The sequence below is a fragment of the Mauremys reevesii genome, linkage group 2 (assembly GCF_016161935.1).
Source record: "Mauremys reevesii isolate NIE-2019 linkage group 2, ASM1616193v1, whole genome shotgun sequence".
NCBI lineage: Eukaryota > Metazoa > Chordata > Testudines > Geoemydidae > Mauremys > Mauremys reevesii.
Window position 1 is genome coordinate 27,474,510 of NC_052624.1, and position 1,153,433 is coordinate 28,627,942.

Sequence of the window (1,153,433 nt, forward strand, 5' to 3'; positions counted from 1 at the left end):
TGTTGCCAAGGAGGAAGAAGGTCAGCGTCCTCTAATGTACCTTAGTCTTTTCTTGGCCTGGTATTCAGGATACTTGTGTTGGTCAGCTGGTGTCTGTGGCCTCAACTGGGCCTATGGGTGCTACAGCTTGTGGTACAGTGTTGGGATGCAAATCCCGGGGGATCGTAAAGTGACCTTTAAGTCTTCTAATGAATGCAGAGCGCTATCTACCTGCTCTCTAAAGAGCTCCATGCCCTCAAAAAGGACAGGTCCTCAGTTGTGGTCTGTACCTTCTGTGACACTGTGCCTGATACTCTTCATAGAGATATTATGATTATGACATAGTTATGATGTATTTTGTGCAAGATAAGGCATGTGAGACATCATTAGAAAGGTTATGATTTGCTGAATATGATTATCCTATTTGTATGCATGTATCATTTTTGTATCTGAAGTTACGAATATTGAGTATGTATCTATATTTCAAATGTGTTTACACCTGGAGAACACCCACTACGCAAAAGGCTCTCAGTCTAGATGGCTGGCTGGGAAGGTCCCATTCAAGTTAAAGGCCATTAGAGAAAACAACAGGACTTAGAAGAAGCTTATCTCTCATCTGGGAAGTCTTCCTGAGAATGCTACAAACAGCCTCCGAGGCTGCTGTGACACTATAGGGACATTTGACCAAGTCACCAAGTGCTGGACTCCATCTTTGGATGTCAGTATTTTTCCACTGACTGGCATGGGAACCAAGTTTTGAAACAAAGAGATCTCACCATATGCAAAAGCTATATAAGACAGGGGAATGACATCATATGGGTTCTTCACTGACTCCCCACCCAAGAAGGCTCCTGGAAACACCTGAGGAACACAGTCAGAACTGGGGGAAGTGCTGGACCCAGGCTAAAGGGATTTTCAGCCTGTGAACGAAACACCTGGGAATTCCAAGCTGTAAGTAAATTCAGCTTGCCCCTTAAGAATCTGCAGCCTCCTTTGTATCATCACTTAGAGTGAGAATTTGCTATTCATATCCGATCAATGTAGTATATTAAGCTGAGTTTGCAGTTTTTTATTTGCTCGGTAATCTGCTTTGATCTGTTTGCTATCCCTTATAATCACTTAAAATTTATCTTTTATAGTTAGTACATTTGTTTTTACTTTGTTTAAAACCAGTCTGTGGGAATCGTAACTCGGGTCAGAAAGTTGTCACATATTCCTCTCCACGTTGAGGGAGGAGGTGAATTTCATAAGCTTACACTGTACAGGGTGAGGATCTATATCGGGAGTGTGTCAGTCCAGGAAAGCCTGTATAGGGAGGTCTAACTGTTGGTACTCAGTCAAGATGGGTCAATATGATCACAGCTATCAAAGATGAAGGTAATCAAAGGTGTTTTCAAGAACTTCAGAAGTTCTGCGTAAGATTTAGTCAAAGCTAAGAACTAGCAGGTCTGAAGTTGTCCAGGTTCTGTCTTGCTGTTGAGGGAGGTGGGGCTAAGAGGGAACAGAGGGAGGGTCATGGTCGTTCCTCCCTTTATGCACTCACACAGGAGCACAGTGCACATGCATGGCCCACTAAAAAATTTCCAGACACATGCACACCTACAGTGGGATCCACATTGATACCTACTTGAAGACTTTTTTTTCATGTCACCAAAACAGGCTGCATGAAATTCCCAGAGAGTAATCTAAAATTATAGGGGCTGCAGTAATATAAAATGTATTAAGAAAAGAAAGAGAGTCAGATTAAAACAAAACAGTATTCATAACATGAATTAATAGTCTGACCCTCTGCAAAAACTATTCCAAATAGGTCCATTCCATGTCATTACTGAGAATAACAAATCTTTTCCTTTCCTCAGGAGTGTCCCTCTTGTCCCTTTCACTCTCTTTGGCCAGGAAGCATATTAGAGAATCTGCCTTTTATCTTAGGTGTCTCATATCATTCCTTCCTTCTTGCTTTGTCCTTGTGGGATGCCACAGTTGTACCTTGATCAGTCCCTCTGTAACCTCCTTCACAAATATATTTACATAAATGTAATCTTGGAGAATATATGGCAGTCTCTTATGAAATGTTCATTGTATGTGTCCTGAATCCATTCAGGACTGGATTTGCTGTTTTGAATCGTCAATTTGTGGTTCCTGTTTTTTTCTTTATCACCTTGACAACCCAGATGCCTTCTGTGGGAGCATATACGTATAGTTATCTCCAGTCCCATCCTTGCATCTTATTTCCAAATAAGCATTTCTTTTCTCCAACAGTCACAGGATCTTTGTTCTCTCTTAGTAACCATATATTTGCATGTTAATTGTCCCAGTAAGAGGTGTTAATCTGAAACTGGCTCATTCTGTCTTTAATAAATACAGGATTCATATTTTTGTAATTCTCTCCTAACATTAATTCTGTGTTATACTAATCCAAATTATTGAAAGTTTAACAACAATAGGTTACAGGAAGTTTCTCCATTTTTCTAATCTCTTTCAGTTAGAAGAATCAGTCTTTTTGCCAGGTGGATGTTTCTGAAGGTATAAAAATATGATACCTATCATTGCTGCAGATAAGTAAATAAATAATCTCTAAATGAGAGTTGTTCAGAAGGATAACCACCTATCAGAAAATCCTTTAGGTTTATCTTCCATTGTTTACAAAAAAAATTCCCTGTGGAAGAATGAATTTTTAATTACAGACATATAATAAATGTGTCTTCTAGAATCTTGAACAAAGGAGGGCCCATAGTACAAGCTGTACAGACTTGGAACAGACATGGAATCCATTTGTTCCAGTTTCCAACAGTAGCCAACACTAGATGCTTCAAAGACAGGCATAACCACACAATGCACTTAATTTTGCAATACTATACAGTGCAGGGAGGGAGCTCTTCCAGACCCAGCAGGTGATCACTTTATGCTTTGTGCACAACCTTTGTAATTTTATGGCAACTGTCTTAACTGTAGATGTTATGCAAGCATCATAAAATATATTGTCATAGAAAAGGAAAGTGAACTTAAAGTTATCCTTCAGGAATCCTACTACTTTAGTCATTCCCTACACAGTCTGTTACCAGGTCAAAGGCTTTCCCCAAGTCAGCAGGGAGGACTGAACAGATTAAGAGTGAAGCATGTTGCTGAGTATGGCTCTTCTGAGAGCCAGGTCCACTGGAAAGGACATATAATGTCAGTCCTCCTACTGAGAAGAAACTAGTTATTTGCATTTCAAGGACTTTGAAGTATCAGTTTTGCTGATCCCATTCATTATTTAGGTTTTCCATTATAGTAGTATGCACTGGGAAGATACAGTGGAATGGAAATTTCTTCTCCCAAAAACACAATCTTGTAGTTACTCAACACTGGCTTCTAAACCCAAAGAAATCCAGGCCCTGAGAATTAAAGCCTCTGCTGTATCTGCCTGGATACCCCATTCTCTGAAGTCTACCTGATCTGGTTACATAAATACTTAATCCAAGGTTTTGGAGCAGAGTGAAACTATCCCATAGTTGGGACCCTCCTTCCAGAGGATGTCGTGGTATCCTCTCATACTGAGGATACTTCTCCAGGGGAGGAAACTCCAGTTATTAGGAAGAGACAGATAATAGTTATGGGGGATTCGATCATTAGAAACATAGATAGCTGGGTTTGTGATGACCAGGAGAACTGCATGGTGACTTGGCTATCTGGTACGAAGGTTGTGGATCTCTCAAGACATCTAGATAGACTTATATGTAGTGCTGGGGAGGAGTCGGTGGTCATGTAGGTACCAATGACATAGGGAAGGATAGGAACTCTTTGCCAGAGGATGTTGTGAAGGCCAAGACTATAACAGGGTTCAAAAAAGAACTAGATAAATTCATGGAGGATAGATCCATCAATGGCTATTAGCCAGGATGGCCAGGGATCTTGTCCTTAGCCTCTGTTTGCCAGAAGCTGGGAATGGGCACCAGGGGATGGATCACTTGATGATTATCTGTTCTGTTCATTCCCTCTGGAGCATCTGGCATTGACTACTGTCAGAAGACAGGACACTGGGCTAGATGGACCTTTGGTCTGACCCAGTATGGCCATTCTTATGTTCTCCCTACTTTCAGTCCTTGGATGAAATCCTGAGCCCCCTGAAGTCAATGGGAGTTTTGTCATTTACTTGAATGAGGGAGGGGCAAGATTTCATCCTCTATTTTCAGTAAAACAAATTAAATAGGAATACAATTTTTCTTCCCTGACTTTTTATAAGTAAGGCAATGTGGGTGACCAGTTACAATGATACGTCCAAAGATTTTTACTCACAACTTGGACCTAACACTGAACAATTAGATCACTCCCACAGCATTATCTATTTTATAAAATAGTCATATAAACATGTAATAATTTAAGCATTATTTTCCACCAGGGCACAATGGAAAGTTGAGTTTACCAGAAATTTCAACCAATTTGGAATGGATTTATTTTTAAAAACATTCAGCACTTAAAGGCCATTGTGGAACACCATAAGTCGGCAGAGAGCTAGTGTTGGCTGGACAGCCTCCTTGACAAAAAAAACCCAAAAACTTCAGTCCCTTTTGCTATCTCATAGAAAAACCAAAAAGGATTCCACATCTCAGCCCCCATTATAATGAATAGTTTGGTCCTGTTCAGAACATTGATCAGTTAGCATTCAGGATGCAAAGTCAATTCTGATACATAATCCACTAATATATCAGATATTTTGTATAATGCTTGAAGCAGAAGTAACAAGGAGCCATCTAACAGATATTTGTAACTTCATTCAGGTGTTTAAAATATTTGTATTATAATATTGAGGAGCTTGCTTAAGTTGTATCAAGTTTATAGTAAAACCTTCTCCAAGGTATTTTTCATATTGCACCATCAGTTTAAAAACAATTTGAATGTGCCAGATGTTTAAATGAACAACAAATGCTACAAAGGGTAAACAACATGGTTCTATTAAAAACTGTCTTCAACCATGGCACTCAGTGACAGCAATACAATATTTTCTTGGCAAAGCAACTAAGAAAAATTGGCCATAAATTAATATATAGTCTATATTCTAATACATTTGTGTTATCATAACATACTTTATATAAACTCTTTCCTGAGATATTTTGGGCAGTTTAATTTTGCTGTATTACTGGATGCATTATCTTTGATAATTCACTTTAAAACACCTGTACAATATTTTTGTGTGTAGGACACTATCAATAACACATAAAAAGTAGTAAATGCAAATATATGGCAATGGAACAGCTCTTATAAATGTTGCACTTTTAACCATGTTATACACACTTTAACATTTGTCTCCTTTGGGGAAAAAAATGAAGTTACATCTAAGAAACTACAAAATGCAAAAAAGTATTTCAGGAATGTTAGGGGTTGCAGTATAAGAAAAATGACACAAAGAAAAAGTCGTAATTCTTATTGGCTAGGTATTGTCTTCAAAAGCAATTGGACATGTTGTAATCAGTTCATAGCATAATAAATATTTCTACTAATCTGTTTTGGAAGAACAAATGTCTTTTAGGGTTTCAAGCTCCTCTATAAGTTTCTTGTTCTGAACTTCTAGCACTGCAACACGACTCTCCAGACATTTTATGTATTCTTTCTTCCGACGTCGACATTCTTTAGCAGCTTCCCTGCAAAAAGCAGAAGTAAAGAGTGCAAACAAAAATGCCATTTGCAGCTATTAGAAAATGCAGATTGAAGAAAGCTCAGTATAGTATGGAGAGCATGACAGCATTCCAAATTTTAGAACAATTTCCCAAATCAGTCTGAAAACGCTAAGCAAAACTGGGTTCACAAGGGTCACAAGTGTCCCTTCCTCAAATTCACATGGCAATCTGTAGAATTGCTTCATCTCATGACTTGATTAAAGTTCATAGTAAACAAGGTCCAAGTCAAAGACAGTTATTCTGCTTTATGGCAATAAAGATCTTTGAGGGCCTTGAGTTCCTCAATCAGTGTCTTGTTTTGGTTTTCAAGCACAGCCACACGATTTTCAAGACATTTGACATACTCCTTCTTCTTTCTGCGACATTCTCGAGCAGCTTCCCTAGAACCAACACAAGGCAAATAACTACAGGAACAGCCACAACACGGCAAAGACTGGATAAGTGAAATTACCCGAAATCCCTACAATTCCACAATAAATCAATCATGCGTCAGACAAAAAGAAAGCTAAGCAATAATTGTAGACAACTGCACGATTAAACAGCAACTTAAGACAACAGGAACAGCTTGTTAATTAATATAGTTTGCTCAGCTTTTACAGTATGATGAATGAACTTTAACTCACATGAACCGAGACACACACAGTGGGGACAATAATGAGATGTTAATGAACTGCCTTCAACTGCACTGTTATGATTAAATTACTGCCTTCATTTCTGAAAATAGCATTTTTTTGTTCACAGCACATCCCATTTTGATGTGCTTATGAAGGCATTTAGGGCATCACATTCTGCAATCGAAAAGTTTAACTCCAAAAATGTTACAGAATTACCTTTCAGAACATTTAATGTAGCAGCACCAGATTAAACGCTAAGTATCAACTTAATGTAAACCTTGACCTTATTTTTTGCAAAACTATGGGTTAGGGTTAGTTATAGTTCAATATGGGTATAATTGTTTTCTTTAAAAAACATTCGCTTGTACTCATACAATCCTGATTCTTCTTTTTATGCAAAGACGACCACCCATTTCACAAATCTATTCAGAATTCTGTTACATAAAAGTTAAGCAGTTTGGGAAAGATTTTCAAAAGCACTTAAGTGAGTTAACACCCAACTTCATTAGGTATTTAAGCACTTCTGAGAATCCCACTCTTAATATTTACAGAGATGATGTTATAAATTGTCATCATATATTAAGAAAAATGCTTTCCTGTATGCTCTGAAGAAGGGAGTGTGAAACTAGTTCAGAAATTGAAGAGAAAAGAATTAAAAAGAAAAGGAAGCAGTATGAAAACACAACAATCCTTATGAGTGATTTAAAATGAACACAGGCAAGAGAGCAACACAATATCATGAATGGAATGAGAAAGGATGCAGCGATTCAGTAATTTAGAGATCTACATAGGAGTCTATTTCTTCCTGCTAAGTGCATGCAACTAAGTTCCACTGAGGTTAGCAGCAGGTATGCACATGCATAGATGAGAAAACAACACCATTATAAAAGTCAAAGTAATGCATGAAGAAAGCAAGGTAGTTTAGCTTATTCTGCACACCAAAGTACATCCCAAGAAATTAAAAAAACATATCCAAAAGTCACCCAGTGCACCAAACTGTCACACATAAAGCTACCGAAATCAAAGTTATCCTATGGCAATTTTATTTATTTTTCAAAAACATCTTCCTCCCAGCATATCATGTAACAGTCTGCAACAATCATTTCAGAGTACAATAAAAGTTTCTTTTACAGTACACACTGGATACATACTTCATTACACACCCACCAAATTTAAATGTAGCTCAGATTTAAAAAAATACAAACCACAAAAGAGATAATGTAATTTATATTACAGAGAAAATAACTGATTTTAATCACACAAATATTTTTCATCCTGCAGGATTTATATTTTTGATGTATATTTGGCATAAAGGTTTTGAAAATAATGCAGATATCTGAGTTTCAGACAGCAATAAGTTTATGCTTCCTTCCAAAGGAGCAAGCAGACAGCAACTGTAACCCACATGCTTTATACTTATGGTTGCCAACCCTCCAAGATTGTCCTGGAGCCTCTAGGAATTAAAGATTAATCTTTAACTAAAGATTATGTCATGTGAGGAAACCTCCAGGAATACATCCAATCTAAACTGGCAACCCTATTTTCACTGCATCATCTGACCTTGTTTGTCCCAAAGAAGGAGAGAGAAGCAGTGGAGGGGACACATGGATTTTAGTTAGAATACTGTCTCCCCATATATACAGAGTGCAGTGCAGGGCAACTTAGTTAGAAGGACCCAGAAATAAGGTGTGGCAGTTACTTAGACATGCTCACTAGCTTTTTCTGAAGTTGTATAGGAAGTTTTCATTGTGGGCAATCTGCGGGGCCTGACGGGTCACCACTCTCTGAGAGCTGAGCCAATGAAAGTGCACTGGGGAAGAACAGAACTGAGAGATGTATCTGCTAGAGGGCTGGGTCCCAATACCTGTACCACTCTGGATACAGGCTACAGATTTCTTTTTCACTAGCAACTTAGGAAATCTATTCCAAGGGCTGAATGCTTCTAGCTGTGGAGATTTCCAGACTGCCTGTCTGCTGACAGGATTCTGAAGTGTTTGAAAGGACTGAGATGCAGCCATTCTTCCCAGGCTCTGAAGAGTCCAGGTGATGCACATTACTTATTATGACTACACTATATAAAAAAAACAACAGTTACTCGCCTTCTTGTAACTGTTGTTCTTCTAGACGTGTTGTTCACGTCCATTCCAATCAGGTGCGCACGCGCCCCATGCACAGTTGCCAGAAATTTTTCCCCCAGCAGTTCCCGTTTGGTCAGCTATGGAGCCCCCTGGAGTGGGGCCTTCATAGCGCTCAATATATGACCCTGCTGACCCGGCCCCTCCTCAATTCCTTCTTGCCGGCTACTCTGACAGAGTAGCGGATATTGGAATGGACGTGAACAACACATTTCTAAGAACAACAGTTACAAGAAGGTGAGTAACCATTTTTTCTTCTTTGAGCGCTTGTTCACATCGATTCCAATCAGGTGACTCCCAAGCTCTACCCTGGAGGTGGGGTCAGAGTCAAGGAATCGCTAACTGGAGTGCGGCTCTGCCGAAAGCTGTATCATCTCTAGTGTGCTGTGTAATGGCATAGTAAGAGGTGAACGTATGCACTGAGGACCAAATAGCTGCCCTGCAGATTTCCTCTAACGAGACCTGGGCCAGAAACACAGCTGACGAGGCCTGTGCCCTTGAGGAATGAGCCTTAAGAGACGGGTCTGGAATCTTGGCCAGCTCATAACATGTGCGGATACAGGCTCTGATCCAGGAAGATAATCTTTGAGAGGAGACAGGAGTCCTTTCATGAGGTCTGCCACTGCCATGAACAACGGGTTCGACCTCCTGAGTGACTTTATGCACTCAATGTACAATGCTAATGCCTGCCAAACATCCAATGAGTGCAGCCTTTGTTCTTGGGTACTGTTGTGTGGTTTGGGACAGAAGACAGGTAGAAAAATGTCTTGGCTAGTATGGAATTGTGACACTACCTTAGGGAGAAAGGCCAGGTGAGGTCTGCGTTGTATCTTGTCCTTATGGAAGACCATGTAGGGTGAGTCGGAGGTAAGGGCCTTTAACGCCGACACCCTCCTGGCTGACTTGATAGAGACCAGGAAGGCTACCTTCCATGACAGGTAGAGAAGGAAGCAAGTCGCCAATGGTTCGAATGGGGGTTCCATTAATCTGGAGAGGACCAAGTTAAGGTCCCATGCTGGAAGAGGCTGTCTAACCCAAGGATACAGCCATTCCAGGCCCTTATCATAGCATTAGCGAATATGGAGCATCCAGACGTGCCCAGATGGAAGGCCGAAATAGCAGCAAGCTGTACCTTGATGGATGATGCTGCCAGGCCTTGTTGGTTGAGGTGCAGAAGGTAGTCCAGGATCAGTAGTATAGATGCCTGAAGTGTAGGAGTGTGATGTTGGGCACACCAGCAAGTGAACCTTTTCCACTTGGCTAGATAAGTGGCCCTGGTGGATGGTTTTCTGCTGCTGAGCAGGACCTTTCTTACTGGTTCTGAGCACAGGCGCTCCACTGGATTTAGGCATGAAGCTTCCAAGCAATGAGATGGAGGGACCGGAGGTCCAGGTGGTGAAGGTGACCATGGTCCTGCATGATCAGATCAGGGTAGAGTGGTAACACGATGGGAGTATCCACTGACAGCTCCAGAAGCGTGATGTACCAATGCTGGCAGGGCCACGCCAGGCCAGCAGAATTACTACAGCTCTGCCTGCGGATTTTCAGCAGTACTCTGTGCACGAGTGGGAATGGTGGAAAGGCATATATGAGACGATCTCCCCAGGGGAGCAGGAACGCATTTGAGATCAAACCCAGGCTGTGTTTCTGAAAGGAGAAGAACATTGGGCACCTCCTGTTGCTCCCGGTGGCAAACAGATCAACCTGGGGAAACTCCCACTTTTGGAAGATGGAATATATGACATCCGGATGGATGGCCCACTCATGATTGTGAAATGATCTGCTGAGGTGGTCCACTAGTTTGTTCTGTACATCTGGGATATAGAACACCTCCAGGTGAATGAAGTGGGCTATGCAGAACTCCCATAGTTGAAGGGCCTCCCAATGTGGGGGGGAAGAGCGGGCTCCACCTTGCTTGTTGATGTAAAATATGGCCGTGGTGTTGTCCGTCATTACCCGCACACACACTGGCCTTGAGCCAGGATAGGAAGGTTTGGCATGCTAGCCATACTGCTCTGAGCTCTCTGATATTGATATGCAGGGAGAGCTCGTCCTGCAGCCATAATCCTTGTGTCTGGAGCTCTCCCAGATGCACTCCCCAACCCAGAGCTGACGCATCTGTTACTAGGGCCAAGGAGGGCTGGGGGCTGTTGAAAGGGACTCCTTTGCAGACTGTGCGAGGGTCAAGCCAACATTGGAGGGACTCGAGTACCTGGTCTGGTACTGTGACCACAGATTCCAGGCTGTCGCGCCCCGGGCAGTATAGAGACATGAGCTATGCTTGAAGTGGTCTGAGCCTCAGTCTAGCATGCCAAACCACGTAAATGCAGGCTGCTATGTGGCTGAGGAGACTCAGGCATCCCCTCGCGGAAGTGGTTAGGTATCACCTGAGGCTTTGGATAATGTTTGTCATGGTCTGAAATCAGGTCTCTGGCAGGAGCGCCCTTGCCTGTACCGAGTCCAACACTGCACCAATGAATTCTAGTCTTTGAGTCAGTGACAAGGTTGATTTGTTCACGGTGAACAGGACACCCAGCCTCTCAAAAGTTGCTCTGACTAGTATGACTTGAGACTCCACCTGCTCCCTGAGTAGCCAGTCATCAAGGTAGGGATATATCTGCACCTGCCTCCTGCAGGGGAAGGCTGCTACAAATGACATACAGTTGGTGAACACTTGAGGGGCTGTCGACAGACCGAAGGGGAGGACCATGAACTGATAGTGTTTGTGGCTGGCTACAAACCGCAGAAATCGTCTGTGCGTGGGCCGAATAGCTATGTGAAAGTACGCGTCTTTCATGTTGAGGGCAGTGTACCAGTCTGAGACCCCCCTTTGCATTGGGGATTAGGAAATAGTGCAAGTAGAACCCCTTGCCCCTTAGCTCCCGAGGAACCTCCTCCACTGCTCCTATGGCAAGGAGCGAATGCACCTCCTGGATAAGGCACTGCTCGTGAGAAGGGTCCCTGAAGGACAGGGAAGTGGGGTGGGAGGGAGGGGAGGAGCAGAATTGGAGAGAATATCCCACTTCTACTGTGCGGAGAAAACAGTGGTCCAGTGTTATTTGGGACCATGCACGGTAGAAGTGGGTAGACGATTCCGAAAGCAGGGTTGAGGATCTGATATACGGTCTGACACGATGTCCCCAGGCACACTTTCAAAAGGCCTGCTTGGAGGCCGAGAAGGTGGATGCCTGTGATAATGAGGGCTGGGATGGCTTACGCCTGCCATTCCTACCTTGCCTTCTAGAAAAGTCTTGCCTAGGGCGAGGTTGGTAAGGACGTTGAGGGAGTTGAGGTTTAAAGTGTTTTCGCTGAGTAGCGGGGGTAAGCATCCCCAATGACTTCATCATTGCCCTCGAATCCTTTAGGTTGTGTAGATTGGTGTCTGTTTGCTTTGTGAATAATCCTGTCCCATCAAAGGGCAGGTCCTGCAGAGTCTGTTGGACCTAGTGGGGTAGGCCTGAAACTTGAAGCCATGAGGTCCTCCTCGTGTCTATGCCAGAGGACAAGGTACGCACTGCCAAGTCAGTAGCGTTCAGTGAGGCCAATAAAGAGGTCTGTGCCACTGTCTTGCCTTCCTCCACAATGGCCCCAAACTCATCTCTGGATTCCAATGGTATTAGCTCCTTAAATCTGAGCATGGAGTTCCATGAGTTAAAATTATATCTGCTCAGGACTGACAGCTGATTAACAATCCTGAGTAGGCCGCCCATGGAGTAGACCTTTCTACCAAAAAGGTCATTTTTTTTACAGTCCTTGGACTTAGGCGTGGGTCCCTGCTGCCCCTGCCTTTCATGTTCATTAACCACAAACATCATCAAGGAGCAGGGCTGCGGGTGGGTGTATAGATACTTGTAACCCTGGAAGGGAACGAAGAATTTGCATTCTACTCCCTTGGCCATTTGGGAGATGGAGGCTGGTGTCTGCCACACAGTTTTGGTGTTGTTTTGAATGGTCCTAATGAGTGGAAGCGCTACTCGGGATGGACCTTCTGGGGCCAAAATATCCACCATTGGGTCCTCCTGTTCCACCACCTCCTCAGCTTGCAAGCTCATGTTGCGCGCCACCCTGCGGAGTAGGTCCTGATGGGCGAGACTATCTATGGGTGGTGGTCCTGAGACCGAAGTTCCCGCTACCGTCTCATCCAGGGAAGAGGATGAGGATGCAGGTGGGGGAACCGGGTCATCCCAGGCCTGTTGGTCCATGGGGACCTGCTGCTCGACCTGCTGTTCTGGGTCAATGATCTCGTTCCACCATAGGAGCAGGGATCTGTGTCAGTGAAGGTGCTGTAACCAGAATCCCTTCAGCACCTCTGGGTGTGGGATGGCTGGACGAGGCCGTCAGCAGCCTGGGCTTGGTTGCCACCAACTGGGAGCCCTTGGACAAGGTACCCTGGGACTGGTGATATGCCCATGGATCCAAAAAGGCCATTGTGCCGGTCCTTGCAATTGGGGTGGCCATGGCATTATACCCACATCAGGCTGCCGATGTGTCAAGTGGTGCTGGCTCTGGTGTGAGTAGCTAGACTTCGTGTCAGATTGTGAGGATGGGGACTGGGATCTAGAGGGCCATGGTGATGCCAGTTGGAGCTGGCCAGGTGAATGGTGCCGAGACCTCAATCTGTATCGAGGGGACTGGTGGCACAATGATGATCTGCGCTGGGAGCGGGACCTCTGATGATCCAGGGACCAGCGCCGAGACTCTGAGTGGCGCCCCCTTTCCAGTGCTGGGGATTGTTGACCTGGCGATGCAGGTAGGCGCACCATTGTTGGCTTGCTGTGAGGTGGTGGCGCCCTCGGTGGTGCCGGGGACTTCTTGCGGACAGCCAGAAACCGCGGTGCTGTCATGGCAATGAAGTCCCGCACAGCCTCGAAGATGTCCGGAGTGGATGGCAGCCCCACCTCCTCCACCATGTGGATTGGGGAGTCCAATGGTTCCAGGCTCAACGGTACTCCTTGTGTGTCTGAAGTTCCCGGAGCCAACTCCAAGGATCTCGGAGAGGGGTGTTCCTTTCTGGGATGCGCTCCATTGGCTGAGACTACAGGGGAGGGTCTCACAGGAGATCCATCTCTACCCTGCTTCGTGTGCTTCTTCTGTGGTGCTGGAGTGCCAGGAGGTTCCCACAGTCTTAGGCGTGGGGGATCGGTGCAGTGCTGCAAGTCTCTGTGCTCGGAGATCTTCTGCGATGCCGATTCTGGTACTGATGCCGGCACACTCCGCACTGAGGAGCTTGGTGTTGGGTCCTGCCGTGCCGAGGCGGGCTGCGGTTTAAGAGCCACCTCCATGAGGAGCTGTTTCAACCCGAAATCCCACTCAAAAACCCTTGCAAATCCTGCACCTATCGGCTTGGTGAGCCTCCCCCAGACACTTTAAACAAGCATTGCGGAGGTCACCCGTTGGCATGGGCTTATTGCAGGACTTGCAGGGCTTGAACCCCAGGGATCAAGGCATGCCCCGAGGTCCCCAAGGGGAAAGGTTGAGGTGAAGGGGAAACTCCCCATTCCTAACAGAACTACTAGTAACTAATAAAACTAGAACAATTACAAACTATTAAGGTAAACTACACTATAAAGCTAGGGGAAGCGAGTAGAACTTGTAATCAAGCCACTCACAGCTCTGACAACCATCACAGGCGGTAAGAAGAAACTGAGGAGGGGCCGGGTCGGCAGGTTCATATATTGAGTGCCATGAAGGCACCAGGGGGCTCCACAGCTGACCCGACAGGAGCTGCTGGAGGAAAAATTTCTGGCAACTATGCACACCTGATTGGAATGGAGGTGAACAAGCACTCAAAGAAAAAAAGGCGAAATCATCTCTGAACGAAGATCAGAGGGAAATGTGTTTATACATGTATACTAAAGAATAGAACTGTAAATGTAATGTTTAAATATTATATTTAGATATATTTAACAGCAACAAAGGGGTGGACAATCGCTGGGGCTTTTTGGCTCCTGGAGAAGTGCAGGTAACATAACTATGTGATAGACCCAGGCCAGTTCGGTGCAGCAGAGTAGGGGAAGGCAGATATACTGGCCACTGGATAAGCAGTTTTCTGTTCCGTGACTGACCAGAGCTGGGGCTGCTCCAGGCTAGGGAGAACACATGACTCCAATTAGCCTGCAAAGAGTCAGGTGAGGCCGTTAAGCTAATGTGAACACCTGACTCTAATTAAGGCCCCTCTGATACTGTAAAAGAGCTCACTCCGATCAGGCAGGGGGAAGGAAAAGGGAGCCAGAGGAAAGGAAGTGTGGCTGAAGGGCTGGGTAATAAAGACACCCTCAAGCCACTGGAAGGGAGCCCTAAGGTGAAAGTGAAGAAGGTGTTAAGAGAGAGAAGCAGGAGAGCTGTGGGGAAGTGGCCCAGGGAAGTGTAGCAGCCCTGGCAGTGAAAGGTTGGTTGCCAACAGCTGCTGCCACTAGGGTCCCTGGGCCAGAACCCGGAGTACAGGGCGGGCCCAGGTTCCCCCCAAGCCGCCACTACAGAAACACCTCCTGGGAAGGGAAGACAGGTCCCTGTCAGGACAGGAGATTCAACTGTTCTTGAATAAGCCCGTAGGGACAACAGAGACTGTGGGAGTTCTCTCACCAACCTCCTTGCTGGCTTATGATAAAAAGGGCTCAATAGACTGTAACCCTGGCCCTAGAGAGAGAAGGGCTATGTGGAGGGTCGCAGTGAGCCTCTGAGGCGAGCATAAACCACCTGGAAGCGCGGGACCCATGGAGACAAGGTTGGAGCTCTGCCACAGTGATAAGTACACTAGCTGGATACCTCTACAAAATATGACTGGCAATAAAAAAGTTAATGTTGATATTTAAATTGTCATAATTATATTTCAGTATTAAAAGTCCATGGGGATGAGTCAGACAGCTCATGCCTTTGATTTGAGAATTCTTGTTTCAGGCTCTCTATAGACTCAGGAAGACAACACTGCATTGATTTCTGATCTGTTAACTTTGAAACTGATTTTCACAGTCATGAAGGCTACAAATATTTTTTTCAATGAAAGCTTAGATTTAGTAACACAGTTTTGCAGGAAAGGATGTTCCTCATGACTCAGTTAGGTGGCTCATTTTATCTTCACTATCATAGAATATCAGGGTTGGAAGGGACCTCAGGAGGTCATCTAGTCTAACACCCTGCTCAAAGCAGGACCAATCCCCAGACAGTTTTTTGCCCCAGATCCCTAAATGGCCCCCTCAAGGATTGAGCTCACAACCCTGGGTTTAGCAGGCCAATGCTCAAACCACAGTTGAAGAAAAGCTATTTATGATTTAGGCAATTATTGGCCATTATACATCAGTGCTGTGTAGGTACACACTTGCTGGTGACGTGGTTTAACAGCTAAGAATGTTCTGCTCTCCCTCCATCACATCAAGGGCCACATGACCTTAAGAGTAAGAATTTATTATAATACTTTCCTTTGAAGAAGATTAATCGTAGCTGACATTTGCCCTTTGCAGCAGTGACTACTATTATTGTTACACACTCTTACCTATTTTTCATAAGTCTCAGTTCCCTTTTGCGTGTTGCCTCTTCTGCTAGCTGCTGAGGGCTGTGCAAAGTTCCTGGTGAGGCTGCCATTACTACTCCTTGAGGCAAGGCTGTGGTGGGAGTTCGGATCTGGTAAGTTGGCATGTCTCCAGTGGCAGCTGTATTAAAGAAGAACATTTTTTACTTTATATAAACTTACCTGTCAAAATCTAACTGAAATAGCATATGTCTGTTGATATGTTAATCAGGATCTCTATTACATTAAACATTTCATAGGCTTGTGATGTGTCGACACAAAAGCTAACAAATACAACTAAGACTTCTTCTATCTACTTTGTAACACGTTAGTTATACAACACATTTTAAAAGTAGTTTTATGTTTTTAACTTGGAACCAATCCCTTTCTGATGCTCTCCCTTTGTTTTATTAGTTTCTCTAATTTTTCATTCATTTCTAAGATGTTCTCTTGCTACTTTTATGACAAAAGGCAACCTTTAAAATGTCATTAAAGCTGGGTAAGTCAATGTATGTGGCATGTCTGACATTTTAAATTAATATACATTTAAATGTTGAGTGTCTCATACTTAAAAATATGAGCAAGTTCTTGCTTGTAAATTTTGATATGTTTTCTATATCATTGCAGACCAAAGAGCATAACTTTCCCTCATCACAGCAGATGAATACAGAAGATCAAATTTCAGGTGCTATCACATCATCTCATTAAATTTTGTACTGCATTTCTTTAAAAAAAGTAATTCCAGTACACAAATAATGGAACAGTCAGTGAAATTCAGAAATGGGTTAAAAACAAAAGGTAAAACTCCCCCAACACTCCACTTTTTTGAGGGGGGGAGGGAGAGACACACGGGTTGGGAAGATAAGAGAAGTCAGTTATATGGTGGAAAATATAGAAAAAACTAAATGAATAAATAATTACCCTTCTTATAGCCTTCTTCCACATCTTTTCACACCAGTGGATCTTCTAAAGCAGTACTCAGAAATTGTGAAATAGGAGAAAAATAGATTTAAAATAATAGACTCCTAGGAAGACCACACCAAAAATTCACTGGACATAGGTCACATTCAAGCAAGAGAGGATGGCCTTGTAAGTAAGGCACTGGACAGATTGGCATTCAAGAGATCTGGGCTCGATATTGGTCTCCCTGTGTGACCAACGGCAAGTCACTTAGCTCCTGACTTGGTGAGGTACTTAAGCACATGGATTTTGTTTCAGTTCACCATTTCTAAAATGGAGTAATAATACTTCTGTGGTCCGACACTATATTTGTCATGTCTATTTAAGTCTTTAGGGCAGGGATTGACTTTCACTTGATGCATCTTCATTAGGAAAAAGGTGTCATCTTAGCTTGAGTTAACTAGCATGAATAAAAATCCTAGTGAAGACAAGAACATTTGTAATTTTTACTTGAATTTGCAGGTAACCCTAGACTTCCCCATAGTCTTTAAGATCACCTGTTAACACCTGTGTCAACTACAAACTGCCTTTTATTTCACCAGGATTTTAACTCATGTCAGCTAACGCAAGATAAAAACACCTTTTTTTCTCTAGTGAACACACTGCCCCATGTATATATATATATATAGGGCTCTAGCACAATTGAGCCCTTATCTCCGTTGGAGCCTCTAGAGGATGCTACTGTAATTCAAATAAAGCATGATGATAATGCCTCGACCAGGTCAGCATAATGTCTTTCCCTACCTAACAAATAGATGCCAGTGAGTTCTAAAAGCATGATGTTAGAGGAAAACAATTGTTTTGATCCAACAAAGCTAGCAATCGGATCATTACACCAAAACTCAGACAAAGCCTCAACATTTTTTAGTTCACGTCACAGTATATCAGAATAATGAGATTGTGCAGTACAGTAAATCTCTTCAAAGCACTTTACAACACACTGAATTAAATTACATTTGAGCTGTGATTATTTCTTTCTGCAAATCATTGTATATAATGTCTCAAAAAATTAGAATTGACCAGAAAGAAAATTGCCATTTTCCTTAAAGACAAACTGCAAAAAGTGACATAAAGAGTACATGTAAAGTATATCCAGCTATTTTTCTATTCTTTATTATTATTATTATTTCTTTAGCATCAAGAGCCTTTGGTGCTATACAATGCACAATAATAAATATAGTTCCTGTCCCCAAAGATATCACAGTCTAAAAGGCAGACCCAGAGGATGGGACACACTGGGAAATCCAGAGGAGGGGATGGTTTTATTTGGTTTGGGGGAGTGGTGGTGGTTGTATTTAATTATAAATGAAAAACATGCTTCTTGTGAAATTCACAAAAAAGTGGGTTTTTAAGAGGAACTTGAGTGAAGACAGGATTATACGTGGAAAGCTGGTATGAGCAGCATTACCTACTCCTCCTAAGGTGATATAGAAAAATGCACAGAGCCATGAAGGGAGAAAGGAAATTGTGTATTGAGACTGGAATCACTGTCAGAGTGAAATGGTTAAGAGGGGACACAAGGCAAGGTTTAAGATTTAGGTGGGGATAGAGTTATGAAAAGTTTTGATGGAAAGATTGAGATGTTTTAGAAATGCTGATGTTTGGTATGATTCTAACCTATGTGAAATGTGCCCAGATTCCATAGTGATGGATGCCTTACAGATACCTGCAATAACTAATAAAATAATAATGATCCATTAAACACTGGAAGAGTGGAAGTGGAAAGCCTCAAAATAAAGAAAGTAATTCAGTTTATTATTTACTTTAAACTAATCTGTTTTTGTCTTTCTGGTCCCCCTGAGGTAGAGATTCACCAGCTCCTGCTCTATATGATGCTCCACCAGATATTCTATTGGTGACTTCCATGGCAGGTATGATATCACCATCACAGAAAGTCAAAGCATCATATTGAATAGGAGTCAGTGAGACTAGTTCAACAACCTAAAAGACAAAAGAAATAATATAATCCTATCAATGCAGATGAAACCCTGCAAACATGTGAAACCCTATTGTCTTTAATGGTACTCTATGCAAGTGTAAGAGTTTAGTCTACCATACAAATCAGACTGCAGGATCTTATTAGAGAGGGAAGAATTACAGCCACAGTGATCTTTTTCTTCCTGAACAAAGTCCCAGAAAAATGTGATTTACAATAAAAGTATTTGCTCAATTCACTTATCTTAAGGAAATACAGTAATATTCATATGACTTTATAAAGAAACTTAATGTAGATTGTAAATTCTTTTCACAAGACAGACCAAACTCAAATCAAACACTAAGGTCAGTGGTACGTATTGGTAACAGCCAAAGACTGGGAACCAGGATAGTCCTAATGGCTGACCCATGCTCTCACTGCATTTCCCCAAGCAAGTCACTTTCTCCTTAAGATTAAGCAAAATTAGTTAAGCAAACTGGGTAAAAAGCATTCACTGAAAGCCTTGGGCTGTATCTGAGTTCCGGCACATAATTTACAAAATGACAAAATTACTAAAAAAAATCCCACCCAAGCAACATTTTAGCTTACCTTGTAAATCAACCTTATCTGGAGAATTTTAGTAAGACCAACATACTAATAAAATTCATTTAAAAACAGGCTGTTGAAAAAAGATTATCTTGATGAGCACTAGAGAGTAGGCAGAGTCAAGTTCTTATAAAGGCTACCCAGGAAAAAGAATGTGACAGGCTATATATCCCTCCCTCTTTGGGAAGCATACCAATAACTACCTTATTAGAAGTGTTTTTAACTTTCCCCCCATAAGCTTTCTAGCTTGCTCCTGAATAGCTGTTTGTGTGAACACAAGACCCTAAAGTGTGGACGTAGAGAAGATACTTACACTTCTGGAGTAATAAAACAAAGTATATGAAATAGCTTTACTCAGCTAAGAGCAGAACGTAGACACAAGCTGCAAACTAGTTAACATTACAACTCTGCAGCGTTTGATGAAGCAGAAAGGAACTGACTAAATCACAGCATGACTCGGAGCTGACGTCAATGTGTATCTTGTTTGGAGTTTAACTTTTCCAGTTCCCCACTGCAACACGATTCCAGGAAATCTAATGACGTCAGCCTTTTGAACTCAATTAGCTCAGGAACAGACCATTTTAAACAGAGGAGGAAAAAACAAGCAGGCATTACAACAGAGAACACTACAGCTCTTTCAGATGCATTTGTGCTCCCTATTTTCTTTAGCAATGAACAGTAAAGGCTTATTTATATAACTGGAACAGTGCACATCTTTCACTTACAGCTCCACTTTAGTTTTGACAGGCTAAAATAATCTGACGTGATAGTTTATTTATTACTAAACCAAAAAGCAACGGACCAGCTGCACATGTTATTGTAAAGAGACTACTGCAATGCAACAACAAAGATACACTAAAGAGTGCTATTAAAAATGGTAAATTTACACTAAAATGCTGTATTAGCTAATGGGGAATAAAAATAATTGGCACCAATTTGTGCAACTTTGCACTGTAAAATTAAAGAGGTACTTCAACAAGTTCTAAAAACAAGTTCCACATACTGCTAGCTATGAAATCTTTTCTGGATTTCCAAATAAAGTATAGAAACTGCTATTTTAAAGACCCTGACAAGAGATTCCTACCTGTTTCATCTCCTGTTACAGCCATGATCAGCTTTTGCATATGGGATTCTCTTGTTGCTCTATCACAGCCCAACATGAAATGTTCCAAACTAGCAAGCATGTGCAGGATTACAAGCAGGAACACTGACATCACAATGACCTCACTAGCCTACCTCTGTCATTAACGTGCTTTGTCCTGGAACAGCTCACTAAAACTGCAGCCCAAAAAAACTGTTTTTGATGATAAAGCATCCTGTCATATTTCTGTAGCCTAGCTTTGGTTTATTCTAATTTACATACGTTCCTAATTTACAGACCACACTCACAGATCTACTTGTAAATCAGACTCAAAGACACATTGACAGCAAAACCTGATGAAAATTATTTCATAATCTTAGTATTGCCAATTCCAAAAATCATGAGTCAGATCCCTAAAAATAGTTAAATTAGACAAAAAAAAATCAAGAGATTGTTTTAAAGAAGTATAAATCATAATTTTTGGTCTGCCTTCTAATTTTTCAACTCTTTCTGCACACCGCCAATGTGTGTGACAATTATAGAATTGCCAACTTCTACAAATTTATAGTGAGTAAGGAGATTTTGTTCCCCTGGCTGGAGCTTTTCCTAGAAGACCCAATTGAGACCAGGGCCCCATTGTGCCAGGCACTGTACAAAAACATGGTAAGGCACAGTCTCTGCCCCAAAGAGCCTACAGTGAAATACAAAACATAGTGATGAGTTTGTGACACGGGAACTCAAACTGGGACTCACCAATCTTATATCATATGGAACTACCAAACATCCATTAGATGGGAACAATCCTTGCTGAATGGGGAAGGACTCAAAATCATGACCTACAGGTGAAAGGCTCTGTAGCTCCTTAGCAATGCCCTGAGCCTCCAGTACTCCATAAGTACAAATGTTATACCTTTGAGAATGAGGCTTCTTTCTGGACCTTGTCCTTGTAGAACACAGTGTAGGGCGGCTCCAAGGTAAGTGCCCTAATCTCAGAGACCCTACAGGCAGATGTTATTGCTAAGACCTTCCACAAGAGGAAAAGGAGGGAACAGGATGCCAAAGGTTCGAAGGGGGAGCCAGTGAGCCTAGACAGCATGGGATTTAAGTCCCGTGGAGGGACTGGGTCCCAGACGTGATGGTAGAGTCGCTTCAGAACTTTTAGAAACTGGACTGTCATGTCATGAGTGAAGACTGACTTGACCTGGGACGGGAGATGGGAGGGGGAAATAATGGCCAACTAGACCTTGGCAGATGAAAGAGACAGACTTTGGAGCTTGAGATGCAGGAGGTAGTCCAGGATTGACTGCAGCGAGGCCTGTTAGGGCCGAATACCTTGGTCCAACACCCAGTACGTGAACCGCTTCTGTTTGGTCAGGTAGGTCACCCTGGTGGAGAGTTTTCTGCTGCCCAACAGGACTTGTTGGATATGGGCCGAGCATTCCTGCTCCTCCATATTTAACCATGCAGCAGCCAACCCATCAGGTGCAGCGCTGCCTGGTTGGGGTGCAGAAGACGGCTGTGGCTCTGTGACATCAAGTCCGGCTGAAGCAACAACTGTAGCAGGGCATCCACAAAGAGGTCCAGCAGTGGGCTGAACCAATGCTGGTGTGGCCAAGCCAGTACTCTGAGGATCACCTTTGCCCTGTCCTATTTGATTTTCATGAGAACTCTGTGGATTAATGGCACTGGAGGGAAGGCATACGATCACGGGAGCAGAAAGGCGCCTGACAGAGAGCCTCTGTCAATCCCCTGAATCAAACAGAAAACGTGGCACTTCCTGCTCTGCCTGGATGCAAACAAGTCCACCCAGGAAGTCCCCCGTGTTTGGAAGATGACTCTGACCATCTCCAGGTGGAGTACCCATTCATGGCAAGACAAGAAGGTCCTGCTGAGGGGAACTGCCAATGTGTTCCTGGCCTCAGGGAGGTGTATGGCTGCAAGATGAATGGCACGATGAAAACAGAAGTTCCACCGCGGAAGAGCTTCCTGGCAAAGGGCTGACAAGTGAGCTCTGCCTTGTTTGTTGATATAGAACATTGCAGCGGTGTTGTCTGTCAGAATCTAAACCACCCTGCCCCTCAGATGAGACAGGAAAGCTTGGCAGGCCAAGTGAACCACTCTGAGCTCTCTGATGTTAATGTGGAAGGGGTGATTGTGACTCAACCAACGTCCTTGTGTGCTGACATTGTCCAGGTGGGCTCCCCTCCCAGATCCAAGGCATCGGAGACCAGGGTTACTGACGAGGATCGGGCCGCAAAGGGGACTCCCTCCAGCACCGATACGGGATTTGACCACCATGCGAGTGACGACAGTATGTGGTCCGGTACCCTGACTACACAGGCTATGTTGTGTCTGTTGGGGAAGTAGACCAACACCAGCAACACCTGTAGGGCCCTGAGATGGAGCTGCGTGTGCCAGACCATGTAAGTACAGGCTGCCAGGTGGCCCAACAATCTCAGGCACATGTGAGTGGTGGTGAGAGGTTTGGCCCACACGTACAAGATCAGGTCTGTCATGGCTCAGAACCAGGTCTCAGGGAGAAAGGCTCTGGCCTGAGTGGAGTCGAGGACCACTCCAATGAACTCTATCCATTGCACTGGTATCAGAGTTTATTTTTCTGTATTTATCAAAACACCCAGATCCCGACAGGTGAAACATAACAGATCGAGGTTTCTCTGCACCTGACCCCAAGATCAACCCTTGATGGGTTGCAGGGTCTTTGGTACATCCAGCACCATGTGTGGTGTATTTGGTACCAGTAGGACCATCAGGTCTTTAGCCACCTGGGCAACCTCAGGTGTTGCAGGCCCCAGTAGGAGCTGGGGTCTCCTACCACTCCCAGGAGTCGAAGGAAGATCCCTGGTTGGGCTAGAGGGTCTGACCACAGCGGCATCCCGTTGCATCTCCGTGGTGGACATGTGGCCTGAACTGGGATCTATGCCCAGAGACCCCTTCCCCTCCTTGGATGGCGCTGGGGAGTTTCTTTTCTATTGACACTTTTTGGGCATTGGCGAGGGGGAATGGTGCGAGGAGGAACCTGGTGCCGGTGGAGTGCTCTGCACTGACGCTGAGGTGCTGGGCACAGAGTCCAATCAGGAAGGCTCCAACACCAGGCGAAGTCCAGCCTCCATGGGGAGGGCTTTCAGGCGGATGACCCACTCTTTCTGGATTCTGGGACAAAAGTTCTTACAAATCCTGCACTTCTCCTTTATATGGGACTCTCCCAAGTACTTCAAACAGCTGCTGTGGGGGTCACTAATAGGTATAGGCCTGTTGCATGATGAACACGTTTTGAAGCCCAGGGAATGGGGCATACCCTGCTCTGGGGCGAAGTTCTGCTGGGACTCTAACTACTAAACTAACACCTAAAACTTAACACTTAATAGCTAACTAACTATCTGAGAACTATATACAAAGAAGACTGTCAATGGGCTGTTAGAAAAACCACTAACACTCTTGCCAGGCAAGACAAGGCACTCTGACCAACCGTCATGGGCAGTAAGAAGGAACTGAGAGGGTGTAGGACTGGTGGTGCCTAATATACCGATGCATGAGCGCGGCACTCCAGAGGGCGCCACAGCCAGCCCTACGGATACTGCTAAGGCAAAAATCTCCAACAACTGTGCATGTGGGCACACACACACCTAGAATGAAATCAACATGAGCAAGCACGCAAAGAAGACTTCTTAATTTCATTTTATTTACTCCAATTACACAACAACTTCCAATCAAACTCAAACTGCAGCACTCCACTCTTGACCTACTATGAAACACTATCTCACAAGGCCTGGACAAAAGTGTACATATGAGACAGCAATGTCATCATGCTCTTCCCTCATTATTATATTTCCTCTAAAGTACATAAACATTTATTTTCAAATGAGAGTAGCTGCCCTTAGTGAGCAAACCAACCCACTCTTCTCCTAACACTAACTTTCTCAGTTCCTTTTATTAGTAATTCTTCCACTGATTTAACATCACCATAATGTGCACACCAACAAAACGCACTTTGTGAAAAAATAATTTGTATAAATCTAAAATGTAGTAGATCACAAAATATACCTTGGACAACAACTTGGCTTCCAGGTACAAAAAACTGCTGTGTGCCATCAGGTGTTTGTGCTGCATATTGCACAATGGTAGCACCTGGCTGAGGAGCTCCTGAATTTGTCATTGTTAATGTCTGCAGTCCCTGGACGCCATCAGATGCTGGATTAGAAATCTGGATTGCTCCACCTTGGGCTATGGCAACTGAACGCAAAAAGAAAAAAACAGATTACACAATAGAAACAAATATATACAACATATTATACTATATTTACCACTTTTGGAAGAAAGTTTTTTTTTTCATCAGATAGGGACTTCCAATCATCTCTGTGCTTAAAGAAATTTGCAGAACTAATAATATGGCATGGTGTGCTGAATTAATATATTTTTAAAAAACTGTACCAGCCTCTTATGTACCATACTCCTATTTTGTATTATTCACTTTTTGGGTCAATCACATGGATAATGCACTATTTTACCCATTTTTTTTCAGTTTATAATCCCAGCAACTCTAATGTTTCCATAATAATTTCCATATAAGCAGGGGCGGCTCTATGTATTTTGCCACCCCAAGCACAGCAGTCAGGCGGCTTTCGGCGGCATGCCTGCGGGACGTCCGCTGGTCCTGCGCCTTCGGCGTACCCGCCACACCAAATTGCCGCTGAAGCCACGGGACTGGCAGACCTCCCACAGGCATGCCACCAAATGCAGCCTCACTGCTGCCCTCACAGCGACCGGCAGGCTGACCCACACAGCTTGCCACCCCAGGCACGCGCTTGTGCGCTGGTGCCTGGAGCCGCCCCTGCATATAAGACTGATAAAGACAAAGCATCAAGCCCTTGGGGAAATGGAGTAGGAAGTTGAGGGTAATTATAACAGATGCAACAGGAAAAATAAAAAGACATTCAAATTTATCCTGACCCCTCCATAAGATGCAAAATACTGGGGATGAGGAGGAAGGGAAAAGGGTACCTTTCCCTGGAACTCAAAATCTTCCTCCTTTTCTCAAGTTAGGATGTCTAGGTTTAGGCCCATTGCACTTTAAGGTTCTCTATATGAGAAAAGACTGGGAAATTTTGTTCTGAGATACCAAATAAAATGTGAAAATAAGAATTTATTATCATGCAGTCAAAAATATGAAAGAAAATGTATGTATACATTTTGCCTATATCAACTTGATTAAACTCTTCCATGTGACCCACAGAATACTCAGCATAAGTGTTTTGTAAAAATCAAATTCACTGAAGGGGTACATGCTAATTTCAGCAGAAGTTCACAAATACTCATTTAAAAACAGGAACATATCCACTAATTTCTATAATATCCACTTAGAAGCACCATTTAAGGAGTACCCATTCCCCAGGAAGAAGTAAATGCTCTTTCTATGCAGATATTTAAACTGCACACATCACCAAAGTATTTAAATGTTGCTGTGTGATAGTACATAAAAATCTATTATAAGCATAGCGGTGTTGCCAACTCATGATTTTACTGTGAAGCTCATGTTACTTGCTGTGTTTCTTAAAGTCTCCGCTTCTGGAGTCATATGAGTTCAGGAGAATCTCAGCTTTCGTTATTTTTAAAAAGTAATTTTTTGCCCTTCATGGTTTGGAGAAAAGCTGTAAAATGTGAAACCTAAAGTTTCGAAAATTATAAGATAAATAAAAAGATATTTATTATTTTTAATCTTATGATTTTTAAACATATTAGATGATTTGGGGGGTCCTGACTTGTGATTTTTGAATGCCTGAGGTCAGCAATACAGGATGTTTTTCTTTAAAATGCAACACAGTGCATTAAGCCTAGCCCATATCAGAGGGCCTTCAATTACTGACAGTTGATCTAAACACAAGGTACACATAGTGGTACTGCTGAAAGGTAGGGGTGTTTGTGTTTCTGTTTGTTTGCACAAAGGGCCAGATATGACAGTGCAGGTGCCCTATAGCTAGCTTATAGAGTATTGGAAAATTTCCCCTGTATAGAAGGTTGGGTGAAGCAGCTGGCCTTGCATGAATCACTGAATCATAGACTATCAGGGTTGGAAGGGACCTCAGGAGTCATCTAGTCCAACCCCCAGCTCAAAACAGGACCAATCCCCAGACAGAGTTTTGCCGCAGATCCCTAAATGGCCCCCTCAAGCATTAAACTCACAACCCTAGGTTTAGCTGCCCAATGCGCAAACCACTGAGCTATCCCTCCTCCCACATGGTTCAATCCCACATCCAACCTGACTCTAGCACAGCAAGTCCCCACAGGATATTCTATATGTCACAAGCCAAGACAGACTCCAGAAAGCACCAGAAAAAAGGAAAGGAGGTGGAATAGCAGTCCTGCTCCCAGCCACAGTTGCCAACTTTCACATGGTAAATAAGTACCCCAACTTTCACAATAAGCCAACAATCAAGTCAATCCCTAAGAACTCCAACACTGTATGTGACTAGATCCCCCCGGCCTGCAGTCTGGGACCATGGTGGGCCCGCTGCGCATCCCTGACTCTCTCCCCGTCTTGCCCCTGCTTGCCAGGAACTGATCAAAAAAGAAGCAACAAGCTACAAGCCCAACAAGCTACAAGCCAAAAACTAGCCAACAAGCAACTCACAAGCCAATTAAGCCAAAAATAAGTCCAATTTCTGCGTTTTTTTCACAGATTTGGCATGTCTGCTCCACATAAGCCTGGGATGCACAAATTGTTCCATCCCAGAAACAAAACATTTGAGCGCATCCATATGACCAGTGAGATGAAGGACCAGAGGTACCTAGGACTCCTGGAGTTGTACAATCCCTCCAATGCAAACCCTGTCAACTTCCTGCAGGATCATACAGAGCTGCTGCCCAGCATGGTATTGGAATCGCCCAGATTTCTTGTCCTTCACAACCTCAACATTCACAGACAATCTCAATTATACATATTATGCTTTTATGGCTTACAGGGAAACCATGGGATTCTCCCAGGCAATCTCTGGACCTATGAATGCGACCAGAGATAAGTTGGATCCTATCTTCAGCCCTGGACTGGCCACTGGAAACTTCACCAGCATACCAATCTCCTGATTCAATCAATTATCGCCTCATCCAGGCAGAGATCAGACCCTTCTCTCCTTCCCATCAGGTGGTGATCAAACAAAGCTGGTCCTCCCCTGAAAACTCCAGAACACCATAGGTTTTCCATTCATCCCAGGAGAACAGGCCACCCAAACACAAGGCCAAGGTGCAAATGAGTTTGTACAACAGTACAGTACCATGTTATTCACTACTATCAACAGCTTGGCCCATGCCGTCCCTTTGCACAGACAACAATGATCACTATGGGTCACAGATGAGCTATGGCAGATAAAGAGCATATCTAGAAAGGTAGAAACATTTTGAATTCTCCACCATAGCACAAAATAACACTTACAAGACTATGCCACAGCAGTAAAGATGGCAAAATGAGCCTTCTACTCCTCCAGAATCAACGTGGCAGAATCAAGATCTACAGAGATATCTTGCACTGTGAACTGCCTAATCAACCCAGACTGTATAGCCTGAATATCCAAATACTAAAGCTGTGAAGAACTGTCAACACACTTTAATTATGAGATTAACTGAATACATAAATACGGCTAACTTGGAAAGAAAATTCTACCCCTAATTAGATTGCATTATCCTCCCCATCACCCATGACTGAATTTGGTCCCTGAAAAAACCCTGAAAAAATATTAGAATCACAATCAGTGAAGCAGATCTATTTCCCTCCTGACCCATAAAAGCCAGTGAAGAACTATTAAGCAAAGTACTAATGGAAATATTCAATGCCTCTTTCAGAGACGCACATCTACCAAACTCCTAGAAAAATACAATAGTTTGCTCAATTCTCAAGAAGCCAACACTCAACCCTGAAGATCTTTCCAACTACTGTCCCATCTCCAATCTCCTGTTTCTGGGCAAAATCATTTAGAAAATAGTAACCACTAAGCTCTAGCAACATGTGACAGCAGTCAATATCCTGGATACCTCACAATCAGGGCTCAGATCAGGACACACCACAGTGAGGGCTCTAGTGGCATTACAAGATTATCTCCTCTTGGCCATGGACACAGGTAAGATCAACATGCTTATACTGTGGACCTCTTCGCACACTTTGATACAATGGACCACAAAGTAGTACTAACACATCTACATGACATAGCAGAAGTAAATGGCCAGCAGTATAGACTCCTATTGTTCCTCTCCAACAGAACTCAGAGAGTGGAGATAAACAACTGCTCCTCCTCTCCAAAGGCCCTCACCTGTGAGGTCCAACAGGAATCCATACTATCCCCACTTCTCTTCAATACTGGGAGAGATAATGAGACATCACAGGCTCAGTTGCCAACATTATGTCAATGCCACTCAACTCTCTCTCTCATTCTCAGCTGATGTAACCACTGTCTCTACTAACATGTAACCACTGCCTCTACTAACAACGGGTAGTGATCAACGGCTCCATGTCTAGTTGGCAGCCGGTTTCAAGCGGAGTGCCCCAAGGGTCAGTCCTGGGGCCGGTTTTGTTCAATATCTTTATTAATGATCTGGAGGATATCGTGGACTGCACTCTCAGAAAGTTTGCAGATGACACTAAACTGGGAGGAGTGGTAGATACGCTGGAGGGTAGGGATAAGATACAGAGGGACCTAGACAAATTAGAGGACTGGGCCAAAAGAAGCTGATGAGGTTCAACAAGGACAAGTGCAGAGTCCTGCACTTAGGATGGAAGAATCCCATTCACTGTTACAGATTAGGGACCGAATGGCTAGGAAGCAGTTCTGCAGAAAAGGACCTAGGGGTTACAGTGGACGAGAAGCCGGATATGAGTCAACAGTGTGCCCTTGTTGCCAAGAAGGCTAATGGCATTTTGGGCTGTATAAGTAGGGGCATTGCCAGCAGATCGAGGGACGTGATCATTGCCCTCTGTTCAACATTGGTGAGGCCTCATCTGGAGTCCTGTGTCCAGTTTGGGGCCCACACTACAAGAAGGAAGTGGAAAAATTGGGAAGAGTCCAGCAGAGGGCAACAAAAATGATTAGGGGGCTGGAGCACATGACTTATGAGGAGAGGCTGAGGGAACTGGGATTGTTTAGTCTGCAGAAGAAAAGAATGAGGGGGGATTTGATAGCTGCTTTCAACTACCTGAAAGGGGGTTCCAAAGAGGATAGATCTAGACTGTTCTCAGTGGTACCAGATGACAGAACAAGGAGTAATGGTCTCAAGTTGCAGTGGGGGAGGTTTAGGTTGGCTATTAGGAAAAACTTTTTCACTAGGAGGGTGGTGAAGCACTGGAATGGGTTACCTAGGTAGGTGGTGGAATCTCCTTCCTTAGAGGTTTTTAAGGTCATGCTTGACAAAGCCCTGGCTGGGATGATTTAGTGGGGAATTGGTCCTGCTTTGAGCAGGGGGTTGGACTAGATGACCTCCTGAGGTCCCTTCCAACCCTGATATTCTATGATTCTATGATTCTATGTCAGAATGTATACAGGAAATTAGTTCTTGGATGAAGAGCAGCTGGACTGAACTGAACCCAGGCAAGACTGAAGTGATGCTGGACAGAGAGGGGAAATATTTCCAAGAGCTCATCAAGATGTTTCCACCTGCCATCGAAGACATATAGTCCTCATTCATCAAAGGGGTGCGAAGGCACACAGCCTCTCAGCATCCTGTTTGACTCTTTGCTAAGCTTGGTAGCATTAGTTGCCAAAAATGACTCTTTTTTTAACCTCCAGTTTGCTAGGAACCTTCATCCCTTCCTCCATCCTGCCCACCCTGAAAATGACAAAGGGGAAGTGGCCAGGGAATCTTTATGCTGTGTCAATTCTTGGCTGATATAACAGCTCCTTAGGATTGTAGGTGGCTGGAATGAAGTGATAAACTCACTATGACTGAGGATCTGTGCTTAAAAGCTCAAAACTCAAAAGGAAGTAGTTAGGCAATATGGTATCTTTTTATAAAACAACAGTAAATTCCAAATGGTCAAACCTAAAATTTCAACTGCCAGTATTCAGCAGTAACTGACCATCACTACTACAACTTGGATTAACTCTCAACTCTAACTTTTCTTTCACATGACAATTCTGACAAAAACGAGAAGCATGTCAAGAAACATTTTGCTATAACTCCCTTGAGCAAAGGTAGATCTAATATACTGGAGTTCACTGCAATAAAAGATGGATGGGATTTTGTTTTAAGGTTTTTGTCCTTTTCACATACAATGAAGAACTTTTTCAGATCTAGTTAATGAACTATTAAATTATGGAGTAAGAAAACTGCTTGCAAAAAGATACAGCTTTAAAAACAGAGATCCCAAATCAGACTCATCGTCGCATATGAAGGCTGATATCTGCATTCCTTGAATGGTGCCTAATATTGAAGCATACTGCTGCAAATGTATTTAACAAATACTGTACATGAAATCAGTCTAAAAATGCAGAACACGTTGTTCTAAGATATCAGCATGATTTCTTATTTGAGGGAAAAACAGCATGCATCAGGAGGCTTCTAGATCAGGCTCATGCCAAAACCTTTTAAAAATTAGATTAAATAAGATTTAGTTAAATTTCGTATGGACTCTGCTAACTCAAGCAGACAATATTGATACATTTATTTTGCTTATTGCAAAGTAGATATCTTACTGAACAAATATTCCAGTTAAAATAGAGAAAAACACAGGCACTACTAGTCAGTACAGTTTTAGCAAATTATAACAAAATTTACAATTACAATTTTAAAAATTCTTGTTACTAGTATTTGCACTTAATTTCATATTAAAACATTAAATTTCTTAAAGAAACTCACTAAACAGTCACAAAAATAATCAGAATAAAGTTTTAAATTGTTCTTTCAGATTAGACACAAGAGTGACCCCTGAGCCCAAAGAGGAAGGATGGCCACCTGGAGAGTATTTTCTCCAAAAAATCCCAAAATGAAAGTGAAAAAACATGGAGTAGACTGATGCTAGAATGCCCAGGAGTGCTGCTAACTTCCTGAAGCCCAGGAGGTCCTGATTAATGAAAGCATGGGAGTTCTTCAGGCTTTACTGAATGACACCTCAGACCTTAGTCACCAGGAAGAAGACAATGATGTGACTAGTGAAAACACAGATCCCCAGATTACCTGGCTGCTGAGCAGGGCCGGCTCCAGACCCCAGCGCGCCAAGCGCGTGCTTGGGGTGGCGTGCCGCGGGAGGGCGGCAGGCGGCTCCGGTGGACCTCCCGCAGGCGTGCCTGCAGAGGGTCCGCTGGTCCCGCGGCTTCGGTGGAGCATCTGCAGGTGTGCCTGCGGGAGGTCCACCGGAGCTGCGGGACCGGCGACCAGCACAGCGCCCCCCGCCGGCATGCCGCCCTGCTTGGGGCGGCGCAATTCCTAGAGCCACCCCTGCTGCTGAGTTAAGATGTTTTAACTCCCAGTTCATCACAAACCTGTAGGGATGAATATTCATTGTATGTCTGTAACAATACCCCTCCACAGACCCTACGGAGTTCCCCTTGTATGACAAAGTTGATAAATGTCTCATTGCAACTAGAACCAACCCAAAACTAATAGATCAGTGATATTTAAGAAGAAAAAATAATTTTGGCATTAATGGTGGCTACATGAATTCTGACATGGGAACATAGTTAAGAAAAGTAAAAGTTGGAAAACATGACTAAAGGAATTTTTACACAGAAAGAAGATTTATTCTTCGTAGCACTCAGTAATAGTATTTTATACTAATTCTTGAGGCTAATGGAAATATTTAACCCTTCACACATAAGGCCCAATTCTGTTTCCATTCAGATCAGCATCCAAATTCATACTGACTGCAACAAAGCAAAATTGAACTATGTAGAGCTTCTTTTATATGTACTGAAAGTTGCTGCGTAGCATAAGTAATAACTGAATTTGTGTTTAATTTCCAAATGCAGATAGTTTCTTCTGGCACTTATTTTCTTTTCAGTCTTGGACACATTCAACAACTCTATTGCTTTGTGTTTTGCTACTTCCATTCCTTCAAGCCTATCCAGGTTTTCCTGAAAAGGCTACATTTTAGAATGAATTCTTCACATTTTTTAATATAACTTCAAAGCTGAGTCTCTTGACAAAACTGTAGTTTGGTCATGACGACCTAAAATGAAAAGCTGAACACAACTAATAAATACACTCTCCAGTTGAGTGGTTCAAGTTGTGAGCAGCTCCCAAGAGGTCCTGAGCACTACTGTTGCAGTCACTGGGTATTAAAGACTCAGCATCTAACAGGAGTGAGTATCAATGCCTTTACTTTTTAGACCCAACGGATTTAAGGACTTTTATATTCTACAGCAGGGGTCCTCAACCTTATTCTTTCTGAGCCCTTCCCCTTGCCCATGCTATAAAAACTGGTTTTCTGCATATAAAAGCCGGGGGCAGCATTAGGGGATAGCAAGCGAGGCAATTGCCTGGGGCCCCCATGCCACGGAGGCCCCCACAAAGCTAAGTTGCTCAGGCTTCGGTTTCAGCCCCAGGTGGCAGGGCTCAGGGACCCAGGCTTTATACTCATGTGGGGGGCTTCAGCTTTCTGCCCTGACCCCCAGCAAGTCTAACACTGGCACTGTTTGGCGGACCACCGGAAACCTATTTGCAGCCCCCCACAGGGCCCGGACCCCTGGTTGAGAACCACTGTTCTACAGAACCTTAATTTGGTCATCACCATTAACATCTCTACAACCAGAGTAATAATGAATATAAAGAATAGTAATTAGTAGTTCAGTGTTAAATGTAAATTTTGTTTTCTCAGTGTTGATAAAATCATTTTACCTTTACAAATTATAAAGGACAGCTAGAGGAATTCTAAGAACAGTTAAAGAATTTATTTATTTGGAAAGAGCTATTCTATCTTTTTCTAAGTTCCATTGTTAACATTTTAATAGGAGTCCTCTGTTCTCATATACATACTTCAGAAGAACCAGACCGCCTTGCCATTTTCCTCCCATTGTGTAGGAGAAAATACACTGCTGCTTTTAATAAAAATCTTCATTATTTCTACACATGAGAAGACCTGAGACATAAATGACTCATTGTAACAGTAAATTCTTTGTTTTTAATGCTATAAAAATTCTACATAAAAAGGAAAAAGATTAATGGAAATTCAACCCACAAAAGAGAAATGACTGCAAAATCTAACATTCATAGTGAGGTGTGAAATGTTTAACATGCAAATAAAGCAAGAAAAAATCTTTGAGGAATACTGCTATGAAGTTATTTTTTCTACTACTGTTTAGAGAAAAAGGATGAGCAGTTGGAAATTGTAGCTTATGGTTAATTATTGTAGCTTATGGTTAATTATTATTACAGAAAATTATTGTTAATGCAACAGGAAGATTTGAAAATCAATCAATCAAAAGTCAGAAAACTGAGAGAGAAGATAGAAAGTTCCACTGTACCTTTCCTTCCTGTGCTTATCCCTAAATTATGGTCTCTATCTCATTACAAATTATATGTCAATTCATACCATAAACAAGGTTATGTTTATATCATGGAGGTCATGGTCATTCTCTGCTTCAGTCCCAGGGGCTGTGGGACTTTGGAGCTGGCAGCCAGCAGGGCCCTGGCAGGATTCCAGCGACAGGCGACAGGGGGGCCCCCTGCAAGGTTCCAGCGACAGGTGACAGACTCCTGAGGGGGCCCTTCTCAGGGTTCCGTCAATGGGCGACAGCCTCGTGCAGGGGCAGGGGGACGCCTCTAGTGTGTGACTGGGGGTGTCCCGTTTTCTCTTTGGGAAATACGGTCACCCTGCAGCTCCCAGCTGCCGCAGGCAGAGAGGAAACCCCACAGCTCCCAGCCATCATGGAGGCGGGGGAAACCATGGAGCCGCAGCAGCAAAAGTCACAGACAGGTCATGGCTTCTGTGAATTTTTATTTATTACCCATGACATGTCCATGGCTTTTACTAAAAATAACCATGACAAAATCTTAGCCTTAACCATAAATAATAGGATGAATGTGACATGTAATAAGTAACCATATAGTACACAGATTCTTCAGATGACTTGATTACTGACACAATTAGAGATTTAAATACAATGAATATTCTATTTCACACCACTTAATTTTATAGTACTGATATTTTGCATTAGATTAGCAAAATGGTATTAAATTTTTAAGATAAAAAAGTGAGCCATAGTCACATACAACTTTGTATTGCACTGTATTAATGTTTTAATCAACATTTTCCAATCAAGATGCGCCTTTACTACAACATTAAAACAATACAATAATGAAAAACAAAAAATTCTTATAATATACAAGTACAAATACCTGTGTCTGGAAAGGACAAGAGAGACACCTACATTTTGCCTCTTTCAGCCAATGCCTGGTTCTTCCATTCTTTAAAGCACAGTACAATGATGTACTTGATTTCAAAATCACCCCAAGTTTGGGAAATTAACAGAGGCTTTGAGGTGGGAGGAAAACAGACCAGAAAAAGGTTTATTTTTGCTAATGTGATGTGGCAGAAGATGCAATCTGCAATCCTCTTGGACGAATATGAAGATAAATATCATTCTCTTTTTCCTGGTTCAAATAGCTCTCTCAATTTTTCACTCTGCTATTTTTAAATTCAGCAAAAGATAGTAACAGGTTTTTTTAAAATTAAAATGCTATACTGTATCTTAGCATACATACTGTATTGCCCTGTGCTAGTCTGATATAGGCTGGTTGGTACTGCCATTGCAGGGATGCCAGAAGGTGTTCCTTCTTCCTCTGACTTTTCCTCTTCAATCTTAGGGACACCAGTAGCATCAGAAGATAGTTCATTCAGAATTTTTCTAAAACATAATTTAAACAATTTAATTTAAAGTACAGATTTAAAATCAATGCCCATAAAAGAAACATTTTGAGGACTGTCTTTTACTGATATTTATACTATGAGTAGCATATTGGTTCCAGGATATTAGCGAGACAAGGTGGGTGAGGTAATATCTTTTATTGGACCAACTTCTGATGGTAATAGAGACAAGCTTTCGAGTGTACACAGAGCTCTTCTTCAGGTAGTATTAGTAGTAATATAAGTAGTATGTGGCAGTTAAGCTAGTTTTAAAAAAGCATAAACTTACCGGTATGAAGGCCTTCTTGAAAGAATCTCTCTACGTTTTTGAGAATCAATTACACCCTCCGAGTCTGCAGAGTCCTCTGCATTTGCAACTGATGTAACCTATAATTCCAAAATTTCTGAAATTCATCATCTTGTATAATACAGATGCTGGTAACAGGGTTGTGACACTACACCCCATATTCTTCATAGAAATATTGTTATAATATGATTATAGCATATCTAAGACATATTTTATGCAAGATGGCTCTTGTGAGCTATCATTGGAAAGGTTATATTTACTGAATATAATTATCATATTTGTATGCATGTATCATTTTTGTATCTAAAGTTAGGAATATTGACTATACATCTGTACTACAAAAGTGTTTGCACCTGGGGAATGCCCACCAGACAAAATGCAATCAGTCTGGCTGGTTAGCTGGGCACAGTGATTTCCCTACACCCCCCTTGAATTTCCCCAACACCCCCCCGCAGTTTTGTGAACTAGTTACATGCCAAACCTGGTGTCTGAACTTTGCGACTTTGTCCTCACCCACAACTATTTCACATTTGGGGACAATATATACCTTCAAGTCAGCAGCACTGCTATGGGTACCCGCATGGCCCCATAGTATGCCAACATTTTTATGGCTGACTTAGAACAATGCTTCCTTAGCTCTCATTCCCCTAATGCCCCTACTCTACACTGATGACATCTTCATCATCTGGACCCATGGAAAAGAAGCCCTTGAGGAATTCCACCATGATTTCAACAATTTCCATCCCACCATCGATCTCAGCCTAGACCAATCCACACAAGTGGTCCATTTCCTTGACACTACTGTGCTAATAAGCAATGGTCACATAAACACCACCCTATACCGGAAACCTACTGACCACTATACTTACCTACATGCCTCCAGCTTCTATCCAGGACACACCACACGATCCACTGTCTTCAGCCAAGCTCTAAGGTACAACCGCATTTGCTCCAATCCCTCAGACAGAGACAAACACCTACAAGATCTCTATCAAGCATTCTTAAAACTATAATACCCACCTGCTGAAGTGAAAAAACAGATTGACAGAGCCAGAAGAGTACCCAGAAGTCACCTACTACAAGACAGGCCCAACAAAGAAAATAACAGAACGCCACTAGCCGTTACCTTCAGCCTCCAACTAAAACCTCTCCAGCGTATCATCAAAGATCTACAACCTATCCTGAAAGATGATCCCTCACTCTCCCAGATCTTGGGAGACAGACCTGTCCTCGCTTACAGACAGCACTCCCAACCTGAAGCAAATACTCACCAGCAACCATACACCACAGAACAAAAACACTAACACAGGAACCTATCCTTGCAAGAAGGCCCGATGCCAACTCTGTCCACATATCTATTCAAGTGACACCATACTAGGACCTAATCACATCAGCCACACCATCAGGGGCTCGTTCACCTGCACATCCACCAATGTGATATATGCCATCATGTGCCAGCAATGCCCCTCTGCCATGTACATTGGCCAAACTGGACAGTCTCTACACAAAAGAATAAATGGACACAAATCTGACATCAGGAATCATAACATTCAAAAACCAGAAGAAGAACACTTCAACCTCTCTGGCCATTCAGTAACAGATTTAAAGGTGGCAATTTTGCAACAGAAAAGCTTCAAAAACAGACTCCAACAAGAAACTGCTGAACTTGAATTAATATGCAAACTAGATACAATCAATTTAGGCTTAAATAGAGACTGGGAATGGCTGAGCCATTACACACATTGAATCTATTTCCCCATGTTAAGTATCCTCACACTTTCTTGTCAAATTGTCTTAAATGGGTCATCTTGATTATCACTAATCAAGATAATTTTTTTTCTCCTGCTGACAATAGCTCATCTTAATTAATTAGCTTCTTAGAGTTGATTGGGCAACTCCCACCTTTTCATGTTCTCTGTACGTATATATAATTCCTCACTATATGTTCCACTCTATGCATCTGATGAAGTGGGCTTTAGCCCACGAAAGCTTATGCTCAAATAAATTTGTTAGTCTCTAAGGTGTCACAAGTACTCCTGTTCTTTTTGCGGATACAGACTAACACAGCTGCTACTCCGAATCCTGCTAGTTCTTGTGTTATGTGAAGGATTCAATAACATTTCCTTATTCACTTTCTTCACACCAGTCAAGATTTTATAGACCTCTATCATATCCCCCCTTAGCCGTCTCTTTTCTAAGCTGAAAATTCCCAGTGATTTTAATTTCTCTTCCTGTTTCATACCTCTAATCATTTTAGTTGCCCAGCTCTGTACCTTTTCCATTTCCAATATCTCTCTTTTGGGATGGGGTGACCAGATCTGCACATAGTATTCAAGGTGTACACATACCATGGATTTATATAGAGGCAATATGATATTTTCTGTCTTATTATCTATCCCTTTCTTAATGATTCCCAACATTCTGTTTGCTTTTTTGACTGCTGCTGCACATTGAGCAGATGTTTTCAAAGAACTATCCACAATGATTCCAAGATCTCTCTCTTGAGTGTTAACAGCTAATTCAGACTCCTTCATTTTGTATGTATAATTGAGATTGTTTTCCAATGTGCATTACTTTGCATTTATCAACACAGAATTTCATCTGCCATTTTGTTTCCCAGTCACCCAGTTTTGTGAGATCCCTTTGTAACTCTTCACAGTCTGCCTGGGACTTAACTATCTTGAATAGTTTTGTGTCATCTGAAAATTTTGCCACCTCACTTTTTACCCATTTTTCCAGCTCATTTATGAGTATGTTGAATAGTAATGGTCCCAGTACCAGCCCCTCTGGGATACCACTATTTATCTCTCTACATTCTGAAAACTGATAATTTATTCCTACCCTTTGTTTCCCATATTTTAACCAGTTACTGATCCATGAGAGGACTTCCCTCTTATCCCATGATGGTTTACTTTTCAAAAGTCAATTTAAATTAAATACATTTTTTAAAATAATTATATTTTTTTAGAAATCTAGACCTGTTATGTGTTTTGGTGTAACTTGTATTATCCTTATGTTAAATTTGCATTATCCTAACAAAATATTTACTTTATTCATATCTCTTTTATATATCTCATTGGCCTTGACACGCACCCTGTAAATTCGAACACCCCCCCTAATTTCAATTCCTGGGGAAACTACTGGCTGGGCACAAGTCAATGAACCACTAGGGAGAACAACAGGTCTTTGAAGATGCTACTCTCCCACATTCCTGGGATGCTACAAACAAGGCCTTTGACTCATGGCTGCTTTGACACTGCAGGGTCATGTGATTATGTCATCTGGTACTGGACTCCATGATAGAATACCAGTATTTTTCCACTGGGGGGGAGGGAGGGAGGAACCACACTGGAAAACAAGGGATTCCCAGCATATGTAAAACCTATTGAAGTCAGGGAAGTGACATAATGAGCAGTTGTTTTTCACTGAATCCCTGCCCAGGATGACTGCTGGAAACATCTAAGAAACAAAGACAGAGAGGGGGAGAAGCACTGAGCTTCTACCTTCTGTAGTTAATAACCTTGTTTTGTTTTCTCTAAAACTAGTTTGTGCAATTCATAACTGGGGTGCAAAAAACTATGGATATCTTCCTCCACACTGAGGGAGGGAGCAAATTTCATGAGCTTACGCTGCCCAGTTCTCTGTGCAGTGCAAGACAATAAAATTTTGGGTTTACACTCCAGAGGAGGTGTGCACTTGAATGCGGGGCAATTCCTTAGCTGAAGCCTTCCCATGCAGTGATGATTTCAGTGTCTGTATCTTTCTGCAGCTGGGTGTGTCCCTACCTATGTGTGTGCTGGAAAAGGCTTGAGGGCCTGGTTCAGCAGGACAGTGTAAGGGAGCCCAGGCTGGTGGAACAGGCGAACTCAGTGGTACCCCAGTGAATCAGGTGGCACCCCGGGACCCCGGGCAGCCCATCACAAAGGTGACTGACTTATAGGCTACGTCTACACTATGAGCCAGGCTGTGATTCCCTGCTCATACACACATACTTGCACTAGCTCTGATTGAGCAAGTACAAGCATAAACAACAGCATAGCCACAGTAACACACGTAGTGGCAATGGAGGCACAGTTTAGCTGTGGATACATATTCGGCACATCTAGGCTGTGCCTCAGTTGCCACCACACATGCTACCACAGCCACACTGCCATTTATACTCGCTCTAGGTTGGTGAGAGCTAGCATGAGAGTGTGTAATGGAAAGAGGAATCACATTGCTAGCTTTTAGTGTAGATGTAGCCTTACTCTGCCCAGGGCTACCAGAGCAGGGGCTGCTCCAGCCGACCGGCTGGGAACCACTGCCAGGGGCCATTGGAGCAGTGGCTGCTGTGGCTGTCCCAGCAGCCAGCTGCTTGGGCGGCCTTGAGGTCAGCCACAATGGCCCCTGCAGAAGTCATGGAGGTCAGGGAAAATCACAGAATCTGTGACTTCCGCGACCTCCATGACAGACATGGAGCCCTACATGTAAATAATTTCCATGTTCAGTGTGGTGGAACCTTGAAATTTTGTACACCCATTCATTATAAACTATAAGACTATACCCAAATTTGAATTCTGACATTTCCATCATAGATCATCATGTGGAAACCAATTTGAAACCTACATTAATTTTTTTCTGTCCGGTGATCTCCAGTTTGGAGAAATAAAGGTAATCCAAATTTTATATTTCTAATTTTAGGCAAAAAAAAAACAAAAACTGTCAGAGGTGAATAAGTGTACTGTATACATCCATGTTGTTAATCACATCCATTCAAAAAAGTAGATTGTTATCAACTAGTAAAATATAACCATTTCTTAAATTGCAATTACACCATTAATCAATTTCAACTTAATACCAAAGTCAAACTAACTACTAAATCCAAAATGTTATACTAACACAACTTTAATTGTAACTTCTATGCTAATGCACAATATACATTAAATGTAAACGTTAAAGTTGCTGTGGTAACCTCATCACAGCCACAGAAAGTAAGTTAGCATCCAGAAATCAAGGAATACATTTAACAACATAAATGATCATCTAAAATACTGCATACCACATGTGCACGGGGGCTAGGTTAGTATTAATGTGCAAACTTTAACTTTAGAACTTTCTTGACTTTTGTGAGTTTACATTTTCACATTTTCTTAGAGTTGCATTAGCATCATTTTTTACATATTAACTTCAGGTTTGGCAATTTTAAAAGCAAAAAACTGCACAGCTAAACCACAGTCTATACTAGCAGATATTATTTTGTGCAAAACTGAAACTGCAATTAACCAAGTAAGGCAAAACACTATTTACATGATTCATTTAACTGCTCAGTCCACAGTTGTGTAGGATACGTGCAAAAGTGGAACTGTGCAGTTATATTAGTTATATGGAAAATAGCATATTCACATAGAGAAACCCCAAAACTACAGTTTTTTGTAGATTAGACTATTTTTAAACTACCTAAATATTAACTTGATTCAACGAAAGTGAGCTAGAAGTCTGACAGAGTCAGACTTGGACACAGTAAAGGTTCCTACATCTGGAGCTAACATCAGAAAAGATAGAACTCAGATGATTGCTGTACCTGTCTCACATAACCTAGAACCCTAAACATTTGGGGCACAAAGCAGAACTTGCGTGGATCTGAAAGGGCATGAATTCCTAGAAGATTCTGAAAACTTGTGGCATTAGGGCACCTCATCCCAAGAGTATAAACAGTAAGAGGCCATGACTTCAAAGATCTACAGGTTACTGTAAACAAAGAAACCTAACGTCTCTTTTCCTTTACTGATTTAACTGCAATTCCATTTCTGCTCAAAACCATTTTGCACAGTATGGCGCTTGCTAGGATAGTGTGGGACATACACAGTAAAATGAAGCATCCAAATATTTCAAAAACATAATGAGAGGTATTTCTGCAATTGTGAACAAACCTAATTTTAAACTAGACTGCAAAACCCAGCTGGGATGAGCAGAATCAATTTGTGGAGGTTCTGCTAATTTCTCTTACAGAAATCATGAAGGTTGACAAAGGAGACTTAGAGTTGCCTTAAGGATTCCCCTAGCCTAGGCACAGGGTCACTCCAAGGCAGGCTGGAGGCATGTCAGAGGTCCAAGGGGCAGGGCAGGAACATGATGTTATCCAGAAATAATGTCAGTAGAGTGACCAGATGTCCCGATTTTATAGGGACAGTCCCAATTTTTGGGTCTTTTTCTTATATAGCTCCTATTACCCCACATCCCATACCAATTTTTCACATTTGCTGTCTGGTCACCCTAAACGTCGGGCAGAGTGGTCTCCTTGAGGCCCCTTATCTGATGTGCACTGCTGAGATACATTAGGACAGTGGTTCTCAACCTGGGGTCCGGGGCTCCCCAGGGGGCCACAAGCAGGTTTCAGCTAGTCCACCAAGCAGGGCCAGAGTTAGACTCACTGGGGCTAAGGGCAGAAAACTGAAGCCCCACTGAATGGGGCTGAAGCCCAGGTCCCTGAGCCCTGCCCACCCGGGGCTGAAGCCAAAGCCTGAGCATCTTAGCTTCGCAGGGGCCTCTTTGGCATGGGCCCCAGGCAATTGCCCCGCTTGCTATCCCCTAATGCCGGCCCAGGCTTTATATGCAGAATATCAGTTGCTGTGGCACAGGTGTGCCTTGGAGTTTTATCGTGTGTGTGTGTGTGTGTGTGTGTGTGTGTGTGTGTGTGTGTGTGTGTGTGTGTGTGTGTGTGTGTGTGTGTGTGTGTGTGTGTGTGTGTGTGTGTGTGTGTGTGGCGGGGGGAATCAGAAAGAAAAAAGATTGAGAACCCCTGCACTAACAGATCTAGCCTTAAGCATGTAGCATATGTGGAGAACGTGGCCAAAATCAATACATGTCATTTCTTGGCTATCTGTACATATAATTGGGGGTTAAACCAATGAAAGGGATATACAATTTGTTTGCTGTAATGAGTTCTGTACCTATGGATTTTTTTTTAATGATATGATAAAAAATACTTAACACTTGCTGTTTGGTGAGGGATTACCAGAGAGAAAGACTTCATTAGAGAGCAGCCAGAGCTGCTGGTTCTACAAGCTTTCACCATCTCCATCCTTTCCCAGCTGTACTCCAGCTCACAGCTCTAGATTGGTGTTTAACTACAAGGCCAAGTTAAAGTTCAAGGGCAGGGTAGGTAAAGGCCCTTCATCCCTCTTTCTTCCTCCCTCCTATGAATCTGCTGTAGACTCCTGGCAAAATGCAGAGGGGACTGGGTGGGGGGAAAAAAGGAACTTCAAAGAATGAGCTGAAATGCAAAACATTCGCCACAATGCAGAGCAGTTACGATCCCTAATTTTGGGTAACAGCTTTTTCACTCAAAAGGCTGTGGTGTCCCAAAATACTCTGTCTTTGTCACCCTTCTTGTTCAAACTCTTGTGAAGCCACGAGGCAGAAGGGGGCAGGAGACTGTGTACAGGTACAGGCACCATATCATCAATATGCAGATGACATTAAGCTTCTTTTTGTGAAACCCAGATTCCTCAGTGTCCCAGTGTCTAGTAGAAATAGGGTCCTGGATGAAAGCCAGCTTAATAAGGAGGTGCTGCTGATTGGATGGGGAGAATACTTTAAGGATCTGATGAAATCTATAATTGTTCATGTAATGGGGTAAACCGGCCCTTTAGGGCTTTTGGAATCCTGTAAGGACAGAAACACCCTACCTCCCTTTAATAACCATATTCTCAAAGGTAAGGGAAAAAAGGAAGCAACCAGCCAGGGTTAACTGGGCACAAGTGCTTCCTTCCTTATGCCCTGATTGTGGGAGAAGACAGGGCAGCTGTAGTTGGCCCAATACCCACTACAGGAGAGCATTTGGTTCCTATTCCCCTAATAAAAGAGATGGTCAGTGAGAAACCCAGGGGAAATACTTCTCTTCCCGGCTGATTTCAAGCCATGGGGAAAATATTTTATTTTTGTATATTTGTTCCGAACTAAACTGAGTTGAAGAATGGTGATGATAGCAAGTGAGAAGTAGATTCCAGTTATCTAAGAGACCGCTTCTCTTTGGAAGGAACACTTCTGCTATCTGTGTCAAGAGTAAAATTTGAGGGAGCTGAGGATAAGATTAGGCAAGGCATTGCCACTCGCAGCAAATACTCCTAAACCTGGTTGCTTTCAGAGTAGTTGTAAGATATTTTTGTCCAGTCTTTTCACTTATGAGAAGCTCTGAAAACTCCTGGTGCTTAGTACACTGGTCCCCGTCCTCTAATTTAAGCAAGATCAGGTTTGTGAAGGTTTGCCAAATATATGCTACTTCTTTGGTAGCCATTTTTTATTTTTATCTTTATCGTGTAAAGCAAACCCAGATGCAATAATGGATGCTGCTAAGAATAAACAATAAGAAGAGAAGCCGTATTTATAATACTTGTATTTGTATTGCTCCCAGATACTCTCATCAGTATAGGGGACCCATTATTCTAGACTTTCTGCTAATACATTGAAGAGATAATCCATGCATTGAAGAGTTAATAATCCCATTTGAGACAAGATGTGGAAGGAGCAGAACAACCAAATGAGAAAACGAAGTAGAAGAGTCATTAAAATAGGGCCATGTGATTATACAAGTTTGCTATTGCACAAATTGAGGGTTCCAAGGCATCATTTCTTTAAAAGATAAACAAGAAATATTAATGAATCTCTCCACACCACCTGCCCAGCTATTATCAGTTGGCTGTTACCCATGATCATCACGGCAGAAGTGGGTCTTCTATCCACTGGTAAGAAAGAAGTTGGAAAGTTGAAGATCCAAGGTGGAGGTTTCAAAATGGGGGAGGGAGGAGAAACCACAAGCTTAAAATAATCAATAACTACAGCAAAAAATATAAAAGACAGCTAACCTGAACAGCCTGCATTGGTGGTGACTGAATCACTGATGGCTTTGTGGCTTGAATCACTCCCTGGACGTGTACAGTTTGACCAGAAGGCAACTGTACTAGAGTTACAACTGGAGATCCTCTTCCAGCACTTGATCCAGCTACAGAAACCTGCGAGAATTATGATAATCATGTTTAAATAAAGTGCTCTGTGGATTTCAACAGACACTTCAAAAAGCAATAACACAGATAAGTTAAATGATAAAATTTTGAGCCAAACTGCAAGAAGAAAATACACATCATGCTACTTATTACTTGGACAAAATTATTACTATTTGTGCTAATTATATACCTTTAAGCTGTCTCAAGTTGGTGACCAAAAAAGAACACTTGTCACTTTTTAAAATCTTGACCTTTTGTCTTAATTTTTCAAGGACCCTGTCTGTTTTTTATAAAAGATCTCCAAGCTTTCAAAGACTAAATCTTCTACCCCTGGCTTGTACTTTAGGACAGAGTCACAGAGATCTCAACTAGAAGAATCTTTATGGGTTGCACAAATCCAATCATGATAGGATACTCTCAATCAGTGGTATGAAATCCTTGGTCCTCTTTTATCCAATCTATGGCTTTCTACTTGTATTCTTCAGGAAGATGTTCTAATATAGAGGACAATTTTTTCCCATGATAAAACAGTTGTATCACTAAAGCAATACTTGGATTGTAAACTCTTCGAAGCAAGGACTGTATCTGTATTATCTAGCACAGTGGGCCAGTGCCTCTCAACACTACTGCAATATAAACAACAATACACCACAACTGATGATTTTCAATCCTCAAGGCTGACATGGTGGAGGAATATGGTTTCTTACCCAGATTAGCAATCATTCTCGCCTCTTTTTCTTACAGTATTCTACAACAACATCTTCCTCCCTCAGGCTTTACTACTGCACCAGAGACTATCAGAGATCCAGATATTGGTTGAGAGAAGAAATATTCTAATCCCTATAGTGGGACATGTTAAATTTTATCAGTTTGTTTGCCAACAGGTAGTCAAAACCCCTTTAAAAGGCTCCAGGAAACTTTAAATAATTGACAGTGAAATTTTCTCTCTTTTCTGGGTCTCTATAACCAAATTTTGTGAGATATCTTGTGGAATTATGATACCTCTAAATTTAGAGCATATGCCATTCTAGATTTAAAAAACTCTTAGAAATGCCTATAGCCATCCAGCTGCCAGAGATATTGAAGAGATGGAAATATTGTCTTATGGAGAGGTAAACAAGACTGGAAACTGTCATGAAGCAAAAGGAAGATTTTTAAGGTCACTGTAATAGATCTGAATCTGTCTCTGGCAAATCATGCCTAATCCTGGACACAAGAAGAATAGATGATATAGAAGAAAAGAACAAAGACAATTCCATAGGATTTGTAGAAGAAGAGAATAGACAGTCCATCTTTTTCAGCTCTTCAGTGTGAACTGGATAAAAACAATTTGCTTTTCAGGGTTACAATAATTCATCATTCTCCAAGATTGTTTTTTTCAGTCCTGCCTTGGTTAGCATCCCAAAGATATATCTGGTGGAGAGTGGTCACATCCCAAAGCTGGACTACTCTGAGACAATAGATCTATGAGCAGGAGAAGGTGGAGAGGACACACTGACAGGAACAGAATATTGAATACAAGATGTAAACAGGCCAAAATGGATCTAAAAGATCATGATAATTGCATTCTGTCTCATTTTCCAAAGTATCTGAGACATTCATAATAGAGAAGAAAAAAAATCCAACTGTAGAAAGGTCTTTGATTAATGATCCCTGAAGATTTTGATTAGTGATCCCTGAGCAATATTTCTGTGGGAAAACTCTGCCCGCAAAAGGTCATTTGTTAAGACAAAAGGTCTATCTGAGGAAAATGTTATCTTTTTGTTATTTATTTACTAGGAAGTGTAGAAACATGCAGTACCATCAAAAAGCCTGGATGCTGAATCAACCATACCTGAAGAAGGAAGTTTTACAAGTAAACTAGACAGGATCTGGTCGACTCCTTTTAATATATTTATTACATAACTGTTAAATTGTCAATAGGAATCTGAACAGACTCTCTTGGGAAAGCTAAAAGTAAAGGGCTTCTTACAACTCCCAAAAGGAAACCATCCTAGCCTGAAAAAGGCTTCTAAAAACAAGCATCAAAGACACCCAAAGCTTTTTCCACTCTATAAACACACACACTTGTATTGTCATTAAGATGCTGACATTTTGAGCCCAAGAGCCAGCCAGTCTAAAAGATGGAAACTCAATATGAACTCAGAATATGATCCAGATTTTAACTGGTGGTAATTGGCTTCACACAAGAGCCATTACAAGGAACGAACAAGGGTTGATTCTAAATATTTTCAAAGCATTCTAAATTGTCAATACATACTACAAAATTATTAAACAATAAATTTGTAAGCACCTAGAAGATAATAGGATCATAAGGAATACCAGCATGGATTTGTCAAGGACAAATCATGCCAAACCAACCTAATTTAATTTTTTGATACAGTCACTGCCTAGTGGATAGCGGAAAACAGTAGATATATGTCTCATAAGCGAACTAGGGAAATGAAGTCTAGATTAAATTACTAAAAGATGGGTGCACAACTGGTTGAAAGACCATATTCAAATAATGGTTATCAATGGTTTGCTGTCAAACTGGGAAGGCGTATCTAGTGGGGTCCCAAAGTGGTAGTCCTGGGTCCAGTACTATTCAATATTGTCATTAAATGTGTTTGATAATGGAGTGGAGAGTATGCTTATAAAATTTGCAAATGACATCAAGCTGGGAAGGGTTGCAAGCACTTTGGAGGACAGGCTCAGAATTCAAAATTACTGTGACAAATTGGAAAACTGGTTTGAATTCAACAAAATGAAATTCAATAAAGACAAGTGAAAAGTACTTCACTTAGGAAGGAAAAATCAAATGCACAACTACAAAATGGGGAATAACTGGTTAGGTGGTAGTGCTGCTGGAAAGGATCTTGGGGTTCTAGTGGATCACCAGGGCCGCCCACAGGATTCAAGGGGCCTGGGGCAAAGCAATTTCAGGGGCCCCTTCCATAAAAAAAAGTTGCAATATTATAAAGAATACTATATTCTCGTGGGGGGCCCTGCGGGGCCCGGGGCAAATTGCCCCACTTGCTCCCCCCTCTGGGCAGCCCTGTGGATCATAGATTGAATATGAGTCAAAATGAGGCAAAAAAGACGAATATCATTCTGGGGTGTATTAACAGGAATGTCATATGTAAGACACGGAGGTAACTGTCTTACTCTACAAGACATAGGAGAGGCCTCAGCTGAAGTACTATGTCCAATTCTGGGTGCCACAGATTAGGATAAAAGTGGACAAATTGGAGAAAGTCGAGAGGAGAGCAACAAAAATGATAAAAGATTTAGAAAACCTGGGGTATAAGGAAAGGTTCAAACACTAGCCATGTTTAGTTTTGAGAAAAGATAACTGAGGGGGACCTGACAATAGTCTTCAAATATATTAAGTGCTGTTATAAAGAGGACTGCATCAATTGTTCTCCATGTCCCCTGAAGACTGGATAAAAAGCCATTGGCTTAATCTGCAGCAAGGGAGATTTTAGGTTAGATATTAGGAAAATCCAACTATAAGGTTAATTAAGCTCTGGAATTGGCTTCCAATGGATGTTGTGGAATCATTGGAAGGTTGTAAAAACAGGTTGGACAAACACCTTTCAGGATGTTCTAGGTTTACTTGGTTTTACAGCAGTACAGAAGTCTGGACTTGACTTCTCAAGGTTCCCTCTAACCCTACATTTCTATTATTCTAAAAAGAGCCAGGCAAACATAATCACAACAAACCTTTCCATTTGTACCTAGAGCACAGACACCAGAAATACAAAACAATACTATAACTGACATGAACAAATTATACCACACAACTGATAGTTATTACAGCCTGTTTCCAGTGCATTGGTAGGATGCATGACATTTTCATAACAGGGGCTTGAATAATCAGGAGTAACCCAGCTCTGATTAACTGAAATATCTGGATAACCAAGGTAAGTTTGTTCCCTCAGGATGCATTAAATGAAGTTCTGCTCCTGTGGATCTCTTAAATTTTACTGAGCTACATTCTCCAGGAACAGAGAGCCAAAGGAGTTTCTGTAAGATCTCTTTGGAATTTAAGAAAGTCAATGCAACTTTGGGGAACATATATTATTTAACCAGTTACTTCAAGTTAACTGGAGTTGTCAATTGGGATTGCACTGTACTGACACAAAAAGGAGCCTTCTAACCTAGGACAAAGTTTTACCTAAGCCACTTGTCCTAACATAGACATAATGTCTGTTTATGCAAATTACTGGTGTTTCTTAGGTTAAATACACTTTGGACAGCCCTAAATCTTTACCTGCCCATGTAACACTTAATACATATTCTCATACTTTCCTAATGAATAAGCACTTAAAATTTAAATAAAAATTCAACATTTCTGGAAGCCAGTTTTTATTATAACAGTTTGATTTAAAATTTGGTTGAATTGCCTGCTCTCCTATAAGGCTGCACCTTAACTAGAATATTGAACTATAAAAGCTTCTAGAGCAGGCTTTCCTTCTAAATTTAAAGGCCAATTATATATAATAACAATTACAAGTATATTTAAGAGTCCATTTTATGCCATCTTAAAACCACACAAGAAAACGTGTCCAAAACTCTACCAGAGTAAAGCTTATTTAAAATTTCACAGGGAAAAATGATTTTACTCTAATGAGTTCATACATGATATTATGTTCTGGGTGAAAACAAGCACATTTAAAGCTGGATCAAACTAAAAGAAATCTGTTCTTGTTTACAGAAAGAACTACATAAATAGAAAAAACATAATTCACACATCAAGCTAGAATTACATGAAAATTATTACATTTGAGTGACTTTTTCTTTTAACATTTGCAGACCCTTAACAAAAAGTGATTTCAACACATCAGATTTACTTCTGTGATTTTTTTAATTGAGTTTTGTTTCTGTAAATTTGAGATTAACAATCATGTTTCCATTCTGATACTGTGCATCTCTTTAAAATAAAGTATAAATAATCCTGTAAAAGTAACATTGGGATTTATTTTCTTTCATTCTAAATTGTTGACTCTGTTCCAAAATTGCAGCCTTCTGCATTAACTAAAATATATTTTAACTTGCTTATTAGGTTACTTGTGTACTGATACTGATGGAAGTAGTCTTGACAAGCCATGCAATCCTTACGTCACTGACAAGTGATGCTGCCTACGACATCTGAATTTCAAGGCTTGCCTAGACTGCCAATTACTGAAGGCTGATGATCAGCAGTGGCAATTCAGCAACCTGAAAAACACGGTTTTAAAAACACTGAATAGTGCAATGTTACAATGCATTTCACACTGTCCCAGGCAAGCAGAGGAAAGGAAATGTTGCATCATGTAATATCATGAGAGCTGATCCACTGAGGTGCTCGGCACCCTCAAATGCCAGTGACCATTAACAGGCATCAATGGCACTCAACACCATGGGAAAATCAATTTTTTGTATATTTAGAGCCAGATTGTGTCCTACTTCTGGGTCGACATGAAAGAGAGGAAAAGGTGTAGTAAGGACTACACGGTCACTATTCTGATGCTTGGGCCTGCATCCATGCAAAAGGAATACTTCCCAAGGGTAGTAGCACTGCTGTAGGGAAAAGGACTTTTGGAGGTCTCCTGCTTCCTGTTTCTGTACTGATTATGAAAGGTGGAACTCCTCTTGAACAAGGATTAAAAAAAAAAGGCACAGAAATGCTCTCCTAAATCCCTCACCTATGACTCAAAGACTTTAGGTGTTGAAAGGACTTGGGCCTTCAACAGAGAGAAGATTTTTATGACTGTTTTCTTTTTTATATTGTACCCTACCAACTGATATCTGGAAATCTAATACAAAAATTAAAACCACCAACTGTCAACAACTGGCATAAATCAAACCCATTCCTACCTCTATCAGTTCCACCCTTCATGAGATAAATATCCTGGGTACAGGCCCAAATTTTTTTAATATATCTTACATAGTATCCGCCCTCCAACCAAACAACCCTCCCACCCCGCCAAAAAAAGAAAAAAAAAGGCTCTGACTAATGGAGTGAAATCAAGAACAAAGGGCCTTCCACCAAAACTGCTCTGTACCCATACTCAGGAATTAAACCACAGGGACAGAAACAAAGGTATTTTGATAAGACACAATTTCTGCAACAGTGCAAGGGGGAAGAGGCTCTCTCTGCAACAGTCAGCTCCCAAGCCACTCATGGCTTTATAGATGGTATCCCTTGCTTGAACTGCACTCCAGAAAGAATTCTGAATCACTGCTCATGATGACTTGCCCCAATTAGGCTGCATGCTGACTGACTTCCCTCAATTAAGTTGCACGCTGACTAGCTGAATGTTGTCTATATTCTTCAAGGTCAGTCTTAAGACTATATGCCGGTATAGTGACAAAAGAATAGATAACTGTGTTGAGATCTACATCCGAAGGAACAGGTTGGTCTAGTCTGGACTCAAGAAACAAATGATCAGTTTAATGAAATCCCAAGATCACAAACAACTGAGAAAAATTGTGACAGTACCTTTTCAATCAAGGGAGTAAGTACAGTTCCCTTTCTTTTCAAATGTATTTTTCTCTACCGAGCAACACCAGCTTCATTGTTTCTGTATTGAACGTAAACCAAGCACTGAGAAGGTAGAACAACCAAATATTCCAGATTTGATGTGGAGACACAGAGTTCATTTTCATCAACTTAATGATAATACTGCAGTTCAAAATGTCTTTCTTCAACAGCCTTACATACATGAGGGTGACAGGATGGAATACTGTGGGACCTTCACTAGGAAAGGACATGCAATTGCCACAATCCTCTGAGTCTTCCCTATATGAATAAACAGATCCTCTGTACAACATTCCCATTCACCTCTATCAGCTCCCACAGATAAGTTAACAGTAACTCAAGATAGCCTTATCAAAACATATACAATTTAATAAAATTGTAAGTACTATGACCTCTGATCACTGCCAGATGATCACCAAACAAAGCAATAAGTGTTGTTTCAATCTTTTCCCCAGGACTAAAGCCAGACAAATCCAGGAATCTAAAAGAATATAGGTGTCAATTAAGTCATCTTTAAAGTGGTAAGATTGTTCCTGTCAAACAGATAGTTTCTTGCATAAGAATCTAACTACTACCTGCTGTAGGTCACCAGCCATTTTTCTTTCACAAAAAATGACATAATCAATTCTGATCAATAATGGGTGTGATGCTTCACTTCATATTCTTTATTCAAATATGCTTATGATATGAATATGACATAACTGAGATACGCTTTATGCAAGATGGGTCTTGTACGGTATCTTTGGAAAGGTTATAATTTACTGAATGTGATTATCCAATTTATATGCCTGTATCATTTCTGTAACTGAAGTTAGGAATATTGACTGTATATCTGTATTTCAACTATGCTACTTTGGGTGACACCCACTGCTAACACTTCAGGTACAACAATGGAAAAGACAGACAGGGTGGATGGCCCATCAGTGAGGACAATGGACTGGGAAAAGGCTTGGCCTTCCTATGAACACTCCATACTGCCACTGACTCATGGATGGTGTGATACTACAGAGTCAGGTGATCTTGTCACCTGATACTAAACATTACATAGCACTTCTTGTAACTTTCCACTGGGAGGGAGGAGGATCAGGTTTGGGAAACAAAGGATTCCCACCTTATGTAAATCCTATTTAAGGGTGAGGAGGAATGCAAATGAGGCTCCTCCTCTCCATGGCCTGTCTGCCCAAGAAGGAAGACTGCTAAAGCCACCTGAAGGGAAGGCAGGGGGGAGTCCAGACTGAGACAGGGGTCCAGTCTGAAAAGAAATATAACTGGAAATCTGAACCACAGAAACTTTGCAACCTGCCTAAAGTAACATTTAGGGTAAGAAATTACATTTTGTAACCTGTTTCTTAAGTGTATTGAGCTTAGCTTGCAAACTTTGGTTTATTTGCTCAGTAATCTGCTTTGTTCTGTCTCTCTCTTATATTCACTTAAAATTCACCTTTTGCAGTTAATAAACTTATCGCTTATTTATAGTAACATAACCCAGTTTATGTAATTTCTAACTGGGGGGGCAAGAAGTGGTGCATATCTCCCTCCACATTGAGGGAGGGGGTGAATTTCATAAAACCTTTGGGTTTGTACCCCTTAAAGGGAGTGGGCACTAGAGTGTTGGGGACAGCCCCTAAGGCTGAATCTTTCCAGAGCGGATCTCTGTCTCTCTGTGCGCCTGGGTGTGGCCCTGCCTGTGTACATGGCTGGAAGAGGCTTGTGAGCCTAACCCAGCAAGATCAGGACAAGGCTGGTAGAACAGGCTGATTGAGCAGAGGAGGCTCAGTTAAACCCCAGCACATCAGGTGATACCCCAAAGAGCCCAAACCCGTCACAGTGGGCCTGTGCTCTCCCCACTTGTTACTAGCCATGACATGTGAAGGCCCATTTCACAAGTGGCTAAACTAAGCTTATTTAGAACATCTTGAAGTTCCATCAGCAGAGCTGGATGAAACATAGCCACTGCAGAAATCTCTTGTTTGACATTATCTCCGTGGTTTCAGACAGACTGCCAGAGATCCAATTGATTTTAACAGCAATTAGATAAACTCTTCAAAGACAGAAATGCTTGATTCTGTTTCTAAGTGGCATCAATATGGATCCAACAGGCTGCTTACTGTTCACTAGTCTAGACTTTGTATATCCTGTGGTTTAGGGAAAAAAACACTTTTTTACTTTCACAACAGAAATGGCATGAGATACATATAGCAAATCTATGTTACAATCGACTGGGAAAAAACCTGCTACTAGCTCATAAGCCTCCTTTCTTATTGATGTATTTGTTATAGGTCCTCTCTGTGAGGATGCAGAGGAAGGGGGATACCTAAATGGCAATGCTTCAATAGTCAAAGTAAAAAGAGTATAACAGTCCAGTCGGCTTTTAATACACTGGCCCAGTGGCTGGTCACCATTATTCCTTATATTCCTACAGACCAACAGGATTCATCAGTCTCCAAGGACAGACATTTGAGAAACACAATGATTAGAGAAAAGATAAGTAGTTATCTTTGTCACAGTTTCAGGGTAACTACACCTGTATTCCCTCCAAGTTCACTCCAAGAGTTCCCAGTCAGGTCTCCAGCCATCATCTGTCTTTGGGCAGGAATCCTTGTCCGACTTCCTTCTGATCAGGGGGTTGTAAGGCTAAACAACTCCCTGACTTACACTGTGACATCCCCAGCAAGCCAATTTGCCTAAAGGCCAGCAGCTTTGCTTTGTCTCCAAGGTCTGTGAACAGCATATTATCAACAGTTACAAGTTACCACACAGCTCTTTCTAAGCAAGCACATTTATTCTTAAGATAAAAGCACTAGAGAGAAAACATAATAAAAACAATAAACAGATTTAAATACATACTAAACATCCCAGGGGTCACCCATGCTACTAGGCCAAAGTCTTTCAAAACCTTCTGCAAGGGGTGGAGTTGCCCTTGGACAGAAGGCCCTGTCCATTTTCTGGATCAGAAAGAAGGCCTGAGTCAGGGTTAACCCAGACTTTTATCCAAAAGTCATTTCTTTGTCTCATGGCAGTGGTGGGCAGCCAGCAGCCGGTCAGAGTAATCCGCTGGCAGGCCGCGAGACAGTTTGTTTACATTGACCATCCGCAGGCACAGCCGCCCGCAGCTCCCAGTGGCTGCAGTTCGCTGTTTCTGGGCAATGGGAGCTGTGGGAAGCAGCGTGGTCCACAGGGACGTGCTGGCTGCCGCTTCCTGCAGCTCCCATTGGCTAGGAACAGCAAACTGTAGCCACTGGGAGCTGTGGGCGGCTGTGCCTGCAGACGGTCAATGTAAACAAACTGTCTCCTGGCCCACCAGCGGATTACTCTGATGGGCCGCAGGTTGCCCACCACTGTCTTATGGTCTCTGGACAATCCAGTTTAAACCAGTATATGGGAGCCTCCCCAGGTGTTGGTAACTCTCGGGAGGGGTTACAATCTGAGTGATTTGCCTTAATCACCTCCCACTGTTTTTGGTTCCTGGGGAATTTGTGTGAATCCTCCCCACTGGAGTTGCATACAATCCCTAGCCACAGTGATACACAAACTTAATACAATATGGTCCTTAAAGATACTGCATGGGATTGCAGTATCTATCACACTCTTAACACTGTTGCAAGCAGTGTTGTTGTAGCTGTGGTGGTCCCAGGATATTAGAGAGACAAGGTGGGTAAGGTAGTATCTTTTATTGGACCAAATTCTGCTGGTGAGAGAGACAAGCTTTCAAGTTTACACAAAGCTCTTCTTCAGGTCTTGAAGATGACCTGAAGAAGAACTCTGTGTAAGCTCGAAAGCTTCTCTCTCTCACCAGCAGAATTTCGTCCAATAAAAGATACTATCTCACCCATCTTGACACTCTTACCACCTTATTTAACATCTTGTCCCCCTTTATAAAGCAAAGCTGCATTTAGCTGTAAAGTCTGAATTCCAGCCAAAAGCCAGATGTTGCATCTCCTCACAGTAGTCAGACTATTTGACCATGTTGCTAGGCATACTCAGTCAACGAGATAGCACAGAGAAAGCTGCAAACTTTTTAATATTGCGTAACTCATTAAAAATCTCATGCTCCTCATTTAGTTAATCAGAAGCAAGGCCAATAAACATCTGGCTGGACAGAACAGAAAAGAAGGAATGGGTGAGTCGCAATCTTAAATGCCATTCAAGAAATGTCTCATGCCTTGAGAAGGGCTAAATCATAGACTCATAGACTTCAAGGCCAGAAGGGACATCTAATCTGGCCTCCTGCACATCACAAGCCACAGAACCTCACCCCCTCACTCCTGTAATATACCCATAACCTTTGGTTGAATTACTAAAGTCCTCAAATCATGATTTAAAGACTGCATGTTACAGAGAATCCGCCATTTATTCTAGTTTAAACCAGCAAGTGACATGTGCCCCATGATGCAGAGGAAGGTGAAAGCCTCCCAGTGATCCCTCTCTTGTTAGTAATATTGGTTAGCAGCCAGAGAGCTGGTGTAGAGAGATGATTTCAAAGTCAAGGAAAGCAATGTTCCATTCAGTTGCTTTTTCTTTATTTAATTCCTCCAGAGACAAAATACCTGAGAGAAGCAACCCTAGTGAGAGCCACAGATCCATCAGCATGTAAACATACTGAAATATTATGTCTTTGAATTCCTTATGGAATGAGAATGCCAACATTTTCCATTCAATATACCTACAAAAATATCCATTTGATACTCCAGCCTAGGGAGCTTACCTCCCAAGGAAGTGAGTGTACTAGCAACGTCTTTAAACTTTCAGTGTAAGACAGTGGCTCACCTTCAAACTCTGGAGCACGGAAGTCTCCCAGATAGGGAAATTTGTTAACCAAGTCCTCCTCATCTGAAGTCAGGAGACACATAAAAAGAGGACCACTGGAATGCTAATACAATGTGCTCCTTCCCAGAAGTAGGCTGTGCTACAGAACCAGGCTGTGGCTTTGCAGGAGGAAGAGCTGGAGAAGCTGATCTGAAAATGTAAAGCTGGATAGAAGCAGTTAGGGAAACCAGGTCCTGAAGATGGCAGCCAACTCTTGTTCTAGCTGGTTGCAGTGGAAAAGAGTCCAGACAAGAGACAAAGAGCAGGGTCTATTATAGTGCTTTGCTTCACGGGAACAACTCGCTTAGAACAACTTCACAGTCAAGAAAAAATGTCCGGCTGAGCAAAAACAGTATGCCGCTACAATAGTGTGCCCCTGGTGGCCAGACAGCTAAAATGCATGTTGATCTGCAAAGAGTTGCCAGGGCAGCACTCTGGCTGCTCACCGCTCTCAGTCTCCTCCTGCTGCAGATTATTTGATGCCCAAACAATTTTTTGCAGAATTAAAGCTTTTTTTTTCAATTGTAAGATGCGTATTTTTTTCAGAAGGGCTGAGCACCTACAGTTCTCACTGACTTCAGCTGGAGTTGTGAGTACTCAACACGTCTGAAGATCAGATATGTTTTAACCCTTATGGCTGAAAACTTTCCAAATGTGAATTGATTCTGTGCTCTCTTCCTGAGTCTGCAGAAAACAACAAGGTGTAAACTGCTTTAACTATAAATTTCCATGTCAAAGTATATACCAAAATTTCTCACTATTTCACAGTTGATCATTTTAATTGAAACATCTAACTAAGGTGTATCTCTAGTGTGGTTTTAATTATCTGGTGCTGATTGTGACAGATCTGACAATTTCCTGCAACATCCTTCAAAAACCTTAATGAATGAAGTTTAAGTATCTTTGCAGACTATTGTATCAAATGCAAAGGTTATGTATTATCGTGGGCCAGGATTGTAGGTAATCTCTCCAGCAGGGAGATGCAATGTGAACCCCGGAAGAGTTATGAACTTCAAAGAAGGCATTGAATAATGTGCCAGACAAGAATGGACTTTTGGGACAAACAGTAAAAAGTTTGCCTGGGGAACCTCTACAGTGAGGTGAATGCAAATTCCCCACCTCTGCTTATGCAAAAACCTAGCCTTTTGAAGATATGGCCTGGGGAGAGGACCATTATCTGCTGATTACCTGTTCCTGGAGTCTCAAGATCAAGGGCTCAAGCTATACAAAGGAAAAAGGTTTCAGAATAGCAGCCGTTAGTCTGTATCCGCAAAGAGAACAGGAGTACTACTGTACTAGTGGCACCTTAGAGACTAAGGGCTTGGCTACACTGGAGAGTTGCAGCACTGGTGGTGGCTTTACAGTGCTGCAACTCACTCACCGTCCACACTTGCAAGGCACATACAGCACTGTATCTCCCTGGCTATAGCGCTGGCTGTACTCCACCTCTGCCTGGGGAATAACGACTGCAGCGCTGGTGTGCCAGTGTAAACAGTGATTAATCTTACTACACTGTAACTGACCTCCGGAATTTTCCCATAATGCTTTTAACTAAAGAACTCTCTTTGTTTTGTTATGATGCCTCTCTTTGTTTTGTTGTGAACTCGGGGCTCCCGGAGCTGCTTATCTAAAAAACAAACACAGCTACTGTTTGCTGTGAATGAGGCAGGCAGGGGGATGAATGTCCACAGCTAGTGTTTGCTTGAGGAGAGAAACATCACGGCGGGGAGGGATGGGGGGGAAGGGAGTCCGTCGGAGCAGCTGCTTATCTGGTCTGAAGGCTATTTGCATTTAAGAGTGAATGAGGCGTCGGGGAAGTGGTTGGAATTTGCAAGGCAGGGAGCTGACAGTGTCGGCTCCAAAGATCCACTCTCTCTCTCCCCCACGCTCCCTGTCACACTCCACCCCACCCCCCTCTTTTGAAAAGCACGTTGCAGCCACTTGAACGCTGGGATAGCTGCCCATAATGCACCACTCCTAACACCGCTGCAAATGCTGCAAATGTGGCCACACTGCAGCGCTGGTAGCTGTCAGTGTGGCCACACTCCAGCGCTTTCCCTACACAGCTGTACGAAGACAGCTTTAACTCCCAGCGCTGCACAGCTGCAAGTGTAGCCAAGCCCTTAACACATTTATTTGAGCATAAAGGAAAAACTAATTTATAAAGGAAAAACTAATTTATCCATGGGTGTGCTAGTTCTAAGCTAAGGCTGTTATGAACTTGTGACCTTGGTTTAAAGGGCTGACTCCTACCAGATCCCTTAGTGAAGTAGGGGGATCATCTCTGGTAAGCTTATTAGCATGTTTGTAGGTACTTTTGTCATTTTTAATATGTTTTCTCTGTAATGTTTTCACTTAAGAATAAATGTGATTGCTTATTAAGAGCTGTGGGGTAACTTGTAATTGCTGGCAATTAGTTATTCATAGCCTTTGGAGAGAAAGCAAAGCACAGACATTGGTCTGCGTAGGCACTCTGGCTTGTTGGAAATATCACAGTGTGGGCAGGGAACTGTGCAGCCTCAAAATCAGGAGGGAGAGAAATGTGGGTCTCTGCCTAAGAGAGGTGACAGCTGAAGAGCCAGGAGCCTAAAGTGCATGCCCTTGGTGAACCATGGAGGATAAGTACAGGTGTAGTTGCCCTGAACCGTGACACCGATAATTACAAAAAAACCTTTACCAAGGGAAATTCCCCTGCAGAATTAGTCAGAGCTTTGTTTAGTTTATCTGTCAGAAGTCCCAAGTGATAGAATTGCCAGCATTTCTCTTGAGATACTATTCCACAGGCTAATAGTGCTCAATGCTAGGAAGTTTATCTTGATATTCATCCTAGATTTTATACTTCTTAATTTCTTGCCATTACTCCTAGTTAAAACATAGAACGTGAACTGAGACACCTGAGGGAGGAAAAGGAACTGGGAGAGGGGGCGGGAGGAGGCAAGTAAGTGCTGCTTATTTATTTTCCAGTTCAATCTTTGGAAGATTGAAATTACCACCTGAAGGAACACAGGAGTCTTAAAACCATCAGGAGCATCCCTACACTGAATACATGCACTTTCCTGAGAAGATTCTTTATCTACAGGGGATACAAAAGTACCAGAAGAGAGAAAGAATGGACAAAGCAAATGCTGTCCAGCAAAGGAGAAGCAGCAACACTTACCCCTGAAGAGACAACTGTAGTGATGACTAGCTGGCTGGGGTCTGAATATGTGGGGCTCAAAACAAGGGTATCAAAAAGTACAGACCACTTGTCTTCATTGGGCAGGAATCCTGTCTAGAAAAGTTTAAGTGGTAAAAAGTCCACCTTGCAGGATTTCTTCTTCAGTGGACTCTTTCTTCTGCGGAGGCCTCAAATGTAGCCCTAGTAAGTGGGGTCACATGCTATTAAGCCTAACATCTGCAGGAAGAACAGTACACTTCTCGGAGTCTGGGATCCGAGAGGATACTATCTCCCAAATGGTATGGAAAACTCAGGGCTCGGAATAATCCCATCTTTTACGCCAAGATAAAAACAGGTGCTTCATTGCTTAAGCAAAACCTCAAGGGTTGAAACTATCTGTATGCTTTCCATAGAAACAAGAACACGCCCTGAGCTCATGGTCAACAGTCTAAACAATTATACTTGTGTTGTCTGAGAGATGAAGACTCAGCAGTGAAAACATTCACCCAGTTATATGGCATGGTCCTTTAACGTTTTCAGAGGTTTTGGTGTATGCAAGGATCTAGGAAATAAGAGGTACTGCTGGAGAGGAAGAAGTCCTGGCAATAATCAGGACGTGGGAGAAAGTCAGTTACTGTTTCATTAAGGGTCCAAGACTCATGAACTTGTAGAGTGGGTGAGGCAACCTACTGGGGATGACCTGGGAGAAGGGGACTGGCATATATGCTACCTCCACCCGTTAGCAGGGTAGACACCAGCAGTAGAAGGCTGCCTACTGAGGCCTCCAAGTCCAAGGACTATTTGGGGGAAAGGGGCCAGCTGAAGGAGAAACTGGCTAAGGCTCTATAGCAGGCCTAAGTTACAACCCAGCTCCAGGGAAGAGAACTGGAGACTCCTGACGTAAGTTTCAATCCAACTTTGGGGAGGAGATATAGGGACTTCTGTCTTAAAAGAGGGTTATAGTTTAGGCTACGTCTACACTATGAGCTAGGGATGTGATTCCCCTGCTTGTGTACACCTACTTGTGCTAGCTCTCATCAAACTAGCATGAGTATACACAGCAGCATAGCCATGGTAACAGAGGCTTGGCTGAGCTTGCTGAGCAGAAACCCACCTTAAACTGGTGGGTACGTACTCTACTGCCGCTACCTGTGGTACCTCAGCTACGCTGATATTGATACTCATACTAGCTCAGTGAGTATGTACCCGAGCAGGGGGACCACACTCCTGGCTTGTACTGTAGACATAACCTTAAGCCCTGTCTACACGGGCAAGTTTCTGCGCAGTAAAGCAGCTTTCTGCACTGTAATTCCCACGGTGTACACACTGCCAAGCCACTTAGTGCGCAGCGCTTTAAAAAAACCTCCCCAGTGAGAGGCGTAGAGCTTTCTGCGCCGAAGCTACACCAGTGCAGTGCCAGTATAGACACCGTGGTTGATTACAGCACTGCGATTGGCCTCCAGGAGGTGTCCCACAGTGCCTGTTCTCGCCTCTCTGGTCGTCAGTTTGAACTCTACTGCCCTGTCTTCAGGAGATCAACCATCGTCCCCACCCCGTAAATTACTTTGGAATTTTGAAAGTCCCCTTCCTGTTTGCTCGGTGATGCGTGCAGTGGTCTCAGCACATCTTTCCAGGTGGCGACGCTTGCTCCACGCACTAGGCGATCCCCCACTTGGAGCAATGCCAAGCTGCTGGACCTCATCATTTGGGGAGATGAGGCTGTCCAGTCCCAGCTGTGCTCCAGCCATAGGAATTATGATACGTACTATAGCAGGGTGGTTACCCTGCTCCTGCCCTTTGGGGCTTAAAACAGCCCTGGGAGAGGGCTGTGGCAGGGGGATGGCTGACTGGGGAAGCAGCCACAGTTGGGCCACGCCCCAATCAGACCACAGCTGGCCTGTATAAAAAGGCTGTGAGCCAAAGACCCAAAAGAAGGCTCTCTCCAGGCTGGGAGAGAGCAGGGCCTGGCTGCTTGCAGAAAGGGTACTGGGAGTGAAGCAGGGCTGGGGAGAGTCAGAGGAGCAGAGGAGCTCCAGGCTGGCAACTCCCCCGGCTGCAGGGCCTGGTCCAAGGCCCACAGAGGTACTGGGAGGCAGAGGAAGGCAGCAGGTCCAAACAACCTTGCCTATGATGAGTGGCTTTTATACTGCAGTCTGCCCCAAGGAGCAGAGGCTTGGTGATGACTGGCAGTAACCCAGACTGAGGCGAGGTGGGGACAGAGGGTTGGGGGTTCCCCTGAGAGGGAGACCCATAGAGACTGGTGGGGTATTGCCAGGGGGCAGACCCAGGGTAAAGGGGCACCAGGGTTCAGGAGGGACACAGGGCCAGCTACAAGTGGGACACCGGCCTGCAGAGGGCGCTCCAGAGGCTGGAGAGCTAATTCCCTGGACGACCAGCAGGAGGTGCCGCGGGGTGAGTCCCACACCATTTACACCCACTGACATGAGAGAAAGGGGCCCTGACTAGGACACATTGCAGTGCAGGGTCAAAGTGAAGTAGCTGCAGAACGCCCACCACAAGGCACGTGAGACAAACTGCTGCTCTGGTGAATACTTTGGTGGCTCGCTTGCCAGTCGAGACTGGACCAAGCCAGGAAGAGGAAATCTTGGACGAAGATGTGGAGGGGGACCCAGAGGCAGAGGATGACTTGGAAGTCAGAGATGTATGCAGCCAGAAGAACTAAGAACGACTTTCTGCGTGATGTTATGATGCACTCAACCACTGAGAAACAGGTCTTGAAGGAGTGGTGGGACAGCAAGAAGAGGGACCAAAAGGAGAATGTGGCATGCCAGAATGGAGCCATGGAGTAGCTCTTAAAGGTTATGGAGTGCCAAGCAGACACGCTCCAGGCAATATTAGCTCTGCAAACCGAGCAGCTCTGAGCCCGGCCACCCTCCTCTGCAGCCGCTGTCACAAAACTCTTTCCCATGTTCCCCCCAGACACCGCGAACACACTCTTATCTACCTCCTGACTCCAGTCTCCAGTCTCTACCTGCAGCATCCCCTTCCTCCCTCCTCACAGTCCAGCACTGTGGTCTTCCACTACCCACTGCACTCAACACCCATCCCTCTTCAGTTTGACCCTGATGAAGTACAGTACCCGCTGCATTGTACTCCAAAGGAGAAGGTTGGATATGATCCCTGGACATACACAAATCTTTAGCCGTCCTGGGACCCCACCTCCTCCTGGGACCTTCCCTTCCCCCATCCCCCTCACTGCTGATTTTTTTTTGTTTGACTATCCCCTCCAATTGTTGTTTTTCAATAAAAACAATGGTGTTGGTTGAAAGCAATCTTTATTCTATTAACTGAAAGCAAAAAGAGCCCTGCAAAGCAACATACAATTATGTTAAACCCACATATTGCACTGTCTGCACCAATCATCTCCTAGCATTACAAGCACTGCACTCCCGAGGATAGCAACAAATATTAGTGGCTTTCAGCTTCAAATTGCTGCCTCAAGGCATCCCTGATCCTTATGGCCCCGTGCTGCACCCCTCTAATAGCCCTGGTCTCTGGCTGCTCCAACTCAGCCTCCAGGCACTGACCCTCTGCGGTCCAGCTCTGAGTGAAGCTTTCACCCTTCCCTTCACTATATTATGGAGCGTACAGCATGCAGCTATAAGCATAGGAATATTGTCATCGGCCAGGTCCAGCTTCCCATAGAGGCAGCGCCAGCGGGCCTTTAAACAGCCAAAAGCACACTCAACATTCATTCTGCACTTGCTCAGCCTGTTGTTGAACCGCTCCTTGCTGCTGCCAAGTTACCCCCTGTATGGCTTCATAAGCCACGGCATTAAGGGGTAGGCAGGGTCTCTGAGGATCACAATGGCAATGGCCAAAAGTAATTACAAATTGATGCCTATGAGGTGCCTGTCACAGGACTGATCCTTTAAGAGGGAATCAGGGACCCACCCACCTGAGACAAGCTCCTGTAACAGAAAATGAGCCAACTTATACTCACATGGATCCAGTTAAATCCTTAGGTGACTTATTGCCAGTTGTTTAGCTAATGTGCCTCATAAAGGGTTACTAGCACTACAGTTGGGCTCTAGAAAACAGGAAGTGCCTGAGAAGAGTAGAGAGAACACCAGAGCAAGGATGGTGTGTTCTCAGAGAGAGTAGCTCCTCAGCAGCAGGAGGAGGAGAAGGGATGATAACAATGAAAAGGGCAAGGGAATAATGCCAGAAGCCTGGGGGGCTGCAGCTGGCTGGACAAAAGTGGCTGCAGGTAAGTTCTGCAGCAGATTAAGGTAGAGACTGAACTGGACCCAGAGGAGCACAGGCCCCACAGAGGAGGGCTGTACAAACCCCAAACTCAATTGGCGAGACTTTCTATTTCAAATATATTTTGATTTAATAAAGTAGAACCATTCTTTTGGACTGTGTGGCATTCTTAGGGGAAATTGAGGTAGGAAGAACCTATAGTGCCACATTCACCCAGCAGGAGCCATTATGGGCACAGCCACCACCCCAATACAATGCCCTATATTTAGTGGGTAGTCTCACTTCAGTTTTTAATTCACAGGTGTACATGTCACAGAAACCACTACCACAAATAGGACCTTTATTAGTTAAAGTAGAGAAGGCCAAAAATTGGATGAGCTTTCAGAAAGAACTACCTTCTAACCTTTATACCTGACTTTCCAAGTCAAGGTTGAAGAGAACAGGAATGAATGGGTGTGTATGGTGTGTATGTAAACTGCATGGGCAATATGGAGAAGTTTGGAGTGCAGCTGATACACAAGTTCTATGGAGAAACAGACACATCACCCTTCTGGGTGCTGCCAATCTGAGTCCTTTCGCAATATCACAACCACTAACCTGATAAGCACAAAAAAAGGACAGGTCACTTGAGTAAGTACTACGGCAGAGCAGTTGGCACAGTCCACAGGGAGCCAGAGACTAAAACAGGAATGCATCCTGCTCACACTGGGGTTATGCCAATAAACTGTATTTGGATAAAATATGCATCTGAGAAGCATTGTCTGGATTAAAAATAAACCTGTGATGGAAAGCCATAGGAGTTGAATAGCACTGAAGTACTGTAGTATTCCAAAGGATCAGGATATAAATATTGACCAGCATACTGGAATATTAGTAGCAATTTCCTTTTAATACAGATCATGGATAAGTTTTAAAAAACTGAAGCCTTTATGGAGCTCACCTAATCTTATATCAAACTAAAGTTTGAATTTTTTAATTGTCACCTCCATTCTATTAACCAGCAAAATACTTTGCCAGAGAATATCTAAAAAAAAAATTTTTTAAATCCAGAAAGTGCCATCATGTGCATAGGGAAGAAACATAAGCAATGATTCTAAGAAGTTTTGCCTGAAGGATTGGACTCATTTTGAGTAAACATGAATTTGGTGGGGGGGGGGGAGGACGCAAAAATTAGCTTCACCCATTATCATAAATTGCTGCATCAAACATCTCCTCCCTCTAATCCTGTAGCTGCCTCAATTTAATGGGACACCATTATCAGATAACTACTGTATAGCAGTAGTACCAAGAACATGGAAAGAGTCTACTGGCTTCCATTACAGTGCCATCCTGAGAAACTCTTGAAGTGTTACTTCTGTGAATGACTTACAATAATGTGCTGTATTATCTGTGGCCCTTATTCTGCCATGTCCATAACATAGCAGTCATCATTTGGGACTATATCTTTATTGTTTTTAATATGAAATCACTACTCTAAGAACAAAAGATTGATACAGGACAGGGGGATTTAATGATGAACTTTAGAAAAGTATCATGTTCATCCAAATGCAAGTAACGATTCTAAATGATCATTTTTATTTGTTTTTCTTAGTTTCCTGTATGTCAAATTACCTGAGCTATGGGGGGAATTTGGCCTGGCTGATTTTGTATGCAAACAGCATCGCTCTCTGCCACAGAATCTGTTGCACTTCCATCCTGTTGCGATTCAACCATTTCCGTGGTCATTTGTCTAAAAATAAATAATATAGTGCAAGGAAATGAATTCAGACCTGAAGAAGGGATATTTATTTCAACTCTATTAAATTATTTTTCTCCTCAACTCCCAATTTCAGCTCTTTAAACTATCTGGCAAAACAGCAACCCAACAGTATCCTAGCATCACAGTGTGTTGCCATGCAGGACCTGTAAATTAGGGCTCAAGCTCACTCTCTTGGCTAGCAAGGACTAGATGCAGTGTGAAAGCAATACTTCCAGCACTGAGTAAGGAAATCAAAGCCTCATTCTCTAGCAACCTATTATGTCCAGATACTAGCTTGCACTGCTGATTCCATGAAGAGACCTATCTAGCCCTTCTATGTTGGGGTAGGGGAGTGGAAGGAACATTAAAACAAGGGGAAATTGAAGATGAGAAGAATTAACTGGGAATAACAAGAGGATCATTCTGAGGAACGCTGAGGGAGAAATATCTGGCAACTATTTATTCAGTCAGGTCTATAAAAGAAGCAGTAGTGCCTAGATTCAGTATAGTATAGGTGAAAGTGACAATTAGATGTCTAGGAAGAATTGGTTAGAAATTTTTATCTTTTCTTTATTCAGTTAGGTTAGATAGTCATAATATTGTGTATCCTGCAATGGACACAATCAGAGCCATAAGATTATACCTAACAAGTGAATATTTATTCTGGATTACCATGTCTGGATTGTTTTTTCTTTTGTTTTGTGATGAAAGCAAAACTTCCTTCAATTCTTATCTGTACAAATTAGCCACTGGAGAGATATACCAGAGTAGGAAATGATTAAACTATTGAGACATCTGAAAAGTTTTGACAGAAATATTGTATGTAAATCCTATTGTTTTGTCCCACTAAATAGAAATATCATCCTACTTTAGACAAAATATAATATTATATACTTTTGTCTCTTTTGCTAACAGTAATTCCAAACATGAAGATCTCATATTCAGGACAGTGAACTGATTTTATTTTGAACCAAATGACAGATGTTTAACACTTGATTTTTACATTGGTATCAGCAACTCTCTTGTGATTTTTTATCCTGTAAATCTTAAACCTAAGATTGGGTAAATTACATCCATCAATTGAAACTTATAAACTGAAAGACTCTGTTAGTGGAGAAAACTTTCAAATATATCGGCTACACAAAAACATAATTACCTTACAGTTGTTTTTCCATGATATTTCTTGACACACTTGCTCATAATGGATGGTGGGAGTGTTTAAAACAAGAGCTTGGTTTTCCTCAGCTCACTTTCTCTCCTACTGAACACTGCAGTGAAGTTATGATGTTGAAGTTGTGATGTCACAAACGTCACCATAGCAACAAACCAATGTCACAAACAGTATATAGCCTTCACTGCAGGCTCAAGGAGAAGTGTGACATTAAAAGAGAGATCTTGTTCAAACACATACCAAATATTATAGGAAATGCAGGAAAAGACCAGACAAGGAAGGGAAAATCACCTATTTGTTGTTTTATTTTTTCTGACGTTATATGACAGGGTTCCTATTCTTGGGTCTTCTGTTATCATGTGAGACAAGCAGGAACTCCCTGTTTCAATGGTTTTGAGGCCCCTGAAGTACCCATACATATTTTTAATGCAAAGGCCAACTCCTGGTATCTCAGTGCTCTCTGGAATGTTATTTCTTTGAGTGAGAAACAAATAGCTCCTTAAACACTACACATAACTTATGTCCAAAATAAGTCATCAAAATGTTTGTCTCCCACTATGGTTGAGAAGGAATCGAGTTAAATGATATCATCAGAGAAGCAGAATTACAGGTAATTTTCGTATCTCTAAGAATACAATCTTGACTAGATATTAGGGTGACCAAATAGCAAGTGTGAAAAATCGAGACAGAGGGTGGGGGGTAATAGGAGCCCATATTAAAAAAAGCCCTAAATATCGGGACTATCCCCATAAAATCGGGACATCTGATCACCCTTCTGGATACACAAAAATGCCCTGCCTCCTTCCATCTCAAGCCCCTGTACAGATCTCAGGTTGCAGTATGTCTCTTAGTAACTAGGTCCTGAGTGATTTATGGCTTTAATGGTTAAAATTGCCACCTTGAATTCTATCAGAAAATTCTCAGGAAGCTACTGCAGCTCACAGAGTGCTAGCATTCATACACTCTTAAAATAAAGTTCCTCTTAAACTAGCTTGTTTCCAAATGGTGTCAGTGTATACACCATGAGGAATGTATTAGAGTAGTCTATCTTTTGTGTAGTTTGTTAGAAAACATTTTAGTACATCAACAGCAGTTCTAATTCAATCCATAGTAATATAAAAAGAATAGTAATAATTGGAGATATACCAATCTCCTAGAACTGGAAGGGACCTTGAAAGGTCATTGAGTCCAGCCCCCTGCCTTCACTAGCAGGACCAAGTACTGATTTTTGCCCCTGATCCCTAGGTGGCCCCCTCAAGGATTGAACTCACAACCCTGGATTTAGCAGGCCAATGCTCAAATCACTGAGCTATCCCTCCCCCGTAATAATACAATATTTAATATATACACAGATGGTACCTCCTGCATTCCTGTTTCATCTCGTGAGTTCCTTTCCCCTGGATATAATGCTAAAATAATAGTGCAGTCAAAATCTCAGGCTGTTGAGAGCACTGGTGCTCAGTATGTACCTAGGACTTAATCAGAGGAGAATGTATAACTTTAAATGGGGCAATTCTGGATTGACTCATAGGCTACTCTGAAGATCTCCTACCGTATCCAGCCACTTCTTCCTACAGCACATGTAAGTGAGAAGAGAATCTTGCTGAATTACTGTACTTCTTATGCACATACTGAGTATAGTAATAGGCAACGATCTGGGAAGAAATAGTCTTTCCCCCAGAAATTTCACTATGACCCGAGACTCAGCCATGAGGACACTAGTTGTTTAATATGTACATCTAAAAGGATGTCCCCATAGATCAAAACAGCTTAAATACCAGGATCAATAATGTAATTAGTATGCATTACCAACATAGTCACTAAAACTTTCTTCTGGAATTAAGGGTAGGATCCTGATTATTCTACCCGATGCAGCTCCAAAATCTTATCTTCATATTTCATATCCAAGATTGTCTGTCACACAGAGATAAGGTTTAGTTCAAAATTACTAATTTTACCCCCGTCCCACGGAAAATGTTCCATTGGCTTCTCTTGGCCAGGATCATCTATCATACTGTAGAAACTGACATGTTTCCAATTTTACTACTTTATTGCTTTGGGCTTGATTTATATGAAGTCTGGACCCATACATCCATTAGTTAGAAATATAGCATTTTTCTCGCTTTGGTAAAAAGACAGTCTCAATTAGCTGTTGAATGTCATTGCCTGTTGCACTAAGTATCATTGAAACAAAAGCAATAAAGTGTTTGAGGAAAATGCCTATCTAGTTTTCCAATCTTGACAGTATCTTTTATTTCCCAGATAGGGGCTTAATCCCTTATGGATTGCTGAAGGCCCTCCTCCTACAGAAAAGTTGTATTATTCTATTTGTTTTTGACACCCCTATGATCCTTCCTGATCTTTCTATGGACAAGTCTTTCATGTAGTATAGACAGCTAAACACTTAACTAATTTCAGTTCACGTGTCTGTTATTAGATGTTTGCACAGTTAAACTGTACTGATGTAAATAGTGAAGACAACTAAAAAATTAATAAAGTATGTCTAGGATATCTGCAGCCTTACAAAATATGACAAGAAAGAGGACTGTATTTTTATTATGCTCTAGATTTTAGGTAAAACTCATGGGAAATTAGAATACAAATCTCAGATGCAGAACACAATTAAAATACACTTTAGCCACACCTAAGCATGGGAATCTATTCAAATATATTCTCCAAAGATACAGCTGAATATACTCCGGATTTTAGGTAGACAGACGATTTACTATTTTTAATCTTCAGCACAGCCAAATAGCACTAGAATTTTTTATATTGTCTTTTTTCAGGTATTCCTGAGATTTGTTAATACCACTGTTCTCCTAAAACATTACTTCTGGCCAAGCCATTATTGTTATTATTTTCAAGGGGAAATTAATTTAAATGTCAACAGCGTGTGAATGCATGCACTTGTTGAACAAAATGCTAAACTGAGCACAGAAATTGCCTTCTCCAAGTATGAAGGTCAAATGAAACCTAAAACTTTGGGCCTGTAAAAGACAACGCTTAAAAAAGGTAAGTAGCCATTTTAGGTGTGCTAGTCCCCTTGACATAAACTTGTATAAAATGCCTGACTAAAAACAAAGTTGCAGTATAACAGCTGCATAATATAAAGACATAGCTCAAGACAAAGGACCTATTTTGGTTGGCATATCTGAAAATAGCAAGGCAGGTGATATGTTTTTCCAAAAGACTATTAAAACTGTTCTCAATATGAAGCACCTATGAAACAGACAGTTATTTAGTCCAGAGACTACCAAAATAGAATACTTTTTCTTCCTATAATGTAAGCAGAGTTTTGACTAGAGGCAAACCACCAATGACAAAGGAAATGTATTGACAGATCCATTGCTCCTAAGTTTCAAAACAAGGCTCTGCATCAGGGGTGGGCAAACTATGGTCCACGGGATTGCCGCCCCCATGATGCTGTGGGCCCTGCACCACTCCCAAAAGCAGCTGGCATCACGTTCCTGCAGCTCCTGAGGGGGCAGAGGGCTCTACACGCTGCCCTCGCCTGCATGCACTGCCCCCCCCCGCAGCTCCCATTGGCCGGAAACAGGGACCCACAACCAATGGGAGCTTTGGGGGAGGTACCAGCAGGTGAGGGCAGCACAGAGCCCTCTGCCTCCCTTCCCCCAGGGGCCACTTCCAGAAGTGGCACGGCACAGGGCCAGGGCATGCAGGGAGCCTGTCTTAGCCTTGCTGCGTGCCACTGCCACCCCAGAGCCGCTCCAGGTAAATGGTGCCGGGCCAGAGCCCGCACCCCAAACCCCTCCTGCACCCCAACCCCCTGCCCTAAGCCTCCTGCCGCACCCTACACCCATCCTGCACCCCAACCCCCTGCCTGAGTCCCCAACCCCCTGCCATACCCACACCCTTCCTGCACTGCAACCCCCGCCCTGAGCCCCCTCATACACCCCACACCACTCCTCCACCCCAACCCCTTGCCTTGAGCCCCTTTCCTACACACCACACTCCCTTCCACACCCCGTACTGCCTCCTGCAACCCAACCCCCTACCCCAGCCCTACATTCATGGCCCTGCATGCAATTTCCCCACCCAGATGTGGCCCTTCGGCCAAAAAGTTTGCCCACCTCTGTTCTACATAGTTCTTTTGGGCAGGGACCATCTTCTTCTGTGTTTGTGCAGCACAAAGAACAGTGGGGTTCTAGTCCATGACTAGGGCTCCTAGGTACTGCAGTAATAAAAATAACATCCAGTTTATACCCCTTATTTCATGAAAAGTCCAAAGGTCATTGTAAAAGCATTATAGTATCCATGAGTAATGGAATTAAGTTTTAGCTTTATATATCCAGCAAGGATCTTAACACATTTTGATGACAGAGATCACATTGTCTGGAAAATCAGGAACAATAAACAGATTCTGTTTGGTTTTTTTTAAGGAAGACTGAGCTTTCAAAGCATTACAACTTTATAGGCCTTGTATATGGACTTAACCCTAAACTCAAAAATTGCTTTATTTTATATAAACAAGGTTTAATTACAAATCAGCTACATATCATGAGATTTATTTTGATATTAAATATTAATAGGATTGTTACATTTTTCCTCTGGGTACTACCTTTCAAAAGTTATTAGGCAATACATTGATATTAATTAGGCAGGATTTTTATCTTAATACACGGAAGTTACATGAGTGCACTTCCATGAATTATGGTTGAAAATATATTCTGTAATTTAATGTAAGGCAAATGTATGTGGTTTTTTTGCCTGGAGATGATGAGGAAAAATCACGGGGCTGGAAACATATATGCCTATTTTCTCGGTCTCACTAATGACATTGTAATAACTTATTGTGACATTGTTTATTGTGTATCCAGTATTGAGATTTTGCTGTTTGAGTAATAGGTACAATCTGCATTTGGAAATGTGTTTATCTGTGTCTTCACTGTTAAATTTGCAGTACTTAACTTTCTCAGACTGTCAGGAAATCTGAAATCCTCTAAGGAAATGATTTTACTGTTTGAAAATATATTAAATTATATTGCACTGTGATTTTTTAAAAATATATCAGTTTCTTTAATGTAGTGTTTTCAAAGTTTATTTTAGCCTGTGGAATGGATGTTTGGCACTGGCCTCATATCAGAACTATGTAAAGATGTCAGACATATATAAGAGAAAAAAGAGAGGCAGAGTAACCCTCTTCTACCCCTCCTCCCAAAATAAACTTCACAGCCATAAAATTCATTCCAGCAGAAACCATTTGCCTTACGAGTCACAGAAGCAGCAGTGACTGGATAAAAGCCAAGTAGAAGTAGCCATTACTAGAAGGGAAAACTGATCATGTGTAGAGCCCTGGAAATCTGCAGATATCCGCGGATATCCACATCCATGGATATGGACAACCGCAGACCATGTTTGCGGATAGATGCTGTCATAAATATAGGCGGAAGGGTAGCAACCTTTATGTATCCTTGGCAACTGTACTGGATTGCCTTCCCTGTACAGGGTTAAGCAGTTCAAATAACCTAGTTGGCACTTGGCCAGAAGGGCCAATGAGAAAAGAAAATACTTTCAAAATTGGCAGGGTGAAGGATTTGTTTGTTGTTCTCTTTTGTTGTTCCCTCTCCGGATAGAGGGAGAAGCTAAGCAGGTACAATATCTCCTGAAAATATACCTGGAATAATACATCTAAAACCACAGAAACTGTGAGTAGGGCAAGGAAATGCATTAGGTTATCTTTTGTTTTGGCTTGTGAATTTTCCTATGCTACAGGGGTAGTTTCATTCCTGTTTTTGTAACTGTGAAGCTGAGCCCAGAGGGGAATCCTCTGTGTTTTAAATCTTTTTAGTACCCTGTAAAGTTACCTTCCATCCTGATTTTGCAGGTGTGATTATTTTACTTTTTTCTTTATAAATAAAGTTCTTCTTTTAAGAACCTGATTGATTTCAGTGTCCTGAAGACAAAGGGTCTGGTCTGGGCTCACATTGCTAAGGCAACTGGTTGGTAGTTTATTCTCAAGCCTCTCCAGGAAAGGGGGTGAAGGTGCTTGGGGCGATATTTTAGGGGGGGATTTCAAGCGACCCTTCCCTGAATATTTTGTGTAAGTCACTTGTTGGTGGCAATAATCAATCTAAGGAATTAGTGCCTTAGAGAAGTTTTAACCTAAGCTGGTAAAATATAAGCTATGGGGATCTTTCATGTAGGTCCCCACATCCGTACCCCAGAGTTCGGGGTGGGGGGAGGGGACCCTGACAGATACAGATCCAAATTTTATATCTAGAGCCCTGCAAATCTGCACATATCCACTTTGTAGCCATAGACCATATTTGTGGATCGTGGATTGGATGCAGATACAAATTTTGTATCTGCGCAGTGCTCCAATCATGTGACCCAAGATAGGCAGATGCCACTCAAATTTGGAGACATGAACCTTTATTTTAAAACTTTTTCATTCCCACTAAAGGGAAACTGATTTTTAAAGAACAAAGTTTAGCCCTATAAAGATTAACAAAATACTTTTGAGGAAAATAATTGCATGCTGTTTTTAATTTTGAAATCCTTATAATAAAGAATTAATCTTTAATATTTGTTGATGAGATTTAGCTGCATAACTAGTAATCAAAGTGCTCCAGAATTCAGTATGACCTGAAGCATCAGATCCCTCTATTAAATACACAGAGCCATTGTAAAATAATTATTTTATTCCAATATACTTTTATGATATAAAATATCAGAATGCATAAATTCTCAACAAAGGTTGCTTAGTAGTAAAGAAACTGCTACTAAATAAAAGGCAGATAAGCTGTGTGATTCAGCACTTCCACTGAGGTCTCACTGGGTGCATCATTCTTCTGCCTCTGCAGATCTTTCAAATGTCAGATGGATGTTACACATTTTAAGGGTTTTCTTCTTCTTGGTTACCAACCCTGTTAACTTCATTCATAGAGCATAGGGCCTTGTGTTTGAGAGAAAGTTGTAGATAGGAAACTCAGAATCTACTTTTTTAAGGATTTCAAGGTCATCATTTTTTCTTCAGGCCAACAAGCAGGGACCAGGCAAGAATAGTGTTCAGGAACATGCATTTGGTATGCCAACTGAGCACCACCTGCAGCTCTCTCTACTTGATAGCACCATTCTATTGATTTAATATCAAGACGGTAGTTCTCAGATTAATTTCCATTATTAGCAGCACTCCCCACTTCTCATCTTCTCCCGTATTCCAAGATTTTTCCATTCTATTCCTTTTCTCTGAGGACTGTAACAGTCTTAGCAAAAAGAGAAAAAAAAAGTCACTGGTATTAGGGCAAAAAGAACAGGAGTACTTGTGGCACCTTAGAGACTAACAAATTTACTTGAGCATAAGCTTTCGTGGGCTACAGCCCACTTCATCAGATGTAGCTCACAAAAGCTTATGCTCAAATAAAATTGTTAGTCTCTAAGGTGCCACAAATACTCCTGTTCTTTTTACGGATACAGACTAACACGGCTGCTACTCTGAAACCTGGTAGTAGGGCAGGTAAGATGATACATGTCACTCAGGACACAGCTGCTCACCTAATACTACAGGTGAGAGAAATCCAATATTAGGCCTTCTGTGATTTTTAGACATGCAACAGACATGTCAAAGAACAAAGTGGAGCTCAATCTATAGTTACAGCGTAGATAAGATTACCATTTAATGTGAAAATCTGGTTGGAACAGCCGTTCAGCTGCATGAGATACAGCTGGACTTAGGCCTGGTAAAAGCTTGACAACAGCAGAGGTGGAGCCAAGACACTGACTCGAAGTTTCAGAAAGAGACCTGTTTCTTATCAATCCCACAGGGGCCCTCTTTGCCCTTGCCTGCAAGGCAATAATCTAGTTAAAAGGGATCAGGCCCATTCAGATCCCTTCCCAGAGAATTGCCAGGGAAGGCTACCAAGAAAAACAGTGATTCTCTGCCATTCACCCCAAATATTAAAACAGAAGCATCCCCAGTAATACACAGACACACATATTGCTTGAGATTCTGCAGTTTACCTTAGCCACTTGCACAAAGTGCTTCCCCCATAACCTGCCACACACAATACCATCCTTTGTGTTCCCCATCCCCTGTGGATGCATATATGCAGTGTTACTCCTACCCTAATCACAGAGGACCTTGCTAAGCCCCTCCCGCAGGCAGTGTGCCCTCACTCCCTCCATACCAGCAGTTCACAACCTTTCTAGACTACTGTATCCCTTTCAGGAGTCTGATTTGTCTTGCGTCCCCCCAAGTTTCACCTCACTTAAAAACTACTTGCTTACAAACTCAGACACAAAAATACAAAAAAGTGTCATGGCACACTAATACTGAAAAATTGCTTACTTTCTCATTTTACCATATAAATTAATTGGAATACTTTGTACTTACATTTCAGTGTACAGTACATAGATCAGTATAAACAAATCATTGTATGAAATTTTAGTTTGTACCGACTTTGTTAGTGTTTATGTAGCCTGTTGTAAAACTAGGCAAATATCTAAATAAATTGATGTATCCTTGGAAGACCTCATGTACCCCACGGACCTCTGTACCCCTGGTTGAGAACCACTGCTCTATACAAACACTGTGCTCCCTCCCACACATATCATACCAAGTACTGGCTGCCTGCTGCCAGTTGTACACATGTAGTGTGCCAGGGCATCCTAGGCTAACCCTTTACATCAGCATGGACCCTGTTATTGCTCCATGCTACAGAGTAGGAATAACTCTCTTCTCTCTCTCTCAATGACAGATCAAAGAGAGAATGAAGTGCCATTACAGCTCCCACCTGAGAGGGGGATATCTCAGCCCAGTACCCTGGCTCCACTCACTCTTAAATTATTTATCCATAGGGCAACAGCTTCAACAGGAGAGACCAAGGGAGTCCCACATCAGAAAATCCCATAGTTCAGTGGCTAGACCACTCTCCTGAGCAGTGGGAAATCACTTCTCCTCCTCTAGCAGAGAGAGCTGGTATCGAACCTCGATCTCCCACATCCAGGCAAGTGCTCTAACAACACTGGGATGAAAGTTGTAAAATGAGGGACAGCACCTCCTCTGGCTGTTTGCCTGAAGTGAAGCAAGCACCTAACTAATTTCCTCAAGCAACAGGTTAGGCAGTGAGCCCAGACACTAGGTTCTCCTTCATGGGCTGATAACAGAGATAGACTCCTCCCTGCAGATCAGACCTACGCCTGGTCTACACAATTGCTTAGGGCTGTGAAAAAGTTCATGCTGTGTCTGTGATGCAGTAAATTGACCTAACACCTCCCCTCCCCTACCGTATATGCTGCTAGGTCAGTGGAAAAATTCTTACATTGACATAACTACCACCTCTCGAAGGGGTGGATTTACTACAGTGACGGAAAAACCTCTTTCGTCACGGTAATAAGGGTCTCCGGTACTGTCCAGGGGAGCTGCAGCTGTGCCCCTGTAACACTTCTAGATACGCCCTTCGGTGCCCAGCTCTGCGAGCAGGGCTGGGCTTAGCACATGCCTAGCTTAGGGCTCCTGCTCTAGCCGGCTGGCGCTTGTGGGGCGCATTCTAAGGCGCCTCTCTCCCCTCCGTGCATGGTAGGGGGAGTCCAGGCGCGGGACTCTGCTCTGGGGCTGGCACTGCTGTGCCGGTGATTTTCTAGGTACCTAAATGTTAGGTGCTGTGATGCTCAGCAGTGTCCAAGTCCCTTGGGGGACCCCACCCCCAGTCTCTCCGTGCCGCAGCTCCGCAGGGGGGTAACGTGGGGAGAGCAGCACTTTCCCTGCCTCCCCGGGGGGTGTGAAGATGCTACCTCTCCCCCGCCCCGACTGAAGCGCCTAGTTCCTACCGTCGTGGAAGTGACCGAGTACCTACAACTGGGGAGAGGGGAGGGCGCGACGCCCGGGGATTCGGAGAAAGGCAGCCGAGCTACAGTGCCCGTGGGCCCGGGACTGCGGCGGTGGGAAGCCGAATGGCAGCCGCTAAGGAGGGGCAGGCGGCTGGGTAAACAAACCCCTCCGGACGGAGCCCCCCGGGGGGGCGATACTGACGGCGCCCCGAGGCGGCAGGCGCGTCTCTCCTCACACACAGCAAGGGCGGCCGCTCCCGCCTCTCCTCTCGGCACCCCCTGGCTTGTCTCCCCCCCATCCCGGCCGGCAGGGGGTCGGGCTGCGCGCACACACCCACACACACGTGTCCCCGCCCCCTCCCGCACTCACCCGCCGCCCTCTACGTGGTGCCCCCGTCACAGGGGGGTGGGGGGGATTGGGCCGGGCGGAGCCGCACGTCGCCTCCACGTCAGCGCTGATGCAGCCGCGCCGCCGCGGGGGCGCTGAGGAAATGGCGCCCGCGGCGGTTCCCCAATCCCGCGGTCACAGGAGGAGGAGCCCGGGCCTAGACAGCCGTAGCCGCCAGCGCCGATTGGTTACAAACGGGACTCAACGGCCGGCGCCGCACCAACCGCCGCCACGGGCTCACCAGACAGGCACCTGATTGGTTGCGGGAGGGAGGCGTCTGTTCTCTCAGGACTCCCCTCTCCCTGTTTGGGGGCTGTCTATGGGCATCGCGCCGCACTCTTCGAGGGGAGGTGCCGCCTGCTGGCTTGGGGCCTGACCCCGTACCCTCCTCAGGGGCACGGGTAACCGGGGGGGTGCGGGCGGCCCACGCAGTCTTCCTGGGCGTTGGGGTGGGGAGTGGGATCTCCCCTGCTAGCCAGGCCGGGGAGGGTGTAACTCACCCGACACACAGGCATTGGGGAGGGTGTAACTGTGCCCCAGCCCCACACTCACCCCAGGCCGTAGACCCCCGTGGGAAGGGCAGAGCGTTTAGAGTTGAGGCTGCTGGGTTTTATACCAAGCTCTACTGCTGGTTTAGGTAACTTTGGCTAATCGCTTCTCTGTCACCGTTTACCTTTCTGTAAAATGGGTGTAAACTCTTACCTAAAGTGCCTGAGCACGTTAAAATACTCGGGGGCGGGGCACCAGGAAGCCACTTCTTTTCTATAATATCACTGAACCTGCTTGTTGTATTAGGAAATAGAACTTCTCAGACAATTCCATTTCCTTTCATCTGAAGATATCAGAGTATTAAGAACAGTACCACAAGATGTTAAGTGACCTGCTCAAGGATACACTTGTGAAATATCTTTGTTTAACAAAAAAAAAATCCTTTAATTCAGGTTACGTTACTAAGAAATGATTTTGTTCAGGGGTCTAAATCACACATTGTATTTATTTTATATTTTTTTAAAATCCCAAAATTTTAGTATAGTATATCAGAAAGTTGCCAATAGATAAAACATAGCCACCAGTCTCTCTTTTATTTTCTCTCCCCCTAGAACCAAAGGGATACATTTAAAGACTATAAATAATGTTTGATATTTACTATGCATTTGACATATTTGCTGTATTCTGGAAGGTATAATATTGGTAGCCTTAATTTTGATTATGCTCAAATTCTATGTAAATATTTGGGTCATGGAGATTATTGCTACTGTTCTAATATGTCTTCTCTTACAAATGGTTAATGTTTCACAGTATACAAAAAGAGAAGAAGGATGATCCTGTGTTAGGGCACTCACTTGTGAGAGCTGGGGTTGATTTACCTGCTTCATCACAACATCTGTGTGACTTTGGACAAGTCACTTAAGCCCAGATCCTCAAAGGTATTTAGGCACATAACTCTTACTGAAATCAATGGGAGTTAGTCCCCCAAATACTTCTAAGGTTCTGTGCCTCTGTAAAATGGGGATAATACTTCCCTACTTCACAGTGGCATTGGGAGAATAAACACAATACAGATTTTGAAGCGCTCTGGTAGTACACTAATGGGGGCCAATAAGTACAAATATCCCTATGTACAAAATTTTAAGAGTATAAATGAAAGGAAGGAAGAAATTGTCAGTGTTTGCTGTATGAACTCTGCAAGTAGAATGCCAAGTGTTATATTTGAGACTCAAGTGTTTATACCATGTGTTTTACATAGCATATTTATACAGCACACAACTTTTATTCTGAAGTCACCTCTTAATGCACTGTCCCACCAATACTGTGTGTAATAATAATGCATTTCTTCTATGTGCTTGCTTAAGTATTTGAGAACTTATTCAGTAGTGGATTGTTTTTTTTAAAAAGCCAAGATCTGAATTAATTTTCAGATAAATTACTATGATTAATGAGTTGGAAAGTGTCAGGACTGGTTATGTTTTGTCCACTCCCATCCTCCCAAGTAAATAGGTCAGGTTTTCAATCTCATTCACTGAGCGAGGAAGACAAAATCTGGGCATCTGTCCTGTTTACAGATCATGATTGGCTGGCTCCACCTCTGGTCCTACTGTTGAGGCACAAACAAAGTGACGTTTATCAAACTTTCAGCTTTAGGTTTGTTAATTTTCCCTTGTTTAATCAGTTCCTAGTAGATGTTTCTCTATTAAAATGTTATTTAGCACAACTGGCAAAAATAAACATGATGCAAATAAAGTAATTGTAGTAACCTAAATATTATCACTTTTGAAATGTTTTTGTTCTCATCCTACATTTCCTTTGTTGAAATATTGAACAACATCCCCTTCCTGTTTTCAATTCTTTCCACCTTCTCTTATTCATTGTGACTTCCTGTGTGCTTCCCTTTTGAGGGTTTTGTGTTGGTGTTGCTCTTTCCTAGCTTTCTTACTCTAACCCTTTCCTGTTAGTATGGTAGTCAATTAACCCACTTGGCCAGGGGTGGGCAAACTCTTTGGCCCGAGAGCCACATCTGGGTTGGGAAATTGTATGCAGGGCCATGAATGTAAGGCTGGGGTTTGGGAGGGGTTGCAATGTCTTGGAATGGGTTCAGGGTAAGGCGTGCAGGAGGGGTGCGGGGTGCACAAGGGGGGTTGGGTGCAGGGTGCGGCAGGGGCTCAGGGCAGGGAGTTGGGGTGCAGGGGTGTGTGGCAGGGGGCTCAAGGAAGGAGGTTAGGGGGTTCAGGGCAGGGGGTTGGGGTGCAGGCTCTGTCCCGGCACCATTTACTTCGAGCGGCTCTGGGGTGGCAGCACCGCACAGTGGGGCTAAGGCAGGATTCCTGCTGCCCTGGCCCTGCGCCGCTCCTGGAAATGGCCAGCGTGTCCGGCAGTGGCTCCTGGGGATGGGGTGGGGCAGGTGGCTCCGCCATGCACTGCCTTCGCTTGCAGGTACCACCCCCGAAGCTCCCATTGGCCACTATTCCCTGTTCCCGGTCAGTGGGAACTGCGGGGAGCGGTGCCTGCAGGTGAGGGCAGCGCACAGAGCCCTCTGCCCCCCACCTTTCCCCAGCAGCTGCAGGGATGTGATGCCGGCCACTTCTGAGAGCTGTGCAGGGCTATGGCAGGCAGGGAGCCTGCCTTAGCCTCGCTGTGCCACAGGGCTGGCAATCCCACAGACCAGACTGAAAGCCCTGACAGGCCAGATCTGGCCTGCAGGCCATAGTTTGCCCTCCTCTGCACTAGGCCCTATGGCAACTAATTGAAAGCTTTTGATCAAATAATTTGACTTAAAATGTTATGTCAATTAGAAAATATTTAACTGAATATGCAGATAAGATTCTAAGGAACTAGCAAGCCTGAAAATTTTGAAGACAGCTATTTAAATGGCATCATTATAAATTATGTCTAAAGCTTAATGTTGTTTTAAAGCTCAGAATCTTTAATGCGATATTCAGCTTGACCTAAAACTTTACATGGGTGTGATTGAGATGTCATCAAAAGCTTTTTCTCAGAAATGTAGTTACAAATGGTGATGGTTAGGGATTTACGTGCCTATGTTAAATAAAAGAATTAGTTTGAGTGGGTTTCATGTTCATTTGAACCAGGCTTAGGTTTCCTGCCCTTCAGCATGAAGTTAAAAAAGAGAAAAACACCTATCTTCTGTATAATATGCTAGGTAAATGATGGATATAAATCATCTCTCATCTTTCCAATGACTTGCTAGCAACTTGCGACTTTCAAAACCAAGTTTTAAAGGTTAATTTATTACAGCTTTGTTTATACCACTTTGTTTGGCATTCCAATATGATCTTGCCTCAAATGTTTTTAATTGCATGTATATTTTGAATGGTAACCTGGAAACTGAGACCCCAGCCTCTCAAACTCAAATGAAAGCCAAGAGGCAGGAAACCAAAGAGATTGCATTTTAAAGCAGCAGAAAGGATGGACCAAATTCAGCTCTGGTATAAATGGGGATGGCTCCATTGAAGCCAGTGGAGCTGTGCCCATCAAAGCCAGAGCTAAGTTTAGCTCAGAGGACCAGTGCTATGAACAGGGAAAAGGTGGTGAGGAATAAAATTGTTGCATTCTTGCAGCAATAAGTTTGGGGCAGTATCTGTATTTACTTAGTTGAGACCCAGACCTTGCATGTACTAGAGCAGGGGTTCTCAACCTTTTTCTTTCTGAGGCCCCCCTCAACATGCTATAAAACGCCAGGGAACTCAGGGTTTCAGGCCAGGGATGGGCCCTTGGGCATAAGCATAGTTTGACTTCTATTTTGTGGGGAGCAGGGGCCAGTTGGGCTTGGGCCAGCTCCGCACAGCAGGGTCCAGAAAGGCAGCGCCACCTCCACCCCCGACTCACTTCAGCAAGCCACCCAGCTTGTCTCAATTGAGTGTGGTGACGGTTCAGCTCAAAAGGTTTGAAAACAGCTCAGCATACAGGGAGGGAGTAGCTAGGGACAGTGTGCGGGCAGCGGGGTAGCTAGGGTCTTTGTGCAGGCAGGGGAGTAGCTTGGTGCAGGGAAGGGGATAGCTAGGGGCTGTGTACTAGGAGGGTTCCCCTGTGGGCAATACTCCCCAAGGGCTCTGCCGGCCACAGAGTGGGGTCCCCCTGCCTGGGCAGCTCTTACTGGCTGTAGGAGCTGAGGAGCAGCTGCAACCCCTGGCACCAGCAGCAGATGACGGCGGAATGCCGTGGCTGCCTGCTCTATGACACCAGTCAGAACAGCAACTGCCTGCACTGCCTGACTCTGGCTTCCCACCTCTGACCTGGCCAGGGAGTGGGGCCTCAGGTGTGGGGAGAAGAGGAAGCGGGATGTGGAGCTGCCCCCGGAACTGCCCTGTTCTGGCACCGCAGTGTGGGGTGGAGTGCCAGGGCTCAGGGTTTCAGCCCCTTGGCAGGGGGTGCTGGGGCTCAGGCTCTGGGTTTCAGCTGCAGGGTCCTGCAGCTCCCCTGAAAGGGCTTGTGGCCCCCCAGGAGGCCACGGACCCCCAGTAGAGAACCGCTGTACTAGAGAAGTGTACCAGTTTAACTAAAATCGCTTTAAAAATTATTGTGATTACAAATTAGTGCAAATTCCTAATATAGCAGCACTCAAGCCAGTGTAACCATATGACCACGATTGAGGGAAACTCAGTGTCTTAGTACTACCACAACACAGAGCCCCCTATGGCTCTGTCCTCAGTCACACACCATGGGCCTGAACACAGCCTAGAGTAGCAAGGAACCCTCCTTCTCCACCCAGGAGTGTCAAAATGGGTCTGTTATTGTTCTCACAGAGAGACAAGGGGCTCTCAGTAATGAACAGGGTGTGTCTGTAGACTCCGGCAAGCACCAGTACTATGATAATACCCAGTCCATGTTGTCAAGCTTTTCTGAGCAATCATGAGGGCTAGAAACTTTTGTTTTTAAATAAAAGTTAAGCTTCCGATGAAATCCATAACTAGGTTGTATGGCCGTTAGCATGGCCTGTAGTGTCTGTGCCTTCATCTGGCTCTGTATTGCTTTAGTGTTAATTGGTATTTTACCAATGAAAGCTAAATCAGTGTAAGCAATGGGCTAAACTGGTTTAAGTGTTTCTACATTTTGGGTTTGTACCAGTATAACTATACATTTTACAATTATAGTTTAATAAAACCCATGTATATTTCAATTACACATAAGGGCCATATTGATTGTACTCTTGTGAAATGTACCTGTGGGTGCTGTAAAATATTCTAGAAAACTTGTAGTCTGTGGAGGGTTACATGAAGTTAGAAAAGGGGTTACATTGTATATAAAAAACATTGTTTGTAAACTTTCTTATTAGGATTTAGGGAGTCTGTTCTTCGCCATTTGGAGATTATGCATTATAATGCTTGACAAGAAAATAAAGATTTAGTGCTTATTGTTGCAACAGTACTGTGTTAAAGAATTTTGTTTTGTTATGCATTGTAGTAATTGCTTCCTGGCTGCTTGTTTCAATGACGCAATCCCTATTTAAGTATTTAAGTGTTATATACTTTTGTAAATTTATGCTAGTTACATGTGTAACAGAACTGCTGTTCCAACTAGTTTCAGGTGTTGTACACATTAAGACATTGTGAAATGTGCTTTTGCTAGGATAAAAAGACAGCTGTAATTCAGATGTTGAAGTCTGATATATCATTCATCCTGAGTATCTTGTAATGTTTCATTTTTCTGTACTTTCTTCTATGTTGTTTATTATGCCAGAAACCTCTGTTATATTTTTTAGGGTAAGTGCTAGCCAAAAAATGCCCAGTATATTATCTTCACTTAACTTTTTCTATGGAGCTCATTGTTTTGGATTTTTCTAGCAGGGCTTTTTATCCTGGTTTTGACATGATTTGTTGTTCAATTCCAACATTTTCTCCTTTGAAAGATTGCATACGTGTAAATATTTCAAAAGATTAATAAAAATAAATGGCAGGGGAGGGTGGGAGAGAGTGCTTTGAATTTTGTTATGTCATGCTCAACAGCTTATATGTAGATTGGTAGTGTTTACAGCAGACATACCATGCTTTTAAAGGAATCAGGATTTTGGGGGGAGTTTTCCAACGTCTAACGGGCTTCATGTAAATAAGTGTGAGAATTCTCAATGGGAACATGAAACTAGATTATATATGTAATCCTTCTGCCAGGTGGAGCTAGCAGAAACCAAGGCCGGGTTCAGTATCTAGGGGTTCCTTTCCCTTGATACAACACAGAATTGGCTCAAGCCCCCAACCTGTAACCTGGGAAATTTACACACCAACCCTGGGTGCTGCTGAGAGGCTATTTAAAATAAACGATACAAAGTGGTTGATGCGTCAGTTATTGTGTCATTGGGGGTTACATACAGATTGTGGGGGGATGTTAACGTTTTGGTGTTAGGCAGCACACACATATACATAGTCTGTCATGTCCCCAATGCGGGGTATACGGTGGGTCAGTTCAAGGTACAGCAAGTAAACGGTGAGGGTACATCACTCATATGAACAGGTTACAGATAGTCATAGCAAATGCTGTCACAGTATCAGTACAAGGTGGTACAGACAATCAAATGACTGCTGGAGAGCTTGGTAGAATGTAGATACTGTATTTTAGCTATAACACTTCTGCTGCTGACCCATACTTACAACACATGATCTGTTAATTGGGTTTAAATGGCCATAACAACCTCAGTTGAAATCAAGTGTGTGAAGCTTTGAAGTTCATTTTTTCTGCCTGCTGAGTAATAAAGTTTGTATTTGTTTCCATCTCCATTGCAACCTCAGCCTCTGGTAACTGCATGTTTTACATAACTGCTTCCTTCATTTAGAGAAAAATCCTGCCTGTGTATGCGTGCACTACTGTCCTTTCACTACCTCATAGCTGCAGGTGGACTAATCTACAGCAACCCTCCCCAATTTTATTTTTAAGATCCTCCCTTATTATCTGCATTACTTCTCCTGGCACTCCCAATTAGCAGTAGAATTAAACTGACTTGATTCTTGTTAGTGCTATTGTTGCTGCTCACAGGATTCTGAATATTAGGAGTGAAAACTCTGTGTTGTTGATTTCACTCATGCTGTGTGCAGAAAAACCAAAGTGCAGCAGTTCACAGTTTGAAGCTTATCTTTATAACTCTGTGAAATACCAACTTTACTTTTGAAAGCTTAAACTCTACAGAAACTGATGGCTTAGGGTCTCCTTCCAGCCTGTGAAAATTTCTTACTTGCCACTGATTTTTTTTAGTCCTTGATCAATTTACAAAGCTGTATGCAGAAATATGGTAACAAGTGCTCTGATCCTTCAGCCTACTGGACCTTAGTTTGGTGGCAAGAACATGACATCTGACTCTATTTCTTTAGTGCACTGATGTTTTAAACAAAATACACTGTTAAAGATTTTCTGTATTTATTTTGCAAGAGTATCCCCATTTGAGGAAAGCTTTGGCAACTGCAGATGGAGTAAGACAGAGAATATAGATTTTGTTTCTGTAGCAGAGTTTAGGTCATCTTGGCCATATGAGGAATCTCAGCAGATATGCTAGCAAAGAGAAAAGAAGCCAAAGCTATTGCTTTTTGGAGGGAAGAGAAATGAGCCTCTATTCCTACTAGTTAGATGTAGTATCTTTTTTTTATCTTCAATAAGTGTGGGTCCTTTACCTCCAATATAACAAAACCCCAAGAGCACGAATGTCCCCATGAGTCCAGGCATTCAACAAGGACAACAATTCACAAACTCTTGATCCCAAGAAACGGTTTTTCCATAGTACATCTTTCAAGATAGAGATTCCACAAACTTGTAAAATTGCTCTTGTCATTAACAAGTTCCTATACACAGACACTAAAGTCCCCACTCACCAACTTGAAAGCGTCTTCAAAGATTGAAAGATTTTTAAAACCTTGTTCACAAAGCTACCTTCTGGCCAGTTTTTACTTTTGTTGGGCCATGACCCCTGCTGCCAACCTCGTCCTACTATCCGTGAAAGGCTCAAAAGATTGTGATTGTAGGATTTGTGTCACAGGAAGAATCAAAAGAGGATTTGGGGAGTAGGGGAGGCTGGTGCTGAAGTATTTTGGAGAGATGTTTGATAAGGGGAATAGTGCTGCCTGGGAAAAGTTAGAAAGAGCTGACTGTGTGGGTGTGTTTTCTTTTCTCCTTCCCTGCCTGGTATACAGCTTGGAGACAGGATTGTTCCAAGAGGTTGTTAAACCAGCTCTAACGTTATACACCCGAGGCTGTGAAAAATGGCTTATATTATCAAATAGTGGTGTAACAAATGACTTAGATTTTTACATTTAGTGGCCACATTTCTTTGAATGCTACAAAAAAGCCCTACAAATATGAATGCAAAAGCCAGTCTAAATGGTTTATTGTTAAATGATATGCAATACATAGAATATCAGGGTTAGAAGGGATCTTAGGAGGTCATCTAGTCCACCCCCTGCTCAAAGCAGGACTAATCCCCAGATAGATTTTCACACTAAATCGCCTATTCAAGGATTGAACTCACAGCCCTGAGTTTAACAAGCCAATGCTTAAATCACTGAGCTATCCCATATTTAAACAGAGATTATAACTAAGATGAAAACATATTTTTGGGTCTTTTTAAATAGACTGTAAAAGTGAGAAATTTAACCCAATTTTTGTTTTCCATTTAATATCTACCCAAACCACACTATTGTTACTGCCACTTCCACCAGAGAGTTGCGGTGGACCATCCTGGACAGCAAGAGGCCAACTCTTATACTGCAAGAGAATAGAAAGGGCTAAACCAATCTCTCACAGAGAAGCATGAGAGTGGCTTAAAAAATGGAGAATTTAAAAAGATGCCGATTCTGTAAATTTACCTCTTTTCTTTGATCATAGAATCAGAAGGGACCTCAAGAGTCCAGTTCTCTCCACTCATGGAAGGACTGAGTATTACCTAGACCATCCCTGACAGCTGTTTGTCTAACCTGCTCTTAAAAATCTCCAATGATGGAGATTCCACAACCTCTGTAGGCAATTTATTCCAGTGCTTAACCACCCTGATAGAAAGTTTTTCCTAATGTCCAACCTAAACCTCCCTTGCTGCAATTTAAGCCCATTGCTTCTTGTCCTATCCTCAGCAGTTAAGAAAAAAAAATGTCTTCCTCCTCCTTGTAACAACCTTTTACATACTGGAAAACTGTTATAATGCCTCCTCTCAGTCTTCTCTTTTCCGGACTAAGCAAACCCAGTTTTTTCAATCTGCCCTCATAGGTCATGTTTTCTAGACCTTTCATCGTTTTTGTCGCTCTTCTATGGACTCTCTCCAATATGTCCACATCCCTCCTGAAATGTGGTGCCCAGAACTGGACACAACACTCCAGTCAAGGCCTAATCAGTGCAGAGTAGAAGAATTTCTTCTTGTGTCTGCTTACAACGCTCCTGTTAATACATCCCAGAATGATTTTCGCTTTTTTGGCAACAGCGTTACACCATTGATTCTATTTAGCTTGTGGTCCACTATGACCCCAGATCCCTTTCCACAGTGCTCCTTCCTAAGCAGTCATTTCCGATTTTGTATGTGTGCAACTGATTGTTCCTTCCAAAATGGAGTACTTTTCATTTGTCCTTGCTGAATTTCATCTTATTTACTTCAGACCATTTCTCCAGTTTGTTGAGATCATTTTGAATTATAATCCTATCCTCCAAAGCATTTGCAACCCCTCCCAGCTTGGCATCATCTGCAAACTTTATAAGTGTACTCTCATACCATTATCTAAATCATTCATGAAGATATTGAACAGAACTGGACCCAGAACTGATCCCTGTGGGACCCACCTTGTAATGCCCTTCCAGCATGATTGTGATCCACTGATAACTACTCTCTGGCACGGTTTTCCAACCAGTTTTGCACCCACCTTATAGTAACTCCATCTAGATTGCATTTCCCTAGTTTGTTTATGAGATGGTCATGCAAGAGAGTATCGAAAGCTTTATTAAAGTAATGTCTACAGCTTCCCCCCATCCACAAGGCTTGTAAACCTGTCAAAGTCAACCTGTCAGGTTGGTCTGACACAATTTGTTTTTGACAAATCCATGCTGACTGTTAGGGTACGTCTACACTACGGGATTATTCCGAATTTACATAAACCGGTTTAACAAAACAGATTGTATAAAATCGAGTGTGCGCGGCCACACTAAACACATTAAATCGGTGGTGTGCGTCCACGGTCCGAGGCTAGCGTCGATTTCTGGAGCATTGCACTGTGGGTAGCTATTCCGTAGCTATCCCATAGTTCCCGCAGCCTCCCCCCCCCCTTTGACTTTCCGGGTTGAGATCCCAGTGCCCGATGCGGCAAAAATCATTGTCGCGGGTGGTTCTGGGTAAATGTCGTCAGTCACTCCTTCCGCTGGGAAAGCAACGGCAGACAAGCATTTCATGCCTTTTTTTCCCTGGATTGCCCTGGAAGATGCCATAGCATGGCAATCATGGAGCCTGTTTCGCCTTTTGTGACTGTCACTGTGTGTGTACTAGATGCCGCTCACAGAGGCGATTCAGCAGTGGCACACAGCTGCATGCTTTTGCTTTTGCATGATAGCAGAGATGGTTATCAGCCATATTGTACCATCTACCATACCATAAATTGGTAATAAGATGGGCATGGCTACCAGTCCTTTTGCACCGTTCCATTTGCTGCTGTCATAAGTGCCCCTGGCTGCTCTTAGCCAGGGGCGCAAAAGCCAAAATTGGGAATGACTCCCTGAGTCAATCCCTCCTTTTTGGTATCTAAAAATAGAATCAGTCCTGCCTAGAATATGGGCAAGTGTACTAGAGAACCACTGTATCAGAGAACCAGAGAGCACAGCTGCTCTGTGTCAGATCCTGCATAGATTATGAGCTGTATGCTATTCACAGGGGGTGCTCCTGCAACAACCCCACCTGTTCATTCCATTCTTCCCCAGCCTTCCTGGGCTACCATAGCATTGTCCCCCCACTTGTGTGATGAAGTAATAAAGAATGCAGGAATACTTGTTAGTGAGAAATGAGTGGAAGGCAGCCTCCAGTTGCTATGATAGTCCACATAGGACATTAAGGAGTGTGGAGGAGAGGAGCCCAGCATCCTGCTGCTAGTTCAGGGGCAATTGAATCTTTTCTTTACACATGAAGGGTGGGGGCTGATGAAGCTCAGCCCCCTGTTGCTATGATGATGATGGTTATCAGCCATATTGTACCATCTACCAGGAAAAAGTACACATGGTTACCAGGCCTTTTGCACTGCCCCATGTGCCAATAGGCTGATGATGATAATGGGTATCAGTCTTATTGTACCATCAGCCACCCATGGCGGGGGGGGAGCAAGGATGTTGGTGTTGAGTGCTGCACCATCGCGTCTATCTGCAGCATTCAGTAAAGATAGGGTGACATGTAAAAGAGTCAAGACAGGATTGTTTTCTCTTTCACTTCTGGGGGTGGGTGGGGGGTGCGTAAATTGCCTAGCTATGCCCTGACCCACCGCGGACACTGTTTTTGACCCTAGAAGCATTTGGAGCTCAGCCAAGAATGCAAATGCTTTTCAGAGACTGCAGGAACTGTGGGATAGCTTGAGTCCTCCAGTCCATGAGCGTCCATTTGATTCTTTGGCTTTCCGCTTGCCACGCAGCAGTGCGCTGAGTCCCTGCTATGGCGTCTGTCTGGAGATATTTAAAAAATGATTTTGAATTTCGTCTTCTGTAACGGAGCGCTGATAGAACAGATTTGCCTGCCCTTACAGCGATCACGTCCGCATCGTCCATGCTGGAGCTCTTTTTTTATTTTGATTTCGGACTGCATCGCCACCCGTGCTGATCGGAGCTCCACGCTGGGCAAACAGGAAATATTCAAAAGTTCGCGGGGCTTTTCCTGTCTACCTGACCACTGCATCCGAGTTCAGATTGCGGTCCAGAGTGGTCACTGGTGCACTGTGGGATAGCTCCCGGAGGCCAATGCCGTCGATCAGCGTCCACACTAACCCTAATCCGATATGTTAATACCAATACTAGCGTTACTCCTCTCGTTAGGGAGGAGTACAGAAACCGGTTTAAAGAGCCATTAAAATCGATATAAGGTGCCTCCTAGTGTGGACGGTTGTGGCGTTAAATCGGTTTTACGCTCCTAAAACCGGTTTAAACGCCTAGTGTAGACCAGGCTTTACTTATCACCTCATTATCTTCTAGATGTTTTCAAACTGATTGCTTAATTATTTGCTCCATTATCTTTCAGGTACAGATGTTAAGCTGACTCATCTGTAATTTCTCAAGTAGTCCTTATTTCCCTTTTTATAGATTGGCACTATATTTGCCCTTTTCCAGTCATCCAAGAATGCACTGGATAATCTGTGCCCTGCTGTGTTATTTTCCCAAGAGATATCTGGGTAGTTGAAGTCCCCCATCACCACCAAGTCCTGTGCTTTGGATCTTTTTGTTAGCTGTTTAGAAAAAGTCACATCCACCTCTTCTTCCTGGTTAGGTGGTCTTAGTAGATCCCTACCATGACATCATATTTTAAAAATATTAAAAATTTATCACCCTTGTTTTTACCCCTTTTATCCTTACCAGATACTTACAACAAGTCTGTCTCCTATTTCCATATCAACCTCAGTCAAAGTGTATACATCAACAGGCAAGGGGGAGTGCGCTTCTCGGCTCTCTGTCAGGAGGTGCTCCATCTATGGGACTTCTGCATCAGCCACGAGATCCACCTAGACAGGGCCGGGTTTAGGAAGTGCGGGGCCCAATTCGAACAGTTTCAGCGGGGCCCCGGCAGGGATGACTTAAAATAAAAAATGTAAAAAACCATGTGGGGCTTGTACTCACTGGGTGGTGCTCCGAGTTTTCGGTGGCGGATCCTTCACTTGCTCCAGGTCTTCGGCAGCACTGAAGGACCCACCACCGAAGTGCTGCCGAAGACCCAGAGCAAGCAAAGGACCTGCCGCTGAAGACCTGGAGCAAGCGAAGAACCTGCCACCGAAGTGCCGCCGAAGACCCGTAGCACCGCCAGGTGAGTAAAAATTAAAAAGGCGCCTCTAACCAGGGAAGGGATTCTCACTGGGCGCAGGGCCCTCTTAGGCGTGGGGCCCAATTCAGGGGAATTGGTGGAATAGGCCTAAAGCCAGCCCTGCACCTAGAAGCTTGTCACCTTCCCAGTGTCAGGAATACATTGGCAGACCAGCTCAGCAGGGACTTCTCCTCTGACTATGAGTGGTCGCTCCATCCAGAGGTAGCCTGCATGATCTTCCAAAGGTGGGGAACTCCCCAAGTGGACCTGTTCGCCACCAGGCAGAACAGGAAATGCCACAGGTTTTGTTCTCAGAAAGGCCTGAACAAGGGCTCCCTCTCCAATGCCTTTCTCCTGTCAATGTCAGGGAGCCTGATGTATGCATTCCCTCCAATTCCACACGTCAGCAGGGCTCTGGCAAAGATCAAGAGAGACAGGGTACAGGTTATCATGATTGCCCCAATGTGGCCTCACCAGCATTGGTTCAGCACACTCAAGAGCCTGTCAGCGGCCTCTCCCTGGCCCCTGCCCAAGCGACCGGCCCTGCTGTCACAGGAGCATGGTCAGCTCTTACATCCCAACCTCAGGTCCCTCCACCTCTCAGCGTGGATGCTGTGTGGCTGAAACTGGAGGAACGGACTTGTTAGGAAGGAGTACAAGAGGTCCTCCTGGAAAGTAGAAAGCCCTCAACTAGACTGACTTACCTGGCCAAGTGGACAAGGTTTTCCCACTGGGTGTCGGAACAGGGCATTTCTCCCTCGCGTTGCTTCATACAGGCTATCTTGGACTACCTGGTCCATTTGAGGAGCTAGGGCCTGGCACACTCTTCCATTAGAGTTCATCTCACAGCCATCTCCGCTTTTCACCCACCAATCCAAGGACACACGGTGTTCTCCCATGACATGACGGTCAGATTCCTGAGAGGGCTGGAGAGACTCTTCCGGCAGGTACAGGCTCCTGTCCCGCAGTGGGATCTTAACTTGGTCCTCTCTAGGCTCACTGTCCCTCCCTTTGAGCCACTGGGTTCCTGCTTCTTTTCCCACTTGTCATGGAAGGTCGCATTCCTGGTGGCAGTGACATCAGCGAGACGGGTCTCTGAGATTAAAGCCTTGACCTCAGAACCTCTGTACACGGTCTTCTACAAAGATAAGGTTCAGTTGCGGCCCCACCCAGCCTTCCTGCTGAAGGTGGTCTCTACTTTCCATATGAACCAGGACATCTTCCTCCAGGTGTTCTGTCCCAAACTGCACAAGACCAGTGAAGAGAGGCGTCTTCACTCCCTGAATGTCCGGAGGGCCTTGGCTTTTTACTTAGAGCATATCAAACCTTTCTGTAAATCGATTAAACTCTTCATCGCTACAGCAGATAGGATGAAGGGTCACCTGGTGTCCTCGCAGAGGATTTCCAATTGGATTACCTCGTGCATAAGGACCCCATGCAACACATCTCAAAGAACACCGGTTATGGAAAAGGTAACTGTCTTTGTCTGGTTTGTGCATCTTCAGTAATAAAGATTCTGCAAGCCGTATTTTGCCCTCAAACACATGTATAGCTTCATTTTCAGTAAACAGACATATACAAGGAGCTAATCTGTCAGTAAACAGAGAGAAACAGATGGATTCCTCTCATAAAACTGGTAGAACAATCTTTTTTCACTGATGATTGTGTCCTAGTATAGCATGCCCTTGTCAGGATTATTTTGGGATGATTTATAATAAATCATGAATGGAAAGCATAATCCATATATTTAAATGAGACATGTGAAGTTATGCCCAGGAGATAGCATGAAATGTCACTTACAGTTAGAACCAGGTTGGTAATGATGAGAAGTTACATCCAATGGCTGTTGAGCAGTGTTTGTGAAATACATGGATTACCAGAGAGAATATGTCACCACAGAGAGCAAAAGGAAGCAGTATTGTTTGTAATGCTGTTTATCAGCTTCACTACTGCTACTGAAAAGAAATATAGCTTTTATTATATATGGATAGAGATTAAAATTTATAAAGTGTATACATTTTCAGCCCTTAAAGCCACAGGGTATGGTGCCCTCATGTGGCTGTTTCATTTTCCTAGCACTGCTGTACAGTTTGTAATGAATTTTTTAGCTGTTCTGTTTACTAAAGAGCTTAACTAAATTCTGTCATTCATGGGTTTTATAAAACATACACCATACATTGTGTGTGTGTGTAATATAAATATTTACATCAAAAAATCACAGCAACCGGCAGAAAACGATGCAACCCTCATTGTTCTTTTGAGAAACTTCACTTCGTGAACACACTTTGCTAACACATACCTATGGATATACCCCTTAAGCATTTCAAGGGTAGAATTATCCTTCAGCCTTGTATTTCATGAATCATGCCCAGTATGAGATCAAAGTGCAAAAGCAATTCTGGCATGTGTTAGCAAGATGTGTTCACTAAGTGAAGTTTCTCAGAAGAACAGTGAGGGTTGCATCGTTTTCTGCTGGTTCCTGTGATCTTTCGATGTAAACATTTATACCGTTCCGAGACTTATAGAGGCAATCCTTGTCCAGGAATTTGAATGAACTAGGCAAGCAACTAACTGTAATAAACCCAAATTAAAATGGCTTCAACAGAGCAGAATGTACCTTGTTCAGCAACTGAGCATTCATGCTGAGACAGTTGTGTACATATCTGATATATCAAGAGAGCAGCAAAGATCTAAATATTTGCAACAGGAAAATTGAAGATTCTAAAATCATTTACAGTTCTGATAAAACTTGGCACAAATAGCATTTTATGTATTCAATGTCCTCTAAAAACTGCTTTTTGCTAACTTAAATTCAATACTGCATTTCATTATAAAGTTTTATCATTTTAAAAGTACACAATTTAAATACACAATGGTACTAAAGGATTCTAATTTACTCATTAATAGAAAATATTCCAGATCTGTGTTCACTAGCAATATAAAAAATAAGGGGAAAGTACAAGGAGAGACTAGTTCAGGGGGTTGCTAAAGAGGTATGGAGCCTTTAGCTGACTACATGGCCCATGTAAAATAAGTTGTGGTCTTAGATTCAACAAGGAAAGATGTTTGTTTACATCATAAATTATATTTATTGGAACCCTAATTGCCAGTCTCAGCAGAGAGACCAAGGAAGCCATGGAAAGTGAACTAACACTCTCACCATTAAAGGTGATAGGAGTGACTAATTCACATCAGTTGAGAAACTTGGACTCTTGCTTTTCCTGTTTTGTGGCTAAATAGATTGAGATTTCAGTATTGTTAATCAGACCTCTTTCATGAACAGTAAATATCCTGTTTAATATCTATTTATTGAATTCCAAATAAACTACTTAGTATTGCCATCTAGTGGACATAACTGGATTGCTATTTACCATTTCTTGAAAAAGTAAAAAGAAACTTGCATGAAAAAGGCAGACTGAAATTATCATATTATTTAACTTCTTAATTGACTTCCCATGGCAGAAGCTACAAGAACAACACATTTCTTCCTAAGGATCTTGGATAGCCACAAAATTGATGCTATACTTATACTCTAATTCTATGAATGTTATCTTATAGACAAAAGAGGCTGACAAAAACAAGATTTTAAAAGGAACCCATGTTTTCTTTGTGATGCTTTGAAAGTTCTGTGCTGCTGATTTCATGTGTTTTCCACTGTCACTTATGGTAGCATCCCAGCATCTGAGGCACATCCTCCCAAAGGCCTAATGGGGGGCAGGTGACGGTGATCATGGTGGGTAAGAGGAACATACACAGACCTCTTGATTATTTTCCAGAGTCTCGGCTTCTTTTTTAAAATTAGTTTCTAACTGTTATGGTTATGAAGACAACTTTCAAAAGGTGTGACCCCAAGTGTAACCAAGGCAGCAGTGTCTGCCTGAGTTTGCAGAAAGCCTGAAGCAAGAGCTTCAAGGGGTGATCTGCCCCATTTAGTTATATAGGTGCTAATTCAAATGCCAACGATCACATTACATTACACCATGTTATGAAGTGCTACACAAGCATTTCTTGAAGTAAGGGGGAAGTAAGAGGCTTGAAGGATTAGCCTGGATGTGTGGAAGACATAAGTTAAAATGAGCAAGCCTTTACCCACACATGGTGGGTAGAAGGGAGGCTTGATTGGTTTCATTTTTCTGAAAGGATACTCATATCTGAAGTTTGGGAAAGTTTCAAAAGTTTGGAAAATACTGGCTTGAGGGATTGAGGCTTAGGTGAATAATTGTTCAAATGAATCTAAACTGTGTAAAAGTGAGGACAGAGTGGAAAAGTTAACAATCATTAGAGGACTAGCCTGTTCAGAAACTTGATTGGGCACATGTTGATTTCAGTATCACTTATTTGGACTGGCTGAAGTGTTTGCATTTTCTAATAACTTCAGAATCATAAGCCACAAAAGCATTACAAATCACTGAGGGGACTTGAAATTACAACCCAGGAAGAATTTTCTGAAATTATTCTCTTTGAACATATGGAGAAAAATCTTGGCTTATTATTATTGTCTTATGTTACATTGTGTCAGTATTCTCTAAAAAGTGCTCTATGGATAAGTGGGTACTGGATTGTAAAAACTTTATTCTTGATTCTTTTCTCAAACCTTGTCTCAACAGTTCCAAGAAATATCTACTAGACATGGATATTAAGTAAATATTGTACAGATCCTAGTAGGAAACAAATAGAAACTTGCTATGAGAAATGGACTGGCAACAGTCATAGGATATTTTACATTCTGAGTAACAAAGAATAGTAACTTAGCTAAAAAAACAATGTATCTAGTGAGTGATGTAAGTTACACAGTATTTTTTTCAGAAACCATGATCCATAAAATTCTTAAGAACCTGATTCATCCTCCTTCAGATATGATGTAAGCCTTTATACTCTGTAGCATGCTTTACTTGTGTTTTGTGGCAAGACCCATGATTTTTGGAGCTCATTTCTGCAGAAAATTGGAAATATTCTGGCACCATGAAATAGATAAATATTTAGAAAAATTAGGTTTCAACAGTATTGTTTATGTTGGTGATTTTAATATTTATTTTAATGAAAACTGAGTGTTTTTCACATATTTTGGGGTGCTACCTAATTTCCAATTTGTCACAGTATCTAATACTGATGTCATGCAAACTGGGGAAGGTAGTAGGAAAGGAAGAAGAGAAGAGCATAACATGCTGCAGAATCTAGTCAATATGTCATACTCCCTCCTTCAACCTGGAAGCAATATGCAAAGACAGAAACAAGTGGAGTGGGAGAGAAATAGCTCAGATAGGGAGGAGTAGGTTTACAATAACAATGGATGACACATAGACAGCTCTTTGCATATTCAATACTGACCTAGTCTATTTATTAACTATTATTTATTTAAAGTTAGTGAGATGCCTGCAGGTTCATGAGACACATATCTGACCTGTGGTACTCTGCTGTAATTATGAATGGTGTAACACAGTAATGCTGATAAGAAATTGATCTCTATTTCCTGGGCCAGCTCACAAGCCTTGGGTCAGGGTCCAAAACACTATACCCAGAGCACATGATAAGGATCAATATCCAATTACTCCATTAGCTACTGTTACCACTTACACAAGATATCATTGGGTATATCTACACTGCAAAAAAACCTCACAGAACCAAATCTCAGAGCCCAGGTCAATTGACATGGGTTTATGGGGCTTGGGCTGCTGGGCTAAAATTGCAGGGTAGATGTTTGGGTTTGGGCCGGAGTCTTGACTATGAGCCCCCCCACAGGGTTTAAGAGCCCAGCCCCAACCTGAATGTCTATACTGCACTTTTTAGCCCTATAGGTCCAAGCACCGTGGGCCCAAGTCAGCTGACCCAGGCCAGCTGCTACTGTGCGACAGGTCTTTTATTACAGTGTTGATGTACCCATTGAGTTCAGATGCTTAGTGGGATTCATAAAAGGACTGGATATTTATTATGGACAGTATGACCTACTATTATGGCCTTCTAACTGTTTTTAGTTGCTTATAGTTTTGTCAAATGATAACCAAAAAGATTAGTTTAGAAAGTTATGTCTTCACTGCAGAGTTAACTTGGATGAGTAGCACCTGGATTAAATTAGCCAGAGTGTGAGCAGCTACACTGCAAAGCCATACTCAAGTGTGTCCACTCAGCTGCATCCACTCTGGTGCTGTACTCACTTATGTGAGGCACTAGGACTTCTGTGGGGGGCATAACCCATGGTTCTTAGTGCTGCAGTAAGCTGAGGTGGTTTGAAGATAGGAATTTTGATGTCTTGGAGATTCCTGATATTGTATTAAGCGCCTAATTATCAACAGACCTCATAATAATCTAGAAAAATGTATATATGTTATCAAACAATTGCTCAATATTATTTTATAAGCTAACTCATAAACAGCACAGTCCAACAGAGTATGAAGTAAACCACTTTAAATGGGTGTAAAAGGATGTATCCAGTGATAAAGGATATCTTTGGGGGGTTCTCACATCTATACACACACTATTCATTTTTTATTCTCTTTATTTCCTTATTTTTATAATATTTTAAAGTATTTAGAAAAAATCATATTTAGAAAAATATTAAGAGAGAGTTAAGGTTGTATTAATTGCTTAGCAGAAAAACTTCAAGAATGTTAACATTAAAAAAAATATTGACAAGCCAATCCATTTTCCATTGAATTAAAAATGTAAAGAATAAAAACTAAAAAATTACAAAATTCAGAGGTAATTCAACTTTAATCTGCCCCTGTACCTGATACCCCTCATCCCCAAATGCATGAGACAATCTTATACCTGCATCCTATACATCTTCATCATTGACACTAAGAACCACTATGCTGTTCCACATTCTTACTATTTTGGGTACTCTAAAATATACAGTACTCTACTATATATGTGCCCCCTATACAATCACAAACTTTTGTCCAATTAGTCTTTCATTAACAAAGCAACACCAGTGTTCTCTTCCACATTTAATACTAGATGCAGACCAAAGACCTATTCAGCCCCCACATTCCCAATATAGTTTCCTTTTGTCAGCCATTAGAAATCTTGCCACCATTTTTAATCTTTATCTACACACAGTGGTTCTCAAATTTATTTGATTGCACCCCTCCTTCATTATGTCTGTAGATGCTTAAACCCTCCCCCGGACAGTCGGAGTTTGGTTTGTTTGTTTGTTTTTTTGAAGCATATAGCTTGTGCCTCCCTTGACATGTTGCCACACCTCCCTTAACTGCTGATCTACAGTGATCAGATTCCTGGGGGTGGAGGACTTCTTAAACCTTGCTTCACTTGCTATTTGGTTACACAAACCTTGTTATGGAAAATCTTGGGTGGACTTTATTGGGATGTCCCTATCTTCAGGCTGTATAAAGTCCATAGGCAAACAAGATGTCAACTAGTTGTGATACTTCTCATAGGCATGTATTTACCTTACATATGGTTACATAGAGTTAAAGTTTTTCAGGGAATCTTGTCTCTCCTTTTATCTACTGTCCAATGTTCATGCATTAATTTTTTAAAAATTTACCATAACTCTGTTTGTCATGATGTATATTTTCTGTGCAGAGTACATACACATTTAGGAGAGGTATCACATTTTTATTTATAGGACCTCAAAACTTCATCTCCACTTGCAATTATGACCTCTCCTGTCTCAAGGTATATTTCAGGTTACTTATCTTCTTCTGTAGTCCTGCAGAGTTTAGGAATTTAGGATTTGTTTGGCTTCTTGAATTAAATAATCATGAATGGGTATAAACTGTTCAGGAAGGACAGGCAGGGGAGGAAAGGTGGAGGAGTTGCACTGTATGTAAGAGAGCGGTATGATTGCTCAGAGTTCCAATATGAAACTGGAGAAAAGCCTGTTGGAAGTCTTTGGGTTAAGTTTAGAAGCTAGAGCAACAAGGGTTATGTAGTGGTGGGCATGTGCTATACACCACGGAATCAGGAGGATGAGGTGGACAAGGCTTTCTTCAGACAATTAACTGAAGTTTTCAGAACACAGGCCTTAGTTCTAATGGGGGACTTCAATCACCCTGACATCTGCTGGGAGAGCAATCCAGCAGTTCACAGACAATCTAGGAAGCAAGGGATGTGAAGGGTAACAAGAAGGGTTTCTACAAGTATGTTAGCAACAAGAAAAAGTCAGGGAAAGTGTGGGACCCTTAATGAATGCGGGAGGCAACGTAGTGACAGATAACGTGGAAAAAGGTGAAGTACTCAATGCTTTTTTTGCCTCGGTCTTCACAGACAAGATAAACTCCCACACTGCTGTCCTGGGCAACATGGTATGGAGAGGAGGTGAGCAGCCCTCAGTGGTGAAAGAACAGGTTAAGGACTATTTAGAAAAGCTGGACATGCACAAGTCAATGGGTCCAGATTTAATGCATCCGAGGCTGCTGAGGGTATTGGCTGATGTGATTGCAGAGCCATTGGCCATTATCTTTGAAAACTCGTGGTGATCAGGGGAGGTCCTGGACAGCTGAAAAAAGGCAAATATAGTGCCCATCTTTAAAAAAGGAAAGAAGGAGAACCCAGAAAACTACAGATTCACCTCAGTCCCTGGAAAAATCATGGAGTCCTCAAGGAAACTATTTTGAAGCACGTGGAGGAGAGAAAGGTGATCAGGAACAGTCAACATGGATTCACCAAGAGCAAGTCATGCCTGTCCAACCTGATTGCCTTCTATGATGAGATAACTGGCTCTGTGGATATGGGGAAATTGGTGGATGTGTTGTTCCTTGACTTTAGCAAAGCTTTTGATACAGTCTCCCACAGTATTCTTGCCAGCAAGTTAAAAAAGTATGCATTGAATGAATGGACTATAAGGTGGATAGAAAGCTGGCTAAATTGTTGGGCTCAATGTGTAGTGATCAATGGCTCGATGTCTAGTTGGCAGCCGGTATCAAGTGGAGTGCCCCAGGGGTCACTCCTGGGACTGGTTTTGTTCAACATCTTTATTAATGATCTGGACGATGGGATAGATTGCACCCTCAGCAAGTTCGCAGATGACACTAAGCTGGGGGGAGAGGTAGATATGCTGGAGGATAGGGATAGGGTCCAGAGTGACCTAGACAAATTGGAGGATTAGGCCAAAAGAAATCTGATGAGGTTCAACAAGGAAAAGTGCAGAGTTCTGCACTTAGGATGGAAGAATCCCATGCACCTCTACAGGCTGGGGACCGACTGGCTAAGCAGCAGTTCTGCAGAAAAAGACTTGTGGATTACAGTGGATGAAAAGCTGGCTATGAGTCAGCGGTGTACCCTTGTTGCCAAGGGGGCTAATGGCATATTAGGTGGCATTGGTAGGAGCATTGCCAGCAGATCAAGGGAAGTGATCATTCCCCTCTATTCGGCACTGGTGAGGCCACATCTGGAATATTGCATCCAGTTTTGGGCCCCCCACTACAGAAAGGATGTGGACAAATTGGTTTTGTTTAGTCTGCAGAAGAGAAAAGTGAGGGGGATTTGATAGAAGCCTTCAACTACCTGAAGTGGGGTTCCAAAGAGGTTGGAGCTCAGCTGTTCTCAGTGGTAGCAGATGACAGAATAAGGAGCAATGGTCTCAAGTTGCAGTGGGGGAGGTCTAGGTTGGGTATTAGGAAACACTATTTCACTAGGAGGATGGTGAAGCACTGGAATGGGTTACCTAGAGAGGTGGTGGAATCTCCGTCCTTTGAGGTTTTTAAGGCCCAGCTTAACAAAGGTCTGGCTGGGATGATTTAGTTGGTGTTGTCCTGTTTTGAGCAGGGGATTGGATTAGATGACCTCCTGAGGTCTTTTCCAACCCTAATCTTCTATGATTCTATCCATAAGTGAAGCTCTCCCTAAAGTAGGGGTTCTCAAACTGGGGGTTGGAACCCCTTAGCGGGTTGCGAGGTTATTACTTGGGGGATTGTGAGCTGTCAGCCTCCACCCCAAACCCTGCTTTGCCTCCAGAATTTATCGTGGTGTTAAATATATAAAAAGTGTTTTTTAATTTATGAGGGGGGTCACACTGAGAGGCTTGCTATGTGAAAGGGATCACCAGTACAAAAGTTTGAGAACCACTGCCTTCAAGTGTATCCAAAAAAAAATGATTTTTTTCTGAAGTGTGTGTGTAAAATTGTTGACTTCCAACATTTAGAACTGTAAAAATACAGAACTGACTTTCTTCAAATTTGACTTGATTTTTAAAGGACCACTATGGTCAGAAAAGTGACTGTAGAAATGGCACCGTATTACTAAATATATGTCCTATCAAGGGATTTCCCTACACCCTCCTGGAATTTCCCCAACATCCCAGCCAGTGGTCAACTAGATACATGCAGTGTTGCCAATTTAGTCATTGGTTGGAAAGTTGAATTGAAATTGAAACATTAATACACACTTTGAAAACATACACAGTGTATGATAAAATACTTGTACCTGAAAAAGCATAATAGGTTTGAAAAGTATGAACAAAGATTAGCTTCCTCACACAGCTGTTATTTTTTTCTGACAATGTCAGTGCATTCATTTCAGTGATGTTGGCCAACCTAATAATTTCAATTATTATTTGTAAGTGTTAAGCTATGAGATTCTTTTCCCCAAGAATCAGGCAGGCACAGACAATACTGAAGGAGGGTTTATTTACAGTACTGAAGAGACTGACAAGCAGTTTCAAAGGTGTGGGGTTACAATGACGGATTATATACCTTTGTTTTATAACTTCATTTGGATTTATCTTGTTCTTACAGAGACAAACATTGTTTCAGAGATAGAGAAGGCACTTAGCATGACAGTGACAGGAACAGAACATACACATTAAACTGTTTTGATTACATTAATTATTCATGACTACCTTAAGGTGAAAGGGTGGGGTGGGAGCTGTGCATAATGTGCATAAGCCCTGCCAAAGTAGTGTCAGGCTAAGTACTGTTAGGCCTCAAACTTCCGGAAGCTGTAAGAAGCGATTATAGTAGAATCCTGCAAGCATAAGCATAATCTATCTAGGAAGCTTTATAGATTAAGAAGGAAACTCTGTAAAGGTTGATACAGACTTGTGGTTACTATGCTCTGCAACCAGACACTTCTTTAAGCTGATTTAGGGTTTTTTAAGTCTAGCAAATTGACCACAACTAGCCGCAAAAAGGAAAGATGAGCTGGTCACAGGTGCACAGTTCATTAGTTCAAAACAACCGCAAATGCCACCCTGTAAAATTTGGCCACCTTGATTGGTTGACTTGTTCAAAAGCACGGCCAGCAAGTACTGTATAAATAAAATGGAGAAGCGCATATGTGTGTATGTGTTGTTGACCTAAAAGAGATCGCTCTTTGTCAGGCTCACATACATCCCCTGAACCAAAGGGACTTGCGCTTCACTGACTATCTATGCCTGGCCAGTGCAGGGAATGGTCAATTGAAAGGTAATGTATCTTTGGATAAAAACAGGGTGAGGTATTAGGTAAAATGGTCTGGTAATGCTCGAGCTGGTTAATCTTAAGTCTGTATTAATACTATAGGTTAAGTTTATCAATAAATTGTTTACGTTGTTTAAAAGTAGTAGTAAATAGTAAATCATTATATAGCAACAGTATATGTATTTGTGCCTTGCTGGAAACGGGTACGGTGTGGGCAAGGTCAACAGATTATAAATCATAGTAACTTTGCAAGTCACTGTGCCTGTCTTCAGTATAAGTTACCATAAAGTTAGCATAAAAGTTAGTAAAAGCGTATTGATTAGATAAAGAGAGATATATATGTTAAGATTGGTAAAATATAGTTAATCAATGTATTAGTATCACATATAAAATTATATGCTATTGGAGGTGGATATAACGCCTGTAAGGTTGTTAGCTAATCAAAAATAGCAGCATTGCATGTTCTTGTAACTGTTTCCAATATTAATTGTCTTATATATATGTACTTATAGGAATAAGTAGTTAATGCATAATATTACTTGTACTTGTGCCTGTCTCCAGTATAATTTGTCATTTATATTAATCCTCATTCAGTGTTGGTCTTTAATTCTGTTCTTCTTATTCTGTCTGTGTTGCCTTTATAGTCGTAAGTCATTAAAAGCCTTTCTTGAGGAATAATTAGTTGTTAGTTTCTCTTTTGCGGACACTACTCAACCTCATTACATCTGTGTTGGGTGGTGGGAAGTAGCGAACACCCAGAGCCCCACTAGGGCCCTAATAGGAGCCCCCCTAGGGCTCTGATGTGTGCCTCCTCCTTCCATTAATCTCCACAGGAGCGAGTGTTTACAGATATCGGGAGGGCTGTGAAGGGAGGGTTTGTTCTGTTCTAAGAGACAGGCTACTGAGCGGAGACTTGACTATATCAAGTGTTTACAGTTGTCACAGTATCCTTGGGCTTCCCGTGTTTTTGCTTGTTAGTTACATGGGTTTCTGTCTCACTGCTAACTGAATTTTTAACTCTTGCCTAACATAAGAAAGGTCTGAAAGAGCTCTCCCCTGACAACTAATGATGAACTTGAGGGTGGGGGGAAAGGCTTCAGACCAGACTGTATTTACATGAACACACCTACTCTACCGTATCCAGCAGACAGAGCTGTGTTACCCGAGTGATTAGTTTTGGCTGGTGTTGGGTTACAAATCACTATGACATAGCTGGCATCACAGACACTTGCTGGGATAAAACGCATGACTGGAATATTGGTATAGAAGGGTACAGCTTGCTCAAGAAGGACAGGTAGGGAAAAAATGGAAGAGGTGTTGCCTTATATATTAAAAATGTATACACTTGGACTGAGACAGACTTGTTGAAGGTCTTTGGGTAAGGATAAAAGGGGTAAAAAACAAGGGTGAGGTCATAGTAGGGGTCTACTACAGACCACCTAATTTTTTTTAAAACAGTTAACAAAATCATCCAAAGCACAGGACTCGGTGGTAATGGGGGACTTCAAATACTCAGTCATCTGTTGGGAAAATAACACAGCAGGGCACAGATTATCCAATAAGTACTTGGAATGTATTGGAGACCATTTTTTATTTCAGAAGGTGGAGACAGCTACTAGGGGAGAGCAGTTCTAGATTTGATTTTGACAAATAGGGAGGAACTGGTTGAGAATTTGAAAGTGGAAGGCAGCTTGGGTGAAAGTGATCAAGAAATGATAGAGTTCATGATTCTAAGGACGTCTTCACTAGCAATGTTGACATGGTTGTGTAGTCGCAGCACCAGCACTGGGAGAGAGCTCTCCCAGCACTATAAAAAACCCACCTCTACGAGGGGAGTGGCTCCCAGCACTGTAGCACTGTCTACACTGCCACATTACAGCGCTGAAACTTGCAGCACTTAGGGGGGTGTTTTTTCACACCCCTGAGTGAGAAAGTTGCAGCGCTGTAAAGTGGCAGTGTAGACAAGGCCTAAGGAATGGTAGAAGGGAGAACAGCAAAATAAAGACAATGGATTTCAACAAGGCAGACTCAGGGAGTTGGTAGGTAAGATCCCATGGGAAACAAGTCTAAGGGGAAAAACAATAGAAGACAGCTGGCAGTTTTTCAAAACAACATTATTAAGGGCACAAGAGCAGACTACCCCACTGTGTAGGAAAGATAGGAAGTGTGGCAAACCAACCTGATAGTTTTCGTTGACAGAGTAACATGCCTTGTGGATGGGGGGAAGCGGTAGATGTGGTATATCTTGACTTTTGCAAAGCTTTTGATAAAGTCTCACATGACCTTCTCATAAACAAACTAGGGAAATGCAACCTAGATGAAACTACTATGGTGGGTGGAAAACTGGTTGGAAAACCGTTCCCAGAGAGTAGTTATCAGTGGTTCACAGTCATGCTGGAAGGGCATAATGAGTGGGGTCCCTTGGCCCATGCCGCTTCCCACAGCCCCCATTGGCCTGGAACGGTGAACCACAGCCAGTGGGAGCTGCGATTGGCCGAACCTGCGGATGCTGCAAGTAAACAAACCATCCCTGCCAAACCACTGGATTTCCCTGATGGGCTGCGTGCCAAAATTGCATATCCCTAGTATAGAGAGTATACTTATAAAGTTTGCAGATGACACCAAGCTGGGAGGGGTTGCAAGTGCTTTGGAGGATAGAATTAAAATTCAAAATGATCTGGAAAAACTGGAGAAATGGTCTGAAGTAAATCAGATGAAATTTAACAAAGACAAATGCAAAATACTCCATTTTGGAAGGAACAATCAGTTGCACACATACAAAATGGGAAATGACTCCCTAGGAAGGGGTACTGCAGAAAGGGATCTGGGAGGCATAGTGGACCATAAGATAAATATGAGTCAACAGTGTAATGCTGTTGCAAAAAAAGCAAACATCATTCTGGGATGTATTAGCAGGAGTGTTGTAAGCAAGACACGAGAAGTAATTCTTCTGCTTTACCCCACGCTGATTAGGCCTCAACTGGAGTATTGTGTCCAGTTCTGGGCGCCACATTTCAGGAAGGATGTGGACAAATTGAAGAGAGTCCAGTGAAGAGCAACAAAAATGATTAAAGATCTAGAAAACATGACCTATGAAGGAAGACTGAAAAAAGTGGCTTTGCTTGATCTGGAAAGGAGAAGACTGAGAAGGGACATGATAACAGTTTTCAGTTACATAAAAGGTTGTTAAAAGGAGGAGAGAGAAATTGTTCTTAACCTCTGAGGATAGGACAAGAAGCAATTGTCTTAAATTGCAGCAAGGGAGGTTTAGGTTGGACATTAGGAAAAACTTCCTAACTGTCAGAGTGGTTAAGCACTGGAATAAATTGCGTAGGGAGGTTGTGGAATCCTCATCATTGGAGATTTTTAAGAGCAGGTTAGACAAACACCTGTCAGGAATGGTCTAGATCAGGGGTCGGCAACCTCTGGCACGCAGCTCGCCAGGGTAAGCACCCTGGCAGGCCGGGCCAGTTTGTTTACCCACCGCGTCCACAGATTTGGCTGATTACGGCTCCCGCTGGCTGCAGTTCACCACTCCAGGCCAATGGGGGCGGCGGGAAGCTACGGCCAGCACATCCCTTGGCCCGCGCTGCTTCCCGCAACCCCCATTGGCCTGGAGCGGCAAACTGCGGCCAGTGGGAGCTGTGATTGGCTGAACCTGCGGACGCAGCAGGTAAACAAACTGGTCTGGCCTGCCAGGGTGCTTACCCTGGCGAGCTGTGTGCCAGAGGTTGCTGACCCCTGGTCTAGATAATACTTAGTCCTGCTAAGTGCAGGGGAGTGGACAAGATGACCTCTCAAAGTCCCTTCTGGTCCTATGAGTCTACGGTTCAAGAAGTTCATTAACAGAATTGTGCAAAATTACAACAAGAAACCAAGAAGGATGTAGATGCAGTGCTTCATGGTAGGTTTGAATAGCCAACTTTAATTTGTGTGATGATTTTAAAACACGAGTTAAATGTAATAATATGGTCATGAAATATTTTTCAGTTTTTACTATCGTGCCGTACAGCCTGCCTTTGCCCTCATGGTCTCACCCCTCACCCCGTCTGTATATTTGAACAGCCCCCCTAATTTCAATTCCCAGAGAAAACACTGTTCCTGTCAGTGTTCCAAACAAATTTCAGCATACTTTAATGACAAAAATCAGGTTTACTCTTGTAAGTACTACAGAGATAATACAGCTAGGGGAGGGCAAGCTGAGTTCTAAGCTCACTCTTAAATCCTCATCAGAGTTAATAAAGAACCGAATTCTGCTCCCACTGGAGTCAGTGTGAAAATAAACTTCAGTGGGGAACAGGATCAGACTCTAAGTTCCATTTGCAGAACTGTTATTATTGGTGGTGATGTATAACAGCCAGAACAGATAGACTTTGATTCAAGGTTGAGCTTTAAGGGCTTGCAGTTTAAAAACAAAACAAAAAACAACAACCAAGCTGTACATGTGGACTGAACAAGTTTGATGCAGAGCAGAAGCTGTTGAGAGAATTATGAAGCCATTTGTAGTCGCTTTTCAGAATCTAACCACAACTGGATTATCAACTGAAAGTTTCTAGTTTCTCCATATTTTTTAGTTGAGCAAGTGAAAAAAATTATTAGAACACATGGGGAACGTGTGCATAGGGATGGGTGTATGGGGGTTGTCATGCTTATATAACACAAGACCAGCTAAACTGTTTTTGCTCAAACTTAAAAACCTAATTAGTAGGCTAAAACCAAACAGCATTCTTTCTGGGATTAAACTTTCCATATGCATCTGAAAGAGGAGTTAGAACTGAAACTGCATTTCTGAATAAGGTATCAATTGCACTAGCAAATGCTACAATGTATTTTGATTGTTTTTTCTCTGATCAGAAAGTCATTGTTTGGCAATCTTCTTTTTTCTTATCACTCTGAACTTCCAAACAGAAAAGAAACATAACAAATCTCCCAGCACAGGGAACAGATTTGTTAAGAAGGTGCAATTGTTAGTTACTTTTCTGACCATAACTACCTTCAAAAAGCAAGTTAAGTTTGAAGAAAATATTTTTTCAAAGTCATGAATGTTGAAGTCAACAATTTTACACATGCACTTTTAAAAAACAAACAAACATATTTTCTATTGATTTGTTGGGTTGCAAAACACTAGAACTAGTTACTACTTCTTACTATGTAACCCAATATCAATAATTTTTCTGTTTAGGGGCCTTCAAAGGCAGGTTCCATCCTCTCCCTTCCCCCTATCCCTGTTTCTATATAGAGAAGCCACTGGCCAACTGACATTCCCAACCGCCAAGAACTTTTTGACTTCAACATTCCATCCTCTCCACCTGTTAGAGGTCTCGCCTGGAATGGAATGCTAAACTGTATGATGCTGTTCAACCACTAGGTGGCGCTGTGTGAGACAAACCTTAATTAAGCTAACCGCAGCCACACCTGACAGAGCATTGAAGTATCTTGTTATAGGAACACATCTGGTGTGTATCTCTATGAAAAATCTGTAGTCAGTCCCTATCTGCTACAGAAACGTGACTGCTAGTAGCAGCCCTGCAACCTATTGTGTACAAGAAGTACATAACCGCTGAAACCCATTCTACTTACTGTTTGAATAGCAGTAGAGCTGAAGAGTCTATCATTCAATGTGCTCCTTATTTCACATGAATCTAATACAGCTGCAGATGTTTCACCATAGCACAACCTTCCTCTAACTGCAATCGATCCAAAAATATCAACAGCCTTAGGACTATCTGACCTTTACAAGGTGCTGCATTCTTACTCTAGGTGATTGCACAGACTTGCCCAATCTTTGTTTTTTCACTGAAGACTCTTGTTTTATAGCCTGCAATCTGGCTTTGCATCTTTTTCTTTCTGGATAACTGCCAGAAATTCCCCCCTTCTCCTAGTTGCTCAGGACTATATTCTTCTTATTTAGGAAAAGCAGGGCTTGTATTTAATAACTACATTATTTTTATTTAAACATTATATAACTCTAACACAAGAGCAGCCAGAGCCTGGTTTTGACTACAAGCTGCAGCTCTCTGCAATCCAGAACCCCACCTTCCAAAATAGAAAATCACTTTTTGATTTCTGTAGCCACCTTGAATCCTGAGGTAATAATTAGCTGCTCCACCCTGAGGATGCTTTATCAGTTGCTTTGGGTAAGGTAAAAGGGGCTTATTGTCTCCTATATGATTTGCATCTGTGGCCAGGGTTGCAAAGATACAGTCCCTCTTGTATGACCCAAACTCTCTTGGGTTTTGTTCTCCTCCCCGTCCTAAGCAGTGACCACAGAAGTCATCATCTTGCTCACTGACTAACAGTGTTCTGGGTGGGGAGAGATACAAATAGCCAGGTCCCTGTCAAGAGAAAACTGGCCTAGCCTGCTGGAGGAATGAGAGATGAGCACAATCTGGGAAGGAGATGCCTGAGACCTACTAATATTAGGAAGGAATTGATAGACTATGAAGGTAAAAGATTGATGGGTTGTTTGTTTGGGTGGGAGACTTGGAGAAAAGTAGAAAGTACTGTAGTGGGGTGTCTTGTTTCAGAAAGTCCATTCATAAATGACTACATCCTTGAAGGGAGGAGCTGGTTTACAGGTTTGATTCAGCATGATGAGAGAAGAGCAGAAGGGAAGTTTAAGAGGTAAGGGACAGGTGGGGGAAAGTCAACTGTGAGTATATATATAACCTATACAAATGTTAGTTTTACATAAGTTAGTTTACACCTTTTTGAGGGGCCAATGTAGGTAGGCCTGTGGTGGAACTTGGCAATACTGCCCAACTTAGACAAACCGCAAAAGGGATCATTAAGCAAAACAGCAGCCTGCTAAGTTAAGTTATGTCTTGGCTAAGAAAATGTTCACTCTTCCCAGTGATTGGCAACTGCTGATTCCCACAGCATATCCTCAATGAAAGCTGAAGAGGCAGCTATGCAGAATACCATGAGGAGTCATTGGGGGTGGGAGGTACGTAATGGGTCAGACCAAAGGTCCATCAAACCCAGTATCCTGTCTTTCAACAGTGGCCAATGCCAGGTGCTCCCGAGGGAATGAACAGAACAGGTAATCATCAAGTGATCCTTTCCCTGTTGTTCATTCCCAGCTTCTTTGGCAAACACCACATCTGCTCATCCTGGCTAATAGCCATTGATGGACCTATCCTCCATTAATGTATCTATTTCTTTTTTGAACCCTGTTATAGTCTTAGCATTCCACAACATCCTCTGGCAAGGAGTTCCACAGGTTGACTGTGTTGTGTGAAAAATACTTTTTGTTTTAAACCTGCTGCCTCTTAATTTAATTTGGGGACCCCCTAGTTGTTGTGTTATGAGAAGGAGTAAATAACACTTCCTTATTTACTTTCTCCACACCAGTCATGATTTTATACACCTCTAGCATATCCTCCCTTAGTTGTCTTTTTTTCCAAGCTGAAAAGTCCCAGTTTTATTAATTGCTCCTCATATAGAAGCTTTTCCATACCCCTAATAATTTTTGTTGCCCTTTTCTGAACCTTTTCCAGTTCCAATATTTCTTCTTTTGAGATGGGGTGACCACATCTGCATGCAATATTCAAAATGTGGGCATACCATGGATTTATATAGAGGCAATATGATATTTTCTGTCCTATTATCTATCCCTTTCTTAATTATTCCCAACATTTTGTTTGCTTTTTTGACAGCTGCTGCACATTGAATGGATGTTTTCAGAGAATTATCCATGACTCCAAGATCTCTTTCTTGAGTGATAACAGCTCATTTAGACCCCATCATTTTATATGTATAGTTGGGTTTATGTTTTCCAATGTGCATTACTTTGCATTTATCAACAGTGAATTTCATCCACTATTGTATTGCCCAGCCACCCAGTTTTGTGAGATCCTTTTGTAGCTCTTTGCAGTCTGCCTGGGACTTAACAATTTTGAATAATTTTGTATCATCTGCAAATTTTGCCACCTCACTGTTTACCCTTTTCCCAGATCATTTATGAATATGTTGAATGGGACTTGTCCCATTACAGACTCCTGGGGGACATCACTATTTACTGCTCTCCATTCTGAAAACTGACCATTTATTCCTACCTTTTGTTTCCTATCTTTTAGTCAGTTACCAATCCATGAGGACCTTCCCTCTTATCCCATCACAGATAGGAGCGTATCAAGCTGTGAGAATATCAGGGGTAGTGGGATATTTGTTATAAATTATGTGGAGAAGTGGGTGAGAGCTCTAAGTAATCACACGTGGACTGCCTTCACTAGGGGAAAAAGTGTTCTTAACTTGTGTGTAAACTACAAACTGGCTTGTCATCTTGTGTGGGTTAAATCGATTAAGAACACCTTCTTTGTTCTCACAGTGGGGCGAGGAAGGCCTTGGGGGAGTTGATAGTGGAGACAGCAGGGGAGTTAGCTGTGAATGTGTGTTTAGAGATGTAGGTATTTCGTTATAAATGCCTTTGACTAGCCTTGAAGTGTATGTCTTGTATTATAGGCGTCTTCTTTATTTACAGTAGTTATTTTCAGTTTAGTCTGACTCTGAATAAAATAGTAAATAACAAGATAATGCAGAGCGGGCTTTTTGGAAGGGGGAGGGAGGTGGGAGGGCTGTATGCCCCGCCTCCCACTCTTCCTCGCAAGAGGCACTCCCTCGCCTCTTAGGGAATTGGACTCTATTAGAGTATAGGATGAGACCTTCCTGGGCGGACAGATTATCCCACATCTCCCTGCTAAAGGGTTTCTTGTACTGTATCTATTCCTGTGTTTTTAATTCTAGGAAGGTTGGAGGCATGCGGAGTGGGGGATGTGTGTGCTGCAGTTGTATGGGAGGACGCAGCATTGGTGTGTGTGCAGGATGTGAGGCAAGTGCATAGGGAAGCCAAGTGGGTGCAGTAGCTGTGGTGCCGTGGCAGAGCTGGGACTGTGGTGCTGGAGACCGGTGTGACGGAATCCCATGTGCGTAACTTCGATTGCCCCTACGAGACTCCATTTCAAGCTGTGAGTGCAGCGCACCCCGGAGACTGATTTATTGCGATGTGCAGAAGACCGGGAGGCGGGAGCATGCGCAGAAGAGAGCATATTGAAGCTGGTGAGTAACGCATGCGCACTGTGGAGAAAGGCAATAAATCCGAACGAGCAGCGCGAAGCATGCGCATGCGGGCCCCGCGCTAAGGGGAATTCAATTAGTTATTTACGGTAACAGAAGTCGAAAGAATTTAGAACCTCTGCGCTTCCCGTAGTGCGGACTGTACCAAGCCGGCCGGGGGAGAGGTGCATCGCGGCCAGGCCCGGCCGTTCGCCCAGCGCCTTTGGGCAGACGCACGCAGTGGCCGGCTGTGTGAGTTGAGGCGCACGCAGGGAGGCGGGTGAGTATCAGGCAGGCCCGGAGTGCGATGGGGCCGGAGTGTAGGGAGGCTTCCCCTCCCACCCCGCGCTCTGCAGTGCAGTGGCGGCGCCGGCGGAGAGACGGGGCTGGGGGCCGCGGCTGGGTAATGGCAGCGCTGTGAGGAGGGGGAGCGGGGCAGGGACTGCAGCCGCAGGACACGGAGGAGGGAGGCCGGCCGGCCGGCTCCGCAGACTCAGGCCTCTGCTGCCAGGTAACCCCGCGCTGGAGGCGCCTCCGGCTTCCCAGCGAACGCCGGGGGGAAGCGGAGCGAGGGCTTCCCCCGGCTCCGAGGGGGCATGACCTCCTCGCGCACGGCCTGGATCCGCCGGGCCCGGCTCGGGGGGTATGTTACCGCCGAGCGCATTTGCTGGCCCTGCGCCTCACGAGAGGCTGACTCCTTCCTCCCCCCCCGGGATCTGTTGGCTGCTCCCCAAAACCTCTCGCCCTCGTGACGGGTTTTGTTCTCCTCCCCACGCTGAGCCCCGCCGGGTTGAGGTCCCGGCCATGTTTGGCTCTTTGCACCCGCTCTGAGTTGTTCCTAGCAGGCCCCGGCATCCGCCTCCGGGGAAATGTTACACCCCCGTCCCCACCAGTTTCACTTTTGGTTTGGGAGTGAATAATGTGGGTGTGGAGGGGCAGGGAGGTGAGGGGCCCACCGCCCGCTCCTGGGCGATTTCCAGGACCCTGGCTGCTGGACTTGGCCAAGTTAGATCTTTTCCGTGTCCTAACTTAAGTAGCCAATATCTCTTCCGCTGGCTGGCCCCCCCGCACTCCACCCTTGTGTCTCTTGGGGGACCTGCATGTGGGCACACAATCTGCATTTATCACATTTAATAGCCCCCCACTCATAAATAGAACATATGACGATGGGAACCAAAGGCTAAGAAAACCAAAGGCTGTCTGCTGCTTCTAATGTATAATGGGGTTAAAGTGTATCTACCTGGTTTTTCACTAGTGCAAACCCTTGGTGTAGAGAAGACCTGAACTGATGCATCTTGCTCTGAAGTAAGCTGCACTAGTTTGTTACTTCTTATATTCGTGCAGTGTGTCCACGTTGTAGCTACACTTAGACACAGGAGTGTTTGTGTAACACCCAGTTACAGACAAGCCATACTGAAATTTCCGAGGATTAATTAGTTCATCTAAAAATGTTTTGAAATTATAAAAAGAAATTATGTAAATATTTTATTGCAGTTTTAACTCCAGCAGTGTATCCATCTCCAATAAGCACTCTATCTCAAACCAGTTAATATTTGACATTTGTGGGTTTATTTTTTTGTCACAAAGGATCTGAAACTGCTATACAGATTACATATCTTCAGCACCACTGAAATACAGCTTCATTGGTCCTGTATAACTCATGGGGGAGATAGTTTCTCATGACAGGAAGAAAACTCTTCCTTGTGTAGAGATACTTAGAGAGAATTGGGGCAGCAACAAACTGGTGCACAGCCCTTTTATTGACATGTGAGGACATGGCTATTAATCTCTGCTCATACAAAAAGTGCCATGGGAGCCTTCGAACTCTTAAACAGCAGAGATGACTTCTGCTTAGGTCTCATCAAAAGTGTTCCCACTTATTTTAATATAATTGTGTGATTAATCCTTTTAGATAAAGACCAGTTACTAATTTTTGTTGGTTGCCAAAGACACGCTTTATTGGGGTTTGTTTCTTAGTTTTTTAGTGGAGTTCATCTTCCTTTTGGAAGACATACCCCTCAAATCTCTTCCTTTCCTGGGATTTATTATAACTTGTTGCCATTTTTGTCAATTCATGTTAATAGTAGCAATATTATTTCTGGATTCTGGACAATACCTTTTCTTTAAACCTAGTAGTGTCCATTTTATAAATGTTTTGAATGTTTATACTAAACTGAAAACACTAATACATCATTTGGTGTGTGTTAATAGTAGTAAGTTTGTTTTTTTAGCAGTAAAAAGGGTCCTGTTCTAGGACAGTATCTTGATAGTCTCATCTGTATAAATGTCCATCAAGCTACAATACTACTCAGAATCCTACTAAGCTCTCTGCCTTCATGTTATTCTAGTGATGAGTTCCACGGGCCAATTTTTTTATAAGTATTTCCTTTTATCAGTTCAAAACTGGCTGCTTTTTAAATTTTATTAAATTTCCATTTGTTATTGTGGGAGTAGGGAAATAGATGTGCCTGATCTACTGTCTCTTAAATCGTGCATTATTTTGTATGCTTTTCCCGTCTTCCCACTTTGTGTCCTCTCAAACTACACAGACCTAATCTTTGCAGTCTTTATATGTAAGTTTTTCCATGCATCCAGAAATCCCTGACAAAGGCAATCTGAACACCTTCTATTTCTACTATATCCGTTTTAGAGAAAGTGGCCAATATTAAATACAGTCTACTGACACTTTTTGTCTTTTTGGCTGCCATGGCATATTGAAAAGAGGTGTGTTTGTGTGGTGTGTTTTTTAAATGTATGCATTTGACAGCACTTGGTCAATTTCAACTATTTTGTTCATGGCCAGGTGCTCTTTTGTCTCATGCGCAAGCATGCACTTCTGTAGGGGGAATACATGTGTACAGTCTTTCCTGTGCCCTGCAAAGGAGTATACCAGTAGCATAAAAAGCTGCTCCTGTTCCCGAGTTTGGGACCCAGATTGAGTTGGCTTTTATCTAAAGATATCCGGATCTTTGCTTCCTTGTATAGGACAGGCTTTACCTTACCTACTTCTCAGAATTTTGACTCTTTGAAGCACTGATATTCTACCTTCATTCTGAGGCCAGCTGTAAATGGCCTTGTTTCTATTGCTTTCAAGCAATCCCTGCTGACCTCAGATTCTGTTTGGACATTGTATAGAGGCCGTACACAGCAACTATGTAATCCACTGGGCTAGGAACCATTCAGTAAGGAGGCAAGATTATTGCCAAAGTACAGAATGCCACTTAGGATAGTTTTCAGCCAGTAGTGAAGACTCCATCCAGTAGTTACTATGTAGTAGGTGAGTGTGCTGACACATGCAGTGAATTCAGTGCATGTTACTAGGCTAGTCCTCTTCAAGTTGATCAGCTTTGTCATAAATAGGGAGTCATTACTCCTTGAGAAAGGAGACTATTTTTCTCTCGGAACAAGACAGTTAAGGTCATTGAACAATAATCCTTTCAAGGCTTCAGTGTAAAACATGAATAATTTTCCAACAGATCAAGATACATAACAAAGGATGGGCTATCTGGATGATGATGAACTTTCAGTGTTGTTCAAGGTGGCTGAATTAAACCTGTAACTGAGTGCCTAAGGATTGTCACTTCAGTATTGTAGGAGATCACATTGTAATACTGCAGTGCACAACTCAAAATTTTACACTGCACTTCTGACTTTAAGGATGGGCTGCCTCCTTCTGTCCCTCCTTCTCATACAAAAGTTCATAAGTACTACAGAACCTTGTGTATTCAAGCAGTGCCAATATGAAGGATTGTGAGGAGGCATCTCTAATTAAGAATGTACAAATACAGATTTTTTTCTGCATCTCATGGACCAAGCACTGCGAGTAGTTGAGCTACAGAATGCTGTACTCTTCAGTGTCCATTGACTATTTGTCAGGTCCTTGCAGGTACTAAATCATGAAGATATGAAAGTGCAGGGATTCAATTAGAATAGTGTAAGTACCTGATACGTACATAGAGCTCACCATGATCATCTCAAAGTCTCAAGGGTAGAGTCTGTCCAATTCACCATCAAGTGTTAGGAACTATGTAACAGCATGTGAAGAGCATAAGCCTAACTCTTAACTGAAAGGGATAAGGAAGAAACTTTTATCTTATGGGAATAACCTTCCTTGCCCATAGACCCATTGTCTATGCAGGGTTTCTTAATTTTTGTTTCTTGCTGCTGCCAGACACAGCCTGCTGTGCTAGCTAGACCACTGGTCTGATCTAGTATGGTAATTACTGTGTTTTAAGTTGACTGTCATCCCTTAACCTATGGCTCACTAGTTTGATCACAACATGTGGCATCAACTTTACCTGGTTTTAGGATTACCAAGTATTCACATAACATTATTAAAACCATTTGGAAAGAATGTGTTGCCTAAGCTACTAACACTTGCTCATTCTGTTAACAGCATTTGGACGAATTCAAATACCATTTTTGAAATACATTTCTTCAGTGGGTTACAATGTTAACCCTTTGCTTATTTTGTGTGTGCATGTGAAAATATGTATAGTCAGTATAGCAAATTTATACTTGTGTTTTCCAGAGGAATACACAACTTTTTGACAAGCAAAAATACAGAACTACTTTTTCATAGTTAATCATCAGAGTAAGAGGTGGATGGCTAGAGTTTTGTGCATGATCTGACAAATGTTCATGACAGATATTGGTGGTCTGAGATGTGTAGGACACACAATACTAACTTGTTTATATCTTTAATGTATTCAGCATGCTTGTACGTCATTTGACTAAGTAAGCTCCTTAGGGCAGGGACAATATTATTTTGTTCGGAAGCAACCAAATCACAATTCATAAAGTTGTACACATTCAATGTTCCTGTTAAAAGTGCATTATAAAACACACTGTTCAGTGCAGTTTGACAGATGTTACTTTTTAGAGACCTTAACTTTAGTCTTCATAGACTTTGACTTTGTGTGACCTTAATATTAGAATAAGAGGTGCATATTTAATTTTTACATAGGGTCCTTGATGCACAATATTACACCAGTGTACATAGTTATAATATAAAGAGAAAGTTTAAAGGTGATGCTTTTAAAGAAATTACTATTTGCTTTAAAGGAAGAAGAGTTTCAGGGATCTACCAGTTACTTTCTAAAAACTCTTGAAACATGCTGTTTGACTGCTTCTTAATATTTAGGAGGTTGATATTTAACACTTTTTTTTTCTCCCCTACAGATTAACACTAAATCCCCACAATGTCCCTGAAACCACGAGTAGTTGATTTTGATGAAACATGGAACAAACTTCTAACAACAATTAAAGCTGTTGTAATGTTGGATTATGTTGAAAGAGCGACATGGAATGACCGCTTCTCGTATCCTTTAAACAAAATTTTGCCTTTATTTTTCTACATATGAATATACTTAGCACAGAGTGGCCCTCACACTTTGTAACACAGTAATGTGGGCTTGATCCAAAGCCCATTAAAACGAATGAGATTATTTCACTGACTTCAATGAGTTTTGGATGAGGCGTTGAGAGGAAGACCTGTGGTTTTATAGAAATGTAATTGTTTTCCACTGTTTTTGTATAGAAGTGGAAATAATCAAATCTGTTTTTCACATTGCTTTCAGCAGGATAAATCTTAATAGGTGTAACCAGAGCAGTTTTAACTGTTTTCTTTCCCTTCCAAAGAGGTGTGTTGTCTGTGTGTTTAAACTCATTTATATCAGTCTTCCACTATCCTGGAACTGTTCTTTGTTCAAAACCTTTATGGGTTGAGACTCCCCATCCTTATAAGCAAGCTATTTTAATTATACATGGAAGTAAAACCACTTATTGGTTCTAAGTATTCTTGATAGCATGTAAAGATGTAATTGTTATAACTTAAATCACATCCTTAATTAATAGTGGCCAGGGCAAAAACTTCTGCCACGTTATAAACTCACATCCTGCTTTAATGCCATTTACCATTTTATTCTTCTCCAACAGCCAAAGATAAATAATTTTTTCTTAAATGTAGTTTGTAGTGATACTCACCCTTCTCTCTTTTACGTATAGTCTTACGATGTGAAGGATCTTCTGTTTTGAGAGAGAAGCGTTGTTGCAACTAAAATAGGCTTGTAGAATAATTAAGAGGCATAACCTACTGACTTTTTTTTTTCCTTCCCCTTCAGGGGGAAAAGCTGCCGTGTAGTGGGGAATAATGGGTGAATTCTAAGTGACTTCTCGGAGACTCACCTGCAATCTGAATCCTTCTGACAAGCAGTAATTTTCAGATCTAAGAGTCCAGATACTATAGAGCAGATTTTGATACATAGATTTCTACCACATAAATTTACAAAAAGTGAAGAAGAGCCTTTTGAGTCTACGTCCTGTTTAACAAGCTGTGCTTGCATTACAGAGTAGATGGCTTTCTATTGTGTCCATGTTACTGTCCCTAAAGAACAACATAAAATTGAGTTGGTTGCAAGTCCACTTACACCTCGCTTTCAAGGACAATAAATTCTCTGATGGCTGTTGCATTGGAAACCCTTTTATAATTGCACTTCTGGAGTCACGACTTCTCAATCTGTCTTTAGGACAACCAGATTTTAAAAGCACTGTTACTTCTGTAGTTTAAAAAGTCACTACTGATTTGGTTTGAGAGGACTTGCCTTTTGTCAAATTGTTCTGTTACTCTTTAACCATAAGTGCAACTCATGAAAACCAAAAATAAGCTGTTTAAGAACAGCATGTTCCAATCTCAAAAGGCTGCATAAATCAAGGTTGTAGCTCTGAGCTGTAGAAGTTAGCCAGAATTTTGAAAAAATAATAATTCAAAATACTTACAAATTTACATGTACGTTTTACACTCTTCAAGAGCCTGCAAAGGAATAAGATAAGTGTTTCTGCCCTGATAATCACCCACCACAGCATTTTTTTCTTTTTAAATTGTATATGGGAGCCTTTGTTTTAAAAATCCAAGCTGGCAGCATTTCTCATATTTCAGAAACATTTGAAATTGTTATTCCATAAATCACTGGAGCTGAATTTTTTTAATCTGTTTCAAAATATTACCTTTTTCCTATATAAACCCAATTTGTAACTTTTGTGTGAGGAACATGGAGATTATTTTTGAACCATACATGACCAATTTTATACTGATCCCCCTTCAGAACTTATTCTGCAGCTCACTGAACATCAGTCAACTAGAGAACGCACACTAGCAGACTCCCAAATTTTGCTTAGTGGAGGCCGTTGGTGTAATTCCTAGGACCCCAGTGGTCATAAACTCTTAACTCCATGTCTAGGAAGGTGGCAGCATAGTGACTATTTTGGCATTTTGCAGCTATAGGAGAGGAGATCTTCTTGGAATACCCTCTGCACCTGTGTAGCATGATGAGCTTCTGTCAGCTTGTAGTTCCTAAGTAAAGATTGGCTCTTTTTGGAGCTGCTTCTAGCTTAAGTAAATTATATACTTCAACACAAGTCTCATTGGTGGGTATTCAAAACTTAATGACATTACCAATTTTTTTTTCTATACAGTTAGTGTTAGGGCTTGGCTACACTGCCGCTTTACAGCGCTGCAACTTTCTCGCTTGGGGGTGTGAAAAAACACCCGCCTGAGCACAGCAAGTTACAGCGCTGTAAAGCGCCAGTGTAAACAGTGCCCCAGCTCTGGGAGCGCGGCTCCCAGCGCTGTAAGCTTAATCCCCACAGGGAGGTGGAGTACCCGCAGCGCCGGGGGAGAGCGCTCCCGCAGCGCCGGGGGAGAGCGCTCCCGCAGCGCCGGGGGAGAGCGCTCCCGCAGCGCCGGGGGAGAGCGCTCCCGCAGCAGCGCTTTGGAGTTTCGAGTGTAGCCATGCCTTTAGTTTATTTCAGATTTGGAATGATCATTTAGTAATTCAGATGTTCTTGCAGTGACACTTAAAAAAAATAAAAAGCTAGTTTTAAAAAGCCAGCTTATGTGGTTGGTTTTTTTTTAAAGTGGATGTCTTGCTTAAATGAACATAAGTTGTTCCAATCTAAACTATCTCTTAAGATAGTAACGATTTTAGATACCTCTACCCTGATATAACACGCCCGGATATAACGCGGTAAAGCAGTGCTCGCGGGGGGGGCGGGGCGCAGATGTGCACTCGCAGATCAAAGCAAGTTCAATGTAACGCGGTTTCACCTATAACGCGATAAGATTTTTTTTGGCTCCCGAGAACAGCATTATATCAGGGTAGAGGTGTATTTGCAAGAGCTTTAACCTTGTACTAATTTTTCTTAAATGTGTATTAAGGAAATGTTACACCATTTGCCTTTATTTTTCTTGCTTTTTATTAGACTTGGTAACCTAGAGAAGTAATGTGGCTAAAGATTTTGAACTGTGTAGTATTAAAACTCTCTCACTATTTAGCATGCTTACTCATTATACCAACATTGATCAGTCTGATCTGTTTATACTATCAACTTTTTAAATAAACCGATGGTATAACCAGAAGATGGTATGAAGAATTGAGAGGAGGAAGTATTTAGTTTTTAAATGTGGTATGGTATTAAACTTCATATTTACAGTGAATAACTTAATATTGTTACAGAAAAAGGAATCCAGTTGATTCTAGACCACATTTTGTAGCAGTGTATTATCGTACTCTGCAAAAATGGAGACCTACTTGCAGTAGTTGAGATGGGCGTGGGTGGTCAAAGTGAGTCCTGGCATTTCAGTGAGGGATGGTCTTCTCAAAGGATAACCTCACTTCTGGAATTTGCTTCTCCTCTCTATTCCAACAGAGCCTGAGGTTTGTTCTTCTTTTTGTAGGGTTGTCTTTTTATTTAGAGCAATTCTCTTTAAAATGAGGAAAAAGGATAAATGAGTTTGGGATACCAACTGAATAGTGTTACTTGCTTCTGATAAGGAGCACCTCATAGACTCTCTATTTAAAGCATGACTCATTTTTCGTTACCTTTTGACCTTCAGATTTCCTCTGTCTGCACCTCTGCAGAAATAAAACCGGTCTGGCGTTATTTCACTATGCAGTGTTACCACAGTACAGATGCCAGTTTGGTTTTGTTTAAAACTTGTTACTGTAAGTATCTTAGCTATTGAGAGTAACTTTTTAATTTAGAAAGTTAATGTGTTAAACAAATTGGTGTGGCAAAGCTTCTAAGCAGTAACTTGCAGGACACCTGTACTTTTATCAGATTTTATTGGGCTAAGGTAGCTAACTGCTGCTTTTTTTTTTTATTTCAGACACTGTTTAACAGTAAAAGTAAATCTTTAGAAAGAGGATGTTCAACAGTGCAGAATAGTGTGGTGGTTTGTTTTTCCTTTTTTTCTGTTCCACAATATCAAGGTCCACATTTAATTGAGAATTCCAGGTGCCTTTGCTTTTAATGCCTGCATAGTCACTTTTTCAGCCAACCAAATCGACTGACGGACACCCGAAATAAAGGACCCTGTATATAGAATATTTCAATTGGGTATAAAATGCCAGCAGCATTTCCTGCTCTTTTCCCCCTAACATCTCACAAAGGATTCTGCCAGAGACTAGAAATCTGGGAGTCTGGATATACATTTTTGTATTATTTTTTTTTGGCACTCCCATCTTAATTACATTTTTAAATAGGATGCCAGCATAATTCTTTTCACATTGGAGTCTGTTGAATGGGCATGGCTGCCAGTCTTCAGCATGGGATGTGTCCTTCCCTTGTCAGCTGGTTCCAGAGATTTCTCGTACGGACAAGTCATCTGGAAGTTCTGCTTCTGTCTGATGCATATCAGTTCAGGGACTTCTGCTACTATATAATTCTAATCTGGATGGGTTTTTGAACCTTGGGATGTGAGTATTCAGGAGGATTTGGGGACTTCAGAGGTTATGTTGATAATATTTATTTATCCTCTCTAGATTCTCTCCTTAGCCTGAGGTGAGCCTAGTTTTGCATTGCTGGCTCAGGCACAGTGCAAGTGGCAGCTGCCATTGACAATGTCACACACATGCTCTTGCAACTTTTTCTCTCTACCTGAGGACATCTGCCAGTTGGGCCTCAACTTATTTGGCATTGGCCAGCTGTCAGGTTTAGGGGCTGAAATAAAAGGACAGCTGCCTTCCATTATTCAGGATAACTCCTTGCATAGTAGAAGCAGAATTTCATCCCATCTCCCAAAAGGACAGGAGAGACCTCAGAACAGAAATGGGTAGGCATGTCTTAAAGTTTGGAAATTTGTTTTTGGGACATATTAGCAGGGATTTTTAATCTCCCTTTTCTTTCTTAGAGGCACTTCTCTTGTGAGGGAAGAGGTATTTCTTTTAACAAACTGAGGACAAGTTTGGCTGAGGAATCACCTCCAGTATCACTAAGCTAGCTATGTATGTGAACTCTCACCTTTTTTTTGCCTCTGTTTCTAGAGCCAACAGTTTAGAAGAAAAATCTGTGAAGTACTCAAAATCTAAACATAATTCTATGTCTCACTGCTACTCATAAGGCTCTTCCACTTCAACCAAGAAAGAAAGTGAGCCCACTCTTGTGCCAGGGTGGGGAAGGAAGAACCCCAAAAACTTTTTCCCTCTTATTCCTGATACTGTGTTCAAGAGAGTCTGTCTGTCTGATTCAGTTACTATTTGACTCCAGTGGCCAGAAAAGGCCAGAGAAGCTGCAGATCCAACCTGATTAAATATTTTTCTGAAGGGTCAAACAGCAGTTTGTGATACTAGTGCACAAATGATAAAGAAAATTATTTGTTTAGAGTGGGAAGCCCCTGTGAAATCCAAACAGTATAGACAGTTGCTTATATTCAGTATGCTTACAGAAGCCAAGAAGTAATTATGCAGATTCCTCAAGTAACTGTGGCTTCAGCTGTAGTTTCTTAGTTGAGTATAAAGTTTTTTCCAGATAAGGGATACTGATCTATTTGGTTTTTTGGGAAGTATTCTGATCATAGAATATCAGGGTTGGAAGGGACCTCAGGAGGTTATCTAGTCCAACCCCCTGCTCAAAGCAGAACCAATCCCCAACTAAATCCCTAAATGGCCGCCTCAAGGATTGAACTCACAACCCTGGGTTTAGCAGGCCAATACTCAAACCACTGATCTGTCCCTCCCCATGCAGCGGCAGGTGTTTTGACAGAAGCCTGAATTTATTTTAATAGGCTAGCCTTGAATAATGAGTTAGGTCTGTCAGGGCAAGCAAATTTAAGTTTAGTACTGAGAGAGAATTCTGCCATCTGCATTTCTGGCAGATTGTCTCATTTGACACTATTAAATTCTCTACTTTTGCTATCACTTCTAACCTAGGCAGGTGAGCTTGCTTACCTGGAAGGCAGATGGATAGGTGAAATAGGTTCATCTGTGTTTTATTTAACAAAAGCTTGTGTTGAGTCATTTGGGCAACGCAGTTATGGCATCTAGTGAAAGGGACAATTCCTTTACTGTCTACAAGGATGGAAGATTTTCTGAACCTGGAGCTATAAGAAAAGAGAAAATTCTCCATACATTGGCAAGGCTTGGAATGAAGATGGGAAGGGGAACTAGAGTTAATTTCCAGAGCCTCTTTAGATCCAGCAAAAGCCAATTTGACGCTTCTTTATCGCACTAAAGTAAAGGCAAACTCTCTATATATTAAAGATAAACAAACTATCACATATACACAGGATATGCTCTGGAGCTACTTGAATCCTGCTCCTCACAACAAATTATCCCCAGCTTTCTCCAGTCTGGTAGTGACAGCCACCTCTAATTTTTGGAAACTGAGGCACTTAAGTTATCCCACTGAGAGAGCAGTATTTAGGGAAGTTGATTCTGTATTCTTTGTGGTCCCCAGGAAGAATGGCACAGTGAGCGCTTCTGGCACTTGAAGGCACATCTTGCTCATGAAAATCAGCAAGCTCAGCATGGAAACTCTGGTTTCTATCACTTTGTCTATCCAGAGTTATTGGTACCCTCATGAGGTTGCTGTGTACTGTGGTGTTGTGTATAAACATCTTGCCTTGGACCCATGAGGACTCTGCAAGTTTGATCCTCAGAAGCTGGCTACACAGCTCCCTGAAGGAGAAGCTAAAGATTCCACCAAGAGATATGGATATGAGTCTGCTCAGTTTGAGCATGAAGGGAACCATGAGTCAAAACTTGTCTTCTGTTACCACATGAGTTTGGAACTATCAGCCTATGAAAGACCTACAGTCTTGCCTGGACTAAGCACCTGTCTTTATCCATGTCAAAGTCTTGACTATAGAATAGTAAATAAGCAGCAGAATCCTGGAGTCTCTTTTCTCTAGAGATACCAAAGTCCTACTTCAGTGGATTCAGTTGCTTGCTTTTATTCAAGAAGGTTCACGCTTGACTCTGCAATAGAGTGGATAAGCAGGCTGCAGCTTCACCTGGGAGTAAGTGTATAAATGAGAGGGTTTTGTTAACTTTAGTATCCCAGTGGGGAGTTACCAAGTTTTGGACACATCTCAATGCAAAGGTGTACTTTTCAAGGACAAGAATGCCAGGGAGTTGGTGTCTTGGTAACCATGGCTAAGCCACTGCCTGTATGCTTTCTCTCCCCCGCCCCAGTCAGGATCTCCCCAAAATCAGAGTGCATAGAACTATTCACCGATCTCCGTCCAGGAGGATGTGGTGGCATTCTGTAATGGAGAATTTGAGACCACTCCTACCATCATTCTGCCGCACCTTCTGTGTTTGGGTTCCACCCCTGCAGCCAACCCCAGCCTGTCTGTTGACAAGGAAAAAAATGAGATTACTTAGTCTACACTATTTTGTTTGCTGTGCTACAGTATTGTGGAAAGTGGGCTACATTTGCATGTTGTTTCCCTGAAAAATCAGGCAGCCTGCTGAAAACTAAGATGTCATATACCCATAGAAATTCCTTCCTGAAGAAAATGGATGTGTTCCAACATGGCAACATAGTGAATGTCCTCAATTCCCCAGAGAAAACCTACTGTGTCCATTCATCCCATGTATCAAAATTTCTCAAACTGACTAATCCGCACTCTAAGTTATCAATCTGGAAATACAGCTAGGTCTTGCCTTTTCTAATGTGGCATCCCTATGAATAATTGGCATGGTGCCAACCACACTGTTAAATGATTGATAAATTTGTTTTACCAGGATTTCCACCCAATATTTCCTTCCCTCTTTGCACGCTGAGGAGAACCCTTCTTGTAATCTGACACTGCGTGGAGTATTATGTTAATATAAAACTTTACAGTTCTTGGCTTTTAAGATGCCAGCTGCCACATAAACCCCTTTCTGGCTTGTTTATTTTTGTACTTCAGTATTTTCATATTATCACTTGCATTTAAAATTAAGAATTAGTTTTGGAAATTTTCTTTGAAACCTCTGTGTATTTTTATTTTTGAATGAGCAAATGCCTGCCTGCTGTCCATTTCCTTTTAAACTTTTAGCAAGCATGCAAACATGCCATCCTAAAATAATGTAGTATATGATTAGAGGAAAATGGGTCACGTGCTATCTTGCAGTTCGGATAATCTTTTTTGTATGCAAAGGTTTATTTCTGATACTGTACTTTTAGCGTGGATGATTACATAAATTTGGATCAGCATGAATGGGTTTCATTTTTTCTTTTGCATTTCTACTTTTAAAAGGTTACTAAGCAATATTTACCTAAAAAAATGATCTAGTGTTTCTAATGCCATCTGTAAGGGAATCATCGTTATTCTAAAATGTATATTGTTTCCTTGACCAAGTGATAGTGTTGGAAAAAAAATTACCTTTTCTAGTAAACTTTCCAAACTACATTCTTTATGCTTGCTTTAGTCTCACTTACCTAAGCAAGTCTTAAGAGCAAAAGTGGATCCATTCTTCAGTGTCAGTTTCTCTCCATATTCCAAAAATAGCGAGCGTAAAAATTCTAATATTGTATTGTGTATATAGGGTGGGGATGATTTTTGGCAAATAAAAAGAATCTATTTTGGTCGAGAGTCAGAAGTAATTATTCAGGTTTTGAGATTACCTAATGTTCGTGTATGGTGGACTTTTTTTTTGTGGGGTTTGTTTGTTTTAGTGTCCTTGTCTAAAAAAGAACCTCCTAGAGATATCCTTTTTTTTGTTTTGTTTTGTTTTGTTAGGAGCTAGGTTAAAGTTAAAATACTGTAAATTCCTAGGAGGTTCTCCTTTAGACAGGCACACTAATAATTTTGTGTTTAAAAAAAAAAAAAAAAGTCACAGCTTCAGAAACCAGTGAAGTTATATTTCTTACAGAGCAAGATAAATACTTCTCAAAAATCCATCTACTTCATTGTTTAGTCTCCACTACAAAAGCCTTCTTTTACTAATACAGTTGTTAAATACACCTCTACCCTGATATAACGCGACCCTACATAATATAAGTTCGGATGTAACGCGGTAAAGTAGTGCTCTGGGAGGGCGGGGCTGTGCACTTCGGCAGATCAAGCAATTTTGATATAATGCGGTTTCACCTATAACATAAGATTTTTTTTTTTTGGTTCCCAAGGACAGCGTTATATCAGGGTAGAGGTGTACTAGGATTCCAGAACATATATAAATTTCTTTCTTAGTATGTGTGGCTGGTAATTCACGGTGTTCATACATCTCTAAAAATGCAATGACGTGGTAACTTAAGACCATTTCCTTTTAGTAAAGCTAATTATGCAAGACTTTAAAAAGTGTGCCTAAATGTAGACTTCTAAATTCATCTTTAACGATAAGGGACTGAATTTTCAACAGTGCTGAGCACTGAATTGTTGGACACCCAGCACTTTGAAAATCAGGCCATTTGTTTAGGTGTCTAAATGTGGACTTTGGCCAGTGTGTTTTAAAAATGTATGCCTAATGTCTTACTGTTCCAAGAAATGGTATCCAAAATATTGTGCATACATCTGTATGACACATTATAACTGTTTGTTTGTTCTGTCCAAAATGTGAAAAACATAAGTATAACCTTAAATTTACAGAGCCTGTTTAAAGAACCTTTTAAACCTTGACTTCAAACTCAGGGACATTTATGCTTTATGTGTGGCCTATCCAGAACCTCTTGGAGAGAGACTTTATACTGAGACTAAATTTTTTTTGGAAAATCATGTACGCCATTTGCACAAGGTAACTATTATATGACTAAAAATATGCATGTTTTGTCACTGTACATAAAGAAATTCTGCAAGTCCTGTGTGGATAGATGTAGCTGACAAGGTTCAGAGTACATATTCTTGCTGCTTTCACTATTCCTTAAAGAGCGTATAAAACATGGTCTCATAACCCAAAATATATCTTAATTTTGTTACATTTTGTTGGCTTGAGGGGGATTGTAAATGTATTTAGTGTGACTGGATAATTTCAACTAAAATTATTTGAATAATTTTCCAAAAGTGTCTTCTACTTCTTTATATTTTACTGGGGGGACAAGTTGAAAATAGGAGTAAGGGGAGAGATGGGGAAGCACAGACAAGTAGATTACAGAAGCATTGTCCAGTTGAGTATTTGCATTATAAACATGTACTCATGACGATATTTCAGCAATTCTATTTTTGTCATTCATATACTGATTGACTCAATCAAACTGTATTTCTCCAGCTTGCAGTATAAATTCAGTTTCCCTGAAATAGGGACTGTCTCAGTTTGTCCTTGTGGCTTGAAGTACACTATTGAAACTCATAGTAATCAATTGACTCTCTTATGCTGTCAAAAATACTGCACATGCATGTATATACAATATTTTGCCATTACATTTGGAAGTAAACTCTTATAAATATGGCTTGTTTTTTTTCCTTCATAGTGTGTTCTGGAATCTGAAGAACAAGTACTGGTTATGTATCATAGATACTGGGAAGAATACAGTAAAGGGGCAGACTACATGGACTGTTTATACAGGTAAATTTTGCCAACAAGTTTTTAAACTAAGTAACTGGAGATCACTGGAGTGAGAATGTTTGAGGAAAAATTTGTAGAGTTGACCAAAGGATGCTGTAGAAGATGATTGCTCACATAATATGCTTGCAGCTGTAGTATGGTTAGAATATGGCCCAGATTGTTAATGACTACAGTGTTATAATTTGATGATGATCTCTATATGAAATAGGTTTGTGGTCTCAATTAGTGTTTAGTGCAGTGGTTCCCAAGCTGTGGTCTAGTGATGATCTGTGGAACACATGCTAGTGGTCAACAGAAAGTTGGCTGGCCAAGTTGTGCCAACTCCCATCTCTGTTTCTACATGCTACACTGCATTAAAGATAGGAGGGAGCTCTGTGTAGCTCGAAAGCTTATCTCTGTTACCCACAGAAGTTGGTCCAAGAAAAGATATTGCCTCACACACCTTATCTCTCTGTAATTTATTAATGTCATTGTATGTAAGAATTGTTTGAGTAAATGTCCACGCAATTTCCATCATTGATGCAAATAGAATCTGATCTTGCATGCAAGGGCTTTTTTAAATAGCAGTGTCCTTCCTTTGGGGTGGCACCTGCACCCTGAATAGCCTCTTGTCCTGTATGCCTTTCGCTTCAGGAGTCCGTGAGGCCTCAACCATCACTCAGTTCCTTCTTACTGCCTGTGACTACAAGATGGAACACTGGCAGCATCTACATCCCTTGCTTCTAGGGATTAGGCTATTACTTTAGTACCTTTTAGGTAGGTTAGAGTAGTTAGAAGGTTAGATTTGTTAGGTTTCACTTTTGCCCACTGACATTTAAAATAAAACCCCTTTATGCATAGCTGTTTTCTTTCTATGCAAAGCAGCACAAGTGAATGAGACCTCCTAGGAGAAGTGGATGAAAAGGACAGGAAAAACCAAGATAATAAAACTATTGTTAACGCTGATGTTCTTAGTCTATATTATGTAAAACTTTAAATGTGACACTTAATTGATTTTTGAAGTGTTTAAGCCTCACAAGTTTGTTTAGGTGAGGACTATCATTGTGTCTCATTTATAATATCTCTTTAAAAATCCTGCTTTTCTCAGGGGGTTTTCTAAATTACTTGCATATTAAGAACTCTATATGAAAACACAAATTTTATTTTTGGTCTCTGGTATAAAGGTGGAAACCTGTATCGTTTCCTACCAACTTGTTGAATGAACATGCTAGGCTTGCGATACAGCGTTCAGTTTTCATATACGTAAAAGTTAGTTTCTAAAATTATTAAATTTACTTACTTTGCATTTTCCTGTTCTTCGAGTGATTGCTCATATGCACTCCACAAGAGGTATGCGTGCTCACTACGTGCACCAGTGCCGGAAGTTTTTCCCCTAGCAGTGCCGTAGGGGAGCACCCCTAGCCACTCCTGGAGTGGCACCTCTATGGCGTGGTATAAGGGGCATTGTGTGCCCCCCTCTCCCTCCAGTTCCTTCCTGCTGCCAGTAAAGGTGCATCGGAACTGCTCCGCTCCAACGTGGCTCCAGCTTTCTTCTTGAACTCTTGTTCGTTCATAGTTAGTAGTACCTGTAGTTAAAGTAGTTTAGATGAGTGTTAGTTTAGTTTGGTGCCCCTGGATTGGGGCATGCCCTGTGTTTTAAGTTGTGCGACACTTGCAGGCGGCCGATGCCAGTGAGTGATCCGTATGTGGACTGTTTACGCTGTCTGGGGGAAATCCATCTCAGCGATCGATGCAAGATTTGCAGATCCTTCAAGACTCAGACCAAGAAGGAAAGGGGCTCCAATTCTTTGCTGCTTCTGATGGAGTTGGCGTTGACCCCAAATCCAGTGCGCCGCTGTGAGTCGGCACTGAGTACTGTGGTGTTGGTGAGTGGCAACCCTTCGGTGCCTGGCACTGCTCTCAGTCTGTGGGGCGTGCCAAAAAGGCTAAGAGGAAGTCCTCTCCGCTGAGACACCAGAGCAAGACCAGGGAGAGACTAGACCCACGCTGGGCAGTTCTAGATCCCTGACCTTCAACTCACGTTGAGCGGAGCAGCCCAGCCCACTCAGCGCCGACCTCCCTGGATGTCTGGGTGCCCTCCACGCCGGAGGCCCTACAAGCGGCTTGGGACGTTATGTCTCTGCTGGTACCAGGGCACCATTGGCTCCCCAGTCCAGAGGCAAGCCACCACTTGGATCTCCGCAGTCACTGCCTGGTTGGTACCGTGCGTGGTCTAGGGAATGTTCCGGACACCATTCGCCATCGACCCCCATCAGGTTGTATGTCTGGGTCCCGATGGCAGGGGTTCCAGGCACCACTCTGCCTTGAGGGACAGTAGACCTCACGAGGGGAGTGGGCCCCATCGAGACTGGGACAGATGGCAGCAGAGGCCCTAGTCTCCGGGAGACTGTCGTAGCCTGTCATGATACAGGCATCAACGCTGTTCCCTTTCTTGGTCTTGCTCCAGGACCCAGCCGCGGCACTGCGCCCACAGTCCTAGGCATCGATAGCCGGCACCTTGCTGTCATGCATCCGCCTGTCAGAGCCAATTGTGGAGCAGCTGCTACCAGTGGTACTCCCACTCCTCCATGCTGGGTTCATGGTCTTGTGGTTGGCACTGTTCCCAATGCCAGTGCTCCTCCCAGTCGCGGGACGGTAGCAGGTCGTACACCAGCCCAGCCTCCCTTCGTAGTAGTCAGTCAATAGGACGGGCTAGTCAGGTTGAACAGCCTGCTCCACCGGTGCCACAACAGGTGCAGTGTCACTGGGCTCCTTGGCTGGCCCAGTGGCCCCCGACGCAGCCACTGGTGGTGGCTCACTTGGTGGCTGGAGCCTTGGAAAGACAGTCGGCCTCCCTATTTCAGCCTCCCAGACAGGAGTCAGTGGGGTGTTGATCTCCAGTTTCGCACCCGGAGAGCGACCAAGTGATGGGACCTCTGGCACCGGTGGGTATGCAGAGTACCGCACTCCCATCCTCATCCTCCCCTGATGAGGGGATTACGGCTCCTCCTCCATCTGTTCCACAGGAGGACTCTAAGGCCCACCAGGAACTGTTGAAAAGGGTGGCATAGAGCCTCAACCTTCAAGCTGAGGAGGTGGAGGAACCCTCAGACTCCCTCTTCAACGTCCTCTTGACCTCGCCACCGCACAGGGTGGCTCTGCCACTCCATGAAGGGTGTCAAAAATTTCAAACGCCTTGTGGCAATCTGCAGCTTCCTTGCCCCTCATCTCTAGGAGGGTGGAATGGAAGTACTTTGTGCCCACCAAGGGGCCTGAATACCTGTACACCCACCCTGTCCCCAACTCCCTGGTGGCTGCATCGGTCAACCATTGGGAGAGGCAGGGCCAACCAGCCCCTACTCCAAAAAAATAAAGACTCAAGGAGGCTGGACTTATTTGGGAGAAATGTTTATTCATCCTCAAGTTTCCAGTTAAGGGTGGCCATGAAGCCCTCCTGGGGCAGTATGAGTTCAGTTTGTGGGGCTCTCTGCCCAAATTTGAGAACTCTCTCCAGGAGCATGACAAGAGGGAGTTCAAGGCTCTGGTGGAGGAGGGTACAGCGGCTGCTAAGGTGATCCTGCAGGCAGCGTTGGATGCCGCGGGTAAGGCTGCAAGATCTATGGCAGGGTTTCTCAAACAGGGGTCACCGCTTGTGTAGGGAAAGCCCCTGGCGGGCCGGGCTGGTTTGTTTACCTGCCCCGTCCGCAGGTCCGGCCGATTGCGGCTCCCACGGGCTGCGGATCGCTGCTCCGGGCCAATGGGAGCCGCTGGAAGCGGCGGCCAGTAAATCCCTTGGTCCACGCCACTTCCAGCAGCTCCCCTTGGCCTGGAGCAGCGATCCGCGGCCATGGGAGCCGCGATCGGCCAGACCTGCGGACAGGGCAGGTAAACAAACCGGACCAGCCTGCCAGGGGCTTTCCCTACACAAGCGGCGACCCCTGTTTGAGGAAACCCTGGTCTATGGCCTCTGAGGTGTCCCATGAGGAGGGCGTCATGGCTCCCTTCTATCTGGGGATGTCCAGCGAGGCACAAAATTCCTTGCAGGACCTTCCATTTGATGGCAAGACTCCGTTTGTGAAACAGACGGACGTGAAATTGCATGGCCTGAAAGATTCCCACACAGTGCTTAAGACACTTGGCCTCTATGTCCCGGCTCTGGCCAGGACCAAGTTTAAGCCTCAGCAGGCTCCCACCCAGGCCACCCACTCTAAATATGAGCCCCATTATAAAAAGTTATGGGACTATAACAGAGGCCCAAAGAGGCAGTCGTGTTTTGCCCCCCAGCTTGGGCCTTCCAAGGGCAAACAGGTGGGAAAGCATCAGTTTTGACGGGATGACCGGGGGCGACTTCCTAGTTCATACCAACGATCCACCCACAAAAAAGCTTCCCTTCTCCAACCGGTTGTGTGCTTTTCTCCCAGAGTGGTCGCGGTTGACGTCGGGCTGTTAGGTCCTCAACACAGTCTTCTGGGGCTACACCCACCAGTTTACCTCTACCTCACCCAACCACCCTCCGTCCCTCCTGGGGGACCCCTCTCACGAGGCCCTGCTAGAGCTGGAGGTGGAGCAGCTACTTGGCCTAGTGGTGCCAGCAGAGTTCAGACGCAAGGGGTACTACTCCTGCTATTTCCTTATCCTGAAGGCCAAAGGGGGGCTCAGGCCCATCATGAACCTGCGAGGCCTGAACCAGCACATGGTAAAGCTCAAGTCTCGTTTGAGTCTCTCTGGCCTCCATCATCCCCCTCCCTGAATCCCGGGGACTGGTACACTGCCCTCGATCTGCAGGATACATACTTCCACATTATATATTCAAGGGGCAGAGGCGCTTCCTCTGTTTCACGGTTGGGCAGGAGCACGACCAATTTACAGTCCTCTCGTTTGGCCTGTCCGCTGCTCCCAGGGTATTCACAAAGTGTATGTCTGTGGTGGCAGCGTACCTCAGATGTTGTGGGGTCCAGCTCTTCCCCTATCTCGATGACTGGTTGGTTAAGGGCAGCTCCAGGTCACAGGTGTGGGATCACGTGATGCTCCTCCTGTCCACGTGCGCCACCCTGGACTTGTTGGTGAACCACACCATGTCCATGTTAAACTCTATGTGCTGCACTGGGACTATCGGGGCAGTCCTGGACACATCATCGGCAAGGGCTTCCTTCCCGCGGATGGATTTGAGACCCAAAAAGGACTCAACACAGTCACAGGGTTCCCTGTGCCCACAGCCAGAATGTGCCTCCAGCTCCTGGGTCACATGTCAGCATGCACATACATGGTTCACCATGCCAGACTCCGAGTGAGGCCCCTTCAGCTCTGGTTGGCCTTGGTGTTCTCTCAGTCCAAAGACAGGATGGACAAAGTCCTCATTGTGCCTGAACTGGTGATCTCCTCCCTACAGTGGTGGTCCTCTCCGGGGAACATGCTGCACAGGGTCCTGTTCAGGGGCAGGCCCCCATCGGTGGAGCTGGTGTCTGACATGTTGGACCTGGGGTGGGGAGCCAAGGTGCGGAATGTTCAAACCCAAGGTCTGTGGTCCGCGCAGGACCTTGCCCTGCATATAAACATCAAGGCACTCAGGGCAGTCTGGCTGGCATGCGTGGCCTTCCGCTTGCACCTGGAGGGCGGAGTGGGCAGGATTCTCACAGACATTCTCCTCGATGTTTTACATCAACAGGCAAGGCGGGGCCCACTCCTCTGCCAGGAAGCCCTCAGGCTGTGAGACTTCTGTATAGCCCACAACATTTGTCTACAAGCCCACCACTTACCAGGCACCTGGAACTCATGGGCAGATAGCCTGAGTCAAGACTTCTCTTCTCAGCACGAGTGGTCGCTACACCCAGAGGTGGTGCACAGGATTTTCCAAGAGTGGTGAACTCCCCAGGAGGACCTTTTCGCGAGTCGGCAGAACGGCCCGTTCCACCCGCCGGTGCAGGGACACTCCCATGTTGTGACTGGACGATTCTTTAAGGGATTGGATTGTATTTTCCCGTACATTAGGCTCCCAGTCTCGCAGTGGGACCTGAACTTGGTGCTGACCTGGTTGACGGGTCCCCCATTTGAGCAGCAAGTTACATACTCCTGGTCGCACTTACCATGAAAGGTAGCCTTCCTGATGGTGATCACGTCAGTTAGATGGGTCTTGGCGCTCAGCCCTGACCTCCGAACCCCCGTACACGGTGTTCCATAAGGATAAAGTCCTGCTCTGACCACATCCTTCATTCCTCCCCAAGGTGGTCGCCACCTACCCCATGGGTCAGGACATCATCCTGCCGGTGCTCTGTCCCAAGTCCCATGCGTCCAGTGAGGAGCGCCGCCGCCGCCACATTCTGGATGTGAGACTGACTCTGGCTTTTTACCTGGAGTGGACAAAGCCGGTCAGGAAGTCCTCGCAGCTGTTTATCGTCTTGGTTGAACGCATGAAAGGTCGGCTGATCTCCACTCAGTGGCTCTCCAACTGGATCACCTTGTGTTTTTGTACTTGTTACCTGGCAGGAATCCCCCCGCCGCCAATTGTGAGGGCCCACTCAACTGGGATGCAAGCCTCGTCAGCTGCCTTTTTAGCCCATGTCCCCATTAAGGACATTTGTAGGGCTGCCACATGGTCTTCCATTCGCCTCGCATTATGCGATTGTCTCCCACACTAGGGAGGATGCCAGGTTCGGCAGGGCTGTGCGCCGTCCCGAGTGTCTGAACTCCAACCCACCTCCAACAGATATAACTTGGAATCTCCTATTTTGGAATGCACATAAGCAATCACTTGAAAAAACAGTTACCTTTTCTATAACTGGTGTTCTTCGAGATGTGTTGCTCATGTCCATTCCATATCCCACCCTCCTTCCCCTCTGTTGGAGTTGTGTGGCAAGAAGGAACTGAAGGTGGGGGGGAAGCGTACAGCACCCCTTACGCTGCGCCATAGAGACGCACCCTAGTGACCCCTGGAGTGGCTCCCCTACAGCTACTGCTAGGGGAAAAACTTCCAGCACCAGTACACGTGGTGAGCACGCACATCTATTGTGGAATGGACATGAGCAACACTTTTTCCATAACTGGTATTCTTTGAGATGTAACTCTTCTTTCTACTCAAAGGGTTTATTTGAACTGATGGACTTGGTGCCAATTGGTTCAGCTAAGGGAGTGGCTCCTTTCCAAACACGCCTAGAAAGAAGTGTTAGTTTATGCAGTAAGAAGAAGAAAAGGATGCAGCATTCTATCCTTTGAACTTTACAGTCTTTGCTTTCTGTTTTTTTTTTTGTTTGTTTTTTTTATTTGCAGTAGTGCCTAGAGTCCCCAGTTGAGGATGAGACCCATTGTGGTACACACTATGCAAAATAGCAAAAAGATTTTCCAAGCCCCAGGACCTTGTAATTTAAATGTAAGACAAGACACCAGGTGGATATGACAAATAGTTGGCTTAAGCACATGATAACACACTGATCATAATCATCAACTAATAAGCAGAAGTTACATCACTCCAGCTGCTTAATTGTCAAATGTTTTATAGGCATCATGGCAGAAGTATAGTAAGGAGAAATTTGAAGGACAGTGCAGTGACTTTACAGGTAGCATGCATATGAGAGTGAAGAGCTGATTCAAAAGTTTGATAAAGGAAACAGAGTTGGGGAAGGAGTGAGCATGGGGGTGGAGCAGGGCTGGAAGTTTGGTGCTTGTTCCCTTTGTGGGCTGGCCGAGGTCCCACTGCGTGCCTCCCTGAGTCGTCCTTGGGGATGAGGGGGCTACAGTTTCAGGACCACTGTTCTACTCTTGTAGCCCAAGTATTTAAACTGTGACTCAGCATCTGTCTCATTCCCTAGACCTTATATTGCTTTCAAGCTACAGCTTTGCTAAAACTGGAATTCACCCCTATAATGATTAGAAGATGATATAGCTGCTAGCCACTGAAATTTTACGTTTGATAGATACTAGCAGTTTCAGAGGCCCTTAGTGGGCATGATCAATAGTGGATTAATATAGCATATGGGGGGCATTAGTCGCACTGCATTGTTAATGATGATGTATTCTTATGGAGGGCATTTTCAAAGCCACAGGTATTGTTATGCAATACATGTGCAGCAAGGGCCTGCGTCTGTAGAGAGTTAAGTGTGCATATAGTTACTCCTGTGTGAACTCTGTACAGGAGTATCTAGATGCATAGTCCTAATTATTAGCAGAATTATGATCTATGTACATTGTGTTGCGTGTTAATGTGTTGCTTGCCACTCAAATACCAATCCGTTACACATTACACTAATCATGATTGAAAAATTCATATGAATAAAAATCCACTTGTATTGTGTAATATATAAACTGGATTTCACTGACACGGTTTTGTGTAATTTTTTTGGGAGTGTTCCATTTTTGAGTAAGTGTGGTGTTAAACTAAGAAGACTACCCAAGTGGCTGGAATGTCTCTAATCTCAATAAAGTGTCTTTCTGGTATATGTGCGATTAATCACTTATGATGACTGTGTACACATGTTGGATCATGGCAGAGACATTTTATTGTATAATAGTGGTACATACTACTTATAGGGTTAAAAATGTACAGGCTTATTTGAATTAACAATATTTGAGTAGTTTTCAGAGTAGCAGCTGTGTTGGCACCTTAGAGACTAACAAATTTATTTCAGCATGAGCTTTCGTGAGCTACAGCTCACTTCTTCGGATGCATAGAATGGAACGTAGAATATTTGAGTAGTCCACCTGCCAACAGAGAGCATATTTTTTAATCAGGCAAAGCTATATTTTTATCCTTTAAAATTTAAAGCCAGCAATATTGGTCCTAATTTTTATTCCTGCTTTGCAGACAATATTGCAGGGCTGAAAAATCTTCCGCTAAGAAGGAATTTTTATATCCATATTCTGTGTGTTTAAGCATTTGAATAGAAAATGCTGCTGCAACTTCCACTGTAGTATTGGCGGTGCTACTGCTCTTAGAGTATGAGATATGTAAAAACAATTCAAAGAGCCAAAGGGCAGCTTATGATATACTTCACTGGATAATTGAAAAAAATTCATATCGGTTACAAGAAAACTAGCAGATCAGTAGACGTTATGGACATACATATTGGGTGAATATGGAAGCTGTGGGGCATGAATCACATTGCTTTTAGTACATTCTTGTCTTAAGCTTCCTGATAAAGGCACTTTGAAGGCCTGAATAATATAAAATAAATACTAAAGATAATTTTTGTTTTGTTATAGTGGTAAGAAAATTAATGTTATTTACATAATGCTTCGTGAAAGTAAACTTAGCTGAACACTATCATTTTTTTCTTTTAATCTTTGCATCAGATACAGTCTAGTAGTGACATGAGTGTCTTTAATCTAGGTTGTTTACCTTAAATTGTTTGGCTGTTAAAACTAAATAACTCAAAGATTTTAAGGACCTAGAAGTACCTGTGCTAAAATAATACTAAAGTAGTTTTTCATCTCCATTTGTTGGTCTCTTCAGATTAACACAGAACACTCTTTAAATGTCATTAAGATTTGATACATTAATGTATTGTACAAAGCACTTCTCCTAAATGTGTGTGTGGGGAAATTGATAACATAATTGTCACTGAGTAGATGAGTAAGGAGTTACTCATAATTTTTTATCTCAAGGTTGCTGAACACGTTTCGATTTCCCCATTAAAAACAAGTCTGAACTCCATTTCAAAATAGGATTCTATTATCATGATTAAATTTTATAATACAGAACCACCTTTATAGTTGTCAACTTTCCCATAGATCTTTCTTTGTTGTGGTATACCTAAGGAACAAGCCTGGCCCATTATGCTCTTCACTATACAAATATTATAAATGACACTCCCTTTCCCAGGCTATAGAATTACCATATTTTCCGGCGTATAAGGCGACTGGGCGTATAAGACGACCCCCTAATTTTACAGTTAAAACATAGGTTTTGGCCTATACTCGCCGTATAAGACTACCCCCCCTTCCGAGGGGGGGAGCCCAGAGCCTTTTAAATCCCAGCCCAGAGCCTTTTAAATCCCAGCCGCGGCCGGGAATCAGAGGGCTCTGGGCTGCCCGCTGTTTATACCCGGCGTATAAGACGACCCCCGATTTTTGGGGGTTGTTTTTTAGTATAAAAAGTCGTCTTATACGCCGAAAAATACGGTAATTTGCTAAAACTATTACAAAGGAATATTTGACTTTGAATTTTAAAACAGAAGTTTATTCTCATGTGCTAAAATCTCCTAGTTGAGGTCCATGATTACAATTCTGATAGTTCAGCTGACCAGCATAAAAGCTAACTGAGAAACAATGTTAAACAGTGTAGCTTATTTCTGTTGTGGTTCTCATACACGCTTTCCCCAGTGGCGTTAATGGTGTGAGTTTCTGCTATGTACTGTGCTTTTAGTTCCAAAACTGCCCAGTTTCCATCTGACAAAACATCGTCTTACCCTTGGAATTTCTTCGTTCGCTGTGTCTACAATGGTCTATGTGAATGCTTACTGTGTTAATACATAATCTTTTGATTTCTCTAGTCTTTATTGCTCTACTCTAATCTCTTTAGGGAATAACTTTGTATACATGAGGCATCTTGTCGCCACTTCAGAAGTTAATTCCTTGAATGTCTATATGTAACATGATTGAAATAATTCATGCATAAATCAAATTAATGCTGTCTGTGCTGCTATAGTTAGATTGGAAAACTTGGTTCTTTGACTTCTGAATCGCATCTACTTATCAGGAGTGAAAGGTGAACAAGTTGAATTGATATTTGTATCTACTGAATATGAGCAGAGTTTTGTTTTATTAAAAATGTCACTAGCATTAAAGACTTGACATTCATGATGCACTCTAGCTGTAAGCTCTTCAAGAGTCTACTTCTGTGTATGGCATGTAGTCTAGAGGGGTCTAGTATTCTTCCATTTTAAATGTATGCTGACTCTGGAGTCTCAAGGTCACTGGCTGTAATACTACTTAGCACTTAGCACTCTGATAATATTAATGAATATTCACAAAGCTCTGACAGGTAGTTTATCCCTATCTTACAGATCTGTAAACTTAAGCAGAAGTTGTGAATTGACCAAGGCTACAGAGTGAATTAGTGACAGAGATGTGATTAGAACATAGGACATTTTGTTTTCTACTGCTGCTCATACCAAGCGAGCATGCACCGTACCAGATAGTGTTGGACATTAGATTTCTCTCCCCCCCGCCCCCCAAAACACTACATCTGGTATGATTTATCCAGTTTGAAAATTTGGTATTAATGGATACTGTCAGATGAGTTAAGCTTGTGTGCTTCTGTTAACTGATCCTAGTTTGGAATTTCAGGGACTGGAGACACCATTCTCAGTGAAGAATCTTTGATTCTGGAATAATCTTCCCTTAAGCCATGTTTACAGTGGCACAGCTATACCGATACAGCCATGCCACTGTAAGATCGCTCATGTAGCCGCGTTATGCTGATGGGAGAGAGCATCTCCCACAACATAGTCCTATGAACGCGAGCCCTTATGCCAGCAAAACTTATGTCACTCAAGGGTGTTTTCTCACACCCTCGAGCGACATAAGTTTTGCTGACATAAGTGGAAGTGTAGACATAGCCTTTGACTTACTGGACCCAATTCAAGGTTGTTCCTGTATTTATAGGTAAACTGTATTTTATTACTTTCAGTGCTTAAATTATTTCCTTTAAATCTAAAATGTCTTGTGTGCTGTAGTCCAATAGGCTATTTCTCCATTATTTTTTTGAAATCTCAATTTTTAGGAAACTTGTACGTGTCCCCTGAAACTTTTTTTTTTAAATTGAGGTTTTCCTATATCAGGGTGACTGTTGGACTGATAGTGGGGAGAGATTTTTGGTTTAACTTCTAATTTGTGGTATTTTCACCCTGAGGCTTATATGGCTACATTTCCCTTTGTATTTTATTTTTTTTTTTTTAAAACACAGTGATTCTCAAACTTGGGTTCATGAACCCTCATGTTACAGGGGGCTATTGGGGGGCGGGGGGAATTCCCTAAGGGCAGACAGAGCTGTCCATAGGGACCCTGGGTAGCATCGGGCCAGCAGCCCGGAGCCTTGGGGACTTCCAAGAGCTAAGCAGCTCAAAGCAAGCGCATCTATCACACTGAGGAGATTTAAACTTCAAGACTCCTTTTTATGAAATGGAAGGGGGAGGTGGATATTTTTTGCTGTTTTTAAAATTAAATAGGCATCTAGTGTTTTTAAATTATTATGAAGAACAAGTTGAAGCTTTGTTGTAAGGTGCATTGTTTGCCTGGACTGCTCAAGACCTGAATGCTTGTGTAGGAGGAACTCGGAGTTGGCTTCTTAAATACCTTCAGGCTGTTTCACATCTGATACTCCCTTGACGAAAATAGGGAGCCAGAGCCAGTATGTGGGGGTGATGAGGGTCATGTGTCTCCCCTGTGTCAGCATGCCCCCCTTTTTTCCAGTGGCCCTGCAGGCCCCCTACTTTTCTGATGGTGTCCCCCTGGGTCCCCACTTCTTTTTCTACTGGCGCCCCTGATAGGAGCCTTGTCTTATAACAGGCTTAATCAAAAGTGACACAAGCTGCAAAAGTGAGATCTTAGAAGAGTGTTGCTGTTTTCATAAAGTAATAAAAATACTGTAATGATAAATAAGTGTGTAATAAGCATGTCATAAAAACAAATTTTATGTTTCCACAATCACTTTTTATATTCATGCTGAGGTAAGGGAGAACATTTTTAGGAGGGGGTTCACGAGACTAGACATTTTACTGAAAGGGGTTTGCAGGTTGTTAAAGTTTGGGAACTACTGAAATAGCATGAAATCCTTTTAACTTATGGTAATGCTGTTATCTGAAATAAGTGATTGTGCTTGGACTTTTGTATTTGAGGGTTCATGTTAGTGGTTCTCAAACTCTTTACCATCAAATTTATACCTCTATCAGAGCAGACAAGCTCAGGTCATGCATTTAGATGAGTTTAATGTAAACTACAATGAATAAAAATAAAAATAAAAAAAATCTGTGTTCTATAGAGTTACCTTCACCTTGACATGTTTCCTTGAGGTAAATGAGCTTGTTTTTGTGTGCACAATTTTTCTGGGGGTGAAAATGTTGTCCCAAATTGAAATGGAATAATGATCAAGCCAAAAACCTAAAAACAGTGTTTTTAGGGGTGCCCTTGTATATCTAGAACATAAGAAAATTGCCAGAGGATGTTGTGAAGGCCGAGACTATAACAGGGTTCCAAAAAGAACTAGATATATTCACGGAGAGTAGGTCCATCAATGGCCATTAGCCAATATTGGCAGGGATGGTGCCTCTAGCTCACCGGTTCTCAACCCACAGGCTGCATGCAACCCACTTAGCACACAATTGCGGCCCAGCTCAGCTGTGTGCAAAAGGCTGGCTCTCAGCGCGGCGTCCAGATTTCCAGCTGCGCAATGGGGTCTAGGCTGCCCAACACAGCAGGGTCTGGGGCGGGGGCTATCTGGCCCCTGCAGCCTGGGCAATGCACATGTGGCCCAGAGTGATAAATAAGTTGAGAACCACTGCTCTAGCTTCTGTTTGCCAGAATCTGGGAATGGGTGGGCAAGGGTTGGATCACTTGATGACTACCTGCTCGGTTCATTCCTTCTGGGGTTCCTGGCATTGACCACTGTTGGAAGATGGACAGTGGGCTGGGCTACATGGACTTCTGGTCTGACCTAGTATGCCCCATTCTTATGGTCAGTGGTTGAAAGTTGAAGCTAGACGATTTCAGACTGGAAATAAGGTGTACATTTTTACTAGTGAGAATAATTAACATTGGAACAGTTTACCAAGGGTTGTGATGGATTCTCTATTACTAGCCATTTTAAGTCAAGAGTATATGATTTTTCTACAAGGTGTGCCCTAGTAATTTCTTTGTGGAAGTTTTATGGCCTTGTAATATAAGAGGTCAAACTAGATGATCACTATGGTCTCGTCTGGCCTCGGACTCCATGAAAATGTTCCTGCCCAAAAGGGACCAGCATCGCTTTGCTGCCTGAGCACCTACCGTAGTGATTTTGAATGGAGGAGGATGAGGAAGAGAGTATCCCTGTTTATAGTGTTGAAGCTACAGTTGCCACCAGAAGCCTAGTGCATCACTGGGCAGGAAACCTTGCTCAGATCTTGTTGCCCTGTTTAGATGAATGAGACATGCCAGTTGGAGCTGGAACAGGCATACAGGAAATATAAAAGAAAATGTCATACAGCATTTTACCTTTTCTTAATTTCAAGACTGTAAATTAGAGGCAAGTTTCAAATCCTACACAACCAGTGTACCTATCTTGAACTACAGTTTCCCCTCTCATGGAGTGGCGGATTATTACTGAAGGCAACGTTTACCTGCTAAAGGACCTGTCCAATACATTACTTGCTCTTTTCCCCACTACAGCACTGTTAAGACCTTAACTGCACAATGGACACACTAAACCACTTTTTAACTTACCCTGCACTTTGAGGAGCACATGGTTCCTGTGTTGTCACTGATATTGCATTACTTTGAAGTGAAGAAAAATAGAAAATTTATTTTCATGAAATGAAAGTGTGGACAGGCTGTTTTGGTAGTGGTCTTCCTAATACCATGTACAATGGTAAATATTATGTATTTACTTTTGATATTCCCATTTATTCAACTAAGACATGTATTTTCCCTTTTAGCGTAGCGTTACACCTGCTAGCTTATATTCTGTTGGTTATCTATAATTCCTAAATCCTTTTCACTTGCTAGAGTACAATTTCTCTCTCTCTCCCTCACTTTTTCTATTAAATATGATTTCCCCCCACTTTAATTACAGATAGAAATATTGGCCAAGATTTTCGAGTGAGACTAGTAATTTTTGGGTGCCCAATTTCGATGTTTTAAAACAGCCTGCTTTTCAGAAAATGTTGTGTGTCTACCATCCAAAAAAAGACCCCATGAAGGTGCCTCAACCTGGACATCCCAAGTGACTATATATAGCAGAAAGTGTGTTTATACTCCTGTCAACTCCATCATTGAAGCAAGAGCATCACTAATGTTATAAGCACACATCTATCTCATTTGTGTTTATTTTAAGATGGCTCTACAGAAGAAGGGAAGGTATCTTATAAATCTAAAGTTTCTATTTAAAAATGAAATTGAAAAAATACATTTTTACTACATATTAAAAAATTCATATTTTTAAAAAATCTCACATAATAAACGTTCTGGCTACAGCACCGCCCTACCCCCTAATTCAGTTACAAGAAAACCGATTTAAAGTATTAAACAACTATATTGTAGAGCAGCACCATTTGTATAAAATAGTACACTAATGTGGCACACGTAAGATCAGGGCCAGAGCAGTATTATGTTATCCTGTTCCCCTTGATGTTTACTATTGACTTTAAGCCTAAGGATCCTTCAAAATGTGAAACACATTTTTGTTGATCACTGATCTCTTCACTTGGAATGGAGCTGTGTCTTTAAGAAATCTGAAGTGTGCTGTGTTTTGCCTTCCAATGAAGTGCTCGCTCATTTGAATCAGAATAAGTAATAAAAGTTGCACAGCAAGATTTGCATTTTAGTTTGTGGTGATGAAAACTGACTATTACCCCTGTCTGTAGGTACCAAATCATAGTAAATACCTTTTACAATTATAGTACTTGTGAATAATCACTCATGCAATTTGCACAGCAGAAAAGAAAACTGCCGGGCTGAATATTCATACATGAGCTGAATGGGTCATACATATTGTCTAAATATACATGTGTAAGTCCAAAGATCAGTACAGATCCCTTAAATTGTGAGCCTCCTTTAAAAACGATACCCTCTACTTTCTTTTTAATGAGCTTGCACTGCTTTTTATTCCTGTTAATACTGAAGAGCCAATACAGCTTACACTGAGTGATCTAGATTCTGTTCCTCCTGTCTGTCATCAGAATTGTTTGCTTGATTCCGGTTACTTGCATACTGAGAGTACAATTTCAATACAGTGCAATTAAACAGATATAACTTGGGTCATGGAGCTTGCAGAACTTTCATTGTGCGAGAACTAGATAACCTAATTTGACTCTCTAAGCCCAGGCTTAATTTACAAGGCTAGCAGTTGGGAGCTGTGAGGATTCCTTTTAACATGCAAACTGGAATACATGGGACTTAGACTCAAACAGATTACTGGTGTAAACTGCCTCTATTGCTCTATGTAAAGCATCCATCTCATCTAACACAAGAATAAAAATCCAATGGCATCCTTTCTCAATACAGGCAAATGTTAATGTAGGATTGCAATTTTACTAAATGTTCTACAGTCACTAACCTAGTGTAGGAAGAAAATTGTGTATCTTTATGTACTCCTATCAATCACTTTAACATCTGAAAGTTAGCAATTCTTGACTAGGCAGAGGGCTAGTCAGATCATGAAACAAAATTTATAATCCTATAATCCATTTTTTAGAGTTGCTGTTCAGAGTATAATTACAATTTAGGAGTATGCAACATTTTTCTAACCTTATGTGAAATACTTATTTACTATTTTCAAATGCACAAAAAGATACTAAGCATGTCAAAGAAACAAGTAAGGACTCATATCTGCCCTTTAGAATTTACACAACAGGTGATGTCATGTTGTGGCTCACTGATGGATGGATAGAAAGAGGGGAGGCAAGGGCTAGGGCAGGGATCAGCAACCTGTCAGAAGTGGTGTGCCGAATCTTCATTTATTCACTCTAATTTAAGGTTTCGCGTGCCGGTAATACATGTTAACATTTTTAGAAGGTCTCTTTCTATAAGTCTATAATATATAACTAAACTACTGTTTGTAAAGTAAACAAGGCTTTTAAAATGTTTAAGAAGCTTCATTTAAAATTAAATTAAAATGCAGAGCCCCCCCAGACCCGGGCAGTGTGAGTGCCACTGAAAATCAGCTCGTGTGCCGCAGGTTGCCTACCCCTGGGCTAGGGGGTTGAGACAGTCAAACATGTTCCTATCCTGGCAGTTCTGTTATGTCAAGCTTTTTTATTACCATTTTACTTCTCTCAGGCAATAAGGCAGGAATGAGCAGATAAAACAAAATCCAGATGATGAATTGGATAAATCAGCCCAGATAGCAATACTTACAAAGAATCTGTTAAAACACATTCATTAGCAATGGATACAACAGTTAGATATGTAGATTTCCAAATATGCTTGCAAAACAATCAAAGAACTTGAATATGTATAGTTCTTCATGATCCAATTGCATGTAATTACAAATTGGCAAGATTGTGTACTATTGTTAAATGATCATTAAGCATACAACAGTTAGCATCATAAAGCAAAATTATGAGTCTCAGGTGTTTAAAGTGATATCCACTTGGTAACATCTTCCCACTTCTCTCCATCTTCCCACATCTCTTTGTGATCCCCCTACTTCCTAAAAAGAATGGTGCTAATTCATGTCTGCACATATTTGAGCTAAATGTATATACAATTTTAGGTTGAAGAGTAATAAAGTTAAATTCTGACACCTTGGATCTACATTAATAATGAGCAAATCCCATAACAGTAAAGCACAATAAATCCCTCACGAGGTCTTGCTTCTGTTTAAAGGGATAGTATCAGGTCAACTTTGGCCTATAAATTTCACTAAACAGATTACATAACCTGAGGCTAACAGAAGTATTTATATATTTAAAAAAAAAAAAAAAGCAAGTTTTTTAACTAACCCTGCCACCCACCTACTAGTTCCGTGCTGTTTACACAACACAAACTTTGCAGCACTGAGAAGCTGTAAGTGAAATGACTCCATTTTAACTTTTTTTTTTTTTAAACTATGTATTTGTATGTGATGTAAGTGGTTGTCAAACTTGCCCCATGTCCTCTAAAGCATTGGTTTGAGCTGGGGTGTGTATGTGTGGGGGTTTTTTTTGTTTTTTTTGTTTTTTGGTCAGTGATTGTCTTAGAAGTGTGCAATTATTTTCCACTGGAACTACTTTTGTAGTCATGAGAAAGTGGTTGTGTTGGTATTTTTAAGGAATCATTTTCTGTGGTACCCTGAAACTCTACTTCCCCTTTTTATTTCTTATGTTGCAACTTATTGATCTCAGTATCAGTCCAACTTTGCAATTAATCCCTTTATCAACACAGATTCAAAGATGTTGGCTGCTTTATTTCTTCTCAATCTGGTTTGGATCCGAGGTAGTGGTATAATTGGAATAATTAATAGAAATCTGGTGTTTGAAGTTTTGTATTGTCTCAATTTCTCAAATGTCCAGTCTTTTTGTAAGAACTGATCTAAGTAAAATATTTAACTAGGAAAAACAAAAGTCTGTGAGACAAGGGGCAGTCACAGACTTTTTTAAGACAAGACTATCATCATCATTCCTTCTGGCTGACCTTTTGCACAACACAGGCCAGAGAATTTTCGTTCAATAATTTCTACATTAAGACCATAACTCCTGGTTGAGGTAAAGCATGTGTCTTAGATCTCTAATCTTCATTTAAAAGACTTCAAGTGATGGAGAATCCATCAGACCTTGAATCATCCTTGTAGCTCTTTTCAGAACTCTTTCCAGTTTAACGTCTTTTTTGAATTGTGAATTCCAGAACTGGGTGGTGTATTTCAGTAAGTCTTGCTAATGCTATACATAAGAGGTAATGCCAGCTCCCTATTCCTACTCTCTGTCCCCCATCTGCTACATTCAGTGACCATGTTAGAGCCCTTTCAGCCATTTCACTGCGTTATGAGCTCATGCTCTGTTGGTTATCTACCATGACGTAGGTTAAGATTTGGTCATGGTTATTTTTAGTAAAAGTCACGGACGGGTCATGGGCAATAAACAAAAATTCACAGAAGCTGTGTGTCCTGTCTGTGACTTTTGCTGCTGCGGCTCCATTGTCTCCCAACCACCACAGTGGCAGGGGATATGGGGGGTTCCCCCTCTGCCCATGGCAGCTGGAAGCTGCAGGGGGGCCCTCCCTCCACCCATGGTGGCTGGGAGCTGCAGAGTGACCATATTTCCCAAAGAGAAAACGGGACACCCCAGTCGTTCACCCGAGGCGTCCCTGAGGCTGTCTCCCATCTCTGGAACCCTGAGGAGGGCCCCCTCAGGAGTCTGTCACCTGTCGCTGGAATCTTGCAGGGGGTCCCCTGTCGCTTGTTGCTGCTGTCATCTGTCACTGGAATCCTGCCAGGGCCCCTCTGGCTACCAGCTGAAGATTCCTGCAGCCTGTGTGGTTGAAGCAGAGAATGTCATGGAGTGTCTGGCAGTCACGGATTCCATAACATAAACATAGCCTTAACCATGACCTCCAAATGCTTTTACAGTCACTACTTTCTAGGATACAGTCATCCATTGTGTTCATGTTACCTACGTTCAAGTTTGGGATATCCAGAATATGTCGTATATTAGTTGGGTCAGGAAGCCTTCAAGTACAGGTTTAAATGTTTCTAAATAGGAAGGGTATTTTTAGTTGAGGTGTTCTGAATGCAGTGTTTTCCTTTATAGAGTTTTTGATGAATGCTAATTTTCTGTGTAAATGTAGGACAAAAGATGACACTTACACACATCATCACACTTCACTACACCTGAGGAATCTAAAATCTAGCAAAGTAAACGTTACCAGGCAGAGATAAATAAGAAAAGAGCACAGGTAGTGAGAAGTAAACTTAGGGTACGTCTACACTACCCGCCGGATCGGCAGGCAGTGATCGATCGATCAGGGAATGATTTATCGCATCTAGTGTAGACATGATAAATCGATCCCTGATCGCTTGGCTGTCGACTCCTGTACTCCACTGTGGCAAGAGGCAGAAGTGGAGTCGACGGGGGAGTGGCGGCAGTCGACCCTGCGCCGTGAGGACTCTATTGTTTTAGCTGAAGTTGCGTATCTTAGGTTGATTCCCCACCCCGCCCACCACACACACACACACACACAGTGTAGACCAGGCCTTAGAATTTAAAAAAAAACAAAAACCAAGAAGCAGGTATAGGCTTTGGTTTACAACATGTAATTTTAAAGTTGATGCTCTAATATTTGTCCATCACTTAGAAGTTATAAAACTGTATACACTATGTGCTGAGAATTATAGTCATAAATGTCAAAACAGTGTCTTTTGGAACAGGTCAGATCCAATTAATAATAATATTTTGTAATTACTGACTAAAATAATAAATCAAGCAATTGTTTCATATGCTGTATAAAAGTCATTAATATCTAGTAGCTAACGGGATAAGATCGTGTGATATTAAAATAAATATTAAAAAGTTCATTCTCATTTGTGTTATCAGAATTCTTTATGGCATTCCAGTGTGATGCTGTGACCGAAAGGACTAATGCAAGCCTTACACGTGTTGAGAGTTGAATCTGGAATTAAGAGTAGGGAGGTTGTGTTATCTCTGTATTTGGCACTGGTCTGACTGCTACTGTGGAATACTATCTCCAGGTCTGGTGTTGTGAAATTAAGAAAGATGTTGATAAATTGAAGAGGGGTCAGAGAAGAGCCACAAGAATTATTAAAAGATAGGAAAAAAAGCCTTATAGCAGGGGTTCTCAAACTGGGGGTCAGGACCCCTCAGGGTGTTAAGAGATTATTACATGAGGGGTCACAAGCTGTCAGCCTCCACCCCAAACCCCACTTTGCCTCCCACATTTATAATGGTGTTAAATATATTAAAGTGTTTTTAATTTATATTTGGCGCGGGGGGGAGGGGGGGAGAATCGCACTCAGAGTCTTGCTATGTGAAAGGAGTCACCAGTATAAAAGTTTGAGAACCACTGCCTTTATAGTGAAAGAATACAGAAGCTCAGTTTGTTTGTTAACCAAGGTAAGTACCTAAATGGTGAACAAAACTTTGGTAATGAGCTCTTCAGTCTAGCAGACAAAAGTGTAACAAGCTCCAATGGCTTGGAAGTTGGACATTTGACAAATTCAGGCTAGAAATAAGGCATACATTTTTAACTGTGAGGGTTATTCACCATATGCACATGAGATTGCTAGTTAGTAGCAAAGATTTTTAATACAGCTATTCAGGAATAGTACTCTATGATAGGTCTGTGACCTATTCTCCAGTGTTTTAAGAAAGGGGGGAGTTATCTAAGCAATTACAGACCTATTAGTCTAACCTCAATAGTGTGGAAGACTGTGGAACACATGATGAAAGAAAAAGAAAAAACTAATGGAGGTAAACGGCAAAGGGAATGTAATGCACCATGGGAACATGGGTTTACCAAGGGTAGATTGTGCCAGACTAACCTGATTTCCTTCTTTGAGAAAATAATTAATTTTTTTTTAAGGAAAATGCAATAATATAGTTGGACTTTAATAAAGCATTTGACATGGTACCAAATAGCAAATTTTTAGTTAAATTAGAGAAGATGGGGACTAGCACAAGAACTGTAGGTACATATGGAACTGGATAATGGAGAGAAGGCATGGGGTGGTGCTGAAAAGTGGAGGGAGGTTAGTAGTGGAGGGTTTCAGATTGGAGGGAGGTTACTGGAGGAGTTACTCAAGATCTTTCTTGGGATTAGTCTAGCTCAATATTTTTATTATTGACCTTGGCACAAAAAGTAGGAGTGTGCCAGTGAAATTTGCTGATACAAAGTTGGGAGTTATCAATACAGAGGAGGATCAAAATATTATACAGAAATATCTGGCAGACCTTGAAGACAGGAATGATGGGATTAAAGTCAATGGTAAAAAGTGCAAGGTCATGCACTAGGGTCTAATAATAAGTTCTGCTACAAGCTGTGGTCTCCTCAGTAGGAAATGATAGAGGAAGAGAGAGACCAGGGTGTGTGGGTTGATCATAGGATGATGATGATGATGATGAGCTACCAATGTGATAGAGCTGTGAAAAAGGCAAATGCGATCCTAGTATGTATCAGGTGAGGAATTTCCAATAGCGATAAAGAAGTATTAATGCCATTGTATAGGGCACTGGTAAGATCTCATGTGGAATACTATGTACAATTCTGGTCACCCATCTTTAAGAAAGATGAATTCAAACTGGAACAGGTGCAGAGAATAGCTACAAGAATGATCAAGAGAATGTAGGTTCTGTTTTAGGAGAGGAGACTGGAAGAGGTTGGCTTGGTTAGCCCAGTGATTCTCAACCTTTCCAGACTACTGCACCCCTTTCAGGAGTCTGATTTGTATACCCCAAGTTTCACCTCATTTTAAAACTATTTTCTTACAAAATCAGACATAAAAACACAAAAATGTGGCAGCACACTATTACTGAAAAATTGCTTATTCTCATTTTTACCATATAATTATAAAATAAATTAACTGGAATATAAATATTGTACTTATTTTGTTGTATAGTGTGTATATAGAGCAGTATAAACAAGTAATTGTGTGTATGAATTTTAATTTTTACTGACTTTGCTAATACTTTTTATGTAGCCTGCTGTAAAACAAGGCAAATATCTAGATGAGTTGATGTATCCCCTCCAGTGTGTTCTGGGGTGTGGTTTTTGCTGGGGTGGACCAGTGCTCTGAGGGAGTATCGAGCATGCTTCGCTGGCTGGTTCTTGCTCACATGATCAGGGCCTAACTGATTACCATATGTGGGGTCAGGAAGGAATGCTTCCCCCCGATAAAATTGGCAGTGACCTTGGAGGTTTTTCACTTTCCTCTGCAGCATAGGGTGACCAGATAGCAACTGTAAAAAAATGGGACGGGGGTGGAGGGTAATAGGTGCCTATATAAGAAAGTCCCAAAAAATGAGACTGTCCCTTTAAAACGGGACCTCTGGTCCCTACTGCAGCATGAAGTGCAGGTCACTTGCCAGGATTATCTGGGTATCTCTCTCTTCATGAATTCCCTGATAACTGATGTTGGATATTGATGTATCTTGATCCCTCCTGTCCCTCTGCTTGTGACACATAATAGTTTAGTCTCCTATGGGCTATAATACTTTGGTCTAATTTTGGTTGTTGGGTTTAGTATATAGGTGCTGGGGGGTGATGGTGGCGTGTAATATGCAAAAGGTCAGATTAGATGGTCTGATGCAGGCCTGCACAACTCGTAAAGCGGCGAGGGCCATATTACTCCAAAGAAAACAGCTGAGGGCCGAACTTACCCCGGCCCCACCAAACCCTCCCCCCAGCGCTGCCCAGCCCCCCGAAACATAACCCCGCCCAGCGCTGCCCACCCTACGAAAACAACCCTTCTCTCCCCCCCCGCCCCGCCCCGTGGAAACAAACCCTCCTTCCCCAGGGCTGCCTCGTTGAAACAACGGTATTGAACCTCGCTAATATGTTATAGCGGGCCCCTAAGATAGTATAATTAAAGTAAAAGAAAATGTCTTTTGCTAGAAGTAGAATAAGATCCTCCCCGCACTTTGTAATCAATTGCCCTGTTGAATGAATGAGGTGTGGATGAGGAAGGCGTGGAAGGCAGCACTTCCAGACAGCTGCAACCTTGGGAGGGGAAGGGAGCCAGACCAGATCAGTAGAACAGGTCAGCTACTGACTCATGGCTCGCCTTCTCAGTCCCCACCCCCACCGGGCTCGCCACTCACCCCGCCACTGCCCACCCACTCGCCTCCTCAGCCCCAGCCAGTGATGAGCTGCCAAAATCTAAACAAGTGGTTCCCTCCTCACCCCACAAGGGGGTCGTGACCTCCCAGAACCCTGCCCCATCCACCTCCTTCCCTGTCCCCTGACTGCCCCCCGCTGCCCCATCCAACCCCTCCTCTCATTCCTGATGGCCCCCTGGAACCCCTGCCCCATTCAACCACTCCTTCTCCCTGTCCCCTGACTGCCCCTGGAACCCCTGCCCCCCATCCAACCTCTCCCTCGTTCCTGATGGCCCCCCCGGGACCCTTGCCCCTATTCAACCCCCCTGTTCCCCACTCTCTGACCACCCCTACCCCTATCAACTCCCCGACCACCCCCTGAACTCCCCTGCCCTCTATCCAACCCCGCCCCCTTACCGTGCTGCCTGGAGGTGGCTGGCGACGCTACTGATGCACTGTTTGGCTGGCGGCAGGCCCTGCCACTGCCATGTAGCGCCTGGAGCACCGGGTCAGGCCGAGCTCACAGCCCCCCTGCTTCCTGTGAATCAGCTGTTCGCGCGGGAAGCCTAGGAGCGCAGAGAAGCGGTGTGGCGGCTTCGCGCTCAGGCCCAGGGAGACGGAGATGGAAGTCAGCTGGGGTGGGGGTGGGGGGGCCACCCGCGCCGCGCCGCGCCGCAGCAGGTAACCCGGGGAGCGCACAGGGGAACTGCTCCCCGGCCCAGCTCACCTGCATTCCGTCTCCCTGGGCCTGAGCACAAAGCTGCCGCACTGCTTCTCAACCCTCCTAGGCTTCCCACGCAAACAGCTGATTCGTGGGAAGCAGGGGCGGGGAGACGCGGGGCGGAACGTTCAGGGGAGGAGGAGGCAGAGGCAGAGCGACAGTGAGCTGGGGCCAGCTGCCCGCCCACCTGCCCCCCCACCCGCCACTGCCCGCCTGCTCGCTCGCTCACCTCCTCAGCCCCCCTCCCTCCCTCACCTGCCGCCGCGGGCCGTATGCTGTGCAGGCCTGGTCTGATGGGTCCCTTCTGCCCTTAAACTTTCACTCTATGACATTGGAACAACTTGGCAAGGGTTATGGCAATTTTCCATCACTGGCAATTTTAAAAAAACATTTGCTTTTTTTTTTTTTTTTTTTTTCCCATGTTGTAGTTAAAATTAGTTCAGGGAGGTCCAGTGGTCTTTTTGGTTTTCTAGAAAAGGTCTTATCTATGTAATAGTCACTTTCAAAGTCACCTGCTTTCTCACCTTCCACTAAGCTAAAGACGTGTGGTTACAAAGGTTATTGAAGTATTTAGCATCTCACTCAGTTTTATGCTCTGGGGGTTGATTAGAATGCTTTTGTTTCCATAGGTACCTCAACACACAGTTTATTAAGAAAAACAAATTAACTGAAGCTGATCTTCAGTATGGCTATGGAGGTGTGGATATAAGTGAACCACTGATGGAAATAGGAGAGGTAAGTACCCATGAAAGTAGATGTAAGAGGTAACCATAAAGTGTACATATAATTCAGCTGTGTTCTTTTAAATGTTGATTTTTACAATTGAAAATGTATACAATCTAAAAATATATAGCTTGACTTTCAGTGGGAGTATTGAGCACCTTGGAAAATCAGGTTAAAAAGTTTTATAGAGGACTTATCGGTTCCTTATCTTAAATAAGGTACAACCTGGGGGTGGGAGAAACACATGTAGGTGTGGATCTGTGTAAATATTGTTGATAAAGCAGATCTGGGATTTGTCAAACAAAAGAATTGAAAATGGAAACGAACATTGGGAAGGATGTTAATTCCTGCCCAAATCTCTCTTCAGTTTGTGGATTTTTAAACTGCATTTACTATGGGATAAGTTTTCTGTGATGTGTGTATCTTTACAGCTAGCACTTGATATGTGGAGGAAATTAATGATTGAGCCACTGCAGGGTATCCTCATTCGAATGCTCCTCCGAGAAATTAAAAAGTGAGTGCTTGTTTGTTTTCTATTAGTTAACAGTGTTTCTAACCTAGTCTAAATTTTTTTGTAATTGTTTGCTTGGAGAGGCCTGTGAATTCATTGGACTTTAGCTAGGCTGCTTTCTTATTTTAGTATAAACCAACTCTGAATGTGCTGCTATTACCTCATTAATGTGCCAAAAGCTTTAGCTGTCAAAAATATAAACCCTTCTGTTGCGATTTACTTGTGCAGAAAGAGAACCTGAGTTGAAAATTTTAATTCTCTATAGTTAGGCCTGGAAGAATTCGATGATTATTATTTATTTGAAATTCAGTTAATATCAATTTTTATTTTTAAGCTTTTTTTATTTATTATTTTCTTTAAATACATTCCAGTTTCACACTGCAGTTACAGGGGGGCTACTTGTGGCTACAGGACTGATGACACTGGATCCCTGCAGCTATGAGGTGCTCAGAAAGCTGTCATCTTGGCAGTGCAGAGTAGAAGCTCCTGGGGGAGGCCACCCCCTTGCTGCATGGCCCCTGGCTGGGGATGGCTCCCACACTCCCAGCTAGTGTGTGAATGAATGGGACCACGACAGTGGGGCTGCAGAGAGTTACCTGCACCACTATGGGGCTGGATTCCTGTAGGCGCAAAGTAGGTGGGACATCGTGCTTGCCGACTGTTACCAATGGACATTTTTTTTTCATCTGTTCCAATGTGTCAGGTGAAATAGATGTTAGATGGAGGACTAACAGTTCAAATCAAATCCTGCCAAGCCTAACTATAATCCAGAGGGAATGTTCTTTAGTACCTAACACTTGAGACTAGAACTCTGGTTTCTTTTCCTACTTCTAATGCTGAGTTGAAGAGAAACCTTGAGCTAGACACAGTGTTTGTGCCTCCCTTTATATATCTGTGTAATGGAGATTTTTACCTGCTGCTCCTTTCAACTGGATTTTATGAAAATGTGTTAAGGACTAATATTACATCCTTCTGAAACATTACTTCTGAAGCCTGTAATATACCTAATGTTTAGAGCTGCCTACGACCACTTCTTCTGGAGCTAATGTGGACAGTGATTCAAGGATAAATTGGATGTTAAGTAACGATAATCATATCTTAACTCTTTTGAGTCTGGTGAACAAGGGTCATAAGCATATTCCACTTAGCAATGCAGAAGTTTCTGTTTAGTTATACTAAGAACAAGCGGCCTGGATTCTCATCTTGACTGTTTATTAGCTGACCTAAATGTGAATGATACAACTGAGACAGAGGGCCTGATCAATGAAAATTAGGTATTTCGTAGGAAAAGGATGCTGACGCTTATTAGAGAGGGCTATTTATTGTCAACCATGAAGCAACACTTTCAAGAAGTATGAAAATGATCACATTCCTTCACTGTGGAGAGTTAGCTGATTATGGGCCTGATCCAAAGACTGTTGCAGTCAATGGAATGACTCCAATTGATTTCAGTGGGCTTTTGATCAGGCCTATAAGAGAGTGGGGCTGGTTGATTTTTAAAGAAACTTTGAAAGTGGTAAAAACTGTGTGCCTGTAGGGCTCTAAGCAGCATTATCGTCTAATGGCTAGACCTGATTTCCCTTTTCTGCTTTGCCACAGGCACTGCTGTATGACTTGGAGCAAGTAATTTCACATCTGTTCCTTAGTTTCTCCATCTGTGAAATAATGCAATTGACTTTCCTTTCCAAAGCAATTTATAATCTCTGCATGATGAAATGCACTATACAAGCGAGAACTGATTATTATTGTTACAAAAAATTATTTCTTTCAAGTACTGGACAGTATAGTGCTTGCTGTCAAACCTTTACAATTTTGCCTTTGCTGAACTAATATTACAGTAGTATTTGTGCTGTCTTCCGTGATTAGTACAAGCAATATTGCCAGCAATTAGTATTATGGCAAAGAACAATTGTGAGGATTTTAGTGGCAACTGCAGTAGCTGTCTTAGAATCAAGTTTAGCAGTGCAGGGATTGCACCATATCTTTGTAGGAAGAAAAAGTATTAAATTGCATCTCATACGGAAATATCTGAAGTAACAAATATTACATGAAGTGAATAGAACATTGAACTACATAAACTAAATTATATGCACAATTTTCATATACAGTACTCAGTACTCATAGAAGTAAAATCTGCTTCATGCAATTATTTCTACGTGTTTTGTGGTATTTTTCAAAAACATATCAGTAAGTAGAATGGGAGTTATACCTTTTATAACTGGAACTTTTAATGCATAACACAGTATAAAATTAGTGCATAAATATAGCCCAGAATCATGAGTGATGTGGAGAAAGTGGATAAGGAAAAGTTATTTACTTATTCCCATAATACAAGAACTAGAGGCCACCAAATGAAATTAATGGGCAGCAGGTTTAAAGCAAATAAAAGGAAGTTCTTCTTCACACAGCGCACAGTCAATTTGTGGAACTCCTTACCTGAGGAGTTTGTGAAGGCTAGGATTATAACAGCGTTTAAAAGAGAACTGGATAAATTCATGGTGGTTAAGTCCATAAATGGCTATTAGCCAGGATGGGTAAGGAATGGTGTCCCTAGCCTCTGTCTGTCAGAGGATGGAGATGGATGGCAGGAGAGAGATCACTTGATCATTGCCTGTTAGGTTCACTCCCTCTGGGGCACCTGGTATTGGCCACTGTCGGTAGACAGGATACTGGGCTAGATGGACCTTTGGTCTGACCCGGTACGGCCATTCTTATGCTCTTATGGATGAGGACTGATAGATCATATAGAGAGAGATCGCTTCGTGAAAAGCGTTCAGCCGCAGGTGATATGATGTTTTTCTCTTTTATCATTTTCCTGTGTGAGTTCATTCGAGACTCTCCTGATTGCCTTTCTGGTTTTACCCACACAGTAGTTATTGGGCCATGTAGTGCACTGGATGAGATAAACCACACATTGTGTTCGGTATCTGTAGGAACCATAGGTCTTGAAAGGTGAGATATGTGGGGTGCTGATCATAGTAGCAGTGAAGATATGTCTTCAGGTTTTGCATCTGTTGTTTTGGCAGGGTGTTGTGACACTTTGAGTTAGTGTGTTCCTCAGAGTACCATCTTTGCTACCAGGGACATCATTTCCTTAGATACCAGAATCCCTAACAGTGACGGCATGGGTGCCTGTTTCAGATATTTACAAGACAATGGACAGTCCTCAGATACCTACCCAAAAAACACATGCCAAACTCATCCATTTTACATTCAACAACAAACACTGAGTCAAACTACTATAGGTACTAGGATGGCTCCTGAATATACCAACCTCTTCATGGGCCACCTTGAAGAATTACTGCACAAATGCACCACAAAACCTGAGATTCAATATTTTCATCCTCTGCACAGCCAGCCACTCAGATACCACAGAATATGCTCTGAGGAGGAAGTCTGGGATATATACCTTAACATACTCAAAATCGCCTTCACCCAACAAAGACACTCCACCAGAAAAGTAGATCACATCATGTAATGGGCCAAATACCCCAAGAGAACCTACTTCAATACAGAAATAAATCCCGCGCCTCCCTTCCCCCCCCCCCCCGCCCAAAACCACACACCCATAGTTGTCACCTACCATTCCACACTGGAACCCATGTGAGGTATTATTGAACAACTCCAGCCCATACTCAATGGGGACCCTGTCCTGAACAAAATCTTTCCTGAACCCCCTCTTCTGGGCTTCAAACAACCTGCCAACCTCTCCAAACTCATCAGAAGCAAGTTCCCCACAGACCAGGACACACCAACTTGAAGTGGCACCAGATCTTGCCAAAACAACAGATGCAAAACCTGAAAACATATCTCCACTGCTACAATGATCCACCTCCGCCACATCACACCTTTCAAGATCCATGGGTCCTACATATGCCTATCACAACACGTGGAGTACCTCATCCAGTGCACTAAATGCCCCAATAGCAACTATATGGATGAAACCAGACAATCACTGTGCTCGTGAATGAACTTACACAGGAAAATGATAAAAGAGGAAAACACTGCATCACCTGTGGCTGAACGCTTTTCACAAAGCAATCTCTATATCTGACCTATCAGTCCTCATCTGCAAAGGAAACCTGCACAACAACTTGAAAATATGAGCCTAAGAGCTTAAATTCATAACTTTGCTAGACACTAAAAATCATGGTCTTAATAAAGACACTGGATTTATGGTTTATAAAACAACAATCTGTAACCCATTAAATCCCCTCCCCTCTCCCATAAACACAGGGGTGTTAATGGACCACTTCAGCTTGAATTGTCCCTTAGAATATGGGTTATCTACTTAGGATAATCTATTTGTTTGACCTTGTATTTAGCTTTGACACTCTGAGTACCTTTCCTAGACCTGAGGAAGAGTTATTTGTAGCTTGAAAGCTGGTAATAAAGGAGACTATCTCACCCACCTTGTCTCTCCTATATTTCACTGAAACTGTTGATATGTTGGAAATGGTTTTTATTGCTAGATTGTCAAGTATGTTATGGAAAAATAACTACACCTTTACCCTGATATAACACAACCCGATATAAGGCAGGTTCGCATACAACATGGTAAAGCTCTGACACGCTGCTCTGAGCAGTGTGTTAAGTGTGCCGGGCTAGGCTGGGGCAGAGGGTCTCGGGGGTGATCAGGGGCTCCTCCCCCCCCAGGGTCTGAGGGGCAGGAGCTGTGGTAAGGCCCTTTTGGGGGCCCTACGGTCCCAGAGTGGCCCGGGTGATTAGTGGGGGGCTGGGAACAACCCGCTCTGCTTCCCTCACCCCAGCTCCAGCCCGTGTCGCTCGGGGGTGGGAGTTTGGGGAAGGGATCCCCTCCACACTCACCAGCAGCGGCGGAAGCGGAGCAGCCCAGCCCCAGCCTGCTCCACTCCGCCAGCTCCCAGCTGTGGTGCTCCACTTCTCGCCGCAGGTGAGTGCAGGACCTTTCCCCACCTGCCCCCCAGCAACACGGCTGTGGCCAGGGCAAGGAAAGCGGAGTGGGCTGGGGCCGCGTCGTTCCGCTTCCCGTCGCAGGTGAGTGTCGGGGGGGGGGGCGGGTGTGTGTGCATTCTTTCCCCAACCTCCCTGCACTCACCGACAGTGGGAAGCGGAGCGCTGCGGCTGGGAGCTGATGGGGTGGAGTGGACTGGGGCAAGGCTGCTCCGCTTCCCGCCACTGCCAGTGAGTGCCTGTCGGAGGGGAGGGAGGGGGTGGATAGGGGTCGGGTAGGGGGTGGGGTCCTGGGGGTGATTAGGGACGGAGGTCTCTGGAGGGAGCAGTCGGAACAAGGAATTGGGGGGGGGCAAAGCAAGTTTGATATAACACGGTCTCACCTATAACATGGTGAGATTTTTTTTGTCTCCCGAGGACCACGTTATATCGGGGTAGAGGTGTATAAGTGTTTTGAAAGGTTTTTGTTTGTTTGTTTTTTGTTTTTGTTTTTTTGTTTTTTAGTGCAATACAAACTGAACAATTGAATTGGAATATTTTTAATCAAGGCCTCTGACTAAAATCTTAAACACATTTATAGTTATGCCTTTAACTAAGTACAAATGACCGTTATACTCTGTTAAATATAAGCCTGTAAATGTGTATTAGTTTTAAAGCAAGAAGACCGCAAAATATAACTAGGAGACTTAAAAATAATCCTGAATATAACACACTTTGTTCCCCCCCTCTAGCCGAAGCTATACTTCTACAAGGCAAGCTGAATGTCAACTTTTGCATTTGTGTTTGAATACAGCAGGAAGCAGACAAGATCATGAATTGTGAGGAAAATTCAAGTATGAAATACCTAAACACAGAAATAATTTGAAAAGGATTGAAGTGCTAGTTCAAATGACAGTAATTAGTAGAAACTGTCTAAAACTAGGTTACAAATTTTTCTATTAAACACATATAGTGAACTGGTTTCTTTACTAGCTATGAAATTACTAATAGTTGTTGAGGTGTTCATCCAGTGTAAAAAGAAAATCTATTAAATTCAGTAGCACTCAAAAAAAAATGTAAAAATTACATTTTAGTCTTTCATATTCTCAATGACTTCCATATCAAATTGGACTAGTTAACAAGTCTTAAAGCTTTTCTTAAAGCACAGCTTGTTCAAAAATCAAACTGAGTTCTTCCTGATGGTATACTTTCATAATCATTACAAACCAGTAATGTATTTTGTTCACAAAATTTGCAACATAATTTGCTCTTCAGTAGTTGGTTTGTTTTGCAATGTTGAATATTGGCATTGGTGCACACACAGATTCCTAGTAAACAAGCAGATGTGAATTGGAATGCGTACTTAAGAATAAGATTCTGTGTGCAAAGTATCCTGGATCCATTTTTTTAAAACAGCTTTTTAACCACATTTATTAACAGAACTTTGGATCTGAAGTAGTAATTGGAAATTTATTCTTGCATTCTTTCTGGTTACTTAAAGAATTAACACTACAGTACATTTATTTTGAAGGCCATCTAATGTAAACATAGGCTTTCCTTGCAAAGACAGCCTGTGTTTTTACTGTTGTACCCTGAACCTTAAATGTGCGTATTGGTCACAGTTGTGCAGTGTGCACTATACTGCTGCCTTGTCATTCCACCACTATAATTTAGTTCTTAAAATGACATAACAGTGTGGTTGACATGAGTTTCATTGTGTTTTACTTTAAAAGTTGTGCAGTTTTTCTTATTTGATTTTAAAAAATTAAATCGTGGGGGTGTTGGCAGGTTCAAGTGTATCATAGTCTTGTGGTATCTATAGGCTGCTTATTTGACTGACAGGCCATCTGATGTATCAGATAAATGCATGGTGATGAAGTTTTCCACATAGTTCTATCAATAAATATATTAACAAAATAATCGATAGCAAGATTATACTGCTCAGAAATAAGTTTTATATGTGCTTATCTTAAAATGAGGAACTTATAAAGTGCCTGTTAGAAAATTACTGTTCTAAAGTACCATAGTGGGCATTGTCATTTTCTGAAGAATCGTTTTTTAATATCTATACAAAGATGTTTATTTTTAAACATAATCTTATTTAAAAAAAATAAAAATGTAAAAATCTGAAGTGGCTTGAAATATGAGGAGACCTCAATAGTGTTCATTTACCTATTAAAATATTTTCTCCTTTTTTTTTTTTTTTGGTGAGCCAAAACATATCTTTGCAACACAGTCCTTTGGTCATGTTTGAAATACTTACATAATAGCATACCTGTAGTGAAAGAGTGAGTACACCAGAAAATGTTTGGCAGTACAGCAATATCAGCAAACTCTCCTGCTGTAGACGAAGCTTCGATCAGCAAATATTGACTTTGGCTTTTATAGCTTATATCAGTTCCACAAATGAAGTAGACTATACTGACGACAGTTTTTTGCTGGTATATCTGTCTCTACACTAGGGCTTTTGCCCATATACAAATTTTATTAAAAAAATCCTACTGCAAACCCATGTTGTTACACTGACAAAAGTTTCTAGTGCATACCAGGCGTGGGCCAATTCTGTCGCTAATTTTAAGAACCCTCATCTTTTCTTTTACTTTATTTATAGTTCACTATTTTGTGTGATGGTTGGGTCTGGACTATTTTTGTTCTACGTGTCTGTTCTAGGTTTCTTGGTTTATGAGTTTCATTATTGTAGGTACATAGATTGCTTGATGGTACTGGCTGCTCCAGAACATTACTAACAAACAAGAAGATTGTAGATGTGCTGTGTCTGTAAAATGTCTATAACAAACACATTTGCTGCTTTTTTTGTCTTGGTGAAGGTCACTTTTTCCTTAATGTTGTTTCTATATGAGTTTCACACTTGAGGAGACAGTTTTGAATTATCCTCTTTGGACCCTCCAGAGGAACGCTTATCAAAGTGATAGAAAAATTGCCATGGATCTAAGGGCAAAACACTAGATATAGCTTGCTCTTTAGGTTCCAAGGGATCTCAGAAAACTTCAAATCTTGGAATTACTTAAATGGTGCTTAAAGAACCAGTTCCTGTGGATCCATTGAGTAGTGGATCCAGGAGGTATTCCAGAACAGATGTTGGTGCTAGAGATTCATTTGGTATGGTATAGTATTTGGTCCTTGACAGAGTAGTTTCTGGTCTGACAACATCTTTTCCTCCTCTGGCTAGGACCTAGGACCTGAGAGGTATCTGTGTCAGTCTCAGTTATAGCAGAAATAAGCCTCTTCCAGGTCATTCTGGCATCCAGCATCCTGTTGGCTTCACAGGGGACTATTTCTAATTTTAGATGGATTTAGAGGGGTGCTCAAAGTAAAAAACTGTGTTTGTGTGTGTCCTGGTCCCTATACATGCTAGCCTTTTGCTGCTCTGGACCATTTTTGCTTTTGAACCGTGTGATCTTTTTGATAGCAACCTCTTGCTTCTCACTAACATTCTTGCTCTAGAGGACCACAAGAAAACCCTGTGCCTGTTTGCTACCCTTCACATAAAAGGGACAGAAATACTTCATCAGTTCTATGTTGACCTCCTCTGGTTTGGAGAGCATTCGTCTATGATGACCTTTCAGGTACAGATGGTAGGCGATGAATACAATGTGCTGTCTGAGTCAGTGCTTGGCAAACATGAACATTGTTTGACTCAGAGAGAAGCTAATGATGGCTGTAAGTTATTAAAGATGAAAATATTTGTAAAATGGAACTCACCACAATTTTTGGTAGCAGTTTTGTTCTTTACTATTATGCTTGAAGCTGCTAAAACACACATTCTGAGAAATCAGCGTCAGACTGCATCATGGTTAATGGAGGAGGAGGAGGAGGAGGAGTTTGTGGTAAAAAAATGACACATCATGAGAGAAAGTGGCTTGGAGGCTGAAGAACGCAGTAGAGAATACAAGAAATTGAGCAGACGGATTCAAAGGAAGACTTGATGAGATAAGAACAAATACATCACAGCAAAATGAAAGGATCTTGAGCGTTATAAAGAGAGTAAGAATATAAAAGATATATTCACAGTGGTCAGACTTCCCACTGAAAGGTTTTCCCTGCAACAGAGTGTAATAGACGATCACGATGGCAGAATTCTTACTGAAGATGATGATATCAAACACAGGTGGATGGATTATTGCGCCAGTCTTATCAGAGCCACTTAAAATGCAGGACGACAGAAAAGAGACTATAGAGACGGAACTATCAGTCTTGTGGGAGGAAGGGGTGCGTGCTATTATGAAAATGAAGCCTATGATAGCACTCAAGTAGATAACGTAACTACAATTGCTAAAAGCGATTGGTGACAACTATATTGATCTTGTGGAAAATTTGCAACAATGCATGAATGACTAGAAATTGGCCAGACAACTGAATGAAGGGAATTTTTCTGCCCTCACCAAAGAAAGAGGATATTACAGAGGTCAGTAACTAGCATACTATCTCCCTGCTATGACGTGCAATTAAAGTGCTGATGAACATAATTCAGGAATGCATGAAGTGAATGATAGAAGCAGAGCTATCACCACAGCAAGCTGGTTTCAGAGAGGGACAAGCACATGTGAACAAATTTGTGAATATATGTCATGTCATATTCAAAAATGCAGACCGTATAATCACCCATAGATTGTGTTTCATTGACTTCTCCAAAGTGTTTGTCATCTGACATGACTGTCTCTGGAAGACACTGGCAAACATGGGGATTCCAAAGCATCTAACTGAACTCATTAGTATCAAATGTCAGTAACAGACCATGATGTGAACAGCACTGGGCGATAGTGAGTGGTTAAACTTTTTCATGGGGCAGCATGAGAGAGAATGAACATGTACAGAGAATTTATTATGTGAGAAGCCCTGGAAGTTTTTGATAAAGAGGAAGGAGCTGGGGTTTCTGTTGGTGGACACTTCTTAACTAACTTCAAGTATGATGCTCTTCGCTGCAACCATCGATGCAATGAATGTAGAAGTCTGTAAAAGTGTTAGTGAGGAATATGGATTATTTCTGAATGGTGAAAACTAAATGGACATATGTTGAAACAATAACAGGATGCAAGTGGACATGACAATTTAATGGTCAAGTGGTAGAGGCAGCAGATAGGTGATCCCAGATAATTAGATTTATCTAACGAAGGAGTCTACACCAAAAAAATTAGATCACCAGGGATGGCTTGCTCAGCCATGGTCTTCCTTATGAAAGTGTGGAAAGACCATGGCATCTTGGAATGTACAAAGGTTCAACGGGTGAAAAGCTTAAGATTTCTCCATCACTACTTATGAGTGGAATCCTGGGGAACAAATGCTGCTGACAAGAAGAAAACTGAAGCCTTTGCGATGTGATGCTGGTGAAGACTCTTGTATCTCCTGGATGGGAAAGACAAAAAACATGTTGGAAATATTATTGGAGAGAAATCAGCAAGAGCAAGCTTACATACTTGGATCACAGACCGTATATATAGAGAGAAGAACCTGGAGACATTTATCATGGAAGGAGTGGTGGTGGGCCATTTGTAGTAAGAATCGACCAGCATAGAGATGAATAAATTGTGTGTGGCCTATCATTGGGAGATCAGTTGCTTAGTGTGCAAGTGAGTGATGGATCAAAAAGGCTTCCAGAATTGCTAAGAAGTCACCAGTATTCAGACAGGAATAAATGGATTTTACTTACTTACCTACCTACTTCTTAAGCTGGAGTTCATTGACTTCTAGTATTCTTAATGTGCTCAGTACTTACTCAGTACTTGTTCTGTGGAGGCTGGCAAAGACTTATGCATCACCATTTCTGTAGTCTTCATGGAATGAGAAGGAGAGAAATTGAATCAGTGTTCACTGGTATATCATAAGATTAATCTTATAAATTTTTATCTTTGGTTAATTTAAACAAAAACAATAACTGGAAAATCTTCCATCCAATGTCAAGGGGTTCCATGTCTGATGTCTGTCTTAGTAGTCATACAGTTTCTTAGGAATGCATATTTGTTTTTGCCTATTTCAGTGATCGCTGTGGAGAAGACCCAAACCAGAAAGTAATCCATGGGGTTATTAACTCCTTTGTTCATGTTGAACAGTATAAGAAAAAATTCCCCCTAAAGGTAAAAATGCATGATTGCTTGGTGTATTTTTAATTGTGAATTTTAATACTTTAATACCTTGTATTATTTGTCCTTGATTAGACTTTCTTGATTTAGTTTTATCAGGAAATTTTTGAGTGTCCTTTTCTGAATGAAACAGGGGAGTATTATAAACAAGAAGCTTCAAACTTATTGCAAGAGTCAAACTGCTCACAGTATATGGAAAAGGTAAGAAGCCCCACTTTGACTTTCATCTATTGTGTGTATGTAAAAAATATGTAAAGGCAGACTACAGAACAAGTTAATTACTTTTTATACAATAGAATATGTTAAAATGTTAATTATTTTAGAAGGGAAAGATTTTTGTACTAATTTTCGTCCTGATGGTACAACTACATGCACTCAAAATGAAAAATAGGTGGTTTTTATTTTGAAGACATACCGTATTTGTTTCTACAATTCTGTCTCATTGCCTTGGCCAATGAGAACACACATATGGTGTACTTTTACAGAGTGAACATAGATATCATAAGGCTGGGAGATAGGCTTTCCAGAAACCTTGTTAAACAGCTTATGAAATTAATTATATTTAAAAACAAATTGGCTGGCAAGATCAAAAATTAGGAATTTACTAGCTGTCTGAACTGCAGAAAGTTGTTCCATAATTATTTCCCCTTTTTAAATTGTCTTCTACCTCTGTCATGTTTATTTTATTACCTGTTTTGCTGTATACGTTTTTGTGCTTTCTTCTTGCTCTGGGGTGGTTATGAATTTTTTTTGTTATGATTAATCTAAGTAAATATTACTACCCAAACCCTTTATATTGCTTTTTGGTTTCAAACTTTACAGACATTATACTCTGATTAACTGATAAATGTGGATAATGTGTAATCCTAGATTTTAAAAATAACTTCAATTCAGCGAATCACAATCCTAGTGTAGTAATTTTCGAGTGTGTAATAATGCCCAGGTTATGGGCCTGAGTTACAGGCAGGAAGTTAGTGTTGCTCAAAGATAATCAGGAAGGAGGTGACTGTGAGGGAGGAGAGGAGCAGATTAATAGCTCAATTTTAGGCATGTAAACCTTCAGCTGATGGCTAGACATCCACGAGGAGATGTCAGAGAGATTCTGAGATGGTAGTTGAATGTATTTTGTATATGAAATTACCCAGATATGAGAGAGAGAGAGGGAGAAGAGAAGGGGACGAAGGGCAGAGCTCTGTGGAACTCCTGCAGAAACTTGGAAAGGGGATGAGGAGGATCCTCTGCAGAACATGCTGAAAGAGCAATAAGAGAGGTTGGATGAGAACCACGAGAGAACAGGGTCACAGAAGCCAAGACGGAATAAAATTGCAAAAGGAGGAGCATGGTCAGCAGCATTAGATCTCACAAACTATAATGAGATTTGGGCCTAGTCAATAGTTGAGTCACCAATGCAAACAGGAATTAATGCAAGAAATAAAGTTAATGATTCAGTAGGTAGCAGTCTTCTCTCTGAATTAGCATTGAACTCATGCCTCAGTGTCATGCACAAATTCAAGTTTGCCTTTCCTACTTAAATTCTCAAATCGTATGCAATTCTCCTTTCCTCTCGTAAACTGTTCTGTAGTATTTATCTGTTCTATAGCTTGAAACTTTGCCTATAGGTTTTAGGTAGATTAAAAGATGAAGAAATGCGATGTCGGAAGTACTTACACCCCAGCTCATATGGCAAAGTAATTCATGAATGCCAGCAGCGAATGGTAGCTGATCACTTGCAGTTTCTGCATGCAGAATGCCATAATATCATCAGACAAGAGAAAAGAAGTGGTAAGTCTCACAAAATATTAAATGTTCCGTAGGTGTTGTGTATGTTATATTTTGCAATTGATGATTTAAACAGATAGAACTCTTCCCTCTGCATTAGCATTGAACTAGTGCAGGAGTGGGCAAACTTTTTGGGCCGAGGGACACATTTGGGTGGGGAAATTGTATGCAGGGCCGGGGCAGGAGGTTGGGGTGCATGAGGGAGTGCGGGGTGTGGGAGGGAGCTCAGGGCAAGGCATTGGGGCAGAGGGGGCGTGCGGGATGCTTCAGGGGGCTTAGGGAAGGGGGGTTGGGTGCGGAGTGCAGGAGGGGGTTCAGGGCAGGGGTGTAGGAGGGGTGTGGACTGTGGGAGGGGGCTCAGGGCAGGGGGTTGTTGAGGTGCAGGAGGGGTTGCGGCTCTAGGGTGGTAGCAGGGCGCACCGGGGCTTGGGCAGGCTCCCTGCATGCCTGCCCTGACCCCGGCCTCACGCACTCCAGGAAGCGCTGCGGCCCCTGAAGGAGGGGAGGGTGGAGGGCTCTGCATGCGCTGCCCTTGCCGCGCCTCCAGGCACCTCCCCCAAAGCTCCCATTGGCCGCGGTTCCCTGTTCCCGGCCAGTGGGAGCTGCGGGGGGCAGTGCCTGGTGGCATGGGCAAAGCAAGAAGCCCTCTGTCCCCCCGCCCGGGGGCCATAGGGAAGTGGTGCCGGCTGCTTCTGCAGAGCAGCAAGAGGCCCGTGGCACCCCGGGGGCAATCCCCTGGGCGATATTCGGCCCACAGGCTGTAGTTTCCCCACCCCTGAACTAGTGCCTCAGTGTCCTGGACAAATTCCAATATTCTCCTTCCCTATCTACCTATCCAGTCTCTGCTTAAAATAGCATAACTTGTAAGATTTAGTTCTCATATTACTTATATTTACGCATTTCCAAACAGTACTAGTTTCTCATGATTCCAGCTTTCTTTGGAAGTGAGGAAGAACAAGTCTCAGATAACCCTACTGCTCCAAAGTGTTGGTACATCTGCCTTTTTACATATGGCCGAGGAAATTTCCCTGATCTCAAACTTTCCTAGACTGCAATCCACAGGTGCTTTCTAGCCTGACCTTGGTCTTCTTGCTAAGGGGATGGCTACTGAAAGGACCCAGTGTGTGTCAAAGTAATAAGCACCTTCTAAGGCATGGGAAAAATCCAAACTATTTTTTTTTCTTGTAGCAGCCTACTAATAAAGTTTATCCTGCCTCTTACTATATGTTCTTCAGATTATTTCTTCTTTGAGTGGCCTCTGCACATTTCCCACTATTGGGAGATGTACCTGTGTTACTAGAATCTTGTAGGAGCAGTGTTTACCGCTAGTCAGATTCTTGTTTATCCAATGAAATATCTATTTCCTTGACACCTGATGGTGGTGTTAATTTAGGCTTCTAATTCTGTAAAGATGGGCTGGGAACTTAAGATGGCCTCACTACATCCTGTGTGGATGCTGATGGATATTTATAAATAATTCTTCTGGAGATTTATTATATTCATTGCTTGTTTATGTAAAGTAGGAATTGCTGGACAGATTCATTCTACTATAAGTCTGTGTCTGGGATGCAGAAATATGAATTTCTATCTATTAATTTGTTTTGTGTTCCTTGACACTGGCTTGTAATAACTCACCAAGAGGAGAGAGGGATAAAGCAGCATTCCTATCACAAATATTCCTAGCTACGCATTTTCAGGATTAAAGTTTGGTATTTTATATCACGTTTTCTTTAATCAAGTTTTTCTATTGAATGGTAGACTCCTTTTGCTGTCTCCTAGGAAGCAATCACTTAAATATTTTAAAAGTTTTCTAAGCTGATGTGGAGCAAAGTGAGAAAAGTCTAGCAGAGGACACCAGAGCGCTCTCGTCGTTTGCCACCTGTTACCTGCTGACATGGAGCTCTAGGAAGATAGAAGATAGGAAATAAATTAGCCCAGTGGTGTTCTACCTTTTTCATACTGGGGCACTGCCCCTTGTCACTCCAACCCTATTTGGAACTCTTTCAATTTAGGAATATGTGAAGTGCAGATTGGTTGTAACTCCACCAGTTACCAGGTGAAAATTGATATATGTTTCAACCTTCATCCTTCCTTTTCCTGCTTTTCACTTTATCTTTAGTTCAATATTTAGATTATTTATTTCATAAGATTTTTCAAGGAAAAGGACAGTTTAATTTTAATTTTGGTAAAGATCCATGCAGATTTATGGTGCTATGTAAATGTTAGTTTAGAGTAGTGGATTTTTGAAATATACTGTGTAAAAAGTATGTCTTTATTGCAGACATGGCAAATATGTACACACTGCTTCGTGCTGTGTCAAGTGGTTTACCTCATATGATTCAAGAACTACAAAACCATATCCATGATGAGGGCCTTAGAGCAACCAGCAATCTTTCTCAGGAAAATGTAAGTTTCCTGTGGCAGCTGAGTTAACCTATCTTATTACATTCCTGATGAAATCTTTGTTTTCTTCCCTAGGCTGATTTAGTTTATTGCCTACAGACGAATGGTAGCATTGAACAGAAACACCGGTATCATGTTGTAACCGATACGATACAATGTTTTTTAAAACACCCTATTAACCATTGTTATTTTTTAAAACTTGTTTATGTTAAATAGATTTGGAACTTTGTGCACAAATTGCAGTTTTGATCAGCTCTCAGTTGTGTAATGCATTGATTCAGGTTTTTTAATTTCTTCTTGCTGGATCAACTTGATCAGTTTTTTTTAATAATTGTGTAAAGTCGTCATGGCAAATGGTCGTCTGCTGTTAAAAGGTGCTCTTGTTCTGCTAAATTTTGTTCCCAGACAGTTGCCAATGGGCTGTTTTGGTTCATTAGGAAACAAAAATATCACTTGGTTTGATTAAATGTTATTTATTTGTAAGTATGGGCATCCTGTGCTAGTACCAGGAAAGTCTTTTTCACTTAGTTGCTCTATAGTAGCAGCTGTACAGCTGCATAGCCCCACACTTGCATCAGAATTTCTGAAAGTACTTTGACTATTCAGTTGTTCTGCTAAAATGTTTTTGTTAAACCTGATTTTATTAGTTCATTTTTTTTAAGTACTCGCTTTTTATATCCACATGTGGAATGTGCTTGTGGCACTGCTGTTGTAGAAAAGCAGGGCTTCCACCTGCAGTTCTGTTCACACGTTTATACAGCACTAGTTTCAACTTGGCATCTAGATCTGATGTTCGCTTTAGGACGGAAGTTCCTGTCATCCTTTTTATTAATTAGAACTCTCAGCCCACTTTTTGAGAAGGTGGTACTGTTATTTAGACTCTCTCGAGTGTCAATATGCCCCCCCCCACAGTCCACACCCCTCCTGCACCCCTGCCCTTGAAGAAAAAAGTTGACTTATTTTAGTAACTGTGGTTTCTCAAACATTGCATTTGCATGTTCACATATACTCTTCGTCAGAGTACTGCCCAAAGATTTTAGGATTTAGAGCAGCTGCTCCTAAACTTTTTAGGGTCAAACATAAGTTTCTTAAAAAAATTGTTGTGAACGGATGGAACATCAAGCTCACATACCGGCATTGGTATGTGTACCACAGTTTGGGAACCCCTGGTTTAGAAGAGAGGCCTGGGGTTGACGTACACTTATAATCTTAATTCTGAAAGTTTGGTGCCGCATTTCATGCCATGTTTTGGTGCTTATGTCTCAAGGGCACATCTTCTCCAGGCAATTCCCAAAACTCCACAGTGCCGTGGCTGCATCCTACTAGTGTGAATATGCAGGAGAAACTGTCTTAGAGACTCAGTTACTTGTTAGTGACTGACTTTTGATGATAATTTTCCTCCAGAATAACCATGACAATCTATTTCTATTAATTTTTTACATTTTTGTATAGCTATTGAATTTTTCAATAAACCTGTTTTCTGTATTGTATATTTTTAGATGCCAACTCAGTTTGTGGAGTCTGTTTTGGAAGTACATAGTAAATTTGTTCAACTTATCAACACCGTTTTGAATGGTGACCAGCACTTTATGAGTGCCCTTGACAAGGTAATTTTTCACAATATAATAAACACTGCACTCCAGAATACGGAATCCTTTTTTTTCACTAGAGCGTAGTAGAGTTCGTTGTTCAGCAATAAAACAATACTCTGGAGGGAACTCTCATGGAGTTCTCTTGTTTTAAAGCAAAGGGAAAAAAAACTAAGTAATTTAGTACTCACAAAAATAGATCCTGTGTACAAAGGAAACAGTCACGTTTTTTCCAACCATTGGTATTCAAATTCAACCTAAAAGGATGGACATCTTTGTCATCAAAAGAGCTATTGAAGATCTTGAAATGAAAATGGATCTCTTATCTCCAACTAATATGAAAATAAAATATGTATATTTATAATATATTGTGTCTACTTATAAACAACATCAAAACTACCTTTTATTTTCTTGGCAACAATAAATTAGACTCTGATCACTGAAGTTGCCAGGTATGTTAAATAAACATTAATTTTTTATCTTATTGTTGGAAATTACTTGATCATACAGAGTTGTGTCGAAACTGTTTAATTGCTCAACATGGGTAATTGCCCTGCTCTGATTACTTACCATTTTGAGGACCGAACTCTATTTAGAATCAAGTAAATGTTTTGGGAGATGAGGTTTATATAACTGTTTTGTAAAATGTATAGCCAGTTAAGGCATTTGTTCCTAGGTACTACAATTGGCACCCTATAAATATAATACAAGTTAGATTATAATAGTAGTAGTAGTAGTTTATTTTCAAATAGCATGGCTAGGCTCTCTCAAGATCAGGTGTCTGGTTTCCTCAAGAAAAGATGAATGGTATCTAATGCCTTCAACCAGTTGTTAATTTGTTGGACCAGGATTATAATTTTCACATGTACAATATTTTAACTATTAAAATTTTCTTATCCCCTGTCACCAAACTCTGGACACCTTATGTCTTAGATTTTTTTTTTTAGGGATAAAGATATAGATTAGGATAAATATTGTATATTTGCAATATCACTTTTTCTATTTTGGGGGTGTATTTTGAGCTTCTAGGAGTTATGTCCATTTTTGTCACATCATATATTTTGTTAATACAGGGCTTTTCAGGAATTTGTAGCCATGTATCAGGATGTTGCTGAACCACATGCTGCACTGTACAGAGGAGTTCTAGGTTTGACCATATTCCTGTACAGATGAGTTTTGGCTTTAAGCTTCATAATGTAATATAGAAAGTTAATGGTTATCTGTGGTGATAAATATTGCCTATATCATATGTCAATTAAATGTTTGTTGAATTTTGAAGCTTAAAATCCCATATCTACATATACAGAGTGTAGACAAGGTTCCTTCCAGAGAAGGCCTCTGTAACCCCTTTCCTCCAAAGACGTCATGTGATTCAGCAATGTGGAGCCTATGGGGAAGGGGGCGACTTCAAACTCCTGGAAAACACTAAAAACACAGGAGTAGAGAGCTTCAGTGAAGCCCTTCTGCTTGATTTCTTTGGAAAATAACTTGTGACCCAAAAATCCTTGAATGTATATGTAGTTCACAGGAACTGGTGTATGGTATTTTTCGGTTTTGCATATACTCAGGTTGTGTTGCAATTATTTCAGTAAGACTTAAATATGAAACGCTGTTCAGAATACTAATGTTGACAACTCCGTTACTCTTCTCATCACTTATGCCCTGATTCTGAGTTATCATTAATTCCCTTTTCTTCTCCCTCACATTCAGACTCTCTCCAGATCTCATCTTTACCATAACGTTTCAAAGATCTGCCTCTCCCGCTTCTCCCCATAGTCCTTTAGATGCTGAGATACTTTTACAGTCTACGGTGTCTCCCTGAAGTTCAAATATACGCTCCTGACTTAAGGCTTTGCCGCTGCTTCTTGTATCTAATTTGCTCTCTCTTTTCACTCCCCACTGTGTACTCCCAGGCCAAATTATGCACTGTTCTGATTTCTCATCTTATTGCGCCCTTTGTGTTCTCCCACACTCATGTTTGTTCATCCTGCTCTCTACTTTTGGAACATCTTTCTTCCTCTTCACCTTGCATCCTTTCTCCTCCTTTGCATTCCTAATCAAAACAATTCTGTGACCTTGCTTTCCTATACCAGATCAGCCACACCATCACTAGTTCATTCACCTGCATGTCCACCAATGTAATATACGCCATCATATGCCAGCAATGCCCCTCTGCTATGTACATTGGCCAAACTGGACAGTCCCTACGGAAAAGGATAAATGGACACAAATCAGATATTAGAAATGGCCATATACAGAAACCTGTAGGAGAACACTTCAGTCTCCCTGGACACACAATAGCAGATTTAAAGGTAGCCATCCTGCAGCAAAAAAACTTCAGGACCAGACTTCAAAGAGAAACTGCTGAGCTTCAGTTCATCTGCAAATTTGACACCATCAGCTCAGGATTTAACAAAGACTGTGAATGGCTAGCCAACTACAAAAGCAGTTTCTCCTCCCTTGGTTTTCACATCTCAAGTGCTAGAAGAGGGCCTCATCCTCCTTGATTGAACTAACCTCATTATCTCTAGCCTGCTTCTTGCTTGCATATATATATACCTGCCCCTGGAAATTTCCACTACATGCATCCGACGAAGTGGGTATTCACCCACAAATGCTCATGCTCCAATACGTCTATTAGTCTATAAGGTGACACAGGAGTCTTTGCTGCTTTTGCTTTCCATAGCTGACTTGCTCACCTGTGCGATTTTCTCCTCCCCTTTGGTCCTTCCACAGTCTTGCTAATAAATATCACCGCTTACGATTTGCTCATCGGATACTCTTTCACATTATCACATAATGATTCACATAATGTGTCAATCATTATCTCCCTCTTCTTGTCCATTCTTCTGTTCTATGTTTGTCTTTTGTTAGGATAGTCTTTGCCCTGAAGAACTTGCAGTGTCTTCATGCCTCCCTGTAAATCACCAAAGCAAAAGTTAAAGTATTTCTTAAAATTTGTCTGTATTGTGTATTTCTACATAGGCTCTAACATCAGTAGTAAACTATAGGGAACCCAAGTCGATCTGCAAAGCGCCTGAGCTGGTAAGTAACAAATATTGTGCTGTAATATTCGTAATAGTTTAAAACAAAAACCCAAACCCTCAAACCGGTCATTATTAACACACGGTGGTCACCAAACTAAAATAATTCTTCTTCAAGTGATTGCTCCTATACATTCCAGTTAGGTGTGCGCGCTGCGCGTGCATGGCTCTTCGGAAGATTTTTACCCTAGCAACTCCGGCGGGCCGGCTGGGCACCCCCTGGAGTGGTGCCGCTATAGCGCTAGATATATACCCCAGCCGGCCCGTCCGCTCCTCAGTTCCTTCTTATCGCCCGTGACGGCCGTTGGAACAGTGGAGTGCTCCATTGACCTCCACAACCCTAGTGTATCTCCTTGTATAAGTGTATATAGTTAGTTAAGATAGTTAAATAATTTAGTTAGTTAGTGTATTAAGGGGAATATGGGGGGCTAGCCCCTCTTTTTCCACAACCGGTGCGGGCTCATGCCCAAGGCACCGGGCTTTAAGCCCTGTTCGGCTTGCCAGCGGCACATGCCGATTGGTGACCCTCACGACTCCTGCCTGCACTGCCTCGGAGAGTCCCATCGACCAGATAAGTGCCCAATTTGCACGGCATTCAAGCCGAGAACTAGGAAGGAGAGAGACTCGAGATTGAAGCAGCTCCTCATGGAGTTGGCACTTAGCCCTGCAGGGCCGACCCAAGCGGCTCCGAAGTCCTCCTCGGCACGCAGCGCACCAGCAGTCCCGAGCCGGTCCGGCACCGAGACTGTTAAAACTCTACAGCCGGCACCGGCGTCCCAGCACCGTTCCCTCTCTCCGACGAAGAAGCGGAAGACGGCGCAGACGGCCTCCAAGCCACCGGGACCGCTCGCCCAGCCGCCTCCGGCACCGACTGTGGGGGTGCACAGACCGGGCACGGTACCGTCGACTCCGGCGCCGCAAGAGCCGTTGAGTCCGGTTCCGCCCTGCTCCCCGGTGCGAACCGCGGTCGAGCTGCCTCTCCCGTCGACGCCCGAGACTTTCTCGACGGCGAGAGAGCTCATAGAGCTCACAGAGGCACCGAGCCTCTGGCCCCCGGCACCGCCGGTGCGGGCTGTACAGTGAGTGGGCAAGCCGGCTATGATGAGGCCACCTTCCCCTGACAGACGGGATAGAAGGCGTTCCAGGTCCCGATCCCGGAGACGGTCACCTTCGCGCCGATCCAGATCCCGGCACCGATCACCATCCCGGTACCGCTCCCCGTCTCGGCGCCGGTCGCAGTCCCGGTATCGCTCCGCATCGCAGTACTGGTCGCACTCCCGGAGACGATCCCGGTCCTGGTCACCCGACCGTCAGTACCAAAGGAGGTCTGGATCCCGGTACCGTTCCTGGCACCGCGACTCGCGAAGCCGCTCCCACCGACATCGGTCAAGGTCGCGGTCGACCTCCCGGCACCGGCACAGTCGATGGTCCCGCTCTCGCTCCCGGCACCGTCCAGGGACAGACTGGCGGCATCGATGGCGCAGTCCCTGAGCGCCTCTGCCCCCCCATGGCCTTCTCGCCAACCCTCGGTCGCCTCCCAGGCGGACAGCGGTGGAGATCTCCTGGCCGACCCCCAAGGGCAAGACCACGGACCGCAGCAGTGGGGCTTTTGGGCCCCCTGGGCCTACCACGAGGCTCAAGGGCTCCCCTTCCCTCAGCGACCCAGGGGCTCCGAATGCAGGGTGCCGGAAGCCTCGGTCAGCAAGCCTCCTCCATCACCACCGGTTGAGGCTCCACCGCCACCTGTAGCGGCAGAGCATCCCGTAGCCATGGCGGCTTCCCACCCCCTGGAGGAACCACCTCCAAAAGCCATGGTCCAGGGCCTGTCCTCGTCTTCGTCGCCGGATGAGGCGGTGGCGGGGGCATCTACATCGGACCCCCCACCGATTGACTTGCGGGCCCACCAGGACCTCCTTCGACGGGTGGCACAGGCTATTGACCTCCCCATTGAAGAGGTTGCTGAGGATGACGACCCAGTGACCAGGGTGCTTGGAGCTGAGGCCCCGCTGCGGGTGGCCCTACCCTTTATTCGGACCATCCAGAAAAATGCCACTACCATCTGGCAGTCGCCGGCGTCCGTCCCTCCCACCGCTCGAGGGGTGGAACGCAAGTACTCGGTCCCTCCCAGCGGGTACGAATACCTTTATACGCACCCAACTCCGGACTCCCTCGTAGTGCAGTCCGTAAATGACCGGGAGAGATATGGGCAACCCGCTCCAGCGCCAAAATCCAAGGACGCACGGAGAATGGATCTGTTGGGCCGGAAGGTCTATTCGGCCGGTGGTCTCCAGCTCTGGATTGCAAATCAGTTGGCTCTCCTTGGTTGTTACACCTATGACACTTTGGTGTCCCTTTCCAAATTTACGGAGCTGATCCCGACAGCCTCCCGACAGGAATTCTCAGCCCTCCTTGAGGAGGGCAAGAAAGCCTCCCGGTCCTCCCTCCAGGCCGCTCTGGACTCGGCAGACTCAGGAGCCAGAACTCTGGCCTCGGGAGTGACCATGGGACGAATCGCCTGGTTGCAGTCCTCCACCTTGCCGCCAGAGGTCCAGTACACCCTGCAAGACCTCCCTTTTGACACTAAGGGTCTCTTTTCCGAGAAAACGGACTCGAGGATTCAGACCCTCAAAGATGGTAGAATCGCCATCCGCACCCTGGGTATGCACACACCGGCTACCCAGCGGAGGTCGTTCTGGCAGCAGCCATACCGGCCATTTACTCAGGCCAGGGCACGGCCTGATAATGGGCGCAGAGGCCGCCTAAACTGCCGTAGACCATCGGGCAACCGGCGTAACCAGTCCCAGGCGCCCTCCAAAGCCCCTCAAGGGCCTAAGCAGGCATTTCGATGGGACGCCCGAGGACGGCCCATCAGGCTATTTACTGGATCCTTCCCCGTTATTTTGCAACCGGCTTTCCCACTTCCTCCCGGCGTGGTCCCAAATAACAACGGACAACTGGGTACTTTGTACGGTCGAGTTTGGTTACCGCCTTCAGTTTGTTTCACCCCCTCCCTCCCACTCACCCTCTCTGTCCCTCTTCAGGGACCCCTCTCACGAGCAATTCCTCTTACAAGAGGTCGAGTCTCTGTTGAGCTTGGGTGCTATAGAGGAGGTGCCGAACGACATGCGAGGCAGGGGTTTTTATTCCCGATATTTCCTAATCCCGAAGGCGAAGGGAAGTCTCCGACCTATACTAGACCTCCAAGAGCTCAACAGATACCTGCTCAAGCTCAAGTTTCGCATGGTAACCCTGGGGACCATCATTCCCTCCCTGGATCCGGGAGACTGGTTTGCTGCCCTCGATATGAAGGACGCGTACTTCCATATCGCGATTACCCTCCCCATCGACACTACCTGCGGTTCGTAGTCAACAACGCGCACTACCAGTTTGCGGTGCTACTCTTCGGCCTTTCCACCGCGCCGAGGGTCTTCACCAAGTGCATGGCAGTGGTTGCCGCAGCCCTCCGCCGTCGTCGCATGCACACGTACCCATATCTCGACGACTGGCTGGTTCGCGGGCCATCCCGACAGCTGGTAGCAAGTCAAATAGCCGAGATCCTAACCCTGTTTCAGTGCCTGGGCCTTCTGATAAACGCCGAGAAGTCCACTTTAGCTCCATCACAAAGGGTGGAGTTCATCGGAGCAGTCCTGGACTCCAATTTGGCCAGGGCCTGCCTCCCTCGACCCCGGCACCGGACGATGGTCTCCATCATCCGGGACCTACAATCCTTTCCCACAACAACGGTTCGGTCCTGCCTACGCCTCTTGGGCCACATGGCGTCCTGCACGTTCGTGACCACGTACGCGAGGCTGTGCCTTCGCCCGTTTCAAACTTGGCTTGCGTCAGTGTACCGTCCGCACCGCGACCCCCTGGACATGGTGGTCACGGTCACGAGACCGGTCCTCGCTTCGCTCAGCTGGTGGCTGGACCCAGAGGTCGTGTGTGCAGGAATCCCGTTCCGCCCTCCTCGCCCATCTGTCACCCTGACCACGGATGCCTCGGCGTTGGGATGGGGGGCACACCTTGGCAACCTACACACCCAGGGTCTCTGGTCGCCTCAAGAGCTCTCCCTACATATCAACGTCAGGGAGCTGCGAGCGATCCGCTTGGCGTGTCAGACCTTTCACGCCCATCTTCAGGGGCGCTGTGCGGCGGTATTCACGGACAACACGACGGCGATGTTTTATGTCAACAAGCAGGGCGGGGCTCGCTCCTCCCTGCTTTGCATGGAAGCGATGCTCCTGTGGGACTTCTGCGTAACCCACTCGATTCACCTGGCAGCGTCCTTTCTTCCAGGAGTGCAGAACACGCTGGCCGACCATCTCAGCAGGTCGTTCCTCTCCCACGAGTGGTCCCTTAGCCCAGATGTGGTGCACACAATTTTCCGAAGGTGGGGGTTTCCCCAGATAGACCTGTTTGCCTCCAAGGAGAACAGGAAGTGCCACCAGTTTTGTTCTTACCAGGGTCACTCCCGAGGCTCCCTGTCGGACGCATTCCTCTGCTCCTGGACGGATCACCTTCTCTATGCCTTCCCTCCGTTCCCACTCCCACAAGCTTCGGAGGGACAAGGCCCGCCTCATACTCGTCGCTCCGGCCTGGCCACGGCAGCACTGGTACACCCTGCTGCTCGAGCTCTCAGTTCGGGATCCCATTCCCCTTCGCTTATGGCTGGACCTCATAACGCAGGCCTTTGGCAGGCTCCGCCACCCGGACCTACAGTCCCTCCATCTTACAGCTTGGTACCTGCGTGGTTGACCCACGTGGAGCGTGACTGTTCGGCGGCGGTGCAGCAAGTCCTGATGGAAAGCAGAAAGCCTTCCACTCACTCAACCTACCTCGCAAAATGGAAGCGCTTCGCGCTCTGGTGCGATCAGACAGGCCTTAATCCTTTCCTGGTCCCTATTCCTACGATCCTGGAATACCTCTGGTCCCTTAAGGAACAAGGACTCGCGGTCTCCTCCTTGAAGGTACACCTGGCAGCCGTGTCCGCCTTTCGTCCATCCATAGGAGGACGGTCCATTTTTTCCAACCAGATGGTTTCCCGCTTCCTTAAGGGCCTAGACCGCTTGTACCCGCCGGTACGGCGTCCTGCCTCGTCCTGGGATTTGAACCTAGTTCTGGCCAAGCTGATGGGAGCCCCCTTCGAGCCCTTGGCCACGTGTTCCCTGCTCTATCTCTCATGGAAAACGGCCTTTCTCGTCGCTATAACTTCAGCGAGACGAGTTTCCAAGCTCCGTGCCTTAACGGTTGGTCCACCGTATACCGTCTTCCACGGCGACGAGGTGCAGCTTCGACCACACCCGGCCTTCCTCCCTAAGGTGGTGTCGGCCTTCCACCTAAACCAGGACATTTTCCTTCCGGTCTTTTTCCCGAAGCCGCACGCCTCAAGTCGTGAGCAACAGCTTCACACCCTGGACGTCCGCAGAGCCCTCGCTTTTTATATAGAGCGGACGAAGCCCTTCCGGCGTTCGCCCCAGCTGTTCGTAGCAGTTGCTGATCGCATGAAAGGCGAGCCGGTCTCCTCTCAGAGGATTTCCTCCTGGGTAACATCTTGTATCCGGACATGTTACGAGCTTGCTCGTGTGCCAGCTAGCCGCCTCACCGCTCACTCTACAAGAGCGCAAGCCTCGTCTGCTGCCTTTCTGGCCCATGTTCCCATCCAGGATATCTGTAGAGCGGCCACCTGGTCTTCTGTCCACACCTTCGCTACCCACTACGCGTTGGTGCAGCAATCCAGAGACAATGCAGCCTTCGGCTCAGCAGTCTTACACTCTGCCACGTCTCACTCCGACCCCACCGCCTAGGTAAGGCTTGGGAATCACCTAACTGGAATGCATAGGAGCAATCACTCGAAGAAGAAAAGACAGTTACTCACCGTTGTAACTGTTGTTCTTCGAGATGTGTTGCTCCTATCCATTCCAGACCCGCTCTCCTTCCCCACTGTCGGAGTAGCCGGCAAGAAGGAACTGAGGAGCGGACGGGGCCAGCTGGGGTATATATCTAGCGCTATAGCGGCACCACTCCAGGGGGCGCCCAGCCAGCCCGCCGGAGTTGCTAGGGTAAAAATGTTCCGAAGAGCCGTGCACGCGCGGCGCGCACACCTAACTGGAATAGATAGGAGCAACACATCTCGAAGAACAACAGTTACAACAGTGAGTAACTGTCTTTTTTCACTTACTGAATTGTCTTCAAAAATCTTTTTTAAAAATAGGCATTTAACCTATTTAACCCACACAAAATATGCATGTTCTGAGCACACAATTTTACATACCTTTGTTTCAAAATATGGCCCATTGTCTCTGGTTTGTGTCATTTGTAATCTGAGCTCTGTCAGTCACGTTTTAACCCATATTTAGTAGTTGCAAATGCTTTCAAACACTGTTGTTCTCTAGCTTGACAAGTAGATTTTGTTTTGCTTTTTGTTTTTTTTACTTGAGCTGGCCAAGTATTGTGACAACTTGCTGAAGAAATCAGCCAAAGGAATGACAGAGAATGAAGTAGAAGATAAACTTACAAGTTTCATTACTGTTTTCAAATACATTGATGACAAAGATGTTTTCCAGAAGGTAATCTCCAATTTTTAGTAAATGTTAAACCAGAAATGTAATTTATCTAAACAGCTTTACATTGGATGTTCGTGTTCACATTCTTTTTTAAAAAAATCCTCTCAGCTGAGAAAATATTTTGCTTACTTTGTTTTGTTTCATACAGTTCTATGCCAGAATGTTGGCAAAACGATTAATTCATGGTTTGTCTATGTCTATGGACTCTGAAGAAGCCATGATTAATAAACTAAAGGTAATATGAACTATTCTTTCAAAATAAAATAAATAGCAGTAATAACTGTTGAAGCGTGTTTCGTTTAAGAGGGGTCAGTAGAGGGTGCCAAAATTAATTTAGCAATTGGTATCTGCTGTTGCCAGTAGGTGATATGAAAAATTGCAACATCATCTGTTCTGAATTCATGGGTTTTTTGCGTATCAATACATTACCCGGAAAACCCCAAATATTATAAGTAGTTCCTTATTTTGGGTAGTTGTATAAAATGTGCCACTTGACCCATATTTCCATAATAGTAGTACCAGTCAGTGAGCAAAACTAAGGCAGTCCGTTCGAAATTTTCAGTTTTGTAAGTTAGCGTTGGGCATGGACAATTTTTAGAAATAAGTTGTGTAGAAAAGCAACCCTCTTAAGACAGGTTATATAATTTTACATATGAAGGCAATATTGACTATAGATGACAGGGCATTAGCAATATAGAAATCTGTAAATCAGTACTGTTTTGTGGATGTATTCATAATTTAATTTTTTAAAATAAATGTGTCTAATATATTAAGAATTACCTTACCTATGAAATGTATTTAAATGTTTCATTACAGCAAGCCTGTGGTTATGAGTTTACCAGCAAGCTCCATCGAATGTATACAGACATGAGTGTTAGCGCTGATCTCAACAATAAATTCAACAACTTTATCAAAAACCAGGATGCCATTATAGATTTGGGAATTAGTTTTCAGATATATGTTCTACAGGTACTAATGAATAAATTATTGCTATTCAGTTGTATTGCTATTCTTGTATTTCCATAACAAATAAACAATTTTCTAAAATCTAACTAATATGAATATTTCTCAGACTGAAATTGACAACTTATAAGTTTGATATCACTGTTTAACAATCCTGATGATATAAAACAGGCTATTATTCCTAGCTTTTTTGAAAGATAGTCTACCCTCTACACTGCATAACGGTAAGATGGAAACAAAGGCCTTAACCGTTTTCTTACCCTAGAGCAAAGGCCTCACAACAGTATGCATTTTAGTGAGTCATACAACTCCTTTTCTAACTCGTATGTCTTATAACTTGATTTGAACTATAGGACCAGTTCTTAAGAGGAAGATTTTGTTTAGTGTATATGCTCCTTGAAGCTCATTTTAACATGTTGGAATGCTAATTTTTTTTCTCTCCCTCTCCCTCCCCCCCCAGGCTGGTGCATGGCCTCTAACTCAGGCTCCTTCATCAACATTTGCAATTCCTCAGGAACTGGAAAAAAGTGTACAGATGGTAGGTTAGTAGTTCCTTGCAAATTTGTAGCAAAATTAATAATACTTCATTAGAATCTCAAACAAAAAGCTGATAATTGTTATTGTGAGGCCACTGTGTCTGTCAGGTGTATACGTAAACCACAGTTATCCAAGCTCCAGTTATCTGAAATGTGAATGGGTTCCCCAGATGGAATTCTGATCTTTTGAAATTCCGAGTTTTCAAATTTTAGCTGTGCCTCTCTAGCTCTTCAAATAATTGAAATTTATAGGTATATGCCTCTGAGCTCAAATGCTGATTTCTTATATTCAAGGGGAAAAGATGATCTTTTCTAATGTAAAATCTTAACAGCACACATAAGTATCTTGTCCTGTGATTCAGAGGAGCCCTTGAAAACCAAGATTCTGACTGTTCTGCATGAAAGCTCTTCTTTCACTTTTCAGAACAGTATGGGTTTGCCCTGTGCTCCGTGCCTTTGTCCAAAAATATCCATTCACCCCTATTGGCATTCAGAATGCTGTATGATTGCTTTTTGTCCTCCATCCTAGAAGTGGCACCATTTCAGAGGCCCTGTGTTTTTATTACATTCTTGTATTCTAAATTATAGTTACATGTACCCTGTATATATTTAAAATATACAAAATATCTATGTTGACCTCTGTCAACATGAATGTAGGTTGTGAAGCACATTAGAAAGAAAGCATATAGAAATGAAAAATATTTTGATGTTACCAGATGTACTGAATTCTATAGAAGTGTACACGTACACTTTCAGGATATAATCTTAAATTGATGTCTGATGGAAAACATCTATATTTGCTGTAAAGTGTCTTTTTGCTACTCAATAAAAGTGTTTAAAGTGTTTTAATGAAATATTCCAATTTCAACTTTAGTGTATAAGCAATATTAAATCTTGTAGTACATCAAACAAGAAAATATTCTCATATACTCATTCCACGAATCCTGGCACTGCTGGGAAGTCCCACCCCATGGCTGTTATCACTGATGCAGTCCTCTAGAAGATTCTTGGAGGTGAATATACAGCCTTTTATTAGAAGGTGGCTCCTCAACATGCTCCTAGTTACACGGCTTCTGCAGCAGCTTTCTCCCTCAGACCTATTAGGAGGCCCCCTTTACTACTGTTATTAAATGGGAACATTTTTATGCTCTTCCTTTGGTGTCTTTCTTTCCTCACTGGCCTTAAGATCCACCAACAGACATATCCACCCACAAAGGTCTCCACCATTAGCCAATGAAAGCAGCTTTGCCAGTCTACTCCTTCACCACTTGCACACACATTATGCTCCTTTTTCCTATGCTGTCAACAGCTATACCTCAGCTTGCTAAACTAGCAACGCCCCCACTCAGCAATGATTCCAAAGATGTCCAGTGAGGGCAAGACTAAGGAGGAATCAAGTAGTCCCTACTCCACTTCTGGAATTCCTTCCTTTTTGATTCTCTTTTAAAATAATCGACTGATCCCTTCTTCATTGCCTTGGGCTTCTGTCTACTCCCTTTTAGCATTGCCTTTCTTTTCCTCTTCCCAAGAATTTTTATTGTGCTCCAGGTTCTTGAGTCCCCATGTTCCTCAGATAGTGCACTGACAGGAATTGGATATATTAATAGCTACCTTAGTTATGTTTTGGGGCAAAGGCAATGTTTCTCTCTATTTTCCAGGACTCTCCAGTGTAAGGTCCTGCCAGAATTCTTTTTAATTTCTGGACACTGTTCCTCTGGGTTTTCAAGGGCCTTCTCCTTTAGTACGCACCACACTTCTCCAGAGATTCAAAGGCAAAAATGTCTGGGGGGAAAAGACTAAAACCTCAGAGGGTTGTAAGCTTGTGTGACTTAGATTCAGATAGGACAGTACGTTAGTCTGAACTGAGCACCTTACCTTAGTTGGTGGCTTGTCATTAAAGGCTTGAAAATAGAAGCTCTCCAGATTTTCTTTTTTCTCTGTTTCCCTGGGCCTCTGAAAATAAAGCCAATAGGGAAGCTACCTAAAGCATGTTGCCCACCCCTCGAGAACTTTGATATTGAAAGCTTGAATCCATTTTCAAGGAATTAGGATTCCTATTCTACAGCCCATATTGTGACTTTGATCTGTCTGGTTACTTCTAGAGCCTCGCTGTCTTACCTAAAAGCCTTCAGTAAAATGTAGAAACCATACTGGGAAGGTAAAATGGTTGTTAAAGGTCTCTGTGATTATATATGCTATTTGAGTTCTGTGCTGTGCTCCACATATAAACAATATTTCAACTGAACTTGATTCAGGCTCACTTCACAGGTGGTATGTTCTTTGGAGGAGATCCTAGACATCACCACTGAGGAATCCTCAGAGCTGAATGAGCTTGAGTTTCCTTGGGTGAACAAGGAAAAAATCCAAGAACCATATTTAGACAGTACGGATACTCTGCCTTTCACTCAAAGTATCTTTTCTCTCTTTTCAGAGCAGACCCAGAGGTTACTATTCTAGATGCTCTTTCCAGAAGTGCAGGCTTTCAAACCCCATGCTTCTGTCAAGCAACAATGAAGAGTGGTTGGCCCACACCCCACTTCTGTCCATCAAGGAGAGACTAAATCTATGTTCTTCGAGTGCTTGCACGTGTCCATTCCAATGTAGGGGTGTGTGTGCTCTGAGTACAGTTGCTGGAATATTTTTCTCTTAGTGGTATTCGTCAAGTTGGCTCTAGCACCCCCTGGTACTGTGCACTAATAGCACCAGGTATGAGGGGTCTTGCTGAGCTCACGCCCTTCAGTTCCTTCTTACCACCCTTAACGGTTGCTGGAACTTCCCTCGTTGCTTTGGCAATCTTTTCTAGTGGTTTCCTCTCATTTGTTGCATGTGTATATATATTAGCTAGTTAGTCTGAAAGTAATTTTAGTAATCTTTTGTAACCGAACACCTCTAGACTTATTTTAAGAGGCTTGTCCACTCCCCGGTGGCTAGGTATGCCTCCCTTGGTCACTAGGCTTTAAGCCCTGCTCTTCCTGTAGCAGGTTGATGCCATTGAACGACCTGCACTCAAGTTGCCTAAAGTAGTTAGGGGAAGCTCACAGGAAGGATTGCTGTCAGATCTGCAGGGAGTTCAAGCCCTGCTCCCAGAAAGACCAGGCAGTGAGACTGAAGGTCCTCCTGATGAAGGTAGCCCTGAGGCCAGCATCAGAGCCACAATCAGACTCTGCACCGAGTACCTCTGCGTTGGTGTGGAGCGCATCTCCTGCCAATATAGTGTCTCAGCACTGTTCCTCCTTGCCCAAGAAGAGGCACCACAAGCACTGAGACAAAAGTTGCTCCCTGATACCAAAAGGAAGCAGGCAAGGGGACAGGAATAGTGTGAGACTCATGTCATGCCGATCTCCCTCTCTGGCACTGCTGCAGCCCCCACCATCAGCACTGGCACCGACTCCGGCTCCACATACCCTGTCGAGGGATGCACCTCCAGCAGGCAGCGTACCAGACAGTTTGCTGTACTGTCCACTCTGGAGGCGTATGCGGCAGCAAGGGACTTACTCATGCTGCCGGTACCAGGATCCCCTGACATCCAAGACTCAGTGTTGTTGAGTGGCAAAGAGCCCTCCCCCAGCCTCCAAATGGCACTGAGACCACTCTCCAGGGGTAAACCCCCTCTAATTGCCTCACCCAAGGTGTCCCCACAGAACTGCTCACTGGCACCGGGAGGATCGGCACTTCCATGGTCCCCTCATCTTCTTCATCAGGGTCGGAGCTGAGGCCCTATTTTTCCCACTGCTGGGACCGCCCATGCTACTGGGACATCTAGTGCAGTGGTGTCACCGAACACGTGGATGATGGGGACAGGCACCGATGCAGTAGCCTTTTTGGAACCTATGGGGGTTTCCGCCAGGCCAGGGCACCATCTCAAGGCATTCTTATTCGGTACCTTAGAGGATAGGGTGCCTCTGATTCCGTGCTGCAAGACACCAGACCTGGACTCTGCTGTTGAGCCCAGTACTGAGCCCAGTACCAAGCTGCTGGAGCGTGTCCCTCAGGTCACTGCTGACACAGAGGAAAGAGCAGAGTCCTTACCCGCCTCCTCCTCTTCTTCCCCAGATGAGGCGCTGGTGGCTACCAAAGTATCCCCACCCCAGGATGACTGCAAGGCCCACCAGGACTTATTAAAGCAGGTGGCCTTGAATTTGAGCATCCAGGCGGAGGTGGTGGCAGAGACCGCACATGGCCTTCTGGACATTTTCGCAGTGGCAGGCCCCTCCGGAGTGCCTCTTCCCCTTAATGAGGCAATCATGGAACCCTTTAGGGCTCTCTGGCAGATCCCCACCTCTCTCCCGCCAACAGCTAAATGGGTGGAGCGAAAATATTTTGTGCCTGCTAAGGGCTGCAAATTTCTATTCTCTCCCCCTTCCCCTGGGTCCTTAGTGGTGGTAGCTGCTAATGATAGGGACCATCAAGGTCAAGCAGGGCACACACCTAAGGCAAAGGGTCCCAAAAAGCTAGACTTGTTTGGCAGGAAAGCCTGCTCCACAGGGGGAGTGTAGCTCTGCATAGCAAACCAGCAAGCCTTGCTAGGTCGCTGTGTTTAACATGTGGGAAGCAATGCAAAAGTTTAAGGACATGGGTTCCCCAGGGTGCCAGGCAAGAGTTCTCTTCCCTTGTAGAAGAAGAGAAGACAGTGGCCCAGGCCTCCCTGCAGGCAGCCTTGGACGCCGCCAGTTCTGCTGCCAGATCAATGGCCATGGCTGTCACCGTGCACAGGAGCTCATGGTTACAATCTTCTGGGTTTCCTCAGGAAGTGCAGCAGATGCTCCAGGACCTTCCATTTGAAGCAAACAGATGCTAATTTGCAGATTCTTTATAGCCCTTATGACTATAAGAAAACTTTGAAATCCCTGGGCCTGTATTCACCTGCAGCATCTAGAAGGCATTATAGGCCCCAGCGGTCTGGGCATTTCTTCTCTCAACTGTCCAGACACCTCCAGAGAAGGAGAAAGAACAAGGCATTCATGACATTGCAGTCTGTCCCTTTGAAGCACCCTTCACTTCAGGATCCAGTTACCTCTATTTTTCCCAACAGTCTGTCCCATTTCCTGAGCGCCTGGAACCACATTACCTCGGACCGCTGGGTCCTAAATATAGAAGAATTTGGATATACCTTCTGTTTTTTGTCAACCCCACCTTCCCTCCCACCCACCCTGCCCCTCTCCAGAGACTCTTCTCACGTACAACTATTGGATCAAGAAGTCCAATCCCTTCTTCGGATGGGGGCCGTGGAAGAGGTTCTGCATCAGCTAAGAGGAAAGGGGGTCTATTTCCGCTACTTCCTGATCCCAAAAGCCGGGGAGGGGCGGACTGGAGGCCTCTCAGACTGATTCTAACTCTGTGACAGCTCAACTACTATCTCAAGAAGTTGAAGTTCTGCATGGTCTCCTTGGCCTCCATCATCCCTTCACTGGATCCAGGGGACTGTTATACCACCCTCAATTTGAAAGACACATACGTTCACATATCAATTTTCCAAGGACACAGAAGCTTTCTAAGATTTGTTGTAAACCAGACCCATTACCAATTCATGATTCTGCCATTTGGCCTATCAGCTCCCCTGTGTGGGTCTTCACCAAGTGTATTGCAGTAGTAGTGGCTTTTTTCAGAAGAGAGTTTTGACACTTTCCCGTATCTTGACGATTGATCAAGAGTCGGGCCAGAACTCAGGGGGAGCCCGACATTGATCTTGTATAATCGACCTTCCCGGCTTTGGGGCTATTAATAAATGACCAGAAGTCTGTTTTTATCCCCATCGAAAGAATAGAGTTCATCAGGCAAAGGCACTGCTTCAGGAGAACCCCTTCTCAATTTTGATAAGCTGCCTTCAGGCTCATCCGATCATCTCACTACCAGGTGCACAGAACCAGCTCTCAGATCGCCTCAGCAGGTCCTTCTCCCGGATATTGCAATGGACATCTTCCAGAATTGGGGTAGTTCCCATATACACATGTTTGCACCCCATGACAACAGGAAATGCCAGCAGTTCTGCTCCCTGAGGGGACCCAGCCCTGGGTCTCTTACAGATGCCTTCCTGTTAGCATGGACAACTTACCTGTTTTATGCTTTCCCTCTCTCTCTCCCCCAGTGTTAATTCACAAGGTTCTTTCAAAGATCAAGCAAGACCAAACACGAATCATCTTTATGGCCCAGACAGCATGGAGGTTCACAACCCTCGTAAACCTTTCAGTGAAAGTCCCAATCCAGCTCCCACTTCACCCAGACTTAATCACACAGGACCATGGCCCGCTGCTCCACCTGAACCTCAGCTCTCTTCATTGACGGCCTGGAACCTTCATGGCTGAACCCTGAAGACCAGGCTTGGTCAGAGCAGGTTCGTAAAGTCCTACTGGGCAGCAGAAAATCTTCCACTAGGGCAACATACCTGGCGAAGTGGAAATGATTCTCCATCTGGTCTTCCAAGCCTGGTGTTCTACCTGTGCAGTCCTCATTGCAGCTTGTTCTGGAATATCTCCTACTTTTGAAGCAGCAAGCCCTAGCTTTTTCTTCAATCAAGATCCACATGGCAGCTAATTCAGCCTTTCATCTGAAGGTCAACAGTAGGTCAGTTGTCTTTCACAAGATGGTAATTCGTTTTCTCAAAAGGATGGAGAGAGTGTTCCCTCAGATAAAGGAGCTGATATTTCCCCCCCCCCCCCCCCCCGGGGGACCTAGACCTTGTCTTGTCAAAACCGACAAGCCCGCCCTTTGAGCCAGTAGCAACATGCTCACTGTTGCACTTCGCTTGGAAGGTGGCCTTTTTGGTGGCCATTACGTCAGCCAGGAGAGTTTCAGAGATCAGGGGTCCGAGGTGAGGGCTCGGCCCCTGTATACAGTTTTCTTCAAATATAAAGTGAAGCTATGCCTGCATCCAAAGTTCCTCCCGAAAGTGTGTTCTCAATTTCACTGCAACCAACCAATTTTCCTACCAGTATTCTATCTTTAGCTGCATGCAGATAGGGAGGAACATCTCCATTCCTTGGATGTCAGACAAGCTCTGGCATTTTATATTCAGAGGACCAAACTGTTCCGCAGATCACTGCAGTTCTTCGTAGCTGTAGCAGAGAGAATGAAAGGACTCCCCTCTCTGGTCAGAGGATTTTCTCTCGGATCACATCATGTATCCAGGCATGTTATGACCTCGTGGGGGCTCCCCTCTGCCAAACCCGACTGCTCATTCCACAAGGTCTTGGGCCTCTTCAGTTACTTTCCTGGATCAAGTTTCTATTCAGCATGTCTGCAGGACTGGGACCTGGTCCTCAGTGCACATGTTCTCAGCACACTATGCCATCACTCAAGAAGCCAGAGATGAGGCCTACTTTGGTGTCACAGTGTTGCAGTCTACTTGTCCTTAAGCTCCGAGCCCACCTCCAGTGCACCTGCCTGTGAGTCATCTACACTGGAATGGACATGTGCAAGCACTCAAAAACAGTAACTGACCTTTTGTAATTGTTGTTCTTCAAGATGTGTTGCACGTGTTCATTCCAAGGCCCACCCACCATCTCCTGTCTTGGAGTGGTTGGGGGGAAAAAGCAACTGAAGGGCACGGGCTCAGCAGGGCCCTTTGTACCAGTGCTATGAGCACACGGCTCCAGGGGGCGCTAGAGCTGACCTAACAGATGCCAGAATTTTTTTTCCTTGGTGGTAACTGTGTCAGGGTGTGCGCACACCTACATTGGAATGGACATGTGCAACACAACTTGAAGAACAACAGTTACAAAAGGTCAGTAACTGTTTTGTTTTTTACTGGCCTAGATGAAAATCAGGACCAATGCTTTGAGATTGTCAAAGGGCTACATCATTGAACTTGTCGTCTTCTGACTAGATTCATTTCAGCCTCTCACGGGATACGTTAAAGTTTACCTCCTTATTCCAGTCTATATGGCTCATTCCACATTCATTTGTTTTGTTACTGATAGACTTATATTATTAGTACATTGTTCTGTCCTTTGATCTTTTCTTAGCTCTAAAAATCTTCTAAAAAATCCTGTTGATAATGGTGCCAACTTCAGTGTGGGGGGGAAATTCTTGTTTTCCATAGCTTGAACAACCTGCTTATGAGATCTCCTTTCTTCCAGCATACTTATGAACAAGTATTCTTCTCTCTTCTTTCAGACCATGGGTTTATGGTGCACTATAAGAGCTCTCTTACTTTTATGAGACACGGTCCTCCTAGGCACTCAACCTCACATTCACATCAGCGTGGTGGTTCTCATAGATCACAGGTCCCACAAACTAAAGGGTTCAGTCCAACCTGGTCATAACCATTTGTTAGATTCTATATCTTCTATGCATTCTGGTATCCTATCAACCCATCCTTAATTCTCCCCCTCTCCAGGCTTTGTTTTGGTATGGGACTGCTAAGGAGAGACCATATACCTGCATACCACCATTCCAGCAGAAGTAATTCATTTCCTCAGATGGTGGACTCTTCTCCCAAGAGCTTGCACTAAGGGAAGCCTGTTTCTGACATAATCATGATCTTCATGAATGTAAGCTGAGAGGGGCTGGGTTAGTCACCTGGGCTTCCTCAAGTACCATGTGCAAGAAGGAAGTTCCATACAGTATCAGCTGCCTGGAATTCTGGGCCACTAGGTTTATCCTGAAGACATTCGTTTTTCACTGGGAATCAGAATGGTCCTTGTGAAGTGCTGTAACTAGACACCCATTACCTTCACTATCAGACAAAGGCATTCAGCTTCATTACCTTCACTATCAGACAAAGGTGCTTCATGAGGGTTCTGACATAGGCCTAAAGGAAGATGAACTATGTATGGGAGTGTCTCTGGACTAATTGATGAACAGACAGGCAGGTTTTCTTCAAGATCTTAGAGCTCTGGAACTTCCCAAAAATATACTTTATTTGCATCTTATAACAGCAGTTCTAATGTGTACTGCTTCAGGCACTGGGAGAAGGCAACATGGAAAATAGACATCTTCTCCTTAAAGTTGTCAAGCATGCTCTTCTATACGTTTCTCCTCTTGGCAACGATGTTTAATAATGACAGAGAAGTCAGATTGGGTCAAAATGACCCAAGGCAAAATTGTCTTTTGTTGGCCTGTCTCAAGGAGAAGTCCCTGGAACCTCCTTAAATTCTTCCCATAGCCAAAGAACATCCTGACCATGGAGTCCAACCAAACTCCCGAACCTGAGCTTCTTGTCCCTTTCAGCTGGGAAACGAGAGGCTGAGACTTCTGGACTTTTGCTGGGCAGTATCCTGAAAGTAGATAAAATATTAGAACTAAGACTTACCAATGTATCTGATCCATATTTGAAGCCTGGCGCCAGCTGTAACAAAGGCTCAGTCAAGGGACTGCCTGTATGTTTATCTGGTTTTGAGGAAAGGTTCCAGCAAAATTTCAGGTTTAGATGGTGGCACTAGGAGCTTGGAGGATCTCTAAGGGAAAATCTACTGAAGTCACCCCGGTATTTCTAGATTTCTTCATGCAGTCTAAAGGATCGGACTACCTTTGTGCTTTCCCATACACAGTTGGAAACTCAGTCTGGTTTTGCAAGCCTTGTTGCAACTTCTATTTGAACTTTTGGGGAACTGCTAACTTTATCCAGAGCATCAAACTAACTTTTCTTGTTAAAATTACCTTTAGCCCACGGGATAAATGAACTTGAAGATAAATCTGTTAAGGAACCTCTCCTGCCATCCATTCCTTACAAAGAGGTCCTGTGAACCACTCTGGAATGTGTACTCCCCGTGAATTTAGTTTTTCATATCAGTCAAGATATTTCATTTCCTTCCTAGATCCCTCCCTTTATTCTCTTCTTTACAATTTACTAATGCCCAGCAGTGCCAGGATTGGTGGATTGCATATGGTGTGAGAAATGGGACAATTTGTTCCTTGCCTGTAAATTGGTTTTCTCGTATATAACAATCCACCAATCCTTTATTCCCTTCTCGAAGTTACTGTTTGTTGTTGATAGGAAATTATTTTTAGATGTGGATGCTTAAGCTTTAGAAGAATCTACTGGTAATATGAAGTAACCACTGCCTATTTAGACTGGGAACTGGATTCCAAGAATCTTCTAGAGAGCCACCTCAGTTACAAGAGCCATGCTCAAGACTTCCCAGCAATGCCAGGATTGGCAAATTGTGTGTGTGTGTGTGTGTGTGTGTGTGTGTACATACACAAGTGAAGACCAATTTACAGGTGAGGAACAAAATTGTCCCATAATACTGGGAAGATACTATTAAGGACTTTTTTTAAAAGGAAAAGCGGAAACCTTCATTTTGTTCATTTCTAAATGAACATCTTTGTACCCTTGGGCCTCTTGTCTTATTGTGTATATTTTCTGTGTGTGACTTTGTAATATGAGCATGAGATGTCATATATTGAAATGTCTTAAAATAGTCAAAACAAAAATCAGTTTCCAGAGCTCTCCGTGTGACACCTTTCACAAGCACTAAAATGGATGTAAAAACATAAAGGAGGAAGAAATGAACAAGATTATTACTGTGTTGAAGAATATTCTTCAAAGATTTTTCAAGAGACCAATGATTTTAAGTGCTTCAGGTGTTGGGTGTCTAGTTTGATGTCCCTTAAAAAGGAGACTATTTTACAAGTGGTGAGTGTTCAGCACTTCATGAAAATCAGACACCTTCATAATTCAGTGAGGGCATCCAGAAATTGAAGCACCCGCAGTAACTACTCATTTTTAATAATCTTGGCAATTAGATCTTGATAACTCAGTTGTGGCAGGTCTGAGATCATATTACTCTCTATAAATATCAAAATAGTAGTGAAATTTGCTTGCACTTTAACCTTGCTTCCACAGGGACACCTCTGAAAACTGGGGTGGAGTGGGTGTGATTGTACTATCTGCAGTTGTTGATGGTTAGTCCTGCTCAATTTGTCAGCCTACTAGAAAGAAATGAGGCCCTTACTTTTGATAAGAGCTAATCTGCTTACATAATGCCTTTGTTGGCTCATCTACAGTAAGCACATGTCTAGTAAAACAGGATAGCAGCAAATGTAATGATATAAAATGTAAGTAGTGAAGGAGAGAGGAAACTGGATTGCCAAGTGGTTTTTTTTTGCTTTCCGGGGGGAGTAAGAAGTAACCTATTTAAAAAGAGTTAGAACCAATTCTTTTTTTATTACATGTTTAAAAACATTTGACAAGGTTCTCTAAATAACTTAAACATGTTAATCATATTTAGTCCAAATAACCTAATACAAATACTCTTAAAAGTGCCTACTTCAGGAGGACGTAGGCTTCAGTTATGTTACGGAATTATTCAGAAATTCAGACTGTGCTCATATCTTGCTCTTCCTTTTTAATGCCTCATATGGAAAATTGTAGCATTCCTGTGCTTTGAAAATTAATTTTGGGACTTAGTTTAACTCTCACTATGATGTTGAAATTTATTTTTTAACTGTTTGCAAAGTGAAACAATACTAAAATGATCCACACAGGCTGGCCAATGCAACAGTAAAGGGAAATTCAATCCACCTTTGATGCTTTTGAAGGACAGGGACTGGCATTCAAGAAAGCATCGCTCTTTATCTTGTTCTGTTATCCTCAGCAAAGTGATATCGTTCAGGATAACCTGGTTAAAAATCAGGAATTTAAGATGATCTTTTTTTTTTTCTGTTTCGGCGGCGCCCTAGAAGCCAAACAAGTGGTGGGGGGGGGGGGGGGGAAGGTGATTAGCAGGGAGCTAAGCGTGTATTAGCCCAGCGTGGGGGGGGGGGGTATCACTGAGAACAGTTGGCTACCATGGGGCCGCAGCTGCTGAATCTCTGATGCCTGGACCTGTGTCTGTGAGATCTGTAACCCAGAGATGCAAGCAGTCACTATTAAGATGAAAAATCAACAACACAGCAGTCACACTGTACCCTGGCCATTGATGAAGCTTCTTCCACACCATTCTGCACTTGCTCAGCCTGTAATTGAACAGATCCTGACCACTGTCCTCCAAATTGATTCCACTGTTTGCTTTTTAAGGGTCGTAGATCTCTGTGGCTTGTTGGACCCCTGTTGTGAATAATAATGAGGGGATTATCTGATGGCCATGTTGCTACTAGACTTCGTCCTCTGTTTTTTCTTGCAGATGTGCAGAATTAAATGTTAGCTACAGCTTTTACTTGTATTTCTGACTTTGTGGTGCCATTTAGAGTTGTGATGATCAAAATATGGTACATTTTTCTTTCGATTTTATTTAGTCAGTAGGATCTTACAACTAATTGTGCTTGCTTCAGGAAGATACAAAATCTCTTTAGATGTTGATCAAAACAGCTTCAAAGAAATCATTAAGAGAATATAATTGTTCTTCTGAGCTTTTATTCTTTTGTAATCTCTGGCTGTCAGTTGGCTATGCTCTGAGAAGTCATCACCCCTGATGTTGGGGAATTAAATAAAAGCTGCTTTTTGAGGTCTTTCTAACAATAACTCTCCTTTAAGCACCCACTTCCTTTAATTTATTAACATATGTATGGAGGAAATAGGTAACATAAAAATGGGTACATATTTGTCGTGTACAATAAATTTCTGAAATTAGAATACATTTAATGTAAAATAAATTAATTGTATGGAACGTTCTTGATTATCTGCATTTCCAGACCTTAATTAGTGTTGAAAATCCCTTGTTTATTCAAATTTTCATACCTAAGAAATTTAAATCATTAATGTAGTTTATTGAATCGTGTATTATGAGTAAGCAGTCAGGTTAGTACATGATGTTATAGTCCATTTCCTGAATTATCTTTTACATTTCTTTATTGATGCAAGTTATTCTGAGAGATGTTATGATTCGCTTTAATAGCAACATCCATCAAAACATCTAGATCTAGCTAAATTATATCAAAACACAAATGAAGTGGGTTTTCTAATTTGATTGAAACAGTGAATCAAAATTAGTGTATAAAGGATTATGATTGCGTTAAAGGAAAGGTTACAAATATAATTGTACTGTGCATATGATGATAGAAGTGACAATGTAACAACAGTAATAGTGGTAATGCAATTTTAATACCCTAATTAATACTATAATAATAGTAAATATTATAATTGTTATACAAATTTTATCAATTATTCTTTTGGGATCAATATTGACAGCACTTATATTTGAACAATACTGAGCTACAGCATTGATTGTTAATTCATATGTTGATTTCTTAGTGTCATCTCTGACACATTCAGTCTCTAAAGTCTTAGGTTTCAAAATATAATATGTAGATTTAAACATGTTTGGCTAAGACATCTTAGTCAAAACTAAAAGCTCAAATTTTTCAACTTACACCCTGTAAATATATGAAGAAATACTGTGTAGTATTTTTAAATGTGTAGGTACAAAATGCTGAATATTAAATTAGTATTTCTTTTCTACTAACTATAGTAGTAATGTGACAATGAATTAAGGCTATAAATAGTTAAGTGATTTAACTGAAGATGACTTTTGTTTTACAGTTTGAATTATTTTACAGTCAGCACTTCAGTGGGAGGAAGCTTACTTGGTTACATTATCTTTGTACAGGTAAAATAAATGCATATTTCTGGTGTATTGAAAACTTACAAAATAGCACATGCTTCACGTAACAGGCAATAAATAATTTTCTGTTCTACATTTACCTAAGCTCCTTTCTAATTTGGAACAAAGTTTTTTATAATTTGGCCATTTTTTACATTCATGGGTATATTAACATGGTTTTGCCCTTATCTCAAGCAGCATTTCTTAATTAATCTTTTATAATCTCCATTTTATGCATATAATTAATTACAGCCAATTATTGGTTTTAAAAAATGTGATGTACATTGTAGGCTTTAAAAGACCATGGGAGAACTTCTGGGTTATTAACCAATGAGCTAACCTTCAACCAGCTACGTGCTCTATACTACTTGGGTGGCCTTTTAGCTTAACATGAGTACACATGTTTTAAGTGAGACCAGTTTAAGTTAAATTGCCAACTACCATTTAAAAAAAATTGGTAATAAATTGGCTTCCTTTGCCTGTTGCATGAGGTTCAGCTCTGTGATTCACAAGTAGGAGGAAGCCGTTTAAAAAAAAAAAAAAATTCTTATTAGCAGTGTTCTCTCTAATTTTTTACGTCCATGTGTGGAATGAATTTTGTTATGTGCACCAATATGGAAGTGATGTGGGGCCGAGGGGTTCGGAGTGTGGGATGGGGCTCAGGGATGGGGCAGAGGGTTCAGGTGCGGGGGTGATGGCTCTGGGGTGGGGCGGGAGATGAGGGGGTTGCACTACAGGCTGCCCCGGGGTTGCAGTGGGGAGAGAGGACTCACTCCAGCCCTCTCTCACCGCAGCAGCTCGGGGCCGGCTGAGAGACGCCTCTCCCTGGCCGCTGCAGCTCCGGCTGGGCTGGGCCATGGAGGGGCACCTCTCCCTGTGTGTCCAGGACTGCACATACAGCTTTTAATAATCAAATCTTGTATGATTTTGCAACACAATTGTGAACTTATTATACCAGTTTATGAAACTTATTATTATTATTACTACTACTACAGGTGAAGTAAAAATGAACTATTTGTGTAAACCTTATGTAGCCATGGTCACAACATACCAAATGGCAGTACTGCTTGCCTTCAACAACAGTGAAACTGTCAGTTATAAAGAGCTTCAGGATAGCACACAGATGAATGAGAAGGAACTGACAAAAACCATCAAATCGTTACTTGATGTCAAAATGATCAACCATGACTTAGACAAGGTATGTTGTAATGTCACAAAGAGAATGTGTAACATTTCCAGTCATGGTTTGTTTCTGTCTTCTCATGATGTTTGTTTAAAAAAAAAAAAAAAAAAAAAAGTGCTTGCCCTTCACTGAGATCCATGTTATTGTCCCCTATGCCTGTTCTCAGATCCCTGTGGGGAAGGTATGAGCAGCCACCTCTGGATGGAATAACCAGTGGGGAAGATAGACCAACAGACATGCTATCCAAATTCCTCTCACTGGGCTGTATGCCAGCAGGGTCTGCTGAAAAGGTAATACAGCTGAGGCAGTATTATCTTTTCTGCTGAGCCCCTTTTGTATGCAAAACCTTCCCTTTATGGCTTTAGAGGCAATAACTATCAGTGAAAACTCAGTAAGCATAGCTCCACTAGAGCCAGGCTGATTTTGGAGTAAAGAAGCATTGTAGTGGCCTGGGATGGAGACAGTGCAAAGGCACTGACCAGATGCTGGGACCAAATTACTTGTTCAGTATGGTCTCTTAAAGTCTTAGCCCTGGTCTATATTACAAGTTTAGGTCGAATTTAGCAACGTTAGATTGATTTAACCCTGCACCCGTCCACACGACCAAGCCATTTTTGTCAACTTAAAGGGCTCTTAAAATCGATTTCTGTACTCCTCCCCGACGAGGGGATTAGCACTGAAATCAACATCGCCAGGTCTGATTTTGGGTAATGTGGATGCAATTTGACGGTATTGGCCTCCAAGAGCTATCCCAGAGTGCTCCATTTTGACCGCTCTCCACAGTATTTTGAACTCAGATGCACTAGCCAGGTACACAAGAAAAGCCCCGGGAACTTTTGAATTTAATTTCCTGTTTGGCCAGCGTGGCAAACTCAGCAGCACAGATGACCATGCGGTCCCCCCAGAATGTTTCTACACTCCCCCTTTCATCTCCGTCCCTGAGGTTATTGCAAATTAGAAGGTGAAAAAAACGCACTCGACAGGACATGTTTTCGGAGCTCATGCAGTCCTTCCGCACTGATAGGGCACAGCGTAATGCATGGAGGCATTCAGTGGCAGAGGCCAGGAAAGAATTGCTGCGTTTGCTTAACGGCAAAAGTATCATGCCTCACTAGTGATCCTGTCCGAGCCAGGTTGCTGTGTCACATGCACGATGTGCTGTGTCAGCCTTGGGCGGGGGCATGACTGCCTTGTGAGCAGGAAGGCCATAGATATAGACATTTTATTAGGTAGGTTCTGTAGCTAGAGAAAACATTCCTGTGTGTTTGGTAAAGTCTGTGGCAAAAAAAGAGAAGCCCCATAGTGTAGTGGTTATCACGTTCACCTAACACGTGAAACATCCCCGGTTTGAAACTGGGCAGAAACAGGTCACTGTTCCTTTTTCTGACTCCCCTCCTGCATTTTTAGCCTTAGAACAGACCGCACTGTGAAATTTTGCTTTGAATTCAATCAATTATGAGTTAAATAATATGGACGCTCTCTCTAAGTTATAGTCCTGGGTTCCTTACCCTATCAGCTGGTCTGATAAATTAACATTTTTGTTAGGGGCGAGGGGAAATTTTTATGAAGCCTTTTATAGGGACTAAATGCTATCTAGGACTCTGAAATAATCTTAACATGGCCCACAGAGTGCAGTCCTTCATTCTGGATTTGTCATTCCACAAGTTGAACTGCTCCTTACTACTGTCCAGGCTTCATGAGCCACGGGAGCAAGGGGCAGGCTGGGGTCGGTGCTGCCAGCTGGGAGAGCAGCCTGAGGCAGAAGCCTCCAGCTCGCATGATATTCCAGGCAGGACTGAATCTCCATGAGACGAAACTTAAAGAAGAAAATGACCTGGAGTCGCTCCTCTTAGAGCACCAAATGGAAGGATAGCCGTGTCTGTCCAGGCACCCCGATCGACCTCACCAAGGTCTGCTAGCTGAGCGAGGCTGAGCGGGACCCCGGCTGGTAGGAGCCGGCAGATGGAGCCCCAGACTGCCGGCAGCGCTCAGCCCACTGCCTGCCTGGGGTTCCGATTATCCAGGCAGGCAGCGGGTTGAGCGGGTCCGTCAGACAGGACCCCGGAAAAAAGGCGCAAAACGATTATCTGCCATTGCTTTCATGGAAGGGGGGCAGGCCTGATGACATGTACCCAAAACCAGCCGCGACAAAGTTTTTGCCCCCATCAGGCATTGGGAGCTTAACCTAGAATTCCAATGAGCAGTGGAGACTGCGGGAACTGTGGGAGAGATACCCACAGTGCACCGCTCTGTAAGTCAATCCTAGTGAGGACGCACTCCACCAGCTTAATACGCTTACTGTGGACGTACGCAATAGACTGTCTAAAATCGAATTCTAAAAAATCGAATTCTATAAAATTGACCTAATTTCATAGTGTAGACATACCCTTAGAATAAAGTAGTCCATGAAATAAAAAATGTTTTTTGTTGAAGGTACCAAAGGCTTGCAAAAAATAGGTAGCATATATGAGAGAAATGCTATATTTACTATCTGATACATCTTCTGTCAGGGGAGTGTTCTACCCTTATAGGTGCTGGACAAGATCATATAATGCAGCGGTTCTCAACCAGAGGTCTGGGGACCCCTGGGGGGAGCAGGTTTCAGAGGGTTCACCAAGCAGGGCCAGTGTTAGACTCGCTGGGCCCCAGGGCAGAAAGCTGAAGTCCTACTGCATGGGGCTGAAGCATGGGGGTCTGAGCCCTTTCTTTCACCTGGGACTGAAGCCAAAGCCTGAGCAACCTAGCTTCCTGCGTGCCCCAGGAAGTTGCACTGCTTGCTATCCCCTAATGCCAGTCCTGGCTTTTATATGCAGAAAATGAGTTGTTGTGGCACAGGTGGGCCGTGGAGTTTTTATAGCATGTTGGGGGAGCCTCAGAAAGAAAAAGGTTCAGAATCCCTGATCGAATCTGTCTTTTCTATCTCTAATTTTCATGTATAATACTTTTCATAATTTCCTGTTTCTGGAGCCTCAAATTGGTACTTTATGCCCACTAACTAAAAAGATATCTTTTTAACATCACTTCTGACTGGAAGGGGAATACAATAGCTTTGTAATTTTTCTTTCTGGTTATGTTTACTTTCATATGCATCTGTCCTTTAGCTAGAGGGTTCATGTACCAAAATACCTGTACTAATTATGTCTTCCTTTCACGCCACCAAACAAAGAGAAAGCTGAGCTGTGCACATTAAATCAGCTTACTTATTATTACATGTCGGTGAACTCCAGGGTGCTGAAACAGTGAAATGCACTTACTTACTTCTGTTTTGCAAGTAGTTTACCAATATCTGAACCACACAGCAGCTAGGAAAGAAAATGCAAAGCACAACGTATGTTACATACCATACTTCCTTTCTGTTGAAGTTCAAAAGCTGAAATTAACTCCCCCTTGGTGATAGAGTCACTGGTTCAGTCTAATTTTCTTCCTAGTGGCTGTTTGACCTAGATTGTATTTTTGTTCTGATTTATACTTAGCATTATTGTGCTTAAACTGTTTAGTTTTTGATATGCTATATTGCTTGTAACTGCTGCTCCTTAACCTTTAATATATTTCCAACACTGTGCCTAAGTGGCAAAAAATATTAATTTAATATGCTAGATTTCTTGTAGAATGTGAAATTAAAGTTGCTACCTAAGCATGTCATTCGATAAATATTAACTTCATGTGTTCTAAATACTGGCATGTGAGCCAGCCAGTGGCTAGGCAGTATTCCAGAGTACTCTATGAAGGAGCCCAGTAACTTGCCATTTTCCTGTGGTTGGAGAATTAGTAGTACTTGTACAGATTACTTGACTGGAAACTGGTAAAGAAGATAGGTGTTCGTGCTACATGTCATCCTGCTGTCTGGTTTAGAGAGACATCATCTTCAGAGCACAGTGAACAGCTAGCATGGCAATCCGGCCTGGAGGGGATAGAAACAGATACGTTTTTTGGAAAGAGCTAGGGTTAGAATGATGGGAGAACCCATAGTTGGATCACCCCCGAAACTCTTCTGTAGATAAATGGAAATCCTAGTCTCCTCTTTGGCTTAAATGCACTTTGTGTTCTCAAAAAAGGCTCTCCAAATTGTATTTTAGAAATACTAAAACAAGTAGCTTCAGTAATAGAAAAAAAATTACTTTCATTGTTTGAACTGATTAATACTGTTTTTATATATGGTAGTGTTCTTTCTGTTTATTTTGGTTCTAAAATAAGCTGACTTTCCAGCCCAAATAAGCTGTAGCATGAGAAAAGTTGAACTCCGTTCAAATGGATCTTTAGAATTCCAAAACTTTAATAAGGTGCTATAGACTTCTGACCGTGCATATGTGTGTGTTAATTTTCCCCATAAATTGTTAGCGGTCCTTAAAAAATGTGTATGCTGCTTATGCTTTTTGGCAACATTTATGAATGTTAAAATACACAAATGCTTTTTTATATTGCAGGAAGATATAGAAGCAGAGTCTACTTTTTCATTAAATCTGAACTTCAGCAGTAAACGAACAAAATTTAAAATTACCACATCAATGCAGAAAGACACACCACAGGCAAGTATTTTTCAATATCTATAAAAGTCAACAGTTTAATAAAAGTGTTATTTAAAACTGACTTCATCTAAATTAATGCAAGTCTGGTGTAAATAGATGCAAGTGTATTTACAAAGGGGTTTAAACAAAATCCATTAAAAATATATTAATTAAACCAGTGCAAGGTTTGTGTGGACATGAGGCTTTACAGAGGGAAAGAAGGATGACAGGGGCTGGCAGAAGAGCTTGGGGCAGAAAATGTGAAGGGAGGGGAAACTCTCCTCTTGTCCCCTGTGGAACTGACTGGCCTTTCATCAGCACTTTGTGGCCAGAGGACCACTTACTATTGGGGAAAAAAACTAATTTGGAATCCCAATTTACTATTTTCAGTACAAACTGAACGTCTAGCATGGTTATTGGAAAGGGCAGCTGGGTTCATGGACAATGGGAGAAGGGAGGTGAGGTTCTGAGTCCCAAGACCAAAGAAGGAAAGAGAATTTTTTTAAAAAATTCAAGTATCAATAAAACATTTTTAAGATAGTGTTTAAAAAAAAAAAGTCAGTATAAACTTTCCCCTGTTGTTGCTTTTTCTTTACCAGGGACTGTGTTTTCTGGTGGAAACAATTACCCCAGAAGTTGAATTTAGAATCATGAGCCATGTTCTGATAGGAATAAGTTCCCATAAGATGTGCATTAGTAAGCTATAAGTGCACTTCTTAGGTGGTTGGTTGAAAGTGTTCATGTCTCACAGTCCACCTAAAGCAAGCACCATTAGCCCATTAATACACTCCATGACGTGTTTTATTGCCTTAACAATGATCACAGGATCATAGTCTGGATCTGTAAAAGTGACAGAGTCCTGTGTCACCTTATAGACTAACAAATGTATTGGAGCATGAGCTTTCATATTCACCCACGAAAGCTCATGCTCCAATATGTTTGTTAGTCTATAAGGTGCCACAGGACTCTTTGCCGCGTTAGCTAATTCAGATACAGCTAATAAAAATATCCTAGCCTTATGCAAGAGCCATCTTATTCCCTAGATTCAGATATTGTATATACCCAGATAGTGTTGACAAACCGAAAAGGCTGCACCTCTTTGCTCCTTCTGAGAATACTTGCTAGTTAACATTTTCCAAAGTCCATCAGTTGCCACAATTATTGTCCCTATTTACGGGTGGAAAAGGGAGATCGTTTGTCTAGAATATATCAGTAGGTCTTTGTGATCTTCAGTCAATCCATAACTTGACTAGAGCTAAATTTTAATTTCACCAGTAATAGACAGACAAGAGGCACTTAATGAAACCTATCTTTATTATCTAGGCATAATTCAAGACACTTATTAATTGTGGAAGGTTTTTGTCTTTTGAAGAACTTGGAACTAAAGTATGAATTCTACGCTAATGTTTTTCCGTTTCTCAACTATTGAAGTGTATCTATATCTCTTATATTAATGAAAGAAATCTATAGTTATACAGACTAATACTGTAACATGTTTGTTGTTGTTTAATACCTTTAACTTGTTTGTCTTCATTAAAGGTAGCATCCACTACTTGGAATGCAGTATATTATAATAAATGGTAGGATATGTGGCTTTGTTAGAAAGAACAAACCCAAGAAATTGTGAAATCTTTGCTATTTTGAGTTCTGTATACACCTCTACCCCGATATAATGCTGTCCTTGGGAGCCAAAAAATCTTACTGCGTTATAGATGAAACCACGTTATATCAAACTTGCTTTGATCTGCCAGAGTGCAGCTTTTCTCTCTCTCTTCCCTCCGCCCCCACCCCGCCCCCCGGAGGACTGCTTTACCGCGTTATATCCGAATTTGTGTTATATCGTGTCGCATTATATCGGGGTAGAGGTGTATAATCAAATTTGAAGTTGTGAGCATGAGGATACACTTAGCTCTGATTTTAGCATTCCATGTCCACTAAGGCAGAGATTTTATGTTAGTGCTTTTTAAACAAAAATATCTTAGAACCTAATCACAGCCCTGAAAGGATTACTCAGTTTGGCCCTTTTTAAATCATCAGAACTCAGAAACCTGTATCAGAATGTCTTTCTTTACCTTTACTACTGCTAGAAAAAGGAGATAATATGGACTCACATTGAAGATTTCAAAAGTGTCTATTTTTATCAGACTGAATGTTTTATGTTTCAAAACCATTCTTGAAACTATCTAAACTACAGAACTGTGAAGAATGGGTTTCACTAACTTAAACTGAAGCACCAAGTATTCAGTGGGTCTGTGGATGCAGAATCTACTCCCCCTGCTCCTTGTCACAGAATTGTACTCCAGAATGTAAACTTTTTTTTTTTAAAATTGCTTTTGACCCTCATGGCTCTGAAGATTAAGCTTGAAATTGTGAGCTAGGTGTGAACTAGTATACTGTGTGATGTCTTGAGTGAACAGCGTGGAACAATAATTCTGAGAGGTGTGAACTATTCTATTCATTTCAATATGTTTCAACTCTCAAGATAAAAATGTTGGTGTTTTATAGTGTCTGCTACTTGTCTGCTGATCACTTTTGTAGAAATGTGCAGCTAATGTGTTTATCTCGCAATTTCAGTTTGATTTCCACACCTCCTAAAATGTCCAAAGATCTAACAGTTCGAGCATATCTTTTTCCCTTGCTAACTTCTGCAGTGTTATTGCATTGTTAATACAGAAGTCTAAGACACACTGGAAATAGATAATACAGAAACAATATGCAATTACTATATGTGCTCCGGTATTTATTTTTATATTCGTATTCTTATTTATTAAAATATATTTTTAAATTGAAATGAAACTGTTACAGAAATCCCAGTCTGCCAGTATAAGAGAATCCACTAACCTTGTTACAGACCCTGTTCAGTTGCCATTTGCTTCTGAGTATATGAAGCTTTGCATGTAGAGCCTTTAGAAAAGCCCATTCAAAATTCAAAATTTTTGCAATATTTTTGATAGGGGTGTGTGTGTGTGTCTATATGCTTGTTATCAAGGTGAATATAACATAAGAACATCCATACTGGGTCAGACCAATGGTTCGTGGTGGGGGAGGGATAGCTCAGTGGTTTGAGCATTGGCCTGCTAAACCCAGGGTTGTGAGTTCAATCCTTGAGGCAGCCATTTAAGGATTTGGGGATTTAGTTGGGGATTGGTCCTCCTTTGAGCAGGGGGTTGGTCTAGATGATCTCCTGAGGTCCCTTCTGATACTCTGATTCATCTAGCCCAGTATCTGTCTCCTGAAAGGTGGATGTTGAATTAGAAGAATCCCATCAAAGCCTGAATTGATTGTTTCCCTTTCTGTTTAAAGTATACTCGGCTAATGCAGTAGCAACTTCGTGTTTCCACTCAAGGCCTCTATGTGGTTCATATTTGGGCTTCACTTGCCAGCTTTCAGAGTTTCTATGAAAAATCTTTTATAGAACCATTCTTTAGTAAGACTGCTAGATTCTTCATTTTTTGTCATCTCAAGGTGGTTGTTGTTAAAACTTAGCCAGCTGCAGGCACATCTGTATAAAAATGGAAATAGGATTACATGTAATTTTGTTTCCTTTATTGAGCATAACATCTTGAAACCATAGTATATTCCTTTTCCCTCTACCAGGATCTTTACCTTTATTCATCTCTAGCTCTCTTGCCTTTTGCATGAAGTCCAGGCCCCATGGCCTCACTTTCAAGATCCATTTCAGCTGTCGTGCTCCTTTATATGTGCTCTTTTTCTCCTCCTTTATCCTTCCACTTTAAGCCTTTCTGAAGCTACCCTTGCACTCTTATCCCATTCTCAGATTTTCACCTTCTTCCATGGCACCTCTTGTGCTTTGAAATTCCCTCATCTCAGACACCAAGCAACTTTCCTTTCATCTTTCAAGAACATCTTCCTCCTGAAAACACACCTCTTTTATGGAGCCTTTTTGCACTGCTCTCTTCAGATATCTTCACCACTTCATGATAAACTGTCTTATCTGCCTGAACTAATTAAGGTCCTCCAGGCAGGAGCATCTGTCTTTGTTATATAAAACACTCATCACATGAATCATAATTTATAGATTCTAATCTGACTGAAACAGTATGCATTTCTGCCTGTGTGTGGGAGGGAATAATAAGCCGTTAGTATAGATTGGGACAGTTTTTTAAACAATTTCTCATTAGAGAATGCTAATTCAAGAGGATTTACATTTAAGACAGGGATTTGTAGAATTTTAGGAGAGCTTTATAGTTTTAAAAGTGAGCAAAACTGCAAATATGCAGAGCTATAATATGTGTTTATATCATGCTTTATGTAGATCAGGCTGCAGTACCTGTACAATCTGTTCCTGAAGCTAAAATACCTAGCTCCAGAGGGATCTGTTGGTGGCAGTTATGGGCTACAGAGACTCTAACACTGATCTCTTTCCCTGCTGTTCATGTATCAGGGAAAGGGGGTTTGGACAGAACACTCTGATACTGGTCCTTAGCTGTGGTTTTGGCTGCTTAGGGTTGTTAGCAGTGTGACAGGGTCCCCGAGGTGCAACCTGGACTGTGGGACTGCTGAGCCCTTTGTTCCAGCAACCTGGGCTCCCTCTCACTCCGTGATGCTGTCACGCCACAAACCTCTGGCAGGTACTGCATTTACACAGACATCCACAGGCAGGGACACACCCAGCTGAGTTACATGAATCTTTTCCCAGCCACTCATGAACCAACAATAGAGAGGCTCCAGCCAATTCCCCTCAGCTCCCTTGTCTTGCACCCCAGAACTGCACTGTCTTACAATGGTCAGGCTTCTGACCAGTGCAAGTTTATTATCCGGTTTGCCACTTCTGCAAGGGAAAATGGATGTGCACCCACCTTTGTAACCTCAGCAGATGTCCCACGCAGTTCAACCAAAACACACTGGTTTAGGTAAAATATAAAACAGGTTTATTAACTACAGAAAGAAAGATTTTAAGTGATTATAAGTAGCAGGCATATAGATCAGAGTGGGTTAAATTCGCAGTCTAAGTTCTACAAACTAAACAGGATTTGAATCAAGCAGTGTGTCATCCTGACAGATGGTACAAGCAGGTTATAGATCCTCAATACAAGGGCTGGGACCACCTCTCTGAGTTCAACGTCTTTGTTCTCCAGATGTGTTTCTAGGTGTTGAGTTGTGGAGGGAGTGAGGCCAAGTTATGATGTCACTTCCCCTCTTCTATAGTTTCTTCCAACTTGCTGGAAAGATCTTTTGCTATGACGTGTGGGTAACAGGCAATTCCCATTGGTCAAGCAGTCTCTGTTGTATACATGCTCCCTCTGAGATGTCTACATATGTGTATAGTTCCTGGGATTCTTTCCTTCATGGGTGTTGATGAGCCATTAATGGCTGTCCGGCTACTGCATTGTTTTACCTGAAAGGTTGGTTGTGGGTGTTCCACAACGTATTTCAGTAACACACACAGAGCAAACCTTCATAACTTCACATACAATGATAGCACATACAATCCAACAGGATATTAATGTTCAACAGATCAAGACTTTTAAAATGATACCTCACAAGGCATGCTTTTTACAAAACATATCATAATTCTATGACAGTGGTGAATATGGGGGTTCCAGGGTGTTGCTTTGAGGTACAGAGTGTCACAAGCAGTCATTGTAAATTACAGCAATCTTGAGGCAGCCCTAACTGCACAGAGAGACTGGTATTGCACATTAACTTCACTGGGATCAAGCCAATGCAAAAAGTTAGCTTTATGCTACTTTAGAACTCTCCTTTTCCTCCCCCATTCCCACCCCAACTTGCATTTTGTGTGCTGTAATCATAGACAAGAATCCTGCCCAGAAGCTCTAAAATTGAGATTTAACTAGCTTTCATTGTTAACATTTCACTTTTTTTTTCCTTTAGCAAAGTCAGAAGCGTTGTAGGTGTTTTCTGAATGTTTATTGATCCTAGTGTGTTTGCAGCATCACCATTTTTCCCATATTTCAGGAGATGGAGCAGACCAGAAGTGCTGTAGATGAAGACAGGAAAATGTACCTTCAAGCTGCTATAGTCCGTATCATGAAAGCACGTAAAGTGCTGCGACATAATGCTCTTATTCAGGAGGTAAGAGGAAATGCTGTCCATTATCATGATCTAAATGAAAAGCTATATGATGACTGAGTGCTGTGTTTAATCACAAAACTGAGGCAGTGTATATCTCAGAACTAATATTTTAATGACTGGCAAGAATTTTTCTAAATTGCTTTAGTTCAGAATGTAGGAGTTTTACTTAAGTGGGAATGTTTAGTTGTGGTTATCCTGTCACGGGCATTAATACATGTATAATTTTCACAGTGATACCCAACAAGCCCAGAACTCTTATGATGAGGCTGGATTTCATTTTGCTTTATAGCTCAGATTTTAAAAGTGTGTTGAAATTTTAGACTACATCTCAATTTTAAGGGGAGACAAAGTATCTAAATTCTCTAGACTGCATTGATACTGCCCCCTTTTTCTTCATCCCCACCCCCAAGGCCGCCCCAGAATGGGCATCTATCCAGAGCTGTACAGCTAGAATTTTCTACAGTCACTAGTGATCTGGTATATTCAGCTTGAGATCTGAACACCCACCTTCTGAAAATCAGCTCCTTAATGTATCTTAGTTTGAACTCTCCAAAATTGAGAAACCCTCAGTCTTAGCCACTCTTGAAAACCCTGGCCTAGGTGATCTTTCATCACTTAAAATCACATAATTATACTATATGATAAGCCACCTACATCCTATAACAAAATCCAATCATAACCAAGTAATATAGTAAGTAAATCAGTAACCCATTCCATCTCAGTATCTACCTTATTCCTTCTGCACTCCTATCTTGCCTAAAAGACAGGTGAGCCTTGCAGCATTCCTGGGTGGTAGTAGATTTAGGCTATTTTGCATCAAGAGAAGGAATGAATTACCAAGTCAAGGGGGTTTTACAGGAAAAAAAACTAGCTGGCAGCTCCTTCCCAGAAGAGCGCTCCTGCTCAGATGCCTCTGCAGATCTCCACTTTGGCAGTACAGAACAAGGAAGGACGCAGTCTATCAAGACCAGTCCTGGAACATTTAGAGCTTTATAGGCAAAATCAACACTTCAGTTTCCACCCAGAAATTGAATGGCAACCAGCGAAAATCACACAGCAGTGTTGTCACTTATCTTGTTGACACTCCACTCATCAAGTAGTCAGCCATAGCTTCCAAATAAACTTAGAGTAAACTTTTCAAAAATGCCTTACTGACTTAGGACCATAAGCCCCAATTTCTAAAGGCACTTAAGAGCTAAAGTCACTTTTGAAACTGGGCCTTAGGATCCGAAGTCACTTGAGTGCTTCTGAAACTTTTTTCCAAGATGCAGAGCAAATTATGCATAATGTTATAGAAGTCTAACAATTAACACTAAGTTGGTGCAGACTAATTTGTTTAGGCAAAGAATAAGTCACACCCATATGATACATGTTCTAAAACTTTAGCTTCTTAATTGTCCAAGTTGAAATGCTCCTTTCCCAGTTCTTGCAACGTTTTTATTTCATGTCAATGTCAGTGCATTCAGATTTCTTAATATTACCTTCAGTCCCATTACATTTTTCTAGTAAAAATTTTCGCTTCTTTGTCTGAGACACTTGTACCTCTTCCTGTATGTACTAATGGCAGTTCATATGTGGCCACACACCTTCCACCAGGCACCAGATTTTCTGGCTGGCAGCTCAAACAGAACAGTGGCTCAGTACTCCCACTTTAGCTATGCCAGTGCTTTTAAAGCTTTTTTCCAGTAGCAGCAAGCACAGACTTCCCCAACATTCCCACCCCCGATCAGGGAATCAAAATTTCTAGAGCTCTGAGCCCTGAATGTGATCACCCGTTAAGCTCCTTCCTGTTCCTCCCTACTTTCCCACCATTGTGCAGCAAGTTAAATAAAGCAAGTAAAAGGCCAAGAGAAGCTCCGTCTATGAGGAGACCCTCTTAGGACACACAGAAGGAAACGTTCTACCAGTTTTTCTCAGTATATACACCCTTGCTGTCCCACAGGAAGGGACTTATAGTCCAAACCTGTAGGGGACTCTGCATCCCACCCTACACCAGCCAAGACTCCTCCGGAGACATCTCAGCACAGGGTGGTCAGTCCTCTCTTTCACCTGAGACTCACCGTGCCAAAACATCCCCCCACCAGTTAAGGATTTTTCAGACCATCATGCTTCTCAAGAGGCTGTGAACAATCAGATCAGTGAACAAAGCAAAACTTAGCCTGGAGACGCTAGCTTCCACCATCACGGCAATCTTTCCAGTAGACTTTCTAATGATTATGGACCTGACAGATGCTACCTTTCATAGTCCAGTCTAGACCTGTTATCTGAAATTTCTTTTGCCTACAGAAATCATCGCTATCAATACAAAACCTTACCTTTTAATCTGTGTACCCCAAGGTGCTTATGAAGGTATTGTTAGTAGCCAGTTTGAGTAGTTCAGGGCTTCATTTTGTACTAGTGTTTTTAGAGCATAATCCCAGGCTACCTTGCAGAAAGATTAGGAGGACCCTCTCCATGCTTTTGGCATACAGATATGTGATGATTTAATACCTAGCGCTCTTCATCAGTAGATTTTGAAGTGCTTTGCAAAGGAGGTAACCATCGTTACCCTATTTTACTGATCAGAGGAATTTTTAATTCCCTTCTTAAAGGATTATTTGTGTGAGAGTTGAGATAGATACACAACATCAAATGACCCAGAGGTCCCTGAACCAAAAAGTACTCCACTATGATGTCCACAGAGACTTCTCAATACAGGGAGCATACAGTAAGATCCAGACACTGATCTCCACACAACTGTCATCCATCTGTCTTCATCTGCAATTCCTGCACCCCGACCTCCTCCTGTGCCCCAACCCCCTGTCGCAGGCCTGATCCCCCTCCCACCCTCCAAACCCCTCAGCCCCAGCCTGGAGCACCCTTCTGAACCCTAATCCTCGCACCCCTAGTCAGAGCCTTCACCCTCCTGAACCCCAACCCCCTTCCCTGCACCCTGAACCTGTCATTTCTGGCCCCAGCCTGGAATCCACAGCCCCAGCTCAGAGCCCATATCCCCTCCCACACCCTAACCCCTTTCCTCAGCCCAGAGCCCCCTCCTGCACCCCAAACTCCTCACCCCGGGCCCCACCCCAGAGACCACACCTCTAGCCGGAGCCCTCACCCCCTCCAGCCTCCCAGTCCCCAGGCTGGAGCCCCCTCATTCTTCTTCGAGTGATTGTTCATGTACATTCCAAGCAGGTGTGTGCACGCTGCATGCACGCCAGCCAGAAGATTTTCCCGTAGCAGCTTCCGTAGGGTCGGCCTTGGCGCCTCCATGGCGCGGCGCCTCCATGGCGCCCTATATAGGGGGCCGCCGACCCTCCACCCCCTCAGTTCTTTCTTACCGCCGGTGACGGCTAGCTGGAACTTTACTCGCTCTTGGAACAAACCTAGCAGTGTCTCGTCTAAGTGTATATAGTTGTTCCCTCTCATAGTTTAGAATTAGTGTTAGTTGTTGGGGGGCTTCCCACCCCCAAACGTACTCGTCACCCCGCTGGGGCATGCCTGGGTCCCCAGGGTTTAAACTCTGCACAGACTCCAGGAAGTTTATGCCAAAGAGTAACCCGCACTTGTCCTGCACCTCATCCTCGGTGCGCAGTGCTCTGGCACCGCTATCAAGACAGGAGGCCCAGTCTAAGACCTCTACTTCCCAGCACCAGAGAGAATCGGGACATAGAAAATCGTCCTCTGTGCAGCACCGATCACCATCTCCAGTGCCCGCAAAAAAAGAAGAGGCTGGTGAGGAACCGTTCACCTCACCAGGACCTTAAAAGGCTGGCAGCGTCCACGAGTGCGGTGGGACAAGCCGAGCCACAACCGCATCCTTCCAAGGTCCCACTGACTCTCGCCCCGCTGGCGGTGCAGTCAAGTCCAGACCGGTCTAGATCCCCGGACCTCAGCGAGAATGTGCGTCTTCCATCGACGCTGGAGGCGTTCAAGGCGGTCTCTGACTTATTACGCCTCCCAGTGCTGGCTTCCTCACGCTGGTGGAAAGAGCTGCCAGACACTGCCCGATCCAAACAAGGGGCAAGCCATCCATGATGTCACTCCAGTCCCTGCCTCGCGCCGCTGCAGTAGCACCAGCACAGAGAGTGCGCTCCCCAGCCTTGTGGCACCACTCCCTGGCAACAGTGGGTACTGCTCCCCCTCGGTCTTCCTATTCAGAGACCTCGGACTTGGAGGCTGAATCCTACCGCTCCAGTAGACTGAGAAGCAGGAGGTCGGCTTCTCAGGCAAGCCAATGACCTTACCCAGTGCAGTGGCAGCAACAGTGGTAAACGCCCTCCCAGTGGCCGTTCCAGACTCCCTGGGCCTACCGTCAGTCCTTGGGACAGGCGCACGGCCCGCGCTTCAGGTCTGTGTCGGTCTCCTCGACGTCAGTGGCTCCAGCGCAAATGTCTCCACCACCAGCACCACTGTTCAACAGGAGTGTGCCGCAACAGAACCCGGCACCGCCTAGTCAGACACTGGCACCGACAGGGACCATGTTTCCGACGCCGCAGGCACTGCCCAGCACACCTCGTCGTTAGACGTTGACCCCGGTACCAGCCACAGTGCCGCATCCTACATTTGCACCGGCCACGCAACCAGAGTACCGTGTGCCACAGAACCCTGCAGAGGCTCAGGGTACAGAGGAAAGTCCTTTGTAGGTGATCTCTTCTTCTTCGCTGGATGAGGCGGTTGCGGAAACTTCAGCGCCACCGGCCCTAGAGGACAACCGGGTGCTTCAGCAGCTACTTAAGCGTGCCGCTCAGAGCCTGGCGATCCAAGCGGAGGAGATCGAGGTGGATGTAGATCCAGTAGTGGACATCCTGGCCCCCTCGGGCCCGTCTATGGTTGCCCTACCGTTGATCAAAATGATAGCAGATACGTCCTGCATCTTGTGGCAGATGCCAGCTTCATTGTCCCTTACGGCCAAAAAGACAGAGAGGTGCTACTTTGTACCCTCCAAGGGCCATGAACACCTATATACCCACCCTCCCCTGGACTCTCTGCTTGTGGATGTGGCCAACCAAAGGGAGCGTCAGGGATTCCAAGGGTCTACACCGAAGAACAGAGAGGCCAAGAAGTTCTACCTCTTGGGTAGAAAGGTGTACTCAGCGGGGGGTCTGCAACTTACATATAGCCAACCAACAGGCTATAGTGAGCTGGTATGGCCATAATACGTGCTCGGCCTTGTCCAAATTCGCCTGACTCCTTCCCCAGGAATCGTGAACAGAATTTTCCACTGTGGTAGAGGAGGGGAAGCTGATTTCCCGGGCATCCCTCCAAGCGGCCCTGGATGCAGCGGATGCAGCCTCCCGCATGCTGGCAACCGGGCTGGTCATGCAGCAGGGAGCCTGGCTTCAGGTCTCAGACCTTCCACATGAGGTCCAACAGACCATCCAGGACCTCCCCTTCGAGGGGCCCATGCCCTTCTCCGAGAAGATGGACAAGGGGCTCCGTAGCTTAAAGGACTCAAGGGCTACCTTACGCTGGCTAGGCCTGCACACCCCAGCCACCCAACGCAGGCAATTCAGGTCACAGCCAACTCCACGGCCGTACCAGCCCCAGAAACACCTGGAGCCCTCGAGTAGGTGAAGCAGAAATGGCAGAAGGAGGCAACAACAGCCCGCTGGCCAGTCGTCTGGCCAGCTGCTGCCTCCCTCAGGGCCTAGACCATAAACTTGATGGTGCAGTCGAGGACGACCTACCAGTCAGGACTCTGGATCCTACCAACCCTACCTTTTCGTCACTTCTGTCCTCCTCCTATCGTGCCTGGTCCCGAATCACATAGGATAGTTGGGTGCTCCGCACGGTAGAGAGGGAATATTCTATCCAATTCTCCTCCCTCCCGCCCCACCAGCCCCCCTCCCTGTCCCTCTTCAGGGACCCCCCTCACGAGCAACTTCTAATTCAGGAAGTGCAGTCCCTCGTAGTAGGGGCAGTGGAGGAAGTCCTCAGGGGCAGGGGTTTTTACTCCCGCTATTTCTTAATACCAAAGGCAAAAGGGGGCCTCCGACCCATTCTGGACTTGCAGCGTCTGAACAAGTTTGTAAAGAAGCTCAAGTTCCGTATGGTCTCCCTGTCCTCCATCATCCCTTCCATGGATCCAGGAGACTGGTACGCCACCCTCAACTTGAAGGATGCGTATGTCCATATCGCAATAATCCCTCAGCACGGACATTATCTCAGGTTCATAGTGGGCAACACCCATCTCCAGTTTGCAGTCCTACCTTTTGGCTGGTCAGCCACCCCAAGGGTCTTCACAAAGTGCATGGCAGTTGTAGCAGCTTTCCTGCGCAAGCACGGGACTCAGGTGTTTCCCTTCCTGGACGATTGGCTCATCAAGGGCCACTCCAAGGCACAGGTGGAGGCTCAGGTGGTCTTTATCAGACAGACCTTCCTCGAGCTCGGTCTCCTGTTGAACGAGGCCAAGTCTACCCTGTCTTCTGTCCAACGGATAGAGTTCATAGGGGCAGTTCTGAACTTGACGCAGGCCAGAGCATACCTACTGGAGGCCAGGTTTTGGTCCATGTCCTCCGACATCCTCGGTTTCCGCCGTTTCCTGACCACAACAGCGAGAAACTGCCTCAAGTTGCTGGGACATATGGCTGCGTGCACCGACGTGGTGAGTCATGCCAGTCTCAGGCTGCGCCCTCTTCAGTCCTGCTTAGCGTCTGTGTACCGACCAACCAGAGATGCGCTGGACTCAGTGGTGACGCTTCTCTGAGTGGTGCTGGATTCCCTCCAGTGGTGACTTGACCCGCGGGTGGTCTATGCAGGAGTACCCTTCGCCAGCCCTTAGACAGCCCTTTTTTGGTGACAGATGTGTCGGATCTAGGGTGGTGGGCACATCTAGGGAATCTCAGGACCCAAGGCCTTTGGTCCCCAGAGGATCTTTCCCTACACATCAACATCAGGGAGCTATGGGCTGTTTGCCTTGCCTGCCTCACTTTCAAATCTCGCTTGGCGGGCAGGTGTGTTGCAGTCCTCATGGACAATACCTCAGCAATGTTCTATATCAACAAACAGGGGGGTGCAGGCTCCTCTCCCCTGTGCCAGGAAGCCCTCGCATTATGGGACTTTTGCGTACAGAACGCAATTCACCTAACGGCATCCTACCTCCTGGACGAGCAGAACAGCCTGGCAGACGCCCTCAGCCGCTCGTTCCATGGTCACAAGTGGTCCCTTCGCCGAGACGTGGCACGCTCAATCTTCCATCTCTAGGGTTATCCCCAGATAGACCTGTTTGCCTCAAGGGACAACAGGAAGTGTCGATAGTTCTGCTCCCTCATGGGGCGCAGTCCAGGGTCTCTAATGGATGCCTTCCTTCTCTCGTGGGAAGGCGGCCTGCTTTACACCTTCCCTCTGATCCCCATGGTCCCCAGGGTACTCCTCAAGATATGCAGGAATCATGCTCGTGTCATACTGATAGTGCCGGCGTGGCCGTGCCAGCATTGGTACACGTCGCTGCTGCGCATGTCCATACAGGCGCCCCTCACGTTGCCTCTGCTCCCGGACCTGATCACAGGATCGAGGCCGCCTCTGCCACCTGAACCTGGAGTCACTCCACCTCACAGCCTGGATGCTCCAGGGCTAAACCCGGTGGAAATGCAATGCTCACAGCAAGTCAGACAAGTCCTCCTCAGTAGCAGAAAACCCTCCACCAGGGCCACATACATGGCCAAGTTGAAACTTTTTTCCATCTGGGCTGAACAGCAGGGACAGGCTCCATTGCTCCCCCCAATCCCTCTCATCCTTGATTACCTACTCCAGTTGAGACAGCGAGGACTTTCCCTCTCTTCGGTTCGGGTCTACATGGCGGCTATCTCTGCATTCCACCCAGGAGCTGAAGGTGGTTCAGTCTTCACAAACCCATTGGTTTGTCGCTTCCTCAAGGGCCTGGATAGGCTGTTCCCGCGTACTCGACAACCAGTCCCGGCTTAGGACCTTAATTTGGTCCTCTCTGCCCTCACGGGGCCCCACTTCAAGCCACTGGCTACCTGCTGTTTGCTATATCTCTCCTATAAGGTCTCATTCCTCGTGGCTATCACCTCGGCCAGGAGGGTATCGGAGCTCAGAGTGCTGATGTCCAAGCCTCCATACACTGCCTTCCACAAAGACAAAGTCCAACTCAGGCCACACCCGACGTTCCTTCCTAAGATTGTCTCCCAATTCCACATGGGGCAGAACATTTTTCTCCCTGTGTTCTACCCTAAGCCACAATCCTCCAACGCAGAGCGTAGGCTGCATTCCCTGGACGTTTGGAGGGCCCTGGCACTCTATATTGAACGAACTAAACCGTTCAGGAAATCAACCCAACTCTTTGTAGCTGTGGCCAACAGGATGAAGGGGCTCCCCATCTCTTCACAGTGTATCTCCTCATGGATCACTGCTTGCATCCGCAAATGCTACAATCAGACCAAGGTGCCTGCCCTGCCAATCTCAGCCCACTCCACAAGGGCACAGGCCTCCTCCGCGGCATTCCTGGCTCAGGTCCCGACACAGGAGATATGCAGGGCTGCCACGTGGTCCTCAATCCACACATTCACGTCGCACTATGCCATCACGCACCAGGCCAGAAATGATGCAGTCTTCGGCAAGGTGGTGCTCCAGTCTGCAGTGAACTCCGACCCTGCCACCTAAACTCAGGCTTGTGAGTCACCTGCTTGGAATGCACATGAACAATCACTCTAAGAAAAAACGGTTACTCACCTTTTTGTAACTGTTGTTCTTCGAGATGTGTTGTTCATGTCCATTCCAATACCCACCCTCCTGCCCCTCTGTCGGAGTGCCGGCAAGAAGGAACTGAGGGGGTGGAGGGTCGGCGGGCCCCTATATAGGGTGCCATGGAGGTGCCACTCTAGGGGGCGCCAAGGCCAACCCTACGGACACTAAGGGAAAATCTTCGGGCTGGCATGCACGCAGCGCACACACACCTGCTTGGAATGGACATGAACAACACATCTCAAATTACAGCAGTTACAAAAAGGTGAGTAACCGTTTTTTTCTGGCCCCACCCCAGAACCTACATCCCCAGAGCATTCATGGCCTGCCATACAATTTCCATACCCAGATGTGGCCCTCAGGCCAGAAAGTTTGCCCACCCAAAGCTAGGATGTCCCCTGCTGTATCCAGTTGCAACGTGAAATTGTTTTCACAAGGGAAGCAAGTGAGAGATTGCTGGCAAAAGATACTGTTGCTCTCAGATAGCCAGGTCTTCTTGTATTTGCTTTTTTTCCCCTTCTTCCATTGCTAGGAAGATGGTTGCTTTCTCCCTTTTAATAATTTTCATTGTCTCAAATTACCTACTGGGGTAGATTTTCAAAAGCACCTAACTGACTTTGAAGTATATATCCCATTTTCAGAAGTGACATAAGCGCTGAGACTCTCACTGAACTTCAGTGGTAGTCATACAGCTTGATTACTGAGCAGCAAAAAAAACAGTATACTCCTCTGAAGTAATAGACTCATCTACCTTCTCTCAGACCTTCTGTTCTCTCGGACTGCTCAAGAGTATGGACAATACTCTTACAAGTGTTGAGAGAGACCCAGGATAATTTCTTCAGCTATGTCTATGAAGGTGTCTTCCACAATCATTGTGTATCTAGTTATCATGGGTGAATAGGTTTTTTTTTAATTTATCTACCAGCGTTTGAACACATCTGATGTATGAATAGAAAGGGCATGGCCAAGCCCCAGAATCTTATGAACCAGTCTGAACTGCCTTGAGTATTTATAAGAAGAGAGGCACAGCCCAAATGTCTCACTGTGGGGAAAATTAGTCCCAGAAAAAGATTGTTTCTGCAGGCCAAATTAGGCATTTCAATGCATCTGTCCAATTCCTTCAAAGTCTGGGGCTGAAGCAGCACAGGTATAATCGATTAGAACTTAGCAGACAGTTTTGGTTATGATGCATAAGGAAGTACAGAATCTAGCTTGTCCCCTCTTAGCTTTGCAAGAATGAAAGAAATGAAGTATAGGAGAAATGAAGTAAATGAAGTTATGGGAAATGTGTTATCTAATGATTACTGAGGATAATTAAGACTGTCAGGCCACGATGTCTATTACAGAAAGTGGCATTTAGTTTTTTTCATTCAAAGTACGGGCTCTATCAACCCCAGCCAAACTGCTACTGAAAGGCTCCATTTTTTCTAATTTGTCATTTTGTCCTGAATAGTGGAGAATGGGAGAGTGAGCTGAGGTTCTTTTTAATGGTTTTAAAACATGTAATTTATGAATGGATAACATGTTTTGTCCAAACAAACATGCTACCAAATGTTTCATAAAATGCTTATCATTTGGTGTATTTTTGTATTTTTCCGTCTTCATATATATATCTTTAAACTGTTAGTGATGGCTATTCAAAAGGAAAATGAACTTGTTTGCTATTATCTTTCCTTTTTAAAAAAAACTAAAATTACCTTTTTTTTGCCATGACAAACAACCAGCCTTAGTTATGAAGATTCATGAAGAGAAAATTGTGCTTAGCTCTGAGATCCCATGCTAGATTTAACCTCTTCTTCAGTAATCTCTTTACTTGTAATCTTGAGCACAATTCATTTGGCAATCAGACTATAAACCCACATTAAAGGAATATTATCTATCACTTCAAATTGCCTCAACAGTTTTTATAAAAACAGTTATAAAACCTACGACTAATAATTATTTTAATTTTAAATTCTAATTGAAACTATTCTTATACAAATAACAAACTATAATATTCACAAATGAAACACTGCAGTACTGGTAACTCGGAAGTGAAACTGACCTAACTGATTTCTGCTGTATTTGCCAAGCTGACAAATTCAAAAAGTAAACAACATAATTAGCGAAAAGCACATTGGATTTTTTAAATGATTTTCTTTTTTTTATCTAAGGCAGTGATTTTCAACCTTTTCATTTGTGGACCCCTAAAAAATTCAAATGGAGGTGCAGAATTCTTAGACATAGTCTGTGGACCCCCTAGGGTCCATGAACCACAGGTTGAAAACCACTGATATAAGAAGTTAATAATATAGGTAAAGAAATGTAGACTATATGAATGTTAAATTGAATGTTTCCCTTTATCTGTTCTGTGACAAGTTAACCAAGGGGTGCAACTGCAAGTTACAATTTTCCATTGATGGGAAAAGTAAACTTAACCAATAAAAGAAATAGATATAGTCAGGACAGAAAGTGTGTGTGTGTTTTGACCTTAGTACATGATGGAGGCTTTCTGTCTCTCAGAAATATAGTATGTAATAATCATTTTTGTGGTCTTTTTTTCTTTAGAGAATATTTATATTGCATTTGCATTGAAGCGATGTTAATGAATAAGTGATATATTAAATATTTTTCTTCCACAGGTAATTAGCCAGTCGAGAGCTAGGTTTAACCCAAGTATCAGCATGATTAAGAAATGTATTGAAGTTCTGATAGATAAACAATACATCGAGCGAAGCCAGGCCTCAGCAGATGAATACAGTTATGTAGCATGATGTTGCTCTCCAGCAAGTGTGGTTGTAAGAGAGCATTGCTGTCACTGTTTGGTGTGTTCCTGTGGGAAGAAGCAGGTCTGTGCCTCCATAACTGGTCACTTGGCAGCCCCTGTTTTTCTGCTGTTTACAACATCACCAGTGCCACGTCATGAGCGTCAATGAAAATGCCTATAGATATTTCAAGCTCATGTCATTATGACATTTCTTAAAACTTTACTAAAAGAATGAGTGAAGTATTGCTGAAATGTGGAAATTTGGTTGGGTACCATGCTTTTTTTTTTTTTTTTTTTTCCCCTCCTTCACGTTTGCAGTTGATGTTTTTTAATGTATCTTAAAATAAAAAGTTAAACTAAATATTGTAATATGACAAATATCCTAATAATTGTATCTACATTAAAGTGTAAAATAAAAAAGATGAACATGATACTGCTGCTTGTCAAATAAAAAAAATAAAGAAATGGAATGTGTCTCCAGGTTAATGATTATAAAAGTAGCTATGAAATCATGGCTGTTAATATTCTGTGGCCCTAGAAGTTCTGAAAACAGTGTCAGTTATGTTCATTTTTTTGAATTTCCTCCGATTTAGCTCTTTCATGGGACTTGTTTATAAGGAGCTGAATACTAAACACAGTAGGTAAAACAGCATTTTAAAAGAATATATTTGTTAAAGTACATGTTTTGATTATCTGGGATCAGGCTAATTTTGATATATTTTGTCAATGTCTAAAGGCCATATGTATGTGTTTATATGTGTCTGTCTGTCTGTCTCTCTCTCTCTCTCTCTCTCTCTCTCTCTCAGTATACAGCAGGAGAATAACCAGACAATTGAGAGAATAAAAGTCTCATAATTCATGAAGTTAGGGTGATTATCATAAATCTCCAGTCATCACATTCCTGAGAAGGAATATAATTGACCAGTAATTCAAAATTTGCTTATTTCACTTTATATACTATATATGTGGATCGAAGCCCTACATACAGAAGGCACCTGCTGCTGCTGCTACTCTCCAGTTCCTGAAGAGGATTTCTGTCCTTTCTCCCAAGCGCCTAAGGCACCTTTTATTCACTCCTTTCTCCCACTGCTTCCTCTCCTGTGCTAGCTCCCTACTGTAGGAGTGGCCTTCCTCTGTTCACTCAGGCTGTTGCTCAGTCTCTCATTTCCTAGACAATGACGATGTGAATTACCTAGTTAGGTACAGTAGATTGGCTTATGTGTTTTAATACCAGAATCCATTGACAATGTGCTAAAACATTTTGTTTACATGGGTCTTGCTGAGCAAGTAACAGTAATGGGCACTACATATTTCTGCATATATATGGTGCATGCTTTTAGTAGCATTGTTAGGTTAATCTAGATTCAGAACACCCGGCTCACTTCCCAGAATAATATCCAGTACTGAGCTGAGTGATAGAATACAGTAGGTCCCCATTATGTAGAGTGGGAGCTCAGTTACTGTACTTTCAAACACATGCATTCCAAAGATGGTACTAAAGCTTCTTAAGGCAAGTCTATACTTTATTTCCTCTTGTGACTTCTCTGTATACTAGACAGCTCCTTACTGTCCAATTTTCTAATCCCATGTCTATACTCTCACTAGAATTTTTAGTATAAACGTGTTTACACATGGGTCTTGCTAGTAGAATGCTAACATTTCATCTGGTCAGAGACAAACTTTTACAAACCATCTTTTACAGAACCACGCTATAGACTAAACAGAATTTTTGCTGAGTGCGCTCCAGAACAAACATCTGGGGCTTCAATGTTACCTTATCTCTGGAGTTTTTTTAGACAAGTGTACTTCTTAGTCAAGACATGTCTAGTCATTTTAAAAGATCCATATATTCCAATATAGTTGGCATCCCCATACAATATCTTTCATAATTATACACAAACTGAGTCAGTGCCCTTCTCTTAAAATGTAGCTGTAGCTATGCAATGCTTTGAATTTTACTTTAGAATTTATTCCTATCCACACCCTCCCCCCCAGGGGAAAAGATTCAGCCTTCTCAAGTTGGGTTAGTTCACTGAAGTCATTCTTGGCACAGGGTGATATTGCTTACAGCTTTGTGCTACAGCCCGGCAACTAAACAACCTGGCAAGTGTCATCTCAAAACACCAGCAAGCTACAAAAAGAGGAAGGAAAAGGCAGATTTTAAAAAATGCTACAGTCTGTGTGTTCCAGTATAGGACAAAATTAAATCTGAGGTTTTCATCTGCAACAAGCCTGTTAATATATGTGATTTGCTGGTATATTTGCAGCCATCCTGCTGGATCTGAAAACGTTGTTATTTTGTCCAGCATCTGAGAGCAAAACTTTTTTTCCTGATATTACTGTGACTCTTAATCAGCATTATTGATCATTCCTATGTTGAGAACATCAATTTAAATCTAAATTTATTTTTAAAAATTAAGGTGTGTCCTGTGTTTTCTTTTCCAGATCAAACTGCATTATTTGTAATGTTGAACTTTGTCTTGAAACTCTCAAAAGTGCTGTATCTATGCAATGCCATGCAATGTATAAGAGGAAACTTTCAAAATAGCTTGAGAGAGCGCATCTTTCTTAATCTGTTCATAGCTTCCCACTTTGATTATGTTTACATATTGACTATGTAATAGACTAAACTGTTTTAGAAGAAAATATTTTTTTATAAACTGGTATCTTCCAATTATATCTTTAGGACAATAACATATAGGCTGATGACTAGGGGTAAAGAAGGAATGTGGGGGAGTGGCCACACTAATTTTCACAAATGTGTTAAGTACCTTCCATTAACTGGTAATTAATTAATTTGAGGTACTCAAGTCTGGTGAAGACACCTTTCAGGAGTAATTGTTCCTGATCTGATTGGTATTTAGCTTCACTGTGATATATCTGAAGACATCCAGAGTGGCATGAGCTGAGACAAGTTTCGCACAACTCCAGGGAGCTGATGAGACAACATAGTTTTTTGGACAAGACACAGCATGAGCAGGAATCAATAAGAATTTCCAATCCGATCATGGTAATTTTGAAACTATGCAAGATTGACCTTTGCTTTCCTTGAGCAAGTTTGGACTCTGCAATAAGTACTAAAGACTGTGCTACATGGTGTCCAGAAGCTAGACAAGCATAAACTGTGGTATACAAGTGAGGAAAACAAGTGACATATAGGATTTATGTACCTTAATGGATGTGCATGTTGCTTTGTGAGGAAATAAAGACAAGCTCCCTGCCCTGTGAATCAAATAAAAAATAAAATAAAGTGACACCAGACCACAGGAGTTTGAAGAGGTAGGGAAGCAGGCTCTGGGAAAGGCGGTTGTTTTGGGGAAATCTAGTTTCCTCAAATATATGATGTGCATGTGCCCACGTGTTATCGACCAGGGATTTGAGTTAGTCCATGCCTGCTTATAGCATGACCTCACCTCAGAACAGAAGCTGGAAATGGGTGATGGGATGGATCACTTGGTGATTACCTGTTCTGTTCATTCTCTCTAAAGCACCTGGCGTTGGCCCCTATTGGAAGACAGGATACTGGGCTAGATGGACCTTTGATCTGACCCAGTATGGTCATTCTTACATTCTTAAGGGCATATAGGGAGGAGTGGATCGCTGCCCCTCCAGTTCCTTTTCAACAGCCTGTGGTTTGAGACGGAGCAATTCTGTGTTCACTGCTTCCTAGTGGCTATTAAGTTACTTTACCTTTCCATTATTGATATTTCTTTTTGCTTATTATTTCCTTATTGGCATAAATTGTTGCCTTTGGGGAGGTCCCCCCTCTTTTACTTCCCCCCAGTTTCCAGGACTGCATCCTTTGCTCACTTGGCTTCTTATCTGGGATACACCAAAGGATTTGGGATTCAAAGCTTGCCAGACCTGCAATAGGTTTTTCCCCTGGAGCAAAAGGCATTCTAGCAGTCTTGGCGTCTCTCATGTTCCATCCAAGTGCAAAGTGTTTATGGGGTGTAAAAACAAAGAGAAGGAAGTAGGATTGAAGCTCTTCGTGCAACAGTCCCTAAGGCCTGTGTGGGGTCTGACTCCCCCAGTACTTCAGTACCTATTGGAAGCTGAAACACTCCAAATAATAATAATAAAAAGAAAGTCTCAGTTTTCTGAGAGAAGAAGAGGAGGTAGGTCACTTAAGAGTTGTTACTGAGGAAACTTTGTGTCCTGAAATGGTACCTCCAAGGCTCCATTAGACATCAGCACGAGAACCTCGGTATTGTCTAAACACATCCTAAGATAAGCCTGCCAGCTAGAATTGCCAAGATCCATCTTCTCTGACATTCTTCAGGAATCAAGACTTATCAAAATGTAATGACGAGAAAGTCCAAGGCACCCGTACCATCTTCATCCCGGTCTCATACAGAGCCCTCTCTTACCTCTACTCCTTCTCTGACACCATCTTCCTCAGGCTGTATGCACCTAGAGAGTAGAGATCCCACCTCGACAGTTTCATGACTCTACATTAGCTCACTTCCCACCCCATGCTCCTGCTCTTTGGGTAGAGTGATGCAGCCTTCTGCAAATCAGCCAGCAACTGCCCAGTTTCCCCAAGGCAACCAAGATCATCACTTCCAGGCCTCACTGGTGCCAGCAAGAACCATAATGGTCATCTCATGCTTTATCTCCCTCAACAGTAGATAAACTGCCCTACATTGCCTTCAGACTGCATAGAAATGTCTTCTAGTATGCAAGGCAATAGTATAGGTGGCTAAATAAGCTTGAGGCAACAGTGTTTACTGTTATCAATGATTACTATTATGCAATGCAATAATTAGCTGAATACAACGTGAAAATACCAGACCCCTGCATGCTGTATGCAGTTTAAGTGAAATGTCTACACTAGTAAGGAAATATCCAAGAGCTGCCTTGGCCCTATTTACAACAAAAGGAACTCAAGAGTAGTGAAAGAACTCAGTAATACTGGCTCTGGGTGTTAATAGAAGCCATCTATAGTACATACATTGAGATTTTCCCATAAGTGTCATGTAAAATGTTGAGGCTTTAATATACCATCAGGGAAACCCGACAAGTGTTGCAAATTATATTTCAGTTGAGCTTGACTGCCTTTGTTAATATGCAAATAGCTGGAGAGAGTGCAACACCATTTTTACCTTGCATTGTACAACAAACTGGCACATGTAAAGAGGCTTGAGCATAAGCTGAGGCTTTAGAAGCTAGTCTATATGTGATCCTGCTCCTAAAGTTCATCCCAGATCATGGGAAAGATGTAGTTATAGTGTGGGGAATAGAATATTAATCTTCTACACCCTTCCCCTTTTCCCCTTGCCATTCCAATAAACAAAATGCATGTAAGACAGGAAAATCTGCAGAAGCATCAACCTTCAGCTAAATAAGCACCACCACAATCATGTAGCTTAACCAGGAGATCTTCAACCATCTAAAAATAAAAAAGAGCCCTACAAAAAGTGGAAAAATAGGTCAAATTACGAAGGATGAATATAAACAAATACTACAAGTATGTAGGGACAAAATTAGAAAGGCCAAGGCACAAAATGAGATCAAACTAGCTGGAGACATAAATGGTAAACAAGAAAACAGTCTACAAATACATTAGAAGCAAGAGGAAGACCAAGGACAGAAGGGGGAAATAATAACAGAAAAGGTGGAAATGACAGAGATGCTTAATGCCTTCTTTGTTTCGGTTTTCACCAAGAAGGTTGGTAGTGATTGGATGCCTAACATAGTGAATGGCAGTGAAAATGAGGTAGGACAAGAGGCTAAAATTGGGAAAGAACAAGTTAAAAATTACGTGGACAAATTAGATGTCTTCAAGTTACCAAGACCTGATGCATCCTAAAATATTCAAGGAGCTGACTGAGGAGATATCTGAGCCATTAGCGATTATCTTTGAGAAGTTATGGGAAACAGAGATTCCAGAAGACTGGAAAAGGGAAAATATAGTGTCCATCTATAAAAAGGGAAATAAGGACAACCTAGGGAATTACAGATCAGTCAGCTTAACTTCTGTACCCAGAAAGATAATGGAGAAAATAATTAAGCAATCAATTTGCAAACATAGAATCATAGAATCTCAGGGTTGGAAGGGACCTCAGGAGGTCATCTAGTCCAACCCCCTGCTCAAAGCAGGACCAAACCCAACTAAATCATCCCAGCCAGGGCTTTGTCAACCCTGACCTTAAAAACCTCTAAGGAAGGAGATTCCACCAACTCCCTAGGTAACCCAGTTCTTCACCACCCTACTAGTGAAAAAGTTTTTCCTAATGTCCAACCTAAACCTCCCCCTCTGCAGCTTGAGACCATTACTCCTTGTTCTGTCATCTTCTACCACTGAGAACAGTCTAGATCCATCCTCTTTGGAACCCCCTTTCAGGTAGTTGAAAGCAGCTATCAAATCCCCCCTCATTCTTCTCTTCTGCAGGCTAAACAATCTCAGTTCCCTCAGCCTCTCCTCATAAGTCATGTGCTCCAGCCCCCTAATCATTTTTGTTGCCCTCTGCTGGACTCTCTCCAATTTATCCACATCCTTCTTCTAGTGTGGGGCCCAAAACTGGACACACTACTCCAAATGAGGCCTCACCAGTGCTGAATAGAGAGGAATGATCACATCCCTCGATCTGCTGGAAATGCCCCTACTTATACAACCCACAATGCCATTAGCCTTCTTAGCAGCAAGGGCACACTGTTGACTCATATTCAGCTTTTCATCCACCGTAACCCCTAGGTCCTTTTCTGCAGAACTGCTGCCCAGCCATTCGGTCCCTAGTCTGTAGCAGTGCATGGGATTCTTCCATCCTAAGTGCAGGACTCTGCACTTGTCCTTGTTGAACCTCATCATATTTCTTTTGGCCCAATCCTCTAATTCGTCTAGGTCCCTCTGTATCCTATCCCTACCCTCCAGCGTATCAACCACTCCTCCCAGTTTAGTGTCATCTGCAAACTTGCTAAGGGTGCAGTCCACACCATCCTCCAGATAGTTAATGAAGATATTGAATAAAACCGGCCCCAGCACCGACCCTTGGGGCACTCCACTTGATACCGGCTGCCAACTAGACATGGAACCATTGATCGCTACGCGTTGAGCCCGACCATCTAGCCAGTTTTCTATCCACCTTACCGTCCATTCATCCAGCCCAGACTTCTTTAACTTGCTGGCAAGTATACTGTGGGAGACTGTATCAGAAGCTTTGCTAAAGTCCAGAAATAGCACATCCACTGCTTTCCCCTCATCCACAGAACCGGTTATCTCATCATAGAAGGCAATTAGGTTAGTCAGGCATGACTTGCCCTTGGTGCATCCATGCTGACTGTTCCTGATCACTTTCCCCTCCTTTAAGTGGTTCAGAATTGATTCCTTGAGGACCTGTTCCATGATTTTTCCAGGGACTGAGGTGAGACTGACTGGCCTGTAGTTCCCTGGATCTTCCTTCTTCCCTTTTTTAAAGATGGGCACTACATTAGCTTTTTTCCAGTCATCCGGGACCTCCCCCGATCGCCATGATTTTTCAAAGATAATGGCCAATGGCTCTGCAATCTCATCAGCCAACTCCTTTAGCACCCTCGGATGCAGCGCATCCGGCCCCATGGACTTGTGCTCGTCCAGCTTTTCTAAATAGTCCCAAACTACTTCTTTCTCCACAGAGAGCTGGTCACCTCCCCATACCGTGCTGCAGAGTGCAGCTGTCTGGGAGCTGACCTTGTCTGTGAAGACACAGGCAAAAAAAGCATTGAGTACACTAGCTTTCTCCACATCCTCTGTCACTAGGTTCCCTCCCTCATTCAGCAAGGGGCCCACACTTTGCTTGACTTTCTTCTTGTTGCTAACATACCTGAAGAAACCCTTCTTGTTACTCCTAACATCTCCGGCTAGCTGCAACTTCAAGCGTGATTTGGCCTTCCTAATTTCACTCCTGCATGCCTGAGCGATACTTTTATACTCCTCCCTGGTTATTTGTCCAATCTTCCACTTCTTGTAAGCTGTTTTTTTGTGTTTAAGACGAGCAAGGATTTCACTGTTATGCCAAGCTGGTCGCCTGCCATATTTACTTTTCTTCCTACACATCGGGATGGTTTGTTCCTGCAACCTCAATAAGGATTCTTTAAAATACCGCCAGCTTTCCTCGATTCCTTTCCCCGTCATGTTATTCTCCCAGGGGACCTTGCCCATCAGTTCCCTGAGGGAGTCGAAGTCTGCTTTTCTGAAGTCCAGGGTCTCTGTTCTACTGCTCTCCTTTCTTCCTTGTATCAGGATCCTGAACTCGACCATCTCATGGTCACTGCCTCCCACGTTCCCATCCACTATTGCTTCCTCTACTATTTCTTCCTTGTTTGTGAGCAGCAGGTCAAGAAGAGCTTTTCCCCTAGTTGGTTCCTCCAGCACTTGCACCAGGAAATTGTCCCCTATACTTTCCAGAAACTTCCTGGATTGTCTGTGCACCGCTGTATTGCTCTCCCAGCAGATATTGGGGTGATTAAAGTCACCCATGAGAACCAGGGCCTGTGATCTAGCAACTTCTGTTAGTTGCTGGAAGAAAGCCTCGTCCACCTCATCCCCCTGGTAGGTGGTCTGTAGCAGACTCCCACCATGACATCACCCTTGTTGTTCATACTTCTAAACTTAATCCAGAGACTCTCAGGTTTTTCTGCAGTTTCATACTGGAGCTCTGAGCAGTCATACTGCTCTCTTACATACAACGCAACACCCCCACCTTTTCTGCTCTGCCTATCCTTCCTGAACAGTTTATATCCATCCATGACAGTACTCCAATCATGTGAGTTATCCCACCAAGTCTCTGTTATTCCAATTCCATCATAATTCCTTGACTGTGCCAGGACTTCTAGTTCTCCCTGCTTGTTCCCCAGGCTTCTTGCATTTGTGTATAGGCATGTACGATAACTCACTGATCGTCCTGGTGTCCCAGTATGGGGCTGGAGCCCTCCCCTCTTGCACTCACCTACTTGTGCTTTCTCCCGATATCCCACTTCCCTACTTACCTCGGGGCTTTGGTTTCCTTCCCCCGGTGAACCTAGTTTAAAGCCCTCCTCACTAGGTTAGCCAGCCTGCAACATCTAGAAGATAATAAGGAGATAAGTAATAGTATAGATTTGTCAAAAACACATCGTGTCAAACAACCTGATAGCTTTCTTTGACTGGGTAACAAGCCTTGTGGCTGGGGGGGAGTGGTAGACATGGTATATCTTGATTTTAGTAAAGCTTTTGATACTGTCCCACATGACCTTTTCATAAATAAACTAGGGAAATGCAACCTCGATGGACTTACTATAAGGTGGGTGCAAAACTGGTTGGAAAACTGTTCCCAGAGAGTAGTTATCAATTGTTCACAGTCAGCCTGGAAGGGCATAACGAGTCGGGTCCCACAGGGATCAGTTCTGGGTCCGGTTCTGTTCAATATCTTCATCAATGATTTAGATAATGGCATAGAGAGTACACTTTTATAAAGTTTGCGGACGATACCAAGCTGGGCGGGGTTGCAAGTGCTTTGGAGGATAGGATTAAAATTCAAAATGATTTGGGCAAACTGGAGAAATGGTCTGAAGTAAATAGGATGAAATTCAAAAAGGACAAATGCAAAGTACTCCAGTTAGGAAGGAACAATCAGTTCCGCGCATGTAAAATGGGAAATGACTGCCTAGGAAAAAGTACTGCAGAAAGGGATTTGGGGATCGTAGTGGACCATAAGCTAAATATAAGTCAACAGTGTAACAATATTGCCATAAAAGCAAACATCCTTCTGGGATGTATTAGCAGGAGTATTGTAAGCAAGACATGAGAAGTAATTCTTCTGCTCTACTCCACTCTGATTAGGCCTCGACTGGTGCCTCTGGGTGCCACATTTCAGGAAGGATGTGGACAAATTGGAGAGAGTTCAGAGAAGAGTGACAAAAATGACTAAAGGTCTAGAAAACATGACGTATAACAGAAGATTGAAAAAATTGGGTTTGTTTAGTCTGGAAAAGAGAAGACTGAGAGGAGGCATTATAACAGTTTTCAAGTACATAAAAGGTTGTTAGGAGGAGGAGGAAGAAAAACTGTTAACTACTGAGGATAGGACAAGAAGCAATGGGCTTTAATTGCAGCAAGGGAGGTTTAAGTTGAACATTAGGAAAAACTTCCTGTCAGGGTGGTTAAGCACCGGAATAAATTACCTAGGGAGGTTGTGGAATCTGTATCATTGGAGATTTTTAAGAGCAGGTTGGACAAACACCTGTCAGGGATGGTCTAGATAATACTTAGAACTGCCATGAGTGCAGGGGACTGGACTAGATGACATCTTGAGGTCCCTTCCAGTTCTATGATTCTATGTACTATAAGTTGAGACAACAAAAAGCAGATCCTCCTAAAATGCCTCCTACTCTCAATATAGCCACAGTGTCTATTCTTTCACTCTTACTCTGTCCAGCCTCTTGATATATTATTGCTTACAGGGAGACTGGATGCATAAAAATAGGTTAGGAGGATTTCCAGCTGACAAGGTCCTGTTTTCAGCATATTCAGTGAATGGCAAATACTATGATTATCCCCCTCCTAATGGAAGCTAGTTACTCTAATATGCATAAAACCACTTTCCTCAGCAGCTGTGAACTAGGGCCCAAGCTTGCAGCAACTGGGCAGGGCTAGGGTGGGGGTTGGGTGTGTTTTTTAAGGCAGCTTTGAAAATGGCTGAGGGCCTCCTGTATATCTTTTGATTTTATTTCCATAATGGCCTGTAACTTAGTATCAGTGGGGTAGCCGTGTTAGTCTGGATCTGTAAAAGCAGCAAAGAGTCCTGTGGCACCTTATAGACTAACAGATGTATTGGAGCATGAGCTTTTGTGGGTGAATACCCACTTCGTTGGATGCATGTAACTTACTAGAAGCATATGGTAACAATGCATACACGTCATATATTATAGATTCATATTATTTCTCAGAGAAAATTGGTTGATATACCAGCACCTTGCTAATTTAATAACATTAATTTTCAACTCTATATCTACACTATTCCAAAAGACACACACCTCACTCTTCCTCCATAAACTCTGTACTCAAGTCCATCTCCCCTGCTTTTCTTCAGCCTGGTACTTTATCAGAACCTGCTAATAAAATCTGTGATCAGCACAGGGAAGGAAGAGGGAGGTTGGGGAAGAGACTCAAATGTGCCCAAGAAATTCACAGGGTGGTAAATTGTTGGGTTGCAGTATGTAAATTAGAAAACAGGCTCCTGAGGCAGCAGATCTGAAAATTACAGAGTCATGTACAGTATGTAGTCATCTGTACTCTAGAGTGATCTCAAAGATGCCAGGTAAAGGGATTAGTGTCCATTTTTGTCCAAAGGGAATCTTTCCCAACCTTTTAATATATTGGTGATATATGTCTAACCACTGCAGTAGCCACAAAATGAAAAGAATAGACACCATTCCATGTATGAAATTCAGTGCATGAATTCCACAAGTGCTGGAAGAAATCTGAGTCACCTCCTGTGAGTCACAGACATGCCCCTGGGAGCTGTTGAAAGATGCCTGAAAACATAACAGCCTGGAGAACAGAGATTGCCACTCCAGATTGGCTGAAGAAAACCTCCCACACAGCTAGAAACGTGTCATAGTCTTAAGAAATGTTCTGTTGACTGGGTGGACCTCACAAACTACTGCCCGCTGCCCATTCATGAGCAAGGTCATTGTGAAATTAGCTGAATCATTCCCAAATGCACCTATCCTCAGCTAATAGCCTGGATCCCTTGCACTTGGCTTCCAGACCAGGTTGTGGGTGCCCTCCACACACTTAGGGACAGGAGGAGGTCATCCAGCAGCACCACAAGGCTTGATGATGAGTCTTCCTCTGTTTGGGCATTTCAAATTTGAAGGGAGAAAAGCATGCACGTGATTTGACAGTGGGAGAAGGAATAGAGATAGGAGTCTGGGGACTGAAGAGGGAGGGGGATGTGGGTCTTGGTTCTGAATGGAGAAGCATTTGGCAAAAAGGGGAAGAGAGTTGCTGGCTTTTGTGGGCTCGCTGACAGGACGTCCCTATTCTTTCCCACACCCAGGCATGAGTTCTGGAGTTCAGGCTTGTCAGGGCTGGAAAATCTGCAACCTTTCCTGGTGCGGCACCTGTGAGTATGGGGCTACATGTCCTAACATGCCGTGCTTTGTCAACTACCTTGCAGAGAGAATCAATGTCTGTATCCTGCAAAGCAAGATGGTTTGGATTATGTAGTTCCACACTCAGGTGGGGTGCCAAAGGAAGCTGTGGGCTCCATGCACTGCACTTAATTCTAAAATAAACAGAGACACCAGTGATAAAATGTGTAGTCATGCTCCAATGAACATAGAAACTCTATGTGGCAGATATGACATCAGTGACATCTGAAAAGTCTCTCTACATAGCCTTGAGGTGCAGTTCTACTATACAAGTCTGAGCATATTGGACTTAGCTAGGACTTGTCCTAATGGTTCATTAAAAAGTTCAAAGTATAAAAAGAAAGTCCTTAACAGAGTTGATTATTTGGGGCAGCACCGTGAAGGTCTTTCTCTAGGCCATAAATATTACTTCAGTATGATCAGTACAATAGCTACCTGTTCACTTATTAATTTCTTTTTAGGGCTGGTGTCTTGCTACAGTAATATAAAATTCAGACACTTAAACAGTTTCAAAACTTGTTGTGGGTTTTAGTTACATGCATTCTGTTAAAATCAGTGGAAATAATGAGACTGAAATGTTACCAGCCCCTTCAAAATTTTCTTATTGTTTAAAATGGCTATTCTGTTATTCCACACCCATAATAATGTTTGCTTTGCTGAATTCTAAATATAGTAAAATGATGTTCCTTTCAGAAGTGACTTCTCTTGGCTCTCCCCTAGCCTTTATCTAGTTTGCTATCTCTTTACATAAGGAACAATTTGGGTCAGTAGTGAAATTTTCTAACTTTATAGAATATAATTTATTTATTATTTATTTCAATACCGTCCTCCGTGTCCTCTGGGAATAACTTAACTGGCCCTTCTCCCAAATCACTCTTTTGGCATCACTAACTTCTTTTAAGATGGTGTCTTAATATAAAACCATAAAAATCATATTAAAACCTGCCTGAGTTTTTATCCAGGCAGTGTGGGGCTGTGGTTTCACTCCTAAGGGATATTGCAGGCTCTCAATCAATGTTTCACATGTTAGAAAGTAAAATTTTCATAACATTTGGTAATGTTGGGATTTTTTCATTACACTCCAGTAATCCCATGGCTTGGCTAATGTGCGTCATTATTTTTATTAAGTGCATTTTAATACTTATGAAGTTCTCCATTTAGCTACAGAATTGGTACAATATGGACAACAGCATAATACCCTATCAATGTGCCTCAGCCTTACTTTGGAACATTATGCTGGAGAGGCCAGACGGAGGAGCGGCACAGCACGATGGGTTGTTTTGTCTTCATCTTAGTCCTGGATCTCTCTGCTGAGGCTGCCTCCAAAGAGAATTATAGATACATGTCCAATGGGAACTTAACTAAGATCACCAAACACAGGTGAAATTATAGTGTGGACTGGGTCATGCTCCCACTCCCAATTTTTCAGCTTCCAGGGCCCAGTTCTTTTCTTCTCTGCATTGTTGGCTGGCTGGGAAGGGTGGGGGAAGGTGGCTGACAACAGTCAGAATTGCTTTGATCAGCAAACCTAAGGCCCAGATCAACAAAGGTTTTTAGGTTGGAAGTTAGGAGCCTAAATATGTTTATGGATCTGGGCCCAAGTTTTTAGCTCTCATGGCTGCAGAGAGAAACTTGAAAGCATGTCCCCTTAAGGGTTCAAACACCAGAGGCAAATAAAAAGAAAGCAAAAATTACTACTTTCAAAAATCTCATGAATTTTAAAACAATCTCCTGCCATACGGGGGCCTGGCTCATGGTTTTTGAATGGTACAGGTGGGCAGAACTACAGCAGATGCCTCACTGCAGACTCCAGCCAGCAACAATTCCTGTGTTCTCCTAAGGGGCAGGTGGAAGGCTGTCCTGAGACTCTTCTGTACAGCTGGCTCAGCTCCATCCCAGTCCTGATTGGGTCCCTTTCCTCCATTCCTCCTCCCCTCCCACAGCTGTGTGCAGAGGGTGTCCAGAGGGGAGGGAGGAGTTCTGGATACTGGCCTTCCCACCACCACCAGCAGCAGCCACCTCTCCTCCTAGGTAAAAGGTACAAAGAGGGGAAAGACCTTTGGGGGTATCTTGGGGAGACAGATAGGGCTCAGCATAGTGAGTGGGGAAACGTGGGGAAAAGGGGAAGGTTTGAGAGCTGGAACAAAGGCAGGGTCTCTTGGGGAGTAGGCCCCTCTTAGCATTGCAACTGTCATGGTTTCTTTGGGAGCCTCATGATTTCGGCCCTGCTAGAGCTAGTCCCGTATTGACAAGAGAAGCTCCAGCCCTGCCTGGGGAAATACCCTCTCTGACTGCCTGTCTTCCCAGTGGGGGCTGCTGCAGGACACAGGAAGAACTCTCTCTTTCTCTCTCTCTGCCCACTCCCTGGGGAGCAGAGTTTTTAGGTGAGAAAGGGAGCAGCTGAGACCATTCTCATGGGTGGGGTAGGTGGGAGCAGAAGTTGCCCAGCAGCTCAGGATAGCTTCACTCCCTCCTCTCCAATGAAAAGTGAGTCACTCTGCCGTTCCTCCCAAAGTTCTCTCTATCTGTACAACAGGAGGACTGAGGAGGAAGTCAGAGCCTCTGAAGCTAACACTGCCACCCCCCTCCCCCAGGGGCATGCAGAGCATCTGAGGTGGGGCTGGGCACAGAATTAATTAATCATCAGGTGGGGGGGTCTGAGGAGAAGCTGGGAGCTCTGCACCATCAGGCAGCCCAAGAGCACCTGCAGCAGGGGCCAGAATCACCTTACTCAGGACATTTGGCAAAGCAGCAGCCCTGTAAGTATCCCATGCAATGGGGGTGGGGAGGGCAAAAATCAAAAGTGGACAAAACCCCCACAATAGAATCTTTAAAAAAAAAAAGCCAAGATGTTGGGCCGTTTTGTGATTTTGTGAGGCCCGACAGGGTATTGAACCTTGGGGGCTGGCAATATGGACTTTGTGTACAGATGTGGGTGGGGTAGGGCAAGAAAGCAACTTAAAGAGAGAGCGCTGGTGAGTGCTGGGTGCTGGTACGGCAGAACATGGGTCGGGAGAGCTGGCAGAGACAGTGGGGACTTGAGACAGGGAGAAGAGCAGGTGGAGCTGGAGACTCTGGGGTTTCGGGCAGGGAAACACAAGAGGTAGGGGCAGTGTTGCAGGGTTTTGAGGAAGGAGCTTGTGCTGGGAGGGATGGGAGATTTTGCAAAGGGAGGGGAGGATGAAGGGGGTGGCAGAAGGAGCAATGGGGGGGGAGCATGTGGGATTGGGGGGAAGAAGAAGAGAGAACGTGGTGTTTGTGAGGAGGTAGAAGGGAAAAGCTGGGGTTTGTGCAGATGGCGGGAACATTTATGAGGCTCCCTGTGGGGCCTTATGCTCTGGGGAGAGGGCATTTTTCCTTCCCAACTTCATCTGTTATATACTCCAGTGTCACCAACTCATTCATAGAGGCCGATAACCCTTACTTTGTTACTACCCTATCAACATGGCTAATTCAAGCCAAGTTCCCTAGCTCTGAAAGCCGCTGTGCTCTCATCAGTCCCTTGTGTCACCCAGTGCTAAGACTTCCGTGGCTTTCTAGATGATTATTTGATAGCAGGAGATCAGATTTTCTGGCGCTGCCATTATATCTAGTGTTGTCACCATCTCCTCCTCTTTGTCACCTGACTGCAACTTAGCCTTTCTTTGCCTCAGATTCATAGTTTGTCCATTCTGCTGAAATGAAGGCAGGGGCCGCATCAGGTATCCAACATTTGGGGCCCATGCAAGTTTGTTTGAGGCCTGTGCTGCTCGTTAATGGAAAAAGATTGATGGAGGTGTTATTGCCACTTGTGACTTCTCTCTCTGCTCTCCTAGCAGGCACCACTCTGTGAAGATCTTTTAGGCACAGATTTATAAACTTGGAATATCATACATTTTTTCTAATGTATCTTACTGCTAAATAGGGTTCTAATCAATATGATTCATACCCTCCATCAGAGGGTTAAATCATTTGGAAAGCCCTGGCTTGAAAGTTCAGATGTCCCAGAAGTTTGTCTCCTCCAACTCTTATTTCAGCAGTCGCTTGGCTTCTAATCCTGATAAACCTTTGAGGTCAGTGGAAGTTATGGGTTCTTTGCAGCACCCCACAGGACTGAGTCCATCTACTATAGATTTTTCATTTAAACAGTTTGTACATGGAGGGTAAATGGAGGAGATTTTGGTACACATTTAGCATAGTGGAAAGGGAAAGAAATTGCTTTCAGGCTCCACATTTCATATGTGAACCACCACATCTCATAAAGGCCAAGGCCTCGGGCAGTAGACTCTGAATTTTTGAAGAAATATCCATTCATCATAGCAAGCTGTGAGCCATGGCAGCTCCAGAGTAGTAATCAGTGTTACGTATGGACCCTGATATACCCATAATTAACTGACCACAAACATCCCAGAGACTTCGCAGCAATGTCTGAATTCCATGCCAATTGGACTGTGCTGTGGAATATTGACGAGAAACTCAGAAGAGGCTACAGTTTTTATTGAATCTGCAGAGTAAGCACCTTGGCTCACTTTTTTTTTCCCCAAGCGGTTTCATATTTAATTAATTCTGAAAGTCGTAACTCTTACATCCTTCTTCAGAGCTGAAGGATGAGCGTGCTGTGAATACAGGTATATCACAAAGTAATATTTTTCCCTTATCTAGGTGTTCTTCCCCCTAAATGCTGAATAAATTATTAGGCCTCAATTTCTCATAGAAACAGCCCACAATGCCACCAGGCAGGCACTTTGCCTAACCCCACTTAATTCTATCTGTACTGCACACAAATAGAAACCTTGCAGCTAGTTTGATCCACTGTAGATATTGTCAAGTAAACATGCTTCACTGAGCCAACTTTCAGAATACTGAAAACTATTTCAACTCCACCTCCTTTCCAGAAACATTGCTGTGGTTTATTAAATCTGGTTTTTAAAGTGTTGTGTACTGTAACAGGTTAAACTATATTTCTTCTGTAAACAATCTGTCCTGCCTCTTCCATTCGGCTGATGAAAACTATATTACTCCTTCCTGAAGACTCAGTTCTGCTGCAAAAACTACAAGAAACCAGCCAACCGACAACGGCTGTGAGGCAGCCAACGATAACTGAAAAACATTCAGACAATTTGAAACAGTCAGGAAACATTAGGGCTAACCTCTTTCACCACAGGATCTTATCTTTGTTACCCTCATCCTTCCTCTCCATTTTTATTGGTTACACTGACTTGTATCTTGTTTCAAATTAGCGATGGGATTTAGGTTCAGTTATTGGCTTTGCCACAGACATTCCTGTGTGATCTTGGGCAAGTTACTTGATCTCTCTTTGCTTGAGTTCTCCATATGCGACATTGGGATAATAACACCCCCTTTCTGTCAACCATTTGTCTATCTTGTCTATTTAGACTGTAGGTTGGTAAGGGCAGGGACTGTGTGACTAGCACAATGGGGCCGTGATCGCAGTTGGGGTCTTTAAGGGCTTCCATAATACAAGTTTCTTATTTAATAATAGCTCATAAGCTGTTCAGTGCAAGGACCATGCTATTGTGTGCTTTTTCAGCATGGGGCTGTGCTCCTGACTGGAGCTTTTGTGTACTGCTTCAGTACCTATAATGATGTTACGAACGTTAACTCTGCTAACAACGAGAGGGACGGCTGAAAAGCTGTCATCTCAGGATAGTGTTTCCCAGTGGGTTCTGCGAAGGTGGAAGATGGGTCATGGTCCTGGTGCAGGGAGAGGCACCAGGGGTGAGGGGTGGTAGGGTAGTGGTGCTGGAGAGCGAGCCTGCCCCTCACTTACCCTGCAGCGGCTCCTGTCCCATGGGGCTGGCCCAGCTTCCCAGTTTGGTCATTGCGACCTAGCACACAGGGTCGCAGCACCACTCAGGTTTGGACAGGCCGTCCTCATGATGGAGGGGAAGCTGGGCCATACCTAAGTGGCACTGTGACCCTGGTTGCAATGATGAAAGCGCGAAGCCATGCCCTGCCCCCCAGAGTGCGTGCTGGGCGGGCTGACAGTTGCTATCCAATTCCTCATCCCAAAGTCTCCTCTCTGTACCAGGCTAGGATTAGGGTTGTGGTACCAGGGCAGAAGGGGGCTGCTGCTGCGGGTGGTCAGCGCCCCATTGGTGAGTGAGGAGGTGACTGTGGCCACTGGCCTAAGATTTTAGAACACTGAATTTGGGCCCTGGGTGAGTCACAGAAAAGACAACCTGCAGTTGGTGGGTTGCCATCCTAAACAGTCTGACAAGACAAGAACTTGTCCCTCAATGTCCTCACCAGCATATGGACACTCAAAGTTAGTGTCTAACTCAACCCCTTTCTGGAGTTTGGATTATTGATGACATAACAACAATCCCCAGCTTAAGCTTTCTCCCCAAGCTAGGCTATTTCTAGAGTTTTCCTTTTCTCTTATAGTTCCTTCTCTGTTAAGAAGAGAGCCCTCCCTTTCCTCCTTTCTATCCTAGTTGGAGCAAATTGGACCCAACTCACAGCATGATTCAGCAGTAATGACCCTGAACCTTAATAAAGCAGGATTTCAGCACCTGAGCTCCGAGTGACTTGACAGAAGAGGTCCATGTTCCTAGACAGGTTTTTAGAATGTGCACACTATAGTCTATAAATATTCAGAGTGTAAACATCAAGGAGGAAGATAAATTATTTAGCGTACTACTAGGGGTATACTCAGGGTGAAAGAAAGAAAGAAAGAAAGAAAGAAAGAGAAAACTCAGGCTGAATAGCAGAAAAAGCTTATTTTCCATGAGGTCTGTACAATAGTCTCCCATGGGTAGTGATGAGACACCCCCCCCCCCGTATTTAAGCTAGAGTGGTAAAGCATTAGGCAATGCACCCCCAGGGAAGTATTTTGCATTGACAGGGAGCTGGAGTTAGCAACCTCTACTAGGTATTTTCTATTTCTGTTTTATTGTGATTGAGACTAGGGGTGGGCATCAGGGATTTCCAGCTGTGAGGAATATAAATTAGGATAAGAATCAACAAAGCTCTGAGGGATAAGAGCTTTGTCCTTTAGGAAAATTGAATACCCTAAGATTGCATTAAAAACAACCTAACAAGACTAGTATTTAAAATAAAAAGTTAAATCTCTCCAAATGGGCTGTATCAAGGGACAGAACTGAATTCTTTGCTTCATTGTCTTCAGTTTTTTATTATATGACTTTAATCCACAATAGAAGCAGGGGTCATCTAGTTTAGAGGGGTTATGTTTTGTTTTGTGAAGCTTCTGCTTTCCAGAATGAGCTCCACAAACAATTGTCTCCTTTTAAATTATTTAAAGTGACCTCATGACTTTCCTCTATATAATAATAATAATAATATAATTAATTAGGGCCCTGATCCTGGATGGGACTGAGGATGCTTAGCTCCACTGAAATCATGCCAGCATGACAGGATCAGGTCCTAGATTAACAAAGCAATGCTCATAAAGCACTCTAAGTACTAAGCAATTTTCATTATAGCGGCAGTTGTAAATGCTGATGGCACAGTTAATGAGATATTTGATTGAAGGAGCAACTACTATATGTTGTTTGAAAACAACGGAAAATAGATTGGATGGTGGGTCACACTGGGATTTGTTGAGGTTGCAGAACAGCTGTTCCATGGTGTGCAGGAGGCACTGGGAAGAAGGGGGAGGAGCAGGGATGGGGTACACTCTGGGGAGTGGGTGGGAAGAGGCTAGGCAAGGGTGGGGGCTTGGAGGAAGGGGTGGAGTGGGGAGGGCCTTGGGGCAGAGGGGAGGTCGAGCACCCTCCGGGTAGAGAGGAAGTCAGTGCCTATGTTTGTTGGAAAGTTTCAGCTACAATGGTTGAGTCATTTCCGAGAATGAGATGGGGGGGGGGGTTGTTGGTTTTCCCAGGTTAAACAATTCTTACAGCTGTTTCATTAAGAAGCTCTACTACTGCTAAGCTTGAAATTTGACCAGGAAGTTGCCCTAGAGGCAGAGGCATGTCTTTTGCCATATCTGTGAAAATCAGCCAAAATTGGCCAAGATATAAGCCTCTGGAAATTGCAGTCCGTACATGCTCAGTAGAGGTACATCAGAGTTTGGCAGCTAATTTTTCTGATTCAGTCTGTCCAGGGCATGCTATGTCCCAAGACTGCAGGTGTTGAGCAGGACTTTCCTGGCAATTGCTTCTCTTGGCTTCTGGGGGCCACTGCAGTGCCAAGGACAGGAAATGAGAATAGAGAGAAAATGTGTCCTTTGCTGACAGTGCTCCCCTGCCAGTGCCCAGGCGGTATGGAGGAGAAGAAGGAAACAGCCTGACTGGAATGCAGAGGATTCAGGAGCTGGTGATGAAGATAGATGGAGAGGGGAATGACCACATACTATTTTTTCTACAGGACCTTCCCTCACTCAGTGCACAGGATGCAGTGTTGTCAACTCTCATGTTTTTTTAGTGTATGACAGGATTTTGGCTGAGACGGAAACCAGTCTCACGATGACACAAGACATTCCAGCCCTCTAGCAAATATGAGCCCGCTGGCTGATTGCCATACTTTCCCACCTCCTCGGGCAGAATGCTGCAGGCAGTGCTCTCTTCCTCTCTCTTTTCCCTTCCCTTCCCTTCCACACAAGGATGGTCAAACAGGGTCAGACCAATGGTCCATCTAGCCCCATATCCTGTCTTCTGACAGTGGCCAATGCCAGATGCTTCAGAGGGAAGGAACAGAACAGGACAATTATCGAGTGATCCTTCCCCTGTCATCCAGTCTCAGCATCTGGCAGCCAGAGGTTTAGCAACACTCAGAGCATGGGGTTGCATCCCTGACCATCTTGGCTAATTGCCACTGATAGACCCATCCTCCAGGAATTTATCTAATTCTTTTTTTGAGCCCCATTATACTTTTGACCCTCACAACATCCCCTGGCAATAAGTTCCACAGGTTGACTTTGCGTTGTGTGAAGTACTTCCTTTTAAACCTGCTGCCTAGTAATTTCCTTGGGTAACCCCTGGTTCTTGTGTTATAAGGGGAGTGAAAAGCCCCTATACTTCCCACCCCACAGTCTGGAAAGAAAGAGTTGACCCTGCTGCAGAGCCCCCAGGCCTAGGAGTTGGAGGTGAAAAGTCCTAGGAGGAAGAGAGGTGAGGTGGGGGAATTGAACTGATGAGGACTGAACTCAGGCTGGGGAGTGAACTAAGAAGGGGTGAACTGATGGAGTCTGGGGGTTGGGAGGGAGCAGCAGGGGATGGGCAGATGGGGGAATGAAAACTCCTTCAGCAGGTGCCAAAATCATCTTTGCCAATAAAATTGGGAGAATGGACAACACATTCTCTCTCTCTCTCTCTCTCTCACACACACACGGATGGGAAGGGGTGTTCAAAATTAAAAAGACAGAACAAAAAACAAAATATGATTTTTTAAAAAAATCTTTATCTTTAAAAAAAATCTCATGATTTTGGGGGGTCTGACTTGTTTATCTCTTAAGGGGGGTTAAGTCAGGCTTTTTGATCTCTTGTGGTTGACAACACTGAGGATGACTCTGGGTTGTATAGTGAATGACCCGTGCCCTATTTGTTGCAGAAGTTGGAAGGTGTTTAGTGAATAAGGCAGAGGGTCTTCAGGAAGAAAAAAGATGGTCTCATGATGAAGGCAGATGAATGCTGCCCCGGAGAACTGGATTCTATCCCTGCCTTTGCAAACAGTTTCCATGTGATGCTAGTCAAGTCACTTAAATTAAACTTGTCACATGTGGTCACTAGCTGTGTTCATCATTTTTTGGGTGCCCAATATGAGACACAGAGAGCCAGATTTTCAGAAGTGCTGAATGCTCACAGCTGCAATTGAAGTCAAGGGGAGTTGTGCTTTTAACACAAAGTGCTATTAAAAATGCCAAGTATTCGGAAAAGGTAGACCTTAGGTTTCTCAAGTTGAGTACCCAAAATTAGTGAATGCCTGACAATTTTGGCTTGAATTTCCCTCTCCTTCAGGTAACCATCTGTAAAACAGGGACACTAATACCAACTAATCTCACGGCAGTGTTGTGAAGACAAATTAATAAATGTTATGGAGCACTCTAACATTTTGTATGTACCATAGAAATGTCCATAAGGAAATTAAAAAGTTTGGCTTCAATACATGGCTTGGGTGGTAAAAAAGGCTTGGGGAGCATGCATTGAAAGTGCAGGATAAATTAATGAATTGCACAGACAACGTTAATTCTGGCATTTCCTAGCTTTTGAGTGTGTGACTTTGCAACTGTAACATTCTTTTAATGTAACTTTTTGTATGTAATATTTAGAGAATGTCTGTAGCTCATATGAGTAGACAGTAAACTCTTTGGGACAGGAACTGTCGTGTGTGTGTGTGTGTGAGAGAGAGAGAGAGAGAGAGAGAGAGAGAGAGAGGCCTCACACAATGGAGCTCTGAGGACTTTAAACGTCATTATAACAGAAATATTAATAATACTTTTATAAACAGTAAGGACCTAATTATGTTACCACAGTATATGAGGAACTCTTGTTAGTGTCAGTGGAGTGGTACGTGTGCAGGAGTAGCATAATTGGGCTCCAAATTAAAAAAAAAACGAAAAACCCTCCACCGATTACGAGTTGAAGGCTATAATTGTAGGGCTAGCTTGTGTTAAAGTGCTGTAGGAAGATTGCTGGGCACTCATTCAGCAGTGAGATTATCCCTCAATGCTGAGAAGGCTAGGACTTTAGACTGTGCATCACTGACCATGCACAGCCACTGACAAAGCAAAAGCATGGCAGAACCACTCTACCACTTCCTAGTGCAATCAGCATGTGTGTCTTTTGATAAGTGATGGCTCTGGGAATTAACTACCATTTAAGGGATCAGCAGACTGTGCAAGCTAAAGCTCTATTATGTTATTAAGTGCCAGAATAATACCAAATTACAGGGGTTTTACTCCACCGCGTAATGTTGTATTTTTAAAACTCCTGGAAAGAAAAATTAAACTTGCTTGCAGAAACCATTATGCTGGAAAAATAAATATTTATCTCCTTTTTTCCCATCTGACAGCAATTTCTCTCTGGTCAGCCGTAGATACCAAAAATAGCAGTGAATGTACAGGGTTAGCTGTGTCAGAAAAGGAGATTAATCTTCAAAGCAAATGCCTTCTCTGTGATAGCAGAAAGCAGAGATGCAAATTCAGAATAGCCTTTGTGATGCTATGCTGGCATGTGTCACTGGAGTAGTAAATAGCATTGACAGGACCCTGTGGTCAGGAATGTACAACTGCTTCCCAGCACTGACTCTCCTGCAAGAGAGGTCTCCAGAGGCCAGGGTATAGAGGACACAGACCCTGTGAATGTGGAGCATGAGGTATTTGTACACTTTGTAGATTCAGTCCCGCAACACCTTCATGTGCATAGCTCCCATTGATGTCAATGGGCATTGCAGACATGCCCAGAGGGTTTCAAGTATTGGGCCCAGTGTGATATTTATTTTTTGAGGAAGTGGTCTAATGTGGTTTTTCTGGCACAAATAGACCGGTGATAACAAAGAGCTGCTGCTCTTAACTTTAATTAGTAATTTAACCAAGGTACTGATTCTGAAAGAGAAACGTAAAGAAAATTTGCTGCGTGTCCAGCAGGCGTGGATGAATCAGCTCAGACCCAACAAAAAATAACCCAAGCCTGCAGCTAAAACTCAATGTGACCCTTCTTCAAGCAGACTCCCAGCCACAGGAGTTTGAACCAAGATGATGGAAAATTTCCCTTCATCCCCATTATTTTGGGGATGATGATCCTCCCTGTTTAAAAGCCTGTTCCTGTGCCATTGAATGGGCCCTTGCTATTGACTTCAGGGTGACGAGCTCTGCTATTTGGGAGAGCCTCAGAGTAGAGCCACTACTCCTCCAGATCAAGAGGAGCCAGGTTTGGGCCCTTGATAAGGATGCGCCCTGGAGGTCTCCTTTGGATCTCTACTGGGCACGTCCCACTGGGAGGCAGCCCGGAGGCTGACCCAGGACATGCTAAAGGGATTATATCTCCCAGCTGGCCTGGGAATGCTGGGGAATCCCACAGGAGGAGCTGGAACCTGTTGCAGAGCAAAGGGAGGTCTGGTCCTCCCTACTCTCCAGGCTGCCATCATGACCCTCACCAGGGAAAGTGGCATAAAGGAAAAAGAAGCAGCAGCTATGGACTTCATTGGGTGCAGGATCAGACCCTAAATCCTCATCTGACTTGCACGTTATCAAGCCACACTTAATACATTATCCTCTGCTAGGAGGCACTGCTGGAGCAGCACATTCTGACTCTCACCTCAGAGACTGAGATGTGGACATCATCTCTTACCTGCCCCTCCTGAGAGACTTGCACCTGCCTTCATCCTGCATAGATGCTGCTGCCATCTCACTTTCTTGTGTTCATTTAATAACATCAGAAATGCTGACTCTCCTAACTGAGTTAATATCACAGTTATTTTAGCCAAATAAATAGGACTCCCCCATTGTTTTCAATACCAAGCACACTTGTTCTGTTCTCCTCCCCCAACTTTTGTGCCTTTATCCTTTCTTTTTACCTCAGTAGGCTGAGATTTGAGATGGGTCTGAACAAAAAATGGAGATCCAAAAAGCCCTGAAAGCTAGGGTCCCAAATTGAAAATTGTGCCTGAATTCGAGGCAGCAACCCAGCAAAGCATTTAAGCAGGTGCTTAATTTGAAGAACAGTATGTCAGTCAGAACTAATTAATCATGTAAAAATGATGGGGTAAGTTTCACAACGGCACAGTAGGTTGGGGTGAGTGGGAATGTGGGTGAGTATGGGAGTGTATGGAGGATCGAAAGGGTGGGGTTGTAGCCAGGGGCGGCTCTAGAAATTAGGCTGCCCCAGGCAGCGCGGAGCGCTGCGCCGCCCTTCCTCGGTCCCGCGGCGGGTCCCCTCTTCCCGCGGCTCCGGTTGAGCTCCCGCGGCAGGTCCACCGGAGCCCCGGGACGAGCGGACCTGCCGCAGGCATGACTGCGGGAGCTCCACCGGAGCCGCGGGAACAGCGAACCTCCCGCGGGCACGGCTGCGGACGGTTCGCGGGTCCGGCGGCTCCGCTTGAGCTCCCGCAGCCATGCCTGCGGGAGGTCCAGCCGAGCCGCGGGACGAGCCCCCCTCCGCAGTCATGCCTGCGGCAGGTCCGGTCGTCCCGGGCTCCGGTGGACCTCCCGCAGGCATGACTGCGGCAGGTCCACCGGCCCAGCCTGCCGCCCCCTAGATTTGGCCGCCCTAGGCAACAGCTTGGTTTGCTGGTGCCTAGAGCCGCCCCTGGTTGTAGCAGGAAGAGTGAGCAAGAGAGAATATAAGAGCATCAGGGCTGCCGTTATTTATCATGTAATTAATCATACTCTTAACACCACAGTGCCTTGTGGTGCTCTAATATTCTGAGTGGGGCAATGGATTCTTCCTAAAAGTGGGGGACTATGAGGCTCTAACCCCTCCGTGGCCCTGCCCGTCCCCCTGAGGTTCTGCCCCCCGGCCAAGCCAAACCTGGACCAGGGAGTCCAGGCCCCTCTACCTGCCCAGGGTGAGGAGGTCTGAGAGCAGCCCCTGCCCCATGTCCCTGTCCCCTGGGATCCCCCACCCAGGGCAATTGGAGGGTCTGCGGCTCCCCACAGCTGCCCAGGTGGCTCTTACCCAGGCCAGGCTCCAGCTTCTGGCCTGGCCAGAGGGTGGGGCCTGGGGGGGAAGAGGAGGGGCAGGGTGTCAGGCCTGTGGTGAAAAGTGGACAGGCCACGGCCCCTTGGCCCCCCTGTACCAGTGCCCCTGTTCTGATCCATATCTTCCATCTTGAGCACATCTCCATTTGAGATGTACTCTGTTCTCCAGCCTGTGAAACAGACGTCCCACCAGACAACATCCAGGGCCAGCCCTTGCAGACAGCTTTGATTAGACGTGCCTGACATTTGGTTCTGTGAGAAATTTGGAAAAGTGCTAAATGTTGTCTGACATCAAACTAGTGAAGATGTACGAGGGATGAAAGAGGAAAGAAAATCAAGCTTTTCTCTGTGTGAAATGATGAAAGGCTGTAGTAAACAAACTAGCAGAGCCTTCGGCAGATAAGAGTAACATTCTGATCTTCACCAAGGAACCAGGCCTCTGTCATTTGTTCCAATAAAAAGCTACAATTAAGGACTTAGTGGCTCTGTAATTAGTTACATGTAATCATTGTTTGAATTGTCCTAGCCAGGATCATGTAAAGCCATGCTGATTATAGCGCATTACAAAGCCTCAGAAGTCAGAACGTGATTCAATCCTAAACATACTGGCAAGGACCAGTGCTCTGAAGATCACTGTGTACCTGATTGACTCACTCACATATATTATACACAAGGTGCTGTGACAAGCTGCACCTAAATTCCACAGCAAAGTCCCGGCTGTTGTGCACACAACTTGTACAGCAGTCTGGAAGTTCTGCAGGAGGTTAATTTAAAGTTAATAAATTGAGGTTCATGATTAATTAAATGTGAAAAAATGTAACCACTGACTTATTTATGCTGATGAAATTTGTTTTGCAGTGTCCCCACGTTTTCAAGGTTGTGCTGCAGCTCTGTGGATTGACACCACGTAACTACAATGTAGAAGTTGTCAGGAGAAGCTGGAGGCATAGGCAACTAAGGCATTGTGGGAGGCAGTTTGGAATCCTGATAAGCACAGTAGTTGGACTTTTATCTTTAAATGACCAGCAGTGAAATTATTAACAATGTTGACATTAAAATGGTCATGGTTAGGTTTCAGAGTGAGCACCCTACTGAGATAATGGGTGCAAATCACATCTCCATTGTTGGCTGTCTGCAGACTCAGGAAGACGCTGCATTGATTTATACTGGGTTCATATTTTCAAGTTTATCTTCACAACCAGGAGGGCTAGAAACCTTTTTTTTTAAATTAAGTTTTGATTCTGGAACATTATTCTGCAGCCTAATGTAGAGATTCTGTGGTCACTTCTGTGGCTGTGGAACACACGGACCCTGGTTATACACCCAGAGGAAGATTCCACCAGCCATAGCCCAGAAGAATCAAATGTTCTCTTCTCACAAATAATATTGGAATCCTTATATTATGGGCTAACCTCAGAGATGGCAAAAACAGTGGTGTAAGTTTAACAGCTGTACAGTGGGGTGAGTGAGAACGTGGGTGAGTATGAATAGGGTGAGTGTGGGAGTATACTGAGGATCAAAAGGGTGGGGTTATAGCAGAAAGAGCGAGTGAGAGGAGCTCATAAGAGCATCAGGGCTGCTGTCATTTATCATATACTACCTTACATCCTTGTCTTGGTTACTTTGTCTGCTACAGCTCAGCTTTTTTGAAACTTACTCCTATGTATGATAGTATGAAACTTACTCCTGTGTATTCCTGCCTATCTCCATGATGCACACTGAATCCAGCCCAACATGTCAGTTCTTGTCCAGGTAGACCATTCCCTCAAATAATTATTCACTTCAAAGCTTTTTTAAAATATTAATTGCCCACAAAAGCCACTTGCCAGCTGGGATATTTCTCCTCCATGAACATTATCATTTAAATATTCTTCCCCACTTTACATTTGAGAAACAAATAAGATACAAAATCAAAAATATCAGAAAAGTCATTACTGCAGATTCCTGTAACATCATACATAGCCTCCCACCTATTGTTATCCAGGGCCTTGCTACCATTCTCAGTCCCATCTGCTAATTAGGGTGACCAGATAGCAAGGGTGAAGAATTGGGACGGGGGGGGGGAAGGGAACAGACACCTATATAAGAAACAGCAAAGAATCCTGTGGCACCTTATAGACTAACAGATGTTTTGCAGCATGAGCTTTCGTGGGTGAATACCCACTGCTTGCATCCGAAGAAGTGGGTATTCACCCACGAAAGCTCATGCTGCAAAACATCTGTTAGTCTATAAGGTGCCACAGGATTCTTTGCTGCTTCTACAGAACCAGACTAACACGGCTACCCCTCTGATACTATATAAGAAAAAGGCCCAAATATCAGGACTGTCCCTATAAAATCGGGACATCTGGTCACCCTATTGCTAATTCACTTATTAATTCCCTCCACTCCACTCTCTCCTCCCCTCTTGACTCCTTTGCTTCTCTTTTCCTCTGCAAAGTTCATCCCTTCAACTCCTACCTAGGTTCATTCATAACATTCTCTTTCTTGTCTCCTGCTCTTATATTGCTGACTGTCTCTCTGAAAAAGCCCTGCAGCCATGCAGGCTTCCTCTATCCCTTGGTTTCTGCTCCTTTAGTTTTTGGATCTCCTGCAGTCTGGCTCTTTCCACTTCAGAAAAAACTGCTCTCACCAAGATTTCTAAGTCTTATCTTGCTCAAATCCAAGGGCTATATTTTTTATTCTGTTGATCATGCACCCCTTGTTCAAATCTTGTCCTCTTTTGCTTTCATGACTCTGTCCTTTCCTGCTTTTTCTTACTTTCTGATTGTTCCTTCAGCATCTTGTTCAGTTGGTCCACTTCCTTCCTCTTGTTCTTCAGCAGGGATCCCAGAGGGCTCCTTCTTCTCTCTTTACACCTTCTGTGAGTGATCTCAGATGCCTACATGGCTATAACTATTTACACCAATGACTTTCAGATCTCCCTCAACATGGCTTCCTCCATCCGAACTTATCTTTCTGACATCTCTTCTTTAATGTCTCACCACAGCTTCAATAAAAATGGCCAAAACTGACCTGTCACTATTGACAGCACCACCATTCCTGTCTGTCACCTAAGTCCAGAAACTAGGAGTCTCTGACTTCTTCTCTCTTGCCTGCACATGCAGGTTTTCCACTTCACTCACCATAAAATTTCTTTGATCACCTTTCCTTTCTGCCTGGATAGACGAAAGTCTCATCCAGGCTCTCAGCATCCCCTGTCTGGAATAGTGTGACCTCCTCCTGTCTGGCCTTGGTAGCCCCAATGAAAGTCCCCTGCACAGCTGCTAAAATTGTCTTCCTAACCAGTCACTTGGACCACCTCACATTCCTTTCTGATGGCTCCTTCTTGTTTCCTCACATCAAGCATAAGCTTCTGATGGTCACTGTGAAGGATCTTCACAGCTCTGTGCCTCTCTACTTACCCACACTTCTGTCTTATTCCATCACTCCACCTCCTCTGCTTCTTCAGCAATTCCTCATTTGCTCATACACAACCTCTGAACCTTCTTCTCTTCTGGCCCTTATGCAAAACACCCTCCTCCAATTGATCGACAAGGCTAGTGTCCTCTCCTCCACACACGTCTTTCATGATGCCTGTAAAAAAACAGACAATGAGTAATGGTTTGAGAAGCAAATGAACATAGCTAATATTTATAGTTTTCAGGGGGAAAATAGCAAGGGCCCATATCTGATTGTAACCCTCCACTCCCTCTCTTCCTGTCTTTTATCTTATATTTGTACAGCACAAAGCACAATGGGACTCTGATCATGATTGGCATAACACAGTGTGATTATTTAATAATAAGTGCATGAAGGTAAGTAGAATGAGTTAGTGTGTGGGAATAGAAAACGGTTAAGAGAAGATTGCTTATGCTGCTGTACCTTTCTGCAGTTATTTTTCATTTTCCTAACTTCATGTCTGATCCATTCAACAATAGCATGTGTCAGCAGCAACAGAGGCTTTGCCATTGGATGCATTTTCAAAATAGAACTCTTACAAGAAGTCCAGCTGTCCTGCTTTTCATTGTTTAACCTTTGCTGACTGTGCCTCTTGAGGGTATCTTTGTTTCCATTTCCAAGAAGGTGGTGGTTGTCAAACAAAGAAACCTTAAACTAAAGATTCTATTATGTTACTTGTGGTATCATACGTATTTTCTCAATTTGTATAACAGGCACAAGCGCAGATAGTTGTCAGGAAGTATAAGATGGACGTACATATTCCGATATGTGGTTCCAGTGTTGTAATAGTTGTGTCAAGAAAGACTGGCAGTAGCAGTTTTTATTTAAAGCCAGATTCTGCCTGGCTCTTGTGCAGGAGCACAGGGATAGTGGTATCATGCAAGAACTCCATTCCCATGCTGTAAACTACTCAGGACAGGAACCATGTCTTCTTAATTACTTGGCTGCATTATGCACACCTGTCACTCCATTTAACTTATAAAAACACTGTTACCTCCTTTGACCTGAACAGTTAGCCAAACTTCAGGTCTTGTGGATTATTTCCTTTTGGAGTAGAAATTGATGTTGGGGGTCAGTTGTTTTGTTGATTCTCCCCCATTAGCCTCAGCATCGCATCCTGCCTCCACTCTTCATGCTCACTTAATTCTTTCCTGGCCTCTGCCACTGAATGCTTCCATGCATTAAGCTGTGTCCTATCAGTGTGGGAAAACATGTCATCGCAAGTGCGGTTTTTTTCGCCTTCTAATCTGTGATAACCTCAGGGACGGAGATGATAGGGTGAGTATAGAAACATTCTACCCTCTTTGATTCTGGGGAGACAGCATGGTCACCTGTGCTGCTGAGTTCGCCATGCTGACCAAATGGGAAATGAAATTTAAAAGTTTCTGGGGCTTTTCCTGTGTACCTGGCTAGTTCATCAGAGTTCAAAGTGCTGTCCAGAGCGGTCACATTGGAGCACTCTGGGATAGCTCCTGGAGGCCAATACCATTGATTTGCATCCGCACTACCCCAAATTCGACCCAGCAAGGTCCATTTTAGCGCTACTCCCCTCGCCGGGGAGGAGTACAGAAGTCGATTTTAAGAGCCCTTTAGGTCGACGGAACGGGGTTGGTTGTGAGGTCGATTTAAAAAAAGATTGTGTCCAAATGCGGCTAAATTCGACCTCACCCCGTAGTGTAGACCAGGCCTGTGATAGTGTATTTCCAGCATATAGGTGAAGATTGTCATAATGGTCTTTTAGAGCAGTGGTTCGCCACTTTTCAGGGAAAGCCCCTGGTGGCCAGAGCTGGTTTGTTTACCTGCTGCGTCTGCAGGTTCGACCGATCCCCCACTGGGGAGCCACGATCGGCCGAACCTGCGGACGTGGCAGGTAAACAAACCTGCCCGGCCTGCCTGAACAAGCAGCAGACTGGCTTTGAGAACCACTGTTTTAGAGAGACTGTATTGGAAATCTGTGTAACTTTGTCCTTCCCTCTTCATCCTCCCTGGTTGAGCTTCATATCATCCTTTGCCCCATCCACCAGCGTTTCCACCTTCATTCTTCCATTTGGGCTTCTTGCACAATTACCTCCATATCTTCTTCTCACCACCCCCTATGCATGATACAGCCACAAAGCTCCTTCCCTCTCCACATCTTACAGACCCAGTTTTGCCATGCCCCAGTTGACTTATATATAAAATTCCTATTACATTGTCTCTCTTTCTCTAACCACTAGGTACCTTTCTGTCTGGCCAAAGACTGAGCGCTCATCAAGGCTGGGACCATCCCTCCTTGGAATAGAAAGTACCTAGCACTAGCTACCAAACATAAACAAATACAAGTCATAATAGTAATTGGACTATGAATCATTGCATGTGGAAACCCATTTCAGTGTATACTTAGCACATACTTCCTTTCAGAGAAGATTTTTAGTGTTTATACTTATTAAGCATTATTTATTAATAGAGGAACATGTTGGCAGTAGAAGTTAAGTAGGTCTTGAGTTACAGAAGAAAGACTTTGCAGTGTAAAATGATTATAAAATAGCTACATGGTTTATCGTGAGCAAGTATATAAAGACAAACCAGTAAAATACACTCCCAATGCAGACATATCCTCAGGCCCTTGGGAATCAAATCTCCATGTAACAAGGGCAACAATGTCATAATATATATAGTCCTCAGTTTCCAGCTAATATGGGCATGCAAAAAACACTGAGAATTACATAAGGGGGAAAAATTAAAAGGAAAATAAACATATGGGAAGGAATGAGGAGGGTTGTTCCAAATTGCATTTTTAATTACAAAGGTCCTGATCACGGCTGACGTTGTGTGGTCATGCAGGGGCTTAAGCGGCAGTGGGTGTCTAAATCTTCCCCCGCCAACACACACACAAACCTTTGCGTCCTGCACAGCTTTACTGAGCCCTGAGTCCGGGCACATTGGGATGGGTGCTGCACTTTTGCCATTATCAGACACAATGCAGGTGGGTAGGGAGTAGTGGAGAATTGGCATTGGCTTTTTTCCCTCTGCCATGTTCCAGTCAGCACAGCTGAGCCAATATGTGGGGGAGTGGTGGGGTGTTAAGAAATCTGCAACTGCTAAGGGCCAGTAGCAGATTACTACCTGTAGTGAGGCATGAACATGAAAGGAATTGGGTTTGAGCCTTTCAGAGAAATGATTTCTCCCCGGTGCTGCTCCTGGGATGGTGCATGTACGTGCCACCCCTTATACACAGATGATTGTAAACCAGATTCTCCAGCCCAAATATTACACCTTAAAAAGGCCAAAATCACTAGGCATTTTAAAAAACTTTGTAATTATTTTTTGCCAGACAGTGTCTGTTTAAAATCAGTATTTTTAAATTATGCCATATTGCCAACATATTTTTTTCTTGTGTTGATTATTAAGGATTTGATTCTGCAATACTTACTCAGGCAAACCTCCCACTGCCTTCAAATGAAATTCCATTGGAGTCAGTGGGGTTTTTAGCCTGAGTTAACGGCTTGCATGTTGGGAACATTGATTTATTCCTCCCCTCCTTCCCCCACAGTGAACTGTTATGCTCCACTTCATCTGTATGTAGGTGACAGAAACTCATTGTAAAGTGATTACTGGAGCCAATGACCAGAAGAGCAGTGGTGGGTCAAAAGAATTAAGTGGCAGCTCCCATCTCCGAATGATTACACACATTTGACCATTCTTTGGTTAACCAAAGTCCTTTTGATATATTTCACAGGATCGTAGTCATAAGAGATAGGAAAGCCCTGCTGATGAAGTCTGCTAGTCTTTTCATTTTTAATCACACACCAGAAAAAAAGTATATCTAGCTATCAATGCATCATTACATCACAACAAACCAATCAGCTTTCTTCATTCACCTCCCTGCCTGTCCCAAATCCACATGATTCTTCAGGGCTCTTGTTTTGCTGCTTTCAGAACACAGAGGAGTCAAGCTTTCTGACTGGCTGGAGGAAAGGACCTGTAAGTGGTTTTCCTGCTGATGCAATGTTCATTAGCATCTTTCCAAAAGGATCTGTTTCTAGGCATTAGGAATGTGGAAAAAGAAGATGCTTATCCACAACTCAATAGTAAATTCTTAACACACCCCAAAGGAGCCAGTGTTTGTATAGTTCTTTGTTTAAGTCCTTGACAAGTTGGTGGTAATGAAAACTGAAGAAAATCCTCCTTACAAAGTATGTGGCAGGTCTGCTGAAGTTTTGTTTATAAAAAATGTTTAAATCCATTTAAGTTCATAAAAAGTTGTCTTGGTATCAAGTTGTTTAAAAAGTTTTCCACGTTTCTTTCAGCCAAGCTGTGTATTTAGCCTGCTGTACCTTCTTCAGGATAAAACAGAAAGGGCTGTATTTACACATACACAAACCACTACTGACTACCCTCACATTTAACAATAAAAAATGTAGGGCCTGATTTTCATAGGTGCTGAGCACTCACAGCTGTCTTTGGCTTCACTTAGGCAATGTCTTCATTGCAAGTGAGATGTGTTTTTACTCTGGGATTGCTAAAATGAGATATCTATCTTGATGTAAATCCTAGTGGAGACAAGGCTCAGATAGTTTTGGCCTCAATATAGCCTTTTGAGGTCAACCCTGCACCCCCCCCCCACCTGGGGTTCACCTCAACTAGCTGAACCAAGGTAAACCTATACTGCCTTAGCTCTCAATGTAAGATTATAGGGGAGATATCTCAGTGTAAAAATACACCTTATTTTTGCAGTGAAGACAAAGCCTTAGAGCTGTGGCTGCTCTGCACCTCTGAAAATCTGCCCTATAATGATTTGTTTTCAATGCGAGTCGGTGCCTAACTTGCTTTAGGCACCTTTGGAAATCTGACTTGGCACCTATATGCATCTTTACTTACTTACTTACTTACTCACTTACATACCTTTGAAAATCTGTCTCTTTTGTATCATTTAAGTAGGATCCAGCACTTACCTTTCAGAGCAACTGTTTCAAAGGGATTTTGGGTAACATATTAGTGAGCTATAAAACTGGGTGTAAGTGAAATTATGTGTCTGTGCCTGTGAGTTGTTTCTAATACACACTAATAATAGCCCTGTCAATACTAATAGCCTTATGGGTCCACACTGTGAAAGTCTTACTCATGTGAGTAATATTTACTCACCCCGTTAATGCCATTGACTTCAGACTGGGTCTGTAAGTGTTAATGAAGTAATTAGTATTTGCACAGTACTTAGAGAAAAAGCAATAAGCCCTATTATTATTAATATGTGTGCTAATGGCTTATGGGAATTTACAAGCTACACAAACTACTAAGAGAGGAAAAACACATTTCCTGGCTGCAAAATTATTGAACAGTTAGAGCCAAGCAACAGAAACCTCAGAGAAAGTTTCCCAGGCTTCTCCCTGCAAATAAATTGCTGTACAGTCAATTCAACTTTATTTAGTGTAGCATATTTCATACAGTGTGTCCCCAAACACTTCACTCAGCTACGTTGCTGAGTGACGCTGCAGAGTTAAGTAATAAACAAAAAGGAGGAAGTGAGAAATTAAAAAAAGCAAATGAGAAGAGGCCATTTTTCAGCTGAAAGTTGAAATGCAGTAGAGAATTCAGGGAAATAAAGGAATGCATAAATTACAAGAACCGTTGGTTAGAGACAAATTGAGCTTAGTGATATTAAGCAGACTCAGGTCTGGTCTACACTGGAGTGGGGGGGTGGGTGAGCTAAGTTGGCCTAAATTACGCAACTTCAGCTACGAAAATAGCATAGCTGAAGTCGACTTACTTAGAGTTACTTACCGCAGTGTCTTCACTGTGGCAGGTTGACAGCTGCCACTCCCCTGTCAACTCTGCCTACGCTTCTCGCTCCGGTGGAGTACGGAGTTGATGGGGAAGCACTCAGCGGTCGAATTATCGCATCTTCACTAGATGCGATAAATCAACCCCCACTGGATTGATTGCTCCGGTGGTATGTGTAGACATGCTGACCAGTTCTGATACAAATTAATTCTACTGACTTCAGTGGAGTTATCCAGATTCACACCAATGTAGCAGTGATCAGAATCTGGCCCTCTATCTATGAGAATTCATTCCCAGGTATCTGCCTGATGGGTTTTGCCCACTTGCTCAGGGCTAACTCATTGCCATATCTGGGGTCAGGAAGGAATTTTCCCCCGGGGTCAGATTGTTAGAGACCATAGGGGGTTTTCACCTTCCTCTGCAGCGTGGGGCATGGGTCACTTGCAAGTGTAAACTAGTGTAAATGGTGACTTCTCTGTAAAATTAAGTTTTTAAAGTTTAAACCATGATTTGAGGACTTCAGGAACTCAGACAGAGGTTAGGGGTCTATTACAGTAATGGCTGGGTGAGGTTCTGTGGCCTGCAATGCAGGAAGTCAGACTAGGTGATCACAATGGTCCCTTCTGACCTTAAAGTTTACGAGTCTGTAAACCTTTCTCAGATAATCTGCACTAAGTTTATTGACTATAGCTATTGATGACATTTATGTGTCTTCTTGTAATGCTGTCTATTCCCCAATCAGGAGTTTATTATTTTTTTATCCCTTTTTGATGCAAGCCATAAGCCAATATTTGGAACCTCATGTGTTTGCCTCCATAAGGAGAAGACATTGATAATAAAGTCAGATATTTCTTTGATGCAATCCTGTTTATTTACAAAGAACTTACAAAGCCCCGTTTCACTGAATACAGTAGACAGCAAACAGAAGGCAGTTTCCTTGGTCGCTGTTCGAAGCCTCCTTTCATCCAGCACTCTTACCCAAAATCTCTCTCTTCACTTTCTCTTAGGGCCATGTTACCACATTGCTTCTTTCTGGCTTTCCTGCTGCCGTCTGACACTGCTTGTGTATGTTCCCTCCACGCACATAGCTCATTTTCTGATCAGCTCGCATAGGACCTGTATGTTAGCTGAAATAATAGGAATCACCACCTCTCTTACTCCAAAAAGTCACTTACCTGCTTCTTACATTCATCCTGAATGAAAGGCCGCTCTCACACTCTGTATCTTCAACATGGTTTCAACCAAATTCCATCATAACATTCTTTTTAAAGATTGATTTCATGGACATGAATAGGTTTTGTTTAGGTACCAATGAGATGTTTCAGAGCAAGTTACATTTCCAAAATATATTGTCAGTGATTGTTGGTGATTACAGGTAGGAAGCAGAGAGGAGATGGCTCAAAATACACACTCCAAATTGAACAAAAACAAAACAGTAGGCCCCAAAAGAGCTGTGATAAGAAGCTAAAGTATTAGGTCACATCTTCAGCTTTCACCAAGTGTCCTTTGCTGATAACTGCGCAGGAGTCCCCCAACACAAAGGAATCCTTTGATAGCATGAGGTGTTTTTTACATAACACAATGGTGCATAACACTTTGGCTAAGTCCTTGACTGCTAGCTGACACAATTTACAGCAGGCCTTAAGCTGATGTAAGATACACTGGTGCAAATCATTTGGTGAAGCCCTTAAGCCAGTTTAAACCTTGCTTACATTGGCTTAGATTGCATTTGTAAGTCACCAATTAAGCTAACGTGATTTAAGTGAGGATTTAAACTACTTAAAGGATGTCTACATTAGGTTATCTACATGCATCCCATGAAGTGGGTATTCACCCATGAAAACTCATGCTCCAATACGTTTGTTAGTCTATAAGGTGCCACGGAACTCTTTGCCGCTTTTACAGATCCAGACTAACATGGCTACTCCTCTGATACACTATATTAGGTTGATGTAGATTGATTTAGAAGTGATTTAATTAAACAGAGCAAATTTCCTAATGTAGACCAGATCTTAGAGAGTAATTTTCCCAGTACAGGTCCAGAATCCATCACTTTGGAGGATGAACAGGCATTCCTGTATACTTCATGTGTTCTATCCTGCTACTCTCCTGTGGTGCTTTACAGGTAGCCTTTCATTTCCATACTGCAAGGAGAAATGTAGTGTCGCAAGATGTCTGCTATGCTTAGGATGGCAGTGTGGAAATGAAAGGCTCACCCTGGGTACTGCAACATCGTGATAGAACGGTATTTGTTAATGGTCTGTATTAGCTTTAGTGTGTCACTGCTGGACTAAATTCACTTTCCTTCTGCCCCATCCTGAGGTCCTTACGTGTAAAGAAAAGCCAAAGTGTGTTTGACAGAGTGAAATCTGAGGCTATTAGGAGGATTTCGCTCCTTGTGAGGAGGGATAAGTGAATCTTGTACATTTAGAAGGAGCAATTCAGATAAGCATTGCATGTTTGGATAGTTACACCCTGCTTATCCAAACTAGCCAGACCTGTTGAGCATGGGTTGTAAATTTCATGAGGGCAGATTCTCTCATTGCTGTATATATGCCAAATATTATAAATACTATGTGGTAAAGACAATCTCTCCATAAAAGTTTGCCCAGATGTTATGATGATGGACACTTCAGAAATACATACAAAATATATAATAATAATAACAGCAACAATAAGTAATAATTAATAAACCACCTATTCTGTAAAGAATTTCAGCAACAACCACCATGCTGTATGTTATAGTGTGTGGTTCTCTTTTATATTCACTCATTAAATTCAATTCTTAGTGCTACCTGCCAGGGTCCCATCCTTTGCTTGGAATAGCTCTCTTGTTGTATAGTGCTGTGTTCATTTGTGGTGCTAAGTGTCCACATAATAAGTATCTACACTCCAGCTTCCTAGTTCACAATAACCCTTGAATGCCTTTTTAGGCTCTTCTGGAGAATAATAGTCCTCAACCAGTAAAGTGGACCATTCTCTTAACTGAGTGTTGTGTGCACAGCCCCTTGCTGGATCAGGCCTAATATTTGTCTGTTATTCACACAATACAGCCAAATGCTGGGATTCCTGTTCCTATCCAGAATTCTGATACTCAAGGTGAATTACATATGATAATAAAATGACAGCACGGTGAGCTAGATGCTAGTTGCCATAGATCATGATTAGAAAGGAATGTTGTGACAACATAATCCTATTTAATTCAAAGCAATCTCCCAATGAAAAACAAACACATGAGGGTTGCCTCTCATTAAAACAAATGCTTTGCTATAACATTCTATCTTGTCACAGCAGAATCCAGTTGTTGTGTGACTGAAATCAATACAGAATCTCTTGATCCATTTCTTGAGCACACTGTTGGTTTCTCATGCTTGGCACTGGTGAGGCCTCAGCTAGAGTACTGTGTCCAGTTCTGGTGCAATATTTTAGGAAATGTAGATAAATTGGAGAGAGTCCAGAGGAGAGCAACAAAAATTATGAAAGGTTTAGAAAATCTGACCTGTGAGGAAAGGTTAAAAACCTGGACATTTAGTCTTGAGAAAAGAAGACTGATGGGGCATATGACAACAGTCTTCAAATATGTTAAGGGCTGCAGTAAAAAGAATTGTGATCAGTTGTTCTCCATGTCCACTGAAGGTAGGACAAGAAGTTATGGTCTTGATCTGCAGTATGGGAGATATGGGTTAGTGTGACACTCTGTACCTCAAAGTAGCACCCTGGAGCCCCATATTCACCACTGTGAAAGGATTATGATATGTCTGATTCAAATGCATGTCTTGTGAGGTATCATTGTAAAAGTCTTAATCTGTTGAGCATTAATATCCTGTTGGGTTGTACGTGCTGTCATTGTGTGTCAAGTTATGAAGTATTGCCATATGTGTGCTACTGAAATATGTTGTGAGGTTGGGCAATGCCCACCGCCAACCTTTCACTTACAACAAAGGAGTAGCCATCAAGAGCTAGATGGCATTAATGGCTCATCAGAAACAATCCACTATCCCAGAGGCTTCTTGGAAAAGGCATGTACGCCATGGGGGCAGACTAATCCACATCACAGCAAGGATCCTTCTAGAATCTCAAAGAAAGTATAAAAGAGGGAGAGTGACATCATCACTTGGCCTTCCCCACCCCCATCTTAACACCTGGGAAACTGTCTGGAAGAAAAAGACTTTGAACTGGGGAAGATTGGTCCCAGGCTGGAAGGGGATCCAGTCTGTATACTGAGGAACTGTAAGCTGACTGTACCATCTGGTAAGGCGAGACACTGCTTGATTCAAATCCTGCTTAGTGTGTTTAAGTTAGAATTTAGACTGTGAATTTATTTTTGTTTCTTAAGTAACCAACTCTGATCTCTGTGTCTGCTACTTATAATCACTTAAAATCTTTCTTTCTGTAGTTAATAAATCTGTTTTATATTTTACCTAAAACGGTGTGTCATTGGTTGAAGTGCTTGGGGAATCTCAGCTCAGATTTCAAAAGCTAGTGTATGTCCAGTCCACACTGAGGGAGGGGATAACTAAGTAATGAGCTTCAACTGGTCAGGCTTGTGACCAGTGCAAGTCAGTACAGTTCTGGGGAGCTGAGGGAATTGGCTGAAGCCTCTCAATTGATGGTTCATGAGTGGCTGGGAGATCATCGTGGGTGCTGTGTATCACAGGCCAGTGGTGGCTAAACCTCCCCAAACAGCCAGGTGTGACTCTGCCAGGAAGCCCCCTCCTGCCTCCTGCTCTTCCCACATGGCCCCTGCCCAGGCTCCTCTTCTTCCCCGAAGCGGGCGGGGGCTGGGGCTGAGGCTAGGGTGAGCCGACTGGCAGCCAGGGACTCAGGGCTGAGGGTACTTGGGCTGCCCAGCCAGGGCTAGGGCAGGCTGGCTGGGGCAGGGTGGCCTGGGATAGCTGGCAGGCCAGGACTTGGGGTGGCTGGGGAGGGGCTTCTCTAGCTGTGGGCAGGGGAGGGCTCGGGGCTCTGGTGGGGTAGGGAGACAAAAGGGATGAGGCCATGGGCTCATGGATGGCAAGTTTGTAAAAATTTTGGTGGTGCCCAGAACCCACCCCCCAACTCCGCCCCCCCAAACTCCACCCCCACTTGCCTAAGGCTCTGGGAGGGGGCTCGGCAGGGGAGGTCTGGGGTGCAGATCCTGGGCTGGGGATTAGGGTGCAGGAGAGGTGCAGGGTGCAGGCTTTGGGATGGAGTTTGGGTGCTGGGTGCAGGCTCTGGGGTGGGTGTGCAGGAAGGGGTGAAGGGTGCAGGCTTTGGGACGGAGTTTGGGGTTGGGAAGGGGTGTGTGGGAAGGGGGTGCACCTTCTGGGGAGGGAGTTTGGGGATAGGAGGGAGTGCAGGGTGAGGGCTGTGGGGCTGAGGATGAGGGGTTCATGATGCAGGAGGGGGCTCAGGGCTAGGGAAGAGGGTTGGGCTGTGGGGTGAGGGCTGTGGATGAGGGGTTCATGATGCAGGTGAGGGCTGTGGATGAGGGGTTCATGATGCAGGGGGCTCAGGGCTAGGGCAGAGGGTTGGGATGTGGGGTGAGGGCTGTGGGGCTGGGGATGAGGGGTTCATGCTGCGGGGGGGCTCAGGGCTGGGGCAGAGGATTAGGGTGTGGGGGGATGAGGGATCAGGCTGGGGATGAGGGGTTCATGATGCAGGAGGGGGCTCAGGGCTAGGGCAGAGGTTTGGGTTGTGGGGTGAGGGCTGTGGGGCTGAGGATGAGGGTTTCATGATGTGGGGGGAGGCTCAGGACTGGGGCAGAGGATTAGGGTGCAGAGGGATGAGGGTTGGGGCTGAGGATGAGGGGTTCATGCTGTGGGGGGCTCTGGCTGGGGCTGAGGATTAGGGTGCAGGGGGATGAGGGGTTCATGATGTGGGGGCGCTCAGGGCTGGGGCTGAGGATTAGGGTGCGAGGGGATTAGGGTTCTGGCTGGGGCTGGGGGATGAAGGGTTCATGATGCAGGGGGGGCTCAGGGCTGGTGCTGAGGATTAGGGTGCGGGGGGATGAGGGCTCTGGCTGGGGCAGAGGATTAGGGTGCGGGGGGGATGAGGGCTGTGGCTGGGAATGAGGGTTTGGGGCATTGGAGAGGCTCAGGGTAAGGGCAGCCTGCCTTGCCATTAGTGAATGGCAGGCACTAGACCCTGCGGCAGCAGACAGCAGTTCTGCTGGGAGCCCTGCCGCAGCACAGAGCAGGCAGGGGAGAGGCGCGCTGCTTTCTGTCAGGCAGGGACGCAACGTGGCGCGGCGGAGGGGGGGAACACACAGGGGGAGGGGTGGCAGGCGGGGGCTGAGACCTGCTCCAGGCAGGGTCGCGGCGGCGGGGGGAGACCTGCGGGGGCCGGGGCCCGATCCAGGTAGGGCCGGGGGAGAGACCCAGCTCCAACTATTGCTGGAGCAGGGTACCCGGCCCTGAATATTCCTGGAGCCCGGGCACCGCACACAGATATAACCTGCCGCCTATGGGCTAGCCTCCTCAAACGGGCAGTTCGTGCGCCACTCATGGAGATAATTTATGTAGCTGTTGGGTATGTCTCTGCCTGTGGATGGCTGTGTAAGTGCCAGGCACTGCACATATGCAGAGCTATAATTATGTGTTTATATCATGCTTTATGTAGATCAGGCTGCAATACTGTACAGTCTGTTCCTGAAGCTAAAATACCTAGCTCCAGAGGGATCTGTTGGTGGCAGTTATGGGCTACAGAGACTCTAACACTGATCTCTTTCCCTGCTGTTCATGTATCAGGGAAAGGGGGTTTGGACAGAACACTCTGATACTGGTCCTTAGCTGTGGTTTTGGCTGCTTAGGGTTGTTAGCAGTGTGACAGGGTCCCCGAGGTGCAGCCTGGACTGTGGGACTGCTGAGCCCTTTGTTCCAGCAACCTGGGCTCCCTCTCACTCCGTGATGCTGTCAAGCCACAAACCTCTGGCAGGTACTGCATTTACACAGACATCCACAGGCAGGGACACACCCAGCTGAGTTACATGAATGATCTCCATGACACTGTCAGAGGGTTGTAGCTTGACATCTGCATCATCACAGTGTGAGGCACTGCCCAGGCTGGTGAGTGTGGAGGGCTCAGTAGTCCCACAGACCTGGTTGCACCCTGGGGACCCTGTCACAGTTAGATATTGTAACTATAAGAAGAGTTAATTTCTGGAGTAGGCTTCCAAGGGAGGCTGTGGAACACCCATCACTGGAGGCTTTTACTAACAGGAGACTAAGGGCTTGGCTACACTTGCAAGTTAGAGTGCATTAAAGCAGCCCCAGGCGCCCTAACTCACAACCCGTCCACGCTGGCAAGACACTTAGAGTGCCTGGACCAGGGCTGTAACTAGATATTTTTGCGACCGAGGCAATAATATAAAATTGCGCCGCCCCCTCCCCCGGCTCCTCCAGCCGCGCCACCCCTCTCTTGGCTCCTCCTGCCGTGCCATGCCAACTCCTTGGCTCCTCCAGCCGTGCCGTGCCGCACCGCACTGCCCCCCTTGGCTCCTGCGGCTGTGCCATGTCATGCCCCCCCCCCTTGGCTCCTCTGGGTGCGCCGTGGCCATGCTGCGCCCCCCCCCGGCTCCTCTGGCTGCATTGTGCCTCCCCCCAGCTCCTCCGGCCACACTGTGCCCCCCTGGCTTCTCCGGCAGCACCATGCTCCCCCCCTCCTCCGGCCGCACTGCCCCCCCTCTCGCCTCACTCCTCCGGCCGTGGCAGCGCCGCCCCCCCCATTTTTTTTTTGCTTTGGGCTGCGGCAAAAAAGTTAGAGCCAGCCCTGCGCTCCCCGTCCCAGCTCACCTCTGCTCCGCCTCCGCCTCCCTGGGCCTGCGTGCACCGCTGCTTGCTTCTCTGCCCTCCCTCACTTCCTGCACAAACAGCTGATTCGCGGGAAACCAGGGGGGTGGAGAAGCAGAGCAGGGCGGAGCGTTCAGGAGGAGGCGGAGGGGACATGAGCCCTTGCACCCTTCAGTGTTGCATGCCCAAGGCAAGTGCCTCACTCGCCTCACCCTTGTTACGGCACTGGCCTGGACTCTGCAGCTGGAGTGCTCCTGGTAATCCACCTCCATGAGAAGCATAAAGCTTGCTGTGTCTTGGCTGAAATGCCCCAGCATCAGTGTGAATGAGGTGTTGCATTACTGCGCTTTAATCAGCCTCTAGAAATGTCCCATAATCCCTTTAAGTCAAATGGCCACTCTTGTCACTGTTTTGGACTTGGCTGTAGGAATGCGGATATGCCCTTTCAAAGCTCTGTTTCTGACATCCAGAATGCTTATCAGCTTTGGGACAAAGCAAGCCATTAGTGTGGAATGCTGCTGTTGTGAATGTGTGAGAGAGAGAGGTGGGGGGGGAGGGGTCTGCTGCTGTCTGAACTTGCAAGACAGCATGCTGACATGCTCTCAGCCCCCCAAAAACCCACTCTCTCTTCCCCCACATACACACAACACACTCCCTGTCACACTCCACCCCACCCCATTTGAAAAGCACGTTGCAGCCACTTGCATGCTGGGATAGCTACCACAATGCACTGCGCTCTGTGGCATTGCAAGAGCTGCTAATGTGGCCCCACCAGTGCACTTGAATCTGACAGTGTGAACACACTGCAGCGCTTTCCCTACTGCGCTCTCCGAGGGCTGGTTTAACTCACAGCACTCTACATCAGCAAGTGTAGCCATGCTCAAACACATCTCAGGGTGGGTTAGGTTTACTTGGTTCTGCCTCAGTGCAGGGGCGTGGCCTTGATGGCCTCTCCCTCCAAGAAGAGAAAACATTACAAAAAAATAGAAAGTGCTTGTAAACCACCAAAACTAGCACAGGGAGGAGGAGAAATGGGGAAGATGTAGTAGCTAAAACTACCTTTAATTCAAGTTTTGAAATTGACTAGATGAAGTTGACTGGGCCCCTTTAACTCCCACCATTTAAAAACCCTCACTACTGATTATGGGCCAAGGAAGACAAGGGGAGGCCAGATTCTGCTCTGAGTAAGACCCGTGTACATCACAACGAATTCGCTGGCTTTCAGTTGGGGTTACTCCAGAATCTGGCCATACATTTCTCAGCCAGCATAATGATGTAAAGGGACAAAAGAGCTCTCTTAAATTGGTGCTGAACAAATCAAATAAATGTAGCAATGGTTATGTAGGCCAATGGGCTTTTGTTAGGAAAACATCCAACAAAGAATGCCATTGTGTAAAGACAGAGCATGGAACAGTTGTAATGGAGCTACATAATTTGACACGATGTCTGAAGAAGAGCATGAGTAGCAATGATGGCAGCAGGAGCCAGGGTGGAGCAGGCCTGCAAATAAATAACCACCAACCTAGTGACCTGTCGGGGGAGGGGAGTACAAGCGGCTAGGTGGCAGCTGCAACTACAGAAGCAAATAAATCCTCCGGCAGTCATTTTTTCCCCCAGTGCTTTTCAAGTGCTGATGGTTGTACTGATTCAGCTGTTTTGGTAATTCTGAACATTTGGTGTCACTCCTGGTGTCAGTGGTTCTGTTACTGTTTTACATACTTGCACTGGTGTTATCTTATGCAGCTATTCCTTTGGAGAAGTCAGGGCATCCTGGAAAGCATGGAAAAAAGATCCCACTACAATAAGTGTTTAAGTTAGGATTGTCACCAGCAGGCTAATCTTACATTACTGCACTATTATGCACGGCACCAATTCTCTTAGTTTGTTTTTCTGAATGAATGTGTCACTTTCTCTTCTTGAATGAGAAGCACCCTAATGTCTACAGGCCAAACACTAGGGTTCTGACACAGGAGAAAACAATGGGGGCTTTTGCCAAGGACTGAGTAAAAACTAAGCAAGGATTTCAGCATTTGGCCACCATAGTAGCAGAAGTTAATCCTGTCAGTGGGATAGCTATGTCCAATGTTACCAATGATAGTTATACATGTGAATAATATAGTAACATTGCACATGCTTGTAACACCTTTCTTCTGCGGAACATTGGGTCAGATTCACACTCAGGTCTGCTCCTGTGGGCAAAAAAGAATGACTTTTGCTAAGCCAGGCATGACTGTGATTGGTGGTGGGCTAATTCAGAGTATCTAACAACCTTTCTCTCTAGGACTTCTTTTTTTGTTCTAGGAGTTGAGGATCAGAAACATATTGCAATAGCAAAGAGAGAAAATGTAATATATGTATGTAAGTTCATTATTGCTTGTACAGAATGATAGTAGTAAGTAAATCCTTTGGTATTGTATATTGGAAATATATAAATGTTGCCTGTGTTGGAGTATAAATAGCAGCAAAATGCATCCTGACTGTAAATAGCTTCAGAAACTGTACACCATGGCAATGGACAGTATTATACTGTTTCGATCCTTTGCATTGTTTTACTGTTAGTTGCACTTGACCCCCAGCTGCTATTTGTTTTATTAACCTGTTTTGCTCAAACTGGCTGTGCGCTTGAGAAATGTTGTGAAGAGATGCAAGGAAACAGTGACAGTAATAGCAAAGGTGTGAAGTGGTGTCAGATTGACTATCTCGTCCTGTATGTGGACTATACTGCTTGGGCCAACCTCTGTTCCCAGATGAATGTGGAATAAATCAATTGACTGCAATCCAAATATTTCAGATTTCCTGTAGTGTAACTGAAAGCAGGCTGTGGTTAGGGCTAGTGTCGCACACAATTTTTGATAAGGAGACCACACCAAATCAGAATGGTTCAAAGAGTCCGAAAGTTAATTCAAGCAGCTATTTCCTCTGGTGACAAGGTTTATATTATACAGTGAGATAGGAAGAACCATCAAAATTATACTACTTGTTTATAGTTCATATTGATAGTCTCATAAATATGCACAATGTTGCTTTACTTAAGTAAATAAGCAGATACAGTTAGCTATTGCCTGGTACACATGAATTCTGGTTATTCAAAAAGCTAACTTTGTACACTGTTTAGCATCACTTCAGAAATACAGGGTGTTGAAACTGTTCCACAATGAGGCCTCTCAGTACAGATATTGAGCCAGATCCTTCAGTGACGATGGTTGGTTTATTTGCCCTTAAACTGGCTTATCTGGCCCAGGGAGGATCGCTTCAGTGTAAGTATCAGAGGGGTAGCCGTGTTAGTCTGGATTTGTAAAAGCAGCAAAGAGTCCTGTGGCACCTTATAGACTAACAGACGTTTTGGAGCATGAGCTTTCGTGGGTGAATTCCTGTAGTAGTGCAGAGCTGATGTACCTACCAGCACATGCACCACAAACCCTCCCTGCTGCTTGCACCACCAGGCAAAGGGAGTGGGATTGTTGAAAAAAATGCATGGGCAGAGCACCCTTATGCAATGCTGATCCTGGGCTGTGTCTTTGGGCCCCTGTGGCCATTCAAGGCCTGCCTAAATCAGAGCAGCCCTTAGGCCACTCTAACCCAGCAATGGGGGAAATGGCCATGCAACAAGCAACACCTACTGAAGGTAATACAAAGGTGAGCCTTAAGCCACCTTTGCACTTCACCTTCTGACTTGCACTCCACATTTTGGCCTCACCTGAGGATCTGGCCCATTCTGTTGTTTCTGAAGAGCAAATTGTTACGGGTTGAGGCAGGTTAATTGAGGCAACACTAATTTCACAGACACTATTGCCATCAGCCTTCCCATGTACACACCTACTTCACTGTCATTGTATAATGAATGTTTTATACAGATCAAATGACTCTGGATCCTCTTAGACATGAGAGTTTGATTAATTTTTTTTTTAAAGGAGGGTTAGGACATGCGCACCTCAGTGCTATCTTGTCCTCCTCCCACGACTCTCATTTATCTCTTTCATCCACCTGTTGGGTCTTGTTGCAACCCTTCCTGGGGAAGGAGCTGTCTTCTTAGTATCTGTTTGTACAACTTCTCGCACACTGGGGCCCTTAATCTTGATCTGGTACTAATATAATACAAATAAATACTAATAAAGTGGCTGATTTTTCTGTGCATTGCAAATTACTGACACAACTATACTTTATTGGTTGGTATCACGTGTTTGCGAGAGGTTACACTGCCATTACCCAGACTGTTAGCAGAATATTCTCCACATCCTGTTTGATGATTCACACTGAGATGCAGGTATTTTCATATCCATTAATTGTATGCATGAGTATGGTTCTGGGAACCAGGAACTCCCCAGCTGTAATCCTGGCTCTGACTCAGCGTGACCTTGAGTAAATATCCACCTCTGTGTGTCTCAGTTTCTAAATCTGTCAGATGGGGACAATAATACTTACTTGTACCTATTGTACAGGAATGGTGCAAGAATTAATTAGTTAATGGTTGTGGTGTATTTGAAAATGTAAGAAAACTAAGTGGTGTTGTTTTGGAGAGAAAATGTCTTGTCATTTGCTCAATTTATGATTGAGGGCTCTTGTCTTCAGTAACAAACTGGGAACTTGGAAGTTCCTGGGTCTCCCCGGTTCATTTTGCAGTCAGGGCTGACCATAGGTGCAGAGTTGCAGTGAGGTCAAGTCCTTAGAAGGCTACATGGGTGGACAGAAACTCAGTAGTTTTAGAAGGGAGGTCCAGGTCTTGTCTCTTCCTGAGTGATCATGCTGGTTCCAGTTTTATTCTGGGGCCATTTTAGAGAAGGTTCTTTACATGGCTGTCTCCTTAGCCGCTCTACAGCTTTAGCCTCCTGGCTTCTGGGACATGACAACTCATTTGAGGAGCCTGTTAAGAAAATATAGCTCTTCGGGCAGATTTCAGAAGCCCTGTACCAGCAGGCAACTGTTTCAGATTTGTTACTTTTTATACAGTTTTAAAGGGGTGTGGCAACAGAAGAGTGGAAAATCCTCCACAACACAGGCCAGTATCTTCTTTGCAATATGAGTTTTTAAAAATATTATTGTTATACTAAGGCTGCTGAGCCAATATCTATGGCTCTGGCCATACCTGCTACTTCCGCCTTGGGCAGGAGTAACCCTTCCAAAGAGAAACAGGGTTGCCCAGTGGCACAGAGGAGAACTGGAATCTCCAGGCCTGAGGATTCAGCAGCGCATGGAAAAAAGAGCGCTCATTTGCATGAGCTCCCCCTCCCTCCAATCTGCAGTCCACTGTATCTCCAGGGCTATATGAAACCAGACACAGAACAAGGGCCGCAAGGCCTGCTTGTGTCTTGCTGAATCAGCAGGCCAGATGTAGAACTGCTTCTCTGTGGCCTTGCAGGAGCTGCTGCATGGAGGAAGCTAGAACCCTGTACTCTTGGATGCTGAACCTTGCATTGCTGAGGAAACATCTCTCCATTACCTAAGGGACTTTTAATTACTTTTTGTTAGCTTGTACTTTTACATGGCATTGTAAGAATTTCACGTGTATTCCATGTGGTGTGTGGATTGCCTACACCCGGGGTTCTCAAACTGGGGGTCGTGACCCCTCAAGGGGTCGCAAGGTTATTACATGGGGGTCGCAAGCTGTCAGCCTCCACCCCCAAACCCCGCTTTGCCTTTAGCATTTATAATAGTGTTAAATACAAAAAAAAGTGTTTTTAATTTATAAGGGGGGTCACACTCATGAATTTGCTGTAAGAAAGGGGTCACCAGTACAAAAGTTTGAGAAACACTGGCCTACACGGAGCCATACAGAACAGCAAACAGGTTGCCCTTTGGCATGTGAATGTTTCAACAAGTGCTGCATGCAGTCAATCTGTTACACTATCTATTTGTTTTCACTCTTTGCTACAAATGTTGTCTGCAAAATTAACACAGATTTTTTTTGCATAGAAATCTGAGCTTACTCTGCTATGCTGAGCCTAAATGAAATGCCTCTAATAGTGTTCATTGGAACAGTTATAAAGGTTATAGCTGGAGTCATTAATGGAACAGGTGAAATAGATTTCTGTAACCAGGGTAGTACCATTTATAAAACAGACCCCTGTGTAATTGCCGGTATCACACTATGAAACAAAGAGTCCATAAAGAGAAATTCCCCTGCAGCCACAGATGAAAAGGTTGTAGCCTAAAATTTATCTTCCTGTAATTCAATTCATGTAATTTTGTGGGTCATTGAATTATAGGATAGAAAGAAATGAAGAGAATGGCTTGGGATAAAGTACAGTTTTGCTGATAAGAGATTTAGGAGGAAACAAACAAACATTGCTGTATGGGTAAATATTGGTGGAGAAAATGTAATTGATTCCATATTACATTTTTTTGGTATAGTTAAAAATACATACACCTAATTAGCTGCTTTGGCAATTTTATTTAAGTGACAATAGCAAGATCTAGTGTTTGTGCTGCAAATATCAATATGTCTTTACTGCAAAAATATATCTGTTTAAAATTTAGTTCAATATTTCTGTCTATGAATGGCCAACTGTTTTACAGGTCTCGGCATGAATCCTGTTTGAATCTCTGCAAAACCTGAAAGATATCAGCTGGCCACACTTTTGTTGGTTATAGTCTGTTATTTTTTACTTTGGCACTAGCTTGTTATATGGCATAGAGTAATTCACTTAACCTCGCTTACTGATCTGTAAAATCATTACAGCAATCTTTACCCAACAGGAGTTCACATTCATTAGGGATTGTAAAATACTTGGAGAGATTCTCCAGTACCAGATGCCATACAAGTGTGAAGGAGCAGTAGTGTTCTCTTCCAGTCACTAGTGAGCGAATGGAACCTTTTCCTGCTAGAGAACAAATTCTCATTACACGATCATTGCTATATAGGGAGTGACATAATCCCCCATCCCATGCACACTACCATCTAGCTCCTAAAGTGCATTTATAAATTTACATTTCATAATTGCCACAGCCCTGCCTCTTGACTTCTGTTCATTCTCCACCCACTGTTGACCGGCTCCTTCTGAGATCACTAACATGCTGCAATTGTGGTGGGTTGCAGTGTTATTTCACCCTCCTCTAACTGCAGAGTCCTGCCAGAATGTACTGCTCTGCTCCCTTATTACTGTACTTAGAAGCAAGTTCAAACTTGCAGTTTACAAGGTGACTTTCATTTTGTTCCCTATGTTGCTTCCTTGCCCTTGGCTTCATGAGCTGTGCTTCCTCTCTTATGCCAGGTCTATGAGATCCAAAAATGCACTGAGAGTGAAGTAATTATTCTGTTCTTCTAAACAAATCTGAAAGCTGCCTGATTCTGTCTTTGTATTCTGGTTCCTGCCTGGGCTATTTATTTATTTACACAGCGCCGACATAGTCTCATGCTTTAATATTTTTTAAATAATATAAATTTATAGTCCTGAAACATTAACAGAAAATGAATTGTTTTTCTCTCAGTCCTTTCTTTTTAATACTCCCATCACTGCAGTTTGCCTGGGTACAGACAAAATTATGTAAAATCCTAACCAGTCATTCTCTAGGCCAACCACGTGTTGTTCCATGAATTGAAATGTGTATCGATCTTTTTAAATAATATTTTAGTGATGGCTAATTCTGTTACTTGTCATTAGCATTGATGCTGGGGGGGAATCTTTGCAAAGGCAGAGGCTTAACGTTTTGCTGAAGTTGCTGAGAGCCATGGTCATTCTGCATTTTGGTGAAAGGAACTTCCTTAGCCAAGGGCTAGCTGCCAGCAAGTGCTGTAGTAATAGCAGTTCTCTCAACTGGGGGCGGGGGGCGCGGAAACTGTCCTTGCCTAGCGGAGACTGCTGCTACATAGGTCCCACAGGGAGGAAGGGCCACAAGGATGGCCTAAAGTTGCACCCTGGGAGGTGGAGTTATCCTCAGAGAGGGTATTAAAAATTAATATGAGCTTGAGCCACACAGTTTGGATCTGGATGAGCAGCCAAACTTTTCCATAGTTTGAAGGTAGAGATGGCTTGGGTGTGGAGAATGTGGCCTAGTTACAAAGTTCAGGTCTGGATTCAAGCTTTCCTACATTTGATGTGTGTTAGGTCCAGTGTTTTTTGTTCTGGGCACACCTTTAATTAAAGTGATCAGCAATGTGACTTGCCAGGATTACATGAAGTTAAGGTTTCTGAAAATTCAAAGTGACTGGTTGTTGTGGCATAGATAGACAAACAGGGGGGGAAAGGCCAGTGTGTGTAGATATACTGCCTAGAAGCTACATCGTGACTGAAGAGTGCCTCTCCTTTCACTGCTAAATAAAATGTATAGATTTCCATGGAAATCGAATATATATTTGTGCTTTTATATATATAGCAATCACTCTCTCTCTGATTTAATTACAAGTGTTAAAATATTTAATTCAGCAAAAAGGGGGAAACAAAGAAGGTTTTATTTTATCAATTGTAAAGAAAATAGAAATATCCACAGTTTATCTGGTTAGTTAAGATAGCACAATGTTCATTGTTCTCCAGGATAGTTCTGATGTTCATAAATATTGAAAACCTATGTGTCTGTCTCTGATAAACTGTATCAACAGAACTGCGCATTGTAGAATGTGTTCAGTCAGTGCTTCCCAGTAACAGAATTAGTGGCTTGCCAGTTTTGGAGAATGGGTGTTTATTTTTATTCAGAAGTATGAAAGATCTATTGAACTACCTTGCCAAACAGGAGATGCCCCCCCCCCACAACACATCTCGGGTACACTAGCACCTGCTCTCTCTCAGGTGTGGTTCACTGTGTAATCAGGGTTGGCTAGTCCCAGCCCTTAAGAGATGAGCCACCCTGTTACAACCACCCAAGGCTGTCCAAGTATAGCAGCCTCCAGCCACGCACTGCAAACCTCTTTTGTCCTAGGTGGGAGCTTGTGATTAATTTACCCTTAATTATGTTAATTGAAGAGTGCGGTCACAGCCATCAATCTCAATGAGGTCTGTGGTTCATCTACTCATTAGTACCTCTCAGTTTAAGAGTACAAGGCCACAGCAGGAAACCACTGGCGTGCGCCTCAAGAACCCTTGGTCAAACAACATCAGATCTGGAGCACTTAACACTACTCTGTGCCCCCATCAGGCACACCAAATTTCAAAGCAATCCTGAGTAACCTTTTGGATCACTTACAATGGTTGAGTTTTAAAGCATACAAAATGCCAGGAATGGAAACGTGTCATTTTTCTGTATTGGTACATATGTGCTGTAAAAAAATGTACATTTTCTTAAATACTGTTTGCAGTTTGGCTTCCCCAAAAACTTACTGGGTGGCACCTGCAGACTGACACCATTTTAGCCCGCATCACATCAGTATTTTGATCTGATGCTCTGCACAAAAAATCCTACCTAGAAACTTTTTGCAAAGTGGCTATTTTCCAAGGCTTTTATCTCTGCAACCTGTAGCTCAAATGATGCCACATTTGGGTGTCTCACCCTACCCTGAACCCTCCTGAGGCACACCAAATTTCAAGGGAATTTTACTAAGCATGTCGATTTTAGAGGATTTAGAAATGTCTATCTTTAAACAGAAGTTGAAGGCAACCTTAATTATAGGGATCGGTGCTGCCATACCACTAATAATAGTAGGAGGTGTGGCAGGCAGGCTTCATAGTTAGTAGCTGAGAAACTTGAGTCAGCTCACAACTCTCTTCAAAAGTCTGAATTTTAAGAATTTGTTTCTGGATGACAGGAAAACAGCGCTTCACTCGCTCTCATTTCAAACATTGCTTTTTAATCTGGATCTGGAAATACCCATTTTTAGAAATGAAAACTTAAATTCTGCAACAGCTCATTGGTAAGTCCTGCACTTCCAGGGAAAATTCCACACTCACTATTGATGAATGAGCAACTGCATTTGTCAAATCCTGATAGTGTCAACCACATCTTTATCTATTATTTTATCAGCTATTTCTAATAACAGGTTGAAGAGATTCAATTTTTCTTTACAGAAAATGGGTTTGTTTGACTTTATCAGATTTTACTTATCCAAGTCTTGTACTAGTATATCTTCAATTAGTCTCCCAATCAGTTTCCCTGGAATTGAGGTGAGGTTTGCAGATCCGTAATTCCTGGGATGTCACTTGGCCCCTTTTCTGAAAATAGGCAGTAGCTTGGCAATTTTCCAGTTTTGGGGAACAGTTTACGGCTATATTGCACATGATGATCCGTATCACCACTATTTCACTCCTTATTTCTTTCACCTCTCTGTGATGAATAACATCCTGTCCCGGTGATTTACTGCTCTTGAATTCCTCAAGCTTATGCATAACTTATGTTTTGATGGTATTATTAGTAGCAAGGCTAAGTTTTTAAACAAGAAAAATGAGTTTCATAAAATATGATTTAAACCTTTACATTTCTATAAGTGAATAATCATCAGATAATGGGTCAGCTGAATACCCAGAACAGATGCCATTAGTATAATGACAGCTGGATTGGTATTGTACAGCCGTGAGAGTCTGTGGCAAATCAGAAAAAAAAAATGGGATTTTTGTTGGTAATGTATTCCCTACCAGTAGGACACTAGCCAGAAGATCAATAGAGCTAATCTTATTTGTCCAACCTATCTATTTTTTAGGTATGTGAGGGGATTGACCAGGCCTTCTCTGCCCCCTGCTGGAGGCATTGGTGCCCTGATACCCTCCACTCAGACCAGGTTTCTTGCAAGACAGTCCTCCAAAGGCCTAGAAGGCCAAGAGGAAATACTGACCAATCAAGAGCTAGCAGGCCAGTTCAAAATTTTTGCTTACTTCATCTCAGGGTAGTGCAGTGTGAGAGTGGGATAGACCATCTCCTCCTCCTTGATAGCACAGGGCCAGGCCCTGGCCCTCAAGCACTGCAGACAGGCATTTGACTTGGAGTGTGGTTTTGTTTGTGTATTTAAAGGTACGGAGTGCCAAAGTTTGTGTTTGTTATTGAGTTGGGTGTAGACTGATGCCAAGCTTACAGCTACAGCCAATGGATTGAGGCAGGGAGTGCCTGCAGTGCCACACTTGGCCCCGGAGGGATTACTCTGAAGCAGGCACACCTGCCTCAGAGTGTATTCCTAAATCTGGGCCAAATTCTGCTCTCAGATAGGCGTACAGAGTCCTGCTGAAGACAGTGGGAAGTGTGTGTATCTTAGGGAAGAATTTGTTCCTATACCATTTCAATAAATTCTTCTATTTTAAGATGATAGTAGTCACTACACAGCGGGATATCAACTATTTGATCTGTTCCCAGAATATTAACTCTGCCTGAAGTGCCTGGTGTATAGGACTCTTGTTTACTCAAAGTGAAACAAGATGAGACCTGAGTGAAGACTCTCCTTTTGGCACCGTGCACTAGCTCCATGTACTGCTCCCTTTCTACTCATGGAAACTTCTGGAGTTTACTGTATTCTATTCATTACAGAAGTCAGCAAATTAGAAAAACAAAGGGGGAAAAGATCTTACATGTTGATTGCATTCACATCACTTTTGCGTCTCTTGAAACATGCACCTTCATGAAACTGATATACATTACATGTATTGAGAGTATTGCACTTTAATTTCACCAGGTATAACCTGATTTTAAACCAATGCACGTTTTTTTTAAGATTTAGAGCAGATTAATATACACTAGTACCTCAGAGTTATGAACAACTTGGGAATGGAGAATGTTCGTAAGTCTGAACAAAGCCTTATGGTTGTTCTTTCAAAAGTTTTAAAACTGAATATTGACTTAATACAGCTTTGAAAAATGAAAAAAGATGAAAAAATGCTGCTTTTTCTTAATTTAAATGAAACAAGCCCAGAAATGGTTTCCTTACCTAGTCAAATCTTTTTTTAAACTTTCCCTTTGTTTAGTAGTTTACATTTAACACAGTACTGTACAGTATTTATTTGGTTTTTTGTCTCAGCTGCTGCCTGATTGTGTACTTCTGGTTCCAAATGAGGTGTGTGGTTGACTGGTCAGTTCGTAACTCTGGTGCTCATAACTCTGAGGTTCTACCGTACCATAAAACACTGCAATTGCATTTTGGTAACCGTAGCTTGTTCTGTTTATTGTCAGAGTCTTCGTGTTCTGCAAAATGAAGAAGTATTTACCATATATGACAAGCTGTCACAGAGTTTAGCTCAGCACAGGGAGTCTCTTATTTCATTTCATTCTTCTCTTTACTGCATTTTAGCAGCTGCAAATACAGCTAAGGAAGACAAGATGGAGGAGGGGGAAAAGGAGGTGGAAGATGGAAGGAGAAATGGGAAAAGGTGTGGTAAAGAGAATAAAAGAGTGGGAGGGGGAGGAGAAAAGAGAGGATGAGAGAAGAAAGGATATAAAGAAAAATAAGAAGAAGGAAAGAATGAAGTTTGGTGCGTGTCTCGTTTCCCTCGTTCATTTTTTCTTATTCCGTCTTTTCTTCTGATTTAGCCCAAGAACTATTTTGATGGCAGTGCCCTAATTTTCAAAGGGGCTGAGCACCCACTATTCCTCCTCAGTGGGAGCTGCAGGTGATCAGCAACTCTGAAATTGGGCCATGGTAGGGGTTTCTGGAGCTTTTCGGATTATATGGGAAGTCATTCAAGGGTTGTGCTGTGGCAGCATTCAAGATAACTATGTACATCCTGGTCACACTTCTGACAAGGAGTTCTAGTAAATGCATACTCTGATTATCCTTTCTGCTTGGCCACTTTGTTGTTTATACTGTAGAAAATTAATTTTGCAGGCATTTCAGAATCTTGCCTTGGAGCAAATATTTATGCAGCAGTGGTGGTGTAAATGGAGTGAAAGTGGCCAAGCTAATGCATCTAAATAAACTTGCAATAGGTATCTAGGTTTTCTGAGGGTATGTCTGTATATGTAATCCTTCATATTCCTGTGAAAACCCTGAAACCCTCTTTTTTCCAGTCTTTAAGTCCCCTGTGAGGCACCATGTTGCAGCCACCAAATTTCAACCACTGAAGACCTGATGGAATTCCCTTCACTCCTACCAGTGCTGTTCCTTAATGAGCCAGAGAGTTCATTGATGAATTCCACAATACATCCCTTCACCTTTTAGTCCAAGAAGGCAATGAATGGAACGAGAAATTAAACTGGGATCCCTAGCAGTTCAGAGTAGTGCCAGCAGAGAAATGATTTCTTAATATATGTATAAAACCTGTACATAATTTGTAAGGTGGAATTAGATAAAACTTGAGCACTGGCAAATGAACTGGCATAGCTTCTGTTCACTGACAATATTTGAATGAGGGTATGTCCACAGTACAGGCATTGCAGCTGAGCTGTTGTAGCACTGGAGTGCAGATGTTTCCTACATCGACGGAAGGGTTTCTCCATTGATGCAGTTAATTCACCTCTCTGAGAAGTGGTAGCAAGGTCGCCCAAAGAATCCTGTTGACCTAGCTGCATCTATACTCAGGAATACTTTGATCTAACTATGGTGCTCAGAAATATTTCAAAGCTCTGTGTGACAGCCAGGTCGAGCTAATTTTTAAGGGTAGACCAAGCCTGTTGACAAACAGCCCAGTATTGTAGTTGTTTCTTGCTATAATTTATTTGGGGATTTAGGGTCTGATCCAATGCTCACTGAAGTTAATGGGAAAACTCCCTAAGTCTTTGCAATTTCTAGGATCCTAGGGAAGGTTTCTGTGATTCACAGTTTTGAAGACTGACATTTAATCTGTTGACCCTTGCAGTCCCTTCTAACCATATGAGTCTATGATTCTGTGAATCTCAGCCAAGAATGACTGAGAATGTGGAAGAAGAACAAGGGTGGGAGGGGGACAACTTCTCAGCAGACTCAAAATGTCTTGAAGTAGCTTCTGTAGATTAAGATCCAGACTAGTGAAGTAATTTTTTGATAGTTTTATGATAGCAGAGAATTTCTAAGAATCTTGAAAATGAAATTAAAATGAACATCCTGAGTCTTAAAGATATTTAACCAACACAATAATTTTGCCTTTGATAATTTAACTGCATTATCTTGATGTGTTGTGCTGTTCAGATCATAATAAGAAGGAAAGCCCCTGAAACTGTTTAATACGTTGTTTAACAGGCTCTTAACAACCTGAACACTTGAAAGATGATTACTTAATTTTGCTACTTAAATGATTTTATATGTACACTCACATTAATATTATGGGGGAGCTGGCAGGTTTAAAATTATCTGTACAACTTTAGTTCTGCATCCTTATGCATATTCTTTATGAGACCACCCTTAATTACAGGATCACATACTGTTTTCCCCACAGGACACTTACCTCATCCAGAGCACAGAATGCACCCACAAGATAGCAGAATTAAGGTTGCACAGGTACCCTTAAATCTGACATTTCCTAACTTTCAAGTACTTGATTTTTGCAGTCTAAATTATGTTCTCTCAATGTAGTTTTTTGGTATATAGACGACTTGGCACAGAGACTTGATTCTTCTCCCAGGTGAGTGCCCTAACCACTGGGCTCCAGGGTACCTTGAGCTGGGTGTCTCTCAATCTCTCCAGTTGAAGCTGTTCTGCTTTGTATGAAATATTTAATATTCATTAGAGCAGGGACTGCAACCTTGTTCTCCCAGGTGAGTGCCCTAACCCATGGGGTATAAAATCGCTCTCTCTGTGGCCCAATGAGTATTTAAGTATTGCATACAAAGCAGAACAGCTTCAACAGGTTTTTCATGAAAAAGGGCTGACTAGCTTAGGCACTGACTTCCAGAGTGTTCATGGCTGTGAATCCCAACTAGAGGGAGGCACTTCCATCCAGCCCAGATCTAGGCATCGAACACCCTTTGGCCGGGGCCAGGGGGAAGGGCTTTCTCCTTTCCTCAGCATTTCCTGCTGGCTAACTTGGGTGTCTCTGTACTTATTCTCAGGTGCTTAATTCTTCCTATGCATTGTAGCATTGTATAGGGCACCTGGGTGCCTAACTCAGGGCCATGGATTCCACTGTTACTGCTGTGTATTACTATAGTGCTTAGTTGGAGCCCTAGTCTTGAACCAGAACCCTATTGTGGTAGGGGCTATACATACACAGAACAAAAAGGCAGTCCCTGCTCCAAAGGGCTTATAGTCTAGACGGCCTAAATGTTAGGTGTTACTATGTTAAGTCTAAGTCCCCATTCAGTGAGACTTAGGGTACGTCTATACTTACCGTCCGGGTCGGCGGCTAGCGGTCAACTTCTCGGAGTTCGATATATCGCGTCTAATCTAGACGCGATATATCGAACTCCGAACGCGCTCCCGTCGACTCCGGAACTCCACCACCGCGAACGGCGGTGGCGGAGTCGACGGGGGAGCCACGGACTTCGATCCCGCGGCGTCTGGACGGGTGAGTACTTCGAACTAAGTTAGTTCGACTTCAGCTACGCTATTCGCGTAGCTGAACTTGCGTACCTTAGTTCGACACCCCCCCTTAGTGTAGACCAGGCCTTAGGCTCTTGAGTCCCTAAGTTACTTTTGAAAATAGGACTTTGGTTTCTATGTCACTTAGGTGTTCTTGAAAATTGTACCCGAATTCTACAAAATTTATGACGATTTTTTTGTTTTGTCTGCATCATCTATGTAACAGATCTTCAGTATACAAGTCCTTTCTTCCTTTTTATTTCAATCCTTCCAGTAGCACCTGGTTTGTGCTGGTCTTTCCATACCATATTCTGATTGAGTTTTACATCTTTATAATTTAAAGCTGCATCACTTTGAAACAAGGTATAAACTGAAGTAGTGTGAAATATTATTACTGTTAGACCAATAGTCATTTGTAACCCATAAACTGGCTGCCAACTTTGAAATGCCCATCTCACAAACATAATAATAATAATAAGGTAATAATTGGAGATATACCAATCTCCTAGAACTGGAAGGGACCTTGAAAGGTCATTGAGTCCAGCCCCCTGCCTTCACTAGCAGGACCAATTTTTGCCCCAGATCCCTAAGCGGCCCCCTCAAGGATTGAACTCACAACCCTGGGTTTAGCAGACCAATCCCTCCCCCCTAGAACCAATAGTCGTTCTACTGCTCAAATATCTTTTGATGCTTAAATCAACCTCACATCAGATTAGCTGCATTGGGCTTGGACAGAATCTCTTTGGGGTTTGTAAACTGTAAATTTGTAAATGGGGCTCCAGCATGGTTGAGGTATTTAAGTGCTACTGTAATATAAATCATCATTAATAATAAATTCTGATTATTTCCATCTGCTGTTACATCACCTACTCCTTTCTGCCAGAGTGGTAATTGCCTTAGAATGGACATCTTCCAACAATGCACCAGTTAATAAATGGTTTGTCTAATCCTGGGGCATAATTAGCCACTGAAAAACTCAGCATCCAAAAAAGATATATATGTCGCCTGAACTGAAACATGGGATCTTTTCATTAAGTACATCCAAAGTACTTGTAATTTATATAAACCAGCAGAGTTGCCGATTTTTCTCCTAATTAGTATAATCCTTTTCTTATAATCTTTTATAATGTTTCATACTTAATTTATCTTGCATAATTAGCCCTTGGACACTTTCAGAAACTTTGTTGGTTTTGGGAGGCGGGGTTTGGCCGCATAGCCCTGTTTTATGATTGTATACTTATTCTTGCTTGAATAAAATAAGATTTGAAAAAACCCAAGCACACCCCAAATCCAACAATCTGGCACTAGAGCTTTTTGGAGATTTTTTTGGGGGGACTGGGAGGGTAGGAATTCCACACATAATGGGGGGCAATTTAACCCCTCTAATGGTATGATTCTGAAAAGCCTTATACACATTAGTACTGTGTCTATTCATGTGAGTGTGAATTTGTAAGATTTGGCCTTAAATCAGGTATCAAGATATACTTCCTTCTCTTACCTTACTGCTGTATTTTTCCATTTTAAAAACTGAATACTGAAAATGTTAAAATTTTATTTAACCTGCATTTAAGTTGTTTTCCAGGAGATTACTAGAGTGGCTGGGAAAACCACCAATAAGCTTGTTCCACATAGGAATGCCAGGAGCCATAGTTGTAGAAAAAACATGAAAAACCTCTAACCATGGCTGTGCATGATGTGACTAGTGTTGACCAGTGATCGAATCTATAGCTAATTAGTTTTGTAGCAGTGCAGAAATATTTTGATTAATCACAGTTAACTCACGCGATTAACTCAAAAAAAATTCATTGCATTTAATTGCAGTTTTAATTGCACTATTAAACAATAGAATACCAATTGAAATTTATGAAATATTTTGGATGTTTTACTACATTTTCAAATATATTGATTTCTATTACAACACAGAATACAGTGTACAGTGCTCACTGCATATTATTATTTTTGGTTACAAATATTTGAACTATAAAAATCATAAACAAAAGAAATAGTATTCACCCATGAAAGCTCATGCTCCCAAACGTCTGTTAGTCTATAAGGTGCCATAAGACTCTTTGCTGCTAGTATTTTTCAATTCACCTTATACAAGTACTGTAGTGCAATCTCTTTATTGTGAAAGTGTAACTTACAAAAGTAGATTTTTTTGGTACATAACTGCACTCAAAAACAAAACAATGTAAAACTTTAGAGCCTACAAGTCCACCCAGTCCTACTTCTTATTCAGCCAATCGCTAAGACAAGCAAGTTTGTTTACATTTACTGGAGATAATGTTGCCCACTTCTTATTTACAATGTCACCATAAAGTGAGAACAGGCATTCACATGAGACTTTTGTAGCCAGCATTGGAAGGTATTTATGTGCCAGATATGCTAAACATGCTTCCATGCTGATATCGCTCATTAAAAATATAATGTGTTGTTTAAATCTGTGACTGAACTCCTTGTGTGAGACTTGTATGTCTCCAGCTCTGTTTTACCCATATTCTGCCATATATTTCATGTTATAGTAATCTCGGATGATGACTCAGCACATGCTGTTCATTTTAAGAACACTTTTGCTGCAGATTTAACAAAACGCAAAGAAGGTACCAATGTGAGATTTCTAAAGATAGCTACAGCACTCAACCCAAGGTTTAAGAATCTGAAGTGCCTTCCAAAATCTGAGAGAGATGAGGTGTGGAGCATGTTTTCAGAAGTCTTAAAAGAGCAACACTCCAATGTGGAAACAACAGAACCCAAACCACCAAAAAAGAAAATCAACCTTCTACTGGTGGCCTCTGACTCAGATGATGAAAATGAACATGTGTCGGTCCACACTGCTTTGGACTGTTATTGAGCAGAGCCCATCATCAGCATGGACGCATGTCCTCTGGAATGGTGGTTGAAGCATGAAGAGACATATGAATCTTTAGAGCATTTGGCATGTAAATATCTTGATACCAGCTACAACAGTGCCATGCAAACATCTGGTCTCACTTTTAGGTGACATTATGAACAGGAAGTGGTCAGCATTATCTCCTGCAAATGTAAACAAACTTGTTGTCTGAGCAATTGGCTGAACAAGAAGTAGGCCTGAGTGGACTTGTAGGTTCTAAAATTTTATATTGTTTTATTTTGTAATGCAATTATTTTTGTACATAATTCTACATTTGTAAATTCAACCTCATGATAAACAGATTGAACTACAGTACATGTATTAGGTGAATTGAAAAATACTGTTTTTTACAGTGCAAATATTTGTAATAAAAATAAATATAAAGTGAGCAGTGTATAGTTTGTATTCTGTGTTATAATTTAAGTCAATATATTTGAAAATGTAGAAAACATCCAAAATATTTAAATAAATGGTATTCTATTATTGTTTAACAGTGCAATTAATTGCACAATTAATCACGATTATTTTTTTTAATCACACGATTAATTTTTTAAATCACTTGACAGCCCTATTTCAATAGATAATGGAAATGACTACTGATATATAACACTGCACATTTACAAAATTTACTGAACCACTACAAAACTATTAAGTATAGAGTCTCTGGGTAGCTCTACTGACTTCACTTCTTTGCAACTGCTTCTGCAAGTTTCTCTGATGTTGTCTATTAAACCAATGATTTATCACTCTTCCATCCTCTCTGCATGTTTCCCAGCAGCTCTGGCAATCACCTGGAAAGTACAACAGCAGCAGGTTAATGGAGAACTTCAAAAAATTTAAAGAATAAATCATGGCTATAAAAAATTGGAATGTATTTATAGCTCATGTCTGGGATAAGTTTACTTCAGGTTTATTTCCTAAATCTTACCTTTCTATTTCATAAAAGAGAAAAATGATACACAATAAGCATATGGTAAAATATTATAATATGGGAGTACACAGATCAGAGTAATGGGATATATAATATTTTGTATGTGTATGCATCTGAGAGAGAGAAACTTTTATTTAATGATCTGAATAACATTAATTAAGTAAGCCTCAAAATATTCCTATGAGAAATGTATTATTCATATTTTAATTATAGGAACACTGAAATACAGAGAGATTAAATGCACAGCACTCTTTGGTAGCAGTCCTTTAGGAGAGAGAACTTCCAGGTGCTTGTCTCTTACTGTAACTACTAGGCCAGGTCTGCACTGGGAAATTAAATCAGTATAACTACATCACTCAGGGGTGTGCAAAATCCACACCTGAGCGACACAGTTAAACTGACCAAACCCCCATGTAGACAGTGCTAAATCAATCGGATAATTCTCCTTTTGACATAGCTACTATCCCTTGGGGAGGTGAATTAACTATGCTGATGGGACAAGCCCTCCCATTGGCATTGGTAGCGTCTTAACTGAAGTGCTACAACAGCACTGCTGCAATGTTTTAAGTGTAAACCTGTCGCTAGACATATTGCCTCTTATACAGAGGGATATAGTTTCATTCACTACTACATCACTAGTTCAAATCCAATATAGGTCGGTAGCGGATGAAAGTTAGCATCTGATGATTGCCCAGTAGCCTGTGTGAAATGAGTTGGTTGTTTCAGCCCAGTTCTTAGGGCTTGTCCAAAGGGGGTTTGGCATAGGCTCTTGGGGGTGATGGGGAGGGGAAGGAATCAAACCTGGCATCCTCACTGGCTGTATCAGCAGGCAGGCCAGTAACTCACTGGGTGTGGAAAAGGACACTCACCTTCAAAAGGTGCTATCTCAATATCAAAGGTGGACACGTTGGCAGGGGGCTGTAGAAAAGATTACACTGCTATTGTCCAGGCTTTACCTGTTGGGTGGGTTGAAGGGTTCAATTTCCAGGATTGCCATCTGATGACTTTTCAAAAGCATTATACTCACTGAGAAAAGAAACATGTCAGGAACTTAGTGTAGTAAAATCTGCTAATACCAGGTACATATCATACTACTTAAAGGTTTAAGATATAATATTATGAGCATACAGTTCCTGCAGAAGTAGTGCCTATGCAGAGAATATTTAATTGTAAATAATTTATCCAAAAGCTATGAAGAGCTCTGACGTCATTATAGTCTATCACACAGCTAAAATTCTCATTCAAGGCCTCATCATCTGATGTCTTGATTACTGCAACATCCGTTTTCTTTGGCCTTGACAAATGCAATCTTGCCACACTCATCTCAATTCAGAATGCTGGTGGAAAGTCATTTCCCGGGCCCATTGCTTTGACCATATCACTTCTCTCTTTGCATCCCTCCACTGGCTCTCCCTTCTCTATTGCATCAAACATAAGGCACTTGTATTCACTTTCAAGGACCTTTATGGACAGTTGTCATCCTTATCTAGGCCATACTTACAGGATGGGGGACTCTATCCTGGGAAGCAGTGACTCCAAAAAGGTTTGGGGGTTGTGTTGGATAATCGGCTGAATGTGATCTCCTAGTGTGATATGGCAGACAGAAGAGCTAATGCAATCCTGGAATGCATAAACAGGGAAATGTTGAGAAGGAGTAGAGAGGTCATTTGCCTACCGTATTTGGCACTAGTCTGATTGCTGCTGGAATAGTGTGTCCAGTTCTGGTGCCCACAGTTTAAGTAGAATGTTGATAAATTGGAGTGGGTTCAGAGAAGAGCCAAGAGAAAGATTAAAGAATTAGAAAACATGCATTATAGTGGTAGACTCAAGGAGCTCTATCTATTTAGCTTAATGAGGAGAAGGAGTGACTTGATTACAGGCTATAAGTGCCTATAGAGGGAACAAATATTTAATAATGGGCTCTTCAGTCTAGTAGAGAAGGTATAACATGATCCAATAGCTGGAAGTTGAAGCTAGAAAAAATGATACTGGAAATAAGGGAATAATTTTAGTGATAAGAGTAATTAACCATTGGACCAATTTATCAAGGATTGTGGTAGATTCTCCATCATGGACAATTTTTAAATCAAAATTGGATGTTTTCCTAAAAGATCTGTTGTAGGAATTATTTTGGGAAGTTCTATGGCCTGTGTTAGATACGAGGTCAGACTAGATGATCACAAAGGTTCCTTCTGGCCTTGGAATCTATCATCTCATTGGCTATTGAGCAGTTAATGCTCAGCTGTGATCGGCCCATGGTGTCAGCTTCTCTGGCCCACTTGTTAACATTTCAGACAAGCACCTTTGTGCTTTCTCTCAATGCTTCCCCCTATCAAGCTGACAAATATAGTTTCATTCCTTGTACTCCCACATCTGTCTTGTTTGGTGACCTTGTGAAAACACCAGAAGGGATAATGGTTCATTTCCCCATGCACTGCTGTAAATGGCCTATGTCTCCTACTGACTAACCACGCTCCTTGGGGTTCAGGGTCCTCTACTTCCCAGTCATGACTGACAGCAGCCGTAGAGTGCTGGGAGACTGCTCTCAGTCAACAGATAGGTATAGCTGCTCCTCCTGCCTCTTGTTGATAAGCCACAAGGTGGGAAATTGTGGGGACCTAGGATCTGGTAAAGATCCTTGGGGCAGGAAACAGAGAATTTCTGTCTCTGGCTCATTCCATCCCCACCTCACTTGGATCCATGCAGGTGAACACCCATTAAAGTCAACAGGGATCTGCCCACACTGATTCACTTTGTGTGTGCGCACTCTTGTGCATTGTTCCAGTCCTCCCTGCTTTTTGTCCACCAGCAAAAATTGCCAAAATGGCAGCTGTGACTCTTTCACCTGACATGTCTGGAACATGCAAAATATTAGTCTAGAAACTGATTTCACAGAGGGTGGCTGGAGGAAGGCAACGTGAGGAAGTAGGCACACCATGACTCCACACCTACAGCCCACCTTTGTGTCATGGCCCTGCTCCCCACCTGGAATGACAGTGCCCCCCCACTCCTTTCCAAGAGGCAGGGTCACTCAGGAACAGCAGCATAGGCCCCTTCCCTCAGAAGGACCAGAGTCCATCTGCTTAGTGGCCTACTGCAGTTGTCTCCTCCTGCTATACCTGGAGTCCTCTGCTGGGAGTTGTTAGCCACACGGAACAGTTAACACCCATAGCGATGCATGGGCAAGTCGGTTACACTCATGTCCTGTGTTCCAAGCTTTACTTTGCAGGGACCAGGGCTGGGAGCTTGTTTAGAATGAAGGCTGGGATTCTGCTACTCTCCCTCTTTGTGCCTCTGCCCTCTTTGTGCCTCTGCCCAGGTGCCTCCAGGAGCCAGGGCCCTGGGCAGAGGCGAGTGTGGTGCAGCTTGCACCTACTTGGACAAAACAGGCCCTTGACATGTTGGGAAAAGCACCAATTTCAAGATGCTAAAAACAGCAAAAGTGAGGGTGTGAAGAGAGGCACCTGGAGGCAGTGGGGAGGTTTAAAACCTGCCCCCGCCAGGTGGAGTGGTGGGGGATGTCAAAGTGGGTCCCCTTGCAGCTCAGCTGGGCCCCCTCTAGGGTGACCAGATAGCAAGTGTGAAAAATCAGGACAGGGATGGGGGGTGGTGGTGATAGGCAACTATATAAGACAAAGCCTTGAATAGCAGGACTGTCCCTAAAAAATCGGGACATCTGGTCACCCTCTCTCTCTCTCCTCCTCTCCCCCATGGCTTGCACCTTGACTTGGCAGGGATGCAACACTCCCCTTCCCGCGGGAGGCAGGGAGGGCTGGGGCTGAAAAGCGCTGTAGGGCGGGCTAGGCACGAATCACCAGCGCTGGGGCTGAGCAGGGCTTCCCACTGCGGCAAGGACACGGCTATGGGGTCGCCTCCTTCCCTCAGAGCCCTTAAGCGAGCCCCGCGTAAACAGCGCCCCTTCCCCGGCTCTCCCCTCCCCCGGGCTCGCCCCCATGACCCTCCCCTTCCCCCGGGCATGTGTCAGGAGGCGCAGCCCCACACCCTGCCCCCCTTCTGCCGCCGGTGGGGGAGGGCCGGGCCCGGAGGCCGAGCGAGCGAGCGGCAATGCCCTGCGCGGCCATAGCGGGGAGACAGCGCGGCCCGTCCCCCGCCGCATGCCCGTGAGCCGCCGCCTCGCTGCGCGCAGGAGGAGGCGCGGAACAGGTGGCCAGAGGCAGCAGCGAGCGCTGGCACCGCCCCGGCGGCGGCCGAGCATGTGAGTGGGGCCTCCGCAGCGCCGGCCCGGGACTCGGCCGGTCCGCAGCAGCAGCAGCAGCTGTCGCCGCTGTCGCCCACCCTGGGGCCGGGCTCCTGCCCGGTGCTGGCGGCTGGCCGGGGGTGCAGAGCCAGGCGCGCCCGGAGCGGGGGCCGAGCGCGGGCGGGCGGGCGGCGTGTGCGGGGCCGCAGCCGGCCGGGGCAGGATGAAAGTCACGGTGTGCTTCGGGCGGACCCGGGTGGTCGTGCCCTGCGGGGACGGCAACATGAAAGTTTTCAGCCTCATCCAGCAAGCGGTGACCAGGTACAAGAAGGCGATCGCCAAGGTGAGGGTGCGCGCCCGGGGCAGCGAGCGGGGGAAGGAGCAGCCGGAGCAGGGAGAGGGCGCCTGGGATCAATATGGCGCTTCCTGGAAAGGGGGAGGGAGGGGATAAAGGGGGGAAAGTGCAGGCTGCTTGGCTCGGGAGAGACGTGGGCACGGGGCCGGAGGGGCCTGGCCTCCGCAGCCCCCCTACCCGGGGAGGGGAGGGCAGGGCAGGGCGTTCGTGCCTGTCCCACCTGGCTGAGAGCTCAAGGGACGGAAGAAGCGCGGGGAGTTTGGGCCAGAACTGCTCCTGCGTGCAGCGGTCTAGTTTTCCTGACAGTAAAGTTTAAAACGCTGCTGGGCTGCCCGGCCCGGCCCGGCCCGGCCCTGGGGGCAGGGAGCGTGTGTCTGTGTGAAAGGAGCTGCTAACTGAACATGGCTCCTTTGTACCCATCTGTGGGAGCTGAGATTTATCCGGTAGCGAGATACAGTCGCAAAGACTTGAGTGTTTTGGGGCCTGAACTCTTTGTTTGTTACTATTTTGTAACGAGCAAGTGAGTCTCTTGTAGGTGTATTTTTGAAAAGGGGGAGGGGGAGTCCCTTTCGCTCTGTCTTTTTCTTCTTGTTGGTTGCATACACCCTAAGTGCACCGGGTCCATACAAACTGGGGTATTGGCTGTCACTTCAAGGGTCACATCTTGTTAGTTTAATTGTCCTGGAGAAGGCTGTGTACCGCATGCTTTAGGTTTTGTTACATTTGTTCAAAGCCTGGTGTTTGAAACAGAACAAAATTAAAATCCCCAAAGCAAGTCTCCTTTAAAATGATTTCTCTTTCCTGAGCAGTAGTTACTGCAAAGAGTTCAAATCCAGCCCCAGGCTTCCCAGCTGCTCCAGGCCCAGGAGGGAAAGAGCAGTGAAATGTTCGGAGTTCACAAAACAACAGGCATCTAATGTTTATATCTGAAAAAGTAATATGTCCCTTGCGCTACCAGAGAATGGAAAGGTGCTGGAAAGAGGATCGGCTGCAGAATAAAAAAGTTAGGAATGGGTTAAAGAGTGTTTTGTTGGATTATTTGCTAGGATGATCGCTAATGTGAAGCAGCACATTCTTCGCGGCAAGTCGATGCCCTCTCGTCTGTGTCAGAAATGCTCGTGTCAACACAGAGAATCGTTTACTTTTCCAGTTATTGCGAAAAAAAGTTGACAGTGTAGGGAGCTTCTGTGCTGGAAATATATCCATTGCCTTTATGCTTGGAAATTTAATTGACTTCTTACTTTTTGGTGATGTTAATAATTACAACTTGTCTAGAACAGTTTCCATATGGAGTTGGGTATATCATTAAATGTACACTCATTTACAAACAATTGTATCTGCCCTTCTGTATACACTTGGAATATTTTACTTTTTTGTTGCAAAACAGTTTTCATTTCTGATCAACTTAATTCCCAGACCAATCTGATAAAGACCAGTTGTTTAATGACATTTTGGCTGGTGCTTCCCCTCCTCCCCCAACTTTGCTCAAGTAGTTGAATTATTTTTTGCTTTTCTGAATTATTTTTTTCTGTGCGGGAGTTGATTGCAGAGTTTCAGTTTAGAAATTTTTACTTCAAGATATTCTGAAATTGCACCAAGCTGTAGTTTAAAGTCTGTTGGCATTAGCATTGGTGGGCTTGAAATGATGTGCATGGATTTTTTTCCAAAGAGAACCCTGGGCTAGTATAGGGAAAGGGGCAACCAAAGTTTCCATTTTTTGTTTCCTTTTTCCTGAAGATTTTTGTTTTGGGACAATCACTATTGGTGAGTGTATGTTTAATATGCCTCTGAAGTGTAATGTCACAGAGCATCGACTAGTGAAATAGTAAAAAGTTTAACTGAAAGATGTCAAGATGCTAAATACCAACTGTAGTTCTTTATACAGCTTCATTAATGTGCGTGGTATTTCATATGCAAATAGAAGACAATGTCCCAAAGCACTCTTAAAGTTAAGACACAACCCTGTAAACCCTGACTCATGAGCATAATGCTACTTATTTAAATGGGACTATGGCAGTAAATATTAGCAGGATTGGTCCCTAATTTTTACAATATTAATGTTACATTAATACCGTTATAGTAAATTTATGGTTCCCAAACTGTGGTCTGTGAATGAATATCTGGCTAGTCATATTGTACTGGATCATGTTCTTGTTTCCAGCTGTTAAATTGCATTAAAGACAGCTACAAATACATTCCTAATATTATATTTCCGAGTGAGCAAATTGCAGTATGTAACACAGGGAAGTTATGTGAGGGTGTGAGTGGGAAGGATGGTTGCTTGTATGTTTGCAAATGGAGAGGAGGGGCCAATAACAAAAGCTCTGTGTTATGTGGCCACATTATGAAAAAAAAATAAGAATCTATGAAATGTGATATGTTGACAGATCAACTATTTAAAGATAATTTGCAAGGTTACAACTTTGCTCGCTCCTAGCCTTCATAGCTCTTGATCTTGGGTTTTAGAAAGGACTTGTTGGCTTTTTATTTTATTTTGTGTATTTTGCATGGGGTAAGCTTTGTTGCAGGTGTGTGGGGTTGGAATGGTGTTAATTACAAAGTGATGGCTTCTATTATGTGGAAATTCTGTTGTGAAAACACTCATCTACCCCAACTGAGACCACAGGCCTTTCTTTTAGGGGTTTCTACTGTTAGTTTGAAAGTGAGGTTTGATATTGTATGCATTGCACATTTTCCATTGAGACACTTGAATAATAGAGTGATGAGTCCATGAGTACCTCTGTAAATAAATATAGATAGATTTTACCAAATGTTTCCCAAGTAACAGTGCGGATGTTCATGAGAGAGTAATATGGAAATAGTTAGGGATGGTAATGTCAGATTTTTTTGGTCACTGCCACACCCTTCTACTGTAAATTAGATGGTCTTTTTGTACTGGAGTTCAACGTTGTACCGCTCTTCGCTTTTAAAAAAGAAAAGGAGGTAAGGAATATAATCAGTTATATATTTGAGGGAACAAGTGTGGATTTTATTTATTTATTTTTTGGTATCATGTTGACATCATCTGAAGTTTTTCTGACTTTTCCAAAACATACTACTCTAACATCAGTTATGGCCTCATGCAGGAAAGCAGAAATCTGATAGAAGTTTATGTAATGTTTTAACACTTACATGAAACTACAGGTCCCCATCCTGCAAAAATGTATGCACCTGCTTAATTTTACAAATTGTGCGTAGTCCCAGTGACTTCGGCAGAGCTTCTTGCAGGGTGTAAAGCACATGAGTAAGCCTTTGCAGGATCAAAACCACACTGAACTTAGCTCTCTCTTCCCACAGTTTTCAGTTTGTGACTAGCAGCTGAGGATCTAAACTAGGAGTGGTTTTGATATGCCTACACAACACTAGCCCTCTACATGCATACTGTACAAATCAGGAAATGCCAATGGAGTTATTCTGGCACTAAAGACCCTATTTGGAATTATGTGTGTAAATGTGTTAATAAAAGATTGTGTGTGTAACTTAATCTTTTACCTTTATTTTAATTTTATTTTTCTCACTTGGAATTATTTGAATTGAATTGAGGTGGTGGGAGTGGAAACAACACCTGTTTAAAAATAGGAAATAAATTAGGGTCAGAAAAGAAACTCTTACTATTTTAAAAGAAATTAAAAAGCATATGAATAACATATTTCAGTTTCTTTGGTTATTGCCTTTTATCATTCTGTAGTTGCATTTGATAATTAAGAATGAGTACATCAGTCCCTTTTATATTTTAATTGTGAATATTTCCCATTATAGATGTAAAATCTCTCTTTATTTAAATATGGGTTAACTTGTTAGTGTGATGGACTGCATCCCCATGCCAACGTGACAGAAAGTCTAAACATTTTCTTGAAAGCTTTATTACAAGTACTCTTTCTTTTTAAACATGCCAATAAAGGCTGTGTAGTTGAAATATGAATATTCTGCTTTTTCTCAACAACTTTAAAACAACCAAGCGGAACAAACAAAAACAACAAAACCCACTCAACAAACCCAGCTCTCAATATGATGCAATCTTGTATTGTAAGCAGGGCTTGCAATCCATTTGCCCAGGATAAGAAGAAATCTTTCTTTGGAGAATGCAATTAAGTTCTGCAGAATCTAAGGCCCGGTCTCCATTGGGATTTTAGTCACTCGTATTGCAACATCAGTGTAATTTGACTGGTGTAGATCCCTAATGAAGAAATACTCACTGGTATGAACCACTATGACTTGCACCAATGCATTTTACCTTGGCCAGTAGGCAATGGGTAAATTTTCCAAAACCTACTTAGGGGGAGAACTGAAATTTTTGTGCAGTTCTGCTCACAATATTATATGAATGACTTTGAGATTGAAAAGTTACAGAAGGTGGCAATCAGAATGTTGTAGGGGGACTTTGAGGGTATGAATTGTGAAAAAAAGAACAAGAAGACTTGGACTATATAACTGAATAATAAGGAGCTGAGAGGTAGAGTATATTGGGGGTGTATGTGTGGTTTTCAAAAGAAATGCATGGATTGAGGCCAATAAACTATTTGGCATAGCAACTAGATTAAAATATACATTATGGACTGCTACTGATAAGGGCACAAGCAACTGAACAATTCAAATTGAATAACTTCACCAAAAGATTGGCTTTAATACCCAAGATTTTGAAATTTGTCAGAGAGGTTAGTTATATGTTTGTAAGAAGCTGGGACATGTATTCTAAAAAGGAACAGATTATCTGTCTGATATCTTTAGTCTACAGTGGCTTTGGTATGAGGTCCCTTTTTGGTTCTCATTTTTAAATTTCTACCTTGATTTTTGTTGCTGTAAGTGTCTGGAAAATATAAAGAATGTAAAGTTTACAATAAAAAGGCGATAATGCCCAATTACTCTGGTGGTGAAAATGATGGAAGCAATTGTATGTGTTGATTATTTTCTTAACGTTTGATGTGTGTGTGACTGGACATGTAAATATGCAGAGTAAATGAGAAGTTGAATATATTTCATTGAGAGTCTTGATAGAGACAAAGCCACGTCAGAGGCCAGTAGACAACGAGTGGTTGGCACACTTCAAAGAGAGAGAGAATCAAATGGGTGAATTGTAGCCTCCAATGAAAGTACAATTATCCACCAAAAGTACAGAAAACTCCCAGGCAGGGAAAAGTGATTCATAGGTAGATTACATGCTCAAAATGGCTCCTTTGACCTTAATCTGAGCTCCTGCAGAACACAGGCCAAAGAATCTCACCTCGTAATCTTCTGCTTGAGATAGTAGCAAGAAGACCTCCAATCCCCCTATTGGTACCTTAAAGATTTTAAGAGTAACTTTCAGAGATTGTGGCTTGAGTCTGTGAGTGAAAATGAGGCAGCAGATGTGCTTCCAATGGTTCCTTAGATGTATTTCCCTCACTGTTCCCCCAGAAAATAAAATAAAATAAAAACTGCGGGGGGGGGGGAATTAGATGTCTGACAGTTAGTGATGTAATATAACAATATAACGTCTGGAACAAAGCTTAGTTATCAGTTTTAAATTCACACTAGGACAGTAGTGACAGAAAGTAGTTGCTGACAGTTATTTGATCACCTCTGTAGGGTGCATTGGTCGTCTTGCACCGTAAATGCTAATAGATATTGGAGTACACACTACAATTGGCATTGTTGTTGGTTGTCTAAGCAAAAAGGTCAAGCATCAAATGGGTATGGGGTCTCAGCTGCTTGCGAGCTGGGCCACCCAAAGTTGAAAGTTACAACTTTGTGCTTAGGACTAAAGTGCATTGGCAGGAAGTGTGGGAAAGTTTGTACTCCTAGTGAATGTGCTGCACTTTTTTCTGTCATGTGCTCATCAGTGCTAGCAATGTTGCACATGTAAAACAAAGTACCAGAAACCATGCATTCACTTCAAAATATGTATGTTTGTTTAAAAGCTGATCCCTCAAAGGTAGTCTGTTATGATACAGTGATACTGACTTTAAAAAAATACCTGATTTCCATCACTTTTTTGATACTTGGAACAAACAATTTCTCACCTGCCCACCTCTACCCCCAAAATAATTACTGAAAAACTCAGTCCTAGTGATATAAACCAGCCTGTGGTTTCTAGGGTCCTGCTGCTGCATTGTGTAGTGCGGCAGTGTGTACCTTTCAGAAGCGGTGTGCCGAGTTTTCATTTATTCACTGTAATTTAAGGTTTTGCATGCCAGTAATACATTTTAACATTTTTAGAAGGTCTTTTTCTATAAATCTATAATATATAACTAAACTATTGTTGTATATAAAGTAAATAAGGTTTTAAAAATGTTTAAGAAGCTTCATTTAAAATTAAATTAAAATGCAGAGCCCCCCAGAACGGTGGCCAGGACGCGGGCAGTGTGAGTGCCACTGAAAATCAGCTCACATGCTGCCTTTGGCACATGTGCCATAGGTTTGCTTACCCCTGGTGTAGTGAATGGATGGACTGCTGTGTCAGCATGGAACTCTATTGACTTGAGCGGGGCGCTGCTACACTTTGCATAATTGGGATTTAGGTTTATAAGGGCCAGATTAGCTGGGACACTACAGTCACTTCTTATCCTGTAGTGTTCTATGGTGTCTCGGTCAGAGCATGGAGGAGTAAAAGTGACATGACAGATGCTCAGTTGCATCAATGAAAAATCTGATTTTATTAGGCATCATTTAATTCAATGTTTGCACAAATCTTGAACCTCCTTTAAAGCTAAATAAATCTACCCTAAACTATCCTCAGAATAGGAAAAGAACTTGCTACTCATTTCAGTTGATAACCTGAGACTGAAATGTTTCTGTCCAGTATTTGACTTTTGATGTGCAGTGCTTGAAAAATTTGACTGGGTATCTCCATTGCTGCTCATGGTTGTCTAAGAATGATTCTTGACCACTTTACTGATGTTGGGTTCTGAATAGAAGCAATGAAACTGATCTGACTGTTAATTTTGCTCTATTGCTTGGCAAAAGCTGTGAACAGCAGCAATGGGGTTGGAGTTTTCTGCAGTCTCAGGAAGGAAACACTGTGTTGGTTCATATTAAGTTAATGTTTGGAAGTTCATCACCATAAAGGCTAGGAAAATAGTATTCTAAGTGTACAGTTTGCAGATATAGATGGACCCTTGACTGTCCTTTTCATAATTAATATAGATGACCGACTATTGTTAGTAAGAAAAATCCATGAAAATTAGGATGTTTCTCTCATGTATAGTACCTACCCATCTTTTTATCAATCTGCTACATTATACTGTCCATCTTAAGGAATATATTTATGTGGTATGTGTGGAGTTTTTATTTAACTTAATATTATGGAGCTTCTTAATATATAAGTATTCTTTTATATTGGAAATAATATATTGGAGTGTGTGGGGAAAATGCTTTGAGAGTTACATCGGTGTGTAATATGTAGATTCTGAGTAGAATTTATATAACAGTATTTCATAGCTTTTTAAACAGTGCTGGGGAGGTGGGGGCTGTGAAAGAGCTTGGCATGTTAAGGGGAACAGTCACTATATCTACTTTGGAGGATCAATTTAAAGATAGTACTTGGGGTGTAGGGAGTTGCCTGGCTTTCTTGTTCTAGGTTAGTGTTTCTCAACCTTTTTGTGCTGGTGACTCCCTTTGGACTTAAGAAACATTGTGATCCCTGGAAAAATTGCCCCCTCACCCTCCACAAGCTTGTGGCTTTGGTATGAAACATGTAAATTAGCTTGACAAGGGCCTCTGTGCTGTGGGGCCCCAGGCAATTGCCCTGCTTCCTACCTTCTAATGCTGGCCTTGTTTGTGACCCCCCCCCCCATCCAAGCCTGTCTCAGGGCCCCCAGATTGAGAAACACTGTTCTAGGTGATAGACTTCAACCAGTGGGAAACCATTTGAATCCCATAGTTCTCTACATTTTAACCTTTCTAATAATGGTTGCAGATGTTTATGCAGTTTTTTTAAAAAAAGCCATTGGAGGTAACATGTTCTTGTTTGTGCTATAGACTATGACATCTCTTTGCATGTTAGTACACTTAAACTGACTTTAAGCAAAACAAGCTGGATTAAGAGGGAAAAGAAAAGATGAAGATGATGTACACAATATGGTTCATGTTGCCTTAACATTTCTTTTTGTTTAGGCCAATGAGCAGCTGCTTCAAAAGAAAACATTCCCCCCCCCCCGAAAACAACTTTTTTCTTGTACATTTTATTCAATTAATATTTACAACAGTACTGACCTAATACACTGAAAATAAAATGGAATTTTCTTAATATAAACCTAGAGCATTGCATAGCTGTTCTTGCTCAGAAATATTTTGCAAGCAGTAACAAAAGCAAAAGGGGTGGGGAAAAGGTAGTATAAGGAAGTTCTGAAAGGTATTTTGGGGCATCTGCTCTTTTTTTTTTTTTATGACCTCTCCCAGTTGTAACAAAGAAAATGTTGGTTGAGTCACTGTAATGGCTGAGCAAGTCTGGTGCTGGAAGACAAATACAAAATTAAAGTGCCTCAGTGCTGAATTACATTATTCAGCAGATCTCTGAGAAGGGGCATTTAACTTAAAAGGGATGGGAAGCAGTGCTGTGCTTCAGCCTTGTAATGTTTGTCACTAACAAACTAGTAAAAGGGAAATGAGTCAAAGTCCAAAGCTATCTAGAAATGGACAAATTTCAAACTAACAGGGAACATCCAGTTTCTTCCACGGATCAAAATATTTTAGCAGTTGCAGATTTTTCTACTGTAGCCCTAGTTGTTTTCTAAAATTGTTTCCAGATGTTACTGCTAGATCAAAGAAGATTTGTATAATCATGTTGTGGCACTATATACTGTATGTTAACAGGCATTGGTTACATAAAAGGTTATTTTCCACTTCAGTTTCTTCTTTGTATTTTTTTTAACATTGGTAACATTGAGCACATAAAGAAAAGAGAAACCAACGCCTAGAAGCTGTTGACTTTTAAATACCTATGAGCTTTTCTCAGGTGAGTAGATCTGTTGAAAAAGTGAACAGTATTTGGTCCCTTCTCCACATATCTTGTAAAATGTAGACTGCTTGGCCTTTGAAGTTCATGTACTATAACTGCTAACAAGAGAGCGGTGTTCGAAGTTTTAGGTTAGGGAATGTCAGTACAGAAAATATAAATTGCATTCTGACGTTACTAACAGCATGACCTGTGTCCGTAGGGACTTTACTGGATCCTTCTATCAGCAATACAAAAACTCCTGATCCCTGATGCTAAGGGGTATTCATTCCCATTGATGGGAATAATGACCTGCAGCACCTTGCATGACTGGGCCCTAAAATGCAAGTGAAAGCAGTTACTGATAGCTCATTTCAGCTTGAGGGCAATACAGTTTTAGAACTGTAGTTCATTGATTGTGGGCCCAGTCCAGATGTTGCTGGGAGGTGAAGGTGCCCAGAACCTTGTAGGATTAGAGCCTGGGTAGTTGTTGCTTTATTATGGCCATCTTCTGAAAAGCCGTCCCCCCATGTGTGCTCTTTTGTGCTAGTGCAGTTTACTTGTCTAGCCTATCAATTCATTGTCTCTCTGGCTCTGCAGGACTTTCATGCTTGCTGGGGGAGGGAAGTACTGGAAGGAGAATGACTGTGGGAAGTAGGGAGAGGAAAACTGGGAGAAAGGGCTGCATTCAGGAAGAGATGCGGTTCTACAAGAGAGGAAGAAAACAAATGGGATATCCCTGGAGGCTGGCAAAAAGACAGGGACTGAGGTAATGAGAACATGAATAGGGTCCTCCCCCAATGAGTATTCCCTTTCAAAGAAGGCAGATGGAGGGAAGCAAAGAAGATGTTTATATGGAAGCAAGACAAGATAAAGGACTTAAATCAGTAAACAAACATACAAAGTGAAAGAACTAAAGTCCTAAGTCTTGAAGGAGGAAAGAACAAAACTGGTAAGGAGGGGAGAGTGTGTGAAATGCAATCTCCAGAATTCAATACTAAGAGACATGGGGAGTGGGAGGTATTTGTCATAGAACAGTGATGAGAAGATTGGAATTAATAACAGAAGAAACTTATTGCAAAACAATTTAAAAAAAAAGATAAAATATTATTGGGGCAAAGGGAGGTTTGGATAAAATGTTACTAAAGAAATGAGTCACTACATTACATGTGCACACACTTTCCACAGGCTTTCTCAAACAGCCTGTTGGTGATGCTCAGAGATTCAGGTTCCATTACATAGGGAGTTGGAGGCTAATGCTTCCCTCTTCATTTGTTTTTTTTGGGGGGGTGGGGGAAAATCTTTCTGGGTATAAATATCTTTAATTAGTTTCAATCTTTATAATTTTCTTCCTCACAGTAATTCAAAAATATTTTTGAACCACTTTCTGCTTTGATTAATCAGTAAGAAGATTCTCAGTCTCTAGCTATGGAAATATGTCCAGCATAGTTGTCAGGATTTCACATTTTTGAAGAAAATTAGTCAGAGTTGCTAAGCTAAAAAGTTGTTCCACTTTACTCCACTTTTTTGTATCTGCTACAAAGTTCCTTGATTACTACTTCATTTTCCCCCAAAACAGATACTGAGGAACTTATGTCTTCTCTGTTAAAGATCAGTGGCAATATCCTACTTAAGAGAAGTCTGCAATAAAAAAACAGTGTGTACATGTAACGGAGGTGAGATAGAGGAATAACTTATTTCGAGTCTTCAGAGTTTATTCTGAATGGAGAGGGGCAAGGATTTAATTAATTATGAAACAGTACTTTAAAAAATGAGCACTTTTCCTGAGTGATAAGAAGTTTAAAAGCAGCAAAGAGTCCTGTGGCACCTTATAGACTAACAGACGTATTGGCGCATGAGCTTTCATGGGTGAATACCCACTTCGTCAGATGCAAGTTTAAAAAAATCCATGTGACGGTTTGAACACTATGGATAGATTGCTATCAGTTTATTTCATCATAATTTGATGTACCAGCTGTTTTAGCTTCATCTATAAAATAGCTAACTGGAATAACAAGATCTGAACTCATTTGGATTCAAGAATCTGTTGCATAGAACAGTGTTGGCATTTTTTAAATCTACTTTTTTGTGTGTGCATGTGCTGTCAGTTTCTCCTCTGTTGCCTCCCTGTGAAGACTGCTTGCCTGCAGCTGAAAGCATTGGGAAAGCAGCCAGTTACCAAATACTGACAGAGGTGGAATTTCAACAGCGTAGTGGTGGTGGCCCAGCCTTTCCTAGTGAATGAGCATTTAACCTCTATAAAGCATGCAGTCTCTGCAGGCTAAAGGCATAAGAATTTTACCTTGCTCTTGAATTTGGATCTCCCTGTTGGTAGCAGAGAGGTGCTAGAAAACTACTGTTCAGCTCAAAGTATGAGGCTAATGTTGAAAGATGAAAATACTGTGCAGTTATGATCCATAATTGATCACAGAAAAGCCCATTGAAGTGTAAAGTGCAGTTAAGGTCAGCAAATTGGCATCTTGTTAGTTCTCTGTGCGAAAAACCCTACTTTCCATTAGGTTTTTAGAAGGCTCCAGGCATGGTGGAGCAGGTGTGATTCTTCTGGTTGGAGGCAGGATTTTAGGAGTCTGTGCAAAGAATCCTTCCCCTGCAAGCCAGAGAACTCAACTCTGTGGATACCTCAGCACAAAGATGCACAGGCAACTTTTGCTGGGGCTAGTGGATTCACTGTCCATGTCCCATCCCTGCTCCAGACTGCTTCTCTATGGCATTTGCAGGAAGGATCACTTGGATATACTGTCACTTAAGCTGTGTGAGGGTAAAAGATTTGGGCCTGTTTTTTCCCTGAATCACATTATTTACTTTTCTGATAAAGATGATGTTTTTGCTCATGTTGGCATTGGAGGGCCAATGCAGCGGAGGAGCAAAGAGCTCAAATGTCTTCTGCCTTGTGTATAATCACAAAATTGTTAGCTAAAATGAGCATCAGAATTTCTTCCACTAATGATAATATGAGAACAGAACACTTAAACTCATCCTTGGATTTCAAATTTCAGCACTAGAGGCTAGAAAAATTTCTTTGATTTTCAAGCTCAACAAATTTGAGAAGTTAGTTCAGCAAGAGAGGGGAAAATGTTGAACTACACTCAATGCCATTTTCAGAACCTCTCTTCAGATTGATAACCACACTTTAATTCACAGGAATAGTTTTTTCATGTTTAACTTTAAAACAAAACATATTCTATAGCACAAATTGATGGATATTGTCTATTATAATTTTGTAATAGTTGACCACTCAAGGGAATGTAGTTTGAATTCCGATTTTAAATTAAGAAACTGATGGAAAAATGTGTAAAATATCAAGTGAAAAACAAAGGGCTCAATCTTACTCTTAACTCTGCAGCTGTTTGTTGCTCTATCTAACCTAGGCTTCAGGTTACCATACAGCCAGCTAATGTGATTTTTAAAGGTGTTAAGCCATGTGTACACAGTTTGAAATACCCTTGAACATCCAATGTTAAGACACCGGGGGTGGGGTGGGAGGAGGAATCTTTTTCAACATCTAGATGAAAAAGGCCACAGATAGTGTAGTGAATTAGCTAATAGGATTGAAAAAAGGTACTTTTTTTTCATCTAGACAGCATCTGCATTGCAAAATTTCCTACCCTACATGCACAAACAAAATAGTGCATTTCGTTGAGTTACCCATGGCATGTTTCAGGTTTCTGGCATTGAAATAGTTTCTGTCCATTAAGAACATAATGGTTTGCTAAACCAAAGCCAGCTAGTAATATGTTTTTAAAATGGAATTTGTGCTCAGTGTTTTACAAAACATTTGCCTACTCCATTGCGATGTTTCTGTGAAGTAAATACTTAATGAACTTTTCATAGTTGAGCTTTATCACACAGCAGTCATGGCCAGCTGGAGCCCTACAAACTAAGCCCTTAGACCAGGGGTGGGCCCTGCAGATGTTTTAATCTGACCCTCAAGCTCGCTCCGGGGAACGGGGTCCGGGGCTTGCCCTGCTCTGGCCCTCCAGCCGGGGAGTGGGCTTGGAAGCTTGCTCTGCTCCACGCGGCTCCTGGAAGCAGCAGCATGTCCCTCCTCTGGCTCCTATGTGTAGGGGCAGCCAGGGGGCTCCGCTGCCCCTGCCCCAAAGACTGCCCCCACAGCTCCTATTGGCTGGAACCGCAGCCAATGGGAGCTGCAGGGGTGGCGCCTGTGGATGAGGCAGCACACAGAGATGCCTGGCCCCGCCTCCGCTTAGGAGCTGAATGGGGAACATGCTGCTGCTTCTGGGAGCTGCTTGAGGTAAGCATTGTCCAGAGCCTGCCCCCCTCCCGCGCCCCAACTCCTGCCCCAGCCCTGATATCCCTCCTGCCCTTGAACTCTTTGGTGCCAGCTCAGAGCACCCTCCTGCATCCCCAACCCCTTGTCCCCATCCCCATCCCACGGTCTCACCCTCTCCCGCACCCTAACCCCCAATTTTGTGAGCATTTATGGCCTGCCATACAATTTCCATACCCAGATGTGGCCTGAGGGCCAAAAAGTTTGACCACCCCTGCCTTAGACTGAGGCTAAAATAGGTAAACTTTGTATTGTATCATTCGTTAAGTACATAAACTGTCTTTACCAAATGAAGCTTTTGGATCTGATTCTGTCGTCTGAGGAAGTAAGAGTGGTTGAGGCAGTCCCCTTTGCCAGAATGGACCCCTATTTTGAGTGAAAGAGAAATAGTTGAAACATGGAAAGTAAGCGTACAAGCAAAATTAATCTGTGGTCAGTTTAATAGGATGTTAAATTGACCACAGATTAATTTTGCTTGTAAGCTTACTGTTGAAAATGAACTCATTAATTTGAATTTACTGATGTATTTATTTGAACTTTTGGAGAAGTCTAAACAAATAGAGGGAACTTACAAGTATTTTTCTGAACATGCTATATTTCAGCCTGATATAAAAAGTCAGTTATCTTAGTTATTATAGTGCACTTAGTTTGTGGTCCATGGTTGATTAAAATGAGAGTTATGTGCAATCAGGTTATTGATGGCCCCACAACCCAGATCATTTATTTTCTCCCCTAGGGCATCACTTACTGAGGATCATGCAGGGGTGAAGTAAAAGAACCCTGTGGAAACCCCCTCTATGAGAATGCCCTCAGGGTGGATGGGTAATTGGACATGCATGGACATTAGTCCTCTGTCTCAAGTATATTGTAAACATTTATTAAGCCAATTATTGTATTTGACTAAAATTTGCTGCAGAAAGTGCTCTTTCTGGTTGGTTGTTCTAAATCACTGCCCTTCAATAATTCGGTGCCTGCATGCCCTTGATAAAATGGGGCAAGATAAAATGGGAAGGACTATTCAGTTTGTAGTTTAATGAAAATTTATTAAAATAATGTATTTACTGAGGTTGCAAATAATTGGAGGCCATCTTGTAAAATGTACAACCTGTTTTCTAGGTGTTTTTAATTGAGTATAATATGTATTGTATAGCTGATAGACTAGATTGAAGTAGCATATGAAGAAGCTGTTACTATATAGAGAGGCATGGCCCAAAATTTTCAGAAGTGACTGCTGATTTTGTGTGCCCCAATTTTTGTCACCTTAAAGCAGATTGATTTTGTTTTTCTTTGGAGGAAGGCGGGTGCTTAGGATATTGTGAAAATATGCTCTTTATAGGTGCCGCAAGATGGGCTAACTTACTAGTCACTTTTGAAACTTTTAGGCTGTGGCACTTGCCATTGCAATTACAGAAGACATTAAAGGTATCACTCCAGTCTCTCCTACAATTGTATAGTGATGATAGTTGCTGCATTTTATTAAAAATAATAATAAAAAAACCCCTATGGAAATCTCGTCTGGAGAAAATAGCAGATATTGTGCATATTTTTCCACTAGTTGCTTTCTAAAAAGTTAATATCTTGGATTTTTTGTTACTTTATCAATCCAAGCCCCTAGTTTCATTTCAGTGAAAGCCACTTTTTAATTAATCTGTGTAATTAATACTGCAGTTAAGTTGGAGAATATAAATTGCAGCAGAGTTTTCAAATCACACGCCTTTCAGTAAGTGGCCTGTTTCAGCCCACCCATCACCTGAGTGATTGATCAGAAGGTTCTCTTTAACGTACTGTTTGAAAGGGCACACGTCACAATTGTAATGGTCTTGATGCAGTAAGTGAGAGACTCCATTCTTTGTAACCACAAATGATGCCTCTGGCCTCTCCAGCAAAGAGAAACAGCCCCTGCTTTGCAGCTTCTTGCTCTTAGGGCTGTGGGTGGTCCAATAAAGTCTGTATCAAAGTCACATTGACAAATAATGATTTCAGATTGACTCAGAAATTGGCTTCTGAGTTTTCTGATTGAAGTGAATGTTTCTTCCCTTAATGTTTGACTTTAAAATGTGACTATATTCTGAAACGACTGTCAACTGGGATTGTGGAGATCCATGTTTATTGTGTCAATTATTTCCATATTTAAACAATGTACAGGTTAAAAGATATGGGGAGGGTGAAATTCAGCCCCAGGGACTTTAAAAGACATCAGGAGTGTGTGTGTGTATTCATAGAATCATAGATTATTAGGGTTGGAAGGGACCTCAGGAGATCATCTAGTCCAACCCTCTGCTTAAAGCAGGATCAATCCCTAAATTGCCCCCTGAAGGATTGAACTAACAACCCTGGGTTTAGCAGGCCAATGCTCAAACCACTGAGCTATCCCTCCTAAGAGCCAGTACTACAAACACAACCTGGGATCTGAAAGGCAAGCTATGTTGTTTCTGTCTTTGCATCATCACAAATAATAAAGGTTCTGCAGAACAAATTATTCCCTCATTATATTTGCTGCCAGACTGTCTTCACTGGAATCGTGCAGAGCTATCAGAGGGCAGAATTTAGCCCTGTAATTAAGAGTTTAGTTAGCATCAACAGATGTTGAGCTAGCAACAGTAGAGGCTTTCCCCATAACTGTTGGCTTGGAAGTGCTAATAGAAGTAGAAAGTAGTAAGAAAAGTTGTTGTTTTAATAGCTTTTTTTTTTTAGTAGAACCTTTAACAGAATAAATAATTATGTTCAGTGTAGCAGTGTATATGAATGGGAAAAATGGCATTTCATTGCTCCTCAGGCCCATTCTGTGACAATTATGAGAATTTAGCTGATAAATTCACACTTCAAATCTTGAAGACTGGGAGCAGGTTGTAGTAAAATGCAAAATACAGGCTTTTCCCTCATGGGTTCTCCTAATGTGCCTCTCTCTGTAGGGCAGATGTTTATAGACTTTTGCAAGATGTTGTGTGTCCTTAGCCAGTTCCTTTAATAGTGGGTGTTTGAATAGTATGTGCTCCACAGTTGAAGGAAATATAAAAGCTGTATTGATCTTCAAGCATTGGATAATGTGATGTATAAAACTACCCTTTGTTACACAGGAAATATGTGATCTGTTTATGACATATCTACATTATAATAATTATTGTTATTCTGGAATAATTATTCTGGTTATAGTTATTTTAGAATAACCATCCCTGCCCAGTGGACAGTTATTCTGGAACAGCTATTTTAGTGAATGTCCAGATTTCCACAAGCTCTGAGTATTGGCATACAGCTCCTTACATGCTAATGAATGGGGAAATTACATGCTGCAATTAGCATTTAACAAAAAAGTTACAATGTCTTTCAGTTTTCTGAAGCATCAGATGAATCCCATGGTCAAAAGGTAGGAAATATTTAGTTAGCCCTCTTTCGCCAATCCTATGACTTGAAAGGGGGGAATGCCTTTCTCATTGTCCAATTTTGTTCAAAGGCATGTTCAAGTATAAAATGAATGAAATAGGATCTTCATACTCCCCACTCCTCCTCCTGACTGACCACAAACCAACTGAAAAATTAATTTAGCTCAGCCAAGTGATGCTTCCATATGTGCCTGACTGAGGGGCGGGGGGAAGCTTAACTGAAAATAACATCAGGCATTTCTGTAACGTTGTCCATGTGAGGACCTCCAGGTGTATGAATGCAAGGGCTGTTAAATTTAGTGAGTGAACACATGAGTCAAACGCATCTAAAGCCTGCCCTGTAGCTTTGTAGAATCCTAGGTGGGAGAAAATTACTCTGCACTGCTGGCTGCCTGTGGGTACATCTGCATTGCAACTGGTAGGTGTAACTCCCAGCTCAGGGGAGATTTACATGCGCTAGTTCTCATGAAGTTAGCATGCTAAAAAAGCAGTGTGGCCGTGGTGGCACTGGTAGTGGTTTGGGCTAGCTGATTGAGTACAACCCCCCCTAGATCCTAGGTACGTACTCGGGTGGTTAGTGGAAGCTGTCATCCAAGTCACTACAGTCATACCGGTATTTTTAGCATGCTAGCCTGAGTGTGTGTCTACCTGAGCTGGGACTCACACGTTGCATGTGTAGTGTAGCTGTACCATGAGTATTTATTGGGTGGGGCAGAGCTCAGTCTCCATTCAGTTATGTGGTACTTTGAGTGAGGGGCCTGAGATTCTGCCTTTTCCCTCTTTCAGCACAGCAGCTGCTCAGGAAGGTGTGGTGGTCCAGTGTGTTTCTTGGGGAGGTCTTTAGTAGGGGAAGACACTCGTAAAGTTCCTACGCCCTCTGGCCAGGGTTGGGGCTGATGGGCTGTAAGCTCTCTGCCTCCCTGCTAAAGTATTCCTGAACAGTTCTGTGGGAACAAGCAGCAATGCTAGAGGGAGCTGCTCTGGATGAAACCACAGTGAGGAGTCAGGCCTGGTCTACACTACGCGTTTATACCGAATTTAGCAGCGTTAAACCGATTTTACGCTGCACCCGTCCACACAACGAAGCCCTTTATATCGATATAAAGGGCTCTTAAAACCGATTTCTGTACTCCTCCCCGACGAGGGTAGTAGCGCTGAAATCAGTATTGCCATATCAGATTAGGGTTAGTGTGGCCGCAATTCGACAGTATTGGCCTCTGGGAGCTATCCCACAGTGCACCATTGTGACCGCTCTGGAAAGCCATCTGGACTCGGATGCACTGGCCAGGTAGACAGGAAAAGCCCCGCAAACTTTTGAATTTCATTTCCTGTTTGGCCAGCGTGGAGAGCTCACCAGCACAGGTAACAATGCAGTTTCCTGAGAATCGAAAAAGAGCTCCAGCATGGACCGCACGGGAGGTACTGGATCTGATCGCTGTATGGGGAGAGGATTCCGTGCTAAGAGAACTCCGTTCCAAAAGACTAAATGAAAAAACATTTGAAAAAATTTCCAAGGCCATGATGCAGAGAGGCCACACCAGGGATTCAGTACAGTGCCGTGTGAAATTTAAGGAGTTCAGACAAGCCTACCAGAAAACCAAAGAAGCAAACGGAAAGTCTGGGGCAGGGCCGAAAACATGCCGCTTCTATGCTGAGCTGCATGCAATTCTAGGGGGGTCTGCCACCACTACCCCACCCTTGTCCATGGATTCCAAGGTGGGGGTGGTAATCGCAGCCATGGCTGAGGATTCTGCGGAGGAGGAAGAGGAGGACGAGCTTGTAGAGAGCGCACACCACTCCGTTCTCCCCAATAGCCAGGAGCCTTTTCTGACCCTGATGGAATTACCCTTCTAGCCCTCCCAAGCAACTGTCCCAGACAATGAAGCCATGGAAGGGACCTCTGGTGAGTGTACCTTGTAAATATAAGACACGGTTTAAAAGCAAGCATTTTTTAATGATTAATTTGCCCAGAGGACTTGGGATGCATTTGCGGCCAGTACAGTTACTGGAAAAGTCTGTTAACCTGTCTGGGGATGGAGTGGAAATCCTTCAGGGACATCTCCATGAAGCTCTCCTGGAGGTACTCCAAAAGCCTTTGCAGAAGGTTTCTGGGCAGCGCTGCTTTATTCCGTCCTCCATGGTAGGACACTTGACCACGCCATGCATGTAGCAAGTAATCTGGTATCATTGCATGACAAAGCCTGGCAGCGTATGGTCCCAGTGTTTGCTGGAATTCAAGCAACATCCGTTCTTTATCTCGCTGTGTTATCCTCAGGAGAGTGATATTGTTCATGGTAACCTGGTTGAAATTCAGGAATTTAAGTAAGGGGACAGAGATAGCCATTCCTACTGGGCTGTTTGCCTGTGGCTTAAAAGAAATCCTTCCCTGCAGGTAGCCAAGCGGGGGGAAGGGAGGTGGCGATTGGCGCTGAGCTTTTCTGCGTTTGGCTAGCAGTGATCTTCCATGATACCAGCCACGGGGTGGTTTCTGCTACTGCACGTTAACAGGAAAGAAGCAGCACTCAACGGGCTTTGCTTGCTATTTGGGAAAGGAGGGCGCTGGATAGATGAAGGCTGCAGAAGACGAAAGACAATGGCTTACCATGGCCGTATGCAAGCCGAATTCTGCTGCCCGGACCTGCATCTGTGATCTGTAACACCAAAGCTGCAGGCACTCAATATTAAGATGCAAAATGCGACCTTGTAGTGAAAACACGTGCTATGTAAGGTGAATAGTGTTGTTCACCGTGAAAGAGTATGACCATTGTTCTCTAAAATATATCTTTTTAAATACTTCTCTACCGTTTTTCCCTCCCTCATGCAGCTGCAAATTTTTCAAGCCTTCCTACTCTGTCCAGAAGGCTATTTCAGATAAGGCGGTGGAAAAAAAAGATGCGAGAAGAAATGTTTTTGGAAATCATGGAAGTGACCCGCAGTGAAAGAGCTCACCTGAATGAGTGGAAGGATGTGGTAGCAAAATACAGGAAAGATGCCAGTGACTGTGAGGACAGGAGGGACTAACGTAAGGACAGGAGAGATGCTTGAGATGAGAGGTGGCGGCAGGAAGATCAGCGGTGGCGGGATGCAACTCTGGGGCTGCTGCGTGATCAAACTGACATGCTCTGGCGTATGGTGGAGCTTCAGGAATGGCAGCAGGATCACAGAGTGCCGCTGCAGCCCCTGTATAACCACCCTCCCCCCTCACCATGTTCCTTAGCCTCCTCACCTGCCAGACGAGTAAGAACTCGTGGGGGTAGGCTCTGTGCACCCGCCCACTCCACCCCAGTGGACAGCCCAACCAAAAGGCTCTCATTATTATGAAATTTTTTTTAGTGGCCTTTTCCTTCCCTACTATTCTCCTCCCAAACCCCACCTGGGCTACCTTGTCAGTTCTCTCCCTCTTTTTATAATTAAGTAATAAAGAATACATGATTTTTAAATGAGAGTGACTTTATTTCCTTAGAAAGCAAGCTGTGATCGAAGGGGGTGGGTGGGTGGCATACAGGGAATGAGTCAATCAAGGGGGCGGGTTTCATCAAGGAGAAACAAACACAACAGTCACACTGTACCCTGGCTAGTGATGAAACTGGTTTTCAAAGCTTCTCTAATGCTCACCGCTTCCTGGTGTGCTCTTCTAATTGCCCTGGTGTCTGGCAGTGCGTAATCAGTGGCCAGGTGATTTGCCTCAACCTCCCACCCCGCCATAAAGGTCTCCCCCTTACTCTCACAGAGACTGTGGAGCACACAGCAAGCAGCAATAACAATGGGGACATTGGTTTGGCTGAGGTCTGAGCGAGTCAGTAATGTGCGCCAGCGCGCCTTTAAACGGCCAAATGCACATTCTACCACCATTCTGCACTTGCTCAGCCTGTAGTTGAACAGCTCCTGACTACTGTCCAGGCTGCCTGTGTATGGTTTCATGAGCCATGGCATCAAGGGGTAGGCTGGGTCCCCCAGGATAACTACAGGCATTTCAACATCCCCAACTGTTATTTTCTGGTCAGGGAAGTAATTCCTTTGCTGCAGCCGTTTAAACAGAGTAGTGTTCCTGAAGACGCGAGTGTCATGAACCCTTCCCGGCCATCCCACGTGGATGTTGGTGAAACGTCCCTTGTGATCCACCAGTGCTTGCAGCACCATGGAAAAGTACCCCTTGCGGTTTATGTAGTGGGTGCCCTGGTGCTCCGGTGCCAAGATAGGGATATGGGTTCCATCCATCGCCCCACCACAGTTAGGGAATCCCATTGCAGCAAAGCCATCCACTGTGACCTGCACATTTCCCAGAGTCACAACCTTTCGTAGCAGCAGCTTAGTGATTGCTTTGGCTACTTGCATCACAGCAGCCCCCACAGTAGATTTGCCCACTCCAAATTGATTCCGACTGACCGGTAGCTGTCTGGCGTTGCAAGCTTCCAGAGGGCTATTGCCACTCGCTTCTGAACTGTGAGGGCTGCTCTCATCTTGGTATTCTGGCGCTTCAGGGCAGGGGAAAGCAAGTCACAAAGTTCCATGAAAGTGCCCTTACGCATGCGAAAGTTTCGCAGCCACTGGGAATCGTCCCACACCCGCAACACTATGCGGTCCCACCAGTCTGCTTGTTTCCTGGGCCCAAAATCGGCATTCAATGGCTAGAACCTGCCCCATTACCAGCAGGATCTCCAAAGCGCAGGGGCCCGCAGTTTGAGAGAATTCTGTGTCCATGTCCTCATCACTCTCGTCGCCGCGCTGCCGTAGCCGCCTCCTCCTCGCCTGGCTTTGCAGGTCCTGGTTCAGCATTGACTGCACAAGAGTGAGCGAGGTGTTTAAAACGTCCATGATTGCTGTCTTGAGCTCAGCAGGGTCCATGCTTGCCGTGGAATGACGTCTGCACAGTTCACCCAGGAAAAAAGGCACAAAATGGTTGGCTGCTGCTGCTTTCATGGAGGGAGGGGTGAGGCTGTACCCAGAAGCACCAGCGGCAATGTTTTTTGCCCCTTCAGGCACTGGGATCTCAACCCAGCATTCCAATGGGCGGGGGAGACTGCGGGAACTATGGGATAGCTACGGGATAGCTACCCACAGTGCAACGCTCAGGAAATCAACGCTAGCCTTGGTACATGGACGCACACTGCCGAATTAATGTGCTTAGTGTGGCCGTGTGCACTCAACTTTATACAATCTGTTTTAAAAAAACGGTTTCTGTAAAATCAGAATAATCCCGTAGTGTAGACATACCCTCAGAGTGTGTAAATGCCAGCAGCTATGCCTCCTAACTAGAGAGAGAATATAAGTGGGTAGGTGGAAGAGGACATGGATGAGAATGGAGGGTGGATGTCAGGGTTAAATCAAGGTTTCCTGCTTGCTGATTTCAATATATTTCAGTAATCTATTGTATATGCACTCTTTAGTTATTTTCCAAAAGAGAGTTTGACTCTCATTAGTTGACAACTATTAAAACATGTTGATTTGTAACTAAGGCCATGCCTACTCTACGGGCACTACAGCACCACAGCTGCAGGTCCGTAGTTATGCTGGCTTAACTCAGAGTATAGCAATGGAAGGGTTTTTTCTGTTGCTGTAGGAATACCACTTCCCAGAGTCATAGTAACTATTCTTCCATTGACCTACCTGCGTTTATACTGGGGGGTTAGGCTGGCATTGCTACAGAGCTCAGGGGTATGGATTTTCACACCCTTGAACATTATATCTCTGTATCTAAATTTTAAGCGTAGACCTGACCTAAATGTAGCCTTTACGCAAAATTTGATGCTTCTTTTTGCTGACTGGGAGGATATACTCATTCAGATTCTTAACTTATACTCTATCTATACACATTTATTTAAGTTACATAATGGCTTAATTTTTACATTTTTGTTATGTTAGAAAATGGTGAAAGATGCATTTATTTTTTAGTTGGGATTATTTTGTGTCAATCTCTATTGGGTAGAAATTCAAATTGAATTAAAAATGCCCCAAACCAGCATTTATTTTTTTTATTAAATGAAACTACCTTAAAAGTGCTGGATATGAAAGAAAAAGTTTTTATTAAAAAATGTTTTGCATTTAAAACTGACTGCTGTGCAGATGTTTGGGTTTGGGCTGCAGCCCAGGCTCTAGGACCCTGTAAGGTGAAAGGGTCCCAGACTTGGGCTGCAGCCTGAGCCCGAATGTCTCTACACCACATTTAAACCAACAGTCCCTTAGCCTGGGCTCCACCAGCCCGAGTGAGCTGTCATGGGTCAGCTACAGTGTCTAATTGCAGTGTATTGTGTAGGCATACCCTCAGAGGTAAGAGATTCGCTCGAGACTACATGAGAAGTTCATGGTCAAGTTGGAAATTAAAGGCAGACCTACTCACTCCCTATTCTATGACTGATTAGGTCACATGACTATCTTTCCCCTCTGGTAAAGATGTGGGAAAACTGCTGTATTTTCTGCTGATGCTCATAGGTGCTGGAACTAGGGATGCTGGGGTGCTACCCACCCTCTGGCTTGAAGTACTAATAAAAACCCAAATACATGGTTTCAGCAGACCCGCTATAAAAAATTGTTCCAGCGTCACCACTGATGCTGTTTTGCAGTCCATATGAAAAAACTCTTATGCCACATTCAGCCAGTCCATTAGAGGACAATGTCTTGCAGTAGCATCAGCAAATCAAAGATGAAATTAGTTTCCCTCTTGTAGAAATTTGGACTCTTGTTTGTGTTTTGTTAAATTTGTCTTAATACTCTCTACCTTTGTTATAATTCCTTTAACAGTTCTAAATTTACTAATATTACTGTAGAGATTTTATGTAGTGTGCAATAGCTGGCAAGAAGAATACTGAATCCAGAATTGTATACCTGCTTACATGTTTCTAAATCAGAATTAAGGCAAAACATTTCAGCTTGGTTTTAATGTGCTGTAGCTGTCTCATGCCAGATGTTAGTAAATAGTATGCAAATCACAAGCTGTCAGATTGCCTGGTTGTAACTATTCTGAAGCCAGTGGAGTTACACCCATGATAAATTTGGCCCAAAGTGTCAGATGTTGCCCTGACTTATTTCTAAATGTTTGTCTACTCAGTCACTTATAGAGGAATTAAAGGCTTGATTTTGGTGTGAAAGTGCTGGAATTTTGCTTTTAGTACAGATGGTGTTCCAATTATGGCAGCTTTCAGATGAAAACCAAAAGTGTTTATTAAAGGCCCTAACATTCAGTTGATATTAGTAAGATGGTGAGGTCAAGAGATGATACATAGTAGAGTAAAATACTTAGGTCTGTGTAAGTTTAAAATTATGGGGCTCATAGTTTGAGGTTTGTCTCTGCTTGAAGGTGACACTGCCAGTGGTGCTGCTATAACCAAGAATAATTCTCAACTGCCTCTACTTGTGGCATGGAAGAAAACTAGAAATTTTTGCATAAATACAAACTTGGATGACTAGAACTTCAAAGTGGCCTACCAGGACACCTCTCACAAGGAGAAGGGGGTGTGCTGAGGATTGTTATGGTGGCCGCAGGGAAAGAGGGAGTTGTGGCAATCTGTGGGGAGAGAGTGGTACCCAGGTGCGGCTCTAGGAATTTCGCCGCCCCAAGCACGGCGGCGCACCGCGGGGGGCGCGCTGGTGGTTGCTGGTCCCGCGGCTCCGGTGGACCTCCCGCAGACATGCCTGCAGAGGGTCCGCTGGTCCCGCGGCTCTGGTGGAGCATCCGTAGGCATGCCTGCGGGAGGTCCACCAGAGCCGCGGGACCAGCGGACCCTCCGCAGGCACGTCTGCGGGAGGTCCACTGGAGCCGCCTGCCACCCTCCTGGCGCGCTGGGGTCTGGAGCTGGCCCTGGTGGTACCCACTCCTCAGCCAAGCAATTCCCCTTCGTCTCCTTTCCATGCATGGAGCGGGGTGTGGAGGTGGGAGGGAAGGTGTAGGTTTGAGGGCTTACACAGGAGAAGGCCTCTCTGGGAGCTTGTGTGTGTGTGGGGAGAGAGAGTAATGTGTTAGCATGTGGCAGATTTAGTGGGGATTATCTAATCAAATATATCACTTTGGTCTCTGGTCCTTGAGCGGGGTGTGTGCATAATATATATAACACTCTGGATAAATATACACACACACACACACATATATTCTGGCAGCTGAGCCAGTTTAATTAAGAATATCATGCAGTATGTTCTTAATTACACTGGTTCAGCTGCTGCTGGCCTTCTGGGTGGCCAACATCTATTTGGGTTTCAACAATTTTGTGTTAATTAAAAAAACCCAAAACAACACCACCAGAACAAAACAAAAAGCCCCAAACACAAAACGCCACACTCAAAAACCCATGAAGGAAAAATGGGCAGTTCATAGGTTATAATTTCACTTTACAAAGGCTCCTTAAAACACAAACATTTGAGTCTGGAAGGTGGTACCTATCTGTAGAAAAAGAACAAATATGGTAATATTCAGAAAAACTGTAGCTCACTGTTATTGTTTCTCGCTGAAGACTTCATTAAGTGTCTGTTAACATGATGGATACATCACAGATGTTAACTTCCGTTTTTGGAAAGATTGAGCAGGTGGGCTACGCAAACAAAAGAATTTATTAAGTAATTTTAGATTACATTATAGTCATTGTTCATCTTCTCTCTTTTGGCTTGTCATTTGAAAAGGCTTTCTAAATACAGGCCATGTTCTACAGACTCTGTTCTATGCCTTTGACAGACACACTATTGTAATATAAGTGAGAATGTGTGATGGTAAGCATGGCTCATAAGACTTGATAGTCTGATTCATGACTCCAGTACATCTATTATAAAATATCGCTTTGATATCACAGAAGATCTTTGTCTCTCTCTTGTTGAAATACCACTATTGTTAAGGGTCTCTCACCTCAGTTATAACCCCCTGAAAAAGAACAAGCTGGTAGCACTCAAATTTCACCACATTGTAAGGCAATAAAGTACTCTACTCTTCCCATTCCCATTAATGTTCCTTTTATCTCCTCCCACATGACTCTATTAGTTTTTTCACATCGCTTCCTTCATGTGGAATAAGCTTTCTTCCTACATGTCATGTGACCTCCATCTCCACCAGTTTTATCATTCTGTTCAGTTTCCCACCTTTTTAATATCTGCTCTGGTGCTCTTTGCTCTAGCTCTTGCAATTTATCTTAAATATAACACCACCTTCCCTTCCCTACAAACTGTGTGTGTGTGTTTGTGTGTATGTATGTATGTATAACTATAGGTATAGTTATATTTTAATATAACTACGTGTTCTCTTGCGTTAGGTCTTTCACACTAGTTCCATCCCATTATGCTTTAATTTTATTTTTGTAACCTCAGTTGTTACCTCTGGTTCATGGGCAGTTTCCTATTGTAGGGCAATGACACAGGATGGTTGGGCCCCGTAGGGGGAAATGGGCTGATGTCCACCTGCAACAAGTTTAGTTCATCTCCCCAGGGGAGGAGGATGAGTAGTAATGACTGAGGTCAGGTGACTATCTTAGTCAAGGCCTAGGGGTATAAAGAAGAGTCCTGAGAGAGTGAGGAGCTAGTGACACTCTAGTTAGGTAACCTAAGAGGCCAATGCAAGATAGAAGCTTGGGAAGTAGCTGCAGCTACAGGTGCTGATCCTGCAGGGAGTAAAGGGTCTGTTTGGATTCCTTCCTAGAGCTGAGTTAGGGGGCTGGGGACTCCTGAGTCAAGGAGAGAGAACTAGGCTTTAAAATGACGGACTGGGTGGTGTTTTGGAAGAGCTCTGTGAGAAAGAGAAACTGAGGCAGTCGGAGTGGCTGCTCAGGAGGCGGTTGCCTGGCTACGGGGAAAGAAAGAGACTGTCTATTACTCCCCGAAGAAAGGTGTAAAATAACACACAACCTTCATTTCTTTTGTCTCTGTCACATCCTTGAAATAGCAATAATTAAACCAGTACAATAAAAAACTCAATCCTAAAATCATTGCTGTTGGATTTCTTGAAAAGTTGTCCACTGTACTGAGCCACTATAGAGTATTGTTGTATGGCAAAACACCTTTTAGTGCAATTTGAGTGCTCATTTTGTCTACATAACTGTCTTCAGCACATGCCTGTACATGATATGCAGTGCACATACGCTGCAGTGCACAGCTAACGGTTGTACTGTTGTCTTATGTATACCCTCATGCCTTCATTTAAGATATATTCATCACAGCAGCATTATATTGCTTGATGGTATTTGAATCTTATCCAAGGCCAGTACAATATGTTTTCAAAGTATGTGCAGACGGTTTGTTGAAATCAAAGTTCCTATAATTTTTAATTTGCAAATGTGACACAATATAAATAATTACATTTTTTGGCAAACAGTGACAGTATGCTTAAAGTAAATATTGAGTTTCCTGTATTCTGTAGTATATCCAGTTACATCAGCAGTAACTTGTGCCAAGTCAGAAGATGCTAAATTTGCTTTAGCTTTCTCTTGAATTCAACAGCTATGGAATGGATTCTTCTGTTTTAAACTTTGCATTGCCGCCAGCATACACGGTGTTACTGATGCTTTATTTTGAAACCCTGATTGACTTTTCTAGTCTCTCGAAGAGCCTGATCTTGTAAATGCTTACTAACAAGCCATAAGACTTACCGCAGTGTATAGTTCCATTGAAGACAATGGGACTACTCATGGTGGTAAGCGCTGCACACAGTGGTCGGTGCTTCCAGAATTGGACGATAGGAGTCACTTCTGTTTATCCCAGTTGTTTTTAAAAAGTCAGTTACATTTCCATATGGAGTCTATTTGAAGAATTGCTTAAAGGGACATGGCTAGGTCAGTTCTGCCTCAAAATATATGTTTGTTTTTTAAAAAAGTTTTACAATATCTGAATTCAACATAAATGCCCTTTTGAGTTTTTGTATACGGTGCTGTTGTAGCTGTGTAGGTTGCAGGGCATTAAAGAAGGAAGGTGGGTGAGGTAATAGCTTTTATTGGACCAACTGCTGTTGATGAGAGAGAGAGAGAGAGAAGCTTTTGAGCTTACACAATTTTAGATGCGTGAAAGCTTGCCTCTCACCAGCTGAAGTTGGTCCAATAAAAGCTATTACCTCACTCACCTTGCGTCTCGTGATTTTTTTTTTCCACAGCCAATAAAATGCTTGTTTGGGTTAGACACACGCCTGTAGTGTTCACAATCCAACCACTGCATCATAAAAGACAGAAAGTGAAACTGACCAGTCTGCTTTTATTATCCAAGCTGAGTTATATGTAAAGATCATAAACAGTATTACTAATGAAAAGTAAATTCTTTGATATGATATAGTGTTTCTAAAGGAGGGAAAAATTCATTTTAAAAACATGATAGCATCCCAGTAAAACATACAATTAGTTGAAACAGCATCCAAATGATGTTAATTTAAAAATTAAATAAAAACTTATAAATCTAAAGAAAAAACCAAACCCCACAATATAAGTTACACTTGTATTGATGCAGGGACTGCCCATACGTGATTGTAATCTGGCATCCAAATCTGTTGGATCTCTTTCTGATCCTCATGATACTGTTGTTCTGTCTCTTTTCCTCATGAAACTGTGATTGACACTCTTTTTCTGAAGCTTCTCTATCCAGCTGGAGCAGAAAATGTTCTTAGTTCCTTTTGTTTCTTACAACCAGCTTGAAGCTGTCAGTGGTTTTATCTGTAGCGGTAATATGAATGGGCTTTCTGCTTTTACAAACCAAGCACGCTTTCCCAGTGTTGCCATTCACTTTGTCCTTTATCAGCCAGGAAAAACTGTTCTGTTTATTCTTTCCTCCATCACCTCTCCTTTTTATTAGCATGACACAAAGGACAGATTTAATTGTTTGCGTTCTCCTGAGTTATGTACCAAAAGAGGAATCATCCTAACTATATCAGCCACTGAACTAGCTCAGCTGCTATTCTTCCTTTTAGACATGCCAGTTCACATTTTGCTATATACATCACCTAAAATTTCTAGCAGAAAGATGTTATAAACATCTATCATAGTCTTCATCCTGTTACTTATGAATGTAGACAATAGCCCGAGGTGAGTGTAGGAAGTATTTGCTATTGTCTGTATGGATTGCAGGTAGAGAGAATGTCTAAAAAAGAAAATGGGTCCTACTAGGTGCTGAGTACCTCCTGCAAAATTCTAAGCTCCCTCAAGTTGTACGATAAGGATATTACAAGATGAGCCCAATGTAGGAGGCGGTAAGTTACCCTGATGACAAGATATCTATCTATTAAGGTCCTGATCATGCCACAGGCTACATGTGGGTAGAACCCCACACCTGTGTGGAATCACATTGAAGGCAGTGGAGTTCTGTGCAGGCACAGGGATCTTGTCGATGTACAACTGCCTGCAGGATTCAGCATCTAAGACTGTAAAGTCTTTGGGATGAGGACTGTCTTTTACTATGTGTTTCTACAGCATATAGCATAATGAAAATCATTATTATTAAACTCACTAATATGCTCTCATCTGTTATTTTTAATGTCTTTTTTACAGTTCCAAACAAAAGCGCCATTCCTGCAAAGATCTGTGCACATGCTTAACTTTAAGCATTTATGTGTCATATTGATTTAATTTTTCTTAGGCACCAATCCTACAATTGGATGTGTGGAGGCAAGATCTCTGCATCCATGTGCAACTTCACTGAGGTGGATGCAGGAGCCTGTCTGCCCAGAGCCATTTGCATAATTGGGGCCTGCCTTTTAGATGTGACAAAATGACTGAGGGTTACAAAAATGACAGAGCATGTGGGGCTAGGAATGATGTGGGTTACTGCAATGTGATGATTGTTAGTATAGGAATGGTTCAATTAATGCTTTTAAGATATATATATAGGTTTCACTTGCATGAAAAACTATACAGTAATACTTGTGGGAGAAATTGATTAATGGGATACCAGAAGCTCAGATTATCTGACTTGAGATGATCATAAATCTGATTTCCTATCTATCTGCCTTCTTGTATAATGCACTCCGTAGATGATTTTTTTCACCCTGCATTTCCTCTGTACAGCCCATAAAATCTGGTTGAGCTAGAGCATATCTTCTAGAAAGACCTCTAACCTTGATGGGGAATCCACCAGATCCCCAGGCAAATTGTTCCAATGGCTAATTATTTTTACTTAAAAATTTGCACTTTAATTCCAGTAAGAATTTGTCTAACTTCAGTTTCCAGGCATTAGATTTTATGACTTTGCCCACTAGTAAAGAACCTTCTACGATCAGAAATCTTCACCTCTCATAGGTACTTAGAGGCACTGATCAAGTCACCTCTTAACCTTCTCTTGGATAAGCTAAATAGATGGAACTGAATGCAATCAGTGTGGGGAAGGAGGGGCAGTGCGTGCAATAAGAGACTAGGTCTGATCCTCTAATCAAGTCCATATGGATGAAGTCCCATCAACTTTATTTGGGTTCTAGATGGGCACAGGCTTCTTCCCAGCTGGGTTCAATTGCATGATCAGGATATGTAAATAAGAAAGTAAGTTGCCTTTGAACTATTAATGGGGGAGGGAAGAAGCCATGTTTGGGGCTTTCAAAGGGTTTTACTTATAATCACGCTCTATGATTTTAGACCAAGGCCTGGAATATTCATTTGCATGGACTGTTCTGGGGTTTTATTTATTTATTTATTTTTGGTATAATTGAATTTTTGTTTTATCTTCAAAACAAACAAAATGTGTAATAGGAAATGGATTTCTCTTATTTCTCATCATCCAAAACACGCCTCTTTCTGAAAATGCAAACCTTCTAGAAGAGAACCTGACATAAGACTGTACATTTTATTATTTATATAATAGCAGTGTTTAGGAGACTTCATCATGGACCATGACCTCATTGTGCTATGCAATGTTCAAAGATAGTCCCTGCTCCACAGAGCCCACAGTCTAAAGCAGAGGTTCCCAAACTGTGCGGTGCACCCACTTAAGAGGGACACGGAGGGTGAGGAGGGAGTGCCATCCAGCCCTGCTCCAGCCCCACCCCCAGATGTGGCCCTTATTCCCTGCCTCGTGCCTGGCCCCATCCCCAGTCTCAGTGCAGCTCCACACCCAGCTGTGGGCCTGGCTGCCAGCCCCACTATGACCCAGTTGTAGCTCTGCTCCTGCCCCCAGCCTCGACCCCATGCCAAGGCTCCATCCCTGCTCTCAGCTCCAGTCCCCTTACCCCTGTCCTGCATCCCCTCGAGCCATGTCCCACTCCCTGCCTCGGGGGGAGGGGGAGTGGACAGGGATAAGGGGGGGTGACCCTGAAAAGTTTGGGGACCAGTGATCTAAGGGTAAGCACTTGGAGCTAGGGGTGTGATTCCCAGTTCATGTAGACATACTTTTGCTAGCTTTCATCGAGCTAGTGCCCTAAAAATTGTTGTGTAGCTGGGGTAGCATGGGTAACGGCAAGTGGCAGGGTTCAGACAGATTTATACTCGGCACAGCTAGCCTGTAGCTTAATGTTACGTATATAAGTAATGTCATTGGCTTCAGTGGGGCTGCTCAAGTGCATAGCTTTGTGCATGCCAACGACTGGTGGTTTGGTTAGTACAGACCCTTTCAATGGTAACTTGGGGTCAGTAATCCAGACAGCTCTTTAACAAGAAGGAAGAATAAAAAGACAGCCAGAAAACCTCTGCATCACTATGAAGTTATACCTTCTAGTTGTGCATCATTTGTGTCTGAGCTATAGTGTCTGTGCATTAGACTGTGAGCAGCTTAAGGACAGGGACAGCATTTTCCTGTTTCTGCGTTGTTGGTAATTGACATTTAAATACATAGCACATTAGCAAAACATCAGTGGCAGTATTTTATCTTCAATTTTTGTACCGTGTGTGTGTGTGTGTGTGTGTGTGTGTACTGGAGTAAAAATGAAAACCGCTGCAATTTATGTGCTAATAGAAGCTGCGGGGTGGTGGTGGTGGGGGCAGTGGGTGAGGTGGTAGTCACAATTTGCTCACTGTTGGTATGTCTGCACTTGGAGATGGGGATGTAATTCCCAGGATGAGAAGACAAACTTGCACTAGTTCTGATCAAGCTGGTACACTTAAAAATAGTGTAGCTGTGGTGGTTGGAGGGGCTAGCTGCCCTGACGCTGTACCTGTCTAAGACACTGTGTATGCACGCAGATTGCTATCCCCTCCTACTGCTGGCACCACTGTGGTTACATGCTATTTTAGTGCACTAGCTCAAACAGAGCTTGAGCGGTGTGTTTCCTTGAGCTGGGAACCAGCTCAAAGTGTAGACATACCCTCTGGGGCCTCTCCATGACACTACTTGTAGCAAAACCCCTGCAGCAGTGTTTCCACTTCTCTGTGTTTCGAAATAGATCTCAATTTTAGCTCTATTTCAGTTACGCAAGTTTTTGCCAGTTTGACTGGCGTCTCTTTTATTCACTCATCTCAGTTGTCTTCAGGGCAAGCACTATAGTCACCTGTGTGTGGAAAGCACCTAGCATGTTATGGGTGCTACCAGTCCAAATTATAATAAAATGCTCTTAAAATTAGTGCCCGAGATAGGATCTTTGGGTCCATGGGTTTGCTTATCAGCCACTTATAGCCTGTGTGACTGTCTCATTTACATTCTAACACTACAGATCCTTTTAATGAATAGTGCTGAGTCATATCAGATGTTTAATTGATTTAAATTCATTGAGGCATGGTTCTAAACACAATATAAACACAAAGGTAAGGCTCACAGGATGTGGCCCTTAGTCTATGAACCTTTGAGGGCCTCTCTTTCTCTTCGTATTGCACAGCACAGTTCCAAGAGCATTTATTAATTTCTATTATTAAATGTTTAGTCTGTAACATCTTACTGTGTTCATGTTCTTGACTTTAAAATGATCTCTGGTTCTCTCATTAGCTTAATGATACCCTATAAAGAGCTCTGTGTAAGCTGCTCTGTCTCACGGACATAAGTTGGTCCAGTAAAAGATATTACCTCACCCACCTTGTTTATCTAATGATCCTGCCATTTTCTTCCAAATATGGACTTTGGGTATCAATTTTTGGTTTGGGAAGACGTCTTAAAAAGGGATCTTATTGGGAAACATGGGATTGGTGTTCTCCCAACTTAGTGCCTCTAGGTAGACCTGCCCACAGACGTTAGATGGATATCACTCCTATCTTCATTGCGACAACCATAGAGCTCGTTGTTCCAGCTGTATTCAGTCTGCTCTCGTTCAAAGCATTAAACTTTCTCGCTGTTTCAAAGCAATGATTTCTTTAGGCTCTTCCAGATTCTCAGCATTTGCTGTTGCCCTATTGGGTCTTGGTAGTAAGTGAGAAAGTGAAAATCTGGAACTGGTTAGACTTGAAATCTGAAATGGGAGCTCAGAGAAATCAAATTGATTTCAGTTTCTTGTGTCATGCACGAGACTCAATATAAGCAGCAATTCAAAGCATTTATCTAAGCTTTAAAGAGAAGCTTGTGCTCTGATATATGTGTGTTTTAGACCTGGTATGTTAAAGCAGGGGATCTTATTTTTCTGGTTTTGGACAGGCTTGCACGTTGACGGCTACTGGGCTTCAGTTTGGGGCTTTCTCAAACTCTAATGCACAATCTTATTCCTCTGCTATAAGGAGGTTGTGGCCCCTCCCCCCCGGGACCCCTGCCCCATCCACCTCCCTTCCCTGTCCCCTGACTGCCCCCTGCTGCCCCATCCAACCCCTCCTCTCATTCCTGGTGGCCCCCCAGGACCCTTGCCCCGTCCAACCACCCCTTCTGTCTGTCCCTTGAGTGCCTCTGGAACCCCTGAGTGCCCCCTGGGGACCCTTGCCCCCATTCAATCCCCCTGTTCCCTGCCCTCTGACAGCCCCGACCCTTATCCACCCCCCACACTCCCCTGTCCTCTTCCAACACCCCCTCCCTGCTCCCTTACCGTGCTGGAGGCCGGGCCGGGGCCACAGGGCCAGAGCTGGGGGGGGGGCTGGGCTGGGCCGGGCCAGGGCTGGGGGCTGGAGCTTTACCAGTTGTTTGGTTCTAAAAGGGCTTTTAAATTTGTTGTCCTGCGTGGGACAACCGGTTCTAAAAGGGCTTCTAAATTTAACAACCGGTTCCTGCGAACCAGTGCAAACTGGCTCCAGCTCACCACTGGTTGGCTCTCATTAAAGATGGTCTTGTTAGAGGAATTCATTTATAGCAATGAACTTCCTAGGTTAAAAACATTTTAGAGTTTAAAAAATTGTTTTAATTTTTAATACTCCCCCTTATTATTATTATATTTATTTGCACATCTCTTTGCTTGGATAGTGAGAATATTCCCTCTTGGTTTCACCTTCAGGTTCCTAGCACTAGTATGATGCAGTGGCAAATACTGCAGGAAAATATTTGTTGAAATAAACAAAACCAAAGTGTGTTCTATTGGAATATTTAAAAAAAAATTTTTAGTCTTAGATTTTGTAAATGCTTATTTTTACAAACTCTTACTTTTGGACCAATTTTGATCCAACAGTGTTGTTTCATTGTCTTTCTAGTTTCCATTCAGAACCCAGCTCTGATTACACTTTATTGATCGATTGAGCTACGACTTTGGACCTACTTTCTGCCCAAGAAAGAATCTCAAACTTTGCCGAGTCTAGCACCCTGATGTAAAGTATGTATCAGAGGGTTTAAATGACTGTTTCCTCATACAGCAACATTGAGACTTGATCATTTTGACTTTTGATACAGTGTTGCTGAGTAGCCTTGCCTGTCTGTAATCCCATATACATTTCTTTATGGAGTGTCAGTATTTCTTCTGAATTTTGGTGTGCAAATTTACCTCTTCCCCCTTTTCAGTACACATTACAGAAATAGGATTTTTGTTTTGATAAATTTTGAGGTTATATTTCAGTTTTCCCAGGCAGGTCTCCACTTCCAGGTTGGAAGTGGTCTGGGATCACTGTGATGGTATTTGTTGCAGAAGCGGATAATGGATTTAGAGATCAGTGTCCTACCTGCTAGGCTAGGATATTGATACAACTTAGTATTGTTTTTCAAAGCTGATGTTTCAAGCTTCTTTAAGATTTTGTCTTTATATGTTTTAAGTCAAATTAAAGAAGATACCCATTGTCTGCCCCATCTCACACGGTGAAATATAAGAACATAAGAAATGAGTTGTCATGAAATATAGCAAGCCAGGGATCACTGCTTACAATATACACTACTGTGTTTATGTAGTATCATTGCTATAGAAAGCCAGTAATAAATTCAAATAATAAATGGCTCAACACCAGTACCATATACATGAGTCAGACTGCACTCTTTGAGAAAATGAGTGCATTTTCTGACCCTGTCTCTGGAGCATGAGAGTTTTCTATGTAGGTAACAGCCATATATTGGCAGAGTATGTTGAACTAGAGAGAATGCTTCGAACATGGAATATTACCAAAGTTGGGGGACAGAGGGAGGGAAGCAGGTTTTAAGTGTGGGTTTGGGGAAGCAAGAGAGACCTGGTTGGATTGAGCAGGATGGACAGAAGGGAGACATAGAATCATAGAATATCAGTGTTGGAAGGGACCTCAGGAGGTCATCTAGTCCAACCCCCTGCTCAAAGCAGGACCAATCCCCAACTAAATCATCCCAGCCAGGGCTTTGTCAAGCCTGACCTTAAAAACTTCTAAGGAAGGAGATTCCACCACCTCCCTAGGTAACCCATCCCAGTGCTTCACCAGCCTTCTAGTGAAATAGTGTTTCCTAATATCCAACCTAAACCTCCCCCACTGCAACTTGAGACCATTACTCTTTGTTCTGTCATTTGGTACCACTGAGAACAGTCTAGATCCATCCTCTTTAGAACCTCCTTTCAGGTAGTTGAAAGCAGCTATCAAATCCCCCCATATTCTTCTCTTCTGCAGACTAAACAATCTGTTTCCTCAGTCTCTCCTCATAAGTCATGTGCTCCAGCCCCCTAGTCATTTTTGTTGCCCTCCGCTGGATTCTTTCCAATTTTTCCACATCTTTCTTGTAGTGTGGGGCCCAAAACCAGGCGCAGTACTCCAGATGAGGCCTCACCAGTGTCGAATAGAGGGAAATGATCACATCCCTCGATTTGCTGGCAATGCCCTGCTTATACAGCCCAAAATGCCGTTAGCCTTCTTGGCAACAAGGGCACACTGTCGACTCATATCCAGCTTTTCATCCACTGTAACCTCTAGGTCCTTTTTCGCAGAACTGCCTAGCCATTTGGTCCCTAGGCTGTAGCAGTGCATGGGATTTTTCCATCCTAAATGCAGGACTCTGCACTTGTTGAACCTCATCAGATTTCTTTTGGCCCAATCCTCTAATTTGTCTAGGTCCCTCTGTATCCTATCACTACCCTCCAGCATATCTACAACTCCTCTCAGTTTAGTGTCATCTGCAGACTTGCTGAAAGTGCAGTCCACGCCATCTTCCAAATCATTAATGAAGATATTGATACCGGCTGCCAACTACACAGGGAGCCATTGATCACTTCCCATTGAGCCTGACGATCTAGCCAGCTTTCTATCCACTTTATAGTCCATTCACCCAGCGCATACTACTTTAACTTGCTGGCAAAAATACTGTGGGAGACAGTATCAAAAGCTTTGCTAAAGTCAAGTCCTACCATTATCCCTAAGCTCCTCATTAGCCTCATTAAAGACTGAGACGAAGTATTTGTTTAGATATTGGGCCATGCCTAGATTATCCTTAACCTCCATGCCATCCTCAGTGTTTAGCGGTCCCACTTCTTTCTTTGTTTTCTTCTTATTTATATGGCTATAGAACCTTTTACTACTGGTTTTAATTCCCTTTGCAAGGTCCAATTCTGCGTGGCTTTTGGCCTTTCTCACTTTATCCCTACATGTTCTGACCTCAATAAGGTAGCTTTCCTTGCTGATCCCTCCCATCTTCCACTCCTTGTAGGCTTTCTGCTTTTTCTTAATCACCTCTCTGAGATGCTTGCTCATCCAGCTTGGTCTACAATTCCTGCCTATGAATTTTTTCCCCTTTCTTGGGATGCAGGCTTCTGATAGTTTCTGCAACTTTGACTTGAAGTAATTCCAGGCTTCCTCTGCCTTTAGATCCACAAGTTTTTCAGTCCAATCCACTTCCCTAATGAATTTCCTTAATTTTTTAAAGTTAGCCCTTTTCAAATAAAAAACCCTAGTCACAGATCTCTTTTTATTTATCCTTCCATTTAGTTTGAACTGAATTAGCTCATGATTGCTCGAACCAAGGTTGTCCCCTACAACCATTTCTTCTGAGGTCCTCACGACTCACCAAAACCAAATCTAAAATGGCATCCCCTCTTGTTAGTTCAGCAACTAATTGGTGAAGGAGTCCAGCAGCTATCGCATCCAGGAAAATCTGAGCCCTATTATTATTACTAGCACTTGTCCTCCAGTCTATATCTGGGAAGTTAGTCTCCCATAATCACACAATTCCCATTAGTATTTATTCTATTAAAAACATTAAAGAGGTCTCTATCCATATCCAAATCAGATCCCAGCGGTCTGTAGCACACCCCAAGCACTATCCCAGGGAAGGCTCTAGTAGTTTTCTTCCCCAATGTGATCTTTGCCCGGACAGACTCTATCTTATCCATTCCATCACTTCTTATTTCTTTACAGTCTATCTCATCTTTGATATACAATGCGACTCCACCACCGTTGCCTTTATTTCTGTCTTTCCTAAACAGCACATACCCTTCAATACCTGTACTCCAGTTATGACTACTATTTCACCATGTTTCTGTTATCCCTATAATACCTGGTTTCACTTCCTGCACCAGTAACTTTAGTTCCTTCATTTTGTTACGTAGGCTCCTCACATTGATGTACAAATGTCTTAATTTTTGCCGTTTGGCTTCTCTCACATTCTTTACCTGATTAGGCCCAGACACTCTACCGCCAGTGTCACCTATTAGAATTGTATCTACAGTACCCTTCCTCCGTATGTCCATTCTCCTGCCCACGGCTGTATCCTTTCTTTCTTAGTTTTCTTTCCTCTCAATGTTAAAATCTGGTGTGGAGATTACCTGGACCATCTCCCCCCAAATTCCTAGTTTAAAGCTCTTTTAATTAGTTGTGCAAACCTCCATCCTAGAAGTCTATTTCCCTCCCTACTCAAGTGAAGTCCATCCCGAGAGAACAGTCCTCTGTCCATGAATGCCTCCCAGTGGCCATACATCCCAAAGCCCTCCTTATAGCACCACTGCCTCAGCCATCTGTTGATCATCATAATCTTGTCACACCTTTGTTGCCCTTCTCTGGGAACAGGCAGAATCCCCCTGAAGATCACCTGAGCCTCGATTTCCTTAAGCAGTTTCCCCAGCCTGGCATAGTCTCCCTTATTTCATTCCTCTACCCCATTCTGTCTGTAAAATGGGAATAATACCTCACAGCATGTTGATTTAAATAAAGTCTATACTGACTTTGAACTTGTAAAGCATTAATTGCTTGACTGTGTCATTTAAGCAGGGTTTTGCTGTGGGAGCGGAGTGATGCTGCAGTGTTTCACAGGGAATATGAGGAGGCATGTTTCAGAGAGCTCCCCTATGTGCAGAAGGAGTATGCCCATTCCTTCACATTCTCATGGAGTGCAGCAAATTTTCTTTCCCTCTGTGCAGGTGGCCAACTGTGCTGGATGAGTAAGGCTACGATTTTGTCATGGAGGTCGTGGAAGTAATGAAATCCATGACTTCAGCCTGTGGCAGCCGGGAGTACCCACAGTGGAACTACCCCTGGAGCGCCGAACCACTGTGGGCAGTGTGGAGTACCCCACAACTCCAGCTGTTGCAGGCAGTGGAGGCCCTGGGAGCTCCCCATTTTGGCACAGATATTTTTACTAAAAGTCACAGACAGGACATGGGCTTCCATGAATTTTTCTTTCTTGCCTGTGGCCTGTGACTTTTACTAAAAATATCCATGACAAAATCTTAGCCTTAATGAGGAGGCATGGTGGGGAGAGGAGGACCAAGACTCCATCTAATCTTCACCCATTTGCTCCGTTCAGAGCACCATTCATCCTCAGAGGGGTAGTAAGGAAGTGAGCTGAGAAATGCCTATTTGCCTTCTATTTTTGTGGTGATGGGGAGGTAAGGGGAAGGTGAGGAAGTTGAGAAATTAGCTATATAATCAAATTATCAACCTGAGAACAAAACCCACTTGAAACTAGCTATTTATGAGCAACAAAGTAATACTCTTCCCAGAAATAGATTTGAAGATTTTGATACCTGCTGTCCCCAGGACTGAAAAGCCAGGAAGCTAAGGAGCGGTTGGATAGAGACAAATACATTTTACATATGCTTCACTGCTGCTTATGAAGTGTTGCATTTAATAAAATATTGAGATCCTTGAAAAACCCATGGGAAGATTGTGTGAGAGAGAAGCAGCAGTGTTTTGTAACCAGTTCCAAGCGGTATAGGGTGATCTCAATCTGAGAAGTGGACATGCTGGAGCAGAGCTATGAGCTCTTTGAAAAGAAATTGTAGCAATTGTTCCTTCTAATGTAAACATTTGTAATGCTAATTAAAAGGCGCATAGAAGAAAATTGCTGTTCTTACAAGTATGGAATGGTCTTAAATCGTTTTTTCCCCCCATTAGGAATAACAGTACTACTATTTTGCAATTTATGACTGTAATGTTAACAAATAAAGAGCCTTGTCTTGATGCTATTCTTTTAAATATTAATGTAGCTCCATAACAAATAACCTTTCTGGTTATCTCTATAGACAAATATTTTAGACATCTGCAGGCTATTGCTGACCTTGTTTTGAAGTAAATTTGATTATGATGATTTGATGGGACTGGTAAATGTGATAAAACTACTTACTGTTCTGTACAGAAGTGTAACAAAGTGCTCTCAAAGTTTTATCTGTAACTTTGCACAAATAATAACGAACAGTACTACAGTTGTCACCCATGTTAGATTCCGTATCTCTGAAAGTCAAACTATCCACTTGCCACCTGAAGTGTAATACCTTAGCTCAGGGTTGAGGCAGTGTGCTTCTAGAGATGATTACATATACATTCTGTAGTGTCTATTACTGTAGTTTTGATTGCCCAGACTTTACTCATTCATGGATGAATAGAGAACTTCAGGCTTCAAAGTTGTCAATTCAGCAGCATTCATGAACATGGTGAATTTAGAAATTTTATTAAAGCTAATGCAAAAAAAAATATAATATGTTGAGAAAAGAGTGTGTGTCTGTACATCCGGGTATAGTGCTTAAATTATCCACTATCAGTGTCAAGTCATGTCTCCATGCCCATGAGCAATATGGAATCATACTTAGAATTTGTGTTTAGTACTTTAGTTATAAAAGCTTTTCTTTTCTCCTTATAAACACTTTTATTAAAAACTCAAACTTTCCAAATCAGTGACAGAATATGTTGCAGATGGGGGCTGAAATATCTAATATGTCCAACTCTCTTTTTGAAGGTAAATGGGAAGTTGGGTGTCTAACTTCCTTGGACTCCTTTTGAGCTTGTGTATTGGTAAGTCCCGCTTTTAGCTCATGAGTAATGGATAAACAGCATTACAAGAACTTAGTGCAATACAGGGAATGCTTGAAAGTGTTGTGCTTTTGGTGTTGTGGGCAGAGAGCTCTGTTTCCCCCAGTAATTTTTCAGTATTGCTAGGGTCATTGAACTTTTATATCATCTTCTCTTTGGCTCCATAGTGTCTCTATTCCTCCATGAATAAACATGTATATAGGCAGCTTTTATCATGTGGCCACAAGGGCAAGTAACCAACCTGTTCAGAGGAGGCTGACAATATTGTTTGTTGAACTTGGTGCTGCTAATGTGCTTAGAAAAGATGTTTCACAGCTGTGAAATCTTGTTTAGTCTGATCCATGGAATGAAAGTGCTAAAGCAATTATGACAAATCTGAATCTACAGTATTTTTCTCTTGGGGTGTGTGTGTGTGTAATGGATGAATGTAACATGTTGTTTATGGTAAGTATTTTGTTATGGAAATTAGTATTTTAAACAGTGACTCTAGGAGTTGTGAGAGCTAGACTAACAATACAGTACACAACAGGAGAGGTTGGGTGGTGTAATCAGCTAATATATCTTTCTTTTAGATCTGTAAAACAGAGGCCTGGAGTGAAAAACATTGGGTGGAATAAATTCAAGGTATAAATGGAAACACCTCACTATGACTAACATTCATATGGTCAGGTTTTACTAACGCAAAAATTAAAATTAATTTTAAGCTTGTAATTTCAGATGCTTACAGAAAACAAATGTTAATTTCTGTCAGTTCACATCAGATGACTTATACGGGTTGGTATGTCACATATCAAGGATCTGAAATCCTATTAGAAAGGAGGTCAAAGGTCAGACAAATGTTTAACAAGGGATCTTGTAAGAGTACTGAATGGCTGCAAATGGGATTTAAAATCCAGACTCTTTTTTCCCTGAATGTAGAATCTGTAGATCACTAAGTTTGAATTTGAAAGCATTCTGTCTTCCAGTAACATTTCTGCACTCTACAGTCAAGACTGCAATTTGTGTGCAATATTACCAATGAGAATTAGTTACAAGAATTTTGCTGACAAGAAAATCTGTTAACCAAATAGTCTGCCTCAAGGAGAGGGAGAGAGCCAAACCAGTGCTCATTTCAGCCCTTGACAGGAGATCAAAGCAGGGACACATGGTCTGTTTGTGGAAGAATTGACTGATATGTCCACCAACTGGTGGATTCTGTCCATAGTTCTAGTGCTACAGAACAGATGTTGAACTTCTCCCACTCTTTCCAAGTTGTCTTCCCTCCTTGCTTCCCAGGAACTATGACTGAGAGCTGGCTCTCTAAGCGCATGTTGACACTGCAGAAAAAAGACCTGTAACAGCAACTTTCAGAGCCTGGGTCAGCTGACTTAGGCTCATGAGGCTTTTGCTAAGGGGTGCTAAAAATAGCAGTGTAGATGTTTGGGCTTGGTCGGGAGCCCGGGCTCTGAAATCCAGTGAGGGGGTGATCTCAGAGCCTGAGCTCCAGCTTGAGCCTGAAAGTTTACACTTCTATTTTTAGCCCATTAGTGCAGGCCCATGTCAGTTAACCCTGGCTCGGAGACTTGCTACCACAAGTCGTTCTTTGCAGTGTAGACGTACCCTAAGGGATCACGGTCCTCAATCCTGACCTGTGCCTGAATCAGATGACTGAGGGTCCTGGGGTGGCAGCCTGAAACTACGCCTGCTATAAGAGGGACTGGCTTTCTTGCAATTTAAGAAAGATCTGGTGTGAAGTTCTCCACAGCAGTGTGCAGGAGGCTAGCTGCCTGTGTATATAGTACAAGTGCTGCTGCTGCACTGTAGACACTTGCTACAGTGATGGAAGGTGTTTTTTCCATTGCTGTAGTTAATATACTCCCTTCAGAAGTGGTAGTTAGGGTGATGGAAGAATTCTTTTGTCAACTTACTAGTGTCTACTACATCTCTTGGGGTGTGACCATGCCGAGCAATGTAGCTAGGTCGACCTAGGTTTTAGGTGTAGCCCAGTCCTACTGTACACGTGGGACTAGCAGAGCTCCCTGAGCGGAGGGAGCTGGGCTACAGGAGCCTTGAAGGGGCTTACTGGAGTAAAACCAATGAAGGGACTTGGTTAGGAAGAGCTTGAGGAGAGCCAAGTGGTGGGGAAGAAACCTGGTAAACCAGGTAGAGTAACCACAGGATGGAGGAAGGAGAGGAATTTGAGGTGAGAATGGATGGGCACTTCTCTGTATTGGGTCTGGGGCTGTAACCAAGGGCGGAGGGAGGGTCTGTGTTCCCTTATATCTTATCAGCACCACATGTGGGTGGGGCAGAAGCCCCTACGATCCACGGGGGGAAAAGACATAAGCTTGGAGGTATAGAGGTGATGAACCCTGCTGCCCAGAGAAGGAACTACTTGTGCCTAGGAGGGTGAAGGAACTATTTATATCTTTTGTATTTTAATAAACAAGCTCCCCAGATAGTGAATGCTGCTTGAAATATGAGTGTGTGTATTCATTGGAGAATCAGGTGCAGGGATGCTGGAACAATTTGTATAATGGGGGTGCTGAGAGCCATTGAACCAAACTGTAAACCCCGTATATAATGGAAATCACTTCAAGTCAGGGGTTGCAGCAGCACCCCTTGTTCCAGCACCTATAGTCCAGGAGGAAATTGAGGCCTGGATGACTGAACACTAGGATGAGGTAGACTGACTCCCTTCCTCCTGCCCCCATGCACTCCCAGGGGTTTAACCTCCCAGTTCTCTCTCTAAGGGAGCCGCCACTCAGACACTGTCACCTCAGGTGGATAGCTCAGAGCACAAAAAGGGAAGTTCTACATTAGATTGTTTCTCGCAATTCATGTAAACCAGTCCAGATTGTTCTTCTTTATAGTTAGATTTTTTTTGCTTCACTCTGGTTGGGTTCCAACTGATAGGGAATAAAGAATAGCTAGTCCATGTACTGCTTTACATCTCCCACACGTTCTGTATCCTTAAAGATTCCTGCAAAGTAGGTAGATATTACAACCTCCATTTTACGGGTGGGAAAACTGAGAGAGAGAGAAGTTCAAGGCTTGATATTGTAAGGTACTGAGCAGCCTTAACTTTCATTGAAATCAGTGGGAAGGTGTGGAGGGCTTTCATTGCTTGTGGAGTTGGACCCTAAGTAATTTGCCCAAGGCCATACAGAATAGTGTTGAAATTAGAATTCAAGACATACTGGTTACTAAAACCATGCTATGCTCTATGAAGCATAGCTCTTAACAGGTTTTCTCCTTTGAACTTGTTTTTACTACTTATAAATTACTGGCATATTCTCTACTTAATCCTTTTAACAAGACATGTACATAACGAAAGAATGTGCATTTTCTGCCCTCTATGGAAAACAATACTTTCCCAAGGTAAGTCTTTCTTTCTTGTTGCTGCTTTTCTGTCTCTTACAACTGCTGTACTGTGCTTTTGCCATGATCTGTTGTTTTTGTGTTTTTTAAATCTAATATGGTCTATAATATCCACTGGGATAACAATATGTAGCTCTGATAAGAATGCACTTGAAATATTGTGTTCTTTTTTTGGGCACTATGTTAACTGAAAAGGACAGTTGAGAGAACAAAAAAATTGTGGGTTTGGAGGGATCAATTTATGACGAAAGAGTGGAATATATATAGTTTGAAAGGGCAGCTAATAGGGATGAACATAATCTACATTCTTCAAATACACTCTGTAGCGTTGGAGAGGAATTATTTAAGACATGTCTCCAAGGGTGTCTCTTCAGAATGTGGCAGCTAACATGTTGCATAATCCTAGTATCAGGACGCATTGTGGTTTTACCTCAGTTTAGCTGGTTGAAGTGAACCCTAGGGTTAGTTGTCATGTTGAAAAAAAACAACTTTTTCCTTGTGTAGGCCAGCTTTAATATGAAACATGAGCATGTAACTGAGGTGTGTGAAGAACTGGAAAACATAGGCTAGATACATCTGGTAACAATGAGCTATGTTACGATGTTAAGTGAGGAGGGAGAAGCCCTGTCCTACTGATTTTTGTTATAAACTTCAGAGAAAAGGCTAGAAATATGCACTGTAAGACCTTTGCTGCACTGCTTGGGAGCTGGGCTGGATTATATACAGTAGAACCTCAGAGTTAGGAATGGAGGTTGTTCGTAACTCATAACATTTTGTTCAGGTTCTTTCAAAAGTTTACTACTGAACATTGACTTAATACAGCTTTGAAACTTCACTGTGCAGAAGAAAAATGCTGCTTTCCCTATACTTTTTAGTTGTTTACATTTAACACAATACTGTATTGTATTTGCCTTTTTTTGGGGTGGGGGTCTTGTGCTGCTGCCTGATTGTGTACTTCCAGTTCCAAATGAGGTGTGTGGTTACTGGTCAGTTCATACTTCTGATATGCTTTTTTGAGTGCTTTGGAAATTTGATATGTGGAGAGTGACTTAGAAAGCTGGAGACACTTGACTTTAGCACCAAATCTCTTGCAGTCAGTTCTTGTTTGTGCTGCTGCCTGTCAAACTAAACAGCAGAAGTTACATCCAATCAGTGTAATTCATTTCTTTTTGGGCTGGAGGCCATTTCTATAGCCATTCTTGTTCCCTAGCAGTAGTGAGTACCTGAGTCACTTTCAAGGGTGACAAGCCAAGGAGTGGGGGAAATGGTGTGTGCCATTGTTTTCCTTCTTTATGGTGTGTGGTTTCCTCTTAAAATTCTGCTTCTTTTTTTCCTTAGAAATATCATTGTTAGGGTTTGTCTTTCATACTATTTGTGTGTGTTGGGCACTTTCCAGCCTGTAATTGAAGTGAAGATGTTGAACCTTTAAAATAAACCTGGAAAAGAAAAATAAATGTGCCTTTTTGGCACCTTTCTATAGGAGCTGTCAAATATTCTCCTTCTTCCAAAAGTAACTTTTTTTTACCTGTTTATTCCTCAGTGTCAACTTGAGTGTTTACTGGTAGTGCTGGATGACTGACTGTCCTGTGTGTTGAGCTTTCTCAGCTCAACTGAAGGGGTTGAGATGTTGAACCTCTGACAGAAAGCTTTCTTCTGAATTGTTTCTTCAGATATTTAGGTTAACACTCTTATTTAACCTGGGCATAACCCACCCCTGGTCAAGTTCCAAATAGTGTGAATAAAAATTATTTCCATAAATCAAGTTTCACTTGTATCATTTTTCTGAAGTCCTTTTACCACCTCTCTAGTTATCCAGAGAACCTTACAGGGTAGACAAGACCTGAATTTCTGATATAAAAAATAAGCCAAATAAATAACAGTCATAACCAATTTTATATATCATAAATGAGCAAAAAAGTAGGATTTTTTTTCAGATCAAATTGTGAATTACACATTTCTTGTGAGCAGAGGCCAACTGGGAAAATCCAAAAAGCTTCTAATCTATGGTTTTTCATAGAAATAACATTGAAGAAGTAAGTGATGGCCAGTGTAGGTATTTTGAAGTTTCCAAGTGAACTAAAAGAGGGCGAGGGAGAACACTATGAAAATCACTTGATCAGCATTAACTGGGAAATAGAAAACAATGAATGTCTTAACCCAAAACCTCACATCCTATTTGTGCACCAGGGACTTCTTTTTTTAGTGGAAGAATATAGTGCGTAACAGAGAGAAAATTATTTTTAAAAAGTCCATTTAAATTTTAAAGAGCCAGATGATAATAGCATTCAAACACCCCAGGGCATGTTCAATGTTTAATTAATATATACCTTGGATGGTTGAAAGCCCTTTGCCTGTGGCTATGTGCTTCCCAATACACCAGAGAGCTCTATTAATGGACCAGTAAAACAGGCTTTGACATGTCATACTATATTAGCTTATGGGAACGTGGTGATGACCAAGGGAGAGTGTTATTTCTGGCAAGTCTTTTAATGGTTCAAGTCGTCTTCTATGTGTGAAGTGAGGGCATTAATATTGAATGGATGATGGATTGTATACATTTTAGTAATTAATGTGACAGCTATGTTAGGGCTAAATCTTGACTCCTTCTCTCTCCAGATGCTAAAGGGAAAAGTAGGTGCAAAGAACTTGCAGAATCCGGCTGCTAACAATGGGGAGATAAGGTGGATGGCAGGCAGTTATCAATGCCAGATGCCCTACAAGGACATCTGTTTATATGGATGTCTGAGCTGATGAGGGGGAAGGGCTGTCTGTTTCTTTTGTACAGGAGTAGCATGCTCCCTTGTCTAGAACTTTATATCTTTTAAAGGCATATTGCTTCCCAGCTACTTTTGGTGGAGTGATACATGTTCCTCTCTTCAGCTCTGCCCCACAATAGGCATAAAATATGCCTGTAGTGTGTTATGAGATATATGTATATTTTACATTGAGACCTAATCTGTTTTAAATACTCAGATACTTATTAAAATTAACTTGGACAAATATTGTATTATATTGGCGGCTCTCATGTATTTGTGAAAAACATGATGTGATTATATAGAATACCATTTTTTAAATTATTTTGGTTAACATATAACAGAAAACTTTGTCCAAGTGAGGTTAGAGCAGTGAGAATATTCTTGCTCTTTCAACATCAAATGTTCTCTCCATTCCTTGAAAGAATAAAATGCATTGAAGCTTGTGCCCATTTTGCTGAGCAAAGCATTATGAACTTTTCATGGTGAGAGGCAATAGTTGTCACATACTCTATGGTGTGTTAAATACGCTTAATTAAAAACTGGTATTCCCAAGTGTATTGCTTCAGGTTTTTCTCTTGCTGAGAGAGATCATTTGTCTCCTATACCTGCCAGCATTTTAAATCTATAAATAGGGATATTTATGGAGTTAAATGGCATGTCCCCATTTTCTTCCAAGGAAATACATTTGACTGGGGGAACTTTGAAGGATATAATGGGGAAAATAGATGGGTTGCTTGCTCTAAAAGTGGAGGAGGGTTATTTTCCCTAAACGGGCCTTTGACATGTATGTCTCATCAGCACCTGATCTGGGACAGAGACACTTCATTGTAGCCTTCATTAATACTGAACATCTAACCATTAAAAACTTGCAATATTTTTTTTTAAAAAAGAGCTAACCATTTACTCCTTTTTTTAAAAAAGAAAAGTCTGGTTTGTGTTTTTTATGTAGAGAAAGGAACTTTAGAGAAGTAAATCTAAAAAGATAATGAGCAAATTGAAGGAGGCAAAAAAAGTAAACCGCTCACATACTCTGAGTCCCTTTGTAATTCATCCTGTAATTTCTTTGGCAGCAGTTCCAGAAATAGCCTTGCTGCATTTCAAAATCATCTCCCTTTCCTTGAGCACAAAGTAATAGCCTTTTTATTGGAGGAAATGCTGTACTGATGAGCATAAAATACCACAGAGAAATAGCAGAAGGGAAGGCACTAGTCCAGCTTAACAGAACACATATAATTGAGTCTCACAAACGGAATTGATTCATTGTAAGTACTTTTTAAGTGATTGCATCATCATCTAAATGTCACCTAGCAAAAACAAAACTGTGCCAGTGTGGAGGTCTAGTAAAAATAATAGTGTAACTGGATGGATCCCAAAGACATCTCATCAGTAAAGTAGTTTTGACCTAAATGGGGACAACTAAGAGCTGATTCTATGGAAGACTTCACTTTCCTTGTTCCCATTTTTTCACCTTCCCCCTCAAGGCTCCACAGCAACACCTCAAGCTTCATTTGTTTACCATGAACCATTTACACTTTTGTAGTCCAGTGACTGCATATGTGTGTGTTACATACTGTGATTTCTGTTTTTACACACACACACACACACACACACACACACACACACACACACACACACACACACACACACACACACACACGTGTGTAATGGTGGAAATGTCATGTTACTATCAGAATGAGACTTGGTATTGTTTCTGTTTCTAGAGTGTAGTCCCAGTGAAATTCATGTTACTAAATAAAGTCAGATTCCTTTTAAGTAACCATACCAACATATAAAACTGCTTAAGAATATTTAGGTTGCCAGGTCAAGCACTCAGAAGTTAGGTAATGCCAGAGTCTAGGTTGCCAGTGCAATTCTGCCTCCTTGTGCATAAACATTATGATGGGGAAGGTGGAATCGGGACTCCATTGAAATCAATGGCAAAACTCCTGTTGACTTCAGTGGAGTCAGGATTTCACCCGGAGTGGCAGAGGAAGGGATAGAATTCAGTTCTTAGTTTCCAGCCTTGAATACAAATGAACATCCTTGCTGCTTGTATAACTCTCTCCTGTGTTTATTATCTATCCTGTATATTGAATGAAGCAAGGATCCTGTAGAATAAATAATATGTGAACATATAATTGAAGACTGCAGCATCATGTATATATAGAAGGGAGCAGGATTGCATATACACAAAGAATAGAGGCGCTCTCTAATTGGAAAGCTTGTCTTTTCCACCAACAGAAGTTGGTCCACGTTGTCTCTGTACACACAGAGGCAGTCTTCTGCTTCACCCACAGCAATTTTATCCTTTCTTAGTCCTCAAGGTACGTGCTCCATTTTTGTCAGTGCCAGGTGGAAGAGCTCTTATGGCTGCTTGCAGGTGCTCCTTAGAGAGTGGAGCCATCCTGTCCTGCCAGTCCCCTAGGACAGGGGGAGGCAACCTATGGCATGGGTGCCGAAGGTGGCACGCAAGCCGATTTTCAGTGGCACTCACACTGCCTGGATCCTGGCTGCCAGTCTGGGGGTCTCTGCATTTTAATTTAATTTAAAATGAAGTTTCTTAAACATTTTCAAAACCTTATTTACTTTACATACAACAATAGTTTAGTTATATATTATAGACTTATAGAAAGAGACCTTCTAAAAATGTTAAAATGTATAACTGGGACACCAAACCTTAAATTAGAGTGAATAAATGAAGACTCGGCACACCGCTTCTGAAAGGTTGCTGACTCCTGCCCTAGGATCACTCAGATGTTGCTAGTGTGTCTCATATCCTACTCCCCTGCAGTGTCTATGGGGCTTTTCTTGTCACACTGTCTCTACTTGAGTGAACTGCCTTAGGGAGCACAATCAGAACTTCTCTGCCTTCTTCCCACACCGATGGGGGCATGGGAGGTGTTGAGCAGCTGCTAGGTTCGCTCTCCTCTCACACAGTCATAGTTTGAGGGAGAAGAATTCTCTGGTTTCGTCATCAGAACTCTGCCCACTCTTATCCCCTCCCATCCCTGGCATCTTTGTCCTGAATGGATCAGTGCTTGAGAGCCTGTGACCCATGTCTCCCTCTCCATCTCAACACTCTCTTTCCATGTTCCCTCTGTCTTCTTTTTCCCATTACCCAGGATCGTTGCCTGCACCTTCATTCCACCCGTCCTCCCCCTAGGGCATCTGCTACCTTTCCAATCTTGCCTTGCGTCCCCCACCAAAAAACAAAACCAAACCTCACATATATCCAGGATTTCTAGATCTGTGTCTTTCACCAGGGTCTCCGTCTGTCCTCTATCCCCAGTAAGGGCCTCTGTGTCTTCCCCTATATCTGTCCTCAGATCTGTTTGCTTGTAACCCCCTTCCCATAGGAAGAAGGTGGTCTAGAAATCAGCTAAGCAGAAGAGCTGTGTCCTGCTTAAGGTAACCCATGCAGGGGCTCTGCACGGTACCTCACTTCTCCATGCCCACTGAAGAGCTGAATCGACTGAGAGAAGCAGAAGGGTTGGGTATCCTGCTAGGAGAAAGCTCTAGGGGGAAGGCAGGTTAGAAGTTGGTGGATGCAGATCTCCATTTTCCCTTTTCTTATGCCAATGTCACCAATGGTCTTCAAATGCAGTCAGTCCAGCAGGCCCCAAAGCCTTATTGCATTTCCTGCTCACCAGCCTTTTCATTGGAATGTTAATGTTTTCAAAATAAGTGCACGTTTTTGTGCCTGTAACAAATAAGAGGAGTTATCACTTTAATTTGGGGATAGTACTTAAGGAGTTAAGTTTTATTTATATAATACAAAAGTGCGAAGTCCTAGAATTACAATAAGCTTGTTGACACATGCACAACATTTTAACAAGGAAGTCTTTGCTGGCAGAATGAAAGAAATGACTTTGGGGGTGGGTAAAATTGTTTGATTGAAGTATTTGAAATAGAAGCAAAACAACTACATAAAGAAATCAATTCAAATAAGACAAATGCTTTAGGAAGCTTGGGTTTGCTTTTGTTTTCCAGTTGGCTGAATTAGGAGAGTATGGAAGTAAGTGTCCAGCAATTTGTACAAAATTTTGTGAAATGAATCTGTACAAAATACAGGATCGTTTTTCTGTTTTAATGTAATGGACCCAACAACTTCCCATGAGCTGGCTGAAAGTTAACTTAAAAGTTACCAAGTGTGTGAATCATTAGTCACTAATCCTTTTTAATGTTGTTTTTTGCGTCAACGTTAACTTGGCCTGAATTTCTGTATTAAATGGTTTGACAACCCAATAGACTTTACATCATTCTTGGGTGTGGAACTATAAAGATCAGCTGCTTCTGTACTGTACTATATGTAGCTATAACTATATCTTTCATTTACAGTATCTCCATTTCTGCAGTTACTCTTAATTAAGTTAGATGATCATACACAATATATGAATTATATCCAATTTTAAAGTCTATTTTAGAGTAAGGGAAACATTAGCGAGAGCATAGGGTACGGATGAAAACAAACCAAAACATTTAAAATATTCTGGCTACAGATTCACTTCCTTTCACTGTAGAATATTTGTTTCTCTTGCTTTGAAGTAGTAACTGAAATCACTTTGAATGGATAAAAGATGGTCTATTTTCACTGGCACTTTTAAGAATGTCTGCTTTGCTGTTTTGTAAGGTCTTGTAGCCGTTTCCCTTCACTGATGTATAATAGAGACCCCACTTTCTACTGTAAGAACACAACAGGAAGGCTGTTGTTTTCCTTCAGCAATATAAGCATAATGATTTTAGAAAAGGTAGTGCTATTTCTGGGTTCTGTCCCCCACTCTGTTGTAGATAAAGGATATACTTAAAAAAGGAAGGGAAAGAGAGAAAGCAGTGGGCCACGTTTCCCTCTTGGCGAGTGTGTCTGAGGAACAGTCAGCTACTCTGTCTTTTGTCTGATTGAAGCACTGTTAATTTTTTGTTACATTTAAAAAAAAATTGAGACATGAGGAAGGTCTGGCCAGAACCAGTCAGAGCAGTCTGAGGAGCCTCATGTGAAATAAGGCATGTGAAGCCCCAAGCAAATTTCTGTAACTCCTATGTAGTATGTTTCTGGTGGGTGCTGAGAGGCTTCAGCACATGTGGCACAGCTCGGGTACTTGTGGTAGAGTTATGGGAATTTTGCTCACTGGAAGATCAAGATGAGGGTGCAAGGAAGATGCCAGTTTCAATAACTGGTGCAGGTGCTTGCTTGCTTGAAGCTGCCTTATCCATCAAGGCCGGTGCACCCTTTCTTCTCACCTGTCCTCATTTTGCGTTGGGCAGGTTTTGGACTTTTCTGTGACTTCTGACTCCTACCTTAAAAATTGGGCCTCCTTGTCTACTTCTATTTTGAGGCCCAGTTGCATACGCTGGCTGCCTACCGTTGCTGGAATTCTAGATTTGACACTGTCTGAAAGGCCATCTGTGGGTGGGGTGGGGAAGCTGGTGTGATGACTGACTTATCTGTTTTTGTCCAGATCATGTGATGATGGGTGTCATATACATTTCTTGTTAGATACATACAGTGTACACACATTGATCTTTAAACTGACAGTTGCACCCCTCCCCAAACAACAACAAAAACTCATACACACAACTTTTTTGTGGTGATGGCTATGGGGCTGCTAACCATGCATGTGCCTGTACCTGGAATAGGGTTTGAAAGGACTGCCCTTCAAAAAATCAGAACTATAGGACTTGGAAGGGACCTCGAGAGGTCATTTAGTCCAGTCTCCTGCACTCATGGCAGGACTAAATATTATTTAAACCATCCCTGAAAGGTGTTTGTCTGACCTGCTCTTAAAAATACCCAATGATGGAGATTCCACATCCTCCCTAGGCAATTTATTCCAGTGCTTAATTATCCTGACTAATGTCCAACATAAACCATGCTTGCTTCAGATTTTTAAGCCCATTGTGTCTTGTCCTGTCCTCAGAAGTTAACAGGAACATTTTACCTTCTTGTAACAACCTTTTTATGTATTTGAGAACTGTTATGCCCCACCTCAGTCTTCTCTTCTCCAGACTAAACACACCCAATTTTTTCCCCATCTTCCCTCAGAGGTCATGTTTTCTAGACCTTTAATCATTTTTTGTTGCTCTTTTCTGCTGGATTTTCTCTAATTTGCCCACCTCTTTCCTGAAATGTGGTGCCCAGAACTGGACACAATACTCCAGTTGAGATCTTATCAGAATGGAGTAGAGCAGAAGAATTACTTCTTGTCTTGCTTACAACACTCCTGCTAATACATCCCAGAATGATGTTTGCTTTTTTTGCAATAGTGTTACACTGTTGACTCAGATTTAACTTGTGATCCACTATGACCCCAAGATCCCTTTCTGCAGTACTCTTTCCTAGGGAGTCATTTCCCATTTTGTATGTGTTGCTCCTTCCTAAGTGGAGTACTTTGGATATGTCCTTATTGAATTTCATCCTATTTACTTCAGATCATTTCTCCAGTTTGTCCAGATCATTTTGAATTTTAATCCTATCTTCCAAAGCACTTGCAACCCCTCCCAGCTTAGTATTGTCTGCAGACTTTATAAGTGTACTCTCTATGCCGTTATCTGAATCATGGATGAAGATATTGAACAGAACCACACCCAAAACTGATCCCTTTGGGACCCCACTCGTCATGCCCTTCCAGTTTGACTGTGAATCATTGATAATTGCTCTCTGGAAATGGGTTTCCATATAGTTATGCACCCACCTTATGGTGGAAAATGTGGAGTATGTAATTCTCCAGGCCTTTTTATTGTGGGGGAAAATATGGAGAGGGACTCATTTGGTATTTGCCAACCTAAAACATGCTCTTACCTTTTGAACCCCTTATCCTATTTCACCTTCCTTTTCTGTGAGTCTCCCAGACTACATTTAATAACAGTTCTTATGTCTAGTTGGTATTCACCCACGAAAGCTCATGCTCCAATACGTCTGTTAGTCTATAAGGTGCCACAGGACTCTTTGCTGCTTTTACAGATCCAGACTAACACGGCTACCCCTCTGATACTTGACACCTAGCTGAGCGTATTGTCTGTCACATATAAGCAGACACTTACATTATTTACTCATGGTAGTCCCTGTTTATAGGGACAGAATCCCTGTTTTTCAGCAAAATGACCATTTTCCACTCTCCCTCCCATGAGTTCTACTAATCAGATCTTTGGTGGAGCTTTCATCCCCAAACTGTCCCTATATATAGCTTTAAAAACTTTCCATGTGTATTTTTACCAAGGAATCCATTTTAAAACCAAAGCATGCAAGCACTTAACTATGAGAAAACAGCATATTTAGTGCCAAATTAAAACATTTTATAAAAAAGATTAAGAAATAAAAGAAAGGTAAATAGGAAAAACAATACAGACATGACACTGTATGAGTGTATTTATAGAAACCAATGTTCCCCACTGCGGTACCAGTCCTTCAGTGCTTGAGCCTCCTGAAAGTGCTCTGACTCTTACAGGCATAACATTTACATGTAGCTTTTCAGGGAAATACCAAATATGATATGTAGCAGTAGATCCACAGTAGGTATTTATAGTCAGTAAGGCCCCGTCCAAGTCTAGTCTAGTCCCTGTCTAGTCCCTTACCAATGTCTCTGGCTGTTGCCATAATATAAATAATAAGCCGTCAACTGTGAGGCGAGAATAACATGTTGTGTGCGCCTCCTCCGATGTCTCTACATCTCTACAGGGCAGCAAGAACGAGTTGCAGTTTTCTGCATGGCTGGTGACTGTTAGTTCTACTGCCTGCATCAAGTGTTAAGCTGGTCCACAAAGGAGTGCCGTTGCAGTCTTCTGTGTTGTATGACCCTCACGCTGGCTCGGTACTTGTTTTTCCTTTTCGGTTGTCAGTGTGTACTAATGAGAGGTACTTTCTCATTCAGTCTTTTAATAGGCCTCTTCAGTGAATAACTACAATATATCCATATTGCACAAAATAGGCACACAACAACCCCTTGATATGGGCATAAAATAAAACTGTAGACCCAAATACCTCTAAGATTGGGAATTGGTATTTGAAATCCTAACCCAGATTTTTTTCAAACAGCCCTATCCCTCTAATGGGCTGAATCAAAATCTTCCTTCCATTCACCCCAAATGTTGATCCAGATTTCAGAGAGACCGATTACCTACAATGGGCTGGCGAGACTGGATGTAAACTACCTTGTATGTGTCACCCCAAGAACAAACACATTTCAGATACAAATACATAGCCAGTATTCATAACTTCAGCTACAATGATGATACATGTGTTTAATCAGGATAATCATACTTGAGAGATTGTAACTTTCCCATTGACACCTACATGATAGACTTTGTATCCAGTTTAATGCAATTGTATAACAGTGGTAGCAACAATGATACAAATGGTCCTCTTCAAAAATACAGCTAGAACCCTGTGCGGATACACAGATTTGGATCTGAGGTAATGAAATTTTATCCGACTCACGAGTCACACTCCACCTTTTATACGGATCTGCACCGGCACCCTCTAGAGTTGCAGTTGTCAACCAGGCATCCGTAACCCCCTGGGTGGGCTGCAAGCCAGTTTCAGGGAGTCCATGGCCCTGCAAGGTTGAAGCCCGGAGCCCCTGTTGGCGGTGGGGAAGTTCCGGGTCTTGGGGCTTTAGTTCCCCTTGAAGGTGCTGGGGCTCAGGGCTTCAGCCCCACAGTTAAAGCCCCTGTAACTATGGCCCCACATTGAGAACTGCTACTCTAGAGACCTGTGCAAATTAAAAAATAAAATAAAATTGGGATCTGTATCCGATCCAGGAAGATTGGAAACCAAGAACTACATCTGCGGTTGCAGCTATCTGTGGATATATAGTGCCTATCTGGATTTGCAGGACTCTACATATAACATTACAGTTGTAAAATTATGTTATGGGGATATCCAGTGTTAATTAGTGCTAGTTAATGGATGCTGTGGAGAAACCTCAGATAGTAAAATCTTTAATTCTGTATTTTACCTTATTCTCTGGTGTGGTGATACATTAGGAAGGTCCAGGATGACTAAAATGAGTAGGCTTACTGGATAGAGATTTGCATAGCTTCTTCCTGGAGCCCATTGAAAAGAAAATCACTAATGCCATAGCTTTTACCATATTCCATAGGCAGTGTTTGCGTTGAAGAATAGTGATCTAGTCAAAGGAAAACAAAGGGGTTTTGGATGATTTAATAAAAAAACAATTGATGCTTTTCTACAATTATAATGCTAAACAAGAGTTGTTTGTTTTTCAGATTGATTGTGAAACCTTTTAGGTTATTTTTTAACATCAGGTTTGTCTAAATAATTTTTTTCCCTGTGATCTAGGAAGACTTCTCACAGTTATCTTTTATAAACACCAGTTTGTGAACAGGCAGACAGTTAATCTAGCCCCCCTCCCCAAATATCCAAAGAGACTTAAGTTTAACCACGTAATGAACACTGTAATATATTTTTCTGGTGGGTGAAAAAAAGAGGACAGTTACTGTGTCTTTTACAAGCCTTAAAGGTATGCTTCTTGAGTGTAATACAGAATTATATTTCAATGCATTTTTAATGTGACCTTTTTGTGTGTGATTTCGGTCATTTCTTTATATCTTTTGCCAAGGTTGGTCTTTATTACAAAAATTGGAAATCCCTAGTTTAAACCACTTTCTAAGAAGTGGTTGAGCACACCAAAATGTCATGTTGCATATTATGCAAAAAATTAAAGCTACTCAGCATTGTTCCCTTCCACTGGAAAATGAATCTGCTTTTACAACTTTATATATGCTGTCTGCTCCATACAGAAGAGAAGGTTTCCCTCTCCTTCACAGTAAAATTCAACAATTTTTGGGTCCGCTGATCCTCCAGTCTGAACAGATATGTTTTCTATTTCTTTCTCTGTTGGACACGAAGTCTAGCTGCTTTGCTTCCCTCTTAATCTAGTCTCCTGCTTTAGTTATGACCAGTGCAGACATGCCACTAGAGCTTTAAGCAATCTTGCAAGATGTAATGAGCCGTTGGAGTTCAATGTACTATTGTTAGATGCCCCATACAACTATAGATGACAAGGAAGTGAAATAATGCTTCAAATGCTAACCCTGTCTCCAGCTTATCAGTAGTCGGCTCATATTATTAAGGACCTGATTCTGCAATCATAACTCATATTGAGTAGAGATGATAGGACTTATAAGGTGCAGGATGGAATTAGTGGGATGACAAAATAAAGGGAGAGGATGTTCTTGTATATTAGTTTGCAAATACTCAAAGCAATCATATCTTCCTGGAAGTTCTGTCTCTCAGTTGGTACTATAATCTTATGGTGGGTGGGTGGAGATGTGACAGTCAGGAGTACCTGAGCGTAGATGAGTGACAGAAATAAGTTCACTGGGGGAGGATAGTGAGATTCTCGACATGCAAAGGAAGGTAGGTTGTTTCAGGCATGGGGGAGGATCCTGAAAAGGTATGGAGTCATGCCTGGGAGAAGAGAACAAAAGGAGCTTGAAAATGGGTAGGGTAGGACATTACTGGGAAAATGAGGGCAGAGTTGATGATGAGTTAAGGACGTAGAGGAAGGAGAGGGGTTTAAATGTGCAGAGGAGGAAGATAGCTAATAGAGGATGGGAAATCTCTTGGGATGGGGCTGAATTACTATGATTGCTCACTCCTGACAGCATATGATGCTTTCAGTACTGTACAGGCAGGAAGCAGGGTTTTGGAGCTGTGCTCGGGCTTTGCTCCAGCTCCAGGAAAAAACTTGTAGCTCCACTGCTAGGTTGACAAGAGAATTTCCTGTTGACCTAGTGCTGTCTACACAGGCATTTGGTTGGTTGAACTGTATCGCTTGGGTGTGTGTATTTAACACCACTGGGCAACGTAGTTATACCAACTTAATTTCCTAGTGTACACCAACCCTCATTAAAATTTCTTGCCTGCCTGTGGCACTGCTTCCAGTTGTTAAATTATAAGGATGATGACACATATAGGGTCTGTTAAATAAGTTAAAAAAAATCTTAAATCTCTCAAATTTGGTAACAGAATATCTGTGTAGCTGTAAAACAAAATTTAAAATTAGTTCCTTTTTACTTGCTAAGAAGGGACTTGAAAGTTTTTTTGTGTGTGTTTTTTTTGTTTTGTTTTTGTTTTCCCCCCCTCCCTCCGCACTAAAACCTAGAGCAGTATATTGCAGCCCCTGCTCTTCTAGTTCTTGGTGATATTAGCATCCAGAACCTAACTCACATTTTGGCAGATACGTTTCAATTAACCTTTTAAGCAATCATACTGATACTCATTATTTATGTAGGTTTTTTGCCTTCCTCTGCAGCATGGGGCACGGGTCACTTGCTGGAGGATTCTCTGCAGCTTGGGGTCTTCAGACCACAATTTGAGGACTTCAGTAACTCAGACATAGGTTAGGGGTTTGTTACAGGAGTGGGTGGGTGAGATTCTGTGGCCTGTATTGTGCGGGAGGTCAGACTAGATGATCATAATGGTCCCTTCTGACCTTAAAGTCTGAATCTATGAGTCTATAGTGCTCTGTGTTTTCAAAGTGTTGGACAAATACTAAACATGAGTGGAAATGGATAAGTGAAACATGATTAGGTAAATATAGACTTGATTAAGAGTCATAGGAGTGTGTTTTACAGATGAAAATAAGTAGTGGCAGTTATTTGGAAAGAGCTGCAAAATATTTCTACTATAAATTTACATCTTTCAAAAAGATGCAAGTTCAAAAAACTTTTTTGTTTAAAATATCTTGAAAGGTCAAATTAATATAGTGTGTGTGCTCACAAATTCTTATGCAACTTGCTGACTAGCAGCACATTTTACTGAGAGCTTCAATCTCTCTAAATAATTTTTCACTTCATAATTGCATAGCTACTACATGTAGATGACATGACTGGCTTGGGGGAGTCTTTCATGTAAGAGTCATTGTTCCCAGTTCAGTCCAGTTAAGTAATGATGGAAAGTGGTTATCTGGTAGTTCTTTAGTCTGTATGAACATCATGTTGCACATCATAACTGGTAACTTTTTGGTTTGTCTTAGAAGTTAAAGAATGAAAGGGAATTAAACTTTCCCCTTATCTATAAAGGTGGTCACTCCAGTTCAGGATTGGGGTATTTCATTTTCCAAAATGAATGAAGCTGAATGCAAGTTAAGCTGAACAAGTGGAACTTTATTAAACCCTGTGCACTGCTCTGTCTGTGTGACTGAGTTGCTTGCAGCATAACTCCCTGTGTTCCCGGTTTTACCGATCTCCTCTCTATAACAGTCCCTACAAAGATTGTAATTTCACTGATTGTGGTACAGCAACCGGTTTGTGGGACAGTGCAGAGAAGACTGCACCTCTGCTGTCCCTGTTGTAATTGGTCCATGGTTATAAACAGAACAATTTCCTAGGTCTATGAAAGCTATTGCATTACTCCAGGCCTAAATTCAGTATGAAAAATGCATTATATTGTTGTATTGAGACAGCCCACTTTGTGGCATATTGCATCGTGCAAGGTTCTGGGAATTCTCACCCAGCTCCTGGCACAGGGTACACACAGTAGGTGGGTTCCAGACATACCCTTTTGTAAGTTTTCCTTATAATTAATGTAATGGTGAACTCGTATCTCTTGCCTAAGTTTGGTTTTAAGACGGGCTGTTTCTAGAGTTGCCTTTGCAAGGCCCTTCTGTCCCTGCCTTTGGTTACTTAGGTTACATCTACACTACAGCGGGTATCAATGCTCTGATATTGATCCACTGGTGGTCGATTTAGTGGGTCTAGTGAAGACCCACCAAATCAACCGCGGATTGTTCTCCAGTCAACCCCTGTACCCCCGATGAGAAGAGTAAGGTAAGTCAAAAGGAGAGTTTCTTCTGTTGACTCCCCGTGGTGTAGACTCCATCATAACTTGACCTCAGGTACGTTGACTATGCTATTCACATAGCTGGAGTTACGTAGCATAGGTCAATTTACCGCGGTAGTGTAGATATAGACTTAGAGTCACTTGAAACCTTGTACTGTATATCTGTGGCTGATTGGACAAGCTCTTTAATTCCAAACACTTAATTCACAGTAAACCAGGGTGTAAATCTGGTGTAGATCTAACCTGCCATGTACTAAGTATCCATATGGACCCTGTTAATCTGCACTAGAAATTGCGTAGTGTGCTTTGATCTACCCTGCTTTGTAATGAGGGAAGATTGAAGTGCACTAGGGAATTTATAGTGCATGGCTGCTGGGTCCACATGGACACTTATGCATGGCAGGTTAGCATGGGGTAGGTTCACACCTTGTCTTGTCTACACAGTAAGATAATACGCTCTATGGGATGTGATTTCTAAAGTGCACTAATGTGTTGCACATTAACTGGTTTGTGTAGACCATGCCGGTGTGCACAGAAGGTTTCCCAGTACGCTTTAATGTAGTACTGTTTCAAACAGCACTATGTTAAAATGCATAAGCAGGGTGTACATGGATTAAATAATGTGCAACGTGTTAGTGCACTTTGAAAATCACACCCCTGTAGAGTGCATTACCCCACCATGTAGACAAGCCCTAAGTATGTGTAATAAATCCTTATATGATTGACTTTGGTCTGCATGCCAGCATTAGTCAGCAAAAGTTAATTTGATATTTTCCTAATTTTGTCCCTTGTTAGCTATGTACAATTGTATTCCAATATTAATGCTTCCTTATTTGCTGGTGTTGACTATAAATGTGTGTGTCTTGATTCAGTTATATAATCTTAAATAAACAATGGTGTAGGAATATCTTATCAAAAGCATTTAAATACTTGTGCACTCTGTAGTGCTGCTGTCCACAGGAAATACTACTTGCTTGAGCAAGTAAGTAAACGCAATTTCCTGTCAGAAACTTAAACACAGTGTATAGATGAAACTTTATTCTCACTTGCTGTTATCACAGTCACCCTAAATAACATAATTTCTTGTTCAAGGATGGTCCGTATCTATGTTCTACATGTGTATGCACACCATCCACCTGAGTCTGGAATTTCTTGCAAGCAGTGTCTGTTGGCCAACACATGCGCCCTAGCTCTCCTTATGCTCCCAAATGAGGGCATAAAGGGCGATATGGGCTGATGCGTCTCTTGTTTCTTCTTACTGCTGCATGGTCTGAATCGGAATCTTCAGTGTCCTGAGCTCCCTTTTTATTACATCTTTTTAGTTTTTATAGTATAGGAGACCATAGATGGTTAGGATTTTTCCCCTGCTCAGTGATTTCCCCCCTGAGAAGTCTGGGATTATACCCAGGGTCTTGGGGTTCAGAAATTGTTTCCTGCCCTTGCTCCTTTTCTGTGAGCGACAAACATCATTGCTGCCTCTACTGTCTGGGTGAGGCTCACGTTTCTGCCAGATTGAGCATTTGCCACTCTTCCCCTCACCTCCACCCCCTGAACTCCTGAGGGTTGGAAACTCAGACTCAGAGAACACCTTATGGAAAAGGCAATAGAGCCTCAGTCAGATCCCATACATCAGCCTCAACAAGCGGCCAGTACCCCTCTGAGCAGAAGCTCGAGAATGGAGGCTGTCTGTTAAGCCTATGAAAGAGCTTCACAGGAGAGTAAGGGGCGCACTCATAGACATAAGAACATCTGTGTCTAAGACAGTCGCATAAAAGAAGGGATCCATCCTCGACCCTGTCAAAGTTGGGAGAGCCAGCCGGCACAGGTGCTAAGCGCTTAAGCCTGACTAAATCCTTTTAGGGGGCGTATGGATCCAACAGTTCTCACACCGGCTCCAGTGGTGAAGACATTGGGTAGACAGCTGCTGGTGCTTCCATCTGCTTTGGGAGCCGAGGTGGTACCGATAGCGACTTAGCCCAGAGGGAGCCGACAGCAACTGTCATCAGAGAGGCTCCGGCTCCACCAGTGGACTCTTCTCATTCTCCATGACAGTTGGAGACACACGTCTCCCCGTAAGACACTTTTGCTCTCTCCATCCGCATTCACTGCACCTCTTGGGTCTGTCTATATTCCAGGACATTGTCTCTCCGGAGAAGATGTCATCAGTCCCATCAATGATCAGGATCCAGCTTTCTCTGCTGATGAGTCTGTGGCTCCGCAGGAGTATCTCTGGCATCGAGGAGCCCCAAACAGAACCCTTAAAAGGTCAGAGTTCTGACCTCCAACCAGACACGACTGGCCAGGGGACGGGTGGTACCCTATGTCATGGGGTCCCTCTCTACTATTGGAACCATCTTATAGGCAATGTTGGACATTCTCAAAGCCCTACCCCAGACACCCAGGATCAGTACATAAGTCTTATATACACAACTGGCCCCGTCGGAGTATTCAGAGGAGGATGGTGAGCCGGATCTGACAGTTCCAGACCCATTTTTTCATCATGAGACTGGATGAGGCGGTTGCTCCCTCTCCACCGGATGACTTTAAACAATACTAAGAGTAATGCACAGGATAGTGGCAGAGCTACAAATCCAGCTGGAGGAAATTCAGGTACCTCAGCATGTCTTGTTTACTAGACATTCTGCAGACCTCCAGCCCCAGTAGAGTGCCCCTCCCAGTCAGCGAGGCTATCGTAGACCCCGGCTTCTTGTGCTCCCACCTCTAAGAGAGCCATGAAGTACTACTTTATGTCCAAGCAGGGAGTTGTTGTTCTCTCACCCTCTGCCAAACTCCATGGTGATGCAGGCAGCTAAGCAACAGCACCCAAAGACTATTTGCTCTGCTAAGGGACACATGACACTCGACCTTCTGGGAAGAAAGGTCTTCTCTTCCACCTTCCTCTAGTTCAGGATCTCTAATTATCAGGCCCTTTTGGTCAAATGTGATATTAGTTATGCTAGATTTCTAGAGTTTAAGGACAAGCTCCTAGAGAAGGATGGAGCCCACTTCCAGACCTTAGTGGATGATGGCAAATTGGTGGCCAAACTGCAGTACATGCAACTTGTGGTTGCAACCCTCAGGTTTCGCTAGAGAGGTGCAGAGTACCATCCAAGAGCTGCCCTGGGATACCATCAAGCTATTCCAGGAGAAAATGGACGATTCTCTCCAGTCCCTCAAAGACTCAAGAACAGTGCTTTGCTCGCTGGGCGTTTATACCTCTGCCCCCAAGAGGAAGTTTTATAGGGATATCAGGCAAGACCACCTCCTCAGTCCTTTTATCATCAGTGTCTTCAGGAGTACCACAAAAGATACAGAGGGTTTATATACACAGGAACCCAGCCTCTGCAGCATCCACTGCTACTTCTTTTGATGGGCATGTCAAGAGCTCTGTCCCTTTATTGATGCCTCTTCATTCCTCTGTTTAGATGTTTGAAGGCTGCCTTACTCAATTTGTCAAAAACTGGAGGGCCCTGATTACAGACAAATGGATGTTGGAGGTTATCCATGGTGCTTATTTAATTGAGTTTCTGAAAAATTCTTCCCATGGACCTACTTCCTCTTCGGGGATCACTCTCACAAGGAGATTTTATGACAGAAGGAGAACTCCTTGCTCTTCAGGGGAGCCATAGAAAATGTTTCACCTCAACACCACAGATGTTTATTCTGTTCTCCTTACTTCTTGATCACCAAGAAGAATGGAGGCCAATTCTTGATGTCAGTTAAACAAGTTAATCCAAAAACTAAAATTCTGCATGATATCCATGGCACCAATAATTCATTCATTAGAGGAGGACACATGGTTCACAGCTCTCCACGTGCAAGATGCATGTTTTCATACAGATATGCAGGCAGCCCACATAAGGTTCCTCAGATTCCTCTTCGATCAAGACCTTTACCAATTCAGAGTACTCCCCTTTGGTCTGATCATAGCACTCAGAATGTTGACAAAAGGCCGTCCAGTGGTGGCTGCTTGGATAAGAAGAGAAGGATTTATAGTCTTCTCATACCTTGATGACTGGCTTCTCACAAGCAACTCCTACAAGGAGGTCCACAGGGCAACCTGTGGTCTGTTCAGACTTTTACTTTCCTAGGTGTCTGTGTCACTCACGAAAAATCCACATTGACCCTCATGAGGTGCATAGACTTCATAGGGGCAATGTTAGACTCTGCTATTGCAAGAACATATCTGCCTCTCAGGAGTTTTCAGGCCATGAGAACTCTCATACACAAGGTCACTATCAGACACAGGACATCATCAGAACTTGCCTTTCCCTCCTTGGCCACATAGCCTCATGCACACATCATTCACCAGACTACATTATGATGCCTACTATCCCGGCTTGTCTTGGTGCACTCACCATAAATGACAAGGTGTCAGTTCCACCCAAGGTATTAGGCTCTTTTGTCAGGTGGACAAAACTAGAGAATGTTCAGGTAGGGATCCTTTTCCTCACATCCACACCCAAGGCAGCCATTATTACTGTTGCCTCCCTCTTGGGTTGGGGTGCGCACAAGGATGATCATATGGCACAGGGCATCTGGATGCCCGCTGGACTCCTGGGAGTCCAGTACACACATCAGCTTACTAGACCTCGGGGCAGTCTATCAAGCCTGCAATGCCTTTCTCCCACTCATCCAGTCCAAACCTGTTCAGATGATGCCGGATAATATGATGTGGAAGCAGTATTTTATATAAATAACAAGGGGGAATGAGATCTCCTCTCTCTCTCTCTCTCTCTCTCTCTCTCTCTCTCTCTCTCTCTCTCTCTCTCTGCATAGAGGCAGACACTCTGTGGAACTGGTGCATCAAACATCACGTAACCCTAACAGCAGCATTATTACCAGGATGCAAAATTCCCTAGTGGGCTACCTAAGCAGACACTTTTCTGTGAGACTCATGATTTGGTTCTCAACATCTTTGCTCAATGGGGAATGCTGGCATGGAACCTTTCACCTCAGGTAAGGCTGCAGGTTTGTCACAAAGTCATGGCATGACCTCTATGACTTCTGCAGTGGCTCGTGTGCTTGGCCCAGGGGCCGCCAGAGGAGCTCAGGCAGCCCCTGTGTCAGCTGCACCAGCTGCTACTGGGGCAGTCTCGGGCCACTGCCCCTCCCCTGCAGCAGCAGGAGTGTGTGGGAATCAGGACTAGGGGTTGGGATGCGGGAGGGGGTGAGGTCACTGTGTGGTGCTTACCTTGGGGGGGCTCCCTGGAAGCAGCGACATCCCTCTGGTCCTAGGTGGAAGCGCAGCACAGCCGGGGTCTCTAGATTCTTCCCTTGCCCACAGGCGCCACCCCCACAGCTCCCATTGATAGTGGTTCCCGGCCATTGGGAGCTGTGGAGCTGGCACTCAGGGCAGAGTTAGTGTGCAGAGCTGCCTGGCCATGGCTTCACCTAGGAACAGAGGGAGGGGGATGTTGCCACTTCTGGGGAGGCGCGGAGTCAGGTAGGAGCCTGGCAGCCTTGCCAACCCCCCACTGCCAAGCACCAGCAGGGGTCCAGGGCCATGTGCTGCCGCCTGCCCCTCCAGCACCCGTGCCCCCTGCTGCGCTGTCCTCCCCCAAAGCACTTGCAGTACCCCTGGGCTGCCCCCGCCCCTAAGATTTAGTCAGGGGTATATAATACAAGTCATGGACAGATCATGGGCTACCAATTTTTTTTACTGCCCGTGACCTGTCCATGACATTTACTAAAAATATCCGAGACCAAAACATAGCCTTACTCATAGGTGAACAGGAAAGTTCCTCGTTACCACTCCAGAGCAGCCTTAGGCAGAGACTCCTTGGGAGATGTCCTGCTGATGTTGTGGAAGGGTCACGTGGGGTATGTTTTTCTTCCAGTTCCTTTGATACCACAGGTTTTGTGGAAGATACGCTGGGACAAAGTTCTAGTCATCCTCATCCTGCCCAACTGGTCAAGACAGTTGTGGATCACAGATCTGTTGAAGCTCTTAATGAAACACCCATGAACATCCACAGGCTTTCTAATACAACACCAGGGCAAGATCACACATCACAGTCTGGGGTCTGCAACTCAGTCTGATATTTGGGTGGGCATTGGAGAAAGAATGCTCATGTTCCAAGAGTGTGCAATCCATCCTTAACCAAAGCGGAAAAGGTTCTACAAGAAGCTATTACGCGTCTAAATAGAGTGTTTCTCTGCTTGGGCTCATCAGTGCAAATTGTCTCTGGATTCCGCTGGAATCCCTGATATCTTAGAGAATCTCCTCATACTTAAAGTCTTTCAGGTCTTGCATTCAGTTCCCTGTAGGTGCATTTAGAAGCAATCAGCATTTTCCATCCTCCAGTTTCATGAGTCAGGTCATCTACTTACCTGTATTTCTCCTCTCCCCTCCCCTCCCCCCAAGTGACATGCATGAGAAGTGTGTGTGGTGGGTCAGGGGGTGGAGAGTTTTCTGTTTAGTTTTTTAAAGCAGAAATTACTGCACTCAATTTTTACTCAAGTGTTTGGAAAAAAGCTATTTTTCACTTTCAATAACAAAATATAACACAATCTTCCAAGATTTAAATTAAGATAATTTTAGTATTCATGGTAAGTACAATGTGTCAACCTTTTCCCCCAGCAAAGCTTCCTGCTTTACCCTTCGTTATTAATAGGGCCCTACCAAATTCATGGCCATGGAAAAACACGGCATGGACCATGAAATCTGATCTCTTTCCCCACCCCACCCATGAAATCTGGTCTTTTGTGTACTTTTATACTATACTATACAGATTTCATGGGGGGGAACAAGTGCACTGCCCTTGCCTGCAGGCACCGCCCCCTGCAGCTCCTATTGGCCGGGACCAGGGAACCGTGGCCAATGGGAGCTTCTGGGGAGTTACCTACAGGTGAGGGCAGTGCGTGGCGCCCTCTGCCCCCCCAGCCTCAGGGGCCACAGAGATGTCGTGCTGGCTGCTTCAATGAGCGGCGCGGGGCCAGGGCAGGCAGGGAGCCTGCCTTAGCCCCACTGCAGGCCACTGCCACTCCAGGTAAGTGGTGCTGTGCTGGAGCCCACACCCCAACCCCCTGCTGCACCCCGCACCTATCCTGTACCCCAACCCCCTGCCCTGAGCCCCCTGCTGCACCCCAACCCCCTGCCCTGAGTTACCTGCCGCACTCTGCACCCCTCCCTGCACCCCAGCCTCCTGCCTTGAGCCCCCTTGTACACCCCGCACCCCAACCCCCTGCCGCACCCCACACTTATCCTGCACTCCAACCCCTGCCCTGAGCCCCCTGCTGCACCTCAACTCCTTGCCCTGAGCCCATGCTGCACTCGGCACCCCTCTCTGCACTCCAACCTCCTGTCCTGAGCTGCCTGCTGCACCCCAACCCCCTACCCTGAGCCCATGCTGCACTCGGCACCCCTCCCTGCACCTCAACACCCTGCCTGAGCCCCCTGCCTCACGCCAACCCCCTGCCCTGAGCCACTTGCCCTGAGCCCATGCTGCACTCCACACCACTCCCTGCACCCCAACCTCCTGCTTTGAGCTCCCTTGTACTCCCTACACCCCTCCTGTGCCCCAACCCTTTGCCCTGAGCCCCTTCCTGCACACCCTCCTGCCCCAGCCCTACATTCATGGCCCTGCATGCAATTTCACTACCCAGATGTGGCCCTCGGGCCAAAAAGTTTGCCCACCCCTACCTTATCCACTTGACTGTATGCCCCATAAAGAAGGAGTGGATGAAAATCCAAAGCTCCAAGTCGGACTGAGATAACTTGATAAAATTTTGCCTGAGGGACAGTCCGTATTTTTAGTTAATGCTGTTGGGTGGGAAATAAGAATATATTTAGGTGTTGATCCCAAGTGAGCAAGAGAAGAAGTTTAAGAAATCATTAATTGTGTGGACTCTGTCTTCTACACAAGAGTGAGTAGGTTTATATATAGTTGATAATCTGTAAAAGTCAGACACCATGCCTGAATGCCCTTTACCAGCCAAAGTAAATTTAGCATTTTAAATTAAGACTTCTTGCTATTAAAATGAGATCCAAGGAATAGCCAGTTAATTGACCATGACTGCCAGTTCAATTCAGTGGATTGTGTTAGGTTTTTAGGCACAGATCTAGTTCTGAAATGGGCTAATGATCAATTTATGTTGTTTAACATGAGAAAATGAATAAGTACTAATTTTGTAATGAGCATTGAAACTTTTAATTTCTCACATTACATTGACAAGTAATTTATTGTTACTATTGAAAGTGGATATGGAGGGAAAAATTAGCATTACTTTCTGTTCCATAAATAATACCCTCTTTGCCTTCTGTGTTCGTTTTTAGAAATGTGACATAGCCCAGGTATCCAAATTTCAACTTTGATGGCCTTTCATTGTATGAAGTCACTATAGTGAAGTAGGAAAGGGGTAAGATTCTTTGTCTAGAAAGAAAATAAAATGTTCCACTGAGCAGAGCTTAGTATTAGATGTTGCTGCCATTCACAGGTAGTAGTGGGAAGTGTTATGCAGCCTGTGTGTGTGTGTGTGTGTGTGTGTGTGTGTGTTTAAAAAAAAAAGTACATGTGTAAAAAGAAAAATATGCTGATGTGGCAAGGTGCCTGAGTTTCTTTAGGAGTTTCTCCTAAAGCCATGGAACTTCAATTTTTTCATCCACAATGTACAGAAATGACCAGAAATTCATCCCACAGTCTACCATATCCCCAAATCCAAAGAACAATTTTTTGACCATTTTGTGGGTTGCAGATCGTAGTAGATAAAGGTGCGAGATTTGGCTGATGCCATGGAGTGAAAGGGTCTGTCCGTCCTCTTTGCTTTCCCCTGTGTTTGTGCAGTGCTCAGCTCTGAGGGTTGAGAAGATTTGCTCCATAGGTTCTTGAAGCTCCCCACTTCACTTGTTTTGGAGCCAAATGGTGCACGAGACAGAAGAGAGATGGCGTAAGGAGCAGCTCTAGGATTGGGAGGTGGGAGGGAGGGATAGAATCAGCAGTAGGAAAAGGGGAAGTCAGTGAGCTGGTCTTTCCTGCCCTTGAGCAGGACCCTCACAGGGTCCAGGGATTTTAGAGAGGTCACAGCCACCAGCTCACATATCAAGTCCCCCCTCACACCACCATTTGAGAATGGCTGTTCTATGATGTGTGTGAGCACCTCGAACTCCCATTAAAGTTCCCCATCTTGTAGAGTTAGGTCTTCAGAGAGCAGTTCAGTGTGCGTATGTTGAAATAACTATTGCTGAATGCAAAAAGAGTCCTTGTGGCACCTTAGAGACTAACACGTTTATTTGGGCATAAGCTTTCATGGGCTAGAACACACTTCATCAGATGTACGGAGTAAAAGATACAGGAGCAGGTATAAATACATGAAAGGATGGGGGTTGCTTTACCAAGTGTTAAGTCAGTCTAACGAGAGAAATCAATTAACAGCAGGATACCAAAGGAGGAGAAATAACTTTTGAAGTGGTAAGAAAGTGGCCCATTACAGACAGTTCACAGGAAGGTGTGAGTATCCGTAGGGAGAAATTAGTATTGGGGAAATTAAGTTTTGGTTTTGTAATGACCCAACCACTCCCAGTTTTTATTCAGGCCTAATCTGATGGTATCTAGTTTGCAAATTAATTCCAGTTCTGCAGCGTCACGTTGGAGTCTGTTTTTGTTTTTGAAGTTTTTTTTGTTGAAGAATCACCAATTTGAGGTCTGTTGTTGAGTGACCAGAGATTCAAGTGTTCTCCTATTGTTGAATGCTTACACATGCTTAAACTTTTTTTTCTTGCAGCTGACGTATTTGTTTCATGGTGGGTCTTATTTGGAATTCCATCAGAGAGATGAAATTAATGAGATGTAATTTGAACTATAATATTTGCTCTTGCTAGGTTGTTTGGCTGTGGAAAATAGTTAGAATCCATCTGATCTTAAAAGCTGTTTGCGGCTTTTCTTTGGCACCTGGAAGTTTGTTCTGAAAGTTCCCTCCCATAGAACAGAGGTAGACATGGAAATGAATAAACTTATTGGCAAATTTTCAGATGTATTACAGTTTTTAAATTAACCATTATTTTCATTTCAGCCTGTTACTGTTCTTCAATGTTTGTGGTTTGTTTTGTGCTATGTTCTTGAACAGATAGTTCTGGTACACACTCCAGGCTGATTATTTTGTCTTATTTTTAATGTATGTACGCTTTTGCCATAAAAGTGTTATCTGTTGTGAAAATATTCAGGAATAGTGCAGATAACAGCACAGTATGTATTCTTACATTCCAGACAATTTTAAACAGCTATTAGAAAAAAGTGCTTGCATTTACTATTTGAAGTATTGTAAAAGTAAAGCAATCATTAATAGAATTGGAAATTCGAAACCTCTAAAACATTCTAACTTTTTGAAGTTCTTGTGTATATAAGAAAACCCCCAATAATTTCAGACAAGAATTACTTGATGCAAGGAAATTTAATATTTAAAAAGTCACACTTTTATAAGGGTGATATTGACAATGCACACAAACTCTGATGGCTTTATTTGAATAAATGACATCTAATTTTGGGTACCTCCAATTTTCCTGTTGTCTGAAAGAAGTAATGTTGGAATTTCTCTTAGCAGTGAGTGAACAGTAATGCAAACGCTGCTCTCTGCTGGCCACCTCAAGACATTTTAACAACCAGGAATCATTTTGTTTTAGTTAAACAAATACAGAGGTATATTCCATAGTATATGTATTGGAAGGAACAGTATGCTGATGCTCATTGCTGTATTATCTGGTCATGACATCATATGAAAAAATAATAAGTATATTAATAAAGGGAAGACTGAGATTAGATTGTTTCTAAAACTTGTGCGTGTTGTGAATGTCACAATAAAAAGCTTTAAACTGGGAAGTCTTAGGAAACTTATTTCTGTTGTCCCAACACAGGTATCATTTTCTGAACTGAGAAGCTGTAATTGCCTTCCTCTTGAACAGGTTGAATTAAAATATTCCAGAAAACAAGCAGTTTTACAGTAACTTTCCTTCACGACTAGAAACTCCTTTGTACTCTTTTGGAAAGGATAGACTTTTATGAAAACAGAGTACATACAAATATTTAGAACTAAAGGAGTAGGAAATAATCTTCTATGCCATTAACAGACATCATTTCCATTGCTTTTTCCTATATATTCTATCCTCTGCATATGCTTCTTTTTTCCATTATCTGGGAGAGTATAATCATTTAGTCATAAAATAGTAAAAGGTTACTTACAGTGATGGCATTCTCAGTTTATCCTGAGTACGTCTTATTTTTCTATGTAATCAATGTGGAATAAACAAAATGTAAACCACTTACTAGCTTTGTTGGACTATCTGTTCTTGTGTTCACTTTCTAGGTGAATGTTCACTTAACAAAATATTTATCGTCTTTAATTATAGAAAAACTCTGAGGTGGAAAGTGAAGTGTTTACAAAGGTAAAATTTAAGTAATTTTCAGAGCACAGCTAGGTAGACTATATAACTGGGTGGGGTACACAGGAAAAAACTCCTTAGACTTGAGGAGTGTGATGCAATGATTACACGACTGTATTATTGCATTGAATTTCAAGTTTAGCATTACCAGTGCCCTTGAATTGAATGAACTGAACTGGCCAGATCTGCGCATTGTTTGAACTATGCTAAAAACATCCACATAGCTTTTACAAAATAATTGCGCCTTACTGATTTACCCTTCCCAAAAGAACTAAATTGTTCTAGAGCAGTGTAATTTAACCTGTTGCTGTAATAAAATGCAACTTGATACCTGTTGTGTTGAAAACTTAAAAAGTTCATTGAACTCTGAGGTTAGCATCAACTACCGAGTGAATATAATTGCCAGAGTTCTAAAAATCCTAGTTCTGAATAGCTAAGTATGAATTTAAAAAACCTAATTCTACTTCAAAGAGTTAAATTTAAACTTTCACCAAAATGTTATTGTGCTGAGTAGCCATATGTGTTAAATTGTTATTGACTCTAAGTAGATATTGCTATAAAAATATTTTCCTGAGAAAATTTCTTAAACAATTTTCTAAATATCATTTTAAAATATATTTAGTTCTTGGTATTGGTACATTTTAAAAAGTGGCATTTCCACTTAAGATTCCATGTATTTGCATCTTCACCGTTTTTCAGTTTTTTAAAAAAGGGCTTATTTGGTCTAGGTATTGCAGCAGGACAGCTTTAAATCATAATCTTTTATAGATGCATTTTTAATACACAGCAAATAACGTGACACACAGCCTGATAGACACACATCAGATGTCTGTATAGGTTCAGAATGGAGCACCTTGAGAATTTTTATTGCAGCATTGGTGTTAGCTGATTTGTAATAGAATTCCCGCTTATTTAATGGTGCTGGGTAAAAATCACTTTCCATGTGGGCTGAGCAGAGTACAGCTTCAAGAGTCACTACTGGAGGAATCTCTAATTGGAGAGATTTCATTTTAGGACACTATGCTGTAGTGCTTCTTGCTTCACTGTAACCCAGACATACAATGACACAGAATGCCTTTCAGAGTGTCCCAAAGCACTGATCAGAAGGGTTTGCCACTTGCTATGAAAACTCACTGAGTGCTGAAGGCCGGGTTATGGTCCAATAAGTCTTCCATCTAAGCTAAAATAATATTTTCAGTAATTCTTCCAATAATTTACTTTGGAGGTGTTTTATTAACATTAGATAAGAAATACTCAGTGTTGTTCCCTAGCTGTGAATGAAACCCATAGTTGGTCAAGATATGCAGTGCCACACTTGCAGTCATGCTGAAGAGAGTGGCATTGTATTTGAGTGCAACTGAAGGCCGAATTTAGTCTAGTGCAGGGTTTCTCAAACTTCATAGCACCGTGACCCGTTTCTGACAACCAAAATTATTACACGACCCTGGGAAGGGGGGACCGAAGCCCAAGCCCCACCATCTTGAGCAGGGGGGCAAAGCCCAAGCACCGCTGCCCTGGGGGGTGCCAAGCTTGAGGGCTTCAGCCCTGGAAAGTGGGTCTCAGACTTTGGTTTCAGCCCTGAGCCCCATCAACTATAACACCACCCCTGGTGACCCCATTAAAATGGGATCGCGACCCACAGTTTGAGAACCACTGGTCTAGTGTCTTTTGAAGGTAGTAAATACTATGGATGGGCTCAAACTACACAATTTATATCCTAGTTTTGAATATTTCCAAAGCTGAGGTTTTTGGACCAGTTGTTTGTTTATTCTGCTGTATAATATAGATAGAGACCATTGCCAAAGTTTGGACTCAGTTCTGGATTTCAGTTACTCACAAAGTTCAGTGGTGGTAGGATCTTGTGTTTTCATTTGGCCGTATCTATTTCTAGAAACTACAATCTTTTCCATTGCTCAAAAGGCATGTAGATAAACGTTGTAAAACGTAGAGTAATCACAGGGAGCAAAGGAGAATCGAGAAATGACTGTCTCCACATGGTATAGAGAAAACTTAAATGAAAAGATTTATTGTTGTTTCATATTTACTTAGCAGATCTTGTCTGTGTAAGCTCTTGCCAAACTTATTTTAGGTATTTCTTGTCTAGTCTTGCTGACCTATATTTTGTGTTAGTGGCTTGTCAAACAGGAAGAACCACAATAGACTCAACTCAGGTTTTGTGGAGTAAACTATAAAATATATGCGGTGCATGAAATTAAGTTTTTTTTTCCTTTGACATTTCTCACAGAAGAGAAAAGCACCTTTTAAAAACGAAATACTTGCTAATTGGTGGAAGAATGCAGCTTGTATCTTAGCTGCGTAGGTTGGGCATATGATGTAGCATAAGGGCAGCAATTGTGTTTTTGATGTTGTCATTCCATTATTGATCCTGTAATTTTGTGTGTTTGCTATGTTGCCCTTTTATTAACGTGCACACTGTTTGAGAACAGGATAAACCTCCAGAAATACCAGAGTTCAGTTTAATGCTGGCTGTTTTTGTGGATTTAGCCACTCTTGCATCTGTACCCTGTCTGTAATATCCCCATTTTACAGACAGGAAACAAAGGCTAGAGAGGTTAAGCGATTTTGCCAAGAACAGTTAGGGTTCAGATGATGGGGTTGAAAAAGCAGGTTGGTTCTTGTTCGCTGTAAAATAGTTTTCTCATTTCCAGATTGCAATAAAGTTTGGCTTATATCTCAAATCCCAGTTGAGTCTTTGAGCTGGGGTAATGAGTCACTGTAATAAGTGACTTGTTATGTTTTGAAGTGTAAACCTTATTGTAGCCTGTCAATTCTGTCAAGCCTTAAAAACCCAGCTGTTTGTATTCAATCCCGTGACAGTGTTTGTTCTGATACCAGAGGTAGAGATGCTTTACATAGTGGAGTGTGAGATGAGAAACTGTCTTCTCTACTGTTTACTAGTTTGAAAGTTGAGTTTACAATGGTATGTTTTCTTTGGACTTTGTTCTAGAGCTTGCCAGATGAGGAACATGAGGACAGTGTGTATAAGCTGATAGGTTTGCCTGATCTTTTTATAAACAGTGAAACATTACATGCTCAAATTAAACAAAAGCACACATGAATACTCTCTTTGGTATAATCACTTCCGGGTATATGTGCCCCAAAAGGTCCAATAGCAACGAGGAGTGTTTGTTTTCCATAAAGTAATTTCAGAGAAGAATTTAAAGCAAACTTGAGCTCTCCTGTTTACTATAGAATTTTCCATATATAGACAAATTACATAGGAATGAAGTGTTTTCATCCCCTTTCACAAACAAAAGGCAAAGTAGGTCACAATCTTAATGTAGAAACTCTCTGTAATCTTCATATACAATCTGGTCTAAAATCTACCCATTAAGTTTTATATGTGTACACAGTTTTAGCTAAATCTTGTTGCACTTGGCTGATATTAAAAGCTTTTCTGATTGGGTATTTCAGTTGGGTCAACTCAGTAGTTAAAATGTAGGTTGTATATGGAAATAGCTCTATAACTTGGTATTGCCTTGCCAAATGGGGAGTGGAGCTAGGGAGGAGGGAATGCTGCCTTGTTGTGTAATGTTTCTCTAAACAGAAAGTGTTACGTTCATTTTCGCAAGTGTAAAAATTGTGTTTCTGGTACATTTATGATGATATGAGAAAATGCTGATATTTGTTAATTAAACAGCTATAAAAATGATGGTACAGTGTTTGCCAGTATTGTCCAAAGCCCTGTACCTCACAGTAGTGATGTGGTATGTTGAGCTGGTACTTGTAGAAAACTTTATTTTGTATAAGTGATGATGTCACTAGGGCGGTTACAATAAGGGGGAAGCTGTGTATTAGGTAAATCGGGGCTTGTCTACAGTGGCAATTTACAGCGCTGGAACTTTCTTGCTCAGGTGTGTGAAAAAACACCCCCCTGCGTGCAGCAAGTTTCAGCGCTGTAAAGCACCAGTGTAGACAGTTTACCAGAGCTGGTAGCTATGCCCCTTGTGGAGGTGGTTTTTTAGAGCGCCGTGCTGCAACCTCACAAGCCACGTTAGACCGCTGCGGTGTCAGTGCTTTAGCATTGCCAGTGTAGACTAGCCCTTAGTCAAAACTGCAGGAACAGTGTATTCTGGCTTCAAGAATGTTTTTTGTGAAATGTTTTTGCATTTAATAGTTGTTAAATATTTTAAGATCACTAACTGGGATTACATTTCTGAGAAGAATAGCATTTAACAAAATACAATTCTAAAATCTGATCTTTAGGATAGGGCGGTGAGAAATAGGCGAAAGCCTAAAAATGAATGCACAGCATAAATGAGCTCAGTAAAAGTCTCTAGGCAATTTAATTCCTCCCAAATCATTAAAGCATGTAAACTCAAAACTGGTTTTCCATTGATTTCCGGTGATACTAAAGTCAATGTGTGTATGACCAGATCCCTGTGAAACTACCTTATTCATTTTAGGCATGTCATTTGACTAGACCAGTCACTTAAAATGAAAATCGAGAGGAATAAGAAATATTACTTTTCCCTCTGACTTTCATTACGTATGATTTCTCTGCTTTCCATGCAGTTTCTCCCAAGGTGTAACAATAGCAATGAATTTATGGGAATTGTAGGGCTATGACCTCCCTTGCATATCTCCCTTTTCATCCAAATGGGGGTCCTAAGATTCTTAGGCATTCACATGAGAGATGCTGCATGGAAGGCAGAGCAAACATAGTTAGAGAGCCAAGCATGTATAGATCTTTTAAATTTAGGTTATACCTGTTCAAAGTACCCCTTTCCCTGTGGCAGTGGCAGCAGAGGCATGAAACCAAGGCCTGTACATGTTGTGTTTGTGCTGCTGTAAACAGTGTTGCTTTGTGTAAAATGCGACTGTGCATGAGGGCAGGCTAGATTGTGTTACTAATAAAGTTCTTTGTAGCCTTTTGAGGCGGCAAAGGAAGGGAAAGTGGGGTACGGCAATGGAGACCTAGAGCAGTGCTTCTCAAGCTATCTGATGTGGGGGCCCGGCAATTTTTTTTTCCAATGTGCCAGGGACCGGTGCCATATTATTATCCTTTTCGACGCTCTTATGAGGAAACTCGCTGCGGATTGGCAGCCGATGGCTCGCGGACTGGCACTGGTCCGCGGACCACCACTTTGAGAAGCACTGACCTAGAGGACAAAGAAGGATGGGAATCAATACGTTACAGCAAAGGAAAAGAGAAGTGGAAGTGTAATGGAGGGAGTGGGGGCTGTTTTCCAGTAAAAGCGCTTGCTTACTAGCATTTCTTTCTACCTTGCAAGAAATCGCCTCTCAAATATTTTGGCCCCACGCCATGTTAAAACGGGATATGTGGGTGGGGATGATCTTCCTGCCTCCCCAACTCCAGTCCTTCACATATGAAAATGAGAAAAAAGCCCTTCTTCCAAGAGCTCTGCCTCCCACACATCAGTGATTTTTGCCTTGTACCTTTCTCCCTGTTGGTAGCAGTGTAGCTTTGAGTTTGAAAAACTGGTAATTTGAACTGCAGTAGTTTAACTTTTAATATTTTGTAGGCAACTTTGAAAGTTAATGGTAATTCATAATTTTAATTATTCAGCAATCCAAATGGGAAGTTGAGATAATGTCGCTGAGGATAAGTCCTTTTGAAACTTCATATGCTCCAGCAATTAACTTGAAAAACAGCCTCTGTTTAAAAAATTCCACAGTATCCCTGATCTCAGTCAGAGACTGTGTAATACATGCTCTTGATGTCAGATCCATGTGTAACAGATTTGTGACCCACTGCCTAGGAATGTTATCGTTGTTTGTTTGTTTGTTCGTTCGTTCAGCACCGACAGTGCCCTTGGCGTGGACAAGATACAACCTAGAGACAGCCCCAACCTCAAAGACCTTACAATCTGATTAAGCCAGATGCAGAACAGACATTATGACTGGGACACCCAGAGCTATTAAAACGTTTTGAGAGATTTTTGTGAAAACATATGCTTTGTTTCCTTCATTTAAGTGGTGGGTAATACCACAGGAATTTCAAGATGTGTTCATAAAATATTTAGTCCATTCCTACTATAAGACAAGCTTTTGGATGCCCTAGTTTTTGGGGGCCTGTCTTCAGACCCCTTTTAAGTATTTCATGTTTAAAAGATGGGTGGTCAGTACTTTCTGAAAATCAGGTCTCTTTAAGGTGTAATATATTGGGTCCCCCAAAATTGAGGCACCCAAACCCATTACTCAGTTTTGAAAACTGTCCACCAGATGAAATGTATTGAATTTGTCCTAATGTTAGACATTGAACAACAGCTCAGAGTGTTGTCATTGTTACGCAGGTGGGCTAGCTAAGATGCAAAAAAAAAGTTAGATATTATGTCATGTCCAGCCCTCTGTGGCCATAATAGAATTTTTCACTATAAAAATGATCTCTCTTAGAATAACAAATGTAGTAATCCAGGCTCAGTACAGTAGATTTCTGTGGGGAAATGGGCATGTACCTCTATTGATGCAGTACCATTCTTCTGATTCTGCTTGTGTGGTACAAGGGTGGGGGAAGTTGTGGAAGCCTATATCCCCATTTGTTGGTAAATTATGGTATCCTTCCTTCAAAATACAGAATGTATACACTATATGAGACATACATGTCTTATATAGCAATAATATGTGAAACAACATTGTTGGGGATTGACGTGATGTCTCTGAAAGGTTTTTTGATGAACCTTGTATTGGTGTATAGAGAGAGTTTCTCTTCATAGGGGCCTGTTGACCGAAGTGCTTGGACTACTTCAGTCTGAGGAGACATTTCTGAAATTTTTTTGTCACCTAAAAAAGCTGTTCTAAGACAGGGCAGAACTATTATGCCCCATCCCACAGTAGTGGTGTAAGGTGCTCAGATACTACAGTAATTGGGACCATAGAAGCACTGATGCTATCAGAAAGAAAAATCTTTTGCTTTACATGATTCACTTGTGTACGAGGGTCAAAAGTTTTATGTACACCTCTACCTCAATATAACGTGACCCAATACAGCGCATGTTTGCATATAGCGTGGTGACCCCGGGGCTCTGGCAGCAGAGCTTGGGTGGCACTTTAAAGGGCCCAGGGCGCTGGCTCCTGCGGGCAGCCCCGGGTCCTATAAATCACTGCTGGAGCCCTGCTGCTGCTACCCCGGAGCTGCAGCAGCGAGGCTCGGCCGGTGATTTAAAGGGCCCAGGCTCCCCGCAGCGGCTGGAGCCTGGAGCTCTTTAAATCACTGCTGGAGCCCTGCCGCTGCGACCCCGGAGCTGCAGCAGCAGGGCTCGGATGGTGATTTAAAGGGCCTGGGCTCCCCACAGCAGCTGGAGCCCAGGGCTCTTTAAATCACTGCTGGAGCCCTGCCGCTGCTACCCTGGGGCTCCAGCAGCGCTTTAAAGGACTCAGAGCTCTGGCCGCTGTGGGGAGTCCTGGGTCCTTTAAATCACTATCGGAGCCCTGCCACCGCTACCCCGGGGTTCCGGCAGTGGGGCTCGGGTGGCGATTTAAAGGGCAGTGGGGCTCCCCACGGCTGGAACCCCGGGCTCTTTAAATCACTGCTGGAGCCCTACTGCCACTACCCCGATATAACGGGGTTTCACCTATAACGCAGTAGGGATTTTTGGCTCCCGAGGTCCGCGTTATATTGGAGTAGAGGTGTACAAGAGTTGAATCTGAATGAAAACTTTACCATTAACTTCAGTAAGTATAGGACTGGGCATATTGACTGTTTGGGAAATATCTTCTTTTACTGATATGTACTTGAAATATCTGATGGATCCTTTTCCTTTGCATACAGGATCCAAACTACTGGATACAAGTACATCGCCTGGAGCATGGGGATGGAGGAATCCTAGACCTTGATGACACTCTTTGTGACGTAGCTGATGACAAAGACAGAGTGAGTACAGACTGTTCTTAAACAGGCTCAGGGTTCACTGCATGTGAATACACCATGTTTCATATTTCTAGCGTAAACACTGAAGATGAGGTAGGAGAAAGAAGAGGAGGGATGGAAGAAGGTGATAGTCAAACAACATGAAAGTAATTTTCCTGAATTTTCTAATATTGGCGCTTTCACAAAATGCTAAGTACATTAGTAAAATTGAGCTGGAAATGTAATATAAAATATTTGATTTAAATTAAGGTGCTTTCATTATGCAATATAAATAAAGTTGGAACATGAAAGTGAAGATGAGAAGAGAGAGGAAATCCCTAAAAAATATACACAAGATTTTCCAAAATATGTCTTAAATTTAGTACCCTAACTCCATGTTTAGGCACGTAAGTAAGTAGCCTAGTTTTGAGTGTTGAGCATCCCTGATTTCACTTTCAGAAGTCATTGATTTTTATTAGGAGCTGCTAGGTACCAGCACTTGTGAAAATATTAGGCTGCTTATGTAGGTTCAGACTTTTAGGACCTATTTTTGAGAATCTCAGACATGTAATGCATATTTGTTTTGTTTGCAATGAGCTAAGCTATGTTTTGCTTTAATACTGGATTTTTGTTTGAGACGATGGATGCATTTTTACTGTCTTAAGTAACAAAGTCAGATTGGATAAAATAGGAAACACTTACATTAGTAAGCCTGGGAAGTTTTATGTAACATGCTAAACATTGGCATTTCACTGCCAAGCTCTGCTCCTAGCAATTCTTACTGAAGATGCAACTCCACTGCATTGGAGTTACTGAGGACTGTGATTGAGCCTTCAATCTAGAGGTACGATTTTCAGGGCCCTGCTCTTTTCACCGCATGACACATACTTGCTTTTGAGAGCCGCAACAGGCAATCTGAAAACTTTCTTGAAAATTACTCAAATGTAGAAATAAATACTTGGTCCTTAATATTTTTCTTGGGACTGAGTCTAATTGGGGTTATTTTAACTGTTGTACTAAGAGTTTAAAAATCAGGGAATCATGGGGGTTGGAAGACTCCTCACTGTCTGAAATGGTAAGGTTACTCAAGCTGTATAAAGTAACAGCATACAGTGCCTAGTTTTTAGGAATGTCCTCCATAAAAATAGTGCCCAGCTAAGAAATGATGACAGTTGGAGACCATGTAACATTACCATTTCATTCTAAAGCACTTCCTACTACAGCTTTGCTTACAGGCCTCAGGTAGGACGAGTATTACCATCAACACTAGTTTTCTGTTAAACTTACGTGAGTCATGTACTCTTTACCCCTCTCCTTCCTAAGGAAGAAACCTAACATCTGGTTTCTTAAAGGTTTCATTCTTTGGCTCTAACCTTGGCTTGCAGGCTTCCAATGCAGGGCTCTTCATACTGAAACTATGTGTAGGTATTTTTATGTGCGTGAGTAATGGGGAAAAAACTCTCTCTGCCACTGAAATAAGCAGTGCCATTATTACAACAGTATTCTCTTTCTGCTTAAGTGGATAAGATCCCTTTTAGACAATTAACTTACGCCATTTCTGAAGGTTTGCCTCGCTTGTTTCCTGTCTGATTTTCTGAAACTGGCATTTCTATCCTCAGTTTCTACTCACTGCATATATCACTTACATTTTATTTTTTAAAGAGCCTTGAGATGTTGATGTGAAGGGTGAAATATAAATGTATGTTGTATGTAGGTTGTACCATACTAGTTTATCCTTGAATTAATCATTCCAGCTTGACCTTCCCTTTTGATTGTTTTCAAGAACTGCAGTCGTTAGTCACTGTGTTTTGATTACCTATCTTCTGATATTTTTACACTCACTTTGAATACCAATTACTTTTCTAATTCTGTTCCAGTTTTGGGTTGCTCGCTTCTTTCACATATAGTAAATGTTTTAATTGTTTTATGTTTGTTAAACCTGATACAGAGCTCAGTATTGCAAGGAGCTGAGCATCATTGGCCCTCTAGCCAGACAAGCATGTAAGTTTAACTTTAAACATGATGTGCTTAAGAATGTTTAAACATCTCATATTTAAAGTTAAGCATACACTTAAATTACCACTGAAGCCTGAAATTAATCATGTGCTTAAAGCTAAGCGCACGCTGAAATATTTTGTTGAACTGGGGCCAGAATACTGAGCACCTTGCAGAACTGAGCTCATAACATCTGTGTATTCATTTTCAAGGAAGAGATATTCAAACACACAAAGGACAGTGGAGTTGGTCAGTCATCCTCATTGGCGTTAATGCTATACATAGGAATCATCTTTAAAATGGCAGCATTGCATTTTTCTTAGTTTCCCCTGCTCCTGGAGTATCTAATTGTTACTCTAAAATTGCATATCTTCAGTTTATTAAGGGTCTAATTTTAACTAAGCAGCCATACATATAAAACATTATACAGGTTTTTGTAAAGTCTATTATCTTGCAAAACTCTGCTACAAAGTATGTAACAATTGTAGTATAGAATATAAAACAATTAAGGGCTGTACATTCTTTTGGAGCCTTAATTGTAAATACATTAAATGTTATGCAGGGGCAACTACTTTAGTGAAATAACGTAAACTCCAGGAGTAATGTGAAGAATGTTTGCTTCAGTTCCAGTGTCTCCATGGAAAAATTGTTATGCTTTAAATGCACATAAAGATCCTTATAGACAGCAGCTGCTACAAGTGGAATAAAAAAAGACATGTCCTTGTGATGGTCCCTTTCCAATTAAAATGCAGCTTGTTAGGACAGTCTTATTTTATCTTTTTCATCATCCCTCTTATCCTCTGGTTTATTTTGTACCTTAATAAAATGGACTAGATTGGTGGTAGTGGACTCTCTCTGGAGTGATTTGAAATGTTAAAAACAACCCTGAATATATATATATATATAGGGGCGGGGGGTGGGGGGAGGAGATATACTTTAGAATGTTAATTGTGTGCTTAGGTTATTTATTTCCTCTTTGAAACTACAACTTCAATGTTAGTGATTTTAACATAAAAATAGAAACTGCATGATTCAGTCTAATTTAGAAGCATATCAATTTGACATTCACATTAAACTGCATTACCATGATGATGAGAAAGTTAGCAATGTTGGAGACTTTTTATGGAGCTATATTTCGCAAGAGGGTACTTTTTTTTTAACAACTCTAAACTATTGAATTCATTTGCAGTTACTTTATCTTATCACAACATGCTGATAAAATATAAACTCGTGTTAGTCTATTTCTAATTTCATTTCTGAAAAGTGGATTTATATTTTTAAATCTTTTATTGATGTATAATAGTAAACTAGTATGTAACTTCTGCTTCTCGATACAAGCAGATTAGGTAATCATGCTTTGGATGGTTTTTAGTTTTTTCCTGAAAGCAACTTAAATTTTGAACAGTTATGAGAGGGCATTAGGATATTTACCTGTTAAAGTAATCTGACTGGATGATCCCTAAAGACTACTTAGTAAAACTAGTCATCGTATAAATATCTCTACGTTAGATTAAAATTTAATACGGCATTCCATTAGATAATAAAACATTAATAGATGCACAAAAACCTGCTTCTTTCTATGTAATAAGACACTCATTTGAAAATTGCTAAGACATTCGGTTTCGTTAGTGGAAAAACATTGTATAATGGAAACATTGCTATTGAAAAATGTATGTATTTATTTATATATCTATATGTAAACAGTTTTCAATCGGAACAGTTTTTGGTTAGTTTTCTGAAAAATTGTTTGGCTGGAAGAAACAACAGGAATCTACTTATGAGATACTGAAAATTAAACTGCAGTCAAGATTAATTCCTCACAGATATAACAATGCACTTTATCAATTTAAATATTTTTCTGTGTATTAGAAACTGTTTGAAATAAAGAAAAATATTTAAATTGATCACATTTCATAATACCAAATATGTCTTCCTTTTGGGTTTGGATTAATCTTGACTGCAGTTTAATTTTCAGTATCTCAAAAGTTTTTTTTCTTTTCCCCCTTTGTTTGAAATAACCTTCAAAATAGTTTGAGTCCTTAGAAACACCAGTCTGGAAGGTACGGCATTCAGACTTCCACACTATCAGTCACCAATTGAGTTAAGCAGGTTTTCTGTCTAGGCAGCCCTGATAAGGAGAACTGTGCAGAACTTTAGCCTTGGTATGTGATTGTACAAAATCAACACAACTTGATTGGCTGTATTTGCTTTATTAACAGCACAAAGTGGGAATTCTCCAGATTAATTTGGGTCCACAAAACAAATTTATTTATTTCCTTTGTGTAAAATTACAGTGCTGTCATCTGCATATTTAATGATTTATTTAAATTGTACAGGTTTAGGGACTGATTGCTGTAGGAGGTTGCTAATCGAATGTTTTTCACCTGTAAAAAAATTATAACAAATTCTGTTCCGGTTCATAGGTTTCCAAAGAGCCATCAGATGATGATGTGCAAAATTCTCTGTGATCTCACTTGAGTTCCTAGTGGATATGCGTGCATATACAAAAAACCACCCACCCTTCTGTCCATCTTTTGATTATGGTCTTTTCAAGTCAGATTGAGGCACATGGAAGTTGGTGCTACTGTCCAAGCTTTGCTTGTGTGAATGAAAAGGACTTATTCAGGATCTCAGACTAGCACCATTTATGAAAACTAAATCACTATAAGAAAAACAAAGTGCAAAAAATACTTTTACTCTTCTGTTTTAAAAAGCATGTGTATATGTATATAAACATAAAAACCAGTCTGTTAGATATGTTCTAAGTGAAATGATTACGTCTAGGCATGGATTTAGAAATGAGGCATATTTTTTGTGTTGAAAAAATTAAAAATAACACACAATTCAAGGCTTGCACAGTAATTTTAGTGCTGCTGCCAAATGAATTGCTTAGAGACTTGGGGTTTCTGGCTGGTGTAACTCCAACATATCATTTGCATGACAGCTTTGACTTCAAGGGAAGGGTAAATGCAGTAATTAGGCTCACAATTTCATTATGGTGAGTAGTGTGAGAATAAGAAATAGTGACTCTATCTCTGGAGTTGAACTACTGTGGGGTATGAGGCATATGGCCGTTGTTCAGATGGTCTGCTTACCTGATGGTAGATTGGATTTTAAGTAGCTTTGGATTGTTTAAGATTTATGCTGAATGAAAGCATCAGCCTTTCATGGTTCTTGTACTGCTTTCTCCCGAAGTATAAGTGTACTACTTCTCAATTCACTGCTGTTTGTTTCTTGTCTTTGGGTTACGCTCGTAGAAGAAAACATTGTGACAGTAACTTTGCTGAAATTATTCCTCAATCTAAGAACATGCTTTCTTTGGTTGGTCTGCTGTTTCCTAATACACCATCAGCTTTTTCCTTCTGCATAAATCTTCATCTTTTATTTGTGCACCATGATATGCAGAGATGCAAAATACATCAATATAATGCAGCAAAGTGGCAGTGTCTAGACTAATTTCCATACTTACATGTCATTGTAGCTGCATATTTTTTTGCAGTTTTTTTTGTATTATCTTTGGTTCAGCTGTTGCAAAAGAGATCAGGGCATTATCTTTTTATTGGTGATTACAAACACCAGATAGGGCACTATTTTTTTTATTAGTGATTAGGAAGCCAGAGAAAGTTTTTGTGTCTGAAATGTAGTTGGTGAAAATGAGAAGTTCATTAAGTAGATCGTTGTTGAAATGGAGTCCAGGAAACATTCAAAACCAGAGCTGTGTTAAGTGATCAAATTATTGCTGAAATTTCCAGTGAGCTAACAAATTGCATTATACACAAATCCCATTTTAAAGCTGTATAAAGGCTCTTTATCCCCTTAATTAATGTCTGGCCATGTCTTGCCTAACAGGAGAAAATGTAAGGCTTAAACAGTTGCCTCCGTGTGACATCAGGTTAAAATAAGAACTCTTGTATTTTTTAGTATACTGAAGACATGGTGTTTTGGTTTGTGTTTGAACTTTTGGGCTACCATAGAATATGGGTATTAAAGCTGCTGTTAGGCTACAAAGGAGGGTATATAATCTAGATGTACAAGATTCATGTTTTGGGAAAAATGATTATATTTGTTTGCAGCCAAAATTGTTGTGCAATAGACAACCTTAAACCACCTTAAAAAAAAATCAGAGAATTGTGCAAATGTGTAATGGTCTTGTAGATGAATTTACTGGACTGGGACTCAGGAGATCCGGGTTCAGTTGCTAAATCCGCAACAGACTTCCTGAGTCATTTTTAGGTGTTATGTTAACCTTGATACTGTAGTAAGCACTCTGGACTGACATTGCAAGATTGGGGCCTTTTCTCGCTGTGTCTGTTCCTTTTCTGTGAAATGAGTGTAATAAAATTTGAAATCACGCAGGATGTTGGGAGGGTTAAATTTATTAGTTTGTGAGGTGCTCAGATTCTACACTAATGGAGGCCATATAAGATTCTAGCTAGATGATTATGTTGTGTTCTCCCAAATTATGGATCTGATTCTGCAGTCTTTCCTACAGCAACATTTCACCTGAGTGTAAATCAGAGTTCTAGCTGAGTAAGGACTTAGAATCATAGTAGATTAGGTTTGGAAGAGACCTCAGGAGGTCATCTAGTCCAGCCCCCTGCTCAAATCAGGACCAATCCCAACTAAATCATCCCAGCCAGGGCTTTGTCAAGCCGGGCCTTAAAAACCTCTAAGGATGGAGTTTCCACCACCTCCCCGGGTAACCCATTCCAGTACTTCACCACCCTCCTAGTGAAATAGTGTTTCCTAATATCCAGCCTAGACCTCCCACACTGCAACTTGAGACCATTACTCCTTGTTCTGTCATCTGCCACCATTGAGAACAGCTAGCTCCATTGTCTTTGGAACCCCCCATCAGGTAGTTGAAGGATGCTATCAAATCCCCGCTCACTCTTCTTTTCTGCAGACTAAATAAGCCCAGTTCTCTCAGCCTCTCCTCATAAGTCATATGCCCCAGTCCCCTAATCATTTTCATTGCCCTCCGCTGGACTCTCTCCAATTTGTCCACATCCTTTCTGTAGTGAGGGCCCAAAACTGGATGCAATGCTCGAGATGTAGCCTCACCAATAATCAGTTCCCTTGATCTGTTGGCAATGCTCCTACTAATGGCAGCCCAATATGCCATTAGCCTTCTTGGCAACAAGGGCACACTGTTGACTCAGTCCACTTTAATCCCCAGTTCCTTTTCTGCAGAACTGCTGCTTAGCCAGTCGGTCCCCAACTTGTAGCAGTCCATGGGAGTCTTCTGTCCTAAGTGCAGGACTCTGCACTTGTCCTTGTTGAACCTCATCAGATTCCTTTTAGCCCAATCTTCCAATTTGTCTAGGTCACTCTGGACCCTATCCCTATCCTCCAGCTATCTACTTCTCTTGCCTCCATCCTATCATTCAGATCATTAATGAAGATGTAGAACAAAACCAACCCCTGGGGCACTCTGCTTGATACCAGCTGCCAACTAGATATCGAGCTGTTGATCAGTACACATGATCAACACAACGTCAGGGTTGAGCCTTAAATTTCTCACACAAAAAGACACAATTTAGTTCAATTTGGACAAGATTATCACCATAGCCTAAAGATCACGTCTTCTGCAGCTAACAATGTATGACCAAAGTATAAGCTTAGCAGCATCTAGACCAAATTTGGACCAAATCATTAGTGAGCTTGAAAATTTAGAATTGTAACACTGTAAAACTATTATAAACGAGTGCAATGCCTCTCTTCACCCATTCCCCAAATAGCATTTAACTGAATTTCCATTTATTACCTCTGTTGCTGTCATGTATTGTGACCTCCGTCTTTGCACGTGTTTGTGATTAAAATAACGAAGTTTGTACTTCACAATATTTGTGGCTGCTGTGCAAAGTGTATAACATTGAGGAAACATTTGAGGTTCATATTTGAATGAACAAACATCTGGAATTGTGCAGAATTTGCCACCACTGAGAAATGTTAAAGTTGGCTAAAAACAAAAAACCTTTCTTGACATGAGTATCTTTCTTGTGTGTGTATTCCCTTTTAATGCTGTTTTCTAAGTTGCTGATCTCTTCACTACTTGGTTTTTGTGGTCACTTGAAGTAAACCTTTCTACTGACGATTTTTTCTGTTTGCTTTCTGGCATATAGTTGCAATATCCAGAGCTGCTTTCCTGTTACCTTGCATGTCTATTGTGTTTTATACTGTTTTTATTTATGTACATACATGTCGGAAACAATAACCACAACTATTCATAGAGTTAAAATGCTACTCAACCCCAGTAAGGGTAGAAGAAGCTGGCCCAGAATCATGATGAAACGTTACCTTGTTAAAACAAACTGCAGTATGGAATGATCATGTGATTGATCCAAGTTGCTGATCTTTCAGAAAGGTCTGTTTGCCATCCAGAGGTGCATTGACAGATTAATTGACCATCCTTAAGGTAATATGAATACAGTTTTAAAAGATGCTGTTTTTTCTGCTGAGTAGTGTTTGCCAATTGGTAAGAGTGGCTTCAAGATGTACTTACCTATGAAAATGATTAATTGAAATGTGTTCACCATACTTCGGCTGTATGATATGTGTAAAGAGACCTCTGTTGATCTGAAGTAAATATTATGCCCTTTCCTACAAAGGCCAGATTTTGAGGCCACCTTCAATTTTCACATCTTGTGAATTACTGGTGATAGTTTTAAGGTTAAATTCTGCTTCTGAAATAAACTTAGAGACTTAAGGCCATCTAGTAGTCTGATATTATTCTGCACTGCCATGAAGGTGGGAGATCTGAGTTCAGTTTCAGGTTTGGTTTCTTGCTCCTTCAATCAGCAGGAATTGGAACCACTGTAGAAAACCAGCTACCAGATAGAGAAGGATTTACTTTGGGTGTTTCAATGGAAACCCTCCTGATAAAAGTCCCCACCTCATTCTTCTAGCCAGAAAGGGTGACCACAACCTAGGCTGACTAGATAGCAAGTGTGAAAAAAGAAAAAGAAAAAAGGGATGGGACGAGGGTGGAGGGTAATAGCCTATTTAAGACAAATCCCCAAATATCATGACTGTCCCTATAAAATCAGGACATCTGGGTCACCTTACCCCATGTGCAGGCCTTGCGAGGCAGGGAGTAAAAGGGCCTTCCCCCTTTACTAGAACCACTTGTCTTCTGAGAGAGAATCCAGTGAAAGATAGCTGGAGTCACTTCATGTAATGTCTAGTTGATTTCTGGAGAACATTCCACACTTCTAACACTGGTGGAACTAATTCTGAAATGAAAACAAAACAAAAATACCTTTTGACATGCCTGCATCATTGTTGGTTCTGTACACAATATCCAGGGACTTGCTTTCCATATACTCATGTTGTCACTTCACATACAAGACAACTGTGAATAATTTATAGGGTAAGACTTACCCATTAGTTTAGGAGAACCTACATGGGCCAGGCCTCTTGTGTATAAATCTCACTTTCTCTACAGCAGGGGTGGGCAAACTACGGCCCATGGGCCAGATCTGGCCCACCAGCCATTTTAAGCCAGCCCTTGATCTCCCGCTGGGGAGCGGGATCTGGTGTTTGCCCTGCTCTGGCGCTCCAGCTGCGAAGCAGGGTCGGGGGCTGCTCCACGCCGCTCCTGGAAGCAGTGGCATGGCTCCGTTCCAGCTCCTACATGTAGGGACAGCCAGGGGGCTCTGCTCTGCATGATGCCCTCACCCCAAGCACTGCCCCCGCAGCTCCCATTGGCTGGGAACTGTGCCCAATGGGAGCTGCGGGGGCGGCACCTGCAGACAGGGCAGCGTGCAGAGCTGCCTGGCTGTGGCCCCAACTCCCTGCCCCAGCCCTGATCCCCCTCCCGCCCTCAGTCCCAGCCCGAAGCACTCTCCTACACCACAAACTACTCATCCCCAGCTCCGACCCAGAGCACTCCTGCCTCACAACCCATCCGGAGCCCCCTCCCACAGTCTGAGCTCGTCATTTCTAGCCCCACCCTGGAGCCCGCACCCTCAACCCCCTACTGCACCCCAACCCCAATTTTGTGAGCATTCATGGCCTGCCATAGAATTTCTATTCCCAGATGTGGCCCTTGGGCCAAAAAGTTTGCCCATCCCTGCTCTACAGGCTGTATCTGTGGAGTTATAGCAGTATCTCTTTTAGACCATACTTGTGTCAAGGGAGAAAAGAACTGCGTTAATGAATTCTTAGGGCCAACTTTAAGTGCATTTCTCCCTTTACAGGATGACTAAAAAAAAAAAAGTACCTCTAGGACATAGATTGAATGATAATATTGCTGGAATTAATGAAAAGGTGTGAGAACCACATAGTCATTAGTCACACTGGCCTAATTTTGACAAATTCTGCATTTGCTGTAGATCTCTATGGAGAATTACAAAATGTTGAGTTATATAGTGCTGCATATGCAAGCACTCTTTGTATGATGGTATTGCAGGTATGAGGCAAAGTGATGCTAACACAGAGGTGAACTTCTATCAGTGATGTTCCATAAGTGCAAGATATCTGAAAGTATAGTAAATGGCCACTATAGAAGAGCATGTTCACTTTCAATGAAAAAGGGTCATCAGGATAGATTTATTATAATATACACTGAGGTCGGCAGTAGCCCCATTTTTAAATTTTATTGGAGCAAAGATTAAACACGATGGCTATCCTGTTTTCAGCGCTTTATTTTTGGGCCTTTCCTTTGCACAGTTTTGATGTTTTATAGAGAAGGCCACTTTAAAAACTCCCTAGTAAGAAAAGTGATCCTGCATAATTTAGCATTTCCCAGCATTTCTGGGTGGTATCTCTAACTAGCGAGAGCAGCAATCGCACAATCATTCCTTCTAAATCGGGACAGAGCTCCAGAAAGAATTGCCCAACCTCTTTGAAACATCTGCTCAACATCTGATACAACCATTGCTGCAGTTTTCGCTATTCTGATAAATGGTGAAAATGAAGGTTAATAAAATACACACAGTCTTGTAACAGACAGCTATGAGGAGATAAGAGCACTGTTGTTTGCGTTTCAGCAAACTACCCCCAAATAAGACACAGTAGGCATAAACAACTGTAAAAACAGTTAATTAAAAAAAACCCAATAGGTTTAATTTACTATGATCTGATGGAAGGTGAACCAAAACTGTGGTTCGCCTACCTTGCAACTAAATCATATAATACATGTACATGCAATTTTGGGCAAAAGCTGTGATTGGTGCAGTCTAAATCAGCATAACAGTAAATTTGAGGATTACACTATTAGAATAATAATTTTCCTAGTACAGTTATGCAATCAAAACATCCATACCACAGTACAGTATATCACAAAACCCACATCCTCACCAGCACAAGTTGTTAGTACAGAGTGGTTTTGGCTTTATTTCCAGTTTGGCTTAAAAAGGAAAATGTGAATGTCTGGCAGGTTTAAAGTAGCAAATCCTCGCCCTAGCTATTTTATTATCAAAACTCTTTGACTTGAATTTTGATTGTTACGGTACTGTACTTCAATTTTTTTTTCAGTTCCCTTCTCCAAGCCCAGAGTGCTCATGTGTGGACAATCACACACAACTTTCTGCTCCCCAAAACTGTGGTGCATCTTCTTCTGCTACCAGCCTGCCAGATGCATAGGTGATAGGTTTGGGTTCAGGGATTAATTTCACTTACCATCTCCATCTCCAGGCTGCCAGTTTCAGACAATAGCAGCTTGTTGCTTTGGGGCTACTGCTGACTCTGTCCACTTGCTGAAAATATGTGAAAATAACTGCTGGGAGAAGGAAAGAAAAAGGCAGAGTTAAATGACCTTAAATTGGTTGTTTACTGAATGGCCCCATTTTTTCCCCCAAAAGGGAGGCCAGCAAGTACCTTTTCAAAGCTCAATTTAGGACCAAAAAAAAAACAACCAACAAACCCAAGTCCTCCTTCTGGGTAATATAAAATTGCTAGTTTATGCATCTGAATAACCAAGCTGGTCTAACTAGTCTCAGTGGCTTTTAGCAAGGAAGGAGTTAAGAGGATGCTTTGAACCCAAACTCTTCTGGTTCATCCCCACACCCTGTTGATGCTAGAAGTACTTCCACACCCTGTTGGCATATAGTGCACTTCCTTTCATTCACCTTTAGCATGTTTAGCAGGACAGCGACTGCATTTTTTAAATCAACATCACAGCTGCAACCTGTTTCAGTTTGTACAGTAAGAAGGATTTGTACTTGCTCTCCAATTACAGTGCTCCTTAAAAAAGCACCTGCTCTTTTCCAGCTGTGTATCCTGTTGGCAAAATGAAAATTGCCTTGAGGTGGGCTTTGTTTTTCTAGGTTGCATTTCTTCCTGTCTGATTGAAGGGAGTTCATTGCATAACTGGGATTCCTTGGAAGGTAGCATCTCTGCTCTGAATTTCAGGTTTTTGGGACATTGCCTGTTTGGAGTAGCCTGTTTTGTTGTGGATTTAAAATGGCAGACAGACCTAGAAGGAAAGTTACAAAGAAGTCTTCCTCTTTTTCATATGATCCCCGGAGAGACTCTGTGAAAGTTCGGAGATACAAGTCTCTGAGCTTCAAGTCAGCTACCTTGGACTCTCAGAAAAGACAGGTGCGGGAAAATCTGGTTTGTATCATTTTTTTAAAAATAGCTTTTAAACAAAAAATAAAATAAAATCTGTATTTCCTAAATTCTTAAATAGTAAACCTAGCTTTGTGAGTCCACAGGAAGTAGGAAATGACATGTATTTATCTGTGACACTTCTTTGTGTGTTGCTGTTCAACTGCTGTTGTGAATTCTTTTTTTTTTGTCACAAGAGTCAATAGTAGTATTTTACCCTCATGGAGAGAAATTAAAACCTATTTACTTTGTTTTTAAGGTACCTAGATTGGATTTTTAGCCTCAGGAGCTTCTTATCGGGCTTCTTATCGGGGGTTGGACTAGATGACCTCCTGAGGTCCCTTCCAACCCTGATATTCTATGATATTCTTATGCCCGAAACTTGCATCATATGATTTTTTTCATGAGATGTTTGTCTGTCATGTTCTTCAGACTAGTTTAAAGGTTTGGTAATCAGCATGGTTATTTAAATGAAAACTGCTTCATTGATCTTTCTTACTTTTTCAAATGTTGAAAAGTACCAGACTGACGGCTTTAGGGACTGAAGTATTTTAATTATCTGCAGAACAGGTAATGCAAATATGCAACAGCACCTGTTCTGGAGGGACCAGTTCCATGGGTTACAGGGCAGCGTAGCCTCTAAACTGCACTGCACTTTACTACAGTAAAGGACTGAGTTGGAAATTCTTTCGTTTGCATACTGAGGTAGTAATTAAATGATAGTTTCAGAGGAGAGAAAATGCAGTATGGATTAGAGTAAATGAAACAGAAGTGGGTCAATTGATAAATTGTGTCAATGTGCACAGTTACATTGATCAGAATGTTTCTACATGTTTATAATATATAAAATCAATACTCCACTCAATGATTAAATGAATATATTCATATCTACACATGAAATGCCTTTCTAAAAGGCCTTAAATAGCTTTCATTGGTATGTAAAATGGACTGTATGGAATATTAAGGTAAAAATATTTTGCACATAGTATACCATAAAGGCCTATAAATATGCTAGTTTTCCATTAGGAGCATTAGGGAGAGGATTAGTTTATATATGAATTAAACACACAAGGGTATTCTCCATGCTGCACCCAATGTATCGGTGTTCATAAATTTTCAAGATTGGAAGTGAGATTTTGGCAAACAATATATCCATTTGAAGCAAAAGAATTACATTATCATGCTAGTACAAGATGAAGCACTTGTTTTAAAAACACATTGCATATGACTTTTGCTGACCTCACAGAATAATTTTTGATTACTAATAATATTTTGTTGTGCTTGGAGATTTGAACTGCAGAATATTTAATATGAAAATCTCCAGATGTAGGGTGTACTTTCCCAGTGCTGTTCATTCTAACCTTAAAATGCTCTTTAATCTTAGTTAAAGTTGAACCTCACTGATGTTCATTAAAGACACAATTTTGGATTACAGAATTTTGTAAATCAGTGCATATATGAAAAAACACGATCATTACTGTAATTTCATGCTAAATTAACAGCTGTAACAATATAATTTTATAGTAATAGTGATAAAACTTCGTGTTTAAAGATGTAAAATGTTAGAGGTATACAATCAGTCATGTTAATTGAGCCTTTGGGAAATGGGGAGAGACCATGAAACTTTTGTGTGACGGATGCAGTTTGTAAGGGATAACAAAATCAGAATTAGCGAGTACTACTTTTGAAAGTTTTCCTGGGTTTATGTATATTTCTTCCTTTGGCTAGCTGCCATAGCTAGTGCATGACCCCTAGTGGTTAACAAGGAATATTTTTAGTTTAATGAGCCAATCTGATATATTTGTTTTAAATGCATTAAATTAATAATTTTAAGTGTTAAATACTTAGGTGGAGATGCCAAAATCTGCCGGTTTAGAAGATGGAAAAGTGCTAATCTGTTTTAGATACTAAAACATTTTCTATTCCTGCTGTCAGAAGGAAGAGTATAGTTTTTGCCATAAACATTTCTTCATGGTGTATTGTGATGCAAGCCAAGTACTAACCATCAGTCTCAGTCTTCTAGGATGATTGTATGTCTTTGGGTTTGAATTCGGCAAGCCTGTTAAGAGTTAACATGAAATGCTAAGACTGTCAAGTACTGTTTTGAGGATCTTATGTTGGAAGCACTACTGTGCACATAGTGCTAGCATTGTGATCATTCTGTCATCAAACCATTAGAAACATTGGTGGAGAATTATTGGTCTAAATTTCCGCATCCTTGGGAAGTGGTTCCCAGACTTTCTACCAAAGAGACCCACCAATTGCATTTTGTCTTTTTTGGAGACCCACCATTACTTTTATACTATGTGTGCATTTGTTTTATATATAAATAGTCAGTCATAGACATTAAAATAGTAAATATATATTTGTTTTTCTTTTGTGTTTGAATTTTAAAATCTCCTCCCCAATCCCCCTGTTGTCCCAGTTCTCCTCCTTGTGGATAGAGAACTCTAATAGGGCTCCTGCTCCATGTAGTTTGAGGTCATCACTCATTTATGTGAGAGTGGAAGACAGGATACAACAAAAGAGCCCTTCAGGTTGTCTCTGTCATTGGAGAGAATTAGCCTCTCAGAGATTGTTTTATGTCTGGGGTGTGTGTGATGGGGTCTATTAGGTTTTCTCTGCCCCCTGTTGGAGGTGTGAGCACCCTGACTCTCCCCACCCAAGGAAAATCCACTCAGACTGGGTGACCAGCAAGACAGTACTCCGGGGGCTGAAGGGCCAGGAGGAAGTAGTGACTGATTAAGAATCAGCAGGCCAGTTAAGAAGGCTTGCCTGCTTTTTCTCAGGAGTGGTGTTGGGTGAGACTGGAACAAAGGAGTAGCTCCTCAGGGCTAACCCAGACCCTGGGTTGTTGTTTTGTACATGATTGATTGTTCAGAGACTGACACTAAGCTCACGGCACAGGCTGGCAGCCCAACCTTGCAGACTATGGCAAGGAATGGCTGCAGTACCACAGGTGACGCTCAAGAGGGAATTCAGAACAGCTCTGCCTGCCTTACGGGGCCTAACTGGAACAGCACAGGTCCTCCTCCCAGCCAAGGGACTACCCAGTCCCAGTATTGCCTGGCATTAAATCGAGGAGAGTACCCCTGCTCCTCCATGTTCTCCTCAACCTGGCCTGTAAAGCGGCCTGCTTGGCTTCTCCCAGCCCTGTTCCCTCCTGCAGCCCCAGCTGGCCTCTTTCTCCTGATGCCTGTGCCACATTCTGACTGGCTCCTGCCACTTTCTCTGCTGCTGCCTTAATCCAGCTCCCCATGCCGCTGTCTGATGCCCAGGGGAAGTGAGAGCCAGAGCTGGGTAACGTCAGCTGCATGGAGGGGAAGTGGCTGGAACCAGGGAGTCAGGTTATCCCTATCCTGTGTGTGCCTCAGAGGTGCTTAGTCTGTGCTGCTACTGTTTGAATCCAACTGCCCATTCTGCTCACCAAGGAGCACCCCCAGGCTGGGGACGGGCTGCTGACTGACTGCTGCTGGTTCCAGCCACTTCTTCTGTGCTGCTGCTGTCCAGATTGCACTGCTGGTAGCCCCAGGAAGTGAGTGTATGGCTGGGGGAGAGCCTCAGGGGCATGCACAACCCAACTAGACCCTTCCTCTGACCCTCTGGTGGGTCAGGACCATTTGGGAAGCACTGCCCTAGGGGCAGGACCCAGAGTCTGGCTAAATCAGGAATACCTTCATTTAATTCAGTGAGTTATTCATGGAGATGGGAGAAGATTTGGGCCCTAAGTATCAGTTGGGCAGCTTCCTTAAATGTACTGTCGGTGAAGGATTACTCAAAAATATTTTCTTTTTTTTTTTATGCGGTGTCTTGGTTCTAACTCTTAACTTTCCCAGCATTTGATTCTTAGTCAGTTTTAGGCACTTTGATTTTCTATTTAGATGTTATGTACGGAAAGCACTGTAAAGAACAAGACTGCCACTGCATTTCACAAATGGGCAGAGAAACTGAAGTTACTTTTCTCTAAATGTTTTGGCAGGATTAACATTGGGACAGATCACTTAAAACCATTTCAATCTCTTCCTCCTACTCAGCCTTCATGGCTCCTCAAGTTTCATTTTCCTTTCTTTTATAAAACTTGTGTTGCGGTTTCTCTAAGTGCACCCCCTCAGGTGTCAGGCCTGGTGCCTGTCCAGGTGGAATTCTGTACTTGTCCCAGTCAGTAACAGTCACCACTCTTCCTGTCTTCCACTCTCTCATAGATGGTTACAGAGCGAAATCCAAATCCATCACAGTTGTATTTCTGGATAACGAAGAATGATATGTATAGAACATTTTAAAAATGTTTTTTGAGGGAGGAAAAGTTGCTTACTAGATCAGTGGTTCTCAGACTTTTGTACTGGTGACCCCTTTCACATAGCAAGCCTCTGAGTGCGACACCCCCTTATAAATGAAAAACACTTCTTAATATATTTAACACCATTATAAATGCTGGAGACAAAGTGGGATTTGCGGTGGAGGCTGACAGCTTACGACCCCCATGTAATAACCTTGCGACCCCCTGAGGGGTCCCGACCCCCAGTTTGAGAACTCCTGTACTAGAGGCATCAGTAATAAGGTGGAAAGGTGATATAAGCTACCTAAATGAACCAAATAAATGCCATCCACTTAGACTCTGATAGCTAGCAGTGTTTTCAAGAGCTCTCCATAAAAGTTGTCTTCCAACAACAGTTTTTACATGGTGATAGGTTTACAATGATGACACACCACTTTTTACTCACTCTGAATAATTTGTCATTTCAGCCCAGGGTAGGGTTTACGGCAACAGCCCCCTCATCTACTCCTCGCAGTCCAAGCGAACGACTACTGTCAAATCATAAATCCTCCAGCTGTTGAAATTCTTAAGGATATCCCCCTCCCCCCCCCAGCCCCCCGCCCCCACTTTTTGGTTTTGGCATGGAGGACTAGACTGGGCTCTGCTAGTACTCCTAGCTGCTGGGATACTCCAGGGTGCATCCTGCTCCTTCCTCAGCAAGGCCTCATGGAAACAGCCCTGCAGTACTCCCAAGTCTTGTGACACTGGGGAGTGAGATCACAGATGAGTTCTCAGGCTTGGCAATACAATGTTGCACTAAACACAAAGCAAAAAGGTGGGCCATTAGCCTCTTGATTATTATGCAACTAATTAAGACACTTATAGCTGCTCAAAAATATTAAGATACAAATGATGTGTATGTGGTCATCTCGGACTGATGCAATGTGTCTTGTGGGATTTTGCATGTTTTCTATCAACAACAACAACAACAAATTGTTCCAGCAGCAGTGGTCTACTTTTGTATCTTTGATTAATGTTTATGAATGACTTTCTAAAATATTTGTTATTGAAATATGGAAATAGGACCAAGTAGAAGCAATAACTAAATGAGAAATCCCACAGATTTTAACTAAAATTCCTGATGACCTCCTGCATACATTTTGACAAAAAACGTTGCTGAGGTCTGTTGTCTTTTGGTCTAGTACGTTCTGTTTCTCTTGCTGTTTGTTTAGGTGTGTATATAATCAAAAAGTGTTTTGGAAGCAAGTACAAAAATAAAGCAAGTACAAAATAAATTGTGTTGCTCATTGACTTAATGACAACAGAAGATCCCAGTTGACCTATATTCCTGCCTCATCCTGCTTGCCCAATCTGGTAAAGAAAAGGACCGTCCTATTCTTTACGATAGCCACTGATGCCACTAACCTACTTTAATTTACACCTTGACATGGAAGTTACTCCATTACAAGTCCTATACTCCCTCAGAAAGAGCTGTTATAAATAATTGGAAGCGGGTCTAATATGTGCCACCTTAGGTCTCCACCTTTGTCTTTGTCAGTTTAAGGGATATCCTGGACCAGTGAGACCATGGCTGTTTCAAGGCACAGGGAACTTTCCTTTTCATTGGATTGTAAAGTACTCTTCATATCTATATTGTAATATATTATTTACATAGCACTACTATATATTTTAGGTAGTCAAATAATTTTTGAGCTTATTATATCATAGTTCATTTTTAAACCTCCAGGAGAAGCTGCAACTTAAAATAAGTATAAGGCATTCACTGATGATAGTGTACATTTCATCAACTATTAAATTTTTAACATATTTGCTGTCTCCTTGCATTTTAAAAAATTAGTTCAGTAGATGTTAATGTTGTAAAACTGTCACGTCCAATCACAAGTCTATCTAATAAAATTGTCATTTTTAATACAGTTTATATTTCTGTTGGTCTGTAAAAGAGTCAAATACTCTACACTTTACAAAAGGGTTATTTTAATGTTTCATGACCAAAGTGGAAAGAAAATTTAAATTAATGATATAAAAATGTGTCCCCTGATTCACATTATATTTCTCAAACGGAAAAGAAAGCAGTGTTTTTGCTTTCTCAGCCATTTCTCTGTCACTTGAACCATGAATCAATCACAGAGGTAATAAAACATGGAGAAAATCCAGTGGGAGCTGTCTCATTTCATATATGTTGCAGTTCAAGCACTTATTTTCTTTTGATTTGTGGACTATAATTTTCACTGACAGTATTAGCAGCTTTTAGAAGAACAGCCACTGACAAGTGACATCCTCCCAACCAGATGCTACCTCATCTGACTTCAGCCTAATGATTGCATTATCTGGCTGATTTGAAGTACAGTAAATCCTAATGGTTTTTCATCTATTATTTAAAATAAACAACAAGCAGTGAAATTGTGAAGGTAGCAGTACCATGTTCTATACTGCTGCACTTACTAATTTATTAGCTGCTATTATATAATAATTTTTTTGCCTAAGTTCTTTTATCCCAACTAAGCTCTTTGGGAAACTGAATGTATGAATGAAATGAAAAATACTGTTTGGCAGCATTTATTTTTTTTTATTTATCTAGGGCATCATAATTAAAATGTTTAATACTTAGAGATACTTGTAGGGGTTCTAATAAATTTTGAAACCTCGTTCTTTGTTTGATATTACTGTATTATGAAAATAAGGATAGTATTAATAATGGAAACAGAATGAAGAGATTTGCTAAGCGAGAGACATTCTTTTTGAGAGTATTAGATTTTGGGCTTCTCTGGTCAGTTTCAACAGTGACTATAGATTATGAAAATGACCACTCTCCATACAAATTGTAATGATGTTAACATTCAGTGTGCATTCTTATGTTTCAAAATGCAGTCATAGATTGGAAATTTATTGTGAACTCCTATAGGAAAACCCCTTTTATAATGAAGTAAAATGGAAGTCTGAAATTGCTTCACTGTCTTTAATTCAGCAAATTGCAATTTGTGTTATAGAAAACGTCAGTTAAGTGATGTTCTCTTTGGGGGAATGAATGACTTCTCTGTAAGAGTTCATGGAGTATATTTTTAATATACACTTGATTTCATTTATCCTCTTGCCATTATGAATCTCAGCATTTTCATTTCATTAAAATTTCTGTGCATGCACAAATATTGTAATATATATTAGGAGTCTGCCAGGGTGGGCAAGAAGTCTCTTGCATTTAAAACATCTCCTGAAGTTTCTACTTTTGGGGACAGTGACATTTCATGGTTCATTTTCTGAGCTTCTCTAAGAAACACAAGTGTACTGTGTGTTTTATCCTTTTGGAGTCATTCTGTTTTCTACAGTATTGTAAGCAATCCCGTTAATTCAAAATGTCAGCATTCTTCAAAATTGAATCCATCTTGTACTGTAGGTAAACTGTTTATTTCTTCATCCATTCACATTCTCTGATCATTGCTTGAAAGGTAGCTTTTGTTATCACTGTGTACCAGATGCTTCAGAGCGAGGTGCAAGAAACCTTGTAATGGACAATTAAGTCATAACCTGCCCACACGGAAAATTTCTTTCCAACTATTATTTATTGGTTAGCTTATGCCCTGAAGCATTTTGAGATACCCTTATAGATTTTTTTTAATCCATTGTCATGTATTTGATACAATACAGTGTGCGCTGAGTGGACAGGCACAAAATAAATGTAAATGAGTTGTATGACTGAAAACACTAGCTCAGATTTGGTAAGAGGATATAAATTGTCACTTTTTTGTTTACTGCTTTAAATCCAGCCCAGATAATATAGTGTTGGATAGCCACACATTGGTCCATATGGGTAAATTGATGGTCTTAGTTCTGTCCCAACTAAACTACACCCCATAACAGTACCATTTGTGACAACATCCCAGTGGCAACTGCAGTAATTGTTTCTGAAACTGACTTTTCCATGTAAAGTATTGAATGTGTCTTCAGTCATCTTTAATGAAACATAGCATCTGGAAGCAAGAAGAGCCAAATGACCTGCAAGCTCTCCATAGACCGCTCCTGATCCACCAACCACAGTTTCAGAACCTCTGCCATAGACCTTTGCAGAGTAGAGAAGATCTTGTTTAAAAAACAGCAAACAAGCAGTGCCTATGCCACGTTTTAAGGAAATAACTTTCAGGTTTTCTTGATGCATCATAACGAGCAAAAAAGACATAACCTCCCTTTTTTCTCCTGCATGGCATTTTTAAGCTGTTAGAAACAAATATAAATACAAGTTGTTAGTTTATTATTTACAGCAAAAGCACTGTTTTTAATTGTAATTATTTCCTTTTTGTTTAAAGAGAAAACATGGGTGAAAGCAGTAAGTTAATGTACTAGCCTTTCACATCTCTGCACTCTAGCTAAGATCTAGTTTTAATCAAGAGCAGAATCTAGTGGCTTCAGTTTTGTTTCATGTTTATGTAAACAAAAACTTGTCACAGTCTGGCATTGCTGAAGAAAGTGGACTTATTTAAGAGTGTTCCAGGTCTTAAATATCGGATGTTTGGCAAGTCGCTATTGAGCTTCAACACCTAATGTATTTTAGCAAACTTGTTTAGCCTTGGCTTTGCAATTACTAGTTTCAATCATTAGAGTGAGAAGGTGGGTGAGGTAATATCTTTTATTGGACACTGTTGATGAGAGAGACAGACAAGCTTTTGAGCCACACAGAGCTCTTCTTCAGGTCTGGGAAAGGTACTCTCAGATCTGAAGAAGAGCTCTGTGTGGCCTGAATGGTTGTTTCTCTCACCAACAGATAAAATATATTACCTCACCCACCTTGTCTATCAAATATTCTGGGACTGATACAGCTACAACTACCCTGCATAGTATCAATCATATAATAGGATTTGTGATTTTTTATTAAAATTCATTCCTCCACTAGTAGTTTGCAGTGTCAAAGCATATATAAGTTAGGATTTTTGTTTTGTTTTGACAGAAACCCACAATATGACCATGATTAAGCAGATAATTTGTGTCAGACATTTTCCACCATAATAGCCTTTTGTAAATATTTGTGACAGTAACCAGCTTTCAATACTTTTAAGAAAAATTACAATAAATTTCTGTTAAAGCAAGCTGTCAAATAGAGAACATCTTCTTTTTCTTATAACCCTCATAGTGCATTGATGAATGATACCCAAGCATCGGTGCTTCAGGTTATTACATTACTTGGTGTACAATAACAGTGAATATAGATATAAGACTAAGACATCAGTCTTCTTCCTATCAGCCCACAGCAGCTGTTTGGCTTGAGAGAAAGCGTTAGAGAACTGACACTGGTGGTAGCTTGGAGACATTGATAGATGTTGTTTATGTGAAAACAGTTACAGGATAGTATTTGTAGTGGTTCATTGCCATTTTAGAATGGAAATGATTTTCTGAATCACTGAAAATGTTGTTAAAGTTTCTGGTTGTTTCCACAATGATAGAGGGAGCTATTTAGTATGCTATATGTAAGAAAGAGAGCGAGAGCGCGCGCGTGTGTGTGTGTGTGTGTGTGTGTGTATATATATATATATATGTGGAGATGTCTGTCTCTATGTAAACCAATCCCCCAACCCCCTTAAGAAGTTAATTAAACTAAGACCATGTAATCTAAAATAATCAGTAGATGCTCAATTAAATTATCTTGTTGTATATGTTATTGGATTAATTTCTGAAGTGCCCTTTAGAGTTAGATGGCTGGTTTGGGGTATAGGTGTTTTGAGAACTGACAGTTTTCTAAAAGGATTTGGGACTCCTGTATTTACATATGCTTCTATTTACAGACTTGTATAAAAAAGTAAAGCTTTTTGTCTGTGCTGTACCAAAGAAACAGTGCCTAACATCTGCTTATTTGGGGCAAAACCCGCCTTTGGTCTTTCCAGTTGATGCAGTAGATGTATAGCTTTTCAGGATTAATAAACCTTTTTTTATTCTTGATGTTTCATCCTGTGTTGAGGGCATTTCTTTTCCAGCATAATTATCTATCTATATATAGTGTCAGTGGATATAATTAATAAATTGTAGTGCTAAGGGGCAGGAACCTGCTATTGGATTACAATTCATTCTTGGGAGTCTCTCTCTATTATACTTGTTTCTTGCTATTCATATAGCTGGTAAACTAGGAGTTTGGAAACTTAATGGCTTACCCCTTTTTTTCCTCTTTCAAATTTATGGCTGCTGTAGAATAAATATACTTTTGCCTTCCAAAGTAGAAAATGGGGAAATTCTTATACCCTTAGTAGATGAAATCCAAATCTTTTGGAAGTTGTCTGGATAAGCACCCAAAAGATTTTCTACTTTATGCCATCCTCTGCAAATGTAACAGAATAGACCTGTCTCCTTAGAATTCTCTAAGACTATTCAAGCATTGTGTATAAGGTTAAAACAAGGTTAAACAAATATTTACTGCTGTTATCTATTCTTAATTACTCCTACATGTTGGCCTGTTGATACTGTATGTGGGCAAGTTTTTCAAATTTTCATGAAGGATGCTGTATAAATGAAGTGTTGTTGATTTATCTATTTCCATAGTTGTTTGCCTGTGTGTGTGTAATTTTACAAAGATTGGGGTTTTAGGTTGATCCCTTTAATTAATAAATAAATAAAGATATAAAAAAGCCACACAATGATTGGATTCAGATACAGATGTCTTCAAAGAACTGAGTTTTGGTTCAGGCGTATCTCTATAACGTTTAAACCCCTTAGCATGTGGATCATAATGTTTTTTGTGTTAAAATACTAGTTTTATTAACATCCAATATGAAACAAGAATCTGGAGCATTTTTCTGAATGGTCTTTTAAATAGTTTTTTTTTAAAAGTTTTTAAGAATAAAACATGAGTAAAGATGCTTCTGAAGAGTGTGAAGCTGAGAAAATATCTAAGCTCTGTTTTGAAATCAGCTCAGAAACTGGCCATCACATAGAAATGCCCAAAGCTTTCTGGACATGCTCTTAACGCATTGGCTTCCAGTGTGGCATGGTCATAACACAATGATAATGTCGCAAGTGGATTCTCCACTTATGACTTCATACATGGCTTATATCTATTGTTCCTCATTGGTGAGGTTAGTGAGTGAATGAGCAGTGGCGATGTTGCCATGTCTGAGAGTCTGGTCACCAGGATACGTTTGGACATGGGAATCCTGTTTATGAGGACTTTATAAGCATTCCTTGACAAGGCCAAAGCAACACTGCCAAGGATGATATGGCTACTGCCGAGGATGACATGGCTACCACCGTGTGAGCCACTTGGAGTGTCTGACGACCCAGGGGGCAGATTTTTATGAGTAACCAAATTACTGAAAAAGTTCAAGAGTTTCAGCACAGGAAGGAGGAGGTTTAGATAGACTTTATTGATTTAAAAGCTGCCTTTGAGTCTGTTGACAGTTGCTCCCTTTGTCACTGCCTGCGAGCTGGTGGTGTGCCTGGCAAGCTCCTCAACTTTCTTGTAGAAATGCACTGCAGAAGTGAGAGCTGAGTCCACTTAGGTATTAGGATGTCCAACTGGTTTGAGTACAACAGCAGTGTCAAGGGTGCATGGCTGCTCCATTTCTGTTCAACACTGTTATTTGACCCAATCATGGAAGCCATCACTAGCCACCTACTGTGGGTGGAATTGCTTCTGCATAGCAGACATAGAATATGCAGATGACCGACTATATTTGCATCCTCATGAACTAATTTCATCAATGCTCTGAATATATTTATGAAAGAAGAAACTGAGCTTGGTCTTCAAGTCACGTGGAAGAAGACTAAATTGATGAAAGTGACTGATGTACCTCTGTCCCTTCCCATCATAATCAATGCACAAGAAGTTGAATTCATCAACTCATTTGAGTATCTTGGCTCCATTTTCACCAAGGAGGGAGGTGTTGCCTTGCTGACATGAAACGTGAAATCAGCAAGGCTATAGGAGTTAGGCACACTCTTTGGAAGCCTCTGCCACTTCAACGCCACATATTAAGTTGGGCTAAGATGCATATATATCAAGCAGTAGTAGCTTCTGTCCTTTTGTGTGACTCCGAAACATTGGGCACCACAGAGATGCTAGTGTGCCAGCTCGCCACTTTCAACATGAAACAGCAGTGACGTATGGAAGGCATATAGTGGTTTCATCGTGTAACAAATGAGGATGTCAGGCATTGGGCCAAGTGGTCTCCAATGTCTTCCCAAATGACTATCTGCTCTGTATCCTGGAGTCCATACCAGTTCTTCAGCTTTATGCATTCGATCCAGCAAAAACTGGATGGAGAAGTCTTTGCAGACAGCTTTGCACATGCTGGAGGGATGGCTTCTAACTTTGCCCACTTCAGCCTTTGTATAGAGCAGGCTGCAACATTGAGAGGAGACTGGGCTATTTGGAAATGGGTGATTCAAAGTGTGCACACTCTATGCTCTACGAATGGGAGAATGTATGAGGAAGTGGCAGAAGTTGCTTTGTTTTCAAGTGAATGGAGTGGCCTGAAGACTTTTGGAAAGAAGTAAGTGGTCTTGTGGCTATTTTTTTTCCTTTTTGGCCTTGCCACAAATATCCTATATTACTGTGGGCAAGTCAGTTTTGGAAGAAATGTTAGTGTGACACGAGGGAAAATGAGTAGAGGGAATGTGGGGTAGCTAGCTTTGATTTTGTGTTCTTAAACTTTAAATGTAAGAGTTTTCTGACTCTTTGCTAGGTCTCAGTTGGCATGTGAGGAGATTCAAGATGAAGGATCATACAGAGGGAGTGTCTTTCACTGCATGCCCACTCAGACTTTGGTTCTTTATTTGTTGTTTTTCATTCATCTAAATGATCACATAGGATGAAAGTACATGTTGATTCTTTGTGTATGAAAAACCAAGTTTTTACTGGTCTTGTTTGCTAGTGCCACCACATGATATCCAGAAAACATTCAGTTTGGTAGAAAGGAACAAGCTTCAGCTTTATGTGAAAAAACACATATACGAATGCCAGGTCTTTTATGGTAGCAGACCCAGTGTTGCCAGCTATTGCAGTATTTGTTAATATTCTTGAAGCTCAACCCCAATAACATGAATCTCAGCTTTCATTAAAGAGAAAAGAAATTGTAGATTTATTAAAGAGAAAAGCAAACTTTTTTTGGACTCCATGTGATGGGGTATATTCTCCACACTGGCCCTGCATGAGCTGAATTGGGCCAAGTGAGCCCAGACAGCCAGTTAGGCTGCAAACGGGGAAGATTTAGGTGGGTGGAATCTAATTAGAAGGAAGCTCACCTGTGAGGGACAGGCAGGGCTTCTGTAAAGCTAGGGAGTTGGGAATAGTGTGGGGAGGCAGCAGGGAGGAAGCCTGCAGTCTCACTTCCTAAGGTAAGGGAGAAGGAAGGAGGGAAGGAGTCCAGGGGTGAGAGCAGTCAGGTTGGTACAGAGGCATCCCTTATCTGTTCACTACACAGCCCTGGACTGGAACCCTGAATAGAGGGTGAGCCTGGGTTATCCTACTAGTCACTGAGGGAGCGGTACCATAAGGTAGTGAACAGGAAGTCTGCCCAAGTCACTGCTCGAGTGACATTGTCAGGGCAGCGGGCGTAAGGACTATCTGATGCTTTTTGTGGCAAGAGACTTTGAAAGACTACACCAGAAGGGGAAACCACTGAGTGACTTGGCATGAGGGCTGAGTCACAAAGAGGCGGGGCAGCAAGAGATGGGCTGCAGACTGAGAGCGTGAGCACGAGAGAGACTGAGCTAATCTCCAGAATCTCCAGGAGGTGGCACTGTCCAGTGAGAGTAGGGCACCTGGGTACACTCCATTAGAGCCAGGATTTCACCCTAAGTTTCTTGCACTCATAATTGCAGAGAAAAGTTTAAAAATAAGACCCCAGTGCGCCCTACAAGGCTTAAAAACTAGAAGATAAATAAAAAGAAACCAAAATCTATTTTTAAAAAGAGCTCTTTATTTTTTTGGAGATGTGACTCACGATGTTTGGGATTGGCAGTTCTGAAGCCCAACAAAACAAATCGATACCTTTTTATATCCCAGTATCAAAGGGATGCAGCCTGAACTAATTTTGTACTTTTTTGCAAGGTAGGAGTCTAAGCCCCTTTGCGGGAATGACCTTCCTTTGTGCCTGGTGAGGCTTTTTTCTCTAATTGTTTTTCATTGCCTCCAAGCAGTTAGACTTTGTGCCAGAGCTTTAGGAAAAGGAGCTGTCTCCTATTTTCTTCTGCCCAGAACTATTCCCACTACATATTTGCCATAATTGACACCTGCACCTACTGATCTGCTGCCAGCTTCCCGTTCTTGGAAGTTCTCCAGCTGGTGGAATTAAAAAGAAAATAACAAAAATGCCATTCATGTCAGAACACAGCAAGGCACAATTCCTGTAGAGCTGGAAATGGGCACTTTCCGATGCTCTCATCCCTGTCTTTGTGAAAGAGAGAATAATTTACACCCACACGCATTTGAGGGATATTGCATTGAACAATTAATTTAAATGCAGGTGAAGGACCAGGTGACGAGGTGCTGAATTCACATGGCTCTCATTGAGGTTACGAATGCAAAGTGTCAGACTATAACACTTTATTCTTACATCACATTCTATATGTTCAAACTCTTTTATGAGCCGTAAGTAATTTCAAAGCAGTGTACAAAAATTAACCAATTAATCTCCAAAACACTGATCTGGAGTAAAAGATTGTTCCTATTTTACATATGGGAAACTGATTGAAGTTAAATAACTTGCCGAAGACAACACATCAAGTCAATGACCGTACTGGGACATGGTTACTGATGGGGATTAGAATTCAAGTATTCCTAGTCCCATGCTCAGTTCACTTGACCAAGCGGCCTTAAAAGAGAAAAAAAAAATTGAGCCTATTGTAAGTGCAATATTGTTTAGAGATAAACTACTAGAAGAGGAAGGGCAAATGTCCAGTTTCTCATGTATTGGTTCTTTTTTTTCTAAAATAATCTATTGCTATCTTTTCTGGATTAGAGAAGAGAAATCTTTTTCAGTCACAGCTGTTAACTGGAATTTGCCCTGGAAGTCTGGAATGTGGCTAGAGGCTTTACAAATGTATGATGAGTTAGGGCTTTCTTCAGCTCGACATTTGTTTACTCTGATGAACCTAGTATCAGACCCTTTAGATGTTGCTAAAAAGTGAACATCAGTAGTTTGTGAGAAATTCTGAAGTAGGCTTGTTTTGTTCAAGATACTTCTAAAATGTGGATTTTATACATAATTTTTCTAAAATAAAAGTGAAGTAGCAGAAGTGTACATGTGCTCTAGATCGTATACACATTTAAATGATATTGTGCACTAAATAGCTTGTGGTAATTTTCAATACATTTCACTCCAACTGGCTTCCATTAGGGCTAGCCTTGCCCCAGTGCATTATGTAATTCAGTAGTTGAGGAAAGGATCTCACTTTGTGATTTGAGGGTAAGTTTTTTCTCTATGGCTACTGAGGCAGAGGTAATTAGAGTTTCAATTAAAAAACATTTTACTTAAACTATCCAGTGTGTCTTAAAGGCTAGTTTTATAGACAGTTGAAAAACACTTCTGTGATACTAAATCCTTATTTCATCTTGACTCTTCCAATTAATTCCCAGTCCCAAATCTCAAATACATACACAGAATAGTCCAGACTCTCACTGGATGATATTTGAATATATGTGAGTGGATAATATCTGAGGAAAAGATTATAGCTGACTTAATAATAATAAAAAATATAATAGTTCCATTCATTTACAATTTCCAGCAGAACAGTTTTAGCTAGACATTAATAATATCTGTGTCCCAAAAGGGGGAAATTGGATAGTTTGAGATTGTTAATGGCAGTGACTAAAATTAGCGGATGGCTACTTGGCAGATCCTCTGTCTAGTTCCTTTTGGACAGATATCTACTTTGTAATTGGCATTAATTATCTCTTAATAGGCAATCTCCTCAGAAAGTAAGTGCCCTATTGGCCAAAACCAGTCCTTTCTGGTGAGGATTGAAGCATGTTTAATACATTATATTACAAGGCACACCACTCACTTCAGACTCCTGTTTATCTCCATTCTACTCAAACCTGCTGTTACTTCTCCATAAGATACCTGGGGAGAGAAATATTTAAGTTAAGGTTATAAAAAAACTTCATATGTGTTAGACAAGAACCCCACATGATCTCAAGTGGATTCTTTCACTGTTTTTATTTTATTTTATTTTGGGATCCTGTCTTGCATTAAGAAGGCCAGTGTTGAGAGTTCAAAATCTGTGCACTAGTGGGCATTATGAAGGAGCTATACACGTTCCATGGCTTAGATTGTTGTATTGCGGTTATGTAGAGATGTCATCAATCTGGCAACTTTGGCCAACATTAAATTCATTATTAGGGAGAAAGAGTGGGTGAAGAGCAGTAGAAGAAAAAACAGATTTGTAGACACATTCAGTGATATCATCTGTAGCAATTCCTGCCTTTGAAGTTGAACTGTTAGGTCAGGGGTTGGCAACCTTTCAGAAGTGGTGTGCTGAGTCTTCATTTATTCACTCTAATTTAAGGTTTCGCATGCCAGTAATACATTTTAACATTTTTAAAAGGTCTCTTTCTATAAGACTATAATATATAACTAAACTATTGTTGTATGTAAAATAAATAAGGTTTTGAAAATGTTTAAGAAACTTCATTTAAAATTAAATTAAAATGCAGGGCCACCAGGACTGGTGGCCCGGATCCGGATAGTGTGAGCACCACTGAAAATCAGCTCGCGTGCCGACTTTGGCACGTGTGCCGTAGGTTGCCTACACCTGTTAGGTTGTTAAAGTTTTGCTGTAGTATCAGCTTTTGAGAAAGCAGAATAATTTATCATTCAGTTTTTAATTATTTTTTTCCAAAAAAGTTTTCACTCCCTAATGGCACAACAGTGCTGTCAGATACATACAGGCAGTTCCTATTGTCATCAGCCACGTAGGTGGATGTGACATTTATGGGCAGAGCCTGGGTATCTGATGACCGAATTGAGCCTTGTAAAATAATTAATTTCATGATACATTTGCATTTATAGTGTGATATGATTTTGCCTTTAAAACAGTCAAAAATTAGGATTTTTGTAATCCTAGAACAAATCCATATTGCTTTGAGTATGAATTACAGAATGCAGCAATTTTTTAATGTATTAGTAGAGAACATAGTTTATCAGTTGTTTATATAAAAACTACATATGAGGCCAAGTAAGAGGTTTGGGCATTTTGCTTTGATATAGCAATTTTGCTTTATTTTAGTTAATATTTCTCTTTATGTTAAAATGGCTGATAATGCCAAATGATAGTATGATATTCTACTTCTTAATGGATTCCTAACCTGTGTCAAACTAATTATAATTGAGTCTAAATGTATGTGTTTAATTTTGCATTTTATCTGTTATCCTCTAGATGGAGTAGCTTGTTTGATCTAAGATATTTATAATAGGGATTGATTGACTGAGTAGTAAAATACAGTAATGAACTGTTTCATAGCTTTAGTTGCTTGAAGGTTAAAGTAGAATTAAAAAATTAATAAAGATGAGAAGTGTGATCTTGAAACTTTTACTCTAGATTCAAATTCATGTACACCTTTAAGTTGCATTATCATTTTTAATACAAAGTTTGTATCTAATTATATCCCAGTGTGTATATATATGTTGAGAAGAAAAGAAAACATGTTTGTAAATCCATTATATAAATAAAAATAGTAGCCTAAAAGAGGCACGTAGGAAAATGAAAGAGGAGAAGGCACTTGAGCCAGATGAAATACTGTGGATGTACAGAAGTCATTGGGAAGGGATGGCATCAAGTATTTTACAAACATATTCGGTTGTATTCTTAAGACAGAAAATGTGAGATAAATGCAGAAAAGCTTTGTGGTGACTGTTTTTAAACATCAAGGAGATATTGCACTGTGTGCTGACATCACATGCTATGAAAGTGTGGGAGAAGATTATTGAAAAGCATCTGCAAGGAACAGTTGAAGTTTGGAAGAGTCAGTATGGATTTATGCTGTGAAGGAGTACAATGTGGAACTTGCTGGTTGCTGATGACTTAGGCTTTGTCTACACCGGAACTTCGTTGGCAAAACTTTTGTTGTTAAATAGGCCAGAAAACAACTTTTGTTGTTCAGGGTTGTTAAAAAAAAAAAACAAAAAAAAAAAAAAACTCCTCGAATGACAAATGTTATACTGACAAAAAATGTTGGTGTGACCAGTGCTTTGTCGGCAGGAGTGACAAACAGCAGCTACGCCTTTTAGTGGCACGGATGTGGCAGCACAGCCATGTTGCTAAAAGCGAGGTAGTGTAGACAAAGCTTTAGTGATATGTGCAGAATATTGTGAGAATGTGCAAACCAACTTTGAACAGTGGTAATGCAGGTTTGAGCAGGCAGGACTTAGAGAGAACATTGGTAAGACTGAGGCTCTGATAACTGTGGAGGAGGACACACCGTAAAGGCTATTACAAGCATGGTACTAAGAAGAGTGAAAGAATTTTAAATATCTAGGATCCATGATGGCTGGCCATGGTGCACTCCTGAATGATGCCTGGCATCATAGCAAAGCTACTTAGTGCAAATAGCAGGAGCTGAGGCCAGTTTTCTGTGATTAAAAAAATGCCAATAAAGTTGAAAGAGAGTATATAAAACTTGAACTTGACCCATCCTAATGTACAGAACAGAGACTTGATAACCACAAGAAAAGAAATGTGTATACTCTCCACTATGGGAATGTTGAAACAGTCTGTGATAGGAATGATGATTAAATGCTCTGTGATAGGAATGAGGTGCTGAAGGGGCCTAGTGCCCCATTTGAAGACAAGTTGAGTGAGGCTAGCCTAGGCTGGTATTCACATGTCCAGAGGAGACCTGAGAGGTATATTAGTGGGATAGCCCTTGCAATGATCGTGGATGGAAGATCACCAAAAGTGATGGAATTTTTGCCTCTTGTGAATAACTTACTGATTGCAATCACAGTTGTCTGCTTCTACCAGAAGTAGCAAAGATTGCAAGAGGGTGTTTATAATGCGCAAAGCTGGAGTTTGGAGTAACCCAACTCCCTGAATTTTATAGCAGGCACTGTTGAGTGGGAGGGGGGGCAAGCAGGTCTTGCATCAGGGCTCAGTACAGAGGCAGAATATAGAGCTGGATCCTGATCATGGAGATGAATCTGCATGGATGTAGGGGTTCATCCAAGTGAAGACCGTTGCGCATTTGAGGCCATAATCATTCATGTGAGGCAGTGTGTGTGTGCGGGGGGAGGGGGGAGATATGTGGTTATGGGGATGAGGATAGAGGCGTTCAGTGGCTATAGAGGCTTTGTCTATTATCAGATACTAATTCTGAGAAATTAAATAGGCCAGAAAATATATCATTATATATTTTACACATTAAAGTTGATTATATGGCAGATTATTACTTACACAGAAGTAATGTAATGAAGCAGAATGCCTGTTAGAACGATGTAAAAGATTGGAAATAGATGTTCCATTTTATACTTTTGTCACTCAGGTCCATTGAATTGTTCACCAGTAATATGTATGTGTGAGATGTGTTTATTTTTTCTTCAGTCCGATCCAAACTAAAATGGTATCCAGCTGTCCTGGTTTGCTATTTAATCCCCTTTGGTGCTGGAATGTGTATATGTTCCAGGATCAGATTCCTTTGGCAGTTCACACAAATAAATGAAATGTCAGGATTTAGCAAGGTACTGCATATCTAACCATGCTGGACAGGTGCATTTTTTTTTAAAGTACTTAGTACTCCATTCAGTAATGAAGCTATTTAAAATATTAGCACCTAAATTGTCACAAGTAGCACCCCACTAATATTAATTAGGGAACAGGCACACACTGGTGAGCTGCTTTATTGTATGGATGCAGGCCTGATGGACGGACGGACGGACAGGCCATTCTGAAGGCTGCTGTATGGCCAGGTATATGGGTTGAGACTATTTTCAAGAATATAATCTATAGATTTTAATTACTCCACCTATAATTATAGGAATCAGGATTACTCAATTAAGTAAGTAGTTGATGATTTCAGGATATCTTCTAATAGTAATTAAAATAGGAGGTATTAAAGAAAACGAGAGAAGTCAAATATAGGACACAACTGATGTGTATTAAATAGGGATTCCCAGTCCATTTCATTCTTAATTGCATCAAAACATGACACTGAGAAAACTGTTAGGTTGCACTGATAAGCACTCAGAGGAAATCACAGTTAAAATTGCAGGTCAAAATGTCCTCTACTCCCTTGTGCATGATATTCTTTAATTGTATATGACTTAATGTTTCTCAAATAATACAATATAACATATAATTTTCCTGCTGTCTGTGCACATGTAACATCTTCTAACTTCTTTTCATTCTTTCATGTTTGTATTAGTTTCATTGTTGTCATAGTCTCTTGTTTCCTCCATGAGCTCCACACAGAAGCAGACGAGGCTTGCCGGTGTGGAGCTCATTGAAGGACTGGGGCCTTAGACTTTTTGTATAAGTTCTTTTTTGTTCAAGGTGTATATTTTATATACAAGCACCTTGAGATCTACTGATTAAAAGTGCAATATGAAAGCTAGGTACTATTATTATTTCAATAATTTAGTCAGCAACAATATTCTAGGCATTGCTTTCCAAAAGCAGCCCTGGATTACTTATGCGCAGTCCAGTGACTGGTGGTTATTTTACATTGTTGGCATTATGCTAATACACAGAGGCCTCAATCAGAAGTACTGCAAGCAAACCTCTGATGTAAACACTTAGAGACTGAAACCAAAGAAAATATTTGTATGAATCTCTTTCAAAGTATTAGTACTGAGCTTAACACAATCCTACATATTAGGCCTGGTCTACACTACGCGTTTAAACCGGTTTTAGGAGCGTTAAACCGATTTAACGCCACACCCGTCCACACTAAGAGGCCCTTTATATCGATATAAAGGGCTCTTTAAACCGGTTTCTGTACTCCTCCCTAACGAGAGGAGTAGCGCTAGTATCAGAATTACCATATCGGAGTAGGGTTAGTGTGGCCGCAGTTCGACGGTATTGGCCTCCGGGTGGTATCCCACAGTGCACCACTGACTGCTCTGGACAGCAATCTGAACTCGGATGCAGTGGCCAGGTAGACAGGAAAAGCCCCGCGAACTTTTGAATATCATTTCCTGTTTGCCCAGCGCGGAGCTCCAATCAGCACGGGTGGCGATGCAGTCCGAAATCAAAATACAAAAAGAGCTCCAGCATGGACCATACGGATGTGATCGCTGTAAGGACAGGCAAATCCGTTCTATCAGAGGTCCGTTACAGAAGACGAAATTCCAAAGCATTTTAAAAAAAACTCCAGACAGACGCCATAGCAGGGACTCAGCACAATGCTGCGTGAGAAGCGTAACGGAAAGCCAAAGAATCAAATGGATGCTCATGGAGGGAGGGAGCGGGGACTGAGAACTCAAACAATCCCACAGTTCCTGCAGTTTCCAAAAAGCATTTGCATTCTTGGCTGAGCTCCAAATGCCTGTAGGGTCAAACACAGTGTCCGCGGTGGTTCAGGGCATAGCTAGGCAATTTAACACCCCCACCCACCCGCAGAAGTAAAAGGGAAAAAAATCCTCTCTTGACTCTTTTAAATGTCACCCTATCTTTACTGAATGCTGCAGATAGACGCGATGCTGCAGCAGTCAACACCAACATCCTCGCTCCCTCCCCCCCCCGCCATGGGTGGCTAATGGTACAATATGACTGCTATCCAGTGTCGTCATCAGCCTTTTGGCAAATGGTGAAGTGCAAAAGGACTGGTAACCGTTCTCATCAGCCCGTGAGTGCTCCTGGCTGGCTTCCAGTGAGGTCGGCCGGGGGCGCCTGGGTAAAAAACTCCTGATTATTCCTGGTAGATGGTGCAATAGGACTGATAACCGTCTTCATCATAGCAACAGGGGGCTGAGCTCCATCAGCCCCCGCCCTTCATGTGTAAAGAAAAGATTCAGTTGTCTCTGGACTAGCAGCGGGATGCTGGGCTCCTCTCCCCCACACTGCTTAATGTCCTGTCTGGACTATCATAGCAGCTGGAGGCTGCCTTCCCCTCATTTTAGCTCACTAACAAGTCACTGTTTCTTATTCCTGCATTCTTTATTACTTCATCACACAAATGGGGGGACACTGCAACGGTAGCCCAGGAAGGCTGGGGGAGGAGGGAATCAACAGGTGGGGTTGTTGCAGGGGCACCCCCTGTGAATAGCATACAGCTCATCATTTCTGCGGGATCTGACACAGAGCAGCTGTGCTCTCTGGTTCCATGATACAGTGGTTCTCTAGTACACTTTCCCCATATTCTAGGCAGGACTGATTCTATTTTTAGATACCAAAAAGGAGGGATTGACTCAGGGAGTCATTCCCAATTTTGTCTTTTGCGCCCCCAGCTGATCTCAGCCAGGGGCACTTATGACAGCAGCAGAAGGTGCAGTGCAAAAGGACTGGTAACCATCATCTTATTGCCAATCTATTACATGGTAGATGGTACAGTAGGGCTGATAACCATCTCTGCTGTCATGCAAAAGCAAATGCATGCTGCTGTGTAGCGCTGCTGAATCGCCTCTGTCAGCGGCATCTAGTACACATACGGTGACAGTCACAAAAGGCAAAACAGGCTCCATGATTGCCATGCTATGGCGTCTGCCAGGGCAATCCAGGGAAAAAAGGCGCGAAATGATTGTCTGCCGTTGCTTTCCCAGAGGAAGGAGTGACTGACGACATTTACCCAGAACCACCCGCGACAATGATTTTTGCCCCATCAGGCACTGGGATCTCAACCCGGAAATTCCAAGGGGTGGGGGAGGCTGCGGGAACTATGGGATAGCTATGGAATAGCTACCCACAGTGCAACGCTCCAGAAATCGACGCTAGCCTCGGACCGTGGACGCACACCACCGATTTAATGTGTTTCGTGTGGCCGCGCGCACTCGATTTTATACAATCTGTTTTACTAAACCGGTTTATGTAAATTCAGAATAATCCCGTAGTGTAGACGTACCCAGAGTTCATGGTACATAAAATATTGGCTGATGCGATATAGTGTGTTCTCTCCTTTCCAGAGTCTAGTGCATCCATCCAACTGAAGCAAAAGGTACTTTGATGAATGCTGTCTGGCCTCTGACTGTAGAAGGAGATTTGCTCTGGTAGAGGAATGCTTGATCTAGTTAAGCTAAGCATAAAAATTGTGACAAGAACATGAAATGTTAACAAAACCAAACCCCTGAGATTGTCACAGGTCAGTTGGTTAGGAAAAGTTTTGTTCTAATAGTCAAAAACATGCATGAGCAATTGCACATGCAAAGTGCATCTGCAACTGTGTCCCCAGTTTAGGCATTGTATGGGAATAATTGCATATACAGATTAGTCATATCTTAAAAAAATTAATCCCTTAAATGTGTGTTTTCCACTAACATTTTCTTTTGAATAAACATCTGTAGCATTGTCATTGAAATGTAAAGACTAAAGATAAGTCAGAACTGAAAAATCAATTGAGAGAATTTCGTGATAAGCACAAAATTCCTCATGGTTGGGGCTCTACCAAATTCAGGGTCCATTTGCTCAATTTCATGGTCATAGGATTTTAAAAATAATAAATTTCATGGTTTCAGATAATTAAATCTGAAATTTCACTTATTGTAACCATAGGGGGTCATGACCCAAAACAGGGTTGTGGGGGGCCGAGGTTGCAAGGCTATTGTAGGGGGGTCATAGTATTGCCACTCTTACTTCTGTGTTGCTGCCCTCAGAGCTGGGCAATAGCATACCATGCCACCCTCACTTCTGTACTGCTGCTAGTGGCAGCGCTGCCTACAGAGCTGAGCTCCTGGCCAGCAGCTGCCGGTCTCTGGCCACCCAACTCTGTGAAATCTGGTCTCCCCTACAATAGCCAGATTTCACAGTGGAGACCACATTTCATGGTCTAGTTGGTGGAAAGACAAATTGCAAAGTTTTCCAAAGCTACAAACAATGGTGTTTTGATAATGTCCGGGATTACATATCAATTAGGTAAGCAAAATAATTTTTCTCTCTCAAGTAATGTTTTCATTACTTTATGCTAGGGTTGTCAACCCCCCCAGAATTGGGCTCAACCTCCTAGAGGCTGTTGAAGCCAGTCCAGGAGATTTTAGGCCACTAAAAGTCTGGCAGCACAGCGGGGCTTAGGCAGGCTCCCTACCTCCCCTGACTCCGCGTGGCTCCTGGAAGTGACCAGCATGTCCAGGTTCTAGGCACAAGGGCGTTGAGGGGGCTTCTGTGCACTGCCTCAACCCCGAGCACTGACTCTGCACCTCCCACTGGCCAGGAACCGCAGAGCCATCTGGCTGTCCCCGAGTCTAGCAGGTGGACACGACGGCAGCTTCCCTGGCGCCCCTTGAGGTAAACGTTGCCTGGCTGGAGCCCGCACCCCCTCCTGCACGCACCCCAACCCTGTACCCCAGCCCTGAAACCCCCTGCACCCAAACTCCCTTCCATGGCCGGCTCCCCCTGCCCCAGCCCTGAGCCCACACCCAAGCCCCTCTCCTGCACCCAAACTCCCTCCCAGAACACATACCCCACATCACTTCTGCACCCCAACCCCCTGCCCCAGGCTCAGCCCAGAGCCCCCTCCCGCACTCCGAACCCCTCAGCCCCAGTCCAGAGCCTGTACCCCAATCCCTTGCCCCATCCCAGTGAAAGTGAGTGAGGGTGGGGGAGAGCAAGCAATGGAGGGGGAATGGAGTAGGTGGGGATGGGGCCTCAGCGAAGGGGTGGGACAGGGTGGGCAGGGTAAAGGTGTTTTGGGTTTGTGTGATTAGAGAGTTGGCAACCCTACCTTACCCCCCTATTTCAGTATACAGCAAAATCTAAACACTCTTTGGTTAAATAAAATTTTCTGCTTGTTGTATTTCACAAGTTGTGTTTTTTACAAAGCTTTCAAAGACTTGAGCATTACTTTCAGTTGCTTTAAGGTCAGAGCTATCTTGCAATGTTGAACATTTCCACTTTCAAAAATGAAAATTAAAGAAAGGGAGAGGGATAGCTCAGTGGTTTGAGCATTGGCCTGCTAAACCCAGGGTTGTGAGTTCAGCCCTTGAGGGGGCCACTTAGGGATCTGGGGCAAATATCAGTATTTGGTCCTGCTAGTGAAGGCAGGGGGCTGGACTCGATGACCTTTCAAGGTCCCTTCCAGTTCTAGGAGATAGGTATATCTCCTATTATTATTATTATTATTATTATTTTATTATAATAAACTAATTCTACACAAATTAACTCTAAACATTGAACTTTTTTTCCCCAGGCACAGTAATGAAATGTTTAATAAACGCCTGTTTCTTTGCAAAATGTTTACATCAAGCATGCGTGCATTAGTTCAGTACTCTTGTAGTTTTTATGCAACATCTGTTTTCAAATCTGAGACTGTTAAAAAGACCTTGATACAGATATCAGTTAGTACAATAGGGAGTTGCTCAGGTTGTTTCATGAATGCTCCCACAGACTGGCGTTGTTTTTCATAATGTAAATTCTCTCTGTTCCCAGCATGTACATAATTAATGGAAGAAACTACCTGAGAAAGAACTACAGACACGAATAGGTCATCGTGACCAGATGTTTAATTATTGTCATTAGGAAGCATTTGTAAATACCTGGTGTGCACTTTAAAAACATAACTGTAATAGAATTCTCCTGGATTTTGATGGATTGGTTCCATTGTATTAAATGATGATTAAAATGATTAGGTGCACAGTGTTGAAGCATTAATCTTCTGAACATCTTTATCAAGAAGAGGTAATAATTATGCTGCAGTTGATATGTGATGCACATCATACTCCTTTTCATGCATTATCTGATTTTTCTGCAACTGTGCCAGGCTTTAATTAACGTGCTTGAGCAGTATGAAAACTAGTGCATCTATAATTAGATCTTCAGTAGCAATATTGTTAACCTTTCAAGACAATATATTTATCATCTAGAAAGTGACTAGAGTTAGAATCAGCTATCTTCATAATCAAATAAGTATTGGAATTAAAAGTGAGACCGATAGTATTCTTTCTCTGAAAGAAAATAATTCAACAAGGGAAGCAGCCTGACTGATGCTTGGTCTGCACTACAGAGTTACCGACATAAGGCAGCTTACATCGACATAATTATGTCAGTGTACACACTACAGCCTCGCTCCCGCCGACATAAGTGCCCCACAATGTCGACATAATAAGCCTCTCAGGGAGGAGGAGTTAGGGAATATATTGATGTAGTTAGGGTGTGCAGTTGGCTGTCATTCTTGTCAATTTCACAAGCTCCAGCATGGAGCCATGAAATTGACAAGAAAGCCTGGGACCAGGGGTGGGCTCCAGCTAGAGCCTGGGTACCTCCTATCCCGCATCCCTGCTCTCAGCCGGGCCGCTGCCCAGGCTCCCTGCGCCCGGCTCCCTGCTTAGGGAGGCGAGAAGCCCTGGTGGCTGCCCCCTGCTCCTGGCAGAGAGGCGAGAAGCTGAGAGCTTGGGGAAGGAGAGGGGTAGCTGGGCTCCTGGCAGGGAGCTGTGTGGAACTGAAAGCCCTGGCTTTCAGCCCCCCACACTGCCTCTCTTCAGTTGGTGGGAAGCACTCCTGGTGAGGATGCGCACCACCAACAGAAGGAGGGTAGTGTCGACCTACGCAGTAACATAGGGTGACTTAAGTTTGTAGTGTACACATGCCCTGAAAATCTTACATGATAATTAATCCTTTATATATGTTAACTTTTGTCCTGGGAGGACTAATGTTTTGATGGTGAAATGACAAAAGAAAGTACAAGGCATTTTCCCCCCACAAGTAATGTCAGTTTTCACATGGCTGTTCTCTATGGAGTTTCAGTGCACAATAGAAATGAATATAATATGAAAACTTTTTTTCTTATTTTCTTCCATCACAGATCTGCTGAAAATTACATCTTTGTGTGCTGGTTCAGTTTTATTCAGTTAAATCTGGGTAGTCTCCACTGACTCGCTGTAGTGCCTCTTTCATATTTTATCTTAATGTCCTCATGTTCTTCAAAGTACTAATCAGAACATGGAGCCACTAGCTACCTCTTGTGTCCAGTCTCTTGAACTACACTTCTGTTTGCTTTTTAAGACAGCTAGGTATTCAGTAGCTTAAGATAGTTTCAGGAAAAAATGATTTGTTCTGAAGGATTAGGATTCAGTAATAGTATTTTACTATTATGCTCAAACATGTATCAGCATTTCCATTATAACTCCCTTATTTTCAATGGTATACATCATTCCTTTTAAAACTGTCTTTCTGAAATAGGCAGAATGCTATATGCTAGAGCCTGACTTTTTGTGTTGTACAAAAATTGGAATGCATAAAAGCCACAGAGCTGACAGAGAGCATCTGAAACCACTGACTTCTCATTTTATTTAAAAATCTTTATTTAAAAGTAGCAAAATGTTTTATTTTTTTCTTTTTAAGACTAGGTAGGACACACAATAATATGAACAAAAGTGGCTAAATTATAAATATTGACTGTTTATGTACAATTATTGAAGTGGCATTTTAAGTGCATGAGAGAGGGAGTGTGGAAGAACGAGCATAGCTGTGCATAGCAAGGATAACATTTTTATTGTAGTGGCACCTGGAAGCCCCAATTGGGATCAGTGCGCATGTGCTTTGCATTGTACAGACATTCTCCAAAACATGGTACCTGCCCTACAGAGCTAATAATTTAAGCTTAAAATGCTATAACTTCATAATATCAAGATATTTTTGAGAACAGGAAAATACATTTGACTGAAATAGTCATCATTTTCCTGCATTGTTTTTTTTTGTTTTTTTAAAACCATCACACACCCTGTTGGGAAAACAACAAATGACTGTTAGGTCTTTGGTGCTTTGCCTGTCAATTTAAGATACACTTCCCTTCACTACGTATAGCCTATGTGCTGGGAAACCCTGTGTTTTAAAAGAGGCTACAAATATGAAATTACTGCAATAAGGTTGTTGCCTGACCATCTCTGCTTGCTTTTTTACCTCCAATGAAGTTCCTAGCCCTTACAGTTGCAGAGAGCAGTTTGAAAACCTGTTCCCTAAATGATCCAACACTGGGAGGCAAATTAAAAACAACACACCTAATGTGTTGTTTTTTAAAAGTTCATTGTTGTTAAACCAATCTCTGGATTCTTTGGGTCTGACTCATGTTTTTTGAATGCTTGGTGTTGGCAATACTGACTTGTTTATTATTGTTTATTAAAGTGATTTACTTTGGCGTTTTACAGCATGTTAGCCAGGTTAATCATACTACCTGTATGAATGCCAAATAGTTAATTCCTATGTTTTACCACTGTCTGCAGAACTCCTAACCCAATACAGCATGACTTTTGTTTTCTTGGTACTTATTGTCTACCTGCCAACATCTTCTTTCTGAAGACAACAAATGTGCAGATTTCCATGACTTTTCAAATATTTTCATATATTTATGCAGAATCCATCAAAGCATGTTCCTTCCCATGTTAAAGTTAAACGCAAACAAAGCCACAACATTGGGAAATACAGGTCTGTCGCATCTTAGGCGCATTTAACGTGCTATTTCAGCTATATGCAGTTGGCAAAAACAAGAAAAAAACAAAACAAAAAGAGAAAAATAGCACATTAAATACTGTTTCTGTAGTGCGGGCGATTTCTTCCGCCACTACACTCAATGTAATTTTGACTATACGCGATTTTCACTTTACGCGCTGACTGCGGAACTTAACCCCAGCGTAAGATGAGATAGACCTGTAATTCCTAATGTTTGCGGGAAGTAGTGTTTGATAGATTCCAATTTGGCCCTCTTGTGGTATGCGGTCTGATATGGCCTTTAATTCAAGATCACATGCTATTTTTTCGTAGGAACATCTACCTCATTTCGTGTCCAGGATGGATGGAGGAGGGTGAATAAAGGGTGCATAGGAAATTATTAATCTAGTGTTTCCTAACTTTTGAATGCTTGACTCTGCTACCTAAATAAAAAATGTACCTTAGTTTTTTGTATGCAATATGTAGGTATGTTGAGATTTGTTTATAGAAAATATAGCAATGTCCAAGAGAATTCAAGTAAGTTGTGCTCATCAATCAATTTAATCACTTGCTCCTTTTAAATGTTTTTTGCATTTTTATTTCTGGCTAGATATTTGTTAAGAGCAGATAGTATCACCAAAAAGCAGCCTTAGGTTTTTCTTTGACAAATCCCTTCCCTTTTCTGACCTATAGTAGAGGGTTAGTACCAAATATTCTTGCTAGATCTTGCCTTCAAGGGTGCATTCAAACCCCCCCCCCCCGCCCCCTCCCCTCTTGTGGAGAAATCTGCATGATGGTTGAACAGGGCAATCCTATATAAAAAGAGAACTCCAACTAAGTAGTTTCTTTTTTGAAGTTTTTCTTTTTTTACTGCATTGTATATTTGACAGGATTGTTCTCTTAAAAGTTATATAATAGACTTTATGCAGTATGCTTTATCCAAGGACAAATGCCTTTTTTGTCAACTTTTCTCCCTTCTGCTAGCATGGCAACTAGTGAACCCAGATGCTATTTTTTGGAGGGTGATGGTTTCCAGCAGCATGTATCCTTGGCACACACTTCAGACAGTTGTTACACCGAGGGTGCCAAATGGTTGGGTTGTCTAAGTTGTTAGGTTTCTCTGAATACAGTTTGCTCCTGACTTGTCTTCGATTTTTCTGATGTATACAAATTTTGCAGTTTATTTGCGAGAAAAATCAGTGCAAATCCCTCACATGGGCAGGCTTTTATTTACAAGAGGAAAGGATGGCTTCACATATTTTCTATTAGAATTTAAAAGCAGCCAAGATCTTGTTACATGTCCATTTTGAAATGCCTTTGGAAGCAAGCAAAAACAGAAACCATACATTCACAGTCTGAGTATTTTGTAGTGTTCTTTACAAACCTGAAGTCCAGTCGGATCACTGGGTTGGCAGAACTCTGACACTTTTAGAAAATAGGTGACATTTTGTGTACTAAAAGAGCTCTCCATTGACACTCTAGATGGAAAAGGAAAGACGTTTTAAAAAAGTTGGTATCTTATTCTCAATGGAGGAATGTTTTCAGTTGTTGTCAGATACGATCTCCCAACAACCTCCTATCATAAACTCCATGGGCTGAGCTGGGCTGCTTGGATTTCTTTCTTAACCCAACGCCACTGCTCCTAACTCATCCATAAAACTTTCTGCAGGCAGAGAGTAATCAGATATGACTCTGAATGCAAACAGTTCAATTTCTTGTAGGTAATTTACCATTTTTACATAGACACTTTGAAAAGTGTTACTGTACTTTAAGAAATCATCCCTTTAAATGAAATCTCAATCTGCTATTTATAAAATGCAAATAAACTCTTCAGGCATGTAGAGGTACCTTATGCCAAGATATTTTCATATACAGTAGGTATTCAACCAAAACAAACAAAAACAATTATAAAATATAAGACACACTTTAACAGCATTGCAGTTTGAGTTCCAAAGCACTGTACAAACATTGGCCAATTAGTCTTCCCAGCAGCCCGCTCAGGTAGATTAGTATTATCTCAGTTTTACAGGAAGGGAAACTTGGAGACAAAGAGGTTAAGAAATTTGCATGAGGCTACACAATAGAGAAAATGTCAGACCTGGAATTAGAGCTCAGATTTTTCTGGCTCCTAACCCTATGCCCTAACACTAGTTTGTTTTTAATCTTAAAATATCAATTCATAATTTGAATTCCATATTCAGCTAATGCATCCATTATTATAATATTAATGTATTAAGGGATTTAGATTTATAAAGGTTTCCCATTTTCAACATTATTTTAAACAAAAAAAGTGGCACGTAGGCATTCTGCTTTGCAAATGTTATATGTAATATGTATATAGTGTGTATCTATTTTGCTGAATGCAAAATTGATGCTTTCTTCCAAACAGAAAATTTTTGCAATATATTTCTTCAACTATATATATCTATATCTCTAATTTGATGTTGAAGAAATATATTGCAAACAGGTTGGCAGTCAGTTTAGTGTCAGCAAAACAGGAAAAGATTACTTATGAACAGAACTCTTCTTTCATTTGTAAAATTAGTATTAATTTCTTTTGAAGAGAAGATGGTTAGAAAGCTTTGTACAACTGAGTAAAAGTACTTACGTTGCAATTGAAAAAGCTGTAGTAAATTAAAACACAGAAGCACTACCCTATAATATTAAATCTCCCAAATCCAGCAGCTTTCAGAATATGGTCTTAAATTCTGTATTTAGTTATCTCACCATATCTAGGCCTTTTGAATGCATGTTAACAATGTTGGACTTTAAATAGCTCATGCACTCCAAGAAGTGCATCTATGCTAAAAAGTTTTTTGAAAACTCATCAATGCATTATTGCTAACTTACTTTATCATAGGAACTGGTAAGAGAACCTTCTTAAAAAACAAAAACAGAGCTTCAGTTGGACCAAAACCAATGAAATAGTTGGTCCCAAATTAGGCCCCAGTTCAGCAAGAAACTTTAATAATAATAATAATAGGCGATATACCTATCTCCTAGAACTGGAAGGGACCTCAAAAGGTCATTGAGTCCAGCCCCGTCTTCACTAGCAGGACCAAGTACTGATTTTTGCCCCAGATCCCTAAGTGGCCCCCCTCAAGGATTGAGCTCACAACCCTGGGTTTAGTAGGCCAGTGCTCAAACCACTGAGCTATCCCTCCCCCTGAGGGATATGTAAGTATGTACCTAACTTTTAGTTGCAATGAGACTACTCACATGTTTAAAGTTAGGCATGTGCTTAAGTACATCACTGATTTGGGGTCTTAATGTATTTATTCTTTACTCTGTAAATTCCTTCAGGTTTTCTTTTAAAATATTTAATACCTTAGTAAAGAATTTTTAGGCCAAGAGTTTCTTTACTAATAACATACAATAGTAATCCCAAGACTTCTCAGACATTTTAATAGAAGGATGGTCTTGTGGGCACTTCTGTTCCCCGTCATGATGCGCACTCTTCCTCCCCAATCTTTGTACAATCATGTAGAATCCTGTGGCATCTACTTGCTTATATAGAAGTTGGTATCAGGAAGGTGACTAATATAATGTTAGCTGTCATTGCTGTGGTAAGTTTTTAAGGTTTTTTTACGAGGGAGGGGAAAATTAATATCACCATCTACATTTGCTCTTCCTTTTCCATTTGATGTTTTGACCTTTCTGTCATTTTTGTTCCTCTCACCTTCTGTTCCCTTTCTCTCTGCACATGCTTTTTCTGGTCCTTTTCTTTCCTGGGATGTTTTTTTCCTCCCTTGCTCCTGTGGATGTTCCTCTCATCCTAGCAGCTGACAACTCCCAGTTTTTCTCCCCTTTTCTTCTGTAGCAGCAGCCTCTAATGTAGGAGACTAAGTTTGCTGATCATTGTCCTAGTTTCCAGCTGTTTTTATGGGCACCCAAAGTCACATTTTCAGTTAGCACAGCTAGAAATCAGGAGGAGTCAACACTATGTAAGCAGCAGCCGTTTCTCCATGGACCACCAGCAACTGCTTTATAGACCATATTTTGAAAACTGCTCGTGCATGTGGTCATCATGGCATACCCTCAGGTGGCCAAGGTATGGACCCACAGTGCTCCTCTAGGAATAAGTCCCCTGCTGTCCCTTAATAATTACCTCACAGACACTTTTATGGTCCAAACACCTTTTGCTGGGGTTTTATTTACTCTCCTCAGACCCAGCCTGTTACTTCAGGTTCTCCAGGCTTTGTACTTTTCTGGAATACATGTTTTACTTGCTCCATCACAAGCCTCACAGTTAACGTAAGTACGTCTCTGCACTCCCCAAGTTAATCTCCTTTCGGAATGGTTTGTTGCTCCTAACAGCTAGGAACAATTTGTTCCTGCCCTCCCTGGCCTGCCTTCCTTCGTGAAGGGGCTTGCTGCTTCTAGCTGCTAGGTAAAACTTATTCTTGCACTCCCTAGACCAGGGGTCGGCAACCTTTCAGAAGTGGTGTGCCGAGTCTTCATTTATTCACTCTGATTTAAGGTTTCACGTGCCACTAATACATTTTAACATTTTTAGAAGGTCTCTTTCTATAAGTCTGTAATATATAACTAAACTATTGTTGTATGTAAAGTAAATAAGGCTTTTAAAATGTTTAAGAAGCTTCATTTAAAATTAAATTAAAATGCAGAGCCCTCCGGACTGGTGGCCACGACCCGGGCAGTGAGAGTGCTGCCTTCAGCACACATGCCATAGGTTGCCTACCCCTGCCCTAATCCTTCCTTCTTCCTGATGGGATTTGTCTTGCAGACAGGCTCTGCCCAGAGAGAGAGAGATTTTCCAAGGCACCTCTTTCTAGACCTCTCAAAGCTCTCTCTGTCCTGCCTTCCCCTTCTTAATTATACTCCCAGTTACATATCACACCACCCCCTCATCATGGCCCCAACTGGAGACACTTGTTTAGTTTTCAGGAAGGCTGCTTCAATTAAGGCTCAGCCACCTGGGGGAGCAGCTTCATCATGCTGTTGAGCCGGCTTGCCTTTTAGAATATAGCCAGGAGTGAAAGTCATTTAAAAGTCTTACCGGGCAGGGGCCTAGCTCCAGACCCCTGGAAGGGGCAGGGCCTTGGGTGGAAGGGGTGGGGCTGGGGTCAGCCTCCCTCAGCCAGCCCTTCAGCGCTGCCCTGCCCACGCTGCCCAGGACTCCGGCGGCGATTTAAAGGGCCCAGGGATCCAGCCACTGTTGTGGTAGAAGCAGCGACAGCTGGGAGCCCCGGGCCCTTTTAAATTGCTGGGGCCTGGGGCAGCTGCCCCTTTGGCCCCCCACCCCCATTCTAGGCAACCCTGGGGGCAGGGCAAAAGGGGCAGTGATGTTAAAGCTCTGCCGCAGGAGCAGTTTAAGGACCCTACCATCAGGGCTGCCGACAGTGCTTTAATGTGATGTGGCATTAACATGTTAGCACTTTAGTGTCGGTTGCGCATGGGCCCATATCGGCAGCCACTTCTTACCAGTATGCTGTACTAGCCCACTTTCACCTCTGAATATAGTATAGAAAATAGTTAAAATCTAGTGACTTGATGGTTGTGTTTTCGGAGCTCTCAGATATTTTATCTCAACTATAATCTGTGTCACACACACACATACACATGCACATGTACACACACTCTACCCTGCTGATCTGCTCCCCGTCAGCAAGTTTGAGCAGGAAATCTCCCACAAATACTTCTTCTTGCACATTTCTGATACTACTTCTGCTGGCCCTGCCTGAAAATGCCTTGAGTAACATTTTTTATGGTATTTTGTCACTTTCTGTTCAGTTAGGTCTGGAAGCAAAAAGGAAGTTGGTTTTTTACAATGTGCGCAAGTTCGGGTCCGTATTTTATCTATGGGGTAGAGCCCGTGGAAAAGGGATTGGGAAATTAAGTTCTGCCACCAAGTCATTGTGCAGTCTCAAGCAAGTCACTTAGGCTATGTCTGCAGTTTGTCGGCATAATTTATGTCTCTCAGTTGTATGAATAAATCACTCCCCTGAGTGACACAAGTTATACTGACATAAACGCTGGTGTGGACAGAACTGTGTTGGCGGGAGAACTCCCACTCACCTAGCTTGTGCCACGTGTGGGGGTGGGAATAGGTAAGCTGCTGACTTAGAGCGGCCACATTTGTTAAGCCGCTGCCGTCGGCTTAACACAGCTTAGGGTTAGGGTTGTGCTGCTATCCGTTCCCTAGTGTAGCTGTGCCAATAGATACATATTTTCAATGGTGGTCTCTAATTCTGAGTGGCTCCATTTTCGAGTGCCCAACTTCACTCACAGTGGGGTCATACTTTGAGGTACTGAGCACCCAAAATGCCAGTTGAAATCACTGTATGTGTTTAACACTAAGGGTCTCAGTACAAGGGCTAAAACCTGCACCTGTCATTCTGTCGTCTGCAACCGAATTTATATTCCTGGAGAACTCACGCAAAGTTCCAGTAAACCCTACTGATCTACTGAGAACATTACTTGTGCCCAGAAGACAGTGATCTTGTCTCTAAGCAAGTAGATGGAACCTTTTTGTGAGGGAGGAGTTTCATTATTATTTGTCTTTGCTATACGATATTATCTAATTCAGGATGTTTAAGTTATCATTCTAGACAGTCACTTAAATTAAAATAAACAATTTAAAGTACGTCATTAAAAAAATATATTGTGCCAAAAACGGAGCCAATAATATTTCCCCTGGGACCAAAAAAAAATGAACCTCCAAATGTTGTGGACAATTTAAAGTGGGCAAATTTAATTATAGCAGGAAGTGCAATTACTGAATGAGGTATGAGAGACATGGGAAATGTTCCCATCTAAATAATGACCAGAATGTGCTTGTTGGAATGATATTCCATTACACATTTAAGGCCCTAGGATTGCAACACTTTCGGGTTATTAGAAGATGATGATAATACTGTGTTTTATTACCAAATTGCTATCATACTCTCTGAGGTATGAAGTGATATTAATGACCATTTTCAATAAGAAATAACATTCTGCAGCATCAGTATCATTTAAACATATTAGAATATGTTATAATGTGCAGTAATGCCCTACGGTATAGAGATGAAAACTAAAGAGTTTAATTTTAAAATGCAACTGGGAAATTATTTGGACATTCAAAAAAGCTTCAGGGTGAAGATTCATTAATAAAGTGTTGTTTTTTTTCCCCCCAACCATTCCCGATAAATACAAATATGCATGTAGATTACCTGGCTGTAATTGTGGTTTATTAAAAACATTTAAAAAAAAACCCAGTTCATAGCCTGTATTTTATTTAGTGTAGTGTATTAAATTTCAATCATCTAAATGTTAATGAAATCTAGAAATGAACCAATAAAAGAATTAATGCTAATTAACATATCTATGTAAATGAAAACACGGTAGGGAGTTAACATATTAAAAATATTTTTCAAAATTGAAGCTGCTTTATAGACTACTTTATAAAGCAGTACTCAGTTTCCCTAGTAATATATTCTTTTAATGAAAAGCTCAGTATAAAACTGACAAGTTACAAACAGGCATCCTTTAGAGGGTTTTTTGCTGTTTCCTATAGTAAATATTACAATACTTACAGTTTGCCAAGGTCAGATGCTCAGACTTGCTGACACTGTTGTCATTGATCTAATCAACTGTAACTGTCATACCATCTGTTTGTTATGTTGAACCCAAATAAATAAGTTAATTCCAATCATCCAGAACTGCCAAACACTGGGGCACTGTATTATGTCAATGTCTTTCACACAAAATAATAATAATAATTAAAGATACTTTGTGTATTATGGGATGTTCTAAAAATGTAGGATTCATTTTTCTGTATAAACATCACAATTCTAATAATATTCAACATAAATTTCACCTGATTTAGATCTACTAAAGTGGGGAAATTCAGAGTATTGGCTTTCAGTATCTGTACATTTCCACGAATGGTCCACAGTGGTTGAGACCCTGAATATTGGGTAATTGTGCGTTACATAAGTGTGTCCTCAATGGGTACAGTGGGATGTCCTAGGATGGTTTTGCAGCTACAACTCAGGATTTGTTTTTTTAATTCTAACTCCCATGTATCTGATATTACAAGGCCTATGATAAGATCTGCTTGCATATCTGAGATCAGAACCAAGCGTTAATAGGTCTGTTTTATCCTTGATATCTTATTGTTCACTTCTCTTTAAAGATAAATTTCAAATAACATCTCCCAATTGCACCACTTAAACAGTGTGGGCCAGTTCTGCATCAGAGATGAGAGCTAGAAACTTTTTTAAAATGCAAGTTGAGATTCTTATGCAGTATCTTGATTCTAGTACCTGGGGCTTTACAAAACACAACAAATCATGAGACTTTGGATAAAGTTGTAAGAGTTGGTACTGCTGGACTTCTGTTGGCTTCAGTGACATCAGGATCAGGCCCCAATTGCTGAAAAAATTGGGCCTTGGGGTGATGTAGGGGCTAGCAGGAATATTTTTGAGTGATCCACAGGTGTGATGGGGAAAAGGTTAGTGTTTAGGTGGCGATGTGTTCCAAGGTCTTTGTAGCTTGGTGAGGCAGACTGTGCATAGTTCTCACTTTATTTTGTCCTGTGTAATGTTGTATGCAAGGAGTTTGAGGCTTTTTCTCATCACCATCTGATGTACGGTGCGTTTCAGTGGACAATTTCCCCAGCTGTATAGTTTTTAGGGTTTCTTCATGATCTTTACTGAAGCAGATAGGATTCTGAACTATGAAACCATGATGCTTAAAAGCTTGGTGAAAATAGTCTTCAAGGTCTCAGAGGCCTATCCACTTTGTAAACAGAAAGTCAATGGCAAAATAATTTGTGAGCTACGTATTCCTTAATGAATGACTTGTCAGACTTTATCCAATTGGAGTCATCAATTTGTAATGATTTGCCAAATAAGAGGCTCAATTATCTTTTAGAAGTACTATGAGAGGACTCATTACTACAAGTAAAACAGCTGCCTCCTTTTGTAGTGTGCGAATGTATAGCTGTAGTCACATTTTCTATTATTCATGTATGCACAATGACTATTGTCACCTTAAGTTCCCTTGTTCTGTCATACTTTTAAATCACTATTACCAGATGTTGTTACTATATCCATCTAGTGATTCAGAGATGTAGATTTCTGAAAGGACTGCTGTCAATTTTAAAATCATGTTTCTGTCAGACAGCTCACTATTGTGTAAGTAACACTGAAAATTACTAAAACTGACACAGACTAGAGGAAGATAACATTCTTTCTTTAGTCTGTTTTCTATATTTACTTTGTATAGTCAGTTTCACTGCTGTGTTGATGGTCAATAGGACTTCCTCTCATGTGTTTGCAAAATAACGTCACTTTCGTGCTCTGCTCTTGGTGGGAATCAGTATAAATATTCTTCCCTAGGCTTTACAAGAGAGAGAGGGCACCAGGGACAGTGGTTGCAGAGCTGCTACTATTTGACTGGGGCCAAGAAGGATTGTCTCTTTCTCTGGACCCCAACTTGATGGAGGATGGGAGTTGGAGGCAGATCAAACCATTGAATGGGACCCAGGATTTCCATCACTTTGGTAGAGAATGCTGGGGAGAGGAGTATCATTCTCATGCACTGGACCCCTGGCTAAGATCAGGGAGCTCCCTTCTTTACTCTTAGACCTGTATGGGGCTGGCCAGGCCCGGGTGACCCACACCCTGTCCTGGGAGAGAGTACTAGGGCCATTTAAGAAATAAGTGCTACTGAACGAGACTCTGCGGTAATGGAAGATGCCAGGAGATACCAGGAGGGAAGGGAGGGGCGACGGGGGGCACCCTTCTGGGAAGGAGCAAGGCCATGTGGAGGAGACAATTGTCCTTCCCAAGGGACAAGGGGAAGAGTGGAGATGGTAGGAAGCAAGCAGCAGCTAGGGGCTGGAGTAATATCAGCCCTCCTCAAGTCCAGTAGTGGGAGTCTAGAAGGGAATCAAGGAACCCCACTCCTTCTCTTTCCAAACCTTTCACCCTCCACAAAGGGCAACTAAAGAGCTGGGGTTTGGAGGCAGTGGGGCTCCTCCCAGCTTAACTCTCCCTCTGTGGGCGACAAAATTAGGGGAAGCAGCTTAGAGAGTGAAGGGGAATGGAGAGCTTCAATCCTAGTCTGCCCCTTCCAGGGCGATACAGGGACTGGAGCAACCAGACCAGGGAGCAGCAGGGATCTCCCACCCTGGAGACGGAACAGGTGCAGCCAGGCTGGTAAACCAGCCGTTTCTCCCCTTCCCATACCGTACCCCCTACAGCAGGAGCCTGGAGCAGCTAGAGAGAAGATGGGGAGTAATTGTAGGAAGGTCTTCACTCCCTGGTAGGATTCCTCCACTGTCTCGGGTAGGAAGGAGGACGACCAGCCATTGGAGAATATTAGTAGCATGCAGAGAGAGGAAGGGAAAGTGAGCATAGTGGTCCCAGGTGCTCTCAGCTCTCCTGCTCCCCTGTTGAAAGATCAGTGGCCACATTATATAGAACTTGGATTTTTAAAATCATGATTTAAACTCACCTCACTGCATTGGGAGCAAGATGGGCCTGTTACAGTTGTATTCAGTGAAAGGAATGTAATTTTTTAGCAGTATGGTTAAATTAGAGTGAGGTGTGCCCTATAATACACAAACACGTGGACAAAAGTTTTCATTGTGGTTTATCATGATGTGCAGAACATGTTTCTGGGTGACCAGACCAAACGTTTACTTATCTATGAAGAGTCCCATTGAATAAATGAGTCAACACCCAACCCGCATCCTCTCAAACCCTGTAACTAGCTCTCTTGCCTGTGATTTGTCTTACAACTTAAAATAAAGGGAAATAAATGTTTTTCAGAATTGTGTGTGTAACTAATTTGAAAGTGGTTAATAAAATTGTGTAAGTAAATAAGTGATCCACTCTTGAAAAAAAGTAAGATATACTAACTGTTCAGCAGAGGTCACTCTAAGTTTGTGATTGAGGTATTTTAATCGTGCTTGTCAAGATTTTATTAACAGCAGTAAACCCGTAAGGAAATTCTCAGGACTGTATCTAGTTGAAAACAAACACACACAAAAAAGCTTATTTTTCACAGACATTTGTTGTGGAAATAGAAAATTTAGGTGATTATGTATAGTGAGGCTTTTAATGAAACTAGAATGTTAGCACCCAGATAAGCGTGGATTATACGTAGCATTTACCCTGTAGTGTTACTTAGAAGGATTTATCCAGATCATTACTTCAAGGGAAATTTAAGAGAGAGAGAGAGAGAGAAAAAAGCTTCTATCAGAAGTACATACATTAAAGTGTCTTTATTTCTACTTAGGATGCATGCACCTCTAACTTTTCTGTACCAGGCAGTTTGTGTTATAATGGCATTAAAATGGACTCAATAATTACAGTTATATAGAGTAGTTGCTTTTTGTTAAAAGTAAGATCAAAATCCCTCTTTCACAGTTCAGTTATTGAATTTCGTTTCCCAATATAACGTAATTACTGTTCGATAAGCAATTGAATCTTCTGTGTCTTGTTTTTGGATAAAACAGTCACTAGCTTTTCCAGAGAAGATAATTAAAAATCAGTGTTTTGAAACTTTATCCTAAGAATCTCATTTTTGGGGGGTGAACCACAGATACTGCGTACTCAAACTTCATCCCAAAACACATGCATTGCTATAGTATCTTGGCTAAAGGCACTTAAAAATAAAAAAAAAACCCAATTAAATAGAAAAACAGTTAATCCCCTTGTTTATCATAACTGTTTTCATTTCTGCCAAGAAAAGCCAACAGATATTTATGAATCTGCCATGCACTTCTGTTCTCTGACGTTGTAGTCTTAGCCCAACTGGACAGCTGCCTGAATCCCCAGCTCTGCTTCTCACATGCACCACCAGCTAGGTCCTGACAAGCTAGGCAGCTGGGAGCTCTGTTTCCCAAGCTCTATAGATGTTGACTAGGGCCCTACCATTTTGGTGAATTTCACAGTCATAGGATTTAAAAAATAATAAATTTCATTATTTCAGCTATTTAAATCTGAAATTTGACAGTGTTGTAATTGTATGGGTCTTGACCCCAAAGGGGGTTGTGATAGGGTTGCAAGGTTATTGTAGGGGGTTGCAGTACTGCTACCCTTAATTCTGTGCTGCTGCTGGTGGCAGCGCTGCTTTCCGAGCTGGGCAGCTGGAGAGCAGCAGCTGCTGGCCAGAAGCCCAGCTCTGAAAGCAGAGCTGCTGCCAGCAGCAGCGCAGAAGTAAGGATGGCATGGTATTGTATTGCCACCCTTACTTCTGCGCTGCTACCTGCAGAGCTTGGGTCCTCAGTCAGCAGCTGCCACTCTCCAGCTGCCCAGCTCTGAAGCCAGCAGCATAGAAGTAAGGGAGGCATGATATTGTATTGCCACCCTTTCTTCTGCGCTGCTGCTGGCGGGGCACTGCCTTCAGAGCTGGGTGCCCAGCCAACAGCCCCTGCTTTCCATCCACCCAGCTCTGAATGCAGCACAGAAGTAAGGGTGACAATACCGCAACCCCCCCTACAACTCCCCTTTGGGTCATGGCCCACAATTTGAGAAACGCTGGTCTGCCCCTGTGAAATCTGTAAAGTATAGGGTAAGAGCACACACAAGACCAGACTTCACGGGAGGAGGCCAGATTTCACAGTCCGTGACATGTTTTTCATGGCCGTGAATTTGGTAGGGTCCTAATCTTGATTTATCCCCTTTAGCTGGTATGGTAAACTGCTGAACTATACAGACAGCAAGAAAGACAGTCCCTCTCTAGGTGAGGCTCTTTCCCCCTCATGATGCGCCTCCAGTCACTTTGATGAGAATAGCCAGTAAAAATCCTGGTCCGACTAACTGTCCGTCACCCTACTTGAGAATCTTAATCCATTTTCAGAAACAAACTCAAACTAAACCTTAGAGGTTCTGAAATGCTTAGATGGGTGCTTTTGCATTTCAGATTTTTGGTCAATTCTGGAACCACAAGTTCCAAAATACTGCAAGAGATGCCTGTTTTTGCATGATTTCTGTCCACAGCTAGAAAAAGTAGTAATAAAATCTCATGAGGAATCTTGTTCTCTTAAGGTTTCTAGTCTAGTTTTGAAAAAATGGGAAGTTTAAATAAGCATCCAGAATTTGAGATTCTTCTCCTAACGTTGATTATTTTGGGTCTCACCCATTTTAATATGGAATTAGTGGCAGCAGATGTTCATAGTTTTGTATTGGGCTCCAAATGGACATTGAGAATTAAACATAAGAAGCTGGGACAAGTCAACTGGATGAGAGAGGCAGATAGGAGCAGGTAGTTGAAGGGTCTTGGAAAAAAAATAACAAGGAGCTTGAAATTAGGGGAAGCCAGGAAAAGATCTTGCCGAGGGGTTCATTGTGACCAGAGCAGTGAACAGTGCAGGTGATTTTTATGGTTTTATTTTGGGAGATAATGAAAAGAGGCAAGGTGGAAATCCAGGAGGTGAGAGGAAGAGCTTACAGTATAACAGGTGGCGCACAATGAATGCATGGCCAAAAGATTTTGCAGTGAGGATGTGGAAGAATGGGAGCATGACTGAGGTGGTTTGTCACTCCACTTTACATTGTCATGTGAATTTTCTGTGCTATATTCTATTACTTTTTGTCATGCTGGCTTCTTTTCAAGGAACCCCCCCGGAAAAGGGAAGGAAGGAAGTGTGTGTGTGTGTACTGTGTTATAAATAAGGTGGAAATGCCACCAGTTTAAAAGGCTTCCTAGGTTACTAACACTGTTAATGAAGTTGTAGCTTTCTCCATTTCCAGTTCTCTGCAGGATGAGAAGACTAAGTCAAAGTGCAATGACGAGGACTGGGTAAATTGCGCTCATAAAATTCATACAGTCAGAATTTCGGAAATATGCAGCAGACTAGATTTTTTCAGATGTTACCTCCCTACAAACTCATTGTAATTTCTGCAGACTACTTTGTTCATATATTAATAGTGCATGCTGCATTCCAGTTTTGTTTTCAAGAGATGAATTGTACTAATTAGGTTAATATTGGTTATCCACAGTTCAGTAAGAAAATATTTTCACTACCAGAATGCATATTAGCACAAAGCTTCCATTTAATAGGAAGATTTAAATTTAATATAAAGCATTTCTTCTCTGTTGTGTCTTTCAAAAACTCGTATTTGTGTAGGGATTGTACAAAATGTGTCCCATATTTATGGGTATGTCCACCCTGAATAGGAAGACCTTTCCTAGGGACATTGACTGCATGCCATGTTTACAAACACGTTAGCATGTCCATGCAGTACCACTATTTGTGACAGAACTGTACCAATATATTCTGGGATTTCTGAAGCATGCACTCCTAGTGCAGGATGCTGCTGCTGAGAGCAAAGGCTTTTGGGTAATTTTCAAACAATAGGCACTGCAGCTGATCTTTTTCACAATGAACTAGTAAAGCTGTAATGCCTGTGGCTTCCTTTTGACCCAGGAGGCTAATCATTGTATGATTCTGTTTGGTCCCAATCAGACCTTGAAGTCAGTGGTCCCAGGTGTTCCAACCAATATGTGTACAATACCCATGATGGCGTATGTGTATTGGTGTGTTTGAAAGGGAGCACGTGTGCCAGCTGTCATCTTGGCTGATGCACTGGGGATTGAGCTGGAGACCTCCAGAGCTAAAATCATCAGCTGCTGCAGCTTGAGCTGAAGAGACAAGCTTTTTAGTTAAGGCTGTAATGGAGTCCTATCCTCTTCAGATTTGTTACAGAGGACCTGTACTCGCACTCTTCAGTGGGTTATACCCCCAGGGCACTGCAAACTCATTGCAAGTGCAGGATGTTCCAGCCAATAGTTTCTTACAGCACTTTTAAACTTAGGCAGGGACTATGTATATCTGTAAAACAAAAAGTGATAACTCACTTTGAAATCACTGATGAAACTTCATGCATTGTAGTCCAGTGATTATTCTGTTTTGACCCTTGATTTTGGTAAATGAAGGAACTTCCAGTTGCATTGTATTTATTCAGACTGACTCCTTCTTCCCCACCCCCACCGCTGGAGTTGCTGAGAGATCATATTAGTTTAACCTTTACATGCTTAGGTGTAGATGACAGAGTTGTGGCAGGAATATAATTTTAACATGTTCTGTCAAAATGTTGAGATACTAGATTGAAAATGCTTAATACGTGAGATATTGGCAGTAAATCACATTCTGCTTGTTGAAAAATAATATCCACAGTGTGTGTACTGGCTACATATAGAGTATGAATGTCGCTACATATATCTATTTGTATAAACAGCTGTTAATTACTGCTCTAATCAGTTATATTATTTGTTCTTATTAATTTCACAATATTATTATACAATCTCTTAACTAAAGATTTTCCAGTTATAAAACAAAAAGGCAAACAAGAAATACAAATGCAATATGGGGCTTGAAATTCAGGGCACGATCATGTACCAACCCTGCATATTTGATTCTGAAAGTAGATGAATCCTGCTCTGAAAGGGCTGCCTCTCAGGCTGAGTCAGGGTGACTTTTGCTCAGTTCCCACTTTGCTCCTGGGTCTGTTGGAAGGCCTTGGAGAGCAGCTTGAGATCATGACTCCTTTCTCTCCAGCAGGTCATCAGATTTCACTCTTGTCTGGCTCTGTGTGGAGCTCCCCTTGCCCTTGTTATGGAGCAAAACTTCTCCCCTCTCTGCAAGGCCATTTTCTATCTTACGCACCAGGTTGGTACTAATCTCTCCCTGTAGAAGTTCTATGGGAATTAAAGGCATCCGGGTTAGGGAGAGATGGGAGAGACATCTTTACTGTCACTGGGCAGGAAAGACAGAGAGTAGCTTTGCAGATAAGGATTGTTCTCCACAGCACTCAAGAACCAGAATGAAGAGGTGGGAAAATTTGGGGCAATGATGGAGTGGAAGGAGATGGATGGCGTTTTAAGAACATGGTGTTTGTGTGAGGAAATCTACATTAAATGTAGATTCTTCTTCAGGGGCTGAGGGTGGAGTGAGAGATCTCATCCCCAAACAAGACTTTAAAAATCCTGGTTTCCTCCCACAAATCCCATTGTAATCCAAGCAGCAGTAAGAAGATGCCATTTAAGGAGACGTGGGGAGAGAGAGAGAAAGGAGAAGAAAAAGATGAGGTGGTGACAAGGGGACAGAGGATGTCTGTGATCCCTCCTGAGTCAGCTGCACAAATTTAATTTGCACCTTCATTTGTTAAATTGATGATGTTGGCTAAGAAATCATACAGTTGTGATATTCTGCTAAATCATCATTCACACACTGCATATTAAATGGCCATTGATGCAAGAAGTATTGATATAAACATTTTACTGTGCATCATTACACTTTAAGTCTTTGATCAGTCACCAGGATTTTGACTGGAAGCCATTTTTTCAATACTTGAAGGATAGGCAAGAGAACAGTGTAAACCCGCAATCCCCACCCCAGCTGTTACCACCCACACCATGGGTCAACCACTGAGAAATTGTATGGGCCAGATCTGGTATAAATGGCAGCAGCTTGCCCCCATTTACATCAACTGAAGATCTGGCCCTGGATCTTTCCTGGTCTGAACCTGGATTATTTTCTATGCTATTTAGGTCCTTATATATTCTTTCTCTCTAGTTGTTTCAGACATTATGTTTTGCCTCTAGAAGCTGGGATGATTATCAGATTTATTGCATGGGATCATAGCAGTTAGGTAGGTGCCAGATGGTCCTACAGAGTAAACTGGGGGAAGGAACTGTTTGTCCTGACTGAAGCAGTACAGGAAAAACCCAACTCAGACTGAGCTAATACTTCAAGTTGTTGATTAAAGGGTATGACAGCCTCTGTACAACATTAGTTTGATTAAGTGACTGACAGAGCTTGGAGTCAAATTGGGCAAAGGGAGAATGTCTCTCTGATGCCAAGTGCTTGTGCAAAGTGTTTCTCAGTTGAAATGAATTTTCCCACTGAAAAAGCCAACAGCTTTATTTTCCCCCAGCTCTGTTCTGAGACTTGTCACATTACTTCAGACATCTTGAAGCTTTCAAAAATGTTTAGCAGAACAGACTGGGAATTTCTCTATAAACTGTGTTTCACATGATGATCTTACGAACATTATTGATTTCACTACTTCAATTGTTATTAAAATTAAGATGACAGTAAAGAGAGCAGCATCCCATTAAACAGGGCTTGGACCCTGTCAGTGTACACTGTGCAGACTGTTCAAAAATGGAAACTAAAACCAACTCCCTTTACAGTGAAGAATCAGCTCACTTTGGTGGAAATAAGAACATTTTCTTGTTGTTCAAAAGACCAGACATAGGGCAATTTTAAGACACACTGTCACTATGGAAAATCTTTATTTTATGATGGGGTTAAAGTACCTCTGCTTATCTTTAACATGCTCTGTAGAAATTTCTTGATGTGTTTGAAATTAGTGAATAGGTTTGTTTGCAAATGAGTTTGCTACTTCACAGCCTGATTTTTTTTTTATTTTATTTTTTTGGCCTCCTGCTTGTTCTTGCAATGAAGAGGTCATAATTCTGACTATCTAGCATCACAGACATTACAATGGCAGCAGATGAATTGGCTGTGTAGTGTAGTGTACTCAACTGACCCAACAGGCCACATATCCTAACCTTGTTGGGAATTACCTGGGGTACTTTCAGCCCAGAGTAGAGGTCAATATCCTTCCTTTGCTTCCACTAGGTGATGGTTTTTGTTCATGTATTCATTTTTCCAGATTAGACTCTTCCTGTTGGTATGCATACTTCCACCTTTTCATGTTCTCTGTATGTATAAATATCTCCTGTCTGTGTGTTCCATTCTATGCATCCGAAGAAGTGAGCTGTAGCTCACGAAAGCTCATGCTGAAATAAATGTTTGTCTCTAAGGTGCCACAAGTACTCCTGTTCTTTTTGAGGTGAAAATCGATATCTTTACACAGGCTCTTTCATTAACATATGGAAACACACAGAGGGAACACTCAGAAAAGTTGATCCCCTTTCGACATGTGAAGAAAAATGGTTTACTCTGTTGAAACTAAATAGTCTATCTACAGGGCATACTCGTTTTGTTTTTCCTAGTGAAGGGTTTCAGATGCATTTCTTTCTGACTTTTAACAATAGAGTTTTATATAGCACGATATAGTTGAAACAAGTATTCCTGTTCCTCTGAAAACTAGATCAGAATAATTTTTCTTTTATAAATGTGTTTAAATGCATCACTTTACTAGGGACATAATTTCAATCTACTATAATTTAAATGGACAAAGTATGATTTTAAAACAGTGCATAAAATGTGCATGTTGGAACAGCTTTCTATTCTCATATTTCAGGAAATTATCATTATTTGAGGATAAATAGTCATTACATCTCTTAAAAACAGAGAAATTGTCATATTGATCAGACCAGTAACCCATCCAGTCCATTATCCCATCTCTGACAATGGCCAGTGGCAGATGTTATGTAGGAAGGTGCAGGAAACTCCATAATGGACTGTAATGAAATAATCTTGACCCTAAAGGAATTTCTTTCCTAACCTCAAACTGCTGGGCTTTGGCTTAAGCCCTGAAGCAAGAAGGGGTTTGAATATTTTTCTCTTTAAAAATCCAAAATGTTTTCAAAATACCCACATTAATCCAAGTTCCAAAACACTATAATATTCCAGTATAGCACGTATTTATGGTGATTGTCCTGTAACTGAAACATTCTTCCACTCCATAAAGGAAATTCCATTAAAAACTAAAGATTTTTCTAGTGAAAGGGAAGTGGATGCTTTGGCTTACTCCAAGGTTTAGGCTGGTACTAGTCACTGTACTGCAGACAGTGGGTCATATTAATCTCTGATATAGCACTACTGACATCAGTGAAGTACACCAGTTACGAATTTTAGCTGTGTGTGTAAGTAAAAGTAAGTAACATAGGGCAGGTCTACACTACAAGTTTGTAGCGGCACAGCTACATGGATGCAGCTGCGCCACTGTAGTGCTTCTGGTGCAGATGCTTTAAGTCAACAGGAGAGAGCTCTCTCCTCAGGCGTAAAAACCCCTATTGAGTTGTACGAAAAACCACACTATCACATAGCATACAACAACTCAGATTATTCATACCCTTAGCACATTCACTCAGGCATATAGCACAGATATATATGGATATATATTATGCATGTCTTCTGTGTTCTTATCTCTTGTCCTTTGGCCTCAAGTCAAAATCCTCCATCAGTGTTCAGATGAGAGTGTGTAGTCTCAGTGTAAGTCTAAAATAGTGTAGTCATGAGTCAAATTTTACTCATTGTTGCTATTTTTAGAGTTTTTAGAAATCAAACAGAGTCAGTTTTTGTATTCATATATTCAGGTTTTTTAAGCACTCATTTCAGTAGCCTCTCAAGAAAAAATTAAATTTTTCTAGAGAAAAAAAAAAAAACTAAAAAAAAAAAAAATAAATAAAATTTTAAGAGTAAAAAATTAATTTTAATTAAAAATAATCATGGTTGTATTTTATTGTGTATTGGGGAAAAGAATAATAAAGAATTTGTTTGATTTGAAGAATAATATTTTTTTATGATATAATATTAGTAATTATGGTATATCACCACCTACCACAACAGTCATTCATTCTAATTCTGTTTTTTATTGTTTTTTTTTTTGTTTTTTTTTTTTTGTTTTTTTGTTTTTTATAGTTTTTTTTTTTTTGTTTTTCTTTTACCAAAAAACAAACAAAGATGAAACATCAAAAAACAAAAAATTCAAAACAAACAAAATAAACACCTACCAAACAAAAAACCAACTCAAAAAAGATTTAGAAAAGAAATCTTTGACTTCTTGTAGCTTCTTTCTGACAAAGTTTAGAATTGTTAGAATTAAATTATGTATTTATCTGCTTTTTATAATTTTTTTGAAATTAAACATATATCTAATGATTTTAATTAGTATTTAAATTTTTTTATTTATTCGGATTTTTATTTTTATTTTTTTATTTTTTTTTTTTATTTTTTTTTCTTGCTTCCATTCATGCATTTTCACATCTTTCTTCACACTGCTTCACATCCTCACAATCATTTCAAAGATTACAAATCATATTAATTAAGATTAAGTAGATTACAGTTCTCAGTTAGTTATAAACTCTCCTAGTTAGTTACAGTAGTGAAAAGTAAGTGAATGTGAAACGATGTTAAATGAAAAAAAATCCAAAATAAATATAAATAAATTAAATGGGTAAATGGTAAAAGGGGGTTTTTTTTTTCGCCAGACAAAAGACGTTATGTACATTAACAGTTTAAAAAATTTTAAACAACAACTTAAACAATTTAATAACAGCAATGAACAATTGAATGATTGTTGAGGTGGTGGTGTGGTGGTGGAGTAAGAGGGTGGTGAGGGAATGCCTTTCTGCTTCTGCTTGATGAAGCACTGCAGAAACTCCCTCAGCTGTTAATTGTGTTTAATGTAATGTCACACTACTACAAGCAAGCAGGCAGGCAGCAGGGCAGCAGGCAGAAACACACACAGATGCACCCTACTGAGCTGGAAAAATGAATGATGAGCCTGGAGATGAACGCTCTCCCATCTGACAGCACATGCACAGCAGCACTGACACAGCTTCACAGGTGCTGACTTTCCAAAGTGTCCAGGGTGCTGGTGTGTGTGTGAGAGAGAGAATGTGCCCCTTCACACACACCACAAGTTGCCCTAAGCTTTAAGCAGATCATCAGCAAGTTCAGACAGGAAGCAGCAGCAAGCAGCAGCTCTCCCCTGTCTGTCCCTCCCCCGTCCCTCTACTCTGCCTGAGGGAGAGAGAGGGGGGGAGGGGCAGGGGGACAGACATCCCCCACCCCCCCCCCCCCCCCCCCCAGCCCAGCAAGCCCAAGCAGGCAGCAGCTCCAGAGCAGCAGCAGGTCAGGAACAGCACGGCAATGGGGAGAGGGTCACTTGAACTGCTGCTTGGCAGCTGCTGACCTACCTTACAGGGGGGGGGGGGATGGGGGGGGGGGCCAGCCCCCCCCCCCCCTCCCCTCCTCTCCCCATCCCCACAGGCTCTGCTAGAGAGAGAATTCCAAACAAACAGCAAACAAACAATGTTATAAGGGAGCATTGCGTAGCTGTAAACGAGCTTGTTCCCTAATAGATCAGCAACGTAACAACGAAACAATGTTAACCAGTACAATGTTAAATGAGGAGTTACTGTACTGCATTTGTCTCTTGTGTGTTATCCCTCTTGCTGTTTGGCCTGTTTACAACTGAACAGTCCTAAACCTGGGAAAGCCTTTGCTTTTGATCAGGTTTAGCATCCTCAAACTGATACAGTTCTTGGAATGTGGCCTATATACAGTGGACTTTATGACTCAAACCAAGTGATAGTTGGGCATTTCTTCAGCTCCAAATTCTTCGTAACAGTTTTTAGCCCTCATTTTGTTATTAGACCAAGACGTATTTGAAGCATCTTTAATATGCCCTTATGGGACCACTTCCTTGTTTAAGTTCAAAGGCTGCTTTCCTTGTTTTTTAAGTTCAAAGGTCTGTCCTTATACCTTAGACAAGGATTCCATCCTTTTTAGTATGGGTTAGTGGTTAGATTTGAATGATAATGCTAGTGGGATTTAGAACTGTAGTTTCCTCAACAAATGTCCTAGCTTTTCTATCTCAGGAAGACTGCAAGAGCAGCATCCTAAAGGCCACCTCTGAACCATGTTTGCAGCAGATTTCATGTTGGAGGTGAACCCACCCAACCCCTCCTTCCCCCAAAAAATGTTTCATAAGGGGTACGTGTTTCATTTTCAGCAAGCTGGCTCTATCAGAATACAGGAAAGTCTCATCTTACGCGGGGGTTCCGTTCCGCAGTTAGCGTGTAAAACGAAAACCACATGTAGTGAAACACTCATTGAGTTGAATGGCGGGCGGAATCGCCTGCACTACAGATGCAGTTTTTATATTATCCCCCCCCCCCCCCGTTTTTGCCGACCGCACAAAGCTGAATTTGCGCATGTTAAATGCACCTAAGATGCGACTTGCCTGTAGCTGAACCACTTTAGTACAGAGTTGGGGGATCTTTAGTAGGTGGTGTATTTTTTTTTTTTTAACTAACTGGTTCTTTAGTTACTTCTGGAGTTTCTCTAGTTGGTAAAGATTTGTTCCGGGCTCCTGCAGGTTTGTGTGTGTGTCTGCCACAATTAGAGAAGATGTAATTGCTTACTTAAGTACAACCTTCAGCAGAGATGTCTTTTTTGTATAGTTACTCTAGATCCTTGCTCATCACTCTGGTGTTTCCTTTTCTCACCCTCGATTGAATTAAGGTCATCCACCTTCACAAATGTAGCAGAGAAGTCTTGCATGTTGTGTTCTAGACCAAGTATTTGTTTGAGCAAAGCAGACCAGATAAAATTGAAGATAGTGGTTTTGTTGTAGAATTTCCGTTTGATTGAACTGCCTGATGGATGTCAGAAGGTAGGGAAAGCTTATCTGTATGTATTTATGGGTATGAATGAAATAAACAGTTTAAAGAGAGGAAAACTTCTGTTTTCCTTGAAAATATCCTTCACCTGATTCTTCAACTTAATAAAGTTTCTTTCAAATCAATGTTAGCATTACTATATCAGCTATGAGCATTCTCTGCACACAAAAAAGCTGAACTCCAATTTTTTTCCTTGTCAGGTTTTTTTATAGCTACTTAATCAGACAGTGAAGAGAACTGCTGTCTAGCCATGTCACATACTACAACAGTAATTTCTACACTGGTTTCTGGTTTATTGATCAGATCTCACGTGCAGGCTGCACTGATGGGATAGAGCAATGAGTGCTGCAAGAATTGAGAAAATGTAGTTTGTGTGATAAATATATTTTAGTTTTGTTTTAGAAGTCACTGAGTTTTGCAGAGGCATGTCTAAGGGCCGCATTGTGTGATATGGTGTATTTTTTTGCATTTTTGTATTTTTTTGTATATGTTTGCAGGGTGTGGTGGTTGGAGTTTCCAGGGTTCTTAGAACAATATAATATTGCTTCATCCTAATTTCCCCCTCTTACTCAAGTTTCGGTCATTATTATTATTATTATTATTATTTTATTGACATAGCATAATAAGTGTGAAATAAGGCAAAACTCCTGCTCAGATTTTATGCAATTAACATTAATAAACACAATAACATGTGTGGGGGAGCTATTAGTGGGGTGATAAAAGGAGGAGAAAAGTTCTTAGCAGACTGTGTGCATGTATCCACACACATGTGCATGTGTGATTTGCTTTGTTGTTGTGTATTTATTGTATGAAGGGACTATGGTTTGCTGTTACATTGCATATTACTGTATACACCCACCCCCCTACTCCCACATATGCTGAGAAACGTGTCATTAGTGGTGGAATGCTAATCAAAAGAGTTTGATGGTGAAGCAAAACTAATGACTCACATGACCAGACAAGAGTTCATGAAAATGAGGTTCAGGGAATGTATACACAAATCGGATAAAATATTGGAAAAAATGTATATAGGAACATATAGCATCTGTTGTATATCACTAGCAGTGACACTACTAGACTACTTTCTCAAAGAGTCTTAAATTGTCAACAAAGTTATACATTGAAGCCTTCAGTAATCCCAATCCTGGGAACTTAATTCTATCTTTACAGAACACGTGTGGGATAATTGTTTTCTTGCGATTTTTTTTTAAATTCCTGTTTTATTTCCCTTCTTCCTTATGGCATTTATTCACACAATGCCAGTTGCTGGTAGCTGCCTAATTGTAATGTCATTGAAGATTTTTTTTTTCTTCAGGGCAAATGGCACTGCCATTGATTAACCAGAAACTGCATAAGCCTTCATTGTATAACCACTCAAATGCTTGTTTCTATTACATGGTTAATGGTTCTTGTTGACCGTACTGTCTATATCATAAATGTAAAAATTCCCCATTGGCTATTGCGGCAGTTTGCAAAGTTCATAGAAAGGCAGGAAATCAGGTGTGTTCATATTCCTTTATGTTTAGTATAAGTTAAAAAAAGAATAGAGGGTTTAATTGTTTTATTTTACCTTTTTAATGATACAAAACATGCATGGAAAAATATTGATAGAAATATAATCTGGAGTATAAATAGATTATTTTGTAATTTTAAAAAAAGTAATCTAAATCATCTCAACAAGTACAATGTGGAACTCACGCACATTGATTTTTTTCTCTAAAGCCCTTTGGAGTCAGCAGCCATTCTGCCTTTCTTAAACTTAATGTAATGCCAGATTTTTTTTTTTTAAATCTTCAGACTTCTCCCTCATCAATCTCTAGCTGTGAGATCAGTATTGACTTGCCCCTTTCATACAATCTTGGTGGAAACTATATATATGCTGTAATCCTATGGATGGTGTGTGTATAAATACAATAACAATAAAAAATACTATGTTAAAAGAACGTTAAGGTTGCATGGTTGAGCGCTCAAAAGAGGAAATGGCAGAAGTACGGTTGCCTGTGCAGTCTTAATTGATCCGCCCTTATGCGTAAGCGTTATGATGCTACAGTTTTTATTTAGATGATTGCACATTTTTTCCACAAGACCCCTGCCTCAGTCATTGCATAGGATGGACCTGCTCTGGAGATGAATCAGGACTGTGTAGTGAAGGAGGCTGTTGTCTATAGGATTCCTGCCTCATTTGTTGCAGAAGTTGGAAGATTTGCTCAAAATTAACAAAGCAAGGAATTGTAGAGCACAGGGGAGACAGGATTGCTGCTTTCAATTCTGGTGCCTGGCCTATAGCAGCAGTTAAAGCAGGGGTGGGCAAACTATGGCCTGTGGGCCGTTTTAAGCCAGCTCGTGAGCTGTACCACGTGGCTTGGCCACACTCCGGCGCTCTGGCCGGGGCATTGGGTTGAGGGCTGCACCATGTGGCTCAGCCCTGCTCCAGCCGGGGTGTTGGGTCAGGCCCACACCACGCAGCTCAGCCCTGCTCCGGCACTCCAGCCAATGGGAGCTGCAGGGGCTGTGCCTGCGGATGGGGCAGCATGCCAAGCCACCTGGCCGTGCCTTTGCATAGGAGCTGGAGAAGGGACATGCCACTGCCTCCAGGAGCCGCTTGAGGTAAGAGCTGCTCGGAGCCTGTACACCCTGATCATCTCCCCATTCCCCAGCCCTGATCTCCCTCCAAACCCCTCGGTCCCAGCCCAGAGCACCCTCCTACACCCCAAACTCCTCATCCCCAACCCCTTCCCAGAGGCCCCACCCCCTCCCGCACCCCAACCCCAATTTTGTGAGCATTCATGGCTCGCCGTACAATTTCTATACCCAGATGTGGCCCTTGGGCTAAAATATTTGCTCACCCCTGACTTACAGGGACAGCTCTTCTGAGCTTCTGTAGCCCTAGATTTGGAGCATGCTCAGTCTTTCCAGTACACAGTCTGTTCAGCGTTGGGAGCGTCAGAGGGTGTATCATTCTCAGTGAGGACAAAATGTTTCCGGAGTTCAGCTGTTAAACTCTAGCAGGTCTCTACGGAGTATGGGAAAACTGTGGATGTTCAGAGGCTTATAACTTGGCCAAATTTGGGGATGGCACACTGGCATCCCACCTGCCAAATTTGAAGTCCCTGCTTCATGGGATAGATACATGAGAGCATTTAAAAGAAAGGGCTTCAGGAATTTAACATAGTCAGAACACTGTATTTTTTCCTTAGCCCTGTTTTCATAAACGGCTGAGCTGTTTTGGCTGCTTTTCCAGGGGGGGCGGGGGGAATCAGCCTGCATTTGGCTTGGAAAATTTCAGCCATAATAGTTAAAACTTGGCCAGGTTATAAGCAACTGAAAACAGGGTCTTAAAATGGGAGGTGGTGTGCCACCTTAATGATAGGTGTCTGGGACTTCCTGCAACACCTGTAAACTATCTGTGACCTGCATACAATACTGATTCTCTCAGCTCATAAGTTTATAGGGCATCTGTCTCCTTAAGTCAACCACTTTTTTAAATGGCACTTATCAGTTAAGAGCCATCATATTTGATTAATCTCTTCTTCCTTCCTGGACGTTCAGGATGTTGCTGGTTTCTTCTCCACTGTCTTAACAATTAGACCCTTCCTTTCTGTCCCTTAAACAACCTTGCAGAGATTTCCTTCTCTGTAGTTGCCTCCTGTAGCAGGGGTCAGTTGAGCCCAATATTAAAATGCTGACAGCCTGCTGTGTGTTGCATAAGATGCAAATAAAATGAAGTCCCTGCTGCTATGACTTAATATTAGGAATTATGTTAGGAATATTTGTCATCTAAATAAAATCCATTGTTAGATTAAGTAGAATTTGTTATGCTCCAAAGAGAACCATGCTGTTCATTTTGTGTCTGAATTGTTTTCTATTTTGAAATTATGTGCTCCTCTGTGTAGGATCCATGTCAAATTCTGAGAGTTCTTTTGTATGGTGTTTAGCCCACTTAGACATTATTTCTAGTTAACTGCTCTATATTTTCCTCATTTAAATTAGGATTTTTTATCCCAAAATACCACAATGTGTCTTTTAATTCATTTTCTGAAAAGAAAAAAGATCTGAAAGATACAACTAACTAATCTCAATGTTTTTTTTTCAGCTAAAGACAGACTTCTTCAGGTCAGCTTTTTCCCATGTTGCCATATTGTCTAAACTTCCCTCCTGGCTACAAAATTGATAGTGGTCTAATAACCACAGTGGAGACAAAACAGAAACATAAAGATCATATATTGTATAATCATCCTGATTACTCTGAACAGTACTATGCTGCAGGTTTCACTAATGATGATTAATTGTGAGGCAGGCTACATGAACTGCCATGTAGAGTGGGTTGTAATTAAATAAAAATATAATGATTTTAACATTGTGCCACTAATATGTATTTACGATAGATAGTACTTCTGAAAAGAGTTTGATTCCCTGCAGTCATTAGGAAGTTCACTTACACATTTTAACTGCACAGATGTTGTTAAAAGCTCATATTTCAGGCCATAAAAGCTTATTTTATTTTCGGGTTGTATTGCAGTATAAATAAGCTTTGTACAGCTGTCTGTTTTGTGAGGCGCTAAAGCAGTTTTTTTTTGTTTTTTTTTTAAAGCCTGGAAACTTAAGGAGGTTAGATTTATGAAAACCTAATATGGGAGAGCAGTAGTCTACAGCAAAGCATTGTTTATACTGTTACTTTAAAAAACAAACAAACAAAAAAACCAAACAGCAGCAACAAAAATCCCAACACTTATTGGTTTTTGTCACCTCATTCTGCTTTGGCAGTTTCAGGTCATTCCCAAACTCAGGAAACCTAAAAGGTCTGTGTGGGTATTTTTTTAGGGGAATATTAAGCTTCTTTGTGTATGGGTTTTTTAAGGAAGGAATTGTTAGTTGTACCCCAGTTCTAACCTACATACTTTCTGAATGTAAATTATGTAACAAATGCGTGAAAAGCATTCATAATATATTAGCTGTGTGCAAGCAGAAAAATATAAAAGCTTTAAAATCAATAGTTTTCACCATTTCTGCCAAATGGAGACTTAGTGATTTTTTTGCTGGCACTGATGTTGTTTTGGGCCAGCAACCATTACTGTTGTTAGATGATCACTATCCTGGGTGTCTCTACTTGTGTGTAAATGTCATTGACTTTGATGATATTAGGAGAGTGTACCATGCAGTGTCTCAGAATATTTCTGAATAACCGTGCAAGGTTTGTTCTACTTCTATACTCCACTAACAGGAGCTCTCCAACTCGGGAGCTTCCTAGGCTTACAAGATATTAGAACTGTATTATTAGAGAGGTCAGTGTAGTGACCTTGCATCATGTTGGAGGGAGCCATGTTGGTGTCGGAAGTGTATCAAACAGTTGTGGCGAGATTGTATCGGTGTTGAAAAAGCTATCATAGCTCTATTCCTGATATCTCGTGCACTTGGCTGAGATTGTATCAGCTCTACTTCTCCTGTATGAGCAGACAATGTACAGTAGTTTTTTTATGTGACTTGCTTTTAAAATACGTAATTGTTAAACTCAAAAGAAATGAAATACCAATATGCACAACAGAGTGGATTCACAACAGATGGGCCTTAATATTAAGTGCTTGTGCAGATTTTGTTATTGATTAATATTAATCATATTATTTCAGTGATTTTCTTAATGATTAATGGAATTAAGTAATTTTTTTTAATTCAGCACTTTCTTTGGGGAAAAAACCCACAAATGGTATTAACAGACATTGAAACATCATGTTGACGGGACAATGAGCATAATGTTTGATGGGTGATATGTGAGGCCATCTTGCAGGAAGACTGAATGCAGCAGGGATACTTGAATTTTATCATAGCTCTAATCAGGCATTTATTTGGAAATGTAGGGCCTGAGTCTCACTAGTGCTCAGCACCAGTTGAAGTCATTGAGAGCTGTGAATGCCCAGCCCCCCCAAAACCCAGGCCAGTCAAGTTTATTCTTGTTTTATGGGACATGAAGAATAGCTTCTAAAACCCTCTCTTGCTGCATTATTAAAGAGTAGACAAAGTTTGATCCTGCCCAGAAAATGTTGTTCTCATATCTTTTAATTACAAAAAATATTTGTTAAAATACAAAATAAAATATCAGATTTTTAAACTAGTAAAAGCATCAAATTAAGAATGGCTGTTATGTTTGTTTGCACTTTTCCTATCTATGCAAACAACAAAATCCAGATTATGCTCTAGAAAGTGCAGTGCCTGCCAGAGATGTGGAAGTGTTTTCTCACTCTAGAGATGTTGTAGAAGCTTCAGATTAACTGTCAGAAGGGCCAAAAAATTTTACTTTGTGATTGACTTTGAAGTGCACCTGTTCTCTCTCTCTCTGTTGCTGAAGTGTTGTAGTGTGTGTAGCAGTAACCTACTACCACCTTGGTTCTGCTTCCCCCTAAGCCACTCTGTTTTTTGAGGAATGGGACAGTCTTGGCAGAAAACAATCAATCAAGCGGAGTGCTGTCATTAGGCTTGAGGATATTTACCCCCCAGGGTTGCTGGAATGGTTCCAGCTGCTGCTTGCTGAGGGCAGGATGCACTTAGGGATAGAAACACATTTTTGTGGGAAACTAAGCAACAGTTTTTTATTAAACATAAAACCACACAGTAGCAGCAAAGTAGATTTGTGCTGAGTTAAGCCAGTAAACCTCTGAGTCTCATTTGCCCAACCATAATATGCGGACTGCAGCCAATTTTTCAACCAAGAATATCTAAAATATATATCTTTAGATTTTACTCATTCAGGCAGTCATTCATAGTTGTACACGGTGTACCTAATTGTTAAAATTAGCAATGGGAAAACCTGAAGGGGTTGGACTCTGATAAACACCCACAATTTAGTGTGATTATCCAGAACTTGAATCTGTTCAATCTTCAAACATAAAACTCCCACTTCTTACACAGTAGCAGACATTAGAGGGAGAGCATTCCTACTGCCTGCTTTCACTGTGTAACTGTGAATCCTGCTTCCCCTTTTAGTCACTGTGCTTTCAGTAGGCAATCTACTCTGTCTTGTGTTCAGAGCAACCAGAGAGCCTTCTGTCTTATCACAGGCCCCTTTAACTTCAACTTTGTGAGTAGTCCCATTGATTTCACTGGGATGATTTATGTTTAAGATTGAACATATGATCAAATGCTTTGCTGGATCATGGTCCTAGTCAATAGGAACCAGAAACTCATGGCACTGGGTCCTACACCTGGGAGTTTATGCAAGAACTCCTAACTAATGTGATTAATTTTTTATTGATTGAGGATGAAAAGTACAAAAATGAAAAGTACAAAAAGTAACTGACAGCTTGCGTGTGTTTCCAAATATCACATGCTTCATGGGATCTCCAGTAAGATATCTTAACTTCATTGGCTGTATGGTCATCCCTGAAGACAGCGGAGGAATGAGCCACCTGGTTATCCTCTAACAGGCAATACCAACTTTCTCCCTCACTCAAGAAGACCTGAGATCAGTTAAGCAGCTGTCCGTATATGGTTGTTCTGTTTCCAAACAGATTTTTGTATCTTTATTCAAAATTAATTTAAAACCGGTTGTCTGTTTACAGCATTATTGTCCAGACAACATTGATAAAAATACTTTGTCCTGAATTTCATTGCACATTACTACTGAATTGTAATGTTATTTACCTAAAGATCTTCTATGAAACCCTGTTTTCCTGGCTTCTGCTGCGGAGCTACTTTAATTCTGAGACTCTAATACCGTCAGAGGGATTTAACTTTTCTGACATGAAAAAATCGGTCTCTATATACTCTTCCCAGTTTAATATTACAGTGCTGAAAATCTGTAATTTGGTATTACCTTAATACAAAAGTAGATTTTCAGATATTTTTCATTTAACAGTAATGGTCTCACTTCGTATTTAGATGTTTAATATAGTTTTTGGCTATGTGTTTGGTCCTAAGAGAAACTAGTGATCATTTGCATACCTCAGTTAGATTGTATGAATCTGTTGTTATATTATCATTGATGTAGCTATGTCCACACCTTCCTCCCTAAGCAATATTTTTGAATTTATATTACTCCTATATTTCCCCATCTACATAGGTCATGTTCTTTATTTTCTTTTAATAGGCAGTAACATTGCAGTATTATTGTTTATTTTAATAGGGACAGACCAAAGATTCTCCTGCAATCTCTTCAGAGGCAAGTGTATTTGAATTCTGCCTCTTTCTGTGTTTTAAAAATTTAAAATCTAGAATAGACTTCATATGTGTGCATAATATTAATAAGTATTTCTTTATGAGCTTGAGCTTCTGCTTCTTAAACCCCTGTACTCCGCTAGCAATTCCATTTACTCCCAAAGGGCTCATTTCCTTCCATAGCTAGATATCTTTTAAGAAGGTATAGTAAAATCAGAATCCTGTTACCCAATTACTAAGATGATTTCCTGTACAGTTTGATTCCACTAGATATGCCAGGTAGATCTGCCGTTATTGAGTATGGGAAAGACAGTTTAAATATTTCAATTTATTTCTAGAGACGGCAGATACCTGTGTTTCCTTTTGATATTGCTGGGTTTTACTATTACAGAATGAATAGATGGGTTAGGTAGGCTAGAAGGTGCAGAGTGTCAAATGCAGTGCAGTCCCTCAAAATGATGGTCTCATGAGATGTAGTGGTAACAATGGGAATAAGATTTTTTTTTAAACAAAATTTACCATGCTGCAATGTTGCAACCAAGCATTATTATGGCTTCTTGATTGTCTTTTTTGGTTTTTGTGGCATGAATAGATTTTTCTGGCCATCAGAGATACTTGTAACTTCTTTAGAAATCACCTGTGTAATTAGATAGTGGTCTCTGCTTCCAAAGCAACTTGATTCCTGTTATAAACCATTGATAGCCTCGTTAGAGATTATCTGCAAATTGATTAGAATTTTACAATTCATATTTACAATGTATAATGTGTTTATAAATTACAAAATATACTACATAAGATACTAGATTTTCGAATGTCTTTTGAAAGAATGAGACCAAGGTAGAAGATGATATACTTTAGTGTGGCTGATGGAAAAATTACTGATTTCTGTTGTTAGCAGGTGCCATATACATAGCAGAACAAGGTAATAACAAAAGCATACCATATTTATTAAAGCATAACTCAGTGTGACATGCTTCCAGTCTAGCCCATAGATGCAGCAGCCAGAGTCTTGACATAATGGGAGGAACAAAGTAAGGTCACAGAGAAGTCAAGTTCTTTAAAGCACAAACACCTGAACGGTCCTCTAGATAGAATGAATGTTGGTAACACCCTTAACCAGGCCTTCGTTAAAGTTTCTGAGAAGTGAGTTGGGTGGGAGATGTATCAGACTTTTCATAAAAATCCTATGTCTTTCTTCTCCAGGCAACTTTCCAGTTCTGATGCCTTGAAAAGTAATCCAATATTGATTAAAGTCTGTGCAACCAACCCATAAATAAGGGAAGAAGTTCAAAAGCATGTAAACTAAAATAAGCCCTTAAACGTGGTGGTGTAAAGAGATCAGGCCCACAATATTCTACAGGACCGGAGAACAAAATGATGTTTGTCATAATAAAAGTCTTTTATGGACGTTGTCTTAGTGGCAGCTATCTTAAACAATTTGAGCTTGAGTTTATGTAATGATGTGACAAATGAAGTCAGAGAATGTCGAGTTTTATTAGCAACCCCATTGTTCAAATATTTACTTAGAATGAAGGCAGCTGGCGACTGACAGAAGCACAGGATGCTTAGTGTGGACATGGGTACTGTAAGTGGTGGTTCAGGGCTGAAGAGTGGTGACTCAGCCCTGTCTTTCCTACAGTGCTAACATAAAACAATAGAGCTCTTGACAGGATGGGTAATATGCTGCCAGCTTGAAAGTGAACTTGGGTGTGAAAGGAAACTGCAAGGAAGAGAACACATGAAGGAAGTGAGAGGTGGAAGTAAATGATAATCAAAGGAAAGAGATAATCAAAGCAATTTCTGTGTGAATCACATGGCTTCATGGTAATGCCAAGAAAAGCTCATGGTGTTGTAGTTTGACAAATCCTTTATCCTCCTATTCTTGTAGAAAATTGAAGGTGTCATTGACTTCAGTAGCAACCTTTTTCAAATCTCTGTGTGTGTATCAAAACTATGGGTTAGAAATAAATATGTGCAAACTGAGTAATTCATATAATGTAAGTTCAGGATCTGCTTTTGTGAACTTTTAAAAATGCTTATAGACACTCAGAAATTTATAGTCCTCTTCTGCGTTTGATAGAAGATGGAGTGTGATAGCCCAAAAGTCAGTGGAAAGGAATATGAGCCATAAAGGAATTTTTATTACTGATGGCACAATGTGAACTGCGCAAAGATCTAGAATATATATTCAGATCAAAAGCGTTTCAGATGTTGATACCTTGGATATGAAAGTTATAGAAATGCCTATAAATAGATGTACAGAAAAGCCAAGTTAGCAAAATAATAGCTCAGATTTAAATTATAATTTTTATTTTATTTGTTGCATCCTGATAGTGCAGCACTATATATGAGCAAAAGAAGATATGGTTCCTGCCTGAGAAGCTTGCTGTATAAATGTACAGATAACAAGTACCGGGCACAAATGTGCCTGGAGGCCATCGGTGAACATTTAAATTTTACTATTGAATCACATTATGTGCAGAGTAGTTTGATGGTTGACATACATGTTAATTATGTGAATTGGTTTGTTTGCTTTGTGGAAAAAGTGAGTTTTATGCGAGGAGGGGAGACTTTCGAAGCTACAGGTGGTAGGTGCCCAACTGCCATTGAAAATCGATAGGCGTTAGATGCCTCACTGTACAGTTTGAAAATGTCCTCCAGACACTGCATCATGATTTACGTCAAAATTTGAGGGTGGGCTTTACGAAGGAGTATAAGGGAAGTTACCTGGTTCATCACCCTTTGAATTTCAATGGCATTTGGATGCCCAATTCCCTTGAGCTCCTTTGAAAGTCCCAGTTTGGATCCTTGTCTTAGTATCCTTTAATAAAATGCGTAATTTTTAAAGGTGTTAAGCATCTATTGGTTCTATTAATGTCAATGTGTACTGCAGGTCTAGCTATTTTTATTTAGAAACCTAAGTTTAGTCACCAAAGTTTGAGAATGTTGGCCTTATCTAGAAAAACAGCTGTTAAAAAATAATCAGCTATTGCATAGATTCGTAGAGTTTTTAAGGCCAGAAGGGATCATTAGATCATCCAATCTGACATCTGATATAACAGAAGCCATTAATTTTCATCCAGTTACCCTGGATTGAGGCCAATAACTGGCTTGGCTATAGAATAATTTGTGTTTGGCTAAAGTGTATCCTCAAGAAAAGCATCTAGTCTTGATTTGAAGACATGGACTGATTGAGAATCCACCACGTCCGTTAGTAGTTTGTTCAAGTGGTTAATGACTGTTTAACAGTGAGGATGAAGACCAGGGGTTCTCAGACTTCTGTACTGGTGACCCCTTTCACATACCAAGCCTCTGAGTGTGACCCCTTCCCTTATACATTAAAAACACTTATTATATATTTAACACCATTATAAATGCTGGAGGCAAAACAGGGTTTGGGGTGGAGGCTGACAGCTCACAACCCCCCATGTAATAACCTCACGATCCCCTGAGTGGTCCCGACCCCCAGTTGGAGAACCCCTGAACTAGACCTCACTAGAGTTACAGTAGAGTTATAAACATGAGAGTTACGAACTGACTGTACACCTCATTTGGAACTAGAAGTATGCAATCAGCAGCCAGACAGACAACCCCCCTGCCCCAATACAGTATAGTACTGTATTAAACATAGACTACTAAAATAATAAAGGGCAAGTTTAGAAAAAGATTTGACAAGGTAAGGAAACAGTTTCTGTGCTTGTTTCAGTTAAATTAAGATAGTTAAAAGCAGCATTTTTCTTCTGCATAGTAAATTTAAAAACTGTTTTAAGTCAATGTTCAGTTGTAAACTTTTGAAAGAACATCCATAATGTTATTTTCAGAGTTACAAACAACATCCATTCCTGAGGTGTTCATAACTCTGAGGTTCTACTGTAGTTTTGTCTTAAACTTCTGCAAACTAATGCTTTGGAGCACTGAACTACAGAAGAGGGGAAACCAAGTCAGCTCTAGCAATGTTTTGTTAAGGGCTGAGACTTAGAATCATAGAATATTAGGGTTGGAAGGGATCTCAGGAGGTCATCTAGTCCAATGCCCTGCTCAAAGCAGGACCAATCCCCAGACAGATTTTTACCCCAGTTTCCTAAGTGCCCCCCTCAAGGATTGAACTCTCAATCCTAGGTTTAGCAGTTCAATGCTCAAACCACTGAGCTATCCCTCCTCCTCCCCGTCAATGTCATGTCATGTCTTGTCTCTCTAGCAAAATTTTTCTTTTTCTAGCTAGGTGTTTTTGTACCGTACATGTTTAGTCTATTGGTTGAGGACAAATCACTGTTTTGCTTTAGAAAAGAGGGAAGATTTAATCAGTAATTCTACTGAGGGAAAAAAATTAATAGAGAGTTTAATGCAAACGAAACACAAGTCAAAATAATGAGAAATTGTGAAGTTAAATCAATAACTAGACATGCCCCATTCAGTCCTGTACATGGGAAATCTTTATTTTGAGAGAAATTAAACTTTTAAATTTGCTACAGATTTCAAATACCTGTGTGGTATGGATGCAGAGAATAAACACAAACTGCCCTTACACAAAATTTAATGGAAACATCATTTAATATCCTATATTATATATTTCCCCAAGAAAATGTTTACATATTCTTGTTAACAAAGTGTTTTGGGACTCTAAAGATAATTTACTATGGAGAATGCAGGTTTCCATTTGAGAAAACTGAACTACAGAAGAGGGGAAACCAAGTCAGCTCTAGCAATGTTTTGTTAAGGGCTGAGACTTAGAATCATAGAATATTAGGGTTGGAAGGGATCTCAGGAGGTCATCTAGTCCAATGCCCTGCTCAAAGCAGGACCAATCCCCAGACAGATTTTTACCCCAGTAAGGCAAAAAGGAAGCATTTTTAATAAAAACCAAGCACCAACAATGTTTGTTCAGTACTACTATATGTATTTTTTAGGGCTGTCAAGCGATTTAAAAAATAATTGTGAATATTTTCACAAATTAAAAAATTAATCACAATTAATTGTGCTGTTAAACAATAACAGAATACCATTTATTTAAATATTTTTGGATTTTTTTTACATTTTCAAATATATTGATTTCAATTATAACACAGAATACAAAGTGTACACTGCTCACTTTATATTTATTTTTTATTACAAATATTTACACTGTAAAAACAAAATAAATAGTATTTTTATTTCACTTAATACAAATACTGTAGTGCAATCTCTTCATCATGAAAACCCCTGCATTCAAAAATAAAAAAATGTAAAACTTCAGAGCCTACAAGTCCACTCAGTCCTACCTCTTGTTCAGCTACTGGCTCAGACAAACAAGTTTGTTTACATTTGTAGGAGTTAATGCTGCCCACTTCTTGTTTAAATCACCTGAAAGTGAAAATGGGTGTTTGCATTGCATTGTTGTAGTCGGTGTCGTAAGATCTTTACATGCCAGATGCACTAAAGATTCATATGTCCCTTCATGCTTCAACCACCATTCCAGAGGACGTGCGTCCATGCTGATGATGGATTCTGCTCGATAATGATCCAAAGCAGTACGGATTGATGCATGATTATTTTCATCATCTGAGTCGGTGGTTCCGGTTCTGTAGTTTCTGCAGAGAGCGTTGCTCTTTTAAGACTTCTGAAAGCATGTGTCACACCTCGTCCATCTCAGATTTTGGAAGGCGCATCAGATTCTTAAACCTTAGGTCGAGTGCTGTAGCTATCTTTAGAAATCGGATAGTGAAACCTTCTTTGTGTTTTGTCAGATCCGCAGTGAAAGTGTTCTTAAATCAAACAACACTAACAACTAATGCAAAATATAAGGCAGAATGCAGGTAAAACCATGGAGCAGGAGACATACAATTCTCCTCCAAGGAGTTCAGTCACAGATTCAATTAATTAATTAAAATAAATAAATAAATAAAAAGCATCAGCACGGGAGCCTGTCCTCTGGAATGGTGGTCGAAGAATGAAGAGGCATATGAATGTTTAGCATATCTGGCATGTAAATACCTTGCAATGCTGGCTACAAAAGTGCCATGCGAACGCATGTTCTCACTTTCAGGTGATATTGTAAATAAGTGGGCAGCATTAGCTCCCGAAAATGTAAACAAACTTGATTCTCTTAGCGATTGGCTGAACAAGAAGTAGGCTCTAAAGTTTTACATTATTTTGTTACGGAGTGCAGTTATGTAGCAAAAAAACCCCTACATTTGTAAGTTGCACTTTCACAATAAAGAGATTGCACTATAGTACTAGTATGAGGTGAACTGAAAAATACTACACCTCTACCTCGATATAATGCTGTCCTTGGGAGCCAAAAAATCTTACCGTGTTACAGGTGAAACTGTGTTATATTGAACTTGCTTTGATCCACCGGAGTGCACAGCCCGCGCCCCCCCCCCCCAGCACTGCTTTACCATGTTATATCCAAATTCGTGTTATATCAGGTGGCATTATATCGAGGTAGCGGTGTATTTCTTTTGTTATTTTTACAGTGCAAATATTTTATCAAATATAGTATACAGTGAGCACTGTACACTTTGTATTCTGTTGTAATTGAAATCAATATATTGAAAATGTAGAAAAACATCCAAAAATATTTAATAAATTTCAATTAGTATTCTACTGTTTAACAGTGCAATTTAAACTGTGATTAATTTTTTTATCAAGATTTATTTTTTTGAGTTAATTGCATGAATTAACTGTGATTAATTGACAGCCCAAGTATTTTTTTAATACCTGCCAGGCATATTTTCCACCAGGCTATATATTATTGTCTGGTAAACACACATGGATATTTGTACCTTAGAAAACAGTAAATTAATTTTGGGGATTTTTCTTTAGTTGAACTGTCATACACCTCAGTACGTCATTGATGCCCACCCTTTACATTGTCATTTGAATACAGTACACGAGATAACCATACTTAAGCATGTAACCACTGATGATTAAATGATTTTCCTTCATCTGGTCCACTTCCGATTGGGGATCCTATCCTCTGAACCTACCAGATTTTCCGATCTTCTGTATGTACACAGAATATCTTTAAAAACATTAAAATGGTTTCAATTATTTTCTTTTTGATTTTCAACACAAAAAAGGAAGGAGAATTTTTCCCCCCATAGAACAGGACATCTATTCAAGATCTTGTTTAAGTAATACTAATATATCATTGTTTAAAATGCCATATTCCAATGCTGAATGGTTTTGTCCAGGCAATATCCAGATTCCTCATCAAGTCTCCTACAGTTATTAACAAGTGTTCTGCTTTAATTTTTTTCAAAGATTTACTGTGAACTGTGATGCACAATAATTTATCAAACAAAAAAAAGTCAGAAATAGAAAATAAAATCTGCTGTTTTGAAGACTTGTTTTCTGCTGTTCTTAATCTCTTCGGTTGTTGATAGTTAGAAATGTCTTGTTTCCCCCTCCCAAGTTGCTTATTATTTTGAAGTTGACTAGATTTTGTATCTTGATTTCAGTGCTTTTTGCGTTTCCTTATTTTTTGTTAACTTTATTATTTTCCCCCAAGGATGGTCCTATTCTGATTACAAACCTCAGGATATTTATTTTTCTCTATTAGTAGTGGGCCACAATTCAGGTAGGAGAACTTTGGCTGGCTGTGCCAGAATGTGATCTTTAGGCAAGTCCAAATGATGAGGGGATTAGAGTTCTGTTACTCACACCTTCTTGTCAACTGTTGGAAATAGGCCATCCTGATTATCACTAAAAATTTTTTTTTCTCCTGCTGATAATAGCTCACCTTAATTGATTGGTCTCATTATAGTTGGTATGGCAACACCCATTCTTTCATGTTCTCTCTGTGTGTGTGTATATATATCTTCCTACTGTATTTTCCACTGTATGCATCTGATGAAGTGGGTTTTAGCCCACAAAAGCTTATGCCTAAATACATTTGTTAGTCTCTAAGGTACCACAATTACTCCTCATTCTTTTTGCTTATACTGAACTGTTTTCCTCAAATAGTTTCCATCACTGTAATTATTCCTCACCTGGGGTACAGTTAATCAATTTCTTCTCAGAAATAAATAAAATGCTGCTGTGTAAATTGACCATATGCTTGGGAAGCCATGGCTGTCATTCTCTGGTGAGCAAATGCCTCCCATGTTAGACACTAAGGGCTTGTCTTCACTACCAGGGTAAGTTGGCCTAAGTTACGCTATCCAGCTAAGTGAATAAAGTAGCTGGAATCGACATAACTTAGGTCAATTTACCCTGGTGTTTTCACTGCGCTGTGTCGTCAGCAGATATTCTTGCAGCAGTGTTGGTTTCCCCGTAGTGAAGACCAGTCCTAAGTGTGTATCTTCCTGCCCAACAGTGAGAGTCTTGAAGCTGCTCTAGAATAGGGTTCCAGGGGCGGTGGCAGCAATACCTTATGTTAACTACTAAGCACTGAGCTGACTAGCAGAATTAATTACAGATACATGTGTCGCGCTGTGTAGAGTGGCTCATGACCATGAATGTCTGCCTCAGTGCAGACTGTCAAAAACAGGGCCGACACCCCAAACTGGTGCTGTGTTTTATAATTAGATTTCACCAAGCCAGTAACAAATATGAACTCCTGGATCACTATAACTGTCTGTGACTCCATGATAAGACTGTCCCCTTAGACTCTTCAGTATATCTAGCCACCTGGTAAACTGGACTTAGTGATAAATGGTCACTTACACCAAAAATCACACCACATTCAGGTTGCTTCCAGGACCCACAGACCAATCATTTATCGCAGATCAATTGATACTCCAGATCTTATACCAAAGACAACACCTGTAGCCAGTCCTGTAATAAACTGCCTAAAGGTTTATTAACTAGGAAAAAAGAATGAGATAGTTATTTATAGGTTAAAGCAAGCAAACATATGCACATAAATAAGTTACCATCTAAATCCTAAGTGTATGTCTTCACTACCAGCATTAAAACGCTGCCGCAGCAGCGCTTTAATGTGTGTCTGTAGTCGCAGCACCAGCGCTGGGAGAGCTCTCCCAGCACTGTAAAAAAAATCCACCCCCATAAGGGGAGCAGCTACTAGTGCTGGGAGCACGGGTCCCAGTGCTGGTGCACTGTCTACACTGCCACTTTACAGCGCTGAAACTTGCATCACTCGGGGGGGAGGGGGGTTTCACACCTCTGAGCAAGAAAGTGGCAGTGTAGACAAGCCCTAAGAGTGACAGAGTTGTTGTGATCGGTCAATTCGAAGTGTATTTCAGAACGGGCCCAGGAGGCAGCTCTTGGGGATCTCTGGCTTCAGTTAAGGGTCTTTGGCCCTTCAGAGTTCAAGCAACCAAAAAGTTCTTAGCTAATGCCTGCAGCCTGGACAAGAGCTGGCACCTGGCCTGCCAGTGTCACAGCATGTTTGACTTTCTCAATCTGTTACGTTCAACGTAGTAATAGTGCCGGTACCTGTGATAACTCTATCAGCCTTTTATTTGGTCACTAACACAGTGCCAGCATTGAATTTTAAATGGCAGGCTCAGTGTTCACTGTCTGTGCAATCTCTGATAAAACATTAATCATCTGAAGGTTCCATTCAAACCCATTGACAGAAATTGTGAAATGTAATTTAGCTTTTGGAATAGAATTAATGTTTTCTAATAGCTCTAAGCTATTCTGTGATTTATTGGTTCTACTGCTTGAGGGTTTTTATAATCTAAATTGGTGATTACAAATGATACACAACATTGTATATCACAAATAGGAATTATGTGTCTGGTGAAGTTCATAATAGGTTTTTTTTTTTAAACTAGTATGTATATTGGTACATTCAATAGCATATTAAGGACTATTTCGGGAACCTGAAATTATTTTTTTCCCTACATATTATTCTTCTCAGCTCATTCCGTTTGTAAAACTTACTGCTATCACTCTAATTCAGTGGACATACAGATGTTTAAATTTTGCATTTCCTGATACTGCAATGCTGTCAAATGGAATAAAATAAGAATGTGCCTGTGCAGTATCAGTATCTAGTTCTATATATTTGATAAATGTGTTATCTGTTTTTCTGTTCTAGTTTTTGTTTTGCAGTGGTAGCTAATGCTGTTCACTGCCTGTTTTAGGATTATAAAGGGGTCTTGTGGCCTAATAAAATATCAGATTAATATCTTTTAAAAAGTGAAAGACTCCATAAGATTCCAGTGTAGTCACATCCCTGCTCTTAGAAAACATAGCTAAAACTTGGGGGACACGAGGCAAACAGCTTTTCACATGATAGAAATGAATCATTTTAATCATGTTCTAATCTGAAGCATTATTTCACATCCCATCCTGCATATCCAAAAATGTCTTTCCTAAGATGCAAATATATAAAGCTGAACTGCTTTTCATGTATTTGTTCTATGACAGCTGGAATAACAGGCTGTCTTGACCATTGTCAGTAGAGAAGGCTTCATGAGGCTATTGCAGTGACAGAAATTTAAAACCCTGTCCCAGCAAAACAATTAAAATGGCTAGTGTGGAAAGCGATACTGTCTACTGCAGGGGTTGGCAACCTTTCGGAAGTGGTGTGCTGAGTCTTCATTTATTCACTCTCTAATTTAAGGTTTCACGTGCCAGTAATACATTTTAATGTTTTTAGGTCTCTTTCTATAAGTCTGTAATATATAACTAAACTATTGTTGTATGTAAAGTAAATAAGGTTTTTAAAATGTTTAAGAAGCTTCATTTAAAATTAAATTAAAATGTAGAGCCCCCCCGGACTGATGGCCAGGACCCGGGCAGTGTGAGTGCTACTAAAAATGAGCTTTGGTTCGTCTTTGCGTGCCATAGGTTGCCTACCCCTGGTCTACTGCATCCCATTTGTTACCTGTTCCTGTTCACAGATCTGGAAGTTTTGCTTGCACGTTTTGACTTCCTAGCCTGGAGACAGTGGGAACAGGGGACCCACAATTACCCAGAATGTTTCAAGGCTTACTTTTTCTTCATCATAACTTGTGTACACACAGTAATGTAAATATCATTAAATAACCACATAAATAGGATTAATGATGTAGGAAATTTGATTAGGAATTATACTGTGAACCAGATCTTCACCAATGTGTATCACATTCGCAGCAGGTATCTCTATTCTTATTTATTTTGTTTATCTCTAATTAAAAGCAAGCCAGCTTCAAAGAGAGCTTTTAAAGAAGAATACAGAGGTCTTTTAATAGGTTTAGCATATTTTTAAAATGCTCAGTTTTCATGGTGATGAGTATTTGTTATTATTTATAGTCTAAATGCTCAAATGGAAAAAATAGAAATGGTAAACCTTACTCCTCCATGGGTGCCAGCGATGAATTGAATCAAGAGCATATAGATAACTTGATTTTTAGATAATGTTCTAGCATTCATAAGAGGGGACTTGCTTGAAGTAAAAGATTAGCTTTTTTTTTTTTCTACAAGGAAAATCACTTCTGACTTACCAAAATCTTTTTGCTAACCATACCATCCTGTTTTCCTTCTCTTTTGCAGTAAATCTAAATCAGATTTGTCTGAAGCAGTAGTAGGTGATTAGCTCCTAATTGCAAAGTACAGATGAGCCTCTTTGGCTAATCTTATCTTGCTTGCCATCTACAGTGGCTGGAAGAGAAGAGAGTAAGAGACAATTTGAAAATGTGACTCCTCTGAGATCATTTTTCATAGGAGGTGTAATCATGTCCAAGCGCTTTGCAAAATGGAGAGAGAACATGGCAATCGGTTTTCAGCAAAAGGGGCATGCAAAATTTTTTTTTGAGGGCTATTTCCTGTCTTTGCATAAAGAAAGTAAATAAAAGTTATTCTTTGGCTAACCTTATGACAATGAAGGATGACTTCCACTATTATTTTCTTTTCAGCTTTTGTTAAACTGGAGATGTATTTAGAAATGGATATTGAGGGGGCATGTAACTGCTGTTATTGTTTTCTTTGTGTTGTTTTTCAGATACTATAAGGAAAAGCTATAAAATTAAATATAACCATTTAAAATCTCTATATAAGTTTTTTTTTAATAGAAATTCAAAACACAAATTGGACTGTTCTTCGAATGATAGTCCCTATTGTATTTCACTGAGGGTTATGTGCATGCGCCATGTGTCTGGAGCCAGCAGTTTTGAAAGTAGTAGTGTCTGTCAGTCCACGCATGCGCCCTTGTTCTGCTTCATGCGTTTTGTCCACCGTGATCCTAGTCATCATATGGTCGCACAAGATCAATTATGCCTTTCCTCCTGCTTTGTGTCCCACGCAAGATCAGATGGGAGAGAGTGACAGTCATTCTGATCACTCCATTCTGGCCTCACCAGTTGTGGTTTCCCCTTCTTCTCTGCATATCAGCATGTCCCCTGCTTCTGCTGCCAGCCTTCCTGGAACTCCTCACGCCACATGGTGGGAGGATCTGGCATCGCGAGCCACAGACTCTTTACCTCAGAGCTTGGTTTTTGGATGGGCATCTTCACTAGAGGGGGAATGTTCATCAGCAGTACAAGACATCCTCTCGAGTTGCAAAAAAGAGTCCACAAGGTGGTCCTATAGGGCCAAGTGAAAGTGTTTCACCTCATGCATGGGCCCAACAGAGGGGTCTTGCCTCTGAAAATATGGACGTCCCTCTTCTTTTGGACTATCTCCTCTCCCTGAAGTCAGGTCTTGCTGTCAACTCTGTCAAGGTGCACATAGTCGCTATCAGTGCCTTCCACCCCCCTCTTTCTATCCTCACCCCTTGACTACCAGGTTTTAGAAGGGACTCCTATGGATTTATCCTCCTATTCAGTCCATCATTCCAGAATGGGATCTCAACTTTGTCCTCATGGCATTGACTAAATTACCCGTTGAATCTCTGGCTTCCAGCTCCCTGTCTCTCCTCTCCATGAAGGTTGCCTTCCTGGTAGCTATTATTTCCACTAGAAGGATTGGTGAACTCTGGGGCCATGATGGCAGACTCCCCCTTTACCATGTTCCATAAGGACGTTTCCATGCCCTTGCATCCTAAGTTACTACCAAAGGTTGAATCCAGCTTTCATCTCAACCAACCCCTACACTTACTTGCTTTCTCTCTGAAACCTCACACCTCAGTGGAGGAACAGCGCCTTCTCTCCCTCAGTGTCTGCTGGGCCCTGGCTTTCTACCTGCAGAGGACATGGTCATTCAGGAAGTCTCCCAGACTTTTTATCACTCTAGCGGAAAGGACTAAAGGGCAAGCGATCTCCACTCAGAGGATTTCTAAGTGGGTGTCAGGGGGCATTATGCTCTCTTGTCAGTTATTGGGACTGTCTCCGCCTTGTGGGGTATGAGCCCACTCCATGAGAGCACAAGCATAGACTACGGCTGTGCATCACAATGTACTGCTTATGGACATATGTAGGGAGGCCACATGGAGTTTGGTACATACCTTCTCTTCCTATTACATCTTAGTGCTAGACTCTGCGATGGATGCCTCACTTGGCATGGCTGTTCTCTGTTCCGCAGTTCCATCATCTTCCTCGCACCCTCCTCCCAGCTAAGGACTGCTTGTTAATCACCCTCAGTGGAATACAATAGGGACATTCATTCGAAGAAGAGGAAGTTACTTACCTGTAATTAGAGGTTCTTCAAGGTCTGTGGTCCTTATCTGTATTCCAATCCTGCCCTCCTTCCCCTCTGCTGTGGATTTCTTGGCTTGCAGTGGAGATGGAACTGAGGGTGTGGTCAGTCTGTCCTGTTCTTTATTGCATCGGATGAAACCATGAGGCGGAGCAATGGACACTGCTACTTTCAAAATCTCCCACACTCATGGTGCAGGTGTATAAACCTCAGTGAAATGCAGATAGAGACCACACAACTTGAAGAATCTCCTGTTACAGGTAAGTAACCTCCTTTTCTCACTCATTCATAGGTTATTTTAATTAGAAGTTGGCCGAAAAGCCTTGTTTTTTATTTAGCCAGACTTCCTGGAATCACTTCACTGCTTCAGTTTCCTTAAATATAAGGCTCCTTTCCATGAATCTCAGTACTACTTACAGGTGGCTTTTGCTGTTTGAGGCATTTGCTGTTTGAGCCAGACTTGTAGCTTCTTTAGCAAATGCTTTTCCTTGAGACAGATTTGTTAGGTGCTTGATGAACCTGGTTTATGGGAGGGAAAATGTTCGCATATCCCACCCATTTGTCACTTGGTCCTTTTACCCTGAAGTAAGAGGAAACTTTCCCATGACAATAGTAACACTATACTCTATCATTGATCTTTGTGCAGAAATCCCATTGCCATCAATGCAGTTTGGAAAGAGAGTAGGAAAATAGAATAAGTTTGTAATTTATCAATTTATTCATTTTTTCAGCACACTCTTTCTAGTTTTATAATGCTTTGCGCATTGGAACATAGATCAACCTGATTATCAATCTGAAGCTAATGTTGCATAAAACTATTAAGACGCTCTCCCTCAGATTACTGGCAATCATCCACAATACTTGTCCACTGTTGTGTTAGAGTGGTATGATATAAATAATGTATGGCATGAATTATAGGTTGAGTGCTTTATCTACATGTACAGAGTTTCTTTTTGACTCTGTAATGGGTGACCTGTCAGTTGTAAAATTAATGTAAATAAATCTAATATTTTGGGGAAGGTCATTTTGCATGGAGAAGTATTCTAGAGCTATTCTCTCTGCAGTTAAATCAGTCTACTATGCATGTATTTGTACTCTATTTGATACCATGATGTTCACCTGACCCAAATTAATACAATTTACCCATATAAAAAACTGTATTACAAATGTGTGTCTGAGGCAAAATCAGTCCGCTCTTTCATTTAAGGGACATATAGCTGTTAAAAGTACATCCCTTCAGTCACACGTAGGTGGCCCAGCAAGGAACCATACAGAACTCTGAGTTTATCACTGAATATTTATGGACCCTACACGTTACTCCCACTCTTTGGAGCTAGCAGGGGACTCTGCAGAATCCACATCTCTCAACTCTTCATTTGAACGCAGATAGAACATAGAGCTGGAGTGGGCCATTTGCTTTTTAGGATTACAACAAATCAAGTACCTTCGTTTGACTGGTGTGTTGCTTTGCTGAGCATCTAGAACTTTGAGATTCAGTTCTAGCTCTGCAAGGCTGACATAGGAAATATTAAACATTGGCCCTGTAACCTGGACACTGCCCCTTTAGTGTGGTACAAAGCTGTCTTTCAGACTCTAGCTCAATCTTATTGTTCTTGCGCTGTGAAATTTAGTGTTTATAGAGAAAATACACTGCAAAATGGAAAAGATTTCATTTAAAAACTTCTCATACAAAACGGTAGTCTTCCATTGATTAATGACTGAATGGTATTGACACATTAAAGAGAAACTCTCTGTGGTGAGTTTGCTAGTGATTCTATTAATTCTCTAAATGCAGGTATATCGTGGTGATTATCCCTTTAAAGCTGTATCATTTAAATTGTTCCACCTTCTCTTCCTTCCAACTCTTGTGTGGCAAGGATGATCATTAGCTATATGACTGCACTTAGCACAATGCAGTCCCAATCTGGCTGTGGCCTCTGTACACTAGTGTAATAATAATAAATAATTAAAACTGAATACTTTAGTTTCTGGTATTCTCCATTTTAAAAAGACAAAATTAAATGACATGGGGATCTTTTGCAAGATTACATGATTTGCATTTGTGGTTAATATATTCAGTATAATTTAGTTTAAAAGGTGTCTTCAGTTTACAGACAAAACAGAACTAATGAGAGTACTATGAAAAGGCTGCTGGGTTACAGTTTTCCTGGCAATTCTTCAGCCCTGGTGCTACTCAGGGAGCAACTCAGATTTATGTGTATGTCACACCACAAGAACTAAATGGAAAATGATTTTTCTACAGAAGCACTAATTTACAGTAAAGAGAGGTGCATGGAAACTCTAGTGTTGTTGACCTTTGCCGTAAAAGCATTGTGACGGCTCAGGGGCGAGCTGCACCTCTGAGCTCCCCCAAGAGCACTCTTGGAATGTGACAAACCGTGACCTGCACTCTCACCAGGGTGGAGCTCCGTGGTTTGCCCCACATTAGACTGGATCAGCAGGCCTACAGCATGTCTTACTCCCACCTGCCATGGTTACAATGCAAGCAGTGCCTCAGACCCCCTTGGAATCCCTCACAGGTGCACCTCTTCAGGTGACAGGTTTTACTATCTTCATCTCTGTCTGAATGTCCCTCCCCCCATCCTTCTACACTGTATTACATTGCTTAGATTGGGTCCCATGGTGGCGGCCACCACCCTCTCCCGTGCAATTGCTACCTGCAAGTCACTCCTCTTTGGGTGCCTATGATCAGTGGCTGATTAAAGCGACTTCCAAACAGATGTATTTTCTATTAATTCAAAATACACAAGAAGCTGTCAGAAAGGGTTAAACCCACAACAGGCCGCCATTGCCTGGGGCTTGCCTGCAGCTCATCACCTCCCCCACAGTTTAGTGGAGCCTAGCTGTCTCAGGCACATCCTGCAAAGCCTCTGCCTTAGTTCCAAAGCCCTGCTGCATGCACTGCCTAATTCAATCTCTCCCCCCAAGAAGCTGCTGCCCACTCCCTCTATTTTTCCTCTAGGCTGGGGGTTTTAACCCACTTAGTGTTCATTTGATCTTAGTGTCTGGCCTTATGCAGTCAGCCAGAATAATATCAAGGAGGTAAATTGAGGCACATATTTATGCAAAATGCTACAGATATCTTCCTCATTCTCCGCATTCATTCTGCAAGGTATGAGCTTTTCTGACAACTGTGTTGGCTGTCCTTGAGAGTGAGAAATTCTGACAGCTCTTCAGAAATATGTAGGCAAAGCTTCTAAGATTCCATTTCCGCGTGGCTGTGGAATCACTGATCCGTCACAAGCTTAATGTACTAACTAATGAATTATGGTAAAAAAAAATGTGTAACTTTAAAGGTCTGTGCAGAATTGAACCACTGTCTTAAGAAGCAATGGGACTGACATTTTTCCTTAGCTGCGGAAAGATCTGAATTAAAATAGGTGGGCTCAGAATTGTAGTCCAGGCTGGCAATATATACAAGGATAGCCATGCAGAGTATTGCATGACAAAAGCAAAGAAACTGCTTTTTCCACGTATTTTAATAATTTTAGAAAAGTACTAAGCAGTATTATTACAAGGCACAGTTTCAGAAATCCTCATGGATTAATAACCTTCCGTGCACAATAACGTCATTTAAGAACAGCACATAAGAAGACCCAAGGAAATTAAACACACAATTCTATATTTTAAAAAGGCAGTTCTACACATCAAAGCCAATGCCAAATTTCACTTCATTGTTACCAATCATATAAACTAAAAGGGTCATATATCTCAACCTAAATGTATAATCCCTATTGTTCCTGGTGGGTGGTGGTACTAACACTACAAATCATTTATATTATGGTAACAAGCAAATGTCCTAACCAGGATTGAACTGTATGTCATAAAAATGCAGATGAAGTGTGTGTCCCTATCCTAGAGAGTTTACAGTCTCCTATCATTAATAATTCTGTTGGATATAAACAATCATCTCAGATTGTTTAGCTTTGCCTATGCCCATGATAGCAGTTGTCTTATTTCAAAGAAGAGATTGCAGGTCTTGGATTTCTTTATTTTTGTTGTTTCATATCCCTGGCTTTGTGTTTCTGCAGTCAGAGTTCAGTTCCTCTTTTTGAGGAAATGACAAACCTACCAGTGTCCAAGACTCTCTTTAGATTATATTTTTGGCAAATTACAGAACTGGAGAGAAAATCACAAAATAAAATGTAGTTAAACACAGATATTTTCCCCCATAATGCAAAATATTGAGCTATTACCCATGGCATGTCAGGAAAAAAATTCTGACCTGTAGCATGCTCTGTCTCTGCTTCCCACAGAGGGGTGGCACTGGTCTGTTAGAAAACCCGCTTCACTTGTGGGAAATACAAAATCTTTTTGTTTTCCTCAGTGCTCACATAACTTTCTAAAAATACTTGTGTCCTCTTCCTAGCCCCAAATCTGAGTACATTTGAGACTTATTTAAATGCTCATCTACTGGCATTAATGCTTTTTCATTTCAAGGAGATAGGCACTTGTCAAATTGCTAATTGGGCAGTCTCCCCCAGACTGTGGAGTGCACAAAATTCATGGATACATGTAAATTAATCTTCTTTTTTTTTTTGTAAGGCTGATTGTAAACACTTTGAATGGTGTCTCATTACCATGCATAGAGAGAGAGACCTTTTGTATAAGCATCATAATGCAGAGTATTAAAATATTATGTGTTAAAGAAGCATACTGAGAGAATACTTGTTTGTGTGTCAGGTAAATTTCATAGTGGACAGGCAGTGCACCGTAGACTAATTTCAGACCTGTGACTAGACATCTTGCAATTCTATCCAGTCTGTCAAAATGCATATAAAAATAGTTTCTGAAAAGTAGTTTCTGCATTGTCTAACTTACAGCTAGTTTTTATGGCTCAGTTGCAAATAGTGCAGTGTGCTGCTTTCAACATCTCCATTTACAGTACTGCTTTGTAATGATGTATGGTGCATCTGACTGTTCAGGTCAAACCAGCACATTTTCCGCTGATGTATGTTGTCCACCCAGAACTGCTAAAAGGATTAAGCAAATACCAAGGCTGATAAATGATTCCATTGCAAATTATGTGGACATGGATTTATGAAATGGATGTATTACACAGGATTGTGAGGGAGAAATCTATGGAAAAAATAGTAATATAATTTGGTTATCTGAGATCTAATGAGGAAAGATAGTGAAAGCTCATTTCTTTCTCATATTGTAGTTACTGAAGGTAAACTTAAATTTATTTGAGTTTTCAATTTAATAAAATACATGTTTCATTTTAATTATAAAAAAGATGTTATTCCTTTACCTTCCATTCAGAAGTCATTAATGAAGCACTCTTCTTTGGTTAATCATTAGCATTCACAGCTCTATCAGACTGCAGTTCAAACTTTCACTTGTTTTTGTCACAGAAGATGATGGAGCAAGGTTGCTTAGAAACACTTAGCTGCACTCACAACGGGAATTACCAATCTGTTCTGTGTATTCACCTCCACATGCAGGGGAGAAAATTGAGTTTCATTGCTGACAGTGTTAATTGATTGCTAGTTGTTTTAGCAGGAGTATGATGTCTAAACTCAGTGTTCCTTTCATTTCTTTCAAATGATGTAGTAAGAAGATAGAGTAAAATATTGACGTTCGATTATAATAATTTTAAAATTTTGGTTTTTTGTTTTTACTATACAAATCTTTATTCTGGTCTGTGTTAATCATAGAAGTGTGTCTGATCAACAAGCTGGACAAATTTAGGAATATTTCAATACTCATTAAAATTATTTTATTAATAAACATGCTTTGTTGAGTCTAGAAAAAAATGTATTCCCTAGTTTGACTATCAGTTAGCAAATCTTATTAAATCAAGAGTATTTGCTGTCTTAGAAAAGGTCAAGGATTTCAAAATCATTGGTGGATTTGGCCTAATTTTATATCATCTGTAACTATTAATGATTAGGAGTGCTAAATTTATCCAAAGGCATCTATCACATTAGTGGCTAAAGTTAAACACGTTCTTTTTTCACTGGGTTTGGGCAGGGTTCTCCATTATCTTAAAGGAGCCCTCAGCTGCATGCTAGGTACATGCTTTTTGCTTGGAGGTGGCTGCTTAATGGGTCTTTACAGCCACTTCCTTCCTTCCTTCCCTGACGAATCAAGGGACACACCCACCCATGTACTTATTCACTACACCAATACTGATTTGGACTGTAAATACATTCTATGGGTGGCGTACCCGAGCCCACTTATCCACTGACGTTTTAAAAACTCCCACACTTCAATCTGGGTCTGTGCTGGTTATGTTCTATGTATATTTTATGAACCTTGTAACTGACACTTGTAATCCCTCATAACCCAAGCCTGACCCCAGATGTACAGTACCTTCCTTCTTAACTTGTGTAAATTTGATTTTAAACATTAACTTTAATAAAAAATTTAAATCTGTTCTTATCAGTTTAATTTCTCACCCTGAAGAGCAAAAGACGAGAATAAAAATCAAAGCATGGTCCATACGCTTGGCAGACATGAGTGCTATCACAGGCTTATGAAGAGCTTACGGTTACTTTGCAGAAGTTAGCTATTAAAACAATAGAAGATAATTTGTGCACCGTAGTAGTTTTCCTGTAAGTGACTGATAAAGCAGTTATTGCTAACAAGCAGAAGATTACTTAATCACTTTATTAAATTTTGCTGTGCTTTTGATGAATCTTGCAATTCAATAATATCATTTATGAAAGTATGCCACATGTTGGTAATGAAGGAATAATTCCACTTTGCTTAAATATATTAAGTCTATACAATATCTGAGTTACAATTTACTGCATGCTCAGAGTTGTTGAATCTGGATTGTTAACCTATGGAGATATAATTTAGAAATTAAAACCACTCTTAAAAACTAGATGTAGTGTATTAAAGAGATATTAGGCTTATAATGGAACCCACTTAGCAAGGCTCTTCACTTAATCAGTATGTATACAATACAAATGGAGGGCAAAGTTGACTTTCATAGTGATACACCTCCATTTACCCAAGAGGGAGGGGCAGCATCTTTATTTAGGTGTTTTTGTACTCACCATTAGCTTGATGTCACAATGAGAAACTATAGGATGCGCTAGTTCCTGACATTGGGAAGCTTGTTCCATTTTATCTGTACATTTCTTTTCTCCGGAGATAGCATCTGTCCCAAATAACTCTAGTTTTTGAGGTGATATTTTTGGTTGGCCCAGGTTGGGAGTTGTAAACTTGGATTCCTGTTACTCTCTGTTTTTAACAATTGACTCTTATTTTTTACAGCTCTGTGTTAGTCCATTCTGGGTTCCAGCAGGCAGTCTTTAGTCAAAACATGACCATTGTTAGGTATTTTTGTATGTCTGCACTTACCAGGCTGGTCAGACCATGTTGATATCTGTGCCTTCTTGGAAAATCTGGGCAACTATCCATCCCACAGTTCATCCTCGAGGGATTAAGTGCGTGCAGGACATGCTCACAGAGCAGCATAGAAGGATGTGAAGAAAGGGGGCCAGCCAAACAGGTCCCATAGGAATGGTTAGCAGTTTTATCTATTTTGAAAAATAGTGTACACAGAACTGATTATAGGAAGGCAACTGCTGCCGAAGAAGATGCTCATTTAGCTATCCTGGTCATTAGTAGAGCTGACTGGAAGAATTGTGATTAATTTTTTTTTGTTGGAGTTTGTTGACTGGTCAAAATCAAAAAGTTCTGAGAGGCTGTTTTATTTTTTTACAAGCACTGGTGGAACTCATCAGGCAGGACTGCTTCAGACTCAGAGGCTTCGGGGCTTCCGGAGCCCATGGCTCCAGAGTATCCCTCCAGTTGGATTGCCTCAGAGCCAAGCCTCCATTTCCTTTGGAAATGTTTGTTTCTTGTTCTGAATTGCAATGAAACCAAATTTTAAAATATCAAAATCTTCCATGAAATAGGATTACCTTTGCCCACCCAGCTCTATTCATTAATCAGAGTTTTGTCTTCACTGCAAAAAAGGGTATTCTTTACATCAAGGTAGCGAACGCGAGTTAACTAGCTCAGTGTAAAAACTCATCTTTTTTTCCCCTCTGTGTAAACATAGCCTTAGTATTAATCAGTGTGTGCGTAGAAATACATTATCGTTAGAGTCAGCTATGTCACTAACTGTAATACAAACCCAGTTGTAAGTTGTAGTCTGAATGGGGCTTTGGTAGGAAATTCAAACACCCCTGCATTCCCAAGATAATAAGAGGAATTCTTCAGTGAGTCTGCATACCCAGAGCATGTCAGAAGCAGAACTAAAAATATGCCGAGAGGAAAGCAAGTTAAAGGATGCCTCTTCTGGCCTCGCTTCTCACTAACTCTGAAAAGCAAGGCCCTCCTTGGGTGAAATCCATATCATGTTCCCACCCACATAAAGCAAGAGTAATAGAGCTTTATGAAGGTGAAGTACGGGGATGGGGGCAGCAAATCCAACCTACAAAACTGCTTAGGCCTGTGTTGCCTCGAAGCAAATGCAGGGCCACCTTTGTAGAGCAAATGCTCAATGTGTTTGGGCCATTGAATCCACATAGTGTTAGAGCCTCTGGTCCCTTCCCCATCTTGTCTCCAGTCAACCCTCCACATTGACTTTTCTGAGACCAGTGCAGAAACCACTCCCCTTGTGCAGATGGTACAGAGGTGCAACCCCACTCAGGGGTATCAGTGGTGTGCTGGACCTTCACTCCAGGGTGAATATACACAGGGATGAAAAAGTCCCTATAGATTGAGGCTGTCAGTAAACCACATCCACATTTGCTTTGTTCATAATATGGAGGAAATTCGCACCCGCCTCCCTCCCCGATATTTTCAATTCTGAAAAAGCTTAATCAAATTCTTTTCAGCTCCTATGAGACTATTAAGTGGAAAGTATTTAAAAATGTAGTAATATATTTCTTGAGGCTGTTTGTTCAAGTTTAATATTTTTTTGGAGGGGGAGAAGGGAGGAAGGCAGAAAGGGCATAGGACATTGAAGTGTGGGTTCCTTTTGCTCACACAGATGTTTGCCAAGCTGCTTCTTTCTTCCTTACGGTGGGAAAATAAGGATTCTACAAGAGGGGTCATAAGTTTTTCTAATAATCTCTTTGAGCTATAGCGATCCAAAATTATCTCTGCCTTTTTGCATTGTGGAAGTCTGCATCCTCCTGGACTATTTATTAAATACATAAATAAATATATCTATGGTGCACTTTGTTTTTTTTCCCCTTATCTGGACTAAAGGAAGCAGAGCGGAGGTGATAGAGCAGTGTGCCATTAATGCTGAGGCAAGAACAACAGTGTATGCTAAAGGAAAAAGCAAAGCAGACACTGGATGAAAGGAAGATGATTCCGAGGAATAGTTAGTGTCTGGGAGAAGGGAAGGTATAGGAAAATCCAGGCCATTGTTAGTTGAAGGGCCCAGGATCTGGAGCCTTGTAGAGTAAGTGAGGCAAGGCTTGGCTCTCTCCCAGCCAACCCAGATTGATATCGGGTAATTTGACCCACCTGGGAAAGGTAGAGGGCATGGTCAGATGGTGAAAGCAGATGACTCAAAAAGGAGGCTCCTAATGCAGTCAGAGAGCGCTTGTTGAGAGGAGGGCTCTGCCAGGACACAGTCCCAGAAAGAGGGCTGTGGAAATGTCCCTTTTAGTTCAAGGGTTTGCAGGCTGGGGAGGCCAGGAGTAGAACTGCCCAGTCCCAGGAAGGAGGACTTGTGGGGACCTCAACCCGCGGGTGGGCAAGTGGGCTCTTTTGGGAGCTGGACTCTGTTTAATAAATGAGGCCCCAAGAATGGGAGAAGATTGCTTTTAAAGACTTTATGGGTGTGAGTGGATTATTTCCAAGAACTCTGAGAGGCAGGAGACTGCAGTAGCATGCCATGCCATAAATGGGCGTACTCAGAGACTCCACCCCTTCTACTCTATTCCTAACAAGACTGAAGGCGACACCACACCAGAACATTTGGGTATTGACAGCAGTGTTTCAAGACCTGAAACCTGGTTCAAGAGCCTAGTGTGTGTGCTAGAGTCTTAGTCAGGCATTCTAAGTAATGTACAATTGTGCTATGTGCAAGCAAGTCTGAAAAGGAAGCATGGAATAGTTATCACCATAAACGTACTGCTTCTGCAAAACCTCCATTCCTTACTGGTATAGGAATCACACCTTCAGAGGTCTTTCCAGGTACTTTTCCATAAAGTAGTGTGTAATAATACACATTGCTGTATAAATGAATTATTTTCTTAAGTTTGTTAGATTTTTTTCCATTTATTATGTACATATAATTGACATTAAAATTTCAAGTTACTGATGTAAGGGCATGTGTTGTGTTTGAGTTTAATTTACATGTAAATTGTATGGTTCTAGCTAAGCTGTTGTACAGACATGAGCATTAAGGAGATGATTTAGAAGCATAGTTGTAAGTACATAAACACATTTTTTAAAAAGCAACGTAGTTTTTAACCCCAGGTTTCCTAAATGTTGAATGAAACTAAACAAAGAAAAATTACGTTTTTGACATTTAAAGCATCCATTAAGTTTTAGTGGGCTATTATGACTAGTCTAATTTTACTTGTTACAAACAGGTTTGAAAAAATATTATATATGATTTATGGAATCTGATTATAATTAGCCCTGTGCTAACGAACATTAACATATTATACAAAAAATACACCCAGACGTTGCATTAAATCTAGATCAATTTATTTTCACTCCACCAGTAAAAGTACATTACTGCAAATTGTTTTCTACCTCTAAAGACTAATTATAATGGGCAGGTGTACTGTCAAGGCAGAAAACAGTAATACATGTTTTTGGTTTTGCAAAGCATCCCTAGTAGGTGTTTTATTTAACAGTAGATCTACTTAATCTCTCAAGGTTTTTATTCTGTGGCAGTTACTGTAGAATGTAAGTGCTATATGTGCTTCCATTTGTTTCAGGCCTAATTTTTTCCCCAGGAGTTGTTACATGGATTTGAAGCACGTCTACATTGGGCATTTAAAGATCAAATCCTGTACAAGGCTGTGCTCCCTCACACAAATAAATCTGATTTAAGGTTGCTCAGTATCTCACTGGATCAGGGTGCTAGCTGTCTGAGTATTTTTAATACAACTTTTAAGTAGTTGAGGGTACCATCTTGTAGACAAGGCCTGTCTGGCTAATGGACACCAGGATGGACTGTTTTGAAAAATGATAGGGACGTAGACTAGAACATTCGTTTCTGGAAAGGTTTAAAAACTAGGTCTCTGCCAACTCTAGGCAAACTATGTTAATTCTGCTATCTTTGACTGTCTTTAAAACTGGTTCAGCTCACGTTTTTTAACCCTCAGTAGAGATGGGCTGCACCTTGGGCTATTTAGGGAAGAGAATGGGAAGCTGACTGACTGCCAGGATACAAAGATCATTCTTTAAAATATTTTTAGTAGTCTAAATAATTGCACCATATGTACCATGGCCTTCCCTGATTATCCCTTGTCCCACTAGGGAGTAGCTGTACTAGTTTGATCTATGATTTGGATAAGAAAAAATTTCAGTTACATGTGGTTTAAAGAGAAGCATTGTATTTTGTCAAGGTGACTTTTTGATAGTGACTTATGCCAAGATACACATGTGCAGTGTTGAGGTATTACATTTCAATACTTCCAACCGCAGGTATTCAAAAATCGTGAGATTGGCTTAAAAATTGTGACTTAATAAATACTTATTTGATTTCTGTTTTCTGGATCTTTAGGGTAATGCTTACTTTGTGTTAAGCTTTTTCTCCACAACCATGAGCGCTACAACCTTGCTATTCTTTATTAAATGAAATCTCAGATTCCCACCTAGTAACACACCTCCAGGAGCTCGCACTTTAACAGAAAACACAGAACGTTGTAAGATAGAATTGTGGTAGTTGGAATATATTACGTTGTTGTTTTATTATTTTAGCCACCCAGTTTTTAAAAATAAAAGTAATTCCAGCATCTGAATTTTGATTAAATGAATTTTTACTACTAGTATCTTAATATTACTCATTTTGAGCATATTGTTGTCCATTGTTTAAAGTTTATCTTGAGTGTAGGCATAATCACTGCCTCATTAAGGATTTTTGGTTTTAAATATGTCCTAAAAATAGAAAATATCATTGTGAACTTTATTGCATGTTATATTTTTACTGCGTATGTACTGGAGAATGCGAATAACGTGGTGGTTGTCACTGCTTAGACTTTGGGTAGGTCTATACTTACCCGCCGGGTCGACGCGTAGAGTTCGACTTCTCGGAGTTCGAACCATCGCGTCTAATGTAGACGCGATAGTTCGAACTCCGAACGCGCTCCCGTCGGCTCCGGAACTCCACCGCCGCGGACTTCGATCCCGCGGCGTTTGGACAGGTAGGCAGTTCGAACTAAGGTAGTTCGACTTCAGCTACGCTATTCGCGTAGCTGAAGTCGCGTACCTTAGTTCGACCCCCCCCCCACCTAGTGTAGACCAGGCCTTTGTTGGTTATTTTAAATGAACAAGTGATTATTTAAGTGTAACTGTAAACCTTATTTCAAAAGCAAATAGTTTTAGTGTGTGTGAGGGAGCTTATGAAAGGACACCATCAGGACTAAGTGGACCAGATATAAAAACTTTCCCAAACGTTGGAATCCTTGACCTTTAAAATTCATCTGACTAGAGGTACAGATATACCTAAAACTAACTTTCTACTCTGTGGAGAAGCTGCCCATGGACACTGCATACCCTAGAACAATGCTTGATGACCATGGACTATATGGTAAATGGAGACGTATGTAGGTTTTCACTGGGGTAGGCTTGAGTTGTGGCATGAACTGGCAGATGGGTCTACAGCTGTGCTTGATGACCAAAGCCCACCATAGAGGAATGTGTGCAGGGGCTGCTGTTGCCCGCGGAGCCCTGTGGCTGCAGTAAGAGTTGCAGAGTGGCTGTGCTAGTGTTTTCCAGCCTGGTGGGAGGATTCTGTTTCTTCTCAGTCTCTATGGAGAAACCCCTGTGTTTACTCAGGATTTATACAGGGGTTAAGGTCTTGGCCCCTACTGTGGAAAATAAACAGACTCTGAAGGACTGTGTTATGGTCTGAAGATCAGATTTATTTTTTTAATACACATTGGGTGATATTTCTTCTCTAACATAGATGAGTAGGGTTGCCACTTTTGGTTGGATGTATTCCTGGCGATTTCATCACATGACATAATGTTTAATTCAACATTAATCTTTAATTCCTGGAGACCCCAGGGCAATCCTGGAGGGTTGGCAACCCTGTACGTGTTCTTTTTCCAGGATTTTTTGCTGATTTTATGTGGCGATTTATCATCAGTGCTGTGAGGCCCATAAAATGAGTTCAGCAACTTGCTCTCGAATATACTTTCAGCTACATCTGAAATATACTAAACCAATGAAAGTACTTTTGATGTATTTTTTGCCTTTGATTTGTGTCCATTGGGACTGAACTTAGGTATCACTTGAATTTTATCAAGATTCCGTTTCTTTATGCTTTATATTTACAGTTCATCACTATTACTTTTCATCCATGTTGTTGAGCAATGTGCAGTAACTTCTGTCCCTTCTTGTTAAGGTGGTTAAATGCCTCAAACCTTGATTTACTGACATCCCATCACAGACATAGCACCAATTTTGGTGGGTTTAAGACAAAACAACAAAGTAAACTGAGGAAATCTTGAAAATAAACCTCTCTCTATGGAATCTTGCCCAAATCTATGATTGTGGATTTCTATCTGGTACAGCGAAAGGCTGCTTTGTTTGTAGAGTGTGGAATAGAAAACCACAGTGAAAAAGGGTAAAAAAAATAAATAAATCAATATTCCCTATTTAAGTAGCAGTTTTCCAAGTGACAGACCTCAATTATATTATACTGACTATATGACTATTTAACATATGCCTTTTAGTGACGTGAATGTGGTTGCTGGTTTCCTGTATCCTAATTAAACCAATAAAACATATTGTGTGGACAATTGGCTAGAACATAAATTTGAAAATATAAATGTCAGGTTAAGTCTTGCTACAATAATCTATAAAATATTGTTAGGTTGCAATCCAGATGCAACCGTTGGGGGTAACATAGCCTTTTTTTCCCTATGTGATTGTATAGTTGAAGCATGGTACTGTCTCTTTGATAACTACTGGAACACTCCAAATTAGATTAAATTATAAGTGAGTATATGAATGTGGTATTTAAATCTTTACTTAAACTAATTAATGAGTAAGTGCTTCACAGGAGGTCAGCCTTGAGGCCTGTTTAGAGAAAGTGTGACAGGAGCTACTATTTAATTGTAAGAAAAATGCATGTATGAAACGGGGGACAAAAACCTCACCGGAAGAGAGAATGCTCTTCAGCTCTGCGAATTGTAAATACCCAATATGTTTGATTGTGAATGTTTGATAAACTCTGTCAGAGGATACATGTAAAAAGTTACTTAAGAATACAAAACAAGGATGAAGATGTTGGTAGCATAGTACAGGACTGTTTTGTTAAACTAAAACAAGAGGTCATGTTTTGAATGTGTTTTTGTCCTGAAAAATTGTATGGTATTGACTCTCGTTTTTAAATGGTTAAGATGAAAGACAGAATGGTTACACAATTAGTGTTCAGAATTTTTCTCTGACCTTGCAGAGAGAGAGAGTGTGTGTGTGTGTGTCCTTGCACACAGGTACACATGGGCCCTGGAAATACCTAGCAACACATAGCGGTATGTTATATATTCTTGTAGATGTTCTACAAATTCACCTTTGGTCGAGACCACGTGATTTCTATTTCTGTGTGAAACCGTCACCAGAGTTACTGTAAAAATACATTAAAAAATAGAATTGTTGCCAATAGGATTTCATTAACCTTTTGTTTCTGTGTGTGATTCATAACTGCTAACAGCTGTAATGTACATTTTGAGGTTTGAGCTTCCTGCTGTTTGTTTCTTGTATCCCCCTTCTCCTCCCCCTTTTCCTAAGCAGCCATCATTGCTACTTATTTCCAGATGTTTATATGGAAAGTGGACATAAATAGCAGAATAGCTATTGCAATCAGCCTTCAGCATGAAATGCAAACATTAGTCTCTATACCAGGAAATCTCTTAATAGCTTGGGAAGTGTATTTTTTAAATGCTCTTTGTATTTTGCACATCTTTATTTCTATTAAGTATTGTAAACAGTTATGAGTTTTATTCTAAAATTGATTGAGACAATGCTCCATACTAAAGATTTCTTAACTAGTCAATCAACTTTGAGAATGTTTTAAAAATTTTCAGGTATGTGCCAGGTTGAATGGGAAAATAGTGACTGTTTTATAGTCTGAAATTTTATGCAATTGGTGCATTTTCATATTCAGTGTCCTGCTTTTTCTGCCTTTATTTAGTTTATTAGGATGATCTCTAAATTTTATAAAGTGATAACTTAAATATCTTCCATCTATGTACGCGACTGAAACATCTCTTTAATCAATCATGAAAGATAGAAATAACCATCCTGTTATCACAGAACTTCTGTACTGTTTTGCAGGATATCACCTTTTTTTCTGAATGCACATAAAGTGTATCTGCAGCAGTGATTCTCTCTCAAAATAAAGCATGAAGACTAGGAAAAAACAACTTCACCTTGTAAAGTGGTTTTTTTTTTTTTTTTTTTTTGGTATTTACCTTAATGTTGGAAATGTTTCTTTAAGATTGATAGTGCACATGTTTATATGGCTATTGTCAAATTCTGATGCTTCTAATTCTTGGTTCCTGTAGTAGTCTGTTGCATACTTACACTGTTAGAACAGAAAAAATGCCTGTGTGTTGGTGAATATTGTTAATTTGGAAAATTCCATAGAGCTGAGAAGCAGTTCGGTGACCAGGGTGAGCCAAATGCTCTTTGCAATTTGGAAGAGGTTTGTTCACCTTTAAAATAAAAATAAGACTTCCCTGTATGTCATTTCATTAAGAGACTTGAGATCCTGTGAGAAGTTCCGTTCTCATGGTATTTCTGGTTTGACTGAAGCCTAGTCTAGAAATAGTGGAAATCTTGTAAGAAAAAACTGTATAGGATTGCCAGATTGCTGAGAGATTCATTTAAAAATTTGAACTTTGGATGCTTCTCTGCACCTCCCAGAGTTTTAACTCTTGCTGCTTCTGTGAAGTCTAGGGTCCAAGTTAACAATTAAAGCATAAAGCAAGGTAGTTGCAGAAGTCATAGTTGTTTTAGGATCATGCTACCAGAAAAAATATTCCTCTTTTTATATTGTTTTTAGAGCAACAAGGAACAATGGTCTGTTTTGCGTTGTCTTTAATTTTTCAATGCAATATCACAAGTTACCAATAAGACTAGGAGAATAAAATATCTCAATGAGAGGAGATGTTCTTACTCTCTCAACAGACAAAAAATAAATAAATAAAATAAAATATAAAAATTAAGCTCCTGCCCAAGTAAGATCCTCTCTTTTGTCTAGGAAGAATTGGTCAGATCTGAGGGAAATGCCTGTATGGAATTGCTACAAGGGTGAACAATCTGCCAGAAAGGGAAAAGATCTAAGATGCAAATATCTAGTTTACTATATTATTTTAGGGGATGGATTACATTGAGTAGTATGAAGGATTGGTTGTGTTACAAGGAGAAATGCTGTATTTAAGTCTGGAATTCACATCTACCTGTGCCTGTCTACTGAAGAATTTTTAGCAGTATATACAATTTTGCTATATAGTTTATCCCAGAACCCCTGTGTCAGGTGACTTGAATGAAATTATAGATGCATTATTATTTCCTTTCTCTGGGATCTTAGGACCCCAACCCAGCTCCACTTCACCTGCATGAAGCCTCAGGTTCTATGTGGAGAAGTGGATTTCACCCTGTGCAAGACTCATGGCTTGTCTGCACTTGGAAGCTGACCAGCATAGCTGTTGTGCAGTAACTATTTCACTATAACTCCCTTGTGGAGACACTCTGGAATAAAAATGACTATATTACAAAATGGAGTGATTATTTTGGAATTAAGTCACTTTTATTCCAGAATAGTGTGTCTACATAGGGGAGTTATAGCAGAACAGCTCTTCTGCCATTTAGTTTCCCTGTATAGGCAAGTTATTTACTGCTTCACTTGTATGGCAGCATAACTATAGAATCATAGATACACAGATGGAAAAGACCATCCTGCTCTCTTTTATCTAGATACTCATGTGGCTCCATCTGTGCACCTCACAAATATTAATGAATTATTCTTACAATACTCTGTGAAATATTTAGTGATGAGGAACTGAGATAGAGATTGAAGGTCTAAAGTCAGTGGGAGGCACATATGAGAAAAATCATGTCCTAAGTGGCTTGTCTGAGAACACAGAGGAAGTCTATAGAAGCGCTGAGATTTGAACTCAGATCCCTTGAGCTCCAATCCAGTGCCTTAACCAAAGGTTCATTTGCTGCCTTTCAGCTACTTTCTTGTCAGTGCAGAATTGTTTCTAAGAGTATATTTCTAGTTTTTTTAGTCCAGTTTTGAATGTCTCAAATGATGAGATGTCCACTGTTGTCTTGGGGGGAGGGGAGAGGAGGTGTGTGATTCAACAGCTTAATTCATCACACTGTATGGAAACTTCTTCTGTTGTTTAGCCTTTCACAGTTTAATGCCTTTTCTCCTGATTATATCCCTTTATATCAAGTTTCACCTTGAACTTTCCTTCCCCCCCACCCCCGTGTTTAATCATAATCTAGAGATTACCATTATAACTTTTCTGACATGCCAGATAAAAAGATTTGAAATATAGTAATTTGAGTATGTGCTGGAGAAGATGTGGTCTAGTTGGTAACCACTGATTTATTTGGGGGATATTTCTGGCTTTGTCAAGGTGTGGAAACAGAACATGACTCAAAGGAAATCATTATCATAATTTGAGTAAGATCTGCTTTTAACTATTTGCCTGTTATGTAATATACTAGGCATTAGAACCCTTCAGTGCATAAAAATATAGTTTAAAAAGGTTAAAATAATTCATGCATGCGGGGGACTGGACTAGATGACCTATTGAGGTCCCTTCCAGTCCTACACTTCTGGTTCTAGAGACTTGTCACTAGCAAGAGGAGAATTTTCCCACCAAAATTGAAGTTAATCAGCAAGCTCTTCACAGATTAACACACACACAAAGGAGTGGTGGCAGTGAGAGTAGTGACCACATTGAGAAAACTCCTGTAATACTTTTAGGCCAGATACTACCCCACAAAAGTGGGAGGCAACTTAATTTTAACTGTCTACTTTGTCAATTTATTGAACAGGAGAAAGGACTTCATACTGTGGTACCATTGCCAACCTTACCTTGGCTCTTCTTTCTGATTTCCTAACGTGCTTCAGAGTGCTACAGGCTTGATTTCTTTTTTGAAGGGAGTTTGTTGTGGAGGGTGTGTGTGTGTGTGTGTGTGAAAAAGCAGGTGTAATGGGGAAGTCAACAGAAAAGGAAGTGTGGGGGAGGTAACAGTATAGAGTAGAGAAAAGGTCCATGTCAGCGGGATAGCAGAATGTGAACTTTGAAGGAGCAGGAGAATGGAAGATATTTTATTTGTTGGGCAAATATTAACTTGTGTTGTATACCACCTATCCTTGTTCCTTAGAATCATAGAATTCAAGATCAGAAGGGACCATTATGATCATCTAGTCTGACCTCCTGCAAGATGCAGGCGCCAATCTTCCTGGAGGAAAATTCCCTTCCCCCCAAAATGGGCGCGGTCAGGAACCCCGAGCATGCGGGCAAGACTCTCAGCCAAACCCTCTGGAAAAGGTTACATCATACCAGGCACATAATTGACCCTATTGACTAAGCCCGTTATCCTATCATACCATCCTCCATAAACTTATCTAGCTTAATCTTAAAGATTAGCACTGAGCTGAAATAATTCTTCTCCTTCCTGATATTTATCCCTCTGATATATTTAAAGAGTGTAATCATATCTCCTCTCATCCTTCTTTTGGTTAAGGAAAACAAACCGAGCTCCTCAAGTCTCCGGCCTTCCATTCCTCGGATCATTCTAGTGGCCCTTCTTTGTACCTGTTCTAGTTTGAATTCATCCTTCTACTATTGAATTTCATCCTGTTACTAATACTCCAGTTTACAAGGTCATCTAAATCTCCTGGAGAATATATATCATCCTCTTCCGATGACAATACCCCCCAACTTGGTGTCATCCGCAAACTTTATCAGCCGGTTCCCAGGTCAGCAATAAATAGATTGAATAAAATCGGAAAAAAAGCCTTGAGGAAACCACTGGTAACCCCCCCTCCAACCACTCCCCTTCCTTCACTACCTCTCCTCTGTCCCCTTTAACCAGCCCCTATCCCACTCTGGATTTTCACTTCAATCCCCATCTTCTCCAATTTAACCAGTAATTCTTCTTGTCTAAAAATCTGTTACTCTCTCAAAGAAGGAGATCAAGTTGGTTTGGCACGATCTACCTTGAATATAGGAACTACATTAGCTAATCTCCAGTCAGTCGTACAATCCCGAATTTTAGGATTTATTAAAGATTATTAATATTCTAGGATGAAGATTATCACCTCCAGCCGTAATAATGTCCCATATCTTCATTTCATTCCCATCCCTCTCTATCACTATCCTTAGCCCTTCATTAGCCTCTTTAAAGACAGAGGCAAAGTATTCGTTCAGATATTGTGCCATTCCAAGATTATCCCTAATCTCCACTCCATTTAAAGTTTTGCGGTCCCACTTTCTTCTTCTTGGTTTTCTTCCTATTTATATGGCTAAAAACTCACAAGGTAGGTTTTTTTGCTGATCCCTCCCTCATTCCCTCCTCCTTACGCTTTTTCTTTTTTTTTAATGACCCCTCTCTAAGCTTTGCTCATCCAGCTCGGTCTAAAACTGCCATCTGCCTTAGATCCCTAAATATGTTAGCCCAGTCCACTTCAATTTAGTAAAATTAGCCCTTTTGAAATCATACACCCTAGTCTCAGATGCACTATTGATTATCCTCCCATTTATTTGTCACCAAAATCAAATCTAAAATGGCATCCGGTTCAGCAACCACTTGATGAAGGAATTCATTAGCTATCACCTAGGAAAAAAGCCCTATATATATTATTTATAGCATTTGTTTCCAATCTATATCCGGGAAGTTAAAGTCCCCATGATCAGCAGTTTTATTTAGTGTTTTTCTCCTTAAAAACATTAAAGAGCTCCCTATCCATCTCAATCACTATCCTGGATGAGGCCTGGTAGTTTTCCTCCCCAATGTGACCATTGCCCAAACAGACATTGTCCATTGCAGCGCTAGTTATCTCATTACATTTTACCTCATTATTGATATACAGTGCTACCCCCACCTTTACCTTTGCATCGGTCTTTCCTAAACAGCACATACCCTTCAATTTTTCCTGTTGTCCTCTCTCTCTTTTTTTTTACTCGTAGGTAGGGACACAGTACTCCAGTATGACTTGAGATAGAAAAGAATCCCCCCCCCTTCCTTACACGTAACTGCCCCCTCTGGCTATATCTGTTATCTTGTTAGTGTCTAGCTAAGTTTTTTTTTTTAATGATGAGCAGCCCTCCCCTAGAAGTCTACTTCCTTCCTACTTAGTCAGCCAACTTTAACCATCACGATCCTCTCACCCCTCCTCTTAGATCTTTTCAACCTCAGGTCCACATCCGGCCTGCTTCACGGTCACATGCCTCCACCGTCCATCTTCCTCCTCTCAGTGCTTGCCATTGCTCCATCAGCCCTCTCACCCCTTCTATTCTCTATCAGGGTTTCCACCTGCAGCTCTAGGCCCTGGATCTTTTCCTCCAGCAGCTCTATTAGGCGACACTTCATGCATATATAGTTGCGCATGCCTCATCCTCGGTGTGTCCTCTGCTGCTTGGCTCATGGCTGCTGGCTGCTGCTGAAGGATCACTGGAGCTCTAGTCCTTGCAAGCTTTGGGATCTTTATTGGGCACTTAAATTGCTGATATGTATTTTCAATCTTAATAGAGTTTTCTGTCTGGTAATATTGTGAGAACAGCTAAATCTCATATTGTCTGTTGATATATGGGGATTAAAATCATGTCATAAAAATCTATTAAAATAATTTGAAGGATGTGATTTAAACCCAACTAATCAAGGAAATTCAGACTTAAGTGACAACTCTGTACTTACCCCAAATCTGTTCTATGAGTTCATAAAAATAATTGATAGCAACATGTAATTTAAGCAGTTTGAGTATAGTATGTACCATCAGCCCCTGGACATAACCACATCATCAGAGAAAGAAATTTAGTGTTTAATTTGCATTTTCTTTGGGTTTGAATATTGACTGTAGTATTTCTTCTGGTGATGTACATTGTATTTTAGTGGCTAACAGAGAATGGTGTAGGAATCTTGGTGCCTCCTACTAAGAAATACTTGTGTATTAATACAGAATAGTTTAAAAGCGCTCCCTTATCAAATTAATGAAGTTGGAACTTCTCCTACCACTAAAGGATGCTAACATCTGGTAAGAGTCTTGACTTGCCTACAAAAAAGTAAGCTGAATAACTGAGTTCTGTTCAATTCAGCCAACACTGTACTACTTCAGAAAGAAGACATGTGAGAGTGCAGTTCTAAGTGAAGAGTGCCATAAGGCTTGCCTGTGAATCAGGTGCTTCAGGAATCATTATTAAGGTTAGTACAAAGATGTAGGTGCATATGTCATTAGAAAAAGCAATAGACTTTAATCAAGTGTTCTACGTAAGTTTCATTGATCAAAGGAAAGCTTCAATTTTGTCTGTCACCCAGAGATGTAGAAAATGAAATTTCAATATGAGTTTCTCAACTCACCTAGCTAAATTAAATGAAATCCTATATAAAGGATGCTCATCATTAGAACTAATGAAACCAAAGATTGGTGCGTGGGATTTAAAGATAGCAATCCGCAAAGCTGTGTTCTCCTGCAGTCTCTCTTTTTTTTGGCTGGCATTGCAATGAAGACAGCACTTTATGGTAACAGATGAATTGTGGGTAAGTAAGCTTAGTTAAACCATCTTGGTTTTATTTCTGATAAGTGGCTTTCAAAATCTTTCATCGCAGAAAATAAATTTAGGTATTGCTCGTTTTAGTTACTTTGAATATCTAAAAGCCAAAATTACAACAGGCAGATATCACATTTTGCTATGCTTCACCTTGGATTTTAAAGCACTGAACCTGGATATATTTAGTCAGTCAGAGATGCCGGTGTGAATTACATTTTCAAATTGTGCCAATTGTGATAGAGGCTTTCATGATTTTTGTCATGTGTCTGATAAGATCTAGATCGAGGTGGCCAACCTGTGGCTCAGGAGAAGCTAATATGCGGCTCTTTGTATAGGCAACAGCTCCCAGGCTGGAGCTACAGGCACCAACTTTCCAATGTGCCGGGGGGTGCTCACTGCTCAACCCCTGGCTCTGCCACAGGCCCTGTCCCCATTCCACCCTTTCCCGCCCCTTAGCCTGCCATGCCCTTACTCCTGCCCCCCACCCCGAGACTCCTGCACATCAGGAAACAGCTGATGAGGAGTTGCAGGGAGGGAGGGAGAGGCGCTGATTGGCAGGGCTGCTAGTGGACAGGAGGCACTGGAAGCGGTGGAGCGGCAGAGGGAAGAGCTGATGGGGGGCTGCTGATGTATTACTGTGGCTCTTTGGCAATGTACATTGGTAAATTCTGGCTCCTCAGGCTTAGGTTGGCCACCCCGATCTAGATGAACACCAGTAACTCATTTCACATACACCATTGAATAGCCAGCGGACGGTAATGGATTTCAGTCACTGTGAATCAGAGCTGGATTCAAACCAGTATTTTAGAGATGAAGGTTTCTGTGTGGTTGAAGGGATGAAGAAGTCAGTAGCTAAGAGTCAGTATCAATTCACGGAGTATTTATTGGTCTCTCTGAAATGAATTTGTTGTATCTTATCTACCTGGGTTTTTACACCATCCCTAGTATCATGGCTCATATCACAAAAGCCACTCTCACAATTGGCACTTTTGTTAATAGGCTCAGCAGAGATCTTCCCCACTACTGGGCATTAGGACCCTGGTAGTGACGTCTCCTCCCACACCATTTGGGAGTAAGCTCTAAAGAAGAGCCAGCCACGGTCTCCGGGCAGTAGGGGCATAAACAGCCAAAGCAGGGCCTTTGGTCCTTGGAGAACTTTCCATTTTAATTGGACTTTCTCTGCCCTGTGGCCACTGGCTATTTACTCCCATCCTCAGACTCTCTGCTTCAGCTTAACTCCATACCTGCCTCTCTTCTCCCTAGCCCTGTGCCCCTCCCAAATAATCTCTAAATAAATCATGATGGTACTAACATGTTTGCTGCCATCACAGTGTTCACTCTGCTTCTGTGTTCCATCCCTTCCCCCACCTTGTCTGCCTTGTCTATTTAACTTGCAAGCCCCTTAGAGCAGGGACCATCTTTTCTGTTGTGTTCGTATAGCGCCTAACACAATGAGCTCCTGGTTCTTGACTAGGCTCCTTGCGCTAGATAATACTATTAATAAGTGAGAGGCCAGATATTAAATGAGCATAGAGTTAGCAGTAATATTTTATATAGCATTGTTGAGGCACATTAGATATGTCAGTGTTTGGACAGCTTTAACTGGTATTTCCTATTCTGTTTTGTGTGTGTGTGTGTGTGTGTGTTTTTCTATTGCCACCACCCTAGCACCTTCCATGACTACCATTAAAAGATATCATGTGGACATAGATGGAACTAGAGATGCAGTCTCATTAAGGACAAATCATGCCTTCATTGTTAAGGCACAGGACTGGAATTTGGGACACCTGTGTACCATTTCAGTCTCTGCTCCAAAGTTCCTGTGGGACTTTGAACAGATGCTGTACTCTTTCATACCTTGATTTCTTCATCTCTAAAAATGGAATAATATTTTCTACCTCACAAGCGTATCATGAAGCTAAATGTATTTATTTGTAAATTTGTTTGAGGTCCACAGATGGAAAACGTGACAGAAGCATTGAGGTATAGAACTGTGGTCTTATCTTAGGATAGCCTTGTAAATGCAGACAGTAGGATATGTTTAGTTTAAAAGGGGTTGGATAACATTTGGACTTCATGTTAATAACCTTAGCAAAAAGGGTGATATCAGTATATTTGCAACCAATTTTTTTATCCACTATTATCTGGAGAGGATTAAAAATATAATTGAAATTCAAGCCAGTATACATAGCAAATAAAATAATCACATTTTGGCTTTACACTTTTGGAGTATTTTTCAACCTCAGTTTTCAATATATCATCAAAAAACGGTGATGTTTTGGGGCCTGATCCGCAAATTTCTGTGAGCAGGTCTACACTAGAAGTGCTACATTGCTGCAGGTGTACCGCTGTGGTGCATCTGGTGAAGACTATGCTGATGGGAGAGCACCTGCCACCAACATAGCACTGGTGTGGACAGCGCTTAAGTCGCTGTAACTTACGTTGCTCAGGTAGTGTCTTTCACATCCCTGAGCGACATAACTTAGATTGACTTAAGCAATAGTGTAGACCTGCCCTAGGTGCCTTCAATGATCATTAGCTGCAGTTGGGAGCTCTCAGCAAAGTACAGGATTGGGCTCTTTGATTTACGTGGCTTGGAGAAAAAATTTAGGAAATTCAACTTATGTCCACATTTCGTTCGTTTTTATTGTCAAACTCCGGGGGAGAGAGGAAGAGGAAGAGAAAGAGTGGGTGGGGGATAGCTCAGTGGTTTGAGCATTGGCCTACTAAACCTGGGGTTGTGAGTTCAATCCTTGAGGGGGCAATTTAAGGATCTGGGGCAAAAATCTGCCTGGGGGTTGGTCCTGCTTTGTACAGGGGGTTGGACTAGATGACCTCCTGATGTCCCTTCCAACCCTGATATTCTATGAAGACAATGTGTGCACAATATTTTTTAGACAAAATGCAATTGAAACCTCCAAATTACTTAACTGAACTCAGAATACTTGTACTGTTTCATGATGATTCAATTTAAAAAGGCAGGAAAATCATACAAAGAAATATTTTATTGAACAATTTCTTTTAATTCTTTTAATACAAAATACTGTTCTGTAGTATTTATTTATTAAATTCTTCAAATTTATGAAAATATCTAGCTCACATACATTATTTAACAAATATCAGACCTGGCATGGAATATGCCTTTGTGGAGGCATATTAAACTATGTTAATATGACCTCTGCAAAGTTCATTATTTTTGCTATTCATAGGATGTATCATGTGCACATTTTAATTCTGATGCCAAGTCTGCTTCTCAGGCAGGTTTTCCATCTATTTTCATAGCTCTGCTGGCCAAGGAACTTTTAAGATTGGAAGCTAGTAGTGCTTCCTTTGAACGTTGGCTCTTAGTTAATGTGATCTAAGTAACTTATTTCCTTTTTCTCACATCTCTAAGAAAGGATTTACAAGGTATCTTTCAAGAAGCTTAATAAAAGATGCATTTCAACCAAATAGTTTGTTAATGGGTATTGACTTACGTAAATGATGATGCAATTTTCCCCCCTTTTTTTGGTGCATATACTTTGTTGTATCCTATGAGATTTGCGTTGCTTAGGCATCAAGAATAGTTGAAGACAATCTTTTGCACATCATAGGATATGCAGAGATCAGCTTCCAGCTGAGACAAGTTTAGTTCAACTCCTAATGGCTTAGTCAGAAGAAAGCTCCCATTTGGCTCATCTGGGAAAGAGGTCTGTGCAGGACCCATTTAGTGTTCTGGTCAAAGCTATAGTACAGTAGTGTGCTTGATACACACACACACACACGCGCGTGCACACAGTGACTCTAGAAGGATTCTCTTAAAAGTTTAATCTCTTCTAGTGACTCTCCATCCATTGATGTGCAAATGTCATTTTAAATTTATTCTCAATATTTATTGAACACTGTAGTTTTAAAATGTCCTTCCTTTTTCAGAGAGTATCAGGGTCCTATCTTTAGTCTTCTTTTTAATAGCAATTAGTATAAGCAACATTTTCTCTTTGAAATTCTTTGGGAATTCCGGCAGAGTTGCATTTCAGAGATAATTACATACCTTTCTCTGTTACTATAATTACATAATATAGTACAGTAATTCCACCACCCTGTGTGTGGTTTGCATTATTGGATAAAGAATTGAAAAGTGCTTACTCTAACTTATTTTCACAGCTCCCCAAAGTTTTTAATATATATGTGGTTTTTAAATTTCACTCTAGTGCATTACACCAAATTTGCTTCTTTTCTTTGTCATGCCAGCTGTTTCCCAATGCAATGATTTTTTTTTTTTTTTTTGGAAAATTGAATATACTGTGTCTCTCTCAAAACAACTTTAGAAAATTAGAAAATGCCATATATAGTTTATGTATTTATAACTCTGTTTTTATGACTGAGAAGGACGATAGTTCTGTGATTAAAGCACAGGACTGGGAGTGAAGAGATCTGATTTCTAGTCCAAGCTCTCCTACAGACTTCCAGTGTGAGCACTGGCAACTCACATAACTTCTATGTGCTTCAGTGCCGCTATCTGTAAAATGGTAACATTTCCCAAATTCACAGAGGTTTATTTCATTCATATCTTATGAATGAAGAAGCAGAGTAATTTGGGTGGATCTCTGATTGCCTCCCACACAAAAGTAACAGATTTTTGGCCACTGTGATCCTTTAAGGACATTGATGGCCTAGAGGTGTTAGAGGGGGCTAGTGAGATAATTGGTTGGAACACACCAAAACAAAACTGGCTCATTTTACATTATTAAATCTATCTGTGAGACAGAGTGGAAAAGGTATAAGTGGAGCACAGCTGCTATCTCCATTTCTACCCTAGCAACTGGTTTCCTTTTCAATCTTAGTAATTGGCTTACATTAGTTTACATTTTCAAGGTTAACTCCGCAAGGAAGAGTGCTTAAGATTGAATTACTGAAATAAACAAACAAATTTGAGATTGTCTACCTGTTGCTGGCCATATCACCAAGGAGCTTGTGTGAACTCCTGTGAATCCCCTGTTCAGCACATGAGTCCTAAGGCAGTTAATACAAGGAGATTGAAACAGGCACTTAACTCATCTTTTACAAAAACACTGCACATGGGATGTGCAATTAATGCAGGGGTGGGCAAACTACGACCCTCCAGACATTTTAATCCAGCCCTTGAGCTCCTGCTGGGGAGTGGGGTCCGGGGCTTGCTCTGCTCCAGCCGGGGAGCAGGATTGAGGGCTTGCCCTGCTCTGCACAGGTCCCAGAAGCAGCAGCATGTCCCCTCTCCAGCTCCTACACATAGGGGCAGCCTGCCCCAAGCGATGCCCGTGCAGCTCCCATTGGCCAGGAACTGCGGCCAATGGGAGTTGCAAGGGCGGCGCCTGCGGACAGAGCGGGGAACATGCCGTAGGAGCCGGAGTGGGGACATGCTGCAGCTGCTGCCGCTGCTGCTGCTTCTGGGAGCTGCTTGAGGTAAGCGTTACCCAGAGCTTGGACCCTTGAGATCCCTGGTGCCCCAACCCCCTGCTCCAGCCCTGATCCTCCTACCGCCCTCCGAACCCCTCCATCCCAGCCCGGAGCAACCTCTTGGACCCCCAACCCCTCATCCCAGAGCCAGTACCCCCAGCTGGAGCCTCCCCCTTTTCCCCCCACACCTCAACCCTTTGCCCCAACCCAGAGCCCCTTTCCCCACCCTGAACTTCTCATTTCTGGCCCCACCCCTGAGCCCACACCCCCAGCCACCCTCTCCTGCACCAACCCCAAATTTCGTGAGCATTTACGGCCCACCATACAATTTCCTCGGACCAAAAAGTTTGCCCATCCCTGGATTAATGACTGAAGGAAAGGAGTTAAGTGGCAGGATGACCCCAGGATGGTCCCAGAATGGAGGGAGAATTAGTGGGGACGAGGCAGGGGCGGCTCTAGGCACCAGCAAAACAAGCTGGTGCCTAGGGCGGCAAAATGTAGGGGGCGTCCCCTGCAGCCGGGGGGGGGCGGCAGGCTGGGCCAGCGGACCTGCCGCAGTCATGCCTGCGGGAGGTTCACCGGAGTCCCGGGACAACTGGACCTCCCGCAGGCACGACTGCGGAGGGGGCACTCGTCCCGCGGCTCGGCTGGACCTCCCGCAGGCATGACTGCGGCAGCTCAAGCGGAGCCGCTGGACCCGCGAACCGTCCGCAGCCGCGGGAGGTCCAGCCGAGCCACGCGGGACCAGCGGTCCCTCTGCAGTCATGCCCGCGGGAGGTCCGCTGCTCCCGCGGCTCCGGGGCGCCTCCCGCGCATGACTGCTTGGGGCGGCCAAAAACGTAGAGCCACCCCTGGGACAAGGAAACGTGGTTTAAGACATCTTCAGTTGCAATATGAATGTAAATTATAACTGCCTGGATTCTGTGTGTCATGTGATCAGGGAAAAGCTGGTTGAAGACCATAAGCAGGGTGAATGAAGAAGGAAAATGAGTTGCAGTGACCTTTCCAAAGGCATGTTTTACACTATTCTGTCAGAACATGAGCTTTTCATAGAGAGGAGGCAGTAATCCCTCAATTGTTGCCAAGCCCTTCTTGTTAGATTGCTGAAGGTTGGTTGTCGGGGAGGGGATGGTGCAAGGGGGAAATCAACTAGCTTTTTCTTGCAAGGACAAGTCAGCATGCTGCGGCTTGTCTGCATTAGGCAAGCCCAGGGATTTAAAAAACTTATTTGATAATTATGGCAGTGAAAAGGTCATAATATAGCATTGTGTGAACAGGTACCAAATCACTTCTTTTGCCATAATGTATTGTTACAGATTTCAAAGCAGTAGGGTTAATGTTAGAAAATAGTGGACTTGGAGTGAACTCTGAGTGATAGATGCCTTATGGGACGAAGTCAAATACCTGAGTTCCTTTGGACCACTGAAGAAAGCTAATCTCCCCTTGAAATACACACGCTGGAGAGAAGGACTTTGAACTTTATGCTGTATTATTTGGACTGGTGTTATTTGTAATCCGTATTGTCAGGGAAGCAAAGAATAGAATGGAATTCATAGAAGAGGAACGAAAGGAGTCTTTTATATCTTTACTGTAGCAGATTTTCCTTATGAATTTAACAGTTTGGGACAGTCACATTTTTTTCTCCTCTAATTTCCAGTAAAAGTGTAACTCTGGCATTAAGACTGGAGAGAGAGGTCAAATGTGCTGAGCAGGGAGTGGACGAGGTGTTCTCCCAGGGTAGAAACGTTACAGTGACACAGCTGCAGCTGTGCTGTAGCTTAGGCACTTACTTGCACAAGCAACAGGCTGGGTTTTTCTGTTGCTGTAGCAAATCCACCTCTCTGAGAGGACGGCTAAATTCTTCCATCAACCGAGCACTATCTACAGTGGGACTTAGATCAGCTTAACTACATCTCTCAGGGGTGTGAATTTTTCATATCCTTGAGTGATGTAGTTAGGCTGACCTAAGTTTTTTAGGTGTAGACAAGGCCCATGTTCCACCTCTTCTTGCTGAATTTGTTTAACATATGAATAGAACTCATACCAGAACTAACGGGGTGGTAGAACTCACCGCATTACCCCCCACAAGTTGAGATTTTTATGCAGAAAAATGGTTCACAGGCTATAGGTAGCCACGGGATGAAGACAACAGTAGGGAGAATGGTGGTGGAGTAACCAAGTAGTGTACCACACTGAATTCATTGTATATGATGAATTCCAAATCATATACAGTTTACTTCTCTGAATACTGCCTATCCCCTAAATCCTTGGTTTTCAACCTTTTTTTTTTTCATTTGCAGACCCCTAAACAATTTCAAATGGAGTTAAGGACTTGTTTGGAAATCTTAGACACAGTCTGCGGACCCTCAGGGGTCCGCGGACCACAGGTTGAAAACCACTACCCTAAACAATGTATTACCATACATAATATATGCCTTCCTGATGTGGACTTCTGCACATTGTGCATAATTGTTGCTTCTCCCTTGCCACCATGGAAGCTTGCTGGACATGTCCACTCTCCTGGGTACAAAAGATAATTGGGAGCTTACAGCCCATTATAATTTTGGTGTTTAATAGTTGTATACTTCAGGCTTTTGTTTATTTTATAGCTCTGTACATTTAATTTTTCCTTTTCTCTTTAGAGGAGCCAAGAAATCATTGGTTTAATAAGTTATTCTGCAGTAATTATGCACACTAATGGAATAATCACATTACTTTATTAGCTGTACATAACCTAACTCCTAGTAAAGTTGTCAATCCCCATCAAAGAAAAAGATGAAATGGTAAAATGCATTTATTTGCAGACATCTTGAAAAACACATGAACTGAGAAATGACTTTTTTTATTACAAAACACTTCTCGGTTGAATCAGTATAAAATCCCACTTTTGTAAAACATGCAAAATTACAGTACATTGTGGATCATAGGATCACTTTTAAATGCCATCCACATCCATTGTATTTTTCTGCTTCCGTTTCTCAAAGCAATGTTCGTCTTTGAAGTGTTATGTGCACTTTTAGTCTCAGTAAGTGAGCAAGGTCAAATTATATAGCCATCATGGGATTCAGTCTTTTCATTGTTTATCTGTACATTTTTTTTGTTGGATGAGTAACTCTATTAAACTATAGAATAACAATTTACAGTAAAGATTGCAATTTGTCTGCCAGTGGGCATATAAGCTATGTGAAGTGCATCTTTTTCGTCAGCAGCACTTGGTAGATTTTTTTTGAGTGGTAGTAATTGTTTCTTTTGACTTGCCATTTTCTTTTATAATAGCACAGTGTTAGTGCCGTGTAGTAATGGACAGTAATCCTGTGTTTCTTCCATTTATGCTAAAAGAGGACTATATTCATGAAGTAACAAAATACAAAGAAAATTTAATTTGATGCACAAGGAAACTGAGTCACGTCCTTTTGTGACATGACATGTAGACAGGCAGTTAAGGGCTCTTACTATAGAACTTTTGCCTGCAGTAGCTACCATTGAAACAACAGGATTCTCTCTCTCCAATGTTAGCTCCTTACCATGAGGTTGGTGGAACTCTCCTACCTCGCAAGTTCTTTTGAATGCAGCATTGGCAAGTTGGATTGCGTGTCAGGACACCTTCTGGACACTCCATACCATTCCCTGCCAAAGTATAAATGCTGCCCTGCTTCTTCTCATTTTGAAATTGACTGTAATTGTGTTTTATATGTTTCTGTGGGTTTTAAGAATTAATTTTTATTTAAAAATGTGCTAATATGGTGTTTGTGCAGGACCCCCTCCTTCCAGCCCTACTCCCACCAATATGTAATTGGTTTCATTGACATTGTTACTGGTATTACCCTATAGCTAATTTTGTTTGTGGTAGATTGAGACTCTGTAGTTCTCAGGAAAATTAATTGTTTTCCTGTCATCATGTGTTATCCCACCTGCCATTCCACATGGATCTATACTTGTCTTGTAAAACCATTTTGCATGCAGGTGTACGTTTGGTTTGGGTCCATGTTCTGTTTCAGCAGCTGGAATCAGCTGAGGCACTTGACTTAATAGTCCCCAGATTTAAACATCAGTGAGTTTGATACATTCTCAGTGAATGGCCCTTTTGTTACAGCCCTGGCTGAGCCACCTTTTGTGGTTGGTCACCAGTGTGCTGTATTGGACCCAACTGTAGAATCTTACATGCTACTAATTTCTCTGAGTCTGAGTAGTGACTTATCACTGCTGAGGGAGACCTCATGTCTGACACCGCTCTTGGCAAGGAGACCCCCAGTGCCTCAGCTCTTCCAAGCTGCGCCCCCCCAGCCCTCCCCAGTTGCATATGCATGCTCCCCACCAAAGTCTATCTCCATGGGCACTCTAGGATTATAGTTTAGCTTTCCCGGGACCATGTGACAGTTTAAGAAGCTTTTTGCAAAGCCTGTGTTCCTTATTTTTAATGCACATAAGCAGAGATGGCACAAGAGCATTACAGATGTAGGCAAAACAAACACCAGAATGCAATATCCCTTCATCTGGTCTCTCTTATGTGTGTCTCAGAGTTTTGTCCAAGCCTGTAAAGAAGGCCGGGTCCCTCCTGCCCTCCACTCCTCCTGTTGAGTTGTCTGGTTCTGGCGATGAAATGGTTCCCCTTGCTAGAGAGCATGCAATGTTAAGAGCTGTCTCTGATGCTTTTTCTTTGTTCCTATCCTTCTGCTATGATTTTCCATAATGCAGCCCCATGCAGGATTGCTGACAGAGTAATTAACTCCCCTTTGTTCTATCAGGGTAGAGCTACCTAATGCTGATGAATCCTTGAAGGCTCTGATGCAGTTCCCCCAGACATAGCCTGTTTTCTGCTACAAAATGGAAGTTCTAATCCATTCTGAAGGTTCCAAACATAAATGTTCATAAAACAAAGAGAAATGCATCAGTTTACATAGACACATTCCTCCCAACTGTTACAAGGTCTGCTCTTTTATTGAAAAGTGTTTCTCTGTGGGCGTGTCCCCTGGTTTCAGACATCCTTTTATACCAATCAGGTACATCCCCTATAAATAGAAGGGATAGTCCCACCTACTGTACTGGTGCTGAAAGGATACCTAGGCTGGTCTACACTAACGGTGTAAGTCAATCTAAGTTACGCTACTTCCCAGGTATGAGAGTCACGTAACTGAAGTCGACTTACAGTGGGGTCTACACCACGCTATGTGGACTGGAGACGCTCTCCCGTTGACTGAGCTCCCGCCTCTCTGGAAGGTGGAGTACAGATACGCTCTCCCATCGACTTAGCTTACCTTCACCAGACCAGCTAAATTGACATTGCTGCATCAATCAGAGCAGTGCCGATTTGGCCGGTAATGTAGACATGGCCTTAATAAATATTGCTGAGTCACTGAAGGGTATTGTTGTTAATAAGCGGCAAATAACATTTCTGTAGAGAATACAGCAGTACCTATGAACTGTGAAATGTCTTTCATGCTGTTTTACAAAATGGCTGGACATCTTATTTCCAGGCAGAAGTAGCAATAAAAAAGGGTAACTGAGGAAAGAAAAAGCATTTTAATAAATATGCTACCAAAAAAGTAATCATTCATAGAAATAGTACTATCCTTTATTGTGTATCAGAATAAATAAAGCAGTTTTCTATTCTCAAACTCCATTTATTCTGGTTAGAATCCTTCATATAGAGAGAAAGTATATAAGCAAGAGGACTGTGTGAGTACTCTGCATCTGTGCATTTTTCTGTCTTGCTTGCATAAAGAAAACTAAGATGATTTCAGTGTTTTTTCTGAAGTTGGCAGTTTAATAATATATCTTGACTCAGTGGGAAACTATAGTGGTGGTCTCTCTGAGATTTGAAAGAGACACCATTCTGATTAGTTACAGGACAGTATGTCTAAAAAGATTTTGGGGATTTGGAAAAGTTGCTGGCATCTGTAACTTTTTAAAAATTCTGTCAATTATTAATTTTCTCAGACCAGAGGAGAGGAGTAACCTGGATTTCTCCCTTTGGCTCATTTCTTTTTATCTTTCTCAGCTGAAGAGGTGAGCCATTTAAAATAATATGTTAATTCTTTTATGCAAATCTAAAGTCTTCTGTCAGAGTTGAGCCCCTCTAATCCAGATCCAAAGTTTGAGTAGTAGTTTTTCTTTCCTCTCTTGGAAAGTTTAGGACAGCTGGATTCCTTTATAACTGCATTTGAAAAACACACACTTAATGCTGAAAGCTCACCACTTTCCCCCAAGTTAATAAAGCTGTGGAATATTGTTATAAGACTACATTGATCGTTTTGGAATGAGAGTAGACAATTGCTTCGTATCTTACAGGACAGCATTTAAAAATATTCTGAGTTCAGAGAGATTTTTGTTACAACTCCCCAGTTAACCCCTTTTCAGGATCTCCCTTGAGGACTTCAGTTTTTGTCTGTCTTTGTAATGTTCTTTGTATATTTCCCTGCCTTTCCATATAAATTAAAGCCTCTGTTTATCATCCCTCCCCTCCTCCATGCATTTTCTATCTTTTCAAAGTAATTTCTAAAGCAGTGGTCCCAAACTTTTTACCTCATGGCCCCCCTTATCCCATAGAGTAAGGGGGCTGAGGCTGGGACCACAGCTGGAGGCAGGGGTGGTGCCTTGGCAGCTGGGGACTGGCGGTCCTGGGGGCTGGGGCCAGGAGTGGAGCTAGGTGGTGCGTGCCCCTCCTCCCTTGGGGGCAAGCCTGGTCCCCAGCTGCCCCCCTCCGAATGTTCCATTGTGCCCCCATAGGGGGACACGCCCCACAGTTTGGAGACCCGTGTTCTATAGTGTGGATCCAAAATCATGTGTGTATCAAAAGGACTGCGTTAATGTGGCATCTTTACATATATAAAATTTACATAGGCATTCTTTGGCTTAAATGTCATGCTTATAAATCCACTTTTCCACTCTCCTCAGGAAAAACGTGGTGTTTGGTTTGAAGACTGAGGGGACCTACCCCATCAATTTTGGCAAGAATTTGTGTTCATTAAAATATATATATATATTCTAGCCATGATGTTTTCAGAGATAATGTACTTTATGTGAATTAGCTATAAATGGATGCAGATGTTATCTTTGAGTTTGTTAGCAGATCAGTCTAGTGTCATATTGCCTCTGCTCCTAGCTTTGTCGAGCTGCAGCACCGACTGGTTGCTTTGTTGCTATTGGACAGCAGCAAAACTGTCCAGAATTTCTGGGTGGCAGCCGGGGTAGGCAGGCTCTGGAGTTACAGTAACTCCTCACTTAATGTCGTCCCGGTTAATGTTGTTTCGTTGTTACGTTGCTGATCAATTAGAGAACATGCTCTTTTAAAGTTGCGCAATGCTCCCTTATAATGTTGTTTGGCATCCGCCAGCTTTGTCCACTGCTTGCAGAAAGAGCAGCCAGTTGAAGCTATCTCGGGTGGGCAAACTTTTTGGTCCGAGGGCCACATCGGGAAATTGGGAGGGGGGGAATGCTCTCGCTGGGGGGGGAAGGGGGGGGGAGGAGGGGCTGGGGTGGGAGCTCTGAGGTGGGCAGAGCAATGGAGAGTTGGGAGTACAGGAGGAGAGGAGGGGGGGGGAGGAGGGAGGGGCATGGAGGGGGGGGGGGGGGCAGGGGGGGGGGGAGGGGGCAGGGGGCCAGGGGCAGCTCCAGGCAGCGCAGCGCAGCTCCCAGAAGCAGACCAGCCCTCCCCTCCTCTCCCTCTGGCCAGCCTGGCAGCCAGGCTGCTGTCTGCTGGTGCTGCTGCAGCTGCAGGCCTGTCCTGGCAGCAGCGGCTCCTGGCTGGGGGGAGCTGCAGGGGGGTGTGGGGGGGGGGGTGGAGCCCGAGGCTGCCGAGGCCTATGAGGAGTGTAGGAGGGAGAGGGAGTGCCACTGCTGCCTGAGCTGTGCAGAGTAGGGCCATGCCCCCCCCAACCCTGCTCGGCGGCTGGAGCCCCTGGACCTCTCCCCAGCAGGGGGGCAGGGGTCAGGAAGATGGTCTGGAGGCTGGATGGGTCCCCTGAGTCTGAGCTTGTACTGCCCTGAACTAGCTAGTGGGGGGGAGAAGGAGGGGGGGGTGGGGCCCCCCTGCTCCCTCCCTCCCCCCTAAGTTCCTTCAGCAGCAGCTGCCCAGCAGCAGCCAGCCACCAGGGGCTGTAGACACCCCCCTTCTGCTGCTGTGTGCTATCTTCTGCCTTGGGGGGGTTTCTCAACTGGTGTGTGGGACCCCAGTGGGGCATGAGGTTATTATATGGGGGTTGCGAGCTGTCAGCCTGTACCCCAAGCCCTGCTTATAATATATTATATTTAAATTTTTTTTTTTTTTATAATTTTTCTCAGAGGCTTGCTGCTAGAAACTCAGAGGTTCAATAAAAAAAAGTTGAGAGACACTGGCCTTGGAGCTCTGCGAGCCCCCTGCCTGCTGAGAGGGGAGGAAAAGAGGGGTGCTAATGTCAGGGTGTGCTCCCTCTCTCCCCTGCCCTGCTTCCCCCCCCCCATCCCATGGGCGGGGCGGGACAGGACAGGGACAGGGAGGAGAGGAGGACTGGCAGGCTGGCAGCAGCTGCTGTGCTGATACTTAAAAAAAAAGTAAGTGCAGTGTAGGGGGAGTGAGGTCAGCGAAGGGACAATGTGTGTCTGTCTCGCATTCCAAGACACACACACACACACACACACACACACATACACACACACGGCGTGTCTCTCTGTTAGGGTGACCAGACGTCCCGATATTGAGGTGTTTGTCTCACATCCCTTTGGTAGGGACGCAATTTGTCCCGATATTTCTCTCCGCCGGCAGCACTCAGCTTCTTCTCCCCCCCCCCCGTCCCCCATGTGGCCTGATATTTTCTCTCTTATCTGGTCACCCTAGTCTGTCTTTCTCTGCCATGGTGTCTTCCCCCCCCCCCCCATTCATGCTGCCTTGTAGAGTGTGAGGCTACATTAACAATAATGTGTTAACTCTTGAGGTGTCAGCCGCGTGCTAATTCATCATTTAGCAGTAAGGCATTCCCTAGGAAATATCCCACCCTCTGACTTATAAAATACAGACTTTTGTCTGGCAAAAAAATTTTCCCGGGAACCTAACCCCCACCCCCCATTTACATTAATTCTTATGGGGAAATTGGATTCGCTTAACATAGTTTTGCTTAAAGTAACATTTTTCAGGAACATAACTACAATGTTAAGTGCGGAGTTACTGTATTAACATAGAGAACATGCAAATGAAAAGCTCAGGGTGAAGTAAAGTATAAGACATCTGTTTCTGTGATAGCAAGGAGGCTTTTGGTTGCAGAAGTGTGATTGAAAGCCCCTCTATATCCCCAGTGGCTGAGAGATTGTGTGTGAGATTAGAAGTAGTGGGATTAGAGTAGTGAAGACCCATCACTTGATATCCAGAAGGCTTGTAAGGAGAGAAGAGAGGAGTAAATAAAAGGTTCTTCTCCGTTCTAACACTGAATAGTCAGGGACTGATTGAATACTCTGATTGGGGTACATGAATAGCACCTGGGACCTCTCACAGTGGGGTTGCCCCTAAACTTTACCCAATCTGTAATATCTATCTCAGCCCATGTCCACACTACCATTTATGTTGCTTAGGGTGTGAAAAGACCACCCCCCTGAGTGACATAAGGTACGCTGGCATAAGTGGTAGTGTGCACAGGACTGTCTACTGTTGGTCTTCGGCTTAAGATGTTTACACAAGAGATTTTACAGTGGCACAGCCGCATTGGTACAGCTGTGCCACTGTAAAGTCTCTAGTTGGAGACAGCCTCAGACAATGAAATTTTGTTCTGGGGCTCTTTTCAATTTTTAGGTCAATTTTTTTAAGCTTTCTCAAATACTGTGCACATTTATGGCACTATATCCAATTTTAAACAGTAATGATAAAGTATTTCTATTTGCTACACTGTAGTTTTAACAGAGCTTTTTTTTGCGGGGGTGGAGTTGGGGTGGGACGACTGGCTAGACTATTTTACACTTCTGTCATTATGGCTAACAGGATTATTTTTTTTACTGAGTCTACGTTTTTGCAGAATCCAGGAAATTCAAGGGTCCTCTTCAACTCTTCAAGAACAAAGGTGGAAAGCTGCTTAATCCTCATAGTTTCATAGTGTAATTTTACTCTTCTATTTAGCAATGCTGTCAAATTAGAAATTGACAAGGGAGATAGAGGCCCAGATCTGTTGCATTTTAAAGTGTTTACAATTTAGCTCACTGACTAGATATTTGTCATCATCATTAACGCTATAGAGTAGAGGCAAACTGAAGAGTTTTGAAAGCTCTTATTTTCAATTTGAAGGCATTTTATCTTTTAGGATAATAAACAATAATTATAGTGTGCTTAATGAAAGAAGGGTGTACATATCATGTATGCATTTTGTATTTTTGTGCACAGTAAAGCCTGATATATAATTTTGTGGTCTCGTGTGACAACTCTTTTCATGTGTTGCTAACATTGTTACCTTTTGGCATTTCACCTAAAATCTCTTCCTGTTTTTTATGTGGAATATTTCCTTAAGGTAATTGCTAACATGTTTTCGAAATATTTACACACAATCCTAATGGTGCTAATTGGCACTGGAAGAGCTGATGAATAGCAAACTGCTGTAGCTGAAATTAACTTAAAGCACATCCACAATAAATTCTTATATCCCGTGATGGGCTTTCTTGTCTTGGTCACTATTTAGTTATAAATAAACCTTACAGAAATGAAAGGCATCCTGTGAGTTGATATCATCAGCGCTAATTTTGTTTTAGTAAGTTGAGTCAGCATTTTATATATTTTTATTAAATGTAATTTGCAACTTTCCCCTAATGTTCCTGTAAAAATTTTTGCACCTTTGTTCAAATGAAATTTGTTACACAGATACATTTGAAAGAACAGTTTTTTTTTTGTCTTGCACATATCTTTAGTACAAGTGTAACTTTAGCACCCTCGTAGCCAAGATGGAGTCTGCTCTGCAGGCAGCTCTGGCCAAGAGACAGCGCGCGCAGGAATGCAGCAGGAGAAATCCCTTCCACACCAGGGGCACCTGTTCCAAACCCCCCAGAGTGAACACACACACCCACAGGAAAAAGTACAATGGACATAACAAAGGGAGATATTTATTTACAGAGGGCTGGGAGGAGAAAAATATAGGGGGAGCAGTAAAACAGGGCTGCATTCAAACCAAGGCCCCACAGGCCCAGTGGGAGCACAGTCTGGAGGGGCAGACACCGAGCAATGCGTCTGCGCACAGAGTTCAGGAGGCCTGAGCAAAGTTCCAGTCCGGTGGTGAGTCTTGGGTGCTCCTGGTCATCTTCGGCGCCAGTGAACTCTCCCCAGCAAACCCCACCGGTGCCCTCTTCTGCCGCTCTCTGCAAAGCTGCACAGAGCGACCAGCTCCCCACTTAACTATCTAACAGCCTCCCTCCTTATTCCCAGTGCAGAGTCACAAGCCCCAGTACTCACAGCCCCAGGCAGCTCCGGGCAGCCGTGATACTGGGTCCAGCTCCGGCCTGTCCTCCTCGAGTGATTCCCCCCGGCACAGGACTCCTCCTGGCTCCTGTCCTGGGCTGTCCCCGATCGGGCCTGTCCTCCTCAGGCCTCCGGCAGGTTCTCTCTGCTTCCTTCTCCAGGGCCAGCCATGCTGCTTCTCCTCTCTCTCCCTCCAGCTCCAGCCCTGCCCCCTGGAGTTTCCCTCCTTTTTCTTACTCTCCCCCTCCCACTTGGGAAAAAGATTTAAAGGGGCCATGCTCTCTAGATCCCAAAGGGGTTACACAATATTTAGGTTTACTACAGCATCATCAAAATTCCTCTAGTAGCGTTTTCCTTTCCAGATTTATACTCAGTTGTTTTCTTTATATTGCTGTAAAGTGTTACTTTACCTTACGATGTATATTTCACATATTTCTGAAAGAACTAAAATGCTGTGCTTTTCTCGATGACACCATCTTTAATGGGTATTGTTTCCTTTCTTAAAATGGAAATTTCATTACTTACTTGTTATATCACACAACGGAGGAGGATATAGCAGAGAATGGATGGAGGCGGAATGTTGAGTGTCTCATAAGAGGAACCAAAACTATTACCCTGGCAAACAATATCTTAAATATAGCCATACATCCATAAGGTCGGAGAGTGTGTGTGTATGAAAAATGACTTAGAAAGTGCTCTTATGCACCCATATTAGTCTATCCCAGGAAACAACGTGAGCATGAAGGGAAAACTTATTTACAAATCTGTGTTCCCTTCTTCAACTATGATTGCTGTACCTCCTCAGAAAGGAAGGAGTTTGTAGAGTGTCTCTTTTGCCCACGTCCTAGTCCCATCTGTGTTGGGATGACAGTTAAACTATAGACTCTGGGAACCTCTGTCTCAACATAAGCCTTCTCTACATCTGTGTACTCCTAAAAGACTCCTGGCCCTGTTTGCACAGCTGGCTGCCATTGGATGCCCCAGTGTTATGTATATTCTGGTCCCCTCTTTGGTGTTGCAGGAAGGGAGGAGGAGGGAGAACAAGCAACAAAAAATTTGTTCCCTGATTCCAGTACTTCCTACCATGGCGCACACTTTTTTTTTTTAATGCACACCTGTCATGTATTTAGAATAAAATAGCAAGAAATCAGTAGTGCAGGGGATGGCACAGTGTAGCTGCCTGTGTTCTCAGTGCTGCCCATTTGTCATTTTTCTGTGGGTTTTCTGCTCCATGCCTTCCTAGAGATCACACAGGCAGACTCCCATGTACTCAGTGGCATTTGCTGCAGTGTCCAGTATTCCAGCGGAATTGTTCTTGAGATTCTCAGCTTCCATTTAGAATTATTTTTCGAGCCCTCATGTTTATGACGATAGCGTTGAAAATTTGAATAGAGAGTAAACAGACACAGTGTTGTCTTTCTGAATCTTCAGATCATCTAAAACCATTGTTCTGAGGTGTTAACGGTACCATTCATCACTATGGATTAACTTGGAAATCTAAAGGTGAGAGGTCAAGCCAAACTTGCTCTAATACTGCTCCAGTTGGGAAAATTAATACTAAAATAACTAGGACAGAAGCTACTGGTAGTGATTGATGCTTTTCATTAAAAGCATCTTTTTTTTTAATTCAAACAAAGTTGCCACAAAACTTTCAGTATGCCACACTACAGTGAGGCCAAATCCAGGGACCTTACTTTTGAATTTAGATCTAGCTTTGGTGCCTGCTATGTGGTGGTATGCATATTGTTCAGAATTATTGCAGAGTCCGTTGAGTCTTTAACAGAAAGTCAGCGATTATTTCCAGCCTGAGGTTGCAGATGAAAATATTCAGGCCATAAAAAATGTTGTATTCCTAATTGGACCTACTTTTAAGCTTTTTTTTTGTGTGAAATCTAATTAGTTTATCAGTTGAATGTGCTATCTATCATATATTATTCTGCCAAGGTAGAATGATCAAACAGTTCCTGCAGTCTTGAATGTCTTCTGCAACTTGATATGATTGTATGGGGTTTGCATGTATTCCGATTGAATTTCTGTGCCTCTGTTAGGGAATTGAGGGTCTTTATAGGAAAGAGTGAATTTAGTGTCTTGAACGATGGATGGGAGATGTAAGTCCATTTTGTTAATAGATTGGGTTTGTCATGGACAAGAGGCAGTGCAAGCTTCCCTGCATTATTCCAGTGATGTGCCTAAACTCTTACCTAGAAGAGGCTACTTCTCTGGGTACGTCTACACTACGGGATTATTCCGATTTTACATAAACCGGTTTAGTAAAACAGATTGTATAAAATCGAGTGCACGCGGCCACACTAAGCACATTAATTCGGTGGTGTGCGTCCACGGTCCGAGGCTAGCATCGATTTCTGGAGCGTTGCACTGTGGGTAGCTATTCCGTAGCTATCCCATAGTTCCCACAGTCTCCCCTGCCCCTTGGAATTCTGGGTTGAGATCCCAGTGCCTGATGGGGCAAAAATCATTGTCGCGGGTGGTTCTGGGTAAATGTCGTCACTCATTCCTTCCTCCGGGAAAGCAACGGCAGACAAACATTTCGCGCCCTTTTTCCCTGGATTGCCCTGGCAGACGCCATAGCATGGCAACCATGGAGCCTGTTTTGCCTCTTGTCACTGTCACCGTATGTGTAATAGATGCCGCTGACAGAGGCGATTCAGCAGCGCTACACAGCAGCATTCATTTGCTTTTGCATGATAGCAAAGATGGTTATCAGCTGTTCTGTACCATCTACCATACCCTTGTAAATTGGCTATGTAATGACGGTTACCAGTCCTTTTGTGCTGTATCCTCTGCTGCTGTCATAGGTGCCCCTGGCCGAGATCGGCTGGGGGTGCAAAAGACAAGCAGAGACGGTTACCAGTCATATTGCACTGTCTGCTGCTATCATGGGTGCCCCTGGCTGAGATCGGCCGGGGGCGCAAAAGACAAAAATGGGAATGACTTCCTGAGTCAATCCCTCCTTTATGGTATCTAAAAATAGAATCAGTCCTGCCTAGAATATGGGGAAAGTGTTCTAGAGAAGCAGTGTATCAGAGAACCAGAGAGCACAGCCCCTCCATGTCAGATCCCGCTGAAATGATGAGCTGCATGCCATTCACAGGGGGTGCCCCTGCAATAACCCCACCTGTTGATTCCCTCCTCCCCCAGCCTTCCTGGGCTACCGTTGCAGTGTCCCCCCATTTGTGTGATGAAGTAATAAAGAATGCAGGAATAAGAAACAGTGACTTGTTAGTGAGCTAAAATGAGGGGAAGGCAGCCTCCAGCTGCTATGATAGTCCAGACAGGACATTAAGCAGTGTGGGGGAGAGGAGCCCAGCATCCTGCTGCTATGATAGTCCAGGCAGTACAGAATCTTTTCTTTACACATGAAGGGCGGGGGCTGATGGAGCTCAGCCCCCTATTGCTACGATGAAGACGGTTACCAGCCATTCTGTACCATCTACTGGGAATGACCGGGAGTTTTTTACCCAGGTGCCCCTGGCCGACCTCACCTGAGGCCAGCCAGGAGCACTCACAGGCTGATGATGAGGACAGGTACCAGTCCTATTGTGCAGCACCATCTGCCACAAGGCTGATGATGAGGACGGTTACCAGTCATATTGCACCATCTACCACCAGAGAGGGGGAAAGAGGATACTGCAATTGAGTGCCGCAGCATCGCGTGTACCAGCAGCATTCAGTAGACATAGGGTGACATTTAGAAGAGTCAAGAGACAATTTTTTTCCCTTTTACTTCTGGGGGTGGGTGGGGGCTGTAAATTGACGAGCTATGCCCTGAACCACTGCAGACAATGTGTTTGACCCTACAGGCATTTGGAGCTCAGCCAAGAATGCAAATGCTTTTCGTAGACTGCAGGAACTGTGGGATAGCTTGAGTCCTCAGTCCCCGCTCCCTCCATGAGCGTCCATTTGATTCTTTGGCTTTCCGTTATGCTTGTCACGCAGCAGTGCGCTGAGTCCCTGCTATGGCGTCTGTCTGGAGATTTTTTAAAAATGCTTTGGAATTTCGTCTTCTGTAACGGAGCTCTGATAGAACAGATTTGTCTGCCCATACAGCGATCACATCCGTACGGTCCATGCTGGAGCTCTTTTTGGATTTTGAGTTTGGACTGCATCGCCACCCGTGCTGATCGGAGCTCCACGCTGGGCAAACAGGAAATGATATTCAAAAGTTCGCGGGGCTTTTCCTGTCTACCTGGCCACTGCATCCGAGTTCAGATTGCTGTCCAGAGCGGTCAGTGGTGCACTATGGGATACCACCCGGAGGCCAATAATGTGGATTTGCTGCCACACTAACCCTAAACCGATATGGTAATACCGATATTAGCGCTACTCCTCTCGTTAGGGAGGAGTACAGAAACCGGTTTAAAGAGCCCTTTATATCGATATAAAGGGCCTCTTAGTGTGGACGGGTGTGGCGTTAAATCAGTTTAATGCTCCTAAAGCCAGTTTAAACGCGTAGTGTAGACCAGGCCTCTGGTTGGGAGTAGTTTATTCTTCTTGCCCTTCTGTCCTTCACTTCTCTGCGTAGACTGTTAATGAAGATGTCCTTTATAACTGGTTGTGGAGATGGATTTTCTCAATCCCTTTTCAGTGGGAAATTTTGCCAACACCGCTACTTTATTTTACTTAAGCCCTCTGAACAGTTGCGGGGGCAGATCTGAATGTAGTGATCCAGAAGCAAAAGCCTTTTACCAATCCCCTTGAACCAATCCCTGAGAGATATAATTTAAAAAGATTTCCACGAATCCGAGTCAGTGCTTCATTTCTTATGCAATTAGCTACATTTGTAAATAATTATAAAATGTATAATTTCAAGGTAACGTTGGAAAATTTGTTGTTAACGTTACTTTTACTTCTGGGCTTTGGGGGTCTAGTTTGCATTTCTTTAATTTAATTTAGATTTTCCTGACTTGGCTGATTAAACTCCCAGAGAGACAGATTTACATCAAAATTAATCATATTGATAGTTTATAATTAGATTGTAGTGTTTGTTTAGAAAACATGCTTACTATATACAAGAGCTATTTGTATCAAACCATCAGATTCTTAACAAAAAGGGGTTCCCCAGATGTGATGGATGCTATAGATGAAGTTGAGAATTACTATTGTACATATTGAGCTAGGAATGTTAAGTGTGTGTGTGTGTGTAGGTATATCTACATCTAAATAAAATGTTTTTGTGCAGAAAATTTTAGAATTAATATTACTGATTAACCTTTTGCAATTACTGTTATTAAAAAGGAAATCATCACAGAAAGATTCCTATTATATATAAGATGACCGTTACATTCCACCATTTTAACAGGATTCCATGACACAGTCCTTTGTTAAATACAATCCAAAATTTTTATAGGAAAATATTGATATTTCAGCCTGTTTGAACAAATATATTATAATTATTCATTAAGGTATTTGTTTACCAGTGTCCTTTAAAAATATGATAAAGTGCTGTGCTGAATATAGATAAAGTTTCATATGTGCTTAAGGATTTTATTGAATTGGGGCCTTAATTTTTTACCAAGAACTTAAGTTGATCCTGGAAAGATGTTATTTAAAAGAATATCTTTTTAAAAAAGGAAAGAGACAAAAATATTCTCTGAATAATTTTGGTGAGATTTCCTTTTCCAGCAGCACTTTAAATCCAAGGGAACTTGGTTTGGTTATTATAAACTTTATCTGTTTGTAACAGTGGATTAGATGTAACCTCAAAAAATAGTTCAGTCAGGGATTGAATTCTGGATTTACCCCAATGTTATTGATTAGCCTATGTACAAATGTTAGTTACTTTAAAACATGTTGCCTACTTGTACTATTGAAATCTTTTTTCTTAATATAACTTTATAGAAGACAGGAAATTCAGTCTTTATTTTACCCTATTTTTATGGCCATCTATTACAGACCTGTAAGAATGGAATATGTAATATTTGGGCAGGGGAGCATGCATTAAAGATGTAATGAGAAACTAACTAAATTCCTGTTTTTTGAAGGCTAGACCCTTAATGTTATAACAAGAAACATACATACGCACACTGGTGTATGTTGACATTGGTAAATACTTTGATATTTTAAAAAGGTTTTGTGTGTATCTTATTTAGCCCTTTCTTCAAAAAGAATAATGGATAAATGGGATATAAGTGTTACTTACCATAATGAAAAACAGAGCCTCTTGGAAACCAGAGCACTACAGTGTTTCACTCCTGCTGTTTTATTTTTAACCCCAAATAGTTAAAAGAGCTGAAAGCCTATTTACTACTTTGCAGATCAGTAGAAAGTGCCTAATGATCCTCTAGTACAGAACAGCTACAAATCTTTTATGCTCTTTCCTACATTTCTTGGTGGATCCAAGAGTGGATTCTCCACCGCCCCCCCTTCCAAATAAAAATAAATCTTAATGTACAGAGCACCATTTTTATCATTCTTGACGTGTTGCCTATCATGCTGGAAGATTCCTCAGAGAGTAAAATAGACTCTTCATAAAGAAAGTGTGAACTCGGTGCTTCTTAAAAAGTGTCCTGCATTATTATGGTACCTAGAGTTCTGAAATAATGCTGAGTAATTAATATATGATACTCGGAAATTATATCAGATGTGATCTCTACTAGATTATGGCATCTGAAGTAGCTGTATTAAAATGCATGTATCCTGAACTTGAATTATGTTTGTAAGAATGCATTCCGATTGGCTTATGAGGATTCCAGGCCTTATGTCTCTGTCTTGCAAGAACTTGTTAGCCATGTTTCCTTCAGCACTCCCGTAAACCCAATAAAGGGCAGAAAAAAGGCAAATTTTTATTTCCACTTTACTACTGATTTTATTTAAACTGAAAATAAATACATTGCATTCTTTAAAAACATACTAGGATGAAAATTTTAGAATTTTTTTTTAAAATTTAGGAATACAACCTGAGAGGGAACGAATTTTGAAGTTTACACAAGTAGGATATATGATTTCTTAGCAATACTAAAAATTATCTAATTTTGGGCTGATGAGTTGGAAATGTTCTGAAATGCCAATCTGTTTGAAAAGATATTGGGTCAGATTCTGATCAAGCATGAGCCCATTTTATGCTGGTGTAACACTGCTGACTTCAGTGATGTTACTGTGGATTTACACTGGTAAAAATAAGATCAGGACCAGGCACATTAGATCTCTCTTTCTTGCTGGGGCCATCTTCAAACAATTTGGATACAAGGATTTGATTTTGTAAAAGCCTATAAGAGTCTTTGTTCCATAGTAGTGGTTCTCAAACTTTTGTACCGGTGACCCGTTTCACATAGCAAGCCTCCCCCTTATAAATTAAAACCACATTTTTATATATTTAACACCATTATACATGCTGGAGGAAACGTAGGGTTTGGGGTGGAGGCTGACAGCTCAAAACCCACCATGTAATAACCTCACGACCCCCCAATCCAGGGCCATGAAGGGCTACAACTCGGCCTTTTTTGTAATAAATACGCACTAAAATGTATAAAATTCTAGTCATGCTGTTTGTCACGCCATTCGTTTCTGACCCTGGCAGAAATAAGTAAACATGGTAGTTGATAATAGCAACCAGTTTGTCAATGCTGGGTGTGTATTAAAAAATGCTACTGAGAACTTGAATAGAAAAAAGAGATTTATAAACTTAAACACATGTTCAGTTTTTTTGCTGTTATCTTCCCTTGGTTTTCCTTCTTGAGGTGGTAACATTAAAAGAAAGAACCGAAACATATCAGAAATCTTGTTTCCTAATTGCTGATGAGCACCAAAGTGACCTGGCCTGATTGATTGGTATATGTAAGAAATTGTTCTTTTCACATGAAAATTTTATGGTTGTATGAAGTTTCTTTAGGGAAAAAAATAACTGTTCAAATATTGCTGTCAATAGTTTGCAAAAAAAAATCACATATTGCATTTTCTTGATGGTGTAATCAAGGCTTTTTTTTTAAAGTGCAAAGTGAAATCCAAACAACCCACAATCTTGTAGTCCCTCACTTTTTGTGAAGGAGTCATTGTCCTAATCATGTTAGTAAATTTTTTGTCAGAGGACTACTGGGATCCTAAATGTGGTTATCCATCATGAAAATATAGTTTTCTCCAGTTGCGTTACCTGGGCACAGGGCCGGCTCCAGGCACCAGCTGACCAAGCATGTGCTTGGGGCGGCACCTTGGGGCAGGGCAGCGCTCTGGGTTTTTTTGGTTTGGTGGGGCGGCGCTGGAGTGTTGTTTTTTTGTTTGTTTGTTTTTTGGTTTGGCCGGGTGGCACTCGGAGGGAGGGGTGTGTTTCGGCGGCGCTCGGGGAGGTGGGGGTTTCGGCAGCGCAGTGAGGGCAGGGTTTGGTGGCGCGCCGCTCACGGTGTGGGGGGTGGTGGTACAGCGGCGCTTTTTTCCCCTTTTTTTTTTTTTTGGCTTGGGGCGCCAAAAAAGTTAGAGCCGGCCCAGGATGGGCAGTATCTGATCTGAAGTTGAAAATGAAAATTGCCTGCTTGCCCGAGTGTCCTTGCAAATGCTATTGAGTGGCAGTTGTACCCAACTGCACTTTGGGGAGAGCATATTCACAGTCAGTCATATGCACTTTTAATCAGTCAAGTGCAGCATGTAGCTCAAGTGGCTGAGTAGAGCCAGAGGAGGAAGAAATTAACAAAGTAGTCAGTGGGTCAATCATCAATTTCTTCTTCGTTTGGGTGACATTTACAAGGAAACTGAGGCAAGAGGCCAGTTTCCATTTTCAATAGAGGCCTGGATGCACCAATCAGTCATACATCCAGTATTTTTTTCTGCAGGTCAGTAACATGACCTGTAGGCAATAAGTAGATTCATAGAACTGGAAGGGAGCTCGGGAGGTCATCTAGTCCAGTCCCCTGCACTTGTGGCAGGACTAAGTATTATCTAGAACATTCCTGACAGTTTGTTTAACCTGCTCTTAAAAATCTCCAATGATGGAGATTCCACAACCTCCCTATGCAATTTATTCCAGTGCTCAACTACCCTGACTGTTAGGAAGTTTTTCCTAATGTCCAGCCTAAACCTCCCTTGCTGAAATTTAAGCCCATTGCTTCTTGTCCTATCCTCAGCAGTTAAGAAAAACAATTTTTCTCTTTCCTCCTTGTAACAATCTTTTACATACTTGAAAACTGTTATCGTGTGCCCTCTCATTCTTTTTTTCCAGATAAAACAAACCCAATTTTTTCAGTCTTCCCTCCATAGGTCGTGTTTTCTTGACCTTTAATCATTTTTGTTGCTCTTCGCTGAACTCTCTACAGTTTGTCCACATTCTTCCTGAAATGTGGCACCCAGAACTGGACACAATACTCCATGCTGATTAGGCTTCAACTGGACTAGAGTGGAAGAATTACTTCTCGTGTCTTGCTTACAACAATCCTGCTAATACATCCCATAAGGATGTTCGCTTTTTTTGCAACAGTGTTGCACTGATTCATATTAAGCTTGTGGTCCACTATGACCCCCAGATCCCTTTCCTCAGTACTCCTTCCTAGGCAGTCATTTCCCATTTTGTATATGTGCAACTGATTGTTCCTTCCTAAGTGGAGTACTTTGCATTTGTCCTTATTGAATTACATCCTATTTACTTCAGACCATTTCTCCAGTTTGTCCAAATTATTTTGAATTATAGTCCTATCCTCCAAAGTACTTGCACCCCTCCCAGCTTGGTATCGTCTGCCAACTTTATAAGTGTAGTAAATTAAGTAAATTAAATTCCACTTGTTTGGTCCAGGATTTTGGTTGTCCTGGCCTTTCTTGACAGTAGATATTTTCCTAGCCTGCTTTTAATGTTTAAATCAAGCAATCCTGAAAAAAGAAAGCAGAAGAATGTGACACTGAGCCCCTTTATTCCAACTGGCAAAGGACACACAGTTTTCTATATTGTATAAACAAATATTTGTCTTATTGAATTTTTGCTTAATATGTCTGGATAGTCATCAGGATAATCTAAGGTGAATAAATCACTCAACTATTATAGATTTTAAAGATCTAATGTGTCATAATTTTAATCCTTAATATATTTGTTTATTACTTTAGCTCAGTCAGTATGATGAATCAGAGAGATGTGAAAATAACTTGATATGTAAGATGAGGTATTGGATCAAAATAAAAATCTATATGACAATGGGATGCATGGTTTTCGGAGAATCTTCCATTCAGTCCTTGGCCTTTATTTTCAAATGCTTATTTGAATTTAATTATGATCCAGTTTGGAGGAAAACCTGAACTTCTTGCAAGTAACAGCAAAATGAATTATCATCCTTTGGTTTTGCAACTTCTGCCTTTTAAATGACTGATTTAGACCAGCAACAATTTGAGTGAAAACACACAGCGTGTGATGTTACTGTTGCTGAGACCATATTTATTCTTTGAACTGATGCTCTGGTAGATTTGATATTTCTAATATGTGAAAACACTACGTGTCAGTAGCTGTCATCTTTACCAGTATGCAGTCGTTGAATAATTGGAAGTACAACAGGTTAGACCATTGTGATATTTCACTAACAAGAAAAGAAAAATTAGAGTTTTTTGTAATGTTTCTCCCTTCCTCCTAATATGAAGAGCTGCATTAATGAATGCTGATGCAGATTCCAAATTATGCACTTATTATATATCTCGTAATTCCATAATGATGTAAATGTGAACTGGATGAGTATCAGGGGACAGGATTTGGCATTTTAATTTAGAAAGGGATGGTTGGGTATTGGGTGGTGTCACCCATTGCGTGAGTGGTTGGGTGTGTTACTGCAGTCCTTTCCTTGAGCCTGGCATCCCCTGCAGGCTGCTGTCTGACCTTGGTGGTTCTTCTGTGGCTTGGTCCTCCAGCCAGGTCACAAAGTCCAAATGAACTCTTCCAGGGTAATAGAGGCCAGTAACTGAACAATCCTGTTGCTCTTGTTAGGGTCTTTGGTCCTGGCTCTGGGCCCTTTAAATTCAGGCCCGTGTTCAGGCTCTCAAGTAATCCTGTCCCTTTCTTGGGATTTGTGCCATAATGGCCAGTAGGAGAATCCAGACCCGCCCACTACTCTGCACTGCTTCCCTTCACTTATTTGCTGCTTCTTCCCTGGGCCTCTTCCCACCTGGCCCCTTTAGCTTCACCCTTACCTCAGGGTTAGGGTTTTTAGGTCCTTCTGCATGGAGAAAACCCAGGTGTGCAAAATGCAGCCAGAAACAATCTCTGGCTAGTGCTTGAGCTCCTGGCCAGAGAGGAGCACCCTTTCCTGCTCCTCTGGTCCCAGACAGACACTGACTGCTACGGCCCTTCACCTCCTTTTATCTGGGCCAGCAGGGCTCTGCTCGGCTCTTGCTAGCCCCTGGGCACTCTTGAGACTCCTCTCTAGGCAAGCGTGGAGGATCCACATTCACTGCTCTTTTCCTATCAGCTCACTGCTTCTTGAGGCAGGGTTTAGTAGGACAGCAGTGCCCCCAGCAGAGAGCCGCAGAGACTGAATACACCCCATCACACATGTAATTTCTATGTGAGACATACTGTTTACTACTAAAGCACTTTTTATGGTTTAGATGCTCTGGGATCATCCTCTCAGGATTAAGCGCTTTGTGGCACCAACAAAAATGTATGCTGTGGTTATCAAGTGCTAGCTGGCAGATGGGTGTGCACAACATTCTTGCTCTTAGAAGCAATGTGAAATGCTGACAGAGCTTTGGGTGATAATTATTTGAGCCCCCTTGATTATAAAGTCTGCCCCATTCTATCATGGCTCTTCCTTGTATTCAGGGGCGGCTCTAGGCACCAGCAAAACAAGCTGGTGCCTAGGGCGGCAAAATCTCGGGGGCGTCCCCTGCGGCCGGGGGGGGGGGCGGCAGGCTGGGCCGGCGGACCTGCCGCAGTCATGCCTGCGGGAGGTCCACCGGAGCCCCGGGACGACTGGACCTGCCGCAGGCATGACTGCGGAGGGGGCGCTCGTCCCGCGGCTTGGCTGGCAGCTGCAGCGGAGCCGCCGGACCCGCGAACCGTCCGCAGCCGCGGGAGGTCCAGCCGAGCCACGCGGGACCAGCGGTCCCTCTGCAGTCATGCCCGCGGGAGGTCCGCTGCTCCCGCGGCTCCGGGGCGCCTCCCGTGCATGACTGCTTGGGGCGGCCAAAAACGTAGAGCCGCCCCTGCTTGTATTGCAGATTCTGCCAACTTCTTTGAGAAATGTAGGCTTTAGTTTTGGACAGGTTATGTACGTCCTGCATGGGAGTGAACCTCAGTTGATGTGACATATTTTGGGGAGATGAAAAAGTACGAATATGGGGGGGGTGGAGAGGGGAGGAGGAGTTACATGGTATCACAGGGATTGTAAGCCGGGGCTGCCGTCGCTACCTCCGCCGGCGGTGGGGGAGGGACCCGGGGCACGCCCATCTGGCACGAGCAGACTAGCAGTTGTCCACAGAGCGCCCATCAGGCCGGGGGACGCCGGCAAAAGTCTCTAGCGGGCCCCTTTAGCAGGGGACCGCTGGCACTGGTCCACGGCGCGCCCCTCAGGCAGGGGAACGCCAGCAAAGTCTCTAGCGGGCCCCTTTAGCAGGGGAGCGCTGGCACAGGTCCACAGCGCGCCCGTCAGGCAGGGGAGCGGCGGCAAAGAGTCTCTAGCGGGCCCCTTTTAGCAGGGGACCGCGGGCAGTGGTCCATGGCGCGCCCCCAGGCAGGGGAACGCCGGCAAAAGTCTCTAGCGGGCCCCTTTAGCAGGGGACCGCTGGCAAAGGTCCGGATACACAAACCTCCGGCTCGGTCGGATAGACCGCAGCGGGTAGCTCCGGCTCCTCAAGGGGTTCGGGGTCCTCAGTTTCCCCGGGGTCAGCAGCTGGGTCGGGCGGAAGCAGTCCGGCGTCAGCCTCTGCCTCCGTCCATGGCGCCGCCCCCACGGAGCAAAGGGCCCTGCTCTTTGTACCCCTGCTCCGCCCCTCCCACAGCTGGGGACGGAGCGAACTTGCCCTGGCCCTGCCCCCTCCGGCGGAACGCGCGGCGCGTCCCGGCCTGCTCCGCCCCTCCCGCAGCTGGGGACGGAGTGAATTCGCCGTGGCCCCGCCCCGTCTCGCGGAAAGCGCGGCCCAGCCCGCTCCGCCCTTCCTGCCGCTGGGAGCGGAGCGAACTCGCTGTGGCCCCGCCTCCGCCGGCGGGGAACGTGGCGCGTCCTGGCCCGGCTCGGTAGGGGGCCACCCTGGCTCCCTACAGGGATATACAGGTTTGTTTGAACCAGCACTGGATGGCACAATGAAGGTGAATTGTACTTTAGCTATTTTCAGTGTATTTCTTGAATAGCAAGGTTTTATTATACAAGATAATAAAGCAACACAAAATTAATGGTATTGGTTGAACCCATGTAAATACATTCCATTTGCATACAGATGCGCTTTATTGTTTTTGAAGAAATATAGCAGTAAAGGACTCAAAATAGACCTGATAAATTCATAAATTCAGCATCCTTCAGTGCCACAGGATGCACACGGAATGAATAAATTCACAATAATTTTTTTAAATGGAGCCTGCTAGCTTTGTTAGGGGGCAAGTTTAACCATGTGTATATCTTCAATATAATAACTTCCATTCTGAAAGCCTCAATGCAAGCCATTCTCTGAGCCTCTTTTGTACGTTAATGACTTGTAGAAACCATTATGAAGAGTTCTGTTCAGTATCAGGTGACTTTTCCTAGGCCACTTCCTTGCACCAAGAGAATTTTAATTCTACCCTTATGAGGTATCAAAGAAGAATGTAAGACTCACAGTTGTACCCTCTTCCTGGCACTCTTCCAAAGATCGTACTACACATAGGTTAATATAACTGCAGTATATCCTGGTATCTCCTTACAGCTTGTAACATAACTGTAAATGATGTTTAACCCTTTAATTCCAAGTCCCATAATAGCTGCCTGATCAAAGGACTGCAGGAATCCCAAAGCACTGAATGTTTTGTTTGTTCATTTACACAAGCCAATCCTTCCTAGCTGGATCTTCATCTCCTCTCCTCCCCATCCCTGCAGCAGAGTTCCTCTTTTCTGTTGGTCAGCACAGCTGCAAATGACAGTGTGCGGGGTGCTTAGACTCTTTCTGCCTGCTCAGTTCTCGTGCTGCTCCTGTTTCTTTTCCCAGTTTCCGTCCCCCACATCCCTCTCTGATCCTGTGTAATGTCTCAATCCCCACCATTCCTAGTCTCACCACTTTGCCTCTGTTCCCCATCTGCTCAAGATATCCTGTCTGCCTTCCTTTCCATATTGTCTGAACTAGTCGCCCCCACCCCACCAACCCATGCCATCCAGCACTCTCTGATTCCCCACTATCTCACCAACATACTTAGTCGAGACCCAGAGGGGCAAATTCCCAGAATCACAGAATAGTCCACTCTTTACTGCATCTCTGCTAATCAGGATGTAGGATTCTGATGATGACTTTTTTTTAATATTTGTCCGTCTTCTACAAACTGGACTCAGGCCACCAACTAATTTCTGGCAATTCCTAGAGAAGGCATTTGATTGTAACAAACCTTAATTACTACCAAACAATACCAGGTTTTTGACTAGTGAATTAGAATTGAAAACATGGGGTTCTATTATCAGTTCAATATACAGATTTTCTCTTTTCAAAACAATTATTGAAGTTACAGCATGAGCCTTCACTTATTCCTCAGCAAGTTTAGATTGTTCATCCTCTTCTTTGTATTTGCCCTTCCATCATATTGTCTATGAAAGCACTAAACTAAATCTAAAATAGAACGGTGAGCAGAGTCTGAGGCCAGCACAGTGCAGGGAGAGTGGCCTTTCTGACAGTCGTAGTTATTATATGGAATGGTGTAGCTGATATTAGAGAGACAAGGTGGGTGAGTAGGTGAGGTTACATCTTTTATTGGACTAACAACTCACCCACCTTATCTCTCAGACATAGTTATTATACCATTCCAGTTCTCTTTGAACGTGGAGAAGAAAATCAGCTGTGATTTATTATTGAGCTCTTAATGGTGTTTTCTGCTTTATAAGATATAAATATTAGATTCATGTTCATGGAAACAATGTTTCCATCTCTCTGATGAGGGAGTTTTTACTTTAAAAATTAACCTAAATATCAAACGATGTTTCTGCAAGTCTGCCACACATATCAGTGACAGAGTGAGGAGACAGTACAGTGACTGTTCTCTCAGGCTGTTTTTTCTCTTTGCTACTGTTCCTTGCTAGGCTGATGGAGCATTTGCTCTGGCAGCTGCTGAAAAGTGCAATTTTTTTTTTTTGGAGAGATTCTGAGAGAGCGTAGCAAGATACCTCTTTGGAAAGTGCTGTGATACCTGTAGCCGTTTGGTGCCTTGAGCTCTGTGCTAACTATCTGTGTCCAATATATTAAAATGAGCATGACAGAGATGGTAATCCAGGATCTCTTTTGTTTGCGTTTTTATATCGCCACAAGTAAGGACTAATCCATAAGGACTAATCTCCTTGTCCTTTGCATTATGCATTTTAGAAAGACCAATAAAACAGAAGCTGTGCCATATTTGAAAATCAAGGCTTTATGGTTTGGGTTTTTAAAGAACTTCAGTGTAGAATTTAAATCACAAATACACTAAGTAAATGGGCAGTGTTTGAAATTTTGATTAAGATAGACTGATTTAATAACAAAATGGATTTCAGTGATCTATGTGTATTATTTATAACCCAAATGAATGAAAAACTTTCCTTTTCAGCAATTTGTCACTTGCCTTAAGGAATTACATAATCTGACAATATGGAAAAATGTCTAGTACACTGTTGGCACAATACAAATACGAGTAGGCCAACACTTTCAAAATGGAATGCCTTAAATTAGAAAATCTGCATTTGTGTATCCCAAATAAATACACCCTGCTTTTCAGAGATGCTCACCATGCACTGAAGTCAAAAGGTGTTTTAGCTACTCAGCGCCTCGGAAATCGGACCATGTGTATTTAGGCACCAAAGTACTTTTGGCCATAATAATAATAATAATTAAAAAAAAAAGATTAATCAAGAGAGAGATCATCTCATGGAATTATTGTAATGCTGTAACTTAAAATCAGTTCTTAGAACTGTGTAACTGTTTTGAATTCTGAGGCCAGTTGCCTGGTAAATGAACACATTTCATCCATCTCAAGTTTTTAGTGTTGAAATGCACATATTTCATTTTACTTTTGTTTATTGTGAACAACTCCAAAGCGTCATAGGGAAGAGAGTTTATTTTGGCTGCCAGTACAAATGATGGACGTTGCTCCTCCAGTTCTCTTTTTTTCATTGGGTATCCTACTACCCACTTGCTGCTCTGACCTTGTGATTTATGGGATCCCAAGCTAGCTGCTGGAGTTGTCAAGTACAGACTTCCTCCTCTCTGGTGTCTGTTACCTTAGGCAGAGAGCAAGCAAAAGATGCAGGTCTGTGGTGGCCACCAAGAAATGACTTGGGCTGCTTTTGCTCGAGGCTGGGCCTTTCTTCTCCCATCTTCCAGATTCTGTGCATTTTACGCTTCTTATTCCTGTTCTTACATCTTCATTTATCCTATCTCTTTCTTTCTGTTTATCAGTTCATACTTCATGCTTTTCCTCTCAACTGCTTCTCATTCTGCTTTGTGGCCCTGCACTCGAGAGAACCCCTGTGTAGGGCAAGTTTCCATCTCCCACGTTCCTTCCAAATAATGGTCTCAGAATCAGTCCCAGACAGTCTCCAAGTGGAGTAATACTATAAATCTTGGGACACAGGAAAACCTGATTCCTCTGCTCCTACACTCAATTAAAATCCCAGACACCATGTTTAGGAAGCTGTTAATTTAGTAATCAAATAATAGTCAGCCTATTGGAAATGGTGCTTTTGACCAGGAAGGTTTTTGTTGCTGAGTTCACTTTTCCTCATTTCCTCCTTGACATGTTCCTCTTGGGGTGGGGCCAGATTTGTTTCCCCATGGATTGATAGAACCAGCAAGTACAGCAAAGGGTTACATGCCGCTCTGCTGGACACACACTCTATATTCACGGCTCTTAAAGGGCTGACTATTTAGGACTTCTGATATATTAGCACAGGTGATATTTGATAATTGCACTAACCAGAGAAATAATTTGGGAGAAAACAATTATTAGACACAAAGATTCTTTACTGAGATGCAGTAAAGCAAGGGATTTGAACAAATATTTAAGGCATAATATGTTTCTCATTATATGCATGATGTGGCCCCATAGTATATTTTTTATATTTAGGTGGGCAGAACTACTTTAATAAACAAATGGTCTCCAGTGATGCAGGTAACTTAAAAGTGATGAACTTCAAAAGAGGCGATCCTTCATGAAAACTTAGAAACATACTTTCTTTAGAAAAGACACTGCCTCTCTCATTTCCAGTCTTTCTCTCTATTTTTAATTACTGGGGATGTTTTCATTAAAACAGGATCTTTAAGGTATTATCTGCTCCTGCTGTTTATTCCCCATCTTAAATTCTAATCTCTTATGACAGCATAATAATTTCCACAGCAACCCATAGCAGTTTCATACACTACATCTTTATTTTGTACAGTGACTTCCTTACAAACTGCATCCCAAAGTATTTTTAGAAGTTGAATAATAGGTACAGTTAAAGATCAAAATGAAAAGAAATTTGGCAATAGAAATTAGGAGCTATATGCAAAGGAGAACAGATATATGCTTTCAGATGAGATTAAAAAAATGAAGAATTGAGGCAAAGAGACAGGCTGCTGTTGATGGCAGAAGCAGCAGACAAGACGGTTCTTGCACCAATGGTAATGAGATTAAGTGAAGGTACAGAAGGTGGACAGTGCTTTTTACATTTTTTTTATATCAGACAGTTGGAGAAGAGTAGAAAGAAAGAAAGGCAAGATCCTTGAGGTAGCTGTGGAGCAACTCACTGGAGAGTTTTAAAAATGTAAAACAGGATTATGATAAATGGAAAATAAGCTAGAACAGATATATTCTTAAACACAAACATCCTGCTTTCATACAAATGTTAATAGGAGCAATGCAATGAGAAATACAGAAGCTATGAACAGAATTATGTCTAAATGGAATTTTCAAAGTCGTTCTCTCCTCCCTCTCCCCCGCCAAGTCTTTAAGGGCCTGATTTTCAGAGGCCCTGAGCTCCCAGGACTCTGGTCGATGTCAGTGGGGGTTGTAGGTATTTGGCATAATTGAAAATCCGTCCCTAATTGTTTAAACACATGGTTGACTTTTTATAACAATCCAAGGCTACAGGGTAATTCAGCATTACACTTTGTATGCCAACATAGAGCCCTGGACTGTCATATCTCTAGCCCCATTCCCGGCTGAAAATCTGAATGTGAATTTTGGTGCCCTGGCTTGCATGGGTATGATTTTGGACAAGGCACTCCACTGTCATCTCTGTTTGTCTTAACTGCCAAGTGAAAAATACCACAGTAATTGATAAATGTCACGTTCCAGTTATAACCCAAACAGAATATAATGGGGAGGAGTGTTAGGGAGAGACACTAGTGTGTGGGAGTGGGAAGTGCTACAGAGCAGGTGAAAGAGGATGAATGGGAAGATATTGGGAGAGAATGATATGCAGGGATTTAGAGATAAGAGAATAGAGGAGATTATTGATTGAGAAGAGGAACCAGGATGAGTGCTCCTCTAGTCCATTGCTTCTCAAAGCAGGTTTGCTGCTTGTTCAGGGAAAGCCCCTGGCGGGCCTGGCCAGTTTGTTTACCTGCCGCGTCCGCAGGTTCGGCCAATTGCGGCTCCCACTGGCTGTGGTTTGCCGCTCCAGGCCAATGGGGGCTGCTGCAAGGGCGGCCAGCACATCCCTCGGCCCACGCCGCTTCCCGTAGACCCCACTGGCCTGGGACAGTGGGAGCTGCGATTGGCCGAACCTGCGGACGCGGCAGTAAACAAACCAGCCCAGACCGCCAGGGGCTTTCCCTGAACAAGCGGCGGCCCGACTTTGGAAGCACTGCTTTAGTCTGCTTTGTTTAAATATGTCTGTGTTTCACAATGAAACAAAAATCCCAGAAGGCAGTATTAATTTTTCAGAGAGAGACAAACATATCCATCCAGCCTGACAATTAGGGTTAACTTAATCCTGTGTAATATGGGTGATCTGATTGGAATCAAGAGTCTGAGGGGGACCAAGTTAGACTGGTGGCTGCAGTAATTGAACTTGACAATATGACCAGTCCTTATAGAAAAAAGATTTCCTCCCTCTCCCATTTGTATGGCTGAACTGTTCTTTCTCAAACCTGACTTTAAATGTGTGACTGCACACAATCATCTTATCTCTTTACTAAAGCTGTATCTGTACGATAGCTAAATGTACAATTGTATACAGAGTTGCTATAGAATAGCTATACATCTGTACACTTGTGTATCCATAGATGATGATTACTCTGTAATCACACAGCTAGAACATTAATAGAAGCAATAACGAATATACAATGCCAACAAAAATTACAGGAAATTATAAAGTTAAAATCAGCCACCAGCCAAAGCCCATGCAGTTTCATGAGTACCAGGGAAGAATTTATATTGATGGAGATTGTATCAAATTTTAAATATTTCTCTGAGTTCAAACTGCTAATATCTGTGTGATGTGGGAGCCTGGAACCCTTGGTAATAAGTTTCAACACACACACAACGTTTATGCAAAATTAAATGAAAAACAGACTTACTATTGAATACATTGTTTTGCCTATTCAACAAAAGGAGGTAAATTTAGAACGTTTTTGCATAATAAAGATAAGTGTTGACAGTGTAATGATCCATTTGGAATTGAGAGATAAAAATCATGAATGATTTTTAATAAAAAAAGAACCCTGCAACAAGATTTGAATTCAGTATGAAATAGACACTTTAAAGAAAGACTGTGTAAGTCGTTGTCCTGGAATTGGTTCCCAGCAGCCAAAGCTTTTTGCATCCCCTGTTCTTCTTGGATGTCTGAGGGAGTCCCAAGTGGGCCACAGTAGCCCCCAATGTAATTTATTCAGTGAGATGGTGGTACCAGGGCATCCAAAGCATCAAACTCATTGAAAGCATCTCCAGGAAAGCTTCTGCCGGCAAGTCTACAGTGAATTCCCTGGAGAGAGACTAAGCCTGCCCTAGGTCTTGGTAGTGGAGCTGACTGGGAATTTTCGGTCAAAACATTTTTAGTTGGAAATATCAATTCAATGAAACCAAATCTATTAATGAGAGAGGGTTGGTTTCAGTGAATCTCCTGATTCAGAAACTTTTTGGAAAAAAGTTTCAGAATTGTTAAAATGTTCCATTTCCGCACTTTTTAAATGAAAAGCTTTGTGTTTTGACTCAAATGGCTTTTCATTTAGAAATGTTAGTCAGTTTGCCTTTTTTTAAGTTGGAATCGAAATGTATCAAAATGACCAAAACAAAATATTTCAGTTGACCTCTTCTGTAAGCTTTTTTAGGTTATTGATTCATGAATATTTTCACATATTTTTACTTTGTTCCATGTCAGGCCATCAAAATTTTTCAAAATCTTAAACTCCCTTGTGGAAAACCATTTCCAGTCCATTTCTGTTTGGCACTACCACCACCTTGCATCCCACCCACAGAGGCTTATCGATGGCTTGAATGGCTCTGCTTCATTGGAGGTGAATGGAGCTCAAAGATTATAAGGGCCAGAATGTTCCTAAATTAACTATCAAATTATTTTTCATGTAAACTGTATTTTTCTTTTTGTTTAGCTTTTTCATTAAATCTGCTTTTGGGGTAATACTTTCAAAAGCCCCTAAATGATGTAGAACCACAAGTCCCCTTTTCAAAAGTGATTTAGGTACTTAAGAGCCTAAGCAGACAACTTTGAAAATGGAGCTTAGGTTGGGTTTTTCAGAAGCACCTTAGTGGTTTAGGAGTACAAATCCCAATGAGAGTCAGTTGGATTTGTGCTGCTGTCACTTAAGAGCTTTTGAAAATGTTACCCATTGTCTATAAAATTACTCATAAAGTAGAACATCTATTAAAACGACATTTTGTATGTAGCAATGGAGTGACTGGCTCAGTACAAAACAACTGAGAATAAAGATTTAATGCTTAGTATTATCTGGGAAATAGTGTAGATTCCATTTTCCTTCAGTTCTGTGTATAAGGGGGAAATATCTTTTGCTAACTTAACTTCAAGTGATTGTTTAGTGTGCTATAAGCCTATTGGCAATCAGCTGTGTCCTGTGCTCTTCAGTTGTCCTCCCCAATCCTTCCTGTTGGTACACTCCTGACAATGTTTGTTACTTCTGTGGTGTCTAAGGGTGAGATTTTTAAAGGTGTGTAGGCATCTAAAGATGCTGATAGGCACCTAGTGGGATTTTCAAAAGCACCTAGACACCTATTTCCTATTGTTTGCAATGGGATTTGAGTGCCTAGGTGCTGAAAATCCCACTAGAAGCCCATCTGCATCTTTAGGTGCCCAAATACCTGAACAACTTAAAGAACCTAAGTCCTATTTCAAAAAGTGATTTTTTTTTTTAACGCTTAGAAGTCTAAATTACATTGAAAGTCAGTGGATCTCGGCTTCTGGGTCACTTAAGCATTTTTGAACATTTGTATTTAATGCCTTTTTATTGGAAATAAGCCCTGCTCCTACCTCTTCCTGAGCAGATTATATACAGTATGCACTCAGGCTGAGTGGGTGTACAAGAAGGAGTCTTTCTCTTATGTCCTTGCACAGCCGTACACGGACCATTCAGAGCACAAGGATTATAGAGTGCAGTGTCAGTCATAGAAATCCCAGAGGGGGTAGGGAGGGCAAGGGGGTGAGGCAGTAACAATGGACATATCCCTTTCCATATATGGAGGTGGGATGATGGGTGTGCCTTATTAAAGGGTGTCGCTGTCCCTTATTAGACATGTGTTCCTGGAAAAATTGTGGCTGAGATGGCTCTGGGAACTGCCCTGGAATAGTATACCTCGTTATCCCTCCTCTGCAGTGTACCAGTGCTATATAGCTGGTGTGTGAACTGAAATGTGATCATGTGTCCAAATGGCATTATACTTTGTGATTTATTGTACAAGTATATAGGTAATGGCTATTCAAAATTAGGTTGCATATGCTTTCACTGTTAATATCTTTTAAAACAAAGGTGACTGAACAGTTATAAAATGTCTGCTTGTGATTATTTAGTCATAGATGTTTACATTTAAGCTTTCTGTTAAAGTACCATTTAAAACAAAAAGGATGGCATGAGCCTCTGCCTATTGTTTTGTCTTAATTATTTCTATGACATTATGCATAGAATCTTAAATTTAGTTGTTGATTTGATTTTTTTTGTTTGAAAAGGCAGAATATAAACATCTTTATAGTTTATGAGCACCTAGCACTGTCAAACACTGAATTATTTGGCTTATAATATATACATATATAAATAAAAATATGGCAGCTTTTACTTTCAGAACTTTTTTTTAATAAAGAAAAGTTGCTAAATAGGTTATAATAAAGGCAAAGGGTAGTGAGACAGAATTTTATGATAGTTTTTTACCTTGTGAATCAACCTTGGCAGTTGATTTAAAATAAGTTTAATTTAAGAGGTATTATATTGCACACCGAAGATAATTTAAGCTAATGTCAAGGACAAGTGTTATCTATTCCTTTGTTGTAGTGAGGTATTGAAATTAATGAGTGGAACAGAAAGGAATCAGAAAATGTTTGAAGTTTTTCATCTCTGTCTCTAGATGGGTATTTTAATCACATTCTCCTGGCTTTTGCATGCAAATTAAACTGAACAGCATACTCTATAAAATTAGCGGTTATATCTTACAAAATCTATTTCCTTGAACTTTAATATGTTGCAAATGTTGGCTTGTGCTTTTAGTTAGCTGGATACTTTTTGTACTTTGGCTCAAATTAAAATCTTAGATTTTGAATGTTGTTTTAATCCAGTAATTTAGAAGAATTGATAGCTTTTGTATTTGGGAGGCTGCAATAGCCATTTTCTCTTTGTGTTTAAGGGCTGCAGCTCAAAATGACAGATGAGACAACTGTTAGATTTAATATATCTTTATTTGAACAATATATCTTGCAGTGTGACACCAGCCTCTCTAATAACTCCACTGTCTGAATTACTTACTGCATAGCGTCACTGCTTAACTGGCGACCCCTGTGTCAGTAGTAAAATACAGAGCTCCTGTGTGACCCACATTTTTGACTTGAAAAGCTGCTGACCTGCAGTGAGTCACCTCACACCCACATACTCAGTTGAATAGAGGAGAGTGGAGAACAATCAGGGCTCCTTTTAGAAGCCTGCCCTTTTAAAAGGAGACAGCATTTTATGGAGCACTCTAAAGATGTACATTGCTTGCAAAGTGATATTAACAGCTTTGCCCCCAGAGTGGGTCACATACTGGTATTTTCGATTGTGCTGAGGGAGCAAGTGTGAGAGAGATGAAATCTGGTTATTCACACAGCTTGGAAGTGTACCTGTTTGTCTTTCCAAGCAAAGCTCCCTCATCATATATTGTACATCGCTCCCAGTGCCTTTCTAGAACCAAGATGTTCTCTTTCTACTTTTAAAAATTAATTGGTCACACACTGTTGTGTGTCGCATAATATGGTTATTCTTCAAAGTATGTCCTGAGTCTCAAACAAAGGAGGCTGCTTTTACAAAATAAGTAGCTTTAGCCACAGACTCATTTGTATTTGTTGAAGATGAGGAAAATAACAAGTATAGCATTATACTCTGTATGCTTCCAAAGTGAGATCCAACAAGAACTCCCACCAATTAAAATCATAACATTAGCATTGGAGCTTTGAACGCAATACTCTAGCCATTTGGTGCATTGAATTCCCACTCTTTTCAGTGGGAGCACCGTGCATCAAGTGCTGTGGAATTGAGCCTTTTAGTCTATTTAAAGGGACCTCATTAATTAAAGAACAAACTTCTCTCCAAATGTATTGTCCTTACTATTGTTACAAGTAACATCTAAGGCAAACTAAAATGGAAAGAGATGAGTGATTTAAAAAAAAACAACAACTTTTCTCTGTTTTTGCAGTTGTGCATCTTTTTTTATCTGTTGGTTTTAGTCCTTCACAGAGGACAGGGAAGGGAAAAAACCCAGAAAACATGGTTTTAAATCCACAAAACTGGCTGTAGGATTTAGAGGCAAGTATGATACCTGAAACTACTTTTAACTCAGATTTTGGAAGCAGAGTAGATTTTGTTTTGATAGTGTTCATCTAATTTCTCCTAATGAAATACACAAGAAGAAATAAATATCCACATAAACATCAAAAGCAATGCTAAATCTAATATTAAACATATTTTACTTTAAACTCATGTTCTGAGATTTAAAATAATACAAAGGGCGTAAGGATCTTACTCTGACAGTCTGCAAAGTAGTGCAGCCCCTGAGAACAAGATGAAATACGGATTTGCAAGTGAATCACAAAGGCTGATAGGCAAAGTTATTTGTGTATCTAGCTAGTGGGACTAGGAATGACTTGTAGTTAGACCTCCAAAGGGTTTTTCTTTTGGAGAATTAATGTGCATCATAGTTTTTGAGTACCGCTTTATTTAAATTTCGTATGTGTGTTGCACAAAAATACTAATATGAAGTGAACATCTAATGGGAGAAGTTGGACCTTAAAATACGATTCTCATACTCTATATTTTGCATTTCAAAACTTTCGTTTGAACTCTAAGAATTCAAATTAAAATATGTGAAATAGTGTTGGGATTAGCATTGCATTACAGTGACATTTTCAGTATTATCCAGCATGGTCTTTGTGACTTCGTGGAAACTCACAATTGAGGAAATAGGATAGGTAAAAGCTGATTCTTTGTTGAAGTTACGAAGTGGTGGTTTTTTTGTTTTTTTTTTTTGTTTTTTTTTTGTTTTCTTAGTATAGTAATTTGAAATTTTAAACGGAACCTTTCCTTTCAAAGTATTAGACTTCTCTTTCTGTTGTGTGTATGTATGTAGTATAAACATTATCTAGAACGTCTCTATAGATGCTTCTGCTTTTTGCCATTTGATTAATTTTTGTACGCTTAGGCAATAAAGCATCATTGGCTTAAATGTCACTTTTTTTTCTGTATTTTTTCTCTTACCAGTCCTTTGAAACAGTAGTTATATTTAAATAGGTTTTTAATGAAGCAAGGAAGAGACTCAAAGAATGATTAAGTATTTAGGACTGTCACTGTACCATTAAAGTCAGTTCAGTCATCAGCAAGCTTACAAATTGCTTTTATAGTTACTTTTCTTAGTGTCTAAATAATAATTGGTTACTATCTCATTAAACACACTCCTACATTTCATATTGCACCTACGTTCATTCTACATTTGCCATTCACAGATAATGCAAAATTTGATTATTCTGAAATTTGTAATTTATGATTTTTAGTGTCTGAGGTACTAGTAGTTGTGATTAGTATTTTATCCTATTAAATAGGTACTTTTTAGACTAATACCTTAGAAACTTTTTCATAGTGTGAAGACTGCTTTGCTTACACAGTATCACCAATTCTGCCCAGTTCTCATTTAAATAATTACAAAAATCTGTTTCTCTCCTATGCCAGTCTGACTAGGTAATTCGTACACCCAGTGAAGGGATTGTTTTTCTGACTTGTAGTAGAGGCTTGCTTACTACTGCATAACTGTCTGAAAAAGGTGGCTCATTAGGAAAGAATGCCAGTGATCCTCTTGTGTGGATCTGCTGTCATATGTCTACAGCTTTTTCCCCCTCAGGCTTTCTGCACACATACTAACAAAGGGTATGTATCAAGGCTCTCACCCTCATTGAACTCTCCCACATTAGTAGATTAAGCAAGTGGCTAGGAGGCACATTCGGAAAGAGAGGTTTGCTTATTGGGCATCATTAGATAGTCCTTGCAGCAGCTCTTTGTCAGTAACTTTTAAGGGAATTACTCTTCAAAATATTCCTGGGTTGGATGAATACTTTTAACATGGGAGAGGATCCTCTCTCTCGAGGTCCAAAGTTTCTGAGCCTAATAAATAAAATAAATAATTCAATTCAATCCCAGCAGGTGATGGGCGCTACCACTTTCCACTGACTCCACTGGGAGTTGAGGACACTGCATAACCCTCAGAATCTTGTTTTACACTGACGATGAGTCCAAGATCTTTCAGATGTTCTAGTTTTTCCTGTTGGTTTTCTCTGTCTTTAAAGAATGCTGACATTACCAAGATATTGAAAACAGTATTGTATTAATACATATGTGTTTGATTAATATCTGAGTGAGTAATTCCTCCCCGTCATTGAGGGGACAGAGCTAAACAGCGAGACTTAGATGCCAGGTGAACTCCTGAGTGGGTAAACAGGAGCAGGAAACAGGAATTTTTGAGGAAGTAAAGTTCCTTCCATTTGGGTATGGCTCTACACCAGATAGCAGATATGGATGATGAGGGAAGAACTGCTGTGATCTGCCTTGGATGTTCTGTTTACCTTTCTGCAGGAAGATGGAAGATATTTCTGGTAAATGAAGCTCAAGCTAGTGGCCATACTGGAGGAGAAAATATATGGTTTATAAGTGCAAATTTCAGTGCTGCATAGCATCTGAGAAGATGAAGACTTCTTGGGCAATTTGGAGTACTACTGAGCACACACCACAAGGAAAGGATCAGAGAGAGAGAAAGAGAGAGAGAGAAGAGAAAACTAAAAAAGCAAAAAAGAGCAAAAGAATGAAGAGAGTGAAACAAAGCAAAAATGCAGCAAATTGCAAAAAGATTAAGAAGATTATGAATTATTATGAGAAGTGATGAATGATATGAAACCAATGATATATAATGATATGGCATCATGTGGAACTACACAGATTTTTAGAAAGAGAAGAAGAGAAGAAGAAGAGAGAAGAGATCCCAGAATCCTAATCCTTCCCCCCAGCGAGAGAAGGTGGTGTAGAGAGAGAAGAGAAATAGAACCATTGGCTGTTTGGCTGTGCATCTGTGTGAAGCTTTGTTTTTTTGCTTTTTTGAACACTGCCACATGGGGCTGTGGAAGGGGCTGTACAAACAGGTGTATTTTTATATGAGGTGGATAATCTTCTTCTTCTCTTTGGTCTTGCTTGGGCTAGGATGGCATTGGCATAAGTAGCAATGCCAATGAGATGGTGCAAAAAGTGATAAATAAAGTGTTGAAAAAAAAAAAAAAAAAAAAAAAAAAAAGAAAGTTTAAAGTTGCTTATACACCAGTGCTAGGAGTCTGACAACACAAAAGAGAAATGAAAATTTCAATTTTCAAGAAAAATATATATAAAAATGGCATACTGAACCCTGGTGGGAAATTTTTTTTGCATGATATTAAAATTTTTGGTTTATACCTTATTTAAGAAAGAAGGAGTGTAAAAAAAGTTGGGGGGGATGCTGTGTTAAAGACAAACAACATTTGTTTTTTTTTATTTATTATTTAGAGATCACAGGATCTTGCACACCTCAACTGCTAGAAGAGGCCCTCATCCTCCCTGATAGAACTAACCTCATTATCTCTAGCCTGCTTCTTGCTTGCGTATATATACCTGCCCCTGGAAATTTCCACTACATGCATCCGACGAAGTGGGTATTCACCCACGAAAGCTCATGCTCCAATACGTCTGTTAGTCTATAAGGTGCCACAGGACTCTTTGCTGCTTTTTCAGATCCAGACTAACACGGCTACCCCTCTAATATTCTCATTATTTTGCTCACCAATTAGGCCTTCACTGTGTACTGAATTCTGATAGCTATTTTTAAACTGTGATGTCCTTTATTTAAATGCTTTTTGAGCATTCCATGGAATCCAATTATATATGTGCCAACACCTTCCTTTTCTAAAATTTTATATTGTCTATAATTCAACGTTAAATTACTTGGATTTCTGTATCTGGCTCTTAGCTTTTGGTTTAAAAAACCTACAGTTATATTTGACTAGCAGAATATTTCTGTTATTGGACTTGAAAGGAGGTTTGTTCATGATACAATCCAATTTTAGAATATTTAGTTCTAGATTTAAAAGTGCTGTTAATAAGACAACAGTTGAAACAAATATATGTACATACTGACATATGCACAAACTGTGAGCCAGATTCTTAGCTTGTGTAAATTGGGGATGCGCCTTTGACTTTAATGGAGCAATGCTAGTTTACATCAGCTCAGGATCTGGCTCAATATTTAAAATTTACTCATTGCTGTTTCCATAGTGTAATTTGCAGTACACACATAAGACTTAGCTAAATGATGGTCTTAACTCAATTAGAGATGGTGATAACCCAATGGTTTATTGGTGCCAGATTTCATTCTCATCTGTCAGTTTATGAGTTCAGTGATAGAGTGGTCCAAGAGTTCAGTCACTGTGCCCTGCAAACCCTGAGTGATTAGGTCTAATTCAAGTCACTACTCAGGAATTCAGCTCTTCACCTCTGAGGGAATCATGAAGACCTGGGGAAGAACTTGAGCTCTCTGCCTAGTTGTAATATCCCACCTGTGGGCTGGAGTTTGCAAAGGAGCCTAAGGGTATGTCTACACTGCAAATAAAAACTTGTAGTTGAGCCATGCAAGCTGACTCAGGCTTGTTGGGCTCCAGCCATAATGACAGAAGCTGCTAGCATGATCTTTTTCTCAATGTTAATGAGGCGCAATATGGTCCAGAACTGGAAGTCCAACAGAGAGATGGTCGCCCTGATGTTGAACTATCAGAAGTTGGTGTTGGCCCCCAAATGCTCCAGAAAATTATTGCACACTGTTTTGTGTTTAACAGCTCACACCCTGCAAAATTATTAGCCAATTCTGTTAAATTCTTTCTAAGCCCTGGTCTACACTGGGGGAGGGGAAGGGAATTGATCTAAGTTACGCAACTTCAGCTATGTGAATAATGTAGCTGAAGTTGACATACTTAGATCGACTTACCATGGTGTCTTGACCGCGGTGAATTGACTGCTGCTGCTCCCCCGTCGACTCTGCTTGCACCTCTCATGGCGCTGGAGTACAGGAGTAGACAGGAGAGCACTCAGGGTTGATTTATTGCATCTAGATTAGACATAAATCGATCCCCGATCGATTGATCGCTACCCACCGATCTGGCGGATAGTAAAGACATACCCTTAGAAAAGTTAATGATGATGTCTTCTCAGTATTTATCCCACCGTATTTTGAAGCGGAGAAGCATGTTCCTAGGTGGTGATGTCTAAGAAAAGAAGCTGCTCTTCTTTCTCCATCCCCTTTTTTCCGTTGGCCAGTAAAAGTCTGTCATGATTCCACACTTTTACCATTTCAAAAAGGCTGATAAAAGCTGGCCTTGTAATATTTCCCAGATGCTGTGGGTTGAAAAGTGCATGCTTGGCCTCAAAGTGTAGCTGGCATCCCAGGCTGCTTCTTGTAGGCCATCTGTACATCTAATGTATATAAACATGTAATGAAAGGATGGCTTCCCAGGGAACACAGGTTAAATTACTGTTGTGCATACTGGGGACTCATGGTCACAGAAATGATTTTTTAATCCTTAATGAATAGGTTCTGAAGCCTTAGGTGTGTGAAGTCTAATGAATGATACAGCTTTCTTGAAGATAGCATTAAGCTGGTTCTTTTTCAAGAGTGTTTGTCATGCAAAAACAGTGGCTCAGGAGTGGACAAAGGTAAGAGGAGCTCATTGGTTTAATGGAGCACATCTCTTCCACCCTGTGCTCCTACAACCTCACCATTGCCCTAACACCAGTTTTGGGAAGTGTGAATCCATTCACTGCAAGTCCTCCGGAGCTGACGACTTTCTAGACCATCATTAGAGAGCATGACATTGATAATACTCTTATAAAATTACTAATGTGTTCTACAGTAAATGTACAAAATGCTGCAGCAGGGTAAGCCTGATGTGTTGAACCACAAACCATTACTGTAGACTAAGAAAATGAAATTATCAGGATCTCAGAACTGGAATATGACTTATATTTTTTTCCCAGTAGTGTGTAGAAATGTTACAACTTGATGTGTTTTTCAATGGAATTGAAACCTTATGAAGGAGGTTTGGTGCTGTCAGAATTGGTGAATAACTGCTGAGATGTGGGGGGACCAAAGGGGAAACTTGAAATGGGAAATGCTAATTTCCGGAGCTTGTACAGTTAGTATAGTCTTTTAGGTTACAGACTGACTAGTTGGAATACAGAAAAACCTGGAGGCAACTTGCAGTAAAAGGTAGTATCATGCCAGAAATCGAGGAACATTTGTCAGCGAGCGTCAAAGGAACAAAATGTAATTATGGAACAAAGTTTGATACACATTCTGTAGGGGGAAACACAGTTTGATATGTCTCTTTGAGAAATTTTTAAATGTATTTTTCATGTCCTGATGCTATAAGACTATTCTGCCCACTCCTCAGTGTCATAGTCAATAGTATCTTGGAAATTTACACTCCCAGGTTGAGCCATTGTGAATTACTGAATTTTGTGAATTAGTGCATCTAATTGGTATATGCTTTTGGTATATTTATGAAGTTACTGAAGTCTTAGTAATAATTAGGGCTGTGAAGCGATTAAAAAATTAATTGTGATTATTTGCACTATTAAAAACATTTATCTTGATTAATTGCACTGATAAACAATAATAGAATATCATTTAAATATTTTTGGATTTTTTACATTTTTGAAAAATATTAATTTCAGTTACAACACAGAATACAAAGTGTACAGTGCCCACTTTATATTTTTCTCATTACAAATATTTGCACTGTAAACAAAAATGTATTTTTCAATTCACCTAATATAAGTACTGTAGTACAATCTCTTTATCATGAAAGTTGAACGTGCAAATGCAGAATTATGTACAACCCCCTCCCCCGCATTAAAAAAACAAAACAATGTAAATCTTTAGAGCCTACAAGTCCACTCAGTCCTACTTCTTGTTCAGCCAATTGCTCAAACAAGTTTGTTTACATTTGCAGGAGATAATGCTGCCCTATTCTTGTTTACAGTGTCACCTGAAAGTGAGAACAGGGGTTCACATGGCACTGCTATAGCCAGCATCACAAGATAATTGCATGCCAGATGTGCTCAATGTTCATATATCCCTTCATGCTTCAACCACCATTCCAGAGAACATGCATGCTGATGACTAGTTCTGCTTGGTAACGATCCAAAGCAGTGTGGACCGACGCATGTTCATTTTCATCATCTGAGTCAGATGCCACCTGCAGAAGGTTGATTTTCTTTTCGGTGTTTCAGGTTCTGTAGTTTCTGCAACAGAGTGTTGCTCTTTTAAGACTTTTGAAAGTATGCTACACACCTCGTTCCTCTCAGGTTTTGGAAGGCACTTCAGCTTTTTAAACCTTGGGTTGAGTGCTGTCACTATCTATCTTTAGAAATCTCACATTGGTACTTTCTTTGCATTTTGTCAAATCTGCAGTGAAAGTGTTCTTAAAATGAACAACATATGCTGGGTCATCATCTGAGACTGCTATAACATGAAATATATAGCAGAATGTTGGTAAAACAGAGCAGGAGACATACAATTCCGCCCCAAGGAGTTCAGTCACTAAGTAAGTATCGTATTTTTTTTTAATGAGCATCATCAGCATGGAAGCATGTCATGTGGAATGGTGGCTGAAGCATGAAGGGGTATACAAATGTTTAGCATATCTGGCACATAAATACCTTGCAATGCTGGCTACAAAAGTGCCATGCAAATGCTTGTTTTCACTTTCAGGTGACATTGTAAATAAGAAGTCGCCAGCATTATTTCCTGTAAATGTAAACAGACTCTGTTAGCGATTGGCTGAACAAGAAGTAGGACTGAGTGGACTTGTAGGCTGTAAAGTTTTACATTACTTTGTTTTTGAGTTCAGTTATGTAAAAAAAAATCTACATTTGCAAGTTGCACTTTCACGATAGAGATCTCACTACAGTACTTTGTGTGAGGTGAATTGAAAAATACTGTTTCTTTTGTTTATCATTTTTACAGTGCAAATATTTTTAATAAAAATAATATAAAGAGAGCACTGTACACCATGTATTCTGTATTGTAATTTAAATCAATATATTTAAAAAGGCAGAAAAACATACAAAAATATTTATTAAATTTCAATTGGTATTCTACTGTTTAACAGTGCGATTAAAGCTGCATTTAATCCCTATTCATTTTTTAAATCGCGAGTAATTTTTTTGAGTTAATCGCGCGAGTTAACTGTGATTAGTCGACAGCCCTAGTAATAATTTGAAGAGGAAACATCTCTGCAGCCCTCATATACCTTTGGTATGAAGGGAAGACTGATATTTTGTGTGTGATTTCATGAATTGAGAAAGAGAAATATTAGTTGTCTCCTATCACGATTTGGTTCTTATTTTGGTCCCTGCCTTTCAAATTCATCTGGAAAAAGTACAGAGCTTCTACCCACCACCTCCTTCTTAACTCTTTTGCCCATGACACTAGATGCTATGGTGATAGGCACATTGGAAATGCCGGAGAGAGAGATTTTCTTCCTCTGCAACAGTTAAAGGGACACTGACAACCTTTAAATCTAGTCATTAAAAAAAAAAGTGTTAAAAGTTGCTTCAGATACTTTGAGATCCCAAGTTTTCTGATTTCAAAATCGCATATTCTAAAACTGTAAGTATTTTTCTTTCCCCTGTTTTATCAAGGTACTACACAAACAACAATGAAACTAACTGTGCAAATAAATGTCAAGTCACAAACAAAACAAACTGGAAAAACGAAAGAATTTATTTTTTTCTATAATCTCTTTTGATTGTGGTAATTGTAGGTGTTAGAATAATAGTAGGTAAACAATTTTCAGAGAGAAATATGATTTTATGTTGTCTGTGTCCCTTTAACCTTTATCTTGGACAGTCGGAGGCAATACTTTCTTGGACAATGTTGCATTACAGAGGAGTTTAGAGATGTGCAAGAGTACTGATAAACATCATAATCTTCCTCCTCCAAGTTCTCAGCTTTAAACTTGAGTACATAGGGAACCCACCTTTTGTTTTTAAAATTGTTCACTGAAGTTGACAAAACTGGATAGATTATTTTCATTCCAAATAAATGTTGGCATTTATTTCATATGGAAAATATCTAACACTCAATTTAAATGTATTTTTTTTTCTCTGTGTTGCAGTGAGAATAGCTGTAGGGAATTCATCTCCCTTTAATTAAAGTAACTTGTATAAATCTTTATCAAGCTCTAAATGCAACTTTTTTATTTTTTATGCCTGCCTTTGCAAATCTTGTTTCATGCAAAGACAGAAGTATCTCTGGAGAGTTGGTTAATGAAATTCTGTTGGAGATGCACACAACTCATATTGTATTAAAATACATTATGTACAGTATTTAATAGCAATTAAAATTTTTTAGGATGGCTCCATACATTCCATAGCCTTCAGTACATACACTAGCATTTCTTGATGTGTATTGTTTCTCATCAGACGCATTTATCTAATAAAGCTGTCTGTTGTTACTTACCATTGTACTTTCAGGGCACGTTCAACTCTCTGGTACAGGAGAGTACAAATTGTGCCCCTTTGCATCCACTGGAGGTGATGCTAATTTATTCACTGCAAGATAGGGCCAAAGGCATCTCCTAGGAGGTTGCCAGAAAAAGGAAGCTTTATTTTACAGATGGTCAGCCTGTCCCTTCTCAGCCCAGTCCTGCTCATGTTATTTGTCACTGAGCCCATATGACCGTACCACATTCCTGGTGGACTTGCCACTGGTAGGTACTAGGGCAACCCATGAAGTGACTTGGCCCTCACCTATTTCGGTGGTGGTCACTTATAAGAAGGGATAATGTAGTGCTGATTTAAAATGGCACATTTATGTTGCTGTCTTTTTAACAATAGATTATATTGGCTTTCACAGCTCGTAGCCATATTTGATGAACAAGATCCACATCATGGAGGTGACGGCACCAGCGCTAGCTCGACGGGCACTCAAAGTCCAGAGATTTTTGGCAGTGAACTTGGCTCCAACTCTGTGTCAGCCTTTCAGCCTTATCAAGCAACAAGTGAAATTGAGGTCACACCTTCAGTTCTTCGTGCAAGTAAGTAAAAAATCTCAATGCCTCTGCACATTTCATCTTAATTTACGAGGTTGCCAGCTTCTGTTATCCGTTATTGCTGTTGGGAATATGATTCATTATCTGTCCTGATCAAAAGCTGATTAAAGTTCAGAATCTGGGTAAATGTTTGATAGATGCAAGTAGATAAATCTCTCCATTTTAATACATTGGATATAGGCGCCTTTAAACAGCAATAAGCTGTTTTTGTCTGTCTCCAGTTTTAAATTGCATAAACACAGAAAATTACAGCAAAATCTCCAAGTGAAGTTGCTGTGTGTGTAGTTTCCAGTTTGCCAGTTTTGATTCATATAATGAAGGTGAAAAGGGTAAAAAAGAAACTATAAATAGCAGTAGCTGCACCGTCCCCCAAATCTGGGAATGCAGGTATATTACTCTTACCACCCTTCAGCTGAAACATCCAGTGATGCATATGGTAAAATCCTCTTTTTATAAACAGTCAGGAAAAGTATTTTATTTTGTTTGTTTCAAAACTGGGAGTGTTATGTGTTCAAGACTAAAAACCCAGTGAGGCAGGAACTACATTTACCTTTCTGTTTGTACAGCAATTAGCAGAATGTGGCCCTGATCCTACCAGGGCCGCTGTGCACTATTGTATTATAAAGAGTAAAAATTTGGGTGCTCTCCTTTTTTTTTTTTTAGGTGTTGGCTCAGTCTTAAGTTATAACACAAAAAATGAAAAAAATACTAGAAAGATGGTAATTAATATACCCTCCCCAGGAGCCACCAGCATTATTCTCCTGCCCCCCCCCCCACAATTTATTTATTTATTTTACATTTGACCACCTAATCCGTGTGCAGGGGAAATGTTGGGAATATTATTTAACTCAACATAGATTGGACAAGGGTTATACTTCATCTTATTTAGACATCTGATATATAATATAGTGATTCCCTTGTGGAAAACTCATGTAGAATTCAATATGAATAAAGCAAATAGATTTCTATAAAAATGTAATGGCTTTTTTTTAAGAAAAAATACTTTTAAAAACCCTGTGTAATTCAACAGAGAATATTTTTCCATTGTTTTTTTCAACTATTGTAAAATTTTAAGGAAAATATTAATTTTTTTCATAAATGGATTTAAAAAGCCTATAGAAAAGTTTTTTCCTATTAAGTTCTAAAAGATTTATCTGTAAGAGTTGTCTGTATAAAGTATATGGGAAAACATTTTAAAGTCAGCTGCAGTCTCACTAGTTGTAATTATGGTGCAGTTAAGCTTAAGCTTCTGTAAATAACCCAGAATAGCTTAGGGAAGGAGTATGGTCAAGTGTCTAAAGGAGAAATATGGGTACTTGTGTTTTACTTCCAGCTGAACTACTGACTGACTCTGCCTCTATTCAGTGGAAATGTAGCATTGCCAAATGCACACTCCAGTTGTTGGCCTGAGCCCTGTGAGTAGCCGTGTCCTCTTGAGTTCCCAACAGCCCGAAGCTGCTCAGGTGTAGGCAAATATTAATCACTGTTTTCAGTGTTGATGCCCCCTTAGGGTGGGTGTATGGTGTGTACTCAGGGCTGTGCACAGGGAATTTAAATTTGTCCTCTTTTGGGATGCACATTCTGTGCCCCTCAGGAACTTGCTCCTCCCCTCCCGCCCGGGAGGCGCTCAATCTTCACTTCTTCCACCTTGACCTGGCCCCAGCAGGAGCTCAAGCTTCCCTCCTTCCACTCTGCCCTGGCAGGAGCTCAGTCTTCCCTGACTTGGTGGCCCGGGGTCAGAGAAGTTCTGTGCCCCTGATGAGTAGCGGGGGTGTGTGCCCCTGCATGTCCCCCCCCCATTGTGCACACCCCTGCATGTTGTTAGTGTTCCAGGGCATCTACTCAGTGATTATTGCATCAAGGCTACTGTGACACATTGGACAAGGCACTCCACTTCAGTTGATTATTCTATAAAATGGATATGATGATACACACGTAGCTCACAAACAGGTTAAAGGATACCCAGTGACTGGAAAGTGCTTTGAGATCCTATGATAAAAGGTGCTAGACAAGGGCAAAGAATTACTTTAACACTTATGAAGTGTAGAATCTTGAAATGCTTTTGTGAAAGCATGCAGAAATAAAATGGGTGAAATATTTTGGCATAAATATGTTAATACCAATCAGAGATGTTCCATTTACTCTTTAGAATGTATTTCTTTGTATGCTGACAATGAGATGCATTTTGTGTTACAATGAGTTCCAGCCCATGGCATAGAAGCCAATCCAATAACATTATCCGATATTAGGCATACCTATTTCAAGTATTTTATTTGAAATAGAAATAATATGCCTCTTGTATTTTCTTTTTAACTTGTGAAGGGAAGCACTGAATACAAATGGTATTTTCAGGATTTAACATAATCACGTTCTTACTGTGTAACTTCTATTCAATATATAAAACCCTTCTAGTTTTGTGGTGGATGCAGATCCTGATTATTACATGTTGACAAGGTCATATATCTATTAATTGGATTGGAGATAGGATACAAAATTGCTATAATTATTGTAATTTTCTAGTTAATTGCAGGGTTGGCAGTGAATATTTTACTTCCAACAGATGAAAAACAGTGTTCTGGCTGAAATTGTTTTATAGCATTTTTGACGTTTTGTTTTACATCTCTGTTGCTTTTTTGCCCACAAGCTGGGCTGTGTTTCTCAGGGGTTCAGTTGCAAAGTATGTCTGTCCCCCTCTTCTACTGTTCACCTGGATGCAAGTGGTATACAGTGGTCTCTGTTCTGAGGCAGTGTCTACGCTGGGGATTAAGGGCCTGCTGAGATTTTCATCTCTTTGTTCTGGTTGCCATGTTACCCGTTTTGTTTGTTTATAAGTCACACCACCAATCCTCCCTCAGAAAGGAAAAAAGGTGAGATAGATAAGATCCAGCTGGACTGTCGTCTTCCCCAGGCACAAATATAGAACCATGGACTGTGCACGTATGGGGGTGGCTCAGACTGGATCTTTCCAGCTAAACGTGAAAACGAGACTAATGCCGGGCAATACCGTGAAAGCATCAACCATCCATAGAAGTCCTTACTGTAGTTACATTTCTTATTCTAGCCCATTCTCCTTGTATTGTTATTTATTGTCAGCTAAACTTCCTGTTCGTGTATTTCATCAGTTGTGGAGCTGGATTTTTTTATAACCATACACAACACAACGTGTTTTGTATGTGCGTGCGCCTGTGTGCTTCTGAGAGGAAGTTGGAAGCTCACTGCAGAAGATTGTTAAAACAGACTGATGTTTATTCCCTGCTGAAATATAAACTGGAGGCGCAGGTGAAAATTGCCAAACCTAATGAGCAATTTGGCAGATAAGACAGGATGTCAGGCAGTGACAGTTCAGCAGCGGGTGCGCTGTCTGTGAACCAAGTTGTTTGCTTCACAGTATTGCATTTAAATACCATAAATAAATTCCCTTTTAAACTACTTGTTAGTCGTTTACTTTGTATTGTTCTCCTTCAAAACATTGTATTTATATTTTTAATTTATATTTTATAATTATATTTACTTAAATAACCAACAGGTGTGAAAATGTGTTCCAGATTGCATTTTGAACATTTCTGTAGTTACAGTAGAGGGAATAATCCCCCCAGCACCATATGAAAGTAATCATTCGGTTCACTATGCTGCATTTTGTGTGCTGTCATCTTTACGGTGAAACATTTAGCAGTACGTTGCATCCTTGGAAGCGCATTGTGCCTTAAATCCTCTTATATTCTAAAGAAGAATTCTTTTTCACTCTGTACCTAAAATTTCTCACCTGATGCTGGGCTGTTCTTAGTACTAGTCCATAAGACACTGTGGCATTCATAAGATGACTATGTGTGTGTCAGAAAACTGCCCCTTTTTTCAGTTTTCAGGAGGAGTTTTTGTATATTCATATTGAAGCTTTCTTAACCACTGCAGACTGGCTACCTGCATGGAACATTGACCTGGTGAGCCAGTGAAACTTTGCAGAGCATTCACTTCCAGGGCCATTCCTTCCGCCCCATAAGGGCCTCAGTGGGTATGTCTATAGTGCAATTAAACACCAGCAGCTGCTCCATGTCAGTAGGATTGGGTTGTAAAATTGCAGTGTAGACATTCGGGCTGAAGCTGGTGCCTGGGGTCTCGGGATCCCATAAGAGGGGAGCCCCGCGAGCCCAAGTCAGCTGACGTGGGCCAGCCATGATTGTTTAACTGCAGGGTAGACATGCATAGAGAGGACATGCCACCTTGCGGAAACAACTCATAAGACTTCCTTCTTCTTCGAGTGCTTGCTCATGTCCATTCCATATTAGATGTGTGTCATGCACCGGTGCCGGAAGTTTTTCCCTTAGCAGTATCCATAGGGGACCGAATCTGGTGCCCTCTGGAGTGCCGCCTGCATGGTGCAGTATAAGGGGTGCTGCCGGCTCCCCCACCCTCAGTTCTTTCTTGCTGCCAGTGATGGTGCTGGAACATCTGCTGCTTCAGCTAGTGTTGTTTATTTCTGTTCTTGCAAATTTTGAAAACCTGTAAATTAGTTGTATATAGTTAGTAGTTTCTTAGTTAAACCCTTAGTAGTAGTTCTCAAACTCTTTGTTAGTCCTGAACGGGACTCATGCCCTGGTCCCCAGGCTTTAAGCTCTGTAAATGGCCTATGCCAGTCAGCGAGCCACATACCAGCTGCCTAAGGTTCTTAGGCGAAGGGCACATAAGTGACAAGTGCCGTATCTGCAAGTCCTTTAAACCTAGGACAAAGAATGAGCGTGAAACTCGTCTAAGGGTGCTACTAGTGGAGCCGGCACTCACTCCGGCACTAGAGTAGCGGTCTGACTCCGCACTGAGCACCATGGCCTCCATGCGCAGTGCTCCGCTGGCGCCATCCACAAGCCGGCACCGGTCTCCCTCCACAGCTCCCATCATGAAGCTGAAGAAGAATGTGAAGGGATGATCTCCTACCTCCCGTAAGGGAAAGGAGAGGGCTGGGGGGCGAGCCACGACCCATGCCCAGCAGCTCAACTCCCTCTTCAGCAAGTCAGGCTCCAGCTCAAGTCTAGCAGTGCAGCCCATTCTGTACTTCACCTGCAACTCCAGATAGTGGTGCAGGCCCCAGTCAGCTTCAGGTGCTGTCAATGCCCGAATCCTTCAAGCAGCTCAGGAGATCCTGACACTGTCGGTGCTGCCCCCACCAGCTCCAGTGGTACCCCGGGCTCAGGGAAAACCTGCTTTGGGACCTATGCGTGTGTCCCCGCCTCAGTGGTACCATTCCCCATTGAGAGGGATGTCTCGCCATCTGTTGCCAACCTGAAACTGTCATGCCTCAAGACTAGAGAAGCAGGCTTAGCAGAGCTCCCTTCGGTCCCCATACCGGGGGCATCGATTGAGGGATTCAAGATGTTTCTCGCCAGTGGGTTGACGCAGATGGCACTTGCCACTCGGCAAGATCTCTGGGACTGCCCCCAACCGTCTCCAAGGGCCTGGTACTAATCACAGGACCGATCAGGGAGCAAACACTGCCCATCACGTGGCTGTCATCGCCTGACTCCTAGGAGGAGGTCGCCTTTCTCAGGAGGTTCCTCCTGACAGCCGACAGTAGTGGATCCCGATCCTGTTTGACCTCCCAGTACTGGTCGAGCAGCGTGAGGCGTGGATCGCTGGGTGTCCAATGAAGATCTGCTGAATGCTGTTAGCCTCCAAAACCCTGACCAAGACGTGTGACTCACTCAGATAGGTCAGCATTGGATCACAGTGATCAGCACCAGTCGGACAAGAGACACCCCTCCGTCCGTTCCTGGTCGCCCGGTACCAACTGCTCCGCTTACAGCTCTACCATGGAGCAATGTTCCATGACTGTGGCACAAGCTCTGGTACCTACGGTGATGCAGGCATCGACGGCAACGAAACTGGTTCTGTGGCCAGCACCATGGTACCTGTGGGGGTTCACCCAACCATCCCAGGCTGCCCGATCAGTGTCGGGAGCCTTGGAGAGGCCAGGAGCCCTGGTATCCCATCCCCCTCCAGTGTGCGAGGCTTTGGGGGGTAAGACCCCACAGGTCCAGAAGGACCCAGGGGAGCAAGCTGGTGCACCACCAATAGATGTGTCGGTTCCTGCAGCACCGGCATCATCCTCGTCGTTGCCAGACGACACTATCATGGGGCCCCTCACCCAGTTCCAGTGCACCAGGAACTTTTGAAGAGGGTCACTTCCAACTTGGGGGCTTCAGGCAGAGGAACTGGAAGAGACCTCGAACTCTATGTTCGAAGTCCTCTGTTTCTCAGCTCCTGACAGGGTGGCACTACCTCTTCATGAAGGGGTTTCCAAAATCACTAATGACCTGTGGCAGACCCCCTCTTCCTTGACCACTATCTCTAAGATACTTGTGGCAATCAAGGAGCATGAGTTCTTATACTCCCACTCAGCACCAAGATTATTTACCAAGTGCATGTCAGTGGTAGTGGCTTACCTCAGGCATCAGGGTATCCAGATCTACCTGTACCTCAATGATTGGCTCATCTAGGGCAGTTCCAGGTCTCAAGTTCAAAGGGATGTTGCGATGCTTCAAGCCACATGCCACTCTCTGGGACATCTGGTAAATGAAAACAAGTCGACGTTAGTGCTGGTGCAGAGGATAGAGTTCATCGGAGTGGTTCGTGACTTGACCTGCACCAGGGCATTCCTGATGTGGGACAGGTTCCACACATTGACAAATGTCGTCGCAGAAGTCACTGCAGTCCCTCTGAACTACCGCCAGGATCTGTCTGCACTTGCACTTGTCTGCCGGGACCGCATGGCAGCATGCACTTACGTGGTCCGCCATGCAAGGTTCCGGATGCGGCCCCTGCAACAATGACTGGTGATGGTCTATTCCCAGTCCCGAGACCCCCTGGAAAAGATTTTTACCATTCCCCAGACTATACTTACCTCGCTGCAATCATGGACTGACCGCAGGACAGTCCTGGAAGGGGTTCTTTTTGACAACCGTCATCACTTCATCTAGTTGGTGTTGGACATATCAGACCTTGGCTGAAGTGCACATCTTGGCAACCTCCAGAGACAGGGGATGTGGTCCCCAGAGGAGGTGAAATTGCACATAAATGTCAAAGAGCTCCGAGCAGTCTGGCTGGTGTATGGAGTCTTCCTGTCCCACCTGTTGGGCAAGATTGTATGAGTCCTGATGGACAACACAGCCTCGATATTCTACATTAGCAGGCAAGGGGGAGTGCTCTCATTGGCTCTCTGTCAAGAGGCACTCCATCTATGGGACTTCTGTATCAGCCACTAGATCCACCTGGAAGCTTGTCACCTTCCCAGTGTCAGGAATACGCTGGCGGACAAGCTCAGCAGGGATTTCTCCTCCCACCATGAGTAATCATTCCATCCAGAGGTAGCTTGCATGATCTTCCAAAGGTGGGGAACATCTGTTGAGTCACAACGTGGTCCTCTGTTCACAAGTTCTTAGCTCATTATGTCATCACTCAGCAGGCCAGGGACGACGATGGGTTCTGCAGAGCTGTGTTGCAATCTACATGTCCATGAACTGCTACCCACCTCTGGAGGTACTGCTTTGGAGTCACATAATATGAGCAAGCACTCGAAGAAGAAAAGACAGTTACCTTTTCCGTAACTGGTGTTCTTCGAGATGTATTGCTCATGTCCTTTCCACAACCCGCCCTCCTTCCCTACTGTTGAGTTTGCAGCAAGAAGGTGGTGGAAATTGGTGGCGCCCCTTATACCGCACCATGTGGGCACCACTCCAGAGGGCACCAGAGCCGGTCTCCTATGGATACTGCTAAGGGAAAAACTTCCGCCACTGGTGCAAGTGGTGAGCACACACACCTAATATGGAATGGACATGAGCAACACATCTCAAAGAAGATCAGTTACGGAAAAGGTAAATGTTTTTTTCTGTCCTACCCAACTACAGGCATAGAGTCCTGTCTAGCTAGAGTGCAATCTAGTAGTTTGAGAAGGGTCTGTTTTATATTCCCGACTCAGGGTCTGTATTGTGTTCCTGCTTATTTGTTGTGTGAACTACTTATGCCCATATTTTAGGTGTGTGTGCACTTTTGCATGTACCAGAATTTGCATATTACAAACAATTCAATGCGTGTTAACAAGTTAGGGGCATGAATGTGCACAAATATGTGCAAATTCAGGTCCTTGAGTTGGGGCCATAAAATCTGTGCTTCAATTTTCTGAAAATTGGATATAAAATAATTCATCTGTAGTTCACTGAAGCAGTATTGTGAGGATTAATATTTGTCAGTTACTGTGTTTAGGGATTAAAGGCACTGCAGCATATTAGTTCTAGTAGTATTCTACTAAGTCTTATATCTCTCTCGCTGCTTCAGATGGGATTGTGATTCTGGCACTCTTTCCTGCACGTTAATCTATGCTGCTATTTAGAAATTTTAAAAAATCCTTCACTGCCATTTTTGCCCATTTTGACTATTTCCTCTTTTCTCCATACCAAAGCTGTCTAAAATCAATTGAACTCCTCATTGGGGTGCTTGTGAGCAGTGTAGTAGAGGTTGTTCTCCTGGAGGCTGGCAAAGTGGAGAGGTGTGGGATGGGAAGAGTTGTTCATAGCAGCCATCCTTGCTCTCTCAACAAGGGATAGTCCAAGGCAGCTATCAAATTGGGTCTCAAAAACTGCTGGGATTTCCCTTAGTTGTGGAGTTGACCCCCTATGTGTGCAGCTGGATAGCTTGCGTGAAAATAGTGTACCTTTCCAAAGAATAAGGGGGGAGAATATCATTAAGCCGCGTATTAAAAGCAATAAATAATCATAGAAATATGTCATTTGGTTCAACAGGCCATACACGTGCTCTGCTGAAAAAACACAGTTTTCCTTTAAAGGGGAAATAAGTATTCCCTTCCACTTTCCTCTTCCATTCAAGCCAACTCTCTGGATGCTTATTTTATTAATATGTGGCATGGAAACACCTATATTGTGGATTGTTTTGTCAATGAGAGAGCCTGGCAGTTAAAATTCTTCCTTCTCTTTTTGCTGCACTAGATATAAATCTCTTATTTACTTCTCTGGAGTGTATTTATTTTTTCATTTCCTTTTTAGTGTCAGAAATTGCTTTGCACTTCCATTTTTGTTTTCTTTTCTCCGAATCCCCTTCACTGCTGGAGATTGGCTTTGTATCTAGAAATCACATCAGTTCCAAATAGTGAAGGATTGAGGAAGCGGGTGGGAAGAAGGATGGGTTTGGAAAAGGAAGGTCCCAGCACGGTCATAGCCTTTCTGCAGCTTTGGTCAGTTACACACCCAATTTGAACTTTAAGATTAAAATTAAATCAAGACAAAATTCCTTCTACATTAATAATGAAATACAACTATGGGCCAGATCCATACCTTTGAAGTCAATAGGGTATTTTTCGATTGACTTCAGTGAGATTTGGATCAGGTCCTGTATGTGTAGACCTAAACATTTCAAATATATTTATATTTAGCCCTCCTTGCTCAGAAACAGTCATTGCAGTGAGTGCGAGGGCAGTGAAAGTGAGCTCGTAAAGAGTGAGGTGGAGAGGGCACTCAGATGTCCGTCATTCTTCTGCAAGAACTAAAAATCCCACAAGTGTTACCTGAGCATCACTATCAGCTTTATGTACCTGCCAGGATCCAAGGTGAGATTGTTCCCTTTACCACACTGGATGTTATTGTAAACACCTGTAGTTCTTGGCAGCTAAGTAGGAGCTGTTGCTGAGATTTTACTTCACCAGGGGTAAGGGTCAGCAGAGCCCCTGGGATTCTCCATTGTCAGCTTTGAGTGGCCCAGCGTTCAGGCCTGCTCATCACAGCTGTCCCTCCAGCTGACTCTGGATGTGAGACTCAACAAGAGCAATGGTGACTAGCTCTGAAAAATCATTTAAAATCACTCCGAGCTGCTGCTTTCTTGCATGGTGCTCACTGTGCTCTGCCTGCAGCACTCCTCCCAGTCTTTATCAATTTAGGAAGCTCATGACTGTAATGTACATTCCTTGTGTTGCAATTTAATGCAGTGCTGGCCCACTGTTAGGTTGGTCTCTGTTTCAGATTGCCAGAACTCCCATACGTAGTATTCTTTTTCGAGTGGTTGCTCATGCCCATTCCAATGTAGGTGTGTGCTTGCCCCGAGTTCCGCCGGCAGAAAGGTTTTCCCTTAGTGGTATCTGCTGGGTCAGTTCTGGTGCCCTCTGGAGTCTCACTCTCATAGCATTGGTATAAAGGCCCCTGCTGCCCCGCAGCCTCCTCAGTTCCTCCTTACCACCTGTGATGGTCGCTGGAACCATGACTCGTTCTCGCTTCTGCAAGTACTCCTCAGTGGACATTTCTCTTTCTCTTTATCTTGATTTAACTTTTAATCTTAAAGTTTAAATTGGGTATGTACCTGATCAAAGCTGCGAAAGGGTATGACAGTGCTGGCACCTTCCTTTTCCAAACCCATCTTTCTTCCCACCCTCTTTCTGGTCTGTTGCTTCCTTAAGTTGATTGAACATAACTACTAAGTTTCAGTTACTAGTTAGGAGTTGGCAAACCCCACGCCTTGATAAGGAGTGCCCCAGCTTTGCTTCAGGACACCCGGTGCTGTTCTCCATCTTCTGCATCGAGGTGAGACACTTTGACTGCGTCTAAGGAACCTTGGCACTGTCAAACATCCCTGGTGCCGAAGAAAGATGCGTTGGTGAGAGGTCGTAGGTACTGTTCACCATCGCCAGTGCCTAGGAAATAATAAAGGAAGACCGACACGGGCTGATCGCCAACACCGAGGTCAGCAGGATAGAGGGATGCTGTCAGAGTGCAACCCACGTCAGTCCATCCTGTGGCACTGATAACCAGCGCCGTTGACTCCAGTCCTGGAATGGGAGCCGTTGAGTCCAATGCCGATAGACTCGCTGTCTCAAGAAAGACATTGGAGCCCCATGCCTCTGCCAGTACTGTCAATGCTGGAGTCATTCACAGCAGCGAGGGACTTACTCATACTACCTGTACCCACGTCCTCAGCCGTACAGGAGCTGTCAGTGGCAGCGCTGTCAGTGGCAGTGCTGACAGGGAAGTGTTCTGCAGGCTCAAGGTCTCTGATAGTTTTGAAGGGGAAACCAGCCATGATGGCACAGCCCCAGTCCCCTCCCTCCCAGCACTGCTCATTGGCATCGGTTGACACTGCTCCGGCCTGGTCTCCAGCAGTATCCTCGGAAGCAGAGTCTTGCATCTTGTGGAGGAGCTGGCCTTGCCATTCCAGCAGGCACTATTCCCCCAATGGATCTGAGCCAAGGGGTCCCACCTGTGGCATGATCACCAGGGCAGTGGCAGTTTCCTATGCAAATGCTTTTCTGAAACACCTGGGCATTTCCAGCACAGCCAGGTTCCCATTCTAGGTCATATTCAGTGGCTTCAGAGCCCACACCACTTCCATCACCAGAACATAATTCAACCTCCAGTACCGAGGCAAGTGCTGTGTACCAGGAGTTGGCATCCTGGGACCCAGCTGGTAGCAAAGGTGAAGAGCTGGGCCTGATGCTGGTCTAGACGTCATCCTCCTCTTTCCTAGATGAGGCGGTTGCGGGAACTGATATTGCACCCCCGCAGGAGGATTGTAAGGCACATCAAGAGCTCTTAAGGAGGGTAGCTCAGAACCTGGGTATCCAGGTGGAGAAAATTAGAGTGTCCTCCCACTCGGTTGTGGACATCTTGGAAGCAACAAGCCCTGCAAGAGTGGTGTTGCCCCTGAATGATGCCATCATGGACCCCATCAGGGTGTTGTGGCAAACGCCAACATCCCTTCAGCTGACCGCAAAAAAGACTGAAAGAAAATACTTTGTCCCAACAAAGGGATTAGAGTTCCTGTACACTCACCCACCACCGGACTCTTTTTAGTTGTGTTGGCAGCCTACAAGCGAAAAAGGCAGGGCTAACAGGGACTGACACCCAAAGCCAAGGACACCAAAAAGTTAGATCTTTTTGCGAGGAAGGTCTGTTTGACGTGGGGGCTCCAGCTCATGATCGTCAATGAGCAGGCGCTCCTGATCAGGTATGATTTCAACTCCTGGGACTCTCTGCATAAATGTAAGGACTTGCCTTCCTCTACAAGAGCTGCAAACTCTCATCTTGACTCCTGAGGTAGCAAGTCCATGGCAAAGGCGTCCCTGTACACAGCCCTGGATGCAGCAGACTCAGCAGCCCATTCCGTGGTTTCAGCTGTGACTGTGTGGAGCTTGTGGCTTCAGTCCTCGGGCTTGCCACATGAGGTCCAACAGTCATTACAGGACCTCCCTTTCGAGGGTACAGCGCTCTTTTCTGAGCAGATGGGATCCAAACTACAGTTTAAAGGACTCAAGAGCCACACTTAAGTCCTTGGGCCTTCATACTCTGGCCCCCATGAGGAAGCACTATAGGCAACGATCGATGGCTTGCTTCTTCCCCCTGTCTTCTTGACAGGACTATAGCAGGAGGAGGAGCAGGGGCCACAGTTGTCATCTGCATCTGCACCCCCCCAGACACTTGGCAGGGTCAAAGCAGACTTTTAGGTGGGACGCTAAGGGATGATGTGCCTGGACAGTTCGTGGATCCAAATTCCCCAGTTTTTGTGGACTTGTTATCCCACTTCTATCGGACATGGGTCCATATCACCTCAGACCAATGGGTGCTACGCATGATAGCACTGGGATATACCCTTCATTTTTGCTGTTCAGGGACTCTTCTCATGAGCAGGTTCTAGCCCAAGAGGTATAGTCACTCCTAAAGGTGTGGGAGCAGTGGAGGAGGTTCCACCAGAGCTAAGGGGCCAGAGGTTCTACTCCTGCTATTTCTTAATCCCGAAAGCCAGTGGTAGTCTCAGACTGATTCTGGACCTGCGAAACCTCAACAGATTCATGAAAAAGCTGACATTCTGCATGGTCTCCTTGTCCTCCAGGAGACTAGTACGCTGCCCTCGACTTAAAGGATGCTTATTGCTATCTTCCAGGGGCACAAAAGTTTCCTCAAATTTGTCATGAGCCACGTACACTACCAATTTATGGTGCCCCCGTTTGGTTTCTTGGTGGCCCCTTGGGTGTTCACAAAGTGCATGGCAGTCATTGCATGCTTCCTGAGGAGACAAGGGGTTCAGGTTTAGCTGTACCTCGATGACTGGCTGGTTAGAGGTCAGTCCAGACTTCAGGTAGAGGCAGATGTGAGACTAATACAGTCGACCTTACGGGACTTAGGTCTTCTCATAAATGTGCAGAAATCCACCTTCTCCCTGGTCTAGAGGATAGAATTCATTGGAGCAGTTCTGACCTCAGTACAGGCCAGAGCTTCTCTCCCAGAAGCATGTTTCCAAGCAATAAAAAAGCTTATAGAAAGACTCAGGAATCGCCCTGTCACCACAGCGAGAAATTGTTTACAGCTCCTGGGCCACATGGCATCTTGTACCTGTGTGGTTCAGCATGTGACACTTCATCTCAGACCCCTCCAGGCATGGCTGGCATCAGTATACTCACCATGCCAACATAATCTAGACTCAGTCATTACAGTTCCCTTGTTGGTGGTGATTTCCCTCAAATGGTGGCTAAACCCATTAGTGGTGTGCCTGGGAGTACCTTTCTCAAGACCCTAACCACCAGTGACCCATGTTACAGATGCATCGGCGATGCGATGGGGAGCTCACTTAGGGTCCCTCTGAAATCAAGGCCTCTGATCTCCAGAAGAGCTCTCATCACATCAGTGTCAGAGAGCTCAGGGCAGTCCATCTGGCTTGCCAGGCATTCCAACCACATGTAGCGGACAGGAGTGTCAGTCGTTACAGACAACACAACAGCCATGTTCTATATCAATGGGCAGGGTGGAGTGCGCTCCTCTGACCTGTGCCAAGAGGCACTTGACTTACGGGAATTTTGCTTAGTCCACTCAATTCACCTTAAGGCCTCCTATCTGCCGGGTTCTCAGAATCAATAACAGATCAGCTCAGCAGGGTCTTCCCCAACAACCATGAATGGTCCATTCGCCCAGAGGTCCTAAAAGTCATCTTCCAGAAGTGGGGAACTCCCCAAATAATTCTGTTTGCAATGAAGCACAACAGAAAGTGTCTCCAAGTCTGCTCTTTCCTGGGCCACAGCCCAGGACCTCTGACAGATGCCTTCATCTTGCCCTGGATGTGTCATCTTTTCTATGCATTTCCACCCATTCCTTTCATACACAAGGTCTTGTTCAAGATCAGACAGGACAGACTGCAAGTCATCCTAATAGCCCTGGCCTGGCCAACACAGCATTGGCTCACTACGCTCATGAGCCTGTCAGTGGAAACACCAATCCAGTTACCTCAGGTTCCAGATCTGATGTCCCAGGACCATGGTTGCCTATGTCACTCAAACCTTGAGTTCCTTCATCTTGTGGCCTGGAAGCTCCATGGCAGAGTCCCTCTGAGCTAACATGCTCCAGACCTGTTCAAGAAGTTCTGTTAGGGAGCAGAAAGCCATCCACTAGAGCTGTGTACCTGGCAAAGTGAAAAAGGGTCTCGATTTGGTCGGCGCAGAAAGGTGTCCCTCCCACGTGGTCATCAGTGTCATTCATTCTCGACTACTTACTACACCTGAAGCAGCAAGGACTATCAGCATCATCAATTGGAGTCCACCTGGCGGCAATCTCGGTGTTTCACCTGTGGGTAAATGGCCAGTCCATCTTTGCAAACTTGATATGTAGTTGTTTTTTTCAAGGGACTTAACATGCCGTACCCCCAGGTACGGCAACCAATCCCGCCCTGGGATCTCAACCTGGTATTGTTGAGGCTCACAGGTCCCACATTCGAGCCATTGGCAACATGTTCTCTGCTCTACTTGTCCTGAAAATTGGCCTTTCTTGTGGCCATTACTTTCGCAGAAGGGTCTTGGGGATTATGCTTCAAAACCTCCATACACGGTATTTTTCACGGACAAGGTCCAGCTGCGTCCTCACTCCGAGCTGTGTCCTCACTCAGCCTTCCTTCCCAAAATGGTTTCACAATTCCATAGTAACCAAGACATATTCCTTCTGTTATTCTATGTGAAACCTCATGCCAACAAACAGGAGCAAAGACTTCACTCTCTAGATGTCAGGCATGTGCTTGCCTGCTACATAGAAAGGACTAAATCATTTTGAAAAACTACTCAACTTTTTGTAACTGTTGCAGACAGGATGAAGGGTCTTCTGGTCTCCCAAAGAATTTCATCATGGATCACATCCTGTATCCGCACATGCTATGACCTGGCGAAGGTCCCTGCTCTGGTCCTGATGGCACATTCCACAAGGGCACAAGCATCTACAGCTGCATTCATGGCACAGGTCCCTCTGTCCAGGACATCTGTAGACCAGCAATGTGGTCTACACTTTTGTGGCTCACTATGCTATCGCTCAGCAGGCTAGAGATGATGTTGGTTTTGGCAGAGCGGTGCTACAATCTGCTTGTCAATGAACTCCAAACTCTCCCCCTACATCTGCTTGGGAGTCATCTATATTGGAATGGACATGAGCAAGCACTCGAAGAAGAAAAAACGGTTACCAATCTTCCATTAACTGCTCTTAGAGATGTGTTGCTCATGTCCATTCCAACCCCCACCGCACCCCTCTGTCAGAGTTAGCTCACAAGAAGGAATTTAGAGGGCATCGGGTCGGCAGGGATCTTCATACTGGCGCTATGAGCGTGCGACTCAAGGGGGCACCAGAGCCGACCCACTGGATATCACTGAGGGAAAAAATTTCTGGCGGTGCTGCTCGGAGGGAACACATACCTACATTGGAATGGACATAAGCATAAGCAACACATCTCGAAAAACAACAGTTATGGAAGGTTAGTAACTTTTTTCTGTTGTTAATTTGCTGTTAATCTCAGGACACTTTTGTAAAAACAAATGGGTTTTAAACTGCTTAGGATCCTAAATTAACCTTTAATATCTTGAGTCTTCTCAGTCTATCATCAGGGAAAATACTGCAGCTTTCAACATGGTAAGAAAACCTGGAAGCAATAAACATAAGTATTTTAGAATTTATTGAATTCTAGAAAGGAAACCTTTTGTAATTATGGGATATTTTAAGATTTCATTCCATAGGGGAGAGGATGAGATTTTTTTTCCATTGGGTATGGGAAAAGGCTTACTAAAACAGGTTATTAGAAACATCTTACAACTTTTTGAAAGAATCTCTCAGATTTTGGATCTCAGTTCAAAAGATGTCTTTTGTTTTTATTTTCAGAAATATTAACAATTCAATAAACAAAAAATTACAATAATGGAGTGAACATGGTAGTATTACAGACAATTGGTATGGAATATAGTGGGCCATGGAGAACCACAAAGATGATTTTAGATGCATAAGTACAGAATTTCAATGTTTTATGCAGAGCAAGGTTAGTATTAAAGGAGGTTTGGTGGCTGAGCTGGACATGTGAAATAGATTTAACCACCAGCTTGACTTTGTTTTTTTTAAATCTAATACGGAAATTTATGATAGCTATATTTCATGAGCATCAACAAAGTACTTCTATACTTGTATGCATTGTTATCCACCTGTCTTTAGCTGAGAAATCAGCTTTTACTGGAGGGATTATATTTTTGATATCCTTTATCTAGTCAGACTTGAAGGAGGGATGTGCTGGATTTTCCACTGCAGAGTAGCTACGGAAAGACAGTAGTATTCAGATAAGTTTAACACTATTATGAGGAACACTTGTTGAAAGATGCTGTCATTGTGCTAGAAAAAGGAAGCATAATAACTCGCTCAGAGAATTTCCTGATTGGTTCCTCCATTTTATACTTTTCCACTGTAAGAGAACAGGGGGTGACACAGCGAAGTTAAAGATAAGTAAATTTAAAACAAATAGGAAATGTATTAAACCATTCTGTGAAATTTACTGCCTAGGAGATCACAGAGTCAAAAACCACAGGTTGGTTTTAAAAGGAGTTGGACACAATTTATGACCAATAGTAACATTTGCAGCTACATAGGTGAAATGGGATAATTAAATGCCATGCTTCAAATCATCCTGTAATATACATAGGTATGAGGATGGAATTTCTCACCAATCTACAGTTGTGGTCAGTTGACAAGTTGCATTATATGTTTTGCCTTCCTTTGATGGGTTAATCATTGACCGAAGATGGGGATAAAATGTGATCTACTCGCAGACAATTTGCAAACAGCGTAAGATGCAAAATTTGTTAAATGTATTAGTTATGAATTATTCTCTCAGCTCTAAAATTGGGACGTGTCCTTTATTTGACACAAAAAACTTCTGCAGCTAGGAGACTAAAACAAATCAAATGGATGGGTGGGGGGGATTGCATACTTGTTTACGAGCATATTATCATTGCTTAACAAATAATGCTCTCTGGTTACCCTCCTCAGGTAGGAAAATCATTTCTCTTCAAATTGTCATTGTGAGGCTACCGGAATGTTTCAGGGCAGTGCTTTGCTGACTGTGTAGTGTTGTCAGCCCTGGTCAGGACAACATTTATCAGTTCAACTGCTAAAAAACCCAAATATGTGGCTTAGATTTTTGACTAGCCAGCCCAAGGCTGTAAGACATTATGCTTAAGGCATATTCCAAATTAGATGAATTTTAAACTTCCACGAAAAAAGTTAGATAGGCATTGGCTCCTGATTTGTGATTCTTTAACCTCCCGGGTCTTGCTTGTTTCCCCCTCCACTCCGTTTACCACCAATTAACTTGTACACTCTTATCTGATAGGGCCAGGCTGGGAAGCAGACTGTCATTTGTGCTGAGTGTTGGGATAAGCCATATTCGATTTTTGTGTTGTCATGTGTGCGCTTTTGAAGGAGGAGGGAGGTTAACAGATGGCTGCTGGTTAAACAGACTTGTTTGTTAGTTCTCCAGGTTTTGTTTTTTCTCTCTCAGAGAAAAGACTGAAAGATAAAGTGGGAATAAAGCAAGGAGTGGATGAAGAACAACTTTCTATTAATTTCTCACTTTATTTCAGAGTTGTCAAAAGATCAGAGTTGTTCCTCCTTGCCCTGACTGTAAATCTGAAATGATTGGTATAAATAAGATGAAATCCAGCTTCAAAAATACTTATGTGGGTTCATTTTAGGGACAGTTTAAATACTGCAGATAGGAATTCGGTTTATGTATAAGAAAAAGAAAGCCTTTGTATTTTTTTTTTGTTACTGGAAACTGCAGTTAGCTACATCCTGGTGTTTGTGAAATTCAAGGAAGCCTTATAGTCAGAAAATCTAATACTCTGTACAGGACTCCCTGATAGAAAAATGAAAGTCCATGTCCTTTTGGGGTATCTTGAACAAAGAGTGATATTCAGATTTGGATAAATAACTTGAAGTATTATAGCATTGATATTTGGGACAGGATAGAGTTTGGGATTGGAATGAGGTGCCTGATGCTGTGTAATGTGCTTGTATACCCTGACTGGTGCTCTTAAGCAATTATTTCTAATTCGTGCACACTGTCTGTTTCAAAACACTTAGCAGTACCTTGAATCTCACTCTCTGTGTGGTCCTTAGGGATGGTTGTTAGGGGAGAGAAATCTGTGGCCTCTCCCTAGATCTCTTGTTGAGGAGGAAGAGAAAACAACTCTCTAGTCCCTCCTATCTGTATATGATGGTGAAAAGAACTCCTCAGTCCCATTTTCTGGCCCATGAGAGAACCAAGTGTGGCGCCTCATTTTCTATCTCTGTAAGAATAGGGAATGATCCACTAGGTTCATGTTCCTTTTCCCCACTGGAAGTTGTGGGGGCCATTTGAATAATGAGAGAGAACAACTCAGCACCTCTATCCACTAACAGTGCAAGGGGGAGTAAAGGTGACCACAAAAGTGACCACACCAATATGCTAAGGGTCAGGAAGGTCAAAAGCCAAGCCACGTTTGGACCCAAGTGCTATACTTGTACTGTTGCTTCCACAAATGCAGGAAAAGAGATCTGAAAGGGGACGTTTTAAAATTATTTTATTCGTTTCTGCCTATTGTGTATACAAGCTATAGACTAGACATCTCAGAGAAAACTTTAAGCAGTCACTGGAGTTACCCTTTCCTGCACCTAGTGGCTGGACTTTTATGTATGTCTCTGTATACACATTATTTGTAAGTAATATTCAAACTGGGGCCCTTATTGTGGTCTGTAGGCAGCAACTCTCTCAAAGGAAACGCAGCGAGGTTGAAACTTAGTGCTACAAAGCTAAACAGTATTTATACAGGGCAGTCGTATTTGGCTATGGCATTACACCAATACAAGCAGCAATGTGCAAGTGATATGGGGGTATTGGCTATTAAGGTGAATGCACTGCAAGGGTCTGGAGTAGGGTGACCAGATGTCCCGATTTTATAGGGGCAGTCCCGATTTTGGGGTATTTTTCTTATATAGGCTCCTATTCCCCCCCCCCCCCCGTCTCGATTTTTCACACTTGCAGTCTGGTCACTCTAGTCTGGAGAGAGAGACACAAACAGCAAGCAACAGCCCAGAGTTGTTTCCAAATGAAATGACATTCACAGCAATACTAGTGCCTAGTTTTCTTTACAGTTGGCAGGTGTTCAAAAGAAGCTAAAATTCTTTCAAACCAAAATAAATGCTGTCGATGGTTCAGTTTCTGATAGGAAAAAGAGAGTACAGATACCTCATTTTATTAAGAAGCCATAAACACCATGCAAATCCATCTTCTGCATATAATAGATTTTTATACACTGTCACTATCCTCATTTGTTGTATGTTTGCAAGCACATGCCTCAGACATGTGCCTCTGGGCAGTCCTCAGGGTAGGCTCAAAACTGTGTGTTTGTGAAAAGTTCTTCCATCAAATATAAAAATTACATTAGCTTCTCTGTTTTAATCTATTTTAAGCCAGGTGTTTCAGGACCTTCAATTGACAGTCTGTGGATTTTAGGCCAGGAAATTGACCTACCCTGATGGTGGGTAGCGTTTAGAAGGTCTCACCTTCTGATATTTCTCCATATTTTCTTTTATTTTAATTTAGTGAGGATTAGTCGTGATTATTGCTGTTGCAGACCAGCCATTGGCATAGCTGCATCAGTGCAAACCCCTTCTGTGGAAAAGCCTACGTAAACTGGGATTTGTACAAATGTTTTCATGCTGGGTTAAACTGCACATGTACAAATACCAGTTTATATCAGCTTTGCCTCACTAAGGGGTTGCCACTGGTAGCTGCCTTTTGGCTAACATCTCCAATGTAGGCAAGGCCTAACTTACCTAGTTTGCGGGAGTATAGAGAACATTATATACCATCATTGTTTACAATTTCAAATAATATGCTACAGCACAATATAAGTAGTAAGTATTGTTACTACTAATAATTTTAAAAAATGATGATAGTTTTTACTATGAGAAAAATTGCTTGAAGAGGCTGGTGGGCCTACATTTTTATCCTTCAGCTTTTACAGCAAGAGGCCGAGAGTGCTTATGCAATATTAATTCAGAACGTACAACAAATCGTCATTTGGAAGCATTCAATTTTCTGCATAATTGTTCTTCATTCAGTTGGCCCATTATCAGTAATTTCAGGGAATTAGAGATACTCCCTGTAAAAGTTTCTAGTGAACTCTTTGGAATTGTCGAACAATAACAAACCTGCTACTTAGACAGTAATTTTCCCTCTCACTCTCTTCACACAAATGCAGTATTGCAGTTTGGAAAGTCTAGACAAGGAAACTGCCATGTAGTAAATCAGTGGAAATTTTCTTTCTAGCTGTATGCTGCTGAGTTTATTTTGATCCAAGAGCCTCTTCATCTCTTTCGTTTGTGCAAATTCCTTTTGTACCGCAGGGTGAATTCTTCCTTGCAATCTTTTTTTTTTTTTTTTTTGTGCTAGCAAGATTGCAAAAGATGATCTTATTTTAAAGATGCTTAATACTGTATCTTTGTAGTCTACTAGGGAAGTGCATGCCTAGTCTATAGATGAGTCCCATAAGAGCTTCCAGTTCTAAATCTCTAATGAATAAATCTCAAATCTCCCCTTTGCTGTAGGGTGAGGAGAGGGGGCAAAATGCATAAGTTCACAGGATTGTGGTGACAGGAAGCCATACACATAGAAAAGGCAGCTGCTTGGTAGCATTCTGTCTCCACAGTATACCCTAGATCCCTTCTCTGGCCACAACACAGGAGTGTGCTGCTGCACATCAGAAAGGTACCCTCACAGGAGGAGGAAGACTTGAGCAACTGCTTATCGTAAGCTCTTCTTTGAGTGATGGTCCCTATTGTATTATGCATGAGTGTTACGCATGCATGCCGTGCATCTGGAGTCGAAGAATTTGAAAGTAGTATCCATTGGTCTGTGCATATGCCCTGGCTCGCCTCGTGTTTCCATGTGAGGCGATAAAAGGTGGAGTGGACCAACTGCGTCTTCAGTTCCTTCTTACCGCTGCATGGTCTGGGTCTGACTTCTGATGCTCTTCTAGAAATGATAGTTATACATAGTTTTTAAAGTTTTTGCAGCAGTTTACAAGATTTATTTCTTTTCTAGTTTTTACAAGTTTTTATTAGTTACTAGTTTCACTTATTTTGGATAGTTATTTTACCTCTCCCCACCCCCAATACCTAAGTGTGGGTACCGCATTATGCCCACAACTCCGGGCTTTAAACTCTGCGCCTTTGTCTGCGGGGTAAGGGGGGGGTAACCCTAAAAAGTATGGGGATAGTTGATTTATTGCAGTAGCAGAGTGACTCAAGGAACAAGTCATTTCCCCTAGAGAATCTCCCAATGGATTTATGGTTACGTTAAACATTGCCATTAACTGTCAGGCCTACCTCTCCCTACAGGCATGTGGGCTCACTCCACGAAAGCTCTGACTTCAACCACAGGCTCCCTTCAGGACATTCCGCTTGTAGATATATGTAGAGCGGTCCCATGGAGTTCGGCACCCACATTTGCAGCACACTTGGTGGTGGATGCCTCCTTCGGCATGGCAGTTCTCTGCTGGACCCTTCCAGCCTCATCCTCCCACCCTCCCCCAACTTAGGTACTGCTTGTCAGTCATCCTCAGTGGAATAAGATGGGGGCCATCACTTGAAGAAGAGGAGGGAGTTACTTACCTGTAACTGGAGGTTCTTAAGATGTGTGCTCCCTATCTGTATTCCATTTCCAGGTATTCGTGGTAGAGAAAGAACTAAAGATGCTCTTGGTCCGCTGTGCCCTTTATTGCCTTGGACGGAAGCATGAGGTGAGCTAGGGCGTATGCACGGACCATTGGACTCTACTTTGCAGTTCTCTGACTCCAGACACATAATGCGCATGCGTAACCCTCAGTGAAATAGAGATAGGGACCACACATCTCAAAGAACCTACAGTTACAGTAAGTAACCTCCTCTTATTGCTATATGGAGCAGCAGCAAGTCCCTTGCATGGCTGTTACAGTCTGGTTGCAGGAGTAGTCTGTTGGGGAAGTCTCTTCAGTTACAGCGCAAGGGAATGGGGATCCTGTGGGGACTGCCGAAGAGGAGGGGATCTCTGTGCCCTATGTGACTTACGTTTATTGTGGATATTAACACAGGTGTTGCTGGTCATGGGTGAAATCCTTTTGAGTTGCTGGTTCCCTATCTACAGAGAAAAGATTCAGAGGAGCAGCAGGTTAGACAAGCCCAGAGAGATCCAAAGGTTTTTTTCTATCCAAAACATAGGAATTGCCATTCTGGATCAGACCTGTTGTCAATCTAGTCCAATATCCTGTGTGACCGTGATCAGTATCAGATGCTTGAGGAAGGTGCAAGCAACCTCATTTTAGGCAGAGGATCATTTTAGTCATGGAGGGAACATATAGGTCACTTAAATATGTTGGTCATATTTTAAATCTGTCCCAAATTAAAGTTATGACCTCAGTTATTACTAATCGCCATAAACTGGAAATAGGACATGTAAATAATGTGGCTTACAGGAAATCAGTAATTTACAGCAAAGGTAATGAGTCATCGTGGGCTTTGACATGCAGTGCTTAGGGTTTGTAGCATCTGAGATTGTTGTTGATGGTAATTATAGCATATTTTTCTAAACTTAGGTGGAGAATCTCTGTTATGTGAATACATATTCCTGTTGTTGGTTTTCTTATGGTTATGTAGCGACAGAGTTTTGAAAATGTGTTTTTATGGACCGACAGTGGCTACACTCCAGAGTTAAGGTTTAGATTCACTTTCCACTATAAGCTTAAGCTTGGTTCCCTTTCTGAAATTCTTAAAACAGTTCATATTTTGCATGCGTGGTGTGTGACTAACAGATAACTTTTCCCTGCCCCCAAATTTGAACTGTGGGTCTCAGAAAAAAGTAGGTGGTGATCGTGTTTTGAAAATTCTTCAAACACTTCTTTTTTTTTGGGCACACTATACGTTATCTTGAAAAGCGTTTGGTCTACGTTATGGTTTAATTGCTTTCTAAATAACTTTACAAATTTCTGAGAGAAGCACACTTTGATTCTTGTTAGTTATTCAACTTCAAATTAGTTTTAATGAATGCTTTTCAGAGTTTATTTAAATAATGATAATGATTTGTATGTGGCCTGAAAATCCAGACTTCCACCTAAAATTAATATTTGTGGCAAAGTTTGAAGAAACTGGCATAAGAAATGACAATAGTATATCTTGCTACTAATTGCATAGGATTCCAAAGCACACCTATATGAATTGAACAAAATGAAAATCCATCTATACAAAAGGGCTTACTTCATCTACCAGTAAAACTCAGTCACTTCTTGGGTGAAACAAAGCAACTGTTGAACAGTACAGGGTAAAACTTCATAGTCATTTTTCAGAAGAGTTGAAGGGTTCTCTGGTTTCTTTCTTTTTTCTTTTTAAATCTTTTCTCTCTTTACCTCTTCCCTGGGGCAACTTTTTTGAATATACCCACTCATCTAATTGATAATGTAATGCTTTCCTAATCCTTACACAGAGGTGACAAACAAGATCAAATGCTATTTGTATATTGTGTTTGCACCCATTTTTACATGCAAGTCCATTTGTGGTTATTTAGCTTAAACTTTGAAAGGGAGCAAGCATGTGGTAGGCAAGAGCTAAATGGAATTTAAAAATCTTAGTTCTGATAATGGGAGCCATTCCTCATTATTTTCATGTTTGGCCACGTGGCTGAAATATTCTTTTTCAAAACTGCACAAAGTTCACTTGGAAATACAGACAGATTCTTAGGTTCTTTATGTGACTAGTTTTTAACAAAATTCTTCAGAAACTTAGTGTGTTTCCTGGTAGATATAATTAGAATTTGTTTTTGTCTTGATGATCAGTGCTGCGACTGCTCTCTGTATATTTTCTCTCACCCACGCAGTCATCCTTAAATCATCCCCCAGATTCACCCATGTTTGCTCTGGGAATGTCCACATACAATACACAAACCTCATATGGATACATAGATTGAAAAATCAATATGCTTGGAAGGCCATAACAGCAGATAGCTTTCTAAATTCTAATGTAAGATAAGAATGATGGTGTGCTCATAAACCCATTGCGCTCCCAGGTGAGTTAAAGTAATAACTCCACCAGCACAGGAGATGTCTGTCTTCTCATGCAGTTCTGCCTCTTCAGTGGTTACGTAAGGCTTCATTCTTCTTTTCAGCAATCAAAATATTTCAGCATCATTTCACAAAGCCCATAGATTAGATACTGTGGAGATGTTAAGAAAATTGCTGTCACAGGATGATTCTTTTATTTTTGTAATAGTAGTAGCAGCAGCATTAAGTAAATAATAAAAAGATCCACATGCGGTATTGTATGCCACCATACTGGGCTGTAGCAGAGACTTTGGAAGGGATGTTGCTGGTATGTCTCAGTATTATTCTATGGCTGCCGGCTGTGGGGTTCTTATGCCATTCTCTAGAGCACCTGGTACTGGACATTCTGAGACAGGATTCTGAACTAGGATCTCATCCAATATGGCAATTCCTGTGTTCCTAAGTCCCTCCTCTGGCTCCAGCTGTGGACTGGTTGGATGGATAGAAGCTGCTGTTGGCTCACTGCCCTACACTATTTTACTCCTTACAAATGTCTATATGCAACAACTCAGATTGTCCCTGGGTGTTCTGCTCCTGCACTTTGAGTCACTTTAGCTTCCTCTCCTTACACAGTTTTAGAACATGCTCTTGGAACCTCTGAATGGAGGAGCAAAAAAATATGCAAAGGTCGTTCTTCTCCCTTAAAATTTGTCAAGAAACTGGGGCAGGCTGCTGAAACACATTCTCTCAATACCCTTTCAAGAACAGAGTGGCTTCTTTTGAGTGACATTACAAAATGGACAAGGGGGGTATCCTTTTTCTCTCCCCCCCCCAAGCAAATATTTAACAGTGAGAATGCACTGAAGATAACACAAGGAGTTGGGGGCACTGGAGAAGGCCTGGAGAACAGTTGCTAAGACCTGACAAATTCCAGCAGATCAAGAAACAAACAGGATCTTCATCTCCAGCTTAGAACTGGTCACATGCTATAAACAATTTTAAAAATAATGAGATTTCTAGACATGGTTCTTGGGGATCCTGTGAGTTTTGGCAGAATTTAACCTGTAAACGTAAGGGTTTGTTGGGAAGAAGTCAAGGGGCTGCAGTAGTGGGTGGAGTTTCCAGCTCCCTACCCACATGATCATGAGAGGTGGTTTTGATGCTAGTGGATCTGCATAAACAGTGACCCACTGGCCACTCTCTGCCTCCAAAACCACTGTCTGACCTGCCTCTTAAGAAAGGCTCACATAGGAGTTGCAGAGTTCCTCTGCATAGTGTCTCACAACTTTTTTTCCCCCTCCTGCGGAGCACAGCAGTTTTATTGCATTGCAGTCTTCCACAGACGATGAAGGATGGCAGCATTTCATCCTGATTGCTTAAACATGCAAATACATTGCCTGCGGTTGGGGACTCAGTTTGCTATTTGTACTTCAGTGATTGAAATGTATGGCCTCACCTCTAGTTCTGCTCACTTTTTTTTTTAAATGCCCCTTCTTCCTTTTTGGAGTGCAGAATGTATGTATGTATGTATGTAAGCAACTTGTGCTAAAAATGATGATGAAATGGATGTGTCGGTGTTTCACATGGGTTGTTTTCTAATCCCATTTTGCCTCTTCTAACTCCACACCCTGGTAGTCAGTGGCAGATATGAGGCTGCGAAACCTTAACTTGCATTTATTGGTGACACGTGAAATGAGAGTGTGCTTCATAAATGTAGGCAACTTGCTTCTAATAATCCTAGTAGATATTTCTGCCATGGAAATAAGAGCAAATGCCATTACAGTTACAGAAACGGGGTAAAAGTTAGACATTTTTAATATCCATTCAGCAGTACCTTGCCAATATATCTTGTTCTAAAGGTTAGCTGTCAAAGTTTTGCAATGGAGAAAATTCAAATGGAAAAGCAGAACCGCCCCTCCCTCTCCCGCCCACACACAGAGTTTTGTGCAGAGAGAGAGGTAGGTCTGTTACCGGGGGGGAAAAATCTTTTATCTTAAAGGGATACAATCAAGTTTCATTACATAGTTGTCATAAGCTGTACGCTCAATTTCCAAACGCATCTAACCTATGCTGTCTAGTGTCAATATGTAGATTATTTATAATGCGCTTATAGGTCACAGATTCAAATCCAGCCCAAGACAATAAAGACCAGAAGTTGTTGCCCTCTAATGGCTGTTCTGTAAACTGGGTGAAGTGACTTGGTAGGCAGTGGAAGAGCTTGCTGCTATTAACATCAGAAAAAATCCTCCACCATCATGAATGGCAGTAATGGGACATCATTGGTGGTGGTTTCGGAAGAGAGGCCAGAATGAATGTGAAGACTTAACTAACCTGAGGTCCCTGGACATGTTCCCTCCTGTTGAAGTTTGAGGCAGATTGATACGGCAGGGGAGGAGGAGCTTGCATGTTACCAGGTCTGTGGAGAGAGGATTTCATTCTACAGGGATGTCAGTTGGACACTTTCATCAGTCCTCAGTACACATGCACTTTAGAGATGAATAATTTATTTAACGTTTGGCAGTGAGCAACTTCTATCCTCATTGGTTCAACTACAAGTGGAGGAGACAAGGACCCTATTTATGTAGTCCATCTTCACAACTGCACTAGTAAAGATAAAAATAGCTACCCCGTTGCCACCATATTATTTACCATATACTGTTTACGCTATGGAATTTTCAGTGTTGGTCCCTCTGTGACGCTTTTAACAATTCAGACGTATTTTGTTTTAAACCCCAGTAGAACTGCTGCAGGTTTTTTTGTTTCTCTGCACTGTCTGTGGCTGTGCTGGTTACCTAGGAAACAGCTATTGGGTGGAATTCGATTTGCTTGGATGTCAGAGTTATGTTTAAAGTTTCAAGGAGTAGAATGGTGCATGTAGGCTCAGAAAATGTAAATTCATAGCCATATCATTATTTGGATTTTTGGTAGCTTATACTTCGGAAAATTTGGTTAAGAAATAAATAATCAGCACTTGCATTGGGTTTCTGAAGGAGAGTGAGAGAAATTACTGCACTAGCTAAATGAAGGATTTGTATAGCACAGGGACATTAATTACTCATATAGTTGCTGGGTAATAGACAGAGTTAACATATGTAACCCTAGGGTACTCACACATGTTCGAAGTATAAACTTATTGTTTGGTTACTGCTCTGTGGGAATTGCTTGTGTAGAATGGGAGTTAATTTCTTTCTGCTCAAGGGTGAATTAGCAGATGCAAACAGTTTTCTATAGCTCTACCAGGGAATATATTCAAAATCAGGTTTATTGGAGGGTAGGGGAGCTGAAGGTTGAGCACCGTGCATAGTAAAATGATAGATATTTCTAGCCCACAATAATGCAGTCTATACTTCTCACGATCTCTCGGATCTCAGTACTAGTAGTGACTGACTTCAATAGTGTCACCTGTCTCAGAAGCCTCTCAGTGCACACAGTGATGCCCAGCTCTAAAGAAATGGACTGGAGATCCTGGTGGTTGGTGACTGTTGGCATGAATTTATTTGCCGCTTTCAAGAGATATGAGAAATTGAAGTTAATAGAAAATAATTTTTACCGTTACAATCTTTCCTAATGGTTTTTAAATTGCTGCTTTACACACATGCATGAGGCTGTCTGAGGGATGGGGGGTGTGTGTGTAACTAATTTAATTGTATTTCTGTCTCTGTACCAAATGTTTACAGGCTTCTTATTGTAAATGTGAATGCCTGGGTCTACCACAAATGCTCAGACAGAATCTCAAATGTGGAAGTGTCACTTTGCTCCTGCTGTGGTTACTGATAGGAGCAGTGGTCTATCCAGCACAGTTGCAGTTGGTAATTTCTCTCTTGCCTACTGTCAGTTCACTAAATAAAACCCAAAGTTATGTTAGAAGCAAACATCATCATTCTGTCTCATAGGCATCTGCAGACTTCACACTTACACGCTATGAAATGGAATCCAAGATGGAGGGCATATAGTAAATTGGGTCTGGTCTCCGAACACCTTGTATGAACTGGCAAATGGATTTTAAGTGAAGAAGATGCAAGACATTTTTTAAAATTCTGGGGATAACTTAAATACTTAAAAAATAAATGTAACTCAGATAAATCAGACTTTGCTTGATCTTTGGTCCATGAGACTCTACCTGCTGCAAGGATAGCAATGCATACCGTTTTACAAGCAAATGTTTGAAGAAACAATGTAACGGAATGATATTTTGCAAAAATCCATCATTGCTCTGGAGGACTGAGAAGAACTTTCATACAGTATTACAGCAGTAGAGTTGCTAAAGCAGTGTGTCATTTATGTTTTAGAAGAAACTTCTGAGAAAGGGCATGCAAAAATATTGAAACTCTCACAAAAATACTTGGGAAATGTAATAAACAAATGAATAGAATTACTAAAAACTTCAAATAAAAGCAAGAAACAACAATTTTGGTTGTGCTAGATGTGATAGATTTGTGCAAGATCTTTTCCTTTTGCACAAACAAAGATGTTTTTATTTGTTAGTTTTAAAAAGTTAGCTGATTTCCCTGAACTAGGAGAGAGGGAGGACAGTAACAGAACTATAATAGCAAAACTTGCTGATTAGGAGAGAGAATTTTGAAAGAAAGCCAGGGTCAGGAGAGATTGACAGTTTGAAGGTGCAAAGATCTTTATCTTCCCAGCTCTCAATACACATACTCAAAATAGGAGGAGGGAATTAGTGTGTATTGAAGAGGACTTTCAAGATGAAGAGTTTAATGTGTCCTTATCGTTAAGATAGGACCATGGCAATAGATATTATTTTTCTGATCATTAAATCTGTGAAGAGATTGTTGGAATGAATACCTTTTGAAATTTAAATTCAAAACAGGCTCTGGCAGAGGAAGTAATTTGAAAAATGACACAATTACTGAAGGTTTGTTCTGTTTCTTTCTTTTTAAAGCTAAGCTTGTTAGGTGATGCTGGTTGCTGCGTGGTTGTCACCTTGCTCTATTCTCCTGGCATGTCCAAGGGTTCTTTAAAATTTTATTTTAACACTGTTAATGATGAGGATGCATGTCCTGTATTTGTGGCAAATGTGCAAGCAGACAAATATATTGAAATTTTTGCTAAGTAAAAGATACTCTTAAAGTTTCATTCACGATAGATAGACAGACATAGCTTTTAATACTTAATACTGCCCAATTCCCATTCACTTGGCAGATAGGGCTATAAATGTGAATGTGCATTTTTTAGTTCTAACAACACTTTTGCGTAATGTTTATTTTGTAATCATGCATATAGAATTAGTTCAAGTAGTCTGTAATCTACTTAATTGTAATTTGTTTTTTTATGTTAGCATTTGGAAATGCTTGTGTAATATTAAAACAATTATTATGAAGGTTAAAAAAGGGAATATTTGGGAAAGTGGAAATATATATAATCTTCTTAATAAGAAGGTTCAGATAAGATGAATACTGAGATCTGAATACATTTTAGCTAATGAAATTATTTAAACCACTTGTATCCTCTTTTGAAAAGGCATGAAGTACGTGGTGCTGCAAATATCAGAACATATCAGGAAAAGTTAATTGTGGCACTATCCTTTATATAAAGAAAGGAAAGTTGGCAGTAAACTGAGTAATCTGAATGTAGACCCCAGTAAAAAAGTAGAATAAATATTTGAGTGAAAATATTAAACACTCAAGTGTAGCTTTTCATACTATCTCCTAGTTCCTAGAAGATAGAACCATGATAATTAAATAGCATGGAAATATGAAGAACAAATGATTCCAGACCAAATTAATCATCTTATTTAAAAACTGTAAAATTTGTGGATGAAAAAAATGCAGTTAGTGTAATATTTAGAGTTCAGTAAGGCATGTAGAACATTTGATAGAAATCTCAGGATAGGTTAGATAGTTTTCATATGGATTAAGAACCTTGCTTTGGTTTCTTAAGGATAATGACAAATGCTGGTGTATTAGTCTGGGAGATTTGTTGTCCAATAGGATACCATAAGAACTGCAGTTATGACTGGTTTTATTTAACATCTTATTAATGGTCTGGAAGCAATACAGAAGCAATACTGTAAACAACACATTAATTAAATTTGCATGTTGCTAATTGGTGAGGTGAGAGAATGATGACCGATAAATAACACAAAAAGATGTAGAATGGTTAAATGCGTACATTGGAAAAAAACCACAATTCAACTTGAAAGGCACAGGAAAAATGTGAGCTAATACACCTGAGGAATGTTAATCTACATTTAACAAAGATACTTAATCAGAGGGATATCTGGGAAGTTATTACGTTGAAAAGTTTTTTGGTTGATAGTCATTTGGTAGCAAAAAAGGAAGATGTGGTACTGTGGAGCACCTAGCTTCTGAACACACTAATATCAGAAGGATGTTGACAAAATCAGAACAGCAGCCAAAAATGATTAAAGGAAGAGAGGGAGAGGCTATGATACCTATTGCTTGGCTCAGTTACAACCAGTGTGGGAAATTCATAATACCTGTGACACAGAGGAGGGGAAAAGATTGTTTAGTTGTCCAAGGGGAGATAGTAATGGGATGCAATTGTATAAAGGAGAAAAACCAGATGAATAGGAGAATTAATTTTCCAACAGATCAACCTAATAGACTGTGGAACAGTCTCCCAGTGGAAGTGCTAGAAGTCCCATTACTTAGTTTTAAAAAGTATTTAAAACCTATTGTGTTGTGTTGCTGGAAATTTTGTCCTCATTTTGGAAAGAACTGAATTTTATAAAGAAATTATTTCTAAGTGCTATGAGTTAAGTGTAAGTATTTTTACGACTGCAAGGCTAGTTTTACTCTCCAAACGAATGGTGATACTTTTCTATAGATGAAATGTATGTTTCTACTTTACATTGAAAAAGACTATGAAAAAATAAGAAAATATCTTTGGTCAATTACACAACCTCCTTAAGTTATGTATTTAATACTCCTGACTAACAGGTTAGTAGTATGTTTCAAATGGTGCTAAGGACATCCCAAACCAGTTTGTCATGCTCAGACAGGTGAACAGAAAAGATGCCTAAGCAACTACATTAAGTTTTTCCCTTCAGAGTTAATAGGGATGTATTTTGTTTTAAATCAGATGTGGTGTAGCTAACATTACTGATTTCTAATAATGGTAATATATTTTCATTTGAAACAAAAGGCAATATACAAAGATCTGAAACCCCTTACAGTCTACCTAATACTTATGAATCACCACTGGAATGCAGCTACCTCTGGGGAGAGGTGTGACAATTTGTTAATACTCTGCAAACCATTAGGCACAAAGGAACTTTTGGCCAAAGACACCAGAGCAATCCCTTACCCTTAATTTAAATAGTGATGCTATAATTAATATACAGACTTTGTTGGTTCTGTGCAGTTCACAGAATCACAGATTATTAGGGTTGGATGTGACCTCAGGAGATCATCTAGTCTAACCCCCTGCTCAAAGCAGGACCAATCCCCACTTCCCTAAACGGCCTCCTCAAGGATTGAATTTACAACCCTGGGTTTAGCAGGCTAATGCTCAAACCACTGAGCTATCCCCTCTCCTCAAAATCTCTGGCTTGTTCCCACACTGGGAATTGAACCGAGGCCACCTGGGTGAAAACTATGAATCCTGACCACTAGACCATATGGGACTTGCACACATATAAAGCATATATAGTGACACAAACCGATTAATAAACTGTGAAATAGTTGCAATAATAAAGCTAGTTCCTTGGTAAAAAGTAAAAAAAGTATTGATGCTTCTTAAGACCCTCTGCAAATAGACAACAGTATCCATTTTTTTGACAAGGGTAGGGGATGCTAAGCAAATTTATGCACAAGTATTACACTCCCTTTTTTCCTTCACCTCAGCTTTAGTCTTTGCTGAAGCGCAGGCCAGAATGTGTTTTCAGAAAGCATTACACAAAGGTGAACCTCAGGGCTATTGTATGTAAAACCCTGATAAATAGATGTTAGTAGTTCCCAGTCAGTTTCAAAGAGAGTTCAGAAATGTTTTAAACATTAAATGCACACAGAAAACATTATAAATAATGTAAAACATCGAAATTGCTGACTGGTCCTTTCAGATGCTGGTGAAACAGAAATCTGTAGGCTGGATTCAAAGTCGTGCAGGGTTTGGGCTCAGCTAGGTTGACAAGACAGCAAATGTGGAAAAATTGGGATGGGGTGGGGGGTAATAGAAGCCTATATAAGAAAAAGACCCCAAAATCGGGACTGTCCCTGTAAAATTGACATCTGGTCACCCTAGGCTCAGCATATAAAATACCCATTTTCTGGATCTCTGTATGGCTCTCACTCTGTAGGCATTCTCTTCCCCCCTCCCAGATCCAATTAAGTCAGGCAAGAACGTGCTAATCCTCACTAGGGATGTAAATACTGTTTAAAATTTAAAACTTTAAACAATTTAAAATATTTAATTTAAACGGTTAACCGATTAAAAAGACGCCTTCCCCGCCCCCCCCCCCCCCCCACGGTGTGGCTGGGGCTGATCTGGCCCACCAGCGCAGCTGGGGCTGGAGCCCCTCTGGCCATGGTCCCCAAGAGAAGACTCCTCAGAGTCCAAAGGAGAATCTTTTGCTCTGCCCAGGGCACATCACCGGTACCCAGCCTATGTGCCGGTGGATGTTGGTACTGGCCCCCCTGCCAGCACCTGGCCAGCGAGTCAGTGGCCAATGCAATGGTCATACTGGAACCTCTGGAGGTTTCACCTGGTGTTGGCCCCTCCTCCCACTGCTCCTTCTCAATGGCTTCAGACAAACGGGTTACCGCTCCTTTCTACTCAGCACTGGATCCTGACTGCCAGGGCCGGCTCCAGGGTTTTTGCTGCCCTAAGCGGCGGGGGGAGGGGAAAAAGCCGCAATCGGCAGCAGCTCCACCACGCCACTTTCTTCTTCGGCAGCAATTCGGCGGCAGGTCCTTCCCTCCGAGAGGGACTGAGGGACCCGCCACTGAAGAGCCCGACTTGCCGCCCCTTCCCCTTGGCCGCCCCAAGCACCTGCCTGCTGAGCTGGTGCCTGGAGCCAGCCCTGCTGACTGCAGCACCAATCCTGGTGCTGACATCCAGGCGATGGCTCCACGGACGATGTGGTTGAAATGAAGGAAAAGAAATGAGCCCCTCCTCCTCCCTGGACAAGGCTGTCATGGGACCCAGTAGCCTTCTTGTGCAGGATGACTTCAGGGCCCATCAGGACCCTCTGAAGTGGGTCATGGCGAACCTAGGTCCGGAGATTGAGGAGCTCAAAGCATCAGCACACGTCTCCTCCCCACTGCTTCTCTCCCTTTCTTTAGGTCAAACAAAATGAAATGCTGCCGTATAAGGCATATGGATTACACTTCAGTTTCAATAGAATGCTCAGAAGAGTGACCAGATCTGGTCTCTGCTTTTCTCTTCCATGGATCCTAAATTCCATTCACTAAAATGGTCACAACTGTTAGCTGTTAGTACCCACTGTTTAATGTCCAATGTCATTTTTTAGGACCAGGTGTTAGGTGTCTAACTGCATGAAACAACTTGGTCATCAAGATTTTGTTCTGTTTTAAAGAACTATCTTCTGATTGTCAATCCAATTACAAAATATTTGGTCAAACTTTGAGCATCTTCTATTATTTTGTTAATCACTGCTATTTTCAGTTTCCAGAAAACCTTGAGCTAGTAGCATATCTGGTTATGCAATTTAGCCCATGCACTGCCTCTCCAGTAACCAGCCAGATAATGGTGACTGAGTTTCCTTTAAAATAAAATATATATGTCTGGTGGCATCGCTAATCTTGCTCCTGGAACACAGTGGTATTTTTAATATTTTTTCTTCTTTAATTAGATACCTAGCTTCTGATTGTGCTTCTCTGTTAATCTTCCAGAAGAGTGTTCACAAGCGTTAGCTCTTATTAGGTTCCAATAGTTTGTAGATCAGTTCGCAATCAGTTGATTTTCCCATTGTTTTTCCTTCTTCTGACAGTAAAGATCTTAAAAAACTTGTCTTGAAGTCCAGTTTATAACTGGCTTTAAATTCTTCAAAAATTAACATCTTCCTATTTCCATAGAATTGAAAAATGAATAATAGCCTCATTTTCTCTGCTGAGAAACTTCTAACTCTGTAGAGATTGGGGAAGAGCATGGAACTCAGTGAATCTAACTTGGAAGAATAGAGAGCTGAATTATCCCTGCTGGGATTTGAAACTTCAGTTCCAGGAAGTTTAGACATTTAAAACCTGAGACTAATGTAAACCTTTTAAAAAATAAAATAGATTTCAGTTAAGGATAATTGTCTGAAGTCTTTACTTGTGGGGGTCGAAACTGTCTTTACTTGTGGCTCTACCCAGTATTATGAATAGTCCTGCTTTTAACTCTTGGTTAGTTTAGATATCTGCTTATGTGCACCCATCAGTTATGGTGGCAAAACACAATCCATTTGATTGAGACGTAGTCATACTTAACCAAATATAGTCTCCAACTGTTGAACAAGTTACTGCAATATTTTTCCACATTGTCATTTGCCTATTGTTCAGTAGTTTAATTTAAATCTTATCTGTCATGTGCTAGATACTTGGCTGGGGTGAAGAGCACAAAGCACAAGTTGGGGTCAGGGAGATGGTGTAAAAGTAGCCTGATGTTTTTACTCTGAACTCAAGCTCACTGTATGCAGGGCCTCATCAGCTGCGAGTGACTTTTTAGGGCCGAAACATCGAACCGAAACCGCACAAGACAGAGGTCTCCTAGCTTTTATGCCTTCCCCCACCCCCCAGCTGTCCCATCTATGCTGTCAGCAGGGACGAAGTGGTATGGAACTCTGTTCATCAGCTAGTCTGCGCCACCGGAAGATCTTCCTTTTGCACTGACGACATTCTCCCAGGACTAGATACTCTGGGCTCACAGACAAAGCTGCCACAGGTCCTTAAACACATGAGCACCCCAGCTCAATAACATACTCCTTACAGCTGAGAATCAGGAAAGATGGAAATCCTTTTATAATAAAAATGGAATTGCTGGCAGGAAGGAGGGGTTTGTACTTCTGTCTCCCTAACATTGAAAGAGTAGAATATACAGGGAGAAGGTTTTTAATTTATAGCCTTTTTTTTTTAAAAGCGACTTCCAGTCAGCGATAATTCCCAGCCTCTGAATTGAGGCCTTCTCTCCCTCAGGGTTTTTCCAGCTCACCAGATAATAGTTTTCTAACTTAACCATAAAGTGATGGCATTGAAAATGTGGTCTAAGTACATAAGCTCCTTAAATGTAACAGAAGCATGGATTCAGTGACACCTCTCCATGATTTTTTTTATATTTGATTTCCCTCCCCGGTTCTTTGACTTGTAAAACTTTCTGTAATTCATTATTAGATTTACCGTTTCTTGTGGTTATTTAAAAGGCACCTTAGCTACAGAAGCAAATCAATATTTACAGTGCATTAGTGCCACAGAGAATTTGAAGCCTTGTGATTAGAGTTCATTGCTGTTTTATCCAATCTTCAAAGAAACCGCAGACATCAAACGCTATCAGCTGTCATCCTGGAATCAGTGACATTGCACTGGTCCCATGCGCACTTCATCTGGTGGTTTAATTATTGAAGCTCATTTTCTTTGTTTTTTTTTCTTTTAATATTTCATAGAATATCCTTTTGAAATCTATAAAATAGGAAAAACCAGAAAATTATGACCAACAATACTTTAATAGAAAATCCATTCAATATATTTTTGAAATAGCAATATCAGAAAAGTGTAGATGGAGACGATACTTATAACTTGCAATAATTATGGGGTGGTGGAGATTAATCTGTTGGAAAAGTTGTACTTCAGCAAGGGGTGTGCGATAGAGTTACACTGGCTTGCCACCCATGTGCCAATAAGGCAAAAAGTGTCATGTTAAAACTTACTTACGTGTAACCTGGAAATAAATTTAATATGTGCTTAAGCAATTATGCTTCATAATTCATTTTTGATAGAGTCTGGATATTAACACCTATCACTTTTAAGTTTAAACATGGAATCAATTTGGGAAAGACCTCATGCTGGCTATGTACATGTCAGCAGTAGTTAGTTAGCAAGTAATATCTTCTCATTAGCAATGTGTATACAAGACTCTTTCCTAAAGGGCTGGAGAGGGGAGGAGAGGGGAAAGTGTCTAAGAAATGACTGAAAATGCCTCCTTAGGCAAGCTTGTCACTATGTGTATTATGTGTGTTGTATACTCTCATTATATTAGTTTTTTTCCTGATGTATATTAATATTTGGGATTCCTTGTTTGTGCAACAGCTGTCTTTTTTGAAAAGACACCACTGTTTAGCAAGGTGTAAGTGATTACGTTTTGCTGCAGAAAGAGAGGCAATGAAGTGTTATTTGCCATCTCTTTCAGAAAAGTAGTCCTGTAGAATTTCATGTTCTTTCCATGATTAAAATTCAGCTTAATTTACTCCGCTTATAACAGTTCATTGAAAAATCATCACATCAAGTAATTGGTAGGGAGAAAATGAAAAGGGAGGGACAGCATGCTAGCAAGTATCTATTGGATTTCTAATATCAAATATTTCTTATAGCAAGAGAACAAAGTGGTTACATGGCTGTAAGCTTTCGGTGCATGTTGTAGGGTTAAGTACTGCTGGTTAGCAAACTCGAGAAATATATTCTGGTGACTGCTGTTTGGAACTGAAATATAGATTGGCATTTTTCTTAAGTGGCACAGCTCTTACCACAGAACCACTTGCCTGACCAGGCTAATCTAATAAATGAGAGATGTTGTTCAGAGCTAAGACAAGAACTAAGATACCTTTCTTAATGTGGTCACTTCATTAAGCATTGTGGTGGTGGTGCCTGTGACTTCAGCTGTGTCATCTGTGTTATACAGATCTCTTGGGATTCCATAATGTTTCTTTTATTATGCTTACGATCTAGAGGATATGTGATGCTTTACTTTCAGCTGCTTAGCAATGACTTAAGTTTTCAAAGCCATTGCAACTTGAAAACAAAAACACAGTATATTTGAGATGGTGTGCTGTATGCATATTTAATATTCAGAAATTAGCTAAAACAAGTAAGGTAACTTCAGTGTGTGTATGCTATTCTGTAGGATTTAATTGATCCTTCTTGAAATATGCCCCTAATTACTTCACTTCTGTTTTGATTTTATTAAATATTGTAAATCATTAGCAGAAAACATTTATATCTGTGCTGATGTAAAACTATTGTGAAAATCTTGGAGTGTAATAAAATGTAAGGTTTTGAAAGAGGAAGCAATCCAACGTAATGGTAATGAAAAAATACTTATTAATTTTTCTCTTTTGCTATGTTCCCCAGTAGTGCTCATTTCAAAATGTGGTAATTGCTGTTGGCTACTACTCACACTGAACACTTTTTAAAGACAGGAAATCATGTTGCTAAATAAATATTCATCACACTAATATTCTTGCACTGTACATTCTGGAGGGCAGGAACTGTATCTGTCTGTGTGATATTGTAACACCACCCACAACAGAATCTCAGTGCTGATCAGGGCCTCTGTGTGCTAGCGTATAAATTGACATTGTAGAGCCTGGAAAATCCACTTGTTGATTTCTTGCTGTTGAATATTTTTCTGCTGAATGTGTGTGGGACACATGCTATCAACTGCTGTAGAATCTAATCTTTCCTGCCAAAGGAAAAGATGGTTATGGTTCCAGCCCTACAGTTCTGAAGATAACTTTCTGAGCATAGACCAGATGTAAATCAATGTAGCGCTGTCTTCGGGCTGCTTCACTGATTCTGCTGCTGAGAGCTCAGTGTTCTCATGGATTATTATTATTATTATTTTTTTACCAGTTATTATTTCTGTTACTCAGAGCCCAGTGAACAGACAGAAACTGGCAAAAATAATTAGTGAGAAAGGTGGGAGAGGTGGTATCTTGGACCAACTTCTGTTGTTGAGAGAGACAAGCTTTTGATCTACATGGAGCTCTTCCTCAGGTCTGGGAACTCCGGATGTCACAGCAAAATACAAGGTTGAGCAGATAGGATATGTGCTAACTGCTCATGCTAAACTAAGGGACCATTCAAGGTGAAGTGGCCCATTAACATCCCTGTAGTCATAGGACAAAAAGGGGGGCTAGTTGGTTATAGATAAGCCATATCTTTTATGATTTTTAGTGTCTAGCAAAGTTATGAATTTAAGCTCCCAGACTCATCTTATGAAAGTGTTGTGCAGGTTTCCTTTGAGGATGAGGACTGAGAGGTCAGATATAGAGTGATCTTTTGGTGAAAAGTGTTCCACCAACAGGATGTTAAGGGGGCCACTGCACCTTGAATGCTCCCTTAGGCTATGTGCTAACTACTTATGTTAAACTATGTGTTCCACCTTGTATTTAGCTGTGGCACTCTGAGACCATGGAAAAAAACATCTCGACCAACATAAGTTTTGCTGGCATAAGCGCTTGTGTGCACAGTGCTATGTCAGTGGGAGACGCTCTCCTGCTGATGTAGCTACTGCCACTCATTGGAGATGGTTTTATAATGTTGATGGAGCTACACGAGCGCTCCTACAGCGTCACAGCTGTATCAGTACAGTACTACAGATGACAAAAATCATGACAGTCTCACTCTGTTGTTGAATGGGAAAGCATTGAATGGCACAAGAGTCAGGCAATGAGGGCTGTTTGGGGAGGAGGGAAAAAAGGAGGGTTGGTAGAGAGGGTCACTAGAGTATATACTGCAGACTCCTTGTAGTATAATAAGTGGAACTGGAAAAAATTAATCATATTTCAGGGGGGACCTAGTATGAGAGATCACCAGGGGCTCACGAATGCAAGCTGACTGCCTAGCATGTATAATAAAGATTTCTTTCCTACAGTCCTTCCTACCTGCTGCATTCAATTATTGCTAATGAAATACTTCCCTCATCCTGCCTGCCAACTGCTGCAGCTGGAAGGCTGGGGAGTAGGATATGGTAACACACATCCCTGTTGCAGCAGCCAGGAGGTTGGGCGAGGGATAGAGTAACAAAGGCACTCAACCCAAGAGGCTTTAGAGTGAGAGGAGGGTGTGCATGTGTGCACATTTGTGCACACGTGCTCCTTTTCAGTGGAGAGAGAGGGCTGGGGGACTTCAAACATATTGGGTATTTATTAGCTGGTGACTGATTTGAAAGCACAGTCTAGAGTCAGCACCTTGTAGAAACCCCAGCTCCCATCTTTTTCCTGAGCAGATAGGAGGAGGGGACTGGGCTTCTCAACAGGGCATTTCTCTCAGACAAGGCACCCTCTTCCCACATTTTGTAGTGGGCTTCTGGCTAACTGGCTTAGTCTCCTGGATAGTTGGTTTCTATTACATTTTTTAAATAGCTGCAGGTAGTCTCAGGTTGGTCAATTGATTAAAAAAAACCTTCTAAAGTAAAAGGCGCTTAAGATACTGTAATTCTGCTTATAAAGCCAAGAAGTAGCTTCAGATAGTTCACTCCTTGGACCCACTCACTCCTTGTCTTCTCTTCAGAGAAGAGGGAGTAATTGGTGGTGGTTTTTGGTGGCGGTTTTCAGGAAATAGACCCATGTCCACTAGAGGTTTACCTGAGGTCAGAAGCTAGCCAGTCTGTGCAAACTTCTTTTGGTTACAACCAGTCATCCAAGTTTTAAAATATATTTTTGTGTGTGGGGAAGAATATTCAGTTTACTTGCTGTTTATTTACAGTTTATTTTGTTCCTTCAGATATGCCTCTTCATGTACGGCGTAGCAGTGACCCCGCATTGATTGGCCTCTCAACCTCTGTAAGCGATACTAATTTTTCTTCAGAAGAACCTTCCCGAAAAAACCCCACAAGATGGTCCACAACAGCAGGATTCCTCAAGCAGAACAGCCCTGGGATGCCCAGTAGTCATGACAGAAAGGTACGTTTTTGTGCATCTCTGTGTGTAAGGTTATGTCTGATATATGAGCAGTATGTCTTCATTCCAGAACCACAATTTTATTATTTTCCCTTAGTTTCAACCTTTATCTCCTCTTCATCCAGTGGACATGAAATGCCACCAGAATGACCCTTTTCATGGTAGGATGTGTGGTGTTCTGAAGGATATTGTCACTTATATTCACTAATGGCTTGATGTTTGCCATAATTTTCTTTGGAGCTTTGAGTGCTCAGCACTTCTGTAAAGCAGGCCCTAAATGCTGTCAAACATTTTCCTTGAATCTGATTGGGCCACCTCTACAATGTGCCTGATTTTCACCAGTCTCCTCTTAAATCTTGATGTTGCTCCGGAATCTCTGTATGATAACGAGCACTATAAGCATACCAACCAGCTGTCTAGTTTTATCTTTCTAATGTAGCAAATAAACATTTCTAGTGTTCAATTTCAGAACTGCTACTCGAGTAATACAAAAAAAAATTTCAAATGTTCTATTCACAGGATAACATAATTAAAGCTGAAACAGTCAGGTTCACAGTATTTTTTTTTCCTCCTTCATACTTTCATTTAGAATTCACTATCTCTGTGTGAGCTATGCTGGTAACTAAAGAAGCCACCATGAATCTTGTTTCTGTGCGCAAGTTATTTTTTTAAACAAAAAAGATTAAAGCTATTTTTTTGTTTTTGTACAGTCGCCTGTTATCTTTTTCTCTCCCCTAACTGTGACAGTGAAGAAGACATTTTGTGTTGTCTAACTTTACATTTGTAATGAAAGTTAATTACCCAGATAATAACTTACATTTTCTGATACTATTGTGACTTTAATATACAAATTGAAAAGGGATAGAACATGTGAAATCTGATATTATTTTAGATATGTTTTTTTCTTTCTCAAATAGGTGGTTTGGTTAATCTCAGCACCAGATTTTAAATGTTACATTACTAGATTAAATCTTATATAAAATAACAGAAATGCAGCAGAGTCGGGGCTATGTCCTCTGACAAATACATATGTTTTTTGCAAAAGAACGCTCCTTTCCCTTGTGGTATTCTTCCATCTATTTCAAAATAAAAATCCTTCCTATAAAAAGGATCTACAATGAAGTATCATGCAGTGAGTATAAATGTCTAGAGCCAGTTTTTTAAAGGAGCCTCAGTCTGGTTCTGCAATTGACTGTGTGTGCAAATTATAGCATGTAGATGTCTACTTGATCTGCAAGTCAAATCTGATAGTTAAATGTCTAATTTCTGTCACTTGCACATGTGCTTGATTGTGAACACATTAGAAGCCATTTTGGAAAATTTGGCTTTCAATGCTTTAATAAAAAGAACAAAATGGGTTAGAGAATTATCTGTGCAAAATGCCAACATTTTCAGTTAATTTATCTGAAATGATAATGAGATTATACTTCATTACTCAAGAAACATGGATATTGAAAAGAAGGCCATACCTAGCATGAACAGCCTCCTCGAGTGTCTCAAGCTAGCATTTGGAGGGATTTAAAGAGCAGCCAAGCTTCCACTCCAGCCTCCGTGCATCATTAGCTGTTCTGCATGTACTTACTCTTGATTGTCATGAAAATATTTGAAGTGCACTGAAGCATGGGATCCCTGGAAATAAACATGGTGACCAAGGTGGAAAGGAATTCAATTGATCTAATGTAGTGATGGGAAGCTGGGCACAAGAGAGCATTAAATCAAGAAGATGGGAGAGAATTAGTGTAGGTTAGTACAGCAGATATTGATAATGAATCTTTTAAAATGCTTTTTCTTACATACCATCTGCATTAATCTTTTGAGTGAAGCAGATTGCTCAGAGTATTAGTTTCTGGTAGGTAAGATGTTGCAAAGAATTGAAAGTAAACAATACAGTCAACTGCTCATGTAAACATTTTGTGCATTGACCTCATTCTGAGTGCAGTTACATTAAAGCTGTTCTGTTCATTCCCTCTGGGGCACCTGGCATTGGCCACTGTCGGAAGACAGGATACTGGGCTTGATGGACCTTTGGTCTGACCCAGTCTGGCTGTTTTTATGTAAATAGATTTATATTTTAGTGTATTCATTGATATCTCTTATTGCCAGTCCAAAAATGTTAGTCCACGTTTTGCAGAGAATCCCAGTTATGGCTCTTAAGAATTTCTGATAAGTATTTTTCTGTATCTCCTCTCCATTACCAATTTTATAAAATTGTAGTTACAAACATTTATTTCATTTGTGTCAATATAAAATGTGCAAATATATCAGTTTTGATGTCCTTGTCATCAGATAGCTCTGGAGGACTGATACTGAGCTCTTGCAACATGTAAATCTCCTTGCCTAAGAGATTTTCATAGCTACTTAGACTGTCTGGCCAATAGGAACCTGCCACTTTTTAATATTAAGGTTTCTTCTTTATCCATTCAGATAATGACTGGAGATGAAACTGCCTTGTTCCAAACTGTTTCATTGCATATCTACGGCAAGTACAATTCAAGAAAAGTAGTTAGAACATTCTTAGTTTTCTGCTTTGTGTATGGGATTAGAGGTAACACCCTTCTATCCTGTATGGGCAACTGGCACTGGATAGTGTTTTCACTGCAGTTCCACCTTCTGGCTGTCTTACAGCTACTGTGACATACTTTTTTACTATTCCCTTGCTGCTCTGTTCCCTACAGTGTCTGTGCTTCCACTGTACAGTTGCGAGGAAAGCAAGGAGAAGAAGACAGCTCCCATCTACTGATCCTAAACAGTGGTGTTGGCTACTTAGGTTGTACTCAAGTGGGTAAGAGGAGATAAGAGGAGAATTTCTGATAGGTGGAGACTCCATAGAGTTGGAAGGAAAGACCACTTCCAGGGCAGCAGGAAACAACATACATCATGTGGAAAGGTTTATTTCTCATGGGCACAGGGAGGACCCCAGGATAGGGTTTGCATCCTCCTGGGTAGGCAGGATTTGGAACACCAAGACAGCAGTAAGGCTCCCAGGGTGAATGGAAGAGAGGAGAAGGCAGTGGGATTGCCACTGTCCCAGCAAGACTACAGGGAGGCAAGATGTGGGTTTCTTGGGAAGAGGGAAGGGGGAAAAGAATGAGATGTTCCACAAGGACTGTGGGAAAAGCAGGCTTACTGCTGCTTTTAGCCACCCTCAATGGCCTGGCTTGGAGGTAGCAGGCAGCCAGGCTCTTTCTTGTACCCAGGAAACAATTACAGGCAGTGGGTCACAGAATCGGCTGTGGAAGGGGATCAAAGTCCCTGACAGGAGACCTTTATACGTTTGAATGAGTTTTGAACTTTAGGATGCTTTGGAAGCAAACACAGACTGAACCTTTTGGATTCTCCCCTCTCTGTATTCTCTGTGCTTTAGCAATGTTGCATTGCCATGAAGAAACATCACCACGTATTATTGTGATGTCACAGTACACGGTAGTGGGGTGGAAAATGAGGGTTTTGGTGGATTTCTGTTTTTTGTCTTGGCTATCTGGGAAAGCAGCCTGAAATCTGTATTAGTTTTAAAGTGTTCCCAGTTGAGAGGCTCTTTAAATACACTGCTTGGTGAACCCCAGGGCTTCTATTTATTTGAAGATTTATTTCTGGAGAAAGATTATAAAGTTGGCAACTACACTCAGATGAGTAATCCCCACCTACGTGAGTAATCTTATTGAAATGATTAGAGCGACTCTTCTGAGTACATGTTTACAGGATAGGGCCCATATTTCTCACCACCTGTACACACTTTCTCTCCATTCCTTTCACCAACTTATTTTGATTAATTCTGGAATATTTTTTCTTATATGTGGTACATCTACATTCCCAGTAATTAAGGGGGCTCAAGTTAATTCTTTAGGTCTTATTCCCTCAAGTTTTTAAATAAAAAGAAAGTTGATAACAAAAACATGTCCCAAATTTTCCCATGTCGTTGGTTTGCAAACTGTAATTTTGAGTTTTCTTTAGTCCTCCTGACAAAAAATAAAATAAACTTACATGCATTTTCTGCCACAGTAAAATATCATATGAAAGTTTGATTGAATCAGAAACTTAAAAAATAATAAACCACTATCTGAGCCCCATGGCACAAGCCATGAGTTGTGTAGCTTTAGTAATATGTGAGCTGAGTTCATGCAAAACACTATCAAGTGTTTTTTTTTCCTCCCCTCAGATGCCATATCTTGGCTGCCCGTGCCATACACATTACCATCCTATATGAACATTGAGTGTAGTATCTTATGTCTAATGCTGATTACAAGGTAATTCAGCCCTTTTCTTCTTAGTCTGCTAAGCAGGTACTTTTTTCATTTGCACATCTATGACTGTGAGGAATGGGGTGGCATTACTAAATATCAAACCAGCTTTGATTCTGTGTCACTGAAATACTCAAGGTTTGTCTGGTAACCTCACCTGCTTAACACAAAGGTATGGCATGGACATTTGGTTTTTTAAAGACAGCACCCTAATGTTATTTTCTGCAGTTGAATTGTATGTCATTGCATTAAGGATCAACACTGCTGCCATAACCCGAAGAAGTGAAAATGTATACTTAGAAGAAAGAGAGATCAAGAGAGAGCTGGGAAAGGGAAAAATGAATGTGCATTGACTTGCTTGTTTTTTCTCTTTCTCTCACATTAATCTACCTGAAGCAAAGCAAATGGCATGTAGCATGCTCTGCGAGGGTGGATCAGTAACAGCAAACACACAGCTGAGTTTACTTGGTGCACAAGTTTTTTTCTCAAAAAGAACAGGAGTACTTGTGGCACCTTAGAGACTAACAAATTTATTTGAGCATAAGCTTTCATAGACTACAGCCCACTTCTTACGATGCATAGAATGGAACACACAGAAAGAAGATATTTATACATACAGAACATGAAAAGGTGGTAGTAGCCATATCAACTCTAAGTGGCTAGTTAATGAAGATGACCAATTATCAGCAGGAGAAAAAAAACTTTTGTAGGTGCTTGCAGGTATGTCTGCATCCCTGCGCTGCTGATTGGAGAATTTTGGTAGTGGTCCATCCCGCTCGTGCTGCTCCTCGCTTACCATGAGGCTAGCCAACATGCACAAAGTCAATTATTAGAACGCCAAAGTAAAGTGGAGGAGGGGTGGGTCATGGAGCACCATACGGACACACATCTCGAAGAACCACATTACTGCACAAGGTGAATAACTTCTTCTTTCTCTTCAAGTAGTGTTCCTATGTGTGCTCCACACATGTAGATGATTCCCGAGCAGTGCCCACTACTAGAGACTGGGGTTTCAGAGTCAAGTCTATTATGGATGACAGCACCGTGGCACCAAATTTGGCATCTGCAGCTAAATCCTCCAGGATGGCATAGTGTTCTGCAAAGGTGTGTGCAGATGCCCAGGTAGCTGCTCTGCAGATTTCCGATATAGGGACACTCTTGGAAAAGGTGAGGGAAAAGGAGGAAGTTGAATAAGCTGGTTTATATGAAAAGCAGATATCATCTTAGGAGTGAACTTCAGATGTGTCTGAAGAGTGACCCTGTTCAGAGCGAGGTTCCCTGACGGCGGGATAAGCTCCGGTATTGTCAGTACTGACTATGTTGTTGGCATCGAAACTGGACCCGTGGCCTCAGGTTCCAGTTCCCATGGAGGTTCACCCAGCCCTCCCAGGCTGTCGGCTCAGTGTCCAGAGCCTCAGAGAGACCAGCTGCCTCTCTCTTACGCCCTCCTCTGGTGCATTAAGCCTTGGGCGCGAGGACTCCCAAGTCCAAGAGGTAGCAGAGGAGCAAGCCTCTGGGCCACCAATGGTTGTGGAGGACCTTACGGCACTGGCATCATCGCCTGGTGAGGCTATAACGGGGTCCCCTCTCCCGGTTCCTCCTGATGACACTAAAGTGCACCAGGAACTACTGAAGAGGGTCGCTGCCAACCTGGGTCTTCAGATGGAGAAGCTAGAGGAGACTTCGGACTCTCTCTTCAATGTCGTCTTTTCCACGGCACCTGGCAGGGTGGCTCTGCCCCTTCATGATGGGGTCTCTAAGATTACTAATGCCCTGTGGCAAACTCCCTCCTCCTTGCCACCCATCTCCAAGAGGGCTGAGTGCAAGTATTTTGTGCCATCTAAAGGCCACGAGTACCTGTATACCCACCCTGCTTCCAACTCCCTAGTGGTAGAAATGGTTAATCACAGGGCGCGACAAGGACAACCCGGGGCTACCCCTAAGAACAAAGACTCCAAGAGACTAGACTTGTTTGGGCATAAAGTTTATTCATCCTCTAGCCTCCAGTTGAGGGTGGCAAACAATCAGGCCCTCCTGGGACGCTATGATTTTAATATGTGGCAAGCCATGGCCAAGTTCGAGGGCTCCCTTCGTGAGGCTTCTAGGCAGGAGTTCCGGGCTATTATGGAGAAGGCCATGACTGCAGCCAGGGTGACACTCCAGGCAGCATCGGATGTGGCAGACACTGCCACCCAAACCATGGCCTCAGCTGTTGCCATGTGCCACGCCTCCTGGGTGCTCCGCTCTAGCTTTTCCACGGAGGGTCAGCAGTCGATGCAAGATCTCCTTCAATGGACAAACCCTGTTTGCGGAACAAATGGACAATAAGCTCCATGGCCTAAAAGACTCCTGCACGACTCTTAAAATGCTACATCAACAGGCAAGGAAGAGCAGGATCCTCAGCCCTTTGCCAAGAGGCACTCCGTCTCTGGGAATTATGCATTGACCACGGAATCCATCTAGAAGCATGACACCTTCCGGGTGCCAGGAACACGCCAATGGATCACCTAAATAGGGACTTCTCCTCTCACCACGAGTGTGTGCTCCACCCAGAGGTAGCCGGCATGATCTTCCAGAGGTGGGGAACTCCCCAAGTGGATTTGTTCACCACCAGGCAAAACAGGAGGTGCCACAGGTTTTGCTCCAGATGGAGTCTGAGCAAGGGCTCCCTCTCCTATGCCTTCCTCCTGTGGTGGGCAGGAAGCCTGATGTATGCATTCCCTCTGATTCCATTTATCAGCAAGGTACTAGCGAAAATCAAGTGGGACAAGGTGCAGGTTATCATGATCGCTCCGGCATGGCCTCGCCAGTTCTAGTTCAGGACACTATCAAGCTTGTCAGTGATCCCTCCCTGGCCCCTGCCAAACCGACCAGATCACGGGATCACGGCTGACTCTTGCACCTCAACATCATGTTCCTCCTCCTCACAGCGTGGATGTTGCGTGGCTGAACCGGATGAACGGGCCTGTTCAGATGGGGTCCAGAAGGTCCTCCTCGAGAGTAGAAAGCCCTTGACTAGGCAGACTTACCTGGCAAAGTGGACAAGGTTCTCCTGCTAGGCGGCCAAACCCTTCGCATTCTTCAGTGCAGTCGATCTTGGACTGCCTGCTTCATTTGAGGAACCAGGGCCTGGCATACTCCTCTAACAGGGTGTATCTGGTGGCCATTTTGGCCTTTCATCTGCCAATGCAGGGGCAGATGGTGTTCTCCCAGGAATATGATGGTCAGGTTCCTTAGAAGCCTTGAGAGACTCTTTCCTCAAGTTTGGTCCCTGGCCCCTCAGTGGGATCTCAGCTTGGTTCTGTCCAGACTCATGGGCCCGCCCTTTGAGCCTTTGTCCTCGTGCTCCCTGTCTCACCTGTTGTGGAAGGTAGTTTTCCTGGTGGTGGTGATGTTGGTGAGGTGAGTCTGCGAGCTGCGAGTCCTCACCTCAGAACCGCCGGACATGGTTCAGCTCCGGCCCCACCCAGTCTTCCTTCCCAAGGAGGTGTCTGCTTTCCACGTGAGCCAGGACATCTTCCTTCTGGTCTTCTGCTCCGTGAGACTAGTGAAGAGAAGTGCCTTCATGCTTTGAATGTAAGAAGGGCTTTGACTTTCTACCTATATAGGGTTAAACTTTTCCATAAGTTGACTCAGATTTTCATCTCTACAGTTGATAGGATGAAGAGCCTCCCAGGGTTCACACAGAGGATTTCCAGTTGAATCACCTCTTGCATTCAGACCTGCTACAAGTTGGTGGGAGTCTCTCCACTGCTAATCGTCAGAGCCCATTCGACCAGAACGCAGGTGTCTTTGGTGGTTTACTTGGCACACTTCACGATCCAGGACATCTGTCAAGCCGCGACGTGGTCCTCAGTGCACACGTTCACGGCCCACTATGCCATCACTCAGTAGGCCAGGGACAAAGCTGGTTTTGGCAGAGCTGTGTTGCAATCTGCACATCTGTGACCTCCTATCCACCTCCGAGGGGTACTGCTTTGGAGTCTCTTAAGTTGAATGGACAAGAGCAATCACTCGAAGAACACCAGTTACGGAGTAGATAACTGTCTTTTCCTGATGGGGCTGGCTAGCATAATAGAATCTGCCAAAAGGAGCAAACCAAAGAAATGAGCTCAGGGATGGTAACTTTCTGGGAAACAGTGAAAGATGTAGCCCTTGTTGACATCCTCCTTTGTGTGTGTATATATCAAATGCTTAAAGTTTCCTTTTCTGTTTTTTCAAATGGAACATTTCCCTATGTGAGAAGAGTGCTGCTTGGTATGGAAGCCTTAAGTGACATCGCAGTCAGTGGTAGGACCCCAAGGTTCAAAACCCATGTTGATTGACTCAGTCCTGTGCCTAATCTGCTAGACCACAGAACTCAATTTTTCCATCTGTAAAATAGATTTTTACTATAAAGGAGTTAAAAACAATGTTCTGGACTGAAGATATTTATAGCCATAGATAGGTAGGGCAGATATTGGCCCCACTTTACATCTAGGGTAACTGAAGTGCAATGCGTGAGTGGATTGTCTAGGAGGCACTGTAGCTAGAATGATCAGGTCTCAGACGGAGAGTTTGTGACCTGAATCCAAATCCTGATTCTTGGACCTCTGAGCCTCACATTCCCACACGTAAAATTGAGGTAACGTTTAGAAGCTGAATAATGTTTGTAATGTGCTATATAAGTACAAAGGCCAGTCAGTGGCAGGAGTGGTAATAGAGTTCAGGTCCTTGTCACTCTTAGATGTGTGTTTAAACCACTACACTACACATGCAACTCCCTTCCTTCAAAATTTAAAGTATGATTTTTTGAGCAAAAGTGACCGTTGAAATGTTCAAATTGTCAAGAATATAGTTTGTGTGAAATTTCTTTGGAAATATTTTAAATTTTGGAAAATTGCTCCAATTTGAAAGAAGTTTGGTGTACTTGAGAACAGGATAATTTCAACAAACAAAACTGTCTTTGTGATACTTTCGCCCAGCTTTATTAAGGTGGAGCTTTTTTTTTTTTTTTTAAGACCTTGGGGTTTTGTCATTTGAGATGCAGAGAAAGAATACATCTACAAATGCTGAATTAATAAAGCTGCTGAAATAAATTATTGTTGATTTGCTGGAAAATGAAATACATATGGGTCTACAGTAGCTGGATAAAAATGTAAAGATATATATATTTTCTTTCTTTGCTTTGTGATGGGGCACTTTGCTGTCACCTTGTCGGGAGGTGGTGAAATAGCTTAGATCAAATGTACCCAAACAGAACTTAAAATCATAATATAAAATTGTGTGGTTTTCCTCTCACGTACTGTGTAAGATTCATGAGTTTTCTGTCAAAGCTGCTGCTGCTGTTTTAGTGCAATAAAAATTAAAATCCCAATCTCCGTGGGTGACCTCAGCATTCCTACCTTTCAAAACAAAACTAAATACATATTTCTCATCTGTTTTTTATTTTTTTTCCTTCTTGCTGTAGTGAGGGCCTGCAAAATCCTTTATGAAATCACTGCAGCAAGTTGGCAATGAGAGTCGTGAAATGAAAAATCCCTGCCTAGTGCTCATATTGATAACGGATGGTGCTATACATTTACTCCTCTGCTATTCTGTTTGCTGAGTGCTGTGCACACAGACAGACAATATTCTGCTGAGATGAAGCCAAAAGCCAACCAAGACCAGAAGTGTCAAACACCCCCCCCCCCTTCAATAAAATGTTTGCTTTTAAGGTTATTTCCCCCCCTTTACCTCCCCTTTACCTAATCTCATCCCTTCATATTTGTTAAAGAGAATCCATCCACTCATCCCTCCATCCCCAAGAAAATAGAGGAACATTAATAGTCAGATGCTGGGAGAAAAGGATGAAGATGATAACTGGACTTATTGTCTGAAATCTGCCTTTAGTTCCCATTCTTCTCCTGTGAGGTTGGGCAAATCATGTAATCCCTCTCTACTTCAGTTCCCAATCAGTAAAATGGGGATAATAATCATGAGCCTATGATGAGTGTATTTTCTAAGAATGTGTTTGTGCCTTCTCCTTCATGGTTTAGGAAAGGCTGATGCTCAAGGTATACGAAAAATGGTCTTTCTTTTTCGTTACGCATTTGTAGATAGGGTAAGATGAACGTGTCTCCTCAAAATTGAGTTTCTCTCTGCCATGCTATAGACCTGTTCCCTCACAAAAATCAGAGTTCTGTTCCGTGTTTTGTAAAGTTTGGCCGAACGGTTACCTGAAAGAGCTGTCAGTCAGCTGAGCTGATGAAATTAATGAGAGGTTGGCTGAGTGCACAAACACTACAGAGACCATGTCTCCTCAGGCTTGGCACACATTTGGCATGTTGGCCTCCCTGCTTCTGCACAAGTCTTTAAACAGCCTCCTTCTCAACATATCTATTGAGCTAGCAGAGAAAGTATGGAAAGTATATGGCTTGGCTGAGGAGACAGAATAATGGTTATCTCTTTCTCTCTCATTGTCCCCTGAACAACTTCTTAATGCCTACCAACCCATGTTTTTTTACATACCCTCCCCACCCCCAATAGTGTCCCAGTTTTTCCACTTTGAAAATGTGGTCATCCTCAAATGAGATTGTGCCACCTGCTCTGCTCTTCAAACAATAGTACTAATTTTGATGGGTCTGTCCCACAATCTCCAAGTTAGACCTCTACAGCACCATGGGTCTTGAATCATATTGGCACCCATACAGTTCCCTCATGTGATTGCCTATAATTATTTATTTGTTATTCCGATTCTATTTATTTGTTGTTTCTCTTCCTACCCAAAAAGATGATTCATCAATACACCTAAATAAGTAAATGCCAGCAGCCCAGCACTCATGAGCAACCATACAAAAAGAAATTAACCCGCAAGAGGGGGAAATGGTAAGGAAATAGACAGTTTTATGCTTGAAAGAAAAGAGGGATTTAAAATAAAAATAAAATGCACTTTGTAATATATAGTCTGAGTCCAACACCCACAAACCTCTGGATAAATGTGGGTACAAAAACAAATTCCTGGTGAAAATTGCAGAGTTGTGCACAACTATTTTTTCCTTAATCTGTTTGGTGAAAACTTGTTTTTTGTATGCATAGCTACATACTTTTAGAAACTGTTTACAGAGGGCTTGCAGGAAGGATGAGAAATGGCCATCCCATGGTGTCAGAGTGAGCTGTGCAATGGGGGAAAGAGTTGAAAATATAAAAGCCTACGATCTGATCCTGCAACTCTGCCTCACACAAGTATTCCCATTGAAGTTCTACTGGACTGTCTTGTGAGAGAGGAATGCAGGACTGAACCCCAAAATATCTAAAATTTGCTTATTTTGATATTATCCTACTAAGTTAAAGGCTTCAGATCATTTCAGAGAAAGGGACTGCGTAGATGTAGGAAATGAAAACACTTTTCAGGAGGTTTTTTGTCTAAAAGAATACGAAACTGCTTAGTGCTGGAGTACATAGGTATTCCTTTTTAAATGTGTGCATCAGATGCAGATCCATTGTTTATGAAAGGTTTCTTAAATATTTGATTAATCTCTTTGGGCGAGATCAGTTTTAGTTTTGGTTTTTGATTTATGAAACATAGAGGCAGGAATAAGTCCCAGCTTCTGAATTGTAATTGCAGTAGATCAATCACCATATGCTGTTTTGTTTGTTTTACACTATCTTTACTGAGATTTTACTGTGAAATTAATGAGTAAAGAGAGAATTGGGAAAGAGAATTTCTTCACAGCCCTGAGAGTCTGAGAAATACAATCTGTAGCATGCTTGGTAATTTTTGGTTTTGCATGTGCACATGCAAAGATCATGACATTTTTGGTATTCCTTTGTAAACAAGAGAGATCAGCACAAGTTTGATTGACAGCCTAACAGATTTCAGTTTACTCTGAATTCAATCCATATCCTTCAACACTGAATATCTACATATAACACCAGCTGCACAGTAAAACCATCCATTCATTGCATCTGTCCTTAATAATCGCTCTGTGTGTGTGTGTGTGTGTGTGTGTGTGTGTGTGTGTGTGTGTGTGTACGAGAGAGAGGCCTTGCTTATCACTCAGAGGTGTCATGGAATATACAAAATTGGAATTGCACAACTTTGGAAATTCATGATCATAAGAAGATTGAAGTTAAATATAGGAATTACTTTTAAATGTGGACGTCTTCTCATTGCATTAGTATCCAATGATCTATTCTTTTTGCATAATAGATTAGTCCCATTCATGGAAATGTAGAGGCAGTCATTTTCTAAAGACTTCAGTAATCAAAATGAGTAGTGAGTGGGTCATCCTTCTTCTCTCTTTCACAGGGAATGCAAAAGACCTGTCCCAAGATAGCCTTTATCAATAACTGGAAATTACCCATGTTCTAGGTTAGCAGCTTCACGTGCTCTGGGAGACGACACTAGGCTACGAAAATTCTTTAACACTGTTTCCTTCTAAAACAAAGATCAACAGTGTCTTGATATTGTGTAACTAGAACTGCTGCCTTGCTAAGCATGTCTTATGGCCATCATCTGTCTGGTCAGTTTTAGCTTCCAAGGTCATGTTCTAAAATAATCTTAAACTAGACAGACTGTTAAATTGCATCGTACAATAATACAATAAACTCAACGTACCCAGAGGGGAAACAAGACTGCCAAGCAATGGTGTCCGTCTCATTTAACATACACAGATGGTTGTAACAAGTCGCTCGCTCGCTGACTGACACAATTAGTTTCCATATTTTCACTGAACTAAAATCTTGAAATTTGGCACACTAGCTCACAGAAAACTGCTGACAAAAGAAAACATCCCAAATTTGACTTCTTTGTCAGAGATCACCCAAAAGATCATCCACTGCTTAATGGTCTCACTACACCACTAGATGCCTATCAGGGAGCATCCATTTATTTAAAAAAATTTTTTTTGCTGTAGAGTAGCCTTGTTTTGTACAGTGGCTTTGTTCTGGAGAAGTGAAGGTCATTTGAGATCAACAGTTGTTTTCATACCTGCTAAAGAATGGTTGATGTCAAGTAAAAATGGAATGACAGTGTTGTACCAAACCTCAAACACTGTGAAAACTAATAATCAGGTTATGTTAATATCATAAGAACATATTACTCCTTGTCCTGGGGAAAGATGAGGTTGCATTCCGTATACAGAAATTGTATTGTTAACACGATTTAGAATCATACAAGATCAAATATGCCTCAGTGCAACACATCCTCCTGGGGGAATTCTGTGCCAAAAAATGAAAAATTCTGCGCACAATATTTTAAAATTCTTCATATTTTATTTGTCAAAGTAACACAATGTAATCATTCCAGTTTCAATTATTTTAGTAATTAATTTCAAAATACTTGTCACTAGCCCTTCTGAGCCTCAGTCTATAACCCACCCCACCCCTCGTAGCCCTGTGTGCCCTGCCCTGCTCTGTCCATGCCATACTTCTTCACCTGGCCCCACTGTGAGGAACACAGCCTCTTCTGTCTCACTGGCTGCTATCTCTTCTGGCACCACAGCAGCTCCTGGTGGGTGAAAGTGTAACTGCAGCCTCTCTCCAGCAGAATCTATATTCTGTGGAGGAGGAGGGAAAAAATCAGGGAAGGGGGCATAAATTCTGTGCATGTGCAGAATTTCTCCAGGAGTAAACATAAAACTGCCCAGGTGCTCGTATGCTCTCTCTCAGATGGCCTAGTGTAATGTGGAATTAATATTTTTATAATCATCTATCCATTAAACATATTTCTGGAAACCTTTCTGTTTAAAATCCGGTAAATAAGACTGGTGGTCTCAGATGACCTTCACTTGATCAAATAGGAGGCCTCATGCCCAACATGACCACTTCATAGAATAAATAAATACGTGTTTTTTAAACCATTCTTACATCTAATTTGCTTTGAGGACACTTGAATTATTCATATCTGAAAATTGATGACTTCTGATGGAAAGATCAAATCTGGGATGTTTCTGTATTCCAGTGGTTCATAATGAATGGGTATAACAAATTACAAGATTCCATATCAATGGTAAAATGACATTTGTTAGTGGCCTGTCACAAACGTATATTGATTATAGATTAATATTCTATTAACCCATTCATTTTATATTTATATATCTGTCTATATATATAATTGTTATTTAAGTTATTATATAAGAGTGAATACAATGTTAAGAAATGTTCACATGAGACTAGAAGTTTATACATTTTATGTATATTGTCTGTGAATAAATTCCACAGTATGGGTCTGATTTTGTTGCTTTTATGTTGAGTTAGGGATGTAAAATGTTACCCAATTAACCTGTAAGCATTAGTCTCACTGGTTAACCTGCCTTAACTGTTAATCCCCAGGCTGGCTGGCTGGCTGATCCCAGTGGCCCCGCAATGCCCAGCTGGAGCAACGACGCCTGGCCGGAGCATTCCCAGCCCTGCCGGTTGACCAGCCCTTTAACCAGTTAACTGTTTAAACAATTAAAAAATATTTAGTTAAGTGGTTAACTTTTTCAACGGTATTTACATCCCTATGTTGAGTAGTGCCATACTCTGCAAGTAATTCCATTGAAATCAATGAGTCTGTTTGGGAGTTACGTGGTACTCAATGCAAGTGTGGGTGGCAGACTCGATTTTTATCTATGATAAAATTAAATATACAGTAGTTAATATTTTAAAATGCATACTGCTCGTGCTTGGGGGAAGATGATACGATTAGAGCAGAGGACTGGGAATTGAGATCTGGGCTCCAATCTTCAGCTATGTTACACTCTATGATCTTGGGCAAATAAATTAATACCTCTGTGCCTAGCTTTCCCATTGTCACAGGCATTGTGAGGCTTAGTTCTTGAATGTGTATGATACACTTTAAGATTCACTCATGGCAAAGGGAGTATAAAATTGCAGAACTTAATTTTTCAACTAGATGTATGTGTGGTTTTTCATTCATTATGCTCAGATTATATTGTATCATCAGTTGAGTGGCATGCCAGCTTCCTGTTACAACATCTTCACCTATGCCACAGATCACATTTTGCTGCTATTTACTTGGAATTCACATTACGGTGTTTTTTGCCAGGAATCTAGTTGGCAAAAGTATACATTTTCCGAGTTTGAATTCAGTATTTCTTTCTCTCAGCCTGCTCCACCCTTATAGCCCTGATCTAAAATGGCAGACATAATTTTCTTTTTATAAACTGTCAGTTTTACAAATGGATGCCTTGTAGTGCTACAGATGAGCAATATGAAGTATATTTTTCAAAGTTCTGCTTTTAGTATGTGTACGCTTTATTGCAGTATTGCTTTGCTCCAAATGAGAAGCATTGCTCTTCTTTAAATTCAAAGCTCCTGCATGTGCAACAAGCCATATGATGTTGCTGTAACTATTTTCTGAGCAACCAGGGTAGAGAAATAAAAATCACTGTTCCAGAAATGTACAAACAATGAAGTACCAAGAGTATATAACAGAAGTTTAAGCAAAATAAGTTATTGACTGAAACAAAGTCCTTTGGGCGAGAGTCAGTAGATGAGAGTGGATGGCTTGTTGCAGAAATGGTTATGGTGGGAACATCAGTAAGAGTGTGCAACGTGGGAACAAGGGATCTTTTTACAGAGACTTTCATCTGAGATTATTTTGATCCATTTCATTGTTGTTATATTCCTATTCCACAGTAACAGTAAAAATTGAAAGCATGCTCCTGTCATATCAATTTTACATCAGACATATGGAACGCAAGAAACACTTGGCAATTCATATGTTGAGAGTGGCCCAGTAGCAACTGAAGTAACAGGCATGGAAATTTCATATTGCAGGGTTCAGGATATCTTTTGTTGGGATAGGGTGACTTAGTAAGTTTAACAGCGTTACAACTATAGGTTTAAACCACAAGCCGGTTGATGCACTGACAGCTAGTAATTAAAGCATTGCTGTACAGAGGTCATGCTAATGCATCATCTTATCAACAATTTCTAGAGGGTCTCTCTAGTGACAAGCTCATTGTCAGTTGTAAATCGTCTGAAATTGAAAATACAGCAAAATCACTGTACCATTTTTTTTTCCAGCTCAGAAAAAATTCAGTGGGGAATCCATGGTAAAGTAAACCCCTTAAGTTGCTAGCGTATGCATTTTAATTTGAAATGCAGTAAAATGCTACTGTTAAGTGTTGCTGTAATGTTGTGACCTAATAACTCTAGCATTATACTGATCAGTTCCCATTACAAATATTATAGAACCGTACATTTTGGCAGTCCCCTAAAGCTGTTTGGGGAAATTCTTCTTAAAAATTAGAACATTTAATTATAACCGATGATCCATGTCAGTAGTAGTCTCGTGAGGACTCTTAGCTGCAGCTCCAGAAGAAATGAGAGTTTTCTGTGTGACCCTGGTGGCTACCTTGTTAAAAATCTTGTTTTTATATGATATTGCAGTTAAAGTGATATGCACCATGTTTGCATGTCTGAGGAGGTTGGCGTGCTAATGCTTTTTTGTTTTGTTTTTAAATGGATGGATGATTATTTTTAAAAAGGTTCCCTGATTATGTTTGCATATTTTATCTTAGTTTAGAACAGTTATTTTAATTTATGTTTTCAGTGGCTCCCAACGTGCAAACTGCATCTATCATAATTCTGCTCCCCTTCCTAAAATTTCTTGCTATTTGTTTAGCTCTGATAGTGGGAGTAGTGGTGGAAATATTGCTGTAGATAGGACTCCAGTTGGCCACCAGTAGCATAAGTGCTCTTATATAACCTTGCTTAGAGCAGGACTACATCAGACATTGTTTAAAATGCCAATGCCTTGTCTAGTTCTCACTGTTGGTACGGCCAATGAAGAACAGCCAGTGGTAGCAATGGATGGTGGGAAATTTTAGAAAAATGTCTATGGTTTGTCTATGCTAGGTTGTTTTCCTAAAATGCCCCATTGTTGGTATCACATGCTCAGCTCTATTGGTGATTGCAGCCATGTGGACGAGGTACAATACTGTGCCATTTTTTACTTGCTCCAAGTGGGTTAACAACATTGTAAAAGTACCAGCAGCTACAAGAACCTGGTGGTCTATAGCATTCCTATTTTTGCTTCCCCAGTGCAGCTAAATGCTGGTATCAGCTGTGGCCCTGTGTTGGGAAAAGTAGCCTTGTATAGAGGAACTTAGCGTCTTGTGGGAGAAGCAGGTTACTTTGAAATGGTCCAGAGTATTAGTGTTTGATGCTTACTTTTAGCAGAAAAAATGTGCGCGCGCACACACACGCGCGCACACACACACACATACCCTATATGCATACATATGTACATACGTCTATGTCTCTCAGGTCTTGGTGCATACTCCATGCAAACCCACTGATGTTAGTTTACATCTAGCACTGTCTCATAACATTCCTGATTTAGTGGATTGAGACATTACTATGAAAATTTAATTGTAAGCAAAAGCTATAGTCTTGAATAACATCTAGTTAAATTCAGAGTTTAGGCTTTGGTGCTCAGCTGAAGTTGTAATACAGGCCTTGATAGTGTTGTGTTTTTTTTCTTTTGCTCTCACAAAGAGGTTTTACTTTTTGTACATGATTAATGGAGACTAAATGGGAAGGAGTTTTGTGTAGAATGGATAAAACTCTTGTTTAAAAGGCCGTGTTGAAAACAGTGTAAATATAGATCAATAATAATAGAATTATATATGAAGAATAAAAACACAAAAAGCATCTCTTACATAAGAGGCAGGGATGTCTGTTCATTCAGACTAGCTGAAGGTCTGTTATATGACAAGGACTGATCAATGACTCATGGACCAATTGTGTTTTTTCTTCATGTCAAATCATATTTCTTTTATTTCCTCATCCAGATTGTGATTTTTGTTGTACTTTTCTACCACCTAAAATGATTAAAATTGGTTTTCTTGGCTCCCAGTAATTGCACTGACCATTTCACTGAAAGAAGGAAATAAAATGAGAAAATCCACAGAAAGAATTCCATTCGTTACAAACTGCTTGCTGCCTTCTATAGCGCTGCTAAAGAAACTTGTCTTCAGAGTTCTGCAAGTAAACGAACAGACTTTCTGGTTTAAAAAAGAGAGAGAGAGAATCTTCACCATCTGTTTTTGCCAGCATAGTCCTCAATATACCACTTTGAAAAAACGGAGTCATTTTTGGCCACTTATGACTGATCTATGCCTGGGCAAATTAGTATAGTAGAAAATTTTATTTGAATGGTCATTCAGACAGGAATTTTGTTACAAGGATATTTGGGTCTGGTTCAATTCATGCTTTAATTTCTTGATGCTGAAGTTAATTTTCTGTTTGAGTCCATTTTTAGTAAACAACTTGTCAGTCATGAGGCATTAACACTGCAATGCAATATATTTAAGAAAAAAGTTGTTTTATACCAGAAATCTTGCCTGGAAAAGGTCATTATATATCCCAATTCTGTATTGAAGGTTTCATTTTGTAGCATTTCATATTATGCCCTACAATATGTCCTTTTCAATTTTCTTTCCCTGTAAGTGTGTGTGTTGCCACAGGAGGTATGTTATAATGCTTAGCTTGCCTAGAGTAGCACCCTATTGCTTGTGCTTGGCCCAGGTAGTAATGGGCTGTCTCCTCTTGTAGTTTATTTGCTTTGAGAGGGAAAAGTTGGTCTGAGACCCTGAAAACATTGCTGAAATATGTACCCATCCAGTAGAAGTTTAAGTTGGAAGAGATTGTGAAAACACAAGCTGGTGCAGGCGATGGGGAACCTCATAACGTTTAGTTTGGAATTTACTGGCTTAAATAAGAAGGGAGTCTTTGCAATTAAATACACCTCTACCTCGATATAACACTGTCCTTGGGAGCCAAAAAATCTTACTGCGTTATAGGTGAAATCGCATTATATCGAACGTGCTTTGATCCACCGGAGTGCGCAGCCCCGCCCCCCTGGAGCACTGCTTTACCACGTTATATCCAAATTCGTGTTATATCGGGTCACGTTATATCGAGGTAGAGGAATAGTTGTGTACAGACTCAAGGCAATAGAATCGTATATGCATCTTTCCAGTGTAATTGTCCAAATTCACTTTATCCTTTTTCAGTGTTTCTTTCATATTATCTTAAAAACCAGCTGCATTGTCAGTGTGCAAGGACTGGTTGTGTTTTTTTATAAGACACTTTCTTTGTTTCTTTTGAAATAGAAAGATGAAAACTACAGAAGCTTACCACGGGATACTAGTAACTGGTCTAACCAGTTTCAGAGAGACAATGCTCGCTCATCGTTAAGTGCCAGTCATCCCATGGTGGACAAGTGGCTGGAGAGGCAAGAACAGGTAATATATATTAATATATATATATTACTTTAACAATTTAACCTTTATGCTAGTCCACAAATATTACAAAGAAATAAATTCCTAAATGATAATGGTTCTGGAAGCATGAGTATTAGCATCAGATATGTAGAGAGTAAATATGTATTGGGATTCCTCTGCTTCCAAAAACTTCATTAGGAATGAAGATAGCAAGCAGGAAATATCACCCATTTTTGAGCCATACACCCATTTATACAGTACGTGGCAAGTGTTCTAATGAGCACTGCTATTCTTTGCTACTCTTCTTCACAGGTGGTATCAGGAGGCTTGTTTTATTTAGAGATTGTTATTTTGAAGTAAATTTTATTGATGAAAAGCCAATAACATTACCCACAAAGTTATGTAACTAAATAAGGATCTATTTTTGCATATCATTTTTGAAATGCTATTTATTCTTCTGAACCAGTGACATGTCCTTCGATTCTAGCTTTAAAGTCATAACTGTTGTTTGCCATTACTGACTACTTTGAAATTACCAGTTTTAAATTTTTCTTTTTACACAATAAATAATTATGCCTAATGTTTTTCCTCCTTTAAGAATTTCACAGTTATGAATATTGAAAGACTTAAAATGAAGATCAAGATTTCTAGATATCACCTTTGCCTGATCAGTTTTATGTTCAGTAAATATCCATATTGCAAACTTGTTATTTGGAACGATTTGGTGATTGAATTATGTGTTGTAGATTGTAGAATTGGTGCCATAGATTGTAAGCAATCTCCTGTTGCAGTGTTGTTTGTGTTTGATTTTTGAGGCACGCCTCCCTGAGTCATTAGAATCTCATTGAAGTACTTAAATAAGCTGTTGTCTCGGCAAAAGGAGTTGGATTAGAAATCTTAAAAGCAACCTTCCTAGAAAATGTCAGTGACTTGCATATTTAAATATTTAAACATCTATTTTCCAATAAATGTTGTATTTTGTGAAGTTTTGCTCACAGTCCAGTAACTAGACCCACTTTACCCAACTTCATGGTAAATAAATAATACTAGGAAAGCCTGTTTAAACAACCGTAGTCAACTGATTTAATTTCTGTACCTGCAAAAAAACTTTTAAAATGAGAGAGACGATCCATTCATGTAACTGGAAGAGCGGGATCCTTTGGTGATTTCATATCAGCAGGATAAGTAATTAGACTGAAAACTGCTTAACAGGGCATGAACAGCGGAAGGAAACCCATAATGAGAATGGAATGAAGCACAGCACTGGGGAAGGAGGGGAAGAGCCTTACACATGAAAGAGTGGATGCAGGTGGAAATCCTGTTTACTTCTTTTCTCAAACTTAACATCCTTTTGAATGTCCCTCTGAGCCCTTTATGTTTCGTTGGGTAAACTTTATGCTTTTACATTTAATAAATTAAATTTGGAATGCTTGGTGGTAAGCAAACTGGAACTTACTGAATAAAAGCTTGTGTTGCACAGTGAATAATAACTAAGCAACAAGACCCCTCTGTTTGTGAAGTACTATTCAAGAAGTTTCAAGTAGATAATGGGGTTGTCCAAGGGACTCTTCTGTCCTGTCCCACTTTGTGCGGCTTTGAACATAGTATGGAATCACAGAAGAGCCTTTTGGGATTTAAAAATGCTCTGAATTCTTTAGTTCAGAACATAAGGTGTCTGCACTTAGAGTAAATAGTTTTCCACAGCACTCTGAATTGGCTCTTCCTTGCCGGGCCTATGCTTTTCACTTACCTTTCTTTTGGGAGGCACTCAGGGCATTAGAAGCTCTGAAAATGGGCATAAGCAACAAGGAAAAACAGGCAAATGGGAAGAATTTAAGTGTCTAGCCTCTGGTGTGGCCTATCAACCTGCACAGCCAAGTCATTTGGTGTCTTTAATTCCTATACTCCACAGAGGTGTTGCGGTGGAGCTGGAATCCTCTCTTATGCTAGTACAGTTACCAGAAATGGCCATGCCAAGGAGCATACTGTGGATCTGGTGACAAACCAAGTGCAATGACAATGCTAGGAAGCTGACAGAATCTAGCTGTGCTCTAATATAGCTGTTTGGCTTCGTAGAACTGAAGGGATTACCAGGTTCACACTTGTGCTGGTCCCAGAGACGTTGCTCATTGGAAGAATTTCCTTTGGAACAGTGTTACTTCAAGCAATGCTTATTTTGTGTACTTGTGACTCCTGTGCCTCACCTTTTCCTCTTGAGCATATGGAAGAAAGGAAATTTCCCAGAGGGTCCTGGTAACCTTCAATGATAGCTAAATGTTGTGAGATTTTGCTTTGAGGAGCACAATTAATTCATTAAGCAACTCACTAGGATTACTAATGTTAGAGGCCCCCTGTCAAGGCTGATTCCCCACTCTGGCACTTCGAGTGCAGAGACTAGGGGCCTGCAAGGATTTTAAACATTAATACTGGCCACTCCAGACTTGTATTAAACTCCCAAGGTTACAGCTTTTCTCTAACTTTTGGCTTGGTAAACGCTGCCACCACTCTAATGCAAACCCCTTTTCAGACCCCAGGAAGGTGCACTTGGGAATTCCTTCCTGTGGGGTACTCTCAAGCCCTTTCACCCCCTTCCTCCCTCTAGGGAAGGGCTAAGAAAGAAAACAAAGGAAATTAGCTGTTGCCACCAGCTAATTTAACATCATCTGCACAAACCTCTTAGGACACCAAAAATCCAGTCCTGATCTTAAAAAAGGTAAATTTTATTAAAAGCAAAAAGAAATAAAATACATCTGGAACTTGGGCTTTTGCTGGATTTTAAAAGAGCAATTCCAAAAATCAAGCCCTCCAAAATAGCTTTCTTGGGGGTTCAGCTTAAAGGTTACAAGAAGGGCCGCCCGGGGAGGGGCGCAAGTGGGGCAATTTGCCCCAGGCCCCACAGGGGCCCCCACAAGCATATAGTATTCTATAGTATTGCAACTTTTTTTAATGGAAGGGGCCCCTGAAATTACTTTGCCCCGGGCCCCCTGAATCCTCTGGGCAGCCCTGGTTACAAGCACACAAAAGCATCTGGGGTTCGCACAGAGGAGTCCACAAGCCTTACAGAAAACAAAAGAAATAAACCCAATCACGTCTGTTTAAACATTCCCTGTTGCAATGAATCCTTCTAGGTACGAACAATGACTTTTCATACCTGGTCCAAACTTAGCACAGCATCCCAGCTGTCCCTGTTCTCTTCAGCCCAGAGAGAACAAGGGAGAGACAAAGGGAAAGCTTTCCCCGCCTCCCCCCCCCCTTTAAGAAGTTTTAGCTTTCCCATTGGCTCTTTTGATCAGGTGCCCACTCCCTTTTCTTTACCTGGGGGGACTTTTTAACCCTTTACAGGTAAAGCAAGCAGCCACCAACAGGGACTTTATAGCTAACTGGCTGGCTGGGTGTCCATAAAAGGGAGATACCGCTCCCCTTCATTTATCATCCCCCCCCAACCTAAAGAGCTACTAGGTGCTAGAGAGAGAGTTATTTTGACAGGAGAGAAAACACATCTCATTTCCCATACAGCCCCCTATAGAGCAGACTGTGATCTTGCAGTGAGCTTGTTATAGGATGATATAATAAGGAATAATATACCAGTTCTCTGTACTGGCACTTGTTAAAGAAATAGCTCTGCTTCTGTAGACTACTATGGACTTTAGGGCCTCAGAACGGAGAGTCACTTGAAAATATATAGTAGAAATAGCAATTAGCTGCATCTGTGGTACATTACCAGGCCTCTACTAATTTTTGAAGTGGGACATCCAAGAAGATGGAAGATTTGTGTCAGCCTTCTGAATTGTCTTAAGGAATCATGGCTCTGTGTGATGCAGGACTGGCTCTAGGCACCAGCAAACCAATTGTGCTTGGGGCAGCATAATTCCAGGGGCGGCATTCCGGGAGGTTTTTTTGTTTTGTTTTTGTTTTTGTTTTTGTTTTTTTTGCTTGGCGCAGCAAAAAACCTAGAGCCAGCCCTGGTGAAATAGGTAGGAATCTGTACTTCAATTTAGGAATCATTCCCAATTTATTTACAAAAGATTCAAACTATTTGCTGAAAGAATCGATCAGTGTAACTTAGAGAAAAGTTTGTTATTCCAAGCCATAAAATAAGACACTACTTGCACCTTGAAGAATTCCTTTGCCAGCAGAAATTTGAAGGTTTAAATTCAGACAGTTTCAGCTTTCAAATTTCTCATGCTGTAAACTAACAAACCATTTTAGAAGATATAGCCTTCTATTGTTTCACTGGGCAGACAAGTTCACTCTGATCGATTTTCAAAGTAATGTTAACATAAATTTGTTACTCTATACTATTTATCCCTTTAAATAATACTTAGAAATGTATACTTTTCTTATGGAATAAAATTAAATGAAAGTAGTGCTTCTAAACTTTTCTTCATAAGAATTCCCCCTAGCAGACCTGTTCCAAAGAATCAGTTGAAGATAGTTGGCAATTTTCCCAAAATTTGTTCTCATGCATAATATTACCACTGTTCAATGGAGAAATCATAAAATAACTAATTAAAAAGCTCAGCCCACCTGAAGTGGTTTGAAGGATTGGAGTCAAAGATTGGGGAATGCCATCTAACTGCAGAAGTCATCACAGTGGGGAGGTTGGGGTGGAGAAGGCGAGAGTTAAAGTTAACATTGGTGGAAAGTTTAAATATGTATACAGATTCTATAGGTTATTTTAGTTTCTATAAGCAAATATTGAAATTGGCAAAGATCAAGTTTACATAAGAAATATCACACAAAAATAGTATATTCTTCGCTTTACTGGAGAGGCCCTGCATTTTAAAAGGATTAAAAATCCTGTGCTGTTCTATGTGATTGTGGAGCAGAAGAAGGGGAGGGAAAGAAAGTTATATTTTTGATTGTTTAATTTCTAAGGCAGCTGATCAGAAAAGCCATTTGCAAATCTAAAGGACAGCATTCAATTAAATTAAAACTGCATAGGAACTATATAAACTGATTTGTGTTCATTAATGAATGAAAGCAAGATACTTTATCAAGCACTGTTCAAAATACACAGCAGCTTATTCAGAACAGCTCAACATAAATTCAGTTTTCCACATCCAACACACTTTAAAAAAAAAATAGAATTAAGAAAGCACCAAATTTAGAAGATGAAATGCACATTCATGATCATCACTGATGAGCAGTTCTGAATAGCAAAATCTCTGAAGCTCTTCAGTATTCTTTAAATATGGAAAATGAAAATGGATTTTTCTCTCTTCGAAAATGGGGGATGGGGAAGAAGAAGTTAGGTAATTACTTCTGCTCTCCTCCTGTGGTAGAAACTTACAGTATAGTAGATCAAGCTGGGCAGAGCTCTTTTCATTTTAAACATATCACTAGCTGCCTCCTTTCTCTTACAGTTAGCTTCTCGCTTGTGACTCCTGTCAGCGGTGAAATACAAATGTAATCTCTGTGTGGTCTTTCTGGCTCTCATGCTAGCAATGATATCTGACATGCAAATATTGTTAGTGCTTGATCTCCAAGCACAGAGTACCAGGGCCGCCCGGGGGGGGGGACAAGTGGGACAATTTGCCCCAGGCCCCGCTGGGGCCCCCACGAGAGTTTTTCGGGGGCCCTGGAGTGGGGTCCTTCACTCACTCCGGGGGCCCTGGAAAACTCTTGCGTGGCCCGGGCCCCCGGAGCTTCGGCGGCACTTCAGCGGCGGGTCCCGGGGCGGAAGGAACCCTCGCTGCCGAAGTACCACCGAAGCGGGGGCCCCTGAATCCTCTGGGCGGCCCTGCAGAGTACCTGCCTTCAGCTTTGTTTTGAGCAACTGAATGCTTGTTTATGAATAAATCTACCATTTTAAAATGTTCAGACATTACAAGATAGAATGGGACTGTGGGTTGCAATGCTGCAGAGTCTGAGCTTGAAGCAATGGTAGGAAGATTGTATGATGCCATCTACCTGAGAAGGAGAGGGTATTCATCTACCAGGGGATATAAGCAGCCACCAAATCTTGAATTGTACATTTGCCATAGCACTGTAGCTAAGGCTGAGTTTCTTTCATCATTGCGAGTTCTCTCTTTCAAGTTCTTATCACTGGCTTGCATGTCCCAGGCTTGTTCTTGGCTATTTTTGTGTTTTCATAGTGTTAAAAGTTGGTGATTTTTATGCTTACAGAAATTTAGTGAGTGGTTTTTTTGCCTCTTTTGGGCTCTGAACTAGTACTGTTCAGATTTAAAGCTTGCTGTCACAGTTCAGGGCAGCTGCACCTGTACTTCTTGTCAGTGGTCCAGCAACAGCACTCACTCTCAGTTTTCCAGCTCCTTGGCTGTTGCCTTTGTGGATGGAGACCTGTGTCTTACTCCGTTCTCACCTGAGTATGTCCAGGCTGCACATTTCCCTTCTTTCACTGTGTTGTTCACAGCAGAGAGAGGCTGCCCAAGCACACCTGTTTGCTTTCTCTTCAAAGATGGTTAACATTGTGACTGCCCAAGATTATTGATACCACATAACTCTTTTAGTGTAAGCCGATTTTATTCTTAAAGTAAAAGCTCTACAGAGAAAACATATTGAAAACAATTAAAGAACCTACACACGGGCGAATAGGTTTACCAGAGATCACCCCAACTCTAACACAGGCTCTGGCAGAGGCAGTCCTTCAGCCTCCTCCCCACCTGAAGGGGTTTACTTTATGGTCACAAGTTCATCACAGCTTTATCTCAGAATAGTCTTATGGGGCCTCAGTAGGCCAAGTCCTTCCAATCCTTCGCTCAGGATTGGGGTGCTCTGTGCAGGGGCGGCTCCAGGCACCAGCGCTCCAAGCGCGTGCCTGGGGTGGCAAGCCATGGGGGGCGTTCTGCCGGTCGCCGCTAGCGTGGCAGGCAGGGTGCCTTCGGCGGCTTGCCTGCGGAGGGTCCGCTGGTCCCGCGGCTTCAGCGGACCCTCCGCGCTTGGGGCAGCAAAATGTCTAGCGCCGCCCCTGGCTCTATGGACTGTGATCTTGTCTGGTTGCTGATGAGGAAGAGGGGCCATGAGCCAGTTTAAAACCAGTCTATTTATCAGACAATCCTTTCTTTGTCTATTAGTCCCTGGAGAATCCAATTTGAGCTTAGTGTGTGTGCACCTCTCCAGGGGTGGCTTCCAACGGCTGGTTGGTCACCCGCTCCTGCCTGGAAGGGCTTAAGAGAGCCCTGGAGAGGGCTGGGGCAGAGGGAAAAGCTGGGCTGATCGGGGAAACAGCCTCAGCTGTGACCACGCCCCAAACAGACCCAGCTGGCCCTATAAAGGCCAGGGAAGCCAGGAGGAGAGACACTCTCTCTGTTTGTAGAGGGAGAAGGGCCTGGCTGCTTGGGAGTTGAGAAGATACCTAAGTGGAGCAGGGCTAGGGGAAGGCTAAGGGAGCTAGGGAGCTCCGGCCTTGAAAACCTCAGGCTGCGGCCTAGGCTAAGGCCAATTGGGTACTGGGATTGCAGAGGCCACCCCCTGGGTAGGCCGAGGCAGCAGGTCCAAACCCGTCCTTGCCTGTGATGAGTGGCTTACACTGCAGTCAGCCCCAGGGCGCGGGGGCTAGATGATGACTGGCAGTAGCCGTGTCCGGGAGGGACACGGGGGCCAAGCAGCAGCGGGAAAGTGGCCTGCAGAGGGCGCTCCGGCGGCTGGATGAGCTAATTTCCAGAGACAACCAGCAGGATGTGCTGCAGGGGTGAGTCCTACATTGCTGCAGGCTGATAATGAAGGAAGTATATCAGCATCCCCATCCCTACTAGAGAAGATGCATACTATTCCACAATTTCACATTCATAATTTCATTTTTAATACACTGGACTCCAAAGGTATTAAACCTAGTTCAATAAGGTTTAACTTAATTCAGTAAAGTTGATCTTAATTCCTGAATTAATTATCTTAATTAAGGTTGTTCAGGATATTGTCAATCTGTCACATGCATCATTGTCAGTGAGGGATGTCTGCTTTAAGAATGAACACAATTGAGAAATGAAGGAACTAGGCTTTTACGAAAATATTGTCCTAGGGTATGCACTTCCTTAGCCCTGATAGGCCACTTTGTAGTGGTCTGGTAGTGCAAAGGAGCTGTAAATATGGCTTCAGTGGCCAACTGCAGAATGCTGGGATGTAGTCAGAGGAAAGGGGGTATAGACAGAATTCTCCTGCACTGTGGAGATTCCTGGCTGCTAGAATGGTTCAGTGGGAGCCATTGTAGCTAGGTCCAAGTTAGTGAATGGTGCCAGGGTGAAGAGGTATAAAGGTGGCCTGGAACACCTTTCCCTTTCACTACCCTCGATCCTATATCAAGTAGAGCTCAGCCAGATCCAAGAGTTTAGCCTCAAGTATGTCTGAATGACTACACACAGACCTTTGCTATTCTGACCCCCTCCCTGCCTAGTCAATCTTCTCTTCCCTGTTTTACCAAGTACGTTTTTTCTCCCTTCTGTTTTAAAGGTGGTGTCGCAAGGGGCCCTGCATGTCTTGTGACCTTTCTGCTATGCAGGATCCTGTGCCCGCAATTTCTGATTTAATACGCTCTGTGTCATTGCACCCCACCCTCACCGCCCACATTTGAAATTGCAGGTACCAAACTACAGCAGAAACCAGACATAGTTGATCCCTGGAAATGTCATCTGACTCATTGTCCTCCTTCCCCCTGAACCCACATACTTCAAGAGGGTGTCGGATGTACATGAACTGCCCTTCATAATTTATGAGTGTTTGTGTGTTGTTGGGCGCATCGAATATAAAACCACCAAGAGAGATAAAATACAAGAGTTAAGGGTCCAATCCATGGCCCACTGCAGTCACTAAAAAGACTCACATTATCTTCAGTGGGCTATAGACAAGGCCATAAGTGCTCTACTTACAGTGTTTTAAAGTCCTCGATCCTAAATCAACATCTTAAACCTTTTTAGTTTTGTTTACCTGACAAAAGGTATTATGTACTGTGTGCTAAATTATGCCAACGTTTTTTACACCAGTGGAATCCCATTGAAGTCTATTAGATTGTGCCTTGTAACTTGAGAAAAGAATTAGTCTCTTAACGCTCCTCCAGGGAAAAGTAATCCTAACATTTTGTTGTAACATCACCATGAATCTGAAAAAGGGCCATATTATCTATAGATATGTGAAAAATGTTTTGTAACATCCATTGTGTAGTAGGACCTTTTAGTGCTTTATAGTAGAATCCATACAACCTTAACTTGAAATAAGTGAAAGACGAAGCATTCAGATAAACTACAAACAAATGAACAGGTCAGATTTCAGTCACATTTTGAGAGTAAATAAATGGGTTTTTTTAGCAGGGTCTTACGGGATTTTTTTTAAAATATAAGAATAATTTGTGGCAAAATTTGAGATATTTACATTTAAAGTAGATGGGCCTTCGTATTCAGGGTGTCTGTAGCAGAATCATAACCGAGAGTGACTTTTGCATTCAACCCAGGAATGACAAAGGAGAAAATCCACTAAGACAAACTTTATGAAGGCTGAAGCTTTTCATATCAAAACAAAATCAAAATTTGTATTGAAGCAAAGTTTATTCAGGAAAAACGAAGCAAGAAATACTTGACCAGTACTTTTTATAAACATTGCTAGTCAAGACAGACGTTGCTAAATCTCGTTAGAGTAGTTCAGGCACTTTGAATAGTTAATTGATCTTTTAATGTGGGTTATTTTTGGTTTAATATTCCTGTATGTGAACATGAAATTTGTACAGTGATGGTTATTTGCATAGATAGTTCTGACTCTTCATCTACAATAACTGATAGGGATTGTTTATTACCAAAGATTGTAGGTAAAACAGAATATGAGGGACTGTATCCTGATAAGCAGTGACTCAGAAAAGGACTTAAGGGCCATGGTAGAGCTAACCAGTTGAACGTGAGCTCCCAGTGTGATGCTGCAGCTAAGAGGATGAACATGATCCGTGGATGTGTAAGTAGAGAAATATCAGGTAGGATCTGGGACATGATATAGCCTCTGTTTCTGGCATCAGTGAGGCTGTTACTGGAATCCTTTGTCCAGGTTTGATGTCCACACTTCGTAACAGTTTAGGGAATATGTCTGTGTCCAGTTATGATTCCATTTGGTTTTATGAGCACTATTTGGGCTCGTAACAATTATTGTGAATTGGATTGTTCATTTGGCAGCTGGCAAGGAAGTCCAAATAGTGTTCATAAAACCAAATGTAGTTTACTGCTCTCCTATTCCTTACTAATTGGAACCAAACTGCAGGAAAGGAAAAAATTGTATGCTGTTAACTGGTTTGACTGTACTTCCTATGTGGCCAACTTGGGGGTGGCGGGGGTGTATAGGGATAGCGAAGCTGGATGCTTAAAGAATGAAAATCATTCATTAAAACAAAAACTTGAGTGGTGGACATGTCATGAGATCAGAGAGAAATCTGCCAGTAACTTCTGTTTTCCATCAGAACCAGAAAAATATCCAAATCATATTGATAGTGAATCAGATCCAGAGATTTTAAATATAAGATAAGCATCGTACAGCATGTATTTTCTGTGGGTCTTAAAATATGGTCTTGCATTACCCTTTCTTTAGTTTACATGTGAAGTAGTGGAATACCACTCATTATTTCATAGATTTATATGGAGATGTCTCTCTCTCTGCACCATCTATATGTACTCTTATATATATATATATATATATATATATATATATAAAGGCTATATGTGTGTGTTTTTGCATCTCTATATATCTCTATGTATACAAACTTTTTAAAGTTCAAAATTGAAAAGTTCATATTAGGGCTGAGTGTGTTGATATTTGAAAAGGAAGAATTACATTCTAAATTTTTGTGAGATATTTCTAAAAAAAAAGACTATTTAACAGGAATTTAGAGCTCTGTGCACACATATTCTGTGTGAAAAACAATGAAGTTCTTGAAATATGTGGTAAAATGGTTAATCAGGTCTACCTAAAAGTTTATCCATTATCTCATTTGAATGACAATCATGTATTTTCAGTGTGGTAGAGTGGGGCTTTAGTTTATATTAGACCGTGAGATGGAATAAACTGATTGGGGACAGCAAGAATAGTTCAGCTTTTATAAACAGTATCATTTCATACTGTGCTTTAAATTGAAGAGACAATCTTTGGGCCATATACTTGCATGTAGTAGTACATACACTGGCCTTGGAGAAACAGAGGAAATTGCACATGTGAATCCAGGGGTAGAATTTATATCTTTGTATGAAGAGTGGTTCATATTCAACAATTTTTTTTTTTTAACCAAAAAATGGTTGGGATTGGGGATTTAAGCTATTTGCTGATATAGGGGGGAAAAAAGGAGCCATATCAGATATTTATTTTGTGCCTGTACCGTACAATGGATATAGATTCTATAGCACTCACTTTTTAACCACACGTAAATGACAGTGTAATATAATTGCAAGAAAAATCATTGTTGCAGCTAGTCAGTTTTTGTTGTTTGTTTAAATATATCCCATTACAATATCAGCTCTGACTGTATTCAAGTCTGCCTTCCTGAACTTCATCTGATGGGTATCAGTCTTCATAGACCTCCTGTCTTTGAAGGAAACCCTTCTGAGTCTTAGGTGCTTGATTCTGAGGTTCTTGTGCCATTGCCAGGATGATATCTGTTCGAGTTCTTCCTTCCCTTCTTTTAATAAACCAACAGTTTATTATCTCCTCCCTCTATGTAGCAGGGTTATTTTTTAGCACGATTGCTTTTGGATGCACAAATACTGTAATAGCCGTACTACTTTCTTGTCCTGTGTCACTTGTCCTCTGTTCACTTTCATTCCAACTTTTCTAAGGATGGTTTATAATACATTTTTTCTAATTCTTTTTATAATGTGTTTGTGCTACTGCACAGGATCCCCAAGTGTCTTGGTGGGAGTGCTTTATAAATTATTACTGTTCAAAACTATTAGCGACACTAATGGTTAAATGTCTATGGTCTCTCAGATTTTCTACATTAGGTCCCATGGAACACCAGTTCTGTACTGCTCTAAAATTATTAGAAGCTCAATTCAGAACTCCTTACTTAGTCTAAGCTCCCATTGGGACTTCAGTAAGAATATGGCCTTAGTGAAGAGAGAGTGAACAAGGCCTTTAATTACTATAGTGCCAAAGCAATGCTTAAGTGAAATACATTAGTAAAATTAAAATTTGTCTTCATTCCCTTGGTGGGGTAATACAGTTAATGAATATAGATCTGGCCAAATTAAGATAATTTATTTCATTGGCTGGCGTCATTGTAAAACTTTTCAGTGTATTATAACTCTTTTATACAAACCTTAAACAGATGCAGTTCTTGTATCCGCTTCAAAGACCAGGAAGGTTAAAAGTTTTAAGTGTATTAAACCAATTTTCTTAATTACATCTGTAATATAGCTCTTCTTTTTTTTCATTTAGAATTCACAATGTATTCTTCAGGCATCTTCTTTTCCAGCAATTTATACTAAGGATTTTTAATAACCATTATTTACACTGTAGGTTTTTTTTTAAAATCCCACATTTTTTGTTTCAAAGATAGCATTTTTGATGCTTGATATTGCTCATTTTCTCCTACTCCTCTACTTGCACTTTACATTCCTCACTTCTCGTTTGCTATCCCATTGCCCAACTCTCACATTTCCATCTCATGCCTTCTATTGTATCTGTTGCCTGTGGTGAACCTTCCCATTTCTTATCTGCCATGCTCCTTTTCTTTCCTTCTTAAAATCCCTTACAAGAAAAAAGCAATTTTCAGATATGGGCACAACAACAACGAAAGACCATGAGAAATTTCCCTAGTTTTGTTGCAAAATCAAATCACAGATCAGGTTTGGTGGGGTCTGTGAACCTTTTAAGTGAAGTTCGCAGCTTTGCACTGAAAGCAGGTGGAAGTTGGTGCTTTCAGCTTAGCGTCACTTTGAGATTTTGGGCTTATTTGAACCTGAGTAAAATTCAAGGGATAAGAAATCATGTGTGTAGAAACTGAAGCCCTTTCAAACGGAATCTGCCAAATTTTCGCCCTAGTGTACTCCCACATGTTTTCACTTAGATGGTTAATGGTTACATGGTTAATGTTCCTTTGGAAACAGGATGTATATGTAGAAGTATATACATTGGTGCTATAATTTAAATATTCTTTGTTCTACCGAAATAGGCTGCTTTAACATGGATGTCAAGGCTCATCTGATGTCACTCTAGCTTCAGGTGGGATCCTGAGAAATTGCTGCTGAGTCATGCTAGCAGATGGATCCTGTTAGTTCCAGCCAAGATAATAAAGGGGGTCTGAATATTTTTTGGGGGCACAGAAAATTATGACAGAGTAGATTCTGGAGGGAAAACCTATGGACAGCCAAGCTTAGGGAGTAATCCTGTACTGAAGTTAGGGTGACCAGACAGCAAGTGTGAAAAATCGGGACAGGAGGTGGGGGGATAATAGGAGCCTATATAAGAAAAAGACCAAAAAATCGGGACTGTCCCTATAAAATTGGGACATCTGGTCACCCTAACTGAAGTTTAGTAGCCGTGTTAGTTAGTCTTCTGTAAAAAAAACAACAAAGATCTGGCACCTTATATTGACAGGCGTTTTTTTTGCAGCATGCTTTTCGTGGGTGAATACCCACTTCTTCAGATGCAAGTCACTGAATACCCACCAGTCTATAAGGTGCCACAGGATTCTTTGTTGCTTTAACTGAAGTTTGTTACTGTGTGTGAATTACCTATTAGGAGCACTCCCAGGAAGGGAGTGAGGTTGGATAGTAACTCAGGTCTGCATACTCCTTTGAGGAAGAAGTAGTGAATCAGCCTACTCATAATTATAAATAAATAAAAGGGCTTGCCTTGCATAATCCTTGTCTGATTCCACTTTGTGGTAATAGGGAATGGTATTGTATAATATAACATTAGTCTAAAGAGTTAATAATTTACAGGTAAGTGATTTGTCTGTTTTCCCTCCCACTTCATCTTGGTTTTATTGCCTAAGGACAATAGTTTCATTATTAAATGTCTTTAGTTATATTCAGTGGTGAAAGGAGTTCCTGTAATTTATGGGTTCCTTTGAGAAATGTCACAAGATCCCAGTGAAGTGACATAGTAAGATTTACTGAATATAGCACACTGAGTACACAGATTTATGTAATAGGACCTAGCTTATGTGATATACCCCAAGATCTCTATTCATTTCGCCCCATAATAGAAAGGAAAAAAGGAGCAGACTATCCTGACCACTCATTATTTAATTAATTGAAGTAAGTCATTTAAAAATTATCCTTAAGACTATTTGGCTTGGCATATGAAATTGCTTAATATTTAAATGTTTTTCTTTATCAGCAAATTTAGTGTATTTTTTATAGGAAAAGAAGAAACATCTTATAGGAACATGGTAGGTACATATAGGCACTAGTGACATAGGGAAAGGTAGGAGATATGTCTTGAAGGCCAAATTTAGGCTGCTAGGTAAGAGATTCAAATCAGGACTTCCATGGTAGCATTCTCTGAAACGCTTCCAGTTCCACATGCAGGGCTAGTTAGGCAGAACTGCAGAGTCTCAATCCATGGATGAGACAATGGTGTAGGGAGAAACCAAAACGGGGAACCAGATTGCTGATGTATAAAATTAAAAAAAGGAGTTTCTCCTAAGGGCTGGGAGAAAGCCAACAGGTGTGAAGGAGTACATGGTTTGGACAGAGATATCTCTTAGGAAAAAGTCTATTAAGGGGGACCCTCTATATAATAGTAAGGAAGAGAGGATGGAAGTTGCTAAAGTACAAGTAGGAACGAAAGAGAAACAGTCAGTTGAAATTGTATTCAGTTACATCGCATAATGGCAGACAGTTAAAAAGTGGCAAATTTTATAAGTGCCTGTAGACAAATGCTAGAAGTCTGAACAGTGATATGGGTGAACTTGTGTGCCTGGTATTAAATGAGATTGATATAATAGGCATCACAGAAACTTGGTGGAATGATGATAATCAATGAGATATGGTAATACCAGGGTAAAAGAATATATAGGAATGACAGAGTATGTCGTGCTGGTGTGGGGAGTGGCACTGTATGTGAAAGAAAGCATAGAGTCAAATATAGTAAAAATCTTAAATGACTCACACTGGATCATGGAATCTCTATGGATAGAAATTCCATGCTTGAATAAGAAGAATGTAGCAGTAGGAATATATTAGTGAAACCTGACCAGGATGGTGGTGATGACTGTGAAATGTTGAGGCAGATTAAAGAAGATATAAAAATTATAGAATATCAGGGTTGGAAGGGACCTCAGGAGGTCATCTAGTCCAACCCCCTGCTCAAAGCAGGACCACTCCCCAGACAGATTTTTGCCCCAGATCCCTAAATGGCTCCCTCAAGGATTGAACTCACAACTCCGGGTTTAGCAGGCCAATGCTCAAACCACTGAGCTATCCCTCCCCCGATTTCAACTATCTGCATATTGACTGGGTACATGTCACCTCAGGACAGCATGCAGAAATAAAGTTATTTGACACCATAAATGACTGTTTCTTGGAGCAGCTAGTCCTGGAGCCCACAAGAAGAGAAGCACTTCTTCATATAGTCCTAAGTAGAACACAGGATCTGGTTCAAAACGTGAATATAGCTGAACGGCTTTTAATAATGACCATAATATAATATAATTTCACATCTTTGTGGGGGGTAGGAGCGGGACAAACCAAAGAAGCTCACCACAATACCATTTAACTTCAGAAAGGGGAAGTACACAAAAATGAGGAAGCTAGTTAAAGGAAGATTAAAAGGTGCAGTCACAAAAGTGAAATGCCTGCAGTCTGCATGGAAACTTTTAAAAACAGCATAATAGAAGCTCAAATTAAATGTACATCCCCAAATTAAAAACAGTAAGAGGACCAAAAAAGAGCCATCGTGGCTAAACAACAAAGGAAAAGAGGTGGTTAGAGGCAAAAAGGCATCCATTAAAAATTGGAAATTAAATCCGACTGAGGAAAAGAGAGAGGAGCATAAACTCTGGCAAGTCAAATATAAAAGTATAATTAGATGGGCCAAAAAAGAATTTGAAGAGCAACCAGCCAAAGACTCAAAAATTAACTGTACATTTTTTTGAGTACATCAGAAGCAGAAAGCCTGCCAAACTATCAGTGGAACCACTGGATGACTGAGGTACTAAAGGAGAGCTCCAGGGACATACGTCCATTGCAGAGAAGCTAAATGAATTATTTGCATCAGTCTGCATGCAGAGGATATGAGTGAGATTCCTTTAAGTTTTATTGTTTTTAAATAATAATTACACACCATGGAGCAAGCAAACAAACCCATAAAGTGATACATCCTAAACGTCCTAAGCTTCAGATTCCTTCTAAATGTTTCTTCAAAGTGGAGCCAATATTCGACCACTGTATTAGAGCTTAATTTGCTTCTTCATTCAAACCCATATTTTTTGTTTATTTCAAAACCTTATGTTTTCCCACTGTTTTGTCTTTTATGGTGATTGCTGATAATTTCAATCCATTAATCCGAAGCAGATAGATTAAATGTCAAAAAAATAAAATATCTGCAAGCATCTGTGTTTTGAAATGATTAAAACAAGCATTAGTGTTAATATTAGCTTTCCTCATACCCTTATTTGGGATAGCCATTTTATTTATCTTGGTTTGCTCTAGATGCAAATACAGTACAAACTAGAATACATTTTATGAAGTAGACCAATGGATAGTGAAACTTTGTCTTGCCCCGACTAACCCATCAGCCCTGTCAGTAGCCATCTCCTGGTGATCTGAGGGTCAGTGGAGAGAGATTGCAATAGAAAGAGTACATTTTGAATACAGTGTGTAAAGAGGGTGGCAGACACTCTAGGATCCTGTGTGGGGAGCAGCACTCTGTTGGGCCATCTTGAAAATCAAATGCTTGACTCCAGCAGGAAGGTGCTCTGTACTTATCGCTGAGTCACTTTTGGTATGTCTACACAGCAGCTAGACAGCCGCAGCTGGCCTGTGCCAGCTGACTTGGGCTCACGGGGATCAGACTGAAGCTTGAGCTCTAGGACCCTGAGAGGTGGGAGTATCCCAGAGCTCAGGCTCCAGACTGAGCCCAGAAGTCCAAGCAGCAAGGAGACTGCCCTAGCCCCGCGACCCCGAGTTGGCTGTCACGCGCCAGCTGCAGGTTTTTCTTTGCTGTGTAGACATATTCTTTGAGGTAAATTCAGGTTCATCCAGTTAGCTGCAGTCTAGGAGAATAAAAGTGTGCGTTTCTTAGGCAGGAGGAAGGAAGGGTCAGATTTAAGTAAGTTTTTTAATGAAACCCTGGGCAAGGCCAAGGTTGGAGGGAAATCGGAGTTTGACGTTTATATTTGGCTACTGGTAATTAACCTACCAATAAAGACAAATCCCAGAAAAGGCATATGGCTTAGAGTTTATAGTGTGGGAGTTCAGAGCAGCAGTAGGAGTCTGCTTCCTTAGAAAGTGGTACTAGCAATTGCTGCATGCACAAGAGCATTGTCTGAATTAAGTTGTGCATGGAAAACAAGATTGGTTGAAATTCTATAATTCACTACACTTTTATGACATTGTCTGGCTACCTTATCCAAAAAGAAACATTCTAGTTCTTCTGAATTTGGAACACATTCTATAGACCAGCATTAGCTGATTCTATGAAACAATTTATCTGGTTAAAGAGAAAAGGTGGGTGAGGTTATATCTTTCATTGAACCCTCTTCTGTTGATGAGAGACACAAGCTTTCAAGGTTAGGGAGCGTTCTTCTTCAGTTCTGGGGAACTCACTCAGAGTGTCACAGCTAAATACAAGGTGGAACAGATTGTTTAGCATAAGTTTAAAAAAAAAAAGGCAGCTGGGGAGGTTGTTAGTGGGTTATAGATTAACCTGCCCCCACCATCTGCTTCCCTTTCCTTTCCTCCCTGTGACTGGAGGGGTGTTAACAGGCCACTTAATCTTGAATGGTCCCTTGAAATATGTTAATACTCGCTACTACTTATGCTAAACAATCTGTTCCACCTTATATTTAGCTGTGATACTCTGAGAACAAGCCTACATTACAAAATTAAGTCGGCTTAGGCTGTAGTGTAGACATATATCCTACATTGTCAAAACTTATATCGCTCAGGAGTGTGAATATTCCACCCCCATGAGCGACATAAGTTACACCAATATAAGCGTTGGTGTGCACAGTGCTATGTCGGCGGAAGAAGCTTATGCCGCTCGCAGAGGTGGGTTTTTCTGTGCTGATGGGACATCTCTCCCGTCAGCATAGAGCATGTTCACCACACTTGCTGCAGCAGCACAGCTGTATCGGTATAGCTGCACTGCTGCAACGCTGTACGTATAGACATACTCTTAAGTTACGTCAATGTACAGTCACTGCAGTAATTAAATCACTTTTGTATGTCCACACTAGCTCTGGGGCACTGACAGCTGGAGCCACGCTTATGGGACTGACAGCCAGAACACTCTGGTGCAAGCAAAGCAGTGTCTACACTGGCACTGCGTTACCCTAACTACATCAACCTAAGTCAGGGGTGGGCAATAATTTTTGCGGGGGGCGGGGCACTCCACGAATTTTGGTAAGTTGACACATTTCTACTATATTAATAGGGGAGCGGGGGGCAGAGTCTGGGAGGGAGTTTGGTGCAGGAGGGGGTTCTGACCTGGGGCAGGAGTTGGGGTGCAGGAGGGGGTGCGAGGTGCAGGCTCTGGCCGGGAGGCGCTTACCATGTTTACCCTGTTTTCTTTGAAAACTAGTAATTATTTCCCTCAGTTGCTCAGCAGGAAGGTGGCCTATTGTCATCTTCCTTGCTGCCAAATGCAGCTAACAACCCAATATTTTCTATTTAGGTAGTGGTGTATTTTTTGCTCTTGATGCCAACAGCCATTGTGTTTCACTGCTCAGTCCCAAAAGGAAACACCACCATGTTGAGATGTTGGAGATATGGTACAATCCTGGGGTTTTGGAATACCAACCAGCAGTGCAATAGAATGAATTTCACACACTGGAATGTTTATTTTCAGTGATGTGTTTTTAAAAAGTAATTGTACTTACAGTATTTACCTCAGTTTGTTTATTTTTATTTTTTGTTAACAAAAATAAAAACATTTGCCAGCTTAAAACATATAACACAGTAGTACATGCAGTTTCTTAATTTTTATGGCATAGGTAGCCTATTTCTCTCTTTCTGTGATTACGCTAATGCTCTGAAATGCATTAGCTTTTAAGGTAATTGTGGTGATTGAAATCACAGACTCTAAATAAGATTAAAGACCAGTAAAGTTATTAAAGTAGCAAAATTTAACAGTACAGAACCTTGGAAACATGGCCTTGCTTCCATCTGGAGCATTAAACTTGAACATACTTCCAAGAAAGAAAAGCTCAGAAATGCTCAAATAGCCAAATCATGCTCAGTCCTGTAATATTATAAATCTGCAAATGGATTTTGAGAGTCACCTTTCTTGTCTCATTTACACAGTTTAAAAAGAAAGTTGTTGCTCTGACATTAATTTCACAGTGTTGCATGGCTTAATTTTCTCCTATATTTTAGAAGACTGACAGTGCAGATATCACCATGTCTGTCACACCATTTTTCTTTGTACAAGAATATGTGTTCCAGGGCTATTTGTTTCTCATACATTAATAGGTAGTAGACTGGCCCCAAAATCACAATCTGGGATGAGTGTCTTTGTGTATCCTCAGGGAATAATATTTTAAAGTCACTGTATTTGTTGGTACTTAGGAATATGATTTTTGTACTTTTTATTTTTGCCAGCTTTTACCATCTGTGTCTCTTTTTTTTCTTTTTTGTCTCCTTGATTTAATTTTTCAGTTTAATTTCTCAGTTTCAGTGGAATTTCTCTGAGTCTTTCTGACTCATCTGTGAACTTAGACATTTAAAAAAAATCATTTACATCAGTTACACAGTAAAAAAAAAAAAATCTTGGCCTTCACAATTTGAAGTTTTAAATCTATCCTGTTTAACTTTTTATCAAGTCATTTCTGGTACAAGCAGCCCACTTTTGGAGGTAAAATACTTTTTTTTTTTAATTGCTTTGGTGGGAAATGCTAGTTTGATCACATTAAGCACATTCTAGTTTTTCATACTCATTTAGTTTTTAATACCCTTGAGGGAATAATTTTCTTGAGAAATTTGTGCGGTAATCATAAACAGACATAATTTAGTAATTTTCTCATGAAACATTGGCTGAAGTTTTGGCACTAATGACCTGAAACTCTCACAAACAGGAACACATTTTTGTTTAAAGTCCAAGAAAAATAGTTCTTGAAGTCAAATAAAAATAAGTTGTTGTTCAGTATTTTACAGACTTTTTTTCAATAAAGAGGATGTATAACCATCAGTTGGTAAAAGTCATGTGACTTCAGGCATATTCTAACATTTCAATAATGGAGCTCAAGTCATTTTTTTCAGCTATTCTTTGACAATATTTTACGCGGAAATTGCATTATATAAGTAGCTTTATTTTAATGTACAAGTGTAACTGTGTAGCACATTCCATCAAGTCTTTTGCTAGTATATGTAAGTTTTTTCTTAAACTAACAACAGTGCTGCTGTCATGATCTTTTGACATACATATTTGCTTTTAGCCTGGAGATACAGTACATTCCTTGTGGTCAAATTTAATGCATTTTTCATAGGAGCAGGTTTATTTTTAGCCCCTTAACATCTTTTTGTCACTAGCTGTTAAAGGTTATTTTCACCCTACTGTACACATTTACTTATAGCTGATTTTTTGAGGGGGGGGGGAAGTATCTTTTCCCTTTTGAGCTTCTTTTCTGGTTTCTAATTAAATATTATTTGTGTGCTGCTGTCAAAAAACACAGCAAGTTTGTGAATCTTATTAAAATACCAGAATTAATAGGTGAAAAGACGTTTACTTTTGAAAACATGAGCCTAATGATCTTATTATGCTTTCCACTCTGTGCGGTCTACTCTGAATTATTTTTCATATCAATGATGTAGAATATCAAAGGCCAAAGTGAGTGTTCTGTTTACTCAAGCCGGTGTCCTTTTTTTTTTTTAAAGGGAAACATTGCTGTGAAATTCTGTGGTGCAGCTATTCCTTGTTCTATGCAGTTCTGATATGCCCGTAGTTTTTAATAACCACTGTTTCTCTTTCAAATGCCTGCTGTTACCTTTTTTGTAAAGAAGTACAGCTGGGGAAAAACAGTACAGACATATCCTGTTACTATTTCATTTAATTATTTTGAACTTTGAGTCCAAGAGAGAGGAATCTGTGTTTGTTTTCGAGAGGAGCGGAAGTGCTTTGCTTGATGTTTTCAGTTATGTAAAGTTTTAGCAAAGCCTTTCAGAGTTTCTAATAAATGTACATTCAAACACTATTTTTGTGGCATAATGGATCTTATTAAAAGGCCATTCTCAGGGTTTATGAGCTCCACAATTTTACCTGACCTTACCTTGAGGGTATTTTTTTTCCCTTTTTTGGATTTAACTTCCCGAGTCCCCTAAGAAACACTAATCCTTTTACTGATCCTTTAAGAGATGGAAACTAGACAACCCAATCAGTATGAGTTCTCCATTGTAATAATGCCCATGCACAGATGGGATTAATTGAGAAATGGCAATAATCTGTGAACTAGATTTTGTTGTCATTCGTTCGTTTAAGGTTTGAAGTTTTAGGAAGACCTGCATTTCAGTTGAGAATGTAGGCTTTAGAGTCCCACCTGGATGCCTGCATTCCTCCTCGGTCGCCTGCAGTTTTTTGCCCTCTAGTCTGTTTAGAAGGGAATGGCTAAACTAACCTTCCTTGTACATGGGCCAAGTAATTCACGTCATCCATTTTCTGCACTGGTTTCCTTCTGCTTTACACTTCAAGTTCAAGCTGTACAACTTTGCCTCCACTTAACTCTTTTCTTTCTGATTTTATTTCTCACCTTCTCAGCCCTTTGCATGAATCCTATCTCACCTCTTACATCACATCCTTCTCCCACCTGCAATGCTGTACCTACTCAGTGGACAAGTGCTGTACTTACCTAGTGGCACATCTGTACTTATCCAGTGGACAAGTGCTGTAGATATCTAGTGGCACATCTATTCTTACAGTTCTCACTACTTCTACAAATCCCAGAAATGCTCAACCAGGTCTGTAAAGATGCAGTCTCAAGCTCAAACCCTGTCCAGTCGGTGGTGTGTGTCTGGCTATAACATAAGCTCCTCAGGGTAGGGACTTTGGGTACATCTACACAGCAAAGAAAAACCCGAGGCTGGCCCATGTCAGGTGACTGGGCTCGTGGGATTCGGGTTGCAGAGCTGTTTTACTGCTATGTAGACTTCCAGGCTGAGACTAAAGAACCTGCGGGATGGGTCGCAGCCTGAGCCCGAGTTGGTTAGTGTGGGCCAGTTGTGGGTTTTTCTTTGCTGGGTAGACATATGTTGTTTTGTTTCTGTCTTGTAGGTGCAGACCTAATTACTTGTACTCAGTAATATTCAGTAAGGTGAAGATTTTTGTAACGGTTATTTTTAGTAAAAGTCACGGACAAGTCGCAGGCAATAAACAAAAATTCAAGGAGCCCATGATCTATCTTTGACGTTACTAAAAATCACTGGGGGCAGGGCTAAGTAGGGGGGGAATGGAGTCCCATGGGGGGGTGGGGTCTGACAGGCCGAGACCCCTGCCATAGTGTGGGGCACAGCCCTGGCTCCAGTAGCCACAGTGTGGGGCGCAGCCATGGTGGGTGCACAGCTCTCACGCTGGAGCTGGCCACAGCTGCGGGGCAGGGGTGCGCAGCCCAGGCTGTAGCCCCCGCCGGCAGCTGGGGGTTGGGGGTGGCGCATGGCCCTGGGAAGCTGCAAGGGAGCAACACGGCCCCTGCTGCAGCAGGGCACGGACATGTGGCCCCAACTGCAGCCCCCTGGTGGAAGCCATGGGGCTGGGACCCAGGGCCCCTGCTGCAGCCCCTCACGGAAGTAGCCGGGCTGAGGTGCAGTGGGGGGTGCAGCCATGGGGAGCGCTCAGCCCCTGCTGTGAGGCTGGCCACAGCTGCAGGACAGGGGTACACAGCCTAGCTGCAGTGACCCACCCCCTGGCAAACCACAGGGCAGGGATTTGCAGGGTCCTGGTTCCAGCTATCTAGCCCCAGGTGCAGCAGGGCATGGGCTCACAGTCCCACCTGCAGGCCCGGCTTCAGCTGCTGACTCTCATTGGCCAGGACCCATGGCCAATGGGAGCTGTGGGGTGGTGCCTGTGGACAGGACAGTCCCAGAGCCGCCTGGTCACGCATCCACGTAGGAGCCAGAGGGAGGACATGCTGCTGCTTCTGGGAGCTGCTTGAGCTAAGCTCCACCTGGAGCCTGCACCCCCGATTCCCTCTCGTGCTCCAACCCTGTGCACCAGCCCTGATTCCCCTCCTCCCTCCAAAACCCTCATCCCCAGCCCCTGCACCCCCAGCCCTCGGAGCCCTCACCTCCCCCTGCATGCCAACCCCCTGTCCCAGTCTGGAGCCCCCTCCCACAACCTGAACTTATTTCTGGCTTCACCCCAGAGCCCTCACCGCTCCCCCAATTTCATGAGCATTCATGGCCCCCATACAATTTCCATACCCAGATGTGGCCCTTGGGCCAAAAAGTTGGCACACACCTGAGTTAGACTCGGTTCCTTCCCAGTACTTGCATGCAGTCATTTTATGTAATGAAGCATAAAGATTGATTACCATAGCAACAGTGTTTTAACTTGTATAATTGTAAAGGTGGTTGATGGTTATAGAATTCTCTAGTCATTTTAAATCCTGTTATACTGTCAGGTCATCTACTCCATCCTCTCACTAGGGTGCTAGGTTATTTCCTAAAGTGTATCTTGTAGTTCTTCATCCAGGCTAGTTTTACATAACTTAAGAAATGGGGGATTCTGCCTGTTCTCTTGGGAGATGGTTCCACAACCTGAGACATCATACCAACAGGGAACTTTTCAGATATTTAGTTAAAAAGTCCCTTAATGTCACCTCCTTTCTCCTAGTCATACAGCCTTGCACAAGGTGACAGTTCCACTCTGATCCTGGTATTTACACCTATAGAATAATTGTTGACTATATTGCTAATTTTCCTCATCCCAAACTGTTGTCAGACTGTAAGGAAGCTTCCTCCCCCCACTCCGGCACAAACACCTTTTCCTTCTAAATAAGCTCCTTAAACTCCTTAATTGCTTCTGCTTTGTCTTTGTGTGCACCTTTCTGGTAGCAGGGTGACCAGTACTGACCACAGCATTTGTGTGTGGTCTCACTGAGCTACACAGAGAGGTGCTGTCACCTCCTTGCGGCTGGGCAAGATGCTTCAGCATATGTAGTCCCCAGAATACAGTGGGGGGTGTGTGCATATGCTGATGTATTTGGCCCAAATAAGATTGTACCTCAAGGGTGCTCTTTGGTGAATAGGAGAAGAGAACTCTCCCTTACAAAGCTACTTCATGGCCACTATTGCCATCCATGGGCTGCTGTAGCCTTAGGCTATGCGTACACACCAACTGGTGTAATCCCTAACTTGGGTGGGCTTCCCTCTGCTAGTTCTGTGGGAGCTAGTGTGCCAAACACAGCAGTGTGGCCATGATGGTAAAGACAGCAGCTTGGGCCACCTGCCCATGTACAATCCCACCCAGCCCCCCGCTGTGCACTAGCCCAAGCTGCTGCCGCCGCCTGTGCTGCTAAAGGTAATAAGGTAATAATTGGAGATATACCAATCTCCTAGAACTAGAAGGGACCTTGAAAGGTCATCAAGTCCAGCCCCCTGCCTTCACTAGCAGGACTAATTTTTTTTTGCCCCAGATCCCCAAGTGGCCTCCTCAAGGATTGAACTCACAACCCTGGGTTTAGCAGGCCAATGCTCAAACCACTGAGCTATCCCTCCCCCCACTCTGCTATGGCCAGAGTGCTATTTTTAGCACACTCCATCAAGCAGAACTGGGGTGTGCATGTCTACATGAGCTGGGAATTATGTCTCCCAGTTACTGTATAAACATAACTTTAGAGTCAGATGTGCCCACCACCCCAATGCATGTCCATATATATATATATATATATATATATTTTTTTCCCCTTCCCCTGACTCGCATGGTTGAGGGGTAGGGTGTAAAATTCAAATACAATCACCTTTGTTTCCCACAACCCCTCAGGTACTGGGCTGAGCACAGATTGGCTGGACCTGAGAATCAGACTTCATATTGTTTGCTACTACATGTTCCCTGCTCCCTGCTTGCTCATGGTTCCTAGGCGAGTTTTCTCTTTGTCATAATTTTTACATAATACAACCTATTACACTGGTCTACAATTTTTGAGAAGTCGTCTGCTTCAGAGATAAAATGTGCTATTTATTATGTATTTTGATGTGCTGAATTCAAATATGACAATTAAAACAACTGATTGGCTACAGTTTCTAAGATATTTAAGTTTTTACATTTTATGTCTATGTATATTGTGTAGATAGTAGAGTTTTAATCACAAATTGAAACCTAGGTCTTTTCATGTGTTTATGGTTGCTTTACATGATAATATTTCACCTGTCCTGTTTATGTAACACTTTAAAAATCAGCAAAAGGGTTATATAACTAAAATTTATTATGAAACAAAAGGCAAACTATTATGTACATAGTTTAGTCCTATTCAGTGTCTACTCGGCGCTTCTTGGCTTGTCTCTTGTATTCATTAAATGGAGCATCTCTTGTCACTGTCCAGCAATAGTCTGCAAGCATTGATGGGCTCCATTTGCCCTGATAGCGTTTCTCCATTGTTGCAATGTCCTGGTGAAATCGCTCGCCATGCTTGTTGCTCACTGCTCCGCAGTTCGGTGGAAAAAAATCTAGATGAGAGTGCAAAAAATGTATCTTTAGTGACATGTTGCAACCAAGGCTTTTGTATGCCTTGAGGAGGTTTTCCACCAACAACCTGTAGTTGTCTGCCTTGTTGTTTCCGAGAAAATTTATTGCCACTAACTGGAAGGCTTTCTATGCCGTCTTTTCCTTGCCACGCAGTGCATGGTCGAATGCATCATCCCGAAGAAGTTCACGAATCTGAGGACCAACAAAGACACCTTCCTTTATCTTAGCTTCACTTAACCTTGGAAATTTTCCACGGAGGTACTTGAAAGCTGCTTGTGTTTTGTCAATGGCCTTGACAAAGTTCTTCATCAGACCCAGCTTGATGTGTAAGGGTGGTAACAAAATCTTCCTTGATTCAACAAATGGTGGATGCTGAACACTTTTCCTCCCAGGCTCCAATGACTGTCGGAGTGGCCAATCTTTCTTGATGTAGTGGGAATCTCTTGCAGGACTATCCCATTCGCAGAGAAAACAGCAGTACTTTGTGTATCCAGTCTGCAGACCAAGCAAGAGAGCAACAACCTTAAAATCGCCACAAAGCTGCCACTGATGTTGGTCATAGTTTATGCACCTCAAAAGTTGTTTCATGTTGTCATAGGTTTCCTTCATATGGACTGCATGACCAACTGGAATTGATGGCAAAACATTGCTATTATGCAGTAAAACAGCTTTAAGACTCGTCTTCAATGAATCAATGAACAGTCTCCACTCATCTGGATCGTGAACGATGTTGAGGGCTGCCATCACACCATCGATGTTGTTGCAGGCTACAAGATCACCTTCCATGAAGAAGAATGGGACAAGATCCTTTTGACGGTCACTGAACATGGAAACCCTAACATCACCTGTCAGGGGATTCCACTGCTGTAGTCTGGAGCCCAACAGCTCTGCCTTACTCTTGGGTAGTTCCAAATCCCTGACAAGGTCATTCAGTTCACCTTGTGTTATGAGGTGTGGTTCAGAGGAGGAGGATGGGAGAAAATGTGGGTCCTGTGACATTGATGGTTCAGGACCAGAAGTTTCATCCTCTTTTTCGTCTGACTCAAGTGAGAATGATTCTGGTGCATCAGGAACCAGCAGTCCTTCTCCGTGGGGTACTGGGCGTATAGCTGATGGAATGTTTGGATAATGCACAGTCCACTTTTTCTTCTTTGACACACCTTTCCCAACTGGAGGCACCATGCAGAAGTAACAATTGCTGGTATGATCTGTTGGCTCTCTCCAAATCATTGGCACTGCAAAAGGCATAGATTTCCTTTTCCTGTTCAACCACTGGCGAAGATTTGTTGCACAAGTGTTGCAGCATATGTGTGGGGCCCACCTCTTGTCCTGATCTCCAATTTTGCAGCCAAAATAAAGGTGATAGGCATTCTTAACCATAGTTGTTATACTGCGCTTTTGTGATGCAAAAGTCACTTCACCACAAACATAGCAGAAGTTATCTGCACGGTTCACACAAGTACAAGGCATCTCTGCTCACTTTGGCTAAACAGAAAAACTAGAGCCTTTCTCAGTGACCCAGAATTAGTAAAGTTTGACTACATTTATTTCAGAAGCATTCTGGCTGTAGAGCAGTGTTATCTGACTCATGCAATGTGTTTATTTTCTTAAATATTCAAAAATATATAGTATTAATAAATACAAATGCCAATGGATGTGTCATTTTGCCACTCCTTCCCTCAAAAGGTAGCAGGAAGGGGAATTGCTAGCTTTAAATCTGACTTGAAAATTGATTTCATGAGACACTGTCAGTGCTTTAGTAGAATCCCGATATATTAAATGTATTGCATTCCCATCATGCTCTAATTTTGGAATTATCTGGTTTTTGACTGCTTCTCTTCATTGGCTTCAATGACTTTTCCTAAGAACCCTGTTTCTTTAACCCCCTTAGTGGATCCTGCTAGTTGAGCTTACATTTCCCAGTATATGTTACCTTACAGTTATCCAAGTTAAATTACTTCAGTCACCAAGCTTCTCAATCCACAGTCTTGGTATGATCCATCTGGAGTTTCTAATAAAGCTCTTCGGTTGTTTTGGTGTGGTGGTTGATTTTTTTAAATTTTATTTTATTTTTAAACTCACCTTAATTCTGTCACCAGCAAATTTCATCACTTTACTTTCCCTTCCTTTTGCATATCATTTAATAAGTACATTCAGTAACATTAGTCCTATTACCAATCCCTGAGGAAACCATTATGAGCTTCTCTGTGCTCTACTCTAAAGAGATTCTCTCTCTCGTTCATTACTTCCTTCATCATGGCTATATGTAAGGAGAGAGACAACTGCTTTTTTGTCAATTTTATAGATTTTTCTTGCTTTCTGTGCCTGTTATACTGTTGCACTATTATACAGTATGTGATGTTGTAGGATTTTCTTGGAGTAAATCAAACCTCAGAAAAGCTTCAATCCAATAATGTTACGGAACTGATAGGAACCCATAATGGCAAGGTAATTCAGGGTTAAACTGTGCTTACATATTGGAGCACGTGTAGCAGATATCAGTAGAGCTGTGGGCACTGGTTTCAGTAAACCAAAAGCACTGGATTCACTTGAAGTATGTTTGTTTCTCCCAGTTTGCTTGGGGTTCTGAATTCATCTAAAATTCCATGTGAATCCAGTGAACCTTGTTAGGTTCAGTATGAAATGAGAGTTCTCCTTGCAGGCTACATCTGCCCCCAACAAATCTTAACTGTCTGACCTTTATATCAAACCATCTTCTAACTGTGAGTCACAGTAGCTTTTGTTTTCTTTAATATCCCAACATCTTCAAAGGTTAGGTGGCTGGCCCTTCCTGGGTTGTTAAGGTGGTGACAAACAGGCTTGCTGTTCAGAAGGGTCACCAAGGAAGTCCTGTGCTCTCATGAAACCTGTAACATTTTTATGGGACATGAAGTATATGTCTAGCCACTATGGTTGTAAACCTTCAGGACACAGACCACTCATGGACTGATGGGGCTAGGAAGGAACTTTGTCTGCGGGCAGGCTAGGATTCTTGCACCTTCCTCCAAAGCAGCTATTGCTGACCGCTGTCAGAGACAGGATACTGGACTAGATGAGCCATTGGTCTGGTGTTGTATACACATGAGAGTAGAAGCTACAGGCTTCCTACCCAGCTTCTCCCCAGAAAGTAAATGGCAGAAGATCAGGTCTATTGTCAAGGAATGTAGTGTAAATGAAGAAGAGTGGCCTGGTTCAGCCTGAGTCTCAAAAGTCTGCATGACTCTCAAAGTTGTGCTTTTTCTTGAAAATTGTGTAAAACCTTGTGTAGCCGCACTTATTTTAGTTTGTGTGTCCTAATTTGGAGTAGCTAACAGTTTGTCTTGACTAGGATTTAAGGGTGTGTTACAATGTGTTAGCTAACTAGATCTTGTTTACCCATTCCTAACACTGAAGTGTACACTTGAACACATTATAGCTGGTTGCACATCACCTTGTCTAAACTAGAGTGATAAAACATTTTAGTTAGAATGTGTTGGTTAATATGTCCAACACACCATTAATTCCTAATCAAGACAAACCCCAACTCAATTTCTTATCAATGTAGCTAAATTGAAATAAGTCACTCTTAAACTGAAATAACAGTGCCTACACTGGATAGTCACCAGGTAAAGTAAAGTGGTTTTTAAACTGATTTAAATTAAATCGGAGCAACTTTCTTGTGTAGACAAGCCTTCAGGCAGATATCTCTGCATGGGTTACACTCAGGTCAAAATTTTCAAGCTTTTCTTTCCAACCATAAGACAGGTTTTCTCTGTTTTATGTTGAAATCAAAGCTTAGATTCTGACATCATCACATGACTCCAGGGATCAGAGCTCTAGACACATGCCTGTTGTGCCTATTTCTCAATCTGGCCCTATATGTAAGGAGTACTGGCAGATATGATTTATTTGGATGAGGGTATTAGGGAAACGAAGTAATCCTGTGGTGACAAAAAAATTCTGTCTTGGATTAGAAACTGGCTTAGAGAGAAACCAAAGAGTAGGAAAAAATGGTCAGTTTCCAATATTGAAAGGAAGGTGAGTAATGAGTTGCCCCAGGAACAGTACTAGGAATAGTTATTTAATATATTTTAAAATGATCTGGAAAAAAAGGATGAGGACTGAGGTGGCAAAATTTGCAGAAGATACAAAAGTATTTAGGTTAGTTTAAGCTTAGATGAGATTGCTGGGGGAGGGAACTACAGATGAATCTAGTAACTGAATAACATAATGTAGGCAGTGTTGTAGCCATGTCGGTCCCAGGATATTAATGAGACAAGGTGGGTGAGGTAATCTCTTTTATTGGACCAACTTCTGGATAACATAATGGCAGATGAAATTCAGTGTAGCTAAACTCAAATTAATGCATATTGCAAAGAATAACTTGAACTATCTGTATTGATGAGTAACTGCAACAACTCATGCAAAATTCTGAAGTGTCGTGACCAGCAAAATTTTTTGCTTGATGAACATCAGCCATCAGAATGAAAAAAATATATATTTATTAAGAAATTCTAGGACTAATACTGGAAAATTATAATGTGTTCATATAAAAAAATGTTGCACCTTCACGTAGAATAATGTATTGGATTCTTGTCACTCAGTCAGACAAAGGACAAAAGGGGGAGTGAAAAATATTAGTGACGTGGGAAGATTTCCATATGAGAATAGATGAAAAAGATTTGGGGCTTCTCGTTGTGAGAGGAGACAAATAAGAGGTACATAAAATAATGATTGGTACTGAGAAGTTTAATCATTTGTTGTTTACTCTTAATAAAATAATAAAGGGACACTAAACTATAAAGGTAATAAAATTAATACTTGAAATACTTTTTTTTTTTTTGCACAACTCATAGTTATCTTGTGGAACTCATTACCACAAGCTCTTGTGATGAATATATAGGTCTGGGAGTCCAGAGAGCTGTTTTTTCTTCCTGGCTCTCATGCACGTTTCGGCCAGAATTCATTGGACTGAGAGGATCTTCTGGCAGAGAAACGTTCATTAGTGGGAACACATTAGCGCAAACTGCTTGTAGCCTGCGCACAACTATGGATCCGGGCACACAGCACAGAAAGCATGGGACCAGCAAGGGGATCAAAGGCAGGTTGGTCAGAGATGTCTTGATTCAGTGCATTTCCCAGGCTGTTTTCATTTCTCATATGAGGCTCCTATTGAGGAAGCCAGTGGCATGGTGAAGGACTTCACTGGTGCAACTGTTTCTGTAGGGGTGAGTCTGGCACTTTTTGTGTGACCCTTGGCAATTTCCTTAGTGCCAGTTTTTCAAATTTGGCCTCTCATTTTGTTTCCTCAACTTTTGTGTCCAACTTCAGCTTTTCACTGGTGCTGAGCATCCGTAGCTCCCAATGACCTCAACAGGATTTGTGGATGCTCAGCACTCTTCTTAAAATCAGGCTGTGGCATTATCAGTTTAGTTACCCCAAAATGAAGATATCTAAAGTTCAAAATCATTCTTAAAATCATGTTCCAGTGCTTCAGTTTCCTGAAATGAAGAATGTGAATAATAAAATGTGCCTACTTCCCAGTGGTGCTGTGAAGCTAAATTCATTGAAGTTTTTGGAGCACTTTGCCATTATCTGCTGGAGGGCAGCATAGAAGTGCTAGGCACTATTTACAGTAAAACCCGCCCAGAGCTACCACTCATGGGAGTTAGCAAAAGTGGTCGCTTGTAGGAGATGGTCTCTTCAAAGGCATGGTATGGTATTGCCACCCTTACTTACTACATTCAGAGATGGGTGCCTGGAGAGTGGTGGCTGCTGGCCAGGTGCCCAACTCTGAAGGCAGCGCTAGCAGTAGCAGAGAAGTAAGGCTGGCAATACCATACCATGACACCCTTACTTCTCTGCTGCTGCTGGCGGCAGCGGTGCCGTTAGAGTTGGGCACCTGGCCAGCAGCCACTGCTCTCCAGCCACCCAGCTCTGAAGACAGAGTGGCGAGTGGCAACTGCCAGTGGGCATCCAGCTCTGAAAGGAGTAAGAAAATGTGGTTGCTAGTTGCAGGTGACAGGTGATCACTTCACAGTTTCTTCACAGTTAAATTATAGAGCAAAAAGTTCTATGGCCTCTGCAAGTCATGGCAGGTGGTGTCTCTTCAGAGATGGTCGCTAAGGCAGGTTTTATTGTATTTTAATGTTTTTGATTAAAAAATCAATAAAATTGTCGAAGACCAGGTTATAACCCTGTAGGCAGTTAAAATGGAGCATTCACTGAGAAGTTTGAATTTTTTACTTGCATTGAATTCAGCAAAACAAATGGACCAAAAACAATGAAAAATGCTATACTATTTTAATTAGTAAGAATTTCTATATGGGTCCTCTTAGGTAAAATGTGTGTCTTGCAAGAGACTATCTTGACATGGATCTTAATTGGAACAGACTTTGCATGCAGGGAGGGTTAAAGGTGCAGTGGATAGCAGACTAGAATGTGAATCTAAAAAGAGGAAAATAAACTACAAAACTCTAAAATTGTATGAAATACATTTAACTCAAAGGGACACTGAATTATTTGGGAATTGTATATTTGTGTGCGTATATTTACAGTACCTAACATAGATAAACAAAATTCTCATGAGTTTTTTTTTAATACCAATAATGAAAATTTCAGTCTGCCTTGATAGAAACTCAAACCAAACAGTCATGTAATGCATGAGAACTGCAGGTTAAATAGGCTATAAACAGAGAGTAAAACTGACCTGTCTTCTGACTCCAAGCAAAATGAAGTGTAATAAAATCATAATATGAGTGGCTATGAATCTCTGAATAAACTGGATTTTAAAAATCCTTCAGTTTTATGATATTGGGGTTGGGGTTAGTAGCACAAAAAGAAAACTTTTTAGAATCCTGTCTGTGATTTTTATCTCAACATTCCCCCCCTTAAGAGGGGAAACTAAACATCCACACCAATTTACCCATAAATATTAGGTACCTTTGCATTATTGGAACATATAATTTGTGGTTTAAATATAATTTTTAAAAGCACAAACTGTCATTAGCTTTCTGATGACATCACTAAACAGTAGTGTGCAGGGATGGAAAAAAATACCCAGCCCTGAATTTTGATATTAAAATGCCTGAGTGAGTAAGGTGATTTTCAAAGTGACAGAGAACAGAACACAGCACTTTTAGCTCACTTCTGGGTTGATTCTTACATTCAGTACTCCAGGGGATCAAACTGAACTGAAGCCAGTGAAGACCTTGCATAGTGATACAGATCTGCAAATCAGGGAACTAGGGACTACTTCCGATTAAAATAAAAAGGATAAAAGAGTTATGAGACCTATTCGAAATTTACCTACTGACAAATAAGGAATAATATTTTGTATTCAAAAAAATTAGTTCAAGAATGAGGAAAAATGTAGTCATGGTCCTTGAAAAGTTGAAGTGAATAATAATCATGCAGCAACGGTTATAGCAAAAGTGTGAAGTGATTTATGCCAATTTTTTCCCCTTTCTTTGTCTCTGTATCAAGAGAAGACTGTGCAACTCATATATAATGCATCTCTATAGAAATCTTTCAGATCTCTAAACTTATAGGTGAAGGCTTGTACGTTTGTTTTTCTGTAGAGAAAATGTATCCCAATTCCATACATTCAGTGTCATTTTTTCTGCTTTTAAAAAATCACACAGAACTAGATGATCTTTTTTTTCTCTATAGTAGTAACAAATTTTGTCAGACTGAAGCAAAAAAATTAAAAATTCTGTTGTTCTACATTAGTTACAAGAAGGTGAACTCAAAGGAATCTATTTATAGGAGAACTAATGGACATGCCTAACTTGACCTACTTTTTCTGAGTACTGTACTTCACAGAGAAAACAGATGCACTATGCTTGTGAGAATACTGGCTTTTAACACAGTTTATTTTCTTCCTTTAAAAAAAAAATGTTGTCAAAGCTGCCATCAAGCCCTTTTGAATGTTGTTGTATTTTTTGCTTCTTGGACACACCAGCCCTTTTGATAGCGATCATAATAAGATCTTTCTTTTTCATAAGTATTAATGTGACAAAAACTTTGTAGCTATTTATTTTAATATAATATAAACATGGATTTTGTTGTGTTCCCTGTAACGAAGTTCCAGCTTTGTTTAACATCAAGTAGGGACAATGTTAGCTAACAAATTTAGGAACCTCATTTTGCAAAGTTTTGCCATCAAAATAAAAAATATGTTCCCCTCCAAAAGTTCTCCAGAATTAGTGTTGGACGGGTTTAAGTAGCAATGGTGCCTACTTGTTGCACTGATAAAATGCATTATATTTGATAGGAACTGTACTTGCTTTTAACACCTTTCAGCAACAAATGACATAAACTGTTTTATTTTACTTTTAAATACATGCTTTGATTTGAAATAAGGTGCAGATCTAGAAGTCTAAAATTAAGTTAAATAGTTTAGCACTATGTCTTAACTGAAATATTCTGCAAACTTTCATATTAAGACATTTTCAATCTAATGTGAACATTTTCATTTTAAACTTTCAAATGAGTCATTGGGATGTTGTCATCTAATTCTTAGAATCAAGAAGAGCTTGAGTTCTAATTCATTCTGAGACACACAGTAACTGAGCGACCTTGAGGTAAGTTAAATGACCTCCTTGTGTCTCCATTTCCCGATTGGGGGGAAAAAAAGGTAAAAGCATAATATATCTAAAAACAGGTTTGGTATTTGAGCTAAACCTTCCTAGGTAAATGTATTATGGACCATACTGTAACTGTAGCCCTGTTACTAGTAACATTCACAACTAAATCCATCCTAAAAATCTGTCCCATGTTTTCATAACAGCAAAACATAACTTTATTGGTCTGTCTTAAATGGTGACCCCACTATTTAGTTTACACAGACAGATCTTGATAGATTCCATATGTTAGTCTACAAATTGCACACCAAGAATGTACAATGCCAGAGGTTTGATCAGGGTAAGAAGTCCTGAGGTCAAGGCTAATGTTTTTTGTTTTAATTTATTTAAGTAGCACAATCCACTGTTTTGTGGAACTTTATATAAAAATAGAAAGTGTATAAAAATCTGCAACAATGTAATTATATGAAATGAACCCATTTTATTTTCAAGTGACCGATCAATTTGATGGAATATTAAGTATTTATACATAGGTCTAATACATATACCCCAGTATAAATACTAGTGTTGTGAAATAATGAAACAGAATTGCCTGTAATTTTATATTGATCAGATCTCCTTGAAGAAAGCACTTTAGATGCACTGGAAATTGCTGAGAGTGTTTTTTATGCTACATGTTATATATTTAAAATATTTAGCACAATAAAGATTAGTACTTTCCTATTACATGCCATCTTTCTTATTCCTTATCTGTCATCTCGTCATTTTTCAAAAACATACTGTAGTGAGGTCGCCAATAGGTGTCACTACCAACACTGAAATGTGCACCTACTAATAAATGTAAACCCTAAGAAAAGATTTTTTACCATTTAACTTGTTTATGGTTATGGATTATTCTGCAAGTGAGTTATTGACATAAATAATAATAAAATACAATAGCTAATGTTCTTGATGTTTTGTATCCCAAAATGATTTTGAATTATTTCCAGTAAAAGAGCTAAAAAGTTGGTCAGGGATCCCAAATGTTATCAGATGGCTGAAGAAGAAACACATCTGATACAGGCTTAGTCAGGCTTAAGCATTTTGTGGCAATATGTTCTGGCCAAAAGACCTATTTTCTTAAGGCTTTAATAAACAGTGTTTTGTCAGTATTATTGCTCCAAGAAGTATTCTCTGCCCCAAGTGTCCAAGTATCTCAAACCACATTGCAAATCTGGATAAATAAGATTATTCCCAGTATACTGATATTAACTGAGATGCAGATAGTTTCATTGATTTTGCCCTGGTTACATAACAAGTCAGTGGTAGAGATGGAAACAGACTCCAGATCTCCTGGCTGCTCAGTTCCATCTTGTAATAACTAAACAATGCTCATCATTTTATTTATTTATATATATATATATATCAGCCAACAAACTGTGTTATCTGCATAGCAAATGTTATTCGCCCATTTTCCATTAATCTTAACACCTTGTATATTCATTAATACATTCTTGTGTCCTCATTCACAAACTGCAAAGCAAGTGTAAAATGTGCCCAAATCAGGCCAAACACAGTTTGTTGGCTGATTCCAAAGGAGATTATATATGAATATGACAAAGTATATGGTATAGAGTTGAGTGCAGACAAGACAAAATCTGTGGTTGTATGGTGGGATCCTGAAAAAATGCAAGAAACCAGTGAATGACATGGCTGTCTTGCAAGTGAGAAATTATTGCTACTTAGGAAGCATCATTACACCAGATGCAGAAATCAGCACCACAATAGGAAGCATGAAAGACATTCTAGATGAATAACATCTGATCAGAAGGGATATAAATCTGAAGACTAAGTTCCAACTCTTGAAAACTTACATTTGGTTTGTGTTTAAATTATGGCTGTGGCACATGTACATTCAAATAATCAATAATAAAGAAACAGCAAATTATCGTGTAACAAGAATTCTGAAAATATCATGAATAGGCTTTGTAACCAATGAAAAAGTGTTGGAGATGATTGAAACTACACAAATGCTAGTTCAGAGATCTTATGAAAAGAAAGATACGATTTGAGGACACATTTTAAGAGGATCAGTGGGTGACAAAAGTTTATGGCAGCAGAACAGGAAGTAGAAAAAGATCTTGGATGCATGATGCAGTATCTTGGGTGTATCAAAAGGACTATTAATCCACAAAGAGATTAGCAGAGAATTGTACTGAATGGGATACCATAGTTGCAAACCTCCAGTAACGGAAGTGCCACATAAGAAGAAATTAGTATTCAGGGTACAGAGCAGTGAAGTATCAGGCCTGTAATTACTAACACTATTTGCATTAATGCTTCTGAACCTATTTGAGAGCTCTGGTGATAGTCCTGTGTTCCTGTTTTGTGTAGGGAGTGACACTAGAACAGTCCTTTCAAATATGCCTCACACCTGAACTGGCAGGAGCATCTGCAGGGGTGAGATTGTATTTCACTCTTCTTATCCATTTAGTTCTTGTCGTATTTTCCAATAATCCTGGCATACACAATCACGAAGAGTCAGATTGCAATACACTTACTCAAGTTGAATAGCACCTTTCACTATGAGTAGTCACATTGAAGTCAATGGGACTACTAATGGCATAAGGTGCTATTCAGTTTGTGAAAAGGTATCACAATTTGGCCCTTAGTGATTAATATATTTTACAATATATTACCATGACAGTTCAAATTTACTTACACTTTATAGCTAACATTGCTTTGGAAAGCAGTGAAGGAGCTGCATATTAATCTTTCTGTTATTTCTACCCTTAGCTCACCCCATTGCAGATTTGCTGAGTATATTAGAGCTGTTTGGAGTCTTTCTTGTTTTGCAGTGTTCTCTCTTCACTGGTGGGCAAAGATTATTAGAAAGTCTATCAAGTGTGTGTTTCTTTTGACACAAACACTTTAGGCCAGTGTGCATCTGAATCTTACTGCATTTTTTGTTGTAGCTCTTTGGCAAGCTGTCACGTTAAGGTCAGTGTTAAAGCCCCATCTATTAGAGAGATGTCAGCAACAATAGCTAACCTGAGATTGGTTCTGCCACGTGAGATCCGCAAGGCAACCCCATGGTGCTGATTACATGACTTTACTATGCAATAGCATTTAGTAAAAGTACAGGCAGATGACATTCAGTGGGTATGTCTACACTGCAGGATTATTTTCTGATTTTACAAAAATCGATTTTTGGAAACATTGTATAAAGTCAAGTGCACGTGGCCACACTAAGCACATTAATTCGGCGGTGTGCGTCCATGTACCGAGGCTAGCATCGACTTCCGGAGCGTTGCACTGTGGGTAGCTATCTCATAGTTCCTGCAGTCTCCCCCACCCATTGGAATTCTGGGTTGAGATCCCAATGCCAGATGGGGCCAGAAATTTGTCGCGGGTGGTTATGGGTAAATGTCATCAGTCAGTCCTCCCTCCGTGAAAGCAACGGCAGACAGTCATTTTGCGCCCTTTTCCCTGGATTGCCCGGGCAGACGCCATAGCACGGCAACCATGGAGCCCGTTCAGCCTTTTTTCACTGTCACCGTATGTCTACTGGATGCTGCTGACAGATGCGATACTGCAGTGCTACACAGCAGCATCCTCTTGCTTTTGCAAGTAGCAAAGACGGTTACCAGCCATACTGTACTGTCTGCTGCTTTGCAAGTTGACAAAGACGGTTACCAGTCATACTGTACCGTCTCCTGCTGTCGTCATGGGTGCTCCTGGCCGGCCTCAGTGAGGTCGGTCGGGGGCGCCTGAACAAAAATGGGAATGACTCCCCAGGTCATTTTCTTCTTTAAGTTTTGTCTAATGGAGAGTCAGTCCTGCCTGTAATATCAGACAAGCCTACTAAAGAACCAGAGAACCCCAGACATCCCGCAGAAATGATGAGCTGCATGCAATTATAGGGGGTGTCCCTGCAACAACCCCACCCGTTGCTTCCCTCTTCCCCTACCCCTCCTGGGCTACCGTGGCAGTTATCCCGCCATTTGTGTGATGAAGTAATAAAGAATGCATGAATAAGAAACAACACTGACTTTATTGCCTCTGCAAGCAGGGATCAAAGGGGGGAGGGGAGGGTGGTTGGTTTACAGCAAAGTAGAGTGAACCACCATTCTGCACTTGCTCAGCCTATAGCTGAAAATGGGAATCTGTGATAAGCACTAGGATAGAAGCACAGGCAGGACTGAATCTCCATTTGTATGTGGGCCTTTGGTTGACACTGGTAAAATACAAAATGTCCCAGGATATGTATGTTGGGGGACAGCTCTAAATGGCAGCTTAATTTTTTTATTTGCAGCAAAATGTAGAGGTCTAAGTATCTGATTGTGAGCCCTGGTAGCAAGGGGTAGCGTGACCGTGCGGTGCTGCTGACTGGGAGAGCAGCCTGAGGCAGAAGCCTCCAGCTGCCATGATATTCCAGGCAGGACTGAATCTCTATTAGACAAAACGTAAAGAAGAGAATGACCTGGAGTCATTCCCATGTTTGCCCAGGCGCCCTCGGACGACCTCACCGATGCCAGCCAGGTGCACCCACGGGATGACGATGACTGATACCAGTCCTACTGTACCGTCTGCCGTCCGCAAGGGAAGGGAAGGGAAGGGGATGCTGCTGTGTAGCGCTGCAGCACCGCGTCTGCCAGCAGCATCCAGTAGACATATGGTGACACTGAAAAAAGGCGAGAGAGGATTTTTTTCCCCTTTGCTTTCGGAGGAGAGAGGGTGGGAGAGACGACTTATATCCTGAACCACCTGCGACAATGTTTTTGACCCTTCAGGCTTTGGGAGCTCAGCCAAGAATTCAAATGGTTTTCGGAGAGTGCGGGAACTGTGGGATAGCTACAGTCGTCAGTTGCCCCTCCCTCTGTGAGCGTCCATTTGATTCTTTGGCTTTCTAGTACGCTTGTCTCAGCTCCTTAAGTTTCACACAGCACTGTGTTGAGTCCCTATTGTGGCCTCTGTCCATCATGGCCTTGGAGATTTTTTTCAAATGTTTTGGCATTTCATCTTTTGGAATGGAATTCTGATAGAACAGATTCATCTCTCCATACAGAGATCAGATTCAGTATCTCCTGTACGGTCCATGCTGGAGGTCTTTTTTTATTCTGGGACTGCATGGTTACCTGTGCTGATCAGCTCTCCACACTGGCCAAACAGGAAATAAAATTAAGTTCACGGGGCTTTTCCTGTCTACCTGGCCAGTGCATCCGAGTTCAGATTGCTGTCCAGAGCGGTCACAATGGTGCACTGTGGGATAGCTCCCGGAGGCCAATACCGTCGAATTGCAGCCACACTAACCCTAATTCGAAATGGCAATATCGATTTCAGCGCTACTCCCCTTGCCGGGGAGGAGAACAGAAATCGATTTTAAGGGCCCTTTATATCGAAGTAAAGGGCTTCGTTGTGTGGACGGGTGCAGAGTTAATTCAGTTTAAAGCTGCTAAATTCGACATAAACTCGTAGTGTAAGCCAGGCCAGTGTGTCTATTCTGCACGTCTGTTAATGAGCTGAGAAGTCCAGCTGTTTCTAGTTACTTGGGATATCTCCAAGTCTTTTGTCATGTATTCCAGGCTGTGTATATGTAGGTTTCTTTTGTGTTATATGTAGTTAAAAGGAAGATTTTTTTCCCCCCTTGGCTTGTTCTTTTGGAGCAGGTTTTTATGAGTTGATTTTCATTTTACTAAGGCTGTGCTGCATTTTCTGGTTGTTAAGTTTCTGAATGTGATGTGAAGAAGATCTCACTTCACTATTGTCTTTCTCACATATACAGAGGTATGTGTGAAACACTCACAGCTAAGACAATGGGAAATTACCTGTACGTTTGTCCTTTGAAAGGATCACACTGAATAAGTCCCAAAACACCTAGATACTGCTCTTTCCTTTAAGAACTCTCTTTTGTCCTGAGGTGAGAGGATAAACCTCAGAGCCTACAAAACTCTCCAGAAATTGCATTTTTAATAGTTCACCATAAAAAACATAAAGTTTCTTTTCACATGTTTTTAATGAATACTTAATTTTTCATTATAAAGCTCTTTTTTTACTTTTCTTAATTTAAAAAACAAACAAGCCAGCAAATTAACAACATGTTTTTTCTCAGAGGAAATCTTTTGTCTTAAGTAGTAGAACTGGCAACACAGGCACAAATCAAATTCTCAAATTCAAAAATATCTGGTGTAACCTGCCAAACTTGAATCTTCGGTACAGTAGAACCTCAGAGTTACAAACTCACCAGTCAACCATATACCTCATTTGGAACAGGAAGTATGCAATCAGGCAGCAGCAGAGAATACCAAAAACAAACAAACAAAAAAGAAGCAAGTACAGTACTGTGGTTAAATGTAAAAAATAAAGGGAAAGCAGCATTTTTCTGCTGCGTAGTAAAGTTTCAAAACTGTATTAAGTCAATGTGCAGTTGTAAACTTTTAAAAGAACCACCATACTCTTTTGTTCAGAGTTATGAACAACCTCCATTCCCCAGGTGTTCATAACTCTGACGTTCTACTGTATTTATTTCTACTCTGAGGTTCTACTGGAATTTAGTGACAACCACAGTACTATTCAGTACTGTATATTCAAACCCTCTTTCTCAGTGACTGCTGCGTCGAGGGGTAGCAGATAATGTGCCTGAGCAGTACTTACATGAATAGTGTCATTGAAGTCAGTATGGCTAAATGTGTGATGAGGCGTTACACAACATAAAGATTACAGAATAGGTCCACAGTGATTACCAGTGAAATGTCATAAATTGTGACCTTCAGGATACTGGGGTTCTAGTATATATGATCAGAGGACAAATATCAGTCTAGATTGTGCCATTCAGTCACAGTTTGGTCTTCCTCCTGGAGCTTTCAGGCATGTAGAGACTTTATACCTGCTGCAACAGCCCTTTCTGGGATGCAATTTATTTCCCACTGTGGAAGGTGACAAGTAAAAAGTAAACTGAGATTAGTGAAGGGCATAGACTAACAAAAATAATGATTATTGACTGGGTTTTTTTCGGGGGGGGGGAGGGGTTGGTGGCGGGAGTGTGAGGGGTTTTAATTTAGAGTCTCTTTGGTTTCTTATTTTCTGCCCATCACCAATGACACCGGCGTGCCTGATATGGATTGCAAAAAAGCACCTTTCTAATTGTGAAACAGAATGTGTATTTTTTGTTTTGTTTCTGTGTTTATTCAAGAACTTCCATTTTTCATGTTATCTTTGTAACCGTTCACATTTAATTGAAAATTGTTCTTCTCTGGAGATTCAGCAGTTAATCAGGAAGTGAGAACATTAGCATGAAAGCCTGATGCTAGTGTACTTGTGCTAGTTAAGATACTGGAAACGGGTCTGTAAAGACCTGTTTCCCACCAAACCGGATCATAAAGAGAAAGAAGCTACTTCATGTTGCAGGGGTCCAGACAAACATTTATAAAACACTGCTAGGAATTTAATAGCCAATACAGTATCTCTCTCCTGTTGTAAGCAAAATAATCATTACGTTTAAGCACAACAGCACAAAATAGGGGAAGAAGGATTAGAGTAATAGGGTTATTTTAATAATGGAAACAAAAAGTTTGCTTTGTGTTTACCAGCTGAAATACAACTTGCTTCTGTGCAGTATTTTAAGAATTATTTTAATGACAGTCTGTTCTCCTCTACATTGAAATCTGTTAGTAGAACACTTCACCTTCTGTTAAGAACCGTGACGTGGAGTACTCGTGTTTTATATCCTTTATACTACTTCATTTGATTATATTACAAGAACGGATGCCATAAAAATAAGTTTGATGAATTTTTCCAATATGTTGAAATCAGTATATCGAAAAGGTTATTTTTTTAGATATGCATATGGTGGATGGATCCGTCATGCATTAATATTATGGTTATTGGTACTGTATTATAGATGGGACTGCACCCTCCATCCCAGGACTACAGGGCAGAAGCCGGACTTTGTCTGTAATAACTGCTCCCTGATGCCCTGGGGCCATGCACTGGAACTGTGATCAAGGAGTCTCTCTCTCCTGTGTGCTCAATATTTATTACACGGGGAAGAAAAAGAAAGAACATCAAGTTCAAAGTCACACACTCAAAAGTTACGAAATGCCTGAGTTAAGTTTGCCTGTGCATCCTTAATTCAGCATCCTAGAACATATGCATTATAGTAGTCTTTAATTACATCATCACTAGGTTTGTCGATTAATCTCATGCGATTAACTGAAAAAAATTAATTGTGATTAAAAAAATTAATCATGATTAATCACAGTTTTAATCGCACTGTTAAACAATAGACTACCAATTGACGTATTAAATATTATTGGATGTTTTTTTACATTCAAATATTGATTTTAATTACAACACAATACAAAGTTTATATTATTTTTATTACAAATATTTGCACTGTAAAAATGATAAAAGAAATAGTATTTTTCAATTCACCTAATACAACTACTGTAGTCCAATCACTTTATTTTGAAAGTGCAGCTTACAAATGTAGATTTTTTGTTACGTAACGGTGCTCATAAACAAAACTATGTAAAACTTTTGAGCCTACAAGTCCACTCAGTCCTACTTTTTGTGCAGCCAATTGCTCAAATGAGTTTGTTTACATTTATTGGAGATCATGCTGCCTGCTTCTTATTTACAATTTACAACAACAACAAAAAAACCACACCTGTCTGGGAATTTGTCCTCCTTTGAACTGGGGGTTGGACTAGATGATCTCCTGAGGTCCCTTCCAACCGTGATATTCTATGATATGAATGTCAGCAGATGTTCGCCTGGCAGTGTAAGGTATTTACATGCCAGATATGCCAAACATTCATATGCAGTTTCATGCTTTGGCCACCATTCCAGAGGACATGCGTCTATGCTGATTACACTCGTTAAAAATTAATGTATTAATTAAATTTATGACTGAACACCTTGGGGAAGAATTGTATGACTCCTGCTCTGTTTTACAGCATTCTGCCATATATTTCATGTTATAGCAGTCTCAGATGACCCAGCACATGTTCATTTTAAGAATGCTTTCACTGCAGATTTGGCAAAACACAAAGAAGGAACCAATGTGTGATTTCTAAAGATAGCTACAGCACTCAACCCAAGGTATAAGAACCTGAAGTGCCTTCCAATATCTGAGAGGGATGAGGCATGGAACATGCTTTCAGAAGTCTTAAAAGTGTAACACTCTGATGTGGAAACCACCTGAACCTGAACCACCAAAAAAGGAAATCAACCTTCTGCTGGTGGCATCTGACTAATGATGATGAAAATGAAAATGCATCAGTCTGCACTGCTTTGGACTGTTATTGAGCAGACTCTGTCATCACCATGGATGCATGTCCTCTGGAATGGTGGTCGAAGCATGAAGGGACATATGAATCTTTACCACATCTGGCACATAAATATCTTGCGATGCCGGCTACAACAGTGCCATGCAAACACCTCTTCTCACTTTCAAGTGACATTGTAAACAAGAAGCGGGCAGCATTATCTCCTGCAAATATAAACAGACTTGTTTGTCTGAACGATTGGCTGAACAAGAAGTAGGACTCAATGGACTTTAGGGTCTAAAGTTTTACATTGTTTTGTTTCTGAATGCAGTTATTTTTTGTACATAATTCTACATTTGTAAGTTCAACTTTCATGATAAAGAGATTGCACTACAGTACTTGTATGAGGTGAATTGAAAAATACTATTTCTTTTGTTTTTAACAGTGCAAATATTTGTAATAATAAATATAAAGTGAACACTGTACACTTTGTATTCTGTTGTAATTGAAATCAATATATTTAAAAATGTAGAAAACACCCAAAATATATAAATATTTCTCAGAGTGAGCATTATACCACACTTTATATGTTTGAAGTACAACTCCCATTGACTTCAGGTGCAGCTGTGGGGGCTCAGCATTTCTGCATCTTAGACCCCTGGTTTAAGTGACTTGAGTAACATCAAATGGCAGAGGCAGGGATAGAATACACTTCTTCAGGGCAGCATTCTACAGTCTTAACCAAGAGACCATCCTTTTTCATCCTGCAGTCCCCTGCCTTGTTCATTACTCTCACCAACTTCTGCAACAAATGAAGCAGGGGTCTTGTAGATCACTGCCTCCTTTAGTACACAACCCTGATGCATCCCCATGTGCATTGAATGAGGCAAGTGTTCCACGGAAACAATAGAATGTGATCATGTAATTAAAGACTGTTTCATTAAGTATAAGCACAAAGGGTCTGAATTAAGGTTGCACAGGCAATCTTAATTCTGGTATTTCCTGACTTTTGAGTGCTTGACTTTGTAACTTCATTATTCTTTTAATGTAATTTTTGTGTGTGTAACCATTACTTAAGCTGTGTGAATAGAATTATTGAAATATTTTATCATGGAGTTTCAGTGACTGGATCCCTTCTTGTATTCATCCGTTAAGAAGCACCAGAATTTAAAATGCCCAGTTTGGTCAATTTAGCTGATTTTCAGTGTTTGAGTACTTAGTTTTATTATATAATTTAGTACAATAATGATAGAGAAATAATTACTTTTCTGAAAAAGTGCTTTGTTTCCATATTTAGGGGCTTGATTCATGAGTGCAGATATATAAACATATGCTTTGAAAGAATCTGCTATGGCCTACATATGCACAAGCTTGTTAATTGATTTCACACAATTAAGAGTAATTGCACATCATGTATCTGAAAGCAGTACAGGCTGTCCAGTTAACTCTGGGTCACAAATTTTACATTTTTTGTGACCCGGTTAAAAAAATTTATTACTGTCGCTGCACAAAGTTTTTACCATATTGTTTCTTAATTACACTGGAATGCTTATTCTTTTGATGTAGCATACAGGTGTTATATGTATAATATTTTACCAGTGCTGCTAAATAGAAGGTTTGTCTTGCACTTTGTACAAATATGCTTCTGGGTTTCTGTAACTTTGTTGACCCACTAAATGTAATGTGCCTTCTCCTTAGTTTACCTCAGTAATTGCACGTACAGGTGGATTTTGCCTTTCAGGAAGAAAACTACTTTGCAAATAAAGAAATAATTGCTTGATGCAGAGATTTTCATAGCTATTTACATTGCTTAGTACATCAGAATTTCAAGTTACATGCTTCTGCAGGTGTCCAATTTACTCTACATTTCGTTCCATGTAAATCAAAATCTGTGTGATATTGGAAGGAAAAGAGTTCCTGATTACTGCAGTATTAATTAAAAAAAATTTTTTTTTTAAGGACGCATCTGTTGATTATGGCATTGTGGTTGTAGTGCTGTAGCTAGCACTGAGAATACACTTTCTGTCTAAGCACCTATATCAGATGATAACTTTTTGATTAAAAAAAACCCAACCATTCTATTCTCCATGAGTTATCCAAGTTCTGTTTCTTGATATTTTTGTGTGTGAAAAACTCTTTTGTTTCAAATGTACAAACTTCTCGTGTACATAGTGTTCACTAAGGAATGTCCCCTTTCCATGTGTGAAGTAGAAATGAGAGAATGAAGGTGTGTTTCAAAGACCTGTATTGTGCATGTTGAGCATATCGTCTTTCATTGATGATAATGTTGAAGGTTACAGAGAACCATAAATATTCAAGGCTGTTTATAAACCAGATAAAGGTAGAGTGTTAGCCTAGAAAACTTCCAATGTAAGGTCCCCAGTTCTAGAAACACTGAAGCATGTGTATAGCTTTATCCTTGTGAAAAGTACCAGTGACTGTAACAGGACTCCTCATGTGAGTAAAGTTGTGTGGGATTCAGTTGGGTGGATTGAGATCTAAATGAATAAAAAATAATACATGATCTGACAAACCACAAGGAGGGGCTGAGAGAGAAGGACAAGGTAGATAATAACACTAAGATCACATGTGGTTATCTCTATTTTGGTCAGTGATGCTTGCATCTTAAATGTTCCCTTACTTACTGGATTTATTTAGACTAAGGATTGATAATTAGATCACATAAAAATTTACTACCTTGCACAGCTCCAGATATACATAAGCATCACCAAGAGCCACACAAAGTGAAATAAAAGGAGCTGACTTGGAGTGTGGGACTCCACATACCTGTGCAGAGTGCATGTCTGTGCATGCCTGAAATTCAAAGAGATGATTCCTACAGTAACTGACTCTGCTGCACTGCAGACATACATTAGACATTAATTTTAACACCATATGCTATGACACTATATATGCAAATCTGGGGAGGAGATACTGTTTTTGTGAGGAACAAATCTGAATGTCCTGTTTTTTTGCATGTTTAAAACAACTCTGCATTCAACAACGTATATATTTTTTGTACACCACCTGTAATTGTAAATAATGTCTACGATACTTAAGTATTATTTTCAGTTGTACAAAATTGACCATATTTTGATGCATAGTTGCAGCTTTCATTAAGACCAATAAATCTGAAAACAGGTAAAAATTGTTACTGCATATTTGTGACTTACATTGTAGTTATCCTTTACAATTGATTTATAAACAACTTTTTCTGTATAGAAAATATCTGCTTTGGAGTTTTTGTTTACGTTTATAAAGCAGTTCTAGGCAGGTTCAAGATGCTGGTTAACCTTTTAAATGTGGCCTGGTGCTAAAGAGAGATAGATGACTAAGAAGTGCATATTAGAGCCTCTCAAAACATGGAATCATCAATCTTCAAGTAGCTTGGCTTCAAGCAGTGCCCTGCTATCCAGGATGCACAAAGCATACCTACGTCTCAGAGAAGCTCAGTGCATCCAGCCTCTGATTTTTGCAGACTCTCAGAGGAAATGTCAATTGGACATTACTGAATGCCTCTGCCTTGCTTTAATCTCTCTTCAATAATTTAATATATTGTCTGACTCTGTGTGCTGAACTCATAACCCATCACTTATCATTTTGCTGATTGATGCCTCTGCCGATGGAATCTAAATCTGTGCTTTGAATTGTACTGATTATAATATAATACTTCTTTTTGGTCACATGGATAATTAAAAGCATAAATTTCTATTGAATCACATAGTTATAAAAATGCTTGTGATTCTCTTTTCCTAATGGAAGTCCTTTAATTACATTGGTCTAAATTTGGAAGTACTCTATTCCCAATTCTGACATTAAAAATTATAGGCACAGTGAATAATATATGTATTTTTAATTTGCACTTCCGGAAAGTAAAATCAATCAATTAACATTAGAGCTTTTTTTCATTCTTTGAAGCCATAAATACCTCTCAATTCTGTTAATGAAGTTCTGTGGTAAACAATATATAAAAGTCTCTGTATTTTGTTCAGGAATAATGCATTGTTATGTGAGATACACTGGCATTAGTAATTCCATTATTTCAGTAATTGAAACGCACTTGCAAAAAAAAGTCTAGCTATAATTTAATGACTAAGAGCCAGATCCTGCAGAATCTTACTCAGGAAAATAATCCATACTGATTTCAATGGGATTAAGTATGTATAAAAGAGTTTGCAAGACTGGGATGCAAACACTGCACCGATTTAAACCTTATTTCATTTAGTGAAGTCACATGAGGCATAAATTGGTCCAACATTTGGCGACCCATAAATATTTTAAAGGGACTCTGTCAAATTAAAACATCATATTTCAGTGATATTATTTTACCTATGATTATTACATGGTACCGTTTAGATTGCCACAAATCTGAAAGAGATTTTATATATAGGTGTATTTCCCCAGTTCTTTTTGGTTTGATCACTTAGTACATTTGACAGCACTTTTAGGATAATCACTTTTCACTGTTTCCGCTGTATAATTAGTTCGTTTCCCCTTATGTTTATGGGAGCTTTTCAGAAAGCAACCTTGGAGAGAATAACTGGAAAAGAAATTCAGAAGCAGATGTAGTACCTGATAGGACTTTTAACTTATTCTTTTTAAATTAACTAGCATTCAAGTTCAATGCATCTCTTTATTTAAGTCCTTTAGTAAGCTATCTAATGACTGGGCTAAATTCATTAGTCAACAAATTGAAGAGCAATACCTCTTTATTTAAAGCATTTATGTTGTGTAACATTTTAAAACCTTATTTACCTTAATATAGATTTTCTTCCATGTCATTTCATACATACTGTTAAACTCTAGCAGTGCATTATGATAACAATTCTCTAGATAAATGTTACAGAAGAGCCACAGGGACGAAGTCACTGTGTTTGTAATGTTAAACAAGACTTTCAATCTTTGAAGTATATATTTCCATCTTGGATATAATAATTGTAATTTAAAAATTGGAATATTAAAGGAGAACATCTTCTTTACTTCCAGGATGAAGATGGGACAGAGGAGGACAACAGCAGAGTTGAACCAGTTGGACATGCAGACAGTGGTTTGGAGGGCACCGCCAATTTTTCCTTAGAGTAAGTTATTGCTACAATTGCATCATTTTTTAACAGTAAGATTTAGAGTAGTAAAGAGCTCTTACTATCACAAGATTGATAATGTCAATAAATAAAACAAAACGTGTAACATGCATTTCATTTTGATTGCAACTCTGCATAAAACAGGTACACCTCTACCTCTATATAATGCGACTCAATATAACACAAATTCAGATATAACGTGGTAAAGCAGTGCTCGGGGGGGAGTGGGGGTGCGCACTCCAGTGGATCAAAGCAAGTTCAATATAATGCGGTTTCACCTATAACGCGGTAAGAGTTTTTGGCTCCCAAGGACAGCGTTATATTAAGGTAGAGACGTACTTCCTTTTGCCCTTTGCACTGTGGGCATCTTTTAGTCCCAGTGTTAAAGGGTCCTGACTAGTGATTCAGCAGCAGAGTGATGGAGCATTTTCAGAACTATTACCATAGTATGGTTGGGTGGGTATATTTTTCTATCTCCACAGAAGATGCTTAACCATAGGGCATTTTAGGGTTTGGTGCTAATGATGGGGGAAGCAATGGGCCCAACTGGCTCTCCCAAAATATTGGCAGGTGAGAGTTTGAGTATTAAAGGCCCTTCCACCTTCCACAAATGCAGTAAACAAGTCCACAGGAAAGGAGCAGTTTTGCAGAGGAGGACTACCCAGACAAAACAGAACTCCACACACTGAAACTCCCCTACACACTAGAAAAGATTCAGTGACTGATGGTTTTATGATGAAACCTGAAATCAAGGGAGTTTTGCCCTTTGAGTTTCATTACAAAGACCTGACCCAGACCTGGCTGGGAAACAGTCCATTATATGCTGAGTATTTTAAAATTAATTCTTTTGTTTGTAGAGCTGCTGATTTTTATAGGAATTAAGAAGAGTGAGTTAAATATTATAATAAGTGCATTAATATACATTAAACAATAGCGTGTTTCATAGCCTATTTGCAAAATACTTTATGAAGTATTATGAATTCAAAATACTATTTGCTGATAACAGTATATACACATTTTGTATCAAATTTAATGCTGCTTGTTTCTATTTTTAAACTGATTTTTGTACCACCATCTTATTCTTTATTCTTTTTTCTTTTTTTTCTTTCCTTTTTTTAAACAACACCTCTCCTGTATGCTTAGAGAGCAGCTCAGCAAAACACATCAATTAAAAATTGTAGTGGGAGCTTTCTTAGTGCTTGTGCACATGGTGCAGCAGTGCATACTGCGGGGGTGTGATTTGCGCACTAACTGGCCAGTGGAGATCCTGTTGGTGTTTGCTAAAAGTTCTCCAGTGGACTTCAGTGTAGGATTGTTTCAAATTGTTAGAGCATGCTAGGAAACTTTTAGTGCTCACCAGCAGAGTCTACACAGGTCAGCTAGTGCGCAACACGTTGGCACACTTTACAAATCAACCCCCATATAGTGTGCATTGCCACACTGTGTAGACAAGCCCTTACTACCATTTGAGTGCTTTGCACTTTCATGTGGGAATCTCAGGGTTAGGAGTAAAATGAAATGTGTGATATGGAGTAGGTACCATGAAAGCCACTGTGGGTGTGTCTACACTACAAAGAAAAACCCATGGCACCGAGTCGCAGAGCCTGAGTCAGTTGGCTCAGGCTTGTGGGGCTTGGGCTGCAGGGCAAAAAATAGCGGAGTAGATGTTCCTGCTCAAGCTGGAGCCTGGACTCTGAAACCTGGTGATGGGGAAGGGTCTTGGAGCTTGGGAATGTCTACTCTGCTGTTTATAGCCCTGAAGCGTATGCCCCGCAAGCCTGAGTCAATTGACCCAGGCTCTGAGACTCAGTGCCTCGGGTTTTAATTTGCAGTAAAGATGTACCATTAGAATGCATTGATTAGGCAAGGGCAAATTTTCCTTTACTTTTCCATGTCCATTTTATGGGGCTCAGGATCTGGGAGTTTTGGCTGAGTTTGCAGAAGAACGGCAGTTGTGGGAGCAGAAGCTATGAATAAACCTGAATAGATCGTGGAAAAATGGATGCCTTCTATGGTTTAAGCAGTTGAACAAGTCAAACAGAATCTGGGCTTGGTTATGGAAACTGTCTTGTCCTCTGTATCCAGTTTTAATGGATTCTATAGTATAGCACGTCCCTTACAAAAGTTCTAGTTATGTTACATGGATTGCCATTCTTATGTTCCTCTCTGCCCTCAGAATTGAGAACAAAGCAAAACATTCCTTAGAACGGAAAGATATACAACATCCTTTTTGGGTAGTAAAAGGCATCACTTGCAACACTTTCTGGATTTAGTTGAATTTAGTTGATTCTTGGAAGACCTTGTGCACAGCTCATGTGCTGTGGGAATCAAACAATGTTATGATGCATGAAGATTGGGACAGCAAATAATACTCAACATTACAATGCTCTTAAGTAAATCAGTGGTTTACCATCATCTGGAGAATTGATCAGTTCTTGGTCATCCTATCTCAAAGAAGTCATAGCGGTAATAGAAGGGCAGTGGAAATGAACATAGGCATGGAGACATTTCCATAGAGTAAATTGGAAAGATGGGAAAAATGTGGTTTAGAGAAGGGGACATGAGATAGAGCTATACAAAACAAATATGGTAGAAAGGTGGGTACATCTACCCTTTTTCATTATATAAGAAGAAAGGTAGATTCAATTACAGCCAAAGGCAGCAAATTCAAATCAGATAAAGGAAAATTTTTTTTATGCAATACATAATTAACCTGTGGAATTCTTTGTCACATGATATCAGAGAAACATTAATTTAGTAGGATTTAAAAAAAAAGATTGGACATTTACATAGATTATGAGGACACTTACATATAATTTATGTAGGATTTTAAAAAAATGTGGAAGAGACATAAAGCAATCGCTAGTTGACAGATGTAGGAAGAGAAAAATCCCTTAAGGGTGGGTTACTCCATCATGTCCATTTTGGGGTTTCTCGAACCTTCCTCTGAATGATAAAATGGTGTCATTTGGTATGTCAGTGCCATCACTGTGCCTGATCCAGTGCCCATTGAAATCAATGGAAAGTCCCCTTGTGACATCCATAGGTCATTGCATCTGGCCATATGTATCTGTACTGACTGTAGGTCAAATCTTATTTGTCCTTACTCAAGAGTCAAGCCAACTGTCAAATGTACTGTCTATAGTACCAGAGAATATGAAAAATGTATGGTACTAGAGGCCAACAAAAATCACAAGTTCAGATTTGGGTTCAGAGCTTTTGTTCTTAAAGTTCTGGAGTGTTTAGATGTGGGGTCTTGACCGATTATTAGTCCATCTGTGGCTTGTAATGTTTTATGGCTTTTGGCTCCCAAACCAAACATCCCCAAAATGTGTGGGTATTCTGAACTAAGGACATTTGCTTCAAGCTTACTTCTGATACCTTCAGAAATCTTTTCTTGAGCTTTTTGGACCTTTGACTTATTTGATTTTCTCTTTCCAAAGCGAAAAGTAAAACCCAGAACTAGTTCTGCATGATTGCATGGTATATTAAACATTTGCTTTGAAAAGGCAGAAATATAGATCTATAAATATGCATAGCAAACAGAAATAATTGTAGTAAACTCACTACAGTAGAACCTCCAAGTTACGAACACCTCGGGAATGTAGGTTGTTTGTAACTGAACAAAATGTTTTGGTTATTCTTTCAAAAGTTACCACTGAACTTTGACTTAATGCAGCTTTGAAACTTTACTATGCGGAAGAAAAATGCTGCTTTTAACCATATTGATTTAAATGAAACAAGCACAGAAACAGTTTCCTTATCTTGTTGCATCTTTTTTTTAATCGTTTCCTTTATTTTGTTAGTACTTTACGTTTAACACAGTAATGTGATGTATTTGCTTTTTTGTTTTTATCTCTGCTGCTGATTGTGTACTTCCAGTTTCAAATGAGCTGTGGCTGACTAGTCACTTCATAACTCTGGTGTTCATAACTCTGAGGTTTTACTGTAGGCAAATTGTGGGAACACAAAACATCAAATTATGTTAGTGTGTTCCAAAACTGAAGGAGGTTTACCATTTAAAACTTACAGTCCTCGTTAAATAGTTTAAGCATTATCTTAAACTAACATTAAAGACTAGAGCAGGCTTTCATTGGGATAGCTGAAGGAAGTATGATAGGGTCAATAACAGCCTTTATAGTTTTTGAGAAAAATTGATCCATATTTGACACACAAATTGAAAGAAATAAAAAATCCTCCACTTGCCTGTAGACAAGACAGCTTAAATTTAACAAAAAGCCCCAAACCAAACAATATAAATATAAAATTGTGCCATTGTGCAGTCTGTAATTCATGTAGCTGATTAAGGTTACCAAAAGGGTTAGTTCACTTTTCATTTGAGTTATTAATGGAATTGTTTTTGATGATTGATCTCCTTTCATGCCATCAGACTAATATTCAGGTATGTAGTATTTCAGCATTGCTTTCATCACCATTGCTTAAGTTCTGGAATATCTTTGTTTTGTGCATGTGTATGTATGGGGGTTTTTGGTTCATTTACGGTACATGTTCATGTTCCCTCATTCATCATTGTCTCACAGTGATATGGTAAAGCTCGTAGAAGTCTCCAATGACGGCGGGCCTTTGGGAATCCATGTAGTGCCTTTCAGTGCCCGAGGCGGAAGGTAATGTATTGTGTAAGATTTTAATTGAATCATAACTTGCTGTGTTTTATCTTGGTTATGCTTACTCTTGTATAGGTGCCTGTAGGTTCTATTTGAAATAACGCATGTTTTTTTTTCAAGAGGAAGTTTTACTGACTTAAAATAATTGAAACATTCTGCCACCCTTACTCATTCTGTACGTAGTACGAAGGCAGTACATTAGGGGAAGAAAGATGGCAGAATCTGTCCCTTAATTTATAATGGAAATTGTATTGTGACCTGATGGAAACTTGAATTGCAAAGATATTAATTATTTCCTTCAGACCCTCATCAAGTTATTTTTCCCCTTTAATTCAGTATAGTATTTGTGCATCATTTCCCTCCTATTTACCAAAGTAGCAGCATTATAAACCAGAGAATTCTACATCTATGTGCATTTTATAAGCAAGATTGAAAGAAAAAGAATTGCAGTATTTGTAATATTAAATAGTGTCCACTGTGTTGAAAGGAAAACAAGAAAGGCATACAGTATGGGGTTTTGAGATGTTGGAGAAAGGCATGTATTCTCCACAACTATCTTAAATTTCATTATGTGACAAAAGGCAAAAATTCCTTAAGTCTTAAGTTCCAGAAAAATGAATGCAGTGCAGGTGATTTACATTAAAATAACTTTCAGGATTACATTAGTAAACAGAACACTCCATTTATAGTGTTTGCTTTGCCGAAGTAGAATTTTAGTATTTAGGATCCTTAATCGAAACATTGATGTATTCTCAGGAAAATTTCATTACTTTTGTACCAATCGTTATTCACTGTGGGGGATTTAAAGCTTGTGGGCATACTGAAAAGTAGACAATCCATCAAGAATATAAGTAGGATTTTATTTTGGGGAGGAAGAGATTACCTTTATCTTTAAGTGTAATTGCATTCACTGTTTCTGCTTTTTTTTGGTGAAAAGGGACCAAACATACATTTAAAAAAGTGTAATCTTAGATTACGCAATGAAAGGATATTATGTTCTTACAAGTCTGCGTATCCATCAGCAATTGTAGTTTAAATTGATTAGAAGCAAGTGTCACTGTGTATCAGATATTTATATCAAGTGCTTTTCACACATGATATACATTTTTTTCTACAGCAGGATGAGGAATATCATTTTAAAAACTTTTTTTCTGATTATTATTTTAACCTTTATGCTTCAGTAGCTATACTGACATGTAGTACTGTGACAAAACTAATAATTTTGTTGAACTGAAGGCAACTTTCCCTGAGGATTTCAGGAGGTAAGAGCAAACTGCCATAATATGGTGACTCTTTCTTCCCATGAGTGACCTGACCCTATCTTCAGTGAGTTCAGTCAGCAGATATGAGAGTGGTAATGTTTTAATCACAACCTCATAAATAAAGAAAGGAGGTAATGGCATGCTATGATTTTTGCATTTTTATATAGGCCATGGACCGTGCTGGAAGAGATGGGAGGGTCAGATCAGAATTGTTGGCTATCTCTTAATCAGGGTGATATTTAGTTTAATAAAGCTATGTGGGTGGTTTTTTTTTTTTTTTTTTTTTTTAATAATCTCTCAAAACACATGTACTCTGTCTTCTGGCATCTGTCAATCAGTTCTTTTCATGTAACCAACCCTCATGGAAAAAGTAGGGATTAGATCAACAGTCCTTGTAGGAATAATAGGGTTTTTATAAAAATTACTCTTGAAAACCTACCACATCTAACGAATCAGTAAAAAGGATGTAATTCAGTGATACGTTTTGTAACATGGTTAAAAAATGTAGAGATTTTTCTGTTAAGTTCTATAGGAATTTTCCACTCAGGAAGTCAGTGGAACTGTAATAGAAGTATCAGTTGAAAAGACCGTGAGTTTAATTCTTGATTTGTGCCTGCTAAAATACACGTGACCATATTTATTAACTTGGATAAGCTATTGAATAGGTGCTCTCCAAGGGTATTGCTAATGAAAAATTATATTTTTAGTTTTGGTTATTCAACTTACTAACTTTTTGATCATCTTTAATCATTAATACTATACTAGGGGAGCCCCGAAATTCTGTCTTGTACACTGAGGTGTATGGGAGATATTTTACCTGTAAAAATGAGTTTTATATTGTATTTTTTGTCACTTCATATTGAAATAATATAATTTCTTTTTGATGTAAAAAAATTCAGCCATTCCTGCAAGCACTTACTCATAGTAGGTCTTTTCCATCAGTGGAATTACTTCAGTGAGTAGAACTTGATAAGGGGTTGCAAGCTCTTAATATGGTTGTCAAGAATAAAAAGTAAAGTTTAAACTGTTTATATGTACATAATGACTGTATAAAGTAGATTTAATTTTTAAGAGCACCAGGGATGTTGTGAAGCATCAAAGGCACGGCGTACAGTGTATTTTTCAGCTATTTCTCCTCCAGGAATTTTTGTTGTCTTAATCAAAGCAAATGTCCACAAAGCGTGCCACACTTTTTGAACTTGAACTTTAATAATTGGAAAAGAGTTGGGGATAAAGTTATGGATCAAACTAATTGACATATATTGAAACTGACCAGGTTGTGTTTAATAATCCCCCCCGATGACACACAGTACCAATAATTCTAGTTTGAGTTACAGGAAAGTCTCAACCCATAATTCCTTGCATCTAAATTAGAACATGATAGCCAAAGTTTTCCCAATCCCCAGCTTCTTATGAATTGCCTTATTTCCCTTTGCAGTCTGTCTGCACTTTGAATTTTCCAGTTACTTAATGCTGCAGTCCCTCTTGGGCCCCAAAGTCTTTATAATCTCTAAATGCAAATGTAAGAATATTCTAGTGGTGATTTTCACAGGTTGCTGACCTCTGTCTTGTCTTCTTTCTCAGTCTACTTATGCTTAAGCTATTAAAACCCCACCATTTAAACTGCTAAAGAGAGAATGTACTAAAACCCAAATCCTTCTCAGTTAACAAAAGCCATATAAAACTTACAATAAATATATGAACTTAACACATTGCAAAAAAATAACATTTTGATTTATCCAAAGCAAAACTACTATGCAGTGACATTTAGTTATGTATTATTTACCTTACTGTTACCTTAGTATGTGAATGAATTTATCCTCAGAACACTCCTGTAAGGTAGCTAAATATTATCATCTCCATTGTAAAAGTGAAAAATTGAAGCATTGAATAATTAATTGACTTGAAGAAGGTCACATAAGAAGTCACTGGGCCAAAATCCTTTGAATTCCAGACTAGTGCTTTAGCCATAACACCAGTAGAACCACAACTCATACAAACATACTTGTTCAGTGGGGAGTTTTGGAGAAGTTCTTTTATAAAAACACATGTCTTTAGAATAATTGAAACGTTACTTGTAACGTAGTGAGTATAGTCTTCATTGCTGTCACCTTCAAATTACATTGTACTTCTGTCATACAATAGAGCTAAGATGTGGTTTGGAAATCTTTGAAAAGCTCACCCTGTTGTATGGAATAACCAATATAGCATTTACTTTACCATGTTGTGATGGTCAGCTTTTGTGTTGTTCATAATAGTGCTATAAAGTGTACATAAATCAAGTCAGACCACTATACTGAGAAAAATTAATAGTTTTAGCTCTGAAGGGGACATGATCTCCTTAAAAAACATCCACTCAAACTGGACTAGATGCACTTTCAATGACACTTACCTATGTCTCCATTGAGAGCTGAACTGTTACATCGTAAAAGACATGTTTGTATGCATGTGTTGTTTTTTTTAACAGAAGTGGCAAAGATGAATGGTGGGGAGCGCAGGAACAGTCAATTCATTAATTTTCAAAGGAGGTCATGCTAGGTATTATTCAGTAAAACAAACAAAAAGCTAATGACCACCCAAAAACCAGTTAGACATTCCTTTTGTCACTGACATAGTCAAGGTTTGCGGTGTGAAGGACACTGTGCTCCATCTATCACTAATGCCTGTGTGTTATATCTGATAGGAATGGATGATCTTAAGTGACGTGCTGCCTGCAATAGCTAAGACCCTTATAACAAGCGGGGTCAATTTGAACATTCATGTGCTACTCAAGGAAATATTGCAAATCTCTAATGTGCAGTTCTGCTTACTGAGGACTTGTCTACTCCTAAAAGGCTGCAGTGACATAGCTGCACTACTGTACCTGCGCCACTGTAGCACTTCAGTGAAGGCACTACCTATGCCGACAGGAGGGCTCCTCTCATTGGGATAGGTAATCCACCTCCCTGAGAGGTGGTAGCTAGATCAATGGGAGAATTCTCCCATCGACTTATGCTGTTTTCAGCGGCTATTAGGTAGGTTTAACTGCGTTGCTCAGAGGTGTGGATTTTTCACACTTCTGAATTGCCATAGTTATATCAACTTTATTTCCTAGTGTAGATCAGGCCAGAGAGAAGTTTTGCTGTGTGTGTTCAGGTTGGGCTCAGCAAATGGACATTTCAAAAACATATATTTGGGTTTTTAGTGGCTGCCTATCTGGTGGGTTTGTTTATTAGTAGGAGAATAAGGCCTGGAGCAGCAGAGCACTGCTGTTCTTCGAGTGGTTGCACGTGTATATTTTACTCAGATTTTTGCACCCTCAGTGCTAGAGCCAGAGTTTTCTGCAGCAGTACAATTTGGGGTGGCATGTGTGCCCTGCATCTCCTCATGGCCCCTCTTGAGGCTACATAAGGGCAGTGCTGCCTTGAGCCCCCTCAGTTCCTTTTCACTGTCCCTGTACTGAGTCAGAGCTTGCCGGGATTTTCTTCTTCTTCTTAGTTAGCTAGTTTAGCTTCCTACATTATCTGGAAAAAGAAGTTAATATCCATTAAATTTTATTTTATTTTTACTTCAAAGTTCATTTTTAATAGTTTGTTTCAGTGCTCTGCATACAGCATTCGCAGACTATAAGTACTGTCTGTCATGTGGGGTGTCTACCCCGAATAGTGACCCACATACATTTACCTCAGTGAGGGGCAAATTAAGGAGAGGTGCAGTATCTGCTGCTCTTTCTAGAAAAGATAGGCGATTTCCAGAGACCTGTGCCTCAAACACTACCTCATGGTGCATGCCTCAGCCCTGGGGCTCTCAAGTGAGTGCCCTAGTTACGCAGATGCAGTCTGCAAGTGGGTGTGGTTGTCTCTGACAGACCCTTGGACTTGGAGTCTTCTTAACAGAGAAAGAGGAGTCAGTCTTCTTCTCCAGGGCCTTCCCAAAGGGCTTGTCTACACTGGCAAGTTTCTGCGCAGTGAAGCAGCTTTTTGCGCTTAAACTGCAGATATCAAGCCACTTAGTGCGCAGAAACTCCTCAGTTGCAGCGGTGCAAAAACCCCCCAACTTGACAAGAGTCATAAGGCTATTTGCGCAGAGGCTCCAGCGCTCTATTGCCAGTGTAGACACTTAATTGCTTTCTACGCTGTAATTGGCCTCCGGAGCTGTCCCATAATGCCTCTGCTCATTGTTTTGAACTCGGCTGCCCTGGAGACATGCACCCCTCCCCTTTCAAAGCATCATTTCTGACAGCCATTGTGTGCTATGCTGATATGTTCTGGGACACAAAGAAAACTATTAATGTGGAATGCTTGTGCTGTTGAATAGAGAGGCGCATGTGTGTGTGAGAAGGAGAGCGATTGCTATGCAGAGAGCCCAGGGAGGGGGGCAGGGGCTGATGTTGGGGTTTCCCCCTCCCCCTGCCTCAGGATTGGTTGCTTCCTGCCTCTGTCTGAACTTACAAGACAGCATGCTTACATACTCTCTGTTCTCCAAAATTCACTGTCTCTCTCCCCCCCGCTACACACATACTCCCTGTCTCATACTTCCCTCCCCACTTCAGTTGAAAAGCAGTTGGAAATGTAGAAAGGATAGCCTTACTCCCTCTCACCTCCCCAGTTCCGAGCGGAGTTGGGTGGGGATGGAGAGTCTGTCAGAGACCAGAGAACACAGACATGATCAACGGGCTCCACACCATCACCAGCTTACAGAAACAGAAAAGAAAGGTGTGTGTGTAAGTTTATTAGGTGAGTCATCAATTATTATACACAGAAGTAAACAAGTAGTGATTAAGAGATCATAATCATAATCAATCAATCAAGATTCTACAGGAATAAAAAGGGTAAAAATGTAAAAAAAAAAAAAAAAAAGGAGGAGATGGCTTATTGGGGGGGGGGGTCATGAGTAGTTCGCAGGTCAGAGCTTTGATTAAAAGTTTCAGATAGAGACATCAAGTCTGGGTTAAGTTTAAACTCATGAAAAGTTCAGACTCAACAAAAGGATGCCCATGAAACAGTGGAATTGGGAAACCTGCATCTTGTGACGCTGTGCCTGCCCCATGAAGCATTGCAAACCCTTCCCAAAGCACGCTGTGGCCAGTTGCACAGTGGGATAGCTACCACAATGCTTTGCCGTTGCAAGAGCTGGTAATGTGGATGCGCTCCAGCATCACAAGGAGCACAGATTGGACATGCAACAACCGTTTCATTCTAGTGTTTTAATAAAAGTGGTATAAGTTGTGACGCAGAAACTTGCCAGTGTAGAGATACCCAAAGATTCAGATACCCAGAGCAGAGCTGAGCTATGGACCTGGTACTATGCTGTCGACTGTCTGCAGGGAGACCGTTGATTCTGGTATCAGTGACTGCCATTTCAGTGCAAGCATTGTTGGTAGCAACAACCCTGCAGACTTATGAGGCAGCAAAGGATTGCTTTACTTCTCTGTACCAGGCCTGGTCTACACTAGCCGTTTAAACCGGTTTTAGGAGCATAAAACCGATTTAACGCCACACCCGTCCACACTGATAGGCCCTTTATATCGGTATAAAGGGCTCTTTCAACCGGTTTCTGTACTCCTCCCTAACAAGAGGAGTAGCGCTAATATCGGTATTACCATATTGGATTAGGGTATTGGCCTCCGGGCGGTATCCCACAGTGCACCACTGACCGCTCTGGACAGCAATCTGAACTCGGATGCAGTGGCCAGGTAGACAGGAAAAGCCCCGCGAACTTTTGAATATTTCCTGTTTGCCCAGCGTGGAGCTCCGATCAGCACGTGTGGCGAGGCAGTTAAAAATCAAAATAAAGAAAGAGCTCCCGCATGGACCATGCGGATGTGATCGCTGTAAGGGCGGGCAAATCTGATATCAGCGCTCCGTTACAGAAGACGAAATTCAAAATCATTTTTAAAAAATCTCCAGACAGACGCCATAGCAGGGGCTCAGCGCACTGCTGCGTGACAAGCATAACGGAAAGCCAAAGAATCAAATGGACGCTCATGGACTGGAGGACTCAAGCTATCCCACAGTTCCTGCAGTCTCCGAAAAGTATTTGCATTCTTGGCTGAGCTCCAAATGCTTCTAGGGTCAAACACAGTGTCCACGGTGGGTCAGGGCATAGCTCGGCAATTTACGCACCCCCCCCCCCCCCACCCCCAGAAGTGAAAGGGAAAAAAATCCTCTCTTGACTCTTTAACATGTCACCCTATCTTTACTGAAAGCTGCAGATAGATGCGATACTGCAGCACTCAACACCAACATCCTTGCTCCCCCCCCCCCGCCATGGGTGGCTGATGGTGCAATATGACTGGTACCCGTCTTCATCATCAGCCTATTGGCACATGGGGCAGTGCAAAAGGACTGGTAACCATGCTGACTAGCATCAGTTAGGTCAATCAAGGGCGCCTGGCCCTAATTTTTCCTGGCAGATGGTGCAGTATGGCTGATAACCATCGTCATCCTAGCAACAGGGGGCTGAGCTCCATCAGCCCCCACCCTTCATGTGTAAAGAAAAGATTCAATTGCCCCTGGACTAGCAGTGCGATGCTGGGCTCCTCTCCTCCACAGTTGTTAATGTCCTGTCTGGACTATCATAGCAGCTGGAGGTTGCCTTCCACTCATTTCTCACTAACAAGTCACTGTGTCTTATTCCTGCATTCTTTATTACTTCATCACACAAGTGGGGGGACAATGCTACGGTAGCCCAGGAAGGCTGGGGGAAGAATGGAATCAACAGGTGGGTTTGTTGCAGGAGCACCCCCTGTGAATAGCATACAGCTCATAATTTCAGCAGGATCTGACACAGAGCAGCTGTGCTCTCTGGTTCTATGATACAGTAGTTCTCTAGTACACTTGCCCATATTCTAGAAAGGACTGATTCTATTTTTAGATACCAAAAAGGAGGGATTGACTCAGGGAGTCAGTCCCAATTTTGGCTTTTGCGCCCCTGGCTAAGAGCAGCCAGGGGCACTTATGACAGCAACAGATGGTGCAGTGCAAAAGGACTGGTAACCATGATCATCTTTTTACCAATTTATGGATTGGTAGATGGTGCAGTATGGCTGGTAACCATCTCTGCTGTCATGCAAAAGCATGCTGCTGTGTAGCGCTGCTGAATCGCCTCTGTCAGCGGCATCTAGTACACATACGGTAACAGTCACAAAAGGCAAAACAGGCTCCATGATTGCCATGCTATGGCATCTGCCAGGGCAATCCAGGAAAAAAAGGCATGAAATGCTTGTCTGCCGTTGCTTTCCCAGAGGAAGGAGTGACTGACGACATTTACCCAGAACCACCCACGACAATGATTTTTGCCCCATCAGGCACTGGGATCTCAACCCGGAAATTCCAAGGGGCGGGGGAGGCTGTGGGAACTATGGGATAGCTACAGAATAGCTACCCACAGTGCAACGCTCCAGAAGTCGATGCTAGCCTCGGACCGTGGACGCACACCACCGATTTAATGTGTTTAGTGTGGTCGCGCGCACTCGATTTTATACAATCTGTTTTACAAAACCGGTTTATGCAAATTCGGAATAGTCCCGTAGTGTAGACGTACCCCTAGACTCTCCTTTGGTGCAGGAGTCCATTTTGTTGGCAGCACTTCTTCCAGTACTGGGTCCGTCTGTCTCCTCGGCTATGGTGCAGAGACTCTGAGTGGTATCGAGACTAATACCACCTGAGAAACATGGCAAGAGCTTGGCTTGTCCTCTGGTACCACCTTTGGTTTTGGTGGACACTGTGTCACCAACACAACAGTCTTCAGACTCAGTTTCAGTCTCACACTCTCTTGGCACCTGTCAGCTTTGGTGCTGGAGCAATCGTTGGCTTAGGTACCATCCCTAGCCACTGACCTCACCTTTGATGTTTAGTTTTGTTGAAACTCTGCATTCATTCAAAGACTCTCCTGCTACCCTTCGCTCGTTAGTGGTCTATACCCCTGCCTCCAACAGACATCACTATAGACCCTTGAAACAACAGTATTATAAGCAATTTTTCTGTCTGCCAAAGCCAGCATGATTCTTCGAGGAGGAAGCAGAAGTCAGAGAGAAGGGGGTTCTCCAACTCCAGTTTTAATCAGCATACTTGTCCTCAGTCAGCTCTCGGGAATCAGCCCATTTGACTTTCTCTTCAAGGACAGCAATACAGAAGTAGATGATCTTTGTGCTATCTTGCCCCCAACTTGGGGACAGATTGTCCCACTTCCTTCATTGCTTGGGAAGCCATAACAACAGACAAATGGTCCTATGCATTGTGAGACTGGGATATTTTATCCAATTTCTTTCCACACCACTTTCTCGCTCACCGACCATGTACCTTTATAGAGACCCATCTCATAAGTCAGTGCTCCTTCAAGAAGTTCAGACTCTGGTTACTGTAAGGGCCATACATGTTCACTGTCACCATTGAGGAAAGGGACTTCACTCATGATAATTTCTGACTCAAGTCCAAGGGGGTCAAAGACCCATATTGGACCTTCAGAATCTTAACATGTTAATCAAATACATAAGATTTTGCATGAATTCCCTAACATAAATCCTTCCTTCCTTCTTTAGATTACAATGACTGGTTTGCCACTCTCAATCTCCAGGATGCCTACTTCCATGTGGCAATACTGCGAAGTCACAAGTAGTTTGTAAGATTCATTGTAGTGGGCCAATAATAATAATGAACAGTACTTCACTTTGGCCTGTCATTAGCATCGTAGGCACTGACTCTGTGGAAAAAGAATAGTGGGTGCTCAGCACCTACTGGCAGGCCCTGCTGAACAGCTCCTCCCGCTCACCGCTGATCTGCTGTTCAGCGGTGGCCAGGAGATGCTGGGGCAGGGAGAGGGAGAAGCGGGGGCAGGAAAAGATGGAACGAGGGTGGGGTGTGCTTGGAGGAAGAGATGGAGTGGAGGTGGGAAGAGGCGGGGTGGGGCTTTGGGGGTTGAACATCCCCTGGGGAAATCAGAAAGTTGGCACCCGTGAATCATATAATGTATTCACCAAGGTGGAGGAAGGAAATTAATGTCTTCCTTTCCTTGGTGGTTGCTTAGTGCAAGTCATATCCAAACGTCAGGTTCTCCACCACATCCCATTTATCGTCCATAAATTTAGACAATATAAATCAAAGTCTGTCTTATAAGGTAGTATAACTTGGTCTGTATTTACTGTAATCTTTATGTATCTGGGTCCTGCAAGGTATTTTGGGAACTCCTGAAGAAGGGATAAAATAGCACAGACTGAACCATGAATTTCCTTACTTTTGTCATCTTAAATTACAACCTTAATATTACTTTGACAGATTTTGTTGTGTAAATAATCTCCGCATTGATGTGAAGTTAGACACTGGCATACATACAGTTCCCATACTGAAGAATTGTGATTGATTTTTCTCTTCCACAGTGCTCTTTTCTATCATATTTTTTTCATTTCCAATGTGTGTTAAGTCCCTTTTATGTTCCAAAGGTTAATAAATCACTTTAAAATTTGTTGCCATTTTTTCAGTAAAGTTTACTCCTTTGTTTTGCTGCTTTAGTTGTTTAAGATACAAAGAAAACTGAAGCAACATTTGGTAGCCATTGTTTGTACTGAAATTCCTTTATGCCAGACTTTATTTTTGCAGCCATATGGGTGTTTTTTGTGTCTCCACTGGAGCATTGAAAATCCTCCCCGTTTATTCTTCTCATTGATTCTCCATCCTCAAGGCCCTGCACTGTAGCCTTAATTCTCAAAAACATAAATGACTGGAAGAGCCTCCCTTTGGTGCCAGTCAATCCCGTTTCTTCTTCATCCAGATGGACTGCTGTTGAGTAACCCAAGGCATTCTTTGTCTCACCTTCTTCTCCCAAAGATTGTATGGAACCTCATCATCCCAGCCAATCTGAGAACTGAGAGTCCAAGATTGGAAATCAAGCTTGAGCCTCTAGAGTGAAAGTATTGAGCACTATTATAACACCACTAGGGTGGGGCAATCAAATATTTTAATGTTGTAGGAAGGGTTTGGGTTGTGTCTTCTTTTGGGCCTGTCAGCTATGACCATTTAATTGACTGGACAAGGCCTCACTTTCTAGTATGATGGTATTGCTTTTATGTTCTAGTGCCAATATTATGTGTCAGTTTTCATCACTGCACAGTTTTGTGTGTACCAATGACCCTGTTATGCTTTTGTTTCAGAATTGGTAGTTGTTTTATAGAACTACTTTTACTCTAGTCATTGCCTTGTGTGTTGGTTACTTTCTTTAAACAGTTTTAGTTGACTATTTTCATTTGTGTCTCAGTTGATTCAATTGCAACTGGATCACAGTTAACAGGTGAATAATTTCAGCACATGTGTGCAGTGGGCAGTGATAGGTGAACCATATTCTGGCATATTCAGTGTAATGTTCTTATTACGCCCATGGTGTTTACACTGTCAGCTTTTATTAAGATAAATTATGATCATTTCCATACAGCTGGGTGGCAATTGTGGGGAGTTCACATTTTCAAAGAAGAACTCATACTAACTCAGACAATTTAGATGTCAGTAAAACATTTGTGCTTATTTCCAGTTTTATTATTTGTTGTAATTTATACTTAGAAGTGAAATGTTAACATGTGTGGCTGAGTTTATTTTAATTGTATAATTAGACTAATGAACCTTGTGGAAATATAGTGGTGCAAGTGTTAATATAATCAAAGCAGTTAAATTCCTAATTATATATCTAAACAAGTGTAAAGACAGAAGATCTCAGTGGTTTGCCTTTTCTGCTCCCCCCGCCCCCCATCAGTTAAAATTAAGCTGGTGTAAAACACAGCATGGAGAGCAATTTTCATACATCATTATTATTGTAATTTCTACTGGGTCATAGGTTTGCAGAGTTCTTTGCAGAGCTTATAAGAAATTCAGTCCCAGTCTCAGAGAGTTCCTAGGCTAAGGCCTTGTCTACACTGAGAAAATGTATAATGTTGTTTAAAATGTGTGAGTTAGCCTGTTTTCTAATGTGAGGTAGTAGCATAGACAAGGACTAGTAATGTTTAAAAACATGTTATCTGGTCATAGTTAGCCCCCTAGGGTTTAAAAATATATTTTTTAAAAATGATTTGCCTTTTTGCTTAAAATCACATTAGTTAAAACTGGTTAATTAAGATGTTTTCTAACATGATGCCTTTTCCAAGATAGGCATATACCATACATGTATATATTCTTTAAAAGAACTCCCTAAAATGGCACTGGCATTTCATGTTTGTTTTTCCTCTAGATGCCAGCCCAATTGTGCTTGGTTTTCAGGTGCCTATGTGGGTATGTAAAAACAGGAGATACAGATGTGATCTTTAGTGCTTACAGCAGTGGATTAGAAACCAGGAGGATGCTGGGTTTAAATTTGACTAAGGCTAGTCACCCTCTTTTTGATCACTAGTAGAGCTGCTTGGAAAAAAAATGCATGGAACCATATTCCATTGGAATATACTGTTCTATATAAACCAAAATGCTTTGCAAAATCTCATCAATTTCACCAACATTTTGTTTCTGAGAGAAAAAAAAAGGGGGGGGGAGTTCTGACAGTGCTGAAACATTCCAATTTTTCCTTTTGAAATGAATTTTTGTTTTGATTTTTTTTTAATTTTGTACTATATATGCTAAAAATTTTAAAAAGACAAAATTGAATGTAAACATTTTGATTGGCCCCAAACATTTTTTAAAACATTTTCTTTTGTGGAGTATTTAGAGATTTTCAAGTTTTGTTCCTAAATGAAATGAAAACAAATTTTGCAATCTGAAAATCCTTCACAGAATAGAATTTCTGTTCTCCACATAGCTCTACTTGCTGCTTATGCCACTTCAGCTGTACATTCCTTAGTCCATCCAGCTCTAATATTGGGTAAAAAGCAAGATCTCCATGAACGCCTGATGCTGCATCTGAGCTGAGCATTCCTGCATTAATAGAACTTGTAAGCTTTGTTTAATGAGAGTAATTGCAATTTTGACATGTAGTTTATTTCTGTATTACATTATTTTACCTGTGGTTAGGATTAATAAGGTTTTTATTAGATTTGAGAGCTTATGTGGATAGGTTTCAGAAACAATGAATCATGCAGAAAATAAGATGTCCTATATTAGCAGTAGGTTAATACAACTTCACTAGAAAGGATAACAATAGCAATCATTCTACCAAAAAAAAGTAATGTCATATTAATAGATAACTAATCTCAAAATAAAAAGAAATCCATAAATAGCTCAAGTGTTCTGGATTAGCTATGAGAGTTTGAATAGGTTGTAGTGTCACAGTACACTAAAGTGAAGTATTATATTTGCCATTATATATTGTAGGGCTTTACTTTTTAATTAGAATAGAAAGCGAGGATCTTCTGCCTCAGCAAAGCACATCTTGTTTGCCTTTTGATTGTATATAGGTATATGTATGCCCGCATCCTGATTTATACATGGACCTTGAGCCCAGGCAAATGTGCAAGTTGAGCCCATGCAAAAGTGTTGCTGGGGTTGGGGTGGAAAAAAGATAGATTCCCAAAGAATTTATTAATAAGAGTTTCTTATTTTATAAGAAAAGGTAAATGGTTTTTTTTCCCCTTTGGGGGTGAAGGAATGTGAATTGCTGGGATCTGTTTCTTCCTCCTCCCTGATCACTATGTGGGATGTAGGGTATAGTGTACTCTGGATCCACTCTTGATGGCTCCTTTTTGAAGCTGTTAGTGGGGACGTCCGTTGAGGGCTGCATAGTCTCCTCTCCATAACTGATGGTTGAGAAGAGAGAATTCCTTGTATAAAGTAAAAGGAGGTACTGTGTATGGTCAGTATTTCCCTACTGTCACCCACCAATCTGTGCTGTGTGAACACGGAGAGGGATTGATTTTGGCTTCAACAGGTGTGGCTGGGCCATGCAACTGTGTTACAATCTGAATTGCAGATGCATCAGAGCTCAGAATTTAGAATGGGATTTTCAGCAGTATTGGCCCAACCAAAATGCAACGATAAAGTGTATGGACATCCATTGTAGGGGACCACTTACATCCTACTTCAGCCCTATATTGGGACTTCATGGTGTACCTCTACACAGGGTGAATTTCATCAAAAATGTTTTGGTTTTTTTACTCTATTCAAACAAGTTGAACATGGTGGAATGGTTTCTTTTTTGTCAGACTTCAGTAAAAAAAAAACCCAAGGGGGTAACAACAAAAATGATGCCTTTTCCCAGAACCCCACTTTTGGGCTGACAGACAGAATGGTGGAAAGTTTCATCTCCCTGAGATAATTTCAGAAAGCTTAATGAGTGAAAATGGATTGGTTGTTTTACAGCCTTAACTATAGTTTAGGCTGCATGGAAACTGTAATTATGTAATAAATGCATGCAAACAGTTTTAGCATTACTTTATATTTTGCTTAGAGGAATAAACGTATTTTGTGTAATCAACAGTTATGAATGTTGTTTTTAGTGCTTTTCCCCAACTAAGAGACCGAACATCCTAGTAAAATTTTATTTTGTAATTACACACTATAATTTTAAAGTCCCAGTGATGTGATCAAGACATTTTCCAACGAAACCGAAGAAAAATAGATGTAATCAGAGCTATTATTAAAGAGTTTTCTGTTTTACTGATTGTGACAGACATGGAATTGCTGTGCAGTCATTACAAATACTGAGCTCTAATAATTTTATGAACATTGTGTTTGACCTAGGAGGTGAGATAAAGTTACTGTATAACTGTGGTAGTGTATTAGAATTGCCTATATAATCTAATTTGATTGGGGCTGTAGGAAGACCAATGAGGAAAGCAACTCAGTAGAACTAGATACGGATACCCCAGAACACAGTTGAAAGACAATGGGGCAATCTTAGCTTCAAGGATCCAGTCTCTCTTACCCAACAATTTGCAGGCCTTGTTTTACCAAAGCTAGGAGCCTGGAGATGAAAAGAACACTAAGGTGTTGCTCACTTGTGGGAAGCTGTCTAGGGAGATAGGTAGACTGCGAGAGGGAGAGACAGAAAGAGCAAGACAGACAGACACTCTGTAGAGGGAGTCTAAAGAAAAGTGGGCCTTCCCAGACCAGACAGTGGTAAGCCTAAAGGAAGAGCTAAACACGTGTAAAGTCTGTTTTATTGTTTTTAAGATATGTTTTCACTGAAATGATTTTGTTCTAAGTAAATAGTTGCTTTAAGGAGTCTGGTCACTGTACTGACCACTGTCCTTGCTCTTGGAGGGAACAGAACTGTAAGGTTTAAGCCAAAGTCAGACTGTAGGGTTAGTTCTAGGGAACTGCTCCCAGGGTCCTAGTTTGAGAGTGGAGAACCACATGATTCCACCTGAAGCCATGTGATGGCTAGAGGGGCAGTTCTCCTGGGGACTTTGACACCGATGCACCTGAATTATGTTAGGAATTTAGGGGATATTCTATATGGCTTCTTGGCAGAATAGCATGAACTGAATTTTAATCACTTGTTTGATAGTTTGCTGTTTTTGTGTCACCTGTTTTCTACTGATAAATACATACTATCCCCATTATCTGTGTGCCTGTGTCATTCCCCCTCTACCCCGCACAGTAGCATCTTAACACCTCCAGAGTATTTAAAAATAGAAACATAAATAATACTCTTTTTCTCTCTTTCTGTTCAGCTTTTAGGAGACATAGTATGATTAGGTTATAAGGGGAGATGGTTTTGTTTGTGTGGGATGTCTGTATGTGAAGAACTTATACACAGAAAGCTAAGTTAAAGACATTTATTTTGCATTTGTGCCTGATTCAGCAAGGTACTCTACTGTGTATATAACTTTAAGCATGAGAGAAGTCTCATTAAATATCAATGTACTTCCTCATTTGCTTCTAGGTATGCATTCTGCTTGAACAGTGCATATATCAGTGGTTCTCAACCAAATTTACCATCGTGGGCCGCATCCATACAATATATGTACTGCCTATATGGCCCTGAGGATGTCACATGGGCTGCAACCGTGTGCTGATTGGGCCGCAAGTGGCCTGTAGGATGCAGGTTGAGAACCACTGGCATATATGGTCCTGTCCCTTTGTCATGCTGAAGTTAAGGTGGTGATTTTTTTTTTTTAAAGAAAATGTAACGTGTGTGAAATATGCTGGGTTGTCAGTCCTGAACACTGACTCAGTCTGCTTACTCATTGCCCTGTCAAAATGTCACAACCCTGACCTGAAGGGGCACCTTTAATAATGAGAGGATAGTTTCAGCCTGGATGTTTGTTCACCTCTGCCTCTTTGAGAATGCCAGTAAGGGTGGCTTGGCCCCTTTTGCAATAAAGACTAGACAGAGGTAACCAGCTCATTGCACAGAGGTCATCAAATGGTAATTATTTTTAATCTCTAGTGACCTAGACTAGGTTTGACCTGGATACTTCAGGGTAAACTGTCTACTTAAAAATCCCCCTTACTATTTTGCAAGTAACAATTATGGATTCCTCAAAGAAATCAGAGAATGTTGTTTTATTTTCAGGGTTTTTTTTCAATTGGTTTACTCAGGATGTAAAACCCAAGTTGAAGTTCCTAAATCTTCTACTTATCCCTTCATTCTAGGCTTGTCTTTTATCTAGTATAGCATTAGTTTTCACCCATGCAGTAATGGCTGAGGATTTCTCTATTAACTGGAAGCGTTGAAGTGTGAATTAAACTTGCTGTGCCCTCCTTCAGTTGCCTTCGTGTTGCTGCCTGGAGCTAAACATGCAAGAGTCACAAATCCAGGCTTCTTGCATCAACCTACACTGTGATGTCAACTGAGACGTACTAGTTGCCCTGCTTGAATTTTAAATGTAGACAGTGTTGTATATCCTTATTTCAAAAATGTAATTCCCCGTTTCTCATGTAAGGGTGGATCCTAATGCAGGTAATGTTTATAAGTGATTTGGAACTTTGATATCCTGCTCCAGAACAGCTGTTTCTTTAGTTCAGTAGTACTGCTTTACGCAGAGGGTAGGCTTAATGATTATCATGAAAGCATATTAAATCAGGGGGACATTATGTACTGAGGAAATATTAGATGTATAATCATTTGTAATCTTAATGTTCCAGAACCCTGGGGTTATTAGTAAAACGACTGGAGAAAGGTGGAAAAGCTGAACAAGAAAACCTTTTTCACGAGAATGATTGTATTGTCAGGATTAACGACGGAGACCTTCGCAATAGGAGATTTGAACAGTAAGTGCATTTACTGTACAATTATTGCTTTTTTTAACCTTTAACCACTGCATATTGCAGTAATTTGAGGAAATAAAGCATTTAAAAACAAATTGTCTAACCTCTTTTTTATAGAGGAAAAAATAGTCTACAGTTTTAGAGCATATTTCTTTTAATTAGTCAAGCTACAAAACTACAGGATAATTACTGCCATCAGAATATATGTGACTTTTCAGTTTTCAGATAAAATATGCCTTGTTTCTTAAAGATTATGGGCCCATTTTTTTCTTCAGCAAATGACAAACCGAGCCTGGTTTTATCTTGAAAAATCAGCCATGGTTCATGTTTTTATACATTTACAGTATTGCAAGCTGTGTATTTGAGGGCAACATGGAGTCCTGTATGTTAAACATTTTAAAACACTTGTGATTTTGTGTGTGAGAAACCTAAAGACACTGTAAACAAAGTAGCTGAAGGTTCCCTGTAGAAATTTGTGAAGTTATAAATACTTGCCTTGTAGGAGACTGGGATTTGATGGAAGGCCGGAATGTTAAATCAAGAAGATTTAAAAAAAAAAAATGAAAAACAGGTCAAAAATGTAGAAAAGAAAGTTGGACTAGATGACCTCCTGAGGTCCCTTCCAACCCTGAGATTCTATGATAAATATTCATAATGGGGGGGGGGGGAAGAGGAGAGGGCAGAATATATATATTTCTGAGGAATGTATCATTAGATTTTTTTAGAAGTAAATTTCCTTTCAGTACGTAATATATTGTCGACTAAAGGAATGATGTCTTAAACTGACAGTTGTGCATTCATTGTTGTTTGTAATGCATTAGTTTCTATTAGTCCTAACCAGGATCGGGACACCATTGTGCAGAAGTATAGTTAAAAAAAATCTGTGTCCTGTAGAGCTCGTGTTCTAAGGCAATGATCAAAAACCCATTGGTGTCAATGAAAAGACAAGACATTGAACTCAGTGAGGCTACTAATGGGCAGGAAATTAAGTATGTGCTTAAGTTTTTGCAAGACTGGGACCTAAGACAACAAACACATAAAGGGGTGCATAAATGTATTTTTATTCCAATTAAATGTTGACTGTCTATTATCAGCTGAGCAATTTATTGTAGACATTTCAGAAAAAGAAGGTCTTGAAGGAGGGACTGGGCAGCACCCTGTGGACTACTTCAGGGACATATGAATAGGACAGTGTGGGGAAAAAACACAGAAAACCACTCCATTTTGTGTTGGAAGAAATGGCAATGAAAACCATATTTAGTTTCTATCACCATTACAATTATTGTATTTACAGATACTGTTAATTGTTTAATAAGCCTCATAGAAAAAAGATAAATTGACGCAGAATAATTATGGTTAAAGTTGCTGCTGCGATATGCAGCATGTACAGAACTTTAACATATATTTAATATATATTTAGTTTTAAAGTATTTTTCAGCCGTACTGTGTGGCCCTGTGGAAATAAACCTTAGCAAAAAGCAGTCATGGTATACTAATAAACAAATTCAGGTTTTTTCATTTGTTTCAGCAGTATGTCTGTCAGCTCATGTTGCTTAATTAACATCAGTAATTATGCTTGTAATGTTTTGTAGTCTGCCTGTCTTAATTTGTTAATTTTGTATTCATTCCGAAACCTAGAGCACAACATATGTTTCGTCAAGCCATGCGTACGCCCATCATTTGGTTCCATGTGGTTCCTGCAGCAAATAAAGAGCAGTATGAACAGTTATCCCAAAGTGAGAAGAACACGTACTACTCCAACCGGTTTAGCCCTGATTCCCAATATATCGACAACAAGAGTATTAACAATGCTGGACTTCACACATTACAAAGAATATCTAGAATGAGTAACCAGACAGATCAAACAGACTCTTACTCACAGCTACCTCATAGTGTGAATTCATCAGCGAAACCACCATCGGGCCTGGCTCCATCACCTCAAAAAGTTCTTACCTCCACTACAAACAGTGGTTATAACACCAAAAAGATAGGGAAGAGACTTAATATACAACTGAGAAAAGGTAAGGAACATGTTTCTGAAGTAATTTATATTGAGGATGTGTATATATAGTGTAATATGTGTATATTTCTCTCTCTCTCTCTCTCTCCATGAAAGCCTAGTGTAGTATAAACAATCTGTTGGCTTGAGTTCGGTAAGGTCATACTACTCATGAGTGATGAAGCCATGTGCAAATTATGTAAGTTATCCCAAATAAAATGCCACAGCAAACCATCATGCAGTCTGTATATACGGTGTATTTTACGGAAAGTTATTTTTGAAACATTTTAAAGAGTACTAAAACATTTTATTGGAACATATTTTTGTACCTTCCAACCTCTAAAGGCCAGGTGCCTTAGTTACTGTAAGTCCTATTGAAATGGGCCCAGTGGGAGAGGAAAAATTACTATAATCTGTATCTAAAAACTTCATGACTTAAGTCTAATATCTCAGCTCTGCCTTCACTAGAAATAAGTTTTGCACATCCAGTTGAAAATCTGGGAATTTCCTCTTTCTAACGATATAAAGCTGTTGTTTCTTACTCTGCAGGGTTGTGAGATATTCAGTCTAGATCACTGACTGATATAACTGCTGATATTTCTCATGCTGAGCCTTAGGATACTGTAATTTGAGTTTGACGGTAATCACGTTTTAGGGGAGAGAAACAATACTGTATTTGTGTGCGTGTGTGCACATGCTTGTATTGTAATGTGTTTGGTATATATTCATGTGCATATAGAGCAACAGGGTGGATGAGGCAATATCTTTTATTAGACCAACTTCTCTAGGTGAGAGAGACAAGCTTTTGAGCTTTAAGACGCACACGCGCACGCGCGCGCACACACACACACACAAACAAACATCTTGTCTCTCACATAACCTGGAACTGACACGGCTACAGCAACACTGCATTTTTAGAGCTGTATTTATTTATTTAGCGTGTGCATAGCCATCTAGCCAAGCAATGGCATCTTCAGTGGCATGATGCAGTTCTTCTAGGCCTCCGCTGAACCTAGTCAGCAGGCATTCATCGACAATGTGCATCACTGTTGGTGTTGTGCCGCAGCTGCACAAAGGGCTGTCACAAAGGCCCCAGTGATACTGGTTGGTTGCACAGAGACCTTGCCCAGTCTGGAACCTGTTCAACAGGGACTATTGGCGACAGGGCAGGTCAAAACCAGGCGGGCAGATTGTGGGGTCGGCGACGAGGGACTGGTTGGGAATTATAACAGATATCCATTCCTCTTGCGAGAGTGTTTCTGCCCTAACATCCTGGCATGGTGGATGAGACCATAACGGGTGACATGATGGCAAACATGCAGCTGGTGGTTAAAAAGGTCATTGTGCAGTGGCAGGCTTGAGTTGGCGCATAGTTTCTCCAGTAACTTGCCAGTGGCAACCTCTCATCTGATACAAGGAGGGGCAATATTGTTCAGAACTGGAAGCCAGGGGAGTGCACTTAGATGCAGGGTGCCAGACAAGATACGCGTGGCGGCATGTAACTGCATATCCACCAGTTTGGTGTGTGATGATCAACTCCAAACTGGTGTGCAGTACTCCATCACCGAATATGAGGTGGCAAGACCTGACATCCACAAATTTGGAACACGAGCACCCCATGACGAATCTGCCAGTTTGCTAAGAAGATTATTGCACTTCTTAACGTTAGCTGCTGTCATCTTCAGGTGGGCATGGTACCTCTGTGTGTGGTCTAAAGTCAACCTAGATAGACTGGCTCTACTTCATGCTTCACCTTCTGACCATTCAGATAAATATTCAGTTCTCAGGTTGTGCTGGTGTGATGAAGATGGAACAAACTGGAGACTGTTTTTAGGACACTTGACTGGAGGTGCCAAGTCTTACAAGTCAGCTAACTTTGTCATGTCCTGGTTTAAGGTGGCATCAGCTCCTGAAACATCCAGGACAGGGTACTGCAACAGATGTCGTCTGCGTAAATTAACTTTCATGACTCCGTTGTTGGCAGGTCATTGATATAAAGATTGAACAGGGTTGGAGAAAGCACAGAGCCCTATTGTCTCCAAGCACTCATCTTCTCCCCCATATTGACTCTGAACTGCCTATCACGGAGGAACAGTTCAATGACGCTTGTGACCCAAGGTAGCAGGACCCGTGATAACTTCATGATCAGGCCACTGTGCCTTACCGTATCGTACGCTGCTGTTAGGTCAATGAAAACAGCGCCTGTTTTCAAGTTTCTCTGGAAGCCATTTTCAACAAATGTGGTCAGCGTGTGTATGGCCTCGGCGAAAGCCGGCTTGGTCAGGGCTCAAAATTCTCTCCACATAGGGTAATATGCGCTGTAGGACCAAGCACTGCAGTGCCTTGAAGCGCTCTGACAATAATGATTTGGGATGATAGCTTGATGCTTGACGTGGATCCTTTCCAGGCTTGAGAAGGCCAATGATTTTTGCGGTGCGCCATATCTTTGGTAGCCTACCTTCACTGATGACCCTTGTGGAGAATTTTACAAGACAAAGCCGAGCACAGGGGCCAAGGTTTTTCAGGAATTCTGGAGATATGTTGTTATAGCCTGCAGCTGTTCCACACTTGATGCTACCCAGTGTCTGTTCCAGCTCTGTTCCAGCAAATAGTTCTGGGCAGCTTCTGATCTGGTGTACACGTTTAAATATACACCATTCGTTCCTCACTTATCTTCACACCTGTTTCTCCAAAGTGCTCTGGCCACTTTAAGTAGGTGTCCAGCTACCTGGTTGGGTGTCACTGAGGGTCGGCTGAGTGCAGGTGGCTGCTTCGCCGCTCCAAAGCATCGGAGCAGACTCCAACACTTGCGGCTGGAGCGGGTAAAGCTCATCCTCTCAGTCATCTCCTCCCATCTGGCTCGGCGAGCAGTGTCCAATGATTCGGTCAGATGGTCAGCGACATCTGGGTCACCAGATGCCTCATACTGTTTGAGAAGGGCAACGCTCTCCGTGTTGAGACAGGAGATGTAGACCAGGCAGCAGCCATGTGGGATGGCTCTGTAGGCTGCTTTGTAGATGCACCACAGAAGCGACAGTAGGTCTCATTTACTGAGGTATGCCAGGCTGGTATTGTCACCACACTCTTCTCCAGCGCCTTTTGGAAGTTTCACTGCTTTTTTGGAACTCTTGACAACTGGGAGCTGTAGCCGATATGGATCAGCGACGGTCTGTGTTGGCGGTGTGGAAAGTTATCCAAGACTTGGCATGTTGCTGACTGAGGATGGCCGTGAACTGAACTGCCCCAGCACAAGTCACAATCCCATCTAGAAGAATGGAACGTGCCTTGCTGCTTAGCATTATGGATATGGGCGAGGTCATTTCGAGCTGCCCAGTCTGCAAGTTTAGAGCTATATAAATTATATAGCTCGTGTACTGCAGTCACCATTAAAAGTCAGTATTTGCAAATAGTTACCACCCAGTCATTTTTTAAATGAGTTATTTCATTATACTTAAAATAGGAACTAATGTGTCTCAGATGCCACTGTGTTGTAACTGTTGGCAGATGATGAGTTTTTAAATGACAATGCATGCCAAAGTCTTTGAGATTAAAGCAGGTGAGTTCAAGGCAGGGTGCACTGCATTCAGTAGGAAGAAATGACATTGTAAATTATATAGCAAACAGCCTACCATTGTGACAGAATATGCTATATTTACCCATTCTGTTAAACTTTGCTTTCATGTGAGAGGTTATTTGTTTCATGTTTGATTTTTGTTAATTAATAAGAATGATTTTCTTAAAAGGAGCTGATGACAGAGTATGTTGAATGGTAGAGATTTACTTTGGCTTCATAATTACCAGGATAGCGATTTTCTTTCTAAAATTATGGCCTCTTTTCTGTGAACTTCTTATGAACTACCAGATTGCTTGTTTCTGGTTACTGAATTTTAAGCTCTACAAACTTGGGTGACATAAGGCTGAATTGACAGTTTGCTTCTGTTGTTGATGCTCCTTCAGAAATACTTGAGGCCATCAGCTTAAGACAACTTGGTTGGAAAAATGTTGTTGTTGGCTGAGTAAGGAATTGCTGTACTTACAAAAATGCTCCCAGTCACTACACTGATTTTTCGTTCTTTAATGGAATGGATAAATAGGAAGCCTCTGAAAATATCACTGGGACATAATATGCAAACATCTAATTTTCTCAGCCAGGGGTGAAAATATGTATGTTTCACCATAGCTTGTAGAACATTAACAATAATTATGATAACATAAATATTGGCTGGAGGAAATAATTATTTTGTCACAAAGCAATCTTGATGCCCAAGATGTTGAAAAAAGAAAGCAGGAACATCAGTTTTTAATTTGCTAGAGCAGAGATTCTCAAACTGTGGGATGTAGCACACTTCCTGGTGCCCTGCAGAGATAGGGTGACCAGACAGCAAGTGTGAAAAATTGGGACGGGGGTGGGGATAATAGGAGCCTATATAAGAAAAAGACCCAAAAATTGGGACTGTCCTTATACAATCTGGACATCTGGTCACCCTATGCAGAGAGCTGGTTGATCACATTATGCTAACTTTTCCCCTGGCGTTCCACCTAATCATACTACAGTAGAGACAGCAAGAAATATTGTAAACATTTTCTTAATATAATTTAGACATGTAAGCAGTTGCTGTAAATGCTGAGATCATGAATGGGAGGGGAGATGTGGACCACAAGATGGGAAAGGCTGGCGATCCACAAGGCTATCTGTCTAGGAACATGGTCCATGCTATAAAAATGTTTGACACCCCCTGTGCTAGTGAATCCTGTTTTAATGACTTTTCAGATAAAATGAAAAGTACGAGTACCCATACTTAATCAATGTAACTTGATCTAACAAAAAATGCCTCTAAGTTCAGACTTTAAAAACACAACCTAAAACACATATCAGAGGTGGTCAGTTTTATTTCTAATAGATTGCTTTTATAAGAAGAATTGCTATGTAAAGACAGCATGAGTCAAATTATAAACAGACATGCACAATAATTTAGAATACTTTATTTTATGCATGCTAACCTAGGATAGAATGCATGCATGCAGAAAGGATTCCTCATTATTTTTTCGTCAATCTCCCCTGTAGAAAGATGCATCTTCCCATCTTGATTAGTCTCAGAACGTAAATGTGGAGCAACAAATGAAGCAAAGTGCTTAAGTATACCCCCAAGTAGTTTATTATAAATGAGTGAAATAGGGACATTGATTGTCTTTGATTATTTCAAATGAAAGACATTGTAGTAAGAGGTTTTATAGAAATATAACAAATACATGTTCTTTGCTGCTAACACACAGCAGTTATTTCACCAAATAACATAGTTTGATTAAAAATTTCGTGTGGGTACATTAAAGCATGCACATATTTAAGGCTTCAACTTGAAATTCACTTCTGATTTAATCAGTGTATTCTAGATGATGATGTATGGGTGAATTGACTCCTCAACATAAAGAGAGAGACCTTTATTAAAGCTGTGTTTTTACATATTGTGTGAGCTTTGTCAAGTAAAATGACATACTAGGACAGCCCTGTAGTACTTGCCTCCATAATTATGATTTCTTAATATTTATTGCCATTTTGGCATTTTCAAATAACCTGATCTTTCATAGGCATTAGCTGCTTAATAAAGTCAGAAGAGAAGGTCAGTAATATGTTTCAGTCAATGCAGAATGTTTGTTGGCTTTTCTAAATGAAAATGGATATCTATTTATCTTTCCTTAAAGGTCAGGCCCTGAACTTTGAGCATACAGATGTAGGGGTTATTGCTGATATTCTAATACTATTGAGGCTTGAATTGCAGTCACTCTTCATAGTTCATACAAGTTAAGACAGCGTGGAGAGTGACAACTGGCTTGTATTTTTTATTTATGTTTTATTGTGTATCATAATTTACAATAAACCTGAACAAGAAATGAAATAGAGAAAATCCCTCCTTGCTGACATGTAGAGAGAATAAGGCCACTTATACAACACTCACAATCAGGCCAAACTTTGATCTCAGTTACACTAGCAGAGACCCAAATAAACTCCTTTTGACAAAACTAGTCTGGATTTAAGCCAGTGTAACTGAGAAAAATCTGGACCCAATCGTTATAAATAATGTACTACAAACAAAAAAGATTATTCCAGGAGTCTCATTCTTCATATGTTCATTAGCTTATAACATTTAGCTCAGTAGTCCCTAAAGCATTCAAAAGACTGCTTGCAGTCAGGGATCACATCACTCAGAGTTCAAACATACTAGTCTGGAAACAACATTGAGTATTTCAAGACTGCTGTGGACTAGAGTGGCTTCTCATCACCTGAAGGAAAACACCAATGTATTAACTTTTAATGCATAATTCATTTAGGCTTGAAATAGCTTTTAATCTAGATTTAGTAAATACAATACTAATACTTAAAATGTTAAGCAGAAACCTATATGTAAAGTGGACATGGAGACAAGAACAAACTCTCTAGTTCTAGTTTCCCAAACTGTCTATAAATCAAGCATGAAAAGAGAATCTTTCAGAAAACCAAAACAGTCAGCCAAAGATCAGAGATTCTACGATTTTGTTTTGATATTATAGCAAAAATTGAAATCCAACTTTGGTGACTTAACCCATCTATCTTATCTGATAATTTGGTAATTGGCCTAAGTAATTTGGTTTTTAGATTTTCTAATCTGAATTGCAAGAGTTTACATTTTTTCTGGTTTGGAGCCATATTCTGAAGTCCATTCTTGAGCCCTGAGCTTGCACATAGCAATTTGCGAACAGACTGCAGTACCTCTTTAGCTATCCATTGAAGATGTGGAGCTCCAGAAATGCACAGTGGCCCGTGTGCAGAGCTGCTTGAAGGGGCAGAGCCTACTTTTTAATTAGTCCTTACTCATGCAAAATTCCACTGCACCTTCGATAAGGACAAAGTAAAGATTTCAGGGTGAGACCCTGAATTAGTTGTAACATGGAGTTTGTACCCGCTATGCAAAGACTGCTAACTATTTTTCATGATAGTTTTCTGTTTTCAAACGTACTTTTCTGAGAGAGTCACCTTTTGGGCTGAAGTTGTCCATGCGTGGGTTAAAATTTTCAAAAGTGACTTAGGATACCGAGTCCTATTGAGATGTAAAAGTCAAAGGTCTCAGTCACTTTTGAAAATGGGACTTAAGTTTCTAAACCACTTAGGTGAGTTTCAAAATTTTACCTCAAATCTGAGGTGAAAGTGAAAGGAAATCAATCACTTTAGCCATTTTTGAGTTACTGGAGAGAGGTGCTACAAACACCATTTTCCTGTGGTGAAAAAAAAACCCTCTAACCATTAGTTTTAGCAGGTATGCAGTGAAAATGGCTGGACTTTAATACTGGAATGATCATAATGCTTATTTAGAAATGTACCCTTTGGTTAGAGGGGAAAATTATGTTCTAGATTCTCAGACCCACATAGCTAAACAGGCATGCAATTAATTTTTGCAGCTAACTTGTTTGCACATGTTACTGCCATAATTTCATAGATTTCTAACTGATCATTTGCACATGCCGTTATTCTCATTGTACGTCAGTCCTGAAAATATGGACTCCAAAAAATACTTCTCAGAGAACATCTAACATGGTTTTAATCTTGTTAATGTAGTCCCCTTTTGTGGCATCACAACATGTATTCTCTCTGCCTGGTTCTGCAGGTGTGGTGTAGACTCTAACGAAGCACACTTGGCATATAGAGTGCATAGTTGATGAAATAATTAACCTGTCTATCCAGAGAATGGTTCCAAAGAGGAGAGATATCATGGACCTGAAAGAGCCCATTTCTCTACCTTGCCTGCTATAATTGTTGCCGTACAATGTGTGGCACTCCTGCATGGATTTTTTTTTTAAATATCCCCATGTTTTATGTATTTTAAGAACTTGCAACACTGCCATTAAATGAAAATGCTTCTGTTTAAAATTCACCTTTGAGCTACCTTCATCTCTGTGCTTCCGATGGATTTCCCCAGCTATTTGTCTCCTTGATCCATGAACCTTAATATTTAGGGAGTGGCAGATTATGTTCTGGGCCCTTCGAGTCAGATCTAATAAACCGGACTGTCCCTGTACAGCCCACTACCCTAAGGGAAGTCTGTTCTCCTCTGTGTATGGCATGGGTTCTCCATATTTGGGTAATGATGAAACTGCTCCTGGTGTTTCATATATAAAACACTAATATATATTGAAACATCACCATTGGGTTATCAGTATATTAGGGGAAAAGTGAGGCTTCTATTTTTAAAAAAATGTCTGTGAATTGTTCCATTGAAGAGCCTGACGAACTAACCTGTATTTTCTTAACCTGGGGGAAAAACTGCCCTGTTCTAGCTCTACCTGCAATCCTAAAGTAGAACAAGATACTGCTGTAACAATGATTGGCGACTGCGGAATGCACCTGCCACCTTCCAAAGGCTGGTGGATGGTCTACTAGCAGGATTGGAAGACTGTGCAGTTGCATACCTCGATGATGTGGCCATTTTCTCTGATTCATGGCCTGAACACCTAGAACATTTGAAAATGGTTTTTGAGCGCATCAGGCAGGCAGGACTAACTGTTAAGGCCAAAAAGTGTCAAATAGGCCAAAACAGAGTGACTTACCTAGGACACCAGGTGGGTCAAGGAACCATCAACCCCCTACAGGCCAAGGTGGAGGCTATCCAACAGTGGCCTGTCCCAAGGTCAAAGAAACAGGTCCAATCCTTCTTAGGTTTGGCCGGATATTACAGGCGATTTGTACCACACTACAGCCAAATCGCTGCTCCACTAACTGATCTGACCAGAAAAACCCAGCCAAATGCAGTTAAGTGGACTGATGAGTGTCAGGAAGCCTTTATCCAGCTTAAGGCGATGCTCATGTCTGACCCTGTATTAAGGGCCCCGGACTTTGACAAACCCTTCCTAGTTACCACCGATGCATCTGAACGTGGGGTAGGAGCGGTACTAATGCAGGAAGGACCGGATCACAACTTCCATCCTGTCGTGTTTCTCAGCAAGAAGCTGTCTGAGAGGGAAAGCCACTGGTCCATCAGTGAAAAAGAGTGTTACGCCATTTTGTATGCCTTGGAAAAGCTACGCCCATACGTTTGGGGACGGCAGTTCCAGCTACAAACCGATCATGCTGCACTGAAGTGGCTTCATACTAACAAGGGAAACAACAAAAAACTTATCAGATGGAGTTTAGCTCTCCAAGACTTTGATTTTGAAATTCAACACATTTCAGGAGCTTCCAACAAAGTTGCTGATGCACTCTCTCGGGACAGTTTCCCAGATTCTAGTGGCTAAAAAGTGTTCTTTACATGTTATATGCTTAGTAGTATATGTAATAGTGCATGTGTTTATTACTCTGTTGGTTTTGCAGTTTAGGAGGAAATCACCGCCAGTGCTCCCACTGTTGGTGATTTGGGGGGCGTGTCATAAGTAGTTAGTTAAGGGTTAAGGTCTACCTGTAAAGGGTTAACACAGACCTGGTGAAACACCTGACCAAAGGATCAATCAGGGAAGAGAATTTGAAAATCCCAGAGAGCGGGAACTTGGGTCTCTGTGTTCTTTGTTCTGAGTTCTTAGCCGTCTGGAACTACACCAGTCTAGACGCTTAACCAAGTCTGCTCATCTTTCTGAACTAATTTCTTCTATTCAAGCTAGTGAGTATTAGAAGTACTGGGTAATTTCATATAAGAATCCTGTGTCTGCAATTCTGTGTGTTTGTATTGATTATTCGTAATTTTGCCTGTATTGTTTGTACTGAGGAAAAGGGAGAAATTTCTCCAGGGATTAATAAGATTAGACCCTATGAATGTCTATCTTGGATTCATAGAGATTGTGTATTTTTTCTCTTCTTTCTTTTATTCTTTTAATAAACTCTTTTAAGTTCAGGACTTGGTTAAGTTCCTTACCTGTGGATTCAGGGGAAGGAAGCTAGGCGCCACTCTGTGGAGACAAGGGTTGTCTCCAAGCAGAGAGAGAGCAGGAGAGGGAGGGGGGAAGTGGGCTGCTTCCCTTTGTGTAGAGATTCAAGGGGTTTGAATCTGGGTTCCCCAGGGGAAGCTTGGGGGACAGGCAGTGTGTCAGACACTTTAACCTGACTGGTGGCAGCGAGAAGGAATCCTACCCTAAGGGTTAGGGTGGGGGGAGAATACCTGCGGGTCCCCATCTTTGAACCCACAAGCTCAAAGTGGGGGTGAGATCCCATGACAGGCCGTGAAAGAGTTAATGTGGACTTTCAAAGTGTTCGTAATTAGACTTCAGGATGAATAATCTATTGAGATTAGAATGGATGTTCAAACGTGTGAAACCATTATTCCTCTGTCTACAAACTCTAGAAGGAAGCACTCAGTTGGGTTTTATTTGGAGAGTTTGCACAATCTGAAGGGCTATATGCACAAGTATATATTTTTAATAAAAGCTTTAATTTGCAGAAACCGATATGGAGACCAGAGAAAGTGCCAATTCATCATACCATTGAGTTTCAGCTCAACCCTACCCCCCATCCTTAACAAATGGCTAACTTGTATTTAAATACCAAAAAAGAGTCCAAGGAGTTTAGCAATCAATATGGTAGTCTCGTCATCTGAATAGCCAGTACTCTCTTTAGCTTCCAGCAGGCAAAACTGGAATCAAATAAATCAGATATAAAACTGAAAAGAACATTCATTGCAACAATATATCATTTTTTATTGTTCTGAAGCACTTACAGCCAAAAGAAGATGGGAGCTTGGATGGGCTCCAGCTAAACTCATGTACATACAGTGGGAGATAATAGTTAATGGATTAAAAGTGTGCAAAGTTCCTGCCTAGCAGTAACACACAGGTGATGGGGGTTTTTTAAGTCAAGAAAAGGACCTTCAGGCCCATGCTGGAAAGCTGCTTCCTGACCTGACTAGCTTCTATTTGCATACTGCATTTGGCCATTAACTGACTATTTTTAGCCCCTGGGTGGCACCATCAGAGCCAGACTCTGGATTTTGGTTCTGTGTTCCCAAAGGGATCAATGGTGCCTGTGAACTCACCTGCTAGCTTGAGCGTGAGGAGTACTCCACCTGCTCCTGTAACTGGCTGGCTCTTAGGCATGCAATAAAATGTCTAAACTGCAGAGATTGACACTGCTGGGGAGAATGCTGTGCTTGTCTTGGTTTGAAGTGTGGGGGAGAGCATGAGGCCTTGTAGCTTGGTGGCTGTATAAGCTCAGGTTTGTACAATTTGCTCCGATGCAGGGGAAGCTGGGTTTGCCAACCACCAAGTGGTCTTTTTACCAGCTCCAGATACTGTGTGCTCATGATGGATCACGTACGATACAAGGGTAAGAGTAGATGCCTCTTGCCCTCTTACAGATTATGCAGGGGGGCTCAAATGCTCTAATTTTAAATCCTAGCTCCTTCTGTTTCCTTTGAGACTTCTCGACTGTGGCTGTAACTGCAGCAGCCCCTCCACCCCCCCACTTCATTTAACACTGATCTCCACCCAATTTGCAGCAGGAAGTGGGGAAGGGCAGATGCTTATTGAGAAGGACACGGCCTCCTTAATATCTTTTGTCCTGGCAATACTTTTCCGCACCATGGCACATCTGTACCTGACATAGGCCATCAGATCGTGGTGGGTGAGGAGACCACACTTTTTTCATGCCAGAGAACCTTAAAAAGACTGGCACATTACACTAAAGACACTGCTTACCACCAACGGGCTGTTCCTAGGAAAAATGGAAGGCTAACCCCTATTTCATAGGGAGGCAACAGAAACTTTGTGGCACATGAGCAGGTTCCTGCCATTCCTGTACCAACTTCCCAGGTCATAGTAAGGCTGATCTGTATTTAGGAAGGGATTTTCATTACAGCATATATTCAAGTATACAGTACAATGTAACGATGGATTGTTTTTTCCCTTTTAATTTTACCAGCTCCCCACCTCCCAAAAAACAAACCCCAAAACAACCAAAACTTTGAAGCTGCAGTTCCGTGTTTCAGTTAAGAATGCTGCTCTGAGCAATTATCCTTGACTAGAGTACTTGCCCAGTTAATTGCCTTTTTTGTGTTTATTATTGTGCTTGCCGCTTGTCATCCCTTGGGTAACTTGACTTTAGAATGCTTATTCAGCATTGCACATGAGATAGAAAGGAAGCTCCAACTTGTCAAGAAAGCTGCTGATGTTATCAAGAGAAGCTTGAGAATTTGAATTACACAAATCAGTAGGGTAATTTCTAAATGCCTCATTAATTTCAGTATCATTAAGTATAATTTGATCATATTTGGAGACAGCAGCTGTAGAGGGAGACATGGATTCTGCCCTCATTCAGTAACTTAGCCATTTCCTGGCTTTGTCTTTGGAATCCTATAAAAGATTAACTTGAAGCTTACAAAGCTTAGCTCAAATGGAAGATAATCAGGTAATGATTCGAAGGGTCAGTCCATGCTGTCCTTGGTGCAACCCCTTAAAAATTAAGTTGAGGGTGACTGGATGTGAGAATCAAATCGTCTTGTGCTGATGATTATAAGGGGCTGTCAAGTCAGTAAAGCTTTTTTTCATTGGGGGGGACGGGGGCGGAAATCTCATCTTCTCCTTCAGCTTCCTTGCCACTCTCACTCTGTGTTCTGACTATTGTGTGTCCAGTTTCTTTTCTCCTTTAAAATTTTGGAAGTATCTTTTCTTTGGACCTTTCCCGGGTACCGCTGGAGCCTGCCATATGTTTGCACAGTTCCTTCATAAATAATATGATGACCAATTTTACTCCCTAAGAACTAAATAGGTTTAGTATCTTTCAGCAGCAGGGGGGTATTGATTCTCCCGAGTCACCTAAGCAATGCACATTTCTACTGACAAGTTGGCTGAGACATACGTAGCATGGATAACTGAATCAGTTACATGGGCACAGAGAAAATAATAGACATAAAATCCATCCAGCCATCCTGTTTCCCCAAGTTGAATGTATTCTAGTAATGTCCAAAGTTCATCAAACTCTCAAAATACATATGGAACACACAGGTTCTGATTAAACAACATTAAATACCCAATACACAACAATGGTGAAAAATACAAAAAATCTGACTAGAATGGACAGAGCAAATGTTCACCAAAATGTTATCAGTTGCAAATATAAATAACTTAGCAAAAGCAAGAACAGCTCTGGCAAAATGTCACCACATTTCTTGCTGTCCCTTCAAAATTTATTGTTGGAAAAAATATTACTTTGTACACTAGCATAGTGGTAAAAATGTCATCTTCACACTAAAATATATCCCAAATTCGTGAGGTTTTTTTTCTCTTTTTCTAAACTGTGTTTCTTAGGCCATTAGGAAAGTCCAATATAAATTTATATAAAATTACAACTATCCAGGAAGCTGAATTTAAAAACCCCAAGTTTTAGGTTGCACACTTACAAATGCAAAAGCAAAGCATTGTGAAGAAGAGGTCTAGCCATTTTTACACTCAACAGAGAGTACAGAGATTTCATAGTAGACAAGTACAACTGGAATGTTATGGTATCTGTAGAAATGGACATCTGGTATGATGCATCTGGGAGAAAATTTACTTTTATCACAAGATAAACAGAACAAAAAATCTAAAATTAAATTTAACCGGAATTTGTAGATGTGTAATAGCATTAAAAATAATTTTTTTTAAACAAAAGGCAAGACACCCAATAATCATCTTGACTATAGGGGAACATAAAGCCTTTATAAAGCAGCCTAGGAAAATTTGTCCTAAAGATGTATCTGCCTAGGTATAAAAACCTGAAAATAAACTCCTTATAGTGATGAGTAGATTTAAGATTTTACTTGTTTTTTTTTAACCTTATGTGAGTGAACATGTAGAATTTCATAAGGCTTTAACAATAGTTGCACTAAGCACACTTGCAATATGAAAATGTGAGGTTCAGTTTGTTTTCCCCACTAAGGTTTAAACTCAAACACAAGGGTGTGTGAACTGTGGATCTGCAGCGACATAATAATGAGGCAAAGGGATTAAGATTAACCATAAAGAGACATTGTCTTGGGCATGAACGCATAGCCTTAACATTATTTAGAAACTTTAATATCTTGAAAATAATATCAATACATAGCCCAAAAAAGTTATTTAAAGCAGAAAACCAACAACCCAGATTCTTTAAAATAAGAAAAGGATAAACACTGCAAAGAGAAATTATTGAGAAATCAATCCATAACCATAGACTTCTGCATGTCATCTTCACGCTCTTGGAAGGAAGTGAAGAATTATATGAAAATTTTGCAGGATCATTAAAATATTAAGATCTTCTAAACAAAACATGGTGGCTGTGGGATTTATATCTTTTTCCATCTTTCTAAGTAATAACATTGATAAATTCTGTAGTGTCCTGAAAGTGAATGAAAGATTTCATGCTGTTCACATAAATATATTGAGTCCTATAGAGCAGAAGGAGATCAATTTATTTCATGATAGGTTAGCACATAACAATTCCTCTGTCCCAAACTTGCTGAACAATATCAATCACATACCCTTACTTATGGATGATGCACAGCAAAGTATTTTTCTTCATTGTGTGCAGGAAACTTAAGCTTTAAAGAATTGTAATTTTTTTCATCTCCTGTCTTAAACTCTTTCTACAAAGACTATCTTGATTTAATATTCCAAAATCTTTCCCCAAATTTTTGGAGTGCCTGGTCAACATGGGATTTTTTGGGATGGTGACTTGGAAAAGACACTGCTCTTTCTGGCTGGCAGAGGGTTGGGGTTTTTTTTAAGATGGCTTTTTAATAGCATGTTTTCAGTGGTGGCTGTCATAAAGTAAGATTTCAATTTCAGTTTATAAGAGTTTTATTCTTTTAAACCCTTTAGGTCATGATATTTACTTAAGAAAATGCTTTATGGCTCAGATTTACAAAATGGTGACTGGTAATTGTATGTGCTTTAATTAGTGGGCACCTCATTTGAAATACTTTAGAAGGACCTGATTTTCTGCAAGTGCTGTGCATTCACCCCTTGAAGATCTGGCTCTGTGGGTACCTCTAGACTGAAATAAAAGACCTACAGCTGGCCCTGGTCAGCTGACTCAGGCACCCAGGTCTAAGCCCTCCCACCTCATGGGGTCCCAGAGTATGGTCTTCAGCCCGAGCCTGAACATCTACACCGCAGTTTTACAGCTCCATGAGTTTAAGTAAGCTGACCCAGGCCAGCCATGAGTGTCTAATTACTGAGTAGACGAATTCAGTGAGGGGTCTCAAATAATAATAATAATAATAATAAATTATTATTTATTATATATAATATATATAGAGAGAGAGAGACAAGGAGTCTCTGTGTCTCAAGCACTCACTGCTTCTGAAATCTTGGCTATTATATGTTCATCTTTTCTGCTGAAGATGATGCTTGTGAATTTTATGTAAGAAAATAAATGAAATCCACTTTTTTATCCTAAATTAATTCATACATATTTTATTTTACGATTTATAAAATGTGTTAAAATTAAATATCTGAACATATACAATTGTGTATGTCTCTGGGTTCATGTACAAACAAGGAACTCACCATATGCATCAGCGTCAACTAAACTGGATTCCAGCCTCTTTGGTATATGTAAATATGATTCTACTCACTCAAAAAAATAGAGTAAAGAGATGCACATGACACTGTATCCTGAAAGTCTACAAACTCAGGCTTTGCATTAAGCAAATTCCAGGTTGCATACCCTTCACAGAGAATACTACATTCATCTTCCTCAAAGTTCAGCTCTAGGAACTGTTAACAGGAGCCCCCAGCTGATCTCAGTTCCTGAGGTAGAGGTTATCTCTAAGATGACTGGGAACCAAACTGTAGTGGACATTATAAATGTAAGGTGAAGATGTCATCTTTCTCCAACAGCTATGTGCTCTATAAGTGGTTATGTACATTCTGTACTAGATGAAAAATTCCGAATGGTCCTTAATGATAACTTCAATATTCCACCATAGGGTTATCTAATGTGGAGGTCACAAACCCACCAATAACTGTGGGACAGTTGAAACCAAAAAGGAAAAAAAAATGCATAGCCCAGTGGAAAAAAGCCTTTCCAGCAACCATGGCTACTTGTGAATCCAGGAGTTGGTCAGGTGCAAAAGCAACCCTGGTCTGTACACCACATTGACCAACTGTGGGTATACCTCCTTAGTAACAGGGACAACTTCGCCTGCAGTACATTCTTGTTATTTCCTCATATCTCTCAGGATCACTTCCAACTTCTCTAAATTGAGCTTTAGCCAGGCAGAGAAACTGTAATAATCTGTGTCCAGCAAAAGAGACATAAACTTGAGTGCAATCTCAATAGCACTGAAGGCTAGACAGGCTCACTATCTTTCTTAGAGGCATTATATATGTAATATAAGGTTGAACACAATGTAAGGTAGCATGGAACGCTGTGGTAGCCCACATCAGAGAGTATTCAGGGTGGATGAGCAATTGATGATGCATTCTGAGGCCTCTCCAAGTGGAAAGAATGGAACCACTGAACTGTGTTTCCATCCATCACTGCCAGAGTCCATAGATGAGCTGACAAAACCTCATGGTCAACAGTATCAAACTGCTGACATTGCTAAAAGAGTCATCATAGAAGCAGAGTAGATTATTGACCAATGAAATCAGTGAACTCTTTGTACTAAATCAAGGACAAAATCCAGACTGACAAGGGAGAGGAAGTTAAGGGATGCCAGATCTGCTTTGCCCTACTTCCATCTCATTCATCTTAATCAAAACTGGAAGTTTGTAGATATGGCAATGAGCAGGAAATTCCCAGTACAGAGGTCTCATGAGAAAGGGTCCAACAGTCATTTGTGTTGTAAGACTGGGGCCCTAAGATTCAAAATAGTTATTTCCAGGTATTACGTTTTCATGTTTTTCGGCAAAAGCACTGTTAGGCAGTATTTTTATAAGGCTTCTGTATGTAATTGTCACAAACAGAAAATATTGGCAACAGATTAATTAGAATCAATATGCAGTATAATTAAATGAATATGCACTTCTTAGACAAATGATAATGCTTTATATTGTTTTTGCAGGTACAGAAGGCTTGGGATTTAGCATCACTTCAAGAGATGTACCAATTGGTGGCTCAGCTCCAATTTATGTGAAAAACATCCTTCCAAGAGGTGCAGCTATTCAAGATGGGAGACTAAAGGCTGGAGACCGACTTACTGAGGTGATGAAATATTGTATACTATTTTTCCAATCTGGTTCAAAAGGTGCTTTCTGTATTTTGGCATGAGTCAATGGATTCGTTCATTTCCAATATGATTTAGAATATATTATCCCAGGAAATGACTATCCTGTTCTTGCCTTCTTGGTGTAACAAATTAAGGGCTGTATATTTGCAACAAGGCACATATTTAAAAGGAGGGTCCCTAGCCAGGTTAAGAGTAATGATTTTACAAAACAGATTTCTTTAAATAGAATCGTAGGACTGGATGGGACTTGAGAGGTCATCTAGTCTAGTCTTCTGCACTCATGGCAGGACTAAGTATCATCTAGACCATCCTTGACAGGTATTTGTCTAACCTGATCTTAAAAATCTTCAATGATGGAGATTCCACAAGCTCCATAAGCAAACTATCCAGTGCTTAACCATCCTGAGAGTTAGGAAGTTTTTCCTAATGTCCAACCTAAGCCACCCTTGCTGCAATTTAAGCCCATTGCTTCTTGTCCTATCCACAGACGTTAAGGAGAACAATTTTTCTCCCTCTTTTTTGTAACAGCCTTTTATGTATTTACACCAGTTCTATCACTTTCCATAATTAAAAATGAATTGACTTTTAAAATCTAGTGCACTTTTCACCTTTCATGCGGTTTGTTATTTTTTGTACCAGTAAAATGCCACAGTGTTGGATTGCAAACATCATAGGGGGTTGTTTAAGGGAAGAAACCCTACTTCCATTTGACTTTTTCTTAAATCGTGGAATGGAAGGACAGTAGTTGTTAATTAATAAAGCGCAAAATGTCATTGTGCAATCTGCCCTGAGTAAACTGCAGACCGGGGAGGAATTGAGTCTCAGAATTCCAGTTCTCTAATTGGCTTCCCACTTTCTCCAGATACATTGCTAGCTTGGTCAATGGCAGTCCCTTGCCTCCACTAATTCCCTGACTGTGCCCACACTTGGATCTGCTAGGTGCATGCCCTATGGATTCAGAGGACTGGGGGGAAATGCCTACTTTCTTGTGTAGGGCAAAGAATTTTTTTCACAGAATTATTGGAAGGAGAATAAAATCAGGAGTATTTTGATCTTTAGGATTTTATAAAAGCTCAATCTTTGTAAGACACAAATTTTGGTTCAGAATAAGTGTCCCTTTAAGGATGTAGATGAAACAAAGGGCATATGTCTCCTGCTGCTTTGGAATCATAAGATCTGTCCTCTTCTTTCCAACTAAAAGGTCCGGCTAGTCTTTGAATGCCGGGCAAGGTGTTGCAACACTGAAAAGGTGTTGAAACAAAGGGAAAACAATGAGAAATGCTCTTTTTATTTTAATGGGCATTTTGGGAGGGTGGGGAGACTTTGAGGCTGAATGTCTTGTTCAATGTTGAGAAGCCGGGTGCTTTTGCTTTGTAATATGATCTCGCAGACTCATGGTCTGTTTTGTTGCTTTTTTGTTTTTGTTTTATATGGCCTTCATGGGGAGAAAGGATTGCATCTGTAATTGATGACACTGGCTTCTAAAGCCTGGCAAAGATGTTCTTTTATGTTTCCTTAAATGCAAATAAATTAGAGGAAAAAACACAATTGAGGGAACAGGGAGGGCCAGAGAGAAGATTTTAAGAAAAAAATAGCAATATAGAGCATCACAGATATTGGAGATAAGGAAGAACAGAGAGAGCAAATCAAGCATATACTTGTTGTTTGATAGCAAAGTCATTTAAAAACAAATACCTGTTACCTTTTCAGGTTTACCTCAAAATTCCCTGCTCTTCATCCCCTCTGCTCCTGCAGATGAGATCGTTGTAGCGTCATATTGCCTCAAGCTGGAGATTCACATTCTGTCACTTACGATATTGAGCTTAAATAAGATGTTCTGGTGTCAAAGTGTCAGCTTGAGCCAACGTTTTCTTTTCAATATTGGTCCAAATTTGTCCGTGATGTAACTCCATTTCATTAACTTACATTGGGGGATGGATTTTGGCCTAATATCTTTTATTTAGATTAATTGTCACTTCCAAAATGAGTTATTTATTCTCTTTCACTTCTGTCCTCTAAGATTTCTTTTGTCACTTCTGCACTTGATATCGCTACATTTACCATTTATCATCTTTCCAGCTGAGTGCATCTGACAAGGTGCCAAGAGCCTAGCGCTGACCCTGTATTCTGGTCACTAAGGTACTAGCTATTCCCCCTTAGAATGGATTTAATTGAGAGATGGGTGTGCAATGGCTTAATTAGGCAGGAGGTTGACAAGCCAGTGAGAACAATCAACCCATCAGATGGGAACAGTTAAAGGAGAGGAAGGAAGTGCAAGGGGAGGAGGCTGGCAGGGGTTGGGGCAATGGTGCCCAAACTTTTTACCTCACGCCCCACTTACCCCTGTCCATCCTTCCCCCCTTCTCTCACCCCCAGCCACGGTTCAGCGCCTAGGTCAGGAGAGGGGCCATGGTTGGGGCGGGAGCTGAGGCTGGGGCTGGGAGTGGAGCTGCAGGTGGGAATGGGGCTGAAAGCCTGGACTGAAGCAGAGTTGGGGCAGAGCGAGTCTGGGTGGTGCTGTGCCCTCCCGAACGTTCCTCCACACCCTAGGGAGGCGTGCCCCACAGTTTGGGGACCACTGGGCTAGGGGGGATGCAGGATGTCAGGATGAGCAGATCTTTCCCTCTCTGTCCCTGGAGAGTGGATCAAGGGGGATGTTTATATCCACTTGTATTTTGTTGCACAGGGCTGTACTGATGACCTGATAATGGAGGGGACCTAATAACTAACACGCTGGCACTTATAAACGTGGAAAGTATCGTGCCTGTTTGTGATGGTCCCAGGAGTGGAGAAGGGAGCCCTGTTACAGTGCCATATATGCATAATATATTTTTTTAAGACACTGGTGAACCAAAGACCTTTTCTGATTCACAGCATTCCTACCTTCCCTTCATTTCTGTTTTGTCCCTCTCTACCTATTTCTTTCATCCTTCCCAGGGCTCCCCCCAAAGTCATGGTTTCACTCTCTTGTTGCTTTGGTCTTTTCTCAATCTGTAACTCACCACCTTATACCAACACAGCAGCTAAATAAAAATTCACAAAGCCTCTTATTGGTTTTAGTTTGCTGCTCCACCAACCTATGGAAAAGCCTAAGAAAGTGAAACTGACCAGATTTTAAAAATTTTGCTTTTCTAATCTTTTTTTTTTCTGAGCAGCAGAGCAAAGTGAAGCCAACAATATCTCTTGTCAATTTCACTTGGTAGCTTGCTCTGATGTTGAGCAGAGTATCAGGGGAAGAGGAAAGAAGCAAAGGCTGTCAATATGCCAGAGCAACAGGTTTTTGCATTCCACCCTACAGCATGTTATCTGTGGTTTCTTCCCTCTGTTTTAAAGGGACAGAGTCTAGACTCAAAACCTCAAAACATGTTTTATATGTATCCACTGTGCAGCCTCTTACATGTCTATGGACGGAATGCTAATTACAAGAAAAAGTTTGGGTCTCCAGGTTTCCTTGTCATGTTGCATCAATACATTGTCCAGTAAAAGATTGTTTTGATGTATAGTAGGTGTCACTATCAAATATTTATCTGTTTAAACAAAATGTCACATAAATTCACGTTTGCAACACATCTTTGAAGCATTTTTTTAAAATGCAGTGTTCATTAGAAAACAATTGTAACATTCTTCATAACCTATTGGCTATGCAGTAGGTTTAAAAAAAAAGAGAGAGAGAAGGCTTTCAAAGGTACAAGGGACAGGTAGGTTCATCAGCTCCCATTTAAAGTTAATGGGAGTTAAGCTACTAACTCCCTCATGTGCCTTTGAAAATCTCCCTGAAAAAAATGTATGTGGGGGTGTGACCATAAAGCTCTTAGTGCCAGCTGGCAGGGGGGTTACAAGAATATCCTGATCCTGGAATGTGCATTCTGGTTTACCAAAAACTATCCTGTGAGGTCATAAATGAAAGCCATGGTCACACTGGTCATTCATATCATTGTGAAATGTATGTACCAATGCTATATGTAAGAAGTTATCCATCTGTGCTAAAAATATATTTCTGAAATCCAAATTAAGGCAGGATGGACAAACAGGTTTTGCCCAGCAAAGGATGTTTATTCACCTGTCTCTGTTGGTCTACATGTAAATTAAGCATTGTAAGTTAACACAATAGGGAGTCATTTACATGCAAAGTCAGCGGGAGGATGTGAAGGCAGCAGGAAGGCAGCAGGCTGGAAAATTAATTATGGGGGTGGGGAGGGGAGTTGTCCTGACTCTGAGGGATGAACAATAAAACAGTATTGCCAACCCCAAATGTTCAAAAAGCGTGAGTCAGGCGCACTAAAAATCACAAGATTATGTCAAAATAATAGATTTGGTATTCTTTTTATTTGCCTTCTGCTTTTTGAGACTTGAAGGTGCACTGGAGTCACATTTTGAAGCTTTCTCCACAGCCATGAGGGGTAGAAACTTTTTATTTTTAAGAATGAAGGCTGAAACAATCACATATCCACTTGACTCCAGGACTTGGGCCTTTATGGAAACAATTATCATGAGACTCAAGACAAAATCATGAGAGTTGGCAACATTGGGAATATAAGGGCAAGGCAAGGAAGGAAGAGGCACCCCTTTATCCTGCACCTAGGAAGTAATCGAGCAATGCGATTACATCCATGAAAACAGTATCACAACCAGCCTTGATTGAAATGTTGCAAAGGATATTTGGGGTGAAACTGTTAGCCTGTTAAATTTAGTCTCTAGGGATCGTGTTATGGTTTTGTTTTATATGTAACCCTTCTGTTTCCATTATTCTTATTCATGATCTCTTGATCTTTGATAATAAACTTATGATTGGTTTCATTATATATGCATCTCAGTGCTGTGGTATTGTACAAGGAGCTGATCCTGAACTGAATCATTCAAGCTATTGTGTATACTTTTCCCCTGAGGCAGCATATCTGAGTGTTTCATGGGTAATGGTTTGAACACTACAGGGGAACACTTCAATGGGGCTCTGGGATTGGGGTGCACATCTTGTTAACCTGCAAGACAAAATAAGGGCTGGCAGAGCCCAGAGGAGCTCATTTGGGTGGATAACAGGCTGTAGGTATGAGGGAGCTGACCCACAATTAAGCACAAGCAAGTCTCCCTCTCGCTGTGGGTAACAAGGTGACTCACAATCCTGGGCACCCCAAGAACCATCACAGGGGACAGTTCCACTTCTGCCACGCACGCTCTGTTCTGGAGCATAAAGACGCCTGAGGTCTCCAGAGCTGTCAGTGTGACACCTTTCATGGTCATCTCTTTCTCCTGATTGCTAGAAATCATCATTAGAAATGTAAGACCGGTACAACAAATTTTCCTATTGATTTCTTGCTCCTACTGATACCATTATAGAAACTCCCATTGACTTGAATAGGAGCTGATGCAGAATCATTGTCAGTTCCTTCTAGATTTGTAACAGCACAATTCACTTGGAGGCCAAACTCTGTGTGATGGGAACAGTAATATTTTCTAATGCTGGAGTCTTAGCAGTTTTTATGTTTTATTTGTCACAGGTAAATGGAGTTGATTTAACCGGCAAAACCCAAGAGGAAGCTGTCTCCCTGCTGAGAAGCACTAAGATGGGAGGGACGGTGAGCCTTTTGATTTTCCGTCAGGAAGAAACATTCCATCCAAGGGAACTGGTGCGTAAAACAGAGAGCATCTAGGAGATTTTAGATTAATTTGAACAAATGGTCTGGTCCTGATACCTGCTGGTAAATGTGTGTGACCAGAAATGAAGACAAGAAAATCAGTTTTTGTTATTCTCTGGTCATGTTAACTTTATATGAACATTTTTATTTTTTTTAGATCTGGTCTTGGAATTGTATATTCACTAGAATATGTGAATGGGAGTTTTAAAATCAGATTATGATGGTGTTTTGGGGGACAGGAAATGCTTATTACAAACAAAACTATTGCATGGACTTTACTTGAATACATGGAATCATAGAAGATTAGGGTTGGAAGAGACCTCAGGAGGTCATCTAGTCCAATCCCCTGCTCAAAGCAGCACCAACACCAACTAAATCATCCCAGCCAAGGCTTTGTCAAGCTGGGCCTTAAAAACCTCTAAGGATGGAGATTTCATCCCTAGGTAACCCATTCCAGTGCTTCACCACACTCCTAGTGAAATAGCGTTTCCTAATATCCAACCTAGACCTCTCCCACACCAACATGAGACAAGTAGATTGTTTCATACCTTTCACACTCATGAGTCTGTGTTTGAAAACTTGCTATTTGTCCTACCACTTAATCAAAAAAATTTCTGAGCACTTAAAAGTAAGCGAGAATGGGGTATATGAATGCTATGGTACCAAAAGAGGAATTTGCAAGAAAAAAAGGTTATTATTTTAATATAAAGCATCCCCTATGTGGTATGGACCCCCACTGTTATTAATTTAGCAGGGTAATTCACAGAATGTATTCTGAATAATTTGAGTGAAATGAAACAATCATTGTTTGTTACACCTGTTCAACTTGCAAAGTGTATACGCATATTTTGCTGATTATTATCCATGATAACTTTTATTATAAAAAGGTAGACTATGAATATAAACCATATTATGTTCTATATTCAGTTAAAGTGCTGTGGTTTTAAATATGTAGCTGTAAAATAAATTGTTTGGATGCATTCTCATAAACAGACAGAATAAGAGCAACTGCTGTGTTTTTTGGTGTGATGAACAAATTGTTTCATTTCTACAGGATTTTTAATATCTTGAATGCAGAAATAATGAATTTTTATTTAGCATTTTAAAGCATTTAATATCGGTCCTTGCTCTGTCTTTTATCTTTCAAAACAACATTTAACCCTAAAAAATTAGTGGCTGAGAAGGCTGCAGATGAGCTAAATTTGTTAGCCTAATTCTTTTGGAATGTGACTTCAAGTACTGATATGTCATGGTTTATGAAAGCTTTCCTTTAAAGACTGAATCAAATGAATGGTATGGAAATCTCATCACATGCCTCTGAATGGCTGGAACAGTGAAAGCAATCGGTTTACAAGCTTCTGTGATGTAATTTTCACAATATTGATAATTTACAGTAAAGGTGAATGAAAATACTTTTGTGTGTTTTGTAAATAAACTCTTAGAAACAAGAATATACCTTAATTTTGTATATATTATTTCTATATTAACCTTAATGTTATAATAACATAATGAATAGTAATGCATATAAAATCCTGTAAAGATTTAACGTCCTTGTATATAGAATAGCCTAGAAGTACATGTTAACCTTAATATTTCCTCAGTTTAATTTTAGTTTTATTGCATATCTTTTGACATCACGAAGTGAATCAGCTCCTTTAAATGAGTTGAGCCTCAGCAGCCTCCCTGCTGCTGCTGTGCTGATGCCACTTTCTGTGCTATTTTGACAGAAGTCAGTATAGCAGCATAGTCATGGCAGGTGGTAGATGGAGAAGTCTTTACTTACCTACATAATCAGAGGTCCAGATCATAAGCTGGTGTAAATTGCTCTAACTCCAATGGCACTACAGCAAAATACACTGGCTAAGATTCTAACCCAGAGTGCATGATGAACCCTGATTGCATAAAGATTTGTTCATTCACACCTTGACATGAGCAAGTTCTAGCTCTGCTCGGCTGGCAGCTGTCATAGAGCATAATGAAGAGCAGGAGTAGAAAAGTAGTGGGGGAGCTGCTGAAACTTGTTCTGAAGCGGTGCTCTTCCATCTACTAGGAAGAAATAAAGACAATTTGTTTGAAAACAATTCATCTTATTGACTTTTATAAAAAGTTCACATATAGAAGTTTTATATGGGAAAAAAATTCTAAAACTGTGTCTGTTTGCCTTTAACGATAAATGTAATTTTTTACATATTGTCCAATTGTAATACTTTGTCCTTTGTGTCCTCCCCACTTTCCCTCCATCTTTTCCACGTTGCTTAATTATTTCTTACAAATAATATTGTAAGTACATTTAATGAGCAATATATAAACAGAGTTTTCATGACTGTAAATACTCCATGAACATTTACTTGATATGATCTTGTGCATAAAGCACTGGACTGGGAGTTGTCTGTTGACAGGAACTCAGTATTACAGCCATTTACACTTTGGCTACACTTGAATGGCTTGTCATGCCAATAAAGAGTTCTTCAGATTTGATTTGGGGAGTCAGCAGTTGTGGGTTCTGCTTTCTGTATGACTTTTGACAAGTCACTTAGCCTCAGTACAAAACTTACCTACATCACAGGAGAGTTGTGAAGCTTAATGTCTTCAGAGCATGTTGAGATTGTTGGCTGGGAGGAACTATGGAAGTGCACAGTATTATTTATACATAGGTAATTAAGGGAATGTTTAAGCAAAGGCTGTCTTGGTTTACTGTAAAATCTGTACAGTTTGTGTTGTCATATGTGCACATGAGAGAATAATTATTCAGCACGAGCAGCATTGAAACCTGCACTTACTTTGATCAGAATGCTCAGGCAAATAAAACACAAATACAGGGAAGGAATTCCAAGTGGCAGGCTGCAACTTTATTAATTTTAACTGACGGTAGTGGTGGGACTATCACACCCTTCCCCAAAATGCCAGGCATTTTCTCGGGTCCACTGTGTTATTAAACGGTGTCATGCCATATAGCCAGTTAATCTGGGTTAGTCCTCTTCATCTTAGCCAATAGACACAGACTTCCTCTAAATCCTCTTGCCCTTCCCGTGAGGAGAATGAGGATGCCTCTAAGAGGATGCCTCCCTTTGTGCCCAGTCCACAGAGGAGGCAAATTATGTTACAGTTCTGAGAATGTAGCTCTTTAGTGCAAGCTCTAGAGGCCCCGGTTTCAGCCAAGGTGGAGGCAGTTAGATACAGATTTAAGGTCTCTCCTTTGCCCTGTGAGGTAGTAGTTCCACCTGCCATATCTGGATCCCTTACTTATGTTTATCTCTGAGAGGTGACCCTTTCAGTCTTTTATCCTCATTTGGACACTGGCTGCAAGTTGTGGCTCACTAGATGTTCACATACAACTTCCTAACATTAAATTTCAGTTCTTATTCCCAGTCCTTTTGGCCAAAAAACTGAGTATCCAGGATGCTGCAAGGAAGCCAGAAAATCCCAAATAAACTACCCCTAGCCATCTTGCCATTTTGGACTAAAGAGAAAAAATCCTCCAAATAAAGCATTTGGCTAGACCCACAGCGTCCTGGAAACACAGCTCAGCGATACCTCAGCTAGAGAGAGGGAGGGCTGGGCAGCAGTAGTGGCAAGAAGGCCACTGGGTGCCTGGGTGGGCCTGGGCCCGAGCCTGTAAGAGCCAGTCGGTTCCCCAAACACATCTCCAAACTGGCCTATGGGGAAGAATGTTTTTCCCCCCTAAGCCCGTATGCATGTGCACACTCAGGCTTAAGGAGAGATGGGTGGTAGCGGAAGGGGTCCGGAGTGGCTGAGCATGAGCACTCCCTCTCCCAACCACAGGGTGTGGCCATGCTGTTGCCAAACTCAAAGCCACGTCTCCACTGAGAGAGGCACAGGGCATTTTGACAGCAGATATTTCTTTAAAATGTTTGCACAAGATTGTCCAGTTTTGTACCATGTAAAGTGGCCTTAATTCAGCAAGCGGAGAAAGTAGGAGAAATCTCCGTTGGTGTTCAGGTAGTGTGGACAGCTGGGCTTCATCCTGTGCCAACCACACCCTCATCACTCCTGGCAGAAATGGAGGGCACGGGGGCTGATAGGGGATGTGAATGTGGCTATGTTCCAAGGTCTGGTATAAGATTTGTTAGAGATGTGCCTGTGCAACTCTTACTGTGGGCCAGAGTTGGGTGGCTGTGGATTGCGGAGTACAACCAGCTCCCTACACTCCACCGTCTCCTCTACGTGCCAGAATTGAGACTCTTTCCCCTGCTAATAGACAGTGAATGTCTTACATAGCCATGTTCTTATTTATTTTCTTTTTTTTACTTCCTTTAGAGTGCAGAACAAAGCCAGTCACAAATTCCAAAGGAAACGGTAAGAGCTTTGTCTTTTACATCTCAGAGGACTCTCAAAATATTTTAAAATTTATATGGCACTTTTCCATCAATTAAAGTTTCACAGACCCTCCTTTCACATTCTATACTGTAGATGGCTCTCTCTAGCCTTACATTTTAAACTTCTCTTTATTATGTAATTTTCAGTACTATTTGAAAGCCTCCTGGTCAAAGGACAGAGGCTAACCATTCAATAAGCTGGGAATTTAGTCAGGATATTTTAAAGAATCATTATATGATTTAAGTTTGAAGAACAAACAAATAAAAATCAGGAAGTTTGAAGTTAAGGCTGACGTATCTTTATCTCAAGCCATTGTTTGTTGTTGCAAGCAATTTTTAAGGAATTTGTGATGTACGTTAGGGAAGTAGTACGTTTTAGAAGGTTTGGATTGAGATCCCTTGGCATAGTTGTGTTCAGAGATTTTCATAGATCCATTGATACTCCCCAGGCAGGAATATCAGTCTATTAATATTAAGAATACTAAAATATACTTAGTCATTTATTTCAAGAAATGGATCATCTTATGGAGCATTATCATAAAATAATACAATATATACTTTTCATGTCTATAGTATCTTTCCTTCAAGTGATGTCTTAAAAACTTTCATATAGTTAGGTAACACTGTTGCTAAGTTAAGTAATAAATGAGCGCAGGGAGATATTAAGAGTTAGAGGCAAGGGAGAAGAGAGATTTGGCTGGATGTGAAGTAAGATCAGGAGTTGGTGAGATATAGAAAAGCTATTTCATGTGACAGGGGCACCTTCCCAACAGGGGTGAGTTTAGGAGCAGAAAGAAAGTTGGGGCTAGGTGAGCAGAAGGAATGAGAAGAGGAGTAGAGAGTGCATGTCCGTGAGGTGGATTGGAAGAAATCTTTTAAAAGTTATCAAGTCCAGGAAGGCAATTTTCAATTGGATCCTGAAATACATAATGGGGCAATGAAATTATATAAAGATGGGCTTAATTTTGCATTTATTGGACATTTGAGAATTGGGCAGCAGCATCCTCCATATGTTTGGTGCCCTGGAACTTGAGGAGGCCATCGAAAAGGTAGTTGCAGTAGTCAAAGGGAGAGACGACTGAAGATGTATTTTTGGGTGGGATTAAAAACTGGACTCAATCTGGAAGTGAGAATTTGTAACGGTCAATGATCCTTCACCCACCAACCTCCATTTTGCAAATCGTCTTTGTGCTGGAGTAATTATGACCCAAAATATTTTATAACTATCACATACAGTATAATTTAGATATTTCTACAAAGAAAATTTTCCCCAGCTGCCAATCAATAACACAGTCACTGGTTTATTTGTTTTTTAAAACTTGTTTGTTTTGACTGCCTCTCCCCACTCTCCTTGGTTCTGCCTTATTCCCTGTTTAGTTCTCCTGTCTCTAGCTGTCAGGCCTTTCAGATTCCAACTCGTACAGTTTCTGTTTTTGCATCCACTTCCAGTCCTTATGATGCTAGTTGTAAGTTTTGTGTCATGAAATTCACAGTAGAAGGCAGAGCGAAAATAATAGCAGTAAAAGCAGTGAAGATGCTGGATCTGTGTAGATCAGGAGAGACAGGTGAAATACAAAAAAGCTGCTCTTTTAGATTTAAAAACAAAACTGCAGTAGACAATCAGACCCTCCCAAATATTTGAAAATCAGTTTTTACTTCATTTTTCTGTGGGCTCTGAAATCTTTAAGTATGAGCCCTTCGTTGCCAGCCAGTCCAGAAGAGTACACGACTTTAGATTTCTCTCACTTTCACAAGATTATAGGCTCTGAATATTCCCATAATAATAACAGCAATCAAGAACTTCCCCAAGGCATTAACCCTGCCACATCTAAATTTGCTCGTCAGTCACCCACCAAGAAGTACACCTTCATTTCTATCTGCAACTAAGCACCAGCTAAGCATAAGTTCTTACCTTCTGCTTCACTGATGAATGAGAAAGAAGCCAAATTACTCCTGAACCATAGGTCTTGCCTGTATGACATTTTGAAACCTTGGTTTCATACTCTACTAGCTGCACCATTTTGATGGCCAATAACAAAACAAAATGGAAGAGATGAACCTGTTGCTCTACAGCATGATTGTTTGAAATGTAGGAGATTGACCTTGGTTTAAAAAAACTAGTAATTTGTCATTAAATTTCTGTTTTGAAGCATAATTAATCTTACAGAGCATTGAAATAAACTGTTAATTATACTGTGTAAAACATCTGCCAATTAATTCCCCCCCCCCTTCCCCTTCTCTTTGAAAGTTAATTGTGTTTGGGTATTATTTTGCATTTACAATTGTTTTCCTTTGTTTATTTTCTAAATTCAAACCTGCAAGTTACCTGCATGTCAGTGTACTGCTAGGAAAACAATAATTTCCAGCTACTTGAGAATTTTACATTAAAGAGAGTTATGGTCTAGTGCAGCAGTTCTCAGCCAGGGGGTCCAGAACCCCTTAGGGGCCGTGAGCAGGTTTCAGGGGTCTGCCAAAATAAGCAAGAGAGGGGCCAGCAGAAAGCCAAAGCCCGAGCCCCACCACTTGGGGCCGAAGCCTGAGCATCTTAGCTTCACAGGGCTGCCTGTGGCACGGCGTGCTGGGCAATTGTCCTGCTTGTTACCACCTAACGCCGGCCCTGGATATGCAGAAAAACAGTTGTTGTGGCACAGATGGGCTGTGGAATTTTTATAGCATGTTGTGGGAGGAGGGACTCTGAAAGAAAAAGGTTGAGAATCCTTGCTCTAGTGGTCAGAGTCGGGGAATAAAAATTGGAACTCCTGGATTCCATTTCTTGACTCTTCCACTGGTTTACTTAGCAACAATGGAAAAAGCAGTCTCTCTGTATGCAGTTTCCACTTTTGTAAAATTGGAATAAATGAACCTTATCTCCAAAACTACATGGTTGTGAGGTTTGATTAATGCCTTATTTCCTAAATCCAGCTAAAATAGAAGGATGGTCTTGGGGTTAAGGCACTGGTTTGGTCATCAGATCTGGGTTTGTATCCTGGCTCTGACAAAGACTTCCTCCATGAGTTTTTTGTGTGCAGTTCCCCATCTGTAAAAATGGGATAATATTCCTTGCCTCAGAAGGGTGTTGTAAGGAGAAATTCATAGATGTTTGTGAAGATCTCAAGTACTAAAGTAATGGGGGAAAATAAACCAGCAATTACCCAGAAAGACACACTTTGCGTATAGCTGTGAAGAGTTCAGGAATGAAAGGATTGATAGTTGAAAATTTATTGGAGAGCAGTCCTCTGAAAGGCACTGCAAGCGGTAAGCATTTTCATTAAAATATCAGTCATGGTTCTTTCCTTGATATCCTCTTGGTATGTCTTTAACATAGCACTGACTTTCTATTCTTCTTTGGGCATTTGTCAGAGTATATTTGAATTTGACTGCTTAATCTTTTGCATAAACCTAGAACATGGAGTACTGAATACTTTTACATGATTTTACTCCTGGAGGAATTCTGCACCAAAACAATCCAAAACCCTGCACCAAAAATCCAAAATTCTGCATATTTTGTCAAAATAATGCAGTATAATCACACCAGTTTCACTTATTTTGATAATTTACTTAAACTGTCGTACAGAAAAAATCACAATAACTGTTCAGTATTTCCTAAATACATGAAAGTTAAGTTACAAATACTTGGTAACCAATACCCTGCATTCCAAAAAGCAGAATGTCACTTTAAATTGCTCAGACTTTCACACATGAAAATCGTACAATTTTACTAATCATTGTCCTGTATTTTTTTTAATGGATAAATAAAATAGATCATGAGCTGTAATCTAACCACAGTGTGCCTCTGTGGCACAGGGGAAAAAAAGGGAGAAAGCACATAGACCAGGGGTCGGCAAACTACGGCACGCGTGCCACCTTTGGCACGCAAGCCGATTTTTGCCTGGCACGCGGCTGCCAGCTGGAGTCCCAGCCGCCGGCCCCGCTCAGCACACGCAGCTGGCTGAGTGAAGCGGGGCCAGTGGCCAGGACCCCAGACCGGCGGCAGGCGCACCTCCCCGGCTCCCTCCTCACCACGCTCGTTCTGTGGCTCCCGGGAGTGTGAGCTGCCGGGGCACGGGGCCTGAGCCTGCTGTGGGAGGGGCGGCGGCAGCTCACACTTCCAGGAGCTGCAGAGCCTGAGCATGGCGAGGGAGGAACCCGGGGGGCACGCAGGGCCTGCCGCCAGCATGCATCCACTTCAGGAGCCCCCCTGGGGGGGGCACCAGGCCACAGCCCAGGCAGGTGCGCCCCCTGGCTCCCCCCTCACCGCACTCGGGTTCTGCGGCTCCGGGAAGTGTGAGCCGCGGCCACTGTTCCTCCCACAGCTCCGCCCCTCCCCCCCCCGTCTGCTGCCTCAGCACTCCACATGGAGGCAAAACTCCACGTGGAGCCAGCGTCTGACCGGCATGGGCATGGTAAGGGGAGTCTCAGGGGGCAGTCAGGGAGCAGGGGGAGGGTTGGATGGGTTGGGAGTTCTTGGCATCCTGTCAGGGGGTGGGGAGTGGTTGGATGGGGCGTGGGAGTCCCCGGGGGTCTGTCTTGGGGCAGGGGTGTTCATAAGGGTTGGGACAGTCAGGGGACAAGTAGGAGGTAGGGTCCTAGTGGGGCAGTTAGGGTGGAAGGCTCTCAGTAGGGGGCAGTCAGGGAACAAGGAGCAGGGAGGCTTAGGTAGGGGGTGGGGTTCTGGGGGGCAGTTAGGGGCAGGGGTTCCAGGAGGGGGTAGTCAGGGGACAAGGAGTGGAGGGTGGGGGTTTGGGGTTTCTGACTGGGGCCATCGGGGTGGGAAGTGGGAGGGAGTGGATGGGGGCTAGGGCAGGGCTCTCCCCTCTTTTTTGATTGTTGAAATATGGTAACCCTAGGCAAGGGGGAGCCAGGGGGTGCATGGGGGCTGATGCCCACATACATCCACTGCAGCCTGCAGGAGCCCCCGGGGGGGGAGGAGGGGGGCTGGGCTGCAGCTGGGGCAGGGGAGGCAGGGGGCTCAGCTGCTCCCCGCTAGCAGTGCCGCCACTGCCTTTGCAGGGCTGCTGCCCCCCTGCACTGCGCTGGCTCCTCCATGTCTGGGGCTCGCTGCTGCTGCAAGCGGGATGCTCTGGCTCTCTGGTGCCTCCGGAAGGCGGCTCCTCCCTGCTGAGCTGCTGCAGTGGCCCAAGCCTGGCTAAGTGAGTGGACTTGGGGTGGGGGCCACCTGGGTTGGGTTGGGAGGACTCGCCGAGGGGCTGTGCACCCTCCAGGAGAGTTCAGGGAGCGGGGAGGAGGGAACCTGGTCTGGGGAGCGGCCACTGGGGTCTATAAAGGCTCGTTGGGGATTTGCCGCTCAATGAACTGATGTGCAAGGTGGAAGTTTCGCCTAGGGCGCAAAATATCCTTGCACCGGCCCTGCTCCCGGGGGTGTGCACACCCCAGGTTAAGAATCACTGCACCAAATTGATAAGATCTGCATTTTAATTTAATTTTAAATGAAGCTTCTTAAACATTTTAAAAAGCTTGTTTTTACATACAACAATTGTTTAGACTTATAGAGAGAGACCTTAAAAAACGTTAAAATGTATTACCGGCACGCAAAACCTTAAATTGGAGTGAATAAATGAAGACTCGGCGCACCACTTCTGAAAGATTGCCGACCCCTGACATAGACCTTCCTAGCTGAGAATTCCATTACTGTCATTTACAGTAAGGCTCCTTTATACCACTCTGGCAAGATAAAGGAGGCTTAATAACTAACAATGGGAACATTAGCAGCCTGCTTGCTTAGTTGTTACATTTCTGCTCTGTCTCAGGGACAGAGCCTGCTTCACACAGACTTAAACCTCCAAGACCCGGGCGCAGCAACAGCCAGCGACAGGGACAGAGTGAGTGTGTCTCACTTGTTCGCACTCAGGCAGGTGCCCAGCCCCACCCCCTTAACATCTCTCCAGGGACATGCATACTCAGCCTCCCTCTTCCCCGCTGTGGTGGTGATCTCTGCCGCTGGCTGCTCCCAACAGAGGCACTCGGGCTGCCGCAGAAGGGGCATTTGTTCCCCACAGATTTCTTTGCTCCCCCATTTTTCCGCGGAGGAGCCATGAAATCTGCAGAAGGTATGAATTCTGCACCCCCACAGGGGCACAGAATTCCCCCGGGAGTAACATTGCTATTTTGCCCAAGGGGAACAGTATAGGTTCTCATCACTTCTTTTAGAGGTAATTCAGAAATACATGGAAGCTTTGCCCTATGGAAGAAATAGAACTGTCTCTTTCACAAGGAGCCTGAATTTCTTACAGGTGCTGAGCACCTATATACCCCATTGAGTTCAACTGGAGCCATAGGTGCTCAGCGTGTTTGAAAGTTGAGCCCATGCAGTATAGTCTGAATAGTTTTAGCCTATATGCATATACTGAGGACAGCACTGACATTTCATGTGGGATGTTATTACCAGATGGGGAGAGGTTTGCCTGTGATGAGGTTGGCAGTGTTTTTTCTCTTATGTTGATTGTCTGTATCATGAATGATTGATGCCGATTATTTTTTATAACTTCTTGTTATATACAGGAATATATGCAGCTTTTGTCTTCTAATAATTTGGTACTGATAGCAAGGGATGTGAGTGTGATTGCACTGGCTTCAAAGCTTTTTTTAGGGTAGTTTTGAATGGCTTCAGATTACATTTTTAATAAAGATGCAGTCTAAGAAACTGATAGCTTTTTAAAAAAGAAAGAATTTAATCTTCTGCAGGATACTGCTGTGTTTAGACTCTCTTACCATTGGACATAAAATATTACTGATTGATTTATATGGAGTATTAAAGAAGAGAGTTGAGCCAGCAGTCCACAGTGAATGATGTATATAACAAATTTAACATTTAACATTTTCTGTTTGTGAATTTTCTTGAAATGAATGAGTTAATAATTTCCGTGGATAATTCCTATCCTGTAGTCCAGGGGTCAGCAACCTTTCAGAAGTGGTGTGCCGAGTCTTCATTTATTCACTCTAATTTAAGGTTTCGCGTACCAGTAATACATTTTAATGTTTTTAGAAGATCTCTTTCTGTAAGTCTATAGTATATAATTAAACAGTTGTTGTATGTAAAGTAAATGAGGTTTTTTAAATGTTTAAGAAGCTTCATTTAAAATTAAATTAAAATGCAGAGCCCCCCGGATTGGTGGCCAGGACCAGAGCAGTGTGAGTGCCACTGAAAATCAGCTCGCATGCCGCCCTTGGCACACGTGCTATAGGTTGCCTCCCCTGCTGCAGTCAATCATAAGCAGCTCACCAAAAGTATAAGATGCTTGAAATTCGAAATTCAATCTGTTTGTTAGATTTGATTGGGCATGTAGGTCACATGGTATTTTGTTCCCTGGTTGGATGTGTAGATTTTAGGATTAGGTTTCTAATTTGAACACTCATAAAAATGTAAAATTTTCTTACTGCACTATGGGCTCTGAAGTCTTCAAGTATGAGTTCTTCCCTGGCACTCAATCCAGAAAAGACACTGAGAGGTGAAGTGGCTTGCCAACGTCACCAAGAAAGTCAATTGAAATACTTTGTTTCCATGACCATTCCTGCCAATGAAATTGTTTTGTGGAATACTGGTGGAAAGCAAGCCTATAGGGGCGTAAACACTGGGCACAGGATATGTAACTTTTTTTTTTTTCATTATTCAAGTGAACAGCCATGGAAATTTTTTTATATTGCCTCAGCTTTATTAACAATATTTTGTATAGCAAGCTGGAGGCTCAATATGGATTTAAATTAAGGTCACCATCTTTACATCTTTGACCTCTGGAAAAAAGAAAGTCTGTCAGAATATCACGTGGTAGATATCCAACATAAGGACATAAGAATCGCCAGGCTGGGTCAGACCAATGGTCCATCTAGCCCAATATCCTGTCTTCCAACAATGGCCAATACCAGATGCATCAGAGGGATTTAACATAACAGGGAAATTATCAAGTGATCCATCTCCTTTTGTCCAGTACCAGCTTCCAGCAATCAGAGGTTTAGGGACGCCCAGAGCATGGGTTTGCATCCCTGACCATTTTGGCTAATAGTCATTGATGGACCTATCCTCCATGAACTTATTTATACTTTTGGCCCTCACAACATCCCCTGGCAATGAATTCCACAGGTTGACTGTGTATTGTGTGAAGAAGTACTACCTTATGTTTGTTTTAAACCTGCTGTCTATTAATTTTATTGGGTGACTCCCGTTTCTTGTGTTATGTGAAGGGGTAAATAACATTTCCTTATTTACTTTCTCCACATGATTCATGATGTTCTATCCTCACCTCATGATGCAACATCAAAATGTTCTGAAGTTGCTTTACACAGCACTGCGATGTGATGAAGCTGACCCACCCTGAAAGATAATTTTAGGGTAGTTTTAATACAGTGTTTGTAGTATGTGGCCATAGCCAAGTCATGGATTGCTTTGTGGATTCTAGCATGAAAGTCAACAAGGGAAGGAATTGAAGATAGTTTGTGTGTCCTGAAGAAACTTTTCCCTGGTCAGCCAAAGAGAGCAAAGGGTGGGGGCTTGCTGATCCAAAAGCATGACAGTTGTGGTCCCCTAGAATCTCCAGCTGGTCTCAACAGACCCTGTCCAGTGGTCGTGGGGACTGCTTGTCTAAATGTTAAATGTTTGTGTTGGCTAAAATTTGAAGATGTCTGGGTTCTGCATTTCCTTTTCTTGTGGGCACTCCCGGGGAGTGGAAGGGTTAAGGGGAGGGAGGAGGAGGATAGGGGAGTTAAAAATCAGCTTGCGATTGATAGGTGAAGGGGCAGGATTTTCAGTTACTATTTATTTTACAGTAATAACTGGAGGCTTTCAACCAAGCTTAGGTCTGTTTGTGTTTGTCACTGTTACACACACGTGGTAGGGTACAGTCTCTGCCCCAGAGAGCTTACATCCTAAATAGATGAGACAGACAAAGGGCAGAAGGGGAAAAAGAGGCATTGAGAGGTTTAAGTGATTTGCCAAGGTTACCTGGCAGGTCAGTGGCAGAGCTAGGAATAGAGCCTAGGTCCCCTTACTCCCATACTCAGTGCCCTTATACACTGATGTTGCCTCCATTGGAAGTTGTAGTATGATCTCAAAACAAACTGCTGCAAAGCCAGGATTTTTTTTCTTTGGTTCGCTGGCATTCTCTCAGATATGTCAGCTTTCGCTGTCTTCCAGGTCATGATATGGGAGAAGTGTTCAGGGTTAGGATCCTATGTGATCAGTGTGCTGGGCACTGAAGTTCTTTCATGAACCAGAGAGAGCTTGGAAAGGAAAGCTATTTTATGGGCTTTTGGGCTTGAGCCACATGCCATTGGATTAGTGCCCAGGTTTTCAGTTCTACAGTACAGAAGTCTGTGAAGTATCAGGATTATTTTTACCACTGCTTACGGGTTTTAGTACATAGTGTGGGAAAAGTTTGAGTAAGAGCAAAAACTTGAGATAAGAGCACATTAGCTTTAATTGTACCCATTGTAGTAGCTACCACTGACCATTACCTGTGTGATCCAAAGTAGTTAATAATTATTACACTGATTTCACCTGTTTCACAGAGTTAGGAATGTATGATAAGCAGTTTGTTTATAGCAGTGGTTCTCAATCAGAGGTACCTAGAAGGCTTCCAGGAGGTACATCAACTCATCTGAATATTTGTCTAGGTTTACAAAAGGCACTAGTGAAGTCAGTACAAACTAAAATTCCATACAATGACTTATTTATACTGCTATACACTATACCCTGAAATGTAAGTACAATATTTATATTCCAATCTATTTATTTTTATAATTATATTGTAAAAATGAGAAAGTAAACAATTATTCAGTAATTACGTGCTGTGACAGTTTGGTATTTTTATGTCTGATTTTGTAAGCAAGTAGTTTTCAAGTGAGGTGAAACTTGGGGTATGCAAGACAAATCAGACTCCTGAAAGGAGTACGGTAGTATGGAAAGGTTGAGAACCACTGGTTTATAGAGTTCTGATCAATTGATTTAAATATTGATTTCAAACTAGTTATAACAATCATTGTAAGTGAATAAATCCACAGATCAGAACAGTAGTGGTGTGATCGTAAAAAGAAAAATATTAGTATAGACAAGCAGTGGTATTCTTATACCCAGGTAAATAAGAAAACACGTGGAAATACTTAGACTTCTGCTTTCACAATGCTTTAATTTCATACCAAATGAAAATCACATGTTAGCATTTTGGTTACTTTGAAAAATGCCTGCAAAATATTCTTTCTCTTGCACTTTTATTATCCATTTTAAGCATTAAATTGAAAGCATCTTTGAAGATAGAGTATCTGTGTTTGCTATCAAACTGAAATTTCTTTTGCATGGCCATGAACCCAAATCCTTTGCTTTAGAATGAATCACAACTAGTAAGACAGCAGGATTACTTCAATGCTAGTTATGTAAAACACTGTACTAGTATATAAACAAATTCCTAACTTAATCTGCATATAACATGCAAATAATTTCTCTTTGCTGGGATTAAAATTTAAGCAGACCACATTTCCTATAAAATGTTAAAAAAAAAAAACACCCACTCATTTCAAATATAGTTTTTGATATTTAGCAGCTGCTATTTGATTTGTACAGACTGCAGTCTCTGCCAGATGTGACATATTAACTTAGCCAATATGAATGATGAGACTTGGTATATATGTGCAAATAAGATTCATTATTGTTTGTTTAACATATGGAGGAAATTAAAATACTTAACCTAGGAAGAGTTAGGGAGGGAAAGAGAGCACAAGATTTTTTTTATTAGTCAGTTTTGAGGAAATTCAAGATAAGTTTTACATCAATTTATAACTAGACAAATAGATGCTCTAAGTAGTGAAACCTATAATGCACAAAAAAACCCCACCATTCCATACTACAAGTCACTTTCTCTTTTAAAAAGTATTTTTTATCAGAGAGAAACATAGATGGAATCTCTCTGTGTCACTTTTAAATCGATGGACAATGTTTTCTCCACTGGAGGCCCAATTTCATGTCTAAATGAGCCCCTCTTATTGTATTTGTCTTTAATGCATGTCCACCACAGGACTCAGAAGCTTTCAGTGTTTCTTCTCAGGAGAGGCCAAAAACTGAAATTGCAGAGGTGTGTTGCAGACCACCCACATGCACTGTTTCTAGTACATCTAGCCATCATACATCTAGCCAGTACTTACATAAATACTAAATTTTGCCTCCGGGAAAACAGTTCTCTGTAGACAAAATGAGCTGCTATTGACTCCTTTTAACTCTTATGTGTTTGTAGATGTATGTACATGTGTATATATATATTATACATACACACACACACACACACACACACACACACGGAGAGAGTGAGTGTTGGTACATTTTGATGAGGTTTGGTTAAGGGCTTGCTTAATATGAAACATAACTCATGAGTGGTGAAGCCATAAATGATTTTTGCAGATCGTTCCAAACAAGTGTCAGTAAAGCCTTCACGTCACATCAGACCAAACTATCATGTGTCCTGTATATGTCACACATAACTGAATAAGTATTTTAGAAATATTTCAGACAATTTTTATGGATTTTATTGAGACTTTTTAAAATCTTACTATCTGTAAAGCCATGATCTCTTAGTGCCATGAATCCAACTGTACAGGCCTCTGAGGAAGAGAAGAAAATAATGAATGCATTCTAAAAACCTTGTTAAAATGTAGTAAAATTCCTTTCAATACATAAAAATGCTATGATTTTAGAGTCCAATTATACTGGGACTTTCCAAGGCTACAAGCAAAAGACAGAAGCTGGGACTCTTCCTTTTCCAGTGATGTAAGGCTACTATTTCTAGCTCTAGTGTCACCGTAAACCTATCACTTGTCCAGAACTAAAGAGATCTGTTCATAGCTTTGGGTCAGTGTAATTTTGAAGCCAAAATTCCACATTTGGAAGAAAAGAAGAAAACCTCTATTTTGGCAATTGGCTTCAAACTATTAATAATACTAAGTGGAGGCTGATGGCATTGCCCTGAGGTTTGGAATGTTACAAGTTGCAGCACAGATGTACTAATGGAGGCAGAGTGGTCAAAGTTAGGTTAAGTGTTTAGAGGCGTCAGGTAAATGCAATTTATAACATAGTTGTATAATTTATCACATGGGTATCATCATTATGTATGTAGGATTGTATATATGCTAATGAAAAATGAGTTTAGTCCTTAAATGGTCTGTTTTTTATTCTAGAAATAATTTAGAGATATGTGTTCTTTCAATCCGAGTGAGTGTACAAAGCTTTTTAACTCAATGCTTTGAAAGAAATCAGGAATGAACTGGAGTTTGCCTGAGAGCCCCATGATAAATTTAATTTCTGTTCATTTCTGTATATATTATCGCAAAGTAACAACAGACAAGTTTCAGTGACTTAGTTACTGCTGAGAAAAAAATGATCTCTAAGCTTCCTTAGAGAATGAACCTTGTCTGTAGAGAATGCCGCCTGCTTTGTAACCATAGCAAGCCCCTTTGAAAACTCATCCCAGCTTGATTGAAAATTGCTTCCCCCATTAGGTGGGAGTAGTTTGTTGATTTCTCCATCCCATGCTGGTTATTCTTTAGCTGATCCCAGACAGGTCTTGCAAAGAGAAGACTTCCACGCAGGAAATTTCTCTACAGGGATAGCAGCAGGAAGTGATAAGAAGGAGATGCTGTTACTGAAATGACAAAATGGACTTAGCAGATTGTCAGTGGTTCCATTTTTACCTTTGTGGAAAATTACAAGTTTTATGATCATTCTAAAATCAGGGCTGAGTTATTAATGGCAGTTTAGGACAGAAACATCATCTGTTCTTTCTTATTACCTTTTATCTCCATATTCAATGTATCTAAACACTGCCACAAGTTTGTTCTAGTCGAGAAAGTTTATGATTTAAATGTATACTATATTCATACTATATTTTAAAAAGTAGAAAATTTATCTCAAATATCACTTATTATGAATTGATGCAAGGTGTGAATTTGAAGCCAAAAATTCACCTACATATTTTATCACCCATCGAATTTTTATTACAAATTACATACTTGAGCAGCTTCATTCATTCAGTTGAAGTGATTTCAAATGACCTTTCCTTCAGCAGACTAAGTCTGAACAGAATGTTGTATGGTTGCTAATTGTTTTGGACACGGTGTGTGAAAAATCTTGAGAGGTGAATGTTGTTCAGGGATCACAGTACATAGATTCTCTTGTGTGTTTATTTCAGGCATGTCAAAGTACATGAAGCAATAAATTTTTCCTGCAGATCAACTAATCATGAAAATAATGTTGAGGTGTTTGATTGACATACTGAAGCTGTTAATTTGGAGTGTATCAAGATCAAATGGAAGTTATTGCAATTAGGCAGTGATTGTGTTTTCTTTTCATTTTAAATTTTTAAATGCCACATTTTACATTTTTGTGCATTTTAATGCTGTTGAGTGATGTTCTTGGTGCAATTTTTATAGTTTTAAAATTGAGATTCTTACTGTTAAATATGACTTCAATGCAAATTTTATTTTCTTATAATTGTTGGTATATTATTGTTGACTAGGGAAAATTTTAGTACAATCTGTGTGTTTCCATGCTCTGCAGCATTGTGATTACCGATTAAAGGGGCATTGTCAATTTAAAATTATATGTTGTTATGGCTTTGCCTCAGTGTACCAGGTCTTGACACCCAACCTCTCAGGGAGGGTTAGGGGTAACAAAAATGATCCCACTACAAAGAAGGTGGATGAACTAGATGACCCACCTAGAGGCTCCTAGCCATACACACAATTCTGTATCACATATCTTTGGAAACAGGAGGCTGTCTCATCAGTGATGCACATATTAATATCTCCTTTTGTATGGTGGAGTGGCACAGTAGAGACTGTTTTATTTCAATACCAGTCTCTGTGTGTAGTGCTTACCGTTATTTAAAGCATCTCTTTTCACTCAGATGTCTTTAGAAGAATTTTGCATGGAAATGATGGTATATAGAAGGGAAAACAAACTAGTTGATATAACATCCCTTCCCCAGCCTGACCTCTCTCTGTCTGCACGGATATGTGAATGCTGCTCCAGTTCTGACTACTCAGTGGGCCCCTGCCCCTCATAGCAGTAAGCAGCCAACTCTCCACTGCAGTAGTTGCTTGGGCTCTCCTCATCTCAGCTAGAAGTGAAGTTGGAAGCCAGCTGCCTGCAGTTGAACAGCTAGGAGGAAGCGTGGATGGGTGTCACTGAGCAGCTGCCTGCCACACAGTCCAGGGTCACTGGCTGGGATAGTAGTTCCTTGGGATGGATTTTCTAAAACTGTGCTCATGAATGGAGAAAAGAGGGCATGGGAAGTATTCAGAGGAATCCGGGACCAGAGGAGTTGGGGGAGTAAGAACAGTGGTGAGGGGCTGAGCAAGGAAAGAAAGGAAATAGTGGTTGGTTGGACCCAGCCTTGACTGTGCAGTTTTTTTGGCACCCAAGAGCAGAAAGGTTTCCTGTTGCTGATCTCAGCTGTAACATTTTTCAAGACATTTATTTTAATACTACTAATTCCAAATGTAGAAATTGGGGCAAGTGAGTAATATTTATCTATCTTCCTGCTGTCTGTTTCCTCCTGTATTTTCAAGTAAGAAAGTATAATAATATAAATACTTCTAATACAGTTTACCTCTGGCTAGTAAAATGGTTTGTGTCAATATTGAAAGTGGTCCATATATATGGCACGTAAACCTTTTTACTAGCCAATGATGGGTTAAGCATATGCGTACGGGGACACACACTCTCTCCCCTATCTGGCTCTAGGAATCATCTGGAGGTGATACCAGATGCTCTATTAATATGGATTTCTCCATGGAACTTCAGTGGGAAATATTGTGATATTGCAGTTAAAGAACATTTCTTTAACATTACCTGTAGCTGGAAGACAATTGCAAGCAAAAAACATTTTAAAATAATGCCACGCTAATCTTTTCCTGACAGAAATCAGAGGAAGAAGATCTTGTTCTTACACCTGATGGCACCAGGGAATTCCTGACATTTGAAGTTCCACTTAATGATTCTGGATCAGCTGGTCTTGGTGTCAGTGTCAAAGGTAACCGGTCAAAAGAAAACCATGCGGATTTGGGAATCTTTGTCAAGTCCATTATTAACGGAGGAGCAGCGTCCAAGGTAAGAGGAATATCCGTCTGTCTTTGTTTTCCCACTATTTAGGCCACAGCTTTCAAGAGAATGGGATTTCTGTGTTCATTGGAACTGGTATTTTCTAATTTCGCTCTCAAATGTAGCTTTTAGATTGCTACTCGGATTCACATATTTGTGTGTCTCAGGATTTAAACAACCTTTAAAGGCTCTCTGGAAGGAAGAAAGCAATCACTGGCACATTTCAATTAGTATGCTATTTGGGTAAACAGATTATGATAATGGCTTGAAGTGCAAATGTATAAATGATTGGAACAGACACTTCCTACAATGGCTGCTTAAAAGCTATTATACCAGTGTTCATTTGGCTATAAACTATTAGGATTAAGCAAAGTTTTTTTTGTTTTTACTAAAGACATAAACTTCCTTTATAACACACTATTTTATGTGACTGACTGTTACCTTTTCTTTTGCCAGGATGGCAGGCTTCGAGTGAATGATCAGCTAATAGCAGTAAATGGAGAATCATTATTAGGCAAGACAAACCAAGATGCTATGGAAACCCTAAGAAGGTCCATGTCTACAGAAGGAAACAAACGAGGAATGATTCAGCTTATTGTAGCTAGACGAATAAGTAAATGCAATGAGGTAAAGAATACACTCTTTATTTAGTGTCTGAAAGCTTTAAATACTTTTGGATATTCTTGTTGATAGAAGATTTGATGATTCCTTCGAGGCCAGGAAAATAGTATTTGAGAATCTACAAGAATGTAGTGTGGAATTATTTCAATTTCAGTTTTATACACATTAAACTTATTACCAGAACAATGAAGTTTATTTCTCATGAGTATATTATTTCTTTTTGAGCACATTTATCAATAAATAATAGGAAACACTACATAGAGGTACATTGATTTTGTAATTGGATTACACTACCCATGTGAGTATAGGAGTTTTTATGCAATATTTTTTTCTCAAATGCAGTTTATGCTTTTATACTTTAGATTTAATGGTCTTTCTTTTTTCAATCTCAAAACTGTTTTTAATTTGTGATCAAATGATCTTAGTGTTAACTGCCTTCTTGCCATCTGAAGTATAGGTTATTAGAGAGAAAACCAGCACAGATTTATATTATTTCTTATATTTAGGGATCCAAATTTTCTCATCTCATTAGCACTGAAGGAATTCTGACTTTTTATATTGGTCTTATCCTCTCTAATCAGAAGAAAAGTTGAGCATGGGGGAAATCCCACTGTCTGCTGTCAATTTTTTTATCTGCTTCTACATGCTGAGGATGAAATGTTCTGAATTTGGGTAACACAGGGCTTATAAAAAGGTCTATGTGAAGGAAATCTGCCAATTCTTAATAGAGACTTGGGACATGTGTTGGGATAATATTTTTATAAATATAATGGGGCCAATCCGGCCCTGGTCTAAGTCAGCAGGATTTGGGTACCCACTTACATTAGAACTGGATTTGATTAAGAAGAAATTAGGTCTATTTGATATTAATCATGGTTGCTACACAAAAGTCACATGTCAAAAATAGCAAAACTCCGTCTGTCTCTCTTCTGATTCCAGCCTGGAAATCCTGTGCCTGACACAGATAGAATAAAATGTACTTGTGAGGGAGAGAGGGTTGTGTCCACTTGGCTCTCATTTACCAGTTTTGTAGTTTTCCCAACCCCTTGGTGGGTTAGTGAGATGAACCATGGTGACCTACCCGGTTCACTGTTGTGCAGTTATTGGCACGGCCTGCACCCTTGGGAAACTGTATTTAAGCAAGATTTTTTGAGACTACTTCTGTTTTCTCCTGGAATGCTTACTTTCATCACACTTGCCAAAAGCAAAATTTGGTGGCTGTGGAATTTGCATGATGAAATGTAGCTTTCACAGGCCAAAAAATGACTTCCTGCCCAGCAGGAAAGATACAGGCCCAGTTGCTTACAGTCGCTATGCCCAGGCTTGAATGGAACATAAAAAGAAAAGCAAAAACTCTTCTCGGGTGGGTCCTACAGTCCTCTCCCTAAACTGCCTTTTCTCATTTATTTAGGAACAGTCCAGTCTTTAAACCCCAAGCTGATGGCCACCAGGACAGGGATGCATCCCCCCACTTTTATGTACAGCATTAAGTAATTGACAGTTATGGTAGTATTTTCCTACCTGAGACGCACCACATATTGATAATTTGTTGGACTGTGCTAGATTCTGGCTGCCAGACTTATGAACCTATAATGTGGCAAACCTTACGTCAGCAACAGTGGTGAGCATTACTCTCTGATGGGCAAGTGTGTCATCCTGAAATCTCCCTCCAGCTGCCACCAAACCATTATGCAGCCTCGATATAAAGTTTTATTTGAAAAGTGCTTTGAGCTGTGTCCCAAACAAACCATCCACATGCCAGCAAGTCTACAAAATAGAAGGGATGGTGAAGGCCTAGACCAGGGGTCTCAAACTCAAATGGCCACAAGGGCCTCATGAGGACTAGTGCATTGAACCGAGGGCTACATCACTGACAACCTCCATCGCTGCCTCTGGCCCCGTCCCCACTCCACCCCTTCCATTAGGCCCTGCCCTGCCCCACCTCTTCCCACCCCTTCCCTGCCCCAATCCAACCCCTTCCCTGAAGTCCCCACCCCAACGCTGCCCACAGGGGGTGCAGAAAGGGTGCAGGGTGTGGCAGGGGCCTCAGGGCAGGGCGTTGGTGGGTGGGATGCAAGAGAGTGAGGGGTGCGGCAGGTAGCTCAGGGCAGGGAGTGCAGGAGGGGTGCGGGATGCGGCAGGGGCTCAGGGCAGGGAGTTGAGGTGCAGGTGGTGTGCAGGGTGTGGCACGGGGCTCAGGGCAGGGTGTTGATGGGTGGGATGCAAGAGAGTGAGAGGTGCGGCAGGTGGCTCAGGGCAGGGAGTGCAGGAGCGGTGCAGGATGCGGCAGGGGGCTAAGGGCAGGGAGTTGTGATGTGGGATGTGGCAGGGGGCTCTGGGAAGGGGGTTGGGGTGCAGGAGGGGTGTGGGATGTGGTGGGGGCTAAGGGCAGGGGGTTGGGGTGTGGTATGTTGCAGGGGCTCAGGGCAGGGGGTTGGGGTATGGGATGTGGCAGGGAGCTCAGGGTAAGGGGTTGGGGTGCAGGAGGGGTGTGGGATAGGGCAGGGGGGCTGGGGTGCAGGGTGTGGGTTCCAACCCAGCGCCGCTTACCTAGAGCAGCTCTGGGGTGGCAGCGGTGTGCACCGGGGCCAGGGCAGGCTCCCTGCCTGCCTGCCTCCCCTGGCCCCTGGCCCTGCGCTGCGCCGTTCCAGGAAGCAGCTGGAACCCTGTCCCTGCAGCCCCTGGGGGAGGAGTGGGGCTCAGGGTTCTGTGCGTGCGCTGCTCTTGCCGCTCCTCTAGGTACCACCCATGAAGCTCCCATTGGCCACGGTTCCCTGTTCCCGGCCAATGGGAGCAGCGGGGGGTGGTGCCTGGAAGGAGGCAATGCAGGAGCCCTCTGCCTCCTTCCCCCTACCTCTCCCCCCCACCGGCCCGAAGGGGCGTGCTGCCAGCTGCTTCAGACAGCGGCACGGGGCTCGCAGTGCCACAGGGGGAATCCCACGGGTAGGCAGAGGGGCGGGGGGGCGGGGAGTTTAGCTGGCCAAGACTAATGCAACTCATCCAAAGAGAAGTGTGTTTGAAAAAGTATTTTCATCAGGAGTCGACTTCTGCATCTTCAGATGGTCATAAAGAAAATTCTACCTCTTGTCATAGTAAAATATTAGAGAAAAGACAGTCTGTCTTGCCTTTTGGAGAATTTGGTCAAAACTGAAATCGTGCTTGTATTCTCAAGAATGTATGTAAAAATTGCACTTTCCTGTTTGACTGTTTGTAGTCCCTGTGTTTGTTAGAGTTGTATCTGCCAACTATGGTGATAAAAAATAGTTTATGTTCCTGTTAGTCTTGCAGAGACGACACAAGGTGGAGGGAACTAGATTATGTATGTTTCATCTTGTGTATCATCAAAATTGTTTATTACACGACACTCTAATTACATTTCTTTACACCATTGCAATTCCCCAGGGGTTTGCCTGCAAAACCATTAAAAGTTCCTATGAAGTAAGAATCCTGCCTAGCTCTCAGTCCACAGATTGTATTTGCCAGGCTAGCTGATAGGAAAAAGCTTCTTTATTTAAGATTCCAGCCCAGTAAACAATTTTGCAATTTGAAAATCAAGGTGGGTTCTTACATGATACTGTCTTGTAACCCCACCCGTTGTTAGCAATAAGATAGAATCAGTTGGATATTAAGGATGTGGGGTACATGAAGCTTACCTATTGAATTTTTTTGAATTCCTTGTAAATATTGTTTTTAATGGTTATCTTTTTACTTGTAAAATTAGTCCATTTAATCTGGAGTTGGGGCCTGAGGAAAGAGAAGGATAGAGAGAATAAAGTGGAAGTGTAGAATAGCACATTTTAGAGCCCCTTTTCAGAGCAGAATTTGAGTCTAAGGCCTAATCCTGTTTCCTCTGAATGAAATAAGTGTTTGGCCATTGACTGGAATGGCAGTAAGATTGGTAGACCGGTGTCCCATGGTTCTACCAGGAATGGATAGTTAGATTTTTAAAGTTAAATAGCATCTTTACATTTCTAAACTCTGAGCTTACTTCAATTTGAGCAGTTTGAAAGGTTTGGAAAGCTTTTTCAAATATTTCATTTGTCATATTCACATTATTTTTATAAAACTCCAGTGCCACACTAAGCTTATGAAGCAACTGAAGCTACAATAACTGCTGTAAAAACTACATAAACATCGCATTTTGTCTTTGTCAACATGCTAATGAGGAGATCATCTGTACTGACTGGTCAAATATAACACAGTAGAATCAAGAGAGACCTGTATAACTTCCCAGAAAGTAAAAAATATTATTGTTATTGCTTTAGTAATAAGCAATGAGCTTTGTCTATAGAAGAAGTTTTCATTAACTCACCAAAAGATAGAGTATAATCCAACAGGCTTTCAAGTAAATTGTGATATAGCGAATATTGAAATAAGAATGGAGAGAGTTGTTGTTATGAATAAACTTCAAACCAAGCCAGGTGTTTGAATTTCTCTGCTCTAGAAAAGGCACAATCATGTAGTTAAATGTCTGTCAAGATCTTAGTTATAAACGTTGCAAAACCATTATAAACCTGTTTACTATCTCAGCCATTTCAAGTGAAATCACGCCGTTGATATTACATGTATGGTGTTAGCCCAGAGGTGATGAGTATATATCTTAAACATTCTGGGTTTTTCTGGTTGTTTGTATTTTAAATAAACTTAATGAAATTACATCTTTAGCTAAAATCTATATTATCAAATTTACAATTTTGGGGTACTCTGTGATGCATAACATAAGAGCAGCCATACTGGGTCAGACCAATGGTCCATCTAGCACAGCATGCTGTCTTCCATCAGTGACCAATACAGGTGCTTCAGAGGGAATAAACAGAACAGGTAACCATCAAGTCATCCATCCCCTGTCACCCATTCCCAGCTTCTGGCAACAGAGGCTAGGGACACTGCAGAGCATGGTTTTGCATCCCTCCCCATCCAGGCTAATAGCTCTCCTGTGTATAAGTAGTATTGTATATTGACCCCCAAATATTCTGGAAAACTGAGACACAGAAAGGTTAAGTGACGTACTTTGTGCCAAACATCAGTAGCAGAGATGGATAGAGTTTACAGTAGGATGGTCTTAAAATTAATATTGGCTATATTTAATAAAGTTTTCTGGACCTGCCAGCAGGTTTCTAGTGATCTATCAACCAGCTTTCTGCTCACTTCGCACATTGATGCCCTGTGTCATGGCGCCAGCATTTCTTGTTAAATCATTGAGGTGCCTACAATGTAAAAAGAATGCCTGGCTCCTTACATTACTTTTTAAAATATTTTTTTTATTGTGCTGGTGGGACAGACAGCCGGCTTCTGTATCACCATAATGCATGCACAGCCCTCAAGCACCAGCACCCGCCAAATCAGCACAGCTGTCAGGCATATGTATTGAGCCCAGAAAATAAGAATAATCATTATTTGCTCAGCTCTATTCCCCCTTCACCCTCCATCCTGGACAGCTTGCAATGACAGATACCCATACTGGCACTTGTTACTCATTGTATGAGATAGGTGAATATCTGCTATCAGGAGGGAGACCAGTACATGGTCACTCATGTTGCAATAGGACAAAGGTTTCCATAATCTAATTGTTCCATTAAGTATTTTCAAGAAATTTTTGAGACTCACTTAGCTCCAAACATGCCAAAAGAAAACATGTTTGGTAGATTTCCATGTTCCTAAATCCTTTGTGTGTCTCTGCTCATTTCTCTTCCTCCTGCCTTCTGAATGCAGAACAGCACAGCTCAGAGCTAGAGAGCAATAGCAAGCCCCTGCCCTCATCTATTTAATACTAAAGTGATCGGAACCGGCTCACCTGTCCCATCCACTTTCCCTCATCACTTTGAGGTAATTTGGGTGCATTATAGAGGGAGGAAACAGGGCAAACAAATTAGCCCTCCTGCTTGTATATGTGTGAATGCATTTAATGCTAGTTGCCATACTGAGACATGTAGTACATCCATATTCCAACCTCCAGTCTCTCTTGGAGTGGATAGTGCCACTAATTAGAGATTCTGTGTCAGAAAAGATATCTCAAGTCGGATGGCTAATTTCTTACAAATAGTTAAGCCAGTAAAAAATCTGCCATATAGCCAAACTCCAAGCTCTAAACATATCTGGAAAATTTTACAAGTAAATTATGGGCAAGATGTACCCCAAATCCTCATCTTCACATCTCTTCATAACTCCATCCCACACCACCTCCTATTCCCTTCTTTCTGCTCAGTCCTTTTCTTCTATCTACTCCCTTTATCTCCTTCACCTATGTTTTTCTTATGCTGAAACAGACTATCACTAAATGCATGCCAAGCTCCAACCCATCCCTGATTTAAAAAAAAACAAAAAACAAAAAAAAACAAGAAACCTCCAAAGAAACCTCCAAAACCTATGGTGCAACTTTTTCTGCAAAGCGTTCCAGATGGATGGACTTGCATCATTCTGTGTGCGGTTTTGTGTTATGCTGGTCATGGCTTTATTCAGTAAGTCGGTCAGGGCAGAGATCTGTTATTTCTTTGGTGCACTGAATCAGTGCTGTGGACACCAGAAGCACTTTTTATACAAAATAATTAATAGCACACAAACCAGAATTAACCTCCTCACTGGTCAGTGCTTAAGTTTTCCCATTTTACATGTTTGTACCTGGTTTGGGAAGCTAAATTAGATGATAACAATCAAAAACCCATTTAATTTTGGCAGTAGTATTCTGAAAGGAACTGTTTAGGGAAAGGAGGGCTGAGTAATTTGGACACCTTCGCCTACAAAAAGCAGAAGAGAAGGGAAGAATAAAGCTTGGAGAATAATTTTGTGCACCAGAAAGGAATTTAATTCTAAAGTTAGAATGCAGTGCTCTATTTAACAAATTTCTATAGCCACTCCTCTAAAATCACAAATGCTTTCATGTCAGAGTTTTGATAAATTACATTCTTAATGGGAATGAGAGAGAGCTGGATGATTGTTCCGTTTGTAAAGATGCATGATATGAAATTTGATTTGATCATTTATACAGATTAATATTTTGGTGGCAGATAACCTTTTGCATACTTACGGTCATAACTTCACATGGGACGATATTGTTTAAGTAACAAGGACCAAGTTAGTTGTCCTTTTATAATCCAGATAAGGAGCAGATAGTGCACATAGTTCTTAGCAAACAGCTGGCTCTCATCTGAATGATAAAGGGCCATGATGGAGATCTTCATTCTTAGTTTAAAAAAAACAACCAAAAACCCAACTCCTTTAAGATGAACACAACCTGCAGTGTGGAACATTTTGCTTGTGATTCTGTGATGATTTGCTTAATGCAGCCCATTATAGTTAAGTACTAGTGCATAAAGGTGGAATCATGGAGCGATGCTGCTGCTACCAGTAATCATTGAGCCAAATGAATGGGAGACAGTAGCATTTTTGTGAGACTCTAGTCTTTGTAGTCATGCCTTTATTGAAAATGGGAAGCTTGTAAGATTTTGTTTACATTAGCTGCCCTTTATCTGTTAATCAAGTTAAATAATGCCAAGATAGCAATGAAACCAGTTTAAGAGGGAATGAAGCCACCTATCAGGAACAACAGCTCTTTATTTTTACTGTACGGTTGCTTTTACTGTCCATTGCTTTGTCTTGCTAGCAGCATTTACTCCAACTTTGACATATTTTTTTTACACAAACTTTCCTGAAACAAGGATAGGCAAAAGATTTATTGAAAAGCCTTTTGTGTACCCCCCCATCCAGTTTTTGTTGGTTTAGAAAAGGCATTGTATCTTTTGTTAAATATTTGTGTAGCTGACTGTTGATGTCTTTATTTAGATCTCTCCTTTGAGATGCTAATTAGAAATTGAAAAAAGTCTTTCCCATGAAAATAGTAAAATACATGGTTCCTGTTACAAAGCACAACCATCTAAACACAATGATCCTGTTGTTTATTCTTTATGCACAATGCAGCTTATCAGTCTACCTGGTGTGAATTTCTATGCATTTCGCTATGATTCTAAACTTTCTTCTTGCATCTTTCTAAAAATCTGTTGGGATTGTCTCACAAGGGAGTTTGATAGTTGTCTTTAGAGCTTGGTTGTCGCATGGAAAATGATCACATTATATGGTTCAGTAAAAAGCTAGACATTTATTACTTGAACTCAGTAATACAGGGCTATCTTTCTGGGGAAATAAATCATTTGATTGCAAGAGTGTACTAATCTATTTAGACTCATTTTTACACTTTTTTTAAACAAAGTGAAATAAAGACAGTTCATCTTTAAATATAATTGACATGGAAGTTAAATTCCTGAATACTCTACATATTTTTTTTACAGCATTTCAAATTTTAACATTTTTATTCTTCCCAAATTTGCCTTTGATTTCTTTGCATCAGAGGCTTGGAATATTGTTTAATTTACTTTTTAGTAAAGCTGTCACTTGTAATCTGCAATTTAAAAGAAACTAATAAAACAAATCCTCATTTCACAATTTAAACCTTATTGAGTCTAATTCACTTGCACTGCAAGTTTATTATTCTCCTGCAGCTTGACGTGCTTCCAATTGTAATTGTGTTGACCCTTCAATGTAGTATCTCCCCAGTGCTTATCAAATGGGGAAAGATAAGTCCACAATTTGGAACTTCATTAAATAGCTCATTTATATTAAACATATGATAGCTTGGAACAGAAATAATAATTTTTACAGACGTATGACCTCTGACTCTGGTCTTCGTGGTCATCATCTTTGGAATGCAGTGAATTTCTCAAATGCTCACCCATCCTGTGTTCCTGGCATTGAGCCAGTGACCAAATGTCATATGTTGTTAGCCCATTGAGTTGACTTCAAAGCCTGTCTTGTGAAGATTGTAGTTGAGTGCTTTGTAGCTCTTGAAGCAGATTTTATTTAAAGACTTTAATAGCATATATTTCTTTGTCATGCTGGAAATTTGAATAGTATAAATCATAATGGGGAACTGTTTTAAAAATGCTGCTTATTATTGTAAGTCGTGAAAATGTAAACTGTTCTTCTTCCTTTGGAGACCATTCCTGAGAAGTGCCGAGTACTCTCAATGCTTGGTGACTTCCAAGGGATTGCAGCATGCCCCAAATCTTTTGGGAAGGATTCAGTATAGGGCTGTCGATTAATGGCAGTTAAGTCACACATTTAACTCAAAAAAAAATCATGATTAAAAAATCAGTTGTGATTAATCGTGGTTTAAACAGTAGAATACCAATGGACATTTATTAAATATTTTTGTATGTTTTTCTACATTATTAAATATACTGATTTCAATTACAACACAGAATAGAAAGTGTACAGTGCTGACTGCATATCATTATTTTTATTACAAATATTTGAACTATAAAAATAAAAGAAATTGTATTTTTCAATTCACCTCATACAAGTACTATAGTGGGATCTCTTTATCGTGAAAGTGCAATTTACAAATGTAGATTTTTTTTGTTATACAACTGAACTCAAAAACAAAACAGTGTAAAACATTAGAGCCTACAAGTTCACTCAGTCCTACTTCTTGTTCAGCCAATCGCTAAGACAAACAAGTTTGTTTACCTTTACAGGAGATAATGCTGCCCACTTCTTATTTACAGTGTCACCTGAAAGTGAGAACAGGCATTCGCATGGCACTTTTGTAGCCAGCATTTCAAGATATTTACATACCAGATATGCTAAATATTCTTATGCCCGTTCATGCTTTGGCCACCATTCCAGAGGACATGCTTCTATGCTGATGATGCTCGTTTAAAAAAAAATGCAATAATTACTTTGTGACTAAACTTGTTGTGGGAGAATTGTATGTCTCCTGCTCTGTTTTACCCGCTTTCTGCCATATATTTCATGTTATAGCAGTCTTGGATGATGACATGTTCGTTTTAAGAACACTTTAATTGCAGGTTTGACAAAATGCAATGAAGGTACCAAGGTGAGATTTCTAAACATAGCTAAAGTACTCAGACCAAGGTTTAAGAATCTAAAGTGCCTTCCAAAGTCTGAGAGGGAAGAGGTGTAGAGCATACTGTGGTGTTTAGATGTTGCTTGAAATTATTAACACTGGGAGCACTGGCTGTTGGGAGTCTGGAAGGAGAGGGGAGGAGTTGAGGAGGCACAGTGAGAGTTACAGAGGGTGCAGCAGCAGCTTGGTAAAGAAGTTTCCACTTTAAAAATAAAGTCCTGTTGAAGTTTTTTAGTACCTTGCCTGGTTGATACAACATTTTGGCGACGAGGATGGATCTTCTGCCTCTGAACCCACCTGTACCCTTTCTGCAAAGCCCAGGTGAGCCTCCAATTGCTTTTACTGCCGGGATCCATATGTTTGAGACTAATTTGCTTCCAATCAGTGCTACAGAGATTTCTGAAGTAAGAAAGTTTGCTCTGCTAATCCACTGCCTTGGAGCAGAAGGGCAGGGTATATTTTACACTTTCCCCCCTTGCAGATGATAAATATGAGATTGCATTAAAGAACTTTTTTGTGCCAAAAGTGAATGTAGTAGCTAATTGCTACAGATTTTGCCAGCGTGAGCAGAAACCAGGGGAGACTATAATGCAGTATATTGCTTCCCTGAGAAGTCTGATTGTAACTTGTGACTTTGGGAATATGGCAGATGAGATGATTAGAGACCAGCTCATTGAGAAAACAACCATGCTTTGTGTAAGAGCATGCTTACTTCTAGAACCACAACTTACACTAGAAAAAGCAATAACCATTGCTACTCAGATTGAGTCAGCTACAGCTGAAGCCAAAATAATGAGCAGGGATTCAGGAGGCACAGTCCAGGCTGTGACTCCTTTGCAGAAAAGTTCACTATCGCTGCAGACAAACAATTGCAGGAGGAAAACTAATGAAAAGCCACTGAATCAGCAAATTCAAAATACAGTAAAAGCTTTCGCTGTGGATCCCCACAACATCTTGCAAGCCACACAGGATGTCCAGCAAAAGTAGCTCAGTGCAATCATTGCAGAAAGATTTTGCTAAAGTATGTCGCAGTAGCCATTTCAATCAACAGGTGCATGCAGTTACAAGACCAGATGTTACTGTGCTGAGCGTGGACAAAACCACTACTGCACATATTCCAGAACAGATAAAGTGCACTGTAAACATTTCCACCATACCCTCAGGCAAATCACACTCTATTCAGTTAATGTTGGACACTGACTCAGCAGTATCTATACTACCTGATTCCATCTATTAGCATTACTTTAAAGATGTGCCCCTTACTGAACCCAAACTTCAGTTGGTGAGCTATTTGAGAAACCATATTCCAGTACATGGCTGCCTGCCAGCAATAGTTACTTTTGGTGATTGCTGTGCAACTGCAGAGTTCTACATTGTCCACAAAGGCACTCCTATCCTTGGCAGAGACTTATTGGCTGCTTTAAATCTCAGGGTAGTTAATGGATGAATTGATCTTCCTCAGCAAAGCACTCTTGCAGTACACACACCAGTTTCAGCTGGGCCTCAACACCCAATTGAAGAGAAACTCGGCTGTGCTTATGGGTTTCTGCATTAAGTTAAAATGCGGAATACTGATATACCTGTACGACAGAAATTACGGTGCTTACCATTTTCAGTCAGGGAAGCTGTTTCAGAGGAACTTAGAAAAGTTGTTCACATGGACATTATTGAAGAGATTAACTCCTTGGAATGGGTTTCACCTATAATAGTGATGCAGAAGAAGGGTGGAGGCATTTGCCTTTATGTGGACTTAAGGGAGCCAAATAAAGCTATTGTGATTGACAACCATCCTCTTCGTCACATAGAAGAAGTATTTGCAGAACACCGTGGAGCAAAGATGTTTTCTACTCTTGATTTGCAGAGTGCTTACCACCAGGTTATGTTGCATGAAGATAACAAAGACCTAACAGCATTTATTACACATGAGGGACTATTTAGTTTTAAACAAGTTCCATACAGTCTTGCATCAGCCTCAAGTGCCTTCCAAAAAATGATGTCATTGATTCTGAAGAATCAACATGGAGTTCAGTGCTATTTGGATGATATTATCGTGTTTGGAAATACTACCGAGGAGCATGATAATAACCTGAAGTCTGTACTATACTGCATCAGCAAAGCAGGCCTCAAGCTCAATAGGTCCAAATGCAAATTTAGACAAACTGAACTCTCCTTTCTGGGGCATACAATTTCACAGACTGGACTAAAACCTGATCCAGATCATATCCCGGCAATTTCAAATGCTCCTCCTCCAACAGATTTGCAAACCTTACGTTGCTTCTTGGGTCTTACCTCCTCGTATGCAAAACTCATTCCCAATTATGCTTCTGTCATTGAACCATTACGAGAATTACTACGGAGAAGTTCAACCTTAGTGTGGACAACGGATGCACAAGCTAGTTTCGAAACGGTGAAAGACTTGATTGTACATTGTCCAGTACTTGCACTATTCAGTCCCGCATTGTCCACAATTGTAACTACTGATGCTTTTGATTATAGACTTGGGGCTGTCCTCACATAACTTCATGAGGACAACACAGAGAAGACGGTTGCATTTGCTTCAAGGACACTAAGTAATGCTGAGAGAAAATTATTCTACAGCCAAAAAAGAAGCACTTGCCTGTGTCTGGGCTACTGAAAAAATGGAGAACTTACCTGTGGGGCCGCATGTTCAAGTTGTGCACAGACCAAAGCCCTTTGACGACGTTGCTCACCACGAAAGGACTGGGAAGAGCAAGGTATCTTATTGCTAGATGGTCTGCAAGACTACTCTCTTTCAATTATGAACTGCAATATAAGCCTGGAAACAAAAATGTGGTAGCTGATTGCCTTTCTCACCTGCCTTTGCCTTCACCAGATGGTCCACCGGAGGATGAGGATGTAGTAGTTGTGCTTATTACAAACACTCTTACTGCAGTTACAAGAGAACAATTTCAAGCTGCTTGTTCAGCGTGTCCAATTCAACAAAAACTATGGGAATTTCTGACAAAGAGCTGGCCCAGTAACCCTAAAAACCTTGACCCAGTTTTGCTGCCTTATTTTAGAGTTTGGGATGAACTTTCTTTGCTCGATGGCTGTGTGCTACGAGGGTCACACCAGCTACTTGTGCCAGAAGAATTAGTCAAAACTCATACACCTGGCACATGATGCTCATCAAGGAATTGTCAGAACCAAACGACGACTACGGGATCTGTATTGGTGGCCAGGGATGGACTCTCAAACTGAAGCACTCATAAAATCCTGTGTCGCTTGCCAAATGCATGATAAGACAGCAGTGACATGTACCCCTGCATTACAGCCTGTTCCTCTTCCTGAATCTGCATGGGGAAAAAGTAGTGATTGACATTGTAGGACTCTTTGATACTGCTCCAATTGACTGTTGTTATGCCGTCACTTTAATAGACTGTTTCAGTAAATGGCCTGAGATAGCGTTTACATTGCAAATCTCTTCTGCTACAGTAATTAAGTTCCTCTCTTTGGGTTTTAGCAGGGAAGATAACCCCAAAGAACAGGTTTCAGATAATGGTAGTCAATTTACTTCCCTGGAGTTTGAAACTTTTCTAGCAGAGAGGAACATTTTACACAGAAGGTCATCCCTGTATTACCCTCAAGCCAGTGGGGAAATCGAACGGTTTAACAGAGGGTTTGCAAACGGCTAAACTGGAAGGGCGATTGTGGATACCCTTCACTACTGATTTCTTGCAAGCATACCGGGCTACACGACATGCCACAACGCAAAGATCACCTGCAGAGTTACTGCATGGGAAACAGATGAATACTAAACTGAACATTGCTGGATTGTTAAAGGCGTGACCTGAGGCCCCAACTGAGGATGATGTGAGAAAAACAGTTGAACAGAACCAAGCAAAATATAAGGCTTTCACAGACAAGACAAGCAGCGGGGTGCTAAGGAACCAAAGTTTGAGTGTGATTCCTTCATTAGAATATGAAAACCAGGAATTTTACGCAAAGGGAACCATAAATTCACAGCTCCTCTTAAAATCATAGAGAAGAAGGGACCTTACACCTATCGACTTTCTGATGGGTAGGTATGGAATGCTTCTTATCTTGCACCTGCCTCTGCACCAAGAGGAGATCATGCCAAAGCCCAGTCTTCCTTGGATGACTTCACCGTAGTATCAACACAAGAAGACATTGAGATGGCCTGTCAGACCCAGACAACCACCTGTCTGGACTAGCGACCGTGTTATGTAGTATCTACAGTGTTTTCAGTGTAATATTTCTGCCATTAGTATAGTGTCTTGTTTCCTATTTGTTCCTGTGGTTAGAACAACAATGTTTATTTTAATTGGGAGAGTTTCTTAAGAGAGGAGGGAATGTGGCATTTAGATGTTGCTTGAAATTATTAGAACTGGGAGCACGGGCTGTTGGGAGTCTGAAAGGACAGGAAACAGGGAGGAGGGGGGAGGAATTGAGAAGGCAGAGTGAGAGTTACAGAGGGTGCAGCAACAGCTTGGTAAAGAGGTTTCCACTTTAAAAATAAAGTCCTGATGAAGTTTGTTAGTTCCTTGCCTGGTTGATACAACACATACGTTCAAAAGTCTTAAACAAGCAACACTCTGATGCAGAAACTACAGAACCCAAACCACCAAAAAAGAAAATCAACCTTCTGCAGGTAGCATCTGACTCAGATGATGAAAATGAACATGTGTCAGTCTACATTGCTTTGGATCATTATCAAGCAGAACCCGTCATCAGCATGGATGCATGTCCTCTGAAATGGTGGTTGAAGCATGAAGGGACATATGAATCTTTAGCACATCTGGTACGTAAATATCTTGCGACGCCGGCTACAACAGTGCCATGTGAATGCCTGTTCTCACTTTCAGGTGACATTGTAAAGAAGAAGCAGGCAGTATTATCATCTGCAAATGTAAACAAGCTTGTTTGGCTGAACAAGAAGTAGGACTGAGTGGACTTGTACGCTTTAAAGATTTACATTGGGGTTTTTTTAAGCAGTTTTTTGTACATATTTCTGCATTTGTAAGTTCAACTTTCATGATAAAGAGATTGCATTACAGTACTTGTATTGGGTGAATTTAAAAATACTATTTCTTTTGTTTTTTACAGTGCAAATATTTGTAATAAACAAAATACAGAGTGAAGACTATGCACTTTTTATTCTGTTATAATTGAAATCAATATATTTGAAAATGTAGAAAATATCAAAAAATATTTAAATAAATGGTATTCTAATATTATTTAACAGTGTGATTAATTGAGATTAATGTTTTTAATTGCACGATTAATCAAGAATATTTTTTTAATTGCTTGACAGCCCTAATTCAGTACCTTGCAGGATCTGGGCACTAGTGTATTTTGCTAGATCGTGAGATATTTATATGCTAAAGGATTCATATAAGAATATTGTACATTGAGTTCTAAACACAACTTTAGATAAAATGGCCAAAACATACTGATCTTTGATGCCCTAAATGAGTACAAAAGAACACAATTATTTGTGCTATATTAGTTCATCAGAATTTCTCCTCGGGGATCTGGATTCAGTTCACAAATGAAATTAATTTAATAGCTAAGCCAAGGGTTGACATTTTGTCCAAAATGCCCATCATCACTCAGTTATTAGTAACAACAAGGGGCCAAATGTCTGTGGTTCAGGCACATCAACAAAGCTCAATAAGCAGAGATATTGGACAGTTCAGGAATTGGATAATGGGAGATGAAGTCTCATGTCCATGGTTATTGGCCTAAGTGAAACTAGTTGGAAGTCTCAACTGGTTCCCTTGTGGACACGTGTTCACATTACTCCTGGGACCCTTATTGGAAGTCTCAGCAGAGCGGCAAACAGTTAGAGATGCTGTTGCCCCTAGATCAGTGATACTCAGACCTCAGTGGTTCAGGAGCCAAATCAGTGATCAACATTACCCAAAAGAGCCACATTATTGTGAATTCATTGTTACATTTACTATAGTACTATATAGTCGTATTATTCTCACAGCAAAATGACTGACCAAGTATTATTATTTTATCAACTACAATTGGTGGTTAACATAGTAAAAGCATCCTGATTGGTTAATAACTTACACTGGTTAATAATTAAATCACACAGTGATTTAATATCATGTGCTGCAGAGAGCCACAGGAGACACATTGAAGAGCCACTTGCGGCTTGGGAGCCTCAGTATCGCTGCCTTAGATGATGTCAAATTATATTTATTTCACCATATAAGAGCTCCGCTTTCCCTGAAGTCTGATTCTCTATAGTACATTGAGGAAAACCTATTTTTTCTTCATTCTGAAAATCTATTCTGCGCGTATAAAAAGAGAGGTGACCAGATTCTTCCTGAGAAAACATAGGGGCTCCCTCCAGACACACACAAGACAGTTCTGATGAAGGGCAGCTGGGAGTGGGGGAGAGAAATGGTGTTTGTTCTTTTCCCCCCTTATTTGCATGGCCAAGCAACATCCTTCTGCACCACATAGGGGATCTTGTATTTCATAGATGGGGGAGTACTGTCTTGAGGAATCGTGCTGGGCAGAGGACTCTGGGCTGTGTAAGGGACCTGTCATGTTTTGGAAATGCTGATTGTTCTGTAACTGACAGGGATGCTGTGAAAGGCCCTGAAAACATGGGACATTCCCAGATTTGATGGGCATGTGAAATCTCTTTACCCTAAGGGTGAAAAGTGTGAGCAAAGACTTTATCATAAACAGCATGTGTTGATGTATGTCAATTCTAATGTGTACGACAGGGAGTTTCATGGGGGATCCCATGATAATTATGTACAAGAGCAAATTTCACCATTTCAAAAAGGGTCAGAGGCCCAATTCCAAATGGAGTTCCCTGTTCTCTGCTGCTTCAAGGAGTCTTGTCCTGACAGCCTATCAATGTGTGAAAGAGGCCAAGTTGTTTGTCAGATAATATTGAAACACACAAACTGTATATTTCAGAAATTATGCCGCAAAGGTAGACCAAAATGCTTTTTGTCTACATATTTTCTGCTAAAGGGTTGAAATCTGACAAGGCACCATGGGAGGTGCAGTGTATAGTGTCATGGAAAGTTGGTCATTAAGCAGAGCTGTCGTTGCAAATTATTTTGGGTCCAGGGTGAAAAGTTCTAGCGCATTTGGTGCCCAGCCGGGTCCAGGCCTTAGGCAAGTTGTTATCGTTCCCCCATGCTGTTAAATGAACTTCAGTGCTGATTTTTCCTCTCTCTATGCAGTTGGAGTCACCTGGAAGCCCTCCTGGGCCAGAGCTGCCTATAGACACTATACTGGATGACAGAGAACGTAGAATTTCCCATTCGCTATACAGTGGGATTGAGGGTCTCAGTGAATCACCCACAAGGACTGCGGCACTAAGTAGGATAATGGGTGAGTCAAGTAGACTCTGCTAATCAGATCTTGTTTTTGTCCTTTCTGTGGTTCATTGAAGGGTGATTAATGTATTATTTATGTGCAGAGCATGGAACATGAAAGTGGCAATGACCAATTTAAAGCATGCCTTTTAAAAAAATTGTTCATCACAACCTTCTAGCTAGCTTAATGTGAGAGGGGAAGTCAATCAGTTGATTGAGAAAGTAAGTTTCAGATCCCATAACAGGTGGCAGAAGAAATAAGCTACACTTCATTTTAGTCTGTTTGGTCTGAGTGCTGAAGTTTCATGCAAATAAAATGTCATTGAATATTACTGTAAAGAATGTATAGTTATGTTTCAGCACTGATTCACCTTCACTTTAATCATACTCAAAAAGAAAATAATGTCAACTGAAGCCAGTATGTGTAATAACATATTTCCTTATTTCAGTTGAATTTGTGCTTTGCAGGGCACCAGTTTTAAAACCTTGTAAGTGATTTTATGCATCCTTTGTTTGGATTCTGTGCCATACTGTCTGCATAGCCCCCACTGGATAATGAGGTTATTAGCACTTGCTCTGCAGCAGTTCAGCTTTCTACTAACAGATTTAGTTCATAAAGACTTGTCTTGCCACAGAAGTGGTTGGACTTACTGAGTAGCTCAATCGTGGGATTAACTTGTAAGGATTTTCAAATTTAAAACGCAAGAAGATGTTTGATTAAAATGGCACCTGACATAAAATACTTCTATTGCTAGTTTGAATTGCAAGTCCTGAACTCCAACATAGCCATTAAATCCACTGCCTTTTAGTATGTTTGACATATATGTACAGCATTAGAATTGGAGATCCTGTTATAGAATTGACATGAAGGAAGAGTGAATGTAGTTTTCAGTTCCCTAGGATAGCTATTCAGCTTCAGAAAGTGAAAATCTCCATTTGTGGCCTTTTGCTAGTTATTGCTTTGTAAATATTTCTCCTTGTACTTTTTGAAGTAGAAAAATCACCCTTTCTTAGACCTCTGTAAAACTCCACAGTTTTGGTTTGTGTGATTTTTTGTATCAGTTCAGTCATATTGTAATCTGAATGCACGTAGCAAAGCCAAAACTAAAACTGACAAGTTCTCTTAAGCTCTATTGCATTGCATTTGTACAATCCAAAAGAAAGATAATGTGACCAAATATCACAAATCCATGAAACTTTTGTCTCAAAAAATTCACGGCCATCTAAAGAAAGTGACACATTTTATTTTGAGATCTGATTAAAAGTTTCAAGGAGTGAAAATCTGGCTGAAATTGTTAGCACTGTAGTTTTAAAAGTGACACTAGTCTAATTTTGCTATTTCAGTTTTCCAGATAAAATATTTGTACAGCACTTAGCTACTGCTTTTTTCTTTCAGTGTGCAGGGGAATTACATGTCAAATTTGTATATGCATTAATGAGTTACCACGTAAACATCCTGTGCAGCAACAGGTGAATAGGCCTCGAGAGAGGATATCTGGTATGCATGTCAAGGGATGCACTATAATTTGACATCAAAGGAATACAGGATTTGCCCTGCTATATAAAACTAGTCATCCATCAAGTACAGTTTCTTTGTTTCACAGTGACCAGTAACTGAAGTCTCAGCAGTCAAAAACAAACACACACCTTACCCCTGCCAAAAACCCTTAAAACCTACTGTGCCCCTGGCCAGTTCTGCAGTGTGTGCTGTGCATATAGGGGATAAAAGTCCATCCAGACTCTTGCAAATGTTCATTTTAGGAATGATTAGTACTACGAAATTAGGTTGGCTTAACTACAACTCTGAAGGCTGTGAAAAATGTTATGCCCCGTGCAATGTAACTAAGCCAACATAAGTCCCAGTGTAGATGGGATTTTTCCATCGACCAAGCTATTTCCTCTACGAGAGATGGAGTTACTGCGATGACAGAAGAACCCCTTCTGTCACTGTAGTGTCTATACTAAAAATGCTACAGTGGCACAGCTGCAGTGCTACTATAGCATTTCCACTGTAAACATACCCTTACATTCTGAAGCATAAGTACTGATTCTGTCTATCTCAGCCCTCATACTTAATGGGACTGCATGGTTACACATCTGGACACCATAGAGAAGGTCAAACCATGTTTGAATAATGTATATAAATGTGATCTAGCCCACTGTGGTTAGAAACTGGTTTTGCCGGAACTGAGACAGACTCTGCTGGTGTAAATCAGCATAGCTCCATTAGCCCATCACATTTAAAACCAGTTTGAAGGCCGGTGTGGATTGACTATAATCTTAACAGTTTGGAATGCCTCATTCAAGTCCCCTCTGATAAGTTTTTCTTTTTTGATCAAATAAAATCCTAGTTATTGCAATCTTCTGCCTCATGTTGTATGAGTCATTGTGTAGTAAATAGCACAACATGAATGTGTTTGCATTACCTGTTACAGAAGTGATCAGTAACCACAAACCTGCTTGTTTTGGCATAGGGAAAAGGACCACAGTGTTAGTAATATAAACCACATAACAAGCACACACATAATCCATTAGACCTAGCAATTCTATTAGCATTTATAATTTGAGATTTCCTATAATTTTTTACTTCCCTGATAACTGAGGTATATGATTCATGCGATTACCATATTTCCTCTGTGAAAACTTGGATTTACCTGCATGAGGTGCCTCTCATTTGGGCCTAACAATGAGGATTTATGCCTGTCGTCTTTGCTGGGTTTCTAGTTTTTGGTCTTTTTTTGGTCTAGATTCAAAAGTGTGTCTAGGCAACACGTTTGCAATTCCTCCAAAGTGAAATTTTAAATAAAATCATGTGGTCATGTACTAACTTGCTTGTGCCCAGGCTTAAAAGTTGAAGAACTTTTTTTCTGAAGTTCTATAGCTATTTATTGTCCATTATGCAACTGATTTCTGTCACACACAAATATAGAACTGATTTCACTGTAAATTATTCGTATTGAAGAAATGTTTTAGTACAAAGTCATCTTGCATCTCTTAGCTTTAGTTGCAGCCTGAATGCTGGCTGATTTCTTATGACCGTAGCAAGGTTTGATGTTAAAGGTGACTAATCAGAAGTTATTTATCAAGGTTTTGGTTTGAATAACAATGACTTAGATTGTATGCAGTGTAGTTGTAACTGTGTTGGTCCCAGGTTATTAGAGAGGCAAGGTGGGTGAAGCTCTCACCAGCAGAAGCTGGTCCAATAAATATTACCTCACCAACCTTGCCTCTCTAAAGACTTTGGGATGAAATGCAATGTCAGTCTAAGGGCATGGCTAAACTTGCAGATGTAGGGGGCCAGGAGTTAAATCAACCCTCGGAAACCGCAGCAGGGAAAACACTGCCATGTGTTTACACTGTCAGCTGCAAGCACAGTGGCTTTGCCACAGAGAGCAGTGCATTGTGGTAGCTATCCCAGTGTGCAAGGGGCTGCAACGTGCTTTTCAAATGGGAATGTGTGTGTGACAGGGAGTGTGTTGTGTGTATGTGTGTGTGACAAGGAGTGTGTTGGGGAGAGACTGTGTTTTGGGGGGCAGAGAGTGTGTCAGCATGCTGTCTTGTAAGTTCAGACAGCAGCAGACCCCCTGTCTCCAGGGCTGAGAGTAACTTAAAGGACTTACCGGTTGTGATAGCAGTGGCTGGGAGCCTCGGGCCCTTTAAATCACCAACAGAGCGCCGAGTGCTCCCAGCTGCCACTGCTACCCTACGGCTTGGGGCTCTGGCAGAAATTTAAAGGGCATGGGGCTCCACTGTGGTAGCGGCACCTGGCCCTTTAAATCACTGCCGGAGCCCTGCCACCGCTACCCCGGGGGCTCTGGCAGCGGGGCTCGGGCAGCGATATAAATCACTAGCCTGAGGAAGCTGGTCCGGTCTGGTTTACTTTCTCCTCTGCCCCCCTCCCCACCCTCACACTCATAGCAGCAGCATTCCACAGTAATGATTTCCTTTGTCTCGGAGCAGATAAGCATGTGGGATGTCAGAAACGGAACTTTGAAAGGGCTATCTGCATGCCTGCAGCCGAATTCAAAACAATGAGAAGAGTGGCCACTTGACTTCAAGGGATTATGGGATGTTTCCGGTTGCCAATCACAGCGCAATAATGCATCACGTCATCCACAGTGATACCCGGGCATTTCAGCCAGGGCGTGGCAAGTTTTATGCTTCTCTTGGAGGTGGATTGCCAGGAGCACTCCAGCTGCAGAGTCCAGGCGCTTTACGTGCCTTGCCAGTGTGGACACTTCAGGAGTTAGGGAGCCCAGGGCTGATTTAATGCGCTTTAACTTGCAAGTGTAGCCAAGACTTAAGTGTCCCAATGTACTTCATAAACTACCATACATACGCACAGCAGGAATTGCTTTGCTCACTCTAAAAGCAGAGCTATCTTTGTGTTGGAATACAGTAGCAGCCAGGGGCGGCTTCAGGCACCAGTGCAGCAAGCGCGTGCCTGGGGTGGCAAGCCAGGGGGCGTGAGGGGGCGGACCGTCGTGAGGGTGGCAGTCAGGGAGCCTTCAGCAGCATTTCTGCGAGAGGTCTGCCGGTCCCGCGGCTTCAGCAGCAATTCGGCGGCAGGTACGCCGAAGGCGCGGGACCAGTGGACCTCCTGCAGAAACTCCGCCAAAGGCTCCCTGACTGCCATACTTGGGGCGGCAAAAAACATACAGAGCTACCCCTGGTAGCAGCACTACAGAAAAATTTAGGATAGAGGTCTTTAGAAGCTGCTCATCTTCTAAAATGTATAGAGCTTCTCTAGACTCAGAGTCTATACCTTTGAGAGGTTGTGTAGAATTCCAGCATGCAATCTCAAGAGCAAATTCTTGAACCAGTAGTGTTAGGTTTGAGTGCTAAGTTTGAGGTGTCATCCTTTTTTTGAGACATTTACTGCAAGGCAGTGGATTCATCCTTTCCAAGTGTGGGTTCTGTTTACAGCTGGCTGAAAACTCTCCACAGAAGAGACATGATTAACTTTCTCCATTGGTGAGGTGTGTCCAACTATGTCCTGAAGGTGAAGCCCTTCTCCCACTTGATTTCGTCTGCAGTGAAAATCCTGGGTGCTTCAAGTTTATCTACTTCTTAATTTCAAAACATCAATAAAATACAATAAAAAATAAAATAAAATTCTTCACTCTTTTCAAACATTAAGAATGGTAGAGGAAAAGTTAAAAATGTTACTGAATTGCTTTAGCCTCTCAAACTGGAAGTTCAATCTGTAAAAATGCAGTAAGGTTCTACTTTCTCGCAATCAACTCTTTGGAGACATTATTAACTACAGAGTTAACAATCTTGTAGGCAATATGTTTGAAAAGGAGTACATTACCAGGCTAGCCATTAACCTGTCCATCAAAGAAGTGATTGCTGGGCAAAGAATTAGCTGTTATGCAAACTGAACACATTCATTTCAGTTTGACAATGATGGGTTGTTTGCCATTTAGTACCAGTGTATTCCAATAATTTTCATCTATTTTAGAAAATATCTCATTCAGCCACAAAATTTTCTTTAAATAACCATATAAAATACATTCAGTTAGCCAATATCCTGTTGGGTTAGCTAATGTTCTTTTGTATCAATTTATTGGCTAAATTAAAGTACCAGTACAGCAGCATGATTATATAAAAGTGAAAAAAATTAGAATTGCTGTAGATCCCATAACTCCATACAGGTTTTTACACTTGTACTTATGTGTATTATAAGTGATGAGCAAAATATTAATATCTGGCCACATGTCTGGCTCATTTTAACAAAACATTTCCAACTCGTGGTACTTTTTATAACACAATACATTATTACTATACAGCACCATGGGGTTCTGTCTCTATATTACATATACATATATAATATACCATACCATATGAAAGTCATTTGATTTCATAAAACTTGTTCTTTGTTGTTCATAAGTGTGACAGTTTTGTTAATTACATTTTATATCAAACCAAAGTTTCCTGCAACATTTACCATTTTGTTTCATGGTGATTTATTGGAAATATTTAAACCTATGCCCAGGAAACAACCAAACTTTTTAGAAGACAATTTTTTAGCAGGCAACAATGTCTAGAGGGGTAGTGTTGAGTTACAGAGAAGCTTATATCTCATGGAAGAATTTGAATAACAAATACACTGGAGTCACTCTTAATAACTTGCCAGTTGCCTGAGATGACTGAATAACTTTATTTCTATATTTGCAGTATGATTGGTATTTCTTATAGCAAGTATAAGTAAGTTTATCTCAGTAATATTACAAATATTGAGGTAATCTTATGTATGTATCTTATGACTAAACTGACAGCGTTTTAAGGCTGATCATTTTCTGTAGCATCAGTTTTACTGTTCTACTAAATATCTTCACTTGTTCTTTAACCCTGAGCACATTTGCATTGAAAAACAGGAAATGGTGACTCAGGCTAAAAGTATAGTGATATTACTGAACATTGTCATAATAAAGCCCCTTTGTGACATATTTGTATCTGTTTAGTCTATTCTGATGATGTAGGACTTTTATATACATTTAAAAGTTACATCTGCTTTTTGTTAAACAGGTTGAAAAATGTGTTACTCAAAATGCCATAGAAAATATTACTGGAAAATATAATTCTATGTGTATTTAGATAGTGGTGGTATCTTCAAAAAATACAAATTGGCTTTTAGTTGGAAAGAAACAATGTTTCACTAATTTGTCCTGTGGCACCTTATAGACTAACACGGCTACCCCTCTGATACTTGTCACTAATTTGTAAAACTCCTTAGGGTCTAGTGCTACAACTCTTGCCTGCAGGAGTTGTCCCCCTGATGCTGGTTCACATATGAGGTGCAATGTCAAGCCCTTATGTCATCTCTTTGATTCATGAGGGTGGTGTCTTGATCCCTTTAACATCAATGTCAAAATTCACTTGCACTTCAATGAGAACAGAATTAAGGTCTTGGGTGAGATTTTGGTGCATTAAGTCATATTTTAAAATCTAAATCTGGGCAGCTACATAGGTGACTTTATTAATTCATTCATACATTCATTTAATTCTTTTATTATAAAAAAAAATTCCAAATTTGAAAAATTTCAACCAGCTCTAGCTACGAGTACTGAACACTTCTGAAAATTAAGCCATTTGTTCAGGCATCTGAATATGAATTTAAGTTCTTAATGTTAGTAAACCAAGTTGGAAAATGTTGGCCTTGATCCAGGGCTGGATCATGGGAAGTGATGAATTCCTTCAGTTCCCATTGACTTTATTCCTTCTGAGGATCGCGACCTAAGCCAGCTAATGTTCTCCTTCAGTAGGATGCAAGTACTTGATTGTATATTTTCAGACTTTTATGTAGTAAGAAGTATGTAGTGTTCCCCAACGGTCAGTCATAGGACCGATCCTATTCAACTTATTCATAAATGATCTGGAGAAAGGGGTAAACAGTGAGGTGGCAAAGTTTGCAGATGATACTAAACCGCTCAAGATAGTTAAGACCAAAGCAGACTGAAGAACTTCAAAAAGATCTCATAAAACTAAGTGATTGGACAACAAAATGGCAAATTAAATTTAATGTGGATAAATGTAAAATAATGCACATTGGAAAAAATAACCCCAACTATACATACAGTGTGATGGGGGCTAATTTAGCTACAACTAATCAGGAAAAAGATCTTGGAATCATCGTGGATAGTTCTCACATGTCCACGCAGTGTGCAGCGGCAGTCAAAAATGCAAACAGGATGTTAGGAATCATTAAAAAGGGGATAGAGAATAAGATGGAGAATATCTTATTGCCCTTATATAAATTCATGGTACGCCCACATCTTGAATACTGCGTACAGGTGTGATCTCCTCATCTCAAAAAAGATGTACTGGTATTCAAAAAGTTTCAGAGAAGGGCAACTAAAATGATTAGGGGTTTGGAATGGGTTCCATATGAGGAGAGATTAAAGAGGCTAGGACATTTCAGCTTGGAAAAGAGGAGAGTAAGGTGGAATATGATAGAGGTATATAAAATTATGAGTGATGTGGAGAAAGTAAATAAGGAAAAGTTATTTACTTGTTCCCATAATATAAGAACTAGGGGCCACCAAATGAAATTAGTGGGCGGCAGGTTTAAAACAAATAAAAGGAAGTTCTTCTTCACACACTGCACAGTCAACTTGTAGGACTCCTTGCTTGAGGAGGTTGTGAAGGTTAGGGCTATAACAGGGTTTAAAAGAGAGCTGGATAAATTCATGGAGGTTAAGTCCATTAATGGCTATTATAGCCTAGCCTCTGTTTGTCAGAGGGTGGAGATGGACGGCAGGAGAGAGATCACTTGATCATTACCTGTTAGGTTCACTCCCTCTGGGGCACCAGGCATTGACCACTGTTGGAAGACAGGATACTGGGCTAGATGGACCTTTGCTTTGACCCAGTATGGCCATTCTTATGTTCTTAAGTCACATATAATTTTACTAACTGTGCTACAGCAGTCTTATCAATGATGTGACAGATTTGACATGACATTTTATCATTTGGAGAATATATTATATGTAATATTCAGGTCTTTATCTACAGTTTCTTCCTCCATTCTCCTCCCCATATTGAACAGGTAAATACCAGCTGTCTCCAACAGTGAACATGCCACAAGATGACACTGTTATTATTGAAGACGATAGGCTGCCAGTACTTCCACCACATCTTTCTGACCAATCATCTTCCAGCTCCCATGATGATATGGGTTTTGGAACCACAGATGTTGGCGCATGGGCTAAAGCCACAATTAATGAATCTACAGACTGGTAAGACCATAGTCCAAAGCATGAAAATGATAGTAAATTGTAATAATTTATTTTTCTTTAGTTTAATGGGTAGCTACACTGAATATTAATCTTTTTTTTTTTAACATTCAGATAAGGTGACTAGATAGCAAGTGTGAAAAATCAGAAGAGGGGTGAGGGGCAATAGGCACCTATATAAGCAAAAGCCCCGAATATCAGGACTGTCCCTCTAAAATTGGAACATATGGTCAGCCAACATTCAAACCACAACATTTTCAAACCTTTCATTGCCATTATTTCAATAAGAGAGTCCGTGCAGATAATTTTGGTGGACTTTTACTTTCTAGCTGTATAGTTTTATGCGGTGTCAAAACACATTTAGAAAAGTGTTGCCAACTATTATTAGGACCAAATTGATATAGAGCTGTGTTAACAGAATTAATATTATATAGTCAAATTATAAGATGAGCCAGCCTTACATTTAATCAGAAAATCTCTGTATTTGTAGGGCAGCCTTGTTAAAAGCTTAAGGTTATAAAACATTAAAGATAAATTCCAGTGGAAAATGTTAATTTATAATTCGATAAATAAGATTTCTGCAAAATAAAACCAAGATTTTATTTTGTGTACCAGTATATATTTAGGAGACTTTTATCACACATGCACCAGCTTTTAGTGTATTTTAGATAATGAATATTTTTTAGATAATCTATTTAGAAATTAATTTAGGCCTGCTATTTATATGTTTATGCTCACATAACATTTTACAAAGTTAAGATTTCCTGACTATTTAGGATAAATATGATGTTCAGAGTTGTGATTTATAAGTACTGCAGAAGTAGTATACTAATATTTCCCATACTTTAAAATATTGAAACCAAATTACCTCATGTTTAACCTCCAAATTGGGTTGAATCTGTGATCTTATGTGTAGATTTTTACATCTGAGCTCCAGTGGCTAATGTATTAGTCCCATTATTAACTTGTTTATTGCTCTTAATAAAAGAAATATTGCATACTGTTAATACAGATCTAAGAGAACTGTGCATTAATCTGCAAGTCTAGTAATAATGTACTGCAATGAGCAAAATAAAAGACCGTCTCTGTGGAACCACCTCCTAAGGGTGTCGTGATAATTAACACAAGCAGAGTGAAGAATTAGAATGTTCTTACTAGCCCCATCTCCTGGATCTATTATGAATGTGTCAGCAATATCTTAATAAAATATCAGTGGCAATGCCCTTTGGTTCTGATTTGCACCAGTTAGCTACTTCTGTTTTGATATTATATTTATTTGAGTTGATGCTTAGGGATTGTTCTTGCTGATTCTAAACAGCGTTTTAATAAATGTGGTAAAAATAACTTTTTTTCAATGTACATTTTGCTTTTCTGTTAATATTGCAACTTTTCGTGTAGAAAAGTCTCACCTGTAATTTGGGCCATTGAAATGTCCATGTGTCTCTTTTGTTAAAGGTTTTAGAGCTGTAAATCTAAGATTTTTAAATTGAACAGCACTTAAGATGTCATGTAATACTTACCTCTGAGTGAATTTTTCAGTTGAATGGGGGTGGTGGTAGGAAGAATTTATACTATAAAGTAAAAGCCCATTTGAAAACTAAAGATGCTTTTTATATTTACTGCGGCAGTGTAAGTTACTATTCATATACCTTTCTGAGCTTAAATGAAAATAACTGAAAAGGAAATAGATTAGATATTGTGGAATTCATTTTGTACAAAAACATTTAAATCTCTTCCTTTATGAGAAATTGTTGAGATCTTTAGATACAATTGCAGGTAAAAGAGCAGATCAGTTTAGGGCCTTACTCCATATATAATGCTTTTTATTTGTAAAAAATAAATAGCAGCAGAAGTAGATTGTTGCATTAATTTCCTGCTGCTAATGGGTGAGGGAAGATTTATAAAATGAAGGTGCATTGTATGATATTGCTGGAAGGCTCAAAGGGTAAAGCTAAGAATATGGACGAAGGGTTATCCAAACAAGAATGGCAGCTGTTCTGAATCACCGCAGAAAATGTAAGCTTTTCCAGCCTGACAATATCTCCCTAATCCTTGATGAAAATGTTATGAAAACAAAGGGGCAATAAGACAGGATTAATAAGTGGAATTTTAATAACACGAGGGTCAGTAGACGGTTACATTCTTTTAAGAATCAGCTGTCGTTCCAGAAATCTTATTTGTTAAGGACGCTAGAACCTAGTAAATTGTGATGGGTATTAACTGAGTTGCAGTAATGTGAGAAAGAAGGTGACTTTAACATAGCTGAAAAATATTATAATTAGCTATTTTGGGGTGTTAGTTACTCAACTATGCTTTTTGACTTTTTAACGTATGGATATTTACCATATAGATGTGCTTTTGAGTTACATATGGAAATTGTGTGTGTTCAAATGGCTCTGATGTTGGTCTTTGTTAATTATTGAAATAGGTATTGCCTCATTAATAATATATTTTAAATTCTTTATTATTGTGGACATTAAAACTGGTAGCATAATGTGGCATTCTGATATTTCTAGCAAGCTAGATTTCAATTAAATTGAGACTTTTGGTACTTTGCATCTAGATGAGAGAAAAAGTAATTCTTTGTACTTATGTAGCACCTATAATTTTTAGCATGTTTTGCAAATATTAAGTAATTGGTCCTCATAATAGCTCAGAGGGGGAGATAAGTATGATAGGTGCAGATGGGGAAGCTGAAGAGAAACTAATTTGCTCAAGGACTCAGAAGCAGAGTCTGGCCTTGGCTACACTGGCGCTTTACAGCGCTGCAACTTTCTCGCTCAGGGGTGTGAAAAAACACCCCCCTGAGCGCAGCAAGTTACAGTGCTGTAAAGCGCCAGTGTAAACAGTGCCCTAGTGCTGGGAGCACGACTGCCAGCACTGTAAGCTAATCCCCACGGGGAGGTGGAGTACCTGCAGCGCTGGGAGAGCTCTCCACGCCGCGACCATACTCGCACTCGCACTTCAAAGCGCTGCCGTGGGAGCGCTCCCGCGGAAGTGCTGTACAGCTGCAAGTGTAGCCATACCCTCAGTCAGTTTAAGAGCTGGGATCAGAACTCAGGAATTCCTGGCTCCTCATCCTGTGTTCAGAACATACCACTCTCCACACTCCTTGATCTACTTTTGAAATTTTTATTTAATCAAGTTTTAGCATGTGGATATGACTTTAAATGAATAAACATACACAAACCTGAATTTACCTGGACATGATATTCAGCTTTAAAAGAAATGTGATATATCTAGAATAAATAAGTAATTATGTGAAGAAGATCAAACCAAAAAAGGAGTAAGCCTCCAAAACAAACAGGGTTAGAAATTTAACCCTTTCAAAGAAAGAAGCACACAATGTATTCTTTTCAGCAAGAGGAAACAGAACATTTCTAACTTACATAAGCCACATTAACAGCTGTTGCTAAAGGAATTCCTCACTTTAATATTATACCAGCTCATTCAATACTAATTGTGAGCTCCTTTGTGACCTTTGGAAAGACATTTATGTTCTGATTATGAGAGATGCTGAACACCTATAAGTTTAATTGAAGTAATTGAGAACATATTCTCAAACCCATGTGAGACGGGTTCATCCCAATTCTTTAACTGTAGTGTTTCAGAGAAATTCATGTGACTGCAGATAGGCCAGCACATTTGTGCTTTACTACTATACTATAAACTTACTTGGAAAACAAACCATATGTGTCACTAAGAATGAGAAATACTCAAAAATTATTCCTATATATATAGAAAGTCAAAGTAAACTGCACTGTCATGCTAATAGCTCTGAGTGTTTTTACTGCATGTGTTTTGGTATGCATAGGCATTATATACACATTTTTCCCCATAAAGACTTAGTAGGCTTTTAATTATTGATACTTGTTAAATCACTGTTGCTGTGGACAAAATAGGCCAGATTAATTCTTGATGCAACTCCATTTACATCAGTGGTTTATTTAAAATTGGCTGCCTTATCAATAGATAAAGAAGGTAGAAATCATGTACCAAATAAAGACTTTTCTTTGCATATGAGGGGGTTGCATGATCTTGATAAATGTCTGCATGATTTTTTTCCTTCCCACAGCACTCTTAGTCCAGATGCTGATCCAGTGCTTGCCTTCCAGCGCGAGGGTTTCGGACGCCAGAGCATGTCAGAAAAACGCACAAAGCAATTTTCAGATGCCAGTCAGTTGGAGTTTGTTAAAACGCGAAAATCCAAAAGCATGGATTTAGGTAGTGAGTGATATTTCTTTGAATGTTTTATCTGAACGTATTTTTGATGTTGTAAATGTTGATTTTTGTCATTTCAAATATATGGTTGACACACAGAGCTAAACATGTATGTGTGATGGAGTGGTATAAAAACACGAGTGGCCAAGCTGCCTGTACAGTTTGTAAATATCTATAAATTTGCTTGTTGTAAACATACAAATGTATATGAATATACATGGGTATATACTTATACGCTAAGATACTTCATTGTTGTATGCAGTGTTGTTGTAGCCGTAGCAGTCCCACAATATTAGAGAGACAAGGTGGGTGAGGTTTGGACCAACTTCTGTTGGGGTGAGAGACAAGCTTTCAAGATTACACAAACTCTCTCTCTCTCACCAACAGAAGTTGGTCCAATAAAAGATATTACTGCATCCACCTTGTCTCTATCAGATATTTCATAGCAGGTGAAAATGTGTACTTAAAAATAAACCACTGAATACTATTTTTTTAAAACTAACTACCTTTATTGAGTTGACATTGGGAAGAGATCCATATTCTCAGGCTATACCTTAAATAAACATAATTATCCTTGACTATTTGATATCCTAGCAGTCTACAATAAGTCTGACTGAAAATAATGGGGCTACAAATGAAGCAGCATATTAGAGAATGTGGCCCAGTCCCACTTCTGGTTTAGGCTATACAGTAATATGTATGGTGGAAACTGTATACTGTAGCATCAACCAAAACAGGGAATTAAATATTCCTTTTATGGACATAATCTCTTAAGTGATGAAACAATCAGGTATAAAACATTTCTAACTAAGCTATCCATAGATGTGCCATTGGATTCAGGTTTTGAAGTGCAAAATCTAGTAACCTTAATAAGCAGATTTTGAGTGTTTGTACAATAAAAATTCTAAATGCTGAAATTAATAAAATGCAAGGAGTATTTTTTGCTTTATAATATTTGTGGATATCTTAACTACAATCCTTACTTCACCACGTTCTCTAAAGTAAGATTGGTGGTGTTGACTTGCCTTGGCTAGTGGTGATGTGCTAACATGTAAATAACATATTGTATCTGCCTGTGATATGAAAGTGACTGACAAATTGCATGATGGTTACTAGTTTGCTGCCGTTTTTATCAAGAATATTTGCTCAATGTTGCATATTATTTGCATGAAGTGTGACGTTACCAATGCCTCCTAACTTAGAAAATTGGAATGTTGTATGCATGTGGGGTGTGGGCACTAACTGGGCTAACCTTATACATTTACCTTTTAACAGTAGCTGACGAGACTAAGCTCAGTACAATGGATGACCAGAAAACAGGTAAGAATTGACAGTAAGGCTGTTGCTATAGAAACCTTGGTCAAAGCAGCTAACCACAATTACAGAACTGCCAATCACATTGCATGAAAACATGAATATTCCAATACTTGCATGGCTGTTTTCTATTGTGAATAATCAAGTAGCACAGAACAGAGAAAATACTGTGTAGAGCTAAATATATCTGGGTAGTATACTCAAAACAGGTCATTTAGTATAACTGTATACCAGTTCCTACAGTCCTGAAATTCATAAATTTTCACTTTAGTTTTGATTTTCTTTTTCAGAAATCCTGAAATCTGTTCTTTAGGCCTTGAATTCTAACTTAAAGTGGGATGACCAGAGAGAGCTGATTGTTTAGCTATTGCAGTGTTAACATCATGCTTGCAAATAATAGTTTAATTCTAAAGTTTCTATCTTTGCATTAAGATGGCCATGAGACACATACTGTGGGTCTGAGTTGCAAATTCTTAGTATATGCTGAATTTCCTTTAGAATTCAAAACAGAGCATCATATTTCATACACTAAGCATCCTAACAGATTTTATATGATGATTATGAAAAATAGCATTCAAAGCATAATTTTTATTAGTAATTAAAATAATGTGCCAGCTGCAATCATGAGCCTTTATGATTTATTAATGCAAGTTAGCTTTTGACCTTTTGGAATGCTATTTTAATTAGGCTAGATCCAGAGGACATAGTAACATTACTTAGTTCTAATTAGAAATAATTCACCTTTTAAACCTGAAGTATTACTTATTTTTAGCGTGACTCAGGGAATAGGACGTCCCACCCACATTTATTATTAGTATTTTACAGTTGCTTCTCTGTTTAAACCACATTTTAGAGAGAAAACAATAGACTGAAAAAACGTATCTCATAAACTAATAACCTTTATAGACATTAGGAATAACTCTTAAAATCTTGCTGACTAAGACCAAAATGCTTTTTTTACTTTACAAATTGAGATAATCCTGTTAACTTCAACGGGATGCTTGTTGCATAAAGTTAAATGTATGTACATTTTTGTAGGATTGGAACACAGGAAACAATTCTGTAACTTTTTATTGATGGGAGTAAATCCTACTCCTGGGTAGAGCTGCGTGACAGTTTTCTTCCAAAACTTTTTTTGCTGAAAAATACAGATTCAGGTTGACTGAAATATTTAACAAATTCATGTTGAATTGCAAAATTGTTTCAGTCAGAAAAAAGAAACACAACATTGAAACTTTTTGTTTCAGCATTTTCAAAATGAATTGTTTCAATTTTTATTGTCTTTTTGTTTTGAATTTTACCTTTTTATTTTTAAAAACCTCAAAAAATAAACTTTTTGTTTAATGAATGAAGTGTCTTGTTTAATCCAAAATGAATTATTATTACAATTTTACTTTTACAGTTCTTTATTTGATTTTTCCTTTGTTTGTCGAGCAAACTGTAAAACCAGTTATTCGCACAGCTCTGCTCCTGGGACTACTTGCTAAAAGCTACAGGATCAGCTCCTAATTTATCAAAAATAAATTAGTTTCCTTTTTAGCTTGTTTTTAGGATAGAGCAGTGACTATACTGCCTAAAGACCGACGTGTGCAATAAGAAAAATATAATTCTTGTATTTAAGGGTGCACACTGTTTTAGGTTTTATTTGTAAGATGCAAATCATTCCACATAGAAAACTTATGTTAAGTTCTAAGGAGACCCAAGTTGTACAACTTGGGTTAAAGGGCATGACCTTAACCACGAAGCCACCTGGGCTAAGCAAGATAAATATTTTATTTACAGCCTCAGTGGCTTGAAAAAGGAAGAAGACAATTTATTGTGCTTTGATTTTATTCCTTTCTTTTTCCATGATGTTAACCAGATTCTGTATATAACCAATGGTGTTCTGCCATTGCTGAAGATAGATTCTGTAATTAAATGAATAACTTACAGTAGTTTGGCTGAGAAATTTTATATGAGGTTTTAAAAGACAAACGTTTAATATATGTGACGAGCTACATTCTGATGAACTATATAAAATGGAAAACTTCAGCATATTTACTTTAGAAAAATAAACTCAAACTCTGTTGAAAGTGAAATTGGGTTTAATTGTGTTGACCGAAATGGAAAGTAAAGTTCTCACCAGCACTAGGTACTGTAATAGATTTTTAATTATTTTTCTTTCTTCAGTTCACTTGAACTGTCTAATCCTTGCAGAGTTTACAGTTCATTCCAAGGGTTAGAAGTATATTCAGTGGCAATTGAGCATGGCTCATTTATCCAGCGTTAAGCATACAGTAACTGTAGTTGGTTCTTATTTCTATATACACCTTGTTGTAATACTAAAGATGTCTTTCAGCGCTTATCTAAATCATTTGTTGTTTTTTTCATGGTGAATATCATCAGCTTTCAAAAAACTTCCTCTTATTTTCAGTAGTGGATATAATTGCTTGTTATTTCTTTCTTTAAACCAAATGTTGCTCTTTTAGTGTGGAAAAACAAATAGAAAAAAAAACTATTTTTAGTTTATCAGAACTTAATAGAGTGGTTGTTAGGAAACAAATTCACTGACTCGCTGCTCTTGTGTGACCAATAAAAAAATAAAATAAAATAAAATAAAATAGACTTTATGGACTTGCACAAGTTTACAGTTCAGCAGCAGGGCAGGTTTTTATATCATCAATATCTGCCACTGTGTAGCATACTCTTTTTCCCCCCTTCCCCCATTTAGCATAAAATACTACACACCTATTTGAGACTATTTTAATCAGAGAGCAGGATGACTTTAAATCTCCAGTGGTAATTTATTTTTTATAGTTTTATTGAGGATAGAAACTGAAGTCAACTGTCTATTGTTTTTTATTTTATTTTTTAAAGCAATGATTCCAGTTTTGATTTAAACAAGAACAGCTTTCTAAATGAAAGAAAATAAGTGCACTAAATTATTTAGAAGATAAAATTCAATTAAAAATTAATTTTACAGACTTTTTAAAATCAGTGATTAAGGAAACATCATACATCCTTTGAATCGGGGATGGCATATGATTTTTATCTTTGGAAATCATCAGGCAAAGTTACGACACTATATAAATACTTAATATAATATCAAAGGGGGAGAAAGTATGATGTAGTTGTTTGAGCAGGGGAGTTCAGCACAGTAGAACAGGAGAACTAAGACATTTGGAGGGGGCAGCAAGTAGGTATATATGAGCCATGTGTATCATATGTCTCCAGGAGTACACATGTGCTATGAGGTAGTATTGGGAGTATGTTCTGTGAGATAATGCTTAGCTACTATGATGTGGGGACAATAGAAGGATCAGCAAAGGGCGGAGGGTCATCTGATGTGCACTGTCAGGAGTATGTGTAGTCTGAGATGCATGTTTATGCTGGCTAGAGGGGTGTGTAAAGGTGCACGTCCCAAGTGAGGATGTGTGGTAGGAAGAATGATCTGTGTGTGGATGTCTCACATAAGGTTACTTTGGTGCACTCTGAGGAGGAGTGGTGTATATGTGGTCAGAGTGGGGGACAAAGAGCAGATGGGTTGCACGCATGTGTGCATAAGTGGTTATACAAGGAATGCATATGTTTACGCGGGGATGAGGGTGCCTAGCCCTCTGAGAAAGGGTGTTTGCAGTCTCAAGAAGCATGCCGCACTCCTGAGGGTGGTCACCTAGGTGCCATAAGGGTGCAAGTATGTGCCTTTTAAGGAGCAATGATGTATGTGCCAGAGAAAGTGCGGAGGGGGGGCGTTTTGGGGGACACTTGGATGAATGAATGAACATTTATATACAGTGCAAAGGGAGTGGGTTCACAGAGCGTGGTGTTCATTGGGAGTGTTGCTTGGTTACAGATGGCTGGCTTCATCAACAGTCATTTGTCAGGAAAAAATATTGGTGAGGAAAATGCTGATAACTTGAAACTTTAAAATAACAACACACACACACGATGTGGGGCATGGGGGAGAAAATCCTGTATTTCTTTAAATTAAGACTTCAAACTAAATTTAAAGGAAGTAGAAATTGATTTTGAGTATATAATATTTCTAGTGATTACTGTCAAAACTGTAACTGTGGAAAAAAGTTGATATTTTCCTATTAGCCCTAAAGTGGAAAAAGGCAAATTTATGATGCCTCATAGATTTTGAAATTAACTTGTTAAAAAAAAAGTTAACAAAGTGTCTCAAGGACTTGTGGCTAACCACTGCCTTTATGATTATCCTGTTCACACAGATCTTGAACTTCTCCGCTCAGTTTAAAGGAAGACTTAACCATATGTTTTCAAAACAGTTGCCTTGCTATGAAATGGCCACAGATTATAGTGTTGTATTAAAATATAAATAACGTTATGGTCACAGTACTTACATTACTTCTGTGGCAATACTTGACTTTTTCAGCTTCTGCAACCTGTCCACATTTATGTTGATGGCCACCCAAGTTCAATAAATATTCCTCCCATTTATGCAATCCATTATTAGTTTTACAGTACTCTGGGAACACTAGGTCATATCCCATCTAGCTTTCCCTTTGGGAGAGCATGACTTACATAAATATTGTTCTCACAATGATCTTTATTGGGCAGCAGGAAATGGGATTTTTTAAAATGTCCTTTATGAGCGTAAATGGGCACATAATGCTTGCTTTATAATTACTGTTTACAAAAAGAGTATATAGCCATTCAGTAATTAGGAAAAGATATAAGAGCATTTCATTTAGAAAGGTATTTCAGATTTCATTTTGCAGTAAGGAAACTTCCAGTAAGTTGCTAGGTAATAGGATAACCTTCTCCCTTTGTATATGAAAGTGAATCTATCAAACAGCAGGTTTATTCATAGCTGTCTTGTCTTTCAAAATTTTGGCAGGCATTTTTTTTTCTGTCTCATGGATGGGTTTTAAAAAAATTTAATCTTGAAAAGTAAACAGCTCATCACTTTTGTTATACTGCAGGCACCAGTAGAAGAGAGGGTGTGGGTGTATACAACTGCACATACACATAATACAAGAAAGTAATCTGTGTAAAAGTTTTTAGGATAATGACTAGATCAGAAATATTTATCTGATGAAAAGAGATGAGAGCTGTGTGAATATTATCAAACTTCAGCCCATGTTCACAAAAGTTTGGCGAATGTGGTGTGAGGTTTGTTTGCACAGCTGGGAAGACATCAAACTCCCTGTTCCCAGCTGGCCTTCCTTGCTCACCCCAACAGCTGTTCCATGCCCCCAACTATCCCCATAACCCCAACCCTCCAAAGATATCAGTTGTCTGTGAAAGGAAGGGTTCTTCTTGGAGGTGGGAGTTCAACAAATTTAAACTTCCAAGTGAATCTGTAGGGGCTTGTTTGTTCCCAGTGCCTGAGGTCCAAACTGCAGTGTTTTTTTGTGGACCTGTGTGTGAATCAAACTCTGCAGGGTTTGCACAGCCATGGGGAAGAAGTGATTTTTCAGCAAGTTCATGCAATCAGGAGCACAGTTGTGGAAAAAACACTTTGGCAGCTGCTATTTGAGTTCACTTGGTTTCAGGCTGTTCGGTTTAGCTCAGTATTTCTCAGACTTTCGAGAGCTAAGTCTCGAGTTAGGAAAATGAACTCAACTGCCACCCCTCTTCAACTCTGCCATATTAGTGAGTAGTATGGGGGAATTTTGCATTGCCGCTGTTTGGCACCCCCACTCATTTGCACACCCCCATGGTAGGCTGGTTGGGAAACGCTGCGTTAGCTTATGCTTGGGGTCAGTGGTGTTACAATTTCTGGTTTAGATTTAAATATATTTAGTTCAAATTTAAGACATTTACTTTCATATAATAGTCCTAGGAAGATGGGTTGGACTGTTGTCTACTTTGCTTTGAATGCTACCTAGCACAATGAGGCCCAAATCCAGGTTGGGGCCTACTGGGCACCTTTCTAATATAAACACTTTATGACAGTTTCATTCTTCATGGCTCTGGCATGAATAATACATGCTTGTGAGAGGCAAGGTGTCCTAGTGGATAAAGCACTGAACTGGGACTTAGGAGAGCTATGTTCTATTCCTGGCTCTTCACTGACCAGCTGAGTGACAAAGGGCAAGTCACTTTGTCCCTCTGTGTCTCCCTATCTCATTCTGTAAAATGGAGTTACTGATTTCCTTTGTTAAAGCACTTTGAGATCAGCTAACAAAAAGCTCTGTATAAAAGTTAGGTATTATATTATTATTAGAATAATATATTCAGTTACACGCATCTTATTACCAGAAAGATAATCAAAAATGAGAAAGTTAAGGGCAAACCAGTGAAAAGGGCTGGCAGGTGGAGGACTACATTGTTTTATTTATGAAGTTGAAAAGAGTTACGTACATATAGCTTGGCAAAGCAACAACTAAATGTGGATATGATGATAATTGAAAAATTTGAAGTGTGAGAATACCAATGACGCAGTGGAATTTTTTAATATCATAAAATGAGGACTTCCTCACAGTTAGTATGAGGAACTAAGAAAAGTCAAGGAAAATCTTCCTGATAATAAGAGCTATTAGCCTGTGTAGTGATCTCCCAAACAAAGCACTGGAAGTGTGATCACATGGCACCTTTAAAGGTATGCGGGCCAGAACACCAATAAATGTACAGTATGCCTTCCATCTGTAGATACGATGATTCTGTGAACCCCCACGTATGAGCTATCAGTCAAGCCTTTTGAGGTTTTTACTGTTATTTCATCACCACCTTCAAATAATAAAACTAGAGACTGACCCAAGATCTCACGTATTAGGCTACCCATAACAACAAACCCTACGTAACCACAGATGACTTCCCATTCTATTTCATTATTTCTCCCCCGTTCTCCTGCACTTCTGTCCACGTAGACCAAACTACCACATATTCCTGATGGAACTTCTGAAAAAATTTGTTCCTATTCGTCCCTCTTCCTATCCCTGTTTCCTTTGGTAAAAGTCTCAGTGATAGCTCTTCCAGCCTGACTCTGCTATTTTGAACATTATGATGCCACCTTGTGAGAAGTGAGACAATTTGGATCATAGGTGTGGTTGCCTCATTACAAAAGGTCAGGCATCTGGACCACAAGCATGGGGAGGAAATCTGGGAAGAGAGGTGGGAAAGAAAGTCCTTTATCATATAATTTATTTCTTATCCGCACCTTTAAAAAGATTCAAGTTTAACTGATGGGAGATGGTCTCGGATGGTTCTGAATCCCACCACCACCCCCAAACATTTATGTCCCAGAATTTAAGTTCTTTTTCAGGTGATGTCAAGTATTACCTGAATAACTGAATACCTACTTCAGACCTTTTCAACAAATATGTGAACTTGTCCCATCAGGTCCACTTAGATTATTCAGATGCATTTCATTATAAAATTAGTGTACTGTAATGTTTTGATGCAAGTCTTTAAAATTCAGTTGAAAAAGCCACTTGAAATTAGCAGGCAAAATATTTTCTCTAGATGTTATGCTGAATGTGTAAGATGTCATTGACTAAAACATGACATACTCATTCATTGTTCAAAACATCATGAAATCTCTACAGATTACAGAGATGATGGGAATAATGTTAAGTATATCCCCACAGACTTTCACTATGAGTGTGAAGGATCAAGCATGCAGTCCTTTGTACTAATCCTAATTAACCATTTTTTTTAACCATTAGGTTCCCCAACAAGAGATGTGGGTCCTTCATTAGGTCTGAAGAAATCCAGCTCATTAGAAAGTCTACAGACGGCTGTTGCTGAGGTGACTTTGAATGGTGACATTCCCTTCCATCGTCCGCGCCCACGGATAATCCGAGGACGAGGTTGCAATGAGAGCTTCAGAGCTGCAATTGACAAATCATATGATAAACCAGTTGCAGATGATGACGATGAAGGCATGGAGACCTGTAAGTATCCTATTTTGCTGTATGTTAAGAATGTTATTGTTGTTTAATTATCTTTGAAGGATTAAAAACAGATTCATAACTATAAAAGAGGTCAAATAAAAAACAAAACATTTTATTTTAAGACTTAATTATCATTTAGATTTCTCTAGATTGTTAGATTAGGCTTTATAAGTGCTTGTCTCCTGCATATGTATTCACAGATTGTAACACTCTGAAGTTACTTTTCTTTCTAGAGCAAGAAAATGAGATTAAAGTGAGCATGTTTGTTTTAATTATTTAGTATGAAAAATTTCGATAAGACTATATTCAAATTTGTTAAATTAAAAAGTTTAACCAAAAAGAAAAAAGTTGAATTCAAGTTGAAAAATGTCAGTATGGAAGAGTACATTAATGATGTGTTGGGAAAAAAAATTACCACTGTTCTTTAATTAGAATGAGTAAGGCTGGCAGATCTAATAAAATTCTGAAGTTAATGATCAGCTATTACCCACCCTAATGGGCATTAATTTACATTTCCAGTTCTTTAACCCCAAGTGTGACCCAACATGTGGAGAATGTGTCATTAACATAAAAGAACCACTTCAAAGCTAACCTTATCATTATTGAACTATGTAAGAATGGGCTGGTAAAATGACAGTCCATGCTGAATGCAAATAGTATGAATGGTAAATTATTCTAATGGGGGTTGTATTAAAATTATTGAAATTTTAACCTTCTTGTTGTACTATTTTTGCTTGTCACCCTTCAGAAGATTTTTTTTTAAATCAACCTGTTTCTATTTAGAAGAAGTTTATGAATGAAGAAGGTTTAGGGAAGAATGAAGTTATAAAATCATTAGGCCAAATGCTAACGAAAAGGGTTTGGAAAGTGAATTTTCACCCTCTGCCCTTTATTTTTTTTTTATTTGTTTTCAGTTTGAGAAAGTCTATGCTTAATTAAATAATTTGGTCCTGCAGTTATACTCATGTACAAGATCACTCATTTTCCTTACTCTGTTCCTAAAAATATTCTGTGACTTAAACTGAGGTCATTTTGCCGGAGTCAGTATTCCCCAAAATAGCTACAGATAGATTTAATTCTGTATCCCTTCCCCACCATGTCTAGCAATTTCATGCAGCAGCAAGGCTAAATGCCAGTCTTGTGCTGCTAGCTGTCAATCTACTGTTAACCAATGGGTGAGTAAGAATGAGGGAATGTGTAAAACGATTTTGATCATTCTTCCAAAGTACATGCCTAAGGTCTTTTGGGACATGAGACCATGTTTTTTTCTAAAAGGCTTTGTTTTGTGTGAGCCAGCTGACAGTGATTTCCTGTCGTCAGACATCAGATATCCCATGCTCAGTGGGAATTAGTTTCAAATGGTTTAACCTCATTTGACCAAAAAAGGAATCTATAAAAAAGGGCATTACTAGAAGACATTATGAGGGTTCACTTGCTGTCATTAGGGGTGGTATGAAGATGCATGGCCACCTTTTGGAGGATGCGGTGGATGCTTCCCTCCCACAAACTCACCCTGTACAAGGTCAGGCCTGCTGGCTGATGTGGAGAAGCAGCAAGGCTATGTTCCCTACCTCTTCTCACCCCAACTCTTGCACTGATAGATGTGGGACGTTCTCATGTTCATGTAGCATTGGGCCCAATCCATACACAATGACTCAATAAGGAAAGGCACCTTAAGCCACCTCTACCCCTTGTGTATCTATACAGGACTGGGCATACTCTTACTCTTTTGATTCTTAGTGCCATGTAAAACATACAAAATATATCAAATTGGTAGAGCTTCACCTATGTTACAAATATTGTGTATTCATAAGTGATACAGAAACTGGTAGCACCATGGCAGTATAGTGAGTTCAAACCATGGAGTTGTATTGTGGCTTCCCTTATATTCATGATGGTGGTATGGCCAGTGAAATCTACAAATCCTAGACAGCCATACTACACTTAGAACAGAGTGGAAGCAATGTCATTTGCTGGGACCTTTGTCTCTGAGGGCTGTGCATACATGTTAAAGCAGAGAGCATAAGCAATCTGCTCCATTTTATGCGAATTGTCTGTGGCCTCAGGTTCCATGGATGTTGCCAAATGACCTCCTCAGTTGGGCAAAGTTTAGACAGTCCTGAATAGATATAGGTCCATTTAGCACTCAAATAACTAGGTACTCAAATAACTAGTTTTTAAATCATATTTAAGTATTTTCTAATTGTTTAGAATTAAAAATGCTGCTTTATCTCCTAAAATCCATTCAAGATGTTGGTAGTCAATTTGCTGTTGCCCCTGAGGTTGTATTAGTTTGTCCTGCTTGAAATTTTTCCTGTTTCTTTTCCAAATATTTTAGAAGTAGGAATGTTTCTTCCTTCCCGTCCTTTGAGTTGGCAAAACAATAGCACTGGATTGCATTTATGAAGGACTCTTTAACATTTGATCATCTCATGAAAGAGCTCTAAAAATATGGAGATACTGTATGTGATAAAGGACCAAACCGCCTTTTAAATATAATTGCTCTCCTTGAAACAATATGTTATTCAAATTGTTAAAAATAGTATGAATACCATCTGGAAATGTCCGATTCTGTGAAAACATTTAAAGAGTTTTGAGGAGGATACTTATGGATTGTAATGGCTATAATGAGATAATAATAACAGAATGTTGTGGGTGTTTAGATTATAAGAATCATTGTGCTTGGTTTTTAATACTTGGAATAGCTGACTAGAAGCAAAATTTCTATCTCTGGTGTGTTGTCTGAGAACAAGTCATTTGAATCTGGAGAAATTCGCAAAGCTTTCTAATCTTTGTTGAGTCTTAATTGCTAGAACCTACAGTCATATTAAATATCACAATAAGCAGTCTAGGAGCTCAGTTATGAAACAGCTTCACATTAAATAGCTTCAATTTCTCATGTGCATCTTTTCAATTTTATGGCCTAATTAGGGGAATAGCTTCACAATACCTTTTTGTAGTTCTCTTTAATACAGTGTGGTTTGTGAAGGATGACTTTGGTCTTCAGCCTGAATTGATGCTTGAAGCATATCCCAAGTTAATTTTTGCCTTCAATGGCCTAAATGGGAGAAAAAAATCTCTTGTATATTTTCCAGCCACCTAACATCATTACTGCAACATAACAAAAATCAGATGTTTCATTTGTAGCATGGACTTGAATTTTAATTGGACAACATCTGCATCTGTTCTAAACACTAGTAATTAGGTATATCTTAATTGTAGAATCACTGTGCTGCACAAAAGGGAAACAACTTTCTTCATGACATCTTTTTAAAAACCTGGAAATCTGCTTATTTTAGTGTGTCACGGGGGGGAAAATGCATCCTAGTTCATTAGGTAGAAGAGGCTATGGTGCAGACTCAGAAGTTAATTGCAGGCAAAGTACTGTGGAAGCTTGATAGAAAAATATTTATTGCAGAACAGCAATGGAAAGGAAGCAATATTATCTCTCTAGAATATGCAAAATAAATAGTAAAGGGGGATTCATTGTTATGACAAGTTGTTTAGCAACTCAGCATAATACAGTACCCTTGATACAGTCTCAGGATTAATTTAGTGTGTGATTATTTTGAATATGAACAGCCATAGGTCAAAATCCATTCATCTTTAAAATACTAGCGAAGTAAAGTAAATAAATGTATGACTGCAAGGTGTACCAGATTTTATATTTATTTTGTACTGCTTGTATTCATTTACAGGCACAATCAGATAGTTAAATGTCTAAATGTTGTTGTTTGCACCAGCAATGGATTCTAGGAGCTAAATGGCATGCACAAAATGGAGACTGTTTTTAAATGTGGTCCTCTGTGTCCAGATCTAAACTTTTTATAATCATTAAATACATCCCTATGTTCCAGTTGTAGCAGTAAACACAGTGACCTCAAAAGCACTAATACTAGTAATGTAGACATATTTGAGAAAGTTTCAGTCTTATCTTCTCAGTTACAATTGCCTGAATATTGGAAGTGCACCTACAGTGGAAAATTTGTCAGGCCCGGCCAACCCCTAAAACTTAAGTCAACCTAGCTATGTTGCTCAGGTCTGTGAAAAAATTTGCACCCAGTGCAAAGTAGTGAACTCAACCTAATCCCCACTGTAGTTGCAGCTAGGTTGATGGAAGAATTCTTTCATTGACCCTTGATAATGCCTCTTGGAGAGGTCGATTACCTACATCAATGGAAAACCCCCTTCTGTCCATGTAACATGCATCTACGCTACATGCCTATAGAGGCACAACTGCAGCGCCGTAGCTGTGTTGCTGTAGCTGCTGTAGTGTAGATTAGCTGCTTTACTCCAGGTATCCACAATAGAAGAACTAACAGCATGAGGCAGTTAGATCTTTCACCTTTCAGTTGCTTGGGATTCAAAATTATAATCGATGTGGTTTAGAAATAAATGTCTATACCCACATTTGCCTGGCCTGAAATATTACTTTCAGAATATATTTGTCTAAGGCTGGTGGATTGATGGGGTATTCTAGGAGATCTAGAATGCTTAATGGACAAGTATTGCCTGAGTCAGATGGCTAAATCCATCGATTGTGGTCTTAGAGAAGAATAACAAACTGCTCAGGCATGTCTCAGATACTTCAGCAGCTGATGATGGTGAGCCAAAAAATGTGTCTGTAACTTTGTGCGTTTCATTTTCACTGAACCACTGGAAGCTTTTCCAGTTTTAGAGTGGAGAATCATTTAGAAATATGGCTACCACTATATTTTTTTTGTCACTTTTCTCTTCAGGCTTTCTGGAATATGTGTTCCAAATTATATATAGTCTCTCTGTGGGTCCAGGTTGAAACAGTTCATAATGTACACTTAGAAGGTCTTGTTCCAGATGACGTAACCTGCCCCTCTAGAGTCTTTACCTCAACCAATGGAACTTCTTTGAGGAGTAAAACTGTAACTTTTTAAAAATAAACTGCTGAAGGAGATGAGTTATTTCATCAAATTCACTGTGATATTTTGTTGCTGAAGAAAAAAAGGCTAAAGGCTTGTATTAAAGGTCAACTCTCCTAAATGACTTTTTTTGCAGTGTGGTAGTTGAGTTAGTCCCAGGATATGAGAGAGACAAGGTAGATTAAATAATTTATTTTATTGGGCCAGCTTTTGTTGGTGGAAGGTACAAGCTTTTGAGCTACACAGGTCAGGGGAAGCTCTCCTCACTATAGAATCTAAGCACCAACACAAATAGCCAGTTAGCAGCACTATTGGCTAACTCTGTTTATTGATCAGTACTGTTATTCCACAATGTTCTATGTGCCTCACAGAATATACACACTCATTCTCTTCCCTATAGAAGTTACAGGGTAAAAAGAGTCATGGAGAGCATAGATGTGGAACCTGCAGAATGAGTAATCAAGGGTTAACAACATAATGTCACATGGTTACTTAGTTGTTATGCACATGTCTTGCTCCAAAACATATTCCACAATATGCTGAAAAACCTCTTTTATTTATTTGTTCCTGTCCCACCAATAATTTTTTCTTACTCTTTCAGTGGAGGAAGACACAGAGGAGAGTTCAAGATCAGGCAGAGAATCTGTGTCCACAGCAAGTGACCAGCCATCCCACTCATTGGAGAGACAGATGAATGGAAGCCAAGATAAAGGGGACAGAAAAAAGGCTGGAAAGGACAAGAAGAAAGACCGTGATAAAGAGAAGGATAAAATTAAGGCAAAGAAAGGAATGCTCAAAGGCTTAGGAGACATGTTCAGGTAGGTGCTATGCAATCAAAGATTATGAGAATGTATAACAAAATGGAGCTTCATATTTTGTATTCTACTAATGCTCAAAGGCCCCAGTTGGGAACAAGGCCTCTTTTTGCTAGCCCTTCTGCAAATATATATTTCACTACAAGCTCCCAGCTACTAAGGATTTGAACATACCTTTAAAACACCATGTTGTGAACTTCTGTGATTCTATGCTAAGGGCTGGTCTACACTGGGGGGGGGGATCGATCTAAGATACGCAACTTTAGCTATGTGAATAGCGTAGCTGAAGTCAAAGTATCTTAGATCGATTTACCTCGGGTCGTCACGGCACAGGATCGACGTCCGCGGCTCCCCGTGTCGACTCCGCTACTGCCGCTTGCTCCGGTGGAGTTCCGGAGTCGACGGGAGCGCGTTCGGGGATAGATATATTGTGTCTAGATGAGACGCGATATATCGATCCCCAAAAAATTGATCGCTACCCGCCGATATGGCGGGTAGTTTGGACGGAGCCTAAACTTCCTCAGGAGGCAGTGAAGAATTTTGCAGTCTGAAGGAGGGACAGCTAAGGCATCATTAAGCCACCTTTGTGACCTTCTTATCAAGGGCCTTTCTGGGAGCTGGAGTGGTCCCAATCATAACTTGAGAGAAACTTGTGGGCCTGTCTAAGGCTGCTCTATGGGCCACAGTGCTGTGCGCTTCACACCCATGCTGCCTCCAGCATGAAGGCATACTCCCTATGCCAGGACTTGCAAGTGGATCCTTGGAAGACAGCAAGGGTGGTGATCCACTTCAGTTTGTATGTTGGGAGAATTCTCTCCCAACTGGAATTCGGGCTTTGAGAGCTGTTTTATGCCACTCTGGTCCTTCCACTTGTTGTAAAGGGGCCAGAGCAGAGGTGAGGATCCCACCTGCTGTCTCCATCTAGATATGACAGTTGTCCAAAGAAGATTGCATCACAGACTTAGAGACAGATTTAAGTATGGGTTTAGTAACTTTAGTTCCCATAAGTGGTCGGGGGAAAAAGTAAGCAAAACCTTTCATCTAGCTAGCAAGGGTAAATAAAGTTCCATGACAAAGGTAGTGTCTGTCTTTTTTTGTGTGTGCAAAAGTTCATTACTTAAATGTAATTAGAAGTTGAGTTAGTGGTATCATTCTTATGGTTCATTAATAATAATTCACCATGAAAAGGTACAGCACTTCAATTAAGCTCAGTCAAAATTTAGTACCTGTAACATTTCTGATTCTATGAGGAATTCATTAAAGGTAGGTTCTCTCTATAGCTTGACAGTTGTTTTATGTCTCTGAATTATACTGCAGGATTAGTTAGCTTATCATTTTTTTTTTTACAGAAAGCTAAATTATAGGATCAATTTGTTTTGAAGTTGCATGTATTTATCTTAGGGGGAAGTAAGGCTTTGTAGTTAATGCATGAGAAGTGGGAAATCAAGCAATCCGGGTTCTGTCCTCAACTTTGCCACAGACTCCATCTATGACCTTGGTCCTGATTTTCAGAGGTGCCAAGCATCCACTCCTGCTGAGATCAGTCAGTGCTACAACACATACCTCTCAATCTGCCAATGCCCAAGTTTGGTATACAGCGTGTGATAAAGGATCAGAATGAGGAGTACACACAAATTAGTCATGCAGGAAACTTTGTTTCTTTAGTGTCAGTAACTCTTTCTACAGCCACAGTTTTGTGATTCTTCATTTCTGATGTTAAATCACTTTCAGTAACAGACTTGTGTGGAATGTATATAACTTGGGGAGTAAAATGAGTGATGTCCCTTGAAATGAGGGATTTTTATAAGGTATGGGTCAACTTAGACACTCTTGCTTTGTTCTTGAGTTTTACTTCTCTGTAAAATGATGGTTCAAATACCCACTTCATGGGGATTCTGCGAGGCTAGTGGCTCAATCTTGCAAGGCAAAACATATAGGTAGACCACCTGCGCGCACCATCGAGGTAGTGGAGCTCCATGTGAGCTCAGGGGTCCTTTCATATGTTGTAACTTGCGGAATGTATAGAGATTCATAAAGATATTATGTTTCTGCATCACTTGGAGGTCTCCAAATGGAAATTGCTGTAGAAGAGGGAACGCTTTCTGATAGAAATTTTTATATGACATCAACAACTAAATATAAAATCAACTTGATTGTGTCATATACATTAAGCATCTCACCAGGACATCTTTAATTTGGAAAACAACAATAATTTGGCTCTTCAAAAAGGATCATGATCCTCTTGTCTTTCAGTGTTCATTTAAGTAATTATCTCTCGTACTCTTGCAGTGCTTAGATTTGCTTTGTTAATTCATTCTCCATAATTTTCTGAGTAATGAAATGTGTTGCATTTTGTAAGGTAACAGTTGCCACTTTTTTATTAATATATGGAGACATATACCTATCTCATAGAGCTGGAAGGGACTCTGAAAGGTCATTGAGTCCAGCCCCCTGCCTTCACTAGCAGGACCAAGTACTGATTTTGCCCCAGATCCCTAGCTGGCCCCCTTAAGGATTGAACTCACAACCCTGGGTTTAACAGGCAAATGCTCAAACCACTGAGCTATCCCTCCCCACTTCTGCCTGTCACATGCGTTGTATTTCTACACATCTGATGCAGTTGATAGTTTGGTAACTTGTGAAAGAGCATACATATGGTAAATAGAAAACCAATAACAATGATACAAATGATACCAATAACATTTAATATTTAAGCCATAATTAAAATATAGTTAGGTGTTTTGGTGCCTCACAAAATTCTTAGTATTTCTCCATCTCTTTCCTCCCCTTCCTCTTTTGCTTCTTTTCAAAGCACTTAACTTATCTTAAGATAATCTTTCTTCATTACATTGCATGGACAAGAACACTTATGGGATGGAATTACTGTAACTGACACTTTATTTCAGTGTCTGTATTTAGCCAAGGGGCTTTTTATTGCCTATATGCAAACTGACAGCTCATAAACTGGCGCCTACATAATGCACAAAAATAAGTCTGCTTCTCTTCAATTAAAATCTCAGGATTTGGTACTGGGATCTTCGTTAAATTGTAGTGTAAGATGCAAACTCCCACTAGAGACCATAGGTTACATTTCTCCCTCTTCATCACAGAATCATTATTTCCAAAAATTCCCCTTAAGATCCTTACTGCAAGTTTGAAGTAATAAATAAACCTTTTAAACACTTACATTATTTTGCCACTTTTATGAAATAGAAGAAATAAATTTGGTACAACTCAGAATGACTATATCAGGATTAGAAATTAAGCGTCCAATTCTACAACCCCTTCATATGCAGAATTCCCATTGATTTCAAAGGAGTTCTGTTCACAGACAGCTTGAAGGATCAGGCCTGGGTATTCCAATGATCACTCATTCTAACATGTGTATTTCTGTGTTATACATATTTGGGGGGGGGCGGTGAAGAGAATAGTGTAAGTAACTTGTTCAATTGAAAAGGTGATTCGGTTCAAAATTATTCCTTTACACCAAAGCTCATATTTAAATACAGGATACTAATATACACGTGGAACTGTGTTCAGTGAAAAGGCCTTTGTTGCCGTGGTAACTTATGCAAAATATTGAAGAATCAGCTTCTGGGGCCTGGTATATAAGCTGGAAGTATAGTTTTTGCTAAATTCAGATGTTTTGCTGGCTTTTATGTTTCACTATTAGGAATGCCCAGAAGATTGTACACTATTCTATTCTGTACAAGTTCATCACCGAGGTATCTGAATACCTCCAATACACATTTAGCAATGTGACTAGCTTCTGCTGTGTGCAATTACTTCTGGGGAGAGGACTGGAAAAGGAAAATTGCATATGGATTTTCTCCCTAATGTCCAGTGTGCTTTTATTTGTGAAAGTGAGATAGGCTATGTTTGCTCTGCCCTTGGAGTGCAAAGCAGTGAGTACTGAGATTGTTCTTAGCTCCTGTGTTACAAGTTATGGCCATAGTATCACCTGTGCAGTTTTGCCATAGTAGATGTAGCCACTTAGAAGACCCTGCTTCTCCCCTGGGCATCAAGTTGAATGTAGTTTCCATAAAGGTGGTGAGCTGTGTTAGTCAGGACCAGGTACACTAACATCCAGCTCAACGTGATTCCCTGGGCAGGATCTTGAGCATGGTTCTGTAATACAGTGGCATCACAGCTTAAAAGGTGGCTTAGTACAAACTCAAACTGGGTGACTCTTTTTTAAGCCATGGTGAGTTCTTTAATATGATTTATGGGCCTCGTCTTTTCCCAAGGGAGTTGATGGCCAAGCGCCCATTAGTTTTCATGGTAGCAGGATTGGGCCTAGCAAGTGGACAGGGACAACTGTTCAGTCTCAGGAAAGGAGACCAGATCTTCAGGTTTCATGATGCGGGTAAAGAGAACAGATAAAATGTTCTTATACCTAGGCCAATTGAGCAAAAATGAAATAAAAGCATTCCACATTAGGACACAGAAGCTGATTTTTCCAGCCTTCAGCGGTTCTTGAAGCAGTGAAGCTGCGGTTTCCAATCACATCTGGTTGCAAATATAAATTAAGGGGAGAGGGAGCCTGAATCAAATGCATGATAAGAGAAATGGTCTGAATGTAAATAGGCATCAGCATTTATAGGTATGAAAACAGGTTTGGAGCTGGCCAAAAAAGGTAAGTGGGCATCTGTGTGTGACATGCAAAAAAGTGTTTGTTTTTTGGAAGCTGTTCATGAAATGAATATTATTTAACTATGAAACGGGTAGATAAAGATATTATGATATAAATTAATTATACTTGCCTGTGTTCGAACTAAGGCCCCAATCAAGTGAGCATACACCTTTACAACTTTAAGCACGTGGATTAGTCCATTGAAGTCAATGGGAGAGCACCATCTGTTTAAAGGGCATAAGTGTTAGCAGGAATGGGGACACAATTTCAAGATTTCGCCTATGGTGTTTATGAAAACGTAAAGCTCTGACCATACAATGCCAGGCCTTCATCTCATCTCTCGACTATTGTAGAGCACAGATGGGTAAACTGTCACATTGGAAAGCCAATGCAAATGCAATATTCCCATATTACCATTAGAATCTAATCCTACAATTACATTTAAAATGATTACTGGGAGCCTTACAGTGTTGTTTCATCCCGTTCTGCAAGAGGAAATAGATAATTTAGTTTGAAACCTTGTTTAGCTGAAATCAGATATAGTGTTGTCTTTTTTTACACAGCCGTTTCCAGAGTGCACTGAACATGTCCAGATTCATAAATATATTATTTGTAGCTTTGAATTACACATTTCAACCACATTAGCCATCTGAGACCTCTGACTGGGCATTTGGGAGAATAACATACACAGATTACTTTTGTCTGTTACATAGCTTCCTGATTGAGCTGCCTACATCATGTTTTTCATTTAGTTTTCCTTGTCATGGTGTCTGAGAAGAGACGAAAAGCAAATCATAAGTATTTTTTCTTGCAAAAGGTTTGAAGACCACTTTGAAATGAGCATTTTCTGAAGGTGTAGGGTTAAATAAGTCCTTATATAAGTGTTTCAGTTAAAATTTCAGTCATTTCAAATATTTAATAATTAACCTCCATATTTTCAAACTTAATATTTTCTTTCTTTTTTCAATCTTTACCAACCATCGCCAGACCTTTAAAGGTGAACATATATGGCAGAAGTGCCTAATGCTCTACAATAGTATTGAAACACGCACAAATCAGAATAACTGGAAAGCACCCCAACCTTCGTAGAGATTAAAAAAAAAAGTGATCTGATCTAAAACATCCAATAACTTAAAAAAGAGGCAATAAGGCTCACTGAATAATAATGCCTTGTAGCAAGAGGTAAAGCTTGCCAAACCAAGGCTCTGGTAAACAATTAAGGGGAAGCAAGTTCCAGTGGTTGGAATTTGTCAGCCAAGAACACTTTCTGTCCCTGCTCGCTAAAGGCTGTGTTCCCAGCAGAAGCTCCAGAGAGCTCATGTCTCATAGCAGGACACTTCAGGCCTTGAAGATTGTCACTGGCACCTTGAACTACACCTGAAGCAGTATTAGTATCCAGTTGGGAGCATGGTGCGCAGGCACCTACCCCAGCGAAACGTTTGACTGGTCTGTTCTGCACCATTTGGAATTTTCAGGAGCTTGACAAAGGCCGCTCTATATCTATCTCATTACCGTAATCCAGCTTGGTTGTAGCAAACTGTGCATAACTGTAGCAAGGTCCACATCTAGTCAGCCACAGATAGAAAAATGTATTATGGGGCATTGCTGCTATCAGGATGTCCAAAACCAGTCAGGAATCTAGTAGAACCCTAACTGAATTACACAGGGAAACGGTTGCACTATATTTCTCCCATTTATGATAGAGGAGGCACAATCCTCTTCCGTTATGCTGGGGGAATCCTATTCATGACCCACCAGCTTGTCTAGGTTCCGTCTTGTCCAGATTGCTCTGATCCTGGTTCAGATTTCTGTTAGCTACTGAGAGAACACAGAAGCATCAGTCTTCAAAAGAAATCAGCCATAGAGCAAATGTTACCCTGATATAGATTATTACCCAGAACTTTTATTTTGATAACTCTCATTCAGAGAATTTTCTTATTCTTCAATTCCTACTTTATAATTAAAAGTAAATATGGACATAAAGAGAGAAGGTTTAATAAAGCTAACGAAAAGCCTGGCATGAAAATATTTATGTTCTTATTAGACAAAGAAAACAATACCCCCTCCAGCTCTCCTCTTCCCTTACTTTTCATAGTCTCATTTCTTTTCCTTCTCTCCACTCCCTCTTGGCAATTATAATCAGTTGTTTTGTGGAAAATAGACCTTAACATAATGGTGTTTCATTGCTTGCTTCTGAAAACATCAGGCGTTATAGTTATTTATGACTGAGATCTAATTGGTGCATATGTGTGTGGTTTAATGTAGCAAATTTCTCATTTCTAACTGAACAACCTCACATAATCTGGCAGTGATTTAAAGAATGCAGTTACAGTAAGTGAGTAGTAAACGCTATCCCTTTTTAAATGACATATAAAAAGTACTGGTGTGTAATTGTGAAAGATGGATATAAAATGAGAGATTAACATAATCTTATGTGGCTTTCTAGTTTGTCATTCTGACAGTAAACAGTGGTTTTGCTCTATGGATTCTTACCACTTGATTTTTCCAAAGTAAATCTTGAACTTGTAAATCTGATGTGGGTATAGTGTATTTTTTTTAATTTGAGTAGAATCAGGGTTTCTGTTTCTAACACACACAGAAATAGGTGTCTGACCTGTTACCAAAGACAAGTCCATAGTAGCTGATAACATATTCTCCCAGTATTCTTCCTTTGCTTGTCAGTGAGTTTAAATAGAGAACCTCTGACATCTACAACACAGTATCTGACTGCAAAGCAAGCAAAAGGAGGAGCATAGCATGACAGCTGAGTCTTCTAAGACCCTTTCTGACGTTCCTTAACATTTCTTTTCCAGATCTGCAGTGTGAATATAGAATGGAAGTGTCAAGGATGACACCTACTTTATAATCTCTGTAAAGCAAACCTTTTCGTAAAATAATTTGTTGACAGTTTAGATATTCTAAGTCAATTTCAATTCTAGTCTATATAGAAAATGGGAATTTTTTCTGCAATTGATGTGAAAATTGAAGGCTATGGACTATTCAGTCCCTAACAAAGTATGGTAAATAAATACTGTCTTCAGTAGTGAAGGATCTGTTAACGACATTCATTGCAATGTGTGCTGGAAACATTTCTTTTGAGAGTTAATTCGCAACTGATAGTGGCTGGATATCTGTAATATTGGCATAATAGTTCAGAGATGCTTTGATTCTATATTTTGTTTTTAAAGCTGTAGTCTTTAAAATTCTGGTTGAAAATAGTTTTAAGAATGTTTTGTATTTGTTAAAAGAAAATGAATGTAAAATTGTATTTAAAAAATGGAATAGACTGAGTCAGATGACTGTTGAACTACTTAGGTTGACATTTGCTTGAGTGATCAATTTCTAAGGAATAGAGTTTTAACTTAATATTGCATTTCACTTCTTATGAGCATTGATCTGTATTCATAGTGTGTTGGAATGCTAATGCCTCCTATTAGTACTTCCTTGTGTTATGTTAGAGAATAAAATCATTACATTTGTAGTAAACACTTGTTTGCACAGGAAATACCTATGTGGATTAGCCTGAGGTCATGAACAAAATGATTCCTGTAGATCAGTAGTGCACAATTAAAAAGACTGTGTCTATAAATACAGAGCACAATCTGTGAAGCCCTCAAGCCTAGATGAAATCTACATGAATGAAAGTGTAGAGAAATCAGCTACTGTACTAGAGAGTAGCAAATGTTGAACCTGTCTTTCAAAAAAGGTGTGAGTGATGATCCTGGGAGTTACAAACCAATGAGCCATACTTCAGGACCAGGTTAATTGGTTGAAATAATTACAGACAGAGTTATAAAACACATCCATGAACATGATACGATAGGGATAAACCAGAGGATTTCTGTAAAGGAAAAATATTCCTCTCCAGCCAACCCTAATTCTGAGTGTGATCACAAAAACAGCGGATAAAAAAGAACTTATTGATATAATTTATTTGGACTTTCAAAAAGCCTTTGATAAAGGCCCTCCAAGATGCTATTAAGGGAACCAAATAATCATAAAGAGTCACAGGAAGAAAGGTAAAGTACTGTCTTGGATTAGAAACTGACTAAAAGACACAAACGAAGAATAGGAGTAAATGATCTATTTTCAAAATGGGAAAAGGTTGTTACTGTAGAGTGGCCCAAAGAGTCATACCAGGACCAGTGATTGAAATACTCATACACATTGCTGAACAACCACCACTCAGGAAAAAGGCCTAGGTGTCTTTGTGAACAACTTAATGTAAACTTCTAGGTATTGCACAGTGGCACTCAAAAGAGGAAACAATGGGGCAGACAATAATAATGAAAATATTCTACTGCCATTGTATGTACATGCCCTCACTTTGAATACTGTGTTCAGTTGTGGTTGTCCAACCTGAAAAAAATATGTGGCAGACAATGACTAGAGGCATAGAAAGACTTCCATCAGAAGAGATATTTAAATGATTGGGACTTTTTGGAAAACAAACAAATAGGAGGAGAATGATAAAAGTATACAAAATAATGATTAGCATAAAGTACACTTCCTTTTTATTATCCTTTCTCATAATACAGAGCACGGGGATGTCTAAAGGAATTGAAAGGCAACAAATTTAAAACTGATAAAAGGAAATTCTTATTACATCACACAAGTTCCATTGAGGCACCTCTAACCTAAAAAATGTTGTTTGGCTAGTGATCAGTAAAGTAAAAATGAAGTTTCAGTGTTAACTCTGAAATTCCTCATTTTGATCTCAAAGCATAGGACTTAAATAGGACCTTTAACACAATGAGGTCAGTCAGTCACTAAAGGAGAGATTTTATATTCCTTTTTAAAAATAATAAGTTGTTTTACATTCCCTCTTCACGTTTTGTATAATTGTGAGCAGTGGTTCTATAGCATGTATACACTGGAGCTCAGCTAATTCATCTGTCAGCTCAGAAGGGACAACTTGTTAAATATGGCTTCATTCCAAAATGGTAATGGATTATGTAGAATATCATATGTTAAAATTTCTTTCAAGGATTGTTTAGAGTGGCTCCTGCATCAAGGAGCTTTCCCCTCATCACCAGTGTGAAGAACTGATTGGAATGCACTGCAACAGACCTGACATTATATGTTAGTATAGCTCTTTTTATGGCTTTCAGGTAAGCATGTTTGCAAAGTTGCAGTAAACCTTTTTAATGTGCAACAATGTTTCAGCAGCTAATGTGGTATTCTGTTGCACATTAATTTTTGCTGCTTACGTGCAAATTTACAAAAGATGGGAGTGCAAACAAATGTTACTGTTGTTTGTAAAGTAGACCCTGCTGCAGTGTTTCACTTGATCAGCAGTTCTTTGGGCTAGCTTCTGATATGGGGTGACTAGAAATGATTCTTGAAAGATCACTTCCTCAGAAAATATCCTTATAGATTCCATATATTCCAGCACCACCTTCAGCATCTTTGTTGCCTCTTAATTTACAGAGCTAGTCAGATTTATTTATTTTTTAATAAATTCATGTTAGGAAGTTAAATACACCTTTAAGTCATGCAGTGGAGAGCAGTGCTACTTGGCCCAGAGACACTATCCATAGATCTACTGAGATTTGTGCTTTTTTAACATATAATCCTGTCATACTATTATAGTGGCTACTATAGAGTCTTTCCATGCTCTGTTGTGAATACATCTTTATGGTTAGTACTTATATACATTATAGTTCCACAATGGTAAATTTATAGGGATATTCCTTGTTAGAATTAGGCACTGTGGTGCCAAAATCCCATTAATAGTTGATAGGATTTAGGGTCCTAAGTGCTAAATCTTTTTTGAAAATGAGATTTAAATGTCACAATGCCTAATATTTTTAAAAAAGTGGGCTTTGGTCTTTGTACCTCAGTTTCCCCATCTGTAAAATGGGAATATTCCCTATCCCATTACTGTATTTTATAGTTCTTTCAGATCCTGTGATGGAGGATACTTTTGCAGAGCAAAATATTAATAGGCTAATAACATACAGCATTTACAACTACTGAATACTTGTGTTAAGTTTTGTTTGTTTTGTGGATTGCCTCGTTTCTAAATGGCTGGAAATATTTGTATATTTGCTTTTTTAAAAAATTATGCTAGGTAGCTAGCACCCAGTAAGAAAACTTCAAATCGGAACCAGAGTTCATGGATCGGCTATATACATTCCATATAAAAGGGTTAATATAAAAACTAGTAAGCCCTAAGCTGCATCAGTATTAATGAACACTGCAATAAAGAACATGAATATAGTACACCTTAGACCAATATCAAGGGCCTCTAGCACATTAGACAGGAGCTATACTAACAGTATTTAGAATGCAAGTTGAATTGCTATTAAACATCTCAACAAGAACATCTAATAAATAAGGCTAAGATTTTGTCATGGATATTTTTAGTAAAAGTCACAGACAGGTTATGGACAAAAAAGAAAAATTCACAGGAAGCCGTGACCTGTCCCTGACTTTTACTAAAAATATACCTGACAAAATGGGGTTCTGTGGATCCCCACACTGCCTGAAGCGGGGCAACTGAGCAGAGGCTAGGAGCTGCTTGCAGCAGCTGGGGGCCACCTGCAGCTCTGGGGACCCCCTGCTGCCCGTGGGGCCAGGAGCTGTGGGGTAATCCTGTCGGCGGTAGCTGGGAGCTGTGGGGATTCCCCTGCCATGTGTGTGAGCTGCAGGGCTCCCTGCCACCCACGGTGTCCAGGAGCTTGGGGGTTCCTCCGCTGCCCATGGGGGCTGGGAGCTTGGGGGTTCCTTTGCCACCGCTGGCAACTGGGGACTCGGGGATTCCCCTGCTGCCTGCAGTGGCCAGGGGCTTGGGGATTCCGGTGCTCAGGGGTCCTCTGCTGGCGGGGGCTCAGGGATTATCCTCCTGGCAGCCAGGGACTCAGGTTCCTGCCGCCGGTGGCCCAGGGCTCCCCCCACCCATGACCCAGGGCTCCGGGGTCCTCTGCCAGGGGGATTTGGGGTTTCCCCCACTGTGGCTGGGGGATCAGGGGTTCTACCACTGGCAGCCTGGGGCTCGGGGGTTGTCTGCTGGCAGGGGTTTGGGGATTCCACCACTGGCAGCCATGAGCTTGGGGGGTACTCTGCCAGTGACTATTTGGGGTTCCCCTGCAACCTGTGGGAGTTGGGGGTTCCCCACCACTTGCAGTGGCCGGGAGCTCCGGGGGCCACCAGAGACTCCGGGGGTACCCCACAGCTCTGTGCCCCCACTGGCGGAGAGGAACCCTGCAGCTCCCGACCACCACAGGCTGAAGTCACAGAGGTCATTGGAAGTCACGGATTCCATGACTTCCACCATCTCCGTGACTAAATCATAACCTTACTAATAAATAATTTAAAATATATCCAACTGTTGTTAATGCTTTTTTTCTTTTTAACCTCTAGGGCTTGAAAGTCTTACATTCAGAATACAACTTGGTACTAAAAAGACATTAGTGCTTAGCTGCAGGAGGTCCAGACAAAGAAGCAATTAATGGGTTAAAATATTTATTTTTTCTGACGATACCGTGCAACTAATGATACCTACTGCATTATCTTCAGTAAAATGCAGGAGTCTCCAAAGCAGGATATCTGGATAATAGATCCTGATGATATCAGCAGTACAAAAAAATCGTTACTGGTTCATTTCTCTTTCTTGGCTACAAAAGTATGAAAAGTGCTTTGGTAATATGAAGAGTTTTGCAAATCTTAGTGCCAATTTCATCAGCATTTCTTTTCTTAAGATTTATTTTTAGGCTGCAAATGTGTCTGTGGGAAGTATGTTTTGAAGTTGAAATAGAGATTTTTTTTTAAAACCCTTCATGATGTCGTAGCTCTGCTAATGTGTACTGTAACAAGCATAATAGTAGCCCACTCTTGCTAGGCCTAGTACCAGTAGAATACAAATCATAAGAAGAAGGTGTCAGAATCCGAAGAACCATTGGGCCAGGGAAGGAGTTGTTTTGATTTAGATAATAAATTGTTGTTCCTGGGGCTGTTAGACTATTTGTTAAGAAAAAGCAGTAGGCTTAGCTCCTCTGCTGTGGCTGTGGATCACATGAGAACAGGAGTTAAAAGGTGAATGTATAAATTAGAGCAGCCAGTTGGCTGTTTTAACCAGGTACTCATCTTCATGGTAACTGGCACTGAAATAACTAAATTGCTTGTAATTCACACCTCTGGTTATTTTGGTGGAGGCTTTGTATGGACACTCTTATTTTGAATTGAGTGTTCTATATTAAGATCTTATTTCTCTGTTAAATTATATCAAAATAGAACATTCCTCATCTGAAGTAAGTATGCACACATAAATAACGTAAGGCATGATTTACAACTGATTTAGTTATTGCACTTCCAGTTACCACGAAGTCAAATCCTAGCTCTGACTACCAACAGCCTAAGGCTACCAATAGCCTCTGTTAGGGCAGCCAGGTATTTCTAGGGCTCAGAACATCTCTAGCCAATTCCCCCTTCTCCCTGGCCAACCTCCAGCACCTGTAGTGGGGGTGGCACAGGAGCCTGTCTGCCAGCTCTGTCCCACTGGTGATTCCTCCTACAACAAAATGATCCTTCCATCGCTGGCTACATCAGCTTTTGAGATGCTTTGCTAAAAAACCATTCCTGTAATACAGAATCCAGCTCTTAATCTTTCACACAGACGATATTTCCCACATGAGGTAACATTCAACACTGCATTCTAGATCCTCAGCCAATGTAAATTTATGTAGCTGCCCAGAAGGCAACAGAGATATGCCAGTTTATGCCAGTGGAGGATCTGGCCTTGTATTTCCAAGCCAAAAAAATGTGTCAGAAATGTTTTATTTATAGACTTTTTAAAACACACAATTTAGCCACTATTCTTTGACCTCCACTTGAGATTTGCACAGGATCATGGACTTCATTTGTATGTAATAAATTAATTTTTTGTGTCTTAGGGCACTGGTTGTAAACCAGGGGTCCTTGGCCCCATAGGGGGCCTCGAGCAGGTTTCATGGGGGCCACCAAGCAGGCCAGCATTAGACTCGCTGGGGCCCAGGGCAGAAAGCTGAACCCAGATCCCTGAGCCCTGCCACCCAGGGCTGAAGCTGATGCTTGGACAACATAGCTCTGTGGGGACCCCTGTGGCATGGGACCCCAGGCAATTACTCTGCTTGCTACCCCCTAACGTCGGCCCAGGCTTTTATATGCAGAAGACCAGTTACTGTGGCACAAGTGGGCCGTGGAGTTTTTATAGCATGTTGGGCGGGCTTCAGAAAGAAAAGGATTGAGAACGTCTGCCTTAGGACACCTTGTAAAGATGTCCTGTCCACTGGGATTAATCCGTGATTTTTTTTAAAAAAATGTATTTTTAAGTGTGGTCTTTATGATTAAAAAGTATCTGCCATGTTCAAGTCACATTCAATTTTACTGGTCAAATTGGGGGTGCCCAAAATGTAGCCTTGGGGCATTCTAAAATGTGACCCACCTCTATTCAGGTCATGCAGCTCAAGATGCAGAATGGCATGCTGGGACCTTCAGTCTCCATGAGAGTGCACCTCCATGATGGAGATGAAGGCAGCTACTGATCTTTATTAAAATTAAGCATGGTTCCTGCCAAGTTGTCTATGGTCTATGTCACCCTCTGTTGGAAAGCATTTGTTCCCTTCCTCACCCCATACTAAGTGTGTATTTGTGAATCAGAGTGAAGGTCCAAAGTGATAACACGTATGCTTAATTTGACCTACAGAGAATATTATCTGAGAAACATGTAACAACAAAGATTTTCCAGTAACTGACAGAAAAAAATGCTGACTGACTTTTTAATTTTTTCAGATAATGAGATCTGTAGGGAAGTTTTAATCTTTGGAAGGTTCCACATGAACTATCAGTAGTTTGATTAACCATGTAAACTTTCCAATTTTCTTCAGTTTGAGTGTATAGCTGTAAGACTTATTTGTAGGAGGAATGTTATTGAGGAGTCCTCATGGTCTAATTAACAAATGCATCTCTTAATATTCCATCAAATCAATGTATACCATTTATATTCTGATGCTAACTGTGTTTATGTTAAGCATTCGCTGTATCTGAAAAACTTTCTCTTTGTTACTAAGATGCCAACCAAGCACATGTTGACTGGGTTTTTGTATCAAGCATTTATACTGAGGGTATATAACACTCAAATGCAAGCGTTTCAGTTATAAAGTGAATTTATAAAGACTATTCATAATACTAACATCTACTTCCTTTGTTTTTAATATTAAAAAAAATCAGATAAAATTGCCCTTCCAACTCTCATTTTTGCCTTCTCTTAAGTGTCGATATGAATGGATGGGGTTTTATGATGCATATCTCATTACCATTTCTTATAGGGTATGCCTTTGGACCAGTACCAATTTTTTAAATTGTACTGCTTCTTTAGGAAAGATAAAATCATGCTAACCAGATGTGGTATGATTATTTGCCTCTGACCTGGCAGAGTGTTAGGTTTAACAAAAGAAGCTAATAGAAATATTCAGATTGACCCTTCTCATCATGTAGGTTGCTTGGAGCTCAATCAATCTCTCATTATTATCAGAGTTATTCAGGCAGAGGCAGCAGTGCAAGTATTTCTCATGATCAGCCCTTGAGCCAGATGTAATTTGCAATTTGGAGCATTGTATTTTGAAACAATAATGCATTGAAATGAACAGAGCAGAAATTAGAAGTATAGTAGTCAAGAGGACACACTAAAGAGTATCTACAGCGTAAATACACTCTTCAAGTACTGTAAGTGGACACTGGTGATTTAAAGTCACATAATGTAGTTTTATTAGCACCCAAATTCATCCAGAATTTTTAAAATCATCATATGTATAATTGAACAAATCCAACAAAAGAAAATGGCCATGTTGGCCTGTGTTTTTGACTTGCTAGGCCTTTCATTAGGGGCCGTGATGTGGGTAATAAGATCCCTTTTAGCTGTGTAGTGAAATTTGAACAAAATAATGTTGAAATGCATTGACATGAAATCTTCTAGAGTAATATTTTTCACAAACAGAAAATTCACAGAAGAAAAAATTCATACAGTCTGTAGAACAGGTAAATTCACTAGTAGTGTGGCACTGAGACATTTAATCAATGATTCCTTCAGAATGAGAATCACACTGCCTTTCAATTTGTGAGTGGAAATTGGCTCACAGTAGATCTCCTCCCCACCCCATCTTCTATTTCAAATTTTCCAATAGTTGTTTTTACATCCTACTGTTCACGTCTTTACAGAACTCCTAAGTGCTGAGTTACCTGATAAAGCATTACAGTCTTGACTGGTGAATACTGACCATGAGAGAGAGGGACAAAAAGCATTTGTAAATGCATTAAATGACAGTAATGAAAGGATATGTTGTCCATTAAGAGCACATGACCGATTAAAAGCGTGCTTTAATTTGGCCAGATCTCTCGTAAGAGTTATTTTTTAAAAACAAATTTCTGTTCTGTGCCAAACAGCACGCACTGAGTTTATCAAACGTGATCTTTCTAGGACCATTGAAGCTATATACAACCAAATAATGTTCCTCATGTTCATGGGTGTGTGCCTCTTAAGCGCTTTTGCTACTCTCAAGCAAACTTCCAAATGCATTGCATTTTACAAAATCTCCATTGAACTGTCATGTATTTTTTCTTTGGTTATTCTCATCATTGCTGATTACCAAGATAGTTGTGTCTAAATGGAAGTTTTTTCTTCGTAATCAGTCACTTTCCTTCTTGATTCATTCAGGGATGCTACAACTCATTGTTTAACAGATTACAGTTCACCACCATGAAGTAAATTGGGCAGGAAGGGCAGGCTGAATAAGGATAACATTTCTAGGTCTCTGTTTGCTGACTGGCTGATATCTTCTGTATATTGTCACTTAGAAAATTACCCCTGCCTCCTGTGCCCTTCCCAGCCAGTACATGATTTGGTTCGAAAGTGCAGTATTGTGGATTAGATGTTAATTTCTTGCATATTTCTGACTTGCCACAGGGTGTCTTTTTAGTTGTTTGTCACAACTTTTAATGACAGTGGCAAGTAGAAAAGGTCATAATTGTAGGAAACAATGCAAGAAGTTTAACCATATGTTTAACAGTTTACAGAAAGATGGACTCTCTTAACAGAGATTTACTAAAGTGTTACATACCTGATATGCAAATATACAGACTGTAAGGAGCAAGTGGCTTGGTGTGGAATAATAGTCATTTAACCATATATAGTGTCTTCCATTCCAAGTAATTGAAGCACTTTATTGAAGTTATTGAATTAAGCCTGTGGGATGCCTTGATTTACTAATCATTTTATGGATGGGCAAACTGAGTCACACAGAAATTAAGTAATTTTCCAAAATCACAGAGGAAGCCTGTAACAGAGCTGGGACTCGGAGCCCAGTCGTCCTGATTTCACAAGACAGTCTTTCCTCTCCAATATAGTGGATCTAGATTTTGGTTGTGAGAGCATATGATGGCTTGGATACATATAGGGATAGGAGCACCTAGTGCAGAGGTCGGCAACATTTCAGAAGTGGTGTGCCGAGTCTTCATTTATTCACTCTAATTTAAGGTTTCACGTAATACAGTAATACATTTTAACGTTTTAGAAGGTCTCTTTCTATAAGTCTATAATATATAACTAAACTATTGTTGTATGTAAAGTAAATAAGGTTTTTAAAATGTTTAAGAAACTTCATTTAAAATTAAATTAAAATGCAGAGCCCCCAGACCAGTGGCCAGGACCCGGGCAGTGTGAATGCCACTGTAAATCAGCTCGTGTGCTGCCTTCAGCACGCGTGCCATAGGTTGCCTACCCTTGACCTAGTGAATGTCATGATACATCTCGCATTCTTTGTGGCGTGGAGGGCCTTCTAAGGGTGATGACTGATAGGTGCAAAGACCATACTAGTTATCTGTGTTGGTAGCTTGTGTAATAGTGGTCTGTGTTGGTGGTATTCCTTTTCAGTAGAGACTTTGGAGACTTTGCAAGTGATTTTTCTTGTGGAATAAACTGTGAATCCCAGGGTTTCCTCTGGAGGTATTCTCCATTTGCATGGAAGATCTATGCCACTACAGAGCATGCAGGGTCGGTCCCCTTACATGCCTCTGCAGCATGAGAGATCTCAATGGCCCATGTTGCCAGGGCCTCCCCTGGTGGACATTGCATCAAAAAACCCAGCCTGGGTGGGTTCTTCATAAGAGGGAAGAACGTGTCTGCCATTTTTTTTTAACATAAGCAGGGAATCCTTGTGGGTTTGAAAGGGGGATGAGAGAATGTGCATCTCAACCATATCACCCGGTTCAACCAGGGATTCCATGGCACCTGGGGGAGAATGATGCTGCAGAGGCAGTTCATGCAGAGTCTGATCTGCCTCGGTTTTCTGAGACTTCATGGTTAGTAATGATGGTTGTGCGGAACATGATCATTTAGTCCCACCAGATGTTCTGTATATATGTTGGTAATATATAATACACACATTGCATTAAATGGGAATTTTATTAAATATTAATTTTAAAATTTTGCCAAAGTCTGGAGAACTTATAAACTCTCAAGATCATTAATATTTCAGGGTTAATAGTCTATCATTTTTAAGTTAAGTAGCTGATACTATTTTAAGCATCTGTTTGCCATAAATCAGGAACCTTTTGTTTTAAGTATCGCATTGGACATTAATTAAAAATACTTTTTATTTTATCTATAAAAAGAGGTACTGTTTGTGTTATTTAGAAGAATTATTACGAATATAAATCTTATAATTTTGCTGACACAACAGGGTCAAAACATTACATAGGTTATTGCTAATACCCTTTCTGAGTAGTGTGTGTGTGTGAGGGAGAGAGAGAAATTTTGTCACTACTACTGGGAAAAGAGCATGCCTTACTTTACGTCAGAAAGCATCGATAGAATAGCTTGAGACACTTACCATTTGTTAATTTTTAATGACGGTCCTTTGTCTATTAAAGAACATAATGCTACTGAACTTTTTCTGTCTCAATCAATTTTTGTGTTTTTTTCATTAATCAACTAATGCATATTTCTTCCATAGCTCTTTATTCTAATGAAATATGTGGACGATTTGGCAGATGGCAATGATCTCATCAGTAACGCATCAGAGTAAAATCCATTTAGCAGATTACATGGAGATTATTTTTGTTGTATCAGAGATATTGATATGTTCTTTCTAACTGATGCTATTCTCAATAGATAACATTTCAGAATTCACATTGCTCACATATAACCATTTTTCATCAATCTGAAAGCAGATCTGTTGTTTTTTTTTTATATGAAATGAACTCTCCTGTGTATTTATCATTACCTTCTAAGGAATTTTTCTCCCCTCTTTTCACTCTTTCCTTATATTATTGAGCAACTCTGAGGGCCTGATTCTAAGTCCACTGAAGTCACTGAGAGTCTTTCTGTCAAGTTTAATGGGCTTTGGATCAGTCCCCAAATCGGCTGATGAAAAATTCACTCAAGCAAGCGGACGCCAGTTTAGTACAGCTGGGTGACCAACAAAAGGATTTTTGCTATATACTTTACTCTGCTTGGATGGCTACACACAGGTTATCCTAGTTTGAGGTAAAGATTCAGAAGTACAGGACTCTGTTCTCAGACCCTCTTTTCTTTGTTAATAATGCAACAAACTGCCACCATGGCTTTAAGGTTAGCACTTTCTTCTGCTATACTGTAACTTGAAAGGTGACCTGTCTGAAAAGAACACCCTGTTCTAGAACATCATAAAAGAAAAATAATTGATCCTTTTATATCTTTAACTGTCTTGATATTATATGATTGTTGTCATAGGCTGAGTTGAGGTTTAAAACTGTGAATCTGACTTTGAGAGTTCACATGCATATAGAAATGTTCTCTGACCCTTGCTGCAAAAGGAAAATGAAGAAGCTAAAAATTAATAGAGCCCTGGAGTATGTTGGCAATTAGAGTGAACAAGATTTCAGTTGCTCTCTATCATCAGCTTCTCACACTGTTGGATAGATAGGATATTTTTAATTTACACCCCTTATTTCAATCTGTCAAAAAAAAATCTTGAAATATTTGTATATGTTCCAATTAGAGTAGCATTAAACCAGTTTTTAAAACTACACTTTAAGAAGCAGAACTTGGATTAAGGAAACACTAAATAAACTGATTAATGTGTGAGATATGTTCTTGCTTGCTTATGTTATTATTAAGAGGATATTGTTTAATAATATAATGCATGCTATATCCATCCTTAGAAGAATATTAAACTACTTTTGTAAATAGAAAAAAGTTACATTTAGAATTATTTTAGTATTACCTAGGGTGGAGAGGGAGTATTACATTTTTGTGTGGTCTATATTTCTCATTGTACATTAAGGGTGTACCTCCAAAAGGAGCAGTGGTAAAGGGGGCATGGTGGCTTCAAGTCACCTTTGTATCTTCCCAATGCTGGGCTGCTCCTGGCATAACACAGACAGCACTGGGGTCCTGTCAGAGTTACAACAGCCTGGCCCTGATTGCCTATGGAGCATAGTGCTGCCTGGAATCTCCACAGCAGTATGTGCTGCAACCCGACCCCTGAGGTGCTTGTCTCACCACCAGCCTCTTTCTCCCCTCCCTCCACCCCCATCCCCCCAAAGCACACCACATATACCAGGGCTTGCAGCTATCTTCCACGGTTCTGGCCCTGGGGAAATCCTCTAGCCAAATACTGGGCTTTAGTGCTCCTTTACACTGCTTGGGCCCTTTCATCCAGCATATAGGATCCAAAACCTGGATTAAAATCTTACCTAAGATATATAATTTTTCTTGTCTTCTTGAGGGGAGCAACTATTATTTGATATACAGGTGGAGTTTTTTAGAAGATTATAGAACCATAGAAATGAAAGGTTGAAAAGAACCTTGAGAGGTCATATAGTACAGTCCACTGTGCTGAGGCAGGATCTAGACCATCCCTGATAGGTTTTTTCTAACTTAAAAGCTGCCAGTGATGGGGATTCCACAACCTTGCCTGGAAGCCAATTATAGTTCTTAACTGTACTTATAGTTAGAAAGTTGCTGTTATTTATTTATTTATTGCTAATATCTAACCTAAATCTCCCTTATTGCAGATTAAGCCCATTACTTCTTGCCCTTCCTCCAGTGAACATGGAGAACAGTTGATCACCATCTTCTTTAGAACAGGCCTTAACCTATTTGAAGACTGTTATCAGGTCCCCCCGCAGTCGTCTTTTCTCAAGACTAGACACAGGTGTTTTTAACCTTTCCTCAGAGGTCAGGTTTTCTAATCCTATTATCATTTTTGTTGCTTTTCTCAGGACTCTCTCCAGCTTGTCCACATCTTTCTTACAGTGCGGCATGCAAAACTGGGCCCAGTACTCCAGCTGAGGCCTCACCAGTGCCAAATAAAGTGGGACAGCTACCTGCCATGACTTACATACGACACTCCTGTTAATACATCTCAGAATGATATTAGCCTTTTTCAATCTGCATCAGATTGTTGGCTCATATTCAATTTGTGATCCATTATAACCCCGAGATCTTTTTCAGCAGAACTACTGTCTAGCCAGTTATTCCCCATTTTGCAGTTGTGCATTTGATTTTCCCATGCAAAGTTTAATACTTTGCACTTGTCTTTACTGAATTTCATCTAGTTGGTTTCAGACTGGTTCTCCAATTTGTCAAGGTCATTTTGAATTTGAATTCTGTCCTCCAAAGTGCTAGCAACCCCTCCCAGCTTGGTGTCATCTGCACATTTTATAAGCATATTCTCCACTCCACTAGCCAATTCATAAATGAAATTATTAATGGTACTGGACCCAGAGAGATCCCACTATATATGTCCTTCCAGTTTGACAGTGAACCATTGATAACTACTCTTTGAGTACAGATTTTAACCAGTCTGCCCCCCTCCCCCTGCCAAGTAATTTCATCTAGACCTCAGTAAGCCAGTACCATGTCAAGGAAGGAAATTAGATTGGTGTGGCATCACACATTTATGTGGGTTATAATTTATCACCCTATTTTCCTTCAGGTGCTTACTGGAACAAATTGTTAAAAAAATCAATTTGTATCTTTCCAGATATCAAAGATAGGTTGTCTGATCTATAATCCCCCGAGCTCTTCTTTGTTACCCTTTTTAAAGATAAGTTCTATGTTTTTCCTTCTCCTGTCCACCAGAGTTCTTAAAAAAGATAATCACTAATGCTTCAGCTAGTTCCTCAAGTACCCTCGGGTGAATTTCATCAGGCCACGCCAACTTGATTACATCTAACTTATCTAAACATTCTTTAATTTGTTCTTTCCCTGTTCTGGCTTGTGTTCCTTCCCCCTTGTTAATATTAATTGTGTTAAGCATTTGGTCATAATTAACAATTTTAGTAAAAACTTAAGTAAAATAAGCATTAAATACTTCTTGATGCCATCCATTATTAACTCTTCCCCACTGAATGGTGAACCAACGCTTTGTATCTTGTTCCTGTTGTATTCATAGAACCTCTTCGTTCTGGTTTTTATATCCCTTGCTAAGTGTAACTCATTTTGTGCCTTAGCCTTTCTGATTTTGTCCCTACATGCTTTGTGCTATTCTTGTGTGTTCATCCTTAGCAATTTGTCAATTTTTCCATTTTTTGTAGGACTTTTTTGATTTTCATGTCATTAAAAAGCTCCTAGTGCCACCATATTTACCCTTTACTATTCTTCCTATCTTATCCAGGTACTGCTAATCACTGATTGAATTTTAATTATAAATGTGATACATAAAGCAACTGTCCCAATGTATAACCAGAGATTTTAATTGCTATGAGAATATTATACCTCCTTTGAGAGTTTCATGTTCTCCAGCTCTGTGATGTCCTCTGTCTTTCCAAATAATTATTAATGATCAATTTAGCCTCATGCCTCATTGGCCTGGATTACTTTAGAAATGAGCATCCTGGGAAAAACAGAGAACATCCATGTACTCCAAAACCTGCGTAGTTCCCATTTTCTTCATTTTTTATAGGTACCCCTAAGATCCATAAACTTGGCTGCCTTGTATAATTTTAGATGGTGTGGCCTGAGATTAATCTTTCTGTAGGGTCACTGTATGGTATGAATTCGACCCACACAGTGGCTTTGTTTTAGAAAGGGTGGGGAATGTTATAAATTCCTGCTAGTTTCAAAGTTTTCCTCTCACCCATGAATATTAATTTTTTTTAAGTGTTTAAGAGAAGTTTGTATTCTTCTGTTTGTAAACATTTTGCCTGATGGCTATTTGATTGACCTGGCTCCACTTTGCACATTGTTAGTGCTTTCATTTTACTTTTGATGTAAACTTCTGAGTGAATAGTGCCATAAGTGGCTGTCTACTTTCATCAGTTTCAGCAGAGCATTTGATGGAAAAAATACTTTTAATGTTTTTGAAGTGATAAACACAATGGGCTTAATAGATATGTAGATGTTATCCCTTGTGCTTTAAATATGCCAAAAAGTTGTCGTCTTCTTACTCCCTAAAACATGAGGAATATTTATTTATTTATTTATTTATTTATGTAAGTGTATAAAATATGTAATTCCATCTATGTTGGGCAAAAATTAACACACACACACACACACTCTCTCTCTCTCTCATTGCTCCTAACAATAAATAAACTTCCAACCTCAGACATTCCCCCCCTCCCCCCCCAAATACTTGGGAGAAAACAGTGGGATGTGCAGCATGCCTGGAAGTTTAACAGTTCTGAGGTCTGGCTAACCAAGTGGGGGAAAGGCGTTCCAGAGGTGAGGGACCCTCATGAAGAAGTTGCTGGCAGAGTGCTCTCCCTGTATGTAGAGGAGGAGGGTCCAGCTCAAGCACCTCCACTGATCTTAATCACGACAGCATGTCACAAGGAGGGAGACAATCCTACAGGTAATCAGGTCTCAAACCATTTGGGGTTTTAAAGGTTAAAACTGCCAATTTGAATTCTATCCACTATAGCCAATGCAACTGCTGCTATAGGGTGAAGTGAGCTGATATGGCTTATCGAGCAATTATTATACAGATGATTCTGGATTGTCTCCTGCAGTTCATAAAAGAAGGGCCTATACTAATGTAAACTCTGATTTACATTCTCTGGAAGTTACAGTGTTGAATAATTTTAAAAATAGTGGATTTTAAAATAGTGATCCGGAAATGTTGTCAGAAAAAAGCATACAATGCTATAATAAAAAACAAACAAAAAAACCTCACCTTTATAAATTCTCAAGAAAACAAAGAAGTTTTAAAAATGGAGGTTCAGAAATCTTGGCAGTCTGCCCTCCTGGTTTTCAAGCAGCTGCTCCTATAATAAGCACAACATTGTCCTAAGGAAAGAGAAATACATTTGTGTTCATTTGACAAGTTAGAATGTTTTGTTATTAACAGGTTTGGCAAACATCGCAAAGATGACAAGATTGAGAAAACTGGTAAAATTAAAGTTCAGGAAGCCCTTACTTCAGAAGAGGAGAGAATACGAATGAAGCAAGAACAGGAGAGGTAGACTTCAGTATTTGCTTAAACATTAGTAGAGAGAGTTTTTTTGTTTTTGGGGGGGTTTTTTGTGGTGTTTCTAAACTCAAGAATTTACATGCATCTGAAGTTTGGTTTTCATTGATAAAATTAGCCAAATGCTGGTGTGTTTATATAGTTAATATAACAGAAAGAAACAGAGAGAAACTGGATTTGTTTAGGACATAAACAGTGACAGTTTCTTTTGACTGCGTTCAGTATCTTTTATGCGACCAGTAGCAGCTGTATAATTATTTCTTAATTGGGGCACGTGAAAAACTGATTTTTCTCAAGACTGGTTCTATAATCGATTTTACAGACTTCTGAGAAAACAAATATTTATATAAAATTGAAATACATTTTGTATCTTTCCCTTAAAGTCTTCCATACCTAGTTTATAACTAGTTGTTTTTATGCTGTTCTGAAATAGAATTTAAAACTTGATCATTGCAAATAAATTTGTCACTGCAGTTCTGTTTATGTTGTTATGGAATAATGTGTACATTAAACTGTTAATTGTAAAACCAAGTGGTGGGTACCTCTATTTTTGCCTTGTTCTCCTTCCCTTAACTTTTGAAGCCTGTATATTGTTTGTGTCAGATGCTCCTCATTATTTTAAACAAGCTAATATTTCCAATCTGAATTTCACCCTGTGTCTTACAGACTCCAGGGATTCTGGGCCCAGGCTCTGTTATCTCTTATTATTTCATTTAGGGCTAAATCCAAGAGAAGATTAGGAAGTGATTTGTTCACAGTCTGAAAGCACCTACATGGGGAGATTTCTGAGAGTAGGTGACCTAGGAAACAAAGGCATAACAAGCTAAGCTTAAATTAGACAAACTCAGACTAGAAATAAGGTGCACATTTGTAACAGTGAGAGTTATTAACCATTGGAACAACTTACTTAGGGATGGAGTGGAAGACTGTATGTTTTTCTAAAAGATATGCCCTAGCTCAACCAGAAGTTGTAGGCTTGATGCAGAAATCACTGGGTGAAATTTTATGACTTGTGAAATGCAGGAGGTTAAACTAGTTGATCATGATGATCCCTTCTGTCCTTAATATATATGAATCTGTGAACTGTATATTTGATGTTTGGCTCCCCAAAAGATATGTGGGATTAATCTGTTAACAGAGTTTAATTGTAAATCTCTGCGTTTCCCTCTGCTAGCATAGAGGCCGAACCATGGCTTTTGATCTTTACTTATGGCTTAATTTTCCTTTTATTGATAAAACCAAAAATAGGAGCACTAAATGTCTTCCTGTTTTGTTGAGACATTCTTTTGAAGTAATTGCTCTCTCAAATAAAACTGTAAAGGAAAGTTTTGAAGCTGGAGGAAATATGTAACAAAGTGTGTGTGTGTGTGTTTATATCATCATCAAAGCTGAATGTTAGAATCTGCATGATGCACAAAATTATTTTTCATGGTAGGGAAATTTTCTGTTATGCGCACTCTCTCAATAATATCGGTGAGAGTATAGAATGTGCATGTTATAAGACAGATTGTAATAGTCGCTCTGAGTACTACCATGTAATTGTATAGCCACCTATGTATGGAACAACTTCCCAATCCCCATTCACCAAACTACTCTCACCTCCTTGAAATCTCTCCTTAATACCTCACTCCTGCTGTGTCACAAAAGAATTTATATATCCACTCGAATCATCAATATGTGCACATGCCAGAACTTGGTAACAGCATGATCTTATTATTGTGACCCAGATCTTTCCTCTCTTCTCAGATCCCCACCCCAATTGTTGGTTTCATTCTTGTTGTGTCATGTGTACGATTATTATGTAATTTTTTTGTTGTGGGGACCTGTACTACTAATAAATCATAATAACATAGCAACAAAAATGTGCTGGGTGCTTCCTTAAGTTTCCAAAAGTACCAGATTGTGACTCAGTCCATGGTGTTTTTGAATTGTCACAGTCAGATTGCAGTTCTTCCTTTCTATTTTCTAATGTAACTATATTAGATACATAATAAATTACTGCCCATGCAAATTAACCAAAAGTCTTGAAATAATTACTGGGGGAGACAGTAAAATGATGCTGGTTCATAATGGCTCCTTTTTTCACTTTTATTATATTTTAGTGGCACAGTTCACTTACTCTGTTTTGTTTGGTGTTTGAAGCTCTATACCTTTAATGATGCAATACTTTTGGGAACTAGGCTGAATTTAATGAATTTACTATGTGTAAGAGGCTTGGAACAAAAAATCCTTAGGGGTCAGAGAACAAGTGAATGGTCCATTAAAAAATCAATCATGCCCACAATTTTATAAAATTATTATACTCTGACTTTGCAATTTTAATAGTAATGTGCTTACAATAGTATTTTGCTTAAACTCTTTAAAGTATTTTGTTCATATTGATTAGAAGACAAATAAGCAAATTAATGTACTTCAATTTATCACTGATTGAAATGGATAAAAACTTTTATGAATACAATACTAATACTAACAATAATTCCTTTTAAAAGGGAGTGTCATTTTAGCCAGCTCTGGTGCATGTGTTCCAGCAGCAGTAACAAAGCAGTTTAGCACAGGATGTAAATTGTCCAGTTGAAAATACAGGGGCATAGACCAGATGTGTTTAGCAAATACCTCCATTAGAACTGCACCCACCATTCTTATAAAAATTGTCAGAGGATACTTATTAATGGTAAATTGTCAAGATCTCAGGTTGATGTTTCACCTGACAACACAGTACTGTGTATCTCCTTTCTAGGGGCACTGGTTTACTCCAAGAAGGGAGGCTAGTGAGTTATCTTGGCACACCACATCATGGAGGATCCTTTGTGCCTGACATCCATGCTCTAATCTTGCCCCTCCATGTGCAATACTTGGAGTGGTGGTGTCAGTGGGTCCCCTCTCCTCCAGGGAGGCAGGGGCAGTAGCATGGGCCCCCTTTTTCCTAAGGAGTATCAGGAGCTTTCCTCTCCTTCCTCAAGAGGAAGGGTGGCCTCCAAGTGTATCTGCTTGGATTGGTGAGATGCATCTGCTAGCTGCTTCTGCTCCTGCCCTGCATAGAATCCCCTGGTGGGGGGTTTTGGTGCCGTCCCTTCAGAGTATCAGAGGGGTAGCCGTGTTAGTCTGGATCTGTAAAAGCAACAAAGAATCCTGTGGCACCTTATAGACTAACAGACGTTTTGCAGCATGAGCTTTCTTGGGTGACTTGCATCCGAAGAAATGTGTATTCACCCACGAAAGCTCATGCTGCAAAACGTCTGTTAGTCTATAAGGTGCCACAGGATTCTTTGTTGCTCCTTCAGAGTAGTTGATCTTGCATTTAACATCCCTTAGAGACATATGGGGTTGACACCTCAGGGGTTTCAGGTTGTCTGCAGACTCAGGCAGACACTGCTGTATTGGTTACACTCAGGTCACGTTTTCAAACTTTTCTGGGCAACTAAAAGCGCTAGCGTTACTGCCCCGGCTGCGCTTCCCTTTGTGGATGCTCATCTGACTGTTGTACCCAAACCTTTGGCTCCCACAAGCTTTGAAGGGTAAGATAAAGTCTCTATATCTGGCCTTTCAGTCCCATTCCTCGTGGACAGACTCCAAGTCTGGTGCCTCATGGGAAAGTTGGATCCTATACCCCAACTGCTCCGACAAGTCTCTTCAGAGCCTTCCTACTCCCTCCCCAGAGTTGCACTCACATGTGTACTGTGGATTACTGTGTCATGCTTTTGTGGCCTTCATGACAATTACAGCAAGTAGCACATAGGCTTTCCAAAGGCACTTCTAAATTTTACACACACGTTAGCTCATAGATGAAGTACTTGAGATACACAAATCTATGGAAAAATAACTTCACTCCTGAGTGTCTTTTGGGTCTTAGTGTCTTCCAGAGAGTCCAGACTTCTTCTGCACCCTCCTCTTCTGCTATCTGGTTCTGGTCTGTTCCCCTTGCTGGAGGGAGACTTCCTTTTAATGCTTATTCTAACACCTTTGCTTTTTCCTGTCCTTCCCCAGGGATTTTCTATTCTCCAGCAAGTCCAAAGTCTTTGGCTAGGTTGTGGACTGCTTGGATTTAGACAGTTCTTCAAGTAGTGTCCCTCTGGGTGCTCCACATCAGGATATGTGTGTGCGGGTCTGCATCTGCACCCTACACATCCTCATGCCACAATCCAAGGGCATATGGGGGTGTGTGTACCTCTCTACTTCCTTCTTAACTGTTTTCAGCTTGAGACAGTGCATTGCAGCGTCCATTAGCTAAGCCATGTGACTTGTTACACCTCTTGCTTTTTTTCCCCTTAATTTTACAGGTATTTCTTTTCTTTTTTTATTTTTCCCTTATATAGTAGTTTGTGCCTTTTGGAAATGGGGAGGATTCTCCTTCCTGTTTTTTCCTTTTCCTGTTCTGGGCCTCAAGCTGCAGCCTTGAGTATGGCTGAGTATAGGTTATGCCCAAGACCCCAGGCTTCAAACCCTGTCACACCTGCTACAAGTCTTTTCCCTGCAGCAACGGGCATTCAAGCTGCTTCAGTTGCCTTGGGAAAAACCACATTCCCTCCATATGCAAGATCTACTCAAATTCAGGAACTAATAGTACAAGAAATTCAGAGAGATCAGACTTAAACTCCTATTTTCTGAGACGTTCAGGGTCTGAGTCACCCCTGTACATTGGAGCATCCACCTGCCTCCAGTTCTTTGGTAGCAAACACTCCAGGGGCCCTAGGGTACCACCAAAGAAGAAAAGACCCTACTCCTGAGAACGGGACAAGAGAAGGGAAAATTCACTCCAGCAGACAGAAGCTCTAGAACCCAGCAAAGGCTGCTGTCATATACTGACCCAACCTCAGTACAATCCCCAGTACTGTGATATATATTGACTCCTGAGGGTCCATATCAGAGTCTCCAGTACAATCTAAGCTGCTCTCTTATGAAGATCTTCAGCTCATGGAAGAGCTTGAATCATCATTGTTGACAGATACTAGAAGGATTCCCCACTGGTACCGACTCATTTCTTGGAGTCTACTTACCCTCCATCCATGCCATTGTCAATTGTGGCTTGTCCTCCAGTACCATTACAGTCTCCACTGCACCACTTGCACTCCTCTGATAGACCCCACATAGGACTTGGAGATATCTATATGTGGCTTCTCTGCCTTCAAGCCTCACTCTCTTGAGGTTCACTGTCAGGAGGAAACTCCTAGCAGGAAACACGTCAGAGACCCTGGCAGGGACATCCATGGGGCCTCACCCGTACTCTTATGCTCCACCTCAGTGGGCATACTGGAACCCTTGGGCCTCCTATGGTGACCATTTCTACAGGGTCACTTGCTTCTAGAGGTATAGACAGCAACCACAAAACCTGATCTCTGTTCCATTTGGTAGGCCTTTACCTCAACACACAAGAAATCTATGCTTTCACCCATTCAATGCATAAACTTCACTGAGGCCACTTCATCACCACTGCTAGACCCTACTTGCCGAAAGATTTGCCACAATGTCCAACCTTGTTTCAAAGATATATATAATAATAATAATAGATATACCAATCTCCTAGAACTGGAAGGGACCTTGAAAGGTCATTGAGTCCAGCCCCCTGCCTTCACTAGCAGGACCAATTTTTGCCCCAGATCCCTAAGTGGCCCCCTCAAGGATTAAACTCACAACCCTGGGTTTAGCAGGCCAGTGCTCAAACCACTGAGCTATCCCTCCCCCAACAAAGATGGCAAACCACAGCACAGGCTTGCCTACAGCTTCTGGGCCATGTGGTATTCTGCACATTTAGCAAGACTAATCTCTCAGTGTCTTCAAGCCTGGCTGAGACCTGTCCATTCACTCAACAAGTACATTCTCTGCCCATACCTTGCAGGGGCCTCGTCTTCTAATTGGGTAGAAAGACCCACTAAATATGGGAGTTCCATTCCTGCAGCCCCTCTCCCCTGTGAGTCATCACCATAGACACTTATCTGCTAGGTTGGGGCACACACTCCCAAAACCTCATAGCTCAGAGAAGATGGACACCTTTTGGAGGCTATCCTCAATATCAACATATTAGAGCTTAGAGCAGTTCATCATACTTGCTAGCACTTCCTCCTCCACATCAGGGGCCACCCGACCAGAATAATGCTGAACAACAGATCAGCAGTGTATTATATCAAATGTCAAGGCAGAGAAAGATCCCACTCATGTGCAGAAGCCATAAAACTCGTAAATATACAATGCGTACAGATTTCAATATCTACCAGGACTACTGAACAGTGTGGCGGATTCTCTCAGCAGACATTTCAGCATCAACCATGAATAGGAGCTGTGAACGAGGTTTTCCAAAAGAGATGTCTTACCTGCAGCAATCCACAAATACATTTCTTCACAACTCCATCCAATAAGAAGTGTAAACGACTCTGCTTGAGGGGAGAAAATCGCTGCAACTCAATGGGGGATGCCCTAGTTATTCCTTAGCCTTGTGTACTGCTTTATGCTTGTCCTCCCACTCCCCTACTGCTTATGTTCCTGAACAATTTGAAACAAGAAAGATTACTAGCCATCATCATAGCACAGTATTACTCAGACAGGTGTACAAAGCTAGTTCACATGTCTCTGCTACGCCTCTCCATCTTTCCCTGTCAGTGAATCTTCTCACCCAAGAGTCAAGATCCATCACTCACCCGAATCTTGTGGCACTTCACCTCAAGGCCTGGCTACTAGATAGCTCTCTGGTATAGAACAAGACTGCTCCCCAGGTGTATTAACAGTTCTGCTTCATAGCAGACTTTCAACAAGGCAAACTTAATTGCAGAATCTATGCCGATCTAAGCCTCCTCTTGAGTCTTGCCTTACACATGTTCTCGATTACCTGTTCAAATTAAAAACCTCAGGATAATCATTGAGTTCCATTAAAGTTCACCTAGCCACTGTCTCAGCCTTTCACACACAGCCCCTATTGAGGGGTTTTCAGTTTTCACGCATCCAACCACAACAGAGTTTATGAAAGGCCTGTTCAACCTCTTTCCACCTTGGGACCTCAGCTTAGTCCTCGGAGCACTGAGGAAACCTCCATGATCATGGAACCTATGACGAACTGTTCCCTCCTTCATTTGTCCCTTGACACGACATTCTTCATAGCCATCACTTTGGCTAGGAGGATAGGAGAGCTTGGAACCTTGATGGCTGCACCCAGTATATAGAGCGTTTCACTGTGGCAAGATGATGCTTCATTTTCACTATCTCTTCTTTCCCATGATTTCCTCAGAATTTCACATCAACCAAGAGATTCACGTGCCGGTGTTCTAGCCCATGCCTCACTCTTCCATAGAAGAAATGGGCTTTCATACACTGGACATAAGAAGAGCTCCCAGCTTTTTACATAGATGTGACCAGGCCCGTCAGGATTTCACCCAAACTTTTAATCTCAATTGCAGAATGTATGAAAAGACAGTTGATTTCCACCCAAACACTATCCAAATCAGTTACTGGCTGCATCTTAAACTGTTACAAAGCCTCAGGGGTTGGCCCTCCTCCGAGAGTCATTGCTCATTCCACCAGGGATCAATCTACCTCATTAGCCCAAAAAACATACCTATTCCATACATCTGCAGAGCAGCCACCTGGTCCTCAGTACCCACATTTTTCCAGCACTGTGCCCTTGTGACTGCTTTCAGAGCTGACACAGCTTGCAGTGAAGCTGTTCCATGATCTGTACTGAATCCTCCTCCTCAGCAACCTTCTCCATGATGGGGATACTGCTCAGGAGTCTCCTTAGGTGAAGCACCCATAGGGACACTACTCGACGGAGGAGAGATTATTTATCTTGTACAGTAACTGGAGTTCTTTGAGAGGCGTGTACCTATGTGTGTCCCACTACCCACCCTTTTCCTGCTCTGCCTTGGAGTCTCTCTCTTTGGACTGTTGTGGTTGAGAAGGAACTGGAGTGGCAACAGGTTCACCCTTCCCTATGTACCCTCCTATTGGGGCACAATGGTGACCTGGGGCACAAGTGTGAACCCAAAGAGACAGCCGAAAAAAAACCCTCCAATTAAGAGCACATGGTCATGCACGTTTATCCTGATGTGGAGCAGCCACAGGGGGACATTTCTTGAAAAACTCATTCCTGTACAAGGTAGGTAACATCATCTTCTTGATGTCTGTATTGTTTGGTTAAATACACCCATAGCTTGCCTTCTTGCAGAGGAGTAGCTCCCTCCACCCTTAGAACTAAATTAACTCCTTTTACCCATATAGCAGACATGAGAGAAATATAGACTGAGGTATCTATAATAGTTATATGATACGGAGTTATTTTCCATGTTCATCACAGCTAGATACTTGTTTTTAATAAAAGCTGAAATTCTGATGTAATCTTATGATTCAGAATATGAATGGCCCTGTAAGCATGGGCCTGTAGTGCCTGTGTCTTAATTCAGCCTTGGGTCCATTATCTATCTCGTCTTGAAAGATAATTGATCTAATGGAACATTTTATCATTCTGGCTATTGCACTTTGATACTAAGTTCAGTTGCTAAATATCTCTAGGTTACTATATTTTTAACCATTAGAAAAATTTAATATTTTATTCCTTCCCCATTCATAAACCCCAAACTGTCTAGACAATCTTTACACATAATTCACTTGCCAAATTCAATTTTAAAACAGAAGTTGTAAAGTTATATAATTGCAAAAACAATTATAACTCTATAACTCTTTGAACACTACTGTTTGGGAAGAAGATGCATTCTGAGCATTTGTCTGGGATGGGGGCAGGCATTGGGAAGAGGAAGAATGTTCTGAACTTGGAAGAGAAGTATATGAAGTGTTTGTGGTGGGAGTGATCAGAAACTCACTCGGAGAGGGAGAAAGGGCTGTAAAAGATACTTATTATGAGATGTTAGGGGAGAGTCTTTGGCAGATGAGAGAGTAGTGGGAATAAGTGCTTGACTGAGGTTGGGGACCAGGCTGGCTGGGTCTTGTCTTCTTCTGTGTTCTAAAGATGTTATTCAATTTTACTGTAATTATTTTTGTACTTGTGTGGATTAGGAGTGATGTGTGCTCACTCTCGCTCTATATATAAGTATAGTATAATTTTATCTTTTTTTGTTTTTGGAAGCATTGACATTTTCGTCCTTTCGTTTGTAAAGGAGATTAAATTTACATAATTCTTCTGTTTGTATACTTCTCTGTACAAATGTCACCACCAATGGCATCAGTACTGCTCTGGGAATAGTGTCTGTCAACTGCTGCTGTAGAGCCAGAAGGGGGAGCTCCCAACATTGTTTTTTTGTGTGTCTTGACTAAATAGAGGATAGTGCATGTTTTTAATATCACAGCCAAAGAAAATGGAGGGTAGATATTTGGGTAGGGGGAGTATCCTCTGCCAGCTCATAAGATTTTCTGTATTGCTGCTGTAAGTGATGTGGTAACAAATCCTGTGCTATGCAGGAGGTTGAACTAGACCCTTTACATCTTTGAATCTATGAAATCCCAGTCTCACTTTGTAAGTTTATGGGGGACTTGCCCAACTTTCCCAAAATGAAGACATTGTTAGTACTCAATATACTTACATAAAAACAAGGATTCAGAGAATAACTAAGCTAAAGGGAATGTTCTTTTCAGAAATTCTATGTACTGTAGTGCACCAGAGCTACCTCACAGTAACTGAAAATTGATGTTATAAATGGCTACTTATGATGTTATGTTGAACTTCATCCCAGAGTAAATTTTAATGCCATATTATAAACATGCAAAAACTAAATTTAGATTAGAAATGCTGACAGAGCTCTTAACTACAGCAGATTGAACAACCTCCTGCGACAACCATTGCCACTGCTTTATCTACTTGGATAGAAAACTACAAGTAATGGAAGAATAACGAGTGAAATTCTGTCTTATAGAGATACAGGAAGAGTGTTATGCCATATATTTTAAGAAAGTCATTCTGGAGCAGTTTTTAAATTTCTTTTGTTAGATTACTCAGTATCCCTATGGAAATATTTTATATGAATTCAGATTTTTTTTAAATATTGAACATAAACAAGATTGTATTTTTAGTGTCTCTTTTTGTTTCCCGGATTTTGAATGCAACACTTCATCTGCATATTAGTAATTAAAATAGCCCATTGGTATTTTGTCCCAGAGGATTTGGTCATTCCATAAAGGCAGTTTCCTGTATTGTATATTTCCTGAGGGTATGAGAGCCTATACCTCCTACATATAATAAACTTCTCTTCATCTTTGTCTAATGCCATTAAAGCTGCAAGCCTTTTGTTGTAAAAGTATACTAATGAATAGAAATGTTACAACAAGAACAGAAGTCTTGTGTTTTCCCTTCATCATGCATCATCCATTTTAATTAGACAAAAGGGTGGTGAGCACTGTGACAAGAGTCTGGAATTAAAATCATTAATTGATGTCAAGCTGAAGAGAGACTGCTAACATGAATTTAGTGACAGCAGGAAAGAAATTAACCTTATTACTTTATTTAGTATATTAGATTATTTAATATTTTTCCTATGCAAGGTCAATGTGCTTTATTTATGATTATGGAAAAGGACAAATGATAAAACCTCTGTGAATGTTCATTTTTGTCTAACAATGAAACTTGCACAATAAACCCTTTGAAAACTAAAAACAAAAACAAAAAATCAAAAGGCATGCACCAAAACTTTATAGTTTCTCTTTATAACAGCTTCTTACATATTATAAATGATGGTCATATACCATATGGTCTGTTTTTAGTTGGCCACATGTGTTAACAAGAGCTATCTGGTGGAAAAAGTGCATCTAACAAAATATTACTTCTCTATAGAATAGAGGAAAAATATTAGCATAGCAAAAACTAAACAAATCCCCCCCCTCCAATGGTGATGGTGATTGGAATAACTGACTCTCTTTGCATCATTGGAAATTTGGACTAATAAGAGTTGACATTTAATGTTAAGCATCTACCTTACTTTTGAGAAGAAAGGATGGCAACAGCATCCTACAGATAATCTGTGACCTGAAAGGTCATAATAAAAGAATAAAGGGAGCGTTATCTTCCAGTAAAGGCCATCTGGAACTATTAAAGTATCAGATGGAGTAAGGGTTGAACAGCAGGACACTCTCCTGGTGTCCTTCCAAATTTCCCAGAGAGACCATAATATTTTTATTGGAAAACACCAACCCCCACCCCCACCAGCCAAATATTTTCATAAGAGCGTTTCATCCTACATAAAGAAAAAAAGTAATTCTATATACTGTAATATAGAGAGAATTTTTGCTTGGTTTTGTTACATAACCTACTAAGTGTTCACATGTATCTTTAAAATCGAACCATACCACATTCAGTTGTAAAGTCTGCTTTTGATTTGGTTTATCCCAATGCTGCCTAATGCTTCTCAGCAGTGATCATCCCTTCTACATCCGTATGTACAATAGATATTCATTGTTCCATTGTTTTCCATAGAAGTGTGAGCCATGGCAAACCTTTTCTGACATCCTGGACAACATTTTGCATAAAATTCATTAGTGAGTATAAGAAAAAATCAAAATATGAATTTCTCCTTGGTGATCTTTCGGAAGGAGTATAGATGTGAGTGATGTTTGTTCTTTTCACCATAGGTTTAGTGAAGAGCATTTTAGTATTGTTGATTGTATTTTTACATAATGCTCATGGGCATAATGTTATAAAATGGGTGCAGTGTAAAAGTAATTCAGTGGGATCATAGTTTTTGCAAAAGAGAACACAGAAGTGGAGCATAAGAAGACCGAGCTTTGGCTAATTCTTTGGGCTCACTCACAATTGCTAAAAACAGTCAGTTTTTTAATAGAACACCTTTTATTTTCTACAAGTACCTTTCATAGTGCACAGAGTACTAGATCGTATATTAAAGGTCTACTGTATCTATAGTCTAGGCAGTACAATGACTTTGTGCACTCACTCATCTCTGTTGGAAACTTGGGTTCAAATCAAGAATGCATTCTAAAGAGAAATAGAAATCTGCAAGGAATTTTAGGGGAAAATGTTTCTCCCCCGAATCTGATGAATTATTGCAGGGACAATGGATTTGCTTTTATTTTTCAATCCAACATAGCCATACACGTACATTTTAATACGAAATGCCCATTTAAAAAAACAAGAAGAGTCATTCCAATATGTCTATTAACTTGTTAAACTAAACTGTGTTTATTGCTGTTGAACTGAACAGCACTGAAAACCCATGAAATCCTTTAGGCTGCACTACAGGAGTCTAACACTTTGTAGCTAGCAGCACTTAAACAGTGTGTTTACTCTAATTCTTAAGGACAGTAGCAATTATCTGAATAATCAAAAGGATACCTGATAGCATATTCACAACATGCAGCAAAGGCTCCATCCACAGTGCAGCTGGAATCTTTGTTTTGTAATAGGTTAAGGGCGCAATCATTTTAACAGGTTGCAAGTGACATGGTTCAGGTTGACAGTGCTGCAGCTTTTCTGCCCTCACTACTGTGTTTTCATGTTCACAGCTAAAAGTGCCCAACCAGGGAAGCAACTTAGGGAAGCATTCTGGGAAATGTTGCTATCCCCTGGAGCCCCAGCAACAGTTGCACACACCAAAACTGTGGTTATTTTTGTTTTCTTTTCCTTAGGATTTATGGGATTTCTTATGTAAAACCTGTAATCCCCCGCCTCACAGGTCATGCTGGCTTTTTCCATCATGGAGACTTTTTTGTCACTGCAGATTGCTTCATCTTCCAGCTTCAGGATTATGCTGCTTGTCACCCAATGCCGTGGAAGCATAGCAGCATAGAAGAGATAACAGCACCCAGGATGCTCTGAGTAGGTGTCTGAAGAGGAGGCAAAGGTGCATGCAAAATTTGTTGTCCACTTACGTTACCAAACTGAAGATTGAGGAAGACACTGTGGGCTAGGCTGAGCTCAGCCTGTTGGCAGGATGATGGTCTAAATGCCTGAACCATCAGTTACCAGATGAGACAGCTGCGAATGACCAAGCACATTTCTGACATTCTGTGTGTCTGGTTGGCGAATGGCCTAACAACAGAAATGTGTGAGTATGTGAGCTGCTGTCCTTCTGCATGACAGAGTTGTCATGGCTCTCTGGAGACTGGCCACAAACACCAAATGCTGTTCCCTGGCAGAGCTGTGTGTCTTGGGGAAGATCACAGTTGAAGAAATGGTCCAACAAAGTAAGTGCTACTGATTGATAAAAATGGAGCGCCTGATGTAAGCGGGGGAGGGGTTGAACAACACTGCTGGAGCTTCCCAAGTCATGCTCGGATTACTGATGGGTCTCATTTTCCACTTCTTTGCTCTTTCAATCAGGCCAAAGCATTGAAAGTTTTGCTACTTTGTGCTGGATCACAGGAGCCACTTCCAGGGAGGTAGATATCATTTGGTGTGGCAAATTTCAAGATGCCAGAACATAAAAGAATTCCTAAGAGACAGACTGCAACATTACTATCCCTTCCCCTCAGCAGGGTTACCAGCTGGGATTCTCTGCCAACTCCACTTCTTGGCTTTTGACTCCATTCCCAGATTATAAGGATGAGGACATGTTGGCTCAGTTGTGTCAGAGTGGTGCTTCGTGTATTTTGGGAGACCGGAGGGCTAACACTGAAGAGAAATTGCACATATACAGTCATGACTACTTGGTGTTTGCTTCAGAATATCTGTGAACGCAAAGAAGAGCATGCCATGGGATGCTAAAGCTGGCCTCTGAACTCTGTGCTGTGCAGGTGAGCAGCAAAAGGAATGCTCTGTACCATTAATCCTTTTACTTTGATGCTTGAAGCAAATGGAGGGTGAAAAGGAATGAGCACTCCATGCTCCCGCTTCTACAGGGTTTTCCTACTTGACCTTTTTTTCTTTTTGCTTGTATTTAATATCCTAATGTATGTCTGTCCATCAGTGCTGTCCATAATAAACTGATTTTGATTAAAATCTTCCCTCCGTAGATTCTGCAGAGATGAATGTTGGCTTAAAAATGAATAAAATCCTAAAAAATTCTGCAAGTTCTGCAGACTGTGCAAAATTGTCAAAGTGATGTATGGGAGTGTAACTGAGATTCTAGTTTTCAGCCATTGATCACAACTGGTAATAATTCTCACCTGTGTCCTCAAGGTACCATTGGAAGCAGGTCTGAGATCTTTGGATGGATGGGTGGGACCCATCATAAGTAGAAGAGTGGTTATGAGACTCAGATAAAGATCAAAGAAAGATACAGAAGAGGGTAATTTCGTACACTGACTAGATTGCTGAAACTAGGAAAAAGGCTTCCATCACCCTGAAAGCAGTAGAGAGGGGTATGGACTGCATGAGCTGGCTTACTTGCTGGTACGCCAAGCCCATAAGGCATTTTCCATCTGCAAAGGGGGATCCCTGACAAGAAACGGCTACAGACCAACCCACCTAGTGACCTCTTTATTGGAGGGACACTCTGGCAAAAAATGGCCTGAATGCTGGCATCCCATTTGAATGGCACACACATGTTGACAGACTTTCTGTCACAGCCATTGTTTTTTCCTGTTTTGAATCTATTACGCAGAAGCAGGGGGGAAGCTGGTCCAGTTAACTGGCATTATCGAGCAGCTTGTCATTTAGCTTCTGCCCTTACATAATGCTACTTCTATCCTTAATAAGCACTGCTTCAGTCATCACTGACCTGGAATTGAGACTGTTCAGTCAGATTTTTGTAATTCACTGAGCCTTGGTGGAAGAGGGTAGGATACTGATTATCACTTGGGCAGTGGTTGTATCTTGGCAGCAGCAGGAGCAACAAATTAAATTGGCGAGGCATGTTGCAGACCTGAAGCAGCAGCCAATCCCATTTCTGCTTTCATGGGAGGACAGTTGTGCCTTCACAACAACAGATCTAGTGCTTATGCCCTGGGTGCTTGTTCATTACAGTGGTTCATTACAGTCTCCCTCTCAGCCTGCTGTGTGCTTGCCACAAACTGTACTCCCACACTGCCCATTAATGAAGACATAGGGTAGAGTTTCCAAAATGCCTAAATCACTAATTTAAAAAGTCCCACAAATAGGATTTAGGTTGCCCTAGGTACTCTTGGAAAATTTACTCCTAGCCAATACTTGAGTTAGGATTTTCCTCCTCCAGTGGCCTGACCAGCTTATCGACCTTGACTCTCATCTGCTGGTATCTCAGGTTTGAGTTTTCTACTGTCCACAAATTCAATTTCCTGACATGGGAAGCACTCAGTCCAGTCTCTTGAACAGATTGTCTGTGGTTGCTGGAGATGTTATTCAAATCCTTCTCTTAATTGTACTACACCTTCATGCATTTTTTTTTCGGTGCTGCCGAACGATCATAGAATCATAGAACCATAGGGTTAGAAGAGACCACAAGGGTCATCTAGTCTGCTGGATCTCATTCTCAGCAATGTGATCAGAGATGTGCTGATACTCCCTTTGGCTTCATTTGGCAAATTTCAAACTGGCTGGAATGGTCTCCTCACTCTAGAAAGAAAGATCTTGATAATTCCTTTTGGGCAAAGTGTATTGTCTATTCCTCCATAATAGAGATGGGGGCTGATGGCCAGGTCAGAGCTATCTGAACTATAGTGTAATTGTAAACCTGCTTTCAGCTTCCAGGTGACATAGTCAGATAAGATTTCTGACTTAAGTACAGGGAATAAATAGAGTCCCAGGAGTCATAAACAGTGGTACTTACAGAATATGTATCCATACTAGTTATGGAGAGCAGGAGAACTAGATTACCAGTTACAGTGGTATAGTGAGAGGTGCACATCTACACAACAAAATAACCATGTGCCCAGTGACTTGCAGGAAGCCGTGAGTGTGCCAGAGTAGGCCTCTAACAAGAGTTGTGCAAGCCTAGGGTTCATTGGTGGTTATCCACTTATTAACCATGTGCTGTGGTGGCTTGGTAGCTGGATTAGGGGCCTTTATTTCTGTGAAATATCATTTCAAATGAACATAAAATCAAGAGATGATAGATTGTCTGGTGTCAGTGGATCAGCTTGTTAGTGGAAAGTTCTTCGTACAGTTATATGAAGTTCTGTGGCTAATAGTGTTGTCATTTAAGCGGTCATCATTAGCCTTTGAAGTTAATGCCCCACAGATGTATATTGAAAAAGTTCACACCTTTCCCCATGCTGTGGTTTCAGATTGTCTGCCGCCTCAGAAATACAGCAGTGGATCAGTTGACATTTTCAAGCCCATCTTTACAACCAAATGGGCTTAGAAACTTTTTGTGGTTTTTAATATAAAAGTTCAGATGCTTTTTAACACGGGAAAAATATTCAGTGTTTGCAAAATGCCTTGAAGATGAAAAGGATTATATAAATGCTAAGCATTATTTTTATTATTATTGTTAAATCCATTAGAAATCTGTAGGCAGGCCCTAAATCCTCAGAATTAACTGATTTAAAATGCCAGACACAGGCATTTTTATTGTTCCATGTCGTAAGTAAATTACATTCAGCAGTTGTCAGTCTACTATCTTTTGGACATATATCCACATCACAGAACTGCTGCATGATGGTCCGTCTCTTCTCCTAAGGCAGGATTTAAATAGCAGGAGTGAGAAACATTGGTGGGGATGAAACAATGTTAGCGACTGCTCGGCTCTAGCCCCTGCTGCACTGTATGTTTTCATTAATGTATACATGCACATACATATTTGAATCCCTTCCAAAATGCTGTAATCTAAATTTGCCGTATGTATATTTTATTTAATGAAATGCATAGAAATCAGGTGAGTGGCGAGCTCATATATGAAGCAAGAAACCAAAAAGTTTTTACAAAATTTAAAAAGCCTGTTGAAGCATTAACGTCTAGAGCTGGTTATTTAGCCCCATGTGCATAAAGACATTTCAGAGTTCAGAGTGGTTTAAATCATAGACATTGTAGCACAAAGCGTCCTTTGGGGCAATAGCCAGCATTCTTTGTGAAAATGTGTTTAAATATTTTGTTCTTGTCATAGGATTCCTTTAGATTTGCAGACATAAAATAATGTTAAAACATACTGTGTCCCAAAGAAGACTGTAAGCCAAAACAGTATTTTAAACATTATTTAAAAAATGTGTTGTTTAAACAAGACTGGATACATTTTTAACATCTGCAAGTGATAGCAGTGTGTATAGTAGGCCTGGTTTTTTTATTCAATCTTAAAGCACAGAAAAGTAATTTAAAAAACATTTTGTGGGTCAGTAGAAAGGAGCCTCCCAAAACTTTAACCTTAGAATTATGCTGTGTGTTAAACATTACTGATTGTAAATGGCAATTGAATACTTAGGGTATAATTCACAGTAAAACTGCTGCTTCAGTTTATATGGTATTCAGGCTTGAATCTAATTTTTAACTTTGTGTATTAAAAGATGGATAAAGGTTGTTCTCTTTTGCCAAAGAGGGCAGGACAAGAGGCAGTGGGTTCAAGCTACAGCATAGCATATTTAGATTAAATTTAGGACCGTGCGGACCCTACTGATCCTATAATTCTATATATGAATAATAGGATATGCGTTACTAATTAATGATTGGTAATATTCTACAAACTAGTCTGGATACTACCATAATTACTGGCATAACACCTGACTTTATCACTCCTCAGCCACAGGCAAAGGGATAAACACTGTTGAACCATAGGTGGTTATGTGAACTATGCTACTTCATTGCTGCAAAAACATGAATGGCCCATGACCATATGAATGGCAGACTGAACAGATGAATGGCAGACTGAACAGATGAATGGCGGACTATCATTAAGAAGAGATGAAACTTTACAAAGTACATCTTGCCAGGATGTAGATGGCTATGTGATATTCATGGGCAAACCATGGCTAAATTCACCAGAATGGCAATGTGATATTCATTGTAACATTAGGGATGATCTCACCAGTTGGGTAGGAATGATTCATAATTATCACATGTAAAAATCATATCAGGCATAGTTTGGACTGACCAATACACATTTTAGTTCATGACATTTATAGTTAAATTGTCAATTTTCATGCACTAAAAGGTTGGCTGCCTGCAATATTCGAAATATTTTTTCAGTCAAGGCAATATCAACTAAAGCTTCTAGGATGTGATGAAACGATGGCTCTTGAAACTGCAAATAAAATGCCAGAACCTACCAGTACCTGACCTCCCTTATTTATTTTTCTGTTCAGATAGCAGTAATATCAACAAATGTTACAGAAGTCCCCAAAATACAATTAACATAGAACTTCAAAATAGAAATGAAATCTTCAGCTAAAGCAGGCCTTTTCCAGGCTTTGGTCCCTTGTGTTTATACCATGTGTATTTTAGATAGAACCCAGTATAGTTAAGGTTGCAAACAATTTGAATCACAACCACCTATTCTTTGAATTATGGGACAGTGAAAAATATGTCTTTTCCCCACTGTGTAACAAGTTGTAATCACACTATTTTTTAACAGGCATACTGCAAAAACTGTGGAAGTTTGAAACTTGTTTTGGACATAATTCTCGTGGAGAACTAGTTCCTTTGCTTATTTGAAAAATATGTTTAATCTGAGAAAAATTAGGAGCATTTGAAAAGAGGAGATTGAATCATTTCAGTAAAAAGTGCCCTTAACACTCTGGGTGTCCTTTAGATGTATTGGAAGCTGATTGCCTCTAGATTTTCTGTTTTCATTAAAATCAAATGGAAAAAAAACCCTAATATTAATACAAACATTAAATTTCAAAGTAAAACTTTCAAAAAATGAATGAATTACAAAAGTTAACTTGCTCTGGTAATGTTCACTTGATCATGTTGCACTTGTGTGTATTTTTTGTTTTTTCTTAACTGAAAATCACAACCTATTGCTTTTTATTTGTATGCCATAAAATCTATTGGAGTCCAGATTCACTCCAAAGTGAAATTGAGTGTAGAGTCTTATTGCAATATCTAGTACTGGAAAGACCACTTGAAAGAACAGACTGAGCCTGCACAAACCTTCCATGACAACGTTAGGATAGGTGAGTGGATTGTAAGCAGGTGACTCCTACCTAAAAGAGTGGATAGCACCGGCTGGGAAGAGAGGTATGGGGACAGGCAGTTATTTTGTGTGAAGAATGGGTGCTTTCACCAAACATCTATGGAGTTAAAGAGGAATGAAACCTGCCCCTCCCCACCCTTGGCATATATAATTCCCACATTTAGTTAATTCAGATGAACTTTTCTGAGTGCTTGTCTACATGACCCCCCAGTTCTGACTACAGGGGAAGTGAACTGCAACATGCACTAGCATGCTGCGCTGTAACTCCCCTGTATGGACTCTACAAATGCAAACTAGAAGGTAGCTAGTTTGGGTTAATGTATTCCTGTTTAAACAGAGCTATATTAACATGAACTTAGATGTCTTTTAGTTCACATCCACAGCATCCACACAGGGGAGTTACAGCGCAGCACATTAGCACCCACTTCAATTCACACCCCTGTAGTCGGAACTGCAGGGCCATATAGACATAGCCTGAGTTGTCCCCATGTAGACCAGCCCATAGACTGAAATTGAAAACACTTGAATGTACAGGATGTGTCTGTAATATTGCTCTAAAGTGCCTGCTAGTTAGTGAGGGAAAAACGTTGTGTTGAAAGAAATATATTATTGTGAATAAAAGTATTTTCACATGAGTTATTTTTTAAAAACTCAGTTTCAGCCTTGTTTTTATTTTGCAGAATTCAAGCTAAAACTCGGGAATTTCGAGAGAAACAAGCTCGCGAACGTGACTATGCCGAGATCCAAGATTTTAACCGGACATTTGGATGTGAGGCTGACCCAGTGTATACTGGAATGGCTTCATATGACTCTTCCTCAAATAGTGGCGCAATGACTTTGAACACCAGGCCACAGAGCCCCAGGGAAGGACAGACAGTTGAAGCGTTATATGCCCAAGTGAAGAAACCAAGAAATTCAAAGTCTTCACCTGTAGACAGGTAGGCACCAGACATCAGTCAATACTATATTTCAAAATTCAGCTTCATGATGTTTTTGCCATAGGAGTACTGTTCATTACTGTAAAAGCCAGAGCTGCATTTTATTAATGGCTTTTAAAAAGCCTTTATGTAGAAAAATATTGAATTAACACAAATCAAGTCATAATGGAATAAGAAACACAAGCTTTTGTAATGATTCTAACATTTCATCTCATTCTTTAAATGGTTTTGGACCCAAGATTCACTATTTAGTATAATTCAAATTACAGTCAAACTTGTAACAGCCTCTGGTTTAATTATCAGAAGTCTTGCTAATGTGATTGGAGGACAATGACAATTCTGAATTCTGTTTGGAGCAATTATTTGAGATGTGCAAAACTCTTGTAATGAGACCAAAAGCCTGGCAAAGCTTACCTGGATTCTGATTTTATTGCAAATCTGAACCTCCGCCCAGCTGTGTGAACTTTTTGAGAAAACCTAGGCCAAGTAAGTGAACTAGGGCTGGCTTTGGGCCAACTTCCTTACCACTGACTCTGGTGGGGAGAAATTTGTGTGTGGCTGTTTGGTGGTCATGGGGGGAGCTGTTTGTTCGTTTTGGTGGCCAAACTAAGCTATATTTGTCAGTTTTGCATTGCGTCATTTCAAAATCAGGTTCAACTCTACTCTGTTTTGGCTGAGACTTGAATTCACCTGAAAATTTGCAGCAAAAATTGGGACGCCAAATTCCACAATCAAGAACTGTCAAAAATTGTCTAAACTTCTGTAGACCAAACGTGGCAAAGTTCACACAGCTCTGATTATTAAATGACTAAGAAATGCCCCTCTCGTTCATATTCCTGGCTTGGTAGCTTTGTATTTTCTACAATTTGCAAAAAATAATTTTAAATTCCTAGTACAGAAGACATTGGTAATTCAATAGAATATATAGATTCATCGCAGATACATTTTAGCTCATGGAGCACACCCCCCCCCCTCCACCTTTCCTCTCAAAAGATCAATGCTGCCACATTTACAATAACCCAAATGAAACCATTTCTCCTGGTTACATGTATTTGAGGTCTGTAACCTACATCAGAATTGGACTTTAAATTTGCATATTTCACTTAAAACCAACAGACATTAAATTCCCATGGTGCCAGTGATGATGTAGCATTTCACCTCAAGGGGATGTAGCTCTCACCTATAGTTTAGCTGATTGTTTAGAGCTATTTTGAATAGAGGGATGGAAACTGTTATAGGTAACCCTCAGCTGGACCGAGTGGGAAATATTTTTTTAAAGGGGGCCTTCATCATGGCAGAAATATGTACATTATAACAGAAAAATACACCATCAGATATTGAGAACTAATGAAATTTCAGGTGGACTTTGCCAAACATTTTTACTAACATTCAGTAACATATGGCTGCCTTTCCTTTTTTGATCACTCTGGTTTTCTAAATTGCTTAGCAAATATGCATGGTGTAGGGCCTTTTTTGTGCATAAAATAAAATTGTTTATAATAAATACAGTCTGAATATACAACTTTTTTTTAAGTTGGAAAACATATGGATCTTAACAAATACTGTTTCACCTTTAGGCTTGGAGTTTTACATGCCTTCTTCCTTTTTACTTATCCCTGTATTGACTGATGGCAATATAATTAGGTGCCAGAAATCACATCACTTTTAGTGACCTTGAAAATCAAGATAGTCTGGTTGGATAGTATGGTTGCCACACTGACTTTTACAACTGTTTTTGTTAGACCAAAGGCACTGTTCCATGCCTGAGTTGAATAGCATCAATGTCACATGAAGAAAAAGAGTTATCTTTGATGAAAACTTGGCAGGGAGAAAAGTAAGACCTGCCTGACCTAGCTAACTATGTGGGATCGCTGATGAAAGATCAAGAACAGTGAGAGAGAGCAAAAGTGAAGTTATGGCTGGGATATTGTTGGACTGTGGTGATAATCAAGAAGGCAGAATTGAAGAGCACACTAGTCTCTTGTTTGCACCTTCAAGCGGTTAGTTATTGAAGTCCAGAAAGTACTGAGGACTTCATTAAGGACTATTGGATCATGCCACGAGAAAAGGGAAGACCCATCAAAATTGAGAAAAAGCAACAAATGACTTCGTGAAAACAGGGCAGTGAGGAAGCAGGATTCACTAAAGACAAGGATGACAGGAAACCTAGCAAGAATGAAACTTGGGAAAAATTGAACAGTTGAAATGAAAAGAGAATCATATTTGTAAAGTGCCCATCACAGTAGTTAGTATCTGGGCTCTAGGATACAAACTTGTCTAGCACATGGAATACTCTCCATCAGGACCCTAGCTCTCCACTCTCTCCTCCCTCTTCTTAATAGAAATCAAACTCCAAATAGAGTTGGAAAGTACCTTCATTAAAATATGGGTATTGCAGCAAGTCTGAGAGGCTCATGCTCAGCTTAATCTCCTATCAAAGTTTAACCTGTGGCCATGGGTCCTAGCTGAGAGAGCTTGGCATCTGACCCTTGCAAGAGCTTCGTCTCTGACAGATGAAAACCCTGTTTGAATGCAGCTGCCGCTCTTGGGCACAGAGGTGAGAGACGTCTTTGAGATTACTGGGGTGGGTCCCAGTCTGGTTAGGACTTTGTGAAGGAAGATCAGGATCTTGAATTGATTTAATATTCAGTTGTGTTGGAACCAGTGGAGGCCTGGGACATGATAGAGCTGCTTCAGACTCCTGGATCTCCTGCCTCTATCAAAGGAGAGTTGAGGCATCCACCAAGATATTATGGGGCACTGTTCTGGGCCCCATATGAAGGTCTTGATAATCTTACTAAATCCTTTAAAATAGGATGGTGAGATGATGACGGGTAGCCTTCTGAAAATGTACGACAATCTAGATAAGACATTCATCTTAACTGTGTTAATTTTCCCACAGAGGCTCAGAGAAAGCTCTTGCCAGAAACTAGAGTCTTCGGCTAGTTGTAGTCTGGAGATGGGTGTGGTATGTTCATAATCGTGCATTGTGTGTGCATATCTTCTTTAGCATGTGGGTTGCTGCCTGCTTCACCATCTTTATCTTCTTGATGGCCTTTATGGTATCTCCAGGCAGTTCATGTTACAGTAGTCTGGCCTGGGAATATTGAAATTCTAATTCACCTTTAGGTCATTATCCAAAAAAGGGCAGAGTCTCCTGGCCAGCTATTTATAAAAGACATTCTTTGACCCTCAGGTTGTGTGTTACCTTAACATGTCCCTCAGCACTGTATCAACCTGCTAGTTTCTAGTCACCATCTTCCAAGCCCTGAATAACGTTGCCCCTCTTATTCATCTGCCCTCATCTTGTTTCTGATTGCCCCCACTGCCTCCTCTTCACCAGTGATGCCAGCCTCATCTGCTTTTTGTCATTTCCCCACACAAATATCTCCATGCCTTTTTCTGTGCCATCTCCTATGTATTGACTGCCCCTTCCTAAGCTTGTTTACAAGGTCTCTAACCTCTCAGCCATCAAATTTATCCTGATAACCCACTTCTCATGATGCCCACAGGGAATTTGATGACTCATAATGGCTAATTTTGAGAAGTAATTAGGAATAGTATTTACATCCTAAACATGTTGCTTATATTAGTGTTGACATAAACTTATAGCACAATGATGTGACGAATCACCATTTTGATTATAAGTTGTACCCATTTGCCCTACCCTATCTGTCTTTAAATATGTAAGTTCTCCTAAATAGAGACCGTCTTTTCCTTTCTCTTTGGAAAGCAGCTATCAGCCATTGTAGGTGTTAAAAGAAAAAAATAAAAATAGTATTTCCTCAGTAGATGATCTGGTGGATTGCCATTAGATGGTTCTAATAGCATCCCTGAAATGTTCAGTTTATGTTAAAAGTGGGGTGGTGTAGTTGGAACATTTTATTTCTATACAGGTTTGTGTTTAGTGCCAAACAAAATTTGACATTTAAATATGTTTGAAAGGTTATTTGAATTTTCCTGTGAAGAAACCTGTAAACAAAATGTCTCCAGAATAGCTTGCATACTGTTGTTCAGAACTTATGTCAAATCTTTCCTTAACTTACAACAGAACTATTGTGTCTAATTGTGAGGCTATGGTCAGGGTTTGTTTTTCTGTAATATCCTGAGACAACTTTTATTTTCATCAAGACTAGCCATCAAGTTACGTAACCTTAACTGTCATGCTATCTGAATGTTAACAAGCAGTAGATAAAGCATATAAACATACAGCTGCTCATTATGATCTTGTGAAAGCAGGTTTCTGTGTTAAGTGTAAGAATGCCATAACAATAGCATCTATGGATATGACTGAGGTGTTGTCCTTGTAAACTGTCAAACAAAAAAATGTCCCAAAACTTCTTTTGCATCCTAATATTTCTAATCAGCATGCTACCAAAAATCCATTTTTCCCCTGCTGAGTGGGGGGTGCTCAGATTTTTTTTAATGTCATGAGAACTGTTACAATGTTTGACAAATTTCTGCAATACATTGAAAAGACAAAAAAAAAAATTGTTCCTGAAAGCATCGATCCACACATTTCCCAAAATGTAAATAAAAATGATGTGTATAATGTCAAAGTAAATAAAAAGAGAGAGAGGTGTTTGCTTACTAACTGGGGATAGAGAGAATATTGTGGTCAATTCTCATGCAAAAGTTAGAACATAAGAATGGCCATACTGGGTCAGACCAAAGGTCCATTTAGTCCAGTATCCCGTCTTCCAACAGTGGCCAATGTCAGGTGGCCCAGAGGGAATGAACAGAACAGGTGATCATCAAGTGATCCATCCCCTGTCACCAATTGCCTAACTACAACTTCAATCATGCCAGTTTTGACTACAAGAATTCTATACAATAGAATTTATGAGCACCTTCTCTAGGACTTTTTCCTTAGTAAATTTCCATATGGGAGTCATAGAGGTTGGAATTAGGGGTGCTGGGGATGCTGCCACACCCCCTGGCTTGAAGTGGTTTCCATCAGATACAGGGTTTACAGTTTGGTTCAATGGCTCTCAGCACCCCCACTATACAAATTGTTCCAGCATCCCAATGGGATTTCAGATTGCTTCAGAAATACTTCTGTATGCAGAATTTAACTGAGGTTAGAGGAAAATAAATCAGTGATGGGTACTATAAGGTGGTTCTTTTATAAAGAAGGTACCATCAAGCAATTCATATATATAGTTTGACATTGTGACGTTCTTCATTTTGAGCTTTTATGAAATCCTTGCAGATTTCAAGCCTGCAGTAATGTAGGTAGATAACAAGCCTCAGTGATTTTCAAAACCCATTTTAAATCTTAATAATTCTAGTCATATCAGATTGTCTTCTGTAGCACTAAACATGTTTTCCAAATCAATCTCTAGGAATTACAGAGATTATTTTCTTAACAGAGGAGGAATTTATATGTTCCGAGAATGACGAATATTGAAACTGTAACAAAAACTAGGCAGTTTGAGGGCTTGGTTATCAGTTCAGCTCTAAGTATATTAGTTGTCTTCGCTATATTAGTTCCATTCTGTGTTCTAATGATTTGCACAGACAGTTTGTGCTGCTAAGATTTTGTTTAAATGCATCATCTCTTCACTTTAGACATTAAAAAGAAAGAAATGTGATGGAGTTCATGAGGCATGTTTATTTTACATGACTGGACCAAAAGGGTGTCTTGTGAATTGCATTCCTGTAGATATGACTTTTGGGTTAGCTGAGAAATGTGTGTTAGTATGTTTTACATCATGCAGAAGAAAACATGGACTGCTGATCAATATTTTTTTTCATGTAGATGACAATGATGCTATACAATCAAGTTTTTATTGCTATCACCTAACATCCATAGTTGGAAAGTCCATAGTAGAAAGACAGCTCCTAATGGGCATTTACTGGCTGTCGCCATGTAATCATTTCCCACCAAGAGTGCATTGTCCTCAAACATAATTGAAATAAAATAGGCACTGTGCTGCCGCAAATCTAAATAGCTTGAAAATAGTAGGCTTGACTCCCCCAACTCAGTGAGGACACTTTAATGGAAAAATAAATACCATAATCATATGCTTTTTGCATGCATTCGACCATTAAAAAGAAAAATGCCCATTTTAGAAGAAGAGACCTCTATGAACTGGTTTCTTTTCCATCAAAACTGGAATCAAGTTATGTCAAAGAAATATTTGGGGACTGAAAAAACAAAAAACAAAAACAACAGTTCCCTCAGCTATCATCTGTTTAGTGCTAAAAGGCAACTGCTGTTTTAAAAATTTAAGGTCACACTACAAATTTTTATTTGCTGCTCTTACAGATGAGAGAGAGCGTTTTATTTAGATGTTAAGTATTTGTTCAGTAGTGTTCTGCTTAACTTGAGGTGGGAATAATGAATTCTTCAGAGTAGCAAGACACATTCTAATATAATTTCAAAATATATCAAAAAGAGTAGAATAAACATACTCATTCTTTCTGGCCTATGTGAAATAATTCTCTGTAATAGCCCAGTAGGTCACAAAAGCTATGAAATATTATATAGTAATGCCAGGATAAATATTTGTTAAAAAAACCAAGACACCCATACTGTTATATTAAACTTCTCCTTTATTAGTAATGTCAGTCATAGGAATTTTCTTTAAAGTCTGAGGTATCCATTCACACATATAAATCTAAGCTTACTGCCATACCCATAATAGATGAAGATATGAGTTATTACACAGGATGACACATCCTGTAAGTGCCAAGATTTTCTCTTACACAAAAAGAGTTATGACAGTTCTTTCATTTGCTCTGAGGTGCTAGTATAGGAGCATTGCAATGAAATGAAAGACTAAGGTAATATAAGCCACCTAACCAATGACATTTTAAACTGTTAACTACCTGGGTTGAATAAGGCTATGAGTAGCGCCTATCCCACCCAACCTTTGTTTATTGCCATCCTTCCTATGGACGGTCTGTCTTATAGCTTGATTCTCCACAATTATTCTTGTTCAGTAGTGCCTTACTCCACAAGTAGCTACACTGAGATGAGTTTTAATGGGGCTACTTGCAGAATAAAGGTACCCCTTCATGTCAGTGAGGGTGACAGAATCGGGCCTTTATACTGTAAGCTTTTCAGAGCAGGGATCTGTCCGTTTTATTTATACATAAGGCTCCATAATTCATTTGTGGTGCTGTATAAATAATGTTTTTTAAAATCCATATATTTTCATTAGTGTTACCTCAAAAACACAGGGCCCTATTCTTATTTACAGCAAGCCTCTTTTCACCACTCTGGCAATGTACAGGAGCCTTACATTTATGCCCATTGTAAGGCCCCTTTACACTGGCAGAGTGGTGAAAAGAGGCTTAATGTAAATGCGACTCTGATTTCCTATTAAAATGGGCTTTTAAGAATGGCATGCATCCTATCCTGGGTAATTCAATGACAGCATTGTGGGGAACAGCTAACAGTCAGACCTGTCCAATGCACCAAACTAAAACTAATACCTGAGAAAAGAGGGGCATGCATGTTTGGCTCGTCTTTCTCTTCCTTGTGGCATATTCTTCTTGTGACTGTGGTGAACTGCGGACAGCTAGTGAATGGGGTTTGAGACTCACTGGGATCCTTTGTGCCTACTACTATTCCATTTGATTTTAGCACTTACACTCATACTTTACATGAAGATCAGTGCATTCCTGTTCTTCCACTGCCAACACCATAAACCAACAACCCCGACCCTCTAGACTGCCTAAAAATAGTTTTCTGTTTTATAGACCTGTGGATCTAGGGACCATTAGAAACTAATAGCACTGGTATTCTGGGGACTTAGGTTGCTTTCCTTTTTCCTTCTTGAATCTTGATGGACTATAAAACAAATTTTAATATAAATTCATGAGGATTTATGTAGAGCCCCTATTGTGAGGAGTATTTGCTGTGACACTATCCAGTGTTCGGGTTATGATTTGGGAGGGGAGAGGGAGGTGAAGATTTACAGTGAGCTCTATTCAAAACATTCATTTTAATTACTCAGATGTTCTATATACTCTCTGACTAGATCCCAAGTGCTGACACTGTTGTGAGAACCACTTAATTATACATTTACCACAGCCTCACTGAAACCCTGGAATGTTTGCTTCTTCCCTCTCCAAACAGGCTTGATTTGTAATCTAAAGAGTGACAGCTATTTGTTGTTTTTCCAAAAACAGAATGAGTTAGTACTTCTAGAAATGTTTTCAGTGGGAAAATGTATGGCAAGATAAGAAAGAAATGAACTTCCTATGGAAGGTTACAAAGCAGGAAGTGAACTGGGTTCCACCCAAAAGTACACCTTGTTGCTATTATACCTAAAGGTTGTTATAATTTTCTAGAAGTAAGCAATAACTCTGTTCAGTTCTGTAAATGATTTATTTAAGTGCAACTATTTTCTATGGTGAGCCAAGATAGTTAGCACAGCAGAGATTCAAAACTTGTCACTCTTCATCAGTATAAGTGTACAATCAAGATGCAAAAGTGGAATAAGACAACATCCTGTTGCCAAGATATGAAAGAAGAAAGCAGCTTTTGGTTTTTTTCATGCTGTAGAAGACACAGTTTAATAAAAATAAACTTGCACAATGTTTTTCTTTAGAGTGAAGCAATACTTGATATAAAGGAGAAAAAAAGCTGCTGTTTCAGCTGTGTAGTAATTATCATAAAATATATTCCACCAAATGAACTATCTAGCAACAGAGTGAGCACACAAAGTTTTCTACCACCCAGCATACCTGTGCTGTAGAAGCTTTCTGGTTTTCTTGTTGAAAAAAATATAGTAAATGCTTTTTGAAAGCCTTAAAATGCTTTTGAAAAGCAATAGCCCTTTCAGTTCTTTAAGGAAGTGTTATGTTCTTCCCATTAGGTGCTGTTAACATCTGTTTCCTTCTAGTCCTGTTGACCTAAATGTGCAGTTGGGGCCTGATGTTGTGCAACATAGTTATAGCACAGGGCACTCCATTTGCACTAGACACTCACAGTGGACATACACAGATTTAAAAAATCTCTAAAGGACATAATAGATGTTTCCTGGATTTTCTTGGGCATTATTAGTGCTCCAAAGATGGGAGGAGAAAGTTGTTAAGTACTTGAAATGGAAGTGCTTGAAGAATATAATTTCCTACACTCTAACTTTTCACAAGCCATGTAAACCTTCAAATAAAACCAAAAACTTACAAAATACTAACAAATGCCTCTCTTTGTGCTGAGTATGAGCCTCAGCAAATAAAAAGCAAATTTGTTTCCTGTTATACCTCTGGCTGTCCCTCCAGTCTGCCTGGCTACTCTGTTCTTGTGAAGTACTCAAGACCCTTGCACTCTGAGCACATTAGAAAGCAGGGTTTTGTATATTTCCGTGTGCTGCCTGATCATAAGAATGAAATAAACGGGCAGAGCTAGGGGAGAACACGCTCTGCATATGAAGAAAAGTAGTTATCTGCTCACTAGGGAAAAATTGAATTTAATTCTGTTGCAGGACTCATGTTAGAACGTTTATAGTTTCTTGGCTAAAGATGACAGTTGGTAAAATGGGTATTATAGAGATGCCACTTGTAGCTCTGTAGTTAAGGCTGATTTGAGTTTTACACATAATTTATAAAACAGGCCAAATTTTGGATTCATCAACTTTTATAAATATCCCTTTTAAATATGCATAAGAAGCAAAGATAGGATTTTGGATAATCTCTAAATCCAACAGTGTGTTTTCTCTCACCATCCTGCGCTATGTACACAGTACTGTACACTTTTGTCCCATGCGTTTACCCCTTCTGAGTACAATGGGCGTACGCTACTGCAACAAACAAGAAGTAGTTTTAGAACAGTGTTTGAGGAAGTACAAGAATTGCCTTGAGGAGGAGGATGGGAACTACTGTTTAATTCGTACCCTTCAGTGAGGCGCTTAGGAAAGAGATGAGGTAAGAGTACTATTTTAAAAAAAGAAATGAAATGAATTACCTCGGAGGAGTAACCGTGTGTGTGACTGCTTCATACTTACATCCAAAGACCTGCTCTGATTTAGTACATGGATATTTCTTCTAAAGGATAGGTTAGGCATTCCCTATAGTCCCACTATTGAGGGCCCCGTAAGTAACCCAATTTGGTTCACCAGGACCACTCAGAAAAGTATAATCTACCCTCAGTAGTTAATATTTGCAGGATCCAGAGGCCTTAAACTATAAGTAACTTACAGCAGGGCCTGTATCTCCTTGTGTATCTTGTACAGTACACTGGTACTTCTTAACAGATAACATATGATGATGATAATAGGTGAAAGGTAGTATAATAGTTAACGTCTATAATGTTCTTATAATTAGAAAACTCAATTTGACCCACTGTTATTTTATTATTAGTCTTCTTTACATGTAAAACAAACTATATTTAACCACACTGTTTATTCTTATAGCCTGGCTTGTTTGTTTATGTGACCTAAAACATATCCTGCTTCCGATCCGAGTATTTCATGATTGACGGAAGTGATGCAGTCTTGTCAGGGGGAAAAGAGTCCTGTACAGGAACCTTTAGGAAGGAAATGACATCACTGTGTGGGTTTTTTTAATGCCCTTTAACATCTTGTAGACTAATTTAATGCTTGTGAAAGGTTCCAGATTGACAGCCCTGGACGTTGAGTAGTTTCTTAAAGACCCAGTTTAACTTTTTCTTGTCTGGAAAGATATAATGCTTCCCACTCTTCCCCTTCTCAAACTGTATAACCAGTAGTGTATTGTATTGGTACAGTGTGAATGATGGCATAATTTTCTAAGAACTAAAAGATTATATATAAGAACACTGAAATCTTGTTTCTTATGGCTCAGACATTGAGATGTTTAGAAGTTAAAAGGTTTTTCACATGATCTATTTTATATTATTATGATTTTCTGAAAAATGTTCTTGTAACATCAGTTGTACTTACTCTCTACAAAATTATTTTCCATCCCTTAAAATACCAATGACATTTAAATAGGTTTTCAATCTGATGTATTTGACTCATGCATGCAGATCTTTCTTAGATTATGGACATATGAAACATTTTTACAGTTAATAGAGCAGATATTTGTAACTGATAAGCAATTGAGTACAGTAGGCGATCATTTTATGCAGTTTTATGTCATGTTACATTATTAATTAATTTGAAAGAAACATGAAAAGAACAGGTTTTGCTTCATTTTAATTGTTATAAACCATCTAGTAAATTAATATTAATAGATTTTGTAATAATATATAGCACTTGTAAATACATTATTTAATAAAAATGTCCCCTGCGTCCAAACACTGAACCATTAGTGCAGAAGAACATGGTGCCTATAGAAAGAGTCCTGCTATTGAGCACCTGAGACTAATCCTCCTATCCAGCACCCTCACCTAACAAGCAGAGGAGATGGAAGATACCAGTCTTAATTTCTGGCCTATAGCACTGAGACGTGGTTTATTCTTACTTGCAGCTCATGCCTCCCATGTAACCTAATAGTTGTAGTATATGGCATTGGGTATTATGTGCCATAAAGAAAACGCTACAAAACTGTCTGATTTTCTTTATCACTGGCATAATAAATCTAGTATAAAAGTAGTAAAAGGGTTTCCCCTGTGTTGTTTTATGTATCCTCTTAAGTTGCACTTTGTCCATTTGCCTGAGAGCAACTACGTGCACAGTTCCTAAAATGTAGTCACATGAACCCACCCTTTCCCAAGGATAGCTAAATACCCCTCAAGGAAGGAAGGAATGCATCTGGTCTGATTTAATTAGCTAGGTGTGATTTAAAGGTTGCAGAAATCAAAAAGGCTTATTCATTTTCCCTCTACAATCATTTTCCTTAATATTTCATCAAAACCTGCTGATTCGGAGACCACCTTCTGGGCTTTGATTCATTATGACTGCAGACATAATTTAATTTTCCCCCTTTTTCTCATTCTGTGATATACTCTTTCATCTCTGAGACACTGTTAAGATGTTTCTAACATTCACAGATTGCTAATTGATCTAACTTTTTTTAAACTGTACTTAAAGCTAAGATCTCTCTGCTGTAAAAACAATTTTTCATGCATTTGCTTTTAATACGTTTTCTTTCATTCTGTGCATCTGATAATGTGAAAATTTTCTTACATATGTTCTGAAAATTAAGGACATTTCATTTTTTATGCCCTACTAATAGTGAATCACATTCCTCTGTAATTTGGAAACATTCTTGGGCTATAGACTGAAGATGATGCCAGAACATTGACTCAGAAAAGTATTTGTTCTACAATCATTTATTATTATCACTACTACAGCACTCAGATGTGTGCAAGGTGCTTGAGTACCAATAGAAAGAAATGACTTCAGCCCTTATGAGTTTACAATTGCAGTTTGGGTGTGATGCAGTGGGTGAGGGTAACAAACATTAGGGAGGTCGTGGGGGTGAGATTAGGAGTAGTCTTTAAAGCAATAAGATCACACAGTTACTGAGTTAGGCATCTGCAGATATTTATGGTTCAATTGGAACTAATTTGGATTTTTAAAAAAATTACTACTGATTCACTTTGCATAAGCCCCACATCAGAAGTGAATCTCAAGGAATTTGAATGATGAGAGTGGGTAGTAACTTGGAGCACCAGAATTGAAAGGGCATTTCAGTGGAAGAAGCCCTAGTCAAAAGAGCTAGTTCCATTCTTCTGGCACAATGAAACTCTCAAAAATAAGAATCTAGCTCATCTCTGCAAGAGGCAGAACCTTCTCTGGGGGTGAGGAGACTGTGGAATGAACTTCCCCAGGAACAAAGGACTATCCCAAAACTCACCACTTTCCACTCCAAGTGCAATGAGTGTTTATTTGACCTGCTTTCTCTAGCATAAAGACATAGATACCAATAGGTATATTAAACAAACAAAAAAACCCCACAACACCAGCACCCTACCAAAACAAGACACGACACTCCAAATGCTTCTCCCTCTGGGGAGGGGTTAAGAGAACAAACAACACATGATAGATCACGTTGCTTAATTCTCTACTAAAGGTGCTCAGATACTAACGTGAGGAGCAGAATATAAAAATCTATACTGTATAGAATAGACTTCAGCAGGACTATTCACGTGAGTAAGGGTTGTGGGATTGGCACCTACATGACCACACTCTGAACACAAGTAACTTCTAGTTTAGAAAATGCATTAGTGCTGCTGTTTTCAGTGGAGTTACACTGCTTTCTTCCTGATGGAAAATCTTACTACATAGACTACAAGGAGCCTTAAATGCAGGTTTTAACCCTACCAATCACTTGTTACGTGCCAACAACAAAATTCAGTGGGACAGGAAAGATAAAACTACCAGGCAGACTGGGACTCTTACTGGTTTTGGTGGTGGTGGATCTGGAGGAGCCAGATTCGTCGTATTTTGATAATTTACTTTACTCATCTCTCACTCATAAAAAGACTACACTTAGTGAATGCAGTTGATGTCTGTACCAGGCATGCACATGATTTAGAGCAGGATCATGTGTTTCTTTTAATATGCATGATGATTTACCTCAATCCAGTCTAAATTGAATTTCAAAAAATGTTCGCTAGGTCTTGCTTAGATGGTCAGAGCTAAATTGTAGCCTGTCTTCTAAAGCCACATTGAATAATTTGAGTAGACTGAATTTCATTAGCTTTCATTAGTTGTACCATTTTTGATGGTGGGTAAAATTGCTGCAGCTTAGGACATCAGAATTGAATAGGACAATAGGTAGAACCTAGACAGCATTCAACATTAGAAATAATCTTGCTTCTTTGGGCTTCAGATTTACATTTTTAATACTCCTTACCATACTCAATGCTGCCTCCATCATGTATATAATATATTGTGTGTGTATGCAATGTATATAAAGTGTGTGTGTATGTGTATATTGAGATAGAAACAAAAATATGTACATCTGTTTAATATATCACTCTATAACATCAGAAACATGAAATTTAAGAATCAAGATTATACAGGATTTGAAGGATTGTGTAAATAACTCAGGATAAGGGCCACCTTGCAAAATTATAATTCACTATTTACATGCAACATTTCTATGCATTTCCATAAAATAAATATTTTGTTCATACATATTTCATAGTTACACTTAGCCATGTGGCTTGTTTTGCCTGAATTATTTTAATAAATCCATTGTCTCTTCCATATATAGTATGAAAGGGCAAACCATAACCCTTAATTTTTCTTTGTCATTCAGGAAGTATATGAAGCTACTTTTTCTTTTTTCAGAACATACACTTAAATACTCATAAAAGTAACCTTTATGGTGTTAATAAGAGAACTTTAAGAATACAGCTGTACAATTTCTGTGCTACGAAAATGTATACCAGCTGTGGACTGTTTCTGTTACACTTACAGAGGGCTTTTAGCATTCTTATTTTAACATTTTAGGATTCTGTAGCTCATCTGTACACAGTCCTTTGCTGGAATTTAGTATAAAAAAATCATGGCCCACAGAGATTTGATATTGCATTTTCAGGGGACTGTAATGAAAGCTTCCATCCAGACTACGACAACTGCTCACCTACTCTGTTTTGTGAGCTAAAAATCACAGATAGTGAGTGCTGTGGCTTTGACAGAGAAGAGGGTAAGGGCTCCACAGGAGAAGGTGATAGGGAGGAAATGGAGCATCTCTTCTGTAGAGATCAGGAGCTCTACAGGACAATGATCTGGGAGAGAAAGCTTACTGCTGAGCTCTGCTATGCATCCATCCCCCTCCCAGCATGCACTGGTGATGAGAAGGTTACATGTTCTGTGTAATGAGCCACAAGTTGATCTATGATTTAGAGAGGGTTGTCTTTCATCTACACAATATATTGGAACCCCCGTCAATGATCCCAAAGAACTTTATAAATTTAACTAATGCACATATTCAGTATAAAGATCCATTCACCCCACTACCGAACCCTTCATCCAACGTGTAAAGATCCCTCTACTGAAATGCAACTACCTCTGGAGTGAAATATAACCGCTGTGACAGGAAGTGAAGATTATTGAAGTCAGTTGAATCTTCAAGGGGAATTAGGTAGGCAAAGATAATTTACCTGAGCTGGAATTTGGACATGGCACCAAGGTTAACACCAGTACATGTACAAAAAGTGCCAGGTCATATTATTGTATTGCGTTCTAGAAAAACACATTAATTAGAGATAGAAAAGACGCTATTGGTCATCTGGTCCAGCCTCCTGCTTACACAGAATTGCATCTTACAGTATATTTTCTACCACCGTGTCCAGTCTAGTTTCAAATCTCTGTTGGGATGGGGTTTTTTTCACCACTTTATGTTCGGACACTATTCTTCATCTTTATACATCACAGCTAAGAAGATTATTTCTTGAAATTTAACCTAAATTTTCCTTTTTTTAACATCATCCACTTATTCCTAAAGGTACTATGCTCAGGTCCTGAGAGATGCTGAGCACCTGGATTTCCCAGCAATCCCTGAAGGGTATCTCTCAGTATCAGATCCTGAATCTTTTTCTCCTTAGCATCTATACCTTTCGTATATTTGTAGATAGGTACCAGGTCTCTCTCTTGTAAACTTAATTCATGTCAGTCCCATTAGACCCTTAATCAGTCTGTATCCTATTCATGTAGAATACAAGAGGAATACAGTTTGGTGATCGAGCAATTACATAATCTCTTTTGTGCTATCTGTAATTATTCAAGACCCCTCTTTACTGGGGAGGACGGTGAAGACTGGGGCTTCAGGCACCTCCCACTTTGGAACTGCCCAGTTATATAAGAATTCTGAAAGCTAGTTTTTCAGTTCTTCTGCCGCATGACATTTCTGTAGTCTGAAGTCGCACAATAACTGCATCTTCAGAAGGATAACCCTTGATTTTATATCTATCTCAGTATCAGGAGGGAAAAAACCCTCCAATCTTGTTTTTGTATAACAACAAACAACACCTTTCATCTCTATGGAACTCGTATGAAAACCACTTCACAAAAATAACAAATATTCAGTTTTATACTATTTTTATTTCATACTGTGCCTGTTGCTGGTAGGTGAGCACCTTTGAAGTGCAGCTGTCATGATTGCCATCTTAGCTGATGCACTAGGGATTGAATCGGGGACCTCCAACGCTAAAAGTATGAGCTGCATTAGCTGGGGCTGTTTAATTGGGGTGGTGGTAAACTCAGATCCTCTGCAGATCAGGCACAGAGGGGATGCTCACCACTGGGTCACACAGCCACCCTTACAACAGTTATCGGATGTGGTGGTTTGTTTTCTGTTATGAAGTTTTTCTTTCCTGTTAATAACATGTCCAGCATAATACTTCATTGCCATTTTCAGTAATGGAGGGGCTTGTTTTAAAATGATTAAAAGATGGTAGGTTCATAAGGCAGAGGTGTGTTGAAATTCGCATACCATTCCAGAATTCATCACCCACTCCTACACCCCGATTTACAAATGTGCTAGCAGGAACAAGAACAAGAATGAAGAGGAGCAAAGAGAATATGAAAATCACAGAATTTTGAGCATGGTCGGAGTAGAAGGGAGGGGATCATTTTAGTTGGTGACGAGATGGGGCAGGAATTAGGAAAGGTGATCTCAGAGGATAAGTTGTTACGAGAAGAGACAGAGATGGTGGGAAGAAAATGAGACTTGGTAGAAGAGTGGTAGCGAATGAAGAGAGAGAAAGAAGCTATGTGTCCAAGGGAAAAGGCAACTGGGAGACTGGAGCCTGAGAAGGATGAAGAGTGGAGCTGGAGAGTGCAGGGGAAAGGAAACAGCCCCTAATCTGTGTCATTAAGATACATGACTATACTAATTCACACATTATACACTAGAATAAAACAATTAAATGTTGCTGTTAAAATATTTTTTTCTTTTATGAGTCTTTTCCCCAGAGTTCACCTAAGATTTACCTGGTCCATGACACCCAAATGATGTTCATTCCCTCCCTGCAACATCAGCAACGCTACAGGAACAGAAATAAGGCGTGGCTGCAGGATCCCATTATCTAAATTCAGCCTTTCTCCCTATCTCTATCAGATCAGAACAACGTGAATGGGCATGAAACAGCAGGAGAGGCAATGTATGTGTTCAGGTTCTTGCAGCTCAGTCACATTACCGTCTCATTGTGTCTGCAAGGGTGCTGCAGACTTGATTAAAAAAATTAATGGTGAGAAACAAAAATGAGAGAGAGGAGAACAAAGGAAAAAAGTAAAGGGAGCATGGAGGAAGTTTACTGCATAAAAGTCATTCAGTTATCCCTCAGAGCCTAGATCCCTTGTCTAATTGTCTAAGTTGGTCCTTCAGGACTGAACTGCTTAAGTGAAATGGCAGCGCTGTGATAAGGGAACTACAGGAGGCAGGTTGTGAACAGGATTGCACATATATGCATGAACAGTGAAGCAGTGATTCCATCTGTTCGTATTTGTCTCGTACCCCTGTTAGTAGCAGAGATGCAAAGACTGGCAAATAAAAAGACTAAATGCTAGCCAATAGTCCCTTCTGGTCAAGGTTGAGGCATTGGTGGTACAGTTTGAGGAAACTTGTCCTGATCCTTTGTGTGCTGTGCTCTTTCTGTGACTAGTTTCCATCTCCAGGGCTGTAAATCTGTCAGTTTACACTGTATTAAATTTGTTTAGAAATCTGAAGGAAAAGAAAAACAGCATAAAAATATCTCTCTACAAAGTCATTGGACACTGAAGCTGGAGTAGAAAGGACTGAGCTTTAACCAGAATCAGTGTCTCATTGTAGCTGTTTATGCCAACAAAATACCATGGTCGGAGGAACATTATGATGCTTAACTTTCAACCTGAAAGCACTAAGCAAGAATAAATTTATTTTTGGTCTCTCTCCCTCCACATCCCTTGAGAAGAGCTCAAAATTCCCTCCTCCCAGCCCTCTAGTCCTGTTCTATCATCCCATTTTAAACAAGTCCCAGGACACCCAAGGCATCCAGCCACCTGCAGACTGAGAACCATATACTTTCCACTCACCTAAATGCAACCACCCAGGTTATCAGTTCATTAGCTCTGTTGACTCCCTACCAAGTTCTTCTTTGTCCCTGCCTTATTTCCCCACTGAAACCAGCTCAGCCCTCTTTCTTTCCCAGCTGTATGAAGGTGTCAGAAACAGGTAGGGTGAGGAGGGAGATGGCATTGGGAGCATAGTCAAGGAGAGGAGACAGGGGGTTCCCATTAAGGAGCATGGCAGAGAAAGTCTGTTTCATTCTAGGCAACAGTCCTAACCTGTACTCCTTTCCAGTGGCCAGAAACCTAGGGTTTGCCTAGACAAATAGTTGTTGTGCAACCCGCTGGGGTGTAAATCTACAGGGCACAAGCATGCTGCACACTACCTGTCCATGTGCACCCTGCTACAGAGTACTAAAAGGTCCCTAGTGTGCACTGACCTACTCCTGTTTAGCAAAGTAAATCAAAGTGCAATAGGGAACTTTTAGTGCACAGTAACAAGGCCACATGGACAGATAATGTGTGGCACACTTGTGCCCTGTAGATTTACACCCCAGCTTCCTGCACACCTAGTTTTTGTCTAGGCAAGCCCTTAGTTTTTTTCCCTAGCACATTGCTCCCTGGCGACTTTCAGTTTCTTAGGAAATTAGCAAGTCCTTGGGTAGTGATATATTTTTACTTATACAGCACCCTAAGAGTATGGTATGGCAGTTTTTATAGATTAATAAGATACAGTCCCTGCCTCAAAGGTCATAGAGTCAAAGTTTAGACACAAGACAACGTAAGGAGGGTGGAAGAGAAAGGGGGAGGACAAAGGTTACAACAGTAAGATCCTCATGTTGTTGCTTTTGATGATTCCAGGTAACATCCACCTGGGAATTAGCTAGTCTCCTAAGGGATCATGTACCACCTACAACAATGCAAGTATTATCTGGAGTAAAACAAACAAACAAAAAAAAGTTTGACACAGAATCAGAAGAAAAAGTGCTTTCTTTAGTAATCATAATTCTTACTCATGCTACATCATTATACTTACATTTCATCTAAGATTTTAAAGAACAACTTCTATTCATTTAAGATATTTCCATCAACACCTTTTTCCAAACCTACTTAGTGCTGAATGAATACTGAAATGATTCATGCAGCCAGACCTTTCCAACTGAATAATTGATACATTTTGACAAGCTGAACATACAATTGGGTATATTTGCCTCACTATATGCGTGTGATGATTAACGTAACTAGGCACTTACGTGTGCTCATCAAGGGGAGAAAATGCCCCAGTGTGGCTATTGCCTGATGGTTCAGTGAGCTGAACTTTGGTACTAGATTTAGTCTGTTAATAATGTTTAGCAGAGTATAGTGATGGTTTATAGATCTGCATGTGAAAGTAGAAAATTCAGTGCACTGCAGAGAGAGAGGGAGCTAGTTACAATGGTGAGAATGTAAATGGACACTATCAACTTGTTTAGGCCCCAAAATTTACCCTGCTAAATTCTAAACCATATTCCTGGAGGATGGATTAAGAATCTCTTATTTCTGCCCCCCAGCTCATTGGCAGCATGATGCCATTGGAGCCATGCTGCCATGGCTGCCTCTGGGCCCCTGAGAGTACATCTACACTGTAATAAACACCGTGGCATGGCTGCAGCTGGCCTGACTCAGTTGACTCAGGCTTGCGGGGTTAAAAATCAGAGTGTAGATTGTTCAGGCTCTGGCTGGAGCCCGGGCTTTGAAAGCCAACATGGTACATGGGTCTCAGAGCCCGGGCTCCAGCCCAAGCCTGAATGTCTACACTGCAATCTGTAGCCCTTCAGCCCAAGCCCTACAAGCACAAGTCAATTGACCCTGTCTCTGAGAGTCGGTGTCGTGGGTTTTTTACTGCAGTGTAGAGGTGTGCCCATAGGCTCTAAGCAAGAATAACACACGCCTTTAGATACCAAGGGGATGATATTTTACCTCAGACCCCATATCTAGCCCACTTGCGCCTCATTTCCCAGCTTACTTAGTCATTGAACCAGGACTCCGAGTGGAGATTGGAGTCATGGAGGTGGCTGGACCTCTTTTCTGTGAGGGGACTGGAGGGAAGTCTGGTCATGTAGAGTTCTCACCATGTGTGGATTTCAGGGGGACAATCCAAGTTATTTATTTACCTGTTTTTCACTTAAGTATTTTTATAGCCCCCCCATTACTGTAATATCTGCATGTCTCACAATCTTTAATGTATTGATTCTCACAACACCATGTTACGTTGCTGCTATCCCCATTTTACAGATAGGGAGCTTAGTCACAGCGACTAAGTGATTTGCTCAAGGTCACACAGGAAGTGTGTGGTGGAGCTGGGACGTGAACCCAGGTCTCCCAAGTCCTAGGTTATCACCATAGCCACTAGGCAATCTTTCCCATGGTTTGGAGGGGGAGGGTATGTGTGTCTCTGTCTCTCAGTGGACACATAATACGATGATACCTAGACACATGATGACTAGTGTTCTATCTCATGCATTCATAAGAACTTGTGTGTAGTAAATAGTGTGTGTGTGTGTGTGTATAATATAAAATTACACACACACACCCCACACCTTTGCATTAATGTAGCATTTTATGTGTCCAATGCACAGCTCACATTGACTTCAGTTGCAGCTCTGCACTTCTGCAGTTCAGACTCCAGTGTCTCAAGTTGGGCATCCAGAAAATGAGGACACACAATTAGTGACCACCTGTGAACAGTTTGGTTTAAGTGACTTCCCAGCATCACGCAGGAAGTCTGTGGCAGAGGCAGGGAAAGAATCAAATTCTCCAGGGCAGCATTTGACTGCCTTAACCATGAGACTGTCCTTTCTCTTCCTTTGATTCCCTGCCCCATTCTCTACACACCTTCTAACTTCAGCAGCAAATGAAGCAGGGATCCTAGAAAAACAGCCTCCTTCACTGCCCTGATTCATCCCTAGAGTGGGTCCATTCTCTGCACTGAATGAGGCAGGGATCCTGTGGAAAAATAGTATGTGATCATATAATTAAAAATCATAGTGCAAATACCCAATGCAGATGAATTAAGTTTGCAACCTTAATTCTGGCATTTCCTAACTTTTGAGTGCTTGACTTTGCAACCCAAATGTTTTTAAGATAGCTTTTGGGGTATAATTGCTAGGTTTTTAAAAAAAGAAAACTTAAAAAAACCCAGATATTGCATCATATTGACATGGCTCATTGTCTCTGACCTATTCCTGTCTGAGTTCTATCTCTTTTCACTGCCCTGGCTCCTTGCCCTAAACCCATTCACCTTGTCTATCCAGTCCCAGTCGCCATTCCTCAGGCTTCTTATCCCAGTCCTAATCTCCTTGCCTAGCCAGTCCTCAGTGCTCCCTACTGTTCCAACTCCATGTCACCAGTCTTGCCCTCCCAGCTTCTGCCTTCGATCTGCCTCTGCCCCACCCCCACTTACTTCCAGTCCTAGTCTCCCTCCATGGGGTCCTCATCCAATCTGTTTCCTCTGCCAATCCCTCCTCAGATCCTTTTCCCCTGTTGACTCCTCCCTAACTTCTTGTCTCATTCTCTTTTCCCAGCCAGTTCCAGTTCCCCCCCTACTCCCCAGCTTCTTGTCAGATCTATTTCCCTTCCTCTGCTCCCCTCACACTGATTCCTAATCCGAATTTGCTTGTCCAGCCAGGCCCCATCTTCCCACATCCGCTCAGCTCCTTATCTGAACTCACTGTTTCCCTAACCAACTTCCTAATCTGTCTCCCACCACCACCACCAGTTCCCTCCTCAGCTACTAGTCAGCCTGCCCTGGCTCCCAATTCTGTGCCTCACCAGTTCCAGTCTCTCCCCCCAGCTCCTAGTCTCCTTGCTCAGCCAGACCCACCTTCCCCTCTCTCCACCTGGATCCCAGTGCGTTTCCTTGCCAAACTGCCTCAGCCCCTCTCCCTGTGCAATCTTAATTCAGCCCCCTTGCACCTGTGCATTATGCTCACTATTACATTATATGCTATTTTTTCTTAGGATCTCTTGGTCATTCTGTACACAGTTTGGACAATGTTCAATATTTCCTTTTTATCCTCATCATTCAATGTGGCTCCAGGCCTTATTTACCTCACACCATCGAATCCTGTACCAAATACAAAATTATGTGGATTATGTGGTGTACCATTAAATGCCTGCCTGTCAATGGTGGGCAGGTATCATCAATGTATAGAATTCCCCACTCTTGCAAGATTCTGAACTCCTTGCTGGACCAGGGCCAAATTTTATAAACTATTTTGAGACCCTGTAAGATGCTATATAAATATAAATTCTTATTTTACCTGGACAGTACAGTATGTGGTAGACTGAGGGATACATTATTCAAAGAACATTTTGAACCAGCGTGAGTTCCAATATCTGAGCAATTATAATATTGCTATAGAATTAATTGCATAATGCATTTGATCCCTTAAAAAGAAGTAAAGGACTATTTTGCATTTGTAACATAATTTTCTCACTAGAAAAATATAATTGGCTCTGCAAGTAACACATTTTAAATATTTTATATTGTTAGTAACACTAGCGTTACACAAGAATTAACATGACAGAAATGCAAATGGATTTTTGCCTGACTTCTTCAACCTCAATTGCTATTGGAGAATTGGTTCATAATGATTTTCATTATACACATCTCCTGTTAAATGCTAATAATTTTTAGTGTCTGACTATGAGATCCGTGAAGTTGATGTCCTGCTCCTCTGTCAGCGAAGTCCACTCCACTATGAGCTTGATCCAGAGCCGAGTGAGGTCAATGGGATTCTTTTGATTGACATCTACGAGTTCTGGATTGGGCCATTTTTGGATGGAAAGTTTCCATTTGAACTATTCTGTGTTGCCTTTTTCTTTTGCTTAATGTTAGGTCTTTTTTTTCACCAACCCTTTAGGTATTGGTGATTGTTTATTGGATTTTTGATCTGGTAAAATGTTTACTTGTGTTGTGCTAATACATTTAGCTACTGCATTTTAGAGCGGTGTTTGTGTGTGTTTGTTTTTGTTTTGTTACAGTGGTTCTGCATCTATCTTGTGGGTCTATAAGTCTCTCTCTCTCTGGCCTATATTTTCTTTATTTCTTTATCTCTTGTAAGAGATTCTTTCCCTTGATATTATTTCCATGTGTATGAACTTAGCAAATCAAATAATAAATCTGGGTTTTGAGTGGTTTTTATTTATTTTTTTTTTTTACAAAGTGCCTCAATCCAGAGACTAAATGTAGCCAAAGCTATTCTCTGAAAAAATATCACTTTGTGATCTTGCACAAGAATTAAATTATTAGAAATATGTTAATTTTTATAAAGATGGAAGCAGTAGGATTTTTTTATGTTCACTAAAGATCTATTTTTCTGCTGAAATGCAAATTTAATATGAATTGTAATCCATATTTTTTCCTAGATTTATCTATGTAACTTGACTCATATGAGTAGCCCTATAGTTTCCAAGGATCTACTTGCTGCATAAGAAAAGTAACACACACGCTTCAGAGTTTGCAGCATTGGGGCCTTAGTTTTTGTATCTCTGAGAAGTAAAAGCTGTAGCTATTGTATTAAGCTAATTATGATAATTTTTTAAAAAGGAAATGTATTGCTTGGGGTTCTTTAAGAAACACCTCATTACTACAACAATAGTCTTCAGAGTGCCTTTCATCAGAAAATCATGTAAATAGTTAGACTGCTTGGCAGCTACTAGGCTACAAGCTTCAGATGAATTATGGTCTACTTACACAAGTAATAGGTATATTAAATCTGAGTATTTCATCATCAAATCTCTAATACAAGTGAGATGAATTAAAATAATAATACTTAGCACTTATAAAGTGTTTTACATTTCTAAAGCGTTGTACAAATAATTGCCACTGCAGCCCTGGGGAGCTAGATAAGTCTTTATCCCTTTTTTTAGAGAGGGGAAATGGAGGCAAAGAAAGCTCAATTCACCAGTGTGAAGCCTGCAGGTTTCATGGGTTTAGCTGAAGAGAGGATATGCATCTCTGAGTATATCTACACTCAGGGGCGGCTCTACGTTTTTGGCCGCCCCAAGCAGTCATGCGCGGGAGGCGCCCCGGAGCCGCGGGAGCAGCGGACCTCCCGCGGGCATGACTGCAGAGGGACCGCTGGTCGCGTGGCTCGGCTGGACCTCCCGCGGCTGCGGACGGTGCGCGGGTCTGGCGGCTCCGCTTGAGGGGCCGCAGTAAGGCCTGGGGGTGGTCCAGCCGAGCCGCGGGACGAGCGCCCCCTCCGCAGTCATGCCTGCGGCAGGTCCGGTCGTCCCGGGGCTCCGGTGGACCTCCCGCAGGCATGACTGCGGCAGGTCCGCCGGCCCAGCCTGCCGCCCCCCCCCGGCCGCAGGGGACGCCCCCTAGATTTTGCCGCCCTAGGCACCAGCTTGTTTTGCTGGTGCCTAGAGCCGCCCCTGTCTACACTGCAATGTAAGCCCAAGGTTAATGGGACTTGAGTCAGCTGACCCATGTTAGGGAACCCTGGGCTTGAGTGTCTACATTGTTTTTGAACCCTATGTTAAGATTTTTTCAAATCGTTCTTGAACCTAGGGCGCTGCAGTGTGCAGACCCAAGTCAAAGTAACCATATCAGACTTCCTAGTGCCCCCCCATTCAAAAATGTGGGCTGCTCTAGCCTTAGGACCGTGGTGCACTGTGGGAAAACTTTACTGCCCACCCTGCATGTTACCAAGAAGCAGCTCGCTTTGCAAAAGGCTTGATTGGCTCACTCTCTGGTGCAAACCCAGGGGGCTCTGTGAGTGTGCTTGCAGATGGTGATGCTGAATGGGTTAATGCTGACCTGAGTTGCTGTCATTTGCAAACGGGGGAGTGGCTTCCATTTTCAATAGAGTGGATTGCAGATTGTTAGGATAGAGCAGGGGTCGGCAGCCTTTCAGAAGCAGTGTGCCGAGTCTTCATTTATTCACTCTAATTTAAGGTTTCGCATTCCAGTAATAGTTTTAATGTTTTTAGAAGGTCTCTTTCTAGAAGTCTATAATATATAACTAAACTATTGTTGTATGTAAAGTAAATAAGGTTTTTAAAATGTTTTAGAAGCTTCATTTAAAATTAAATTAAAATGCAGAGCCCTTCTGGACCAATGTCCAGGACCCGGGCAGCGTGAGTGCCACTGAAAATCAGCTCTCGTGCCACCTTCGGCACCGGTGCCAGAGGTTGCCTACCCCTGGGATAGAGTGTACTAAGGAAGCTGTCCCATGGAATTGTGGGATACTTCCAGCTGACTCCTGGGACCTAGTCAAAGGGGATTGCATCTACATTGCAAAGCGATAGGGCCTGGACCCTGGGTCCCAGCTTACCTTGAGCTCAGATCCTTCAGCCTTGCTGAGTCCTGGGACCTGGGTCCAAGCCCTGGGTTAGGGCAGTTGCAGTGTACACACAAAGGGGATTAGTCTTGAGCTGGGGCTGAAACATACGTTTACATTGCAAAATAGACACCCCCTCTGTGGCTCAATTTCTTCATCTGCAAAGTGAGATGCATATCTGTGTGTCTGTTTCTACGTACAGTAGTTATTATATGCTGTACAACAGCTTAATGCTCCTGCTTTTGAAATCAATGGCAAGATTCCTGTTGACTTCAGTGATACAGGATTGAGCCCATGTTCTGCATCTCCCTTCCAGCCCTACATTTCTGTGATGTTGGTAGAGACCTCAAGAGATCATCTAGTCTAATCTTCTGTGCTGAGGTAGGACCAAGTATACCTGGACCATCCCTGACAGGTGTTTGTCTAACCTGTTCTTAACCTGCAGCGTTTAGTGTCATATTGAATCAACTGGATCCCACTACTGCTCTGCATTTTATTACAGCCAAAAATATGTCCTGCTCAGATGCCATTTCATCTTCTCTCCTCCCGCTCTTCCTACTCCAGCTCAAGAACAGACATTGAAGAAAATTCTTTTAAACCTCACAAATTTGAGAAATATTTAGTCTTTGTCTTTAGTATCGTGGGCTATTTGAAATTATTCACTTTTCAACTCACTGACTTCTCTCAGACTTTGTTCAGAGCTGTTCTGTTTCATGTTAGGAAAGGAATTTATAATTGTGGTTTTAGCATATGTTCTGTATGCGAGTGTAAAATCTTCCTAGTGGTTACATACTATGTTTTCAAGTGTGCTGATTTTTACCGCTTTTAACTTAAAACTCATGTTTAGAGCACACTGTTACATAGTGTATTTTAAAGAAATCCCAATGCCCTGGCAATGAAATATACACATCCTAATTAGTTTTTCACTGTCTCTGTCCATTAGATTTCTCATGTTTTTATTTATTGCTCGGGGATCATTCTAGGGTTTTTAAAATAATCTATAACATCAGGCACTGTTGATTTTTTTCTGTTCCCCTCATGAGCTTTGTTGGGTCCACCTACTTCCTTTTTGCCGTGATGAATTTCCTTTGTAGTTGAGTATAGTGATTTTCTGGGTTGACATCCCTGTGTCTCTACCTTCCAAATCAATATAGTTTTTCAATGAGTGTTATTTTATGCTGTGATGTACTCCCTTGCCCCCTTTCAAGTGTATTTTAGAGTAAGCCCAAGTGGAGATTTTTGATAATATGTCAATTTACTTTTTCTCCATGTGCTTGTTTCTCAGTCAAATCTAAATCACTTGTTGTCCAAAGGTTTCTCATTTTCTGTTCTTATAAATTGTCATGGTCAAATGGTTTTTCTAGGCTGACATTTATCTTTGTCATGTAGCTGTCTACATTTTGAAGTATACAAATACCATAGACCTCTGACATTCCTTCATTAAATATATTAGAAGGGTTGACCAGATTACAAAACCCATCAACTCCTTTTAGTTAGGTTTGAAGATATTAGGAATATGAAATGTACCCAGGCTTCTGAGAAAGAAGTGAACAAATTTTCTTTGTTTAATTACTCATTTGGGATACTACAATCTGTTGCCAAAACCAGTTATCATCAGCTTTGATTAGAAATCATGCAAGACAGCTGCTGAAATGTGGAGTGAAAGAGATTGTATTGGATTAGAAAGGAGTTCCTTTGAATTTGAAAGAGCAGAAGGGTATCACTGGGGAACATTTGAATATGCATTTATTTTAATATGGAGATAGCTAGGGGTACAATAACGTATGTTCTGGTTTCAAATGTTTTTCATTATTACATTAACTACCTTTGCTGAGTTTCTCTGTGACCTGCACTAATTTTAATTTTAACTTGATTTCAATTCACAGTGTTGCAGCCATACAGGTAGGTTGAAGCATTTCAGTGTTCATAAAACAAATCCGTGAATGAACCTTTTTTCCCAACCAAGTGAACCCATATCTTTGCTAGTTTGAATCTATCCCAACAGAAGGAAGCCTTGAGAATGTACAACTCCACCTCTCTTTTAAAATAGTACATTCCGTTGCTAAACTTCAAAAGCATTGTTCTGCTTCCCATTCCTGTTTATCTGGTGGCTATTCCCTTTTTGTAACAGTGCCTGAATAGCAGAGTAACTGTCTAATTCAAAATTACAGAAAACTTTAATAAATAAGTTAAATTTCATTTAAAGCTTCTTGCTACAAAGATTTTGGGGATATCCTTCTGTTTGTCATTTGTCTCAGTTCCTATGTGGGGTAGCGTTTGGCAGGGAGAAAGTGGCTGAATTTTTCCCTGGGGCTCTTACCCCATTCTATGGGATGGGGGGAAAGATGGGATGGGGGGAAAGATTCCTGAAGGGCCTATTCATGTGTGTTCTCTCTCTCTCTATGTATATGTATAAACAGCCTTTGTCATTAATCGAGATGCAGAGCACTGCTGTTTCAAATCCTGCAAAATTATATACTTGGAGCTTTATGCCCTTTAGATAGGATATTAATTTTATACCATTACTGTAGTTCACAAAGCAGCCACTCTATAAAATAAGTAGATTCTAAATAAAATATCATTTCAGTATTTACTTTTAATAAGTCAACACTGAGGCCAACATTTTCCAATTGCAGTTAGGCTCCAACATCCATATTCAGGCACCTAAATAAGTGTCCTGATTTTCACATGTGCTGAGCACGTGCAGCTCTCAAACAGTGGGAATTGTTGGTGCTCTGCATAGCTGAAAATAAGTCCACTTTGCTTTAGGTGCCTACCTTTAGAGGACCAAATTGGACAATGTTTCCCATACACTACAGATACATCAATGCAAATATTAATTGAAGCTATTATTTATATAGCACCACAAGTATGAATTATGTTGCTTTACAGACACCGAGGAACTAAAATAGATATATTGTACCACTGTAAAGGATGATGGCAAACAAAGGGAAGGTGAAGGAGGCACAAAATGATGAGAGATACAACAGTGATCAGTCACGAAAATGCTTATGGTTACAGATAGATCTTTGTTCCTCATTAACTCTTTATTATAGTGAAATGAAGGCTAGTTTGAGAGTCAGCATTGGAAGAAGAACCAAAAGAAGGGTTTAAATGAGAGGGGAAAGGGTACTTGGTGCACAGGATTAGAGAGGGCAATCCTGGCAAAATCAGCACTATGAGGAAAAAGTTGTAGGACCATATGTGGTTAAAGATAGAAAGCGTCATGGAGAGCTGAAATGGCATAGCATGCAGAGTGCAGGGAGGAATCAAGGAACAACTAGTGATGAGGTGAAATATAGGCACAGCCTTTAAGTTAAGGATGAGGAATACGAAAGGAAGTAAAAATACTTAATAGGGTCATGAGGTTTTTGGCACAATAGCTTGATATACTCATTCTTCTGTTTGAACCAAATATAACCAGGTATGTCCTTTTAAACAGTGGAACTGCAGTCCCTTACCTTCCATTTCACACTAATAGGAATGGGATTTATCTACTTGGCACCAATTTGTTGGGGTCTATTAATCTCTTATACAATCTAAAAGACAAGCTGTAATAGGTGGATGAGACACATAAGTGGGCCTGGGGCAGCGGGCTGAGAGAGAAGTAGTAACAAAGATACTTTAATGTGTGTAATTCTTAGGGTTCAGGGTTGGAAGGGACCTGAGGAGGTCATCTAGTCCAATCCCCTGCTCAAAGCAGGACCAATCCCCCACTAAATCATCCCAGCCAGGGCTTTGTGAAGTCTGACCTTAAAAACCTCTAAGGAAGGAGATTCCACCACCTCCCTAGGTAACCCATTCCAGTGCTTCACCACCCTCCTAGTGAAAAAGTTTTTCCTAATATCCAACTTAAATCTCCCCCACTGCAACTTGATACCATTACTCCTTGTTCTGTCATCTGCTACCACTGAGAACACTCTAGATCCATCCTCTTTGGAACCCCCTTTCAGGTAGTTGAAAGCAGCTATCAAATCCCCCCTCATTCTTCTCTTCTGCAGACTAAACAATCCCAGTTCCCTCAGTCTCTCCTCATAAGTCATGTGCTCCAGCCCCCTAATCATTTTTGTTGCCCTCCACTAGACTCTTTACAATTTTTCCACATCCTTCTTGTAGTGTGTGGCCCAAAACTGGACACAGTAACTCCAGATGAGGCCTCACCAATGTCGAATAGAGGGGAATGATCACGTCCCTCGATCTGCTGGCAATGCCCCTACTTATACAGCCCAAAATGCCGTTAGCCTTCTTTGCAACAAGGGCACACTGTCGACTCATATCCAGCTTCTCGTCCACTGTAACCCCTAGGTCCTTCTCTGCAGAACTGCCACCTAGCCACTCGGTCCCTAGTTTATAGCAGTGCATGGGATTCTTCTGTCCTAAGTGCAAGACTCTGCACTTGTTTTTGTTGAACCTCATCAGATTTCTTTTGGCCCAATCCTCTAATTTGTCTAGGTCCCTCTGTATCCTATCCCTACCCTCCAGCGTATCTACCACTCCTCCCAGTTTAGTGTCATCTGCAAATTTGCTGAGGGTGCAGTCCACACCATCCTCCAGATCATTAATGAAGATATTGAACAAAACCAGCCCCAGGACCGACCCTTGGGGCATTCCACTTGATACTGTCTGCCAATTAGACATGGAGCCATTGAGCTCGACGATCTAGCCAGCTTTCTGTCCACCTTATAGATCATTCATCCAGCCCATACTACTTTAACTTGCTGGCAAGAATACTGTGGGAGACCGTATCAAAAGCTTTGCTAAAGCAGGGCCTCCCAGAGTGGGGGGCAAATGGGGCAATTTGCCCCGGGGGGCCCCCACGAGAATATAATATAATCTATAATTTTGCAACTTTTTTTTATGGAAGGGGCCCCCAAAATTGCTTTGCCCCAGGCCCCCTGAATCCTCTGGGTGGCCGTGTGCTAAAGTCAACGAATAACACGTCCACTGCTTTCCCCTCATCCACAGAACCAGTTATCTCATCATAGAAGGCAATTAGGTTAGTCAGGCATGACTTGCCCTTGGTGAATCCATGCTGACTGTTCCTGATCACTTTCCTCTCCTCTAAGTGCTTCAGAATTGATTCCTTGAGGACCTGCGCCATAATTTTTCCAGGGACTGAGGTGAGGCTGACTGGCCTGTAGTTCTCCTCCTTCCCTTTTTAAAAGATGGGCACTACATTAGCCTTTTTCCAGTCATCTGGGTTATAATGATACAGTCCTTTATAAAATCTCTGTACAGAGATAAGTGAAGGGCATATATAAAATCTACTGTATACATGTTAAATGTGTGAGTCTCCTATACACAGATATATGAAGCATAAAATTATTTCCCAGTAATGGTCCGAAATATTACATTAAAGCTGTAGTTTTGGTTGATAATTGTAACAGTTTTAAAAACAAGGGCTGAGTAAGAGCTTAATGTATACATAATATAATCTTACCTTAAGCATAAAAAGCTATTGTTTTTTCTTTTTTTTGTAGCTCCTCATTTAAAAATTTAAAACTTCAAATAGTCTCCTCTACTAATTACTGCAGTGAGCTGTGACACTTAAACAAAACAAAGATTACATTCTCTGAATGAACAGTGGATCACACAAAATGCTTTCCTTCATCCTCACTTCTGACCATCTGTTTAAAAAAACCAACAACACCTAAATAACCACACAGGAAGCAAGACTTTAATCTATGGTTAAGAGTTAAAAACACATGCATATTTTCACAACACAGATATAATAGGTTTGTGTTAGCTGTAAAGGTTGGGTGATTTGACCTCAGCATCTGTCAGATATGCCTGCTCTGTTCTTCACAAAAAAGTGTGTTTCTGTTCTTTGAAGTGTGTGTGTGAGATTTCATTTCACTTTAAACTAACTTTTTGGTGTATTATGCATAATGTAGTTTACGTTGTGAAGTTGTTTTCTGATTATATCTCCCAAATACATGTTTTTTAAATCTTACTATCTTTCTTGATAAAGCCAACACACAACACATTTGTAAAATATTTGTGCATACTGTTTTCTGTCTGAGAGCTTGTCTGTACAGTGAGCTAATATGTACTTACGGGGGTGCACATTAATTGGTCTGTGTAGACCCTATTGGTGCTCACTAAATGTTTCCTAGTGTGTTTTAACATAGTGCTGAGTTACTTTGATCTGATAACTTGGGATTTTGCCACCCATTTCACATTAATGTCAAAAATTAGTTAGTATTTTTTTTAAATTATTAATCGGGTACCAAAATTTGGGGTGAAGCTGATTTGACAGAGCCATTTGTAATGAAAACCTTAAGAAACAAAGCAGCAGGTGAAGGAAAATCTGTGTCCAGCACTAGATTGCACAAAACCTTTTAAAAAATTGTCAAAGGTTTATATTTGCTTCTGCAGATGAGAGAATTTTTCACTGACGTATAGAATTCAGAATTAAAAAGACCTCTTGTATCACCTAGTTCAGACCTGCACAACATGCAGCCCGGGGGCCGCATGCGGCCCGCGTGGGCTCACTGTGCGGCCTGCAGGGGAGAGTAGGTGGGCTCACTGTGCGACCTGTGGGGGGTGAGTAGGCAAGCGGCGGGTGAGGGAGGGGGGCTGAGGAGGCGAGCGAGGAATCAGTGGCTGACCTGTTCTACTGATCTGGTCTGGCTCCCATCCCCTCTCCAAGGGTTGCAGCTGTCTGGAGGTGCTGCCTTCCTCATCCACACCTCATTAATTCAACAGGACAATTGATTACAAAGTGCGGGGGAAGATCTTATTCTACTTCTAGCAAAAAGACATTTTTCTTTTACCTTAATTATACTACCTTAGGGGCCCGCTATAACATTACCAAGGTTCAATACCGCTGTTTCAGTTGGGGCAGCGCTGGGGAAGTAGGGTTTGTTTCCACTGGGTGGGCGGTACTGCGGGAAGGGGAGGAGTATTTAAAGGGGGCTGGGCGGCGCTGGGGGGGGTGTTTCGGGGGGACTGGGCAGTGCTGGGGGGGTGTTTCGAGGGGGTCTTGTCGGCGCTGGAGGGGGGGGTCAGCAGGGCCGGGGGGGTCGGCCCTCAGCTGTTTTCTTTGGAGTAATATGGCCCTCACCGCTTTACGAGTTGTGCAGGCCTGACCTATTCATGTTCCTGCCAGTGAAGCATTGTTCCCTATAATGTAATGAATATTATATCCAGTCTAACTTTAGAGGTCTCAAACAATGGAACTTCTCCCTCCCTTGGAACTGTTTTCCATAGTGAAATAAAGCTCACTAATAAGCAGTTCCCTTTTAATATACAGCCTGACTTCACCCATTTTCTGGCTTCTTGTATGTGCTGAAGAAAATTGCTCATATTGAGGATATGAGAATTACCACCAAGACCCAATGTGGTTATTTTCAACGTTAAATAGTTTTGTCTTTTGATTCAGTTCAGTACATCTCTGACCATTTTGGCTACATTGTTTTACAATAGCGATTTCATACAACTAGTACGATACATATGCAAGGCATATTCCAGACAATTTGACAATATAATCTTGACCCTGAAGAACTTGTGTTTGGAATCTCCACTTTTTGAACTATTTTCTTGTAACTGTTTTTATTTAAAAGAATGATTTCTTTCTCTGGGACTAGATCGGGTTCTTGTATAAATTCTCTTGCAAGATTGTACAGTGACCCAGAAGTCCACAGATGGACTTTTTATATACAGTCATTTGATAAAATAAATGCATTTAATTCCTGGCAAACTTTTAAAGAAATTTCTAAAAGTACATATTAAAAGAGAGAAGTCTAATGAATAGTACAATTTTTATAGAGACTATATCACCAATGGGAGATATTGGCATGTTTAATAGTGTGTGGAGGAATAAAACTCTTAATACTAGCAGTGATATGTGAAGCATAAAATACTTTTCTTGTTTTGTAAATGTGCAATCCATAGCTATAACAAATAAATACCACAGTCACATTTTACAGCACTGTTATTGTGTTGCTGCAATCGCTATAAAAATTGAACTTATAGTAATTCTCAGTGGTTAGATTTCACCAATCTTCTGTTAGGGTTAGCCTTCTAACACATCCTTAGAGTGAGAATGCACAACAATTTGCTGTTTACTAAAATGAATCATTGAAATTTGTAGCCCTGCTGTCAACTATGTAGATTGCATTAAGAATTAGAATTTTAAAATGTGTGTGATTGTATTTTGAGTTTCCCCATTCTTTTCACATCAGTTATCTCAGGAATTGCATACTTAGCTATAGTTTGCCACAATTATTAAGACAAAAATCGTATTTCTTGGTCAAGGGCTATTTTTATATTTGAACAAAACATGTATTGTTTTACTCTGCTTATCAACAAGCACTACTGTTTTCTATTACGGTTACATTTGTTAATTAGGTTTTCTAGGGCCAAAAGTCAACTATATCTTTAATGAGTTCAGTGACATCACTAAGGGTGCTTATATTCCTTAGCAATGGTCTGCATTGTTTGAGTATATCACATTAGCTTTAGGAGGAGTAGCACAGATGCCAAGGTCAGGGCATTAGCAAGTAAGAGATCTTAGAGTAAAATAAAGACTTAAAGCTAAGTCTGACCAAGTCAAGGGGAACAATGAATTGCTGTTCAGGGAGTATGGTGGAGAACCTCTAAGCAGTTGACCCTGTCCTCCTCCCGACATAAAAGTTTCCTGCGTGTCCCATCCTTATAAAAGTTATATCAGTAAACGATAATCCAAAATGTGGATCCATTCTTAAATCTTCAGCTAAGTCATGATAAGAGTATTAAGGTGTTGCATCAAAATTGTGGCCTCTGCCATTTTTAATTGTCAAACCTTTTAAATATGTCCCCAATAGCACTACCATTCCATAAAGTTATTGAAATGGTGACCCTCATAATCAGCTAGAAATGCACTATTTGCAGAAGAATGTTTCAAAACCAAATCAAGTTACTTTGTCAACTGTGTTAGGGCTTTCATTTATTTTGTTGCTGTTCTGTGTGTCAGCCAAAATATATGTCAGGTGTAATGGGAAGAGAGCTGTTAATTTATCTGCATTTGGAAGTGATACCTCCAAATTCACTCTCTTACCCACTCCCACTCCTCAATACACATATCATCCACACTGGGAGAGTCAGCATGACCTGTTCCCCAACCCTGATTCCAAGAGACTCAAGGGGTTGAGAAATGGCGAGGAGATATTTTGTCAGAGGTGTTAGGAGTGCCAGCTGGGAAGAGGACTAATAGGGTGGAGGGGAAAGGAGTAGAAATGGGGTATGAAATAAAAAAATAAAGGGAAGTAAAATCAGAAGGGTCAGAGGCAGTGGTGAAGAACGGGGATAGACTGGGCGAGAAAGCACTGGTAGAAAAATAGTGGCTGAAAGCCCACATTAAGACAGAAAAAAGATGGATAAGCAGAGGATGGGAGGGAGGGAGGAATTAAAATGAAACATTTTAAATAAGATTTTAAAAGTTGCAGAAAACATGGCTGCTGGAAATGTGAAAGATGTATACAGGTATGCTATAAAGGTTCAAGTGGAGAAAAAGGGAAGAAGGATGAAAATTACAAAGGAGACAGGTTTTATTACAAATTTTTAGAAAGTTGGCTTTATAAAACATCTTCATTCTATGATTTAATGGTGGATTGGCTGCTTTTAGTCCACAAAATATATAGGAGTTAGAAATGCTGCCAACTTTGGATGCACTCTCCAGCCCCAACACTTTGGGACACTAGTCTATAGATCACCTCGTTTGGGTTTGGAAAAGTTGACAAGTGTGTAGGGAGCCAAGCATTATTGCTTCTGGTTAAGTACCTGTATGTGGAAGCCATTTGGATTTGGAACAGAAATTAATGTACTTTCGCCTGAATGTTATTCATCCGACCAAAGAGAATGAGGGAGTTAAACCAGTTGAAGGAAAACGCCCTCCCAAAGCGTCAGAGAACAGATGTACATCTGAAATATTTGTTTATTGGTGCTGAGGTTAAGCTTTCATTCAAATCCCCATACATATCATTCTCTCAGATTGAGCTCTCAGATTCCAAACAAAACCTTTACTGGTTATGTTAAATCCAGCTGAGAAACAAAACATCTAATTGTTGAATCAAATCAGAGGGAGAGGGGCTGCACCTTGTGCCCTGGGAAAGGATAGAGGAGATTCCTTCCCTCAAATGGGCTGGAACAAATAACAGTGTATGTTAGCTATGTGTGCAAAGTGCTGTGCAAACGTTAAGCCTCACAACATCCTTGATGGGGGGGAGATGGGAGGCATTATCCCCATTATATAGATAACTGAGCTACATAGAGCCTAAGATTATAACTCCTGACTCCCACTTCATGCTCATTTCTTCCGGTCATGCTGCCTTTGAGATGCTGTAAGGAGAGTAATAGTCTTTCCATGGAGTGTGCTAGGGTATTGAAGGGAAGGTGCTTTTTCTTGAGCAGGCTGGAGTGGGAGCAAGTTTGTAGGAGATACTATCAATCAAAGAAAGGTAAGAGCAGCATTGCAAAGAGCAACACAAAGATGAAAAAGGGAGAGGAGGGAGAAATCGTGATCCAAGAATACAACAAGTAAAAGCTGCCAGGGCTGCTTCACTCTGACACTACTTGTTCTAATTTGCACAAGAAAAACATGCCTTATTGCTTTCTGTAGAAAACAGCAATGCTGATTTTAGTACAAATCCATCAACACTGAGTGACTGGTTCAGTATATGCAATATTCTGTTGTTTGTATTGGAGAAAAAATGGGAAAACCAAAGACTTGATCCTAGAATGGCCCAAATGCAAACAGGTCTCTTGGAGTCTTTACGCTAGGAACTTTGATCATTTCAATCTTTCTCCTCAATCACTCTGCTATGGGCTGACATCACCTTCTATCAATCACAGAGATGCATGCCCTCCCACAGGAAATATGTTCTTGGCACTTTCCTCTTCAAAAGCCTTTTCAGCCAGATAGAATTCTAGATACTATGTGGCTGAACATATTATTGATGGAGTCATTGCATGCATCATGTACAATGTTACTAGGAAGAACCTTATTCTTCATTTTGACCAATCAATGGAGTACACTGAAAAAATCTGTTCCATACTGTAATAATCCCATTGTACAACACAGTGACACTACGGTGTTCAAATACTAAGGATGATCGGCAATCTCAACACCTAGACAGACAGTGCTGCCCCTTTAAAAAGGAACCCAACACTTCTTCTGTACCTCCTGCTTCTGAGGGAAAATTTGAAAGTGCTGAAAAACAGTAAAGAGTATTGAAGCAGTAGGAGACTCCCTCTGGAGAATTCGCTCACCTTTTAAGCCTGAGTTCTGGCTGAACCCCAACAACACCCCATGGGGCAAAAGTCTCTTATCCCTCCTAGAATGCGATTTGATTTGTGTAGAGCTAACCTTTTGTGCTAACCTATGTAGACTGTAAGTAAGCTGTATCCATGGAACTCAGTGGAAGCTGAAACTGCAAACTCAGCTACCACTTTTTCCTCTTTCTCTGGAGTGTCTCACCCGTTCATTGAAATATCTCAGTAACTTGATAGACACCGCCCCCCAGCCCCCATTTAATCTAGAGCTGAAAAAGTAGTATTAAGAAAAGTTATCTGCCCACTTCTTCAGAAATCTTTTTTTTAAACAAATGCATATCTCAGCTGGGACAGGCACTACATTTAAGAAAATGCAAATTAATGTATGGTTACTCTCTAGATAGTGTTCATCACAGCTTTATAGATTGTTTAGTTCCAGGAAGCACTCAGGTTTGGGCATGTGTGGAGTTTCCTTACAGATATTTCAAGTTTACCTTGTAACAACCCCTTTTATTTAATGATCTCATCAAACCTGTGGATTGTTCATATTTGAGCTAAGGGGGAAAAAAACATTTTATCTAATGTATTTTGTCCCAAATAGCTCTGTGTCATAACATATGTGAAGTATGACACACCAAATGCAGTCACGCAGCAGAAAAATATTAGAGTTGTTTTAAAGGTTTCAAAAGGTGAGACTCCTCCTTTTTGTTACTCATGAAGATGAAAGTGCTCAATTTTCACAACACAAAAATAAGAGGGTGTCAGATGTTTCAAATGTAAAAACTGCATTATGTGGCTTCCCGTCATATCTGCAGTTTCCCTGTGGATGAAAATTTTAATCAGATGATTTTGTACTTCAAAGATTTTCATTTGATTTACAACTTGTAGGAGTGGAGCTGCAGTAAGTAATCAGGGAGAATGCCATGAGGAGGACAAAAGGAAGGTGAAACGTAGCGTTAATAATTTAGTTTCAATAACCTTAAAAGGTTTACTAGTCACTTTTAACCTTGTATCCAAAAAAAAGCCAGCTACTGCAGTGAATCATAAAAACGATTCTTTTAATTTGCAAGTCATTTATCTAAGTCCAGTTACAAAGGGTCTCACTTTCTCGTGTGTGGTGTCTGGGGAACAACATTCGGTAGACACAGTTGTAGGTTCATAAGCCATTTAAAGGCTTTCTCTGTGACCCTGTGGGTATCATCCATTTTGCTTTGAATCCATATTTGGGGCACTGTATTATGATGTGTTCGATGGCTAGGATAGTCTCCCCACAGTCCATAGGTGCTGGAACTGGGGTTGCTGGGGGTGTGGCAGGACCTCCCCCCTCCCCACCCCCAGCTTGACATGGTTTCCATTATATACAGTTTACAGTTTGGTTCAGCAGATTTCTGCAGTTCCACTATACAAATTGTTCCAGCATCCCTGCCACAGTCACACGAAGGGGAGTCTTTGATATTCCATTTGTGCATCAAGTAGTCGCATCTTACATGGTTTGTTCAGATGCAATGCAGTGTGGTCCAAAGTCTGCGTGGCAGGTCAAAACCAGGAGAGTGGCTTGTTGGGACGATCATAAAGTGCTTGTTTGGAATGGTGACGAGGTCCAGGCACTTTGCCCTTCCCTGGCCAGATCCAGAGACATGAGGTGATCGAATGTGGTCCATAGTGATTTTCACAATTTCAGGCGTTTTGGGGGTATGTTGTCCATAACGTGCCAGATGGGAAGTTCTGGGTAGTCTTCGGTGGTTAAAGTTCTTGTGCTCTGGCTATACTTTTACAGGTAGCTGGAAGTTCAATGTTTGCTAATTCAGAAAGCCATGGTAGAGCTATTGCTTTTAAAGTTCCTGTGATACATTTGTTAAACAAAAAAGTTAAAAAGATTGCCACTGTTCAATTTGACTCTGACCTTTTGATGAGCTTCCTACATGCCTTCTCTGGTCAAAAAATCCCTATAGTTAGAAATCATTAAAAATGCAATAGTAATTGTTTTTTGTTTGTTTTTTCCAAATGTATGAATAGTAGTAGTATAAATTGTTGCCAAAGCATTTAACAAAACATTGCATAGTATGGATCATCACATGCCTAATATGCACACCAGCATTGCTAACACGTGTCAGTTTTAGCACCTTTCATCTGAGGATGGCAAAGAACTTTTTAAACTTGTTAATTACACCTCACAGCACCCAGTTAGATAGGTAAATTGGCTTGTATCATTTTATAGGGTGATAAAATGTGCACAGAGGGCCAGATTTCCAAAGGCATTTAGGTGCCTAAACTATCCATTACGTGCCTATCTGCATATTTAGATTCCTAAATACCTTTGGAAATATGTCCCAGAGAGATGAAGGGCCTGATTATCATAGGAAATGTGCATGCAGAGCTCCCACTGGACTTGCAAGTGCTTAGCCCCTGTGAAAATCGCAGTGACCAAATGTAGAAGTGAACCCAGGAATCTTGGCTCCTAGGCCCAAGCTCTGTTTCGATTAATATATTTTATGCAAAGTGTTTAACATTTTGAAAATAGACAAGATCAGGAAATTTATTAAAATAAAATTGGGCAATGTTTGTGTGGTAACATAACTATTCAACAAGGGAGCTCTATATTTTTGATTGTTAATATTGTGATTTACTTTAAATCCATCACCATAATTTTCTGTCATCATGGCCTAGGCAGTTCGTTCAGCGTTGGCTAATGAAGCTAAAAGTGCATAACCTGGAAATCCTAAATAAAGTGATAAAATGAATGAGATTTGAGACAGGAAACTAGAGCTTTGGATTCAGTTGCTAAGATCCAGTGTCGTAATAATGATTTAATGCTTCAATTGTAAACACCTAAAGCACCTGGTATATCTATTATGCACCAGCAGGCTTTTTTTTTTTTTTTTTGCATGTTTATGCTATGAACAGCAAAAGAAAAGGTATTTTTCCAGTTGTAGACCACTCCTATACTACATTAAAGCTTTAAGGACACAGTGTTTAGTAGTGCATGTGTATATTTCATATTCTGCTTTACAGGTTTATTTCAACCCTTTAAACCAGTGGTTCTCAAGCAAGGGCACATGTACTGTTGGGAGTATGCCAAGTTCTTCCAGCAGGTACTCAACTCATCCAGATCAGTGTTTCTCAACCTGGGGATTGTGGGATGGGTTTAAGGAGGTCACACGTGCAAGGTTGGCATTAGGGTGTGGCTAGCAGGGCAGTTCCCCCAGGGCCCCACAGCACGGAGGGCCCTGCAAAGCTAAGTTACATGCTTCATCCCCGGATGGTGGGCTCAGGCTTCAGACAAGGCTTATAAGTAAAAAACAGGTTCAAGTATCAAACTGAAATGTAAGTACAATATTTATATTCCAATCGATTCATTTTATAATTATATGGTAAAATGAGAAAGTAAGCAATTTTTCAGTGATTGTGTGATGTGACACTTTTGTGTTTTTATGTCTGATTTTGTAAGCAAGTAGTTTTTAAGTGAGGTTACTCCTGAAAGGGGTACAGTAGTCTGGAAAAGTTGAGAATCACTGTTTTAAATGGATCAAATTTATAATCCTTGCAGAATTAGTTACCTCATTCAAAAATGCATCACATGCTCTCAAATTTATGTAGAGGTTTTATTCGTAGGCAACTTTTTTTAGTTTATACTAATAAGTTCCTGTTTCAGAGACTCTCATAAGTCCGCATTTACTTTCTGTACCCCAGATCAGAAGTGTAGCTATGATGGTGGTTGTTATTATTTGTACTGTGGAAGTGACCAAAGATTCCAGTCAGGATCAGGGGCCCATTGTTCTAATCACAATACAAACACACAGGAATACTCAGTCCCTGCCCTGAAAAGATTACAATCTAATTTAACTCAAGAAGCAGCAAGCAAGACAGTCAATGAAGAGGGTGTGGATACTGATAATATCATAGAGTTCTATCGATTAGCTATTGCACAACCTGATAATTCCAAAGCATCTGCATTTTTTTTTATTGTTTATAAATGAATAAAATCAGCTATCCTCAGACTGCCTCACAATCTATCTATCAGTGGTTGGCTGATTATTTGGTGACACCAAACAGAAATGTGTCCTGAGGAGGGATTTGAAAAAAGGTGAGAATAGTGGTTTCACAGTTTAATTCAGAAATGTTGAATTTGGCATTAAAAAGACGTTACAGCTGAATAGCATACAAATGTAAGCAGTGAAGTTCTGAGGAACCCCATTTTAATGATCTGCTTTGGGTCTAATTGTTTTAGAACATCTGGAATAAAAGATTGTCCACTGAGATCCTTAAATGAAGGGCTGTGTGCACATCACCATAGGTTTCATTGTGATGATGAATTTTTTACATACTGTAGCTGCACTTCAGTATAGCCATTTTGATGAGTTTCAGAAGTTTACTTGTTCTTGTATTGTTTTGTGAGGGCTTGAGGAAGCCCTCTTGATTTTTGTGTTATGATTAAGGCTACGATTTAGTCATGGGTATTTCTAATAAAAGTCATGGACAGGTCATGGGCAATAAACAAAAATTCACGGCATCATGACCTATAAATACCCCTGACTAAATCTTAGCTTGGGGGGGTTCTGGGGGGGGGGGGGTGAGCTGCTGGGGGGCAGGAGCTGCTGCTCTGGGGGAGGCCAGGGGGCTGCTGCTCTGGGGGGAGGCCTTGGCTAGCAGCACCAGCTGCTGGAGGCCGCCAAGCAGCGGCTGCTCCAGCCGCACCTGGGACCACTGCTCAGGCGGTCCGTGGGGCCAGCCGCACCAGTTGTTGCTCAGGCGGTCGCCAGGACCTCTGCTGGGAGCTGCCAAGCTGCAGCTGCTCCCGCCACCCCCGGGACCACTGCTCACTTGAGTGGCTGGCTGCAGAGCTGCTCTCGCAGTGGCTGGTGTGGCTGTCCCCAGGGCCACCTGAGCAACTGCTTGGGCAGCCGTGGGGTCAGCCACACTGATCACTGCAGAAGTCACAGACGTCGTAGACAGTCATGGAATCCATGACTTCCGCCGCCTCCATGACAGACATAGAGCCCTAGTTATATGAAAATGCAAATTCCTGGATTCATCTAAAATCGCTATCTTTGAACAAACTTTGATTTTTATTCTTTTTACTAACTTATTTGAAACTGTACAGCCATTTTATGTAATTATAGTTCAGTCCATGGATTGTTCACAAATGAGTTACCTCTGCTGTTGCTTTGACTGTTGCTTATTCATGGTGTGCGATTGGTAATCAGTATCACATAGTATAGTTTCAGTTTCTTGATTGAAGGAGTGAAACTTTTATAGATAAGAGAAAAAATCAAAGATTTCAGGATGGCTGTGCAGACACATCCAGTGTGAAACTTTGTCAAGCATGGATATCCACACGAGTTTGTTCACGATACATGAATAAACAGGATCACAGATACTTCCAAAATGAATTTGTAGTTTTTACTCCAGGGAATGTTCTTTTACAGAACTTGCCCATAACTATCATTTTGTGTGTGGGAACACTCAAGTTCAGTATCTTATTTTTTATTGCCATTTTATAATTCTTCCTTCAATTTCATTATTCACTGCACTCTTTCTTTGCTGAATTAGTTTTCATGGGTCTGATCTCCATGAGCCCGGGATTCTTATTTTATTGAATTTGTTTATTAGTTTTTCTGTAACGCTCATCACTGTAGTGTCTGAGTACCTCATGAGCACTTATGCATGTAGCATTTCAGCACTCCTGTGAGATAGGAAAGTTTTATTTTACATGGCCCAAAGTCATATAGCTGAGGAAAGAACGTAGGTCTCCTAATTCCTAGTCAGGTGCCTTAAGCATAAGACCATCTTTCCTCTCTAAACAAGTTTACACTTGTTTCCCAGTGATAAACTGACTGTCAGAGCATTTGAAAGGTCTATCATGGTTTGAAGCTATTAATTGAGATTCCAAAGTAAACCATGAGCTTTAATGTTCTCTCTCTGTTGGCAATGGCAATTGCCTTCTGAATTGTTAGGTACCATGAAACCCTGAGGGACCCAACATGATTTGGTCTTACTCCAGATGAAATTGAAAACCTCAGGCATTTTGAGACCTGGAACAGTTGCCAGTGAACTGTGAACAATATTATTTTTTTGCTGTAACATCATTGACAAATGCTTACATTGTGACAGGGCCATGGCTCAAGGGGTGCAAGGGATGATATGGAATAAAACCCACGTGTGTGAGAGAGTTGTTCCAGTATGCCCAGACACTCAGCTGAGTCATTTTCATGGGGAGCAAATGGGGGGAAAAAATTCTCCTTAAGCCTAGCATGCTGAAATGTTGGGCAAAGTTTTTTTTTATTATTATTATTATTTTTTAAAGGAGAAGCTAGTTATACTGTCAATAGGGTATCCACATGAGTGAGGAAAATGTCATTGATTTAATTTCCACCTCTTCTGCTTGCCAAAAAGGATCTTATATCTGATTTTCCAGTCACCTGATCTGACTTATTTGTCATAAACTATATTATAATAGTCTTGATGCTAAAGATATTTACAAAGGAGGGCATTCCTGTCACTTGCATCAAAGTTAGAGATAAGACAAATATAATTGCCAAGGCAAAAGTGTTTCTATGTCGGAATAATACCATTGGAGGGGAAGTGGAGGGGAAAAAATATTTTGATCTTCAAAGTTTATTTTAGTTTGGTACATCTGTACAAATGCAAGTTACTTTTAAGTGTATTTGGCTGTAGTGTTAAACTCCCTGTCCACTGCCAAGGAAATCGCTGTTATAGCTTTCATCTGTGAAGGAACTCAGAAGTGCCTTGTTTACATTGCTGCCATTTATAAAACATTTAAAGCAGCTATTCTGCTGAATAAACATTCAAGGGCCTGAAGGATAAGCATATCGCTTAAACTTCTTAAGACTAAACTTTCCAAACCATTTCCTGCCACAGGGACCTAGCAGTAAAATTGCAAACTCTGTGCTCCAAGATGAGATAGGCAGAATTAGATTAAGCAGCTTACTGTTGACATGTCTATTGATCTGGGTTCAGTGCAGTTTCCTGTCTCTGCTAGCAGTCAGATTGCTGTATACAATAACATAGTGGCCTGGTTTATGTGAAATTGGGGACTCCAAGCATCAATTACTCCAGGAAGGCAGTGGCACTGGGAGATAAGGTTAAGCTGCTCACGGTGTTTAAGACTGCTGAAACCCAAGCAACATATTTGCTGTCTAAATGGCTGCTTATAAATTTGACAGTGTTCCATTTATACGTGAGGGTTTTTCTTCCAAAAGAGATCATCCTGTATTATTCTTCACAGCAATGCAAATTATAAATACCCATTGTAGGTAGTCTTCCTCCTCTCTCCCTCCCCCCACTTTTGTTAAAACCACCTGAACTTCACTTGAACATTTTATATAGAAATATGTTTAACTTGGGGGACAAAGCATGGAATATTGTAGGAACTACCTATGGTAATCAAGCCAACAAGGTTATCATTACAGATAGATAACTGGTCTCAAGAACTGCACAAAACAAAGATCCATTTTTTTCCTTTGGTCCTGTGTTCAAATGATGCTGTTTGGGGGAATGAGTCTCTTACTGTATAATAGTTCCAAGAGGAAAGGAAAGTGGTACCCTTGAAATTGTTTTCTTCATAATCAGTTCTTTTATATCATGATACTCCCTTTTTATCTTTTCACAAAGAATGTTAACAGAGTCAGTTGAAAGAAAACGGCTTTTTTTCACATTTTAGAGGAGCCTGGGGAGCATTGTTGCAGCAGCCTTGTGTTCAGCCAGAAACTTAACCCCACAGTATTTTTCAAAAGAAGTTCACACAGAAGAATTTTTCTCCAGGGGGAGTATCTTTTAAACTACTTTGCAGGTGGCTATCTCAGTGCCATGCCACGTGCATTGCAGCCAAGTTGCCATTGTCTTAAATTCAACCTTCATAAAGAAATGCCCTGTTCCCATAGAAGTATTGCAGAGTGGAGTCAGTTCTTCTGGCATTCCAACGAGAGATCTGTGCTGTGAAACTGATGAAAGGAGATATTTTAATAGTGACATTTGAGTTCGTTTATCATGACATTTTAGGGGCTTCACAGTACATATTTTTATCTTTGAACAATCTCGCAGCAGTCTATAGCTGTTAAAAGGGGTGGGGGGGACCCTCTTCACACAAAATACAACACTATTAAAGTCCAAAATGATGCAGCATTTGACTGAGGAACAGAACCAGGGTCTATCGGATATGCTTTAAATTTGAAATTAAAGTACATTGTATTAATTTATTTTATTTTTATAGTTTATCTTGCTGTAATTAGCATTAAAACTACACATCTAAACTGCTGCATACCTTGAGACTAACTGAATGTTAGCATACCATCATGCTGACTGAATGTGTTTAAAATATGTTTTAGCATTTTATTGGCATGGTTTTGAGTTTTATCTTTTAATGAGATGTTAATTGATTTTACTGCTGGTTTTTATGTAAGGAGACTAGGATGCCAGTGGCAGATGGGTACCTAATAAACTCCATTATTAATAATAAATACAAGTACAGAAATCCAAACACTATGTTAGAATATTATTGGAAGGCTTAACCCACAAAGTTCATTGTCAGTTAAGATTTCTTATTCCATCCTTGTCCTATTCTACTGTCCAGCTACTGAGAACAGTGTGTGTGATGTTTATGGAGAAATAGCAGTTGCTTAGACTGCAGTACTTGGACATGACAGGATTGTGGCATTTAGTGCTTTAAATCACATCCTTTTAGTCTGTTAACTCCTTTAATAAGTGTTTCAAACTGCCACCTTCCGCTCTTTCCTGGCAGAGTATCCTTCAGGCTTGCCAATTCCTAGGGACTTTCCTGACACCTTTACTGTCCTTCCTTCAGTGCGCAGTTAATAAGGGGACCAATCAGAATACAGAGATTAGCATAGAGCAGAGTTAATCTTGTCTGTTCTGCAGTTAATTGTGTCTATTGTTATGAGGGAAATAAGCGCATAGTGCAGGAGCAATGTGTTCCAGATTACTTGTGAGGCTCAGCTAGTAATTTGATACACAATAATGTGTGCCCTGGAGTCACTTACAATAATTAGGAAATAGTTCTAATAATTTTAGTCTTAAAGATACATAAAAATGATAGTTTTTCAGCAGATAATCTTCCATTATGAAAAGGGCAATTTATGGCAAATGAATGTCACCTAGAAGCAGGCCATATTTTTGGACTGATAAAAATGTATTAAATATGGCATGATTAAATCATATGCATAATTAAATACATACCCTCTCACATATGTATACTTTAAGAAGGCACTAATAGGAAAGTGGCTTGGAGCTAGTTAAAGCAACGCTTGAAGCCACAGAATAGAAATCAGCTTGCTATCAATACAACTTTAATTGTGATATAGTGAAACTGCTTTTAAGTGGTTTGGTTTGGTTTGTTTGTTGAGGACAATTAAAAAGTAGATATAAATTAAAGGAATGTAAACACGACTACATTGTTCAAAAAATTGATTTTTATATGCTTAGCCATTTGCCAGTGCCAAATACACATTTCGCTCTGCTCTATTTCTGTATGAAAACATGGCATAATCCTGTCACCCTGCCGTGTCACAACCAGCAACAAAACGGTTAAATACAGTGGTCAAATAATGTGTTAGCAAAGTAAGGGCCTGATCCTGCAAACACTCCCAAATGTGCACTGATGACTATTTGTATAATATTAGGGAGCTGTTAGTATCCCTAAAGGCCATTCCATGCTCATCTCATATTTTCTTCAAACATAGCTATAACAATACGAGATCATGTCAGATCACACCATTTCCAGTTAAATACGTTCTCTGCATACCTGGAATGGTAATAATGTGATAAATGGCTTCCATATGTCCCAGGACTTGATGAACTTTTCTTTTCATCCATGAGGCGTCTCCATTGGTAGCATTTCTGGATAGTAAATACCCATTGACCAATTCAAGGCATTGAGACATTATTTCCAGTTTTATAATTTTTTTTCCTTATTCATTGCAAAGGGATGAAATTGCTTAAGCTCTTCCAGATGAGAAATTTACAAAAGGCGGCATATCTCCCAACAGTAAAAGAAATGACTTCACCGCACATTAAGTGTGTGTGTGGGGAGGGCTGTTGTCTGGCTTGTTGGAAACAGTGTATGCCTTATTAAGGGCTACAGAACTGGGGTGGGAGGGGGAGGTGACTTTCTGCTGCAGCTAGAAGTGGAGGGGACTATACAGGTCCATGCCAGTGCAGGAAAAGCCCTCTTTTACATGGACAAGACAGAGCAGTGCCCACCCTCCCTCTCATGGAAATGGTGAAATATCACGTTTTGTCAGGCTAGTTGCTCCTTTTCTCAGGTGGGTGGGAAGGAACTTTTCCCTCACTGCCAGCTTGGCCAAGGTGAAGTGAGGTTTTTTTTCACCCTCCCTACAGTGGATTAGGGAGAACTTACTTCAGGCAAACATGAAATGGCAATTAGGCTATGATGTTGTAACTCATTATGTGGGGCGGATGTCCAGAGCAGGTACTCAGTACGGAAGGGATAGAGTGATCAGGTAAAATGGATAGGTAAAGGATTTAAAGGAGGTATTCCTTAAAGGAGTGGAAATGGGGGTTTCAGGGCTTCTGTGACTGGTATGGCAGGGAGCCAGCCCCTCTTTATAGCCCCCCCTTAGCCCTCATTCAAGAGGTGGAGTGAGGTCTCAGCAGCAGGTTGTCTGGGGACCAGGATGGGTAAGGGGGACTGCTCTCAGAAGCTCCTGGGTATATAGTGAAATGATTATGGAATTACCTACGCTGTACACTTTTATCTGCCAGGTACTCCTAGACATTTAAGAATAAAGTTGTGGCCTAATTAAACCCCATCCTGTGTTTCCTGTCCTTTTTCCAGCATAGCCGGACAACGTACTGCAAGGAAGTAAATACCACCCTGGTAAACTTCTGGATCTCATCAAATGGCTCATTCTAAAATGCAGCTACAGTTTATGTGGCCACTTCCCATATGGAATGCAAAAACACTCCCATGGGTTGTTTACATTTCTGCCATATTGGTGATATTTGAGCGTAGCTGACAAATGGAAATAAAAATTTAGTTTTTCCTCTTAAATATCCCTTTTATGTTTCTGTATAGAGTTTTTCTGTTTTACATGAGATATGAATAACTTCAGTATTTATTTTTGTAGTCTTGTATACTACCATGAACATTCTCAAAATATTCTGCTGATATTTAACTCTGTATATTTGATTATTTTCCCGTTCAGTAGTGAATTATTTTGCCAAGGAAGGTTTTAACTATGTTAGGAATATAATGGCATATCTGGAAGAACACCAAAAAGTACTTCCATTGGTACTAGGTTTGCACATGAAACTCTTGATAATTTAGACATTGATAAATTCACTTCATTGTCAATAAAGGATTGATTACATGGTCACAGATGGAATTTGTACTCCCAGTATTTATAGCCACGGTTTTACTGCACAATTGCCACAGAACAGTAGCATTAAAGAACACCATAACATATTCCAGCTGCTGTCCTTTGTTTCCGCAGTTCCTCTCCTTTACACAATGTGACCTTTCACATCATTTCTTTGTAACGTAATAAAGTGGAGAGGAAGAAAAAAAAGAGGGTTGTATTTACCAATTAACTGACTAATATTTTTAAAGTCGTTATTTTTTAAATCCCACCTTGTAAAAGGTACAATTCCTTTTATCTTAAATTTTCTAAGACAGCTGAGTGCATCACAAGTCCCATTTAAAACTGAAGTTTCAGATTTTGGTTGCCATTTTGCTGAACCACTGGTTAAAGAGTCTCATTAAATCTCTGTAATTTTATCTCTATTGTTTTCAGGTAATCTTAATTTATGTATCATCCTTACTGTTTATGACTTTATTTCCTTTTAAATACTCTTGGCTTAGCACTTTCACTTTAGAGCATGACTCATTTATTACTTGCTTATTATAGTATAAACAGTGACGTTCAAAAAGCATAATCTAACCAGAAAAAAAGTGAAAATCTTGTGTATGTGTATTTGTATTATTTGATTAATACTGTTCTATTTACAAATAAATGAGTGCCTGAGCATGCACAAACTCATCAGTAAAGAGCAGAAGTCATTAGTATTAACAAGGAAAAGAAAAGCAATCTTTGCAGATTTGGCATGGCATGTAACCTTATGGTAGGTCGGAGAACATTAGCTCTAGTGAGAATGATTCTAGTGAGCTGTTTACATTCATTTCTCTTCCAGTATGTTAAGAAACTATATTGTCCTTTTCAAAGTACCAGTAATACTTTTTGTTTTTAGAAGCTGAGCAAGTTTCATTCAGAGAAATGAAACAGGCTTTTTTTTTTTAAGTAAAATTTCTGGTTCCCCACATCTTTATAAGAAAGATCCACCATTGTAAAATACTTACAAAAGTCTATGTGCTACATATGCCATTGATTTTAAAGTAAGGACTTATCAATAAAATAAATGAGCTCTACTTATTAACTGGTACACACACAGCCTTATGTTGTTAATTTTTTTTTTGTTATTTTGGTGGGCTAACATTTGAAATTTTTGATAAGTACAAGTCTTTTAAATATAACAAGTTGTTATGCCTAGTTTTTGGCTCAAAAGATGAACAAAAGCATTTATTTCTTTATTTTCCTTTTTTTATTTTAGGATAATGAAAAATAAAAGGAAGTATTTCACATCTTTATGCAAAGCTGAGTTTGAACTTAACTCTTCCCATCCAAGAATTGGTTATGTTTTAAATATTATTGAAGTATTATCCATGATTATGCACTATGCTATGCCCTGTAACGCACCATCAGATATTGGGTAGACAGTTGTTCCCAATGTGTCAGGTTTCTCCATGCACAATTGGAAAGGCTATTAGCCGGTTACTGCAGGGCACTGTTTTCACTTTTTCTCTGTCTTGGCTTGTTTATGTTAAATTAGACTGCAGGAGGTCTGTTACATCTCTCTGGCAGTTAGTGCAAGGCGTGCTGTTGCAAATGCTAGCTACGATACTTATTGTATCTTAGGCACAAATGTTTACATAGTTAAAATAAAAATAAACCCTGACAGGCAGAATCTTTACTAATCCAAAATTCTTCCTACTCTTATAATTGTAGAACATAATATCTCAGTAATGGTGTGATCGTAGTGACTCACTAACATGGTCCTAAGTTCAAATACTGCAGTAGCTGAGGAACCTAGACATATTCCAATTGCTGGCATGACATTTGAAGTATTTGCTCGACTGCTGGATGTAAAATATTAATCTGAAACACCTTCTGTTTTTGCTAATGTCTGTTCAAATGGAAGCTAACGATCCTATGGCAGTATTCCAAGGGTAGGATAATAGATAGAGTCTAGACAATATTTTACTCAGGTACTAAGATTCAATGTATTAGTAATAATCATATCTCTCTAGAGTAACATATCTAAATGCTACAGGTATGTATTTAAATATTATAGTTGTTCTCCATGGTGCATGCAGTGCCAAGCACACTGTTGGTACTCAGCAAATGACCAGCAATAATAAGTGATGAGGAGATTTCAGATTACATTATAATTCTGTACTAATGTAAAAATAAATGAAATCCATGAGATTTAGAAACCCATGAGACGTATATAATTGGCCATAGTCACAAATGCAAACTGTTCACAGATGTGTACAAACTGAATCACTGAGTTGTAATTTTTTTGTTTTGTTTTTTTCCCCATGACTTAAGGTTAAAGCATTTTTAAAAAACATTACAGTTGTGTTTGTTTGTTTGGTTTGCACTGTACAGATTTGTAGATGGACTACAGAGAAGCCGAATGCGACAAATGAAATTACTACCATGAAACAAGAGAGTTGAGCTAATCAAATTGCTTTCTGGTATTTTAGGTCTCTGTGTTCTCCTTGACATATCTAATGGTTTGGTCTGGGAAGAAATCCCCCACGTTGTCTGTCCTTGCAAGAGGGGACTAAAAAGGGGTGTGGAACCAGTAGCCTGGGTGAAATTCACTCGTGTGTAGAGGGCTATCAGCAGTTGTAATACGCATGTGAGTTTCCATATGTAATTCGCATGTGAGTTCTCAAAATAAGAATTTATTGAGACTTTGTGGTGGCCAAGGCGTGTGTTCGGTACGTTCGTGTGAGGAGCTAAAACCAGATGTGACCTGCTGAATGTGTGGAGCTTGATGATGCATGGGATAAACTGGACAAACAAAACTCTGGATAACACCACATAGCATCTGCCCTTAAGGCATAGCCCTCAAGCCAAGCTGCAGTGCTGGCAGTACCTGTGTTGCCATTGGCTCCCGCACAATGGCGAAACACATGTGCTCCTTCAGCTGTGTGTGGAAGCCATGGGAGCCTGCTGCATAGAGTAACTTCTTCCTAGCTCCTCTCTTTCTGTGCCAGATCATACTCCAAATTCTCATGGAGTTTCACTTGCCTGTTGTTGGCACAGAGTAGTCGACAGCTGCTGTGTAGTGGTGGTTGAAATGTACTCTGAGCAACATTTTTCTTCCCTGCAGCCCCCTATAATTTTTGATTCATGTGATTTTGCTTCCTTTAACACTGTACAGAGAAGAGTAATGGGAGCTTTACGGATGAGGAATTTGCTTTGGTGCATTGGAAAGTTTTCCCCTTGTCATAATAGGGTTCAGGAGTCTCGTGGATTTATTGTTAAACCCAAAACCAGTTATGGTTATCTGGTATTTTGGAATATTTATTGTATTTGGAGAAATAAATAAAACATTATAAATATAACCAAAAAAACAACAAAAAAATGGTACCAATACTAATATTTGAATCTGAAACTGGTATTATAAGACTGGCCAGGCAAGTGTTGCAGAACTCACTTGGTTCCCAACTCCAGGTACCAATGACTTCAGTAACAAATACTCTCCGATTGAAATACAAACTGTATGTAAATCAGGTTTGTTTCCATTGTAAGTAAATAGCACAGTTAATCGATTTCACTAGGTCCTTAGGCTGCTGTTGACAAAGCATGTTTAGGATGCAAAGATACATTGTGAGTGGTTGTTGGGGGTTTTTTCTGTTTTGTTTTTTTTTCTTTCTCCTGAACTGCTTGTCCCTAGATTCAGGTTACTCTTAACATTTGCTGTAATGATGCAGGTACAGTAGTTCTGCTTAATTATCGCTTGCTGTCTCAAACAATCTTTCCCTTGAGTCTTTGAAAGTTTTACTGCAGCTCTAATACAATTATGAAAATTAATGGTCTTGCACTGTTGTTGAATTTACAAGAGTAAGTGAGAAAAATGTATATTCCCCATTTTCTTCCATTTCAACCATGTTAAAAATATATAGTGTGGAAGATTGAGAATTTGAAGGGCCAAAAGTCTTGATGTTCTTGGCAAGTCACATGCCCTGGAGGCAGCAAGCTATTACAAATCTGAATTAAATAAGAACACAGTATATTTCTCTAATGCACAGGCTCTGAATTAATTTTACATAAAAGCCAGAAAACTCAGGCCTTGATACAGTAAAGAAAGACCTACGTGTGTGTTTATCTTTGTGCTCTGTGAGCAGTCCCATTGAAGTCAGTGGGACTGTTCACAATGCATGAAGTGAAGAACCATTATTTCAAAGGGACTACTCACATTTCAGAAAGATAAACACATGCATAAGTCATTGCAGGATCAGGGATGCTGACAATCCAGGCTTTATTTGTGCAGTTGCTGGGATGGGAAAGAAATATACCATGGGCAAAAACCAGGAAATGCACACTTTAGTTCCTATCTCCTTGACATGATATGATTTTGATGGATTATCTTCAAAGGGAGTATACTGGAAACAAGTATCTAGTACCTAAGCAGATGAAAAAGTACTTTTGGCTTAGACAAAACAGAGCTTGCTAGAGTGTTTCCATTTTAAAGCCTGGCTCAGGGAACCTCAGTTGTGGGACACCAACAGCCTTACCAACAATTTACCTGCCAAGCATGCACCTACTTGCATATGAGTTCACATAGTGTTTAATTCACAAAATAAATCCACACAACTGTTTTGATCATTATCTTTATAGCCGAATATCACTTATGCTATGAGTTCCCCAGCAATAAAAACTTACACCTGATTAGCTGTATCTTCACACAGCAGTTGCAAGGGGAAAGGGTGACCATGGGCTGCATTTAAAACTAGATTCTGCTGTTTTTATTCATGTATGTAGTTCCGCTGAATTCCCTTAGTCACGAAGGCATCCCAGACAACAACTATTGAGTAATAAACAGCAAAAATATAGTGAAATGGAGACAAATTATCTTCCATGTTATTTTTTTTTAAATCATCATTGTGGCAGATTGTAGGAAATGTTAGTACTTATTTTAGCAAAATACACCTACAGCTATTTCCTGGAGACCACTTTTGCAGTTCACAATTTTTTAATTTATTTGCTTAGAAAGCTCAACTCTAGCATAGCATCTGTTCTGGTGTTTCTAATGAGTTCCTGGTTTGACATCTGGATTATTGAGGCATGGGAAGTAATAGAAAACATTCTGAAAGTCAATTTCTGTAATCAGTCCATACTCAGAAAACACTTTTGCATATAATGGCAACTTTGAATTTGAATCCATTGCCGGATTTAATTCATAATTGAATCCAGGGTTCTCCTGCTTTACTAGTTTGCTCAAACTACTCATAGATAGTTGTAGCCCAAATTTGACTAACTCAAACTACTCATCACTAATTATACCCCAAAATTGACGTAAATCATCAAAGTCCTGACAGTGAAACTCCCCTGCGTTTGTAGTTTACTACTTTTACAGTAGAACCTCAGAGTTATGAGCACCTCAGGAATGGAGGTTGTTCGTAACTCTAAACAAAACGTTATGGTTGTTCTTTCAAAAGTTTACAACTGAACATTGATTTAATACAGCTTTGAAACTTTACTGCTGCTTTCCTTTTATTTTTTTAGTAGTTTATGTTTAACACAGTACTGTATTGTATTTGCTTTTTTAGGGGGGGAGCGGGGGAAGTGTCTCTGCTGCTGCCTGATTGTGTACTTCCAGTTCCAAATGAGGTGTGTGGTTGATTGATCAATTCGTAACTCTGGTGTTGGTAACTTTGAGGTTCTACTGTAAATGGAAAATAATCTACAACTTTATTACAACGAAATCAAACTAATCTAAAAGGATAATTTAGGGCAAGTAGTTTTGGAGTTTTGAAGTGGTGCAAAGTAGTAAATGTGGAGGATTAAATAAAATCCACTTGGGCTCTCAAAAAGGAGAAAGTTTGGAGGACTGGTGGTTGGGTGCATTATGAAAACAGCAAATTAAAGGTAAAGCTAGTGGCATGATAGACAGTCCTAAATATTATTGTGCTTGAGATAATAATTAGAAGTGGACAAATATTTTTCAAAGCACCAACACTATTCACAAGTCAAATGAAATTTGGCAAATACTTTTGGATGAAAAAAATGATTTTTTCCCCTGAAAAAGTCAAGACAGTTCATTTTGACCATTTCATAATGAAACATGTTGACTTTTCATTTTGAAACAGTTTAATTTAAAAATTAACTATATTTATTTAAAAAGTTGAAAAACACCCAAAAACTAAACAAATGAACAAAAATTGTTACTTTTTTTTTTAATTTCACGTGTTTTTAGAGCTGAAATAAATTGTTTGGTTTATATATTTGTTTTTCATTTCATGAAGGGGAAAACATCAGTTTCATTCAAAATGAGCCTTCACACACAGCCTCGGCTCCCCGGTTCAGCCTCCAAATCAAAATCTCTGTTATTTGGTCAGTTCTAATCATAATACATTTTGCCAAGAGGATAAAATTCTAAACTAAAGAGAGGGATCTAGGCTCTAAAGATATTTGATACAATTTATTTGAGTATACTTATTTTCATGTATGGAATAATCCTACAAAAGTCTGTCAAGGAAACAATGGCCATGATTCTGAAAACATTGAAGTATATATTTAATTTACACCTGTGAGTAGTCCTGTTGATATGAATGGAATTACTCATTAAAACTGAGAATTCCTTTCATACTCATTGACATTGAGCCTGCAAACATGCACATGCTCAATTTTTTTCAGGATTGGGGCTAACGAATGTAAGAAATTAAGCAGGGCCAATCAGTTGCAGGAAGATGGGCTTAATTTTTCTACCGCAGACGTCTTCCAACTTGATATGGCATATGTTTCTGTGTAGAAAAGGACTAGCAAGTTGTGGTTTGCATCTGTGTATGTGACAAGCATATTTTTATTAAATAAATTACTAAATGGAGAAAAATGTGTAGTTTTCAATAAGTGCTGTTCTGTATTTATGCAAATATTATAAGTGATCTTGTAAGTACAGTAGGCAATCAGAGGAACATGATGTTTCACACAGAGATTATAGTTTTATTTAGGAAAAAAGAAATGAATTTACAATCTTTCAGTTTGTTTTTCTTTTCAACGTTTGCTTCAAATTGTGTGCAAATGATTGTAAATAAGCAGGCCTCACTACCAAGGTGCTTAGAAGTATAAAAATGCATAGAATTAAGATACTCAGAGGGCAGTGTGCATTCATTAAGGTAATGTAAAGAAATGTTGGGATTCAAATTAGGTACTTGAGTTGAAAGAATTACTGACTCAATTCATAAAGTGTTTTTGTATATTTCATAAAGGGTTTATTTCTTCAGTGGTGTATCTATTATTCACTGAAGACCCTTTCAGTCTGACCTTATCCCAATTAAATTTAAAAGAGAATCTAGGTAGTAACTAAAAAGCTAGCACTGCAATTGTGGACATATACTGAATGCGCAGAATGAGGTTTACCTGTTTATTACACATGCGCTCCATAATCTGTACTGACGTCCAGAACATTTCCAAATGCAGTTCATATTGTTGGTTTTACTCTATAAACTCCTGTGTGGCTTAGCTCCTGGCTTCCTTAGCAAACTGTGTTTGTGTCCCAACCAGGCAGTTGAGGTCAACTGAAATACTAACATCATCCAGTGTGGAAGCTAGAGACAGCATTCTCACTGAGCAGTGCTCTGTGGTCACTGTTCCTGTTGGCTGAAACAGTGACAACTGCCCTCCGGTACTCCTTCTGTAGGTTCTTAGCCTCTGGGCCCACAGATGTCCAGATCTCGTTAATCCACCACCACTGTCTACTTTTGTTTGTCTTTTCATGGCTAGGATAGCAAGTCACACCTCTTGCCCTATCTCCACATATTAGAGTAGATGTGGGGCACAGAAATCCTGCCCAACCACATAGCTCCAATTGTGATTGAGCGTGTGGAGAGTCAGGCACAGGCCCCACTACCCATTGGTGAATTCCAACCAAGTAGAGGCTGCGCTTAGTCTGAACTATAATTCTGGTCTTCAAAGACCTCCTCAAAATGTAAATGCATTAAATCTGATTCCTCCTGACCCTTATGAGTGCTTCCTGTCTGCCTGTCCCATCCTAGGACAAATTTAAAAATCCATTCACAGACCCAGAAAATCATGATTACTGGCAATTCCTGTACACGGCAGTCAGAATATTTTAAAACACGTATTCGCTTCATAATAACTCAAACCACAAAATTTACCTTTATTAACGGTCAGCAACAACAAAGGCAGTTCCTCCTGTAGATATACACAATATGTTCCTCAGAGAGGCAACATTTTTAAAGAGCCATATTATAGAGACTGTGGCCGGAGGGTTATAATCTCCTTACTCACTACCCCACAGGTAGGCAAGTCTACTTCATTGACAAGGACTGGGTAATTGAGTAAAAGGCATATTCTTACAGTTTGTGTTTGTCCACAGTGTTTACTTGAACCACAGTCCCAGATATCAGTTGGTGGTTATTATATAGAACAGTGTTTTTCATAAGATGACCAGATGTCCCGATTTTATAGGGACAGTCCTGATTTTTGGGTCTTTTTCTTATATAGGCTCTTATTACCACCCACACCGATTTTTTACATTTGCTGTCTGGTCACCCTAATTTTTCAATCTTTTTGATACCTGAGACTGGCTTTCTGCCTTCCTAAACTGTGTAGGGGAGATCTCAGGGACGAGTGCTGGTCCATGGACCAGATGTTGAGAAACACTGGTATAGAATACCTACTTATACTTCTGTTGTTATAGATATTGTTTCTCTTCTTGTGTCAGCAGGACGGGGCAAGGGAGAAAGTAGCTCCCTGGCATGTTAGCTTAATGTGATTATTTCTAGCATGTATTTAGGTGCATAGGTGACATACGTTAGTAAAGGTTGTTATAAACATTTTGTTGGACTGAGTTGTCAAATCAGTTTGCAAATCCATCTTGACAGTCTTTGATTTGACATGTTCTTCTGTTGTGAGAAGGGAAAGCTGCAGCTCAGTCCTCACCCTTCTGGAACATCACTCTTCAGATCCTCCAAAGAGACTGTTGGGATCCTACAGCAAAGAAAGGAAAATAAATACCTAGTATTTCTAATGTGGAAAAAAATAAGTAAAGAAAATTAGGGACAAATTCCTCTTGTTTTCCCTTTGCAGATCACTTTTAAGTTTTAAAAGTTACGACTCTCTTTTCTCCAAAAAATGCCTTCACTCTCTACTAGTGTCAGTCAGAAGTGAGCACGCTAGCGTGTCGTGTAGAATGCAATGACGCTTGCCAATTTGCAGTATTTTGGGTTGAGTAAACGTGACACTCAAGGGGTATGAAACCATGAAAACAATAGCTAATGAAATAATTTGGTTGGTTAAAACCGGTGTGAGCCAAAACCAGCAAGTTTCCCACAATTCTAATTGTACAATATATTATTAGAAAGGAAAATCCCTTTTGATTTTCAATAAATTCTCATGCTAGACTTGTGACTTTGATGTCACAAGGGATTAATGATCTCCATACCAGTAATAACCAGGCAAACGAATGTACATTTTTTAAAAGATTTGCTAGGATTTTATTATGTTTCTAGGATAAATCCAATTAATAGGACTCATTAGTTTCTAAGACATAGCTAATTTACTCTGAATATACCCATTCTTTGAATGACTATCTCCATGTATATAATCTATTTTGGTCATTAGTTTAGGCTCAGTCTGCACTCCCTTGCTGCGTTAGCATGAGCATGAAATACAAAGTGAATTTTCTTGGCATAGGTATGTTATCACACATCATATTGTGGAATACATTTGCTTTCCATGGAAACCATCCATGTAATTCAAGGTAGTGGAGTCGTATTGCATAGTTAAAATATCTAGATGGTAACTGGTATTTAAAATAGATCTCCTGTCGCTTCAGAAACAGGAAGCCCAGGTGCCATTGGAGTTCCTATGTGCTGCCACTTTGACGGGCACTTCTAAAACACTGGGAGAAATATAGAGCATCTTTTAACTCTGTTGATTCCATTCTGATTGATCTCACAGATTTTTGAGATAATTGATGGTATTGTCTTAGTTGAGTCTGTTAGTGCAAATAATTATTAATCAATATGCACTCAGCTCTTACTTTAGAAGATAATTTTAACACATGATTTATTCTGAACATTTCAATTGAGCTACCTTTACAAGGAGAAAATCAATTCGCTAGTGGGCTAAAGCACTTTAATTATCTGAAGAGCTGTGTTCTTTTTCTAGGCATTTTTGCCATGGTAACTTATTGTGTCCCATAGTGAATAAAGCCCTTTACTCCTTGACACTGACGACAGGAAGTTTTTCATTGCTATATTAGAGAAGTAAAAATAATGCCTTTTCTATTGATTGGTTTTGTTTTAAAGATGTTTGGTTTAAGACCCTAAGAATGCTATCTTAAGCACTGACTTTTGAAACTAATTAATATTATAAAAAAGGGGGAAAAAAAGCACTTCTTCCGAACATAGACAGCTAATTTTGTGATGAATATATCCATAGACTTGTAATTTTTTCCTCGAACATTTGCTCATGAATAGCAAGTGCAGCAGTGGACAATTGCAGTTAATTTGAAGGGACACTCTCATGCCAGAACTGAGACATAGGTGTGAAGCATTATAGTATACAGGTGAAATCACTTGCAGTGTGTGTTAAAGTCATTTGTATTTTGTATCTTTTAAGCAATACTTTGGCAGTTTCCATGAACACATTAGTAATACTGCCTTTTCATGTGATTTCCACTGGCATTAAGGTACAAGGTTATGGAACCATCCACCATCATGGACAATCATTTGAGTGAAAGGGGTACTCATGCAACTGTTTATCTGTGTTATTCTTTTAACGATAGCATCGCATATACTGCTGTCAGCTATACAAAGGTACCTCCAACAATGATATTTAAATGCCATTTTCCTGCTTTATTATCCAGAATCCAATACGTTTGCACTTGAATAATACCTTAGTTTACAAACAGTCAATGAGAATAAGGGCGAAGTGGGTATTCACCCACAAAAGCTTATGCTCCAATATATCTGTTAGTCTCTAAGGTGCCACCGGACTCTTTCTTGCTTTTTACAGAATCTGACCTTGTGTTAGTAATTATTAGTACATTATTAAAGTGGATACATTTTAAATACCTAGTTTAGTTTTCATTTCTAATGCTGCTCTATTTTTTGCATTTCTTTCAACTTGGTCAATGAATGCAAACTAGTAAATTTCCAGTTTTGTATCCACTCAGTTTCTACTCTGTTTCAGTTTTAGGTTCTGATGCATTACCATAGTTCTGCAGTAGATGAGTTGCAGAACTTGCATGTATATATTTCTGTATGTTACACTCTCTCTCTCGCTCTCGCTCTAAATTTTAGGAAACAATTGTTCTGACAGTGTTCCTTTAAGAACATAACGGAAAATAACATCAGCGGTTATGGCATTTTACATCATATTTGCAGGATCTGACTTTAGGCTAGGAGAGACTTTGTTGTAAGGAACAAATATGTATATATTTAATCTTAGTTCCTACAGCTGACTAGAAGAAGAAGCTTGAAAGACATGAGAGAGGATTTCCTGGAAGTGTGTGTTATGGCTGCATATGTTTTCCTGCCAAATGCAGGGGTTATCTCTGACCGATGATCATACTTAATATTTTTGGGATAAGATAGAAGTAAGCAAGCATCTGAATATCGATCCTGGTCCCACTGAAATCATTTTGAGTTTTATCAGTGACTTCACTTCGGATCAAGATTTCTGCAGGAGCTCTTTGGAAGTGCATATTAGTCTTTAGATATGTTTACTTTCCTATCCAGATCTGTGAATTTCACTGCATAGAATTTTGCCCTTCTCTTAATCTACTGCTTTCCTGATATATATGTAACTAAAATTATTTGGTTAAATTCAGGCCCCATTGAAATCAATGAAAATTTTGCTGATGAGTTCAGTGGAACCAGAATTTCATCCACTGTATGGTTAAGTGACTATCACAGGTTATGTTACTCCCTCCAATGATGTGAGTGGAGTTTGCAGAAAATGTAGCAACTTCCTTTTATAGAATAAAATAATTGCTGAGTTGAGCTGTCTGAAGTGGCTCAAGAGTGTGAGTACCAATCTCAGGGCAGACTGTTAAGAAGCAGAGCACAAACCCTAAATTGGTTTTGTGTTCTATACTTAGATTTCACCAATCAAGTATCAAGTGTGACTCCTCAGACACTATAACAGCCTTAACATGGAGTCACAGACAGTCCCCTTGGGTACTCTGATCTACCTTGCAATCCAGGTAAGCTTGCCTTTGTGATCAGTGGTCCCTTACACCAACAATATTCAGGTAACTCCCAGTCCCAAAGAACCAGTCACTTACCCCAGGTCAGTTGTACCTTAGATCTTACACCAAAGACAATGCTTGTAGCCAGTCCTATAATAAGCTATCTAACGATTTATTAAGTAAGAGAAAGAAATAAGAGAAATATTTAGAGAGTTAAAGAGGTAAACATATGCACACAAATGAGTTATAGTCTTAGGTTTCAAAAGATAATTGAATCTTCTATAGTAAGCAAGCACTATATGTAGGTCTAACTCAAGCCAAACACTGGGGATCTTTTGCTTATGCTTTGTAATCCTCCCCCCCCCACCCCTAGAGTCCAAGCAGCATGGAGACCCAGTTCCTTCTTGTCAGGGCTTTTTATTCCCTTTCTCCTAGAGTTCAAGGTGATGGGATAAGTTCATGTGCACATTCTCCTCTTCATGGGTTGGGGGGAGCATTGAGACAAGTCTTCTGTCCTGTGATATTCCACAGTGGTTTGTCTGGTGTTTATGGGCCTTTTTTTGTTGGGCAGGAGAAAACATGTTCTGTGGCAAACTAATATTTCACATGTGGTAAAGTTTCTCTCCTGACTCTTGGTTTACAGTTACAGAGCAAACACTTAAATATTACCATTTAACATGAGATACAGATATTATAAGAGATTTATGCATGCAGCAACTTACAAGCATGTCACAAAGTCTAAACATATTTTTGTAAATCGAATACCTAGTTTAACACTACTAACACACACGTGAGCCAGGCTGGTTTCAGCTGTGCATTTGTTCATTGAGACCTATGGGCCTTGGCATGAGCTGGCACCTGATCTGCCAGCATCACGCTGATACGTAGGCAGCATTTAAGCACATTGGGTCAAAATTTAGACCTGCTATAAGCCGGTGCAATATCAGTGCAGCAGCACTCACAGCATATTTGTATTTGGCCCCGAGTAGTATTTGTGTGTAATGAGTGGGGTATGAAAGGAGTGTGAGTGTGTATGTGTGTGTGTTCAGGAGCCAAATTAGCGATCAACATTACTCAAAAGACCCATAGTAGTGTGAATTCATTGTTTCATTTACACTACGTATATATATTATTATATTATTCTCATGGCCAAATGACTGACCAAGTATTATTACTTTAATAACATCATAAAAGCATCCTGATTGGTAGGGTGACCAGATGTCCCATTTTTAAAGGGACAGTCCCAGTTTTGGGGACTTTTTCTTATATAGGCGCCTATTACCTCCCACCCCAGCCTTTTTCCCCACAGTTACTATCTGGTAACCCTACTGATTGGTTAATAACTTAGATTGGTTAATAATTAAATCTCACAGTGTTTTAATATCATGTGCTGCCAAGAGCCACAGGAGCCAATTGCGGCTCGCGAGCCTCAGTCTGAGAAACACTGGTATAACTAGTCATTACTTACTACTTTGTTGGTGACACTGTCTTTTTTGGAGACAGTTATCCCCATCTCAAGATAAAACTTCATAATGCAAAAGATGAAGGTTAGCTCGTCTATGTTTGTTTCATGTTGCTCCCAGCTGAAATGATCTGTGCAGGAAGGTCCCATTTTTAAAAGACAACATTGTTTCTTTCAAGTATTCTACTTTAGAACAAAAGAGATTATGGAGTTCCAAGAGAACTTCCATGCAATCTGAAAGCAGGTACTTCTGACAGTGTGGAAGAGCTTTCGAAGCAGAGGAAAATCTGTTTGGTGTGTGTGAAAGATCCCAAAGGTTAACTTCTGGGATTTTGCCCATTGAATTATTCTCTTCCTTCCAGTCTGTTGCCTGTTGGCTTCACAATGCAGTAGCATTGCAGCTTTCCAGATTAAAAACATCTGGCTTTCTATCTATTGTGTGCATCAAAAAAGATAGCCCTGAAGAGTTAACAGTGACAAAATTCTTATCTTACGTATTTTGTTGACATTATTTGAAGTTGATATCCTCATCAAAGCTAAAGGCTGAGCAGGTGTGTCTGTTTTCTACAATTTGGCCACCCAATATTAATCTTTTTTTCTTTTAACAGAAATTTTATTGCCATTGTAGTAAAATTCCATTCCTGGGTGGTGGTTAAGCCTGATTTAGATTAGGGACCAGGATGATATTTGCGCACTAGATCAAATTTAATATTTCCTCCAGCAATTGCTTTCTTGTGATTCATGAAAGTAGTGGCAGACTTGTAACTTCAAACACACTGGTATGTAGCAAGAGATCATAGTTTATTACCTCTTGATATTAAAATTGAAATACGAAGGTGAAGGAGCTGGATTAATGTATTTTATTGAAGAGAATTTGGAAACATACATTTATATCACAATGACATTTCTACATGGGAGGAGATTTGGTTGGTTTGGCTCCATGAAGAGATGATGATTGTTGAAGAGCTGAAAATTTTTGTGAGCTTACAGTCATATGAAGAAGCTATTTATTAAAACCAGATCTTGTGAAGAAATGATAAAGTTTATGTGTTTAGGTTATTCAGGGCAAACATAATTTTAATGCCTTTATTAATACTTGCCGGGGACTTCAGCTTTCAGGTTTGAACTCACATAAAACTGTCTTAATTTATGAGCTGTCATGTGTGTATTGGATAACTAGCTACAAGATCAATCTGTATTTAGTACAAATCTGTCTGAGTTGATGATGTTCAGTATAATTTATATAGAAAGTGTAGTTTGGTTATGAGAAAAAAGTGCAGTTTTATGTGACAACTTCAGGTGTATGGATGCATATTAATCTTGGATCATAGCATATATTCTCAGGAATATTTTAATATTTTGTATCTTCAGTATTTGAGCGGCATTTCATACATTTTGGTTTGATTTATAGCAAAACCATCTTGTTCTGATGAATATTGGCTTTTTCTAGTGTCTATAAGGCAATAGAAGCAACTTTTACTTTACACGTGTGCATTATGAGACACATTCTGCACTTCTGAACAGATGTATAAACTGGAACATCCTGGCAGATCTGAGATCTCTGTGCAATAGCACGTACATTGCCCTTTGATTTTCATGTGTCTGACTGTACAGAATTTGGGGGAGGGGTTTCAAGCTCCCCATTTCTAGCACACATGATCACTTGTTTTAACTCCTGTGCCGTAAATAGCCAGTTATGGATGGCGTCTCTGAATTTTATTTTGGGAATGGAAGGACAGAAAGGTTGTGTCTGCTCTGTGCCTTGTTTTTGCTTTCTAATTCAGAAAAGACTTCCTAGTTATTTACTAGATGTACCATTAACCAGCTTCATAACTGTGACTAGCATCATATGAATAATAAACAATGTTCAACTGAAATGTCAGGATCCAAACAGCTTAGACAACATCTGTTTGATCAAGAAATGCAATACATAGCACACCCCTATTTTACAGAGCTCTGCGTAACCAAAATTCTTGGTTAACCAAAGTTCGCTTACATCCCCAGGGTTGTACTGGATAAGGATACCAGTCAGCTTTGCTCAGCATAGCCTCTTTAAAGCTGGCTTTTTGAAAGCCAGCTGGCATCTCTGTCACTGTACTCTGGGAATGGGGACATGGAATGCAGCCTGTTCAAAGGAAGAGGAGGCCAGCAGGCTTTGGAAAGGCTGAATGTCTTTTCCTTTCAGAGACAATAAATGGGATTGCAGCTGAAGGTTTTGATGTCCCTCAAGGCCATTGGATAAACTGGGAAGGGGCATGGAGGCAGAGAGGCAGAAATGTGTGTAATACAACATACATATATTGAGGAATGTCATGTGGATTACAAAATCCCATGTGGGTTTTGCTAAGTCTACATCTCCTAAAATGGCTAATGGTTAGAATAGTACAGCCTTGGTTTTGGGAAGGCCTTGGTCTTTGGATCTATTTTAAAGGTCAGTTTGCCATTTCAGAGGGTTGTGATCCTATTTGGGTCTGTCAGCTTTCGCAGTAGAAACGGGCCTGATCACACAATTCAGTTCCAGATTCAGATTTCAACCCTCCTTTCCATTCAAAGTTTGATGTTCAAATTCAGCTTTTTATTCAGCCCATTTTTGTTGAGAGGCAGTAGCCACTCCATAGTTGGTAATCTAATTAGCTTCCATTACAAAGAATGTTTTCAAACTGGTTTTGAGTTACAAATCATTAAACAGTTTAAGAATTTTCATTGTTGACTTTTGTCTTTCTCTCCATCTGTCTCAAACATGGCTTTGTCACATCTTTCAACTTTTGATATAATTAAATCTTCTTGAAAATGAATGCATTTTCTACTTTGCAGACAATAGGTTGTAATTAAGCAGGGTTTTTAACAACTTTCATAGACTTCAGTTGATATTATGAGCCTGATCTGATCTTGTTGAGGTTACGCTATCCTAAAATTGGCATAATAGAGCAGAGAATCATACCCAGTATGTTTGTTTATTATGTGAGAAGTATAAGATTTATGATATCCTTAAGTATTTATTTCTTTGCTTATAACAGCTTAGGTTCTCTAAATGATGAGCTAGATAAGTGCTTTGCTGTCACTTAACTTTAACTGATTTATTAAATGAATTTTATTTATTCATTTAGAATAGCAATAGAAGCAGCTGTGTGATGTGGATCTGAGTTTGGATTCCAAGTCCTGCTACCACAAAGTTCACAGGTGTTTGCATCCAGAGCTTTGGTTAAGACCCATTTCTCTTGAGTAGAGATTTGCTCATAAATCTCAATGTCAGAAAAAGGACTTTATGGATCATGTAGTCCTCCCCATTTGCTCATAAATCTCAATGTCAGAAAATGTGGATCATCTAGTCCTCCCCATTTCCCGGCTGTGTTCTTAAGAACTAAGTGGTTAACGTTGGATTTCTGAGTAAACTCAACACAATTTGATCTAGCATTTTGTTCTGTTCAAGTTTTGTTCTGTAGTTCTTGTACACTAGAGACTATTAAATCTAAAAATAGTCAGTTTATTTTATTATCCTTGTTGGTTTATTACATACTCATTTTTAAACTTTATTTTTATTGAATTTAATACATGTAACTCGGTACAACATTTGTTTTTGCCAGTCTTTTTGCATCTTTCCAGTTATCCTTTGATTTTAAAAAACAAACAAAAACCACACAAGTATTAGTTCATCAACTAATTCCCTAAATTTCCTAGGGTATTGACCAGCAAGTGGAGTTACTGTACATTGTTATTGCACATTGAAATGTCAATTATTGCTTTCTGAATCTTATCTAAGACTTTTAAATGTCTTTGCATTGAACTATAAAACTGAATAACATGTAGGAAAAATAGTTTCAACAATTAAGATGGAAGGTCCTGTAAAAATAGCTATTGGTAAGAGAATACACCTCTACCCGATACAATGTGACCCTATATAACACGAATTCGGATATAACATGGTAAAGCAGTGCTCGGGGGGGGGGGGGCTGCTCACTCCACCGGATCAAAGCAAGTTCGATATATTGCGGTTTCACCTATAACACAGTAAGATTTTTTGGCTCCCAAGGACAGCATTATATCGGGGTAGAGGTGTATTTGGAAATTTGTATATATACCTACTATCTGGTCAAGATGCTAGGCAACTTAGAGTATGAAGAGAATTAGCTCATCAGCCACTATTGTTTTTACTATTCACTGATGATTAGTAGTATAACCAGAATGCTGAAGGAAAGATTAAAAGTATCAATTTTATTTTTTTGAAAGGAAGGAAGATTGATTCTGGCATTTACTCTCCTATTAATCTAACTTCGATCCCTAGAAAAGAAAAGAGGAAAAAAGGGTGAAATGAAGAAGAAGAAGAAGAAGAAAAATTAACTATCTAGAGAGTACAGAACCATGAGTATGAGTTGGGGGAGGTGTTTGCTGGAGTATGGTAGTGATTGGCATCCCGTCTTGTTTAACATCAGAAGTAATGATCCATAAAATTATGGGGTGATTGAGGACAGCAAATCAGACAGGAGTTTGCAATGCAATAAACTGACAAAAAATGCTAATGCAGGTGAGCTTACATATACAAAGACAGCATTTCGCAGAGCAGAAAGGTAACAATGACTCTGTCAGTGAAGCAATGACAAATTGAATATTGCACTCAGATGTGGGTATAGGGTTACTTGAAAACAGCTGACAAACTGGAAGGAGTTCAGAGAAAAGCAAAAAAAAAAAAAAGATCATAGTCTGGAAGGGCTGACTTAGGAAAGATGAAAAGAGCATGTATAGTCTGGCTAACTGATGACTAAGTGAGGATTTAACAATGTACAGATATTTGAAGGGTGTAAGTGTGGTGAGGAATTACTTAGTGGTGTGAATAGGGAATAGCTAGGAGTAACTGTCTTTGATGGGGAAAGCTGAAAGCTGCTCAATCACTGTGGACTTCACCACCATCCTGCCTGTCATTCAGGCCTGTAACCTGGGCATCATCTTCAACTTCTCTCTCTAGGTCATCACATGCAGGCTAGATTGTAGAGTCTTTCTGCAGAATCTCTCTAAGACAAGGCCTTTCCTATCTGTCCACACAGCAAAAATTCTCATCCAAGCATATCATCTTGTGGTTTGCTTACTGCAACAGGCATGTCTCTGGTCTTGACAAATGCAATCTTGCTGCACTTTTATTCATTCAGAATGCTCTTGCCGAGCTCATTTGCCTAGCCCATTGCTTTGACATGTCACCTGCCTCTTTGCTGCCCTCCAGTGGGTCCCTCTTCTCTATCACATCAAACATAAGCTTCTTGTATTCACTTTTAAAGTCTAGTCAGTCCCCTCCATACTCATAATCTCTCATTCACTATTAGGGTGATCAGACAGCAAATGTGAAAAATTGGGACAAAATTGGGGTGGGGAATAAGAAGAACCTATATAAGAAAAAGACCCAAAAATCAGTACTGTCCCTATAAAATCAGGACATCTAGTCACCCTACTCACTATCGAGCTGTTGATGCTCGTCTCTGATTAGCCCATAATGCCTCCTCTACCCACTCGTTGCATTTTTAAAACACAAAACTTTGTGCTTTCTCCCATGCTGTGATGCGTACAAAAAACTTTACAACAGTTAGGCTGCTGGTGTGGTGAGATCCACTGCCTATCTGCTGAATAGCATTGTCTCATTGTTTCCTTGTACTCCCATGTCTGCCTGTATCTATATATTGTCTCTTGTTTTATACTTAGATTGTAAATCCCTTGGGGCAGGTTCTGTGTTTGTAGAGCACCTACCACAGTGGGGTCATGGTCTATGACAAGAGACCCTAGCATTACAGTAATGCTAGTAAAAATGATGGTAATAATTGTCATGATAAAACTCAACTAAAACAAAACACTAGATAATGTTCTGCAGGGAACAATCCTGCACTGAAAAAGTGATGCACTGAATACTCTAATGCGTCTTTCTTTTCTGATCTTTTCCAAGATCAGAGATCAACAAAGTTAATTTATTTTCATGCAATATTCCACAGCTTATTGTGGAAGCAGAATGGATTCAGAGACCTTCTCAGCAATGAACTCAGTTTTTGAAATTACATTCAGCACGCATTTGATGGGCAGCAGGACTCTTTAAAAAATGTATTCTTACCTATTTTAATTTCTACTTTTTTCAAGCTGTCATAAGAATTCCCTCCTTACCCTTGGTTAACGCTGGGAATAGAAACTGCGGTACTTCTAGCAGCACACTTTCTATTTGCTACACAGATCTTATTTTACCAGGATCTTTTTAATCCCAGCAGTCTCTCTTGCTGTTTTTTTCTCTTGCCTTTTCAACATGTTTCATATGAGCCTTCAAATCTTCCAATTTAGTGGCCACTGTAAAAGGCTTAAGTGGTAACGTTTCTACTTTGGAAAATAAGGACTTGAAAACAATTGTCTTTATCTGTTTTCCATTCCAGTATCTCCAGTGCTTATCTGATGGATAGCTCACTTGGCGCTGAAGCAGTGGCTGGTGAAATGAGGTGTTTCATTGTCTATACTGAGTGGAGCAGCAGCACAAAGGCCCCTAAAACTTCACAGTAAACAAGCCTGAACTCCTGGTATTTAGGCTTTCCCATTGTTCCAGTTGACCAAAGCCATTGGGAGTACTGTACTTTTGGGAATGGCTCCCCCAACACACCATGGACCCATGCCTTTGAGAAGGTGCTCGAATTGTAATTACTGCCTCATCTAAGTACTGTCTCTTGGTTTCCTTTTCCTGGGAACAGGGAGTATCCCCACTTTAAGTAATCACATTCCTGTTCAGTTTCTTTTTAATTAATGCAAGCTTATATAATACAATCGAGGGACAAACGCACATTAAAACACCTCAGTCTAATGTCACTGAGAAGTCTTGTTAAGTACGGATAGTGGGATAGTGCTCCAGGTTGGCCAATCAGCTTGTACAAAGCTGGAGGTGGGGGAGGGTCTGATTTCAGTTGGTTCAGCGGTAGGTGACACCCCCAATAGCTTCTCTAAACTGTGCTGGCTGCTAATGGCCGCCAGGGGCTGTTCCAGCAGTGAGAATCCTTGGGGTACAGGGAGACTCTGGGCATTCCCCCACTACTCCAGGAAGGGAGGTGGGGTCGGAGTAGCTCTACACCACCTGAGCATTCCTGTGTGCAGGGGCTGATGCAGCATTGCCCTAATCAACCAGAGAATCTGGCTAGTACCTGCAGCATAGACTAAAGGTGCCACCTCTGATCCCTTGGCTGTGCAAAACTGCCTTATGCTCAGTGATCTTTCATGATGTTTTTCTCACCCTGCTGCAGCCAGATATTTTGTTCCCATTCATATTTAACTTCACTCTGGCCTCATGACTCTGTCTTTGTTAACACTAGGCAACATCTCTCTTTCTGGTTGTGAGGGTTTTAGCTCCTAGTCACATTAACATTTGGGCAGTGTAGCAACATTGCCATTTGATAGATGGCTCCATTTCTCTCCCATTCCCAACATCTATGTACCATTATCTTCTAGTTTTATATCCCAGGGGGTTTGTCTACATTAGCAACATTAAAGTGCTGCCTAACAGCAGCGCTTTAACATGGCTTGTGTAGTTGCGGCAGAGTGCTGGGAGAGAGCGAGGCATCACAGAAACGTAGTGGAATGAGGATAATCAATGAGATACAGTAATACATCTCTGCCCCGATATAACGCTGTCCTCGGGAGCCAAAAAACCGTACTGCATTATAGGTGAAACTGCGTTATATCGAACTTGCTTTGATCCGCTGGAGTGCACAGCCCCGCCCCCCCGGAGCACTGCTTTACCGCGTTATATTCGGATTCGTGTTATATGGGGTCACGTTATATCGGGGTAGAGGTGTACCAGGGTAGAATCAAATGAAGTAAAAATCGTGAATGAATCAAACTGTACCATAGAATCTCTGTGGATAGAAATTCCATGTTCTAATAATAAGAATATAGTGGTAGGGTTACATTACTGACCACCTGACCAGGATGGTGATAGTGACTGTGAAATGCTCAGGAAGATTAGAGAGGCTGTTAAAATAAAAAAACCTCAATAATAATGGGGGATTTCAATTATCCCCATATTGACTGGGAACATATCACCTCAGGACATGATGCAGAGATAAAGTTTCTTGACACCTTAAATAATTGCTTCTTGGAGCAGCTGGTCCTGGAACCCACCAGAGGAGGCAATTCTTGATTTAGTCCTAAGTGGAGCACAGGCTCTGGTCCAATAGGTGAATATAGCTGGACCGCTTGGTAATAGTGACCATAATATAATTAAATTTAATATCCCTGTGGCAGGAAACACACCACAGCAGCCCAGCGCTGTAGCATTTAATTTCAGAAAGGGGAGCTACACAAAAATGAGGTTAGTTAAACAGAATTTAAAGGGTACAGTGCCAAAAGTGAAATCTCTGCAAGCTGCCTGGAAACTTTTTAAAAGACACCATAATAGAGGCAGGAGTACTTGTGGCACCTTAAAGACTAACAAATTTATTTAGTCTTTAAGGTGCCACAAGTACTCCTGTTTTTTTTGCGGATACAGACTAACACGGCTGCTACTCTGAAACCATAATAGAGGTTCAACTTAAATGTATACCCCAAATTAAAAAACATAGTAAGAGAACCAAACACGAGCCACTGTAGCTAAACAACGTAAAAGAAGCGGTGAGAGACAAAAAGGCATCCTTTAAAAAGTGGAAGTTAAATCCTAGGGAGGAAAATAGAAAGGAGCATAAACACTGGCAAATGAAGTGTAAAAATACAATTAGGAAGGCCAAAAAAGAATTTGAGGAACAGTTAGCCAAAGACTCAAAAAGTAATAGCAGTTTTTTTGAAGTACATCAGAAGTAGGAAGCCTGCTAAACAGCCAGTGGGGCCACTTGACGATTGAGGTGCTTTAGGAGCACTCAAGGACGATAAGGCCGTTGCGGAGAAACTAAATGAATTATTTGCATCAGTCTTCACAGCTGAGGATGTGAGGAAGATTCCTAAATCTGAGCCATTCTTTTTAGGTGACAGATCTGAGGAACTGTCCCAGATTGAGGTATCATTAGAGGAGGGTTTGGAACAAATTGATAGATTAAACAGCAATAAATCACCAGGACCAAATGGTATTCACTCAAACGTTCTGAAGGAACTCAAATGTGAAATCGCAGATCTACTAACTGTAGTCTGTAACCTATCATTTAAATCAGCTTCTGTAGCAGATGGCTGGAGGATAGCTGATATGCTGCCAGTTTAAAAAGGGCTCCAGAGGTGATCCTGGCAATTACAGGCCTGTAAGCCTGACTTCAGTACTGGGCAGACTGATTGAAACTATAATTAAAGAACAATATTGTCAGACATATAGATGAACATAATTTGTTGAGGACGAGTCAACATGGTTTTAGTAAAGGGAAATCATGCCTCACCAATCTATTAGAATTCTTTGAGGGGGTCAACAAGCATGTGGACCAAGGAGATCCAGTGGATATAGTGTACTTAGATTTTCAGAAAGCCTTTGACAAGGTCCCTCACCAAAGGTGCTTACGCAAAGTAAGCTGCCATGGGATAAGAGGGAAGGTGCTCTCATGGATTGGTAACTGGTTAAAAGATAGGAAACAAAGGGTAGGTATGAATGGAGGGGGTAAATACTGGTGTCCCCCAGAGGTCTGTTCTGGGACCAGTCCTATTTGACATATTCATAAATGATCTGGAAAAAGGAGTAAACAGTGAGGTGGCAAAATTTGCAGATGATACAAAATTACTAAAGATAGTTAAGACCCCGGCAGACTGTGAAGAGCTAGAAAAGGATCTCTCAAAACTGGGTGACTGGGTAACAAAATGGCAGATGAAATTTAATGTTGATAAATGCAAAGTAATGCACATTGGAAAGCATACTCCCAACTATACATATAAAATGATGGTGTTTAAATTAGCTGTTACCACTCAAGAAAACGATCTTGGAGTCATTGTGGATAGTTCTCTGAAAACATCCACTCAATGTGCAGTAGTAGTCAAAAAAAAGCAAACAGAATGCTGGGAATAATTAAGAAAAGGGTAGATAATAGGACAGAAAATATCATGTTGCCTCTGTATAAATCCATGGTACGCCCACCTCTTGAATACTGTGTGCAGATATGGGCACCCCATCTCAAAAAAGATATATTGGAATTGGAAAAGGTTCAGAAAAGAGCAACAAAAATTATTAGGGGTATGGGGCGGCTTCTGTATGGGGAAAGATTAATAACACTTGAACTTTTCAGCTTGGAAAAGAGACAGCTAAGGGGAGATATGATTGAGGTCTATAAAATCGTGACTGGTGTAGAGAAAGTAGATAAGGAAGTATTGTTTGTTACTTCTCATAACACAAGAACTAGGGGTCACCAAATGAAATTAATAGGCAACAGGTTTAAAACAAATAAAAGGAAGTATTTCTTCACACAATGAACAGACAACCTATAGAACTCCTTGCCAGAGGATGTTGTGAAGGCCAAGACCATAGCAGGGTTCAAAAAGAACTAGATAAGTTCATGGAGGGTAGGTCCATCAATGGCTATTAGCCAGGATGGGCAGAAGTGGTGTCCCTAGCTTCTGTTTGCCAGAAGCTGGGAATGAGCTACAGGGGATGGATGACTTGATGATTACCTGTTCTGTTCATTCCCTCTGGGGCACCTGGCACTGGCCATTGTCGGAAGACAGGATACTGGGCTAGATGGACCTTTGGTCTGACCCAGTGCGGCCATTCTTATGTTCTTAAAATTAGTTTCTAAATTTCTAGAAAAAATTCTAAATCTAGTCTACTGGATAAGGAGACAACTTTGTGTAAAGGTAAAATTAGTAAGAGCTCAACCATGAGCTGTCCTATGTCTGTGCTGCAGAGTAAGGGAACATAAGGCATGCACATCTGTGTTCGTAATGCAGGTGGAAAGCAATAGCTTCTGGCTACTAGTCCCCTTCCTGTATAGGTGGGCATATAATTAATGGGTCTAGCCTTGGCTTCGCACCCTCTCCCTCAACTTCAATGTGCTGAGCCACAAAAAGTGTTAGTGCTGCACACTTCCCCTATGCACATTGCTAACCTGGCCCTAAGCAAGCTATTAAGGGAAACAAGAACAAACTCTTCAGTGCTGTTGCTATGATAAATATAAGGGTGTTCTGAGGTAGATTATTAAAGCAGCTATGATGTTAAGATGTGAAAAGGTTTAAAGGGATCACCTTTGTTGTGTCATTCTATTAAGAAATAAATGGTTGGAATGCTATGCTTGGGACCGGTTTAATTGCCCACTGGACTAGGGCTTGAAAATAATAAATGGGCAGTAGAGAAAAAGGTCAGCAGTAAGGAAAGAGAGAGAGACTGTTGTAGCTTCGAATCACTTTACCTAAGTTAAATTCAATTATTTTAAAATTTTTGAGCTGCATATGATAAAAAGAATCAGTTTCTACTTTCAAGAATGCATTTTCCAATGCAATGGCCCATAGGCTTGTCTTCAGTTATTTATAATGATATATCAGTAGCTATCGAGGTTCAGATCAAGTATGCTAATGGAAGTATTCAAACAATATGGGAACTTAAAAAATGAGGTGGAATGAAATATTATTAAATAGTGTTTTGTTCTCTCAACTCGATTAACTCTCAGTAGTTTTCAAGCATTCCATGTTGATGTATTTGTAAAAATATTGGACTATGACTATTGCAATGACAGTAGCCTTCCAAGTTACTTCCTCAGGGTCAAATTCATGAAAACAGCAAAATTGCCTTGTCATACAGTTGCATGTAAACACTGCAAAAGCAGCATTAGCCAGAGCCCATGTCCTATCTGCCTCATGCAAAGCTTTCTCAGCAAGATATCTCCTGTCATTTGCACTGGACTGGAGTATGATAGGCCAGGCTAGGGCACGTACACACTAAACTGTTCAGGCCCTCCCCTCAAGCCCTGTACCTTGCTCTTTGCTGCTCCAGCTGTGGTGGCCTGGCAGGTGTGGATGGGAGTTCTTTTCCTGGTTCTTGCTTTTCAGTGTATCCCTAGCTCAGAACAGAATGTGGCTCGGATGTTTTCTTAATCTAGCCTGTTACAGTAATGTCAACCTCAAGCATCCAGTAATCATGTGTTCTTTTTATTTGGTTTCTTATTTTCGAAACCTTTAGGGTCCACTTGGTTTATGTTTTCAGGCCTCTTTGTGCAGCCATGATGGCTACCAACCTACTTTTAAAAAAAATTAAAGGTGGGACTGGTGGTGAAATCACAAGAGTTAGCAACATTGCTGTTATATACCAATGTCTTAAAAATGAGCAATTGGTCCAAAACATTAGAGGTTGAATGGGATACATTATCTTAAAAACACTCGAATTTACTAAAACAAACAGATGACAGGAGGAAGTAAATCTGACTATTACATAGGCATCCTATAATTATGACAAATAGGTGGAAGCTGAGGTAGAAATCTCAGACCTAGGGTTTCATAAAGAGAATAACAACCTCTGTTCTCTGCCAGCATTGCTAATCACTTCCTATTGACTGTTTTAGAACCACAGAAAGCTCTGTGACTTTAATTGCTGTAAGTTGATGTTTTTTCAGTGCCTGATGTTCATGTTAAGGGGCACCAGTAAACTCAACCTGGTGTACCTCTCTTTTTGTTCTGAGTTAGCCCTTGACGGTGTGCTTTTTATTTTATTTTATTTTATTGTTAATCTCCTTCCACTTGACTGTGTGTGCAACGCCTTTATCCTCTTGGTGAGGTTAACACTCAAAGCCTCCTCTGAGATCACTGTCAAAGCTGCTGTGTTGATTGGCAAGCCTGGGGTGCTGAAAAGTTGTGCAGGTGGCAAGCTTTGCCCCAGAGACTAAGCACATCACCTCTGTGCCTATTATTTTGCTTGGAAATACGTAACAGAAGTGGCAGCAATAAACAAATTACACCATGTCCAGCGTCAGCAATTCTAAATGCTAATTGTTCCTGTTTATGGATAAATAGGTGGATTTCTTCTAACAAGCCTGTAATTCATCTTTTTTTTATCACAAGGTCCATGGGTACTTTAATTATGAGTTTACTGTAGTATATGGTTCCTTCATGTAGCAATACCTTGCCCATATTGCTGATTCTTCTTTATTGTCAAGCCAAAGTCATGCTATTTTGTATGAAGACTTAACATTGCTTTTTGCCCATAAAAATAAAGATAGCGCTAGATCAACTTTTTCTAAAATGTTCTTAGCCATAACAAAAAAGTGGCAGCTACTGTAGCTTCTCCAAGTCAAACCAAGACCTAATCTGACAGCATCATTCACTATTCACTGTTACTGAAGTAGATGAAATTGTTGTGTATGAGTCTCTTTATTTATAATAACATTTGTTTTAAATCATGTCAAGCTGGAAGATTTAATTTTCAGTAGAGAGCTGTTATTAAATAAAGGTGCAAAGAAAGCGATTTGTTACAGTATTGAATTATAGATGATTTACTGAGTGTTTGCCAGAAACACTGACTTATTAGTCCATTTTCATACATCTATAAAAGTATTTTTATGAAGGGTATTCTTCATTGCTGAGCTAACTATGGTCACATTTGTATTAGCGTTTAAATTCAATGGGACAAAAAAAAGAAGTTATGAGTATGACAGATGTACTATAAGAGCTTAAACACCTGTTTTCTGTTAAGTGATTTAAAGGATTTTGAAAGAATCAGCACAGTGCAGACTTAACACTTGTGTTACAAATATAATTCTACTTTAGAATTCTCAATCATCCCATAAAGCTGATTGTTTAAAACCTTTTTGTTTTATTCCAACTTTTCTTTTTTCTACTGAGAAATTGGTAGTTTTTATTAGCCTTTTTAAAATTCTGGAACATTCACACCCATTTATTGTAAATAATCTTGGACTGCATATGTTGTTGCCCCGCTGAAAATATAATTTGTTCTTATGATTGCTCACTGCACCCTCCAAAGGGAAAAAATCTTCTAGGCCCCTTTGAAAGTGTGAATCTGTGATAATGCCTCAGAGGTCTCTGTCTTTCCAGATGGAAGCATATTTCAGTTTACTTTTCATCCTTGTGGCTGTCATAGTTTCTTCTTGATCTATGAGAAATGATAGCAGGAAGTATTAAGTTGGAAAGAAGCAATAATTATATAGGGTTACTGCTTTTTCAATAAATTGTAATGTGTGTTGTATGTTGTAAACATAATACCATATGAGTGCTAAAGCTATACTGCATTCAAACTAGTCTGTAATTTAGGCAGTTAACCTCATTGGTATGGCACAAATGTTCAAGACAAATATCCAGAAAGATAACTAATTGTGGTCCAGATTATCACTTTGCTAAGTGTACACTAAGCAGATTGTCAGGGAGCTGCTCCAACTGTGCCAGCTGGAAACAGTCCCAAAGGTGCAGTCCCCCTATTGAAGTAGCCAACACCACAGCCAGCTCTATTCCGACTTACCTTACATCACACTGAACATCACCATCCCCCTTTCCTCCCTTTCAGGGAGAGTGCCCTAGGAGCCAGGTACACCCGCTATGTGCCTGCAGAGGACTCTCCCATGCTGGGAAAAATCCCCAGTTTGGAGGATCTTGAGCAAATAGAGTGAACCAGAGCTGTTAACTGTAAATGAGATTTTAAAACATAACTTAAATGTAATGTACTTGTGCAATACAGTAGAATCTCAGAGTTATGAACACCTGGGGAATGGAGGTTGTTTGTAACTCTGAATGTTCGTAACGCTGAACCAAACATTATGGTTGTTCTTTCAAAAGTTTACAGCTGAACATTAACTTAATACAGATTTGAAACTTTACTATGCAGAAGAAACTTTCCCTTTGCTGTATAGTATTTGCCTTTTTTGTTGTTGTTGTCTCTGCTGCCTGATTGCATAGTTCCGGTTCTAAATGAGGTGTGCGGTTGACCAATCAGTTCGTAATTCAGGTACTCATAACTCTGAGGTTATACTATAGTATAAATTTGTACATACCATGTTATAAATAATATTTTAAATAAAATTAACATAAGGAAAAGTATTAATAGTTTTTAAATAGCTGATGTTAGTGAATAATTTATTTCTTCACCTATATGATTCATTTATTCATATACAATGAAGAATATATTTCTTCTAGTAACCAGTGTATATTATTATGCAAATATCACAGCAATCAGCAAATTCTTCAGCCAGCAGGAAAATGTAACTCTTATTTAAGTTTACTACAACTTTTGGTTGGTCCATAGATAATAACACTAAACAAAAATAGACCACACAAGTTTAGTGGACAGTAACTCCAGAAATGTGTTAGTCCAATCCACTTTTGCAGTTGGTAACTGAAATCAGCAACTTTTTTACAAAACATTCCAGTCACCAAATGGTAAGGGTCAAATTTTCCAAATTAAATATGCACATATCTAACTTGCATCAGAAATATCATTTGTATTTATTTATTTGTATTGCAGTATCACATTGAGGGTTGAGGCCTCACTGTGATAGAAACCGTACAAACACAATCTAATCTAAAACAAGACACAAGACATTGATTGGGATTGAAGGGGTAATAAGGGAAACAAATAAGATTGAGGATTTACATTTGTTTATTCATTTATATCCTTTTCTGTGGCACTTATCACCATAGTATCTGAGTGCCTCACAAAAAATGAATTTCAGCTTCAAAACACCCTTGTGAAGTAGGTAAGTAGTAGTATTTCTATTTTAAGATGGGAGGCTGTATATATGTGTCTATATATAAAGGGAATCTCTACATAAAAGTAAATCCTACTGGCCTCTACCCAGAATCTACAATCAGCTATTTGTACAAACGCATGGCTAGTTAGATTCTTAACTGTTTGCTTGTGCAAATAGCTGGTTGGTAACGTAAACACAATATTTGCCTACACAAATTATAAATGCAGAAAATGATTACCTATTGCCTAACTTCCAAAAATCTGGCTCTGTGGTACTCAACACATTCATTTTGTCATTATTTTAAAATACATGACAGTGAATTCACCATGTCCCTATGTAAGTTGTTTCAAAGGGGGGAGGGATGGCTCAGTGGTTTGAGCATTGGCCTGCTAAACCCAGGATTGTGAGTTTAATCCTTGAGGGGGGCTTTAGGGATCTGGGGCAAAAATCTGTCTGGGGATTGGTCTTGCTTTGAGAAGGGAGTTGGATTGGATGACCTCCTGAGGTCCCTTCCAATCCTGATATTCTATGATTCTATGAATGGTTAATTATCCTTATTTTAAAATGTGTGCGTTATTTCTACTTTGAATTTGTCTAAGCTTCATCTTTCAGTCTTTGGATCTTGTTATGCCTTTGTCTGCTTAATTAAAAGAGACCTGTAGTATCATAAATCTTATCTTTTCTTTAGGTACTTATAAACCATGATCAAGTCTCTGCTTAACTTTCTTTGGATGAACTAAATAGATGGAGTTTCTTTAGTAGGACAGCTTTTGCAATCCTCAAATCAATCTTTTTTTTAAGCCCTTTACAGTTTGTCAGGATCCACTTTGTAATGTAGAGACAAGAAATGGACACAGCATTCTAGTAATGCTTACACTAATGCCATATGTAGAAGTAATACCCCCTACTTTGATATTCCCCTGCTTATACATTCAAGGACTGCTAAGAGCTCTGAACCTCCATTGGGCTGGAAACTCATTTTCAGTTGGTAATCCCATGTGATCCCCAAGGCCCTTTCAAGGTCACTGCTTTCCAGGACACAGTCCCTCTTCCTGTAAGTGTGAGCTACACTTTTTGCTTCTAAGTACCTGACCTTGCATTTGGCTATACTGAAATCTATGTGATTCCAATGAGTCCAGCTTACCAAGCAATTCAGATGGGTCTGCAGAACTGACCAATCATTAATATATCATCACTGGAAACAACACCATTCCTTTTTGAGATTTGTCGCGTAGCCAGTTTTTAATCCATTTAATATGAGCTGCATTGATTTTTGTGGAATGCTAATTTTGGTTCAGAATATCATGAGGTAATCTTACTACTAATGTTCCCTAGCTTTTTTATATAGAAGGCTAAGAATATTATGTCAAGATTTTTGTTATCATCCAAATTTGTAATCTCATCATAAAATGTGATCATGTTCGTTTGGCAAGACCTATTTTCCATAAAGCCATGTTGATGAGCATTAATTCTAAAATGTTTTATTGATTACATCCCTTATAATCCTTTCCATGATTTTCCCCAGACTTTAATGTTGGACTAACTAGTCAGTAGCTATCTGGGTCATCCCATTTACCCTTTTTAAATATTGGCACAATGTTTTCTTGTTTTCCAGCATTCTAGAATTTCCCCAGTGTTCCATGATAATATAAATTTCAACATCATGGGCTCGAGGGGGCCCTGCCAGTTCTTTTAAAATTCTTTGGTGCATGTTATCTTGGTCATGCAGAATTTAAAATGTTTAACTTTAGTAGTTGCTGTTTAGTTTAGTAGTTACTTTGGGGATAGGAAGTATTTTATTATCACTATAAGATGTGACTACCTTGTACCGTTTCTTTCCGAACAAAGGACAAAAAATTTTATTGAATACTTCTGCCTTTTCTGTGTCATTACTGGTGATTTAACCATCCATATCTAGTAAAGGACGTATTCCACTGCTAGGACTTCTTTTGTTCCTGATGTATTTTAAAAATGATTTTGTTGGGTTGATTTTGCTTGTAACACCTTTAAAACAAAATTTTTAAAAATCCACAATGTGAAAACCATAGAAGCCTCATTTCTTGGATTGTTATAGCTGTTTCCTTACTTTAGGCCGACTTTAACAGTAAAAAAACCTTTTTTAGTGTGTTTTTTTTTCTTCTGGGGATATAAGCTAATGCTACCCCTTTATTGCAACACATGTATTTAGCGTACACAACTTAAAATAGTATTACTACCAACCTTATTCAAAATGTTGGTGTTTGCCACGTTGAAGAAGCATATACACTTATTAGGATAATGTTTCAAACCAGGTTATAAAACTGAAGTTGTAGTAGCAATGATATCTCGTTTATTTCTCAGAAGGGTAGCTGTGTTAGTCTGGATCTGTAAAAGCAGCAAAGAATCCTGCGGCACCTTATAGACTAACAGACGTTTTGCAGCATGAGCTTTGGTGGGTGAATACCCACTTCGTCGGATGCAAGTCTCTTGCATCTGACGAAGTGGGTATTCACCCACGAAAGCTCATGCTGCAAAACGTCTGTTAGTCTATAAGGTGCCACAGGATTCTTTGCTGCTTTCCTCGTTTATTTCTGAGCACATAAATATTTGACTGTGTTTTTAACTTTGACAGTATTTCTGTATATTAATTATTTTCTTATGTTCCTTTATACTGTTATTTAAAATTTTATTTTGACATTGGCAAACTGAATATACAAATGCCAACAGAATTCCCATATTGTGTTGAGAAGCTTTCCAATAGCCTAAACAACTGTATATCAAGAGTTTGAATTGCCGCTGGCTCTCTTTTGTACGATCCCATAGGAACGCTACTTGCAAAAATCAGAACATGTTTCTTGCTTAGTTTGAAATAATATTCTAACAAGCTTTAAAAATTTGCGGCATGAATTTCTTTTCCCCTCTCTCTCTCTCTGGTCAAATAATACAGTGTTATGAAATGTATGGAAATGCTTTTAGTTTTATTACCTACATTAGAAAAGAGTAAATTACCCAATGCTTATTTTCTTTAAAAACTTATCTAATTTAAAGAATATACCTCTTCCATGTTGCCTGGTTTGAAACGTAGGGTTGGTAGCACCAAACATTATTATAGTTCCTGGATTTGTTACTTTTGTAAAAAGAATTGTATGTGTGCCTGGCAACATTTTGCAAGTTTCCTTGAGGCTTTTTTCTACATCTATTGATTGTTGCTACTAACTGAAAAAGTAATAGTCACATGCATGCACCTTATATTGTATAGCCATGTGCTATCATTAACATAAGGGCTGCCCTTTGACCCTAACTGCTCCTAGGAATCAGAATGTAGTGTTATATTGGAATGCAGCATTTCATAACAAAGTTCCTAATGTAAGAATAACTTGAAGGTTGGTTGGTTGGTTTTAATTTAAAAAGGATAGGATATTGAGAAAAAGTGTGACCTGTTAACTATATTTATCATACACCTTCTGTAACTGTTGGCAAAATATAGAGTCCTGATATGTGCTGTGTAAATATTTTATTAAGGAAGCTTCTCCAGCAGAGATGTTAATAATTTAAAATATGATGTACTACATACAGAGTTTTAGACATGGACATTTAGTAATAAATTTGTATTTTGTATGACAGCCTAGTAAATGACTCCCTTGCCACATATTTAGTGTAAACATTGAGTTTGCATGCCTTTCTTCACAAATTATGCCCACATAAAACATAATGAACTTAATTGTTTTTAAAAAAATTTGTTCCAGGGTGCACCCAGAAATGTCTAAATGTTTGTTTTAGAGAAAGATGAAGTGTGTGTATTATAATACTGTAAAACTATTTGAACCCTGCAAATTGTGTCTAAGCAATGTTCTGATAAGAGGTGAAAGTGAAATTGAACTCTTACCGGTACAGAGGCTGACTCCCCCTTCCCCCCGGAAGGGGCAGGGCCTTGGGCTGACGGGGCAGGGCTGGGTGGTCAGCATCCCCTAGCCAGCCCATCCATGGTGCCTGGCCCATGCCATCCAGCGGAGATTTAAGGGGTCTGGGGCTCCAGCCGCTGCTGCAGTAGCAGTAGCGGTGGCTGGAGCCCCGGGCTCTTTTAAATCACCGGCCCCAGGGCAGCTGCTCCTTTTGCCCTCCCTCCCCCCGTCAGCGGCCCAGGGGTGCAAAAGGGGCTTTAAAGTCAGCTGTACGGGCTGGTACCGGCAGCCCCTTTTAACCGGTATGCTGTACCGGCCCGTACCCCCTTACTTTCACCCCTGGTTCTGATGGTAGATATTCACAGTATAATCATACTAGGTCAGCAGATTTGATAAACCAGCTAATGTTAAAGAAATACATAACTGGGCTAGTCAGTTTTCAAAATACATTTTAAAATTTTGTTTTTAAATCTTCTTTGCCAAGTCTGATGTTTTTGCCACCATCACATGTACTTCTCTTGTAACTTCCTGTCCTTATATGCATTCATTGTCTCATGGATCTTTTAAATGGGACATGAGTTTCCTAGACTGTGTGGAATTAACCAGAAAGAGCATCCAAAATAAGTAGCTATGGCCCAGTATGTCCGTATACTTTAGCCAATTCATATATCTGGAACATGGTGTTCAGTGCAGGAGTGCATGAAAAATATGTAAAGTTCAGATTAAAATCTTTTCTGTACTGAGATTCAGGATGCTGCGCCATTAGGTTAGCACTAGTTCAGTCTCCCTGCATCAGACAATGTTCTCCGTTTATATTTTGTTAATGAGTGCAGACATTCATATTTTAGTACCTGATGCAGATGAAAGAGACAAAATATAGATTTTTCTGCTAAATTAGAACTCTCTGAACTAAATTTGATTTAATAATCATTCTAAATAAAAGTGCTGTCAGAATCTACCATACAGAACTGAAAATTAACTCACTTTAAAAAAAAAAAACTCTTTCAAAGCTACCATTTTCATAATTTAATAAAGCAATTGCTTGGGGGTTAGGACAATATTTGTCCAGTTTTGTTCCTTATGAAACTGGAAAAAAAATCACCCAGCTAATTTACAGTATTGCAACACAGAGTAAATTGATACATCTTTTTAAGTATTTCTAGTGCCTGTTGTTGTAATATCTGTGCTCTGTATTGTGTTGAACAGCACAATACTGGAAGGCAATAGGAAATATAGCAGAATGACTTTTACAACTCTACTTTTGCTGTATTGTATTATTTAAATCAAAGGCAATGTGGTCCAGAAGATTAAGACCCCAATACTGCAATGTGCTCTGGGTCCAGGAGGACTTGTGAGCCTGTTTGGGGCCCCATAGGTGTGTCTACACTGCAGTGACTGGCCCATATCACATGATTCAGGTTTACGGGGCTTGGGCTCAGGGGCTGATTAATTGAGATGTGGATTCAGGCTGGATCCGGAGCTCTGGGACCCTCAAGTGTATAGGGTTTGGATACATTGTGTCTCCTCTTTATGGAAAAACAGTAAACAGACCACAGGGGGTGTTTCAGTTCAGCAGCTTTGCACTCTGTTGCCTTCTTGCTCTGCGGTATCTGTTTCTGCCTTTAGACATTCCGTAAACAAACATCAATCGCTCTCATAGATCGCATTAACTCACACAGACCGCCCAGCAGTCCTCAAAGTCTCACAAAGGTTGTAACATTTCTTTAATCATAACTAAGTTACTTTTCCTGTGGCTGCCCATTTTCCATGCAGTTGTCTAATAAGACGCTTGCTTCATGGCACAGTGCCACAACTACCTTTTCCGAATGAAAATGTAATCCAAAATGGGCTAGGCCCAGGGTTAAGGTATCACCTATCTAATAATCAGAAAAATCTTCAGGCATTTGTTATTTTACTGTGTATTCAAAAGTTGAATGAAACAACAATTGCTACGTGTCTGTTTACCCACCTTCCTCTGTTCTCCTCCAATTTTGTTAAATCCCTTCATGCAACTTTTCCCTTTCTTCAAGACTTTTCTCTTCCAATCACTGTTCTCTCTCAGGTTTCAGAGTAGCAGCCGTGTTAGTCTGTATCCGCAAAAAGAACAGGAGTACTTGTGGCACCCTAGAAACTAACACATTTATTTGAGCAGGGCCACCCGGGGGGCGGGGGACGGGGCAAGTGGGGCAATTTGCCAGGGGCCCCGTGAGACCTGGCCCAGCAGCGGTCCGGGTCTTCAGCCGGCATTTCAGCAGTGGGGGGCCCTTCAGTCACTCCGGGTCTTCAGTGGCATTTCGGCGGCAGGGGGGCCCTTCAGTGCTGCCGAAGACCCCGAGCGACTGAAGGGCCCCCTGCCGACGAAATGCCGCCAAAGACCCAGACTGCCGCCGGGTAAGTACGAGCACCGCAGCTCCCCCGCTTTGCCCCAGACCCCCTGAATCCTCTGGGCGGCCCTGTATTTGAGCATAAGCTTTCATGGGCTACAGCCCACTTCATCGGATGCATGTAGTGGAAAATACAGTAGGAAGATCTATATATACACAGAGAACATGAAACAATGGGTGTTACCATACACACTATAAGGAGAGTGATCAGTTAAGGGGAGCTATTATCAGCAGGAGAGAGAGAGAACTGTTTGTAGTGGTAATGAAAATGGCCCATTTCCAGCAATTGTCAAGGAGACATGAGGAACTGTAGGAACTCTCTCACTTTACCCCCTTTCCATTCCATTTCCTTTCTCCCCCCTACCCACTGAATTCTTATCCTCGTCCATTTCCCACACTCCGCTTGTCCTAGTCCTCCTATTCTCCTTTTAGTACTTAATACATTCCGTGAGTGGTGTACCCGAGCCCACTTATTCACTGACACTTTAAAAACTCCCAAACCCCACTCTGGGTCTATGCTGGTTATGTGATATGTATGTATCTCGTGATCCTTATATCCAATACCTGTAATCCCTCATAACTCAATCTTGACCCCAGATGTACAGTACCTTTCCTCTTAACTTGTGTATATTTAATTTTAAACATTAACTTTAATAAAAAATTTAAATGTTATTTCGCAAGATTCTTGCTTGCTCCCCTAGATGCACTCACAGATTGCCTAAACCCCTCATCCTCTTGCTGCATTACCCCATTTGCAGGATTTCTCCATTGAATCAATCAAATCTCTTATTGCTCTAATCTCTGTTACCCCTGCAAACATATCCCTTACCTCTCAAATCTTCTGAATACCCGGTGAACCTTATTCATACTTCCTCAGAAAAAAAAAATCATCCCCCGACTCCCCCTTGAGCTCTCCACATTGTTACACTCCTTCTCGCGGCTCCTCTCCTAGCTGCAGGGAAGAAGGGGGGAGAGGAAAACAAGAGATTAGAGTTATAATAAGTAATCTCCCTCCCTCCCACAGCACCACCTATGGCGTAGGTGCAGAAAGGCTCTACCTGGATTCATTGCTGTAATTTTTCTCTGTCTCTCTCCCCCCTTTCTACCGCCACCCCCCAGCAGCAGGCAGTTCTGAAGGGAAATGACTGGCCCCATTGCATCTCTTTCCCTCCAAAATGCAGGTGATCAAATGGCCTTGGAAGGTGAGAAGGGGAAGATGTGGGTCTGACCCACAAAGTGCAAGTGTGCTGATAGGTCTGCGCTGGCAGCCTAATAACAGCTTCGTAATCTTTTCCCTCTTCTCACCAACTGTTACTTCATACTGTTGCTGCTAACATTTCCCTCCCACGGTTGCCTATTGTTGTTTAAATCCTCACACTGAAAACCAAACTATTTATGTGATAGAGAGAGTGAGCCAGGCAGAAGTATTCATTCAGCTCTGTGAATTTGCTCTGTTACTGTTTGTTCATACTCTGCAGCTTCTTTGCTGACTTTGAGCCCTGCTGTAGTAGCAACAGCACCACCTGCCTATTGTGTGGCCTCCCAGGAGAGCTCGTAATCAGTTCTGTCCCAAGCTCTCTCTATATCTGACTGCCCTTAACTTATTGGTGGGGGGTTTCTTTCTTGTTTCTCATCTCCCTTACATGCATTTTACTTAGACTAAACTCACACCTTACCGGGGCACAGGGGTGAAAATTCCTTGTTAGATGATCAAACCTTATACAGGTTTCTTCTTCAAAGCTGCATACCAGACACAGGTCTCAATGGCCTTTCATGCAGTTTAAGATGAGGGGGATAGTAAGTTAATCATTGCACTGTCCTTTTATCAACCAGGTCAGTAACTGAATATGAAAGGTCATGGTTTACAAACTACTGGGGACTCTGGTCCTGGATGCCCTTGTTCTCGCACTTGCTTTTCCCATTGAAAAGTAATTGCTTTCAACTCCAAAAATGATTACAGAAGATTATACCTTTTAAAGGCAATCTGAGAATCTTGTTCAGTGGAAGAACATAGTTTGTAAAATGTAGTATGACTTGCACAGTAATTACTTACCTTGTTGTAGCTAATTTCAGAAAGCATAAATTGCCCATTATTTCTCTAGTCTTTTTATAAGCCCAATAACAATGTTGAAAATAGCTGCTTTTTTACAGATTTTTATACAGGTTGTGCACATTCAATATAAAGGGAGGATAGTACATTTTCCCCCTATTCCTCTCCTATTTTTGTTAGATTTTCATTATTGTTTGAAAGTTTCATTTAGATGATGTGGTTAAAGCTTTTACCATTAAGCAAAGCTTAATAAAATCAGTAGTGCTAGTCAGGAGTTTTGCTGCCATTTTTTTATGTATTTTCCCATTGGGAATATCTAAACAAAATATTCTGTTTCAGGTTGGTCAGGTCAGAATGAAATATTTTGATTTGTCAAGCTGAATGGAAACATTTTGTTTCAAGCCAGTTCTCTCTCCCTTAGCTGGTACAGTGCCTCATGCTCCCATTCTCTTCTATGAGCTGGGCATCTTGGCTGGACTACATCTCCCATGATGCAATGCATTCTCCACTGTGGTTGAACTACTCTGGTGCATCATTGTAGAAGCAGAGCAGAAGGGAGGTATGAGGCACCCGAGTTACAACTTCCACAAGGCACTGTAGCAGTTCAGAGGACAGAGATTAACGTCAGACTAACCCAAAATGAAATCTCTTGATTCAGTTTGACAAACTGAACTAAACACTTTAGTTTTGGAGAATGTCAAAACATTTCATTTTGAGTGGAAAATGTCAAAATGAAATGTTTCCATATTTCCAAATGACACTTTGTTGGAATCCTCTCTTCTCTGAAAGATTTCAATATTTTGACTTTTCACTTCAAGTTGGGACAAAAACAAATGTCAAAATATTGGAATTTCCCACAGGACAGAAATTCCAATTTTCAGCCAGCTCTAAAAATCAATCCCTCTTCAGCAGTAGCAGGAGTCAAAGTAATGGGTTGAAGAAAGTGTGTGCACATGTGTGTATTTGTGGGTGTATATATATAATTAAATGCAAAGGTATTTTTAAAAAAAAACTAATCAAATTAACAACAGATAACTTATTTGAAATAATTACAACAATAGAAGTCTGGCTAGAATGAGAAGACTGAGTTTACCTCAAATATACAGTACATTCCTATGTGCCCATGCAGGGGAGCAAAGAACTTCCTGGCCTGTTTCTGGGGCCTATTTGCAGGGCTCATGGCAAAGTGATGCCTGAGCCCACAGTAAGTGATTTGGTAGATATATTTTTATAAATAAAATACATTATTTCAACAATCTAATTGAGTCTGTTTTCAATCTGAATTGAAATTGAATCATTACCACCATGAAATAACAAAATTTTATTTTATGTTTGAAACTTGCATCATCAAGATTGTCTGTTTTCCAAAAATGGTTTACACCAATAATACATACAAGACTATTTCGCCACTTCTGTAAATGTATCAGGACTGGAAAGAGAATGTTGCACAATCAGATCTTGTTCCTGGTACCTTAATGTTCCAGAAAATTAAATTGTAACCAATCCTAAGGAGCTAGGTTGTTAATCTGAAATCTTAATACTGAAAAACCGAGTCTGAAAATTGATCTGGAATAAGAAAATATACTATGATTGAGTAAGTGAGAAGTATAGCATATTACCACCAGACCTATTCTATAATTACATACCCCACAGTTCAATTTTATTTTAGAGTAGAGGCTGCATCTTTATTTAATGTTCACTTTTTGCAAATTCTAACACTAATTATTTAAAGGAGGTCTGTCATTAAATATATTCAGTTCTTGAAGTCATCACTTAATCTATAAACCAAGTGGGCAGCCTCCAGCACAATAAAGGGGAGTGGTAATGTGAGTCCTGTGGGGAAATGTAAGCAAGAGAAATTTGCTTTTCAAGGCATAAAAATAAACCTACCTCAGCCCACATGTTTTCCAAAGCAGTCATTATTTGGAACTGGCTGATCTTCAGTGCTTCCTACCTACACCTGCTATTGAATTTCCCGGTAGAAACATCTTTTCCATCACCCTGGGAATGTGTGTGTCCAAGGGGTAAATCTTACTCCATTCGTACTCTATTCAGTATAGTGACTTTCTCTGCTGTCCTGCTACTAAAAGCTGACATGGAATTTTAAAAATACGTTTCACATAGGAAATAACTAAAAAAAACACTTAATATTCAGTTCTGCACAGAATAATTCTGCTTCCCAGCCAGTTAAAATATAGAAGCAGAGCATGGGAAGGCAAGCAGGGATTGATCATTACAGAGTTCTATGTACTCCAGTAACTGTATGAAATTCAAGAGATTGGTGTCCAATTTTCAATTGACAACTTAAAGATGCCAGCTAATTGATCAAAGCAGGGTATATTTGACAGATGCTTCAGCCAATTAGGGGAACAATGAGACGTTCCCTCCTGAGCTACAGCAGTCTGGAAGGGGACGTGAACATAATAAAATAGCTATATGTGCTTCTAAGGACAGGTGAAGGTGGAATGCAACTTTTATCCTCATTCCCTGAAATAGATTGTGGGTGAGGGAAGGAACTACTATAACCCATGAAAGGTGAAACCTCGTGAATTATTGTCCTCCTTATGAACCGGTGAGATTAATGTTAGTCTCCAACAGCCAACAATGTTTTGTTTGCTGTCTTGGTCCCAGGATATGAGACAGACAAGTTGGGTGAGGTAATATTTTTTATTGGAGCCTCTTCTGTTGGTGGAAGGAACAAGCTTTCAAGTACTCACAGTTCTTCTTCAGGTCTGGAGAAGGAAACTAGAGCATCCAAGCTAAGTATTTCTTTATATGACATTGTCTTTTGCTGGTGTTTTTGCAGCTTTTTGGCTGTCTATGGGCCTTATCCTGCTACTTGCTGAGCACTCCTAAGTCCCACTGACTGCAAGGGGTATTGAGGCACTCAAAAGGCACTCCTCTAAAAATGCGAACGCCAGGGTGTGAATGTTGGTTTCTTTATGCTACCTAAAGTCGACTTCTAGCTATGTTGGTTACCTAGGAAACAGCTGTAGAATATAATTTGGTTGTAATGTCAGCTTTGTGGGAAGAATGTATTTTGTGCTATAGATGTATGCATGTGGATTCACATTACACACACACACACAAAGAAGGAAATAAAATTGCTTGATAGTTTAGCTTTTTTATTTGCATCATGAAAGAAACATTAGGCAGACTACACTTTGTTTAAAGATTTTTTGGAAATAAATTGTACACTGAGATGAATTAGCTGAAATGGGGGAAATGGTTTAAATTATTGGGGGTGGGGTGTTTATAGGTGATTTAAGCATAAGTGTTAGGTTAAATTTGTTTCTAGCAACAATACTGAAAATAACGTAATTCATGTACCAATTATTTCCAATTACTGTGCTAAAAATACAATAGTTATAAATGATAGTATTTAATTTGTATAACCATTTCTATCCTCAGAGTTCTTTTACAAACATTAATCTTTATAGCACCCTGTGAGGTAGATAAGTGGTGGTGTTATCTCTGTTTTATAATTGGAAAAGTTGAGATGCAGAAAGGCTAAGTGGCTTGCCCATGTTCACAGAGGGAGTCGTTGTCAGAGCTGGGATTAGCTCTTAAGAGTTCTTGGTTCTCCCTACTGTGCTCAAATCCACCAACCTGTGGTACATCTCAAAAACAGAGAAGGATAAAGAAGTGATATGAAAAAGCTCACTGTCTTGGTATAAGACTGTCATGGAGTTCTGATGACCTAATGATAACTACAAGATCAAAGCTCATATGGTTTACTGTATCTCTATATCCTTATTTGGTGTTTCACTGTGTTGGTTCAACAAAGAAAGACATGATATATAAATAATGTATGTGAGTAAATAATATAAAATGTGCCTGACCTCCTGTTGGGTTAAATTTTCTTGGGTAAAGAGAAAGAAATAAACTTTTTTTTTAAACTATTGGATTTCAAAATAGTTGTGAGCAGCTCTTATTGATTTGTCATCATTATGCCATTAACTTTGGTTCCACAATTTCCTATTAACTAAAGTGCTAGAATAATTTTCTCAGGTTTCTCTTGCACTTTATGGCTGGTTTTTCAAAGGTGCCTAAGGCTATATCTACACTACAGCAGTAAGTCGACCTGTACTATGCAACTCCAGCTACGTGAATACCGTAGCTGGAGTCGACGTACCTTAGGTCGAGTTACCGCGGGATCTGCACCGCAGAGGGTCACTTACCTTACTCTTCTCATCAGGGGGAGAGTACAGGGGTCAACTGGAGAGCGATCTGCTGTTAATTTGGTGGGTCTTCACTAGACCTGCTAAATCAACCGCCAGTGGATCGATCTCAGAGTGTCGATCCCAGCTGTAGTATAGACGTAGCCTAAGAGAATTAGGCCAACAACTCTTACTGAAATTCAATGGGAGTTGAACACCTAATTTCCTTATGCTATGTTGAAAATCCCAGCCCAGAAAGTAATGCCAGAATTTCACAACAATAATCTAACAGTCATGAGATATTATCCTCTTATTACGCCACTCATGTGAGAAATTATTCCTTACTGGTGGTGTTAGTTGTACCATATACAGTGCAATTCCAACTAAGTGAAACTCCCAGTTAAAAAGATACCCACATATCAATAGAGATAGAGTATAGAGGTATCGATCAATATATGATATGCAGGTATTTATCAGCCTACATTCACATAGGGGCATGGAGATATAAAGTGTTTATTGATGAGTATGGGACAGCCTGTGTTATTCACAAGTAGGGAAGTCTCTAGTGAGTTTTCTGTCTCACATATATATTCCAATAAAACCTTTTGCACCTCCACACATCAGGTACTCTGAAATTATTTTAAAATGTTCTTTAGAGCAGGGTTCTGGACCTTTTTGAGCTCCAGACCCATTTGAAAACCTTGATGGCCTGTTGTGACCCAAAAGATACACCCAGACTTAGTGCCCCCCCCAACTCCATTGGAGGTGGAAAGTCAGCTAAAGATTCCAGATGGTCTGACCAGAGGTGAACAGTTAGGGAATCCCCCCTGCTGCACTTGCAACTGGGGGCAGAGGTAGTGAGCTGAGACAACCCCCCCCCCAAAAAAAACCCCACAGCCCATCCCATTGACCATGGGAGGCAGAGGGCAAGGGGGGATTTGGTGACCTGGGGGTGAAGTGGGGGAGTTTGGGGGGGCCTTAGGGATAATGAGAAAGCAGTGAGTGGCTGGGAGAAGGAAATGGGAAAAGAGTGGTTTGGGGGAGGGGTGGGGAGCTGAAAGCTCCCCCCAAAAATGCAGTCCCCTCCCCCAGGGGTGGGGTGGGGTGGGTGTAGGGTCCTGGGGGGTAAAGTGGGAGGGCTGGGGGAAGGAGTTGGAGGGCAGGAGAGTTGGGGGTGTAGAGGGAGACGATCTGGTGGGGGAGCAGGATGGGTGGTATGAGAGAGGGAGAATCACCTGGCTGTGGGGGAGGGATATGTGGGAGTTATTCTGAAGGGAGAACAGGGGATATGGAAGATGAGGTGCTGCCCTGCTGCAGGGTGGGAGGTACACTGTGGGTGGGCCGATACTTACTGGAACACGTGTTATCAGTGAACCATAGCAGGAGGCTGCTCTTCCCCAACCCGTGAGAAGAAGTAGATTAGAGGGAGCAGCCAGGACCCCCAAAATTCCTACACTCCCAACCCCATATCCCAGAGGGCCCTTGTGTTCAGCGCAAACAGCCACCAAATGCTCCCTCCCCATTCCTGTCCCGTAGGATGAGCTGGGCTCTGCTCCCACTCCAAGCGTTGCTATCTCTGGGGCTGCAGTGCCACTCAGATTTCACCTGGCCCCCCAATGCAGGGCTGGCTGGGACATATTTGTGTGGGTGGTGGTGTAATCTGGTGCATGGGGCCACAATGCCACTCAAATTTGGCCCAGCTTCCCCCCCTTCCCCAATCAACATGACACGGGGCAGCTAGGCCAAACGAGCTGCACTGCGACCTTGTGCACCAGGTTGCAACGCCTAGAGTGGGGAGCCATTCCTGCGATCCTTTGACACATTCTGGCAACCCAGTTTTGGGTTGTGACCTATGGGATGAGGCACCCTGCTTTAGAATCTTACATTTGTTTTTATTGATACTAATTATTTAGCCTTTCAACTGGAAAACAAAATAGCCTCAGTTGCCAATGTGTTTTCATTTCAAGGTTTAATATCTCACCAGCTCCTAGGGCTAGAAGAAATGCTTTGTACGTTAGCCCAGATTCCCAGATCTCCAGTGGGATTCAGTATCTCTTTCTAACCTGCATGGTTCAAGAGGCATCAGGCATTTAAAAGGCTCCTTAATCAACAACTAGAATATATCAACCCTTAACCTAGGATAAGTGTAATTTTTTTGTGAAGAGGGAGGAAAGAAAAAACATCTCATGCAAGGCCTATTTTGTTAAAAATGGCAGCTGTTTGAAGGGTACTCAACTTGACAGAGTAGGTGGTGAGGGGGAAAAGGTGCAAAATTAATTCAGTTCATTTTATGGGTTTGTAGTTTATGATTACAGAAATAAAGGAGTTTATCATGACCACAGTGGATAGGTGGGTGGGTATGTGCAAAAAGAAAAAGTATGTATCATTACCTCCTTAGTTTTTTTTAAACGGTCTGATGACCAGGGATCCTAGAAATCCATTTGCCATGGGTAAATGCAGAAGTTGCATTTTTACAGAGAATCTTTAGTTTTTACATTTTGTGAAAAAATTAAAACATATACAGTTAGCACCCCAATTATCTGATCTATTTGGGACCAGGGCCAGATTGGATAATCAAAAAAAAATTGTAAACATATCAGTAAAACATTGTGTTCAACTGATACCTATATATATGGTGGCTAGGGAAACTAAAGTTCAGCATTTCATTTTAATCGTGGAAAAACACTTTTAAAACAAGTCTCTAAGAGTACAAAGACTCAATGCGTAAAGATTTCTAAACTGCAGAAGGGGGAAATTTCACACGTGTGTGTGTGTGTGTGTGTGTGTATGTATAAATAAGAACATATATAATGTTGTAATTTTGATTTTGAGAAGAGGATATTATAGTACAAAATAAACACAATCAATCTGACATATGCTGCTGCTGGAGTTGCATACTGCTATATTCTACCCCTTACACTTAGCAAGTCTGTTTGTCAGAAGGCTCTAATTGCTTTATGTGTGAGAACATTAAGCTGCAATAAATTTATATACACAGCTGTTCCATTACTGCAGAACAAGTTTTATCTTCTAATAAATTGATGTTTCTTTTTAGTGTCAACTCAAACCAAAATTTACACGCAAGTAGGTGAACCCTTAACATCATATAATTAGTTCAATGCCACTAGTAGTAATAGAGGGGACACATTGCACACTGTACATCCCTTAAATGTATCAAGGAAGAAAAGTTTTGACTTCTGTTAATTGTTTCTTGAAAGCTTAATTGTGATTAAGAGCAGCTTTAATTGGAACAAGGAAAGAAATTATGACCTTTAAAACACATACTGCAAATAGCAGGTCTGCATTTGCTAGGAGTTGCACCATAAAGGAAAAGACTAAAAGCCTTCTTTTAAATATATATATATATAAAAATATATATATTATTGCATTGGTAGTTCTGTATGGAGTCACATTTAGGTTAATGGAACAGAAGCTGAGATTGCTCTGGACTTTGATTAATATTTAATTCATTCTTGGTAGAAGCCTCTGATTTTAAATTAAACTAGGTTCTAATAAAAGAACCAATTCGCCAAAGAGGTCACATAAATTTGAGCTGCCATTATGAGGATTTAAATTAAACTGGCCCAAGTTTTGTTTTCTGCTTATTTTATATGTGCTGTACATCAAGTGCAAGTAATTTACTAGGGATGATAGAACTGGGAAAAATGTCGCCTGAATTTGGCATTAGTAATCGAGCCATAGTTGTAACATAATACATGCCATTTGGTTTCTTTAAAATAAATAGGATAGCCTAGTGAGTTGTATTGGTCTCTCAGTACACACCTTCAACTCATAAAAACAAGGAAAGGGAACTACCTGTATGCGTCAAGGGGAGAATATAGTCCTATATTTGTAATCCGTTAAATAGACATGTCTTAGTGCTTAGTTGGATAGACTGCTGATGACTTGGAATTGGGAAGGGGATACTATATAAGGAGTATGGATCAAGGTTACTTTTATTTGTGGTTATTGTTTAAAATGAGAATTTTACTATTCATTCTCTATCTTAAAAAATAAGGCCCTCGTTCTCCTTCCCTTTGCATCCATGTGCAGAATCCCCAGTGCTTACAGAAGTGGGAAGGTCTCCTGCTGTCACACGTTCTGTTCTTTTCTCCCCAGACTGTTGGAGCACCTCCAGTTAGGCTCTGTAGGATTCCAGCCCTGTCGACTTTGAGGGGCTGATGCCTGGGGAGCCAGGTGGGCTTCTGGAGTTTCTCACTCCAAAGCCCACCTTGGAAAGCAAAGTAAGAGCTATTCAGTCCAAGACTATATAGACTCATGAAGTCTCTCCTTCCGTACTATGGAACCACCTACGGGTAACTTCAGACAGTGGAGCCCCTGGGAACAGAGTTCCTGCAAAGGCGGTGTTCTCCAGGGGACCAGTGAATCTGAAGGGGCTGGATAGTGAAAAGGGAGGTAGAGGGTAGTTTATGGATCCCCAGTGTTTCTGGGTTAAGTGACCATAATCCCTGGCTTTTTCCCTGAGAAGCAAACCAGTCCTAATGGAAAAATTCAAAGGAAAGGGGGGTCACTCAGTGCCAATCAGGATCAAGCGCACAATTTTTCATGAAATGGAGCCAGTTCCACAGCATGGCCTTACAATAACTACAGGCTCTAGGATAAAATCCTTCATCTTGACCTTGTCCATCAAGACCAAGTAATTTGTTTCAGATCCCTGAGATCTATTGGGTTAATAGTCTGCACATTTCCACTAGGGGCAGACCCTTCTTGACAGAAGAAACCAGAGGAAACTCCATAAGAGTATACTGGCTCCTGTATATGTATTGGCATGTTGGGGTACAATCTGATCCTCTGTTATTTATTTAATAATTATACTGCCTCTTGTGGTGTACATTCTTTTTTCCTCCCACAGGTAGCTTTATAATATATTTATAAAGACTGCCTTAGCTATCTTTTAGGAATTATAAAATGCTTTCAAGAACTGTTTGAATAATTCCAAGTTCTTTTCATCTGTGTTACTGTCAGCCACAAAGCTCCTGAGAACACTTCATAATTCCAGAACAAGAGAGGTAGTAAAAGTCTCTTAAACATATGAATATTGATGGTAGCAAAAATATGATATTTTGGTGTTTTTTTCTTTTCAGAGAAACAACTTTATTGGGTGGATCAAATGTGTAGACTATCCTTTCCCCAAGGCCAGTACATTAAGTAACATTGATCTTTATTCATGAAATGGGATCAGACAATTGTCTCAAATAAACCTTTCTGGACTCTCTAAAATAAGATAAAACAGGAAATTTCTACTAAATATGACGACTTCAGGAGGATGGGGGAAAGGGAGAAAATTCTATAATCTGTTTGCTCAGATTTAAGCACAAGAAGAGTTTTATGAAGTAATGTTAAAAATTAGAGATTTTTATCAGTGAGCGTTTATAAATAAGATGTGGACTGTAGTACAGAGTAAATATACTTTTTACTACATTAAATGCACCGGGTTCTGAAAAGCTGCTGTTTGATTTTCTAGAAGAAAATTCAAGAACTAGAAAATAACTAAAATAAGTTGTTGAGTGATACAGCTCTAAATGGTTAAACATGGTATGATATGTAATTTCCTAATAGTCCAGACAAAGCTGTTAGCTGTAGTGCACCCATTCCAGAATCAATCTCTTTAATTTTGTGTTTATCACAGGAGAACATAAGCTCACAACTTTATACTTTAACACTGGCTTCTATAGTGGATATACCCTGATTTACACCGGCTGAGGATCTGGCCAAGTATTGCATTTTATAGAACTGCCCTTGTACTGTGGATACTATTTTTCATTCAGAATAACATCTAATAGTTTCCATTTTAGGGAAGACGATGAATCATCAATAGATATAAATTTTTAAAGTATTCAGAAAATAATTTCTGTTCAGTATACATGGAAACAAAAACTCCTCTTTTTAATGCTATTCAGAAGAGACTTTCTGGTTAGTACACATAGAAGCATGCAGTTTAGACATTCTGAAAACAACAACTGATTTGCAAGGATATTTTTGCTGTTGGAGCTCCTGTGTGAATTTCTGAAATGGGAGAATAAATCCAGACATATTTTTACCAAACTCGAGAACAAAAGACATTTTACCTTCTCTTAGGAGCAGATCGTCATATGGAGTGAATTGTCATAGACCCATTGACAGAGCTATGACACTTTATACCAGCTGAAGATCAGCCCCATACAGAGCCAATTCCTTACTGTATTTTGAATATGCAAGTTTCAACAGCAGCAGCAACAAAACCCAACAACAACTATGCAGAACATTTTCATAACTTTATTTTAGTAACTGTCCTATTTTACCTCCCCTTTTTAATGGGCTGAAAATCCTCCTTACAAAGGATATCAAAATAAAATAATATCATGCAAATCCAATAGAGACAATATTATGGTGACAATGACGTGATTTTTTTAACATGATGTCAAAACACAATGACATCCTGAATCCATGGAGACACTATTATGATGTCAAAATGAAACATTATCAACACAAGTTGATGAAGACTATAAGAAAGGCAAAATGAAATGATGTTAGTGCAAGCCCATAAGATTATAATGTGAACATCATGTTAAGGGCATTTGACACATTAAGTGGTATTATTTATTATACATTTTTAATTTCTGTTCATAGCAAAAATCCTGCAATTTAATAGCATTTGTTGAAATACCATTAAAGTTGAAAAACAAATGAACAAACCTAAAGAGGTTTTAACCACAGAACAGTTGAGTTGCTAAGTTTCTCATGTAGTAGATGTAGTTGTACTATATGATATGGTTTTTCTGTAAGTGAGAATCATATGTTATATGGCATTGTATTCTGTAAAAGAACCACTTACGATTTAATAATTAAAATAAATTAATACTTTTTATACAGCACTTACTTTGAATCGCAAAGCACCTTATAAAGGTGGGCATTACTTCTTTTGCAGATGAGTAGACTGAAGCACAAAGAGTATCAGTGACTTGGCCAAGAGTCAGTGGTAGGGACAAATCTTGACTTGTAAATCTGCCTCCTGCTGTATTGCTCAAGTGTTAGACAATGCTGACACTGTCTTCAGGTAGCTACCATCACCAAGCACCATTACAAAACCTCAGGCTTTGTTTCCTGTTGCAGTAGAAAAACCCCTTCACTTTTCTGTAACTTCCTCCAGGCTAGATATCTTGGTGCCAGCTTTACCTCATGTCTTAGTAACTCAAGTTGTCCTGGATAAGACTTATTCCTGCTGCGGTCTGCTGTGATGAGAGGAATATGTGTACATTGAAGTATCTGAAGTTTGTTTCTTGTTAGAAACATAAAGAAAAGTAACATAACACAAAAGTAAAGTACACTTATAACAGTTTCTAATCCCATTTTCTTAAACATGGCAAAATCACCAGTTCTCCTTCAGGACTGTGTCCTTCACTATACATGCCAAATAGGAATTTAAAAACAAAAGTAACCTTTAAGATATACAACACAGAACTAATTTGCAGTCATCTTAACTGGCAAAACATGCTTTTCAGCTCAAAAAGAAACTAGACAAATTAATTCTATTGAAGGTAACCCTTTTGAATGTAACATTTATGACAATTTGTAGTTGTAAATTATATGAGGCAAAAGTGGTTATAATAAAGGATTAAAAAAAGTAAAGGAAAAGTGTCAGTTTCAGGGCAACTGCACCTTTATGCATAGGCGTTGAATTCCCCACCTTCCCGTGGTTACTCAACCACCCCCCTTTCCCCAGCCCCGCCCCCCACTCTACCCCTTCCATAAGGCCCTGCCACTTCCCACCCCTTCCTTGCCACCATTCCAACCCCTTCCCCAAAGTCTCCGCCCCCTCCCTGCTCCTATTCCACCCCCTTCCCCAAATCCCCGGCCCCACCTCCTCCCCTGAGTGTGCCACATTCCCGCTCCTCCCACCCCCATCCTTGAGCGTGCTAACGCTGCCAAACAGCTGTTTGGCGATGGCGAGGTGGGAAGTGCTGGGAAGTAGGCGGAGGAGCAGGGATGCGGCACATTCAGGGCGGGAGGAGGAGGTGGGGTGGGGGAAGGGGAGCTTGGCTGCTGGTGGATGCAGAGAACCCACTAATTTTTTTCCGTGGGTGCTCCAGTCCTCTAGCCTCCAAACTCCCAGCTGTCAACTCCCTTGGGAACATTTCACTCCCTCCTGACAGGGGCTTCTTTAAATCTGCACAGTTCCCTGCCTACATTGTGGTATCCCCAGCAAGACAGAGTGCCTAAAATGCAGGCTGTGTGCTTTGCTCTCTCTCTAGAAGCTATGACCAGTGTATTACTCACAGTTGTAAGTTACCACACAGCTCTTTCTAAGCACGCACATTTATTCTTAAGGTGAAAGCATAACAGAGAAAATAATAAAAACAATAACATTTCTATATTCCTGCTAATAGCTTACCAGAGGTCACTCATCCGTTTTAGGGGGCTCAGTAGGCCAAAGTCTATAAGTTGGGACCCTCATTGGACTGGAAATCCTATCTGTTTGCTGGATCAGAAAGAAGGCCCTGAATTAGTTTAAACTCAGGCTATTCATTAGGGCTGTCGATTAAATTTGTATTGCTATATTACTTTACTAATTAATAGATTCCAAGGTAAAAAGAGACCACTATGATCATCTAGTCTGACCTCCTGTATAACACAGGTCATAAGACTTCCTGAAAATAATTCCTAGAGCATATATTTTAGAAAAACATCCAATCTTGATTTTTAAAATTGCCAGTGATGGAGAATCCACAATGACCTTTGGCAAATAGTTCCAATGGTCAATTACTCTCACTGTTAAAAATGTGTGCCTTATTTCCAGTATGAATTTGTCTAGCTTCAACTTGCAGCCAGTGATATGGTCCTTGACATTGTGGTTTTATTACTTTTCTTTTTTTAAACAAAGAATTCATTTTTGCTGAAAGCAAATGTGCATTACAGTCTAGAGAAAATGCTATTTGTTTTTCATACACACAACACCAAGATATAGAATTTTTTATGGATCATTTCAGTGGTTAAGAGAAAAAACAATCAATCTAAAAAGGCTTTTCCATTTTCTAACATAATTTCTAGCAGTTTGCTAAGCATGACATAGAATCCCTCATGACCTTTTAAAGAAAATAAGCTTGTTGACGTTGAAAGAGAACTAAAGGGTGCAGTTCAGATATGTAAATAAGTATGTAAAGTATTCCCTTAAATTTTTGTGTTGAAATTTGCTGATGACTTTAAAATCAGTTGTATAATCAGAATCATTTGCTCTGTGAACATAATTTATTTGTAAGTATTTAGGCCCCCATTCTGCAAAGACTTAGGCCTGGTCTACATTAACAGTTGTACTACTATTGCTATGTCAGTTGATGGAATGATTTTTTACCTACATAGCTATGCCAGTATAAGACCTACTGTGGACGCAGTTAGACTAGTGTGTCAACCAGCATCAACTATAGCGGTATAAGCATAGTTATACTGGAATTATTATGTCCGGCTAGGAGTGTTTCATCAATTAAATATACTGGTATAACTAAAACAGCAAAACCCTACTAGAGGAGACAAGGCCTTCCACACAACATTCTATGGGGATTAATCTTATGTGCAAGTTACCTGCATAAGACTTTGCAGGATTGGATCCATCATCAAAAATATATTAATTTCAACATTGGTGTAGGAAAATATTTTGAAGTTCACAGACTGCCTCTCACCTCATCTCTAGCATATTTTTTATGCTTTATCTGTGGTCAAGAAGACTAATCTCTCCTATGCCTCACCCACTGATCACCTGTATTTTACACCATCGAGGGATTGTTGATTCTTATTATGGGTTCATCTACCTCCTCCTTAATATTTTGAAAAGGTCTTCCCTGAGTCAAATGATTTACATTCTCTTTTCTATTAATTTTTTTTAAAATAGTAAATCATAATAGTATGTTAAAAAATTAAAAATAAAGAAATGGTTTTTTTACTCTTGCATTTTAAACAAAATTATGGTCATGACTGCACCAGATTTTACAGTTGTTTGTGGTTTGAAATTGGCTTGGATTGTTTCTGTACAACCTCACAGCTCTAAAAATAAGGATTGGACTTTGAAATAGCCTAGTAGCTTAATATCTGAGTTCACATGTATATTGCAGGCTGCTAAAATATTCACTCTTCTTTTTAGTCAAAGAATTCCCCTGAAATGCAAAACAGAATTTCTGTCTCCCACATGTGAGCTCTGACAGGCTAATAAGGAAGAAAGATGGTCGCAATAAAAGGGGTCTTGGTTGCATTCCTCAGATTTCACTGGTTGTAAAATGATGGCCCTGCTACAAAATGACCACATAGGGTTTGGAAGTGAAATCTAGTCTTGAGAGTTTGAAGAGTCTGCTGTAGTGAAGTGACCTCCCTATCAGCCATAAAATATCCAGAGGACTAGAGTTATCACATCGAAAGCAAGTGCTGTATTAACAGCTTTGGAGACCAACATTTTAACACAGAGAATAGAGCTGCGTATTTTTAATTTGTGATGATTTACTACATTGAAATTGGTGTGAAATGGACAACAAATCACTGTGTCAAAATCTGGAAATGAATTTTATCAGCTGAAGGAAATTGAGTGTCTTGGGATTTGCATAACTTTCTCATAATACTTTTCATATTAGGGATGATGCTTAAAACTGAAAGTAAACTGGAAAAGCCATCAAACTTCCTAAGTAGCTGATTTCACACATACACACTGACATATATCCTAGTTTCTATAGCCTTGTTTTGGTGGAAATTAATATGCCTCTGTGTCTGTGTGTGTGTATATATATGTATGTGTGTATATATATGTATGTGTGTATGTATATATAAAATAATATGACCAGGGTAAAATGTGAAGAGATCTTGCTTGTCATATTAAGCTGATCCCTGACTTTAGCTACATTTTAAAAAGTACAAACATTAAAGGAGATATTCTCTGTATTCACTTTGCAAAGATGAAATGGCAGAAAGAGGCTTTTGTAACTCTGTATATGATAGAAATAAGCTAAGACTGAAAAAGATCTGTAAAAGAAAATTTAGTTGGGAGGTATACCATTCAACATGCAAGAAACTGTTCCTGTTAGAAACTACCTTTGCATACATAATTAATTTGAGCAACACATTCAGTCTCTACAGCTACAAGAGAAATTGAATTCAGGTGTTTGCTGAACATATGGGGGATTTACTGTGAATTTATGACTTGTGGTTTGAGTGTAAAACCCCAAGATACTGGCTGATAAAACTTAATGAAGCTTGTGCAGAGAAGCTATTTTTATTTGCATTTTAGTAATTGATACATTTTCTTCTTTAAATACCTTCCCCTTTGCCCCATTTCTCATAAATTCTTTGGAACTTGAGGAAAACAGGAGCAATAAAAGACCCACCTTTCTAAGTTCCCTTCCATAGTACCTTTACAACTGTTGGTATTTAAATCAGTTTGTGACATACTCATCTGACCCTATTATAACACACACTGTTGAGCTGTGACCACACAGTTACTCCTTTATACAATGCAACCCTATGTTAGCCCCATTTGCACATCCAGAACTATGCTGCCTAGCCATGTAAGTGCACTCTGGGAAAATCTGTGCCTATATTTCATAATGCCTCTGAAAGTGATAGTGTGGAGAACATGCATACAAAATGGCAGCAGTAGCATGTGGGACTATGCATTCTGGATGCCTACAGCAAAGACAGCTAGACAGAAGAAGGGCTGACCAAACTGGTAACACAGGCATGCATAGGGAGTTCCAGCTAGATTGATGGAAGACTGAAGGACTATTAACTATCTAGCTTACCACCAAATATTAACCATATTGGGTCTGGATACATCCATCCATGTCACTAGCTGTTTATAAACTCACTTAGAACTTGTAGAGTAGTGGACTGCATGGTCTAGTATAGCATTAACCTTAAAGTTAAATCCAGGGATATTTTTCATGCCATTTTACCATATGTCCACATCTTTTTTGCAACAACATGACAGTTGCTGTTTAGTCACCTGTTTGAGTGATTTGAGACAAGCCCATCTGCTTTGAATGAGCACGGCGGGGGAAAAGGTATTCTAATTCCATTAAATTTAGCGGAAGCTTTTATAGTGGATTAACACTGCCCTAGCACTGTTCCTCTATTTTATCCTGCCCTAGCAATGAAGACAGGTCCAATTTAATACACACTCAGCTAGTTCTGAACTTTGGCAAGCGTATATTCTGCAGGCTAACGCATTGCCCCAAGAGCGATAACACCATTAATAACCAATGAGGCAACCTTTTAAAATTCCTGGGAACACATTTTCTACTTGCTTCTACCTGTGGATAGAGGGATATCCAACTCTTGATTTTTAAAGTAACATAAAGTTTAAATGATGTGAATATTCTGTCTAAACTTAAGGAAATGTAATTAGTACAAGTAGGCAATGTTTGCTCACTAGCTTGCCGTGATTGAGAACCCAGTTATTACATGTGTGGTTTATAACTGCAGTCGAGAGATCTAAGCAGCTAGCTAGATCATGGAAGCTCCAATCCATGTTAAAAAATTTCAAGGTGTAGGAAACATTGTTCATTTACTAACCTTTTGGTTATTCTAGCCGGGTTGTTACTGCCCGGTGGTGGTGGTGTTAGGACCCTTTTTCCTCCTTTTTCAGGCCAATGAATTTTTCCAAAGCTTTAGTCATCCCTGTTCAGAAGCTTGTTTGTATCCACTTTATCACACTGACAATCTGTCTGTTTTGAAAGGATTACAACTCTGTACATCAATGCATGACATCACGGTGAGACATTGCTTAATGATCTGAGACTCTTATGGTCATTGCTGTGGCTGCCTGTTACTGAAAATATGTGACAGGTCTGGTCTATGAGCTTTGCTTACAGTTGCTTTTTTTAGCCCATGCAGGTGACTGTTTTAAGTAGCATTCCTGAAATAGCCAACTGTTAAATGTACCATCTGTAGTCAGAAGATAACTAAGGACCACATGCAGAACTGGTGTAAATAGGCCCAACTCCATTGCAGCAAATGGAATTGTGCTGGCTTACACCAGGGCTGAGTTTGGCCCTGAAAACTTTCCTCTTGATTTTGTTCTAGAACTGTTAGTAATTGGAGCAAGAGGAAATGTAATTTATCTTCACAAAAACTGGGTTCCCACAAGTACCTGATCCTGGGAGGTGCTTATTGTCTTCTGCGAAGTTGTGGGCACCCTCCCTTGAAGTAAATTGCAGCTGAGTGAAAGGTTTGCAACAAAAGCACAAACTAGGCAATAGCTGGTTTACTATACAAAGCTATCAGAGGGGTAGCCGTGTTAGTCTGGGTCTGTAAAAGCAGCAAAGAATCCTGTGGCACCTTATAGACTAACACGTTTTGCAGCATGAGCTTTCGTGGGTGAATACACACTTCGTCGGATGCAACGGACTTGCATCCGACGAAGTGGGTATTCACCCACGAAAGCTCATGCTGCAAAACGTCTGTTAGTCTATAAGGTGCCACAGGATTCTTTGTTGCTTATACAAAGCTGAAACTCAGTCCAGCTTCATGTATGCCAAATTTCAAATAAACCAAGGCTAAGTTTCAAGTTAAACTCCTTCCTCCCCATAGATAATTCTGGACAGTTTGGATTGAATTGACTTTTAAATTTTGGGTTCATATGAATCAGTGATGAGCTGCCAAATTTTTAACAACCGGTTCCCTCCTCCCCCCCCCTCCGGGGGGGGGGTCGGGCCCCATCCAACCCCTCATGTTCCTTGACACACACACTCCGAGACCCCTGACCCAGCCCCCCTTCCCTGTCCCCTGACTGCCCCTTGCCGCCACCCAACCCCTCCTCTCATTTTCTGTGGCCCCCCAGAACCCCTACCCCATACAACTACCCCTTCTCTCTGTGCCTGAGTGCCCCCACCACCTCATCCAACCCTGCTCTTTTCTGACTGCTCCCCGGGACCCTTGCCCCCATTCAATCCCCCTGTTCCCTGCCCTCTGACTGCCCTGACCCCTATCCACCCCCCCACAACCCACCTCCCTGCCCCCTTACCACACTGCCTGGGGACCGGGTCCACTCTGCCAGGACCACGACCGGCGCCGCGGCCCAACTCCCGAGCCCAGCTGGACCAGAGCAGGCACCGCCGGCGGCAGCCGCTCGGCCCAACTCCCGGCCGGCACCGGGCCGAGCCGCTCGGCGGCAGCCGCCGCCCGACTCCCGGCCGGCACGGGCCCAGCCGCCGGCGGCAGCCGCGGGCCCGACTCCCGGCCGGCACGGGGCCCAGCCGCCGGCGGCAGCCGCGGGCCCGACTCCCCGGGCCGGCACCGGGGCCCGGCCGCTCGGCGGCAGCCGCGGGGCCCGACTCCCCGGGCCGGCGCTGGGCTGGAGGGAGCCGCGGTCTGGGACCGGGAGCTGCTGAGCCAGCCGCACCTCCACCTGCCTCCATGCTGGTTGTTCTGGCTTCCCGCGAACATCTGATTCGCGGGAAGCAGGGGAGGGGGAGGAGAAGGGGGCGGAGCAGGAGAGGAGCGGGAAGTGAGTTTGGGCCGGAACTTTTGTTAAATTTAGCAGACCTTAACAACTGGTTCTAAAATGGCTGCTAAATTTAACAACGGGTTCGCGTGAACCCGTGCGAACCGGCTGCAGCTCACCCCTGATATGAATGCAAAACACAAACAGAAATGTAATATAGTGCTTATAAATAAGCCTGGCTGTTACCCATCCTCAACCAGTACTGGTTCTGTACAGGTCTCTTCCTGCAGAGGAGAGTTTTAAGCAGCCTGGAACAAAGCCTCTCTCCTAGCGTACTTTCTGTGGCTAAAGTCCTACAGCCAAGTGACATACTTACCAAGTCAAAACTGGTATTGTTAGACTGAGAACTTGCTAGGTTATTTTTATTCATTAAGTGCTCTGCAAGACTAACATAAAGACAGTCCTTGCCCCAAGGAGCTTGAGGTCTAAAAGGCAGCCATAGATAAGACAACACACACTAGGAGACGCAGGAGAGAAGTAATCTTAGAACAGTTGTTTTGTGTGTGTGGTTTTATGTTTTCATTTCATTTATCTAATTTCCTTCTTGTTTTTTCACTTCCTTGTGGAAGATATGACTGAATTTTCAAGAAGGCTTTTGTTGAGGGTGGGGTGTTCTAAAGGCCTAATGGTCATGTTATGCATAGAAGCATGCCAAGATGGGAATGGGTGAAGGAAACAAAGGAGCTGATGGTGGAATTAATAATGAGGGGAAAGGTGGAAAGAAACAAGAGCTCAGGTGGCAGGCCAAGGTAGAGTTGTGCAGGGCCTTGAAGACAAGAATGAGAAGTTTAAACCTGATATGATGGGCAAGGAGATCTCTGGAGTGATTCAAGAAAGGAGCATAGTGCAGGGCTGAAAATGAAAACAGTTAATAAAATAAAAGAGGCAACATGTACTCCTCGTCAACCTCCTCCTTCCCCAAATAATCTGTTCTCCCTTAAAGGTTTCTTAAGGCCACCTCCCTATTTTAACCTAACATCCCTCCAATTTCCCACCTTCTTTCTTAATATTTTTAAAGGTTTTTTTAATAATATATGGTCACTTGATCTCACTTATTCTATATCTTTGTGACTCTTTGAGCACAAGGAATTTTGGGTGGCAATTGTGCTGGGAGACTGAAGTGATTTTGTTCTTTAATGATCTATTTTTCAGTGAAATAGCCCTAAAGCTCCATTCCCCACCACTCTCCATTTTCTAATTTTAGATTTTGTCCCTCACTTTTTCAGTTAGGGGGTAAAATAGAAAAAAAATATGGAAGGTTTTTCTTGTCTATCTGTGTCAAACCCATTAGTAACTTGAATGTTTCCCTTAAGTCAGCTTGACATTTTCTTTGTGCGCTTATGAATAAATTCATCCTTTTTAGAGTTTTTGGAGAAGTTCTTCATAAATCCTGGGGTCCTCCTCCGTTGCTCCATCTCATTCCAGTGAAAAGACGACCAACCTGCTGAGCATACAGTTCCGGAGGAGGTTTACCCATTATACCTTACAATATCTTTATTGATTATTTTGTGTAATATTCAACTGTTGATGGAAGTATTTTTAACAGCATCCATAGAATGAGCAAAAGTTTTTTACAATATGTTTTCTACAATAACCCCTTCACCCATTTTGTGGTCAATAGAAAGCATCAGTTCCATTTAATCTGTTGACTCTATTTTGGCTTATTGTCTCAACATTTTAGCACAAACTGCCTTACTGCAGTACTTTTTCTTACCATTAAACAGAGGCAGCTCTTTATTGTCATGCCCTCTTTCCTGCTGGGCCTCCAACAGGCTAATCCCGTCAGCTCATTCAGTGGCTCTCTTACCCTGTTATCTCTTCTGAGTTTGAAATGAACCATATCCCCTGACTGATGAGCCCCCTCATATTCATTGATCATTTTAAGTACATCAAGTGGCCTAACTAGAGCTATTTGCTAATCTCTTTTTACCACAACTAAATGGTATTGCAAACAAAAACAATATTCTTACCTCTTAAAGCCTAAAAATTAAAAACATGTCAGCAAGTCTGCATGTATTATGCATTACATTTTATACATGCTCTACTACTATATTGCTTGTTTGTTATAGTAACAATCTCTAGTTTTGAAAATCAGTAAATTATACCCCCAAAAATTTTGTACTTATATTGAACTGTGCCAGTTCCAAAAGTCAAAGTGCATGGTGTTACTACAGATTAACCTGGACAAGAGCTGTACAGCTCCAACAGGATTAGGGGGTGACATGATCTGCGAAATCTATAGTCTTAAAGTCCCTCCCACCAGAGGGAATAGAGTGGGGAAAAACTCTATAAGTGAGGCTTCAGAATTTCTTCCCCCTCTGATTTTTTTCCGGAGGGAGGGGATGATCTGGGATTTGCATGCATTATGCTTTTTCTGTGTACAGTGTCTAGATCTACAAATCTATGGAATTATTCTCCACTGTTTCTCTTTAGCTTTCTCATTTGAAACAATGTAATAATACCTGAACATTTTTTCATCAGCACTTTTAACAGAAGGCAATAAATGCAGGGTTTAAAAGCCCCAGAATAAGAGATTAAAATGGAGAAAGAATTGCTTCTGGTTAGCCTTTAATAACAAAAAATTGTCTGTCAGGCATCCTACAATTCCCACATCAAAAACTCTGAAGTATGACAGAAGTTAGGGGGACAGAAGGGCAGATCGGAGAAGCTGGAAAAATGGCAATGACATTAATGAATATCCACTTTTCTATCTGCCTTATGAAACTAGCCGTTCCTGTGCATATTTCATGATGGTTTCACATAAATCAAGTTTAAAATGTACTATGGAGAGGGGATTACCTGTTACTGCCATTATGGAAAATTTATGGTTTTAAATAGTTCAAGTCTGAGTATGACTGTACATAAAAAAAACCCTATAATGTCATTCAATCTTCCACAGAATACTGGAATGTCACAGGATGTCAACAAGCCTGTAACCTGAATGTGTTCTTGTGAGCCTATGGCCCAGTTGTGTTCTTGAATATTGAACTGTCAAATAGATTTAATTTTACATTTCCATTAGCCTTTTAATGATATCAAAATATCAGTTTAAAAGACTTGTTAGACACAGAACTAAGAGATGACAGGTTCTTATTGATTGGAAGAAAATAATCAAATTGTGTATAGACAGGATTTCCAAACATCATAAATTAATTTGATGGAACTAAAGATCTGACATCGGAACCATAGATTAAATGATGAGTGAGTTTATTAAATATTAACGGTCATTATGGCAGTTTTTCTATATGTTCCTAATTTTTAATCAAAAAGTTTGTCTGATGCTAATGACTATATTCTTTGTACTTTATAATCCCTATGGTAACATTAACTGTAGAAGTGCCAATTTGCTTTGATGAGTTTAGAAATTGCATTTTAAAATAGCCTCACTATTCTCATTCTGTTTGAAATTTCTTTTAAAGCTGCAAACAGTACTGATAATAAGAGCAAACTGAAGAACATTTTATTTAATGCCTGCAACTTGTTTTAAAATTCTTTCATTACTTCTAAAGTACTGTCACTTCACAAGAAGCTGCCATTTTCCTACTAAACATATTTCACAGATTATGATTCTAAAGTTTGTTCATCCTTTACCTCCTCCTCCTTTTAGCATCAGATCAACTCCTAGCAATCATGACCGGATACAGCGTCTGAGGCAAGAATTTCAGCAAGCAAAGCAAGATGAAGATGTGGAAGACCGCAGACGTACCTATAGTTTTGAACAACCATGGGTGAGTGTCTAGATGCTCCATATACTGGACAATGCCCCCTTCCCCCAAGTGTACATTAAGTACAGCCATTTCAACTGTGGTCTTTAATCCTGCATGCAACAAAGCAATGTAGATCCAAGCTCCTCTGACCTTTTAACTCCTGACCTTTCTCTTATCTCCATCTGTGGTCCATTGTTGCTAATTTCATTTTATATCATGCTCAGCCATCTGTCCATTGTGTAAATGGTATCATTTGCTCTGTGACAAAACATAGCTCAGTCTCTCATCACTGTGGACTAATTTATAGTTCAGTTGGTACCTAAAGGAGGGGGAGTTGTCTGGACATTTTCTATAAAAAGGTAATTTTTCACTCCTCAAACTAGAAAGATTCCATTGCAATATGGATATTCTCATGAAATACAAGCTGGACTGGACAGAAAGACTGTATATATATATCAAATTAATGCCTAAAATATTAAGGTCCTTGTGAGGCATTATCACGGGTTGAGATTAATTTTTTCCTTAAGAAAAAAATTACATGCATTTTCCCACTAAAAAGAAGTAGTACATATGCCAATTGATCTTTTAAATCCTGTTCATGCTGATGTAGCAAGGGGATACAATTATGTAAATCTACATGCTTTCCTTGTTTACCATAACTGAATCAGTCAATTTGTTTTTTAATCAGATATGGTTCTTAAATTAGGATTCTTTAAATGTCTGTGGCAAATATTTTATCTAGTTTATTTTTTGTTAAAAATGTCACAGTAAAGAAAATGAGCTTGCTGCCAACCTGTTCCAGGAAAGAACAACTGTATCTTGAAGCCAATAGAATACATCACAATTCGAAAAGTCTTGTACATTGTGTGGTATTCTTGTTGTTAGGCCTGGAAGGATTAGAATTTTATTGGTAAATGTTGGTAAACATTAATTTCACCATACACACACAAATTGATAAAAAAATTCCATTGATGATGATAGAAATTTACAGATCGGCAAAGTAAGGAAAGTGTTGCTTGAGAACTTGTTAGAGTTTGATTTCTAAGGCTGTTTACTTTGTATATTTTGACATTTCCTGTTGACAGTTTGTGTTTTAATGGTTATAAAACTTTAACTTTTTGAATCTGAACATCTACTGTCATTAAATAATTATCTGACTGCCCCCTCCCATAATTTCCTGCAACTGTGAACATTTAAATAGATAAAAATGGGGGGAGGGGGAGAACAGAAAATAGAAGAAAAGAGAGAGAATAGAAAAAAGGCTTAAAACCCATACTTTTGCTCAGTTATCTATATTTAAGTAGATAAAAATAAACATCAATATTATTTGTTGAAATTGTAAAAAAATGAAAATTGAATTCTGCCAAACCTATTTAGTACACTAAGCTGATGTGGAAATACCCAGAGATCAATTTAACTGAGTATGATAGTTATTTGGGATAACATAGGTAAAATCATAGATGTGCACATCATCTCTATTTGTCTGTGATGGTGAATATAGAACTGACACATTTACGCACAGTTTAACCTTTGTGCCCTCGTCCTTCTTTAATGCATCCATTTGAAATTTTAACATGCAGCATGGAAAGGAACAAAGGTAAATGTGTCCTTAAATGACCTAAAACTGCTGAGAATGCTGTATAGGCTTTTCTTTCCCATGTTGGAAAAAGAGAATAAATAAAGTGCACATTTTATTTTTTTTCATTACCAGATGTTTTTAATATGAAGTGGTGAAGATAATCTGATACCCCATTTCTGTTGTACTGTAAGATTTTTAGGAGATAGAAGGTTGGGAATGGGGAGTATTTGTCCATAATGAATATCCACGGTTTCTTAGTCTCAGAATGAGAGATCGAGCAGAGTTCTTGGGAAAAGTGTTTTATGAGAAAAACTTGCACTCTTGAAGACTTGGGAACTTAACTACTGAAGGTCATGGGCCAAATTGTTGTATATCTAAATGCCATAGCAACTTTAGACAGACAACTTGGCTTGTATTATAGTTTCCAGTAATGAGTGAGTAGGGAATTATTTGGATGACAGGCTGATTACCTTAGGAATGGAATAATTTCCTAAATTGTGGGTCAGAACATTGACCTTTCTTTTTTTTCTCTTTCAAACAATTGGGATCTCTCCATTTACTCCCCATTCTACTGATCATGCAAATGAGCTCAAAGTGACTGTAATTCTGCTTAATGTATTAATTTTAATTCTGAAGCTTATTGTTACTTTTGTCAGAGCTGCTCTGTTGTTAAAGCTGTAACTAGCTGCATGATTTTTATTATATCTACTTTTAAAAAAATTGGTCCAGAGTAACTTGGAATTATTTTTTCCTTTCATGTACTTCAGCCTTCTAAGATCACAGTGCTTGGAAAGGATAAAACAGTGATCTCATCCATTTCTGTAGTTTGCAATCATTTTAGTGTTCAGGAACCGTAAACTCCTCTCTTAAGCGGTGTGTGTATCTTCAACATATTAGTCTAAGATTATGGAGTTTGTAAGGGCACCCTCTCAAAATGCATCCAGATGTGTTATTAAATACCAATGACTTCAAAAATGTGCAAGTAGTTTACTATACATATAGAGGAGGAGACTTAGATGCATTTGTCAAACTCCTTTTCAGTCTTCGCGTCTGTAAGCTGTTGGCTATAAACTATAGCAGTGAAAAGTGCACCTGTGTGAGGACCACTGTTAAAAAAAAAAAAAGAAAAAGAAAAAAAAAAGTTTTTGTCTGAGAGAGCTGGCTTGTGACACAAATGGGGCTTCCATGGACAAAAGGCTTTAAATCCAGAAAAGTGCCTTAGCCATATGATTGACGTAAACTTTGCCCTGATTTGGATAGAAAGAGTAAAAACCCAATCTTGTCACCTGCAGAGTCATGTGCACTATAAAATGATAAGTAATTTGCATTTTTCATTAACATGATGATGGGAGACTGAAATAGAGGGAGCAAAGTGATGATATGATATGGGACTGCTGGTTACTTTAAAATAGTAAATGAAAATGTGTTTTGGAGTGTGTGCAATGTGTACTGATAGAACTCCTGTGGATAATCTAACCTCGTTATCTCTAGCTTGCTTCTTGCTTGCTTATATATACACCTGCCCCTGGAAATTTCCACTGCTTGCATCCGAAGAAGTGGGTATTCACCCATGAAAGCTCATGCTGCAAAACGTCTGTTAGTCTATAAGGTGCCACAGGATTCTTTGCTGATGTGGCTATTAAGATATTCAAAGGGCTTGATGGCTAGTATGACAGGCCTTGTCTGCACTAAAGGAAAAAGTCAATCTAAGCTACGCAATTTGAGTTACGTGAATAGCATAACTCAAATCAACGTAGCTTAGATCTACTTACTGTGGGGTCCATACTATGCGACGTCGATCGGAGACGCTCTCCTGTCAACTCCCCTTACTCTTCTCGATCAAGTGGAGAACAGGAGTCGATGGGCAGTGAGCACTGCAGCATCGATCCTCCATTAAGTGTAGACAAGCCCTTAGAGAGACTATCATGTCTATGTCATCTATTCCAATCTGCCTTGGGTTGATAGTAACAAAAGATACTACAATTCAGTTACCTATGTCAAATGAGTTTAATCTCTGCCAGAGCTTAGTGGGAAAGTGTCCTTATTACCAAAAGCTGCATCAAATTGGCACAGAATTATACCCTTGGCAAAGAGTCTGGTGACTGCCTGGGCATGGAGTCTGAACTATCCCTTTAATTGAAGGGTCCCATCAGGTCATATTTACTGCTCTGTAGCTGGGAAGTGCCCAGCCTGTACCTGAGGAGATATATTAAAATAGCAAGGTGCAATTATAAAAATTTGCTCAAGGTCATTTGAACGATGTATTGATTTTTTTCAACCACTCTCACTTCATTAACAATGATTAAGCTTTTTTTTTTTTTTTTTTAACATCCAGAGTCCACTAAAGTCCAAAGTAATTTTTCTATCGGCTCATAATTTTGTTGAAGGGATTTGAAACAGTTAAATTTCTAATGAACTGCTTATTTTTTTGTCCCTAACCATTTATTTGTGTTTGAGAGAGAGAAAGAGAATTACCAGGAGATTCACAATTGCATTAGATGCACAACATATACGTGACAGTACACAGCTGAAGTGGAAAAGTAACACAGGGATATGAACAAGCCATTGTTATCCTGTTGGCAAGAAATCAAGCCAGTATTTGGTGTAATAAAGGTGTAATTTATATTTGTAAATAAATAGCAGTGGACATGCAGAGGGATCAGTCTACATTCGGAGTCAGCTATGGCATCATTCTATATCAGTTAAAATTTAAGATGTTTGGTGGTGCTAGGTCATATTTTCCCTCAAAAGTCATTTTGTATTGATATTTCAGTTCAGTGCCAACATCGTGTGACTGGGGGTTTTTTTTGTTCTTTTCCATGTTGTAAGTATTAGGTCTGCTGAGACTCATCTTTCTTTGAACCAATGCTGGGGTTATGGGATTTGGGCTATAATTTCTTCTATATCTTGTATTTAATGTATTTTTGTCTAGTCACATCTTAATTAACTGATCCCCACCTTCAATAACAAAAACACAGCAGCTAAGTATTATAGCCTTAAATGTCAGGGGATTGAACCACCCAATTAAAAGAAAAAAGGATATTGAATCAATTGAAAATAATGCACTGCTTCCCAGCCATGCTCCAAGAAACACACCTACCACCCAAAAAGCATTAAAAACTCCTTTTCACACAAAAACTGATGCTAAAAAAGGAGCATTGCATTTTCCATTCACAAAAACATTCCCTTCCAGTCACTCATCTAATTGAATTATTCAATCTGCAGAATATTGGTATCATGAGAGATTGCAGTTAGACAGAATTTAGTCCTAAATATTTATGCACCAAATAAAGATCCTTTATTTTTTAAAGCAACAGTTAATTTAGCCAAAAGTAAATATATCACCACTGTTCTGGGTATGGGATTTTAATTGAACACTGAATTTTGAAAAAGATAAATCACTGCATAGTTCTGTAAGGTAAATGCTGAAAAACATTTAACAATCTAACGAAGTATAGATTGGTATAACAGGTCTTTGGAAGTTCTCACTACAAAATCAGAGACTATACTCTCTTCTCTGTTGCTTTATTCCAACACAGGCCTTTTCCCTGTTTCTAAAGCAGACATAATGGAAACCTTATCCATTCTGTCACTTTTTGCTATCCTCTTATCCCTACAAGCAATTCTTACACCTTATGCGAAATCATAGGGACTTAATAGCTCATTCCTAGAAGATAAGACCTAGAATAATTTGAACAACTTACCCACCATGCAAAACAAGAAAGGTCAGGTTTTTAGGAGTATCTGCAGTTGCAACTGCACCTTAGCACTATTTCTGACTGGGAAAACACGACAGTCAATGTTGAAGCAAATACGTGGAAGATAAACAGGAAGTACTAAAGGACAGGTTGCTGTAAATTATGCAGAAATAGGTTCATCACTTAAAGGAGAATGAGAATTTAAATATTCAGAGTTTTAAAGTGATCTTAAAATTGGCTTATGATATAAGATCTTGTGTAAGAATTTTTATCCCAAGATGTAAGAGCCCTGATCAAAATGTAAAAGAACTAACAACTATATACATTAAAAGCCAAACAATGTTTTTTCTTTCCCCAAAATCCAGAGAGAGAACCATAGCCATGTAGGTGGTCCTGCCCACAGACTCCTTCCCTTCATTCTGTATGTAATTCTCTGTGTCAACCATTAAGGGAATTAATACAATATCATACCTTCCTTGTAAAGATTTAGGTTCCATCTTAAAAATCTTATATTTGAAAAGTATTTATTTCTAGTTCAAATTACGCAATTCTCATTTATCCCACATGAAATGAAGGTGGCAGATTTAAAAAAATGCAATTATTGCATTTTGTATTTCAATATATTTATCACTTATAGAATGGAATTCATATAAATAGAAAGGATAGAATTTCATATTTCTGAAAGTACGGTGGTTGGTTTGTGCCATAGTGACTATTATTTTTCCATCTGCAGTGATACATAAAGTCAGAATCTTAATCCCACATCACTCTAATGCTTTTCAGTTTTCTGTGTGTACTCCATAGAGGAAGTATACAAAGAGATGGAATTTGCTTATTACATGGTGTTTGAATAAAACCCCTGCTGGCAATTATTTACAGGGAATATTGCTATATCTTCTGTTCCCTGTAGCAATGTAAACAAAAAGATGGAGGTAAAAATACTCCTCAAGGACATCTCTAGATCCATAGAATGTTTGATGATATTGTACATTTTGAGACCCATAGTTAATTGATTACATTTCATCTGTGTCAAGCATATCTTTACATAAAGCAGGCAAGGTCATGCAATCTTATCTATTTCTAATTCTACTGAACATAGGTACGTCAAAAGTTTTTATTGCCTTAAGTCTACAAACTGGCCATGAGCTTGCTGCAACTTTTGGGTTAAACTATGAAGCCTGTTCTAGAAAAGTTAAGCAAATTTATTCAAATAATTAATGGCGACTTTTTTAATTGAGAAAATAATAAAGAACTATTAGCTCTTTTAGTTTTTAGATAGGTGCAAGGAAATTCTGCAAGTTTTAACTCAAAGTTTCTCTGAATTCTTTCACCCTGGACAGTAGGTGGTACTGTGCGTTCCATCTCCTAAGCTAGTGGATTCCCCAAAATCTTCAGAGGCCTTGGATCCAGGATTCCCCTCATATGTGTTCTCTCTCTCTCTCTCTAATATGCATGCATGCACATACACAAACTTTCCCTCTCTATTTCTGTGATAGTTCATCTCCTACAGGAACCACATAATCATGGTATCTACTGCTGCCCTAAAGGGTGTGGATTCCAACCTGCAGAGAGGGAAACTGAAGAAGTCCGCATTAACTTACCCACAAAAGACTCACAGGTTTGGTGATGGGATAGTTCCATGGATAGTATCCTGAACTCCATGGACAGACTTCTGCAATAAAGGGGAGAATGCTGCTGAGGGGCAGTATGCCTGCCTTCTACACTCTCCCCAGGCCGGGGTTCACTAGAACCTCCCTCCCACTGTTGGTGGTAGTGAAGGATACAATATGGCCCAGATGATTAATGATGTCAACGCATTCCATGAAAAATAATATCTTAGTTTTACTAGTTTAATACCATAAGTGAAGTTATAGAAATGTGTAACTTCCCCAAGCCAGGTATTAAATTAATATCTATTTAAGAATAGAGCTGTTTAATTTCATACACGTCACACCTTCATGTTGAGTTTTCATTTTACAAGATGAGTATCGTGTATTCGGTTTAACGATGCTGAGTGGGATAGCTATTATTATCATTTAAATGTATTGTTGAAGACTTGAACATACATTTATTTGTATAATTCAGCCTTGGTTGTTGTTGCAGCCTTGACCACTTTTTGGTTTAAAAGGTCAATGCTTGTCATACATCTCATCACAAACAAGGACAGAGGTCTTTGCAATTTGCACTAAGAGCTGTTGCTAGGTTTGTCTGATAGCTTCAAAGAATTATTATAATTATACTTTTCTTTGCAGTACCCTGTTTGTACAGGTGTTAATATGTTTTTGTGCTGTGTTCCAAGTGCATGGTTTGTGTTGCAAGACATTAAATTTTTTCACCATGGAGGTTTTCCTTTATTCTTGGTGTGTATTTTTGTAGTAACATAAATTATGTGCATATGTGTTATGTTTTTGGGGCTGAAATTAAACTGACAAATCCTAACATACAAATTTCCTTTAGAAGATGCATTTTACCTGTAAACTAAATTTTAGTATTGTGGCAACACTTTTAAATGTTTTTCTCAGTTAATCATTTACAAAGAGAAGACTTTGTGTGTAGATTTGAAGTTCTCTTATCAAGTTAAGTAAAAGGAGCAAATTTGGTAGATCTTTGTTGTGACATCACATCAATGATATATAAGGCTTTCATTAACCATTTCTTTTCATACTTTGGATGCCTAAATTCAGACCTGAATCCATTCTATAACCAACATTTACAAATGGACAGATCTAAAGGCAATCACTGAGGGTATGTCTACATTTCAATTAGACACCCACAGCTGCCCCCTGCCAACGAACTTGGGCTCACGGGGCTCGAGTTAAGGGGCAGTTTAATTGCAGTGTAGACATTTGGGCCTGGGCTGCAACCCAAGCTGTGGGACCCTCCCACCTTGCAGGGTCCTAGAGCCCAGGCCGAGCATCTACACTGCCTGAGCCCTGGAGCCTGGCCAACTGCGGGATTTTAATTACCGTGTAGATGTACTATTAGGCAAATAAATAACTGGCCTGCTTCTCAGATGCGTTGAGCAAAATTGACTCCACATGACTTTAATAGGAGTTGCAGGCGCTTGTCACTTCTTAAAAGTCAGGTAAGTTGATTTAGATGCCTTCCTTAAGACACCTCAGCTTGAAAATGTTGACCATAGAGTGCAATTTTCAAACTTGGGTGACTATGAATCCATGCATAGACCACTCAGAAACTGTTCATGGGCCTGATGCTTTAATACCCCACATACCTTCACCCATACAGAGGCACACTTTAGAGTCTTAAACTGGTATTAAGGTGTCTAATTCAGATTTAAGTGCCTAACTTTAAACACCCATTTTTGACAGCTGGTACCATAACCTATGAACATTTCTAAAGCATCTATCATTTTAGTGATGTTTCCATGGTTACTTTGTTTATATTAATGTGTGTGTGTGTGTGCGCGCGCGCATGCACATGTATAACTATTTACAACAAACAGTTTTACCAACCCCATGCATTCAAAAATAATGAATCGGGTCCCCAGAAATCATGAGATTGGCTTAAAATCACGATTTTTTAAAAAATAAACATGAATAATATGTGGGGAAAAGGTTATTTCCCTTCTGGTTATTGAATGTTTATGATGCTACTGCATTGCAATTTCAAGCTTTTCTCTTTAATCATCCTATAACCAGAATGGCTAGACTCTTACTCTTTTTTATTAAATGAACGTTGAAATTCTCATATAATCATTGCCTCCGTAATATAGGGCACTAAGTAAAATGCAGAATATTACAAGATTGACACTAAAGTCAGGAAAATTGGCAAAATTGCACTGTAGAAGAAGTGAAATGCTCTTCTCTTCATTTCTGTCTGTCAAGTTTTGTAAGGAAATGTGTCTGTGTGAATGATTATATATGTATATTCGGTGGAGTTTGTTTATCTCAGTGAGTTTCCTGTTTATGACACTGTGAGTTTATTGCCATATCATCACACATTTCTTTTAAGGGTTTTTTTGTTATAAAAATTTGTATTGAGGCTTTCTGAGAGTAAATCTATCCCTAAAGTAAGCACCATTATTGTATCATGGGCTCTCTTTCATATGTTTCCCTGTACTAGTCATTTTCCGTTTTATGCTTTCAAACTGATTCTCGAACACTATAATCTTCTACTAACAAGTAAAATAGTTGTTCTCCAAATTTTATGTCAGATTTTGAGCTGCTGCTGATGTTCCATCTGATGCGTATCATTGTTCAAAACGGAGGTTCTAACAACTGTAGACCTGTCTCACATTTTATGTTTTACTGGCTACTTTCAAGTACCTGAATATATATTAAAACAACGGAGCAGCTTAAGTCAGGAATTACAACTCTCTGTTTTAACATTTGCCTTCAAAATGTGAGGAGCTTTTGAAAAACCTTTTATCTTTCAGATGTGTCAGCCGCTACTGCGTATGTCTGCTGCAAAAATTACAGTGGCAGAAAACAAAAGAGATGTTTACTGTGAGCGAAAGAGATGAGGAAAAGGCAAAAAGTGGCTGAGCATAACTCATGCACCAACACAGCTAATAATTTTTTAGAGAGAAGCTAAAAAAAATGGGTTTTTTTAATAACTAGTTTTCACCTATCGCCTACACACAATGTTGTTTGCTCTATTGGCAACATGTGGAAGAATCTGAAATATGTTCATATTGGAGTCTTGTAATGCTCTGTACTATCAAAACAATAGCCCATTTTCACCTCAACTCAATGTAATGCTTAATAATTTCAGTGCCATAATTACATCCCGGCTGTAATGGTATTTGACATCCTTGCCATGAGGTAGAGATTGCCGTAGTCTCTCCACAAGATTTACTAGCATTTTCTGTGGAAGGATTCTATCCACTTAATGAATGGACCATATCCAAGCAGAGAGAAGTGGTATTTTGAATGGTACATTGTAGATAAGTTCAGTGTATGTATTTATTTCATAAGGAAGACAGAGACTTCAAGTTATGCTGCTAAAGAACAAGGTATATCTACACAAGCATAAAAAACTCACGACTGGCCCAGGTCAAATGATTTGGGCTCTGGGACTGAAAAACTGCTGTGTAGATGTTCAGGCTTAAACTGGAGCCTGAGCTCTGGGATCCTGGAAGCCCAAGTCAGCTGACCCAGGCCAGTGGTGGCTGTGCTGCGAAGCTTTTATCCCTGTGTAGATGTCCCTTAAGAATCGGCGTTTCAGAGGTGCTTAGCATCTGCTGCTCTTATAAGGGCTCAGTGCCTCTGAAAATCTGTCTTTAAATAAATAATCCATCATTCTTTATTTTACAGTCTCTACTTGCAGACACCACCAACTTCCAGTTAAGGACTGTGGATTAGAGTAGTCCAACAGGGAACTTCCTATACTTGGTATTACTGTTGTTAGAACTACCAGTTGAAGGCACTCAAAAGACTACAGGCTGAATTCTCTCTGTACAGGCACAGTGGAAGGGAATTTGTGGCTGTGACTCCCTGATTCTGCTTTGCCTGGCCCCAGAGCAATTTAAAGCTGCAGCAGGCAAGTGGATAGTTAGGTGTGACAGAATCTCACTCTTCCACGATTCCTGCCCTTCACTCCCTTTCCCTTACCTGCCCTCCCCACCCCTGACACAATTCCCCCACTTTTGTACAGGATAGTGCATCCCAGTAGGCGAGGCAGCAAATAGTGGAGCAGGCGCAAGAGGCGACTGTAACCTCTTTCACACTAGAAAGCGATTCCCCCTGAGCACATGGACTCTTCAAACAATGTGCATTCACTTTGCTCTGTTTGTAGCTGACTGGAGAATCCAGCCCTATGTGTGCACATTACTGCATTACATAGTAAGAAGCAGGGTTTGCTCTCATTTGAACTAATTAATGGTGTGCAAATGTTAAGGCCGGACTGTGATATCCTCAGCTGGCATAAATAGCCATAGCATCACAGATGTGATATTGATTTACACCAGCTGAGGATCTGGTCCACTGATTTCACATGGAGTTAGGTATTCCTTCATATAAGAGCGAATCACAGTTTGACCTTTAGTATTTATCAGATAATGTTTCAAAAATAGAGGATTAGATTAAAATATAGCCCGGGGTCCGCAATCTTTCAGAAGCGGTGTGCTGAGTCTTCATTTATTCACTCTAATTTAAGGTTTTGCGTGCCAGTAATACATTTAAACGTTTTTAGAAGGTCTCTTTCTATAAGTCTATAATATATAACTAAACGATTGTTGTATGGAAAGTAAATAAGGTTTTTAAAATGTTGAAGAAGCTTCATTTAAAACTAAATTAAAATGCAGAGCCCTTGGACTGGTGGCCAGGACCTGGGCAGTGTGAGTGCCACTGAAAATCAGCTCGCGAGCCGCCTTCACCACCCGTGCCATAGGTTGCCTGCCCCGATATAGCCTATAACAGATGACATTGTGTTAAAGGTCGGAATTTAATGCAGTTATGGAAAGACCAATTTGAACATTTGAATTTGAATATTTTAAAGTACGTGTGTGGATATATAACAGTAATTTAATTAATTGCTCCTATGTAGATATTTTTGTGCTTTGCTTAATTATTTTTTTTTAACTTTTCATATCCTAGCCAAACTCCAAGACATACTCACAGAGTGGCAGACACTCTGTATCTGTAGAAGTTCAGATGCAGCGGCAACGACAAGAAGAAAGAGAAAGTTTCCAACAAGCTCAGCGCCAGTATAGTTCATTACCCAGGTACAGTAACTGTCTAAAACTATTTGGTATATGTTAGCCTGGAGTTAATTTCATTTGTGGAAGGAAAATGCTGTGTTTAGTGCATGCACTTCGTTTAACAGAAGTATAAGGAGTAATGCAAGGATTGCCAATTTTCTAATTGCACAAAACCAACCCCTGCCCTGCTCCCTTCTCCAAGGCCTCACCCCTGCTCACTCCATTTCCCCCCCCTCCTTTGCTCGCTCTCCCCCACCCTCACTCACTTTCACCAGGCTGGGGCAGAGGGTTGGGGTGTGGGAAGGGATGAGGGCTCTGGCTGGGGGCTCTGGGGTGAGGCCACAAATGAAGGGTTCAGGGTGTGGGAGGGGGCTCTGGGCTGGGGTTGAGGGGTTCGGAGTATGAGAGTGGGCTCAGGGCTGGGCCAGGAGGGTGGGGTGCAGGAGGAGGTGTAGGCTCCAGCAGGGGATGTTGGCTATGGGGTGGAGCCAGAGATGAGGGGTTTGGGGTACAGGAAGGGGGTTCTGACTTGAGGCAGGGGGTTGGGGTGCAGGAGGGGATTCGGAGTGCAGGCTCCGGCTGGGCTGTGCTTACCTCAAGCAGCTCCTGGAAGCGGTTGGGAAGTCCGGCTCCTAAACAGTAGGGAGGCCAGGGGGATCTGTGTGCTGCCCATGCCCGCAAGCACCACCCCTGCAGCTCCCATTGGCTGTGGTTCCCAGCCAATGGGAGCTGCAGAATCAGCGCTCAGAGCCCCCGTGGCCACCCCTGCATCTAGGAGCCAGACATGCCAGCCACTTCTAGGAGCCGTGCGGAGCCAGGGGAGGCAGGGAGCCTGTGTTAGTCCCGCTGCACCACCCACTGGACTTTTAGCGGCTGACCGGAGTATTTTTGACTGGGTATTCTGGTCAAAAACCGGACAACTGGCAACCCTAAGTAATACTTGCAATGAGGAAGAGACATCAAATTCCATAAGTGGTAGCATGTAGTGGCTGTTTATTTCTTAGGATTACTTCAAAGTTGACTACAGTGGGAGCTGAGGGCACTCAGCACCTTATAGAATCAGCACCTTAAAGCATGGATCCTTATGGGACACTATCTAGTATCACTTTCCATCTCTAGAAAAGAATCTCTTGAGTATGAAATAGATCAGAGAAGAGAAGCAAATGGAGGGCTGTTTGCACCGTTTTTGTATGTCATATTTTTTGTGTTGCTTAACTTCTTACCAACAAAAAATCAGTCTTGTGATGTCGGTATACAGACGTATATTTAAAAAAAACAAGAAATCAAACAAAAGAACATGGAGACAACCATGAAACACTATGCAAAATTGAGCCACATCCAAGTTTCTGGCATATGGGAATCTTCAAACTTACTGGATCATTAACATTGGAATGCTGACAATTAATATCCTTTAGTCTAAACAAATCTGTACTTTTTAAAAGTTCACAGGCCAAGGAACTGCTTAGAGTTAATTTTTTTAAAAAGCCAAATACGAAGTAAAATGAATGGTCAGAATTTTACCCAGCTTGTAGTGTAGGTTACATAAGAATGGCTACACTTGGACACTGTATGGTGAATGTAGATAGTTTTTTAGAATTCTCAAACATTAATTGGGGAAATCTGTGACAAGAACTGAGGTAGAATTGAGATGCCTTTTGCTAGGGGTACTTTAAGCTTGAAAACTTCCTTGATTTGGGTGTGCCTTACATATTATGATGTTGCCTTTGCTTTGGTCTCTATATATAGATTTTTGTGGAGCAGGTAATGGTTATATATACATCTCAAAACCAGGAATTGCTGAAGCCTTGCAAAAGAGGCCATTTCACTATTTTATTATGCAGCAGCCATAAACGTTTCATAGTTAAAGGGGACGTTAGCTTAACAATTAAGTCCCTGATTTTGAACCCCAAACCATATCTCTTGAGTTTTCACATGCCACAGCTCATCTTAGAGTAGAATTTTTCTGGGACATTTGGAAGAAAATGAAAAAAGGAGATTAAAAGTTATGGTGTTCTGGCTTTTATGGGTTTTTTAAGGAAACTTTTCAAAATGGCAGCTATATTATTGCTTTCCCCCCCATACCTCTTGCTATCTGCAGAGTGGATTACATCTCAACCGTAAATTAGTTTTTCTGAGGAGAAGTACAGTAGAACCTCAGAGTTACAAACACCTCAGGAGTGGAGGTTGTTCATAACTCTGAAATGTTCGTAACTGAACAAAACATTATAGTTCTTTCAAAATTTTACAACTTAACATCAATACATTAATACTTAACTTAATACAGCTTTGAAACTTTACTATACAGAAGAAAAATCCTGCTTTCCCTTAATTTTTTTAGGAGTTTAAGTTTAACACAATACTCTACTATATTTGCTTTTTTTAATCTCTGCTGACGATGATTGTGTACTTGAGGTGTGGGTTGACTGGTCAGTTCATAACTCTGGTGTTCTTAACTCTGAGGTTGTGCGGTATGTTTTAGGCATTTTAGTATGTCTTTCAGAGGATGAGGTAATTAAAAAAGATAAATAAATATAAAAGGGTTCTGATTGCATGTAATACCCCAAACTAACTTTGGCACAGAGTGGCTTAATTAGGGGATCATGACAGTGTGGGTATGAAAAGATGGCACAGGAAGGCTCTCTATCTAGCCTTGTTATACTAGGACAGTATTCTAGGCAGGCGCCAGAATTTCTGCGGCATTTCGGCAGTGACGCCTCTTGATGGTGTCGCTTGACGGCGGCAAGTGGCGTCATCAAGAGGCATCGCCGCCGAATTTCTGTGGCGTTTCGGCGGCGATGCCTCTCGATGACACCACTTGCCGCTGACAGGTGACGTCATCGAGAGGCGTCACCGCCGAAATGCCAGATATTCGGCGGCATTTCGGCGGATGCTCGACTGCCGGCCAGGACACGAGCGCATTTAGATGCCCCTGCGGGCGCCATGGTGCCCGCGGGCACCGCGTTGGGGACCCTTGTACTAGGATTTTTCAGACTTTTAATTCTCAAAGGGTGCCGCTCCACCAGCGGACTGTCGTGATATAAATAAGGCTCAGACAGGTTCAGGGGTTAGATGACATGGAGGTAAAAACACCAAATCCTGTATAAATAATAATATTAAGAGCTTGTTTGAACAAACTGGAGTCCATTTCAGGCTCATTAGCTCTGTTAAGGCATAGATCACCTAGGAAAATGTGAATCCTGCATTTTGAACCTGTGTTTTGGGTTTTGCTGTTGTAGCCCGTCACTGTAGTGTCAAAAAGCTGGAGAATGGCTGTAATGCAAAGTTCCAACTGCAGAAATTCATATTTTTGAAGAGAAATTTCATTGACCACAAATTTGGAAAATAACCATAGGAAACAGAGAAGTTTATGTGTAAGAGTGTAAGAGAGAAGTGTACTGAATCTATTGATTAGTGTGAAAAATTACAAGTAAATGAGTAAGAATGCTTATTAATATGCAATTGATGAGTGTTTAATTACAGGGTTCATATCATCCTTCACATGGTTACAAACACAAGTGTTTATTCTCAGCTCAAGCTAAAGAGAATTGTTAGAAAATGGTGCTGCTGAAATTCAGAGGTTCAAAAAGTTACCAGTAATAAAACAATAAAATGGGATATCAGCTTTTCAATCATCAAAGATTTTTTACTAACCTAGGAAGAAATCTCACTATCACTAATGTCATTTGGATCCCAAATTCATTGATAGAATTACAGTTTTATGATTAACTGGTTTTAGTCTTTTATTCTGGATACTTTCCATCTTGAGTAACTTCAAGCAGCCTAATTTTTTTACCTTTTAAGTTAAAATGTTAAGTACTTTAGGAAAATAAAAAACTCTTCAATCATATTTCTTAAATCTTCCCAAAAAGACAACACAAATGATCCAACTACTTTTGAACTAGTACCAGAAAACAGTAATTAAATGAAGTCTATTCGATTAGTCATTACCATTTCCCATCTGAAACTGTTCTAAGTAATGTTTATCTCCAAGCTCATCTTTCATATTGAAAAGTTATCTTGCCATATTTCAGAAACTTTGGAAGTTTTGTACCCTAAGGGTCATTCAGTTTGCGCGTGTGCAAGTAAGCAATAGAGCCGTGGCCCAGAGACCTTGTTTTGTAAAGAAGAGCATGCGAACATCAACAACAATAATAATACATTTATATGGAATAGTAAACATTTTCATCCAGTGATCCCAAAGTACATTACAAATGGGGGTAAGCATAGTCGTCTCCAAGTTACACATGTGGAAAGGGAAGCACAGAGAGGTTAAGTTACTTGCCACATTAAGTCTGTAGTGGGAAGACTCCCCTCATCTCCTGACTTCCAGCTGCATATTCAATCCACTAAGCCAAAACTGAACCTTGTTTTTATTCTATGTGCTGACATGAAAAACTGAGCTATATATACAACGGTTAAATGACTTTCTTATTGATTAATGCAGCAATATATTTTGTTTTACTGCTTGATTCTCTTACACTAATTTTAATCTCCAAGTGGGTATCTCTCTTATTCCAGCACAAAATTGTTTTACTTTATCATACCCAATCTTATTTTAAATTCATAAAAGCATCTAGTGGCTTGATAGTAAATTAAAGATATTTCAAAACAATAATGTTTCCTTGAAATAACGTGGTGATTTATTGCAAAAAAGCAATAAGAATTTGTAATTCCTATATGCATTTGATTTATTTATCTACCCTGTGGAGTCAGAAAATGAGCAAAATAGGTTATCCCTGCCATTCCTTTCATGAAAGATATAGCATGCTGGGAAACAGTTCTGATAATACAAAACTCCCTAACTCTGGATTCTGGACGGAAAAAAACTCATTGCTACTGTGCATCAATGAAGAGTTTTGTCAGCAGACTTGTACAGCTTTAAAGTAGATATTTAAAAGGATCAACCTGTTGCCTTTTTAATCAATTAGGAGTCTAGATTTTTTTCATAACTGAGTTACCATTCATTACACGTGCTTGCTGTTATCTGGTTTCTCTGGCATTGTGGTGATGTTTTTTTAGACTGTTTTATTGGTTTACAGTTCAATTATAACATTTTAAAGATTCTAATTATGATTGTTGTACTGGCTGCCAAATTCCATTCCCCTACTGCAGTGCTTTGGAAATATATCTAAAATGCAAAAGAGACAACGTGGCCATTTTGGGGGAAAGAGAAGAACACTTATCAAGACATCTACTAGCTGCAAGGCTGACATCAGCTGAGAGTCCCATCTGGGGGGAACATCTACTTTATGAAAAAGTTGACTTGACTCTTGAATCCCCATTCTTCTAATGATTATTGTTTAAACATTAAGAGGATCCTGCAGATTTCTTTAAAAACATTTTTCTGTTCTTATTTTCAGGCAGAGCAGAAAAAATGCAAGTTCCGTATCTCAAGATTCCTGGGAACAGAGCTACTCTCCTGGTGAAGGGTTCCAGACTGCAAAGGAAAACCCCAGGTATTCCAGCTACCAAGGATCAAGAAATGGCTACATGGGAGGACATGGCTTCAATGCCAGGGTAATGCTGGAAACACAAGAACTGCTCCGTCAAGAACAGAGGCGGAAAGAGCAACAACTGAAAAAAAAGACATCTTCTGAAGGGCCTAACAACTATGACTCATATAAGAAAATTCAGGACCCTAATTATGTCCCTCCAAAAGGTCCTTTCAGGCAAGATGTACCACCTTCACCATCTCAGGTAGCCAGGCTGAACAGATTACAAACTCCAGAAAAGGGAAGGCCATTTTATTCTTGAGTTGAAGAAAAAGATGATCAACATATCATGCAATAAGGAACATTTTCATATAAAGACTTGTATTTCAAAAACTGTTGAAACTGATGGTACTATGGAATATATCTGTTGTCTGTTTCAGTGCCTTTAGCAATATGGGCAAAGAATTGATAGGCCTTATGTCTTTGCCATTCTGTCCCAAGTGTTATATTCATGGAAGGATTTTCCACCATTTGACAATCATACTATAGGTAAGCAGCGTGTTGGTTACCGAGCATCCTGGCCCAGTCCAGTAGCTGTCAATGGCTTATTATTAGGATTTACTCTAATGTGTTCTACTTTGCAGTGAGTTATTGCACCAACATACAGCACTGTGGCATAAATTAAAGAATCTGAAATTGAAGAAGGCATTGACACATCTTTATTATTTCTCTTGGTGTGGGGGCTGGGTTACACATCACTCTTGAGTGGATAGGGCTTAAGTTCACTCAGGATCAAAGTTCTAAGATGTTTTATGGTGGAGTCATTTACAGTCTTTGTTGATCAATATTTAATTGTCTATATGCTAAAAAACTGCTTTTCTCCTCTTATGCGCACATTCTCTTTCTCTGAGCTCATTTTAAAAGTCTTTATCCTGATTCATATGCAAAATAATATTACGGTTTTCAGTTATCTTGGGAATCCTTTTACAATTTCTTATATCTTAACATGTAGTACTTTACCAGTGAAATAACTAAAGAGAGGGTATTGTATTTATAAATAAAATCTCAGTCCAGACTATGACAGATATATTTGTTCTTTCATGAAATATGAGGAATTGTGGAAAAACGTAAGGCTGGATTGTGGTTTGTTTTCCTTAAAAATGTATGAGGTCATGTGAAAATTGTACCCCAGAAAAGAATTAGGGAAGAATTACCCCACAATCATTCTATATATGATTATAATTCACTCGTCTTTATTGTGGCAGGGTTGAGAGGAGGGCTTAGAGCAAGACAAAATGAAATCAGACCTTCTTTTTGGATCAGAAAGCTAAAAAACCAAAAGAACTTAAAAAAACCCAGAAAACAAACAACCCCATCCCCAAACTCTTCTTTCTATAATTTGTAAAGCTTTGTGGGTGATCACCTTGTGATTCTACATACTGTACCTTTGCATTGTGCTACCACGTTAAAAAGATACTCTAAAATGTATGAATAAGAGATAAATGGAGAAAATCTGTTACACGTCATCCTGAAAACATGTTAGTATCCAAAAATAACTGAAATAAGATTGCTCTAGCAGTGATATTTTAATGTGCATATGGGATATGAGAATTTCTTTTGCAGCAGCTGTTTCTATGTTTGTTGGTCTGAACTTCATGTATGGTAAAAATATAGCTGGGTTGCTAAAGTGCCTGCAAATCCTCATGTGAAAAGGCTTGAGATTAAGTCTCAACATATCATGCTTAAAAAAAGAAAGAAAGAAAAAAGAAAAATCTTATACTGTGTGATTTAAAATATGCCTTTTTTTTTTTTTACTGGCACATTTTATTTTTGCATCAACCAGTTTTTGGAATATATGTGAAATTTCAGCACATGTATCTGTCTTTATGCCTGTTTGTTAATGGTTTTTGTTGTTAATAATGTACTCCAGTGTTTAAAAATTGTTACTAATGTAAGCACAGTGACATTGGATGACAATGGCTCTTTTACGCAGAGTTTACAAAACTGCGTAAAACAGCTTTCCCTGTACATATGAAATTTAGAATAAAAGGCTGTTTCCATTCTGGTCTTAGCATTGCCTGTTCTATTCCTTAGTATTGCCTATGGAACCTTATGAAAACTGCAGCAGTCATTACCTTTAAAAATATTTAACAGATGCTATTTCATTATATTCCTAATGGTTTATGTCTGTCTGTCTGTGAGTGCTTACAAATATAGACAAAAAAGACAATAATTATAACCCATCTGAGCACCTAAAGACCCTCTCAGAAAAAAATGCACTGAAATCTCTAATGATATTTTTAGAGCAGACCTGTGACATTGAAATGCTACTTTCTTAAGACCGAATTCTGTGGCTGTGCTCAAAGGCCGTTTCTCTCGACACATCTCCACTGGAGGTAGGGACATGATGGGCAAAGTTGTAGCCAGTGGATCCATAATTTACATAGATCCATTGGCCCAAATCCCTTGCTAAGCCAGAGTGCAGGGGTGTTTACAGAATGTGTCCACTAGTGCTCCATAGTCAAAATACATCAGATTCTGTCCCCAGCAAGCTGGCATGAAGAACCCCTCTTCAAAGACTGTTTGCTCAGGCTTTGCTCAGGATTAAGGTTTTGGGCCTTAAAGAAAGATGTCAATGCTGCACAAAACTTGAAAAGAGAAGACTTATAGATAAAGCATTGTCACTGTGCCAATGAAACTCCATTAGTATTGAGGCTGGGTCTGCTTTTGTCCCTCTTCACACAGCTGCTCCTGTTCTTGGATCCTCCAGTAATGTCAGTCATAATCCTATATATGCATGACATCTGTTTGTTGCCAGGGTAGTAATATTGTCAAATCATGCATTGTGACTTTATTGTATGCTCTCCTGGGGAAGATAAAGATTGGGCTGCAAGGTGCACAGGCAGTTTTTGATGCATAAATACATTCTTAGGCTTGATTTTGAAAAGTAGCCTACATTTTTGTGGCATGCAATTGAGAGTAGCCAAATAATTGCACTCACAGTTTTGCAAGCCCAACTGCCATCTAGATATCTCACCTCCTGACTGTATCCACAAATCAGCTAGTTTTCTTGTTGCTATGATAGCATTCGTACACACAAATAACTGTGGGCACTAAATTGTATCCATAAAAATGGAAAAAAGGTTGGAGTCCTTTTTCAAAATTAGGCCCTTGATAAACTGTTATAAGAAAAGGAACATGCATGGAAAAGTATGAAAAGCCAGATGAAAGGTGTTTTAAGAGCAAATATGGTGTATGTTAAAGTTTACCCTTGCATGAAAGTCTCTCTTCAAGGTGTTAACAATTTGCCATAATTAGATGTGTTCATAAGAATAGGCAGATGTGCTCTTTGGGAAATGTCTGTGTTATGTTAGCTAAGAATTTTTTTTTGCCTTCATCATCCTGTCTTCTTCCTGACATAGCATAGACAGGATTTCTATTATTAACTTCCTAAGTTGTAAAGGGCGATTAGGAAGAAGGAGCAAGATGCTTTAAAAAAATTGACCTTTAATTCTGACTAGTGACTAAACCAAAAGCTAATTTAAAAAAGTACATTACTAGAGCAGTTCATTTGTGGACCAATTAACATGAGACTAATTCTGGTGGGCTAGTGTATCTAAGAATGGTCATGAGACAGAATTTTAGGGAGCTTTTAGAGGGACCCAGCAGTGGGTGTTGTCTTACAAAATCAGTCAGAATTCTTTTTCTCAATACATTTCCTAAAATCATCTATGAATCCTTCTGGTATTTTATCAAAATAATTTGGTAATGCTATTGTAATTCCAAGGGAGAGTTTTATATTATGAATGTATGAGTTTCTTGCCTTTCTTTAAAAGTATGTTTCCCTTCTTGCTAGAGGGCCTCCCTGGAAACAAGCCTGTGGCCTCAGTGAATTATTTTTTCTGGCTGAAATATTTTCAAGTACATCTTTGAGGACTCCTGCCATCAAAAACAGTTAAAATGGCTTGGTGCCCAGCATAGCACAGACATGAATTACAACTGCCATTTATTGCTAGCAAATAGTAAGGACAACAAAATAAATTTTTAAACCAATCATGACCTTGGATATATTGTTCAGGTTTCAAGAATCTACTAATGTCTGGCTCACGTTCATTCTATTTATGAGTGTCAGTGGCATAGCATTGATCTCTGCTGCTTATGTTGGGAAGAAGCACTGGCCAGACAATGCGGAGATGTGCCAGATGAGCAGTGTCGGCTGAAGACAGGATACACTTGAGTAATTCAAACCTTTGAACTTACATTGTTGAGTCTTAAAGTGAATTTGGATATTACATGTCCTGGCTTGCAATCCTATTTTCAAACATTCCCTAATTTTATTTGCTGGGCTTGACTGTTTCTTCATTTCATTCTACACTGTCTTCAGTCTGGTTCTTTAGGACTTGTCAGGAACCATGCACAGCGTACAAATACAGGACAAAGTTCATATACTCTTCATCTTACCTTTGTGTCATCCCACCCTGGGCTTGCAAACTCACTTTTAAAATCACATACCAGTGAAAAATACTCAGTTACAATAAAGTGTAAATTGCAAAAGCAAACATGAGCCCTGAGAACAGAAAATATTAAAATAAGTTTGATAAAGCTCAGGGGGAAAATATCAATCACAAGTAAGAAGCAGCCTAGGGTATTATTGGGTGCTGTGCCATCAAGAGAAACAAAGGCAACAGAATTCAGAAGCAGATGCAAAAGAGATACAAAATGATGCCAATCCAAAATAGAAAAAAATCAATATGAGGGTCGTGAAACAATAATAATTTTGCATCAAATCATCAACTGGTTTCTGCACAGATGGAAGAAGACTGGACATAAATTAAGAGCAAATTAATCTAATCTCATCGCCCACTCATACACACACCCTACTCTCACAGAATCATCTCCCATTCTGGTTTACAAACCCATCACCCTTTTCTCTCTTGAGATTGATATTAGTATTTATTGTTGGTGTTATGGTCATGCCCACAGCATATTAGGCACTGTCCAAAGGAATAGTAGTTCCGCTGTGACTAGCTCACAGTCGGAGGCTATGTCTTCGGGTATGATGGTGTGTAGAGTACAGACATTGCATGCCCAGCTAGCACAAGTGTAAATAGCAGTGAGACATTGCTTAGGTGAGTAGAGTACAGAACAATAAGATGTGTGCCCTGCATGGCTCTCTATGTGCCCAAGCGGCGGCTCCCACATTTACGCTGCTCTTTTTAGCAGTGTAGTGTCTCACTGCCTCTGCCCCTGGTGCTGGAGCCTTTTCCCGCCTCAGTGAAAGGATCTGGTAGGGGGAGGCAGCAGGGAAAGTTCTAGCAGCTCCCCATTGCTGGAGCCTTTCAACAATGCAGGAAGACTCTTGACAGCGGGGAAAGGCAGGTGAGAGGCAGCAGGGAAAGCTCTGGCAATATGTAGCTTTTCCCCACTGCCAGAGTCTTTAACTGCCACAGGTAGCTACACACAGCATTGTAGACACCACCTGTTTTTCACTGCTGTATGTAGCTACACATACCCTATTTGGTGCTGGCTGTATAGACGAGGCTTATGAAAACAAGCTAAAAAGAGGATGGGGTGGAGAAGAGGAATAAAATGTGAAACCTTCAACTGCTTTTTTACAAACTAATATTGTTCACATCCATTAGCATTTGACTAATTTCTTGTAAGCATGAAAGAGAAATTTCTCTGGAGCAGGGATTTGAGGGAAGAGTGGGCAGTAGCCATACAGACTAAGGTCCCTTCTAAGGTATACTCCTAGTGTATTGTCCAAAAGAAGTGAATCAATAATAAAAGGAATAATACAATTTTAATAATCCTCCATAATTTCCTTCTGTTTATTTCCTGTGTGTGTGTGTGCGAGAGAGAGAGAGAGAGTGACTGAGCTCCTTGAGTCAGGGACTATCTGTATTTTCCATCCTGTAATGCACTGAGTATATTGTTGGTGGGTTATAAATAATAAACAGTTTGAATTTTCAATGTAACATTTAAAAAGTTCTTTTTAAAGTTAGCATATCTTGATTTTTACACTTGAATTCTTCATTTTGATTTTTGATGTTTTCTTGGTTCCAGCAGTATTCCTATTTTAAGTATAGGGAATATCACTAGAACCAGTAATTCCTCTAAAATGAGGGTAGACTTTTTAAATGACCTCACTCTGTAGTTATATTTGGCAACATGCTCATACTGCACAAGAAGAGCTGGAGGAACTTGTTAATTGACACAGCTAGTTAGACAATATTTATATGGCTGGATTATTAATTGGGAATGACACATTTTGCTGCTATAAATAAAAAACAATCTAAACTGTTTGTTTCCCTGCTCAGAGCCGTCAACAAGAACTTTGAACAAATCAGAGAGGTGTTGAAACCAACTGCCTTATTTAAATGCACCCACATTTTTTCTGATGAGCTTCCAGGCATGGCAAAGAGAAAGCCAAAGGGGCTCAAATGTGCTAAATCCAATAGTTTATAACTTCCAGATCCCAGTCTAACATCCTCTAGCTCAGTGGTCCCCAAACCTTTTCTGTCGCACTCCCCCTTAACTGTAGTGGAATCTGTCTTACCCCCACCTCCCAGGAGCCGGGGCCAGGAGCCAGAGGCCAAGAGTGGGTCTGGAGGCAGAGCAGGGCTAGGTGGCACTCCCTCCCTGCCCTCCATGGGGGCTGGCCCAGGCATTGCCATGCCTCCCAAAATTTCCTGGGCACCCCCTCCATGGGGGCACACCCCACAGTTTGGGGACCACTGATCCAGGGGTGCTGGAACAATTTTTATAGTGGGGGTGCTGAGAGCCATTGAACCAAACTGTAAACCCTGTATATAATGGAAACCACTTTAAGGCAGAGGGTGCAGCAGCACCTCCAGCTCCCTTAGTTCCAGCACCTATGCCCTGCTTCAGCTAAACTTCAGTAGTCTGACCTGGAGTCTCCTCTCAGTGCCTGGCATAGCACCAATGGTTTGTTCAGGCCTCACCTTTTCAATTAAGAGGTTCCCTTTTCCAGTTCCTCTGAGGAGGGAGAGGGCTCCCTCATAAAAAGAGGAAATGGACTCTCAGGGGTACTTCAAAATTTAATTATCTTAGGAAATGAGTTTTCAAGGTGCTTGTGTTCTCGCAAAAGCCGCAGTTGACATCCACAATCTCTTTTTTTCCTACACCTAGTAAGCTGGAGAAGATGTTTACTTTTGTTCCTCCATTGATTTGGTTCTTATTTCCGTTTGGACTCTTCCAAAGACTGAGACTTTATTCTGGAATTTAATTCAGATTTTATGTCCTTCCTAAGGACAAGCACAAGGCCATGTAATACTCAGTGGGGTGCAGCGCTGTGTAGCCAGATCTTCAAAAGCTACGAGCATCCCTTGCCTATGAAAGGGAGTATCTTTGCCTAAAGCATTTGGATCTAACAGTGTAAATAGCTCCCTTTGTCCCTAAGTACTTAGCAAAATATATAATAGAGTTGAGAGAATAGTGGGGAAAAATCTGCTAATATTTGTTAAAAATATTAATTTCTGTGTTCCCCAAAGCACATTTTAGGTTGTATATTCTGTGGTGAAGTTCACAGTTCTCAGTGTGTTGGTTATGTACAGAAGTCATCCAGTGAGGAGACAGAAACAATATCACACAAGTAACCAACATGACCCACATGCAGTGGCGGATTAATGATTTTGCTGCCCCTAGACCCTGAAATAATTGTCACCCTGCCCACCCCTGGCCTCGCCCCGACTCCACCCTTTCCCCGCCCCCATTCCAACCCCTTCCCCAAAGTCCCGCCCTAACTCCACCCCCTCCCTGCCCCTATTGGATCCCTTCCCCAAATCCCCGGCCCAGCCCCACCTCTTCCCCCAGCGCTCTGCATTCCCCCTCCTCCCTTCCCCACAAAACAGCTGTTTTGCGGCGCAAGTGCTGGGAGGGAGGGGAGAGAAACAGGACTCGGAGGCACGCTCGCAGAGGAGGCGAGCTGGAGCAGGGGAGCTTCTCCATGGGTGCTCAAATTTGCCCCCCCCTTCAAATTTGCCGCCCTAGGCCTTGTCCGCCTAGGCAATAATACGCCGCTGCCCACATGGTGAATAAGTGTCAACAATCTGGCAAACCATGATTTTGACACAGAAGAAATAAGCAAATAATTTTTACTCACAAAGAAATTAGGAAATTTGACCATTTCTTTAAAGACAATTAGCAAACAGAATAAAAGGTGAAATTTGCCAAAATGGATTGTTAATATTTTTACTATTTTTAGTGTCCAAACATGTGCTAGATGTTTCACCAACACAACACAGTCCTTGCCTGAGAGAATATTCAATCCTGATTGACATGACATTTCAAATGAGGTTCATAAATGGACAACAGGAGGGGAAAAGGGTGAGGAATTGGCATGGTTGCTCAGTACAGGCTGTGCCTATCTTAATGATTTGGTTCTTTCCCCCCATATCTCTCCACCTCTTCTCTTGTCTTCTGGAAGCCTGTGAAGTGACTCAAAGAGATGGGGAAGGGTGAACAGGATGAATTAACAGCATCATTTTTGGAAGACCAGAGGAGGGTGACAGTATAAAAAAGAGCCAAGGGGAGGAGAGTGTGGTAGTTCAGACAGGAGACGAGTAGAGTGTGGACAAGTTATTTGGCCAGTGTGAGACACAAAGCAAGGGGTTATTTTTAGAGATGCTACCAATTACTTGCTCGGTGCTGTTTTTTATATACAGGAATCACTTGTCCACCATTGACCTGCAGGCATCTCTGGTGTAAAACGCAGGAACTGTCCACAGCTTGGCACAACAGTTTAGAACAGGAAGTGAAGAAGAATACTGTGTGCAATTGAGACATCAAGGGAACCTTTGGTAGGCAAAATTTCATTACTTTGGTTGGGGTTTGTCCAAGTCAGCTGTGCAAATCCCTGCACAATCCTTTTGTGTTTAGCAGAGTCCAACCTCACTTTCGAACATGAACTGAAGGAAAAGCTTTTCTTGTCAGTAATTCCATGTCATTGTACATAGGGGGCTCAACAGCCATTCCTCGGTGGGAGAAACCTCCTAGTCTCTTGGAGACAAATGTGGTTGCAATTTGGATCTCAGGTAGAAAATGCCCATGTAGTGGAAGGACATCATGAATGCTACAGTTTGGGAGGTTCTGCCTCTCCTTTTCCCAAATCCAGACAGGAAAAACTCTGGTATTGCCAGGACATTGCCTCAGTCATGGCGTTTTGTCTTGGTCATGCTCAGAAAGGACTTGAGTTCCTCTGAGAGTCAGGGACTCCTGCAAAGTGATCCCTGTGTCTAGGCTGGTCCTGGCTGTATTGTTACTCTCCTGAGTTCTTTATAGGGTGTTGGCAAGGAACCAGATAAAGTTGTGATGGTTGTCAGTTATCAACCAGAGAAATGCCCAGTCCTCCGATTCACTTGGGGTCTCACCACCACTTTCTGCCCCTTCTCTAGTTTTTGTGTCTTCCCTCAGATTTGTTCCTTCCTTCTTTTCCTATATATTCAGTTGTCTGTCATGCCCTATTAAACCCAGTTTTGCTTCTTCTGACACTCTCTACCTCTTAATCCATACCATAAACCCTGCCTCACTTAAATTCCAGCTGAATTATCTCATACTATATTAGGTTTGCCAGCTCTGCTCTGTGGCTTCCTGGCTTGGCAGATTTTCATCCACAGTCTATCAAACCATCTCTAATTTATGACCTGCAAAGAGTCTTCTTCATTTACAGTGCAGACTCCTGGCAGTCATTGACCAAAGTTGAAGCGACAGCACTGGTATACATTATTTGTTGGTGGGAAAGTATACATTAGTGTAAGAGAGAGGGGCCTGAGATATCCCCCTCTTTTTGTTTCATTCTTACACCCCTCTGTTTATCCTTTTTATGTGATGTGCACATAACTTTCAGCACACATTACACTGTATGATCAAGACACTGGTCTCAAGGTAAGGCTGGGTTCTTTGGCCCCTCAACCTATTGTAAACACCTGCCCACACATAAGTGATTAATTATAATAGTTTCTTAATATAGAATAGGAAGCCTGATTTACCATTTTCCTGGAAATATTTATGATATAAAAGACGTCAAGTGAATGCTACAGGAAATAGTTCTACATTATCTGGGGAGAGCTAAAATCTAAGAAGTCTTTTCCATCTCTAATTTTTGAAATTCAGTGAGGGGAATTTAACCAGCTCTAGAACAAAGGACGGAGGCTGTCAACTCTTGGATCGGCCTAAAAACTAAACTACAATTTGGATTGAATTCAAAGAAATTTCCAGGTAACTATTCATCCTACATACTATAGTGCTACTTATTATAAAAACTATATAGAGATACAGTCATACCAAAACCTGAGTATAAGCCACTGAATTATACAATTTGTTGATATTCATGAGTTCATTTAGTATTTGTAGACTTAAAAGGCAAATAGGATTGCTAGGGTATGGATGTGAAATAAATCATATTTGATTATTCCATTCTATGGTAAAAAAAAATGCAGAGAACTTCTTTTGTGAGTGGCAGTGTTCAGAATTGTACAATTGTTCATTCTTGTTTTTAAAAGTTAGTTTGCATGAATAATTTTCTCATCCTTATGCAGAATTTTTCCACATTTTTGTTGACTAAAATATTACTAATCTAATTTCCTATTAAAAAACTCATTTCCAGCATTGCAGAGCTGAAAGGTGCTATGAAGCATTTAGTCTTCAATTTACATACAACAAATCCTGTAATCTGATGGGGGCTTTCACACAAGGGTGGCTGCAAGAAATTACATGGGCAAAGAATTATTTTAGTCCAAGGTTCTGCTTTATGTTAATTTCATTGGTTGAATTCCCGTTGAGATTCTTCTATTGTTAAATTGCTTATTGATGTGGATACAGAAGAGGAAAAATCCAAACAATGTTGGGGTGCTAAGTTTTTAATGCTGTTTGTATTTCTTTTATTTTTCTTTTTAATTATAATTTAGGGAGTATGGGTTTATTAGAAAGGGACAAAGACACCAGATTGGAATAATTCATTTCATTTAACACTCATTGACAAGACAACTTTAAACATTCTCCAGATGAAGCATCAGTCATGACACACCAAAGGATAATCCTAACATTACAATTCAAGTAAATTGGTTTCCTGTGGTATGTATTCCAGCATTGCATCAAGCTGTATGGAGCTTAATGCTTGCATAATAAACTGGGGCTTTAAATGATGCCAGAAATTATCATTGCAAAACAGAGATATTTCAGTGTCTGTTTTTATTAATGTGGTGAAAAGAGGATTGTATTGAATGCAAATGAAACAGGGAGGGTGTTTCATATTACAAGTCACAATCTAGAGCAGTTAAAAGTTAAACAATTGCAAAACTGATCAAGAGGAGTCATAAAAATTAAAATTAGGGGCTGAACTGAGGCTTTAAGCCACAGCCAGGGGTAGGTGTGCCGCAGCAGGGGCTTAATGGTATTATGCTTCAATTAGGCACAGTGCCTCTGGATTCATGGAGCAAGTACAGCCTCTGTGAACCCTTTTGTAAAGCTGCAGTAAGTTTTCCCCTCTGCTCTGGGTTTGTAACAGGGTGGTTTGGCTAATCAGCCAGCCAATTCTGATTAGTGAAGGAAGAGCTCCAGCCCGCATGTGCAGTGTTAACAGCCTCGGTTGGGCTTGACAGAGGACAGCAGATTCCCCTAGAGGACGGCAGGGTACTGCGGTAAATGTGGTGGTGGTGGGGTGCTCACCACACTGCAGTGAGTGAGAGAGACTCCTGAAGAGAAGACCCTGATACCAAGGGAGTTGATAAGTCCGAGCCAGGAGACAAAACTGCAGCCAAGTAAAGCTTGGGAGTGACTGTTGACTTAGGCCTGGGATGGAGGACTGGGGACTCCCTACCAAATGGGGAAGGGGGAGAGAAAACCTGAGAGGGGGGTGGGCCTTGGCCTGAAGGGCTAAACTTCTGCTCAAAGCCTGACAGAGACTGCACTAGCACCCAGCTCTGGGAAGAAGGGCTGGGGGGACTCCCTCCCTAAGAGTAGGCAGGCCACTTGTCCAGTGTTAAACCAAACAGTCCTGCTTTTCTAGGGTATGTCCCCTGGCTGGAACGCAGACAAAACCGGACTTGGTTTTGTCTGGTATTGGAAAGGGGTGCCATTTTGAAAAGCATGCTGCTTCGTCCCTGTTGGTGAGACATTGCCCACAAAGTCACACTGCTGGGGATGGAGCAGTGCACTCTTAAAAATGGTGCCCCTCCCATGAGGCGTGATCTCGCAGTCAAAGTCATGGTGGAGGGGATAGAGTGGTGCACTCTAAAAATAACGCCCCCTTCCCCAGTGAGGTGTGATCTCACATGCAAAGTCATGCTGGCAGGGCAGCATCCTCTTAAAAAATAGCATCCTCTCCTGCATCCGAGGTCACTCTGGTGAGTGTGGGGTCATGTTGGCAGGGGCAGGCCCACACTATTTCCATAAGTGCTGCAATCGCCAATATTCTGGGAATGCATGAGTGACCACCTATCTAAAGGAGAGAACGGGGGGTGGGCCTAGCGGGCCAGTGTGTATCCACAGGGCTGAATAAATTGGTCCCCCCAGAAGGGGAATGTTTTAACTAACTTTGGGTTGTGTTTTTTAAGTTTCCTGAAGAACCAAGGGGGAAAAACAGAGAGAGGGTACTGCAGAGTGACCTCTGCCCATGCAAGCGTGCTCAGGAGGCAGCCAACTCTGTCACAGAGGTGTAAAGGAGAGGTGGATTAAAAACCTGCCTTTGCCCGTCTCCCTTTGGGGGGGGGAGGGGCTAGTGTTCTTGGAGGCACCAGCCTGAAGCAGGTTTTGCACACTGAGGACAAGGGAGCAACATGCAGCCTAGCTGGCCCAATCCCTATGCATGAGCGGTGACAGGCACCATCTACGGATAGAAAATGGAGAATCCAAAAAGTGGATTTTGTTTGTTTTGGAGGTGAATATCAGCTGTTTTCCCTGCTCAGATCATGTCTATGACTTTACCTAACAATAGTTCACAATGACACTATCTCACAGAAAGCAAGACATTCCGCTAACAGCAGCATAGGAGGGAATTTGACTGGCCAGCAAGAAACTGCGATAGTCTGCCAGTCGTCTCAGCCACTGAAAGCTTCACTAGTTTGTTTTCTCTGCAAGAACTATCAGGTAAAATGTTTATCTTCTATTCTGAACTGTCAGATCTGTACTGAATTACACTGCATGCTTTTGATTCTGTACAGACACAATATTGCTGTTGACACTTTTAACCTCTGATTTTCTCTGCAGATCAGGGACCCAGGATCAGGACCTGGAAAGAGACAGAGAGAGATGGAGCACAAGAGGAGGCATCAAGGCCCGAGATGCACCAAGTTAGAAAAACCTATGTTACAGAGCGGCTGGTCATCTAGTTCCCCTGACCTGCACTCTCCCAGCCCAGCAAAGGGGGCTGTGAAAGAAATGGAGGTATAGGGGGACAGGGTTCATAGATTCCAGAAGTCTTTTTTCCCCCAGGCACTATATAGTGTGACAAAGTTCCTCCTCTATCTTGATGGGTCCTGCGCCTATTGGCAGATTTTCTCACCTCAGTGATCTTCCCCACAGTCTGGATCAACTCCTCCTGTGTCTGATCAGGAGTTGGGAGGTTTGGGGGGAACCCGGGCCCACCGTCTACTCTGGGTTCCAGCCCAGGGCCCTGTGGATTGCAGCTGTCTATAGTGCCTCTTGTAACAGCTGCATGACAGCTACAACTCCCTGGGCTACTTCCCCATGGCCTCCTCCAAACACCTTCTTTATCCTCACCACAGGACCTTCCTCCTGGTGTCTGATAATGCTTGTACTCTTTAGTCCTCCAGCAGCACGCCCTCACCGTCACCATCACCATCACCATCACCCTCTCCCTCTCCCTCTCCCTCTCAGCTCCTTGCTCCCAGCTCCTCACATGCACTTCCTCTCCTTTGGCTCCTCCTTGCCTGACTGGAGTGAGCTCCTTTTTAAACCCAGGTGCCCTGATTAGCCTGCCTTGATTGGCTGCAGGTGATCTAATCAGCCTGTCTGCCTTAATTGGTTCTAGCAGGTTCCTGATTACTCTAGTGCAGCCCCTGCTCTGGTCACTCAGGGAACAGAAAACTACTCAGCCAGTGACCAGTATATTTGCCCTCTACCAGACTCCTGTACCCCACTGGTTTGGGTCTGTCACAATAGTTATTAAAAGATGATGAGTGAGCTGCATTATTATTAAATTTGATCAGTAGTATTTTGGATCCAGTTGGTAAAGTTTCATTAAAGAGCTGTATAGCAGCCACAGCTTTTGTATTGTTTTTAGCTGGTGTTCTAAAGCGCCGGTGACAGCAATCCAGGCAGTCAGGCAGTAATCTAATACAGAACACAGTCTGCTTCTTTTGTTAAACATCTTCTCCTAGAAATGCTAGCAAGTATACATTGTTCCCTTATCATTTTTTTCCTCTTGAGAGATTTCAATTCCATTTACCCCCACAGGCCCAAATCCTTCCTGAACATGTGAGTTAGACAGCAAGGAGGATTACTAGAAATAGCACAGCCAATGACCAAAAGGCTGTCTTGCATGCTTTTTTTTCTCCAGCCAGCCACCCACCTTTCATTATCAAGGGGATGAATACCGTATCTGACTGCATAATCAAAATCCAGTGACCTGTCAGTGCAGGCAGTAAAATAAAGCTCTCTGGCTGTTTCCCTTTGACTAGGCTTCAGTTCTGGAACCCTTTTAACCCAATTTTTCTGACATACTGTATCTGGTAGGCATTTAGGGAAGCAATCACTGAGCTAACATGCTTTCGCTAGTATACGTGAAATAAGCTTGGTGTACTTAGAGTCCCCCTTTCTGGTAAAATTGAGCACCCTGATGCTAAAGTAATAGACTTTAATTAAAGAGCTACAGCAGGCAAAAAGTTAAAGTGGATGGAACAATGGAAATCTCTGATCCGTTTGCCCAGCAATCTTTCCACATATGATTTTTGCTAGCACATTCCTGCTGAATGCCTCTCAAAACAGAATGTCTAAAGTCAAAAAGAATGCTCATGTGGCTCTTGAATGCAGTTCACTGTCTGGAAAGAGCCTTTGGGTTTTCTTTAATTGCAGTCCCATGCAGCCACAATGAAAATCTTAGTTTTACTTATTCATTACAATTGTGCTCAAGGTTCGGAGAAGGGTCTGAAAGATGCCCAAAGCGGCTATTTTTTTGGTCTCAGATTCAGGGCCCAAACTGTGTTCATTACCCAAAGCCAAATAAAGAGCTTTGTATAGAAGTGGGAGAAGGGCTTTCTTTTTCCTGGGACTCCACAAATGGGGAGGGTGCAGGCTAGGAACAGATATATATTATCCTCTCACCATCACCAATGAGATTTCTTGGCAGTGTAGCCCTCCACACACCCACCCCCAGATGTTCCAGGGAGTGTACTAGGTGAAGCCATATCAGGGAAGATTTTGAGTGCATGCCATCCGTTGATGTTACAGGTGATGGGAAAGGCCCTAGAACTGGGGTGGTCATGGGTCCTATTAATCCTTAAGATCCACCTGTTCTTGGGGGGGGCAGACTGTTCCCTTTGGAGCATCCAGGAACAATCTGTGAGGAGATCTCCCAGGCTGTTCCAATAGTTATTTGCTAGGAGGGGACAGTGACTCCCAATCTGGAGTGCTTAGATTCCTTACAAAAACGCACACAAAAATCCTGTCAGGACCAACTCAGTCTTCCATATCTCCACAATAAACAAGTAGTAAAATCCCCAACTGTTGTAATAAGGGCCTTTTGGTTTTGCAGAGGTTACAGGAAGCCCCCTTATATTTCTTTTATTTCTCTCTTCTCTCAAAGCTCCCGTGTTCAGTCAACCCCTCTTCTGGCCGCGGAGGATTGGATGCACCTTCCTTCAGAACCCAGACTTCAGGGTTGACAGAAGGCGAAGGTCCTTTTTTGTCTTCTAGAGGTCAAGCATACTGACTCCAAGTGCCAGTCTGTGAGCATATGACCAACCCTCCTTGTGAGCACAAATTGTATTGTGCTGCCACTAGACTTAGGTCTGCCCGAGTGCACATAAAGGACTATTTTATTTCCAGGTACTCAGTTTTAGTGTTATTTATTTATCACTTTAACGTCTCTGAATTCAATGAGACTTTGATTTTTAAAGCTAACAACCTCTTAGTTAGCTGGTGCTTTGAATATCCTAGAATATGAATGTGATCAGTAGTCATGGACAAGGAGACTTCTGCAGAAGAAACAATGTCATATCCAGAAACACATTTATTTAGACTATTAAGAGTCTGACAATTGATTTCATAGGATCAGTTTCTGCTGTTCCAATAATTTCAACAACAATACACCCTACCTGGATACGGCAACATTTCTAAATTGTCTATTTTCTGTGGAAACAAAATATTAGAGCTAGTGGAAGATGTGAATTTTTAATTTTGTGTTTCAAACTTTAAGCTGTGCAGTCTTCATATCCTGAAAAATATCCTGAAATGGGCACTTCTGAAAGATACCTGGGGATCTCTAGGATCTTTATTTTATGTTTTTCATCCACTGTGATCACCAGAAATTGTTTGTTTCCTCCTGGTTCACAGTTCTTTTCACAGTGCCCCTGAAGTGAAGCTGTTCCACACTGTCTTCAGTGGCTAAGGCCATTCTTGCAGCAAATTGCCTCAAATTTTACAGATTCATAGTGCTTTTAAAGCCAGAAGAGGTTATAAAAATCTAGACTGACCTCCTGCATGAAACAGACCATAGAATTTCACCCAGTAATTCATGGATCAAGCCTAACAATTTGTGGTTGAAGTAGAGCAGATCTTTCAGAAAGCATCCACTCTCTAGGGATGCAGATTTGGCAATCTGTTTGAGTTTTTCTAACTTCAGCTTCCAGGATCTTGTTATGTTTTTTGTGTTCTAGATTAAAGAGCCCTCTGATATCGGATATATATTCTACTGGTCAGATATTTATACATGGTGATAAAGTCACCTCTTCGGTTTCACTTCAATAAGGTATGGTTGTCTGGGTATACCAAAAGAAGGACAGGAGACACTTGATATGGATTTTAATCAGGCTGCAAATTTATTATATAGATGTCTGTGACTACCCGGCAGATAAAGTATAGAGTGCAGACAAATCCATGCTTATTCAAATCATTTCCCAGGGCTTCCGCCAGCCTCCCTTCATTTTCCATCCAGGTCCCCGCAGCCAACTCATGGCTTGGACCTTACCATCTATTCCCCTCGTAGGAAGTTTAAGGTGGGCTATAAAAATGGGGTGGGGAGGGTTGGCTCCCTGCCGTACCAATCCCAGGAGTCCCCAACCCCTCTCCCTGTTCTGTTCCTTTATCCAGCACCTCCTTTTAAGTCCTTTACTAGGCCATGTATCTGGTCACTGGATGCTTTCCCCATGGAGTACTTGCACGGGACATCTGCCCCACACTTACAAAATAAGTTGCGACATATAGCCTACCGCCTTTTCTTCTTACCAGAAAAGGTCTTCCCTGACTCTTGCTGTGGGGAAGGTGAAAAGAACCTCACTCTGCCGAAGCCAGTCTGGTGGTGTGGGAAAAATTCCTTCCCAGCCCCCCTTAGAAAGGAGAGACTAGCACAATGTCCACAGCAGGTCCTAACCCAACCTCATATTCACCACCTCTAGGGGAGGAAGGGTGGATGCTGCCTTGCCTGCTGCATGGAAAAAGGGGCTTTCCATGTCCAGGGCTTGCATCTTTATAACCTTCAGACCTCACATTCCTGCGGGGTGAGTCAGCGCTGCAAAGCTGACTACTATTAATCTTTTGCAGCAGTTTCTGACCTTATCCGTTTCAGTTTTTTGTTACCTTCACTGTTAAATTGTGTTTTATTTCCTGTTTGAATTTTTATAACTTCAACTTCCAGGATCTTATTACGTTTTTTTGTCTTCTAAATTAAAGATCCCTCTGATATCGGATATATATTCTACTGATGCAGGTACTTATACATTGTGGTAACATCACCTCTTCAATTTCACTTCAATAAGGTAAGGGTGTCTCAGATGATGAGTGCCTAACTTGAGGCAATTTGGGCTGGATTTTTGGAAAGGCTGAGCACCAAAAACTTCATTGGAAATCCATGAGAGCTACAGGTATGGAACACCTCTGAAAATCAGGCCGCAAGGTCACTTAGGCAAGACATACAAAAATTGGATGCAACCAAATTAGAGGCCAACATTGAAAATTTGGCTGTAAACGCCACAGTCTGGCTAGGAGTCTGTCTATTAGCAGAACTACATGTGCCACCATCGTTAACAATCTGTTGGTGTTTCAGTAATCTCTTCTGGGGGTTATAATTCATCACTGTTGTTTTTTCCTAATGTGTCTATAACTAAAAACAGCTTTGTTTTACAAAGTGATATTTTGCAGACTATTAGTCAGTAAAATGAACTATACACCTAATGAACAGAAAATTCTTAATGCTACATTAGTTTGGTATTAGGTAATGAAATATTGTCACCTTGAATCTGCTATCTCCCCATTATGGGCTTTATCTCGTAATCCCTGCTTAACAGAGGCATGCTCAGATCCTTTTGTAACAAAAAGGGAATAATTGATTTAAGATCTCTTCAAAGAAAGGATGTTATTGTAATTTGAAAAGCTAAGATTAAAGGTTAATAATCCTAATAGCTATTTCTTTTTTTCTTTTTATTTCTTCGACAATTGAGATTTTAGCTAAAAGTCCAGGGAGAATACTTAAAAAAAACTCCAAACGCCCAGAATTCAAAACCTCTGAAAAAAACTTGTTATTTTGTTCTCTTTGCTGACATTTTTTCCTCTCAATTTAGTTATCTAAACACAAAACAGGTACTCACAAATATTGTGAGGAAGCTGCAGACAACTTTGAGTTCAAATGATTCTAGTGAGGAAAATGATCTTTTATCAGCGCAAATAAAGGTAATTTCAATTACTGTGACACAGAATTATTTTTTAGTTTTTACATGCTCTTATCTATGCATAACCTAAATCAATCATCACATATAAGAGCTCTTCTATAGAATTTCTCATCAGTAGAACTCAGAATGCTTTATAAAGGAGATCAGTATTTTTATCCCTATTTTAGAGCTGGAGAAAATGAGTGACAGGGAAGGGAAGTGACTTACCAAAGGTCACCCCACAGGTCAGTGGCAAATACAGGAATAGAACCCAGGTCTTTTGAGTCCAAGTCAGTGCTCTCTCCACTAGGTCAAACTGCTTCTTCTCTCCTAAATCAAAGCAGCTCTGATTACTTTATTGAATGCAAAATACAATTAGATGAATCCTGTCAGAAGGCTTGGGGTTAGAGTAAAGCCACAATCCTTTGGTTCAAGTCACTGATTGTCTTAGTTGTCATTGTAAATGTTTTTGATTTATTTAGCTCAGAGCTCTGTGAATTGACCTACTTGAAGTTTGGACTTTAGGTTGTGGTCATGAGAGGTTTACTGGGTTCAGAGGTGGATTACAATTTTGTGATGTCCTGGGAGCCCCTCCCCACCTCTTCCACCTGCAGTCCCCCTCCACCCCACTCTCCCCCAGCACTCCTGCCGGGATGCATGGTCAAGGGGAGTGGGGGAAGCCCTCGTGCCCTGACCCTGCTCCTCGGCAGGAGTGCCAGGTGGGTGGAGTGGAGCAAGCCCCAGCACCCCGCTCCCCTCCCTGGCAGGAGTGCTACTTGGGTGGGGCAGGTTGGGCATGGGGGCGCCCATTTTTACGGGGCCCTCGGGCATGAATCCCATTGGCCCAGTGGCTAATCCACCACTGATTGGGTTACCCAGAGTATTATGGGATGAAGCCAGACCCTTTCCTTGCTTCCTGTTTAGTCAGTGGGAATTCTCCTCCCCATCCCACCCCCTCACACACACTCTGTTGTGATGTAATTAAATGAAGTGGCAAGTTTTCAACATGCAGTCCTGTAAGTGGATATATTTTTGTTGCGTTAAGCAGTCTCTTTACAAAACTGGTGATGAGAATGGGATAGTCTGTCAGGCAGTGCATCAGCATGACAATACAGATGCTCTCAGTCAATTACCAGAATAATTGACTGATTTGTGCCGTAGGAATTATTTTGGAGAAGTTCTATGGCCTATTTTACACAAGAGGTCAGACTAGATGATCACACATGTCCCTTCCAGCCTTGGAATAGATAAACTTCCAGGAGAGATAGTGTTGCTCATAGAGTACCCATCACCCCGGGCATGGCCAGGACATCCATTGTTCCCCATATATACAGACTTTAAAGGCCTAAAGTCTATATGGGAAAAAAGTTTCTAGTCATAGTGGAAGCACATCTGAAATGATTAGAAGTGCATGTGATGTCTTCAACCACCTCCAGTGCTACCTATAAAAAGCTCAGACAGATCTCTGCCACACACAGACTACTGGTAGCAGAGAGAGCTGTTAGAACTTTTAGAGATGGGATGAAGAAGATTAATGTGAGCTTGGAAACAAAGCTGGCTCAATTTCTGTTGAAATACAGAACAATTCCTCAAACTATGATGGGTATGAAACCTGCCCAGCTTTTGATGGGCAGCAAGATACAAACTCATGGGGACGTAAAAGAAGCAGGCTTTTCAAAAACAAAACAATTACTATTGTGCTAAAGACAGCAAATTGGGCCAAAGGACCTAGACTATACTAGTGGTTCAATACTTGCCAGCTAATGTCAATTCCAGATAATATCATGGGGCAAAATGGACCCTTGGATGCTCAAGTCACAAGATGATATCAGGATCACTGCTTGCAGAGTGACATGATGGGTGATGACCATCTGGAGGAACTGAGACCAGGAGAGGATGCACTTTTGCCAGGAATGCTTGAGTTAGAGACATCTGCAGAATTCCTGGATGAGTAGACTGGGAAAAGTGGGTCTCTGCCTCTGGCTGCCACAAAGTGATGTTACCCAATTAGCGAGCGAAGAGCCCCATATTATTTTAAAAAACTACATCTCGGCTGCACATTAAGAGGAGAGGAATGTGGTAATTAGCCTAAAAAGAGGCATCACAAACTCATGATATTTAGAGTTTAGGTTACACTTAAAAGAAATCCAGACTCATAAAGGTAAGAAATATATAGGTAAGGAACCCAAACCACCTTACCTCTGCCCTGTAGTCACATCATGCAATAATCTTGTAATTAGAATTAAGGCAATTTAGTGTTTGTGGTTTGCAGATTAGAGAAAACTGATTTTTAAAGGCACATTAATATTTGCATAATTTTTCCCTTCATAGCATCACTATGTCTAGCAAAAATGTCATAATGTGCTCCTCAGCTGAAGTTAGGGGGCATGGAAATGGTAAGGAACAGTTTAAAAAAACAAAAACAAATATAGTGCTGGTGAAAAGTGACCTGTTCTTAGGTTTAGCAAATGCAGAGTTCTGTCACACTACATAACTTCCCAGGCACAAACAGTGGCAGTGCCAGCTTTCTATGTATGTTCTGCCAATATGCTTCAGCTTGTTCTGAATAAACCCCTAAAGGGATGAGAGGATAGTTTTATTTTTCATGGCTTCCCTAGTGAGACTGCTAACAAAGGTGCCAATGGTTAAAGCCTGAGAGCACTGTTGAGCCTCACTTTTGTAAAGGTGACACCTCAGTGCACTAAAAACAAGTTACTTGCAGGACATCAGGCAACTTCCTGCTTTGTATAACTGCATTACAACCGTGTGTGTGTAGTCAGTGGGAGTTCCCCCCACCACAAACAAAGAAGTAGTAAGGGGGATAGAGCATGACTCCATCTTATAATACTCAAAAATGACTCGGTTAACCCTATCATGGTCTCTTTGCTACAGTTCGGTTTTGAGTATTCTTTGTGGCAGTGGCATTGTCTGGGTTTGGCATGGTGTTGCACTAGGATACAGGAAGAGCTGTATCTAATGAGAAAGAACAACTGTAGAAGATGCTATTGGGAAGGCTCACTTAAGAACCGAACACAGTCTAAAGGCTTTATGCCCTGATTCAACAAAGTACTGAAGCACATGCATAGCTTTAAGCATTATGTATAGTCCCACTGAAGTCAATGGGTCTATGTACCCTTGCTGAATCAAGGCTTTAGTTAGCATGTAGATGTTTTTAAAGGACCAGATTGCAAACCCTTTGAGGCAGGGACTGTGTCTTCCTACATACATTGAGAGCAGTTGGCATATTTTGGGTACTACCAGAATATTGTTATGCTGAAAGTAGTTGAGCATGCCAGCTTGAATCCAATAACAATCACAGGCCTCATTGGGTATGTCTAGCAAAGAAAACCCCGCTGCTGGCCCATGCCAGCTGTCTTAGGCTCAGGGAGCTTGGGCTGCAGGGCTGTTTCATTTCAGTGTTCACTTCTGGGCTCGGGTTGGAGCCTGGGCACTGCAACCCTCCCAACCTGCTACTTGCTTGTTATGTGACTTTAAGAAGTAGCTTAAAGTAAGATCTTTGCCCCACTGAAGTTTAAGGCAAAACTTCCATTGATTTCAATGGGACCAGGAACTAGGCCTTAAATCTTTCTGCCTCCCTAGTCTCTTCTGTAAAATGGAGAGGATAACACTGTCCATACTTATCTACACTTTGTAAATGTAACTAATATTTGTAAAGTGGTATATTAGTGGTAAAAGTATTACTATTTATTATTAATAATCCTTAAAATGTGAGATTTGAACACCTAGTCCTAATCAAATATTCTGATGCTAAATTATTAAGCAGTGAAGAAACCATAGTAATCAGGAATATAAGTAACCAGTGCATCCTCAATTATATAAATTTCACTGTTCCATCAGGGATTCTTCTTTTAAAAATGGAAATTAAAGGGTTTTATTCCCAAAATTACAGTAAAATAACATGAAGAATCTACCTTAAACCAAGGTAGTTTGAAAATTTAGAGGCTGAAAAGCTCTCCTTAACTCATCCCATCTTGCTCTGTGAATGGAAAACCTATTTGCATCCAATAAAGCACTCATGCCAATAGAAATCTCATCTCTACTGGCAATCCAAGTAATTCTTTATAGCTGCATACTGGATCCAAATGGTCTGGCAAAGCGTATCTTCCTTCAGGGGTAGAGCTTCAGGGCAAGTTGTATTGATCCCCTTGCAATTCTAGATTGGACTAAGGCAATCACTAAAGGTAGGAAATCATTTTGATTCTGCATTGCACATCTCCAATCAGTATGTCATCCGGTCATTTCCAGTGCATGCGTTGTACAAGGTTGGAGCAGGCACAACAGATATAGAATTTGTAAATATCCTTATGTCAAGGCACAGAATGTGACCTTCCACTTTCCAGAATACTAAAACTGTTAACAAATGTACAGGTGCTAGCTGAGTGGTAGACACTCTTCCATTAAATCAATATACAAGAGTCCACGCAGAGTTGTACTGATTTAGCTAAATAACCATTAGTTGTATTGGTACAACTTTTTGTTTAGACCAGGCCTCAGTTAGTTTTAAATAAACTAGACTTGATTCTCATTTACATTAAGATTTACTGTAAATGAAAATGAGGCTCATAGTCCTCTGGTTCTTTGAGCTGTTTGGTTTCTAAACTGCAGGACATGTAAAATAGCCTCTCAGGTGGCAGAGTTCATCTTTCTTCTGCCTGTGTGTTCAGGACCATTTTTCAAAAGAAAGTGTTTTAAGTAGCAAACAGTAAATCATAATGAGACCATTCCCAATAAAAGGAGGCACTGCAGAAAGGGAGCAAGCTGCAGAGGCATGGTCTGCCGGAGACAGATACGCACAGGAACGGGGAGACTTTGCCCTCTGACTTACCACTTCATCAGTGAGTTTAAGTAAAACGCAGCCTGCCTCTGGGTATGTCTACACTGCAGGTGAAGGTGTGATTGTAGCCTGGGTAAGCATCCCCATGCTAGCTTTAATCGAGATAGCCTGGGTAACAGTAGCAGTGTAGATGTGACGACACAGGCTTCAGCATGGGCTAGCAGCCAGAGTACATATCCAGGCTCCCTGGTGAGTGTGTAGTCTGATTGTTAGTTTTTGCTGAAACCTGTATCCCCATGTCTACACTGTTATTGTTACACAGGCTAGCTAGATTAAAGCTGGCATGGGGTTGCCTACTTATTCTACAGTCACACCGTCACTTGCAGTATAGACATACCCTGAGGGAACAAGAGAAAATGGCTTTTGCTGAGCTGACCCACCTGTTTCCTTAATGGCGGCTCTACCAAACCGGAACTCAGACGAAATACCAATACTGTGTGACTTGCCCCCGGAGCCCTGAATGGCAAACTCAGCTCCAGTTCAAAATACATTGTGAAGATGTATCTGGAAAAGTTTCTGAATATAAACCGAGCTTGTAGGGTTGGTGATTCTGAAGGTGAAATTGTTCTACTTGGTGAGGATGCTACTACCTGAAAGATCCTGGCCTCATTGTGTGAGTAGTCAAATTGTCTCAATTGAAGGAAATGTCCTGCAGGAGTGGCAAAGTGTATCAAAAGTGCCAAATCAATACAAATTTCAGAGCTGTGGTCAGCTCCCAAGACAAGTCTATAATTTCACTTGAAGCTTTGATCAACGTTGTTTTTGATTGTTTTAAAATCCAAATAAACTTGGTTCATACCATTTTTGGCTCCAATTTATGTTTTATTTCAACAAGAATTTTGCATAGCATGTTTAAAGGTTAAATTGAGCATTCTGCCACCTTTCCCCTACTTTGGACAGAGTGGTAGGTTTCAACCCACTAGTAGGTTCTCATTGCACAACAGCACAAGACTGAGGGATGCCTCTCCAACCTTTTGTTTGTCCTAACAGGTAAAATCAAGATAAGCAGCTCTAAATCCAAGGTGAAGATATGGAAGAGAAAAAGCAGAATAAAGGGTTGTGTTCCCTAATCAAAGACTAGATGAGAAATGACATGCAATTATGAGTACCATCTTCCTTGAATTCTGCTCTGCTCCATGGAGTGTAACATAAGGTCTAAGTCCTCCTCTCACACTATCATACTCTCAAACAGCAGTAGTTCATCAGGCAGTGGTAGAGAGGAATTTTCTGTGGACAGCACTCAATGTTTTGGGAAGGTCTAAGTCCTGCTATGACTTGCACAAATGGATAATTTACTTTGCAGGGAATCCTAAGTCCCCAAGAGAATCATAGCATATATTGTGTACAGTACATTAGCCTGATCTTTCTTAGGTAATTGTTATTTTCTGGGAATATACCATATATACTCATTCATAAGCTGAATATTTTTGGTAAAGTGACACATCAAAGAGCGGGGGTTGGCTTATAATGGGTCTACACCAAAATTTGATGATTTAAAACTCTATGGAATCATTGTCGTTTTGTTTACCTGGAGCCTCTGCAGGCATGGAGCCCCTCAGCTCCCTGTGGTCGCGGTTTGCCATTCCCAGCCAATGGGAGCTGTGGGAAGTGGCGCCACTTCCCGCAGCTCCCATTGGCTGGGAATGGCAAACCACAGCCACTGGGAGCTGAGGGACTCCGTGCCTTTGAATGCTCCAGGTAAACAAAACGTTCCAACCCACCAGCGACTTACCCTGATGGGCCAGGAGCCAAAGTTTTCCAACCCCTGAAATATAGGGGTCAGCTTATGAAAGGGTCATACAGTTTTTGCTATTTTTACCTATCCATTTTGGGAAGTTAGTTTATAAACGAATGGGCTGATGAACGAGTTTATATGGTAGTTTAAACAAGCTCGAAAGAACTGTGTTGCGCAGTGTTTATTTTACTTGTACGAGCACATAAACGTCCATATAGTGGTTACACAGGTTAATTCCATACCCCCTAGGAGAAAGGGATATCAGTCTGCCTTTCGCTGCTATCAAAAACTTAACATTTGTAAGTAAAATTGAGTCCCCACGGTTTTCTAGAAAGTCAGGACTGAATGAAGGACAGGGCTACTGCTGCTTTTCCCGACCATTCACCCTTCATTTTTCCATAGACATCCGTAAAGAATTTTCACTGTGATTTGACTCCACTTTTAATTCAACATGAAGAAGAAAGAGGATAGCATTTTGCTACACAAATCCCACAGAGTTATAGAGTTGTTGGATCCTGGTGTAACACCAGAAGAATACCTTAACAGTAGGAGAGAATCAGTAAGGGCCTGATCCAAAGCTCATTGACATCAATGGGAGTCCTTCAAGTGACATCAATAGGCTTTGTATCAGTAATGTCTTACTTTCAAAAGTTTCTCATTAAAGTACCCTTTACACTTGGAGATAAGAAATAAAATCCTCCCCCGACCTGGTATTTATGATCCAATCTCTATTACTAAGCGTTTATCCTGAATTCCCTAGAAAATGCCATTGAAAAGTTTCTACCTGTACAGATGCACACAATCCTCCTGCTGTGGGAAGAATAGCACAATAGAACAGAGTATTCTCTTAGATGCTGGCTTTCACTCACAAATTTGCAGTCTAAGTTCTATAAACTAAACAGGATTTGAATCAAACAGTGTCTCACCCTGACAGATGGTATAATTCAATACACAGGCTGGGACTCTCCTCCAGCCTAGGACCACCTTTTCCCAGTTCAAAGTCTTTGTCTTCCAGATGTTCTTCCAGGTGTTAACTTGTGGGGGAGTGAGACCAAGGCATGATGTCACTTCTCCTCTTTATAGTTTCTTCCAGCTTGCAGGAAAGATCTTTTACTATGACATGGGTCAAGCAGTGTCCATTGTCTACATGCTGTTCTGCGAAGTCTCCATTGTATACAGTTCCTGGGATAGTGGATTTTCTTTAATGGGACATCAGCACATCTGGCTACTCCATTGTTGTACCTGTAAGGCTGGTTGGGGTATACTCAACCTCACAATGTATTTCAGTAACACACACATAGCAAAACTTCATAACTTGATAATACACATTATCCAACAGGATATTAACATTCAACAGATCAAAACTTTTAAAATTATACCTCACTAGGCATACTTTTTACAAAACATATCATAATTAAATGACAGTGGTGAATGAGGGTTCCAGGGTGTTGCTTTGAGGTACAGAGTGCCACCCTGTTCTTGTGAGATTCTGGTCAAAGATGATGGAAATCTCATAAGACCATCTGATTTCATAAGACTTCTACAATTCAAGATGGCAGAAAGCTCCAAGATCAGCTCATTTTATTAGATTTTTGCCAAGTTGGCTGAAATCTCATGAGAACAGTTTGCAAGATTTTAGAATCCGAACCCTTGCCCCATTTCAGCCATGATCCTGAAATCTGAGGTGTAGGCTTAAATGCCAGTCATGCCCATAGCCTACCTACTGTCCCCATCTCTTGTCATGATGCTTTTGTGAATTCAAAGTGACAATTTCAGCCTTTTGTCTGAAATGTGAGTAGAGTAAATCTCTTCTTCTCTGTCATCATAATAGAAGACATTTGGATGAATCACCTCACAAATTTCAAACTAATAACCTCTTATTTTTCACTGATACAACATGTAGGTGGATGACATTTCATCATTGATGGCTGTAATCACCTTTAGCCCAGATAAAGCATCCCAAGTCCTGATATTCTTTGACTTGATAAAGTATTTGTCATTTCTAGTGTTCCTCTTCTGACAGAGATAACTTTGTTTTCATTTAAACTGTCACACTTTGGAGTTCAGCAAGGACACGTAAGTGTCAGGTAATAATCCCCCCTCAATCTGGTAAACCAGTTAACACTGTTAATATGCAGAACTGTTAGTATGTTGATTTACTTTTCCTAACATCATAATCCTCAACAGCCCAAGCTTTACTAATGAATACTAGACCTATTAAAGCTGATCAGGATAAGCTTCTCCTGTCTTCACCAACCTTATTACATTCTGGGGGCTTTTTAAAAATAATCAGATTTAATATTGTAACTTGCAGAATACTTTTTAAACTTTATTTTAATGTATCTTGGGATGATTTGAACAGCCTGCAACAGCGCACACACATTGTGCATGCGAACGTTTGGTTGGCAAGTAATCCAAAGCAAACTGAAGCCCTCTAGCTCTGCCGAATGCCTTCACTGCTGGATCACTGAGATTATCACAGGCCAGCACATTAGTCACAATGGGGTGCATGTACTTCCAAGAAAAATAGTGAATGTTTAGGCCGTACAGACATTTGTACAATTATTTGCATGGTTGACCAGTTCCCTCTCATATTTTTGGATTTTCTTTAGTTGTTTATCTTATTAGCGTAGGCAGGTTTATTCACTAAACATAAAACCTGCCTACGCTAATAAGATAAACAACTAAAGAAAATCCAAAAATATGAGAGGGAACTGGTCAACCATGCAAATAATTGTACAGATGTCCCCCCACCCTGTACGGCCTAAACATTTACTATTTCTCTGTTATAAGAATATTTCCTAGGGTCATTCTCTGGTTCCATTCTCTCCCCTATGGCAAAATCAATGGGGACAATTTTGGCCTAAGGTGCTGAATCTTACAAACACAGCTAGTGAGTAATCTTGTCACTTCTTAGACCCTTGGGATCTGATTCTTATGTAGACTGTAGCACCTTCACACTCCTCTGCCAGACTTGTAAATGATAATCAGTCCTTTGGTCTTTTGGCCACAATCAATCTGGATTCAGTTTATCTGGTATGTCCTCTGTTAGAAGACTATAAATTATTCTTGCAACACGATGGAGTTGCTGATTAAGTACATGTAGGGCTTTTCCATTTCTGACTTTTCCTACGCACGGTAACATTGTTTTTTGTTTTTATCTTGATGCCAGTAAAGCTATTCAATACTGTTCCATGTCCTTACTACTTTAATTTGCCTGACTCAGATACATGAAACCTACCACCTCTATATCTTTATGACTGAGTATTGCAATCAACTGGTTGTTTTGATGTGATGAGTCAAATTAGTCAATAGGGCAGAATGACTTCAAAGATGAGGAAACTCTTTCCGATACATGATAGTTACCCCGTATTTGCAGTCAGGAAAATGATCAGAGATGAATAAGTTCTTTGGGACAGAGACTGGTATTTACTATGGTCCAGAGCCTCAATGGCATTAGACACCTAACTTGAAATCAATGGGAGTTAAATGGCTAAATATCTTTAAGGAGGTGAACCTACATGTTTGTACAGTGGCTTGTACAATGTGGCCCTCAACTGGGTTAGCTTCTAGGCATTACCTCAATATAAACATTAAATGAAAATAAATAATAAAAATGCATGTATAGGTCTCCAGCTGAGATGTTTTGAGATTCTTAATTCAGATGGGCATTTTCAGTTTCCTGAACGACTTTCTCTGGTAGGGAAAATGTAGATTTGTCTGAATGAAAGGACCGGTCTTTGATGAACAGTGTTGGAAGGGAAGCTTTATTAGGAATGTTTGCGTTGCTGGTATAACATACTCTACAGTTTGAGATGTAGCAGCTTGGCCTCTACTTACATTCTTGATCCCCTTGGTGTCACCCCAAAATCAGGTGGTGCCTGAAACCTTGACCCTCTTTCTCCACTTCCACTCATTATGCCTATAACTTTCCCATTTTTATAATTAAATTAACATTAGCTGTTAAAGGTTACTAGCATTTAGCTTAGTTGGATTCTGATGTTTACCATGGATTCAAGTAGACTTGTAGTCCCTGAGATAATGTGGCTTCTCCAATAGGCAACTTGATCACTCTACTTCTGTCTCTCTGTCACATATTTCTGAACCTGGCAACCTGTCTCTCTCCAGAATCTCTTCCAACCCTGCAAGGTTGGCTGCAGGATTGTTCACAGACTCTGCTGACACCCTTGGCTTCTCAGCAGACTCATGTTGTGTGGCTTCCCCATTGTGTGTATTGGTTTGTAAATGCCTGCAGTTTTGTCATAGCCCTTGACACTTCTGAATGGGCACCTTAGATTTTCTGGGAGCTGCTGCTCACAATTCATTGAATTCACAAGTTCCTGTGTCTTTCTAAAGGTTAGAGCCAGACTGGAATGTCCTCTCCCAGAGCTAGCAGATCTTTGGCTGGGAGACTGTAACAATTCACTCACTTCCTCTGTTTTCTATCTCCATTCTGCCATTTCCCACTTCTTTTGGCTGTCACTTCTCATCAGAAGCAGGGTTTTTGTTCTGTGACCCATCAGGACTGGTGCTGGACTCCTCTCCCACCCCTGCAATGGAATATTCCTGTGTGTCAGGAGTGCTGAATAGGGATCCCATCCAGAGGATACTGCCATGCATAATTGTCTCTTCACTGTTTTCATGTCTGACTCTACATTGCCCTTGGTCTGAGGGTATGCTGTGGAAGCTATGCCTTGGTCAAATTCTCATTGCTGAGAAAATATCCTGAATATTTCAGAGACAAAGTGGAGTCTACTGTCACTGAATACAGTGTCCAGACTGCCACACCCTGCAAATTACACTTTTAATTGGAGAATCACTTCCCTAACTATGACTTTGAGGTACAGAAGCTGGAAATTCTTTCCCTCCATAACACCCAAGGCAGGAATAACTCCTTTCTCTATAGTTAAAGAATGACTATTAGGCTTTCTTGTAAGAACTATAATTCATTTCTTTAGCCTTTTCCAGTCCATCTTTTTCATCCTGAGAGCAGGTTTTTTCTTTTCCTCTTCTGGGTCATGTCACACAGGCGTTAGTATTTACTGATGAGAAAATATTTCACAGAGATTAAATACACCCTTTCAATGGTTTGGGTGCATGAAACATCCAGTTATGAGGGATGAAATTCAATGAAATACTTATCGCTAGGTTGAAGAGTTGTCCAAGAACCAATTTCAGATGATTATCTTCTGGTTTCACAGATACCTTTGTGAAAGAAAGAAGATTAAGGGCTAGATTCTCTGCTGGTGTAAATTGGCATTGCTCCTTTGAATTCAGTGGAGATGTACCAATGAATACCAGCTGAGAATCTGTCTGTAGGTTTGTGAAAGGTAGCATGTATTAACTCCTTGTGGCTATTGGAGCCACACCTCCTAGTATGATATTCTCATGTGAAATGCATTCAGACCTCCTCTTGGGAAATTAGCTGATCATATTATCAAGAGATGTTAAGTCTTTAGAAAGCAACCTTCTCTCCAGATGGATGACAATTAAAAAACAGAATTCTTTTGGAGGTAGGTTGGGGTGTGGCTATGAAAAGGCAAGGCTAGTTAAAGCGTTCCTCCAACTAGGAATTGGATTGAATTGGATCAGGTTGCATGTCTCATTGGGTGTAGGGGTCACATCTGTATCAGTTTATGGGTAGCTGAACCAGGTTGAAACAGTAAAGCTTGCTGACACTGGCTATATTTGCTCATAGTGTTCTGCAGGATAAGTGCAATTTTTCCTTATCTCACTCTGTTCCTCAACACCAAAATCTACACTTACTGCATCATTTTTAATTGCAAAATAAAATCAAGAGTTGAGTCTCAAGTGGAAGACTTATAGTGCGTTCTTGAACTTCTAATACATTAACAATCCCAGTGGCCTTCATAAGGGGAAAGAAATGAGAATGAGGAGGGAAAAATAAAAAGGAAATATTTGATTTTTTATTTTCTTCCTCCTTGTTTCTTTTTATTTTTGTTGCTTTTTATTTCCTCTTTGGATAGTGAGAAGAAAACTCTATTTAGTAAGAGTCTTTATGAAGAAAATAACTTGTTTTTCCTTTATTACCAAATGCTTTATAAATATACTTAAATACTGTGTGCTGATGTCCATTAAGAATCTGAAATAGTGCACTGGAAAAACATTTGCATAACAATGTCCTGAGGGGTTATGCATTATAGCTTTTAAAAACTTGTTTGTTGTTAGCTTTATTATTCATTTTGTAATAATGTTGGCTCCTGGCTTTCAGATGAGGAGCAAGCTGTAGATTCTTTTATTATAGCAACAGCCCGAAATAATTTCTAGGGACAGTTGGGTAAATAAATGTATTAACAGTCCCCATTGTTCTTATCTGCCACTGACAAGTTTTGAAATGAGAGAGAAGGACTCATCCAAGTAAGGTGTAATAGTTTGAAACACTGTCACTTCTGTGTGTTTTGGACTGTTTGGAGGGTTCATTCAGCATTTGTCTTTCCTCCAAATGCAGATATTTGATCTCCCTTTCACGGACAACCATAGAATAATCTGATGCATGGCTAAAAGGAAAGATCGATGCAATTCTGGCATTAAAAATTAGGAATTTTTACAAGAAAGATGGACTATTTTCTGCCACACAGTCTGGCTTTATGGTTTCATCCGTTTAAAAAAAGCTTCGTGCAGTCAAACTGTAATGTTAGATGCTAGTATACTATACTGTGAATTTACAATAGAAGATATGGTACTGTGGATCAGACACAGGCGAGTGGAAGTTCTGAGAACTGATGGGTTCAAAGTTCTGTGAGTTGAGTGCTACTGTGTGACCTTACCCAGGTCATTTAGGGCCTCATCCAAAGCCCATTGAAGGCAATGGATCTGGCCTTTATAGATCTGGCCATAGCAGCAAATTAGGCCAAACACAGAGATGGATTTTTAGCGGCAGCCACAGCCTATTAAACTTAACACGGGGAGGGACACTACCCACCCTGTCACCCAGAATCTCACCTACCTTGCATTTTAAGTGATTCCAGTGTGAGAGTTATAGGACTCCTGCAATATAGCCCATAAGTCAGGATAGACTCTCCTCCGCCTACCCTAGGACTCAGCTTATCTGAGTCTTACCACCTCCCTCCCTCATAAGGAGGACAGAGGGTACTAAAGGAAGTGACTCCATGACTTAGGTGAGGGTTTAACTTAATGAAAGCAGAGGGCCAACGGACAAATCAGCTCACCTTCTTTGCTGGCTGGCCAATGATTGGCTAGAGATGCTGGGGGGTGGAGGGGGCAGTGTGTGTTCTCCTCCCTCTTTCTACTGGGACTGTCCTCACATTCCAGGCAAATCTGTCACTGATGAGGTGTCAGTAGAGGAGGTTTTGGAATAAATTGATTAATTAAATAAGAAGTCACCAGCACCAGATTGTATTTACCCAAAAATCCTGAAGGAACTCAAATATGAAATTGCAGAACTACTAAATGTGGTATATAAACTATCACTTAAAGTGGCCTCTGTAGCAGATGACTGGAGGGTAGCTAATGCAATGCTGATTTTTTTAAAAAGGGTCCAGAGGTGATCCTGGCAATTGCAGGCTAGTAAGCCCAACTTCAGTACTAGGCAAATTGGTTGAAACTATAGTCAAAGGACTGAATTATAAGACACACCAGTAAATATGATATGTTGGGGAAGCATCAACCTGGCTTTTGCAAAGAGAAACCATGCATCACCAATCTATTAGAATTCTTTGAGGGTAGGAGGGGTCAACAAACGTATGAACCAGGGTAAGCCAGTCAATATAGTGTACTAAGACTTTCAGAAATTCTTTGACTAGGTCTCTCACCAAAGGCTCTTAATCAAACTAAGCAGTCATGGTGAGATAACTGGTTAACACATAAGAAACAATGGGTAGGAATAAATGGTCAGTTTTCACAATGAAGAGAGATAAATAGTGGGCGGGGGGGGGGAGAGGGGAGTCCTCCAAGGATATACTGAAACCTGTGCTCTTCAACATAGTCATAAATGATCTGGAAAAGAGGAAAAAAAATAAGGTGACAATATAAAATTATTCAAGATAGTTAAGTCCAAAGCTGACTGTGAAGAGTTACAAAATGATCTCACTAAACTGAGTGACTGAGCAACAAAATGGCAGTTGAAATTCAGTGTTGAGAAGTGCAAAGTAATGCACATTGGAAAAAATAATCCTAACACTACATACAAAATGATGGGGTCTAAATTAATTGTTACCACTCAAGAAAGATCTTGGAGTCGTCATGGATAGTTGCCTGAAAACATCTGCTCAGTGTGCAGCAGCAGTCATAAAAGCCAACAGAATGTTAGGAACTATTAGGAAAGGGTTAGATATTAAGACAGAAAATATCATGCTGTCACTATATTAATCCTGTGTATGCCCCCACTCTGAATACTGCTTGCAGTTCTGGTGTCCCCATCTCAAAAAAAGGTATGTTAGAATTGGAAAAGGTGCAGAGAAGGGCAATACAAATGATTAGGGGTGTGGAACATGTGGAGAGATTAAAAGGACTGGGACAGTTCCTCCTAGAAAAGAGATAACTAAGAGGAGATATGACAGCGTTTATAAAATCATGAATGGTATGAAGAAAGTGAACAGGGAAGTGTTATTTTCCCCTTCACATTACACAAGAACTAGGGATCATCCAATGAAATTAATAGGCAGCAGGTTTAAAACAATCAAAAGGAAGCATTTCTTCAACAACACAGTCAATCTTTGGAACTCATTGCCATGGGATGTTGTGAAGGGCAAAAATATAGCTAGGTTAAAAAAAGAATAGACACATTCAATAGACACATGCAGAATGGGATTCACACATACAGAATGGGAAGAGACTGTCTAGGAAGGAGTATGGCAGAAAGAGATCTAGGGGTTATAGTGGACCACAAGCTAAGTATGAGTCAACAGTGTGATGCTGTTGCAAAAAAAGCAAACGTGATTCTGGGATGCATTAACAGGTATGTTGTGAGCAAGACACGAGAAGTCATTCTTCCGCTCTACTCTGCACTTGTGAGGCCTCAGCTGGAGTATTGTGTCCAGTTCTGGGCACCGCATTTCAAGAAAGATGTGGAGAAATTGGAGAGGGTCCAGAGAAGAGCAACATGAATGACTAAAGGTCTTGAGAACATGACCTATGAAGGAAGGCTGAAAGAATTGTGTTTGTTTAGTTTGGAAAAGAGAAGACTGAGAGGGGACATGATAGCAGTTTTCAGGTATCTAAAAGGGTGTCATAAGGAGGTTGGAGAAAACTTGTTCATCTTAGCCTCTAAGGATAGAACAAGAAGCAATGGGCTTAAACTGCAGCAAGGGAGGTTTAGGTTGGACATTAGGAAAAAGTTCCTAACTGTCAGGGTGGTTAAACATTGGAATAAACTGCCTAGGGGAGGTTGTGGAATCTCCATCTCTGGAGATATTTAAGAGTAGGTTAGATAAATGTCTATCGGGGTGGTCTAGACAATATTTGGTCCTGCCATGAGGGCAGGGGACTAGACTCGATGACCTCTTGAGGTCCCTTCCAGTCCCAGAGTCTATGAATCTATGGAGGATAGGTCCATCAATGGCTATTAGCCAAGACTGTCAGGGATGCAACCTCATGGTCTGGGTGTCCCTGAATCTCCAACTGTCAGAAGCTGGGACTGGATGATAGGGGATGGATCACTCAAAATGGCCTTGTTCTGCTCATTATCTCTGAAGCATCTGGCACTGCCACTGTCAGTAGAGGGGATGCTGGGCTAGAGGGACCATTGTTCTGACCAACTATGGCCATTCTTATGTCTTTATGTTCTTAATCACTGCTGGACCCAAGAAGTGTCCCACCAATTGAGGGGATGGGTGGAAATCTCTCTCTTCTTTGTTTTCCATCTATGAAAAATGGGAATAAGAATACTTACCTCCTTCACATGGATATTATGAGCCTAAATTCAGTAATGCTTTTAATTCTGGTCTGGTTCTTGTACTGCACATGTCCCCATGATATCTGAGTGCTCTGAGATCCTCCGAAGACACAAGAAGAAAATATTAAGTTTTGGTATATCTTGGTCTGATTTTTTTCAGAGAAGTCGCACCCATTGCGTTCAATGGGATTTGAGAGTACTAAACAGCCACAACAAATCAGGCCAACTGTGTTTCAATATATTTTATTATATTGAAACAAGAAACTTCTCAATTCCATATCTTATTCAGCTCAGGCTTTTCACAAAGATGACCTGCCGTTCTGATCCCTGACACCACCTGCTTTTTTGCTGACAATTCAAATAGTTATGGCGTGTATTTTCAAGGGAAAGCTCTCATAGTAGGCCTGACTCTTCCCTTACTTTGCAGCAGTTGCCTGGTGGTGTAATTCCACTGACTTCATCTGTCTTGCTCTTGGTTTATACTTGAGCGAAAATGAGGAGAATGAAGTCCCATTTTATAAAATACTGTTCTACTGGGCACATTTACACAACTCTCTGTTGCTCCAGGAAAGCAACACAAACCTTTTTAAACCAATAGGAATGGTAGAGCTGTCTCTAACAGATTTGTGATACACTTTCATGTAGTTCTTATAATTAATTTGGCAGGCTTCTCAAGAAAAGCTATTAAATTATTGTCCCAGTGACTTAAAACCTTTTGCATGAATGTCATCTGACACAGTTGTCAGGGACTTTATGTGTAGTCCCAGTGAGAGAAGAATTCCTTTAGGAAAATTTGAGATTTTAATTATTGACTTGTAGGCAGGCATGATTAACAAGGATTTCTCATCCTCAGCTATCAAATCCCAAGCCTCTGCTCTTGCGTCCGCTATTTCTTAAGTGAAATCCCTAAACTGTACCTTCCAGTTCTCAGAGTAGCCTCGTTAAATCAACTATAGTTAAACCTTCAGCAGATTAGAACTTGTAAGGGGAATGTAGATGTAACACCCGATTGCCTTTCTAAAGCTGATGACATGAATTGATTTTTTTAGAGCTTGGTCAGCCATGCTATTGCTAGCTCCCCCACTCCTGTTTTCTCACACATGGGGAGTCAAACTGTGCATTCAGCATGACAGGAGCAAATGAGCTCTGCTACTTACAAAACGATGCCAAGGTTTGAACTAAGAAACTACTAGAAGAAAGCACCACATATTCTGTAATCCACTGATTTCAGATGTGTTGCATTATCCTTAGAAAGGACTGAGCCACCAAAGAAAGAGATTGTATCACCACAGCAGGTGATCTTAAACCATTTAGCACTATATGATTAGACGTGGACTTGCCCTTAATTTCTGAAGGCAAGAACAGATCTAGTACTGCTGTTTCTACCACAATAAAATATACAAAAGACCTAGACACTCACACTGTTTTTAGAAACTGGATGAAATGGAATAGTTGCATTTCAATGGTAAGTTTTACATCTAAAGAAGATCCACTGGGGGTAGCTTCTCTTTTATCCAGGTTCTTTTACAAAACAGGTGTTTTCTGTCATATATAAACAGTGATTCATTATGTGATGGGACAAAAAATAAGCCCTTTAAGAGTCATTATACTGAATCATATTGTGCCTTTGTTCAATTTCAAAACTGTCTGCCTTGATTATCCAAGACCCAAAGAAACAGACTATTAAGAGCAAAACAATATATCTTCTGTTGCAGTACAAGGTAACACATTGTGCACTGTGCAGATACTGACTTCACTACTGTATTTGTTTTGTTGCCTATTTTTCTAGATAAAGGAGAATATTATCACTAAACAAGTTAGCTGGTGTAGGCCTTTACTCTATATACTTTATTGGTTTCTGAATTAACCTCCAGGTTGATTTAAAGATTTTGTCACTAAGAAGGTGTTAAAGGCTTAACACCATCCTCTCTATATGGTCATGACTTCATTACATTTATAATATGCAAGCAGAATAAAGTCCAGACCAAGAATATATAGAGAATATATAGATATATGTATGTATGTACAAAGAATATATATATGTACTTGGTGCTTTAATAATTTTTTTAATAAAAAAATTTAAATGAAAAAATTGTGAATGATACCCGGGAACTATTTAAGAAAACCTTATTAGATGCCCCAAAAGCCACACTCCCACAACTAAGGCCTGGTCTACACTAGGAGTTTATGTCAAATTTAGCAGCGTTAATTCGATTTAACCGTGCAACCGTCCACACCAGGATGCTAATTAGTTCGACCGAGAGGGCTCTTTAGTTCGAATTCGGTACTCCACCCCGACGAGGGGAGTAGCGCTAAATTCGACATGGCTATGTCGAATTAGGCTAGGTGTGGATGCAAATCGAACTTAGTAGCTCCGGGAGCTATCCCACAGTGCACCACTCTGTTGATGCTCTGGACAGCAGTCCGAGCTCAGATGTTCTGATCAGCCATACAGGAAAAGCCCCGGGAAAATTTGAATTCCTTTTCCTGTCTGGCCAGTTCGAATCTCATTTCCTGTGTGGACGTCGTGGCGAGCTCAGCAGCACTGGCAACGATGCAGAGCTCTCCAGCAGAAGAGTCCAGGGAATCTCAGAGTAGAAAGAGGGCCCCAGCATGGACTGACCGGGAAGTCTTGGATCTGATCGCTGTGTGGGGCGATGAGTCTGTGCTTTCAGAGCTGCACTCCAAAAAATGGAATGCAAAGACCTACGAGAAGGTCTCCAAAGCCATGGCACTCAGAGGATACAGCCGGGATGCAACGCAGTGCCGCGTGAAAATCAAGGACCTGAGACAAGGCTACCAAAAAATCAAAGCGGCAAACGGACGCTCCGGAGCCCAGCCCCAGACATGCCGCTTCTACGAGGCACTGCATGCCATTCTCGGTGGGTCTGCCACCACTGCCCCACCAGTGACCGTGGACTCTGAGGATGGGATAGTGTCGACGGGCAGTTTCTCGGTGATGTTCGCCGATGGGGAAGATGAGGAAGGGTTTGTGGAGGATGAGGCAGGCGACAGCGCTTACAATACTGCTTTCCCCGACAGCCAGGATCTCTTCATCACCCTCACGGAGATCCCCTACCAACCCTCCCCGGCCATTAACCCGGACTCTGAATCAGGGGAAGGATCAGTCGGTAAGTGCTATAAACATGTAAACATTTATTTTTTAAAAAACAGGAATAAAAACTATATGAAAAGAAGGTCAATACATATAGGGATCGAACAGAAATCCTCTTGGGACAGTTCCACGAAGCTCTCGTAGAGGTACTCGAAAAGCCTCCGCAGGAGGTTCCTGGGGAGAGGTGCCTTATTGGGTGCTCCGTGCAAGCACACTCTTCCGCGCCAGGCCATCCTGAGGTACAATGGGAGCATTGCCTCGACCAGCATGGCAGCATAGGGCCCTGGTCTGTGCAGGGATTCACGCAGCGTGCGCTCTCTGTCTCTCCTAGTGACCAGCCTCAGGGTGATCTCGCTCGGCGACTGCTGCATCTAATTAGGGGAATTACTGTAATGTTACTATTGTGAATGCTTGACTTTTCCTTTGCATAACAATGGCCGTCGTTTAACAGCCACGTGTTGGAGGCTGCAGAGGAAAAGCATACAGGGATCTTTCCCGGGGACAGCCGCGAGGGGCTGGAACAGGGTCAGACTTTATGCTTTCCAGATTGCCTGCAGCAGGAGGGCACTGCTATCCATTAACTGTTAAGCAGCCTAAAGTTTACGGCTTACCAGGCCTGGCTGCTACACGGATTCTGCTGTCCTGTCCCGCTTGTCCGATCTCCAGTGCAAGACCCCAGGCAATGAAAGCGAATGCCGAAAATTCGAACTTGTCCTGAGAGCACATGAGATAGGTGCCCTGTATGGTCTTGTTCACAGAAACTGAGTAGACTGTGTTCAGTGTTCGCAAACATGTATCTTTGCAAGGAAATCACTTCCTTTTTCCCATCACACAGCTGCGGCTGTTTCCCGACCTGCCCCGGCATCCCCCTCACAGAGGCTGGCGCAGATTAGGCGGTGAAAGAAAAAGACTCGGGACGAGATGTTCGCTGAACTGATGGCCTGCTCCAGAGCTGAGGCGGCCCAGCAGAGCCAGTGGAGGGAGACCCTCTCTCAGCAGCAGCGCTCACACAGCGAACGGGAGGACAGGTGGCGGCAGGAAGACCAGCAGGCGACTCAAACGCTGCTTGGACTAATGAGGGAGCAAACAGACACGCTCCGGCGCCTTGTGGATGTTCTGCAGGACCGCAGGCAGGAGCAGAGAGCCCCCCTGAACTGTATCTGCAACCGCCCTCCCCCGCCACAAAGTCCTGTCCCCCCCTCACCCAAAATCACAAGAAGGAGGGGCGCTAGGGGCCGTGAAAACTGTTACTCCACCCAAGCAGAGCGCTCATGTACCAAACAGCTCTCATTCCCTAAAGTATGAGAATTGCTTCCCTTCATGGCTCACCCAATCCAAAATCCCAGTTTCATCCCCCAACTGTGTAGTTGAGTATTAAAAATAGTTTGCTGTTCATTACTGTTTCCGTCATGTTTCTTTGCAGAAGACTTTGTGTGAAGGGGAGATAGGGGTTTGTTAATTGCATAGGACAGCCACCATTACCAGGGTACAGACATGGGGGCAGGATCAACAGCAGGTCACACACAGAGTGCAGTCACTAGGCACCCGGGTCACTGTGGGAGGTGTCTGCTGCCCCAGGTCAGTCTGGGAGGTGTATGCTGCCGCAGGGTCCGAGCGCCTGGCATCCACAAATGGCAAGGCAGGCTGCCCGTACCATGCCCTTCCACCGTAGCCATGAACCTCTCCGATGCCCTGAGCCCCAGCCAGAGCCATCATCCCCCTACACCTACTCACCCTTCCCACACACCCCTCACCCCTTCCTGCAAACCCACCCCTTCCTGCACACCCTCCTGTAACCGTCCTCCCCGCAGAGACCGCTGTAGGAGCAGGAGCCTGTCAGTCCTCGAGTGTAGAAGCAGTCTGTACATCACTGCACACCGTACCCACCACAGTCTGCGTCCCTGTTTGAACCCTTTAACACGAATTCGTTAGTAAAGAAAACTTTGTGAATTAAAAATGTTCCAATAAATTTATTTTTAAACGTCTGTTGGAAGGGGGGAAACCCGGGGAACGGGGTATGTAACCGCTGAAAAAAGTCAATAGTAACTGAAACAGGGGCAGGTTCAGTTTCTCTGTAAAGAGACTGGACAGTCATAGGTTACCCTGCTCTCTGAGGAACCTAGCTTTCAAAGCCTCCCGGATGCACAGCGCTTCCCGCTGGGCTCTTCTAATCGCACGGGTGTCTGGCTGAGCGTAATCAGCAGCCAGGCGATTTGCCTCAACCTCCCATCCCGCCATAAAGGTTTCCCCTTGCTCTCACAGAGATTGTGGAGTACACAGCAAGCTGCAATAACAATGGGGATATTGGTTTTGCTGAGATCCGAGCGAGTCAGTAAGCTCCTCCATCTCCCCTTGAGACGTCCGAAAGCACACTCCACCACCATTCTGCACTTGCTCAGCCGGTAGTTGAAGAGCTCCTTGTCACTGTCCAGGGTGCCTGTATAGGGCTTCATGAGCCAGGGCATTAGCGGGTAGGCTGGGTCCCCGAGGATCACTGTAGGCATCTGCACATCCCCAACAGTTATTTTGTGGTCCGGGAAGAAACTACCTTCCTGCAGGCGTCTAAACAGACCAGAGTTCCTGAAAACACGCGTGTCATGAACCTTGCCCGGCCACCCGACGTAGATGTTGGTAAAACGTCCCCTATGGTCCACCAGTGCTTGCAGCACCATTGAAAAGTAGCCCTTTCGGTTAATATACTGGCTGGCCTGGTGGGCCGGTCCCAGGATAGGGATGTGAGTGCCATCTATAGCCCCACCACAGTTTGGGAATCCCATCGCGGCGAAGCCATCTATGACGACCTGGACATTTCCCAGGGTCACTACCTTTGAGAGCAGTAGGTCAACGATTGCGTGGGCTACTTGCATCACAGCAACCCCCACGGTAGATTTGCCCACGCCAAAGTGGTTCGCTACTGACCGGTAGCTGTCTGGCATGGCAAGTTTCCAGAGGGCTATGGCCACTCGCTTCTGCACAGTCAGGGCTGCTCGCATCCGGGTGTCCTGGCGCTTCAGGGCAGGGGCCAGCAAGTCACACAGTTCAAGGAAAGTGCCCTTACGCATCCTGAAGTTTCGCAGCCACTGTGATTCATCCCAGACCTGCAGCACTATGCGGTCCCACCAGTCCGTGCTTGTTTCCCGGGCCCAGACTCGCCGTCCCATAGCATGAATGTGACCCATTGCCACCATGATCTCCGCGGTGCGGGATCCTGTGCTTTGTGAGAGGTCTGTGCCACTCTGACACTTCATGTCCTCACCATGCTGCCGGAGCCTCCTCGCCCGATTTCTCAGCAGCTGACTGTGGAAGAGGTGGACGATAAGGTGCGAGGAGTTGACAACGGCCATAAGTGCAGCGATGATCGCAGCGGGCTCCATGTTCGCAGTGCTGTGGTGTCCGCGCTGTCACTGACCAGAAAAGTGCGCAGACAGATTTCCCGCCGGCACTTTCAGGGAGAGAGGGCGGGAGTGACGGTTGAATGACGACAGTTACCCAAAACCACCCTCGACACATTTTTCCCCCAGCAGGCATTGGAGGCTCTACCCAGCATTCCAATGGGAAGCGGGGACTGCTGGAACTGTGGGATAGCTGCCCAGAATGCACCGCTTCCAATGTCGACGCTCGCCCCATTAGTGTGGACTCACAAAGTCGAATTAGTGTCCTTAGTGTGGATACACAAATTCGAATTCATAAGGTCTAATCCACAAATTCGACCTAAGTTAAATCGAACTACTCTTGTAGTGTAGACATACCCTAAGGAAGAAGACTGTGCTGGTTAAAAAATCCTCAACAATCTGGTTTAGAGGGGAAGTGAAGATTTTATATATATATGTTAAACAGAAGTTACTTAAGTCAGAAATTTTTTAATCAGCAGATCCAGATAACTTGCATCTAAAAGATTTAAAAAGCTGGCTGAGGAGGTTGCTGGACAGTTAATGTTGATTTTCAATAAGTCTTGGTGAACTGGGAAAGTTCCAGAAGGCTGGAAGAAAGCTAATGTTATGCCAGTTTTTAAAAAGGGTAAATGAGATGAGCTGGGTAATTATAAGCCTGTCAGCCTGACATTGACCCCAGGCAAGATTATGAAGCAACAGATATGGGATTGACTTAATAAAGAACTAAAGGAAGGTAATGTAATTAATGCAAATCAACATGGGTTTATGGAAAATATATATTGTCAACCTAGATATTTTTGATGAGATTATAAATTTGGTTGCTAAAGGTAATGGTGTTGGTGTAATAGACTTCTGTAAGGTGTTTGACTTGATACCACATGACATTTTGATTAATAAAACTAGAATGCCATACCATTAACATGGCAGCCATTCAATGGATTAAAAACTGGCTAACTGATAGGTCCCAAAATATAACTGTATATGGGGAATCATCCTTGAGCTGGTCTGTTTCCAGTGGGGTCCCATAGGGATTGGTGTCTCTACACTATTTAACATTTTTAGCAGTGTCCTAGAACAAAACATAAAATCATAACTGATAAAGTTTGCAGATGATACACTAGTTGGGGGAGTGGTAAATAATGAAGATTGATTCAGCACGGTCTAGATTGCTTAGTAAACTGGGTACAAGCAAACAATGTGCATTTTAATACAGCCAAATGTAAATGTATACATCTAGGAACAAAGAATGTTGGCCTTACTTATAGGATGGAAAGCAGTGATTCTGAAAAATATTTGGTGGTTGTGTGGATAATCAGCTGGACATGAGCTCCCAATGTTGTGCTCTGGCCAAAAGAGCTAATGCACTTCTGGGCTGCATAATTAGGGGAATCTTGAGAAGGAGTAGAGCAGTTATTTTACTTCTTTACTTGGCACTGGTGTGCAGGGCTGGTGCAAGGAAGTTTCGCGCCCTAGGCAAAACTTCCACCTTTCGCCCCCCAAGCCCTGCAGCAGCTCCCCCTCGCCCTGAGGCGCCCCCCCCCCACGGCAGCTCCCCACCCCCTGGCCCGGGGAGCCCTGCGGTACCTCCCCACCCTTGCTCACCTCTGCTCCGCGTCCTCTCTGAGCACGATGTCCTCCTCTAATTCTCCTCCCAGCCTTGGCGCCAAACAGCTGATTGGCGCCGCAAGCCTGGGAGGTGGGAGAAGCGAAGCAGCGACTGCGCGGTGGAACCCCTGGGCTGCCGGCGGCGCGCTGACCCAGGGGAACCCCTGGGCTGCTGGTGCCGGCGTCACGCTGACCCAGGGGAACCCCTGGGCTGCCGGAGGCACACTGACCCAGGGGAAACCCTGGGCTGCCGGCTTCTGGCTGCCGGCGGTGGCGCGCTGACCCAGGGGAACCCCTGGGCTGCCGGCGGCGTCACGCTGACCCAGGGGAACCCCTGGGCTGCCGGCGGCGTCACGCTGACCCAGGGGTACCCCTGGGCTGCTGACAGCAGCTCAGACTCCCTCTTCCTTCCAGGGCAGCGGCCGCTCAAACACTTAAAATTTTTTTGTGGGGCACCGCTTTTTGGCGCCCCCAAATCTTGGCACCCTAGGCAACCGCCTAGTCCACCTAAATGGTAGCACCGGCCCTGCTGGTGTGACCACTGCTGGAATACTGTGTCCAATTCTGGTGTTCACAGTTCAAAAAGGTTGATAAATTTGAGAGGGTTCAGAGAAGAGCCATGAGAATGAGTAAAGGCTTAGAAACAGGCTTTATAGTGATAGATTCAAGGAGCACAAGTGATTTAACAAACAGAAGCTTAAGGGGTGATTTGATTGCAGTCTAAGACTACCTACATGGAGAACAAATATTTAATAGTGTTATCTTCAATCTAGCAGAGAAAGGTAGAACATGATCAATGGCTGGAAGTTGAAGCTAGACAAATTCAGACAGGAAATAGGGCACACATTTTTAACAGTGAGAATAATTAACCATTGGAACAATTTACCGATGGTTGTAGTGGATTCTCCATCATGGACAATTTTTAAATCAAGATTAGAGGTTTTTCTAAAAGTTATGCTCTAGGAATTATTTTGGGGAAGTTCTATGGCCTGTGGTATACAGGAGGTCAGACTATCACAATGGTCCCTTCTGGCCTTAGAATCTATGCATCTTTTTGGCCTCTTATTCACAGGCCTTTTCCTTTGTTCAATTTCCAAATGCTTTTCATCTATCCCTTATGTAGAGTACAAAATGCTTTATATGGACTAGATACATTTGCACATTGTGTGCCCTTAGCTACGGGAGGTGATTACTTTACATATCTACTAAGTTCCCTGTAAGCTGTGTGGCTGCACAGCTGGCTCTCAAGGGCCATGCAGGTGGGGCGAGGCGCCCCTCTCCTGGCCCAGCCTTGCCGGAGCTGCTGCAGACTGGGAGAGGCGACTCTCACCCAGCCCCCAGCTTCTGGGGCAAGAGAGGGCTGGGGAGGGGGAGTCCTTTCTCCCTGCTGCAGCCCTGGGCAGCTTGCACCCCAAAGCCCTCATCCCTGGCCCAACCCCAGCCCCCTCACCTCCTGCACCTTAACCCTCTGCCCCAGCCCTGACCCCGCTCCCACACTCCGAACCCCTCATCCCCTGGCCCTATCCCAGAGCCTTCACCCCTAGCCGGAACCCTCACCTTCTGCACCCAACCCTCTGCCCCAGCCCTTTCCTGCACCATAAATCCCTCATCATCAGCCCCACCCTAGAGCCTACACCCACAGCCAGAGCCCTCACCCCCGCCAATCCCTCTGCCCCAGCCCTTGGCCCCCTCCCACACACCGAACCCCTCGGATCCCCCCCCACCCCACAACACCACCATATTGGTGTTCATTCGGACAAAAAAAAAAAAAAGAACACTGCATATCTATCATCTACACTCAATCATCACACTTCTAGTCTTCTAGTTATTTGCAAAATATTATTATATTTATTTATTTTACTTTACAAAAAAAAGTTCAGTTCTCGCTTACTTGCTTAATATAGGATAATATAAATTAAATGTGTGTGTTTGTACTTTAGTTACTTACTAGACCAAAGGAGGATTTAAAATTTATTATTATGTGCATTGAATTATTATTACCCACTTCTGAAATACAACTCTCTCTATTATGGAAGGCAGCACACTGGAAAAGAGAGAATTAAGGTTCCAGTGTGTACCACAGACACCAGGGTACACACCTACTTTTATTAAAAAGTGCCACATATCTTTAATGTCTGTGAAAAGCAAACAGAACTTCACTTTTGAAGAATTTGTCTATGAGGTATCCTTTGTAAGTTGCCTGGAACTCAATTTGTCTCACTTGGGAGGATGAGAGTGGGGTTACTACACCTTGCTAGGGTTCGAACCTATAGTTCAGGGGAGTCTAGGTATTTCAGACCTAGTGCTTAGTCCACTAGAGCAGCTCATTCAGTTTTTGAAGTGTCGGCTTAATGAATCATTCCCCACAAAATGGTTGTTTCTGATATTTCAGCCAAAGCCCTGCTGCTTTTGCAGGAGTCCGAGTTCTTTTATCTTGCACATTGGTCTGAGCTGCCGAAACATTCCAGTTTATCACACACTGTTCTGTTCTGTCACTTAGAAATATGCTCATGCTCACAAGTGAATATTGATAAGATACCCTGAGAATGTGATAAAAATGGGGTAAAGAAAAGATATCTTTCAAATGTGACTAATAAAGACTTTTAAAATGTGATAAAAGACTTCTGAGAGGCCATTATTTAGAGTGAATCCTCAAAGGTGTACATGGAGTTGGGGGCTTTATTGTTTGGTCATGCTCTTTCAAAGGTTTAGGGCTTTTACTCTGTGTTTCTAAGAAAAAGCTCTTTGAAGGTCATGTTTGAATTCAAAGCTATCCTTATTGTCTGTTTTTCCATGCTATCTACATTACTGTTGCATATCACATTTGGAAGGCCAATATCTCCTGAAGGTAATATTTTCTAATTCCACTTTTATCCTACCCTCTGGTGTAGTGTTTGCCAGTGCACATTTGCATCTGCAGGTGCTGATAAGGTAGAAAAAGCTACCTGACTAACATTATTATAGTACTTTTTTTTCCCTCTAGGTAGTTTGAAATGATTATCGCCTCCAGACTAGAGTCATATGCTAAAAGCTAGCATACCTTCATTCTGCAATACTGCCCTCATCACTTTGAAGTGATGGTGGCTGCAGAGATTACCAGGCAGTGGGAAATCTTTCTGTCATTGAGAGAGAGGAGAAGGGAGAAAGGCAGCTTTTCAAGACGAACACTAACACGAGTAATAATATTTCTGAACTGAAGGCTGGGGCTCCCTGTTCAGATTTCAGAGCAGGCAATTAATCTCTCTTGGATGGAGAGCAGTACTAAACATAACCATTCCACTAAATTGCTGGATGTAATAATGGTTACAGGAAAAGAAGCAGGCAATAACACTGAAGCATAACCCCCCTTCCTCCTGATTCTGAACTTGCCGTGTGAAATGTTGGCTTCTGTAATAGGGTGTGATTGTGCCTGGTATTTACATGGGTACAAAGTCTGGAGAAGAGCACAGGAGACTCCCTCTCAATGCATAGTTTGTGGCAGAGTCAGGCACAGTTACAGTCTTTGCATTAAGAGGAACATAGGGACCGCTCCCTCTCTAGTCCTCCAGGGATGCACAGTCACCTAAGAGGAGTGGAAATCTGTGAGGGGAGGAAACAGGTTTACCATTCGGTCTCCCTTATCCAGAATGAGACTTGTGTGCAAGGGGTGAGAGTATGCTGTGATCAGGGAAGTGGAGCAGCAGTGAGTGTGCTTCCTAGGTTCCCCAGGGAACTCTGGGAGGCAAGGAGTTACCGCTTTTTGCTCCCCCAGAGGCAGTGTTACTCTGCACCACCTCAACACAAGACTGTACCTTCAAGGCACAACTAGGGTGACCAGACAGCAAGTGTAAAAAATCGGGATGGGGGTGGGGGGTAATTGGCACCTATATAAGAAAAAAACCCAAATATCGGGACTGTCCCTACAAAATCAGGACGTCTGGTCACCCTAGGCACAACTGAGCCAGTAGAAAACTTGGTCAGTTTGACTCCACTGAGAGCAGCTTTTCCAGGGGCGGGAGCGGTCGATATACTTGAGTGATGATGAGCCTGAAAATGATTTTGTTGTCCTTAACCTTTACAAAAATGCAACTAAAGAAACAACTGACTGATTAATACTTGTTCTTGCTTTTAAATTGCGGTGGGACATTCACAGAACTAAACCCATGTTTGCATGGGGTACTATGGCACTGTAACAAAACAGGCAAGGAGTTCTGGGGCAGGATGCTTAGCTGATGTAAATGGTATAGCTCTACTGGCTTCAAAGGAGCTAAGCTCATTTACATCAGCTGAGGATCAGGCCCATCATACTTGGCGTGTCAAAGCAGGCCTGCCATTTGAGGACCTCAGGTGTGGCTAAAGTTTCCTCATGCCTTTGTGTTTTTGTAATGGAAACAAGCCCCCTGAAACACATTCAGTTATAATGTAGGTAGTTTACAGCATTCTTTCACAGCGTTCTCTTCCCCAGGCTCAGTAATAATATAAAACTTGGATCAAAAGGCATGTAATAAGCACATCAAGAAAAGAAGCATATTCTCTCTGAACCACAGAGCTTATATTCTTTCATTTTTGGTCCCTTTGTCCATGTTTTTTTCTTTCAGTTTTCTTTTCCTCTCTCATCTTAATGAGTGAGGCAGCAGAAAGATACATGATGGACAGAGTGTGGAAAGGGAATCCAGGATGCTCCTACTTTCTAACCCACCATGTGACTGTGGGCAAATCATTTATGCCAAAATTTTCATATATAAGTGCCTAAGAATCCATATTAAATATAAATAAGGATGAATATTTAGATAACCTGGGGCAACCAAATTTATATATTTTGGCCTGAATCCCTCGGCCTTGGTTGCTATAAAATGTTAATATTTTAAGAGTAACTCTTACCTCACCAGGATGCTGTGAAGATTAGTCCTACTTTTTGTTCAGACAAACACGTTTGGTTATAATTTGCAGGAGATAATGCTGCCCAAGTCTTGTTTACAATGTCACCTGAAAGTGAGAACAGGCATTCGCATGGGATTTTTGTAGACAGCATCACAAGGTATTTACGTGCCGGATATGCTAAACATTCATATGCCCCGTCATGCTTCGGCCACCATTCCAGAGGACATGCTTCCATGCTGATGATGCTTGTTAATTAAATTTGTGACTGAACTCCTTGGGGGAGAATTGTAAGTCTCCTGTTATGTTTTACCCACATTCTACCATATATTTCATGTTATAGCAGTCTTGGATGATGACCCAACGCATGTTTGTTTTAAGAACACTTTCACAGCAGATTTGACAAAACGCAAAGGGAGGTACCAATGTGAGATTTCTAAAAATAGCTACAGCACTTGACCCAAGGTTTAAGTGCCTTCCAAAACTTGAGAGGAACGAGGTGTGGAGCATGCTTTCAGATGTCTTAAAAGAGCAACACTCCGATGCAGAAACTACAGAACCTGAACCACCAAAAAAGAAAATCAACCTTCTGCTGGTAGAATCTGACTCAGATGATGAAAATGAACATGCGTTGGTCCGCACTGCTTTGGATTGTTATCGAGCAGAACTCGTCATCAGCATGGATGCATGTCTTCTCGAATGATGGTTGAAGCATGAAGAGACATATGAATCTTCAGTGCATCTGGCACATAAATATCTTGCGATGCCGGCTACAACCGTGCCATGTGAACGCCTGTTCTCACTTTCAGGTGACATTGTAAACAAGACGTGGGCAGCGTTATCTCCTGCAAATTGTAACCAAATTTATTTATCTGAGCAATTGGCTCAAGTAGGACTGAGTGGACTTGTAGGTTCTAAAGTTTTACACTGTTTTATTTTTGAATGCAGGTTTTTTTTTACATAATTCTACATTTGTAACTTCAACTTTCATTATAAAGAGATTGCACATCAGTACTTGTATTAGAGGAATTGAAATTTACCATTTCTTTTGTTTTTTACAGTTCACATATTTGTAATAAAAATAAATATAAAATGAGCACTGTACACTTTGTATTCTGTGTTGTAATTTAAATCAATATATTTGAAAATGTAGAAAACATCCAAATATATTTAAATAAATGGCATTCTATTATTGTTTAACAGTGCAATTAATCAAGATTAATTTTTTTAATTGCACAATTAATTGTGATTATTTTTTAAATTGCTTGATAGCCCTGATTCTAATATATCTTTTTTCAGATGGGTTGATCACATCTGCACGCAGTATTCAAGATGTGGGCATACAATGGATTTATGTAGAGGCAATATGATATTTTCTGTCTTATTATCTATCCATTTCTTAACGACATTTTGTTTGCTTTTTTGACTGCTGCTGCACATTGAGTGGATGTTTTCAGAGAACTCTCCACAATGACTCCAAGATCTCTTTCCTGAGTGGTAATAGCTAATCTGGACACCATCATTTTATATATATAGTTGGGATTATGTTTTCCAATGTGCATTACTTTGCATTTATCAACATGGAATTTCATCTGCCATTTTGTTGCCCAGTCACCCAGTTTTGTGAGATCCCTTCGTAGCTCTTCACAGTCTGCTGTGGACTTAACTATCTTGAGTAGTTTGATATCAGCAAATTATGCCACCTTATTCATAAATGATCCCAGATCATATATTCATAAATGATCCCAGATCATTTATGAATATGTTGAACAGGACTGGTCCCTGTACAGACCCCTGGTGGGACACCACTATTTACCTCTCTTCATTCTGAGAACTGACCATTTATTCCTACCCTTTGTTTCCTATCTTTTAACCGGTGACAAAGAGTCCTGTGGCACCTTATAGACTAACAGACATATTGGAGCATAAGCTTTCATGGGTGAATACTCACTTAGTCAGGTGCATCTGACGAAGTGAGTATTCACCCACGAAAACTTATGCTCCAATATGTCTGTTAGTCTATAAGGTAACACAGGACTCTTTGTTGCTTTTTACAGATCCAGACTAACACGGCCACCCCTCTGATACTATCTTTTAACCAGTTACTGTTCCATGAGAGGACCTTTCCTCTTATCCCATGACAGCTTACTTTGCTTAAGAGCCTTTGGTGAGGGACCTTGTCAAAGGCTTTCTGAAAATTTAAGTACACTATATCCACTGGATCCCTCTTGTCCACATGCTTGTTGACCCCCTCAAAGAATTCTAGTAGATGGTGAGGCATGATTTCCCTTTACAAAAATCATGTTGATTCTTCCCCAACAAATTATGTTCATCTAAGTATCTGACAAGTCTATTCTTTACTATAGTTTCAATTAATTGGCCCAGTACTGAAGTCAGGTTTACTGGCCTGTAATTGCCGGGATCACCTCTGGAGCCCTTTTAAAAAATTGGTGTGACATTAGCTATCCTCAAGTCATTTGGTACAGAAGCTGATTTAAATGATAGTTTACAAACCACGGTTAGTAGTTCTTCAGTTTCACATCTGAGTTCCTTCAGAACTCTTGGGTGAATACCATCTGCTCCTGGTGACTTATTACTGTTTAATTTATCAATTTGTTCCAAATCTCCACTAATGACACCTCAATCTGGGACAGTTTCACAGATTTATCACCTAAAAAGTATGGCTCAGGTTTGGGAATCTCCCTCATATCCTCAGCCATGAAGACTGATACAAAGAATTCATTTAGTTTTTCTGCAGTGGCCTTACTGTCCTTGAGTGCTCCTTTAGCATCTTGATTGACCAGTGGCCCCACTGGCTGTTTAGCAGGCTTCTTGCTTCTGATGAACTTAAAACAATTTTTTGTATTCCTTTTTGAGTCTTTGGCTAGCTGTTCTTTAAATTCTTTTTTTGGCCTTCCTAATTATATTTTTACACTTCAACCCAGACGTCTTAACATCTGATATTACACTGGGGAAAAGAGCCTCCCCAATCTAGTACCTTATTCCTGAGTACATCCTATCTTTCTTTTCACCTTTGTATGCTTCCTTGTAACTATGCATCACTACAGAAACAGTACTTATTGTTAGTATTAGTACTGAATGGGAGAAAACTCCAGCTTTTCCTCAACTCCTCTTCATTGACACTATCCTGATTTGCTTTTCTGGTGTTTCTTATTCTTCATACTTCCCCTTTGTCAGCAAGACTTTTTATGTTTTATTTTCAAATATTGCTTTTGTAACTTCTTTCTTTCTCAATTAATGGGTGAGCACCCTTAAAACTTGTCTTGTATATTAAAAATGAAGGATATATGTAAATATTAGGCTCAATTTATCTAGGACAAAACTGGCAAGTTTCAGTTTGATCAGTGTAATATGAAAATGTGTTTTAATTATTGTTATCCATCTCAAGAAAATAACACTTTATGAAGATATGGGCCAGACACTGACCTGGAGGAAATCCTCATAGAACCACTGAAGTGGATGGAGATCCACCAGTTTTATGCCAGCTGAGGTTATGCTATCGCCAACTGCATATAATATATTTTATAAAACTGAAGTCCCACTTGTTCTGAAGATTCTTGGCAATGCATAGCGACAACAGAGAACATTGCTTTCATTTTCTGAATAAAATCTATGCAGCACACATGTATTATTAAACATACATTGTACCTGCAATATAACAACACATAGGTGATTAATAGTGTACAGCAACTGGGGAGCTTGTTCATTTACATTCAGAACTAGAGCAGGGCAAAATGTGAGTGCCTAATTTATTAATAAGATCCATTAAAACGAATCTAACTGGCAAGTCACTCATGGCGTGGCTTGGTTTTCAGGCATAATAAGGTGGACAAATTTGTATGCAGCGCGATATTGGCTCCCAGAAAATGCTGTAGAGAGAGAGACAAGTAACAGTTTCTGTATTTTCCCATCAAAATCTGCCATTGTTTTCTTACCAAAATGTTATGTGAATCCCCATTTTATTATCTGCTCATTGTACTTATGTTGACAAGTACTGACAATAAACCTCTATTTCAATAGCAATAATGTTACCAGGGAGTAGAACTTCTGCATGAGTGCTTTAACATCTATTCATTAGGCCATTCATAATAATAAAATGAAGGATATATGTCTTCACTGTTTGGTTTTGACTCTGTTGTAATGCTGTTAGATAGAATTGGGATTTCAGGGAAATCTACTTCCTCCACAAAATGGTTTCCATCTAGTTTGGGGTCAATTCACATTGCTGATTTTATATTATTTATTTTTTTGACATGATTACAATGAATGTCTGATAAACCATAAAGTTGAGTATATGTTTATCTTCTCAGCATACACAATACCTGTTGGTATTTTAAAATATCCCTTCTCCTTCTGCAGCTTAGTTGGACAATCCAACTTGCTCTGTAGGCTTGAATATAAAAGCAAATAGGAGCATTGATTTCCCCATTTCATCACCTCTAGAGAACAATTCATAAAGCACGGAAGTTCTAACTAGTCAATCAACATTTGCTACTTAAATCAGACACACCTGTTGTCATTAAAAGTGTTCTTCTGAAGATGATGCTAAATAAAAGAGAGGAACGGATCCAACCTCTGACTGGAGTTCAAACTCAGATACTTGAGGAAATGGTGTTGGTTAGCCATATTTAGAGCTTTTCCTGTTTGTTTTGTGCCCAAGGAGAAATAATGAAAAGACATCTCCTTAAAAGCATCATGTTATGAAATACTTCATTGGAACCTGGCTAAATGGTGTTGTTGGCAAGTGTACTTTTTCCTCTTAATGGTTGTACAAATGGTGTTAACATTACAGGATAGCTCTATACTATCTTTTCTTGAATAACTACGGAACTGGGAATGATCCACACTTTGAAGTTGATCAGGCTGTTTATCACCTACTGGAAATGCTGTTATCTCATTCATCCAAGAATATTAAAGGAACTGGCACATGAAATTGCAAGCCCATTAGCAAGAATTTTTAATGAATCGGTAAACTCAGGGGTTGTACCGTTCGACTGGAGAATTGCTAACATAGTTCCTATTTTTAAGAAAGGAAAAAAAAGTGATCCAAGTAACTATAGGCCTGTTAGTTTGACATCTGTAGTATGTAAGGTCTTGGAAAAAATTTTGAAGGAGAGGGTAGTTAAGGACATTGAGGTCAATGGTAATTGGGACAAAATACAACATGGTTTCACAAAAGATAGATCGTGCCAAACCAACCTGATCTCCTTCTTTGAGAAAGTAACAGATTTTTTAGACAAAGGAAATGCAGTGGATCTAATTTACCTCGATTTCAGTAAAGCATTTGACACGGTTCCACATGGGGAATTATTAGTTAAATTGGAAAAGATGGGGATCAATATGAAAATTGAAAGGTGGATAAGGAACTGGTTAAAGGGAAGACTACAACGGGTCATACTGAAAGGTGAACTGTCAGGCTGGAAGGAGGTTACTAGTGGAGTTCCTCAGGGATCAGTTTTGGGACCAATTTTATTTAACCTTTTTATTACTGACCTTGGCACAAAAAGCGGGAATGTGCTAATAAAGTTTGCGGATGACACAAAGCTGGGAGGTATTGCTAACACAGAGAAGGACCGGGATATCATACAGGAAGATCTGAATGACCTTGTAAACTGGAGTAATAGTAATAGAATGAAATTTAATAGTGAAAAGTGCAAGGTCATGCATTTAGGGATTAATAACAAGAATTTTAGTTATAAATTGGGGACGCATCAGTTGGAAGTAACAGAGGAGAAGGAGAAGGACCTTGGAGTATTGGTTGATCACAGGATGACTATGAGCTGCCAATGTGATATGGCCGTAAAAAAAGCTAATGCGGTTTTAGGATGCATCAGGCGAGGTATTTCCAGCAAAGATAAGGAGGTGTTAGTACCGTTATATAAGGCACTGGTGAGAACTCATCTGGAATACTGTGTGCAGTTCTGGTCTCCCATGTTTAAGAAGGATGAATTCAAACTGGAACAGGTTCAGAGATGGGCTACTAGGATGATCCGAGGAATGGAAAACCTGTCTTATGAAAGGAGACTGAAAGAGCTTGGCTTGTTTAGCCTAACCAAAAGAAGGTTGAGGGGGGATATGATTGCTCTTTATAAATATATCAGAGGGATTAATATTAGGGAGGAGAGGAATTATTTAAGCTTAGTAACAATGTGGACACAAGAACAAATGGATATAAACTGGACACTAGGAAGTTTAGACTTGAAATTAGATGAAGGTTTCTAACCATTAGAGGAGTGAAGTTCTGGAACAGCCTTCCAAGGGGAGTAGTGGGGCAAAAGACATATCTGGCTTTAAGACTAAGCTTGATAAATTTATGGAGGGGATGGTATGATGGGATAGCCTAATTTTGGCAATTAATTTGGCAATTGATCTTTGATTATCAGCAGGTGAGTATGCCCAGTGGTCTGTGATGGGATGTTAGATGGGTTGGGATCTGAGTTACTACAGAGAATTCTTTCCTGGGTGCTGGCTGGTGAGTCTTGCCCACATGCCCAGGGTTTAACTGATCGCCATATTTGGGGTCGGGAAGGAATTTTCCTCCAGGGCAGCTTGGCAGAGGCCCTGGAGTTTTTTGCCTTCCTCTGCAGCATGGGGCACGGGTCACTTTCTGGAGGATTCTCTGCAGCTTGAGGTCTTCAAACCGCAATTTGGGGACTTAGATAACTCAGACATAGGCTAGGGGTTTGTTATAGAAGTGGATGGGTGGGATTCTGTGGCCTGCATTGTGCAGGAGGTCAGACTAGATGATCATAATGGTCCCTTCTGACCTTCAAGTCTATGAGTCTATGAGTTCACTTTCATTTCAGAAGCCAGATACTTAGTGGCATCTGAAGCAGCATAGAAAGTCTTTCACCACAATCACTTGATCACCATTAAAATGAACTTTTTTTGAGATTTCTTAAATTGGGTAGAATTGTGTTTGAACAATGGATTAAGTGAAGTGGATTTGGTTGTGGTGATGTATTGGCTGCGGGAGAGAAGATGTGCATAGTGTAATCTTACAATCCAGGGCTATCTGAACAGGAAAGTCATGGAGTGTTGTCTTCCTGCTCTTTAGTAAATGATAAAACTAGTTAACTCATTTACAGAGCTCTGCAAAATGACATCTAGCATTTAGAGCTGTTCTGAAAATTACTATAAGAGATTTAGCAACCATCAAACATGTCAGCACTCAAACACAAATGGCAGGGAAGTGGTAAGCCTCCTGCCCCATTAAAGAAAACAAAGCTTTTTTTAACTGATGAAGTATGTGCAACTCTTACTCCGTTGCCTCATACCTTTTAGTTTGTCACAAATGCATTCTCCGTACCATTTAAACTTATGGGACTTACAGTAGGATGCCACTGACATGACATCTAGTTACCGATTTATATCAACTGCCTCTTACATGCTGATGTAATGGTGCATGACCTATCAGCAAGAAATTCAAACTAGCATGATTGATTAGACTGTGTGTTAATCTTTCTATTAAAAGAAGGAAAAAAAAGCTCTTTTCCTTAACTTCAAGTATGCCATTTAGATTTTCCCAGGCTGGGGAGCATCAGACCTGATACTGTATGTCACAGCCCAAGACATCCCTGCTATACCCACATACCCACACAATTTACCCCTGCATATTCTGTAAATAGAATCAACAATTAATGTAATATTGGAGTCTTTAGCTAAAATAAGGAATGATAAGCAGGGTAATGTTAAGGCAGGTTTGCTGCAGGGTAGTAATTGTCATATATCTTAGTATGCTTTATTATTGGAGGACATGACATGACATTGTACAATATAAGGCTGAATCAGTTCTTGTAGCTGTGCAGAGAGAGAGCCAATACATCATCATCACTAGTGGTAGTATGGTAAGGACTTTGGGTGAAGAAACATTTTTTTAAAAGTGATGGAATGAAACAAAGCCAATGCCTAGTTCCCTTGGGAACTGGCATCTGCTGTTGGGCTAGGATTCCTGGAAGAAGGGATGGCCCTGCATGCTATTTGACTATCTCACTTCAGGACTGGTGCATACATGTAAATAAAGGAGATTACACTTTTAATATGCCATTGTATCTCCTCCATTGGGAAGCTGTCCAGCAAGGCACAAGCTCTGTGCTACCGCTTGAAACTGACACTGGTGTCGGAAGAAAAGGCAATGTTGTTGTTATTACTATAGGTGTGGCTAGGAAATTAATCTAATCATATAAAAAGCAAAGGCCTGTGAGCTCCAATGTATGGTTATTAAGTTCCCCTGAAGGTTCCCTAGCTGTCATGCTAAGCTTGATAGGATGAATATAGGATAGTTGTCAAGTTTCTAGTATGGGAGTAACAATCCACATGAGATGTAGTATGGGAGTGACTGTACTAGTAGCTGTGTTAAACCTCTGAGCACACCCAGACATTTCCAGAAGCCTGAGCAGAGTCAAACTGAGCTGAGTGTTCATGTCAAGCCAGCTGGAGCAGGAGAGGGAAGATTTCTCTATTCCACTGTCTCTCTGTATGTTTGTATATGTCTGTATGAATGGGCTGAGACAATCTCACTCCCCTCTGGAAGACCTCAGATATTTTTGTGGGGTGACACTTGCCTGCCCATGAAGATAAAATATGCATTTGCTGAAGAACCTGGGGAAAGAAACCCAGGGGAGCAATAAGAGTAAGAGATCTCCCTGAAGATACCAGGTATGCCCAGAAGGCAGATCCTGGGGCATGGTGTTGTGAAAGAGATCAGGTGGCTATGAGGAAAAAAGTACATGGAATTCCTATTTCATGAACTTCCATCCCTCTGTAGTGACCATAAAATCCTGAGTCTGGGTGGGTTCGAGGTTCCCAATAAGCAGATCACAGAACTGTACCAGTACTCTGGAAAAGGAGTGTGGGTGTGTGGAATTCAGTGTAAGAATTGGGTTTCTTCAGCTTCTAACTCACCCAACTGAATCCAGCATCATTTGGTGACTGTGAAGAAATTGTCATAGGATCAACCATCTGAGTGGCCTGCATGAAGTAAATTGGTGTGCTCTGTCTAGTCCTAGTGCATATCTGTGCACCTTTAGAAAACAAAACACAAAACAAACAGAAAAGCGCACACCAAAACCCTAACCCATCAGAATGGTCTCACAAGGAAACTCCAACTTGGTTCTTTTAGTGCTGTGCTTCTAGCCAAATGGCTCGTATTGCTTAGATGGACGAGCAGACTGCCACCAGGGATAGAAGCTTGGCTGATCTGACAACTGAAGGCAGGTAATGTTTCAGAGAAGGGAGACCTCAGACAAATTTGATAAGATTTGGTTAAATTTTTTAGAAACCTTTGGTTAATCCCTAGCAAATGGAAAGTGAGATGTCACTGGCCTTTCCCCTCTCAATCCCTTTTTCTTTCCTCCCCTTTCCCTCCCTTCCCGTTCTTTTATCTTTTTTGTCTGTTCTTCCCCTATTTTTGAAAAAAAAATCATAATAATAGAAAATAATTGTCTCACTGATGGGCATCTCGGTGAGCGCTGGAACTGGAAAAGTGAGCGAATTGCTCACCTTCTAAGGGAGGCCCGTCTAGTTCAGAATCTAAGTAGACATTTGGGTCAGTATGAAGGAGTTTTGACCACTAGTGGATCAGTCTCCACTACTGTGACTCTAGTACCTTTCAGCACCAATGTATTCATGCTTAAAAAGGGCAGGAGGGAATAACAAAGGAACAGGCAAGTATGAGAACTTATCTCCGTGGATGTGTAGTGGGAACTTCACCTTTAAAAGTCAACCAAAACTTATTGAGCATTCCACTGGCAACAAACTCATGAATACGAGCTATAGTTTGCCATAGCACATGTACACCCTTTGGCTTATAATATATCTTAGGCTATGTCATTTCTTAAGTTGTTTTAAGGAAAGCCTTTTATGGGTAGCACCTTTAAAGGGACACGGTCAACTTGAAATCTATTCCACTGACAATCAGACTGTGCAGGTGAGCCAATTGCAGGATCAAGGCCTCATTGACTGACTGACTAAGTGGATAACAGTGAAAAAAACTTTTCACAATAGGTAAAACTTCCAAAAGTACCTAAGTGACTTAGGAGTCTGAGGTCCACTGACTTTAAGTAAGACGTAGACTCTTAAGGGCCAGATATTTAGGTGGAGATAGGGGCTTAGTGGGATTTTCAAAAGCATGTAAACAGGTTAGGCACCTACTCTCATTGGAATCTGCATGTTAAGGTGCCTAAACACCTTTGAAAATGCAGCCCTAAGTCACTAGAACTTAAGCTCCTAAGTCAGGCACTTTTGAAAACTTTATCCAATGCACAAAGCAAAATCAGGGGAGAAAAAAAACAGAACAATAAGAGGGAAATAAAACATTTTCTTTAATCTTTTTCAGTTACAGTAAGCTATGGTACTGATTGTAATAATACTAGGTAAACAAATTCAGATAGAAGTGTGATTTTTTTTTAAACTGACAGTATCCCTTTAAGGTAAGTGGTTTCAAATGGAACCCTGCCAATTTATGGTAATTTTAACGACTAACAACCTTGACAATGTCCCTTTAATTAGCCTGTAAAAATGAGGTTGCTTTTGATAATAATCCTCATTTGCTTATTCGCAGACTATTTGCTGTATAATGAATATCCGCATTTTATTAGTGGGAGAATTGGTAATACTTCCATTGTTGCTCCAAACTATAACCATAGAGAATGGGAAATAAAGGTGTTACTGTTTTCTTTTCACACACTGGATTCGATTAATAGGGAATGGTGTTGAGAGCAACCCAATTTTCAAATGAAACTGCACCACATCCAAGTGGAAAAATAGATGGGATTTTCAGGCTTGAATAATAGGTGATGACCTCATGCAAGGGAAAAAGATCCCATTGGCTAAAGAGGATAGAAGGTCATTTGGTTTATTTCAAAACCATAAGTTCCATATGTTAACTGATGCTCATTAGCTTGCAGTCTTAGCTGAAATACACCAAATGACACTGTACGGCATAGGCAATATTGCACCTACCAAAACCATGGCAAATTACATTAGGTCAAAAGAAATAAGAGTGGGGAGGATGGACAGTCAAAGCACTAGTGTCTGGCATTAAAACAAACCCAAGGGCCTTATCCTGCCTTCACAGAAATGAGAAGCAAACTCCCAATGACTTAACTGGGAACAAGCCTTAAGTCTGCGCATAGGAAAGTGGACCTCCCAGCAAGTTTCATTTTCCTGTAGAGAGAAAAGAATTCACACCTTATTGAAGTGAATGGGGCAGGGAGAGAAGCAAGTTCACACCTTTGCTGTTGCTAAAGTTGGCCTGGAGACATCTGTCACAGTTACCAGGTGAAGTGTGCCTTGGACTCTTAAGTTTTTGTCCACACTACACACTTTTTAGTGACACTGCTGTGCCGCTACACCCTGCTGCTAAAAGGCGCTCAGTGTAGCCGCTGTTGGTTGGCAGGATAGAGCTCTCCCACCGACAAAAAACTTCCACCGCCAACGAACGGCAGTAGCTTTGTTGGCAGGAGAGCGCTCCTGCCGACAAAGCGCTGTTCACATCTAAGCTTTTCGTTGGCAAAACTTTTGTCATTCAGGTTTTGCCTGTTTTTTTTGTTTTGTTGTTCAGTTTCCAGTGTAGACAAAGCCATAGTCTTTCTCAAGTCCACCCTCTTTGGTGATAGCCCAGATGTCCTGCACCTTGCTCATGGTTTATCTGCTCTCTGACTGGATTGCTGGGCTGCAGCCCCCTGGCTCACAACTGGGTTAAGGACACAGGCCCAACTTAGCTTGGACACCTGTATGAGTTTCCCTTTGGGAGCCTGTCACAGCACACATTTTCAAAACAAAGCAGTGTTTATTCATTCCTTAAAGGCAGCTAGCATGTAAAGCGGAGGTAAAAACAATAGAAGGCTGGCACACAGGCATATTACTTACACCTTTGTAAATTCCCCTGAGCCCGGCTAACTCCACCTCTGACTGGGGGAGGCAGACTGCACCTGCTTTCAGCATCTGCGACTGTCTGTGTGAATTCGCTGGCCTGTCAGCTCACCCAACACCCCTGCCTTTTTTAAGAACGTTGAGATTTTAGATCCTCTTTAGTCCCAGGCTCAGCCTTGGGAAATCTAAACCATTCTAGCCTAGCTCAAGCAAAGATGGATAGTTTCTTCCCTGTTGATAGCCCAGCCATTATCTTAGTTGTTTTGAAGGTGTAACTGAGGGTGTCTTGTCTTAGCCAGTGTTTCATTACCTGTGTTTTCCCCATTTACACCCACCTTTGATTTAACTCCCCATCATAAGCAAACAAACAAAGGCATGCACCATATTCACAACAAATAATACAGAGATTTCCAATGTAATCACATCCATTTTCTACAAGACTGGTTTAAAGGTGATATGCAAAAGAAAAAGAAATAATTGGGTGTGTGCCCCTTTTTAACGTATAAAGAAGGCCCGCAAGACTTTTAGTTCCTTCTTTTCCTCCCACTTGGGTTTAACATTTGAAATCCATTTTTTGTTTGCCCTGGAGCTCTGTTGGCAGAATTGTAATGTAACAAGAAACAGTAGAGTGAATGCTGAGCAACTGAGAGACAGAAGAAGTTTTGTGTTTCCATCATGAAAATGATACTTGCAACAACGACACTCCCTTAGGCCTGTAATTCCCCCCCCCAAAGAGAAAATTAATTAAATCTCCCTACCCTAAACAGAGTTTTGACCCAAAATAGGGAGTACTGCCAGAGATTCCCTGAAGTGCATTGCAGACTCGGCTATTGCTCCACGTTCCACGTGTAAGGTGCTCAGATACTATGGTGCTGGAAGGCAGATTAGATAAATAGATTTGTTTTTGTTAATACAGGGTTCCCATCTGCCACTCTTTTGGCATGGAGTGAAACACTTGCCACCATTTTTTCATCCATATTTCCTCTCCTGTCTGTTCTCGCTCTCCCTTCTTTCTTTGCTGACTCTCTTCCCTTCGGTAGTTTCAGTCTCCATTCACCGACTCATCAAATGGCTACTTGCTGCTGGGATGCAGGGGAGAAGGAGGAAGGTGAGAGGCATCCATCTGTTCCACTACTCACGCCTGAGCTGAGCGCCATTAGAGGACAGGAACAGAGAAAGGACATCTGGTGGGCTGCTGACTGAGCCTGCAGCCCTGTAGATGTGAGTCACTCCTGGAACCACTTCCAATAGGAGCCACAAGGGGAGAAAGTGTGTGGGCACTAATGGAGGGGGAAAAAGCCCTTGAAAATAAAGTTATAAGCCATTGAAAAATAACTTTTACACATAGTTGCTGGTCAACTGCTAAAAATTAAGCAGACCTTAATGAAACCCTGTCCTGTATCTAACATCATTAGCAAGGACATCACAAGCAAAAAAATCGCACTTATTGTTCCCTGGAAGTGCAGCTGTAATAGGGAAACAATCTTGTAAGAGCATGGCCCCCTCCTATCTCTGTGCCTGATCCACTAGGGATAGCTGCCTATCTTTAGTTAAGTGGTAGAGGTGTGAACTTTGGTGTTAAAGGTCATGGGTCCCAACTCTGCTGGTGAGCTGTGGTGGGGGTTGTTACCGTGGCAACAGTGGAACAATAGCTTAGATGGGACCTGAGGTATTTTTACCAGTATGTCATCTAGCCCTGCCCAGTATAATAGCTACAGATGTATGTGTGTGTGGGGGAGGCGGGGAGGGGAGTTCAGTTGCTTATAACTTTATTTTTTCTTCATCATTCTAGGCTAGGAGGCACTTCTTTGGTGAGGATCAATGACTTGCCAAGTTTGGAGTCCACTGGACAGCGATTTTTGTGTTATCGGTGAGCTGAAAAATGCCTTAAGCTGTTCGAAAGATGAAAATATGCAATTTAACATGGAAAAATGGGTTTTCCTGAGACTTCCTATTTTAACATTCCTCCATCCCCCTGGGGTGAGCGGATACGTGAAAATGTTGCAGCCACAAAGGATCACTTTTCATAAAGATATGAATGAGTGAAATCAGTGTGTTTCAATGCAGGTGTGACTGAAACTTTTACTGTAGTTTTTGCTGCAATTAACAGTCTAAAATGTAACTGTGCACCGATCTGGCTAAAATGTATAGCTGTATGTTACAAATAATGTTTTCATGGAGAAAAAAGGTGCTTTAGGACTGCACCTGTGTAAAACTGGGATTTTAAATTGTCCTAAATCTGACACCTTCCAACATTTTTTTCTAATATATATTTTTTAAAATACTGATTTATCTTGCATTTTCCAAAACAAGCCACTGTGAAAATACCAAGAAAATACTTTTGCTTTGTCCTTTATGAAGCCAACTAGAATTTCAAACTGGAACAAATCAATAAAAATAAAGATGAAAATACGGTCAACATGTAAAAAGCTAGTGAAGAGAGTTAGCTGTGCATTCAGTTGACAAAAATGACACATTTATCCTGCTCTGCTGAGACGGGCTGGTAGGGTAGAAGATTCTCAGCATTTGTTCATTTAAAGATAAGGATAATTCCCTGCACACTGTACTATGAGCAGAATGCAAAGAGAATTCCTTCAAAGTTCTGCTCAAGCCAGTAAACACATTTCTTCAGCAGTATAAGAATTCTTGCCCATCCTCTTTAAATTCCACAGGCAATCTGGCCAAGGCAGCTACTCCTAATTTCTGTTTAATGAATGATGTCTTATTCAACTCAGACTGATGTATAGGTCTTAAATATGGATCGAGACTTGCTATCTTGTGGATTCTCTGATGCACATGGTAAAAGAGTCAACAGTGTGACTCGACTACATTGATTGAATTATGTTGTAGTAAAAACCTCATTTGGTTCATACAGATTTTCCGATCGAAATGAAACACAAAATAGCTCCCGTCCTGATTTCTCACTCTTCTTTTCTTGTTCACTTTCTCACACATATTTTAAATAGAAACTGGTTTACTGAGAACGATATATTTTCTAAGGACTCAAACACTGACTGATGAGCTTACCTGCCTATCCTTATTTCCTTTACAGCATTTGTATTCAAATACAGTTTCAAGGCATGTGCTCACAAAATAAACATATCTATATTGGTACTTACAATGATTGCAATAATTTTCAAAGGGAAGAAAAATCATGCCTGGGATCTGAGAAAAAACGAAGTAGAATATTTGCTCTTTTGCCTGTAGATTTGACGGCTTGGAAAGTCCTATTATTCTAAGAATTAAATTGGCTTAGTCTAATACATACAGATGGCAATGCCTTGTGCTAGGTACAGCTGTCATTTTCGTCCACACACTACAAAGGGGAAAAAGTGTTATCTGTCCACCTCCAAGAAACAGCACATTTTCACAACACAAAGGTGAGCTTGAGGGTCTGTTTTACATAATTTCATCTCCATGCAATGAGTCAATCTTTGGTTCTTTTAAAAATATTTTAAACAGAAATTCTGTCCTCAGAGTTATTCTGGATGTGAAGTATACTGGAAATACAACCAACTGGTATGTTGAAATATGGTTCTCCACAAAACTTTAGAGAAGCAGCATTTGCATCTTTAATAGCTGATGAGCCATTTGGTCAACCAACAGATTTACAAAGAAGCAGGACAGAATAAAAAAACTATTTATAGTATAAAAAGTGCACATAAGTTAAAAGTAGATCACAATGATTAATCTTCATTAGAAGACTTTTAATCTTAAACAATCAGAAGTGTATGCTTAAGTTCATTGGTTATCAGTGCAAATGCATTTCTAACTCAGATGCTTTTGTGAATGTGTTTTCTGAGTATGAAAGTCCGTCGTTTTGTTTAAATTAGCCTTTCCATTCCCAAGGCAACCTCATATCATAGTCAATACTAGTGCTGGGTGAGTACTACAAATAAGTACTCATGAATGTTTAATTTAATAATAATAATTATAACAATAAATAAATACTTACCTATTATATAACCTATTACGTAGCTGTCAAAATGCTTTACAAAGGAGCTCAGTATCATTATCCACATTTTACAGATGGGGACACTGGAACAAAAATGGACACCCTTGCTTCTATGGCATTTCCAACTCTCTTTGTTTTTGATTAATTTCTGTATGTGCGATTCTTTTATTCACAAGAATGTTTATAGAAAGCAAAAGTCACACAAATACTTAAGTGAGTCTGTGCTCACTTGAAGGTTCTTGCTGGAAATATTTGTGTGGCCTTCTTGTTAATTTTCCTCCTCTTGTTTATAAAAGTTTGTCTTCCAGTTAGAGAGCAGAACCAATACCATATGGCTCAGGTGAAAAATCTCACACCATGAATGACAAATACAGACTAGGCAAAGACATATGTGTAGTGAATAGTTCATGAACCCTCAGAGTGTGATGTGATTGTATAATCAATCAATGTTAATCAAATACTTTCATATGAAAAACATGTTAATAGAAATTAGGACTCTTTTTTGAATAATTCACAAGCAGAAAGGAAAAAAAAAGGCCAAATGCAGTGAATAAATGATTTAATATTGATGTTTTGCCTGTCTTGTCAGCAGACGCCTTCTCACACATGAAAAAGCCACATAGACGTGGGCCACAGAGAAACTCTTACTCCCCAAAACTTTGGGGACAAAAATTGCAGGTTTGCTAATTTATCTTCAGTGGTGTTACGCTCATGTGAGAAAATGTGGCTTACTGGTTCAAAGCCACCTAACAGTAAACTGCGAAGATTTTGCTAAAAGTTAAATACTTGTGTGTATGATAAGAGAAAAAAAATAGCAATAGGATTTTCCTTTAAAAATGTTATTAAAATACACATTTCCTGCCTAAGATCTGAGAAGTCTCAGCTGTGGGTTCATGGTTTTTCTCCTTGTGTGGGATATAGCAAGTAGCATAATCAAGGAGAACAAACGTAGGGAGGTAGAATGGAGTGGTTCTGATGTCACTTGGATTGAAAGAGAAACTAAGGAGTATAAAATCCAGGATCATAAGACAAATACAATTATTTTCAAATGTGTTAATACTTGTTGCTGGTTAGATTTTAAAACAGCTTCTGTAAATTTTTTCCTGCTTTTGGAGATGTTTCAAAAGAGTTTTTGTTTTAAACAAACAGATGAACAAACCCCAAAATAAACAAGAGAAACCCCTAAACCTTTATGGTCTGTTGACATGTTTGACTGATGGAAATTGGACATGCAGACAAAGTAAACTACTCTGGCTAAATGGTTTTGAATAGGATGATGGCCTGCTGTTACATAAATCCTCCCTGCTGTCAGATCTCTGGAGCATTCTTTGTTCTAGCTTTGGAGAGACTTCTTGTCAACTCACCAAGCAGAAAACTATGGCTGGTGCTGTCAGAACATCATACTAAGTGGACAAAATGACTATTCTCAACATAAAGGTTATAATTCTTTTTCAGAACTCCATCTGGTTCTGGCAGTGGGAGCAGACTCAAGAATGGAGAGAACTCCTCTTCTGATGGCCTGAGTGCTCTTTCTGAGCTAAATTATAGCCCCTTCAACATTATTTTTCTTTTTCCTTTCCATAGAACCATCAGTGAGGGAAGACATGGGAGGTATCTTTCTTCCTTTCCTGTACTAAAGTGTAATTACCCACCCATCCCCCACCAATATTGCCTTAGTTAGTACCTGAAGCCAATGCTCTCTAGCACCACCTGAAGTAAATGAAAGAATCAGCTGCTATCAGGAACAAAAAGCCCTAAGAGTGAAATCCTGGCCCCATTGAAGACAATGGCAAAACTCCATTGACTTCACTGGGGCCAGGATTTCATTGTAAGTGTAGCTAAACCTGGATCTCCAAATGGAGAATATTTTAATGTTCTGTATTTCATTCAAACATAAATACATATACAGTAGGGAGGGGCTCAGGGCAGAAAGTTCAGAGCCCAGTCTATACTTTATGCCTGTCAATGGTGTTGATTCTGCCCACTATGAAGATATTGGTGCAGTATCCAAGCTTTTGGAGAGTCAGTTTGGTCCAGTAGCTGGGGTGCAGGTCTGCAATTCTAACAAGCTGGGTTCCAGTCTTAGCTGTGCAGCTGACCGGCTGTGTGACCTTGGACAGGTCACTTCAAGTCTCTATATTTCTTTGTCTTTGTCCCTCTTACCCTTTGTCTGTCAGCCTATTTGAAAAATTCAGCTCCCAAGATCAGATCCTGAATAGCCTGAAAGTTCAGGAGTGTTTGGATCTGGGGGTTTGGTTTGGCCCGTCTGTATGAGATTGCACATCTAGTAAGGTATTGCAATTGCTATTTCGGTGAATCAGTGGTTCCATTTCCTAAAATTAATTTAATCCAGTTCAGTGAGTTTAAACCGTGTTGTTGTCAACATCTGAGCAGATAAAATGTGATTCTGAGAACTCTGTGAAAATATGACCTAATCTTTCCCAGTGTTATAAATAATAATAATACAATTTAAGGGGGCGGGGGGAATGCTTGAAGTAGGTTAGAAAACACTCACGTTAAAAGGCACCCTAACAATATGGAGAAAAAAAACTACATGGGGATAAGTTTTCATTCTTAGTTTTGGTTAAACAGGCTAAAGACTGTTTACCACATGGCAGCAGGAGATACCATGTGGCTGCTATCTGAACATGGCTGCTGTTAGCAGATACTACTTGTTTTTTCCCTTTTGTTTTTCTCTTGGATTATATGTCTGTGCTTGACATTAAAGAATTCTAAAAACATGTATTTGATGCCTGCGAAATAGAATTCTTAATATGGCACGGAGAGCCTAGTTAGCAGGTAATACATTTGAGTTTATTTTATGGATTTTTGCATGTCATTTTCTATGAGCAGAAGAGACAGCCTAGTAGAGGCTAGAATAAAGAATCCTTTTAATCCATCCAGTGTAAGTAAATGCTGAGTCCTCAACAACAGACACCAAGGGTTGGATTAACCCCTGCTGCTTCACAGTGGATAAAATTACACATCCCTCTGCCAGCCAGGGCTGCCAAAAGGGGTTTATCCTTTGACGGAGAGGAGAGGCTGCCATATTTTCACCAACACTCTCACCTTAAATTGCAAACCCTAAGAGGTCAAAAATCATGTGTCAGGCATGCCAGAATCCTGAGGCTGGCTTAAAAATGATAGAATTTTGTTTTTTTATTTCCATTGTGGTTTTTGAGCCTATAGGTTACATTTGAGTCATGTTTTAAAGCTTTTCTCAAAAACCATAAGGGCTAGAAACTTACCTTAAAAAAAAAAGTCGAGATTCTTACATAATTGCTTGAGTCCAGAATCTGGGGCTAAAACACCAGGTTTCATGAGACTCATGATAAAATTGTGATTGTTGGCAACACTGTCACCTAAGGAAAGCAGCTTCAATTTCTTCCTCTGAATAGATCAGCAGAGGCTGCAGCCGGGGTGCACTGAATCAGTGATCCCCTGGCTGCCTTTGTCACTGCTTTTCCCCAGGCAGCATTGTCCAATTTTGGGGGCTGTGCTGGCTGGCTGCTGACCTCTTTCCTCAGCACGGAAATTTCATTACCACTATCTTGCATTACCACTGTCTCATCTATAGCAAACCTCTGGTCTCAGCTGGATTCCTAACAGTTGGTTCAGCCCCTGGAGTGAATCAGGCCACTGAATTCTTGTTACACATTCATCATGATGAAAACACGAGCATTGCTGATGGTCCAGTACAACAACATATAGCTTAACATTTTTCAGGGCCTGAACACCCAACAGGTATTTCTCATGTTCCAGAAGAGTCAGGTACCTAAGAGCTTTTCAATAATAATGAGGAGGAGGCAAAAGGATGGGTGTGCACTTTAGTTCTGCTATATCTCTCTAATCTATATGACCTTTTTGAATCTTGTGACTCTTTTGGTTTGATTCAGAGACTTACTCTCAATCAGTAAATCTAAGGTAATAATTTTTCTTCCCTTAATTTTTAGACAGACTAGTAGATATGATACTGGCATAGGGATCCAGGAGGCTTGGGTTTATTCCTTCCTTGCCTCCGGCAGGCAAGTCACTGGACTTCTCTGTGCCTCTGTGTTTTCTCCCACAGTTTGTCTGTCTTTTCCATTTAGGCTCTGAGCTCTTTGGGGAGGGGCCATTTCTTACTATGTGCTTGTACAGCACAATGGGACCCTGCTTCAGTGGGGGTTTCTAGACACTGCTATATCATAAATCTAATGGCAAAGAGACATGATCTAGCAGTTAAATCATAGAACTGGCAGACTCAAATCTTGGTACTGTTTCCTACTATTTCACAGACTAACTATGTGACCAAGAACAAATCACTTAACTTTTTTACCTCACTGAGTTTATCTGTAAAATGGGGATAGTAATCCCTACCAATGTCAGTGGCCTGTTGTGTGACCAACATATTAACATTTGCAAAGCGCTCTGAGGTCCCTGATTGGAAGGCCCCACATAGGCCCACAATATTATTGTTATTATTTAACCAGCTTTTGAAATTCTTATTCAATTTTGACTCAGTCTTTAATTAAGATGGGTCCTGCCGGAATAGGAACTGAATAAAACTAAGCAAAGACTTCAAAATTTGGCCCACTAGTACTATTCATATGGCAGAAGAAGCTCTCTCTTGGATACAACCCCTGGTTTTTGGCACGCTTTTCCTAGATACCTATATTATGTAAACTGTTCTGTAATAAAAGTTACATTTGCTTCGAAGCCATCCTGAATTTTAAGCTGTCGGGGTCAGTAGTTAAACTTGGCCATGTCTGTCAGGTTCAGGGCCAAAAAATTTTAAGATCATCTACTCAGCTGCTTCTTTTCTTCACCTGACTGAAATCAGTCTAGGAGGCAAGAAAAACAAAAACTGACTGCAGGACTTTTACATGTACACGCTTTTTAAAAATTAGAGTATCGGTTATACCCTACACTATTCTACTGCAAACTAGTTGTAGTATTTGTAGAACCACACAATCATCCGTTATAGATGTGAAAAATAGTTTTGTAATATGTATATTTCCTCTCTCTGTTATCTATCTCATTACATTCCTGTTGACTGTTTACATATACAAAGAAAGAGACTTAGATTTAGTGTACTTCAGTTGCCTATAAAAAATAATCCAAATTCTTCCCATCTCCCATCTTGACTGCGGCAACCTCCTGTCTGGGTTTCCTGACATCCACCTTGCTCTCCTGAGGTCCATTCAAAACACTGCTGAAAAAATCATATTCCTGGCTTGTCCATTCGATCCTTGACCCAGCCACACTCACAATGGCTCCACTTGCTTCACCATCTCCACTGCAGTGAACCCAGGGTTCTACTCAAGGCCTTTTCCAACTTATCATAGCCCTTCCCAATGTATTGTAGTATCTCCCTTGTTACACGCTTTTATATCTTATCATGTCAAACTTGCCCCCATTGGCTTCACCAACCAGCCTCCATCAGCTATTTGTCCTCTTCTCCCACCATCACGCTTTCTCACCTGCCACTCCTCTTTCATATCTCTCCTAAATGGCCACGTCTACCATGTTGCTTACAGGAAATGCCAGCTAATTAATGGCTAGGTAGATGGACTTATATTTTTCATATATCCTATAAAAAAATACTCTCAGAACTCTCTAGCTGTATATATTTGGTCTACTTAAGTACAAGTCCGTATTGCTATTTCCCCCCCTCCTTCCTTCCAATTGTTTGTTACATTCCACTTGTAGCATTTCAGATTAATTAGATTGTAAGTTCTTTAGGGCAGGAATCATGTCTTCCTATATATATATGTACAGGGTTGAGTGAAAAGCGATCCTTGTCTTGACTGGGGTCTATATTCACTACTGTAGTATAAATAAATAATAACTCATCTTTTCATCACCTTAATGGCTGTGTGATCTGTGTGTATTTATGCAATTGTAGTAAGTAGCTCTAGAAAGCACTGTGATAACGTCAATAGGAGCCCAGTATGGGAATGTAAAATTAATGAGCTAGAAGATAATCTCCTTTTTAGGCAAATCACATTTTGTAATACAGCACACCCTCTCAATTAGCCTGTTCTCAGGAGCCAGAGAATCTGTGTATTGTGGTGAAGTGCACATTAAAATTGAGTGCGTTTCCCGGGAAGATCAGTGTAGCTGATAGTCAAAGTACAATAACCTTGTATGAAATGTAATCTTATAGCAGAGAGCATTATAGAGACAATGCACTGTACTTTCGTATTTGTGGGGTTTTTTAATGTTTCTGGGGGTATTTGTTAGTAAAGTGGAAGATATTTTAGCAGCTTTTGTTAAGAAAAACATAATAGGAAAGCCAAGCTGTGTCCTTCTGCAAGTTTGTGCTATGCCAAAGCACTGATCAAATCATTAGCAAAGTGTATGACTGGCAGAGAGCATGAAGACCTGTTTCTTGCTCTCCATGGTAATTATCATTCTCATCACAAAGGTTAAGATTCAGACTTCCCTTCCTAGTGCAACTGAGATCTGAATCACTTCATAATAAGCACTGTGCTGCTAGAAAAGGCGCACTGTGCAGGCATCATAACTGCAGTTCTACTGGACTCTTAACAGTGGAAAATGATTGAAAAAGGAAGTCCCTTGACAGAGGAAAATGTAGGGAATGTGAATCTTTGCTGATGGTCAAATGCTGCTGTCTTGTCTGCAGAATCTACTAGTTTTCTAGCATAAAGCAGGTTTCTGTATTTACCTATTTTGTCATTTGTCTGAAAATGAATGCTTTCCCCTCCCCCACCCAGTTATGATGTGATCCTAATGAAGTGGCTGTGCACATGAAATCAAAACACCTGTATAGGACATTGAAGACCGTTTTAAGTTAATTAGCACAACCTGCTATTATACAGAGAATGGGCCCAATCCAGCTGTTTTTAACTTAGGCAAAATTCCAAGTCGTTTCATGGGCTCAGTAGGAGTTTAACTGATTAAGGACTGTCAGATAGGGCACATTATTTGCAGTGATCAGATAGGGCAGAGGGTTAAGTTAAGGGGACAATTTTGGAGGCCAAAGTTCAAACTGGTTTAGGTCATCATAAGTGAAATTAGTTTGGTAGTCTCAAACCAGACGTCAGTGGACATTAATATACACCATGACACACAGCGTAAATTGGCAAAAGTGGTGATTTCTGCTTAAGACTAGAGTAGGAAAGATGTAGCAGGTCACAGGTCAGACTTGAAGAGATGAGAGCTGGTCAAAAACAATATTTTATTCAGAAAATGTTGTCAATTTTTTTAAAAAATTGAAGTTTCAATATAAAAAAGAAACAGTTAAAATGTGGAGAAAAAAATCCTGATTTTTTTTTTCATCCCAGCTTTACATATGGCCTAATTCATTTGTGCTTTTAGTGGAATGATCTTGGACCACTGAAGTGCATCAGAAATTTGCTGGAGAGTGCAATGGGAGGGACAAGACCTGTAATGCAAAGCAGAAGATGAAGTCCCAGAGGATTCCGGGGAGTGTTCTGACAGATGGGCAAAAGCAGCAGCTCAGCTCAGACAAACTGGAAAACCATCGTGGGTCACATTTTCAGAGAGGCCTCAACCCAGATTTGAATTTGGGAGCCCAAAAACGTAGAGGCTCTTGGTGGAAATGTGTTCCTTTGTGTACACCCTACTGTAGTTTGCGTACTTCCCATACCTCCTCTTATGAAAAAGAACATTTTATATGTCTCACCCACAGTAAATGACCACTACATAGGTGAGTTAAAGTTTGCACTTGAGACATTACACAGCAAGTCATGAACCAAGGCTGTAAAACATTTGCCTGTTATGATTTTTTCATTAGTTGATTGGTACCCAATACTGTGCCAAATTCAGGGGGTATTTCCATTCATTTCAAATGAGATCCACCTACTTACCAAAAGTGATTATGACTCATGTTGTAACAGTGCCTCTCAGCTCATAAATTTCACTATATGAAAAAGTCTAGGAGCTCCAATGTATTTCACATCTTCATAGTGTGTATCTTAGTTTAGCTCTTTTCAAGTTTAGGAAATGGATAAACAAAAGAACTGCGGTTTATACACAGAAGAGTGTCTGCTGACTTTAATTAACAAACACCCTCCTTTAGTTCAAATGGCAAAGCATTTTCCTGGAACATTTCCTGCCTCTTTGAGTTTTGTCTGAAAGTTAATTTATCAGCTGGCATACATACTTAGGCACATGGAACCCAAACCTGCTTTCATTGAAGTAAATGGGAGTTTTGCCATTGGCTTCAGTGAGAGCAGGTGCATACCCTTAATGAGGTGTGTAATGGTATCAGTGTACACACAGAAAACCTGGACTCAGTCAGCATTAGAAGCATTAAAGGAGAAGAACCATTTATAAGAATCCCAGAGCATGTGAATGGTGCATCATGGTGACATTTAAGCCTTGACAAGGACAGTGAAAAGATCAAGTTGAAGAACAGAATTAGACATGAAGATACTGTCACATTGAAACTATTCACCTGCCACTTGGAGAAGTTTATAAAAACCTTGAATAGGAAGGAAAAGGGCATCATGATAAATGAGAGCACCTAAGCCACATCAGATCAGCAGATAACATAGTCATCTTTGCTGAAATCCCTAAAGACCTTGAAGCACTAATGAGAGAATTAAACATGAAGAGTATGGCATGAGCAATTAGGATAAGGGAGGGTGGAATTGCCCCCAATAAGACTTGATGCCCAAACCTTCACCCCATATTGAAATCAGGCTTGACCCAAACCTTTGCACAGGTATGAAAAAGTCAAAATGTTTCCCCCTTCATTATTTTTCATATTCCATTGCTTCCCTACTTCCTGCCTCTCGCTAGGAATACAAGTGCTGGAATGCTGCAACTTGCTAGAATATTTTCTTGCAGTATTTTCAGCTTGCCCTGAAATAAGAAGTACCAGAAATCTCATAGCAGTGCTTTCATAGCTGGGGAGACCTATCTTGTCACACATTAAATAGATCAGGCTTGGTCACTATTTGGATAGAAGGCGTTATGGGGAAAACACAAGGTACTGCACAGAGGCTGTAGGATGATTAAGTAGATGGTGCTCGGGTGCTCTTTTTCTCAGCCAGTATAGAACTGACTTCCCAGCATGCTGAGAAGAGGTCTTGCTTTTGCTAGACAGTATTGCTAACATTTGGATGAGATATTTTCCCAAGCTCCTTACCACTTGTCTTTATTATATGCTTTTTCTTTTCCTCTACTAAGGTGCCTACATTTTGCCTAACTGAATATCCCATGAGGTTTCAATGACATATGTTGTTCATCTTCACTTCTTGCCCTTAACAGTTGTGTTACTGTGCACTGCTGAAGAGTGGCTGCATTTCACTCCAGAGGGTTCTGCTTTCATCTGTGTATAAAATTATCCTTTATATTCTGGGCTCAGTTCTGCTTTGCCTTGCAGTTCCATGGATTCAGTTGGAATACTTCATTAGCAGAGAAATTGCCCCATAAAAATGGAAGCTGGATTTGAACCTCCTTTAAAAAATTGACATGTTAAATATTTGGCAATACCCACAATTGAAATGAGTCCATTTGAATCTGTGCCCTTGGTCACTTTTACTTTCCCTTGGTGTCAACAGGCCTCCTCAGTCAGTCCTTCTGTTAGCATTTTGTTTTTTCCCAGAGAGTGATCTGCTGATTACTAATCTAATGAGTAAATGAGGTGTAGCTGAGGAATGGTGTGGTGTTGGAGGCCATGCTTTTAAGGACTGAGCTTCCCAGACAGAGATTCTGGGTGGAGTGCTCTTGTTATGCACAGTCAGCTGGAACCAGACACCCCCCCATCCCCCAGAGCTTTGGCAAACAGCCCCTAAGCATTGAGTGATCACTGACTAGCATATGGTGCAATGAGTACAGCACACGAAGAAGATATGCTTAGTGGAGGAATGGAGCACTTAAAAGCCCCAGCAGAGTTGAAACTCTTTGGAAATATGGAAGACAACTGGAGAAGGTGTAATCAGCACTTTACTCTGTATCTACAAGCATTGGATGGCAGCAAAAAGGAAAATAGTCACTGGTTCTGAAGCCCTTGATGTGTTTAATAATTTTCAGTTAGCACAGGGAGAGGAGGCTGCCTAGGAAACGGTAGTACAGAAATTTGAGAAGTGCTGCGCTCCACTTAACAATGAAACATATGAGAGTGATGTTTTTAAACCAGAAGTGGAAAGGGAAGGTGAAACCATAGAAGATTGGCACTAGATCAATCACAGAATCTTTCAATTTGGAGACGCTAAATGAGTCCCTGATAAGAGACCAGCTCATGGTTGGCATCTGGAACAACAAAATCAGAGAGAGACTATTTGAAGACCCAGGATTAACCCTTGGGAAAAGAATTAGAATTTTCCAAGCAAAGGAAGTCACTCAGTCCAGACTGAAGGTTGTGTGTGTGTGGGGGGCGTGAACTGTGCTCTGACATTGTGGCCATGACAGAGAATCGAGAATATTACAAGAAAAGAGACCTGAGGCAGAAAGGCATGCAGTGCTCAGAGGCCACAAGAAGAGCACATGTAGCAACCAGAAAAAGTGGACGTGCTTCATCCTGACAGCAGTAATGCTGATGTTCCCAGGGAGTCCTGAAGGTCCAAGGAGCAGCACAGAGCACCTCAAAGACTAACTGAACTTTGTTGGAAAGTTTAGTTATTAGGTCTGTTATAAATATTTACAGTTGTGCATTAATATTAAGGTTTTAAAATGCTATAAATTTTTTCCTTGAAAGTCAACAGAAAAATAGAAAGCCCTTCCCTTGAAAAACTTCACATTTTTGAAAATATTTTCATCCTGAACTAGGATGAAACATCAAAATTGTAACATTTTGTTGTGGGAAGGTTTTTCAAGAAAAACATCTGTTGTGGGAGACCCTAAGTGGAATTTTCCAGCTTCTCAGTTGCTTACATGGAAAACTCTTGTCATTTTTACTTTCTTAGAATGTGAAACTGACGAGCCTTCCAGTGTTGCTGCTGGAGAGGCAGAAAGCCTGGTTGTTCTTTGTACTCTCTACCCCCGTAGCTGCAGAGGGGACAGGTAAGCTGAGTGGCCAGGTTCTGCTTCTTCAGCCTCCAGCCTGGGAAGGGGCTGAGAGTCAGGGAGGCAGAGGGTCAAGGTGTTCAGCCTTAGCAGTCCTCCTGGAAAGCCTGTGGCAGACACTGACCAGAGTCTGCCAAGAGGGAAGCTAGGGAGACGTCATTTAGGTACTCTTAACAGAAAGTGGAAAATCAGAATTTTCTGTCAAAACTGAAATTTCCTGGACAAAATTTTGGTTTTGTGTAAAGGACATTTTTCATTGTAAAGTCATATAGATTAATAATTTCTGACCAGCTATATGTGGAAGGGAAGGTGCGGCATTGGGACTTTAAGGACTTAGCTTCCCAGTTTGGGTGGGGCATTGTGAAGCTCTTATTGTTATGCACAGCCAGCTGGAATCAGACAAAGAATAAAGCACAGCTCTTGCTGGCACCTTAAGCACTGAGTGATCACTGGCCACCACAGGTGGTGAGGAGAGAAGCCTGTGCTCTGAAAGATGCTCTGTGCCTCATTGAAAAATCAAGGCGTACTACAGTTCCAGACTTTTTAAAATGTGTGCCTTTGTTCACCAACTCCGTGTATAGTTAGGAAAGAATCTAACAAAAGCCTCATTGTCAGAAATAGCTCCTGTTTTCCTGTCTACTTTTAGCATTTTATCTTGGCCATAAAGTGCAGCCCACACAATAAGTAAAGCAATATCCCTAGCTATTTATCTTCTTAATAGGCAGAGTTGCATGGGAGAAGGCAGGTGTGGGCTCTGGGGCCTCCAATAGCCACCCTTTCTTGCAGAAAACTTTCTCAGTAAGACTTTAGAATGAGCTCCGAGAGACCCAGCATTCATGTACTTTGCCTCTAGTTTTATTTTTTGTGATTTCATTTTTCTGCCGTATTTTTTTTATTTTGTCAAGATCTATTATCAGCACTGTGAAGTGTTGTGAAGTTTCAATTCCAGCCCTGTGACTTGTTCTCTTCTTGTGAAAGTTAATTTTTGTCAATGAAATAGTTTCCTATAAAGCACCTTATTGTTGGGTGATTAGCAGATTAGATCCCAAAGCTTTTTTAAACTGCCTCAGATGAGCCCCAGTAAAGTGTCTGGTGTCAAGGCCCTTAGTTGCTGATAGAGTAAATCATAGAATCATAGGACTGGAAGGGACCTCGAGACGTCAACTAGTCCATTTCCCTGAACTCATGGCAGGACTAAGTATTATCTAGACCATTTCTGACAGGTGTTTGTCTAACCTGCTCTTAAAAATCTCCAATGGTGAGATTCTACAACCTCCCTAGACAATTTATTCCTAACAAAGGGAAGAGAACAGTTGTAAAAATGATCCCCACATTGACTTTTACATAAAAAATGGACATTACTGGTCAACATAGAGGTCCAAAGGCCTGGTAGAAAGACCCCAAAAATCTTAACTATGATTTATGTCTGGCTTCTGTCTCTCTATTGTGAGAAGAACCACAAGTCCTGATTTGAACATCCTTAAAATTTGGGAAATTTTGGATCCCAAGGCAGCTCTGAAATGTGCGGTTCTTAACTGGTACTTCTTAACTGGTCTCTACTCTCTCCCTCTAAGATCCAGGTGAACACTAAAAAGATTGTTCTTGCTTTTGCTAAAATAAAGTGATAAAGAATCCAACACACAGACAAAACAGATGAATGATATTCTCCTTCATTTTAGTTGTGAAGAATGTCATAGAAACAAAGTTGTTAATGATTTTCATGTTTTTCATTGGTTTATCCAAACCACAGAATATTTCTACTTCTTGAATTAGCACTTGAAATATTTATTTTTCCTTTGATTGAACATTTTTAATTTTTTTTTATTTTCACAGACACGGGAACAAAAATCTACCTAAAGGTTAAAAGGAGAATTTGATTTCTGTCTAACAGAATTTTCTGTTAGACATCTGCTAAGATGATGAGTTATTGGTTGTCAATCCTGTATATATCGACCGTAATCTTCCAGAATCTGTCCTTCCTATATGTGTTAAAAGAGGATATGCTGTGAGCTATAGAACAGAATTAATTATTTTTCCTCTAGAAGAAGAAAAGAGAAGATAATTGCTAAAATAACACTTCGATCAAAGATGTCTCTAAATGCTGAGTACTGTGTAAGGCAAACTTCAAAGCTCCTTCAAAACTAATAAAGTTATCAATGCTCTCACACAAGTTAAACTTTCTAACTTTTCATTAAAATACTATTTGGAAATTTTCATTTTTATAATTAATTTTGACCTGTTAAAAAGCAAATGAAGAATGGATGTTACAAAAGAATACGTAAATATCTAGAAATCTTGTTCATTCCTGTAGATGTTTTTGAAGAGTTTATTTTCATGTCTGTCTTTGAGGATTGTTTTAACTCCTGTTGGTTGATAAAGTTTTAATGACCTTCAGGTTGGCTAAGTAAAAATTCTGTAGAGCTCTATTTTAGAGAATACTGTAAGTAATACCTCTCAAACATTCCCTCCTGCTTACAGATGTAGATGTAGTTTTGAAGGAAAGAAATGCTGAAACTCTCATTACTTTGTGTGCATGGCTGTGTATGAAGAGAACAGAGCGGATTTTGCAACTAAATGCATTTTGCTGGGCATCGCAGTTAGTTTAGTGACGTTAATGTTACATTTTAGAATTCAATGGAGATGGCTTTCGTCAGTGAACAAATAACACAATGTGACTCACTTGTGTAAAACAAATTCTGCGTTTTCAAATTTAGAGGTTTTTATTAGAGTTGGTTGAATTATTCATTGCAAATAAACTATTCAGCAAGGATAGCTTTTTTTAATCTTGTTTGTACGTTTTTTAAGACCTGATCCTGATTTCTACCAAGTATGCATTATTCAAAAGTCTTCGCTAACAAAACAAAGCCAGTGGGTTATTTGTAAACTCTTTGCTTTATCTATTTGCTATTGGTTATTTGTGATGTGTGATTGGGTATCTACATCACATGGCATTGTTTCTGCCCTCTACCCACTCCTGCTGATTGGATAACTAAAACCTTTTGAGCAGATGAATAATGTGCTTCTCAACTCAACTATGTCAATATTTCTCAAATTTTTCATAGTTAAGTCCCTTTTTAGGAAAATTAAACCACTCACATTCCCCCTTAAAGGCCTTCCCAAAATGAGCTGCAACTCTCAGTGGATTGCATTTATTAGTTAGAATAGCCACAAACCACTTCCTATATTGTTCAGTCAGCTCTTGCTTTCATTCTGGCATTACATATCTAGCTAGAGCTTAGCAAAACAGCATTCACAAATATTGTTGTGACTAAAACCCACTGATTTGGTTTGCTCATATTCACAATTTTTACTTGGCTTCTCATGAGGAGTGAGAATGTATTTGCAAATTTGTTCGTGGGAAGAAAAACTATTGCAAATACTACTGTGAATAAACACAAGAATTATTCACACCAAAACTGGTTTCATAGCCATTTTTAAAAGCTCTGTTTAATACGCATACAATACATTTACTGAACTATTATGACTGCTCATGGATATTTGCAGACAGGAAAAAAATATGCCTGTTTATAAAGCTTTGGTCATTCAACAGAGAGCAAAAACAATACCATATGACCTAGGTGACTGTGATGGGACATGCCCGTGTCCCACTGATAGCAAACCTAAGGCATATCCCTGTATACAGGCAATGCCAATTAGACACACCTGAAGAGCCTGCTCTACTTGAAGAAGGGGAGCTTAAGAAAGTGAGGTTGGCCACAGACTTGGAGGAGTTTGCCCAAGAGGGGAGCCCAGCAGCAAGGGGAGCCCAGCCTGAGGCAGTGACTAGCCTTCCCTTCCTCCCCTTTTCCCCCCTCCCCCTTGTTTAGGACAGACAGATACTGCAGCCCTGAGAAGGACTCTGGACATCTATTCTTCGTCAGTGCCCTGTAGCCAGACCTGAGGAGCCGTGCCAGAAAGTGAAGGTAATTACACCCAGAAAGGACGTTGGGAGTGAGCTCGCCCAGGAGTTGGGGCTCTTGTAGGGGACCGAGGGTCAGAGACTGGAAAAGGCTATGTCCGAGCTCGGGCTGAGGGTTGGCTGACTACAGTGACCAATTTCATTAGGATACATTTATTGGATACATTATTTGTAACAAACAATTCAACCAACTATACACAGAATCAAGACTATATATAAGTGAACCCTCTCCACCCTCCTCAACATGCGTTTTGGGGACTTATAGTGTATTACAACACTAGGGTGACCACATGTCCCGATTTTATAGGGACAGTCCCGATTTTGGGGTCTTTTTCTTATATATGCTCCTATTACTCCCCCACGCCCATCCTGATTTTTCACATTTGCTGTCTGGTCACTCTACACAACACTGTAGGCAAAATTTGACTAATCACATTTCATGTGTACAGGCTTTCTTTCATGGCAGGAGGCTGCTGGAATCTTTAGCGTCTATTGGTGTGGGAGGGAGAGCGGATTGTTTTGCTTTGTTTTAAATGTGCATTACTCTGCTTAATGTATTTCCATTAAAGCATTGTGAAGAATAGTACATTTAAACTATAAAACATTGCTAGATGCCTGATCTTGCAGTCCCTCCATGTGTGGAACTACCTTTGGTGTCAATGGGAGTTTTGCACATGAAACGATTGCATGATTAGGCCCGACACCTTGAACAGTTTGTTATTCTAATAGCAGCTGAGCTGACCCACATTGAGATAATTGACCTTGACTTCTCATACATGTCTTCCTTTCATCTTACGAAGTGTAACTTGCAGTGCATTGAATTCTGTTCTCTTGGAACAGCAATGGGGGAAGGACAATTGCTCAAGCCCTGAAGCAGGAGCTAAATTACTGCTGCAGACACAAAAGGTTGCAGATCAGATGTTCACATACATTCTATGGTATAGTGGCTTTACACAAAGGTATAAGTGTCTTGTTATTAGTTATTATTTATATTCTGGTAGTGTTGACTATGTTCTAGGCACTTTCAACATAGGAAGACACAGTCCTTTAACTGAAAAGCTCACAGTTGCAGCCTGAAATAAATACCAAACATTTGATCAGAATGATTCACTGCATGTTTCCAAAGAGAACAGTATATAAATACAATCCTAAATGCTCTTCTTTCACATGCAGACAATGGGGCAGATTCTGCTCTGTTACCCTAGTATTAATTTGGAGTGCAACTCAATGAAGACCATGGGATTAGTGCAGATTTTAGGGCCAGTCCATATGGACAGCCCCTTACACACTGATGGAAAAGGAACACTGTGCACACATAAGGGCCCTTTGCAGAATTAGGCTTTGGAATATTGTAACAGAGATCAGAATCTAGCTCTCTGTGCTGAGTGGACACTGGCTCTGTGGATAATCCAAACAGAAAAAATGGATGTGAGCGAAAACCTGAAAGATGATATTTTTTTTCCGAGTATAGTTGAAAGGTGACAAAATCCACTTCCACCCATAACAACATTCTGAAGTCGTACAGGAAATGTGTGCTGGCTTCAGCTGTCAGTCAGTGTTTGGAAATGTCACCAATAATTTGTACTCTGGAAGTGATCAACTTTTGGACTCTGGGCTCTCATTGGATCCCCTCATTTCAGTTAAATCTTGTTTTGTAAGCAGCTTGGCAGTACATAAGCTATTGAAGCCGTAGTGAGTCCAGTAATAACTTCAAATTGCCAAACTAGATTTTTTTTTAATTTGATTAAAAAAAATGTGCTTCTCTGTGAGCAAAATTTCTTGAACCACATAATTGCTTCAAATCTTCACTGAGCAAACAAATAGTTTTGCTATATACTTTGGCTTGGCTTCTCATATTTCTGTGGGAAACTACAAAGTCAGGAGTGACAAATACATATGCAAGCTGGTCAGAAGCTGTAAATGTGTGAAACTGTGGTGTTTTCATACCTTAGCCTACTAAGCGTGGAAGATTTTTTTTTTAATGTCCATTTAGGGAACTGTGGAGTGTAATAACAAAAGTCTGAACAGCATCTGCCTGTCTTGTTTCACTAGCTGTTTTTTGTGGTTTAAGTGCAGTCCATAATTTCAACTCTTGACGTGTTTTAGACTTCCAATTGGATCTTCCCATATTGAAAAGTAATATGTCACCTTCTCTTGCTGGATCATGCAGGAGCTGACACAAGGGGCAACAAGAATGCATATGAGTGCACTTCAGTGCTTATGTGAAGCATTCACTGGGATAGAGTAATATGGCTTTTTTGCAAGTACTCTATCTATCTATCTAGCTATCTATCATCGATCGATCGATCGATATATACACACACACAGACATATTCCTTGCCCCTGAGTGCTAGCAGTCTGCTGCTATTATTGCCTCGCGATGCAATCACAATACAATCTATGGATTAGAAATAAAAAAAAAGCCCTGTCGGTCACATGTGACACATTATTAGCCTAATCCTCCAAGTGGGTATAAATTGTTACCATTCAGGTTTAATATTTATTTATCTACTTTTGCACTCATTTTGCGCAGGTGACAATGACCACATAAGGTGCAGGGCAATGGAGAATCAGCCCTATATTTCCAAGCTCCTTGTCTAGTTTTAAATGTCCCAAGCATATTCCCACTAGTTTTCATATCAAATTTTGATAGATTTCTGGTTGATTGTTTTTTTTATATATATTTACACTAAATTTCCCTTTTCTTTAATCCAGCCCATTACTCCTAGTTATACATTCCTTTACCACACTCAACAATTGCGCTGAGTTTTTAGTGCATTCCGATACCAGTATTCCAGGGCGTTCTCTGGAATTTCCCCCACCCAACCTCCCAGGTTTGAAATAGTTTGAATTTGGTGCCCTTCTGCGCACGTTGCAAAAGACATCTGTTTGCCTGGGTGTTTGGAAAGAGAGGAGTGTGTATATTTTAGATGATGAATAGGTGGAAGAGAGTTTTTGTAGGTGGCTTGTTGGCTAAGCTCCTGTTGAACTGATTATTGTGATACTTCTGAGATTTAAGTGCATTGTTAATGATGTGTAAGGGCACCTCTAGCCCTTGATAGGCATCTTTTTAGTTATTGAAATCCAAATAAAAAAATAAACAAAAATACTAGTAGACAATTGTCATATTACCCCCAATTCATTGTTTACCCAATTTTTTAATATTACCTTATGCAGACTCTTCACCTCTTTAATCATTCGGGATGTTCTTCTCTCGATCCCCTTTAGTTTGCCCACATCCTCTCGGTGCTGAACTGCCCCTGGAAAGGAAGGAGAGGAAAGTGATTACAGAAGCAGGATAAACTTGAAATCTAGGAAGCTGTGGTTGAATTCTTCTGTGTGCAAGCCGGATCAGAAACTGCAAGCACAGGGCAGCAAGGAGTATTTTCAGATTTTGGCTTGCAAGGGCAGGAAGAAACTCAAATGCAACATGACCACAAGAGGAAGTGGGTAGCTGGAGAACAGGAGGATGTATGGCTGCCACCTGCCTCCTTCTGGGCTGAGACGCTGGTGTGAGCATGTTTTGTTTGGATTCATTTCAGTACATCTTTCTGAACTTCTGCTTCCCTTAGTCCTGGCTCCCTTCACAGTGGCATCTCCCCAAATACTTTTATTATTTTGCTCCAGGTAAGTAACTTTATACTACTGCAGCTGCCATAGCCAAATCCTAGGAAACAAATATGTACATAAATTAAAGGAAGAGAAAGGACAAGGAGAGGCATTAATTACCAACATTTAGATCATAATTATTTGATAAATGTTCTAATAACTGCACGTTTCTCTCAGGGATCAAAGAGTCAACAGAGAGGCATGTGGAGATGCTGCTTGCTTTGGTTTTTTATATACTTATCAGTGGGGAAACAAAAATAAACATAATACATAACGCCAAATGAAATGATTGACTGGGAAATTAGAGTCCTGAGCAACCTTGATACCTTTTCCAGCATAAAGTTTTGCTAATGCTGTGCAGTGACTCTCTGGAGAAGAGATATTAGTTAATGTTTGTAATGTAAATGTTGGTAAATTAGTTAATGGGCTAGTTTTATCCCCAGGAGAGAGTGGCTGAAGTGGAAAGTCTGCTGAGGGAGGATGGCGAGGGAGAGATTGTGATGGAAAGTGGCTGCAACTTCCCTCAGGCTGGCGTGGTGAGCAATGGGCATTGCCCCAAAAGCCAGCAGTTCTAGCTGGGAAAAGTGTGTAGTTTGGGTGGTGGGGGACTAGGGTGACCAGATGTCCCGATTTTATAGGGACAGTCCCGATACTTGGGGCTTTTTCTTATATAGGCTCCTATTACTCCCCACCCCCATCCCGATTTTTCACACTTGCTATCTGGTCACCCTATGGGGGACTGCTCTGATTCTCTGTATCCCTTCTGCTGCTGTCAGAACACAATTAAAATGGCTTCCCCTGGAAGGAATCTCAGGGCATGCCCACACTTGGAGCTGGCAGTGGGATTCCCAGCTTGTGGAGACATACTCATGCTAGCTCTGATCAAGCTAATGTGCTAAAAATAGATTGTAGCCATAGGCCAACCTAGGTACCCCATATAAACCAAGGCATGTACTTGGGATGGCTAACCCATCCGGCTGCTTTTGCCATTGCATCTACACTCCATTTTAGTGTGTGTGGGTTGGAGGAGGTAGGAAGACCCCCTTCCACTGGTCTTCACTGATGCAGGGAAGTGTCATTTACCCCTACCCACGCCAACCTCCATATAAGTGGCCTAGTATTTGTAAAGTTCTACGTAAGCATTAAGAATTGCATATAAGGTAAGAGCTAAATATTGCAAATATAAATAAAGTTCAGTGATTCAGAGGCTTCTGAATGTATGACTCTGGCTAGGGTGTGCATAATATACCTACCCTATTTCCCAGACAAAGACTTAATAACTCTGCTAATTGATCAACTAGAACTGGAAGATGAGATTAAAAGCGAGATCTTGTTAAATCCATGATGGAAAACAACAGATAAGACAAACTGTGGAGCAACCTCTCTTGTATCTGTGGCCTACATCATTGTGCATGTTTAAGGCCCATAAAACCCGCTGTTATAGAATCGACATTTTCATCATTCGCCAAAATGTGCATCTGGAAGTATCTCATCCAAAACCGTGGTGCTTCCAACAGAAATGCCAGTTCAGCCTGGCAACAGAAAAATGGCTTGGAGATATTAACTGGAACATTCACTACTTCGAGTAATAGCAGAAGCAATTCTTACAGGGTCTGGTTTTCAGTGCTGGATTCTCTTTGCAGATGTAGGTTTGCGTCAGTAAATAATTACAACCATATTTTTGGACCTGAGGTTTATTGGAGCTTCAGTCTGCTGTTAGATAACTAAATACTCCTATTTACACCTGCGAATCAGAAGCAAAAAAATGCAGGTGTAGTTATTGTATTTGCAGACTCACATCGTCTCACTGAGATTTGACTGAAAATCTAGCCCTCGGGACAATTCCTAGTCCCATTGTAGCCAATGCCACGACTTCCACTCTCTTCACTAGGACTAAGAAATTTGACCCATTACGTTAATACTCTATATCTTGTCTTCCAGTTATTAGACAGTTGGATAGTAGTATTTATTGTTTGTTGCCTTATATGACCCCCATCTCCCTAGTTCCTGTGTGTCTCACAAGCTTTGAGGAATTTTTTCTCCCAGTGTCCCTGAGAGGCAGGAAAGTGTCTCCCCATTTTACAGTGTGAAGATGAGGGACAGAGAGATGAACAGCCATGTTCTCTACTGTGCACTGCTTCTGCTGGGTGCACTGGGGTGGTGGATAGCTGCAGGGAACTAGTTATGGCTCTCTGATTCTCTGCCTCAGTCCTGGCCCAGGTTAGAGCAGGCTGGGAGATAGCCAGAATACCCTCCAGGCACTCCCTCTCCCTGCCCTGATATCTTCTCTCCTGCAGTGGGGGGGTTGCATGGAGGGAGTTTTAGGAGCTGGCAGGAATCCCCACCAGGGGACTTCTGGGTGGTTCACACTGCCTTTGAGTCACCCAACTGCATCTAGCAAAGTAACTTGTCCAAGGTTCTACAGGAATCTGTGGCAGAGCTAGGAACTGAACCTAGATCTTCGTTGTCCCGTTCCAGGGCCATGACCACGAGACCATCTTTATTCTGCTCTCCCCCGAAGTTTAAAAAAATTCTGCCCACCACAGCCTGGGAGTCTGTGAATAATTGCTCACACTGTCCATGAGAAGCTGGTACTACATCAGGTATTTAGGCACACTGTTAATTAAAGTCATCTAATTTATACAGCGCATTCACAGCCACCGATTAGCTAAAATTGTAGTGGCTGCCTCTCAAAGGAGGTATTTAAATGTTATTATTTGTGGCATTCTCAGCTCTCAGAAGTGGTAAACAAAAATATTCTCCCACCATTAAATGTCATCGGAAGCTGTAGTTTGAATGTAGGGGTTTTCTTGTACAAACTACCCATTTTGCAGTAAGAAGCTATATTATTATTATTATTGTGGTTAAAGAGTTCATATTAAATTGTTGTGGGTATTTGTAGTGGCAGAAAACCATTAGCTTAGCTACCCACCAATTCCTAAATGTGGACAGTTAGATTAAATACCTTGGTTTTTGACAGAGCCATTGGTCTGTCGTCTATATAAACATACACACATACACACACTTTCATATGCACGTGTGTGAAGTATATGAGGGTTGGGAAATGGTAGGGAAAAATGGTTCAGGAGTCTTTCTGGTTTAAAATGACTAACAATGAGGTAATGGTGGCTTGGAAACATGTTTTCGTTAAGGTTGCACTCCAGAGACTGTGGTTAGTTTCCCCAGGTCTGCAATTGGGCCAAGAAAAGTAATTACATGATTAATAATAATATCTGATTTGCTAGTCACACAGTCCACTCTTTGGAGCTGGTATTGTCTGAGGAAGGGGGAGGTGACTAGTAGGGAGGAAATTAGAATGACACACTGCCATTAAGCTATCCTGCACTACATAATCCCAACGTTGCTGGTGCCAGCATAGCCTGGCATAGGATATTATATACAGTTGTACAGTATAGCTATGGTGCTGTGCTGTATAGTATGGGCTAATGATATAGCTGAACACTGCAGATATGATACTACACACTATAGTATGAACTATTTTATATAGATGTACACTATGGTACCTCTGACACAATGCAGTGGTGAGGCTATTGATCTCTGAGGATGAATGTCAACAAGATCCACATCATCTTATGGTGACAGGAGTTTGCTCTGAACACCGCTGTAACAAGCAATGTGTGGCACAACTGAAAACAGGAGGCCCAGAATGTAGCTAAAACCTTAATCAGGTCTGTTCAATATTTTCTATCCCTTGTGGGATGCCACTGGAAGGAGTCAGAGGGGCAAGAGAAGGTCAAAAAGTAGCTCTTTAGGACTACCCTATACAAACAAACAGAGAGAGAGAGAGAGAGAGAGAGGGAGAAAGGAAAAACACTTCCCTTGGCAAGGCTGGGCTTCATGATTACAGTAGGCTTCGGCAGCACCACAACCAGGAGGAGTTGCCATGGGAACCGTTGAGAAAGATTAAATATATCAAGGAGACCTGATTGTGAGAAATGGGTGGAAATAAGAGAATTAAATTAATGTAGAAATGATGTTTCTGTTTCGCTCCCCAAGTCACAGTAGAAAACCTTTAAATTCACAAACATCCAATTAAGAGGAAAGTTATAGTGAAATCTGTAAGCCCCTTTCAGAGGAGCCTGATTGCTCTATAATTAAAGGAAAATAAACAGTGTTTTACTCTCCAAAACAAAAATCGAATGGTTCAGATTCTTTTGTGTTTCGTTTCCCCCCTGTACGTTCTGCTGTTTTCAACATTTTGAAGCAGACAGGCCACAGTGACCTCTGCGATGTGCTCACAGGTGCAATGGCTTCCAGCCATGTGGTGGCCAAATGATTTTCAGAGAGAAAGGGAATGCTTAACTCCCCACTCTCCTTTGTCATATATTGGCCCAGATTCCTGGACCAGCCACACTGTGCTCAGTTGCAAGTTACGGTAGTGGGGAAGCAAAAGTAGCTCTGACTCTTCCTATTCCAGGCAGTGCCAAAGCTAGTTTTCTGGCATAAAGGAAAGCAGTCTTCACACTATTTTACATTGATTCCAAAAGAGCCTCAGGGCCAGTCCTGGCAACTGGGGATCAGCTGGTTACAGGGGCTCACTGACTTTTATTCCGGGCAATGCCCTCTGTATGGGCAACCAGGGATTGGCATGGGAGCACTATGCAGGAGAATTAAGCCAGTTAAATCAGGATTAAGGCTTTGAGAACTGCCGAAAGGGCACGTTAACTCGAGTGCTTGGGTCAGATCCTGAAACTGATTACACCCCTGCTGTGTGGCTCTGGCAGCGGAAAGCAAAGAGCTGCCCTAACAGGCAAACCAGCAATTTTCCTGATGTAGGGGAAATCCCTGGGCAATGCAAAGCTTGTAGAGCTGGCATATATTCCCCAGTTCCCACCCCATGGGCATTGGGAGCATTTATGAGCAGGAGACAGTACTCTCCAGTGATCCAGGTGGTGGGAGTGGTCCCTGGGGATCACGCGATCCAGTGTTCTCTATAAGCTGTCTTTGTGTGATGTACCAGGGATACATTCCAGACTAGTGTGAGGCTGTGTCACCCCTGTCCTGGAACCTTGGGTGCCTTACAATGCTTTGCTGTAATAGCTTCCACCTGAGATGTGCACAAAGAGCCTTCCAGGATACAAGCCATACCCTGAGAGGGTGTGTGTGTGTGTGTAACTGCAACCTGCCAGCTACACCCTGGCTTTCACCAGCCTTAGTTATACTGCTGGGTGACCCCAAAGCACCCCTAGTCCCGGATCTTCCTCCAGAAATGTATATCTTGCACTCCCCAGCCTCTTCTAGACAGTACAAATATATTGTCAGTTATTCCTTTAAGGGAATAATATGCCAGATTATTATCTTAAATAGTTACCCAGACACTTCATTTTAAACACACTGGATTAACTAAAACAGGAAAACAAAATTATTAACCACAAAGAGAGAGCTTTTAAGTGAGTATAGGTAATGAGGCATAAAAGTCAGAAATAGTTACAAGAAAATTAAAGATAACATGTTTACTAGTGCCTAATTTAACAAACTATATTAGATTCAAATAAAATTTCTCACCACATATTTCCAGCAAGGTTATTGACCAAAGTCTTTAGGTCAGAACTCCAAACCTAAAGTCCAATGGCTGCTTCCTTTTGTGTTCTTAGGCGCAGAGAATGTGATGGGCAGGTGGAGAGAGAGAGAATGAGAGAAATGGGTGCCTTGGTTTGACCCTCCTTTTTATAGTTTCAGTCCCCCTCTTGAAAAACATTTCCAGCTGAGACTCAGGAGACAGAGACTATTTAGAAGAATATTCCCTGCTGTTTTTTTCACCTGTTTGAACTTCCTTTGTTTTCCCTCCCCGCTTGATGACTCTGTTTACTACTTAAATGCAAATTAAGGCAAGCACACATTCCTTCCCTGCTCAGGGCTGTGGGCTTTAGAACATGTATTAACATCATACAGGTGAATCTTATAACTTCACATACAATGTTGCCACACATATTTTACCAGGACAATACTAACCAGCAAAGTATGAGTTTTCAAATGATACCTTGCAAGGCATTCTTTGGACAAAGATTATTGCAATAGTGTATAGGGTGTGAATAGAGGGGTGTTTTCAGTCACACCTAGGTTATGCTGGGTCAGGTGCAAGGACCAGGGAAGTAAAAAGGTGGTTTCAGAGCCACTTTTTTCCACCAACCCCAGGTCCTGTGTGAAGTGCACCCTGGCTTCACCTATGGATCTAGCTTTTACTTGTCATGTTTGTGTGTCTTTTGCATTTTGAGTACAGGAAAAAAATAATGCAGCATCTAAAAATTGAATATAAATGCAGTGCTTTGTGGAGGTAACTTCCAGTGCTGGTGGGAATGGCAAGTGTGCGTGTAGAGGTTCTTGCATGGAGATGACATTTTCACCAGACAAAGCCCAAAGCAGGGAGCAGTGCAGTTGCACTGCCCAGGACAATGTCTTTTTAATCTCCTGGAGAACACAATGCCTGTATGTCCTCTCTAGACAAAATAGTATTTACCCACCTCCACAGCTAGGCAGCTACATTGGTCCATGAGAAGGGAATAAGACTGACCACCCTTCCTGCATCTGGTGCCTGTTTACTGACCACTCACAACCTGCTCATTTAGAAATACAATTCAAATTGGCCATTATAGAGATTTGGGGGCACTCTTAAAAAGAATTGTATGAATCTGACACATATGGAATGCTGCTGAGGGAGCTGATGACACCATTTGGGGTGGCCTGCCATCACTACATTCAGCTGCACGCCTCTTTTGTGTTGAACATGGATGGGGTGGGGTGTCTGCTTTCCCACTGCCTGCCTCAGACAGGAACTTGGTGGAGAATGAGCTAGCGGACACTTACCCTAGAGAAGACTAAAGTGATTATTATTACTTAATTTATATTGCTGAGGCCTCAGTCAGGATCGGTGTCCCCTTGTATTGGGCCCAGTACATACAAATACATGGGCACGGTCACAGCTCTGAAGGGTTTATGGGCTAAGTATCTTGGTATGTCGGGTTAGCATCGTGAGGATACCGCTGGGGTTTTGGCTGCCCCCTCTTCTGGGTCCAAGTCTGCTCTTACTCCATGTCCAAGATGGTCACAATTTGGAGCTGATTTTGTGTCCTACAATTGCTTTTTGGATTCCCAATCGGCCCTTTTTATTTATATCTGATAAATAAAATAAGGGACTTCTGCTGCAGTTGTCTTTGCCTTTGGGGCCCCCAGAATAGATCACTATATTGTGCTCTACCTGAGGTACCCTTTACAACCACTTGGTGCAGAATGTGGCTGCCCTTCTGCTCAGTGGTTTTAGACTCAGGGGTAAAGGTACTTGGATAGCATGGTGACAAGTTCAGTATAAAAGCCTGCGTAGATACATGACAGTTCTCTGACAGCAGGACTGGCTTCCTGTTTGCATCCAGTCAAGTTGTTGAAATAGATCTATAAAGCCCTCCATCGCCTGAGACCTGGCTCTGTATTTGTCTGCCTCTCTTCTAGCACTCCTGTCATGGCAGTAGAAGTCAGCTGAGGAACCCTGTGCTAATATCTGGTGGTTGGGGGCAGGCAGTGGAGAGCCTCCCAGCTCTAGAATTCACTTCCTTGTTGGTGCAACAGGAGCTAAATTTGATGTCTTCGTGGCCTGTTACCCAGCACATCTCTTCTCTCAGGTTTTGCCAGTGGGGGCTGGGTGTTTATTTTAGTCTTTTGGAAGGTCTCTCTGCTGGCATTGCACAATATGATGCTATGTGTAGTGTTTTTAACTACTGCACATGAACCCAGAGTTTGCATATATTGGAAAAGAAATAAAGAAATAAAATACAATTAATTCACAAAAGTGTGTTTTTCCTTTTGATTCAGACAGACATGGGAAATATATGGAAATGAAGGCAAAATACTTCCAGCTCTTGTAATTATTCAAGGTCATATTTCAGTGTGAATCTGTGTTAGGAATATACAGTACTGTAGCTTTTGTTTCCATTGCTTTTTCCCACACTGGAGCTCAGCACACTTTATTATTGCTGTCACAGTCTGTTCTGTGTCCAGTATGATTGCAATCCCCAAAGGTTTATTGCACGTAGCAAACATCCTGTAATAGTGACCTACTCTAATAACAGGAAATTTATTTTTAAACTGAATAATGCCTATTCCATTTTAATCTGTTTCTTTTCCAGAAAATGTTTGACATAAAAATCTACTATATTGACCAAAGTTTGATTTGGCCCCATATAACTTCATACCAACTGACGCCTACAGTTTTGTGTTAATTCTAAATAGCAGCTAACCATTTTTTCCATCTTGTAATCAATAAGCAATAAATCAGGGGTGGGCAAACTGTGCCCTGCAGGCCGGAGTCATTTTAAGCCGGTCCGCAAGTTCCCACTGGGGAGTGTGGGCTGGGGCTTGCCCCGTTTCAGTGTTCCAGCCAGGGTGCAGGCTTGGGGGCCGCTCCATGCGGCTCCTGGAAGCTGTGGCATGGCCCTGCTCTGGCTCCTACATGCTCCAATGGCCCCCTCTGGCACTCCAATGGGCGCTGCAGTGGCAGTGCCTGTGGATGGGGCAGCATGCAAAGCCACCTGGCCACGCCTCGACATAGGAGCTGAAGAAGGGAGCTGCTTGAGGTAAGCGCCGCTTGAAGCCTGCACCCCTGAGCCTCTCCCCAGGCCCCAACCCCCTGCCCCAGCCCTGATCCCCCTCCTGCCCTCCAAACCCCTTGGTCCCAGCCTGGAGCACCCTCCGGCACCTCAAACTCCTCATCCCCAGCCCCATCCCAGAGCCCGCAACCCGCAGCTGGAGCCCTTATGCCCCCGCACCCCACTCCCCTACCCCAACCCGGAGCCCCCTCCCACACCCTGAACTCCTCATTTCTGGCCCCACCCTGGAACCCACACCCCCCAACCAGAGCCCTCACCCGCTCCTGCATCCCAACCCCAATTTTGTCAGCATCCATGGCCTGCCATACAATTTCTATTCCCAGATGTGGCCTTTGGGCCAAAAAGTTTGCCCACCCCTGCACTAAATAATAAATAACAGCAAACAATATCAAATCAGACAAATATCAGATGGTTGTTGCCTGTCAGTCATTCTTCATGTTGAAGCAACTTGTCTGACCTCATTTTAATCAACAACTGCACAAAGATTTTTACCCTGTATAGGAATAGCTCATGTTATGGCATGACATTATAGCAGTGGATGGGTGAGGTTCTGTGGCCTGCAGTGTGCAGGAGGTCAGAGTAGGTGATCACAACAATCTCTTCTGGCCTTAAAGTCTATGAATCTGACTCTATTCACACAATACAAATATCTGAATCTTTGCCTTCTGTACCTACACTGGATAATGTGACATTACTCAGGGGTCAGTTCAATTCACTGGACAATAGGGGTTGTTTCTATACGACCTATATATACCAGTGTTGAGCTTTCTCCTATAATTGATTTGCTTGGTAGGCCAGCAAGCCCATCATGTCAGATTCTCTTTCAAAGGGCCCTGCAAGGCTGCATTGAATAATCTGCTTGAATATCTAATACATAGGTGTAAGCCTTTGGGATGTGCTAACACACAGGGACATGATATGTCTTAGACCATATTTTAGTACTGCCAAGCCTAGAGGGTGACAATATCAAGTCTCTGTTCAACAAATTATTTTCAATTGTGTCTTCTTTTGACTCCCTTCAAACATGGTTTGACAGTCATTCTGGCAGAGCCATTTAAAATTCTGTATTGCCTGCCTAAAAGGTATCATATGCATCTACATCTTAACAAGGTCGAGTTCTATACCTATTACTAGCTTATTTTCTCCCAGATAAATCATTATGTTTGTTTCTGTTAGTGCATCTGAAGTAATGTGTAGGTGAGAACTCCAGCCGATTTCCATTCATATACTTTTCCCTACCAAATCACAGCTCTGTGTACTAGGATGTATAACTAATCCCTGGAGCTTCCAGTATCAGCACTTTGACACGAATCACCTTTATGCTTCATAGCTGTTCCCTTTTGGGCATTAAAGGGAAATTCACAGGACCTCATGTACTAAGTCAGCTTTACAGGAAGAAAAGTGTGCTAAGATCTGTGAGAATGCTAGCAAAAATTAGCATAAAACTTCGGATTCCTCCCAGCTTTGTATAGTATTAACCAGTCAGCTTTGACACTCACTTAACTCCCATTGACTTTAAAGCAGCTAAGCATTAATAGCAGAATCAAGACAGAGAAAAAACATTATCTTCTGTCTCTGGTGCCTAAATATCATGCAGATGGGCACTTTAGTAACAACTTAGCTAGAACAAAATATTCTGTCCTATGGTTCACTATATCTCCTAAAAGAGTTTGACTCACTTACAGGAAAAAAGCTAGTTCGATACTCTGTGCTTGCAAATCTTTAGATGGGTATTCACTTTATTTGTCTTAAATTATTAAATTTCTAGCTCAGTGGTGTGACGGTACCTCCCATAAGGCTTTATGGAAATATGCTTAGAATGTGTTTTATGCTACATATGCCATGTAACATATTGCCATAAAGGTTATGATCTACTGAATGTATTAATCATATTTGTATGCATGTATCATTTTTGTATTCGAAGTTATGAATGTTATGAATGTTGGCTGTGTATTGGCTTCAGTTCTAAATAACCTTAGTAGAGCATTTGGTCGGTTCCTGGAGAAAGGAATGTTGGAATTAAGTACCTAATCAAGAAACACTTAAAGGACAATGGATCTTGGAATGCTCCAATCCACATAAGAAGTCTACTTGAGGACGTTCAAGGTAGCATGTAAACAATGGATGCTATCTGTAAAAACTGTGAGTCATGCATGGACATGTGACTTGCCCAGGTGACTCCTAAACTCCATCTTGGAGATGGACTTTGCATAGGAGTGAGGAGGGGATCTTCACCCACAAGAGAAAGTCTATTTAAACCCCTGGGAGACCCCTCCATTTTGTCTTCATCTGGCTAAAGAGAGAAGATTTCCAAAGCAGTCCACACTTCCATTTGAAAGATACTTGAAAGAAACTGGAACAAAGGACAGTGTGCAAGGGGGTGAGTGATTGCTGGACCCAGGCTAAAAGGAGATTAGCCTGTAAAAAGGGAGCATTCTGGAACTGGTGAGGATCTTATCTGTATTCAGTTTGATTAGACATAGATTTGCGCATTTTATTTTATTTTGCTTGGGGACTTACTTTGTTCTGTGTTACTATTTGGAACGACTTAAATCCTACTTTCTGTATTTAATAAAATCACTTTTTACTTATTAATTAACTCAGAGTATGTATTAATACCTGGGGGAGCAAACAGCCGTGCATCTCTCTCTATCAGTGTTATAGAGGGCGAACAATTTATGAGTTTACCCTGCATAAGATTTATACAGGGTAAAATGGATTTATTTGGGTTTAGACCCCATTGGGAGTTGGGCATCTGAGTGCTAAAGACAAGAACACTTCTGTGAGCTGCTTTCAGATAAACGTGCAGCTTTGGGGCAAGTAATTCAGACCCTGGGTCTTTGCTGGAGCAGATGAGCGTGTCTGGCTCGCAAGACAGGTGCTGGGGCCCCGAGCTGGCAGGGAAAGCAGGGGCATAAGTAGTCTTGGCACATCAGGTGGCAGACCCCGGGGGGGTTCTGTGATCCAACCTGTCACAAGTGGTTTTTAACCTTTTCTTCATTTGTGGACCCCTAACATTTTCAAATGGAAGTGTGGACTGCTTTGGAAATCTTCAATTTAGTCTGCGGAGTCCCAGGGGTCCACAGACCATAGGTTGAAAACCACTGTTCTAGATGAACTACCAATACCACTTATAATTTTTCTGTTTGTTTATTTTAAGAATGCTATTAACATTAGTGAAATCCTTCAAAATAATTAATTGTAAGCTGTATAAATATACTTGCTGCCATCACAGTGACATTTGGGAAGGAGTACACCGACTCCCTTATATTTCAAATGCCAGGGTGCTGTTTGCTATTTGGAGGCAAGTGACAAAGTATTCTAAATGAGTTCTGGCATAATTTGACTCTTTCCATCCCAGTCTGGGAGAGGGCTTGAAGGTAGGACAAAGGCAAAAGAATAATACTAGCTCAGAAAGGTTCAAGTGATATAAAATTAATTATTTCAGCATAAAGAATATTTTCTCTTTCCCTCAGTTTCAAGATTCAGCATTTCTACTGTAACAAAAAATAATGTGAGGATGTGAAAAACATTTACCTTTTTATTAATTTTTACACGTGGACATGTGTGCATGCACACATACACGCAGTCTTAGATCACTGGGCAATGCTTGCAAGCACAAGAAAAAACTCTCAGAAATGTGACTTTCCTAACCAGTTCCGCTATAACACACACAAAAATTGGCCCTCCATTTATATGCACAGTGTCTCTGGAAAATACAGGCAGCAAATGCAGCCAAAATTCCATGTACATCTGTAAATAGTTGAGTATCAAACAGTTCATGCCACTCAGAATGTCACAGAGACACCCCATTGAAATTTTTCAGAAATCTTTTCCAGATTTGCAAATTCTCTTTGATGTTTTCTTTTAAAAGAACAAAGTTATGACACAATTTTACAATAGAGGTGGTACAGACTGACATATAGCAAAAGATCCCTCCTGCTGAAACCATGTTGCAATAAATATGCAATATTAAGGTGGCCAAATAAAGATTGCAGCTGCTTTAATTTTGGTTTTTGTTTACTCATTCTTGAAATAACAAGCAACAATGTGCAGTTTTCTTCCGAGATTTTGTTCCATCACTGCTAAAAAGATGGTTGAAGACCTTGGGTCTGATTAATTAGTGATGTAACCCCATTCTTTCTGGCACTAGTGTATCTCTTGATTTTCATAACAGGTGTTCGAAAGCCTGCAAAGAGTCTTTTATAGATTAGGGTATGAGTTTGTGCTTATGAAGAAAACAATTGTTGAGCTAATGGACAATACTGAGGATGATGGCAGGTTGTTCTTGAACTTCCCAGCATTAGCATGCAGTAAACCAATAGGAGGTAATGCTTTAGAGAGAACATTCCATGATGTATGTTATCAAAATAGTATTGAATTTTAAAGACTGAGTGTATATCTATACTACAATCATGGAGCGTGATTGCAGTGCAAGTACTGGGGTACTGGAGCAGCTGTGGCAGTGAATGCTTCAGCATGAACTAACCTTATTTTACTCAGAGTTCCAGGTTGGCTTGTATAGCCTACCCTGAATTCATGCTACTATGGCTTCATTGCTCTGGGACTAGATTAAAACTAGTTCAGGTACATCTGCATGAGCTGCAGAGACACCCTGTGATTGCACCATAGACTTTCCCTTAATCTAACACATCTGAGGCCTGGTCTATACTAAGAAGGGGGGGTCGAACTAGGGTACGCAAATTCAGCTACGTGAATAGCTTAGCTGAATTTGAAGTACCCTAGTTCGAACTACTCACCCTTCCAGATGCCGCGGGATTGAAGTCCGCGGCTCCAAGGTCGACTCCGCCACCGCCGTTTGCAGTGGTGGAGTTCCGGAGTCGACCAGAGTGCGCGGGGAGTTCGAACTATCGCGTCTAGATTAGACGCGATAGTTCGAACTCCGAGAAGTTGAACTCTCCGCGTCGACCCGGCAAGTAAGTGTAGACTAGCCCTGATAGGACTTCCTTTAGAATTACAGTAACAGTGCATTTTGCTACAACAGAAATGATCTAGGTTAGAAAGTAAGTGTTCTCATATCTTTCTCCCTACCTCTTGTTGGCCCATCTAACGAATAATTTTAAATGTAACCACTGAAAAAAAAATCTATTCATGAAGAAATAAGGTGATGTAGAAATAGCAGTAATAAGGTGGAGGAAATGAAGGCAGTGATACCAAATTGAAGAGGTTGACAGGGAGCTCCCAGTGGTAGAAAGAGCAGAAAAGACTGTGGTTTACCTGGAAAGAAGGTAGTTTTCACATCAGAACCTGTTGTTGGCTATCATGTGAAACATACCAAACAAGCCCCCCCTGCAGCACGTAACACACTTAATAAAGGCTTAAGGGGTCATCCTCTATATTGGGGTGAGTTTCACACATAAGGAATAACATGGACTGACTTACCAAAGACACCTAATTACTGATAACACTAAGCATTTATCTAGCACTTTTCATCTGCTGATCTCTAAGGTAATTATAGAGGTAGGAAGGCATTGTTACCTCTTTATAATGTTGGAGAAAGTAATGTCCAGAGAAGTTCCTTGTTCAAGCAACACAGCAAGTCACCAGCAAAGCCAGAATCCAGGTCTGTTGACTTCTAGCCCTGGGCTTTATCACCTGGACAATGCTGCTTCCTTGAATGCATGGAATTGTCAAAGCACTAACAGAAGTTCCCGTTGGATAAAAGCAGTGCTGGTTACACACGAGTGTTCAGTGTGCCTTTCTAGAGGTAATGTTTTCAGGTTGGATAAAAAAGATACCGCACTCTGTCCAGTTTAATTTCCTTTTTAAGGACTAAAATTCTCTAGATTGGCTTCAGGTTTTTTGTCATACAGTGAGCTCACTTAGAAAAGTTCTTTCTGCTTCTAGAGGTAGAGAAGATTGCTCTATACTCAAGAGGGGGAATACTGCTAGAGCCAGAATATATCTCCTGAACTAGAAAAAACATTTTAGATATAACCGATGTGAAGACTTATGAAGCTATATAGGGAATAGAAGATACTGAGGTTTGCCTCTCCCAGGATATTTTAGACACTGTAATCCAGTTTATTGGCATAGGTGATTTTTATTGCTATTTATTAGTGGCTGATAATTGCCAAGAAAAACAGTATGACACCTGCATTACTGGCTATGCTATATGTCTTGAGAAATTGTTTTAGAATAGAGTGTCCTTGTTTCAAATATATGGACATTCCTATGAAAAATATAGAGGGCCCTTTTTCTTCAAGTAGCTTCAAAAATCTAAATATCTGCTTTTACTTTCTAAGATAAAATACAGCTGTTTGAATGTTTCCATGAAGGTGAAGATACAGCGATAACACCACTGAATGAATTCATTATTATTGATTTTCCCATATATTGTTCACGGTATAATTCTATTATTAGAGATTATACTGAAATAAAGCAGTCTTGGCCAATCAGAGTGCAGAGATCACAAATAGACGCTCACAATGATAATCTGATTTTTCAGTAACTATCCAATCTGCATATCCCTTTACTCTCATTTTTGACTGACCTTAAAACTCTCCATCCATATGCCCACAATTCCATAATACCACTGTAACTAATTTGGTTTTTTTTCCCAGTTCTAAAATACACAAACTCTCAGAAGTTCAGTATTTAGTTATTTTACTTGCAATATAACAGTAACTTCTGGGTTTTTTCTGTTAACTCAAAAATAACCATATTCCAGGCTAATTATTACCTTGGGCCTCTGACTTTATTGAGCACAGGATATGGTTATAACTTAATAAACAGGAAGTATCTTCTTCAGGTTGTCATCTACACAAGTGAGGAGGTAGGGAGTGTTCTGACTGGTCAAAGGATTCCCTTTCTTATAGAAATATGGCCAAAACCAGTATGGATTCCTCTTGTGAGCTCTTGCCTTACTTTGTTTTTTGGCATTTAGGAGCATATTTAGATCCCAGCCCCCTGCTTGAGTTTCAGTGCTGGGGGGATGCACAGAAGGACACAGTGAGAGTAATCCATTTCCCCAGGCCATGGAGTGGCTGCAGATCTGCTCCAGAGAGGCTTCTGTGGAATAGTTCTGGAGTAGCCCAAGGGGGTACTTTATGTGGGCATCCCACCCATGCCCCACCTTTCATGCATTGCTGTGGGGGCTCACCCAGAGATGGTGTTGTGCCACTCAAGGAAGACTCCTGTTGACTACATTGGGAGTTGGATCGGGTCCTTGCTGAGCAGTGCCCCCACAACCAGCACCTCCCTCTCCCACCAGAGCTCCGCCAGTTTATCTGAAGAAGAATCATCCAAGCCATGGAGACAGGGGCTGGATGTGACCCTCAAACAGTGTTGGTGGTGTGTCCTGCTTTCTATCAGTGGCATAGGGATCTGATAAATTGGAAGGCATCCATACTTGCTGTTAGTCTATAAGGTGCCACAGGATTCTTTGCTGCTTCTTTGCTGCTTCTACAGAACCAGACTAACACGGCTACCCCTCTGATACTTGCTGTGGTAACTTTCCCAGTCTTTCCTGTGAATTCTGTATTTTAAACCTGAGAGGTTCCAGTCCACATGGAGGAAATTTTAGTGGCCAAGATAAATAGTCTCCTATTAAGCAAAACTATTCTCTGGAACTAGCAAACCTACTCAGTTTACCAGGAGGCTCAGTGTGGGGTAATCGGAATGGAAAGTTAAATTAACCAAGAAATTTCTGACTTGATATCTAGCCAACATTTCTTTTCTGTTGGACAATTAGAAGTCAAGAAAATGTGGCCAAGTATCCAAATATTCTACTCCCAGCTATTTAATTTACTAAACATACTTGTACTGTATTTATATTACATAGTGTATTGTATTTTACAGGGGCTTGTAATATTGTCTCTTGGCAGAAGGAAGTTGTTAAACAATTGCCCTTTTACATCTGTCAGCTCAAGGCTATTCAGATTTATTCTAGTGGAAGCTGAACCTTTCAAATATTTCCTCACATTCATTTCTCCTATCCCTCCCACTACAGAGACAAACTCTTCCAAACCATATCCAGGGCTCCGGTGAATGGCAGGCTACTGTGGGCAGTTGAGAACACACAGCATTACACTCCACTATAAACATACAGGTTAGTTGGTGTTTCCTATGGAAAACCTTATCAGGAAGAGTTCTCACACGTTTTTTCTCATGTCCAAATCCTCAAAGGCAACAAAGTGATGGTGCATTTCTCACTGGGGATAGTCAAGCTCATGCCTAATTTTGAACTATTTGAACATTGCAGTTTTGAAAATTTGACTAAAACTGGGAATTAATACATTCATTTTCCATTAAAGAGAGATTGTGAGCAAGGAGCAGAGAGAAAGTAGAGAAGACAAATTCTAATGCTAGTGAAAATGGTGCTGAGAAAGAGCAGAAAATATAGAGACTGTCAAAATAGAGGGAGGGAGTTTCATACGTCCTTAGTACTTACTCTAAAAGCTAAATCAATATGTGAATGGCTGTTGCAATTTAGGCAGGAAAAGTTTCTGGTACCCATCAGATCTGCAAAAGTTCCTGATAATTTGTATTCCACTCAAGAAATCTTGGTAGCATAAAGAAACTCAAACTTCTAGGATGAGGGGTTCCTCTATTCTCTCAGCACAAGACAGATAATTCAAAAATTGAAGCAGATGTGCTTCAAATTATTCAGGAGTAAATCTAAAATAACAGTTCCAACTTCAATGGCGTTACTCTGGACTTACACTGTTGTAACTGAGAGTGTCTCCTGATGCAAAGTTATGAAATGTTTAAAATATTTGTTCCAAAATGTAACAAGACTGATCACTTTTATCCACAGCCCAAGGCTAAAGCTAGTCATTAGTCATTTTCTTTAATTATTCAGGAACGAATATTCTGTATATGTTTTCCCTTTGCCTGTGTGAGGGAACTTGCACAATCTGGAAAGATATGGGAAGGAGGAACTGCAGGCATAATGTAAAGTTGTGGGTAAGGAGAGGGAGTTAGGGTGGCTACCAGAGGACCAAAGAGAGAGAGAGAAAAATGCAGTTATTATTGAAAGTCAGGGTGTGGAAGGGAAGGGGTACTGGAACCAATCAGAACCCAGAAAAGGGTTAATCAGGTGATGGATGATGGTTCAGGCCAGTTCTCATTTTCCTGAACTGTTTTTTCTGTCCCCAGTTTTAAACACACCAGATCAAATTCATCCCTAGTGTCACTGCTGTTACTGCCATGGGTACACATCAGGGAAAAATTTGTCACAGTGAAACCAGCTGCATTTTATAGTAGACCACGACTTGATAATTATTTGCATAAGCTGAATAAAATTCTGCTCTCAAATCCACAGTGGATCTCAGCTATGATATTTTGGTTTCTCTACATGCACAGAACTCCCATTGGTGTCAGTGGGAGATGTTTTTAATGTATTTTCAAAATGAATTGCTCTGATGGCAGAAATCGGTGGGAGTCCTGTGCACACATGGCTTGATCCTGCATGGCGCTAAAGGTGCTGACCACCTTTAACTCCTTAAGTCTTTGGGAGTAGAAGGCATTCAGCATTTTCCAGGGGTTGCTTGGCACCTTGCAGGATCGAACCCATAGAGACTATAGGCATTGAGATTTGACTACGTAAAACTGAGAGCAGAAGTTTCCCTTTCATTTTTATTATTTATTTACAAAACCGATTCCAACAGCTCGAGAGCATTTATGGCTGAATGCAGCAATCCTCAGCGTGTGGCTCTTTGGCTCTAACGGAGCGAGAGTTTTATCCAAGGCAAAGAGAGCAGAGCACAAATTATGCACACAAAGCAGTGCAAAGAACAGAGAAAATGGCTAGCAGCCACCAGAAATCATTCAGGATTCCTCCAAAGTGGGTGGCAGTCTCTCCAAGCTGCTAGGCATAGAGTCAGTGAGGACAAAGCACTGAGCAGCTGATGGAGGAAATGCAAGCTGTGGCTGAAGGGGAATGCTCAGAGGAACAGGGGGAAGCAGGGGCTAAGGCCTGTGAGGGGGGAATGCTGGATGGGGAACATAGGCAGTGGAAGCACGTGACCGTGAGAAGCAGGCAGGGGAAAAGGAGGGCCAGTGAAGGAGAAATAGAGCTAAGGAACAGGTTTGAAGGTCTGGAGAATGAGGAAGGGGTACAGCAGGTGGTAGCTGACGGTGGGAGGGCAAGGAAGAAGAGAATAGCGGCTAGTCCGATAGAAAGAGGGGAGGAGTCGATGGAGACAGCACCAATTTTGGGCCCCGGGAGGATGCAGGATGGCTTAAGGGGAACTACAAGGGATGATAGGAATGGAAGGAGCTTGCAACCAGGGGGAACGGGGGATAGGTTAGCAGACCGCACTGTCACCAGACAAAGGCAGGTCTACGTGATTGGGGATTCCATACTGAGAAGGTTGGACAGGCCTGTGACCAGGGCCGATCCGGAGAACAGAAGGGTGTGTTGTCTACCGGGCGCTAAAATACGGGATGTGGACCTGCAGTTGAAAAGGATCCTAAAAGGAGCAGGTAAGAACCCGTTGATCATCCTTCATGTAGGAACGAATGACACGGCTAGATTCTCGCTGGAGAGAATCAAGGGAGACTATGCCAGGCTGGGTAAGACGCTCAAGGAAATTGAGGCTCAGGTGATCTTCAGTGGGATTCTACCTGTCCCTAGGGAAGGGCGACAAAGGGGTGACAGGATTGTGATGATAAATAGTTGGCTCAGGGAGTGGTGCTATAAGGAGGGCTTTGGGATATATGGGCACTGAGAGGCTTTCGGGGACAGAGAACTGTTCTCACGGGATGGGCTCCACCTGAGTAGGGAAGGAAATAGACTTCTAGGAGGGAGGCTGGCTCATCTGATCAAAAGAGCTTTAAACTAGGTATTGGGGGGGAGACGGTTGGGAGATGTCCAGGCACTCTCCACACCAAATTTAAACATTGAGAGGGAGGACACCAGGATAAGAATGGATATAGCCAGAGGAAGGGGTTTGGACGTAAGGAAGGGGGGGGGATGGATACTAAACCAATAGGTCATACTGGTGGTACTGTGTCCCTACCAAATTGGGTAACAAAGGTGAGAGAAGCTAAACAGCAAAAATTAGGATGTTTGTTCACCAATGCGAGAAGCCTAGGTAACAAAATGGAGGAATTGGAGCTCCTGGTCCGAGAATTGAAACCGGATATCGTAGGAATAACCAAAACATGGTGGAATGGTAGTCATGACTGGAGTACAGGTATGGAAGGGTATGTGCTGTTTAGGAAAGACCGAAACAAAGGTAAAGGTGGGGGAGTAGCATTGTATGTCAATAATGAGGTAAACTGTAATGAAATAACTAGTAATGGAATGGATAATACGGAGTCTGTTTGGGCAATGGTCACATTAGGGAAGAAAACTACTAGAGCCTCCCCTGGGATAGTGACTGGGGTGTGCTATAGACCGCCGGGATCTAGCCTGGATATGGATAGAGAACTCTTTAATGTTTTTAAGGAGGTAAATACTAATAGGAACTGTATGATCATGGGAGACTTTAACTTCCCGGATATAGATTGGGGAACAAATGCTAGTAATAATAATAGGGCTCAGCTTTTCCTAGACGTGATAGCTGATGAATTCCTTCATCAAGTAGTAGCTGAACCGACGAGGGGGGATGCCATTTTAGATTTGGTTTTGGTGAGTAGTGAGGACCTTGTTGAGGAAATGGTTGTAGGGGACAACCTTGGCTCGAGTGATCATGAGCTAATTCGGTTCAAAATAAATGGAAGGATAAACAAAATTGCATCTGAGACTAAGGTTTACGATTTCAAAAGGGCTAACTTTACTAAATTAAGGAGACTAGTTAGGGAAGTGGATTGGACTACCATATTTAGGGATCTAGAGGCGGAAGACGCCTGGGATTATTTCAGGTTGAAGTTGCAGGAGCTGTCAGAGGCCTGTATCCCGAGAAAGGGAAAACGGTGCTTAGGTAGCAGTTTTAGACCGAGCTGGATGAGCAAGCGTCTCAGAGGGGTGATTAAGAAAAAACAGAAAGCGTACAAGGAGTGGAAGATGGGAGGGATCAGCAAAGAAACCTACCGTATTGAGGTCAGAGGGTGTAGGGATGCAGTGAGAAAGGCCAAAAGCTGGGTAGAGATGGACCTTGCGAAGGGAATTAAAACCAATAGTAAAAGGTTTTTTAGCCATATAAATAGGAAGAAAACTAAGAAAGAAGAAGTGGGACCGCTTAAAACTGTAAACAGAGTGGAGATTAAGGATAAGCTAGGCATGGCACAATATCTAAATGAATATTTTGCCTCGGTCTTTAATGAGGCTAATGAGTGGCTTAGGAATAGTGACAGAGTGACTGATGGGAATGAAGGTGCGGGGTTGGAAATTACAGTATCTGAGGTAGAAGCCAAACTTGAACAGCTTAACGGTAGTAAATCAGGCGGCCCGGATAATCTTCATCCTAGAATATTAAAGGAATTGGTGAGTGAAATTGCAAGCCCGTTAGCGATAATTTTTAACGAATCTCTAAACTCGGGGGTTGTACCGTTTGACTGGAGATTAGCTAATATAGTTCCTATTTTCAAGAAGGGGAAAAAAAGTGACCCGGGTAACTACAGGCCTGTTAGTTTAACATCTGTAGTATGTAAAGTCATGGAAAAAATATTAAAGGAGAGAGTAGTTATGGACCTTGAGGTCAATGGCAATTGGGACAAATTACAACATGGTTTTACGAAAGGTAGATCGTGCCAAACCAACCTGATCTCCTTCTTTGAGAAAGTAACAGATTTTTTAGACAAGGGAAATGCGGTGGATCTAATATATCTTGATTTCAGTAAGGCGTTTGATACGGTACCGCATGAAGAATTACTGGTTAAATTGGAAAAGATGGGGATCGAAATGAAAATCCAGAGGTGGATAAGGAACTGGTTAAAGGGGAGACTGCAGCGGGTCGTATTGAAAGGTGATCTGTTGGGTTGGAGGGAGGTTACCAGTGGAGTTCCTCAAGGTTCGGTTTTGGGTCCGATCTTATTCAATCTATTTATCACTGACCTTGGAACCAAAAGTAGGAGTGGGCTGATAAAGTTTGCGGATGACACGAAGTTGGGAGGTATTGCCAATTTGGAGAAGGATCGGGATATCCTCCAGGGAGATTTGGATGACCTCGTAAACACCATCAAGCACCATCAAGGTTGTGATATGAACTAGCTAAATCCAGAAAAAGCAAAGCTTAGCGTCTTAGACCCATTCTCTATCCTTCAATTCTGGAGTATTAGTAATAGGATGAAATTCAATAGTGAGAAGTGTAAGGTTATGCATTTAGGGATGACTAACAGGAATTTTAGTTATAAGCTGGGGACGCACCAGTTGGAAGTAACGGAAGAGGAGAAGGACCTCGGAGTCCTGGTTGATCGCAGGATGACTATGAGTCGGCAATGTGATGTGGCCCTTAAAAAAGCTAATGCGGTCTTGGGATGCATTAGGCAAGGTATTTCTAGTAGAGATAAGGAGGTGCTAGTCCCGTTATACAAGGCGTTGGTGAGACCTCATTTGGAGTACTGTGTGCAGTTTTGGTCTCCCATGTTTAAGAAGGATGAATTCAAACTGTAACGGGTACGAAGAAGGGCCACTAGAATGATCCGAGGAATGGAAAGCCTGCCGTATGAAAGGAGACTTGAGGAGCTCGGTTTGTTTTCCTTAACCAAAAGAAGGTTGAGAGGAGATATGATTGCTCTCTTTAAATATATCAGAGGGATAAATACCAGGGAGGGAGAGGAATTATTTCAGCTCAGTACTAATGTGGACACGAGAACAAATGGATATAAATTGGCAGTCGGGAAGTTTAGGCTTGAAATTAGATGAAGGTTTCTAACCATCAGGGGAGTGAAATTCTGGAACAGCCTACCAAGGGAAACAGTGGGGGCGAAGGACCTCTCTGGCTTTAAGATTAAGCTTGATAAGTTTATGGAGGGAATGGTTTGATAGTATAACGTGATTTAGTCAACAGGTCAATAACGTGCGACCACTGGTAATTAGTACCGAGGGTCAATGTTGGGATATTGAAAGTCTTTTTCCTGAGTGTGTGGCTGGAGAGTCTTGCCCGCATGCTCGGGGTTCAGCTGATCGCCATATTTGGGGTCGGGAAGGAATTTTCCTCCAGGGTAGATTGGCAGTGGCCCTGGAGGTTTTTCGCCTTCCTCCGCAGCATGGGGCAGGGGTCACTTGCTGGAGGATTATCTGCTACTTGAAGTCTTTAAATCAGGATTTGGGGACTTCAACAGCTGAGTCAAGGGAGAGAATTATTTCAGAAGTGGGTGAGTCAGCTTTTGTGGCCTGCATCTTGCGGGAGGTCAGACTAGATGATCATAATGGTCCCTTCTGATCTTAAGTTCTATGATTCTATGATCTCCCCTCCCAGCACACATACAGTATCAAATGAGCACAGAGAGCCACCAAAGAATTGTGATGTGATGTCTTGCCATTTCATTACAATGTTTACAGCATGCACTTTTAGACTGATCTGAGATGATTTGTTAGATTGGAAGTTCTTTGAGCCGGAGACTGTGTCTTTGTATGGCATGCATAGCACCGAGCACCATGGGGCCTTCATGCAATATTGCAATATAATTATTTAATAATAATAATTAATAATCTGGCTGCACTATTACAAGCAGGCACAGTGTGGAATGTCAGAAGGAAAACAGAGCTGGAACATCAACATACCGTTCCTATGTAGTGACTCTTTACAAGCTATTCACTAACAAAGTGGTTCTATAATTCTGCCAGGCTGAAGATGGTTGGTTTCACAAACTGTGAATTCTCATGTATGAAGATAACTTAAATTTGTTTTAAAACCAACAAGAAAATTCAGTCTAAGCACCATCAAGGTTGTGATATGAACTAGCTAAATCCAGAAAAAGCAAAGCTTAGCGTCTTAGACCCATTCTCTATCCTTCAATTCTTTCTTTGTCAGGCACTGTGAGTTAGGGAGAAAGGCGTATCCTGAGCTTTAAGCTTCTTCAGAAAAATTCAGCTCTCACTTATGTTTATGCCTTTCTTTTGACTTTAATGCAGTTCCAGTGGTACAAGCCGGGGCAGAATGTAACCCCGTAAGGTATTGCTATTGCTGTTATCTAAACATGTTTTCGGCAGTGGATATGCTAGGTCTTTGGGGGGACTAGCCTTCCTAAACTTGTTTACAACCTGGCATTGGGCAGGTCAGAACTTGCTTCCATTAAGCATGAATGCATTCACACTTAGGTGGAAATCTTTGACTGTTGAGTTCAGAAGGTTGAATATAAAGAGAATTCATTACATGATATTCGTCTTTTGTCTCTGCAAATTTTGCTGTCAAGCCCTACTTGGAAAGTCCCACAGACTGAGACAAAGTTACTTTGAATTAATGAACTGTGACCATTAAGGGAAACCTAATGACCTTTAGACCACAAACCCAAATCTACTTGAAGTCCTAGTATTTTGTATTTAGTTTATGGCCACAGTAAGGGTACTTTGTACTTCTTTCTGCTTGCATACCTTGTAACCAGCTATTTAACCAATCCAATAATATTTTTAACTACCATCCCTCATAAACCAGCAACTCTAAACAATGTCAGCTGCAAGATTAGATCAGTCTTTGCTAAGGTCACGTTAATATCCCTGTGTTCACACCTCATTCCCTTGGGGAGTTCCATCTGCAAAGCTAGAGCCATTAGTTCTGCCCAAGATTTCAGTTTTGAATATGGACAGATGAGCTGGGAGGGAGAGGTTTCTGAATGATTATTCACAGCCTTTAGATAACATTGTGTGCAAAGAGAAAAAAGATTTTATCTCTCACTTATAAATTCAAAATGCAGATTCAGTTTTAGTGTAAGACAAAGACAAGTTACATGTGACTTGTAAGATGACAGGGTAACATAATTTCCCTAAGCATGATTCATCATTTCTCCTTCCATTTGTGCTCTCAGGTACCTGGATGTTATTCCTAGATCTTTTTCTTTTCCTGGAACAGGAAAAATAGGATTAATGCTTCTAAGTCGGGTGTGGGGTTGGGGAGGGGTGGGAGCGGGGGGGTGAGGAAGCATGGATCAGCATTCAAGTAGCACTCCCCATCAGTACCTGGCTCCGGTGGAGAAGCTAATGAACAAACCACCAGACCAAATTAGGTGATGAATCCTGTCATGTGCCACCTGAGGCAGGTTGCACATATGCTAAGTCAGAGAGGGAAGAATCAGTTCCCCAGTCTCCCAAGATTTTCTCCATCTCTTTTAGTAAATCTTCATTAATGGGCTCCTTCTCTTTACCATGGCTTAATTTATTTCATTTTATTACATGGGCTATTCCCTTAATGCCAAATTTCAGAGCAGGGCATAATGGATGCACACACAGATATTGCTCTTGTATTGTATAGCTGGGTGATTTGGATGCATAAATGCCCAGTTACTATGTTAGCTTTTTGGAGGCAAAGTAGGTGTGTCTGACTTTGTGGGGGAACACCATTGTGCCCTGGTTTGAAAGCTTAACTGTTAAGGCTTGATTTTGAACCCAACCTTGCTTTTTGCACCTGCAACTCGGTGGGAGTAAATGAAATAATTTACATGTCTAGCTACTATATCTGGCAAATTGCAAGTGCAAGAAGGGTGAGTAGGTTTTAAAAATCTGTTTCTTAATGCTTTTGATCTATCGGGTGGTTTGCCGTATAAAAGCGCTTGCAATAGGGAACTTTAAGCAAGGAGCTGGAAGTGCTATCTTTCCATACCATTACAAACACTATTTTCTAGGTGTATATAGCGTGACCATAAAAAATCTAAGTGAAAAAACATCAGCATCTCTGCCTCCAATTTCAAATCAAATTTCTCTGGACTTTTTCTTTAGACTTTAATAATCATACAAATTATAGATGGAAAAGATGTGTATTGGGTTATTTTGTAGATCCCCTTTGTCAATACAGAACTGTTCCATCCAGCACTGTACTATTTTTGACTTGCATTTTCTAGTTCTAAATAATAATTCACAGGGTACAGATAATGAGCTGTACAACAGAGCTGCATCAGCTCCTCTACAAGGTTGTTTGCTACAGTGACGGGAAGAGACGATAGAGGAGACATGATTATATCTCTGGCTTTTGAAATGTTCTTATTCTACAGAGAGAGAGAGAGAGAGAAAGGAAAGAGCGGGAGTAAGTGTGTGTGTGTGTTTAACCATAGAGTACACATCCATGAAAACAGAACACATTCATTCCAAATACATTCATTCTGTCTGGCATTGTATAGAAAACATGTTACAGGGATGCCAGGTTACTAAGTCCTCAAATCCATTCACTCAGGCCTGGAACGGTTGTTGATTTCTATTTCAATAGTTATTAGTTTGTGTTTTTTAGCTACCAGCAAAGCTCAAAACGAATACATTTTATTAGAGCTGGCGAGTTCAGGAACAGATGTGAGATCTCTTAGTATGTAAGGGTGTGGATCCCATGGGACAGTAGTGTTCAGGATGAGTTCTATTCCCTTGCATAACACAATGGTTCCCATAGCATCTGAGGCCTGGACCCACGTCAGTTGTACAAGTGTAGAAAAGAAAAGTGTTTTTCTAGGTTGGGGTATTGTTTGCATTTGTCCTGTTTTAATGCAGTTCACAAAATGTGTCAAATCATGATGTACTTATATTTGTTTACTGGGCTGATCCCATCGTATTCCATAATATTAGGGTCTCCTAACCAGGCTCATAAATCATACAGAACATCTGCCATTCCCAAGTGGGGGAAGGGTCTTAAAACAGTGTCTTCCAAGAGTCCCTGCTATATCTCATTCATGACAAGTGGATCTTGATCTCAGAACAAAACAGACCTCTCACATCCTTTTCCCCCCGAGCAGCAATCAGCTGACCTCATCTCCCCACCCCCTCCCTCAGCCCCACAATCAATTATCCTCATCAGTCCTTCCCTGGAAGAAAACTGGGCAAACAGGTGGGTCATTATCCTAATAGTTTGGGGCAATTTGGAAAGAAAATTGAACTGGAGTAAGATATTTAACGTTAAGAGACAGCTGCTGCGATTGTACAGTAACTAATTTTCATAAGGATTGTTGCTGCTTTCATAAGTATGCTCTTAAAATGATCAACAGTTCCTTTTTTATATAAATACATATCACAAATAGAAGGGGTGTCATTACAATATACTGGATACGTCAGTCCAGTTTGTAATAATTCTTCATACCCATAAATGGTCCAACTGTATGAAAAAAATGGGTAAATGGTATGTATGGATTCAAACCATTGGCTAGATAAGGATTTGCATGATTGGAATGATTGCAGTTCAAAGGGTTAAATAATACTATGTTGGAGGGTGTAGGTAGCTGCCAGCAAGTGTGTCTTTGATCTATGGGCAATCATGGACCTTGCTGAAGCTGATGGGTATGCTAGCCGCCCTCCATTCTGGCTAAATGAGAAATGCAATTAAGCTCCTTTATGAAAGAAAATGGCTGAAACAATAGAAGCCAATGCCCAAAGCACTGGCCACATGGAAGGCCTGAGCAAAAACAAACTCAGGGAGAATATGAGGGGTTTCCCTGGAAGTTGGTTGCAAACACAGGGGCTGAGTTTTTGACTGGATTCCAGCTGTGGGTGTCTGCGAGTGTCAGAAGCAGAAAGTGAACAGGAAGCAGCCAGAAAATCAGGTGAAGCCATATGAATTGATGGTAGTGAGGGCCTGGGAGAAAGCAGAGAGCTTCTTTTGGGCACAGCATGGCTTGAAGCAGGTTTGGGTTTCTGAACAAGGAAACTTCCCCTTGTTTGTTCCCACTCTGTTCAGGGAAACAGGACTTTGTGCATGTGTTTTAAAAATGAGTAGGATTGTACTGAATAAATATCTGACTATCATCAATCTCTCCTCCTAATGAAAATGATACCAGCAAGTCCCTGGATATTTGGGTCAAGGGACAACTATAATATAAGAATTGGAACAAATGGTTGATTAGATTAATTTTTATAAGCAAAAATTATGTCAACATCTTTTAAAACCTTCTCTCATCTCCGTCTCAATCTAGGCTCTGATTTTACAAGTGACTCAGTGTGGCTGGACTCCTACTGAAATCTGTGGGGCTGAACAGGAGTTCAGGGTCCATCCATATGACATGTATGTGACAAGGGCAAGATCGAAGACCTAAATACTATATGCAGTAGTGCTGTATAAATATATAGATTTGTTGTTACATAGCAAGCATTGTGTCTCAGATTTCTGAGGATGAATAAAAAATAATAAGTGTCCGACATTGCAAGTCCTCGCTGGAAGATCATTTCTCACCATAAAGCAGCAGGTTTATTGAATACATCCTATCTAGCAGGATACACTGGAGTTACTTACATATACAAAATGTCCAAGCCCAGTCTCTACTGTGTCTTGTGTGAAATCTGAAATGAGGCTGTTTCTAATCTGGTTGTTCTAAAGTCCTTGGGTGAAATCCTGATCCATTGAGGTCAATGGCAAAACTTCCTCTGATTTCAATGGGCCCAAGATTTCACCTCTGGTCTGGAATGCAGAGGAGATTTTTCCAGTATATTATACTAAGTATTTTAAGCCTGGTCTTACTTATGTATTCCAAAAATTCTACAGATTCTGCCATTCCTTTATTGGTAGCATTTTGCTATTATCCTTCAAATTCTGCCAATTGACCACATGCGATTCCAAAAAGTACATCAAAATGTCATGCCTAATGTTACTGAAGTCTGCACAGTACACTCTGGCTGAGAAAGATATTGCTATTATTAAAATCTGAATGTGCTCGGATATTGTTACCATGAACAATGCTATCTTTGTGCTTTATTTGGATTGACAATCTCTAGTGGAAATACGCCACACAAATTGGAATTTGCCAGATGGTTGCATGGTTAAATTTTATCCATCCACTCAAGTTTGCTTAAAGGCTTTCTATTGCATTATTGTTACTGTAGTTATGCTGTTGGCAATATGAAGAGAGATCTCTAGTGGTGAAACCTGTTTCACATAATAACACCTGGCTCTTATCTACAGATCTCAAAGCACTTTACTCATAAGATATCACAAGTCCATTTTACCTTACAAAGGGGTGAAGTGACTTGCCCAAGATCACCCAGTAAGCCAGAGCTGGGAATAGAGCCCAAATATTGAAGGTTCCAGTCCAGTGCTCTATCTATTGGGCCACATAACTTCAGCCAATTACTGAGGATTAGGTGTTTTTATAGCAAACTCTTTGTAATTCTTCTTTTTTTCTTAAGGTTAAGGATTGTTGCTTGGTTAAAATATCTATAAAATGTTAAAGCTGTTGGAACATGTTTTTTGTTTTATGTCACCCAATTTACAGTTGGGAAGTGGTGAAATTTGTTGTCTAAATTAAAAGCATGTAGTGTGCTGGGGTATTGGAAATAGAGCTGCCACCTTTGTGAGTTAGGGGTCTGATGCTATTTGTGTGTGTTAATAATAAAACTGACCAATGAAGCTATTTTAGCTATAATAGAGTCCTATATTTGGTGCTCTGAGAGTCTTCATGTCAACTGTTCAAAGAATGAATAAGGTTGATATATAGCAGCCAAAGTGTTTTCCCGTAACCTTCATCCAGAAACCAGGCACATTTTCAGATATTTGCTTTGCAAGAAACAGGCAAGCCATCATTAAAACACAGATTCAAAATGTTGCTTAAAGAAAACCTACCACATGATAACACTCTCTCCATTGTTTTTTCCTTTTTTCACTTCTATGTCTTCATTTTTCATCTTGTATAAACCTTTGATGAAACTTCCCTTCAGTCACTTTTATGGTCTATATTTACCTTAGACTAATTTGTCTAGAATTTATTTTATTTCAGTGTTTCATTTAAACTAGTCTCCCTTAAACCTGTCCTCTTGCCACTTGGCCTTTCTTCCCTCTTCTTATTTTTACTTTCACATTTTTCTTCTCTCATTCTTTCTTTGCCCCAATCTCTCTCTCTCATTCTCTGTCTTCCCCTCCCTCTCCTCCTTAGGATGGGGAAAGGCTGCAGGCCAGACTCCAAATGTGGTAAAGAGAATGTATCAGAGGATGAGCAGGTTACAGAGTAAATTTGAGGGTGTCACTCTCCAAAGACTTAGTTCTTTCTTCCTTGGTTACCGCACAGGGTAGCTTTTGGAGGATTAGGAAAGAGAATATATGTCCCAATAAGGTAAGAGAGACTAAAGCACAGGCAAAACTGTAAGCATGTGGTTAGACCTGCTAATGTTAATAGGATTACTTGTGTACTTTGGTAGGTTGCTGAATCAAGGCCATAAAGAGGATGAAACTGCAAGGCAAAAAATCCGGTGCAATGACCGTGTACTTAACGGATGGTTGGTGCTTCTCTGATATCTGCTGCTCATATCAGAGAAGGCATATCAGAGAAAGAAAGAAATTCTGCCTTAATAGTTATGGAGGAAAAGCTAACTCTAATCACCCAGGGCCACTGAGATTTCTGTTAGTGACTTTGTTCTGCATGAGATAGTAGGGGAGAGGCGAGTTGCACAGGAGTTCTCTCAGCTTTCTAAAGGAAAACTTAGTTTGACCAAGGGCATTCTGTTCAGGAAAATTCTAGAATGCCTCCCCACAATCCATCAGTAGCAGTCACATCAGGATTTCTCCTCCCCACCCCCGAATTGTACATGCTTTTTGCCTAAAATCTTTCCCCAGCTCTGTTAGCGAGTGCAAACTGACCATTCTAACATCCTAGGGTTAGCTTAACATTAATAAACGCCTCACACTGCATCATTGTCCTCTCTCCTTAACTTTTAAGCTGCTTTCAAAAGCATAGTGTTTACTAACAATAATGAATCCAAGTACTAGTAGCCTCCTGAATGCAAATATGCAGAGCTATGCACATCCATAATTCCTAGTACTCAGAATGAGGGTGAAGGCGAATGGGAGAGCAGAGCTGACAAGTGTAATGAGATGGAAGAGCTTACAGAAACTTAATTTTCTGCAAAATAATTCTCCACCCTGATAGAAACTTTCCTTTGTTGAACAAATATTCTGACACGAAGCATTTGATGTACACTAATAATTACCTGTTCCTGCAGTCCAAGAACCTCAATAAGCAGTTGTAAAAGTCAACCCATTTGTTGAACAGTGATTGTTTTGGTTTTACTTCACCATAGTATAGTATTCTCATTTTATTATTAACATAGTTATGGCCATTATTATTATTCTCACTGCTGGTTCTGCTTTAGAGACACTGTCATGGTAAAAATCTTATGCTCTTAAAAAAAAATCCACTTCATAAGACTTAGACCTTTTCTATAGACCTCACATGTGTTTCTATATAATGGTTTTCCTTCTGCTGGGCCTTCACTTCCATTGAATATCTCAGATTTGTATCTCCAGGACACCTCTGACCTTCTAAAGCGAAATACCACAACCTTAGCAACTCAGATTAGAAAAGATAGGTCACGCTAGAATCACAGTACTGTATCATCGATCTTCAGGTTAAATACTATTGAAGCTCTTCTTACCGTATCTTAATTGTTATGCATTTACGCTGTTGTGTGTAACACAATAGGGACCCTGTTTGTGACTGCGATTCCTAGGTTGTATCTCAATGCAAATAATAATAATAATAATATATTAATATTTAATACATTTTTGAACTCTTGTAAATACCAGGGCCAGATACATTTTTTTAAAGCTACCAAGTAGAATATTCAAATTTGTCTAAGCACTGGATGACATGCAAAAAGTACAGTTGGTTTATTTTATCAGAAAAATTGCATGGTGGGGTTTGACTTTGCCAAGTGTAACCCACTACTATTTGATTATCTCATTTAGGAACTTTTGGTGCAGAAATGACCCTTCAAGAGTATGGATGTTTCTATAGAACAAACCCATAACCAAATACAGTGTCACAAGTCTTAATAGGCACCCGCTAAAACTGGTTTCTTAACAGAGTTGGTCTTCTCATAAGGTACAGCAGATTTGTACTCTCTACACTTGAAGATACTTTGGGATGGCCTCTTCAAACAGGAGGTTGCCTAATTAGTGTAGTCTCTAGTAGAGGTTTGACTGTGTTCTGCTTCAATACATTCTTTTCCTTCCATCATTATACTAAAAGTGGGCCTGAGCTACAAAGACCAGATCTGAAATCAAACTTGTGCAAAGTATGGGAACGTTTGATACTCAGGGCGTTAATGAAGGTTCTGCACAAAGATGCTCACATCTGGGTACATGGTGATTCCTACAAGGGACATGATTAGAGTTCCCTGTAAATGTTAGTCTTATTCTTTAGACTTTGAATAGGACTCTAGAGCTGATTTTTAAAGAGAGAGACATTCTCCCACAGTTTGTTTACATGTATTGTCTTCCTACTTTCTACCATAATAAGAATATTTTCAAAGAAAACAAACATCCCTGTGTTCCCTGACTGCAAAATCGGACCATGGCTTTAAACCTTGGCCCAGGCTGGAGAGGATACAACAGCAGGACCCCTCAGGAGGAATTCTGATTGAATCAGAAAATTCCTCCTGGATGCACCCAGGGAGCATAGCTAGCTCTGTGTCATGACCCATGGATCTCAAACCCAGGCCTGCAGGGTTCAATGGAGCAGTCACACTTCAACCTTCCCCCTGGTAGCCAGCTGATAACTGCATACCTGGGACACATGCAGCCCAGCTCCAGCATGAGGCTCTGCCCCTTGGTCCAACTGGCGGAGTCCTAGAGTGGCTGATTGGCCGGCTGGCCCTACTGAAGACAGCAGCAGGACCAGGAAGCTGTCTGAGCAACTGGACTCCACTCTGCTCTGGACTATGCACCTCCTGCTCCTACTCCCGCTCCCCAACTTGATATCCTGGCATCCCAACCCAGCTTGACCCCTGGCATCTGACTTATGGTTCCTGACCTCCAGTTTGCCTTCTATATCTGATCTCCTGGTATTTCTGACCCAGCCTGACTCTGGTTCTTGACTTGCAGTTCTGCTCCAGTTTGTCTCCTGCTTCTGACCTCCCATTGTTGTGACCCAGCCAACTCTTGACTCCTGTCTTGTGACTGCGGGCTCTGGCTCCAACTACTAGATCTGGCCACCCATGACTTGGCCATGACAGCTTGTTTGGACCACAATAACCCTGTGAAACTGAGCCCAGTGTGAGAAGGATGGACTCAGCTGCACCACCAGCAGCATCAGACTTGCCCGAATGTGTCCTCCACCTCCATGTGGATAATCAAGCACTGCAGGCCAGAGCTGTGCAACTGATCTTGGACCATCAGGGGCTTCAGTAGATAGACAGTTCAGGGACAAGAATACTATGCTGCAAACACAGCCTGCAGCACCTTGCCCCGAATAGGGCCTGTGATACCCTGGCCCAAATAGTTTGATTGGAACTGCCAGTGGTTTGGGGATTTCATGAACCAATGCTGCCATCTGTTTCTGATGTGTCCCTAAATCTACTCCTCTGACCAGTCTAAGGTGGACTTGGTAATCCAGCCTTCTGGCAGACTGATTAAACTGGGCCTCCCTGCTGCTGGAAGGCCATAGACCTGTGCTATCTAACTGGAATGCTCATCAACAACTCACATCCAAAGAAAAAGAATGGCACTGTCAGCACCACTGTTACTTCTACTGTGGGTGAACCTGGCCACACCATCTTGGCCTGTCCAGTACTATCACCGAGGAGCTCAGTGAAACAAGGCAGTCCAGGCAAAATAGAGGGAATCAGCCTGGGCCTTGAAAGAAGAGAACTTCCCTGTACACCAGTCCTCACTGAGGCACGACCTAGCCCCCATCCAGGGGCTTATCATTTGCAGGTGCCTATCCAGCTGCGCATCATGGGGAACCCCTGATGGATTTCCCTCCAATAGGCTCTCATCAATTCGGGAGAAGTGGACAATTTTATGGATTCAGCTACATCTTGGGCCCTTCACAGTACCCTGCTAAGCAAGGTGATGCTCGACATGATTGAAGCTATTGATGGCTCCCTACCGTCTTCAGGTCCAGTTGTGGAGGAGACTATCCCCCGGAGGCTGTTATTCAGGGACAGAGAGAGAATGTAATTCAGTGTGATCTATTCCTCGCATTTTCCCAATCCTTGGCATCTCCTGCTTAATTCTTCATGATCCCCTCATTCACTAGTGAGAGTAGGTCAGTTTCCTGTTAGCATTCTGCCCACAGCATGACCAGGGACCAGTGAATGTTGCACTGAGACCCAAGAAGGCTCAAATAGGTGTAGTTGCCTGCACTGAAACAACTGCTGAAGGAACTATGGAACTTCCCAAGTATTGCAACTACACTGATTCTTTGAAAAGAAGAATGAAGAAAACCTCCTCTCAGATTGGGACTGTGACTGCCCCACAAAACTTCAGATGGGGGTGAAGATGCGGTTTGACATATACACAATGTCAGAGCCTGAACTGTTTGCATTGCAAGAATATCTCCATGAGAACCTGGCCTGGAGGGTTCATCCACAAGTTAACTTCACCAGCTGATGCCCTAATTCATTTTTGTAAAAAGGACAGCAGCCTCTGTCTTTGTGTCAATTACCAGGCCCTAAAACAGATAATTCAGAAACTTACCCACTTTCCTGATTCCTGAATTGTTGGATTGCATGGGGCCCACCCACATATTCACTAAACTGGATCTTATCATCTTGCATGTATCCAAGAGTGGGAGGAAATGGAAGACTGCCTTTCTGACCTGTTACAGCCACTTTGAATATTTGCTTATGCCATTTGGTAATGCCATAGTGACATTCCAGCACTTCATTAATGATGTGCTACAAACCTGCTGGACCAGTTTGTTGGTGGTATACTTAGATGATAAACTGATCTTCTGAGAGAATCTGAACCAACACACCACTCACATCTGCACAGTTCTGGAGATACTATGACAACATGAAAAAAAACAGGAGTACTTGTGGCACCTTAAAGACTAACAAATTTATTGTAGCATGAGCTTTCGTGAGCTAAAGCTCACTTCTTCGGATGCATAGAATGGAACACACAGACAGGAGATATTTATACATACAGAGAACATGAAAAGGTGATACCAACAGGCAGAGTCTAATCAATTGAGATGAGCTATCGTTAGCAGGAGGAAAAAACTTTTGAAGTGATAATTAAGATGGCCCATAGAAGGTGTGAGGAGAACTTAACATAGGGAAATAGAATCAATTGGTGTAATGACCCAACCATTCCCAGTCTTTATTTAGACCACAGTTAATGGTATCTAGTTTGCATATTAATTCAAGTTCAGCAGTCTCTCTTTGGAGTCTGTTTTTGAAGTTTTTTTGTTGCAAAATTGCCACCTTCAAGTCTGTCACTGAGTGGTTAGGAAGGTTGAAGTGTTCTCCCACTGGTTTTTGAATGTTATGATTCCTGATGTCAGATTTGTGTCCATTTATTCTTTAGACTGTCCGGTTTGGCCAATGTACATGGCAGAGGGGCATTGCTGGCACATGATGGCATATATCACGTTGGTAGATGTGCAGGTTGATGGTGTGTCTGATGTGATTAGGTCCTGTGATGGTGTCACTTGAATGGATATGTGGACAGAGCTGGCATCGGGCTTTATTGCAAGGATAGGTTCCTGGGTTAGTGTTTATGTTGTATGGTGTGCGGTTGGAAGTGCACATTTCATCAGACCTCAGCCGAGTACCTGGATTTCATCCTGTCCCCAGAAGCCATTAAGATGGATCCACACAAGGTCCAGGGTGTCTGTGTCTGGGCACCCCCCTCAATGTGTGTGACCTACAACATTTTTTAGGCTTCACAAACTTTTACTAGAAGTTCATTTTGAACTTTTCAAATTAAGCTAAACCCCTCACTGCTCTACTCCAGAAAATCACCATTGGTCATCCAAGGTCCAGCACACATTCCAGCAGTTGAAACATTTCTTTACTACTATGGCAATATTGGCTCACCCAGACATGGCTCAAGCTTTCATTATGAAAGCTGATGTCTCTAATTTGGTGATCAGGGTAGTCCTCTTCCAAAGGCATGGACCCAAGCAAATACTACAATCCATTGCCTACTGTTCAAGGAAACATCTTTCTTGCTGAGTGAAACTATGAGATCTTGGCAATTAAGGCCATCTTCAAAAACACAACCTGGAAGGGGCCTGTCATAATAAGAATATGGAGCACTTGCTCAAGGCCAAAGCTGTAAACCAATGACATCTCTAGTGGGCTCTGTTCTTCTCCTGGTTCAACTTTACCTTGATCTACTATCCTGGAACCAGAAATGGCAAGGCTGATCCCTTGTCCAAAGTTATGGGTCCAACCCCCAAAGCCCCAGTCTGGAACCAGTCCGCATTCTCAAGTTCCATAGTTTCCCCAATGCAACTAGCCTCCAGGACCTGTCAGGCTCATCTGCTCTGGTTCTGTCTCTGGAATTCCACCCAATGAGTTGGCCATTATCAACCAGAACCCTGTGACACCAATGAGGGGATCGTGTTAATAAGGGATATCTATGTTCCCACAAGACCTGAGAGAGTGGTGCTTCTTCAACTGTGCCACAATTCCACCCTGTCAAGATACTTAGTGTGATATAAAGCCCAAAAATTAACATCCCATTTCTTCTGGTGGTCCTGAATGTGCGTCCCACAATAGAGACCTTTGTAGCTTCCTGCCAAGTATGTACCCACACCAAGATCCCATGCAAGAAACCTTATGGTGTCCTCCAACCTGTGGACACCCCACTTCAGCCTTGGGAGGCCATTTCCTTGGATTTTGTGTCAGAACTAAAAGAATGCAATGGTTTAATGACCATCCTGACAGCAGTAGATCTCTTTTCTAAGATGGCTTACATTAAGCCCTGCATGGGTTTACCCTCTGCAGGGGAAACCTAGTCTGTCTTCATGACCTCCCAGATTATGTTACCTCTGACTGGGGAACACAGTTTACTGCCTGCTTCTGGCACAATGACCTACATTTATTATTAGTGAACCTGTCCTCTGCCTACCATCCTCAGACAAATGACCAAAGGGAAAGAATCAACCAGATCCTAGAACAATACTTACAATGCTACATCAACCATCAGCAGGTCTACACTGCTACCCTATGCCAAGTTTTCATACAATAATGCAGACAATGCATCTATAGGTCACAGCCCCTTCTTTATCAACTAGGGGTACTACCCCAATTTCACTCACAACTACCCACATCCTTCCCCAGTCCATCTGCCTCAGACCTATCCATAGCCTCACACTCCCCAATTCAGGAAGTTAGATCTGGGAGCAGTGGCTATGCTTCCCAATAGAAGTCATGGGTGTAGTGCAAAAAGGAGGAGAAAAGCCACCCTACCCTGTCTATCCTCATCATCACTTATGCAAGGCAGGTCACAAAAGAGCTCTAAATTATTATAAAGAATCAGTCTTGTTAGGTAGGACTGTGTGATATGCTCACTCTCTCCATCCCTTGGCTCACACGAATATTACATGAAACTCTGTCATACATCCTAGATATGGTACTGGGGGTGGGGTTGGGGGATGGTTGCATAATCCTCATTAAAAGCAGTGAGCTCTAAAATAGTTCCACACTGCACTGTATTGTCCTGAGTGACTAAAGTGGATATGTGTATCATCTCCAGGAACGTCTGTAACAAGCCATATTGAATGACGTGTCCCAAATTAAGAACATCTTTACTTTCATTCTAATGGAATTCCACTAGGCTAACTTCAGTGCCCTCATACTGTCTGAATACACAGGAGATGTTCTAATAGCCTACAGAATGGACAGAGCTGCTATGTACAAGGGACATCAAATTAGTTGCACCAGAAAGAGCTGAGTTGTTGTTACTTAAGTGGTTTGTTTCTGACAGTATTGAAGGTATCTAATGATTTATAGCACTAGGGTAATTTTGATATGTTTAGTTTAGAAAGGCTTTAAAGTTTTTCAGGCGGATCATTGTTAAATTTTTTTAGTTAAACTGACTGAAATGTAAAATAGCTTCAAGAGAAATTCACACTATAAACCATATTTCTGGCCTGAAATGACCCTCCAATTTGGGAGATGCAATTTGCAAGCTCAAATAGTTTCAGACATATAATTGTGCCTGCAAAAGGATAGGTCGGGGTAGGCAACCTATGGCATGCGTGACAAAGGTGGCACGCGAGCTGATTTTCAGTGGCACTCACACTGCCTGGGTCCTGGCCACCGGTCTGGGTGGTTCTGCATTTTAATTTAATTTTAAATGAAGCTTCTTAAACTTTTAAAAAACCTTATTTAATTTACATACAACAATAGTTTAGTTATATATTATAGACTTACAGAAAGAGACCTTCTAAAAATGTTTAAATGTATGACTGGCACGCGAAACCGTAAATTAGAGTGAATAAATGAAGACTCGGCACATCACTTCTGAAAGGTTGCCGACCCCTGGTGTAGGTCATTCTTTAAAATTTGGTGCTACAGCTCTTCAAACTACACATTTCAAACAAATTCAATTCAGCATATATAAATTATTATTTATAAGTTATATTAATGCAGCGCCTAGTCATCTCAATCAAGGATCAGGGCCCCATGTGCTAAGCACTGTGCAGACGAATAACAAAGATAGTCATTGCCTCAGAAAGCGCCTAACGTCCATGTCGAACAAAGTGTGTAATTAACATTTGGAATGGTTAATAAAAGTTTATTACAATGAACTGGATAATATACTGTCCCACTGAAAATATTAGATGATGTGAGGATAAAAACTGAGGGCTAATGAGGAAATTCACTCTTCTTCTTCTGCCAGGGCATGCTCTTTGAAAATAACTTGCAGAACTCCTCCAATTTGTCCAATGATTTTAAGCTATACTGCTTTGTTATTAATCTTTCTGAAATGCATGGCTTCCTATTGACCATAACAGCCAACTAGATCTGATCAGATCCAAACTATGTGAATCGAGTGACATTTCCAGTACACTAGTATTATAATATAATCACATTTTTTTAAACTGAAAATTGTCCAACTAGCTGAAAACAGAAAGCCAGACATTTTAATCTGGAAAGATAATGCAACCTGGTGAATAAAGAAACAGTGCTAAAACCCCTCAGCATTTTCTTCTTATATTTACTGAGTTCCAACATCCAGGTTATGATTCTGAAAACAAAAAAATATATGTATGTGAATGTTAACCTGCAGGGAAGCGTATTAGTTGTTGTGATACAGAATAGTGTAATTATGCAGAAATATTTCAGGCATTTAAATGTCAGGACTAGGAGATGCTAAATGTAGTTAATAATACAACAGTTGTGTTTTTTAAGCAAAAAATAAATGAAATGTATGAGAGGCAAAAGAAAAACAATTAGTTACCATGATAATAGTAATAATGCTTAGAATTTAGACAATGCTTTATATCCTCAAAGCACTGTAAAAATATTAACTAATTGATACAAGTTACTCGACATACTCTGTTAGCCTCTGTTAGCAATAAGAAAGCCAACACAGTGCTACTGTTTTGTAGCTAGAAGAATGTCGCAATATCAATAGAAGGAAGTAGAATTATTACCATATATGAGACACTACCAGGCCCCCTTTAGAGTGCTGCAGTAACCTTGCCTTAAAAAGGATATAATTGCTCTGCTGGGGTTGCACTACACAGAAACCAAAATGATATCAAGCTTCAGTAATTAAATTATTATTGGCGATCTAATTGCTACTCTTTTCTTAAAATGATTATGATAACTGATTAAAATGAGCCAGGCAGTTCATTGACATTTGCCAAGAGCACACAAGCTTATGACTTGCAGTGAATCAAGGTGCTTTGTCTGAAATTAGGGTAAGAAAGGAAGATCGTTGAAGGGAGGAGTTCAGGAGAGTGCAAGAGACTGGAAGTATGAGAAATGAATAGCAAAACTGAAATGGGAAAGGTATGAAGGAGACAGAGGTCCTTTTCTGTTGCCATCATTCATTTCCCTGAGAGGTTAATGAATGAAGAGAGAGGACGTTCAGTTGATGACAAGAAACCACAACATCCCATGCTATACAACAACACCAAGAATATGATCATGAGAGTGAGTGGGCAGTGACAGGAAATCTTTCACAAGTGAATCTAATGGGTATTCAATATGACTGCTGCTGAACTCCCCTAACACCATTAGGTTGTCTGCTTGGAGGATGCATGCAGCAAGAAAATCAGAGGAATCATTATGAATAAGCAATAGTCTCTCCATAGTTAAGCTTGCAACCAGGGCTCCATCTTAAATCCTACATTCATTGGCCTTAAAACTTTGCTTAGGAAAAAAAATCCAAGGCTCAGATTCTCTGTCCCCAGTCCATTTCCTTTGTGTTGTTCAGGTGGTGCAAAGCAAGCAGAATCTGAAGTCCTCTGATCAGGAGTCACTTTGAAAAAAATTGCATTAGCAGCAGCTTTCACAGCAGATGCTTTCCTTGACAGCCTCAGATGTACTGCTAAGGCAATGGGATGCAACTTTGTCTCATGCCATCATTTATGGCTAAGGCCAAGGAAGTCTGATGCTTGTGTCTAACAGGCTCTGGTAAATGCTAAGTGCACAGGTGGTAGGCCCTTCGGTGACCAATTGGCAAATCCATAGCAGAATCTTTTGATAACTTAAAGAAGACCTTCCGAAACTCCAAGAGCTTCAAGAGGGAATTCAGGCCCTATTACAGACCATATCAGACTATTACAGACCATTACTTGGCTACATTTCCACAGCCAGGTACAGATGGAATGAGTCCAGAGGTACAAGGGTGCCTCCTTGCTTGTTGACATAATGTACTATAGCTATATTGTCAGACATCACTAGAACACCTCTGTTGCTCAACTCTGTGGTTAGTGCCATTACGTTTCAGTCATATAATACTGTCTCCAAGTTCCTTGACCATTCATGACCCTTGTATGGATTTGTTCCCGGAATGATATTCCCTCCCCATTCTTTATGACTGGCATTGGTGGTCACTACAATTCCCTCTGGCTCTGACATCTTGTGTCCCTATGAATATCTACTGACTTCCAGCCACCAGAATAGATATTTCAATACTGCTTTGGGCAATGAGTCTAGAGCAGATAGGGCTGAAAATAAATGTCTATGCAACATATCCAGGTTTGCAGTAAGCCAGCAGCACAGCTGGGACAAGGACTCAGAAGTTGTGATTTCCAATTCCTTCCAGACTCACTTGTTCCTTTCACTTAAGTGAGCTTCACTATTCAGTAGTCTAATGTTTGCATAATCCAGGCTTAAACTGAGAGAGCTTTACAGTGTGTTTACCCTCCAGATCTGAACATTTATTTTTGACCATAGCTAATAAATAGTTAATACTCACTTTTGATTAAAAGAAACCTTTAAAAAAAACCCCAAACCAATAGTAAAACTCATAAATTCCTTAAATATCACAGAGATTTTAAAAAAATAATATATATATATATAAATAAAACATTAGTGCCCTCAGCAGAAATAATATCATTTTAATTTGAATCTGAAAATACATTTGTCAACACTTTATAGGAAAATATAAGCAGTTCTGCCAGGTAATTAACAAAATGTTTACAATGTAAAGCTGATATTACTTCAAAAGCACTTTTAATAATTTATTTTATCCTATTAATTTATCAATTTAGGTTTATTATTATATTCCTACGTATAAGAAGCAATCAGTAGTTTTTCTAACCAATATGTTCCTCTACATGTGATCCTCAATCTCTGCTTAGACTCCCAATCTTGCAAACACCTTATACATGTGGAGAGAGGACTCTTGTGCCTGTGAGAAATCCCACTGACTTAATGGAAGATCACACAAGCATGGAGGTCTACCCAGGAAGAGAGGAACCTTAGTTTTCTGACCTCCCTGTCTGTTTTGTCTGTGGTATTTGTGAGGCACATATTTCCTAGATCCCATTGAAAGGCAATATAACTTAGGCTCCTAAGTGCCTAATTCACTTTTGAAAATAAGATTTAGGCTCCTAAGACACTTAGGCACTCTTGAAAAATATATCCATAGTATCTAAAAATGGACATAACAGAGTTATCATTAAGGATGTGCTGCAAAGCAAAAATGGAAGCCACTTCTTAGAGACAAAAATTCTAGGTGAGGTGCAGTAATTTGTCTTAAATCTCATCTACACTAATTAATTACACCCATGTCACAGACCCAGATAACAAGTTTTCCTCTAAGTGTTTAAAACTTGGTTCAATTTGTAGTGTAGATGAGACCAATCATTGTTTGGTTAACCAGTTAATGTACATAAAACAAATGTTGGTGCAAGTTTTTCTTTTTCTTTCTTTTCTGTAACAATTATGAGCACCCAACCACATCTCTGAATGCCTTAACTTCAAGATCAGGCCCTTAACTCAAAGTTATATGGGCAATGTTTTATTATTAAGTATAATTGTCATCAATTTTCATTATTATGAAAGTGCTCAAGGATCTGTATGAGAGCCTATAACTCTTGCAAATCAAAAGAAAGTAATCAAGTAATTAACATTTGGGCAAATATCTGCTTGAGAATGCATTAATTAGTTAACCAAGCAATGCAGAAATAATTATCATATCTTTGACTTATAAACTATTAAATAACAATGTGCCTTTTTAATTCCATTTTTAAATAGTACAATGTTACCCACTCTCTCTCACAGTTAAAATGTCTTGCAATATTTGGAATTTTTTGTTAAAACCCAGCTTTGGAATCCTGCTTTCATTTTTAAAAAATAGTAAAATTATAATCTTAATGGTTGCAAAAAACATGAAAATGTAAAGCAAGTGCATCTATTTTGTCTCAAAAATAAGCAAATAAAAAGAACCCAAATATATTATCATTGCCTTAAAAATGAGATTAAAACAAATCTCATGATTTTGGGACACTGACTCTGATTTTTGAATACTTGGGGTTGACAGTACTGTGCTAATTTAAATTTCTACCAGCAGGGATAAAGGGAAGTGAATGGTTAGTTAATTGGGTTACAAGCCACTATCTGGAGTAGCAACTCAGTTCTGAAGATGTATATTGTAACCAGGATAGAAATGAAAGGCTCCTTATGAATCACAATGTCAAAGAATTTCCAAAATTTCTGCATTTTAGTCTGCTATGAAAAGATTACAGTTAATGCAACTTGTGTTAAGTTTTGAATTTTTCATTTAATCAGATCTATGGACATGTGGAGATGCATATTTTTTCTTTAAAGAAAAACAACAGCCAGGGTCTAGATTGTGACTTTTTTATTTTCACTTTCTATACTTTTGAGATGCTTTTCAGACCAGCATTTTATTTCATCTTTTTCACTAGAAAACACTTTTTAACATCTGGGAGTAATTTGTAACAATGTAATCAACTTTGTGCTTTATTCGGGATATCGTCTGTTATTGTTTAATCCATAACTGACTGTGTAATTTACCAATTTAACCCTGACCAACCTGTGAAATTTGTCATTTTGGGCTGTGATTTATAGAAAGCATGATATATTTTCACTAATTCTGTCCCGAATACAATGCTGTTCCTGTCTGTAACAGGATGTTCTAATTCATTTCCCACTGCTGCTCAGCAGTTCTATAGATGAGAACAAAAGAGTTTTCCTAAATAGAGAGGAATCTTCCTAGAGCGAAGAAAATCATTTTTTTACGGGAAAACATTACTAATGATAGTTGGCCAAAGCCTGAGGTCCTTATTTAGTTTTTAACTTAGGCCTGAATCAAAAGTAAACTCAGTTTGTCTGTGTTGGAGTAAAAATGAGTGAGGACCTCAGAGGTTTGCCAAATGATATTAATAATATCAAGCATTATAAAAGAAAGTAAGACAGACTAGCAATTTGCATATTTCAATACACTCAGGGTCTGACCTTGTAATTCACTGGTTTTAATGGATGTTGAGAGCATTCAGCAATTTGCAATTTCATTGTGCTTCTCTATAAACAGAGTTTACTACATCCAGTTCACTGTGGGCTGAATCCAGGGTCTGTTGAAATCAGTGGCAATGCTACCATAGCAGTGCTTTTATTTTTAATCCCCCTCCTTCTGCTTTTAGTGAAGTAAGAGGTATGAACAGTGGCCAGAAAGAAGGCCAGAAAGCAAAAGGTGGAAGTATAAACAGTGATATAGTCTTTTAAACAAGGTCTAGGGAAGGTCAAGCTGTAAAGAGGTGAGAAAAAAATAAAAGAGCCGATGCAGTGGATACAGCCATTAAATCAGAGGTGCACTCAAATTGGGGAATGAATCAAACAGTAGAGGCTAGTCAGAGAGAAGTGTTGCAAGCCCTAAAAGTGCTAGGAGAGGGAATATGTCACTGGAGACAAGACAAAATCAGAATTTGCATGTGTACAGTGCAAGATTCACCTATTGGACACAATCTATGGGGGAGTGGAGAGCAGAAGGGTACGTATCTGCTGGGCATACCCCTTACTTTTACATCTGCAGATATAGAATTGAGAATCTAAATACAGTTTGGAACTTGATTCAGAATGACTAGTTCTGACTGTTGAAATATTCAGTCTTTTCACCACGGAAGAGAATATTAGCACTGACATAGTACTGATAATAATACCAAATGTTCTTGCCCGATGGGGAAGAAAGTTCCTCAGGCATAAATCATCCTATAGTTAAGTAGAAATTGAGTCTCCCTTCCTGTCACACTAATACCCCAGACACTCAGGCACATGATTTCATCTATTTTGACCTACAACTTTTAAAAGATAAGGTTCTCCACATTTTTGAGGTGATTTCTTTCAGTTGGTGGTAGTCACAGGGATGGAAGACTAATGGTTTTGCGGTCTTCAGATAAGTAGTCCAGTTACACTGTAGCCAGGCAAATTACTGTCCCCATAATTCCATCTATCATACTTCTTGTAAAAACAAACACATGGACTTCCAAACTCTCTTAAAATTAGATAAACAACCGTTCATTGGCAACATGACAGATAGTGCCTGTGAGTAGCCCATAACAGATAGGAAGGACAAGGATTAGGGAAGATTTGTAAACCATAAATTGTAGAAATCCACTTGGAGTCTCTGAGGCAGACTCATCCATTGACTTTGGTTGAGTTATGCCATGGATGAATCTGTCCTTCTGTCTAACCTTCTGCAGTCTTTTTAACTGTGTCAGTCATTTGTGTGTTATAAAAGTTAGAGCTACAACAAATCTAAACTAGTTTGTTTTGTTCCCTCCACTTTGTACTCTGATGTGCTATATTTCCTGGGGCTCAGCTTTGGTATACAATAGGTATCAGAAGGAATTCCTTTGAAGCATGTGAAAACGTTGCACAGTTGTAATTTGCCTCTTACCTATTACATGAAAGGGCCCAAACCAAAAGCTGCATTTAAAATATCTGATATTTCCTGACCCTTTGCCAACAACAACTGAAAGTACGTGAGGGAGGAGAGAGAGATCAGAACTGAAATCCAGATCGCATCTTTGCTGTGGGTTTGTGTACATGGGAACATGTTATTCTCAGTTAACTAGAGATGTAAAGTTGAAGCGCATTAGTGAAACTGCATTAAACCCCTTTGTGGATATTCTCATTCAGAATTAAAGTGGCCTTAGTGAAATAATAGAAAAAAAATTAAGGTCCCTTTAATTCTGAATTAGAGTGTACATGCAGAGATTTAATGCAGTTTAACTAATCCACTTCAATATCACACCTTTATTTAATTCAGATTAATTTTCTCATTGTTCCCATGTAGACAAGCCCACTGCAAAGGTGTGATCTGGATTTCAGATTTGACCTCTTTCTCCTCCCTGATGTGACCCCGTACATTGTACTTTCAATTGTTGCTGGCAAAGGGTCCCTGTATCTCAGTTTAAATATGTGATCAGCTGTGTCAACTGTAAAAGCTGGGGAAGTACTGAATGCAGAGGGACACAGAGCTAGGATGCAGAAAAGAAAAAAAAACCTTAAAGGAAGTAAACTGGAAAACATGACAAATATTCTGTTTGTTGATTCATGCTTCCTAACTTTAAAAAAATGTACAAGCGTGAGCAAATATTTGAACTTTCTTGATGGGGGCGAGGGCCAAGTCTACACCAAATGGCAATCCCCCTCCATTTGTTAAACTTTTGAATATCTTAATTTTTATTGCATTTGTAGTCCATTTCATGACTTTGACAGATGATTTGCATGCATGATTTATCTCTGTCATATAAGATGCTAAATTTGCATGCTAGGATCTGTAAATCTGTATTTATTCATGCCATATAGAAGCAAAAAAAATTGTTTCCTCTAAACTTATAGAAACTTTTTAATTTCAAGAATAACCAAAATGTACCAACATCAAGAAATTGAACTGTGCACCAACATTGGGTGGACCAGTATTAAATAGTGTTACAGTGAGTGACAACCTTAGAATGTCCTTTAGTTCAAAATGTCGCTTGTCTTCCCTTTGCCCTCACAAACTGAAGCACAGCATAAGAGAGATCCAAAGACTGACCAATGGCATTTTCAAGCGATAAATAGCAAGCAATGTCAGTCTCTCATCAATGAAAGATATGTTTTAATAAGCCTGAGCTATGAAAATCTGCGCTAACCACTCGTGACTGACCAGCAGCATGAGTAGAACACTCAAAGCTATCCATACATTAGGAAAAATGTCCTTCAGCTCTGCATCATGAATGAATTAGAGAACTTGAAGAGGAGAGTGCTTTCTGTGTAGCAGAATATGATGGATGCTGTCCAATTTAACATAGAGGTCTTTATCATTGTTGTCCGAACATTTCCCGTGTGTCAGCATCCGGTGAAGGTCCATATAACTGTTCAAGAGTGTTTTCCTTTCCAGTAGCAGCTTTCTAAGGTCATACAACCCTCCCCTGCCCCAAGTCTTTTCCTGGTGCTTCAGTTTTCCAAACCTTTCTTCGATGGACACTCAAAGAATGTCAACAAGTGAGCAAACTCCCTCTTGAATTTTTCTTCTGAGCTTCCCATCACCTCATCTCTGTCCTCGTAACCAAACTGTCTCTTCTTCCAATGAACACAAGTTTCCTTGAATACACGCTCAACTCCTAAGTTTTCTGCCATTTCTTTGGCCGCAGTGATGGCATCTTCAAATCCAATGTCTCTGTAGACCACAATGAAATCAAGGCAGCTTCTCATCAAAGTAGTAGTGGTTATGATGTCCATCAACTGAGTTTGTAATGCCTTGCTTACAACATTTACTTGGAATAGGATATCATGCCAAACTACAACAGAGACTAGAAATTTGAAGTCAGTAACCTGGTTTGCCAGGCTTTATACCTCCTGTCGGATTCCGGTTTCAGCTTTACTTGACTGTGCCAGTTCCATCAGGGCGTCATAAACCTCAGTCACTTGGTACCTCACTGGCCTTATGTTGTCAATGTGGCTCTCCCAGTGAGTGTGACTTAGCAGCTTCATGGTCATATTTTTAAAATTGTCCATGAGGATCTTCCATCTGATAGTTGGAAACAGTACATATATTCTTTGCAGTACTCTGAAAAAAGATGCTGAATATTTAAAAAATGATGCTACGTTTGACACAATCAGGTTGAGGGAATGCAGCCACAAGGCATTAAGAAAGCTCTTGGATTCAGCACAAGGATCCTTTCCTACACCCACTGTTTCTTCCCTTCATGTTCATGCCATTGTGGTAGCCTTGGCCATGGCAGTCCTGAAGCTTCATTTTATTCTCATTCAAAACATTCATAAACAGTTCTGTTAGACCTTTTCCATAGAGTTGTCCACAGACCAGAAACAGATAAAGTGTTCCTTTACTTGGATACAGCCATCCTCACTGTCAACAAATCTTAGTGCGAATGACATCTTTTCACTATGACTAATGTCGGGAGTGCAGTCCATTATTACAGCATAGTACTTCACTTTGTGGAACCGCATCAATGTTATCAAGCACCTTCCTTGACATAAGGTCAGTCAATTCCTTTTGAATTGTTTTGCTATAGTAATGGTCCATAGCTTCTTTATGAACTACTTGGCGTAGGTACTCATGCATGACATTGCTATATTTCTCAAGGAGCAATACCAAACCAAGGAAATTACCATTATGTTCAGTGAACAACTTATTTGACGAGCCCCAGAAAGCCAAATTATTCTTTGCAAGGAAGAGGTTCATTGAGATCAGATGCACAAGCACATACCTCCAATGTTGGGTTTCTAAATTAATAATGCACTGGTTTTCTGCATCTATGTATTTATTCAACTTGAGCCTGGACTTGATCTCCATCCATTTGGAGTAAGCCGTAAAATGGCCAGATGACTTTTCATATTGCTTCAGAGCATCAGCTAAGTTAGGCCAGTAATTGTACCTGGAAAGCGCAAGAACCAATTTGGCATTCTTGTAAAATACTATGCAATGAAAACAGAACACTTGGTTAATTGATTTCAAGTAAACTAGCCAATGCTGATTCAGTTTCTCACCATTCTTGAGAACTCTTTTGCAGTGTGACTTTGAGAAATGTCACTCCTGCTCATTTACTGGTGTAGTAAGATGAGGCCCTGAAACATAAACCCTTGGTGTTAGAGACCCAGGATGAGGCCCGAGGCCTGAACTAGAGTAATGGTCAAGATTTTGGTAACATAAAGCACAGTTAAGCTGTGAGCCAGAGGCAGGCCCTGCTCACAGAAGTTGGCAAGAAGACGGCTGCTAAAAGCACGTATACACATATAAGCACTAATAAGATGAATGTATGCCAGGATGGTACCAAAACATCCCAGTACGAACACATTCCACAGAGATAACAAGGAACAGGCAGACCCATCCTAAAGGCAGGGTCAGAAGGACAATATAATTGATAGAGTTGTTTGTTCGAACCAACCTATACCAGGGGAGAGGCAGCATCCTAATGCATAGAGGGATTGCACCTCAGTATATCAGGAGTGATGTGTAACCTGTTTGTACTGGTGTATAAGAATGCATTCCTGAGTGGACATCTTTGTCTGGCCTAGGGGGCAGTGGCAAATCCCACCACTGACTGAGCCGATCCATTGTCAGGGCGCACATATGTACTACCAGAACTGTAGACATCTGATCCGGGGAGCTAGAGACTGTGCTTTGTTTGACAATAAACCTGGCTGGGTGCCTTCGTACCTTATCACAGGCTGTGGTCATTGGGGGTTCTCTCAGGTTTGCTGTGTCCGCGATCTGCAGAGCTGAGGCAGCACACAGAGGGAACACACACACGCAGCCAACTGTTATCAACATTGAACAGAGCAGAGCACCACACCAGTGACATCTGACGACAACTGGAAGTGTCATAGCCTCAATTTTGCCTGGGCTGTTCAAAATTGTACGATCAACATTGGCAGAGTTTAGGATCGCTGGCCATAAAGGAGGATCTGATGTATCGATCTGTGGTGTACAATTTTTCTCATTGCAGTTTCTGTCATCATGAGAGGCTGATTCTTCTTTATCCTTTTTCTCCTTTTCATGTAAACCAGGTTTTTCTTTGTCATTAGTTTGTCATTACTCTCCTTTTCCTCTCACATTCTTCTTTATCATCACTCTCCTTTATGCCACCAGGAAAACTGGACAATTCTCCATCACTTTCCTCACATTTCCATTCCTTATCTTCAGGTAAATCTGCTAATTTCTTAGTAATAGGACTTCTATCATTTACGCTTTGCTCCTCAATTTCTTCTGCACTGGGACGATCACTATTGCCTAAAGCCCAGTCTAAGTTGTTTCTGTTTCAGATATTTTCCCATCAAATTTGCTCTTTGTTGCAAACTAGATTCCAATTGAACTTTTCACTTCTTCTACTGAGCTCCTGAAGGCTTCTTTGGGGGCATATTTTATTTTCTACAGATGGTATTAGAGAGAGCAAAAGTCTATGTTCCGCAATCTTAGAAAGTCATCAAACATTGTGTTAAGCATGTCAAAAGAAGTAACAGTATTTGTTTTATATTGTTGCGTAGATAGGCATTCAATAGATATCTCTGGTGTCTTATTAGATGTGTTCTTCATTAGTCTCTACTTACACTCTTCAAATATTAAAACACAAGTACACTTTCACAATTACACAATAAAACAAGGTTCACAATATCACAGCTGGGCTCTCATTTTACTTCAGTTTAGTCTTATATCTCACTGACTGACTGGTGACGACTTATATATCCGCTAGAGCATGGCTGACAACATTCTTGGAGGTTTGAGGAAAATGTAGTTCTCGAAGTCCGGAAGGTTTCATGAGATTCTACAAATTCCAGACCATTCTAGAAGGTTTTTGAAAAATAAATCTACATACAGAATACCTGAAACATTTTACTTCAAACATTCTATTTTCCCTTTTGTCACTAACAACAAAAAACTGCACCTGGAGCCCGGCACCCCCCAATCCTGGTGCCCCCCAAGCCTGGGATCCCGGGTGGTCACCTGGGGCACCTACCCCTAAATCCAGCCCTAATGGGGGCTGGAGAGATTGAGCTACGAGGATAAAGAGATATGTGGTGAAAAATGAGAAAGATGCTAACCTTACAATATGGAAAATGGCAAAGTGGGAGGACTTGAGGAAAATGAGGCAGTGGAAAGCATTTCTTCCTCTACCATCAGCAAAAGTTTTCATAGCAAAGAACAGAGCTAGTGCCTAAAAAACCTTATAGACTAACTAATTAGATGTTTTGTAGCATTTGCTTGTGGTGGGTGAACATCCGAGTGTCAGAGTGTGGTGTTCACCCACAGCTCATGCTAAAAAACATCTTATCTGTCTATACACAACTCTTTTCTGCTCTTCTAGAACCAGACTAACACGGCTACCCCTCTGATACTTGCCTAAAAAGTGGCAGTGGCCACAGAAGCAGCAGCACCTTCTCTGTTTTGTATAGTTTCACTGTGCCCTATATGACAATTGCTGCTTCTCTTAAAACACTTGAGCATGTGCTTCAGTCCATTCCTATTCAAGAAGGCATTTAAGCACCTGCTAGGTGCTGTCCTGAATAGTGATGCTTTCCAGGCCAGGGACTTTCATGAATTTGCTAGCTCAAATCACCTTCTTAGGGAAATACTTAGCAATTCTCTCAGATTTGGATTTGACATTCTTGCATTGTTTTTGAGATATTTTAATGACAAACATGGTTATTTCTTGTTATCGAAACTTTGCTTCATAAGAATTGTTTCATGCAACAGGGTTATTTTTCTTTGTGTATCCTCCCTCTTCCCCTGAACAAGTAACATTGTTATTTGAAAGAAAAATTAGCTATATGCTGTATTTGAATAGAAGGAAAGAGTGCTGATGTCAGCTAACTGCGGCCATAGTAAGGTGTCTAGTCAGAGCCGGCTCCAGACCCCAGCGCACCAAGCAGGCACATGGGGCGGCATTATCGGGGCAGGGCGGCATTTGGCTCCAGCGGACCTTCCGCAGTCATGCCTGCGGGAGGTCCACCGGAGCCCCGGGAGCAGCGGACCTGCCGCAGGCATGACTGCAGAGGGTCCCCTCTTCCCGCGGCTCCGCTTGAGCTCCCGCAGGCATGACTGAGGCGGGTGCGCTGGTCCCGCGGCTCGGACGGAGCTCCCGCAGGCATGCCTGCGGGAGCTCAAGCGGAGCCGTGGGACCAGCGCACCCGCCGCAGGCACTTCTGCCCCGGCCGCGGGACCGGGGAAGGGCGGCGCGAGCGGCGCGGCGCGCCGCCCTGCTTGGGGCGGCAGAATTTCTAGAGCCGCCCCTGTGTCTAGTGTGACAGCTTTATTCCGTGCCGTTCCTTTTGATTCTGCTATGCATTTCAGCACAAAGGCAGCTGTTGGATAATGAATAGTGTGTCTTGGTTGCCTTAAATGTATCCTGCATATTCAAGTACTGGAAGTAAATAGACTATTATACTATGGTGTATTGTTCAATAACCTGGGCCCATCTCATTTTACTAGGTTTGTTTGTTTATTCTCTCTTTTGCCATTTAGCATTTCATTTCCCTTTGCTCTATTTTGCCTTTAGAACCTGTTAACTTAAATTCATTAGAACACCCTGGTGTTTGTCAGATGGAAACATGCACTTTCTATTGCCAAGTCCACATGTAAACCCCAAAAACAAATGAAAACCAGCTGAAGTATTGAAACTTGGAATCATTTCTGTTACCTAATATTTCTCTGGAGCTAAAACTTTATATCATTCACACCTCAGCAAATTGTGCTTTACAGGTTGGGGCCAAATTCATGGCTGGTGTAAACTGGCATAATTCCATTGAATCCCATAGAGTTGTGCTGCTTTAGCCCATGGGTAATTTGGCCTCATGATTATAATGTGTATTATCATGGGCTGGACCATCTTGTAGTCCTTAGACTAGAAATGTCAATTACTTAAATAATAACCGCAGCAAAATTCAACCTAATTTAATTCATTTAGGGGTATTATAGTTACTCTTATTAATATGTGCAGAGAGTCCTTCCTTCAATATACCTCATTAGTATTATAAAAGAAGCCTATGATAGTAAAAGGGGGTCTCTTGGTGTCCATTGCAGCTGTAAATAGGAAGAGTCTCAATGACATAACTGCAGCTCTGTCCACATATCCATTCAAGTGACACCATCACAGGTGTGGTCTAAATAATTCCATTCTTGAAACCTGCTTTATGAGAGTATTTGAAACTGGAACTGTGCTTCTGGGAAGAAGATCACAGCATTCACATTGACCAGTGTGGTTATTTATCCAGGGGAGTTTACTTTTGGGAGTTGCTCTGTTATTTCAGATTTATTTCTGTGCTGAATATCCCACTCTCCAGCTCTTCCCTGGCCTTCATCTTCTCATCCACCTCATCCGCTCTGTCAACAAGGCTTGCCTCAACTAACCCATTTATTGCATCTTCCCTGTCTCAATTGCACATGTTTTCCCATGTCAACCTTTTTGCATGGAATGATCTTCCACTCCCAGTTCATCAAGTTACCACCCTCTTTTCCATCAAATCGCATCTATACATACCCATAAGAGGGGAGTTTACCATAATTATGAGAGAAAAAATGAAAAGACTATTGTCATCCTGTAGTGGGATGGCCACCTGCTCCTGCCCTGAAGGGCTTAAAACAGCCCTGGGAGACGGCTGTGGTAGGGGAAAACCTGGGCTGATTGGGGAAGTAGCCACATCTGGGCCACACCCCAATCAGGCCACAGCTGGCCCTATAAAGAGGCTGTGGGTCGGGAGCACAGGCAGTCTCTCTCTAGGCACAGTGAGAGAAGGGCCTGGCTGCCTGGGACTTGAGTAAGGTACCAGAGTAGAGCAGTGCTGGGGAATAGGGCAAGGGAGCTGGGAGCTCCCACCTGAAAACCCCCAGGCTGCAGGCCTAGCCAGAGGCCTGAAAAGGTACTGGGGTTGCAGAGGTGCAGCCCGGGGGTTGTTGGAGGCAGCAGGTTCAACCCCCCCTTGCCGATGATGACTGATATGAACTGCAGTCTGCCCCAGAGTGCGGGGGCTAGATGAGGATTGGCAGTGAACACTGAGGCAAGGTGGGGATAGAGGGTGAGAATTCCCCCGGGAGGGGAGCCCAGAGAGTGGGGGTAATGCCAGGGGGCAGCACCCAAGGGAGAGGGGCACCGGGGTCCAGGAGGGACATGAGGCCAGTGACAACAGGACATAGACCTGCAGACGGTGCTCAAATGGCTGGAACACTAATTCCCTGGGACACCAGCAGGGGGTGCCGCAGGGGTGAGTCACGCATTGCTACACATCCCAACCTCTGAGTTTTCCAATGCTTCTTGTCTTCTGTGTGTCTATTTCTAAAGGGCTAGATTCCAATACCCTTCCTCCTGCGGAGTAGCACTTTATTCTACACATAACACCATTGAACTCAATAGAGCTGTTTGTGTGAATAATTGCTTATCAAAGTGAGAAGAGAAGGGGGTGTGTGTGTCACAAAATGGCCTTTAAAGGGAGACTGTAAATTCTCTGGGAGAGAGACTGCCTTTGTGTTTTGTTCAATGCCAAACAGGTGAATACTAATAACAATAATAATATTTAATAATTCTGATCTTAATTCCATTTAAATTTTAGTGTCACATTTTACCTTTTTTAAAAAAAATCTCTGACCTTGGTTTTTTTTCTGGTTTACTCTCTGTTATTCACTATATATGGTAGTCCAGTTTCTCAGATGCTGTAAATCACCAGGATTCCTTTGAAATCAATGGCACTATCCCAATTTACACCAGCTGAGGATTTGGCCCAGTATTTCCAAAAAGTCAAGGATTGGGGGAGGGTAAATTTTACCATTAAGAGGAAGAAATCCTACTTCAGCATATCCAAATGTTTTTTCTGAATATATATGTCTAGCAGTAATTACAGCCAGATGTATAGTAAAAGAAAAGCCTCTACCTGAAAGCCATATAAACTGAGCTTTATAAAGTACTGTTTAGCTGCATTCAGTTTTTCAGAAAACTTTCCACACTGTTCATATTTATGCATCCAGATATCTGGATCTCTCTGGCTATTGCTTAGCGACAAGAAGAAGAAAACTAGCAGTTCATCAAATGACGAATAACTGGATAAATGAATAGTTATAATTATACAACATTTTCTGTTTGTCTTTGGTGTGCATCTGTAAAAATCTGTTGATATCAACAAAGTATTTGTACTAGCCAGCTGTTGAAAAGGACTCACCCTTTAAACAGGCAAGAAACCTTAGACTGTAGGATCTTTGGTGCTGTGAACATAATTTTTGTTCTGTTTGTACAGCACCGAGTACAATGGGGTCCTGGTCCATGCAACACAAATAATAATAATTAATAATAGTGATAAAACAATGATGCAGTTCCTGAAATATGCACCATTACCCGGCTAAGTTATTTACTTTTCCTTGTGGATTGCAAGAAATTCTTTTTCTTGCACAGCTTCTTTCCTAGTTCTTTGCTCATGAGCTAATGCTCCCCACCTGTGGAATTCCGAGGTGGTCCAGTGTTGCTGCTGGAGACTCCAGGACTAAGCTCTGCTCTGCAGCTCAGACTACTAGATTTTCTGCCTCTGGCAGTGGAACAAGTTGGCAGTTCAGTTTCTCCTAACCATTTTGTCTTAAAACCTTTATTTTTGTTTTTTTTTTGTTCAGTTGCAATTTATAATCTACCTGGATTGGGTAAACAGCAGCATTGTGATTTTAACCACCTGTAGCACCTGCCTGCCAGACTCTTCTGCCCCCACTCAGGCATGGCAGAGCTGTCCTGAAAACACCTGGCTTAAATATCGAAGCGGTGCTCCCTATGTGAGGCAGCACTTACAGGCTCTACAGAAGGTGAATGATGACCTGCCTGTTGCCAGCCAACCAACCTTTACACTGCCAGGGCATGGGGCTCAGAGTCAGGTCCCCACACTACCCTGAGGAGCTGAACTACAAAGAAAAGCCCAGGAAAAACCTTTGTCCTGAAAGGCTGTGGCTGTGAAATTGCTGTGCAGTGTGCCATCTCTCTTATGGCCTACAGGGTCTTTTGGAAGGAAGCGAGGCTGAAGGTGAGACTACGTTTTTCACTGGGGGAGCTACTGCTGCACCAAGCTTGGGCTCCCAACATTGAATTTTAGTTTAATAGGCAGGTCATAATTGATCCCCTGTAGCGCCTGTAAGTGCTGGCGCTGAGCCCCCTGCCCTAGCAATGCCAGGGTTTTCTCCAACACAGAAAAGCTCATTCAGGAGCACCTGAGCTTTTGAGATGTGAGTCTAAGGACAAGGAGGAAGCTATATGGCCAGCTCAGAGGGTAAATCCTGCAAAAGACTTGGAGTGGAAGGGGGAAACCCCCAGAAAGGATCCAGAGTTTTCCCACCCCACCCCCAGACACTGATGTGAATCATCATCCTGGGAAAGAAGCAGGGCTCCTATGCGGTTCTCTTTCCTCCCACTGTGTATCAGGGCATTCTCGTGAAACTCAGGGCTAAGTCTTGCAAATCCCAGAGACACCCCAAAAGGCAAAAGTGCATCCTTCACAAAGCAGCCATTAGTGTTGGTGTTAATGACCAAATGGGGTGAAAATCAGGGAATAAAGCCCTTTTACTTTTCCCCCAAGGGAGTGTTTCCTGGGGTTTAACCCCTTCACAGGGTCTCTCTCACAGTGCTCAGTACCATGTTCACCGCCCTCCTCCCCCACTCTGTGGCATGTCTGAGCATGCAGAGGCGCCTGTGCATCCTATGCAGCTCTGCCTCAGGCTGCAGCCTACTGGAAATTGTGCTTTCAGCCCAAGGACCATGGCTCTGATAAGGCAAGGGGCTCCCATGTGAGGCAGCAGTGGAATGGGAATTGTGCCTTCTGAGCATCTGCCATAAACCCTGTTCTGCTAGGAAAAGAGGCTCAGACTCAGAAACGCAGGAAAAGGTCTCACTTTACACTCCTCGTAGACTCCATAGGCTGGCTCCACATTAAAGCCCTAAGAGCACTCTAGGCAGCCTGTGACCATAGCAGACGGACATGGGGATTCTTCTCCCTATGAAGCTGCACGTCCAGAAGATCACAGAGGAGTAAGTGAGAAATTCCTTCCCATGTTCAAAATGATCCTGATTTACTGAGTAAAGCCCTGACTAGTACTAGGATGCTGCTACAGTACTTGAGTGCTTGCCAGCCTGGGGGAGCAAGCAGGCAGTCTTTCAGGCAACCTACTTCCACATCAAGGTATGTGCACCAGCACCCCTCCTCTGATGCGTGGTCCCCTTTCCAGGCTGAATAGTGTATTACCTCCCCACTGTAAGCAGCCAGGGGAAGAACTTAGCACACATATGCATCACAAACAAAGCAAAAACCTACAGGACTTTTCCAGGATGGGATGTCAGTTAATGACTGGCTAAGAAGTCATTAATATTAATAAAAAAGCTGCTGCTTCAAACATGATTATATACATGTTTTCCTGTTGATGCCTTCTTTGAGAGCATGATAAGATCCAGCTGAGAACATCTGATTAAACCAAATGTGAAATTAAAATGTGTACATGAAACAAAGACATTTCATCAGTGTTGAGACCCTAAGCTTGGTGCAGCAGTAGCTCTATCAGTGAAAGATGTGGCCACACCTTCAAAAGGGGACTTCTTTCCAAAAGACCCTGTAGGCCATAGGAGTGATGATATTCTGCACAGAAATTTCAAAGCCCCAGCCCCAGCCTTTCAGCCCAAAAGTTTTTCATATATTTAGTAAGGAAAGCCTATGTCGTGGCAAACAAGTGGCTTGTCATCTAAAGTTATGATCCTTGCATGGAGTGAGACATCTTGGGTTCTGTTCTGCTCAAACCCTTGATGTGATTTGTAATGAGCAATGGATTTCAACTTGGAAGCCATGTTATACCCATGAATAGCCATTGCTCATCCTCCTCAGATATCTTGTGCATGCAAACTTGCAGATGAGGAGCTATTGAGGGAAACATTAGGGAAATTACTAGCTGAGAGATTGCAGAGAGATCTCAGTCCTCACTGTCAAAACCAGCATAACAATCCATTGGTTGCTACCAACACCAAGGATATACATGAAGAGACCGTTACCCTAGGACAGGGGAAAATCTGGAGCAGAAAGTTCCAAAGAAACCCAGATAATTTTTTCCTCCAAACCAACAAAATCCTCAGCATGGCAAAGACAAAGAGCATCTGTGAGCAAGAGCCTTTCTTCTGATCCACCCTCTCCACCTAGAATCATAAGTGGTTGATTATAGTCACAGGAAGGCACAGGTTGCATGTTCGGTATCTATACCCAGGAATAGACAACATGCCAATCACTATGGTGTCCAGAGAAACAGACTCATTCATAAATGAACAGCTTCTGAAAAGGATTCATAGCCATCAGCCATCTTCCAAGCCAAGAGGTGCTTTTGACCTAATGCAGAGAATTGCTCACCCAGAGATCAAAACAGACATAGCTCTGGCTGTAATTTTACCACAATAGTAAAGATTTGCAAAGATCCAAAACTTCATTGTATCAGTCACTTCCTGAGAGGTCACCAGTAGCCAATAAGTTCCAACGGCTAGGATAGCTGGTGCCATGCATCAGCTTCATCTCCTGAGTGCATTTCTCAAAATGCACCTTCTGAAATTTCCTCAGAGGACATAGAACCATGCACTTGATGCAATGCAAAATTAGGTGTCAATCTCAAATAACCTCCAATGCTTCTTTGTGGGTTCAAACAATATGCTGCAAGCCAACCCAACTTCCAGTCTAGGCCCATCTTATTAAAGCAAACATACTTGGAAGATAAATTTCCAAAATCTTATAGTACACATCCTTCCATTTCATTTCAACACCTCTATTAGGGTGTGCCTTAAAAATGGCACAAACATGGCCATATGAGCTCAGACCAGTGCATCCTGTCTATGACAGTGACCCATACCAGAATCTTCATTGGAAGCTACAAGAAACCACACACAGGACAATTATGGTACTTGCAGAGGAAATCTCCTCCTATGTCCTGTTAGAGGTTGGCTTATGACTTGAGGCAATAATGTTTATATCCCTTCTGAAACCAGGGAGTAATCAGAGGTCAAAGCTTCTCTGTAACAATGGAAATAATGTCCTGGGCTGAGAAAATTCTGCTTCTTTTCAAGACAGTTCACATAAAGGATACAGAAAAAAGTAAAATGGAGAGTTGTGGTCCTTCTCTTAGTCTTCCATTGGCCCAAAAGGACTTGGATTTGCTAGCCAGGGACCCCAAATTGTATCTGCAGAAAACACCAGACCTCTTGAAGTAGGGACTCCTTCATTCAGATCAGGAACACCTACAGTTAACAGCCTGGGCATCAGAACAGAAGTGTAATTTTGCATGGATTCTCCATTAACCTCTGATAGAATTTGGTATTCAGACAACTCAACCAGCATATTTCATTCATTGGTCTGGTCAAATTAATGTTTCTGGTGTGAGAGGAAATAGAAAGCTCTTTGAGGAAGGGACTGCCTCTGAGCAGTGCCCAGCACAACAGAGCCCTAACCTTTAGATGCACTGTGATACAAATATTATAATAATCCCAAAGTTCTGGGAATCTCAGCCTCATGAGAGTTTCTCCAGAATATTTGTTGGAGTCCTACAACCAAGCACTGTAGACACATAGGTACCAGTCATAGCAACATTTTGTAGCCAGGTACATAGAAGCTTCCATCTGAGTATCAGTTGCCAAGTTTAACCATGTTGGCAAACTAGACAAGTCTAATTAGACAAGTCTGGCTGGTCTTTATAGTCACCATTACTTCTGAAAGGCAAGTCTTGGAATTAGTTCTCATATCCATACAAGAACCATGCTACATTTGTCAGGCAGAAAAGATTATTCTTATAGCCCCCAGAAATCTTTCTGTTCAAGGTAAGTTCCTCTTTCTACAATACCTGGGAAACTGTTCTCCAATCATTTTTGTTCTAGCCCTTGGAAGGTTGTGGCAATAAATGGCATGCCTAGAGCTCTAAAGATATATCTCAAGCATCTGGAGTACATACGCCAACTGTACCTTGTTCATTTCATTCTATACAAAATGCCAAGGCCTCAAGGTTGCTTCAGGCAAAAAGTAAAAATCCTGCACCAGTTGGCATGCTAGGCATCTGGGAACTAGTCATAGAAGTCCTGAGAGGCAGGCACTGGGGAAACATGTATAAGCCTCGTTTGAGGAAGATTTGTGAAGTAAATTTCCATTCTTCTGCAAAGGCATCCTTTGGTAGGAATGTGCTACTGGGTTGGTTCCCACATAACTCCTTAGTTCCTAAAGCTCTTGCTTTACATGGGGGGAACTTCCATTTCTTTTCTATTATTCTCCTATAATAATTAAACTCTGCTTATCCCTTTCCTTGCCTACTTCTGGGATTTCACTGTTCTCTACTTCCCATGAGTAATGAATGAGGAAGCTGTGCAACAGCATGAGAAATTTCTTACCTGATCATTCTCTTTCTGTTAGCAGCTTGTCTCTGAATTCAAACCACTCTGGTGTCTTGTAAATAACAAGAATATAAATTGAATTTTTTTTCTAAAAGGGAGATTTATTATCTTAAGGTTAATTTAATACATTATATCAGTTTTTCTTATTGCTAATAATTGGTTGCTGGAGTGTTTCTTCAGCTGTGGTAGAATTCTTCTGGTGGGCCTGAGCTGAAGGGTGGAGCTTAGTCCTGGAGCCTTCAGCAACAAAACTGGACCACCTTCAAATTCTACAGATGGGGGGCATTAGCCCATAAGTAATGAATTCAGAGAGAAACTGCTAACTGAAAGAAAATTATCATTCCTTGTGCATTGCAAGCATATATTTTTTTAAATATGTGTGTTGGTTGGTTGGTTGGTTGGTTTGCTGCCATGTAGGGCTAGTACCACTCATTTGTTCAACAATCTGTGCAAATGTAACATCGCTTGGTTAATCATTTCCCTGACAAATTCAGAGACAATTGTACTTAAATTAAACCCCTGCTTTGATACCCTATTTTAAAGTCTAATGTAACAGTAACTATTTTACCTTGTAATTCATTTTCATTTGCTGTATCTTCTTGTGTTGACTGAGTGATTTTTTTTTCTGTTGCTGCTTTTCAGCGCCTTTCTGTTGATATTCATGCCATTGCTTGACATGTGGGAAATCTTCTTCACAAGTGAGGAAGAGTAGTGATGTGATACTTCGATAGCATACAGTAAGGTTCTGAAAGGTCAAAGATTGTCTAATTTACGTAGGATGGAGATGTTTGGCTAATGACAGTGTTGAAAAAGGCAGCTAAATAACAGACCACATATTTCGACAATCACGTTAATGGAATTAGCTATGTAACTTCTGGTTTGAAGAATGAATACCAAACCTAAGGCTAACTCTTTGAAGATTGAGGGAAAAATAAATATGCTAGCATCTGCAAGTAATCCCTTCTAGCGGCAAGAAAAATACATAGATTAGTAAAAATAAAAGTGGTGTGTAAATATTTGTTCTGAACTGGGGCAGTGTAAATGTAAAAAGGAGAAAATGTGTTTTGTACAATTCAAGCATTTGGTGGGGATAACATTTGATAGGGACGAGCTTGAAGAACAAGAATGTTCTAGTGCAGTTTCCCAAACTTCTGAAAACAGAGCCTTTTAGGAAAGTGAAATCAATCTTCTTCTGTATTTGTATTACTATAGCCCTAGGAGACCCAGTCATGGACCTCATTGTGCTAGGTGCTGTACCAACAAAAAGACAATCCCTGCCCAAAGATCTTACAATCTTAAGTATAAGACAAGAGACAACAAGTGGCTACAAACTGACGGGAACACAAGGAAACAATGCAACAGTATTGGTTGGCATGAGAGGCGGAGGTCTCAGCACACAAACTGCCTAATCATTGTCAAATTTCACCCTCTCCCTCCATCCCCCCCTTCAACCTTCCAGAGACTGTCAGGCGGAAGACCACACAGACATATGGACACAACTGCTATCTGGCTGTTCTCTCTATGGATCATTATTATTGGTATTGTCAGACAGCTGTTCTTTATCTCTACTATCTGAAAGTTAAAATATCCATTTCTCAAATGGGTCAGAGTAATGGGTTCTGCAATATTTACTTCCAAACCAGGGGAAATGTCATCAATATCCATATTGTATTGATATAAATAACAATAGAGTTTTTTACATTATATTTTTATAATCTCCATTAAAAGCAGTTTTTAAATAAAACATGCATTTCTCAAAGTCTGGCACATAAGCCAGAGTAAGCTATAACACAGGGCAATGGCAGTCAGTCAGTAAACCAACACCGAGTATTAGTTTCTGAAGGGTTCTGATTTTTGTCTGTAGTAACCATTTTGGGCATGTTTCCCCTTTACATATGGCCCCATTATACTGGGTATAAATTCTACCTTAAGGCCCCTTTACACTGCTAGATGTAGGGCTATGTCTACACTGCCCCACTGTAACTCCCCCATCCGTTTTGAAGAAAGCTACATTAACGTGAGCTAGGAACATTTTAGTTCGTGGCTATAGCATCCACACATAGAAGTTACAGTGCAGCACTTTGGTGTGCACTGCTATTCACATTCCTGTAGTCCACAATGCGGGGCAGTGTAGACAAGTCCTAGGCTGACTGCAGTCAATCTCAACACCACTGCAGGGTCTAGCAGGTAGCTGTAAATATCTCTGTTAGATGTGGAATGAACATTCTGTGCAGACTTGAAAACACAGGGGAAGCAGATGCCTATGGGAAAGTTGGAAATTATTTGGCTATCCACTCTGCAAATCACTCATCCCAAATATAAAAGTTTGGACAGAGCACACAGATGATTTTTCTTTCTCTCTTCCCACTCACATTTAGTACATATCATGTATTTGAGGTTTTTCATTCAAAATTATAACCCAGTCAGAAGTTACTACTGGGAACTGGCAAGAAGCATTACTTTCGAGAGTGATTGTGGTTTTGGTCTTTGCTTGTACATGGGGCTTAGTTCTGATCTTGACTTCACTGTAGGAAGGACAGTGGGGAATAGCTGAACTGGGCAAAATCTGTGGGGATTTTTCACTGAAATCTGCTGGAGTTGTATTAAGGTTTTCTTTTTTCCCTGCTTATATGGAACAAATCCTCCTGTGCGTGGATCTTCTTGGTCTATGTGTACTTTGTGCCAATGTTCTGGCCCAAAGAGACCACAGTGAGGTGCTGGAGCCAGGACATTAATGCTGTACTACGTAAAGCACGTTGTACTGCTTAGGAAAAAAGTATTATATATGTACAATGTTATTTTCATATGTCAGGTTAGGAAGGATTGTCTTGTGGCTTGGACACTGGGCTAGGAATCAGGAAACCAGTGTACAATTCCTGGCTCAACCCCAGGCCTGTTGTGAGATCTTGGGCCCAGATTTGTAAAGGTATTTAAGCATTGTTGAGCTCAGTATTGCAATGCTTCACTGATTTAGAAGCCTAAATATCATTTTCAAAAGTGCTTGTCATTTTTGAAAATGAGATTTAGGCTCCTAAATTAGTTAGGCATTGCGACATTGAGCATCACAACACCTAAATACTTTAAAAAAATCTGGGCCTCAATCCACCATATGCCTCAGTTCCCCATCTGTAAAATGGGGATAATATCTCCATACCTCATAATAGTATTGTGAAGATAAAGTTAGTCAATGATTGATGCATTCAGATATTTCAGTGGGATGGGCCAGAAAAGAATCTACTCATATTGTTGTTAAGTATTTATGTGGTACATTACTAATTAAATGTAGGGAAAGTTGAATTAATACTGTTGTTAATTATTTGTGGAGTTCCAACACTGAGTTTGGCACTATACAAAGCATAAGAGAGGGCACATTCCTTGACTCAGAAAATTTGCAATCTGAATGGATAAAAAAATTCAGAACATGCTGGGCAAAAAGAAGATGGATTTTCCAAAGTGGAACAGCTGGGTATTGCTTTGTAAAGTTGAGGAAAGTTTCTTTGGTGGATTAATGCTTCTAGAATTTGCCTGTTTTAAGGAAGGATTTCAGAGGAAAGATGGGAGTGCTCAGCTGACAAAGAGAGGGGGGAGCATGAAGTGTAAAGGGCAACCTGGAGGAAGGCACAATGGGAGAATGGGAGAAGGAGATAGTGGGAATGGTCAGGCAGGAAGTTAGGGTCTCAATTTTGGCAGCTGACACTTTATACTGAAATTCTGTTGCCTAGAGATATTTGGGCCAGTTTCTCTAATGATGTAAATCAGTGTAGCTCCTCTGACATCAATGGAGTTATGCTGTGTGATAGGGTATACAAACCCCACACTGGTCAGGAAAGAATTAACAAGCATCTAAGGGCTCAAACAACCCTGCCCTGCTATATCTGAACTTGGTGTCAGGCCTGGCAGGAGGGGTTAAAAGGTGTGAGCCCAGCTCATTTGAGAGCTGGCTGGGAGGGAGACCTCCCTCTCTCACTCTGGCTTTGTCTGTAGTACAAGCTAGGGATGTAATTGTGATGTTGCAATCTATATGATTTTATGAAAATATGCTAATGAGTTTAAATATACTGTAACTGGAATATGCTTCATGCAAAAGGTCTCTTGTAAGGTATCATTACAAAGCTTATAATCTACTGAGTGTGGTCATCCTATTTGTACCACTCTTGTATCTGAACCTAGAAATATGAAATATAACTTTGAGGGCCTGTTGTAATTATGCAAAGCGTGGGCCATTAATGGTGGCTTGGAATTTTGATGACTCCTATTAACCAGGACAATTGTCTGCAGATGGCTCAGTTTTACTTGTAAATCTCCCTGTATATAAAAACAGGAGTACTTGTGGCACCTTAAAGACTAACAAAATTTATTTTGTTAGTCTTTAAGGTGCCACAAGTACTCCTGTTTTTTTTTGCGGATACAGACTAACACGGCTGCTACTCTGATCCCTGTATATGTGTGTGCTGGCAAGCGGGTAATGAAGTCTTACAGTGACATGTGATCATGTCACCTGAACTGGAATCCATCTTTAACCTGGTGCTTTTCCATTGAAAAGGAGGTGTGGGAACCCAGAGAGGGTCAAAGGAGATCCAGCAGATCAAGGGATGTGATCATTCCCCTCTACTCAGCACTGGTGAGGCCTCATTTGGAGTACTGTGTCCAGTTTTGGGCCCCACACTGCAAGAAGGATGTGGATAAATTGGAGAGAGTCCAGCGGAGCGCAACAAAAATGATTAGGGGGCTGGAGCACATGACTTATGAGAAGAGGCTGAGGGAACTGGGATTGTTTAGTCTGCAGAAGAGAAGAATGAGGGGGGATTTGATAGCTGCTTTCAACTACCTGAAAGGGGGTTCCAAAGAGGATGGATCTAGACTGTTCTCAGTGGTAGAAGATGACAGAACAAGGAGTAATGGTCTCAAGTTGCAGAGGGGGAGGTTTAGGTTGGATATTAGGAAAAACTTTTTCACTAGTAGGGTGGTGAAGAACTGGAATGGGTTACCTAGGGAGGTAGTGGAATCTCCTTCCTTAGAGGTTTTTAAGGTCAGGCTTGACAAAGCCCTGGCTGGGATGATTTAGTTGGGTTTGGTCCTACTTTGAGCAGGGGGTTGGACTAGATGACCTCCTGAGGTCCCTTCCAACCCTGAGATTCTATGATTCTATGATTCCCGCCTTATGCAAAAGATATATAAATGGGTAGAACAGAACATCATGAGAACATCATGAGGCATCCCCTAGCTACCACCTGAGCTGGAACAAGGGCTATTCCAGGGGAAAGGACTGTGCCCAGGCTAGGAAGGCATCTAGTCTGTGAAAGCGACTTATTGAAACATCTCTCAGGGTGAGATTTTTATCTGTACTCAGTTGTATTACTGTATTAGGCTTAGATTTGTGATTTATTTTATTTCACTTGGTAATTCACTTTGTTCTGTCTGTTACTACTTGGAACCACTTAAATCCTACTTTCTGTATTTAATAAAATCACTTTTTACTTATTAATTAACCCAGAGTGTGTATTGATACCTGGGAGAGTGCGGGGACAAACAGCTGTGCATATCTCTCTATAGTGTTATAGAGGGTGAACAATTTATGAGTTTACCCTGTATATGCTTTATACAGGGTAAAACAGATTTATTTGGGCTTTAGACCTCATTGGGAGTTGGCTTCTGAGCGATAAAGACACAAACACTTCTGTAAGTTGCTTTCAGTTAAGTTTGCAGCTTTGGGGCACGTGGTTCAGACCCTGGGTCTGTGTTGGAGCAGACTGGCGTGTCTGGTTCAACAAGACACGGTGCTGGAGTCCTAAGCTGCCAGGGCAGGAAAGCAGGAGCAGAAGTAGTCTTGGCACATCAGTTGGCAGCTCCCAAGGGGGTTTCTGTGATCCAACCCGTCACAGTAATTTCCACTGCTTGTCTCAGTGGTGGATTACTGCATGGGGCCAATGATTTGCCTGTTGCTGCTGAGTAGTGCCCCGTCTGATAGGGATGACAGCCAAATAAAAATCTTTGTCTTTTGCACCAACCTGAGACCAAGCGGTGGTTTATCGTGAGCGCAGGAGTGAGCCTTTCACTTGGTCGCCCACTTGTGTCTACTTTTGCCAAATTGGAGTAAAAGCCAGAGCAAATTACAGCGTTTTGCTGGCCCTCAAAAATATCTTAAGAATGATCTGCTTGGTGCTGTGAAGTTGCTGTGAATCCCACTGGTGGAGATGTGCCTGGGTTCAACTCCTTATTCAAAACATTTGGACGTAGCTCAGTGCTTTCACTAGGGAGATTGACTTCATTTTCTTTTCAAAATATTATCTCTTAACCTCAAAAAAGCGGAGCTCTCACTACCAGCCATTGTCTGATCCTGCAAGGTGCTGAGTGCCTTCAGCTCCAAAGGACTATGCTGATCTAGCTTGACAGTTAGTTCTTTTCTGTGCTTCTGCTGCATGTCTGAGCAGACTCAGAGATTGGTGGGGAAATAAAACATTCAGAGTAGATTATGTTAGCTGTCGATCCTAGTACCTTTAACACATCCAAATTGCTGCCCTATTTTTCAGAGAAGTCGGCAGCCTTCCTGAGTTTCATTACCTGTATCAAACTTAACACTATTTTTAAAAAAGGAAGCTCTTTAGAGTGTGTAAGAAACAAGTGTGGGAACATACCCATGGGACACCTTTGAGCAGAATGGTATCCTGGCCTCAATACTCATCTATATCTATTGCAAACTAACCCCATCCACAATGTGAAAATGAAAGAAATGCCATTCCAGGGCTCACCTACTGTTACTGAAAATGTCAGTTGCAGAAATGTCATCTTCCAGAGGCATTTGAGTGTCCACAAGTATTTAGGTCCTGGGCACCCATTTTTTTATATTAATGCCCTGTCCACCCTCCTTCACTCCAGCTGGAACCATGTTAGCTATGATACATCTGTAAACTCCCTGAAATGATCTATGATGGTCAAGGAAACTGCATTAGAATCATATTAGCAATAGTTTTGGTCTTGGCTATCACGGTTCAATAGCTAACGTTGGAAAGGGCCACAAAAGAGATAATTTCAGAGCCTCTTCCACATATTCCATTAGGAAACAGCAGGAAACAAGTATTTTCTTACCTTATTATTATCACAGGACACAACACAAGCAGACAAAAATAAGGGCAGAGTGAGATTTTTATAGCAACGTTGTTCAACGAAGCACAGGCATCAGCCCCAGCTCAACGGGGTGTTGTGTCAGACTGTCTGGGCAGGCTCAGAAAAGGAGGAGTTAACTGTGTGAGTGAGCCATGTGCCTGAGTAGCTGCTCTTATTCAGTGGAATTTGAATCTCTTGCTATGACTTGTGTCAGGTCCCAAAAACTCCAGAAGGAGTAGGAATACTGCAGTAAAATCCAGTATCTGGCAGGACCTGTATAAGAGTTGGAGAGCTTTCAGGAAGTCAAAGGGCCAGTTTTTCAAAAGTATTTAGGTGCCTGAAAATGCAGAGAAGCACTTAGTAGGATTTTCAAACGCACATAGGTTCCTAGTTCCATTTAAAACCTAGGCTCTTTTGAAAACCCAAAGAGGTGCCTATCTGCATATTGGGGCACCTTTGGAAATGTGTCCCAAAGTGTTTCACGGTTAACAATATTTATCTTACAGTGCTGAAATTGTGTCTGCCCTTTGCACAAATGTGGGGAGACGGTACACCCCCCCATATCTTCCTACCCCTTGTGCCTCTGCACAATCAAGACACAATCTCAGTTCATATGCTCAGAGATCTCAAGGACTACTTGAGCCTATCCTCCCCGAAGAGAGTGAACTGGGGAAAGGCCATGACACTGCTCCCTTCTGACTGTCCAGCAGAACTGAGCCCATGAAAGATATAGTGCCTGCTGAATTCTACCAAAGGAGGTCCTGTGCTCTGCAGAATCCTTAGAGGATTTGTGCCTGCAATAATTCCATGAGTGCCATCAAGGATAGTTCCACTTGGCACCCTTTGTGCTGTGGGGATGCAGTCAAGCTCTAAACATTATCCAGAGTAACTTTAAAAGTCCTTGAAACAACCCCCTGGGAAAATACCTGGATAAACAGGTCTTGCAGCATGCCCTGACGGTCAACAGATTTGGCATCTCTCAGTCAAAGATAAGTGAGTTGATGAGTTTAGTGGAATCAAGTTGCACTGCCATGAACAAGCTCAGATTTTGGGGTTCAAGCTTTCTGGGATGGCTGAGTTTGGAGTGTTTTACAAGTACCACACCTACTTGCTAGTGAGAAAAAGCACTTGACCTTTCCATCAAGTGATTCCCCAGTCCAGCCAATGTTGAGAAGAGAATTGCAGTGATGCCACATGCATTTCTCATTGACTAGAGGAAAGGCTCTATGATGTGGGGAATTTCAACCAAGGGGGACATCTGAGGACCCTTTCCCCAAAATGAAGAAAATAATACCAAATAAATCATTCTAGTTACTTATTAAATTGTGTAAGTAATGAATGAACATGCTCTATCAACAAGAACCTACTGAAGAAAGTGTTTTCACAATTCACTGAAGGCTTCATCTTTCAAGAGTTACAGATTTGTTTACATTTATAATTTTAATATTTCTCTCTCACACAACTCTGCTATGAATCTTTGTCTCTGTATCTCTATCTTTCCCCCACAGCTGTCTCTCCACCTACAGGTGAGCTGTGTGTAAAAAATTTGGTTATTCACAGGCACACTGATTTGTGTTTTCTTTGTAGGCATTGATAAGTGACAAGAGTAAAAGTCTATTTGATAATTTAATTCACCTCACTGAATTATGATTCTGCACACACCATTAATTCAATCAAAAACGAGCTACAAGAGGTGTTTGCCCTGTTTGCAGCACAAGGCAGACAAGGCTGTTCAATGGAACAGTCAAGGGTATTTAACTTTACATTCGTTGTTGATTTTGAACATAAACACATGTGGTTTGATGTATGGCAATCTGAAAATTTCATTCATACATAACAGCAGGGCTGGAATAAGGCAGCATCACCAGGACCCTAGATTTATGCTTGGAGGCAACAAGGACACAGCAGTGTGTCTGAGGCAAAGCATCAGGTGGCCAGGTCAGCACACAGCTTATGGTGCCAGCCAGCAGCCTATTGGGCAGGCTAGGCTAGTTCATTTGTTAGGAAGCCAAAGGACTCAGGAGTGGAAAGAAGATGAGAGCCCATCCTGGACAGCTGGGAGGAAACAGCTCTCTGTGGTAAAGAAGTATGTGGCTTGGGAGAAGGGAAGAAAAAGAGGCGGAGAGGAATAGTTACTCAGTAGGTATTTGGAGTGCTGAACGACAGATCAAACTTTTGATGGGTCTGGGCTACATTTGGGGCCAAATTTTGATTGCCTTGTTCCTTTGATGGTCCCATTGACTTCAGCTGAGCCACTCAGGCCAAGTTGGCCCTCACCCTTATGCTACCCCTTCCATACTGACTTTTTAAAACTTATGCATGAGAGGTTGGCTGAGAAACCAGAACCAAACATCACCTAACCGTGGCTGGGACCCAGCCTGTGGTTATAGTCTAATGCTTGCATCACTCAAGATGCTGCTCCAATATTTACTTTCGATAGAATTATCAGTGCCTGATATTTTCAAGGAACACAACCCAGATTTTGATTTTTGGCAACCTTTTCTGTTTTTCACTTGCAGGTAAAGGTTCAGAGGAAGTTCCTGCTCCAAAGATCTGAAAGACCTTCAGGTAGAGAGAACATTTTTAATTCCTCATGTTTTACTCACCTGTGCAGCCAGTATTGCCTCAGTGATAGCCCGAACCCTGATGAAATCTCTCCAGTATGGTAAAATTGTTGGCTGGTGAAAGTTAATGGCCCTGATTCTTGGGTATTACCAAGCTTTGCTTGGCAGTGTTGACAGTATGCTACTGTGGCACTCCCCGGGCCAGCCTAGCCCCCAGTATAAGTTAGATAAGCCTGAGGGATTCTCTAACTTCCAATAACTTATAACAGCACCACAGAAACACCCTCTATGTGATTTCCCCTGCTGGGGGAATTTTCAGTGGTCAGGTTAGATCAGCTTGACAGTCCCTTTTGTATTGGTAGTGTAGTGTAAAGAAACCAGAGTTAGGATATGGCCCATTGTGAATATTTAAAAACTAAGTTTTAAATGCATTATTATGATTTTATCTATTTATTTGTATTACTGTAGTGCTGAGGAGCTCTAATTGTGGACAAGGACCCCATTGTGTTAGGCGCTGTACATATCCCACCTCAAATTTAAAAAAAGTCTATACCTCTGAAAAGATAGCAGGTGGGTTCAGTTCTGTACCTTCCTGGTTTTCCAAAGGAGCAAATATTATTGTGTCTGTGCTGCTGTGGCCTGATCCAAAGTCCACTGAAATCAGTGGGAGTCTTGGAATCAGGCCCCAAGTGCTAAACAAATATTAGCTTAACACATTTTTGAGAAGCGATGTAATTTCCTGTTTCGCTGCTACAGTACTATAGATTCCAGCTCTCTTCTCCTTACTTAATATTTAGATTATAATAATGCCTAGAGGCCTTAATCAGATCAGGGACCCATTGTGCTAGGCTCTGTACAGACACATGGTAACGGGCAGTCCCTGCCCCGGAGAGCTTATTGCCAATCTTATTTTCACGGCAGTATTTTATGGACATGTATTTATATTGTGAGGTGCTATTAAACTAAAGAAGGCAATAAACTGATGATGTTCATGCTATTTATGGATTGGATCATTAAATTTCTTTAAAAAAGCAATATAAATGTCTAAACTCTTACAAATACATCAGCATTGCTGCTTATCTCCCTCGCTAAACTGGCAGTTTTGTAACCTCAGGACACTGCAGCTATATAATCTTTTACATCTATCTGGCATAAGAACTGTTTTTTTCCAGCTTCCCTGATATGAAAAGAATCTTTGATATGATGCTTGTACTTACAGTCTAACTGTAAGTGCCCAACCATAAAGTAAAACAGGAAAGTTTCTACTGATCTGATTTTATGATATGAAACAACAGTAGATCTATAATTCCCCTTTTCAGCCAAGACTCACTATCCCTTTTATTCTGCAGCTTTGGCAGTGAATCACTGAAAATGATGTCTTCTTAAATATCATATAATGTGATATTTTCAAGACACGATGCATCTAAAGAGTGAACAGATGCTATTCTTAATACATAGATTCTGTGTCGTTATTGCATGTATTGTGTCTAAGAGGAGAGAACACAGTTCATGATAAGGTGAGTAACTATGATAATCTTACAGAGTCTGCTCTTGATTATTTTTTGTATGGATGAGAACAGTTCTTGGGTACCTTAGCTACCCATAATGCATGTAGGTCATTTCTGAGTAATACTCAGGCTGTATTATTATGGCCATGCACAGCAGGATTCAGGCTGGAGGCAGAGGAAGTAAAAAGATATTTTTCTTTTTATAGTTCCTTGGGTCTTTTCAGAAGTGGAGTTTTTTGTTGTTGTTTTTTTTAAATAAAACTGCAGTTGCAAGCAAATTGATGAGTTGTACCTCATGAAGGATTCCCTTATATATAAAGCTTAGGAGTCTGATTCTTATCTGGCAGGATAAATCAGGAGTAACTCCACTAAAGTCAGTGGAATTAAACTGATGTAAAGCCCATGTAAATGAGAGCAGAATCTGGCCTTAGGAGTTTATTGTACTTGAGGATATCATCCAAGCCTGCCTTGAAGAACTGTGCCTGAAAGTACCCTTGCTGTTGGCTACAGAACACTAATAACATCCTGAAAATTTAAGGAGAAACTTTTTTTACATGCAGTGTCTCTCAAAACTGCATGAATCTTGTTGAAATGGATGTCAGCTAAGCCGTTTGTGAAGAATGGTGCTGCTGGCTACAAACCATTAATAATGACCCCTTGGAAATTTAAGGAAAAAACGTGTATATGCATAGATTCTGTCACAGTTGTGCAATTGGAATCATATGCTCAACCTTCTGGGGGGAAAGGTGGGGGTTGGTTGAAAAAAAATCCATAACGTTTTCCAGAATTTACACTGGTTCTCATTATCTGGTGCATTTCATGTTTGACATTCAGTTCAAGACATTTGATTTGCGTCGTAGTAGTTAATTCTGCAGACTATAGGATGTTATGGTATTTTTGTTGTTTTAGGAGCCTAAATAGCGGATGTTCATTACTCTTGCAGAAAGCAGACAGGAAAAAGACTCATTGTCTCTCAGCACAATCTCTGCATTTAACTAATAAATGACAATAGCTTTGCTGTGGTAAAATCAAAAACTTAAATCTCAAAAACACATTCCGTTTCAGCAAATACTTATCTGGCTGCACCTTACTGCCTTACGTTAAAATGTATTCCAATCACCAGTCCATTTTGCTCTGCTGTTTACCTCACTTACCTACGTTTTGAAATGTGAAGTAAGATAGTTCATTCTAGAAGGAAACCATATCGTCTGTCTGGGTCTATCCACTTCTCCCTCTATCCTAGAATATATATTTCATTTTAAGTAAAAATTTTTTGAATGCCTTCACAGCTGAATCTTCTATTCTTTAGAAGTCCATTTCACTTGTCAGTTACCCTGAACATAAAAAAAGTATAAAATGGAAAGTGAAAAAGTTGACTATGACTAACTTGGATCATGAAATAGCAGGTGGTCGTTTAATTGGGATATATAAGGTGCTTACTACTAATTTGCATGATTATAAGATTTTGTAATTGCCCCGTGAAAGGTGATTTGGCATCAGGTTCAGTGAAGCTTAACTATGTTAAGCACAGCACTGATAAGTATATTGGATTTGTGGCAGCAGTCTGATATACTCTTTGTTGTAAGATCAAAGGAGAGGTTTTTCATTTTGATATAGGATGTTTTTGTAATGAATGAGATACTTGTGTATATGTGTCCATTATATATAAATGTCTTGTTTATTGTAGATTGTTGTTCACAGTGTTGTAGCTGTGTTGGTCCCAGGATATTAGAGAAACAAAGTGGGTGAAGTAATACCTTTTGTTGGATCAGATGAGTGTTCAGCTGGTTTTGACTTAAGTTCTGGGTTTATTTTGTTTTTATGGCTTCTCACGTGGGAAGCGAGTCCGATCCTGAATTTGCAAACATGCAATTTAGTCATTGCTGGGGGAAGGGTTTGAGGCATTGGCCTTATCCCACAATCCCATGTAAATATCGGTACTGTCCTCCTCAGAAGTGGACATGTCCTCGTGGCACAGACCTCTTCATCTAGGTCTGTCCAGTGCAATGAGTTCCCAGGTTTTAATGTCTGTCTTGCATGCTTTGGGGTTGGCCTTCGAGGTGTCTATATACTTAAGATGAATCAACCCTTAGAGCAGGTTCCCATGCTCAGAAGGCTTTCGAGCACCACTTTTGGTATATGGGAAACATCCATGTGGAGCACGTATTGGACCCAGTGAAGTTGAGCCCTGAAAAGCATACTCTCGATACCAGAAATTTGGCACCTCTCAAGGACTTCAGTGTTGGGAATCCTGTCTTGCCACTTGATGTTGCAGATGGATCTTAGGCAGCTAAGGTGGAAGCTCTGCAGCTGTTTTATATGGCATCAATAGATCATCTATTTCCCATAGCCATACAGGAGTAAGATGAGTACAATAGATTTTATCTTGGCTCTGAGGCAGATTCCACATGCCCTCCAGATCCTGTGGATGAGCCTGCCAAATACCAAACTGGCCTTTGCCATGCGCTGATCATTTGGTGTTGCTGGAAAGTATGCTATGCAGGTAGCAGAATTTCCTGACTGAAATGAGGGGTGTGTTGTCAATTGTGAGGATGGTATCATGGTGCTTGTGATGCTGGGGAATCTGATGATGGCTGGTACATGACATCCATCTTTTTCAGGCTGATTGTAAAACCAAAGAATTTTGAGGTATAGCAAAGTGGTCCACAATAAGCTGAATGTCCTTGAGTGCTTATGCAAGGAAGGCACAGTCATCAGCAAACAGGAGCTCTTTTAATAGCTGTTCAGTTACCTTGGCACTGTCCCTGAGTCATTGTTGATTGAATAGTCCCCCATGCAAACTAAACTGGTTGTGTATGCCTCTGTCAAAGTCCTGGAATGCGAACAAGAGTATGTCTGAAAATACAATGGCAAAGAGGACTGGAGCCATTATGCATCCGTCCTTGGTATCCTTGGGGACAAGGAAGGCTTCTGATGAAATATCACACTCTATCACCCTTGCCATCATGCCATCGTGAAATGAGCAGATGACCGTAATCATCTTCTCTGGGCTGCCAAATTTATGAAGGACTTTCCATAGGCCCTCCTGGTTCACTGAGATTCAAAAGCCATGCTCAGGTTAAGAAACACCACATACATGTTCTTGTTCTGTTCATGAGCCTTCTCTTGTATTTGTCAGGCTGCAAAAATCATATCTATGGTGCCACCACCAGCACAAAAGCCACACTGTGACTCTGGATACACCAAGTCCAGGTAATAGATGAGTCTGTTGAGGACAACGTGTGCAAGGATCTTCCCCACTATAGATAGCAGTGAGATTCTGTGATGGTTCTCACTAGATATACTTCCTTTCTTTTTGTATAGATGTACTGTGAAAGCATCTTTATATTCCTGGGGCATAGTACCCTGTTCCCATATTGTCTTGAAAAGGGTGGTGAGTTTCCTGACCAGGTGGGTACCTACACATTTGTACACTTCAGGTGGAATGCCATTGGGGCCTGGATACTGGCCTGTGGACAGCTTCTTGGTGACATTAGTACACAGGTGGGACAAGATTTTTGGCCTGAAGGCCACATCGGGGTTCCAAAACTGTATGGTGGGCCAGTGTAGTGTATTAAATTGCTCCCCATAGGGATGTGCTACTTATGGTGTACTACTTAGGGCTGCCAGTCCTGGTGCTCTGAATGGCATGGTAGGGGGGCAGGGAATGACGGGGTTGGATAATGGGCAGGGAGACCCCGGGGGCAGTCAGGGGACAGGGAACGGGGGGGGTTGGATAGGGGGTGGGGTCCCAGGAGCCATTAGGGGTGGGGGTCCCAGGAGGGGGCAGTCAGAGGACAAGAAGCAGGAGGGGTTGGATGGGTCGGGGGTTCTGAGGGGGGCAGTCAGGTGGTGGGAAGTGGGAGGGAGCGGATAGTGGGTGGGGGCCAGGCTGTTTAGGGAGGCACAGCCTTCCCTACCAGAGTGTAGTGTATTAAATTGCTCCCCACAGGAATGCTACTTACCGCTGCCAGTCCTGGTGCTCATAAGTAGCACATTCATACAGGGAGCAATTTAATACACTACCCCCCACCATGGCTCTCACAGCCCCGTTGCCCAGAGTGCTGGCGGCACGGTGAGTGGAGGCTGCGGAGGAGGGGCCAAGGGCTAGCCTTCCCAGCCAGGAGCTCAAGGGCCGGGCAGGATGGTCCTGTGGGCCGGATGTGGCCTGCGGGCCGTAGTTTGCCCACCTCTGCCTTAGTAACTGCATCTAAAGAAGGGTCCATGGACATTTCATCCAGGACAGGATGTTTTGGGAGTGAGTTGATGGCTTCATCAGACATGGTGGATTTACAGTTCAGGAAACTATCAAAATGATCTGCCCAGCAAGAGACAATATTACTTTGTCTGTGAGCAGCTGGTTACCATCTGCTGTGAGGACAGGGGCTGTACCACTAGATTTTGGGCCACTCACTGCATGGAGACCTTTATAGAAAGCCTTCATCTTGTGTTTCTCAGCCACTTCCTGTAGTTCTACAACCTTCTGCTTCCACCAGTGGTCTTCATTAGCTTTAATCAGGTGTGTGGTGTTTGTTTGTCCTGATGGTACCAGCCTTTTTCATTGCTGATTTCTTGTCCAAGATGTAGTATTTGTATGTGGTGTGCATAGTTTCCAGCAGCTGGTCTATCTCCAAGGTCATTCTCCTCAAACCAGTCTTGGTGTTTCCACCTTACAAAGCCAAGAAACTTCGATGCCATATTATATGTGACATTTCTGAGCTTCGGCCAGGTTGCCTCAACGGAGTTCTCTGTGACCTCAGCTAATGCAGTTTGCAGTGCCTGTTCCAACTTTGCTTGTTTGCTGGGATCTTCCATGGCAGCGATATTGATCTTTGGTGGTTTGGGGCATCTTCTGGGGTGCTTTGCTGAGAAGTGTGGCAACATGATACTTCTCACAAGCCAATGGTCTGACCAGCATTTGGCTCCTCTCAAAGATCAAGTATTATACACATCTTTAATGTCTTTAGACCATGGAATTACATCATCCAGCATGTGCCACTGTTTTGACATAGGATGGTTTCATGTTGTCTTCTATTTATTGACCTGTTGGAAGACTGTGTTGGTAACATTGAGATTGAGTTCTGCACACTTGGAGAGAAGTACTTGGCCATTGGAGTTTGACTTTTCAGTGCTGTGATGGCCTAGCACTCTGCTCTGCATATTGGAGTCTGTTCCAGAATAAGTATTAAAGTCTCCAAGGACAATGAGTTGTCATGTTGTGGCACCCCTCTCTTGACCACGCTGAGATCTTCATAAAACACCTTCTTGACCTTGTCTGTACGAGTTGTCGTCGGTGCATAGACACTCATACTGGATCTGTATTGGTCTCTTGACAAGTTTATGTGGAGCACCATAAGTCGATCATTAACTCCCTTGGGGAGTGAGTCAAGCTTCTGGGCAATGTCAGTTAGCACACCTGATTATCTTGACTCATCATTGGTTTTGACAATCCAGTAGTAGTGTAGCCTGCTCCTACCTCCTCAAGGTGGGACTCATCAGTGAGCCTGGTCTCACCGAGGTCAGTAATGTCTGCGTTATACCTCTTCAGTATTTTAGTAATAAGGGTTGTTCTTCATTCTGATCTTTGGTCATTGTCAAGAAGAGTTCTGACATTCCATGACCCAAATGTCTGCTGTGAATCTTTGTTTTATTTCAAATGCTGAGTTGGATGATCAGCCAGGAGCAGTAGCCTGATGGTATAGAAAGGGCAGGCTGTGTTTAGGGTTCCTTTTTAGTCCCCTTTCCCTGGACTTGAGAGAGCAGCACTATGCCTAAAAAGGCCTGATCTGTCACCTCAGGAGGATACAAGCTCCATATTTGTCCTAGTCTATGGAGAATGACCATTACACAAAGGCTGCCTGTGTGCAGAGTTGTGACTAATGACTACCAGCTGCATCCTCTGCCTGTCCCCGTCGCCACTTCCCCATTGCCACAGGACTCTGTAAGTTGATTAGGTTAAATGAGTTGAGAGTGGTCTGAACAACCTGCACTATGAATGGATTTAAGTGAGAAAGGTTTGTGCGGAGCCTTTCCTACTTTCTTGCCCAAGCAGCTGTTGCCATGCTGGTGTAGTAAATCCCACAAGCACTGCACCTGACATAGGTGCAGGATTTGTATTCAGAGTCATCCTTCTCTTAGATGAGCTGCTGATTTGTGCTAAAGAGCCTCATCTGCCTATGGTTATAGTGATTGGCCAATGATTGTATATATAATGCAGGTGTCCCTTACATGCCATCACAAGGCATGTGCTTCATCTACATCCTCTCCATTGACACTAATGTGTTCTTCTGCACCATTTGCCAATGAAGACTTCACTGTGACTCTGGCAGGGAGTAACCCTAAGACTAGTGGAAGGTGGGAACATCTCACACTTCTTGTACAGATCTGTCAAGATTGCCCCCAGCTGGCAATACAATAGTGACCACACAAACCCTGCACAGCTGCTGTATAGATGACTGATGATAACAACATAAGTAATCCAAGTCATGGAAGATGTACAAAGGATTTATAAAGATATGTTCTAAAAAGCATGATCTATCACATCTACATATCACCATAGCCCTGATTCAGCAAGATACTTCAGCACATGTCTATATTGAAGCATATGAATAGTCCCATGAATCTAAATTAGACATGTGCTTAAGTACCTTACTGAATTGGGTCTCATATTATCTAGACACCAAATATTGTTGCTCAGATTAACAAAATGTAATCTGAAGTGGTCTCTGCTCTTGCCGTTTTAATGTTCAGCTAATTATACTTGGATTTCCCCACCTTTTTTCCTCTTCTTACTCATCCTGGATGGAAAAAGGCACAGGCAAGGTTGTGTGAGGCATGTGTGAATGTGATATCAAAGCTGGCTTTGCTGGAGGAGTGGAGTGGATGGGAGGAAGTCAATGCAATAGAAGACCAAGTCTGATAAGTAGGGAGAGGCAGAACAAGGAACAAGAATGTTTCATTTGGTGCAATGGAGTAAAGAGGGAGGGGGGCACAGGAGGGACTGATAGAAAGGGGTGGCAGGTCAGATCACTAGGCCAAGAAAAGTTATCCTGGGAGCTGCATTTGTATTGATTGCACGGCACAATCTGGTAGCTTCCAATTGAATTACTATGGCAGGTGAAAGCATATGGACATGTAAAGTTTATCTTTAAATTTTGCCTTTATAGGCTCTAGACAAATCCTTTTAAGATGTCAATGTGAGATGGTTTTTTAGAGGGACCCTGAAAGATGTTTAGAGAGGGAACAATTAGAAAAGAAATGCGTATTCCTGGGATCTGAGCTGACCTTTTATCCAAATGGTTACAGCTATTTCAATCCCTCCCCCATTTTATGTACCTCTAACAAAGTAATGAAGCAGTATTGTTAGCAAAGGGGCCAATCCTGCTCCAGCTGAAATTTGTCTGACATAGATAAAACAAAAAATCCAACATCTTTTCACATCCAATACTGTATATACGAAATGAAAGGAAATGTAGGCATGCACCAGAGAAAACTACTTCTAAAAGATCGTTTAAATGATGGTGGGCCTTTTTAATCTTAAGGGGAAAACTACTGTGTATACAAAACTCAGATGACAGTCAAGAACAGGTACTGGGGTCGAGGAGAGGGAGAGACACCCAGCAAATGCAATCATATTCAGAGTGGTCCAAGAACACACTGTTCTAGCTGATGTTGCTGGGCAACAGTCCCTTGATGGGCTTCAATCTGTGTAAATGCATGGTGGAATAGTCTAGCGTGCCCAGTTAGCGTAAATTCAGAACAAAGTGAGAAGTGGAGAGTCATGGCTGGGGCTTGAGTTCTCAAAAGTTCAGGCGACTGTGACCCTTATATTTAAATATCATTTTAGTTATATTTGCAAACTTTTATTGTGTTATCCCATTCTAATAAACAGACTTGTAATAAGCTATCAAAGTAGACCTCTGACACTATAAGGTAATAAGGGCTTTGGTTGTTGTTTCAGGCCGATTTGTATTTAAGTGCAATATTGCAGGTGAGATTAACCACTATCATTTCTTCTGTGATGCTCAAAAAATATGAAAGTCTGGGGAAGGGGAGAGGGGAAAGAAGGTATAGCAAATAACAGGCTCACTAGACAATCCATAGCATTTAAAGTTAATGCAGCTCTGTGACTTCAGCTATACAAAACACATGTTCTCATTAGGAGGCAGCACACCAAAAACCCACTTGTGTATTGGGACAACAATTCACAACTCTGTCAAGCTGTTGTTTGTAGGATAGGAGTTTAATAGAGTTCCTCACACACACAACAGGCCAGGTGGGACAGAGCATAAGAGCACAGAGGAAATTCTTACAGTGTATTTCCCCCATTATTTCTCATACTATTTTGAAATTAGGACATCATAAGGAAACAGCAGGAGGAATCCTAGCCTTGCACTATTTCCTTCTTCTGTGATCATGAAGTTAGATTGCTTCATGAGCCCTGCTGCCTACCATTTTTGAAAAACTCAGCAAGAGAAAAGGTTGTTCTAAGTGTGGGTGGTCAACTACATGCACTCAACAGCAGCAACAGGGCTATTCAGCGTGAAAAAAAGCTGCTCAAGACAAAATAGGGAAGATAAAATAATACAGAACTAACAAAATTACCCAGTGATGCCATTCTCTTTTCCCTCTGTAATTGCCACGAAAGAGGCTGGTGCTGAAATGCCATCATTAAATCATGTTATCTCACTCATAAAAATTGGATAAAATGAAGGGAAACGACCACGGACATCAGCCAGTTACATTGAAAGGCTTGTCCACTGGTGAAAAACACTGTTGCTGCTGGAAGGACACTTCTGCCTGACACTACAAAGAAGAGGTCTACAGGACATTTTCAATGGATGAGATGGCAGCACAGGTGGTTTCAGATGGAATAGGTTGAATTCCACTACACATTTTTTTGCAAATATTTATTCACATTTTTAAATGGATTTGCTTCATCTGTGTTCACAGCAAATTTACACTCACTTTTCAGGAATATTCTAGCAAATGAGTTCACTAGAAGATAATTTAATTGAAACTGTTCATTTTAAGCAAACAGCGCAGCATACTTGCAGGAAGTGAATTCTGAATATCAAATACTAGCAATGCACTACTCATGATCCAGCCATGAAGAATTATTGACACAAGCTATTTAGTGAATAATTTTGACCAATAAAGACATTCAAGAAAATTATTAACTGAATGATGACAATTCATGAATAGAAAAATAGGTTAAACTAGTTTAATAAATGATTGGTTAGGAATTAATTGCCCAGCTCTGCTTTCATTGATGAGTCTTTCCCAACAATACCCGCAAAGAACCAGCATAAAAGTAGAATCCTATTTGTGACAGGTTTCAGTGGTAGCCGTGTTTGTCTGTATCAGCAAAAAAACCAAGGCGTCCTTGTGGCACCTTAGAGACTAACAAATTTATTTGGGCAGAAGCCCACAAAAGCTTATGCCCAAATAAATTTGTTAGTTTCTAAGGTGCCACAAGGACTCCTTTTTTTAACCCTATTTGTGTTTTCTTTACCCATATTGGTAATGCCCACAAAGACCAGAACACTTAGGAATCTCTTCTCCATTCAGTATGTGTGCAGAGCCTTTCTTAGGGCCAATGACAGTTGCATATTCATATCAAGAGGAGACTAGAAGTCTTTGCATATGATACTGTATCAGACTCTTTCCCCCCAAGGTCAGTTAATTGAAATTCAGTTAGTAAAAGAAGGAGGCATGCTCCATTTTTGATAATGCTAGTTACCCAAAGTAGAGACATACATAGAATCATAGAATATCAAGGTTGGAAGTAGCTGAGGAGGTCATCTAGTCCAATCCCCTGCTCAAAGCAGGACCAATCCTCAACATAAAAACAGTCAAATAATATCTTGCATAAAATAAGATAGTGGACCATGCTGATATTCAGAATACCACATTTGGCCAAATGTACTGCATATACCAAAAATATCTTAGTTGTTCTATGCTTCATTGCTTGTTCAGGAAGCTGCAGGGTATGTCGTTATGTGAATAAAGGGCACATTTGGACAATAATAATGTGGGAAAAGAACCTTTTTAAAAGATCCTCCCTTTCTCATGCAAAAATTATGCTATCCTTTCAGAATCGCAGAAGAATAAGTCCTCTCCTGCACAGTGCTAGTCTGGGTCATCCAAACATCCAGCTTTTATTTTATTTTCAATCCCTTACCTTCATTCCTTTTTCTCATGCTGGTTTCTTTAGCCTGCTGTGGGGAACAAGTGATGTTACATTGTTCTTGAAAGCAGAAGGAATCTGCTCTTCTGATTTGAGTTTACAAAGCAAAACTCACCTCTTTTCAAGCTCTAAGTTGTGTCTCATGTAGCATCAGAAGGTTAGAACTAAGGTTCATTTGATTTCTGACCCCCAGTAAAACATAAATAGGCACCTGAATAAATTTTGCATACTGGTCCAAAGGGGACACAACCTGTAAACCTTTAGAGGTTTTTCCTACCACTATGCCTAACTGAAGTCTGTCAGTAAAGTCATGGACTAAATTCAGTCCAGGGGTACAGCAACAACTGCATCCATAACCATAGGTGCAGGGTCCATGGAATAGACATTCCAATAGAAGGTAGGTCATAGCAGCTCAAGTCAGCTGCAACTTCCCTTCTACCTTGAGAACACGCAAGCAGTGACCCCTGCACAGACCTAATAGTGGGCAATACTAGCCAGGTACTCCTCTGTCCCCCACCTGCCCTAACTTAGGTGAATCCCTCCTGACACAGTAGCTCAGGCTGGTACAATGACTTGTAATTTACACCTTGTTGCTCCAGAGCAACTGAGTGTGAATGTGGCCCAAACTCATGCACTCATTCTTGTGAAATAAGGCTTAACTTCTCTAATATTATACATTTATGCATAAGTTCAGAGCTTCGTATCATCATTGTCCATCTGGGTTAGATGCACTGTTCTGAATGGCTCAGTGTTCGGGTGGTTCTCATTCCCCATTCCCATACAATGGAAATACTCTGCCTTATTTTTGAATGGGTCATTGAGCCAGTTTTTCAGCCTTGCCATCGATGCCTGCACCTGTTCACTCTGGGGCTAGATTGTTACAACCTTACATGGCCACGTAAATGGGAGGAAGAGCCCCTGATTGCCTTATATGGCTCTGCTGTGGGGAGTAAGCAGCTTCATATAAAGCGGTGAAGTTATCTTACTGCTCCCTCTGCACTCCCCCAATAAAGCCAGGATACTGCAGGGGAATAATTAAGACGTTCTGCCAGGGCAGTACAAAGTAACCTTAAATCTAACTTAAAGGGGATGCTGAAGGTTCCCACATTGTGCTTTAGGCCCCCTGCTCCCTATCTCTTGGCAGAGGGGACATGTCGGTGTGAGAGGATGAGTGCCAGAGGCAGGAGTGGCCAGAGCCAGAATACGCAATGCTCTAGTTGATTTTTTGCTGGTGGAACATAACGAGCCATTTCTGTTGGCATAAATGACAGCTTCCCAGAGGCAGTTCTAACATACAACAGGAAGCACATTGGCCCCCCCGGCTAGCTCAAGATGGCAGGGGACAGGAAGGAGGCATAACGACTCGCCTGCCCTTTCCCTTCTCAGGTGCCCCGAGCTCATCTCAGGCAGACCTGAGGATTGAAGCTGTAGCACATTGAATGTATACAAACAATATATTGTCTTCCAGTCTGAGGCATCACAAAATAGGCATGCTTCCCTCCAACAAATGCAGATACAGACTGCAGAACTGGGAGGAAAAACAAACACCAGCCACCCCTTTTTAAGTGAAATCGCTAGCAGATACTCTGAGTAACATAACATATGGAACTAGCACCAGGCAGATGTTGTGTAAGACTAGCTTAGATAGCTTTTGTGTTACCTCTAGCTGTTTGTGGGAACAATTCAGCTAAAATGTTGGGGGGGGGGGTGTTATGGAGCAGTTCATTAGTCCTGTGTACTGAGACCCTTCTTGTATTGAGCCTTAGCATTCTGTGAACTTAATTTTGCAATCTAAATATCACCAGTCAAGTTGGGATTTGGGACAGCTTCTTTAACTAGGTAATATTTCATAAGAAATTCATCTCAGTGATAATTAAAGGGACTTCCTGTGAATATTCTGCAATGCACTGCAGTTTCTGCATCATAGTAAAGAACTCCCCTCCCCCCACCAGCCCTGCAAAAAACATGAAGAATTGCAGAATATGGACTCTTCGTCCACAAGGTATTTCACGCTCCATGGACCACACTGGGTTTATGCAGTCTGTGTTGTCTGCCACACATGGGGGACATCATTTGACAGGGAAGATGCTTGCTTATCTATTTTTGCAAAGTAATGGTTTTGCACATTTTCCCACATCATGAGCTTGAAACAAGTGAAGTGCAGTGTTCTACTTATACTAGCTTTCTGTATGGAAACAGCAGCACCAAAATCTCAGGTTGTAGGAGAAAATACAATAAAAATAATATTTTAGAAGAGGTCCAGCAGAAGCAGTGTAAAGAATATTTCCTTAAGTGATATTTATCCTTTCTGAATAGTTCACTGTGTGCTGTGACAGGAATGAAATGTACAGAATTGTTTTCTGGGGGAAAAAAGTGATTGACATCTAAGTCTGAATTGCTGTGTAAATGTGGAAAAATGGAATTTTACACATTGACAAAGCCAATAAAGAGTTTTGAAAGGCATGTTTATATTCAGAGTGTTTTAGCTCAGAACAGCCCAGTTTTTAAAAGTAAAATGGTCTTCGTGCAGCTGGCTGTATTTGCGAATGAAGTGCCATTCAATGAGAAGAAATCAATGTTAACAGCTCATTTAGTGGTGAGGCCATATCTGGATTTAGAACAGCCATCTCCTTGGTCTAAGGCAGTGAGGAGGCAGCTGTCACACCTTGGCAGCCCGAGATTTCTGATAAAGTTCTTTTGATTGGATGCTGTGTCTTTCTGATTAATATGACATTTCCACTAGACAAATGATAGACCAGTTCTTGAAGTCCTTGCGCAGCTATTATTCAGCGTTTAGTCAGTCAGACTCTTTTGACTTTTCTGGAGTTTTGTCTGACTAAACAAATGCCCAAGAACTTTGTCCCCGCAGTTGTTACACAGGGAGCAGCACCCCCCATGATAGCAGTGTGCAGGTTGTGGTTTTACGCACTCAGTCACCTTCATGGCACCATCCCCTGCTTCCCTGGATCCAGGGCTGTCCCTAGCTATTCTGGGGCCCTACGCAGCCCCCCCACGGGGGAGGGGGAAAGGGGGCAGGACTCCATGGGAAGGGCTGGCTTGGGGAGCGGGGGGAACCACCCCTCAGCACTCACTGGCGGCATGACTGGGGTTGGGTCCCTGCACTTCCCGCCACCAGTGAGTGCAGGCCCGGCTCTGCTGTAGTCCTCAAGGGAGTGGGGGCGGGGCTGGGGCACAGCAGGGGTGGGAAGAGGTGGGGCTCGGGCAGAGCTAGGGCAGAGGCCTGGGGAAGAGGCAGGGCAGGGGATGGAGCAGTACACAGCTGTGCAAATTCTCTGGTGCCCTACACAGCTGCGTACTTTGCGTATGGGTAAGTACGGTCCTGCCTGGATCCCAAAATTCATGGGTGGGGGAGAGTTACTCCTGCAGCTACTCTGGTCAATCTTGCTTTAAGGTCCATACAAGATATATATATATTTTTTTGCAGATTGCGTATTTTAAGATTCTGCCCGATGACACTCTATCACTGTTGAGCATTTTGAAATAATTACATTTGATGCTGTTAACCCTCCCATAGTCAACAACAGTTTGCATGATTCGGAGCATATGGAATAAAAGCTGAAGACTTCTAATACATGAAATGCATGTATTTAACACTGACAATATCAAGCAGTAACAATACATATTTGAATAATGGAGGTATTTGAGGATGAGGCTGGGGTACAGCACCAAACTCAATTTCCAATTGAGTTGGTGGCCACTCTTTTCAGTGTGAAAAATAGTCAACATATTATAATGATACATAGTAAATGAAATTATAGCTACAATAATAATTTTAACCAAATACTTCATTTTGGAATCATTATAAATCAGGGGTTCCCAAACTTGGTTTGTGGCTTGTTCAGGGTAAGCCCCTGCCAGGCTGCAAGACGCTTTGTTTACCTGAGTGTCCGTAGGTATGGCTGCTTGGAGCTCCCAGTGGCCGTTCCCGGAACAAGCCACAAACCAAGTTTGGGAACCCTTGTTATAAATTATGATTATTGTTTTTTCTCATTCAAACTATTTTTGAGTGTCCTAATATGAGTAATAGGGGTCACTACTTGTGCAAGTGCTAATGCTGATTTTGTCAGGTCGTTGCAATATACCACACTTTAATAATTGGAGATATACCAATCTCCTAGAACTGGAAGGGAGGAAAAGGTCAGGTCATCTCAGCCCCCCCCCCCACTAACAGGACCAATTTTTGCCCCAGATCTCTAAGTGGCCCCCTCAAGGATTGAACTCACAACCCTGGGTTTAGCAGGCCAATGCTCAAACCACTGAGCTATCCCTTCCCCCCTTCCTTAGCATGCACAGAGTATGGTAATGCAATTTGGTACGGTTACATACACATCTCATAAATTTACCAGGTGCATTATTCTTAAAAGAGCACTTGATCAACTTCATAATATCTGGAGGAGCAAATGCAACTTTGGTACAATTTTTGGAAACACAGACTTGGAACTGCCATTCCGTATCCATCCATACTTCAGTGGATTATGTGGTGGTGTGTCCATGTCCAAAGCACTTTTGCATATGCTTGCCCAAAGAAGTGCTCATTTTATATTTTCTATAAATGTTTCAGTTGTTGGTGATTAGGATAAAGCTCTGGTGTTGATGTGCACTTCTGGCAAATTTTTGCTGACCAGGATTTCTGATGTGCTTCTGGCATCGTGGCACAACCCGATTGTCCATAGCATGCAGCATGAATTTAATTGTCTGCTCAATGACATCAGGCATCTCTGCTCTGATGTCACCAACAGACAGAGAGAGAGTATCCAGGACACAGAATCTTCAACCCAGTGCCTTTGCTGAAGCCACAATAGGAAGCTACTGTATCACACCCTGAGAGTGCCTGGGCAGCTAACAGTCCTGGAACAATGCTCTGGTGTTGATCTGCAGTAGCACCAATGCCTATTACAATTCTATCTTGGACTGTGGGTTCCATAGTCACTTAAGATGTTAGGTCCTGTTCAAGGTAATGGTGCAAGAGTAAGACAAAATCTTCATAGTCATATAATAATATTGGTGTTCCCGCTATGCTCTCTTTTACAACCATCACATTTGTTATACAAGGATGTTTTGGCTTTCTCTTTTGAGTTAGCTATAATCTCTTAGTTGATCACCACACCTCACTGGTTTATTTCAGTTGGGATGTTGCCTCTGCCTGTGATGACTTGTGCTTTAATGTGTGTCGGTGAAACTTCTTATCCTAAATGAGTTCTGTACAGATTATGTCAATCAACTGTTTCTTATTCTCAATAACCATTAAACCAACTTTCTGTAGAGGAAGCTCTGTACTTGTACTCCACTGATGTACTGATGCTTCTGTACCTCTGCTAGATCTTGTTACACTCTTTGTGTTGAAGTCTTTGTACCTGTCAAAGACAAAGTATACATCACTTGCTGCTAGCTTGTATTCAGTGTAGAATCTGAAATTGGTCACAGAGTCCTTGATAATACCACTTGCTGGCCAATGTACCACCCAAAGAACTGTGGAATCATAAATGACTATCCAGATGACATCTTGTGAAGTATGTCTAGATGACACCTCTGTCTGTAGCTGATTCTTTGGGTTAGATTTAGCCTTGGTAATCCTCATATCACCAGAGTCAGGAAACACCGACGTTGGTATAAGAGCCAACTCATGTGACAATATATTCTTGATGTCAACCACTTGTGAATTTGCTTGTTAGCCGATCAATATTGAATAGATTAAAGTTAGTGTCAAAGACCTCTATTGGACCAACCTGTACATATTCGTCTGTCACTGCCAGTGTCTCTGCTATCCTTGGTATTGTGTCATAGAACCCTGGGGACCAGCTATGTTCAAATTCTTGCATTTGGCAAATTCCAATTGTAAATGCATCATCTACATTGACTGATGGTGGTGTCACTCTACCACAGACAATGTAGTATTTAGTGGGGGTCGAGGGATAAATGGACAGCAATAGCCTCCTGCTAATGGCTTCTCTGTCCATTGCATCAGCAGCAATCTTTGACTTAATTTCTTCTTTGTGGCTGTCTTGTATTTGTGACTCACTGGTGTCATTTATGTTTATAATGTCTTCCACCAGCCAGCTGCACATGTGGATGCTAAGAGCTAAGGCTGAATGAAGAATAAATTGCAACTAGATAGTAGTAGCTAGCATAGAAAATAAAGAATAAAAAGCATAAAAGTAAACAAAAGGTGAATTTAAAAAGCAGCTGATTTTGTGTTCAGATTATAATCTGTTAATGTCTATTAATTTGAAATTTAATTCTCATGAGTCAATATTTAAGAATTTGTTAGGTGAGTATGCTCTGAAAGTACAAGAAGGATATGCCTTGTGTCTTGGTTCATGGGGAGAAGTAGGCACACTGGAAAGGCATACTGCTAATACAGACACTAGTACAGGCATCACATATGTGCCTCCTAGCTAATTATGTCCCATAACAAAATATTAGTGTGAAGTTTTCATTTAAAAGGCATTGAAATTCAATGAAAATGGTTTCACTGTCACTTTGCTTGTGAATCAGGAGGGGGGGGTGGTAATAAGTGCTTGCATTTTAAAATGCTCAACAGTGACAAGGGGTGATCAGGCAGTTGCTTTGAATTTAAAGTCTTGAAATTCAGAATCCACACACAAAAAATGGTGTGGATACTAATACAAGGTATTGCCAAAAACTTGCATTTGGCTACTGAGCTAAATCAGAGACCTCCTATTCAAGCCCTACTTCACTATAAGTGAAGTATACACGCAGGCAGCCAGCGCCCAGCGCCAGCAGGGGGCATCCTGGGGGCGTCATTTGGCTCGGTGAGCTTCTGCCGGCTCGCGCGGCGCAGGTCACGGGCGGCCGCGGCGGACCTGCGCGGACCTGCCATGCCTGCGGCGGGTCCCCGCTTCCCCTCCTCCCGGGCCGCGGCGCGCCCCGGCGCAGCCGCGCGCTCGTCGGCTCTCCCACCTGCCCGCTGCTGCGGCAGGCGGCTCAGCAGAGGAGCCAATGCCAAATGCCCCCTCCCGCCAGGCCCGCGGGGAGAAGAGGGAACGCGGGACTGGAGAAGGGCGGCGCAGCGCTCCGCGCTGCTTGGGGCAGCCTACTTTGTAGAGCCGCCCCTGAGTATACACTAGCCTTCTATAACCGTTGAAATGATTATATTATTGTTACCAGACTGAAAAAACTGGTATAAGCACAAATATGGTATTCAACCAGAAAAGTGTTCAAAAAGACCCCTGAGCTGTTTATTCACTTGCCTATGGGTACAATGCATGGCTCAGTGGTGGAGGTAAATAGGTAAATTGAATAAATTAAACGCATGCCAGAGAGTGGTAGCTCAATACTTGTTGTTTTCTCAGATACAAATTAAAACTACATTGTGTAAGAGAAAAATAAAGCATGTGTCTCCAGTGGAAACATCCAAAGAGGAATCAGAGCCTCATATTTCGCAGCATTAACGTTTTTGTTTATCTGTTGTCCTTCATCTATATTGCTTTGTACAAAACCAGACAAATTATTCTGTCTTCAGCTGACAAAACCTTGCTTTTTTCTTAGGTCTTAGATCAAATATTTTCCACCTTGGATTTTATCAGTCTAATCCCAATAAAGCCTTTTACATAATTAATTTCTCTTCCCATCATTATACCACTATGCAGTTTTTCAGAATAAAGTGACCATTAGGAGGCATTAACCAAGAAATGGTAGTATCCTAATTACTCCTGAAAGTAAGCAATAAATGAAAGAAGCTGAATTTCTGGAGGATCAGCACCTTTGCAATTCTTTTCAATATACCTTTGCTACACTTTGCCCACTTTTTCCTATGATGCCAAGTGCAATGGTCAATTTAAAACACTTAGGTGTATTATTCCTGCTGTTTTATCTTCCTCTTAAAAGAAAAAAGTTACTTGATCCCTCTGAAAAAGCCCCCACGAAGAAGCATTAAAAATATAGAGTGCTTACTGTAAAATATCATCGGCATGAGCAATAAAATCTGGATGTACAGATGGTATCCAAATGATCCATGTCCAATTGTGAAACAATGGGGTTGTTATTCCTTGGGTAAAAGTGTAGCAAAGACAGTCTGCTTTGCTTTATGTTTAAGTCTATCCTGTTTTCTGACTCAGCAGGAAAATAGTCTGGACATTGCTTTTTAAGGTTTAATAACAAACTGGCAGGACTGGGAGTTCTGCTGCACCCCCTGGCTTGAAGTGGTTTCCTTTATATACAGAGTTTACAGTTTGGTCCAGTGACTCTCAGCACCCCCACTATACAAATTGTTCCAGCACCTCCAACAAGCCTACAATTTTGATATTTCTTGATTATTAGAGGTATTGTCTATTGTATTAGTCACTTTTGGAGATAGTTCAGTATCATTCACCTTCCCTGAAAGAACAAACACAATTACAATTTAGGATGTTTTTGGATATTCAGAACATATCACTCTCTGCAGAACAGACTATGCACAGGACATATAGTATGTTCAACATGCTGACTGTGCTATCCCTGCACAAGTATGAGATACATCATGAGGAAGCTGGCAGAGTGCAGTAATACAGTCCATTATATATCTTTCTGGCACACCTGGATGCTCTTCAACAGTCAGGATTTTAACACAAATGAAAGAATATTAGCCTCAGAGGTAGTCTGGTTAGACATATAGGTTCACCGAATTAGGACTTTGATGTAGTCTTGTCCAGGTTACGTAGGTAGCTTTTATCATTGGAAGCCATTGTCTCTGATGGCCAGTAAATCCCTGGTCTTTCTTTCATCTTGCAGTCTGCTGTATTAAAGGTAAATGCCTGGAAATTTTATTTTTGTCTTTATACCTGATCACTAGCAGGTGCATTGTAAAAGTCTATTCTGAATCCGAAGGAGCAAAAATTGTTCAGAACAAAGACACAATAATAATGTGAAATCTTACCCCCATCTTTCTGAAATGTAGTTCTTTCTCTATTCTCTGCTGGCTTATCAGAAAGTTCACTGCTGGAAAACTTACACATTGTATTTCATATAGAGAGTGGTGGTAGAAGAAGGCCTCCAGCTACAAGCTTCTTCTGAATGGTTGTCAGATGCTAGAATATTACAAATTCATCGTATCTATCTACAAGGGAATTTCCTGCTCTTTGCCTTATCTGTCATAGGGAAATTCACAAGACCCAAATTATTCCATTTATTTTATGGTTATAAATAATTAAATACAATTTGTGCCTCTGTGGTCCATAATGCATTCAGATTGACTTAGAACATGATAGGAGAGAACATGATTGGTTTGTATCTGAGGTTCACTAAGGACTAGTATTCCCCAGGTATCTCTCTCTCATTATGTAGGGCACAGTTATGTTTCAGAGACCTCTCTGCAATCCCAGGGGAAGGCTGACTCTCATTAGGCATGTCCCAGTGAGCATTGGTGATTGGAGTTTGTATTCCAGGGCAGATCTGCAGGCTAGGATGAGAATTATCAAGATTTTGGAAACTGAAATTGGTTGAGTACTATCTGCTAAAGGTTTTTAATCCAAAAGCCTTTGATGCAAAGAAGAAATGCAGGCTGATAATTCAAAGCTGAATATTGTTAGTATGAATCTGTTCTGACAGAAATATGGTCAATGGTTTGTTTTTCACAGCTCAGTTAACATTTATTTCAAGGATGAGAGGAATGCACTACCGAAATTTCAAGCCCACTCAAACACCATGGGGGTCAGAAATTTCTGTTAAAACCAACTCTTTTTAAAAAAAATCATGAGTTCAGGTTATCAGGCTGTCTCTTTAAGAGTAGCTGTGTTATGTGTTTCAGTGGGAGCATAGTCATCCCCCATCTTACCACTTACACATGGCCAGCTTATCAAATTGTGTTGGCCTGATAGAGCAGTAGCTGGTAATTGACAGTTGAAGGCACACAGAGGTGATGTTGTTCGGAGGTGATGGGAAGTCTCCTTCAGAAATAGCAAAAATGAACATCACTAATATGGAGCTGCCAGAGAACAGAGAGAAAGCTGCAGCACAGGTGATTTAGGCAGAAAGGAGGAAAGGCATGTGTATGGACCGCGGAGTCACCAGGCATTCAGAAACCTGTTGCAAGAGAGCGGGAGGAGCGTGTTATAGACAAGTGTTTCCCAAACAGTGGGTTACAGGAGAGTGTCCAGTACCAGATTAATCCATCACTGGGCATGGTGTAGGCAAACATACACTTCTCCAGCCCGGTGCAGAGGGGAGGCCCTGAAGGAGAGTTGTTGGAGCGTGAGCCTGCCCTGCACTCACTCCATAATGGTAGTTCCTGTCCTGCAGGGCTGGGCCTGGGTCTGGCCCCTCCACTCCAGACATTGAGACTTGAGGCATGGGGTTGCAGTGCCACTTGGGTTTGTCCCTTCTGCTAGAATTACCACCTGTCCTGTATTTGATGGCTGTTTTTTGGGTTTTTTTATGGATTTGCTGGTTGCTAGAAAAATAATTTAATCTGCTGAGTTCTTTTACATGGGTCTAAAGATTGGCATTGTTATCACAATACACCGGGAGATCTAATGTTAAAAGTTTCTGGGTCCAGCTAAAGATGCTGCAGTGTTCCCATTTCCACGGTTTAAGCGATAACGGATCGAAACTGTTGAAAATACAGCAGCTGTCTGCCCACCTACATACAAGCGCACCGTGTCTCTGTGTGTGTGTGTGTGTGTGCGTGTGTGTGAGAGAGAGGATGTGAGTCACTATGTATATGCCCCCTATTGTGGGCCACAACATGGTCCATCCTCTTACATACATGTCAAACTCCTGTTCAAAACCATTTACATTTCTTTTCTGTAACCACGTTGTCTCATCCATGCCATCTACCCTTAAACCCTGTTGGCCTGATCCAAAGCCACTGAAGTTAACAGGAGTCTTTCTACTGACTGCAGTGAGCTTTGGATCTGGTTCCATATGAAGAGTGGCTTTTTCATAGCTGGTTTTACTTTTCCTAGGTCCAACTGCTTATAATGAGCTCACTGCTTTGTGCCCTTCTATAAGTCACACCAAGTTGTTTGGAATCATGCAGTTTGTGTGTTTTACCCTTCGTAAGTTACTCAATTCATTCTTTGTTCAAGGAAACTCTGTCTAGACTCCCTTAGTGCCTGGCCCTTAGCTAAAGTTCATGCCTCCTTGCCCTTGAATTTGTCACTAGATCAAACTGCCTTGTAGCATCTCTCCTCATATTTCCCTTTAGGATTGTGTTTACTGTACCTCAGTGAGCCCTCCTCTTAATCTTCCTCCTTGTAAAAGAGTATGAACCTGGGCTGTATCTCAGATCTCTGAATAATCAAGATGCTTCTGCTCCTGTTTTATTCTGGTTGGGGTTTATTACACTGTCCTCTTTTCTACCGTATGCTTTTCATAGTGGATGAGGAATATTCAGTATGTGGTCTTAAAGCCAGTCTGTTTTACAGTATGTGGTTGATTTTTCACCTGACTTATTTTTGTTACCTTTTTTCTGTATCACAAGGTTTTTTTTTCAATTTCTCACTGCTGTTCAGCACTTTTGCTAATGGTGTTAGAGTTTTATCTGCCACTAACCTCATAATGTTTTACTATTGAGTGTATATTTCCTTTTCTTGGTTTTCTTTGTTCCCAGACTCATAACCTTACATTACATCTAGGGCTGTCGATTAATCACAGTTAATTCACGCGATTAACTCAAAAAATTAATTGTGATTAATTGCAGTTTTAATCACACTGTTAAACAACAGAATACCAATTAAATTTTATTAAATATTTTTGATGTTATTCTACATTTTCAAATATATTGATTTCAGTTACAACACAGAATACAAAGTGTACAGTTCTCACTTTATATTACTTTTGATTACAAATATTTGCACTGTAAAAATGGCAAAAAGAAATAGTATTTTTCAATTCACCTCATACAAGTACTGTAGTGCAATCTCTTTGTCATGAAAGTGCAATTTATGAATGTAGATTTTTTTTGTTACTTAACTGCACTCCATAACAAAACAATGTAAAACTTTAGAGCCTACAAGTCCACTCAGTCCTACTTCTTGTTCAGCCAATCACTAAGAGAAACAACTTTGGTTACATTTACAGGAGATAAAGCTGCCCTCTTCTTGTTTACAATATCACCTGAAAGTGAGAACAGGCATTCACATGGCACTTTTGTAGCCGGCATTTCAAGGTATTTACGTGCCAGATATACTAAACATTCATATGCCTCTTCACGCTTCGACCCCCATTCCAGAGGACAAGTGTCCATGCTGATGATGCTTTTTTTTAAAAAATGCATTAATTAAATTTGTGACTGAGTTGCTTGGAGGAGAATTGGATGTCTCCTGCTCCATGGTTTTACCTGTATTCTGCCATATATTTTGTGTTATCGTAGTCTTGGATGATGACCCAGCATATGTTGTTTGATTTAAGAAAACTTTAACTGCAGATTTGACAAAACACAAAGAAGGTTACAATATCAGATTTCTAAAGATAGCTACAGCACTCGACCCAAGGTTTAAGAATCTGATGTGCCTTCCAAAATCTGAGAGGGACGAGGTGTGGAGCATGCTTTCAGAAGTCTTAAAAGAGTAACACTCTGATGCAGAAACTACAGAACCCAAACCACCAAAAAAAAAAAATCAACCTTCTCCTGGTGGCATCTGACTCAGATGATGAAAATGAATATGTATGGTCTGCACTTCTTTGGATCATTATCGAGCAGAATCTGTCATCAGGATGGACGCATGTCCTCTGGAATGGTGGTTGAAGCATGAAGGGACATATGAATCTTTAGCGCATCTGGCACATAAATATCTTGTGACGCCGGCTACAACAGTGCCATGCAAATGCTTGTTATCACTTTCAGGTGACACTGTAAACAAGAAGTGGGCAGCATTGTCTCCTGCAAATGTAAAAAAATTGTTTGTCTGAGTGATTGGCTGAACAAGAAGTAGGAGTGCGTGGACTTTTAGGCCTTAAAGTTTTACATTGTTTTATTTCTGAATACAGTTATTTTTTGTATATAATTCTACATTTGTAAATTCAACTTTCATGATAAAGAGATTTTACTACAGTATTTATATTAGCTGAATTGAAAAATACTATTTCTTTGTTTTTTACAGTGCAAACATTTGTAATCAAAATAAATATAAAGTGAGCACTGTACACTTTGTATTCTGTGTTGTAATTGCTGTATTTGAAAATGTAGAAAACATCCAAAAACTATTTAAATCAATAGTATTCTATTTTTCTTTAACAGTGCGATTAATCGTGCAGTTAATCATGATTAATTTTTTGAATCACACGATTAATCGCAATTAATTTTTTTAATTGCTTGACAGCCCTAATTACATCCTTTGAATTTTATAACCTACTTATCTGCCTCGAGCTTCTAGACTATAAATTCTGGGGTTTTTTTGTGTTTTTTTTCCCCTCCTCCTTTGTTTTGATCACCCTTCACTTTATCTCATCAGCAAGTGTAATCCACTTACTGCATCTTCTTTCTTCCAGGTCATTGATATATAAAGTGATGAAAACTGATCCTCATACTAATCCTTATGACTCTCCTCCAGTCACATCCTTACATGTTGAACTGTTGCATTTCACAGTTACCACTTGTTTTTTGATATTCAGGCTATTTTGCTCATTGAAGTAACATAACAATTTTAGGCAAAGACTGTGCCCAGTACCCACAGGCCCCGTGTCAGATACTATGCTCTGGGTAATAACATGAGAGGACTCCATATTTCTAAAACTAAATTGGTTCTTTGGGGTTTGTACGCCTTATCGCACACTGGCCTGGAAGGCATTAAAGGATGGTACTAGGCCCAGATAGCCTTGTACCTTCAGACCTGCAGAACATGCTACAACTGGAGAAAAGGTTGACAAGGGAGCAACCTAGCTCAGAAAGGGGCAGGCTTGGGAGGAGGACAGGCCTATCTTGAAGGCTCCTGACAAGGGCTCTGGAGAAGCCTCCTGAAGGAATAAGATTGCACGCTGAGCCCAGTTGGGGCTGATGATTTTGGTTTCCTTTGCTTTTTTTTTCTTCACCTTATATTGGACTGGAAGCTGGGGGAGAAAAGCAGGTGATAGGAAGTGAAGCAGGGAAGGTGACTCAGAGGGCATCTTTGGGGGTCAAACACTGTTGACCCTCCTAGGGCACTGGGTTGGAGCCCGATGCAGTGGGCAGGCCCGGGCTTTCCTACCACTTGCCCTACTACAGGAGGCACACAAGCTGGGTGCCCACCTCTCCACACCTCTGATTAAAAGAGGGCCTGGACTGTAAGACGTGCCCATGGGAGGTGGCACTAAGCACACTAACCACTAGGCCACATAATCCACCACGGACACTCTTACATGCTTTATTAAGAGAACTAGTTACAGTGGTATTGCAACTTCAGCTAACATTCCAGACATATGCAAACAGGCTGACTTCCTGGTACCTCCTCCTAACTCTTCCCTCCTGCAACTCGTCCTCCTCCCTCCAGCTTCCATGCAGGATGCTACAGGCCCATGTTTGGTGCAGTGTAGACCAGCCTCAGGAGGTACTTATCCTTGGGGGAGTGAACTTGCCCCTATCTAGTGTGACTGGCTAAGTCTGTGAGACCCTGCAGAGTGAGAGCAGGTTCACGGGCACACCTATCCCCTGCACTTCCTTGCCACTCTTCTGGTGATACAGTAACTCCTCACTTAAAGTTGTCCCAGTTAACGTTGTTTCGTTGTTACATTGCTGATCAATTAAAGAACATGCTCGTTTAAAGTTGCACAATGCTCCCTTATAATGTAGTTTGGCAGCCACCTGCTTTGTCCACTGCTTGCAGGAAGAGCAGCCCGTTGGAGCTAGCTGGTGGGGGATTGGAACCAGGGTAGACTGGCAGCCCCCCGATCAGCTCCCCGCTCCCCTAAGTTCCCTATGCAGCAGCCGCCTAGCAGGCTATCAATTGCCAGGCAGTTCAGCTGTCCCTTCCCCCACTGCCATGTGCTGCTGCTCCTGCCCTCTGCCTTGGAGCTGCTCCTGGAAGCCTCCTGCTTGCTGTGCGGGGCGGGTGTAGAGGAGAGGGGTGCTAATGTCAGGGTATCCTCCGCCCCCTTGCTCCTGCCCCCTACTCCTTTACTACATCTCCACAGAGCAGGGTAGGGACACGACAGGGCTCAGGAGCGAGGGAGCTTGCTAGCAGCAGCTGCTGTCTCAACTTGCTGATCTACTTTAAAAGGCAATGTACTTAGAGTGGGGTCAGCGTACTTAAAGGGGAAATGAACATCACTCTCTCACACACAGCGTGTGTCTCTGTCTGCCATGCTGTCTCCCCTCCATTTGTGCTGCTTTGTAGAGTGTGAGGCTACATTAACAATGTGTTAACCCTTGAGGGCTCAGCCGAGTGTAAGTTCATCATTTAGCAGTAAGGCATTCCCTGGGAAATACCCCACCCTCTTTCACCCTCTGACTTCCACCTCAACCAAGCTTCACAATCATCATTGCTGTGTAAAGTATTAAATTGTTTGTTTAAAACTTAAATTTCCCTGGAACCTAACCCCCCCATTTACATTCGCTTAACATCATTTTGTTTAAAGTTGCATTTTTCAGGAACATAACTACAATGTTAAGCGAGGAGTTACTGTAGTCACTGCTGGAAAGGTCTAAGAAGTATGCTCCCCTAGCACAAGGGTTGCTATTGTATCATGCATAAGCACAAGAAGAAGGCTCCTTGTGCCTCCCTTCACCTTCCTCACTCTAACAAAATCTGGCCTTTTGTGTACTTGAAACTCTCTGTAAAAATCTAGCTCTTTATTACAGCTAAAAAAAAATCCCATCAGCCTTTGTTAATCAGGATCTCCCTTTGTGAATCCATGCTGACTTTTCCTAATTAAATAATAATTTCTGCTAGTATGTCCCTGACTAGTGTTTTGAGTCTGTTCCTCACTGCTGCAATCAGGCATGCAGTGCGTCTCTCATTTCATAGGATTTGCCATCATCTTTTCAGTGCTGCAGGGAAGAAAGGTAGTCTTGTCTAAAGCAGTGGATTGGGACTCAGAAGACTTGAGTTCACTTTCTGGCTCAGACACATACTTTCTGTGTGAATTTGGACAAGTTATTTAATCTATTGTGTGTTTCAATTCCATATGTGTGAATGGAGATAATACTTCCCTACCTCCCGGGGTGTTGTGTGGATAAAATCAATTAATGCTTGTGAGGTGTATTGGTAATGAAGACCAAACCAGTAGATCAATAGATAACACTGTTAATAATTATCATTCTTTGCACTTGCTGCAGAACCTTTCATCAGAATTCTTTACAAGCATTAAGAATCATCCTCCCCTCCCCCCACCCATGTAATAGATAAGTGTTATTATACCCACTTAACAGATGGGCAAGCTGAGCTGAGGCAAAAGCCATGTTTTTTTAAGGGCACTTATGGATTGTGAAAGTACTGAGACTTGTCTTCTGTTCTCCTACTTAATGTTTCATAATGTCTGACTATGGGGTATGTAGCACGTTTCCTTTACTTTTAGTCTATTTTTACTTCAGTGGAGCGGTGACAATTCACACCAGCTGACAATCTGCCCCAAACTTTTCAGTAAAACCTACAGGTATCAATCCTTAACACAAAAGGCTTAGGAAATAGGGTGGATGCTTCAGGGAGTAAAGAATTAGCTTGGATATCGAAGACAGACATTGTGAATGGTAACTGTTCACTGTTCAGCATATAGGGATGTGACCAGAGGAGAGTTGTAACAATAAGGTATTAGGATCAATTTTGTTCACTTTATGTATCAATGAAGAAATAAGAGACAATAAGTGGATTATATTTGCCATTGAGACAAAATGAAGTGGCAGCCAGAGCAAAGGAGCAGGTCAACAACATTCAGACTGTGTAGATTAAGAGCTGGAGGAAAAGAAGCAACAGATTCAAAATATGTAATATATAAGCTACTGAGTCTGAACAAAATAACTGTGATGAGAATATAACAATACTCAACAGTAATACATTATAAAATGTTAAGTAGGTGAACAGAAGATGAGGCTCAGTACTTTCAGCATACAGTATCCACAGGTGCTACTGTTATGGATGTACATCATAAATCTGTAGGGCAGTAAAGTGATTAATACTTCCCCCATCTCTCTAAATGCCATTTTTTTTCAGTATGTTGGATCCCATCTGGTCTCAAAGTTCTATCATTCTTCCGACATTTCAATTTCTTGATTACCTGTCTGGTCATGACCCTGTAGAGTTTTTCTTTTTTAATATTTCTTCCTCCTCACTTGGGAAATTTCCATGTGTTTCTGACATCTGTCACCCATCCTCCTTTGTGAACTCCAAGGCGAAGCAGTAATTAATTAATTTATTTCAGCAACATCAACCCCTTCTTTCAAGAAATGAGCCATGCTCTGAATTAGAGGACCCACTGTGCATTTCACTGTACTCCCATGTACTCTTCCATAGTCTTTTATGATAACAACCTCCAATGTTTTCCTGGAGAAGGAACTGCCTTTGGACTCCAGAGAGGATTGTCCCTCAAGGTCACAGCAAATGTCCTTATGGACAAAGCTGTCTCCTTTGCATTTGTCTGGTGGATAAACTCATTTCCAGTTCTGCTGTCAGACAGTCCCACATCCTGGGCTTGTTCCTGTAAGCTGCTAAGTGCCTACAACTCCCATTGGTTCTGGGCAGAAAGAATCCCATCAATTATTTTGATGGGAAAACACCCTGTTATTGAAAGAGGGTGTCTATTGCCTCAAAGGTTATGTATGGATCCAGATTTCCATCCCCCTCCCACCTCCTTTTCATTTCACGGGCATCACTCACAGGAATAAGGACTACTCAATATGAAGAAGATGTGCAATAACGTGCCTCTAAAAAGGCAGGGGCCAGGTATGAAATTTTTATTTGGATCTCAATTTGGATTCCAAGTCTCCCTCAGGATAAGTGAGAATTAAAATTCCAGTGTTTGGTTAGGACTAGATCTGTCCAGGATTTATTTTTTCATAAAATAATTCATTGAAAACAAAACTGTTCTTGTTTTCATTAAAGCTTTTCTACAAAAGTCATTGAGTTTGTGTTGAGAAACCAAAAACCAGATTAAAAAAAAAAAAAGCTATGAAAATTTTCAGCTGGTTGGGCAAATAGCTTTGGTTTTACTGAAATTTTTTTATCTGTTGGCAGAAATTTTTCAGTTCTTAACTGCCAAAAAAAATGGTTTTCAGATTTTCCCATGGAAAATTTCTCTTAGACAAAAAAGTCATTTTTATCAAAAAAAAAAATTCAAATAAAAAATACTGACCTGCTTTAATTAAGACGCAGGTTAATAATTACAAATTAAACACATTCATTTTGATTTATTTTGTCCCTAACAGTCTTATTTGTACAGAGTAGTGGTCAAATAAAATCAGTTACTGCATCATGCTATAATGATTGGCATTATATAAATATATGAGATAAAGAGATGGATAAATAGATGAAGATAACTTTTCTTTCACTACTCTCATTTTCTACCTGTTCCACTATTTTTTTATTCTTACCCTTCACCTATGTCATAAATACATAAAATTGTGTTTTTTGATAAATTTGCCTCTTTTTATAATTAAAGATATTAAGGTAGTGGACTAAGGCACAGAAGGATGACCACTATATAGGTAATTTATGGTTTTGATTCAGTTACACCATGCATTGGTCAGTGATTATAGAAATAACCCCAAGAACCGCTACTGCATTGATTTTTAACTTTGCAAGCAAGAATGGCTAGGTTTCATAAGGCTGGAGTCTGTGGTCAATTACACCAATACCACCCCGCACTGTTGGGGCTGCACTGCTTTGAGAGTTGAATTTGCCCAGTTGACCAAAATTGTGCCCTCAGATACTTGCAAGCCACTCTCATTCTCAAAGGATGCCCTTGTGCCCACATTTGAGGAAGAATATATCCTGTAATCACCAAGGTGGGTATTTTCACAAGAGTATGTATGCAAATCCCACCATTCCAGCAGATTGAGGTTCCATTATAAAAGATATATCCAGTCACTTCATTATTCCCAAATTTGTTTTATAGCCTAATTGCCAGGCAATAGTAACAAAAGGAGCATAGATGATGAACAGTTGTTGTAGGCTTCGGTTCACATGCATTAAACTGGGAATAATTCTGAAGTTCTGAGGTCTCTTTGGGCTGAGGCCTACATTAATGAAGCATATAGGATAAAGCTTCAGTTATCTCATTATCTTACAACCCCAAGCAACCTTCTAACATTTTATATTGATTAAAGCAAGAGAATCTCGGGCATTTCAGCATAATTTATGCAAACTCAAACCAATAATTAAAACTGCTAATTAGCTATTGGAATCTGATTCTATTATAAACTGAAAACTGAGATTATAGAAACAATGCACAAAAGTCTTGTTCGATAATAAGGAGTTTGGTTTATAAACCCCGGCAGTGATCATTAATTTTGCTGTGTTTTGATTTAGTGTTCATGTTAATATATTCCAGTATGTCTGAGGATATGAAAGTAACACCTGGTGTGCTCTGTTCAAATGCTTCTGTGCTTCAGGAGGAAAGCCAAAGGGGACATGCCGCTGAACCTGGAGCATCATTATAAACAGGCTTGTGGGAATAAACACCAAGGTTTTCTGAGAATAAAACAAAGAGAGTATACATAAATATGTTATTTTTATATATACATAGAGAGAGAGGATGGGGGAAAGAGAGAAAGACATTAAAGGAGAATTTATGCTTAGGACTTGATTTTGTGTATATTTGAACAATACAGTGGTTCTACATGTACAGGCTTTGTCTATATCAGGGGTCGGCAACCTTTCAGAAGTGGTGTGCCGAGCCTTCATTTATTCACTCTAATTTAAGGTTTCGCGTGCCAGGAATACATTTTAACGTTTTTAGGTCTCTTTTTATGTCTATAATATATAACTAAACTATTGTTGTATATAAAGTAAATAAGGTCTTTAAAATGTTTAAGAATCTTCATTTCAAATTAAATTAAAATGCAGAGCCCCCCGGACCAGTGGCCAGGACCCAGGCACTGTGAGTGCCACTGAAAATCAGCTCGCGTGCCACCTTCGGCCCACGTACCATAGGTTGCCTACCCCTGGTCTATATGTACATGCATTTTTATGTTTGCAGTTTGTTAGCAGAGGCAGTAAGCCCAATTAAAAAAAGCCTTTGCTCAGAGGTTTAATTTTGCTGATATCACTACACTGTCAAAAGGTGGCTATTCCTCCTAGAGTTGAACTTGCCAGCACTGAGTTGTATTAGGCAAGAACATAAATGAAGAAAATGAACAAAGTTATTTCCTTTCTCTCAAAGGCGTCTCTTCTGTATCCAACACAATTGTGAACAACATTCCCCTCCTTATACATAATTGAGAACTGATAACTCGCTTAGTTAGCTTATTACATAAATAAGTCTACAAGAATAACAGGCAGAGCCACTGACCCGTGAGACACAAAAACAGAACATGTTCACACCAAGCTGGATTGCTGGAGCTTTGTTATATGGTATAAACTTAATCAACTTTAGTGAAGACAGATTTATTTGAATTTCAATGCATAAATACAACAAATTTCTTTGAAGACAGCTTTTATTCCATTTATGCCTTTTCAAAAAATGGTGGTGGTTCAATCGAGTTCCACATCATATGGCATTTCCTGCTGGCACAAGAATACCTACTGATGAGCACCAAATTAATTTAGCTCTAAAATTCCCTATATTAAACTCATCTTTAAAACTCCTGGTAGTTGTAGTCTGCATTTATGTGGTAGAAAGGCAGTAAGATCTGTTCAGATCTCTGCTCTTCCCTTTGCTTCACAGGCAAAACTGTCTTTCTCCCCTGTCCTCATATTTACCCCTCCCACACACTCCACTGCTCTCCCCATTTGCACACATTATTATTGGGATTGGGAATCCCATCTAGCCATATTAGCACCTGGAAACTGGAATTTATAACATGCAGTATATTTACATGCAACACACTCATGAAATATACATCTTTGGCTCAACAAGAGGTGCTGGGGCTTCAGCAGGAGTCTTCTGGTGCACAAGGTGAATATAGTGGTCTGCAAAGTGCTAGCTAATTAATACACTGCTGAATGTTCTTTGAAACAGCGTGGGAAGAAGATATAAACAATAAAAGAACTCCCTATCTACAACCACGCCTTCCTGCAAACCAGTATGCTAAAAGCAGACATGGGCCTGAGACATGCAATCCTGAACCTTGGCTTTGGGTTGCTCAGAGCTGGGGTGTGGTTTGAAGCCCATCCCTAAATAAGAAATGAATAACAAAAAGGAGAGTGTGATGTGTTAGGAATATGTTTTACCTACTGGATGCCAGCTCTGTAGAACAGGCTAAAGGGATGGTGCAGCACTGTATAGATGAAGAAACCACTGCAGCTTGTGTTGTTGCGTCCCAGGAATTTTAAAAATAAAAATGGTAAAGATTAAGAGAAAGGGCTATTGTTAGGAGTTTCTGGAACCTGGTGATTATTCGAGTAAACAGTGTTTGGTATTCAGTTTACAGCAGTCGCTCAATGTTTTTAAAGGTTATTCTAGGGCAGGGCAGGGTCATAGAAACTTGGCAACAACGGTTTACATGTGTCTGAGTCAGAATGGCCTCTGCACCATACAGGGGATTTACCTAGATGAAGGCAGGGACTCCTGCCTGTCTTTGCATGGTCTCCTGCAGTTTGGGCACCTGCTCAGGGGAAGCTGAGGCCAGGGAGGCACTGAATCATCACTTTCCCCCAGGCTATTCTAGTCAAGCTCTTTTTCCATTCACCACCACCTACTTATTTGGCTGTGCTGGTCATCTTGGCAACCTCAAAGGTAGTTGTGGCAGTGGGGAGGTTGTGATGGACTTTCACTGCCACAAATCCCTTGTTTAATTTTCAGCTACTGGGACCCTGCATCAATTTTTGCACTGGAGACACATGAGATAAATTGAGCCACTGTATGTAATGGGTGGTGGCATTGGGGATTGTTTAAGATTCCGTGTATGGATTCTTAAACTACCAGCGCATGTTTCAATATTCTCCCTCTGTATCAGTGTGTCCCAGTTTCAAGATGGCTGCCTGGACACTTCCACTGCAAACCTTCATCAAACATATATTTGCACAAATGCAAAAACTGCCTCGCAAACAAAAGATGATTTGTATATGTACATTTGTTGGAAATTAATTAATAGGAATAGCAGCAAAGAGTCCTGTGGCACCTTATAAACTAACAGACGTATTGGAGCATGAGCTTTTGTGGGTGAATACCCACTTTGTCGGATGCATGCATGTATTCACCCATGAAAGCTCATGCTCCACTATGTCTGTTAGTCTATACGGTGCCACAGGACTATGCTGCTTTTACAGATCCAGACTAACACGGCTACCCCTCTGATACTTGAATTAATAGGAATGTGAATTATAGTGAATTAGCTAAGAGGTTTTTATGCAAATGAAGTTGCTAATACTTTTCTCTTTTGCAGTATTTATTTGGCTTCAGTAACAACTAATCAAATCACAATTTTACCTTTTAAAACAAGTGCAACCAAACCCATAAAGTCATACAAAGGTTACAAGTAAGCCAGTCCAACTTGGTACCACAGCTAAAGATATTTGCAATAACATATTCTGTAGAACAATGGCTCTTCCTCTCAAGTTTATCCTTTTCTTTGGGAAATCATTTTGAGCTTTGCAAACTGTAGAAGCCATCTCAAGCCCATTTCTCCTGAAGAACATGATTAAATAGAAAAATTCTCACTGCTTGGGTTACAGATTGTAGAATACTGTTATGTTCCTACCAGTGTGAAATCTAAGGCCCTGATCCTGCAATCTCTGGCTTGCACTGCAACTGTTGCCCCTGCACAGAGCCCCCTTCACATCATGAAACTCTGCATTGGCAGAGCAGTCCACTCATATGTTATACATTATCAGATGAGGCCTTAAGAATCAATTTTCCATGCACTTCCCGCAGAAACCTTCTTTTTATTAAAGATTGTCTAACCTGTTAGGATAAAAATAAGAACTGGCCCAAAATGCATGCAGAACTTTGAACAAAATCCAAATTGAACATTTTCAGAGGTTGGACATTTTTAGTTACTTAAACAGAGAAATATATTTTTTCATCTTTAGTGTACTCCTGTGTGTTCTTGTCCCTTTTTATGGAAGAACTAGAATTGCCAAAATACCACAGTGAGCCTGTTCTTCAAGTTTTTCCTGGCTGGTGGGAAGCAGCAAATATGAGGAGAGAGAGAAATTGTTCCCATGAGATTTCCAGCATAATTTCACAGATTCACCATCCTGGGAAATGTGTGTAACTCCCATTAATTTCAGTGGCAGGTGTCTGCATGCATCTCCTAGGCCCAAAGGTTCAAGTACTTGCAGAAATATGTAGAAATATGTAGATAAAGTTTGCATAACCATCTGGGCTTTGAATTTCTTTGGTCAAACAAAGCTGAACTGCATACCTTATGCAGTTCACCCATCTCTAGTCATTGCCTGAATTAAGAAACCAAGTGTGTTCAGACATGTAGGGGCTAGATTGTGCCTGGCTTGCAGCAGTGTAGAACCACACCCTCTCAAAGAGACCATCAGGAGGCATTCTACCTCAGGGAGGAACAATACCTCTCGGCACTCTCAGTTGCACTGAGCACTGGGGAGTACTTTGTAAAACTCCTTTAAAAGGGTGCAGCATACTCTCCTCATGTGGCTGGCTAGAATGTGAGAGGATGGGGGTGTGTGAAGCCTGGGCTCCCTCTATTCCATTATGGTCCCCTTTTCAGAGAGTTGCTATCAGAAGGGGAGGAACTCAATACTAGCTGCTATGTTCTTTCAAGCAGAGGGTCTGCAATTCTGGCCTTTAATCTGGGCCACACTAGAAGCGGGAGTCTTTACTCACTCCTACAGTACTGTCAGGCTGCATTAAGCAGTGGGCATGATCTAGCCCGTAATAAGCTTGTTTTGTTTTCACAGCTAGGCTCATAAGGAAGGGAATCCACACCTCAAAGAATGGCTTACTTCTTACAACTTCCAAATGAAGTTCTCATTGCTGAGATAGTGTAGGAACTGGGATGAGTTTCCCTATATGATCATTTTCTACTTTGCTGATGAGGAGATAAGTTGTTAAGTGTGCAGCTGGTGGCTCTCCACAAATTCACATATCTGCATTCTTTAGTTGCTGAGCTGCTAGAAGCTGCACACGTGTCACTTTCATAGTACATGCTGCCTCAGGGGAAAGCCATCTCCTGACAGCTGGTGAGGAGGAGCTCTGATGTCATCTGCAGAATTAGCCAATAGTTTGCAATTCCAAGGTGAGGAAATGGTAGTTAGCAGCAACCACGGAGGAGCAAACAATCAACATGAGATAAATAAATTTCACTGTCACAGGTTGTCAGCTAGTGAAATTCTACCTAAGTAGGACAACTGAACTCATTTTTGCTTTCGTGTTTGTTTTGAGGATCACGTGATCATTGTGTCTATCTCCTTATTGACTTATTCACCCTAAAGCATTGTTGCAGCTGTCCCAATTCTAGGTCTAAAGGACGTGTCCTTAAAATTGCCGAGGAACAAAGTTGGAGCCTGTGGCTCTGCTGAGGATCACCCTCCATAGTTCAAAAGTTGACACATTCAGTAAATGTTAAGTCCCTGCCTACCTGCCCCAAATAAGCAGGTCTAAAATGGTTGTGTTATGCAACAACTCCTCAGCTTATTAAAGGGATCTGAAAAGGATTTTTTTTTCTTTTTTAATCAAGTTTGTGCCCTTTTAGGGTCCATCTACACCAGTGATACTCAGACTGAAGCTTGGGGGGGCCGCAAAAATACCGTTTTAAGGCAATGGCTCTTAACCTTTCCAGACTACTGTACCCCTGTCAGGAGTCTGATTTGTTTTGCATACTCCAAGTTTCACCTCACTTAAAAACTACTTGCTTACAAAATCAGACATAAAAATACAAAAGTATCACTGCACACTATTACTGAAAAATTGCTGACTTTCTCATTTTTATCATATAATTATAAAATAAATCAACTGGAATATAAATATTGTACTTACATGTCAGTGTATAGTATAAAGAGCAGTACAAAAGAACGGCCATACTGGGTCAGACCAAAGGTCCATCTAGCCCAGTATCCTGTCTTCCGACAGTGGCCCAGGTGCCCCAGAGGGAATGAACAGAACAGGTAATCATCAAGTGATCCATCCCCTGTCGTCCATTCCCAGCTTCAGGCAAACAGAGGCTAGGGACACCATCCCTGCCCATCCTGGCTAATAGCCATTGATGAACCTATCCGCCATGAATGTATCTAGTATAAACAAGTCATTGGGTGTATACATTTTTAGTTTGTACTGACTTTGCTAGTGCTTTCTATGTAGCCAGTTGTAAAAGTAGGCAAATATCTAGATGAGTAGATGTACCCCCTGGAAGACCTCTGTGTACCCCCAGGGGTACATGTACCCCTGGTTGAGAACCACTGTTTTACGGTGTCTCCTGCAGCTTTTTGCCCCATATAATATTAAAACATTGTGTGATTTAATGATTAACCAAGATAAGTTATTAACCAATCAGGATGTTTTTTACTATGTTATTAACCAATTGTAGAATACTTGGTCAGTCATTTTGGTGTGAGAATAATATGTATATATATTAGCTATCTTAGCTACTCTCTCTCTATATATATAGTAAATGAAACAATGAGTTCACATTACTGTGGCTCTTTTGGGTAATGCTAATAGCTAATTTGGCTACTGAACCAATCAGGTCAGAATATCACTGATCTACACAGCCTATGGCAGCAAGTCTCAGAACCCAGGGTGACAGACTTGGACTTGTGGGGCTTGGTCTACTACACTAAAAATAGATGTGTAGATACTACAGCTTGGGCTCAGTGCCTCTCGCTATGTAGATGTACACTTCTTTGGTTCTTACAATGTATAAGAAAGATATGGGGGGTTGTTTCAGATTTTTAAAATGCATTTGTCCTTCTGATTTGTGGTGCACTGCTTGGTTTTTAACTTTAAACATATCAGGAATGTCAAATCTGATCTTCCCTTCTTTTGCTCAGAGCATGCATTCTGTGAGATCTAATAACTTAACTGCAGAGGCTTGAGTGTTAAATCTTTAACAAAAACCCCTTTTGTCCAAAATGGCAGTCACTGAAATTGCATATTAGCAAAAACAACAAAAACAAAACTAACAAACAAAACAATCCACCACCCAGAATTTTACAATCAGACTAAAACTCTTTTCCTTTCTCAGTTGCTCAGCTTGCACTCTCCTGACTCTTGCAATGAGATCATTTCACTGGTTCTCTAATCATTATCAGCTGTGTCTACATGGGGAATTTTCTCAGATTCTCCCGCCATTGCTCTAACACCACTGCAGCTCTACCAGTGCTTTGGGTTGAGCACTAGTGTACACTGGACACAGACTTTACCATCTAGACCTGCTTTGCAGATGCTTTCAATGACATTTCAGAACATAGCTATCACCTTCTTTCCTTCACGTGAATGAGATGCTTGGGATAGAAACTTTTGTGAAGACTCTCTAGTCCATAAAAAGTGTAAATTAAAATTCAGTGAAAAATCATAACACTGCAAACTGCTGCATGATATATGTGCCATACTTGACAAACACCATGTAGGGTGAAACCAGCCTGAGATAACCCAAATAAAAGCATTTCTGTTTTTTAAACCAAATTGAAACATTTTGTTTCAGGTTAGTTTCACATCTACCTGTTTGCTTGAGCTGCTGCTGTGCTTCATGGGAGTTATAATTTGGGTGACTCGTGTCCCCATTCTACTCTATGGACTGGGCTTCCTGACTGAACTAAATTTCCCATGATGCACTGCAGTCTTGCATGGTTGAACATGGTTGGGAGTCACATGACCACAGTTGTATATGCCCATTATGATATGTGTTTCTGTGAAAACATATCCCTTGCTTTGTGACATGATGCCATTTTTCTTGATACTTTCTTCAACAGCAACAAAAATCCATAAATGTGTGTTTGAGTTGTATCTTACATACAACACTCCTGTTAATACATCCCAGAATATTAGCCTTTTTTGCAACATCATCATACCGATGATTCATGTTCAATTTGAGATCCACTATAACTCCTGGTGCCTTTTCAGCAGTACTACTGCCTAGTTATTATTCCCCATTTTGTAGTTGTGCATTGGACATTTCCTTCCTAGGTGAAGTACTGCACTTTGTACTTATCTTTATTGAATTTTATTTTGTGAAATTCAGACAAATTCTCCAATTTGTCAAGGTCTTTTTGTATTCTAATCTTGTCCCTCCAATGTGCTTGCAATCCCTCCAAGTTTGGTGTTATCTGTAAATTTTATAAGCATACTCTCCACTCCAGTATTCAACACATTAACGAAAAATATTGAACAACACCTGACCCAAAACTGACTGATGTGGAACCCCACTTTTTTTTTTGTATCTTCAGCTTTTTACAGTGTTTGTGGGGGGTTTGTATTTTTGTGTGTGGTCTTCTAAATTTTAAGCTATATTTAAATACCAATATTTTAAAGTGCAAAGTGTTTCAATATAAAATACAACATCAGGTGATAATCAGAATACAAATGAATCATGGGATTAGAATCTCCAGAATACATTAACACCTTTTCTATATAGTTCATCACATCATTTTTAGACATCCAGTTGGGCCCATAGACAGTGTAGTAAGGAATAAAAGTTCAGAAACTGGAGGCAGCCTCTTTTTTCTTTGTGATTAAATGAAGAAAGGCAGAAGATAAATAGAAGAAAATTGTATAGCAGAAAACAGATGATTCTGCTAGGAATCACCGACGAAGTGGGTATTCACCCATGAAAGCTCATGCTCCAATATGTCTGTTAGTCTATAAGGTGCCACAGGACTCTTTGCTGCTCATTCCAAATATTGTTATCCTTTGACATAATTAAAATAGGCTGTGCTCTTGTTTGTAATGGCTGTGAGAATATACAGTATAGTATGACAGTATTGCCTAAGAGTTATTATTGTATTCAATGTGAGTTAGTGCAGAAATTGGCTCAAACTCTATGGATTATGTGCATTTGGGAGGCTTATTCTATGGCAGCAACCTACAGTATTTGCACTGAAGGAAAATTAGACTTCATAATTCTCATCCCTTACTTTGTTTTTTTAAAACATCCAGATTTGTCAGGATACTTTAAGGGTTTTGCATTTCATAAATGCAAAGTAATGCACATTGGAAAACATAATCCCAACTATACATATAAAATGATGGGGTCTAAATTAGCTGTTATGCCTCAAGAAAGAGATCTTGCACTCATTGTGGATAGTTCTCTGAAAACATCCACCCAATGTGCAGCAGCAGTCAAAAAAGCAAACAGAATGTTGGGAATCATTAAGAAAGGGATAGATAATAAGACAGAAAATATCATATTGCCTCTATATAAATCCATGGTACGCCCACAGCTTGAATACTGCTTGCAGATGTGGTCGCCCCATCTCAAAAAAGATATATTGGAATTGGAAAAGGTTCAGAAAAGGTCAACAAAAATTATTAGAGGTATGGAATGGCTTCTATATGAGGAGAGATTAAAAAGACTAGGACTTTTCAGCTTGGAAAAGAGACCACTAAGGGGGGATATGATAGAGGTCTATAAAATCATGACTGGTGTGGAGAAATAAATAAGGAGGTGTTATTTACTCCTTTTCATAACACAAGAACTAGGGGTCACCAAATGAAATTAATAGGCAGCAGATTTAAAACAAACAAAAAAGAAAGTATTTTTTCACACAATGCACAATCAACCTGTGGAACTCCTTGCCAGAGGATGTTGTGAAGGCCAAGGCTACAACAGGGTTCAAAAAAGAACTAGATAAATTCATGGAAGATAGGTCCATCAGTGGCTATTAGCCAGGATGGACAGGGATGGTGTCCGTTGCCTCTGTTTGCCAGAAGCTGGGAATGAGCGACAGGGGATGGATCACTTGATGTTCATTCCCTCTGGGGCACCTGGCATTAGCCACTGTCGGAAGATAGGATACTGGGCTAGATGGACTTTTGGTCTGACCCAGTATGGCCATTCTTATGTTTTCAGAAAGGAATCATAAAAATATGTTCCACTGCAGTGAATGCAATACACATGGAAAGCGATGTGAGTATGTACAATTATACTATTGGTTTCAGAAAATAAATCAATGTGTAAAGTATTCTGCAAGGAAACCAAAGTCAGGTGAAAGATAGAGCTAAAAATATTTTACAAAGGGCTACGTTATCCCCCCACCACCATCCCTGTGTGGGTAGTAATAACAATACCTAGTTCTTATCATCAGTAGATATCAGAGCATTTTATGAAAGAGGTCAATATAATTCTCCCCATTTTGGAGATGTGGAAACTGAGGCACGGAATATGCAAGTGACTTGTCCGGGCCACAGAAATGCTAGGAGTAGAACCCAGGTCTCTGGGCACTGAGTCACAGTACCTCCCAAACAAGCCCCTTACTGTGAGCGGTATTCAAACTTGTATAGAGAAACCCCATTAGATTTCAAGTCTAATGCCTTAAGCACTCAGTCGTCATAGCTGGGTACGCTAAAGGGGAGTAGGGAGAAATGCCAATGCACACAGGTAGAAGAGAGGCATAAACCTTCAGACTGGGGGGGGGGGGGGAAGGGCGAATAACTAGCTGCAGAGGGGCAGGGATAAGCCCATGACTATGTCCCCACTCCCCATGGTGTCTGCAGTGAGAGGAGCAATTGCTACACCTTTTTAAGGATGTAGCATGTCTTCCTCTGTCCCATGCTCAGCCCAGCACCCCTGAGGCATTTTGCTTTGAAAGGCATCTTTCCTCCTCACCCTGCCATTCAAGCAATGTGCCTCTTCCCCTCCCCTCCGACTTCCAGGAGGCATAACTGAGCCCAGAGTGTCCTAAGGCTGTCATGTTTTATTTGAAAAATGCATCTTTACTGCTTTACAAATTCATTATAATAAGAGACTCATTTTTACATTGAAGGACACACTGATTATTGTCCTGTGGTTTTCAATTAATATGTTCACGGCTAACAGTTTTTAAGTACAGTGAATCATGTAAATTTCCATATCGCAGCAGCTAATTTATTTGTTTATTGGGGAATAGCAAGCACCACATGAATCTGTTTTGAAATGAATTCCAAGCCAGGCAAACAATTTTGGTAGGAACAGTGGTGGTGGGGGGAAATGGGGGGAGGCGGGCGATGGGGGAAGAGAGTGCAGTATGACAAAGGCTTTGGAAGTCTCTTTCTGTTCTGCACAGTGCAGTTTGCCTAGTGTCGAATATGAACTTTAAATAGTCAAGATCAAAAATCTGCTATCAATGGGCCCAATTCCTGAAGTCATTTCTCAGGAAAAACTCTCAGTGACTTTGGGATTTCTAGATGGATTCAGTGTTCATGTACCTCCAGATTGAAACTGTCAGGAATCAAGGCCTGCAGCAAAGTCAGCCCAGGCAACTTAATGAGCCCTGCTGGCCTGTAGTAGGCTACCTAACTGGCTACACCACCTGATTGATTGGAAGAGTCAGCAGACCAGCTGCTAAACCCAGCAGTTCAGCAGCTGCTCAAAGCATTCACCTACAGCTGTGATAGCTTCTGAGCCTGCTTGTTCCCAGTTCTGCTCCTGCCTCAGCCCCAGTCCTGCTTTGCCTCACTCCAGGTAACCCAGTCCTGAACTCTCGCTCCAATTCCTGACTTTGGCGCTGACCCTTGGCTCTGGCATCTGACCTCTGATTCTGGTTCTGGCCCTGGGCTCCAATTCCTGACTACCATCTCCTGCCATAACCACAAGGTTTGATTCTTGCTCCGACCACCAGGCACAACTGCCCGTGTCCTGGTCACTGACAGTTTGAGCAGCCCCAACACAAACAATAAGGGAATTAAACCTGTCACGGTGAGCAAGGATTCTACATAGGCCAATATCTCTCTGATGGAGATAGTGGAAGCCCTACAGACCTGGCAGGCCCAGGTTGCCTGCAAGCACAGAATGCAGTTCTGCAAGCTCAAGCAATGCTGCCTTCAGTTCAGACCCCCACACCCTGCAGGCTTAAGCTCCCACTGTCTGAAAATTCAATGGCAATAGTGAGAAATGTAGTAGTTCCTAAATTAGTGATGGCTCCTTTTTTTGCTATGCCCACAGTTGTACCTCCACTGACCAAGGCTGAGTGGGATTGATTGTCAGTCTGCTTACTGCTTACTGACTTGGGTGTCTGCACTCCTGAAAAAATCAAGCCCAGTACTGGGACAATCTGAGGACTTCATTTGAGCTATGGCGGTGATCTTCCATGACCCAAGTTGTGGGCATGCAGCCAAAGCTGTGCTTCAAATGTTGTATTAGGGACGCTGGCCAGTTGCTAATTATGCAATGGTGTTCCAGTGTTTGGTAGTAGACACTGAGTGGAATGAGGCACCTAGCATTATCATTTCTACCTTGGCCTAACAACAATATTAAAGATGAACTGGTACAAGTGCAATTCCCATCTGGCCTGACTGCCTTAGTCAACCTGTGCATCAAGATCAACGACCACCTGACCAAATGCCGCCAAGAAAATATATGGTTGTTCCGTCTCCCATCAGCCCTGCCTGCTTTGGCCCCCTCAAGTCAATCAGGTCTAACTCCACCTCTCTGACCTAAAGAAAAATCAATCCTGGGCATTGTGCCTATGCCTATATTGAGGAGAACTAGGACAGTTTGCATCAAACTTCTCTGCCAAGGTTTGATCTGTGGGCTTCTTTGAAAAGAGGAAGGGCATCAACCCAGCCTGGGCCCCCTTATTGGGGCTGGGGCTTGACATTTCCCAACCAACTGTTGTCCACCTTTATCCTGGTGATGGACAATCAGCAGCCAACACATCTCCAACCCACTCTCTGGTTCCAGCATACTGTGGTGCCTTATATCAGCCCGGGGGCGGGGCGGGGGGTAGTGTCTTGGGCAATTTCCTGCACCGGGAATTCACCCAAGCACACAATATCCCCACCTCATGCAAGGTCTCCCCTGAGTTATTGGAGTCCATAGATGGGTCACTCCTTTTGTCAAAGCAATCACCCACCACACAGCTCCCCTAGAGGTAAATACCATTTGAGACCATCAAGAAATACACCAGTTTGGACTAATACGTGTACTGCATGAATCAGTTGCCCTTGGCATCCCCTGGCTCATTGCCCGTGACCATGCATCTACTGGCAATTCAGGGATGGTACACTTTGACTCTCTGTCTTGCTGACAATCCAGTTTCCCGAGAAATGACCTGGGACCAGCAACCCTCCTCAGTGTGCTCAGTCCTCCAAAGAATTCGGAGACACAAAGGGAAGATTCAAAGGCAACTCCCACAACCTCATGAATAACTCCAGGGATTCCTGTTAAATATCAACATTATACCAACATGGTCAACAAAAAGAAAGCTGACACCCTACCATAGCAAAGATTCCCTTTGGGTGCATTGGCTCCCTCTCCGAACCCAAACTACAGGGTCTCTGGAAGTATCTCAAGAAAAAGCTGGATAAGGGGTTCAGTCACCCCTTTGCACCCCTTCTTTGGGGTGAAGAAAGATGGCTCCCTATGAACAAGATTACAATCCAAAACTGTTGCCTTTTACTTCTTGTTAATGATCTCTTTGAAAGACTCTACTCTGCCAAGGTCTTCACAAGTTGGACCTCTGTGGAGATTATAACCAGGAAGGAGATGAATGGAAGACTGCCTTTCATATGAGATATGGCCATTTCGAATATTTGGTCATACCGTTTGGGTTGTGCAATGCCCAGGCAACCTTCCAGCATTTCATAAATGACATCTTTAGGGACATGCTGGACAAATTTGTTATTATTTTACCTGGACGACCTTCTCATTTTCTTAGAAAGTCAGGATCTCCACAATCATCAGTACTCTATTTTAGAGAGATGTCACCAAAACCACGTCTCTTTGAAACTATGTGGTTAAGTAAAGACACAGTGGAATTCTTGGGATATATCATCTCACTTGAGGGACTCACAATGGATTTGTGTAAAGTAGCAGCAATATCAGACCAGGCCAAGCCCAAGGATATACACAAGGTGAAGCAATTCCTGTAGGTTCACCCATTTCTACAGGCAAATTATTAAAGGATTCTCTGGTTGCTTTAACATACCAACACTTTTGGAAAAGGCAGCTCAGTTCTCCTGGTTCATGGAGACTCAGTCAGCCTTTGATCGACTGAGGAGGGCACTCAACTCAGTACTTATCATGATTCTCTCAGATCCCACTAAACCATTTACAATTGAGGCCAATTCCTTGAACTTTTTCACAGGTGCAATATTATCTCAGCAACCTGCAACCTAGTAGACCTCTGTAGCTTTTATTCTTGGAAGCTAATCCCAGCAGAAAAAAATTATGATATTAGGGACAAGATGCTACTGGCAATGAGAAACAGGAAGGGAGAGGCCCTATACCACAAAGACAAATATCTCAAATTGGCAAAGAGCTGCAGTACTAAAGGTGTCCAACTTTTTCAGTGAGCTGATTGACTGCAGTTTGATGTTCTCCATCCACTCCCTGCTCCCCAATGACCCACTCGCAACCTAGATTCTCTAAACCCTGAGCAATGTGAGTACCTGACTCAACTCACGGCTCCAACTATAGAATGGTCTCCTCTGTTGCAAACATTGTCTCTATGTTCCAGAGAACAACCTTGGCTTCAGATATTATGCCATGATTCACTGCTTGTGGGCCATTTTGGATAATCCAAGCTCTAGAGTCTGATCTCGAGGAGTTTCAAGTCGCCGGGCCTATGAGCTTACATCAAGGATTACAAAAGGTACCGAGAACCCACAATCAAAACCCCTTGGTCTCCTCCAGACTATGCCCAGGCCTCAGAAGCCTTGTTCTACAGTATCAATTTACTTCATTGTAGAACTGCCATGCTCCCAGGGACACTCAGTAATCCTGATTGTCATTGACCTCCTAACAAATATGACACACTTTGTCCCATGCCATCCTGTTCCTACCACACAGGAAATGGCTTGGCTTTGCTTGGAAAATCTGCTACCATGGTTGCAGACAGGCTTTGTATTGGATGAGGGTGCTCAGTTTATGTCCTGATTCTGGCAGGAATTTCTAAGACTCCTTGGCATTGAGCCCCTACTTCATCTGACTAGCACCTGCAGACTTATGGGCAAGCAGAGAAAGTCAATCAAATCTTGGAGCAGTATCTTTGCTGCTTTTTGAGTTACCACCAGGAGGACTGGCTTCCCCTGCTGAGCTTGTTGTCCCCCAAAGAAGCCTGTAAACACCATGCAGACCAAGACTATTAGGTTACTCCCAGTATGGCATAGGGGACAAGGTGTGGATTTCTGTCCAGAACCTTAAATCAAGCTGCCCATCTTTCAAACTAGACTACTAATACCTGGCCCTTCAAGATTATAGAATGAATGAACCCAGTGGTTTTCAGGTTACTGCTGTTTGAGTCCTTGAAGAGCCACCCCATCTTTCACCTCTCACTTTAAAAACCCAACGCTGAGAACCCCTATCCAAACTACTCCAGTCTGGCAACGGCCACCCGTAGCAGTCCATGGACAAGAGATGTACTTAGTCTACCAAATCCTCAGTGAGTTAAGGAAAGGCTCCAGTATCTGGTGGACTGGGAAGGCTACGGACTGGATGAGTGGTCTTGGGAACTAGCAAAGAAGATCCATGCCCCAGACCTTTTGCAAGAGTTCCATCAGAAGTATCCCCAAAAAACAGGCCTGGAGGCTCCTAGGAGGAAACTTCTTTGGAGGGTACAGTCAGGAATAAGGGCCTGCAGCTAAGCCAGTCTCCAGGCAACCTAGGGAGTGCAGCTGGCTTGTAGTAGGTTGCCTGATTGGCTAACCTGCTTGACTGAAGAGTCAGAAGACTGGTTGTTAAGCCCAGCAGAAGCAGCAATTCAGCAGATGCTCAAAGCATTCATCTACAGCTGTGATAGCTCTGCTCCTGCCTTGCCTCACGCCACGTAATCTGGTCCTGACCCATGGCTCCAATTTCAGACTTTGGCTCTGACCTGGGCTCCAATTCCTGACTCCCACTCTAATCACTAGGTACAACCAGGGGTGCTGGAACAATTTGTATAGTGGGGCTGCTGAGAGCCATTGAACCAAACTGTAAACCCTGTATATAATGGAAACTGCTTCAAGCCAGAGGGTGCGGCAGCACCCCTAGTTCCCATACCTATGGGCACAACCAACCGGTCACTGACAGAAATGATAGAATCCAGGTGCTTTTTATGTCTGGTTGTGGATTATTTCTGTAACCCTTTGGGATTTAGAGAGCATGGCCCCTTTAAAACTTTTTCCCAGGTGGGGAAGGGGAGCAGTGAGAGAAAGGAGGGACGCTCCAGGTGGGGCTCTGGAGTGGGAGACAAAGAGAAGGGTTGTAGCAAGCAGGCAAAAGTGAAGCAGCAGAGAACTTGTCTGAAGCCTGGGAAGGACAGGGTGGACGATTGGGGCCACCCCAGGACAGGAGCTAGGAGGAGCACTGTGCCGGGGAGCAATCACCCGAGAAGGACAGGCCGGATCTTGACCCAGTATCACAGCTGCCCAGAGCTGCATGGGGCTGTGAGTACTGGGGTTTGTGACTCTGCATTGGGAATAAGGAGGGAGGCTGCTAGATAGTTAAGTGGGGAGGTGGTCACTCTGTGTGGCTTTGCAGAGAGCAGCAGAAAAGGACACCAGAGGGGTTTGTTGGGGAAAGTTCACTGGCGCCAAAGATGACCAGGAGCACCCAAGACTCAGCACTGGACTGGAACTTTGCTCAGGACTCCTGAACTCTGTGTGCAGACACATTGCTCGGTGTCTGCCCTTCCAGACTGTGCTCCCACTGGGCCCGTGGGGCCTTGGCTTGGATGCAACCCTGTTTTACTGCTCCCCCTATATTTCCCCTTGTTGTATTTCTTCTCTCGTCCCTTTGTAAATAAATATTTCCCTTTCTTATATCCATTGTACTTCTCCTGTGGGTGTGGGTGTTCACTCGGGGGGGTTTGGTACAGTTGGCCCTGGGGTGGAAAGGACTTTCCCTGCTGCATTCCTGCGTGTGCCTTCTCTTGGCCAGAGCTGCTTGCAGAGCAGACTCCATCTTGGCCACGAGGGTACTAAAGTTGCATTTAATTTTATCTTCTGTGTATATTTTCAGCTTTTGGCCCTAGAAAGTTGTCAAAGTTCATTGCAAACACAAGGATCACTAATTTATAAGCTGGATTTATTCCCCATTTGCAGCTAGATCAGACAGTGGTTGTGTGCTATGCCAGATTTCAATTCAAAACTGTGTCTGATGGGTACACAGGATGTGTTCTTACCCTTTCTCCCAGCTTTGGGCTCAGTTATGATTCTTAAAGCCATAGCAGTACTGAGAGATAGACGAGGAAGAAGAACTAGAGAGGCGTGGCAAGAGCGTACAGAGTACATGAAGGGTGCTGGCTGGAGGCATTATTCAAGCAGAGATCATGAACAGGCATAGTAGCTGCACGTAACTCTTTGGGGAGTGCAAGTTAAGGGCTTTCCCTTCGCCCTGCCCCTAGTTCTTATCATGCAGACAGAAAGCAAAAGGCCAGAAGTCGAAAGTGCAGGCAATGCAATGTTGTTGGGGTTAATCAAGCAAGCATATCCCTAGCCAGCAGAGCCTTTTTCCCAGTGTCCCCGTTTCCCCTTCCTTAGCAGGCATAATTATACCTGTAGTGTATGCCCTTGGTCACACCCCTTACAATTTATGGTCATGTTCCATTTTGAAGGGTCTTGGGTCTGGGGGCTTCGGTACCACCTCTATTGTATCCCATGGGAGGGGTAAGGAGTGGGGTTGTGCTTGGTCAGGGACAGGCATTTCTTTGGCCTTTTAGCATTTCTTATCCCTTCCCCCCTAGTCCCCTCATCCCTCCTGACTGGTTGGTTGACCTTATCTCAGGAAAGGAGTTGAGGCAGGACTGTCCTTCAAGTGTACGCTCTACCCAGCTACACTTTAGCCAGGGGTGAAAGTAAGGTGGTATGGGCCGGTACATCATACTGGTAAAAAGTAGCCATCAGTAGCGGCCCATACTGCTGACTTTAAAGCACTGCCATGGCAGCGCTTTAACGTCACTGCCCCTTTTGCACCCCACATCGGCAGACCTACTGGGTCCCTACCGACAGGGCTGCCGATGGAGGGGGGCACAAAAGGGGCAGCGATGACCCGGCAGAGCTGCCAATGGGGGGTGGGCGCAAAAGGGGCAGCAAAGTTAAAAATCTTGCATCACTTTCCCCAGCTCTCCATCCCCTCCTCTTCAAGATCCCATTGAACTGTCTGATCAAAAGCCCATTAAAGTCAATGGAAATATTCTCATTAACGTCAGTGGACTTTGGATCAAGCTCCCAGTTTGTTGGCTGGCTAACAAAAACTTTCAGAAAAGTATTGCTGAAAGAAATGTTCTTTGAGTATCTTCAGTACTAACTAGCTAACTGTCTACGGGTCAGAGTACGTCTAACAGACGGGGGGGAAAGGCAAGAGAGAGAGAGAATGAAACAACTAGAGTGAAGGGAGAAAAAGGCAGGGAATGGATAGTGAATAACTGAGATAGAGGGTAAAAATAAAGGAATTAGTTAAGAAATGAAAGAAACAAAAAGACAGAGAAAGTAGATGTGGATATAGAGCTATGTGCAGAAAAACAGAGAGGAGAAAAAGTGAAACAAAATAATAAGCAGAAGAAACAAACGAGAAGAATAAAAATGAATGTTGGACTGTTTAAAAAGAAGAGATGGAAACAAAAGCTGAGAAAACATGACATTAGGCCTGAGAGATTCTGCAAAGAGGGATGCAATAAAGAAGGATAAGCAAACAGCTGAGAGATGAGAGTGATTAAGAAGAGCAATGGTGCAACACAGAGTAAATGAGAACCAAATATTACTGTAACAAAGATTTTAAAACATGGAGGATGGAGAAATTGTAACAGGGAAATATTGTAAGGGGGTAGTTTTTTGGTTTAGTTGTTTTTGTTTGGGTTGTTTCTTTTTTGCATATACTAGAAAAGGTTCTTATTTTTCAAAAAACCAGCTGAAAATCCTAGACTAGATGTTGAGGAAATAAGGGTCAGAACTCTCATGTGTCCTTCCATACTTGCATGGCAGGATATGCCTAGTGTATGCATTTTTTACTTTCTTCCTCTCTTTTCAGTTTCCCCATGATTCGTGGCATTTGCTAGAGGTTAGAGAATTGTCAGGATGCTTATTGTGTATGGCGTGTTGTGGATGGGTTCAGTACCTTGGAGGACAGTTCGGTCAGTTGATTAAGTCTGCTGCAGGGTTTGTCAATGTGGGGAAGGAGGGGTGTAGTTTAGATTCCAGCAGAGCAGGAAGTCAGGGTAGACACTAGCACAGATTAATGGTAGATGGAAGTTGCACCTGTGCATCTTGCACATTGCAACAGCTGAGACTCAGACCAGGAACTTCATGGTCCAAAGGCAGCAGTTCCGTCAAGTGAACCACAAGGGATTCTCCCATTGCCTGAGTCAGCAGGAGAAATGCTAAGCTTCTCTCAGCTAGAAGTCATTTTTATCACTGTTAGTTTAGTACACATTGTTGACTCCATGCTGTTCAGGAGGTGATTTTTTTCACAGACAGTATCTTATTTTTAGTGACAGTAGGCAGAGCAGTTACACAACCACACCCATGTAACGGAAGCCAGAGCACAGTGTTCCTACATAAGGAAAACAGCTCTAGATGAGGTTACAGATCTGCAGGAGTGAGACCCATACTAGATGTTGCAGCCATTAACCTCCTTTGTCTTTGTTCCAGACTAGCAGCTTGTGGCAGCAGGCAGGAGAGATAAGGCTTTAGTGAAATGCAATCCAAAGAGAGAAAATGTGCAACAAATTGCACTCTCAAAGTAATGTAATGATAGTAGCTTGTGATCTGAGATGGGTTATATTTGTTCTGTTTTATGCAGTTTTGGTGGCAAAACCTCGTTGTTTTTTTATTTTACACCTCAAGAATTTAGTATGATCCACGTAATCTCATAGCATTTCATTAACATTATTATTAGTTAATAACTAACTAGTAACTGAATTAACTGAAGTCAGAGCAAAGTCCCAGAATTCAGAGGTGCATTCATATGGGACCACCTCTGATCCCTGCTTTTTTCCTGAGCTATCCCACAAAGTTCGACTACTTAGCTCAGCTCTTAATGATTTCAACAGGTAGTAGGGAACCTCAGTGCTACTGCATCCTCTTTGATGTCTTTCATTGCAACACTGTCCTGAGGCCAGGTCTGCAGTTCCTCCCCCTAGAAATCAGTGATTTCAGCTCTAGTGAGCACTGAGCAGAAACAAGAACACTAAATTGGGTTTGATGAGCTCTGTCTTTAAATACTGGAGGAGGAGGGTCCAACATAGCCAGGACTTTTTAAATAAAGTTCACGTACAGGGCTCGCCCACAACATTTTGGCACCTCAGGTGGGGAGCTCAAATGATGCCCCCATCTCCCTCGCTTGGGCCAAAACTTTGAAAGGTCTCAATTCTGCCTTCTTCCTGTTCTTCTTCTCTCATGGTACTTCTCTGCAACATACCCCAATAAAGGAGAACTAACAACTTAAAATGCCTTGTTCAAAAATTGTAAGAAACACTTAACATTCAAACGCCTGAATATCAAATGTAACTTTTCTTGTCTGCCTAGCAAACACTGGCATTTTATCTGTTTGAATAATCAAAGTGGTGCTTTCCGTGCCTTCTTGGTTGCAAAGATTTGAACTGCTTCCTGAAGGTCCACAGTCTGGGCTGGCTCATGCTCAGTTGAGATGATTGCAAGGCCAACTAGCCTCTCCTGTGTGATTGTGGAGCGTAGATTAACTTCAGCTTGGAGAAGCTGTGTTCTCCACTGGCAACTGTTACGGGAAGTGGTAGACAGGGCCGGCTCTACAGTTTTCGCCACCCCAAGCAGCGCACCGAATTGCCGCCCTGGGCGGCAGGGGCAGTCCGTGTGCCCTTAGGGCGGCAGGCGCATTTCCGCGGCAGCAATTCGGCAGCAGCTTCTATGTTTAGCTGAAGCCGCCCCGGACAGCTAAACAAAGAAGCTGCCGCCGAATTGCCGCCGCCATGGAAACGTGCCTACCGCCCTAAGGGCACACGGACTGCCCCCCCCCCCACACCCGCGGCGGCAATTCGGTGCGCTGCTTCGGAGCAAAACAAGGGGGACTGCCGCCCCTTGCAGATTGCCGCCCCAAGCACCAGCTTGGAATGCTGGTGCCTGGAGCCGGCCCTGGTGGTAGAAGTATGTGCAGAGCAACAAAAGCATTTGGAAAGAGGGCGGTCATCTTACTTGTGCACATATTTTCCAGAACAGCCTTTGGAGTTGATCCTGCTGAAATGTATCTTGAAAGAGCTTTCACCTAAATCACTCGCATCAATATTGTGCATGTCATCATGTGTCAACACTGTCTCTAGTGCCCTGCATTGCTGGTGTAGGTCTTTTTCAGGTATAGTGAGGAGTTGTGGAGTATCATAACACATGCCAAATATACTGCTGTGTTCCTTGAGCTGCATGAAATGTTCTTCAACTGACTGTATTGCACAAATCTAACACCTGGTTAAAGAATTCAACTTTGAATTGTTGTTTGGGGTCTCTTATGGGATTATCCCGTGCCTCGTAATCAAAATGTCTTCTTCTTTGGTGACTCTTGTATTCTTGAATGGGTGGGAAAATAGCTTCAGTGTGAAGTTCCTCTGCCAACTTCTATGCCCTCTTCAGAACGTTTTGAAATCCCTCATATAACCGGTAAGACTGTAGGTATGACTTTGCTTTGTCCAGTTGTTCCATTGCTCCAGATATATCAAGGTCAACACCTTGGAGTCTCTTGCTTACAACATTTATTTCAAACAGTATGTCATGCCACAACACTAAGCCACACAGAAATTTGAAGCTATGTATGTTTCTGGTGATTCCATTTCCCTTGGCCACTGTTCTCCCACGAACAGTTCCTGTGATAGCATTATCCTCCATAATGGCAAGTATGGCATCATCTATCTTCCCAGTTTGGTGTTTGATAGGTTTTATTGCCTCCACTCGACTTTCCCATCGTGTGGGACTCAGTGGTTTCAGTGTCAGAGAGGATGTTCCCAGAATACTGTGTACAGATGTGGTCTCCTCACCTCAAAAAAAGATATTCTAGCACTGGAAAAGGTTCAGAAAAGAGCAACTAAAATGATTAGGGGTTTAGAGAGGGTCCCATATGAGGAAAGATTAAAGAGGCTAGGACTCTTCAGTTTGGAAAAGAGAAGACTAAGGGGGGACATGATAGAGGTATATAAAATCATGAGTGATGTTGAGAAAGTGGATAAGGAAAAGTTATTTACTTATTCCCATAATACAAGAACTAGGGGTCACCAAATGAAATTAATAGGCAGCAGGTTTAAAACAAATAAAAGGAAGTTCTTCTTCACGCAGCGCACAGTCAACTTGTGGAACTCCTTACCTGAGGAGGTTGTGAAGGCTAGGACTATAACAATGTTTAAAAGGGGACTGGATAAATTCATGGTGGCTAAGTCCATAAATGGCTATTAGCCAGGATGGGTAAGAATGGTGTCCCTAGCCTCTGTTCGTCAGAGGATGGAGATGGATGGCAGGAGAGAGATCACTTGATCATTGCCTGTTAGATTCACTCCCTCAGGGGCACCTGGCATTGGCCACTGTCGGTAGACAGATACTGGGCTAGATGGACCTTTGGTCTGACCCGGTACGGCCATTCTTATGTTCTTATGACATTTTCACTAGGTTCTGTTGTTGTTACAAAATGCACCATTAAAGTCATTTGTTCTGTATGGCTGATGTCAGCTGTGCAGTCCAGAATAACAGAGTAATATCTTGCTGACTTCAGATCTGCCACAATCTTCTGTTTGACTTTTGTTGCCAGTAACTGTATGATCTCATTTTGAATTGTTTTTCCGAGGTAGTGGTGTGTGTACATTTCTTGGGTGGTGACTCTTCTTAGATGCTCCTGGAGTACAGCATCAAACTCAGCCATCAGCGCCACAATTTTAAGGAAGTTTCCATTGTTTGGCACATACAGTTGATCTGAAGTGCCACACAGTGCTAGGTTTTGGGTAGCAAGCATTCTCACAATGGCAATGAGCCTTTTCAGAACATTTTGCCAGTAAAGAGACTCTGATGCAATCGTCTCTTGATGCTGATCATCTATGGTGGCCTTTAACCTTAGTCTCATCTCAAGCTCTTTCCTCCTATGGAATGCTCCCTGGTGATTTGCTGCCTTCTCATGGCATGCCAGATTTCTAGCCAGATTTTTCCAGTCCTTTGTTCCTGTAGAACCCAATGTGGCTGGAACATTAGACTGGAAGAGTTTGCAACAAAAGCAGTATGCAGCATTCTGGGTTTTTGAGTAGATAAGCCATGGCCTCTCCATTTTGTCTCCATTGGGGATTTCATGCCAGTAATGTGTTGGATGGAAATTTCTATTTTCATTGTCTTTGGGGAACATGAAGTTTTTCACTTGCTGTGGCCCATGCAGTATAAGGAAGTCCCTCAGGCTACTGCTCAAGTGAGTCCACAGTTCTGGATCATCTAGACTTAAGGAACTAAACTCAGCAGCAGCTGCTTCTTGTGTCTCCACCACACTCTTCTGTGATCTATACTTTTCTTCAGGAATGTACATGGTTACATCCATTTGAGATGGAGATATGGATTCTGCAGTAGCTGCCAGGTAACCTGCACTCTGACTAACTGGAAGTGGCATCTCCTCACCACTCACATCCTCACTGGGGCCGGAAGGCTCATCATGAACATTTGTGTCTATGTATCTCAGGAGAGCTCCTTCCTGCTTAGATTGAAAAGCTTCCTTTGCTTGTTTTCTTTTTCTGAATGCTGTCCCAGAAGGCGTTTTCTTCTTTCACTCATGATTGCTGTTCTGCGCCAGTTATAGTGGCTCTCAACACTCAGTTGAAGGGGACAAATAAGCAGGCCTTATTGGTAGCAGGGCCTGAGTGAGGGAAGATATCAGCATCTTAAGGGCCTAACTGGCTCCTACTTCTTCAGTTGACTGCCTGTTCTCCTCAAGTCGGTTCAGGGAAGAAGCAGGAAACAGGAAGCTCCCTGAGAAGCTGGTGTTAATCAGTCCAGGCTCCTGGGGGTGCTAGAGAGGTACACAAGAGGCTCCTCCTCCTCTCTCTCCCTACAGCTCCTCCTGCTTTCTCTTATTCCCTCTAACCTTTTCTCCTGCCTGCCCGTAATGTCTCTTGTGCCCTCCTTCCTTCAGCACAGCACTCCACCAACTCTGTGCATCTAGAGCCGCCTCAGTTCGCCTCATGGTAAGGCCAGCCCTGTCCACATATCAGCAGGCAGGTAGGAACATCCATCTGTCCATCTCAATTTTCACTCGAATTGGCCGTCACTATCCTGAGCTTAACAAATGAGGTTACATTTAGAGTGACCCTCACCTCATTTAAGACCCTCACCTCTGTTGTCTTTTAGTCATACAATAAGGATAACAACATTGCATTATCCCTGCATTCAAATTATGTTTTTTACTAAAGCTAATGTTAAAATTATATAATACACAGGTTAAGGAAAGAGTGTCTGTACATCTGGGTATAGTGCTTAAGTTATCCAAAAGTACAAAGGTTGGTTTAAAAATAATACAATATATATAGTACCTAATCAGCAATAACCCACATAAGATGAATAAGTTTAATGATACAATTTAGATATTAGCATCCAAGTATTCGGGTACATCACCTAGGAAAAGTAATACAGAGAGTTGGTTGTAGAAAACAGATATAGGAAGGAGTGTGGATTGTCCCTCAGTAACTAGGCATTTAGGATAGGTTGTTCCTTAGTAGATATAATCCATCAGAGAAGTATTTCCATTACTTCTCATCAGCACTCCAGCTCCTCTTTCCTAGTATTGACAATGTCCAGTGATGTGTTCTACAGGGCCACGGGAACTAGGGATGCTAGCCCCGTACCCAGGGTCCCTGCGCTGCCAGACCCACGCCCACGGCTCTGCCTCCAGCCCCACGTGGGGTCCCAGCTGTTGCAGGATCCCTGCCTTGGGCTCCACCCCCTTTTCCCGCACGTGGGGTCCTGGCTGCTGCACAGGACCCCCACCCAGGGCTCTGCCCCTGACCCCACATGCGGGGTCCTGGCTGCTGGCCCTGCACCCGGGGCTCTGTTTCTACCCCCAGCTGTGGTCCCAGCCTCAGCCTCCTTACCCTGTCCACCTCCTGCCCTCACCTCCCGGAGCCATAGCCCAGTCTTGGCCCCAGCTCTAGGGAAAGTGGGCATGGATGGGGGTGCCAGGTAAAAAATTTGGGGACAACTGGCTTTCAGCACCCCACACTGTAAAAATTGTTTCAGCAACTCTGATGTTCTAGGTAGATGTCCCTTGACTATCTGATGGCATCCGACACAATGAGTTGCCACATCAGCCGAGCATAGTGTTGACTGATTCTGCATTCTCGCAATATTCGAACATTGCTGGGGTCCCACACACCCAGGGCTCCGACGATCAGTACATGAGTTTGAACCTCATAGCCTCTAGCTCTCAAGGTGTCAGCCAGAGGGGCGTATTTCTCCAACTTTCGAGATCAGGCATCACGGAAGGCCGGGGTCCTGTTTTCAAAGGGAACTTTGACACCTACCATGATGATCTTCTTCCATTCCTTGTTGCTGATGACGATGTCCAGTCACAGTTGGCTGTCTGTTTCGGGGATGGAGAAATTCACAGCAACCTTCCCCATGGGTGGCAGGATGACTCGGACCAGGCAATCTTGGATGGTGTTGTGGTGCAGCTGTCAGGCTCTGGAATGGGGCTTGCAGCTACAGAAGACATGGGGTAGCATCTCGTTGGCATAGCCGCACTTCCTGCATCACTTATCCCAATTCCCGTGGTAGACACAGTTGAGATGGGCCCTGTGGAGGACCTTCCAGTCAGCAAATTGGGTGAAGCTGATCCCAGAGAGGAAGTGGTTGCTGGCGTCCCACTTGCATGTCACCTCGAAGGCCTTGCCCTGGTCCAGCTTCCGTTTCAGGTTTTCCACATCCTGGGAGCGGATGGCATGCTTTGGGATCCTCTCCAGCATGGTTCTAGCTCTCGGAGTGATGATTGTGTGCTCTGTATTCTTCACCTGTGTCACCAGAACTCCCAGCTCCTGACATTCCTCGCACTGTGTCCAGTGGCAGCTGATACGCTTCTCCAGTTGTCACATAGCATTGCAGGCATGAGTCCAGAGCGAAGCAAAGTCTCTCCCATCTCTTCCAAATTCATCTTCCAATGTGCTGCTCAGGTAGGTGGCAACATCTTGGTTGGACGGGGTCCTGGTGATTTGCTTCCTGATAACGTCCTGCATAGAACTCTCCACGAAGTTTCTCACCATGTGTCCGGGCACTTTTACCCTGCAAGGTGGTAAACTGAGGCAAAGGACATTGCCCAGCATACTGTGTAGTGGCTGTTTACTTATGGTTTGCATGCTTTTCAGACAGTGTTGTTTTCCCATATTAATGTTGGATTCCCTTTCCCAGGGGTGATGTTTGTTTCCCCAGATTTCTGGGAGGGTGCTCAAGTTGATTTGTTTTCTAATGTTAAGAGGAACCTGTAGATATTGAACCTGGCCCTTGTTGCTGCTGAAATCACCTAGCAGAAGGGTTACATTATCACTATCACATTAAATGGCTAAATAATACAGAAATGAATGCAGTGTGCTTCCTCTACCAGAAGAAATTATACATAAATAGAAAAGTGTGGAAGATAGAGGGCCAGATTAACAAGATTGGAAACCCTGGCCTAATATTTATCAGAGACCCCTTTTTTGTGACCACAGTAACAAGTCATGTATGTTACTGAATAAACATGAAAAGAAAATCAAAGACAATAAATAGGTTACATACTACCTGGTTAAACATAAAAACATAAAAAATTAATAGTCAAATGAAATGCCATGTGTTCAAACTGACATCTTGCAAGCTTTACATGCTGCAAAAACAGTTATGGTGGCCTCAAATGACAATTGAGAAGTAAATTTCATTCAACTGACATGATTGAAAGAGCATTAAGCTTTGTTTATACCTTAGTTGATCAAAGCCAATTTTTTACTAAGGCAAGTGTATAGAACCATTCCTCTGCTTTACAGTTGGCAATGGGTACAGTCAAATACAGTATCAGCGCAATGAAAATATTCAGAAAGATATTACTCAGCTCTTTGTCATGCAAATTTTGATTATTCCAGTAGCACTTTTATCCTGCAACTACGTGTCACAATACCTTTATAAATGCTGAAAATTGATACAATTTTGCAAAAAGCTTAGGCTCTAGATCATTCGGTGAGAATAAAGCAATGCATGAGTGCATGTTTTCATCTCTTTTTCACTTCATACTTGTTCAAGAGACGTAAGGAAGACAAACCTTATGGGTAGTTCAGCATATCATTTACTTCATCTTTTTAGTTTCAAACTTAGCTTGTTGAGGATACAATAAAAGTACTCAAATTTGAATTTCCTTATTTCTCGAAGTGTCACTTGCCATCTGGAAATTTTTGCTTTACACTAGTTTGTGTTCTTCATGGAATGACTCAGCAACATCAGTTCCAAATTTTTTTGTTTGCTTCTCAGAATAGTCAAGACTCTAAGTTTGTGATAAACTTTTGCAAGTATGTCAGCAAATTAACAGCAACTGCAAGATCCAGACCTGGCTTTTGAAGCTTTATACAAGTTTTGTCAAACCTGTCTAGTATCACATTCCATAAAATATAAATACAGTTTCCAGTTGGCACATGATTGTGCTTCCCTCAGTGCTTAATTTGTAATGAAAGAAGTGTCAGGGCTCAAGCAATTAGATGCTGGGGCTCAAGCAATTTTTTTACATTAATAATTGATGCAGCAAGCCCAGAGGTGCCAGGGCTATGAACTGCCAAACTGCAAGTCCGGGAACAAATTAAGCACTGGCTTCCCTTCAAGTTTCACCATTTTCCTGAGCATTGCCCACTGTTTCTTTCAGACAATGTTGAATGCCTTCATAGTTCACTAAAGCTGTTTTACAAGATTCAGGTGACAGGACCATCACATACTGACAAGGCCTCTTTTAGGACAAGAGGAGTTCCTTGTCCACTCTTGGAAATATTGGAAATATTGTGGCGATGCCACCAGAAAAAGTTTCTGAACAAAACTGAAAAAGTTTATGGCTTCCACGCAAAAATCAATGCTGCAAGTTCCAACTAAGTTCAAAGAATAAGCTGTGCATGGCACATATACAGCTAGTGTCCTTTAGTCCTTTGATCAGGCTTGAAGACCTTATACTTTCCGGACATGTTATTTGTGTTATTGTATGACTGACCTCTATAGTTTTCAACAGCAATGTTGTTTGGGTCCACTAAAGACTATATAGTCGTAAGAGCGACTTGCTTATGTGTCTTTCAATCAGTATAAATCCAGTGGTAGATAGATATGTAAGCAGTGTCATAAAATAACAGATCAATGTGGGTGATATCAGGAGCTGAATCTATTATGAAATAGTATCAGAGGGGTAGCCGTGTTAGTCTGGATCTGTAAAAGCAGCAGTTACAGGGCCACAGGACTCTTTGCTATTATGAAAGTAGTATTTCACCTGTTTGACTTCAGTTACAATGAATTCCAAAAGCTTAGCTCCCATTAGTTCAATGAACTCATCACAGATTATTTTTGACAAATAGGATGGATGACCTTTCTTTTGTTTCCACAGTGTTTAATATGCTTCCTTAAAAATGGGTCAAATATGGTGATGGCTTCAAGAACACCTGGATAATTTCCATTCTGAGGAGAGATGTTAATGTCCTCTAAATGCTAAACCACATTCAGCGAGAAGTTTAACAACTGTCACAATATGCCTTAAAACTTCCTTCCAGTAAGCAGTTTGTGCTAGAACCGGCTATACCATCTCCCTGTCAATATGATTCTTTCATGAGAACAAGTCTTCTCCTCTGCTTTTTTATAGTCAGAAAAGCCTGGAGTTACAATGATACTAAGACTATTAGGCAATGAAGAGAGTTTGCATGTGAAACAGAATACTGCTTCTGTGGATATAGAATAGATCAACCAATGCCTCTGATAATGCTCTTCATTTGGTAGTTATTGTTTGAAAAGAAGAGGTGAGAGATACTTTTTCATACTTGTGTGTTGCCACTCCGAAGCTATAAATTTCCCATTTGTGCAGGCCTTTCTCAAACAGGGGGTGTGAAATCCCTCCATTATCAAAAAAAGGTCATTTAGCTGGAGATAGTTCAGCATTAACAGCAAAATTATCCTCTTTCTCACTACTATTCTCTCCAGACAGACAGATGGTAGGAAAAGTGGATTGTCTCTTTCATTGTCACTTTTGTCCTGGATTTCAGGAATGCTTGCTATTTATTCTGCCCTCTCCTGAGGGAACAAGTTCACATCCACATCTTCACTTTGATTATCATTTCTGAAAATGACAGTCCAACATTTTTGGAAGATAATTCTGAAGGAGTACTGGTGTAACTGGAGAAATAGTAAGTTTGGATAACTTCATTACAATTTTCTCACTTTCTAATTTAACTTCCCTTTTTGCACTTTTGCTTGGAAATTATCGACTGGCCATCTCACTGAGGTAAGGTTAAAAAATACTAAAGAAGTACTGTGCAGTGTTGCCATTAGCAGCTGACATCCCGTGATTAGTGCCACCAATTCACAAGCCTGTTGCCAGCAGCTGAAAGTCTGGAAAAAAATAAACTTTAACTGTGAAAGCTTAAGAAACTTGGACAAAATCAGTGTCAGTAGGGGACATAAATGGTTTTTTTTGTTCTTTTTAGCTCTACCATGAATATGATCAAAATCTTCCAGTGTATATGTCAAGTATTGGAGGCTCCTCAGGAAATCAGAGGCCCAGTGCTGCAGACTCCTCAGCCTCCTCCCCACCCCCATCCCTTAATTCGGCACTAAGTGCAAAGTTTTTCTATCATTTCCAGAAGTTAAAGAAGCAAGAAGGCCAGCACCAGTAGCAATATCCCAAACCAACACAGAAGATGCCAGCTTCCAAAGGAAATTGACACTATAACTCACAAGCAGGAGGTCAGAATTAGGTACCCCATTCCAGCTTCTTGAGGTTATATTCTTATAACTACAGAGATTGTCTACCTCACCAGACCCTTTATCTGAGTTTTAACACTCTAGATAGACATAGGGTCAGATTGGAGGGCCCAACTAATTTCTTCTTCTTATATTTATAAGAATATAAGCTCAACAGTCTGGTATGAATGTCACGGGGAAAAACCCCTATGCTTCACCCAACTAAAATTAGGAAGAGGCTAGAAGCTAGCACTGTACCAACTGCTTCACTCACCATATAGTTCAAGAAAGGGACAAGATGATGATAACAAAAAAACTTTGGTCCTTTATAAATGTATCTGTATTAACGACCGTATATACTCGTTCATAAGCCGAATATTTTTGGTAAAAATGTGACACAGCAAAGAGCGGGGGTTGGCTTATAAATGGGTCTACACCAAAATTTGATTATTTTAAACTCTGTGGAATCATTGAATTGAATATCTAATACGTTGTCATTTTGTTTACCTGGAGCGCCACTTCCTGCAGCTCCAATTGGCTGGGAATGGCGAACTGCGGCCACTGGGAGCTGAGGGGTTCCATGCCTGCAGACGCTCCAAGTAAACAAAATGTCCCAACCTGCCAGCGGCTTACCCTGATGTCCAGGATCCAAAGTTTGCCAACCCCTGAAATGTAGGGTTGGCTTATGAAAGGATCATACAGTTTTTGCTATTGTTACCTAACCATCTTGGGGGGTTGGCTTATAAATGAATGGGCTAATGAGCGAGTAATATCCTAATCCCCAATGACTCTAATACAAAGAAGTTTATGAAGTGTATGCATACATAGACCATAATAGTAGATAGCTTGGTCCATAGGAAGAGGAGAATAAACCAGGGTAGGGGCACATTAAAAGAGATAAATGGATAAGGAAGTATCTGGGCTCAATCTTCAGCAGTGCTTAGTTTACACTTGATGCAACTGAGGACAGAGGCAGTGAGAGAGGAAGGCAGCTGTAAACAATCTTATTCCCTCCCACCCTCATCCTGAGCAAGCTGGGTGCCACTGCAGTCCATGATCTAAGTTAGAGCAGCTTAAGGGCTGCTCTAAGTCACACCACCTGTGGCAGCTGAGAATCTGATGGAGCGCATTACACTTTGCCTCAAACCCTCTAGTTCCAGCTATGACCTGCCTGGCCTCCTTCTCACCACTTACAGCCCTGTGTTTAAAAAAAGATATGTTTCTTTAAAAAGTCCCAGCCTCTCACATCCGGAGTCTGGGATCTAAACAAAGTGACCAAACAGAAGTTTGGCTTTACTTCTGTGTTCACCTGAACTTCTGGACTTTCCTTGAAGGTCTTCTCTTTCCAAACATTCACCTTAACCTGTAAGGTCCATTCGGCTGAGTAACAGGGTTCCTGTTAAAAAACAACATGGGACTGTGAATGTTCTGAAATGTTTGACAAACCTTTTTCCCTGCATTTTTTTTGCATTTTCATACAATATCTGCATATATAGGTTCTGGGCAGAACTGGAACTGGATAAACTGAAATTCTGTTAGATATTATGGATATTGGTGGGTTCGCTATTCTGTATCAACAACTTAGTCAGGCCTATCATAGTCACTACACCAAACACACTGTTGTCATGATATATATATGCAAAAGCTGTTATATAATATATCATAGGAAAACTAACAACTAAGTGATCATTAATATGTTTGTGTGATGTGTGTGGGGGGTGTGTACAAAGAGTTTTGGATATGTGCTAGAATTATGTTATTAAAATGTGTTTGGCAAGCAATATGTAAGCATAGTCTGCCTGAGATAAAGGTATGTGTGTCTGCTTTTCTGACCAGCCTTGTCTTCAAGCAGAGACCTTGAAGGTACATTTACATAAAAGGAAAACAAAGCCATCAAACTAGCAAGTGGAGGAGATAGCCTCTTAACTATAAAGACAATGGGGCCTGAACCTCAAATGATAAATAATTGAGTCAACTGATTGTATACAATGTTACTGTATTGTAAAAGTGTATTGAGTAAGGTTTTTTTATGACACACTGGTGATTAATGTAATTGTGAAATGTATACTTTAACACAGTATGAGGAATTATGAATACTTACTTAAAATCTGTGACCAAACATAGGAAAAAACAGATGTTCTCCCAGACAGGAGGGAAGGTGGCTACCTACCTTTCTCCAAGATAAATTAAGCATTATTGAATCAAAATAATGGATGCCTCATTTCCATATGAATCAGTAGGGGGGTGGTAAGTCAACAAGAAGGGAAGAACAGAAAGACGCCATCCTGACTCTTGAAGCAGGGTCAATGAACTTTGGGAAGACAGCAGTGTCTACACCCTAACAGGAGAGAGAACCTTGGTCAGGGCATACGTTTCAAAGAATACATTTCAAAGGTTTATTGAACTATGAAAAGAAAGGGGGAGAGAACACCATAGTTATCCACCATGTGGAGTCTTCAAGGAAATGTTTTCCCATTGACTTCAGGTCCTTCAGCAGACTTCTGAGATTGTGTTTGTCCTAACAATTTCTTTCCTGAGTAAATCCAAATACAGTGTGGTTGCAGTACATGTGTGAAAGAGACTTACACGTCTTCAGTAAAGATGCTGTCAGTGACCTACTGGGGAAGGATATAACATATTCTCCATGTTTGTTCCTGCTTGTGAGAATTCTGCTCTGATTCTTAAAAAATGAAATATTTGGCTTCATTTCTCCTTTACTGGATAATATGCCAAGATTAACTGATGTGAGGCTGACACTCTTTAAAAGTAAATTAGCACAAGTGCACTGCTTAATCTTGCTCATCTTGCAGAGGCAACTTTATGAAAAATCATAACTCTGAAAAGGGGCCCAAGCTGTTAATCACAGTGTCAATGTGAAAAATGCTCTCTGCTATGCACTTAGTCAACTGGCTAAAGCAAACTAAGACAAAGTACAAGAACCTCTTGTTGAGCCTTAATCTGTGGAATAAACAAACTATTTAATGGAGAGTAATTGTGTGCAACAAAAAACTGAGTAGAACACACAGAGAAATAAGACAAGAAAGGCAGATGTTTGTCCTGACCTGTGCTCACTAGAATTTGATTGACATTTTGTTTGGCTTTCTCCAGCTGTTTTGGAGTGCGATGTGGGAAGTTGAACCTTTCCCAAAAATTGAGAGGCCACCTGCAACTTCAACCCCTCCCTCCTTCCATAAGTTTAATACTACCATGGGAATTTCCATTATGTGACCACTGGTATTTCTGATCCCTACCTTTGAATTCGGAGAACTATTTTAAAAGGGATTATGGATTGTCTCATCCACTAACTCACTTAAAAGAGGTTACTGCATTATTTCACACACGTGTTTACAGTCAGTACATATTCCCTATGGCTCCCTCTAACTGTTCAGTAACTTGCTAACTTGGTTTGGATATTGGTGGCACAGGGATCTACAAAGTATCACATGGTATGTGTGTTGGGTAATTGTGAATAAGTATGGCCTAAAGAGATGGCAATAAACACTTGGAGGCTGCTGTCTAGTTCAGCCATTCCTAAATATGGTAATTCAAGGGTAATTGGATATAAAATTGCCTAATCAATAGTTTGATACACATACTTTATTGATATGCTATTATATGAATCTCTTAGTTTTGCATAAATTTATATTTTCATGGTTTCCAAGTGATCAGAGAATTTAGACTCCAGGAGAGAACGATTTCCTTGTTGGGAGATTAGTTAGTTGACACAGATACTGTATGCTAGTCTAATTTATTTACACATTCATGAACAGAGATATTAAATGGCAAAGCAAAGTGCAGTTTATAGTTCACAGATGAAGCACAATGGTTTCAGAACGGCAGTTGACGGTTCTGTTCTCATCTCCATCTATACTAAGTTCAAATTCTTAGTTATGATGTTTTTGACATCTACTTCTAAAACACAAAATATGTAGCAAATGCTTTTAGTCCTAAGCCACTTTTTCCCATCACATGGACTTCTTTTATCTACAGGCTTGTCTACACTTGACATGCTACAGCACTGCAGTGTAGACACTACCTACTCTGACAAGGGGTTTCCCCATCGCTGTAGGTAATCCACCTCCTCTAGAAGCAGGTTGACAGAAGAATTCTTTTGTTGCTCTAGTGCTGTCTACACCAGGGCTTAGGGTCAGCTAAACTATGGGACTGGACTTGATGACCTATTGAGGTCCCTTCCAGTCATACATTTCTCTGAGTCTGTGAGTCTGTGTTGCCCAGGGGTATGTATTTTTCACAACCCTGAGTGACATGGCTGGGTCAACCTAACTTTTTAGTGTAGGCCAGGCCTAGGAGTGGAATTCATCCCTATGCAAATGCCCAGCGCACAACCTACGCTCCTCTTAAGTTCCACTTATGCCCCCATCATTGTACTGGTCCCTCTCACAGAAGTGATTTTTACCCCAAATGAGCGAGCAACCTTTGCTTGTTGGTTCCTTGTATGGCTGCTTATGACAGCTGTTATTGTACTTATTTAAATAAAGTTAATAGTTCAATAAGCATCATAGGATAAGAGGGGAGGTCCTCTCATGGATCAGTAATTGGTTAAAAGATAGAGAATAAATGGTCAGTTTTCAAAATGGAGAGAAAAAATAGTGAGGTTCTCCAAGGATATGTACTGGGACCTCTCCTGTTCAACGTATTTGTAAATGATCTTGAAAAGGGGCTGAACAGTCAGGTGGCAAAATTTGCAGATGATAGGAATTACTTAAGATAGTTATGTCCAAAGCTGACTGCAGAGTTACAAAGTGATCTCACTAAAGGGTCATTGGGCAACAAAATGGCAGATGAAATTCAGTGTTGATAAATTCAAAGTAATGCACATTGCAAAACATCCCAACAATACATACAAAATTATGGGGTCTAAGTTAGTTATCACCAGGGCTGGCTCCAGGCTTTTTGCCGCCCTAAGCGGTGAAGAAAAAAAAAGCCAATCGACGGCAGTTCGGTGGCAGCTCAGTCGTGCCGCACCATTCTTCGGCAGCAGTTCAGCGTCGGGTCCTTCACTCCTGCCGAAGACCTGGACGTGCCACCCCAATAGTGGACGAAGTGCCGCCCCTTTGTATTGGCTGCCCCAAGTACCTGCTTCCTTAGCTGGTGCCTGGAGCTGGCCCTGGTTATCATTCAAGAAAGATTTCGGCGTCATCATGGATAGTTCTCTGAAAATATCTGCTCAGTGTGCAGCAGCAGTCAAAAAAGCTAACAGAAGGTTAGGAACCATTAGGAAAGGGATTGCAAAATAATGCATATTGGAAAACATAATCCCAACTGTAAATACAAAATGATGGGGTATAAATTATCTGTTACCACTCAAGAAAGAGATCTTGGAGTCATTGTGGATAGTTCTCTGAAAACATCCACTCAATGTGCAGTGGCAGTCAAAAAAACGAACAGAATGTTGGGAATCATTAAGAAAGGGATTGATCAGACAGAAAATATCATATTGCCTCTATATTAATCTATGGCACACCCACATCTTGAATACTGCATGCAGATGTGGTCGTCCCATATCAAAATAGATATATTGGAATTGGAAAATGTACAGAAAAGGGCAGCAAAAATGATTAGGGGTACGAGGAAAGATTAATAAAACTGGGACTTTTCAGCCTGGAAAAGAGACAACTAAGGGGGGGATATGATAGAGGTCTATAAAATCATAACGGCTGTGGAGAAAGTAAATAAAGAAGTGTTATTTACTCCTTCTCATGACACAAGAACTAGGGGTAACCAAATGAAATTAATAAGCAGCAGGTTTAAAACAAAGAAGAGGAAGCATTTCTTCACACAATGCACAGTCAACCTGTGGAACTCTTTGCCAGAGGATGTTGTGAAGGCCAAAACTATAACAGGGTTCGAAAAAGAAGTAGATAAGTTCATGGATGATGGGTCTATCATCAATGGCTATTAGCCAGGGTGGACAGGGATGCAAATCTATGCTTTGAAGTTTGCCAGAAACTGGGCATGGATGACAAGGGATGACTCACTTGATGGTTACCTGTTCTGTTCATTCCCTCTGAAGCACCTGGTATTGGCCACTGTTGGAAGACTGGATACTGGGCTAGATGGACCATTGGTCTGACCCAGTATGGCTGTTCTTATGTTCTTAATAGCTTTTGTAATTTTGCCACAATCTCAATTAGTCATTTTATATCTATCAGTGCTGAAATAAATCTCTGATAGAATAAAATTACTTGCACTGACTGTGGGTGGTTTACATACATCCTGAGTTCTCAGATACATAGAGCAAGCATTGTCTATTGCTTACTGAATATTTACTTCATACAACTCAGTGCATCCTATGGTTCTTTCCCATAACCCATATCCTTAGCTATTCTTTTAGCATGCAGAAAGAAGAGATTTATAAATAACTCACTTCCCTATAAGAAAACACCCTCAAGCATATCCTTTTACTGTATTTACTAACAGCTTTTCCATGTTATTTTTTATTGTTTATCTTGAGATTAAAATAACTTTATTGTGCCATGTTCAATATTCTGCAGTAAAATATGTATAGCAGGTCTGCTTTCACCAGCTGCCATTCACAAATTGCCTGGAAGGGGGAAAGCAAGGGAGATAGTAACGTGATCCAACAAGTCATTACATTCTATGATTCATATATCTGACCTAATCGGGTCCTTTATAAAGTTTTGCATTTAATGACACTACTTCCAGGAAAGAAACAACCCAGAAGTTTGTACCTGTCACCTAGAAGATAGGTGGCACAGGCAGATTTCTTAGCATACTTTTTCCTTTTAATGCCTCTTTGTTCAAAGGTTCGCACTCCAAAGACCTCCTTTGTGAAATATTTCCAAGTGATATGTATTCAAAGTGGAGCCTGTGTATAAATAGTATTTCCATGATCCTCATGACCTGATGTTTGTACAACCCTGTACAGAAAAGGACTAATAATGGCCCTTCCTACTGCAGTGGCTGTGCATTTGTCTGACTGAATGCACCCCTGTGTTCTCACCCTACACACTATTGTAATAATCTTTGTATAATGTATGCCCTGTGAGGTATCACTTGAAAACTCATAACCTGCTGATCAGTAATGTCATGGTAAAACATGTATAGAAGCATTATGTGTGACACTATAAACTTTTCCCTATGAGATGCTAAAAGTGCATGTTCAAAACTCATGTAGCACCAAACTGGGCAAATAGGCCTGTATTGAACAAATTAATGTGTGTTTGCCTTAATTTGCATTTAAGCAGTAAACAGAGTCCTTTGGCAGAAAGGGAGGAAATAAAAGGAAACCTGCATGCACGTATACACAAGTGGAAAAAAAAACCCAGCAGGGAACATCCTTCCACACAGACTCTGTCTCCTGGTTCTGAGCTAGAAATGCTTTTCAAGAGAGGGACTGAAACTATAAAAAGGAAGGGCAAACACCCCAAGATACCTCCCCCAGTCTGTTTTACTCTTTGCATCTCAGATAACAAAAGAAACAGCTGTTGGACTCTGTGGGAGCAGTTAACATGAGCGTTTGATCAGTAATGCTATTGGGAACACGTGGTTAAGAGCTTTACCTTGAATTAAGTTTAATCTGTGAAGTTGAGCATTAGAAAGTGTTTTATCTTTATTTTTCTTGTAACTATGTCTGACTGTATGGGGCCTATGCTTATTTTCACTTAAAATCTATCTCTTTGTAATTAATAATTTTGTTTTTTTAAATCAGTGTGTTTAACTTTAAATGTCTGGGCAACTCCATTTAGAGTGATAAGTTGTTGTATATTATTTCCCTTAAAGGAATATGGACTTAATATAGTTGAACTGTCCAGGACAGGACTGGGCAGGACAAGACATACATTTCTGGGGGAAAATCTGGGACTGGGAGTTTGATGATGTCATTGTGCAGCATAATCAAAGATGGTGAGAGCCAGGGTGTGACTGGCAGTCTGCAGTTACACAAACACATCTGGGAGTGACCTGTATGCTGGCAAGCTATTTGTGAGTGGGCCAGGTTGAGAGCTAAAACAGTAAGGCATTATTAGGCACCCCGGTTGCAGGGCAGGGATGGCATAGTCCCTCACTGGTCTGTATTGCGCCCTGGTATGTCATACTTCGTAAATGTTACACTCTTTTCACACATCTCATGCCTTGGTCCTGAACAGAGGTCAGTGCCAATGGTGGTGTTACTGTCAAAAATCAGAGATCTACCTATTTTTTCTTGTATAACTCCAATACCAAATTAGAACAAAGGAGACATGTTATTAGAAGTTTTGGTTCTCTCCCTTTTTTGGAGCCTAGTTGCTTCAGTGTTTGTCAAATCAGACTATTATGGAAGAGCTTGTGATGTTGCAAATAATGGACTGCTGCATCATTGAATCAATCAATAAAGGAAAAGTAATTATAAATAGAAAATCTGCTACTCACACATGAATATCTTGGCAATCAGTACTGGTTAGCAAGGAATATAAAGCAGTGCACATGATGGTAGAGCTGTGAAAAAAATGCACATAGTTTTTTATGGAATTGTGTGCAGCAATATTTGACATTTCACACAATTTTGTACCCCCCAAAATGTCATTGTATATGACTTTTGTTTGTGCAAAATTGTAATTTTTCACATGGAAAATAGCAGAATTCACATTTTCACATGCTTTCAACTTGAAATCTGCCTTAATTCATGAGTACACCCATTCTTGTCAGAAAATGTGTTCATTTTCATACATAAATTGACTCATTTCACACTATAACAACACATTTTCATTGGAAAATGGGCCTGTTTCCATTTACGTATCCATGTTCCTAAACAATTTTCTTTTGTGGAGATGTTCCTGGTGACAACTAGGCTTTCACTGCCTTGTAGCAGAAATTCTTGCTGCCTTGGTACACTCTGCCCAGGGAAACAACTTTTTAGGAAGAGAAGGACAGCATGATTTGGACTTCCAAAGTTGTTTAGAAAGGCGTCTCTGGGCCAGCCACTAATGGAACCAGCAAGTATTGGTCCTCCAGCAACTATAAGGGCTGGAAGCAGGCAACAGCCAATCAGAGCCCAGCAGGCCAAATAAAAAATGCTGGTTGCTTCTATCAGATGGCAGTTCCTGGCTGAAGCCAGGGGAGGGAAGAATGAAGGGTGTATAACTGAATGGATGGATCTTCCTTTTACCACAAGCCCAAGATGCCAGGCTGACTACCACTTTGTGATTGGATCACAGAGAGATCTTTTTGATTTTGTGTGTGTGTGTATGTGTGAGTGTTAGAGACTGGACTATTGAAACTAGATGAGCTCACTACATCAGATACCCCCTGGCTCAAGTGTGCCAATGACAACTGGTACCAGAAGTGCGATTGACCAAACCCCTCTCATTACAAGGGGACAATGGAAGACTTATTCAGACTTTTGACACAACAGCAGGCCCATGCTGAAGCCCAGCATCTGCTACTGGAGGGGCAAAAAGTGACCCAGTGAACTGCCCAAAGACAACAGGCTGTACTCCTGGATATGCTTTAGCTCCAGCAAAAATACCAGCAGCAAGAGGGTCAGTTTTAGGAGTGACCGCTTCAGTGGGTGGCCAAGCCAGATATGTTTGGAACAACAATACTCGGTCCTGGCCTGTTCCTTGCCAAGCTGAGGCTGGATGATGATCTGGAGGCCTACTTGGTCACTTTCAAGTGGGTAGCTGTGACTGCCTAATGGACTAAGGGGACCTAGGCTACACAACTTGCACCTTTCCTGTCCAAAGAAGCTGAGATTGCCTACCAGGCCCTAGACAATAAAAGAGTTAAAGATTTTGATGCCATAAAAGTAGGTACCATTGACCTGCTGGGCATGTCCCCTGAGACGTATCACCACTCATTCTGGTCTGACCTGGGATACCTCAGTGGTTTGAGCATTGGCCTGCTAAACCCAGGGTTATAAACTCAATCCTTGAGGGGTCCACTTAGGGATCTGGGGCAAAAAAAAAAATCAGTACTTGGTCCTGCTAGTGAAGGCGAGGGGCTAGACTCAATGACCTTTCAGGGTCCTTTCCAGTTCTAGGAGATAGCTATAGCTCCATTTATTAAATACTGTCTTTTAGAAGTCCAGTTCTGCCTAATAATGGCCCATGCCCCCTTAAAATGGATGCAGCAGTGAAGGACACCAATTCCACATCATAAGGTGGTACTTAGCACTGCTGCTCTCTACTTTCCAAGTACAATACCAGTATGGTGATGCATATTTCTTTTCCCAGGCAGGAGGAGATGTGAGAATGGGCCATGACAGATTCAGAGACTATGGCAAAGATGTTTGAGATTCTTAAATCCTCCTTTCAAGAAAGCTACATACATCTTTGAAAAAAGAACATATTTTAATGCCTTGTCCCGCCCTGCTAACTCTTTAATAAAGTTTAATATGACATTAGCTCAAATAATGACAAGGCTTTACTCTATCTTTCAAGTTACAATAAAGGTGGTATTGATTTAATATTTTTTTTATTTTTAACAAACAATAAGCCCACTTGGAGTACCATAAAATGCCATGTTGTTCCTTCAGAAAGTGCTACCATGTTATGTTAGTAGCTTTGGTTTTTATTTAATTTTGTGATTAAAGTTTTTATTGATTTCCCTGCAGGTTAAAATACATCAATATCTTTGGTTTCAACAGAACACTCAGTAACAAGGAACCGTAAAAGGACTGAACACAGAAGCAGGTGCTTTATTTAAAATGTATGAAACCTCCATTGCGAAACCCCTGAGTGTGCCGCCAGTAACACCTTTCAATTGCGCAGTTCAGTCTTCACTCATAGAACCAAGTCCCCCCAGTGCCTGCTAGTTCTCAGGCTTATGTTTTTAACTAGAAAAAGGCTTATTTAGGAGTCGGTAGGAACTAATATTTTATAGAAAGCTTTTAAGCCATCAAATGAATTCCACTAAATATTATTGTAAATCATGTGTGCTTATCCCTCATCGGTGATTGGCAGATTACAGTACACTGCCCGGGAGAGAGACCCTTCCATGTGAGTTTATATGCACAGGAAAGCTTTGCACTTCTTTTTCTGAAGAGTTATAGCTCCCTGGGCTCAGAGCGGATGATCAAACAGAAGCCGTGCCCGCTAACAGACACAGCTGTGACTTCTGTGTCATCTATAAACCCATAATGGAGATTCAGTTGCTTGGTTTGCAGTTACAGTGGTTCAGACAGGAGCCACTTGTCCAAGTTCCACAGATGGATGTTCCCTTTAGAAGTAGGCTGCTGCATAGTAGGACTATCTAGAAAACAAAGCAGCATCAGGGCCCTGACACGAGAAAGCCATTAAGGTCCATTCACCTCTCTATGCACATACGTGATCCTGGTTATATTCAGAGGGGAATATGCCATTTAGCAGTGGCAGAATTAGACAAATTACATGCATAAAAAAAGGTTTGATATAAATACATTCCAAGGCCAGCCCTGCACAGCAGTTTTAAATAATGGTTGCCTAGTTACCTCTTTGACTGGCCTCATTTTTAGCATTTACCATTCCCACTCGTATCAAGGTTTTACTTCTAAATGGTTTATAAAGGGTTAATACATTATTAATAACTGCTATAAGCATGTAATAGACATAAGGAATATATGTTACAGTTGGGTATAACCATAACAGCAGAAGGTGCTGTAGCGTATGATAAGTCATGGTTATCAGCATTGACCATTGGACCCTATAACAACTGTTTACCCATTTATTAAAACATCTCCTAATCCATTATTAACCCTTCATAAATATTTATAAATGGAACCTTAATGGAAAGTCAGATCCATTTTCCTTTGATCTTATTCATTTGGCTGTTTTTAAATACTAAACTGAATTTAAAATGTACGCCATGACCGCAGAGATTTAAACAACCTCTCAAAACACCTTACAGCCAAGGGTATGAACTTGAATATTTTCATAGCATCTAGTATTGAGAGCATAACCAAGCATGTTGCAGCCAGTTCCAGAGACAGGAAATGGAGTAATGTGGCTGCTCATCAATAAAAACAATATGAAAACAATAATTAAATAAATAAGTAAAAGGAGACTGGAGACTTCCTGCTCCCAAAATGGGGCTCTTCCTCCAGTTCTTTCTCATTCCTCGTCAAGAATAGCTCATATAAATAAATGCCGCCAGGCTGCTGGTGTGCTTATTCTATTGATTATATTAGTCTCCATGTTACCCGTGCTCCCTCCCATCCCCGAGTCTGTTTGATATATCAGCCTGTTTTATCTCATCATACAGATTGTAAGTTGTTGAAGGCAAAGACCATCTTTTCATTAGGTGTGTATACAGCACCTAGCACAATGGATTCTGACTGGGGTCTGTCAAATAATTATTAATAGATAATCAGGCAGGCCCATTTATCCAGATATACTTGAAAGAGGAGTATATTGCTACAAAGGTTGGAAAGAGTCCCTTAACATTGACCACTGGCCCAATCTTGCATTCTTTACTCAAGCAAAACTTCCATTGAAGTAATTGGGAATTTTGCCTGTGTAAGATCGTATAAAGCAGTGTCCAAATTATGGCTTTTAACTTGGTTAGCTTTGCTCTCATTTCACATACAGCCCACCAGGACCTAGTTAATAATATTACCATTCAGGGCTTAAAACAATATGCTTCAGCACTCAGATATACAGTCTCTTTTGACTCATGTGTAAGATCTTTCTATCCTGCCAGGCTTAGTTTCAGTTATTATTGGCCCCACATAACCTCATTGTGCCTTCATCTAACAAGCATACAGGGCAGCACGTGTTCCTCCGATCCACTTCCAGAATGGCTGATCTTTCAGGACCTGCCGTAAATATTTCCTGGACAGTTTTGTCTTACACATAAACTGTCTTGGGAGGATTTTTTTTTAAGTCCCATGGCCATTTGTCAGCAAGCAAACCTGGGCTGGCCTTACAAATAGTTTAGCTAACTGCATAAGGAAATGAAATGGTGTAAGGGACCACTCAGATCTGGGCCATCTAAATAGACTGCCAAATCTTGAACCACAGGGGACTCAGGTCAGATTGTGAGGAGACATCAAGCAGTGTAGGCCTGAGAAGATTGCTACCAGGTGGGCTACATACATTCACCCTGCAAAGGGCTCTATGCTTTCTGAAGTGCCCTATGGTTATAGCAAAGTGGCTTACTAGGAGGTGACCTCAGAGTTGCTTATGTCAGGATTAGTTTAGTCAGTCATCTAAAAAACAAAACCACACAGCCCTTAATATCGATGGAAGTTGGATTTTACTACATATGCAGCTGTGGTCACTGTCCTACAGCTGTTGGATGAAGAAATATTGTGTGAGCACTTGTTTTTTTTTCTTCAAAAGACCTAAAAAAAAATAAGCCAAGAAAAATGGTACAGCACAATGCTCTTTGGCTAGTTGCCAAGACAAAGAAACTTGTAGATTTCTAGGGACAAGAGGCCATGTGAAAGGAATTTTCCTCCTTTCAAAGGAATATCAAAATATACCAGAGGATTTATTTTGTGCATTTGGCAGAGGCTTGATTGATCAGCATAGCAACATCAGCTTTTAATTCAATTCATTAAAAATATAGCTCCAGAAAACTAGGAGAAAAGATGTATTCTAAAACTGAGGATACCAGGTGCAAAATAGGGATGTAAGGCAGAACTATTTCACTCAGAGTAACAAACATATGGAATAAGGTTCTAGAGAAGGCGATTAAAGCAACAAGTCTTATAGGAAGAAGGGAGGGATGGTTTTGTGGTTGTCTCAAGAAGCGGCACCAAAAGAACCTTGGATATCTATCTGTGCCTCAGTTTCCACAAATGTAAAATAAGAGATGTGTCATGGATATTGTGAGGCATTAATATTTGTAAAGTGCTTTGAGATCTTCAGTTGGAATGCACCTGAAAAAGCACCATACCTTATTGATTTGATTTGGTTGTTTCTGCAGAGGGAAAGGAAGAGCTGGGTGAAAAGCAGGAAGATGGGATGAAGGTAACATGAAAAAAAGACTAGGTCTATTAGGGAGCATAGTATTTTCCACTTTCTAAAATATCTTCTGTCCTCATGGCAGCAATAGTCTTGTACCTTCATCGTTTCTACAGCTAGCCGAACAAACTCTCTGCAGCAGGCCAGCTCCTGGGTCTGTTTATTTACTTGAGATTGAGTGCCAAGGATCTTCTGACAGGAAATGAGTGAGACTCTGAGGACAATATTTTGGTAACGCAAGAGGAAACCATAGATTTTGGTAACAATGTTATTTTATTTTGTGTTTGTTTAATGTTGATACTATATTAAAGGTCAATGATACATCAAATGTTGGGGAAAGTAAACATGAAAGCTGAGCAGATAAAACTGTATAGAACTCCAAGTAAATTAACAAGTTCCATATGTATATTTTGCTCATAAGATAAACAATTTTTTTTCAGTCTGAAAAGATGGATCCTGTTTTTGCTAACTCCAAATGTAAGGATTACAAACCAAATCTTGCAGCTTTTACTCAGGGAAAACTCCCATTGAGCTCAGTGGGAGTTTTCTTTGAATAAGGGTTGCAGTATTTGGCCCAATAACTTGTTTTGTTTCCTCGTGGAGCCTTTGAGAAGCCCCAGGGCTTGATTACCAGTGATAGGAGGTGTAAACTCACCACTGGAGTCAGCAGATCCTGACCTTTCTTCTGTAATAATGGAAACCCACCCTGATTCCATCTGACTGGGCCAGGAAATAAAATTTCATTTTCTCGCCAGCACTCATTTGTGTCAGAAGCAAACATTCTGTCACAAAAAGTGGAGCAAATGAAACCTCCTGAATCCTTTCTTCTAGGAGGGAACCTAATAGTGAAGTGGAGGTGGCGGCTGTACCATGGACCTGATCCAAAGCCCAGCAATGTCAATGGATTCATATGGACTTCACAGAGAATTCCACCACAGAGAATTCTGAAAGAGACCCCCTTCTTCCTTGTGAAATGCAGCAAAAGAACCCTGGCCAAGAGCGTCTCTATTATCTTCACCAGAAGAGGGAGGTTTTAAAAGGCCATGGGAACTCAGGAATGACTGTATTGAATCCCACACAAAGCATATTTAGGAATCCCCAACATGAGATTACCATGCAAGAAAAATACTGATTGGAATTAAGGCCAATTAGTGCTTAAAGATGTTTAAAAACTTGATGCTGTCAATGCAGTCACTTCTTCCACAGATGAATCTTGCACATTAATCACCTGTGCATTCCAGTGTCTCTGGCAATGCTCTATTGCCAGATTACTGTACAATTCACATTCCGCCTGTCTTAGATGCTCAAGAATCATGGCCAAATTGCATTCTCATTTACTCCCCAAGCTGCACCAGCATACATGAGAGCACAATTTGGACGTCAGCCTTCATTTCATGCTCTGAATTTGGTTTCTGTAGTTTTGCGATAGGCTGCTCACTGTCTTTAACATTTTTAAGAGCCAAAATCAATGATGGCACCTAACAATTCCAGGAAAGAAAAGTGAAGTATTCTCATATGCCCATTCTTCATGGATAGTTAAAGATTTTCTTAAAAGCTTTGACAATTAAGGAGAGGCATTTCAAAAGAATTTTTAAAAGAAACCTCCAGCTTTTTGTGAAATGCTTTGCTTGGCTCAAGGATCATCATCCAAATCTGCTGTAATCATTGCCTTTGCTAGCAATCTCATCAGAAAAGCAAAGCCTAAATGGGCATGAAGCCTGCCCATGGAGACCCTCATTCTCCTAAAGTTGGTATCTTGGGCTTAGTGACATCGACATGATGATGCAGGGAAGCCTGCATTGTCACAGAACCTTTCAGTGGGTTTGAGATTTCCATCTCCAGGACTGTCAGTCTAGCACTTTTCACCAGGAATGACATTTATTTCTCTAAAGATTTCAAAAGAAGTGGAACCCACAGGGAACGAGGAGGCTCACACTTTGTGGTGTGAGGATCAAAGGTTGCTATAATTCTGCTGTGCGTGTTTTTAGACAACTTGCTGTTGTTGCATTCACTTTTTGTTTTTCTCTGAATGTTGCAGCTTGATCTTTTCTAGCTTGTCCTTTAGGGGACAGCTAGCGGCTGACTGCATAAGGGGAGGGAGAAGCAAGCACAAGGAGCCTTTTTATCCCCTTACTCCCCAGTACAGCAGCCAGTCTCAATTCCCATCCATGCTTTCCCTGGGAGAGTCTAACGCTGACAGTGACACTAGACTGACTAAAGCGGGTAGTGAAGGACAGAGTGAAAGTCAAAGCCACCGTTCTAACCACCCCCAGAGGAATTCTGATGAGTCAGCCAGAATTGCCACAGGAACTGCTAATGGAACAAGGTTTTGAACTGTCTGGGGCAGAGACATGTGAATATAAAGCACCTAGCACAGTGGGGGCCTGGTCCTTGATAGGAGCCTTACGGCATTACTGTAATAGTAATGATAAATGCTACTACTGGTGCAGAGCCCTTCAAACACCGCACCATGATGCATGCTGCAGCTTAACAGCCACAATAAGAGCCCCAATTGCTTCCTTAAGCTGTAATTATTGGGAATCCCTTTTACCTGCAGGACATTCACTTTGGTTTAATTTTCATGTGATTCTGTATTTCCTGGTTTCATCTGGTACCTGAAATGATATGAAAAGCAAATCTTGAAGTGCATCTGAAATGAAAGCTGGCCAAATATTACACTGAGATTTCATTTCCATTAGGTTTATAATCACTCTTTTCAAGTTTTCACTTGAACTGTTTGCATCTTGAATTGGGAACAAGTTAGGTGTGGTTCCGTTCAAGGTCTGGGTGAAGGGTCTGGTGAGTTCTTATTTACTCAAAGGAATTTATCTGACATTACTTTTCTGCTCCTCTGTGTTTCTGTGGATCTAACAATCTAACTAAAGATCTCTGCAGGAAATAAATAAAAAAGAAACACTGAAATGTGCGGTACGAAGTATGTATTTATGAAGTGCTTGTGACTGGTGCAGTTTAAAGAGAAAGAATGCCCTGTTTATGCTGTGTCACTGGTGGTCTATGCAAGCTCTCCATATAACTGCACATCCTGAAGCAGGAGGAAAAGGGCCAATCTTCAAAAGTGTTTAAAAGGCTTACAGCAGCTTTTGCTGCAATAAATGTGCTGGAAATAAAAGAACCAGAAAACGGCACAAAGGCTATAAAGTTTGCATAAAGAAACCATTATGAAGGTGTGCCAGTGGAACAACTGTTTGATGTTGCGTTACAAATGTCCCGTTTATTTTACTTTGTTAAGATTCAGTTTAACCAATGGCTTTTGCATTTAAAGAGCATTACAATCTGGGACTGTGAGCAAGGCCATTGGGCTCTTTCACGAGACTGATATATATTTATCAGAACTTCCAAGATATGAGTGGAGGTGGCTGCAAACCCACTGGTCTGATACATCTCTGAACTTCGGGCGGCTGGATCTGACTCCATGGCTTGGCCCCTCTCCAGCTTTGAGGATGATTTATCACTACACTATGACAGTGGCAATGTCATGCAAAATGCTACTGAATGTCTGTTACTGAAGATCAATCAATCTGTCTGCCTGTCTAAGCTCATCACAGTAGTATCTGACCATTTAACAAAATTATCATTGTTCCAATCGTCTTTTCTCCTTCCTCAAGGCATCTGAAGGTTTTATTATTATTATCATCTTTCCTCCTCCCCAGTAATCTATTTTATCACTATCTTTACTGATTTCATTGAAGCTGTAGGAAAGTAAAGTGGTAGAAGTGGGTTTTTTCACTTTCCTTTGAAAGTTGTGAGGACTGCAGTCTTGTTCGCCTTCTTCAGAAGAAGAGATTATAGTTTTGGGGCACCTGCTAAGAAAATCTGTGCCTTTCTGTACCTTAACAGAAGTGGCAAGACTTCTAACACAGGTCTCTCTGATGGTTGTTTTTTCTCATAGATTCATAGCTTCATGTCATCTCCAAAGCTTCATGTATGTTGTCCTACTCTTGAGACTTATTTGTCAAAGTTTGCAAAAGCCACTGAGAATCAGACTTATAACCAGTCTATGGTCTTAATGTTCTATTAAGATGGTTATGCTATGAAGAAGCTTGGATGGCAAAGTCCTTTGCATTAAGGAGATTTAACCATTTCTTGTGTTTTTATATTTGTATAGGGTGCACAGAGTTTAAAGAGGGGCTTTTAATAAAACTAATTAAAAGGTACAATTTCTCTTAGGGTTACACACCTGACATAATACTGACAAGATCAGGATCCTCAACATGCTCATTCAAGTATAGTTTTAGCAGCAAGAGAGATTGTGCAATATAATGGAAGGAATTCTGTAGATTTCTTGTCATGAATAAATGAATGAATATTGGAGCTGTACCAGTATTGTTTTGCTAGAGCTGGAGGGGGCAGAGTAGAGGGGGTTAGTTCACCAACTCTATTAATCACTCCCACCCCAGGCTGTGGGCTGCTAATCACTGACATAGGGTCTCAGTGTACCCATTCTGGGTGACTGTTTCTTGAACTATGCCTACAGTGTTTGGAACTGGAGGATTGTGTTTTTAAGGACCTGATCCTATGAGATGCTAAGTGCTCTTTGTAAGGTGCTGAGCACTTTCAGCTCCCACTGAATTATTGAAATCAGGATGTATTGAAGACAACCAGTGCCTTCCACGGTCAGGTCTTTAATGCATAAATAATACCCCGTTTAACTTGATTTCATTGTAGTTTGCACACACACATAAATGGTAGATCTTCCTTATAACTAACAGGAAAAAAATCATCAAACTAGTTTCTCTTCATACAATGGGAGAGTCACATGTATTTAAGTTTCCATTTCCCCCCTTTTAAATATTCCAGGGGTTGGATCATACAAACCTCAATCAGGCAGATGTCCAAATGAAAGCAACGGGAGCTTTGCTTGAACAAAGACTGCAGTATCGCAAATCAGGATTTTAATGAAAATGCAAGTTTTTTTCCCTCCAGCTATGTACTCTGAAAGAAATTTTACCCACTCAGGGCTAGATTGTAATTAGAACTGGTAGGGAAAATATCAGCAGACCCATTTTCTATTGGAAAATACAGTTGTGTGAAATTGAGATGCTTTGCAAAATCTTGTTGATTTTGCCAAAATTCCAATTTGGGGAAAAAAGGTGGGAGAAGAGAGTTCCAAAACATCCTCTTAAGACATTTTTGGAATGAAATGTTTGAGTTTTTCAGTCTGAAATGCCTTTTCATTTTGAAGTGTTTGTATTTTGTATAATATTATACAATATAATATAAAAAGTCAAAATCAAACCAAAACACTATGATTGTGTCAAAACAAAACCATTCATCAATTCAAAATGATTCTCTTCTGAATTTTCTTTAGTGAAGAATTTTGAAATTTTGGGGGGTTCATTCAGAATGAAAACACATTTTAAAATTCAAAATCCTTCTCAAAATGGAATTTCCACATAGCTCTAATTGTCACCTTGCAGCCTCCCCCGAGTAAGGGATATGCCCAGCTGCATAAACCCATGAACAGACCAAAGAACAAATTGTCATTGAACCCTGATATACATTACAAACTTATGTCAGTGTAACTATGTCGCTCCGGGGCATAGGTGCTGGAACTAGGGGTGCTGGGGATGCTGCTGCACTCCCTGGCTCGAAATGTTTTCCATCATATACACCTCTACCTCGATATAAAGCTGTCCTCAGGAGCCAAAAAATCTTACCGCGTTATAGGTGAAACTGCGTTATATCGAACTTGCTTTGATCCACCAGAGTGCATGGCCCTGCCCCCCCGGAGCACTGCTTTACAGCGTTATATCCGAATTTGTGTTATATTGGGTCGCGTTATATCGAGGTAGAGGTGTACAAGGTTTACAGTTTGGTTCAATGGCTCTCAGCACCCCAACTGTATGAGTTGTTCCAGCACCTCTATTCAGGGTTGTGGAAAATTCACACTCCTGAGTAACGCAATTATACTGACTAAATTCCCTGTGTAGACAGCACTGTGTTGACTGGGGATGCGGGGTTTCTCCCATTGACATAGCTATGGCCTGCACTACAGCAGCACAGTTGCGTTGGTGCAGCTGCAGCGCTGTAAGTGTAGACAAGTCTTGAGACAAACAAAATTCCTGCCCTGTTTTTCCCTTGCTGTGCGGAGCAGCAAGTTACTTCACTCCTTTCCTCCCTATGTCACCAATCAGATTTGCTGACCAACAGGTAAAGGGGGAGGAGCCAGGATTCCTCCCACTCCTCTCTTTCCCTCTGTTCATATGCAGGCACTAGGGAACAGCTGGCCAGCAGTTCTGGCTCTCGTCATGGCAACCAGAGTAACAATCTCAGCAAATACCTTACCCTCCCTCCATTTCACTGCATGGCCAAGTAAGGGCTACAACAATCTAACCCTCTATAATTAGCTAACTTTGAAACAGCCATTTGTAGTTCTGTTATTCTTCATAAGTGACATTCAGAGCCTGATCCTCGGTGGTGTAAATTGGTGTTCTGCTGAAGTCAGTGAAGTTAGGCCAACTTACAGCAGCAAAGGCTCTGGGTCAGTGTTTCATCTAATGTTGCAGTTGCACCTTTTCCAGTTTGTTTATTAAGGGCCAGGCTGCAAACTGGGTGAATGATCAATGGAGCAAGGGTGAATGATCAATGGAGCAAGGAGCTGTCTCCTAACCCCCTGTGCCCCTGCACAGGATTCATTTCCATTGCCCATTACATTTCAGGTTTGTCTTGAAGGTGCTGGTGAGCACAATGAACATTTCCTTCATTCATCAGCTGTACTTTGTTGCCATTTTCTTGAATTAGAGTGTTTCCTTGTAAAAGGATTGTGCTTAATTCAAAGTGAATTATCAGGGGTAGTGCATAGTGATTAATTCTGTAAGCCTTATGCTGTGGACTGAAATTGCTTTTCCTCATCTTGGCATGTGGCGATCCAGAGTGCCCCCCTTGATGCATTGCCCAAGAGAGCTTGGGGAAGTTACAGCAGCTGTCAGGGCAGCAGTGGCAATATTTGATCATGAGTAGAGTGTGATATGCGTTTGCCAGTAAGCAAACCTGTTCCTGGCTCTTTAACACTGGTGCATCCCCAAATGACAGAAGTATCAGTGCAAATAGACACTACACACAGTCAGTTGTTCTAAGGCTCTCAAGTATTGGGATGACATTAAGGCCTTAGTTTGCCCAGCCCTTAATGAGTGTATGAGGAGAAGAGACTGCAAACAGTTTATCCTCCCACTTTGTATTCCTGCCCAGGTCTCAGTCAGAATCACAGCCCTTGACAGAGGGTACGTAATTAATAATTAACTCTAGCAGTACTGCCACTGCTAGACTCCCCATACTGGGTGAAGTTTAGATCAAAAACACCCTTCTCCTGCACTTACCAACATAGCTGGCCATACATGGGGAGTAGCACACATTGCCCTGTCAAAGAGATGGTCTCCCTCCTTGCTCCTGGAGGGATCTGCAGGCCTGCAGCACAAAGCCTGTATATTTGATTTACATATATAAAAACTAGTGCTTGAACAGAGGTGGTCACAAATGGCACACAGGCAATTACCTCTTTCAGTACCCCTATAGCTAAAAAGTAATGCTTTTTCCCAGAGAACAGCTCTGCCTCAATAATTCACTCTAGTTAGATTAAGACAGAGAGAAAATATTCTTGCTGCTTCCCACATCTTCCTTAAAGAGCTGTATCACAAAACTAACAACCCAGCATTTTCTTCCAAGACTAAAAACTTGCACACACACTAAGAAAAAGAATTCGTAAGACTATATGGAGCAGTGCCAACTGACTATCCCTGCACTAACATTATACGTATATTATGGTAATGCCTAACAGATTGAGCTCCATTCTGGTAAGTACGATCAAGACATTTAGTTAGAGGCACTCCGTGGAACTCATTGCCACAGAATTCCACTGATGCCAAGAATTTAGCAAGATTCAAAGTGGAATTGGACATTTATATGGATAACAAGAATATCCAGGTTATAATAGCTAAACTAAATGGGATGGGATATAAAACCTCATGCTTCAGGGTTTAAACCAATCTCTAACTAGTAGGGATTAGGATAAAACGTTCATGGGGGCAGATTATCCTACATCTCTCTTCTGTGGGGTGTCCTGCCCTTTCCTTTTAAGCATCTGGTGTTGGTCAGTGTTGGAGACAGGATACTGGTTTAGATGGTCTGTGTGTCTGATTCAAACAATTCCTTTGTCCCATATACACATCAAAGAACATGTGTTCTAAATACACAAAACAGACAAAGCATGGGAGAAAGGAAGTATTCTTCCTCATTTCACAAATGGACAAGCAAGGCACAGAGACAGTAAGAGCCAGATCTTCCAAGGTATTTAGGTGCTTAACTCCCATTGACATCAATGTGAGTTAAACTCCTCAATATCTTTGTGGATCTGGGCCTAAATGGCTTGCCCAAGGTCATGCAGGAAGTCTGTGGCATAGTGAAATCTTCTGCATTCCAATCCAATGTTGTAACCACAAGACCATCTTTCTCAATTGGTATTTTCCTTGTATTGACCACAATATTCTTGTTTAAGGATAAAAGACATGAAGACACATGCCATGTCTTTACTTGAGTTACTGCCCCTCCGAACTCAATGGCAGCCAGGTTTTAAACGGGCAGCACTAAAAGTTCTCATTAAAATTGGTTCATCAAAAGTGTGTAATCTGGGAGTACTGTGATGGATCTGACATCAGACATACAGACTCTGAGATGGTGAAAGAAAATATGTTTGTGGCTAATATATTCGAGATTTTGCTCAAGAAAAAAATATCTAATCATGTTTCCCTAATAGTGTTGTGAAGATCAGTATCTGCAGAGGTTATATCTGTACTGTAAATACCAAGAGCCCAAAGGAAATTTTAACTTTACCCTGCTTTTAATGACTTGTAAGTCTGGGTTTCTGAATGGTGACTTGCTTTCTTAGGCCAAATCCTATTGTTCTTTCCCATTCCTGCTATACCCCGTGCCAGATCTGAGAAAATCTCACTCCCCACTGAACAACCACAGAGATGAATAAATACCATGCTGCACATGATGTGTGACGGATAAGTGGAGCATACATTATTTCAAAAGAATAAGAACTTAAACTTACATGTCTGCGTTCATTCCGAAGCTGCCTAGAACCAGCAGTGCACTAGGAGGGAGTGAGGAAGATGTACACCATAGTACCAAGAGGTATATGGAGGCACTGGGCCTGATTCTCTGCTGCTTTGCACTTTGAAATGTTCTAGTTCATAAGTGATGGGCTTGATAAAGATATCACATAGTGAGATTCTTACACTGGAGATCAGACTAGATTATCATAATGGTCCCTTCTGGCCTTAAAAATGTACGGATCTATTAATCTTATGTGGTCTTTTAATCTGTGTAAAGCGGGTGTAAAACACACAAGTGTAAGTGATTACACCAAGAAAGAGGTAGTGAAGAATCAGTCCCTCCAGAGGCCAGGGTAGGTATAATGCTCTCAGGGGAATGCTCACCCTAATCAGAATTGATCTCTCTGTGGTGTTTAGCATCACTGGTAGGTCACCAGACTCTACAGTCAGGGAGCATTGAAGAAAGAGGAGGAGAAGGGACTCCCTGAAATCTCTCCCATCTATGCTGGGGCAGATATGATTTGGCCCAATAAATACAGCTACAAATAATTTCTCAAACTATGGAATCTATCCAAACAAGTGGGACCTAGATAGTGTCTGACAGGGGTTGAAATTCCTGCCATATGTTTTCATTTACAATCTTGAAAATAGGAAAATGCTAATTCATTGGCAGCCTGGACTCTTCCCTTTATACTATTCTGTAGGTTGTTCCAGCTCCAACTAGAGTCCCACACCCAGCAGGGACTGGGAGGAGTTTCTTCTGCAGTGACTTTACCTGGGCACTGGGGGTTACTGCGGCACTAAGGGCAGAGGCGCTGTCTCTCCTCCGCTCTCAGTGTTTCCTCTGCTGATGCTAAGCCAGTGTAGTGCCAGCTGGTAGGTGAAGGTGGCAGGTGCAGCACTGTTTTACCAGCAGGGAGGCAAGAGTGACACAGTTTGAGGGACGGGAGAAAGAAGAGGCTCTAGGGGAAACAGTCTGGCAGTGATGGGGACCAAAGAGAGACCCAGTGAAATAGGGTTGAAGGGGAGACATGTGGGGAAGGAAGGTCTCAAGGCAGGATGGGCAAAGCAGGATAGGGGTGGGAACAGGAGCTCCAGGAGGAGCAGACTAGGGAGGGACAGAGACTCAGAAGGGATCTGCTGCCATGTCAGAAAGAGAACAGGCTGTGGAGATGGGGCTCCCTTGGGTCTCTTCTCCCCCACACTCTCACTGCCTTTCATTTCCCCCTGCAATTTTCAAGTCACTCTCCAGTTTGGGGTTGGATCAGTCTTTCCACACAGGGATAAACTCTGCACAGCAACAAGTTCATCCACCTAAATGAAACATGTCAAGGTAAACACTGTTGAAACTGTATGTACTTTAGTTTCCTGGTATTTCATTGATAGTTGATATTTTTTCTAGCACACGCAAAGCTCAATTGCTTTGGTAAAAACAGGCCTGATGGCAAAAAGTTTGAGAACCACTGCAGTAAGAAACACTTTAACAATTGCAATGCAGCCATCTCTGGAGAGGAACATGGCAGCTATATAACAGCCCACAGCAACACTACACAATGTGCACAACAGGATGTGAAGAATACTCACCCTACCTAAAACAGCAGGGTGAGTTAAATAGACACAATGTAATTACTAAAGCAGTATGAAACCCAGTGGTTTTGTTTCACAAGCAATCACATGAATATTTCCATCAGTAACTGCTCTTAACCATCCACTCCCCAAGTTTCACTGTGACTTTTGGCTTCTGCCAAGTTCCAGCTAGTTTTGCAATGTAACACAGTGGAAGGACAGATTTCGTATTCAAAGACATGAATCAGCCAAGATTGCTCAAAAGGGTTGAGGAATCCAAAGAGTTTTGAAAACAAATAAGGAGAGTTTAGCACAGTTTGGATTTCATTCTGAACTTTGTATACAGCTGTAGTCATTTCCCAATGAGTAGCACTGGAATTTGGCTAAGACATTGGGGTAAACTCTTATGAAATGTGCCTTGGACTATTTAGTAACTATAAGTGTGTTATGACTAGAGGTCTGTCAGAGCCATGGAGTTCAGATCTGGATTCAGATCTAGATCTAAACAGCTCCAAAGTTGGGGGGTATTTGGAACTAGTGTTCTAGTTTGGGAGAGCCTAATAAAAGTATTTAGCACTTAGATTGCATAACACTTCACATCTTCAAGAGCTGTACAAATGTAAATGACATCTTCACATTGGTCTCACTAGCTCAGTTTTCAAGGTGAGGAAACGGAGAAAAGAGAGTTTATTTTAAGTGATTTGCCCAAGGGCACAAAGGAAGGCAGTGTCCAGGCGTGGCAAGCCACTGGGGCTGTGCTTCCTCTAATAATGAGGAGCCCAATCTTTACTCAGGATAAATGCCAGTAAAATTAACATGGCCTAATGGACTGAACATGGGGCTGTGAAAACTCCTGAGTTCTAGTCTCCGCTCTTCTACTCACTCCAGATATGGCCTTGGTTATGCATCTTAACCTCAGAGTGTTTCCTCTCCAGTACTGTAAACTAAGGTTTCCAGCAAGGGTTGTCAGTACTCTGACATTCACACTGCCCTCCTTTCAGCAAAAACTTGAAGCTGGAAACCTAATGGATAATAAGTCTGATTCGCCTCCTGCTTATACACCATTGTAACTGGATTGAGTTACTCCTGGTTTTTGAAAGCTAAGTGAAAGGAGGTTCAACCCCCATTAGATTCCTGACTTGAAAAATGTGGGCACAGTTCAAACAAAGCTATCTCAATGCCTGATACTACTTATATCATGTGCTATCATGTCACAACAAAAGGCAGTTGGTAGCTTATCTGAGATGTAGATCACATTTTCACGAATGTATTGTTGGTATAAAGCAGCTACACTTAATTCTTTTTTTGGGAGGGATCCTTTGTAGAGTGTCCCCTCTTCTCTTTCTGCTCATCTGCAGCTGGTAAATTATTTCTGTTCACTTGAATCCATTTTTTATTATTCTTCAAAAGCTCTCATTTTATGCTTCTGGCATTGCTCAAAGTAACTCCTTTCAAAAGCTCAGCAGTATTGTCTTAAGGGATGTCATGTTTCATGCAGTATGGGCATATCGTCTTGGAGTTAATGAATTAGTAAATGAGCAAGTAGTGATTTGAAATTAGTTAATTGTCTTAACTTAAAAATCTATGTATTAATGAATTCCGTTAAGTGAGCTGCCGTTTTATTGTCTTTGACATTTTCCCCACTTGGTTTCCTTCCCTGTCTCTCAGTTTTAGTGCTGAGTGCGTGAGATGACTAAACGGAGGGGTTCTAATGTGCTCAGATTTTTTGCTTATGCTACTTAGAAGGATCTCAGCACCATTCCCATTTTGTATCCTCAGATAACCTCTCACCTACAGCTGATATTCTTGTTACATTTGATGGTTCTGGTGTAGCCTGCATCTAAGGTTACTTACAACCCTTGCTGACTTCACCTACATTTTGTTTCTAGATATTCTGTCAAACTGCTAGATCTCTCTGTTTGCAAACATTAATTAAGCTTCATCTACCTATTTAATAGCTTGAGAAACTGTTGCATGACAGTCAGTGTTACAGTTATAACTAGAACTGTGCTGACAGGAAACCCAATACAACAGGAAATTCATCTGATCCCAGGTTTCACTGGAGATTTGAAATCCAGACAGGAACTTGGAGCTGAAGGCAAAACTCAGGAGGGGTATCTGAATAGGCCAGTTTACGAAACTGAATCCTAACCGTGGTCTGATAAGCCAACCTCAGGTAGTCCTATGGATAGGGAGCTGGGGATGACACTCTGCCTGGTGCATAGGGTGTGTGCATCTGGTGTAGAAGAGCAGAGTCCTACTATGTTGGGGGGAGGGATAGCTCAGTGGTTTAAGCATTGGTCTGCTAAACCCAGGGTTGTGAGTTCACCCCTTGAGGGGGCCATTTTGGGGATTGGTCCTGCTTTGAACAGGGAGTTGGACTAGATGATCTCTTGAGGTCCCTTCCAACCCTAATAATCTATGATTCTATGTGTCACTTAGATAGTATAGTCTTAAGGCCACTGCTGGATTCCTCAGAGCTCACCATCTCTTTCCCTAAAAATTGTTCATTTCAGGGATTTTCAGTGTAGTGGGCTTTTTAATATGAATTTGAGGTGCAGAGTACTTCTTGCACTGGACTGCACACCCTAATCTCCCTTTGGTTTCAGCTGGATTTGTAGGCACGCAGCATTTCATAAATTAAGGCGCTTGAATCTCCAGTTTTAGTTTATTGTTTTTAACCTAAAATCAAGCACCTTGTCTCTTTCTCTCCTGTCAATAAAGTAAATATGCGAGTGATCTTTGGGTTCCTTTACAAGGGCTGCAGCCCAAAAAACCACTTAACTACATGCTTAACTCTAAGTTGAAATTAATAGGCCTACTCAAGTGCTTCAGTGCTTTGTTAGATTAAGGCCTAGATTTACAATTGTATTTATGATCACAGGTAGACTCACTCCTCTAGAGCACCCAGGAAATATAATTTTATATTTGTACCTTCCTCTCATTCCTCTGGGAATCCTGTAACAGAGGGAGCTAGTTATTTTCTCATTATGAATGTTCTCTACCAGAAAGCAGAAATGCAAGTTTAATAGTGCATTATTTCTGTGTCTCAGGGGGAGGAGGATAGCAGAGAATGGAAATGTGCTTATGAATATAATATACTTTGGATTAAGTTATGAGGCTCTTTTATCAAGGATAGCCTTGTTACAGATGTTACAAGCACCTGTTGAGGATGAAAGGCATTAGAACAACGGCTTATGGCATTGCTATAGCTAGGTCTTCCATCAGCACTTCCATTCTAAAGCTCTTTTTCTTATGGGCTTATTGCTCAACAGCAAAAATTCATTCCTGTCTGAAACTTAGCAAACCAAGTCTCACCCAGGAGGAGCAATTTTGTTTGCCTGTTTTTTTTATTTTTTTCATTTGTATTAATTTGTTTTAATTGCTGCTGCTAAGTTTAATTTATTCATATTTGAGAAGAAGTTCATATATTTTAAGTACTGGGTTGCTTTTAATTTTGTTCCTCAAAACCAGCATTATGTTGAAAAATGAACTAGAAAGCAAACAATTATTTCACAATCAGTCAGGGCCATATTCTCCTCTCTGCTTCTGTGAGGAGCAAGGAGGCAAAAGAAGCAAAACTTACTGAGTGCAGGGTGCACCAGCTCCTCTTACCCTGACCCTGCAGAATATTCACCCATGGAGAAACTCTGGGATCAGAAGTTCACATAGGATTAGGAGTGAGTGCTGCGCTCTGTCATTCTTCCCTTTAGACCACATGGATTTCCTGTTGGATTAATGGTGCTCCAAGCATACTGGGTATCCCCTGAAACTGCTACTGCAGAACTGTGATGGGAGACAGTCTTGATAGAGCTTCTGCAGGAGTTTGGGAGACTATCGGGACAGCAGTGTGGACACGCAGGGGCACTGTGGGTGTCCGGAGATCTAAATCTGCTGGTTTCGGGGTCCTGCCCATTGCTGGGGATGATGACCCTACTGGCCATTCCTTGAGTGTGGGGTTAACCCCATGCTCAATAGAACAATGAGGAGGAATCTCTGTGAGATGTATTGTACAGAACTCCATGCTTTCTTTGTGGGGTTTTCATACACTAGGGAGAACATGGCCCCTAGTATTTTGGAAAAAACCATTTCCAGTGAAAGAAACATTTAACTGTGGTAAATTGTTGTTAGGGATACTCAGTGACTAATTTTCATGAAAAGATTTAATTTTTACCACTGTGTTCAGTGTAATACTCAAAACAGTAATTCAAAATAACACTGCCCTCCTAAAACTGTACATCAGGCATGGGCATAGCTGAGGAGCAGATATCAGAACAGCCTCATTCTCCCCAAAATGATGTTTTTACATCTATGTTTTCCTAGTATAGCCACAGTTTTTTCAGTAAGAGCTTAATCCTGTGTTTTTTTAGGCAGGTAAAACTCCACGTGACACTGGTTATCCTCTCATTCACACTGGTGAGAGTCAGGACTCACTTGAATGAAGTCAAAGGAACAACATGTTTGAAACTGGCAAAAGGGAGAGGAGAATCAGACCCAGTGATTTCAGTGGGTGTTTTACCAGAGTAAAGGCTTCAGGACTGGATCTTAAATTGGAGGACAAAAAGTCAAGTGTCTGTTCCAGGAATACTCCCAATCCCCAATCCCCGCTCAGGGACTGTTGTGACAGAAATGTATAAATTAGTGATGGAAACGTCCTACTTGATCATTAAGGGCTGGATCAAAAGCTCACTGAAATCAATGGAAAAACTCCCTTTGATTGCACTGGGCTTTGTATCAGTCCCTAAATGCATTCCTCAAAAATGCAGATTTGCACTGCATTATCTCCAGTGTATTTTCTAATGCTTTGTCCAGTTTTGTTTGAAAATGACCAAAGTGATGGCGCTTCCACCATACGTGGAAATCTGAGCTTCAGAGTGGATGGAATTTTATCCTTCATTCTTAATTTCAGTTTTTGCTTGTATAACAATAATGTAAAGTAGTGTCTGAGTCTTGGATTATTTTTAAATTTTTTTTACAGTGTCTGCAACATCAGAATCTTCACACACACACACACACACACACACACACACGCACACACCAGTCAACTTCCAGAAGAGCAAAATTTCTTCCTACCACACTATGTCAATGTTCTGCAGACATAGCACCTATAGGAGTTTCACATTGTCAGAGTGAGATGGGAACAAACCAAAACCCTGGAATGTTGGTTTCCTCTCTTTTTTTAATTTATCCTCCTTCCTGATGTCTGACCAGGTGGATGGGAAAAGGTTAGATGGGTAAAGTCTGTAGGATCTCTTTATCTTCATTATCCCTGTGTCTTCTTTAAGCAGCTTTAACTGACGTCATGTTACAAATTGGAAACATCCTAATTGCTTGTCCTCAATCCCATATTCCTTGTATACTCAATGTTTCCTGAAAGATGATCCCTGTAAAGAGCCCGCTATCCCCACAAAGCAGAATTCCAAAGGTTGTGACTCAGACTGCAATGTATTATGCAAAATTTCCTGTTACAATGCAAGTTTCTGCCTTGCTGAGCGCCTACCCCAGCTCTTCTGTGTAATGTAGCATGTTAGTGTGACTGTAAGCACTTTAATAAGAAAAGAATTGATTTTTTAGCTGGCGCAGGATTCTAATGATTGGAAATAATATATTGATTTTTTTTAAATTAAAGCCATCTTCACATTCATAGTGGAAGGGCCTGCCTTTCTGGGAATTTACCACTATAGCCCTTGGGTGAAGCCTGCAATTACTGGTGCCATACACTGACCATAAGGAAAGGGAAACAGACTATTAGGACAGAAAAGTTTCTTTTTAAAAAAAGTTAATGTTAGCCCTCATGGTAGATAGAGTGCACTGGATACAAAAGTCATCTGGCTTATGCAGAGAATACGCACACTGCAAAAACCAGCAACCTGCCCCATAATGCCACTGGTTAAGAGGCACCACTGTGACAGGTGAGTAGGTAGTTCAGTCTCCAGTCTTTTAGCCTGTCTGTCTGAGGCTGCCAACACAGTGCCAGTTTTGATGGTGTTTTTTGATTTGGAGCAATATGCAAGGAGACCTTGATCTTGTGCCTCAGGTTATTGTAATTGCATATATCTAACAGATTTGTTCTTGAACCTAACATTTATTAGAATTATTATTTTATTTTATTATTGATTTTTTATTAATTTTATGTCACATAGTACCTACCAACAAGTGGCTTTAATTTTTTAGAAAAACATAAATTAACCCTTCTCCCATAAATTAACATGCCACCCCAACAAGTGGTGACACTAAATCCGTCACAAACCTGTCACTAGCTGATGATTAAAGAGTAGGGATGGAATAATAACATGCCTAAAGCAGCAGAGGGACAAGAGCTGCATGCAGAATATGTACTGTCTGATTGCTGTTCCTGTATATAGGCTATACTACATAAAATTGAGGATACAGGAAAGCTACTATTGGGATAGAAAATATCCCTTCTGCCATTTTCTTTAGTGTGGTAACAGAAGTACGGTATCAGATTTGTACATACATATATTACGTCACAGCATTCCCTTATTCAGGGTTCTGGAGCAATTGACTAAATGCACTTAATGTACTGCATCTGTGTACTTGGTGCACCTTGTGTAGTACACATCAGATACCTACTGTTATATGCAGGGCTACAATTTTGTTATGCCAGTTTTTGATAAATTTTGTGACAGAACTTCAGGAAGACAAGTATATGTCATGGAAAGGGGGGAGGTTCCTGGAGAGCAAGGCCACCTCACATGCACCCCACAACAGCAACTCCTGCCCCACACAGCCTACTGCTCTGGCCATTGCGACCTGACCCACATGGTTGCAATGCTATTCAGGTTTGCGCATCCATCTCTCCATAGATGGTGGTGTGACCCTGTGCACTAGATCATAACGCCACTCAGTTTGGGGGCATTTCACAGACTTTATTGAAATTTATGGTTTCTGTGACCACAACATCCATGAGAAATTATGGCCTGAGTTCTATGTCCATCGATTGTAAGCTTTTCAGAGCAGCATCTCTGGGCCTGATTCTGATCTCTCTTACAGTGGGGTAAATCAGGAGTAATTCCATTGAAGTAGTGAACTAACAGAATTCCATCACTGGGCAATGGCAGACTCAGAACTGTAAGACATTTTATAACCTTTTAAATTTACAGTTATTCCATTGCATACCCAGGACCCATAGTGTTTCTACTACTTTGTCTACTGCTTGGTCTATCCACAAGCTTAGGGCCTCGTCCAAAGTCCACTGAAGTCAGTGGAAAGAATTCCATTGATCTCAATGGACTTAGCTCCCAGGTGGGTCAGCCAACAGCTTCTCTCTGTCATCTGTGAGATGTAACTGCAAGAAAACGCCTACCCACGTGTGCTGAGCATATATACAGCATGTTGGACTGGGATGCGGGAGGAATGAAAGAGAGAGATAGTTTTCACAACTCTAGTTATAACCTAATTTCCACTCTTCTGTAATGTAAAATTCTTGCTGGATTGGAGCCCAAGCATGTTAGGGAGGACAAAAACTACTTGCTGAATGTCCGGAAGACGCCGAGTGACTATGTTAAAATGCTGGCAGAAGTTCAAACCATCAAAAAAGCATAAAACAGAACGAAAACAAAACAAAAATGGATGTGAGCAACCTTTTTCCTGCTGTGAATGCTTGGTGTGAAATTCGACAACCTTTTATTTTATGTCAACAACTGTTCTTAAAACACATCAATCAGTTTTCCTGAAGGAGCCACCTGGTTTCAATGTGGCCTCAGTTATTAGCATTGGCAGTGGCTAGTCAGTGGCCTGTGTTGGCTGGTGGTCTCTCATGCACTATGTTCACAAAGCAATTGGCCTGCTTTTTAGCAATCTCTCCAGAGTAACCCAGGACTGAATGGGCATGGAAGGGACTGGCCTGTCCTTTCTAGAGGTACTACTTCCAATATAGGATTGAGAGACACTGACAGGGTGTGTGTGCATTGCTGCTGCAATGTTATACGAATAGAACACTTGCTATTTACTTGGTGCCTTACACAAGCTCTAGCATTCACTCTGTATACATAATAAAATGGGCCACCAACTCTCAGGTCTGCATCTTGATATAGGCCCTGATTCAGTAAGGTACTTAAGTGTGTAGCTAATTTTAAGCCAGTGAGTCCTTAATTTGACTTCAGTAGGATTCTCAACATGCTTAATATAAGGCATGTGCTTAAGTACCTTTCTGAATCAGGGCCATTATCAGTAAGGGAGAGAAAGAATGGTCCAGTGGTTAGGCACAAGCCTGGGGCTAGGGAGAGCAGGGTTTAATGTCCTGCTTTTCCAGAGGCTTCCTGTGTGACCTGGGGCAAGTCACTTAGGACTAGATTCACAGAAAGACTGAGGCACCTTAAATGCCTCTTTAGCCACCGAAATCCCAGAATCAGGCCCTGCTGGGATTCACAAAACCTCTGCTCAAACCCTGTGGGTGCCTAAGCTCACTTGGCAACTACATTTTTGCAGTAAAAGTTCCTGCAGTGCCTATGTTTTTGCCCGTGTGCAAATATACTGCAGCTCCACATCAGGCATCTGGGGCCTAAGTGCCAGAGCAGTGCACAAACTGGGGGGAGATATTTGTTCCTCCACCTAATTTGTCAGTGGTGCCCAATCAGATAACCATGCTCAGAGCTCATCTTACTGGACTGGGCCCCTGTAGGCAAGCTTAAACAAACTGGCTGCGGAGGAGAGGAGTGCAGGAGAGAAGGAGCTTGTGACAGCTATAACACTAGCCTGCAACTTTACCAAATTGAGTTTGGTACCTTTGGGATCCATCGTATTAAAAATGCAATTGTTTATGTGTGATCGTATATAACTTCTCTAGGGGGTGGGGAGGGGTTGCTGGTCATCAGCCCTTTGAAGCCACCCCCTGGTAAGGTGTGCATGTACTGGTTCAAACCCGATACTCCAGGGACCAAGAGACAAAGAAAGGATTTTTGGATAAATATCCTGATTTTAAACAGGCTCAGGCCCCTTCTTCCTGATCCAGCAAATGAACAGGACACTTGGTCCACCGAGGGCCCCAATCCTTGGAAAGGGTTGGAAGGACTTGGCCTACTGAGGCCCCATAGAACTGAGTTTTCATTCTGAGCAAGGAATGTGATGAACTGAAAACCAAAGGGAAACCTCTGGGTTGGGTATTCCGGCCATATTAGGGGAAGGGGTTGATCTCTGGTAAGCTTATTAGCATGTGTGTAGGTTCTTTTCGTGTTTTAATATGTTTTTTCTGTAATGCTTTAACCTTAAGAATAAATTATGTTTACTGAGAAGAACTGTATGGTAGCTTAATTGTGGGCAGTTACACTGCCATTAGCCTCTGAAGAGAAAGCAAGCTGGCCAGCTGAGGCAGA

The 1,153,433-nt window shown here is 41.2% G+C and overlaps 3 protein-coding genes and 3 long non-coding RNA genes across 39 annotated transcripts; 3 read left to right on the forward strand and 3 right to left on the reverse strand.

Moving 5' to 3' along the window:
- Nucleotides 1-4,889: 4,889 nt before the first annotated feature.
- On the reverse strand, nucleotides 4,890-66,292 carry CREM (cAMP responsive element modulator). 11 transcript variants are annotated; one of them, XM_039527888.1, is made up of 8 exons: nucleotides 66,165-66,277; nucleotides 64,882-64,999; nucleotides 44,438-44,584; nucleotides 35,577-35,674; nucleotides 35,146-35,288; nucleotides 24,511-24,699; nucleotides 15,872-16,028; nucleotides 4,890-5,597 (listed from the first exon to the last, which is right to left on the reverse strand). In XM_039527888.1, exons 1-8 carry the CDS (start codon nucleotides 66,206-66,208, stop codon nucleotides 5,453-5,455), a joined length of 1,041 nt encoding a protein of 346 aa, XP_039383822.1. In that variant the 5' UTR covers nucleotides 66,209-66,277; the 3' UTR covers nucleotides 4,890-5,452. The 11 variants fall into 11 exon arrangements, with proteins under 11 accessions (XP_039383822.1, XP_039383824.1, XP_039383827.1 ...); XM_039527889.1 differs by lacking the exon at nucleotides 4,890-5,597 and adding an exon at nucleotides 5,646-6,013; XM_039527890.1 differs by lacking the exon at nucleotides 64,882-64,999 and having other exon boundaries at nucleotides 66,165-66,292.
- Nucleotides 66,293-106,582: 40,290 nt separating this feature from the next.
- Nucleotides 106,583-216,321, forward strand: CUL2 (cullin 2). Of its 13 annotated transcripts, none has more exons than XM_039523106.1 (24): nucleotides 107,326-107,612; nucleotides 107,694-107,790; nucleotides 109,916-110,223; nucleotides 115,402-115,540; nucleotides 125,114-125,216; nucleotides 125,890-125,984; nucleotides 150,743-150,848; nucleotides 151,268-151,350; nucleotides 157,011-157,097; nucleotides 162,254-162,350; nucleotides 162,447-162,557; nucleotides 163,976-164,138; nucleotides 166,417-166,541; nucleotides 168,038-168,145; nucleotides 171,113-171,172; nucleotides 177,576-177,737; nucleotides 177,883-177,969; nucleotides 178,551-178,703; nucleotides 179,158-179,235; nucleotides 192,654-192,720; nucleotides 193,710-193,912; nucleotides 198,322-198,423; nucleotides 204,343-204,459; nucleotides 215,769-216,321. In XM_039523106.1, the coding sequence occupies exons 4-24, from the start codon at nucleotides 115,422-115,424 to the stop codon at nucleotides 215,898-215,900; spliced, it is 2,358 nt and encodes a 785-aa protein (XP_039379040.1). In that variant the 5' UTR covers nucleotides 107,326-107,612; nucleotides 107,694-107,790; nucleotides 109,916-110,223; nucleotides 115,402-115,421; the 3' UTR covers nucleotides 215,901-216,321. The 13 variants fall into 13 exon arrangements, with proteins under 13 accessions (XP_039379047.1, XP_039379040.1, XP_039379043.1 ...); XM_039523109.1 differs by having other exon boundaries at nucleotides 110,048-110,223; XM_039523112.1 differs by lacking the exon at nucleotides 109,916-110,223.
- A 61,078-nt stretch (nucleotides 216,322-277,399) lies between these two features.
- LOC120397809 lies at nucleotides 277,400-279,263 on the reverse strand. The gene is made up of 3 exons (XR_005594015.1): nucleotides 279,171-279,263; nucleotides 278,626-278,695; nucleotides 277,400-277,529 (listed from the first exon to the last, which is right to left on the reverse strand). It is a non-coding gene; the product is annotated as an uncharacterized LOC120397809 (long non-coding RNA).
- A 2,609-nt stretch (nucleotides 279,264-281,872) lies between these two features.
- Nucleotides 281,873-909,480, forward strand: PARD3 (par-3 family cell polarity regulator). 12 transcript variants are annotated; one of them, XM_039524326.1, is made up of 25 exons: nucleotides 281,874-282,210; nucleotides 360,252-360,353; nucleotides 518,096-518,276; nucleotides 558,306-558,484; nucleotides 577,809-577,940; nucleotides 626,479-626,570; nucleotides 631,115-631,198; nucleotides 648,438-648,563; nucleotides 650,199-650,581; nucleotides 667,536-667,675; nucleotides 673,196-673,324; nucleotides 677,612-677,650; nucleotides 692,585-692,773; nucleotides 693,221-693,391; nucleotides 710,507-710,657; nucleotides 719,193-719,382; nucleotides 723,455-723,606; nucleotides 724,876-724,920; nucleotides 732,528-732,755; nucleotides 738,252-738,468; nucleotides 762,406-762,516; nucleotides 782,129-782,386; nucleotides 889,962-890,082; nucleotides 901,896-902,023; nucleotides 907,360-909,480. In XM_039524326.1, exons 1-25 carry the CDS (start codon nucleotides 282,091-282,093, stop codon nucleotides 907,751-907,753), a joined length of 4,062 nt encoding a protein of 1,353 aa, XP_039380260.1. In that variant the 5' UTR covers nucleotides 281,874-282,090; the 3' UTR covers nucleotides 907,754-909,480. The 12 variants fall into 12 exon arrangements, with proteins under 12 accessions (XP_039380265.1, XP_039380266.1, XP_039380260.1 ...); XM_039524328.1 differs by having other exon boundaries at nucleotides 723,455-723,603; XM_039524336.1 differs by lacking the exon at nucleotides 281,874-282,210 and adding an exon at nucleotides 283,207-283,225.
- LOC120397808 lies at nucleotides 857,624-878,066 on the reverse strand. Its single transcript, XR_005594014.1, has 4 exons — nucleotides 877,968-878,066; nucleotides 866,498-866,620; nucleotides 865,254-865,371; nucleotides 857,624-857,815 (listed from the first exon to the last, which is right to left on the reverse strand). It is a non-coding gene; the product is annotated as an uncharacterized LOC120397808 (long non-coding RNA).
- A 59,829-nt stretch (nucleotides 909,481-969,309) lies between the features above and the next one.
- On the forward strand, nucleotides 969,310-984,653 carry LOC120399321. Its single transcript, XR_005595090.1, has 4 exons — nucleotides 969,310-969,321; nucleotides 969,394-969,471; nucleotides 982,437-982,533; nucleotides 984,370-984,653. It is a non-coding gene; the product is annotated as an uncharacterized LOC120399321 (long non-coding RNA).
- The last annotated feature ends 168,780 nt before the right edge of the window (nucleotides 984,654-1,153,433 follow it).

Coding starts and splice junctions, on each gene's coding strand:
- PARD3 (XM_039524326.1), top strand. CDS start 282,091: ATGAAAGTCACGGTGTGCTTCGGGCGGACCCGGGTGGTCGTGCCCTGC. Junction 558,485..577,808: donor CCAGTAGTCATGACAGAAAG/GTACGTTTTTGT, acceptor CTTTTGAAATAG/AAAGATGAAAACTACAGAAG. Junction 719,383..723,454: donor ATTAATGAATCTACAGACTG/GTAAGACCATAG, acceptor TCCTTCCCACAG/CACTCTTAGTCCAGATGCTG.
- CUL2 (XM_039523113.1), top strand. CDS start 115,422: ATGTCCCTGAAACCACGAGTAGTTGATTTTGATGAAACATGGAACAAA. Junction 115,541..125,113: donor ACATGGAATGACCGCTTCTC/GTATCCTTTAAA, acceptor CTTCAAACTCAG/GGACATTTATGCTTTATGTG. Junction 162,351..162,446: donor AGAAAAAATTCCCCCTAAAG/GTAAAAATGCAT, acceptor TTCTTGATTTAG/TTTTATCAGGAAATTTTTGA.
- CREM (XM_039527888.1), bottom strand. CDS start 66,208: ATGAGCAAGTGTGTCAAGAAATATCATGGAAAAACAACTGTAAG. Junction 35,289..35,576: donor TCAAGAAGGCCTTCATACCG/GTAAGTTTATGC, acceptor ATTATGTTTTAG/AAAAATTCTGAATGAACTAT. Junction 16,029..24,510: donor AAGCCAAGTTGTTGTCCAAG/GTATATTTTGTG, acceptor TCTTTAATACAG/CTGCCACTGGAGACATGCCA.